Here is a 1,153,433-nt window from a genome sequence, read left to right on the forward strand (position 1 = left end):
GTGTTTTGCCCAATGTCCGAATCCCCGAGCGGGAAGAGAGAAGGCTTCCAAAACAATGCAATTCGCAAAAAGGGAAGTTTATTACTGACTCGAGCCAGGGCTTCTGCCGCAACCAATGCAGTGGTGCAGGGTCAGAAAGCCCTGAGCCCCAGCTGTTACATAAATTTATAGGGTGAACATAAGCAGTTGGTAGCTGGCTTAAGCAGATTGGTTACATGTTTGTAAAGCAATTTTATTGGCACAAACTTTCGCGGGCTTTTGTTCAAACTTAGGCGTTCTCGGGCTTTTCAGCTTTCCCTTTGTTTCTTACTGGGCGCATATTGATTGCCTGGCTCCAGGTGGCCTGATGGGGGTAGGGAATCTTACCATTTCAGGGGAAACTGAAACTTAGGTCCAGGCCGCCTGGCATAGTGTTAGCCCTGGCAGCCTCACAGGAAGAACTAAGATTTACTGATCATTTACTGTGTGTCAGGCACTGTTCTAAGCTTCATACATGTAGAAACTCATGCAGTCTCTCTGAACCCTCTAAGACATGCAGAGCCATGTAGCATAGATGAAGAAACAGAGGCGCAGAGAGGTTACGTAAGTCACCAAAGATCTCACTGCCAAAGAGTGATGATAATGAAAGCAGCCTTCCTAACCCATGGAACTTTAGTATGTCCTATATTCTAAGAAAGGTAGTAATTCCAATAACAAAGATATCCTTAAGGTGTACTTGCGTGCTCAGTTGCTTCAGTCATGTCCGACTCTTTTCGAACCTGTGGATTGTAGCCCACCAGGCTCCTCTGTCCATGGGATTCTCCAGGCAAGAATACTGGAGTGGGTTGTCATGCCCTCTTCCAGGGTATCTTCCCTAATCAGGGATTGAACCCCAGTCTCCTGCATGTTCTACACTGAAGGTGGATTCTTTACCTACTGAGTCACCTGGAAAGCCCTTAAGGTATACACTGCCTTGAACATGTTACTTGGCAGGAAGCTTTCCTTTGTTCTGAATTGACTCCCAATTGACTCCCATTTATTTCAAATGTTTATTTACTCTATTATCCCTCCTTTTTAAAAAGGCTATTTGTTTTTTGTGGTTTTTTTTTTTTTCATTTATTTTTATTAGTTGGAGGCTAACTACTTCACAATATAGTAGTGGTTTTTGTCATACACTGACATGAATCAGCCATGGATCTACATATATTCCTTATTTGAATTTGTTTTCAAATGTGTATTTGATCTTTACTTTACTGTTATCTCCTAAACTTGCAAAATAAATAATTGTTTTTAAATTGGTGTGCTAAAAACTATTGTATGATAGTCTCTGGACTCTGACTGAAATGATTGACCCATTGTTTCATCCTCCAAGGTGACAAATGCTATGCTGGATTTTTCTCACCGTACTTTGGTGTAGTTTGGGAACAGAACAGTCCCTGAAAATGAGTGGATGGGCTATAGGAAAAAGTCTTATGAAAATCTCCAGAAAACTCTCCCTGAGCAGTTTTCACTTCCAAAGTGTTAGTCACTCAGTCATGTCTGACTCTTTGCACTCCATGGATTGTAGCCCACCAGGCTCCTCTGTCCATGGAATTTTCCAGGCAAGAATACTGGAGTGGATTCCTATTTCCTTCTCCAAAGACTTTTATTGTTTCAGGTACATTGAGCTCAATTCCACACTTGCTTGTTCCATTCTCTGTCAACCCTCCCCACCACATAATATATTGTCTACAAAGACTCCATAAGTGATTTTTTTTTCTACATAGCCTATTTTTATCCTTAAGCAAGATCTACTTTTTAAAAGATAATTTCATTATTTCTTTTTATTTTTGGCTGTGCTGTGTGTTCATTGCTGTGTGGGCTTTTCCCTAGTTGCAGAGAGCGAGGTCTACTCTGTAGTTGCAGTACGTGGGCTTTTCATTGCAAAGTCTTCTCTTGCTGCAGAGCATGCACTCTAGGGTGAACAGACTTCAGTAGCTGCGGCACGAAGATTCAGTAGTTGCAGTTCTCTGGCTCCAGAGCACAGGCTCAGTAGCTGTGACACCCTGGTTTAGCTGCTCTGTGGCATGTGGTATCTTCCCAAACCAGGGATCGAACCTGTGTCTCCTGCATTGGCAGATGGATACTTGACTACTGAGCCACCAGGGAAGCCCGAGATTCACTTTTAAAAGACACTCTCTGTCCAAAATTAGGAAGGTGAAGCCACACCCTGCTCACTTATTTTCAACCAAATGGACTATATTCTGCATAATTTGGTTTACCAGTGATGATCCAAGGTATTTCCTTGATCACTCTTAGAATCATCATGACCTGAATCATCTCAGAAAAAAATAGAAAATGTTTTTCTGATGGAAAAATTCCATTCTGGCCAGATGAATTCTGGTATCTATGGGGAAAAAAAGCACACACACACATACATACACAAACTTTTTGTGTGTATGTATTTTATATATTTTATTATATATTTTATATATATATATTATGTATATTTTATATATATTTTAATTGACTCACTGTCAGATGCTCAGGAGAAGTTACAAGCCTTACTAAGTACAGAGAGAGAATGTGGGGACAAACCTTACAAATGAATCTGTTAAAAGGCCCCAGGAATAAAAGTTTAATCCTCCTACCTTAGAGGGGTACAGGCCAGGTCCCACCACCAGACTGTGACTGGAGACACAGACCCTGTGCAACTCCTGGCATTGATAAATAGTGTCCAGTAGCCTCGATAACCTTTACACTTGGTTTCTAGGCTGATAACCACCCATACAGGGAGTCCCTACCAGCTTCCAGATTTCCTTCCTCAGGATGGCAGGAAAGTTTCTGAACGACTACTTCAGTATAAGATTAAATATTCAAAACAGTATTATTGAAGTTCCTAAACACTGAGGAGGTCACACCTTAGAAATAACGGCCAGTGGTGGTCATTCCATTTATAGCAAATGGAAGGGAAACTGATACCCAGGAAAAGTCTGGTTTTGGTTTTTGGTTTTTTTCCAGAAATTAATTCCTCTGCTCTCCATTCCTTCATTTTTAAATAGTAGGAAGTAGATCAAAATAACCCCTCTCCTTAAGTAAGACTAAGCTACAAAGAATAGTAGGATAGAAAAATTAAAAAAAAAAAAAACAAAAAACAGGAAGCAGTGAGTAGATGTTGAAATTCAATCAGGTGTAAGGAACTCTGCTTTAGGTTGTAATGTAATCTCTCTTCCATAGATGAGAAGTATTTTCCTAAAAAATGTTATCCTAAAAAAAACCAAAACCTGTTTGCATAGATACAAATATAAACTTGCTGAATTACAAATGGTGCTCTGAATTCTTTAAGAATCTTAAGAACTGTTTGAAAAAGGGCACCCCAAATACAATTACCATATAAAATGTCTATTTTTAAATGAATACAGTTAAAAAGTATAAAACATATTGAATCTAAAGTAGACTATTTGATCAAATATGACAGTTGATTTTTTAACCAGAAAGACAGGATGACACTGAAAAATCTGTGTATGAAATTTTAAAAATATACTAAATAATTTTAATTTGTTTACTAGAAGTGTCTAACACTCAAAACAAAAACAGCTATCTTTGGTCTGATAAAAACCAGTAACAAGTACCAATAATTGATACTTGGACTGAGTTTGAGGCCAGTCTTTGAAAGTGAATAAAAAAAGAAGAAGGAGGTGAGGAAGGATGTCAGCTTAGAATCTTGAAATGTAAAGACTTCAGTTCTAGAAAATTGGGGAAGAGGTGACCTCATTACTTCCCTCTACTTTAATTTCATAGTTTATCTTACTTTCATTTCCAAAACATTTATTGCAAGTTTGAGGTGGTTTTGTTGGTGCTGTTGCTGCAAAACCCCAGTTAGGAAAAATATATCCAGTATATGGAAATAAAGCAAAAGGATGAGTGTCATTGTCATACTGGAACATTATCTAATAAGAGTCAGTTGATTAGGGGAGTATTCTTTTGTTTGATTCACTATCTACCATTGATTAAAGTTCAGATGCTGTAAAATTAGCTATTAACTCGCAGAATAGAGATAAATTGCAAATGATTTTGATCTGATAGGGATGTAAATAATGTCTACCCTATAGAAAATACAACCCAAAGGTTAAAGCTTTATTGTCCTGTTTTGTACCTAATTTACTGCTCTTATTTCAGCATTCTTTTTTGAATATTCCTTTAGTCCAAGGTGCCACCCTGCTGGCTTCCTCTTTAATGGAGTTGAATATATCTTTGGTTCATTCTATATTTATATAAGCATTATGTTTTTAACTATCTACCTATTATACTTTGACACCTTTAAATCTCAAACCATAATTTTATTTAAAAAATTGAGTAATCAAAATGAAATTTCTATTGGTGTACATGAATTGCAAGGAATATAATTTTATATTGTACCCTAGCTATACGAGCAATTACTATGAGATATGAAGTGAGAAATCTTGGGCATAGCATATTTGTTTCTATTCAAGAATTTGAATTTCTGCACTCAAGCTGAAGAGCTAACATTTTATGTAAAATATGACATTTCTTTCATTTGAAATGAAGTGCAATTGAAGTGTGTTATAATTTTAAACCTGGGTATACTTTACAAATACAATTCTAACAAGACCCTGAGATAATGTGAAATTTATATGAATCCATGGAAAAGTTTCCACTTGAATCTTTTTGAGTATAAAATCTTCCACATTTTCCAATTATTTTTTAAATCAGTTGCATTTTATTTGGATATACTGTTGTTAGATTTATAGCATTCCTCATTGGATTCTTGAAGTCTGAATCCATAAATCCTAAGATATTATCAATCTGTGCTTTTCCAAGGGCTTCTAAACAGAATTTTTTATTAGAATTGTATTAGAATTGTTTTATTAGAATTTTATTAGAATTGTTTATTAGAATCGTTATTAAACTAAGGATATCAATAATGTATATGGAGTAAGTATTTTTGACTTTTTATTCCAGAAGAAGCCTGAAAAGTCCATATATCCATGTTTTGCTCTTTGATAATTACATGAGTTATAGTATATGAGGTGTTGCCTTGATATCCCTGGAACAACATGGAAGACTTTGATGGTATTGGGTCAATATGATCCTAACTGAGAGATTTGGATTTGTATATTGTAAACTTGGTATAACAATGGAAGGCATGAGACGTTGATTCCTTAGGATGTTATATTGTAAAATTAAAAAAAAAAAAGAATTTGTAGCTCAGAAAAGGAAGCAAAATAAATGTAAATGTTTAAAAATTAGGAGATGATTTAGTAGATTTTAAAATATATATAAGAGCTTCCTAGGTGGCTCAGTGGTAAAGATCTTACCTGCCAATGTGGAGATGTTGGTTCAATCCCTGGGTTGGGAAGATCCCCTGGAGAAAGAAATGGCAATTCACTCCAGTATTCTTGCCTAAAAAAATCCCATGAACAGAGGAGCCTGGTGGGCAGAGCACGCATGCAAAATATATATAACTAAATATTATACAAAAAATGCATCGATGTTGATATTCTAGAAATTTAAGAATATTGAAAGAAAATGAAAGTCATTCAGTCGTGTCTGACTCTTTGGGATCCCATAGACTATACAATCCTTGGAATTCTCTAGGCCAGAATATGAGAGTGAGTAGCCTTTCCCTTCTCCAAGGGATCTTCCCAGCCTAGGGATCGAACCCAGGTATTCCTCATTGCAGGCAGATTCTTTACCAGCTGAGCTACAAGGGAAGCCCAAGAATACTAGAGTGGGTAGCCTATCCCTTTCTCCAGTGAATCTGCCTGACCCAGGAATCAACCCAGGGTCTCCTGTACTGCTGGCAGATTCTTTACCAACTGAGCGATCAAGACAATATTTTAAATATGCTTTACTTTTATGCTTTTATTAGGGATGATGATGTTATAGACAATGTATAGAATTTTGAAAACTGAGCTATTTGCATTTTATTTTGTCTCAAGTGAGCAGACCTTTCTCTCTCTTAATTGACAATAGCCTCCAAGGAAAGACTAGCAGCTAAAAACCTCCTGTTTTAAGAATTTAGATAATCAGCTAATACTATGCCAAGGCCCTCAAAATGAAAGCTAATGGAAATAGTTGAACTAAATTATCCATCACATTATAATTATACAGCTACACAAAAGCTGCATAATTTCTGGAACAGAGCAATTTAACTGCAAATCCTTAGAGTAATGCAGTTTAAAAACAAAAGGAGATACATAGAAATGTTTGGAATTTAGTAATTTTACTATGTGTATTAATGTTGCATATTTATCTAGAAGCTATGGTACCGTTAATATAGTAAGTAACTATGTTGATTGTGTTAGGAATCTATTGATAGATTCCAACAAGACATGTATAGCATACTATATATTGTATAGTAGTATAAAAGAAAGAAGGAAATATTTTTAAATCAAGAATTAAATTAGGAATACTCTGTTGACAGAATGGGATTGAAAATTTTTCATGGGAAATATGCCCATTAGGCAAGACTGCCTCATTTCTTTACAAAATTTAAATAACAACCCCCTCCCTTAAAGCTTTCCTAATTCTGCAACGTCACTTCTGAAATGTATCCTAGCACCAGGTTCTATGAACACCAATACTGCTTTTCCCAGATTTCTTAGAAATCACAATGCAAGTGAAAAGCATCTCATTGGACAAAAAGTAAGGAAGCTTATGAGGTTGTACTGAAATTACACCAATTATAATGAGGCTCTCATTGCCCAAAGCTGTGATTATCTGAGCATCAAAAGGAGAAAACTGGCTGAAATTGACTCATACTTGAAATCTGCAGAGCCATAAATCCATAATAATACATGGGGGTGAGGGAGGTTGATGTAAAATAACCTAAGAAAAAAGGACTGAAAAAACATTTCTATTGTTTTGTACTCAATGAAGATGGTCTTACTGAATCATCTGTCAATGAAGAAAACAGAAGCCAATAAAAGTAAAAACATCAGTTAAAAGGCATTTTCTGATTCATGGAAAATATCAATAGAAAGACTTAATAAGGTATAACCTGGGTATAGAGAAAGCCACAGAAAAGGTACACATCCAACTAAAGCCATCTTAAATATTTTTAAGACTTATATGATCTGAAGAATATAAAAGAACACAAAATTTCACCAGGTCCCAAGACTAAATTTCTCAACATTCCCAAGTGAGATTGACTTGGGTGGGAACTGCAGAGGTCTATGCTTAAACAGAAGAATCAAGAAATAGAAAGAAATGGAATTCAGGGGAACCGGCTAAAGGATCACCACCCTCTTGAAGATAGAGGATAATTGACATAAAAGTCATAGGTGGGAGAATTTCATTGGTGGTTCAGTGGCTAAGACTCTGTACTCCCAATGCAGGGGGCCTGAGTTGGATCCCTGGTTAGGGAACTAGATCCCAAGTGCTGCAACTAAGACCTTGTGCAGCCAAATAAATAAATAAATAAAAGTGGGACTCAGAATATTCCTGAAAAGACCACCGGGGACTGGTCTCCAGGGTACCCAGATACCTGGTTTAAACATTACTTCTGGATATGCGGGGAGAGGGGGAGGAGGTATTTCTAGAAGAGACTAACATTTGAAATGGTGAACTGAGTTAAGCAGATGCTCCTCCTCGGTGCTGGCGGGCATCATCCGATTGGTGGAGGGCCTGAATAGAACAGAAGGGTGAGAAAGGGGAAGTTTTCTCTCTCTGTCTAATTGCTTGAGCGGACATTGGTCTTCTCTTGCCTTCACACTGGGATTTACACCATTGGGCCCTCTGGTTTTCAAGTCTTGACTTGGATTAGAAGTTATCCTATTGATCCCGGTTGTTAGACCTTTGGAGTCAAACTGAAACCACACCACTGATTTTCCTGGGTCCCCAACTTATTCATGGTAGATTGTGGAACTCGACAGCCTCCACAATCGTTTGAGCCAAGTCCTTAAAATAAATCTCTTTACATTGACTCTTTCTCTGGAGCTCCTTGAGCAATACCACAGTACAAGGAAGCCTGAAAGACCTACATGAAGACACAGGACAAGTAACATCAGGGCTGTACTATAAATCTGAAAAACCATTCATTCCTTTTTTATCTCGCTTTTGCTGCTCTGTATAAGACATTTTCCTTCTAACCCATTTCTCACAGGTTCACCTTTCCCAAGCATCTCTCACAGTGAATAATGACAGTGCTTAAAAAGGCAGAGTTAACAGAGTTAATTAATAATTAAAAAAAAAAATAAAGGTAGTTACAGGGACTTCCCTGGTGATCCAGTGGCTAAGACCCTACACTCTCAATGGAGGGGGCCCAGGTTCTATCCCTGGTCAAGGAACTAGATCCCACATGCTGCAACTAAAGATCCTGCATACCTCAATAAAGATCAAAAATCAAACATGCCACAACTAAGGCCTGGCACAGCCAAAGAAATAAAATAATAAATAAAATAAATAGTAATAAAATGTAGGTATAAATATGTGGATTTTTATATCCAGGGAAGAGAGAAAATGATGACAAAAATCAGAACCTCTATAATCAACAGAAATGTATAACAAATGTTCTAAAATTTTAAATTTCAGTTCACTTTTAAAACCCTTAATTTTTTCTCTCTGGAAGCAATTTCATGAACCCTTCAATATCACATTGCTCTTTGCTCTTCCAAAGTAATAACTTGACTCTCATTCTTTTCAGTGGATATCTGAATTTCTCTTCAGATCTGTATTTACTTCATTTATAACATCTCCCTTGTTTCAGGGAGCCACCTTCTTCTCTGGTGGCTCAGATGGTAAAGAATCCACCTGCAATGTGGAAGACCTGGATTTGATCCCTGGGTTGGGAAGATCCCCTGGAGGAGGGAGATCCCCTGGGTTGGGAGGATCCCCTAAGAAGGGCAACCCCTCAGTATTCTTGCCTGGAGAATTCCCATGGATATAGGAGCTTGGTGGGATACAGTCCATGGGGTTGCAAAGACTTGGATACAATTGAGTGACTAAGCACAGCATCCTTGTTTCAAATGTATATTTTATTTTTTAAAAGTTCACATTTGATCTAATTTACTGTTATTATTCTCATTTTCAAAATACATACTTGAGTCACAAATATCTGACTTCTGACTGATAGATGCTCCCTTGTTCTTCCTGCATGCAAATTTTATACAAATAGCAAATGCCTTAGTTTCCAAAGCCTTTGATACGCTTTCCTCTCATCGACTTAGTTGCCCCTTGGTATGAACTTCCCAGACCAGGGATTGAACCCATGTCCCCTGCATCAGCAGGCAGATTCTTAGCAAGTGGACTACCAGGGAAGTCATCCCATAGACATCTTGGATTTCCCTGGTGGCTCAGATGATAAAGAGTCTGCCTGCAAAGCTGGAGACCAGGGTTTGATCCCTGAGACAGGAAGATCCCCTGGAGAAGGAAATGGCAACCTACTCCAGTATTCTTACCAAGAGAATTGCATGGATGGAGGAGCCTGGCGGGCTTCACTCCATGGGGTTGCAAAGAGTCAGACCGAACTGAGCAACTAACACACACCCTTTCCCATCAATGGCAAAGCCTGGGGATAAAACCTAGTATCTCATTAATCAAGTGTCTGATGACTTGGAATAGGGTGTTTAATTAAGATTCAAGAATAGGTTCTATGACATACATTTGCTAATAAGTAATGGCTTGCTTCATAGAATTTGGCCAAAATCTTATTTTAATTCTAATATACCCCTCGGATAGGGTGGTGGGAGACAGGTGGCCTAAAAGATCTAGAATTATCAGAAGCTCCCGATATTTACCAGAAGAACTTGGCAATTTCTGAACAGCTCTAGTCATGGCACAAGGCTATTTCACTATATTAAACATTAATATTCTTTTTTATTGAAATATAGTTGGTTTATAATGTGATGTTAATTTCTTTTGTAGAGCAAAGTGATTCAGTATATATATGTATCTGTTAACCTCAAAGTCCCAACCCATCTCTCTCCCACCCTGCTCCCATCTTGGCAGTCTGTTCTTTATAAACATTAACATTCTTACTGACTAGGTCAAAATTAATCAATAATGACAACTCAGACTTTGTATTTTGTAGATAAAAGTTGGACACAATAATTTTTTTAAAATACCTTTGTTGGCATTTTAAAAACAAACAGGCTAAAGCTTGTCATTTTATCAATAAAATATTTTTGAATTAAACACATATTGATTTCTAATCATGCATTCTAATTTTTTAAGAATGCAGATGCCCTCGGAAAGTCAAAAGATTCTAGTTGCACCTCTCCACACTGTTAATCATCTGTGGGCAAGTCACTCAGATGTCAATATTTTTATCTATTGTTCTCTTTCCTCCCAGTATTGTAGTAAAGATCAACCTAGAAAATATACTTGACAGTGCTTCAAAAAGTTAAAAACAGAAAAGGCTACTGTTCTCACTGTTCTTTTTTCAACTGTATAAGTACAACTTGTATTTCATGGCAAGACAAAAAATAAGCATTAAAAATTTTTCTCTGCCTTTTGGCTTCCTCTCTCCCCTCTACTGTGTTAGAGTAGAGTATCTGCATTATACATCTGCCAAACATCCCCCATCAGCAGAAATACTGGTTCAACCATACAAAGCATTCTTCTGACATTATTATCCTAGCATCAACAAGACAACTCCTTAAAAGATAACATTCCTTTTTGATCTTGTATCTAGATTGTGCAACCTGTCATTTAATGTACAGCCCTCTGTCTCAAAAAAAGTTAAATAACTGTGCAGAACAGTTCTCAGAGCTTTCTGAGATACTATTCCTAGGTTATAATCCTCAATTTGACACCAATAAAATTTTCTACTTCTTTCTTAGATCAACTGATTAATTTTTGTCAACACTACCAAAGAGTATATGATAGAAGGGGTTCACATACACCATCCACTCCTATGGGAACATTTATATATTTTACGAACACTCACACAAAACTTCCTGTGTTTCAGGCACCCTTCTTAACTATTTGGAAATTACAGCTCATTGAATGCACAACTGCCTATGAAGTAGATGTCCTTATCATGTCTGCTTTACAGATGAGGAAACTGAGGCACAGAGAGTTCATACAACTTTCCCAGGGTCACACAGGAAGTTGAATTGCAGAATTAAAATATAAACCTATCCCACTTCTTAACCACCACAGGAAGCTGTCACTAAGAGAAATAAAGTGAATCACGTGTAGTTTCAGCTTGATGTTTGGTTTTGAGTTTTCAGCAGTTATACAAAGAAACATGAAAGATAAGGTCAGCTATTTGAAGACTCTAAATTGCAATTTTACATAAAAAATAAAATTAAAAAATAAACATTTTTTTAAAAATCTCAATTTTTTTAAAGTCCACTTTTCTCTCCCCTCCTTGGGTAATAATAATAAGAAAACCACTTGAGAAGCACAAGGTAGAGAGGAAAGTTTCTGGAGTTAGACTTCAGAACAGCTTAGTGCTGATATTCTTGAAGGGTATTGCGATTGCTGTTCATGAGTATTTAAGGTCAAAGAACAATATTTGTGCTTTTTCTCATTCCAGATCTGCTGCTAAATCATTTCCCACAGATCAGGACCCCAGAGTCTCTCTTTTATCTAGTCTACATGGGAGATGAAAAAAATGGGCAGGAAGCAGAAAGATGCTACTCAGATAACACAAATTGCTGTGCTTTCTTTTCTAATCAGAAAGTGTAACTTTAAAAAAAATAAGCTATTCATTTATTTTTGGCTATGTAGGGTCTTTGCCACTGCACAGCCTTTTCTCTGGTTACAGCAAGCGAGGGCTACTCTCTGGTTGAGGTGCACAGGCTTCTCACTGCAGCGGCTTCCCTTGTTGTAGAGCACGAGTTCTAGACACATGGGCTTCAGTAGTTGAGACTCCCAGGCCCAGTAGTTGTGGTGCAAAGGCTTAGTTGCTCTGTGGCATGTGGGATCTTCCCAGACAAGGGATCGAACCCATGTTTCCTGCATTGGCAGCTGGATTCTTTACCACTGAGCCACCAGGCAAGCCCCATAAAGTGCAACTTTGTGCTTGATTTGGTAGCACATCTACTAAAATTGGAATGATACAGAGAAGATTAGCATGAGCTCTGTGCAAGGATGACATGAAAATTTGTGAAGTGGTCCGTATTTTTGAAATATGGTATAGATGATCTTATTTGCAAACAGAAATAGAGACATAGACACAGGGAACAAGTATATGACACAAAGGAGGAAGGAGGGGAGGGTGGGATGAATTGGGAGATTAAAATTGACATATATACACTATTGATAGTATGTATAAAATAGATAACTACAGTATAGCTCAAGGAACTCTACTCCAACCTCTGAGGTGACCTAAATGGGAAGGAAATCCAAAATAGAGGGGGTATATGTATACATATAGCTGATTCATTTGCTGTACAGTAGAAACTAACACAACTTTGTAAAGCAACTATACTCCAATAAAAATATTTTTAAGTGCAATTTTTACTCATAAAAAATAAAAAGAGGCCCTTCTTCCCAAGCAGAATTTCTAGTGATTGCTGCAGGTAAGGTATTTAGTGAAGTTTAGTAACAATGGATTTCTTTTTTGGCTAGAGTTGCCACTGGCAGCAATTCTGATTTTATACATATTTCAGTAAGGTAATATTTCAAAAATGATGCCTCAATATCTCGGAGAAGGCAATGCCAACCCACTCCGGTACTCTTGCTTGGACAATCCCATGGACAGAGGAGCCTGGTAGGCTGCGGTCCATGGGGTTGCTAAGAGTCAAACACGACTGAGCATCTTCACTTCCACTTTTCACTTTCATGCATTGGAGAAGGAAATGGCAACCCACTCCAGTGTTCTTGCCTGGAGAATCTCAGGGACAGGGGAGCCTGGTGAGCTGCTGTCTATGGGGTCGCACAGAGTCAGACACAACTGAAGAGACTTAGCAGCAGCAGCAGCAGCAGCAGCAGCAGCCTCAATATCTTGTATCTTTAACAGGAACAAAAAGTTTTAAACACTGCAGCAGAAAGAATAATGTCACAGCTGTTATTATTGTACCGCAAACACTCCAGGTAGAAAGTGCCTACTATGCAGCAAGTCCATCCTGTGCTCAGCAGGGAAGACCAACATAAGTCATGGAACACTTGACTGTGTGTCCTATAAAAAGGTCCCACAGCAGTGGTGGAAGCTGTCAGAGGAGTAATAATGACAGAACAATGTGACTCCTGGTCTGACACAGGTGTATAAAATATTGTGGAAGCACTGCAGGTGAACAGCTCCATCATGCTAGGCAAGCACTGAAGAGGTAACCTTTAGTTTTGCCTTGAAGGGCAATAGAATTTTAACTGGTGGAGAAGGGAGGCAGAAGGTGTCCGTATTTCAAGAAGGAGGAGCATCATGAGAAATGGCATAGAGGGATGAGAGGAAATAATTTGTTTGTGGGACTGATGAAAATTCTTAGTGACTGGAGGACAGCACCCATGGGAAAAGGCTGGTGGGAACTGAGGTTGGAGAGGAGTAGGGGATGATTCGTCAAGAACATTTTAAGGAGTTTATATTTTATCCCATAGACAAAAACTTTTTTTTTTTTAGTTTAAAAGCAAGTCAGAGGCTTTCCTGGTGATCCAGTGGCCTGGAAAATCCCATGGACAGAGGAGCCTGGTGGGCTACAGTTCACAGGGTTGCAAAGAGTCAGACACAACTCAAGTGACTTAGCATGCATGCATTTATGTATTTTTCCCTCCCACAGTGGGTATATATGGTGCTGTGAGAGAATTTTTCTTTCATTGTGCACAAATACCCATTATGCCTGAGATAATAGTTGAATCATGGAGCTTAAATCACATTGCTCAAATTGGCAGATTTCCCTGAACTGAACCACATACAAGTTGAGAATTAGTGGGCCAATCAGAACTTGTTAGGTACAAATATTTTCAGCCCCAGTTCTCCCTTATTCCCTGAATCTCACATTAATATTGTTTTAACTGCTTTCAAAATTATACTTTCCTCATGATACTCTAAACTACCATGTTCCCAAAAGTCCATTTTTTTTTGACCCAAATAATATACTTTCCTTCTACTTCATATTTCAGGTATCAAATTAATTCTTTTAGCAAGTAGTTATTCCAAAGATCTACAAATCTATTAATAAAAACATTTATTATTCATTTATTGGGCTTAGGATACTGTGCTGAGTACTACAGGAAATAAAAAGATGAGCAACATGGCAACTTTGCCTCTACATATAATCTTTTGTGACATTTTATATACATATAGATAACCTTTTGTGATATTATACATAATATATATTGTGTGAGATGTCATATATATATATATATGTATACACACACACACACACTTATATGTATCTCTTTTTCTGTGAGGATTAACATAGAGATACAAGCAACTGCAAACATAAGGCAGGGGCTTCCCTAATTGTCCAGTGGTTAAGAATCCACCTTCCAGTGCAGGGAACGTGGATTCAATCCCTGGTCAGGGAACTGAGATCTCACAAGCTATGGAGGAATTAAGTCCACATGCGTCAACTACTGAGCCTGTGAACCACAACTAGAAAGCCCAGGTACTGCAAACTAAGACTCAACATAGCCAAATAAATAAATGTGTGTGTGTGTGTGTGTATGTGTGTGTGTTTTAAAGAAGGCAAATGGAGTGCAATAAAATAGAGATATTAAAATACAGTGGGGAAAATAAAGGAAGAACAGATTTCTTCTATAAGATAGATACTCTTGGAATCTTCATGGAGTTGGTGACATTTGACCTAGGTCTTCAAAGGTGCGTGACATAACAGCAAATGAAAATGCATAGAGGAATATTTCTTCCATTGTCTAGGAAAAATACTCCTGTATTTTCCTTTGTTTTCACAATACTTCTGACACAAGATGTGTGACTTTTCCACACATCAAGCAACTCTCTGCAACACCAGCTGGGTCTTCATAATTCAAATCTGACATTCTTAGAGGAAGCACAGTGACTAAAACTGCCCACCCTGACCAGGCATTATCACAACCATTTGTGTGAGTTATTCTGTGACAGGAGATCCTAGTAAGGAACACGGAGCTAATAAGCCACCACCAACCAGAAGAGTTTGGGAAAGGTCTAAAGGAGACACCACATGTCCAACCACCTCCCAGAATACTTCTTGCTGGCATCCATCTTGGCTGGGCAATGAGTGTGCCATTAGGAAGGACCTTGAGTCAGAATGATGGGCCAAAGACAACCCGAAAAGCAATCCCGTCACCATGAAACTCAAGACTGTGAGCCACGTGCCTGAGCAGTTCTGGGTTCCCTTACCCTACTGCTCTCTGCCCAGGTGCCCTTCCCCAACAAAGCCTCTTGCTTTTTCAGCTCATGTGTCTCCTCAGACAGTTTATTTCCCAGTGTTAGACAAGAGCCCACTCTCAGGCCCTGGAAGGGGTCTCCCTTCCTGCAACAACACTGTATACTTGAAGTGAGCATCAGATCCCACAAATTAAGGGCTCAGTTCCACAAGATTGACCTCACTTCAGACAGCAATTACAAATCTCTGATCGTCATCTGAACTTCTGACCCACTGTCTACATGGGTCGGGGTTCCCACCACCCCACTTTGGGTTCCATAATTTGTTAGAATAACTTATGGAAGTCATGGAAATACTCACTTAGCATACTCTGGTTTATTGCAAGGGTTACAACAAAGGATAAGAATGAACAGCCAGAGGAAGAAACATAAATGGTGAGGTTCAGAAGGGTCCCCAGTGCAGGAGCTTCTGTTCCTGTGGATATGGGATATGCCACTCTCTTAACATGTAGATGTGTTCACAAACCCCAAAGTTCTTCAAATCCTGTAGTATTGGAATTTTTATGGAGGCTTCATCACGAAGGTATGATGGAACATTAACTTAATATTTAGCTCCTGTCTCCTTCCTTAAGGAATGGTGGTGGGGCTGAAAGTTCCAATCTTTTAATCACAGCTTGGTCTTTCTCATAACCAGCCCCAGCAGGAGTCCACCAAGAATAACCTCTTTAGAACAAAAGATACTTCTAGCATCCAGGAAATTCCAAGGGATTTAGGAGTTTTGTATTAGGAACTGGGGTCAAAGATCCACTATAAGGACAAAAGATGCTCCTAGTGCTCTTCTCACTTAGGAAATTACAAGTGTTTTAGGAGTTCCGTGCCAAGAACTAGAGGCAAAGTTTTCTGGTTTTTGTTGTTGTTTTGTTTTGTTTTTTTCAAAGAGAGGTTTATATTTTTATTATTTTTTTAAATTTTATTTCACATTCGCTGATGAAGGGAAAGGACAAAAAGAAGCAGTTCAGTGGCACATAGCATATAAGAACTTTAAGTGAGAGATGAATCTGGAGAAATCAGTTAGGGTCAAATCATATAGGCAGCCTTAGATATCATATTGAGATTTCTATCAGTTTAAGAAAATGAAGCCAAAGAACTAAATTTGACTCAGGTGTAATTTTATTGGTGTCACAATGCTCTCTAAATGTAATTGTCTAGTTAATGACTGTAATCAATACTATGGAAAATTTGACTACAATGGGCCCCTGAGAATCCTTGGGATTCAATGCCCTGGCTGAATCAACTTACTTTTCCACTGACACTGTAACTGTGGATAAAATTCTGAAGAGTGTCTACATATTTAAGAAGTGGCTAAAATGAGAGAAAAAGTGGAGTAATCAAGGAAATATCCCCCAAATTTCCTTCAAGGTTGTTGCTAAAAAAGAAAACAAACTTCTGGGACTTCTCTGGCAGTCCAGTGGTTAAGAATTTACCTTCCAGTGCAGGGGACTCGGGTTCCCTTGGTCAGGGAACTAATATCCCACATGCCACAGGGCAACTAAGCCCTTGCTCTGCAACTGGAGAGAAGCCCACAACCACAGCTGAGATCCTGCCTGCTGCAACTAAGACCTGACGCAGCCAAAAGTAAATAAATAATTAATATTTAAAAAAGAGAAAGAAGTTGGCAAGCTTGAGGTCTTAAAAGAGAAAAAGAAAAAAATTCTGTCCCCATCACATGTGTTGTCCCTGGTCTTGCACTTGGTTTTCCTTGACCTCAGGTTCACATTCCTGCGTGTACACTGGGATCTGTACTGGAAACAGAAGGCCAGGCCTGACTCTGAGCACACCATATTCTTACATGCTCCAAAACTAAGTCTTTGTCTCCAAGATCATAAGAGAAAGAAGTACTCTCCCTCTCTGGACATTATTTTTATACCATCAATGCTCCTGACAAATATTAGGTTAGTAAAATCCTGTTACCATACATCCCAATGGATAGAAACAAAAGCATCTTTGTACATGATCCTATCCTGGGTAGACTGAAGGAATGCTCTCGGCTCAGTCTGACTACATTCATTGCTCCTCAGCAAATCCAACTTGGGGCAGAACAGAAAAGCCCCAAGTGCTAGCTTTATGATCAACAAGTTTCAAGAACAAGCAATTTTACAAAGCACCCTTAGGCAGCAGTATATAAAACTGTGTATAAAAACAATGGGCAGTTTTAAAATAAAATCCAAATGCCAGGCATAAAAATTCATTTTTCTTACTTTACTCTGAAAGAATCCACCAGGGAGAAATTCAGCAAATAAAATCTGTTGAAAATATGAGCATTCCTGCAGGCTTATTTCCAGTGGGACATTAACACAGGCTTGCAGTAATACCTCTATTAATGAAGAGAATGTGTTTCAATGACACACTTATTCATCAACTATTTCATAAGCAAGACAGAAAAAAAAATCAAAATATCTAGGTGTTAGCTTCAGACCTTCAAGTGGGAAGGTGAAAATATGACATATAATATAGAAATATGATAAAATACTAAAGAAAATAGCATCAAGTCTGCTGAAAAACATAAAATAGTCCTCCTACAAGTCAGTTTTGAAGTAAATGACGAGAAATCATTTTAAAGGAGTTTAGGAAAGAAACCTAGTATTAACCCTGTAGTTAAAAGCAGAATGTTTGGGGGAAAGCTGATTGGAAAAGATTCACCAGCTGATGTGTTAAAGGGCAAGACAGCCCGGGTTTCAGTAAGACCCTGTAGCAAAGGACACAACTTCATCCAGCTCCAGCCATCCCAGTAAGTGCCAGTGCTGACCCAGAGGAATAGAGGGAGGAGGAGAGACAGGGAAGAGTAGTCTAGGGAAAACAATGAAGCATCATTCTTCCCCCTTCATTTGAATTTTTTTCATTTTTTTCTGAGTTTTATTCAGCTATAATTGACATACAGCACTATATACATTTAAGGGTGTCCCAGGAGGTGCAGTGGTAAAGAATCCACCGCCAATGTAAGAGATGCAAGAGATGTGGGTTCGATCCCTGGGTCGGGATGATCCCCTGGAGAAGGAAATGGCAACCCACTCCAGTATTCTTGCCTGGAACATCCCATGGACAGAGGAGCCTGGCAGGTTACAGTCCATGAAGTCACAAAGAGTCAGACATGACTGAGCACATTACTATGACAACAATATACATTTAAGGTGCCCAGCATAATGATCTGAATTACACAAATCATTAAAGAACTGTCATAATAAGTTTAGTGAGGATCCATCGTCTCATATAGATACAAAATTAAAGAAAGAGAAAAAAAAAACTTTTTTTGTGATGAGACCTATTAGTATTTGCTAAATATCAATAACCTCAGATATGCAGATGATACCACCCTTATGGCAGAAAATGAAGAGGAACTAAAAAGCCTCTTGATGAAAGTAAAAGAGGAAAGTGAAAAAGTTGGCTTAAAGCTCAACATTCAGAAAACTAAGATCATGGCATCTGGTCCCATCACTTCATGGGAAATAGATGGGGAAACAGTGGAAACAGTGTCAGCCTTTATTTTTGGGGGGGCTCCAAAATCACTGCAGATGGTGATTGCAGCCATGAAATTAAAAGACGCTTACTCCTTGGAAGGAAAGTTATGACCAACCTAGACAGCATATTAAAAAGCAGAGACAATACTTTGCCAACAAAGGTCCATCTAGTCAAGGCTATGGTTTTTCCAGTGGTCATGTATGGATGTGAGAGTTGGACTGTGAAGAAAGCTGAGCACCGAAGAATTGAAGCTTTTGAACTGTGGTGTTGGAGAAGACTCTTGAGAGTCCCTTGGACTGCAAGGAGATCCAACCATCCATCCTAAAGGAGATCAGTCCTGGGTGTTCATTGGAAGGACTGATGCTGAAGCTGAAACTCCAATACTTTGGCCACCTCATGTGAAGAGTTGACTCATTGGAAAAGACCCTGATGCTGGGAGGGATTAGGGGGCAGGAGGAGAAGGGGACAACAGAGGATGAGATGGCTGGATGGCATCACCGACTCGATGGACATGAGTTTAGGTAAACTCCGGGAGTTGGTGATGGATAGGGAGGCTTGGCATGCTGTGATTCACGCGGTCTCAAAGAATCGGACATGACTGAGCAACCAAACTGAACTGAACTGAAGAGTTAACAACTTTCATATGTAACATTCAGCAGTGTTAATTTGACGTGTACATTATATCCCTAGTTCCTATCTATCTATAACTGGAAGTTTGTACCTTTTAATCTCCTTCATCTATTTCTTTCCTCCACCCACACCCACCATCCTATCTTTAATAGGAGTGACAACTTTACTTTCATGGTCTAGAGACCATATGACTTGAGTCTCTTACATACCTGCTTCCCAAAGCCTAATACTCTTTTAAGAGGAAACCAAATATTCCCCTTCATAATTTGAATGTTTAGGTATGAAACTTAAGTTTGTAAACATTAAGTGCTATTGAGGGTAGGCATGCGTGAGTGTTTCCTCAGTCATGTCCGATTCTTTGCGACCCCATCGACTGTAGCCGGCCGGGCTCTTCTGTCCATGGCATTTCCCAGGCAAGAATGCTGAAATGGATTGCCATTTCCTACTCCAGGGATTTTTCCCAACCCAGAGATTGAACCTGTGTATCCTGCCTTGGCAAGTGGATTCTCTACCACTGCATCACCTGGGAATTCCATTGAGGGAAAAATAGTCATGAAATACAAGAATCAAAACACATGTCCAGGGACTTCTCTGGTGGTCCAGTGGTTAAGAATCTGTGTTCCAATGCAGGAGATGTGGGTTCAATCCCTGGCCAGGGAACTAAGATCCCACATGCCACGGAGCAACCAAGGCAATGCACAGCAACTAGAGGAAGATCCTGTATTCGCAACTAAGCTCTCGTGGGCCACAGTTAAGACCTGACACAACAATTCAACAACAAAAACATAAAAATCAAAATGTCCACAAGGGCAAGCAGGGGACATAAATGAGTGAAGCAACTGAGGAGGGGGAATGAAGAGTTTCCCATACGGGGCACACTCCATCTGCAGGGGCCAGACACCCCCCAGCTTCAAGTTTGAGTGGTCAGGGGAAAGTCTGCATGGTTACAAATGTTGCAAGAGCGTCTGGTATTTCAAGACAGATGCTGACCCCTACTTTTTTGTAAAATATTTGTATTTTCAGAACATTGACAACTAATTCATTCCCGCAAACAAAACAAAATACTCTGGGGCAAACAAAAGTTTCATGCCAAACTCAGGATATAGACTGCCATTTTATAATTTGCTCATCAAGAGGCATTCAGTCAACAAGGAAGGCTAGCGGAAGTGAGAGTTCTTAGGGCTTCTTCTGGGAAAGTTGAAAGTAAAGAGCATGGGAGGGCATTGGTTTCAAAGGATGAGGCATATTTTGACAGCCTCACCATTTTGTTCCTGGTAGCCTTGGCCTCCTGTATTTAGATGGGACAAGTGGAAGCCGTGTGGTGCCATTTGTCAAGCCGGTTAACCACATACAAACTTTTACTTCCCACAGTTTTAATACTGCCAGTTTCATCATGAAGGAGACCAGTTCCCAGAGTTTTCACTAATCAAGGTATCACATTATGTTTTTTGGCACAAAGCATATTTATGAATCACATGAGTTCCAGCTAAACAGATGATTTTTTCCAAGATGTAGCAGACTGAGTATGGTTTTGGATCCTGCAGCCCAAACATCAATGAGGCATTTTTTTTTTTTTTAAGGAATTAAACTATAATCTGCCATGAAGCAATAATTCACTACAGAGCTTTGGGCAAGAAGCCTGCCACAAATCGTCAGTCTGAAATGTTATTAACACATCAGCTACTAAGGTCACTGAAAGACCCCATAGAAGTTTCTTTTACAGTTCTTAGATGGTGAAATATATAAATCACTTAACTGGGGCACAGAGCTTGCTTTAAACAAATAAACTCAACATTTGCTATTAATCAATTTCCAGGAGAGCAGCAATCTGATAAATAGTTCTTAGGATAGTAAGAATCCTACAGCTTAAGTTAGATAGCAAGAGTCATTTGCAATGATATCCCAAGGTACTCATGTACCACTGAGTAAAAGGAATATATATATGTATACACACACACACACACACACACACACACACACACACACACACACACACACACACACACACACACAGGCTTCCCTGATGGTTCAGATGGTAAAGAATCTGCCTGCAATGTGGGTGACCTGGGTTCAATCCCTAGGTTGGGAAAATCCCCTGGAGAAAGGAATGGCTACCCACTGCAAAATTATTCATGGGATTCTCCACGGACAGAGGAGCCTAGTGGGCTACAGTCCATGGGGTTTCAAAGAGTTGGACAGGACTGAGCAACTAATACACACACACACACACACACACATGAACACAAGCTAAATTATGTGTGTGGAGAAATGGTACTCTTGAAAAAACTAGAAACATTCATACAGTCTCACTATGAATTTTTTAAAGCTGGTACTGCTTGCTTACATGCTTTTTGCACTCTACTGTAAATTTATTTTATATATAAATAAATATTTTCTTATTACCAACCATCTCCATTAGGATCTAGCAGACCATGAAATAGGCTCTGCAAGATCAAGCAATGCACTTAGGCCCAAAAAAATATTGTTTTGGCTTCTAGCTTAGGAACTCATGGAGAAATAAAATTTTACATAATAACTTGGAGAACATACACTATATAATCCTTTCCAGTCAAAGGCATTTTTAAAATGGAAAGCAGATTATTTATAACTGTGAAAAAATAAATGTTTCTCTTTCTATCTACTTCTTCATCCACCTTTCTCGTATTTCTAACTTACATTTTTTTCCAACAATTCATATTTAAAGGAGTATTTTTTTCTGTAATCTAAGAAAAACCCAAGGACAAAGCATCTTGAGATTTAAATTTGCTAGATTAAAGACCAAGTTAGTAATCAATTCACTCCTCCACTTGTTTTGAGCACATAACTTCCAATGACAAGAATATTAAAAATATTCACTAAGTGACTTAAAATGTCACTAAGAATATTATGAAGTGCAAGAGCAAGTTTGTGGCCACATCTTAGACACCATTCTGAAATGTCAAAGAATCAAGTGAATATTCCATTAATTAGGTAAATGATGCCCTATGATAACCACAGCAAATATACACAGTTGATTATGGTTATAGGCATTCATTTAAATTTTTATTTAAATTGCATAAATATTTAGAACCTTTCACACAGTGCATGTGCAGAGCACCCAAAGTTCAAAAGGAGTATTTAAGTACCCTCCCAAAGAAACACTAGAGAGTTATATTTTTGCCTAGGATTTAAAGTGAGCGATAAATGTAGTAACACAAACTTTTGCAGCACAAGTTCTCATGCCAAGTTTAGAAGCTGGCAAAAGCCCAGGGACCGATGTGAGAGGTTGGCACAGTGGGAACAGTCAGTTTTGATTGGCAGAAGCAGTGCCTTGGGAGGCAGAGCAAAGCACACACAAGGGCACTTGTGTTCCGGCTCCTGTGAGCCCCAGAAAAGAGGCAGCATAAGGGCCCTGGGATGCCTACACATCAAAAGCCACCAGTTCTGCAGCATGCATGACACATATCGATATTTTTATTTAGCAGAATGTGAAAAAGAGTTTTAAAAGAACTGAGCTAACACTTGAAGAAAAATGAATTAACCCACTAAGTCATTTGGTTTAATACAGTATTTATATTTGGAAGACCATATTTCAGAGTCAAAGATATTTTTCACATACTCCAAGGGATTTCTAAAATTTCAGTGTATTTAAATGTTAACTACTTAATTTAATTAGAGGATTTCATTTTCAGAAAACTAATCAATCTTAAATTGATGCTGAGGCATCACCTGAAAGACTTGGCTGGAGGAGAGGAATGTGGTTTTGTGGGAAGAGATCTGGCTGGGGCCTCTCAGACTCAGGGATTAGTCTCAGCGCGATGGTGAAGAGAGCTGGATGCATTAGGAACTAGGTGACATTGCTAATAAAGTATTTGTGTCGAAATGTACTTGAATGGAACCACTCCTAAAGATCAAACTTCTGGTTTACAGAAAAACGGAGCTGGAAGAACAAGTTAAAGCAGCATCACCAGGAAGCAATTAAAAAATTCAAAAAACAAGGGTTTTTACAAGGCAACTAGCTCATCCACAAGTTAATACCGTGTAGAGGGAAGGAAGAAAGGGAGGGAAGGAGGAAAATGTGGATGCTGTAAATAAAAACAAATAAGAAACGCCACAACCAATACACTGTGTGTCCCTGGTTAGGATATTGGGTTCAGTAACTAGCTATAAAAGACATGCTAGGGACAAGACAGAAAGTTGGAATATTGGCCCAGTACAAGAGAGCCTGAGGCAGTCATTAATCTATTTTTAGCTGTGATAATAGAATTGTAATTACATAGAAAACTACCGTCATTTTCTAAGAAAATGAACTATTTCAAAGAAAATGAACTATTTAGGGATAAAATGTTAGGATGCTCATAATTTATTTTATAAGATTTCATATAAAATAGAAATACTGCAAAAGTTTCAATAATTGTAAAATCCCAGTAGGAGATATACGGGTGTTTATGTATAGTGTTCTCTATACTTTTCAGTATGTTTTAAATTTTTAATAATAAAAAATATAAATAAAACAAAAAGTTTAAAGCAATTTCTTTTATTTTCTTAATTTTAGAAATTCAAAGCAAAATAGTTACTATATTGCATTTAACTATCTTTGTGTCCTGTAAGTCCTAATAAATAATTTTTGATCTTCTATTTATTCATACTCCTTAATGCTTTTCAAAACATGCAGCACATAACTGGACTTTACCTGCTTAAACAGTATCTTTTATAGACTACCTGAATTATGTATTATTGTACTTCTCTGAAATACAATTTTAGAAAATAAAGTATTTTAAAAGATAGCAAGTCATTCAATACCATCATCCAAAATGACCACTGCTAATAATAATATTCCAGTCTTTTTTAGAGTATATAAATTTTGATATACTAAGATAAAAATATATCCAATTTTTTATTCTGCTTTTTTACATTTTTGGTACAAGTCCAATCATTAGGGTGTTTTTTTTTTCTAAATATTATTTTAAATCATTTTAAAGTAGCGCTTGCTTCGGCACACATATACTAAAAATCATTTTAAAGCATTCTCCCAACACAGGGTAGATTTTATAACTACAGTGTACCTATGCATAAGGAAAGAATTTTTCAAGTCAACATTTAATTATCTTTTCCATTGGAGAAATTCCTATTAAGGAAGCCACAAAGAGGAAAACCACAGTTAGCAGATAACCACCAAGCTATATTATGACTGGAATCATGGCTCCAGGGCTTGTCACTCCCTATATCCAGCCAGAAATGGGAGTAGAGGCTTGGCTGCATGTGTGTGCGTGCTAAATTGATTCAGACATGAATGACTCTATGTGACCATATGGACTGTAGCCTGCCAGGCTCTTTGTCCAGTGTGATTGTCCAGGCAAGAATACTGGAGTGGGCTGCCATGCCCTCCTCTTAGGGATCTTCCCAACCCTGGAATGGAACCATGTCTCATGTCTTCTGCATTAGCAAGTGGGGATCTTCACCACTAGCGCCACCTGGGAGGCCTCCATTCAAAGTTGCATAGTACTGGCATCCAATTTTGTAACTTTGAACAATTTGAGGCCATTTAGTCTTGGGGACATGCTCCTTCCGGATGGAGTAACTGAACTGAGATAGTCACAAATATTTCTCAGGTGGTTCAATGGTAAAGAATCCACCCGCCAATGCAGGAGACACAGGTTCAACCCCTGGGTTGGGAAGATCCCCTGGAGAAGGAAATGGCAACCCACTCCAGTATTCTTGTCTGGAAAATCCTATGGACAGAGGAATGTGGTGGGCTACAGTCCCTGGGATCACAAAGAGTCAGATATGACTTAGCAACTGAGTACATCACACACACTTAATAGAAGTAAGATTTAGCTTGACTTGAAGAAAGCATGACATAGATATTTGAATTGAGAGTCAGGTAGGAAGGCAAAAAACCAAGGGAAGGGATTGAACTGGATAAGGATTTGAAAATGGGCATTTCTGGCAGAAACAGCATAAGCAAAGTTGTGGGGTTGTGCCAAGTTTGTACCAGAAACCAAACTATAGCAGAGAGTTTAGTCTGAGGAGACTTAAAAGACAATTTCTATCAGTAACATTAGACTGATAATAACAGACCTCGAATGACAGTCAGGTTCAATCGGATTTCAAACTTCAAGTTACGTACAGTTGCTGTGAGTTCTCAAGACAAAGAGAGCTACAATGAAAGCAGTGTTTCAGTTTGATTAATCTGGCCAAAATGTGTGGTGTGGTTTGACTTGGGGGTAAATAGAGGCTAGGGAAGATTGACATGCCTATAACAACAATGAGTCAGTGGAGGGCTGTAGCCTTGGGAGGAGGAAGAAAGGGACATGCCAGAGGAAGAGTAAACAAGACTCCATGGCTAATTAAATGAGAGAGAGAATGGAGAGGAAAAGGCGAATGGTGCCTTGTGGACGTATCCCTTAGAGACTGGGAGAGAGGCAAGGCACCAGTTGAAAAGAGGGCTGGGGAGATGAGAAGAAGATCCAGATAAGATATGAAAGTTTCAGCTGATAGTAGAACGTGCATATGAAAGTGTTCTATAGGCATCTGGAAAGATGAACCTGGATCTAGAACAAAAAAGTAATATCTAACAATAAAGCAATGGGAAGAGTTTCATGAGTGGTTTGTAGTATCCAGCATCTTAACTATATAGAATTATTCTACAAGTCATGTGCTTAAGTGGTAACTAAAACAAAAGTGAAAAAGTCTTCATTCATTGATTGATTTAACAAATAAACACTTATTTTCATCATGAATGACATACTACATTTACTCTTCATCAATGACATTCTTAAGTCCATTCCCATTAAGAAGATTTAAAAATGAAATGCAAAGTACATGAAAGTCAAACCAAGATGACTAGGGAAAATGTGCTGTCCTATGTGTTGCTAATTACTTGTATATTGAAAAACCAAGACAGGTTATTTTCATATCATAGAAAGCATCAGTGCGATTCTATCTCTACAATCTGATAACACATTCATCCTTTAGACCTGTTAGCAAACAGAGTCTTAAAGGCTATCACATCTGAAGTTACAGTTATATTAAATCCAGTTACAAAAAAATCCCCTGCCATCATCTTTGCTATAACTGTCAGTATTACTCAGTTTCCATTATCCATGATATGATTAAGTTCCACGAATCTATTCCAATTCTGTTACACAGATATTCATGGTGTTTCTGCTGTCTGTAACCCAGATAGGTATAAGGTCATATAATTCACAAAATTGTCAAAAAAAAAACTGAATCAAAAGGACATTAGCATAAGGGCTTAATCACTCAAAAATAAGTGGTGTGGTAGCTCCAGAGAGTCAAATCAAATGCCTTTTCAGAACTCTTTTCCTAGGGTATCAAATTCCTGATTTTCCTTATTCTGTATGTGTGTGTATATGCTCTGTCATGTCAGACTCTTGCAACTCCATGGACTGTAGTCTGCCAGGCTTCTCTGTCCATGGGGATATTCCAAACAAGAATACTGGAGTGGGTTGTCATTTCCTACTCCAGGGGATCTTCCCAACCCAGGGATCGAACCCAGGTCTCCTGACTTGCAGGTGAATTCTTTACCACTGTGCCACCTGGGAAACCTTCTTTATCCTATGCCTTGACCTAAAAGTCTTACCATATCTTTGTTAACATTTTTGTGTACAATGTTAATAAAAACCAACACGTCAGAAATAACCGTTTCTAATAGGTTCATTAGTCAGCAGATATTAGCTGGGATGCTTTCAGCTGCAAATTAAACTATGATTTAAGCTATCTCGGCTAAAGATATGTATAGGTTCATACCCAGAATTCCAGAGGAAGGCATAGTGTAGGTCTGGAACAAGCCAGTAACTTCAGTCCTATTTCTCTGTAATTCACTAAGTCCTCTACTGTGAATTAATTTCATCCTTAGATTAGCTTCTGCATGGTGGAAAAAGAGCTGTGGCAGTTCTGAGCTTTTTACCTGCACCTCTGTGATGACCAGAGAAAGGGAGAATAACCCTTTTGAGTGGCTCTTTCTTAAGAGCAAGAAAATGTCTTTTCCTGAAGCACTTAGCAAACCTTTTTTTACATCTCATTGGCACAAACTGGGCCACATCACAAGCTCATTTCTGCAGCAATCACTGACAAAGAAGAAGGATTATGAGTAGTCGGTGATCCCAATCCCTAGAACCAGGGAAAGTTTTCTTACCTGAAGCCCATGGGCTCCAGGGAAACAAAGGGGAGATATTAACAAAAAGGAGGGGTAGGGGATTGTTAGGAAGAAAAAAGGAAGGAATGGATGCTGTGGCAGGCCAATAGCTCTGCCACCGGACATAATTTTGTTTTCTTAAGTGAGGACTTTTGGGTGGGGTAAAAGAGAAAATGAAAAAGAAGCTATCTGACAGTTCTCATAGTTACCTACTCCTCCCAATTGCCTTCATTTTTCCTTTTTGTATTTTTCAAGATATTTGTCCTATCATTTGTCCCATTTATCAGCCCAACTGCAAGTTAAATTTCTCAATAAAATTACTGACTAGAATACAATATACTGTTACCACTTCTTCCTAGCAATTTTTTTTCAGGTATGTATTTTCCTTTCTTCTATTTTTAGAAATGGGGCTTCCCTGGTAGTTCAGTGGTAAAGAATTCAACTGCCAACACAGGAGGCTTGGGTTCAATCCCTGGGTCAAGATGATGCCCTGGAGAAGGAAATGGTAACCCTTTCCAGCATTACTGCCTGGGAAATCCCATGGACAGAGGACCCCATCCGGCTACAGTCGACGGGGTCGCAGAGTCAGACACGACTGAGCGACTAAACAACAATAATTTTTTATAAATATTAGTCATTTCTAATATTTGGAGGGCAAATTCATCAAAAAATAATGACTTTCTATGCACCGTTTCCAATACTAGATCATTTGAATACCTTTTCTAGGGGGAGTATCAGTATGCATGATATTTTTTAAGATACAAACAATTTATCAAAAGATCTCACATTATCACTGCTAGAGTAAAAGGGGAAAAAAAAACTTAAACACAATATACTTCAGCCTGGTCAGATTTAATCTTTTCTCTGTCTCCATAAACTGCTTTTGAAAGGGTGTAGTTTTATCTACTTCCTTTCTTGTTCTCCCACTGGTATGAAGGATGAGTCCCCTTGACCCCAAATCTGAAATATATTATATTACACATGAAGGCTACTATTTATCGAGCATGTAGAGAGTTATCTAAGTTCCTCCTCATATAAATTCTACATGGGAAATATTATTCACTTAACTTATTCTCAAGAAAACTGAGTTCTAGAGAAGTTAAACTTCACAAAGTTTTCAGACTAATGATCATAAAATTTCAAATAATGCTTGTCAGATTCAAGGACCTTCATGTTATTTTCATTGTATCAAATGGAATCTCAGTTCCAAATGCCCACCAACAATTTTTTTTTAATTAAAAGTTTTTTTTTTTTTTTTAAAAGAACAATTTTAGATTCACAGTGAAACTGAATAGAAACTGAACTAAAAGTATGGAGTTCTTATATACCCTCTGTCCCCTCATATGCATAGCCTTCCCCACTATCAATATTCCCCATCAGAGCAGTATGTTTCTTTCTATTGATTCACTCTTTTTGAAAATTATTTATTTATTGGTTTCGGCTGCACTGAGTCTTCCCTGATGCACACAGACTTTCTCTACTTGCAGCAAGCAGGGCTACTCTTCTTTGCAATAATACACAGGCTTCTCATTGTGGTGGCTTCTCTTGTTTCAAAGCCTGGGCTCTAGGTGTGCAGGCTCAGGATTTGTGGCACAGAGGCTTAGTTGATCCCTCCTGGACAAGGGATCCGACCTGCATCCTCTGCATTGACTGGTGGATTCTTAACCATTGGACCACCAGGGAAGTCCTTCATTCACTCTTGATGTTACACATTTCATGTGTTTTGATATACATGCAATTCAAGCACGGGGTTCTCCAGGCGGCACTAGTGGTAAAGAACCTGCCTGTCAATGAGGGAGACTTGAGAGGAGGGTTTCATCGCTGCGTCCAGAAGATCCCCTGGAGGACAGCACAGTAACCCACTCCAGTATTCTTGCCTGGAGAATCTCATGGACAGAGGAGCCTGGTGGACTACGGTCCATAAGGTCGCCAAGAGTCGAACTGACTGAAGGGACTTGGCACACATGCACACACGCAATTCAAGTACACACCACTTAGTATCATACAGAATAGTTTCACTGCCCCAGAAACCCTCTGTGCTTTACCTATTCATTATTGCACTTGTACCCATGGCAACCGCTATTATTTTTACTGTCTCCGAATAGTTTTGCCTTTTCCCAAGTGTCATATAGTTGGGATCATACAGTATGTAGCCTTTTCAGATTATCTTCTTTCACTTAGTAATATGCATTTAAGTTTATCCCATGTTTTTTTATGACTTGATAGTTCATTTCTTTTTAGCACTAAATAATATTCCACTGTCTGGTGGTACCACAGTTTATTCATTCATTCACCTACTGAAGGACATCTTAGTTGCTTCCAAGCTTTGGCAGATATGAATAAAGCTGCTAAAAACATCTGTATGCTGCTTTTCATGTGATATGCTGTCAATCCCACCAACAATCTTAAGTCACTCCCAATCCCAACAAATCCATTTAACTTATACCAATTGTCACAAAAATTACCTGGAGACTTGTCCTCTGAGTGGAGTTTCTCAGGGACATACAGAATTCTCTAAATCCAAAAGAAAACATTTCAGAAACACAGATGAGCAGTTAAGGATATTTTATGAGTTTATATTAAAATTATAAAAATGCTTCATATGGACTTCTTAACACAAATGACACTCCTGAAATATTGTAAAAATGCAATTTGAAGAATATTGTTAATAAAGATTAGGTTTCACTGTTCTCCAGTAGGTAAAAATGAAAGTCACAGTGCCAAAGGAAAAAGACAAAGAGGAATTATTTTTCAGAAATTACTATTCCATCCCTCCTTGGCACATATTTTTGAGTGAACATATAAAGAAAAAAGAGAAGGCTATGCAAGCAAACACAAGATCCTTGTCCTCAGAGGCTTTATGTCTTGTGCTTCCATGGGAAAGCCTAATCATGTGATGTCTGTAGCACTCAGGGCAATATAATTAATTCCAAATCATAAATCTCATTGAGAGTTAATGTCCAATATGGGCCAAAAAAATCACTTAAAACAAGGACACATAAAATAAATTCCATTTTCAAGACAATTTTAGGAGTGTAATATGAATCTGACTAATCATGTTTAACACATATAAAATTTTATTGATAGAGTTCACATTATTTTAGATCATTATTTTTTAAAATTATGCAGACACATCTCAAGGATATATTGTGAGTTTGGTTGCAGACCACTGCAATAAAGTAAGTATTGTTATAACAAATCACATGAATTTTTTGATTTCCCAGTACATATAAAACTATGTTTACACTATAGTTTAGTCCAGTAAGTGTCCAATAACATTATGTCCAAAAAAATGTATATAGCTTAATTAAGAAATAACACTGTTGGAAAAATGGCACAGAGAAACTTGCTCGCAACACAGAGGTGACACAAACTCAAAAGTGGAGTGGGCAGGCTAAACAAGGGAGTCAGCCTTGTGAGGCTGTAATGCGATGCCCCAAACCCTCCCTGTGACTGTCAAAGAAAGTGGGAAGCAAAAACCTCCATACCAGTGTGGACATCCTTGTTTTGAATCATTTCTGATAAATCTGTTGTCAACCTTATCTTTATTCATCTATAGTGGTTTTTTTTTTCCTTTTCTCATTTAGCTGTTTTTAAAATTTCCTTTTCATCACTCCTAAATAATTCAATCTTGATATGGCGGTATAATTTCTTCATGTTTCTTGTGAATGGGATTCACTGAGCTCTAGGATCTGTGGGTTTAAAATTTCAACAACTGTGAAAACTATTCAGCCATTACTTATTTAAATATTTTTCTATGCCCCACTCCCTTTCTCCAGAAACTCCAAAGACAATCATATTAGGCTGCCTGAAGTTGTCCCAAAGCTCACTAATGCACTTTTCTTTTATGTCCTTTTGTCTCTCAATGGTTCATTTAGATACATTTTATTATTATGTCTCCAGTATACAAATCTTTTTCTTTCCTGTAATGTCTTATCTGTTGTTTATTCTATTCATCATATTTAAAAATCTCAGTCCTTGTGGCTTTCATCTCCAGAAGTTTGAGTCTTTTAAAGATATTCTATTTAGCTTTTTGAATATAGTTTAATGTCTTTATCTTAATCCAGTTCTGGGTCAGCTTCAACTGATAGATTTTTCACATCATAATGACTCATGTATCTCTGCTTCATTAAGTGCCTGATAATCTTTGATTGGATGCCAGACATTGTGATTTTTATATCATTGAAAGCTGCATGTTTTTTTTATGTTCTCGAATTTTCTTCTTCAATGCAATTATTTGGGGAAATGTTGATCTTTTTAGACTTTTCTTTTAAGATTTGTTAAGTAGAACTAGAGTAGCATTTAGTTTAGGGCCGATTAATTACTCTCCATTATTGAGAATTTCTGAGTAGTCAGTGCACTGAATTGTGAGGTTTTATCCAGTGTGGCATTCTTCTTAGCAGTGTGTGAATACCAGGTTCTATCATCTATAATCTTTTTTTTTAAGTAATTCTTTCCTTGAACATCTTGGATGGCTTGGTGGTAAAGTATCTGCCTGCAATGCAGGAGACAGAGGAGATGTGGGTTTCATCCCTGGGTTAGGAAGATACCCTTGAGCAGGAAATGGCAATCCACTCCAGTATTCTTGCCTGGGAAAGTCTATGGACAGAGAAGCCTGGTGCACTACAGTTCATGAGGATGAAAGGAGTTGGACAGGACTGAACACAGCACACACATTTGTTCCTTGACCTTAGTATGTGTTGATTAGTGCTCTCGAATACCAGAGAATTCTGCCGATTTCCGAGACTCTCCCTCTTTGCAGTTCTCTCCTTTCAACACTGTGAACTCTTTCTGTTAACCCTACCTACCATAGACTCTCTGGACTCTGGGCAGCATCTCCTGAACTCAGAGAGTCCACTGTTCTCTGCCTCAGTTTCCTTTTTCTTCACCAAGGCCTAGAAACGCTCTCAGGGAATAAAAGTGCAGTTACGGCTAACTTCACATGCTTCACATCTTTCAAAGGTCTTTGCTTATCTGTCTTTGCTTATGTCAGTGTCTTGAAAACTATTTTTCATATATTTTTGTCTTGTTTTCTTGTTTGTTTAAAGCAGGAGATTAAATTCAATCTCTGTATTCTCTCCTGACTAGAAGCAAAAGCCTGGTGAAAAGATCTTGAAAGAAACTAGATTTGGAAATTGTACAGACAGAAGAGAACAGAATCCATATCTGCCTACTCCAGTCTACCCTTGCAGCAAGATTTGGCATTCTGGTAGTTACCATTAACTAAATTTTTTTTGTATCCCTGGACCCTACCTTCACCAGTTCTCAGAATACCTCAGCCTAAGGGAAATGTGCTCTTAGGAAAGGTGCATATACTGGACCTAGGTCCTACTCCTCTGCATGGGAGCTGGGTTTTTCTGAAAAGCCAGTGGAGATTCACTCAGCAGTTTCAACAGAACTTGTAACAGAGGATGCAGACTTAAGATTAGGACATGACATTTAACCTGTGAAGGCCTGAACTTCTTCAATGTGTTTTCACACCAACCCTGAGAAGCGCAGATTTTGATGCAAAGGTGCAAATTCCTCTAAGGAGAGAATTCAGGAGAGATTAAGCTAAAATATCCCTTTTTCTAACACATTCTAGAATAAACAAATCTTAACTGTGTTACTTAATTTCCTCCAGAAAGAATATAAATCAGAGATTCATAACTATAGGGGAAGAGACTGTGGTAAAAGCCACGAGTTACTAAAGTTAGACTCATTTGTTTAGTCTGAGATTGCTGAAATTGACATTCAGAGAACATAGTTTCCTGGTGGTATCAAAACAAGTTTATTCTTAGAGAAAAACAATAAAAGAAGTGACCAGTATATAAAATATATTTTTAAATAGATTTTCAGGCTATAATATAGACAAACTTACAACATATTTTCAATGCAATGTTATGAAAGTCTGCCATTTAAGTCAAAGTTCTAGTGAAAAAGTTAATCCTTGAGACTGACCAACTTCCCTACCTTCATCCAAATTTCACTCCAACTTCCCTCTCAGAGAAACTCCTCTTCTTTAAATGGACATACATCTTATCCTTTCATGAAATGCATTCCTCAGAAAGACAATCCAAAGGAAGGCTAAAGGAAGAAAACTGTACAATTATGTTACCTTGTTGAGCCCTATGATATTAAAGACATTGATAAACTTTATGAGGAAAACCATGGTATCCTAACACCAAAATTCAAGCTTACCTACAGATATCCTACCTTTTCATAGACTCTAATTCAAGTATTTCCTATGTATAGATATGACTTAAAATAAATTCTTGTTTCATTAACACCCTCCAAGGTCTCTATTAGAAATTCAGTGTAATAGCCCCAAGCACTTCTTTCTTTCTCCAAACCAGCATTTCTCTTTCCTTGAATCTTGGAGATAGAGCACAGAGGTGTCTGATGTGCCTAAGGCCCCGTTACAGTCTGAGCACATAATGTCCTCTCCTACACTATGACTGAGCCCCAACTCAGCTGATAAATCTTGATTTCCCAACCATGTTAAAGGATAGGTTTAATAGATAAATACTTTAAGGCCCCAATAACATGCAAGGGCAGATCCACCCCTGATTGGACCAGAGAAATCTTCACTCTGCTGCAGAATCAAGATACTATACATCCGCAGCTCCTAGTACCACTGTACCACATACTCCTCCTAGCTCCAATTCTAGAGCAGCAAATATGCTCCTAGTCATTTATGCAACAGATACCTATTTTGTACCTGTTATGTACTAGGCATCATGCTAGAGGATAGAGATACAAAGGAGAACAACTCAGAAAAGGCCTCAGATGTCACAAAGAGAGGAAGAAGATGAGAACAGATAAAAGATGAGTAAACAAATATGACAGTTTCAAAAAAAATAAAGCTTTAAAGGAGAAGAAACACAGTAATTATGGAAGAATATCATAAATGTGGTATAAGGGTTTCATTAAATAGAATGGAGACAGGGAAGGCCTCTCTGAGTAGGTGACATTTGTACTGAGGCAGAGGGAGGCAAGCCATGCGAGGAGTCCAGGGAAGAAGCTTCTCTCAATTAAAAGGACAGGAAGGACAAGCCAAGCCCCTGGTCCTTTTCCAGAGCCTCCACCTTCCAGATATCAGATCTCATGAACCTTTACTTTCTAATCTGCCCTCTAGTTCTAAGCCCAGGTTCCCTTCACGGTGATCACAAGCCTGAAGGATTCTCAAATTTATTACAAGAGTCACCATCCCAGGTCCAACCTTCTGTTCATGATCAACACTACAAGAACGACATTACTTTATCCTATCGGTTTATGTATACATAGTCTTTGAATATCCTCCTAGCCAGAAGTTAGATCTCTGCTCAAAGCACACTTACAAGAAGAAGGAGAGACAAGAAAAGGGGAGAAACTGATGTTTCCCAGTTCCTGGAGTTACTCCCTTTCTGAAGCCTAGCCACAGTCATGCCATCAGCATACGAGCCACTTATAATCAATACTTTAAAAAAACACACACAAGCTAACTTGAATTACTTACAATCAAAGGACATTAGCCATAAAATTCCCTCCACTTTTCCCTCTGGCAGGCAAGAATTTCTATTTAATGCCAGTTCTGAACTCTGCACCTAGTGATTTAACATAATGATGTGTGACCACACTTTTTCATTCATGTATTTTCTTCCTGATGGTAGAGAAGTTTCACTAGACAGTCTGTCATTTCTCAGATTCTGGTGGTTTGTACTATTTTCCAAACATAATACTGGAAGCATTTAGCCTTCAAATTGCCCGGCTGCTGTTTATTTCATATCTTTCATCTGATGGCTATGCACTTTGATAATAATGTGTCATTTTCCTGATTCTGTCATGTTTACATGTTTCTCGTAATGTTCATTTTGACATGAGAGTCATTTCTTTCCTATAAATATTTTAACAAGTCTTATAATGTTTGCCTTGATAGCATTGAAAGTTTTGAAATGGATTTTATTGGAACAAAATACCAATGCTCTGTTCTTCAATCAGTAATTACGTGTAAAAGAAATGTCACATTTTCCTTCTCACTTGTTAATTTAGTTCAGTGTATCAGGGATCTAAGGGCTTCCCTGGTGGCTCAGATGGTAAAGAATCCACCTGCAGTGCAGGAGACCTGGGTTCAATCCCTGGGTTGGAAAGATCCCCTGGAGGAGGGCATGGCAACCCACTCAGTATTCCTGCCTGGAGAATCCCCATGGACAGAGAAGCCTGACAGGCTACAGTCCATGGGGTCATAAAGAGTAGAACATGACTGAGCACAGAGACTGTATCAATTTTAACCTCACATAGACCCTGGTTCGATTCCTGGGTTGGGAAGATCCTCTGGAGAAGGAATAGGCTACCCACTCCAATATTCTTGGTCTTCCCTGGTGGCTCAGATGGTAAAGAATCTGCCTGCAGTGCAGGAGACCTGGGTTCGATCCCTGGGTTGGGAAGATCCCCTGGAGAAGGGCATGGCAATCCACTCCAGTATTCTTGCCTTGAGAATCCCCATGCACAGAGGAGCCTGGCAGGCTACAGTCCATGGGGTCACTAAGAGGCGGACAAGACTGAGCAACTAAGCACAGCACAGCACAAATACATAATAAAAGCAAAATCAGGAACAGATGCTAAACTTTACAGGAAAAGAAGCACTAGAAACTATTTCACACACACACAAAATAATAACAGTAACTTGGAATTTGTTCCTAATAAGAACAAGTTTTCCTGAGAATACAAATTCTGCTTTTTAGTAGCCATCACCACTTTTACTTGTAAAGAATCATTTCAATAGAAGAATTTTGGAAACAAACAATTATTGGAAAGATTCAGACATTTAAGTCACTTTCTTAGTATAAACAAATGATCCTTAGGTACTATCTCTAAGATGATTTTAGTAATCCATCTACAGTTGATTTAATTATGCCAATAAATATTTTAATTAAAAGATAAATCACATCTAGATAAATGATGTTTAATGGAAACTCTAAAAGGATATATTGGAGATATAATGTGTTCATATTTTGGTATTCAAAGCCCATAGATGGTGTATAATAGAAGAGTCTAGTAAATAGGGAATTTCATCCAGATATCCATATTTTCAAAGCATCAGACCAGCCCATTTACCCCATTCTCTTTGAGATCCCCCCTGACACACTGGGCTGAGATGCTGGCAGCCAGTTTTGTAAGTGAAAGTAAGAAAATAAGCAACTAAAATATATACTACTTATATGATAAAAAGTGTCATGGAGAAAAATAAACCAAGGAAGGGGCTCAGTCATATTTAATGCATCTTTTCCATAGGGGAGCATTCATGTTCTATTTTAAATATGAGTATGATTTTGTTTTATGAATATTTGAGAGAAATCTGATGAGACTTTTAATATTTAGGATCTAATAGAACACAAAGCTATTTAGAGACTTTAAAAATGTGTGAAGGAAACAATGTTATAAAGCTTTAAAAACAGTTCCTGTATGGGACAAATTGCGAGAGTGTCACTGATACGATCACATACACTATTATGTGTAAAATAGATAGCTAGGGGGAAGCTGCTGTAGAGCCCAGGGAGCTCAGCTTGGTGCTCTGTGACGACCTAGAGGGGTGGGATGGGAAGTGGGTGGGGGGGAGACTCAAAAAGGGAGAGGATATATGTATATGTACAGATGATTCACGCTGTTGTATAGCAGAAACCACCACAACATTATAATGCAATTATCCACCAATTAAAAATAAATAAAAATTAAAAAACAGTTCCTATAAATATAAAAAGCTTTACCAAACTATAGGGAATAGCGTTTGTTTAGCAACAAGATCATCCACATTCATCTCCATCAACACCACACCTCCTCCAACAAAGCACATATCACACACACATGAATGTCTATGAAAGCAAATATATTTCATTAAGTTAGTAAAATTCCTCACAGGAAAACATGGAAAAATAGATTTGAGAAGAACTTTATCCCTTGGTCTTATCTTTCTGCATCAACCTGTTTCTCACAGGAAGTCTGCTACGACCCACTACAGTTTACAAAACACATCTAATTTCCAGGAAGCTTTTAATACAACCATTTTGCCTCACACTCTAGTTATACACATTTACTTCCCATTGTGCTCATAGACTTCCAGTTCCTTAAAAGTGTAATGTTTATCAAAAGAGTATTTTTAAATACTTAACAACATTTTAGTAACTTGTTCAATATGACTTATCCAATGATATAGTAGATATTATTTCAGAACAGAGTAGTTATGTTTTAAACAGAACTTTTAGATAATTCTTAAGATATGATGCTTAAGTGTATCAAAAAGACCACAGTCAACTCAGAAGAACTTGAAATTATAAAAAACTGCAGCTGAAAATATCCTTAGGAATAATTTAATCTTATTTCCTTGTAAGAAGAAAAAGATGAAAATCAATGAGAAGAAGTGATTTCCCCATGATTATTCAGCTCAGTAGTGGTAAAGAGAGGCCTCACTCATAAATATTCAGGCATCTAAGTCTTCTTTCTCAAAAGCTTGGCAAATGCTCTCAATTTTAAACTGTAATATTCTGAACTATTACAATTCAGCAGATAAACTGTATTTTTTAAAGAATTGGATAAACTATCCTTAAAATGCTTAAGTATGCTCTGAGAATGTATTCCTTAAATTTACCCATAGACATCACTAGCTTTGTGATAGCTAAACAGCAACATTCAAGTCTTCTCTGCCAAATGATGTTTAACAGAAATAAAAATAGCCTTCACCCTGAGGTGGCAGCCATCCTGATCTTGGTGCCCCACTGTCTAAAAGGAAGACATTCAGGTCGACATGGTAGTAGCTTTCGGCAAAGAGCATCTATTCTCAAGCCCAAAGAGCTAATTCAACCTTAAGGATGAGGCATTTTGTTATGTCACCCTCCAGGTCTGACCTAACCTCAGAGATGAAGAGATTATTCGTGGTGACTCAGCTCTGGAGTGACAGCAAGAAAAAACTAAAAAGTGGGTACAGATGGAATTCAAATCTGGAACATTATAAGACAGAGTTCTTTTGGGGTCACAGCTTCCCTAGGAAATTACCTTGGAGGTTTTGTCAAGGACTGCCTCCTGGCATCCTACAGACTAAAGCACACAACGGAATTTTGTTTTCCCTCAGTAGAGATCAAAGAAAACGTCCTAAACATCCTCTTTCCTTCCACCAACATCACTTTTGGCCAGGCATGCACATATATACACAAGGCAGCTGCTTAGAGGGAAAAGGGAAAACTCAGCATTTTCCAAAAATGTTAACTTACAGCAAAGTAAGGGGTGTGTGTGTGTGTGTGTGTGTGTGTGTGAGCTCAATCATGTCCAATTCTTTGTGACTTCATGGACTATAGCCCACCATGCTCCTCTGTCCATTTTATTTTCCAGGCAAGAATATTGGAGTGGGCTGCCATTTTCTGTCCTGCTCCAGGGGATCATCCCAGCCCAGAGAAGATGGGACTTGCATCTCTTGAGTCTCTGCATTGGTAGGCAGGTGCGATACCACTCTGCTACCTGGGAAACCCAGTAAGCTAAGGTACTAATGGTTTACTATGATGAGACAGCCCATTCTGATGCCGCTTTAAATCACTTGAAAGTGGTAAAGATGAACTTGCTCTTCTAAAGATTTCAAATGTAAAAAGAAAAAAAACTTAATGAACGTGTCCTACTTCTTCAGATTAAGCTTTCTCTGCCTTTAAGAATGATTTTTCAACAAGCTTCTGTTTGGAAACCGGCTGAAAACTCTTCCTGATCTTGTTGAAGACAGGTGGTTGGTAGGTGAAGGATGAGTTCCCTAGTCCACACCTCTTCTTCTTTTTCCCAGTTTGTCATATATGTAACTCTCCACACATTCATCCACAAACAGAAATGCCCTCCAAAGATAGGACAACCTCTTAAAATGTGGCAACACGCATGAGCATATATTTTGTTGAGCTCAAGGCCTGGTATAAACTAACTTTTTAGTGTCAAAATATAAAATGGTGCAAGGCAAGTATTGAAGATCACATCACAGACATATATTTTTAAAGGCATCAAGTTGTCAAAAACTTGCCAAGAGGAAACAAATATCACACATAGAAAAAAATGTTGCTAAAAACTTGAACAAAGTTGAAAGATCTGCAGACCCATAAAATCGTTTGCCAGTAGCACTAAATATAACCTGAGGTGGCATGTAAATGCAAAAGCTAATCTCAACTGATGGGTTATTTCCTAACATGTGACTTGAGAGTATTTTAAAAGGAAACACAAAACAGATATGAACATTACTTTGTAGCAGTGGCCAAAACTCAGAATTTTTATTAAAACCAGGCAAGAAGGGTAAATGAAAAACGAATGACTTGAATTCATAGCTTTTTTAATCACTCTTTATCCCTCCATAACACACCAAAAAGCCAGTAAGTACATGCTTCTTAATTAGTAAAAACACTTATGGGGAAAGAATTGCTAGGACTTTCTAACGAGACCCAAAATACTACACTGTTTTCTTAAGGAATTTATTCATCCAAAAGTATGACATAAATACATTTTTCTTCAGGGACTGAATCACCTAGATATGTTTTTGACAGTCTGGACAGCTTGTCAGAATAACAAAAGCATTGCTAAAGATCTAGAGAGATTAACTATTTTCCCCATGATTGCCAAGATTCATCTAGATTTTAGAGATGGTAATAGAATACTTAAAACTGAGAACTTAGCTTTATGAATTCAGTTAAGAGTGAACAGATCATTTTCTCAAAATCAGACTGAAATACCTGTACTTGCAAAAGTATACATCACAAGAAAAAAATTAAAATTGAGAGAGAAATTTATGCCTTTTTATGCCTTTTTACCTTAAATTTTTACTGTGGCTGCCATTAAAAATGAGATAAATCTTTTTTTAAAAAAACATTGCCTCATGCCTTTATTTTCTACTCCTTTTTAATATTCATCATCCTAGCACTATGTGCATCAAAAGAAAATCTATTTTAAACATATCTTAGCAGAATAATATGAATAAGAGACCCTCAAATATTGGTGATATGGACTTAAACTATGGAAGTTTATTGAGTGGGAGCAGATCAAATGAGAAGTAGGATATGAATTACAGGGGCCAAGGTGCTTAGTCACTCAGTCATGTCCGACTCTTTAAGACCACATGGACTGTGACCCACCAGGCTCCTCCGTCCATGGAATTTCCCAGGCAAGAATACTGGAATGGGTTGCATTTCCTCCTCTATTCTCCTCCAAAGGATCTTTTCTACCCAAGGATCAAACTGACATCTCCTACGTCTCCTGCATCAGCAGGCAGTCTTTACCACTGAGCCACCTGGAAAGTCAAGTCCTATGTCATGAAAGAAGACCCAAACCAAGGCAGTGTTTCAGGGAAGAGACAATTCTGACTCCATGTTGGATCTGTTTCTTTTACTTTAACCTTTCCTTCCTGCTGCTTTTGTTCATGGAAAGGATACTGTCCACACATAATGGCCTGCCTCAGGGAACCCTGCCCCTCTGTCTGAATATTAAACCAAAATGTCTTTGTTCAGGACCCTGTCCACCTGTGGATGCAGGAAGAAAGAAATTAACACAGCATCTCCCAAAGGCTGGACTCCCCAGGTGGCGCTAGGGGTAAAGAAACTGACTACCAATGCAGGAGATGTAAGAGATGCAAGTTCAATCCCTGGGTTGGCAAGATCCCCTGGAGGGGGGCATGGCAACCCACTCCAGTATGCTTGCCTGGGAAATCCCATGGACAAAGAAGCCTGGCAGGCTACAGTCCACAAGGGTCACAAAAAGATGGATATGTCTTAGAAACTAAACATCAGCAACACATGTATGTTAATAAACATACCTACATTTCCTAGCTCTGTGCACTGAAAAGGCTTAGAAGCAATGACACTCCAGTAGCAACAGTCATACTGAGGGCCCACATGTTGCTTTCTGTATCATTCTCCAATTAAGGAACCAGTGGTCTTTGGAAAAATGGCTGATTCTAGGGCTGGGGCAGGGAATACAAGAGATGAACCTGGAGGGCTTTGTAGTGCCAGCAAGTAAGGAAATGCTGAAAAAACAAATAATCCAATCATGTCAAAAAGACACAGGAGCCCATCTGAAGAGCTCTCAATGGCCAAAGCTAAAACAGTTTAAACAATACAGGAAATAATATAGTATTGGGTTGTCACTAAAATATAAAATAAATACCCAGAAGTCTGTACTGATATACATAAATGATTAAATAAGTAAATAAATGGGGGAGAAGAGACAAATCTCTCATATGATAGAATTCCAAATAATTTATGAAGATACTTCTCCTCTAAAAGATGTAGCTTAACTCCCTACCGATCCAGTACAGTCTGTACTCAGTGGTCTGCTTTCAAAGAATAGAATAGGAAAGTGAAAAAAAAAGTAACTTTATAGGAAAAACCTGATAAAGGCTACCTAAAACAGGTGATCAAGGCTGACATTCATCAGTGATAAGCCATGCTGGCAACATGAACTCTTGGTATAAACATAAACCTTAATGCAACAAGAATGGTACTACACCTGTCTGGTCATTCTCCCCAAATCCCATAACCCTACTCTAACCATGAAGAAAACATCAGACAGTACCCTTCAAAATTGCCAAGGACACTCAAACCAAGGGAAGTTTGAGAAACTGTCATAGATGAGAGGAGGTTGGGGAGATGGGGACTAAAAGTAATGTGATATTCTGGAACAGAAATGGGACATTAAGCAAAAACCAGTGAAATCTAAATAGAGTGTGGAACCAAGTTCGTATATGTGCTGCCGAAGCGAGCACATTGAACCAAGTTAACAATATACCAACACCGGGTCCTTGGGCTTCCCAGACGGCTCAGTGCTAAATAATTCGCCTGCCAATGTAGGAGACACGGTTTCAATTCCTGGGTCAGGAAGATTCCCTGAAGGAGGGATGGAAACCCAATCCAGTATTCTTGCCTAGAAAATCCCATGGACAGAGGAGCTTGGCGGGCTACGGTCCATGGGGTTGCAAAGAGCTGGACAGGACTGAGCACCTAGCATCTAGAGGACACCTACTGGGCCTTTAGTTCTGACAAAACTACCACTGAGACGAAAAATGCTGATGATAGGGGAAAGCAGATGAGGGTTATACAGGAACTATCTTGTACTATCTTTGCAACTTTTCTGTTAACTCTAGAAAGCTTAATAAAGCTTACTGATGTTTTGCAGAAACCAATACAATTCTGTAAAGCAACTATCCTTCAATTTTAAAATAAATTAACAAAAACATACCTGGCAACCAACTCTTGGAGAATTCCTCTGGCTCCTACTCTCTGGCTTAAACCTTACTTACATCTGCTTTCCCAACATTCTATCCTATGATCTAGAACCTGGAGTCTCTTAATTTGCCTAGCCCTTTGGACTAAAGAAGTCTGGATGACTCATGGTCTTCAAGTGAAAAACAATAAACTATATTTGTTTTGTTTTTATTTGTTTGTTTGTTTTGGCCACACCATGCAGCAAGTGGGATCTTTGTTTCCCAACCAGGGATCAAACCCAGGACCCTCGCAGTGGAAGCACAGAGTTTTAACCACTGGACAGCCAGGGAATTCCCCTAAATATCACATTAATAACTATATATCACATAATAATGTGATATAATATGATATTATATATAATAATGATAATAATATATATATCACATGATATATATCACATGATAATAAATATATATCACATAAATAAATATATATCACATTACAAGTGTACAAAACAAAAATATACTAAAAGTAAAAATACAACAGATAATGACTGCTAGCAACACTCTACATTGCCAATTAGGCTTTTCTGAAATAAGAACAAAGTTCCACATGCTGTTTAGAAACCTGTTTTGTTCCCCTAAGTGTATTTATGAAACTTAAGCTTTAAAGCCCCACATAAGCATAGACCCCTTTTACAGGTATCTGAATCTATCTTCTTAAAGAAATTCTGTAAACTTTAGACCCCACATATCTGGATTCACCCACTTCCAAGTGAATAAATGTATCTCTGCACTATCATTTTAAGTGCCAGAAGGTATCAGTATTTGACTGCATAGATGGACCATCCTTTTTTCAATTAATCCCTTAAAGAGATATCTGGCTTTTCTAAATTCTTTACAATATCACCCAGGACTTGCGCTTGGGTGTTGAGTTAGGACCTCTAATCAGCTTCCTCTGTGCCCTGAAGCCCCACACTAAATTAAGGTTCCTAGCTAGGACCCCTGCTCTTGGTGCTCCTGTCCCCTATACGTCTTGAGAAGAGAACTGGGAGGAAATTTTGGAAAACAGAAAATAAGTGCAAACTCTTGAGGAGGAGTGCCTGGTGGCTCAGATGGTAAAGAATCTGCCTGCCAATGCAGGAGATACGGGTTTGATCCCTGGGTCAGAAAGACCCTCTGGAGAAGGAAATGGCAACCTACTCCAATATTCTTGCCTGGAGAATCCCATGGGCAGAGAGCCTGGTGGGCTACAGTCCATAGGGTGGCAAAAGCAGGACATGACTTAGTGACTAAATCACTTGAGGAGGAAATCAGGGGGAGGAAATTGTGTTTTGGAGGATATTATTATGACAATCATTTAATCACCAAATTAGTATAGCATGTGTGCGCTTTGTAAATGTAATGCTCAGAGTAACAGGGAAAAGAAACTATGACAAATCTGAGACCCCCTGAAGTGGTAGATATAACCCCAGGGACATGGGATCTCTTAATATGGCTCTTAGGAGAGCAGTCTTTGAAATATAAATACATAAATAGGAAATAGAGGGTCTCCTGAGAGGGCAGGGATAGAATATGTGGGTAGGTACACTTTAGAAGGGTAGTGCATAAATTATCTTATCTTTTCTCCTGTGAAGATAGGTGGCCCCAACATGCAGGAAGAGAGAGGACTTTGAAATATGCACAAGTTAACAGAGGAAGTTAAAATAAAGCAAATTCATACCAGCAGCACAGGGGGTAGCTTAAGAGTTTAGGAATGAAGCTTTGTATGTCACTAACCAGACACTAGGGGCTTCCCTGGGGGCTACTCAGTGGTAAAGAATCCTCCTGCCAATGCAGGAGATGTGGGTTTGATCCCTGGGTCGGAAAGATCCCCTGGAGTGGGAAATGGCAACCTACTCCAGCATTCTTGCCTGGAGCATCCCCATGGACAGTGGCGTGGGGTGGCAGAGAGTCGGACACGACTGGGCAAACACACAGCCCCATGCAGACCCGAGATGCGCTGAAGGAGTCACACAGCCCCAGCAGGATCGCAGCAGAAGGCCGGCGAGCCCCGGGAGGGCCGAGGCAAGGAGAGGCCTTGTTCCTTCTGACAACGGTAGGCAGGAAAGAGTGGTTGGGAAGGAAAGGCTCTCAAATATGAAACTTACAGGGCCAGAGTGGGAGTGGCAGAATGAAAAAGCGCTGAGGGAGAGGGACAAATCCCATTTTTGCAGTTCACTAGCTCTGTGGCCTTGGGCAGGCACTTAACTTCTAAAGTCATAGTTTCCAGTATGGAAAAAGGAAACAGCCTACCTGTCTTGCCTTAAAGATTTGATTTAAAGTGATAAGCACAAATCCTATCACTTAGTATGTGCTCTGGGGAGCCTCATTTAAAATGATATTAACAGACTTAAATGAATTGCTTCTTCTCTCTCCCTGTTTCCTTTTGCTAGCTTCTCTCCCCAAGCTCCAGGTCATCTCTGTGTTTTCTCATTTAGCTCTTTTCACCTGCTGCTCCAAATTTTCACAAGATGAATTGTTCAGTAACTCTGGGTATAGGCTTATTCCTTAGGTTTATTTACAATGACTAATCCCTTTGTTTCTAAAGATATAATTAAGGGACCTCTGGGCACTCTTGCACTTAGTAAGACAGACACCTGTGTGGATGCTGTTGATGTTGCTCCCTTTCCTCACAGCAATTGCTGCACCCTTACCAACTCTGGGACAACGATGAATAACTTTCTACTCATCTCCTTAGTGCCAACCAGATATTAGAATTAAAAGATGTGTGACAGTTTGGAGATCTCTGAGCAAGTTAAAAATAAAAATCCCACGTTACCCAGCAATTCTATTCCTGTATATAACCTGCAAAATTGAAAACAGGAACTCAATCAGTCACCTGTAGGCCAAGATTCCATCCAGTATTATTTACAATAGCCAAGAGATGGAAATTATCCAAGCATTCATCAAGATATATAGATGATGTTGTAGAGACACACAGTAGAATGTAATTCATTCATAATAAGGAATAAAATTCTGCTAAACACTACAACACGAGTGAGCCTTAAAAATATTACGCCAAGTAAGGAAGCCAGACCCAAAACGACAAATGTTGTATGACTCCACTTGCATGAAATATTTAGAATAGACAAATTCATAGAGATAGAAAGTAAATTAGAAGCCTGGGGTTGGGGAAAGGGATAATATGCAGCTGTTGCTTAATTATGTACAGAGTTTTGCTTGAGGTGATGCAACATTTTTGAAATTTTGGTGATGGCTGCACAATATTGTGAATGTAATTAATAGCCACTGAATTGCACACTTAAAATACTTAAATGACAAATGTTTTATATATTTTACCATAGGAAAAAAAAAAGTCATGACACATTGGAAAAAGCACTCTAATTCACCAGCTAGAACACAAGCATGTCTTTAAATTTTAATATATCTGAATATATCTGAACATTTGTTTTACCATCTCTGTGTCTTACATTTGCTGTCTACCAGGCTGTGGTTGTGAAGTGGAGCCACTGCCTGCACATGTTCAAATGTGGTTGGTACTCTCCTTATCATTGAAAAGGCACAATCTCTTAACACTTCGGCTGACACATTATTCAAGAACCGTTTAAGGAGAAAAATATGAGTGTTTTTCCTTTTTGTCTGAAATCCTATTACTTCTGTTGGTAAGCTCAAGACAGTTCCAGTATCAAAACTTAAAGAATTGGTGGCCATGACTTGGAAAAAAATCTGGACACAGCACCAAAGCACTCTTTGGAGAAATGTGGCTGTACCAATGTCCTTGATGACACAAAGGATGACCTATAGTGTGGAAAATCACAAACAGTGAGGGTACTGTAGAGAAAAGTAAGTCAGGACAGTAGATGAATTTTGACTATAAAATATTTTGCAAACCCCTTAGCTAATCTATGTTGCTTATATTTTCCCTTTTAAGTACACACTCAAAACGTCTAAACAAGCTCTTTCAGTACACAGAAACCAAAAATTCTAAGTGATAGTATTCACTGTGACATAGCAATCAGCAATGTTTTTTTAACCTCCCTCCCCTTAGGAATATATAAAATAAAGGTATCCCACAAGCAATAGCAGCTTAAATTTGATAAATGCAGTCATTGTGGCTAATAGCCAAAGATTAATATCCTTAATAAGATGAGGCACTCCTATAGATCAATAGAAAAACATGAACCAGCTTTTAAAAATGGTCAAAGGATAACAGCAAGCAGTTTACAAAACAATTACATGGCCATCAAAAATACTGGAAAGATGGTTGAGCTCACAAGGGCTAGAGCTATAGTGTTGGAGCAAGACAGTGACTCATTTCCAAGTGGAAGGACTGACTGAGGGACACTCCTGGCCTGTCTTCTCCCCTCCCGCAGTGACTCATCTAACTGGTGAGTTAGGAAAGGGAACTGGATATGTGTGGTTCAGACACTTTCTTTCTCCTTCCTTATGGGGTATGACTATCTTATGAACCGCAAACTCTCTGAGATGTTTTCCAAGGAGAGATTACCAACGGCAGAAGGTCTGTTATTTTCCAACTCTGCTAAAAGTGGGGAAGATTCATTGTAGGAGATAGCATTCAGAAAGCTATTGTTAAGAGGGATATAGGTCATGCTGTCCAACAGCTTTCTCAATAGCAAAGGCAATATTCTCTATCTTTTTGATTGCAGCATCTGTCTCTCAATTTACTCTAAATCAGGTAGGAAGGGAAAAGGGTATTATTAGCTTTCTCAAGCTTCATCAGCTAAGTATCAATAGTAAGGGAAATAGTATTTTGCACATAATACTCATAAAAATAAAAATAAACCATTACCCTCTTTTGAAAAGTGAAAATGTTATTCATTCAGTTATGTCCCACTCTGTGATCCCATAAACTGTAGCCCACCAGGCTCCTCTGTCCATGGAATTCTCCAGGCAAGAATACCGGAGTGGGTAGCCTTTCTTTTCTCCAGGGAATCTTCCTGACCCAGTGATCAAACCCGTGTCTCCTGCCTTATAGGCAGATTGTTTGCCATCTGAGCCACAAAGTGGAGGTCTCCAACCTCGAAGGCATAGAGGTAAACTACGACATTATTTTGGCCCATCACGCCTTATAGCATTTACAATAGTGTTTTATGAAATGGAATATAGTGACATAAACACAATTTCTTTCCTTTTTTTTTTTTTCCCCAGAGGAGAATAAAGAGCTCTGGACAATGAACTTGGTACATTATACTTACAAATTACTCCTGGGTGTTATGAGATCAGATCCTCCTCTTGGGCCCATGATACATTTTTTTCCTTCCTTAAATTCAATTTATTTTCATGAGTATGTATAGGTATATTCACAAATAATTTAGGATAGGTCAGATAAAAGTGATAATGTTGAGGGCTAGGATGATAATTTTAAACAGTGGACTCTAGGAATTCCCTGGCAGTTCAACAGTTAGGACTCAGCACTTTCACAGCTGGGACCTGGGTCTGATCTCTGGTTGCGGAACTAAGATACTGCAAGCTGTGTGGTACAGCCAAAAATATACATAAATATAAAAGTAAGAATCCGTGCTGGCAGGCAGTACGAAGCCCATTCTCATACAGTTTTGGGGAGTATAAGTTGGTAAGTCTTCGGAGAGTTTGGAAGCTATGTTTTCATATTTAAGTACAAATATCTTTGAGCTGGCATTCACTTTCTACAGAAGTACTTAAATATGTACAGTGTTATTTGTATAAAGATATTCAAAACAGTTGTGTTTAAGAGTAAAAAACTGGATATGATTTCAGAAGTAAAGAATGGTTATTTTTAGCATAAATACAATATAACAATTTAGAACAGAGGTTGGCAAACTGCTCCCATGTGCCAAACCTGGCCTGTTTTTGCAAATAAAGCTTTATTGAACACAACCATCACCAGTTTTCGTATTGTCTATAGCTGCTTTTCTGCTATAGGATAGAGTTCAGGAATTGCAACTAAGACCACATGGCCTACAAAGTATCAAAGAAAATGTTTGCCAACCTCTGATTTAGAAAATGAAGTAGATTTAGACTGATAGGTTCTGATTCACACACACACACACACACAATCCAGTTGAAGACTAGTATAGTGCCTATTATATAGTTAGTATGATCTTCATTATATAAAAATCTGTATGTATGGGTGTTGTTGTTGTTGTTGTAGTCACTCAGTTGTGTCTAACTCTTTGTGACCCCATGGACGGTAGCCTGCCAGGTTCCTCCGTCCATGGGATTCTCCGGGCAAGAATACTACATCAACACAATTCAACACAGGTAGCAAAAACAGCAGTTGCTTCTTTGAAGGAGAGAAGAGCTGAGGTAGGGGGAGAGGGGTGATTTCAATGGGGATATATTCTTGTATTACTTTTGGAAATTCTTACATAGGCATCCAAAAGGGTAAAGAAAATGTCTGGATCTATCAAGCAATTTCTCTTTGCCTTCTAGCATCCCTATCCCTTTACTAAATCCTTGCTCTAGACTCATGTTGTGCCAAGCCAAGTAGAAAAACGCTTCATCTGATTCTGTCCCATTTTTACTGGTACTATAGGGATGAAGTGTTCATTATTTAGTATTAGTAAATTAGCATATTTTTTCATATCAGCGCCACTGTATCTCTTTTGAAAACTTTAATGCTCAAGTTATATATACTATTCTGGTTTCATTTAATATTGATCAGATAAAGAAAATTCTAAGTAAAACCATGAGCTGAAAACAAGTGGCTGTACCTTATCATTTTTTTTGGCTGTATCATTTTTTTTCTATAATTGAGATTTATTTAAGTAATTGACATTCTTAAGTAACTGACATTTTTCTTACTTTAGATATTTCAAGGAAATATGCAAAAATTAAGGTTCAAAAGTGATAATTTAACAAATAGTCTTGAAACAATTCCCCTCCCCCCAAGAAAGTTGGTGATTTTTCTTTGCCTTTTGATTATAATTATCCTATGAAGCACAGGAGGGCTTCCCAGGTGAATCAGTGGTAAAGAATCCACTTGCCAATGCAAGAGACTCAAGTTTGATCCCTGCCTTGGGAAGATCCCCTGGAGGAGGAAATGGCAACCCACTCCAGGATCCTTGCCTAAAAAATCCCATGGACAGAGGAGCCTGAAGGGCAACAGTCCATGGGGTCGCAGAGTCAAACATAACTGAGTGACCAAGGACACACACACATGAAGCATAAGAACCTGGAAACTTAAAATTCTCATGCTGAATCATATCTTTGGCAATTTCATCTAAACCACAGGATGTTTTCTAAAAATATCTGCTTCCTCTCCCCCTGCTAAAACTAGTTTAGAGCCTTACGTTAATAAAGAGGTCAAAGGCATGGGTGCTTGTGCATTGCCAGCTAGCAAGAAGTCAATTATTTAATCCTTGAATGAAGCCTCTTCTTTCTCTCTGGGCAAACCATCAATGTTTATTATTACCATGTACTTGTATAGAACTTTACAGCTTACAAAGTGTTTTCCCATACATTACTGCATCTGGCCAGTAAACCTGTAGAAAGAGTCGGAGAAGACGGTCTGTGTTTGTTTAATGTGAACACTATCTCATAGATGTTAAATAATCTGTCCAGGAGAACAACTGGCAAAGTATCAAGGAAGATATTCAAACTCTCTGAGAAACATCTAAGTATACATTTTTAGCAGTTCAAAGATGTCTATCTCTCTTTTTCATGGCCTTTTCTCAGATGACATCAGAGAAATTATTTTTCCACGGGGGATGTGTGTTAAGCGTGTGAGATTTCTATTTGTGGCTTTAGCAACAGCAAATGACTTTTTAAATGAGAATCTTAGTTTCAGAGGAAGACAAGAATTATACTCAAAACTTCATTACGTCTTAAGAGTACACCCGTGTCGTTAACTAGTTTAAAACCAAAATCTGCCTGTAACTTCTCCTAATTGCTACCTTATTCCACTTCCCCAATATTTGAAAATAATTTATGGCTGAAAAATATTATATAAAAGGAACACAATAATATACTGTCCCGGTAATAGTAGAAAAAAATCAAAGTAACTCAAAAATACTGGCATTGATTTAAAAAAATTCTGCAAGATTGACTTTTAGAATTGTTGATGAGACAATTGAAAACACACCTTTCAAAGTAAGTCTCAGAAAATAATTTGGAGTGGGTGTGTTTTTCTCACCATTCCCTCCTCACCAACACAATATTACCAAGTGATTATTTTTAAAAATGTAGATAACCTACACGGGAAGTCCTTAGAAGACTGTAAGTATAATTAAGTCATCTGGGTAGCTAAAAAAAGGAAAAAAAAAAAAAGAATACATTTTACAAAAAACTAAACCCAATAATCAATGTCTTTAAGTATAAAAATTAAAAAATGTAAAAACATGAGACCACTCAGTGTCATTGGAGGGCCACTGACTTTGTTCCAGGACTAAAGTGAAATAAGCAGAGTATAGCTTCTGCTTGCTCTATCTTCAACTAAAAGCCTATAGGTGACCCCTCAGGATTTTGTTACCTAAACACCTGAGATAAACATCTAAAAGGAAAGCTAAAATTAACTCCCAGGCCTGACCGCATAACGTTGAGCTTATTTTTAATGGTTTGTCACCTTACAAGGCAGACCTTATATATTCTTAGAACCTGGAGTATAAGACATGATGTACAGTTTCAAGTTATCTATAGGAAAAAGTGGAAAAAAAAAAAAAAACTTGAAAAGCTGAGGTAGGTCCCAGAGACACAATGTTGTCCGCTTACCAAAAAAAAAAAAAAAAAAAAAAAAGCACAAGAGAGTTGCAAGTTGTCTTATTTGGGGTAAAATAGGCCAGGAGACTGCATTTCAGATAGCTCTGAGAAACTGCTCCAAAGAGGCGGGGGGAAGGTCAGTACATATGTTGATTTGCTGAAGGGGAAATACATCAATAGAGTACGTATTTTTTGCAGGTTTCTGTTAGTCACGATGGACAACTGTCATCATGGACTTCAGTGCTTTTCTAGATATGAGGTGATATAAGAATCAGGCTCATAAAATGGGCTTCTGAAAATATCTGAAGACCTGTCCTGACAGTTTTCTCCCCAGCACAGAGTGCCTCATTTCTGCTCTCCACTCTGAACTCCTTTCAGCGGTTGTTGAAAATCAGCAGTTGCAGAAGCACATGATTTAATCCTTGTAGAGGTAGATGGCAAGTGCCAGTTTATAGTTGACAATATATTAGTAAACTCTCGTTGGCAAGAGTAATCTAAGTAATCTATATAGATCTATGAGAGGTCTAACATTTCAAGGTCAAAGCAAAAAAGATCTTACCCTTTTCTCTTTCTACTCTTCTCCCTAAGTCTCTCTCCTAACCCTTTTTTTTTTAACCTTGCATCTTAACTTGGATTTCTCTATTTCTCCTTGCCCTCACAAAACTTTCCCTCCACTAATTAAAAATTGAGAACACATGTAAATGTTCTATGCAATTATATTTATATGGTCATCTTCAACTATATGCTTCTCATTCTTCAAAGTTGCAACACAGTCTAGCAGGGCTTCCCAGGTGGCTCAGTGGTAAAGAATCCACCTGCCAATGAAAAGAGACATGAGAGACGCGGGTTTGATCCCTGGGTCAGGGAGATCCCCTGGAGGAGAAAATAGCAGCCCACTAACAGTTTGCCTAGACTTCCCTGGTAGCTCAGCTGGTAAAAGAATCCGCCTGCAATGCAGGAGACCCCAGTTTGATTCCTGAGTTGGGAAGGTCCCCTGGAGAAGGGATAGGCTACCCACTCCACCATTCATGGGCTTCCCTGGTAGTTCATATGGTAAAAGAATCCGCCTGCCATGTGGGAGACCTGGGTTCAATCCCTGAGTTGGGAAGATCCCCTAGAGAAGGACATGGCAACCGACTTCAGTATCTTGCCCAGAGAATCCCATGGATAAAGGAGCCTAGCAGGCTACGGTCCAAAGGGTCGCAGAGTCAGACATGACTGGAAAACCAAGCACAGCAACAGTTTGCCTGGAAAAGTCCATGAGCAGAGGAGCCTGGTGGGCTGTGGTCCATGGGTCACAAAGAGTCAGACACAACTAAGCAAATGAGCGCACACATTGCAGAGAACGCTGAAGTCAACCAGAAAATCAACGGCGAGCCCTAGATCTGCCACTATTTTTGTGACAGGGGCAAATAACTTCAAAAGAAAGAGAACTAAAATGTCTTTATTCAAAATTTAGACATATAGCTCACTTAGCATAGTTTCGGAGAAGGCAATGGCACCCCACTCCAGTACTATTTTTTTTTTCCATTTATTTTTATTAGTTGGAGGCTAATTACTTTACAATATTGTAGTGGGTTTTTGCTATACATTGGCATGAATCAGCCATGGATTTACATGTATTCCCCATCCCGATCCCCCCTCCCACCTCCCTCTCCACCCGATCCCTCTGGGTCTTCCCAGTGCACCAGGCCCGAGCACTTGTCTCATGCATCCAACCTGGGCTGGTGATCTGTTTCACCCTTGATAGAAAGATAAAGACCAACTGCAGTACTCTTGCCTGGAAAATCCCATGGAGCCTGGTAGGCTGCAGGCCATGGGGTCGCTAAGAGTCAAACACAACTAAGTGTCTTCTTTCACTTTTCACTTTCATGCATTGGAGAAGGAAATGGCAACCCACTCCAGTACTCTTGCCCGGAGAATCCCAGGGATGGGGGAGCCTGGTGGGCTGCCGTCTATGGGGTCGCACAGAGTCGGACACGACTGAAGTGATTTAGCAGCAGCAGCAGCAGCAGCAGTTTCATGGTTTTTCCACATAATAAAGCAAGCACAAAATTAAAAGTGAATGCGATTACTCAAGACATCCATCCACCTTATTGTTCAGTTGTTCAAATTTATGTTTCCACTTTATTTTAAAATAGATTTGTTCAAATCAGGATACAAAGGTGCTATCTGCATTTGCTTTGTGTCACTTAAGTCTCTTTTAACTTAAAGGGTCCCCCTCCCTTTTCTTGCAATTTGTGAACAAGGCCAAGACATTTATCCTGTAGAATTATCCCTATTCTGGATTTTGCTGATTGTATTCCTATGGTGTTCTGTAACATGTTCCTTTGTGCTGTGTATTTCCTATTAATGGACAGAGCTGGAGGTTTGATCAGATTCAGGCTTTTTTCCCCCCATCAAGACACTTCATAGATGTTGCTGGGCACTTTTAATTGAATTGTATTATAAGGCACATCATGAAGATTAACCAATGAGTTCATTAGGTGCTGCCATTTCATCCAAAGTTCCTCATCAGCATTTCAATTAATAGCTTCAGCAGCCACTGATAAGCCCTGCCTGCTGCTGCTGCCAAGTCGCTTCAGCCGTGTCTGACTCTGTGAGACCCCATAGATGGCAGCCCACCAGGCTCCGCCATCCCTGGTATTCTCCAGGCAAGAACACTGGAGTGGGTTGCCATTTCCTCTTCTAATGCAGGAAAGTGAAGAGTGAAAGTAAAGTTGCTCAGTCGTGTCCGACTCTTTGTGACCCCGTGGACCACAGCCTACCAGGGTCCTCCGTCCATGGGGCTTTCCAGGCAAGAGGACTGGAGTGGGGTGTCACTGCCTTCTCCAAGCACTGCCTAGCTCTTGTCAATTTATTAGGAATTTTAAAATGGTGATATTCTAATACTTATTCTCCATATATTAACTACAATAATTCTATAAATTCTTCCCCCTCAATTATTTGATTATCTTGGGATAAGGCAGGATAAATTCTTCTTTCTCTTCAGATTTCCAGTTTTCAGAATTCCTCAACATCTTTCCAAAGGTAACAGTTGGTTTGTTTTCTTTTTGCCCTCCTTTATCATTCTGAATGCATAAGTTACATATTTAATACATTTCATTTCAGTTATTCTTAATGAACATCAAAGTACTCCACATATATCACCAGTTGTTTAGAATCCCTCATTGGATTTTGGGTTTCTGAGAAAACATCTTCAAGTTTCTGAAAGGTCTCTTGCTTTGGCAATACTTAGGTATTAATTTTTCCGATGTGAAATTTTTGTTGGGAGGAGAAAGTGCCTAAGTGCACGTATGAATCAAATGATCTCTCTCAAAATAAGCTGGGGCAAGCAGGCTGGGATATAGATAAAACAAGTTTGGCCATCCATTGCTAACTTCTGAAATTAGTATAAGCACAGTTTATTATTGTTCCTTGTATACATTTGAAAAATTCCATAATGAAGCTTTTAATTTCATTTTAGCAGTAAAACTGTAAAGTCACCAACTACTACAGAAAAACAGAAGACAAACATACCGTAAGTCTAGCTCACACCCAACCAGATAGCTTCTCGAAATTATATCAAAGTACATGCAAGACAAAAAAAAAACCTTATCTATATTATCTCACTTTACATTCAAGAAAAAGTTGTATATTTGAAGTTAAGAGATAGTCTGAAAAGTGTGATTCTTAAAGTATTCTTTATTAAGATTATTAAAAGTTGTAGAAACAACTTTATATTATAAAGGCACAGGGAGACAGTTCTGATAAAATATTCAAATTAAACAGTAACTTACAATACAAAAGACAATTTTAATGCACATACAAACCCCAAATGTCTGATTCAAAAATATTTTACTGTGTCTATTAATGGGCAATGATTAAAAATATAAATTGCTACTGTATAATAAATATCTGATAGTGAACATCTTGATAGCAAAGTGAACAAAATATTTATTGCTTTTCACATATATATATTTTCCCTGTAATTTAAAATTCCTAATTCTTTTATTATCTTCTCCTCAACTTTTCCAAAGATAAAAGAAATCCCACATAATCTCACGGGGGAAATGGCAGTTATCAAAAACTACCTCAAGGAGCAATCACTGCTGGCGCTGTTTTCTCACCTCCTGCTCTGCAATCACAGCCGCCCTTCCAAAAAGTAAGATCAATGTCTGCTAAACAGTAAGACAACTGCTCTAATGACTGGCATTCTAAGGTTTGAAATGAATACTTCTACAAATATAAAAGGTGCTCCATTTTGAAATGTGTATTTTTTTCGAAGTTTTGGGCAAGAAGTGAATGTCTGACAAGTAATTTTACCTACTCCCCTCAAAAGTTTTCCACAGCTGTAAAAAGTCAGCTTGTAAAATTTCCAGCACTTGAATATTTCTTTGAGGGCTAGTTGGCATATGTAATGTACTGATGTATAAAAATTAACATAATGCAATGTATTTTGTAATGAAGAGATCTTACCCTTCTTCCAGTTTTTAAACTGGGATTAACTTTATTGATTTCCTCCTGCTCTTTCTTTAGCAACCGTTATAGATAGTACAGGTAAAACTTCCATCACAACAGTAAAAGAACATGAAAGCAACATCCTAATGAATGCTATTTCAACTTAAGAAATATCCACATTAAAGTCTTTAATAATCAATGTAAAGTTACTTAACCATATGTCATGTTCAGACAGTGTGTAGCAGCTAGTAATGCACCTGGCACAGAGTTGATGCTCAATAAATAGTTGCTGAATGAATGAAAAAGAAAAACTTGGCTTTGGTTGTGCATACTTTAATCATGTTCTAAATAAGATCAGTCTAGAACTAAATACTGCACACTACATCAAACTTTGCTGTAAACAAAAGTTACGATTTCAAACAAAAATATCACCTATATTAGCTTTAGCCAATTTATATATACATATATTTTAACTTTAAAAAACAGCCGAGAGAAATTTCACACATTTGTTAATTTTTATCCACATACTTAAATTTGATGTTGTTGATGGTTAACAATTGGGAAATGAAGACCAAATTGGACAGAATGGCTAAACCTGTCTGCTTTATAGTTAGAATTACTAGTCCATCAATAAATAAAATGTTATGATGCCAGATTAAACTCAAACAATGACTACCACGCTGATTTTTGCAAAACTATCACGCTGAAGTTACAAAAATGTAACTTAAGTTACATATGTTTGGAAGCAGTAGCACAATTTTTCAACATTAAAGAATAACCAGGAAGATGTGAATTTAATAATGACAGACTCAAAGTATTGGAAGTAGGATAGTAAGAATAAGTAGGTGACCAATTTTAAAATCTAGGACTAGGTCTAATATTTCTTTGGCATATGCATTACTATCCTGGACAAGTTAGCATTTAAAAAATACTGTTTATTTTTTCCTCTCAATTAAATTAACATCAAGGTATAGATTGCTAGTATACTCTTAAAGCATTTTAAGGGACAAAAATGACATTTTGCAACATATGCCAAAGTTCATATTAAGTGTACAGTTATAATTTATTGGCATAGAGGGATGCAACTGTTAAATAACCTTAAATGATCTCATGCAATGGTGAAACCACAGAAAGTGGGAAGAAATATAAGTATTTACACAATAAAATATTCAGTTTTCTGAAAACTGAATTATTTTTTCAAAAAAAAAAAACACAGTAAACCTGGGAATCCTAACGGTAAATATGTACCACACAGCCCTGAATGAAAACTAACCCAACTGTAAATGAACACCTATAGTAACCTGAATGTGTAAAAATTTAATAAAAAACATAAAAATGGAAGAGAAAAAAAAAAAAACAAACCCTATACACCAGAAGGAAAAAGTAGCCTATAAAACAGGCCAATTTAACTTGATATTCAAAGTAAATAAAAGAGATTCACAAAATCATGACAGTAATGCAAACTAAGTCAAGTACCAAGTACCCTTTGATACACAAGCCAATATAACTATCAGACTCATTTCCAATAGCTTAACAATACTCATTAATCCAGTCAGGCATTCAGGGGCTGAAGCGGTCAATGAGAGCTCAAGCCTCCAAAGTTTAAGAACAAACTTATCTGCAGAAGCATCGTGTGATTTTTGAAATCATGTCTTATTTTGGTGGATGTTAACATAAGATCTGTCAGTGCAAGTTTATCATCCATTGGGAAGTATTACTTCCCAATTTCATTTTTCCAGATAGTTTTTGGTAGTTTTCCTTTTAGCCAGTGCTATGTAAATGAAGAAAAGCAAAGACAAGTTCACCGGAGACTACCTCACATTGTTACTTAACTGTGCTAGATATTCACGCAGTTCTTTGGCAGCCTGGAATCTGCCATAGCGCTTCTTTGGGTTGGCGCACTCATCCAGCAAGGCCTCGAGGCGGCCGTCTTTGGCAACTTCACTTGGCGGATCATGGAGGAGTCCTCCAGAAGTGCCACGCCAGGTGGCATGTCTGGATAAGAGGTTCTGACAAACAGCATAGTAATTGTGGTCCACAGTGGCGCGAGCACAAAGAATTTCTTTTGAAAATGATAAGCAAGCCTCCTTATCACAGTCATCGAATTTGCTTTCATACCATACATCCCAATTTTCAGGCTTATCTGTGAAAAGGGAAAGAAGAAGAGAAAAAGACGTTTTAGAAGACTTTTCATTGTTTCCCGAAATGTAACATTTGACTAATGAACACAGTAACATTGGTTCTTAAAACTATATTACATTAAACATTTAAATATATTAATTTCTACAAAAACACTTATGAGGAGTCCACCAAGGCAGGGGAGAAGGATCAGACAAGGTCCCTAGATACTAAAGACCAAAGGGTTCAGCTTAGAGTGAAACTCCATGATACAAAGAAAGTGCCACATACAAGTCTGACATGGTGCTACATGAGTACAGAGGAAGCAGTATCTGTGCCTGGGACTGCAGAAAGCTGCACAGAAAACAACTGACTTAGGTTTTGAAAGATAAACAAGTCTGAAAAGAGGGAAAACAGCATGCTAGCCCCAGGGTACAGTATGTACAAAGGCATGGATCTAAGGGGCTGGCCCAGCTGGTGCGGGAAATAATAAATTCACTGTGGCTACAGCATGAGACAGGTGACTGGGGCGGAGGTACAGACAATGCTAGAGGAATAGGTTGCATCTCCTGTGGTCATGACCATGATCTGTCTAATGGAAACGTAAGTCTGGGCTGAAGACTGGAGGTGCCAGGATGATGACAACAACTAAAGGTCCAGGAAAAAAAGTCAGATTGCAGAAACACTTGATACAAAAATTAACAGTAAAGTCTGAGGTTCTAACTGGATGACAAAGTAGACACTATTAACATAATATTAATATTTTATACATACAGAGTAATAGAAAGTAGCTGTGAGGTATTCACTGGAAAGGTTCATTCAAGAAACTAAAAGGCCACTGTAGCTGAAGCATTCAGGGCACTGCAGTTATGTTAAAAACAAAGCAGAACAGGGCCAAGTCACATAGATTATTCTCCGGTAAAGCATATGAATTTTACTTGACAAACCACTGGAAGTCAATACAAGCATTAAGGAAGGGAGTGCTAAGATCAGATTTATGTTTTGAAAAAGGAACTACCTGAGTAGAAGGAAACCAAAGGAGGAAATAATTTCAGAAAGCTGTTACTAATCAGTCACTCACAAATTTGCCAATTGGGTGACTGCAAATAGTAACATGATCTTCTAAGTCAGGTTTAATGGGCTGAGAAATGAATGGAAGCTGAGGAAGTAGAGAAATGCAATAAGCAACTTTTAAAAATAGAGGGAAAGCAGGAAAGAATCTTGTGCATACTTGTTAATGGGAAAGTAAGAAAAACTAGATTTTAGGAAGGTGGGTGGGAAGTTGAAGAAACTAACTGATGCAAAAAGTTCCCAATGAAGGATCTACTTTGTCTGAAAAAAATAAATGTGTATCACTTTTACTAGTTTGGATGATAAAGGGAAGGACATTAAGGGAGTTGCCACAACAAAACCACAATTTCCCTGTAAAGGTCATTTACTAGAAAGAGTTAAGAAAAGAGGGTGAATAAATAAATACAGCCTTTTGCAAAGTGTCTATTTAGCCAACTCTACCATAAGACATTTGAAAACAATAAGCCAGAGCTAAAAAAGCACTGGAGCAATGCTCACCGTATGAAACGCAAAAATACAGAAACTATACTGTATTCATCCAAGGTCAAGAATTAATTGGTACAAAATTGTAACATGTATTCCAGGGATGTTCACGTTAAAAAAAATTTTTTTTTTACAAATACTGGAATAATAATGTTGCAGAGTTTAGGCAAGTCGCAGCAACTCTGTGTATATCTTAAAAAAAAAAAAAAAAAAAACTGAACACTTAAAAAAAAAAAAGCACAGTTTAAGCTTCCACAAATGTATAAAGAGGTTAAGTGGGTAATGATGTACTCCAGAACGGGGCATCCACTCCCTGTGAAAGGATCTGCATGGCAGATAAGAAAGAATCAGAAAGTAGTTTTGTGAGTATGGAATCAGAACAGGGCATTGAGAAAAATCAAGTATTTAACAAGATAAGCCGAGATAATGTAAAGTGTGTCAACCTAATACATTGCTGTCACATTCACTGCATTCCACAGGTGCCACAAACTTTTGGTCTCTTCATCAACAGACCCATATGACAGGAGGGGATTAAAAATACAAGGTTTTTTTTACCATGGAACAACCCTTCAGTTTCTTTCACTAAGTACATTAGTTATAGAACCACAGGCTTTGTCCTTGAAACTAAAATTCCTATGACAATTTTCAAAACACTTTAGACATTCTGCCCACCTATCCAGTGAAGAGCTCATAAATAAATGAAAGCAAAGTTTAATGTCAAGCCAGAGTTAGAGATCTGCAGTGCTAGGAATCATCTACATGGTTAAAAAGGAAAAAAAGAATCACTGGAGGGACCTCACAGAAAAACAAAACACAGAATATCACTGTAAGAGAATGCATAGAAAAACAGACTCCACAAAAGCAGTATAGTCTCTCTGGTAGCCTTTAAATAAAAACTTCATTCTGGATTAGAGTCCTAAACCACAGCACATAGCAGACTGTATGAAAAAGACATGTACACACACACACCCCCCACACAGTACATCTGGGTCCATTTGAACATGAACTATATTTTACTATATATGGGCAAACTGTGATTAAGAGTACAACTCTAATAAATCAGCATTTGTTTACCAGTCAAATAAAACAAAGAAAGATGCAAGGTTGCTTTCTAAGGAGGAAGTTTTAAAAATCTGCTTCATATAAATGTAAATATCTGACATAAAAAAAAAATCTACGAGTTATATACTTACTTTGTCTGATTAACCTTTTGTCAGCAACCAAAACATTTTCAGCATCCACAATGATTACCTTCCCATCTCTAGGACCAACAGCAAAATTGTCAAAGCTGACATCCAGGAGGTAGAGTGCAAATTCAAAGTCATTGTTTGTGAGCTGCTCTGCTATTTCCATTAACTGCCAAGCGAGGTCAACTCGTTTCTCCCATGGTGCATTAAAGTAACTCCACAGTTCTTCTCCAACATAATTTACAGCCACCATTCTTCCACAAGCTCCAAGATATTTTGCAAATGGCCAACCTTCATCAGATGGAAAACTCTACGAAAGAATTATCTTTATTACAAGACATTCTGGTGAGGATATACTAGGTCTATCCCCAGATTCTCACAGTAGAGATTTCTGCTAGGCATGAGCTTGGATGTTCTTGTTATATTCAATAGTTCAAAAGAGATAAACTTTTTTTTAAATTGAGGCACAATTAATTTAAAATGTGATATTAATTTGTTATACAGCAAAGTGATTCAGTTATATCTATATATACATTCTTTTTAAAAAATATTCTTTTCCATTATGGTTTATCTCAGGATATTGAATACAGTTCCCTGTGCTACACAGTAGGATCTTGTTATTTATCCAATTCTATATTTAACAGTTTGCATCCGCTAAGTCCAAGTTCACCCCTACCCTTCCCCCCTTTGGCAAACACAAGTCTGTTCTCTAGGTCTGTGAGTAACTTTCTTTCTTCACTCACACCATTACTATGGACTTGAAATTTTTTAATAGATTACCTCACATTATAAAGCTAAAATAAGTCTTGCTTATCAAAATTTCAGAATCAAACCGATCAACAAAATACAAGACGCCTTCTTTATTACCAGATCTAAAAGTACAGATGCTTTCCTTTATCTTTTTGACTCCTGTATGTACAATCAACCAAAACTTTCTTTTGAAAGAACAGGACTGCACACCTATTAGCCAGCAAGTGTTACCAGGCATCAGGCACTCTGTTATGCTGGCAGTAAGAGTGAACTACAGTCTCTCAAACAGAAATTTTAGAAGACAAATACCAAACAAATAACTATGAGTGCAATTAAGTATTAGTTACTAAAAAATGGTTCCGGTCCTAAGAGAGTATTTAATAGGGACCTCATCTAGTGCAGAAGCAGGCAGGAGAGGAATGCAGAGAAAGATTCTTGGGAAATGTCTTCTAATCTGTACCCACAGGTTGGTAAAGAGCAGTCTGGTAACCCACAGTGCAATCTCCACTCCAAGTATCTCTGATGCCAAGTTAGCCTTGCTTCACTTTCCAATGTCACCATATTGTCTATTCACCTTAAATCCAACTTCAAAATTATTTATTCTCCTGATCTTGCCAAGATTTTCTAATGGATTTTTTTAACTACTAGGGAGATTAACATCCTAAAACAAAAGTCTTCCAGGATTATGAACAAGTTATTTTCAACCTAAGTAAAATGGCAGGCTTATTCTAAAGTATTCTGTAGTACTGTTAACACCCAGCTACAAGTTGAGCAAAGAGCAAAAGGGTGGGAAGTAATGCAACAACTTTTGGAAGATCACGTGACCAGAGGTGTTTTTAAAGATCTATTTTTCAGAATAGTGAAGTGAAAGTCACTCAGTCATATCCAATTCTTTGTGACCCCATGGACTATACAACATACAAGTCCATGGAATTCTCCAGGCCAGAACACTGGAGTGGGCAGCCATTTCCTTCTCCAGGGGATCCCAGGGATCAAACCCAGGTCTCCCACATTGCAGACAGATTCTTTACCAGCTGAGCCACTAGGGAAGCTCTTTCAGTATAGTCCCTTTCCTTAAATTAGAGGAAGAAATCATGCAGATGATATTTACACAGATTGCAGGGGAAACAAACCAAAACACTATAGAATATAAATATAAATATAGCCTATGTCTATTGCTAAAAATTGAACAATCTACATAAGAGCCAGAGATAAGACTCTTCTGGGAACACAAGAAAAGTAGGTGGGTGATACTAATTTTACTCTGAGCTTTTATAAAATTGACAAAACTCAGTAACACTTTTACTTTAAAACTTTTATCAACTTTAAAACAAAAGATTTATAGATGCCTTCATCCATAATTGCCTATTTTCATTTGTGCTTCCTTTTAACTCTATCAATGTAGAATAACTGTATTTGTTCTTTGTATGTATACTTTTTCCATTTAAATTTCAATATCTGCAGTTTTGTCATATACTAATTATGTAAATTAAAAATTTAGATATGCTAGTATGAATCTTTAAATATAGTAAATTAATTAATTCAATTTTATTCACAGACAATATCTGATTCTTTAGTAATTAGAGGAAAGTACATTTTTGATCTTATCTGAGATTTTAAAACTTCTTGTGGGCACTGGGGAAAGTGACAGATTGCTCATTTCCAATGTGACATGCAAAAACTGCTGACCATACGTTATTTTCAGCTTTTCCTCCCAACTTAAAATACCTCCATAATCTTGAAAATTTATAGGCAAAATGATTACAAAAGATTTAACTATTTCTCAGAAGTATTCATGTATAAAATCTGATATATAAAACAAAAGCACTGAAAATAACCAAGTATGTGAGATTATATAGTTTTGCAGTGCAAAAAATAAAGAACTCCTCCACATACACTATTGGTATATTATTCACATGCCATATTGTCAAACAGATACAAACATATCTTTGTGAAACTAAAATGGTCTTTGACAACAGGAGAAAAGGGAACCCTGCCAACATCTGCACATGTACAAATGCCTCCTTGTTTTTGGAACCTTTCCAAGTGAACGACAGTCAAATATATACCTCATTACTCAAGTCTCTCATGGAAGAGAATAAAATATATGAACAAATGTCACATTGAGCAACTTTATATTCATACAGCAATTTCTGACAATGTTAAATGAAATCATGTTATGCCTCATTTTAAGAAGAGCACAATTCTTTCATATAATTTGCTACCAAATCTTTTGGAAGAATTTTAACAAATGAATTCACATCACTTGCTCATATGAAAAGAACTTTTCATTGAATAACCAAAAGTTATACTTCATTAATAAGAACAGAATTCTACTAAGCATTCTATTAAAAATGCTCCAACGAAGCCAAAATATTTATAATTTGTATTTAAAACAATCTGGCATAGAATCAAATGTACCATGAGCAAGCAGAGTTTGAGAGACAAAAATTTTAAGATGTTACCACTTGGATTTATTAAATATATTAAGCAATAAGAAACAGAACATCTTACTTCCTGATTACCAAACTCCCACAGTGCATAAAACACAGTAGCTAGGATAAGAAGTATACTGCTGAGGTCCACTTTTTTTTTTTCTTTAAACAAAATCTTAAAAATCTGCCCATTGTGCTAGGCAGATTTTCAAACTGCCTAACACAACAGGCACACATTTCAGGTACCTTGAAATAAAATGTGTGTTTCATTTTTACTTTACTTTTTGTTGATGTATAGGTGATTTACAATATTATGTTAGTTTCTATTGTACAGCACAGCGATTGAGTTTTCATTCTTTTCCCTTATAGGTTATTTCAAAATATTGAGTATAGTTCCCTATGCTAGAGTAGGTTCTTGTTGGTTATCTATGTTATATATAGCAGTGAGTATATGTTAATCCCAACCTCCTAATTTATCTCCCACCCACTTCCCTTTTGGTAATCATAAATTTGTTTTCAAAAGTGTACAAGTCTCTGTTTTTGAAGTAAGTTCATCTGTATCCTTTTTTTTTTTTTTTTAAGATTCCACATATAAACAATATTAATATGATTTGACTTTGTCTTGCTTACTTCACTTAGTATGATCATCTCTGGGTCCATCTCTGTCGCTGCAAATGCCATTAGTTCATTCTTTTTATGGCTGAGTAATATCACGTTGTGTATATATACCACATCTTCTTGATCCATTCATCTGTAGGTGGATATTTAGGTTGCTTCCATATCTTGGTTATTCTAAATAGTGTTGCAAGGAACCGTAGGATACATGTATATTTTGGAATTATGGTTTTCTCTGGATATATGCCTCGGAGCAGGATTGGAGAACCATATGGTAACTCTTCCCTGGTAGCTTCCCATATGGGCTTCCCTGGTGGCTCAGTTGGTAGAGAATCTGCCCGCAATGCAGGAGACCTGGGTTCAATCCCTGGGTCAGGAAGATCCCCTGGAGAAGGGAATGGCAACCCACTCCAGTGTTCTTGCCCAGAGAATTCCACAGACAGAAGAGCCTGGTGGGCTAGAGACCATGGGGTCTCAAAGAATCAGACATGACTGAGCGACTAACACTTTTACTTTCTTTCATGGCAACTCTATTTTTAGTTTTTTAAGGAACCTCCATACTGTCCTCCATAGTGGTTGCACCAATTTATACTCCCACCAACAGTGTAGGAGGGTTCCCTATTCTTCTCACACTCTCCAGCACTTATTATTTGTGGACTATTTGATGACAGTCATTCTGACCAGTGTGGGGTGGTAAGTCATTACAGTTGTGATCTGATTTTTCTAGTAGGCGTGCTGAGCATCTTTTCATGTGCCTTTTGGCCATCTGTTTGTCTTCTTTGGAGAAATGTCTGCTTAGATCTTCTGTCCATTTTTTGATGGGGTTGTTTGTTTTTTGATCTTGAGCTGTCTGAGAAAATGTGTGTATTTTACAGGATTATTTACTAGTGAAAAAATGCATACAAATATTTTTCATCTGAAAGGGAGTCTTTAAACCTAGAATGGTTTTAATTCTAACTGGATTGGAGGCACTCCAATTAATTGTTCAGGGTTTTTCATCAGGTTTGAATATGTCATACAGTATGCAAAGTTATAACTAAGTATTAGTTTAAGATTACACAAAATGGTTAAAAAACATATTTATTACTCTATTATTGCTTTTTTTTTAATTGCTTTTTTTTTACATTAAGTGGGTAACCACCCAAAGAAAAAGTTTGCGTATTACTACCAATGTAATAATTAAAAATGGAAATTTAAGTATCAAGTCAAAAATGCTTAACTCTAAGATTTAAAGCAACGTTAAATGCTTTCACTGTTAATTAACATAGTATTTTGAATATGAAACCTAAGATATATCATCATGTCTAGGTATCTTTAACTTAAAATCAAGGTTTCAGAAACTACTAGGATCATCTTCATTTTATGAGAAAATAAAATACATACAATCAATATAGTAAAGAGACAATTCAGATATTTTCTATTCTTTAAGACATAATATAAAATTTCTATATTTAAAGGGTAAAACAGTGTATAAGCAGAACAGACTTGAAATCACCAGTCTAACTCCTAAGTTCCACCTTTACCTCCTACATGTATGTACATAAACACAGAATTGTAATTTGATTTTCATTTATAATAGGTAAGTACCACAAAGTAAATTCTAAACGCTGACATATCTGTCACACCTATTGATCAAAACCAAAAGTCACAACGCTTTGTGGACTTTTCATGTGACCAAATGGGATGTGCAATCTAAAAATTCTAGAGTTGGAGGGTACTCAAGTTTTAAATACAGGTCAACTTTATCAGCATATACCTTAAGTGAGTTGCCTCAAGTCACAAAAGTAGTGGGGCTTCCCTAGTGGCTCGTGGTGAAGAATCCCCCTGCCAATGCAGGAGCCACAAAACACATGGGGAACTGCAAGCTTGATCCCTGGGTTGGGAAGATCCCCCGGAGGAAGAAATGGTAACCCACTCCAGGATTCTTGCTGGGATAATCCCATGGACAGAGAAGCCTGGCAGGCTACAGTCAATGAGCTCACAAAGAGATGGACAGGACTGAGCATGCATACATACACACACGCAACTATTAAGAGGTGAAGTCAGGCTAATATAATCGCTTGATCCCAACATCCCTGTTTCAGAAGTTTTCAAATTTCGGAAAGGTGACAGTATGTGTGTTTCACACTCATTACGCAATGCTTCAAGGACTTTGGGATAGCACCTCACGAGAAAACCTTTCACTGCAAAAATACCATAAGCTTACTCATCCCAAGTTGGATAAAGCACATAAATTACCTCATGTGTTTTCACATTTGTTTTTTAACTTGACAAGGCCTATTTTTCTTCACGCTTTAAATTTGGAATTGCAGATAAGGTCAACTCACATCTCACTGACTACTACAATAAGCTGGAGTAAAAGGCAATGAGAGTTACTGTGGAATGAAAATCTTGAATTAAAAAAATCCTATATCAAGCCTAACTCCATCAGAAATGCTAAGTAAAGAGTTGCAAATAAAACATAATCCTGTTCTTAGGAAGGCTTTTTAGCCTGAGTTGGGAAGATGATTAGAAACATATATAAATGATAAATTCTGGAATTTGTTACAAATCACAGGAAGGTACAGAAGATGTTGAGAAAGAAGAACAGGGACCTATTTTAAATTGTATAGTAAAAGACAGCCTCTCTAAGGAAGTGCTACTTAGGGAGAGCTCTAAATGCTGAGCATAATATCACACAGACTGGGGATGAGGCAGTAAGAATGTTGGAGGAATATGTTAGAGCCAGAAACTGTCTTCTCAGAACTGAAAGGAAAAAAAAAAAAAAAAGGCCAAAGAAGCTGCAGTGAAATGAGGAGGTAATGGGTCTGGAGAGGAGGCAGAGATCAGATCATGTTGGGAATTACAGAATAAAATACAAACTCTCCAACACAGTCTACATGCCATGAAAAAACCAAACGTGTCAAATCTTAAACATTCAGAAACATCTTATTTACTGGAGTTAATCAATATCCTGTGGTATATAACGTTATTCTGAAAAACAAGTTTTTACAATATCATCCTTTAATCAACAGCCACTGTCCTACCACATTAATTAGATAATTTTATTCTATTATATCAGAATACAGTCCTGAAAAAAGGAGACACAGGATGTGTAAGTAAAACTGATAAAAAAATATAAAGTCAACTCTAAAATGTTCATGTTCTATTATCTTTTACTCTCTTTACATGATCAAAAGTGGGATTTGCACACTAAGTTTAAAAGATAATTTAATACAAAAAATATAAAATATTTTATAGCCATTTATCATCTCACAACATGCCATGAAAAAGAACATAACTTTGCAGTTTGCCTAAAAAGGAAATGTGTTACATGACTGCAAGACTGATTTTTTTTTTTAAAGGAGAAAACTCCTAGCAAAAAGACAATGACTTGAAAAAAACTCATAAATAATCAAACATATAGTCTAAAAATCTAGTTACAGGTTTTCTAAAGAATTGGCATTTCTACTCATACACACAATTTAAACTTGAGATCACTTCTAGAGAGTAAATTATCAAAAGCATAGAAAATGCTTAGAGGTTCAATCTGAGCTTCAAAATTACTTTTAAAAGCCAAAATTTGAACAAAATCCCATTGTAGTAATGCATGTTATAACAGCTGTTCATAGAGATTAGTCAAATGTTCTGGTGACAGACTAATGTGTTCACAGTTTTGTGAACTGTCTAGAGGGGGAATACAGTAAAATTACTGGAATGATTTAATGGTTACCTAATTTTTGCTAAAATTTCTTTTAAGACCTCAACTTTTAATTTATACCACCAAATAGTGGCCAAAATCCATTGCAAAGACTGTAAAATCTTAGTAATATCAAGATTTTCAAGTCACAGGATATGTTCCATTTATTTCACTAAATAATTTTCTGAATGCCATTTCCACCCACCTAGAATTCCAACAATATTAAGCAATGTCTTGAAAATAGCAAGGTTGTGTTATTTCACTGAATATCGCGTCCAACAGCTAGCTGTATCTAAAATAAGAAACTAATGTCAAAACACATCAATAACAAGAAAATCTACCAAGTTAAATAGAAACAACTCATCTTTTAGAATAAATATCTTAAGAAATACTCTTCCACACCACAAAAAAAAAAAAAGGGAAGAAGAAACCAAAATTGCTTGGCCACAAATTTTAAATATATATTTACTACTCTCAACTAACCTCATGAGAACTAGCAACTGTGATCCAGGTTTTTAAGTTGAAAGATATACCTGGAAACACTATACTCAAATATTTATTTCTAATAAACTGTCAAATAATGGGGGAAAAAAGGTATAAGCAGCTTCTTTTGGACCCAATAGCCTAAGAAGGCTACTTTATACTTTCTTTAGTCAAAATCTGATTTCTTTAAATAATCTGTCAATAAAAAAGTACTAACTTCTCCTCTTCCCTTTAAAACACAAACTGAATTAATACAGCCCTTCAGAAGTATAACACAGTATCTGCTAGGAGCATAGTTATCTCTCTGCATTAAATACCTGGTGCCTGGTTTTGAATGTGTATTCCTTTGTCTTAAATTTAATATAACCAAAACAAAACTCTTGGTTCTCCCTCCCCCAAAGCTATTCCTTCTCTGGGTTTCCTCAGCAGTAGTTGCTTAGACCAAAAACCCTGGGGATATCCTTTATGCTTCTTTCTCCCATACAGTAACATTCCCATCATCAAGTCCTATCAGGTATTTCTCCAAAACATACTATGTCTAACTGCTTTTCATAACTGCCACTGCAACCACCTTAATACATACCAAGCTTTCTCCCACAAACAGGGCAAAAGCCTTTGATTCCTTAAACCATTCTCCACAAAGCATGCCCTGCTAAAAACACATTTATTGTTTCCTATTGCTCTGAAAACAAAATTCTAAACTCATTAAGCATGTTTACAAGGTCACACAGAATATGGACCTTGTCTACTTCTATGATCCTGTGTTCTACCAGGCTTTTCTACTTCCATGCTTGACCCTTCTTTGGAACCTCTGAATTTGCCCTCAGAATTCTGTACCGCTGGTTTTTTCTCATCATTCACACCTCAACTAAAATGTCACTCTTAAATTCTGACCACTGAATTTAAAATTGTATCCCCAATCCAATTCTCCATTATAGGAGTCTGCTTTGTTCTTTTATAGTATGTAAAATCTAAGATTACCTTGCTCTTCATTTGTTTGCTGCCTATACCTAATGCCCCAGAAAGCAAAGAATCCACAACTGTGCCCTGGCCTGTCATCTTTAGCACAGAGGTCAGTTCCCAGTACTACTTGTCAGTGCCACACAGTTCCTGCCAGATCTCCCTCAGATAACACATTTTTTCAGGTTCCGTCTCAGAATCTAAGAATGCCAAGAAAAACCTTGACTTAACCTCTATTTTAAAAATTATTTACTAATGTACCAAATAGAATTATTAACTTTTGACTTACAGAGAAAAGTTGAACTATTTGGTTTATATTACTGAATCCTTATGAAAACTATGTTTATAACAATAGTCAGCAACATATGGGACAAATCCTTAGCGCCCTTTTAATTACTATTCCAAAAAAAACTACAGCCTGAAGCAGCAGCTACATAGGTATTTTGAGGTATATATGTATATGTAAAGATGGTGACATTTAAACATTTGCCATGGGAAGAGTAAAATTTATATATTTCTAAGACACATGTCATGGTGTACTAAGAAACTTTACTCGTCTAAAAATGAAACAGGCTGATGTGCAAAGTAATAATATACTGTAAAAAACTTTAAAATTAAAGCTACTTTACATATATTATCTGAATAATCCTCTCCTTTAAAACAATTCATTGGATAAGTATTAACATCCTCACTTTACCCATTTAAAAACTCAGGGTCTGAACCATCAAGTGACTTGCTCATTACCACCCTACAACTTTGTGGTGGTCTAGAATGCTATTTCAGTACTGCTGTCACCACACCTCCTGATCCCTGTGGGCATAATCCCATTTATCCTCAGGACTCAATTCCTCTGTAAAATTCTCCCTGGTATCCACTCTGATGAAGGTACACTTAGACGTCCCTCCCTAAATGAGTCATCTGACAGGGTGCACAGTATCTTTATTGGTAGGGCTAATTATGCTACACTGATTGTAATTAGTCATTTATATATCTGCCTCCTATACACAGCTAAGCTACTTGCTGCCTAGAAAGGCCTTTTCAATCCAAATGCCTTCTAACAGACTATTTACCGAACAAACAAAATTCAGTTCTCCTGACTATAGTCCAGGGCTGTGAGTCCAAAGAGCTTCCAGCTGCTTCAGATAAACTCCTGTAATCTAAAAAAAAAAAAAAAGAAGACATAAAACGTGGATAAAAAATTTGATTACATAATTTAAAATCTTTCAAAGTCTATGACCGGGGTGAATAACTATCCTAATTTTATGCCAAGAATTTATTGTTTTAAGACAGTTCACAATAATTTACTAAAGTTCATTATGTATAGGAAAAATGCAGGGCTTATATTCTAAGGACATATTAGTTTCAGTGTGAAAAGTAAAGAAAGAAAACATGCCAGCATTCTGTGAAGAATAAGCAACGATAACAGCAATACAGGAAAGAGCCAGAGGCCAAAAAATCAGAATAAAAACCATTCTGATCATTCCCTGAAAAACTGACTCCCTATTAATGTATGTGAGGAATATGTGCTGACCCATGCAATGGAAATACGAGGGAAAACAGTTCAAATATTACACGAAAAAAAATATTTCTGCACTCTCAGAACTAATAATGGCCAAAAGATATGAAGATAAACAGAAAACAGGCCAGGGTATCAAATGATTTTGCTCCATTGATCTGGAAGTGGTGTTTTCCTATGGATGATCATCTGTTTCTACAATCTTTCCAAAATAAAAGTCTCCTTTTTGAGACCTGGGTTACACATAGATGTTATTTTTCTGTTTGCTCTGTTATTAAGCACAATCAAGTGTCAATAAAACCTCTGTTAAAAAGAAGAAAAACAGAAGGAAAAAAAAAACCAAAACCTCCAGACATAAGCTTATTCATTTATTAGATTAAAAAGTACTCTGTTCAGTACTACCTAGCCAGAAACATCTCTGAAGCCTAAATCTGGGAGTGTAGTCACCACATCAGCTATCACTGGTAGAGAAGTAGGTGGCCCCTAAACTCCGGTTTGAAAAGAAACTCCTGAGACAAAGTCTGGAACATCCTTTCGAGGTGCCACTGCCCCACAAGAACCTTAGCTACCCTTAGCTCCAGACTATTTTCTTTTAAAGGCAGTCTCGAATTTAGATTTGTTTTAACCTGATTTCATCTGTGTAAAAACTGGGGCTAGGAAGACAAGCTTGAAATAGGGCTAGCTAATCTGGCCTCTGACCCATATACGCTAGCAGGAATCAAGTATCAAACCTCTGACTCCCTTTTAGAAGAGCTTAAACCCACCAGTTAAACTCAAGCTCAGAAGCAGAGTGACAACTTAGGTTAAGAGTGTTAAGAATCACAAGGTGTTGAGGCTGAAAAGGAAAGGATCTAATTCAACTCTCTCATTTTAAAGATAAGTTAAAAAAAAAAAAAAAGAAAGAAAGAAAAAGAGAAAAAAAAAAGATAAGTAAAGGGATCCCACAAAAAGTTTACCAAGAGTCCAAAGTAAAAAAATCAGCTAAATGGCCATCATCTGTTCACGTCAAAAAGTGCATCTTAGTACATCTTAAAGATATATTCTTCACCTACAGAAGTTATTTTTAAGGGCAGAAACAACATTCACTCCAAGTTTAATTGTAAAAACTCATCCTGTAATATAGGAATGGACTAAACTAGTGAAGTAAAGGTATGGTTGATATTAAAAAACATAGCTATTTTTAAGGTGATCCATATTCCAGACAAGCTTCAAAACTGTTAACCAAATGCATTAGATAATTAAGTTACTTTTACTTATTTAATATCTAAACACTTTCTAATTACTGAGTGCTTACTACGCATCAAGCACTATATAAAATACTTTCCATGTGATTATGTCATTTACAAGAACTGAAGGTTTAAAATCTATAGCTTAAACAATGACAGTTACATACTTTAAAAATTAAAGAAATCCTATTAAAAACATGATTTAGAAAACTTAAGACAAAATTCTGCAAATAAGACAAATTCCCACACCCTTACCCTTAAAAAACAAAGAGCTTTCTTACTTCTATAAATAAGACCATCTTCACTATCTCTGAGTTATAAAGTCAGAGATAACATTTTGGGCTTCAGGAAATCCAGACAGTATTTTTCTCCCTCACACACTCACAATTTTTACAAATTAAAGAATAGGTTAAGTACAAATACTGGTAAAAAATTTTATCAGTAACAGAAAACATCTTGCTATCTTGCGAAATACTTCAACCTCTCATTTTCAACTATTCCAAGAATGCTGCTATACACTGTATTACAAAGTCCCTCTCTGCATTTTTCCCCATAAGATTATGGCAAACTCGTTATAAAATATACCTCTAGGTAAAGTAAAACTGTGAAGAGGAAAAGAAGGTATCAGAGTAGAAGATAAAGGTTCTAGCATTATCTTGTTTATGCTTATAATTTTCCCTTAGAGCTAGATAAGCTGCTGTAAGCTAGTAAAACTATCCAACAATGGGAAAAGAGTTATACTTCTGTATCATTTCACACTGGGAAATTTGTACTACAAATCTGTACAGCCTTACACAGATAAGTTAGGTCCATAACATATCTTGCAGACATTTAATACCATTCATGTCTCCTTTCAAGGCATAATAGAAACTCAGATTTTTTACTGTTTCTTAAAATCTGAAGAGGCAAACTGAATGGGCTAAATTCACACATACTTTTCAGTTCTTTAGTACCTTATCAAAAGAGATTTTTAAATGTTTATTTTTGGAAGCATGTTTACTACATGGAAACTCTTGTTAAGAACAGTTTGGTGAATTCAGTTTAAAATACTTTTTCTCCCAAGTAGTTAATTTTGGGGCAATATAAAAAAAAAATCTAGTTTCTCACCAACTGTCCGAAAGTCAATAGGTAGCTCCCTCTCCTGGAAAGAGAAAAAAAAGTGGGGGGGGGGGGGGGGAGTTCCTCTTTAAGCTGTAAAACACACACTTGTACTTTTAAAAGTATTTTTAAAAAACACATGAATCCAAAAATATATATGAATAGAGTCAAAAAAATAAACATTCCAATGATTGACCAGTACTAAAGGCCTCAAGTCTGTATTTCACACAGCATGTAACTAGCTATAAAACTAAATTAACATTTCAATTTACAAACTCCCATGTATTTCCTCATATGCTAAAAACAAACTCTTATCCTATAATCCACCTAGCCACATGGTCAAGTGACTGTCAGTAAGTTTAAATTACAAAAACATAACTGATCTTTTTTTTTTTCAAGTCGTCTATCACTAAAAATGAAACGAGAAGAAAAAGTTTAAGGGAAGAGTTAATCAGAAAACCTATCTGACAATCTCAACTGTAAAGTAAACTGAAAATGGCAAGACGACTTCAAGCTTCAAAAACATGTGTTTCCTAAATAAAGCATTTATCTCAGTGCAAACCAAATGTCAATATTTCTCCTATTAAGATGACATATGTTTAGAGAACTGCATGTACAACATTCTTAAAGTGTTAGTTCTAACATTAGCAGAATCATGATAAAAACATTTTAATATGCAGCTATTACTATAGGTGCAGAAACTGTGTATTATTAAGGTATTATCTTTTCTAAATTTTTGGATCCCAGAGAATTTGACAGCCTACTCAGCAAACTATATTGCTAGAGCTGTCTCCAGAGACCAAACTTTCTAACATAAACATCTATTTCTCAAAGAGAAAACGCAGCTTAAATGGAAAAAAAAAAAGTTTTAAATCAAAATATATGCATTAAATATGGACTTAGGCTTTAGAGGCTGACTAATTTTGTAACTACCAAAGTAATTTCTTCAAGAGACGTTTAACCAGTTTTATATCCTATTTACTGATAAGAGAACAACATTTAATATGATAAGAGAACAACATTTAATATACAATCTGTACTTTAAATGGCCCATTACATACATCCTATGACTCCTTAAAATTTACTACAGTTTTGTTTGAGGCAAAATACTTATTTCGTGTTAAAATTATTTGGCTAACGAATCAAACGATGCTGGTTTCTTCTGGCTAAGTTGGGCAGCGAAGAACTTGAGAAAAGCAAGCCATATAAATGAATACTGGACATTCCTATACATGCACTTTAGATTAAAAAATAATGCAACCCAGTACAAACCTCCCATCCATTGGTGACATTCTTAGCAGCGCAGACAGGGAGTGAAGTGTATCAACATTACTTGGGATTAGTTTTATGTCATTTTCCCCTTGCCCCCCCCCACCCCCTTTGTATTTGAAATACAGCACAACTGGTATGGTGAAGGAGCAGCAAGGTAACTTTCCCAGTGGTTATCAGGGGAGATCACACCCCCACAATTGCAACCAATGTCCAAGGACGCCGCACTAAAGGCGAATGGGAATGTGTATAAACTCAGTAACTTTCCCCAAGGTAAACACAGTTTTGAGGGATTCTGTTTTCTTTTTTGGCCGTCACCGCCAGTAAAAAGATCACAGCCTATCCCCTAAGTCACGAGAGAGCCAATACGTCAACTAGGAGAGAGGTGACTCTTCTTTCCCCGTTTCTTGCCCTGGCCTAACACTTCATCTCCTCCCTGCAGCCAAATTACCAAACGAACAGAAAAGGTCACAGGATCAGCATGAAAATGTCCGTCCTGACACGCTCGCAGCCTCAACTCCAACGTGCCTTATTTTTCCTCTTCCTAATCCCACGCAAACCACACGACTCAAGGTTGAACCCCACTCCGACCATGGTCCCATTTTCCAACCTCATCCTCCCAGTCTGGCTGTCCTGAGGATGTGCCAGATGAACGAGCTAAGGAATAAAACAAAGACAGACTTCGGGGCCGAAGTTAGGGCAGCCGGCGCGGGGTACTGAAGAGCAGAGCAAGAAAACACTCGAGAAGAGAACTAAGAAAAAGGTCCAATGGGTCGTGAGCAGCCAGCGCCGCGGAAGCGCAAGCCCCGGCAGATCAAAGCAGAAAGGCAGGGAGGGAGGAGAGAGCGCCCCAGGAAACTCGCCGAAGAGACATTTTGGGAGCGAACGAGGGACGCACTCCCTCTGGCGTTGAAGGATCCGCGGTCGGATCGGAGATGCGCCCGCGTCCAGAAGACCAGAGCCGACTCACCCTTCGGCGGCTCGCCCTTCGCGACCCCTCACTTCGCCCGGGGTCCCCCTGCGCCGCCGCCTTCCCACGCCCGCCGCCGCGCCGCGCCGCGTCGACAGGGCGACCGGCGCGGGCGGGGCCGCTTCTCCCGACTGCCGTTCCCCGGGCGGCCCTCTCGGCAGGACGCTCCCAAGCGGAACCCCGCGCCTACCTGTAGCACCAGCGGCTCGGGGTTGAAGGCCAGGGTCAGCAGCAGCTGCATGCGCTCCGAGTCCTTGAGGTTGCGGAGCAGGAAGCTGCCCGAGTCCTTGGTCTCGGCATAGCGGCGCACCAGGCGGTCGAGCAGGCGCTGCGAGGGGCAGTGCACCAGGTCGGACCAGCCCTCCACCGCCTCCGGCGTGAGCAGCCGCACGTCGCCGTTAAGGCGCGCGAACTCGGTGCGGGGCATGGCCTGGAGCAGGTCGCAGCGGGGCCGGCCGGTGGCCCGCTTGCAGATACTCTGGTCGAGCTGCGCCAGCTCGCGCTGCGAGCCGAGGCGCTTGAGCACCACTCGGCGGCGGCCGCCCTCGCGGGGCTCGCCGTACTGCGCGAAGTAGACGTTCTTCACGTTGAGGAAGTCCAGCAGGCGCAGGCGGCCCCACGCCTCGAACACCACCTGCCCGTTGAGGAAGCGGCGGCACCAGCTAGTTCCGAAACACGCCGGGCACTTATTGAGCTGCAGGAAGCGCCGGTCGGCCAGCTCGTTGCGCTGCCAGGAGGCGAGCAGCGACGGCGAGTGCAGCACCATCAGCACCAACAGGCTGCCCAGCGCCGCCAGCTTCAGCGAGCGGGACAGGCGGCCCAGCTTCGGGGGCACCAGGCGCCACATCCCGCCCGCCGCCCGTCCGCCAGCACCCGGAGGGCGAGGGCACCCCCGGGGCGCCCCCGCCGCGCCGAAACCCGGAGAGCGACCGGCAGGGGCCCCCGGGCGAGAGAAGGAGCAAGGCGCGGGGGCCGGGGCGGGAAGCGGAGTAGGTCTGTAAGAGAGAGGCGGAGAGCGGGAAGCCGCCGACCCGAGCAGGCTGCGACTTCTCCCAGTCACTAGTCTCCACAACTCTCGGGCTCCCTCCTCCGAGCTCCCCGCCCTCCGACTCCGGCGGCACCTCCTCCAAGCCAGTCAAGTTATACGGCAGAGGGAGGGGGAGGGAGCGCGGGGGCTCGACGGCCGCGCGCCCGCGTCCGCCGTGCGCGCACGCGCACTGCTCGCTGGGGGCGCGAGAGCTGCGGCGGAGGTGGCCGCCTGCGGGACGAGCGGGGTCTCTGAGAAGAGAAAAGGAGCGACTCACGGAAGGGGAAGAGAAGCTGGAATGACTCACACCGAAAAGTAGCAACAGTGTAGGAAGGTGGGAAGGATGAGGTGCCCGCGCGTCCCTGACGCCTCACGCCCCGGTTCGTGCGCGCTGGCTCTCCAGAGGGAGGGCGAGGGGGCAGGGGGGCGGGGCTGGCGGGGCGGAGCTAGCGCGCGGCCGAGGCGGCGTCAGCGTGGGCTCCCGGGGGCGGCCTTGGGGTGGGGGAGGGTTGCTCCACGGGGCGGAGCTCGAGCTTTTGGAGGCGGGGTACACCCGCGAGCTCCTGTAGTGAAATTATTTAATACTTTTCGTAGCAGTTATTCTTTTCTGATTGTTGCCTTTTACTGGAACCTGTTTTTTGCCATTGTGGAAACAGTCCCCTTAGGGGAAAAAAATAAAGGAGCCGCAGAAGCCTATTGCAAGCCCCTGCCCTCCGCTCGACGCGCCCGGGGCGGAGGCCGAGAGGCGGGGCGGTGTGCTCTCGGGGCCTTATACGGGTGGGGGCGCGCGCCCGGGGGCGGGGCGAGGCGAGGCCGCGGCGGGAGCTCGCCTCCCCGGGTCCCGCGCGCCGCTCGCTCCGGGGGCGGAGAAAACGTGGGAGAAGGTGTTAGTTGTGGAGGGACTGTTAGGGGCTTCACCTTCGGCATCTGTCACGTCTGTGAAGGCGTCTTAAATTAAAGCTGAGTGGGCACCAGAAAAGAGAAGTCTGCGAGGCATCGTGATAACAAAGGCAAAATAGGATGAAGAGAGAACAGACGCGGCCTGGCGTCGCCGGGAAATCTGCCCTAGCCATTGCGAAGGGGCAGGGGCTAGCTAGTTTGCTCCCCGGCAGCTTTCCCAGCCGGTTTCCTTCAACTGAAGGCGTTTTGTTCAACTCCGGGGAGTCTGTCCCAGGGCCTTCCTTGAGGGTCCTTTAGGCGCGGGCAGGCCCTCACTTCCCCCCCTCGGACTCAGGCCTGCCCCAAGACCCGCGACGCGCTGCTGTGACAATAGTCATGGGGACCCGGGCCGCCTGGTGCTCCACAGCTGCATCTTGGCTCAGCTTCACGCCACGACAGCAAAAATAACTCGGAAATCTGTAGCTCCAGCGCCTTATTTTGGTAGAAGTTTAAGGGAACCCAGACTCTACAGTAGCTGAAATATGCAGTTATAATGCTTTTCAGTTTTAGCGCTAAAGTAATTCAATAAGTAGTTTTTCTCATGGACAAGTGATTCCTCATGCAGTGTTAAAATATCTGGGTTTTAACCAAGTTCATGATAGGGATTGAACAATGATGTTTAGGAGACCCATTCACTGGCATGTAGAAATCAACTCTAGAAGGGCTTAATGAGAAAAGTCTGTACTGGTTTCTGTGTGGTGTTCTCAACATTGTTTTCTTGTGAAAGGAAGAGCTATACTCGAGAAGTACTGTTGTAGTCAGTGTTTTGATATAAGAATTCACACTTTGGGGGAAAAAACATACTTGTAAAATTAATAAATATATTCAAAATATATTCAGGGTAGAAGTGACTTTTAAATGATGTTACATTGACTACAGACAAATTGGGCGGTTTTAGTTCTTCCACTTTGTACAAAGTGAAAGTTTGATAGAGCTAAGGATTTTTCGAAGCCTTTGGCAGTAACTTGATTTACCTTACTTTCAGAGCATTCCATAACTTCATAAAATGTAGAATTATGAACAGTATCTCCAATGAGGATTTCATTGATAGTTTGGTGTGATTGGTCTGGAGATGTCAGCTCTGCTGCTATCTCTGCTGATTTGTAAACTGGGCAAGTTATTACTAAACTGCAAAATTCTTATCCCTAACATCCTTTCTTCTGTCATTGAGATATGTTCAATTAATACTAGATGATTTATGTGGAATTGCTTTAAAACCATAAAATAACTACATACATTTTTATATTTTTATTTAGAATGAATGATTCCACTGGAATTTTTGCCAGTGGTTAAGCTGAGAGAATTGAGGTATAACTCAAGACTATTCCTGGAGGAGGGCATGGAAACCCACGCGGGTATACTTGCCTGGAGAATCCCATGGACAGAGGAGCCTGGTGCAGTACAGTCCACAGGGTCGCAAAGAGTCAGACATGACTGAAGCGACTGAGCAGGCACCCAAGACTATCTAGGGGATTACTAACAGGATTAAGGAAGTACTGATTCTCTGTATAGAAAAGATCTTTGGAGTTCTTAGACCATTCTCAGCCTCCATGTCTTTGAAAATTGTATAGGCATCATTTGTAGAGTAGAAGTAAAAAATTGTTTCTAAGCTGTATATGTTGAATTTTGAAAAATACTTGCTTTGTATTAAATATTTTACATTTGTTTAAAAACACTAAAAAAATAAAAATAAAAACCCTGATACTCTTTTCAGTTACATTTTCTAGACTTTTACAAAGAAAGAAAGTCTTCTAGAACTTAATACATTTCTCAAGGAGGAAGAAAAAAGACTTTTTTTAATAGAGCTATATGAGATAAACTCAGCGTGTTTTGAAGTGCCATGTTAGGGTTTGGGGAAAAAAACAGTAAATGAAGGTTAATGTAATGGACAGGGAAGCCTGGCATGCTGCAGCCTAAGAGGTCACAAAGAGTGAGCAACTGAACTGAATGTACATTACCCACCTATCCTGTAAACTACTGAATGTTTTTGGCTAATGGATTGTGAGCTAACATCCAAAGTTCTTCCCCATAAGTTTAAGTAATAAAAAGTAATGTAATTTCCAGTACATTATAAATGTAATTTTACAATAATTCACTCTTATAAATGTATTCAATGGGTTTAAACATCATAGTATTTTGATACCCATGTTCAGTTAAGTTCAGTCCCTCAGTCTTGTCCAACTCTTTAAGATCCCATAGACAGCAGCACACAAGGCTTCCCTGTCCATCACCAACTCCCAGAGCTTACTCAGACTCATGTCTATCGAGTTAGTGATGGCATCCAGCCATCTCATCCTCTGTTGTCCCCCTTCTCCTGCCTTCAATCTTTCCCAGTATCAGGGTCTTTTCAAATGAATCAGTTCTTTGCATCAGGTGACCAAAGTGTGGAGTTTCAGCTTTAGCATCAGTCCTTCCAATGAATATTCAGGACTGATTTCCTTTAGGATGAACTGGTTGGATCTCCTTGCAGTCCAAGAGACTCTCAAGAGTTTTCTCCACCACCACAGTTCAAAAGCATCAATTCTTCAGTGCTCAGCTTTCTTTATAGTCCAACTCTCACATCCATATACAAATACTGAAAAAACCATAGCTTTGACTAGACGGAACTTTGTTGGCGAAGTAATGTCTCTGCTTTTTAATATACTGTCCAGGATGGTCATAGCTTTTTTTTCAAGGAGCGTGCATCTTTTAATTTCATGGCTGCAGTCACTATCTACAGTAATTTTGGAGCCCCAAAAATAAAAGACTCTCACTGTTTCTAGTGTTTCCCCATCTATTTGCCATGAGGTGAGGAGACCAGATGCCAAGATCTTAGTTTTCTGAATGTTGAGCTTTAAGCCCACTTTTTCACTCTCTTTCATTTTCATCAAGAGGCTCTTTAGTTCTTTACTTTCTGCCAAAAGGGTCATGTCATCTGCATATCTGAGGTTATTGATATTTTTCCCAGAAATCTTGATTCCAGCTTGTGCTTCATCCAGCCTGGAATCTCGCATGATGTACTTTGCATATGAATTAAATAAGCATGGTAACAATATACAGCCTTGACGTACTCTTTTTCCAATTTGGAACCGGTCTGTTGTTCCATGCCCAGTTCTAACTGCTGCTTCTTGACCTGAATACAGATTTCTCAGGAGGCAGGTAAGTTGGTCTGGTATTCCCAACTCTTGAAGAATTTTCCACAATTTGTTGTAATCTATACAGTCAAAGGCTTTGGCATAGTCAATAAAGCAGAAGTAGATGTTTTTTCTGGAACTTTCTTGCTTTTTCGATGATGTGGATGGTGGCAATTTGACCTCTGGTTCCTCTGCCTTTTCTAAATCCAGCTTGAACATCTGGAAGTTCACAGTTCACATACTATTGAAACCTGGCTTGGAGAATTTTGAGCATAACACTCCTAGCGTGTGAGATGAGTGCAATTGTGCGGTTGTTCCAGCATTCTTTGGCATTGCCTTTCTTTGGGATTGGAATGAAAACTGACCTTTCCCAGTCCCGTGACCACTGCTGAGTTGTACAAATTTGTTGGGATATTGAGTGCAGCAGTGTCACAGTATCATCTTTTAGGATTTGAAACTGCTCAACTGGATTTCCATCACCTCCACAAGCTTCGTTCATAGTAATGCTTCCTAAGGCCCACTTGACTTCGTGTTCCAGGACATCTGACTCTAGGTGAGTGATCATACCACTGTAGTTATCTGGGTCATGAAGATCTTTTTTGTACAGTTCTTTTGTGTGTTCTTGCCCCTTCTTCTTAATATCTTCTGCTTCTGTTAGGTCCATACTATTTCTGTCCTGTATGGTGCCCATCTTTGCATGAAATGTTCCCTTGGTATCTCTCATTTTCTTGAAGAGATCTCTAGTCTTTACATTCTGTTGTTTTCTGTTGTTCTGAAGAGAAGCTTAAGGCAAAGGAGAAAAGGAAAAATACACCCATTTGGGTGTGGAGTTTCAAAGAATAGCAGGGAGAGATAAGAAAGCCTTCATCAGTGATCAATGTAAAGAAATAGAGGGAAACAATAGAATGGAATACCCATCATATAGTTTTAAGAAATGAACTTGCTCTTAGATAATTAAAGTTTTACATTATGTCATTATTATATCCCCTATAGTTGTTGTTCAGTCACTAAGTTGTGGCTGACTCTGCGACCTCATGGACTGCAGTATACCAAGTTCCTCTGCCTTCCCCTATCTCCTGGAAGTGAAAGTGAAAGTTTCTCTGTCATGTCTGACTCTTAGCAACCCCATGGACTATACAGTCCATGGAGTTCTCTAGGCCAGAATACTGGAGTGGGTAGCCTTCCCTTCTCCAGGGGATCTTCCCAATCCAAGGATCGCACCCAGGTCTCCCACATTACAGGCAGATTCTTTGCCAGTTGAGCCACAAGGGAAGCCCACTACCTCGCAGTTTGCTCAAATTTATGTCCATTGAGTACCTAACATTCCAGGTTCCTATGCAATATTGTTCTTTACAGCATCGGACTTTAGTTTCATCACCACACACATCCACAACTGAGCATCATTTCTGCTTTGGCCCAACATCTTCATTCTTTCTGGAACCATTAGTAATTGCCCTCTACTCTTCCCCCAAAGCATATTGTACACCTTCTGACCTGGGGACTCATCTTTCAGTTTCGTATCTTTTTGCCTTTTCATACTCTTCATGGGGTTCTCATGGCAAGAATACTGAAGTGGGTTGCAGTTACCTCCCCTAGTGGCCACATTTTGTCAGAACTCTTTTCTATGACCCATCTGTTTTGGGTGGCCCTGCATGTCATGGCTCATAGCTTCATTGAGTTACTCAAGCCCCTTCACCATGACATGGTGGTGGTGATCCATCAATGGGTCCCCTGTAGCAGTGGTACTCAATTAGGGAATATTGCCTCTTGGTGGGGAGAGGGCACACTGGAAAATCTCTGGAAACATTTTTGGTGTCATAACCAAGGAGTCGGGACTGGTATCTAGTGGGAAGAGGCCAGGAATATTGCAAAACATCCTACACTGTACAAGGCAATTCCCAACAACAAAGAATTAACCAGCCCAAAATGTCAATAGTTGTGCTATTGAGAAATTCTGACCTACAGAATTCTACTGTTAGGTAGTAAGGTTTTAGGTATGAAAGTTTTATTGTTTAGCATTCTTTTCTGCAGCATAAAAAGTGTGCGTATTTACACTCATTGCATATCTTGTGATTATAATGTTATGAACCTTGTCAATTCAAAGAAACCTTGTATCATTACATCTGTTATTAGTATACCTCTGCTCAAAGTATAAATGTCACAATTTTGAGTTTTATAAAAATATTACTTTATTGAAATACATTTCTTAAGAGATTGAATTTTTTTATCATTTAAGTAAAGTTTTCATGGATGAGTTATTTATTGCTGTAATCTGACTAAGTTCAATATACTTCTTTTTCTCTTTTTCAACTTAAGAGATGTAAAGGCCAAAATGTCTTGTTTATTTGAGAGGAATTAAAAAATGTTATACAGTAATGTGTTTTAATAATTTTTATTCCTTCAGTGTTGTATGCCAAAAATCATTACTTAGAGTGGCTTATCAGAATATTTTAAATGACATATCAGTTAGGTTTTCCAGTTTAGAAGCAAAGCATTGGAATCTTGATTTAGAAAATGATTCCTTACTGAGTCACTAATTTTCTCATTATTGACTGTTTACTCCCCTGATTGTTATGTCCTGAAACAATGTATCACAATAAATTTAGGATGGGTAAGAGGCATTCCTTTTGGAAAGGCCAAAGAGACAATTCCGTGTACTTAAGTACCTAAAGCAGTGTCTGATTTAAGTGATTGTTTATTAGTAGTTGTATAGGTGGAGGGATGAACAATGGAAGTAATGAACACTTTAGGATTAAATACTATTGTAATAGTCCAAAACTGGAAATGACAGCTGATAGCAAAGAAGCTAGCTTCCCTTGTGACTCAGACAAGTCTGCCTGCAATGCGGGAGACCCAGGTTAAAGCTGATGAGAATATTCTGGATATATTCCAAAGACAGATCTAACAGAATTTACTCAAGGTTTGGATGAGAGTAGGAACAGCATCAGCTATCAATGCATAGTTTTTGCCCTAAACTATTAGAAGAGTTACCATTTTACTGAGGTGAAGAAGGTTGAGAGGAAAAGGATGAGAAAGATATTGCATTGGCCAACAAGTTTCTTTAGGTTTTTCTGTAACATCTCATGGAAAAACCTGAATGCCCTCCAGTTAAAAATAAATACAAAAAGAAAAACCTGAGCAAGCTTTTTGGCCAACCCAATACAAGTAAAATTTTCCATGTCCATTTACTTCAGTGCCACGTTTGTGTTTCTAAGCTTAATTTAGCTATTGAAACATGTAGTTATCTATCAATGTATGAATAATTATTACTTTTAGTCTAATTGAAAGAGCTGTGTCATCACAAAATGATGGGGTCTGCTCCCTGTTTTCAATTCTGACACCTAAAATTCAAATGCTTGACAGTGTTAACTATAACTCTTCCACTAACTAGTGTTCATTATCTGATTTATGTATATTAGATGTACCTTAAGGACAGGTTTTATAGTTAAAAGCTGTTCAGTGTTTCAATAATGTTTTAATCTCTTTTTACTATATTTTAAATCAATGACATTATGCACGGGTATCTTTAGGATGGGTTTAATATCAACCAGTTGGCTCTTGGATAAAAATAGACTTCTCAAACTCATAAACATCAAAACCATGATTTTCCTTGAGAACATTGAATCATAGTTTTTCTGACATGGTCAGAATAATTCAAACTAGCTCAAGTGCAACTGCAATTTACAATTCTTGATTTATATTAATTCTGATTAACATGCTTTCTAAGGAAAAGCATCACTACAAACAAAGCTAGTGGAGGTGATGCAATTCCAGTTGAGCTATTTCAAATCCTGAAAGATGATGCTGTGAAAGTGCTGCACTCAATATGCCAGCAAATTTGGAAAATCCAGCAGTGGCCACAGGACTGGAAAAGGTCAGTTTTCATTCCAATCCCAAAGAATGCTGGAACAACCGCACAATTGCACTCATCTCACACACTAGTAAAGTAGTGCTCAAAATTCTCCAAGCCAGGCTTTAGCAATACGTGAACCGTGAACTTCCAGATGTTCAAGCTGGTTTTAGAAGAGGCAGAGGAACCAGAGATCAAATTGCCAACATCCGCTGGGTCATTGAAAAAGCAAGAGAGTTCCAGAAAAACATCTATTTCTGCTTTATTGACTACGCCAAAGCCTTCAATTGCATGGATCACAATAAACTGTGGAAAATTCTGAAAGAGATGGGAATACCAGACCATCTGACCTGTTTCTTGAGAAACCTGTATGCAGGTCAGGAAGCAACAGTTAGAACTGGACATGGAACAACAGACTGGTTCCAAATAGGAAAAAATGAGTACGTCAAGGCTGTATATTGTCACCCTGCTTATTTGACTTATATACAGAGTACATCATGAGAAACGTTGGGCTGGAAGAAGCACAAGCTGGAATCAAGTTTGCCGGGAGAAATATCAATAACCTCAGATATGCAGACGACACCACTCTGATGGCTGAAAGTGAAGAGGAACTAAAAAGTCTCTTGATGAAAGTGAAGGAGAGTGAAAAAGTTGACTTAAAGCTCAACATTCAGAAAACTAAGATCATGGCATCTGGTCCCATCACTTCATGGGAAATAGATGGGGAAACAGTGGAAAAGGTGTCAACCTTTATTTTTTGGGCTCCAAAATCACTGCAGATGGTGATTGCAGCCATGAAATTAAAAGATGCTTACTTCTTGGAAGGAAAGTTATGACCAACCTAGATAGCACATTTAAAAGCAGAGACATTACTTGGCCAACAAAGGTCCGTCTAGTCAAGGCTATGGTTTTTCCAGTGGTCATGTAAGGATGTGAGAGTTGGACTGTAAAGAAAGCTGAGCGCTGAATAATTGATGCTTTTGAACTGTGGTGTTGGAGAAGACTCTTGAGAATCCCTTGGACTGCAAGGAGATCCAACCAGTCCATCCTAAAGGAGACCAGTCCTGGGTGTTCATTGGAAAGACTGATGCTGAAGCTGAAACTCCAGTACTTTGGCCACCTCATGCGAAGAGTTGACTCACTGGAAAAGACCCTAATATTGGGAGTGATTGGGGGCAGGAGGAGAAGGGGATGACAGAGGATGAGATGGCTGGATGGCATCACCGACTCGATGGACATGGGTTTGGGTAGACTTCGGGAATTGGGGATGGACAGGGAGGCCTGGCGTGCTGCGATTCATGGGGTCGCAAAGAGTCAGACACGACTGAGTGACTGAACTGAACTGAACTGATTAACATGCAATATTACATAAGTATTTTCTACCTTAACTAGACTAATCCAGAGAGGCACATTTTCTCTTAATAAATTTTTATTACTTCTGGTTTTTATTCCCCCAGTTTGTTTCAGCAGAGAAAGTAAGATACGCAAAGACAAAAAACAGCATTTCAATGAGAGATCACTTACTACCCTGTATTAAGATCTATTGAAAACTTAAACCAAAACCTATGTAAATTAATATTATTTTCTATTTTTAGGAGTTGGCATACATACTGGAAGTGTCCCTTATCTAATTTCACCAAGTACAAGGTTCTGAGGTTTTGGGTTCTTAGAGTTCTGTGGAGAGACAGGTACATACCTATTAACTTTATTAACATGTTTGTGAGAAATGTGACTTAAGTAAATATTAAAGGACCATAAACAAGAAGTTCCTATAGCTATAGTTATAGACATTATCTTTGCACTGATAGCACTTCTTTTAGAGTTCACTAATATAATTTTGCTTCTTTTTTCCTTCATAGTCTGTTTTCCTCATAAGTAAGCCTCACATTCTGTGCCTCCTAGTTCCCTGAATCTGCTTATGATGTTCCTGCCATCTCTGCTGGATGATAGCAACTGTAAGCCCAATGCTCGCTGTTAAGCAAGCAAGCCAAAAAGCTGGGAGAACCATAGCTGCCCTTTTCAGAGCGACAGCATCTTCTGGGTAGCTAATGCTTACCCAGAAGCATTAGCTAGGACTTCTAAGTAAAGATCCCTTCATGGAAACCACACATATAGGTAAAATATCTGAGTAGTCTCCAGCCTAATTGCTGTGCCCATTATATAAAGATCAGCCGCAGCTGAGGAAGCCTATTTATGCCTTGTGTTTGAGTATCATAATGTGTATTTAGTATTCAAAATTATGTGCTTGATGTATGTTTTTGTTTTTTTCCTTATAAAACAGTTTATAAACCATTTAGGCAAATAATTAAGAATTCCCATTTTGGGGACCTAAAGCTTTTGTCACTAATTCCTATGTGTGGGGTGTATGTATGTGGGAGGGCATTCCCCACATCAGCAATTCTCTGACATCAGCTGGACGTCCTACAATTTGACTTGATTCTGACATTATGTATCTGGAGACAGTATTAGATTCCACAGATTAAGGACTCAGTCCCACAAGACTGCCCTATAGTTCAGAAGAAAATTGTGAGCCCAGGTTGTTACCTGGTCTTCTGATGACCAGCTACAAATCAGAGGTTCCCAGGACCCACTCCTTGGGTTATAGGTTAAGAAGTCAGTCCTACAAGACTCCCACTCCCACTTCAGAAGCCAGTTGTAAGTCTAGGTTATCACCTATGCTTCTCACCATATGCCATCCTTGGATTTGGTTAATTTGCTAAAGTGGCTCAAAAAACTCAGAGAAGCATTTTATGTACTATATTATTGTTTTATTATAAAAGAATATTACTCAGGAACTGCAAAATAGAAGAGATGCATAGGGCAAGGTATCAGAAAAGGACTCAAAAGTTTCCATGCCCTCCCTGAGTGTGTCACTGTCCTGACTCTCTACCTGTTCACCAACCCAGGAGTTCTCTGACCCATCCTTTTAAAATTTTGTGGAGACTTCATTACATAGTCACAGTTGATTAAACTTTTGTCGGCCATAGGTGATTGGTTCAACCTCCAGTCCCTTTCTTCTTTCCTCTCCCCTAGGACAGAGTGGGACTGAAAGTTCTAATTCTCTGTTTGAATTGGTTCCCCTGGCAGCCAGCAGCATCCTTAGGTGCTCTCCAAAAGTCATCTCATTAACATAGAACCAGCTGTAGGGGAAGGGGGCTTGTTATGAATAAGATATCTTCACCTTGATGGCTCTGGAGTGATTTAAGGAACTGAGGACAAGAGATCAAGTATTATAACAAAAGGTGCACACATTGCTGTCTGCCAAGTGTTTAGATTTGGGCCAGGAACCAGAGGCTAAATATGTATTTCTTATTATGTCCTATGACGTCTCTTATATGTGGAATCTAAAAAGAAATTACACAAATGAACTTATTTATTTACCAGAAACAGACTCACAAACTTACAGTTACCCAGGGTGGGGGACAGGGATAGTTACAGAGTTTGGGATGGACATGTACAGACTGCTATATTTAAAATGGATAACCAACAGGACATACTGTCTGACAGGGAACTCTGCTCAATGATATGTGGCAGCCTGGGTGGGAGGGGAGTTTGGGGGAGAATGAATACATTATATATATGGCTGAGTCCCTTTGCTGTCCACCTGAAACTATCACAACATTCTTAATTGGCTGTACTTCCATATAAAATAAAAATTAAAAAAAAAAACTCTACGTCACAGAAACTAACTGAAGAGATGTCTTATCATCTGGTATAATCTAATTGTAGAGTGTGGCCCGTAGAGCTATGAGTTCAAAATAGAAATATAACTGATTCACCTGTCTATCCAATTTGACAGATTGAGGGCTTTTTTCTTTTTTTTGTCTTCTAGGAAATAGTAAAGCTCTAGTTATTTTTTGAGAAGTTGTTACTGAACCTAATTTGTGTCCACTTGCCTGCCTTGTAGCAAAGCCAACCTACTGACACTAGTAGGTTGTGGTAAAGGAGAGTACAATATTTATTTGCAGGGCCCCAAGCAAGGCGAAGGGCTTCCCTGATGGCTCAGCAGGTAAAGAATCCTGCAGTGCAGGAGACACAGGAGACATGGGTTTAATCTGTGTTGGGAAGATCCTCTGGAGGAGGAAAATGGCAACCCATTCCAGTATTCTTGCCTGAAAAATCCTGTGGACAGAGGAGCCTGGCAGGCTACAGTCCATGGGATCACAAAGAGTGGAACATGACTGAGCAAGCGACTGACACAAGCAAGGAAAAAGGGCTGTTTGTGTTCAAAAGACCCAACCCCGCAGTGGCTTTCATGGAAGGGTTTTTAAAGGCAATGGGATGAGGGTTTCAACTCCTGGACTTTCTTCTAATTGGTTAGTGGTGAGGTAACAGCATGACCTTTCAGGAATCTCAACCATCAGCTTTATGGTTCCAACCTGTCAGGGGTCTGTGTGCTTGTGGTCAGCATGTAGTCACCTTCTTCCACTTGGGTAGGGGGTTCTTAGTTTCTATGGACCAACAGGGAGATATGCATCAGATTGTTAGGTGTATCCTTTGAGGGAAAACTAGGTCTCTTTTTTTTCCACTATCATTACTTTTCTTCCTTTACTGCTTTTCCTTTTTTTCTGTATTCTCTCACTTCCCTAATTAGTAACTATTTGACCCTGCTCTTTGGAACTCAAGGAAGGCCTAGGAGATTAAAGCCTTTTTCTGCAAACAACAAACAGGAGACATGGAGGGGCTTTTGTACCCAGGAGGGCCCAGCAGGATCCTGCTCAATTTCAAAGTCAAGAATTAAAATTTTAAATCACATCAAAGGGATTAGAAATATTACATATTCCTTTATTATAAATCAGCTTCCTTGAAGATTTGCCTGCTTCTTAGAAAATAGAAGTTTAATAATTATAGATAAGTAAAATATAAAAAAAAAAGGGATCTAATTAATGATAACAGGATTGCTAGAATTTATTGACCAACTAAAAACAGCAACTTAGTGGATTAAACCGAAATGTCAAAATAATGTATGTTTTTATAGGTGTTACATTATTCTAACATAAGTGAAAGTGAAAGTCACTCAGTTGTGTCTGACTCTTTGCAACCCCATGGACTGTAGCCTGCTGGGCTCCTCTGTCCATGGCATTTTCCAGGCAAGAATACTGGAGTGGGTAGCCATTCCCTTCTTCAGGGGATCTTCCCAACCCAGGGATCAAACCCAGGACTCCCACATTGCAGGCGGATTCTTTACCATCTGAGCCACTATGGAAGCCCGTTCTAACATAAGGTAGCACTTAAATACAGCTATCAGTTTGCAGACCTAGTGGTAAATACAGTAATTGAAGTTCTAGAATTTATTTTAAAAGAAGCTTTAAACTCTACGTAAGGACAGATTTTATTTTATTTTATTTTTGGCTGTGCCGCATGGCTTACAGGATCTTAGTTCCCACATCAGGGATCAAACCCAGACCCTGGGAGTGAAAGTCTCCAGTCTAACCGTTAAACAGTCAGGAAATTGCCAAGGGCAGATTTTACTTCTTTTTTTAGGTAAGGTTTTGATTCCCAAGTCTTTAAGACAGTAGCACTTAGTATAGAGCTGTAGAAAATGAAAAATAATTTAGAAAACAGTAATCTCTAATATTAGGAGAGAAAAACTAGCTCACCATCAGTCGTAAAGCAATGACTAATAGTAAATAGTAAACATTTTCCTGTAAAAATCATTAAATCATAACATGAATAGTCATTTATTAATTGTTGGGAATGTTTGTTTCTTCCAAAATGGCTACCAATGAATTGCAATTGTTTTTACATTGTTTTCTCTTAAAACTTGAAGTAATTGCAAAGGAAATTTCAGAGAAAATACTAAGAAAAAAATTATTTTAAAAATTACTTTGAAATTCCACAGATTTTTTAAAAGTCACAGCTTAATATGCAGGTTAATCCTCAGGAAGACTGTAGGTCAGCTTTCTAGAGATCTCTGAAGTGCTTTCTATTCATTATTATTTCTCCTCAGCATCATTATATCTTGCAGATTATAGAATACTTGACATCCTTAAACACCAAACTCTGTTTCCTCACTTAGAGTGACTGCTAATTTCTGTTTCAGTACCCTTTCATATGATGCAGCCTGGAAACTCCAGAAATAAGCTTGGGCAAAATAGGACTTATCTTTCATATTTTCTTTTTTTTTTTTTTTTTTTTTTTTTTTAATATTATTTTATTAGTTGGAGGCCAATCACTTTACAACATTTCAGTGGGTTTTGTCATACATTGACATGAATCAGCCATATAGTTACATGTATTCCCCATCCCGATCCCCCCTCCCACCTCCCTCCCCACCCGACTCCTCAGGGTCCTCCCAGTGCACCAGGCCCGAGCACCTGACTCATGTATCCCACCTGGGCTGGTGGTCCGTTTCACCATAGATAGTATACATGCTGTTCTTTCAAAACATCCCACCCTCACGTTCTCCCCCAGAGTTCAAAAGTCTGTTCTGTATTTCTGTGTCTCTTTTTCTGTTTTGCATATAGGGTTATCGCCACCATCTATCTAAATTCCGTATATATGTGTTAGTATACTGTAATGTTCTTTATCTTTCTGACTTACTTCACTCTGTATAATGGGCTCCAGTTTCATCCATCTCATTAGAACTGATTCAAATGAATTCTTTTTTCTTTTTGACAGGGACATTGATCATTGTCCTCTGCTGACATTGTCCATAATCTGAAACTCTTGATTCATATATTTTGTCCAGTTTTCTATTCCTTATGCATGCATGTGCTCAGTTACTCAGTCATGCCTGACTCTTTGTGACTCCATGGAGTGTAGCCTGACAGGCTTCTCTGCCCATGGGATTATCTTGGCAAGAATACTGGAGTGGGTTGCCATTTTCTCCTCCAGAGGATCTTCCCAATCGGGGATCAAACCTGCATTTCCTGCATTAGTAGATGGATTCTTTATCAATGAGCCACCTGGGAAGCCCTATTTTTTATGGCAGGAGGTTAAAATCTGGTTCCTCTTATTCCACCATAGGTGGAAACTAAAACTTCAGAGTGTTTAAAAAAATTTTTCTTGAAATCACATTCCTGGAGAAGGCACAAACTTTCTAGCTTTACTACTAAATTATTTACCACTAAATACAGTTTTAGAAAGAACAGTTTCAGACACATTTATGTCACTTGCTTGGTCCCTAAAGTTGGCTGAGTTTGCACTGATTTCTAGTGTCACCTTTCCAATCAGCTTTCTATTCTTAGACTTTTTCCTTTTACAACACGAGAGTTCCTACAACTGCTCAAGAAAAAAGGACAAAATTAATACACAGGGCAATCCAAATCCTAACAGAAAGGACATTTTCCCCAAAGAAGCCAAAAAACCTGTAGAAACCTGATACCTAGATACATTTGCTTCACAAAACAAAACTGAGCTGTTCTAAGATATTTACACTCAAGATTCTTGAGGTTTTCCCAGGAACAATAGATTGATGACTTGATTTACATTTACTTTACGGGCCACTTTGTGGCTTTCTTAGAGCAAAGAAATAATCTAAAGGTAAATTTAACCTCTTAAAAGGTAGACATATTATAATATTTAGATGGCATTTTCCCCAGTTTGTATTCATCAGTGATTCAGAAGCATCTTGTAGTCCAATTTGTTACCTTTTTGCATAAATGTAGTGAAATAAACAAATATTTGGTCTTTGTCTCTAGTTCCTCACACAGAACTAAAATTTCTGAAACTTCTTTAGTGATAAGCAGGGCTTTAGATCACTTCAGTATGGGGTCTGGTCACCAGAAAGGCCAGTCCGTTGTCGGGGGACTGTGTAATTTCCTTGGTTCTGTCTCACATCTGCAAAGATTTGAAATGGCAGACCAGTATTACAGCTTGGTTACAGCTCAGTTTTATTTGGCAAGCAAAGGATAGTACACTCTTGAGGCATGAAAGTGGGCCAACCCAAAAGGAGAGGCCTCAATCTGTCTTGACTTCCTGTTTTTATACGTTTTGTCTCCTCCCCCCTGAGCCTGCCCTATGCAAATTGGGCTAGCCAAGAAGGGGTGTGTTTGTTTGACCTGAAGTTATCACTCATGTCCCTGGATTCTCTTTTGTTCCATTTCCTCGGACTTTCCCCTTCCTTTGTCTTTTAGCCCCTGCTGATTTGGACTCCTTTTTCCTATTCTACCTACCTGACACCATGATTAGAAGCTTGGCCGTTTTGTTGCCTGAAAACTACATAGACTTGCCTCTGGGTGAGTGCCTACTGCCCTTTGCCTGGGGTCCCCTTCCCAATAAACTCTCTTGCTTTGTCAGCACATGTATCTCCTGAGACGACTCATTTCCAAGTGTTAGACCAGAGCCCCGTTTGGGGCCTGGAACGGGTCTCCCTTCCTGTAATAGGCCTTGTCAAGAGCAAGTATTGTGGCCAGGCTTAGATCACAAAATTGCTTAGGACAAAAATGGCTTCTCACATGTTTACAAAGCCTTGCCTGGTTCTCTCTCGCTGGGACCCCTTATGCTATCTGCTTATACTTTCAGTCCTACCCTCCAACCTTCAGAAAGGGGGAGGGGCTGGTGACTGGGTATTTACAAGTTTTCAGTAACTTAATCGATCATGCCCATATAATGATACCTCCTTAAAAACCCCTAGTGGATGGAATCTGGAGAGTTGTTCATTTGATAAACTCATTGAGGTGCTGGGGTTAATGCACGCAGAAAAGGCACTGAAGTTTCACATCACTGCTGCCATATGTTGCCCTACATACCTCTTCCATTTGACTGTAGCTGAATTATATCTTCTATAATAAACCAGTAGTCATAAGTAAATGCTTTTTTTTTTTTTTTTAATTCTGTGAGTTGTTCTGGTGAGCTACCAAACCTATGAAGAGGATTGAGGGAACCTTTGATATTTAATCTGCTGAGTAGAGATGTGAGTAGCTTTTGCACATCGTTTTTGGCCAGAATTTCAAGAAGGGGTGTCTCTTGTGGAACTGAGACACTTGTAGATCCTGGTGCTAACTCTGGGAGTTGGTGTCAGAATTGAATTATTGGAAACCTAGGTGATACAAGAGTTAGTCGATATGAATAACCAACAAATATCTACTTTTACAATGATAGTTGTTATGGGCTGAACTGTGTTTCCCAGAAGTTTATATATTGAAATCCTAATCCCCAGTACCTCAAAGTATAATCATAGTTGGAAATAAGGTCTTTAAAGCAATAATTAACTTAAAATGAGGCATAAGCATGGTCCTAAGCTAATCTGACTGGTGTTCTGGGAGTGGTTCTGACAAAGTGAAACAGTTAAGGTAAGGGATCCTTGGAGAAAGAGAACCAGGCATGATTTTCTGGACAAAAGAGATGCTATTTTGGGCATAAGTCATTTACTCTTATAGAAGAAGAAATTTGGACACAAAACTTGACACCGGGGAGTGTGCACACAGAGACAAGACCATGTGAAGAAGTAGTGAGAGTGCTACCACCCGCAAACCAAGGAGATAGGCCTCAGAGGAAATCAGTACTGCTGGCACCTTGATCTTAAACATCCAGCCTCCAGAACTTTGAGAAAATAAATGTCTGTTGCTTAAGCCACCCAGTCTGTGGAATTTTGTTACAGCAGTCTCAGAAAACTAACACAGTTTATTATTCCTTCTTCATTTCTACTGAGTTTATATGCTCATTTCAGGCCTGCATCTTCAGCCAGAAAATTGTAGGAGCACATTAACTGTATCCAAGCATAAAGATTTGAATTGTGATTTTCAAACTTTAAAGCTCAGTACATAAAAAAGACAAACAACAACAACAAAAAAAAAAACTTCAGCATGTAAAGCATATATCAGAATTAGTAGTATAAAATGTCAAATGGAGGAAAATTGAGCACAGAACGAAAATAAAAGTGGATAGAAAGTGTAAAAGGCAAGGTCAGAAAAAGGAAAGACACAGAAGACCCAACAGTGAGTAACAGGAGTTCCGAAGGGAGGAAGCAAAAAGATGGAGTAGTACTTCATATAAAAAAATTTTTGTATAGAAAAAAAAAGTTCCTGAACTAGAGAAAGATCTGCAGAATAAAAGGTCCCACTCAGCCATGATTGATGAAGGAAGACGTTGTAGAAAATAAGACTATAGACTTAAAATTTTAAATAAGACTTTGTTATTTACTAAGAATGACATTGCAGAAAAGGAGAGGAGTTCCCATCAGCTATAGCAAAGCAATCATAACTGATTTCTTAATACATAAAATTATCATGGTTTACTTTAAACAGTAGCACAATGAAAGCCCAATTCCAGGAAGTACATTATAGGCAAAAGCGAAGAAAGGACGTCACTGACCCTGAAAAAGGAAATATTGGCAGTCACAAGTTAGCAAACAAAATGTCTCCCTGAAAAATGTGCCAATATCATACAATTAGGAAGGATCATAGAATCTACTCATTAATATCTTAAGGATCTATCATTTTGTTGAAATTTCAACTTTCTTTACGTTCTGACTTTTAATAGTATCTTGTTATGGACATATTAGAAATAATCTAGTTAAACTTCTAAGTTCCAAGGATAAAAAAAATCTGCCTTCTTTGGAAAAAGAATAAATCTTTAAGGCAAAACAATCAGATCACCTTTTATTTACACCATTAGAAGCAAGAGGGAAATTAAGTATCATTTATATGGAGAAAAAGGACTATGATCAAATAACTAAGATATCATTTAATTGTCAATTTCAAAGAAAGTTGTTTGGAAATACATGAAGATTGGTAGAATATATCAGTAGTACAAATAAATAGTAAAGGAAAGGACTGTAATCAAGCAACAAACAAAAAAATATAGATCTCAGGACAGGAAGATGGACTAAATGAAAGAGTGATGAACTCTGACATGTCTGTTACCTGAAGAGAACTCTAAACAGAAATGCAGGCTGGGTATGTATAATATGAGTCTTAATGGTCAGTTCCTGAAATAGACATGGCATATACTGCAAGACTACACTGATAATAGACTCTGAAAGTGAAAAGCGGAAGTGTTAGTTGCTCAGTCGTGTCCAGCTCTTTGCAACCCCATGCACTGTAGCCTCCAGGCTCCTCTGTCTGAGGAATTCTCCAGGCAAGAATACTGGAATAGGTAGCCATTTCCTTCTCCAGAGGATCTTCCTGACCCAAGGACTGAATCCGGGTCTCCTGCATTGCAGGCAGATTCTTTACTGTCTGAGCCAGGGAAGATAAGAGTCTAACTAAACGTAATTAAAATAGGGCAATAAACCCTAGGAGTTTGGAGGTGAGGAGAGGAGAAATAAAAGTGTTTTAAATGGCTCACCCAGTGAAGGAACTGAGCACCTAAAAAGAAAATTAATTGTTTTTTTAAAATTTTCATAAAGCCCTTACTTTCATATGGATGGATTTCATTTTGGGTAAATGAAAATGATAATCACCAGTTGAATGGAAAAGTATAATAAAATTTCCAAGTTAAAAAGAGGAAAAAAAAAAAGAGGAAAAAGATAAGTAATGGTAATGATCAGACAGGAAAACTAATAAAGGAAATATTTAGAAGGAAAGAAGGAAAAAGTTTAAAAATGCAAACAAGGTAAGGTATAAGCAAGGTAAAGCAATAAATGACACAAATGATTAAATTCCCCAACGTATAAAACAGAATCTCAGATTGAGTTGATAAAAACAAATCTACCCACATATTCCTAAACACATACACACACACATTTAAGCAAAGCAATGAAGAAATGTTTGAAATAAGAAATAGGATAAGAGAAAAGCAACTGCATACAAATGGAGGAAAGGCAATATTAATAGCAAATAAAATTTAAAAAATATTAAGATAAAGATTATGCAATGATAAAAGGCTCAGTTAACAAAGAGAATATAACAATTATAAGCCAATTTTTAAGATACTATCTCTCAGCTTCATATTTACCCTTGAATATTTTGTTTTGTGATGTTAGAACTAGAACTCTGGAAATTGCATTTCTGATTTGTCAGCTTGCTCCCTGTTAAACTCTGGCAATAGAGGAAATAAAGGGTGATCACAAGACAGAGGAGGAGGAAAGAAACTCTTCTTTCTCATACCATTTGCTTCTTGTTCCTATTAGCATCACCCTAATAAAACTTCAGGGCTTCTCTGGAAGCTCAGCTGGTAAAGAATCTACCTGCAATGCTGGAAACCCCAGTTCAATTCCTGGGTCAGGAAGATCCCCCGGAAAAGGGATAGGCTACTCACTCCAGTATTCATAGGCTTTCTTGGTGGCTCAGACAGTAAAGAATCCACCTGCAATATGGGAAACCTGGATTTGATGCCTGGGTTGGGAAGAACCCCTGGAGGAGGGCATGGCAACAGACTCCAGTACTCTTGCCTGGAGAATCCCCATGGACAGTGGAGCATGGTGGGCTACAGTCCATGGGGTGGTAAAGAGCCAGACATGACGGAGCAAGTAAGCACAAGCACAGTAAAGCTTCACTTGGTAGTAACATTTCCTCGTCACAGCAGCAGTTGACTGTAGTTTTGCAGTCTTTCAAATACCAACCTGAATATGCCCACTCAGGGGAACCAACACCACTGTAGCTCTGGCTTCTCTTAGGGCTGGATCCCAACTCCATGAGTCCCTTCATCTGAACTCAGAAATGCCAGCACCAGCCAAGTAGTAAACACTTCTTTAGTTTTCCAGATCTAGATATGGTAGTTATTTCCTACAGTTTCTAGCCCTGTAATAGTCAAGGCTTTTTCTTATGCCTTTTGGTACTTTAATATCTAATGAACTTTTATATTAAGGAATCTCATTTAAATAACTGTAGGATTCTGAGAAAATGGTAGTGGAGACATAACATGTTTGAGATCTTTTGAATTCCCACATTAAAAGACACTGCAGCTAGATTAACAAAGCTAAGAACAATATTTGCAAAAAAGACAACAGACTATCCTCACAAACCTGAGAATACAAGCAGGTGAGAATAGCCATCAATAACCACAAGACCTGTGTCTGATCAGTGTCTATGTAGGGGAAAGCAGTGTGAAGCCATGGGGCATCTGATGGACTTGAGGAGAAAAACTCCACATAAACTAAAACTTATTCACTGGGAATCATGGCAGTTCAATTTGAGAACAGCAGCTAAAACTGAGAGAGGTCTAGCATGTTCCAGTAATCAGAACTAAGTCTTAGAGCCGGCCCATTTTCATAAATTCTCATAACTGACACTAGGGTGCCCTTCAAGCACATGTCTCATACTGAAGAGAAACTGCTGAACTGGGGGAAAAAAAAATTGTTCACCATAGGAACAACTAGGACAAAGGAAAAAAAAAGATCCAGATAAAATAGACAAGGAAATAGAGCTGCTAACTACACCAAGAAAGCAATTATAGTTTTACTACTATAAAAAAACATAGAAAACAGAGTTTGTGAGAAGTTAGAAAAGCTATCTGGACCAAATCCAAGAAGTCATGCAAATTAAATCCATGTAAAAATGAGCATTGGAAAGCTACTGATGTCAAATAACATACAAGTAACTATAAGAGGACAGTAAAAAGCAGAATAACCCTGCAGTCAAAGAAAACACTAGAAAGACATGCTCACCTTGTATGCAAATTGAAATGTAACATTTCAAAATGAATTGAGACAATGTTGCATAGTGAAAAGGCCCAAGATATGAAAAAACAGTAAAAATTAGAAAAAGTCAGAAACTAGCGAATAGAACTCAGAAAAGAAAAAATATTTCAGAACTGAAGAATAAATTAGAAGAAAAAACACATAACACACACACATACACAAAACCAAATACAACAAATAATGCCTTATAGGAAATAGATCCAAGGGAGGAAATCTTTAAAAACAAATGAAGAAATAAAAATGATTTGAAGGATAATGACAAATATTAAAGTTATAAAAAGAAGATATATCATACAGTTATAGGAATACATAAAAGAAAGAAAAAATAAGATCTAGGGAATAGAACAAAGATTAAAAGCTTGCTGAAAAATATTACTGTGAAATATACATTAAAGGAACACCCTGTTACCTGAGAATATCAACCCAAAGCAACTAGACCAAGAAGTATTCTAGTAAAGGTATTGGACTTAAACAAACAAAAAGAAAGAAATCATTGGGAGTCTAACCAAAAGAACACGTATTTCATAAGGGCATCAACATTACCATCAGATTTTTTAACAGAAATGTTTTATGCAGGAAGACATGGAACAACATATATAAGATGTGAGATAAAATAAGTAGGATAAAACAAATGAGCAATATGATATATTCTAAATCTATCATTACTTGTGACCATGAGAATGAAGATTGTCAGTGTGGAAAGATGTAAAACAAAAAAGGTTACATAAAAACCCTGTAGTCCTGAGTCTGAAAAATCCCAGGAGAAAAGAAATCACCAGTGCAAATAGCAACCCTAGCTTCCAGACTATTCTTTAGAAATACTATTTTCTTTTAAAGGAAACCATAAAACTTTCAGGATATGACTGATTCCAGGTCTACAGTAGAAAATATACTAGAATATCTTGAAGTATTTATAACAGAGAAACAATTTTAAAAAACTACAAGGGTCATGTCACAAGGATTCAGAAATCAAATTGAGGCTCTAATTGGCCACAGTTTGTAGAAAACTTACAATGAATTGAAGCCAATCAAGCATGTTTAAACTTGCAAGTTCATAATAATATTAAATAACATTTTTTGAAGATTTCATTGTCACTGTGGTAAATCTCCAAAGATGTACAGTTTTTAACTGTACATGGAAAAAGGGTCTTTGTAGATGTAACTAAGAATAGTGGGATGAGGAGATTATCCTCAGTTATCCAGGTGGGTCTTAAACTTATCATAAGTATTCTCTTGTAGAAGGCAGAGAAAGATTTGACTACAGATAGAAATAAAGCCATGATGGAAACATTGTCAAAGAGAGAAGATGGAGGTAGGACCTGGATGTGGGGTTTTCACCTAGAGCCTTTGAAGTGAACGTGAAACCCTACTGAAACCTTGATTTTAGTCCCCTAAGAGTCATTTCAGCATTCTGGCCTCCAGCATCGTAAGGGAATAAATATATGTTGTTTTAAAGCATCAGGTTTGTGGTAAATTGTTACAGCAGCCATAGGAAACTATTATAGTCCCAAATCACTGTCTTAAAAGCAGATGAAAGGAAAGCAGCATTCATGTCACCCTGTCTAAATGAACCATACCACTTGATAAATAGGAATGAGATTGTGTCTTCTTGTAAACTTATTTAAGTTAATAAAAACATTAGGATATCACTATTTTGCAAACTTGAATGAATTAGTGAATTCAGATGTTGAAAGTAAGTGGCTGCCAATATCAAAATTGAATGAAAACAGCTATAAGGGCTTTCAGATTAAAATTACAGTCTTACCAAAGGGATAAAAAGATAGTTTATCAACTTCTGGATCCTGAAGAGAATTTGCAAGAAATAGAAAAAATAGAACATTTGAATTATACCATGAATACATAATCAGCAAAATTCAGTCAGTAAGAAACTGGACAGGACAAACAGCTTGGTTTTCCAGCAGGTAAGTAGTAAAGAAAAGAAAGCAATGAATGAAATACCTGTATATAAAAAGAGACTTACAAGACAATTCAAGTTAACAAAAATGGGTGAATATTTACGGGTGCCCACTTTGGTGAGTGAAAAACCATAATAACTCCAAGGATACAAATATTATAAAAGTTGGGATACTAGATATGGGTGGGAGGGGGCTGTGAGAGGGAAAGAGCACACAGAGAGATTTTGACAATGGCTAGCCGATTTCTACTTCTTGGCCAGGGTGGTGGTTACAAAAGTATTGTCGTAGACTGGTCTGCTGTAGCGTGATACCGCAACTGGGTAGTTTATAAACAATAGAACCTTACTTTTCACTGTATTGGAGGCTCAAGGCCATGATCACAGTGCTGATATGGCTGGGTGAGGACCTTCTTCCAGGTCACAAACTTTCCCTTGTGTTCTCAGAAGGCAGAAAGGAGCTCTCTGTTGCCTCCTTTATAAGGCACTAATCAAATCCCATTTGTGAGGGTTCCACCATCCTGACTGAAGTACCTCTCGAAGGCACTGCTTACTAATACCGTCACCTTTAGGGGTTAGAATTTCAACATATACATTTTGGTGGGTACACAAAACTTGAAACCATAGCAGTTGTTTAACCTTAAGTGTTAGTCACTCAGTCGTGCCCGACTCTTTGCGATCCCATGGACTGCAGCCCACCAGCCTCCTCTCTCCATGAGATTTTCCAGGCAAGGACACTGGAGTGGGTTGCCGTTTCCTTCTCCAAGAGATCTTCCCCACCCAGGGGTCGAACCTGTGTCTCCTGCACTGCGGGCAGATTCTTTACCGACTGAGCTACAAGGGGAAGCCCTGTTTAACCTTATAGTATTATGATTCATAAGCTTCATTTTTTTTTCTGTAGCTTTATTTTATTTTACAACAAAAAGACAAAAAAGAAATAAAGCGAGTTTTATTTCAGACTGGCACACCATAAACAATTAAATAATTGGAGAATATATAGGAACAATTATCTTCAGACTTTGGCAGCACGAAGCTGTGATCCTAAAGAGCAGGAAAAGCACTTAAGTGAGTCTTGCAATCACTCCACCTTTCTAACTGGAGGCATTTTTCAGGATGAAAAGCAAGAAGGGAGAGCATGGATAGGCCTGGGATATATTTGAGATCAGACCAGCCAAATGTAGAAACATTAGTAAACAGTCAATTTGGCAGAGACCCCCGAAAGGATGCTACCTTAGTAACAGGCTAAGTTATGTCCGTTTTAAGGCTGCTCTGTGCTGTGCTGTGCTCAGTCACGTCTGACTCTTTGCAACCTATAGACTGTAGCCCGCCAGACTCCTCTGTCCATGGGATTCTCCAGGTGAGAATATTAGAGTGGGTTGCCATGCCCTCCTCCAGGGAATCTTCCCGACCCAGGAATTGAACCCGTATCTCTGGCATCTCCTGCATTATAAGCAGGTTCTTTACCACTGAGCCACCTGGGAAGCCCTAAGGCTAGACTAGTATCTCATAAACAAAACTACTGAAACTCAAATGGATGAATAATTGTGCCACACAAAAAGGCCAGCATTCTTTAGAGGAAAACTAAAACCCCCAATAACATGAAAATAAAGTAAAAAATTACTAGGAATGCAATTAATTAATAGAAATAAACCCATGAAATAGATAATAGTATTAGCAGACACATTCTTTAAAATAGCAATCATAAATACTTTAAGGAATTTTAATGAGAGGAAAGAAAGATACAAAAGAAGAAATAAAAGGAACATCTAAACCTGAAAAATATGTCCAAATGAAAAAAACTTAATGGCAGATTGTACATTTTAAATAAAGGATTAGTTAACTTAAAGATATAGCAATTAACAACTGTTCAAGCTAAAATATAGAAGGCAAAAGGTCTGAGTATAAATGAAAGCATTCATTCTGTGAACTATGAGACAATATCAAGTGATTCAACTTAAGTATAAATGGTGTTTCAAAGGAGGGGAGCAGAAATATTTTTGATAAAGTAATGGTCAAATATTTTTCAAACTTCAAGGAAATTATAAACTCACAACCCCATGAAGCTCAGTAAGTCCCAAGTAGAGCAAGCTCAAGAAAACCATACCAAGGGACATAAAATCAAACTGTTGAAAATCAGTGATAAAGAGAAAAATTTAAATTAAACAAAGAGGGGGAAAAAGGCATGTTACATGCCTTGGAATTAATGAGATGAGTTAGAATTGATTTCTCTTTAAAAACACTGTCAGCTTGAGGGTGATGGAAACACATCTTTAAAGGACTGAAAGAAAAAAAAGGAAACTATTAATCAAATTCCATATCTAGTTAAAATATCCTTCAAATATAAAGGCAAAATACAGACATTTTTCAGACAAAACTAAGAACCTATGTCATTAACAGTGCAGCACTACAATGATGAAGGAAATTATTTTTGGCTGTGCAGCAATAATGCTGCTGCTCTGCTGTTCAATTGCTAACTTAAGTCTGACTCCCTGCAACCCTATGGTCTGTAGCCCATCAGGCTCCTCTGTTCATTGGATTTTCCAGGCAAGAGTACTATAGTGGGTTGCCATTTCCTTCCCCCAGGGGATCTTCCTGACCAGGAATTGAACCCAAATCTCCTGTGTATTCTGCATCAGTCATTGGATTCTTTACCACTGAGCCACCCAGGAAGCTCCCCCCAACCAAAAATAATACCAGGTGGAAATCTGGAGCTACACAAATTTTCTAACAATCCATCAAAATGTAGAGGTTTTCAGACTGGATAAAAAAGCGAGGCCAAACTTTATAATTTCCTCAATAACCATTTAAATATAAAGATAATGATAGATCTTTAGTCATATAAAAGATAAAATGGCTGTATTAATAGAAGATGAAATAAACTTCAGGTCAAACAATAGTACTGAAGTAATGATGCCATCTCAAAATAATTAAAAAATCATTTAATTAAGAGAACATAATTTTAAATATGTGTGTGCCTAATAACAGAGCTTCAAAAAGTAGAAAGCAAAAGCTAAGAGAACTGAAAGGAAAAATAAATTAGTCCATAAATATCACTGAAGATTTCAACACATTTTACTAATTGATCAAATAACTTGACAGAAAATTTCTCTAAGATTATAGAAGTGAATAACAATGTCACCCTGACTGTCCTAACTAAAATTATACAAAACTATGCCCAAAACAAGATACATCTTACTTTTGAATGCAAAAGAAATGTTCCTCAAGATAGGTCATATGTTGAGTCACAAAAGGAGTTCCAATAAATGTAAAATAATCAGTCATATGACATGTAATTTATGACCACAATTTAATTTAGAAAGCAGACAAAATGTATCTGGAAATAAATACCTAAATATTTGAGAATTAAATCACATCATTCTACATAAACCATAATCTGATGAATAAATAACATGGTAAATTAGAAAAAAATGTTGAGCTGAATGAAATGAAATTATCTTTGAACTATTAAAAAAAATAACACATCAAAATTTATAGGGTGCACCTAAAATAACTTACACTGAAATTTGTACCTTTAAGTGCTAATGTTAGAAAAGAGGAAACATTTAAAAACCAATGATCTAAGCTTCTGTTTTAAAAGGTTAAAGAAATTAAACCCAACATAAGTAGGAGCAATGAAATAAGAAATAGAATATTAAATAGAAAATAAACAATAGAGAAAATTCATTGAACAAAGAACTAGTTCTTTGAGAAGGTCAATAAAACTGATAAACTTCTTTCCAGACTGATCAGAAAAAATGAAGGAAAACAAAAATTGCCAGAGACAGGAATGAAAGAGGACAAAACTCTGTGGAGCTTACATATGTTAAAAGAGTAGTAAAAACATGTTTTGTTGAAAGCTGTGACTATTTATATAAAATATCAATAGAAAACTCCTGAAAGGCCAAATTAACAAGATGAGCACAGGGGGAAAAAATGTCAGTCTCCCATTTAAAAAACATGAAATTGATTATTTTAAACTTTACACAAAGAATATACCAGTCCCGTGCTGTTGGACTGGTAGATCCAAACGAATATTAAAAGGAGAACATTACTAATTGTACACAGACTTCTGCAGAAAATAGTGGTAATAAACACTTCCAATTCATTTTATGATGCCAACACTATCCTAATATCCAAAAACCAGATAGAAACATTATAAGTAAGTAGAACTACAGACCAATATCCCTTAGAACACAGATGTAAAATTTTTATCAAATCCACCAATATGGAAGACTAATACATCGTTACTAAGTGGAATTTATTCTAGAAATATAAAATTGATTTAATTTTCAAAAACTGTAGATATTTAATTTTAAATGGGTCATTGATCTAACATAACAGTTAAAACATCACAGAACTTCTGGAAAAAAAACCTAAGAGAAAATCTCCATAGAGTTGGAGTAGAAAAAAGTTTTTGAACTAAAACAACAGAAGTTCTCACCATGGTATCAAATTTTTAAAAAATGATAAATTTGGGGGATTCCCTAATAGTCCAGTTGTTAGGATTGGGTGCTTTCACTGCTATGGCCCTGGGTTCAGTCCCTAGTCAGGGAACTAAGCTTTTTCATGTCATGTGGCCAAAAAGAAAAAAAAAAAAAGATTATTTTATCAAAATTAACTTTTTTTCTTTTTAAAATGCTTTTACTATAAATTTTATAGTTTAATAAATTATTTAATAAAATATTTTAAAAAATGTATTTATGAGGTAAGCAGTTAAAGTATGGAGACGGCAATGGCACCCCACTCCAGTACTCTTGCCTGGAAAACCCCATGGATGGAGGAGCCTGGGTAGGCTGTAGTCCATGGGGTCGCTAAGAGTCGGACACAACTGAGCCACTTCCCTTTCATTCACTTTCATACGTTGGAGAAGGAAATGGCAACCCACTCCAGTGTTCTTGCCTGGAGCATCCCAGGGATGGGGGAGCCTGGTGGGCTTCTGTCTATGGGGTGGCAAAAGAACTGGACACGACTGAAGTGACTTAGCAGCAACAGCAGCAATTAAAGTAACTGGGGAACTAGATACAAAGGTTACTGAGAAAGTGGGCATGTGGGTTCTGAAGTATAATTTTTTTAAGATAAATTGCAGGCATGAATGAGGAGAACATCCTGATTCCATTAAGAGCTTAAAGTAATGCTCACTGGCAGGAAATTACTGCAGCTTTTAAAACTCTACTTGGCAGGGTAAGACCACACTTCATCCCAAGATAGAATATGAGAGCAAGCTATATGTTTTAAAGTACTTTGAAATCTACTCATTTTTTTTACATTTATTTTCTATTTCTGACTTTCCTACTTATTTTCTCTTTTCCAGTTTCTTCTTAATTACCAGCTGTTGGCTCACCCAGTTTATCCTTACTTAGTTGTTTTTCTTGTTTGATTTTTTTTTCTTGCTTGAAGCAGCTGTAGAGGTACTCAAAAATCTTATGGTGATAACTGCCTCTCTTCTTTTCTCCTGCTCAGAATTGTTTTATTATCCATTTTCTAGATATCCATTTTCTAAACCTGTATTGCAATGTTTTTTATTATGAAAAAACACAGTCTTGGTTTCTTTTGGAATGGCTTTAATAAATGAGTTATTATTGTTTTTAGGTTTTGTAAATGTATCTTTTTTCCAGTTTATTGATATATAATTGACATACAGCACTGTATAAGTTCAAGGTGTACAGTGTAATGTTTGACTTAATATTTGTGAAATGATTATAATAATGAATTTAGTTAACATTCATCAACTTGTATAGATACAAAAAAGGAAAAAAAAATGTGTGTGTTTGTGTGACGAAAATTCTTAGAGTTTACTCTCTCAACAACCTTCAAATGTGCCATATAGCAATGTTAACTACAGTCATCATATTGCATATTACATCCCTTGTTGTTCGGTCGCCCAGTCATGTCCAACTCCTCTGCCACCCCATGCCAGCCCTCTCTGTCCCTCAGCATCTCCCAAAGTTTGTACAGATTCACGTCCATTGCATCAGTGATGCCATCCAGCCATCTCATCCTCTGATGCCCTCTTCTCCTTCTGCCCTCAATCTTTCCCAGCATCAGAGACTTTCCACATCAGATGACCAAAATACTGGGACTTCAGCTTCAGCATCAATCCTTCCAATGAGTATTCAGGGTTGATTTCCCTTAAGATTGACTGATTTGATCTCCTTGCTGTGCAAGGGACTTTCAGGAGTCTTCTCCAGCACGACAGTTCGAAGGCATTGATTCTTTGGCATTCTACCTTCTTTACAGTCCAGCTCTCACAATCATATGTTACCACTAGGAAGACCATAGCCTTAACTATATGAAGCTTTGTTGGCAGAGTAATGTCTCTTTCTCAACACACTGTCTACGTTTGTCATAGCTTTCCTACCAAAAAGTAATCATCTTTTGATTTCATGGCTGCAGTCACTATCCACAGTGATCTTAGAGCCCAAGAGAGGAAATCTGTCACTATTTCCACCTTTTCCCCCCTCTATTTGCCATGACGTAATGGGGCTGGATGCTGTGATCTTTTTTTTTTTTTTTAATTGAGTTTTAAGCCAGCTCTTTCACTCTCCTCTTTCACCCTCATCAAGAGGCTCTTTAGTTCCTCTTTGCTTTCTGCCATTAGAATAGTATTATCCACGTATCCGAGGTTGTTGATGTTTCTCCTGCCTATCTTGATTCCAGCTTGTAACTCATGCAGCCTGGCATTTCTCATGATGTGCTCCTCGTGTAGGTTAAACAAATAGGTTAAACAAGCAGACAGCCCTGTTGTACTCCTCTCTCGATCTTGAGCCAATCAGTTGTTCCAGGGAGGGTTCCAGTTGTGATTCTTGACCCACATACAAGTTTTTCAGGATAGAGGTGAGATGGTCTGGTATGCCCATTTCTTTAAGAGCTTTCCACAGTTTATTATGATCCACACAGTCAAAGGCTTTAGTGAAGTCAATGAAATAGAGGTCGATGTTTTTCTGAAATTTCCTTGCTTTCTCTATTATCCAGTGAATGTTGGCAGTTTGATCTCTGGTTCCTCATCCTTTTCTAAACCCAGCTTGCTTGGACATCTGGAAGTTCTTGGTTCATATAATGCTGAACTGAAACATGCAAGATTTTAAGCACGACCTTACTAGCATGGGAGATGAGTGCAACTGTCCTAAGTATTACATCTTACCTATCTTATAACTGAAAGTTTGTACCTTGACCGCTAACATCCAATTCCCCCCCACCACATACTCCTTTGGTTACCACAGATTTGATCTTTTACTATGAATTTGGTTTTTGCTTTTGGTTCTACATATAAATGAGATCATACAGTATTGATCTTTCTCTGTCTGACTTATTTTACTTAGCATACATGCTCTCAAGGTCCATTCATGTTGCTGCAAATGGCAGGATTTCCTTTTTTTATGGGTGAATAAATATTCCATCATGCACATACATACATATGAGATATATATATATATATATATATATATAAACTTCGTAACTTCTTTATCCATTCATCTGTCAGCAGACACTCTGGTTGTTATCATGTCTGACTCTCTGTGACCCTATGGACTGTAGCTCTCCAGGATCCTCTGTCCATGGAATTCTCCAGGCAAGACTATTGGAGTAGGTAGCCATTCCCCTCTCCAGGGGATCTTCTTGACCCAGGGATCAAAACTGTGTCTTTTGCGTTGCAGGCAGATTTCTTAACATCTGAGCCACCAGAGAAACCCCTATCATGTCTTAGCTATTGTAAATAATGATCTCTGAACATCAGGGTGCATATATCTTTTAGAATTAACATTTTCATTTCCTTTGGATGTATTTCCAGAAGTGGAATCACTAGATCATATGATAGTGCTATACTATTTTTAATTTTTGAAGGAACCTCTATACTGTTTTCCATAGTGGCTGTACCAGTTTACAATCCCTCCAATAGTGCACATGTGTTTCTTTTTCTCTGCATCCTCACCAGCATTTGTTATCTTTTTTGATGATAGTCATATTGACAGGCCTGAGGTATTATTTCATTTTTTATTTTGATTTGCATTTCCCTAATAATTAGTGATGTTGAGCACCTTTACATGTATCTGTTGACCATTTGTAAATCTTCTTTGGAAAAATGTGTATTCTGATCTGTTGACCATTTTTTATTGTATTATTTGACTTTTTTTTATTGAGTTGTATGAGTTCTTTAAATATTTTGGATATTAGCCCCTTATCAAATATCCAGTTTGCAAATATTTTCCCCTTCTATAGGCTGTCCTTGCAGTTTGTTGATCATTCCTTTTACCACACAGAATCTTTTTAGTGATGTACCCTGTCATTTATCTTTGATTTTGTTGCTTGTGCTTTAGATACTTCTCAGGTACTGCAGTGGCAAAGAATCTACCTGCTAATGCAGAAGATGCAGGAGACACAGTTTCAATCCCTGGGGTGGGAAGATCCCCTAGAGTAGGAAATGGCAACGCACTCTAATATTATCGCCTGGAAAATTCCGTGGACAGAGGAGCCTCGTGGGCTGCAGTCCATGGGATCGCCAAGGGTCGGACATGACTGAGCACACCTGAGCAGGCTTTAAATGTCACATCCAAAAAATTATTGCCAAGGATCTATGTCAAGAATTTTTTAATGTTTTTTTCTAGAAGTTATATGGGTTCTGGTCTTATATTGAAGTCTTTGGTCCATTTTGAGTTAATTTTTGTGAGCTGTAAGAGAGGGGTCTAATTTAATTCTTTTTACTTGTGAATATCCAATTTTCCCAGCACCTTTTATTGAAGAGACTGTCTTCTCCATTGAGTATTCTTGACTCCCTTGTCAAATATTTGTTGACCGTATATGCACAGATTTATTTCTGGTCTCTCAATTCTGTTCCTCTGGCCAGTGTGTCATTTTTATGCCAGTATCATACTATTTTACTTACTTTAGCTTTATAACACAACATAGCTTGAAATCAAGCTTTATTATTCTTTCTCAGAATAACTTCTGCTGTTTAATACACACCATTAGGAAAATGAAAAGGCAAGCCATACATTGGGAGAAAATATTATTAAATTTCATATGTGTATATATATGTGTGTGTGCATATAATTATACATGTATAATACACATAATATATTTATACTATGAATATATTTTATATAAAACTATATGTATGTACATAATATGTAAAATATGAGTAGTCATTAAACACATGAAAGAATGTTCAGTATCAAAAGTTGTAAGAAAAATACAAACTGAAATGCAAATAAGTTACTACTACACATGTTTTCATATGGCTAAGATTAAAATAACTAGAAATAACAAGAGTTGGTATGGATGTGAAGGAACAGAAACTCATATGTTGCTAGAGATGGTGACACAGTATAAACTTTGGAAAAGTATTTAGCAATTTAAACAACATCTTGTTGTAAAACACATTTTTGCAAATAAGACAATGTCAATAAACAGCCTAAAAATTTATCTTATTCCAAAAATAAAGAAATATTATATAGAAATTCATCCCAGTTACATCAGTGCTAGAAGATGATGCAATATTATTTACCTTTTTCTCAGGAAAAGAAAGAACATCAGAAGAATTTAATACAAAATCAAATTATTATATACATTTAAAGCCAACAGATAGTTTTCAAGCCTATAAAAATCAGAGGATAAATTATATTAACATTAGAAAGAAAGCCACTGAAATCATTAGGAAGAAAATAAGCTTAAAACTAAATCAAAGACAAAACAAAACCTTAGAATAAACAATAAAAAGTTAAAATAAGAAAACAAAACAATTTGACAAAACAAAGAACAAACATAGCTATCATATCAATAAATTTAGATAGAATAAACTCATTTATTTTAAAAGGAATCTCTTACATCAAATCATAGAGCTAAATCCACATATAAACTGTAGATTCCAGAAATTTGTCTAAAATCAATCTAACCCAGAAAGGCTGAAAATTAATAGCTGGGCACAGACATACCTGTAGATGCCAGCACAACAAGAATAGGTGATATCTGTGCATGTTTGTATGTGTTAGTTTTATTTTTTGTAGAAATTGTTAGGTGCTAATCAATCTCACTTCTCTTTCCACGTAGGAAGACTAAGTTTCCTGGCCCAAACTGCAATATGAATATGGTCTTGTGACTGGATTCTAGACAATGTAGTGTGACAGATGAGATCCATCCTCTTCCAGGGTTGACAGTAAAATGTTTCATGTGGTCTTCTCACTTTTTCTCTTGCCTAGCTAAAAGCAAAAAATCCAGCATAAAATTCTGAGAGGTTCATGGAAGATGGCCTGAATTAATTTACTATTTTCTAAATATAAGTATTTATAGAAGATAGTTTATACTTATTCCTCCAGAAAACATGGTCTTCCACACTAGAAGATAGCATCTTTGGAGGTGATTTCCTAGTTCTGGAGACCTGATCTGCTCAAATCCCAACTATCAGACATCCTTAAGCTTCAGGGAAAAGTAACATTGAAATATTGCTCAGTAGTGTAATTTAAAAAACATTTTTTTTAATGGAAGTTGATTTACAATGTTTCAGATATATGATGAAGTGAGTCAGTTATACATATATATATATATGTATATATATATATAGGAGAAGGAAATGGCAACCCACTCCAGTACTCTTGCCTGGAGAATCACATCGACAGAGGAGGCTGGTGGGCTACAGTCCATGGAGTGGCAAAGAGTCAGACATGACTGAACGACTAACACACACACACATACATATATAATATATATATACTTTTTTCAGATTGTTTTCCATTATATGTTACTACCAAATACTGAATATAGACCCCTGTGACACAGTAGACAATTGTTTATCTATTTTATATGTAGTAGTGTGCATCTCTTAATCCCAAATTCCCAGTGCATCCCTTCCCCCTGCCCTTTCCCCATATGTATAAAAAGCATTTTACTCACCTATTTTCTACCATGTAAAGGTTCTGAATCATCAAAGCCTTCTCCAACTATTAATATTTTCAAGGCAGCCCAACACTTTCATGAGAATGATCTAATCCCCAGCATGTACCTTTGTCTAATTTCTTTTTTTATGTTGTGTACTTATTCTTGACATTTGGTTATCATTTTTGGTTCTTCCTGCAGCTTATTTCTGCCTAATTATGATCTTTTTCACTAGAAATTAGTTGCTAACTTCCTGTTACCACTTTTGTTACTGAATATATCTTTCTTGCTAACTTCTGGTGACCACTTTTGTTACTGAATATATCTTTCTTATTACTATCTCCTGGAACCACTTTTCAAATCTTTTGACCAGTCACCATGATTTTCTTTCTCACAAAATGGAATTTCCTGTTTTTTCCTCTTAAAGTTCTAAAGAATTTCTAACTATGACATTTATAGACTTTTTGGTAGATTTTCTGGTGGTTGTAACTAGGATAAAGTGTTGAATTATATCAATGTATTAAATATGTTTTGAGCAATAAAATAACACCACATTTTAGATTTCAAAGTCCTATTGAACTGTTCTAAATTCTCAGCCTTAACCAAATCACTGTTGACAAAATGATGGATGTTATACTCCTTTAAAAGTTTCCTTATGGTATTATTTAAAATTTCCCTGTCCTCCCCCCCGCCCCCAATCTCTCTGAAGTGTCTATATTCTTTGGCCCAAATCAGATATTGCTCTAGGAGTTTGGGCAGCATAAATGACCTCTCCTGTCTTTTGACCCTTGGCTTGCATAAAGTTTAGAAGTACATTATTGAATGTTAAATCATCCTCTGTTGCTTATAAAGCTGGCTCACATTCTCCAATTCTACTTGCCAGTGTTGTTACATATCTAGAATCTCCTAATGTTGTCTTAAAGTGAAAAACACAAAGCATGCTTTATTGTGGAGAGCATAAACTTGTTTTTTCACCTAAGGGTTGTACTACCTGATTCAATTTACCTTCTGGTTCCTTCTTAACTGCTTCTGAAAGATAGGAGACACACCCCTTAGCCATAGTTCCTAGAAAATAGTAAATCTTTCTAAACAAATGCTGTGCCTTGTTAAATCTAGAAGATTTATTAAAAGTGGCTCTTTCACTTTTCCAAGGCAGCCATAATAAAGTACCACAAACTAGGTGGCTTTAAAAAATTACCCAATAATCCATTGGATCACAGCTCTAGAGACTAGAAACCCAAAACCAAGGTGTCTGCAGGGCTATACTCTCTCTGAAACATACAGGGGGATCCCCCGCTTGCCTCCTCCTAGCTCCTGGTAGCTTGCAGCAGTTTTTAGCATTCTTTGGCTTGTGGATGTGTTACTCCTGTTCTCTGTCTTCATGTGGTGTTCTAACTGTGTCTCCTGTTGGAAGTATTCCCTCATTTGAAACTCAGACCTGCAGATTAGAAGATAAGGTTGTTGGTATAGGAAGCAAAAATGTTGCTAATGGATCACTAGGAGTAATAATAAATGGTGCCACTTCCATATTCTTCAGGAGACTGTTTATGTCTAAATCAGCATCCAATATACAGTATTGTTTCTTCTGTAGCCAGTATTCATAGGTCCAGGTATCTGGGTTATAAATGGGAATGAATCCTATTGCTAGTTAATACAACTATTTCTGTACTCTAAAAGCTGAACAATAATAGTTTTTGATGATGAATTAAAATTGCTACTGCTAAGTCACTTCAGCAGTGTCTGACTCTGTGTGACTTTCTTTAAAAATCTTTTAGTAATATATTTCGGAGAAACATCTACGTCTGCTTCATTGGCTACACTAAAGCTTTTGATTGTCGTGAATCACAACCAATTGTGGAAAACTCTTAAAGTGATGAGAGCACCAGACCACCTTACCTGTCTCCTGAAAAACCTGTATTCAAGTCAAGAAGCAACAGTTAGAACCAAACATGAAACAATGGACTGGTTCAAAATTGGTCAAGGCTGTATATTGTCATCCTGCTTATTTAACTTCTATGCATCATGAGAAGTGCCAGGCTGGATAAATCACAAGCTGGAATCAAGATTGGTGGGGGAAATAGCAACAACTGCAGATGTGTAGATGATACCACTCCGGTGGCAAAAGGTGAAGAGGAACTCAGGAGACGGTTCATGAGGTTGAACAAGGAGAGGGAAAACCTGGCTTGAAATTCAGCATTCAAAAAACAAAGACCATGGCACCCAGTCCCATCAGTTCAGTTCGGTTCAGTTCAGTCGCTCAGTCGTGTCTGACTCTTTGAAATCCCATGAATTGCAGCACTCCAGGCCTCCCTGTCCATCACCAACTCCCAGAGTTTGCTCAAACTCATGTCCATGAAGTTGGTGATGCTATCCAGCCATCTCATCCTCTGTCGTCCCCTTCTCCTTCTGCCCCCAACCCCTCCCAGCATCAGGGTCTTTTCCAATGAGTCAACTCTTCCCATGAGGTGGCCAAAGTATTGGAGTTTCAACTTCAACATCAGTCCTTCCAATGAACACCCAGGATTGATCTCCTTTACAATGGACTGATTGGATCTCCTTGCAGTCCAAGGGACTCTCAAGAGTCTTCTCCAGCACAACAGTTCAAAAGCATCAATTCTTCGGTGCTCAGCTTTCCTCACAGTCCAACTTTCACATCCACACATGACCACCAGAAAAACCATAGCCTTGACTATGTTGTTTGACTATTACTTTGTTGGCAAAGTAATGTCTCTGCTTTTTAACATGCTGTCTAGGTTGGTCATAACTTTCCTTCCAAGGAGTAAGCGTTTTTTAATTTCATGGCTGCAGTCACCATCCTCAGTGATTTTGGAGCCCAAAAAATAAAGTCTGACACTGTTTCCACTGTTTCCCCATCTATTTCCCATGAAGTGATGGGAGATGCCATGATCTCAGTTTTCTGAATGTTGAGCTTTAAGTCAACTTTTTCACTCTCCTTCACTTTCATTAAGAGGCTCTTTTGTTCCTCTTCACTTTCTGTGATAAGGGTGGTGTCATCTGCATATCTGAGGTCATTTATATTTCTCCCCCCGCACTCTTGATTCCAGCTTGTGCTTCTTCCAGCCCACCATTTCTCATGATGTACTCTGCATGTAAGTTAAATAAGCAGGGTGACAATGTACAGCCTTGATGTACTCCTTTTCCTATTTGGAACCAGTCTGTTGTTCCATGTCTAGTTCTAACTGCTGCTTCCTGACCTGCAAACAGGTTTCTCAAGAGGCAAGTCAGGTGGTCTGATATTCCCATCTCCTTCAGAATTTTCCACAGTTTATTGTAATCCACACAGTCAAAGACTTTGACATAGTCAATAAAGCAGAAATAGATGTTTTTCTGGAACTCTCTTGCTTTTTTGATGATCCAGCAGATGTTGGCAATTTGATCTCTGGTTCCTCTGCCTTTTCTAAAACCAGCTTGAACATCTGGAAGTTCACAGTTCACATATTGCTGAAACCTGGCTTGGAGAATTTTGAGCATTACTTTACTAGAGTGTGAGTTGTGTGCAATTGTGTGGTACTTTGAGCATTCTTTGGGATTGCCTTTCTTTAGGATTGGAATGAAAACTGACCTTTTCCAGTCCTGTGGCCACTGCTGAGTTTTTCAAATTTGCTGGCATACTGAGTGCAGCACTTTCACAGCATCATCTTTCAGGATTTGAAGTAGCTCAACTGGAATTCTATCACATCCACTAGCTTTGATCATAGTGACGCTTCCTAAGGCCCACCTGACTTCACATTCCAGGATGTCTGGCTCTAGGTGAGTGATCACACCATCGTGATTATCTGTGTCATGAAGATCTTTTTTGTACAGTTCTTCTGTGTATTCTTGCCACCTCTTCTTAATATCTTCTGCTTCTGTTAGGTCCATACCTTTTCTGTCCTTTATTGAGCCCATCTTTGCATGAAATGTTCCCTTGGTACCTCTAATTTTCTTGAAGAGATCTGTAGTCTTTCCCACTCTGTAGTTTTCCTCTATTTCTTTGCATTGATCACTGAGGAAGGCTTTCTTATCTCTCCTTGCTATTCTTTGGAGCTCTGCATTCTAATGGGAATATCTTTCCTTTTCTCCTTTGCTTTTTGCTTCTCTCCTTTTCACAGCTATTTGTAAGGCCTCCTCAGACAACCATTTTGCCCTTTTGCATTTCTTTTCCTTGGAGATGGTCTTGATCCCTGTCTCCTGTACAATGTCACGAGCCACCATCCATCGTTCATAAAGCACTCTGTCTATCAGATTTAGTCCCGTAAATCTATTTCTCACTTCCACTGTATAGTCATAAGGGATTTGACTTAGGTCTAGTCTAGTCTGAATGGTCTAGTGGTTTTCCCTACTTCCTTCAATTTAAGTCTGAATTTGGCAATAAATAGTTCATAATCTGCCACAGTCAGCTCCCGGTCTTGTTTTTGCTGACTGTATTCTTTGCACCTTTGGCTGCAAAGAATATAATCAATCTGATTTCGGTGTTGACCATCTGGTGATGTCCATGTGTAGAGTCTTCTCTTTTGTTGTTGGAAGAGGGTGTTGGCTATGACCAGTGCGTTCTCTTGGAAAGACTCTATTAGCCTTTGCCCTGCTTCATTCCGTACTCCAAGGCCAAATTTCCTTTCACTCCAGGTGTTTCCTGACTTCCTACTTTTGCATTCCCATCCCTTATAATGAAAAGGACATCTTTTTTTGGTGTTAGTTCTAAAAGGTCTTGTAGGTCTTCATAGAACTGTTCAACTTCAGCTTCTTCAGCATTACTGGTTGGGGCGTAGGCTTGGGTTACCATGATAATGAATGGTTTGCCTTGGAAACGAACCGAGATCATTCTGTCGTTTTTGAGAATGCATCCAAGTACTGCATTTTGGACTCTTTTGTTGACCATGATGGCTACTCCGTTTCTTCTAAGGGATTCCTGCCCACAGTAATAGATATAATGGTCATCTGAGTTAAATTCACCCATTCCTGTCCATTTTAGTTTGCTGATTCCTAGAATGTCGACCTTCCTCTTGCCATCTCCTGTTTCACCACTTCCAATTTGCCTTGATTCATGGACCTAACATTCCAAGTTCCTATGCAATATTGCTCTTTACAGCATCGAACCTTGCTTCTATCACCAGTTCCATCCACAAATGGTTATTGTTTTTGCACCAGTCCCATCACTTCATGGCAAATAGAGAAAGTGGAAGTAGTGACAGATTTTATTTTTTCGGGTCCAAAACCACTGTAGACAGTGACTGCAGCCATGATATTAAAAGAAACTAGCTCCTTGGAAGGAAAGCTATGACAAACCTAGACAGTGTATTAAAAAACAGAGACATCACTTTGCCAATAAAGGTCTATAGAGTCAAAGCTGTGGTTTTTCCAGTAGCCATGTATGGATGTGAGATAAAGAAGGCTGAACACCGAAGAATTGGTGCTTTTGAATTGCAGTGCCAGAGAAGACTCTTGAGAGTCCCTTGAACTGCAAAGAGATCAATCCAGTCAATCCTAAAGGAAATCCACCCTAGATATTCATTGGTAAGGGCTGCTGCTGGAGCTGAAGCTTCAATACTTCAGCCACCTGATGTGAACAGCTGATTCATTGGAAAAGATCCTGATGACAGGAAAGATTGAATGCAAAAGGAGAAAAGGGTGGCAGAGGATAAGATGGTTAGATAGCATCACTGACTCAGTGGACATGAATATGAGCAAGTCCAGGAGATAGTGGAGGACAGAGGAACCTGGCATACTGCAGTCCACGGGGTCACAGAGTCAGACACTACTCAGCAACTCAACAACAACAATAATCTCTAATGTAAACACATACTTATATAATGCTCGTACTGTACATTTTGAAGGAGAGCTGAGTTGCAGTTTATCGTGTGCCTTATCTGAATTCTTTATAGTTCTTTTCTTTCCCCATCTATCAGTGGTTATTCCTTAATCTCACCATCTCAAATACCTCATTTATCCTTATTAAAGATAGAGTGGAAAAAAAGATAAACTCAGTCACCTTAACAACTCAAGGAAAAGAAATAAACTAATACCATCAGAGAAGCAAGTTTAAAAAAAGTAAAAATTTTAGACTTTTAATTTTTGAGTTTAAAATACTTTGTGACTAATTTATCATTACAAGGTATCATCACTGCCATCTTCCTTGAGGTCTTAAGTACCAGATATATATGATGTTTGCTAATAGACAAGAAAGTGGAAAATAGTCCATGATTTATTTATAATTTCTTTCACATACAATTTTATATTTAAAAAATATTTTTACATACACTATTTCATTTAATCAAAAGGTCTTAGAAATAGATTTAGAAGTAGGCATCTTCAAATGTGAAAACAAAGTTCCCAGGCAGCTAAACAACTTGTATTCAGTCATATAACTAGTTTACTGGCAAATATGAAGCTCATAATCCTTTCTTTTCTAATATAACTCAGCTTTCTAATAACTTAGCTAACTGAATATTTCCTAGGAAATATTATAATAAAGATTAATTGCTATATTACAATTCTCCTTTTAACCTATCAAAAAACAATGCTACTTATATGAAGTTCTTTCTAAAATATATAAATGTATAAAATGTCTAACTTTTGTTTATAATTTACTTACTATTTAAAGATACTTCTGGATTGTTTGAATATTAAAATATGTGAAAAAACAATTTTAAGAAAAAAGACAGTTACAGCTGAAAATTATCATCACTTCTTAGACATCAGAAATTTTTTTTAGTCATACTCTAAAATGGCCTCATGCATCATCCAATATAATTTGCACAATTACCTCTTGTGTTCATCCCAGGGAAATTTAAAAAGTTGCAGGGGCAACGTTTCCTTTTATATACATTTTCTGTAGACAAAGATTACAAGTCATCAGGTGCCAGTGTAATTGAGAAGGTCAAGGTATAACTCCTAGAGAAAGTAGGAAAGGAAATGACCAAACCACTTTGTTTAAAAACAGTTAACTTGAGGGGGAAAAAGGTACACTTCCATGTACTAGTGAAGATCTCATTTATATCTGCAGACTTGATTGTTCTTCTAAGCTCCAAATACACATATATGTCATTATTACCTATCCATTGGGATGACCTTTAGGTACCTTAAACTTAACCTGGCCCTAACAGAAATTTTCTGTCAGTCTTTTAGCCCCATCTTAGTAGATGGCTAAAATCTCAGACATTCTTATTTCCTCTTTCCTTTACTCCTTACATCCAACCCATCTGCAAGAGCTGTTTGATTACTTTCAAAATACATACTGAATCCAACTATGTCTTGAAACCTCTACAACTACCACCCAGGTCTAAGTCACCACCATAGTTTCCTAAATGTCTGCCTACTTCTACCAGACCAATATCCTACCATCCAGTCTCTACATGGAAGCCTCGGTGATATTGTTTAAATGTAAATTAGACTGTGTATGTTGCCCCACGACTCAGAATGTAGCCCAATATCTTTACCTTGGCCTAAGGACCTACATACCCTTGTCTAGTCTCATCTTATATCACTCACCCCGCTACCACTTCCAACTCTTCCTAAAAATACACCAAGTTTGCTCTGGCTTCAGGGCCTTCTACTTGCAATTTCTTCACTGGATTTCATGCAATTTCAATCACTGGATATCTTTGCAGATTCAGTCCTTCATCTCATCAAATGTCCCTGGGGAAGGTTTTCATGATTGTTCTATCTATAGTGCTATCCTTTTCCTGTACTTAATATTTTTTTAATTCTTTGTCTCTTTTTCTTCGTATAAAGTATTTATTTTTTGTTTTCATATTGTCTGTCCTCCTGCAAGAAGAACTGTCTTTTTCATGTCTCCTTGCCCAGTACAGTGCCTTGTACAGTGTCCAGTGCTTAGACAGAAATAAGTATTTTTGAATGAATGCATAGATGTATCTATTTAAATATTCATCATTTTATAATCAAGGCAAATAGTTTAATAGAAAAATGCATAATGCTTTCTTTAAAAGTTATCTTGCTTTGGAAAAATCTCAATTAGTTAAAATTGAATGCAGTTTGCATCATGAAGAGAGTTGATATGCTGAGTGAATCAAGCATTAATGGGCACACCTGGTGGCAGATGTAGGCGTTGCAAAAATGAAGACTAAGAAAACAATTTGTCTCCATCTATAGTAGTGATTCTCAACCTTGGCCATACATTAGAATCACTTAGGGAGGTGACAAAAGTTTAATATCCAGGTCATACCTCAGAACAAGTAATTCAGAATCTTAGAGGGTTGTATCCAGGGCTCTATTAACATATTTGAAAAAGCTCCCCAGCTGATTACAATGACAACTACGAATGAGAACCACTGATGTATAAGTTAGTGGATGTTTGCAAAACTATTCCTCATGTTGACAATAGTATAGGAAGCACTCAAATATTTATTAAATGAATTGATGAGTGAGTGAATGAATGAATGGGTGAATGTAAAGTGTGTTGATAGTCAACTGAATTCTTGAAAAGCATTCAAAGCTAGATTTAGCAAATAAAAGTACAGGATTCCCATTTAATTATAAAATTTAAATAAACAGGAGCTTTTTTCAGTAATCCATGTCCCAAATATTGTAGGGGCCATACTTATACTAAAAAATGTATTTATTATATGCCTGAAATTGAAATTTAACTGGCATCCTGTATTTTACGTTGCAACCTATCTACTGATTAGGGAACAGTTAAGGTTCTCTTATAAAAATCAGCATGTTATTAAAATATTTAAAACAATTCACTGTTAAAGTGGTATTTTAATCTCTTCTATCATCAGCTATAAAAAGCTACCATAAAACAGTCTATTATCCTTAAGAATAAATTTAATTTTGCATTTTAAGCTATTAGTAATCATAAAAATTAGGTGAGTTATTGTGCATTATAGATTTTCCAAACGAACTTAGAATTTAAATTCTTCAGTATGTATTTTTAAGCTATCAAATCTTGTACCAAGAGTAAGAAAAGCAAAATTCAGACTTTTTAAGGCCTATGAAGCACATTCTCAGCTTGACCTCTGAATAAGTGGCTACATTAGGGTGCTGTGTCTTGAGTTCTCCACAGGTCCCTAAAGTGGAGAAAGACAGGAATCCTTCAGACTTTCCAGAAAAGATTCAGGAAATCCTTTATTTCTCTCTAGCTATTTTCTGCAAGGGGCGACAGAGGATGAGATGGTTGGATGGCTGCCAACTCAATGGAAAGGCGTTTGAGCAAACTTCGGCAGATAGTGAAGGTCAAGGAAGCCTGGCGTGTTGCCGTCCATAGGGTCGCAAAGAGTCGGACACAACTGACATCAACTTTCTGCTCATTATACTGACCAGCTAAAACTAAGATTAAATAATAGTAAGGAACAATACTTGACTTTAATTCTGATTGAAACAAATCAGTTGAATAATTGGTCATGCAAGCAGAAGTATCAAAGGCACTGCCTTTTTCTTAAAGGATCAAGGAAAGTTCCCATTCTTTGTAAATGGCTGATAAACACCTTTCACCACCAGGTGGCATCCTCATTTGTTCAGAAATCCTCCAATGAGTGAGTAAGCCAAAGAAGGATCCATTACGAGGTTAAGCGTCAGTGGAAAAAATGGAATGATGAAAAGACAAAACTGAAGAAGCTGTTACATTTCTAACGTTTTCTGTCCCCAGCTGAAGTGCAGAGTATGGAACGGTTTTATGTAGAATTTGCAGGAAATAGCTTGTTGAGAGTTGGTAATCAAAAATTTTGATTTTATTGGAACACTATCTCTTACTGTTTGAAGACATCTTCTTCAAAACTTGTCCAAATACCAAACTTTTGCGGCAGTTTTTTGTTGTTGTTGTTGCTATATGCCATTTTTTTTTTTTGCAGAAATGCAAACCATCCCTAAATCTGATGATGGATTAAAAACAAACAAACGAACAAAAAAAGCAGGAGGGGGAAAGGTCTATTCAGATAGAAGTTTTAATCCACTTATCCCTTAAGCCTGAGACTGTTTTGGCAAGGGCAAAGCCAGGCAAGCTACATATTTTCTGCATCTCTCTCTAACCGACGATCTGAAGTTAGGATACAAAAACACGGAAACTCAAATTGATATTTCTGGCATAGAGTGCATATGTCACTATGCTTTTTCACAAACATTACTGCACCTTGCTTTCTTAGAACTTGGATATGACATAATTGCAGACTTTGTCACTTTTCAGCAACACACATTTTTTAAGGTATCTAATGCAGATGTGAACTCAACCTTGGAATACAAAATTTCAGATTCTGTTCTGTAGAAGGATTACTGTTGGAAAGCGGATTCAGGTGTGTAGTGCTTAGCTCTATTTTGACTTTTAGAAGTTGTCCTCATATTTACTTTGCAATTCAGTACAAAGGTAGATGCTCTCAGTTCAAAAGGTTATACATGAAACTGTTGGATTCTCTAATTACATTTGTCAAGTTTCTAACATATGCATATTTTTAGTGCATTGATTTTATGTTTATTTTCTTAAACTGATGTCTATGGTAATGATACTAATAATAGCTACTTTTTGCTGAGGGAGTATAGTAAAGGTCAAAGTCAATGGCCCTGGGCAGTAGTGGGGGGTTCTTCCTAGTCTCTGACCCCAGCTCTGCCTCTTATTAGGTGTGTAACTTTGGCAAAGCATTTAACTTGGCCTGCCAGGCATCTCTGGTCATCGGATTCTTTAGGCAAGAGTACTGGAGTGGGTTGCCATGCCCTCCCCCAAGGGGTGGATTGAATTCAGGTCTCCTGTACTCCAAGCAGATTCTTTACCTCTGAGTCACTAGGTAAGCTCCTCTGAACCTTAAGAGAAGACAAATGTCAAGTCTCTAGGCAGTAAATAGTTGGTACCTACTCTTCTAAGGGTAGAATTTGAAAATCAGAAGTTAATACTTCAATTAACTCATCTCTGAATGACAGATAATAACAGTACTGACTTTTACAGCATTTGTGAGGATTACATGATGTAAAGTATATGACATACTGAGTTGAGTGACCTGCACATAGTAAATCGATAATTGAGAGTCATTGTTTTATTGTATTACTATTCTTTTTCAGGCACCATATATACTATTTCATCAATAAAATTTTTATCTTCATTTTTTTAAGTAGAAACTTAGGCCCAAACAGGCTAAAAGGAATTTGAGCCAGCAATAAAACCCCAGTCTGGCTCCAAAGCCCCAGACCCTTTAATGACAATCTATTTGCCTCTAACCAGTAGCCATTCTAACATCAAAAGAGCTGACAGTGAGCAGCCAAGGAACAAGTTTTATTTCAATTTAATTGTCCAGAGAAGGGAAATTTCTCATATCACTTTGCTGATACTCTACTACATAGTTACTGAAAAATACATTGTTTAAGTTTTGAGGCCTTTTAAAAAACATCATGATGATATCTTCTATCATTCAGACAATGACTTATAGAGATTCCATGATTGAATAAAAAAAGACAATATCATATTTTTTAAATAGTCCAAAGTCTGTCATATTTATAGACTTCATACTTCTTGGTGCAGTTTAAGAAAACAAGAAAGCTGATATGAAGTATTTTGTACAAAAATGTTACATGAAATTATTATTTTTACCTCTAATGCTTAATTTTTACTGCTAGTGTTTACAAAATGCACCTGGCTAAATATAAATGAGCCAATCAGTTGGTGTTCCAGATGTCTTGGGAAATATCCAGATGTTTTGATCTTAAAAAAGGATATTTTCAAAATAAACATTTTATTTTCCCACTTTTCAGCTGCATGTGCTAGCCTAGCTATTACACAGACTTAACTATAATTTGCTTTTTAGTATAAAATAACCTGAATCTTTTCATGGAGAAAATCTGATTTTAAGAATATAAACTTAAAGTCACTTTGGAAACATTTTTGAAAATTTGAAAAGTAAAAGGACTGTCTGTACCAGGGATTGGCAAACTTTTTCTATCAAAGGCCAGATAGTAAATATTTTAGGCTTTTCCAGCCCAAAGTCCCTCATGAAAATACTTAACACTGCCTTTGTAGAGTTGGTATGCATGGTTGGATTCCAATAAAGCTTTATTTGCCAAAGCAGGCAACAGTGTGCTGCATTGTTTGGCCTAGGTCTACACACTCTGAAGATACTAGATGTATTCTGTTTTGGGTAATACATAAACATCTGTCAACATAAATTAGGGAGAAGAAATTTCAAAATGGTAGCATCTGTCACTGTTTAGTTGGCCTTGAAGGTGTGCTGATTATTCTTTGTGTGCCCTCACTTCCTTTTTCTCCAATCTCTGTCCCCTGGGAGTCTGACCTTAACAGACTGCATCATCACTGGACATTTGGGTAACACCAGTAAGGAGATAAGAAGCTAGAAGGACGGAGAAATTCTTGCAACTCTGGAGTGTCTCACACAAACACAGATAAGTCACTGCCTACCAAACCTGGACTGCTCTGTTCTGAGGGAAACCCAAACTGCGCACAGATCTTTCCCCTCTTCTCCAAACGCAAGTGTCTTGCTTCTATATATATTCTCTCAGGGCAACTTCCTGCTGATTCTCACTGAAAAAACAGCTGATACATCTGCTACGGGTTGAGTAACCCTGGGGATGGGTGGGTGTTGGACTTCTCTTTATTAGAGGACTCCCAAGTCCTCTTTATTAGAGGACTTCCTGAACACTTGGTCAGTAAAGAGGCTGCCGGTAATGCGGGAGACCTGGGTTCGATCCCTGGGTCAGGAAGATCCCCTGGAGAAGGAAATGGCAACCCACTCCAGTATTCTTGTTTGGAGAATTCCATGAACAGTGGAACCTGGTAGGGTACAGTCCCTGGGGTCACAAAGAGTTGGACATGACTAAATGACTAACTTTCACTTTCAAGAAATACCTTAAAAAGTAAACAAGGAAGGAATTTATAAAGGTGATACAGGTTGGATGCATGAGACAAGTGCTCGGGGCTGGTGCACTGGGAAGACCCAGAGGGATGGGGTGGAGAGGGAGGCGGGAGGGGGGATCGGGATGGGGAATACATGTAAATCCATGGCTGATTCATGTCAATGTATGACAAAAACCACTACAATATTGTAAAGTAATTAGCCTCCAACTAATAAAAATAATTGGGGGGGAAAAAAAAAAGATGATACCAAAAGCTGCCCCATGGAAATGAGAGTAACAGAAGCATTATGGAAATTCCTACCATAGAAAAAATTCATTATTCATAAGTTCAACCTTGATACTGGCAATGGATCAAGATTTAGAGGCACAGGTTAGTTATATTACCTCACCAAATGCCATTAGGGCTTAACAAGTGGTGGTGTGTTTATTCATGCTTGATACCATATTCACTACTATTTTAGAAATATTTTAAATTACTCTCAGTTATCATGTGTTATACTACCCGTGATATAATTGTGAGATGGTGAAGTAGAACTAAAGCAGTGGTTTTTTTCATGCCATCTTAATGACAATTAGAGATATCACTAGCTTGAATAGCTATGTGTCTACAAAGAATCTGTTGTTGGGGAAAAAAAAATCCCTTTAAAACTTTTTTAATGTGTCATTTGCACTTTAATAAACCCCGAAGTCCAGTTCTTGGAACACTAATCATGTGAATCTTGGTAAAAGAGTCATTATGTGTGGGGGTGCTTCCCTGGTGGTTCAGGTGATAAAGAGTCTACCTGCAATGCAGGAGATCTGAGTTGAACACCAGGGTTGGGAAGATCCCCTGGAGAAAGGAGTCATATTTTAACCTGCTCCTAAAGGATCACAATGCACAGAAGCAGATTAAAGCCACTGGGAAGTACTGCAATAACTAACCAGCTTAACTTCCTGCATTAAATTTTCCCCAGGTTTACTTAATCATGAAATTTTATTTTGAACATGATTTATTAACACTCCGTGGAACTTACTTTAGGTAGTGCTGGTAAAAAGTATTAAAATATTTGCTTTCAGTCACTAGGAAAATTGCTACTATCAAGTGACCTTGATTATTTTTGGCATCTATCTGTTGATATGAATATTTATTTAAAATTCTTACCTTTGGGCAGATTTATAAGGAAAAATTAAAAAGACCTTTCCCCAAATAATCTGGTAAAAACTTTTGCCCACCTCGAAATGTTGGACCTGCTGAGGTCAGGTCACCAGCAGTGCTTGAAAATAAGTGAGTGACGCGAAGTCGCTCAGTCATGTCCGACTCTTTGCGACCCCATGGACTGTAGCCCACCAGAATCCTCAAGTCCATGGGATTTTCCAGGCAAGAGTACTGGAGTGGGTTGCCATTTCCAGTACTTCCTGCCTAAAACCGACATTTGACTGAAGTATTACCTCCACTTGGAAGCATTTCTGGCCCATGATCCAATTGCTTGCTCCCTCCTTTACATTTCCCTTACCATAATTTTTAATCATTGTATGTGTTTATAGTCAGTGGTTTACTTATATATAACTCCATTCCCATGAATTATAAAATCCTTGAGGGCAGAGAACATAATTAGTCATCTTTGTTCCTAATATCTAACACAGTACTTGATTTTTAGTAGATATTTAATAAAGTGAGTTTCTTTGACAATTCTAAAAGATTTGAAGCTTCTACAAAAATAATTTGCATTCTCACTAGATACTGAAGCAGTCATGTGTCAGAATTGGTGTATACCAATTTATGACAGCAGATGGTCAAAATTGGAGGAATTTTGCCAGCCAGTTGATTTCACATTAATACCTTGCTATTAGGCCATGGTGAGAATATTTACAGCATAGAAATTGGCAAAAGCTGCAAATGAAGCCTTTTTTTATCTTCTTGGACAGCCAGTTGCTAAACATTTACCAGCACACCACTATAGTATTTTTTATAATTTTTTGTTAAATGGTAATTTAATAATGATAAAATAAAATAACCTTTAAATGTTTTTTGATAGTAATAATTTTTAAATGAGCTGTTCTGTCTCCTCATTTACATTGCAAATTCTCTGGGGAAAGTGCCATTACTTTCTTTTCCTTTATTGCCCCAGTGCCTAGGAACATAATAGCCCTGAATAAATAACTGTATGTGGAGGGGTTGATGTCCTAATATTTTGTGTTTTGAGTAAATTTGGCACAAGAGAGGACGGGATCAAGAATGAATGAAAAAAAAAATTAAATAATGTTTTGAGTTGATCCTAACACTGAATTTTGTGTTTAAAATTTTGAGTGTAGCATATATTATCTTTCTCTTCTAATTTTAGATTTATTCTCAAAATCTAAATATATTGAAAGCATTATATTAAAACCAGTGACATAATCATAGCCACAAGATTATAAACTTAGGGATGTAGGATTTTATGGTGTTTGGACTGCAGACAGAAACATATTTTAACTGCCACAAAACTGCAGCAAAATTAGATAGAGTTGCAGAATTTCCTTAGATTTCCATTAAGGAAAAAAAAAACAACAACCTACCTTAAAAGACTATTACTTTCCAGGGATATTAATCAACCTCATGAATTAATTTACTGTGTAGAATGTGATGAGAATTTCAATGTAAGTTTTAGACTGTGTGTAAAGAAAATGCTGCCTCCAAAATGTACCATGTAGTACTCATGCTTATGCTGTTACAAATAAAATAAATTTTTGAAACCAAAAGCATCTACATCTAGGATTTCACCTAAGCAAAGTATGTATTTTTAAAATATTTTAAATTAAGGTATCTTTTACATGCAGTAAAATACACAAATCTTAAAGGGAAAGTTTGATGAACTTTTACAAACATATAAACTCTGTAACCATCACCAGATCAAGGTATAGACATTTCTTCCCTGCCAGAAATGTCTTTTGTGCTCCTTTCCTGTTGTTACCCATACTTCTTATATTATTATTCTGATTTCTACTACCATATATTAATTTTGCCTGTTAAAGACATTTTTATGTCTATTTTTGCTGTTGTTAGTAAATATATAAAATGGAATGATTACTGTTTGGGGACTAGTTTGAGACAAAGGAATATAAAACAGACTAGTGATTCTATATTTGATAATAATAATCGTGATTAAATATCACTTTCAGGCATCTAGCAATGATTTCTTAAAGTGATTTTAAAAATATCTTCCAACACTTTAGGAACACCACAGGACTTGTGACTTAGTTATTAGGATATTATTTACTCTGCCTAAAGTTCACTTGAACGGCATAGCTGTTCTGCATGAAGAACTTTTTAATAAAAAGAAAATTTATATTCTCTGAGTTCATTGTTAGGGGACCAAGAGACCAAATTAGACAGATACTTTTGTCAAGATATTTAGAATCTAATGTCTGTAGAACTTACACATCTTTCACCATTCACCACTGTTTGCTTTATTACGCTTTCTCTCCCAAGTAGTATGTTTAAGGCCAGCCTAGGATTGAATCTGGATCTCCACAACACTTCCCCTATGGTTAGCTCAGTCTAGTCAAAAGAAAATGAATGATGTTTCCTTTGACGGTGGGCCACAGGGCTGTAGCCACCAAGCCACGTGCTCTTGCTCAAGTGGAACATTGTATTCCCCGAACAGATGATTTCTGGGAAAAGCCTGAAGTGTGTGATTTTCTGTAATGTATCTGCACAGGCAAGATGGACTTCAGAGTCTGGAAAGATAATAATTATACTTTGTATGGTCTAGGGTTTTCTTGCTTTCCAAATTGCTTTTGAGAAGGGACAGAACGTGAATGGAATAAGTTCCTCAAGACGGCATTCTGATGGAGCTGCTTTCCTGGCCTGCTCTCCAACTCTGAAAACCGCAGTTCTGTCTGTAATTGTCATCTGGGGTCTGGGCTAGAGGTGGACTATACCCTCTGTAACTTTAATCCCTTCATCAAATATTCCATACTGCCTATTGCTGTTGGCAATCAGCATCCCACCCAACCATTCCCCTAGTAGAATGTAACAAAAGATACGTGAAAGAAAGAAATGATAATGATATCTGTTTCTTCCAATTTTTTTAAATTATTAATCTATCCAAGAGACTCCTGTTTTCCTTCAAAGATATTTGATTTAGCCTAGTCCCCCAATATCCAAAACATAAAACTGAAGCTAAAAAATTTAACCTGAAATTTTGCCTAAATATGATTTCCCTTTTCTCCTAATTATTCTTTTCAAGCTTAATTTAAATGAATTCAATTAAGCAAATTCTTCTTGGGTTCTACTGTGTTCCCGGCACTATCTGAAGTCCTGGGGAAGTCACAACAAATAAGAAGTTCATAATCTATTAGGCAGAGGTTCTCAGAGATGCAGGGGTTACTGAGAAGGGGCAGACCTGGGGGTATTTTTCTTTTTTTTCTTTTTTTTTTGATTCCCAGTGAATGAGAATTTTGAGAGTCACATGTATTGAATATAGTGGTGTGACTTTCTCTCCAGCCTGCATTTTTCTTTTCTTAAAAATCTGCCTGAGAGGAGGAGCCAAGATGGTGGAGGAATAGGACGGGGAGACCACTTTCTCCCCTACAAATGCACCGGAAGAACAATTGAATGCTGAGCAAATTTCACAAAACAACTTCTGATCGCTAGCAGAGGACATCAGGCACCCAGAAAAGCATCCCATTGTCTTCAAAAGGAGGTAGGACAAAATATAAAAGATAAAAAGAGAGACAAAAGAGCTAGGGATGGAGACCCATCCCGGAAGGGAGTCTTAATAGAGAAAGTTTCCAAACACCAGGAAACCCTCGCACTGGTGGGTCTGGGGGAAGTTTTCGAATCTCGGAGGGCAACCTAACTGGGAGGAAAAATTAAATAAGGCCCACAGATTATGTTCCTAGAAGCAACTCCCAGCAGAAAAGTACCCCAGACGCCCGCATCTGCCACCAGCAAGTGGGGGCGGAATGGAGAGGAGCGGGCGGCATTGCCTAGGGTAAGGACCGGGCCCAAAGGCCCTGAGAGCAATCGGAGGGAGCTTTTTTAAACTGTAGGATAGCAAGAGAGAAAATTAACCACCCAAACACACTGCCGGCCGTTCACAAAACAAAGGGACTGAGAAACTCCAGAGAAGAGCTAGCCTGCAGCGGACCAGCCCATCCCCGCTGGAGGTAGGAGGCAGCGGGGAGGGGAAAGGGGCAAACTCGGCCCCAGAGGTGGCATCCTCTCCCACACTGCAAACAGGCCTCCAGTTTCTATCCAAAGACTTCCTGAGATTCTGGATGGTCGCCATCCGCCAGGAGGGTCGCGGCTAGAGGCCAGCTCCTGAGAACAAACACAAGCCACTGGCACCCGACCTGCACGCGCAGAAACTGAGGCTGGGGCTGCTGAAGGGAGAGGGCACGCGGCACCCGGGGAGAGTGCTCCCGTCAAGCTCCTGGCTGCCTGAGGCGCTCAGGCCGGGAAAGCACAAAACACAGGCACAACCAAGTCTGCGCTTTTGTGGAGAACCCGAAAACTGGAACCGCATGCAACGCAGGGCCCGCTCCATATAGAGCAGCCGGGAGCCTGAGCAGGGTAGATGGGGAAAGCACACACAACCGTGAGCGGGGCAAACCCAGTGTGGCCGGAACACGGTGAGTGCTACCCACACACAGCGATATCTGTCTGCAGCGCCCCGCCCTCCCCGTAGCAGGACTGAACTAGCGAACCTAAGTAAGAGACCACCTCTGCCCGCCTGTGTCACGGCAGAAATTAGACACCGAAGAGACGGCAAACAGAAGCCAAATAAACAAAGGGAACCGCTTCAGAAGGGACCGGTGCAACAGGTTAAAATCCCTGTAGGTAACACCGACCACACCGGAAGGGCCTACAGATATAAAGAAGTGTAAGCTGGAATGAGGAGCTATCTGAAACTGAACTGAACCCACACTGACCACAACAGCTCCAGAGAAATTCTGAGATATATATATATTTTTTTTAATTTAAAAAAACTTTTTTCTTTCCTTTTCTTTTTTATTTTTCTCTATTATTTTCTTTTAAAATTCCCTATTACTCCTCCATTACTCCTTAACTTTCATTTTCATATATTTTTACAATTTTTTTAATTAGGGAAAAAAATTTTTTTTATTTTTTTTTCCTTTTTTTTTCTTTTTGTTTTTCTCTCTTATTTCCTTTTAAAGTCCTCTAATACTCCTCTATTATTCCTTAATTTTCATTTTCATTTCACTATAACCTTCAAAAAAATAAAGAGAGAGAGAAGCCCTATTTTTAAACTGAACTTCATATATATTTCTAAAATTTTTTGGTGCTTTTGTTTTTCTTTTTAAATATTGTATTTTAAAGAGTCTAACCTCTATGCTAGATTTTTAATCTGTGTTTTTTAGTATGTGATATAAATTTTGGACATTTAAGAATCCGATTTCAATTCCCATTTCTATTCAGGAGTGTGTTGATTACTCTCTCCCAATCTTGACTCTCCGTTTTATCCCTCAGAACACCTCTATTTCCTCCTTTCCCCTTCTCTTCCCAATCCAATTCTGTGAATCTTTGTGGGTGTCTGGGCTATGGAGAGCACTTTGGGAACAGATAACTGCGTAGATCTGTCTCTCTCCTCTTGAGTCCCCCTTTTTCTCCTCCTGCTCATCTCTATCTCCATCCTCCCTCTCCTCTTCCTCATGTAACTCTGTGAACCTCTCTGGGTGTCCCTCATGGTGGAGAATCTTTCCACCATTAACCTAGAAGTTTTATTATCAGTGCTGTATAGTTGGAGAAGTCTTGAGACTACTGGAAGAATAAAACTGAAATCCAGAGGCAGGAGACTTAAGCCCAAAACCTGAGAACACCAGAAAACTCCTGACTACATGGAACATTAAGTAATAAGAAACCATCCAAAAGCCTCCATACCTACACTGAAACCAACCACCACCCAAGAACCAGTAAGTTCCAGAACAAGACATACCACGCAAATTCTCCAGCAACGCAGGAACATAGACCTGAGTGTCAACATACAGGCTGCCCAAGGTCACACCTAACACATAGACCCATCTCAAAACTCATTACTGGGCACTCCATTGCACTCCAGAGAGAAGAAATCCAATTCCACACACCAGAACACTGATACAAGCTTCCCTAACCAGGAAACCTTGACAAATCAATCGTCCAACCCCACCCACTGGGTAAAACCTCCACATTAAAAAGGAATCACAGACCTCCAGAATACAGAAAGCCCACTCCAGACACAGCAATCTAAACAAGATGAAAAGGCAGAGAAATACCCAACAGGTAAAGGAACATGAAAAATGCCCACCAAGTCAAACAAAAGAGGAGGAGATAGGGAATCTACCTGAAACAGAATTTAGAATAATGATAATAAAAATAATTCAAAATCTTGAAAACAAAATGGAGTTATAGATAAACAGCCTGGAGACAAAGATTGAGAAGATGCAAGAAATATTTAACAAGGACCTAGAAGAAATAAAAAAGAGTCAATTAAAAATGAATAATGCAATAAATGAGATCAAAAACACTCTGGAGGGAACCATGAGTAGAATAATGGAGACAGAAGATTGGATAAGTGAGGTAGAAGATAAAATGGTGGAAATAAATGAAGCAGAGAGGGGAAAAGAAAAAAGAATCAAAAAAAAAAAAAATGAGGACAACCTCAGGGACCTCTGGGACAATGTGAAACGCCCCAACATTCAAATCATAGGAGTCCCAGAAGAAGAAGACAAAACGAAAGGCCATGAGAAAATACTCGAGGAGATAATAGCTGAAAACTTCCCTAAAATGGGAAAGGAAATAGCCACCCAAGTCCAAGAAACCCAGAGAGTCCCAAACAGGATAAACCCAAGGCGAAACACCCCAAGACACATATGATTCAAATTAACAGAGACCAAACACAAAGAACAAATATTAAAAGCAGCAAGGGAGAAACAACAAATAACACACAAAGGGATTCCCATAAGGATAACAGCTGATCTATCAATAGAAACCCTTCAAGCCAGAAGGGAATGGCAGGACATACTTAGAGTAATGAAAGAGAATAACCTACAACCTAGATTACTGTACCCAGCAAGGATCTCATTCAGATATGAAAGAGAACTCAAAAGCTTTACAGACAAGCAAAAGCTGAGAGAATTCAGCACCACCAAACCAGCTCTTCAACAAATGCTAAAGGATCTTCTCTAGACAGGAAACATAGAAAGGTTGTATAAACGTGAACCCAAAACAACAAGGTAAATGACAACAGGACCATACCTATCAATAATTACCTTAAATGTAAATGGGTTGAATGCCCCAACCAAAAGACAAAGATTGGCTGAGTGGATACAAAAAAAAAAAAACCTATATATTGCTGTCTACAAGAGACCCACCTCAAAACAAGGGACACATACAGACTAAAAGTGAAGGGCTGGAAATAAATATTTCACGCAAATGGAGACCAAAAGAAAGCAGGAGTCGCAATACTCATATCAGATAAAACAGACTTTCAAATAAAGGCTGTGAAAAGAGACAAAGAAGGACACTACATAATGATCAAGGATCAATCCAAGAAGAAGATATAACAATTATAAATTTATATGTACCCAACATAGGAGCACTGCAATATGTAAGGCAAATGCTAACGAGTATGAAAGAGGAAATTAATAGTAACACAATAATAGTGGGAGACTTTAATACCCCACTAACAAATATGGATAGATCAACTAAACAGAAAATTAACAAGGAAACACAAACTTTAAATGACACAATGGACCAGCTAGACCTAACTGATATCTATAGGACATTTCACCACAAAACAATCAACTTCACCTTTTTCTCAAGTGCACACGGAACGTTCTCCAGAATAGATCACATCCTGGGCCATAAATCTAGCCTTGGAAAATTTAAAAAAATTGATATCATTCCAGTCATCTTTTCTGACCACAGTGCAGTAAGAATAGATCTCAATTACAGGAAAAATAATTGTTAAAAATTCAAACATATGGAGGCTAAATAACACGCTTCTGAATAACCAACAAATTATAGAAGAAATAAAAAAAGAAATCAAAATATGCATAGAAATGAATGAAAATGAAAACGCAACAACCCAAAAACTATGGGACACTGTAAAAGCAGTGCTAAGGGGAAAGTTCGTAGCATTACAGACTTACCTCCAGAAACAAGAAAAAAGTCAAGTAAATAACCTAACTCTACACCTAAAGCAATTAGAGAAGGAAGAAATGAAGAACCCCAGGGTTAGTAGCAGGAAAGAAATCTTAAAAATTAGGGCAGAAATAAATGCAAAAGAAACTAAAGTGACCATAGCAAAAATCAACAAAGCTAAAAGCTGGTTTTTTGAAAAAATAAACAAAATTGACAAACCATTAGCAAGACTCATTAAGAAACAAAGAGAGAAGAACCAAATTAACAAAATTAGAAATGAAAATGGAGAGATCACAACAGACAACACTGAAATACAAAGGATCATAAGAGACTACTACCAGCAGCTCTATGCCAATAAAATGGACAACTTGGGAGAAATGGACAAGTTCTTAGAAAAGTATAACTTTCCAAAACTGAACTAGGATGAAATAGAAGATCTTAACAGACCCATTGCAAGCAAGGAAATCGAAACTGTAATCAGAAATCTTCCAGCAAACAAAAGCCCAGGACCAGATGGCTTCACAGCTGAATTCTACCAAAAATTTAGAGAAGAGCTAACACCTATCTTACTCAAACTCTTCCAGAAAATGGCAGAGGAAGGCAAACTTCCAAACTCATTCTATGAGGCCACCATCACCCTAATTCCAAAACCAGGCAACGATGCCACAAAAAAAGAAAACTATAGGCCAATATCACTGCTGAACATAGATGCAAAAATCCTTAACAAAATTCCAGCAAACAGAATCCAACAACATATTAAAAAAATCATACACCATGATCAAGTGGGCTTTATTCCAGAAATTCAAGGATTCTTTAATATCCGCAAATCAATCAATGTAATACATCACATTAACACATTGAAAGATAAAAACCATATGATTATCTCAATAGATGCAGAGAAAGCCTTTGACAAAATTCAACACCCATTTATGATTAAAACTCTCCAGAAAGCAGGAATAGAAGGAACATACCTCAACATAATAAAAGCTATATATGACAAACCCACAGCAAGCATTACCCTCAATGGTGAAAAATTGAAAGCATTTCCCCTAAAATCAGGAACAAGACAAGGGTGCCCACTCTCACCACAACTATTCAACATAGTGTTGGAAGTGTTGGCCACAGCAATCAGAGCAGAAAAAGAAGTAAAAGGAATCCAGATAGGAAAAGAAGAAGTGAAACTCTCACTGTTTGCAGATGACATGATCCTCTACATAGAAAACCCTAAAGACTCTACCAGAAAATTACTAGAGCCAATCAACGAATATAGTAAAGTTGCAGGATATAAAATTAACACACAGAAATCCCTTGCATTCCTATACACTAACAATGAGAAAACAGAAAGAGAAATTAAGGAAACAATACCATTCACCATTGCAACAAAATGAATAAAATACTTAGGAGTATATCTACCTAAAGAAACAAAAGACCTATACAGAGAAAACTATAAAACACTGATGAAAGAAATCAAAGAGGACACAAAGAGATGGAGAAACATGTGTTCATGGAAGAATCAATATTGTCAAAATGGCTATACTACCCAAAGCAATCTATAGATTCAATGCAATCCCTATCAAGCTACCAATGGTATTTTTCACAAAACTAGAACAAATAATTTCACAATTTGTATGGAAATACAAAAAACCTCGAATAGTCAAAGTAATCTTGAGAAAGAAGAATGGAACTGGAGGAATCAACCTGCCTGACTTCAGACTCTACTACAAAGCCACAGTCATCAAGACAGTATGGTACTGGCACAAAGACAGAAATTTAGATCAATGGAACAGAATAGAAAGCCCAGAGATAAATCCATGAACCTATGGACACCTTATCTTCGACAAAGGAGGCAAAGATATACAATGGAAAAAAGACAATCTCTTTAACAAGTAGTGCTTGGAAAACTGGTCAACCACCTGTAAAAGAATGAAACTAGGACACTTTCTAACACCATACACAAAAATAAACTCAAAATGGATTAAAGATCTAAATGTAAGACCAGAAACTATAAAATTCCTAGAGGAGAACATAGGCAAAACACTCTCCGACATGAATCACAGCAGGGTCTTCTATGACCCCCATCCCAGAATATTAGAAACAAAAGCAAAAATAAACAAATGGGACCTAATGAAACTTAAAAGCTTTTGCACAGCAAAGGAAACTATAAGCAAGGTGAAAAGACAGCCCTCAGATTGGGAGAAAATAATAGCAAATGAAGCAACAGACAAAGGATTAATCTCAAAAATATACAAGCAACTCCTGCATCTCAATTCCAGAGAAATAAATGACCCAATCAAAAATTGGGCCAAAGAACTAAACAGACATTTCTCCAAAGAAGACATACAGATGGCTAACAAACACATGAAAAGATGCTCAACATCACTCATGATCAGAGAAATGCAAATCAAAACCACAATGAGGTACCATTACACGCCAGTCAGGATGGCTGCTATCCAAAAGTCTACAAGCAATAAATGCTGGAGAGGGTGTGGAGAAAAGGGAACACTGTTGGTGGGAATGCAAACTAGTACAGCCACTATGGAGAACAGTGTGTAGACTCCTTAAAAAACTGGAAATAGAACTGCCATATGACCCAGCAATACCACTCCTGGGCATACACACTGAGGAAACCAGATCTGAAAGAGACACGTGCACCCCAATGTTCATCGCAGCACTGTTTATAATAGCCAGGACATGGAAGCAACCTAGATGCCCATCAGCAGACGAATGGATAAGGAAGCTGTGGTACATATACACCATGGAATATTACTCAGCCATTAAAAAGAATTCATTTGAATCGGTTCTAAAGAGATGGATGAAACTGGAGCCCATTATACAGAGTGAAGTAAGCCAGAAAGATAAAGACCACTACAGTATACTAACACATATATATGGAATTTAGAAAGATGGTAATGATAACCCTATATGTAAAACAGAAAAAGAGACACAGATGTACAGAACAGACTTTTAGACTCTGTGGGAGAAGGCGAGGGTGGGATCTTTCAAGAGAATAGCTTTGAAACATGTATATTATCTATGGTGAAACAGATCACCAGCCCAGGTTGGATGCATGAGATAAGTGCTCGGACCTGGTGAACTGGGAAGACCCAGAGGGATCAGGTAGAGAGGGAGGTGGGAGGGGGGATCAGGATGGGGAATACTGTAAATCCATGGCTGATTCATGTCAGTGTATGACAAAAACCACTACAATATTGTAAAGTAATTGGTCTCCAACTAATAAAAATAAATGGAAAAAAAAAAAAAAAACCTGCCTGAATCTTTATTTTGGTAGAGACAACTACAATACCTTATGCATCCCTGGCTCTAGGGAGAAGCATGAAGTTCAGGTTCAAAGTAGATTTTATATTCTCTTGCTTGGATTTCAGTGATTGGTTGATGATTGTATCACCATGGGAAAGCGAGACTCAGTATTAGGCTAGTGCATAGAAGATAGAGACCTGGAAAGGAATGACTCCTTGATCAAACCAATCTTGAAGCCCACAGAAACCCTAGATTTTCTAGTTGCATTAATCAATAAACCCCTTTTATTTTTTTAATTTGTTCTGTCTTAGAGTAAAGCCACTATAATAAAGAGACCAAAAAAAAAAAAAAAAAAAAAAACCCAAATTTGTTGCCAAAATAGGATGGTAGTTTCCTTTTTTCTTGTGTTATATTTTGATTTCACCACCTAAGGCTGACAAAGCAGTTCTGTTCCATGAGGCTATTTAAGGACCAAGAAAGAACGCCCATCTATTCCTTTGCCATCATTAGCATTACATTATTTTTGGAGGGATAGCTGAAGCTGGGTCACTGCCATGTCTATAGCCCACCCTATATGAAGAGGTGAAAGAGAAGCTGGAGAAACATATCCCCAGTGTTTTTAGGGCCAAAGCTTAGAAATGGCAAGCATTATTTCTATTCACATATTATTGGTCTAAATTTAGTCACATGGCCCTACCAAACTGCAAAGCAGAGTGGGCAATGTAGTCTCTAGCTGCCTGCCTAACTAGAACTTGGGAAATAGATTTAGGAGACAACTAGCAGTATGTCACACAATTTACCTTTAATTTTCTATTATTACATCAAAAGTTCTGAGATATCATGGACTTCCCTGACAGTAGAGTGGATAGGAATCCACCTGCCAATGCACATGGGTCCGATCCCTGATCTGGGAAGATCCCACATGTCATGGGGTCACTAGGCCTGTATGCCATAACCACTGAGCCCTTGCAGTGGAGCCCACAAGCCATAGCTGCTGAAGCCTGTGTGCCTAGAGCCCGTGCTCCACAAGCGAAGCCCCCACAGTGAGAAACCCGCACACTGCAGTGAGGAAGAGCTCCTGCTCACCATACTAAAATCCATGTGCAACAATAAAGATTCAGTGGAGCCAAAAATAAATAAATTATTGAGAAGTTCTGAGACATCATTATCATAGCATGAAAAATTCATGTTAACATTTTTATGTAATGAGGTAAATATTATAGAAACATAAAAGGCAAAGCATTTTCCCCCCTTCGATCTTGCCTTAAGGATAAAAATTACAATTTTATGAAACTATTTGTAGGGCACACTTAACCTATTAGAAGGTTCTTGGGGATTTCCAAAAAGTTTTATTTGATCCATTGTCTCACAATTTCCTCTAACCTGGTCCATTATCTGCTTTTCATTCAGTCTTTTGCTTTATTTCAAAGTACAGAGTCCAAAATAGTCTGTTACTGAATATTTTGAGTTGTCTTGCTGAGCACATACAACACTAAAATGTTTTTGCATTAATCATTGCTTTTATTTGTTCAAATAAGGATACAGGAAAAGTTAATGGCATTTATAGAAAGGTGCATCAACCAACCAAAGCTTGTCAATATTTTTATGCTCTGGCCATCTGTGTGTAAGTGGCTCATTTTAGTTATATAATTTCATTTAAAAATTTCAGTAGTGGAATATTTTAGTAGTGGAATATTTTAGTGGAATATTTAGTTGAGGAAACAATATTACAATTTTACTTGAAAAAAATTTACTTCCTTTTTAAAAATGGCAGCATCCAAGAGCTGACAAAGATTTAAAGTGGACTTTATTTTTTAGGATTATATATATTTTTAGAGTACTTACAGATTTACAGCAAATTTGAGAGGAAAGTACAGAGTTTCTTCTTATATACCCCTCGCTCCCACATGTGCATAGCCTCCCTCCTTATCAATATCCCCCACCAAAGTGGTATATTTGTTACAGTTGATTAATCTGCCTTTGTCACATCATAGGCACCCAAAGTTCATAGTTTATATTAGGATTCACTCTTGGTGTTGTACATTCTGTGGGTTTCAACATATGTGTAAGGACAAGTATCTACTATTACAGTATCATACAGAATAATAGTTCCACCGCCCTAAAAATCCTTTAAGCTCCTCTTGTTCATCTCTACCAACCTCCTATCACTGGCAGCCAGTGATCTTTTTACTGTCTACATAATTTTGCCTTTTCCAGAATGTCGTGTAACTGGCATCATACAGTATATAACCCTTTTAGAGCTTCTTTCACATAGTAACGTGAATTTCAGTTTTCTTGAGATCAGATCTCAAATATACCATCCTTCTTCTTTAATAGTCCAGCTAAAAGTTTTCACATTAAGTAACTTTTTTTTTCCATTTGAAATATTATGATTCCACATTAGATCTAAAGTGAGACTGTTAAAAGCTTTGGCTATTAATTACTGAGGTTTCCCAAGTAGCCTGTTTTTACCCTATTGACCTCCAATATTTTGTTTTCATAACTAATATCAAAAATTTACTTTCCTACGAAGGGGATTTCCCATGTAATGTCACTTCTTTCCCTTTTCAAATCCTATGGTTTGTAGATACAAACATATACATATATTTATTTACAAATACGTATATGTTTTGAAATTTTAAGATTTTAGTATATTTAAAAGTGACAAGATGTTTTCTGTTACCCAACACCTCTTGAACAATTAGGTCTATGGCTATTACCTTTTTTTAGTCATCTTCTGAAAAGTTCTTTTTAAAAAGAAGTATTAGTGTACCAATAAGATGAATTATGGCAATATGCAATACCTACATTGTTTGTTAAAGAAAAATTTAATAAAGAATCATAATTATAAATCAATTAATCTTTTATTTGTTTAAAACATACCATTTAATGATAGTATTGTATATTGTACTGGCATGTCACTAAATTTAACTCATATTGATTAATATAAAGGTAAACAAGTAGAACTATAAAATAAAATATTTATATGCTTTGCCTGAACTCCAAGTTGAGACACTCATTGCATGCCATGTATTATTTAAGTTTCCAATTAAAAATCATAACATAACATAATTTTATGTCTGGGAAATTGCAGAGGTTTGAAGAAAAATGTATTTCTTTTTCAGTTGTTTTCCTACACTGACATGTGATTCTTAAATTCTTATTACATTTTGAAAGAGATTTATTCATCTGTAGAATAGTTTAAAAAAATACACTTGCACTTTACAAATTCTTTATTGCAATATCAGTGACAGATACACTAAATATTGGTCAACAGGTTCAGTGGTCTTCAGAGTAGGGCACCTCCATACCTTAATCACTATGCAAATTGACCCAGTGGTGTGAGGGAAGAAAATGTTAGAACATACAATCTTGTTAACTTTTGAAAATCTGATCCATTTAAAGTGGCTATTTTTATGAATTATTATATACAATATTTGTACAGCAACACATGTATGTTATTTATAAATAAATAATAGATGTAGCACTTCTTTTTTTCCTAATAGTATTGCCCAACTTAAAAATTTTGTAGATGCTGACTCTAGATATAAACATTATTGTTCTCTTTTGTATGGCTCATACCTCATATAGTGCTTGACACAGAGTAGAGAGACTCAGTAAACACTTGTAAATGAATAATTAATCAGAATGGGTAGAGAAGAGGCCCATGCATTATTTAAACCTGGGAATGCCATAGAAACAGGTCCAATATATAAATAAGCAGAGTAAATGTTTTCCAGACTTTTTTTAGGACACATAGACTTAGTGGTTGCTGTGATACTGGATTGTTCCAGGAAGCATAGAGCCTCCTGTAATACATTTCTCCCATTTTTTTTAACTTTTTGTAGAATTAGAACAAAAGCAAATAAATAAACTTAAGTGGCTGATAGGCTAGAATTCCATTTGAACTTAATGAAGAGGGGATTAGGGAAGAATTTACTATTGACTCTAAAAATATGGAATGGGAGCAAAATGAGGTATTGACACTGACACTTACAAAGCCATAACTTCGGCTAATGTTCAAAGCTTGAAGAAGGAATATAATTTAAATTTGTTATGTCTTTATATCTTTAAGTTTATATAGGTTTCTTAGAGTCTTTAAAATTAAGTATTAAGGAGAAACAAATTCAGGAGAGGATTCTTTTTAAAAAGGAATGAGTGCTTAGCTTCTCATACAGAAATGACAGTCCTATTGTTTAGGAGGGAATGTCAGTATTTTCTCAGGCACCTGCAGCGTGGGCCTCAGCATGGTGTTGGAAAGGAAGAAAATAAGATTGCTTTTGTACAGTTGAACTTGGTGATCAAAGCAGACTATGTATGCAAAGTAACTAGAGAGATAGGAGTCTTGGCTACATGAATTACCATGTCCAAAGGAAGACTTGCCAATAAGGTGGGGGGGGTACTCAGTCAAAGAGCACCTGCTTACCAAGCAGCTGGATTTTATAGCATTTGATCTCCAGTGAGTCTTGGTGTAGTTATGGATGCAGGGAATGATATCAGTGAACTTTAAAGGGTTTTTCTGCTTTTTTTTTTTTTTAAAACAAGACCATCTCCCTTCTGAAGTTCAAGTTAGTGTTTCTGCTTGATATGATTTTATCCCAACAAGGGGCCTTCTGAACAAATGGCCTTTTTCTAATTTGGCTGCTTACAAGGGCTCACCTACAAGGAGAAAAATATACTGATGATATGAATTTGGGGTTTTCCCGATTCTTGTGACAGTGGTTTCTTAAAGTGAACTAATTAAGTGGTTTCTGATGATGTTTGGGGTTCAAACTGAGAAGGTGACTATACTGAAGAAGCTGGCACTCCAATCTATGAGAGTTCTTGTTATGCATGAACTGGTGTTTTCTTTTAGTTCAAATTCATCTTAGGAACCATGAACCTTGCCCAGGTCTTATCATTCTTGAATGAGGATAAAAGTGAAGTAATTGGCGTTGCAAAATGGCCTGAATCATTGGGAGTCCAGTGAACTAGCCTTTGCTTAAAGAACTTAGTTTGGCTACTTCTTCTGTGTTCTCTCTCCTGTACCCAAAAAGGAATTTGAACACAAAGCACAAAGTCCTTTCACTTCTGTGTAAGAGAACAAAGAAACTACAAAACTAGAATTGCTGAATAACTTGGACATTTTTTATGAATTTTCTTAAAAGGGCTACATGGTAATTTTTCACTATTCATCATACAGCAAACAACCCTCCCTGCCCCCCAACATCCCTCCCCCTCACACAAAGACACCTATATTAGAAGTTCTTCTTCTCAAGGCTTTCACTGTTGAGCAGCTATTTAAAAATGAGTCTCTTTCCCCATACCTTCTCTTTGCAAGTATGTTCTATCACCCACATACCCTGTACTTAACAGTCCTCAGCCTAGACCCCTCCAAAATCCTGCTGGACATCTGGTTTGCCCTCTCCAAGAAATAAGAGATGACTTCTTATTTTAGTATAGGCACAAATTCTTTAAAAATATGAAAATAGCATATTGAGAGAAAATGATTACTCAGACTTTTGAATTAGGTAATAAATGACCTTATCACAACTATAAAAGAAAAGGCTTTGAAAAGAATTCCAAGGAATATTTGAAAGTATCTACCAATGAAGAAATAAATGCATTTATTTTTAATATTACAGAGTCAATTGCTAGAAAAACCTTCCTCCTGATCTCAAACTATTATCCAGGTTACTGTATTTTTTAAAAAATAAATTGGTGGTCTTTTATTTTTCTGTTATTATAACTATACTATAAATTCATTGTACATATTTTTCCCCAGCTTTATTGAGATATGATTGACATCTATATTGATTTGATACATGTATATATTGCAAAATTATTATCCCATAGCATTAGCTAACACCATCACATTACATAATTATTACTACTTTTTTTGTGGTGAGAATATTTGAGATTTACTCCCTTGAAAGAAAAGTGAAAGTGTTAATCACTCAGTTGTGTCCAACCTTTTGTGAACCCACAGACTGTAGCCCACCAGTCTCCTCTGTCCATGGAATTCTCTAGGCAAGAATATTGGAATGGATAGCTATTCTCTTCTCCAGGGGATCTTCCTGACCCAGGAACTGAATTCAGATCTCCTGCATTGCAGGCAGATTCTTAAAGGTCCTTGTATGTTGTTTTTATCATATTTTAAGGAAAACCACTTGGCTAGACTTGGCCCTATGTCAAACCACATGATGTTTCTTTTCTTTGAACTTCATTTTCTTCATCTGTAATGTAGAATTAATATTTGCCCTGCTACAAGATTAAATTATATTATAAATATCTGTGTAATAAGGGAAATTTTAACAACTGGCACCACGGTCCTTCCTAGGGAGAAAGTTAGGGGACAACTGTCTATATGCTAGAACATAAGGTAAGATTTTGGGGTTTTTTGCCTTTGAGATTGTTTATCCCTCCCATAGAGATAGCAACCTTAAATTCAAATCTCATGAGACATTATTTCAGAAGTTTCATGTTGGACGACTAAGAATTGTTTGGGGAAGACCTGCCTGAAACTACTTCAATCAATGTTAATTTCAATTGTTTATAAAGGTCACTCAAGAGGCTCAGTTACAAAAAAGAAGGCAAAGAAATTTAACCGAGCTGTAATCTCTATTCCCCAGTACAATCTCTCAATTGCAAGTGTTGAATGTCATTGTGAATAAGACTTAAAGGTCACTTTAAAAAGCAATAAATTAAGTGGCTACATTATGGAGAACACAAATAACAGGTTGATTCTTATGGTTTGGGATAAAATTTCAGTGCAAGCAGGCTGACTGGGTTAAATATGGTGTGTGTGTGTGTTGGCCACTCAGTTGTGTCCAACTCTTTGCACCCTGTGTCCTTCAAATTAGTTGGAAAGAAATGAACTTAATGAGTTTTAGAAAGCTGTGTTAAGTGACTCAACAATGGCTCTGTTGGTGGCAAAGACACCATGTCAAATATGAAGAATTTGTCTCCCCAAGTCCTGTGGAGCACCTGTACTTAAGTCCCATGGGCCTTCAAAGCCAACTGCTTTGGGGATTCCTCCTCCTGGTGCCAGACCTTCAGGCTGGGGAACCTGGCAGGCTCGGAACTCTCACTTTGGTGGGAGAAACTCTGCAATCTGTTCAATGAGTGGTGCCAGGAAAACTGTACAAACTACATGTAAAAGGATGAAATTAGAATACCCCCAACACCATACACAAATATATACTTGAAATGGATCAAAGACCTAAATGTAAGCCTGGGTACCATAAACCTTAGAGGAAAACACAGGCAAAACAGTCTTCAACATAAATCCTAGCAATATCTTTTTGGATCCACCTCCTAGAGTAATAAAAATAAAAGCAAAAATAAATAAGTGGAACCTAATTAAACTTAAAAGCTCCTGCACAGCAAAGGAAGCCATCAACAAAATGAAAAGACGGCACACAGGATGGGAGAAAATATGTGTAAATGAAGTGAACGACAAAGGATTAATCTCCAAAATATAAAAACAGCTCATGCAGATCTATGTAAAAAAAAAGTCAATCAGAAAATAGGCAGAAGATCTAAATAGATATTTCTCCAAAGAGACCATACAGATAGCCATAAAGCACATTAAAATATGCCCATCACTAATTATCAGAGAATGCAAATCAAAGTTGCAAAGCACCTCACACTGGTCAGAATGGCCATCATCAAAAAGTCTACAAACAAGAAATGCTGGAGAAGATATGGAGAAAAAGAGAACCCTCCTACATGATTGGAGCAAATGTTAATTGGTTCAACCACAATGGAGACCAGTATGGAGGTTCCTAAAAAAACAAAAATAGAACTACCATATGATCCAGCTGGACATATGCTCAGAGAGAACCATACTTTGAAAAGATACATGCACCCCAATGTTCATTGCACTGCTAGTTACAATAACCAGGACATGGAAGCAATGTAAATGTCCATTGACAGATGAATGAATGAAGAAGGTGTGGAAAATATATACTATGGAATATTACTCAACCATAAAAAGAATGAAATAATGTCATTTGCAGCAACATAGATAGACCTAGAAATTATCATACTAAGTGAAGTAAGTTAGAGAATGACAAATATCATATTATTACTCATATGTAGAGTCTAAAAAAAACCAAGCTTATTCACAAAACAAATAGATTTGCAGATATCAAAAACAAACTTATGGTTGTGAAAGGGGAAACACTGGTGGGGGGGATAAATCAGGAGCTTGGAATGAACATGCATACACTACTGTATATAAGATAGGTAACCAACAAGGACCAACTGTGTAACACAAGGGGATTCTACTAAATACTATGTGATAAGCTATATGAGAAAATGGTCTAAAAAAGAATGAATATATGTACATGTATATCTGAGTCACTTTGCTATACACCTGAAACTAACACAATGCTGTAAATCAACTATACTCCAATTTAAAAAAGCAATATAGGTCTTCTATAATGGATTCTTTTAAGTATGATTGTGTGATTAAATTGATAAACTCAATACTGTAAGTAGACATTTGACTATTCTATATCAATAATTTATATACATGTTTAAGTTGGCTAAAACTTCTTAAAGAGTATCTTCTCTTTTGGAAAATACATTCTTGGGTCTCTTATATTCAGGCCTATTTAGTATATTGATGAGCATCTTGTTGTAGAACTTGAGATGGAGAGACAAATTTGTTTACCCCTGAGGCAGGTAGAGAGAGGGAGGCAGGAAGATAGAATCTTCTGAAAGTATGGAGCAAGAATCTCCATGGAGAGAAGGGCCAGAGCACATTCCCCATGATGGAGAGACTGAAGGATAGGGGAAAAGCAGAGAGGAATATGTTCATCTGAAATTACCTATGGGCTGAAAGATAAGCCCTTCCAAATCTTCCATCAGACATAATCTTCAGAAAATTCTGTACACTTTCACAAGCTTTGGGAGAACAGAATTTTCTGAGGAACTCGAGAAGGGGGATGTTTTGCATCTGAGTTAATACTGGAACTAGGTCAGAAGGAGCCTGGTGGCCAAACTGACCTTAAGAATACAGAATATTCTCTGTCCTCTGTCCTCACCTTGTACTTGTGTAAAACTTGAGGAAGGCTCAGAGATTTCACCAAGCTAAAGTCAGGTCAGTCTCTCCCAGACTCCATGGGAAGAGGACCCAGATGATATGTGGGCCACGAGCATGACAGTTGGCAACACTAATTCATTTCGTAAAGTTAAGAACATATTATTATCTAATTTAATTACTATTGCCTTCTACCTAGTAACTTGTAATTACTCAGCCATAAAAAAGGAAAAATTTGAGTCAGTTGAAATGCAGTGGGTGAACCTAGAACTTATTATACAGAATGAAGTAAGAACAAGAAAAATAAATATCATATATAAACAGTATTAACAGATTATTAATCTGTTAATATGAACAGATTCCATATATCTGGAATCTAGAAAAATGGTACTGATGAACCTATTGGCAGGCCAGGAATAGACACAGATGTGGAAGAAACTCTTGTGAACACAGCAGGGGAAGGAGAAGGTGGGATGAATCGAGACAGTAGCTTTGACATATATACACCATCGATAAAATAGATAGCTAATGGGAAGTTGCTGTATGACAGAAGGAGCCCTATGCTCTGTGATGTGCTAGAGGGGTGTGATGGGGTAGAGGTGGGAGGGAGGCTCAAGAGGTAGGATATATATATATATATATATATATATATATATATATATGGCTTATTTGCATTGTTCTATAGCAGAAGCCAACACAAGAGTGCAAAGCAATTATCCTGCAATTTAAAAAAAATTAACTATGTCTGATACAAATACAGTGCAATATGTTAAATGTCCTACTCTGACTTTAAAAAATATTTCAGAGCTTTGTGTAATTTTATAACTCACATTAATTTTATCTTATTTCATTTGAGTCCTATTTTTAAAAAAGAATATTTGCATAATTATTAATTTGGAAATAAGTACTTTATGAAATAAATTATGGACCTAACAGAAGCAGAAGAGGTGACAAAATAAACAGAAGAACTATACAAAAAAGATCTTCATGACCCAAAAAACCATGATGGTGTGATCACTCTTCTAGAGTGAGACATTCTGGAATGCAGTCAAGTGGGCCTTAGGGAGCATCACTATGAGCAAAGCCAGTGGAGGTGATGGAATTCCAGTTGAGCTATTTCAAATCCTGAATGATGCTGTAAAACTGCTGCACTCAATATGCCAGCAAATTTTGAAAACTCAGCAGTGGCCACAGGACTGAAAAAGGTCAGTTTTCATTCCAATGCCAAAGAATGTTCAAACTACAACACAGTTGCACTCATCTCACATGCTAGCAAAGTAATGCTCAAAATTCTCCAACCCAGGCTTCAATAGTACATGAACTGTTAAATTCCAGATATTCAAGCTGGATTTAGAAAAGGCAGAGGAACCAGAGATCAAATTGCCAATATCCGTTGGTTCATCAAAAAAGCAAGAGAGTTCCAGAAAAATTGTCTACTTCTGGTTTATTGACTACACCAAAGCATTTGACTATGTGGATCACAACAAACTGTGGAAAATCCTTCAAGAAATGGGAAAACCAGACCACCTTACCTGCCTCCTGAGAAATCTGTATGCAGGTCAAGGGGCAACAGTTAGAACTAGACATGGAACAACAGATTGGTTCCAAATTGGTAAAGAAGACTGTATACTGTCATCCTGCTTATTTAACTTATACGCAGAGTATATCATGCGAAATGGCCGGCTGGATGAAACACAAGCTGGGGTCAAGTTTGCTGGAAGAAATATCAATAAATTCAGATATGCAGATAACACCACCGTTATAGCAGAAACAAAGAAGAACAAAAGAGCTTCTTAATGAAAGTGAAAGAGGAGAGTGAAAATGTTGGCTTAAAGCTCAACATTCTGAAAACTAAGATCATGGCATCTGGTCCATCACTTCATGACAAATAGATGGGGAGACAATGGAAACAGTGAGAGACTTTATTTTGGGGGGCTCCAAAATCACTGCAGATGGTGACTGCAGTCATGAAATTTAAAGACGCTTGCTCCTTGGAAGAAAAGCTATGACCAACTTAGACAGCATATTAAAAAGCAGAGACATTACTTTTCCAACAAAGGTCCATCTAGTCAAAGCTATGGTTTTTTCAGTGGTCATGTACAGGTGTGAGAGTTGGACCATAAAGAAAGCTGAGCACCAAAGAATTGATGCTTTTGAAATGTGGTGTTTGAGAAGACTCTTATGAGTCCCTTGGACTGCAAGGAGAGCCAAGCAGGAGATCCAACTGATTTCAAGGAGATCAGTCCTGAATATTCATTGGAAGGACTGAGGCTGAAGCTGAAGCTCCAATACTTTGGCCACCTGATGCGAAGAACTGACTCATTGGAAAAGACCCTGATGCTGGGCAAGATTGAAGACAGGAGGAGACAGGGACAACAGAGGATGAGATGGTTTGATGGCATCACTGACTCAATGGACATGAGTTTGAGTAAGCTCTGGGAGTTGGTGATGGACAGGGAGGCCTGACATGCTAGTCCATGGGGTCGCAAAGAGTTGGACATGACTGAGTGACTGAACTGAACTGAATGAAGCAACTTTATTCAAAACCTTTATTGATGACTGTCTCTTGGTATTTCAGACTTTTTATCTATTGCTATTAAAAAGAGTTTATTATTTGAGGCCTTCACACAGAGAAGGAACTCCTCCCTAATCTTTAGCCAAATATCACCTTAAGAGATTCTAGAGGAAAGAGAAGAAGTTGGGGAAGAGAAGGAAAGTGGAGAAAGAGAATAGAAAGAAGAAGAGGGGACAGAGAAGAGGAAGCTTGGGGAATAAAAAAGGAGGGAAATTTTCCAGCTCTTTGGGACTAATGGACTAAACGGCTTCAGTTGCCTGTTAGAGATGAGTGGCCTGCTTGACTGCAACTCTACTTATATAATGTCTGTTGTGCTTTGTTAATGGAAGCCTTACCCAATAAGACAAAAAAGGCCAAAACATATGCCTGTTTCACAGCTTTCCAAAGAAAACATTAAAATAACATTGACTTCCATGCACATATCATCAGACATTTTACAGAGGCTTTCACAACCAGTATTAAATTAGATCCTAACTGCAGACTTAACTGGTATGAGAGTCATTTTTATAAAATGCGAAAGCAGAAAGAAGGAAGGTGATTTGTGCAGTGTGACACAGGGGGTGATTGTGTGTGTATGTGTGGTTTAACACAACAAAAATTAATTTCTTGTTCCTACAAAGTCCATGAAATATGGATTTCACCTTGCAAGCTAACTATGATCGTTTGCGAGAAGCTGCCAATCCTCTGTATTGATGAGGATTCTGAGGTCATATTAGGAAAAAAAAACAAAATTAACAATGTCAGCTACAGGCACAGGAAGTGGGGTGTGCAACACGTGAACTCAGGATAACAAATGCTACTCCAGCCCTGAGAACAATATGGGGTCCTCTTGGTTGAACAAAGAATTTTCCAGTGGGAAGAATGAAAATATAAACAAGGTTAGCCAAAGACATTTTTTTAAATTCTTCTTTGAGTTGCTTCTCTCTGGTTGCCTCTCTCTGACCTCTTATTCTCTGTCAGTATGGAAAGTTGGAACCTCAAAACTAAATTCTAAAATATATTCTTCACATGAAGCTTTATGTATATGGAAGATAATGAGTGTCTGAAGGATAAGGTCAAGATTTTACAGTAAATGCAGGAGGATTGATAAGGAGAAGCAAAATTGGTTCTCAAGAACATTCCTAGCCACTGTTTCACGGTTGGTAGAACAATTGGATATATAATCAGGGAGTATACAACTTTGATTATAGTGGATTACACCAAGAGACATAATAATACTGCTATAGTTACATATCAGCAGTTAAGCCTCAAGTTCTTTTTTTAGAAAATAGCTACGAGTTTTGTAAAGCTACAAGTTTTACAGAAATAGATCCAAGATAACAAGAAACAAAAGGATCAGAGTAAAAATCCTTTGTGACTAAAAATGTGGCATACTGTCCCTCCCTTCTCCTCCATCTTAAAGCTCCTCAAAAATAAGTCCTTACTACACAAGACAGTAAACAGCAAAGTATATTTAGTTTTTAACTTAATTTTTTTTCAAGCATAAGATAGATGTCTGCTTTCAAAACATGCTTAAAATGATTTAAGAAGCTAAATAGCTCAAAAGAGACTGACCAGTTTAGCAAAATTTACTAACAGAAGTAACTTCATGTAACTACTTTCCTTATAGAAGCTTATAAAATGCCACTTTCATTTATAAGAATGATGAAAGTTTTTTATTGCCATGGAAATAAGAAATATATAAAAATCACTTTAGAATAAAATTAGACTATGTTTTAATTCAATACTATTGACTTTTAAAAAGTTACGATTCTTAAAGCTAAAATTTTTTCCATTAATTTTTAAAAGTGATTTTCCTAAAGATCTATGGGCAAGATGTTTGCTTCTTCTAGTATTTATGTTTCTTAGAAAACCTCTCTAGTAACATAAATAATAAAATCAACTTCTAACATGGTTCTTTGTAAAATAAAGTTAATAACTAAATTATAAAATAATATACAGAAAAATTGAGAAACTGTGACTCTAGCAAAAGCAGCCACATTTCACATAAAGATGAAGTGAGGAGGATTCAGACTCACTCAGGGACAGGCCTGACTCACTAAAAATATGGAACTTTCCTTTTTTCACAAAGTTCAATTCAGTTCAGTCACTCAGTCATGTCCAGCTCTTTGAGACCCCATGGACTGCAGCCTGCCAGACCTCCCTGTCCATCACCAACTCCTGGAGCTTACTCAAACTCATGTCCATTGAGTTGGTGATGTCATCCAAGCATCTCATCCTCTGCCATCCCCTTTTCCTCCCACCTTCAATCTTTCCCAGCATCAGGATCTTTTCAAATAAGTCAGTTCTTCGAATCAGGTGGCCAAAGTATTGGAGTTTCAGTTTCAGCATCAGTCCTTCCAATGAATATTCAGGACTAATTTCCTTTAGGATGGATTGGTTGGATCTCCTTGCTGTTCAAGGGACTCTCAAGAGTCTTCTCCAACACCACAGTTCAAAAGCATCAGTTCTTCAGTGCTCAGTGTTCTTTATAGTCCAACTCTTACATCCATACATGACCACTGGAAAAACCATAGCTTTGACTATCTATGTAATGTCTCTGTTTTTAAAGTAATATCTCTGCTTTTTAATATGCTGTCCAGGTTGGTTACAACTTTTCTTCCAAGGAGCAAGCATCTTTTAATTACATGGCTGCAGTCACCACCTGCAGTGATTTTGGAACCCAAAAGAATAAAGTCTGTCATTGTTCCCCGTCTATTTGCCATGAAGTGATGGGACCAGATGCCATGATCTTAGTTTTCCAAATGTTGAGTTTTAAGCCAACTTTTTCACTCTCTTCTTTCACTTGCAGCAAGAGGCTCTTTAGTGTCTCTTTCTTTGCTTTCTGCCATAAGTGTGGTGTCATCTGAACATCTGAGGTTACTGATATTCATCTACTGAAAAAGAAAGGGTGAGGTAATAGTCAGATGTCACCTGCACTGGTTTAAATGCAAAGTCCCCCACTCCAAGGTTAGTGCCAGTTCTGGCCACAGAAATTTGCTAATACTAACACTCAAAAGCTATCTACTGTCAGTTAGAGTCACCTTAGCTTTCCAGTCCATATTAGGTCAGGCTAATCTGCACATATCCAATAATACTAAGAGTGTGAAGAACAATAATCCTGGGTGAAATAGTCATGGAATAGGAGCACTTCACTACAGAGAGTGAACCCCAGGCTTCCATGGCTGAATGGCCTTGCTCCACAGCAGGGAGCCAGTGCTGTCTTATCTCCACACTTAAAAGTTGAGGCTCTAGCCAGAGATTTGGACCCCACTTGACTCTCACAATGCAATTTTCTCTCTAACAGCAGCCCAGACAGTTTCCCGGGACAGACGAAGCTTTCATACCTACAAGGCAACCAATGGACCAATGCAGCTATTCACCTAGAGACAGGGAGGAAGTTGCATGTATTAATGGAAATGGCTGTACATTTGTAATTCTTTAACAACTGTAAGAGAATTATATTCCACTTAGTACATCAAGGTCATGGATGTTATACTGTCACTGTCTATCTGGCCCACCAGGAGCTTTTAGGCAGTAGTTTAATCTCTCAGTACTTTGGAGTTCTTTTCCAGAAAGTCCCCCACTCCAAGGTTAGACTCTTCTGAAAATGAGAAGATCCCCATGCCTATATTAACCGTGCAAGTCCTGCTCACCCCAAGACCCAATCCTGTGAGGCAAACAGGCCCACACTGATGGATCTGGGGAGACCCATTCTGGCTGATTCTGACAACTGTAGGACTGAACAGGAGCATTAGGAATTTCATCTTGACTGTGGTGGGTAGAGTGGAAATAGACATAGTTTTCGGTTCAGTATTCAGCAAGCCTTGGACCTCCATTAATTGAAAGCTCTGATCTTCCAAGCTGATCAGTCCCTGAAGTGAGCGTCTGGTCAGTCTACTACTTCTGCCTCAATTTTCTGTCCAGCATTCCAATTCTCTAGAGAATTATTTACTCTAGTACAGCCTTTTAAACCTGAGCAGAAAGGGCCCCCGTCCTGAGCCTTGAAATTTGGATAGCCTGTGTATCAGAAATATCAAATTGCAAAGATTAGGAGAATGTTATTTTGGATGCTTGGTGATGATAGAACAAATGGGAATTATAAGAGAGGAATTTATGAACTGAACTGGGCATTCATCCAGAAGATGCAGGGCTGAGAACCCTCATTTGTGAATGTGATGGTGAGAGTGGGACGGGGTGTGTAGAATAAGATCACAGCCTCTGCCCTGGGGAACCAGGGAGAGGGAGTAGTTGCTTTTATTTGAAGCTGCCCACTATTTATTCAAAGTGACACCTATACAGACTGGATTCCAAAGATAACTGTCCTCCCTCCTTCTTTGTGGGAAATGTTAAACATTCTATGAAGGAAAAGGTATTCTGAGGATTTTTTCTGTATCATTGGGCCTAGGCTCAGTTTCTTCCCTGCCCTGCCTCACCCCAGCTAATCTGTGCTTGACCAGGAGACAGGCTTTATCCTTTAGCCATCAAGCCTTCAAGGCATTACCTGGGATACCAGTGGGAGAGGGGGTGCCTTGGGAAAGAATATGGGCCATACACTACACTTTTGCCAGGCCCTTATGCTGGGTAACATGATTGGGATTGAATTCTGCTTCTGAGAATCAGGTCATGGTCTGGAGTCTGACTCAATAAACTGACTACCTGGAGGAACAATGCTACTGCCTGGTCTTCTGGGTTTGAGTTGTTGCTGCCTAGGGACTTATGTTGCTATGCCCTTCCTCCGTAGAAAATTCACCATCTCAACATCAGCAGCATAACTATCTTGGATAACTTGGCCTGAGCTAATCTCCAGTTTGCCTTGGGATGTTGGATATTAAGCAAAATCAATTCTCCCTTAATCCTATTTCCTCCTAGGCCTGATTCCCTGGTAAAAAAATATTTCAGGCCATGTGAAAAAAGATTTCAAAAACTGTGGGTTAGTCACTGTGGTTCATTTTCTAGGACTGCCATAGCAAAATACCACAGACTGGGTAGCTTAGAAAAGAGAAATTTATTTTCTCATAATTTTGGAGGCTAAAAGTTCAAGTTAAAGGAATTGGCAGAGTTGATTTTTTTTCTGAGCTCTCTCTCCTTGACTTGCAGGTGACTGTCTTCTCACAATGTCTTTCCTCTGTGGGCACACATACCTGGTAGCTCTCTTCTCTTACAAAAATAGCAGTCATATTGGATTAGCATCCACCCTCATGATTTAATTTTCACTTAATTACTTCTTTAAATTACTCCCTTTTTTCTGCCTCACTATTTCAGCTGGGACATCTCATTTCATCTCTTGCCCTCAGATTGAGATTTATACCATTGGCTTCCCTGCTTCTTAAGCCTTCAGACTCAGACTAAACTATACGCCAACTTAGGTCTCTAGCTTTCAAACAGCAGACTGTGGGATTTCTCATCCTCTATAGTCACGTGAGCCAATTCCTCTTAATAAATATTTGTGTGTGTGTGTGTGTGTGTGTGTATAGGAAATATATATTGATGTATATATTGGAAATTGATGCTATGAAATCAGAGTGTTACAAATACCCAAAAGCATGGAAGCAGCTTTGGAACTACATAGTAGGTACAGGCTGAAAGAGTTTTGAAGTTCATGTTAGGCAATGGCTACATTTTGAATGGATCATTAAAGGTGATTTTGGGGAGAGCTTAGAAAGGAAAGAATAAAGCTGTAAAGAAAGCTTCAGTCATCTTAGAGAACACCTGAGTGATGCTTAACTCAGAGACATGAACGGTAAAGACCATTCTGATGAGATATCAGATGGACATGAAGAACGTTTTATAGGAAACTGGAGAAAAGACGATCCTTATTATAAAATGGCAAAGAACTTGACTGATTTGTATTCATGTTGTAGTGTTTTATATAAGATAGAACTTGTGAACAGTGAAATTTGATATTTTGCTGAGGAGATCTCTAAGGAAAATGTTGAAGGTTCTTTCTGTCTGCTTACGGTAAGATGTGACAAGAGATAAATCTTTCATTTAAAAAAATAGAATTATTAAGCAAAAAAGAACTGGAACTTAAAGACTTAGAAAATTCTCAGCCTATCAATACTGCAAAAATGAGAACGTGTATTCTAAAGAGAATATTAAGGGCACAGCCAAGAGATAATTTGATAAGCAGATTAATGTGGATATGAATCATGGACCTAAAGGATCATCTCAGCAGAAGCCAGACAATATTGCCCAAGACAGGGGAAGAATGATACCCTGTCTTCCCAAAGTGATGCAGATATCATCAGGATTGTCACTTTCACCACAGTCCCAGAGTGAAAGGGACTGCGGGGCAGAATGGTTTCAAAAGGTGAGGCTGCCTCTCCAGTTCAGATGGTCTAGAATGTCCTTGTCCAGAGCCTTGGTGATAGGGCCCCAGCAGAGCTGCAGCAGAGGCAGGACCACTGCAGACAGACAGCATGGCATGAACAGCACCCCACTGAGTCATGGGGTGATATTGTTACCGCAGTGGGACCAGAGGGCAGAACCTTGAGCCAAAGAGGATTATTCCTGAGCCTCAAGGCTTAATGTTATTGACAGATTAGGTTTTGAATTTGAAATCACTAGTCCTTAAGGTCCATGTAGTCAAAGCTATGGTTTTTCCAATAGTCATGTACAAATATGAAAGTTGGACCATAAAGAAGGCTGAGTATCAAATAATTGATGTTTTCAAACTGTGATGCTGGAGAAGACTCTTGAGAGTCCCTTGGACAGCACAGAGATCAAACCAGTCAATCATATTTAGGAAGTCAATCCTGAATATTCATTGGAAGGACTGATGCTGAAGCTGAATCTTTAATACTTTGGTCACCTGATGCGAACAGCTGACTCATTGGAAAAGACCCTGATGTTGGGAAAGATCAACGGCAGGAGGAGAAGGGATGTCAGAGGATGAGATGGTTAGATGGCATAACCAACTCAATGGACATGAGTTTGAGCAAAATCTGGGAGATAGTGAAGAACAGGGAAGCCTCGCTTGCTGCGGTCCATGGAGTTACAAAGAGTCAGACACAACTTAGCAAATGAACAACAAAAAGTCCATTTTTCTTTCTTACTTCTCCCTTTTGGAATGGCAATGTATAGCCTTTGTTCACCCTACCATTGTGTTTTGGAAGCACACAACTTGTTTGATTTGAGAGGTTTAAAGTTATAGAGGAATTTGCTTCAGGATAAATTTTACCTTCTGTCTCATCCATATCTGATTTAGATGATATTTAGATAAGACTTTGGATTTAGACTTCAGTGTTGATATTGCAACAAATTAAGACATTTGGGGTTGTTGGGATGAACTACATGTATTTTGCACACAAGAAGAACATGAATTTGGGGACCTCAGGAATGGAAAGCTACCTACTGAATATTTGTGTTTCCTCAAAACTCATATGTTGAGTCCTAACTCCTAATATGATGGTATTCAAGGTGGGGGCTTTGGAAGGTTATTAGGCTCATAAGATTAGTACCTTTACAAATGAGAACTCAGAGAACTCTCCTGCCCTTTCTTTACTGTGTATGGACTTAGCAAGAAGACAGTCATCTATAAACCAGGTGGCAGACTCTCACCAGACAATAAATCTGCTGGTGCCATGATCTTGGTCTCCCTCTAGAATTGTTAGAAATAATTGTTTGTTTGTTTAAGTCACACAGTTTATGATAATTTTGGTATAGAAGCCAAAACTGACCTTTGTCACATTGATTTGAGGGGCAGTGTATTACCCTATAACCTCACTGCTGTGATAGATCAAGTCATTGATTTGTTCAAGTTCTTACTTTTTATTAGAAAAGAGTGATGACTTCCATGCTGGAAGGATCATTTCATGCTGGGCTGGATACCAGAAGTCCCTGCTGAAATTATTTTTCAGAAATACATTTTTGGTTAGGACTGAAAAGCAAGATTCGAGGTTATATTACCAGGTTAGTATCAGATTAGTAGTATCCAGAGCATTAAGTGTTTATTCAACATGTATTTATTTAGTCCCCACTAAGTTGTGTATTAAGGCTCTAAAATTGTACTAGCTACTGGGAATATAACAGGAACCCGATGCAATTATCATCCTCAAAAAGTTAGAGGGAAGCAAGATAGGAAAAACATGTAATCACATTTCGAAAAAGAAAAAAATTGTTCCAAACCTGATCTGAAAAAGAACATGCTTTGAGTGATATATGCATATTGTCCTTTTGGGAGAAATTATTACTTCTGATTAACTTTAAATAATTTCCTACAAATTTTAATAGCTAAAATGTTGCTCATTGGGAATCAAGTGATCCACTTGATTGGGAATCAAGTAACCCACTGTCCAGACGACTCTCAGTTGAAAGTCTGATGAACTTGTACCAAATATTCTTTCCTTCTTGCTCTGATTGAACAATAACTATCTAATCATTCTTTTGACTATAAAATGTCTCACCAAGAAAGAATCTTTAACTAGCATACTCATAGACCTTTTCCTCACAGCAAAGTTGTAATGAAACGTTGAAACATGTTCATAACTAAATTGGCTGAAAAGCAGCACCAAGTGGCCATCCGCAAATAACTGGATAAAGATGTGGTGTATATGCACAATTATATATTACCCAGACATTAAAAAGAGTGAAATACTGCCCTTTGCAGCAATGTGGATGAATCTGGAGAATACTGTGCTTAGTAAATGAGTTAGACAGAGAAAAATAAACACTATATAATATCACTTTTATGTGGAATCTTAAAAATATACAAATTAGATATATGTACAAAACGGAAGCAGACTCACAGATATAGAAAACAAACTTGTGGACTTCCCTGGTGGTACTGTGGATAGGAATCCACCTGTCAGTGCAGGGGGCAAGGGTCAAATCACTGGTTTGGAAATATTCTACATACTGCGGAGCAACATGCAGCGGACTTACTGAGCCCACGCGCTAGAGCCCACACGCCACAGTGACCGGGCCTGTGTGCTGAAACTACTGAAGCCCGTGCTCCACAACAAGAGAAGCCACTGCAGTGTGAAGCCCATGTGCCGTAACAAAGACCGACTGCAACCAAAAGTGAAATTAATTAATTAATAGGAAAATTTTTAAAAGGAAAACAAAACAAAACCTAAGGTTACCAAAGGAGAGAGAGACAAGTTAGAGGTATGGTACTAACAGATCCAAACTACTATGTATAAAACAGATAAGCAACAAGGATATACTATATGGCACAGGAAATTATAGCCATTCTCTTCTAATAATGTATAATGGAGTATAATTTACAAAAACACTGAATCATTATGCTGTATATCTGAAACTAACACAACATTGTAAATCAGCTATACTTCAGTTAAAAAAAATAGAAAATTACTAAGCCTTATAATAAAAGCACATAGATAGGGGAAGCATTTGAATTTTGGTTGTAAGGATGGATGAGGTTGGGAGTGGGGACAATTTCTCTAGAGTGACAGCTAAGTTCAATACCACAGAGTGAATAGAACAAAGGGCCGTGGGGAGATAAGAGGAGTCTAAGAGTAGCAAAGACAAGAAACCAAAAGAAGGAAAACATTATCTGTATAGCAGGCCTGTCACTGCCCTATCTATGTCCCTTGGCTTGAAAATGTCCTTGTTCCCAGGGCACTTCTACCTGTCTGTACCTGCGTCTCCACCTGAGACTTTTCCCCCAGGACAGAAGAAGGCCATTCTTCCTTCTTTTGGGAAATGCTTGTGAAAATACCAAAGTAGCAGTAGTGGCCTCCTTCTCCTGCCTCACCTATGCACCTATGCCCATACAGTGAAGCGCTCTTCCTTGGACCCAAACACGTGGCCCTCTAAATCAGGCTGCAGGGGCCCTTTGGACCTAGACCACTTCTTCTAAGCTGTTCTGAAGACCTGTATTAGAATGGACTTGGCTCAGCCTTGTCCCCAGATAAGCCTCTGACCAGATCTTCTGGGAATTACCAGCTGTGCATGGCAAAGGGCACTAAGGAAAAGCCTATTCTCTTGTTGGTCATTTTCTCTTTGTTATTGTGGCTTTACCCTGAGATGGACCTTGCGTAGCTGATAATTCCAGCCATGATGCCCACATGTCTCAGTGATGTCACCGAAAATTCAACCTCATTATGGAGATGAATGGAAAGCATATTTTGCTTTATCATATGGCTTTCTCTGTGTAAAGAACTCTTCAGTTTCATTTCAACTTTCAAGAAGGAAATTCTACTCCTGTGGGAATCTACTTCAAAAACAATATATTAAAAAAGAAGAAAAATGAAGCCAATTTTACCAATGGTAGATTCTTTCTTCTGTTTTATTCTGTTTCTTCAGTTTGTAAAATACACACCAAAGACCATTAGGGAACATAATTTGAATTTCTTCATAGCAAAGTTAAAGTGTTGAAAGATTAAAAAAAGGAAAAAAACTGCATCACAATGAAAACAGGCCTTTCTTCATTTTCTAACACCTGGATTTGATTATAATTTTCATCTCTGGAATTGCATAAGGCTATTTCTTCAAAATAAATTATTAATACTTGTGTCAGACATTAGAAAGGCATATGCATGAATGGTTATCTAGAAGTCATGTGTTTTCTACCCACATTCACATACACACAGACACCACTGTATAAGTGATTTGAGTTAGCATGTAATTGGGAAGGGTTAATTTTGATACCATATTGGATCTGTGTCTATAACTTTAACCCTTGTTTTGCCGCTTTTGTAATTATACCAAACATAATGATCTATAAGCTCCTCAGGGAACTCTGGTCCCGTCTGCCTGACCCTTAAACTAAAGTGCCTTTGTTTAGCTCACAGGGAGATAACCTGACCCTGCCCATCTGTGAAGGACTGTGACATTCAGGCATGGCTCAGAAATTCACATTTGGGGGACCAGAATCACAGATAGCTGTGGCATCCTTATTTATTAATATGGCAGGAGATATTCCATTTCATACCACCTATGAAATGGCTATCAGGAAGTGAAACTAGCACACTCCCCTACCCGAGCCTTGCCATTTTAGGAGATATTTGCAAGAATTAAATGGTCTTTTTACTTTGTTTTACCTCCTCTCATCTCTGACCCATAAAAGAACCTGGCATCCAGGCCCCAACAAGATAGTTATTTTGAGACGTTAGTCTGCTATCTTCTTGGTCAGCCAGCTTTTCAAATAAAATCACATTCCTTGCCTCAACAACTCATCTCTCAGATCTATTGACCTATCATGGGGTGAGCAGCATGAGCTTGGACTCAGAAACAAGCAGAGCTGTTAATCGCATTCAGCCACCCCACAGTAATCAAGTTGATACCCTAGGGTCTCTGATTTACTCTGTGCCAAGGATTATTTTTATTATTTACATATAGTATATGTTTAATTCTCATAATAGCTTCATTTCTCTCAAAAAACCTTTCTCTACTTTACAGCTTTAGAAACTGAGACTTAGAAAGATTGAATAATTTTCCCAAGGCCACACAGTCAATAAATGACAGTTGTGTGCTGAATTTTGTCCCCTCCAAAATTTATGTATATTTAGGTCCTAACCTCTAATATGTCAGAGTATAACTGTACTCCTTTCTCTGCCTTTTATTCTATTCAGGCCTTCACTGGGTTGGATGATGCCCACCAACTCTGGGGAAGGCATTCTACTTTACTAAACCCACTGATTCAAGTGCTAATCTCATTCAGAAACTCTGTCAAAGATACCTGGAAATAATATTTATTCATTCATCAGGTACTCTATGGCTAGAAAAGTTGATACGTAAATGTAACCATCTCAACTGGAGAGACAGATAGACACAGAGAATCAAAACTAGCTAGATCAGCAACCCATGAGAGCCCGTGTCAAGGTTGGAAAATTTAAGCTATAATTGATGAATTGTTAGAGGCTTAGTGTGGACCAATTTGAGAATTAAAAACTCCAAAAAGACCCAGTCATAGAGAGGACCCACAGTATTGTGAGATTTACCTCCAGGAGTTTCTACCAGGTCCTCATAGTGAATATGAGACAAATCTCCTCATGCTTCTAGCAGTGGGAGAGGAAAAGGATTTTTCTGTATTTTCAAATACACCAGAACATTCTGTTCTTTTTTTTATTTTAATTTTTATTGGGGTATAGTTGATTTACAATGTTGCATTAGTTTCTGCTGTACAGCAAGGTGAATCAGTTATACGTATACATATATCCACTCTTTTTAAGATTCTATTCCCATATAAGTCATCACAGAGTATTGGGTAGAGTTCCCTGTGCTACACAGTAGGTTCTTATTAGTTATCTATTTTATATATAGTAGTGTGCATCTGTTGATCGCAATCTCCCAATTTACCCCTCCCTCTTAACAAAATGTGTATAGAGGAAACATCTCAACATAGCAAGAGTCATATACAACAAATCCACAGCTAACATTATACTCAATGATGAAAAGCTGAAAGCTTTTCCTCTAAGATCAGGAATAGGACAAGAATGTGACCTCACTGAGACAGGAAGATAAATGTTGGAAATCCTAGCTACAGCAATAAGCAAGGAAAAGAAATAAGAGCATCCAAATTGGAAGGGAAGAAGTTTCACTGTAGAAATAAAACTATTTGTAGACAACATGATATATATGTAAAATCATAAAGAAATAAAAAAACTATTAGACTAATAAATGAATTCAGTAAAGTTGCAAGATAAAATTAATATATAGAAATCTGTTGCATTCTATACACTCATAACAAGCTATCAGAAAAATAAGTTAAGAAAACAATCCCATTTACAATTTTACTAAAAAGATTGAAGTACCTAGGAACAAATTTAACTGAGAAGGTGAAAGACCTGTACCCTGAAAACTGTAAGACGTTGATGAAAGAAACTGATAATGACACAAATAAATGGAAGAATATACCATGCTCATGAATTGGAAGAACTAATATTACAAGAAGTTCTTTAGAGAGAAGGAAAATGATATAGATCAGAAATTCAGAACTGCATAAAGAAAGACCATTGAAGAATGAATTTGTGAAGATAAAATAGTTTCACTTTTATTTTTAATCTAACCATTTGTTCAAAATAATAAAAACAACAATGTATTCAATTATAAATGTTTACTTATAGATTTTATGAATTATGGCAATGACACAATGAATTGGAAGGAGAAATTAGAGATAATTTATTATTATAAGGTCATACACTACCTGTGAACTGCTACAGTGTTATCGGAAATAGGATTTGGACTAATTGCAAATGTATCTTCACCAAAGAAGATATACAGATGACAATAAGCATATGGAATGATGTTCCACATCATATGTCACCAGGAAATTGCAAATTAAAGCAACAATGAGATATCGCTACAGACCTATTATAAAGGCCAAAATTTAAAACACTGACAACACCAACTGCCTGTGAGGATCTGGAGTAAGAGGAACTCTCGCTCATTGTTGGTGGGAATGCAAAATGGTACAGTCACTTTGGAAGACAATCGGTAGTTTCTTACAAAACTAAACATACTCTTACCATATGAGCCAGCAGTCATACTCCTTGGTATTTATTGAAAACATTTTTGTTGCTTACTTGGTAAGTTGTGTCCAACTTTTCTGCAACCCTATGGACTGTAGCTTATGTCCACACAAAAAACCTGCTTATAGATGTTTAAAACTGCTTTATTCATAATTGCCAAGACTTGCAAGAAACTAGGATATCCTTCAGTAAGTGAATGGATAAATAAACTGTGGTACATCTAGACAACACAATATTATTCAGTGCTAAAAAGAAATAAGCTACTAAGCCACAAAAAGACATGGAAAAACCTTAAATACATAATAGTAAATGAAAAAAGGCAAACTGAAAGCTACATACTCCATAATTCCGACAGTATGACACTCTGAATAAGGCAAAACTATGGAAACAGTAAAAGATCAGTGATTGCCAGGGATTGGTGGTAGTGGGGTGGGATGAATAGGCAGAGCCCAGAGGATTTTTAGGATAGAGCAATGATTCTGTGTGATACCACAGTGGTGGATAGATGTTATACATTTGTCAAAACTCATAGGCTATACACCACCATAAATGAAACAATGTAAACTACAGACTTTGAGTGACAATCCCTGGTGGCTCAGTTCAGTCGCTCAGTCGTGTCCGACTCTTTGCGACCCCATGAATCACAGCACGCCAGGCCTCCCTGTCTATCACCAACTCCCGGAGTTTATTCAAACTCATGTCCATAGAGTCAGTGTTGCCATCCAGCCATCTCATCCTCTGTCGTCCCCTTCTCCTCCTGCCCCCAATCCCTCCCAGCATCAGGGTCTTTTCCAATGAGTCAACACTTTGCATGAGGTGGCCAAAGTATTGGAGTTTCAGTTTCAGCATCAGTCCTTCCAATGAACATGCAGGACTGATCTCCTTTAGGATGGGCTGGTTGAATCTCCTTGCAGTCCAAGGGACTCTCACTGGTGGCTCAATGGTAATGAATTTGCCTGCAATGAAGGACCTGCGGGAGATGCTGGTTCGATCTGTGGGTTGGGAGGTTCCCCTGGAGGAGGAAATGGCTACCCCCTCCAGTATTCTTGCCTGGAAAATCTCATGGATAGAGGAGCCTGGTGGGCTACAGTCCATGGGGTTGCAAAGATTCGGATGTGCTTGAGAATGCATGCATGCATATGTCAGCGTAGGTTCATCATTTGTAAATAATGTACCTGTCTAGTGAGGGAGGTTCATAATGGATGTGGTTGTACATGTGTTAGAACAGGACGTATATGAGAGCTCTCTGTACTTTCCGCTCAATTTTGCTATGAATCTAAAACTATTCTAAAAAAGGAGTTTATTAATTAAGAAATTTAGTTGTACAGAAATTTTCTTTTTCCCCCTTTGTTTCCATCAGCCTCATCAGATCCAGTCATTTCCCAAGGTGAAAATAATGAAGAAGGCCTTTTAGTAAACCTGACTAAAAGAGCTGCTAAAAAGATCTTAACCAGATAGGGTTTACCTTACAGTTACCTCCTAATACAGGATCAGAATCTCTTTCTGTCCCTAGCTCTGTCTAGCTAGGAACAATCTAACTCAAGAGGTTAAACCAAGAGGTAAAAGAAAGTGGACTCTGTGAAAGAAAGTGAAGAAAATATTGCATGATCCCATCTGTGTGCAATGTCAGAATAGGCAAATCTATAGAGACAAAAAATAGATTAGTGGTTGTCAGGGTCTGTGGGAAAAGGCCCACAGCTAAGGAGTGTGGGTTTTTGGAGGGAGTGATGAATATGTCCTAAAATTTATTTTTGTGATGGTTGCACAAATCTGTGACTATACTAAAAACCATAGAAGTATATTATATGGTTTATAATTTATATTTCAATAAAACTGTTTTTGAAAAAGGAAGCCAAGGCAAACCAAGAGCTAAAATGACCCAGGAGTGGGAAAAAGGAGAGGGATAGGAAAGAGAAAATCAAAAGGAGCAAAGTTTCCTGGTCATCCTGCAATGTGCAGCCTCAGCAGAATGACTACATGGGTATGCCTTGACAGTTTAAATTTTGGGCTTCAAGTTTTTAAGGAAATACAGACAAGAGTGAAGAAATCAACTCTGAATCTCAGTTCTTCTGTGAGCCACATAGAGATTGCAATAATCAACTTGAACCCAAGGAAGAGACAGTTTTGCACATGCTTCTGGACTCTTCTCTGTGTGCCTGTCTATCTAACAGTGTGGTTGTTTGGGATTCATCTCTTTTTACTATAAAGGGAAACTCACAGTAGAGAGTTACTTACTTTTGAATTCTTCTTGACATTTTAAATTTTAATGTAGGATCAAACATAAACCTCAGAGAACTGTGTACTCATATTGTATCCTTTAGTCATCATAAATTGCTTTTAGTTAATTAGGTTTTGTTGTTTTGCCATCTGCCTCCATTGAAGAATGCATTGAAAAAACAATCTTTAAAATTCAACATCATCTTTATTGAGTCCACAGACCTAGAATCAAAAGCACCTTTAGTTCAGTTCAGTCGCTCAGCCGTGTCCGACTCTTTGCGACCCCATGAATCACAACACGCCAGGTCTCCCTGTCCATCACCAACTCCCAGAGTTTACTCAAACTCATGCCCATTGAGTCGGTGATGCCATCCAGCCATCTCATCCTCTGTTGTCCCCTTCTCCTCCTGCACCCAATCCCTCCCAGCATCAGGGTCTTTTCCAATGAGTCAACTCTTCACATGAGGTGGCCAAAGTACTGGAGTTTCAGCTTCAGCATCAGTCCTTCCAATGAACACCCAGGACTGATCTCCACTAAGATGGACTGGTTGGATCTCCTTGCAGTCCAAGGGACTCTCAAGAGTCTTCTCCAACACCACAGTTCAAGAGCATCAATTTTTCGGTGCTCAGCTTTCTTCACAGTCCAACTCTCACATCCATACATGACCACTGGAAAAATTATAGCCTTGACGAGACGGACCTTTGTTGGCAATGTAATGTCTCTGCTTTTTAATATGTGATATAGGTTGGTCATAACTTTCCTTCTAAGGAGTAAGCCTCTTTTAATTTCATGGCTGCAGTCACTATCTGCAGTGATTTTGGAGTCCAAAAAATAAAGTCTGACACTGTTTCCACTGTCTCCCCATCTATGAGATGATGGGACCAGATGTCATGTCATGATCTTAGTTTTCTGAATGCTAAGCTTTAAGTCAACTTTTTCACTCTCCTCTTTCACTTTCATCAAGAGGTTTTTCAGTTCCTCTTCACTTTCTGCAATAAGGGTGGTGTCATCTGCATATCTGAAGTTATTGATATTTCTCCCAGCAATCTTGATTCCAGCTTGTGCTTCTTCCAGCCCAGCATTTCTCATGATGTACTCTGCATATAAGTTAAATAAGCACGGTGACAATATACAGCCTTGTACTCCTTTTCCTATTTGGAACCAGTCTGTTGTTCCATGTTCAGTTCTAACTGTTGCTTCCTGACCTGCATATAGGTTTCTCAAGAGGTGGGTCAGGTGGTCTGGTATTCCCATCTCTTTCAGAATTTCCCACAGTTTATTGTAATCCATACAGTTGAAGGCTTTGGTGTAGCCAACAAAGCAGAAATAGATGTTTTTCTGGAACTCTCTTGCTTTTTCAATGATCCAGCACCTTAGCTCTTGTCAGATGCACAGATGCAAAGATACTGAATCATAACCCTGAGACTGCGCCCAGCATTGTGATTCTATATGTTAACATGTAATTCTCTATGTTAACAAAGGTTTCTGTTGTATTTCCCAGCTGAAAACTACTATGGTACATCAGCTGTTCCTTCTTTATAACACCCCAGAAATGTTTTTGAGGAAAAAGTTGAAGTTCAGAAATAAAGTTGTTTAGAGAGTGAGAAGGCTTGGATGAGATGGCAGATCTCAAGTTTGTAGTGAGAAATAGAGACCATGGATGTGAATCACTAAGTATATTGACTGGCATATTAGAGAAAGCTATTGTTATTGTTATTAATGATACTAACTCAGAGATTTTTGCTCAACCATGATAACAAAAAAATCAACTGGTTTTACAGCACAAGTAGAACAATTTTAATTAGAAATTACTTTCCATATTATTCTACAAGCAGCACCTCTATTTTCCTTGGAATCCCTAAGAATTCTCAAACAGTTCCTGAATATTTATACTCCAAAATTTTCTGTAAAATTATGCATAGATAATATAGCATATTGACACAGCTTTTTTCAGCTTAATAGTGCCTCATTTCTGCACAAATAAAGTAATGTTATATTGACTGACACCTTTTGTAGAAGCAAATGTAGGAGCCAATGAATAAGCTGATCCATAACCTCTTTATTAGCAAAATTTCTGTTTTGATGTCCTTTACTTTAATACATTTTGTAATGTGCCAAAATTTTCTTCTTCCTTTCTGGTTGTGTGTGACCACTTTTTGACATTATTCTGGCATTTTTTGTACTAGAACACCTGTCACTAGAAAGATATTTTTTTAATAGACTTTATTTTTTTTTAAACCAGTTTTAGCTCTTTTGATATCAGTCCTGAGGGAGCTTTGATGCTATAGTTGCTTCCTTACTCCACATGTGTTGGCACAGATGAGAAGATCACTGTGGTTGGTTGTAAGCTGCTTAGTTTTACAGCCAATGAAGGTGACACAACCGCAAAAACCAAAGTAAAAGAAATATTTCTTCCAGGTTCTTATGAGTGGGTTATAGTATATATAAAGATAAAGATAATTACACATTTTCAGATATTTTGTTGAGAATAAAAAAGCTGTAACAATAACAAAAAGATCACAAAAATTGCAGTCAATGTTGTTATCTTTTTTTCTGGTTCATCTAGTATTCAAAAATAAAATACTGATAATGCATATTGTGATATTCTATAACTTCTTATTAGGATGTATTTCCAGAAATTGATGTCTCTAAAATCAAAAGCTTTTAACAAGATCTACACACATTAATATTGAAGTATTGTACTAGTTCTGACTGCTGTAACAAATACCAGAGACTGGATGGCTTAAACAAGAGAAATTAATTTCTCACATTCTGGAGGTTGGGAAGTCCAAGAACAAGGTGCAGGTAAAGTCGGGAAGTCCCTAGTTGTGGCTTCCTGGATTGCAAGCAGCTGCCTTCTTGCTGTGCTCTCACATGGCAGAGAGACAGACAGAGAAAGATCTATCTTCCTCTTCTTACAGGACTACCAATCCTATTGGATTAGAACCTCAGTCCTACAACCTCATTTAATCTTAGTTACCTCCTAAAATCTCTGTCTCCAAGTACAGTCACACTGCAGATTAGCACTCAATTCTATGAATTCTGTGGGAATACAATTCAATCCATAGCAGGTATGTTCCCTGGTAGCTCAGCTGGCAAAGAATCCACCTGCAATGCAGGAGACCCCAGTTTGACTCCTGGGTCAGGAAGATCCCCTGGAGAAGGATAGGCTACCCACTCCAGTACTCTGTCCTGGAGAATTCCATGGACTGTATAGACCATGGGGTTGCAAAGAGTCATACATGACTGAGCGACTTTCACTTTTACTTTCATAAATAGGCTAGGAAGGGAGGGCAAAAAAAGACAAGGAAGGGAGAGAAATTTTTTCAGGGTGTGAAGATATAAATCTTGGCGTCTTGGTCTTTTCAGTTCCTGAATGAGCTGCCCTTAAGTTTATGGCCTTAAGTTTTACTGCTACAAGCAGCCGTTCGCTGTAAGAAACATTTTCTGGCAGTCTGTCCCACACAAAGGTGTAAGCGAGCATCCTTCTAGCAAGTATCCACAGAATTCTCTGTTAACTGGCATTGTTATAGCAACCGGAGTGTCAATGGAGGCAGTCATGGTCTTCATCATCAAGTGTCACTATGGCAACAGAAGTCTCTAGAAAGTAAAAGTAAAAAAAAAAAAGCAACCGAAAACCTGAAACTGTCAACTGGAATCAAAGGGGTTTGTGAAGGAAAAAAGGTGGAGGCTGAAATGAACATGAGGCTGGAGTAAGGGGCAGAGCAAAGAGAAATGATTGTACAGAAGCTGAACAAACAAGACAGAAAGGAAACAACAAGCGAAACAGAGGACAGAGACGTGGCTCACACAAGAAGCAAGAAGACAGGAAAAAACATATTAATATAAAATGGTGAAAGGTGTTCCCCAATGGAGGATTTGTAATATTTATTGATTTGAATAGCTCAAAAATAAACATAGGATAGTAAGGTTTATGTTGTTGGAACTATCCAATATTACTATTTTTTAATGTATTTATTTTTTAGTTGAAGGAACATCAACATGATGTCACTATTACTATTAAAGAAATATTTAGAATGAGGCCACAAGATAGCAAGAAAGGATAAACCAATTTATAGAGTACTTTTGGCATAGCATCCTGCTGACTAGGAATTCTTGTAATACTTGGTGTTCGGAGGCACCACACATAAATGTGCTTCTTTCTTTATTAGACAACGTGATTGCTTCAGACAAGGGCATGTTGCCATTTGGTCCATTACAAATATATATTTCCTTCATTAGAGGATCTAAATGGATGTTGTTTTCCAAGAGAGAATTAAGGTAATTACTCTAATACTATTAAAAAGTGAGTGGTAATGTCATTGGGACTAAAACATTTTTCACTCAATATTTTCTATTTTATTAGTACTCAGACAGATTGAAGTTTTTCATGGCCCAATATTAATTTTTGTAAAGGGAAAAAGATCTACTTTATGAAGATGTGTCACTAATGTTGATACTTTTTTTTAGAATTAAGAGATGATTTTGAGAAATGAGAGAAAAGAAAATGAAGTTAGAAGCAGGAAAGGTGTGAGATGGCACAATCATAAAGAAATAAAGCAAAAGAAAAATAACAAAAGCTTGAGATTAAAACATAGAAAAAAAATCAGCAATCTTGGTGCTTTGCACAACTCTGTTCTCAAGAATTTTTGTTGTTGTTCATTTGCTGAACCATGTCTGGCTCTTTGTGACGCATGGACTGCAGCACGCCAGGCTTCTCTGTCCTTCACCATCTCCCGGAGTTTGCTCAGATTCATGTCCATTGAGTCAGTGATGCTTTCTAACTAAGAATTTTAATAGGATTTTAATGTTTTCTGATTTTTACTTTAATGATAACAATTTCTTTCAAGAACCTATATTTTATGTGTCATTTGCTAACTTGACAAGGGGTGGTTTGTGGCCATTTCTCTTCTGCTCAGAAAAATGTAAGCTGCTTAACACTAAAGAGGAGCAAAACCTCATCAGGAAGGCCCACATTTCAGTAGCCATTGGCCCCCATTGACCTATTCCCACTGGAAGTACAGACCAAGCCCCTGAGCAGATCATAGGAGGGATACCCATCTGGTCTCTCAGATCCTTCCCCAAAGCTTGGGTGACAACAATGATAATGCCTTTTTGTCAAAGTTCATGATTAGAAAATCAATGCAAAATTTTTACTGGATGATACACACTTTCAAACAAAGTTTATTTTTCTTTTGAATATTACAGCTATGTTTTAATTTTTCCCTATTTTTCTAAAAACACATACACCAGGCATCATCATTTATAAAAAAATGTATAAAGTTTTATAAAGTGCGTAAATAAAATAACCAATTTTTAATATTCCAGATACTTAAGAAATGAAACAAAAGTGAGATAGCATGCAAACAGAAGTCAAATTATGGATTATAACTTAAAAAAAGAAATCTTTTTTGTGAAGTATAATATATAAGCACAAACTACCTAAAAATCATAAATGCATTATTTGATGAATTATCACATAGTGAACATACCTGTTTAATCACCCAAATCATGCTGTGGAACATTATGCTTTTCCAATGGTTTTCTGATTGTGTCAGAAAAGAATTTTGACATATTTTAAAACCACATCCATTCACATTATAAGATGGATAAGCAAAATGAAAATAATCTATTCCATCTTCTGAGAATTTATTGTACCATGTGCAGAGAGAGACCCCTGCTGGAAAAATTTTTATAAAGACCATGCCTGAACCAACCCAAAGAAATTATGTGGCTGGGGGAGGAGGTGGGGTGGGGAAGAAGAGCTGCCACTAGTTCTTATATCACCCTTGTAAAAATTAGAAGATGCCTGTTTTTCAGTATCCCTTACTTATCTCTGCCAGGAGATTGATTTACTATACTTATGTTAACAGATTAACATTTGTTAAGAGCAGCCCAGCGTGCTGAATGGTGAGCAACAGATCCAAGAGAAACTGAAATAGAGAAGTTATTGTTCACAAGTCCTGGAGGAAATGCCCAGTACATCTCAACGGACCACATACAAGGGTCAAGTCAGAGAGAGAGAGAGAGAGGCAAGATCTTGGCACATACTTTGATTAAGCACTGGTGAAATGCTCTGGGATTTCCAAACAAGGGCCGGATTGACCAATTCAAACCAAAAGAGCTGGGTTTTGGTAGGTCCCATGAGGGTCTTACCTAAGGGGCACATAAGGCTCACAGGCTCTGGGAGGTAGGGGAAACTTGATCACAAGGGCTGTTTGGGAACTCATGTGAGGAACTGTCTTTTGCTTCTGATTCTATTGTCTGCTGTCTGGGGCAAATACTTGTATGGCAGATCTAGTTACCATTTAAAGTTACTGCAGGCTTCTTGGGTGAACAAAATGGATGCAGAAGCAACAATACTATAGAGTAGCTTAGCTGAACTCTCAATACCTTAGTTTGTTGAAACAAAACACATTTCTTCTATCTGCCAGAAAAAAGGTGTTGCAATAACTCTAGGATGTCTGCAGTGGGAATGATGCCCCTTTATGTTGTCGTTCCCCTAAGGACTGCTGGCCTGCATAATGGTATACAGCATCTATGGTCATGAGAGAAAGATACAATATGTTAGCGTGCCTTGGAAATCCCCAGAAGTATTTGAGTGTGAGAAACTGCTAATGAAAGTAAGTTAGGACTGGCTAAAGAGAACATTACTACTTTTGTTTGCATGCATGAATGATGTTTTCAGTCACACAGAGTATACATTTTCACCAAACGAGGCATTAATATAGATGACTACATAGACGCTATAGTCCAGTGCATCTACAGAAAGTCCCCTGAAATTACCCTGTGAAGACAGTCTAAGATTTTTCCCCAGACACTTCTTTAAAAAAGAAAGACCAAGATGTCTGGTCACCTTGTTCAAATCCAAAGAACTGGATCCTTGCTGACTATGGCTTAATCTTCCTCTGTCCTGAAAGATGTAAGATGTCTAGCATTTTCTATTTATTCCTGAAATCATTAATTCTTACTTTTCAGGCAGCAAATAATCGGAATGCTGAGACAGGTGACCAATGCCAGGGCTAGATGTGACAGCTGGCTGGTTGGCCTGTGGACTATGAAATGCAAAGAGAAATGAATTCTGCTTTGGCGAATGGGGGTAGCTAGTAAGAATGGGTTGATATGGAATATTTGTTCTCATGGGCAAAATGGAAACAACAAGCATATGAGAAGCAGAGAGTCTAGAACAGATGAAAACTGATTTGGCAGGCTCAGGAGGTGAAAGTGGAGAAGATACCTTGGGCTGATGCTGCAAGAGAAGACAACCCATGTGGAGAAACCCAAAGGAGAGGAGGGAAGTACTACTAAGGTCAAGCTGGTTCAGAGGGGAAATTTGTCACCTCTGTGATTGTTCAGAATCCAAATAGCATTTTAAAAAATTCATTTGGCTGCTCCACATCTTAACTGTGGCACGTGGGATCTAGTTGACTGATCAGGGACTGAACCCTGCCCCCTGCACTGGAAGTGAAGAGTCTTAACCACCGGACCACCAGGGAAGTCCCCAGAAGCCAAACACTTTTCCTAGCTGAAATTAATTCCAAATAAATGAGAGACAGGACTCCCCCTCTCACCAGAGGATCATAAATGAGGCAGTGGCACTCTTTTCCAGTTTACTGATGTGGGACATGAGCATTGCAGCCCAATATCAACCATCTGACTGCTCCAGCCTGGAAATGTGAAAGTTAAGGGTGGGACACTGAGACAGCACTGGTTCCCTAGATGAAAGGGCCTAGAAGAAAATCTTAGATGCCAAGTTTTTTTTTGTTTTGTTTTGCTTTTAAATTTTCCAGGGAAACAGGAGTGAGGAGAAAAGAAGAAGTGGAGTAGGAAGAAAGAAAATACAAAGTGGTGCATTACAGATCTGGCCACAGCTTCTCAAGAAGACACCATTGGTAGCTTCGTTCTGTGAGACACAACCACGGTGTGTGCCCAGAGATCAGTCTCAGAACAGCCCAGCAGGGGCAGAGAAGAGGAAGAGTTACCTGCCAGCCTCTTCCTGTCTTCATCTCCCGTGGATCAAAGTCCTCCTCATTTGGGTATTAACTCTCCTGCACTTTAGGCTGTGTTAACCTGCTCTCAGGAGCAACTCTGGGAAAAGCTCAGTATTTGTGGACAGATTGGACCAGCCCTGGACCGGCTTTGGCCATGCAAAACCTAACCTCATCTCCAGGGAGACTGAAAAAGTAGATGGTAGTAAGAGATATAATGACATTTGCAACAAAGTGTTTAACACCACAGAAAGAGCATGAACTGTCTTTGGAGCTGTCTAGCAAGCCAGGCAAGTGGCTCAGGCCTGAGGGAATGAGGGCTTAGCAGCCCTGGGGTGGAACAAGGAGATAGCGATGTGGTAACAACTGTCCCCATGACTATGGAAAAATGTAAATGAACATCATTTTTTTAGTTTTCTGTTGTTGCTTTAGCTACTAGATTTCATTCCAATAAATCAGCTGTCAGCTTGAATAACCAAATTGGAGCTTTCTTGCTTACATCAGAATCCTCAGATATCCATCATAGCCATGTACCCTTTGGTTTGCTAAATGCATTACTCTCTACTTACTCTGGATGGAGTGTGTGTGTGAATATAAACATATATATTGGGCTTGAGACAGGCAAAACTGTTTTTATGGCTCTAGAACAAATCACCAATGAAATATTTTGGAAATTATTTCAACTTTGTGAGATCCTATATTACAAAGTATAAACCAAGGAATTAGCATTTGCTGGGGGCTCATTCAAGTCACCATATACATTATGTATGTTATTTTATTTAAGTATCAGAACAACTTTTGTGATAGGCATAAACCGAGATCCTACAGAAAGTTTCAACATAGCCAGAGTGGCTCAGGAAGTCCTTAACTGCCATTTCTTAGATAATTAAACCTCTGTTTTATATAGCACTCTCCTCCTTAGATACCTTTATTAGTGTTTTTGCTTGATATCTTTGAATTCTTTGCAATACTTCTAATATAGTAGGTCTTCAAAACCTTCAGCAAATGGAGTTGGATTTATATGCCATATACTAACAAAAACTGCCTTTACAGAGTACATAAAAAGCTACTTTGTATTCACTCTGCATATTGTAGCAATGGGTTTACGTTTTCTTATGGACCATGATCAGCATAGCAATTGATGTCTCATCAAATTTGTCTAAAGAAGAATTTACCTGTCTGTAGATGTCTGTGCATGTATAAATCTTTTGTTTTGGAAAATGACAGTGACTGTGATTACTACCTGCAAATCACTTACATGACTGCTGTGTAATTAGCAATCATTTCTACACACAGAGTCTCATTTGATTTTAACCCATTGTTGCCACTTGTGTGCTGTTTGCTCTTCTGTTTATAGATTGCAAGCCACTACTTAGATTTACTTTCAGGCAGAATATTTTATGAGACAGACCTGATGGTGCCACATTTGATCACTTAGTGACTACTTATGAAGCAGCTGCTGTGAGGACTTTGGTACTATCAGCTCAAATGGATTCTAAATATTAACTTGAATTTTCACGGGGGACCTTGATTTTTCTAGTCTAAATTGCTGTAACAAGGAGCCCAAATGGCCAGGGAATTAAGGAAGATTATTTCTCTCATCTAGTAGTGGTCCAGGGTGGGTTGGTGAGCTGCTGTGCTCACATAGTTATTCAGAGACCAAGCTTCCTTCTCTCTGGCTTCCGCTGGAGGTTGTCACCCTCATTCGTGAGATCAGAGGTGGGTCATAAGCACCAACCTGTTCCATTTCACAGAAGGGAAAAGTGGGAAGGAGGCTATATATAAAGGCTCAGGCCTTAAGTGATACACATCACTTCTGTTCACACGGCATGGTCACACCTGAATGCAAGAGGTCTCTGGCTGAGTGACCACATATGTAGATACTCATCTGCTCATGTGCAGAAAGGGAAAGTGGAAATCTGTCAGTCACAGACACAGGGCATTTGGGGCTGCTTGTTTTACTGCTGATTTTTTTTGAGCAGCATCAGTCACTCCCTTTTTATAATCACCACTACAGAGCAATTCTGAGGCCTCACTTTTGGAAATAAAGGTTTTGATGCCCAACTTCTCTAGAATTTTATGCTGGTCCAAGAAAACGACATTTTTCTTCCTGGTTTTGAGGCAGCACCTTCCCTTCATCTATTATCTCACTTTCCTAGATTCATTCCTGACCCCAGGTCACCCCACCTCTACCACATCTCATTAGTCGTGGAACTTGCTTGCTCAGAAATCTGTTATTGTTAAAGTTAATTATTGTGCCCGGGTAATTTATTAAAATACCTACTGAGATATTAATTGATGTCTTTGTTTTCTGTTTTCAGAAAAATCAGAGAGATGCTTATGCTTTTTTATTCTCTAAATATTTATTGCACACCTATTTATTTATTTAATTGAGATATAATTGATATATATTATTTCAGTTTTAGATGTACGACACCATTCAGTATTTGTAGATATTGTGAAATGATCACTATAATTAGTCTAGTTAACTTCCTTTACCATACATTGTTTTTTTTTTTCTTTCTTTTTTCTTTTCTATTTTTCTTTCTAATTTTTCTTTCTCTCTAGAGAGACTGTAAGCTCTCTCCTGGTCCCAAAGGGCCTGATTGTATAAGCGCCAAAGGAAATGTTCGGTAGTAAGCACAATCAACGGGGCTGTAGGGCTGGTCCCAAAAGGTAAATTAACCCTTAAGGATGTATCTAGGGTGTTAATTTTCACCCAAGACCAGGTGCGACTATACTGAACCCCCGTCAATCACTTCCACGTGGAAGCACTCAGCCAAATGCTCAATTAAATGGCTGAATTTATAGAAACAGGGCACCTGATGGAGGGCTTCTAACGCCCAATCGTCTCCCCAAGAACAGAAAGCCTCGTTGATGGGGAGCAGAGGGCATAGCCTCTCTGAAAATCTCTCACAAAGACCCAGAACTTCAGGTCCAAGTATTGACAGACAGAGTAAGCGGAAATAACTGGGGTCTTCAAAGAGAGGGGAAAGGGCCAGGTTGAGAGAAAAGGAGTGGGACGAGACAGAAGGTCTAGGAGTGGAGGAGAGAAAGAGAAAAAAAGGGGTGGCCTTACAGACGTCTCCTGCCACCTGCAGACACCCAGGCATTACGGGACTTTCCTCTGGGTTTCCAGAGCAGGGAGGACTGGAACTCGGCCCTACCAGAACCAGAATTCGAGTTCTCTGCCAAGAGGAAGTGACCAGTCTCCAATCCTCAGCTTAAGCTGAGGCCCTTCGACCAGATTCCTGAGTCCAGGACTGGGGGACTAGAAAAATAGGAAAGTTGAAAAGAGGGGTGAGAAAAGAGGGGTCAACAAAATCTCTTGTTCCTTACCCGGTTGGGGCACCCCGACCAGTTGTCTGTATCAGGAGGAGACCAGGGACAAACGAGTCCCAGTTGCGGCCACTGGGTCAGATCCCTCGGCAGGCGAGCTGGTCCTGGAGTACCCTGAGCGGTCTGGATGTCAACCCCAGTAGAAATGGGGGTGTCCCTTCGTGGTCACCAGTTGTTGTAGGAAGGGGGACCCCCTTCCAGGGCCCGAAGTTGGGCTCTTGTCTAACACTCGGAAAAGAATTGTCCGTTCTAATGAGATGGATGAAACTGGAGCCCATTATACAGAGTGAAGTAAGCCAGAAAGATAAAGAACATTACAGCATACTAACACATATATATGGAATTTAGAAAGATGGTAATGATAACCCTATATGCAAAACAGAAAAAGAGACACAGATGTACAGAGCAGACTTTTGAACTCTGTGGGAGAAGGTGAGGGTGGGATGTTTCAAAAGAACAGCATGTATATTATCTATGGTGAAACAGACCACCAGCCCAGGTGGGATGCATGAGTCAAGTGCTCGGGCCTGGTGCACTGGGAGGACCCTGAGGAGTCGGGTGGAGAGGGAGGTGGGAGGGGGGATCGGGATGGAGAATACGTATAACTCTATGGCTGATTCGTGTTAATGTATGACAAAACCCACTGAAATGTTGTGAAGTAATTGGCCTCCAACTAATAAAATAAAATTTAAAAAAATAAAAAAAATTAAAAAAAAAGAATTGTCTGAGGAGACACATGCTGACAAAGCAAGAGATTTTATTGGGAAAGGGCACCCAGGTGGAGAGCAGGAGGGTGAGGGAACCCAGGAGAACCATCATACATTATTACAAAGGTTTTTTTTACCTTGTGATGAGAACTGTTGATTTACTCTTAGCAACTTTCAAATATGTAAAACAGTATATCTAACTATAGTTACCATATTTAATGTTACATAGCCATGACTTTAATTTTATGATTGGAAGCTTGTACCTTTTAACTCCCTTCACCAATTTTGCCCAATTCCCATCTCCTACATCTGGTAACCATCAATCTGAAACCTGTAGGTATGTGCTTATTTTTTTTTTTTTAAAGAGTCCACATATAAGTGAGATCATATAGTATTTGTCTTTGACTGACTTATTTCACTTAATATAATGCCCTCAGGGTAAGATTTTATTCTTTTTTATGCTTGAATACTCTTCTTTTTTATATATACCACATTTTTTTTTATCCATTCATCCACTGATGGATGAACAGTTTGCTTTTATATCTTGGCTACTATAAATAATGCTGCAATGAATGGGGGGTGCATATATTTCTCTGAGTTAGTATTTTCAATTTTTTTTAGATAAATAGCCAGAAGTAGAATTGCTAGATCATATGATAGTTCTATTTCTAATTTTTTGAGAGACCTCCATACTGTTTCCCATAGTGGCTGCATTAATTTACATTCCCACCAACAATGCACAAAGATTCTCTGTTTTCCACAATCCTTGCCAACACTCATTACCTTTTGTCTTTTTAGTAATAGTCATTTTAATAAGAGTGAGGTGAAATCTTATTGTGGCTTTGATTTGTGTTCCTTGATGATTGGTGATGTTGAGCATCTGTTGGCCATCTGTATGCCTTCTTTGGAATGTCTGTTCAGATCCTCTGCTATGCAAGATGCTTATGTGTTATGTTAAGTGTTTATTTTTTTAATTACATCCAGCCTTCTTCCTTCCTTGGCCTCAAGTTGGGGTGGAGTACTATTTTTGAAGGCTAAAAACAGAAATTACCTAAGTTCTTGCTTTTAAAACTTTGAGTTAATTGAATGCATTGTGCTGGGTCAGTCATTTCTTAAAATGTAGTCTAGAATCAGTCACATGGAGGATTTGTTAAAACACTTCTTTCTGGGCCTCTACATCAAGACTCTAATAATTTACATTTCTAACAGTCTGCCCCTAGTACTGCTTCTGCTGATCTTAAGATCAGAGAACCCCGTGAGAGGTGAGGTGGGAGGAGAGTGTCCCAAGACTACTTCAGAAACAGCATAAGAAAAGAAAGCAATTTCCTCAGGCTGAGAAGGGGTCAGAGGTCCCAGGGACCTGAGGCCTACTAGGTGTCCTAGGGAGATCCTTCGCCCAAAGAGAAGCAGTGCCCGACCTCAAAGGAAATGTGGGCTTTACTAACGCGCATAACGAAGAAGGCCTGAACTTCTGGCTGCTTCTCATCCTTTGAAATGTTCTTCGCTGTGCAAGATCCCCAGGACTTTCCCATGACCCTGGCAAGTGGGCCTAATAATCCTGACACTGAATTTCCCAACAGCTCTGATCCATCAAGACTGAGTTTGAATAAATAAAGTACCATTCTTGCACATCTGGGGCTGTAGGGTAAAATTCCTACATGCTTCATTGACTTGGTTGGTATTGGCTTAAGGGACTAACCTTTCTCTATGTCCCTGTACATCTTTCCAAGGCCACAGGGAGAGTACCTCAGAAGGTCACTTATAAGCCCTGTGCCTTATCTCTGTAAGAGGAAGGGGCAAGAGAAAACTTCCCAAGCTCATGCCCATGACCATGATCCTCTGTCCATCCAGCACAGCCAGCACAAGTGTTCTGAGGTTATGAGGGAGGAGACCTGGCACCCCAGGTCCGTTGACCTTCATTTTTTCTAGACCTCAGGGCTATACTCTACTGCTACACTTCTATAAACACTTTCTCATTAAAGTATCACTGGAAACGTTTTGCAAAAATGATTACAGTTCCTCAATTATCCCAAACAAAAGGCCATGTTGTATGCACCAAGATGTTTAAACATTTGCCTTAATATTCTAAATCAGAAATGTTTACTATCCAGACATTATAAACAAAGGGACTTTTCTTTTCATACACTTACCCAAACAAAGTGTTTACTGGGACCAAGTTTATTCTGAGCTTCTAATCAGGGAAATCTTAAAAGCATCTGGAATATTTCTTATAATGCTTTTCTCTGTCCATTCAAAATTATCCTTCATTTTAACTTTGGCCTGTTCTTTATTGACTGAAGTTCTAAGCATAGCCAAGAATAATATTTGTTTTCTGAATTATTTTCTGGCCATTTTCACAGAAACATGGAAAGAGATTGTCATTATACTTAAAGGACTTGACAGTAGAAAGAGAAATTGATGTAAATAAGGCTTAAATACTTATCAGGTATTGACAGTGAGATAAACCACCATGAAAGAAAGCAGAAAGTACCCTATTATAAAAGCATGATGTTCACACTGGATCATTAATTCATATCCTGTTCTATATAGATCACACAACTATTTGACACAGAACTTGCCAAGTTTTGTCTCAGACTTTTGGGACTTGAGTATGGCTCAGTGGCTCATACAGTGAAAAATCTGCCTGCAATGCAGGAGACCCGAGTTTGATCCCTGGGTTGGGAAGATCCCCTAGAGGAGGTCATGGCAACCCACTCTAGTATTCTTGCCTGGAGAACCCTATGGGCAGAGAAGCCCGGCTGGCAACAATCCATGGGGTTGCCAAGAGTCAGACACAACTGAATGACTAACACTTTTACTTTTCACTTTCAAGCTCTACATTGTTTGTGCAGAGGCCCTAACTCCTCGCTTTCTGCACAAAGATGAACTCTGTCAAGTCATATAATATATGGCTCTATTTAGTACTCCATTGGATGTGGCATAAACAGAATATAGCATGCAGCACCCCTTCAAAAAGGCAACAATGGATTATTATTTATATATTGTTATAGATTGGGCCTCATATGTTTTTGGTAGTTGCAGAAATTGGTAACTATAAAAATAAACAAATTGCACATTGGGACCTGTATTGCTTCACAGTTCTAATTTCAAAATAAATTAGTAAAAAATATCAACTTCTGCTACTGTAAATGCATCATTGGATCCAAAATAGGAAAGAGATACTGTGTATAGAGGGCAATTCCAAGTCAACCTCTATCCACTGTCATTTCAAGTTCTCTTCTTTGGTTAAAATGTAGACAGCTCTTAGATTTGCCATTTGAATAAGATATAGAGAATTCTTAGATACTATGCTAGGAAATGTGCATATATTTCTCATTTAATCCTTACAATAACTCTATGAGATTGACACTTGTTTTAACTCAGACTGGCATAACAAAATACAATAGACTGGATGCCTTAAACAACAAGAAAATATTTCTCACAGTTCTAGATGCTGTAGGTGCAGACTCAATGTGCTATCAGGGTTGTTGTCTGATGAGAGCACTCTCCTTAGGTTGTAGACAGCCACCTTCTCCCTCTGGCCTCACTTCACCTTTCTTTGTTCGTTTGGATAGGGAGGACAAGCAAGTTCTCTGGCATCTCTTCTTTAAGGGCATTAATCCCACCATTAGGGCCTCACCCTTATGATGTCATCTAAACCTAAGTATCTCCTAAAGGCCTTATCTTCTAATACAATCACATTGGGCATGATGATTTCAACATATAACTTTTGGAAGACACAGTTCAGCTCATAGCAGTACTGTTATTATTTCTATTTTATACATGGAGAAATCAAGCACTGAGAGGCTTAGTCAATCAGTGGAGGAGCCAGGAATTGTACCCATTGTGTCTCCAAATTCTGATCTCTGGAAGACCATATGACCTTCATAGAGCCATCCTGGGACCTAATCTCCCAGGCCTTAGCAACTTGTTTCTGTAAATGAAATTGCAGTTCCAACTGGACCTCTCCTTTCTAGCTTATTCAGGAGCTCATCCCTTTGCAGATTGCAGCGCTCCTGTCTTTTCAGGAAATGACAGTCAGATATCTCCTGTGGGCAATGTCCTCTCCATCTGCAAATACAATGCTTCACCTCAGGCTGAGATCCTGGAACCTTCAAACTTCAGACTTCCTACTGGAAATGTTTATTGAATGTCTTCTGTGTTCTTGGCACTGTACTTCATTCACCACCATGGGTGCAACAGCATATAACTAGCAAAGGATTATGTATATAACTACAAATTTTGGTACATATTTGAAGGTTTCAAACTTGTGTTTTTCAAGGAGAAAAGTACATCTTTCTCTCTCTCTTTATGAATGTATAAAGGAAAAAAATCTAAAACTTAGAAATAAAGGCAAAAACATAACTGTGTGTTCTTTCAAAATCATACTTGACTAGTAATTCTCAACCATGGCAATTTTGTCCCCAAGTGTCATTTGGCAATATCCGGAAACACTTTTAATTTTAGAAGAACTAAAGAGCCTCTTGATGAAAGTGAAAGAGGAGTGTGAAAAAATTGGCTTTAAACTCAGCATTCAGAAAACTAAGATCATGGCATCTGGTCCCATCACTTCATGGGAAATAGATGGGGAAACAGTGAAAATAGTGACAGACTTTATTTTGGGGGCCTCCAAAATTACCGCAGATGGTGACTTCAGCCATGTAATTAAAAGATGCTTGTTTCTTGGAAGAAAAGCTATGACCAACCTAGACAGCATATTAAAAAGCAGAGACACACACACACACAAAAATAAATAAAAATAAATAAATAAATAAAAAGCAGAGACATCACTTTGCCAACAAAGGTTCGTCTAGTCAAGGCTATGGTTTTCCCAGTGGTCATGTATGGGTGTGAGAGTTGGACTATAAAGAAAGCTGAGCACTGAAGAATTGATGCTTTTGAACTGTGGTGTTGGAGAAGGCTCTTGAGAGTCCCTTGGACAGCAAGGAGATCCAACCAGTCCATCCTAAAGGAAATCAGCCCTGAATATTCATTGGAAGGACTAATGCTGAAGCTGGAACTCCAATACTTTGGCCATCTGATGCGAAGAACTGACTCATTTGAAAAGACCCTGATGCTGGGAAAGATTGAAGGCAGGAGGAGACAGGGATGACAGAGGATGAGATGGTTGGATGGCATTACCGACTCAATGGTCATGAGCTTGAGTAAACTCCAGGAGCTGGTAACGGACAGAGAGGCCTGGTGTGCTGCAGGTTGCAAAGAGTTGGGCATGACTGAGCGACTGAACTGAACTGACGATTGGGAGGAGAGGTGCTATTGGTGTCCAGAGGGTAGAGGCAAAAGTTCTGCAGAACATCGTACAGTCCACAGAATAAACCCCCACAGCAGTTATCCAAATTTTCTGGCCCAACGTGTCAACTGTGCTGAAACTGAGAAACCCTATACTCTAGAGTATTGTCTACCAAGCCTGATTAAAGGTCACCTGCTTCTCCAGGGACTGTAACTTTGACTTTATTTTTACTATTGATTAAGTCTTAGACAATGTAAAGTTGGATGTTAACATATAGAAGATTGATAAACTGTCAATGATTTCTGTCTAGTAGAAAAGTTTTATTGCCCTGGTAGTCATTGACCAGTTTTTTAAATCTAACTTTGCAGTTTATTCCAGCATTCTTTTTCTCTGAATATATATACAGTTTATGCTCATTGTTTGTGGTAGTTGTATTCTATAAAGTCACTGTGAATTCTGAATTAGTGAATACTGAACCATTGCTCCTAGAGGAAATATAGGGTTAGGTTCCTTCAAGCTTCTGGTCACATTTAATCAATTAATCAATATTTAAACTTGATTTGTATCAAAGTGTTTCTGTTTAAAGGCAACTTATTTAATGTATGCTCTTGGATTCTTTAGCATTGAACTCACACTCAACAGCACTACAACTCATGCCCCATCAAAACTTATGTAACAAACAAAATTTCTCTGTGGGGTGTATCACAGCTTTCTTGATCTTAGAAGTAATAGACAGAATCCTAACGATATATGCAGGACTTAATCTGAACAATAAAGTCACCAGGAAAAATACAAAAATGAAAAAAATGTGGCAATATATAGACCTCAAAAAAGACATTTGTTTACAGTATGAGAACTGAAACAAGAAGGCAGAGCATGTATTTGTTTGACCTTGGCTGGGAACTTATGTGTTGGGAGACTGGAATTTTTTGCCTCTCCTAACATGACCTCTGCATGTCTTTGAACACTGCAAATGATGACAAAAGTGGTGCAAGGATTGATTTGGGGATTACAAATCAATTTTAGTGAGCAGACAAATTTGCAACTATGGAATCTGTGAGTAGTGAGGATCTACTATATTAGTTTCTAATGTTCTATTTTGAAACAGCTTTTCAAAGTGGATGTTAGTTCCTTCATAATCAAATTAAAAATTTGACACATGCTCATTATATTGGCATGAGTTATGTTTCTAGCTTTTTGAAAATGAAAATAGAAAATTTAACCCTTTTCAAGTGTCACAATTTATTATTTAGATAGACAAATGCCCAGTGTTTTATGATGATTTAGGGCAGTAGCTCTTCCAGGTGTATTTTAGGGACATAAGTCAAGTGGGGACTGGACTCAGAAACAAATGTATGTGGCAGAAAACTTGCTGTGTTCACAGTCTTCTGTCCCTTCAGGTGTTCCTGGCTAAGCCCCCTGTGTCTGGCACCTATTTTCCTCAGTGTGATTTCTCCCTCAGGAGGCTCTTAGCCCTCAGGGAAACAGGTTGCTACTGAGCCCACTGGATGCTTTCCAGAAATGCCAGGCTAAATTCAATCTGGGGCTTTTAGGGAGAGGTGGTAAGCTAATTTTTGAGGTCACAGCAAGGGTAAAGTCCAGAGGCTAAAGTCATGAAAGTTTCAACAAGGTTAAACCAAAAATAATTCTAAGGAAAAAGGCTCTCCACAGAATGAATTTTCATTGAAGGGACCAAAGAAATTCTCTTTCATCATAGAACTTTCTGGAACCTAAAGAAATAAGGCCCAGGGCCTATAGTAAACTAAATGTGCAGCATCTTCAGTATGCAATTGAAAGTTTATCAGAAGATCAACATGCAAATAGTCTTTTCCAGTAGGAAATGCTACATTATATGGTATAATGCGGCTGCTAAAGGAAGGCTGATACCTTGAGAACCAAAAGTAGCTTTACAATCCCTGCATACCTAGAATCCATACGAGTTGTATTTTTTAAATACTATTATACATTTTTTTGCTTGAGAAGTTTTAAAATTAAAAATAGTGTTGAGGGCTTCGCTAGTGGCTCAGTGCTAAAGAATCTACCTGCCAAAGCAGTAGACATGCGTTTGATCCCTGGTCCAGGGAGATCCCACATGCTGAGGAGCAAATAAGACTGTGTGCCACAACTGTTGAGCCTGTGCTCTCGGCGCTTGGGACACACAACTACTGAGCCCATGCTCCACAACTGCTGAAGCCCACGCATTGTAGAAACGGTGTTGCAAAACAAGAGAAGCCTTGCGAAGGGAAGCCTGAGCACCACAACCAGAGAGTTGCCCCAACTCAATGCAACCAGAGAAAAGCCAGCACAACAACAAAGACCCAACACAGCCAAGAATAAATAAATAAATAAAATTATTTTTAAAATACTATTTTAAAAGCTCAGCAAGGAATAAAGTAACATCTTCTTTTTTCTTTCCCTTCCCTTTCTCCTTCTTGTCATTTCACAACCTTCCTTTTAGGCTTGTGATGATTCCTGGGTTGGGATTTTAAATGAATTTAAATGACTTTAAATGATGATTTTTTCATCATTTAAAGCAGTGGTTCTGTTACTGACTTGTCTGGGTCTGCATTGGACCCCAACAAGGGTTCATCTGCCCAGTGTCAATCGAGAAAATAGAATGAGACCAAGCTCCTTTCAGAAACAAAGGAAAGCTATGTCTGATTCATTCATTTCTGATATTTGGCAGAAAACAACAAAATTCTGTAAAGCGATTAGCCTTCAATTTTAAAAAAAAAGAATGGAGAGGTACAAACTTGGCTCTGGAGTACACTCTGTCCCTTACTGGATTTTGGAGGGGCTTCTACGTATGGTTCTCCACTACAGTGGGAGGTTCTCCACTGTGGATGGAGTGTTTATGAGTCCTTGAAGTTGTGTTGGCCATAGTGCTTCAAACTGAAGAGCTGGGCATAGCTTCTCTGCACACAGTGTGCTGTTGACATCTTGAATTGCAGTGCTGTGGGCAGCACTTCTGCACACAATCTGCCAAGTTGGGGTGTGGTGGTTCTGTGCTGGGAGCTCTAATCCATGAGGTAGGTACAAGACTTTGTCACCTAGATTCCATCTTATTTCTTTCAGCCCAGTCCCCAGTGAGCTTTGCCCATGACACTTCTCAACCAGGAAGGATTTTTGCCCCTCAGTAGACATTTGATGATGTCTAGAGATGTTTTTTGATAAAGGATGGAATAGCGGTTAGGGAGTTGTTCAAAATAACAATAGCGCTGAGGTTTTGAAACTAGTCTAATCAGGGGTCAGAAAACTGCTTCTGTAAAGGACCAGATAATAAACAGTTTAAGCCATACTCTGTTGTAACAATTCAACTCTGGTTGTAATTTGAAACTAGCCATGGGCAATGTGTAAATGAATGGGCAGCTGTGTTCCAATAAAATTGTATTTATGGACATTGTTAAATTAATTAAGCAAGGAGGCCATTAGGCTGAGGTAGGTCTAATGCTGGAATTGCCTACATAAGCAAATCAAAATCTAAGCCTATAAATGCCACAAACATAGGAAATTGAAACCTAAAGCCAACCAACCACAAACAGCCAACTAGCCTTCAAGCTGTGCCAATCAATAATTTCCTTTCTTTGCTTCCCCATTGCTCTATAAAAGTCTCTCCTGAGTTCCTGTCAGCAGAACTGTCCTAACCACTTCTGGTTTGGCGATGCCCCATTTAAATAAATTTTTACTACCAAATAAACTCTTAGAATTTTTAATATCAATCAGTTTATTTTTTAATAACATCAAAATTTGAATTTCAAATAACTTTCACATGTCATAAAATATGACTCTTCATTTGATTTTTTTCCTTTTCAACAGTTAAGAAATATAAATGGAAAAACAATTCTAGCCTGCAACCAATAGAGCAAGAGGTTATGGGCCTGATTTGATCACAATGATCCCAGTGAATAGACAGACTTTTCCTTCTTCCTTTTTAAAGGAAGCACAGTATTTTCATTCAGCAAAACCATTTATTCCTTTTTTTTTTTTTTGCTTGCAGCATTTTAATGTATGATTTGTGTTGTGTGATTCAGTGATTCAGCTAAGAAGAGCTGTGGATGAAGAATAGCCCTTTTTATGTAAGCAGTTCTGTTGTGTTCTGGTCATTAAGAACTGAATTTTTAATAGACTCATAGACTGAGGAAACTTATTCTTTTTCTTAAGTGTTTATGATTTGCTTATTTAATCTTTGTCCCCTTTTCAGTTTTCTTGGCTTCTTTTAGCTTAGCACTGGATATTCCAAGTGAAGCAGACTCAATTTTCTGTGGGTCTGAAATTTCACCAAGGGTAAGTTCATTCAGATTCGGGGTCATTTACATTTCAAGTCTGCAATTTGATCTGATTATCACTGGCTGAAAAGAAACACCAAGGGCCTTTTAATGTGGGCTGAACTGGATAACCCATTCCAAGGGCTGGGTAAAACACAGAGAAACTAGGGAGTCTGGAGGGTACTTGCTTTTTATTTCTCAGCAGGGGGATATCATGGGAGAGTCTTATAAACACTAATTTCCAAAGAACAACTGAGAAAAACTTGAGATTTTTGATGAAGAACCAGGGAGAAAGAAATGCTTCCTGCCAGGTTGAAAAAGAAGAGTGGGAAAGGAACAAAAAGGGGTTATTGTGGAACAGCCTGAAATGTGCCTGAGGGTGAAGGGTATAGTTATCATACTTCCAGTACTTTCTCTTTTCCTAAGTGGTATAAAGAGTACCTGAAAAAACTTCTAGAACTGATAAGAGTTTGTGAAAGTGCCCAAATACTGTAAAAAAAATATAGAAAACTCATTAATTTCTCTAAGTTTACCTACTAGAAGACAGGATGTGGAAAACAAAGGATCCCATTCTCAGTGTTAACAAAAGATATACAATAGCTAAGACTAAGCCTACCAATAAGTGTGTAAAGCATACATAATGAAAATTATAATATTTTACTGAGAGGTATAAAAAAATATTTGAATAAATGGAGAGAGGTTTTACCAGTCGGTTTTCTGGCAGTGAGCAGAACCATTATGACTAGTGAGAGTAAGGGATTTTTTCAAAGACTAGACCTTATATGACTGTGGCAACTAGTTGAGAAGTCAGGGTAGAATCGTTGGCTTTCTGCATCTGGTGCTGACCTCATGCCAGCAGAGCTGGCAAATGGGAAAGAAAGATGGTCTAAGGCGGGGAGAGCAGGGAAAGACTGGAAATTGCTTTTTTTCTTTCTTTTCCTTTCTTATCAACTCCAGCCTCAGTGACATGAGTGATCTGGAGGGTAACTGGGACCCTTCACCATGGTGACCCTGGCACATGAAGCTGATTCTGAGAGCTGGAGGAGGAAATCCAGCGTTAACTGGTGGAACTTAGGTCTGGATGCTGCTTCATTTCTTCCCTTCAGATATTTCTCTTGGTCAGTCCTAAGAGAATCAAAGTGCTGTGCTAAATCACTTCCATGGTGTCTGACTCTTTGCAATCCTATGGACTGTAGCCCGCCAGGCTCCTCTGTCCATGGGTTTCTCCAGCCAAGAATACTGGGATGGGTTGCCATGTTCTCTTCCAGGGGATCTTTGCAACCTAGGGATCAAACCCGTCTCTTGTGTCTTCTGCATTGCAGGTAGATTCTTTACTCACTGAGTCACTTGGGAAGCCCATATTGGGGAGGAAATTAAGGCATAGTTTCAGCTTAGCTAAGCTGGCACTGCATAAAGCAACCATACCTACTTTGTCTCTTTATGATGGTGATGACGATACAGCAAATATGACATTAACTACATGTTACACACTTTTCTAAATTTTTTACATTTATTAACTCATTTTAACTCTCACCACAATTCTCTGAGGTAGGGATGATTAGTAGCCTTATGTTGTAAATGAGGAAACTGAGCCTTGAGCGGTTAACAGCCTGCTCATGGCCACAGGCTGGCGGCCACTTTACAAGTGGCAAAGTCATCATTCAAATCCAGACAGTCTGGAAAGACTGCACTTCTTAAAATGTCAAGTCTCCTCAGGTTGATGTATTTTAATACAATCTGTTAAAATCCCAGTGGGCTGGGTATTGAGAATTTGTAAGATTTTTCTAAAGCGTTTCTTAAAGCCTAAACATGTGTATACATACAATAAAACCCCACTAATTGAAACAGCATATTTCCATAGAAATCCGCAAACAATCTAAGATAGCTCTAAACAGAGCTTAGTATACAAACCTAGAAAATAAGAGCTGAAGTCGCTCAGTCGTGTCCGACTCTTTGCGACCCCATGGACTGTAGCCTACCAGGCTCCTCGGTTCATGGGATTTTCTGGACATGAATACTGGAGTGGGTTGCCATTTCCTTCTCCAGGGGATCTTTCCGAACCAGGGATCGAACCTGAGTCTCCCACATTGTAGGCAGATGCTTTACCCTCTGAGCTACCAGGGAAGCCCTAAGTGAGTGAGTGAAGTCGCTCAGTTGTGTCGGACTCTTTGCAACCCCATGGACTGTAACCCACCAGGCTCCTCTGTCCATGGGATTCTCCAGGCAAGGATAGTGGAGTGGGTTGCCATTTCCTTCTCCATGACAAATGCATCCTTGAACAACTGGCTTCTGGAGAAGAATGCAATGAGACCCTCCTCTCCCTGTTACTCACTGTGACTGTGACATTGCAAGAGGGGAGGCAACATCACTTTCATACTTTCTCATGCCATCCTGGCAAACCTGCACATCAGCCCTATTTTTTTTTCCTGTGCACTTCAGAACCATCCTGGGCAGATAGGTCCTACCATTTTTCAATCATATGTAGTAATAAGTCTCTCTAGTCACATCAGTCATAATAGTAGGAGTGAAAAGGGGCAGAAAGTTTTGACAGGCAGAGGTCCTCTGCTATTCACTCCACCGGGGGCTGTTGAATATGTTTAAAGTTGGCTCCTTGTTATGCAAAAGTTTTCCGGAGGTGAGGAGGAGTTTACCCTATAATAGTTCTGGGGGATCACTTTCACAGCAGATGCCAGGAGAGGCAGAGTGTCTCCTGACCTGGTTCTTGTCTTCTACCTTAGCCTCTTCTGAGGGCTCTCCTGCCTCTTTTTTCATAACTTCTTGAGCAATGTGCAAAGTGACCAACCACCCTGGTTAGGCTGGGACTAAGGAGTTTCCCAGGATATGAGTCTTTCAGCACCAAAACATCAACAATCCTAAAAAAACCTGGAGGATTGATCACTGTCAATTTTCCCTTTTGAACATCTCTGCACAACCATGCCTCTCTACCTCTGGCTCCTGAGAAATAAACACTTCTGTTCCACTATTACATCCTAAATACAGCCTTCTGAGCCCACGGACCGCTACTCGTAAGAGACTTGCATCTTCCTCTGGTCCACTGTGTCCCCAAATACCAGGCAACTACACATCAAGCTCTCAGAGTAGCCTTCTAGAAGCCTCTAACAGGGCTTGGAAAGGAAAGAGAGCTGCCAGTTCCTGCCTTCAGAGAAGCTGTCGAACCTGCACAGACAGCTCTCTCTAAAGCAAGCCACCCTCCCTTGGCTTTTTTCACTGTCAGTCTTTGTAGGGGCTTTCTCTGCGGTTGGCTCAGGGTCACGCACTGGTGTTTGTCAATCCTTTGCAGTGCTGTTGAGGCAGTAAAAGTTTAGCCATCCCTCTTTAACATCTGGGAGCACCTGTCACACACTTTTTTAGTCACAAGATTTCTAAGCCTCAGAAAAAAAACTGTGACAAGATGGATTAGAGTTTTAATATCATGTTTCATAAATACTTTAAGCAAAAAAAAAAAAAAAGAAAGAAAGAAAGGAAAATTTCAGGGCAAGAGAGGATAATGAAGTGTGAAAATAATTGACTTGATACATAGAATTGTTAAGTATTTGCACATCAAAAATTGTACACAAATTTAAAAGCTAAATGACAACCAGGAATGTATCTCCAACAAAGTAACAAATAAAAAGCTAATATCCATAATAATGTAAACAAAACACTTTTACAAATAAGAGTCCACATCTTACCACCTGTACCCCAACTTCCCCTTCCCAAATCACTCTAGTTTCCTGCCCTAAAAGCATAGTGATTTAGGATAATGGATACCTCTCTTATCTCCTTATTCAGTACCATTAGTCCAAATAATCTTTTAAAATTGTAAATAAGATCCTGTCATAGCTCTATCTAAATTTTCTTTATGGCTTTTCTTACATTTAAAAATGAAATCCAAAGTCCTTACATGCCATAGTGCAGAAGGCCTCATGCCATCTGGGGCTGGCTACATCTCTGAACTTACTCACACCCTAGCCCTCTGTAAGAGCAGGAACTTTGTTTATCAGTTATCTCCTTGTCCAACATCACAAAGTGCTATCACTCAGAACAGTGCCTAGCACAGAGCAGAGCACCACTAAATATCATTTGAATGAATAAATTAATGGATGGATGACTGTAAGTAAAAAGATCAATGAACTATGAGGAGTTTTCTAAAAGAAAGAATACTATACATCATTGGTTAAGAGCGCAAGCTGGAATCAAGATTGCCTGGAGAAATATCAATAATCTCAGATATGCAGATGACATCACTCTTATGGAAGAAAGCGAAGAGCCTCTTAATGAAAGTGAAAGAGGAGAGTGAAAAAAGCTGGCTTAAAACTCAACGTTCAAAAAATGAAGATCATGACATGCAGTCCCATCACTTCACAAATAGATGGGAAAACAATGGAAACAGTGACATACTTTATTTTCTTGGGCTCTAAAATCACTGCAGGTGGTGACTGCAGCCATGAAATTAAAAGACACTAGCTCCTTTGAAGAAAAGCTATGACAAACCTAGACTGCATATTAAAAAGTAGAGACATTACTTTGCCAACAAAGATCCATCTAGTCAAAGCTATGGTTTTTCCAGTAGTCATGTACGGATGTGAGAGTTGGGCCATAAAGAAAGCTGAGTGCTGAAGAATTGATGCTTTTGAACTGTGGTGTTGGAGAAGACTCGTGAGAGTCCCTTGGACTGCAAGGAGATCAAACCAATCAATCCTAAAGGAAATCAATCCTGAATATTCATTGGAAGGACTGATGTTGAAGCTGAAGCTCCAATACTTTGGCTGCCTGATGCGAAGAACTGACTCTTTAGAAAATACCCTGATACCGGAAAAGATTGAAGGCAGGCAGAGAAGGGTATGTCAGAGGATGAGATGGTTGGACGGTATCATTGACTCAATGGACATGAGTTTGAGCAAGCTCCAGGAGTTGGTGATGAACAGGGAAGCTTGGCATGCTGCAGTTCATGGGGTCGCAAAGAGTCAGACACAACTGAGTGACTGAACTGACATATGCTGCTTGAGGGTGTATATTTTTAGACAATTTGGGGGGAAAACAATTTGGAAATAAGAATGTAAAGTATATGAAGTTCATATAATTTTAAGATTTAGAAATCTCAATTCTAGAAATTCAGAATATGCACACCTATTGATTTAGGTAAAAGAGGCTTATTATAGCATTATTAGTCATAATAAAAAATTGGGAACAATCTAAATGCCCAAAATAGCAGAGAAGTTTAATACATATGTACTTATTCATATGATGGAAAGTTGTATAGGTATTACCATGATTAACAAATTTTTGCTTCAGATTAACTGCTAAGTAAAAGAACAAAATACAAAATTTAATATATTGTATGATTATAATTAAAATACATATGTATAAATTAGAAATTTGAGCAAATCGTTAATGCTACCATTGATTAATTTTGTTGGTGGGATAAGTAGTGATTTAAATTTTCTTCATTATACTTTGTTTAAATTTCAGATTTTGTTATGTTTAGAATCAGAAAAGCCTACAAAATTTATTTTTAGAATAATTATAATTGATAGAGAAACTACTGATCAATGAATGCTTGCAGTCTTTAATATTTCCACAGACAGATGTGGGCCAGTGACTTGATGATTGTGAATCAAATGTGCATAAAATTAAATTAATTTCCAACAAAACAAGGCCACAGAACCTTATAAGAAGATTTCAGTTCATGCCTATGGCTCAGATATGCATAAAAAGGAACTTCCTTTATTTTTTTAATAACTGGTTCCATTTTATTCCACATTTTTTCATGCTTATGGTAGAAAATACTTGATTTGTCAAGTGAAGTTGTCTCCATCTCATACAACTTGAAATTACCATTATTCCTTGGTCTTCCATCTCTTCCTTCTCTGGTTGATGTAAATTTGGGGGTCATGGTTTATAGGTTTGCTCTAGAGATGTGTCTTTTCATCCTTGCTGGACCTGGTTACAGTGTTTCACTTCGTTTGACCACTTGCCACATTTACCTCAGTGTCTCTTGACCCCTTAGTGATTGGGGTCCTGTTCCACCAACTGTGAGAGGGAGGGTGGTCTCTGGTGTTCGGGGCAGTGTTTGCAACTGATGCTTATAACAACTAAGTTTTATTGACCACATGTCACATGCAAGATCATGTGCTCTAGCAACTTGAGGGGCACTAGCTTCTGCAATTCTCATAGCAGCTCTGTGAAATAGATGCAGCTAAGGCAACTGTGGCTCAGAAAGGGTAGGTGCTTTGCCCATAGTCTATCACATGTCAAAGTCAGAATGTCCATGGACCTTGTTATTGCCCCTAGTTGTCAGGTCCCCTCATACTGTGGCCTTCTCATTTGACCCTGGGTCTCCTCGGGACCCTTTCTTTAAAGTTCCAGGAACCCTTGACTGCTTCTCCACAGGAGAAGATGGGTGCTATGAGATTGTGCTCATACTTAGGTACAGGTCTGTACCTCTTCCTCAAGCACGGCTGCATTAGCTTGCCTTGCCCAGGTTGTGTTGGAGTCTGTAATGACAGGCTGGCAGTTTTCTCAGGATTCTCTCAGGGAAAGTCGGGAATTTGTCTTGCTGTCTTCAGTTTTCCAGAACCTGCCTTCCCGAGAACTTCCCAGAGACTCACTTTCTCCCTAGTCTGTTTTTCTAGCTTCTGGACAAGCTTCCTCTTTCGTGAGCTTTTTCGTTTTTCTTCCTTGTCTGATCTTCAAACTTTAGAACTTGATGAGTAAAACTCAGGTGTGGGATATGTGAGAAAAACATTAAAAAGTCAGGTTATTAGTATGAAAAAAAGTCTTCCTAGAAAAAGAGATCAAACAAGTCTTCCTACCTGCAGTTTGTTGCTTTTCTGGCTTTGTCTTTGTGATGAAGAGTTGAAGAGGGAAGAAAAAAAAAAACAAAATCTGAATTACACAAGAAAGGACATGGGGTGACATTTGAAAGCATTATCTTCAGCCCTGAAGCTCCATGCTATCCTGTCTGCCCCTATCGGGAAGCACTTTTTCCTGTTTTGGTCTGTGGTCCTGCCTTTCCCATCCTGCCATTGCACACTCAGTAGCTATTAATACCGACATTCTGCCACTCATGATAGCATTTGGAAGGCTCTTGGGTTTCAAAAGACCCTCATTTGAACTCCACACTGGTGAAAGTAAAATCTTAAGCGTCAAAAGCTGACATCTTAGCTACAACCCATTTCTGTGTTATGAGCGAGAGTGAGAAAAAGATCTGAGAGGCAGCCCATAGAAGGCCAGGAAGAGCATTAGCATGCTGCCCAGCAGACCCTCTTCTTTCTAGTGTGAATGCTCTCGTTGCACAGAGGGAGCACTGTGCTACCTGTGCCGGAATATTTGTTGCTGTTCAGTTGCTCAGTCTTGTCTGACTCTTTACCATTCCATGGACTACAGCACTAGCTAACTTTGGTGCTCAGCCTTCTTAGTGGTTCAACTCTCATAGCCACACACGACTGCTTGAAAAACCATAGCTTTGACTCTAAGCACCTTTGTTGGCAAAGTAATGTCTCTGCTTTTTAATACACTGTCTATATTTGTCATAGCTTTCCTTCCAAGGAGCATGCATCTTTTATTTTTTTTTTTTTAATTTTTTTATTAGTTGGAGGCTAATTACTTCACAATATTTCAGTGGGTTTTGTCATACATTGATATGAATCAGCCATAGAGTTACACGTATTCCCCATCCCAATCCCCCCCTCCCACCTCCCTCTCCACCCGATTCCTCTGGGTCCTCCCAGTGCACCAGCCCCGAGCACTTGTCTCATGCATCCCACCTGGGCTGGTGGTCTGTTTCACCACAGATAATATACATGTTGTTCTTTCAAAACATCCCACCCTCACCTTCTCCTACAGAGTTCAAAAGTCTGTTCTGTACATATGTGTCTCTTTTTCTGTTTTGCATATAGGGTTATCGTTACCATCTTTCTAAATTCCATATATAGGTGTTAGTATGCTGTAATGTTCTTTATCTTTCTGGCTTACTTCACTCTGTATAATGGGCTCCAGTTTCATCCATCTCATTAGAACTGATTCAAATTAATTCTTTTTAACGGCTGAGTAATAGTCCATGGTGTATATGTACCACAGCTTCCTTATCCATTCATCTGCTGATGGGCATCTAGGTTGCTTCCATGTCCTGGCTATTATAAACAGGGCTGCGATGAACATTGGGGTGCACGTGTCTCTTTCAGATCTGGTTTCCTCAGTGTGTATGCCCAGAAGAGGGATGGCTGGGTTATATGGCAGTTCTATTTCCAGTTTTTTAAGAAATCTCCACACTGTTTTCCATAGTGGCTGTACTAGTTTGCATTCCCACCAACATTGTAAGAGGGTTCCCTTTTCTCCACACCCTCTCCAGCATTTATTGCTTGTAGACTTTTGGATAGCAGCCATCCTGACTGACGTGTAATGGTACCTCATTGTGGTTTTGATTTGCATTTCTCTAATAATGAGTGATGTTGAGCATCTTTTCATGTGTTTGTTAGCCATCTGTATGTCTTCTTTGGAGAAATGTCTGTTTAGTTCTTTGGCCCATTTTTTGATTGGGTCATTTATTTTTCTGGAATTGAGCTTCAGGAGTTGCTTGTATATTTTTGAGATTAATCCTTTGTCTGTTGCTTCATTTGCTATTATTTTCTCCCAATCTGAGGGCTGTCTTTTCACCTTACTTATAGTTTCCTTTGTAGTGCGTCTTTTAATTTCATGGCTGCAGTCACTATCTGCAGTGATTTTGAAGCCCAGGAATATAGTCTGTTTCTGTTTCCATTGTTTCCCCATTTATTTGCCATGAAGTGATGGGACCAGAAGCCATGATCTTCGTTTTTTGAATGTTGAGTTTTAAGCCAGCTTTTTCACTTTCCTCTTTCACCTTCATCAAAAGGCTCTTTAGTTCCACTTCACTTTCTGCCATAAGGGTGGTCATCTGCATATCTGAGATTTTTGGTATTTCTCCTGGCAGCCTTGATTCCAACTTGTGCTTCATCCACTTTGGAAGTTCAAGTGATGTACTCTGCATGTAAATTAAGTAAGCAGGGTGACAATATACAGCCTTGGAATACTCCTTTCCCAATTTTGAACCAGTCCCTTGTTCCATGTCCTGTTCTAACTGTTGCTTCTTGACCTGCACTCAGGTTTCTCAGGAGGCAGGTAACATGGTCTGGAATTGTCCACAGTTTGTTGTGATATACACAGTCAAAGGCTTTAGTGTAATCAGTGAAGCAGAAATAAATGTTTTTCTGGAATTCTCTTGCTTTTTCTATGATCCAACGTGTGTTGACAATTTGATCTCTGGTTTCTCTGCCTTTTCTAAATCTAACTTGAACATCTGGGAGTTCTTGATTCACATACTGTTGAAACCTAGCTTGGAGGATTTTGAGGATTACTTTGCTAGCATATGGGGTTTCCCTGATGGCTCAGCTGATAAAGAATTCACCTGTAATGCATGAGACCTGGGTTCAATCCCTGAGTTGGGAAGATCCTCTGGAGAAGGGAAGCTACCCACTCCAGCATTCTGGCCTAGAGAATCCTATGGACTGTTGCATGGGGTTGCAAAGAATTGGACATGACTGAGCGAGTTTCACTTGCTAGCATGTGAAATGAGTGCAGTTGTATGGTAGTTTGAACATTCTTTGGCATTGCCTTTCTTTGAGATTGAAATGAAAACTGACCTTTTCTAGTCCTAAGGCCACTGATGATTTTTCCAAATTTGCTGGCATATTGAGTTCAGAAATACAGTTGCATTTTAATGTACCTGTTTAATATTAATGAGTCTTAGTTATCTTTCATTTTGTCCATATATCCATGTTCCTGGTTATGTTTTACTCATGCAGGAAAAATAATCAATATTCTCTTTTTATATCAAAGTGTTGAGACTCACATTATAAACTGTTCAAACATATTCTATATTTAGATATATATTTTCCAGCTTGGGAACTTTCTAAGGTGAATAAAAGTGAACAAACAGGTAAGCAAAACCCATAGACTGTGCTTACAATAGAAGAAAAGAACCAGAAGAATCACTTTCACAATTCTTAGATAGTGTTACAAAACCGAACTTGGGACCTCTTATCCACCACCCAGCAAAGCCAGTCTACTGACACCTCTTTGTGGTGAGGGAAAGTACAGTGTTTTTTGCAGGTGCCACTCAAGGAGTACACAGGGGGCTCATGTTCAAAAGACCCAAATTTCTCAATGGTTTTCAGGGAAGCATATTTAAAGGTAAAATGTGGGGAGAGGGCTGCTGCAGGGTATGTGACTTTCTTCTCATTTGTTGGTGGTAAGGTAACACGTGGTGTTCTAGGAATTTCAATCCTCAGCCTTCTGTTTCTAACCAGTCTGGGTCTAGTGCTGGCCCTCAGCCTGGAGTAAACACTCTCCACTTGGGTGGGGACTTTCATTCCTGTGGAAGAACTCAAAGATAAGCATCTGATTGTTATGTGTACCCCTTGAGGAGGACCAGGACACTGCTTTATTGCTGCACAATTGTTCCTTGACTGCCTTTCCTTTGTTTCTGAATTCTCTCACTTCCCTAATCAGTAACTGTATCTGCCACTTGGAACTCACAGAAGGTCTAGGAGGCTGAAGGCTTTTTCTTGCTAACAAGAAACAGGGACACAGAAAGGCTTTTATCGGCAGAAGGAACTGACCTCAGGGCCCTGCTTGCTTTTAATACCTTTATCACAATAATTTTAATCAAAACAGTTTTACCTCAAAGTTGAGTCAACAGACAGTCCACACTCCCGTGAAATTTGGTTCTTTCCTGCTTTGAAGGGCACAACTAACTAGAGGAACTTCTACTCTTCAAGAAATCTCATCCCACCCTAGAGACAAGTTCTAAGTTAGCATTTAACAGCTTTCCTCTTTCTTCATTCTTTAAATATTGTCATGCACATGATTCCTTAAGTTACTAAAAATAAAGAAAACTCCCCTCTTATTGGTTAGCTTAGAGGCATTTTAACGTTTGAACCATGAAATTTTTCAAAAAGCAAACACATTAAGAAGACATTTCTTCTCTGATGTCCATTATTATAAGGTTCCTGCCTAATAGGAAGGAACAGTCTCTATCTCTGTCTGTACATCTGACCTCTGCACTGGGAGAGGCTTTGAAAGCAGTGATTGCCAGTGGGTGAGAGCTGATTCATTGCAGAGAAGCAAGATAATAATAATGATGATGATGATGAAGTTTTTGCTTCACTCTTTGGAGGACCAAGAGTCTGAGCAGACAGTTCAAAGGAAAGGAGATGTGATTGCACAGAGGCTTAGCACCATTCATAATGAGAGAAATGCTTATTACTCAGATATACCACTTTTCACCCACTAGACTGGCAAAAACCAGCAAGTCTGATAACATGCTTAGTTAGAGAAAATTTTGGAAAACAGAACCAATACTCTCAAAATCAGTGCTGAGATTTGGCAAAATCTAGCAAAATTGCCAAAGCATATAGTTGTTGACCCATAAGCTTCATTCCAGTAGGTTACCTTATAAATATACTCACACACATGCAAAGTGATATAAAAGTTTACTGTAGAGTTGTTTTTAAGCGTCTTTACTGGAAACAATCTTAAATGTGTCAACCACAAATTGGCAATTGCCAAGAGCATTGCCAGCAACTGAACAAGAACAAGGGCATTTACCATTTGTCTCTGTGGAGACCAAACCCTGTGCTGCAGCTGCTGACCTTCAACACCCTCTGAAGGGAATTCAGGGTGGAGAGTGAGGCCCTCTGTGCTCCAGGGAGACTGGTAGAATAGGTCTTTAGACAGTTAGATCTTTTCAAGAATAGATTTTAAGATCCCAGTCCTTGCATCTCTCTTATCTAAAAAATCTCTAAATCCCTTCATGGTGACATCTGCTCCTCATGACTAGTGGAAAACCTTTTGTAAAGTAAGAGTTTGATTTCATTGAACTCCTCCTGCAACAAAATTTTATATATTGACCATCCTCCACTGCCTCTTTGGAGCAGTCTCTCAGAGCTATCTGAGGTGCTGTCTCCCAGGCTGCAGTCCTCATTTTGTCTGAAATAAAACTTAACTTGCAACTCTTACCTTGTGCATCCTTTCAGTCGACAAATGTTTTATTAATAGGTCACAGATTGGATATTACATCCTTACATTGGCCTAAGCAGCTTTAAAAAGACTGAGAAAAATACATAGATACATAATGATCTCCAAATATAAGTTAAAGAGCAGAGTACTGAAACAGGGATACCATTTGTATAAAAGAGTTGAAAGGAAGCTCTTTGTATATGTGCATTTTCTTATAGTGGCAAGAAATAGCTCAGGAAACTGATGTCACATGTCCCCTCAGAGGGGACCCAAAGGTCTCAGGAGTGGAAAGGGAGAGACATTTTCCACTATATTTCTATCTCTATAGATGCAAATAAAAACACAAATTATTGGTGTTTGAATTTGGACCACACAAATACATTATCTATCTAAAACTTACACTTTCTGCATAAGTAGCAAATACTTTTACTTTTTAAGTAACTGTGAGCTGTTTCTTGTCAAGCCTGTATATTGTCACCATGCTTATTTAACTTACATGCAGAGTACATCATGAGAAACGCTAGGCTAGAGGAAATACACACTGGAATCAAGATTGCTAGGAGGAATATCAACAAACTCAGATATGCAGATGACACCACCCTTATGGCAGAAAGAGAACTAAAGAGCCTCTTGATGAAAGTGAAAAAGTTGGCTTAAAGCTAAACATTCAGAAAACTAAGATCATGGCATCCGGTCCCATCACTTCATGGCAAATATATGGGGAAACAGTGGAAACAGTGTTAGATTTTATTTTTTTGGCTTCCAAAATCACTGCAGATGGTGACTGCAGCCATGAAACTGAAAGACACTTACTCCTTGGAAGAAAAGTTATGACCAACATAGACAGAATATTAAAAAGCAGAGACATTACTTTGCCAACAAAGGTCTGTCTAGTCTAGGCTATGGTTTTTCAAGTGGTCATGTGTGGATGTGAGAGTTGAACTATAAAGAAAGCTGAGCACTGAAGAATTGATGCTTTTAAACTGTGGTGTTGGAGAAGACTCTTGAGAGTCCTTTGGACAGCAAAGAGATCCCACTAGTCCATCCTAAAGGAAATCAGTCCCGAATATTCATTGGAAGGACTGATGCTGAAGCTGAAACTCCAATACCTTGGCCCCCTGATGCGAAGAACTGACTCATTTGAAAAGACCCTGATGCTGGGAAGGATTGAAAGTGGGAGGAGAAGGGGTCAACAGAGGATGAGATGGTTGAATGACATCCCCAACTCAATGGACACGAGTTTGACTAAAGTTCAGGAGTTGGTGATAGACAGGGAGGCCTGGCATGCTGCAGTCCTTGAGGTCGCAAAGAGTCGGACACGACTGAGAGATTGAACTGAGCTGAACTGAACTGAGTTGTTTCTACTTATAACACTTCTGACATAAAATGAATGGTTTTTCCAGCATCAACAAATCCTCCAACTATTCAACCATCAGCTGGGTTTTCTATAATTTAATTTAATTCTAACACTAACTACCTAGAGTTAGCACAGAACCCATAGGCTAAGGGCTCATTCCCAGGTAGTACTGACTCTACCTCAAACATCAATTGCAGGTCCCAAACCACCCTACTTCTGATCAACCAGTTATAAAGTAGGTGTTCCCATGATTCCCACCTCGGGTTGATAACCTGCTAGTATAACTCAGAAGACTCAAGAAACACTTGACTTAAAAATACTGGCTTATTATGGGCTTCTCTGCCGTGAAGAGATACCCCACGTCCAAGGTAAGAGAAACCCAAGTAAGACGGTAGGTGTTGTGAGAGGACATCAGAGGGCAGACACACTAAAACCATAATCACAGAAAATCAGCCAACTTGATCACAGGAACACAGTCTTGTCTAACTCAATGAAACTAAGCCATGCCATGTGGGACCACCCAAGACAGTCGGGTCATGATGGAGAGGTCTGACAGAATGTGGTTCACTGGAGAAGGGAATGGTGAACCACATCAGTATTCTTGCCTTGAGAATCCCATGAACAGTATGAAAAGGCAAAATGATAGGATACTGAAAGATGAACTCCCCAGGTCAGTAGGTGCCCAATATGCTACTGGAGATCAGTGGAGAACTAACTCCACAAAGAATAAAGGGATGGAACCAAAGCAAAAACTATACCTAGATGTGGATGAGACTGGTGATAGAAGCAAGGTACGATGCTGTAAAAGCAATATTGCATAGGAACCTGGAATGTTAGGTCCATGAATCAAGGCAAATTGGAAGTGGTCGAACAGGAGATGGCAGGAGTGAATATCGACATTCTAGGAATCAGTAAACTAAAATGAACTGGAATGGGTGAATTTAACTCAGAGGACCATTATATCTACTACTGTGGGCAGGAATCCCTTAGAAGAAATGGAGTAGCCTCAGTGTCAACTAAAGAGTCCAAAATGCAGACTTGGATGCAGTCTCAAAAATGACAGAATGATCTCTGTCCGTTTCCAAGAAAAACCATTCAATATCATGGTAATCCAAGCCATTGCCCCAACCAGTAACACTGAAGAAGCTGAAGTTGAATGGTCTATGAAGACCAACAAGATCTCTTAGTACTAACACCGAAAAAAAGACATCCTTTTCATTATAGAGGACTGGAATGCAAAAGTAAGAAGTTAAGAAACACCTGGAGTAACAGGCAAATTTGGCCTTGGAGTACGGAATGAAGCAGGGCAAAGGCTAATAGAGTTTTGCCAAGAGAACACACTGGTCATAGCAAGCACCCTCTTCCAACAACACAAGAGAAGACTCTATACATGGACATCACCAGATGGTCAACACCAAAATCAGATTGATTATATTCTTTGCGGCCAAAGATGGAGAAGCTCTATACAGTCAGCAAAAACAAGACTGGGAGCTGACTGTGGCTCAGATCATGAACTACTTATTGCCAAATTCAGACTTAAATTGAGGAAAGTAGGGAAAACCACTAGACCATTCAGGAATGACCTAAATCAAATCCCTTATGACTATACAGTGGAAGTGAGAAATAGATTTAAGGGACTAGATCTGATAGACAGAGTGCCTGATGAACTATGGATAGAGGTTTGTGACATTGTACAGGAGACATGAATTAAGACCATCCCCACGGAAAAGAAATGTGAAAAGGTAAAATGGCTGTCTGAGGAGGCCTTACAAATAGCTGTGAAAAGAAGAGAAGCAAAAAGCAAAGGAGAAAAGGAAAGATATTCCCACTTGAATACAGAGTTCCAAAGAATAGCCAGGAGAGATAAGAAAGCCTTCCTCAGTGATCAGTGCACAGAAATAGAGGAAAACTACAGAATGGGAAAGACTAGAGACTCTTCAAGAAAATTAGAGATACCAAGGGAACATTTCATGCAAAGATGGGTCTGATAAAAGACAGAAATGGTATGGACTTAACAGAAGCAGAAGATATTAAGAAGAGGCGGCAAGAATACACAGAAGAACTGTACAAAAAAGATCTTCATGACACAGATAATCACGATGGTGTGATCACTCACCTAGAGCCAGACATCCTGGAATGTGAAGTCAGGTGGGCCTTAGAAAGCATCACTATGAACAAAGCTAGTGGAGGTGATGGAATCCAGTTGAGCTATTTCAAATCCTGAAAGATGATGCTGTGAAAGTGCTGCACTCAATATGCCAGCAAATTTGGAAAATTCTGCGGTGGCCACAGGACTGGAAAAGGTCAGTTTTCATTCTAATCCCAAAGAAAAGCAATCCCAAAGAATGTTCAAACGACCACACAATTGCACTTATCTCACACGCTAGTAAAGTAATGCTCAAAATTCTCCAAGCCAGGTTTCAGCAATATGTGAACCGTGAACTTCCAGATGTTCAAGATGGTTTTAGAAAAGGCAGAGGAACCAGAGATCAAATTGCCAACATCTGCTGGATCATCAAAAAAGAAAGAGAGTTCCAGAGAAACATCTATTTCTGCTTTATTGACTATACCAAAGCCTTTGACTGTGTGGATCACAATAAACTGTGGAAAATTCTGAAAGAGATGGGAATACCAGACCACCTGACCCACCTCTTGAGAAACCTATATGCAGGTCAGGAAGCAACAGTTAGAACTGAACATGGATCAACAGACTGGTTCCAAATAGGAAAAAGAGTACGTCAAGTCTGTATATTGTCACCCTGCTTATTCAACTTACATGCAGAGTACGTCATGAGAAACGCTGGGCTGGAAGAAGCACAAGCTGGAATCAAGATTGCTGGGAGACATATCAGTAACCTCAGATTTGCAGATGACACCACCCTATGGCAGAAAGTGAAGAAGAACTAAAAAGCCCCTTGATGAAAGTGAAAGAGGAGAGTGAAACAGTTGGCTTAAAGCTCAACATTCAGAAAACTAAGATCATGGCTTCTGGTCCCATCACTTCATAGGAAATAGATGAGGAAACAGTGGAAGCAGTGTCAGACTTTATTTTTGGGGGGCTCCAAAATCACTACAGATGGTGATTGCAGCCATGAAATTAAAAGACGCTTAGTCCTTGGAAGGAAAGTTATGACCAACCTAGATAGTATATTAAAAAGCAGAGACATTACTTTGCCAACAAAGTTCCATCTGGTCAAGGCTATGGTTTTTCCAGTGGTTATGTATGGATGTGAGAGTTGGACTGTGAGGAAAGCTGAGCACCAAAAAATTGATGCTTTTGAACTGTGGTGTTCGGGAAGACTCTTGAGAGGCCCTTGGACTGCAAGGCGATCCAACCAGTCCATTCTAAAGGAGATCAGTCTTGGGTGTTCATTGGAAGGACTGATGCTGAAGCTGAAACTCCAATACTTTGGCCACTTCATGCAAAGAGTTGACTCATTGGAAAAGACCTTGATGCTGGGAGGGATTGGGGGCAGGAGGAGAAGGGGACGACAGAGGATGAGATGGCTGGATGGCATCACCGACTTGAGGGGCATGAGTTTGAGTGAACTCCAGGTGTGGTGATGGACAGGGAGGCCTGGTGTGCTGCAATTCATGGGGTCTCAAAGAGTCGGACACGACTGAGCGACTGAACTGAACTGAACTGAACTGGAGCACTTTCATGAAATAAAGGAAGGGTGCAGCTTGATGTTGGGAACAGCTAGAATCAGATTGGTCACTTCCGTGATTCTCCCTCTCTGTCAGTTTTTCTTCCCATCTGTTGGTCACTGCTGCTTCTCATTTTCTGCATATGACTTTCTTAGGTCATTTGGTTTCATGGCACACTTTCCCAATCTCCAATTCCCAACTTGGCCCTTCAAGAAGAACCTCTTTTTCTCATTACAGGTTTCAATATGCTATAAACAACTTTGGACCAATCAAATGTGCCTATAGGGAAAGTCCTATAACATTTGGTCTAGGGGTTTGCTGGAGAGTTGGTGCTATTTTCTGAGAAGAGAAAATTGCAAAATGAGTAGCCCTCACTTTTGACTTTGGGGCATTTTTTTAAGGGGAATAATAAATTGCTTTCTGCATGAGTTTAAATCCCAAAGTCTCAAGCAAAATGTAGCTCTAATTTTATGATAGAAATCAGTGGCACATAAGATTAGCTGAACAGGAATTCTTCTAATGGTACCATCTTGGATACTTCTATAAAATCATCAAAATTAACTAACTAGGGAGCCTTCAAGATGTTAATGGTAAATGTAAAGGAGATTGAGAAGGGCAAATTCATCCTGTGTGGCTTTATGTGTTAACTAATTTTATGCAGCATCAATACATTATAGTTGTTAGAGACATGGGCTCTGGAGTTAGGTGGCTCCACTTAATGTGGTTACAACACTGGTTATATTTATGACATTTAGGAGGTAATCTGTGTGCCTCAATTTTCTCATTTGAACATTGGCTCTAATAACATTCCTGCCATACAGCATTATTATGGGTTTTAATAAATTAATAAATTTAATAAATTATATGCTAACCATTAATATTACTGTTAGACACAAAAATGAGTCCTCAGTAACTAGTGACTCTTGATTTTACATTCCAGGCATCAGATATGATACCTGTAGAATTTATCCTCAATTGTCTTTGTCATTAGAACTTATGATCCAGTTAAATTTATAAAGTGTGAGCAAGTCCTAACCAAAACTTAGTTGCTAATGGGAAATTGCTTTCTATTGCCCTTTGGTCCCTGTCTCTGTCCATATTTTGGAGTGGAGGGGTGTTATAGACATGGTCGATTGCCCCTCAGCGTCAGTTCCAGCATCCACCACATATGCTTGGAGTCTTGCAGATTCTGATGTTCTAAAACCTACTTTCCTAAACTTCCACATAGCTGGTGTTCTGGATACTGATTAGACTCTTTAGTCAGATGCATATATGCAAAGCCTTTAAAATGGATATGAGGTGGGTGCCATCTTCCTTTGAATCCTTCTATTGGCAAACATGATTGTGACGATTTTGAGTTTTTCTGGAGAAGTCCAGTATCCCTCACTATCTCTGTGTGTACTGAGAGGCAGCTGTGAGGGGAAGCCAGCGCTGCAGTTTCCTGATTCCAGGTCACAGTCGGTGACAGTGGGTTTTGAGGTCAACCAACACAAAGATACTCAGCTGGTACAGAATCTCCCAGCAATGCAGGAGACCTTAGTTGGATTCCTGGGTCAGGAAGATCCCCTGGAGAAGGGCATGGCAACCCACTAGAGTATTCTTGCCTGGAGAATCCTCATGGACAGAGGAGCCTGGCGGACTGCATTCCAAAGGGTCGCAAAGAGTCGGACATGACTAAGTGACTAAATACAGCACAGAACAACCCAGACATAATCTCTTAAAGCCCCACATTTCTGAACATATCAGAAGTAACGGCTGTTTTGGCTAGCCTGTCATATGATGTTGTTTGGGAGTGCTTTCTCCAGCTCCTACAACACTTACATAAGCACCCAGCTTCTAACACTGTATCCTTTCAGTTCCTTTTCTTGCAACCAAACTGATTCAGACAGGGAGCCACAGAGGTTGTCTTCCCTTGGCTGTCCTCTGTCAAGTGACTAATTTTTCCAACTATCCCATGTGACCTTGCTGAGCTTCTCTATAAAATGGAGGTGAACAGGAAAGGGAGGGTATGGGCTAAGGAGCTGGATTGCTGGTAAAGGATGATTCCTCAAAAAACAAACAAGTTTATCACGTACACAACGGGGGAAGCCACTTCTCTGCTGCAGCACTGCTATGGCAGTACAATGGGGTCATGTAGTGAAAGCACCTGGAGTAGTCCCCAGTGTGATCACCCCCAAAAGAATTTCAGTTGATTTTATAAGTTATTGTTAGATCTTTCCACTTGAGCAGAGTGATTCGGATCTGTTTTAATCTCAGCTGTGCCAAACTTAGCTTTTTAATGCCTGTCCTTTTCCATCAACACTAGTACTGTGTTCTCCAAATGTTCCCAGCTGCTTTCTTCCTTGCCCCTACTCTCCACAGAGCATAGCAAGTTATACACTACTGCCTTCTCTTCTTTCGCCCTAGCAGGAGTCATATGATCCAATTCGAGTGGAACTCTCCCTGGAGGAGTTTCTAGAAAAGCTTTTGTTTTCCTTAAAAAAAAAAAAAAAAAAAAAAAAAAATTGTTGTCAGAGTTTCTTCCTCCCTTCTCTCCTAACTTAAAAAAATAAATATAGTATCTGGAGTCACAGCAGCCATTTTGTGAACATGAGGTGACAAGCCAATTTACCAAAGATGATAGAGGGAGAAAAAACAGGAGTTAAGACTGTTGATGACACCATTGAGTCTCTACATTTGCCATAAATTTCTTACCCCCGGGCTTTTCCTAAAGTGAGAATAATAAATTTCTATTGTTTAAACAAGTATTTGTAGGGTATTCTATTCCTTGTAGTCTCATTTCTATATACTTGTTATTTACACCTCTTAGGGATTTTGTGGGATCTAGCAAGATAACTGGTATGAGAGTACTTTGAAAAACTATAAAAAGAGAACTTATTTTAAAGTCCTATTTTAAAGGGAATCAAATGTTTTCTGAGTAGCTCAAGGTAGAGGAAGTTTCAGTGAAATGATAAATGATTGAAATAAATGTGCCACATATTTCTTTCAACAACTCAGATGAAGGCTTGCTTCTTTCTTAAATTATTAATAACCCCATTTAGTACTTTCAAAGTGCTTTGCTATCATTTGATATTTAATCCTCAGAATTTCCCTAGCAGATTGCAAAATCTCATTTTACAAGGATAAAAGTGAAAGCAAGGTTTTTCAAAGACTTTCTCAGAGACACACATGCCTGTGGCAGACTCAGAATTAAAAATCAAAGAATCTAACAGTCCAGTGTGTAATTGGCTTCCTCACATAAGTTTGATATGCAGGACACGACACGGCCTAAGGAAGCCCTAAGGCCAAAGCATTTAAAGTTTCAAAGTGTATGTATATTCAAGCTAAGGTCCAGCTAACCACATACTTTATACTCTTTATCCTTGTGAATAAATGTCTTTATGATCAACATTAGAAGAGGGCAAGGAGATAATATCCTCCACCAGTAGTGAACTTAAAGTCTATTTACACACTGCTCTATACACGTAATAGCTATGTGTGCCCCTCCCCGCTCCAACTCATGAATTGAACCTAATCCCCAGCGTGATGTGGAATTTTGGGGAGATGATTAGGTCATGATGGTGAAGCCTTCATGGATGGGATCAGTACCCTAAAAAAGAGACCCCAGAGGACTCTTTAGTCCCTTCTATCATGTGAATACAGAGATGGCAGTTTTTGAAACAAAAAGTGGTCTCTTTAAATATTGAATCTGCTGGTGCCTTGACCTTAGGCTTTCCAGCCTCCAGAGCTCTGAGAAATAAATTTCTATTGTTCATAAATCACCCAGTCAACAATTTGTTATAGCTGCCCAAATTAAGGCACATACTGAAAGCATCATCCTACCATGGCAGAAGAGATTTAGATCATATTGCTTTATTATTTTCTGAATATACATTGTTATAAGCAGTAAGAAGGTGATTCCTTTGACACTGTTTTGCCCCTATTTAAATGAGCAAAATAAAGAGAAATGTCTAGTTGCCTAAATAGGAAGTGGATTCATACTTTTAAAAGCAAGTGAAGAAAAATCATCAGTAATCAAAACTTCTTTCAGGATTGTGCTGCTGAGAATGTCCCTCCACCTTCAACCCAAGAAAATGTTCTGGTAATTTCAATCATGTTTTGTTCAATGAAAGGAAACTTGGTCTTTAATTAATGGTGGTATTTTCAAGAACAAATTTATGCATTTCAAATCCTTTTATCCTAATTCTGACTTAGTGATATTTACATGACATGAGATCAAAGAGAGGAAAAGGAAAAAAGAGTTCAAAAAAATACAAAAAGGCCTTAATTAAGTCTATATTATTATGATCTTTATTTTCACATCCAGAGATGGCTGATATAGGGGTTTCCTGTACCAATTCTACTACTTCCTAGCCATGGGACTTCAGGCAAGTGACTCCCTCCGTGTTTAATTTCCTCAAGTAGTAAATAGGCACAATGATAGTACCTACTTCACTGGGTGGTTAAGAGGACTGTATGAAGTGGTATTGTAACAGTAATGTTAGCTATTACTGTTGTCTGTAAAAACCAGGAAACAATAGGCATAACGAAGTCAGGGACATCTACAACACATACTACAAAGCGGCAGGACCTATGTCAAACAAATTTTGTAAAATACTAAAGAGTAGATAGTTGAGAGATGACAAAGAGCACACTTAGATCCAGCTCTGCTGTTTCCAATGGCAACAATGGTCAATGAATTGAAGAGAACAGAGCTGAATTTGAGGAATCAAAAAGGTGGTGCTCAGCAAGAAACGGGGATGTTCCTGAGCAGAAATCCACTGTAATGGAGAAAATTATCAAAAATTATAAAGGGATTATTATTGGTCACAACAAGGGGCAGATGGCTTCCCAGAAATGTGCTTCCAGAAAGTCTGAATAGTGGAACTATGATTAGCCCTCTGGATTCTTGTTGAAGCTTATGAATTTATGGGGGAATAGCAAACATCCTGGGAAAGTAAGAATTTTGTTAAGATGTTTAAATCCTTGTGCCTGGTGTTTTAAAGGCTGCTGTATATGCACATTTTATATTAACTTCTTCACTTTTTTTCTTTAACAAATAAGGTTTAAAATTTTTTGTTGTTGTTTCATTTTTTTAACTATTGTTATTTTTTTGGCCACACTGTGAGGCATGTGGGATTGTAGTTCCCTGACCGTAGATCTACACAGATCTATGAAGTGCAGAGTCCTACACATTGGACCGCCAGGGAAGTCCCTGTAAACAACCTCTTCCACAGCAGTCTCATAATAATTAGAATAGAGGAGTGAAGTATCTTGCCTGTTTCATATAAGAGATATGTTTAGGATGGAGTGTAATTATTTGGGGGGAGAGATAGGAAAATGCAGCCAGAGAAGGCAAGTGCTTGAAACTGGTAGAATGAAACTTGGTAAACTACAGGAAAATAAATGTGCCTACCATAAATGTCAGGCCAGTCTTGGCTTGTACGTTTTGTTACTTCCAGGAGTGCCCAGCACAGGACAAGGCCCTTCACCAAGTGTCTGCAAGGTCCCAAGAGCACCTCTAGTGTTTCCTTTCTGCTTCCCAAGTAGCTCAGTCTCTCCCGAGTAAGTAGACTGAAAGGGGAAATAAGATGAAAGAAGGGTGAGGAAGGAGAGACAATGATGAAAAAGAGGGAACCAAAGAAGAATACAGAGAAGTGAGACAAGATCAAGAAGAAGGGAAAGAGAAAGGAAAAGAAAAGAGAAACTGAGACAAAATATGGGGAAGAAAGAGAAGAAAGCATGAAACTGGGACAATCACAGAAACACAAAGATGTCACCAGGAAGCTTGTTGAGCTAGCGCTGGATACAGGGAAGGAGGGAGGAGGAGAAGAGGTAGGATAAAAGGAGGTTAGAGGCATAAAGAAACACTACCTGTTATCCCAGATGTCTGCAATAATAATCTTTAAATCTACTGTGTCAAAACTCTTAGTGACATTGTGGGCAGAACCACATCCAATACTGTTTCAAAATAATGACGCCATTTGGTGAGGCGGAGTGTAAAAGGGGAAGAGAAACTGGATCAATGATGAAGGAAAAGATAGGAAGCCAGAACTGTGTGACACCACAGGGAGATGCTGGTGTTGAACCCTTGGGAATGAAAGTGATGCAATGCCTGTGAAAACGAGCAGGATGTTTACTATCTTTCTGCACTGTTTAAGAAAAGGGAAAAATTATAGCACTGGCTACACACACCTCTTTCTTAAAGAAGAACGTGTTGGCATCTGTTTTATCTAAGACTGAGTTGCCACCTTGAGTATTTGGCATATGTTGTTTTATTTACATGTGATGTTGCATACTAGTTATTTATTGTTTTTTAAAGCAGGCTTTGACTCCTTGGTATATTTACTCCTTTTATTTTATGATATAAGTCATTTATTGCTCTATCCATACATTTATCAAGTTATCTCTTGGACCAGTCGTTCTCAAATTTTAATGAGCATCAGAATCATCTGGAGGGCTAGTTAAACAGAGACTTCTGGGCTCTACCCCGTCAGCATTTCTTGTGTATGCAGTGGCCTGGTGTGGAAGAGTTTTCATTTCTAACACATTTCCAGGCCATGCTGATGCTGCTGGTCCAGACCTTGCTTTGAGAACCGCAATATTTGACAAATAATAGAGTTCCTACTGGAGGAGGAAATGGCAACCCACTCCAGCATCCTTGCCTGGAGAATCCTAGGAACGGAGGAGCCTGGTGGACTGACGTCCACGGGGTCTCACAGAGTCAGACATGACTGAAGGGACTTAGAAGCTGCAGCAGCAGCGCTCCTACTAGATGCAAATTCTGTTACTGCAGAGATATTAAAACACAGGATTGTATTTCCAAGGATGGAATTCTTAGAGTTTAGAAAACATTGGAAACATTACTACACCAAATTATCAATTTTCTATTATATCAATACCAAAAATCAAAGAGTTTTATGATTTTTTTCAGGGAACTTCTGAATTTGTGAGTTTCTCTGATTACATGACTCATTTGAAGTTCTGGCCTTGCCACTGTTTCCTCAATTTTAAAACCTCAAACTTAAGAGTTGTGGAGGAAATATACCTGAAACTAACACAACATTGTAAATCAACTATACTTCAATAAAAAAGAAAAAAGTTGCAAATAAAAATCTCCCCTCTTCTTCACATGATTGCATCTTGGCCCAGAGAGAGGACACATTCACCAATAACTCTTGTCTTCTCAGAATAGTCCCAGTGAGGAAGCTTGCTCTCCCGCATCCACCTGATCTGGGCAGAGTGTGATACTCACTGGGCCGTGTTGCTGTGTGAGGACTGTGCCCATAAAAAGAGGAGGCGGTCACCTTTGTCCGTGAACTCTCAGGCGCCAACAGGCTTACCTGCACTTCTGTAGCCAAGCAGCAAGCCCACCTGGGCAGCACCCTTCCATTGGCATCAGTCTGCACAAATGCAGACTTGTCTTGCAGTTGACTGGGTAAGTGGATGTAGAGTCCTTCTGCAACTGGCCACAGCCCCAGGGTGAATGTGCAGATCTTAGATCTAAGATAACTTCGGGTCTAAGCTGCACGCTCCAACATGCATTACCAGAAGCCCTGCTAAACCTTTAGTACAATTGACTGTTCTGTAAATGTTTGCTTTACCAGTCAACTCTCTGAAGGGGAGCAGAATAGAATTTTAGATCTAAAAGGCCTTTAAAATACAGGCTGGGAAACAAGTATACACATAAGATGGGCACGTGGGCAATAAAAGGCAACCTAGGAAGAGCAAATATCTCAATGTAGGACTCAGTGGTGAGGTTTGGCTGGGCAGCTCACAGTGGTTTATAATACAGCCATAGCTGCTACATCAGGCCTAGGATGCTCAAAAGCAGGGTTCTGATTAACTGCCTCCTCAAAATATGTGGTCTTCACTTGTGAAGCTTTTTTAAACATTTTTGGAAAGCATGATTGCTACTTTCATGGTGTCTATTTTCTTCATATAGTACTAGGGGGCACAGGACACTAATGTGTTCATTCTGACCTCCAGTTTGTTAAGATCAAGCCTGAGTAACAGCTCTACATCAGTTCCAAATCTGACTTCTTTACCTTATTTTAAATTATATCAAAAGCCAAATCGTCTTTTGAACTCATAAAGCTCCATTATAAGATTTTGGAAATACACAACCTCTACCTCTCAGTTGCAAATTTGCTCTGAAATGGGTATGTTAGAAATTCTTCTCATGGGTGTGGATTTATCCCAGCTATAGTGTCCACCATGGAAAGATTGTACAACAAGCAAAGAGTAATTTGGAATTTCTCCAAAGGAGCTATGTCACATTTTTAAACTGGAGTAGAGTTCAGAAGAAAACCATCCTTACTATGAGCCAATGGCTAGGAGGATCAATTTCAAGATTTCCTTCCAGGATACTCTGTCATTTGGAATTTGGCTTGCCAAGTAACATACTAAAGAGAGAAAACTGGAAAGAGGTTTGACCTTGCAATCAAAACATCAATGAGAAAAAGTAAAAACAAAAATGAAGGCATACACGTTGAAAGAGTCAGTAGAATAGAGAATGAACTTTTATCTTTGATGAAAGATTGAATTCTTGAAAATAGATATTACTAGGGGAAAAGGAAATATTTTAGTTGTTCTTTAGTCAGGGAGTTTGGGGAGCTCACAAAATCAAATAAAGGAAATGAGATTGAGAGAGCTAACTGGATTAATTCTCCCAGTAAGAGTCCTGATAGAGAATACTGTTGACTTAAATTCTTATTGGAGTATAGTTGATTAAAACTGTTGTGTTTGTTTTCTTCTGTACAGAAAAGTGAATTGGTTATACATACACACGTGTGTGTGTGTGTGTGTGTGTGTGTGTGTATGTGTTTTAGTCACTCAGTCATGTCTGACTCTTTGTGACCTCATGGATTATAACCCACCAAGCCCCTTTGTCCATGGAATTCTCCAGGCAAGAATACTGCAGTGGGTTACCATTTCCTTCTTCAGGAGATTTTCCCCATCTGGGGATCGAACCTGGGTCTCCTGCATTGCAGGCAGATTCTTTGCCGTCTGAGATTCCAGGGAAGTCCCATGCATATACATATATCCACTTTTTTTCAGATTCTTTTCCCATATAGGTCATTACAGAGCATTGAGTAGAGTTCCCCAGGCCATATAGTAGGTTCTTATTAGTTATATATTTTATACATAGTAGTGTGTACATGTCAATTCCAATCTCCCAATTGGCACACTCTTCACCCCCAGGTAACCATAAATTTGTTTTCTACATCTGTGATTCTACTTCTATTTTGTAAATAAATTCATTTGTACCCTTCTTTTTTAGATTCCACATATAAGCGATATCATATATCTCTCTCTCTGACTTACTTCACTCAGTATGACAATCTCTGGATCCATTCATGTTGTTACAGATGGCATTATTTTGCTCTTTTTTATGACAGTAATATTCCTTTGTATATGCACCATATCTTCTTTATCCATTCACCTGTCAATGGACATTTTTGAGAGAGAAACTTTCCCTTCCTTTTCCTCTCCTCTCTTCTCTTCTCTCCTATCCTCCCTATCCCTTTCCGTCTCCTCCTTTCTTTTTTCTTCCCTTTCTTTTCTCCTCCTCTTTCTTGTTTTTAAAAATATTTAACTATGGCAATTTTCTGACATACACAAAAGAGTGAATATATTCCATTCTCTTCAATGTGTTCATCTTTCAGCTCTACCAATTATCAACATACGGTCCTTCTCATTTCATCCATACCTCTCCATTCCTCCCTCAGCCCCTCATTACCTACTGGATTATTTTCAAGTTAATTTCAGACACCATATGATTTCATCTGTATTGTCTTAAAGAAATAAGGATTTTTGAAAAAATTTTGGCTGCACTGCACAGCAATGAGGAACTTTAGTTTCTCAACCAGGGAGAGAACCCACATCCTTATTGGAAGGCAGAGTCTTAACCACTGGACCACTGGGGAAGTCCTGAAAGAAGGATTTTAAAAAGCAAAATTTAGCTGCAAGGTCTTTTCACATCTAAAAATATTAATGACTCCAGGAGTTAATAAGCTATTATACCAAAGTTCCAGTATACAATGTTAACATACAAAAGTCAGTTGTTATCCTACTCACAAACAATAAGCAAGTGGAATCTGAAATAAGAAATGCAGTATCATTGGGAATTCCCTGGTAGGGTCCAGTGGTTAAGACTCCCTGCTTCCACTGCAGGGCTGCACGTTCTATCCCTAGTTGGGGAACTAAGATCCTGCATGCTGCATGATGTGGTGGGGGAAAAAAAAGCGATATCATTAACATTGACAGACTCACCTCAAAGAACTATTTAGCTATAAATCTAAAAAAAATATATTCAAGATCTATGAAGAAAACCTTAAAATTCTGGCTATTGAAATCAAAGAACTAAATAAATGGAGATATATTCAATGTTCATGAGTGAGAAGACTCAGTATTGTCAGGAGAGTTCATTCTAAGTTGATCTGTAGATTTAATCAAAATTCCAGCAAGTTATTTAATGAATAAGTTAACATACTTATTCTAAAGTTAATGTGGAGAGGACAAAAGGCCCAGAATAGCCAATATTAAAGAGAGAAACAAAGTTGGAGAACTGAAACTACTCAGCTTCAACACTAACTGTAAAGCTACAGTAATCAAGATGGTTTGGTATTGTACAACATGGGGAATATAGCCAATATTTTATAATAACTATGAATGGAGTATAACCTTTAAAAATTGTGAATCACTATATTGTAAAATTTCCAGTGTGGTGAAATAATTTTTGTGGCCATTGTTTGGGAGATATTCAGGAAAATCATAGTGTTAGGACTCTGAGCAAAGATTTAGGGAAGATGAGGTACAACAAAGGGGAGCCCTGGAAATTTAAAGGGGATCAATTCCAGACCATGGTCAGGTGCTGGGCTGATGGAAGGCACTTATGGGTAGAATTATCAAGCTTGGGAGAGTGAGGGTGACTGGATATGTTTGAACAGTGAACACATTTGACTGAGCCAGAAGTCATTGATTTCATGCAAGGGATCCCAGAACAACTGTCTGGTTTGAAAAAAAAATGAGGTCAGGAACTTTGATCTAGCAATAAGTGTTATCCAGCAGGAAAGAAAATTCAAAGCTTTGCTGAGCCTGCAGAATTCATGGAAGAAAAGGAAATGGAACAACAAGGGATATCAAACTGCTGTAAGAAAAGAGGTAGCCTGAGGAATAGCTCTGCTACTAATGATGTGGGAAAAGAGATGTTCAGGGTCTGAAAAGTCCAAAAGTCAAGGAAAGGCAAGGTTTTGGGGGAAAGCATGTGAAAAAGAAGAGTGATCCTCACCTAGAACTATCCACAGCTAGGAGTTTACTGAGGATCATTCTTTATTGTTATTATTATTTTGAGGGTTATTATTTAAATGAGTTCATCAGGGTGGTAAGAGGGAACTGCATGTGGAATAAATGGCTCCTTAGATTAAGATTAGAGGAATTCCAACACCAAATCTTTTTCAGTACAGGCTAAAACCCTCTTGAGTTTCTACTGTGGATGGAGAAATAGAGAAGGAAAAGACATTAAGATTATATAGAATGGAGGTCATGAGTGTACTTAGAAGGGGATGAAGGCTATATCACTAGGCAGAGTTCAAGCTCTGAGAGAAACTGGATACTCCAAAAGTTGCAATCAAGAAGGAAATAAAAAAATAGTTAAAAATTTTTTCATAGAAACTTTGAATTACACATAAAAATAGGATAATATATCATTCCCATCATGCAGCCCCAACAGTCATAAAATTGTTGTCATTCTTACTGTGACTATCCCTTCACAAGATTTTATGGTGGAGTATGTTAAAGGTCCAGATGTTTATCATTTAATTAATAAATAATTAGGAGGGTTTCAACATATAGGACAGGTACAGAGCAGACCAATGAAGCCTTAGGTTAATGCAGAGGAGTGGACTAGAGGTGTCGCCCTTGCACATTTCAAATTTACAGAAAAAGATAGTATTTTATTTTTAAATGTTTTAATACAACTATAGTAGATTTACAATACTGTGTTAGTTTCAAGTGTATAGCAAAGTGCTTCAGATATATATACATACATAAATACATATGTATATATATTCTTTTTCAAATACATTTACATATAGGCTATTCCCAGATATTAGCTATATAAGAAATCATTATCGATTATCTATTAATATTTATATATAGGAATCTATATCTGTTATTGCCAAATTCTCAATTTATCCCTCGCTACTCTTTCTCCTTTGGTAACCATAAGTTTGTTTTCTACATCTATGAGTTTGTTTCTGTTTTGTAAATAAGTTAATTTGTATTATTTTTTTAGATTCCACATACAAGTGATATCTGACTTACTTCACTCAGTATGATAATCTCTAGGTCCATCCACATTGCTGCAAATGACAATATGTCATTCTTTTTTTGGGCAACACATATTCCATTACATATATTGTTGTAGTTGTTCAGTTGCCCAGTTGTGTCTGACTCTTTGAGGCCCCATGGACTGGAGCATGCCAAGCTTTCCTGTATATATATATATATACACACACACACATATATATATTTCCTATATATCTATATAGATAGATGTAGATATAGATATAGATATAGATATATATGATACATCACAGGTGGCCCAGTGGTAAAGAATTCACCTGTCAATGAAGAAGATGCAGGCTTGTTCCATGGGTTGGGAAGATTCCCTGGAGTAGAAAATGGCAACTCACTCCAGAATACCTGCCTGGAAAATTCCATGGACAGAGGAACCTGACAGGTTACAGTCCATGGGGTCACAAAGTGTTGTACAAAACTGAGCACACACGTGCACATGTATTTTATATATATCACATTTTCTTTATTCATTCTTCTCTTGATGGACACTCAGGTTGCTTCCATGTCTTTAGTGCTGTGAACAGTTCTGTTATGTACATTGGAATGCATGTATCTTTTCGATATAGAGTTTTTATCTTTTCTGGATATATATCTAGGAGTGGTATTGCTGGGTCATATGGAAACTCTAGCTTTAGTTTTTCAAGGGACCCTCGATACTGTTTTCAATAGTAGCTGTACCATTTACATCCCCACCAGCAGTGTAGGAGGGTTTCCTTTTCTGTTCATCCTCTCCAACATTTATTATTTGTAGACTTTTTGAAGCTGGCCATTCTGACTGGTATGAGGTCATACCTCGTTGTAGTTTTGATTTACTATTTCTTTAATAATTGGCAATTTTGAGCATCTTTTCATGTGTCTGTTGGCCATCTATAGGTCTTCTTTAAAGAAATGACCAGGCCTTCTGTTCATTTTTTGATTGGGTTGCTTGTTCTTTGTTTTTTGTTTTTTTTTTTATATTGAGTTGTGTGAACTGTCTGTGTGTTTTGGAAATTAAGCCAAATTAAGTCAAATCACATTTTTTGCAAGTATTTTCTCCCAGTTGTCCTTTTCTTTTGTTTATGGTTTCCTTTGCTGTGCAAAACATTGTAAGTTTGATTAGGTCCAATTTGTTTATGTTCACTTTCATTTCTTTTGCCTTGGGAGACCGATCTAATAAAATATTGCCATGATTTATGTCAGAAAATATTTTGTCTATGTTTTCTTCTGTGAGTATTATGGTGTCATGTCTTACATAAGCTTTTAAGCCATTTTGAGCTTATTTTTGCGTATGTGTGAGGGAGTGTTCTAACTACATTGATTTACATGAGGCTGTCCAGCTTTCCCAACACCACTTGCTGAAGAGACTGTGTTTCCTCAATTGTATATTCTTGCCTACTTTGTTGATGATTAATTGACCATAGTTATGCAGGTTTATTTCTGGGCTCTCTATTCTATTCCACTGGTCTATATGTCTGTTTTTATATCAATGTCCACACTGTTTTGATTACTTTAGCTTTGAAGTATTATCTGAAGTCAGGGAGGATTATGCCTCCAGCTTTGTTTTTTCCTTCAGGATTGCTTTGGCAATTCTGAGTCTTTTGCAGATTTAAATGAGTTTTAGGGTTATTTGTTCTAGGGAAATTTCATTGGGTAGATTGATAGAGATTGCATTAAATCTGTAGATTGCTTTGGATGAAATTGCCATTTTAACAATATTAATATTAATCCTTCCAATCCAAGAGCATAGGGTATCTTCATTTCTTTGAGTCATCTTTGGTTTATTTTATCATGTTTATAGTTATCATATAGGTCTTTCACCTCCTTGGTTAGGTTGATTCCTAGGTTTTTTTTTTTTTTTTTTTTTTATCTAATTTTAAACAGGATTGTCTTTTACTTTCTCTTTCTGATATTTCATTGTTAGTGTAAAGAAATGCAACAGATTTCTATATATTAATCTCCTATCCTGGTACCCTGCTGAATTCATTTATTAGTTCTAATAGTTTTTGTGTGTGTTCTTTAGGGTTTTCTATATAAAGTATCATGCCATCTGTATATAATTTTACTTCTTCTCTTTCAATTTGAATACTTATTTTTAATCTTATCTGATTGCTGTGGCTAGGACTTTGAATGTGAATACTAGTGCTAAGAGTGGATATCCTTGGCTTGTTTTGGAATTTAGTGGGAAGGCTTTCAGTTTTTCATCATTGGATATTATATTGGCTGTGAATTTGTCATAAATAGCTTTTACTGAGATATGTTCTCTCTATACCCACTGTGGTCAAAGTTTTTATCATAAATGGATGTTGATTTTATCAATTTTTTTTTCTGTCAGTAGATAACACTTTCAATGCTTCTCTCTAATGGTGAAGTGAATTTCCCCATTGTTGCAGGAAATGCAGTATGACTATTAAAGGGCAATTTCTCCCATGTGGGTTTAAATTTGCTGTAAGGGATTTCTCGACCACATACGCAGATTGATGTCCATGTTGGCTAGCCTGAAAACAATATTTTATCTGTAATTGTGCTTTCTTCATGTGCCTGTCTTTCCCTAGGATAAAACTCAGTAATGTTCCTGCAGATAACAAAGATACAGACCTAGACTGTACAGTTTACAAAACTGGGAACAAATAATTTTGCTTGCAATAAGGCTCTAGCAGCACAGGAATTGCTTGCTTGTATTTTGTAAAGTTTGTTATAATAAGTTTGGTGCAGTGATTCTCAGGCACTGCAGAATGCATGAGTAATTTGTAATTGGGTAAATTCAACTTTGTATCTGCTGAAGAAGCTATAATTATTATAGTGCTTCAAAGATGGCACAAAACACTGCAGTTGCTAAAAGAAATCTGGCCCCATCGTAGTTAGATAAATCCATTAAAACCAGAAAGAGACAAAAAATGTTGAAATTAGTTTACAAGGGGAAGGGGAATTTGATTTAGAATATCAGTACTCTCTTACTTTAACAATCAAATAATTACTATTCAAATTTGGGGTGTTTGAATGTTGTTTGTATGGTGTGTTTTTTGAGTAGTTTTATGCTGGCATGTGGAGCTTGTATACATTTTTGAGCTGTGATTTGCACAATGTGGATCAAAACTAAAAAATGAATAGGAATGAGTTTCTATCCTTTGGTGTGGGGTGGAGTTAAGGCAAATTTAAAGAGCTCTTATCCTTCCTCTAGGTTTCAGGGGCAACAGTTAAATCACTCAACACACTGTCCCAGGAGGATGAAAAGGAAGCATCCTCATGAACATGGGAGCAGCATTGCTCAGACAAAATGCTGATTTCCATTCTGAAGTGGGTTGATCTGCTCTGGTTGACCGCAGCCTGGAAGCAAAGCCCAACAAACACCTGGGAAGAGTTCATGGGAGACATTCTGTTCCTATCCCCACATTCTCACACTGGTTCATACAGGAAGAAATGTCCACCTATGCTTCTGAACTTTTGCAAGTGCCATGAAGGAGCTTCTGCCTCATTCTTGATCCCTTGGAACAAGAATGTTCAGTGGGTGATCCAGATATCACATTGGCTGGGCCACATCTTATTAGAGGATTTTCCTGGGCTCAGGAGCAGAGAAGTTTGAACTGTTCCTTTCTTTGATTTATACTGTCAAAGTGAGGTTAAGGGGTGATTGAAGCTCCAACATTCTTTCTTTTTTTCCTGCTGTGCTGCGGCAGGAGACCTCCTTTTTAAAACAGGCTGAGTACATGGATGCGAATCCTGCTTTGCAGGAAAGGTCTTAGATCAGCAGGTGTGTCTTTGAGTGTTCTTTCCTTGGCGTCTTTCTAGATTTGGGATGAGGTGAGAGGCCTGAGGTCTAACTCACTTGCTCAAACATAGTTCACCAAAAATCTTACATTTTGTATGTGACTATGTTGTTCATCTGTTTGTTTTGCCTGTATTCTCTTTTGGTTAACGTGGTGGGAGGGAAGAGCTCCAACAGAACAGTTCCGTTTTTCACATGGAGATGAATCTACCTATTATAGTAGATTTTGGTGGAATCCAATACTGTTTCAATCTGACAAGCAATTGACTCTGCTTTTTCCAAATTCAATATTTCTTAATTATAGTGCTTTAACAGATAAGGTTTACATAAGTTCAAAGTAGAGTTAGAAAGAATTTTTCGCTTAAAAAAAAAAGATTCTTCATTTAACATATCAAAACAAATAGTTTATAGTTCCTTAGTTTTATTTTTTATTTTTTTTCATTTATTTTTATTAGTTGGAGGCTAATTACTTTACAATATTGTAGTGGGTTTTGTCATACATTGACATGAATCAGCCATGGAGTTACATGTATTCCCCATCCCGATCCCCCCTCCCACCTCCCTCTCCACCCGATTCCTCTGGGTCTTCCCAGTGCACCAGGCCCGAGCACTTGTCTCATGCATCCCACCTGGGCTGGTGATCTGTTTCACTGTAGAAAATATACATGTTTTGATGCTGTTCTCTTGAAACATCCCACCCTCGCCCTCTCCCACAGAGTCCAAAAGTCTGCTCTGTACATCTGTCTCTTTTTCTGTTTTGCGTATAGGGTTATCATTACCATCTTTCTAAATCCCATATATATGTGTTAATATGTTGTAATGTTCTTTATCTTTCTGGCTTACTTCACTCTGTATAATGGGCTCCAGTTTCATCCATCTCATTAGAACTGATTCAAATAAATTCTTTTTAACAGCTGAGTAATATTCCATGGTGTATATGTACCACAGCTTCCTTATCCATTCGTCTGCTGATGGGCATCTAGGCTGTTTCCATGTCCTGGCTATTATAAACAGTGCTGCGATGAACATTGGGGTACACGTGTCTCTTTCAGATCTGGTTTCCTTGGTGTGTATGCCCAGGCGTGGTATTGCTGGGTCATATGGCAGTTCTATTTCCAGTTTTTTAAGGAATCTCCACACTGTTCTCCATAGTGGCTGTACTAGTTTGCATTCCCACCAACAGTGTAAGAGGGTTCCCTTTTCTCCACACCCTCTCCAGCATTTATTGCTTGTAGACTTTTGGATAGCATTTTCACACCACCATTCTGACTGGTGTGAGATGGTACCTCATTGTGGTTTTGATTTGCATTTCTCTGATAATGAGTGATTTTGAGCATCTTTTCATGTGTTTGTTAGCCATCTGTATGTCTTCTTTGGAGAAATGTCTGTTTAGTTCTTCAGCCCATTTTTTGATTGGGTCATTTATTTTTCTGGAATTGAGCTTCAGGAGTTGCTTGTATATTTTTGAGATTAATCCTTTGTCTGTTGCTTCATTTGCTATTATTTTCTCCCAATCTGAGGGCTGTCTTTTCACCTTGCTTATACTGTCCTTTGTTGTGCAAAAGCTTTTAAGTTTCATTAGGTACCATTTGTTTATTTTTGCTTTTATTTCCAATATTCTGGGAGGTGGGATAAAAACCATATGATTATCTCAATAGATGCAGAGAAAGCCTTTGACACAATTCAACATCCATTTGTGATTAAAACTCTCCAGAAAGCAGGAATAGAAGGAACATACCTCAACATAATAAAAGCTATATATGAGAAACCCACAGCAAGCATTACACTCAATGGTAAAAAATTGAAAGCATTTCCCCTGACATCAGGAACAAGACAAGGGTGCCCACTCTCACCAATACTATTCAACATAGTGTTGGAAGTTTTGGCCACAGCAATCAGAGCAGAAAAAGAAGTAAAAGGATCCAGATAGGAAAAGAAGAAGTGAAACTCTCACTGTTTGCAGATGGCATGATCCTTTACATAGAAAACCCTAAGACTCTACTAGAAAATTACTAGAGCTAATCAATGAATATAGTAAAGTTGCAGGATATAAAATTATCACAGAGAAATCCCTTGCTTTCCTACACACTAACAATGAGAAAACAGAAAGAGAAATTAAGGAAACAATACCATTCACCATTGCAACAAAAAGAATAAAATACCTAGGAGTATATCTACCTAAAGAAACAAAAGGCCTATACATAGAAAACTGTAAAACACTGATGAAAGAAATCAAAGAGGACACAAACAGATGGAGAAATATACCGTGTTCATGGATTGGAAGAATCAATATTGTCAAAATGGCTATTCTACCCAAAGCAATCTATAGATTCAATGCAATCCCTATCAAGCTACCAACGGTATTTTTCACAGAACTAGAACAAATAATTTCACAATTTGTACGGAAATACAAAAAACCTGAAATAGCCAAAGTAATCTTAAGAAAGAAGAATGGAACTGGAGGAATCAACCTGCCTGACTTCAGACTCTACTACAAAGCCACAGTCATCAAGACAGTATGGTACTGGCACAAAGACAGAAATATAGATCAATGGAACAGAATAGAAAGCCCAGAGATAAATCCACACACCTATGGACACCTCATCTTCGACAAAGGAGGCAAGGATATACAATGGAAAAAAGACAACCTCTTTAACAAGTGGTGCTGGGAAAACTGGTCAACCACTTGTAAAAGAATGAAACTAGAACACTTTCTAACACCATAGACAAAAATAAACTCAAAATGGATTAAAGATCTAAATGTAAGACCAGAAACTATAAAACTCCTAGAGGAGAACATAGGCAAAACACTCTCCGATATAGTTCCTTAGTTTTAAAGTTCAAATGTGCTGAAGAAAAATTCTTTTAGCAGGATACTAAGAGTGAGTAAATATTCAAAACTGTCCTTTTTCTTTTCTTTTCTTTTCTTTTTTTTTAAGTAATTTTGTTGAGGAACCTGGCAACCTGGAAGAGCTGCTATAACACAATGTTCTCTGTTAAACTTTAATTGAGATTTTGAGGAACAGTTCTTTCCCCCACCTATGGTCTTAGTCTATTTGGGCTGCTATCACAAAAATACCATAAACTAGGTGGCTTACACAGCATTTATTTTTCACAATTTTGGAGGTTGGGAACTGCACAATCAAGGCGCCAGCAGATGTGGTGTCTGGTGAAGACTGACTTCCTGGTTTACAGATGGCAGCTGTCTTCTAGCTGGGTCCTCACACAGAGGAGGGGGCAAGGGAACACTCTAAGGTCTCTTTTGTAAGGCCGCTAATCCTCTCATTTGTGAGAGTTCTGCCTCCATGACCCAATCATCTCCCAAAGGTCCCACCTCCAAATATCATCAGAATGGGGACAGGTTTCAACATATGAATTTGGGAGGGGGGAGAATACAAACATCCAGCTAAAGCTTAGAAATGAAAATGGATGATTTAGGTATTTGGATCGTACTGAATAATATAATTATTATTTATGTATCCAGACAGCCCAGGTAACAAACATTCTTGCATCTATATATGATTGTAACAGCAAAACTATCATTGTAAGCTCTATCATTCTTTGTGAATTTTTATTCTTTTTCCACAGCAATGCAGGCAATTTTTACAGAAATAAAATCACATGGTCCTATGACATTTCTTAAAACTGCTAGACTGGATTAAAATGAATATGTAACCACCTATTGTTCAATTTAAAATTTATTTGGAGGAAGACCATGATAGAGTTTCAGTAAAGTGCATTTTAGTATGTTCATATGCCAAATTACATAGCCTTCAGTGAGTCCCAGAGTAGTTTCAAACTTTTAGTTTAAAGTTTAAGCTTTAGATATGACATATCCACCACAAAATGACATTTCAAAGCAAACTGAATTTCTTCTCCACAGGTGATATGAGACTTTAATTCTGCCAGCCATTGGGCATGATTTGCCTTCTTCTCTAAGAGACCTATATTGTTTGTTATGGAATTTATCATGTAATTTTGTTGCTTTAAGCATAAATAAAATTTAACTTAGGTGCTACTTATGGGATGTTTTGACCATACTCATAAGTTGGGGTTTCCCAGGTGGCTTAGCGGTAAAGAATGCACTTGCCAATGGAGGAGATGCAGTTTTGATCCCTAGGTTAGGAAGCTCCCTTGGAGAAGGAATGGCAACCTACTCCATCATTCTTGCCTGAAAAATTCCATGGGCACAGGAGTCTGCAGGTTATACTCCATGGAGTTGCAGGAAAGTTGGACACGACTTAGCAACTAAACAGCAGCAACAGCGTAAGTTATGGTATTAAAGTTTCAAAGTGTATAGACCCTGTGATGACATGGATGAAATGAGGAATGGATTAAGTTACAATGAGGCTTAAAAGTTTATTCCTGAAAAATGGTTATTTCCTAATCTTTGTGCAATCTTCCTCAGTTGGGATTTTTTGGGGCCATCTCCTGACTCAGTCATCTGCACCTGAATCCTTGTCTCAGACTCTACTTTTTTTAGGGAACCCACATTGAGATGTCCTCCAACAAAGGCTGTTTTAAAGACTTGTTTTTAAAATAGATTTCGGAGGGACTAATAGACATTTCTGTCAAAATCTGCTTGGCATTTATGTACTTCATTTCAGAAAAATACTTCCAAGCTTGCATAACATCATCTTGTGGGGAACTCTGTCTTCTCTGTACCTTTCACTGGAAAAATATGTAGAGGTAGGGAAAGGTGAGGGGCATGGTGCCTTCCTTTGTTGGCTCATATAAAATTTTTATAATTTAATAAAGAAATGATAGGGCAAGCTACCTTTTAGCTAATCAGGTCAGAATTATTAATTTGTAAGATACAAAATATAAGTTACTTCCTAAGATTGTGAATTTATCATGTGGATGCTTAGGAGATCAAAGAAATGAATTTTTCAGGTCTTTGATTGCAGGAAGTTTGCATTAAAACAAGCTGCAGCTTGGAGCATCAGTTCTCCATCTTGTTCTCCCTGTCCTTGGCTTCAGAGCTCATACTTCTTCCCAACTCTGAAGCCTCCATCCTGGGTTGCAGGGGAGGCTTTAGCCACTGTGGCTGGCCTGCATTTACCCTGCCTTGTGGAGAACTGACAGAGATCGAACAAAATAAAAAGTTAGTGGGTGATTTTTTTTTTCCCACACAACTGACCTATCAATATGTTCAAGACAAAAGTGGGGGACCAATGGACTGAAACATTTCTTTTTTAAAAAACATTTTAAAAACTGAGATATAATTAGCATATAACCTTTATCATTTCTTAAAAACGGTTCTCTCTACAAAAGAAAAGGGGATGATATCCCATGGATAGACATCTAGGGACAAAGGAAGAGGAGAGACAGAATGAGAAATCAAGGGATATTCAGGTGGGACCCTCCTCTGAGGCTTTAGCTGTGAGGCCATGGCCCTTTGATGACATAGAGATGATGGAGCTAGATCACAGGCAAAATGCAAGACTTGCCTCCCTGCAGCTCTGTACAGCTTTGAGACTCTCTGATAAAACAATACTTAAAATACAAGTGGGACCCAGTGTGTATTTGCTGGCACAAAGCCAACAAGTGTATCTGGTGCAAGTGCAAGGGGATTCCCCTCTTCTCTGGTCATCACTGGTTTGGGGACCTTATTATGTACTCACACACATCTAGGATGACAAATCCAGAGATAAGGCCTCACCTGGGAAAGCAGTAAGGTCTATACCCCAGAGAATAGCTGGAACCTGATAGGGTAGAAGAAGGAAGAGATCTTCATTCATACATACATTTATTTTTTTTTTCATACATTTCTATATATGAGTTGTTTCATAAAATTATACAAGTCCTCTGATTTTCACTTGTTTTCAGCATTTTTTATTTCACCTTGCCACCAGAATGAAGAGCAGTGGAAAAACATGCACTTGGGAGCTATGACCTAGGTTCATGGTTCTTAGCCCCATAGATTTGGACTCTTCAGAGTCTGAAGAGGAAAACCAGGTATTAGTGAATTTCTTTGGGACTTACTATTGTCCAAGCATTTATCATGGAATTTAACTTTCTGTGAAATTTTTGAACGTTTGTTTCTCTGCAGAAATCTACTGATGGGAGTGGTTCATGTTGTTCAAATTAGTGGCATTCTTATGCTAACATGTGACTTTCTGGGGAGCAGGGAAAGCTAAGATGTGGTAAAATATAAACTAAGGCACATTAAAATTTTCAAGAGTGTTATCTGTGCATACATCCATTTAAACTTGGGCAGCACCAAACTGACGATGATTAGGAACATTCCACCAATGGAAGCTTAGAGGGATGCTTTTATAGAAAAGACAAGGACAACAAGGGAAACAAGCAAGGACATTATTTGATTTGCTATAGATTATGTGGTTGCCTTGTTTGGCCATTTGTGATTGATTGTTTTTAAATTCCTCAGATTTGAGCTCATTGACTCTGGCTTAGGTTTGGTTTGCATGCATAGATAACCAAGACATTAGAGTTACCCCGGTCTAATAGTGCCTCATTTAATCACTTTAAGTCTTCCCAGGTGGTGCTAGTGGTAAAGAACCTGCCTGCCAATGCAGGAGACATAAAAGATGAGGGTTTGATCCCTGGGTCAGGAAGATCTATCCTCTGGAGGAGGAAATGGCAACCCACTCCTATATTCTTCCCTGGAGAATCCCATGGACAGAAGAGTCTAGAGGGCTGCAGTTCATAGAGTCACACAGAGTTGGACATGACTGAAGTGACAGCACTGCAAAATCACTTTAACAGATGTATTCATTGCAAGTTTGAAAATAGAATGGGGGTGAATCTTTGGTTGGGTGCATTGTGTGGCTTTCAAGTAAACAATTTCAGCCCTGTCCTAGTCCATTTTATAACCTTTGGGGGCAAGATATGAAACTCTCCTCTCACTGATCTCAGAGAGGGTTAAGTATCAGGGAAGAGGACAAGAGAGAGAGGAATGGGATTTTCCTCTAACCCAGGGCCTGGGTTGATTTGAGTGTTTTCTGTTAAACCCAGTGGTTGAGAGGACACTAAGAAGGGGCAAGTAGGGCTCTAAGGAGCAGGGAAGAGGAACTCTCAGCAGCTCCTACACTAGGAAAGCTTCCCTTCATGATCCTCTGAGACCATAATCTCCATTGTGGTCTCCTCTCCAAGCAAAGGAACCCTCAAGTGATTGGCTAGATTATGGAACACAGTCTCTGGGTTCTAACTGGTCAGATTCACTAATGGGTGAGGTTACTCTGCTACACAAGGTTATTGACTTGGAGGCCTCTTCAAGTTTTTCCTACCATGGGACTGGATGGACAAGCTGAGGCAGGGCATGTCACTGCATAAACTGGACCATCCTGCTTTTCTCTTTACTTTCTTCCTCTTACCAGCATGTTGCATCTTGCAGCAAGAACCTTTGACTCAGTGGCCAACAGGTGTTAAGATCTGAATTAAGAGACAATCAACAATTCCTCTTTGAGCCTTGTGTTTGAGTTCCATCCCAACTTCATTAGAGACCTAGTACGAAGGTTTATGTCACCAGCTAATAAAATTTATGTCACCAACTAATAAAATAGTGCCTTAATTTTTGACTTTTTTTTTTTTTTTTTACTGAATATCTCCCTCAGGAATCTCATAAATAACAGTCATTTCTGATGGTACTGGATTTGTAAATTTGGGAGAATCTTAGCTATAAGAATGACCTATTATCCTGGTTTGTTTGTGTCTGAGGAGTTTCCTGGGATGCAGCACTTCTAGTACTAAAACCAAGAAAGTTTCTGACAAGCTAAGATGCATTGATCACTCTAGCTGAAATTCCATCTTTTTTCCCCCCAAACTTTATTAGACCTTTACTTCAAGAGAGCAAGATGTAAAGGAAGGAAAAGTGCTTATCAAATAGTCAATTATCAACTAGGAGGCTATGCATAATAACAACACAAAATATTTTATGTTATCTAATATATAATTCTTTTATATATATTACAACATGAAAAATAAAAAGCACAAAAATTTGAACATAAATGTTTAGCTCTAACACATCAACATTTGTTTGTTTGGTTTCTTTTTTTTGTTTGTTTTGGTCCCAAGCAAGATTTCCTCGAATTTTATAGCAAGTTTTCCTCACTCTCTTGAGTCACAGCTGTGGATTACAGCTGTGAAATGCCATCTTAATGCCATTAAACCCAACCTGTAAATTCAATTCCTACAGGCTGTGAAAACTTGGATATATTACCAACCCTCTCTGAGCCTTAAGCACTTCACATATAGGTTTTCTATAAATATTATATTAAACTAAATTAAATTTCCCAGCATATTTCCCGGTTCATGCGTGCCTGCATGCCAAGTTGTTTCAGTCATGTCCGACTCTTTGCAACCCTATGGACTGTAACCAACCAGGCTCCTCTGTCCATGGGATTCTCCAGGCAAGAATACTGGAATGTGTTGCCAGGCCTTCCTCCAGGGGATCTTCTCAACCCAGAGACTGAACCTGCATCTCTTACATCTCCTGCATTGGCAGGATTGTTCTTCACCACTAGCACCACCTGGGAAGCTCTTCCTGGTTCATGAATATGTGTGTGAAAGTTGCTCAGCCATGTGGACTCTTTGGGACCCCATAGACTAGAGCCTGCCAGGCTCCTCTGTCCATGGAATTCTCCAGGCAAGAATACTGGAGTGGGTAGCCGTTCCCTTCCCCAGGAGATCTTCCCAACCCAGGGTTCAAACCCAGGTCTCCCACATGCAGGCAGATTCTTTTCAGTCTGAGCCACCAGGGAAGCCAGGTTCATATTAGATATCAAATTAATATGTGTTCCTATTTCATTTTCTTATTTTTCTTGGCACAACACAATATAGGAGGCATTGAAATATTTTCTGAATTGAAGAATTGGAAACGATTCCTAAGTCCACTTTTCAGTTTAATGAAAAGAAATTTTCCTAATGTTAAATAGTATCAGGATTAGACAATGGAATAGTGAATGCATTCCATTACTGGAACAAACCAGGCACCACATATTCAAGTGACTGTGGAGGCCATGCAGGGAACATAAAAATGAGTGAAATAGGATGAACGGGACTGTGGCAAACAGGCGCCCCTCAGCCCAGATTGTGGCCACATGAGAAGGAGAATCCTGTATGATAGATCCTACCAATTTTTTCTAGAGAAACTATGTGTTTGACTTTCTTTACGTGAAACATATCTTTTTTTATATGTTGACATCAAGTTTAGGATTTTCTGAAAGTGTGTTAGCCAATCAAAACACTCCATAAGCCTTTAATCCTATCACTGAGTTGCTTCATTGAGTAAGAGAGTGAAACTGGATGTTGTAATGAGACAACCAAAGAAAGTTAATTCTGCCCAGATGGAATAATCATCATTATTAAAAGTAGCCAAAGCAATTAAATGATGACAGGAAAGAAAAAAAATTTACGAAATTGTCAAGTTTTTAATTTGGGTATCTTGTAAATCTAACTACTCAAGGCTAACTCTCTGGGTTTGCAAAAGTGTAAAGGTTGAACCTGCTAGTAAAGCTTGGTAAAATGCTTGCAAGCATTATCTGACAGATTTCAAAACAGTTTGAATATTAGTCATCACAGATATGTCTGCCAAAAAGGGTAGTGTAAAACATCTGCAGCCCACATAAATTCCCCCTGCTGAGTTAAACTCAGGAAATCAGCTTCAAAAGTTGCAAAAGGCAAAGAAGCTGAAATGGCAGAATTTTCTACTAAGTGGTTGATAGATTTTCTCTGTGAGTAAAACTGTTGGGAAGGAACCAGTGAGCTTTCAATATATCCTGTGTTTGACCTTTGGCTTTTGGTGACAAGATATTCTGAAGCTCTACTTGGACTTATCCTTCTCAGTGAATCACTCGCACGGTATAAACTGAATACTAATTCTGTTGAGTTAGGGGATGTTAGGTGACTATTAAACCCCTGAGTTACAATGATTTTATGAAATGATGAAAAATCTCACTTAACTGCATTTAATTGTACCATAGAACCAATAAGACAAACATATCATCACAATTATTAAGAAAACAGCAGAGCCTAGAGTCTTGAACTTTCTCAAAAAGCATAAAATTTTAATTCAAACAGAACTAACCTGCCAAATGCAAGATGATCTGAAGAATCATCACTGTCTGTGTCCTGGAATTCTGGAATCTTCAGTATTGGTGGCAGACTGTTCCTCCGTGAGCCACGTTGCTTTGCCATAAGACAGAGGAGGTTTGTGATCTGTGGCAGATTCTGTGAGTCCTGAATGTCTGGATGGGGAATTTTATAAAGAGAAATCCACTAATGTGGCATTACTGGGAATGGCTGCACGGTTTCTTCCTTCAAAGATATGTTTCTTTTCTTTTTTTGACTCAATACATAAAAACAGCACAGCTGTAAAGAGGAGGACAAAATTCTTTTTGTCTTATGTTTTCATTTATTCTTGTTAAAAGAAAAACAACTGATTCAGAGTTTAAATACTGTTCTTGTGACTACCAGTGATATAAAACCAAGCACAGAGAGAGAGAGTCATATACAAAATTATTTTCTTCTTCTCAATTAAAAAGAAAAAAATCCTTGTGAAATCATTTTCAATCAGTCCCCATCACATTGCTAGCTTTAGTTGGAAAGGAAAAATCTTGCATGTGAGTGAGGTTATGATTCAGGAATTGGCTTTTTGAACTTAGAAAATATTGTTGATGTAAGATGATCTGTTTTATTATTAATCTACAATTCACCAGTTACGCAGCTTAAGAAGACTTGCTAAATGATAAGATCATGATTCAAGATCTCAGAACGACTGCTAGCAGGTTTGTCCGATATGAAAGTTAATTTCATGGAATGAATCATTTAAAGACAGTAAGAGTCGATGATGAAACCACTCTCTGGAGTTTGAAAAGAGACGGGGCTGCTTTAAGAGAGAAACAGGAAGTTGTAACTAGAAGCCATCTGAATACTAAGCCAAGGCAGAATGCTCATGAAGTAGCAATTTAAGTGGCAGTGTTTTTCCTGAAATCCTCAGGCAGCCAGACCGTCTTAGGCAAATCTTGATAAAATAGTCCTTGTCCAGGTTTTTATCTAAGGAATCCTGAGAAGATTGAAGAATGGAGAGAAAGCAAAGGTTCATGTCAGAGACGGATGAGTATCAGTTTCAACATCAGGGAGCCGTGGAGCTGCTTGTCTTTAATTTTTTGCTCATCCTTACCATTTTAACAATCTGGCTATTTAAAAATCATCGATTTCGCTTCTTGCATGAAACCGGGGGAGCAATGGTGTACGGTGAGTGCAGAAATTGTAGGGTTGATGTAAAACTTGTTGCTTGGGCGTAATTAGAGACGTGCTCAGATGGCAAAGTACCAGCACTGGAGAAAATGTGCTGATTGAAATGTCATTAACTTGATGAAAGGTGCTGCAGCATAATGAATGCTCATCTCTTTCCAGATAAGCTGCTGAAATTTGCCTTGTCACAAAAGTAAATGCCACAGTCATGTTCTCACGAGGCACATAATGCGAGTCTGTTGACAGATGTGGGTCCATTGTCATGTGGGAAGTCAAGCCGGGCTAGTTGTTTGTTTTTGTAATGATAGATATTGGGAAGTGATGGCTCTGCAGTCACAAAGAGCAAGCAGCCTTCTCTCTCTGGAGGGGCTGATGAGCATTATAAAGTTCTAGAAATAACAGCACTTAGACATGTATTGAGAAAATCTTCTTACAGCACCAAGTTTCAAGAAGAAAACTTGCAGAAATGTACGTATTCCTCCCCTTCTATTGAAGCAATTTTGTTCAAATCTACTTAAATTATATGAGTGTGTTTTATTTTCTTATAATACCAAGAGTTTCTTTATGCAGTGCTCTTCATTTCTTAGCCTGATTTCATACTTTCTAATTAACAATTATTAGTATTGCTTGCTAAGTATCTTCTTTTTTGGAGGTACGGACAAGGTGTGGAAAAACATTTAACCTTTAAACTCCCGAGGTATTGCTCTTTCTGTGCAATTTACCATATCATTCCTTTCAGAAAGTTTATTAAAACGTGACAGACATTATCCAGTCTGTATTCTCATCTTTTAAAGTAAAGTGTATGACACTGGTAGTTTTAAAACTGATTTGGTTTATGAAATAGTTTTCTGTACCACTCTTATCTCTGCCTGATAATGGATAGGAAATTTGAACACAATGGAAATGGCTGAGATATTGTTATAATTCATAAAAGAATATACTTTTATATTTCACTTCCCTTATTTTGGAAGTTCTGAAGCCTTTTACACTCCTGAGTTTCAGGGAACAGGATCAGTGCACATTTTATATGCTAACCATGTGATGTCCTGATAATAACAATATACAGTCATGATTTGAGACCATGAGAAACCCTATGCCTTAACTGGATCCAACTGTGAGATATTTGAGCTAAGTAGTTTTAGGCTAAGCAGAGTAATTTCTTTCAGGAGACTGATGTGCTGGTCCATTCAGAGAACAGTTAAGTTCTTTCCATCGAGGGTCTTAAAGCACACACAAACTCTCATTTGAGGAGAAAAAACTCACAATCAGGTTTAAGAGAAATAGTCAAAGAAAGTGATACCACCAGATGTAAAGCCCTGGGTGCCAGTCACTGCCCTCCTCCATCATCACTGGACCAGGCTTTCTCCTGACTTGTCTAATAAATAATCAATGAGGATGTGGGATGTAATCTGAGAAGTTAGAAACAGTGTAATTCCTAGCATTAAATTATAGGGCAATTTATAGTTTAGAAAAACAGCACAGGTTTTAAAATAACAAACCTTTATTAGAGGGAAGGATTTCTTCACAGTCCTGAATTTGATTGACCATGACTCATTTACCAATTAAAGTTTATCTATGATGGAGATACTGTTTTGTAAAAGTTTTGATTAAATTTGGTGACCTATTAAAATTCAACATACTTTGTACTCACAACACATAAATGTAACTTTTACTTTGGAACATGAAAATTCCCAGGTTAACTTTAATACTTAAACAACTCCATGAAGTACTTTTAAGTTATGGTTAAAGTCAGAAAATATTAGCACATTTACTGCGTAGCACAGGAAGCCATGTTCACTATTTTTTAAAATGCTCTCCTGGAAAAGAATTGAAAAAAAAGTATATATACAAATCACTTTGCTGTACATCTGAAACTACCAATATTTCAAATCAGATGTAGTTTAATAAAAAGAATAATTAGCACATTGAACATTAGCTGAGATAGCATTTCTCTTAATTGCTATTCCTAAGACAGTTGAAGCTTAAGGTTTGTGTGGGATTAAATTGAGCTGTCTGATTTCTGTCCTTCTTTTATAAAATTTTTTATGCAAAAGTTATTGAAAGCAAGTTCTGAAACAGTGCAATGTATAAGGATTATAAAAATTATGGAGACATGCACATATATGTATAACTATTCCATTACTAGAAATTTTAGTATCCTTGAGTTATCTTGAACTGTATAAATCAATGAAAAGACTTTTATTTTAGTGTTGCTTAATTTTTTTGTTGTTGACATAGAATTATAATTGTTGGAATTCAAGGAGATCTTAGAGGTTATTTTCTCTAGCTGCCTCATTATATAGAGGAAGAAGCTAAATCTCAAAGAAGTGAACTCCCCTCAAACTGAATAGCCCCTCATAACAGCATCCTTGTGCTTTTATTTACTCAAAAGAGCTTTCATTGATATCCCTGAAAATAGTCCATATGGATAGCATTGGTGATATCTCAGTGTTCTTTTTCAGTGATGATATAAATGTTATATGTAAAATAATTCATATGCAGTTTCTCTCAATGATGTAATAAAATCATTTGAATCTACAACAGAGAAACAAGATGGGACATTCTGACAAACTTTTTTAAATGGTAAGGGGAAAGGAGACACCAAGTGAATGAATCTCCAAGTAGCTACAAATGAACTTGAACTTCATACATTGGGAAGAAGTCAGAGATTATAAGTTCAGTATCTTCATCTCATAGATTAGGAAATGAAGACTTAGAGATGTGAAAGTCATGAAACTAGCCGATACACCTGTAGTTGTAACCAACCTATGACTTGGTCACATACTCATGTAACTGAGCTAATAGGCCTCGATCTCTTTTAAGAGATGCTGAAGATGCTTTAACATAAATTATTTCAATGATTGTCCTAGAGAGAGGATGTATCTGTGAGATCCAGATGCATCCTCATATTGTTTATGCTTTCAACATTAGTCAGAGAGATTCTATTTTCCAGGAAGTCCAAAAGAATGAAATTTCAGAGTAAGACCATATAAGCCCTTCATCGTCAGAGGATGGAGACTGTGGTTCTTGCTAGAGTCCTGTCAGAGGCATGGTGATAATCAATGTGGGAGAAAAGAAACAAAACTATGGTTGAAATCAACTGTGAACTTTTTTTTTTTTTTTTGGGCTATTCAGGGTCTTGGGGCTCTTGTTGCATGCAGGCTTTCTCTAGTTGCTGCAAGCAGGGCCACTCTAGTACGAGGGCTTCTCATTGTGGTGGCTTCTCTTGTTGCAGAGCACAGACTCTAGAGTGTATGCATTTCAGTAGTTGTGGCACCCAGGATTAGTTGCCCCACAGCATATGGGATCTGCCTGGACCAGGGATCAAATCTGTGTCCCTTGCATTGGCAGGCAGGCTCTTCACTACTGGACCACCTGAGAAGTCCCCACATTGAACTTTTAAAGGTTTTTTTGTCTTAGATAAACACTTGAGAGTAAACTTTACTTTAGTTATCTCCATCTTTCAGACAGATACACTTTTAATGAAACACCTAAGATTGCTTGGTCCTGTATCTGATGCTTATCAATGAATTTGACCAGCAGTTCCCCTACTGGACTGAGTAGTGCTCTTACTCTCATCAACTTTCTGTATAATGTGCCATTTTCCTCTGTGTCAAGAATCATAAATATTTTCTAAGGCATGGGATTTCCTGTAATACTTTAGCCCAGCCAGCATTTTACCTTTCTGCTGGCATTCCAGTGATATGTGTCTGTTATCTTTTAGAAAACACAATAGATGTTGATTCATTTTATCTGTATATTGTTGTTGTTCAGTTTCTCAGTTGTGTCTGACTCTTTGTAACCCCATGGACTGCAGCACACCAAGCTTGCTTATCCTTCACTATCTCCTGGAGTTTGCTAAAAGTCAAGTCCACTGAGTCGGTGATGCCATCCAGCCATCTCATCCTCTGTTGTCCTCTTCTCCTGCCCTCAGTCTTCCCAAGCATCAGGAAATGAGTCACCTCTTGGCATCAGGTGGCCAAAGTGTTGGAGTTTCAACTTCAGCATCAGTTCTTCCAATGAATATTCAGGACTGATCTCCTTTAGGATGGACTGGTTGGATCTCCTTGCAGTCCAAGGGACTCTCAAGAGTTTTCTCCAACACCACAGTTTAAAAACATCAATTCTTCAGTGCTCAGCTTTCTTTATAGTTCAACTCTCACATCCACACATGACCACTGGAAAAACCATAGCCTTGACTAGATGGACTTTGTTGGCAAAGTAATGTCTCTGCTTTTTAATATGCTGTACAGGTTGGTTATAACTTTTCTTCCAAGGCATAAGCATCTTTTAATTTCATGGCTGCAGTCACCATCTGCAGTGATTTTGAAACACAGAAAAATAAAGTCTGCCACTGTTTTCACTGTTTCCCCATCTATTTGCCATGAAGTGATGGGACCGGATGCCATGATCTTAGTTTTCTGAATGTTGAGCTTTAAGCCAACTTTTTCACTCTCCTCTTTCACTTTCATCAAGAGGTTCTTTAGTTCTTCACTTTCTGCCATAAGGGTGGTGTCATCTCCATATCTGAGGTCGTTGATATTTCTCTTGGAATCTTGATTCCAGCTTGTGCTTCATCCAGCCCAGGATTTCTCATGATTTATTCTGCATGTAAGTTAAATAAGCATGGTGACAATATACAGACTTGGCCTACTCCTTTTCCTATTTGGAACCAGTCTGTTGTTCCATGTCTGGTTCTAGCTGTTCAAGGGTCCTAGGATGCTTTTAAAAATTAGTGGTAATATTTTAACAATATTTTTGCTTCACTGATAACAATGGTTGGTAATTATGTCTCATGATATTCTACAATTCTCATTATTTCAAAATTGAAGGATTAAAATCCATAACTGGTTTAAAGTATAAGCCATGATGATATTTGTTTAAATTGGACTAAAAGCTTAGAAGACTATTAATGGTCAAATATTGATTGGCAGCAGATGGTGCACTTAGCACTGCTCACTTAGGGCCCTGTATCCCCTGCTCATTGTTCGTAAAAGAAAAATTGCTTCTTGTTCTCTGATAGCATTAATGGTTCCATTATACATCACTGGCAGCTCACTTACTTTGTAGGACATTCCTAATTTCATGCATTTGAGGGGTGGGATCTGAACTTAGTGAAAAAATAGTTTAAACCTCTTAGAATTCTGCCTTTGATTTCATGGCCTTACAATATAAGAAACAGTTTCTAAATGCATATGGAAATCTTGTTCATTGTTTAGTGGGCTGAAGGGAAAAATTAAGCCACAAAATTTAGATTTTGAATTAATTAAAGTATATTAAACTATTGAGCTGCTCAGGTGGCTCAGTGGTAAAGAACCCACCCATGAAACAAGAGACACAGGGCCGCCCATCCCTGAGTTGGGAAGATCCCCTGGAGAGGGAAATAACAGCCCAATCTAGTATTCTTGCCTGGAGAATCCCAAGGACAGAGGAGCTTGGCGGGCTACATTCCATGGGGTTGCAAAGAGTCGGACATGACCAAGTGACTAAACAACAGCAACATATTAAACTACTGATCTATGTTCCTCTAAAAAGGCATTTAGCAGTTTAATAGGTCCCCTTGAGTTCACTCGACATCCTGTTTCTCAAGATTTAAAGAAAATATAGTTCATAGTCAATCACTAAGATTTTAAAAACTATCTTTCTTCAAAAATCACAAGGCATTCATTTTATCCCGGCACTGCTTGGAGATTCCTCAGGATAAGACTGGGTTATTGGACATGGTGTGGCTGTCCCCTACTGATCCAGTTTACTCTGCTCCAGTCCAGCGCTGCCTCCTTGACCTCCAGGCCCGTAAGAGATGTTGACTGCCACTTCATACCCTTCTCCGTGCCTGGAAGCCCTGTCTGAGGCTTTTTCCTTATTCAAATATGGCATGCTTTATGGAGAAAGCATTAGATGCTCTCTTGTGGATTTGAGTTTTTAAATCCTTATGATTTTCCTTCTTTCTTTTTTTTTTCCAGTAGCTAAATGCATTAGTTTGGGCAAGTGACTTAATTTCTAGCCTTACTTTTCCCATCTATAAAATGAGGAAGAAGTGAAATAGATTATCACAAACCTTCCTTTCAGCTGCAAAAGTCCTTCAAGATTCAGGGCAAGGCTGCCTTTTGCCATCAGGCAGCTCAGTTACTCCAACTCATACCAACACCTTTCTTCCCAGAACCAGCCTATAGTGACATCCAGGTCCTTCTCACAGACAGAATTTTAGTTAGTGTTACATTGCCGTTCTTAGTTCTTCCAATCCCTCTCTGATTTCGTATTGTGTGCTCGGTAAATCCTGTTGAATTCCTGTTAGAAAGTTAAAGAGAGAAAGTTATCCTATCAGAACAGTGAGGGCTGGCTGTGGATTTGGGGTTCTGTGGATGCATGTCCTATGAAAGTCAGAGTGGCTCTGGTTTAATCTGAAGGGGTCTGCAGGAAAGGAAATTATGGTTAAGAGCCTAAGGAAGTAAACTTGCTTTCTCCTTTGGTTAAAAAAAAAAAAAAAAGGTTGGTTTTAAGGACGCCAGAGATCAGGGCAAGGTTTTCCATGCTGTAAAGTGTTAGCCAGAGAAAGTTTGAAAAAGTGGAAAAAATCAAACGAAAATTGCTCTATGTATTCTGTATGCTGTGCTCCTGAGTCAGCAGGGTGCTACAGAGGAAGCCCTGAGAGCAAACGACTGTGTTGCCTCAAAGGATCTTGTCTCAGATTCTAAAGGCTAATGAGCGAGCACATCAAGAAAATGAATTTATGATTTAAACTGTTTATGAAGATATTATATGTAGTCAAAATTGAATTAAAATTATATGGTCAGGCAAGTGGGGATATGAAGAACAAACATTTGTTAGAGTCTATTATAAAATTAGTCAGTTCAGTCACTCAGTTGTGTCTGACTCTTTGCGACCCCATGAACCACAGCACACCGGGCCTCCCTGTCCATCACCAACTCCTGGAGTTCACCCGAACCCATGTCCATTGAGTCGGTGATGCCATTCAACCATCTCATCCTCTGTCATCCCCTTCTCCTGCCCTCAATCTTTCCCAGCATCAGGGTCTTTTCAAATGAGTCAGCTCTTCGCATAAGATGGTCAAAGTATTGGAGTTTCAGCTTTAGCATCAGTCCTTCCAGTGAACACCCAGGACTGATCTCCTTTAGGATAGGCTGGTTAGATCTCCTTGCAGTCCAAGTAGCATCAATTCTTCGGCGCTCAGCTTTCTTTATAGTCCAACTCTCACATCCATACATGACCACTGGAAAAACCATACCCTTGACTAAACAGACCTTTGTTGACAAAGTAATATCTCTGCTTTTTAATATGCTATCTAGGTTGGTCATAACTTTCCTTCCAAGGAGTAAGCATCTTTTAATTTCATGACTGCAATCACCATCTGCAGTGATTTTGGAGCCCAGAAAAATAGAGTCAGCCATTGTTTCCACTATTTCCCAATCTATTTGCCATGAAGTAATGGAACCAGATGTCATGATCTTAGTTTTCTGAAAGTTGAGCTTTAAACCAACTTAAAGTTGAGCTTTAAGCCAACTTTTTCACTCTCCTCTTTCACTTTCATCAAGAGGCTCTTTAGTTCTTCTTCACTTTCTGCCATAAGGGTGGTGCCATCTGCATATCTGAGGTTATTGATATTTTTCCCAGCAATCTTGATTCCAGCTTGTATTTCCTCCAGCCCAGCATTTCTCATGATGTGCACTGCATACAAGTTAAATAAGCAGGGTGACAATATATAGCCTTGACGTACTCCTTTTGTTATTTGGAATCAGCCTGTTGTTCCGTGTCCAGTTCTAGCTATTTCTTCCTGATCTGCATACAGGTTTCTCAAGAGGCAGGTCAGGTGGTCTGGTATTCCCATTTCTTTCAGAATTTTCCACAGTTTATTGTGATCCACACAGTCAAAGGCTTTGGCATAGTCAATAAAGCAGAAATAGATGTTTTTCTGGAACTCTCTTGCTTTATTGATAAATAACATATAGTAAAAAACAATAGAACAAATGACAATAATAGCTACCAGAAATGGCATTTGCAGTGTGAACTATGCTCTCATAAGTACTTATACATATATTAACTCATTTAACCCTCACAATCACCATTTTTTAGATGGTGAAACTGAGGCACCCAAAATTAAACAACTTGCCTAATGTCACACATCTACTAGATGCCACAGTTGGGACTCAAGCCTTGGTAGTTTGGCTCCATGAGGTCACAGGGTATCACAAACATGGGTGCATTTGTGCGTATGTGTGTATGTGTGTTACAGGGAGAGATATTATCTTTTTTTTTAAGTTACAGATGCTGAAACCAACATTCGGAGACATGCTGTGATTTGCTGGTAACCACCAGGGCTGAACTTCAAACTCAGGACCATAAAACCCATGTTCTTTTTCCTGTATCTCACATTTAGTCCTAGGAGGGTTGCTGTTATTCAGTTAAATGTCTACTCTGTGCCAGGTGATAGTAGATTAGAAAATTTATAGAAGTAAGACAGAAATGAGAGATCTAACTTTATACTAACCCTCATTGCTAATCATCACTGTATCCGTGCAGAATAGGCCTGAGGACCTTCAGTTTGTACGTTATGAAACAGAAAGTCAAAAAATTCACAACTATGGCCAAGGTTTACCACAATAATTGGCAAGAACACCATTTTTGGAAGCTAGTGCTCTCAAATTCTGGCCATAGTTGACTACTCATTGAAGTCTTCTGATATTTAACTCTCCCATGAAGTCAGGAGTGGGGAGAATTAGGGGAAGGAAGGTATTAAGTTTTCTTTTTTACCTTGAGGCCTCAGAAACAGTATACTGTCCATAGCAAAAAGCCCAGGATGGGAAACGGATGATAAATCACTTCAGTCATGTCCGACTCTTCGTCACCCTATGGACTGTAGCCCACCAGGCTCCTCTGTCTGTGGGATTTTCCAGACAAGAATACTGGAGTGGGTTGCCATGCCCTCCTTCAGGGGATCAGCCCAGGGATTTAACCCATATCTCTTAACTTCTCCTGCATTGGTAGTTGGGTTCTTTACCACAAGCATGGAAAAGACAGTGGGAGCAACATTATGAAAGCACATCTATGCCAAGTTGCTGGGTTGCAATGTCCCAGGGAGAGTGATAAGGCTGACCAAGAAGCACCTGCCCCAGCATGAGGGTAGATGCTGTTGCAGGTAGGTGGTCCACAGTTATTCTGGCTTTAAATGCCTGTGGTTGTTGGGATGGGTGGGGAAGGTCCTCCATATGTATTATTTAGTGTGGAGTGTGCAAAGTAGGCTTTCATAATATGTTAAGTTAATTGAATTAAATTTTTGGAAGAGACTGAAGATAAAATTGATTATACCTCTGGACTCGCCAAGCCTGATGAAACCAATGTGCATGAACCTGAGGTGGCATGGATATTGATAGAGTTCTATGATTGTGATGCCACTCATACTGGTAGAAACTGTTGTCTTACAGGACAGTGCTTGTTACAGTAGGGTCCCAGGACCAGCAGCATCAGCATTATCCGAAAACTCATTAGAAATGCTTATATGTGGGCTCCAGCCCAGACTTATTGGGTCAAAAATTTGGGGTAGAATCCAGGAAAGCAATTTTTCAACAGATCTCCTAGAGAGTTCTGATGCGCCAAAGTATAAATACTTCATGTAGCTCCTAGTTTTGTGTCTTTTGTTTTCTTTTATATTTTTTTATTTCTCACTTCATTACCCTATTGTGACAAGAAAGGGAGTCTGGGAGACAATCTCCATGTATTGGAGAGTCCCTTCCTCTTTCACTATCTATAATACTTTGTGAAATTTCCACTTGTGGTCTGAGAAGAAAAAGAGACTCTTTTGTGTAAACATTATAAAGTAAGAAATTATTTTGTTTTAGTCAGTATGTATCTAGTTTGATATCTCTTATTCTCTTATTTCTTCTGTAAACTTGCTAAGCTGACTTCATGGAAGCATGTTAGCTCTGTATAAGCTGGTGTCTGAGATAGTTTCTAGAGAAAAGTTACCTATAGTTCTGTGTGAGGAATCCAGAGTGCTATGAAATGTGTGTGTTATGTGTTTGTGTGTTTGTGTATGTGGTGTACAGGAGTGTGTGCATGTGTGTGTTTGATATACACCAAGGAAGGAAGTGCGCATTGGACAGCCTACCGTGAAAGAAGATCTCATGGTTGGGGCTCTGTCATTTTCCATATGGCTCTAACCTGTGAGGAGATAGAACTTTGAATGGATGAGGCATCCCAAGGTGGAACAGCTTCATGGGGACTACTTTCCCACCTCAGGATATCATGGGATACTGTTGCTGGCAGATGCCCCAGACAGACCTGTTCTGAAATCCTATGGGATGCTTTTCCTCAGCAAAACAAGTTGATAATGAGCCAGCACAAAGCAATAAATTATGTCCCTTTTAGCAACACCCACACTTTCTTTTAGTCCTTTGAATTTAGGAGGTTGGTGGGAGGGCCGAGAGAGAACAAAAGCCCTAAATAACAGAAGGCATTGTGTATTTTTACTTTTGGTCTTATCCCTGACTAATCTTAGTGTAAAATTAAACTGCTAAAGGAAAAATGTTAGGGAATGCATTTAGCATTTGAAACTCAAACCCACATCATCTCTCTAAGTCAGTGTTCTGACAAAGACTTTGATAAGATGGTTCAGTTCAGTTCAGTCGCTCAGTCGTGTCTGACTCTTTGTGACTCCAAGAATCACAGCATGCTAGGCCTCCCTGTCCATCACAGATGGTAGAGGTGGATAAATACCAAACAAACAGTTAAAAATTATGGAGATGCCATGTAATGTCTAATATTTGTGAATAGTATCTTACAGTTAAATGGTATCTACTGATTTGACTGCCTTAGAATGTTGATCACATCCTTTCCTTCTTCATCTCCACACTTGGATCCCTAGTTTATACATATTTGTTTTAATCTGAGTGACTGAAATAACATCTTACATTCCCTGCCTTAAAGAGTCTCCTGCTGTTTAAAAAAAAAAAAAAAGTCTTAAGATTGGTAAAGAACACTCTTCCTTGGGCTTTATTTTATTCCTGTCATCTTGAAATTCCTCTACTCAAATTCCTTTGCTAAATTCTTTTTCACATAAATATATACTAATTCTGATGTTAACTTCCTCTGCAGTTGCCCACTGTATCTCATTTCTCTTTTCTCTCTTTGGATAATTGTCTCCAAATGCTCTTTCCTCTGCTCCAAAAGAGAGCAAATCTGCCTCCCCCAAAGGGGCTTAGCCTGCCCTTCCTCAGGATCCTCTTGGCAACCATCTCTCCTTCTTGACCAACCTCTGTTTCTCAGTTGTGCTGGGGCCCTTGGTCTCAGGTGCCTTAGTGGGCCACCCCAAATGCTCCAGGGTCCTGATTAGGACCCTGCTCATTGATTTCCATGGGCTTCTCCCTAAAAAAGTCCACACCCTCTTCTCTACCTGGCAAACCCTATGCATCCTTAAGAACCTTCTCTGTAAGGCCTTCCTTAACGTTTTCATGGGGCAGAGTTAGGGTTCCTGGGGACTTTTATAGTCACTTAAAAATTATGTCTGTTAGCATGTATTCAGTTGTATAGTCACAGAAATCCTGACTCAAACATGTTTAAGCAGTGTGATCATTTATTATTTCACACAGCTGAAGTCTAGAGAAGAGTAATCTTCAGGGCTGGTTGACTCAGCAGCCTGCTATTGTTTTCAAGGATCCAGGTTCTTTACTCTGCTATTCCTAGCACTGACTTCAATGTCAGAGTGAGGGTGAGGTGGACATGGCAGTTTCTACTGTCCTAACCAAGCCCGATAATAGTCTGAGAAAGAAGACAACTCATCTCTCTTCTGCCTCTCTCTTAGGATGACAAAACTTTTCTAGGAAGCCTCCTAGCAAGCTTCCCTTCACATATTACTGACTGGAATAGAGTCATATGCCTTCTAGTACCAGTGGCTCAGATGGACAAGTATCCCGGTGCAATGCAGGTGATCTCCAGGTTCAATCCCTGGGTTAGGAAGCTCCTCTAGAGAAGGAAATAGCTACCCACCCCAGTATTCTTGCCTGGAGAATCCCATGGGCAGAGGCGCCTGGGGGGGGATCATCCATGGAATCGCAAAGAGTCAGACATGACTGAGCTACTAACACAGTTTCCATGGTGGCTCAGCAGTAAAGAATCTGCCTGCAGCGCAGGAGATGTAGGTCTGATTCCTGGGTTGGAAAGATCCCCCAGATGAGGAAATGGCAACCCACTCCAGTATTCTTGCTAGGTAAATTCCACAGCCAGAGGAATCTGGCAGGCTACAATCCATAGAATCACAAAGAGTTGGACACAACTGAGCAACTGAACACATATTGAATGGAAACACCGATGGAACTGAGAGAGAGGTCAGCTCACCCTGAGCATGTGTGGGGAGGAATGGTCAGTTGAACAAATCAGGGTTTTATTGAGATAAAAGGGAGATGGATATGAGTTGTCAGTCAACAATATCTGATACTCTTATCAAGTTGAAATATCATATTATACACCTTAAGGATTCATCTTTTTTTTGTAGGGGACAATACTTCATTTATCTAGATTATTCTTAGAAGTCACTCAGTGCATAGAATGAAAGAAATATAAAACTCGATTCTTCTTCAGCCTTCATGTATTAACTGCATTTTCTTTAGGTTCCTAAATTCTCTCCAATGTCTTATGGTATTTAAATATACCTGTGTAGTCATCTGATTATCAGATGCATGTGTATGGTTGGGCTTGTTGCTTCGTGTGACTACAGAGAAGCACCACCCCTACAGAGCAAGAATCTGAAGGGAGCCTGCGGTGTGTGCCATGTGGGTCCCAGGCAGTGTGTGTGACAGCGTGTGAACACAGCCATTGGTCTGAGCGTAGCCAAAGAGGTTTCAACATGTGGTGTTTTCAAAACCATTCTGTAATCCATTCCATTATGTATATATATATATAACCATTATATGCCAAAGTAAATCCCCATCCATATTTCTCTCAGAAAACACCCTTTAAGAGGACATTTCAGCATCATGCAGAATGACTGTCAGTAAGGTGCAGGGGGACTGGTTATGAAATGCAGGCTTAATATAAGAAGACACTTAGGAAACGCCTGTTGTACCTTCTTCTTACCAGAAATTAGGATCACAGGACTGGGCAGAAGATAGGATTAAAATATCTTAATATTGTATGATCAGAGCCATATTTTGTTCAATTTTATAACTCCTACAAGTCCTAGAGCAATGCCTGTCATGTCTATAGCATGAAAGCAGAAGGAGGGAAGAAGGGAGTGGGGTTTTCTCATATTTTCAATGTGAAGAGTGGAGAGTCAGTTCAGAGAGATGAAGCTCACATTTCTAAATACTTCTCATTTTGAGTGCTCGTGAGGCTCTTTTTTTTCCTTCCCTCTTTTCTTCTCCCACAAACATCACCATGTCCACTGTATGTCAGGCATCTGCTATGAGAATTATACCACAGGCGAGCTCTGTAAGGATGGGAACATCACAGCATTTGGTATGATGCTCCTCACATGTGACATTTTAAAATGCTGGTCCCTGACTGACTACATAAACTCAAAGGATCCTTTTCATCTTGAATCCAAGGGAGTTTGTTAACTTGGAGAAAGTTGGGTTGTAACTGCCTAAAGTGTTTGGCATTTCGAGAGGAAAAAAAAAGAGATGAGAAATAGCACAGCTTCTGCCCTAAACTGTCTCCTTGTCTAGTGGTGACAAAGCCGAAGTCTGCTTAGCAATGCTGAACAATATATGTCTTTATATAAAATTGGGTCCAAGAGTGTGTGATTCAAACTGTAAGTATTCAAAGATTAGGAAACTTATTACAGGCCACATCAGATCCCAGGTCTCCCCGCTGGGACTTGGGATGATCTTTGCAGGACTGTGAGTACTTTAGGGATGAGGACTGTTGTCCAGCTCTGACTTGGGGGTTTGTATGCTGCTGGAGCGAGGCCAGGGCTCACTTGAGGACAGGTTCCCACCTCTGTCACTCTAGTCACCTTGAAGCTCAGACTTGTAGACCCAGGGGATACATTTGGACTAGAGTTTCTGCTTGAAGAAGGTAATGCCACCAGCCTGCCAGGTGACAGAGCTCAGCAAAGTGTCATGCTTGTGAGGATTAACCTGGGACCAGGGCTTTGTGCACATGTGTTGGTGATATAACTTGCTGGGAGAGGCTGCCTTCTTTTCTCCCTGGGCAGGTAGGGTCAGCTTCATGACTTAAGCAAAGAGAGTGCTGGTTTGTTATTTATAAGTCAAGGTAGATAGTCTCCTCTTTCCTTCTTCTGCATACAGGTGGCCGATACTTTCTTTATCCTGTATCTTTGTGGGGGTGTAAAAAGGATCCCCGTTCATTAGCATTTTCTTCTTATTAGCAATCCTTCTTTATCTGTCACCTACTTTCTTATAATACTGGGCAGGAGTGCATTCACTCAAGACACCACATTTGTGTCAGCATAAACTAAAGCTGTAAGTGGCTGTCAAAAGCATTGTGAAGCTCTGTGAGTAGGTAGTCTGGCCTCCAACATTAAGGATTTTCTAGCTGCTGCTACTGCACACAGATGGGTGGATGTGTTTGTTAACCAAGTTCATAGTGAAACTGAAGCTCCCCCACTGGTCCTTATCCTAGGCTAAGATGACTCCTCTCAACCCTTGGGGTGGAGGAGAAGGAGGGCCAGGGTCTTTTGTTTAGTGTGTTAAGTCTTCCAAGAAGCAGATGCTGGAAAGAGATTAGTTGTACAAAAGATTTATTAGCGGAAATTCCTTCGAGGAAAAATGGGGAGGGAGACTGAGGATGCTGGGCCAGCTGTCAGGCCTCGGTGCAGCCCCATCCATCTCCTGTGGAGACAGGGCAGGACAGGAGGCTGGGGAGGAAAAGGTTTAAGCTTCAGTGCAGTTTTCAAAAAGGTTTGACAAGGCTCTTACAGAGTCTTTGAGCCCTGGTGGCCCTTCAGAGGCCTGCTCAGTGCCCCTGATGAGATGGGTCGTTGGCTGATTCCTTAAGTTCCTCCAGTGAGCCTCTTCCCAAAGGCTGGACCCCGTGATGGCACAGAGCGCCGGGCACGGCCATTTAGGTTTTGATTCACTGTATGAATTTAACCACAGAAACCCAGGTACTGAGCACTTGGTATTATGACAAATACTTGTTTTCCCTGCTTAGGAAAGAATGATGGACACTTCATGTTTACTCCCTGTTATTGCACCGAAAGCACATTGCAAAAATAAAACGACTCACCTTTTGGGAATTTCAGACCTTATCAACAATATAGTTTCTCTCTATTCAGGTGCACATAGTATCTTGTTTCCCTTCTATATATTCCACTAAGTAGAAAGCTTAAGAGGTCATAGTATCTTTCATGGTACTTGCCAAGTAACATTTAGAGAATAAATTCTCCCTAAGATTTCACTAGAATATTGGAAAAAAATGGTATTCTTACACAGGCATCCTAAACCACGTGCAATGTATATGGTGTGTCTTCCCTTCTCCTTCCTGACTAGTTTTATTACAGTCATTTGACGCTGCGTGTGGAAGGCTGTCCACTGCTCTGTGACGGGTCAAGTGCTCATAGTGGTTACAAATCCATCACTTATTTTTTTTCTTTCTAACAAAAGTTAGCATTAAATATTTCTCACTGTTATGGGGGAGTGGACCAAATAGTCAAGCAGGAATAAGTAAGATAAAAATATTCTTGACAGAAATCTGCTTTCATTCTCACCTCTCACTCTAGTTTTCCACATTATTGCCAGAGTGATGGCTCTTACATGAAAATCTGACTGTTTTACTGTCCTGCCTAAAATCTTACGACAGTTTCATATTACCATTGGGTTAGAAATAAGAACTCCTTAGCAGGACAGAGGAGCCTGTTTATAACCTGGCCCCTGTGGTCCAGTTTCTCTCTCTCTCCCTCTCTTTCTACTTAATCTCTTTTTACTCTACTGCCGGTTTCCTAAATTCATCAGATTTCTTAAGTTCCTTTGTATTTATATGGTATATTGTTAGGTTATCCTAGTGACTGTTAACACAGAAGCACTCACATTTCAGTGAGTACACAAGAGAAGTTAACTTTTCACTCACATAATGGGCCAGTTCAGGTTTTCCTGGTTCATGGATGGCTTTCCCCTACCTGGTGTCTCAGGGACTCAGGCTTCCTCAGTGTCGTGACTCTGTCTACCTATAGTACTGTTTTTTCCCCTCCACATCCATCTGATAGATGGCGAAAGAGAAGGGAGAAAACTCACCTACTTCTTCAGCACTGTGGCACACATCACTTTTGCTTATAATCTATCGGTGAGAACCCATCCAAACTCAAGACAACCAGAAACACAATCTCTGGGTGAGCAGCCACTTCCTGACAACTATTCTACGCACTGATGAATCAAAATCCTAGGGAACGTTTAGTTGTCTCTGCTGTTACTCACGTGCTGCTACCCACATGTGCAGCCTGGATCCCAACTCATTCCCTGATTCAGCTCATCTGGACAAATCTATGTGACCTTTTAAGATTCATCTAAAGCTTTGTATCATTCAAAGGGCTTTGGAGTGTCTCCTCTCTATACTCATATAGCACAGAATCCTTACCAGCTGTCATAGCACATGTCATGTTGTATTATAATTGTTTGCTTATGGATCTTCATTTCACAAACTTCAGCTCCTGTAGGACTGGGAACTGTATTTTTATTTTAAATCTGTAAATGTCTGGCACAAAATATGTACCCAAATATGCACATTCATTTATTTGATGTGTTATTAAATAAATGAAAGGCAATTAGATGACTTGATTCACAGAAGAATGGCAAAACCCCCAGCATTTGATTTTTTTTAAAGAGTAAACTGTGGATTTATCCTAAAACAAATACATCAGTTGTAATTTTAAACTGAGGAATGTGTACACCTCTAAAGTTTCTTTGCTTTTTTTGTTAATAAATCCATAATATTAAGAGAATTCACATTTATCAGATTACCATGAGCATCCTAACAGCTTGTAAACTTAAAAGTCAAAGATTGTCACTTGAGTCCAAGTCTTTATTGTCTGCTATATTGTGTCATTAAAATGTGTTTGGCTGCAGGTAAGGATAAATTTGATTTTAAATAGTTTGAAAAAAATTAGAAAATGTGTTATGTCACGTAATAAGAAATCTAGAATTAGGGTAGGGCTTCCCAAGTGGCACAATGATAAAGAATCCTCCAGCCAATGCAGGAGACACAGGTTCACTCCCTTGATGGGAAAGGTCCCCTAGTGTAGGAAATGGCATCCCACTCTAGTATTCTTGCCTGGGAAATCCCATGAACAGAGGAGCCTGGTGAACTACAGTCCATGGGGTTGCAAAGAGTTGGATATGATTGAGCTCCTGAACACACACTCAGATTAGGCTCCGGGATAGGTTGATCAGGGCTCAGTGAAGTTATTCACGACCTAGGTTCTGTCTATATCTCAGTCCTACCATCCTGGGGGTTTTGACTGCGTCCTTGGACTGTATCCCCTCAGGGTGACAAGATACCTGCCAGCAAATGTGGAGAAACATATTGCCTTGATCATGTCCTGAGGGAGAGAGAGTATAAGAAGACTTGTCCCCTAACCATAGCACATAAGTGCTGCCTATTAGTCTGCTGGGGCTCTCTCAGATATGTGCTGATCTATGGACCAGAAACTTTCTCCAGGGGAATTCCATCTTCTGACTGATTAGATTACTCAGTATCTGTCACAGAGCCAAGGTTTTCTTGAAGCAATTGGATGGAAAAAAGAGGTGGGTAGCTCTTCTCTCCAAAATCTGTGGGTCCATTAGGAAGGGAAAAAGGAGAGGTACTCAGTGCCCATTGCAAATATTGTAAGAATCTAATCTTATCAACTCACAAAGAGTCAGACATGACTTAGTGACTGAACAACAAAAATCTATTGAATTGGTGCCAATGGGCAGGTAAACAATTTTCTAAGTGAGGCAATGATCCTTTCTCCTGCCACCTATATAAGTTCCAAATCATATATTTGAAAGCATGGAGTAATGAACATTTTAGATTACGTTCCTCCAGTACAGTTATTTATTCTTTATTTTAGGTCTCGTAATGGGATTAATTTTACGATATGCTACAGCACCAACTGATATTGAAAGTGGAACTGTATATGATTGTGGAAAACTGGTCTTCAGCCCATCAACTCTTCTGATTAATATCACTGATCAAGTTTATGAATATAAATACAAGAGAGAAATAAGCCAACACAACATCAATCCTCACCAAGGCAATGCTATACTTGAAAAGGTAAGGATTCTTTCTATTTCTGGTCACATATTTGTTTTCCAGTGTAAATAATTGTGTTATATATAAACCACCATAGAGAGTGCATTCACACACATACAGATGCCCCCTTAAACATACTCATGGCGCAATTTCATTTACTAAGTGGTTAATGTCTTGATATGTTCTTATTGTAAGCTCAGTTGTCTGTATATTTCTTCTAGAAGCTGAAAAAGAGTACTTCTTATTATAACTGTTTTGCAAACCACAGTTACATTAGGGAAAAAAAATAATAATTCAGCTGACTCTACCTTTAATGGTACTTGATTCAAGTTTTCACATATGTGTTTTAAGTGTTATTGCATATATATATTGTGGTTGTTGTATATGTTACCAGCTGGCTACTAAGTTTAAAATCTCCCTTAAGTCAAAGGGAAAATGAAGGAGAATGAAGACATTTGCACTTGCAAACCTTGATTTAGAATGGCTGACTTTTAGCTGCCAACGTAAAACACTGGCCCCTTGGCTGTTTATAAATGCACTGACACATAGTCGCTCTCAAGAGATCTTTACTCCCATCTGTTTAGTTAGAGACTCTTAGATTGAAAAAAGAAAAATGTGAAGTTATTCACCTTCTAAAAATGGTTTTATTATTGCAAATGTGTGAACTGCTTCGGTTATTGGAAGAGAAAATTTCTTTTGCTCTCAGGACTCTGGGTTAGAAAACAGGTGAGGCTACCTTTTTGGTGCCTTGTGTGTGGATCAGTCCTTGTAACAAGTGAATTTGTGTTTAATAACACAAGTGCGTGCTAAGAATCAGGATCTTGCATGACTTAGTCTAGCTCCTTTTGTGTCAGAGCTGAGAACTTCCTTGAAATTATGGAAGTGCATTTTACCACTTTTATTCCATACAGATTTAGTTTTCTTTTAAAATACACTTTTTTCCCCCTCCATTTTGAGAGATCTGGGGCAGTAGGGGAGATACATGACCTGCCATTTTTCTTCACTCAAGAGGAGTAACTTTTAGTATTTTTTTCACACTATCTCCCAACTAGCAAATTTCTAGATTAACTTCCTCCTAGCACTTGGTAAGGGATCTGGAAAGTCAAACTGATTATAATACTAGCTTAAATCATGCTTAGGGAAGTGAAGCGAAGCGCAAGAAAGAAAATTAAATAGTATGTTTCTGAAGTAAACAGGAGCAAATTCTAGATCTTTGACTTTCTTGAGTGATCTCTTCTGTGAGATTCTTTCTATTCTCTTTAATAATGGAAAATAATCTATCTTGAAATAAATACTTTTTTTAAGTGAACTTATTAGCAGGATAGGATTTAAACACCCTTGTCTGTTTGAATTTTCTTAGTACCAGAACATAACTTATTTCCCTTCCCTTTTTATCTGCATTTCTAATCAGCACGATTTCTTCAAACAGGTTTGAGTCCCACCCCCCACAAAGGTGCTGATAATTCTCTCTGTCATTATAGCAATTTGTTTTTTAACAGGACTGCCTGTGAGCACCTGATCAGAAATTCTGTTATGGTATTACTGACATATTGATTTTTATCAACAGCCAATTACAGTGTTTGCTTTTAAAAAATTAAGGCAAAAGATGGAGAAAAATATGGAGCCTTCTTGGTTTTTTCCACTGGCTAGATTTTCTCACATGAAATGTTGAATTGACTTTGAATGGTTCAAGTATTTTATCGACTAACTTCTAAAGCATGTGACTTATTGAATCACAATTAGCATTTGTTCCTCTGGGCTTTCCAGGCTGGCCATGGGCAGCTCAGTACCCAGGGTAAATTCCCAAGTTCCTTGCTGGTGGAACAAGGAGCATCTACTAGTACACTTGCCTTATTAGACAACTTTAAGTAGAAAGGATGTTTTTAATAAATGGCCACAGTATGTTTTAGCACACATGTGTTGCTTATGTGCTAATGTTAGGGAAAACTACTTAGTCTGTGAAAATGAAATGCCCATAGTCTGTCTTCCTTACTGAGAATTCTCCACTGCATACAATTATTCATAAGAATCAAGCAATTGCTCAGTCTATGTCAGATGCAAAAGAATTCCAAAATAAGTCCAGTTTTTGAAAAGCTTAACATGGAGTTACAGAGGTAACAGAATAATGGGAAAAAAATTCAGGACCAGGAAGACCTGTCATCTATCTTTAGTAAATTCTTTGAACTTCCTAAGCTCCAGCTTTCTTATTTGTAAGGTGGGTAGATTAGAACTATTTTGTAGGTTGTTTCAATGTTTAAGTGAGATGATGTATAGAAAGTGCCTGACTGCCATAGGCCTTTTATACTGCATGGCTCTCACTGCCTTCTTACTGCTTCCGCTGCCACTTCTAACACCACCACCAACACCATCACCACTGCATGACCTTTAAGACCAGTGCTACCAATGCTACTACTAGATAATATGTGAATGCTTAATACATTAAGGATTAATGAAATATATGTTTTTTCCTTTTATTTAATATCTTTGGGGGGGATAAGACCAACATATAGTATATGTTAGTATATGATTCAGTTCTAAATTATATAGACTATGAGTTTCTTAAAACTTTACAGGTTAGTTGTCATAGATATTTGAGCTTGTTAGGGAGGCTTCCTGGAAGAGGTGGTACTTTAGAGGGCTTTCAAAGGTGGGTATGGCTTGAATAGGCAGCAGGACTGAGTTCAGAAAGATCTGGGCAGGATTGGAGGAGGAGGCTGCAGGAAATGGTTAACTAGGTGAGAAGGGAAGAGTGCCTTGTGGATTCTTTGGTTCAATAGAATTTGCTTGATTTATAGGAACAGTGTGAGGAGAAGAATATAAGATTCCAGGGTTTCAGGCCTGGCTGGGAGAATATGAGGGTCCCAAGATAGTGGGAAGGGAGAGAAAGATTTGTGGAAGAGAGTGGATGGAAATGACCTGTGGATCTGCAATTAGAGAGAGATCATCTAATTCAGGGCAAGAAAAAAAGAACTGACTTCATTATGTTGAACTCCATCATTTAACAGATGAGTAAATGAACTTGAGCACTAAAATTGATTTAGTGCTTTATTCAGTGATTTTCAAATTTGTCTGAACTTTGGAATCACTTGAAGCTTCAAAAAATTCTGATGCTTATATTCGATCCCCGGAGTTGGTGATTTTACTGGTTTGGGGTGTAGCCTGAGCATTGGAAATTTTGGAAGATCACAAGAAGAGTCTAATGCACAGGCAAGTTTTGGAACCATTTATTTAGGTTCTATGTTATGTTTGGGTGAATATAGCGAGGAAATAAATGCCATGTTTCTGCTTCTTCTCACTTCCACTGCTGTGGATCTAACAGCCCCCTTTACACACAAAGCACTTTTCTCACTTCAGGACCTCTACACATGTTGTTCTTAACATATGTTGTCTAAAATGGTCTTACTTCTGCTCTTTGGATGTCAGACTACTTCCTATTCCTGGAATCTTGAAATGCCATCTCTTCAGAGAAGGCTTGTCCTGTGATTTTCTCACATTGCATCCACTCTCTCTCTTTTTCCCTCTCTTTTGTTTCAAAGTACTTTTAGCGCCATCTGAAATTTGATATGTATTTTCTTGTTTATTAATTATAATTCTTACATTATTGGATGTCCACTAGACTGTATACTTCACAAAGCAGGGGTCCATGCCTTTTTCTATTGACCAATGTGTCCCCAAAGCCTACCACAGAGCCCAGTGCATACTGCTGCTAAATAAATAGTTTGTGAATGAATGAATGAATGGAGGAACCTGAGTGCTTGGTAGAATATATACAGCTGGAATATTTGGAAGATACTATCTTGGAGATGGTAGGAGAATGGCCCGGATACTTAATGGTTGAAGAGACTAAGATATCATATAATCTTAGTTGTGTTCATATAGATATAAATTCATATACAGAGATATTACATGCTGGGCCCAGGGTCCCAGTAATTATATTACTGGTCAGAGGCAGAATGGAGACCCGTAGCACTTTACTCTGAGTACTGAGTAGTTTATCAAATTTCACATCACTGGACAGGCTCTGGAGTGGCCTTGTGGACAGAGAAGAGCTGAGGCCTGAACAATCTGACACTGAGATATGTGGGAGGAGATGAGGACCAGTACTGGAAAGGGAAGTTTTACAGAATTGCAGAAACAGGTCTAGCACTAGGGTGTCACAGAAGCCATTGGTGTGGCTCCACTGGGTCCTTTTTCTTTGTGGTACAGATTAAAGGAAGTATTTTCCTTTGTTTCTAAAAGTTACAGGATGAGGAAATGAGTTTTACTCTCAGAATGCAGTTTAGGGGCTTGCATGAAATTTCTGACTTCAGGATTTGAAGAGGCTGGAATAAATTCCTGTGCTATATAATCATCTCTTGGAATACCAATAAAAGCACATGTATTTCTGGGATGGTTAGGTCTTGACGTACTTGGAAACAGCACTGAGCTTGATGGCTTCCTGGATTTCTTCCAATAATATGGTATAAAACTGGAAAATAGGAGAGCTGTTGGCATTTATATAAGCAGCAGTGTACTGTACTTTCATACCACATTGTAAAGATATAAAATTTTTAAGAATTGCCATATGCCAAGCTTCTTTTGTTCATGCTCAATACAGATAAAAGTGTAGAGAAGAAAAAATATTTTCACTTAAAGATGTGTGAAAACAGAATTTTTCTATATATTATAAGCAGCTGATGATCTCAAAACAACCTTCTGAGAGACTAAAACTAGAATTATGTTGATTTATAGTTATTCAGTTGACATTTCCAGAACGATTTGTCAAATTGTTCTGTGGGTCCACTATATCCTTTAGTAATTTTATGAGTGGGGCCTATATTCTATTACATAATGTCTTTACAGACATTAACTTGTTACAAAATATTTAGGAATCCAAAAATGTCTACTAAGCATTTTCTGAATTTAATATCAATAGGAAGTTAAAACTTGTTTTTGAAAAAGAACTTTCTCTGTCATTCATCCTTTCATTCATTCCTTCAACACAAGTGAACTGATTTCCATAAGTTTTGATTCTAAATAAGGAATGATCTCAAGGAGTTTATTAGTAAATCTGGGGGAAATGCAGCATATGAATAAATGAGTAAATATACCACAAGACAGCTATCAAAGGAGTGGGTCAAATACCATAGACGTTCAGAGGGGGTGATATTATTTCTTGTTAGGGTGATAGGCTAAGCACCAAAGAAATGATACTCTTGAACTGTGGTGTTGGAGAAGACTCTTGAGAGTCCCTTGGACTGCATGGAGATCAACCTAAAGGAAATTAACCCTGAATATTCATTGGAAAGATTGATGCTGAAGTTGAAGCTGGAGCTCCAATACTTTGGCCACCTGATACAAAGAGCTGATTCACTAGAAAAGACCCTGATGCTGGGAAAGATTGAAGGCAGGAAGAGAAGGGGATGACAAAGGATGAGATGGGTGGATGACATCACCTATGCAATGGACATGAGTTTGAGCAAGCTCCGGGAGATGGTGAAGGACAGGGAAGCCTCATGGGCTGCAGTCCATGGGGTTGCAAGGAGTCAGACATGACTGAGCAACTGAACAACAACAAAGGATCATAGGAATGATTTTTTTTTTCATTTATTTTTATTAGTTGGAGGCTAATTACTTCACAACATTGCAGTGGATTTTGTCATACATTGACATGAATCAGCCATGGAGTTACATGTATTCCCCATCCTGATCCCCCCTCCCACCTCCCTCTCCTCCCGATTCCTCTGGGTCTTCCCAGTGCACCAGGCCCGAGCACTTGTCTCATGCATCCCACATGGGCTGGTGATCTGTCTCACGTTAGATAATATACATGCTGTTCTCTCGAAACATCCCACCCTCGCCTTCTCCCTCAGAGTCCAAAAGACTGCTCTGTACATCTGTGTCTCTTTTTCTGTTTTGCATATAGGGTTATCATTACCATCTTCCTAAATTCCATATATATGCATTAATATGCTGTAATGTTCTTTATCTTTCTGACTTACTTCACTCTGTATAATGGGCTCCAGTTTCATCCATCTCATTAGAACTGATTCAAATGAATTCTTTTTAATGGCTGAGTAATATTCCATGGTGTATATGTACCACAGCTTCCTTATCCATTCGTCTGCTGATGGGCATCTAGGTTGCTTCCATGTCCTGGCTATTATAAACAGTGCTGCGATGAATATTGGGGTGCACGTGTCTCTTTCAGATCTGGTTTCCTCGGTGTGTATGCCCAGAGGTGGTATTGCTGGGTCATATGGCAGTTCTATTTCCAGTTTTTTAAGGAATCTCCACACTGTTCTCCATAGTGGCTGTACTAGTTTGCATTCCCACCAACAGTGTAAGAGGGTTCCCTTTTCTCCACACCCTCTCCAGCATTTATTGCTTGTAGACTTTTGGATAGCAGCCATCCTGACTGGTGTGAGATGGTACCTCATTGTGGTTTTGATTTGCATTTCTCTGATAATGAGTGATGTTGAGCATCTTTTCATGTGTTTGTTAGCCATCTGTATGTCTTCTTTGGAGAAATGTCTGTTTAGATCTTTGGCCCATTTTTTGATTGGGTCATTTATTTTTCTGGAATTGAGCTTCAGGAGTTGCTTGTATATTTTTGAGATTAACCCTTTGTCTGTTGCTTCATTTGCTACTATTTTCTCCCAATCTGAGGGCTGTCTTTTCACTTTGCTTATAGTTTCCTTTGTTGTGCAAAAGCTTTTAAGTTTCATTAGGTCCCATTTGTTTATTTTTGCTTTTATTTCCAATATTCTGGGAGGTGGGTCATAGAGGATCCTGTTGTGATCTCTCCATTTTCATTTCTAATTTTGTTAATTTGGTTCTTCTCTCTTTGTTTCTTAATGAGTCTTGCTAATGATTTGTCAATTTTGTTTATTTTTTCTTTTTTCTTTTTTTAAAATTTTATTTATTTTTTTATTTTTTAAAATTTTTTATTTTTCAGTGGGTTTTGTCATACATTGATATGAATCAGCCATAGAGTTACACGTATTCCCCATCCCGGTCCCCCATCCCACCTCGCTCTCCACCCGATTCCTCTGGGTAATATACATGCTGTTCTTTCGAAACATCCCACCCTCTCCTTCTCCCACAGAGTTCAAAAGTCTGTTCTGTACTTCTGTGTCTCTTCTTCTGCCCTGCATATAGGGCCATCGTTACCATCTTTCTAAATTCCGTATATATGTGTTAGTATACTGTAATGTTCTTTATCTTTCTGGCTTACTTCACTCTGTATAATGGGCTCCAGTTGTTTATTTTTTCAAAAAACCAGCTTTTAGCTTTGTTGATTTTTGCTGTGGTCACTTTAGTTTCTTTTGCATTTATTTCTGCCCTAATTTTTTAAGATTTCTTTCCTTCTACTAACCCTGGGGTTCTTCATTTCTTCCTTCTCTAATTGCTTTAGGTGTAGAGTTAGGTTATTTATTTGACTTTTTTCTTGTTTCTGGAGGTAAGCCTGTAATGCTATGAACTTTCCCCTTAGCACTGCTTTTACAGTGTTCCGTAGGTTTTGGGTTGTTGTGTTTTCATTTTCATTCATTTCTATGCATATTTTGATTTCTTTTTTTATTTCTTCTATGATTTGTTGGTTATTCAGAAGCGTGTTATTTAGCCTCCATATGTTTGAATTTTTAACAATTTTTTTCCTGTAATTGAGATCTAATCTTACTGCACTGTGGTCAGAAAAGATGACTGGAATGATTTCAATTTTTTTGAATTTTCCAAGACCAGATTTATGGCCCAGGATGTGATCTATTCTGGAGAAGGTTCCGTGTGTGCTTGAGAAAAAGGTGAAGTTGATTGTTTTGGGGTGAAATGTCCTATAGATATCAACTAGGTCTAGCTGGTCCATTGTATCATTTAAGGTTTGTGTTTCCTTATTGATTTTCTGTTTAGTTGATCTATCCATAGCTGTGAGTGGGGTATTAAAGTCTCCCACTATTATTGTGTTACTATTAATTTCCTCTTTCATACTTGTTAGCGTTTGCCGTACATATTGCGGTGCTCCTATGTTGGGTGCATATATATTTATAATTGTTATATCTTCTTCTTGGATTGATCCTTTGATCATTATGTAGTGTCCTTCTTTGTCTCTTTTCACAGCCTTTATTTGAAAGTCTATTTTATCTGATATGAGTATTGCGACTCCTGCTTTCTTTTGGTCTCCGTTTGCGTGAAATATTTTTTTCCAGCCCTTCACTTTTAGTCTGTATGTGTCTCTGGTTTTGAGGTGGGTCTCTTGTAGACAGCATATATAGGGGTCTTGTTTTTGTATCCACTTAGCCAGTCTTTGTCTTTTGGTTGGGGCATTCAACCCATTTACATTTAAGGTAATTATTGATAGGTATGGTCCTGTTGCCATTTACTTTGTTGTTTTGGGTTCACGTTTATACAACCTTTCTATGTTTCTTGTCTAGAGAAGATCGTTTAGCATTTGTTGAAGAGCTGGTTTGGTGGTGCTGAATTCTCTCAGCTTTTGCTTGTCTGTAAAGCTTTTGAATTCTCCTTCATATCTGAATGAGATCCTTGCTGGGTACAGTAATCTAGGTTATAGGTTATTCTCTTTCATTACTCTAAGTATGTCCTGCCATTCCCTTCTGGCCTGAAGGGTTTCTATTGATAGATCAGCTGTTATCCTTATGGGAATCCCTTTGTGTGTTATTTGTTATTTCTCCCTTGCTGCTTTTAATATTTGTTGTTTGTGTTTGATATTTGTTAATTTGATTAATATGTGTCTTGGGGTGTTTCGCCTTGGGTTTATCCTGTTTGGGACTCTCTGGGTTTCTTGGACTTGGATGGCTGTTTCCTTCCCCATTTTAGGGAAGTTTTCAGCTATTATCTCCTCAAGTATCTTCTCATGGCCTTTCTTTTTGTCTTCTTCTTCTGGGACTCCTATGATTCGAATGTTGGGGCGTTTCACATTGTCCCAGAAGTCCCTGAGGTTGTCCTCATTTCTTTTGACTCTTTTTTCTTTTTTCCTCTCTGCTTCATTTATTTCCACCATTTTATCTTCTACCTCACTTATCCTATCTTCTGTCTCCGTTATTCTACTCATGGTTCCCTCCAGAGTGTTTTTGATCTCATTTATTGCATTATTCATTTTTAATTGACTCTTTTTTATTTCTTCTAGGTCTTTATTAAACATTTCTTGCATCTTTTCAATCTTTGTCTCCAGGCTATTTATCTGTAACTCCATTTTGTTTTCAAGATTTTGGATCCTTTTTATTGTCATTATTCTAAATTCTTTTTCAGGTAGATTCCCTATCTCCTCCTCTTTTGTTTGACTTGGTGGGCATTTTTCATGTTCCTTTACCTGTTGGGTATTTCTCTGCCTTTTCATCTTGTTTAGATTGCTGTGTCTGGAGTGGGCTTTCTGTATTCTGGAGGTCTGTGGTTCCTTTTTATTGTGGAGGTTTTACCCAGTGGGTGGGGTTGGACGATTGGCTTGTCAAGGTTTCCTGGTTAGGGAAGCTTGCATCGGTGTTCTGGTGCGTGGAACTATGATGCAATGGAGTGCCCAGTAATGAGTTTTGAGATGGGTCTATGTGTTAGGTGTGACCTTGGGCAGCCTGTATGTTAATGCTCAGGGCTATGTTCCTGCGTTGCTAGAGAATTTGCGTGGTATGTCTTGCTCTGAAACTTACTGACTCTTGGGTGGTGGTTGGTTTCAGTGTAGGTATGGAGGCTTTTGGATGGTCTCTTATTACTTAATGTTCCCTGTAGTCAGGAGTTTTCTGGTGTTCTCAGGTTTTGGGCTTAAGTCTCCTGCCTCTGGATTTCAGTTTTATTCTTCCTGTAGTCTCAGGACTTCTCCAACTATACAGCACTGATAATAAAACTTCTAGGTTAATGGTGAAAAGGTTCTCCACTGTGAGGGACACCCAGAGAGGTTCACAGAGTTACATGAAAAAGAGGAGAGGGAGGAGGGTGATATAGATGAGCAGGAGGAGAAAAGGGGGGACTCAAGAGGAGAGAGACTGATCTACACAGTTGTTTGTTCCCAGAGTGTTTTCCGTAGCCCAGACACCCACAAAGATTCACAGAATTTAATTGGGAAGAGAAGGGGAAAGGAGGAAATAGAGGTGTTCTGAGGTAGAAAATGGAGAGTCAAGACTGTGAGAGAGTAATCAACACACTCCTGAATAAAAATGGGAACTGAATATTGGATTCTTAAATGTCCACAATTTATATCATATACTGAAAAACAAAGATTAAAAATGTAGAGTAGAGGTTAGACTCTTAAAAATACACTATTGAAAACAATAACCAAAACACAGAAAAAATAGAAATATATATGAAGTTCAGTTTAAAAATAGGTCTTCTCTCTTTTTTTTTTTTTTGGCAAGGTTATAGTGTAATGAAAATGAAAATTAAGGAGTAGTAGAGGAGTAATAGAGGACTTTAAAAGGAAATAAGAGAAAAAGAATAATAGAAAAAAGAAGAGAAAAAGAAAAAAAAACAAGAAAAAAAATTTCCTAATTAAAAAAATCTTAAAAATCTATGAAAATGAAAGTTAAGGAGTAATGGGGGAGTAATAGGGAATTTTAAAGGAAAATAAAAGAAATAAGAAAAAAAAATTTTAGTTAAAAAAAATTTTAAATATATCTAGGAATTTCTCTGGAGCTGTTGCGGTCAGTGTGGGTTTGGTTCCGTTTCAGATAGCTCCTCGTTCCAGCTTACATTTCTCTATATCTACAGGCCCCTTCTGGTGTAGTCGGTGTTTCCTACAGGGATTTTAATCTGCTGCACCAGTCCCTTCTGAAGTGGTTCCCTTCGTTTATTTGGCTTCTGTTTGCCGGTCTCTTCAGGGCCTCATTTCCGCCCTGGCACAGGCGGGCGGAGGTGGTCTCTTATTCAGGTTGCTAGTTCCGTCGCGCTGCGGAGAGGGGCTGGCGCTGCTTTCCCCGTCGACGCTGCTCAGGGTCCCGGCTGTTCTATGTGGAGCGTGTCCTGCGCTGCGCGCGGTTCCGGCCCTCGGGTGGGCCACAAAAGCGCGGCCCAAGTAGCTCAGGCAGCCAGGAGCTTGACGGGCGCACTCTCCCCGGGTGCGGCGCGCCTTCTGCCCTCCGCAGTCCCAGTCTCAGTTTCCGCCCGCGCCAGTCAGGTGCGTGCGCCTTCTGCCCTCCGCGTCGCTGGTCGGGTGCCTGTGTCTCGCCGCGACCCTCCCGGCGGACGTCGACCATCCAGAATCTCAGGAAGTCTTTGGTTAGAAACTGGAGGCCTGTTTGCAGTGCGGTAGGGGATGCGGTCCTTGGGGCCGAGCCTGCCCCTTTCCCCTCCCCCCTGCCTCCTGCCTCCGGCGGGGCTGGGCCGTCTGCAGCCTGCAAGCTTTGGACTTGCTCAGACCCTTTGTTCTGCGAGCTGCCCGCAGTGTGTTCAGGCCGGTTAACTTTCTCTCTCTCTCTTGCTATCCCACAGTTTAAATCGGTAACTCAAAAATGCTCCCTCCGATTGCCCTCAGGGCACTCAGGCCCGGTCCTTACCCTAAGCAATGCCGCCAGCTCCTCTCCATTCCACCCCCGCTTGCTGGTGGCGGATGCGGGCGTCTGGGGTACTTTTCTGCTGGGAGTTGCTTTTAGGCTGTAATCTGTGGGTTTTATTTATTGTTCCCCTCCCAGTCAGGTTGCCCTCCGAGATTCAAAAACTTCCCCCAGGCCCGCCAGTGCGAGGGTTTCCTGGTATTTGGGAAACTTCCTCTATTAAGACTCCCTTCCCGGGACGGATCTCCGTCCTTAGCTCTTTTGTCTCACTTTTTATCTTTTATATTTTGTCCTACCTCCTTTTGAAGACAACGGGCTGCTTTTCTGGGTGCCTGATGACCTCAGCTAGCGATCAGAAGTTGTTTTGTGAAGTTTGCTCTGCGTTCAATTGTTCTTCCGATGCATTTGTAGGGGAGAAAGTGGTCTCCCCGTCCTACTCCTCTGCCATCTGGCTCCTCCCTTATAGGAATGATTCTGCGGAAGGAGAGCTGATTGACTCTGGTAATGGTATATGTGGTGTTTGGAGGTTGGAGAGTCATTCCAAGCATGGGTAGAAAAAAGGGTAGAGAATATACCAAGAAAGAAAGTCATTTCTAAGTTGTTGAAGTATGGAAGATCAATGAAACATAGGGTGGGGATAAGTGCAGAGTCTGGCTACAGAATCACTTAAATTCCAGGCTGAGTAATGCCCACTGTGTTTGTAGTCAGTGGAAGAGTGCAGTGTTGACCAAAAAAAAGCAAAGCAATAGTTAGGCTGCTGTGTACAAGGTAGAGAGTGAAAGCGGAGGGACAGCTAAGTTTAAGATTGAATGGTAACCGAGGGGCAGATAGCAGAGAAACAAGGAAGGAAGACACTGTAATATTTAGAACAGTTGGGCACGAGGAGGAAGGATGAAGAGCTAATTCTGCTGCTGTGTCTTGCGGGTTCATAGAAAATGGCAGGACAGAAGTGGGTACCTTAGAAGTTAAAGGAAGGAGCTGTTTTATAGCGAAAAATCACAAATATAGTTTAAAACTATGATGAATGAATCAATCAATCTCATTTATTTATTTTTCATTGATTTAACACATTATGTTTTTCTCTTTTTTTCCCATTTATTTTTATTAGCTGGAGGCTAATTACTTTACAATATTGTAGTGGGTTTTGCCATACATTGACATGAATCAGCCATGGATTTACATGTGTTCCCCATCCTGATTCCCCCTCCCACCTCCCTCCCCATCCCATCCCTCTGGGTCTTCCCAGTGCACCAGCCCTGAGCAGTTGTCTCATGCATCCAACCTGAACTGGTGATCTGTTTCACACTTGATAATATACATGTTTCAATGCTATTCTCTCAGATCATCCCACCCTTGCCTTCTTCCAAAGAGTCCAAAAGTCTGTTCTATACATCTGTGTCTCTTTTTCTGTTTTGCATATAGGGTTATCATTATCATCTTTCTAAATTCCATATATATGCGTTAGTATACTATATTGGTTTTTATCTTTCTGGCTTACTTCACTCTGTATAATGGGCTCCAGTTTCATCCATCTCATTAGAACTGATTCAAATATATTCTTTTTAATGGCTGAGTAATATTCCATGGTGTATATGTACCACAGCTTCCTTATCCATTCGTCTGCTGATGGGCATCTAGGTTGCTTCCATGTCCTGGCTATTATAAACAGTGCTGCGATGAACATTGGGGTGCGCGTGTCTCTTTCAGATCTGGTTTCCTCGGTGTGTATGCCCAGGAGTGGGATTTCTGGGTCATATGGCAGTTCTGTTTCCAGTTTTTTAAGGAATCTCCACACTGTTCTCCATAGTGGCTGTACTAGTTTGCATTCCCACCAACAGTGTAAGAGGGTTCCCTTTTCTCCACACCCTCTCCAGCATTTATTGCTTGTAGACTTTTGGATAGCAGCCATCCTGACTGGTGTGAGATGGTACCTCATTGTGGTTTTGATTTGCATTTCTCTGATGATGAGTGATGTGGAGCATCTTTTCATGTGTTTGTTAGCCATCTGTATGTCTTCTTTGGAGAAATGTCTGTTTAGATCTTTGGCCCATTTTTTTTATTGGGTCATTTATTTTTCTGGAATTGAGCTTCAGGAGTTGCTTGTATATTTTTGAGATTAATCCTTTGTCTGTTTCTTTGTTTGCTATTACTTTCTCCCATTCTGAAGGCTGTCTTTTCACCTTGCTTATAGTTTCCTTTGTTGTGCAAAAGCTTTTAAGTTTCATTAGGTCCCATTTGTTTATTTTTGCTTTTATTTCCAATATTCTGGGAGGTAGATCATAGAGGATCTTGCTGTGATTTATGTCGGAGAGTGTTTTGCCTATGTTCTCCTCTAGGAGTTTTATAGTTTTCTGGCCTTACATTTAGATCTTTAATCCATTTTGAGTTTGTTTTTGTGTATGGTGTTAGAAGGTGTTCTAATTTCTACAAGTGTTTGACCAGTTTCCCAGCACCACTTGTTAAAGAGGTTGTCTTTTTTCCATTGTATATCCTTGCCTCCTTTGTTGAAGATAAAGTTGTCCGTAGGTACGTGGATTCATCTCTGGGCTTTGTATTCTGTTCCATTGATCTATGTTTCTGTCTTTGTGCCAGTACCATACTGTCTTGATGACTGTGGCTTTGTAGTAGAGTCTGAGTTCTGGTCAGGGTGCCACCTCTTAACTCGAGTCTGATGTACCCACGAATCAATTCCTGGCACTTTGACATCTGTGGGAGAAGAAAGAATAACCTGTTAGGGGCCTTCCCAGAGGGGCTGGAGAGATGGGCCCTAGACCCCAATGTTTTTATGAGGACTTCGGTTCCTGGCTCAAATAGAGGCTTGGGTGACTCAGAGGCTGGGTCAGGAGTTGTCTCCCGGAGTTCTATTAATGCCTGTTGAAAAGCTGAGAGCTGAGTTACATAATTAGTTAATTCCAAGGCTTCAGGGTCTATAACAGTGTCCATACATAAGAAAGGCCTTCCATAAATACACTCAAAGGGGGACAGTCCCTCCTTTTTGGGGGCAGTTCGAGCCCTCATTAAAGCTATGGGTAGGACTTTAATCCAATTGTCCTGCGTCTCTTGAGTTAACTTGCACAGATGTCTTTTGATAATGTCATTAGCTTTTTCAACCCTTCCTGAGGATTGGGGACTCCAGGAACAGTGTAAGTGATATTCTATTCCTAGAGCTTTAGACACCCCCTGAGTTACAGCAGCTTTAAAGGTGGAGCCATTGTCACTCTGAAGTGTTTAATAGGTTCTCCTGTTGCTATTTTAAACTGTCTTTCTTTCCATATTGCAGCATGAGCATGTAAAGTCAAATAAGCATAAGGTCAGCAGACCATTTGGCTAGAAAAGTCTTGCAGACCTAGCAGATTTTCAAAAAGCTGTCAGCACAGTTAAATTTATACTTCCTATAATTTATAAATCAGTTGACTGTAGTGTGAAAAGTCAAAGGAAACCCCAGTGAAAAGTTTGCCAAGCCTTCACTTCCTGTGTGACAATTGACACTATCATTTGGTAAAGAAAGTTATTTTAGGGCAAGTTAAACTACTAAGCAATCAGTCTTGTCTGTTGTTTCAATAAAGAGAATTGTCAGGCAAATAGGTCACACTGAAGCTATTATCAATTGTGTTGATAGTACTGTGTATTTTTGAGATATTTTAAGGAAGTCCTTATAGCAACAGTAATTATATTACTTTAAAAAATAACTTTGTATGTGCAGTATTAAGACATCAATGTCTGATTTTTCCTCACTGTCCAACTTTTTCTGAAGATGATTTTGACTGTTTGTGGTTCAGAGTCTTAATTCTCACATATTTATTTGTAAACTATTTCTGTTCTTTCCAGTCTTTCTTTTTGCTTGGTTATTCTGGCTTCAGAGTCCAGAAGGCAAAACTCTTCTGCTAACAGGAACAACTTGATCAAAAAGAGTCATTACACCATAAGATACATATGTGCACTCAGTGCTGGGACATTTTGGGGGAAGATAAACAAAAGACAGGAAAGGAATGTCTAAAACTGTTCTAGCCACAGTGAGAGAAGCAAGTGTCACGATAAATCAGCACTTGGAGTTTGGAGAAACCCTTATAGAATACTATCAATTATTTCTCCACTCTGTAGAGATCAAGGGTTCCTGATTTATGTTTCTCTATCATGACCAGTCTTGATTCTTACACATGAGAGGGTCTCAGGGAATCTCAAGCTTGGCAGTGCATGGATTGAGTCTCTTTGGATAGACTTATATATTTTTATCGTAAACCTTCCTTAAGAGATCTATTGTTAATAAAGAAACCTAGCATTTTTAATTTGTTTCATCTATCTTCTTCTACCTTTGTTCAACTTTATTTGTAGAATTTTGGCCTGATGCATGATTTCAGAAATGTCTCAAGACTCAGTATTCCATTAAACTTTTTCCAGTTCTATTGAGATAAATTAGCATATAAGATTATGTCAGTTTAAGCTGTACAACATAATGATTTTCTTTAGCTACATAGATAGCTATAGGGCTTCCTAGGTGGCGCTAGTGGTAAAGAACTCCTCTGCTGATGCAGGAGATCTGAGAGATAGGAATTCAATCCCCTGGAGGAGGAAATGGCAACCCACTCCAGTATTCTTGCCTGGGAAATCCCATGGACAGAGGAGCCTGATGGGTTATAGTCCAAAGAGTTGGACACAACTGGAGGGACTTAGCATGCATGCATGCACGCATACATAGCATATATAGCTATGTATGTATCAAATGCAAAATGATTATCACAATAAGTTTAGTTAACCTTCATCAGTTCACGTTGTTACAAATTTTTTGTCCTGAGAACTTTTAAGTTCTTAGCAACTTTTGAATATACAGTACAATGTTATTAACTATAGTCACCATGGTGTACATTATATCCTCAGGATTTCATAACTGGGAGTTTGTATCTTTTGACTATCTTCAACCATTTTTCCATCCCTCTTCTCTCACCTCTGGCAACAGTCAATCTGTTCTCTGTTTCTATAGTTCTTTTTAGACTCCAAATAAGTGAGATGATATAGTTTTGCCTTTCTCTATTTTATTTTACTTAGCATAATGTTCTCAAGTTTCATCCATGTTATTGCACATGGCAAAGTTTCCTGCTTCTGCATGACTGAATAATTCTATTGCATATTAATCCACTTATCCATCAATGGACACTTAGGTTATTTCCATGTCTTGGTTATTGTAAATAATGAGACAGTGAACATAGGAGTGCAGCTATCTCTACAAGGTTGTAATTTCAATTTGGGGGGATATATTCTCAGAAGTGGGATTGCCGGATCATAATGTAGTCGTATTTTTCATTTTTTTGAGAAACCTCCATACTGTTTTCCTTGCTGGCTGCACCAATTTACTTTCCCATAAACAGTGTGCAAGTGTTCCTTTTTCTATTCCACATCTGGAATAGAAAGGTAACACTTGTTACCTTTTGTCTTTTCTATGACAGGCATTTTAACAAGTATAAGATGATATCTCCTATCTCTTTGTGCTTCTGACTTGCATTTTCCTGATGATTAGTTCCATTTGGTTTTAAATTAGTCATTGAACAACATAAATTTTCTGTATTCATTTAGTCATTCAACAACTATTTATTGGGCACCATTCGTATGCTAAGTACTCATTTTAAGTGATGCAGATACAGTATTGAACAAAACAAAGCCCTCACTCTCATGGAGCTTAGATCCTAAGGGGGAGCTAGACAAGGTACAGTTCAGTATAAGTATTTATAATCTAATGTCAGGAGAAGACATGCGCTATGAAGCCATGTTAACCACATACGAAGATGGCAAGAGAAGTTTATTTAGATATGCTTTGCAGGGAAGCCCTCATTGAAAAGGTGAAGTTGGACCCTAGATCTGAATGAATTTGGGAGTAAGCCACACAGAGATCTGAAAGAAGAGAACAAAACTAAATAATAGAAGATGTCTTTACTTTCTTGAGGTCAATTTTTCCCTTTGCCAGTTCTTTGCTGCATTTTTCATGAATATCCAAGATCATTTTGTCTATAATAGAAGTTCTGGAAAAATTCTATTCATTGTGATTGAGAAAGGTGGAGGGAAGAAGAGAGATGTCAGCTTGGAATGGGCCGTGAAAATATAGAAAATGCAGAAATAACAGGAACATCATTCCCCGAAGGCTGGCAGTCTTGACATAGCATCCAGGCCACTTTTGCAGTCTTGTCTTCAGAATACGTAGTCCAGATACGAAGGAGTTGTTTTGTGACAGTTTAGTTGTAACTTGGAGCACTCCAAATGCGAGATTAGTAATTACCCTTGTTGTTTAGTTGCTAAGTCGAGTCTGACTCTTTCGTGACCCCATGGACTATAGTCCAGCAGGCTCCTCTGTCCATGGGATTTCCCAAGAAAGAATACCAGGGTGGGTTGCCATTTCCTTCTCCGGGGGATCTTCCTGACCCAGTAACTGAACCCATGTCTCCTGCATTAGCAGGCAAGTTCTTTACCATTGAGCCACCAGGGAAGCCCAAGAATAACCCTAGACAGCTCTGTTAGACAGAGTTTGGATTACGTCCTTGCCACCTGGAATGCAGCTTGGCTTTTTCACACAGTGGTATGGACGCGGCACTCAAAAAGCCTTCTGACTTCCTTTCTTCTTCACAGATCATCACATATCATCACTCAGTGTTCTAAGGAAGCTGACTACTGGGACATTTATTTGTGGTAGGATTGAATTCCAACCAGATGTCCAATTTTATTTCTTAACAAAAAACCTAGCTATTCAAATTATTGCTAGTGGCAATAATCTCTTGGATGTCATGTCATTAGAGCATAGATTGTACTGATGTCTCTCACACTCACTCTTGGTTGGCAAAGGAAAGGAGTCATGTGAAAGTGCATGAGTAGGATGAACTGGCATCGGTGCACTTCCTAATGTGACAAAACTTGATAAGAGGAGGGTGGCTATCGAGAAAAGGGAAAGCGTCTCAGGTTCTAGACTTCGCACCCAAGAAAGTATCCCTGACCACCATAGGGAGAAACAACTGATATGCCTACCATCTCCCAGTCACTCCTTCCTCCCGACCGATGCCTGGTTTTGGACCATCTCTGGTCAACCATTTGCCTGGTTCCAGAAAGGACTTAGTGGCATCACAGATACATTTTTAGGAACTACAGGGGCCAGCATGGCAGACCACAGCATGGACTAGCATTTTGGGATGCTGAGTAGCCATCCACTTAGATATCAAAGTTCCCTGGTAGCTCAGATGCTAAAGAATCTGTCTGTAGTGCAGGAGACCTGATTTGATCCCTGGGTCAGGAGGACCCCCTGAAGAAGGGAATGGCTATCCATTCAAAGGATAGGTTTTCAAAGCTATTTTAGGGGGTTGTGGGTGACTGGGGGCTCTTTAGAGCTATTCTATTTCCCTGTCCTACTCAGTTCAAGATCATGGTGAAACATGTTCTGTGAGAGGCAATCTTTTAAAACTGACTTAAAACTTGCTATTTGATAATATTTTCTGTATTTGCTAATGTCTTATATTTAATGTGTGTTATCTCAGAACAAACTATTCCTCATAAGTGACCTTTCCAAAAACACCCCAAATATTATTCTTTTAAATATCAACACATACATGATAGGAACTGGCATGTATGAGACAGCATAGTATGATAACAGCCCCATTCTACAATCAAAATACTTGGGTTTGAACCTCTGGTCTACCTTTAACCTGCTGGGTGATCTTCAGCATCTGACATAATCCTTGATGCCTTTGTTTTGTCAAATGAGGCAATACTAGTACCAACCTTAAAAAGTTATTATGAGAACTAAATGAAATAATTCATATAACCAGCTAATGTGCTTTAGCATTAATAAGTCCTCAGTAAATTACTTGTTATTATTGAGCATCAGGTACTTGCCAAGTAATTTAAAACACTGATTTCCAAACTTTGATATGTACATCGGTTAAACTATTGAGTATGTGTACCTTATATTTGCCCATTTATTTTGTAAATGACATGCAAGTGCTATTGTACAATGCATTGTGTATATTATAAAGTGAAAGTGTTAGTCGTGTCTGACTCTTTATGACCCCATGGTCTGTAGCCCACCAGGCTCCTCTGTCCATGGAACTCTCCAGGCAAGCATACTGGAGTGGGTAGCCATTTCCTTCTCCAGGCAATCTTCCCAACTCAGGGATTGAACCGCGGTCTCCTGCATTGCAGTCAGATTCTTTACCACTTGCGCCACCTAGGAAGCTCAGGTAATACTGCTATGAGAAAAGAGTATCAAACCAGAATTTTTCAAAGGGTGAGAAAAAAATACATAAAGTTTTTTGCACACTTAGGTGGATCATCTTGTTCACTTCCTAACATATATGCACCTCAACTTAAAGAGCAATAAACAGGTCATATTTTATTAAAATTTTATTTTTATTTTATTTTTTATATTTTTCTTGAAAATAATTTTCTTGAAAAATTTTGCTCTTTTCTGAAATCTCACTGTATTCTGAGTCTCAGCAGCTCCGATATGCATGTGGGCTCTAGACCTGAGGCAGGGATGCTTTTAGGGGTTGTTAGCTTTGTGGAAACATTCAGGATTTCCCACATTACTATATTTCAATATCACGTCTTAAGGCTCCAGCTGAAGTTCTCCCACTATATCTTAGCTCAGGTGTAAATTAATATTTATGTCTATGATGTTGGGTTATTGTCCATCTTCTCACTAGACTTCAGGAGGGCAGGGACCAGCTCTGTCCGTGGTCCATTGTATTCCCAGCTCACAGCAGGGTGCCTGGCACCTGGTTGATACTCTGTGGACCCTGGCAAGTGAGTGGATGATGTAATGAAGTATCCATCTCTGCTTGTCAGTTGCTACTTCTCAGAGCCACTCTGTCCTGTCTTCACTGTTGGCCATTTTATTCCCAAGCATCTATCACAGGTTTCTCCTCAGGGTGAAGTACCAGGGTTCTGTGACGGTTTTCTTGCTGCTCAGACAGTTGAATTGTTGGCAACTTTTTTCTTTTCTATTTGGTGGTGGTTTGTTTATTTATTATTGCGGTATAATTGCTTAGCAATGTTGCGTTGGTTGCTGCTGTACAATGAAGTGAATCAGCTATATGTATACATGTCACCTCCCTCCTGAGCCTCCCTTATCTCCCCCCCATTATCACCCCTCTAGGTCACCACAGAGCACTGAGCTGAGCTCCCTGTGTGATACAGCAGGATCCCACTAGCCATCTGTTTTACCCACAATCCTGTATATGTGTCAATCCTGATCTCCCAGCTTATACCCCAGTCCCAACTCTCCATGTCCACTCACCTGTTCTCTGCATCTGTGTCTCTATTGCTGCCCTGCAAATGGGTTCCTCTGTACCATTTTTGTCTAGACTCCATATATATGTGTTAATATATGACATTTTTCTCTTTCTGACTTACATCACTCTGTATGACAGACTCTAGGTCCATCCATGTCTCTACAAATGACCCAATTTCATTCCTTCTAGATGTTGGCCTTATCTCCAAATAATTGATCAAGAATAGAGGGAGAGGGAGACAAGGAGCTGGGCACAGGAGAGACAAACAGAGAAGGAGGGAAAAGGGAGGGAGAAAAAGGGATTTCTCATGAAGATTTATAGTATGTGTACATACAACTTAAAATGGATCTTTCAATTCCTTTCCTGTTTGCTTTATTCCTTCTAAAATATTAAACTTAGGCAAGACTGCACATTCATCATTGTTGATCTCCAGCGAGTAATTATATAAGGTTCCATCCAACTGCGTTTCCTGGTTCTTCTCTAAGGTCATAAAGAAGCTCCTCATTAGTAGCTTACACAGCCTGAAGGCAGGGTAAACCTAAGTGGCCCAGAGGGGTGAGAACAATCAGAAGTGAGGACCTTAAAGAAGACGTGCATTTAACTGGCTTGTCTCCTGGTGCTATTTAAGCCTGTCTTGTGTTAGGGGTCTCCCAACTGCTCCTCTCAGATCCATTTTTAGTTACATTAAGTCTCCTACATACGAACCTTCAAGTTGTGAGCTTTCAAAGATGTGTATGTATCTGTGTGTCCAATCATGTAAATCAGTTCACATGTCTGGTGTACATTGTCATGTGTGTACATCCTCTCTGTACACTTTATGGTACTGTAGAGAGTATAGTGGTACAGTATCTTTACGTCAAGCCCAGGATGTCTGTAAGCAAGTGTGAAAACAGCAGTGATGGATCTGGTACTAATGTGCTTTTCAGGATACTATACTGTAAGATTAAAAATGTTTGATCTTTTGTGCTTGTTTGTTTGTGTATTATTTGGGTAAAAAGTATTATAAATCTATTACGGTACAGTACTATATAGCTGGCTGTGGTATTTGGGTATGTATGTGCTGTGTGCTCAGTTCTGTCTGACTCTTTGCGACCTCGTGACATAATCCGCCAGGCTCCTCTGTCCATGGGATTCTTCAGGCAGGAATACTGGAGTGGGTTTCCATTTCCTTCTCCAGGTAGTTGGGTACCTAGACTAACTTTGTGTACTTATGAACATGCTCTCAGGACAGAACTCAATTATATGTAGGTGACTTACTGTATAAGGCTAACTGGACATGGTCTGATTTACAGAGTTCTGCCTCAGGTGGAGGTGTGTTGAGTGAGGATGTCTTACAAATTCAGTTTCTTTTACTGTTGTTGTTGTTTGTTTGTGTCACATGGCATACAGGGTCTTAATTCCCCAACTAGGGACCAAAGCTGTGCCCCCTCTGCCATGTCTGACTCTTTGCGATCCCATAGACTATAGCCTACCAGCTCCTCTGTCCATGGGATTTTCCAGGCAAGAATACTGGAGTGGATTGCCATTTCCTTCTCCAGGGGATCTTCCCAGTCCAGGGATTGAACCCGGGTCTCCCACATTGCAGGCAGACGCTTTACCATCTGAGCCACCAGGGAAGTGGGAACTTCCCTCTGTACCATTCTTTCTGACTATTGAGTTCCTAGAGGACTCAGAGGTAGAGTTTAGTGAGCAGGATGGTTAAGGGAGCTTGATATTAATATCTTATGAATGGAAGAGGAAGGAAACCTGAGAGGGCCAAAGGGAGAAGTTAAGCTATGATGCAGGCCTGACAATTTTGTCCAATGCCTTGCAAGTTCTGAAGTTAGAATGGCTCTTCAGAGTCCTCTGCCATTGGACTGAGATGGTCTGGACTCTAAAACACCAAATCATTTTGTCTTTAGATGTGGGCCTCTCTGGAAAGGGCATGACTTTGCATCAGGCAGTTCTTTTCAGTCTTACCAACCTCTGAAGGGACTGACATTCTAAGCAGCAGAGGTGACAAGGCCTTCATTGAAGGAAAAGCCCAGTATCTAACATTTTGTAACCCTAATAGGGGAGGGAAATCTTTCTTTCTACCTGTCTAGGTTTTTGCCTAGGGCCCTTGTAGCAAAAGACAGATTAACAAGAGAAAGACACACAGAAGTTTATTTCATATATGCCTGAGAGAAATCTAGAGAATGAGTTAAAAGAGATGGCTTAGAATTCAGGCTTCAGTAACATCCTCAGCTAAGATAAAGAAAAGTTTTAGGAAGGTGACCTGGAAATGTCTGGTGAACAAGGGTAAAACTGTTGTGCAGATTTAAGTCTGTGCCTTTTTTATTGATAAATTTCATATGATTTAGACTTAGCTTTCTCTTCCTGGTATCAAGAAGGAGACACCCTTACACATGGAGGTTTCCTTTATGTTAATTTCCCTTGCTGTTGTTGTTGTCCAGTTGCCCAGTCTTATCCGACTGTTTGCGACCCCATGGACTGCAGCATGCCAGGCCTCTCTGTCCCTCACCATCTCCCAGAGTTTGCCTGAGTTCATGTTCATTGCATCAGTGATGCTGTCCAGCCATCTTATCCTTTGACACCCTCTTCTCCTTCTGCCCTCGATCTTCTCCAGCATCAGGGTCTCAGCCAATGAGCCGTCTGTTTGCATCAGATGACCAAAATCCTGGAGCTTCAGCTTCAGCATCAGTCCTTCTAGTGAGTATTCAGGGTTAATCTCCTTTATGATTGACTGGTTTGGTCTCCTTGCAGTCCAAGGGACTTTCAGGAGTCTTCCTGTGCACCACAGTTCCAAGGCATCGATTCTTTGGCATTCTGCTTCTTTATAGTCCAGCTCTCACCACCATATGTGACCACTGGGAAGACCATAGCTTTGACTCTACCGACCTTTGTCAGCAGGGTAATGTATCTGCTTTTCAACATACTGTCCAGGATTGTCATCGCTTTCCTTGCAAGAAGCAATCATCTTCTGATTTCATGGTTGCAGTCACCGTCCGCAGTGATTTTGGAGCCCAAGAAGACGAAATCTGTCACTATTCCACCTTTCCCCTTCTATTTGCCATGCAGTAATGGGGCTAAATGCCATGATCTTAGTTTTAATAGTTAGTCTTAAGCCGGCTCTTTCACTTTCCTCCTTCACCTTACAAAAGGGTAATTTCTAGTCTGTTTTCAGAACATCTCCTTTGTCTGCTCTTTCTCAAAATAATCAGCTCAAAATAATTCTGTCTAAAAGGCACTTTTTTGGGAGGGTATGTAATAGATTCTGGTCTCCTATACCTTTCATAGTGTGAGAAACTTTATATATTTACGTAGGTCATGTGCTCAAGAAGAGTACCCAAATGATGAGTTAACACACAGCTGAAGTAAAAGAATGCAGTGGAGTACTAGAACAGGCTTGTCTGTTCTCTGAGAGCTGATTATTTATTTAATATCCAGAATCTTACAAGCCAGTTGATCAAACATTGGCAGCTTGAAATGGGTCATGGTGGGAGTGTTTAGAAACCGTCAACTGCTGCAAATTCAGGCTTGTAGGCTTTTTTCTCTCTCCAGAGAGATGATTTACTAGCATACCACTGAATAAATGCCTATTTTTTGCATTTTTAAGAGAACTGGAAATATCTACACACCTCATGTTTCATCCACAAAAACGTTTTTTCTCACATGAGGCTTGTCTTAAAATTCCACTGTTAGAGATTCCTATCTTTAGCTTGAACGAACTGCTTCTAGGGTGATATGGAGAAATGCATAAGGATTTTGTCTTAGTCCTTTTTGCCACCTATAACAAAAATACCGTATCCTGGGTGACTTAAACAACAAATATTTATTTCTCACAGTTTTAGAAGCTGGAAAGTTCAAGATAAGTCATCAGCATATTTGGAGTCTGGTGGGAGCTAACTTCCTGATTCATAGATGGCTGTCTTCCTGCTGTGTCCTTATGTGGAGAAGAGAATGAGAGCCCTCTCAGTTTTCTTTTATAAGAACATTAATCCCCTGTATGAGAGTTCTATCCTCATGACCTAATCACCTCCCAAAGGCCCCACCTCCTAAAACCATCATCTTAGGGGTTAGATTTCAACATATGAATTTTGAGGAGACACAAGTTTTCAGTCCATTGCAGTTTTACAATTACACCTTGGGCTGAATCCTATTTCTGCCACTTCTAGCACTGAGACCTTGGAGATGTTAACCTCTCATATTTTTCTTTATAAAACAGGGATCGGTCATACCACTTTACAAAATGAATGAGAAAAAGTTGTTAGAAGTGCTATATTACTCTTCTTCCTTAACATCTGCCCTTGGCAAGCATGGATTTCCCCCTTGGGACAAAGTTTGAAGTAGTTACATTGAAGGAAGTTTGGTATTGTTTTTTAATGCATCATTTTTAAGGTGTATGCACTGTTTGAAAAACACATCATTTTAATTTTAAATCAAGTTGTTTGGCACCTATTTTATGCTGATTTCAGCTCATCCCCTCTACTTCCCCCAAATCCCCTCAAGCATGCCTGCTGTGACTGGTCCTTGCTGATTCAGCCCTTCCCTGTCCAGCTTCCCAAGCCAGTTGCTCCCTGCTGAGGCCTTATGATGGGAAAGCTGCTTGTACAATTCAAAGCTAAGGACTGAAAAAGATAATGGAAGCTCAGAAAATTGTAAATCAAAAAGAAACTCTGTGGGACTGTTACATTCCCATATATAATGAGGGTCAGAAAGCAGTTTCTTTTGCTTTATAATATTAAGATTGGCCAAGATGAAGACCAATTCCAGATGGAGAGGGAATCATTCTTGATGTACAAGCTTGTCTTTCCTTTTGCAGTCCTCATCCAGGTATTGAAGAATGAATGCTCTTGGTGAGATGAAAGATCAAGCCCTTCTCACGTCCACCTGTTATTTTCTCTTCCCCTGCCTGCTGATATGAAGCCAGGAAGTCCCCTTGTCATGTTAATCCCACTGCTAGTTGGGGTGAAGGGAGGTAGGCAACTCACACAGCAAAGGGCAGGCCTATAGGGGACCAGCAGCCAATCCAAGCTATGTATAAGGAAATAAAGGCCAGAAGTCTGAGTGTCTAGAGTTAGGAATAGAAAACCGGATCATTTGATTTTCAAGCTAGAACTCTTGCATGTGAATGAGGAGCATGAGTATTAATTAAGTCAGGACAACAGCTACTACCTGGGATTGTTCCGGTTAAGCTGGAAGGTATAGTTACCTTAGTAAAGGTAACTCACAAAGGTAACAGAGATAAGTTCATGTGTCAAGAATCTTGTTCAGAAGCATAGGAGACTCTCTGGCCATTGGTGTCTAGACGCTGTAGCAATGATTTGGAAAATGTAGGTGGTCTTTATGTATTTGCAGCTAACGAGGACACATCCAGTAGTGGAGTGGGTAACCTGAACCCATAGGTGGATGGAAGATGGAATATTTTAGTTAAGAAGGTAGCCCCTGGAGCCATATTACTTGGCTCAGGTGCTACTTACCAGCTAAATGATACTGGGTAAGATGATTGGTTTCTCTGTGCTTCAATTACCTGTTTGTAAAATGGGGTATCCCTAACTGCCTGGTAGGATAATTGTGAGTTGCAAATGAGAAAAACTTGTAAAGCACTTAGAATAGTGCCTGGCTCATAGTAAGTGTTCAAAGTATGCTAACTGCTAGTTTTGTTATCATTATTGTTATCAACAAAGCAATGGACTCACAATTAGAAGCTAAGATATGAGTACAAGTCTTGATACTTATGAGGTTTGTAACTGTAAAAGTCATGTAACTCTGAGCCTTGATTCCAACTCTGTAAAAGAGGGATATTCACAGTACTTACCTCAAACAGTTGTTGCAAAGAAAATATGAGGGTCTATGTATGAGGGTGCTTTTTAAAAAAGTTATTACTTACTGTTATGACTGACAAGTGCTAATAGCAGTCTATTAGTGAGGAACACAGACCCTGAACTTCAGCCCTGCTTAAATTACAATAAATATGCATTCCCTTTTCAAAGATTGTTGTTATTTCCATTTTAGTCTCACCATTTGTCCATGAGGTGAACAGGTATCACCCCCATGTTTCAGAAACTGAGGCTCTGAAAACCTATGTGACTTGGTCGTGATTGATCTGTGGCAGAATTGGTCTTAGGACAAGGTCTTCTGACTCTGAGTTCAGTGTACTGTCCACAACTCCATGCTGCCAAGCTAAACATTTAGAATTATATAAATGTTTTATTCTAAATTCTCCACTTAAGTTTGCCTGGGTTTGTAGACATTACTTGGGCTTCCCAGGTGGCGCTAGTAGTAAAGAAACCACCTGCCATAAGAGATACGGGTTCAGTCCCTGGGTTGGGAAGATCCCCTGGCAACCCACTCCAGTATTCTTGCCTGGAAAATCTGATGAACAGAGAAGCCTGGCGGGCTACAGTCCATAGGGTCACACAGAGTTTGAAAGGACTGAAGTGACTTAGCATGCACACACAAACATAGACATTACCTACCTCCAATGAAATACCAATGTTTATATCTGTCATTTTTGCATGTATAAATTTCACAATAGTGTATTTCTAACTTCTGGAACTTCAACTACTTGAAAAGACATCATGGTTTTGTGGTATGATAGTCTCACAATTTCTCAGTGATATTAATAATTCATGATTATCATTACAAGGAAAAATATTTACATTTATTTTACACTTTTTTCTATGTGATTTAAATAGGTGGTCTCTAAAACTTTGTAACTTACTTTATTTATATTCAAACCCTAACCTTTCCTTAGGCTTTTAAAAATTTAGGGTAAACAGCCAATTATAAAAGTTTAGGAGTGAATATAATATATTTATGACATCAGGATAAGGAAAGATTTTTTAAAGAAGCTACTAAAAGCTGAATCAAAGTAAAAAATGGAATAAATTTTACTACATTAAAATGAAAAACTTTGCATGAATAAGACACCAGTGATAAAGTTAAAAAAGTGTTAAAAGGTTTAAGGAGGTAAGAGAATAGAAGAATGTGTTTGAAATGTAAATAACCAAAACTGAATAGTAACCATATTGTGTGAAGAATTAATAAACAAAAAAAAAAAGTCATACTGGGTAAAAGATATGATCCAAAAATTCATTAAAGAGATGTCACAAAAGACTAAAAAACACACAAAATATACTTATTTCATTAGTAATGGGAAATGCAAAGAAAACAGTAATATTTTAGCAGCCCTGATTGGTAAAAATTAGAAATTTGTCAATATTAAGCATGGGTTGGAATGTGGGAAAATACTCCTATACTCTTCTATAGAGTATAAATTGGTGTGACCACTTTAAAGTAACTTCAGTCTGGTAAAGTTGAAGATTCAGCATCCAGCAATTCTACCTTTAGTATTTTCCACTTCTAGAGAACTTCACACGTATTATATGCAAGAATATCTACTGCATTATTTCTAGTCATAGTGAAAAATAGGAAACAGCCTAATTGCCCTAATTCTCTTGTTAGAGAAGGGAAAAAAACAATCATGAAGTATTCATCCTATAGAAGGCTATACTGCAGTTTAAGCAAATGGACACGGTCCACTTGTATTAATGTAGATAAGTTGTAAAAAAAAAATTATAAATGTAAAAAGCAGGATATAAAAGGTTGGTGTTGTGTCTTTAGTCACTTTAAGTCATGTCCAACTCTTTTGTGACCCCATGGGCTGTAGCTCACCAGGCTCCCCTGTCCCTGGGATTTCCCAGGCAAGAATACTGGAGTGGGATGCCCATTTCCTTCTCCAGAGATCTTCCTTCTCCAGGGATCTTCCTGATCCCTGCACTTTCTGCATTGCAGGCAGATTCTTTACCACTGAACCATCAATGAATCCCATATAAAGGCTATTTATAGCTAAATTTCTGTAAAATTTAAAGATGCACAAATAATAGTAATCATTGCTATGGATACCTGTATATGAAGTATAAGAACACAAAAAGAACACTTCACGGTATTGGTCACTTCTGGGGAAGGGGGAAAGAAGGGTCTTTAACTCTGACACAACATTTAAAACTTATTTAAAGTAAAGTTAAGAACATACAATAATCAAAAGGGGAATAGCTCTGGTCTAGAATTTTTAAGTTCAGTGGTGCCTCTGAGTGACACCTTGACATTTCATGTGTTCTTTGAACTTTCTAGGGGACAATATTAGGTCAGGGTCTGCTTCAAATGAAGCAGAGGAATGCTTCATTCAAAGAAAATCTGAAAACCCTTCTCAATGTGTAAAACAGGTGAAATCAAAACTGCTCAGGCAGAACCTGGAGGGCAGAGCCAGGGTGGAGACCAGCACTCTTATTGCCATGTCCCATCACCACCACTCCCTCCGCAGAGCCCAGGAATTGACAGAGATCAGTTTGCAGACCCCTAAGAGAGGTGACCTCTCAGGAAGCTTCTCCCTCTGACTGCCTGTGGCACTATGTATTTCTTAATAAACAGCCTGCATGAGGTAAAGCCTGTTTCACTGAGGAGTCCCTGCCACATATAAGGGCCCAGTAGGAAACCATCTGGAGGAGCAGAAGAATGTTTTTCACTGTGAATAACTATCTCCTAACCTGGTTACTCCACAAATTTGAAGTTGGAGAGAAAGATTTCTTTCCATATATTTTTTTTTAAATTAATTCATTATCTTTTTGCTGCTTATATTGATTCCTTGGGGCTTCCCTGGTTGCTCAAACTTCTGCAGTGCAGGAGATCCAGTTCAATCCCTGGGTTAGGAAGATCCCCTGAAGAAGGGAATGGTTACCCACTAGTATTCTTGTCTGGAGAATTCCATGGACAGAGGAGCCTGGTTCAGGCTACAGTCCATAGGGTCTCAAAGAGTCAGATGCAACTGAGTGACTAGTGTACACACACACACACACACACACACACACACACACACACCACTTCCTTACCTCCCTAAACTTAAGCCTTCACCATTCTTTGTCCTGATCTGCTCCCCTGCTTCCTTCTTTCTTAGCCTTTATCCTTTTGTTTTTCCTTCATCTCATCCTAGAGCCTGTTATTGGACTCCTGAAGGTGCTTAACACTCAACCTCCCAAATAAAGGTTCTAAACCCACTGCTTCTACATTCCCATCACTCACTTTTTCCTTTACTCCCTGTATCCATTTCTTGATTGGAATCAATTGAAAAGGATTGACAACCACTTCCTAATTATGAAATTCAAAGGATTCTCCTCAATCCTTGAAATTCTTTTCTTAGTCATTGATATTGGGCTGAAGGGTCAGCGGCTCCTTGGTTATTCATCCCTTCAATCAACCAGATGCAGAAACACAGGATCACTTTTGGTTTTCTACATTTTTTTGTTGTTCAGTTGATCAGTTGTGTCTGACTCTTTTGCGACCTCATGGACTGTAGCCCTCCAGGCTACTCTGTCCATGGGATTTTCCAGGCAGGAATACTGCAGTGGGTTGCCATTTCCTTCTCCAGGGGATCCTCCTGACCTAGAGGTTGACCCCACATCTCCTGCATTGCAGGCAGATTCTTTACTGCTGAACCACCAGGGAAGCCCCTTTCTATTTTCACTTCTCTGTTTATTGAGTTTCAGGTAAGTAACAAATAATTGAGCAAAGCATATCCCAAATGCAGTGCTAAGAAACTGTTTTGAAAAATTATTGCTTATCTGAAGTTCCCATTGAACTGGGTGTATTTTTGCTTGCTAAATCTGACAGTCTCATACAGGGAACAGAACCTCCTTCTTATACCACACTTCTCCTTGGTTTTCTGTGGCCCTGATCCTCATTCTGCTTGTCTCATGATTACTCACTCATTGTCCTTCCCCATGATAGTACCACCTCTTTCCATCCCAGGGTCTGTTCTTGATCTTCTTCTCTTTCCTATAGTACTTACTCCTTCAAAGATCCCACCTATACTCGACAAATTCTTTCCTCTATGCTGATGATTTTGAATCATTTCTCCTTGGCCCACCTGTCCCCAAGCATGTATTTCCAGGTGTTTCACAGACACCTCAGACTCAGGGAACCAAAACTTCAATTAGTCCTGAGCTTTGCTGACCCCTCTTACCTCTGCCAAGTCGGCTTCTCTTCAATCATTTTTTATTCAGCCATTTTTAATTTTTTTAGGAGTACCTAGGTGCAAAAATATGGGTTCCTTCTGGGTTTTTTTAATTTTTGCCTCTCTATTTTACCTGCAAGCTCCCCTGATCCTCCTTGCCATATGCCTGGCTTATTCTCAGTAAATATTGTTGAATGAATGGATGTCCCCTGGGTTTGTTTCTTTTTATCCATTCTGTGATAACCACCTTCATTTACATTGTTGTTACCTTGTGCTAATTCTGGCAACTGTGGCTTGATAATGGTTTCCCTTCGTTCAGGCCAATACTGAGGGCCCTTCACGCTAATCTACCTGAGACATCTTTTCTTTGGGAATTACTTCAGTTTATTTTTTGAGTAGGTAATGCATTCATGTGGCTCACATTCAAAAAGTACAGAGGAGTATGTTGAAATCTTAAAGAAGTTATTCATTATCATCTCTTTTGCCCATCTGAGTTTCTAAATTTATTAAAATTTTTATTGTTGCTGAGGTAGAGTTGCCCATCTGATTTTATGACTAGTTGAGACATAGATACAGCAATGAGAAAGATGGAGATCAAAACTAGGTAAAATAATGAGGCTCAGTCTGTAAGCTGGCTTGCTCATCTTTAGCCCCAGAATTATAAAGACTTATCAAACCAGCCACAGATGCAGCTGGACAGAAAGCCTTCCCTATGTTTGGGAGGAGCTAGGGGCATCCACTTTGAGCAAATAGGCTGATTTCAACATGGAGAGAGAGGAGGCTGAGATGCGCACTCTCAATTTCTTTTCTCCAACTTAGATTGGTCACTCTCTGTTTCCTAGGGAGGGTGAGTGAAAGGTGAGATGAGGGCCAGGAGTGTTGAATCCTGCACAGTGCTCCCTAACTGATGTGCTAATGGATTGCAGCTGCTCCACAGGCTTTTTTTTTTTTTTTTTTTTTTTTTTTTTTAATATTATTTTATTAGTTGGAGGCCAATCACCCCACAACATTTCAGTGGGTTTTGTCATACATTGACATGAATCAGCCATATAGTTACATGTATTCCCCATCCCGATCCCCCCTCCCACCTCCCTCCCCACCCGACTCCTCAGGGTCCTCCCAGTGCACCAGGCCCGAGCACCTGACTCATGTATCCCACCTGGGCTGGTGGTCCGTTTCACCATAGATAATATACATGCTGTTCTTTCAAAACATCCCACCCTCACGTTCTCCCCCAGAGTTCAAAAGTCTGTTCTGTATTTCTGTGTCTCTTTTTCTGTTTTGCATATAGGGTTATCGCCACCATCTATCTAAATTCCGTATATATGTGTTAGTATACTGTAATGTTCTTTATCTTTCTGACTTACTTCACTCTGTATAATGGGCTCCAGTTTCATCCATCTCATTAGAACTGATTCAAATGAATTCTTTTTAACGGAACAGAAAGAGAAATTAAGGAAACAATACCATTCACCATTGCAACAAAAAGAATAAAATACTTAGGAGTATATCTACCTAAAGAAACAAAAGACCTATACATAGAAAACTATAAAACACTGATGAAAGAAATCAAAGAGGACACAAACAGTTGGAGAAACATACCGTGTTCATGGATTGGAAGAATCAATATTGTCAAAATGGCTATTCTACCCAAAGCAATCTATAGATTCAATGCAATCCCTATCAAGCTACCAACGGTATTTTTCACAGAATTAGAACAAATAATTTCACAATTTGTATGGAAATACAAAAAACCTCGAATAGCCAAAGTAATCTTGAGAAAGAAGAATGGAACTGGAGGAATCAACCTGCCTGACTTCAGACTCTACTACAAAGCCACAGTCATCAAGACAGTATGGTACTGGCACAAAGACAGAAATATAGATCAATGGAACAGAATAGAAAGCCCAGAGATAAATCCACGAACCTATGGACAGCTTATCTTTGACAAAGGAGGCAAGGATATACAATGGAAAAAAGACAATCTCTTTAACAAGTGGTGCTGGGAAAACTGGTTAACCACTTGTAAAAGAATGAAACTAGAACACTTCCTAACACCATGCTCCACAGGCTTTAAATCCCTTCATCCTTGGGCTGAGGATGGTCAGAGTCCCAGACTCATCCTTTTAGCCCTGAATTGTCGTATCAGGACTCTAATTTCCCCAGTTTCCTCCACTGACCAAATATAATCACTTTCTGTGTGTATGTCATGATGGCAGAAATCCTGGATGCACTGCGCTAAGCAGCAGTCATCTCTGTATCTATAGATAAAAGCCAGGGCAAGGAGAGTCATCCTTCACTAAGTAAATACAGAAAAGCCTTCTCCAAGCCACCACTCTTCCTGCCACCAAATTTTCCTCCCTGGCCTCCCCAGAGGCAACTGATTGTATATATATATATAACATGGTGACAATGGCGGTTTAGTCACTAAGTTGTGTTTGACTCGTGTGACCCCGTGGACTGTAGCCCAACAGGCTCCTGTGTCTGTGGAATTCTTCAGGCAAGAATACTAGAGTGGGTTGCCAGTTCCTTCTCCAGGGGATCTTTCTGACCCAGGGGTTGAACCCAGGTCTCCTGCATTGCCCATGAATTTTTTACCATCTGAGTCACCAGGGAAGTCCCATATATAACATATATGATAGTATATATACAATTTACAATAGTATGTGTATGCACACACATATATATATAACATGCAAGTAAATATTCTACACTTCCACCTTTTCCACACAAATCTTGAAACAGGCCAAATATTTAACGGGCTACCCCCAAATCTCAATGTGAAGTGAAGTGAAAGTCAATCATGTCTGACTCGTTGCAATACCATGGACTATACAGTCCATGGAATTCTCCAGGCTAGAATACTGGAGTGGGTAGTCTTTCCCTTCTCTAGGGGATCTTCCCAACCCAGGGATCGAACCCAGGTCTCCTGCATTGCAGGTGGATTCTTTACCAGCTGAGCCACAAGGGAAGCCCAAGAATACTGGGGTGGGTAGCCTATCCCTTCTCCAGTGGGTCATCCCAACCCAGGAATCAAACCCGGTGTCTCCTGCATTGCAGGCCGACTGAGCTATTGGGGAAGCCCAAATCTCAGCAGCTTAGTACAATAAAGTTTATTTATTGCTTGTGTTCCAATGCACTGTGGCCTTTGTAGTCTTCTCCAGGGGCCGGTAATCATTCCCAGCTTCCTTTAAGCTAGTGGCCATGCCACTCCCTAGTATTTGGGACCTCTGCCAGATGTTCTATGGGAACTAACAATGGCAGAAAGACAGAGAGCATAGGAGATCTAGGGGATTTGAGAGACCAGGGTTGGAAATTACTTATATTACTGTTATCCATATTCAACTGGCCAGACCTTTGTCATATGTCACACATGATGACAAGAAAATGTAGTCTAGGTATCTGGCCAGGACAGAAAAGAAAGGGAGTGTGGTGAGGACATAGCAAGCTTTTATTACACATGCCAGATGGATTGTTTTACACCTTACTGTTTTAGCTTCACAACAAATTTTAGAAAGCAGCCATAAATCAGTTTCTAGACAGTTTTCTCAGCCTTTCTAACAGCTGCATAGTATTCAGTTTTACAGATTGTAGTTGACCCTTGAACAACACAAGTTTGAACTATGTGGGTCCACTTATGTGCAGATTTTTTTCAATAGCAAATACCACAGTCTTACATGATCCACAGTTATTGGAATCTGCAGAGGTGAACCAAAGATAAGTAGAAATTGCAGGAAGAGAAGAACCTCGTATACAGAGGACCAACTGTGAGTTATACCCGAATTTTCGAGCATGGGGAGTCGGCACTCCCCTACCTTGATCAAAGATCAGCTGTATACTGTGATTTATTTAACCAGTCTGTGGCTCAGTCATCCTCAGTGTTTTCTTTTTTTCCCCATTCATTCATCTGCAATGAATACTCTTGTCCTTATGTCATTCCACACATGTGCAAGCATATCTGTGGAATAAATTCTCAGATTAGATGTTGCTGAATCAAATAGTATGGATATTTGACATTTTGATAGCTGTTGCTAAATTACCCTACTAAAAAGTTATATAAATTTATACTCCCAATAGCCATTTTATTGTTTAATCTTGCTGGGTAAAACATTTCTACTTTTCTCCGTGTTTGAATGAATATTTCTGTGCCTCTTGCCTCCAATCCTCAATCCATTGCATCAACAGTTTCTTTCATTTCAATTCAGGTACAGTGACCATTTCTTGAGAAACAGTCAGTGTTGGGTGCCACGTAGACCCCTTTACATTTACATCTCTTATTACATCTAATCATGAAAAGCAAGTCTAGGAAGTAGGCAAATTACAAATGAGGGAACTGAGGCTCAGAGAGATTAAGTAAGTAGATTAACCTCATCTAATTTGTAGGTGGTGTATTTTCATTATATATTCTGAAATTATTCTTCTTTTCCCTCCTCTGGTACTTCTCACACCAACGCATCACCTAGGGCAGAGGAAAGGAAACACTCATTCTTGTGTTGTCTAGAGCTGCCTTCCCTGAGCAAGCCAAGATTTCTTTGAAGTCTTCTGTATATATTAAAAATGCATGCAAGTATTGATTTTCACTTTTAAATATATCTGCATGCTTAAAATATCCAAAATATTTCAAACTACTTGCTTTTAAGTATAACTGAAACTTCAGGAAGCTGCCAGTTTGCCCTGTGGCTTGGTGAACCCTGGCCCAATGCTCCCAGGGCAGACAAAGGAGCATGGTTTTGTATGTTGGTGCGCTATGGAGAGGTTCATCCTTCAAAAGCCAGCTCATGTGCTGATTCAAGATCAAGACTCCCTGCAGGGTCAGCAAGCCCAGAGTGCTATCTGTCTTCTAGAGAACTCTGGATTGCAGCAGAGACGGGGCTCACTAGATTTCTAATGAACAAATCATTGCAGATAAACGAACACATTATTGTGTTAACTACTTTTATTTTTCCAAAGGAGCTGGGAATTGCCAGAATAATGAAGCCTGTTTCTGAGTGCCAACCTCTCTTAAACACTCTTAAATCTTGGTTTAAGCTGTTATGTTAGCCCGGTTCTCAACTGAAAAGCACGCATTTAGTTTGCCCCTGCATACACACCCAGTTCCCAGTGATACCCCTGTCACATTGATTGACACCGGGCATGCCTTTCATTTCTTCTCCTGTCTCTGGAAAAAGGGCATAATTGCATCTGCCAGCTACCACGCAGGAATGCTGTCAGAGTTGATGAAACAATGTTTTTAAAAGGCCTCTTTGGAAGTAATATGCCACATAAATCACAGTCCCCCATTAAAGTGGTTATTTTAGTGCTTATTTAGTTAGTGGTTGCATAGAACACTATGCAACTATTTTCCCCAAATAATTCGTATTGAGTCACTAGATGCCTTAATACTTAGGCCCAAACAGAATTTTGTATCTATAACCTTCTGATGAACTTGAGAGTTGAACTTGGTACCTTTCGTTTCTACTCTTGGAAAGTTTTCAAGTTTATTATCTCTATGAATGTATGTCTGGGCTATTCCTAGCCAAACACTAGTGCATATTTGAGATAATAGATAAAACTACTGCATCCTTGTAATAGTTGAACATATTGGTATTTTTCTGTCTCATACTATCTGGTATTTTAAGAATTGAATCCCAATATTTTGAAATCTCAGTTTTCATGAAGCATTTATAATTCTACCATTTGAGTTGTAGGTCTGTTGCTCCAAATTAATCATTCCTTATATAGGACGATAAACCATCTAAAAACTGAATGGTCTGAAGTTTTAAATTCTAGTAACTGTCTATAAATGTATTGTCCCATAGTTACTAGCCACAGAAAAATAAAAATTTCAGTCCCTCCATTCCAGTAGTCTCCAGTTCAATTGCTCAATAGATCATATGACCTATGGCTACTCTATTTGGCAGGATATTAATAGAATATTTCCACCATCACAGAAAGTTCCATTGGACGGTGCTGGTCTCTAAAACTTGTATTTTAAGACTAGTATGTTTAGCTGAAAGATTTTTAACTTTCTGTCCTTCCATTTCACACCTGTCTTAGATTTTTTTTCCCCTTCATACTATAATGAAAAATTTTAATTGTTTGGGCTTTTAAACCAGTCTCAACTCCAAGGCCATGATTTGAACACAAAGTCTGAGGAAAATGACATGTGGCACCACCATCTGGAGTCTGGTGCAGTGGCAGATCCAGCCATTTCTGAGAAATTATCTGGGTTTGGAGTTACTCCCAGAACTCTGATTTAGCAGTTCCTAAGCTTATAGCAAGTCTGAAAGGAACACAAATCTGTTTTGTATATACAAATAAATCCTCGTACTCTGCATGCCATTCTCAGCCTGCCAGTTTCATCTGGCTGCTCCAGAAAATATAATTCAATAGCACATTAGTTAACCTGCATGCAGGGAATGGGGCACTCTGATTATTGAAATGTTCTGGTTGAGTGATTAACCTGATTTTTGCAGAAAAACTGCAGAGGCGAGGGATTTTCTGCCCAAGATGTTGTGCCACTGTAATCCTCTCTTCCAGATGATCACAGATCACAGCTATATGGCTTCACTCCTCCAGAACAGAAATACATCTCTTTGCAAAAGCTTTCAAATATGCAACTGATAGACTCTTGAAGAGGCCTCAAAAATAGATCAATAATGGTGTTTTAGATAATCTTAGAAAAAAAGAGTAAATTTAGAAGGAGAAGTAATCTCTTTGCCCAAATGTTGCACAGTTGTAACACTTAAGAGTTCCTGACAATGGGGCAGTTTCTTCAATCATATAACTTTACAATATTAATTCAGATATTTCATTTTCTTTAGTAATGAATTCTTAAAAGTGCTTACTAGATGTTAAGCAATGCTACAAGAGCTTTACAAGTATTAATTCACTTAATTTGTACAACCACCTTAGAAATTAGGTATAAAATTATTGTATTCATCTTAAAGATGAAAAAACATGAGAGGCACAAGAAAGCTCTGGATCGGCCAAGCTGTTCTACCTGAATGCTCACTGGTCCAAGAGGTTGTGGCATCAGTGAGAGAGTAACTAGGCTTATAAGTGGGCACCCAACTGAGTTACATGGTTCCTACTTCTGCAGCCTACCCCTTCCCAAATATTAGATGAGCAGAGCCAAGGGGCCAGTGTGGGGAAGGGAGAAGAGGGACTCTGGCAATGCTCAATTAGACCCAAAGTAAATAGTGGAGTTAAGAAAAACTTTTCTTAGTTTTTAATTAAGTAATTCTTACCTGTGATATGTAAGGTTTTCAGGGAGATATATATAAATATATATAATTCCCTGGTGGCTCAGGTGGTAAAGAATCTGCTTGCAATGTGGGAGACCTGGGTTTGCTCCAGGGGGGAAGATGCCCTGGAGAAGGGAATGGCAACCAGTGTTCTTGCCTGGAGAATTCCATGGGTAGAGGAGCCTGGTAGGCTACAGTCCATGGGGTCGTAAGAGTCAGACACAATTGAGCGACTAACATTTTCACTTTTTCATAATTCACTCCATTTTAATAGATTTGACTTTCAAAGGCAATTAATTTTTTTCCCAATTTAGAAAAATATATCGAGCAATAAGTTAGCCCTGGAAGGGATGAGAGCAGCACAGAATTAACCAAGGCATCACTGTGATCCTTGATGGGTTCCCAGTTTATTGGAGAAAACAGTCAAACAGAAACTGATAAGCTATGTTATGAAACATGCTACAAGCGAGGGTACAAAGTGCTGAAAGACCACAGAAGAAAGAGCAGTCGGCTTTGACTGGGGAAGTCAGAGCGTGTTTCAGAGAGAAGTTGTTTTTGAGAATCAGCTTCAGAGATGAGTGAGAATTCGGGCAAAAAAGTATAGAAAGTGTAGTTGTGAGACCTGTACATCTGAAAGATTTTGATGAGTGTTATAATGGTAAGAAGGCCTTAGTGGAGAAATAACGAATGGCAGTGTATGTGTGTGTGCGCGCACGTGTATATGTGTGTGTGTGTGGATGGGAGCGAGAGACAGAGTGTAAGAGAAGAGGATGAATCCAAGGAAGGTTTTAAAGGTTAAATTAGTTTTCATTTTCAGACTACTCAGCACAGAGCATGTATTGGATTCAAGAATCTCTGCATCTCATTTCATCGTACTTCACACGAGGGAATTTTTGCCAAGTTTATTTTAGCATTTAAGTAAAAGCCAATAAACAAATACCAGAAAAATCCTATTTCTCTTTCAAGTGTGTCTTTCCAGAGTCTGGAAAATATTCTGAACTTTGGAATAGGATAAAGTAGGGAAAACTAAGACTAAATTTCTAAAAATGTTTTATTTGGGAAAACTTTAAATAAATCATGTCAGAAACCAAAAAAAAAAAAAAAAAAAATAGAATAAAGGCATTTAAAATATGAAGAATGAATAACTAATCAAAATAAAAACAAAAAATTTTCTTTGCCTAGAAAGGTTTCTTTCAGATTTTATGTTGTTCATATTAACTACAGAATGGAGTGTAAGTTTTACATTTAAAATATTACTTTATAAGTTATAGTCAATCATAAATTTCTAAGTTTGCATTTTCTCTTATTTTCATCTCTGCTAATTTAATAGCATATTAATATGTCTCATACAACTTTAGCAAAGGAAACTATAACTTTTTTTTAAATTTATTTTTATTAGCCCAAAAGAGCATGTTCATAACTACACATTTGTGTTTTTTGGCAGATGACATTTGATCCAGAAATCTTCTTCAATGTTTTACTGCCGCCAATTATATTTCATGCTGGATATAGTCTAAAGAAGGTAAATATACAGTGATTGTTTTCTTCTTTTATCATTAAATAGAGACTCTTGCCAGCACTATTGAAAAAAAAAGTGTCATTTTATTTTACGTGATTACCTATTTGGTAAAAATATCATTATCTTAGATTATGTGATACAGATAAAAATCTGACATGCTTAGAATTCTCCAGTATACTGATTGTTAGTCACGTGTAGCTATTAAGCCCTTGAAACTTGACTAGTCTGAATGAAGATGTGCTTTAAGTGTACAATATGCACTGGATTTTACAGGCTCAGTATAAAAAAAGAATGTAAAATATTTCAACAATGTTTTATGTTTATTTCATGTAGAAATGATAATTTTTGAATACATTATAGTATCAACATTCATTTTACTTTTTAAAAACTTATTTTAATATGACTACTAGAAAAGTACATATGTCATTTTATTTTTTTTTTACATATGTCATTTTAAATGACATATATGATTTACATTATATTTCTGTTGGGCAATATTATTCTAGATGATTATAACCAAAGGGTTTGCTGTTAATTAACATTGAATTTATAGAGAGAAAGTTCAGTCTCGCATTTTTTTGCACTTGCAAAACGTTACTTATATGCAGCCTGAATATGTACATTTCCTAAATTAGTAATTCACACCAAAGTCTACAAGCTAGCCTCACCAGGGCCACAGATGGAGGCTCCAGCCTGAATGAGTTTTGCGATGCAGAGTTAGTGTGGTTGCTTCCCCGCTGCCCACCCCTGATTCCAGAGATTCCTGGGCTCTCCGCCCTTTGGCCTGTAGGCTTCAGCAGCCTTTCCTTGTTCGTACAGACTTGATTTTCTTGTGTACTTTGGGCTCCCTCTTGCTGTCAGTTCTGGCTATTTAGCTACCACTTAGAGAACTGGAAGGGAGTTTTTCCAAGCAAGCGTTTGAAAAGATTTAGAAAGCTGGATTTATTCCGCTCATCCTTCTTCATCCCAGCCGCAAGACTAAGCATCATTTTGTGTGATTCATTAAAATAAACTGTTGTAGGTGATTAAGGTTCGGTTTCATCACTTTCAGAAAAACAGTAAATCAGAGATCCAGTAAAAGTCAAATGGCAACTTAAATCTTTTAGAACAGTATATTTAAAGTGCTAAAGGGGTTTCAGTGACAACAGAACTTCTTAAAAACTCTGTCTTCCTTTCATCATTCCAGAGTCCTGCATGAGCGTTGCCCCAATCCCTTCCTCCTCTCTCAGGGCCAGCCAGTTCTGGCCTGTCGCTTTCCAGATGTACTTTTTCCCTATTTGTTGGAAACCTCTGTCCTTTACAGTGTTAATCAGCTAAGGTTTCTTTGTACAATACGGCCAGCAACTGAGGCTCCAAAAACAAAATTGGCCTTAACAGTGAGGAAAGGGAGAGGCTGTGAAAACACATGCATTTGTTTTTATTTCTTGTTATGCTAAGAAGAAAAAATCTGATGTACTATATGAAATCTATCTTTTCCTCCCCAGAGACACTTTTTTCAAAACTTGGGATCTATTTTAACATATGCCTTCTTGGGAACGGCCATCTCCTGCATTGTCATAGGGTAAGTGACGTTTGGAGCTTAACTTCCAGAAGGCTGTGGGGCCAATCTCACATTTCCTAGCCTCACACTCTCTGGGTGAATGGTTTTTTGTTGTTTGTTTGTTTTTTTTCTTTCAGTATATCACATCTTGACATGCTTTTCTGACTCAGTTCCAAGGCTTGCATGTCTTCTGAGAAACACAAGGCTTCAAATCAAAGCAAACTAGAATTAGATTGTTGGATTTTCCCTGTGAGTTTTGAACTTCTGACTTAGACAATGTGGCTAATTTGGTTTGAGTTATGTGAAACACATTGCCTTTTTTGGCTTAAATAATGCAGATAAGCACGTTGTATTCTTTTTCCATCTTCTTTGCAGGATCTTACCTGTATTTGACAGGAGTACAATAGTAATATATGTCAGGGGTTTTCTTTCTAAGGGAAAGTTAACACGAGAGCAGTCTGAGACAGACATTCTAAATATCAGCAGAGCTGTTTAATGCTGGAATGGCTTTTTGGTCGATACACTTTAGAATGCAGGCTTGTTTTTTTCTATTTATATTTTATTGGTTATGCAGCGAGCCCCAGACTCTGGCTTGCAACTCATCATAAAGCAGAATGTGGTAGAAAATGGTGAAGCCAATCCAATTCACTTACAATTCTATCCAATGCATTAAATCTGCGCTGTAGAAAACATATTCAGCTGCTCTGACTATGATGGTGTGGATGTCTTAAATTGTCTAATACAGCCAGTTCTACCCTGAAATTTTACTGCATACAGCTGTTATATCCCTAAAACAAGAAACTGAGGCTAAAAACACACATTAATCACTCACCCAGCCCTTTTCTTATGAAGTGTTTAGTGTGTGTCACTGGAAGGCTGAGGAGCTATCATTACTTGGACCTGAAAATGGGGAGTAGAGGGGGTTATGTTGAATTCGCTCTTAAATTTTTATTGGTTCAAGCCTAGAACAACTCAGGCTACATTATATGAAAATGTCTAGCATGGTTAAGTTAGTGAGGAAGCTGAAGATTTTAAAAACTGAAGCTGGAGGCTTGCAGAGATGTCAACTGGGGAGCCTCATAAAGTCTGGACAGCTAAGAGGTCTAACAACTGTTTGTGTTTGAGAGTCACAGTGGATTGGATCCTGCTGGAAGCTTGTTCAAAGGAGGGCTTTTCTGTTCTGTGGGTATGCCGTAGCTAAATATTCAAACTTCAAAGCTGGCAAGGGCCTCAGAGATCTGTGTGATTATACTCTTCCTTCTGAAGATGAGAAGTGTAACATCTTGAAAGGCTAATTAATTGTTTCAGTCTCACCATCTATAAGAAGTAGGACCTTGGTCAGGACAAAATTAAAACTGCTGCTCTTGATCCAGCAGTATCTTGCTATCACCCTCTCTTTATTTAACAATTTATCTTTAATTTCTACAAATCCCTAATCATTATTCCTATACATTGATTTAAGACTCTGAGATGTGTGAACTCTCAACAGACACTCTCAGTTTAGAGCAAAGACTGATCTTTAGAGTTCTGTAATATGGAAATCTGAAATTTATAACAGATCTAAATTCTAAACTTGTAGACAATATTATCAAATTATGGCATAATCAGTTTCATTATTACTCTGTTTCCTTTCATAACAGATTTCAAGTATACTTGTTTATGCATTTACATAACATGCTTTTGCTATTATTAAAACTCTATACATCTATTTTTTAAAGCACAATATATAGTATGTGTGTGTGTGTATACTAGCATGTATGCATTGTATGTAATTGACTTGTTCTTAAAAATTTCAGTTCAAGAGAAACAGTAATATATATTTATTGGAGCTGAGAAGCTCTTCTAATTGATATTTAAGGCTGCAGTTAACCATTTATAATGGAAAGTGATTTGAATAAGATGTGCAGCCCTGGCAAAATCCTTTAGAACCATGTTCTTTGAACAACAAAAACTTGTAGGGTGCCTTCCTAATGTGGATCATTGGATTAAAATGTGGAAGGGATAAATAAATTAAAGATTTTAGGATCTTATGCAGCAAGGTAAGGGAAACCCTTAAAGAGCTTTAGCTCGAAAGTGACAAGGTCAGATTTACACTTTAGGAAGGTCATTCTGGTGGCCATGTGAAGTGGAAAAAAGGCAGCAAGGCAGTTTCCAAGCTAGGTTGGAAATGATGAGGGCTTAGTATCAGTGGCAGTAAAGATGGACATCGAGTCATCAATTTATTGAAATCCTGAGAGAATGAGGTCATGCAGAGCAAATATATGGAGTGAGAAAGGTAGATATCTGGGCGACAGCACTATCTGAAGAAGGGGAGTGGTCAAGTGGGACAGACATAGATAACCATTGGATTCAATCCCTGGGAGATGATGGGTGACTCCACACTTATGCTGTGGGCAGAAATAGAGGGAGAAATTGGCAGGTTCAGTTGTTTGGGGTACTGTATGATGAAAAACAATCATTTTTCTATGCTGCTCTCCAGGTACAATTTCAAAAATTTTGAAGGGAAGCTAGTGGTGGTTTAATCACTAAGTTATGTCCAACTCTTGTGACCTTATGGACTGTTGCCCACCAGGCTCCTCTGTCCATACGGTTATCTAGGCAAGAATACTGGAGTGAGTTGCCATTTCTTTCTCCAGGGGAACTTCCTGACCCAGGGATCAACTCACGTCTTCTGCATTGGCAAGCACATTCTTTAAAACTGAGCAACCTGGCAAGCCCCAGTTTAATTTATAGTATGCTCAAAACATTCCATAAGCAGCACCTAAGATAAATTTTATTTATGTTTAAAGCAATTATATTACATAATAAATTCCATGACAAACAATATGGGTCTCTTAGATAAGGAAATCCCCCATTTCCTTCTTCAGAGGATCTTCCCAACCCAGGGATTGAATCCAAGTCTACTGAATTACAGGTGGTCTCCTGCATTGCAGGTGGATTCTTTACCAACTGAGCCACCAGGGAAGTCCACTGAAGAAAAGGCACACACTTAAAAACTCAGACCAAAATTATACTTTCATAATTTGGTAACTCCCATTTTGTGAATCACTCAAATTTAAACTTAAATCTTAGAAAATAACCAGTTCTATTCTTCTGATAAATTAATAGTGACAAAAACAATATAACAAACATTTATTGAAAGCTTGATATGTACCGTGCCCTTTTAAAAAGTGCTTTACATGGATTATTTCATTTAATACTCCAAATAATCCTATTAAGTAGATACTATTATTACCCTCATTTAACAGTTGAGACAGCTGAGGTTCAGAGAGAGTAACACAGTGGAAGTAGTAGGGCTGATATTAGTAACCAAATAGTTTGGCTTCTGAGTCATATTCTTCATGCCAAAAAACTGCTTTACTTCTATTCTTTATTAGCACTAGAAACACTTAAAATATTAAACTAAAAAATAAAATGATAGAATAAATATTTACTAACATGCCACATGTTTCTTTATTTATCCCCTTAAAAGTACTCATAGACATGAGAGATTTTTATCAAGAATCCCATCTAAAAAGAAATCCACGTTTTTAAGGGAAAGAAGGAATGCCTGAGTTTATGCAGATATATTTATATTTGGATAAAATAGGCAAGAGAAGGGACTGAGGACAATTAGTTAGAATGGAGTCTGAGAACAATTTTAAAAAGTGGGTAGATCCTGGGTAGTAATTTAGTGAAGAGGGATGAAGACGTTGGATTTTACATACTATCAAGTGTGGTAGTCCTGGTGGGTATTAGGAATATTGTGCAATTTTCCATGTTGGAGAGTCAGTCTCACAGAGTGATATAAGAGAATGTGGGAACTGGAGTGCTGGAGAGTCAGCTGACAGATGCCCATGAATCTCAGGATGAGAAATGTATGAGGATGTGAAGGTCATGAAGAGTGATTGTGGAATATGAATGAAAACTCAGCTTGTGGGCCATAATCTTCTGCTGGTAAACCCTGTAATCAAACTACAGGCTGTGCTAGAGCTGGACTCAGATGTCCTATAGGATTTGAGATTGTGGGTCCATTTAAATGAAAAAGTTCTTAAATTTTATTAACTTCATTTCATTTAAAAAATGAGATGTAAGTCATCTTTCAGTTTACATGGGAAAGTTTAACAATATCCCCCTGGCAATAAAGTCGAAGAAACCTTTAAACATTTTTTTAAGGTTAAAGTATTCTTAATGGGACCATCTTTTCTAGTTGTCTCCCCCGTTTTATCACTTAAGAAATATTTAAAATACATCTCTGCTTTTAAATAAAATCCATGTATTTGAATTATTTTGCCATTCATCTCCTCAGTCGTTGAGAGCTCTTCCCTTACTGTTGACTCAGCGTCTCTACTTTCATGGTCACATAGGTGCATCATCACAGTGCCAACCTACCTAATGCTTACTGTCATCATGTACATTTTTGTCCTAAGAACTGATCAGCATCTGTGAAACACTTCTTTAAGAGAATTGAAAATGATATCCTTTTAGCTTCTCTGTTAAGGGCAAATTAAAATAAATACCACAGTTTAAAAAAAATATTTCGAAAAAGGGGGTATGGATCTAAATGATGAAGAATGGGGTGTTAATTTTAAGAAAAGCTCACTTTTTAAATTGGATTCCATGTGCCAGACACTGACCTATGCTTTTTACAAGTATTATCTCATCTCATCTTATTCTCATAATGCCCCTATAAGACAGGTACTATTATCATCTTTCTTTTACTTGCAAGGATGCGGAAGTTGAGATGCGCTCAAGGTTACAGAGTAAGTAAATGGTAATAAATGGCACAGCCTGTCTGACTTGAGAGCAATACTCTTAGAATCTCTTTGTCTTCCTCCTAAGATGATACGTTATATTTCCTATATTGTTTTGTAGTTAATAATTATATATGCAAGACAAACCAAGCCCTCAGTAATTTCATATTTTCATTTATCATTGTTGCTGTTCAGTCACTCAGTCATGTCTGACTCTTTGCGACCCCATGAACTGCAGCATACCAGGCTTCCCTGTCCTTTACTATCTCCTGGAGTTGCTCAAACTCATGTCCATGAGGCAGCGATGCCATCCAACCATCTCATCCTAGCAATTATGAAAAATATGAATGTTTGATAATGAGCTATGAATATAACTGCAATGTAGAAATTGAACCTGTCCTTTCTAACTGGAGATAGTTGGAGGGATGGTATGACTTCATTTTACTTCCTTAGAATTGCTGGATTTGGGGTAACTCACTCTGGAAAACCTGAATTCAAGTGTGAGGTTGTTTATATTATTCATATCAACATTCTTCAGGAATGTTTTTTTACCTGCTGGACTCTCTAATACCCCAGAGAAGCATGCCTGACACTACCCTCTTGTGTGATCATGCCTGCTGAGCTGGGGCCTGTAGGCCTGAGTGCCCATGGAGCTAGTTCTGGAATCAGTGTTTCTCTGTCCTTGAAAGGGATAAGGTTTGCTGAGTTTCAGCAGTCTCAAAAGACTGACTCCTAAACCTGGAAGAAGGAACAAGGGTCTAGAATCAAAATCTGAAGAAGTATAGTTCATGGATGGAGGCCAATGTGTCAGTGCCTTAAGCTCTAACGCTGTAAAGAGAATGATTTGGAGCAGTTCTTAGTTCCTAATCCAGTTCTTAATCCAGGAAACACAGACCATTAGATGTGCATGGAAGGACTTCAGCAAGGCAGTCAACCCCCTTAAATCATCCATGAATTTTTTATGAGAGAGAGTCTATGTAGATTTCACTGTCTCATCAGCTTTGCTAGAGAGTTGCAGTTCCCAAAGAACATGTTTTTCAGGAACCTAAGCAAAGAGAGAGGTGGGGAAGGAAGGATTTGCCACATCTCCATGTTTAATTAAAACGGAAGAGTTCTCAAAATATGCGTGCTATTATTTTATCTGTACTATAGAGTAATAACAATAAACCAACTATCAGGTATTTGCCTGTGTTCCCAGACTTGGTGACCATTCTGTATCCATGCCTAAGAGTGGAAGTGCCGGCGGTAGGGTCTACAACATGATATTCATTTTTACAGATGAAAAATAATCTTCAAAGCAATTGTTCTTTGGAATTTTTGGCAATTTAATAGGAATAATATGAAATTCTACTGTAGTCTTTTTTTTTCTACTGTAGTCTTTATTTTTATTTCCCTGATTGTTAGTGAAATAGATTATATTTTCATATGATACCTGACCAAACCTTTTATCCACTTTTCTAATGAGTTGTTTTATCATATTTTTATACTTGTTGTTTTATCATATTTTCATTATTTTGCCTGGTTTCTTTATATATTCTACATGGTAATCTATATTTAGTTACAGATGCCACAAATATTTTCTTCCAGTTTGTGTCTTATGCTTTTACTTTTTTCATGATTCTCTTAATGAACAGAATTTTTAAAATTTAATGTAGTTAAACTTATAATTTTTTTCTTTTATGGCTAGCATTTTAAAATTTTATTTACTAAATCCTTCCTTGCCCCAGAATCAGAAAGACATTTTCTTCTAAAGTGTATTAAAGTTTTGCCTTTTGCAGTAAGTCCATTTTCTGAAATAGATTTTTGTGTATAAAATGAAATAGACATCTAATTAAATTTTTTCTTTCTCAAAGTGACAACTAATTATTCTAACATCATTTATTGTCCTGTCCCACTTTCCCCCAGGATCTACAGTGCCTCCTGTACTATGTGTTGTGGTTTCTGTTTTGGGCCATTAATTCTTTCTAATTGATCTCTAATCTATTCCTGCACCAGTACCACACAGTCCTAATTATGATGGCTTAATAATTAGTCTTTATATCTTAAACAGATACCATTCTTTATGAGTACCTTGTCTATTATTATTTCTTTACTCTAGAGTATAACTTTATTCCAGTGTTTACATTTATGAGTAAATAATTTTAAAATTTATAAATACATTCCTACATACTTTGGACTTATTTGTATATCTTATATTTCTGAGTGTTTTCCTTAGGGACCCTCTTGCACACATGCACCATGTATAAAAATGTTTGTATCAACATTATTCATAGTAGCAGACACTTGTAGACAACTCATATTTCATGAAAAAAAGGAAAATGAATGTATATAATATTATACAGCGCTCAAACCAATGAAATAAATAAAATTGCTGATGCCAATGTAGGTGAACCTTGGAAACAATGTAAGATCAATAAATCAAGTCCCATGTTACCTTTTTATAAAGTTCATAAATGACCAAGATTAAACAATATCGTGTAAGCATACGTGCATATAGGTGAGAATACATATACGTATATGTGTAGCAAATAGGGAATTAAGATCACAAAATTCAGCAAAGTGGTAATTTCTGGGGAAGAGGGAAAAGAATGGAATGGAAAGAAACACACAGGGGGAATAAGTTATTGGTAATATTCTGTCTCGTAGCTGGAAGTGGGTTTCCCGGTAGTCAGTATACTATTATAATTTAAAATTTGCATATATCTTATATATATTTTCCTGCATGTGTCAATTGTATTAACAAGAAAATAAAAGGGAAAACAAGTTGAAGGGGCTATCTAATAGGTTTATGAATATAAGCAGCTTGATTATGCTGCTCACTTCATTTCTGGGAAACTCTTTCTTCTATTGTTTCTCTTTGTGTGTGTTTTAATAAGAAGAACTCTGGTTGGCAGGCAATAGCAGAGATGCAAAGGCGCCAAGAGTGTATTGCCAGTATCCCCTGGTTAATTCTTATCAACCACAAAACTCTCTATTTTCCCTCTCTCTCATCTATCTCCACCTTCTCTCTTGTTTCTCCCTGCTCTTTTCCCCTCCTTCCCAACCATGTTTTTCTCACTGTCCCCTGACTCTGGGCTGCTGCTCTCTGAGACTCCATTTTCAGGAGGCTGCAGCCCAGCAGAGCTCAGGAGGCTGTCGTGAGTCTGACTAGAAGGCCCCATGCCTCTTCAGTGCATTCATTTACTCTCTGGATTTGGAGCTGGCACAGTAATAGCTGTCACTGCTGTCAGAGAGAAAAATAAAGAACGCTGCTGCCCTGACACAGCCAAATAAGAAAAAAATAATCTCTAATCTGTCAAGTACAGCCTGAGCTGCTTAGCAGTGTGGTTTCTCATATCCATATCACAGCAGGCACGGGCTGTATTTCTGGGAGCAAAGAGAAGAGTGAAGTTTATTAGGAAAAGAAACACAAGGCAGTATAGAGGGGACTGTGGAGAAATCAGGGATGTAGTTTGGAGGTATGGAAGGTGATGTCTTATAGCCATATGCATTAGTCCATTGAGTCCTTCTATCACAAACCTGAAGTGGACAGTAAGGATGTCCAGCACAGGACAGAGAAAACAGACAGATTCAAAAAGGAATAGAAATGTGGAAAGTCATGTGGAAGGAACAGAAGGATATGTGAGATTGTTGACATGAAAGAAGAGAAATGTCTTATAATAAGAAAGTATAAAAATAATTTGAACATACTCTATTCTGAAAAAGAATTTACCTGACAGGTCTCATTATTAAATAACTCATTCTAAAGATTCTAACTATGGGATTCCTTTTAAATGAAATATTTAATTCTTTGAATTATCTAGTTTACCTTCTTCTCCAGGACCCTTGGGTACAGTCAAGGGTATTTTTTTCAATTTGACCAAAATCTGATGAAGGAGCTACAGTAAATGTGGCGCACACACCCCCCCCCCCACATCACATGCAGAAAGAGGTTAAAAAAAAGTGACGGGAACTGTATGCGTTATCTATGGCTTATATAACAAACCACTCTCCAAACTTCGTGGCTTAATAGCAACTGTTCTCTGTATGTGTGCTCTGTCACTTCAGTTGTGTCCAGCTCTTTGCGACGCCATGGACCGTATCCCACCAGTCTCCTCTGTCCATGGATTTTCCAGACAAGGATACTATAATGTGTTGCCATTTCCTCCTCCAGAGGATCTTCCCAATCCAGGGATCGAACCTGCATTTACTTCATTGCAGGTGGATTCTTTTACCACTGAGCCACTGGGGAAGCCCATTAGTTCACAGTTATGTGGCTCAGTCATTTAGATTGAAACTGGTTGGGAAGTTCTCAGATTCTCACCTGAGGTCATTTATGTGACCAGTTAACCTGGGATTTGACAGGGAAAGGGTGCTCTAATATGTGCCTCCCAGTAGGCTAGCCATGGCTTTTTCCCATGGTGGTCTCAGGGCAGTATTCCAAGATGGTGGGAACTGAAGTATAAGAGTTTTAAGGCTCAAAACCAGAAGTCCTGCAGTATCATTTTCACTGTATTGTCTTGGTCAGATTATCACAAGAGCAGCCAAGATTCAAAGCAAGGGGAAGTATACTCTTGATGCAAAATGTGATAAAGTCACATTACAAAGCGATATGTATTCTGGATGGGAAAATTACTGTGGTCATTTTTATGAATAATCTACCATAGGAAGGAGCTATAAAACATCTTCAAGATAAGAGCTTGCATTAAAAAATGGACTCAACCCATTGCTATTCACCTGAAACTATCACATTGTTAACTGGCTAGACCCCAATACAAAATTTAAAAAGTTAAAAACAAAATGGGACTCAAAACTTGTTATGAAACCTATGGCTACGAAATGAAAACATGGTGGTGAATCAAGTCGACCTTACAAGGGTTAACTCATTGGCCTCCTCTGTTAGACTTCCTGATATCCTGAAACCAGTAACAATGAATATGTACCCTGATGATTTGAGTGACTTACGAAGAAGTATCTTATAACGTTCTTTCTTTGTATATAAAATGTCTATGGAAAAATAGACGTAAAGTTCAAAGAAAATAAAGCAGAGAACATGGCTCACTAAGATTTTATGCTACCAAAGAAAACGGCATTCATGGAAAATTTAGCCCTACTCAGCTAGAGTGGGGAAGTATGGGAAAATTTTATTTAACTTGAGAATTTCAATTTCTACTTTCCCACAAGTGATGCAGAAAATGTTGGGGCAAAAAAGTATGGCCATGTTATTTGCAAAGGCAACAGTCTCTGCTGAGGAGTTTTCTCTCATGACTGCAAATTCCTTGTGAAAGGCTGTCATGTCAAGCCTTGTTTGTATCCATGTTTGTTTGGCTGGTCATGGTGCTTTGGGAAAGGGTGGAGCTTTGGGGATGTCTAAAGCTGCAGCTTATTCATTTTTCTTGAACAGCTTAAGAAAAAATAGGTTAAGGAGTTATGCCACATGGCCCCTATTGCAATTTTTCAAGGCCTTGAAGATTACCTTAAAATGAAAACCCATGAATTCTTCACTGACTATAAGCTCCATTGCCAAAACTGTCCAACTTTCCTATGTGCTCCTCCCCATGGTCCTTTCCCCCATCCCCAGAGGTAAATCTTATACTGAATTTTTATTTATAGTTTTTCTATATGCTTTCAAACTTTATGAGAACTGTATCATACTTTATGTCATCAAGCCATTGTTTCTTTTTTTTGCCCACTCATGATTTTTCTAAGATTCATCCATGTTATGGTTTTCAGCTGTAGTTCACTCACTGTATTGGTAATATGCAAAAGTGGGACTATTTCATGCTTTACTTATTCTTTTATTGATGGAGTTACTTCCATCTATGAATGTTCTTATACAAGTCACATGGGGCCCTTGTAAAAGATTCTTTTAAACAATGAACTTGGAGTGATATGTGCAATACCAAATTCTTTTTCCAAAGTAGTATTCCTACTCCAGCTGGTCTCATTACTTCATGGCAAATAGATGGGAAACAATGGAAACAGTGAAAGACTTTATTTCCTTGCGTTCAAAAATCTCTGCAGATGGTGACTGCAGCCATGAAATTAAAAGACGCTTGGAAGAAAAGCTATGAACAACCTAGACAGCATATTAAAAAGCAGAGACATTACTTGGCCAACAAAAGTCCGTCTAGTCAAAGCTACGTTTTTTCCAGTAGTCATGTATGGATGTGAGAGTTGGACTGTAAAGAAAGCTGAATGCTGAAGAATTGATGCTTTTGAACTGTGCTGTTAGAGAAGACTCTTGAGAGTCCCTTGGACTGCAAAGAGATCCAACCACTCCATCCTAAAGGAAATCAGTCCTGAATATTCATTGGAAGGACTGATGCTGAAGCTGAAACTGCAATACTTTGGCCACCTCATGTGAAGAGTTGACTCAATGGAAAAGACCCTGATGATGGGAAAGATTGAAGGTGGGAGGAGAAGGGGATGACAGAGGATGAGATGGTTGGATGGCATCACCGACTCGATGGATGTGAGTTTGAGTAAGCTCTGGGAGTTGGTGATGGACAGGGAAACCTGGCATACTACAGTCCATGGGGTTGCAAAGGGTCAAACATTACTGAGTGACTGAACTGAACTGAACTGATTCCTACCAGATGGTTTAAATGCTTCCATTGCACAGCACTCTCACCAAAGTTTAGTATTGTCAGACTTCATGATCAATTTGTCCAGCCCTGTGACAATATCACACTATTTAAATTATCACTGCCTTCTACTAATTAACTCTTAATATTTAATAGGAATAATCTGCCCCCTTCCCCACCGCACACACCCTGCAATATTCTTCCTCAGTGTTGTGATAGCTATTTGGATCTTTCTTTTACTGTAAGCATTTTAGAACCATCTCATCAAATTCTTTACTTCACTATCAATGTTTTGATTAGAATTGATCAAATCTATAGATCAGTTTAGGGAAAACTGATGTATTTATTATATTGTTTTTCTGTTCTTAAAATTTGATATCTCTTCTTACTTAGGTTTTCTTTTTAAGTCTTCCAATAAGAATCGTGCATAAATTTAAAAAAAATTATTCCTAGGAATAGTGTGTCTTATTATTAATTGTTTTATTTTCAACATTTTATTTTCTTAGTATTAAAATTTAGCAGTCTTAATGAGCAAGAAAATTGCCAGTCCCAGCTGGCCTGGAGCTAACAGTCTATAAGGGAGGCAGACATCCATGAGGGAGTCACACACACACGGAAAAGCACAACCGCCATGTGTGTGAGCAAGAAGTGAATGGTGCAAAAAGATCAGAGACTTGGAAGATCTGCTCAAGGGTTGGGTCAGGAGTGATATGAGTGTGTTAAGGGAGCCGTGGGAGCACAGTGAGAGGACCAAGAGAGGCGTCTGGGAAAATGACCTATAACCTGAGATCCTACATTTATTCCAGAAGAAACCAGGAAAAGGTCTGGGACAAGGCATGCCAGGCAGAGAGGATGTTATGTGGGAGGCCAGAGGATGGATAGGAAGCAGTAGGAGATAAGCAGGGAATTTATCCTGGGGACTTGAGGCCTTGTTCTGGAGGTTGGACATGACTCTGTAGGCTGTAGAGAACTACAGGAGATATGCCCTTTTAAATTTTTACTCAAGTTGGAATATGAAAATGGGTGAGAGAAGGTCAAGGTGGGAAGCAGGAGAACAGTTAGGAGGTGATGCTACGTTAAACCTGGAGACTAATTGGTTGGATTTGAGAGCTGCTTGGGAGATGGAATTGATAGTACATGGCTATTGCCAGATTTAGAGACAAAAAGGCCATCATGGTAACTGTCAATTTTCTGGCTTCAACCATAAGCTCACTCAGAACTTGTCTGTGAAACCTAGCACAATTTGGACCTCATGTCCAAATGAGTGCTATCCCCTTCCATCCTTATTTTATGTTCCCTAGTAGAATTAACCTCTCGGTTATTATGCCCTTACTTTTAGTAAAATTCAATAACTATATTGCCAAGTGAATTAATGAAAAGATTTGAGAAATATATATCCTTTGGCTGACAAAGAGGTCATAGAAATGACAAAAGTTACAACCAAAGCTAGCTTTTGGTGCATTTTCTTTTGATCCTGACCTTGAACTGGCCATTCTGCATTTATTATCTCATTTAACCTTCACAGCAAACAACAGAGATGGGTAATTTCTATTGTTCCCTTTTTGTAAGTGAGAAGCTTGCAGCTCACATAGCTTAAGTAACTGTTCCAAGTTGTGACTGACTCCAGTGCTTGTATGCTAAACTCATCCTTGTAACTTAAGTTGCATCTTTGAACGTGCAGTAGCACCTGGAACTTGTTAGAAATGCAGAGTCTTGGACCTCATGCCAGACTTCATGAATCATAATCTATATATTGGGCTTCCCTGGTGGCTCAGACAGTAAAGAATATGCTTGCAATGCTGGAGATACAGGTTCAATCCCTGGGTTGGGGAGATCCCCTGGAGAAGGGAATGGCAACCCACTTCAGTATTCTTGCTTGGAGAATTCCATGGATAGAGGAACCTGGCAGCCATGGGCTTGCAAAGAGTCAGAGATGACTGAGCAACTAACACTTTCACTTTCTATCTGTATGTATATTAATGAAGTGAAGTGAAAGTTGCCCAGTTGTGTCCGACTCGTTGTGACTCCGTGGACTACACAGTCCATGGACTTCTCCAGGCCAGAATACTGAAGTAGCCATTCCCTCCTCCAGGGGATCTTCCCAACCCAGGGATCGAACGCCTACATTGCAGGTGGATTCTTTACCAGTCGAGCTACCAGGGAAGCCCAATATTAATGACAGCCCTGAGTAAATTTGTTATACTTCACTTCCAAACCAGTAGTGAGATTTACTATCTTACTTAGGGATTTAGTAAGAACAGGCTATAGGAATCAAGATGATTTTAACTTATGTTTAATCCATAAAACCCAGGTGTCAATTGAAACTAAACTAAATTCATTTTAATGTCATAATTTATGTCATCAAGATTAATATAGCTACCTATGTCAGTGCACATGTTCAGGCCAAATATTGTATGTGTGATATGTAGAGTATCTCAGTGAGAAATGCTCAATGTTCTGGTCTAAGAGTTTCAGTGTGGAGGTGCTCAAGCTGATTTAGCAGTTACACTCTGATGTCATTAAAATGAAATGGCTCCAATAAAAGGAATAGAAGTCAGTCTTAACTATAGTTCTGAGTTTATTTGTTCTATCTCATCTCATTCTCACTGTGTGAGAGGTAGCTATAAAGGTTTCCAATAGGCAAGCTACATTATCAACAGAATCATGAATATGAATGATGACACCATTGTTTTAGCTTCAGTGAGCTATTTTAAATTTGAAGGTCACTGCTACTGGATGATAGGTACCTATGATTTATTTTTACACAATTCTTGACTATTTGCCTGGTGGTTGCACCTCCTTCTTCCATGTGATTTCAACATCTATATGAATTTGACCTGCTTTTGACTGAATATTTTCTTGAAGCCTCTGTTCTAGCATTTGGTGAAGTGGATTATTCAATCTTTTAATTTCTCTAGGATACCATATAATTTGGTCTCCTTCTTTGAATAAGGTTTACAACCATGAGAATTATCAACTGTAGTGATGATAACTGCTCGTATTGAAGCGAGTTCTGTCCTTGGGTTGGGAAGATCCCCTGGAGGAGTGCATTGCAACCCATTCCAGTATTTTTGCCTGGAGAATCCCCATAGACAGAGGAGCCTGGCGGATTATAGTCCATGGGGTCAAAGAGAGTCAGATACAACTGAGCATGAGCACCTCACTGAGTATTTATTTTGTGCCAGTTACTGAAATGCACTCTACACACATTAAACTTATTCATTACCCCAGTCCCCCATTTAAAGTTTTTTCTCAGCACAAGAATATATATTTATTTTTATATTCTTTATTAAAACAGTTTTAATTTTTCCTTAGAATGTTAAGAAGTTTAGCCTAATACTTTTATAGATATTCTTTTTTTTTTTCTTAAATATTATTTTATTAGTTGGAGGCCAATCACTTCACAACATTTCAGTGGGTCTTGTCATACATTGACACTATTTATCGAATAGACTTTCGCTGAACTTTTGCTAATAAGCAGTAGAAACTTAGGGTTCTTAAGGAAGAAAGTCCTCAAGGATGAAAAGGATGAAGCCTATTGTAGACTATAGACTTTAATAATAATGTATCAATATTGACTTATAGTACTGGAAACTGGAGGAGAGTTAAGGAGTATATGGGCACATATTTTGAGATTTTTTTTTTAGTACTTTCTGCTCAATCTTTTTGTAAACCACTCAAAAAATAGAGCCTATTAATTTTTCAAACATCCACATTATTAATCTCTTATACAATCTCTTTCTTTGATAACACATAGAATATACCAAATATTTCCCAAGGCCCCAGTGGTTCAATGTTGGATAAAAACTAGAGGTTCTTATCCTTCTCTAAACCTAGGACTCTAACTCTTTTTGGCTCCTGGACTCTAAAAAGCCCACTCAGCCTGTTTTAATTGTAGCATCTTGGTTTGGCAGTGGCCCTACTATGCTTCATCTCAATTACAGTATGAGGGGTCCTAAGAATAGCACTAAAAGCTGAGCTCTTTATGGCTACTGGGAAACTTTCCCTTTGGTAAGTCTCCATTATATGGTGGCCACCTTCCCAATCCCTTAGAATAGTACTATGAGGATGATGCTTTATTAATTGTCCAAGTTAAATCATATTTCTTCTATTATTTTTGTTTTATTTTTTACATTTTTGAATTATTTTTTAATTGGAAGATAATTGCTTTACAATGTTGTGTTGATCTCTGCTCTGTAACAATGTAAATCAGCAATAAATATACATACATCCCCTCCCTCTTGAGCATCGCTCTCCCGTCCTGCTTCTCTGGGTGATCACAGAGCACTGAGCTGAGCATCTTGTGATATACAGCAGCCTCCCACTAGCTATTTATTTTACACGATAGTGTATATACCGGAGAAGGCAATGGCACCCCACTCCAGTACTCTTGCCTGGAAAATCCCATGGACGGAGGAGCCTGGTGGGCTGCAGACCATGCAGTCGCTAGGAGTCGGACACAACTGAGCGACTTCCCTTTCACTTTTCACTTTCATGCATTGGAGAAGGAAATGGCAACCCACTCCAGTGTTCTTGCCCGGAGAATCCCAGGGATGGGGGGAGCCTGGTGGGCTGCCGTCTATGGGGTTGCACAGAGTCGAACATGACTGAAGTGACTTAGCAGCAGCTGCAGCGGTGTATATATGTCAGTGCTACTTTCTCAGTTTGTCCACCCTCTCCTCCCCATGCTGTATCCACAACTCTGTCTCTTCTTACTTCTCCTCTTTAAGTGTCCAAACTACACTGCTGACAAAGTCATGATTGAATACAAGCTTTTCATCGGCGCGATCATAATGTATCATCATCGCTGATTGACTGTGATTCACTAATACCATTTTTCAAGATCATTTTCTCCATGGCTATGATCATAATATCTTCTTTATGTTTTTTGGTTGCATGTGATGTGCCAATTTTTTTCTTCTCTCCAAAATATTAACTGTAATTTAATCATCTGTTGCTAATTGATTCTCTCTCTCTCTCTCTGCGTAATGTGTGCTTTCTGTTTCAAAGTTTACTTATGTATTTAGTTTTTCCTATTGATTTTGTACCGCTTGGCTTCTGTTATTGGGCTGTCCTCTATTCAGGTAACCTAAGACTTCCTACATATGTAGATAAATCCCTTGCATGATTGTGAAGGCTTTGCTTTTAATTTGCAGCAAAAATGTATCTATAATAGGTTGTGAATTTAAGGCTTCTACTGGAGTCAATAACCTGATTATTGATAACTTATCTACTGTGCTTCACAGGGCTAAATACAATTACAGCCTTATTCCAGCAGAGAGAAATTAAGAGTGTAGGAAAAGGTAAACAGTATCCTCTAAGAGTGGAAAGTAAATGGAGACTCATTTGGAAGAATGTTAGTGGTTATTGTGGATGGCACACGCTTTAGGAAAGAATTTTACTTTAAAATGACCTGTTTTTATAGGACTGATATGTTAAAAATATGGACAAAATTTACTATTTTCATAGTTTCCTCCTCACAAAATGTATTCATTTGCATTTTATAACAACCACACCAGACAGGCAGGGGCAGAAATTATCTTACCTTATGGATAAGAAAATTGAATATTAGTGGAAAACTACTTTCTAAAATACATTTTCATTGGTATTTGTCAAAACTGGTAATGATACCTATTTTTTGTAATTCCTAGATGTTTTCAAATGCTCTTCATCCTTGGTTAAGGTCTATCCCAGTCTTGAAACCTATTCTCTTGTTGATCATTCAATGGTCAATGCAACAAGGAAAGTTTGAGATTTAGAATAGACATGATAAATAATAATAGTATATTACATATACTCTATGTATATATATGCATATATATACATATACATACTTATACACACACACACACAAACACATACATATACACACCACGTTCAAGTTTTAATTATTTTTTTAACTTCCCATCAAGCCAGGTGGGACGTAAGATTTACCCCCAAAGACATCCCTGAGCCAGATCCAGAAATGAATATAGATCCAGTGAAATTGTTTAGAACATTGGAGGTGTAATTTCATGTCATTGCAAAAGTCCTACATTTGAAATAGTGCTGTGTTCACAGAGGTTTGGAGAACAGTATTTAGTTAATCTCTGGAGGAAATTACATACACAGGGCATGCAAGTCAACCAGCATTAACTCACCCAATCGCTGCCCAAATAATACTTTTCAGGAGCTGTGCCTCTAATCTTTACTTAGACTCAACTGTTCTATTACTTCCACTGATGTGCAGTTTAGCTTGGCTACTTCTAATGAATAACTCTTTGTAAGTCAATTGATTTTCCTGTTGGAAAAAAGTACAGAAGTTTCCCCAAAGGTTTTTCTCTTTTTTCTTCTAAAGTTAACTAACTTTCCATAAATCAGATTAGGAAAATACAGCATTTTAAAAGGTATTTTCTTACATAGTTACCAGATGATTTCCAACCCTCCTTTTTCTCTTCCTCCCTGCCTCCCAGATGGATATGTTTACAAGGGATATACTTAGTTAGGCACTGATATTCAGTTCCAAAAGCCGTTCTCTGACTCCATTCCTCCCATATTGAATAATTTCAGCATTCAGCAAGTTATGGGGTTTTTCTTTTAAAGCTTACAAGATGAAAGGGACTTTACTTAAACCTTGAGTCATTCATAGCTATTTAGATACTTTGAAAGATATTTTGAGCAGTGTTAGTACTCTTCAAACAATGTAGTTATGAGAACATATCAATTTTTTTACAACCTTGCTATAAGAAGAAAGACCATGAGCAAAATTCTACTGAAAGTGTTGTCTGCAGACCATACTAATCTGTGAGCTGAGTGCTACTGGATTGGGAGTAATAATTGCAAAAACTGAGAATAAGCATGTAGGAACATTCACAGTAATTTGATATCTGTTGAATTTAATAATAAAATATCTGGACTTGCATTTTGTGCAATGTAAAAATACAATTTATGGAGCATTTAATTTTTATTGCATTTTATAAAATCAGTGGCAATAACAGAAATAAGAATAATAAGCTAATTAATTAATACTCATTTACCATGGAGAGTTTAAGAAGTAGTGCTCAGGAAGATCAGTTCAAAGATGTCCTTATGGTAGGGGTATTTCATATAGGAAAAGAAAGTGGTTAGAAAATGATTTCTAGGTTATGTTTAAAAAGAAGTTTGGTTAAAGTTCACTGGGCTTCCCTGGTAGCACAATCAGTAAAGAATCTGCCTGCAGTGCAGGAGACCTGGGTTCAATCCCTGGGTCAGGAGGATCCCTTGGAGAAGGAAATAGCAACCCACTCAGTGTTCTTGCCTGGAAAATCCTATGGACAGAGGAGCCCAGTAGGCTACAGTCCATGGGGCGGCGAGAGTTGGACACGACTTGGTGACTAAACCACCACCAAAATTCACTAGGTGGATAACTAGTTTCTCAGAAAAAATCTTAATTCTGTTAAAGTTTATCAAAATTACTTAAGCATTTTTAAGAGATGGCATTTATTTTTTATAAGAGATTTTTAATGAAATATATATATATATATATATATATATATATGTGTGTGTGTGTGTGTATGCTGCTGCTGCTGCTAAGTCGCTTCAGTCGTGTCCGACCCTGTGCAACCCCATAGACGGCAGCCCACCAGGCTCCTCTGTGGAGCCTACCAAGGTGTGAAATTCATTCATATTGAAGGAGAAATAAAATATTGCTTTAGAACATTTCTTATAATTAAAAAGAAATCTGATCTAGAAAATTATCTCCCTCTCAATTTTTAATATTTCAACATCTAATAATATTTATAATCACCACAGATGGTGATTGCAGCCATGAAATTAAAAGACGCTTACTCCTTGGAAGGAAAGTTATGACCAACCTAGACAGCATATTTAAAAGCAGAGACATTACTTTTGCCAACAAAGGTCTGTCTAGTCAAGGCTGTGGTTTTTCCAGTAGTCATGCATGGATGTGAGAGTTGGACTATAAAGATAGCTGAGTGGTGAAGAATTGGTGCTTTTGAACTGTGGTGTTGGAGAAGACTCTTGAGAGTCCCTTGGACTGCAAGGAGATCCAACCAGTCCATCCTAAAGGAGATCAGTCCTGGGTGTTCATTGGAAGGACTGATGCTGAAGCTGAAACTCCAATACTTTGGCCACCTCATGTGAAGAGTTGACTCACTGGAAAAGACCCTGATGCTGGGAAGGATTGGGGGCAGGAGGAGAAGGGGACGACAGAGGATGAGATGGCTGGATGGCATCACCGACTCGATGGACATGGGTGTGGATAGACTCTGGGAGTTGGTGATGGACAGAGAGTCCTGGCGTGCTGCGATTCATGGGGTTGCAAAGAATCGGACATGACTGAGCGACTGAACTCAACTGAATGATATTTATGAGACTTTTTGTTTTATTCCTATGAATTTTAGTCTTTTTTTTCTTCAAAGTCTCTAGGAGAAGTTATAATTATGGGAAATAGCTTTTATTTTAAATGGCATATCCCTAATTTATCCTTTTGAGAAAGAGAGGAGAAAACTATACAAATTGCATTCCTGAGAATGGAAGAGTTGATTTTATAGTTCTTTATAATTTATTTTCATCACCAGCCTAGCTGTTCAGATTATTTCAGGTGTTCAGATGTTTTCTTACTAGTTTACAACTTCACTGATTAAGTCCATTAAATCACTTTGAAAAACATCTCAATACTAGGGGAAACTCCAGGATTTGGTGATGGACAGGGAGGCCTGAAGTGCTGCAGTCCATGGGGTTGCAAAGAGTCAGACACGACTAAGTGACTGAACTGAACTGAACTGAACTGAACTGAACTGAACTGAACTGACTAGGGGAAAAACCTTTTAACAAAATTTGATTTGAAGTGATGGAAAAAGTTATACAATTGGCACAAAGATATACATAAAAGATCTAATGATAATCTTTATACCTGTTCCCTTTGAAGGATAGGATTAATACATAGCTTATTATTATATGTGTTAAAATCCTTTCAAACTATATTAAATATACACATGTTTTGAGAAAGCAGAAAATTAGTCTTTTTTTTAAATTGTGATGTTTTAGATTTAAAGAACATACATTTGAATTTTGAAGGTTATATTTTATTTAAAACATGATAAGAATGTGTATTTTTTCAGTGTCCTAAGGATTTGCATATAAACTAGATTCACAGCACAAAACAAATTGATAAAGCTTCATCCTTTGCTTTTTAACCAAACACCCACGCAGAGTTGAAGCCAGATTTTAGCAGTGTTTAAAGGCAACACAGTGTGTTATTGTAAGTTTGCATTTCAAATTCATCTCAAAGTTACAATCTTTTTGCCTATTGGAAAGAAGAATTGGAACTTTAAAAAGGTCTGTTTCAATAAGCAGATGTGAAAAGCCATTTTGGTAAATTTATTTGCAGATTTCAGACTCAGGCAAACCTTAAACATGTGAAGGATGGAGTGTGGATTATATTATATTAGAATGGATGTTAAACAGGAGGGGGTAACTATCACCACCTAGGAAGCTGAAACTCCATTCCAAAATCAACAGAATGAAATAATTATATGTGGAAAATGATATACCAGCTGGAGCTTCACAGTCATTGGCTTTTATATTGTGCCCTCTGGTGGGAAAATGTATAAATCACAATTTTAGCAGTTATGAACTGAGAAAACATGTTTATTGTTTATTTCTGAGCTTTATATATAATCAAACTTTAGCCTAAGGGATACTACATGATGTTTTTTTTTTTGTTTGTTTTTTGAGGCAGAGTTGCCTTAGGTATCAACTAATCTAGCCTCCCAATTTTACCTGGAGATAATAAATAATTTAATCAGGCTTAAAAAAAAAAGAGCTGTTTATTATTTAAGTCTCCTGTGTCCCAGGAAAGTATTAATTATTGAATACCTTTTAAGTGCCAGACACTATATAAGCATCATTTCATTTAACTTCACTAATGCTGAACTTAGCCCAATACATTTCCCTATTACCTTAAGATCTTCCCTGTGCTAAAACATCACCTCCAGTCTATTCATATTTGTAGCCCAATACATTTCCCTATTACCTTAAGATCTTCCCTGTGCTAAAACAGCACCTCCAGTCTATTCATATTTGCCAATACAAGTTTTAAATGTTATTTGTTTCCTTTCCCCTTTCAGAGAGGGACCTAGGAAGGGCGAGACCAGCAGAGCAGGAATGGGTCCCAGGAGGTGCTACTCTTTTTGGCTAATGAGACTAGAAGCCTGAGACCTGGGGTCCTTGACACAAATTAGCAGTGAGACTGGGAAATCCAACTCCAGTCACTTATCCTGGGCCAGGTATGGACAAAAGTCCATGGCAGTGACCCACAATGAGGCTTGTGAGCTGAGAAAGCTGAGCAGGCAGGTGAGAGGAGGCTGATAGGGTCCAGGGGTCGGGGTCAGGGTCATGGGAACATAATGGGGCATTTTCACTTATCCCTGGGCTTCTCCACATGTGCCAGGTCAATTTGGAAGGCTCAGAGTTGGCCAATGTATATATACTATGAACATTTTTAGAACTAAAAAATGTTGCAACAATACTTAGTTCAACTTTTAGATTTTTAAAAATTGTCTTTTTTTTTGGTATAACATGAAACATGTATGATACACATAATAATAATATAATAGCTAACCTTATAGGCCATCTTTCCTGCCTGTGTTTTATTCCAAGTCTTTCATATATCTTAACCCTTTCAGCCCTCATATACATCTCACGGAGTGGGTGGCATTGTCGTCCTCAGTTTGCCAATGAATAGATCATAGCCCAGCCCATGATGGACATCACGTGGACAGTACTTGTGAAGAGCTAAGGTTCAAACTCAGGCCAGCTGGCTTCAACCTCTGCTCCTAACAAACATGCCATGCCTACATGCAATTATGAAGCATAATAACAAATCACCTATAACCCTTGGCTCAACTTTAAAATGGAGGTCATCACTGGTAGCAGGGAAGGCCCCAACCAGTGAAGATGCTTTTCTCAGAACAGCTAAGTGACTGTCCCACAACTGGTTAATATATCTTACTGAGTTTAAAACTCAGTTGTTGAGTTTATATGGATGCCACATAGTAGCAAAAGTTGAAGCTTACTAGTTGATTTATTATTTACTGAAGCCAAGAAAACAGAGTTTTTCTCTTACATGCCTTTCTGTGTGGAGAAGGGAATGGCAAACCACTTCAGTACTCCTGCCTTGAGAACCCCATGAACAGAATGAAAAGGCAAAATGATAGGACACTGAAAGAGGAACTCCCCAGGTCGGTAGGTGCCTAAAATACTACTGGAGATCAGTGGAGAAATAACTGCAGAAAGAATGAAGAGATGCAGCCAAAGCAAAAACAACACTCAGTTGTGGATGAGACTGGTGATGGAAGCAAGGTCTCATGCTGTAAAGAGCAGTATTGCATAGGAACCTGGAATGTTAGGTCCATAAATTAAGGCAAATTGGAAGTGGTCAAACATGAGATGGCAAGAGTGAACATTGACATTTTAGGAATCAGCAAACTAAAATGGACTGGAATGGGTGAATTTAACTCAGATGACCATTATATCTACTACTGTGGGCAAGAATCCTTTGGAAAAAATGGAGTAGCCCTCATAGTCAGCAAGAGTCCGAAATGCAGTTCTTGGATGCAATCTCAAAAACGATAGAAGGATCTCTGTCCATTTCCAAGGAAAACCATTCAATATCACGGTAATCCAAGTCTATGCCCTGACCAGTAATGCTGAAGAAGCTGAAGTTGAATGGTTCTATGAAGACATACAAGGCCTTCTAGAACTAACACCCAAGAAAGATGTCCTTTTCATTATAGGGGACCAGAATGCAAAAGTAGAAAGTCAAGAAACACCTGGAGTAACAGGCAAATTTGGCCTTGAGTACAGAATGAAGCAGGGCAAAGGCTAACAGAGTTTTGCCAAAAGAACACACTGGTCATAACAAACACCCTCTTTCAACAACACAAGAGAAGGCTCTACACATGGACATCACCTCATCATCAAAATCATATTGATTATCTTCTTTGTATCCAAAGATGGATAAGCTCTATACAGTCAGCAAAAACAAGACCTGGAGCTGACTGTGGCTCAGATCATGAACTCCTTATTGCCAAATTCAGACTTAAATTGAACAAAGTAGGGAAAACTACTAGACCATTCAGGTATGACCTAAATCAAATCCCTTATAACTATACAGTGGAAGTGAGAAATAGATTTAAGGGACTAGATCTGATAGACAGAATGCCTGATGAACTATGGACAGAGGTTCGTGACATTGTACAGGAGACAGGGATCAAGACCATTCCCATGGAAAAGAAATGCAAAAAGGCAAAATGGTTGTCTGAGGAGGCCTTACAAATAGCTGTGGAAAGAAGAGAAATGAAAAGCAAAGGAGAAAAGGAAAGATATTCCCATTTAAATGCAGAGTTCCAAAGAATAGCAAGGAGAGACAAGAAAGCCTTCCTCACTGACCAGTGCAAAGAAATAGAGGAAAACAATAGAATGGGAAAGACTAGAGAACTCTTCAAGAAAATTAGAGATACCAAGGGAATATTTCATGCAAAGATGGGCACAATAAAGGACAGAAATGGTATAGACCTAACAGAAGCAGAAGATATTAAGAAGAGGTGGCAAGAATACACAGAAGAACTATGCAAAAAAGATCTTCAGGATCCAGAAAACCCCAATGGTGTGATCATTCACCTAGAGCCAGACGTCCTGGAATGTGAAGTCAAGTGGGTCTTAGGAAGTATCGCTACGAACAAAGCTAGTGGAGGTGATGGAATTCCAGTTGAGCTATTTCAAATCCTAGAAGATGATGCTGTGAAAGTGCTGCACTCAATATGCCAGCAAATTTGGAAAACTCAGCAGAGGCCACAGGACTGGAAAAGGTCAGTTTTCATTCCAATCCCAAAGAAAGGCAATGTCAAAGAATGCTCAGACTACCGCACAATTGCACTTATCTCACACGCTAATAAAGTAATGCTCAAAATTCTCCAACTCAGGCTTTAACAATAAGTGAATCATGAAATTCTAGGTGTTCAAGCTGGATTAAGAAAAGGTAAAGGAACCAGAGATCAAATTGCCAATATCTGTTGGATCATCAAAAAAGCAAGAGAGTTCCAGAAAAACATCTATTTTTGCTTTATTGACTATGCCAAAGCCTTTGACTGTGTAGATCACCACAAACTGAAAATTCTCAAAGAGACGGGAATACCAAACTACCTGACCTGCCTTTTGAGAAATCTGTATGCAGATCAGGAAACAACAGTAAGAACTGGACATGGAACAACACACTAGTTCCAAACAGGAAAAGGAGTAGGTCAAGGCTGTATGTTGTCCCCCTGCTTATTTAACTTATATGGAGAGTACATTATGAGAAATGCTGGGTTCAATGAAGCAAAAGCTGCAATCAAGATTTCTGGGAAAAATATCAATAACCTCAGATATGCAGATGACACCCTTATGGCAGAAAGCGAAGAAGAACCAAAGAGCCCTTGATGAAAGTGAAATAGGAGAGTGAAAAAGCTGGCTTAAAGCTCAACATTTAGAAAACTAAGATCATGGCATCTGGTCTCATCACTTCATGGCAAATAGATGGGAAACAGTGGAAATGGTGGCAGACATTATTTTTTTGGGCTCCAAAATCACTGCAGATGATTACTGCTGCCATGAAATTAAAAGATGCTTACTCCTTGGAAGGAAAGTTATGACCAACCTAGACAGCATATTAAAAAGCAGAGACATTACTTTGCCAACAAATGTCCATCTAGTCAAGAATATTGTTTTTTCAGTAGTCATGTATGGATGTGAGAGTTGGACTATAAAGAAAACTGAGTGCTGAAGAATTGATGCTTTTGAACTGTGGTGTTGAAGACTCTTGAGAGTCCCTTGGACTGCAAAAGATCCAACCAGTCCATTCTTACAAAAATCAGCCTTGAATATTCATTGGAAGGAGTGATGTTGAAGCTGAAACTCCAATAATTTGGCCACCTGATGCGAAGAACTGACTCATTTGAAAAGATTCTGATGCTGGGAAAGATTGAAGGAGAGAGGAGAAGAGGATGACAGAGGATGAGATGGTTGGATGTAATCACCAACTCGATGGGCATGAGTTTGAGTAAACTCGGGGAGTTGGTGATGGACAGGGAGGTCTGGCATGCTGCACTCCATGGGGTCGCAAAGAGTCAGACAGGATTGAGTGACTGAACTGAAGTGAACTCAACTGAACTGAACTGCCTTATATGTGAGGGCCATCCCATCCACCCCTTACTTGATTTTAAACAGACCTGAATCTTATTGCATTTGCATTTGGAAGACTTCAGATAGTTACTCAATAACAGATGAACCAGTTAATTCACCAAACATATGTATAACACCTACTAGGTGGCAATCACCATGCAAAGGACAGGGCAACAATTAGTAGTACTCTGAAGTGGCTTGTACTAGTTCCCAAAAGCCGACTGTTAATGATTCAAGACTTTTGTGAGTCAGTTGTCAAGTATATCCATTATCAAAAATTAAATTATATGAATGTACAAATATATAAATTATAATAAAAGTTAATAAATGGCAAAACATATCAGTTTCTAATCTTTTGCTACATTTTTATTATGCATGCTCTTGAGGTTATTTAGAATTGTATGGTAGAAAGAGTGTGGTAGCAATTGTGCATTTTTTCCCTACTCTACTTCAGAGACCTCACAGTGGTCGCTTGAAATTCACCATTGTGTGTTTATGTCATAGAAATCGTCAAATGCTGTAAACCAGGGCTTTTCTTGTCAAAGATCTACTTTTTCCACTTTTAGCAGCACACTATCAAATACAGTGAAGATTAATATACAACCTCTACTAAAAAAAGTAGAGATCTAGTATAACTAGTTATTTGAGCAATGTTAGTGTTAGTTGCTCAGTTCTGTCTGGCTCTTTATGATCCCATGGACTGTAACCAACCAGGCTGCTCAGTCCGTGGGGATTCTCCAGGCCAGAATACTGGAGTGAGTAGCCATTCCCTTCTCCAGGGGATCTTCGCCACCCAGGCACTGAACCTACATCTCCTGCATTGAAGGCAGATCTTTACCACCTGAGCCACCTACAACACACTCAATATTAAAAAAGAAAGGAAAAGAGCTGAACAAATTAAATACCAAAATCCACCATGGTCTCCAACAATGACAGTTTTACACTGTTACCTTTTAACATAGTTAAAATCAACTTCATTTCCATATTTCTCTGGAATTTAAAGTTGGAAATACAGAACTGATGCCATGCTTCCAAAATTGAAATCTGTTGGGCAGGACCTCTGAAGGGTAGTGCTGTCTCTGTAAACGTTTCTAGTCACAACTCCAGTCACAGTTTTCCACAAACTGGACTTTGGGGCAGCCAAAGAGCTTGCTAATTAGCACTTCACAACAGTGGTCACAACTCTTGGTTTGAAGTGAAAAGACTTTCTGAAGGATTTAACTAAAAACAATAGGGGTTAAGTGTTACATTTCCTTCCAGAACTTGTTTTCCCTTCAGGTTACACCCTGCAGAGAGAATGCTCAAAACATTCACACAGTCTGTGAGCTTACAGGATACACTGCTCGTTCGTGACCAATCTGGAATTTGAGACCCTTCTAACTAGAACTTTCCTTCTTAAATATCTATATTCAATTATACGGACTGTCCTTAATCCACAGGCTTTAATGTACCAGAAAGAAACTTTCTTTTCATGGACTTTGGTTGCTTTACTTTTGGCTCCAATTTTTCTCTGGTGTGTGGGTGTGTGGGGGTGTGTTCTTTCCATTGGAGTATAGTTGCATTACAGTCTTTTGGTGATCTCTGCCATACATCAACACAAATCAGTCATAATTATAAATATATGCCCTCCCTTGTGAGTCTCCCTCCCGCCTCCTTCCACACCTTTGAGGCGCTCACAGGACAGCAGGCTTGCCTCCATGTCAATGCTACTCTCTCAACTTGTCTCACTTTCTCCTTCCCCTGCTGTGTCCACCAGACCATTCTCTATATCTGTGTCTCCATTTCTTCTCTGTACATACGTTCATCAGTACTATTTTTCTAGGTTCCATACAAATGCATTAATATATGATATTTGCTTTTCTCTTTCTGACTTACTTCACTCTGTATAACAGGCTCTAGGATCATGCACCTCATTAGAACTGACTCAAATTCAATTTGTATGGCTGAGTAATATTCCATTTTATACATGCATATATATATATATATATATATATATGTATACACACACACACACACACGTACCATACCATGGTATATAAAGAAGTTTTGGTATATATACCAAAACTTCTCTATCCATTCATCTGTCGATGAACTTCTAGGTTTCTTCCATGTCCTGGCTATTATAAATAGTGCTGCAATGAACATTGGGGTGCATGTGTCTTTCTGAAAGTAGTTTTCTCAGGGTACATGCCCAGTGGTGGGATAGTGGGTAATGGGTCATATGGTAATTTTATTCCTAGTTTATTAAGGAACCTCCATACTATCCTTCATAGTGGCTGTACCAATTTACATTCCCGCCAATGTGCAGTAGAATTCCCTTTTCTACACATCCTCTTAAGCATTTATTGTTTATATATATATATAATATATATATATATATATATTTATAATGACCATTCTTTTTTGTGTAATAATTCTTTTAAATTTTTTAAAATTAAGTTATGAAAGTATGATAACACATTTACAGCAGACTTGGAAAATACAGAAAAAAGTTACATTTAGTTCCACTGTATGTTACAATTATTTAAGTGGATAAAGTAAGATTTTTAGTTCTCTCTATTAATTCTAGAATGAATAGACAGAAAAGCAGAAGGATATAGTATACCTGAAAAGCTCTATGAACCAATTCAACACAAATCTTAAGATTTATACAATTTTCACTCAACAGCCAAATACAAATTCTATTCAAGTTCCTACGGACTATAAGCCAGGGGACACTGGAACATATCCAAGGATGTAAAACAAGGTGCAAAAATTAAAAAAAAAAAATTTCGTAGTATCTAAATCATATAGAGTCTATTCTCTTATCACTGTGTAATTATGTTAGGAATCATATGTTATGTTAGGTGATGGCCATTCTGATTGATGTGAGGTGTTCCCTTATTGTAGTTTTGATTTGCATTTCTCTAATAATGAGTGATGTTGAGTATTTTTTCATGTGGTTATTGGCTATCTGTTTGTCTTCTTTAGAAAAATGTCTGTTTGGATCTTCTGCCCAGTTTTGCTTTTTTTTTTTTTATTAGACTGTTTTTCTGATATCAAGCTGTATAAGCTGCTTTTATATTTTGGAGATTAATCCTTTGTCAATTGCTTCATTTGGAATTATTTTCTCCCATTCAGAGGACTGTCATTTAATCTTGTTTATTGTTCCCTTTACTGTATAAATGTTTTTTAATTTAATTTTGTCCCATTTGTTTATTTTTGTTTTTATTTCCATTACCCCAAAGATGCTACCAGAAAATTACTAGAGCTCTTCATATAGTTAAGACAAAGAATATAATATTAATATACAGAAATCCCTTGCATTCCTATATACTAACAATGAAAAATCAGAAAGAGAAATTAAGGAAAAAATCCCATTCACCACCACAACAAAAAGAAAAAAATACCTAGGAATAAACCTACCTACCTTCCCTGATGGGTCAGACAGTAAAGAATCTGCAATGTGGGAGACTTGGGTTTGATCCCTGGGTCTGGAAGATCCCCTGGAGAAGGGAATGGCTACCCACTCCAGTATTCTTGCCTGGAGAATTTCATGGATAGAGGAGACTTGTGAGTTAAAGTCCATGGGTTCACAAAGAGTCACACACAACACAGTGACTAACAGTAATAACTAAAAGCAGCAACAAAAAGACAAAAGACCTGTATTCAGAAAACTATAAGACACTAATGAAGGAAATCAAGGATGACACAAATAGATGGAGAGATATATTAAGTTCTTGGATTGGAAGAATCAATGTTGTGAAAATGACTATATTTCCCAAAGCAACCTACAGATTCAATGCAATCCCTATCAAACTACCAATGGTATTTTTTACAGAACTAGAACAAAAACTTTCAGTTTGTGTGGAAACACAAAAGACCCTGAATAACCAAAGCAATCTTGAGAAAGAAAAACAGAGCTGGAGGAATCAGCTCTGACTTTCTGACTTCAGACTGTACTACAAAGCTACAGTCATCAAAAGAGCATGGTACCAACACAAAGACAAAAATATACACCAATGGAACAATTTAGAAAGCCCAGGGATAAACCCACCTATGAGTGCCTTATCTTTGACAAAGGAGGCAAGAATAACAATAGAGAGATGCCAGTCGTTTCAGTAAGTGGTACTGGGAAAAGCATGCAGCTGCAAGTAAAAGAATGAAACTATAACACTTCCTAACACCATACACAAAAATAAACTCAAAATGGATTAAAGACTTAAGTCTAAAGCCAGAAACTATAAAACTCTTACTGGAGAACACAGGCAGTACACTCCTTGACATAAATCACAGTAAGATCCTCTTTGACCCACCTCCAAGAAATTTTCTTTTCTTTTTCTCTAAAACTAAAATTAGTTTCTATTTTGAGGTTTTACTATCCTGTCTGGATGGCTGAAACTAAATCTCTTCCCTATGATCATGCCCAATACTAGGAGACTTTGGAGTCCTAAGGTATCATGGGTGGGAGGGCATCCTCTAGGCATACTAGCTTTCACAGAGACACCATGGTCTGGACTTTAGGCATTGGTCTACACATTTCACTTGTATACTCTTCCTTGTCCTAGCAGCAAAGTCTCACCAAGACTGCCTGCAAACTGAGTCATGTGTGTGCCACCCTGGAACCCATGAACATGGGCAACATGGGCAACATTCTGCTGCCCCCATCCCCAACACACAGACACACAGACACACACACACACACATTCTAGGGCTCTTTTGAGGCTGCCTTGGACCCATATGACCAGGTTGGAAGCCTAGCTGTGGTTTAGCAGACCATCTGGCCGTCCACTAGCACTTCCTCTTCCATTTCTGCTGTCCAGAATGGAGGGTAGTCTGCAAAGGAAGCTGCTTCTTCGTCTCTATCAATTTAGGAACAAATGTGGTCAGTTCTCCAAGTGATAACAAGAGGCAAAAAGAGTCTGAGTAGTTTTCACTACTTTCACAGCCAAAAACATGACAAGGAATGGCAACAAGAATAGAGAGGAAATCATAATGTCTTATTAACTGAGTCCACTCCAAAATCAGTAAAATTCCTCAATTATAACTGAGGAGTTTACTGGGTTTTTAATGACATGTTAGCCTGAAATGGGACAGTTCAGTGTAGAGGATAAATTTCCATTGTGTCATTATTCTCGAGCTTGAGATCTCAGCCTTTCCCCCATGGCACCTACTGTCTGCAAGGTCAGGGTGTCTGTCTATGTGTGTGTGTGTGTGTGTGTGTGTGTGTGTGTGTGTGTGTGTGACTAATAACAACCGTATTTGTCTTAAAAAACAAGCTTTATTCAGTCTAGTCTCTCCATCACTTCCCTTCTTTGGTACACACCACGTACTACATGAAGTTGAATCAGAATCCCACCAACATGTCATAAGAAGAAAATATATATCATAAAAAATATCTCCTCCTCAACCTGACTGACATTCAATGAGCATTGATTCCATATAGAAAATACTCCTTTTCCAATTCCCTACAGATGATCTCATCAGCCATTACAGTTCAGGCCTGTTATGAGATCTCTCTGCTTCTTTGCCTTGTTGTGTTGTATGAACACAGTATCTGTGTCCCCCTCCTAAAATTGATATGTTGAAACCCTAATGCCCCAAAGTGATGGAATTTGGAGGTGGGGTCTTTGGGAGGTAATTAAATTTAGATGAGGGCATAAAGGTAGGATCCAATGGTGCAATTCATGTTTTCATAAGAAGAAAAAGAGAGATTAGAGCTTTCTCTGACTCTCTGCCAATGTGAGGAGAGTGAGAAAGCAACTGTCTGCAACCTGGAAGAGGTCTCTCACTGGGAATGGAATCTGCTAGGACCTTGATTGTGGACTCCCCAACCTCCAGAACTATGAGAAATAAATGTCTATTGCCTAAGCCACCCAGCGTATGGTATTCTGTTATAGCAGCCAAGCTAGAAGATTATGTAATGTGTGCTTGGAATCAGGTCTGCAAATGAAACAATAGGAGAAGCATTTTCCCTCTATAAACCTTTTGATCTGATCGTTGACATTTTGATAGGTGAAAAATAATAACTTTTAGTTTTCATTTATATCTCTTACTGTGAGTAAGGCTGAGTGTTTTTACATTTGTTTAAGAATTGTTTATATTTTCTTTTAGTGAACCATCTTCATAAGTTTTATCTATTTTGTCTTTGATTAAGTTGTAGGAGCTCTTTATGGGCTTCCCTGGTGGCTCAGACAGCAAAGAGTCTGCTTGCAATGCAGGAGATCTGAGTTTGATCCCTGGGCCAGGAAGATATCCTGGAGAAGGGAAAGGTTACCCACTCCAGTATTCTTGCCTGGCAAATTCCATGCACAGAGGAGCCTGAGGCGGGCTACAGTCCATGGGATCGCAGAGTCAGACACAACTGAGTGCTTAACATTTTCAGGAGATCTTTTTATGTCAACAAGACTATCTTCAGTGATGTGAGCAGCAAGTAATTTTTCCAACTTGTTATTTGTTTGTAACAGGGCTTTCTTTTCCAGGAAAATCTTTTTTTTTTTTTAATGTGATTAATGTTATCAATACTTCTTTTTGTGGATTTAGGTCATTCTCACAAAGACCTTTCCCAGTCTACATTTTATTTCATTTCTTTCTTTGTTTTCTTTAAGTGTTTTCATGTCTGTTTATTTGTATTTGTAGCAATTATTTGGCCTATGTTCAATTTCTGGAATAAAAGTTGTGATGTAAGGCTCTAAATTTATCCACCCTTTATCCAACTCCCCGCCAAACACACATACAATATCATTACTCATGTATTCCTATGGCATTTGTTGAATAACTCATCTTTTACCCTCTCATTTTAAATACTATTTTTATTAGATACCAAATTTGCACATTTATTTGGGTTTAATCCTGAATAGTATACTGTTTTATTTGTTGTTTTTCCCCTGAGAACCAGCACCTCACTATCTTAAATATTATAGCTGTAAAATATGTTTTAATATATGATAGGGTTAATGTCTTTTCCTATTTTCCCCCAAATTTTTCTGACTATTCTTGTTTGCTTGTTTTCAATGTTAACTTATGAATCACCTGTATGATCTTGAACCAAATTCATCTAGAATCCCACCTGTTCTTACTGGGATTGCATTAAATTGACAAATTAACTTGTGAAAAATTTACATATGAGGTCTAGTCCTCATCTTCAAGAAATATGATACATTGCAAGTATCTATAATTTATTATGAATAGTAAAGTATCAATAAGAGGAAATAATTTATATCTTTATGTAGTTAGAATGAAATTTCAGGCTACCCATAAGCACTCATGCTTACTTGCATGCAGATACATCTTTTCTTGAGTTGGGGGAAAAGAGACCACAGTTGCAGCTAGTTCCCTAGAAGTTCCACACACCTCTTGACATCTCTTATCTCTGTACACAAGAATGTGTGTTCTGCATGTAAGCACCATCCATCCTTGTGTCACAGTGGGGAGAAAAAGGGTTTGAATTTTAGCCAGAGCGTATGCTCTGACTTATCTAAGAGATTGCTGTGCTTTCTTGACCTCTTCCTTGAGTACTACCTTTCTCAGATCAGCATTGTCCTCACTAGCCACTATATTTTTATGTTTTTGAATGCTTGCACTTTTTATTTATTAGCTCACATGGAATTTCAAGTTAGCATAGCTTCTTGGAAATTTGGCAGCTACAAGGCTACTTTTAGAAAATAGCAAAAGACAACATTTTTAATAGTGTGGAAAAGAAACTGTTCTCATAGTTTCCAGTGTTTTTGCCTAATTTTGCTCTTGTTTTAGAGGAATACTTTAGGGAATGAAGAATAAAACATTAAATAGAGTAGGCTAGTATCAGCAACTGAATTCAGTATGGGCTTGTTTTCACTAACATTAACATGGATAAGGATGGTATAAATGCACTGATTCACATAATAGTAAGAGCTGAAGAAGCTATTGTCTATTTTTAAGATTATAACTGACAATATTATTGTCATTAACTTTTACAGCTCCTTGGTTCACCCTTAATTACCTAATAGTAACAAGACTTCTTATCTACTATGTGTCAGTTGTAAGTAAGCATTTTACTTACATTTTCTCCTTTAGTCTGATAACTCTATCATCTTGTTTCTTTCCACTCTGCAGATGAGGAAATCTAGGCTTAAAAAAGTTAAGTAATTTGGTCAAAGTCACACAGACTGTAAATGGGAAAACTTGAGTGAATACTTGAACTCCTAACCGCTAAGCCATGCTTAAACTTTTATAACAGAATAAAACACCTTATTATTTTAAATTATTTATATTTTAATTTAAAATGTTTACACAAAGTGCCAAAAAATAAACATTTATACTAAATGTTGTATGCTGCTGCTGCTGCTGCTAAATTGCTCCAGTTGTGTCCGACTCTGTGCGACCCCATAGATGGCAGCCCACCAGGCTCCCCTGTCCCCGGGACTCTCCAGGCAAGAACACTGGAGTGGGTTGCCATTTCCCTCTCCAAATGTTGCATAGAGGTATATAATCTCATTTTAAATAGCATTAGTACTTTGGAATTGGAAACTTTACCAAGACATCCTATTTCCCTTTATTTCCCTTATTTTACTGAATGAAGACATTCATGGAGCATGAATATGCAATAAATTTGCAATAAATGCCATGCCATTTATTCAGCAGTTACTTTTGAAGCATATGTATAGGTCTTCCCTGGTGTTTCAGACAGTAAAGAATCTGCCTGCAGTGCAGGAGACCTGGGTTTGATCCCTGGTTGGGAATGATCCTCTAGAGAAGGGAATGGCTACCCACTCCAATATTCTTGCCTGGAAAATTCTGTGGACAAGCAAGCCTGGTGGGCTACAGTCCTTGGGGCCTCAAAGAGTCAGACACCACTGAGTGACTTACGCTTTCACTTTTTTTTCATCAAGTATATAGCACTGAGTATCTCAGTAGCCTCACTGTAATGAATCTGTGTTTGTGTGTATGCATGTATGTTTGTGTGCTCAGTCGTGTTCGACTCTTTGCAACCTGATGGACTGTAGCCTGCCAGGTTCCTCTGGCCATGAAATTTTTACAGCAAGAATACTGGAGTGGGTTGCCATTTCCCTCTCCATTCGTATGCACGAATAGGAGTTATTTCCCTTGAAATTGCCCTTTGGTATCTGAAACACAGTTCCTTCTGTGTTTTGTTAGATGAGATACACTTCATCCACTTTCAGTACCTCATTTTTTTTTCATTTATTTTTATTAGTTGGAGGCTAATTACTTTACAATATTGTACTGGGTTTTGTCATACATTGACATGAATCAGCCATGGATTTACATGTATTCCCCATCCCGATCCCCCCTCCCACCTCCCTCTCTACCCGATCCCTCTGGGTCTTCCCACCAGCCCCGAACACTTGTCTCATGCATCCAGCCTGGGCTGGTGATCTGTTTCACGCTTGATAATATACATGTTTCGATGCTGTTCTCTCGAAACATCCCACCCTCGCCTTCTCCCACAGAGTCCAAAAGTCTGTTCTGTACATCTGTGTCTCTTTTTCTGTTTTGCATATAGGGTTATCATTGCCATCTTTCTAAATTCCATATATATGTGTTAGTATGCTGTAATGTTCTTTATCTTTCTGGCTTACTTCACTCTGTATAATGGGCTCCAGTTTCATCCATCTCATTAGAACTGACTCAAATGAATTCTTTTTAACAGCTGAGTAATATTCCATGGTGTATATGTACCACAGCTTCCTTATCCATTCATCTGCTGATGGGCATCTAGGCTGCTTCCATGTCCTGGCTATTATAAACAGTGCTGTGATGAACATTGGGGTGCACGTGTCTCCTTCAGATCTGGTTTCCTCGGTGTGTATGCCCAGAAGTGGGATTGCTGGGTCATATGGCAGTTCTATTTCCAGTTTTGTAAGAAATCTCCACACTGTTCTCCATAGCGGCTTCAGTACCTCATTAAGTAGTGTTCTGTTACTAGATTCACATGCTTAGAGTTATGTGTTGCATCTGATTCCAAGAGAACAATGCTTCATTCTCTTAAAAAAAAAATGGAACAAATTTTCTTCAACATCTCTAATTTGGGGACAAAATACAGGGCAGTTTGTTGTCAAGATTAAATGAATTAGTATATATATAGTTCTTAGAACAATGTGAGACACATTTTGTCCCCTCAGAGAGTAGTGTTCTGATTGCTTATTAACATGGCCGTCACTGTTATTTATAAGTAGAAATGTTTATCTGTTTTTTTCCTCCTGACTGAGAGTCATTGAGAGAGAGAAGCCCTTCAGGTGTGTAACCTTAGTGTCTAGCAGTTAATGAGTGAATGTTTTATGAATGCAAGAAGAGGGCATGGTGTGAAGAATAAGAAGGGGAAGGAAATGGTGAGAAATGTGGAAAAGTCTAGCTGGAGGCGGGGTAGCGAGCAGGATGGCTATAGAGAGGATCTGTGCAGCTGCCATCTATTTACCTTTAATTGCCTGCCAGAAACTTTGCAACAGAGCAAGCATGAGAATTTATACCAGCTCTCTTCAAGAGAATATATATTGGTCATTAAAAAATTCTGAGGGAGTGAGAGGCTTGAAAGATATAATTACTGTCTGTGTAGTTAATTCTAAATCATTAAGCTTCCCGTTTATAATCATTTAGTTGTAAGATAGAGAGGTGTCACAGAAATGCATGAAGTGATAAAGATGACTGGGAAACCAGCCATCTAAATGGCCATTTAATTAAGGAAATAGGCTGTTATTTTTAAACAGTCAGTGAAATTTTTTAAAAATCATGCTGTGATGGATGAAGGAAGATTCATACTTGCTTTTGAAAACATTCTAAACCTTTCATGGCTATAAAAACAAGACTGCACTAAAAGTCCCCTGCTATGAAGGAATAGAACAATGGAACATATTTGTTGAGAGTCCATGATGTTCATTCCAATGGGCTCAAATGCTACAGGTATTTAAGAGTTAAGATGAGTTCCTAGCCACAGGGAGCTTTCTAATTGAGGTTGATGAGACATTTGTCTATGTAACTATCCTTCCCCCAAAAAAACATGATAGTCAGTTAAGGTAGCTCTTGAAGTCAATTTGTTTTTTTACTTTCTTGCTCTCTTTCTGTTTCAGTAATAGAATCATATGAAGGGCAGTGCCAGCTCATGTGTGTATATGGAGGGGAAGGAGTAAATAGCTTTACTCAGCATGGAAAATTATAGGTAGCTGGAGGATCATCGACATCGTCAAAGGTCTCATTGCCCAATGTTGTCTGAAGATATCCTGGCAAAAATAACATGCAGGAGGTTTGATCAAGTTCTTATAGTTAAACATCAATTCTTTCATTCTGTCCCCTGCAAAAACATCTAGAGATTTGATCAAGGGGCATAGCTCCTGGATGAGACATAGGCTTTCAGCACCCTAACCATGTTATTAGCATAATTCTTATGAAGTATTCTTCAGCTCAGACACACGCAGATCATGGTAGTATTAAATGCTACAGATATGACTTTCTAATTGCATACAACAGTTGTGGGCATGACTACCATGCATACTTTCTCAAAGCAATTGGTATACTGAAATAATAGTTATGGGACATGTGGATAGACTCCTCTAGCCTCTCCCTCCACTTACAGCTAAACAATCCCAGTACTTACCTGTAGAAATGCAATTTGCAGTTCCTTAATATTAGCAATCATCCCACTATTTTTAAATGTGATGAGAGGGAAATCCTGTTTGGTAGCCATTCTCTTCCAGCAGAATCTCTCCCTTCCGCACCTATTAGCTAATAATGGTTTTATTGATTCTGGTCTTGTGGCCTGACACTATATCCTTTTCAACTTTCTTAAATGTCAGCTTAGCTTCAGCATGGAGGATTTCCTCACTTTTGTTCCCTCTAGTTTTTATTTTTCAAAATCCCAAGCTACAGTTCTTTGCCCTCAGGAGACCATTTCTCAATAAGAACTTCCTCTGGTTAGCCCCTAAACCATCTCAAAACTTAATGTGCATCCTCTATCAGTTGTCTATTGCCTCATTGATGCTGTGTAATGAACTACTACAAAAACCAGTGGCTTAAGGTACTAGTAGCTCAAGAATCTACAGGTCAGTGATTCAGGCTTTGCTCTGCTGGATGGTTCTTCTTGTATCACTAGTTCTCAAACATGTATCTGATATCCAGCTATGGTGACAAGAGTGATTGGGCTACTTACTTCTCATCTTTTAGCAGGCTTGCCTGAAATATCTTTTCATGATGATGGCCATGATGTGAGAGAGCAGAATTGTGCAAGTACCTTGTCAGGCTTCTGTTTGAGTCAAGTCTGCTAGCATTCTTTGGCAAACAAGTCGCAGGGCTGAGGCTATAGGCAGACTGGAGAGCATTACAAAGTGACATGGCAAACAGATGGGAGGGTGAGGAAGTAAGGCCAGTAATGTAATCATTACACCATAATATAACAGGAAAGGAATATGGAATTTCACTACACAGAGCTCAGGGTGGCTATGAAGCATAGATTTATGTTAATGATTTATATGAGCAATCACGCACTTATATCTTTCATAGATAGCAATCTTTTTACCAACTGATAACTAGTGCTTTTTGGTTTTGGAGTAAAAAACTATTACTATATGAATTGAATGCTAATTAATTTAATAAGCATTTATTTACCAAATATGATGTGTTGGTCATGAATAAACAGCTAGTCTGTTGAACAACATACTTAAAACAAGATCCCTACTGAACCCCAAATGGATAGTGTGACAGACTCATAGGATCTAAACTCAAGGCATTAAAAAAGAGGGAGCCCTCTTGGTTCAATGAACTCTCAGGGATCATTGGTAATGAACACAAGTGCCAGAAATGAAATACAAGACATGAAGAAGAGAAAATGTGAAATTCAGCAAAGGAAGTCTTAGTCTTTCCATATCACTGGGGTGGCTACATGAGGCAGTAGACTATACACCTAAAGGTTTTCCAGAAGTTACTCTGATTTGATGGCCCCATTTTCTCAAGTTTCTTCTATTTTAGACGTTTTACAACAGAGTTATCACCTTAAAGATTCCACTAGGTGGAGATCCTGAGCCATATTCCATGCTTTATGACAAAAATGAAGAAACATGAAAAATAATTTATTTTGCTTTTTATTTCATTTTTCATGGCTTTTTTCTCTTTTGAAAGATTGCAGAGTACAACTATTTATTGGTTGCTATATTAAAGAAAATCTGGCATGTACAAACAAGCTCTCCAAAGATTTTTAGTAACACCTATCACACCAGACTGAATTGATACCAGAAACTAGAAGTATAAAATACCATGATGGTATTTGTGTGTGTGTGTGTGAAAAAGGATACAGGTGTTTGTTCTTTGTTTTGGAATCACAGTGACCAAATCACACACCTACTATTTGAACTTATCTGTTTATAAAGACATTTACCTTAAAACAGATTAAGGGATATTTTTTTTTAACCCAAAATTTCTCTGTCCATAGTCTAGTAAGATGAAGTCAAGATGAAAAAAAAGTAGGTGGGTATAAATTTCCAAAGCTTGTGAACTAAAGGCTCACTTTGGTAACTGACACAGCTATCTGAATGTCAGTGTGGGTTGTATCTTATCACATTATCCAAGTTCTGAAGGAAGAGGGTGGGGAACTCCCATGGCTCACAAGAAGAGAAAATGAATTTCCATTTCTGCCCACTGTATAGGAAGCCAGTAGAGAAGCTGCCTCCAAGAGCCCCAGTGAAAGGCTAGCTAGGTCTTCTAGAGGCATCTGTGCTGCGCTATTTTAAATCGCTTCACTAGAGTCCAACTCTTTGTGACCCTGTGGACTGTAGCCTGTGATGCTCCCCTTTCCACGGGATTCTCCAGGCAAGAATACTAGGCTGGATTATCATGCCCTCCTCCAGGGGGTCTTCCTGACCCAGGAATCGAACCTGCGTCTCTTACGTCTCCTGCATTGGCAGGTGGGTTCTTTATCACTAGCACCACCTGGGAAGCCCAGAGCCATCTGAGGACTCTGCAAAATATTAAGAAACCTTTAAGACTAGTTTTATCTCCTTTCCTTTTTTTCAAATGGAACCCCAAAACACAGCTCCATAAATGGCCATTCTACTGGCTGCTTTTCATGTGAATTGATTCGAGTTTCTCAACTGTGGGTTACCTCTTAATGTTATGAAACTTGTAAAAGCCACAAAGCCTCTTCAAAGAAGTGAAATGTAAAGAGCTTTAAGTCAGAAATGTCAGCTAACTCAGGATCCAGTGATAACCATGCCCCTAAATTGTGTGACCTTGCTCTTTAGGCCTCAGCTCCTCATCTGCAAAATGAGGATGATGGAGAGAAAGTCTCTTTGTTCTATCTGTGTTTATCCATAGGTATATTAATTGCTTGGGCAAATTCAGGTCAATTTGAGAAAATAACCATAGTCAGTATCCTTGCTTCCATCTCCCTCATGACAACATAGTTCATGTGGGAAAGTTGCCTTGGAGATCATCACACTATTTAAGCAAACCATTGCGTTTTATTTGGGGGTATAAAAGTCAAGCTTCTATCTGGCTGTTTTAATTATTTATCAAGGATTGCAGTAGAATTCCATTTTAATGAAACTGGTAGACTATCACAATAGCCCAAATACCACTAAAATTAAAGTCCACTCTACAAATAAAAAGGGTATTTATGATATTAGATGTGATGGTGGTGGTGGCTGTTGTTATCATTTTAAAAGCCATTTCCATAAAGCAAATGTGTACTGTACACCCTGTTCCCAGTCTTTCTAGTAGGAGGTGGAAGTCTGCTAGTGTCTGTGATATTATTATTGTCCTAAGACTAAATCTCAGAGGGATTTAGGAAAGTGTTCCTCATCTGAAAGAAGACAGAATATGTTGACGAAAGGGATAAATGCTTAAGGCAGTAAAATATATAAGAAGAGATCGAAGCTACAAACTGGAGGTCTCTATGTTGTTTTAGTTATATCTCTTCGGTTGTAAGTGGCAGAAACCACTTCAGGGCAGGTTTGGAAAAAAGTCTGTGCTTATTATGAGAATAGAAGGCTTCTCATTGAACCTGATGGCAGTAAGGAGCTGGTCTGGAAAAGGGGACTGGACATATACTAAGGACCTAGGAAATGCTCCCTTTCTATCTCTTTTCTGTGTCCTTCCAGTCATTCCCCATCTTCTGCCTCTAAGTAGACCTTAAGGGAAGAAGGCAGACGCCTGGTAGTCCCCGAACTGCCATTTTCTCAGCTTAAAAGACCTACCCAAACTGACCGGTTATTTCTATCTGAATTCCAAATGACTGGGGAGGGGGAAGAATCTGAATGGATAACTTGGGGCCAGGTGCCTACCTTGATCTGAACAATTCTGTCCTGGGGAGGGGCTAGTTGTACACAAGGCTTCTGGGTGTCCACTCTAGGCAGAGGGTAGGGATAATTCTCAAGGAGTCTGTCATCCTGGGAGTAACAGAGAGTGTCAGATGTGAAATGAGGCAGTGCCACTTGACGGTTAAAAGCAGGAATTTGGAACAAGATGCCTGCCTTCAGATTTCCATTCATACCCATGTGACTGAGTTGAACAAGCTATTTAACCTTCTCCACCTTAGTTTCTTCAGCTGTCAAATAAGGATGCCTGTGGTGTTGAGATGAAAAAAGCTAATTCATCTATTCATGATATAACATTGCCTACAGCATAACTAATGAATATTAGTTGTTGATATTATCATAATTATTAAAAGGTACAAATGTCTTAAAAACACATCCAGAGTTATTTTGAATCAGTTCTGAAGTGTTAGTGACCTGTTACTTTGCAATCCTCCCTTCTTTGTCAATAAGCAAGGACATTACATTTAAAAGCCCATTTTTATAATAAGGCTTAGAAGGTTCCTTCCTTCTCCCTCTCCCACCCCTCTCTCGTGTCCCCTCTCTCCCCCTTACAATGCATATCCGGTCTACTAGTCTTTGCTTCTCTGCTAGAACCAAGCTTAGTATCAGTTATACCTCCTTACCTTTCACTGTCCTGGTTCTTCCACCTGGCTTTACCTATATCTAACACTCCTCTATTTTGAACTTTTGAAATTGTCTGACACCTATATTCCCACCCCTGCCTTGGTTCATTTCCTATTCTCTTTAACAATTTTATTCCAAACATCTTCAAATCTGCATATCCCTGAGACCCTTTTTTTTAAAACCTTTTTAAAAGATATGAGTTTCTCTGGTGGCTCAGATGGTAAAGAATCCACCTGCAATGAGGGAGACCTGGGTTCAGTCCCTGGGTTGGGAAGATCCCCTGGAGAAGGCAATGGCTACACACTCCAGTATTCTGGCCTGGAGAAATCCATGGGCAGAGGAGCCTGGCAGGCTAAAGTTCATGGGGTTGCAAAGAGTCGGACATGACTGAGCAACTTTAACTTCACTTCAAAGATGTGAGGGTCATTACTCCAACAGGGAGACGCTCAACAGTCATTAAGTCCTTATAGGCTACAACATTCTCCACTGAGAGAAAACAAAAAACTACTTTGAGAATTGATGCCAGATTCACACAGGGTATTATAACATGCAATCATCCAAAAGTAATTTCTATTTCTGACTTAAACACTATATCAATAGAGGTGTTAACTAGGTTGACTGGTAAATGAACAATGATTTGGGAATACAAAACTCTGTCTTACATGAGTTTTTCATTTAAGGAAGCTAATTATATCCATAACAGCAACCTTGGGTTACTGTGGGTTGTTGACCATGAGTTGGCAATGGCCTCATTATGTAGAACTGGATGTTATAAATGGTAGTCATTAAGACAGGATTCTAACTTAGTTTAGGCACCAAAGATATGAATGCAAAGTTTCTCAAATTGGGCATTCTGGGAAAGTTCCAAGGTGATGGAAGAGGATGAAAGAGAGCAGCTTTGAAAAACTGTGCGGTGGTAGCAATAATAAAAATCACTAGTCCAGCCTCCTTCCCCACATACTTTTCCTGCTGTTTCTTTTGCCTAGTGACTGCAATGACTTGTCCTTTGATCAGTTTCTCCTCCTCCTCATCTCATTATCTTCATATTTCCTGCCAACCCCTTTATAGTACCCTTTCTAATCTAATGTAAGACAAAGGAAATGATCCGCTATTATACTGTTCTCCTTAAATCCTGAAAATCATGTTGTGAATAAGGAAAAATATGAGGTAAGATATAAAAATATAGAGAGGCAGAATAGTTTAGCCATGGAAACAGACCCTGGTTCTCACTTTTGGGGTAGTGTGGGAAATGCATGTTTGAAATTTAGGGTTTTTGAGGGGAACATTTTCATTTGCCTGCATTCTGCTATAGCTTTTGATTTCTGGGAGACCTGGATGTCCATAGACTTGCAACACACAGCAAAATCCTGCACAGTGAAAACTTACTCCACTCCAAGTGCCAGCAGTTCCACTGTTGAGCAACTTCAGTGGAGTGAAATAGGTTGATTATTTAGAGTAGGGGTCACAACAAAGCCATTGAGCCAACAACTGTGGTCAACAGGTCTGCCTTGAGGCTTCTTTTATAAAAAATTTAAATGTGAATGGTGGGAAGGCATATTCTTCATTTCCGCATAAGACCCACCCTCTACCCCCAACCCCTGTGGTTTTTTACCACTTCGTTAATATCACCCACTTACAACTTGAATTTGCTTGGTGATTTTGGTTTAGGTGTCACAAATCTGTATTTTTGAAAAGACAAGAGAACCCCAAGTTCTTCCAGTTACTGTTTTGATTTTCCTCCTCCAGCATCATAAACTGTTTGGCCCTGTGGACCTGACATTGCTCCTGGAGACAATTTTTGGGATATCACAGCAGCCCTTATTCTCTCATTTGTCCTGTGCCCTGATATGGATCTCTTGGTTCATCCTGCATCTTACCTAAATCCCTGTAGAAAGCATTTGTGTTTTATTACATTTGCTTATACATTATTTATATCTTTTAAAAAAGACTTTGAGTCAGCTTACAGTAACAAGCCAAAAAGAGAAACAGGACCATTTAAGAGATCAATTAAAAAGAGTAGAACTACTAGGATTAATTTGTTAATTGAGTCAGACATTTAATTTAACTCTGTGCTTTAGATTAATCAAAGAATAGATTATAGAATTCTCTTGCCCAATTAAGGGAAGCACGCACCTTTGTTTGGAGAGGCAGACGTCTTGAGCTGATATTGAAGTCTGCAAATATGTTATTGCACAAATTCTTATAATGTGATAACTCCTATGAATATTTTCAGCCTGTCTTTATTTATTATTAGAAAAACAGATTATCTATTCAGTAAACCAACACTCTCCCCAGAGTGCCTTGGTTTGTTATGTTCGAAGGTGTGAAGGACCAATGAATGGTTTTGAAAGCAAGTACTTTTAAAAATCTTTGCCCAAAAAAAAAAATCTTTGCTTGCTTAACATACATATGGTAATGATTATAAGGTAAATGGATGTTTGTTCTAAAATTTGTTAGGTAACTGAAGCATAGATATTTTTAAGAAAGAACACTAAATACATGGTACTAGAATGAGATAGTGTATGAGAATGACAGGTGTAAATCTCTTTTCATGCTAAAGGCCTTGCATGGTGAGTCAATGCCTTTAATTGGTTTATTCCAAGGATTTATATAACCTGGATACTGCCACTGTTCTGTGAAGAGCTTTCCTTTCCTGAATACTGAGGTCTAATTATGGGATTGTGGCCTTCATGTTTTATAACCATAGGTACAGAAAGGCCTGTATATATTTTCTGTTTATGAGACAGTATGATGGATGAAAAGTGATTTGTTTGACTTTGGGTGCAGAGATTAGGAAAAGGCCCTGATTGGTTACAAATGGTGATTTAGAAACTTGGTCCCTGGAGTCACCACTGCATCACCAAAGACATGCCACTGAGCAGGTTTCTCAGTTTCCCCCAACAGTTTTCTTTTTTATCCCCCACCTTTTCTTTTTCTTGCAAAGAGAAATTATAGCCAAATTACTTTAATTTACATCTTAATAGCCAACACAATTCTCTCCTGCTCATTCTTTGATACATTTTAAAAATTACATACACATACATGCATTCATGCATATTTGCACATATATAATAGATATATTTGGCATAATATAGATTTGACATTATATTCTCTGTGACGTCAAGCTATTTTTGGAAGTCAGAGGAGTATATACTATAAATACATTAGATACGTAATAAATTATGATTTCTTAGTACGTTTTAGAGATCCTGCCATATTTCTGTCTCCCACCTGACTGCTTAACATGTGGCCACCTAGGAGGCTCACAATAAATATGTCTTGAATTTCTTGAACCCTATTGCTTCTAATAAGACTCTAACACAGTTTCAAAACAGGTCTTAAAAATTTTACTCTTTTTTTTTTTTGGTTCTACCAGTTTATTGCTACCTACCCATCTCCCTCCACCCTCATACAGGCATGCTCTGTCATGTAACCCCGTGGACTGCCGCCCGCCAGGCTCCTCTGTCCATGGCCTTTTCCAGGCAAGAATACTGGAGTGGGTTGCCATTTCCTTCTCCAAAATTTTACTATTAAATTACCACAACCTAGGTTGCGTACTAATTTAGGCAGTCCTTCTTTCCCTGTGACCTTGACTAATCTGTAAAGCCCCTCTTTGGTCGGAGATGCCCGTGAATATGTTAAATGCTTGAGAACACACTTGTAGTCATTTCAAGGAGTACTCTTTTGGAAGAATCAACAAATCTCATAGATGTGTATACTAGTGTGGATATAAATGTGTTCAACTTGAGAAGCCAATGCAGTGAGCCTTGGCAACCAACGAGAGGGGATGTGTTTTCAGTTCATTCAAGGGTGGCCTGGGGGCAGCTGGAAAGAGCCCACGGGCTCCCAGTGCTCCCTGAGAAGGGCTGGAAGCTCCTAAATCACCCATTGTACAAACACCTATTAACTGGCAAGATGTGGTTATAAGATTCTTTGTCCACAGCAAGGTTTTGATGGTGTTGTAAACCACTCAAGCTCAGCTCTTGTAATTTATAGAAACATCAATTCCCCTCAAGGGAATTACAGGCTGATAATTACCATTTGTCCAGGTGCCATAAATGTCAAAAGACCCTGGTTTCTCCGTGGCAGAACTAAATATTATCCTATGTTGTAATGATAGTGTGTGGGGGGGAGAAAACTTTTATAAAAATTAAACAGCCTAACAGACAAGAACCGTGCTGCCCAGATGAGGTTATTTTGCTACACATATTCCCTCACCTTTCCTCTTTCCACCCTTGTCTTAATCCCTGAAAATTCCTTTTTTTGGAGGAGCTTCTGTGATAACCAGCTCTCCTTTGAACATCTCAAGAAGCCTTTGCGTTCATCACAAGCTTTGTCTCAGGACTTCTGGCTCAGTTTCCACCCCTCTGTTTTCCCCTTGTCACTGTGCTCTCTGGTGCCTGCCTCTGTCTGACTCGTCCTTTTCAGTGGCTCAGCCTTTTCAGTCACTCGACCACATGGGGAAAAGTCTATTCTGCTCAGGAACCGACTGAGGCTTCCACATCAATAAGGCAAATTGATGGCAGGTTTAACACATTTCCCAATTATTGTCTGCAGATGCTTTTCAGAACAAACAATCCCCAAAACCCTTCACAAACAAGAAAACACTCCCCTGGCAAAATGATCTTGTTGGGAGCTTGAAAAGGAAAACCCTGACAAAAGAAGAATAGAAAATATTCATTGGCAGGAGTTTCCTGGACACAGACCTTACTCCTGTTCAGAGGGATAAGAGCAAGAAAACACCCCAAAGCATCACAACCTGACACTGGGCTTGCCATATTGGAATTAGCTTTTAATGAGAGAGGGTGGCTACAAGAACACTTTATTTCATCAGCTCAGTGGCTATGTTTTTCTGTATTTTTTGTTTCCTTGGTCTCACTTTTCCACTATTGTGGATTCAGGTGACTAATCCTGACAGCTGGTCATCTCTTTTCCATATTTTGTCTTGAGTCTTGCAGACATGATTTCTGAAAGGCCTATCCAAAACTGTGGAGGTTGGTTGGGCTTCAAGTCCTTCCCATGGCTCCTAGGAAGAGAAAGAGAGATCCTAAGATATCCAGATATGCTTGATTACAGGGGAATATTCAGCACTTGTGTTGGTCTGTTCCCTGTTGGCAAGCAAGGTCTTGTGAATTATTTGCTTTTTCTCTTTATAAAAAATCAGTAACCCTTTTTCCTTCCTCACTCTCTATAAAGAATTAGAGCATATACTTAGACAAAACTGTAATTCAAAAAGATACATGCACCCCTATGTTCACAGCAGCACTGTTCATAATAGCCAAGACATGGAAACAACCTAAATATCTATTGACAGAACAACGGATAAAGAAGATGTTGTACATATACACAGTGGAATACTACTCAGCCATAAGAAAGAATGTCATTGGCAGCAATATGGATGGACCTCGAGACACTCATACTAAGTGAAATAAGTCAGAAAGAGAAATGCAAATACCATACTAATTTACTAGTATGTGAAATCTAAAATAGCATACAAATCGACATGCTTGTGAAACAAAAACAGACTCACCGATATAGAGAACAGACTTGTGGTTGCCAAGGAGGAGGTGGGTTAAGGGAGGGAAAGAGTGGGAATTTGGGAGAGCAGAGGCAAAAGATTATATATAGGATGAATAAACAAGCTTCTACTGTATAGCACAGGGTACTATATTCAATATCCTGTGATTAAACCATAACGGAAAATAATATGAGAAAGAATATATACATATAAGTGAGTCACTTTACAGAAGAAATCAACACAGCATTGTCAGTCAACTATACTTCAGTGAAATTTTTAAAAAGATCAACTTCTAAAAGAAAAAAAATTGTTTCACGATCTTTTCTTGTATCTGTTATTATTACACACCTTTCTGGGAAGCACTGGTATGCAGGCAATCCCAGCAAGCCTGGGAATCAACAGGACTGAAGGCCTGAGAAGACCTGAGTCCCTCCCCACTCAGCGGTGCCCATGTGCAGTAAGCGGCCACCGGGGTTTGAAAATCTCTAGGGACTGCCACAGTGGAGAATCGTTCCTGGAAATTCTCTAATGTTGCTGTGGGTGGTCACTGTTCTGAAACTCAACTGTAATAACCTGTGAGGGTCCTAAAGGGAACCAGGAAAGAACAAAGACCAGTGCTGTACCAGGCCCAGGGGATAGCCTCCATCAGCTTCCTCTCTTTTCCTCTCTTGGAGGAAAAAGTCCACCTTATTTTCCCACCCATCCAAAGAAGGGACTGGAGCTCTGTATGGTTACAATTAACAGAAAACGGTGTGTGTATTGGGGGTGTGGGGAAAGTAAAATTTTCAATCGATGTTTGGTATCTCTGCAAAGTTCCACAGTCTGTTACTTTCTAACTTGCATGCATGTGGAGTCAGTAAAGTAAAAGATCCATGCTTTTTTTTTTTCCCCACATGGGCCAAATCCTAATTTCAAGGAGACAGAAAAACCTTCCAAATATGGCAAAATACAAAGCGAAACTACAACCTAGGGGCGGATGTGAGCTTTCTAAAAGCAGAGCAAAACTTCTTGGAGCCATTCTGCTCAAGGGAGTGGGGAAAGAGAAGGAATGAAGGCCTGCACTTCAAAGAAATGTAAATAAAACATTCCTCCTGCTCTGATTTTAATCTCTTTGTTGGCTGCTTTCTGTGAGGGGGTGCCTAAGTGACTGGATTTGCCTACCCCTTCAACAAATCAAAGAAGCTTTTCAGAACAGAATCATCAGTGGGGACTCCTTACCCCAGGCAACTGTAATAGGTGGTAAATATTAATTTCAGAGGAAGGCCCTTGAGCCTACGAAATGCAGCAACAATGTGCCTCCAAGGAGCCACTTCTTTTCTTTTCCGTATCCATTGGAAGCAGGTTGTGGGAGCAAAGCTTATCTCCCATTTTTATCCATTTTAACAATGCTCTGCCTACTGCTAGTTAAACTGAGCTGCCTTAAGCTCAACACAAAAAGCTCTTTTCAGAGCATCTAACAGATAACTTAAAAAAAAAAAAAAAGAAATCTTTTCATACAGCCTTCCTGGTGCCCTTTCAAGAAAGAGATATGGCTGTGTGCAGACAGCAGGCCTGAAGTGGCTTTTGGGGACAAAGGCAACACCAAGAATTAAGTCTACGCTTACTCTTCTTTAAAGTTGTCACCATCTTCTTGTCTCCACCTTCTGCTTTTCCTCCAGTGCCCACCCTCACTCCCCCCAAGTGGGTAGGCCCATGCTGGCAGATTTGATTATATTTTTTCTTTGCACATTGGTCAGTTAAGCCTGGTGAGGTGAGGATCTCCTGTTTTAAATCATGTCTCACCTTCAAGGTGAAGTGAAAGTGAGCCTGACTCCTTGCGACCCCACGGACTGTAACCTGCCAGGCTCCTCAGTCCATGGGACTCGTCAAGTAATGGTGTCTAAAACCCACAGTGTCATCTGGAGACCCACTAGACCACCTGTGGTGAAGGTGATAAAAAGGAGAACTCATAACAGGCAGGGTGGTGGCCGCATTCTGCTAGAGTTCTGTGAACAGCTTGTTTCCGTACCAGCCTTGCCGAACATGGGTTTCTGTTCTCTCTGCTAATGAGACAGACCACTGGACTGTCCCTTCTCAGGTAAGGGCAGGAGAGGTGCTCACTCTGCTGTTGATGATGAGGAGATTTCTGAGAACACCGGAGTTTATTTTAAAATCTCTGAACCTCACTTTGAAGTAAGGCTTCTTTGAAGTCACTCTGAAGCTGTTTCTGAAGAGTTTGATGAGTGTCTGAGAGGTGATTACAAAGATTGTGGATGGAGGAATAGCCTTTCCTCCCAACCCTACTTGTCCTTTCCTCTCAACAGCAGGCCATGTAGGCGAGAATAGATTTTTCAATAGTCAGACTCATTGAGGATGCCCTGGCTCTGGTCCAGAATCCACTTGATTCAACTCAATTTGAGGGGAGAGGAAAACATTGCCTACTTCATTTTGGTCTTCAGTGTGGCCTCCTTCTCCCCCATACTTCCAACTACTTTCTCTCATATCCATTCAGCATTTGCTTATTGATGCCATGCCCACCTCGCTAATCTGACTTTGATCAGTGTCATGCCATTTACTTCTTCTGGAAAGGAACTTTCTGTCATCTCTGTCACAGGCCAGTTCCTCAGGAAGCCAACTCTGCAGAAGAGGTTAGTGTTCTTCTGATGCATGCCTGTGGAAGGAGATAGGATGGGGTGGAGGGAAAAGTTGAGCTACAACACAGTTCCAAGAAAGGTCTCAGCTTACCTTAGGATGTGGGAAACCCTGAAGCCAGGACGGCCCTTCAGAGTTGTCCCAGACTGACACAAGGGGGCCAGGCCTTTATCTTCTTTATGTCATTAAATGCGAGCTGCCCCTGGAAGGAAGTATGCCCTTGCAAAAGGTGGGTCCCTTCAACCAAGGCAATCCCTGTAGGGGCCTGACAGCAGCAGGAAAATAGGTCCTGCGTTCCTGAAGGGATATGAAGCCAGGCCTCATATCTACTATAGTCTTCATGTTAAACCATTAAGTGGGCCTGCCAGAAACATCCTACTAGTGGTTTAAAGGTGATAGGTACTTAGAAAGGAGGATGCCCTCCAATAGCGTGCATCCTCCTGTTCATATAGCGGGAACCTGATTGAGCAGTGGCAAGAAGGACAACCTCGATGAACCCTGCAGTGTCACAGTGGGGTCCCAGCTAGCCTGACTTCAAACACAGAATTGTCCATAATGATGACTTCCTATTTTATCGAAGTAGCATCTGCTGTGCATCTCCTCCAGCAGCCCTGGAAACCGGTTCTGCCAGCTGCAGAGGAGAGAGCCAACAGCTCGACTCAACAGGAAGCTTGGATTTCAACACAGAGAAAAAAATATAAATATTTACCTAATCACATAATTAAAGAAAATCCACTGTTCCTGTACAGTTGCTATCTAAACGGCCCACTTCATTAAAATGCAAAAGTTTTGTGAATTACTTTAAAATATTTCCTGAAAATGCTCTTCCCTTCATGGATTTATTTTTTTAAAAGAGGAAACAAACCAATATATTTAAAAGAATACATTTTTTATTTAAGTATATATTTTGTGTGCCCTATATATGTGTATATGTATATGACTACATTTTGCTTTTACTCTATACCTTCTTCCCACTTTACTATAGAATGGTTATCAGTTATTGGCATTTAACAAAGACGTTACCAAACAGTATTATGGAACATTTACTTCTCTGCTGTCATTACAGGGTAGCGGGTAGATTCGTCTACACAGGTGGGGGAAGTGGAGAGCTGAATTATTCAATGACTTTGATTAATGTTTATGTCAGAGCAGGAACTAATGTATCAGTAATGGGGAAGTTCAATTAGTGCTTTAATTAATTAGATTCCTGTTTTTAGCTCTATTGTGAAGGATAATTATTTGTTAGATTTGCTTAGGACCTGGGTGAAGGCCTTGATTACAGGTATCTCAAAAAATACAGCACTGAGTTTGGGGCTCTTTGAAGAAATGTGAAGCTTGTGAAAATAGAAAATGTCAGTGAAAATTCAAACACATTTTCATTTGCTAAGCCATTAAAGGCTTAGAACAAAGTTCAAAATAAATAGATTTAACTGAAGATAGGATTATAAGCAAGACCTCTTAGATACATTAATTGTCTTCTATTTGAATTTAGGGCCACTTTTGACTACAATATCAAGACAATACAGTATTATGCACTTAACCAAGAAGCTGACTTGAGACTCTCTCCCTCTTTCTGTTGGCTAGGAACTTTTATCCTTACAATAATAAATCTACTAACAAATGGAGTAACAAAAAAAATGGAGTAACCCCTGCAGAGGAATCTGCATGATTTAGATTTCTCTCTGTTCTCACTGCTAGGATTTAATCATATCTGAAGAGCAGAGTGACTTCGATGCCTAAGCATCTGCGTAGATTTTCCTTTGTTCCTTGTTTAGTCTGACCAGTGCTTCTGAAACTTTAATGGTATGCTCAAAGATTACCAAAGTATGTTCTTGAAACTAGGATAGTTGTACCTCATGGACCAATTAACAGGGGTTCAAGGGCAATTTTGGCTGAGAATTATAATAAGAAGCACATCAACAATTTAGCCACTTGGGCCTTAATGTGAACTAAAGATCAAAAGTGTTGTCCCAACTAACTAGCTATTCTCCTCAACTCTAGCTTTCAGATGTAACACAAATATTAGGCTTCTGATAAAGTATTGAGCCTTATGAATGATTTGCTTTTTACTTTTGAATGAAGTAGAGAACATTAAACATTAGACCCAGAAAATAGCATGCTTAATCTCTGGCATCTAGGAATGTTTCCCTAAGTGGGAGAAAAGGAATTCCAGCTAAGTCTCCAGAAGTAGAATTCTTGGCCTAGTTCTTTAATGCTGTGGGTTGTCTTTGAAAGTACTATAGTGTTTCTGAAATGTGATTTTGCAGTTAATTTTCTTTCTTAATTCTAACTGCAGATACATTTTTTTCTAAAAGGAAGAAACAAAGTAAAGTAATTAACCTCCAACTAATAAAAATAAATGGAAAAAAAAAAAGAACAGAGGAAGAAAACATCTTGATTGTGTGTGATAAAGAATGACACCATATCTATCTGTTTTTAACATCTATTTTATATAGTTGAAATAAATCTCTCATATTTTACATTACCCCTTTAAGACTTCTGAAAGCTTTTTTATGAAGAAAGTGTGTATATGTTTGTGTACATGTGGGTATATTTGGGAAGGAGGACAGTGGCACCAAGCAAGCAAGTAAATAGACAAAGACACTTTAAAACATTTTTGTTGTTGTTTAGTTGCTAAGACATGTCTGACTCTTTGCAACGCCCTGGACTTCAGCACTCCAGGATTCCTTGTCCTTCACTATCTCCCAGAGTTTGCACGAACTCAGGTCCATTGAGTCATTGATGCCATCTAACCATCTTATCCTCCTGTTGCCCATTTCTCCTCCTGCCCTCAATTTTTCCCAGCATTAGGATCTTTCTCTAAATATATATATATATGTATATATGGCCCTGCATCTCTTACACAGCTATACTTTGATAAACAAATTAATGCAATCAAGAAGAAAGGCTGTTTTTAGATTTCATATGTATTACATGTATGTAATTAACATACATATTCTTGGGGTTATTGGATGTGCTTCTCACTAACAGGAAAAAAATGATTAATAAGATGTGACACTTGCTTTCAGGCAGCTCATGGTCATAGGAAAAGACAGAATAGTATACAGGCTATCACTGTTCCATGAGATAGTGAAAGTCACTCAGTCGTGTCCGACTCTGCGACCCCATGGAATTCTCCAGGCCAGAATACTGGAGCAGGTAGCCTTTCCCTTCTCCAGGGGATCTTCCCAACCCAAGGATCGAACTCGCATTGCAGGCAGATTCTTTATCAGCTGAGCCACAAGAGAAGTCCTCCAATGAGATTAGTTCTGGAAATACTTGTGGTTAGGCCTGAAGGAAGAATAGGAACTCCCCCATTAGAAAGGTCCTCTCTGTTATCAAGGCAACAAAATCCAAAGAAGCAAAAGTATAATAATCAAGTCTCAGAGGTCCATTGGAGGAATAGGTTCTTTCTGTTTATGATGGGAAAGAGAAGCACCAGGGTACCAGTTAAGTCATGAACATTCCTGAAGCAAGGAAGAGGTAATGAGCCCAGAGGGTCATCAATCGCATATCTTGTCAAAGGGATGAGGGTGATGAAGACTGGCATTTATTAAAAATCTCATGTGAAGTGATTGACAGGCTCATTGAGCCCTCAGAGCAAGCCTGTGATAAGTGTTCATTCAGGATATAGTTATGAGCACAACGCCATGCTAGGCACCGAGAATACAGGGAAACAGCAAATCCCTGTCTGCATAGGGCTTCCACTTCATTAGGAGAAACAGTCAATAAGGAAACCAACTAGTGAACATGTGATAGGATGAATCTGGGAGGGACACTCAGGAAGAGATAGTTGAGCTGGGAAGTGCTTGGAAGAAGGGGTCTAGGCCTGAGGCAATGTGAGGGAAGAACATTCTATGCAAATACAAAGGCCCCCAAAATGGAAATGAACAGAGAACAAGGAACAAAGGAAGGAAGGTGGGCCTAGAGTAGAGACTCTGAGGTCACTACAGTGGGGAGGTGACAGGCAGGTGAGGCTTCATGAACTTACAGGACATGCCACGAGTGGTGGAGCACAGACTGGATGCCAAGTCTGACTCCAAAGCCCCTATTCTCTCTTACTGGATCCTCTCCCCTGTTGGTTGTAGTAATGTGCCAGGAACTTGTATAAGAACTCTGATCAAGGAGTTCAAGAACATAGAATGCTCTTTAAACTGGCTATCCAACACTAGGCCTTGTGCAAGCCAGAGGAAGTCCCAAACCTATTCCTGGGTCTCTAACATCTGTGGGGCCCAGGACAAGAGCATAAAGAGATACTCACATATCATGTACTTAAGTATTTAAAGTTAAAAGCCTGGGAAATTCCCTGGGGTCCAGTGATTAGGACTCCATGCTTTCACTGCCAAGGGTGTGGATTCAATCCCTGGTCAAAGAACTAAGATCCTGCAAGCTGTGCAGTGTAGTGGGGAAAAAAAAAAAAAAAAAAAAGGAATGGTTAAAAATAAAATTAGTAAAGTTAAAAGGCAGGCCAGAAAACTGCTAAATACACGTTCACACTTAAACCTTGATAAATATACCTTTATAATGACCTAGAAGATCTGTTCCAATTTGCAGTTCTCAAGATGCCAAGTTCAGTGCCAGAATATAGGGGCAGTGAGAGTGTGAGTCTCTGACCTCTGACTCCCAGCCTACTTTAGGTCCATCTCAGACTCAGGAAAAGGACCCACAGAATCCCAGGAGCTGGCTTGGCACCATTACTGGCAGGGGATCCTGAGAGCCAGAACCAGTGTGTACCCTAGACTTGGGGGTTATGTGTTCAGGGTGGTCACATCTCCTTGGCCTGTGAGCCTTTCACCATGTGGAGAAGAGACAAAGTCGATAGTTGGGGCTCTGGATCACAAGACCTTCATTGGCCAGAGGATCATTTTACCAGATCTGAGAGCAGTGCTGCCTGACCAGTGAGCCTAGAGGTGAAGTGGGAAGCTACGGAAGACAGAAAGCAGACTAAACCCCCAAAGATAATTCTTTTACAGTGTAACTCAAAGCATGCTGCTGCTGCTAAATCATCTCATTCATGTCCAACTCTTTGCAACCCTATGGACTGTAGCCCACCAGGCTCCTCTGTCCATGAGATTCTTCAGGCAACAATACCGGAGTGGGTTGCCATGCCCTCCTCCAGGGGATCTTCCCAACCCAAGGATAGAACCAGGTCTCTTGTGTCTCCTGCATTTGCAGATGGGTTCTTTACTACTTGCACCACCTGGGAAGCCCTAACTCAAAGCACAACATTTCTGTATTCTTTTCTGAAGACTGCTGTATGAATTTCTACAAACTTGGAAGCATAAAATAACAGAAATGTATTCTCTCACAGTTCTGGAGGCCAAATGTGGAAATCAGTTTCCCTGAGCTAAAATCAAGGTCTCAGCAGGCCTGCTTTTCTGCTAGGAGTTCTAATGAGGAATCAATCCTTTCCTTCCTCCAGTTTCTGGTTGTGGTAGCAGCTGGCATTCCAGGTTCCTGTGACTGCATCACTCTGATAGTCAAGGCCAGCATCTTCAAATCTCTCTTCTCCATTTTCACATCTGCTTCTCTCTGTGTTCACATCTCCCTCTTCCTCTGTCTTATAAAGATATATGTAATTGCATTTAAGACCCGTATGAATAATCTAGAATAATCTCCCCACTTTGAGATTTTTAACTTAATCGTATCTGCAAAGTTCTGTGTCCATATAAGGTAAAGTTTCCAGGTTCTGGTCATTAGGACCTGATCTAGGCCCACGGTTCAGCCTACCACAGTACTGTCTTTGTCTGATGGTTCAAGTTATAATATTGGTCAAAAAGAATTAAAAAATATTACTTTTGAGGTAAAAAGCAATTAGATTTGTCACATAATTTAATGTTGTGTTAGTTGCTCAGCCATGTCTGATTCTTTGCGATCCCATGGACTATAGCCCACCAGACTCCCCTGTCCATGGAATTCTCCAGGCAAGAATAGTGGAGTGGATAGATAGTCTCTTCTCCAGGGGATTTAATATAGAGAGATAAATATTTTCATTTTGAATATTGTCAAGACCATCACCAGGGAAGACAAAAATTTTCTATTTGGTCATCTTTTTCCATAGTTAGGGATGATAACTGATAGCAGATGACCAAGAAAGCAAAGATTTCTAGCCAGTTGTTTTCCAATTTTTTTTGTCTTCATCAGCACTATTTTTATTTAGAATAGGCAGGTGACAAACCTGCCTATTTCCACCACACCGGAAAGAAATTATTCGAACACTAAAAAATGGTGAATGTACTCAAATAGGCAGGGCTCGGTGGCAAGCTTTTTCCCTGAGAATTTGAGATAGGAGTCTTGAATTCCATTCAACGTTTTAATTAAACCAAAAACATTTGAGACACCACTAGATGCCAGGCGCTGGGCTTTGGAAAGAGAAAGATAAATTATATTCCATACATGTCCTCCAAGAGCTCACAATTTAGTATGTGTGAGAGGCAGAGAGACAAACAATTAAGAAAATGAAAATACAATGTGTTGTATGCTATGAGAGGGATGACTGAAGTGCTGAGGCTAAAGGTTCAAGAGGACAAACCAGAGAACCCTGGAAACTATTGAATATACAAGGAGCACTCAATAAATGCTGAATGATTGGTCCACTGCTATCTCCTTCCTAACACCTCCTCCACCAGCTCTGAGTTTAAGCTACCATCATCTCTCACCTGAATCACTCTAATGCCTTTCAAACTAGTCCACCAGATCTATTCTCCATGCCAGAAATCCGTGGCTTCTTTGCTTAAACCCTCTAATTTTTTCTCACCAAACTGAGAATAAGATTCCATCTATTTGCCATGGTCTGAGCAACATAGTTTAGCCCTGCCTACCTTCTGATTGTTGCTTCTGTTAACCTTTCTCCAGCCACACCAGCCTTCTTTCTCTTCCTGGAAACTCTTAACTTATTCCTGCCTCAGAGCCTTCGCTTCTTGAGGTTTCCTTTGTTCTATCTTGGCTTCTGTTTAACCAGTCTCTGCTCAGGTGTTCTCTATTCCCTGATAGAAGAATTTGTCTGATCACCCATAGTATTGGTTTCCAAAGTGATTTCCTGTGTTTATTTATTTTCTTTCTTTTCTTTTCAATTGAAATGCAATTTCCATGAGGCAGGACCTTGTTAATCTTATACAACATTTCCCCACCATTGTTTGTCACAAGATAGATGTAAACTTTGACCCTGCCATGATATGAAAACTGTAAATCTATACTGCCCAAAATCAAGGCCTTAATGACAAGAATTGCCAGAAAGATATACAGCAAACTCCAGTGTTCTAGGTATTGGTGGCATTGTTATCCCGATCCTTTAAGTAGGCTTAAGAGTTAATCTCATAAAGGCTGCATTGCACAGCTGTAATGTCTTCATGAAAGATGATTTTCCTTTTCTTTCCAGACTTCTAGTCTCGTCATTGGGCTAGAATTATGACACAAAAGTAAAAATGGACTTAAAAAAATACAGGATCACTTTAAAATGAGAATAGTCCAGGAGATAAAATTGTGACAATTTGAATTCATTATTTGAAAGTCTCCTTGTTTTCTTTCTCTGGAGGCTTTTTTCTGCAGCAATAAAAATATCTGTAAATGCTTTGCAATCAGAGAAGCTTATTATAAAAACATATCTCGGTTACTTGAAAATGCTCACTGGTCAGTATTTTTCATTTATCAGTCTCTATGCTGTGCTTTGTCTGAAAGCTCCATCTCTCTCTCCTCTGAGTTATTGCCTGAGCATCAAACTAGTATATTTTGTATGCCAGTTGTATTAAATTGGAGGTTAAACTGAAAAAGCTCCTTTGTGTAAAGGTCAAGCTCTCTTTAAAAAGCTCCGGCATTCAAAGCTAAAGCAGTAAACAACAAAAGAAGATGGCAAAGTTGAACAAATGGGGCTTAATTGGCTGTTAGACTTGGACTGATTTTTAAAAAAGGAATGCCTAACTCTGCATTCTGGGTATCCAACTGTAGGTAGTTCCCCTTAGCGGGCTCTCTTCAGATAAATATCATCTAATTCCTTTCTCATTAAAAACTTCCTCTGGATATTGGCACAGTAAATACCTGGTATAAAAAGCTACCCCTGGCTCATACCCCTTTCCTCTGCTTCTCCACTTAATCACACTTAATCATTATTCATTTGCCTAATTCAGGAAACATTTAAAGCTGTTTTTCTCTTAATCATTTTGACTAAAAAAGCTACAAGACCAGTGGAGATTTTTTTTTTAAAGCCCATTAAAACCTTTAGAGCATAAAATGGTGAATTCTAATTATTATCTAATAAGAGAGGGGAAAAAAAGAAACAGGAAGTTCTTTTTAATGGCAGAGGAACACATGCAGGGCCTGGGCAAGCTGGGGAGTGAGTGGGGTCCTGGGGAGAGAGGAGCCATTTTCTATTCTCGCGGCTGAGCTCTGAAGGGGTTTTGAGTTAGGGACACCTGTGTGGGAAATGACTATGTGCAGGTAACTGTCAGTTTTGATTAGCACAGCCTGGAGTCCTGCAGTGAGGGAGACACATTCAGGGCCTGGAAGAGTTGGTCTCCCTAGGCAATTGGTGCCATGAGGGATGTCTTTGACAGGTGTGAAGTAGCCATTGCCAGCGTTCCTAAAGAGGATGGAGCAGCAGCAGGCTTCTACCAGCTGAGCGGACGTCTGGGAACACCAGAGCCTAGAGCACAACTGGGCCTCTGGGATGCTCTGAAGCAAAATTGAGAACTGGCATTAACTTGGAGGCATGAAAGACTGAACTTGTCAAAAATTACCTTGAATTCTATATTGCTGGTGCCTGGGACTTGGTTAAGTATTTAATTGATGTTGCTACTATTATTACTATTAATCATATTAGCTACTCACCACCTGCATCTTCAGAATCAGAAAGCCTAGATGGTCATCTGGTCCATTAAACCTCTGCCTTTAGGGGCTTAAAAGTGTCAGAATATATTAAAGTTAAACTTCTCATTTGCATTCATGTCTAAAGAATTATATAGCAGAAAAAAAAATATTCTCCTCACCCTCATGATTTCTGTCTTGAAACAGTTAGGAATGCCACAGGAAACTAACACAGGAACTAGCACGTGCGAACGGCTTTATACAAATTAAACAGAGCTGACCCCTGTGAAGGGCTGCAGCGTCTTACCTTGGCCATGGACTGTGTAGGCAGAGTGGGAGTTTGGTTTCAGCCTTGACTCACCCTCCTAAACTGGTATAAATTGGAATGAGATGAAGAGAACCTTCTGGGAACAGGCAGCAGGCTCTCTTAGAGAGCTGTGATATATTTATTTTCATCTTTTAAATAATAGGCTATATTTTAGAACAGTTGCAGAGTTAACAGAAAAACTGAGAGACAGTACAGAGTGTTCCCATTATGTCTCCCGCTATCCTCCCCACGTCAGTTTCCCTTATAATTAACGTCTTAGCATTAGTTTTGTTAAATAACAACAATTCAACTGAGTAAATTTTAAAGATCTGATTGACTTTATTGAACGAGTCATCAGTCAGGCAGCAACCCCTCTAGCAAATGAAAGGACTCTGAGGAGCTGTACAAAATGGAAGGCTTTTCTAGACAGCGAGCGAAGAGGAGGAGGTTTCAGGCTTAGGTACCTACCTGTGGGGGATAGAAGGGGACATGTGGTACATCACTTCATTGGTTCTGACTAGAAAATTCCAGGCTGATTGGTTGAGACTACATTCCGGGGAAAGGTTGTAGCTGCAATTAGGGTAGGTATTAAGTCTTTATTCACTGTTGTGAGGCTTGCCACAAGTGACTCCATTTTGGGCCTTTTTAACAGTTTCATACATTTGTTACAGGCTTTCCAGGTGGCACAGTGGTAAAGAACCCACCTGTCAGTGCAATTTTATCTCTGCATCATGAAGATCCTCTGGAGTAGGAAATGGCAACCCACTCTAGTATACTTGCCTGGAAAATTCCATGAACAGAGGAGCTTGGTGGGCTTCAGTTCATGGGGTCACAGAGAGTTGGACATGACTTAGCAACTGAACAACAACAACAATGAACCAACACAACAATACTGATATATTACTATTAACTAATTTTCTCTCCAAAAGGGAGAACCATTTGCTTAATTAATACCAAAATATGTACAGCAGTATCAGAGTTTTTAATTCATATGTCCATGAAGACAATTCTGTCAGCCGGAGTAAAGTATTTATGTACAGTTCCTTTTGCCTTTAGTTTTAGGTCAGCCTTTTCCCCCTTCTTTTTTGAGTGACTTCTTTCATACATTTGTGATACAGCTAGATACTCTTGTCTCAGTCTGCATTTTTTTTTCTGGGATTCTTTAATGAAGAGGTGTGATTATTTAACAAATTAATTAATCTGATGTTTACCAAGCATATCACTGGTGGTATGCGAGATGATTTTTAAATAGACCTTTTTATTTTAATAGCTATGCATTTATTTTAATTTGTACTAGAAAAAAAGCATTTAGCCTATCAAAGCTATGATTTCATGACTATTATTGATTAAAACAAAGGTAAATGTATTATCACTTCATGGGAAATAGATGGGGAAACAGTGGAAACAGTGTCAGACTTTATTTTTGGGGGCTCCAAAATCACTGCGGATGGTGACTGCAGCCATGAAATTAAAAGACGCTTACTCCTTGGAAGGAAAGTTATGACCAACCTAGATAGCATATTAAAAAGCAGAGAGATTACTTTGCCAACAAAGGTCTGTCTAGTCAAGGCTGTGGTTTTTCCAGTGGTCATGTATGAATGTGAGTGTTGGACTCTGAAGAAAGCTGAGTGCCGAAGAATTGATGCTTTTGAATTGTGGTGTTGGAGAAGACCCTTGAGAGTCCCTTGGACTGCAAGGAGATCCAACCAGTCCATCCTAAAGGAGATCAGTCCTGGGTGTTCATTGGAAGGACTGATGCTGAAGCTGAAACTCCAATACTTTGGCCACCTGATGTGAAGAACTGACTCATTGGAAAAGACCCTGATGCCTGGAGGGATTGGGGGCAGGAAGAGAAGGGGACAACAGAGGATGAGATGGCTGGATGGCATCACCGACTCGGTGGGCATGAGTTTGAGTAAACTCCAGGAGTTGGTGATGGACAGGGAGGCCTGGCGTGCTGCGATTCATGGGGTTGCAAAGAGTCAGACACAACTGAGTGACTGAACCGAAATGTATTTAATTTTCAGACTGGGTCATATTAGTGAAAAATAGCAGTGACAGGGAAAGGCCTAAGTTGGGGAAAAAACTGAAGTAATTTATGCACCAGGCCCATCTCTATCATACCTATAGCTACATTTAATGCATAGCCAATTAAGAATCCTACTTCAGCTTCAGATTCTCAACCTATAACAACCTATAACATTCTCAACAGTTCAAAACAATAATCTGGTGTATAGATAACAATGATCAGTTACACATTCTGTATCTTTCTCTTTTATCTCAAGTAGTGATGTTGCTCTCTGTGATCTAGTCTCATATAATTTTTTGACATATGAGACAGCTCTAAATTCATAACTCTGGCCAATTTCTCACTAAGTTCACAGCTTCTTCAAATTGTATAACCTAAAGAACTCCAGGATATTGAGGTGGAAGAAGCTGGATTTCATCTGACTCTTAAAGATAACAGTCCTGATTGACAACACTAGCTCTTTAACTCACCTTATGGAAACCCAATTGAGAGAAATAACATCCCATTGGAGCATCAATAGGACCAAGATACCTTGACATGAATAGGGGTAGAGATGTGAAAACTAGGCAAAAAAATCTTAGAGGAAATATTAAACACAGATTTCTAGGTCCCACTCCAGAGTTTCTAATTCAGTAAGTATAAGTGAGCCCCAAGAATCTGCATCTTTAACAAATTTCCAGGAGATACTGAAGTTAGGGTTACAGGAACCACACTGTGAGAACTATTGGTTCAGGTGTTCAAGCAGTGGCTTAATGGAAGCAAAAGAACAGATGAGCCCTTAAAGTTGCTTCAGTCATATCTGACTACTTGCAACCCCAGGACTGTAGTCTGCCAGGTTCCTCTGTTCATGGGATTCTCCAGGCATGAATACTGGAGTGGGTTGCTATTTCCTTCACTTATATGTTACTATAGAAAGTATAACTGCTTGAAGGTAAACACAATTTTAAGTATCTAAATGAAATTAATCTTGAATTTGGAATTTCCTTAATTTTTTTGTGGCCATTGATCACAAGACCAGGTAAGGTTAGTAAGGAAATATTAACCTATAAATTTAATCAATGTGACAGTTATCAGCATCATCATTTGCTTTGCTTCCTTCCATGACAGATTTTAAGTAAGTATTGAATAGTTATTCTATTTGGGTTTGACCTTTTTAAAATTAGGGATATTTTGTTGTATTTTTCAAGAGGGTTGATTAATAAGAGCAAGTGGTTTGGACAAGAAGAAATTTTTTTTTCAATTTTTTTTTTTATTTTGTTTAGTTTGAAAACATACTTCAAATTTGCTTCATTTTTTATTTTCTCATTTGAAGACTTTTTAATATAAGTTAAATATCAAAGAAATTTGTTTCCTGAGATATAGTAACCTAATTTTTAGGAATCTCTCTTTATGGTACAATACAAAATGCAGGTGAAGTTTGGGAGCATTACTTAAAAGTAAAAAATGGAATTTGTCCAATATGAAAGGAATGTTTAAATATATTAAGTAAAATGACATGTCCTGTGACTCTGATAAGTTAAGGTATAAATAAGTCATGTACCATATGAAAAATAGCAATTTGCAACATTTTGTAAATATTATGAGTCACAGAGGGGCTATCCAGGTGGCACTAGTGGTAAAGAACCCACCTGCCAGTGCAGGAGATGTAAAACCTCCAGTTCGATCCCTGGGTGGGGAAGATCCCCTGGAGAAGGAAATGGCCACCCACTGCAGCATTCCTGCCTGGAGAATCCCACAGACAGAGGAGCCTGACGGTCTACAATACATGGAGTGACAAAGAATCAGACATGACTGAATCATTTCGGCACAGCATGATGACACATGGGTCACAAATGGGTTAAAATACATACGAATGAGATTGGAATGAGATTGTATAAAATGTACTAAAGTTATATACAATTTTCATAGGGCTTAAAGTGCTGCCTCTGGATGCAGACTGTATGAGCATAAAGCTCAACTCTAACACTTTCTAGCCATGTGGCCTTGCATGGGTTTGTTACTCTTTTTGTTCTCCACCATGAAATGGTATGACGGGAAATATATATTTGATCTTTGTCCTGGGTTTCTGGCACACAGCTTCTAAAACATTTAGAAATTTTAGAGTGATAGGCATGTCTTTCATTATTTATAATAAGCTCATTTCAACCGTACCTGTTTGTGTTTATGAGGTAACTCTTGCAGTCCTCTAGATAGTTTCAGGATGAGGGTTGATTGACAGAAAGATCAAGGCATGAATAGAAGCCTGGACTTTCAGCTCTGCTGCACAATCTCCAGGGAAGAGAGAAGGGCTAGAGATAAACTCAGCCACCAAAGGCCAATAAATCAATCAACAAAGTCTGTGTAATAGAACCTCCTTAAAAGCCCTAAATGATGGGTTTCAAATGTGTGTTCCAGGTTGGTGAACACATCAAGGTGCTGGCAGGGTGCTGTGCCTGGAGAGGGCTTGAAAACTTCATGTCTTTTCACCTGAGCCCCTATCCTCTGCCAGCCCATTGCCATTATACCCGACTACCACTATACCTTGCCTGTACATCTCCTCCATTTGGCAGTTCCCAAGTTGTATCTTTCATAATAAATCAGTATTAGTAAGTAAAAAGTTTTTAATGTGCTCTCTGAGCTATTCTAGCATGTTATTAAACTGAGAGGGGGCTGTGGAAACTCACTATGTACAGTTGGTGAGTCAGAACTAAAAGTAGCTCAGGACTTGTGACTGGTATTTGAATTAAGGAGTGTCTTGTGGAACTGAGCCCTTTAACTTGAAATTGATGCTAACTCCAGGTTGATAGTGTTAGAATTGAATTGAGTTGTTGGCCATCCAGTTGGGCCAGCTAATTGGAGAACTGGTTATTGACCTTGTAAAATACCCCAGGAGTTATATTATCATTTAGCGATAACACTAATGGTTCATTTAAGAAAACAGATCCACTAGAGATATTTCAAGCAGAAAAGATGTAACAATATCTGGGCTTTACAAAACTGCTGGGAGGGTCAGAGAGGGAAGTCAAGAGGGTGGCCACTAGATTTTACAACTGTGTTCCAGAGATCCCATCCAGTAGTGAGGGACTGTAGGAAACCTTGCTATTATCCAGTTATGCATATGTCCTATGGCATGTGACTGGAAGGGGATTCAGAAGCCATGGAAAGATCTATTTCTACTAAGGCTCACATATCTGCCACTGAAGGAGGAAGGAGAATGAATTATGACTCCCTCTTATCTCCCAAATCTATTGCTAGAGTATTTCACTAAACTGCAAAATGTGAATTACATGTAGAACCCAAGTGATAATGGAGTCTAGGACATGTAGTTCTTGGTCTTCCAACCCCTCTGATAAAGGGATAAGCACAAAGATCCATGGGAATATTATAAGCTAATCACTTAAAATAGTTTTAAAAATCCAGCATATTATCTCAAAGGGTTTTTTGAGGACTAAATTTAGAGAAATTCATGTAAAGTATTATCATGAAGAGCATGTGAGCACAGAACTGTGAACTTCCAGAAGTTCAAGCTGGTTTTAGAAAAGGCAGAGGAACCAGAGATCAAATTGCCAACATCTGCTGGATCACTGGAAAAGCAAGAGAGTTCCAGAAAAACATGTATTTCTGCTTTATTGACTGTGCCAAAGCCTTTGACTCCATGGGTCACAATAAACTGTGGAAAATTCTGAAAAAGATGGGAATACCAGACCACCTGACCTGCCTCTTAAGAAACTTGTATGCAAGTCAGGAAGCAACAGTTAGAATCAGACGTGGAACAACAGACTGGTTCCAAATAGGAAAAGGAGTATGCCAAGGCTGTATATTGTCACCCTGCTTATTTAACTTATATGCAGAGTACATCATGAGGAATGCTGGGCTAGAGGAAGTACAAGATTGCTGGGAGAAACATCAATAACCTCAGATATGCGGATGACACCACCCTTATGGCAGAAAGCAAAGAAGAACTAAAGAGCCTCTTGATGAAAGTGAAAGAGGAGAGTGAAAAAGTTGGCTTAAAGCTCAATGTCCAGAAAACTAAGATCATGGCATCCGGTCCCATCACTTCATGGCAAATAGATGGGGAAACAGTGGAAACAGTGGCTGACTTTATTTTTCTGGGCTCCAAAATCACTGCAGATGGTGACTGAAGCCATGAAATTAAAAGACACTTACTCCTTGGAAAGAAAGTTATGACCAACCTAGACAGCATATTAAAAAGCAAAGATATTACTTTGTCCACAAAGGTCCATTTAGTCAAGGGTATGGTTTTTCCAGTGGTCATGTATGGATGTGAGAGTTGGACTATAAGGAAAGTTGAGCACCAAAGAATTGATGCTTTTGAACTGTAGTGTTGGAGAAGACCCTTGAGAGTCCCTGGGACTGCAAGGAGATCCAACCATCCTAAAGGAGATCAGTCCTGGGTGTTATTTGGTAGGACTGATGTTGAAGCTGAAACTCCAATACTTTGGCCACCTGATGTGAGGAGCTGACTCATTGGAAAAGACCCTGATGCTGGAAAAGATTGAGGGCAGGAGGAGAAGGGGACAACAGAGGATGAGATGGTTGAATGGCATCATCAACTCAGTGGACATGGGTTTGGGTGGACTCCGGGATTTGGTGATGGACAGGGAAGCCTGGCGTGCTGCAGTTTATGAGGTCACAAAGAGTCAGACTTGACTGAGCGACTGAACTGAACTGAAAACATTCTTGATAATGATAATGATTAGGAGGTGAGGGAGATGATGGATAATCTCTTGCTCTATATTTTTCCCATACTTTCACATTTTCTATAGTAAAAACTTATTATATATTTAGAAGAAAACTGAATAAAACCAGCATAAATGCTAGGAAATTATATTTTCTGTAGGTATATATAAAATATTAGTATAGAGTACTGTATTAGAAGAAATTATATATAAATTCATAAGCAAAGTATGTTTTCTACATAATCCAAATACATTGACCTTCACTCCTGAACGTATTTGAAACTTGAGATTGAAACATACCATCAGCACAGTCTTTACTAGCTTTGTCATGCACGGGAGTTTTAAAACTCTCTTTAGTAGGGTTCTTATTTTAGGTATTGAGTGAACTCTGAATCAGGCCTTTATTTCTGTGATTCAAACTTAATTATTCTACCTGCTGTCTTCCAAAAATAAAGTGCATCCAATTCCTGTGAGAACATCTTGGTAAAAATTGGAAAAGGCAAATGACTAACAGGAATAACATTAAATGTACCTGGAACATAAAGAGTAATAGGAACATGAAAAAAGCTAATTTTTCAGTGAACCCAGGGAGACAATTCCAGTTAAAGGACTAATTAAAATACTGGGGCAGAAAATGTTGTTTTCATGATGAAATGATGTAAAGACTTAGAAAGAATGGTGCTTCCAGGACAAATCTTAAAATACGACATTCTACCTTGACATTTTAATGTGGTGTGAAGTCTACTGAATTATTATTACCATAAATCTTTAATAATATAAAATATTATAACCTGGCATTTTAATCAAAGAGTATTATTAGAATGACTCAATATCTGAGCTTTGCTCTACTTAGTGCATTAAAATAATTCTTTCAAATACACCAATTATGATTGTCAGAGAAAGTGGAAAATAATTTATTTAGGAAGTAACCACATTCTAATGTTCCCTATCCACTGACTCAGAGCTGATTAATACTTTACAAACCAGATGTGATTAGCTGGCAGCCTGGCTCAGAAGAGTCATCTCATTACTGGCCCATTATCCTGTTAGCCCTTAGCTCAAGAACTGATTAGTGAGCCAATTAACTATCCTCTCTTTAGTGTACAGGAGCATAGCATTGTGGTGTGTTTATCTTTTACAGATGTCACCTACCATCATCATTTATTTTGCATGTCATGAGAACTAAGAACAAAGAAGAGAGAGATCTCAGTCTTAGACCTTCTTGCTATCGATTAAAACAAAACCCCAGAGATTTAGATAAAACTCAAAACAGGGAGTAAATAGTTATTTCCACAGAGCCCCCTGTTTAGGGTAGGCTCTGTGTCTGTTCAACATTTATTGAATATCCACTTCCACTAGAATATTGCTTCTAAGAGGGTAGGTTTTATCCTGATTACCTTGGAATCCACATGCTGAGAATTTCGCCTGCCATGTAATAGATGTTCAGTAAACATCTGTTGAATGAGTAAGTTAACACTTGACTTGATGCTAATGTATAATGGCAAAGAGAATTAGAAGAGAAACACATGAATTTATTTAAATATAAGTAGTAGGTGACAAATTATAATAAGACAGGTGCAAGGAAGACTGTGAGTCAGTTCAGTTCAGTTCAGTTGCTCAGTTATGTCCAACTCTTTGTGACCCCGTGTACTGCAGCACGCCAGGCTTCCCTGTTCATCACCAACTCCCAAAGCTTGCTCAAATTCATGTCCATCAAGTCGATGATGCCGTCCAAACATCTTATCCTCTGTTGTCCTCTTCTCCTCCCGTCTTCAATCTTTCCCAGCATCGGGGTCTTTTCTAATCAATCAGTTCTTCCCATCAGGTGGCCAAAGTACTGGAGTTTCAGTTTCAGCATCAGTCCTTCCATGATTCCAATTTTAGGTTCCAGTGGCTGGATCTCCTTACAGTCCAAGGGACTCTCAAGAGTCTTCTCCAACACCATAGTTCAAAAGCATCAGTTCTTTGGAACTCAGCTTTCTTTATGGTCCAACTCTCACATCAATACATGACTACTGGAAAAACCATAGCTTTGACTAGACGGATCTTTGTTGGCAAAGTAATGTCTCTGCTTTATAATAGGTTAAGTTGGTCATAGCTTTTCATCCAAAGAGCAAGTGTCTTTTAATTTCATGACTGAAGTCACTATCTGCAGTGATTTTGGAGCCCCCCAAAATAAAGTCTCTCACTGTTTCCATTGTTTCCCCATATATTTGCCATGAAGTGATAGGACCAGATGTCATGATCTTAGTTTTCTGGACATTGAGCTTTAAGCCAACTTTTTCACTCTCCTCTTTCACTTTCATCAAGACCCTCTTTAGTTCTTCTTTGCTTTCTGCCATGAGGGTGGTGCCATCTGCATATCTGAGGTTACTGATATTTCTCCTGCAATCTTGATTCCAGCTTGTGCTTCACCCAGCCTGGCATTTTGCAGGATGTACTCTGCATATAAGTTAAATAAGCAGGGTGACAATATGCAGCCTTGACGTACTCCTTTTCCTATTTGGAACCAGTCTGTTGTTCCATGTCCAGTTCAAGCTGTTGCTTCTTGACCTGCATACAGATTTCTCAGGAGGCAGGTCAGGTGGTCTAGTATTCCCATCTCTTAAAGAATTCTCCACAGTTTGTTGTGATTCACACGGTCAAAGGGTTTGGCGTAGTCTAAAGCAGAAGTAGATTTTTTTGGCACTCTCTTGCTTTCTTGGTGATCCAATGGATGTTGGCAATTTGATCTCTGGTTTATCTGCCTTTTCTAAATCCAGCTTGAACATCTGGAAGTTCACATTTCACATACTGTTGAAACCTGGCTAGGAAAATTTTGAGCATTACTTTGCTAGCGTATGAGATGAGTACAGTTGTGCAGTTTGAATTTGCTTTTGCATTGCCTTTCAATGGGATTGGAATGAAAATTGACATTTTCCAGTTCTGTGACCACCGCTGAGTTTTCCAAATTTGCTGCCATACTGAGTGCAGCACTTTGACAGCATCATCTTTCAGTATTTGAAATAACTCAACTGAAATTCCATCACCTCCACTAGCTTTGTTCGTAGTGATGCTTCCTAAGGCCCACTTGACTTCACATTCCAGGATGTCTAGTTCAAGGTGAGTGATCATACCATCATGATTATCTGTTTCATGAAGATCTTTTTTGTATAGTTCTTCTGTGTATTCTTGCCATCTCTTCTTAGGAATTTCTCCTTCTGTTAGGTCCATACCATTTCTTTTATTGTGCCCATCTTTGCATGAAATATTCCCTTGGTATCTCTAATTTTCTTGAAGAGAACTCTAGTCTTTCCCATTCTATTATTTTCCTCTGTTTCTTTGCACTGGTCACTGAGGAAGGCTTTCTTGTCTCTCCTTGCTATTCTTTGGAACTCTGCATTCAAATGGTATATCTTTCCTTTTCTCCTTTGCCTTTAGCTTCTCTTCTTTTCTCAGCTATTTATAAGACCTCCTCAGACAACCATTTTGCCTTTCTTTTCTTAGAGATGGCCTTGATCACTGCCTCCTGTACAATGTCATGAGCCTCTGTCCATAGTTATTCAGGCATTCTATCAGATCTAATCCCTTGAATCTGTTTGTCACTTCCACTGTATAACTATAAGGGATGTGATTTAGGTCATACCTGAATGGTCTAGTGGTTTTCCCTACTTTCTTAAGTCTGAATTTGGCAATAAAGAGTTCATGATCTGAGCTGCAGTCAGCTCCCAGACTTGTTTTTGCTGACTGTATAGAGCTTCTTCATCTGTGGCTGCAAAGAATATGATCAATCTGATTTCGGTGTTGACCATCTGGTGATGTCCATGTGTAGAGTCTTCTCTTGTGTTGTTGGAAGAGCATGTTTGGTACCAGTCTGTTCTCTTAGTAAAACTCTGTTATTCTTTGCCCTGCTTCATTTTGTACTCCAGGGCCCAACTTGCCTGTTACTCCAGGTATCTCTTAACTTCCTACTTTTGCATTCCAGTCCCCTATAATGAAAAGGACATCTTTTGGGGGTGTTGGTTCTAGAAAGTCTTGTAGGTTTTCATAGAACCATTCAACTTCAGCTTTTTCAGCATTACTGGTTGGTGTGTAGATTTGGATTGCTGTGATATTGAATGGTTTGCCTTGGAAACAAACAGAGATCATTCTGTCATTTTTGAGATTGCATCCAACTACTGCATTTCGGACTCTTTTGTTGACTATGAGGGCTACTCATAGTCCTGTGAGTCAGGGAGAGACTAAATTTGGTGTCAGGAGGAGGTGTTTGGGGTAGGGGCAGAGCAAACTTTCCAGGGATGAGGATGCATAGATTTTAAATAATTGTTAGGAAGTCCACAAGCCAAATGGAAGGTTCCAGGGAAAGAACACAACATATATAAGGTATGGTTTCCTGGCAAAGAATCATCTATTAGAAATATCTCAAGGGAAATTATCAGTGTAACCCACACTTTTTTGAGGTTTCATGGTTATGATTTTCAAAAAGAGAAATTATAAGATCTGGAGAAAGAGCAAATAAGTTGCAAGGGAAATCTGAAAATGGCACATTAAAATCATTTTTGAAGAAACTAAAGTTTAGAGAGACTAAGTAACTTGCTCAATGTCAGGTAGCAAATGGGAAATCAGGAATTTGAACTCATCTCTATAACTCCAACCTTTGCTGACAAAGGTCCCTGTAGTCAAAGTTATGGTTTTTCCAGTAGTCATGTACTGATGTGAGAGTTGGACCATGAAGAAAGTTAAGTGCCGAAGAATTGATGTTTTCAAATTGTGGTGCTAGAGAAGACTCTCAAGAGTGACTTGGACTTCAAGCAGATCAAACCAGTCAATTCTAAAGGAAATCAACCCTCAATTGAAAGGACTGATGCTGAAGCTGAAGTTCCAGTACTTTGGCCACCTGATGAGATGAGCCGACTTATTGGAAAAGACCTTGACACTCGGAAAGATTGAGGGCAGGAGAAGAAGGTGGCATAGAGGATGAGATGGTTGGATGGCATCACCAACTCAGTGGACCTGAGTTTGAGCAAACTCTGGGAGACAGTAAATTACAGTGAAGTCTGGCATGCTTCAGTTCATGGGGTCACAAGAGTTAGACATGACTTAGTGACTGAACGACAGTTAGCTCTCCAACCCATGATCTTACTAACTCTTGACAGTGTCTGTGAGGCATCTGCTTAGTTGATTTTTTCCTTGAATTACTATATGCCTAAGAAATCAAATTAGTTATTCAAAGTCTTATTTCCTGAGTTTGAAATGTGTTTTTTTTCCTAAAGGAAGCCTACTGTTTGAATGTTTTCTAGAATCCTACTTTCACATTAGCTTTCCACAGGTTCATTGCTTAATTCTTTTAGTCAGCAGTCCCCAGCTCATGTATGCCAGATGCATATTGAACACTGACTCATAACATTCCTTGTCCTGGGCTTTGTGCGACAGACAATGAGAAGAGTCTTAATTTCCAACTTTACTTTATCAGGCTCACTGGAGTGTTAATGCACATCTAATTTGGCAGATAGCATATCTTTTAAATCTACAATTCCAAGGCTGAACGAAATATAAATTGAGTAATTCTTGGAGTTCCCCAAAGGGCAGGAGTTCTTTTATTTGAGGCCTTTGGGGTCTAATGTCTACTTTGCTGCTTCACATTATTGACTGCAGAAGCTTTAATCATTATTAAGATTTTCATTTAGGTAGTTGGTCCTCAAAAGTCATTCCAGTGATTGCTTTCTCACTGAGGAATGAGGAGAAAGAAGAGAGCTTATTTTCATTCTTATATTACCAGCAGGGCAAGAGATGTGGCTCTCAAATGCATTAATGTTAATTTTGTCAGGAATTGCATTCTGTGTCCTAGCAAACAGGCCCTTCCTTCTACACAAAACAAGTGTGTGATTCTGAGTACACTAATTATTGTCATTTGTTAAATGGATCTGATTGAGCTATAGCCAGATTAAATTGATGCATCTTTACCCAAGTGCAGGTAACAATGCAATTTTCAATGATCACCTTTATTATGATTTAGCCACAGATATTTTACCTGGGATTTTCTTTAGCCATTTAGAGAGGGAAAGTAGAGCAGACTATGGTCATGTTATTTCAACTTAGTTTATCTCCTGTCACCTCTGTGTCCTTGAAATGTCATTGACTCTCTCCATGATACCGTCTGCTCACTCACAAACCTCCCAGCAACATATTTATGAAGATTAGAGACAGTGCCTGCATGTAAAGTAACCAGAACATAATCAGCAGTTAGTGAGTGCTAAGTGCAGATATTGTTATCTGGGAACTCATTAGGGTGGTAGCACATATACCTGGGAAAATATGAGAACATTGGAAAAGGGTTAGAGAGTAATCACAAGATTAATTTGAAGATTGAAGATTGAGCTTTGGAGGAGAAGACTAGGGAGACAGGTTTGTGATGTCATAGACAGGAGGAGAAAGATGATTCATTATCTTTGAGATGTTGAGCAGTATGAAGTGTTATCCTAAAGACAGCTATCAGCTGTTTGCTATTTAAATGAATACAAAGTAGGAAAATTGGAGTCTACAGTGTAGAATGGGGACTAGAGGTCAGGTGAACTGTTCCCACAATGTTTGTACACACTAGACTCTTGATGCATTAGTTGAATGAAAACTTACATGAACTAATGAGCAAATTTAGAATAATTTCCTAGCACTTATGTTTCTTGAACATAGATTATTACTGACAGGGGTTAAGGAACTCTTCTATCTGGTGAAATAAAGAGATTGGAGATGTGATTAAAGAGAGTCCATCAATTGTCTTAAAAATATTATTTGAGCTGTGTGCATATGTATTCTCTATAGTTGTATATTGATTTATTCATTATTTTTAATAGTTAAATATTGCATAATAAATTTAGAAATAAAATATTATTATATATTCAGGTATCTCACTCTCCAATACTTTGGCCACTTGATGTGAAGAGCTGACTTATTGGAAAAGACCCTGATGCTGGGAAAAATTGAGGGCAGGAGGAGAAGGGGATGACAGAGGATGAGATGGTTGGATGGCATCACTGACTCAATGGACATGAGTTTGAGCAAGCTCTGGGAGATAGTGAATGACAGGGAAGCCTGGCGTGCTGTAGTTCATGGGGTCGCAGAGTTGGACACGACTGAGTGACTGAACAACAACAGAGGATAGAGTCTTTTGGCAATGAGGCTTAGTGATGAGAAGGAATAACAGGAGAAAAGGATACCAAAGTGCTCCTTTTGACAGCACCTGTGGAATATTCTGATCCAGCTGTCCAGGATTCAGCATGCAGGGACTGGGCCACAGATACATATTGTTCCACTGTTCTTGTGGTCTCTGCCCCAGGATAGAGACTGCTGTAAAGCAGGAAGCAAAAGTATTCTGCTGGAGACAGCTCACAACTCCTGAGGTGTTTCCCAGGAGAAGCCAGGCTATCTCTGAGCACATAACTTTAGGGGATGTGACCTCATGCTCTCCTCTTAGCATCTCATTGGTCTGCAGTGGTGACAACTATCATCAGGATTCTATGTGTTTTTCTATCAAATGGGAAAAAATTTAAACTAGTGCTCAGAGGTAGTTGAGTGTCAAGTGAATGAAAACAGGGCATTTTTCCAAATGCTAAAAATAAATTGTAGAGAAATATGATCAATTAACAGTTGTGAGTATTATTGGCTCAAGTAGACAGACTTTCCTCCTTTTGTTTCCACTGGGCAGTTGCTTACAGCTTTGGCTCCAATTTGGTCTTTCTCCCAGAGTACCTTTTGGAATAGCCTGCTCAGTGATCAAAATGCCTGTAAGTTTAAGCAGTTATTGTGTATGCTGGACCCTTACAAATGGAGGACCAAAAGGAGACCAGTTATCCCTGTTATTCCTTCCTCTGAATTGTGAACCCCTAACTTGTGACCACTAGTTTGCTCTTATTTCTCCCCTGATGGATGTCAACATCCTCTTTGTGGCTATTCTGAGTATAAGACCCATGAATGTACATATATGGAATTTAGAAAGATGGTAACGATAACCCTGTATGCGAGACAGCAAGAGAGACACAGATGTATTGAACAGTCTTTTGGACTCTGTGGGAGAGGGTCGAGGGCGGGATGGTATGGGAGAATGGCATTGAAACATGTAAATTATCATATATGAAATGAATCACCAGTCCAGGTTCTATGCCTGACACAGGATGCTCGGGGCTGGTGCACTGGGATGGCCCAGAGGGATGGGATGGGGAGGGAGGCGGGAGGGGGGTTCAGGATGGGGAACACATGTACACCCATGGCGGATTCAAGTCAGTGTATGGCAAAACCAATACAATGTTGTAAAGTAAAAATAAATAATTAATTAAAAATAAATAAATAAGCAAATAAACTTTAAAATAAATAAATAAATAAATAAAAGACCCATGAGTGGTAGGCATTAGGGACAGTGTTCCTTCATTTTTTTTTAATTGTAAAAAAAAAATATGTAACATAAAACCTATCATTTTAAACATTGTGAGTATACAATTCAGTGGCATTAATTGCATGTCCAATGTTGTACAACCATGATCACTATTTATTTTTAAAACACTTTCAAAATATCAAATAGAAACGTCTTAATCATGAAGGAATAACTCCATCCTCCCCATCTCCAAGCACCTGATAACCTGTCATCTATTTTCTGTCTCTATGAACTTCAGTTCAGTCGCTCAGTAACATCCTACTCTTGGCGATCCCATGGACTGCAGCACACCAGGCTTCCCTGTCCATCACCAACTCCTGGAGCCTACTCAAACTCATGTCCATAGAGTCAGTGATGTCATCCAACCATCTCATCCTCTGTCATCCCCTTTCCACCTGCCTTCAACCTTTCCTAGCATCAGGGTCTCTATGAATTTACCTGTTCTATGATAGATATTTCTTGTAAGTGGAATCACACAATATTTGTTCTTTGGTGCCTGGCTTATTTCATTTAGTTGTAATCCTGCCAGGGCTTATCCATATGGTAGTGCATGTTAAATGGAGAAGAAGACGGCAACCCACTCCAGCATTCTTGTCTGGGAAACCCCATGGACAGAGGAGCCTGGTGGACTACAGTCCATAGGTTTGCAAACAGTGGGACAGAACTTAGTGACTAAACCGCCAACTGGCACATGTTAGAACATCACGCCTTTTCATGGCTGAATAATTTTTTTTAAGCACCAGTTTTATAGCCCCGAATCATCCATACAAAGATCATAAACAACACATAGTCTCTGTTCTCAAGATGGTCATGATGCAGTGCATGACGAGGGAAGGGCTCATGCGCAGTGGACAAGTAAAGCAGGCGCTATTGACTGTACCATGTGTTGAGTATGCACACCATGCAGCAGTGCTACAAGTAAAACCTAACGAACAGGAAGACAGGGCAGGAATAAAGACACAGAGGTAGAGAATGGACATGTGGACACGGAGGTGGGGAGGAAAGAGGGAAGGCATTGGGAGGTTGGGGTTGACACGCCAGGCTCCTCCGTCCATGGAATTCTCCAGGCAAGAATGCTGGAGTGGGTACCCATTTCTTTCTCCAGGGGGTCTTCCTGACCCTGGGATTGAACCCAGGTCTCCTGCATTGCGGGCAGATTCTTTCCCATCTGAGCCACTAGGGAATCCCCTCATACATACACTACCATATGTAAAACTGATAGCTAGTGGGAAGCTGCTGTAAGCAGAAGGAGTTCAGCTCAGTGCTCTGTGATGACTGAGAGGGATAGAATGAGGGGTGGGAGGGAGGCTCAGGAGGGAGGAAATATATGTATACGTATAGCTGATTCACTTTGGTGTGCAGCGGAAACTAACACAATATTATAAATCAATTACTTTGCTGTTCAGTCACTAAGTCATGTCCAGCTCTTTGCAACCCCATGGACTGAAGCCTGCCAGGCTCTACTCTTCCCCACTCTCTCTCAGCTTTACAACATTGGACTTTACTTTCACCACTAGACATATCCGCAACTGAGCATCATTTCCCCATTGGCTCAGCCATTTTATTCTTTCTGGAGTTATTAGTAATTGTTCTCCACTGTTCCCCAGTAGCATATTGGACACCTTCCAACCTGAAGGGGTCATCTTCTGGTACCATATCTTTTTGCCTTTTCATACTGTTTGTGGGGTTCTCCAGGCAAAAATATTGGACTGGGTTGCCATTTCCTCCTCCATTGGACCACATTTTATCAGAACTCTTCACTACGACCTGTCCATCTTGTGTGACCCTACACAACATGACTCATAGCTTCATTGAATTATGCAAGCGCATTCACCATGACAAGCTGTGATTTGTGAAGGGAAAATCAAGTATACTCCAATTTAAAAAAAAAATTCAAAATGCTTGAACAGTAAGTGGATTTACTCTCTCAAATAACCAGACATCTGGAATTCTCACAGTTGGTTAACTGAGCAACTTAAATCCAGGCCAGCTTCCTCCCATCTTTTTGCTCTGCCACCTCCAGTCTCTTCCCACCAAGATAGCTGCCTTCGCCTCACAATACCTGTGACGTTGGATAACAGCTGAAACAGTCCATGCAGTTCTGGATATCTCACACACAGATATCCAGAAGCTGGAAGAGGGACTGCCCCATCATGAGTCTCCTTTTAGGAGCTAAGGGAAATTTTCCACAATACTCACCCACCCCCAGCAGATTTCCTCTCATGTTTCATTGGCTTAGATTGTCCTTCTTCACCCCTGGGCGTGGCATGGCGTCTTTCACGCTGAGTGTGCTGAGAGAGGTGACCTGAACAAACTCAGGGTTCTGCTGGCAAGAAGATGGAAAAGAAAGAGCCTAAGGGGAGCAACCGCATTCTGCTACATCCTGGGACAGAGTGCTCATGGGGTCTCTAAACAGCTTGCAGAGTGGGAAAGGCTTAGATAGAACCTTCTCTTAGTGATGTTTCATTTCTCTGAAGCTCACAAATGGGTTACTTATACCAAATTCCTCTTTCTTTTGTAAATAATGCTTTTATTTCCAATGTTAAAGTCCACATGCCTCTTGGAAGATGTTTAAAATAAAGCAGAAATAAAAATAAGACATAATTATGCTATCCCAGGGTTTATGTTGTATATTTCTTTTCTTTTTGCATCATGTATATGTATATGTATGTATATGTATATATACATGTTGCTGTTCCTGGTTCATTCACTAAGTCATGTCTGACTCTCTGCCACCCCATGGACTGCAGCACCCTGGGCTTCCTTGTCATTCACCATCTCCTGGAGCTTGCTCAAACTCATGTCCATTGAGTTAGTGATGCCATCCAACCATCTCATCCTCTGTCACCCCTTTCTTTTCTTGCCCTCAATTTTTCCCAGCATTAGAGACTTTTCCAATGAGTCATCTCTTCGCATCAGGTGGCCAAAGTGGCCAAAGTATTAGAGTTTCATCTTTAGCATCAGTCCTTCCAATGAATATTCAGGGTTGATTTCCTTTAGGATTGACTAGTTTGATCTTCTTGCTGTCAAAGTTACTCTCAAGAGTCTTCTCCCGCACTACATTTCGAAAGCATCAATTCTTCAGAGCTCAGCCTTCTGTATGGTCCAACTCTCACATGCATAGATGACTACTGGAAAAACCATAGCTTTGACTATTCAAAATGCTTGAACAGTAAGTGGATTTACTCTCTCAAATAACCAGACATCTGGAATTCTCACAGTTGGTTAACTGAGCAACTTAAATCCAGGCCAGCTTCCTCCCATCTTTTTGCTCTGCCACCTCCAGTCTCTTCCCACCAAGATAGCTGCCTTCGCCTCACAATACCTGTGACGTTGGATAACAGCTGAAACAGTCCATGCAGTTCTGGATATCTCACACACAGATATCCAGAAGCTGGAAGAGGGACTGCCCCATCATGAGTCTCCTTTTAGGAGCTAAGGGAAATTTTCTGTTGCTCTGTTGGCAAAGTGATGTCTCTGCTTTTTAATACACTATCTAGATTTGTCATAGCATTTCTTCCAAGGAGCATGTGTCTTTTAATTTCATGGCTGAAGTCACCATCCACATTGATTTTGGAGCCCAAGAAAGTGAAATCTTACACACCATTTCTACTTTTCCCCCATCTGTTACCATTAAATGATAGGACTGGATGCCATGATCTTAGTTTTTTTTGTCTTAATGTTGAGTTTAAAGCCAGCTTTTTCACTCTTTTCTTTCACCTTCATCAGAAGGTTCTTTAGTTCCTCTTCAATTTCTGTCATTAAAGTGGTGTGCTCAGTTGCTTAGTCATGTCCAACTCTCTGTGACCCCAAGGCTGTAGCCTACAAGGCTCTTCTGTGCATGAAATTCTCAAGGCAAGAATACTGGAATGGGTTGCCATTTCCTGCTCCAGGGATTAAAGTGGTATCATCTGCATATTTGAGGTTGTTAATATTTTTTCCAGCGATCTTGATTCCAGCTTGTGAGTCATCCATCCCAGTATTTCATATGATGTACTTTACATACAAGTTAAATAAGCAGGGTGACAATATACAGCCTTGACACACACCTTTCCCAATTTTGAACCAGTCCATTTTTCCATGTCAAGGTCTCACTGTTGCTTCTTGTCCTGAATACAAGTTTCTCAGAAGGCAGGTAAGGTAGTCTGGTATTTCTATACATACATATATTCCCATGTATACATATATATGTGTTATATATACATATAATCTGTCAAAAAACTCATATATAAAAGCTATGTAACTTTATTTTCCATAATTTAAACTAACATTAAACCTGGGGCAAAAACAAAATCTTGACTAGTTACATTAATCTCAACTAATTCATGGTTTCAACTAGTAAATCCAAGTTATTCTCGGTTAGTTCAAGATGTTCTCTCTCTGTTTTCTTGAGGATTCTCTAAATTCCAGGAGCCATGGCGTTGGACTCCTGGAATTTAGGAGAGAAATGGAAAGTCAAGTCATGGGTGTTTCATTGTTTTCTGTCCACAGTCCATGACTAGGTCCGAACACTGGGTAGTTTCTCATCTTTGATTCAAATACATGACCACTATGTCTTCATTGTTAGTACACTAACACCTCTTAGGTCTGTTGGTGATCTTCCTGTCTGCTTACCAAGAATCATACCAGGTTACATAGCAAAAGTTGCCTTAAATAGGTACCTCATGCGCCTATTTCTACCTGACACCTCTCAAGGCAGTTTCCACCAACAACCACAGTGAGGTGGGTGCCTTCACTAGGGCCAAGCTAGAAAACAGTCCATACAGCCTGTGCTCCTGGATTGCCCCAAGTCTGTCTGAAGAGTGGCATCTCTCTTCCCATCTCTATTCCTACCCTGCAGCCAGGGACAAACCCAGGTGTAAAATATTTTCTTCACCCTCCTCCCATCCCCATCTCTTCTCTCCTTCCAGTTTCTGTCTCTGATCTGGATTGGGTGCTGGGATACAGAGACTAGAAAAAACCTGCCTGTGGCTGAGATGGTATCCTCCCACAACTATTCATTATGATTGAATCCTTCAAGGACTTACTTTGGTCATTCAAAACCTCAGCTTTTGAGAAAAACTCAAAAGCCATTTTCTCCCCAGCCTTTGTCTATTTTAAAGTTCAAAATCTGAGAATTATAAAGCTGAATGCTGAGCCAAAGTGAGACCTAAAATAAGTAATAATAGTTCATGAGACAGACTATTTGGGAAAAAAATAAAATATCCAGTTGATGTAGAAAATAAGACAAAGTGTAGTCTTTACTTACTCATGGGTCAGCTGATGGTTGTGACAACTTTTTAATCCTTGTTTCACCATTCCAGGTGCTAGTTACCACTCAGTATATTCAGTCTAAGACAGCCATGTGTTCTGACTGAATTTGTTCTAGGGATAGTCATGCCATATTTTACTACTTTTCTTATCTCTGATCCAAATTTCATTTCTTTGAAGTTCACAAACTGGTCATTGTTATTTTCTATGAGTACAAAAAGCTCCTTTAGAAAAGATAGCTCAGCAGTGCCTTGAATTCCCAGGAGGTGTGGCCAGAGAGAAGGTTAATGAAGTATTTAGATGGATTCCATTGAAACATGGATTTATCTATTGTAAAACTGGACATTAAACGTTTAAGGAAGCCTTTGTTAATGAGAAGTTAAAGTCGAAGTGGTCAGAAGCTGTCCTCAAATCCCCATTCACAATCCCCATGGGTCTCTCTGAAGCATTCACATATGCAGCTGAAGGCAGTGCTGCATAAAGCTCTTTCTTTCAGGCTAACACGATAAACACATGCTTTCATTTATGAGAAAAGGGTTATTAATGGTATGTGTGGGGTATCAGTCACATAAGGAGAGAAGGATGAAGAGCTGCCCCCCTATTCTTTGTAAGCTCTCTACATTGTCCATGATTAGATAACAGATTAGACACAAATTAAGACATTTACAGACAAAATACAAAATAGAATTTAGAAGGCCAAAGTAAGGGGTTTATGGATTTTTCACAGAGAGGCATGAACTGCCACCAAGTTTCAGACAAAGTGAAACATTTTGAATTCATAGCACAGCATGCTTATCTTTTGAAGTGTGAGATCTGGGCCTTCTGTTGTCGTCAAATTCATCCTCTGAATCAGTGACGCATGCTCCAATAAACATCAAGTGACAGCTCCTAGTCACTAACCAACACAGGGTTCCTGGAGCGAATCCAATCCTCAAGAACAGAAGCCATGTAAATAAAGTCTGTTGGGCAGGTCATGCACTGAGAGCGAACCAGACTAAGACATCAAGGAAATTCCTGGACAGATTGCTAGAGCTGAACAGATGGCAGGCAAGAGGAGCGCTTACAGGAGCCACTGGAGCACAATTTCAAATGATGTCTCACATCCTTTGATGGCTGGAGAGTGATAGAAGCAAGCAGATCATGGGGATATATTATCACTCGGAAAGGAATGATTTTGTTCAAAGATGACCTGGGCCAAAGACACAGTAGATCTCCTCAGAAAAGGGCAATGGGCATGGAGAGGTGACTGCAACTTGGACACCAAGGAGCTGTCCTGGGTCAGAAGTATAGCAAGGGTGACTTTTTCACATCTCAAGAGTCTCATGTTCATTGTGGGGCATTGCATCCCAAATCATCTTAACTGTAAGAATATTTGATATTATCGGAGGACAGGTATATTCAAGCACTTCGTGGCTCAGAAGTATGGTTGAGAACATCTTACGAGGTTGAGCCTGCAGGTGGGAGGATGAGTGAAGATAAATTGTGGAGCAGGAGAACCAAGACACAGAGGGAAGATAGTGAAAGCAGGAAGACTGTCCTCATCCTTTTATAGGCAGTGCATAGGCCCAGGTCGGAGCAGTAGAACTGGGGAATGCATGTTGTATAAGGGAGTCGGTTGGGAACTGTGACTGCCTACCATCCTCTCTCCCTCCCCTCTGCTACCAGAACCTCTATTCTGTTTAGGCAGCTACCCACTAGCCACATGGCTCTGAGGATGGTGATCTCCTTAGTTCAAGAGTAAATCTCTGTAGATGTGACTAGACCCCTTGTTGGGCATGTGAACTAGTTCTAGCTGGTGAGACTTATGGGGAAAATCTCTGAGGGGCTTCTTTGGACAGGTTTCCTCTCTCCTAAGGGGAGACAGCCCTTTCATCTATATTTAAGGGTTGGAGGGGCTTCCCAAGTGGTGCTAGTGAAAAGAATCTGCCTGCTAATGCAGGAGGTATAAGAGATGTGGGTTCGAGCCTTGTGTTGGGAAGATTCCCTGCATGAGGGCATGGCAACCCACTCCAGTATTATTGCCTGAAGAATCCCATGGACAGAGAAGCCTGGCAGGCTATGGTCCGTAGGGTCACAGAGAGTTGGACACAGGTGAAGAGACATAGCAAGCATGTGCACTTAAGGGTTGAAACACCTTGTTTCAACCATCTTGTGACCACAAAGGAACCAGCATATGTTGATCAAATGAAAATAACTGAGCTGGAAAATTACCAATATGAGTCAAGGGTTTTTTGGTCACTGCACCTATAGCATCTTAATTTGTAGTTTTTTTTTTTTTAAGTCAGGTTAACTTTTTTGCAAGTTTAGTAGAAGTCTAGGGGAGGGAAGCAGGCTTTGTTTGAAAGGCTCTATCTTCTGCTCTGCTCATCCATCTGTCATTTATTATGTGCTTGTAATATGCCAGACATTTAGATAATTATTGAAGAAATGAAGATAAATTGGAAATAGCCCTGCCCTTGCAGTGCACATAGTCCTTTATTGTCAGATGGTATGATGTATCTTGTAAGATAGGAATGTCCAAAATGTCTTGGTAGTCCAGAGTGGGGAGTGATGAGCTCTAATCTCCAGATTAGATGTAGAGTGGGGTAGAGATTGACTAGAACCTGCCTGTCCCCCAATACCCCCCTTTGAAATGTGGTCTCACAAGTGAATATGCTCCGTGAAGCCTGTGACCTCCTTTCTGCTTCTAATTGTCAGAGTCATATAAGGCCTCTCCCCTTGGCCTTGACATGTGCACTGCAGTTCCAAAAGCATTTATGTAGTCAGCCACTTGCTATATGTGATGTAATTTGAAGAACAAGATACAAAGATAAATACCAGGATTTGTACCCAAGGAACTCACAGGATTGAAAATAAAGCACTTGCATAACACACACCTATCATAAAATAGAAAGCAATTATAATAAAAGTATGTGCATAGATGAGAGCCTTGAGGAATACAATGAAGAGAGCTTTACCAGGTACAGAGAATAGATTATATTTCTGTTGGTCCTGAATGATAAGTAATGGTAGGAGTTTCTAAGTTGGGAAGGGACTTTGAGATAAAAAGACCAACAAAAACAAGGAAGCCCATAAGAAGAGGACATTTAAAGTGAGAAGATAATCTTCTAGGGGACAAGAAGTTACAATGAGGTGAACTGGATGGAGTTAACACAGAGGAGTGGATGACAGAGGTGACAAGATGACAAAGAGCTTGCAGACCAGTGAAGATACTGTATATGTTTTTGAAGAGTCTTCATTTCATTGACTTTATATGTGTCAGGTGTCTCCCATGTGCCCAGGAATTTTAGGATCCACAGATACAAAGACAAGTCTTAGTCCATACTCTCAAGGAGACCTGGACCAATGGAGGAGACAGACATATAGATAGCAGTAAGGGGAGTCAATGTTTGAAGAGCCTTGACCTTGTGCTACACTCTACCTCAGTTATATGACGTTTGCCTCAGTTCTGGTTTTACAGAAAGTAACAAGTAAAGAGTGGTCAAATAAATTTTCCAAGGCCTCACAACTAAAACAACAGGGAGTCTAGATTCAGACTAAGGTCTATTGGATTCCAGGGTCAACACAATGATGTATAAGTCCAGGGGGTCGCAGAGTCAGACACGACTGAGCAACTTTCACTTTCACTTTTGGAACCTCAATAGAGTGGTACTCAACTCAGGCTGAGGATCAAAGGAAGGCTTCCTTAAGGAGATGATGTGTAGGCTAAGTTTTAAAAATTAGAAGCAGTTGGCTAGGTGATGAAGGGAGGACATTCCAGGCAGAGGGAAGAGCATAGGCAAGGATGTGAAGGTGTGAAGATAGGGAACTATCTGGTGTTAGAGCGAATTTGATGTTGGTATCACATATATTATGGGGCAAGAGGGAAAGGAGATGAGTCTAAATATGTAAGCCGCAGCCAGATTATGGATGACCTGTATATTATAAGGAGAGGATGTTGTCTATTCTAACATGGGTGAAAAACATTTCTTTTTCAACCATTTCACCATCAGTGGCTTCCTACAAAATATCTCCACCATACTAGTTATTGAAACATTATGTACCTGGTTGTTAAAACTAGACTTTGATAGTCATCCTTGATTTTTTTATACCCCAATCCCCTTATCTAATGAATCAAGAGTTGAGATCATTTCTCCCTTCTAAATATATTTCTAATCATCTCCCCACTCCATCTTCACTGCCACTTCCCAAGTCCAAGCAAACCAGACTTCACCTGGATACAGTGAGAGCCTCCTTTGTGACCTTGCACTCCTTGCACTTCTGCTCAGCAACCACAGCATTTTTTAAAAAATATAACTCAGGCCACCTACCTCCTCATCCCTGCTTAAAATCCTTCTGTGGCTTCTGTTATATTTCACATGAAACCCAAATACCTTACTATGACTGGCAAAGCTCTGCTTTCCTTTCCAAGCTTACCTCACCCCTCTGTCTCCTTCATCCATTTTTCTCCACTTCCTTAAAGACTTTAGAATACACTCTACCCCTTGTCTTGAGGCCTTTGTCCATGCTGGACTTCCTGCCTGAAAGGATCACCTTCCAGATCTTTACATTACTTCCTCCTTTCCATCCTTCAGATTCCAGCTTAAACAATGCTTTAGTTGATGCATCCTTCCATTCTCCTCCATCCTACTTTGATTTCATCTCCATTATTGAATATTGTGATATTCTTAGCATTCCCACCACAAACAGTCACCATATATTTTTCTTATTAAATGTCTGTCTCTTCTGTTGCTCTCTAAACTTGAAAAATGACAGAAGTTTGTTATTTTGTGCATGCTACCCTGAATGCCTAGCCCAGAATAGTCACAGTCCTTAGAAGCATGGCTGTCTTCCATTGTTTAATAACAGCTCCACCAACTAACAACTGGAGACTTCAAACAACTTTAAGGAACAGTATGAGATATGGAATATGGAGAAGAAATAAAATTTGTGTAGGAAATATAGGGAAGCATGATTATAAATTCAATTTAGAAGGCACGGGGAGAATGACTCCTCTGGACAGTGCCTGGCACAAAACAGCCATCAATAAATATTTGTTAAATCAATTGATGTTAGTTAAATGATAGAATCTATTGACATAGATGAATAATCCAGTTCTAACAGACCTCATAGTGACAAGTAAAAGTAACAGCCCAAGTTGTGCATGCGTGCGTGCTCAGTCAGTTCAGTCATATCTGACTCTGTGACCCCATGGACTATAGCCCACCAGGCTCCTCTGTCCATGGGATTTTCCAGGTAAGAACACTGGAGTGGGTTGCCATGTCCTCCTCTAGCCTAAGGTGAGTCACTGTCAAAAGCAGTTTCTTTATCTGTGACAGGAAAGTACTCAGTGAATTAATGTTTTATTTTCTCAGCAGTCTTTTTTTTTTCCAATATACAAATCTGAAGCTAAGATTTAATTTGTTAGGGAAGATGAGCCCTGTTGGCCGTATCATTTTGGCAGGAGAGAGGCAGGAGTCTTTTCCCTTGGTAGTAAATAGAATACAGTTCACTAAGAGTAATCTAATACAGTGAGAGAAACAAGTGTCAAGCCTAAAGAGTGTCCAGAGAATCTTTGGTTCTTGTAGGCTAATGCATGGATGGGGATATATTTTTATTCTAAATTTTATATTTCAAACAGCACAACACACCAGGTCATTGGAGTTAGATTTGAAAACATAGCAACAGTTGCCTTGATGCCCCAAGTTGATCTTACAGAGAAAGTGTCTAATAATGCAGATTTTCTTTACTGTTCACCTTTGATATTTGGTTGTGCAGTCTATGTTTGAGCTGCTTTGCTTAGAAACAAAGATAAGATTTTAGACAGTTGTATCCTCTTCTCACAGTACTCAGAAAAATTTTTTTATCCCTGCTTATCAGACAAGTATTTATTGAATATCTGCTATGTGCCAGACAGTGTTAATTAAAATTTGTTTCTCCTTTGTCATGTTAAAATCCTAGGCCTTTGTCATTGTTTGCCCTATAATTAGGGAGGTGATTTTTTTTCTTACTATTCATAGTTTTGTTTTTGTAGGGGTATGGGGCCTCATGTTTAAAATCTTCTAGGATTCTTCTCAAAACTCAAGTGATTACTAAAGAATCCCACAGATGGAGGAAGTCCAGTCTTAAAGCACTGGGATGAGACCTTTATACTTTCTGCTAGAATGATGGATTTCTTGAGAATTAAGTAAAAATAACTACTATCTTCACTATTGTATTTCCAGTCAACCACATTCTCCCAGAGAATTTCCCTCAAGCATTTCAGAAAGGAGGTACATTTTTTTTCTCAGTTTTTGAAGACATTATTAATCTGGCTCGATGCTTTTTTAAAGCTCTGACTACAAAAATATACATTCACCTCTCCCTGCTTCCTTCTGAACATACTTATAGCTTATTCATGGACAAGTAGCTTATCCACTGAAGAGACACATCAAAGACTGTATTCAGTCAGGGGCAAACACAAATCTCATAATGATGAGACAGAAGATTAACAATATATGTGATAATCTTTTCTTTTACTTTTGAAAATGAACTTTATCAGATATAATCTTCATACAATAAAAGCCACTCATTTTATGTGTATAGTCAGATAAGTTTTAACAAATGTATGCCTATTTAAACACCATCTCAATGAATATGAAGAATGTTTCCATCATCCCAAAAGTTTCCTTGGTGCCCCTCTGTAGGCAGCCACTCTCAACCTTGCCAAAGGCAACACTGATTAGAGCTGTATTTCTAACTTTATTCTAATCACTGAGCAGAATAAGGGACAAGACACATCTCCTCTACATCTGTGTCTCTATTCCTGCTCTGGAAATATGTTCATTCATACCATTTTTCTAGATTTCTATGTGTTTTATTTTTCTTTTTGTTTTTCTTTTCCTGGTTCATTCTGTATGACAGACTCTAGGTCCATCTGCAGCTTGAAGCTCTGTGATGACCTACATGGGTGGAATGGTATGGGAAGAGAGGTCCAAGAGGGAGGGGATATATGTATACATGCAACTAATTCACTTCATTTTATAGCAGAAACTAACACAACATTGTAAAGAAACTGTGAAAGTGAAAGTTGCTCAGTCATGTCCAACATTTTGTGACCTCATGGACTATACAGTCCATGAATCTCCAGGCCAGAATACTAGAGTGGGTAGCCTTTCCCTTCTCCAGGGGATCTTCCCCACCCAGGGATCAAACCCAGGTCTCCAGCATTGCAGATTCTTTACCAGCTGAGCCACAAGGGAAGCCCAAGAATACTGGAGTGGGTAGCCCATCCCTTCTCCAGGGTATCTTTCTGACTCAGGAATTGTACTGGAGTCTAGTGCATTGCAGGTGGATTATTTACCAACTGAGCCATCAGGGAAGCCATGAAAAGCAACTATACTCCAATAAAAAAAAGAGAGAGAGAGAGAAAAGAAACATCTCCTGAAGTCTTTTAGAACAATGGAAATAATGGATACCAAAGAAATTCAATAGCAAGATAGTAAAATACTCAAGAATCACGGGGGTGGGGAGCAGGCAGAGCTGGGCTGGGAGGAGGCCTAGACTAAGCAATACAAACTCCATTTCTAAACCCCCGTCTTGGTTTTCTACTTATAACCTGAGAAACTTGAACTACCTGACCTTTGAAGGCCCTTCTGGCGTCCCACCTTCATATTTCACTTATGAGGAGTGAATGCTCAAGCCCCTGGGACTGCCATTGGTGTGGAAGTCTGTAATTACTCTGTGACAGGTACAAAAGTCTGACTTCACTTGCCAAATACATTTTCATAAAAGTTAATTTTTTTAATGTTTAGTATATTAGGTTCTTCTCATCAGCGATCAATGGAGTTTTATTTCAGTCTATTTACATAATTTGAAATAATTGAAGGAGCAACTTTTTGGTTCAGTTTGAGAAATATATTAATTGATGTTTCCTAGCCAGGATATCCAGAGAAAGCAATGGCACCCCACTCCAGTACTCTTGCCTGGAAAATCCCTTGGACAGAGGAGCCTGGTGGGCTGCAGTCCATGGGGTCGCTAACAGTCGGACATGACTGAACGACTTCACTTTCACTTTTCACTTTCATGCATTGGAGAAGGAAATGGCAACTCGCTCCAGTGTTCTTGCCTGGAGAATCCCAGGGATGGGGGAGTCTGGTGGGCTGCCGTCTATGGGGTCGCATAGTGTCATCGGACACGACTGAAGTGACTTAGCAGAAGCAGCAGCCAGGATATTGACTTCCCTCATAGCTCAGCTGGTAAAGAATCCACCTGCAATGCAGGAGATCCTGGTTCAATTCCTGGGTCAGGAAGATCCACTGGTGAAGGGATAGGCTACCCACTCCAGTATTCTTGGGCTTCCCTTATGGCTCAGCTGGTAAAGAATCCGTCTGCAATGCAGGAGACCTAGGTTCAATCCCTGGGTTGGGAAGATCCCCTGGAGAATGGAATGGCTACCCGCTCCAGTATTCTGGCCTGGAGAATTCCATAGACTGTATAATCCATGGGGTCGCAGAGAGTCGGACATGACTGAGTGATTTTCACTTTCATTTTCAGTCAGGATATAGCTGCAAGAGATGTCCTTAATTCTCTATCATCTCCCCTGCTGGCCAGTCTCCTTTATTCAAAGGTGGCTTTCCACAAAGTTAAATCTCCAGAAGTTACAATTCAGACAGGAAATGAGATAGGGAGTGAAGGAAGAGGAAAAGAGATCTCCACAGTGGTCTTCAATTCTAGCAAGGGTAAAACTTCCATCCTCAAAAGTGAATAAATAATTGGGCAATTATTTAAACATTGTTATAGCTTCTCTGACTGTTAGGTGTGTTTTATTTTTATTCAATAGAAAGAAATTTCTCAAACTTTCATGAGTTAAACTTCTCAAATTCTAATCACCAGGGAATCTTGTTAAAATGCAGATTCCAAGTCAGCAAGTCTGGGGAGGGGTCTGAGATGCCGCATTTCTAACACACTCCTGGGTGGTGTGGATGCTCCTGGATCAAGGACTTGGACAGGTGACTGGGGTGGTGAGATGTCAGATGGGTCACATTTTCTGGATAACTGATCTACTGAGTTTAAGTTTTAACTCCAAGTTACATATGTTATTCAAGGTGCATAGTTTGGAAATGTCAAATTATTCAGGAAACATGCTTCCTAGAAGTTGAGTCTACCATAGAGTCAGCCCTCTGTAAATGTCATTGAAATATACATTTTTCCATTGGGCAACCAACCCACTAGTCTAACCTTTTGGTCAGAAAGTGTTTCATCCTTTGGATTAACATGAAAAATAGGAAAATTCTCTCCTGCCCTAAAACTTGTATTCAGGAAATAGAGGCCTCATCCATTATCATCCTGGCTTTCTGATGCACTTAAACTTGAGGCAATGGCATGTTTGGATCCCTCTACCCAGGATTCTTGTTTTTAGAGTTTAGCTTCTAACTCTCTGTGTGCAGAAGTTTGATCAAATTTTTGTCCTGGCTGTGGTTTTCAGGAACACAAGTTTTTTTTTTTTTTTTTCCCCCCATATGTTTATTGATTTGTTGATTTCTAAAAGCAATCTTTGTTCCATCAATCACTTACCAGGGAGACATATTATTTTTATCACCTAAAGAAGGCAGATACTGCAATTTCAGAGCAGATTTATATGTTGTTGGATTTATTTATCTGTAGGGGTACCAGAACTCAATCAGCTTGTGACTAGTGAGGAGTGAAGTGGACAGTAATCATCAAACTATAGTCAGGAGGCCAGGGAAAAAGTTAGGAGACAGCCATATTATTGGTGTCCTGAGCCCTGTTTGTACTCAGCAAATATTAAAATACCAATTTTCAAAAATAACTGGTCCTTAGGTATTTCTATGTTATTCCTAAGATATTCCTAAGAGAATGAGTAAATAAACAGAAAATAGTCTTGGAAAACATAATACAAATTACTGACCACTGAAGACAAAATTGACCAAAATGAAAAGGACATTGGGAAGGAGTTGGGGAGTGAAAAGAAAATATCCTTTTCCCAAGGAAGCCAACAAAAGGAAAAGAAAATTAAGGCCAGAGAACTTTGGATCAGGCAGAGAGAGAGGGAAGTCTACATACTGTGTGATTCTACAGTTTGTATGGGACTTCAGGAAGCCAGACCTTTGGTACACTGGCTTGGCCCTAGGGTGTACCATCAGTTTTATTGATGACTATGATTTGTTTTAACCTGCAGAAAACTGATGAATTTAGGAGGAAGGAGAGTGTTACCAGATTTACATCTGACACAACCTCACTTTGTTTCATCTTAACCCATTAAATTATTTAAAACTTAACGCGATACTGCCTTCCTTCATTCACTTAAAAAAATTGTTTTGGCTAACAAATATCTTTGTAAAGGCCATGTCTTCATTAATACTTTTGTTTTAGACACTTACTAGTCAGAATGCTGAGATGAAAAGCAAATCTTCTGTTGAATTATTGATGTTTTTTTTCCTAGGCTCTTCTTCATATGTGTTTGTCTGACATCCATCCAACCCTCGGCGTTAAAGGTCACCTCAGAAATGGCTCCCCACTTTCTCTCCTTGTACTGGGCTGCTACTGTGTGGGGATTTCTCTCCCTCCTCCCTTCTCCTCTGTCTCCACCACTGCTGAGCCTTACAACCACAACTGCCAGTGATTCAGTGCCTCACTTCTGCCCAAGACGGGTGTGAGGGACTTTATAAAGTTACTGGGGAAAAGTTAAGGGGATGGGGTTAGAGGCGAGTTACCCACCTCAGAGCCACTGTAACGAAGCCTCTCCCTAGGACCTAGGATGGATTACTGAGACAGCTCTTCCCCTCCACTCTCTTTATTAACCACCTCCTTCTCCAGAGACTCCCTTCCTACACCTTCACAGGCATCCTCAGATTCAGAGAGTGGAAACTCACCACTTCTAAGTGTTTCTTTCTACCATTACATTTAAAAGATGCATCAGTGGAAGTTGCTAGCATTTCTCCTCTCTTTACCTGCCCACATGAGGAGGTTCTGACTTGGTCCTCTGCTGTAGGTCCCTCCCACAAGCCCTGAGGGTATAGCATGTTGTGGTGGCAGATGGGAGATACAAGAGAGAATTTTTAATAGGTATTGTTGGGACTTTTGAAGGTACAAAAATTATACCTGATGACCTGATTGTACTTTTTAGGTACAAAAATTATATCTTATAACAAAGATAACGCTTAAGGAAAATACTTAAGGACTGAAATATACATGGGTTATAGTGGCAAAGTATTAAGTCAGCCCTCTCTGAACCTAAACAGCTGACATGTTCATTTCCTCATTCTTCTGCCTGCCTAGACTGAACATAGAAAAGAGACTTGAACATAAGATCCTAAGAAGGCACTTTTCAACACTCTGCCCATTTTCCTGTTGAAGGCTCAGGGACAGGTGGGTGGGGGTGGAAAGGAGGGAGGAGATGAGACTGCTGGAAGCAACAGAAGGTGGAGGTGGAACAGGATACTTTGCAGTTATGAAGGGTGTGACAGGACACCCGTGGGCCTAGGAGATATTTTGAGGAGGCTTCCTGACATCTCTGTGTGTCTGGGTTGAACTAAAAAAAAAAGTAAAACTCCGCACCTGCTCATTTGTTCTTTCCTCAGCAAGTGAGGCCCGAGGCATTGGCAGCCAAATCCACCCTCCTCGGGTGGCCTCCAGTCTCACAGTAAGTCCTGACTTCAATTGCCAGGCAAAGAACAGCAAAGAAAAACTCTAGGTCTGGGTAGAAATCTCTCTTGCTTTTTTCAAATTATTTATCATGTGTATAGCTATATGGATAGAGCCTTTGGAATATCTGCCTTACACTTCCTGTAGAGCAGCCATACCCAACCTTTTTGACACAAGGGAATTGATTTTATGGAAGGCAGCTTTTTCACAGATTGGAGTGGGGGTGGTTTCGAGATAATTCAAGCTCATTACATGTGTTGCGCACTTTATTTCTATTATTATGACATCAGCTCACCTCAGATCATCAGGCATTAGATCCCGAAGGTCGTGGACCCTTGCAGTAGAGAACCCAAGCGTGGTATGTTTGTGTGTTTGTATACCTGTATATCAGAATCTTTACAGATATCAGTTGAGTTTAATTTAGAACACTTATTTGGAAACCTTTTCAAAAGACTGCCAAATATTTAGGGTTAGGAGTTACAGGCATGCATGAGAAAAAATAGATTAACTGTTTAGTCATACTACTAAATTATTGGGCATCTGCACAGTAGTAGGAACAATAGTTCAAGCAGTTTTTCAAGATGAAACTTCAAGGGGTCTCCATGTAAGAGGCTCTCTGACACTCTGATTGAAAGTATTACTTTTACCTGCATACGTATGAGTGGATGAGTGAAAAATGGAGAGTGATATCCCAGAATGACAAGAGGGCATACACAGAACTAGGATTGGAGAGAGTTCAGTATTGCTACCAGAGTATGACTTTTTTCATTTCATAAATTTTTTTCAAGCGGTGCTTTATTGGGGCCCCTTCTACAACAGTAGGGAACAAAAACAAGCGTTATTTGCCTGTTCTCTAAGGGGGGTGGTGAGCTGGCTCCTTCTGCGGGGTGAGGGTAGGGCTGTGACCAGGGATCAGGCTGCAGGGGTGGCTTAGGGGTTTTGCCCACCCCTTAGCTAGCGTTGCTTGCAGGGGCATGTGCAGTACCCCGCTTCTGCTCCTGACCCCCTTATCATAAATGTTCTCAACAAGCAATTATTCAGCACCTCTTAAGTGCCAGGAACCGTGCTAGGTATGAAAATAAGAGAAGAATTAAGTAAGGTGCCTGCCAAGGGCGTCCACAGCCTAGTTACAAGTAAACAAATGTTACAAAACAACGAGATAAGCTACATCTACCAGGGGTCACAAAGATTTTGGCAGGACTGAGTGACTGAGCACACACCAGGAAATCATGGATGGGAAAAGAAAGGAGAGAACTCTATTTTGGAAGACCCAGTGTGAATGGTAGATAAGTCCAGATGGCTTCCCAAAGATAGTGGCCCCTGAATTGAAACTTAGAGAATGAGCACCAAAGAATTGATGCTTTCGAACTGTAGTGCTAGAACAGACTTTTGAGAGTCCCTTGGACAGCAAGGAGATCACACCAGTTAACCCTAAAGGAATATTTACTGGAAGGACTGATTGCTGAAGCTCCTATACTTTGGCCACCTGATGCAAAGAGCTGAGTCTTTGGAAAAGACCCCGATGCTGGGAAAGATTGAAGGCAAAAGGAGAAGAGGATGGCAGAGGATGAGATAGCTTGATAGCATCATTGACTCAATGGAAATGAATTTGAGTAAACTCTTGGAGATAGTGAATGACAAGAAAGCCTGGCATGCTGCACTCCATAGGGTCGCAAAGAGTCAGACATGATTTGCCAACTGAACAATAACAACAAACATTATTTCAAGGGCTGTTCAAGGGTGGGAGTGGTGGAGGTGGAAGGTATTCCATGTAAAGGAAACAGCAAGTACCAAGGTGCTACTTTATCAGCCTACATGTTCAGCAAGGAACATCACATACATATTTGAAAATACTTTATTTTCAAGTAAAATATGGACCCTTGTATTTCTCTAGTACCACCACCTTCCACATTGTTAAGACTCTTACCATCTCCCTATTAGGAAAAATAAGCAAATGCTCAAATAAAATAGTAACTAGGTTAGTTAAGGCAAAGATAATTAAAAGCTGAAGATCCAAAAACTCTGTCTTTTAATTGAATTTCTTCCATTCCTGAAAGGGCTTATTTGAAAGCTAAAGAATATATTTTGGTTGCTTGTGTTTTTATTAAAAGACACAAAAAGAGACTTTTTCCCAAGTAAAAACAGGTTGTAAATTCACAATTGACTTTATCATCATCCAGCATCATGCCTGTGCATTTGGTGCCCTTGGACTGCAGCAGCCCACAAGTCTCCCCGTAGGAATGGAGGTGCCTTGAGGGAGCTTTGAGTCCTGCCCAGAGATCTTATAAAATAGAAGATGGCAAGTCACCTGTCTGCAGGAGAAAAATCTGAGCCCTTTATCTGCTCAGATTTGTATTCATGGAATACAAATTCCCACAGTTAGAACCTCTCAGTAGTGTGCATTATATTCTATAAAGAAGAAAACATGAATTGAAAGAACACATTAAGAAATTAATGTCCAGAGCACATTAGCATGGATTTTTAAAAATCTGTTTAAGATTCAACATTTGTTTGGCTGCCTGCTGTGTAACAACCTCCCAGGTCGGTTTTGTTATCCTCATCTTACAGAGAAGGAGACTGACTTTCTGAGAGGCCAAACTGTCCTCATTCAAGCAGCTACTAAATAACACTGTTTGGAGTTGAACCCAGAGTTTCTGACTATAGGTCAACTATTCTTCCCCTATATTCAGTCCTCACCTTGAAACTCAGAAAGCAAGGTCCTCAGGAATGGAATTCATGATCAAATAATTTTTATAGGAGAAATGATAAGGAAATTTTCAATGCATGAGATACCACCTGGGTAGGCTGACCCAGCTGAGCTGCTGTAGGGCTGGGCCACCTACAAGAGAGCGATGAAGGGTCAAAGTGGTAGTCGCTCAGTTGTGTCCGACTCTTTGCAACCCCATGGAATGCAGCCTGCCAGGCTCCTCTGTCCGTGGGATTCTCCAGGCAGGAGTACTGGAGTGGGTAGCCATTCCCTTCTCCAGGAGATCTTTCCCACCCAGGGATCGAACCTGGGTCTCCTGCATTGCAGGCAGATTCTTCATTGTCTAAGTCACCAGGGAAGCTCATGAAGGGTCCAGGGCAATAGCAGAACCTGCCTGTCCAGGCAGTGGGTGGGAATGGGCCGAGAAGGCCTGGAGCCCAAGCATCTCACCCTGGGAGGGGTTCCGCTCCAGGTGAGATGTCCTGGTACAGCAGGGGCATGACTGAGCCTGCTCCTGTCTCACTCACGCTTTGCTGCCTGAAAGCTCTTAATTCCATAGCAAGGGCAGAAATGTTCATTCTGCAGGAACTCTGCTGGATAGCACTTCAACAAAAACAAGAAAGAATTATGAAAGGAAAACATTTTCCCCTGAGTTTCTTCTCAAAATTGTATGTGTGGGGGAGAGAAATATGTAAGACGAACAGAAAAATGTAAGTAAACAGTGCAAATCAAACCAGTAGGCGAGCTAGCACAGCTAGCACATCCCGAGATTGAAAGAGGAAAAAGGAGTTATTTCAGCCTTATGTTGTTCTCTCTGAATGTTTCTTTTCTGTTCTTGATGTTTTCAAGTCAGAGTCTTGTAAATTTGCCAATTTCTAAGAAATGGCTTCGGTGGGATATGCTGTCTTTTTTCCTCTTCTTGGCTTCAGTCTTTCTTTCTCCCCTGTTTAACTCCCCATAATCTATTTGATCTTCAGCTTCTGTGGCTTGAATTTCCTTCACCATCAGGATCTTTCAGTTGTCATTGAACTTGATTAGCTGCTTGATTCTTACCCCTTGAGAATGTTACATCCACATTGTGATGTGTGAACCTTCTAACCCGGCCACTGTTTATTCAACTAATCATTGTTTCTCTCTTTTTCTGCAAAAAGATAAAGCCACCTTGCCAGAGAAATGTGTTCTTTCTGGACTTGCTTGCATCCTTTATAAATTCTAAAATGGCAAATTGTGTTGATAACGAAAAAGACTTTCTGGAAGCAAAACTGTCTTTCAAAAAGAGGATGTATCTCAGTTCCAACTAGCATATCTGAATTTAGACACAAATGCAGAGGGGGATTAGCAGGGGATGTAACTATGAAAGCTACCTAGATGTAAAAGTAGTTCAGACTATGGCAAGATAGGGGAGCAGGAAGCCACCGTTCAGTTCCAATAGACTGCTTCCATGAGGGAACAACGGTTCAACATTGCTGGACCTTATTTTCCAAGAGAAGCTTGTAGTCTGAATTTTTTAAATTTATTTATTTTTAATTGAAGGATAATCATTTTATAGTATTGTGTTGGTTTCTACCAAACATCAACATAAATTAGTCATAGGTTCACCCATGTACCCTCCCACTTAAACATCCCTCCCACCTCCTTTCCCATACCACCCGTCTAGGTTGTTACTGAGCTCCAGTTTGAGCTCCCTAAGTCATACAACAACTTCCCATTGGCTATCTATTTTACATATGGTAATGTATATTTCCATGTTACTCTCCATACATCCCACCCTCTCCTCCCCCACCACCTCCAGCCATGTCCTTGTAGTCTGAATTTCTATGTGTGGTCTTTTACTGTTAGCCACTAATCCTAGCAATTTTCAAGGCATTCAACTGCCACTCAACAGCCAGCTTAAAGTGTCCGTGGTAGGTGAGAAATGAAATAGACACGCCATGCTGGGATAGTGCCATTCACTGAAAAATACTGACCTTCTGTATAGTTTGGGTTCTTGCTCCTATAGTGTGGTCCATTGGCCAGCAGTATTCATATCACCTGTATTCAAATCTGAATGTACCAGAATTCAGAATCTCAGACCCCATCCCACACCTACTGAACCAGAGTCTACATTTTAACAAGGTCTCTAAGTGTTTGGTCTGCACATTAGAGTTTGAGAAGCATTGATATCTGTGTGAGATGATGATTAGTGTAATGACAACTTTGATGTTGTGGAAGTGGTCCTCACCTTGTTCGCCCATCCTGGGAGGCATCAAGGAGGCTTGGTTAAGTTCTAGGAGCTACAGACTGTAAAGCAGCTAAAGGCTGTGATTCATCTGCAGTTCTCTCTCCCTCACCTCTTGCCCATCCTCCTTTGCCCCACCCCTGGTCTCACCAATTGTGGTTGGAGAAAACATTTTTATTGCTCCTCATAGATGTTCCACAGGGCTTTCCAGGTGGTGCTGGTGGTAAAGAATCTGACTGCCAATACAGGAGACATAAGAGACGCTGGTTTGATCCCTGGGTTGGGAAGATCCCTTGGAGAAGAGCCTGGCAACCTACTCCAGTATTCTTGCCTGGAGAATCCCAGGGACAGAGGAGCCTGACAGACTACAGTCAATAGGGTCACAAGGAATCAGAGAGAAATGAATCGACTTAACATGCATAGATGTCCCAGACATCCGAGTCAACAGGAAAAGAGCCACACAAAAGGCTTCAGCAACCTCCTCCACGTTCACTCTATAATTATCTCTCCCTTTTCCCTTTGTCTGCTGTACATTCCCTTACTTACCACCTTCCCCTTGGTCATCCATCATCTTGCTTATTTTTTGTCTGGTTGTTTTATTTTACTTTGTTTTGTATCAGCCTTTTTCATCAGCATTTGAAATGACAACCCCATGCTGGACTGACTTTCTAAACTTGACCTTGTATTCCCTTGGGGTGTTTCTCTGTGTGTCCTGCCTCCTTTCACAGCCTCACTGCAGGAGAGACATGCCTGGGTTCAATTCAGCATAGGGTTAATGGTGACCACTCTTCTCCATTTGCCAGGAGTCTGGAATGAAGCACTTTGATTAATTTGCTCTTTGATGTGAACTGATAATTAACTGGTAATACTTAATGAGAAATTAAGTATGTGTTTTTTCTGAGAAATATGAAATTTGAAGGAAAAAAACTCCTTTTCTCTTTTGAAAATAACTAAAAGTAATACCTATGTCAAATCCAGTTTCTTGTGGTGGCTTGTTGTGCAGTAAGGCAATAACAGAAAATGACTTTCTCTTCGGGGTATAAACCTCATATTTTTAAAATCCATGTAACTGAAGACATTCTCTTCAATTGACAAATAATCTATTTTTGAAAAGTATCTTACCAAAGATTGTTGTTGTTGTTTTAATGTCATACCTTCCCAACTTATCTATGACAGTGAGAGGACAATCTACGGTTTGTGATGGTTCTAATCACTCTAATCACTCCTGCCTTCACCTTTCTCTCTACCTCCCCTTTTACCCCACTTTCACCAGCCCTCTTATTTGGTAAATAATTATTGAACACCTGTGGGTAAGCCCTGGTGTCACAGACAATAAAGAATCTCTCTACAGTGGTGGAGACCTGGGTACGATTCCTGGGTTGGGAAGATCCCCTGGAGAAGGAAATAACAATCCACTCCAGTATTCTTGCCTGGAAAACCCCATGGACAAAGGAACCTGGCAGTCTACAATCAATGGGGTCACAAAGAGTCGGACACAACTGAGTAACTAACACATATGTGTAAGTGTTCCAGGGATTGGGAAGTGGCTAATACAGGGATGGTTCCTATCCTCATGCTAGCAAGAAAGTCAGATATTAGACAGTCTGTTACCCAGTTAGACATTTAATTCTATGGTGAGTGCTCTGAAGAAGTATAGCATTACAAAAGCTTCTGTCAGGCAGATCTGTCTCTTGAAGAAGGGTCCAGAAGAGTTTCCATGAAAGAGTGATGTTTGAGGACTATATAAAAGATGTGTGAAGGGCAAAGAAAAAACATAAAGGGTAGACCAGTTTCCCAGGGCTAGTAATGGGGGGGGTACCATTATCTGAGGAGGAAAGTGATGAAACCATGCTAGCACCTGAAGGGATCTGTGTAGACAGGACCAACTGAATGGAGATGTGACCTTTTTTGAAGGACAAAGAGAACATGCAGACCCTGAAGGGAGAGGATTGAAAGAATAAAGAATAAATATCCAAATCCTACTCTTTGTCTCCCTCTCTGGTCTCCTGCCTGTGTCCCTCTACCCCTTTGACCTGTTGGTCAAATCTAAACAAAATCCAGAGATTAAGAGGAGCCCATTGATGGAACCCATACATATCAGCCTCTTGGGATACAGAACAGGGTGGAAATGATGAAGAATGGACCTGGAAAGGAATAACCGCCACAGGTATTTTGGCCTTTAATCTGAGAGCAATGGGAAGTCATGAAAATGATTTGAACACAGAGATACATGGTCAGATTTGTGTTTTACAATGATTACATTGATGGGAAGTGAGGGGATAAAGGAAGACAATTTCAGCAGGCATAGAGATAGCTGAAGGAGATGTGGTCTAGGCTAGACAATGGATGTTATCTGAAACCAATTCAAGATATAAACAAAAGTTTAGGGATGGATTGCCTGTGGAAACTCTCTTGCTTTTTCGATGATCCAGCAGATATTGGCAATTTGATCTCTGGTTCCTCTGCCTTTTCTAAAACCAGCTTGAACATCTGGAAGTTCTCAGTTCACATATTGCTGAAGCCTGGCTTGGAGAATTTTGAGCATTACCTTACTAGCCTGTGAGATAAGTGCAATTGTGCGGTAGTTTGAGCATTCTTTGGGGTTGCCTTTCTTAGGGATTGGAATGAAAACTGACCTTTTCCAGTCCAGTGGCCACTGCTGAGTTATCCAAATTTGCTGGCATATTGAGCACAGCACTTTCACAGCATCATCTTTCAAGATTTGAAATAGCTCAACTGGAATTCCATCACATCCACTAGCTTTGTTCATAGTGATGCTTCCTAAGGCCCACTTGACTTCACATTCCAGGATGTCTGGCTCTAGGTGAGTGATCACACCAATATGATTATCTGGGTCATGAAGATCTTTCTATAACAGTTCTTCTGTGTATTCTTGCTACCTCTTCTTAATATCTTCTGCTTCTGTTAGGTCCATACCATTTCTGTCCTTTATTGAGCCCATTTTTGCATGAAATGTTCCCTTGGTATCTCTAATTTTCTTGAAGAGACCTCTAGTCTTTCCCATTCTGTTGTTTTCCTCTATTTCTTTGCATTGATTGCTGAGGAAGGCTTTCTTATCTCTCCTGGCTATTCTTTGGAACTCTGCATTCAAATGGGAATATCTTTCCTTTTTTCCTTTGCTTTTTGCTTCTCCTCATTTCACAGCTATTTGTAAGTCCTCCTCAGACAACCATTTTGCCTTTTTGCATTTCTTTTCCATGGAGATGGTCTTGATCCCTGTCTCCTGTGCAATGTCACGAACCTCTGTCTATAGTTCATCGGGCTCTCTGTCTATCAGATCTAGTCCCTTAAATCTATTTCTCACTTCCACTGTATAGTCATAAGGGATTTGATTTAGGTCATACTTGAATGGTCTAGTGGTTTTCCCTACTTTCTTAAGTTTAAGTCTGAATTTGGCAATAAGAAGTTCATGATCTGAGCCACAGTCAGCTCCCGGTCTTGTTTTTGTTGACTGTATAGAGCTTCTCCACCTTTGGCTGCAAAGAATATAATCAATCTGATTTTGGTGTTGACCATCTGGTGATGTCCATGTGTAGAGTCTTCTCTTGTGTTGTTGGAAGAGGGTGTTTGTTATGACCAGTGTGTTCTTTTGGCAAAACTCTATTAGCCTTTGCCCTGCTTTATTCCGTACTCCAAGGCCAAATTTGCCTGTTACTCCAGGTGTTTCTTGACTTCCTACTTTTGAATTCCAGTCCCCTATAATGAAAAGAACATCTTTTTTGGGTGTTAGTTCTAAAACATCTTGTAGGTCTTCATAGAACCATTCAACTTCAGCTTCTTCAGCGTTACTGGTTGGGGCATAGGCTTGGATTATCGTGATATTGAATGGTTTGCCTTGGAAATGAACAGAGATCATTCTGTCATTTTTGAGATTGCATCCAAGTCCTGCATTTCGGACTCTTTTGGTGACTATGATGGCTACTCCATTTCTTCTAAGGGATTCCTGCCCACAGTAGTAGATATGATGGTCATCTGAGTTAAATTCACCCATTCCAGTCCATTTTAGTTCATTGATTCCTAGAATGTTGACATTCACTCTTGCCATCTCCTGTTCGACCACTTCCAATTTGCCTTGATTCATGGACCTAACATTCCAGGTTCCTATGCAATATTGCTCTTTACAGCATCGAACCTTGCTTCTATCTCCAGTCCCATCCACAACTGGGTATTGTTTTTGCTTTGGTTCCATCCCTTTATTCGTTCTGGAGTTATTTCTCCACTGATCTCTGATAGCATATTGGGCACCTACTGACCTGGGGAGTTCCTCTTTCAGTATCCTATCATTTTCCCTTCTCATACTGTTCATGGGGTTCTCAAGACAAGAATACTGAAGTGGTTTGCCATTCCCTTCTCCAGCGGACCACATTCTGTCAGACCTCTCCACCATGGCCAGACCATCTTGGGTGGCCCCACACGGCATGGCTGTTTCATTGAGTTAGACAAGACTGTGGTCCTGTGATCAGATTGGCTGGTTGTCTGTGATTGTGGTTTTAGTGTGTCTGCCCTCTGATGCCCTCTCGCAACACCTACCATCTTACTTGGGTTTTTCTTACCTTGGACGTGGGGTATCTCTTCACAGCTGCTCCAGTAAAGCACAGCCGCTGCTCCTTACCTTGGACGAGGGGTATCTTCTCACGGCCGCCCCTCCTGACCTTGAACGTGGAGTAACTCCTCTCGGCCCTCCTGCGCCCGTGCAGCAGCTGCTCCTTGGAGGTGGGGTAGTTCCTCTCAGCCACCGCCCTGACCTCGGGCGTGGGGGAGCTCCTTTCGGCCGCTGCTCCTGCACTGTTGCAGCCTAGCGCTCTCAATCGCTACCCCTGACCTTGGGTCAGGGGTAGCTCCTCATGGCCATGCTTCTGCGCGGTCTGTCGCAGCCATCACCTCATGGGAAATAGATGGGGAGACGGTGGAAACATTGTCAGACTTTTTTTGGGGGGGCTCCAAAATCAATGCAGATGGTGACTGCAGCCAAGAAATTAAAATACTTACTCCTTGGAAAGAAAGTTATGACCAACCTAGATAGCATATTAAAAGCAGAGACATTACTTTGCCAACAAAGGTCCATCTGGTCAAGGCTATGGTTTTTCCAGTGGTCATGTATGGATGTGAGAGTTGGACTGTGAAGAAAGCTGAGCACCAAAAAATTGATGCTTTTGAACTATCTTGAACTATGGAGAAGACTGTTGGGAGTCCCTTGGACTGCAAGGAGATCCAACCAGTCCATCCTGAAGGAGATCAGACCTGGGTGTTCATTAGAAGAACTGATGCTGAAGCTGAAACTCCAATACTTTGGCCACCTCATGCGAAGAGTTGACTTGTTGGAAAAGACCATGATGCTGGGAGGGATTGGGAGCAGGAAGAGAAGGGGACAACAGAGGATGAGATGGCTGGATGGCATCACCGACTTGATGGACATGAGTTTGAGTAAAGTCCGAGAGTTTGTGATGGACAGGTAGGCCTGGTGTGCTGCGATTCACGGGGTCGCAAAGAGTCGGACAGGACTGAGAGACTGAACTGAACTGAACCGATTGCCTGTGGGGAAAAGCATGGGGAGGAGAGAGCTAGAGATGTGTCTAAGATGGCCTCCAGTCTGCTGGGTAGGAGATGCTGCCTTTGCTGACACACACACAAAAAAAGGAGACACTGTAATAACCCCAGTGTTCTGGATAAGATCCTAGTTCAGACTCAAAGCTAGTGAGTTTGAGGTGCCCACAGGTCCTCCTAGAAGCCAGAACAGGAGCCTGGGTATTATGAAAGCAAAGACCAAGAGAGGAAGATGGGAAACTTTGTAATTGACAATATTGCTAGACATCCTGTTCAGAGTCATCTAGGAAAGAAAAATGAGTGGTTCCCCAGACTTAAGGAATTAAATGACTTTTGTGGATGTGTCCTCCCATCTGCTGGGAGGGCTGAGGCATTTGACACAGATGAAGGATAACTTCATCTGTTTTCATTCTAATCCCAAACTAAACATTTGTGAAAGAACTACTGTCAGGTTAAGAAAAGAGTACTGGTTAATCAGATCAGTTCCTGGTGCCAGATTTTAGGTCCCATCAAACTTGTCCTTATCTGATAAAGATAACGGACTAAATGCTAGAAAATATTGTCAATTGCAAAGTTTCCCATCTTCCTCTCTTGATCTTTGCTTTCTTTTTTTTTCTTGAGATTTTTGTAAAAGCATTAAGTTCTAGAGTTAGAAGTTATCTTAAAATCATTTAGATCCACCTCCTAAATTCACTCCCTCAAGTACACCTGTATCCTTTTTATATAATAGACTAATATCATTTATGCATAGAATATTTAAGGGATGGTAAAGCTCCTCCAGGGAAGGAAACTCCTTCCCTCCTACAGTACTGCATTCCTACCACACTTTGGACAGTTTTTCAATAGGTTGATCTGACTCTTTGTAATGTCCACCTCTCTCCCTCCCTGCTTTACCTCTAGATTTCTGGAGGAACACAAGTTAGATTCTCTTTCTCTCTTCTTATGACCACCCTCCCATTGCAAACTCTGGACCCCATGTTGCTTCTTGGTCTTCTCTAGGTAGCAAACCCAGCTCTGCATTTCCTGCCCATCTAACATGTTTCGAACTCTTTGGTAGCTTAAGTGGCATTTTCTAATAGGGTATTTTGAATAATAAAATATTTTAACTAAGGTTTGACCAATGTTGAATACAGTGGAATTAATATGAATCAAGGTCTGCACAAATATACCTCCATTGATATAGGTATCTTTTCCCTCAACTACTTTTGCCATAGATCTGCCTTCTCTTCTCTTATCATATCACTAGGCTTTGGGAATTTTGTGATATTTGTTTGAATATCTTCATTATGTGGGTGACTAAACCCTATTGATCTGTTTGTGACCTCCTGGCAAGCTGCTCTTCACCATCTTAAGCTTGGCGACTTGCTTATTTTCTTCAGGGGGACCCCAAATTGGATGTGATGGGGTCAGGAGAGGTGGTCTTTCTGATGCATGCTGGGCCAATGACTCTAGATCCAGTTAAAAAATCATTTGAAGAAGTAGCATCTTTGCCAGTGAGGTCTTGGCAAATTCCTATGGTGAAATTAGATGAGAATGTATGTTGCTTGTTGAAAACAATCTATTAAAAGCTTCTTTTGATAGCTCCAAATCTGAGTCTTTCTCAATTTGCTAATTCTCAGAGGGAGATGTTAATGCTAAATGGCCTTTTGTGTTTCTGGACAAAAATAATAGCTGACAGAACTAAATAAACCCTTGGGTCATTCAGCAGTGGTTCTCTGGTAATAATACAAAAGGATGATTTTTTATACCTATTTTATGGATAAGGAAAATGAGAAAAAGTTGAGATAAGTAAATTGCCTAGTGTCAAAGAGCCTGAAAGTGGCAGAGACATTTACTTAATAGATATTAACAATCTGTTTGTTTCTTTACAGACCCAAGTAGATTGCTCATTATCTTTTATTTTTCTTTCCATTTTATGCTCAGCACCTAGTAGGGTTCTGGGTATATAGCTGTTGTTGTTTTTCAGTTGCTCTGTCATGTCCGACTCTGCAACCACATGGACTGCAACATGCCAGGCTTCCCTGTCCATCACCAACTCCCAGAGCTTGCTCAAACTCATGTCCATCAAGTCAGTGATGCCATACATCCATTTCATCCTCGGTCATCCCCTTCTCCTCCTACCTCAATCTTTCCCAACATCAGGGTTTTTTCCAATGAGTTGGTTCCTTTGCATCAGGTGGCCAAAGCTGAAGCTTCAGCATCAGCCTCAGCCCTTGCAATGAATATTTAGAGTTGATTTCCTTTAGGATTGACTGGTTTGATCTCCTTGCAGTCCAAAGGACTCTCAAGAGTCTTCTCCAACACCACAGTTCAAATGTATGTGGGTGTATAGTCAGCACTCAATTAAAAGTGTGTTGCATGGCTTGATATTTAAATTTGACTCTTACCTCTCCCTCTGAGCCTCATTTTTATAAAGAAGATGCTTATTCCATCTACATTATATTTTTAAAGATTAAATTATGCTTAATAATATCAGGTGCAATTCCTCTTAAGAGGAATGGAGTTATTAAGAAATCAAATAATGAGCTGTTGGCTGTTTCAACTTGGTTGAGTCATCTGCATATGGATCATACCACGTCTGTCTTACAGCAGAATTAAATGCCCATTCAACTCCAGTCACATGGGAGCATGCCCAGCTATCTGCATATCAGTTTAATGCCTGGTAGAGTAAAGCCAGTCCATATATCAGGTGGATGGGGTTTAGTAAACAGTGGGTAGGGGTATAGGTGCAGAGTAAGTTATATCCAAATTCATGGTTACCAAGGAGAAAGATGGGTAGAAGGGATAGTTAGGGAGTTGGGGATGAACATGTACACCCTGCTATATTTAAAATGGATAACCAAGAAGGATCTCTTACATAACACAGGGAACTCTGCTCAATGTTTTGTGGCAGTCTGGATGGGAGGGGAATTTGGAGGAGAATGGGTACATTATATGTATGCATGAGTCCCTTTTCTGTCCACTGAAACTATTACAGCATTATGTTCTTCAGTTGTTCGGTCATGTCTGACTCTTTGCAACCCCATGGACTGCAGCACGCCAGGCCTCCCTGTCCATCACCAGCTCCTGGAGCTTGCTCAAACTCATATCCATCAAATCAGTGATACCATTGAACATCTTATCTTCTGTTGTCCCTTTCTCCTCCTGCCTTCAGTTTTTCCCAGCATCAGAGTCTTTTCAAGTGAGCCAACTCTTCCCATCAGATGGCCAAAGTATTTGAGCTTCAGCTTCAGCATCAGTCCTTCCAATGAATATTCACAACTCATTTCCTTTAGGATTAACTGGTTTGATCTTCTTGCAGTCCAAGGGACTCTCACGAGTCTTCTCCAAAACCACAGTTCAAAAGCATCAATTCTTTGGCACTCAGCTTTCTTTATAGTCCAGCTCTCACATCTGTACATGACTAATGGACAAACCATAACTTTGACTAGACAGACCTTTGTTGGCAAAATAATGTCTCTGCTTTTTACAAGTTTACTTTTGGTAATCAAAAATTATGTGTATATATGTGTATATACATACACATATTTGTACTGCCATCAGAGCTTCTAAGTTGAAGTAGTTCAGCTGAAAACAAAGAAACCAGTTGCTTTTTTTTTTTTTTTTTTTTTGATAGGCACAGTATTCCTTTAATGGGCTTCCCTGGTGGTAAAGAATATGCCTGCAATACAGAAGATCTGGGTTTGATCCCTGGGTCAGGAAGAATCCCCTAGAAGGAAATGGCTACCCACGCCAGTATTCTTGCCTGAAAAATTCCATGGACAGCATGCAAATTTCTGCTAGAATTTAAAAAAAAAAAAAAAAAGTTAAAGGAAAAATTTGAAGATTTCCTTTACCACTTTTGAAAATGGTAGAACATTGCGGTGACCAGCCTCAGATGTGATGAGACCAAAGCAGTCATCCTGTGTCAGTGAAGGGCAGGTCTTTGTACCTAGGACAGAAGTGTCCGTGGACCTATAGATCAAAGGCTTATCAGCAGTCTGTTAACTTTTACATTTTACTGGGGAGACATTCTTTCACTCCCTCTTCCCCACCCCTTTTCATTTTCTTCTACAAAGAGCTCCCAGTTGGAACTGAATTGTAACAGTACCTTGAATCCTAATACGCTATTCAATGATTCTCATCACTCATCCACAAAGCAGCAGGGAGACCAAGTCACCATGCAGTGGCTATTAGGTGCTTAACTGTATGTGATCCTGTATTAACTGCAGGTCAGACAGGCTCCATTTGTGACTACAAAGCACTTCTTCCTTAAAGAGTACACAGTTAGATCCAGAATGTACACAAGTGGCTGAGTGATTTTGCTCAGTTAGTGGCATCCTCATTTACAGTCTCTGACTCAAAGTGAGGCATGGGACAAACAGCAGCAGCCCCTTCAAGATATTAGAAAGGCAGAATCTCAGGCCCCGCTCCACCAGCTCATCCCTGAGCTCGTTGGTCTGGATACTAGAGACATGATGTGTTGATTTAAAACAGTAGTTCCCAAACTTTTTGGCATCAGGCACTAATTTCATGGAAGACAATTTTTCCATGGACCATGGGTGAGGGGGTGGTTTGGAGATGATTCAAGTGCATTACATTCATTGTGCACTTTATTTTCTAATCTAACACTGCCACTGATCTGACAGGAGGTACTGATCTGTGGCCTGGAGGTTGGAGACCACTGATTTAGAAGATTTGTTCTAGATCTGGCTGCATAGTGAAGCAATGTAAGAACTTAAAAAAATACTGATGACGGGATTCCACCTACAGAGATTCTAACATGCTTGGTCTGGGATGCAGCCTGGGCATCATGATTTTTCAAAGCTCCCTATATGATTCTAATATCCTATGTATGCACTAAAATTTGAGAGCCATTTAGTTAGACTGTATAGTAATTCATAGTGGAAAAATCTATTGGTTACTCACCCTGAATTACCCAACTTTCATTGGCCACACTTCATGTGTTGACACCCACTGCTTTGGAGGCCATGTTAACTTTTCCGTAGTGACCACCCCTTTCCATGACCACAATTCATGTCTGGCTCTATCAGTCCTTCAAGAAATATGCATCTCCAATGCTTTCTTCCCGCAGATCATAGTTCTCCTTTCCTCCCCTGAACCCCATATCATTTTAGCTTTCTTATCAAACTTGTTATTTTTCACTTAGTAGTCCAATTATTTACACACATAGCTTGTCCCTTTTCCTAAACTGTCAGCTCCCAGAGGGCAGAAGCTGTATCAGATTCATCTTTGTAACCCTTAGTGTCTAGAAAGCTGGGTAATGTGTGAATAGAATGGAGATGGGAAAAGAGAAAGCAGAAGGCAGAATAGAAAAGATGTACTGTTTCTCTTCAAGTTAGTCAAGTGAGATAGGTACACAAAGGACACAAGAGTGGAATTTAGAATCTGAATAAAGGAAGGGAGATTTGTTAACCACATAAGAGGACAGATAATGAGGATACAAGTTGAAAGAAGGATGGCAGCAAGAGAGAATGATGACATCCAGAAAGCATTAGGTGTGGTTCTCTGAACGGACAAGGCAGGAGGCCCAGGTTGTAGAGACAGATGAAGAGCTGAGGTTCCTCAGAGCACTTTAAGGGCCAGGCCACCCCAGGTCCTGACACAGGCTGACCAGCTCTGCAAGGGAGGTTGTCATTTAGGGTCCATGATGCCTTTAGTGTGACTGTGTCCCACACTGCCTTCATCATTCCTCTCAGTTCTCAGAAGCAATCTTCTTTCAGGCCCAAATGAGCCAGCATGCGCCCAGAAAGTGGATATGAGTAGACATGTGGTCAGGATGCCTGTTCAAGTTCTCACCTGTGTGTAGTTCACCTTTTAGTAGATCTCAGTTTCTTATGCATTTCAGCATTGCAATTTACATCCAATTGATAGGCATGCTTGAAATTTATATAATATTTCCTCCAAGAACTGTGAAACACTTAATAGGAAGGAAGTTTGTCTCCCTGCAGGCAACTATGTAGATTGCTGTTGGGCTTCCCAGGGAAGACCCAAGACAGTGACAAGTTGACAGGCAAGTGGGCAGTAGAGTATGGAAAAATGGACTCACTTAACTCTGTTCCAAGGGTCTCAAGGTCCCAAAGCCTTATACCCCAGCTATGGTTAAAGACAAGTGTATTTCATCACAACTGCCTCTCTGCAGTCTTTCCATTCTTGCAAATCGTAGTGACCATGTTTTTTCCTAGGCCCATAGGAAGCATGATATAAAACTGATTTAAAGGAAAATCATGAAAGTCCTGGTGCTTCCCATATCCTCTTACAGTCAAATTTGATGCTGAAAAGCAAGGTCTTCTAGGCCATTCCTAACTCTTAAAAAGCTGGTCCCATTGTGTATCATGCCAAAAACATTCTACCAAAATAGTACAGTCGTCTGTGTCTCTTTTTCTATTTTGCATATAGGGTTATCGTTACCATCTTTTTAAATTCCATATATATGCATTAGTATACTGTATTGGTGTTTATCTTTCTGGCTTACTTCACTCTGAAGACCCAGAGGGATGGGATGGGGAGGGATGTGGGAGGGGGAATCGGGATGGGGAACACATGTAAATCCATGGCTGATTCATGTCAATGTATGACAAAAACCACTACAATATTGTAAAGTAATTAGCTTCCAACTAATAAAAGTAAATAAAAAAAAATAGTACAATCATACAATAGGGATTGGCTACACACAACTGCATATGAATGTAACTTTTCACTCGATTATCCTATTTATATTAATTTGCTTTGAAGATTCATCTTCAAAAATATGAAACAATATATGCACAAGTTTATTCATTGTAGTGTTATTTATAATAGCAAAATATTGAGAACAATCTACATGTATATATGCAGAGCAGATTGATAGAATAAGTCACTATATGTCCATGCAATGGATTAATATGCAGCTATAAAAATGAGAAATATCTCTATAAATTGATACAAAGTGATTTTCAGAGTATTTTAAGTAGAAGACACAGGTAATATGCTATATATTTTAAGAAAGTATGTGAAATAAGAATGCATACCATTTTTGCAAAAAAAAATAGGAAGGATAAATCAGAAGTGAGTGAAACTGACCATCTGAAGGGAATGAGTTCATTCCCTAAAGAAGAAATGCCAACAAAGAGACAGAGATGTCTCTAAATGTACTGTTTTTATAGTTTTGATTTTTTGACCCATGTAAATATTTTACAATACAAAAAAAAAAATTAAATCATCAAATATGGGGAAAGATCCTAAAATTGAATGTAAACAGAAAGAAATAAACCCATCCACATATTAAACTGGTAAGATAACTATACAGAAGGAAAAAAATCTAATACAAATAATTTTTGGTCATAGTAATTGGACTATACTTCTCAATGAGACATATTCTAAAAATAACTGTGAAGAAATTTTGAAACTTTCTAACTGTATTTTTTTGGTATTGACATGAATCTAATAATTTCAAAATCATTTGCATGTATTGCAGCAATGAGTTGAACAAAGGAGTAAATATATTCGTATCGTTGAGAACCAGGGAGGTTGAGAACTTGTTGGAGAAAATCATTGTGGAGGAATGCAATACAAACAAAGAATGGGAAGAAGAGAAGAACAATCTGTAGTACTGGATTGGAATTATAGGTGTTAATGGGCTTCCCTGGTGTCTCAAATGGTAAACAATCCACCTACAATGCAGGAGACCCAGGTTGGATCCCTGGGTTGGGAAGATGCCTTGGAGAAGAGAACTGGCTACCTACTCCAGTATTCTTGCCTGGAGAATTCCATGGTCATAAGAGCCTGGTGGGCTACAGTCCATGGGATTGTAAAGAGTTGGACACGACTGAGCAACTAACACTTTCACTTTTCACACAATAAAGATAACAAATATATTCATCATTAAAAAAAAAATTGTACCAGAAACAAAAAACATACTAATTGACTTTTCGAATCTGAGAAGTTAAGGCGAAGATACCTTTAATTTTCTACATAATACAAATACTTAATAGTAGTACTAAATACTAAAAAGTAGAAAGGAACATATGTTTAAGTCTCATTTCTATCTTTTGCTGAATTTTCTTATCTGTAATATCTGTAATATAAGATTCATGATGGCTGCCCAACTGGTGTGTGTGTGTGTGTGTGTGTGTGTGTGTGTGTGTATGAGAGAGAGAGAGAGAGAGAGAGGATATAAAAATTAGAAAATGCACTAAAATGGTAGCTCTACAGAGTAAGAACTCAACAAATGCTCATAGGTTCACTCTCTGCTTCCTTCACCCATTTTTATTTCTATTATTTTCATTCCTTCTTAAAATCTCGGGGCCAGAGAGCCACCTATCCAATGACAGATATGTGCCTTAAGAAGAACTAAGGTTTGTAACCCCATGAACTGTAGCCTTCCAGGTTCCTCTGTCCATGGAATTCTCTAGGCAAGAATACTGGAGTGGGTTGCCATTCCCTTCTCCAGGGAATCTTCCTGACCCAGGGTTTGAACCCGGGTCTCCCGCATTGGCTGGCAGATTCTTTACCATCTGAGCTGCCAGGGAAGCCAAGAAGAGAGTAGGGGAGTAGAAACCATGGACAGAAATGTGGGATTACAGTTGTCTTGATGATGCCTGTTGCAAACATTTTTGTTTGGTCAAATGTCCTGACATAGAATTTCCCAACCCCAGTACACACTTCTGCTGCTGACAATGAACCCTCCCCTCAATCCCTCCTCTTCCTCCTACCTCCATCCCATTCCCTTATCAGCCTCCTCTTTCCATACAAGAACAGAAAAGTTGGATGCAACCTTTTCCTTCATCTAAAACCTGTCTCCCTCTACCCCTTTCAGAGGAAAGGATCAAGAGCAGACAGTCTGCAGTCTTCCTAGTTCCTTGTGCAAGGTATCTAAGAACTGGACAGGGGCTCACTTGTCACCATGGCAAAGCTGAGCGGGGCTACTTGATCCCCCATTTTCTTTTAAGTTGCCCACAAGCCACCCAGTTGACTCCTTCATCCTCTTCTTCTCCCCAGTTTTCAATAAAACAGAAGGAGAAACAAAGTCTTGAGACGGGTGGGAAAAGTAGAATGGGCCAAGGAGGTCTTCTAGTTTGTGAGATCTTAGTACTTGATTTAGCTACAGTAGGGCCCACAGACTTCATGGGTTTCTTGGGGTAGAGTAAACCATACTGGTTGCTTAGGTAAATGCCATAAATAGAACCACAAAGGAGACAGGACAAGCCTTTCCCCATCACCTCTGCCATGGGCAATAGATGGCAGATGGTTCTCCGAATTGCTAAAGCAGAGGTTTCATTTCTTTGTCCACTGGATTGTGTACTGATCCAAAAAGAAACTACCTTTAGTAGGAAAGGGATTCCCTGGTGGTTCAGATGGTAAAGAGTCTGCCTACAATGAGGGAGACCCAAATTTGATCCCTGGATCAGGAAGAGCCCCTGAATAAGAAAATTGCAACCCACTCCAGTATTCTTGCCTGGAAAATCCCATGGACAGAGGAGCCTGGTTGGCTATAGTCCATGGGTTCACAGAGTCAGACATGACCAAGCAACTTCACTTTCACTTTTCTTACTAGGAAAGGTTTTGCATTCTAAGGGGAAAAAAATCAGTAGTTTGGGCATCTCATATATAGATTGGACATTGTGAGCAGTCTTCTTACTTGAATATGTACTTCAGATTCAGCAAATATGCTACCTTCTTCTAAAAGTATTTCCTGTGTCCCTAAGGGAGTTACTTCTCCTCTGGGAATTGAATGCCCTTGATGTGCACCTCTCCTACAACACTTAGCACTTTCTGACATGTACTCTGCTTTTGTAGGTGACTTGTCCCTCCCTCCTGAGGACGGAAGTCATGGCTAACTTATTTTTGCATTTCTCATAGGCTTTAGTAAAGACTTTTATGACAGGAAATACTATATATGTACATATGTGTGTATACATACACACATATATATAGAGAGAGACCATTTACTATCATACACACACACACACACACACACACACACACACACATGCATACATACACAGTGAGGAGCAATGACAAAGAGGAGAATCATCTCTGTGACACCTGTAGGTGTCATATACGTGTCACACCTATAGGATTTCCATGGTCCTATAGACCCTCTAAGGTCCATATAATTTCACCCAAATTCAGAGACTCACCACTTTGTGCCACTGATCTTGACAATACAGAATTCTTATTTTATAACTCTTTTTTTGTGTAACAGATGTTTGTGAGCATCTGTGAGATGTGAACCTCTTCACAGCTTCTTCCTCATATCTTTTATATCAACTCAAGTCTCATCCCAATCTTCTTAATGGAGAAAGACTTGACCCTCAAAACCAAACTCCCTAAAAGATGGATGTGTTGCCTGTCTCAATTTCCTCATTTTCTACTCTCACTTTAGTTCCCACATTCCAAATGACCCTAAATAAAAGGGCCCTCTTCTCAACACTCAGCTCTATGCATCATTCCTCCTTGAAGCACTCTTCTCCGGACTCCTATGACACTCTACCAGATTTCTACTCATGTCTCTGTTGACTGATTCTTGATATCCTCTGCTCCTCATCATCTCTACCTCAACTTCAAATGCTGGAGTTCCCAGACCCCAATCATGGGTCCTCGTCTACTTTATGTTCTCTTCACACTTTCATCCACACCCAAGGCTGCAATAACACATACCACACAGTTCTCTCAAATTTTCTTTTAAGCAAATCTTCATTCAGTCCAACTCTGGATGCCCTACAGGCTAGAAGACCTTGGCAATCCCACCAATCCAAGTATTGATTAATTATGAATTCTGTCATAGAAACAGAACAGATTGATGGTTGCAGGAGCAGAGGGCAAGGGGAGGTGGGAGAAGTGAATGAAGATGGTGTAAGATGCAAACTTCCAGTTGTAAAATGAATAAGATCTGGGGATGTAATATATATATGGTAACTGTAGTTAATAATACTTTCTTGTATATTTGAAAGTCGCTAAGAGAGTAAATCATAAAAATTCTTCCAAGTTCTCACCACATAAAAAAACATACTATAACTGTGACATGATGGATATGTTAATCAACCCTATTGTAATCATTTTGCTATATATATACATATTATATATGTCAAATAATCATACTATACACCTTGAACTCATATAATGTTATATGTGAATTATATCTCAATAAAGCTCTAAAGAAAAATAATTTCTGATTTTTCCAGTGGGATATCACCATTGGATGTGTGCCAGAAAAAAATAAACTGTGAGATTGAAATTATCTAAAATGTGAGCAAATAAACGGAGAAAGAACTTATCCAGAGGAAATGTTTTGAGTGTAGAAATAAGAAACCTAGGTGCAGATTATAATCTTTGCATTGCTTTCAGATCCTGTTGGTGCTGTGCTTTCCCGCTGCAGAGTGAGGTGCATGTAATGGTCTGTTTCACGTGCCTTCATAGGCAAGGATGTGTCTCTTCTGACAGTAACAGGCTTGGTCCATACAGCTGTCTCCAAACTAACAGCAAGTCCCCTTGCTTATCCCTACCAATTCAAAAAACTGCCTTTTCCAGTGGATCTATTCATAGCTTGATCAAGATTGTTTTTAAAAAGAAGATATATTCTCAAAAAAAAAAAAAAAATCCTGAGAGAGACTGAGATGGCACACTTAAAAATAATCCAAGCAATTGAGCCTTCTGGAACTTTTTGTTTTGAAACATTTTTGCAGCATGCCTTTAGGTGTGGAGCTTTAATAGTGTGAAACAAGCTCGTGGAATTTAAAATCAGTACATGTGTCACAAATACTCAAGTATCTGGAGCTTTGTGTAGAGCATTTCCCCAAATTCTTTTCTACCCAATGCCTTCTCTTGGCATAAGTGACATGACTGTCATCCTGTCATATTCTGCTCTTTGAAGGCAGGTCATGGATTTTCACCTTTGTATCCTCCGTAGCATAAGCACTCTGCTTTTTAAAGAATAATTCTACGTGGCTATTTGTTGAAATCAGTGTTATCAGCAATTTTGCTTTGTATATGGAAGTTCTGTTTCTGCCCTTCTCTGTGACCTGTGAAAGTCACTCAGTCATGTTTGACTCTTTGTGACCCCATGGACTGTATAGTCCACGGAATTCTCCAGGTCTGAATGCTGGAATGGGTAGCCATTTCCTTCTCCAGGGAGTCTTCCAAACCCAGGGGTTGAACCCAGGTCTCCCACATTGCAGGCAGATTCTTTACCAGCTGAGCCACCAGGGAAGCCCTCTCTGTGACCTGGGATGTCCCCCACAGACTGACCCCAGAAGGACATCTCACTTGGTTTCATCTACCATCTTCACAGCATTGCATGCACTGGACTTCACTGGCTCCCCTCTCCCCATCAGACCACATCTTTCCTGTATCCTGAGCCATCTAAGATGCTTTCTGTGAAGTGTTGATAGAACATGCTGCTCTATGAGAATGTGGTGGTTGCTAATGGTTTCAATTTTTAATTCTCCCAGTTAATATAGTTATAACTAGTTAGTTACAATAATGTAGCAACAATAACAATAGTTACCATTTATTTAAAAAGTGCCTGGCACATAACATACACACTAATTATTGATATCCTAATCACCAGTGGCAATGAGCATTGTTATTAATAACAGCAAAATGGTCATATTGAACTCATGCTGCACCAGGCTGTTTTTCTCTTGCCTATCTCAAAGAAGATATTAGAATTAGAGTTATTTTGTGTCCGGGAGTTACAAGTCACTTAATTTCTTTTTTTTTTTTTTTTTAATTTTTCAGTGGGTTTTGTCATACATTGATATGAATCAGCCATAGAGTTACACGTATTCCCCATTTCTTTTTAAAAGCATACAAACTGTGTATACAGGGGTGTGTGTGTGAGGGGTGTGTGTACATGCACATGTGTTTCCCTTCATTTCAAAACTGTTCCAAAGCTTTGTAGAATGGCGGTTATGTCTGCAGGTTTTGGCATCTAGCTGTGCTTATGCTTAGTCACTCAGTTGTGTCCGACTCTTTACGACCCCATGGACTGGAGCCTCCACCAGGCTCCTCTGCCCATGGGGATTCTCCAGGCAAGAATACTTGAGGGGGTTGCCATGCCCTCCTCCAGGGCCTGGGCTCAAATCCAGCTTTGTCACAAGCTAACTTCTGTGATCTTTGGCAACTTACTTAACCTCCCTTTTTAAAGAATAGCACTTTCACCTTTGTAAAAAGGAATAATTATAGTATCTAGCTCATAGTATTGTGAAGATCAAATGACATAATGTGTGTCTATTGGGTCATACAATAACACTACTCTACATTGCTTTTCTTTTTATTATTACTGTTATTTTAAAAGAACTGGAAAATAAAGAAAAGGAAAAAAGAAAATAGTCACATACAATTCCATTTTTATAACCATTAGTAACATCCCAGGCTATATGCTTCAGATCTTTTTCTGTTTATAGATGTGCCTGTGTTCATAGGCGCCTCGTTTGTGCAGTAGGTAGCACATCAGTCTCATATAGATTTGCCTATGTTCAGTTTTTGTAAAATTAGAAATTATTATATATCACCACTTTATCAGTTTACTTTTCTGTGCCTAATATACACTCTTATATGTTGTATTGAGTTGCATATTAGTTCATTACATGTGTGTTCTGTAATTTATTCATTGGACATTTAGATTGCTTTGAATTTCTCACTCATGAATACCAGTAATGTGAAATAATCTAATTACCTTTTGGGTTGTATTCAGACTAATTTCTTGGCAATTTATAGAAAATCATTTAATAAGCTATAGATATAAAACATTTAATACTTTTAAATAAATTGACAAATTGGCTTTTATAAAAACTTTAATTTTATTTTCATTGATAGTATATGAGGTTTCTAGTTTCCATGTAACCTTGCCAAGCCAGTATAATATATATGTGTGCACATATCTTATCTTACCCAATCTAATGAGTTCTATTGGGCAATATGGGGCAAAGTGTTTTAATTCTGAGCCTCAGATTCCTAACCTGTAAAATTAACTAACGAGAATAGAATTCAGAAATACAGTCACAGGTTTTAAAGTTGATATAGATTCCAGAGCCTCTCCGTGCTCCATACTGGAAGTGTGGCTCAAATGAGAAAGCACTGTAGTGAAGTCGGGTTAACACCAGATGAGGCTGAGGGGATGATTGTCAGCGAGCATGACAGAGGGTGCTGTCATGACTGCTCAGAATGTTTCACTGTTTATCAGTGTTCATCAGACATGCATATGCTAATTCAGAGGGTGATGTGCATAACATATATAATTAAAATCTATTTTATTTTATTGCCATCTGCTTTGCTTTAAAATGCATGCTCCATAAGGACAGAGATCTTTGTCTTATTTATTGATGTATTTTAAACACCCAACACAGAGCCTAACACGTAGTAAAGTTTTAGTAACAAATATCTATTGAATAAGCAAATAAACTGAATGAAGCTACCCTATACCTTTCCAGAGGCTTTACCCGCTGGTAACCAGCAGAATGCCCTCCCTAGGATAACTATAGATGAGTTGCCATGACTGGGACCTCTTTCCAGAAACCATTGCTGTGTCCCATGAAACAGCCTCTCTCAGATATGTTAATACTGCCAGACTGGTTAAGATCCAACCTCCCCTTCTAGAATCCACATACTTCACAGAAATATTGGGTCTTTCTACTCAAACTCATGTTGGTTGTGTTAATAGTTCAGTTCAAAAGGAGTGTTATTTCCAAGTTCTTAGGGACACTTTCATTGCTGCCCCTTAGTACTATGTAGAACTACCACTTTATGGACTAGTTGAGAGAATATTATATGATATAACATATAATATGAAATATAGAACTGTTCATTTAAGCAATATGCTGTGGTGGTTAAAAACCCTGGACCCAGAGTCAAATTTTCTCAGTTCAAACCTGGATTCCACAATTTAATAGTTGTGTCAACTTCAACAAGTTACTTGATCACTCAGTGTTCAGTTTTCTCATCTGTAAAATGCAGCTAGTACCTACATTATAGAATTAATGTGTGGGTGAAATGAGTTAAAACATATGAAGAAGTAGAAATAGTAAGTGAATATTATTACTATTATCTGTAATAATTGCATTGAGAATTTACTATGTGTCAAAACCCGAATTTATATTATTTCAGATAGTCTTTAAAACAAATCTGTAGACTGACCATTATTGTTATTCATAACTCATGAATAAGGATATTGAGGTTCAGAAGGTTTTAGTAATGCTCTAAATTCGCATAGCTAGTGAGTGGTGGAAACTGGATTTAAATGCAGATGTGTATGAAATATTCTCTCATGGAGAAGTTTTTCTCAAGAGAATTAAAATATCTACATTCTCACTGACATTACAATTTCTAATATCTGATTTCTAGTATTTTTAGTCATGCTTACAACCCTAGAACATTTTTCAAGAAACTAGCTTTAAATGAATATGACTATCTAAGCAACCATCTGTGGGTCTGAGGGTCTACAGTTTCTAAACACTCTTACAGTCATTTTTAGTGATTCAGCTGTGGCTCAATTTACATGTCTCTGTATTTCCTTTACTAGGACTTAGAAAAAATCAGTCAATTAAATAGTTAAACACAATTAAAAAGCTATAAGGTGACAAAAGATGACCAAAAACATAATTTGCATTCCACGGCACTGGATTGGGAAATATATTATAATCTCATGAAAAGAACAGCTTTCCTTGAAGATTAAAATATAATGATTTCAGGATTCATTTTCAGCAATGTGTTGAAGCTACAGGCACTCTAACCCAACAGTGATTCTGTGGGTGTGGAAGTGACCTGATACCAGCAGTTGCAGAGACTCATCCATTGTAAAGTAACTGGTTGACCAAGTGCCCTGTGAGTGGCCAATATCCTCATCACAGTAACAGACTTGAAATTTGCACCCTTTTCAGATATCCTGGCAGACAAAACAACAAAACTGAAAAGTAACCCATTTTAAATGTCTGTGCACCTCTGTATTTGTGGGCATGATTTACTATGCCATGTTTCACGGATAATTTTTTTTATATCCTTGAGATACTTGTTTTCATTGAAGCACACTATAAAACATTGTGCTATCTTTTGCCAGGGGAATGAGTTGTGATATTTGGTAGGCAGTGTCCTGAGAACTAGCATGGCTACAAATTAGCAGAATAGCAGTAATTTGTGCATCGTGCTTATTCAGGGAACCCACTAGAATGTTAACTCTGATGGCATGTGTTTACACAGGATTCAACTTGATGTTTGAAGATCCTATTTTTCTCTTCAACAGGTTAATTATGTATGGCTTTGTGAAGGCTATGGTATATGCTGACCAGCTGAAAAATGGAGATTTTCATTTCACTGACTGTTTGTTCTTTGGTTCACTGATGTCTGCTACAGATCCAGGTAATTGCCCAAATAATATGTTTTCTTCTTTCTAAGAGTCAAACATTTAAATTGAATTTTTCTCTAAAGCGCATCACCCAAGTCAACATAATAATTCCTTATTCCTTTTCACTTGCAGTTGACATATCTGTTAGTGATTTTAAAAAGCAGGTGAATATTCTAACAACTCTCAAAAAATGGTTTTCAAAGCAGCTGAAAGTAATGGGGAAGACTCCTTAAAATTCTCCATTGTTTGTTTCCCTAGAACATGTAGCCATCTTGACTTATGGTTCTTAATTCTTCCCTATTTAACTTGTCTTCTTTCAAAAATGCTCCATTGCAGTGGTCCTCAACCCTTTTGGCACCAGGGACCAGTTTTGTAGAAGACAATTTATCCATGTACCAGCAGATTGGGGGGGCGGTGAATAGTTTGGGGTTGATTCAAGCATATTACATCTATTAATGCCACCACTGATCTGACAGGAGGTAGAGCTCAGGTGGTAATTCGAGCAATAGGTAGAGGCTGCAAATACAGATGAAGCTTCATTCATTCTACCACTGCTCACCTCCTCCTGTGTGGGCCAGTGCCTAACAAGCCATGGACTGGTACTGGTCTAATGGCCCAGGGGTTGGGGACCCTTGTTCTATTGAATTAAATGGTAAAAAAATTTTTGAAAATTAATTACTATATAATGTTTCAAACATATTAAGAATAGGGAAAATATTTTAAAAAGTTGTCATAAGTGTAGTCACTCAGTCGTGTCCGACTCTGCGACCCTGTGGACTGTAGCCCACCAGGCTCCTCTATCCATGGGATTCTCCAGGCAAGAACACTGGAGTGGGTTGCCATTTCCTTCTCCAAGAGTAGTCATATACACTTCATATTATCAAATTATGATAATAATCAAATTTGGCTGAAGTGTTTTATCGATATCCTCCTACATTCCTTCTCACTATGACTGAATTATATTAAAACAAGTCTCAGACATTGTATCATTTTATTTGCAAATGTTTTGAAAAATGACAGTTGTCATTATGAAACCTAAAAATATTAACAATCTTTTTTAATATTATCAAAGTGCTATCCTCTGTTCAAGAAGGCAGAATTATTTTTGTCATTATCTTTATTAGTTCATGTAGTAGTCTGTACAAATTAGAAGCCAAATAAAGGCTACACATTACAATTGATGGATATAGCATCTAGTATTTTTTTTTAATCTATATGTTACCCTTCCATCTTCTATTTTTCTTGTCACTTATTTTTTGGAAACAGAAAGGCAAATTGTCTTGTGGTTGAATTAAATATGATTACTTGAAATGTTCCACTAGCCTCAGGATTTCTTGTAAACTGATGGTTAAATCTAGAAGTTGAATCAGATCAGGGTTCATTTTTTTGGCAAGATTACTTGCTTGCTCTGAGTCTCTACAGAATCACACCAGGAAGCACAGAGTGTTTGGTGACCAAGCTGTCAGTCTGATCCATCACACTGCTGAATTATTGCTCCAGCAACGACCACCAGAACATACCTGTAGTTGAATAAGACATGTTTATTACATGTTATAATGAAGAAACTGCTCACGAGAGGAACAGTGGGACCTCTCAGAGGGTGTTAGAAAGGAATGTTATAGGGTGTGGGCTAATGCTTGGTGATTTTAGGGAGGGCTTAAGGAATCAGGACTTTGCTCTGGATTAGATGCTGTCAGGAAGCATGAGTGATAGGACATTTTAGTAAATCTTCTCTAGCAGGAGGAAAGACTGAATAGAGCCTAAGCCTACAATTGGTAAAGAAACAGCATCACTCATGATAGCCAGGATAGGGATGCTGCGGTTTGGACAGTCTTCATTATTTGTGCTTAAATGTGGTTACCCAGTAGTCTTGTTTTTGTCTTGATTCTTATGGTCACAGAGTGAAATTGTCTGATGTTTTATGTGAAATTGTTTATACTCAACAAGAGAACAACAAGGCCCAGCTGATAGGAACAGGCCAGCTCCCACATATCAGGGACTGCTCTTCTCTTTCTTAGACTAGCCCAGCAGCATTGGCACCACGTGGCACCTTGTTTCAAATACAGCACCAGAGCTGCTGAATTAGCTTCTAAAATTAAACAATATCCTCAAGTGGTTTATGAGTGCATGCATGCTTGCCTGCTCAGTCACTTCAGTTGTGTCCAACTCTTTGTGACCCTGTGGACTGCTGTCCACCAGACTCCTCTGTCCATGGGATTCTCCAGGCAAGAATACTGGAGTGGGTTGCCATGCCCTGCTACAGGGTATTTTCCCAACCCAGGGTTTGAACCCACATCTCTTGCATCACCTGCATTGCAGGTGGATTCTTTACTCACTGAGCCACCTGGGAAGCCCCAAGTGGTTTATATGCACACTAAAATTTGAAATTTAGTTAGTCAAATCAAATCCCAGTCATGGGGAAATTCTGTAATAAAATCCCAATGACCTTCAACCAGACCGATTTACCTGCCTTCTGAGAAATCTGTATCCAGGTCAAGAAGCAACAGAACTGCACGTGGAACAATGGATTGGTTCAAAATCCGGATAGGATTGTATATTGTCACCTGACTTATTTAACTTATATGCAGAGTACTTCATGTGAGAGACTCAAGCTGGAATCAAGATTGCCAGGAGAAATATCAATAACCTCAGATAGGCAGATGATACCACCCTTATGGCAGAAAGCAAAGAGGAACTGAAGAGCCTCTTGATGAAAGTGAAAGAAGAGAGTTTAAAAGTCAGCTTAAAACTCAACATTGAAAAAACTAAGATCATGTCATCTGGTCCCATCACTTCATGGCAAATATATAGGGAAACAATGGAAACAGTGAGAGACTTTATTTTCTTGGTCTCCAAAATCATTGCAGATAGTGACTGCAGCCATGAAATTAATAGATGCTTACTCCTTGGAAGAAAAGCTATGACAAATCTAGACATCATATTAAAAAGCAGAGACATCACTTTGCCGACAACGATCTGTATAGTCAAAGCTATGGTTTTTCCAGTAGTCATGTACAGATGTGAGTTGGACCATAAAGAAGACTGAGTGTCCAAGAATTGATGCTTTTGAAGTGTGATGTTGGAGAAGACTCTTGAGAGTGCCTTGGACAGCAAGGAGAGGAAAACACTCAATCCTAAAGGAAATCAACTCTGAATATTCAGTGGAAAGACTGATGCTAAACCTGAAGCTCCAATACTTTGGCCACTAATACAAAGAGTTGACTCATTGAAAAAGACCCTGATGTTGGGAAAGATTGAAGGCAGGAGGAGAAGGGGATGACAGAGGATGAGATTGTTGGATGGTATCACTGACTCTATGGGCATGAGTTTGAGTAAACTCCGGGAGTTGGTGATGAACAGGGAAGCCTGGTGTGCTGTAGTCCATGGAGTCGCAAAGAGTCAGACACCACTGATTGAGTGAACAACAACAAATTTTAGCTAATGACCTTAGTACCCATCAATGGTTATGCTAGTCTAGTATGTATTAGTGGTTATAAACTAGTGCTGTGTTAATTCTATCCTACCTTTTTGCATGTATTAGCTGGTACTCTCCCAAAAGTAGTTCTCCAGATCAACTATTTGAGTGCCTGTGGTATTATTTAAACAAAAAAATCAGGATAAATTATTGATCTTTGTATTTCTAATTTTCAAAATAATGAATTGTTTCTCTAGCATCTCCCACATATGATCAAGGAGGTATATTTTTTTCTTACTATTTTTTTTTGCTTTTATTTTTTTTTAATTAATTTATTTATTTTAATTGGAAGCTAATAACTTTACAATATTGTAGTGGTTTTTGCCATACATTGATATGAATCAGCCATGGATGTACATGTGTCCCCCATTCTGAAGCCCCCCTCCCACCTCCCTCCCCATCCCATCTCTCAGGGTTGTCCCAGTGCACCAGCCCTGAGCGCCCTGTCTCATGCTTCAAACCAATACTGGTGATCTATTTCACATATGGTAATATACATGTTTCAATGTTAAAGTATCATATCAATACATGGATTTAAACATAGTTGATATGTTCCCATCTACTACAGTAATTACACTTTTTGATGATCAAAATATTCCATTTTTGACAACTAGGGAACTCTTCAGATTTCTCCTACATCCGTTTGCCATAAACCCAAGTCTTTCAGAGATTTCTTATTTTGGAGCAGGACTAGACATTCCAACCTTATCTTGTATGTTTCCTGTACCCTGATGTGGAAACAAACATATCTCTAAGAAATCTTGCTTCTTTATTAGAGGGAAATTTATTTAGAGCTTAAAATGTGGACACTAGGTGTTTTCATTGCTATTGGATTGGTCATTGTTTCTAGATATTTTTATTTGTTTTGAAGGAGAAATAATATCACAAGTTCATATGAATATTGTTAGTTTCAATTTACATTTATTTAACTGCCTTGAATTTACTTTGTATTTAAATTTTTCTTCTGCTTCTTTTCTTCTTTCTATTACATTAATATAATTTCTTATTTCTTTTAAATGTATTTTTTCAAGGTTATAATACATATTATCACTAAAAATGTGATTATTGAAAACTGCCTAGATTTCATTGCAGTTCTTTTTAAACTTTATATATATGCCACTAGGATGAATAGCTAAAAATTACTCTGTTTTAAGAGTTCTTAAAATAATCCTCTATGTCGTTAAACCACAAGTCAAATATACAATAATGTTCATTTGTTTCACTTTGCTTTTAATTTCTGTTTTGAAATTAGATTAAATATCTATAGAATTCCAAAATGAAAACCAAAGAAAAGAAGAGAAGTCTAGCTTTTATCCCTGACTTCTCTACTCCAATTTTTCAGCCATTTTGGCTGGTTTTTAGTTTATTCTTCTGCTTCAAATCTAAGCAAATAAGTATGAATACACCCAACCATGCACACATGGTTAATCACCTTGCCGTTCTTTAATTAGTAGTATTTTGAAGAGTAATCCATAGCAACATATAAAGAGCTTTTTCATTTTCTTTTATAGCTGCAGAGCACACAGTAGTTTATTCAACCAGCTGTCTGTTGATGGACATTTGGTTTTTTGGTTTTTTGTTTTTGTGGGGTTTTTTTGTCTTTTGTAATTATTAATGATGTTACAATTAATAACTTCAATAACTTTTCACATTTTGCCACTGTTTTTTTGGGAAAGATTTCTAGAAATAAGTTAAAAAGTATTTGTAATTTTCCTGGATGCCAAATTCCTTTCCATAAAGTTTGTACCATTTTGCATTCAAAGCAGCAATGTATGACATTATGTGTTCTGCACAGCCTTGCCAGTGCAGAATTCTGTTACAATGAACTTTTACCCACACAATAGGTGAGGATTTTTATTTCTCTGTGGTTTGACTTGTTGCTTTTCTTATTATGAGTAAGATTGAACATTTGTTCATATGTTTAGGGTACATACACATTTTTTTTTGCCGCAAACCAAATGCTTTTAAGTTACCCTTTTTCTGGTAGGATTCTTGGTATTTTATTTTTCATGTTTCAGAAGCCCTTAATATATTAACCCTTTGTCTATAATTTAAGTTACAAATACTCTTTGCAGTTTGTTTTAAATGTATTATTTTGTTTATGGGATGTGGGTGTAAAAAGCACTTATTAATGCCTGATGTTGACCTGTTTTCTGGAAGAAGATGAAATGAAAGTATGTCTCAGATTTGGAACCCGAGGTATTGATTAGAGGATCATAGCTGCAGAGTGGAGTATGGGGATAGACCACTTCATCTCCAGGCTTGGAGACGACTGGCCATGATGTCATTGCTGAAACATTTCCGGCTACTGTCTCCCAGTGCCAGGGAAATGTAGAAGTCCTTTGGCATCCATGGAAACAAGGCCTGCAGATAAAGTATTTTGAACCCATCAGTGACTTCTAGTTTGTTAGGGTTGTTGGATACTTTGTTTTTCTTGGTCAAGTCCCACTTTAGCTCACCTTTGAACAATCCATTGTTTTTTAGTTCCAGTGCCCATGGCCAAGTTGTTGGAGTCTATGGAATGACTCAGCCAGCTCCAAGCACAAGCCTTGTTCCTCCTGTGACTAGTGATCATTCCTGAGATTATGTTTACATGACACAGGAAAAGTGATTGAAATAAAAAACAATATCTAGCTCAGTAAGATGGCTATTTATCTGCATCATATCAAGCAACTGAGCTGACTGACTCTTGTAAAACACAGAATTGATTCACAGCCATAAACAGAATCTTGGGAACCATGTCCACTTTTCAAGCCTGGCACAGACCAGCTTTGCAACTTTGGGCACCACTTCACCTCTCTAGACTTTATGGGTTCCTGGAAGTGGAAGATATTCGATCTCATCTTTTCCAACCACTTCATTTTACAGATGAAGAAACTGACTTTTCATCTGTAAAATGAAAAGTTTTGACTAGAGCCCTTTGCAGCTCTAACATTTTGTGATTCTTAAGAATTTCTGTGAGCTTTTTTGTTTAATTTAAAACAAGTTTTTGTTTGTTCGTTTTTTTTTTTCAGTTGTTCAAAGTGAAGCTAAAGCCCTTCACCCAGACATTTTGGGGTTCTAACCCCAACTCAGCAAATGTTAGAGAAGATCTCATATAGCAGAGACCCACAGATGTACAGAAATACTTAGGCTCCCTTCTATTCTGGGAATTAGTTATATTAAAACACACTGAATATACTCTCTGCTAAATTGGTACAATTTAAGTTCTTCAACAACCTTTAAACACCTAGTTAATCTTATCCCACAATTACACATTTATTGCCTAAATTATTGTGACTCACTAATGAGAACCTTGCTTGCTCTCCAGGTCTGATTTTTCTTGGCCTTCTTTAAATTAATTCTTTCCCATTTAGCCTTAGCTAAATCTTAGCTAGGTGTTATTAACTATCCATATTTTTCTTTTATAGATATATATTTAGACTTAAATCTAATTCCTCCTCCATGTTTCAGACTCTCTTCAGCCAATTTTCGGTTTATCTCCAGTTAGGATGATTTGGCTGTTATTTGATTGATTTAACTTCCTCCTTTCCTCTCTGATGAAGGTCTTACTAATAATGTAAAGGTAATCAGCATCCCTTAACAGAAAGAGTGGATAAGTAAAGGCAGAGGTTCCGAAGAGACTGTGTATAAGAAATTGTAGGGTAGAGGAAGAGAGAAGTACTTAAGAGGGCTTGATCAATGAACTAGCTCATATTCAGATGTGTTCCATATGTGTGTGCTCAGTTGCTAAGTCGTGTCTGACTCTTTGTCACCCCATGGACTATAGTCCGCCAGGCTTCTCTATCTGTGGAATTTCCCAGGCAAGAATACTGGAATGGGTTACCATTTCCTCCTACAGGGGATTTTCCCCACCCAGGGATCAAACCTGCGTCTCCTGTGCTCTTGCATTGGCAGGTGAATTCTTTACCACTGAGCCACCTGGGAAGACCCAGGTTTATTTAGACAATAGGAGGTTGGGGAAGGGGAGAGAAACAACTGATAACATGGCAGTACTGTAGGGTAAAATTCCCAGCAACTGTAAGTAGATGCCATAATTAATATCCTTCACTTTACAAATGGCCAAAGCCTAGCAGGAAACCCTCTGGCCTAATGTTATCCTCCTGTCTCTTTCATCATTGACTTGGGTTCCAGTTTGGTAAATTTAGATTATCCAAGATAATGATTTTTATTATTAAGTTTGAAAAATCCCTTTATAGGGAGTGAGTGAGACAGAGAGGTCATCAATGTATGTAAAGACCCTTGGGAATCACAGTGTACCTGTGTGCTATTCTTTGAACATGTCAATCTGATTTTTTATTAATGGATAGTCAATTTACAATATTATATTAGTTTCAGGTGTACAACATAGTGATTCAATATTTTATATATTATACTCCATTTAAAGTTATTACAAAATAGCAGTTATATTTCCCTGTGCTGTACAATATATCCTTGTTGTTATTTTATACATATTAGCTTGTACCTCTTAATACCATACTTATATCTTGCCCTTCCTTCCTTTTTCCTCACTGGTAAATACTAGTTTGTTCTCTATATCTGCGAGTTTTTTCTGTTTTGTTATATACATTTACTTGTTTTATTTTTTAGACTCTACATATAAGTGACAACATGGGCTTCCTTGGTGGCTCAGACAGTAAAGAATCTGCCTGCAATGCAGGAGACCTTGGTTTGATCCCTGGGTTGGGACAATCCTCTGGAGGAGGGGATGGTGACCCATTCCAGTAATATGACCTGGAGAATCCCCATGGACAGAGGAGCCTGACCGGGAATAGTCCATGGGGTTGGAAAGAATCAGATACAACTGAGAAACTAATCACATAAGGGATAGCATAGTGTATTTGCCTTTCTCTGACTTATTTCACTAAGCAGGTTACCCTGTAGGTCCATCCACACTGTTGTAAGTGGCAGAAAATTTTTGATGGCCAAGTGATAAACCATTGTGTATATAAACCACATCTTCTTTAACAATTTGTCCATAGCTGGACACTTAGGTTGCTTCCATAACTTGGCTATTGTGAATAATTGTGTTATAGATATTGAAGTACATGTATCTTTTGGAATTAGTGTTTTCATTTTCTTTGGATATATACCCAGCAGTGGGATTGCTGGATCATATATAGTTCTACTTTTAGTTTTGGAGTAATCTTCTGTACTGTTTTCCATAGTGGCTGCAAAAATTTACAATTCCACCATCAGGATACTAGAGTTCCCTTTTCACCACATTCTTGCCAACATTTGTTATTGCAGAATTTTTGATGATAGCCATTTTGGTAGGTGTGAGATGATATCTCATTGTAATTTTGATTTGCATTTCTCTGATGATTAGCATTGTTGAGCATTTTTTCATGTATCTATTGGCCATCTGTATATCTTCATGGAAAAAAAGTCTATTTAGGTCTTCTGCTCATTTTTTAATCAGGTTGTTTCCTTTTTGATATTGAGTTATATGAACTGTTTATTTATTTTAGATACTAACCCCTTGTTGGTCATATCATTTGCAAATATTTTCTCCCATTCAGTAGATTGTTTTCTTTTTGTCAATGTTTACTGTTGCTGTGCAAAAGCTGTTAAGTTTAATTAGGTCCCACTTATTTATTTTTGCTTTTATTTGCTTAGCCTTAGAAAACAGATCCAAAAAAATGTTGCTAAGATTTATGTCAAAGAGTGTGCTACCTACATTTTTTTCTAGAATTTTTATGGTCTACATCCTTATATTTAAATCTTTAATTCACTTTGAGTTTGTTTTTGAATATGGTCTGAGCAAATGTTCTAATCTCATTACCATCTTTGTAACTGTCCAGTTTTTCCAGCACCACTTACTGAAGACACTATCTTTGCCCCATTGTATACTCTTTCCTCCTTTGAAATGAAGTCACTCAGAAGTATCAGACTCTCTTCAAATCCATGGACTGTAGCCTACAGGGCTCCTCTGTCCATTGGATTTTCCAGGCAACAGTACTAGAGTGGGTTGCCATTTCCTCCTCCAGGGAATCTTCCCAACCCAGGGATTGAGCCCAGGTCACCTGCATTGCAGGCAGACACTTTAACATCTGAGCCAGCAGGGTGCTTCCTTTATTATAAATTAATTGGCTCTAAGTGTATGGGTTTATTTCTGAATTCTTTATTCTATTCCATTGATCTATGAGTCTGTTTATGTGCCAGTACTATAATAGCATATTAAAAAGCAAAGACATTACTTTGCCAACAAAGGTCCGCCTGGTCAAGGCTATGGTTTTTCCAGTGGTCATGTATGGATGTGAGAGTTGGACTGCAAAGAAAGCTGAGCACCAAAAAATTGATGCTTTTGAACTATGGTGTTGGAGAAGACTCTTTAGAGTCCCTTGACTGCAAGGAGATCCAACCAGTCCATCCTAAAGAGGATCAGTCCTGGGTTTTCATTGGAAGGACTGATGCTGAAGCTGAAACTCCAGTACTTTGGCCACCTCATTTGAAGAGTTGACTCATTGGAGAAGACCCTGATGCTGGGAGGGATGGGGGCAGGAGGAGAAGGGGACGACAGAGGATGAGATGACTGGATGGCATCACCGACTCAATCAACATGGGTTTGAGTAAACTCAGGGAGTTGGTGATGGACAGGGAGACCTGGCATTCATGGGGTCGCAAAGAGTCGGACACGACTGAGTGACTGAATTGAACTGAACTGAACTGATGCTATTTTGATTACTGTAGTTTTTATGTAGTCTGAAGTCAGACAGTGTGATACCTCTAGCTTTGTTCTTTTTTCTCAAGATTGCTTTGACAGTTCTGGATCTTTGTGGTTCCATATAAACTTTACAATTGTTTGTTCTAGTAAAAATGCCATGGGTTTGTTAATAGGGATTGCATTAAAGCACTGCTTCAGATAGTATGGCTATTTTAACAATATTAGTTCTTCTAATCCAAGAGTATGAGGTATTTTTCCATTTACTTTTATCATTTTCAAATTCTTCATCAGTGTTTTATAGTTTACAGGGTATAGATCTTTTACCACCTTGGTTTAGTTTATTCCTAGACATTTTATTCTTTTTGATGTGATTTTAAACAGTATTATTTTCTTGCCTTCTCTTATTGATAATTCATTATTGATGTATAGAAAAACAACACATTTCTGTATATTAATCTTGTAACTCTACTAAATTCATATTAGTTCTAATAGTTTGAAAGCTTTAGATTTTCAGATAGAGTAAGATTTCTCATGATAGAGTAACATGTCATCTGCAAATAGTGACAATTATACTCTTTCCTTTCCAATTTGGATGACTGTATTTATTTTTCTTGTCTGGTTACTATGGCTAGGACTTTCAATACTGTGTTAAACAGAAGTGGTGAGAGTGAACATCCTTGTCTTTTTCCTGATGTTAAAGGAAAGAGTTTAAGCTTTTCACCTTTGAGTATGATGTTAGCTGGGACATGCCAGAGGCATAGTCTTGCTGCTGCCTCTGGGCATTTGCATTTGTTGTCTATTTCTCCTCAATTTCTTCAGGTCTTTGCTCAAATATCACCTCAATGAGATCATCTCTAAACATTCTATCAAAAATCACACCTTTCATTCCCCCCAACACAGTTCATCTCAAATCATTGTGTTTCCCCACATTTTCCTTGACTTATATTCTTATACAGCACTAATCACTATTGATCCACTATTATTTTATTTCCTTATTTTTCCTCATTTTCTGTCTCTTTGAAAGAGAAGCTTTTTTCTGTTATTTTCACTCTTCTATTTCTAGTACTTAGAATAGTAGGTTTTCAATAAATATTTATTAAATTGATGAATTACTAAATTTGTGGAAGAAACTGCTAAAGCGTGGAGTTTGAAAGGATATCTCTTCTCAAATATGAAATGTGAAGCAGTTGAATATCCCAGCTCACTGTTGGAGATAAGGAGTCTTATGGCCCCAGGAGGGACCGTGACTCAAGATGAAGGTGGAACTCCTAGCACATAGCTGAACTTCAAGCACAAGTTGGGTGGAAATATTAGTTTTTGTCCTCTGGAAATAAAAGAAAAAAGATGTATTCAACTAAAACAAAAATATGTGTCTTTATTTTTATTCAACCATAAAGCCAGTATTTATTTCCCCTTTTTCATTACTGGTAAGTGGTTTAACACTTTCCAGAAAGCACCAAGCCATAGGTTGTAGACTTGAAGAAGCAGTTATAATAGTGTGGTTTGTTTTTTTTTTTCCAGTCAGAAGATACCCAAAATACAAGCTTTCTTTAGGAAAAGGAAGAACTCAGCACAATACCTTATATATTAATCACCCCAAAGATGCCAGAAACTCATCCCGGTATTTACAGGACTAACATTTCTTCTAAGGTCTCCAGGAAGCCATTCGTTCAGGCACACGTGGGCTGTGCACTATTTCACTTCATCAATTTTCCTGTTTCCTATTGGGATTAAAATGTCTTCATTTTATATGATGCAGCTGCACTGAGGTTCAAATACAGCTGTGTTATTCTGAACTTCAGAAGTATTAGTCCAGTATTTAAAACTAGAAAAGAATTCTTACTTTGTAGAGTAGTCCTATTTTCTCTCAATGAAAGTAATTCAGTTTGTCCTGATTTAGGTAACCTCAGACAGGGCTTACTCGAGTGTTCCTATGTCCAACTTGGTGGCCAGAAGCCACAAGTGACTACTTGAAATGATACTGGTCAAAACTGACAAGCTGTATATATAAAATACACCCTAGATTTCAAAAACTTATTGTGAAAAAAGTAAAATATGTCACTGATAATTTTTATAGTGATTATATTTTGAAATTATAACATTAATTGAATATTGAGTTGAATAACATATACCGTTAGAATTCAGTTCAGTTCAGTTGCTCAGTGGTGTCTGACTCTTTGCGACCCCATGGACTGAAACAGGCTAGGCTTCCCTGTCCATTACCAACTCCCAGAGCTTACTCAAACTCATGTCCATAGAGTCGGTGATACCATCCAACCATCTCATCCTCTGTCGTCCCCTTCTCCTCCTGCCTTCTATCTTCCTCAGCATCAGGGTCTTTTCCAGTGAGTCAGTTCGCACCAGGTGGCTAAAGTATTGGTGTTTCAGCTTCAGGATCAGTCCTTCCAATGAATATTCAGGACTGATCTCCTTTAGGATGGACTGGTTTGATCTCCCTGCTGTCCAAGAGACTCTCAAGAGTCTTCTCCAACACCACAGTTCAAAAGCATCAATTCTTCAGCGCTCAACTTTCTTTATAGTCCAACTCTCACATCCATACATGGCTACTGGCAGAACCATAGCTTTGACTAGATGGACCTTTGTTGGCAAAGTAATGTCTCTGCCACTCCAGAGGCGAAGGCTTGCCCTGTGCCACGCTTGCCCTGGAGCGCCGACCCGACCGCATCTGTGTGTGTGTGTGTGTGTGTGTGTGCCTATGTGTACAGGTGTGCCTGTGTGTAGTGTATGTGTCTCCGTGTGCTTCTTTGTGTGTTTGTGCTGTCTAGGTTGGTCATAACTTTCCTTCCAAGGAGTAAGCATCTTTTAATTTCATGGCTGCAATCACCATCTGCAGTGATTTTGGAGCCCCCCAAAATTGTCTCTCACTGTTTCCATTGTTTCCCCATCTATTTGCCATGAAGTGATAGGACCAGATGCCATGATCTTAGTTTTCTGAATGTTGAGCTTTAAGTCAACTTTTTCTCTCTCCTCTTTCACTTTCATCAAGAGGCCCTTTAGTTCTTCACTTTCTGCCATAAGGGTGGTGTCATCTGCATATCTGAGGTTATTGATACTTCTCCTGGCAATCTTGATTCCAGGTTGTGCTATTAGAATTAATTGTGCCCATTTCTTTTTACTTTTTTAAGGTGGTCACTAAATAATTTTGAATTACATATGTGGCTTACATTATATTTTTATCAAACAGCACTACTATAGAGCAATATAGATAGGGAACTGTAAGACAAAAATATGATTTTTCCCAGGTTTGTTGAGATATTATTGGCATGTAACATATGTACATTTAAAGTATACAGGATGATGATTTGATATTCATATATATCATGAAATGATTGCCACAATATGGTTAATTAACACCTCTATCCCTTCACAAAGTTACCGTTATGTGTGTGTGTGTGTGTGTGTGTGTGTGTGTGTGTGTGGTATCATTCAAGATCTACTTTCTTAACAAAATTCAAGAGTATAATACAGTATTGTTAACTATATTTACTGTGTTGTATCTTAGATCCCTAGAACTTATTCATCTTATCATTGAATATTTATACCTCATCTCCCCTTTTCCAGACCCTGGCAACCACCATTCTACTCTCTGTTTCTATGGGTTCAGCTTTTTTCCATTTCACACAAAACGTGTTCCTTAATAGAAATTCCACAATTTAAAACTGAGCAGAAAAATTAAGCACATGTAAACACACTGCACAAATTACGACTTTTGGTGAAATACAGGCACTTTATTTTTACAAGATTGAACTAATATGTCTGAAATTTTCTTTCTAAAGTCTCTTTTCTTGGTCTTATTTTTCTTTTGCAACACATAATAACCCATAAACTCTTCACACCCATGTTTCAAACAAAGCAAAAAGAAACAGGGTAAATATCTGTCTGATTTAAATATCATGTACATGCCATTCAAAACTATAAATACAACAACCTCTGACTTGAGAGAAGCAGATTAAATAAATTCCTGTCTGAATGTCTCAATCGTGTTCCTTTCCCTTAGTAGGACATAATAATAAGTTCTCAAAATCTGACAATGAGTTGTTTTTTTAATGCCCATTACTGTTTTGCTCTATGTAGCTTGTCAGAAACTCAAGAAACTTGATATTTATTTTGTTAACTCTGTTTCAAAGTAAGTTGATGCATTTAGTGTCCCTAAATTGGGTGGACTCAATATCAGGAATAAATATTTATCCCAAAGTAATAAAGAGGCTACCTATGTAGCCAGTTGGTAAAATACAGTCATTATTCTTTTTATTGAATTTAAAAATCTAGTTGATGTAAATTATTAGTTTAGTACTCCAATTAAAGTCAAAATAAACAGTGCTTAATAGAACCCATTGGTTTTTCTTTTTTTGCTTTTTTGTTTTGTTTTGCCCATGCCATGTGGCCTGTGGGATTGTAGTTTCCCCAACCAAGGATGAAACCTGGGAGCCCTGCAGTAGAAGCACAGAGTCCTAACCACTGGATTATCAGGGAGTACCTGAGAATCCATTTCTTTATCGACTTTCCTAGTGGCTCGGATGGCAAAGAATCCACCTGCAATACAGGAGACTCAGGTTCAATCCCCGGGTTGGGAAGATCCCCTGGAGTAGCGAATGGCAACCCATTCCAGTATTCTTGCTAGAGAATTCCATGGACAGAGTCTGACAGGCTACCATCCATAGAGTCGCATAAAGTCAGACAATACCGAGTGACTTTCACTTTCATTTCTTTTTTAAATAAAATTTAATGACTAGAACTAAGAAAGCATCTACAGATGTATCGAAGTACAGAAGGTCTGCAGAGTTTTGCACAGTGTACAATAAACATTAATTGAATAAATGCAATGGCCATTGAATATTGCTTAGAAACACTGTCCATGGCATGTTTAAATCCGCATTCTGTCTGACTCATTTGAGCCCCAGTTAATGATAATAATAAGATTTATTTGAAAGGTTCTTTATAAGAATTAAATGAGATGACAATTTTAAAACCGCTAAGTTGTCATTTTTATGCTATACTAAGATAAGGCTGCTATTTTACCATCAGCAAGAAAAGCATGCATATTTTTGCTTATTTTCCTTTTAATAGTAATGGATTTCCATAAATCTACATATTTGTTTAGTTACTTCCCTTGACTGACTCATTTGTTCATGAGTTGGGAGTGTAATATATATAATATGGCTATTTTACTTTGGATAAAACACAAATATGGACACAATAAAGGACAAAAATGGTATGGACCTAACAGAAGCAGAAAATATTAATAAAAGGTGACAAGAATACACAGAGGAACTATACAAAAAAGATCTTCATGACCCAGATAACCACAATGATGTGATCACTGAACTAGAGCCAGACATCCTGGAATATGAAGCCAAGTGGGCCTTAGAAAGCATCATTACGAACAGAGCTAGTGGAGGTGATGGAATTCCAGTTGAGCTATTTCAAATCCTAAAAGATGATGCTGTGAAAGTGCTGCAGTCAATATGCTAGCAAATTTGGAAAACTCAGGAGTGGCCACAGGACTGGAAAAGGTCAGTTTTCATTCCAATCCCAAAGAAAGGCAATCCCAAAGAATGTTCAAACTACCACACAGCATTCATCTCACACACTAGCAAGTAATGTTCGAAATTTTCCAAGTGAGGCTTCAACAGTACGTGAACTGTGAACTTCCAGATGTTCAAGCAAGATATAGGTAAGGCAGAGGAACCAGAGATCAAATTGCCAACATCTGTTGGATCATCAAGAAAGCAAGAAAGTTCCAGAAAAACATCTACTCTGCTTTACTGACTACACCAAACCTTTGACTATGTGCATCACAACAAACTATGGAAAATTCTCAAAGAGACAGGAATACCAGACCACCTGACCTGCCTCCTGAGAAATCTGTATGCAGGTCAAGAAGCAACAGTTAAAACTGGACATGGAACAACAGACTGGCTCCAAATAGGGAAAGGAGTACATCAAGGCTGTATATTGTCACCCTGCTTCTTTAACTTTTATGCAGAATACATCATGAGAAATGCTGGGCTGGAAGAAGCACAAACTGGAATCAAGATTGCTGTGAGAAATATCAATAACCTCAGATATGCAGATGACACCACCCTTATGGCAGAAAGTGAAGAGGAACTAAAAAGCCTCTTGATGAAAGTGAAAGAGGAGAGTGCAGAAGTTGGCCTAAAGCTCAACATAAAGAAAACTAAGATCATGGCATCTGGTCCCATCACTTCATGGAAATAGATGGGGAAACAGTGGAAACAGTGCCAGACTTTATATTTTTGGACTCCAAAATCACTGCAGATGGTGATTGCAGCCATGAAATTAAAAGATTATTGTTCCTTGGAAGAAAAGCTATGACCAATCTAGACAGCATATTAAAAAGCAGACATCACTTTGATGACAAAGGTCCATCTAGTCAAAGCTATGGTTTTTCCAGTAGTCATGTATGGATCTGAGAGTTGGACCATAAAGAAAGCTGAGCACCAAAGAATTGATGCTTTTTTAACTGTGGTGTTGGAGAAGACTCTTGAGAGTCTCTTGGACTGCAAGGATATCCAACCAGTACATCCTAAAGGAGATCAGTCCTGAATATTCATTGGAAGGACTGATGTTGAAGCTGAAACTCCAATGCTTTGGCCACCTGATGTGAAGAACTGATTCACTGGAAAAGACTCTGATGCTGGGAAAGATAGAAAGCAGGAGGAGAAGGGGACTACAGAGGAGGAGAAGGGGACAACAGAGGATGAGATGGTTGGATGGCATCACCGACTCAATGGACATGAGTTTGAGCAAGTTCCGGGAGTTGGTGATGGACAGGAAAGACTGGCATGCTGCAGTGCATGGGGTCGCAAAGAGTTGGACAAGACTGAGCGACCAAACTGAACTGGTCTGAAAGCACAAATATACTTTTAGATTTATATTTCACAGGTAGAAGATAGCAACCTGTGAAAGCAAATCCCAGACCTTGTCATTTATCCCCATGTATATTGGTATACATCTCTGCAGTTATGAACATTATTTTCACATGACCATGAAGTGATTATCAAACCTGCAAAATTTCCCATAATCCATTGACATTATCTAATACCCAGTCCACATTCAATTTCTCTAATTTTTTCCTTTTACTTTAATCAGAGCTTCACATTTGACTTCTAGGTATTATATCTCTGAGTTCTCTTTAAGTCTAGGACAGTGTTTCCTTCTTTCATGCCACCACCTTTTATACTATTGAGTTATTGAGGATGTTGGTCAGCTGTATACAATGTCCCACAATCTAAACTTGTATGTTACCTTACCACAGGTGTCATTTTATTTTTCCTGTATTTCTATTTTGAGAGTTAGTTAAAAAAAATCTTGATTAGATTCAGGTTCACCAGTTTTTTTCAACAATACTACATAGGGGGTTCTGTATAGTTTATGTTGCATCACATCAAAAGTTATACATTCTCTAGGTGTTGACTTTAGGTGACCAGTTGGGTTCAAGTGGTCATAGCCTGATTCCATGTGATTAAAGCCTTGCAGTGAGGATATTACCCTGAATTATCTGGGTTGCCTCAAGCTTCTCACCTGCAAGCATGCTCAGATTGTCTGACTCTTTGCAGCTCTATGGACAGCAGGCCGCCAGACCCCTCTGTCCGTAGAATTTTCCAGGCAACAACACCAGAGTGGGTTGCTATTTCCTCATCCAAGGGATCTTCCTGACCCAGAGATTGAACCTTTGTCTTCTGCATTTCCTGCATTGGCAGGAGGATTCTTCTGCCACTGAGCCACCTGGGAAGCCCCATCACATGGGTCTCAAAAGCCAGAGAACCTTTCCTGGCTATGATCAGGGATAGATGTGACTATGGAAGAAAGACACATAGATTGAACAATTTTCTGGTTTTGAAAATAAAGAAAAGGGGCTATTGACCAAGGAATGTGAAAGGTGGTCTCTAGAAGCCAAAAAGGGCAAGGAAACCAATTCTTCTTCTGAACCTCCAGAAAGTCCTGCTGACACCTTGACTTTTTCCCATGGAGACTCATGTCAGACTTCTGACCTCCAGAACCATGAGAGAATTCATTATGTTGTTTTTAGCCACTAAGTTTGTCTTAGTTTGTTACAGCAGCAATAGAAAACTAATTTTTAAGTGTTATGAAATATATAGCTAGATTTAAATATCTTGAGTTATCTCATAAAACTTTTTATAGCTTCTCTCTTAGACCAAGTATCAAGACAATATCTCCACATTCCTTTTAGATGATATTCAGTTCAGTTCAGTTCAGTTCAGTCGCTCAGTCGTGTCCAACTCTTTGCAACCCCATGAATCGCAGCACACCAGGCCTCCCTGTCCATCACCAACTCCCGGAGTTTACTCAAACCCATGTGCATCGAGTCAGTGATGCCAGCCAGCCATCTCATCCTCTGTCGTCCCCTTCTCCTCCTGCCCCCAATCCCTCCCAGCATCAGGGTCTTTTCCAACGAGTCAACCTGCCAGGTTTCTCTATCTGTGAGGATTTTCCAGGCAAGAATACTGAAGTGGGTTACCATGCCGTCCTCCAGAGGATCTTCCCAACTCCGGGATTGAACGCAGGTCTCCTGCATTACAGGCTGATTCTTTACCCTCTGAGCCACCAGGGAAGCCCACTTTCTACTGCTTACAGGGCTGCTATTTGTAGGGTAGTCCAACAGTCTTAAGCTCCAATAACCCAACAAAGAAAAATAAAAACACAACATGGCCTTTCAGCAGCCTGAGGGAGGAAGATCAGTCAAAACAAACAGAGCACACTAAATTCCTGATGTAGTCAGAAGACAATTTGAATAACATTCCTATGAGAAAAGTTAAGAGGATTGGGGGGAGAAGGGGGCCAGATAAAATTCATGAGTTTTCAGAGTAAACAACTGAATAGATAAATTAAAGGATGATACAGTTAAGACCTTCCCTTCACAACAGACAATTCAGTTCAGTTCAGTTAAGTTCAGTTCAGTCGCTCAGTAGTGTCCGACTCTGTGACCCCATGAATCACAGCATGCCAGGCCTCCCTGTCCATCACCAACTCCCGGAGTTTACTCAAACTCATGTCCATCAAGTCGGTGATGCATCCAACCATCTCATCCTCTGTCGTCCCCTTCTCCTCCTGCCCCCAATCCCTCCCAGCATCAGGGTCTTTTCTAATGAGTCAACTCTTTGCATGAGGTGGCCAAAGTATTGGAGTTTCAGCTTCAGCATCAGTCCTTCCAATGAATATTCAGGACTGATTTCCTTCAGGATTGACCAATTTGATCTCCTTGCAGTCCAAGGGACTCTCAAGAGTCTTCTCCAACACCACAGTTCAAAAGCATCAATTTTTCGGCACTCAGCTTTCTTCACAGTCCAACTCTCACATCCATACATGACCACTGGAAAAACCATAGCCTTGACCAGATGGACCTTTGTTGGAAAAGTAGTGTCTCTGCTTTTTCATATGCTATCTAGGTTGGTCATAACTTTCCTTCCAAGGAGTAAGTGTCTTTTAATTTCATGGCTGCAATCACCATCTGCAGTGATTTTGGAGTCCAAAAATATAAATTCTGGCACTGTTTCCACTGTTTCCAATATATTTCCCGTGAAGTGATGGGACCAGATGCCATGATCTTAGTTTTCTTTATGTTGAGCTTTAATTAAGCCAACTTCTGCACTCTCCTCTTTCACTTTCATCAAGAGGCTTTTTAGTTCCTCTTCACTTTCTGCCATAAGGGTGGTGTCATCTGCATATCTGAGGTTATTGATATTTCTCACAGCAATCTTGATTCCAGCTTGTGCTTCTTCCAGCCCAGCATTTCTCATGATGTATTCTGCATAAAAGTTAAAGAAGCAGGGTGACAATATACAGCCTTGATGTACTCCTTTCCCTATTTGGAGCCAGTCTGTTGTTCCATGTCCAGTTTTAACTGTTGCTTCTTGACCTGCATACAGATTTCTCAGGAGGCAGATCAGGTGGTCTGGTATTCCCATCTCTTTCAGAATTTTCCACAGTTTATTGTGATCCACACAGTCAAAGGCTTTGGCATAGTCAATAAAGCAGAAATAGATGTTTTTCTACAACTCTCAGGCTTTTTCAATGATCCAGCAGATGTTGGCAATTTGATCTCTGGTTCTTCTGCCTTTTCTAAAACCAGCTTGAACATCTGGAAGTTCACGGTTTATGTATTGCTGAAGCCTGGCTTGGATAATTTTGAGCATTACTTTACTAATGTGTGAGATGAGTGCAATTGTGCGGTAGTCTGGCCCCAAATGTCAATAGTTTGAAAACTGAGAAACCCACGTTAGCTAATTTCTTGGGTCAGGGTTTAGACCCTTGGGGAGAGACAGCATTGGTAATCTGCCAGCTTCAGGATTTGTATGGAAAGAGAATGCCTAAAATTCTCCTTAACTCCTCACCCCAGGAGACCTTTTGTACTGGTCTGATATTACTGTCATGAACACCTGTCCTAGTCTTTAGCTAATTGTGTGTGCTTTGTGTGGCAAGGATCTGGGCAATAATTACTCCATGAAAAGCAAATGAGCCAGAAGGGTGGGGCTTATATGTATACTTTTTCCTAATTTGTCTTTTCACTGCTGTGTCTAGCTGCCTTTTCTGGAGTCTGATGGACCCCTCCCACCTCCCTCACCTCCCTTCCACAAGCTATAGTTCAAAACCACCTTCTTTCTTTCTGAGCACTTCTCATGGTTTTTTTTTTGGTATTATTGTTATTATTTGTTTGTTCCAATTCCATTTTCTTTGTATTATTTCTCTATCAGTGATTTAGGGGAAGAAGCCAGTAGCTTACGCTAGCTTATCGCCTTGGTGATAGGAAGAATGTATGATAAATATGGCACTTTTACCTAAAATAATATCAAAATTTAATGCAATTCTCGTGAAAATCTAACATTTTAAAAATTGGAACTGGATAAAATTATCTTAAAGTTTATAAATTAGAATAAAAGCATGAGGGCAACTGCCTAACCAGATGTAAGAATATACTACAAAGCTATTATAATAAAATTAATATGGTGCTGGCCTAGGAATAGGGAGACCAGTAGAAAAAAAAAATAGAGGATCTAGAAACAAGTCTTGGTATAAATGAGAATTTGAGGAATCGTATTTTAGTTCAGTGGGGAAAGAATTGTATATTTAACAAATAGTACTTGCACAAATGGCTGGCTATTCATTTAGAAGATGTTAAAATTGGATGCTTATCTAACCGTTTGCAAAAATATACCCAGCAGAATTAAAATGTAAATGAAAAAATAAAGTAAATGAACTCCTGAAATAAAATCTGTACATTTATATTTGCAGATTATTGATAAGGAATAAAATTCTTTTAAATGAGAAAATTGTTTTAAATTTGTTTTAAATGAGAAAAGATACCATAAACAAAGGCAACAGACAGGCAATAGCTTGGGCAAGAAAGCATTTAAATATAGAGGACAGAGTATTCGTATGTCTATTAAAGCACTTAAAAAGTGACAGTCTGGCAATAAGTAAAAGAAAAATGGGCAAAGACGATAAAGAAGCAATTCATAGAAGTGGAATCCACTTGGGCCACAAATGTGAAAAGTTATTCAAACTCATCAGAAATCATGGAAATGTAAAATAAAGTAACAGCATATCACTTTACCCCTAGTAGTTTGGCGACAATTATAAGGCCAAGTAACAGTCATTGCTGGTAGGGAGGCAGAAAAAAGTGCACTCTTACACATTTCCAGTGGAAATTTAAATCATGAACAGACTTTTGGAAAGCAATTTGGCAACAGCTATTAGAATTTAAAATACATAGTCTCTTCTCCCAGTGATCTGACTCCTGGGAGCCTGCCCCACACAAGTAAAAAGACTAGTTCTTAAGGATATAAGGACAGGGATGTTTATTGCAACATTTTTTTTAAGTGGAGAGTGGGTTAAAAAAATAAGCGTAATGTATCCTATCAATAACATGATCTACCCAATGTTGTGTAGCCATTAAAAAACTAAATTAGTGCTCTTCAAGCTAACTTGAGAGTTTTCCAGGAGAGACTGTTGACTATGTAAAGCAAAATGTGGAAAAGTATATATTATTTATGATTCAAAATTTTTAAACAACAATCATCCCCATATATTTATGTATAGATAACTAACCCCCATGCCTGTATTAATATTTACATATATATATATTTATGTATACTTGTAAATGCATTTACATACATTTACAAATATGTAAATACCTATTTACATACATACACATATATATGTGTGTGTGTATATATATATACACATACAGCAGGACTCAGGAGTTATAACCATAGAAGCTGCCTTTTTTTTGCCCATTGCTCCTTTAAAAGTATTCTTTTAAAGAGCTACTCCTTTCCTACCTGCTCAAAAAAATTTTGGCTTTTAAGTTGCAATCAGAATGTTAACTCACCAATGAACATGTCCAACATCATGTAATATTACAAATTTAAATTTAATTTAAGACTCTGCCCTACCTTTCCTAGCCCAATGAAAGCAGATATGGTTGAGGTCTTCTTTCTCACATACCTCATCTACCCCTTGCTAGATGCTGTCTTGACTTCTACAAGATGGGAGTAGTGATGAGATAAGGAAATCTTTTATTTGTTTAATGATAAGCCACCACTGGGCTTCCCAGGTGGCACTTAGTGGCAAAGAACCCACCTGTCACTGCAGGAGATATAAGAAAGACAGTTTCGATCCCTGGGTTGGTAAAATCTCCTGGAGGAGGGCACAGCGGCCCACTCCAGTATTCTTGCCTGGAGAATCTCATTAACAGAGAAGCCTGGTGGGCTACTATCGGAGTCCCAAAGAGTCAGACACGGCTGAAACGACAGCACGTACACATGCAACACATGCAAGCCACTGTTAGAGCAACTGGAGAGCCACATCTCATGAGATTTCTCAGGTGAGAGCCAACCAATATTCCACTGTATTCTCAAACCCCAGGGGTGACATCTTAAGGTGTCTGATTGTCGAGACAAAGACACTTTTCATTGGATCAAGATAAGGTCAAACACCCCCAGCTCTCCTCTTACTGGAGTGTGAGATTCACAATTCACAAGTGGCAGAACACCATTCACAAATCTTTAGCCTGCTAGGCTGAAGTCTAAAGACTCTTTCACCTTCTTAAAGTAGGTGAGAAGTTTAAAGGAGTCATGTAACTGATTCTTGGATAAGTACTTTATTTATTTATTTATTTTTAACTAACAATATTACTAATTTTATTTTATTTTTTTCATTTATTTTTATTAGTTGGAGGCTAATTACTTTACAATATTGTAGTGGTTTTTGTCATACATTGACATGAATCAGCCATGGATTTACATGTATTCCCCATCCCGATCCCCCCTCCCACCTCCCTCTCCACCCGATCCCTCTGGGTCTTCCCAGTGCACCAGGCCTGAGCATTTGTCTCATGCATCCAACCTGGGCTGGTGATCTATTTCACCCTAGATAATATACATGTTTCAATGCTGTTCTCTCGAAACATCCCACCCTCGCCTTCTCCCACAGAGTCCAAAATTCTGTTCTGTACATCTATGTCTCTTTTTCTGTTTTGCATATAGGGTTATCGTTACCATCTTTCTAAATTCCATATATATGCGTTAGTATACTGTATTGGTGTTTATCTTTCTGGCTTACTTCACTCTGTATAATGGGCTCCAGTTTCATACATCTCATTAGAACTCTCTCGCTGTTCACAGATGACATGATCCTCTACATAGAAAACCCTAAAGACTCTACCAGAAAATTACTAGAGCTAATCAATGAATATAGTAAAGTTGCAAGATATAAAATTAACACACAGAAATCCCGTGCATTCCTATACACTAACAATGAGAAAACAGAAAGAGAAATTAAGGAAACAATACCATGCACCATTGCAACAAAAAGAATAAAATACCTAGGAGTATGTCTACCTAAAGAAACAAAAGACCTATACATAGAAAACTATAAAACACTGATGAAAGAAATCAAAGAGGACACAAACAGATGGAGAAATACACCGTGTTCATGGATTGGAAGAATCAATATTGTCAAAATGACTATACTACCCAAAGCAATCTATAGATTCAATGCAATCCCTATCAAGCTACCAACGGTATTTTTCACAGAACTAGAACAAATAATTTCACAATTTGTATGGAAATACAAAAAACCTCGAACAGCCAAAGTAATCTTGAGAAAGAGGAATGGAACTGGAAGAATCAACCTGCCTGACTTCAGACTCTACTACAAAGCCACAGTCATCAAGACAGTATGGTACTGGCACAAAGACAGAAATATACATCAATGGAACAGAATAGAAAGCCCAGAGATAAATCCATAAACCTATGGACACCTTATCTTCGACAAAGGAGGCAAGGATATACAATGGAAAAAAGACAACCTCTTTAACAAGTGGTGCTGGGAAAACTGGTCAACCACTTGTAAAAGAATGAAACTAGAACACTTTCTAACACCATACACAAAAACAAACTCAAAATGGATTAAAGATCTAAATGTAAGAACAGAAACTATAAAACTCCTAGAGGAGAACATAGGCAAAACACTCTCTGACATAAATCACAGCACCTCCCAGAATATTGAAAATAAAAGCAAAAATAAACAAATGGGACCTAATGAAACTTAAAAGCTTTTGCACAACAAAGGAAACTATAAGCAAGGTGAAAAGACAGCCCTCAGAATGGGAGAAAATAATAGCAAACAAAGAAACAAAGGATGAATCTCAAAAATATACAAGCAACTCCCGCAGCTCAATTCCAGAAAAATAAATGACCCAATCAAAAAATGGGCCAAAGAACTAAACAGACATTTCTCCAAAGAAGACATACAGATGGCTAACAAACACATGAAAAGATGCTTAACATCACTCATTATCAGAGAAATGCAAATCAAAACCTCAATGAGGTACCATTACACGACAGTCAGGATGGCTGCTATCCAAAAGTCTACAAGCAATAAATGCTGGAGAGGGTGTGGAGAAAAGGGAACCCTCTTACACTGTTGGTGGGAATGCAAACTAGTACAGCTGCTATGGAGAACAGTGTGGAGATTTCTTTAAAAACTGGAACTAGAACTGCCATATGACCCAGCAATCCCACTTCTGGGCATACACACCAAGGAAACTAGATCTGAAAGAGACACGTGCACCCCAATGTTCATCGCAGCACTGTTTATAATAGCCAGGACATGGAAGCAACCTAGATCCCCATCAGCAGATGAATGGATAAGGAGGCTATGGTACATATACACCATAGAATATTACTCAGCCATTAAAAAGAATTCATTTGAATCAGTTCTAATGAGATGGATGAAACTGGATAAGTACTTTAAAATTGTGCATCTCACTATGGAAAATGTGAAAATATGTTTTCTTTGCTTTCAGTTTAAACTTCTGATTTAATTCGTTATAAATATGTATGTATGTGATTATTATAAACAGCCTTCTCATATGAAGAGATATTGTTGGGACATATCCTAGATTGTAGAGTTGGATTATTTGGGAAGGAAAGGAAGAGATGGGGAAAGGGAGTCATGCCAAAACAGAAAAAAAAAAAAAAGCTATTAAAACAAAGCAAACAGGGCTTCCCTGGTGGGTGAAGAAAGAATTCCCCTGCCAGTGCAGGAGACAAGGGTTTGCTATCTGGTCTGGGAAAATCCCACAAGCCTCGGAGCAACCAAGCCCATATACCACAACTATTGAGCCTAGACCCGGGGAGTCACAACAAGAGGAGCCACTGCAATGAGTGGCTGGAGCAACTCAAGTAGAGAGAAGCCCCCACTCAAAAAAAGTAGGCACCACTGGAGAAAAAGCCTGCATAGCGACAAAGATCTAGAGCAGTCAAAAATAAAATGAAGAAATAAAATTTTTAAAACTCAAAGCGAACAAATAAACAAGAATATTTACAATGTGACATTTACATATTTATGTACCCGTATGGAAGCACATCTATGTACATAAACAAGAAAATTTCAAAATTTCATAGAAATGGGAAAATTAAAGGGTATTTAATATATTGTTAGTAAATTACTATGATGTGTACTGGGAAGATTTTAAAGGCATATCTTCAAACTCAATATATTATGCATACCATGAAGTAAAAAAAAATTCAGTGACTGCATACATAGTATGTAAGCCACATATCTTGACTTGCTCCAGCAACTAAAGTTTGCTAAGAATCCCAGGTGCTTGATGAAGCCCTTAGTACTGGCTGTTCATTTTCATAAGGAGACTGCTGGCTCATGTTAATTGAATTTACAATATTCATTCTGGCATTATTCTGTCTGAAGCCCAAATTAAATGCATGGATGATAATTCATTTATTGAAATTAGAAGCCAGGAGGAGTATAGATACAAAGTCTCTGCTTTACTAATATCAAGCCCAACTAGTTTCTACTTGATAAGTGTTGTAGCACCATGTTATTTATATCGTGGGGCACTAGGAGATATAAGGTCTAGTTCAGATCCTACTAACTTACAGGGCAAATTCAGGTGCCCGCTTAACCTTTCTGGGTTGTTTCTTCATATATATTTGCTGAGAGGAATTAGAAGATTGCTGAGGTCACTCACTTTCTGTTTTCCATTAGTGATCCTCCAGCTTGAGCATAGATAAAACTCCTATGTAAAATGCATGTTGCCGGGCTCTGCTTCCAGAAACTCTGATTCAGTAGGTCCAGTTGGGATCCAGAACTACAATTCTAACAAATGTCCAGTGATACTGATGATCCTAGTCCAGAAGCCTATGAATATCAGAATTGATGAATGAAATATTTGCATTTCTGAGTACACCTGGTGAATCATAGAGAGTGAAGTAGGCTCAGTACTGATGTTTTTCAGTTCAGTTCAGTCGCTCAGTTGTGTCCAACTCCTTGTGGCCCCGTGGACTGCAGCACACCAGGCTTCCCTGTCCATCACTAACTCCTGGAGCCAACTCAAACTCATGTCCAATTGTGTCAGTGATGCCATCCAACCATCTCATCCTCTGCTGTCCCCTTCTCCTCCTGCCTTCAATCTTTCCCAGGATCAGGGTCTTTTCCAAGGAGTCAGTTCTTTGCATGAGGTGACCAAAGTATTGGAGTTTCAGCTTCAACATCAGTCCTTCCAATGAATATTCAGGACTGATTTCCTTCGGGATTGACCAGTTTGATCTCCTTGCAGTCCAAGAGACTCTCAAGAATCTTCTCCAACACCACAGTTCAAAAGCATCAGTTCTTTGGCTCTCAGCTTTCTTTATAGTCCAACTCTCACATCCATACATGACTACTGGAAAAACCATAGCTTTGACTAGAAGGACATTTGTTGGTAAAGTAATATCTCTGCTTTTTAATATGCTGTCTAGGTTGGTCATAGCTTTTCTTCCAAGGAGCAAGTGTCTTTTAATTTCATTGGTTTAGGCACCATCTGATGTTTTTAGGCTGAGGTAAATATCAGTACACACAGTTGTAGGACATTTGTGTAATTCCAGGGGTGGCAAAACTTACTTTATAGTGTAATTGTAGTAAAGACAAATATTCACTGCAGTATATGTTCCCTCCTCAGAGAATGTGAACTGTAGAAGTCCTAGCTCCCAGAAGATCAGAGAAGTGTAGAAAGTGCTGCCAGAAAACCTCTGAAACTTCCACCTCTGTTGACCTTCCTCCTTTCTCCTGGCAGACTCCATCACCCAGCTTTCCCAGGATGTGCTACCTAAAGTTACCGCTAGGTGTCACGCTAACTCTGGGGCGTGTTGATCTAAGGGTTAGAGGTGTGAGCCAGGGCACTGGGGAATACATTACCAGCTCCTATGTTAGTGGGTTAAAGCATTTAAGAGAGGACCTTGGAAATTCTCCACATAAAAGGATCACAGTTAGGGATGGATCATAAACTTTCAATTCCAAGAGGAATTGTCACTAAGAATAAAATAGGTACATGATGGTGTAGGTTGTTGTTCAGTTTTTCAGGCGTGTCCAACTCTATGTGACCCCATGGACTGCAGGACACAACTCTCCATACATGACTACTGCAAAAACCATGGCTTTGACTAGATGGACCTTTGTTGGCAAAGTAATATCTCTGTTTTTTAATATGCTGTCTTGGTTTGTCATAACTTTTCTTCCAAGGAGCAAGCATCTTTTAATTTCATGGCCGCAGTCACCATCCACAGTGATTTTGGAGCCCACAAAAATAAAGTCTGTTACTATTTCTATTGTTTCCCCATCTATTTGCCATGAAGTGATGGGACCAGATGCCATGATCTTGGTTTTCAAATGCTGAGGTTTAAGCAAGTTTTGTTCACTCTTCTCTTTCACCGTTATCAAGAGACCCTTTTGTTCCTCTTTGCTTTCTTCCATAAGGATCGTGTCATCTGCATATCTGAGGTTATTGGTATTTCTCCCGGCAATCTTGATTCCAGCTTGTGCTTCATCCGACCTGGCATTTCGCATGATGTACTCTGCAAAGAAGTTAAATAAGCAGGGTGACAATATACAGCCCTGGCATACCCCTTTCCCAATTTGGAACCAGTTCGTTGTTCCACGTCTAGTTCTAACTGTTGCTTCCTGACCTGCATACAGATTTCTCAGGAGGCAAGTGAGGTGGTCTGGTGTTCTCATCTCTTTAAGAATTTTCCAGTTTGTTGTGATCCACACAGTCAAAGTCTTTAGCATAGTCAATGAAATAGAAGTGTGTATATATATATATATATATATATATATATATATTTTTTTTTTTTTTTTTTTAATTCTCTTGCTTTTTCTATGATCCAGTGGATGTTGGCACTTTGATCTCTGGTTCCTCTGCCTTTTCTAAACACAGATAGTATAGGAGAATTATCTAAAAATGAGGTCAGTATGGGCCTTCCAGTGGCTAGATTATCATGGATATTGCCAGCATCTGCTCATTAAGGCAGGATCAGCGTCATGGATGAATGGAGCACCACCCTTTAGTGATTTAGCTTCTTTGAACTTTGTTTTCCATGTCCTTAAAATAGATACTGCAACAACAAAGCATCAAGTACCTTCAGTTTATTCACATAATTCTTGTGAGATCAAATGACATGTTATCTGTAAATTGATAGGTATTATTAAACAAATTTTTACTAACAATGAGCTGTTCTGAGTCACTTTATTGACCATTTAGATGACACTGTCATAGCATTCTTCTTTGTTTACAATTGAACATGAAATCACCAGATATCCATTCTTTTCTTAAATAACCATGAAGAAGATATTGTTTTCTTGTGATATTCCATTACTTCTCCACCCACTTTCATGGTAAATGCTAAATATAAAAAGTTTAAAAGGAAACAGTTAAATTGCACATATCTTTGTGTGACTTCTGGAGTGGATAGCCTATCCCTTCTCCAGTGGATCGTCCCGACCCAGGAATTGAACCGTGGTCTCCTGCATTGTTAGTGGATTCTTTACCAACTGAGCTATGAGGGAAGCCCTAATAGCATCTAATGTACCTTATTTATTTATTTCTATTGAAGAATAATAGATGTACAATGTTGTGTTAATTAGTGCTGTACAACAAACTGATTCAATTATACATATACATACATATATATATAATCCTTTCTAAATGTTCTTTCCCATTATGGTCTACCAAAGAATGTTGAAAATAGTTCTCTGTGCTATAGAGTAGGACCTTGTTGTTCATCCATTCTATTTGTAGAATCTTACATCTGCTCACCCCAACCTCCCACTACATCCCTTACTCAAACCCTTCCCCAAACCCTTCCCCCTTGGCAAACATCAATCTGTTCTCTCTGTTCATGATTCTGTTTCATAGATAAGTTCATTTGTGTCACATTTCAGAATCCATATATAAATAATGGCGTGTGGTATTTGTCTTTCTCTTTCCGAATTACTTCACTTAGTGTGATAATCTCTAGTTGCACCCATGTTGCTGCAAATGGCATGATTTTGTTCTTTTCATGGCTGAGTAGTACTGCATTGTATGTATGTACCACACCCTCTTTATCCAGTCATCTGTCAAGGGATATTTAGGTTGTTTCCATGTCTTGGCTATTGTAAATAGTATTGATATGAGCATAAGGATGCAAGTATCTCTTTGAATTATAGTTTTGTCCAGATAGATGCCCAGGAGTGGAATTGCTGAATCATAGAGTAATTCTATTTTTAGTTTTCTGAGACACCTCCGTACAGCTTTCTATAGTGGCTGCACCAACTTATATTCCCATCAACATCTAGGAGGGTTACCTTTTCTCCACACTGGTTCCAGCGTTTATTATTTGTAGATTTTTTGATGATTGCCATTTTGACTGGTGTGAGGTGGTACCTCATTATAGTTTTGGTTTGTTTGTTGTTTGCTTGCCAAGTTGTGTCTGACTCTTTGCGATCCTGTGGACTGTAGCCTGCCAGGCTCCTCTGTCCATGGGATTTCCCAGGCAAGAATACTGGAGTGGGTTGCATTTCCTCCTCCAGGGGATCTTCCCGACCCGGGGATCAAACTCATGTTTGCTGCATTAGTAGGCAGATTCTTTACCACTGAGCCAACTGAGAAACCCAAGGTTTGGTTTGCATTTCTCTAACATTAGTGATGTTAAGTATCTTCTCCATGTGCCTATTGGCCATCTATATTTTGTCTTTGAAGAAATGTCTATTTAGGTCTTCTATACATTTTGGATTAGGTTGTTTGTTTTCTTGTTGTTGAGTTGTATAAAATGTTTGTATATTTTGGAAATTTAGCCCTTGTGTTGGTCACATCATTTGCAAATATTTTCTCCTATTCTATAGGTTGTGTTTTTATTCTGTTGATGGTTTCCTAGTGTACATTATTTAAATATTTAAAATTCAAGGTAGTTTCCCTATGCTTCCAAATGCTGCTCCTGGAGTCATATCAGGCATTCCAAAATGTAGTATAAAGGCTTGAATACTAGCCTCTGTTTTGGAGTATATAGATCATGGAATAATTGAGTATGAGTGCTCTAGCCTTTTATTACCTGCTCACCACCCCTCTTCAACCCTTTCTAAGCCTATCATGAATTATACAGCCAAATTCAGATCTGTGTTTGGATTGGTGCTTCCCTCCTTTTTTAAGCCAGTTCTACTTTTGGCTTAATTAAAGGCTTCTTTTCTTTGTAATTTGACTCAGGGCCACACCTTAGATTACTGACTATAGCTCCCATGTAATGTATATCTACAATCACCATTGACCATAGCTACCCTCTGAGTTCATAGGCACAAAATATTACTTCTCATCCTACAGGGCACCCAAGGGTAGGGTTTTCCCTTTAACAGATTCTCCAGCTTGACAAAATGATTATTATTGTCTCCTCAGCATAATCAGAAGCACTGGACAAATGAGCAGCATTGAGTTTTCGTCTTTTCTATTATTAACACTTCAGCCAAATAAGAATCTTCCAAAATGAAAGGCGTTTTTGTACACCATACTTGCAAGTCACTATTTTCATTTAACATTTAAGTTGTAGGGGGAGAAAAGCCACCTTTATTCTTCAAAGTTTGCTACAGAGTAACTATTCCAGAGGCACATGAACTATCTTACCTTTGATCGTGTTGATAATCCAAAGACCCTTTCCGTTTGAGGTTACTATGGTTACGGCTGCATGGGTGATGTGTGAGCTACACTGCTGTTTTGATAAAAATAGGTATTAACTACCAGTCATAGTGCTTCTCATTTCACAGTAGTTCTTGCAGAAGAACAGCATATTAAAAAAAAAAAAAAAAGGCAGGGGCGGGGGGAGGAGAAGAAGGAAAAAAGCCTGACCAGAAAAGCATGAAGGAAACTCTGCATAAATAATGGTGATTGGTCATGTGTATAAAAATATTTTTAATTAAATTCTTTTTAATTAAACAGGGTGTTTTGCTGAATCCGTCTCCGTTATTTGCACCAAACTTAGCCTTGAGGAAGATGGCTGATTAATAGACCCAAGAACCTATAATTAAAAACAGAACTGTTATTTTTAGAGAAAAGCCTCTCCAATAAGGGTGACTTAATTGGGCTGTCTCTCATATTTTTCATTTGTCATTGAACTCTCTGGTTAAAATTTTGATTTTTTTTTTGTATATGGGAGGAACGATTATTAACATTATTATAATCAGGAGTCTTTTCATTGTTTAGTTTTGTTTTTCTCAGATCCCTTTGACCACACACTCTCTTCATTGTTGTTTTTCAATATTTAGTTGTAGTCTTCATTTATTTCTTTTGTTATATATTCTTTTTACAATCATATATTTTTCTTTTTCTTCTCTGGCCCTCTCTGTCTGCATTTCAGAGTTTCAGGATACACCAAGTTTGTGGTTTCTCATCACTGGAGTTAGCAGCATTCTACACAGAAATTCAAGAGAAAGCTGAATAACTTTCTCTCCCCAGACAAAAAAAATTAAGATGTAATTTACAAAGCAGTCCCTTCAGCACCAGGGCTGGCTTTGAGAACAAAGACAACACTCATTTAATATCTGCTAAGTAGCATAGAGAGAGATTGAGATGGTTTTATGCCTGTACTATCAAAAAAAAAAAAAAAAAAAAACTCACATAGAGTGCACGGTTCATGTCCCTAAATCATTTGCTTAGTTATTGGTAGAGAAACTTGTATGAGTCTACTTTTATTATTTAATATTTGGTAGAGAAGTATTGTATTCATATTGCTGTGGAAGAAGGCTAGCAGTGAGAGATCATTTGAGGTCTTTTCATATGCTTTCATTATATTCCAAGGGGAAAAAATTACACCTCTGAGGATATCTGAGGATATTAGATCAGTATTCTTTCCAATGAAGGCAGCGGTCTTCCAGAGACTGCAGACAGACCAGCCATTTTTACCAGGCAATCTTTGCTTCAAACCTGTATACAGTGTCATTTAATAGTATTTGGCTGCATTTTCTGTATCTGTCCAATTCTGTGTTATGCACACTGGGAAAGCATCAGTATAAAAAGTCTCTATATAAACCTGGGTCTATAAAATGCCATCATATAAACCTAGATTCTATTCTTGAGCAAATTTACCCAGAAATAAGAAGAGCAGCTTGGATTTATATTAGATATCTCTTTCAACAAACTCAAATAACTTTCACATGCAGTATTGCAATTACCTTCACATAGCTTTCCTGGGTAGAGAGGATCCATTTCTTAGGTGAAATAATTGAGGCACAGAGAAATGTTGGGTTTTTCTTAAGATTTTATAGTAAGTCAATGAAAGATTGACACAAAAGCCAGGACTTCTATTATCTTAGATGACTAGACTCTTTTTTATAAGACACTAACATCTGTGTGATCAAAATAAACTATTGACTTCAGCTAACATGCAGCCAGCTCTAAAATCAGCAATGTCCTTATTATAACCATTAAAGCATCTGTGCACTTGAGTCAATATTTAGAATCCAAAGCTACCAAATGGTAACAAATGAAAAACTCTATCTGAATGTTTCCACCTGGAGAGTTTATCAGTTAGTGATAACAATTAACAGTGTACACATATATCATCTAATTTGATCATTACCACAGCCAGTCAATTATCTACATTTTAAGAAACTTAAGATTCTAAGTACTAGGCCTGTAAGTGGCAGAGATGGGAGATAAAGTATATTCAATATTCTTTGGCCATGCATGCATGCTGAGTCTCTTCAGTTGTGTTCAACACTTTGCAACCCTGTGGACTATAACCCACCAGGCTTCTCTGTCCATGGGATTCTCCAGGCAAGATACTGGAGTGGGTTGCCATGCCCTCCTCCAGGGGATCTTCCCCACCCAGTGATCCAACCCGCATCTCTTATGTCTCCTGCATTGGCAGGTGTGTTCTTTACCACTAGTATCACCTGGAAAGCCCATTCTTTGTCCTATACCACTATTATTTCTCAAAATAAAAAAGTAATGTGACAATCAAACTTAGCATAAAATGAAACCCAATAGTCAAGATCTCACTTGTTGACTTCATTTAACAAACATTTATTCAGCACCTGCAATGCACTAGATGCTGTAGGAGTGACTGGGGGAGGGAGAAGCAAAACACAGATCCTGCCTTTGAGAAACTCCTGTCTAAAGGAGGGTGTAAAAGGAGTAACTGGCAGTGAGTTTAAAAGATAAGACAGAGGTAGTCAGGTAGCTTTTTAAGCTTGGAGGAAGGACTCCATGAACTCCTGCGTCTCTGCAGGGAGGGGGGAGACAGTTCTGGGAAGACCTTAGGGTCTCCTTCATTTCAAAATAATATTTTGCTTGATTGAAAAAGATGACACGTCAGTCAGAGGAACCACAAAACATGTTTTCCTCCTATAAGAGATGGCTCTATGAGTAGGGTTTTTTAAGTTCCCATTCAGGCCACAGATGACATGACTTGGCTGAATATTAGCGAGATCTTCCTAGGCTCAGACTCCCTTCGGGGGTGTCCTGGCTTCACAATCCTGGGGTCAGGGTCAAGAGAGCACACAGAATTGCTATTATAACAGCTCTCTCCTCCCTTATGCAGAAGAGTCAGGCACGTGATCATCTGTCCTTGATACTGTTCTGCACCTGTTGCTCCGCAGTGCTGTAGTGCTGTATCCAGCGTTGTTCCCAGGTTCCAGCATAATTAGCAAAATAGACACTCTTCACAACTGAGATCTACTGTTTGGAGTTTAGGTCTGAGAGCCACAGATTTTTAGCTTTGGAAGGACCTTAAAGACAACTTCTCTCAGTCTCATTTTTGGACAGGGATCTTGAGACTCAGGAAGGTGAAACAGGGACTTCTGTGGTGGTCCAGTGGTGAAGTCTTCACCTTCGATGCACAGGGCGTAGGTTCAATCCCTGGTCAGGAAGCTCAGATCCCGCGTGCCTTATGGCCAAAAAACCAAAATGTAAAACAGAAACAACATTGCAACAGCTTGAATAAAGACTTTAAAAAAGGTCTGCATCAAAAAAAATTTTTTTCTTTTTAAAAGAAAGAGAAAGTAAATGTAGGAGTAGGTGTTCTTTCCAAATGCAGAGATTCAAGCAGTAATTTGGGAGAAAGGGAGGGAGGCAGAGAAGAGTCTTCATGACTTCTCTACTTGATAATATCTATTTATCTCTCTTAAAGGCATTTTTGAGTATCAAAGGGGAAACACACAAGTAGAAGGAGTCATTCCATTTTATAATGGACAAACCTCTTGATGGTTTTGATGACATGAGTAATAGCATTAATAGTAACCACCATTAATTGAGCTACAATATGCCAGACACTTTACATAAATTATCTCACTTAATCATTCTCCAAAAACCTATGAGGGAGAGAATATTTTTATCTCCTTTTTGCCAATGATGCTTCCTGAAAGCTTAGTGAGGTTAAGTAACTGGCTCAAGATCACCAAGTTCATTTGCATTGCAGTTGGGATCTGAACACAGGGTGGTTTGACATCAGAGTCAAATTCCCAACCATTATCTCTGCTTCTACTTTCGGGACAGAGTTGTGAATAGCAAGGTCTTGGCACAAAGGTCTTGCTTCAGAGATTGGAAGCCTAGTTATTTCCAGAACAGAATTAGAGAAGATAATGGGTGACAACCAACTATATACATGCCTCGGGATATTGAAAGTGGATAAAGCAAAACTCCAGGTGTTCTGAGGATGGGATTTCAAGAACACACTGAAAAACCATTTGAAGCAATTCAACAGCTCCGTGGACAGCTGGGAAACAGCTGTGGCTGACCTCTCTGGCTCGCTGCTTTAGGGGACAGAATTGCTCTGTTTAAATGACAGCAGCCCATGCTCAGCAGTGTCAACGACAGACCTGCAGAACAGAAGTTTGGAAAGTCAATGTCCAGCCCAAACTTTCCATTTATGTGTTAAAGAAGACATTGCATATTGTGGTGAATACGATTTAGAAAATTTTAGGACTGTTTCCTTGGACGGTAGGCTGTCTGGCTCCCTTTAGGGCTCGGCTTGGCTGAATGAGGTCAAATTCATGGGGTAGCGAGGCAACTGGTGAGTCATACTGAAGGCGGCACTCACTCTCAGTCAGATAAGTGCAGAGTCAGCACCTCCACAAGCAAACAGTGGGCGCTTCCTGAGGGTAAGATGCCCAGGGAGCCAGGAGAGCACCATAAACAGGGCTGAGCTCCCTTGCTCCACAAAGCTTCTCAGGGGCCCCAGGGGTTAGGATTCCTCGAAAAGTGATGGGTTTTATAGATAAGAAACATTGTAGTGCTCAATGTATTACTTTGAGCTGAAATGGACACAGATTTTCATAACAAGTGCTATCAGGTCAGTGAGTGGTCGAAGAAGTCACTGATCATAGTGGGAGAACACAAGAGAGACCGGGAGCTGGTCTGATCCTCAAGGAGTCCGACACGTGGCACAGGACCTTCAAGTTTCATTCATTCACTCATTCAATCAACAGAATTGCCTGCTACTTGCCAGAAATTATTGAAGGCATCAACGATTGTATAGATGAACAGCCAATATCAGTGATGAACAACTTTTTATCCAAGAAGACCAAGTCAAAGAAAAGCTAAAATGCTTGCAGTTTATTTTCGGGGAGTTTTTTTTTTTTTTTTAAATACTGCTTTCACATAAGGAAAAGCATTTATCTGAAACTGAACTTCTGCATTTTTATTATTTTCCAATCCAGAATGGATTTCTGTAGAGGGCTAAATTTTCAGACATGACAAAGCTAGTTCATTGTATAGTATCTGATGTAATAGATCATCACTGGAACTGTTATCCTTTTCTTTCCTTGACTGACTTTGTAAACTACCTAATTCCAAAGTGTGGCTTGTCTCTTCAAATTATACTATATAATGCCAAAGAGTTTTCCATTGTAAATAAGTTACATTTTTTAGGATACACTTTATTTAAATATATATATTTTTAATTTTTACAATGTTGTGTTGGTTTCTACCATACAACAACACAAATCAGCCATAATCATATATACATTCCCTCCCTCCCTCCCTCCCTCCCTCCCTCCCTCCCTGCCCCCCATCCCATCCCTCCAAGTCATCACAGAGTACCAGGCTGAGCTCCCTGTGCAACACAGCAACTTCTAAACAGCTATTCATTTTACACCTGATAGTGTCTATGCTGCTGCTACTAAGTTGCTTCAGTTGTGTCCAACTCTGTGTGACCCCATGGACGGCAGCCCACCAGGCTCCCCCGTCCCTGGGATTCTCCAGGCAAGAACACTGGAGTGGGTTGCCATTTCCTTCTCAAATGCATGAAAGTGAAAAGTGAAAGTGAAGCCTTGTTCGACACTCAGTCTTGTCCAACGCTCAGTCTTGTCCAACTCCTAGTGACCCCATGGACTGCAGCCTACCAGTCTCCTCCATCAGTGGGATTTTCCAGACAAGAGTACTGGAGTGGGTTGCCATTGTCTTCTCCATATAGTGTCTGTATGTTGATGCTAAGATAAGTTACTTTTTTTTTTTCAACACAAACATAAGTTTCTGCCTAGGTGATGATGCCATTTCTTGAATTTGGGAATTCAAGAGCAAAAGCAACAGATTGATGATGGCTGGTTAGGCGACAGGGAATCTCTAGCACCTCCATACCCAGTGCCAGGCACACAGTGATGCTTAATAAGTATTTGTTCCAGTAGAAGAACTCCAAATGGAGTTGTCTTGCCAGTGGTTAGATATGGTAGCCTGTAGTTGAGGAGAAGAAGGGATTGGCTGGAGACTGAGATAAGTGAATGTGGATGAGATTGCTCACAGAGACTTGGTAGAATGAAGAGGGAGCTGAGGAATTCTTGGGCAGCATTTGCATCAAAGGGGTGGGTTTGCCAAGGAGAGAGAGGGGGGCTGGAGGGTTCAAAGAGAACCTAGAAGTTAGTCTCCCCAACACAAAAGAGTGCTTGGAGAGATAAGAAGTGTCCACAGTGTCATGTCACATAGAGGGCTCGACAGTCTGGAAGACCAGGAAGGAAGTTCTGGGATGAAGGGAGGGGGAGAGGAGTGCTCACATATGGCACCCTGGGCTGTGGGAAGAGACTCTGAGTTCCATGGTATATCTCTGTATTAAGTTTGGCCAACTTTCAAGATGACTTTTTATCCTTTCTTATTCATGCTTATTGTAGAAAAATTATAAAATACAAAAAAAAAAAAGGTTCAGAGAAGAAGAATAAAAATGGCCACTGCTTGCTTTTCTCACAAGAGTGGCTTTATGACTTTTGGCTTGCTCTTCTCAGTCTTGGCTGGCCCGACTGTGCTAACCTTCCACCCTGGTTTGGGCTTCATCATTCCCACCTCAGCACCAGTTCTTCACAGTGTAGCTCAGATAAAATAAACACTGGAAAATAAAGTGATTTGATGAGCTAGAAAATAATACATTCTGAGTAATTGATCGATCTGATGATCGCACCAAGGGAAACACACATAGATAATTAATCAGCACAGAGGGCCTCGTGGCACAAACATTTGCAAATCCTCAGCCTTCTCATCCGTTCAGGTTTTATCCTTGGTAAAGCATGAGCTAAAAGATGGATTTGTCTATGTGACTTCTTGTCTGCTGGTGGGGGATAGGGGAGGGGAGGACTGAAGGGCCCTTCTACTCAGAAACTCATATGTTGAAAAGTTAAATGCCTGAGAGTGTAGGCTGCCCACCATTTGTAGTTCCTCTGGTGAGAGGGGAGCAGAGTGCACTTGTTTGGGCTGCTGTAGCAAATTACCAGAAATGTTGCAGCTTAAAGCAACACAAATTTATTATTGTATAGTTCTATAGGTAGGCTGGTTGACCGAGGTTGGCTCAACTAGGATCTCTTACTACACTCTCGCAAGGCCAAAATCAAAGTGCTGACTAGTGTGGCTCATGGTGAAGCCCTAGGTTCATTCCATTTGTTGACCGAATCCATTTCCTTGTAGTTATAGGACTGAGATTGCTGCTTTCTTATCTTGGCTTAAAGAGGTCTCCCTCTGACCCTTGCAAGTGAGCCCCTGCAGCTCAGAGCTAATAATGGCATGCAGACGACTTCTCACACTTGGAATCTTCATGACCGCTGCCCCCACGCCTTTTTTAGTCTCTCTTCTGCCTTCTCTTCAGCTGCATCTCTGACTCCAGGAAAAGAAATGTCTCTGCTTTTAAGAGTTTGAGTAATTAGGTTGCACCCACCCAAATAATCCAACATAATTTGCCCATTTTAAGCAAACTTTAATTACACCTGCAGAGTCCCTTTTGCCATGTTAAGCTATCTATACATGCACAGTCTCTGGGGATTAGTGCATGGATGCCTTTTCAGGGGAGATGAGGGAGGGGTTGTTGTTCAGTCTCTCAGTCGTGTCTGACTCTTTGCGACCTCATGGACTGCAGCATACCAGGCTTCCCTGTCCATCATCTCCTGGAGCTTGCTCAAACTCATGTCCATCGAGCCAGTGATGCCATCAAACCATCTCGTCCTCTATCATCCCCTTCTCCTCCTTCCTTCAATCTTTCCCAGCATCAGGGTCTTTTCTAATGAGTAAGCTCTTCGCATCAGGTGGCCAAAGTATTAGAGCTTCAACTTCAGCATGAGTCCTTCTAGTGAATATTCAGGATTGATTTTCTTTAGGATTGATTGGTTTGATCTCTTTGCAGTCCAAGGGACTCTAAAAAGTCTTCTCCAAAAACTCAGTTCAAAAGCATCAATTCCCCTTTATGGTCCTACTCTTCCATCCATACATGACTACAGGAAAAACCATAGCTTTGACTATATGGACCTTTGTTGACAAAGTAATGTCTCTGCAGGGGTGGGAGGGGGCATTATTCAGCCTACCTCACAGAGTGATGGCAGGAATGATTGGACTCATGATATGATCCCTCTCCTCCTATCTTCCCCACCCTGCTGTGTCACACAGACCCAGTGTAGCCTCTGAATATTACTCTTGTTCACGCTTAGCAGCTTTTCTAATCTACTTAGAAAGCAGAAATAGGCACCCTCTACTTTGAAATCTTTCTGTAGTGTCTCTTGGGGTCTTTATCCACAGATTGGGCAATGATGGAATACCTGCTTGCTTCATGTCTTTTTGTAGCAAGAGAAAAATTTATATACAAGAGAAACCCACTTATATAAATGTGTATCATGATCATGACTCACATTATCGTATTTTTCCTACAATTTTTGTTATGTGTAATGGGTCACAGTGATATTTTTACCTCCTATTGTTGACCCATTCAGGCTTTGTCTGCTTTATGGCTCCACTGAGCTTTTTTCTGAATTTATTTCATGATTTGTAGGCAAACCCTTGCTTACCCTGTTCATTTTTAAAATGGCAAAATGCTTAAGTCATAATCCTGATTGGAGAATGCTTGTACGACAGGGTAAGTCATCTTCACTCAGATATTGAACAGACTGCAAAGATTCCCCATTAAACTGCACCATGGCTCATTAAACCCCATTGGTGAGAAAATTGGGTCTTTGTTAAATGTTTATGTTCTGTGCTAATGTTAAATTTAGAATATTTCTCTTGTAGGTACCTTTGGGAAAAATTCTAAAGCACCAGCTAAAGTGCCAAAAGATATTAGCCCATAGTTCCCAAAGAGAAGATCTGGAAAATATCTACCCACCCCAGTGTTTGTTCTCAGGTTTCTATCTTGCTAATCTTTATATTTCTTATTTGTTTTTATTTTCTTAATATCAAACCTTGTGATATTCTGATTACTTTTTTATATTCTCAGTAACTGATAAGGACTGTACTTCAGGTTTTAAAGCAAAAGAAGGCGTCGATTATCTGGAACTATGTTCGACCGTGTTTGAAATCAAGGAAAGGACATGTGATTGTCAGTGTTTTTATTATGCATCCATATGTTGAAGAAATAATCTCTGACCACAAAGCACTTACATTCCAAAAAAGGACTTAAACAAATGCAAATACTTATGACAGAAATGTGATTCCAGAATGTGCTGTTTTAATTAATCTGAAAAGAATAATTTCCCCTCACATAATATTTATTAGAAATCCTCTACATATATTCCAAAAGAATTAGTTGGTTATTGTGTGGCAAAAGTTATTTAGAGCTAGGGAGACTTTCTCAACAGGAATCCAACAAGAGAATTAAATTCCACTGAAAATGATTTCAGGAACTATTTTCTCATTTCTCTCAGAGACCATGCTTCATAAGTATCATTCTGGCTGCACAGGATGTAACTTGATTCATTATATACAGCAAATGTCTTTGGACAGTGGTTCTCAAGCTTTTTGGTGTCACAACCCTTTTAAAATTCTTCAGAATTAGGAAAGACCTCAAGGAGTCTTTGTTTGTCAACATTTACCAGGTTAGAATTTAAAATTTTTAACATAATTTCATTGATCTCTTTAAAATAATAATCATGAACAATTTACATGCTAAATGACATTTTTTATAAAAACTATATTTCCAAGACAAAAAATTTACTGGGGAGAGTGACACATCTTTGCAAGTCCCCTTAATGTGTGGTGTGACAGAAGACAACTGGATTCTTACACTGGTTTCTGAATTCAGCTGCACTAACACACATCATAAAACCTCTAAGTTCCACTCTACACAGATGAAATAACAAGAATGAAAAATGCAAGTAACACTGTCATAGTATTATGAGATAGTTTTGACCTTGGGAATCTTCCTGAATAAGCCTCAAGAACTCCCAGGTGTCCCTGGACCACACTTTGAAACTATTGCCCTGGGGCATTGGGGCTTGTTTCTCCCAAGCATCTCTAGGGGAAAGGGCTGTAATGATGTGCTAACATGTGGTATTTTCTCCACCACCAACTCAGTACCAACATAATATATCATACTAATGGCCAAAATAAAATTGAAATGTTTTAGGGCTAAATCATTCATGATGGTCTGTGTAACTTCTAATTTACAACATTGTTGTTTAGTTGCTAAGACGTGTCCGACTCTTTTGTGACACCATGGGCCTGTAGCCCACCAGGCTCCTTTGTCCATGGGATTTCCCAGGCAAGAATACTGGAGTGGGTTGCTATTTCCTTCTCCAAGGGACCTTCCCGACCCAGTAATTGAACCCTTGCTCCTGCACTTCAGGCAGATTCTTTTACCGCAGAGACAAATGACCTCAATGAAATAACATCTAGTGGTTAACTTTCTAGATCAGGCAGTGTTTCTCTGACCTATTTCAGAAGGGTTAGGATTTCTCATTGTATGTCTAGGATATGACTGGCAAAGCTTGATTGGCAAAACCAGTATACTGAATCTGCTGCCAGGTCTTCACTGAGAAGATTGAGTCTCAAGCTAATTTCAGTATTCCAGCCTACTAGAATACCTCAGCTATTTTGGAGCCTCTCCTTGTAATCTCACTATGTCTAATATTTCAGAAAAGTGGGAAGAGTTACAGGAGAATTTCTTGTATACAAATTTTAGGAGGGGAAAAAAATCCTGCATTTTCCCAGTAATCATTTTCGGAAATAGAAATCGCTGCCTTGTTTATGAGACTACCAGGGTTCTCCACCTGTCAGCCTGACAAGGTTCCACTGCACAAGCCATAGACGTTTCTGATTCTCCATGTGTCAGGGACAAGTGTCATACATACTGATTTGCACAGAAAACCACAAAGAGCACTCTCCAGGGAGAGCCAGCATGTTGACAAGGCTGAGACTTGGACAAGACTTAGAGCAACAGGGGTAGGAACTGTTGTGTGATGCTGTCCACAGACCCAGGCAGAGATTGTGCAGGTTGCTGAGAGTTCCTGTATTAAAATAGCATTTGAAATTTAAATTCCTTGTAAAACACCAAGAAAATATGGGTCAGAGAGCTGTTAATGGAGATCTAGTGAAGGGACTGTCAACAAGTCACCCTGAAGATTTAGAAGTGACTGAAAGAGCATTAGGAATGAGGTTAGTTCAAAAGATAGTAACAAAAAAATAAGACATTATTTCAGCCAATACATTGAGGTACCAAATGGGGTAAGGTAGTCGTTATCTGAATTTTTATCTCTAGTTATGGTTATTGCATTTGAGATAAGAAAATATAAGCTCTGATGCTGTAATAGGGTTCTCTTCTTTTTCCTTTGTCTTCAACTTTTCTTTCTGCTTATTCTGTTCAATCTGTATTAAATTAGAAATTGAAGAGAAAGCCTCCATTGGCTTTCTACTCCATAGGCTTCCCTTCATCACCAGCTTCTCAGGAGTGCCATCCACACCACTGCTTCATTCATTCTCCCAAGACCCTTCACTGTTTGACTACTGAAACTATAACATATTCTCAGAAAATAGTTGAATCATTATATCATTCATTGAACCACTATTATCTCAGTGATTCAATGGCATGTCTCAACCATCCACTGCTCTTACATGGGAATAGGGATGTGTGTGTGTGTGTGTATTTGAGCATAAGGTTATATATGTTTGCATTCCTTACTACCAAATCAGGAGACAAAACAGATTTTTCTCTAGCTAAAAAGTCAAGTATGGGGAAGGAACCCCAAACCCCAAGCTGACTGTTGAAACTCATCACTGAGTGATGAGAACTACAGTATGACAAAAGCAAGCATGACACAATTCCCTGGTAAAATCAGAGGTTACAGAAATCAGATTGTGTCTTCTTCTCTTCCTCTCCACATGGTGTCTGGAATGTTCTCCTCAGACTATCCCAAGCAGTCTGATCAAACTACACCTGGCTCTTCAACCCAGCCTTGGACCTGGGTTGTCCTTACAAACCCAACAAGTTTCGAGCAGAGCCGGTGTGAGCATGTCCACAGCTGTTCCAAGAGGTTCTCTCTTGGGAAGAAGTGCCGTGAGAGTCTAGGACATTGTGTGTGAGACTGAGCCCCGCCTGCAAGCTGATTACATGCATTTTTCAAAGCTCTCAGCTCAGCAGTGAGAGTGGGTGGCTAATTTCCTGATTCACCTATTCAACTCATTTGTGGTCCCAGCAAATATTCCCTCTTGTGGGACACACTGCCTTGTTTTATTTCAAAGCTGTTACATTTCTTCACAGGGTAGATAGGAATGCCCCCAAGTAATAGCTTTTTCTTTGTGGGGGACAGCATTTATGCAGTGGAGTTCAGTTCTTTGTGCAAAAGGAATTGCGGGAATGTCAGAACACTTTTGAACAAAACTGGATATTCAGTTAAAAGTCTGTCCCTCCAAAGGCCCAAAGCTCTCACTGTAGATTCAGAGTCCATCCTAGCATAGGGAAGACTGCATATGTGGGGAGCTGGGGAAAGAAACCCAGGGCTTTACCTCCCTACTTGTGAGCCAAGGCAACTCATGTGCCTGGGAATGCAGACAAGCTGCAAGTCATCTTCAAAGCTTAGAAATACAAACAAGCAACTACAAAGACTAAAGTCTGTATTAGTAGAGCTTCCATGAGAGAATTTTCTAACTTAAGAATAACTCTCTACCAACAGTGTAAGAAGTTTTCCTTTTCTCTACACCCTCTCCAGCACTTACTGTTTGTAGATTTTTTGATGATGGCCATTCTGACCAGCATGAGGTGATACCTCATTGTAGTTTTGATTGGCATTTCTCTAATAATTAGTTACATTGAGCATCTTTTCATGTACCTGTTGGCCACCTGTATGTCTTTTCTGGAGAAATATTTATTTAGGTCTTTTGCTCATTCTTTTTATTGGGTTGTTGGGTTTTTTTGATATTGAGCTCCATGTGCTGTTTGTATATTTTGGAGATTAATTGATACAGCCACTGTGGAGATCAGTACAAAGGTTCCTTAAAAAACTAAACAGGTAACAACAACAACAAAAAACTAAACATAGAATTACCATATGACCGAGCAATCATACTACTGGGCATATACCCTGAGAACCATAACTCAAAATACACACATACTCCAATGTTCATTGCAGCATTATTTACAATAGTTAGGACAGGGAAGCAACTTAGATGCCCATTGACAGATGAATGGATAAAGAAGATGTGGTAACTATATATAATGGAATATTACTCAGCTATAAAAAGGAATGAAACTGATTCAATTGTAATGTGTGGATGAACCTAGAACCTGTGATACAGAGTGAAATCAGTTAGAAAGAGAAAAGCAAATTTCATATATTAACACATATATATGGAATCTAGAAAAATGGTACTGATGAATCTATTTGCAGGTCAGAAATAGAGATGCAGCTAGAGAGAACAGACTTGTGCACGCAACAGGGGAAGAGAGGGTGGGACGAATTATGATAGTAGCATTGACATATATATATACTACCATGTATAAAATGGACAGTTAGTGGGAAGCTGCTCGATAGCACAGGGAACTCAGCTAAGTGCTCTGTGATGACTTGAGGGGTGGGATGGGGGTGGGGGTAGGAGGGAAGCTCAAGAGGGAGGGAATATATGTATACATATGGCTGATTCACATTGTTGTTCAGCAGAAATTAACCCAACATTATAAAGCAATTATATTCCAATAAAAATTATAATTTTACTTTTATTCCACACAAAATTCTAGTAAAAGGAAAATGTTGGTAATTCAAATTCCCAATTGTGGACCTCCCTGGTGGTCCAGTGGTTATGTCCCTTTACTTCCAAGGCAGGGGGCACAGTTCAATCATTTGTCAGGAAACTAAGATTCCACATGCCTATGGTGTGCCAAAAAAGCAGAAAAATAAAACTCCCAACTGAAGCCTTTTTGTTTTGATTTGATTCAGGATCTTGACTCTATCCTAGCAGGAGAAAGAGGTTACTTAGCAGAGAAAATCGTCAGCCCCCTCCCACCACCACCTGCAAAGGCTCAGAGGTGGTACAAATGTGAACAGCTATACACTAGTAGAGGGTACATCTCTGCCATTCTATCATGATTAAGGATCTATTCATCTAGAATAATGAAATCGACTCTATGCCTAGTAAAACTGAATCTGGCTAATCGTCATGCTGATTCATGGCATTCTGTATTTGTTGTCTCTTTACCCCAAAGCTAATTGTTGGGTTCAATACTCCTTTCCCTAGGATAATCTTTAGTAAATAAAAATCTATTCCTGATGGATATGGTTTTCAGCCACTTGCTGGTGCTTAGGATCAGGTTTTGCAAATACCCCACATGTATATTTCATGTTTCTTTTCCCCCATGTATCCCTTATCTGTGAGTATCTCCCAAGGATCTCTCATGAACTCTCTCTCTTTCTATATACTTCACCCAGGCAATCTCAGCCACTCCTGTGGCTTTATGTTCTACCTACATGCTTATTACCCTTAAATTATTTCTTCTACTTTAACTCTGTCTAGTTACAACCTTAATTTTTTTATTTTTTGCAGTTCTGGGTCTTCATTGCTATGCAGGTTACTCTCTCTCTAGTTGTGGTGCAAAGGCTTCTCACCTTCGTGACTTCTCTTGTGGAACACAGGCTCTAAGGAACTTGGGCTTTAGGAGTTGTGACTCCCAGACTCTAGAGTGCAAGCTCAGTAACTGTGGCGCAGGGGCAAATTTGCTTCGGGGCATGTGGGAATTTCCTAGACCAGGGATGAAACCCATGTCCCTTCCATTGGCGGGTGGATTCTTTACCACTGAGCCACCAGGGAAGCCTCTAGTGATAACCTTTTACTTCTAACTTTCTTATTGAAATTTCCATTTGAAATTCCACCTGGCTATTTAAGTCAACATATCAAAAACCAAACTTGCAAAATTCCCCTGTCTACAAATTTCTCTTATGCAGCCCATTTACTGCCTGCCCAGGGCTGAAACCCAAATCTTGCTTTCTCTCAAGCACCAAGACCTACCAGTTCTTCATCCCAAATATATTGTGGGTATTATCGCCTCTGCCCTATCCTCCCTGACATTATCTTTTCACTCACTAAAGCTAACCATAGTCTAGCAACATGCTAGGGGGTAGTGACCCAGAGGGAAGGTGAGAACAAATGAGTAAGTAAAATAAAAGCACTGTGGTCACTGACCTATAAGAACCCAGGGTGGTGGATGTTCAGGAAAGAGCAGGATGTACAAGAGTTGAGGAGCCTGAATCTAGGACTCTTCCAGTCTTGGTACAACTCATCTCTTGCCAGAACATTCGGGAAAGCTTCCAGCCGCATGTCCATTCTGTCCTCTACCCTGCTGCCTAAACTTGATTTCCAAGGTTTAAATCAAATTGTGTCACTCTGTCACTAAAACCCTCCCATTATGGCAGACAAGTGCCAAACTTATTGACCCTACTTACAAAACAGTCCAACTGAGCTTTTTCTTCTCCCTAGCACTCTCTTAAACAACACAGCTATTAACCTCACAGTGCATGAAATAGTAAAGGAAAGAACAGAAATGAAAATGCCCATTCTGCCTTAAAAATTTACCATCAGTATCATTTTCAACCACCCTCTCTTTCCCTTTGGCAATCAACTCAGTGGATCATTCTCCTAATGATAGCTGTTCACACTGCATGACTGTTTCAAACATTGAGACACTGAATAGTTTTGATGAACACAGTTAATCAGTGTGTGATTACTCACTGCCCAGGTATATGCCCAGAAGCTCTGTACACCTACGGTATATGGGAGCCATGAAGCAGACTGCCGAAAATGAATCCTCAGGCCCTGCTCTTAGGAACATTGGGTCCATCTGTATAGATGAGTGTGATCTTGAGAGAATGAGAGCCAGGTGCCAACCACCTCTCCCTTCACAGGAATAAGCTGCTGCAACAACTCTTCATTCATTCACTCACTCAGTCATTCACACATCAAACACTTCTTGAGCGTGTGCCAAGAGCTCACAGTCTTTTCTATGATATGTTCTGTGATCCCAAATTCTGGGATCAAAAAGGAGTGACCCAGGTCTTTACTGAGGGATCAGAGGGCTGGGGGAAACTTGAGAGGCTTTTAAAGATTGAATAAAGGTTTGGGGTTTTTTGTAGCAAAAAGTGTGTGTGTGTGTGTGTGTGTGTGTGTCTCGCTTTATGTATTTAAGGAAAGAGGAGAATGGTAGCATCTGGATGAGAAACAGATAGCTGCCCTGCTAAAGTGAACCCAAATGCCAAGGTAATTAGAAAATAATACAGGAAATTCTGTGTTCAGGAAATTCTGACAAGTTCAGCGTGGCTAGAGGGAGGCAGTAGAGGGCAGCCAGGGAGTTCAGACAGAGACGCTGGAAGGCAAACAGTACACAGATTATACAAGACTTGTACCAAGGAGCTCAAGCTTTCTCTGTAAGCAGTGTGGAGCCCAGAGAAATCTTTTAAGCAGGGCAGTGACTGATGAGGTTGATTTTGGTTAAAGGTTCAGTATGTATCTATCGATGGATTTGAGAAGATGAACATTTAATGAGTGCTTTATACAGGTGACCACAGCCAAGGACAAGTCTATGGCCACATCCCAGCTAACTCTGCATGTTTGTGTGTGTCTCCCCTAGTGACGGTGTTGGCCATTTTCCATGAACTGCATGTCGACCCTGACCTGTACACACTCTTGTTTGGGGAGAGCGTGTTGAACGATGCAGTCGCCATAGTCCTCACATAGTAAGTACCAGAACTTGGCCTGTGCTTCTTTGACCAAGTGAAAGATGCTTCAAATATGGTGATAATTCCTAGGGGCTTTAATAGTATCTTTTCTCTTATATCATGGAGATAAAGGCAATTTCTAGCTTTTAAGGAATAATTACCACTGAAGAGCTCCAATAATGTGTACATTTCATTGTGCACTTAATTTCTAACACTATTAATAAGTTTCACATTTCCAGTCTATGATAAAATACTACTCAGAGGGTAACACTTTTGTTTCTTGGTGTATATATTTAGCTGATTCACTTAGGGTTCCTAAAAGGCACATAAATAAGCTTTCTTCATTTTAAATCAGTATCATTTAATTTTTTCAAGTCATTTTCCAGATAATAGACTAATAGAAACCATTGTATTTACAGGAATTTTGGCAAATCAGAGATAGAAGTTGAGAGTCATAATTCTCTATTTATCAATGCAAATGTCACGCATTATAGAAATACACACATTCTAAAATCATCCATGTGATAAGTAAAAGTGATGAAGCTTCTGCTAAGAGGTAATATAATTTCTCTTTCATACTGGAGGAATTTTCATTTCAGGATGAGAATTAGCATTCTCTTCTCACCTCTCCTTCAGGCACTCACCATTTATATTTAATAAATGCCATTTTGGTGGCTTTCACAATGTCAGAGGTCTCTTCTTGGTTTTAGATTAAGACTAACATTTTGGGCAACTGTCAAATACCCTAAGGGAAAGTAGCCATCTAATAATTAAATGTGACAACAAGATTCAATTCAGGGTGCTAATTACTTTGAGTGCATTTGAAAATGCATTGCAAACTAACAAAGGATTTTTAAAAGTCAGATCTCACAGAGCAGAGTAGGAAACAACAGAGAGGCACTCCTCTTTTTTTCTGCCAGCTGACGTTTCTCAAGGCTGCCACCCCAAAGTTCAGCAACTTTCAAGAAAGAGTCAAAAAAAACCCTTATATTTCACCTGATTACCAAGAAGTGCCTTTCCTGCTTTTGAGGAAAATATCAATGAGTCCAAATTAAGAGCTACTCAGCCATTAAAAAAATTCATTTGAATCAGTTCTAATGAGATGGATGAAACTGGAGCCCATTATACAGAGTGAAGTAAGCCAGAAAGATAAACACCAATACAGTATACTAACGCATATATATGGAATTTAGAAAGATGGTAATGATAACCCTATATGCAAAACAGAAAAAGAGACACAGATGTACAGAACAGAATTTTGGACTCTGTGGGAGAAGGCGAGGGTGGGATGTTTCGAGAGAACAGCATCAAAACATGTGTATTATCTATGGTGAAACAGATCACCAGCCCAGGTTGGATGCATGAGACAAGTGCTCGGGGCTGGTGCACTGGGAAGACCCAGAGGGATCGGGTGGAGAGGGAGGTGGGAGGGGGGATCGGGATGGGGAATACATGTAAATCCATGGCTGATTCATGTCAATGTATGGCAAAAACCACTACAATACAGTAAAGTAATTAGCCTCCAACTAATAAAAATAAATGGAAAAAAAAAAGCAAAAAAAAAGAGCAAAAGTCGTGGCACATTCACAAATGCCAAAGGATGCTTTTAAAGAAACACCAAAAAAAAAAAACCCACCAAGAACAGTTCATTAAAACATCAGGAATCTCTGTCTAAGAAATACTAGTATTAAGGAAACATTTGGAGTAAAATTTATTTTAAAATCTGTTGAGTCTCTCATCTTCACTTCCCGAACTGCCAAGTTGTAAAAGGCCAAGCAAAGTGAAATCACTAAAGCGCAAATGAGCTTGGGAAAGAATCGTGCAGCTACAACCAAGGAAAGGCTTGGCCTTTCTGCTTTCAGCACTACCATTCACAGTAGTTTTCCATTAAAAATGCAGACTCCGAGGATGAATGTTGATGCTGCTGAGCACAAGCCTGGGGGACATTCGGAACAATCCATTTAATATCGCCTCAGGTCAATAGGTGGCTATTAACTGGCAGTGCATTTTCTACTTCCCTACCCATGCATTGAATGTCATAATAAAATGTGTTTCTCACCAAAGCAGGATCCCTTCCTTTCTAGGCACCAGACACTTGCCATTCTAACCAAAATCTTGTGCTTCCCAGCTTTGACATTTCAGGTATTGTACAGAGTGACCCCAATAAGTTTTAACTTTAAAATAAAGGTATGAGTTCTTGACATGGACACTGTCACACATTGAAATCTGCAGGCTATTCTACCCAGTGCATGCGGATTCCATCAGCCTCTCCTGGGAGTTCTGCTGAGCATTAATGCACAGCTGTCCCTCTGTATCCACAAGGGACTGGTTCCAGGCCACCTGTGGATACCAAAATCCACGGGTGCTCAAGTCCCTTATATGAAATGGCATAGTACAGCCAACCCTCTCTACCTGCCAGCTCCCTGTCTGCAGAGTCCGCTAACGAACCTCAGATTGTTCGATGAGGAACCTGCAAATTCATCGGGTCACTTGTACTTAGGTTATGCTGAGTCTGGACTCTGTCCACCTCTGCTATTAATTACTTCTCTCGCCTTGCACAATTCTCCATGTGTTTACTCTTCACTTTTCTCACATGCTTCTTAAACTTAAGTTTACAGCCCATATGACACTCTCATTTTATACATTTACTTACCCACACATTCCCTCTCCTTTTAATGCTGCACCCCCACCCTCTCTCTTCCAACTATCTTCTGTTTACCTTGCAAGAGCCCTATTAAAAAGTTTTCCATAACCTTCAGAGCAGAAGTTCAAACATTTGTCTCTCCATGTTTCTCTTCCTTCACTCTAAACTTCACATAGTGCCCAAGCAAGTCTCTGACTTGTAATCTACGCTTTTCTTTACCTGCACAAAGCTCTCTCTTCACAGCTCCTGTTTTTGGCTCATCAAGTTTTTTACCACATACCTCAGACTCCTCCTCTGGGAACCACTAGCCCACATGCTAAGACCCTACTCTTCCTTTCTATGTGCCTCTAATTCTCTGCCAGCTCAGCAGTGCATTCTTGGGTTTACATGTATATTTTCTTCTCTAGATAGTAATGTCTGAAGATGGAGTCTTTGCACTTGAAACATACATCAAAAGAGAAAATGAAAATCTCTTTTGCATTTTCCCTTTCTCAGTTCCATCTTTGTGTGGTTTTGAAGTTTAAGAATAGAGTTTTTTATTGTATCATGCAAAAGAAAAGACACATTTTTATATGAAATCAAGTACAGTAAAGGACCTAAATCATCAACCACTATGGCCTTTGCAGTGACTCTGGAGCCTCTTTGGAATGGTCATACACTTTCATTTACCTTCTCATCTTCTACCTGCAAATCTCCTTGTTTAAGTACCATCCTCTTAATATTTAAAAAAAGCTTTATTGTTAGTTTTGTGACAATACTCTATTCTAGCATTTCTCATTCAAATACAGAGTAATTTAGCCATATTTTAATTTAAATTGGGTTTCCCTGGTGACTCAGTGGTAAAGAATCCACCTGCAATGCAGAAGACACAGGAGATGGGTTCAATCCCTGGACAAGAAAATGGCAACCCCTTCCAGTATTCTTTTCTAAAAAATCCAATGGACAGAAGAGCCTGGTGGGCTACATAGGGTTGCAAAGAGTTGGACACAACTGAGTATTCATGCACACCATAACACCACAGTTTAAATTAGCTTTTCTGTGATAATCTAAGTAACCAGTTAGAATACTTTTTCTTAGGCTAAATGTGCTCTGAATTTCAAACAACTACTGTAATATATGATTGAATTTGATGACCACAACTCCTGAACACAGCCATGCATGGTGGGTGATCCAGAGTTACCTTAAAATAAAAGTAACTTTATTTAACAAAAAGTTTTGGAATTAGCTTTCCTCTGATCCATACGATTGTTCCAAGTATATAGGGAATATCATGCCCAAACATGTATGCGTAATGGCTCATGAATGAATTCCACGTGATGGATTTGCATTTCTAAGAATGCGTAATAGACTATGAAGGAAGGCAAAAGATATGATGGAGACATCTTAAAAGGTCTGTGTTTTGGAATCCTGAACAAAGAGGCAACGGGGTAGGGTAGAAGGAGCCTTAGATTTAAGTCAAAAAGCTGGTGTCAGGATTGTCACGAATTAACTGTGCAGTTATTACAGTTGACATGGAATCAACCCAAACTGCAGTAAACACAAGGGAATCTGTGTGAGCTGAGGTAACTGAACAGCAGGAGTAGACGTGGCTCAGGGAAGGGCCCAGTGGAACAAACACAGCTCTCTCCTCAGTCAGCTTCTTCAGGTTATCTCACACACCCGCTCACAAGATGGCTGCCAGCATCCCCCAGGGCTGCGTCTTTAGTCAGGAGAGCAGGGCCAGAGTCCTTGTCCCATTATTCCCAGAAATAATCTTGGTACATCTTATAGATTCTGATGCCATTCCAGACCCACTTGAGGCCAGGGAGATGTGCTGAATTTACTGTCTTGGGTCAGTCACATTGTTCATGAACTTAAGGCAGTAACTGGTTTTAATTGAAAGCACATGAACTGAGACTGGGGCAAGGTGGGATTATTGCTCAGAGTAATACTGCCACAAAAAAGGAAGAGTGGGGACTTCCCTGGTTTTCCGGTGGTTAAGAATTCACATTGCAATGCAGAAGACACGGGTTCTACCCCTAGTCGAAGAACTGAGATCCTCCGTGCCGAAGGGTAACTGAGCTCACACTACTACAGCTAGAGGGTCTGTGCGCTACAACAAAGACACCATGCAGCCAAAAAAAATTTTTTTTATTAAATTAAATTTAAAAAGACAAGTGGATGTATGTTGCTGTGTGTGGCAACTAAGACCCCATGCAGCCAAAATTTTTCAAAAAGTATAATTAAAAAAGAAGTGTGGAGGCTGGTCAGAAACAAAATAAAACAAAAAAAAACATGACGGTGACTTTATATGACCATAAGCTCTTCACACTTGTTTCCTTACCTATATTATGTAAGAATACTTGTTCTGTATACATTGCAAAATTATTCTGGGCAATAAATAAAGCAATATAGTTGGGAAGGCTCTATAATCTATATAATCTACATAATCTGTGTTTATAAGTATATATATACTAATTATAATTTATATAGTCACTTATATCAATATCTTTCATTCTACTTATACATATCTCTGGTTTCAGTGAAATGACTAAAGAAAGACCTGCTTCTAGTGAAGCATTCCTTCATAAATATGACATTTTATGAACCAAGGAACAGAGAGAATAACCATTTTTACATGTGGTTTCCCCCATTAGGAACGAATGAGTTAGTTAAAGCACACAGTCTAAAGTTGATAAATCAAGAGCTAGAAGTTGAAGTATATTATTTAACATTACATAGGTTCTCACAACCAAAGTTGATATTACCTGTGAAAGCTGACTGGAGGAGGAGAAAGAAAAGCAGGGCTCTGTCACCTGAAACGCCATGTCTCTCACAGTAAATCAGTTTTTACATATGGAGTTGATAAATCAAGAAATGAAAGTGTATACATATATATACACACACATATTATTTAAAAATCGGAGTGCAATGCAAGGGCCACAGGTTCGATCCCTGGTTGGGGAACTAAGATCCTGCATGCTGTGGAGCAACTAAGACCTGACACAGCCAAATAAATAAATATTGGGCTTCCCAGATGGCTCAGTGGTAAAGAATCCTGCCAGCGTAGGAACTGCAGGAGACGCGGGTTCCCTGGGTTGGGAAGATCCCCTGGAGAAGGGACTGGAAACCTACTCCAGTATTCTTGCCTGGAGGATCCCATGGACAGAGGAGGTTGGTGGGCTACAGTCTATGGGATCACAAAGAGTCAGACATGCACGCAGAGTCACAGGGCAGCCATCTCAAGAAATAAAGACATAAATGGTTAAAAAGAGATGCTTTCGCTATGTGTGACAATGATAAAAGTGAAAAAATGATTTAATCTATTTTGTATCCTTTCACACTATCTGAATGTTTGTATGCATTTGAATTAATATATTTAAACTATTCTTCAGGTGATCAAAAGAAAAGTCAATTTATTTGATGAGAATAGAGTCAATCAATCCTAGCAGGCAAAATCACTACAAGCAAAATTAAATGATGAAAGATAGACCAGGGAAAGTAGTTTCAACAGACATGTTGATAGTCTTTCAAATATGTATTGATTGTCAATCTTTTTAGTATACCAAGTATACTAGTTATGTTACCTGAGGTAAATTACTTAACCTCTCTTTGCACCAGATGTGTCCTTTATAAAACAGAGATGGTGATATTAATAGCACTTACCTCATTGGGTAGGATTAAACAAAAAACACCTGGAATAGGACCTGACTTGTAACACTCAGTAAACACTAGATATTAGCTTCTGATATTACTCCTGTTATAAAAGACCAATAAAGAAAAGGTAAACATGATAGAAAAATGGACAAAAGATGTAAGTAGATAATGAACAAGAGAAGAAACATAACTGGCCAATATTCTACCAAATAAGATCAACTTCACTAGTAATGAAACAAATTAAATATCATTTTTTGCATAGCAAATCTTCAAATTTTCAGAACTCAAGAGAACAATCATACTTGGGGTAAATCAGAGTTTGGAGAAATGGGAACCCTCCCTCTTTAATGAGAAAAAAAGAGAAAAGGAATAGAACTTTTATAAAGGCAGTTTGGCAATATTTATAATCATTAGAATTTGTGAATGCTTTCACCCATTTATTTCATTTCTAAAATTTGTCTTAAGCAATAAAGAATATGTGTAAAAATTTCTTAATGAGGATGAGTGCATTGCTTTGAACAAAAAGTTGTACTTAAATTACTAGTTGGTTGAGTAAATTATATTAAAATCATGAAATTCTATGCAGACATTTTTTAAATGATAGAAAAGTTATTGATATTAAAAGATATTCACATTATGTTTTTAGGTAAATAGGAAAATGTTACTTTTATATTTTTTTTAATATTTATTTTTATTCATTTATTTGGCTGCACCAGGTTTTAGTTGCCACATATGGGCTGTTGCTTGAGGCATGTGGAATCTAGTTCCCTGACCAGGGATTGAACCCAAGCTCCCTGCATTGGGAGCATGAAGACTCAATAGCTGGACCACCAGGGAAGTCCTGAAAAAATTTTAAATGGTGTATGCTATAAGATCTATTAATATTTTTTGGCTAAAAAAACCACAGCCAAATTTATGTGTGTATAATTATAATACGTTATAATTTATATACAAAATCAAAGTGATAGGTGGGATCACAGATGATTTTTATATTCTTCTTTTTTGCCTGGATATAAATATATACAATGATCAGCTCTGGTCCAGTGAATTCCCCACTAACATACTTGATAATTGGCAATCTTCATTTAAATGTAGATTTTGCTGCTGCTGCTAATTCACTTCAGTCGTGTCCGACTCTGTGTGACCCCATAGACGGCAGCCCACCAGGCTCCCCCGTCCCTGGGATTCTCCAGGCAAGAACATTGGAGTGGGCTGCCATGCCCTTCTCCAATAAATGTAGATTCTAGAGAGCTTTAAATCTGACTTTTTTCTACCCATGAAAGAGAAGAAAGAAGACGATGAATGTTCTCAGTCATTTATCTGCAAAACTGAAGTACTGCCAGTATTGTACTGAAATATCTTCTTGTGAAATAATTGCACAGTGTACAAATGCTTCCAGATTTTCTTAGAGATAAAATCAGAACCTCATTAAACAGCTGGCTGTTGGATGATAATAAATACATGCTAGGTTCCTTCATTTTCTGGTGAGCAAATGCTTACAAGGAAATTCAATGTAGATTATTAAGAGAAGGTGGGAAATGGAGCACCGTTTTCTTTTCTTAAATAAGAGTGTTACGCTGCTTAGAGGTTCTTACTAGAAAATGTCATTTAAAGTGTGATACTGGTGAATGCTTGGCACTTAGCATGAGTGACATTTTGAAAGAGCACATTTCTTATAGCGCATGCATCTTAAGAGAAATTTAAAATGGAAATTAATGGGATGGCTGTGAGATTCCAAGTACCATGCAACTAACAGGAACCTTGAGATGTCATCCAGTCTTTAGTAAAAATGTGCTGAGGACGTTTAAGCGCCAGACATTGTGCTGAGCCCTGGTGATGCAGTAGGAGGGCGCAGCCACCTATCCCTGCTCTCAGCTTAACTCCTCAGTGAAACAGGAGAACGATCGCTAACACAGGATTTAATGTGTGTAACAAAAACTTGCTCTAAAAATTATCCCAGAAAATAGCTCTGTAGAGATGGGTTCTGAACACACAGTGCTAAGGAAATCTATTCTTCCTCTTGGTACCAGCATCTCTATGTAGATTACAAGCTCCTTGAAGGCAAATAGATGGTTCTCCATCACCCATGACATGAAGCTAATTATCTGGAAGTTTCTCAACCTTTCAAATACAGATGGGGACATTTTACTAATTATTAAAATTAAAATTTATTCCAGAGGATGGATGTTTAATATTCTTCATATTGCTTCTTCTAAATATATGAAAAGCTTTATTTGTTATCCTCATTAGCTCTACTTCTCCCATTTGACCCATAGCTGTAAACAAAGGGGTGATACGAAGATGTCTCCTTTTGATGAGCATGAACGAAAACTCTTATTCCAGCCAGAAAGTACAATATTTCTCATAAATCTGCTTAACTTAAAAGCAAATTTCTTAAATCTGACATATCTTTCTGAGGATAAGTCACTTTGATATTTGCCTTGGAAACTGATAATCAGCATGAAATGCATGTATTTTGATGCCTGTCTGGATACTGCTGGTATACATAACTGGAAAAAAAAAAAGTTATGGCCCTCTTGGCTTAAGGGTCCTTGTCCCGGCAGTCAGTTCCATGCCGGCTTCTTCTTTCGGACGCCAGATGGCGGCACCTAGCAGGAATGGAAAGGCGTCCTGGTATCTTTAGGAAGCAACTGGGAGGCAGAGCTGAGCTGACCTCCAGCTTCAGCCAGAAGGCCCAGTGTTCGCTGCCACACCCCTGCCTGCTGCCGCAGCCCTGTTTGTTTGTTCTCATTCCTAATCCCTGGTTCCCGTTTCCTGGCTGTGACTCTGGAAGCTCCCCACCCTGCCTCTTAATGTCCGTGTTCAGATGACAGGAACTGACCTTGGCTTCATCCTGGGACGCCATCCCTTGTCTCTCAGATTAGATCTGACATTCACTCACTATTTCTCTGAAACTCAGGCTTCCCTGGTGGCTCAGAGGTTAAAGCGTCTGCCTGCGATGCAGGAGACCTGGGTTCAATCCCTGAGTCGGGAAGATCCCCTGGAGGAGGAAATGGCAACCCACTCCAGTACTCTTGCCTGGAGAATCCCATGGATGGCGGAGCCTGGTGGGCTACAGTCCATGGGGTCGCGGAGAGTCGGACACGACTGAGCGACTTCACTTCACTTCTCTGAAACTCAGAACTGGCTTTGCTTCATGTCAAACCATGCACTACAAACTGACCTACCAAGAATAAATAAATAAAAGAAATCCATGTTGATGGTGTCTTATTGCAATCCCACTATGCGCTAATTTATTGACACGTAAGTCAGATGTAAGTGGCAGAAGTGAAGTGAGTGAAGTCGTGTCCGACTCTCTGCGACCCCATGGACTGTAGCCTGCCAGGCTCCTCCATCCATGGGGTTTTTCAGGCAAGAATACTGGAGCGGGTTACCATTTCCTTCTCCAGTGACAGAAGCCCAATTCAAATTAGCTTAAGCAAAGAAATTCACTGGCCTATTTAGCAGGAGTTGGGCTGACTCTGGGCATACCAGGATTTAGGGGTTCAAATATGATTGTCTTCTTTCTTGGCTCTGATTCCCTCTGAGTGCTAACATCATTCTTTCCTACTGTAGATAGACTGCACAGATATGTATGTATATATCTATGCACAATACAAATTTATATATATATATATACACACAGACTATCTATCTGCAGGAAAGGGTAACTAATGCTATCTCCAGGTTTATATTGTTCTAGCTCAAAATAACACTTAATTCTGCCCATATTTGCATAACAGCCACAGAGAAGGACTCTGCTTGTATTGGCTCTGCTTGTATCAAAAGATCACCTCTAGACCAATCACATAGCACTCCATGGAAATTAAACATGGTGACTGGCCAGATATGAATGATATCCTTATCCTTGTGGCTAGTGGCATGGAATCTACTATTAGAAGAAAGTGATTGAAAAGACAAGTTTAATCTCAGAATAACAACTACCAGTTTCACAATAATGGAATGTTCAGGACATAATGAACTGAAGTGAAGCAGATAGGCCCCGTGCCTTTACAAACTTTAAAACAAATGCTTTATCTAAAAAGGCAAAAAAAATCTCTTCTAAATGTAGAATTGATTTGAAGAAGAGGAAAGGAAATTCCCTAAGTGTAAGAAACAAGAGAGAAATCAGGGCAATAGGGGGAAGCTGCCACTGTCAGTAGCCACATGATTTTGTGTGGGATATAGACTCAGAGGTTTGGGAGCTGGAGTACCATTTCCCTGTGGAAATCAGAGCCCTGTTTTATAAGCTCATTCATGATAATATACTTGTGCAAAGCTCTTTGAATAAAGCCTGAAGTCTCAAAGTGCTCTCTCCAACACAGACTGTGTCCATCAGCCTTAAGAAATGGTGAGGACACTTGCCTTTTGGATTTTGCATCAAAATCCCTGATCCGGGAAGTTGTGTACAGAAAATACAAGCCAATGAATTAAGATTAAAAGTTTTTAGGACTATTGAAACACCTGCCCTTATTTCTAAATATGCTAAACTTCTCTGAGTGATACTATCTCAACTCAGAAACATGGAAATCCCACAGTAAAAACAATGCTTCCTGAAAATAAATTCACAGTAAAAATTCACAAGCCACAGAAGGAAATGACTCCACTATGAAGAAAATCCAGGAGATAACCAAAAGTAAATCAGAACAAGCACTCTAAGGAACAAAACAAAAAATATAAAATATTGAAATATATTACAAAAAATGAGCATATTAAAGTGACTAAAGAGATAAATGGAGGAGCAGAAAACAAGTTAGGAAAGAATAATAAAAGAAGAAGCAAAAATTGCTCCAAAATGAAAAAATGCATATATTGACATTAAAAACTAAACAGATGAGATAAATGTCCTATTAAATGCAGATGGTTAATCAAAAGATAAAATTTGTAAATGAGCCAGGATACAGAGCAGAGTTAATTTGTGGCACTATTTGAAGAAATAATGGATGGTAATTTTCCAGAGTTGAAGAGAAAAATCAAGACATCACTTTATGTCCAGAACTGGATAAATTAAAATTATCTCACATCCAAATAGATTATAGTGAAGTGTGAGATCATCAAAGACAAAGTGGAAGTCTGAGAAGCAACCAGAGAGGAAAGATGAATTGCTGACTATAGAAAACAATTTAGAAGGCAGCAGTTTTTTTATTAGCACTAATATTGCCTAAGAACAGTAGAATAATACGCACAAACTACTGAGGGAAAATAATCTATAGACAGGGTTCTAAATAGACTACAAACAAGGTTACCATTCTAGGGGAAGAATGAAATAAAGACATTTACAGGTTAAAAAGAGTTTACCACTCATGGATAATCAGTGATAGAAATAAAAAACTGACCTAAATAGGAGTGGGAGACAGGAGTGGTGAGCAAAGAAATTGGTGAAATAATCATAAATCTAATAAGGAACGACCATGGCAATAATAATGATGATTAGTGGAGTAAATTATGTGAAAAATAGCACTCTATTATTCACTACAATATTCAGAGATGGTGGACATTGAATGTGATTGGACTGAGAGATGATGCTGAGTTCAGAAAGTGGAAACACAGCAAAAGAGCTATTTTAAAGCAATCCAGTTTTCACTCAAGTAGCCATGTTCATCAAAATATTTCTCAAAATGGCCAGAGTATGACAACAGATAATCCTTTTCAGTTTGGTTTAGAAATGCTGAACTCAGTTTAAATGTGCTATGAAACTTTAGATAGTCTTTAATAATTTCAAACATACGAAGTATATCTTCAAGTTAGAAAACTGGTAATATATCTTTCTTGGGATCCTTTCATTTTTCTGTTCACGATTATAGGCTCTCTCCTATGTACCTCTAGTGTCTCAAGTGAGGGACTCATCAGGTTTTCTCTGGATGCTGTCCTTCATCTTTTTCATTGTCTTCCTAGTTTTCTTCATTCTCGATTCTGATTGCCTCACATTCCTTATTATCAGATTTTATGATCCACACTAGGAATTCATCTATTCAGTTCTTACCGAGTCCTGGGAACAGGTTACCTCAATGGGTGGAAAGCACGGATGTTTTCTGCCACATCAGTTCTTGATACGCTGTGTGACGGAGATTCTTTAAAATATTGTCATTTATGTACTCAAGTAACTTTGAGCTAACATTCTAGGCAACAAACCAGTTTTGAGAGAGCTTTAGAAGGGATAGTTCTGGTTTCTGATGGACATTGTTCACTAAATCACAATGAACAAGGTATGTAGCGCCTTATTCATTTTTGCCTCTGTTTGAAATTTTGGCTCTCTCTACATAAGAGAACCTGGTGATGTCTAGTCTGGGCCTGGGATGACCAGCCATATACTAATTAATGATTTGTGCTAAGCAAAGTATATATGAGGCAGAGGTGGACAGCAGGGTACTGATATACAGTAAGCACCAAGAAATTACTGATCCATGGCCCAGACTATCCACATTTTCTTTCTATAGGCAAATTATGTAAGAAGCTGAATCATAATCAGCATCCAGTTTATCGTTTACCACAGGAAATTACTGTCACTAGGATTTCAAGTACCCCAAAGATCATATGACAAAAGCAGTCTTCCTGTAGGCTGACCTGCATAAAAAGATAAAAATATCTAGAGGGTTGTATGATCAGCATGGGGACAGATGAAGAAGAGTAGATTGATGAATCATTTGTTTATCTGCATCTTTCACACAATAGGTACTTTTTTTCCCCAACTGGAAGTAGTAGGCAACCACTCCCCAAATCCATTACCAACATTTAGGATAATTTAAAACTATTCAAAGTATGTTAACATAACTAAACCTTACTCTCTCCCCACTACATAAAGCTGAGACTGTCACTCATAGAGTTTATGTGATTCTTCTCGATTCTTCTGTGACTAATTCAGTTCTTCTTTAGATTGATAGGTTGCATATTTGTCACTACATATGAATGCCTTATCTCTATTTAATGTCCTTGAATTCCTGATGGGGGAACTGATAGAGATCCTCTCTCCTCTGTGTTATGACATACAGTCACAAGACAGTGGACTAATGATGGGGGACAGTTCATCACTAGGTATCTGAGACGTCTATGAGAAGAACCAACCATGACTTTGGCTACATGTGAAGTAAAATTTCCAGCATTGTCAAACTGGCTTCTATTCGTAACATGATCTAAAACACTACCCATTCAACTTTTGGGGAAGAGGTTACAAAGTCTTTTAGAATCTGAAGAAAGCTATGGTTGTCAACTCAGAGAAGGGGGCATGTATCTAAACTTCAGGAACTCGTGGTTAAGATGTTTTTGTCCTAAGGCATATTTTATTTCCAGTGTGTTTTAAGCTTGAATTCTAATTCTGAACAACCAAGAAAATGCCTTTTATTTTAGGTGATCAATTCTGAATATTTTTTTTCCCAAGAGAAACATTTCCAGAGAACAAGGGGTCAAATCACTATGCAGTCATAATTTTGGTCTAAATTAAAAGCTCTCTTTCAGCCCAGAGAATATATCTGTTCATATTACTTGGGCTCCATAATGAATTTACATGGCAGGCTTATTGTAGGTTTTATGTGGGCTCTGCCTTGCTGGGGCATGTGATGCTCAGAGAGTCTGATTAAAATTTGGGGAAGGAGCAGCTGTTCAACCATAGAGGGTGAACTCAGGGCCCATTTTTCAGAGCATGACTATAACGCCTGACACTCTTGCCAGCTCTTGAATGATAAATTAACTGTCTTTAATGCCCAGCTCCTGTGTTAATAGCTTTAAAAGATCAGTTGTTTATGGGAAAGAAGTTGAGAGCTCTTATCAATTTTCCTGTCCCAAGGGTCTTCAAATACATCATTTTTTTCATTGCTAGAATGGCAGGCAGTGTTTAAGGGAAAAGGAAGAAATTCTTCCAGCATTTACTTTACTCTTCATTGGTTAATGGCAAGAAGTTTCTCATTCCGAAAGATAGTGGAGTGAGTGCCCAGTGAATTCTTACATAAAACAAAACACATAAAACTCAGACCATGTGATTGCTGGCATTATCCTATAGGATCAGAATCATGATGTAATTTCATCTGATTTTTCTGAAGATACTTAATTCAACTGAACATGTGAAAGTCAAATTCTGAAGCCTGTGTTGCTATTGTTCAGTTGCTCAGTTGTGTCTGACTCTGAGGCCCTGTGGACTGCAGCACACCAGGCTTCACTATCTCCCTGAACTTGCTTAAACTCATGTCCATTGAGTCGATGATACCATCCAACCATCTCATCCTCTGTCATCCTCTTTTCCTCGTCAATCTTTCACAGCATCAGGGTCTTTTCCATTGAGTTGGCTCTTCACATCAGGTGGCCAAGATATTGGCAGCTTCATTATCAGTCCTTCCAGTGAATATGCAGGGTTGATTTCCTTTAGGATTGACTGGTTGGATCTCCTCACTGTCCAAGGGACTCTCGAGTCTTCTCCAACACCACAGCTTGAAAGCATCAATTCTTTGGCACTCAGCCTTCTTTATGGTCCAACTCTCACATCAGTACATGAGTAATGGAAAAGTCGTAGCATTCACTATATGCACATTTGTCAGCAAAGTGATGTCTCTGATTTTTAATATGCTATCTAGGTTTGTCACAGCTTTTCTAAGGAGCAAGTGCCTTTTAATTTTATGGCTGCAGTTACTGTCCACAGTGCTTTTGGAGCCAAGAATATAAAATCTGTCACTGTTTCCATTGTTTCCTCATCTATTTGCCATGAAGTGATAGGACCGGATGCCACATACTTCATTTTTTGAATGTTGAGTTTTAAGCCAACTTTTTCACTCTCCTCTTTCACTTTCATCAAGAGGCTCTTTAGTTCCTTTTAGCTTTCTGCCATTAAGGTAGTATCATTGCATATCTGAGGTTATTGATATTTTTCCCGGCAATCTTGATTCCAGCTTGAGCTTCATCCAACCCGGCAGTTTGAATGATATACTCTGCATATAAGTTAAATGATCAGGGTAACAATATACAGCCTTGATGTACTGCTTTCCCAATTTTGAACCAGTTCATTGTTTCATGTCTGCTTCTAACTCTTGTTTGCTGACCTGCATACAGGTTTCTCAGAGGCAGGTAAGGCGGTCTGGTATTCTCATCTCTTTAGGAATTTTCCACAGTTTGTTGTGATCCACCTTGAAGCTTGTGCCATGTTGCTTATTTTCAGAATGGCCGTTAATGGTTAAATCTGATCTAATGCCATTGATGTGAGCATGCTATTCCTGATGCCACTAAATTTAAGTGGAAGTGAAACTGGTAGTCTCTCATTCATGTTGGACTCTGTTACTCCATGGACTGCAACCCACCAGGGTCCTCTGTCCATGGAATTCTCCTGGCAAGAATGCTGAAGTGGGTAGCCATTCCCTTCTCCAGGGGATCTTCCCCACCCAGGGATAGAATTCAGGTTTCCTACACTGCAGGTAGACTCTTTACCATCTGAGCCACCAGGAAAGCCCCATGAAATTAAATCCTAACCCTAATACCTCTTCTTAATACCTTCTGCTTCTGTTAGGTCCCTCCATTTCTGTCCTTTATTAAGCCCATCTTTGCATAAAACGTTCCCTTGGTATCTCTAATTTTCTTGAAGAGATCTCTAGTCTTTCCCATTCTGTTGTTTTCCTCTATTTGTTTGCATTGATTGCTGAGGAAGGCTTTCTTATCACTCCTTGCTGTTCTTTGGAACTGTGCATTCAAATGGGAATATCTTTCCTTTTCTCCTTTGCTTTTCATTTCTCTTCTTTTCACAGCTATTTTTAAGACCTCCTCAGACAACCATTTTGCCTTCCTGCATTTCTTTTCCATGGTGATGGTCTTGATCCCTATGAGGGTGCTGTGATTCATGGAGTCGCAGGGTCGGACACAACTGAGCAACTGAACTGAACTGAACTGAACCCTAATAAATTGAGGGTTTATCCTTTTTTTACCTTTTACCACATGCCCATCCTCATCTGCCTACTTTGTTTTTATGGACATCAGAATATCTTCTAAGTAGAATTAATTTTTAATTATGTGACTGTTGAACATGCAGATTTTCAGACAACACTTATTATTCTAATAGCAGAGTCTGCTTTTAGCCTTTTCATTAGCATGTTTATAAGGACAAGTTGTAAAAAGTAAAAAATATATACATGTAGGCACTCAATTTTATTTGGAGTTCTGATAAAAGTTTTGGTAGAAGAATTTTAACCTTAGAACATACTTCATGTGCAGATCATGTGTTTTGCTTTCTCCATGAAAAAAATGAAGGCTGATCTTGGAGTCTGGATGATGACTCTATCATTTACTAGCTTTATTCCACTAAGCAAGACAGTCAGCCTCTTCAAGTCTGCTTATTAATGTCATCAAGGTATACACATTAGTTTACACATCTATTTCAATTTAAAATATAAAAATCTATTGGGATTTTTATGTGTGCAGGTCAGGAAACAACAGTTAGAACTAGACATGAAACAACAGACTGGTTCCAAATAGGAAAAGAAGTACATCAAGGCTGTATATTATCACCCTGCTTATTTAACTTATATGCAGAGTACATCAAGAGGAATGCTGGGCTGGAGGAAGCACAAGCTAGAATCAAGATTGCCAGGAGAAATATCAATAACCTCAGATATGCAGATGACACCACCCTGATGGCAGAAAGTAAAGAAGAACTAAAGAGCCTCTTGATGAAAGTGAAAGAGGAGAGTGAAAAAGTTGGCTTAAAGCTCAACATTCAGAAAACTAAGATCATCACATCTGGTCCCATCACTTCATGGCAAATAGATGGGAAAACAGTGGAAACAGTGGCTGATTTTATTTTTCTGGGCTCCAAAATCACTGCAGATGGTGACTGCAGCCATGAAATTAAAAGACACTTACTCCTTAAAAGGAAAGTTATGACCAACATAGACAGCATATTAAAAAGCAGAGACATTGCTTTGCCAACAAAGGTCCGTCTAGTCAAGGCCGTGGTTTTTCCAGTGGCCATGTATGGATGTGAGAGTTGGAGTATAAAGATAGCTGAGCGCTGAAGAATTGATGCTTTTGAACTGTGGTATTAGAGAAGACTCTTGAGAGTCCCTTGGCCTGCAAGGAGATCCAACCAGTCCATTCTAAAGGAGATCAGTGCTGGGTGTTCATTGGAAGGACTGATGTTGAAGCTGAAACTCCAATGCTTTGGCCACCTGATGCGAAGAGCTGACTCATTGGAAAAGACCCTGATGTTGGTAACAACTGAGGGCAGGAGGAGAAGGGGATGACAGAAGATGCAATGGTTGGATGGCATCACCGACTCGATGGACATGGGTTTGGGTGGACTCCGGGAGTTGGTGATGGACAGGGAGGCCTGGTGTGCTGTGGTTCATGGGGTCGCAAAGAGTCTGACGTGACTGAGCGATTAACTGAACTGAACTGACTGGGATTTTAGAAGTAAAATTGAGGACATAGATTATAAAAGCAGATAGGATCAACACCATGGGAAAACAAAGTTAGAGAAAACAAAAGCCCAAGACATAACTATTTACTAAGATAGGAGAAAAGACTATATATATATGTATCCTAAAGATAAAGGTAATTTGAGATTTTAAAGTAAAATTAAAGAAATTTGAAATATAAATGCCAAAATAAGTTACTTAATAGATAAGCTGATATGAATGTCTACATAAGAATATAAGAGACTCAAATGGAAAAATTTAGAGAGCTCAAAAGTCTGGCTGGCCAGAAAACTGACACTCAAAAATCAACAGATTTTTCAGACTTCAGTAACAACTGATGATAAAATGCCATGGAAAATTATTTTGTTCATAATAGCATTTTAAAATCTAAAATAATTAGAGGAGCTCTAAGTAATAAACCTACAAGATATATAAGAAGAAAAATCTTAACTTTAGTGAAGGACAAAAGAAGACAACCTCAATAAATCAGGAACCTTTCTATGAAATAGGTTGGGAAGATTCAATATTGTAAAACAGTCAACTCTCCCCCCAAGTAAACTGTACCTTCAGAATAATCTCCCTCCTCAAATACCAACAGCTTTTTAAAAGGTAATTCTAAAGTTCATGTGGAGCTTCTGCTTAAGACAGCAGAATAAAATATTTTATTCTACTAAGCTCTCTCAAAACAAACTAACACTGTGAAAAACATTGAAAAATAGAGAGGGAGTTTTCATAACACATGAAACAGAGAAATAGTCACAACTCTAAACCACATGCTATGAAATATTTACATATGAAGTATTGCTGCCAAATAATATGAAAACTTGAACAAGAGAAGGAAAGTTGCTGAGCCAAGTCAGTTCCTCTCACACCTGACAGCACAAGACATCACTGAAAAAACCAGCTAATATTCCATTGTTGAGAACACAGATAAGATCAGGTTGGATGGGCCAAGGGAGAAATGGGAGGGAAATAATCTGACCCTTCAAAATGCAAGACGAGTAGAAATCATGCTGAGCTACATTCTGGTTTCTCAGCTAAGGCATTGCAGGAGGCTATTTGCATGGAGGGAGGGAGGTAACAATTTTCAAACCAAAACAGTGTTTCTGGTACCCTTGAATTGGATCCTCCAACTTCTTTAGAGCTTCCCCACCTGATACCGCTGAACCTGCTACGTATGCACACTCAGTCGATGAGTAGTGTCCAGCTGTTTGTGACCCCATGGACTGTAGTCCACAAGGCTCCTCTGTCCATGGGATTTTATAGGCAACAATACTGGAGTAGGTTGTAATTCATTTCTCTAGTGGATTTTCCTGACCCAGGTATCCAACTCACATCTGTTGCATCTCCTGAATTGGCAGTCAGATTCTTTACCACTAGTACCACTTGGGAAGTCCTCGAATCTGCTGAGCTCTGCCCAGTCTGCAGATCTGTAAACCAAGCAGCTGACTGTTACTTTAAACCACTAAGTTCTGCGGTGGTTTTTTGTGCAACAATAGACAAGCAGAACAAACCCAAATTAACACTGTAATTGGTTTCTTCTTACTCAACTCTATTCTACACATCCCCCCATAACCCTAAACTACAATTTTCTTTAATAAATAGCCAGTCTCTTTTAAAATTAGTAATAATCAAAAAGGAGGAAGTGGGACATGTTCATCAAAACTGCAAAATTTTTAAAACTTTAAGCCAAAGAAAAACCCTTGCATGCATGATAAGTCATTTCAGACTCTTTGAGACTCTGTAGACTGGCAGGCTCCTCTGTCTATGGGATTCTCCAGGCAAGAATACCGGAGTAGGTTGTCATGCCGTCCTCTTCTCATGTCTCCTGCACTGGCAGGGAGATTCTTCATACTAGTGTCACCTGGGAAGCCCAGAAGAAGAGCCCACAACCACCTCTCCCCTCAATCAAATTTGCCAAAATATTCTAGACAATTTTAGACAAAACTTTCTCCATTATTATGAAAGACAACATCAATTTTTCATCTCCAGATATAGATATACATATACGATTCAAGGTTTCATACAAGAGACCAAAGGAGATTAAAAGTGGACTGGCAGGACTCAGGAGGAACCTAGAGTGATAAATATAATTACTTAAAAGATCAAAAAACACTTTGGAAGTAACAAAAAGACAATGAACTTCTCTGAAAACACTGTCAGGGACATAGAAGATGGGTCTGAGGAAATAATAGAAAGCAAAGTAGAAAAGACCTAGGTATGACAATGACTATAAGAAATAGAGTAGAAATGGATGGTAGGTAGTTGAGTGATTTTGAAGAAGAAAACACATGGAAATTAGTTAAAATCACAATAAAACAATATTCTCCAATATTCTACAATATGATGATGTAGTAAGTGAATTGAAAGACTCGAAAGACCCACTGAAAGCCAGGAAAATTTCATTTGGAATCATCATGATGATGAGATAATCTGGCAAAGTTATTGAATTTCAAGTTTAAAGAAAGAATTATGGGGACATCTAGGCAGACAATTCAAGTCACTTACAAAAGTGAAATAATCAGGTTGGCCTTGGACTTGACTACAGTGACATTCAGTTTCAGAAGATGGAAAGGCCACACATTTTCACTTCTGAGGAACAGAATGTGAAATTCAAGCCAAATTGTTCTTCCAATATAAATGCAAAAGATTAGGTGTTTTAATAAATAGTATGAGCCAATGAGCTATTCCTTTCAGAGAAAAAGTTAAATACCTAATTCAGATCTTTCCTAAAAAGTAATTCTATAGGGGTATAGAGCAAAATATTAAGGAAAAAGTATGAAAATACTAGGAGGTTAATTCTATAATTTTGAAATGTTGATAAACATTTGAGTCTTTATAAATAAGACTCAAAACTTAAAAACAGTAAAATAAAAAATCAACTGACTTGATACACAAATTTTAAAAAGTAAATAACAGCTTAGATAGGAGACAATTGATAGACTAAAAGAAAATATTTGCAACATCTTGACAGATAGGAGACAATTGATAGACTAAAAGAAAATATTTGCAACATCTTGACAGTCTTAGTATTTTAAATGCCCAAAGAACACCTACAAATTAATGTGGAAAAGGTAATACAATAGAAAGTTGAATAAAAAATATAAACAAACAATTTTCAAATCTCTCTGTATATGTGTGTATATACATACATTAATACATATACATACTTATAGTCAAGTAAAATGATGTGTATTTATAAATGGAGAAAATACAAATTCAGATGAGACATTTTATGTCCATCCATCTGACAAGAATTTAAAAGTTTCTTCTTGTTTACTTCAGTGTTGTCAAGAGTGAATAGAATCAGGTGTTGTTATATACTTTTGCCAGTATCACCCAAAATTTTAAATGCACCCAGTAAAACTACCTCCAGTAATATAACTCAAGAAGTATTTTCTAAAAAAAAATTTTTTTAAAGAAATATTTTCTTATGCAGACAAAGATACCTTTACAGTCATCAGTGTAATGACAACAAAGATATAAACCGTCAATAATGTCTTTTTATAAGGAAGAAATTAAGTATTTTGTGCTACATACAAACTAGGGAACAAGTTGGAACCTCTAAAAAGAAGATGACATAAAAATCTCTAAGACATTTTTAGCTACAAAATAACATTTCTGAAAAATACATATTTATGATAGCATTTATGCAAAAGTGGCATTTGTATGTGCGTGTATGCTAAGTCGCTTCAGTCATGTCCAACTCTTCGTGACCCTATGGACTGTAGCCTGCCAGGCTCCTCTGTCCATAGGATTCTCCAGGCAAGAATAGTGGAGTGGGTTGCCATGCCCTCCTCCAGGGTATCTTCCTGACCCAGGGATCAAATCCATGTCTCTTATGTCTCCTGCATTGCCAGGCGGGCTCTTTACCACTAGCACTGCCTGAGAAGCCTGACATTTGTGTGCAAGTGCATATGAGAGAAATGTAAAGGCTTCACATTTTACTCTGTATACATTTGCATTGCCTTAATCTTTAATACAAAGAGTATATTTCTGTTTCATTCTCACCTGTTGCCTAGTAGAGGTTTTAAGTTGTTTGTTTACTGCTACATGCCGAGCACCTACAACTGGCATAATAGTTGACCATCTGTTGTTAGTAGGCCTCTGTTTAATGAATGAGTGAACAGGGATTTGATGTCGATCCAATGGGAGGGTGGTTGTAAAAGGCTTGTACAAGCACAGGTATTTGTGTGACAGAAAAATTGATTGTACATTGAAAGAGTGAAACCCTAGAAATGTGTGGCTCTGATTCCAGAACAGCTGATTGAAAATTGAAATCTTTGGCCAATCCATTTAGATCATTTTTGAAGTTCCCCCTAACCACATAAAAATGTTTAGGTTGTATTGGATGTATCCATCATGAACTTGACCCATGAGTATATATTTACATAAAATCAATTTTTTTCCCTTCATATTAGTGATAATGCATTCCTAAGTAGTTTGTGAGCAAAGCAGGTAATATGAATTTGTGATGGTCTAGGGTTGCTGCTGCTGCTGCTAAGTCAAGTCAGTCGTGTCCGACTCTGTGCAACCCCATAGACGGCAGCCCACCAGGCTCCACCATCCCTGGGATTTTCCAGGCAAGAATACTGGAGTGGGTTGCCATTTCCTTCTCCAATGCGTGAAAGTGAAAAGTGAAAGTGAGGTCGCTCAGTAGTGTCCGACTCTTCGCGACCCCATGGACTGCAGCCTACCAGGCTCCTCCATCCATGGGATTTTCCAGGCAAGAGTACTGGAGTGGGGTGCCAGTGCCTTCTCCGATGGTCTAGAGTACAAGACAACAAAAAGTAGTGGCTTGGGCCAGTGATTCAGTGGAAGGTACATGCTTCCAAAATTACTTGAGATTCAATTTTAATTCTAAATGCGGTGATAACCAAGCATAACTGGAAGTGACCAGTTTGAGATCCCGGGTTTAATTGATGAAAAGCGTCCACTTCCATTAGAATCTTCTCATTGCCATCTCCATTCAGGCCATCCTCATTTCTACCTTAATTCTTTTGCACCTGTCCTTTTACCAATTAGGAATTCCCTCCCAATGTTCTGTCTCCAAATTGTTATTCTTTTGCAAAGCTTAGATCACATCTTCCATCTCCAACAAACATTATCAAGAACCATCAGCCCTAGATTCCTTTCCCTGAACCCCCAGGGAAAGCTTTATCTGGAACCATAACCTCTCAGAGTGAAACAGGGCATTAAAGGTCAATCAATCCAGTCTCAGGTAAGACTGCCTTCCAACATGACCAGCAGGAGGTCATGCCACCCAGAGCTGGTGATGCAGAGAAAGCAGGACAACTCTGAGGAACAACTCAACACCTGCCTGATTCCTTGTACCTTCAAAGTCTTTCCTGGGGTCCCGGTCTTACCTCTGGAAATCCTATAGTAACCAGCAGCCTGGTTTTGTCAGATTTTCCCAGTGTTGACTGCCAAAGTGTGCGTGTGTGTGTGTGTGTGTGTGTGTGTGTGTGTGTGTGTGTTGATGTGAATTTATTGTCCAGGTTTAAAAGTCAAGAGAATAAGCATAAAAACCCAGATTTCTGACTACTTTTGAGAAAGCTGTTAGCTGTACAAAGACTAGACAGCATAGCTAACATTTCCTCTGACAAAAATTAGCTGACAGGAGGAAACTGCCATCCCTTCCCTTTAAGCCAGCACAACACTTCAGTTAGTCATAGTTCCCACCACCCCATGTGGCCCCTAAATTGAGCCCAGGAATCATCTGCCATGGGCTAGTGAGGAGGTACAGTAGCTTTGTACAGGAGAGATAAGAGGAAAGGCATTATTTCTTGTGTTTCTGCCTCTGTCAAAGGAGGAGAAGGAAGATAAGTCTCTCCTCCTCATTCATATTACCTGCCCAAACTCTGTGGAACTTTGAATTTGCCACCTTAGTGTTGAACACCTTCTCTTTCATATGAAAGCTATTTATATATTGTGTGTGTTAGTTACTTAGTCGAGTCTGACTCTATGTGATGCCATGGACTGTAGCCATCAGGCTCCTCTTTTCATAGGATTCTCCAGGAAAGAATACTGGAGCGGATTGCCATTTCCTTCAGGGGATTTTCCTGACCCAGGGATCAAACCCAGATCTCCTGCATTGCAGACAGATTCTTGGCCATCTGAGCTATAAGGAAGTCCACATTTATATATTAGAAAAAGTAAAACTATCAAAAAGAATTCATTGTTTTCTCCTCTGCAAATCCCTATTTCTGTACAACATAAAACATAATTCAGATTTCATTCATCATCCTAGTTGCTGTACTGTGAATGAGTTTGCTGCTATGTTTGCAACAGTGCATTAGAATTGTTGACCCAAATGCAAGGATTTATTTTTAATCCCTACTGAATTTTGTTTGGATTTATGCAAGGTACTTGGCCTCTCATCAGAAACTCATGGAATAATATGGAGAAGTTAGAGTTAGTAAGAGAGAAATTAAGTAATTGAGTATTGATTTAAGTAGCAATAAGAGTCAATATTTCTAGTAGCTTGGCAGAGAGCTCTATTTAGGGATTTTTTCTGTTCAATATTTTTCTCAGTGACTGAGATGGAGGGACAGATTGCAGACTTGTCAAATTTGCAATTGATATTAATCTAAGAGGTATAGCAAATATACAGAGTACTATGTTAAGATTAAAGGAGATAATAACAGGCTGGAGAAATAGACTACCACATGTACTTAAGATTATTAATAGCTTGACATAATTAGTCTCTGGATTATTAATTATCATATCATAATCATCCTATCTCATCCATCTTATCCTCTGTCATCCCCTTCTCCTCCTGCCTTCAATCTTTCCCAGCATCAGGATCTTTTCCAATGAGTCAGCTCTATGCATCAGGTGGCCAAAGTATTGGAGTTTCAGCTTCAGCATCAGTCCTTCCAGTGAATATTCAGGACTGATTTCCTTTAGGATTTAGTTAGGTGATAGACAGGGAAGCCATGCTACAGCCCATGGGGTCGCAAAGAGTTGGACACGACTGAGCAACTGAACTGAACTGAATCATCCTATAAGATTGCTTCGTTTTTGGCTATTAATTGATGAAAAACCTAGCTAAGAGCATTTCTAAAGAAACATACTTTAAGCAAAGTCCATAATATTCAGAAAATGCATTTGGGTATGATTTTTTTTTATTTGTTCAAATAGGCAAATTAAAAATTGAGCTTTAAATAATTCCATTTCTTCCCCTTAGATTTTTCACATAATGAACTCAGTTCTTGGCCTGAAAAATAATCTGTGATAATTTTCCCCATGAACTGTATTACCATTAATACAGTATATATTATTTTAAAAATCTCAGATAATTGTCCAAATAGAAAGAACTTGCCTTGGCTTCTATGTCGAGAAGTATGATTCTGTGCTCTTATTACAAGAGTCACTCTTTTCCCCAAATGAATGGATCTTCAGAGCAAAAGGACAGTTCACTTGAGTATAAGGTATTTGTGGCTATTCTGGAACTTCCCAGATGACTACATTTCTAGAATTTACCCTTTTTAGGGGAGTCCTTCCTCTCATCTAGAGTATCTCTACTATTCTTGAGACACACCGGATTTAACAAGTTGTTGTTTTGTGTTTGTATCTTTGGGAATTTTCCCCTACTTGCATTAATTGGTTTAGGGAGTTACTTAAACACATCTGAATTTTCTCTGCATAGGAACATGGAATGTTAGGTCCCTGAATCAAGGCAATTTGGAAGTGGTCAAACAGGAGATGACAAGAGTGAACATCGACAATCTAGGAATCAGTGAACTAAGATGGACTGGAATGGGTGAATTTAACTCAGATGACCATTATATCTATTACTGTGGGCAGGAATCCATTTGAAGAAATGGAGTAGCCATCATAGTCAACAAAAGAGTCTGAAATGCAGTACTTAGATGCAATCTCAAAAACGACAGAATGATCTCTGTTGGTTTCCAAGGCAAACCATTCAATATCACGGTAATTCAAGTCTATGCCCCTACCAGTAACGCTGAAGAAGCTGAAGTTGAACAGTTCTATGAAGATCTACAAGACATTCTAGAACTAACACCCAAAAAAGATGTCCTTTTCATTATAGAGGACTGGAGTGCAAAAGTAGGAAGTCAAGAAACACCTGGAGTAACAGGCAAATTTGGCCTTGGAGTACAGAATGAAGCAGGGCAAAGGCTAATAGACTTCTGCCAAGAGAATGCACTGGTCATAGCAAACACCCTCTTCCAACAACACAAGAGAAGACTCTACACATGGACATTACCAGATGGTCAATATGGAAATCAGACTGATTGTATTCTTTGCAGCCAAAGATGGAGCTCTATACAGTCAGCAAAACCAAGACCGGGAGCTGACTGTGGTTATTGCCAAATTCAGACTGAAATTGAAGAAAGTGGAGAAAACCACTAGACCATTCAAGTATGACCTAAATCAAATCCCTTATGACTATACAGTGGAAGTGAGAAATAGATTTAAGGGACTAGATCTGATAGAGTGCCCGATGAATTATAGATGGAGGTTCGTGACATTGTACAGGAGGCAGAAATCAAGACCATCCCCAAGAAAAAGAAATGCAAAAAAGCAAAATGGCTGTCTGAGGAGGCCTTACAAGTAGCTGTGAAAATAAGGGAAGCAAAAAGCAAAGGAGAAAAGGAAAGATTTACCCATTTGAATGCAGAGTTCCAAAGAATAGCAAGGAGAGATAAGAAAGCCTTCCTCAGTGATCAATGCAAAGAAATAGAGGAAAACAATAGAATGGGAAAGACTAGAGCTCTCATCAAGAAAATTAGAGATACCAAGGGAACATTTCATGCAAAGATGGGCTCAATAAAGGACAGAAATGGTATGGACCCAACAGAAGCAGAAGATATTAAGAAGAGGTGGCAAGAATACACAGAAGAACTGTAAAAAAAAGATCTTCACGACCCAGATAATCATGATGGTGTGATCACTTACCTAGAGCCAGATATCCTGGAATGTGAAGTCAAGTGGGCCTTAGGAAGCATCACTATGAACAAAGCTAGTGGAGGTGATGGAAAACCAGTTGAGGTATTTCAAATCCTGAAAGATGACACTGTGAAAGTGCTGCACTCAATATGCCAGCAAATTTGGAAAACTCAGCAGTGGCCACAGGACTGGAAAAGGTCAGTTTTCATTCCAATACCAGAGAAAGGCAATGCCAAAGAATGCTCAAACTACAGCACAATTGCACTCATCTCACACTCTAGTAAAGTAATGCTTAAAGTTCTCCAAGCCCGGCTTCAGGAATACATAAACCATGAACTTCCAGATGTTCAATCTGGTTTTAGAAAAGGCAGAGGAACCAGAGATCAAATTGCCAAAATCTGCTGGATCATCAAAAAAAAGAGTTCCAGAAAAACATCTACTTTTGCTTTATTGACTATGCCAAAGCCTTTGACTGTGTGGATCACAATAAACTGTGGAAAATTCTGAAAATGATGGGAATACCAGACCACCTGACCTGCCTCTTGAGAAACCTGTATGCAGGTCAGGAAGCAACAATTAGAACTGGACATGGAACAACAGACTGGTTATAACTAGGAAAAGGAGTATGTCAAGGCTGTATATTGTCACCCTGCTTATTTAACTTATATGCAGAGTACATCATGAGAAACGCTGGGCTGGAGGAATTACAAGATTGCTGAGAGAAACATCAACAACCTCAAATATGCAGATGACACCACCCTTATGGCAGAAACTGAAGAAGAACTGAAGAGCCTCTTGATGAAAGTGAAAGAGGAGAGTGAAAAAGTTGGCTTAAAGCTCAACATTCAGAAAACTAAGATCATCGCATCTGGTCCCATCATGGCAAATAGATGTGGAAACAGTGGAAACAATGGCTGATTTTATTTTTCTGGGCTCCAAAATCACTGCAGATGGTGACTGCAGCCATGAAATTGAAAGACACTTACTCCTTGGAAGGAAAGTTATGACCAACCTAGACAGCATATTAAAAAGCAGAGACATTGCTTTGCCAACAAAGGTCCATCTAGTCAAGGCTATGGTTTTTCCAGTAGTCATGTATGGATTTGAGAGTTGGACTATAAAGATAGCTGAGTGCTGAAGAATTGATGCTATTGAACTGTGGTATTGGAGAAGACTCTTGAGAGTCCCTTGGACTGCAAGGAGATCCAACCAGTCCATTCTAAAGGAGATCAGTCCTGGGTGTTCACTGGAAGGACTGATGTTGAAGCTGAAACTTCAATACCTTGGCCACCTGATGCGAAGAGATGACTCATTTGAAAAGACCTGATACTGATAAAGATCGAGGGCAGGAGGAGAAGGAGATGACAGAGGATGCAATGGTTGGATGGCATCACCGACTCGATGGACATGAGTTTGAGTGGACTCCGGGAGTTGGTGATGGACAGGGAGGCCTGGTGTGCTGCGGTTCATGGGGTTGCAAAGAGTCAGAGATGACTGAGCGACTGAATTGAACTGAACTGAATTTTCTCTAGAGAATTCATTTTACTTCCCATTGATTTTGAGGCATTTTATTGATGAGTAACACAAAGACAGTTATTGTAAAGGATAACAAAATGTTGTCTGTCAATTTATTTTTCTTTTTTTCCCCTGGACAAGTTGAGGATAAATGATTGTTGAATTCAACAAAAATACATATTTTTGTTTTTTTGTTGAGCCTTATATTAGCACTAAGGGAATAAAAATGGTATACTTGAATTATCTTCCATCCCCTTGCTAAGTATGATTTCACTGCTGCTATGCCCTGCCATCCTTAATTGGTTCTTTAGACTGGTTGGTCCACGAGAGTGGAGAATGCTTCGGTCCTACTCATCATTGTATCCCCAGTGCCTGACTCATAATAGATACTCAGTGAATGCTTGCTGACTGGATGAACATCTTAGGGCCTTTGAACATGCTATTCTTTTCGTTTGGAATACTTACCCTGCCCACACCTACAATAAGATCCGATCATGCCACCCTCTTCCTTTCCTGGATTGCTCCTTTTTTCTGTCCATCTCAAATTACATACAGTGTCTAGAGTGAGCTTTGCTTGACTATCCACACACACACACACACACACACACACACACAGACACACATTTATTTTTACACTGGTAGAATTGCCAGATTTAGCAAATAAAAATGCAGGACCCCAGTGAAATTTGAACTTCAGATAAATAATGACTGCGTTTAATATATGTAAGCTCAATACTAACAATCCTAAATATGGTGCCCTGATCATAACACTTTTCATGATTTGCAATTATATATTAATTTACTCATTTATTGACTATTATCTGTTATCTCCTGCTGCTGCTGCTGCTGCTGCTAAGTCGCTTCAGTCATGTCTGACTCTGTGCGACCCCATAGACGGCAGCCCACCAGGCTCCCCCATCCCTGGAATTCTCTAGGCAAGAACACTGGAGTGGGTTGCCATTTCCTTCTCCAGTGCATGAAAGTGAAAAGTTAAAATAAAGTCACTCAGTCGTGTCCAATTCTTCACGACCCCATGGACTGCAGCCTCCCAGGCTCCTCCGTCCATGGGATTTTCCAGGCAAGAGGACTGGAGTGGGGTGCCATTGCCTTCTCCCTATTATCTCGAAGTATGTTGTAAATTCCATGAGAGCAGAGACCATGTCTGTTTTCCTTACCAACATGTCATTATCACTCAACACGGTTCTTTGCACTAGTAGATGTTCAAAACATATTTGTTGAGTGAGTAAATTGGAGATAAGGTGAGCTATCAAGCTTAATAAATTATTTTTCTTATTGATGTGTTGAGCGGAAAGAAAATTTATTGCTTAGTGCTTCCCCCAGCACAGATGACTGATTGCAGTCAGTTACACTTAAAGAATATTACCTTTTTCCTTTGATGACATCACCAAAAAGGTGACCTCTCTAAGTGCAGATGACCCAGAGGAAACAGAAATGGTCAAGGATTTACCCCAAAGAAATTTTGATTAGTATACCATTGACATTGCAGCTCCACTAATGATGGTATTTATGTCTGTTTTAATCTTTTTAGCAAAAGAAGAATACTTAACTAAGCTACATGTAAATTTTCTATTTTATTCTTAATTATTTTCACAAGAAGAAATTTCAAATGCATTGATCTTGGAGAAAACAGGATGGTTTACCGATGACATTTCAAAGATACATTTGAACACACTCTTTGGGCCTGATTTACATCATCTGTAAAATGAGTGTTGATTAAATACCTCTTATTTTAAGTAGTGAAACTCTGATATCCCAAAGTATAGTTTAGAAGATAACTTCATAGCTCAGAAAATGATTGTTCTAACAAAAATAGTCAATTTGAATGACTCAAATAGGTTGCTTTATTCCATCTTACTAATCAGGAATATTAAAGGGTGAGCTTACTAATCAGGAATATTATGTTACTCTCTCTATCCATTTACCCTTCCGTCCCTCCATCCTAATCAATTTATCCCTCAGAGAATTAGCTTCAGCTCCCTAGGCTCTCACATTCTAAACGAGACCATGTTCCTTCTAAGAAGTGATAAAGTATTGTTTTCCTAAGAGTGTGTAGAAGGGATTAACATATGCTTAGGGAGAGCCCCAGGGTAGAATGCAGACTACATTAAATTAAATAAATACAACACATTAAATACAGATACATTAAATCAGTGATGGCCTGTCCTCCTGACAGCTCACAGTTTAACTGGAGATGAAAATGTTCACCACTGAACTTGTATATTACCAACTCCCTGCTAACTTTAAAAAGCTTTTTTCTTATCTGTTTAGTGTTTAGTATATATTTTGTATTAGTAAGTGATTTGCATATGCCATCACATTTAATCCTCCAACACTGTATGATAGATGCTTCTATCCCCATTTAATAAATGAAATAAACCTAGATGTAGGGATGTTAAATTATGTGCCTAAAACTCCTTGGTTAGAAAGTGGCAGACCTTAGGTAATAGACCCACTACACAGATAGTAGGTATAATTTGGAGTGACATAAATAGGATAAATCAAAAGAACAGGGCCCAGCAAGAAGACCCTTCCTGAAATGAACCAAAGGATCATGTCTTGACTCCCAGACACAGGAACTGATCTCGGGTGGCATTGGCCTGTGGTGGTTTGAAGGCTTTGGCTGCTGGCCAGAGATTGAGGTTGGGTTGCAGCAGTGAGAGCACGGATTCCTAGCCACTAGACCAGTGGTCAGTGATAAGGCCCTGGCCCTTTGGTTTTGCAAAAAAAAAAATTCCTATGAAGATAGAACGGAGTGAAACAAGTAAAATGTTTATTAGGAGGAAAAGGGTACAGTATGTGTGGATAGATACAGGTGGACTCAGAGAGAGTCGCACCCTAGTGGTAGTTTAAGTCACTTTTATGGGGCATTTGTTCCAGGTTACTTTTGGCCAATCATTTTGATTTGCCTGGTTCTAAGTCAGAACCAGGTTTAATTCAGAATCCTCCAGGGTGTACACATATATCTCTCAGCCAAGATGGAGTCCACCAAAGAAGCCAAGGGGTAGGTAGACTTAGCATCAGTCCCCTTTTGACCTTCCAGAAGCTTTCTAGTCAGGAGGATTTCCTTGACTGTGGGAAGGAGAAATATGTGGTCTCTTATCTGGGCAGGATCCAGCCTCCTCTTGTGGTTGTCCTGCTGTTCTTATCATTAAGTATTGGTCCACAGGAAATGAATCTCCGATTCCTTATTCTGGGGGAGGGGTGTTGTTGGGGAGGGAGGCATCTACCTCCTGCCTCAGAACCTCTGAAAGAAAAAGTTCTCCCGGTCTTGCTTTTGCTCCTTGGCCAAGGCACAGCTGGATAACCCGAAGATTGCCTGGGTTGAATCCCCACCTCTACTACTTCCTAATGATCCTAAACATGTTATCCAACCTATTTGACCTGCATTGCTGTCATCAACAAAATATAGCTGCAAATTTTATGAAAACTTGATCAGCCTGGCTCTTTGTTAAGTATAAAACACCATGAAAATGGTGTTTATTATTTGGCTTCTTCTTTGAATGGGTTCAGGAGTTGCTGAGATACTGGGAAAGAAAAGGCCATTCATAGAAGTGCTTCACCTCAGTTCTTCCCCAGATCTCTGGCCATGTGGGTGGCCCTCCAGTGTCAGCTGAGGGATAGTGGAGATTAAGGAGGACTAGTTTATCCTCTTACCCAAAGCTATTGTCCTGGTAAAATGAGGATTTGTATGCTTTTCCTCAGGATTGACACAGCATGACAGTACGAGATGAATTTTTATCTGGGGCAATGCAAAATGCTGCACACATGCATTCCACCAAATAAAAGGTTCTGTAAAGATTTTAATATTTGAATGCTATGCATGGAAAATATGGGTACATTATGTCTAAAATGCAAATTTGAAAATCCCATTTTTATTAGACAAGCATAATGGTTCTGGTTTGCTTCAAGTAAGCTTCCTTTCTAAATATTAGTTACTGTTTGGAAATGTTTTCTTTCTTTTTCCTCCATACACAAACAAAATTACTCTGCTTAGAGCAGTCATCACAAGTTCTCTCAGTGAGCATTGCCTGAGATTTTGCTTCAGAAACTGTAATCTTTACAGTGACAGCATTTTCTAGGTTTCCTTTTTAACATCTTTGCTTTTCCCCCTGTCTTCCAGTTACTCCTTGTAGACTTTCTTCCACATATCTCTATAATATTGATAAAGTATAGGACTTAGAAAATTGCCTCAGCTACTCTTCTAAATGAATTTGATACAGTGTGTGGGTTGTTGAAGAAAAATCATTTCTCCTCTGTAAGATTCAGTTCACTGTTATGATGAACTTGATTGGGGAAGATACCACAAATTTCAAGATTCAGGATGCTGTGGTTTGACTTCTTTCGATGAAATACTTCATGGAAACTGCTATTTCTTCTTTCCTCAGAGAAATGACCTAAATGCTCTGTGTCTTTCATTCTCCATTTGGTCAAAATCTTTAGAAAATGCTATTGATTACTTGTTTGATTGTTGTTATTGTTCTCTTCAAATGAATAACTATTTTGAGATTATCTCTCCATGCTACAAGTGAAAGTAGAATTTCAACCCTCCTTACTATTTAGGTTGGTGCAAAATAATTGTGGTTTTGCATTGTTGAGCTTTGCTGTTTGATATTGGAATGCATTCTTAAATAAATATGGTTGTGCTATATTTCATTTTAATGTGCATTTCTCACTTTTATTTTGCTGATGACTTTTTGCTTGCTATTTATTTTATGTTTATTTTAGACTATGGAAATGATGTTAGACAAAAAGCAAATTTGAGCAATTTTCTTATTCAAGTTCAAAGTGGATCATAAAGCAGTGGAGACAATTTGCAACATCAGCAATGCCTTTGGCTCAGGAACTGCTAATGGACAGGGCAGTGGTAGTTCAAGAAGTTTTGCAAAGGAGATGAGAGACTTGAAGATGAGGAGTGCAGTGGCTGGCCATCAAAAGGTGTTGAAGAACTCAATGTGGACCACTCTATGGTCATTCGACATTTAGAGCAAATCAGAAAAGTGAAAAAGCTTAACAAGTAGGTTCCTCATGAGCCAACGACAAATCAAAAAGGCCACTGTTTTGAAGTGTCATCTTCTCTTATTCTAATGGTAACAATAGCGAACCATTTTTCAATCAGACTGTGACATGTGATGAGAAGTGGATTTTATAGGACAAGCTGTGAAGACCAGCTCAGTGGTTGGATGGAGAATAAGCTCCAAAGCACTTCCCAAAGCCAAACTTGCATCAAAAAAAAAGGACATGGTCACTGTTTGGAGATTTGCTGCTGGTCTGACCCACTACAGCTTTCTGAATTCCAGCAAAACCATTACATCTGAGAAGACTGTTCAGCAAATCAATGAGATGCACCAAAAAGTGCAACTCCTGCAGCCAGCATTAGTCAACAGAAAGGGCTCAATTGTTCTCCATGACAATGCCTGACTGCACATTGCACAACCAACGCTTCAAAAGAGATGAATGAATTGGGCTATGAAGTTTTACCTCATCTGCCATATTCACCTGACCTCTTGCCAACTGACTAGCACTTCTTCAAGCATTTTGACATCTTGCATGGAAGATGCTTCCACAACTAACAGGAGACAGAAAATACTTTCCAGGAGTTCATCAAATCCCAAAGCATGGATTTTTACACTACAGGAGTAAACCAACTTATTTCTCATCGTCAAAAATGTATTGATTGTAATGGTTCCAACTTGATTAATAAAGATTCATTTGAGTCTAGTTATAATAATTTAAGAGTAACAGTCCAAAACCACAATTACTTTTTCACCAACCTAAATATTAGGTAGGAGTAGATCCTCCTTGGAAAGCTCATGAGGGTCTTTCCACCAGTAGGCAAGAAGTGACTTGTTTGTTATGCATCTAAGGAGGCTGAGAAGAATGGTATGTTAGTCCCTGAGTCGTTTTCAACTCTTTGCAATGCTATGTACTATAGCCTGCCAGGCCCTTTTGTCCATGGATTCTCCAGGCCATTCTACTGGAGAAGGTTGCCATTCCCTTCTCCAGGGGATCTTCCCAACCCAGGGATGGAACCCAGGTCTCCTGCATTGCAGGCAGATTCTTTACCATCTGAGCCACTTATGGAAGCCCTAGTAGAGAAGGATGGTGAGCTCCGTTTATAGTCCTAGCTTGGTCCTGAGGCAGGCACTCTCCCACCATCAGAAACCAACTTTGGTTTCTGATTAGAATTAGGAAACAGACACCTGGATTCAGTTTTGGAGGCAGAATTAGGAAACAGGCACATGAATTCGGTACCATCTCTGAGCCCTTGTAAGCTCTCTATATCTATCTATATCTACCAGACTTTCCAAATCTGGGATTGCACATTGGATCCCAAGACTCCAACAACTCCATTCCTCTCTTTGACTACACTCATGTTCTACCCCTTCCTGTAATGGAAGGCCACTGACTGCAGATAATTTTTATAGTCTCTTACAAAGGGCTTCTCTGCGCCACCTCAACACCTGACCTCCCCAACACTCCTGATGCATTAGCTGTCTTGACCCAAGGCCGGTCAATCAACCACACAAAGCAAGCTCTATGCTTTATTGATTTTAGGGATCTTAAGGATCCCCAAGTGGAATTTCAATAAAATGGTCAGTGTTAACACTCTCCCCCACACCATTCTAGTGGTTAGCTTTTGTCAGCCCAGTACCTTATCTCTCTGAGATGTTTTCCTCATCTATGGAATGGGGCTAGTTTTACATCAGTCAGTTCAGTTGTTCAGTCATGTCCGGCTACTTGTGACCCTATGGACTGCAGTACGCTAAGCTTCTCTGTCCATCACCAACCCCTGGAGCTTGCTCAAACTCATGTCCATTGAGTCGGTGATGCCATCCAACCATCTCACCCTCTATCATCCTCTTCTCCTCCTGCCTTCAACCTTTCCCAGCATCAGGGTCTTTTCCAGTGAGGCAGTTCCTTGCATCAGGTAGTCAAAGTATTGGAGCTTCACCTTCAGCATCAATCCTTCCAATGAATATTCAGGACTGATTTCCTTTAGGATTGACTGGTTGGATCTCCTTGCAGTCCAAGGGACTCTCAAGAGTCTTCTCCAATACCACAGTTCAAAAGCATCAATTCTTCGGTGCTCAGCTTTCTTTACAGTCCAACTCTCACATCCGTACATGACCACTGGAAAAACCATAGCTTTGACTAGATGGACCTTTGTCAGCAAAGTAATGTCTCTGCTTTTCAATATGCTATCTAGGTTGGTCATAGCTTTTCTTTTTTTTTTTTTTTTTTTTTTTTTTTAGTTTTTTTTTTAACCATCTGGAAGTCTCCCTTGCAGAGGAAGAAAAATAGGAATAAAATTTATCTTTTTCTATGTAGTGACATATTTTTCTAAGCATTTATTAGAGCTTTCTCTTTTTTCCCCAAAGATTTGGGGTTTTATTGAATGTCAAGCTTCCATTTGTATCCTGATCTTTCTTTAACCCCTTTATTCTGTTATACTCATTTTCTTCCAAGGAACAAGTATCTTCTAATTTCATGGCTGCAGTCACCATCTGCAGTGATTTTGGAGCCCCCAAAAATAAGGTCTGTGACTGTTTCCCCATCTATTTGCCATGAGGTGATGGGACCAGATGCCATGATCTTTGTTTTTTGAATGTTGAGTTTTAAGCCAGCTTTTTCACTCTCCTCTTTCACTTTCATCAAGAGGCTCTTTAGTTCCTCTTCGCTTTCTACCATAAGGGTGGTGTCATCTGCATATCTGAGGTTATTGATATTTCTCCCAGCAATCTTGATTTCAGCTTGTGCTTCATCCAACCCAACATTTTACATGATGTACTCTGCATATAAGTTAAATAAGCAGGGTGACAATATATAGCCTTGACACACTCCTTTCCCAATTTGGAACCAGTCCATTGTTCCATGTCCAGTTCTAACTGTTGCTTCTTGACCTGCATACAGATTTCTCAGGAGATAGGCAAGGAGGTCTGGTATTCCTATCTCTTTAAGAATTTTCCATAGTTTGTTGTGATCCACACAGTCAAAAGCTTTAGCGTAGTTTATGAAGCAGAAGTAGATGTTTCTCTGTAATTCTCTTGCTTTCTCTATGCTCCAACAGATGTTGGCAATTTGATCTCTGGTTCCTCTGCCTTTTCTAATTCCAGTTTAAAGACCTGGAGGTTCTTGGTTCATGTACTGTGGAAGCCCAACTTGGAGAATTTTGAGCATTACTTTGCTAGCATGTGAGATAAGTGCAATAATACAGTAGTTTGAACATTCTTTGAAATTGCCTTTCTTTGGAACTGGAATGATTGAATAAATGCAAGTGGGGATGTATGCAAATGCAAGATTCCTTTTCTAATCTTGTGGCCACTGCTGAGTTTCTGAAATTTTCTGGCATATTGAGTGCAACACTTTCACAGCATCATCTTTTAAGATTTGAAATAGCTCAGCTGGAATTCCATCACCTCCACTAGCTTTGTTCATTGTGATGCTTCCTAAGGCCCACTTGACTTCGCACTCCAAGATGTCTGGCTGTAGGTGAGTGATCACACCATTGTGGTTATCTGGTTAATTAAGATCTTTTTTTGTATAGTTTTATATATGTCATGCAGTTTTTGTAATGACAATGATGATAAATTATTTATAGCATCCAATATATATTAAAAACTCAACAAATACTGCCTCCTGCATTTATTTTACTATTACTTGGCTCTGACTTACTTCCTGTGGTTGTTTTAATACTGATACATGAACTTAAGCTTTCACAGCCATTTTTTTTTAATTTCAGATATCTGGGTTCACAGCTGCCTTTTGAAAACCTGAGACTATCATAAAGTTAGATAGTATCTGAGAGCACAAATACCCCACTTGACACATAAAGGGATCCCGTAAATGTGGGATCTGAGTTGTAGTTCCACCACCAATTATGAGAGTAAAACGTTTTCAATGTCCTAACTATGGTTTTTATTTTTCCTGTACTAATAAAGAGACCAAAAAAGAGAAAAGCACCTTAAATCGTCCTGGATCTCTATTGAATGCCATGTGAGCAAAGACATGATCCTATCATAACACATTCAGAGAGCAATTTCTCCTGATTTTATTAGACAGTCAGTAAGATGTACCCTATTGTCTGTTGGAGGGGTGTGAATTAAAGTGTCTGGAATCAGAAGAGAGCTCTGCATAGTCTGTTTTCTCCTAAGCTAGAGGATCTCTGAATACACTTTGAGACTCATTAGATAGGAGAGTTAGAAATGATTGAGAGCCAGAAAGACTGATCAAAGAACTAAACATACAGTTTACCAAATGATGCCCAGCAAGAGTGGTGGTTGGGTGGAAGGGGAGCAGAAATTGATACAAGCTTACCACAAGTAAAAAGACTTGTTTAGGCAGAAACTGAGCCTAGGAAACACTAGGCTTAACCCTAGAGATGGTGTACTCATCACATGGCTGAGTTGAAGACTCCCCCCAAAGAAACGAAGGAATAACCCAGACTCATTCAAACTTTTGGTTGCTGCCCTAGAACTGGTGGACAATGGAAAACACAAGCAGGGATGGTGCTCAGAAACTATAGGAGGAGAATTATAAAATCTGAAGAGGGGAGAGATACACTATTACATAGGAAAATCCATTATTAAAATTGTTAATTCTCCCCAAATTAAGTTTAAGATGTAATGCAATTCTCAAATGTAATCTTCTTCTACAACTGTATAAAATTTAAATTTTGTATAGGAGAATAAATGAGCTACAATAATATCTAAAGTAATCCTAAAAAATAAAGCATAATGAAATGATACAATTATAATTATTGCAATATGGTAACACTATGGGAATAGATAGGTCAAATAAACAAAATAGAATACCCAGAAATAAACAGGTGTATCTGTGGGCATGCATGCACACGTGTCATATGTTTAAAGTAACAATTCAGTAAAAAATGAAGATGATGAAGTTAGGACATTTTGCTGGCTGATTATAAAAAGACAGGAAGAAAATATTATAACTCTCCACAAAAACAAATTCCAGATGACATTGTAAAAAAAATGTACATAAAATCACCAGAAATACCAAGTTTACTACAACTTAATACTACTTAGTATTTTAATAAATATTTGTGGTAGATCTTGTGGCCATAAGATTTAATTGCAAAATTTGAGAGGTTTTAATATACTCTGAAGACTGGTCGCCAAGGCTTTAAACATATTAAAATTACAGTAAGTTTCATAAATTCTTTACAATTCTATATTTAATTTTCTTGTTAGTAACTTATTATCCATAACTGCCAGAAAATTAATCATTGCTATTGATATTTGGAATTCCTTTTACACACTTTTCAATTTGAAGGTGCATTTTGAAAAGAAGAAGAGAAAAAAGGAAAAAACAGGCATAACTCAGGGCCCTGGTCCCTCTGCCTTCTTAGACATTAATCCTGTGACTAACCACAGCAGAGCTTACAGAAAGAAAGGTAATTGATCACAGTAAAACCACCTTGCCATAAGAAAATGTTTTGTATCTTTTCAGTACGTCCTGGAATCAAGGAATCAAACTGAGAAGAAAATACAAGCAGTATATTATTGGGAGACTATGGCAATCAGCACAGCTGCTTCCAAATTGTTTGTCACATATTTCAGGCCCTGCTGAGTTCTTTTTTTGTTGTTTTTTTTTTTTCCTACATTAGGGGGAAAAAAGTCCATATTGGTCTGATCTAGTTTTCCTAAAGTGCTTTAAGTTTCTAAGGCAGTTCTTTAAGTAAGTTGCTATTAAGGAAACTCCTTTTGTTTACATATAATATTTAAATTGAAATCACAGTCTTCCTCTCTAAGTGGCAGGCTGGAATATTTCAGTGAGAAGTGTCATGGAGTTTGCCCTCAGGCATGTATGAAACTATAACTAGGTGTAAATTAGCAGGGGATTCCTGTGCATGTCATTTAAAATCTGCTCAGACTAGTTGCAGGTATTTTGGTCTGTTTTTCTATAAACAAAAGGATACTATGAAATGGAGGTTTGATAAACAGACAGTTCTGTTGGAGAACCTTGAAATTGCCTCAAAGAAACAATTATTTACCTCTGTTTTCAATTCTGCTTCTGTACTGGCAATCTGGCATCCTAACCCCCTGGTTTCTCTTGCAAACCTGTCAGAGTACAAGGGCTCCATCCTGAAGGTCAGTGTGATTGCCAGCCAGGCCGGATCCTTGCTCATTTATATAAGATTAGCCCATGAGTGAGAGAGACTGAAGGCAATAGGATTGCATAGGATTTGCTTCTACCTTGCAGACAATATTCTGTCTAACTGGGCTGCACTCATGCATATTCACAAGGGTTCAGGGTTTGAGACCTTGAAACAGGCTGAAAATGCAAAATTTAACCGCTATGCTGCCAGACAGTGCTACCCACCTCTCTTCAAGCTTGTGCTGCCAGTGGCAATCACTGTCTATGCCTGGAGAGAGTGCCAGCATAACTCTGCAGTGATGCACCCCACGTGGGGCAGTCTGGGATGCTGTTTGGGGTGGAGTCCAGCACTCATTACCTGTCTTTTAGATACTTCTAACATTGATGGGCTTTCCAGGTGGTGCTAGTGGTAGAGAACCCGACTGCCAGTACAGGAGAAGACTAAGGTTCAATCCCTGGGTCAAAAAGATCCCTTAGAGGAGGCAGGGCAATCACTCCAGTATTTTTGCCTGGAGAATCCCATAGACAGAGGAGCCTGGCGGGCTACAGTCCATAGGATCGCAAAGAGTAGAACACGACTAGCAACCTAGCAGGCACGCAACACTGATGATCTCCTGGAAGCTTCACTTAAAAGTATTCCCTGCTTATCTCCAGTTGGTTCATGTCGACCTCTGTAATATTGTTGTCCTTAACCTCTTGCTTTTTCCAACACAGATCCACTCTGAATCAACCCAGTCAGTATATTTCACTCATGCTCCCAGACCCTAGGACACTTCCTTGTCATCTTACAAGACAGGATCCAATTTAAAACTACTTTAAAGACCAACTGGCTACAAATAAGCTGATCTTTTTAATATAATAATATTTTTCCATAAATGAATATTCCATTTTTTTAATATTCCATTTTTGTGTTTTTTTTTCATGTAGCAGCCTGATTTTTGAAGTGCCCTAGATCAGTTTTACAGTCCTTTGTTTTCCTCTGATTATTTCTTTTTCTTTTTGCTGTTTCTTCCACCTTTCTTCATTCCCACACCACCCCATCTCCCAGAATACAGGGGAACTAAATGTTAAAATATGTATATTACATTGAAAAAGAACCTAAAAACTCAATAGTTAGGGGTTATGCCTACCATAATTGTTTGAAAAAGTTTTTAATGGATTAAGGGTAAAAAAAGAATATTTCCTTCAGTCTATCATGATTTTATAGCTTTTTGTATAAAATACATGAGGCAGTATATAAGGAGACCACAGAACAGGCCTCACTGCTGAGTAGACACACTTGACTAAGAATTACCTCCAATTTTATAAATTAAAGGAAAGTATCTAAAAGGCCAAGTCTGAAAGATTTTAGCACTTTTCCTTTATTGCATTTTTATTTTTTCATCTATAAATAAAAATAATTTATGTACCTTAGACACAAATCATAAATTGCAGAGAAACAAAAAGATGTACATCAGAACCCCACCATGATCCAGCCTACTTAAAGACAACCACTACCATAAATATACCATTTCTTTGCTCATGCATATGCAAAAGATATGCATATCTACCTTATTCAGAAATGATATTATACCATACTTAGTGTTTGAAAATGTTTAATCAGCCATCTACTGCTGGATATTAGTTTTATTTGTTAGTGTGTGTGTGTTTTGATAAATTTTTCTATTATAAATAGGTACAATGATAATGACAAAAATAGATATTGAAAACTTAAGGAAAAAGAAAAAATATTCCGGAAATTGACAAAACTATTTAAAAACAAAAACATGATAAAATAAGCTGAAGGAGCACCCAAGTTACCTATTTGTGGGTAAAAACATGTGTTTTTGATTATTATTTTCAGCAATTCATTTTTTTGACTAAATTATCTTATTTAACAAGTTTCTTGTGAATTATGTCCAATCACCAAGCTCCTTTATTGGGTCCCATTAAAGTTTTGCTGCAGTGTCTGTCTCGCATGAGGATTCAGAGAGCGATTCATCCTGAGCCCCAAGTGTTCTGCCATTTAACATGTTTCAGATCTATTCTATGCTCCTTAAGCCTCTGACTCTTTCCCCCTCCTGAATTTCTTCAGGCATTGACTTACAGTAATACCCAAGTCATTGCTTATAAATTGACTTTTATGCAATCAACCAGACTTTAACATGTCATCTTTTCTAACTTTATCTTTTTTTTTAATTCTTTTTTCTGCTTTTTGAAATTGGCAATATCTTTTTAAAAAAAATTTTTGGAGCATAGTTGCTTTATAGTGTTGTGTTTGTTTCTGCTGTACAGCAAAGTGGATCAGCTATACATACACATGTGTGTGTTCTCAGTCATGTTCAACTCTTTGCAACCCCATGGACCGTAGCCTGCCAGGCTCCTCTGTCCTTGGGATTTTCCAGGCAAGGATACTGGAGAGGGTTGCCATGTTCTCCTCTAGGGGATCTTCCCGATCTAACCAGCATCTCTTCCTTCTCTTTCATTGGCAGACAGATTCTTTACCACTGCACCACCTGGGAAGCCTTATATATGTACATACATCCCCTCTTTTTTGGATTGTCTTCCCATCTAGGTCACCACAAAGCACTGAGTAGAGTTACCTGTGCTATACAGCAGGTTCCCATTAGTTATCTATTTCATACATAGTATCAGTAGAGTATGGATGTCAATCCCAAAGTCTTCTTAATCTTTTCATTAGTGTCAGATAAACCACCCTTATTGTTAGAGTGACTGTATTCACTTGGATTCTCATCCCTTTGTGTCCATTTTAAGACTTTATCTCGAAGCTCATATCTTCCTCTATTTTGTTTATCACTTGTTCTGTATCATCTCCTTTATTTTTTTCTTTAAGTTATGCCTTTATTTCCCCTTCTTTAAATAGTACTTTTGCTTGTCTCTATGTACTTTTACTATGAATGTATTTTTCTTCTTCCTTGCATCACCAACACAAGTACATGAATTGTACTACTCTACTTTCTCAAGTAGAAAAGGAAGTGGAGAAGGAAATAGCAACCCACTCCAGTACTCTTGCCTGGAAAATCCCATGGACGGAGGAGCCTGGTAGGCTACAGTCCGTGGGGTCGCAAAGAGTCGGACATGACTGAGTGACTTCAATGTCAAAAAAATGTACTTTCTCAAAGCCCTCCTTAACCCTTGTAAACTGACTTCCATCCCACTGACTCAACAAGCCTGTCTCACCTTTCCTTTTGGTTCTATCCAAGTTGTACTTATAAGAATTTGGCCTTCTTCTCTGAAGCATCAAAAACTGTTTAAGCACCTACTTTTTTAGGACTCTCCCCACTTGCATTTATTCAGGGAGATTTGTTCAACTTTACGTTCCAATTTTGAAATTTTCATTTCAGCTCTTGTATTTTTCTTTCTAAAATCCCTTTTTTGTTTTTGATTGTTTCTTTTTCTAGGGTCCTATTCTTGTTTCATGAATGCAATATTTTCACTTGCCTCAGAATACTAATAATAGGTTTTAGAAGATTAAGGCCCAGGATATGGGCTAGGAGCAAGTCTGCACTGTCAACGGGTTAGTGTTATTGTAGGGTAATTGGGGAATCTGGCCTTTACTTGGGGGCAGCCCCAAATCTAAGTACCTGTGAATTAGTGAGCAGGTAGAAATAGTCCCTCTAATCAGAGATATAAGTAGGTTCCTGTCATGCTGGGAGTACCGTATGGTGAAGGATCTAAGGGCTCTCACAGTGTATCGTATGGGCTTCTCTTTACCCCACCTCTATTCAGTTCTGTATCCCACTCTTCCTGCTCTGTGCCTGCTGCCCCCAGTCCAGAACCTCCCTGCCTCAGTTTCCTCAGTAAATCCTCTGCAGGTGGCGTGTGTAATAATGGCTGTCTGCTCAGAGAAACAGACTGGATATTTTAAACTTAGTAAAATGATGCTAAGCTTATCTGGAAAAATAAGCATTCAAGGAAAATTCTTAAAGTCCTGGGTAACACTCAGGTATAAGATCTACCAGATACTAAATGTATTATGAGACTCTAGCCATCAACGTTTGTTGGTGTGAAGGAAAAGCCTGGTAGCTTTGCGGAAGACTAGAGTTAGAAAAAATCCACACAAACATTTGTGGGAATTTTGGATATGATAAAAGTGGCATTTCATATCTGTAGGGAAAAGAGGATACTTATTACAACATTATTTGTAAAAACAAATAATTAAAAATGACCTAAATGTTTACCAATATAGAGTTGGTTTAATAGATGTGATAACTTCATAGAATATTCGCCACTGTCCAAAAAAATGAGATAGTTATATATGAGGTAATTTGGTAGATATTCAATATATTACTTTAAGTTAAAAAGCAATTTACTGAATAATACATATGATATTTCATATTTATTCTAAAAAATGAGAGGTATATATTTGCTAATCCATGTATAAAAGTTCTAGAAGCAGAAGAAATATTAATAGTACTTCTGGAGTGGGAATTAGAGCCTGGAGAGGGAGGAAAAGAGTGTTTCACTTTTCATTTTATACTCTCTGCACTCTGAATTTTTTTTTCATTTTTTCCCTATGAGAATGCACATTTCATACAGCCAAAATTTTGTTAAAAATTAATAACTACAACACTGCTAACTTGCTGTCCAAATACTAGATTGTGAAACAGTGTTTAAATGTAATTGAAAAAATATTGATTCTAAGCTGGCTTGCCCTATAGCAAATTGGCCCATGATCTGAGATTTCTTTAGGCTTGTCATTATCCTATATTTTTGCTTACACCGACTCCAGTTGCCAGTCATCATGCTTTCTTACTTCTTGGAACACTCTCCACAATTTTTATTTACTCAGTCTGTTGCAGCATAAAAGTTTCCCAGATATCTGTTCTCTTAGGTCATTTGCTACAGTTGTGGCAGATCTGAACCCGAACAGACTGATTGAAGGTAGACTTATCTTCATCCCTACTTTAACTCACTGGAGTGCGGAAATAGGTTGGATAAGGAAGCTATAGAATACCACATACAACAGACATAACAAAACGTGTTCCATCATAGATTACTAGAAAATTGACATGATTTCACATTTGTTTTAGAGAAAAATATTTAAAGTGATTCAACTACGTAGATGTATACAGAAAAAAATGTACCCATTACTCAGATTTTTCCAAAAGATTGATTTTACCTGAAGACTCTTTTTAAAGGAATAAAAAATATAGCTACTATCTAGTAGTGTACTAATATACTGTATAGCTACTATTTAGTCCTGTTACTTCCAATTCTCTTCCTTCCCTATTCCCTTCTCCCTGAAGGTAGCTACTACCCTCAAGTCATTGCTTGTCCTTCTCAACCATTTTTCAATTATGTCCTATATCTGTTTGTATCTGTATACATTATATAACACATTTCTGTACACTTTATGTAAAAATTTACAAAAATAGTATTTTACGGGACTTATTTATTTCAAATAGGTTGTGTTCAGCAGCAAGTAACAGAAAAATACACTGTAGGATACTAAATAAGTGAATGTTATTTGTCTCACAAAACAAGAAGTCTAAGGAAAGGTGGTCCTGTTCTGATCCAGTGGCTCAGCGACGTCATCAGAGAGGATAGTGATGTTATGCGTCATACTCTGCACCGTCCCTGGGTAGCTCTTCACCTGCTGGCTAGTTGTCTATGAAACCTCAGTTCATATTCCAGGGAGGACAAAGAGGAAAGGCACATTCAAAACCTTTTTCTTTCTAACTTTTGTCATTTTATTTAGGAAAGAACAAACACCCAGAGAGAATTTCATTCATCTCATTTGCTAGAGCTGATATAACTTTTGCAGCAAGAGAGGGCAAGTTATCGAATATTTTAGCTTTTCAACTTCCTTAGAAAAAGTCACTGGGAAAAAGGGGAACTGTTAACTCTTGAGTGGCTAGTCATGATGTCTACTATGTTATTCTTTTAAAACTTGCTTTTTCCACTTGCCATCATCTTTTTTTTATGATTTATCCATATTGGTAATTCTAGGTATAATCCACTCATATTAACTACTGAGTAATAGTTCATGATATAAATATATTAAAATTTGTGTATTTTCCTATCAATGGGCCTTTAAGTTGTTGCCATCTTTTTGCCGTTATAAAATTAAAATCTTTGTGTGTGTGTATGTGTATATATCTTTGTACTCATGTGAGAATTTTATGTATGATATTAATGTAATATATAATATATATATTACACATTATATGATATACATTTTACTGTATATTATTACATATAAAATATATATATCTAAATGGTGAAATAGGCTAATAGAGCGTGTCATTTTCATCTGTTTGCATACACATGTGCATGCACACATATACCTTACTTTGTGTTTTTCATGTAAATACTTTTTGATGCTTCCTATTTCCTCCTTTTCTGCTTTCATTTGGATTATTGAATGATCTATGTGTCTTTTATATTTTTGTTCTACAGGGTGGAGTAACTCATTTCTGTTTCTTTTGTTACTTTTTTCATTATCCTTAAATTTTAAATACATAATTCACATAGCATCTGTATTTAACAAAGTCCAAAATAAGTAAATATCTCTAACATCATCCTAGACAACACCAAAAAATGAAAATGTTTTAACTCTTCTTACTCCTTCCATCATTCATGTGATTAATTATTTATTATTTTAATTCCACCTCATTTTTAACCAAATTATTATGGTTGTTATAATTAATGCTTATTTTGGTTTATCGTACATTTAATAGCTTTTTAATTAACATTGCTTCATAAACCTGCTCTTTCTTCTGTGTCCAGCTTTTTTTTTTCTAAAACTTTTCCTGTAATGATTATTTTACTAAAGGCATGAGATTTTTGGCAAATTATCTCAGTAGTAGTAATTTATCAGTAAATTATTAGTCTTTGGCTTAAAATTTTCTTTACTTTGTCCTCACTTTTGAAGTATAGTTTATCTAGCCATAAACTTTGAAGTTGACAAATATTTTCCCTCAGAACTTTGGACATATTAGAAAATTGTATTTTGAACTTTGTTGCTATTGATTAAAAATATACTCTGTAACCATTATCATTTCTAAAGCTAATCTGTCTTTCCTCTCTGGTTGGTTTTTTTTTTTTTTTTTATGTATTGTAATTGTGCAGTTTCACTGCAGCATGTCTCAGTGTGCATTCAGTTCAGTTCAGTCGCTCAGTTGTGTCCGACTCTTTGCGACCCCATGGACTGCAGCACGCCAAGCTTCCCTGTCCATCACCAATGCCCAGAGCTTGCTCAAACTCAGGTCCATTGAGTCTGTGATGCCATCCAACCATCTCATCTTCTGTCATCCCCTTCTCCTCCAGCCTTCAATCTTTCCCAGCATCAGGGTCTTTTCCAATGAGTCAGTTCTTCTCATCAGGTGGCCAAAGTATTGGAGTTTCAGCTTCAGCATCAGTCTTTTCAATGAATATTCAGGATCAATTTCCTGTAGAAATGACTGGTTTAATCTCCTTGCTGTCCAAGGGACTCTCAAGAGTCTTCTCCAACACCACAGTACAAAAGCATTAGTTCTTCCACCCTCCGCTTTCTTTATAGTCCAACTCTCATATCCATACATGACTACTGGAAAAATCATAGCTTTGACTAGATGGACCTTTGTTGGCATAGTAATGTCTCTGCTTTTTAGTATGCTGTCTAGGAAGGTCCGTCTAGTCAAGGCTATGGTTTTTTCAGTGGTCTTGTATCGATGTGAGAGTTGGACTGTGAAGAAAGCTGAGCACCAAAAAATTGATGCTTTTGAACTGTGGTATTGGAGAAAACTCTTGAGAGTTCCTTGGACTGCAAGGAGATCCAACCAGTCTATCCTAAAGGAGATCAGTCCTGGGTGTTCATTGGAAGGACTGATGCTGAAGCTGAAACTCCAATACTTTGGCTACCTCATGTGAAGAGTTGACTCATTGCAAAAGACCCTGATGCTGGGAGGGACTGGGGGCAGGAGGAGAAGGGGATGACAGAGGATGAGATGGCTGGATGGCATCACTGACTCGATGGACATGTTTGAGTAAACTCCGGGAGTTGGTGACGGACAGGGAGGCCTGGCGTGCTGTGATTCATGGGGTCGCAAAGAGTTGGACACGACTGAGCGACTGAACCGAACTGAAATGAGGTTGGTTATAGCTTTTCTTCCAAGGAGCAAGCATCTTTTAATTTCATGGCTGCAATCAGCATCTGCAGTGATCTTGGGGTCCAAAAAAATAAGGTCTCTCACTGTTTCCATTGTTTCCCCATCTATTTGCCATGAAGTGATGGGACCGGATGCCATGATCTTAGTTTTCTGAATGTGTGCATTGATTTTAGTTTATTCCACTCAGAACTTAATATGATTATCCAATTATATAAAAATTCTCCTAGAATGTAGTCTCTCCCTTGTCTCTTCTTTCTTTTAAAACTGTTATTAGATATATGTTGGATCTTTTCAATTTATTCTGCATGTGTCCTTTTATTTTATTTTTTCCCTCTTTATTTTATTTGAATGGTTGACTCAAATCCTGTTCTCTAATTTTCTTTTGAACTGTATCAGCTGAGTTTTATGGGCTTCCCTAGTGGCTCAGACAGTATAGAATCTGCCTGCAATGGGGGAGACCTGGGTCAGGAAGATCCCCTGGAGAAGGAAATGGCAATCCACTCCAGTATTCTTGCCTAGGAAATCCCATGAACAGAGTAGTCTGGTGGGTTATAGTCAGTGGTGTCACAAAGAGTTGGAAATGACTGAGCAGTTAGCATTTACTTTGTAGATTTGGTTTGTTTCTTTTTTAAACTGGCTATGTATTTTCATTATGTTATATATATTAATGTATTATTAATTATTTTAAATGTAACTGTTTAAGAGGGTATGTCAGACTGTGCTGCTGTTTTTGTTTCTTTTGGTTCTAGTTCTCCCTTTTTAATTTTTTTCCTGCTTCTCCTTCACAGTGGTTTCTCTTTCTGAAGTATGTATATATATTTTAAATCTTTTTATTAAACAAAGTTAGAATGAAAAGTGAAGGATATTGATTTGAATTATCTTTCAGGTCAGTTAAAGAAAGCACACAAATTTGTCTTTGGTGAGGGTTTTGCTTTATTTTTGTTTTTTTTAGTAGCATCAAGTGGGGCTTATTCTTGCTTTCAGTTTTCCTTTTGTTTCTTACTCTTGGGAATTTCCATTTCTTTGTTTTGCATTCAGCCATGAATTCAGGAAGCTGTTGTAATTTACGTATAAACTTACATGCACTAGTGCAGGAAGGGACTTCATATTAGTTTCGTTTTGCTGGATGCATGAACCACCTATTAGCAACTTTCTGAGGTCACTTAACTGCCTTAACACTGCTCTGTCCTTCTGTCAGCATTAGGTGATGTCATAAAGTCACTGAAAACAAATGCACATCTTAAAAGTGGTTTCTGAACAATTTCTTAATATGTGCCAAAGATAACATCTGCTAATATGATTGCCTAAAGCTGAAGCTACAAACATACGTTCTACTGGTCATAACCCACCTCCAGACACATTTTGTTCAGTCCACACAGTGTTCAAAATTTTGTTTTCATTTCTAACATTTAAAAATTAGCCAATTTTACATAATGGTTAAGATTTTCAGTGTCTCTCACAGACAAATAAAATTAACCAGAAAAGCATGCCTGTGCCACATCTGAAAACAGGGAGTTCTCATCCCTGGCCCTCATTTCCACAGAGAGCTGGTTCCTTTATGTTATAAGTGTGGCCTTGCTGGCACCTGAGTTTGTAGCTTCTGGTCTAAAGAAGTACAAAAATTTGTGGAGTGCCATCAGATAACTTACCATTCAGCTCCTAATAAATATGCAAAGGGCTGATTAATCTGGTGAGTTGCTGAATGCTTTAGCTTTTAGGCACTTTAACTCACTAAGGTCAGAATGACAATCTGCTCTTTTGACACAGTCTAAGGGAAGTATATTTATTTGGGGAAGTAATCCGAAGTCTTGTAAAGAAAACATACTACTAATAGTATGTAAAGAAAACATACTACTAATTGTAATAAATGTAAACACAGTGGGTTCCAGTGTGGTTTACACCAACAGAAAAGAGCAGGAAAGGCTTTCAGTTTTGCTTTGTATTGGTGCAATTGTATCTTTGTGAGGTTTTGTGGTTTTTCTGGAAGCAGGGCTTCCAGAATTCTCTCTAACTCTTGTTTCAACCAGTGGGCCTCTTTTTGGAAACTTGACAGAATCTGTGGATAATTAATAAGAATTGGATATGTTTCTGATTTTGAATTATTCTTTCTTTTTAGTTGTTCAAGAATTCAGCAGTATCACAGCTGAGTAGGAGTGTTGTTAACTGTTATTAAATAGCTTTATTATTCCCTTGTATGTTAGCTATTTATTAACTTGATCAGTACTCAATGTGGAAAAAAATGGCCTTTATTGTGTTGCCATCTCTTCCCTGTAAACTGTGTTCCCAGGTAGTCAGAAGCACATTATTGTTTTAACTTGTACCCCCTACATTTCCACCTCCATTTCACCCCTACTTGACCCACACTAAGCTTCTCACCATGATCAAGATGACTCTTTTTAAAATAATTATTTTATTTATTTCTTTATTTTTGGCTGCACTGGGTCTTCATTACTGTGCACAGGCTTTGTCTTGCTGTGATTAGCGGGGGCTACTCTCTAGTTGTGGTGCATGGGCTTCTCAAAACAGTGACTTCTCTTGTTATGGAGCTCGGACTAAAGGACCTGGGCTCAGTGATTGCAGCTCAGAGCCTTAGTTGCCCCCTCAGCATGTGGAATCTCCCAGACCAGGGATCAAACTCATGCCCCCTGCATTGGCCACTGGACCACCAGGGAAATCCAAGATGATTCTTATTTTCCCTGAGTTGTAATGCCAGCCTCTCCCTCTTCATTGGGTCCAGTTTTGGTTTTGTCCCAAGTCAGGAATCATTTTTCTCTTCCCCACATTTTCATCCTGCTTTATTCACCCTGTGATGAACAGGGCTGTCAGCTGGTTTTATGATTGGCTGTCTGTGTAATTGTTCAATACTAGATTTTGAGCTTCTTAAAAGGAAGCCTTACTTCTTGTCTTATTTATCTTTGTATTTCTAGGGCCTGTTACCCTGCTTTGCACCTAACGGTTACTCAACAAACTCATAGTATCTTGAATTAGCCTTAATAACAACCACAAAGGACTTGAGTTAGTTTATGGGACTAAGGAACATTTACTTTCAAAATGTTCAGTTCAGTTCAGTTCAGTTGCTCAGTCATGTCCGACTCTTTGCGACCCCATGAACTGCAGCATGCCAGCCCTCCCTGTCCATCACCAACTCCCAGAGTCCACCCAAACCTATGTCATCGAGTCGGTAATGCCATCAAACCATCTTATCCTCTGTCGTCCCCTTCTCCTCCTGCCCTTAATCTATCCCAGTATCAGGGTCTTTTCCAATGAGTCAGCTCTTCGTATCAGGTGGCCAAAGTATTGGAGTTTCAGCTTCAGCATCAGTCCTTCCAATGAACACCCAGGACTGATCTCCTTTAGGATGGACTGGTTGGATCTCCTTGCAGTCCAAGGGACTCTCAAGAGTCTTCTCCAATATCACAGTTCAAAAGCATCAGTTCTTTGGCGCTCATATGGGGTTGCACAGAGTCAAACATGACTGAAGCAACATGGCAGCAGCAGCAGCTTTCTTTATAGTTCAACTCTCACATCCATACGTGACCACCAGAAAAACCATAGCCTTGACTAGACAGACCTTTGTTAACAAAGGAATGTCTCTGCTTTTTAATATTCTGTCTAGGTTGGTCATAAGATTAATAAGTAAAAGATAAGACATCTCTTAAACAAGAAAATTACTATCTGGCACCAATTAGATACTTAGTACATGCATGCTTAGTCATGTCCGACTTTTTGTGACCCCAAGGACTGTAGCCTGCCAGGCTCCTCTGTCTGTGGGATTTCCCAGGCAAGAATACTGGAGTGGGTTGCCATTTCCTTCTCCAGGGTATCTTCCCTACCCAGGGATCAAACCTGCATCTCCTGCATTGGCAAAGAGGATTCCTTACCACTGCACCATCCGGGGAGCCCATAATTAGATATTTAATTTGGCACTAAACTTTGTTCAGAGCCTCATGGCAACAAAGTGAAAAGGGAAGTATGTCAATTTACACATTCTCCAAGCCAGCTAAAGAAAATACACAAATTCTCTGCCAGTGTTGTTATTGAAATGTGAAAAGTAGGGCATAGGGTAACATAATAGACAATGTTCTTGATTGTAGTCTTATGAAAGACACAAAATTATCCTTCAAATTGACTTTTTGAAATCTGCCAACTACAAAAGCTAAAAGTAAAGCAGTAATCCCTAACTACATAAAGCCACTGCTATTATATAATAGTTCTTTAAAGTAGTTTCCTAATGATCTGATATGAAACCAAGTTAGACCTTAAGTAATTGTCAATTATCCATTGCTGGGTAGCAAATTATCCCACAACTTTGTTGCTTGATATGGCAAACATTCATCTCAGTCCCTCAGTGTCCTTTGAGACCCTCTGATTCGGGATCTCTCATGACTTTGCATTTAAGCTGTTGGCCAGCACTGCAGTTTCTGAAGACTCAACTAGGACTGAAGGATCCACTTAAAGCTCACTCACATAGCTGTTTAACTTCCACGCTACACGTTCTCCTCCATAGGGCTGGTCATGACTGAACTTCCCCTTCAGAGAGCAATCTAAAAGAAAGACTGAAAGATTATGACATAATGCATGTGAGAGAAGGAAAGAGCAACCAAAATGGAGGCTGTGGCAACTGTTTAAGTCTAATCTCAGACAGAATGTGCTATCACTTCTGTTGATCACACAGACCAGCCTTGGTACAGTGTGAGAGGGGACTACACAAGGGTGTCGATACCAAGGGTCAAGAATCATTGCAGGCTATCTCAAAGGATGGCTGTCACAGCAACCAAAGGATGTTTGGTTCTCGCGCACTTTAGATGGTCCTTCTCGCATCTCAGATGTGATCACTTGTAAGTAGTGTATGAAGACCATTCAAAGTTGACTTCTGTGGTTGCAAGTCAATATTGATGTGCTGATTAATGAAAGACACATATACTTCTTTGGGCTTCTCAGGTAGCTCAGTGGTGAAGAATTTACCTGCCAAAGCAGGAGACACAGGTTTTATCCCTGGGTTGGGAAGATCCCCTGGAGATGGAAATGGACGCCCACTCCAGTATTCTTGTCTGGAAAATCCCATCAACAGAGGAGCCTGGCGGGCTACAGTCCATGGGGTCATAAAGAGTCGGACACAACTGAGCACACGCACATGTATATACTTCCAGGCCCTTGTATAGGGTAAAAATATATAGACCTGATGTGAGTATTTCTTTCCCACCCTTGTGATGATAAGAACAACAGTTTCCTTGAAAGATATCTGATTATGTTTAATCACTTAAAGGAGCTGCACATAGGTTTCTGCTCATAAAATATGGAAGAAAACTCTTGGCTTTAAAACCCTTAAGCTCATGTGTAGTCACAGGCATTCTCAGCCTCAAGTCTTAGAAATGCTATTTCACTTGTCTGATTTTTAGTAGAACTGCATCTTAAATGGTCCTTGGGGATAGAGCTAAAGAAGGGGGCCATCTTAAATTGTGAAAGGGACTTCTTTGGAGAAAGCCAGGTACTCTTAACATGCCTATTATACAGAGGGATTAAGTAATTTACGCAATGTTACAGAGCTAAGCATTGGTTATATTCAGCCAGGAAAAAAGAGATTAGGCTCTCTTACTTTAGACTAAATGCAGAATTGTGAATGCAGAATCCTTTAGCCTTTTAAAAGGATTTATTAAGCCATTAAAAATGAATGAAATATTAATTAAAAGGTGCACAAATGATAGTATTAAATAGAGTTAAAGTTAATGTACTTAAGTATTAAGAATTTCTAAAGGGTAAAAAAAATTGCTTAAATTCCCTTTAAAGAGATCTAATGAATGTTTGGAACAACTGACCTGGAACAGCTGGCTTTTGTCACCAAAAAAAACTTCTCAAGGGGCAAACTGTAGCTAAGATCTCACCGTTGTGGTCTTCAGAGGTGTTGACGCCGAGTCCTTGGGTCTGAGCCAGAGCCTCTAGCAGGGTCCGGAGCACACACAGGAAGGAGGCCTGTGGCTGCGGGGTCGGCTACGTGCTGCTGGTCTCATAATGAGTAAACCAGCGAGTTTTCAAAGCAAACTGGTCCAACAGGCCTCCCCAACTCTCAGCCACTTTGAAACATTAAATAATACAACAGCAAAGTTAATTTTTTATATGATAGCATTAAGGACAAATAAAACCTACAGGAGTAATAAGTTTTTAAAAATTGAAGAAAGGCATTGTGGAAAAATTTTTAAATAAATAGGAAAAAGAACACGGGAAAACTGTTTTATATAGGCTGGAAATGTAACAGAGAAGTCCTCCAGGAAATTTCCCCAGCAGGGCCTCGAGTCTTAGTCAGGGCAGGGTGAGGGGTCAGAGGGATGGTGATAGAGGTTCTGGGAGGCTGGGGGTGGCGATGAATGTGGGAGTGGTAGGGATGTGGGGGAGGGTAAGAGGGTCTTGAACCCACTGGGGATTGTGCCAGAAGAATCTGCAGAACCCCCAGAAGAGTCTGCAGGGGGCACAGACTTTGTGATTTTGTGCAAACACATAGACACCTTCCATCGAGTTCAAGCGGTTTTCAAAATACGCAGAACTGGGTCTTCCTTCTGGATGACTTTAAATGACAGCTAGATAACAGGCTCAGTAAAGAACCCCTAAAATGTGTGCTTCATAGGCCTCTGGGCTTGAGAACCTGGGAATTAGGACACCTGGTCTGTTAGCTGGAGTTTTGCTCACACCATGGGACCGGCTCCAAATTTCAGCAGAACAGTTAGGTCCTCTTGAGTGGAAATAATGAGAAACCTAGTCTAGCGACATGTCATCCATCAGACAGCTGATTTAAAGGATTCTTTTTGTGATAATTACACTTCACCATTAACGAAGTCTTCCTACATCTATTGTACAATATGATTCTTATGACAGCCCTGAGATAAGTAAGGTAAACTAATGTAATTATCATTCCTTTTTTACAAATGAGGCAACAGAGGCAAAGAAAAGTATCAGTGACTCCCCAGGGTGTCATATGTAACCAAGGTGTTGTGTGTGCCGCACAAGGCCTCTTATCCCCACCCCCACATCCCCCACCCACCATCCCCAGCAAATTCACTGTAAGGACACCAGTCCTGTAAGCTATTGCACTCAGTTAAATCACTGCCTCCAGGGTGGCAAAAGTTATTCTCAAACCCAGAGGGTCTGGCACTAACCCTGCTATCTCTTCACGGTGAAATCTGAAAGCAGTGGTTAATCCACCATGCTGTAAATTAGCAGTACAGAGTGGAAAGGTTAAATAAGTGACTTTGGAGAATTGTTGATAGCTCAGTTGGTAAAGAATCCGCCTGCAATGCAGGAGACCCCAGTTCGATTCCTGGGTCAGGAAAATTCCCTGGAGAAGAGATAGGCTACCCACTCCAGTATTCCTGGGTTTGCCTTGTAGTTCAGCTGGTAAAGAATCCTCCTGCAATGTGGGAGACCTGAGTTCAATCCCTAGGTTGGGAAGATCCCCTGGAGAAGGGAAAGGCTACCACTCCAGTATTCTGGCCTGGAGGATTCCATGGACTATACAGTCCATGGGGTCGCAAAGAGTCAGAAATGACTGAGTGACTTTCACTTTGGAAACTGTATAGTTCAATAGTTCAATTCTGTCGCTCAGTCGTGTCTGACTCTTTGCCAGCCCATGGACTGCGGCACACCAGGCTGTACACAATATGTTAAATTAATCCTGGAAGTGGTATGATACAGTAAAAGAGCAGAAGTTTTAAAGAAAGATGTTCTGAATTTATTTTATTTATTTTTTGATGCCTGGATAGGGACATGAACCCTGGACCTTCAAATTAAAAGTCTGATGCTCTACCAGCTGAGTTACCTAAGCTGTTAAGAAGGTTATGAATATAAACCCTGGCTTCCCTATTCACTCTTTTTGTTTGTTTGTTTGTTGTTTGATCATTTTATTTATTATTTAAAATTGTTATGTTATACTGGAGCATAGTTGACTAACTGTCTTGTGTTAGTTTCAGGTGTACAGAAAAGTGATTCAGCTATACATGTATCTATTCTTTTTCAATTCTTTCCCCATTTGTTGTTTAGTCACTAAGTCTTGTCTGCCTCTTTGCAACCTCATGGACTGCAGCACACCATCCTTCGCTCTCCTTCACTATCTCCCTGAGCTTGCTCATGTCCACTGAGTCAGTGATGCCATCCAACCATCTCGTCCTCTGTCACCCTCTTCTCCTTTTGCCTTCAATTTTTCCCAAAATCAGGGTCTTTGCCAAAGAGTTGGCCCTTTGCATCAGGTGGCCAAAGTTCTGGAGCTTCAGCTTCAGCATCAGTCCTTGATTTCCTTTAGGATTTATTGATTTGGTCTTCTTGCAGTCCTAGGGACTCTCAAGAGTCTTCTCCAGCACCACAATTCAAAAGCATCAATTTTTCAGCACTCAGCCTTCTTTATGGTCCAACTCTCACATTCGTACATGACTACTGAAAAAACCATAGCTTTAACTATTGGGACCTTTGCAGGCAAAGTGATGTCTCTGCTTTTTATATGCTGTCTATGTTTGTCGTTTTCCCATTTAGGTTACTTCAAAATACTGAGATCCTTGTTGGTAACCTCTTTTTAATATAGTGGTGTGTACATGTCAATCCCAGGCTCCCAACCTATCCTTGCCCCTACCTCCCACCCCCATCCCCATCCCCAGCAATATTCACTGTTTAAAAGAATTTGGCTGAGTCACTTAACTTTGCTTAATTTCAACCCCTAAATCTACAAAATGGAGCTTTCATGACAAAACATTTCATTGGAATACAATGAAACTCAGATAAGATATTGTCTCTGAAGTCACTTTATAATTTTAAATTCTGAATTATCTCAAATCTGGGTGGGGAGGGTCACAGATCATTTCCCATCTCAAAAGACTGATTGTTGGTTTTCATATTTATTGTCTCTTTGCCTCCCCACCCTCCCCCCACTTATATTCACCTACATATAACCATCATCTACAATAGTGCCAGGCACTTAGGAGGCACTCAGCAAATATTCGCTGAATGAATAAAAATGAAAACCAATAGAAATAATCATACTGGAATTTAATTAAAGAGAAGAAATTTTGAAAGATAACCTTCCTACTATAATTATTTAGACTATCTCCCTCTAGCTTCCCAGGTCTAAGGGAAATGAAATGTGTGGTTAAATACACTTGCATCATTTCCATGTACATCTCCAATCATCACTTTCTTATACCCAGTTAAAATAAATCACACAGAGCTTCCTCCCCATATTATTTTCTGATCTTCAGAAAGCCCTGCCAAGAGCTAGAGAGACAGCCCAGTGGGTCTTTTCTCTCAGCCCTGGGCACAGTGAAAAAAGAGGATTTGAAGTAGTTGAAAGCATTTGTTAAAAAAAATATATTTTATATATATATATATATATAATATATATTTTTTTTTTACAAATGCTGGTCTATTTTACATTCTGTATCACCCATATTTCATTACCTTAGCTCCTCGCAATGACTATGAAATAATTTCCTCATTCTTTCCTTATCCATGGTTGCTGGTCAACATGAGTGATTTCATACTAATCAGTTTTTCTGATTTTCTGAGAGTTGTGTTTCAGGACGGTCCTCTCAAATCCACTGAGGAACAAGAATGTCACCATCCTCTGTACCTCATTAACATTAAAAAGCTGATAACATTTATTAGCGTTAAGGATTGACCTACCGATGTTAATATTTAAATCTAATAAATTAATGAATTCTACTTTTGTTTATTTTTTGCATGCTTGAAGAATTCTAATCTGTCTAGAAGAAACGTCTCTGTTTTTGTTACTTTTCAGAGCAGCAGAATATCTGCAGGCAGCATTAGACATATAGGTAAGAAGCCGAGAAAACCATAGTTGGAACAGTTATTGATTACTTGCTTAACTCTGGATGAGTGACTTCATTCTCCATATTTCCTTTGATTTCTGAGTTTTTTTTTTTAAAGAAAAGAGTGAAGAGAGCCACCGAAATCCTACTTTGCAACATGATGAGAAGACAATGAAATATTTTGATTTCTTACAGGTCTCAAGTGACCATAAGTTTGTTTGTTTTATTTTCATTTTATTATATATTTTATTATGGATGACATTGAATATTTCAGGGCACTGTGAAGTAACTTGGATTCCTTTTGCCTCCAAGCCTAGTCTGTGGTCAGCCTCAGCGTCATTTGCATTGCAATAGCACAAAGGAAAGAAATGATATTTTGCTAGGTCAGAGAGAGTGTCAGTGCCAAGTCAGGACCAAACACAGGCAATTGTTTAGCTCATAAAGCCCCATAGCTTCCCGCAGATTATTTGTGGGTCACATCTCAACCTTATGTTTAATAACCACTACCACCACAAAGATTGCTGATTACTCAGATGTTAAGCACAGCCATTATTTCTTTACAAATAAAGGCTCTCCTCACAGAATACAAAGACCACTTGTGCTTTCCAAGTAAAATCCTTTTACTATTAGATTCTGGGCATTTGGTGACTTATACCATATAATATACACTTATAATTCAATGATCTTAATAATAACAAAATAGCTCTAACTGATTGTTTGATAAAATGCAGAGAACTCAGAAACATAACTATGTCTTTATGAGATAAATCATAGTATGAGACTAAGAATATAATTTCTTTTTGCACCCTATTCCCATGAGGCATATGGTAGATTTTCTTTTCCCACTTTGCTGCTCAATCCCACTCCTGTCTTATATGACAGCAACAACTATCCCTTCAGGTTAACAAAGGGAAAACTAGTTAGAATTTTGTTTAGAATGAGGGATTGAGGCTGCCAACATTTTTTAAATGTATTTATTTATTTGGTTGTATTGAATCTTAGTTGCATCCTTCAGAATATTTTGCTATGCACAGACTCTCTAGTTATGGCTCATTGGCTCAGTAGTTGTGGCACTCAGGCTTAGTTGTTCAGGGGCATGTGGGATCTTAGTTAACCTGACCAGGGATCATACCCACATCCCTTGCATTGCAAGGAGGATTCTTAACCACTGGAACCAGGGAAGTCCCAAGGCCACCAACATATTGAAGCTACTCACATCATTCCTTGGTGGCTCAGTCAGTAAAGAATCAGTCTGCAATGTGGGAGAACTGGGTTCAGTCCCTGGGTTGGGAAGATCCCGTGGAGGAGGAAATGGCAACTCACTCCAGTATTCTTCCCTGGAGAATCCCCATGGACAAAGGAGCCTGATGGGCTACTATCCATGGCATCACAAAGAGTTAGACATGACTGAGCGACTAAGCACAGCCCTTCATTCTCAGCATCTGGTTTTCCATGCAAATCAAGGCAACGAAACAACAAACAAAATTGTCCTGCTCCCTGAGAACCATAATATCATTGTTAAAGAAAATGGTAACTCCCAAGGCATCAATTTTTTTATATATATATTTGTCTTCATTGATGCCTACTGCACCCCGCACAGAGAAAACCAAACTTTTTTCCCTTTTGAAAGACCAGGACAGCAACATGCAGCTCTGTCTCCCCAAATGGAAATTGGGGAGTGATTTAAAATACATTGCATTGACTCCCTTGCAGTATTTTAATAACGCATAGGTGTGGTCCATGGAACTTCAGATAAATAAGTCCTGAGTGAGTGCTGTCAGTAGAGCTTGTTTCTGGAATGTTCTGGGAGTAGCATTGAGATTTGGGGGATGAGGATGTCTTTTTTAAGGCAGCTACTGGAGAAAATTATTTTTATAACAATGACCTGGTGCTAAGTATCTAGGAAAACTGGGGGTAAGTTGAACTCTAACAGCTCTAAGTCACCCTCCAATAAACATTTATGGGGGCACAGCCACAACCACAGCCCCATCTTTAGTTTTTCTTGGACTTATACACATGTCTCTCTCATTCTGGTGAAAAGCAGTAGCATCATTTCATCTGGGCGTGTTTTAGGATGCCTCCTGGAAACAGCTGTGTTGCCTGTCTTTGTGTGGATACCGTATTTTTAAAAATGAAAATCGCCATGGCAACAACTGCAGTCACTTATTACAGAGCAGTAGAAGTGATGCTGGTATTTGTGAGGAAATCGATGCTCTCAGAATAATGTGTCCCTTACAATGGAGTGGATTTTTCCTGCTAACATTACCATTAAAATAAAAAATAAAAAAAGTGTAAGAGTGTGTGCAAAAGAAGTTTACCAGGGAACTGGAGAGTTCAGGGAATTGGTAAGCAAGAATGGAGCCTTTTATCTGTGGCCCCTGAGTTAAAATCAAACCATTTGCTATTAGCTCTCAACACTGGAGTTCTAGGGAGCGCAGTGCTTATTATTCGTTTTTGACTCTCCAGTACATAATATGGCACTCTAAATAGAATTGCTTAATAATGGTGATGATTAAAATTAATTGAAGCAGTTTTCTGCTGCTTTTAGCACCACACCTTCTTTAAAGCGTTGAGGAATCTCTAAATTGGGAACTGTAGGAACCAATGTGCTCTCATCTCAGCCAATAAGTATAAAATAGTTTAAGTCTGGTTTTCTTTCTACTCAGTTCTGAAATTAACAACATCTTTCATAGGCTCATGCTTAATGTTCTGGCACTTTCTGTTTGTTAAGCAGTAAGAAGGAGAGTGAAGAGGAAGCTAACAAAGAGAGATATGCCTTGACATATGTTCAAGATTCTGTTTATTATGGGGGAGCATCTGTGTGTTGAGTTTTTCATATTCCCTAAGCGTGATGTCACATCATTTAGTGATCAAGATCATAGAACATAGACTGTGTTCTTGATGGAAGCAATCAGATAATTCAACAGGAAGTATTTAACTATAAGGAAAGAAAAGAGTGATACCAACTGTGGGTAACTTATGAAAATAATAAAACCTCAAAAGCTGAGGTCTCTAAGACTACAGACAAAGGAGCTTTGGGCACAGCACAAACATCCTTCAAAAACAAAATCCTTCACTCATTCCAAAAAACTCTAACATCTGATGAGGTGTTTCAGGTGTGCAAGTAGGACCGGCGGGCAGGAGTGTGTGGTTCCTTATGTCTCTGAGTGTGCGTGTGTGTTGAAAACAGAATACGGTTTATATTATCTGCTTTGTCTCTCATAATGTTCAAATCCCTTTAAAAAAAAAAGTTATTCCATATATTTTTTGGCTGTTGGGCCCTAAAGTTTTAGAGTATATATTTCACTACCAAAATTATATTTCATCTAAATTTAGCTGAACTATGTTGTGCAATGGTTTCTTTTCTCCCATAACTCAGAAGAAGCAGAGAAGCCCAAGGAGAAATTTTTTTGCCCTGGGCTATTGGAAACATATTGCAAAAAGGCTCCATCTCATCCTATTCCTGGAAGTGACAGCAAAACAAAAACCTTTCCCCCTTTAAGCCTAGTCACAAGGGATTGTTTCATTTTTATTAGATGGCAAGGAATCATATTAGAATCCACTGAGCAGCAAAGCAGTATGTCCATCTCTCTCCTTTCTGCTACCAACTTTGTTTCCCATTCAAGTCAACCAAGCAACTGTTACACAAAATAAGCCAGAATTTGGGATTAGAAAAATGATTGGATAGAATCTCTCCAGAAAAATCTTTAGTGCTTACGATTTACACCCTCCTCTTATTTCTACTGGAGAAGGCAATGGCGCCCCACTCCAGTACTCTTGCCTGGAAAATCCCATGGACGGAGGAGCCTAGTGGGCTGCAGTCCATGGGGTCGGGAAGAGTCGGACACGCCTGAGCGATTTCACTTTCACTTTTCACTTTCATGCATTGGAGGAGGAAATGGCAACCTACTCCAGTGTTCTTGCCTGGAGAATCCCAGGGATGGGGGAGCCTGGTGGGCTGCCATCTGTGGGGTTGCACAGAGTCAGACACGACTGAAGCGACTTAGCAGTAGCAGCAGCAGCTTATTTCTACATCCACAACTGGGTGTTGTTTTTGCTTTGGCTCCATCTCTTCATTCTTTCTGGAGTTATTTCTCCACTGATCTCCAGTAGCATATTGGGTACCTACCGACATGGGGAATTCATTTTTGTGTCTTATCTTTTGGGGGTCTCATACTGTTTGCAGGGTTATCAAGGCAAATACTGAAGTGGTTTGCCATTCCCTTCTCCAGGGGACCACGTTTTGTCAGAACTCTCCACCATGACCTGTCCGTCTTGGGTGGCCCTACATGGCATGGCTCATAGTTTCACTGAGTTAGACAAGGCTGTGGTCGGTGTGATCAGATTGGTTAGTTTTCTGTGATTGTGGTTTTCAGTCTGTCTACGCTCTGATGGAGAAGGATGAGAGGCTAATGGAAGCTTCCTGATGGGAGAAATTGACTGAGGGGGAAACTGGGTCTATTCTGATGGGCAGGGGAATGCTCAGTAAATCTTTAATCCAATTTTCTGTCAATGGGTGGGGCTGTGTTCCCTTCCTGTTATTTGGCCTGAGGCCAGACTATGGTGGAGGTAATGAAGATAATGGCAACCTCCTTCAAAAGTCCCATGCACCCACTGCTACACTCAGTGCCCCAACCCTGCAGCAGGCCACCACTGACCCACGCCTCCACCAGAGACTCCTGGACACTCACGGCAAGTCTGGGTCAGTCCCTTGTGGGGTCACTGCGCCTTTCTCCTGGGTCCTGGTGCACAAGGTTCTGTTTGTGCCCTCCAAGAGTCTGTTTCCCCAGTCCTGTGTAAGCTCTGGCGTCTCTAAGGTGAGGTTAATAGTGACCTCCTCCAAGACGGCCTATGCCATACCCAGGTCTACTGCACCCAGAGCCCCTGCCCCTAAGCAGTCCACTGCTGACCTATACCTCTTCAGGAGACACTCAAACACAGTTGTCTCAGCCTTTATGGGGTCTCTGGGTCCTGATTTCGCCCCTCCTACCATCTTGCTGGGGCCTCTTTGCCCTTGGGAGTGGGGTATCTCCTCACAATCACTCCAGTGCCACTCATCCAAGACTTCAGTGCCTGCCATCTTGCTGGGGCCTCTCTGCCCTTGGATGTGGGGTATCTCCTCACAGTCACTCCAGTGCCACTCATCCAAGACTTCAGTGCCTGCCATCTTGCTGGGGCCTCTCTGCCCTTGGATGTGGGGTATCTCCTCAAAGTCACTCCAGTGCCGCACAGCCAACACTTCAGTGCCTGCCATCTTGCTGGGGCCTCTCTGCCCTTGGATGTGGGGTATCCCCTCATAGAATCTCCACCACCATGCAGCTGCCACTCCAGCACCACACAGCCACAGGGTCAGTCCATGAATCAAGACAAATTGGAACTGGTCAAACAGGAGATGGTAAGAGTGAACATCGATGTTTTAGGAATCAGCAAACTAAAATGGACTGGAATCGGTAAATTTAACTCAGATGACCATTATATCTACTACTGTGGGCAAGAATCCCTTAGAAGAAAGGGAGTAGCCATCATAGTCAAGAAAAGACTCTGAAATGCAGTACTTGGATACAATCTCAAAAATGACAGAATGATCTCTGTTTGTTTCCAAGGCACAGCATTCAATATCACAATAATCCAAGACTATGCACTGACCAGTAATGCTGAAGAAGCTGAAGTTGAATGGTTCTGTGAAGACCTATAAGACCTTATAGAACTAACACCCCAAAAAAGATGTCCTTTTCATTATAGGGGACTGGAATGCAAAAGTAGGAAGTCAAGAGATACCTGGAGTAACAGGAAAATTTGGCCTTGGGGTACAGAATAAAGCAGGGAAAAGATTAATAAAGTTTTGCCAAGAGAATGCACTGGTCATAGGAAACACTGTCTTCCAACAATACAGGAGAAGACTCTACACATGGACATCACCAGATGGTCAATACTGAAATCAGATTGTTTATATTCTTTGCAGCCAAATATGGAGAAGCTCTATACAGTCAGCAAAAATAAGATTGGAAGCTGACTGTGGCTCAGATCATGAACCTCTTATTGCCAAATTCACACTTAAATTGAAGAAAGTAAGGAAAACCACTAGACCATTCAGATATGACCTAAATCAAATCTCTTATGATTATACAATAGAAGTAACAAGCAAATAGATTCAAGGGATTAGATCTGATAGACAGAGTTCCTGAAGAACTATGGACAGAGGTTTGTGCCATTGTACAGGAGACAGTGATCAAGACCATCCCCAAGAAAAAGAAATGCAAAAAGGCAAAATAGTTGTCTGAGGCCTTACAAATAGCTGTGAAAAGAAGAGAAGCAAAAAGCAAAGGAGAAAAGGAAAGATATACCCATTTGAATGCAGAGTTCCAAAGAATAGCAAGGAGAGATGAGAAAGCTTTCCTCAGTGATCAGTGCAAAGAAGTAGAGGAAAATAATAGAATGGGAAAGACTACAGATCTCTTTGAGAATATTAGCGATACCAAGGGGACATTTCATGCAAAGATGGGTACAATAAAGGACAGAAATGGTATGGACCTAACAGAAGCAGAAGATATTAGGAAGAGGTGGCAAGAATACACAGAAGAACGATACAAAAAAGATCTTCACAACCCAGATAATCACGATGGTGTGATCACCAACCTAGAGCCAGACATTCTGGAATGCGAAGTCAAGTGGGTCTTAGGAAGAATCATCACAAACAAAGCTAGTGGAGGTGATGGAATTCCAGTTGAGCTATTTCAAATCCAAAGATAATGCTGTGAAAGTGCTGCACTCAGTATGCCAGCAAATTTGGAAAACTTAGCAGTGGCCACAGGACTGGAAAAGGTCAGTTTTCATTCCAATTCCAAAGAAAGGCAATGCCAAAGCATACTCAAACTACCATACAATTGCACTCATCTCACATGCTAGCAAAGTAATGCTCAAAATTCTCCAAGCCAGGCTTCAATTGTACGTGAACCGTGAATTTCTAGATGTTCAAGCTGGATTTAGGAAAGGCAGAGGAACCAGAGATCAAATTGCCAACATCCATTGGATCATTGAAAAAGCAAGACAGTTCCAGAAAAACATCTACTTTTGCTTTATTGACTATGCCAAAGCCTTTGACTGTGTGGATCACAATAAACTGTGGAAAATTCTGAAAGAGATGGGAATACCAGACCACCTGACCTGCCTCTTGAGAAATCCATATGCAGGTCAAGAGGCAACAGTTAGAACTAGACATGGAACAACAGACTGGTTCCAAATAGGGAAAGGAGTACGTCAAGGCTATATATTGTCACCCTGCTTATTTAACTTATATGCAGAGTACATCATGTGAAATGCTGGGCTGGAAGAAGCATAAGCTGGAATCAAGATTGCTGGGAGAAATATCAATAACCTCAGATATGCAGATGACACCACACTAATGGCAGAAAGCAGAGAACTAAAGAGCCTCTTGATGAAAGTGAAAGTGGAAAGTGAAAAAGTTGGCTTAAAGTTCAACATTCAGAAAACTAAGATCATGGCATCTGGTCCCATCACTTCATGGCAAATAGATGGGGAAACAATGGAAACTGTGACAGACTTTATTTCCTGGGCTCCAAAATCACTGCAGATGGTGACTACAGCCATGAAACTAAAAGAATCTTGCTCCTTGAAAGAAAACCTATGACCAACCTAGACAGCATATTAAAAAGCAGAGACGTTACTTTGTCAGCAAACATCAGTCTAGTCAAAGCTATGATTTTTCCAGTAGACATGTATGGGTGTAATAGTTGGACTCTAAAGAAAGCGAAGCACTGAAGAATTTATGCTATTGAACTGTGGTGTTGGTGAAGACTCTTGAGAGTCCCTTGGACTTCAAGAAAATCAAACCAGCAAATCCTAAAGGAAATCAAGGACTGAAGCTGAAGCTGAAGCTCCAAAACTTTGGTCACCTGATGCTAAGAACTGACTCATTTGAAAAGACCCTGATGCTGGAAAAGATTGAAGGCAGGAGGAGAAGGGGACGACAGAGGATGAGATGGTTGGGTGGCATCACCAATTTGATTGACATTAGTTTGAGTAAGCTCTGGGAATTGGTGATGGACAGGGAGGCCTGGCGTGCTGCAGTCCATGGAGTAACAAAGAGTCGAACATGACTAAGTGACTGAACTGACTGACATTTCTACACGTCATCTAAACCAACTTAATCAGTTTATTCATGGCGTTGCATCATATCTTACTTGAGAATCTCAAGAGGAAGGTTACGCTAACAACTTAATTTTCATTAAACTAGGCAAAAAGGAAGGACGTGCTGATTTAAATCCTGATGTGGGAAAGGGAACTTAAAAAGAATGCAGCAATAAAGAAGGGAGATAATCATTTTCTTCACAAGAAGTCAGTACTTCTTCCTGGATATGGTAGCCTCAGGCAGATAATTTGATAACAGTTGTCAGTGGAGAAGGAATCACTATTTGGCATGAAATGCATCTGAGTAAAATTAATTTCTCATAAATAAATGTATTGAATTTTGTTGAACCACCTCTGAAGCCGAAGATATAAGATTCTATTGGGAGACTCTTGTGTCTGCAAAAGGATCAGGTCTACCTTTTTCTGTGTGCTTAGGTCACAAGGAACTGCCGCCCCCAATTCTTGTGTTTTTTAAAGCACAAATCATGTGTTCAAAGAGAACTCATCAAGGTTCACATTTCTGGGTGACATCTGTTTTCAAGTTTGCCTTGGTAGGTCTCGGCTTCCTTTATTTTGCACCTAGAAGAGTCTCCATTTGGTATGACATTCCATTCTGATAGAAAAATAATGATTTGATTATCCAGAAAATTTAGTAGCAGCCAAGGACAGATATGCTACTTCCTGCCAGATAACAGGCAAAACATTCTACCCTTCAAACACAAACATTTTCTTAAGCCTTTGGAAAGGACTAGAGGACAGTTGACTGTGTTCAACTTAAGTTCTTCAGTTTCAATATCCCTTTGGGCTTTTTTTTTTTTTTTTTTTTTTTTTTTGCTGGTTTGCTATTAAGTAGACATACAAAGAAAGAATTTAAAGAAATATACAGATAGATGCTTTAAAGATCTCACTTTACCTATAAAGACTGCTTAAGGGAAGAACTTACCTATTGGGATCACCACATAAAACTAACTTTTTAGTGATGCACAAATTTGCCTACAGTTTACAGGGAGGGGTCAGGGAAAGAGGGGGCAACCCAGGAGGTTTAGAAACGGGTTCTAATGCAAGTCCTACCACTTACTAGCTGTGTGTAAGGCCATGTAGCTTAACCTCCCTCAATGTCCTCAATTTCTCCTTGTAATATGCAGATAACATTATCTCTCCTGTGGAGCTATTGTTGCCTGGTCCTAAGTCATGTCTGACTCTTTGCAACCTCATGGACTGCAGCACGCCAGACTTCCCTGTCCTTCACTATCTCCCCAAGTTTGCTCAAACTCGTGGGGCTGTTGTAATGATTACAAGTAACATATACAAAATGCTGATCACAGTTCTGGCTTGCAAGAGGCCTTCAATAAATGGCAGCTATTAGCATTGCAATGTGGAAAGCTCAAAGTCTAAGAGAATTTTAACACAGAACATATTGCAGGAGCAGACCATCTATGCTTTCAAAATTCAGTATTTAAGACTCTAAAATGATGTTGGCTTTGCACAGATTGATCACTCAACTGACCAACAAACTGTCTTTGTGTATCTTGCTGGTTTATCTTATAATGGTTGGAAAAGAAAGAAATTATTTTTTTCACTGTCATCATTTTGGTAATTTATTGAGTTCTTTTTTTAAATCCAGAAGTTTGAAGGAAGGACGTTTTAAAAGTAAATAATTTAATAGAAGCAATGTTCTCTTTCCTGTCCACTGTCACCTACACAGACTGGTTGGTGCCAGGGCCTAAACTGTCAGGCAATTCCAGGGCAGAAGATGGCAGAGGCACTTGTCCAGTTCCCTGAAACTTTCCGTTTCATTACATTCCCCAAATTCTGGCATTAGGCCTGTGGGTATTATCATATTTTTCCTGTGATGAAGCTACCTGGGGCCTCACTATCACATCCCGTGTGCATCCATGGTGCTATAATCCCTAATTATGCAGTGACCTCCTCCTGATAATTTTTCATTAGCATTAAGTGATAAAGCAGATTTTTCACATACAAAAGCATGGATTTTGCTATTTCTCAGAGTAAGATTTTTAAGAGTGTCTCTCTCTGTAACACACACACACACACACTGGATATGACAGCAGCACAGTCCTCTATTGTTTTCATCTAAATGGCATTCTCCTCTCCTATCACTTGCTCATTTCTGTTTCCATTTGGGTGCTTTCTAATAATGGCCCTGAAACATTTTTTTTAAAATTGGATTTTCCAAGAAGGTCGGGATAGGTTTGAATAAAAATCTAATGAATAGATTTAATCCAGAGGAGACAGTGAGGTATAATTCTGCCCTTTTCCTCAAAAACTTTGTGATTTCTATGTCCCCTTAGGCCCACTTAAGTAAAGTTCAACACTAGCTGGTAGCATGCTCAGTAAGTGGTGGGTAGAATGATAATGCAAGAGACCAGACCAAGGAAATACAGCAGCAACAACAACAACAAAAACTGGACAGAGAGACAGACGAGAAAGAAAGAGCTCCCTACCATGAAAGGAGCAAGTGGGACTTGTCCAAAAGCAGCCTTCGCCACCTGCCCCTTGCCCTTCAAATTAAAGGGGCCCTACCTCCTGCACCTGTACCAGCTCCTCCTTCTGGCCCACAGGGGCTACCGGTTTCTTCCCTTACAAGCAGTATGAACAAGTCACTAGTTTTTAACACATGTCAGAAACAGACATCTGCAACCCAAATGCATTTTGTTACCAACATGTTACTTATTTCACAACTAAGCCATCAAGGAATATTTCTCTCCCAATTCCCTGTTTCTCCCATGTGTTCTCATGACATATGAATGAAGACATCGGGTCTTGCCCTGGGTGCGGTAAACAAAGCCTGGGAGCTGTTGTGTCTCACACATTCTGATAGACCTGTGGAGAGTCAAGCCTGGTGGCGGTGGTGATAGTAAGTTCAGGCATGTGACTTTGGATGTTTTGAATCAATGAAGTTGACATAAGCTAAACTATGAACAAAGAGGATTGATTCAAGCCATGGTTAATTCATACTTCATGGTGTTATCTCCTATACCTCCTCTGTCATTTATTCCCCTGTAAATACAACTCTCAAAACCTCACCTCTCTCTGCATACTTAGATGTCATTATTTACTCATGTTCTCCCATCGCCTGCTAGCCCACAGCAGCCATGTAAGATCCCTACCAGAGCAGAGAGTGTGCAAAAGGCCATGGCTTAAACATAGGATTGCCCCATGATCCCATTCCTATTCCCTGTACCTTGCTCTGGGTAACTGATTTTCTTATCTTACCTTCTGCAGTTATCGTTGGCCTCAGTTTCTGACCACTCCTTCCTTGTTCTGCCATTAGTATTTGTGTATCCCTACTGCAGTGATGTTTAACCTTTTTGAGGTCATGGTCTAAATGGAGAAGATGTATGAAAGTTAAGGACTCTCCTTCCAGAAAATTGCAGGCATGCATTTATGTGACTTCACAGCCATCCCTGGACTCCTTCGATCATTAATTCCCTGGCTGCCTTGATTGTTGTTTATATTCACTGTGGCTTGCTCACCTGGTTTTAACTTGAAGCATTGCACTGACCTGTCTCCACCCCAATCCTCAGCCGAGTCTTCCAGCCTACATTTTCCCCAGCTTCTGAGCTTTTGTCTGCTTGAAGTGAAAGTAAAAGTGTACGTTGCTCAGTCATGTCTGACTCTTTGCGACCCCACGGACTGTAGCCTGCCAGGCTCCTCTGTCCATGCGATTCTCCAGGCAAGAATACTGGGGTGGGTTGCCATTTCCTTGTCCAGGCGATCTTTCCAACCCAGCAATCAAACCCAAGTCTCCGGCACTGCAGGCAGATTCTTCACTGTCTGAGCTTGTCTTCTGACATGTGCAAAAACCATCTTCTTGAATCTTCAGACTGTTTCAGGGCCCAAGGTCCTAGCCGTAGGAGCTTCACAGCTGATCAATGACCTTGGTAAATGAGGTGTTCATCTTGGTGCTTGGCATCTGACTCCAAGTCTTAGTAACTACCTTTATTACATGGGTGGGATAGACCTATTAATTCCTGAGTTAGGAATCTTGCAATTTGTACAAGTTGTATTGGCTTGAGATTCAAATATACTGTAAAGTCTACATTCTTGTCCCAAAGCTGTGTCCTGAAGATGCAGTATCAGAGATGACTCTACTGTGGAACATTGCATTCTGCAATATATACTTTACAGCAACTGCTACACACATAAAATGTAATTTAAAGGCATTATGTGAAAGGAAAACCCTCTTTGGTAAGATTTATTGGTCCACAGCTCCCATGCCTCAAACACAAAATCAAAATCTGTAGAGGAGAGGCAACTGCTTTGGTAAAATGCCTTAGTTTAAGAAGATAACTGTGTGCTTTGCCCCCAGAGATAAACTTGTGCTCAAGTAAAATTATCTGCAACTCTAAAAAGATGGATGCAGATTCTCAATTAAGTTGTGATTTGGGATGCAGATGCTCACTTAATTGCTAATAAATAGAAGAACAGGAGAAGGATCTGGGGATATGAGTTGATCAGTGCAAATATTTTCTAGGAGTTGGCTTGTCACCAGGTGAAACTCCATCAGACTCTCTCAGAAAGCTCTTTATAATCTGAGTGAGTTTTGTTTAACACAGGAATGAAAGGTGCCCAGATTAGGAAAGCTTTTCATAGGACCTTATCTATGAAAAGTCCTTTGACCCAATCAGAGGCAGCTAGCATTTCATTGAGCCCTTCATCTCTGTCCTCAGCACACAACATTTATGAAGCACTGCAGGCTCCGATGCAAGCGAGTGCCTGTTTTCAAATTCTTTTCCTCTCTATGTGGCTTGCAGTGAGCTGTGGATTGGTGATTGCCATGAAAGCAAATGCCATAGGTTTCATGACTTTTCCTTGATTGTTGCTGATCAGCAATTCTCCACAACTTTATTAGATACTTTCTATTCGAGATTTTTTTTTTTTTTTTTTTTTTTTTTTTTTGCTTTAGATATAGCAATGAGGTAAAGAATCTACCTTCAGTATAGAAAACACAGGTTCCATCCCTGGATTGGGAAGATCTCCTGGAGGAGGAAATGGCAACCCACTCAGGTATTCTTGCCTGGAAAATTCCATGGACAGAGGAGCCTGGTGGGCTCTGGTCCATGGGTCACAAAGCATCAGACACGACTGAGTGACTCTCAGACTACGCAATGAGATTTCTGTAGTATGTCTACCTTGGTGTCCCCTACGCCAGCAAGGTTACTAGAAGCTCAGCTCTGTTGGATTTGCAAGACAACCATGGATCTTTTGGTCTTAACTATTGTCAGCAATTTACATGCATCTCCTTCTCTGATACTATCCCAGAAATCTTCAACTTTACAGTCCTCATTAAGAAAAAGATGAATTCAGCATTTGATCTAACTCTAAATGTATTACTCATTCCACCTCAAAAGATTCTTGAAATGTTCTGACACATTAATTGGAATTCTAAATGCCCTATATTTTTAGAAATAAAGTTCAGTTTTTATTGACTTCTTTTGAGAAAATGGTGAAAAAACAGGGTAATCACTCTAACAATGATATTAGTACAAATAACAGTAACAACAGTTAACAGCTATCATTTATGGAGTGCTTCCTATGTTCCAAGTAGAAGCACTATACATATATTAACCCAATGAATCTCCACTCTGTGAAGGAGGTACAATTGTTATCACCACTTGTTAGATGAAGACACTGCAACACAGATAATTACTATAAAGAGACAGTAGTCACACAGGGTGAACAACTGTAGGAGATGATGTGAAACTTGAGCTGGTGCTGGCATGGACACCAAAAGACACAAAGTGTATGTAGTTTCATAACAAGCTCATTTCCATATGCAGAAGAGGCCTCCACGAAGAAGTCCTGGCCCCTAAGCAGCATTGGCAGTCAGCAAACTGCTCATATCAAAATGATCATGTTCATGAATGCAATTTTTTTTTATTACAAATTAGCACCATGCCATGTGTGCATGCGTGCTCAGTCGTGTCCTACTCTTTGCGACGCCATGGACAGTAGCCCACCAGGCTCCTCTGTCCATGAATTTTCCAGGCAAGAATACTGGAGTGGGTTGCCATATCCTTCTCCAGGGGATTTTGCTGACCCAAGGATCAAACCCGCGTGTCTTGCATCTTCTGCATTGGCAGGTGGGTTCTTTACCAACTGAGCCACTAGGGAAGCACTAGAAGTCCTAAAATCTTCAAAGAGTAGTCCTTGCCTCCATCCTATGAAGGTGAAATGTTTGTTGAGTTATTTATCTGTGCACACACTCAGGCAATGAATCCAAGTGCTCCCACTATCTATTGTATTGTAAATGGGCTTTTACTAGTGAGACCTGAGTTGAGTGCCTACCATTCCAGTAAGAGTTACTTGGGGCAAATAATTTACCATCCCTGAGTCTGTTTATGTCCAAAATGCAAATACACACTTCATTAGATTGTTAGAAGGATTAAATGAGGTGAAATATACAGTTACTTAATTTCTCTAAAGGGCTTCCCTTGTAGCTCAGTTAGTAAAGAATCTGCCTACAATGCAGGAGACCCAGGTTCAATCCCTGGGTTGGGAAGATCCTCTGGAGAAGGTCATGGCAACCCACTCCAGTATTCTTGCCTGGAAAATCCCATGGACAGAGGAGCCTGGCAGGCTACAGTCCATGGGGTCACAAGAGTCAGACATGATTTAGTGACTAAACCACCATCACAGTTTCTCTAAGTCATGGTTTCCTCATCTATAAAATGCAAATCACAATAGCACCAACTTCAGGGGGTCACAGTGAGTGTTAAATGAGATAATTAAAATGTTCAACCTAACACTTGACATGTAGTGAATGCTCCATAGTGGAAAAAAAAAAAATACAGGGAATAATAAGCATTTTGAGTGCTCAGTCAATGTTGGAACACTTGACCCCCTTCTCCATTTCAGCCTTGGGGATTAATATTAGGTCTTTCCTGTGCATATTAATGATTATATTTTAATTTTAGCTAGTTTTCCATCTTTAGTGACTATTAACCTACTTTTCCATCTTTTTCTATCTATTATGACTGAAAGTTTCACACATCACAGTACTCTTTGGAGCTACGATTTCATTAGTGAGGATTAAAGCAACTAAAAGTTGGAGAATGCGTTGAAGTTCACATCAGATCATGAGAATTAGTCCCTCTCTCTCTCTCTCTTTTAAATAGGCTCACAGTAGTGGGATTCAAGTTCTTGTTTCTGCTTTAGTAAAGGAAGAAGAAAATGAAATGAGAGTATTTGCAAGTGACTTTTATCTTTAAGACTATCTCAAATTCACTTTCCTCCCAATATTAGGTATAAGAAAAAATTTCTCAAAGCCTGCAGACTAATTCAATTCTGACAAGACTTTTCAGGCTAAATTGCAAAGTAATTTAAGATCTCCTTTCACAGAAAATGCACATATAATTCATAACAAACCTCCTTTAACTCTTCTTCCCTTTTAACCAATTTTAAGCTAGAGCTCTCTTTGTTACTTTAGAGTTGGAACTTAATGGACCAGAGCCACTTAGGAATCTGTCAAAGACTTTATCCCCTGCTGAAATTTGTAACTGTTCTTGATGTCATGATCAACCTGGCTCCAACCTAAATCATGGGTGCCTTCCTTGCATCTCCACTGAAGTACTGCCCCTTGCTTGCTGAATGCTCAGCCATTTCCAGTGGCAGGATCTGGGTAGCACAGAAAACCAAGTGCCCTATCCCTCACCCAAGAGTTCTGGAAGATGCTGAAAATAGAGAGTCAGTGATTCTAGGGGCGGGAGGTTCCTCAAGGCCATCTTATCCAACTGTCTAGTGCATGAATATTCTCCATAGCACCCTGACAGGTAATGCTTTCATTGTGTGTTCAAGCATGTCCAGTGACAGAGAACTTGCCTTTTAAAGATCCCATTTCATGTTCCATCAGATTTAAGAGTCAGGAAATTTCTGAAATAGAATATAAAGCTGAAATCCTCTCCCTCTAATGTTTACTTGTGGGCTTTGTCTTTCCTTCTGGAAACATAAAGAATGAGGCCAGCTCACTGTACCTGTTTCTGCTAAATTCATCTACCATTTAAACTCTCCTCCTTCCTTACATCTTATTCCCCACCATCCTACTCTTTCTCCTGTGACCTGCTGTGGTTTTTCAGGTTTCATTCAGATGGTGGTTTCCAGTCCACTGAAGAAAGGCCTGGTCTGCTGCAGCGGTGGGAGAGTACAATGAGGTCATGGCAACTCTTGTCCAGCTTCCTCTACTCTTACTAACGCAGCCTTCACATGGAATGTTCTATACCATACTCCCCTACCCTGAACCCTCCATTAGATGCCCTTTCACCATTAGAGGAAAATTTAAGTCCTAACAATGTCCTGGAAGCTTCCACAAGACCTGACCCCAGCCCCATCTCCAGCCTGCCTCCTACCACACTTCTCTTGCCCATTTCCCTCTAGCCACACTGCTTCTGCTTCACAGACTAGAAAACCCTCTCCATTGTTTTCATATAGGACTCCATTCAATAACATTTATCAGGAAAGACTTTCCTGACCGCCCTAATGAGCACAGCACCCTTCCCTGCCCTCATGCTGCTTCTTTCTCTTTTCTGTCTCTGTCCTTAAATCAAATATCTATTTGCATAACTATTGATTATGTTGTTTTCTTCCCTTGAATGTCAGGAACATGAGGTTAGAAGTTTTGCTGTGTTTCCTGCTGTATCTTTAGTGCCTAGAACAAAGTCTGCACATAGTAGGTGCTCAAGAAATATTTGTTGGTGGGAGGAATCTGCTAATTCAGTCTGAGATTGTATTATTCCAAGGGCAGTCATGATATACCAACTCATACTTCCCACAGAATTCCATTTGTCTCTTTTTCTGTTGTGCCAGATATCAAAATGGTATTTGTCAAGGATTTGGAAAATCACTCTTTGGAGTGAATTTGGACTCTTAGGCAGCAGTCATTAACCAAACAATCCCTTAGAAGCTGAAAGAGTTAATTAATGTGCCTCCCCAAACACAGCTCTTTGCCCTGTAGGCTCTTTAGCCCTGGGGAAGGTAAAACCCTAGTTCTAACTCAAGCTCAGCACACTTCTGGCCAGAACCTCTTATTATTAAGAGGCAGCTCTTCTAACCTCCCAGGGTGCCTGGAATGCCCCCAATTCCTGAAGTCATTATGTTTTACAGCAGGTTCTCTTGACAGAGTTTCAGCGGCCTTTGGCAGAACATAAGCCAGAATAATGGGCAAGCAGATGCCAGGATGATTTCCGATGTGTACACACAATTCTTGGCCCCATAAAAATCAATTCCTTATTCATAATTAAGCAACTTCTTGAGAAAGGGCAGGTTGGTACAGTTATTAAAAGATAAATAATAGATAAGGATCCACTTGTTTCTTTTTAGGGGGGAGATAAAAATTTTAAACACAAAATAGCACTGTAATTAGTTTTTTTTCTACTTTGCTTCTTACCTGTGACACTCAAGACCAACCAAACAGAGCAGTTTTTACAAATTTCCATCACCCCTCTGTATTGTATTTCTCCTTAAAATGTATCCTTCAGAGCATAATAACAAGGCAACTCTAGATAGCTGGGGAGAAAGGAAACTAGAAGCACCCAGAATAAAGGTCACAAAATGTGTCAGCCCATGGGCTTTTTCCTGTTTTCCAAAGTGGGTGTAGGGAGCAGAACTGAAAACAAAAGTAGCTAAATGCATCCATACTAAAAGGAGCAGCAGGGCTCCCTAGCAGTAAGAAACACATACTTCTCAACAGGCTTCACTGGCAAAAGAATTGGCCTTGTTTTCTCCAATTCTTACCCCATCTTTTTGGTCTCAAATAGCTATATGAAAGCGGGCCTCCTTGGAGGGAGGTCAGTGTTTGAGGTGTGAAGCTGTTAGCCCTCCCCATGAGGGAGCTTCCTCTCCCCTAAGTCAAGTGGAAGGAACCCCATTAGAATCAAAAACAGACAAGGGCTGCCTGCAAGAGGAAGGCTTCCAGTTTATCCCCAGCGGAGGAAGCTGCAGAGTCTGAGGCCCTCTCAAAACGGAGCAGGGAAGGGAGTCTTTGGGTGTGGCTTCTTGGAGTGGGGATGCAGAACTGGCCTACAGACTGCTGAAGGAATCAGCTGGAGCCCTCTGTGTCAGTATGGCCCCCTGGTTTGGTGTGTCTGGGGAGTGGTCCGTGGTCCATGGAGGGAGTTCAGTGCTGCCCCAAATAAGAGGACTAGAAATCAAGAGAAAGGTGAGAGCCACTGATCGGCCCAAGTGGCCCCTAATCCAAGCCATAGAACAGGGCTGGGACTATGTAGAGCTGGCAGGGCAGAAGGAAAATTGAGTGACCCCTGGGAGGGGGGGGGGGGGGAATGGATTCTTAATAAAATGGAGGTGTCACCATGAGAGCAGGGACCTCCAAGAAAGGGACCAAGCGGGAACAAGAGTGAGATCAGGGACCCTGTCCGTGGTGGCCAAGCAAAAGGTGGACGGCTTGGATCCCATCCTTCCTCCATGTCTCTGACACCAGGGGGCGCTAGTGCCCAAGAGGGGACACCTCTGTCTCCTCCCTTTCAAATCATCCTGCTCTCTGCTTTAGAATATTCTGCAGGGAGAAGAATCTTGCTTTGAAGACTTAGGTTTTAAGCTAGACAGCACTAAGTTTTGATAACTGAAAGGAATTGAATAATGGAATTTGACCAAGACATCATTAATAGAACTATATTTCCAGCACGAAGGATTCAATATAGTACAACTGGAAGCCGTGATTAGGAAAAAAAAATCCTATAGTCAAGAACTCTGTAATAAACTTGGGCCAGTGGTTTAAATATTTTCTGTTAGGTATTAAAGATTTGGCAGAGAAAATGGAAGTGCATTTGGAACATCTTTGGCTGTGGTAATCATCTTCCCATTTTTTTTTCTTGATGACATTCATAGAAATTCTAAAAGGAATGCAATCTATTTGCTTAAAACTTTCCTTGTAAAGTTTTAAAGTGGCATTGATTCGTGTTAACAGGAGAAGTGAGACTGAACTGGGAGACACAGAAGTAGATTGTTCCAACCAGGCACTCAGAACAGTGAGTGGATTGTAGGAGCTGGGAGGACCAATCAGAGGGAGAGCATCTTTAGGAAAGAACAGCTGCCCAGGAGCTTGAGGTTTTGAGTAATGTCGGTGAGTAATTATGGGGAAAATAATTTAGCAGCACCAGTAAAGAGTAACAGGAGGGGGTGGTGATGGAGACTGGGTGGTCTTGAAAAGATTGTAAGAATCAGGAGAGATGACTCAGTAGGATCCAGAGTGGGGAGATGCACAGCATTTTGGAAGGGGTCATTGGCAGCAGGGATGGTGGTTCCATTTACAGACTCCTTTCCATACCTGATCTCATCGTCACTCTCAGCAGAATTTCAACACTTTCTCCCCTTCTTCCTCTTCTTCTTTCTTCTCCTCCCCACCTCTTTCTCCTTCTTCCTCATCACTGGCATTTATTGAGAACATGCACCACATTCCATTATATACAAAACAATTTGTAAGATCAAATGATACCTGATACCCAGAGATTCTAGACCAGGGACTAGTCAGTGTGAGACAGTTAATGACATCTCAGTTCTAATTTGTTTGAGGTAGTACTGATTGGACATCTAGTTTGGGATACTTCTTTTAGAAATAAACCAATCTCTCAGTTCAATAGAAAGAGACAGAGGGAAAGAACAGACAATGAAGAAGGACAAGAAGAAGCTGGAGGAGGAAAAGGAGGAAGAGGATTCAGGGCAAGAAGAAGAAAAAGTAGAAGGAGGAGGAGGGGGGGGTTATTTGAAGAAGGATGATTTACTTAAGAAATGCTTATCTAGTTTTGACTTTGTGCCCATTTCAAATGCTTTATAAACATTAATTGATTGAATTCTCATAGCAACCTTATGTGATAGATATATTTATTATTACTATCATTTTATTATCATTTTTAACCATCATCATAGGAAACTGAAGGGCATATAGTCTAAGTAATTTGGTCAATTACGGGTCAATGCCCGTAAGTGGCAGAGTTGAGATTCGCACCCAGGTCTCAGATTCAGGTACTATGCTCTTAACACTACCTAAGCTGCCAGCGGGTTCCCTGTAGGAACATCGGAAAGATGAAAAGATGGGTTGTTGAGAACACTGGAGTTTCAGTCATGTCTGTGAACCTTAAATGATACAGTGAGCACTGTGATCCTTATTCATGTTGCTCTCTTCAAAGGAATGTAGGCTATTTCATCCATTTCAAAAATTTTGAATAAAAGATACGCACATTTATTTCTAAGACTGGATGCAATACACGACCATCAAACTAGTTTTTGCTGAATAATCTGTTCCTGAGCAGAATGAATCAATAACCTGGTCTTAATTCCAATTTATAAGATGAATATTTAAGCACCACTGTGTAGTTCTGGCCACATTATTTTCAAGGATATTGGTTCTATCCAACTCAAATATTCTTTTCCAGAAATCTGCAGATCACAGATCTGCCTTCACCAGATGATGCTATAAACAGCGCATCTTCAGAGTGTTGTCCCATAGAGCAGGCACCACAGAGTCCAGTTCTTCTCCACCTCTTCTCAGTCTGGCACTTGCATCCACTAATGGTTCAAACAGCTCCCTTGGTGCACTGGAGGAGGGATTTACTTTTTAAGTCCAAAGTGCTGAAACCAGCAGTAGGGCTGGCCGAAACGTGATTGTCCTTCCTTTGTCAGGCTGAAGTTGGAAAACTACACATGCTACCCAAACCCTTGGTTGTTTCTGAAAACACCCTCTGTAGCTGATGCTCCATAATCTAGAGGCTTTGTGTTGCAGCTAAAACATAGAGCCCAGAAAGATGCCTCCTTTGCCAGGGTGTCGAGCCTGGAGGAATAATTTCCTAAAATCCTGGCAGTCAGAAAATACTCAACATCTCTGGGCTGCAAGGCCCCTTCTTTCTTGGCCCCATCCCTCACCAGAAGCCAGAGGGCTTTGCCTGCAGAATGTCCCCAGTGAAACATGGGGAGGTGTGACTCAAGGTCGGTGTCCTGGCCTGTCCTTGTCCTGGAGCACATTGTCATCCAGGCTGCTGAGTATGCTCCTTTCCTCCTTCTCCATGGAGCCAAGAGCTCCACACAAAACCAACTAGCGTCACTTCTATGGCCATTTCCTCCCGAGGCCTGGTTCAGCCTCTGCATTCTGCTGTCTGTCATTGTGAGCCTGTGAAAGGTCTTAGCACAATGATTATGCAATTATGGTGGTGGTGATGATGATGGACAAGATTCTTTGAGAGTCTTATTTTTTGTGCACATTACCAGCACTCAATGAATGGCCCCACAACCTATAAGATAAATGTATAGGAGTTCTTTGGGGTTTTTTTCCATCTTATTTATTTATTTATTGGTCTTGTAGCATGTGGGATCTTAGTTCCTTGACCAGAGATTGAACCTGTGCCCTCTGCAGTAGAAGTGCAGAATCCTACCCACTGGATACCCTAAGGAAGTCCTTATACATATATATAGGTGTTTAAATATACCTCATATCCTCACACATTTCTGAAGTATAAGTACTACTAGGTCCATTTTATAGACTTTGAAACAGAACCTGAGTGATGAAGTAACACACCCAAGGCCATACAGCCAAGAAGGATCAGATCTTTGAAGCTCAAGTTAAGAATCTCAAGCGTCCCCTGCTTGAATTGATGACCTTAAAAGTAGCCACAGTTCAGTTCAGTTCAGTCGCTCAGTTGTGTCCAACTCTTTGCAAGCCCATGAACCACAGCACACCAGGCCTCCCTGTCCATCACCAACTCCCGGAGTCCACACAAACCCATGTCCATCAAGTCAGTGATGCCACCCAACCATCTCATCCTCTGTTGTCCCCTTCTCCTCCTGCCCTCAATCTTTCCCAGCATCAGGGTCTTTTCCAATGAGTCAACTCTTCGCATCAGGTGGCCAAAGTATTGGAGTTTCAGTTTCAACATCAGTCCTTCCAATGAACACCAAGGACTGATCTCCTTTAGGATGGACTGGCTGGATCTCCTTGCAGTCCAACGGACTCTCAAGAGTCTTCTCCAACACCACAGTTCAAAAGCATCAATTCTTCAGTGCTCAGCTATCTTTATAGTCCAACTCTCACATCCATACATGACCACTGGAAAAACCATAGCCTTGACTAGACAGACCTTTGTTGGCAAAGTAATGTCTCTGCTTTTTAATATGCTGTCTAGGTTGGTCATAACTTTCCTTCCAAGGAGTAAGCGTCTTTTTAAGTTCATGGCTGCAATCAACATCTGTAGTGATTTTGGAGCCTGGAAAAATGAAGTCAGCCACTGTTTCCACTGTTTCCCCATCTATTTGCCATGAAGTGATGGGACCAGATGCCATGATCTTAGCTTTCTGAATGTTGAGCTTTAAGCCAACTTTTTCACTCTTCTCTTTCACTTTCATCAAGAGGCTCTTTAGTTCTTCTTCACTTTCTGCCATAAGGGTGGTGACATCTGCATATCTGAGATTATTGATATTTCTCAACAGGACAACATATTGTTGCTGTTCAGTCGCTCAGTCATGTCCGACTCTTCGCAGCCCATGGACTGCAGCATGCCAGGTTTCCCTGTCCTTCACTATTTTCATTATATCTACATATCACCAATGCCTAATAAAAATCTGTAGATGATTTATTTTAAAGATGACTCATTTTGGCAAGACTCCTTCCTTCCTGCATTTCTTCCTTTTTCCCCTCTGACTTCCAGTCAACCTGCCCTCATTTCCTCAGACTTTATATAGTCTGCCATGGGCCAGGCACCAGGCTATGTCCTGGGCATACAAAGAAGAACAAGACCCAGGCCAGACACCACAAAGCTTAAGTGCTGGAGCAGAAGCCTGACATGAAGGCAGGTTACCAGGATAAGCCCTGTCTCTTGCTTGCTTGTAGAACAGGAGAGAGGGTGCTGTTGCCCCACACAACACACACCATGTTCTGCACTCTGCCTGCATTTGTGAGGGCACTGCTTGTGTTCCATCCAGGCATGAAATGTAAGGTTCTGGTACCTGAACTCCAATTGCCCTTACATCACAGTCACACTCACTCAACTATGCTGATGTAGGTTTAGGTTTTCCTCCTAATAAATCACTTTTTCAAGGTAGAAATAAGAAATCTACATTTGGAACTTAGTGACTACAGATCTTTATTTCCCTGACTCTTAGTTTCTTAGCAACGGGAGGAAAGATAAACATCCGCACCCTAATTACCTGGCAGAGATGTTATCAGATCAAGCACAGTTGTAAGGCAGGCATAAGAGGACTAAGCATGATGTAAATGTGAAGGCTTTTTGTATATTCTTAACACAGGGTTTAAGTTTTGAGTGATGCCATCTACCTGCCTTTACCCCCCGCCAGCGCTCAAACACGTGCTCCCCGTCTCCTGCCATAACTCTATGCTTCTACCTTTGTGTTGTTTAGTCACTTGTTTCTTTTGCAACCCCATGTACTGTGTAACCCACCAGGCTCCTCTGTCCATGTGATTTCCCAGGCAAGAATACTGGAGTGGGCTGTCATTTCCTCCTCCGGGGGATCTTCCAGACCCAGGGATCGAACCTGCATCTCCTGTATTGATGGGCAGATTCTTCACCATCTGAGCCACCTGGGATTCTACCTTTAAGCTCCCTCAATTCTCTGACTCCTTGCCTTTGCTACCACTCCAGTGGGAATGGCACTGGGAATGGCAACCCACTCCAGTATTCTTGCCTGGGAAATCCCATGCACAGAGCAGCATGGTAGGCTATAATTCATGGGGTTGCAGAAGTCAGACACGACTGAGCAACTAACACTTCAGTTTTGCATTTGAATAAAAATGAGTTAGTTTAAAAACAAACATTACATAAATAATCATACAGAATATGGCCAAAAGATGTGATGATGCTACTTCAAGCTGGGGAAACATCAGGACAGAGAAAACACTTCTGGGGAGTGTGAAGGTGAAGATGGGGGTGAAGAGATGCTTGTTCTAAGGGTCAGATTTGCTGGGAGCAACCTTAAGAATTAACATAATTATTTACAAAAGAGTGTGACTGCAAAAACCTGTGTTTCAAAGGCAGACTGCAACTGAAATGTTTTCTTGTCACTATCATTTCTTCATTGAAATGAAGAAAAATGTTCATATCAACTCACACACACACAGCTGTGGACACTGAATGTCAGAATGGCCATGGATTTACACCCTTTCCCAGGACTGTCAGCCACAAAGGACCCAAATGTGGGTTTTCATTTCCTTTTTTCCTGCAAAGCACAACACTTTACAAAAAGAAAAACACTTCAAAGGCAATCCCTTTCTCGCATACATTTCAGGGCTCCATTTGAGATCCACATTTATCTTCCTTATCCAATTACGTGATCAAAGCAGAAGTGTTTGGCCTACTTTGGGGGTTTAAAGACATCCAGGGAAAAACTAGAAACATTTTAAACTACCTTTTTTACGCCACACATTTTCCTGGAGAATTGGAATCCACTCTCCCTGCTCTCTCTTAACTCTCTTAGTCTCCAGACACAAAAAGTCAGGTCAGAGAGTTAAGATACTTTAATCATCCAAGCCATAAAAGATTCAGTTACATCTCTGTAAACACCTATCTAATCTCAAGTCAGTGTGTCTGGTATCCTGTTTGCTCTCTACAGGGCTACAAAGTTCTTTCCAGAAACCACTGAGAAACCCTTGATTTTGTCTGATTAGTTTTTAAGAACTTGTATTAAAATAAAAACTGCAAAAAAATAAAAAACACCTGAAAAGGGACTTTATTAGTCTCCCCAACAATACTGGTTCTAGCACATCTGTCATGTTAATGCTACAAGAGGGAGCTCATGTTTCCTAAAATAGGTCACACCTTGTCTTTTACATCAACACTGTAGGATTTGAGGCCCTGGCTGAAAAAAACAGCAAATATGACGTCTTCAAAAATATTTCAGTGAACAAACCACCTATTGGTGGATTGATTTTTCTCTGTGGATATAAATCTGTTGGCAGCCCCCAGAATCAGGGCATAAAAGATGACCTCAGACAGCTGCTGCCATTTGTTTCAGTGGGAAAATGAGAGTTTGTCTCTCCCCAGAGGTTAATCCTGTGATGCTCTGAATGTCGTCTGGGCTCTGCTTCTGAAGGGTTACACTGGAGAGGAGCAATGCTTTGTGGTTTATGACAAGATCACGGCAGAATATTTTGTGCACGCTGTGATTTGTATCGCCCATTTGTGCACAGGCCATAAAAGTGCACTTTTTATCAGGAACATGTGTGAATATATAACAGCACGGAAGACATATGGCCACTAAATAATTCACAGTTATCTATCTCCTCAGCAGATTCCATATATACCTACCATGTTTTAATGCCTAGTTTGCTCAGAAACAATATTCTTTATGACCCTTCCAATATAAAAATGTTTACTGACTGGCAACAATATATGGATACCAGGGGATTGGGCTATAAGGAAGGGGAAAGCTTTTTGCCTTCTCCGCCTCTCCTTGTCCTCATCCGTTTCCACTGAATGGTTCCAACCAGCACCTATCCTCTTAGGAGAAGGTGTCTTTCCCAAAATTGGGTGCTAAATTCTGACTTCTGGTGTTTGGGCCATGAGATAGGAGTCTCTGACTAACCTTCATCCTCTTCTCTTTTCAGTTCTATATCCATTTACAGTCCCAAGGAGAATCCAAACACATTTGATGCCGCAGCATTTTTCCAGTCCGTGGGGAACTTCCTGGGGATCTTCGCTGGCTCATTTGCCATGGGGTCTGCATATGCTGTTGTCACGGCACTGATATCCTTTGTGTGTGTGTGGGAAGCTGGGGACCGTTAAGAGCAGGCAACATCCTTAGGATGTTTCTGAGGACTAGAAAACTCCAGACCAGGAAATGGCTAGATGGTCTGTTCAAGTGTAGCACCCCTGCAGCACCACTGGGGCCATTTTGATTCTGAAGCGTAGGCTGGTACCAGGGGAAGAGGGAGGGGCCCAGGCTCTTTTCCTTCCCAAGGCCAATTCTAGGACTGCTCATATTGTCTGATCCCAGCATATCAACAGTCTTAAAAAATTCTCACCTGAGAATATAGGTGGCCAGGGGGAAATCAGGCTTGGCTATATTAAGATCAAGAGGAAGAAGTGAATATCCAAAGTCAAGAATAAAACAGGATTGACTCAAGAGTGACATACTAAGTATTCTCTGCACCCTTTTTAAACTCATATCAATCACTAGTTCAGAGGGTTGGCTAAGACAAGAATCACTGTGGGTTTAAATGAGCATCCATAGCTATTTTATGGAAGAAGAACAGCAAGCAACTTAGAAATGATGCTTGCCATATCCAGGCAATTGTGTCATCCTACCCCCTCTTCTTCTGTAGAGAGGTGGGAGGATGAGCAGAGTTCCTAGAGAACTTGAGTCAGGGAAAGAAGCTTGTCTGGTGGTTTCCTCACTCACAGCAGTTATACGGGACAAAAACGTCAGATTCTAAGAGGAACCAGAAGGCTAATGTCAAGTATGTGGGCTTAACAGAGTCCAGAGAGAGGAGGCAGGGCAAAGGATTAGAGATCTTGGGGGAAAAAGGGAAGGACTAAAGGAGAATGGTGGAAGAGGGGTCAGGGATCAAGGCAAAGAAAGCAAAATGTTAGACTCTTTTTCCATGAGGACTGACCCAACAGTTCACTGAGCAACTGCTGAAAGGCTAGGTTCTACTAAAGCTTTCTCAGATAAGTCAGAAGATGAAAAAAACATGGACCCTGCCTCCAACTAATGACAGGCTTGGAAAGACAAGCTCTACAGAAAGAGTTGGATAGAAAGTGAGTGCTAAAGCTGCAGCCACCTTATCAAGGTTATAAAAATATAAGGATGAGGCCACCATGTCTGGAAAAGTCCAACAGACTCTTGGCCAATCTGATGATTCTGGAAAATAGCCTGAAAAGCAGTGTTTACATGCAGTGTGGGACTTAAGCTTGACCTGAAAGATAGGTAAGCTGCAGGCAAAGACCATAAAGGTGATTCACAAGAAGATCAGCATTCACAAAGGTCAGGAGTGGGGGTTGGGGACACTGACGTGGCCTAGAGCAGTTGTCCCAGAGAGGACCTTAGAGCTTGGGCTGGTGAGCAATGCCAAATGAGCAAACACAAGTGCAAAGGAGCCAGCTTGTGGAGTGCCTTGGAGTGCCACTCACAGGAGCCTGAGCATCTCTCTATAGTCCACAATATGCGGCTGAAGTTTTCTCCAAGGGTCATGACACACTGAAGGTCCTGTGTTTAAAACATAGATGAGGAACCGGTATGAAGGATGGATGAGAAGAGGAAGACTGAAATCAAAGAAGACTGTGATAATGACCCGTAGGAGAAAGCCAGAAAGGAGGTCAGTGTAGAAGACCCTCTAGGACTCAGTCATTGGTTGGTTCTATGAGATAAATAAGAGGAGAAAATCAAAAGACCACCCCAAAGTTTTGTCCTGGGATGTCAACTTTTTGTCCTGGAGAATGTCAACTCCATTGACAAAAATAAGTCAGAATAGGTAGGGTTGATTTCCAACAAAAAAATAATGGTTAACAATGTACCCAGTACTGGTGATACATCAGGCTCCCTACTACTTGTTTTACATGTAATACCTCATTTAATCTTCACAATGGTCATATCACACAGATGCTATTTTTCCTGGAAAAAAAGAAAAGCTTAGAAACATAAGCCCAAGGTCATGCAACTAGGAAGTAGAGCCAAGGTCAAACCCAGGGAATGAAACCAAGAGACAGACGGCACCCAGACCACACTCTTGATCACTGCTCCCCTTTTGTTTGCCTCTTAATTATTAAGGGGAATTACAATGGAGGTCACATGTTGTTTGGAGTAGAGAAATAGTAATGATGATAGTAATGATAATGAGGAACTAAAGAGCCTCTTGATGAACGTGAGAGGAGAGTGGAAAAGCTGGCTTAAAACTCAGCATTCAAAAAACAAAAATCATGGCATCCAGTCCCATCACTTCATGGCAAACAGATGGGAAAACTGGAAACAGTGATTGACTTTATTTTCAGGGGCTCCAAAATCACTGCAGATGGTGACTGCAGCCATGAAATTAAAAGACGCTTGTTTGCTCCTTGGAAGAAAAGCTATGACCAACCTAAACAGCAAAAAAGGAGACATTACTTTGCCAACAAAGACCCATCTAGTCAAAGCTATGGTTTTTCCAGTAGTCATGATGGATGTGAGAGCTGGACCATAAAGTAGGCTGAGTGCCAAAGAACTGATGCTTTTGAACTGTGGTGTTGGAGAAGACTCTTTAGAGTCCCTTGGACTGCAAGGAGATCAAACCAGTCAATCCTAAAGGAAATCAGTCCTGAATATTCATTGGAAGAACTGATGCTGAAGTTGAAGCTCCAATACTTTGGCCACCTGATGCAAAGAACTGACTCATTAGAAAAGACCCGGATGCTGGGAAAGACTGAAGGCAGGAGAAGAAGGGGATGAAAGGATGAGATGGTTGGATGGCATCACCGGCTTGGTGCATATGAGTTTGAGCAAGCACTGGGAGTTGGTGATGGACAGGGAAGCCTGGTGTGCTGCAGTCCATAGGGTCGCAAAGGATCGGACATGACTGAGCGACTGAACTGAACTGAATAATAGTGAGATAGTTAGGTAGCATCACCAACTCAATGGACATGAGTCTGAGCAAACTTAAGGTAATAGTAAAGGACAGGGAAGCTTGGCATGCTGCAGTCCATGAGGTTGCAGGGAGTGAGACAAAACTTAGTGAATGAACAATAGCAATGATCGCAACATTTTGTGAATGTCTAGCATGTGTCTTTATATATATCTCCTCATTTGAATTTACCCTGTAAGAACAATTATTATTATTTCTGCTTTATACATAAGGAGATTAAGTATTCATAGCTCACTCTGAGTCACATGTCAGTCATAATGGGCATGATATTAATATCATCTTATATATGTTGAGAACCTTACCAAGTGCCACCCATTATCTTTTATATTTTGCATAGATTATCTCAGAGAGTTTTTATAAGAATCCTGGCAAGGAGATACTATTATTTTCTCAATTTTCAGCTGAATAAACTGACACATAATTTTAGACAACTTGTCCAAGGCCACACAGCTAGGACATTTTAGGGCCAGGACTTAAACCCAGGCTTTCATCCCCGGGGATGGCATGAAGTAGAAGAGCTAAGATTGGAACTTTTCTCTGCCTGATGTGCAGGAAATGTGAACATATAAGTGAACAGATTTTGATAAGAGAAGGGAAAAAATTCCTGGAGACTTGAAGTCTGCCCTGACATTGGATCAGATCTGGAGAAAGGGGTACTCCTGATAAAGAATTGCTTCCACATCCTGACTGACTCTCTTTCCAGAAAAGAGGTTTCACAAAACAGATTCACTTAAATTACACTAATTGAAAAACTTACACATCCTTCGTCACATTCCAGGCACTCTTCTATATACCTAGAAGGTAGGTTGCACTATTTATGCCCATTTTCAGACATGAGAACCAAAGCACAGTGTGGCCGAGGTACACATCTAAGCTGATATACAATGAATATGAGCCCAGGTAGAGTTGCCTTCTAGAGGTCATGCTCCCAACCACAATATAATCCTTGGTATTGTGTGCTTTCTAAGACTTTACAAAACATTTTTAATATTGTCAACTCATGTTACCCTTCACACTGTGGGGATAGGTATTATTCTTATGCCAGTTCACCTTGGATACAAATAAGGCTCAGAGCAGTTATCATAGTGCTCAGAAATCACACAGCCAGTGACTGGCAAAGCCAGGACTCAAACCCAGATCTTGCACTCCAGAGGTCATGCTTTTTGCTTCCCTGCCTGGTTGCTAAACATCTCTTAAGGTGGAATCTCCCTTAGATTTTTTTCCCAGAAACATAAAATTGCAATGTAACATTTCCTTGTCTGTCAGGGCATTTTCTGCCTAATGGTGGATACAACTGCAGTTGTAGCCCTTTCCCGTCCATCGCATACCCCTAATCATCTCCCCAAAGCCCATTCTCTGCATGGCTCAAATCACTATCCCTTTGTTCTACTTGCAATTTATAGACGATTGGCCAAGTGTCATCCTGGCCAAAATGAACAATTGCCTGCCAAAGGGCATCTTGCTTGACTTAGAAATAATACACATTTTCCTCCATCCTACTTATGCAAAGAGAGCCTGGGCAGCTTCCCCATCCCCTCCTGATCCAGTTTCCACCCCTAAGAGAAAAGACTTTTCAAGGTGATCTGTCCATAGACCAGCATTCCCTGGGGAGCAGTGGCCTGGGAGGCCACTCCTGGGAGTGTGGACCGGCTGGGCAGACACACTCTCCTTGATTTTATTTTCCCAGATCTGCCATCTCCTGAAGGGCACACCCAAAGGGTTGAGGCCAAATTTAAGGCGTTTTATGTGTCCCCTTAGCTGACTTCATCCTCTTAGTAAGACATCTTATTTATTTATTTATTTATTTTTTGGAAAAAGACATCTTTTTTAATCCCAAGACCACTTTGCGTTTTTACAGCCGTGTTCAGCCCCCAGTGAAGCATGACTCACGCCGCTCTTCAAAAAGCGTCTCAGCAAGAGAAACAGGTCTGAGAATCGGTTCTCTCCTCTAAAACTATCACCACCAGAGGAGTTTTTCTCAGCCAAGAGGGAGATTTATTCATAAAAGCAATTGTTGTTTCCCTTGACGCCTCTTTGTCACTTGACCAAATTTACCAAACTATGCGAGTTCCCTATGCTGGAAACGGGCCTGTTTTTCCTCCTGTCTTGGAGCGCCTTTCTGTCTGCTGAGGCCGCTGGCCTAACAGGTCAGTGCTTCGTCCTGAGCAGCCCACTGGATGTGTGAATGCCTGTGTTTCCCGCCCCTCACCAAGTTCCCCTCCCTGACCCTGCAGGAGTGAAATGGCTTGTGTCAGAATCAGCCTCTCCTGGGTACCCTGGGGAGAAAAAAAAAATGCATCCATTATATGACAGCTTAATTGGAAGTTTCCAAAGTGTTGAGTCCTCTTCTCTCCTTACTGGTCAGGAAGGGGACGTTGAAATCTACGAATGACCGATGTACTGACGGATGATGGCTTTACACGTAGGGGATCTCCGCGCAGAGTGTGAAGGGATGCACGGCGGCTTTGCGGGAATGAGTGCTGGCTGTTAGCAGCGACGCCCACGTGGGCGGTCTCTCCGGGTGCGCGCCTGGCCACACCCAACTGTGTTTAAAAATCTTTGCCTATGTTCGGTGGCAAACCAGAAAACAGGGGGGTAACGCGGTGGTTTCGGTTCAGTGTCTCTTACCGTAGAAGGTCTCCATGTAGAGTCCTCTGAGATGGGACGATTGATGGAGAGGCAGTCCCTAAGGTCCCCCGGGGGAGTGGGGAAGAAGGGATCCCTTCTTGCATCCCGGATCTGAATTCTGCAATTAGATTGCCTTTCTGCAATAGCGAGGGTTTACGCTTGGGTAGCTGCAACGATTGGGTGCTTTTCCGTGTAGAAGAATCACCGTGGCTCTGAGCAAAGTGCCAGAGCTGTTTCTTTCCTTTGGCCTAGTTCCCTCCTTCTCCCGGGTTTGAGTCCTGGGTCCCTTGCTGTTTGCTACATCTTAATTGAATTTCAGGTGGTGAGACCCCACCCCCCGAAAATGCTAACTGGGAATAAGGTATGCCTCCAGGGGTTCTCGCATTTTAATAAGCCATACTTTAAGTGTAAATAATAATAAAAGTTGATACAGAGAAAGCTTACAGTGAGCCAGGTGCTGGCTAACTGCTTTTCATGGATGTTCGTGTTAATTTACAGAAAAACCCAACGTTAGGGACTATAAGCCGTTTACTTGACCAAGAGCCAGTGGAGGAGCTGGGATTTCAGACTAGAAGATCTAATTCCAGAGCCTGGGCTCATGGGCACCAAGCCCTGCTACCTTGAATGAAATTCTGTCTTTGGAATATGAGGCAGACCTCCAAGAGTAGGAAGATAGTTGGGGTCCCAGGCGCCTGCCCGGTCCCCTTGCTTCTGGGCTGGTTGGGCTCGCCTGTGAAAGCCATGGCAGATCTTTTTTGCTAAGGATAATCTGTTGCCCCAGGCATCTGACCCACCTTACTTATAGCCATGGGGAACCAGGCTGTTTCCACAGGCTTTGAGAGTGTCTGTTGCTGATACAAACAGCCACCTGCCAGCTTTTATGACACTATAATCTAGACTACATTACCAGAGTCCACCCAACCAGGCCCTGTATCATTCCAAACCATTCTAACACAACATCCATTGTATTGGAGCCTTGCCTTGTTATTAGAAAGGTTGCAAAGAGCTTATGCATTGCAAAGAAAATGGATACTTAGTGTCTCTTAAATGAAATAATGGAGTAAAAAGCTTACATCGGTCATTCAAAAAGTTGTTGTTCCCTTTCCTCCACTTCTATGCCCTTTTCAGCACTTAACATGGTGTAAAATAATGTAAGCAATGTTAACAATAAGAATACATGTTTGACCTTCTGAAAAGGTAAAGTATCTTAGCTCACCTGATATTTTTTAGTCTACAGTTTAACATTGTAGTAGAACACAAACATATACACACATATCCCGATGCCTAAGATCGTTTCTCTGCGTGAAAATCGTCTTACTATTTCCTAATCCAATTCAGCAAGATCATGTTTTCTTAACTCATTTTAAGGTTATGGTCCATATATAAATTATTGGTTTACCTGCGCCTTGCTCTTTTGCTACACTTCGGACCTGATATTCTTATTGGATACCATGCAGACCTCGTCTAAAGAGCCAGTGTCATGAGTTGAGTGGATGCATGTGTGGGCTTTAGTAGCAGAAAGACCCAAATGCCCACTGCTATATCCAGGGGATCACTTAACCAGAACAGGACTTCAGGCTAAGCAACAAGTTGGACAGGGGTTTGATACAAATCAAACATTTTTAAGCGTGAGCATTTGTACTGCTAAAGACCAAGCCTGCTTAGTCCATATTACTTATGTGTTTGTTTATTATTTGATCCCTGCCTATTTCTAAATTGGCTTTGAGGCAACTCATAACATGAGCCATGCATATCATGGGACCATTTAGTTGAGGCTAGACACTCAAGTGCTTTGGGATAGAGTCGTTCTGCAAAATGAGACAGCTGTTCATTGCTGAGGTTTGGCAATAAATATGGCTCTGAGCTTTCTGGCAGCCAAAGCCAAAAGAGAAACATGAGTTGTGCAGGAATAACACAGTATTATAAAAGGAAGTCACAATTATTTATAAAAATGGGTATGCTTTTTTTCCTAAAATTTTAGGTGTATTTATCACACATATCTTTATATGAGGGCCTATGAGCACCATAACAGACAGTGTATTGTTTTAGGAAAGATGAAGATCCATTCTTTATGCAGTCATTTCTCGTATCAACCTTCAATAAAATCTGACAGTGTGGTATTAAATTACAATTCCCTGGGGATATTTCATGTAATAAGAAAATACTTTCAGTTCTAATCCACAAGTAAGCTAATAATACAAAGCTGAAAATATAGAAAAATTTTCAAAAAGTGCTTAATGAATAAACATGATGACGAACATAGTGAATGAAATGAAATAAGGTATAAAGAATTTATGAGTAGTAACCAACCATCCTGGGGCTGTTATGGGTTCACTAAGAATACCTCATGTATGTTCTTGAAATGGTGCTCACACACAGTAGTTTCTCAGCAGAATTCCCCCAGCCCTGACATTGCTGGTGGGGGCTAGAGGATGCCTACCAAATGAGCACCCCCACCCCTTTCATTGGGTCCACAGATTGAGTTTTCATCTAAGATTTCATCTGGGGGGGGGGGGCGAAGGATTTCTGTTGCTTTAAACAGAATAATATTTTAAAAAATTTTTTTCTTACTACTAAGGTAAGGCATTTTCCTTGTAGAAAATTTGGAAAATTAGATTTACTGAAGGAAATAAAATTAAAGTTACCTGTATTCTCACTGCCTATTAATTACTATTGTTAGTATCTGTCTGAATTTATCTAATTATATGCAAATATTAGTATATATACACAATTAAATATATGCAAGGGCTCCCCTGGAGGCTCAGTGGTAAAGAATCCACCTACCAATGCAGGAGACATGGGTTCCATTCCTGGGTCAGGAAGAGCCCCTGGAAAAGGAAATAGCAACCCACTCCAGTATTCTAGGCTGGGAAATCCCATGGACAGAGGAGCCTAGTGGGCTAGAGTCCCTGGAGTCACAAAGACTTGGACACAACTCAGCATGCACACAATATATGTATGTAAATATATTTTTATTTTTAAAAAATGATTTTTTTCACTTGACAATTTTATAGTGAATATTTTCATGATATTAAATATTCTTCTATATTATTTTTTATGGCTGCCTAGTATTACACTGAAAGTGTTAGTCACTCAGTTGTGTTGACTCTTTATAACCCCATGCACTGTACACCGTCAGGCTCCTCAGTCCATGGAATTCTCCAGACAAAAATAGTGGAGTAGGTAGCCATTCTCTTTTCCAGGGGATCTTTCCAAACTTAAACCTGGGTCTCCTGCATTGCAGACAGATTTTTTGCCTTCTGACCCACCATGGAAGCCCCACTATAACATGTTAACTTGCTATAATTTATTATATCAACCTTTTGATCATTTATAGTTTTCAACATTATTAATATGATTGCTGTGATAATCCTTTTAGCTTGATATATAAACTTCTATTTATATAACTACCTAAAAATAAAATTCCTGGGTTAATGAAAATGCTAAAATTTTAATGTCTTAGAAAAATACATCCAAGTTATTCTCCAGAAAATTTGTATTCCTTTATACTTCCACCAACAATGTAAGAGAGAGCTCATTCACTCACCTCTTCACCCCCGAACTCATATTCCCTCCTGCTAATTTGATAATCAACCTCCAATTCATTCTGATTTAAATTGATATATTTCTACTGAGGAAATGGTTTTAATTATATGTCATCATTGGCAATTTATAGTCCTCCCTTGGTAAACTACCTGTCTATGCCCTTTGGCCTTTTTTTTCTACTGAAGTGTTTATCTTTGTCACATTAAATTTTAGAAGCTCTTTATTGATTCAAAAATATTAACTGTTGACTGTCATGTAGGCTACAAATGCTCTGCTTTCATGGTTTTGTCTTTTAAATATATTGTATTTTGTTTGTTTACATAAGGGAATAGTTTGGTTTAGACATTTTCAAGGTTCATGTTTTGCTCTCCCTTAGAAAGTTCCAAGTTTTATTAATTTCTGCTCTTTATTGTTATTTAGTTGCTAAGTTGTGTCTGACTCTTTTGCAACCCCATGGACTGTAGCCCTCCAGGCTCCTCTGTCCATGAAATTCTCCAGGCAAGAATACTGGAGTGGGTTGCCATTTACTTCTCCAGGGGATCTTCCTGACCCAGAGACTGAACCTGCATCTCCTTCGTTGGCAGGCAGATTCTGTACCACTAAGCCACCAGGGAAGAAATTTCTGCCTAAAAAGTCCAATATTATGAATAATAATTTTACTTTATTTTAATATGTGTCTGATTTTTTTTCACATTAGAATCCAAACTGAAATTTGTTTTGATGTGAGGGATATGAGGTGTGAAATATTAGCAAGGATTTAATTTTCCTCCTAGATTGTTCACTTATCCTAATACCTTTCAACCTTAACCTATGAATTTTTAACATAATGTCCATGTATGTAGGTACATATATGTTTATATATGTTCTGGCTTTCTGTTGTTCCACTGAGCTTTTTGTCTTCACGGCTTTCATCATTTCAGCTCTGTGGTTCATTTTAATGGCTAATAGATCCATTTCTCATTCCCCTCCCCCATTTTTGAGAGCTTCTTTGCTATACTCACATGTTTATGTTCCAGAATCACTTCAAAATAACATTATGTTTCAAGCAGAAAATAACTTTAGGACTATGGTTAGGGTTATATTAAATTTTTAGTTTAATTTGAGGAGGAGTGATGTTTTTACAATGTTGAGTCTTCCCACAGAGGAATACATTATGTCTCTCCATTTATTCAAGTCATCTTTTATGGCCCTTAGTAAATTTTTATAGTTGTCTTCGCATTAGACCTGCAAATTTCTTGTTAAGTACTTTTTAAGCTATTTTATATTTTGGCACACTATGATGAATGGAAACTTCTTCCATGATAGTTTCTGCATGGCTATTGTTTGTTTATGTGCATCTAGACCTCACTATGCTGTTTGATTTACTATCTGCAGTTCTGAAATATAGAACCAGAGCTCATGTGTAGAATTAGGATTGATGGGCCAAAGTTATATTAGACTATCAAGTTCATGAGAGCTGTATCAGCACCAGCAGTGTGGCTGAAGCATTCTAGGCAGTCAATATCTTTTGAGCAATGGAATGAATGATTTTAGCTCAACAAAAGGAAAAATTTCTAAAATATGAATAACAGACTGTATCTAAAGTTAGTGACTGCCTTATTCCTTATAATAGTCTTTTCTTTTTATATATTATTTATTTATGGTTGCACTGGGCATTCATTGCTGCACACAGCTTTCTCTAGTTGTGGTGAGCAAAGGCTTCTCTTTGTTTCAGTACACAGGTTTCTCATTTCTCTAGGTGCATGAGCTTCAGTAATTATGGCCCATGGGGTCTAGAGCACAGGCTCAGTAGCTGTAGCACATGGGCTTAGTTGCTTCACAACATCTAGAATCTTCCCCGACCAGGGATCGAACTCGTGTCCACTGCATTGGCAGGCAGATTCTTATCCACTCTACAACCAGGGAGTCCCTGACAGCATTCTTATGGATTCTTTGTGACCATTGGTCAAGATATTTCAGAGCAGTTTCATATATCAACTAAAGGGTGTATCATAAATTACATTAAGCTGCAATTTAATTTCTCTAACTCTTAACTGAAAATGAAGACATGTAGACCCAGGGAAACAAGAGCCTAGTCTACAAGAATATGGTGGGCATATGTTGGTTTTGGCTGCCCAGCACCCATTCTCACTTTCAGTGGTAGTTGCATCCTGATGTTACTGAGGGAACTACTCTTTCTCCATCAGATACCATCTTGTTAACCAAGGTACTCCATCCTCACCTGCCAAAGAGAAAAGGAGCATCCGAAGCTAGCTCAACCAGACACTCCTTCCTGGGAGTGTGGACCTTTAGGAGGAAGTTAGAAGGATGTGTAACTGTTGGCACCCGGACTTTCCAACAGCAAAACCCTGTTGCGAACCTTTATTCCTGCCACAGATCCCTGGAGCTGCCTTTATGTCTCTTCCCCCCAGTGAATTCCCTTCTGATCACAGTTGCCAGAATTAGTTTTCACTGCTTGCAAACAGAGAAATCTAAATAGTACAAGGGAAGGAATAATCCATGAGGGTATTTCAACAAAAAAAGCTGTGTAACTTAGTGACAGTTCAGAAGGGAAAAGAGGCTCAAGGACAGCACAGCTTCTAGGCTTAGATACTTGGGCTATCTTATGCCAGGTGCATGCTGATACACAAACAAAAGGAATCAAGCTCACAAAGAGAGTTTTCACAGTGTTCATTATTCTTTTTGAATTCAACTCCTTGTAAGATTCATTATGAACACTTCAGTGGGTGTGTGGGGGGGTTTGCTCATTACCACAATTTTCTGCTTTCACTTTCAGTTGTTACTAATTTGATGATGATCATTTGATTTATTTTGATCATCTTTTGCTTCAAGGGCCACATTTGCAGCCGCCTCGTCTCAGTCTCTTGGAAATTGCACCTGCAAATGTTCAGTCGTCACATAGAAGAACTTAGTTTTATGGAAACAAGTGGCTTTTAGACATGCAAATGAGGGTTGGCATTTCTATTACCCAGAGGTCTGATATTCTGCTATTGGAAATACATAAGCACAGTCTGAGAAATGTTTTATGTAGAAAGACTGGGCAGAATGTCAAATGCTAGTGAGAAGTCTTTCTGGAAGATGAGGGTGTGTAGATAGAAATGGAATTTAAGGAGTCCTCACAAGCCACGAGCCGGGACAGCAGAGAAGGAAGAGAACGTATGTACCAGTGTCTGCCCTGATTACAAAATCAGCCACTGAGGGGTCTCAGATTTCTAACTCTTCTGCTAATTTGCTGAGGGATTGGAACAAGTCGCCCTATTAATTGGTATCTCAGTTTTCTTTATTGCTGAGGTGAAAGGATTTTATCATTTTGTAGTGCAAGGACATTGTACACGTACACACAGAATATGGCTTTTGAGTAAATACAGGACCCATGGTACCCTCTCTATGAGGTACCTGGTACATATGCATACCTAAATTCTGATCAAGTAGAATTTTTCTTGGCCAAGTTTTTAAAAGCCATTAGGTTACTGAGTCATTATTTTAAATTGAATATTGGAAATAATTCAGCAGTATTATTTATAGCATAATCTCTGGTGGAATTGAATCCTGTCACAGAAGCCACTTTTCAGTTTATAAAGATAACCAAAAAGCACAGCTGGACAGGTTGTTTGAAAATTCATTTTTATAATCTGTTTCCCAGCTGAGACTTTGGGGGTCAGGTTTTTGCCAGAAGCAAACTTTCAGGGGCTGTCATTAAACCCTCGAAGAGTAAGATTTCTAATGTCTACGTTGACACTGTGTCTAATGATTTCTCTGCTTCCAGGCACTGCTGTAATAAAGGCAGCTTCCATTTTCAGGTTCCTGGGCATATTTTATGTCCGCTGGAAGTGAAGAGGGAGGAGGGATGCCGTTGGCATTCCTCACTTTGTCATATAGAAAGTTAAACAGTATAACCCATTATTTACTCAGTTTAGGATGGTTTTCATCTAAGAAAATAACCATACAAAAATCTGAAAGAAAAAACAGCCCTGATTACTAACCAATGCTATTGGGCTTTATGGTCTTGTTCTAGAGAGTAAAAGACTGAAAAAAAAAAATTGAACATAAAAGGGTAAAAACAAGTGGCACCCTGGCCCATTCACTAAGGAATTGACCAAGATGTCTGAAAGAGAGAACGCAGCACACACAAGCATCAGGGACAACAGAAAAAGTTAATTCATTCCATCCCATCACCGAGGCTTGTTCTCCCATTGGTTTCAAATGACAAGGGCCTAATTACATTGTCATGATAAGGAAAAGCCGACACTTGAAAGCTCAGGTCCTGCTTATCTGTCAGGTCAGCTCTTGAAAGGCTTTTGTAGAGTAAGTAGTCAGGAAAAGTGGAACCTGGGAAAGTCTTTTTCTTTTTTTTAATAGACAAGGAGGGAAGATTTCCAAATGAAATGACTATTGGTGGGCATGTTGCAACTTTACTTGATCTGAGTAAGTAAGCTGGCTCATTACTTCTCATCTCCATCAGCTTGGCAAAAACTTGTCTGAAACTCTTAAGAAGGCTTCTAGTTCAGAGGTAAATGTGTTCCATTTGTCCTGCCACTGAACACATTGCATGACTGGATGGGAAATACATTTCTAGATCTCAGTAAATAAATTCCCGGGAGAGGACTTAGTTTGCCTTGTTTCTCAAATCAAGGCTGGCCAGTTTTAGCTTCTAAATACATGTCATTGGCTGACACTTCAGCTTCAAACTGCTCTTGCTTTCATATTGACAGGACCATATGAGTCCAACTTATTAGCCAACAATTCAACAATAAACGAAGTGCATGGAGTGTTTTCCAAGCCAAAAAATAAACCCAGAGGCTCAAGCTATTAGGCATTCAAGCTGCAGCAATAGACACCCAAAATTCTCAAGGGGGTTTGTGAACCAGCTCGCTGAACTGAGGGTGAACATTCAATGACACCATCCCAATAAACACAGGTGTAAAGTATATTTCGTCGCATAATAACTCATTAACTCACGCTTGCACTTTCTTGAACCAAATAGCTCCTAGTTTCAACATGCAAACGACATCGCACATGTAACTTGAATAGTGAACACATTTACCTCTGTTTTCTTCACTGTAAATATTTCCCATCATTATTTAACATCTCCTCATGGTGCCAGCAGGCATAGGGAAAAGAGAAACCTCTTTCTCTGTTGCCCATGTTCTGCCCAAGCATGTAGAAATTTGTCAGAAGATAGATGGCATGAATAATTAACCTACAGGTGAAGGAGAAAGAGGAGTTGAGGATACTGGGAATTATAGCAAATGGATCAATGGCTCATTTCAGCAAAATGGGGTATGTAAGTGAATGAATACATGTCACAGAGGGAGACACAAGAATTAGCTCATTCAAAAATCTGGACTCTATGCAAGTGTGGAACCTCCACAGGTAAAGGCCATTGAGTGTAGACACCTGGAACGAGTCTGCTTACTGGAGACAGATGACACTGGTATGTACATGTATCAGCTGACTTCAAGGAAATGAAAACTGAAAAGGAAGAAGCCTGACAGCACCAACATTTAAGGTGGAAAGTCAGGAATCTAAGTAAAAAGGTGTTTTTCTTTCCCTTTGGACCTCAAATTAATTTGCCTAGGTACTCAATACTACATTGTTGAAGGAATTTTTTTTTGTTTTAAATGGAAATTTATAAACCTTGCAACATGGACAGAAAGTAATCTTGAATGCATTGAAGGATCTAGGAATAAGAACGTAGATTTGTGCTGTTTTCTATATAGATATTCACATATCCCACAAACTCATGTTTCATCTGCCAACTGTAGCATTGCCCAATATGGTGAATTAGACTGTAATTGTACTCTTGGCAAACTTGGAATCCTTCAAATTCCCTAAAGGAGATTTCCATTTTGTTAAATCTTTGACTTTTCAGTTCCAAGTTCATGTTCAGCAGTGGTGTAGGAAAACTGTCAGAAATGTCTCTTTTTACTAGATCAAAAATAAATAAAAGTGTGGCATGGAAAAATAGCCCATCAACCTTAAAGCCCCTCAGAGTGCCGTCTGAGAGCAAGTCAGAGTTTTTTCTTTCTCCCTTGTTCTCTTTCTGTGTTCTGATGATATAATCAATATATCCTGTCCAAAAATGCAATATTCTCCAGTCTTAGAAACCCCTCAAGTCTTCATTTAATGTCAAAGAAAATCATGCTCTGTGTGATAGATGTTTATTTTTTAGCTTCTGTATCTGAAGGCTTCATCAACTTTTAATGAGAAAAGAACTACTGAATAATGTTATCGTAGCAGAGACTGTATACAGGTGACAATAGTCTTGAATAAGAAGATTTAAACATCAGAAGAAAATAGACTCTGCCGCTAATAAATCCAGATAAATGTCTATTTGTATGTGAGGATCAAAAATAGTTTCTCCTGCTTTCTCTTTTTAGAGCAGATAAATATTTCTTGAAATAGAGATTTATTCCTTTGACAGACCTGCCTTTGAGTGTCTGATGTCTGCTGGGTACTGTTATAGGGTTGGGGGCAATACAAAGAGGAACATGATAGACCCAGCCTTTGGGAAGGACCAGGTCAAGAAGGGACACTGGTAATTTAGTTGTCGGGAAGTCCCTCCGAAGCTGTGGTGGCCCCATGTAAGTCTTCAGTTCCATGTACAGTAAGTCCCCTACATACAGACCTTCAAGTTGCAAGCTTTCAAAGATGCAGACATGTTCATAAGTCCAATCATGTGAGTTAGTTCAGGTACCTAGCATGCATTGTCACATGTATGCATCCTTGCGCTTTTATGTACTTTACTGTCTAGTACTATATAGGGTACAATAGTACCCTATCTTTATTTCAAGCCCACATGTCTAGAAGCAAGTATAAAAGCAGCAATGAAAAAAAAAAAAGCAGCAATGATGTAGCTGGTACTGCTGTGCTTTTCAGGGTACTGCACTGTAAGATGAAAAATGTTTGCTTTAGTTTTTGTGTTTGCTTGTGTATTATTTGTGTGGAAAGTATTAGAAACTTATTACAGTACAGTATTATATAGCCAGTTGTATTAGTTGGGTACCTAGGCTAACTTCATTGGACTTATGAAAAAATTGGACTTATGAATGTACTCTCACAAGGGGACTGATTTGTGTTTGGGGGAATTTCAGTATGTGGTCCTTGAAGCAAATGTAAAAACAACAATTCAGGTCATAGACATTTAAGATGGGAAAGTGCTTAGAGATCATCTAGAGCAGTATTTACCAGAATTTTTTGATCCTACCCACGCCAGTATTCTGGCCTGGAGAATTCCATGGTCACAAAGAGTCAGACACAAGTGAGCAATTTTCACTTTCATTTGCTTTCTTGATCCTTATTGGAAAAAAATAGTTTTATCATGCACTTATCTGCACACAAGCGTATTTTTGCCCACAAGGGTACTTATATACTTTAAAATACACAGACGTGGGAGGGGGATTCAGGATGCGGAACACATGTACACCTGTGGCTGATTCATGTCAGTGTATGGCAAAAACCACAGCAATATTGTAAAAGAATTAGCCTCCAATTAAAATAAATAAATTTAATTAAAAAAAAAAAATACACAGACTTGCCAATTAGTAATTATGAAGTTGTATTTTTTTCTACTCTTCTGTGAGTTTCTTGTATACCCAAATTTAAAGAACACTAATGCAGACCATCTTCTTTTAATTCACTGAAGAGAAAACAATGGACTAGGCAATGAATTTGAATTGCTCTAGTCATTCAGCTAGTTAAGTATCTGCACTCTGCCAAGTAGATCTCAGGTCTCCTGGCACTGATTGTAGTACATTTTCTCTTACATAATTTACAACGACACAATGAACCTTCATATCATGTAAATCTATGTTTGTATGTACATGTGTGTGTGTGTGTATATATAACACTAATGCTCCCTGAGAGGGTCCAAAAGAGGGAATCACAGAGAACAGTGTAAATGGTGTTCTGTTAACCAAAAAGAGTTAATTGTCATCTCAAAACTGATCTCTCTAGAAAGAACTTACTTGCCAGCAGAATCATTATTCCTCCCAAAGAATTATGGACCTCCTCCTGCTGTTTCCTAAACTTCTTTGCTTGCCAGTAATTTGAATTTAACTGTGTACCTCTTTGTAGTTTCTCAAACTGCTCTTTTAGTTAGTGTCATAAAGTATTGGTTCTAGTTCTTGTTCAAAATTGCAGAAATGAATCCTTGTAGACAGCTCTTCAGGGATCTTGCCCACCACTGGAAGCTCACTGTGCAAACTGAAAGGCAATTTTGAGCACACGCATGAGTCAGAAACTCTTATCATTATTTTCTCTAAGTCATTTCTTGATTTCTTTCAGAGCTCCTTATTTATCTTAGTTCTCAGATATTTTTGAGCATGCTCCACTCCCCATGGACCTGGATGTATGTACTTAGTTCTATTTGTCATTGCCACGGGACCCCATAAATACAAGTTGAAACCAGGACTTTAGACATGCAACCCAGTAGTTGCATTAAGGACCACTTGTTTTTCAGAAAAGATGGAAACAGAATGATCAGATTTTATGTCTGCTGGGAAAGAAAATGAAGTAATGTTTTGCCAACAGAAGATTGTCATACTTGATGCTTCATAATTCTATTTTATGAATACTAGCACTAATAAAACATATAAGAGAAATGCTTTCATACTTATGATAATTAGCCTGAAGTATATATTTATTTGACTGTGTCAGGTCTTAGTTTTAGCATGGGGATTTTTTGTTGTGGTGCACAGACTCTAGTTTGGTGCACAGGCCTAGCTTTCCCTCAGCATGTGGGATCCTAGTTCATTGACCAGGGATTGTACTCATGTCCCCTGTACCGCAAGGCAAATTCTTAACCACTGGACCGACCACCAGGGAAGTCCCTACCTTAACCATTTTAAACATAGAGCATATTAATTGTTTATTCTAAATTTTGTATTTAGAAAAACTATAATGAATTAGTTCAATGTGTATTTATTGCCTAACCTGTAACAAATTCAAACCCAAAGTGTGCAAGTAAGCTGCCTGTTCAGGTATAGTCCACACAGTCTCCTAGCTCTCTCCCCTCACTCACAGTGAATTCCCTACCACTGATCCTACACCCTCCCAAGTTTTCTTATTCAAGACCTAAATGCCTCTCCATCCTTTAGGAAAACTTTCTTCGTCTCTCTACCTTCCCTAGCCCAAAAGAAGTCACTGCCTCTCAGAATTCCTATTTTATTATCAACTACTGCATTCTACCTGCTATTAGATGTTTCTGTGTACATGTTGTCTCTGCTAGGAGCCATAAAGCTACTTGAAGTCTATGATTGGGTTAATTCATTCTGGCATTTCCCAGTAGATGGAGAGCATTTGATTGGATGGATAGCAAGTACCCAAGCGAACCTGTGGGCTTCTCTGGTATCTCAGTGGTAAAGAATCTGCCCTCCAGTGTACGTGACACAGGTTCATCCCTGGGTCAGGAAGATCCCTGGAGAAGGAACTGGCTGCCCACTTCAGTATTCTTGTCTGGGAAATGCCGTGGACATGGGATTGCAAAAGAGTCAGATACAACTTAGCAAGTAAACAATGACAAGTTAACTTGCAAAAATCCAGTACCTTAACTATAGTGCTACTGAGAATTGTCTAAGTTTGGGTTACTAGACTAGGGATCTCTTCAAGAAAATTAGAGATACCAAGGGGACATTTCAAGCAAATATGGGCTCAATAAAGGACAGAAATGGCATGGACCTAACAGAAGCAGAAGATATTAAGAAGAGGTGGCAAGAATACACAGAAGAACTATACAAAAAGATCTTCACAACCCAAATAATCATGATGGTATGATCACTCACCTAGAGCCAGACATTCTGGAATACAAAGTCAAGTGGGCCTTAGGAAGCATCATTATGAACAAAACTAGTAGAGGTGATGGAATTCCAGTTGAGCTATTTCAAATCCTAAAAGATGACAGTGTGAAAGTGCTGCACTCAATATGCCAGCAAATTTGGAAAACTCAGTAGTGGCCACAGGTCTGGAAAAGTCAGTTTTCATTCCAATCCCAAAGAAAGGCAATGCCGAAGAATGCTCAAACTACTGCACAATTGCACTCATCTCACACGCTAGTAAAGTAATGCTCAAAATTCTCCAAGCCAGGCTTCAGTAATACGTGAACCGTGAACTTCCAGATGTTCAAGCTGGTTTTAGAAAAGGCAGAGGAACCAGAGGTCAAATTGCCAACATCTGCTGGATCATTGAAAAAGCAAGAGAGTTCCAGAAAAGCATCTATTTCTGATTTATTGACTATGCCAAAGTCTGACTCTGTGGATCACTACAAACTGGAAAATTCTTCAAGAGATGGGAATACCAGACCACCTGACTTGTCTCCTGAGAAATCTGTATGCAGGTCAAGAAGCAACAGTTAGTACTAGACATGGAACAACAGACTGGTTCCAAATAGGGAAAGGAGTACATCAAAGCTATATATTGTCACCCTGCTTATTTAACAGATATGCAGGTGACACCACCCTTATAGCAGGAAGTAAAGAAGAACTAAAGAGCCTCTTGATGAAAGTGAAAGAGGAGAGTGAAAAGTTAAAGCTCAACATTGGGAAAACTAAGATCATGGCATCTTGTCCCAGCACTTCATGGCAAATAGATGGGGAAACAGTGGAAATGGTGACAAACTTTATTCTTTTGGGCTCCAAAATCACTGCAGATGGTAACTGCAGCCATGAAACTAAAAGACGCTTACTCCTTGGAAGAAAAGTTATGACCAACCTAGACAGCATATTAAAAAGCAGAGACATTTCTTTGCCAACCAAGGTCCGTCTGGTCAAAGCTATGGTTTTTCCAGTGGTCACGTATGGCTGTGAGAGATGTAGTATAAAGAAAGCTGAGCGCCGAAGAATTGATGCTCTTCTCCAATTGTGGTGTTGGAGAAGACTCTTGAGAGTCCCTTGAACTGCAGGGAAATCCAACCAGTCCATCCTAAAGGAAATTCATCCTGCATATTCATTGGAAGGACTGATGCTGAAGCTGAAACTCCAATACTTTGGCCACCTGATGCGAAGAACTGACTCATTTGAGAAGACCTTGATGCTGGGAAAGATTGAAGGCAGGAGGAGAAGGGAATGACAGAGGATGAGATGGTTGGATGGCATCACCAACTCAATGGACATGAGTTTGAGTAAACTCCGGGAGTTGGTGATGGACAGGGAGACCTGGCATGCTGCAGTACATGGGGTCGCAGAGTCAGACATGAATGACTGGGTTACTGTCACTATAAAAACATATTTTTTTTTTTGACTGGGTTACTAGGAGTGAGGAATACATTCCACCTGCTTCTTGATGCAGGAGATAATGTGGAAGAGAAGGCAACAGACAATGATTAAGGACATAAAATGTGTGAGATGTACTAGATGCTTTCTGCTTCTTCCCCTAGCCATGGCTGAATAGGAAATATTGTGGTTATACCTGGAATGTGTTTTCTGAGTTATTTCTCCTTTTCATGTCATCTTCCTTTCACCTACTTCTAGTAATTAGAGCAAAACCTTATAATTATGTATTGGTATTTAGGTTACAAATCATTTTAAAATCCATCATATCACTTTATACTCAGAAAAGACCTGTGAGACGGGTCGGCAGGTACTATCCAAATGTGAAAATTGTCTTGGATGGCTGAAGCCCTTGGCCAACATCACTGTATATGGGTCTGGTCAGAGAACAGCATCCTGGAGCAGATGGACACATGAGGGGGGCCAGGGTCTGAGAGGCATGGGCCACACTGTCACTTTATAACTCTTCATTTTACTAACCAAATCTATTATTTTTAGAATGTTCTCTTTGGCTATATTTTTTTCATTTTTCTTTATTGAGTTTTTAATTCTACTGTCTTTGGGTCCTTTTTTATGTCTTTTGTCTAGATTCTTGAGGTAAATAGTCCATTTGTTTTCAATTTTTTTTCCTAAATAAAATGCATATAAGACTATAATGTTTCCTCTGAATAACACTTTGGTTTTATCCCATTGATTCTGGGGGAAAAAAAGGAATGTGTACCTTACATTTATTTCTACATAACCTAAAAATTCAACTTTGACTTCATCCTCAAATCCAATTTTGTTTAAGAATACAATTAAAAATCCCTAATGGTTACATTTGCAACTGTGCTTTTCGTTAATTTTCAGTTTTATAACATTGTGATCAATGGATATGCTTTGTTTGTTTGTTTTGGAGTGGTAAAGAATTTATTGAGCTATTTGATAGTAAAATATATCATCAGTTTTATTCCATGTAAGTAATTTATTTTACATCCCAGTGTTGCTGAGAAATAATGATTTCTTAAATGTTCTTAATGGACAATTGTTCCATGAAGCTAAAATTACTTCATAGAATCCCGTTAATACTATTAATATAAAGTCACAGAAAGAAAAATGGGGAATAAGATGCAAAATATAATTTAAAAGTATGTTTTTATAGCTAGCAAAAGTTATTTGCAAGCTTTGTAAATGAAAAAGAAAAGGCAATTTAAAAATGTATTCCTTCTTTGGAGTGACCTTATAATTGTTCCAAGGTGCTAAAAGGGCAATATTAGGCACAAGTCTCTCTTTTAAGGACCATACATGTTCAAGGCCAAACCACAAAGGAGAGTTGATACTAATACCAAAGTGTTAGTCAGCAGAGATTTGTCTCAAAGTGGGATGATAAAAAACCAGTAGCATGGACATCCCATTCATACAATGAATGGTCATATAAATGCAGAATCTTGGGCTTCAAGATTCTGAATCTTCACTCCAAACGTAGGGAAGTAGAATCTGTATTTAACAAGATTCCCAGACAATCTGAATGTTCATTAATAGTCCAGTGGCATTAGGGTAAATTTCTGAAACTTCTCTTGCCTAATGCTGATTCTTGGACCACAGTTGACCCCACAGCCAGGTGGGGCCAGTGGCTTCTGATGTGCCGGGTGGCGAGCAGGATAAGCTGTGAATTAAGCTTATCTGGGAGTGACAAGCAACAGAGGGGTAAGGAGCAGAGGGAAGAGGAAAGAAAGGAAGTGGGTTCCTCTGAAGTGAGCCGTGTATGTCACTTAGACACAGCCACTGGGATTCACCCCTTTCAGTGCTCTCTGACCTGAAAGTTTATATTCTAGAGATTTAGAAGCATTTTCTACACAGAGGAGGCATCCTGAGTTCATCTTTAAACTTCATAACATTCCCACCAACAGTGTAAGAGGGTTCCCTTTTCTCCACACCCTCTCCAGCATTTATTGCTTGTAGACTTTTGGATAGCAGCCATCCTGACGGACGTGTAATGGTACCTCATTGTGGTTTTGATTTGCATTTCTCTGATAATGAGTGATGTTGAGCATCTTTCCATGTGTTTGCAAACTAGCATAGCCGCTATGGAGAACAGTGTGGAGATTTCTTAAAAAACTGGAAATAGAACTGCCATATGACCCAGCAATCCCACTTCTGGGCATACACACCGAGGAAACCAGATCTGAAAGAGACACAAGCACCCCAATGTTCATCGCAGCACTGTTTATAATAGCCAGGACATGGAAGCAACCTAGATGCCCATCAGCAGATGAATGGATAAGGAAGCTGTGGTACATATACACAATGGAATATTACTCAGCCACTAAAAAGAATTAATTTGAATCAGTTCTAATGAGATGGATGAAACTGGAGCCCATTATACAGAGTGAAGTAAGCCAGAAAGATAAACACCAATACAGTATACTAACGCATATATTTGGAATTTAGAAAGATGGTAACGATAACCCTATATGCAAAACAGAAAAAGAGACACAGATGTATAGAACAGACTTTTAGACTCTGTGGGAGAAGGCAAGGGTGGGATGTTTCGAGAGAACAGCATCGAAACATGTATATTATCAAGGGTGGAACAGATCACCATCCCAGGTTGGATGCATGAGACAAGTGCTCAGGGCTGGTGCACTGGGAAGACCCAGAGGGATGGGGTGGAAAGGGAGGTGGGAGGGGGGATCAGGATGGGGAACACATGTAAATCCATGGCTGATTCATGTCAATGTATGGCAAAAACCACTATAACATTGTAAAGTAATTAGCCTCCAACTAATAAAAATAAATGGGAAAAAAATAAGATAAAATAAAATAAATTAAAAATAAATAAATAAACTTCATAGCTTACTTGAAAAAATTAAGTTTTTATGATTTGAAGGTGCTAGTGATATGTTTTAAATTTTTATTTTAGAGTAGCTCTCTGTCTAAATTTGAAAGAATACTTGAAAGTCTCTAAGTTTATCTTGTCTTTACTTTTTGAGAAAATCAGGCTGCCTGTATTCAAAGTATCTAAGTATTTCCTTTGAAACCAGTATTATTGCCTTGTCCTGAAATTAAAAACAAACAAAAAAATTAATTGAGGTATTAATCCTACTGAATTAATAAAACAGTATATAGGAAAATGACAGATCCACAAAACCATAGGCTATCCAAATTTCTATAACACTTTATGTAAAAAATTCTTTCTATAACAGCTCTGACAGATGATCATTCAGCTCACACATTTCAAATGATAGGGAACTTGTCACACTTCAAGGCAGTCACTCCATTGTAGGACAGTTCTCATATTTTGAAAAATCATGTGATGAAGAATCAGAAAATATATGTCCAAGTTAACTTACTCCTATCCCCAAACCACTTGCTCCAATCTAGTGGCTCAAACTAGAAAAAAATTCCAATCACAGGTCAGATTGAAATAAGCCTGAGCCCAGTCCCCAGGGACTTGGCATAGGATCTCATGTGCCGCTGATATCTCCCATTGTCCCAGTTATAATAAGAGAATAGAGGTTGAATCTTATTTCCAGATGACACACCCTGAATAGTTTCAGAAAAACATCAAAGTTTAGAATGAGAAGGAACCCACAAGAGAGTACTGGTCGGGGTTCAGTCAGGAAAAGAGGGATCGGCTGGCTATCAACAGAGTTTAATGCAGGAAATTGGATACACAGAAGATAGATAGCTGCAAAAGTGAAAAGGGGGGTCCCCGAGGCAACACACAGGTAGTCACTGCAGGAAGCAAGTATGATGCCTCAGACTGGAGGAGCAAAGGGAAGAGAATCTAGAAGCTCCTAAGAAAGTGTCATGGAGCTGGGACCCAGCCCTCGGAGCACACTGCCCGGCTGTTGCTCTCCTCTCAGTTAGGGGCGAGTCCCAGGATGCTGGTCCGGAAGAGAAGCGAACAAAAAAATGAGAATATCCAGCCAACTCAGATATATAATCTTCATCATCAAATCTCTATTTCCCTAGGGCATCAGAAATCATTTTTTTGGTTGCTTAAGATTACCTTAAAATATTCACAGATGGTCTAAATACAGGCAGAAAAGTACAGGGACTCTGTGAAATTTTGAATCTCAGCTCTGCCACTTTCAAGGTGATCTTGAGTAAATTACTTTGGTTTCTTGTTACCTGGTGATAAGAATGTTCCTTTAGTTATTCAACAAATACATGGAGCGCCTACCGTGTGCCTGGCATTGCTCCAATGGTTGGGGACCAGTGAATCACTCTGCGCTCAGTGCAGTGCAGGAAGGCAGGAAATAAACCAATAGATATATAAAATGTTAGGTGGCAGCAAATAATATAAAAAATAGATCAAAGTAGGCAAGTAGAGAATGATAAGAGGGATGTTTTTACAGAGTGCACAGCAAAGACCTGTCCAATGATGTAACATCTTAAGGAAAGGAGGGAGGCGTGTTGAGGTCTGGAGAAGAACTTTTCGAAGAGTGGGAACCAGACGTGCCAGGGTCCTGCAATGGAGACTGCTTAGCAAATTCAGTGAGTGGCAAGATGGGGAGCAAGTAAGACAGGAGATCAGGAGCTGTGGGGAGGGGGTTGAGAAGTAGCACTAGATCCTACAGAGCCTGTTCATCATGGGGTTCCACTGCAGAGTTGAGAGCAGAGGGCCAACATGACCTGAGTTGTCTTAAAAGTGCTGGGTTGAAGACAGACTGTGGCAGAGGCAGCAAGGGAGACGGGGGCAATTAGGAAGCTATTGCTGTCATTTAGGCAGAAAATAATGATGGCTTGGAAATGGGTGTTGTGTGATGTTGAGAAATGATTGCATTATGGGTAACTTTTGAAGGACAAACCAACAACATTGCTGATATACAGAAAGAGGAGAAGTAAAGGGTGTTCCCAGAGTCTGGGCAGCAGGAAGAATGGAGATGTTACTGAGAAGGGAAAGAAAGATGGAAGGGGTGGTAAATCATGAGAAGTCTGTTATGAGATAATAAATCGATGAGATAAATAAGATGATGTAAATAAAACTAGTGTGTTCCTTGCTCACAATGAGGTTTGGCCAATCTTAGCCCCCTTATCTTTTATTCTTTGTTACCTATTTATGTTCTCAGAATGCATTTGTGAACTATCCACACACCCCTCCCTTTTTACTCACTACTTCTCTGCAGATCAGTATACAGTCAAAACATTTCCATGACAGGCAGAGGTCAGCTAAATCTCACCCAGAAAAACCTCCAACAGACTGCAGAATCAGCAGAGAGAGATACATTTCATTTTTAAATAAAGAAAGAAAAATATCGGATGCCAAAACAACATGCATGGCAATCCTCCTAGTTCCTCAAAGTCCTTGAAGTACTTCAGTACCTAAATTTTCTCTGGCACTGCTTGTTTTTTAATAGAAATTCTGTGAAGAGTGAAATGTAATATTTCATAGGCATTTTTCTTTGAATTTTTGAAGAGAGACTAGAAAACTGAAGTTACCAAAAAAAATCTGTATAAATGCTTATTGCATATAAATCTCTTGGCAAAATTTCCTAGTTGTTTTTATTCTTTTTGACTAAAATCTTGAAGCATAATATTAAAAGGAAATAAGTGATGCAAATGTATTAGGCAAATATGTCTTAGCAGTATTTTATCAAAAGCCAACCCCCAAAATAACAAACATAAATAGAAGCATACAGTCAACATACAAAAAATATGCTTTGGTTCTTTAAAATTCTTTACTGCAGATTCATTTGAAATGTCAGTATTCAGTTCACATATCTCTATACTCTTAAGAATCATCAGCATTTAATTTATGAGTGTTTTTCGTGGGAAAGATTCTGCTGTTTAAAATTCAGTTCAATCCCCTTGGTTTGAGTTGAGGAATACTTACATCTTGTGTTTTTCCCAAAGCCCTCCTATAGAGCCCTCCCAATTTCCCATAATTAATCAAATCTTTAATCGAGGGCAGGATGCAGCCCCCACCCCCCTTCCCCACCCCAGCTTAAGGGCAATAACAGAGAATAACAGAGCCCAGGGACAAATAACACATTTGTCCCATGGTTGCTGCTGCTCCGTTTCCCAGGAACAGTGTATGTATGGCTTCTAGTCTATGTGTAACTTCATGTAGCATTCGAAGCTGAGCATGATGATGGCTTATGAAATAAATCCTACAACCAGCCAAAAAGCAGCTGAGGGCCCACTGTGGACAGGAAGCACGCAAGAACAGACCAGCTTGCCTCAAGGATTGAGTGCCTTGAATGTGTTCATGAAATTACCCAGCAGTGGAAGGACAAAGCCCCCAGCTTTGCCACGGAGACATAGAGGCAAACGAGGACCTCTTTCGGTGTTTGGCAAGGAGGAGCGTTGGCAGAGACAACTGAACCCTTGTAGACATCTTGTGTTTATGACTCATGGTTGTTAATACTAAATTGTGGTATGATAGGAACTTCTCAGGCTCCTCAAGGTACACAGTGGAAAGCAAAGTTCTCAGCAAGTATGCCAGCATTTAAAACACAGCAAAGTAGTTGGCACAGGCGGTGAGAGGCCTGGAACTGACTACACAGGCTTTTGTTCATGGGTTTCCAAGTATAACTTTCCTAACTCATGACTAGAAAATAATTTATCTCCAGGAAAAATCTACTTATTAATACATTTTTTTAAAGCTTTAATTCTGTAAGTCCCACGTTTAAAGTAGGAGCAAGGTTTACCCAGGTTTCATCATTCTACTTATTAGCAATTGTAACTCTCCTGACACCAAGTCCATTTTCTAACTGGGATAGCCCTGCCCTTTGACTTAGATGGGAAAGAAAATTGATTTTGACTGGTATGTTTTGAAATTTCAGGGATAGTTGCTGTTCTCTTCTGTGGAGTCACGCAGGCACATTATACCTACAACAACCTGTCGTCGGATTCCAAAATGAGGACTAAACAGGTAAAAGAAGACTCACTACAGGCTTTGTCTCTTTTCTCAGTGCAATGATTATGGAGCAATTCTGGCAGTGCACCCAGAAAGAATTTCATTAGCAAAGGAAGAAAGTAAGCTTAAGGCTTCATTATAGGTTGGATATTTATAGATTTTTTTTTCTTCCTTCAGGATAACTATTAACAATTCTCTTGGTAAGCAAAAATATAGTTATAATAGTCTTTCCATCCTGAGAAATGTGGAACATAGCCTGTCAGTCTTGAAGATGAAAGGCCCACAGTCAGTTATAATTCACAGTCACTTACATCTAAAAGCATTGTAAAGCATGTGAGATTGGGTAGTTATATATAGAGAAGGAAATGAAGAAGAAGAAAGACAGGAATGTTTGGTCTTTAATTGGGTGCTTTTGCTTCCAAGTAAACTCAACTGCCAATTGTCACACAAGCAGAATATATCTCCCATATGCCAGGAACACATCTGTTTCAATATTTGCACATAAACACTCAAAGATTCTTTCCACCAACATTTGCTGCATAACCACTCTGTGCCGAGCACCGTGCTAAGTACTAGGAATGAAAGGGCAGATAATACCTGACCCTGCCTGAAGTGGTTCATTTTCAAGTCTGTTGAGGAGGATCAAGATGTGCAATGAGCAATTAATTATCCACAGTGTGGTAAGTACTGTGATAGAAATATCTGTATAGGTTGTTTGAGGAAAATTCAGTAGGGCCTCCTCCCGTGGTTACTGGAGAGTTTTCAGAGATGATAAGCCCAATCTGGAGCTTGCAATGGTGAGGGATGAGAGGGTAGTAGGAAGGACACTTGAGGCAAAGGTTGTATAAATAGCATGGACATGAGTTCTAAAGCAGTTAATTGAGCACTTTAAATAGTTCTAAGTGCCTAGTGAATGGGGAAAGGCTGAAGTTATAGTGGAATATTTTGTGGGATAAGACCACAGACACAGCCAGAGACCAGCTTATGGAAGGACTTTCGTACCTCATGAAGAAGTTTAGACTTTATCCAAAGGTAATGAGGAGTGGCTTAAACAACAGAAATTTATTCTTACATCCCAGGTGGCGCTAGTGGTAAAGAACCCACCTGCCAATGCAGGAGACATAAGAGATATGGGCTCCATCCCTGGGTTGGGAAGCTCCCTTGAAGGAGGGCATGGCAACCCACTCCAGTATTCTTGCCTGGAGAATCCCATGGACAGAGGAGCTGGGCGATCTATGGTTCATAGAGTAGCAAAGAGTCAGACATGACTGAAGTGACTTAGCTCATAGCACATGGTTCTAGAGGCTAGAAGTCTGAGATGAAAGTATAGACAGGATTAGTTCCTTCTAAATTTGTGAGGAAGAATCTGTTCTATCCTCAATTTTGACCTTCTGGTGATTTTCTGACAAACTTTAGTGTTCTTTGACTTGCAGATACATCATCCTAATCTCTGCCTTCATGTTCACATGACATTCTCCCTATGAGCATGTCTGTCTCTAAATTTCCCCTTTTTATAAGGATACCAGTCATATTGGAATAGGGACCCACCCTACTCCAGTATTACCTCATCTTGGCTTAACTAATTACATTTTTTTTCTAATTACATTTTTTAATGACCCTATTTCCAAAATTGTCAGATTTGGAGGTGTTGGGGGTTAGGAATTTAACATGTGAATTTAGGAAAACATCACTAACAGAAGTCATTGAAGTATCTTAGGCAGAGTAGTTTTAGGATAATTGAAGTTCCACTTTAGAAATATCACTGTGACAGGCAAGAAGAGTGTGGATCAAGCGACACTTGTGTCAGCTAGCTTTTGCTGTGTAACAAGCATCCCAGTGACATTCAACAGTAAGCATTTATTTATCTTGCATTTACAGGGTTCAGCTCTTTTCATGAGGGTTGATCTGGGTGGCTCTACTTGTCTTAACTGGGCTGATTCACTGTGAGTTTGGTGGGGCTCTATTCTAGAGAAGGCTTCACTGGTGCACTAAAGCCAGTCCTACATGTCTATCATTCTTCTCCTGGCAGAAGAACAAACTCCAGTGTACAAGACCATTTCAAGCATTTACTTGCATCACATTTCCTAAACGTCCTATAGACAAAGTAAATCATATAGCTGAGCCCAAGGTCAAAAGGCTGAGCAGGTCATTAGCCCACAGTAGAGAGCACTGTAAAGTTACATGACAAGGATCATAGGTATAGAAAATGTATAGAATTGGACCAAATGATTGCAGTCTGTCCTCAAATGCAAATGGAGGTAGAGAGGTTCCCATAATAAGTCTAATGATGCTGAGAACATCTGATGTGATAGTAGGGTAGTGGGAGTGGAAAAAGCTAAAAAGACATCTAAGCAAATGTATAATTGGCCGGGAATTCCCAAACACTTTTCAAAGACTTACCTTCAAGTTCTGTAAAATGACTATTGTTTTCATGCTCTTTGTCATGTCCCAAGCTCAGCTGGACCTGAACCCAGCTCCCACCCACCCATGAACTAAACAAGGTCACCCTTACCTCTGCTCATCAGGAGACTCAGAAGATACAACTGCAGAAATTTTAAAGACCCACAATTTTTAAAATTGAACACAAAAAATTATACCAATACCTAGAAATGTCTGATATATAGCCTTCCATCTAGGATCCTTTTAATTATGGAGACAATTAGCATTCTCTAGAGTTTAAAGGGCAATCTCTTGAGCTGGTTTTTTCTGACCTCATATGGTTCTCTGAACATTTGTATGCTGGGAAACTGAGCTCTGTTTAGGGACTTGCACTTTTATGTCACACTGTCTAGACTGCTCAGCAGAACTTCAAAGATAACTCATCTCATGGTGAGTCAGCAGCCCAGCACCTAGGGGAGACAAAGCCAAAATCAGTGCCCCACAGCCTTCTCCTCTCCTCTGAGTGGCTTGACAAGCATTCCCTGATGGGCTGCCAGCATCCATTTTTATAGCAGTTTCCTTTAGGGAAGGAGATTTTTACAAGTTCATTCTTTAATATCCAGGTAGTTGCATCCCTCCATCTTTGATCCCCCCATCACCTTCTTTCCTAGGTGCCTGGTTCATTGCAGGAGCTTAATGAATGCTAATTCCCTTCCCCTCCCCTCTCATACCTTTCTCACTTTTTTTGTTCCAATAACTCTCACTTTCTATTTATTTTTTTCTCTCCATATGTGCATATGTAGCATGTGTGCATATTCATACATGAATATATATACATGCATCTACATGCATATTCCTAATCAAGTATATAGAGTCTGGGGTCACCATTTTTCAAAAAATGAGACTGAACCTTTTAATTAACTTCACAGATCAGCTGTTCTTGGCCATATCTGCACCAATGTAGCAAGCAAAGTTTAAACTCCATGTAGGAAACCGATTACAAATTGTAAAGAAAAGCTGAAGCAGATATTATAGAGGTAGCCACTGTTTCCTTACTGAAAGGGGCAAAGGTTTAGAAGGTATTAAATGACATGGTTACAGAATATATTATCTTCCCCTGCATCTCCCTGAGTTGTGTTTATCATCAGTGGGAAAAGTGGCCCCTTTGCCTCCATTCCCAGGACTGTTTAATGGGAGTGAAGAAAGTCAATTAATGAGTCTAGGGGACTCCTCTGAAAATCAACTTTGTGTTATAAAATCCTTAGGTAATATAATTTACAAAGGAATTTTATTCATGGACTGTGCCTATACCAGTTAATCAAACAGCTACAACTGGAGACAAAGACTTTTGAAAATCAATATATCCTTTATAGCCTCAAGAATTAGAGTGCCTTTTTAAAAATGCAGTTTTACATTAAAATATGTTTTGTACTTGATAATGACCATCTAGATTCCAGTGAACTGCTTTACACTCCAGTCCATGAACATGTAACATCCCTGTGTATTTAGGCATAAAGCAGCTTAATAGAGACACTCTGGTGCTGCTTCTCACCATGAGGAGTTTTCATAGCATTAGGAAAGAGTATATGAACATTGGTGGCAATCAGTTTTCCTGGATTCAGATTGGTTTGCTTATTTCAGGGTGTGTACATCTAGCTCTAAAGACAGACACATACTGACTCTTGACCTAGAAACTGAGAACCTTCAGAGATATTTGATATGGACATCAGCACGTGGCATTCTGTAAACTGAGAGATTTCACCCTGAACCATCCAGAAAACTGCATACAGATCCCCTGACCCCACTCACACAAGTCTCAGTCTGCCTCTCAACCTCTTCCTCCCTCATACCCTCACCCACTATCCAGGCCTGGGGGCTGGTAATCTGGGCCAGACCCCAGGTTGCTTCCATCAGCTGTCTCTTCCTTGCCTGAGGCTTACTTGCAAAACCATGTACTTCTTTTTTTTTTTCTTTTTTTGCAGATTAAAGGGTACCCTTTAATTTTCCTTCCAACTTCCTATAAGGTTTTAGATTTTTTTCAAAATTTGTTTTTCAACAAAGTTGATTTACAATGTTGTATTAATTTCTGCTATACAGCAAAGTAGTTCAGTTATACATACATATGCATTCTTTTTCATTTTCTTTTCCACTCTGGTTCATCACAAGTCTACCCTACCTTTTAACCAGAAATTCCCCTTCCCTTCCTGCAATTTTCACCTAAAATTTACTCCCAACAGATATGCTCCCATGAGCATATAATGTTAATTTAAGTAATTAACATCTATGATGCATCAACGGGCTTCCCAGATGGCACAGTGGTAAAGAATTTGTCTGCCAGTCCAGCAGACACAGGAGACTCAGGTTCAATCCATGGGTCAGAAAGATCCCTTGGAGGAGGAAATGGCCACCCCTTCCAGTATATTCTTGCCTGGAAAATCCCATGGACAGAAGAGCCTGGCAGGCTACAGTCCACGGGGTCTCAAAGAGTTGGACACAACTGAGCACACAAGATGCATTAACAGATATAAAGTCAAAGCGTCAGTCGCTCAGTCACATCAGACACTTTGCAACCCATGAACTGAAGCCTGCCAGGCTCCTCTGTCCATGTAATTCTCCAGGCAAGAATACTGGAGTAGGTAGCCATTCCCTTCTCCAGGAAATCTTCCTGACCCAAGGATCAAAACCAAATCTCCTGCATTGCAGGCAGATTCTTTACCATCTGAGCCATCAGGAAAGCCCAACAGGAAAGCACTTATTTAATTTTTGCTTACTTCTTTACCTAAGAGGTAACTCTTTTTATTATCACTGAATACCTTCATTCATTCATCTAATATTTTTTAAGAGCCTATTTTGTGCCAGCCACTGTTCAAGGTGCTGGGACACAAGAGTGGATAAAAAAGAACTGCTAGCAGAGGAGCTTTGGAGTAATCAAAATAAATAAGCAAAGTTTATAATGCAGTCATGGTCAGTTACAAGGTCAATAATAAAGCAAGAAAGGGAGGGAGGACCGTGTGTCTGGGAAGGCAGGGTTGCTATTTTAAACACTGTGGCCAAGGAAGGCCTCAAAAAGAAGATGATCCTTGAAAGAAAGAAAAGAGGGAACTATGTGGATATTTGGAGCAGAGCTATCCAGAAACTGGGAACCACATACACAGTGGCACCCTGAGACAGAGAGACCGATGTGGCTGAGGTGGCGTGTACCAGGTTTGTAAGGCAATGTCAGAGCAGGTCTTAGAGAACATGATCAAGGTGAGAAAACATCAGAGGTTTTTAAGTTCAGGCATGGTGTGACATGACCTAAATTTTTTAAAAAAGGAAGGTACCATGTGTTAGCTAGGAAGGCTGAAAAGTGGCACCATTTGAGGGCAACTGAGAACCAAGGATAGGTTTGTTACATTTGAGATGTATATTAGCCCACAAAGCAGAGATGTTGGTAGTTGGAAGTAGAATTCTGGAGTTCAGGAGAGAAGTCTAGCTAGAAATGTAGAAATCACCAAAATAGAGATTGGAAACATGAGGTTGGATGAGATCTCTAAGGGAGTGACGGAGGAGAAATCCAAGAGCCAAGTCTTGAGGCGCTCCGGTGGTGGTAAAAAATCAGAAACCAGCAAAAGGAGACTGAGGGAGTAGCCAGTGGGGAGAAGGAAAACCAAGAAAGCATGGTGTCCTGGGAGTCAAGTGAGAAGAGTGGCTCAAGAAAGAGCCTAATGAATGATGGCAGATACTGCTGAAAGGGCAAGTAAGATGAAGAACATGAACATCATTGACATTATTGATAAGAACCATATTGATGAAGCGTCAGGGTAAAAGCCTGAATGTGATAGGTTCAAGAGAGAAAGGAAATAAATTGGAAACTGTGTGTATAGACAAGTCTTTCAAAAAATGGGGAGCAGAGAAGTGATAGCTGAAGGGAGAAGTGAGGTCAACGGATGTGTATCTTTTTATTTTTAGATGGGAGAAATAACAGTATCTTTGTATGCTGATGGGAAAAACAGAGTGGAAGACCCTGTGCTGGAGGGTTCACCAAGACTTATGAGTGGCACAGGCAAATTTTAAACTTGGATTCTTTTCTTTTTTTAAGATTTATTTATCTGGCTGTGCTGGGTCTTTTTTACTGCACACAGGCTGTCTCTAGTTGCTGAGGCTGGGAGCTACTCTTCATTGAGGTGCGCTGGTTTCTCCTTGAGGTGGCTTCTGTTGTTGTGGAGCATGGGCTCTAGGGTGCGTAGGGTCAGTAGTTGGGGCTTGTGGGCTTATTTGCTCAGTAGCATGTGGGATCTTCCCGGATCAGGGATCAAACCTGTGTCCCCTGCATTGGCAGGCAATTCTTAACTGCTGGGCCACCAGGGAAGACCAAACTTAGATTTTGTGACTTTGTAATTCAAACTATTTTTGCCTCTTACTAAATATTCTTTGATTAGTAGATAGGTATAGTAGCAATTATGGGGCTTAGCATCATCTATCCAGTAACCCTTGAGTGGATAGATAGGTAAATGAATGAATGTTTAGCTATTTTATTATATTTTCAGCTAATTAGTCATTTATCTTATATTTAATTCTATCATCTTTGAAAGTCTACCAATTTCGGTGCATTTTAATTTTTTTTAATGAAATGTAGATTGGGATGGACATAGATGTTTTCATTCATTTATTTTTGAAAAGCCAGATTCTTTGCCTAGCATTTATGGACAAACAATGACATCTTCATTATAGCACATTCTTTCCAGATGCTTATTTCATTTCCACTCCCTCCAGATGATATTTCAATCACCAACGAATGAAAAAGTAGCAATGCAAATCCAAATTTAAATTTCCAATTAAAGGAAAAATGACAAAGGGAGCCAAATTAGATGTGCTTTGCATGAATTTGTAAGAAAATTCAAGGAAAATAACAGGAATATGGGGAAAACAGATGATATGGTGAAAGAATCACTTAACCAAGAGGCCAGAAAGCTAGAGTTTGTCAAGATAAGACGAACAGGACGAGTTTTACCCTTGTCTCTACAGCTAATGGTGGGACCTTGGATAATTAATTTAACACCTGTGAGCTTCAGTTTTCTCATTTGTAAAATGAATGATTGAACTCTATGACTGAGTTTTAAGGGTGATGCTCTAAACCTAATAACTCTCTGACCTGATATAGAGTATTAAATATGCATCTGATTCCCACTTCTAGACTAGGATTGGGCAGTGATCACTTGATTACAGGGTACTGCATAGAGATGAGAGAATCCATCAGTTTGTCTTGCTCTGGCCAACAAGTCACTGGATAACCATTTTAATAAGTTGTCAAATCAAATCCAAGGGTGAAGCAATCAAACACCAAAGTCTCTGATTTATCCTGGGGTTAAAAGTTTCACTGAGGCCTAGATACTTCCTGGAAAAATTCTCTGTTCCTGCAGGAGTGATTGTAATGGGTTCTTCAAAGAATGCCTGAATGCTTGGGGTGGAGAGGACAGAGCTTACGTTGCTACCACTCAGTCTCTGAGCCTGACTGCAGAGCTTCTCGGCCTTTCACTTCAAGCATCGATTGAATGTGGACTAAGCAGCACATGTTTCAGTGACAGGCACAGTGCTAGAACCCAGGGAGCCAAGGGCAATGAGACACGGTTCTCACCCTTAGTAGCAGCCAGTAGTAGTGTTAGTCACTCAGTCATGTCTGACTCTTTGCGACCCCATGGACTGTAGCCCATCAGGCTCCTCTGTCCATTGGGTTCTCCAGGCAAGAATACTGGAATGGGTTGCCATTTCCTTCTCCAGGGGATCTTCCTGACCCAGGGGTCAAACCTGGGTCTCCTGCATTGCAGGCAGAATCTTTACAATCTGAGCTATAGGGAAGTCCTGGTTCTCACCCTTAGGAGTTCCTAATATAGCAGGAAGCACATGCATGCACACAAATGCACAAACAAGAATCACAGATTTTAACATAGAGGGATGACCAACGTGTCCTTAGAACCAGAAGACTGAACTGCTTTCTGGAGGCAAGGTGTTCATGGAAAGCTGATTGTGGGTTAGGTGCTTTAGAGAAGGGTATAAGGATAATTAGGAGATTGTCATTCAGATTTCATGGGAAATGAAAGCAAAAAGAGTGTGCAAAATCATAAAACAAAGAGTGAGCTTGATAAGTCCTAGAGGCAAAGAGACGGCACAGTCTGCCCCTGCTCAGGTTGCCTTGGGGAAGTAGACAAGGTTGGGTTTGGCCTGCTGGTATACATTGTGGAACAGGAAAGGAAAAGGTGTGGGAGAGAGTTCAGGATTAAAATGGAAAAGTGAGTTCAGGTGGACATTTCAGTTTCCCATTCTGCTACATTTAGGAAAATTGTCTTCATGCTTGCTTAGACTTTTTGACATAGAGATGATGATAATAATCAGATTTGTGCCTTACAAAGATAATGAAGGTAGCATCATGGAGGAAATGACATCAACCTGTGACATCAATCTCCCTGTTCACCATATATCCTTTTGATAAATACTTGCATATGTGACATTTAAATTTATTTTAACCTTCTCTGGCTCTAGATATATTTTTGTCTTGCTAATCTCTTAGGATGTTGTGGTCTATGTGAAAAGTTTGTGGAAATTTACCATTTGGTTTTGTCTTGAACTTACGAGTTGCTGATTAAATAAATATATGAATGAATGAATGAATTATGACCATTCATATTCCAGGATTAAAAATAGGGAAAATAATATCTCTTAATTAATGGTTTATTTAATCCTGATATAATGCGTTAGTTTAAATGTCATGAGTTGGATGTACAAAGCACATGTCTAAGGTAATCTTGAGATATTGAAAGAAAGATCAAGTATAATTCCATTGCTTGTGTGAGTTTTCTACAGTGTGCTTCTGCCTTATTGATTTGCATTACAGTGGTTTTTGATTATGGTTTTGTGCAATTTTTCTCCATCACTTCTAACAAAAGCAGGCACGTCCCATCCCAGTTACCTGTTTGAGGCACAGAGCAGAAAGAAAGTCATGGGCAACAATGCCCACGTCTCCCTGACTTCTGAGAAGTAAGATTAAAGATATCTTCATAAAGCATAGAATTGCCATTTTTAAAAAACTCTAATTACATTTCTTTTGTCAAGATTTCTACCACTTTTCTTCTCCCCTTCATTCAAAGTACATTTAAAAATACCATCCTAGAAAGGTTGAATTCATAAATGATGGCAAAGTGTTTAAATTTCTCCTTAGCTAAGCTGGTGATTCTTTTCAATGAAACTCATTATACTGAATAAAGGACATTTAGTAGTTCAGCTAATAAGTGTTCTTTTAAATGCTAATGAGAGTAGAGCTCCCACATCATGGCAAGAATACACTGTACTTTCAGTCCCCAAAAAGAATTAATGTCTATGAACCGCTAGTTAAGAAACCTTATACCACAAACCACTTGGATAATAGTAGGGCCAAAAATGACCGTTAGGCACCCTCAGGAGCAGGTGTCTCCTATATGCCAGGTACTGGGGCCCAAGGAAAAATAAAGCCAAGTAAGACATGAAATGCACTTTCCCTTAAAATTTTTTCATGTAAATTTTTTTCTCTGATAAAGTTATAATGGTGCCATGTCTTCTTGATTAAATTTTAGTTCTTTTTACTTTTTTAACTACATGTCTGTGTTTATTTACCATGTATATAGTTGCAGTAGAAAATTTTAAGTCATAAAATCCAACAAGTTCAGAGCAAGGTGGGACAATAAAGATAAGCATTTAAACCCAGAATTATATTGGAAGAAACTGAAGCCCAAAGTTCAGTGACCTGAGGGGTAGAGTCAGTTCTTCAACCCAGGGGCCAACCTGAACATAGATCAATGCTCAAGGGATATGCTAAAAATACACAGTACCCACCTCCAAACAGCAACTTTTGGTGTGTTAGTTATCTATTGCCGTGTAACAAATTACTCCAAAATTTATCAGTTAAGACAACAAGCTTGTACTATTTCGTACTGTTTTTGAAGGAACAGAGTTGAGGAGCATTAGCTCAGGGTCTCACATGAGGTTGCAGACAAGCTCTTGGCCATGGCTACAGTGTATGCAGACTCAGCTGGGTGTGGAGGATCCACTTCAACAAGGCGCAGTCATGCAGCTGTTGGCAGAAAATGTCTTCACCATCTGTCTTTCCTTGTGGCTCAGCTGGCAAAGAATCTGCCTGCAACTTGGGAGACCTGGGTTCGATCCCTGGATTGGCAAAATCCCCTGGAGAAGGGAAAGGCTACCCACTCCAGTATTCTGGCCTGGAGAATTCCTTGGACCATGTAGTCCCTGGAGTCACAGGGAGGCAGACCCGACTGAGACACTATCACTTCACCATGAGTCTTCCATAGGGCTGCTAGAGAGTCCTCACTGTGTGAAAGTAAGTTTCCCCCATAGCAAGTGAAACCCGTGAGAGAGCTCAAGAAGAAAGGAGCAATGCCTTTTATTAACTAATCTCTGAAGTCACTTACTGTCACTTCTGCCATATTCTGTTTTTAAAAAGCAGGTCACTAAGACCAGTCCACACCTAATGGGAGGGAAATAAGCCTCCATCTCTTGAAAGTAGGAGTATCAAAAATTGTGGAAAATTACTTTAAACCTACCATGGACCCTGATGCCATTTTGGGAAGTAATTTTTTGATAATGGTTTCAATTTCTAAAATGATTGAATATTTAGGTTTTCTACTTCTTCAGTCAACTTTACATTCTTAGTAAACCATCTATTCTTTCCAGATTTTCAAAAATTTTAATAACAACAATTATTGAGCACACACTATTACCAGGCATTATAAGTGAAATTATATATTATAAGTGAAATATATATTATAAGTGAATATATAAATTATATATTATAAGTGAAATTTATATTTCATATAAATTATCTCAATTAATATTCACCAAAAATCCATGAGGAAAATACTACTAGTTAGATTTTGCCAGCCTTAGAGAAGGTAAGAAGGTCACCCAAAAGCTAGAGTTGTGCATCATAACCCATTATTATTTTTAATGTCTTTTTCGTATATTTGATTATAGACATTTCCTGTAGAAAATGATGTGTATGTATTTCTCCCTTTAATTTAGAAACTGTATATTATACTGATCATTTTAAGAAACAGCACTTGGATTGGTTTATCTCTTTGACTACCATGTCCTCTAATTCATTCTTTTATCACTATCATTTTCTTCCTTCCCCTGGGCTTCTCTTCTTCTTCCCTGTCCCCTTTAACAGATGATAATGAACCCAGGTCACCTTGTCCCTGCCAGCCAGCACTCCTCCGTTTACTCTTCGTTTCCTTTCTCAGCCTTAACACTGACCCAAGATGGCCTTAAAACGTAGAACCAAGAATGACTTTTTTTCACACCAAGTATTGATGCCGTCACATCTTCTATCCTAATCACCTCTTTATCTTATGGCATATATTTTATTCCATTTTACCACTGTTGGTTTCCTCTTTCTTCAGGATTCATCAGTGTTCCATGTAGCTAAGAGTAACTGAATATTGTTGTTATTTTCTTCCAGTTCTTCATCTTGATCATAAAGGGCTCTATACCTGAGTCACCGGTCAGGACTGTCTATCTCTACCCTAATAGGCAACATTTTGGGGATCCATGTTAATTCACCATGACATTTCTTGCCAATACTGTTCCAAGTCTTCTCTGCATTTTTGTCTTACTTATCATCCAAAACTCCAAGAAAGTGTTGTTGTCGTTCAGTTGCCCAGTCATATGACTCTTTGCAACCCCGTGGACTGCAGCACGCTAGGCCTCCCTATCCCTCACCATCTCCCAAAGTTTGCCCAAGTTCATGTCCATTGCATCTGTGATGCCATCCAGGCACCTCATCCTCTGATGCCCTCTTCTCCTTCTGCCCTCAGTCTTTCCCAGCATCAGGGACTTTTCCAGTGAGTCAGCTGTTTAAATCAGGTAACAGAATAAAGGTGTATTTACCTCATTTATCATTTTCTAAAAATTTTACTACATTTGCTGCATTAAATTTTACTAATTTCCTCCCAAATAATGGCTTCATATTCTTTACCACTATGTAGAGCTTTAGCATCTCGGAGAGGGATGGTCCTCTTCCTTTATCTTACTCTCTCTGCTGCCTTTTGTTTCACTCTCTTTTTTCTCTCATTTCTTTCACCTTTGGAAAACAAAACAAAAAAATTAATGCTTGAGTATAAACATATAAAAATATATGTGATTCATGTCCTTCTATGTATAAGTCTTATTCACTGCTTAATGGAAAAAATTTATCTGAATAGGATTTAAGAGATCAGCTAGCCATTTTGATGACATTCAAGACAGATGGTTGCTCATTATTACCTCAGAATTTCTAAGAATGGCAATGGCATAACCCCCTTGAATAGTCCATTATAGTTTTATCACCCTGCTTAATAGGCACAGGTATGAAGGGCTTTGGTCTCATAATGGCATTTGGGGATGATAAATGGAAATTACTGTAATTTTTTTACTCATTTTAATTAAATTTTATTGATGCAGCACAGAAAACATCAAGGCTGAATATATGCACCAGAGTGTGTGTTTGTTAAAGAATACTGCCAAATTTAAGGCTGCCATTTTCTTGATGGTCTTGAAAGATGAAGCAAATGGATTTAGTAAAATGTTAAGTCTTTGTGCAATTCCTTCAGAAGAGAAATTGAATTGCTTCTGGATGTATAGCTCAAAAATCCAAAGAATCTCATCAGTGGAGAAAAGATATAGAACTCCAGAGTACCTGAAAGGAAAATCTAATAAATGAGAGTAAGAGTTTAGTTTTAGAAAAGTCACTTAATGCAGTTGTTCTGGGTTACATTGACAAGGAACTTGATTGGCCATCAGCAGTGACCGATCTGTTCCTGAGAGAGAAGAGAATGTCCCTTATAAAGGACCCAGTGAACACACAAATAACAAACCATTCCTGATATATTTTTCCAAAGGTTCCAATAAAAATTATTCTGAAAACATACTTTTTTCCCTGATAGAAAAATAAAGGAATTCTTTACTTGGGAAAGAACATCTAACCTTTTCTGTTATTGTAGGTAAGTGAATTTATACAACTCTTCTCTTCCCCGGAGATCTGTGAAAATGTGGTCTCGGGACTCAGATTGGGGGAAAAGTATTATTTTGAGTTTCTAGGACAATGACTTCAGAGCTCAGCACTAGTCATCCTCTGACTTGCTTTTCTTTTCTAAAGATGCTGTTCTAATGATACCTTTGGAACCTACAACAGAGGAGCGAGGTATAAGATCTCTCAACCAACTAGAAACAGACAGACAGGGGCTCTGGGTTAGGGCTAGAGTTTCAGTATTCTGAGTGCTGACACAGCAAGTTTCTGGATTGTTACCATGAAGTTCTATGAGTAGCCCCCGGGTCTTTCCTAGGGTCACAAGGAGAACTTTATCTTAATGGTTTATGTCCTTCCATAGGTGTTCCCAAAGGTGCTGTGTAGGCTGGTGTCATAAAGATTCTATTTTACGACACCATCTGTATCCAGTTCTGGCATAAGGAAATGATTTACACCACCCTCTGAGGGAAAGCGCCACCATTCTTTCCCTTTGAGGTGATTTATTATTTGATTTTTGGTTTGCTTTTATGGTACCAAGTTGAGGCAAGTGGTCTACAGTGGTCCTTTGCTTCATCCAGGTTTACTAGAAACAGAAGAGTTTGAGACCATCTAACCTTCCAGGGATAAGTAGTCTGATTTTAAAGGAACATTTCTGACTTGTTTGGCCCTACTGAATGTTAATAGCTGGCCTCTTGCCAGGACTCAGATACACACCCTATGGAATAAAGCAAATTTCCTTGAGGGTCTTCCTTGGGGAAAAATATACCTGTTTAGAAGCTCCAGAATGTTCCCAGGCACAAATACAGGCATCTTGTCTAATACCTGATTTCTCCAAGGTCCAGGAACCCAAGGGAAGAAACCTGGATTTTATCCCTAACTGGGCTTCAGGCATGTAGTTATATGGGCTTCCCAGGTGGCTCAGCAGTAAAAAATTCACCTGCCGATGCAGGAAACATGGCTTTGGTCCCTGGGTTGGGAAGATATCCCAGAGAAGGAAATGGCAACTTACTCCAGTATTCTTGCCTGGAGATTCCCACGGACAGAGGAACTTTATGGATTAATTTCCATGGGGCTGCAAAGATTCAGACACTACTTAGTGACTGAGCATGCATGCATATGCAGTGTGTGAGGAGGGGTTTAGTGACAGACACAGAGGGAAATAGCCAAACCATTAAGAAGGAAATTCCTATAAATGGGAAGGCATCTATTACAGCCTATCTCTTTTCTTGGGACAGTGTGAGAATGGAGGTGGTCCTCCCAACACACCTCCTACTGGCTGCCTACATGCTCTGAGGACAAGAGCACAGATTGGTAAAATGGGGAGTGGAGGACACAACTTCACGACACCACTTAGCATTGTGTCCCTGCTGGGACCCTCCTCTATTCCCAGAATATTGGGTGGTAAACTAGAAAGAATATAAGCAGATGTCCGGATAACTTGAGATATTAAAAAGCAGAGACATCACTTTGCTGTCAGAGGTCCTTATAGTCAAAGCTCATGTTTTCCCTGTAGTCATGTACTGATGTGAGAGATGGATCATAAAGAAGGCTGAATGCAGAAGAACTGATGCTTTCAAATTGTGGTCCTGGAGAAGACCCTTGAGAGTCCCTTGGACAGCAAGGAGATGAAACTAGTCAATCCTAAAGGAAATCAACCCTGAATGTTCATTGGAAGGACGGATGCTGAAGCTGAAGTTTCAATACTTTGCCACCTGATGTGAAGAACCGACTCATTGGAAAAGACCCTGATGCTGGGAAAGATTGAAGGCCAAAGGAGAAGGAAGCGGCAGAGGATGAGACGGTTGGATAACATCACTTACTCAACAGGCATTATCGAGCAAACTCTGGGAAACAGTGATGGATAGGGAAGCCTGGAGTGCTGCAGTCCATGGGGTCACAAAGAGTCAGACAGGAGCTAGCGACTGAGCAACCACCACCACCAGATAACTCTACTAAGGAACCATCTCTAAAGGAACTGGATACAGGAAAATGAAGTCCTCCCCTACTGGTTGAAGCAAGAGATAAATGAAAAGACCAGGAGGCAGCAGAAATGGAGTTTAAAGTGCCAGTGGCAAAAATAGGCGGTGCCCCCAGGAGTGAAACCTTCCTAGAATTGCAGGAGACAGGCAGCTGCAATGCAGACCGATGCAGAGCATGCTCAGCTGTCTCAGCAGCCAGGAGTAAGGTGAGAGGTTTAGCATGGCTGTGACTGAGCAGAGTGAGCACATGGCCTGTTGGAACTGAGGCCCGGCAGGTTCTAGACTCTGATCACAGTTGTCACCCCTGCTCCCTCTTCCTGGAAGCTCTTAGAGCATCATTCCCAACACTGAGACTCTGTTAGAATCGCTGAGGAGCTTTTACAAGTCCCAGATGCCTAAGCCCTATGTCTAGGAACTCTGATTTATTCACTCTGTGGTGGGGCCTGGGCTACAGTATTTTTTAACTAGTGATTCTAGGGCTTCCCCGGTGGCTCAGCAGTAAAAGAATCCACCTTGCAATGCAGGAGACAGAGGAGATATGGGTTCATTCCTGGGTGGGGAAGATCCCCTGGAGGAGGGCATGGCAACCCACCCCAGTGTTCTTTCCTGGAGAATCCCATGGACAGAGGAGCCTGGTGGGCTACAGTCCATAGGGTCACAAAGAGTAGGACACAACTGAAGTTACTGAGCACCCATGCACTCATGCAAGAGATTCTAATGATTGACCAAAGTCGAGACCCTAGAAAGACACTGAATGGGAAGCACTGAGGTCCTGTCAGGTGGGTTTTGATCCAGCACACAGAAAGCAACCAGTCCCTGTGACTTCACATGGGGTGAAAACTGCACACCCTTGGGCTTGAGGCCCTGGCTGTCCAACCAGGATGCATAGTGGAATCACCCAGAAGTTGTCAGGTGCTCCCTGGAGGGATTCTGATTTAACTGGCATGAGGTAGGGTGGCCCACGTGGCAGAGCTGTTTAAAGCTCCTTGGGTGGCTTTAATGTACAGCGATGCTTGAGAACCAATGACTTGTGGGACATTAAAGTCACTCATGAAACTGCCCTTTGAGATGCCTACAAATATTCAAGGGAAAAGGAAACCCTGGAAGGAATTTTACATTCCGTGTGAATAGGCAGAGGCTCAGAGCTATCAAGATTTAGATGTTCGTGCAAATGCCTTTATATCAATATTTGCAGTCAGGATGTTTCAGGGACATTACCCAGATAAGCATTTCCACAGTTCTTAGATCTGGGAAGGCAGTCAAACTGACAAGCTGAAAAGAACAATTGACAGACCCCTCCCAGGGTGACTTACTCACCTGTCTTAAGCAGACAAATAGAGGTTTCACTTTAAGATTCACAGATTCACTGTAGTAAACACAATGTGCAAAAGTGTTACACTACATAAAATATGAGACTTCAACTAGAATGAGCTATTTAAAGGTATCTATTCTCACTACTTTCATCTTTAACTTGGGCGAATGCAGATTTGATTAATATTTACTGAATATTCTAATAGGTGCCAGTCACAGTCTAAGGTGGTTCAGTGAAAATTAGTTTATTTAATCTTCCTGACAACAAATGGTGAGTTAGGTCTCAGTAGCAGCTATTTTACTGATGAGAAAATGCACACAGAGATGTCACTCATTTACCTGGGATCACACAACAAATAGACATGGATGAGATTAGAACAGATCCCAACTTTTTATTTTCCTACCTCACCAAGCTGCCTTTCTCTATCTCTACTAATTGACTGAAAAGTATCTCACAGTTTAACTCTCATTTGCCAATTTTAGTTCCATAGGATCATTTATTTGTGATGGATTTCATGAAATACATTTGGAAAGTTGCTAAGTTTAGGATCCATATGAATCTAGTCTTACCTACAGAATCTACACTGACCTACAGTATTTAGACTTTCCTATGGAAAGTGTTAGTTGCTCAGTCATGTCTGACTCTTTGTTACCCCATGGACTGTAGCCTACCAGGCTCCTCTGTCCAACAGTATCTGTAATTCTAGGATAGAGAATTTTTTCCACCAAAATTATTTGAAGCCTCAGTAAGTAATATCTTCTTAGAGTCAGTAATCTTGAGAGTGTTGAAAACAAATCTCTAATTTTATCAGTTGAGGAGGTTGCATTCTTAAATGACAGTGTTTCTAATTATTGTATTCTACCATGTTTGGAGAAGGAAATGGCAACCCATTCCAGTACTCTTGCCTGGAAAATCCCATGGATGGAGGAGCCTGGAAGGCTACAGTCCATGGGGTCACAAAGAGTCAGACACGACTGAGCGGCTTCACTTTTACTTTCACCATGTATGAATTGGGAGAAATTGCCACATCTGTTTCTCAAAAGCTGTGGCTCAGGTACACTCTGATAATTTTCAGAACTGTGCAAAAGAAAGTGAGATGTTTTCTATGTGATGGGCTTCAGTTTGGTTCAGTTCAGTTGCTCAGTCGTGTCTGACTCATGAATCACAGCACACGAGGCCTCCCTGTCCATCACCAACTCCAGGAGTTTACCCAAACTCATGCCCATCGAGTCGGTGATGCCCTCCAGCGATCTCATCCTCTGTCGTCCCCTTCTCTGCCTGCCCCAACCCCTCCCCGCATCAGGGTCTTTTCCAACGAGTCAACTCTTCACATAAGGTGGCCAAAATATTGGCGTTTCAGCTTCAGCTTCAGTCCTTCCAATGAACACCCAGGACTGATTTCCTTTAGGATGGACTGGTTGGATCTCCTTGCAGTCCAAGGGATTCTCAAGAGTCTTCTCCAACACCACAGTTCAAAACCATCAATTCTTCGGCACTCAGATTTCTTCACAGTCCAACTCTCACATCCATACATGACCACTGGAAAAACCATAGTCTTGCTAGATGGACCTTTGTTGACAAAGTAATGTCTCTGCTTTTCAATATGCTGTCTAGGTTGGTCATGACTTTCCTTCCAAGGAGAAAGCGTCTTTTAATGTCATGGCTAAAATCACCATCTGCAGTGATTTTGGAGCCCCCAAAAATAAAGTCAGGCATTGTTTCCACTGTCTCCCCATCTATTTCCCATGAGGTGATGGGATCAGATGCCATGATCTTAGTTTTCTGAATGTTGAGCTTTAAGCAACTTTTTCACTCTCTGCTTTTACTTTCATCAAGAGTCTTCTTAGTTTCTTTAGTTCCTTTAGTTCCTTTCTGCCATAAGGGTGGTGTCATCTGCATATCTGACATTATTGATATTTCTCTCAGCAATCTTGATTCCAGCTTGTGCTTCTTCCAGCCCAGCATTTCTCATGATGTACTCTGCATGTAAGTTGAATAAGCAGGGTGACAATATACAGCCTTGACGTACTCCTTTTCCTATTTGGAACCAGTCTGTTGGCCCATGTCCAGTTCTAACTGTTGCTTCCTGACCTGAATATAGGTTTCTCAGGAGGCAGGTCAGGTGGTCTGGTATGCCCATCTCTTTCAGAATTTTCCACAACTTATTGTGATCCACAAAGTCAAAGGCTTTGGCATAGTCAATAAAGCAGAAATAGATGTTTTTCTGGAACTCTCTTGCTTTATCAGTGATCCAGCAGATGTTGGCAATTTGATCTCTGGTTCCTCTGCCTTTTCTAAAACCAGCTTAAGCATCTGGAAGTTCATGGTTCACATATTGCTGAAACCTGGCTTGGAGAATTTTGAGCATTACTTTACTAATGTGTGAGATGAGTGCAACTGTGAGGTAGTTAGAGAATTCTTTGGCATTGCTTTTCTTTGGGATTGGAATGAAAACTGACTTTTTCCAGTCCCATGGCCACTGCTGAGTTTTCCAAATGTGATGGGGTAGACACATGTAAAGAAGAATCAAATGTGTGTTTAATGTTATAATCTATATGAAATTATAGTACATATTTAATAATTTTAGACCCTTTAACAAATTCAAGAGCTTTCATCTTAGACCACCTTATTCTACTCACTGAATCCCTGCCCCACAAAGAACACATTTGTGTCATAAGTTATAAGTACTCTAAAAGCTCATATCACCATAAGGAAGGTAATCCTGTCTATGGCCTGCTAGGTCACTTCAGTTGTGTCCAACTCTTTGTGACTCTATAGACTGTAGCCCGCCAGGCTCCTCTGTCCATGGGATTCTCCAGGCAGGAAAACATGAGTGGGTTGCCATTTCCTCTTTCAAGGAATCTTCCCAACCCAGGGATGGAACCCATGTTTCTTATGTCTCCTGCATTGGCAGGCAGGTTCTTTACTACTAACACCACTGGGAAGCCTCAAGGAACATACTCAACTTCTTAGAAAAAAATGCTGCTTCCAAAGTATATATTAGTACTTAATTTCAAGCAATTCACACAATGTTTTTCTGATTTCAGTTCAGTTCAGTTGCTCAGTCATGTCCGACTCTTTGAAACCCCATGTACTGCAGCACACCAGGCCTCCCTGTCCATCACCAACTCCAGGAGTTTACTCAAACTCACGTCTATTGAGTCGGTGATGCTATCGAACCATCTCATCTTCTGTTATCCCCTTCTCCTCCCACCTTTAATCTTTCCCAGCATCAGGGTCTTTTCAAATGAGTCACCTCATTCACATCAGGTGGCCAAAGTATTGGAGTTTCAGCTTCAACACCAGTCTTTCCAATGAATATTCAGGACTGATTTCCTTTAGGATGGACTGGTTGGATCTCCTTGCAGTCCAAGGGACTCTCAAGAGTCTTCTCCAACACCACAGTTCAAAAGCATCAATTCTTCGGCACTCAGCTTTCTTCACAGTCCAACTATCACATCCATATTGGAGAAACCATAGCCTTGACTAGACAGACATTTGTTGGCAAAGTAATGCCTCTGCTTTTTAATATGCTATCTAGGTTGGTCATAACTTTCCTTCCAAGAAGTAAGCATCTTTTAATTTCATGGCTGCAGCCACCATCTGCAGTGATTTTGGAGCCCCCCAAAATAGTCTGTCACTATTTCCACTGTTTCCCCATCTATTTGCCATGAAGTGATGGGACCAGATGCCATGATCTTAGTTTTCTGAATTTTGAGCTTTAAGCCAGCTTTTTCACTCTCCTCTTTCACTTTCATCAAGAGGCTTTTTAGTTCCTCTTCACTTTCTGCCATAAGGGTGGTATCATCTGCATATCTGAGGTTATTGATATTTCTCCCAGCAATCGTGATTCCAGCTTGTGCTTCTTCCAGCCCAGCGTTTCTCATGACACACTCTGCATATATGTTAAATAAGCAGGGTTACAATGTACATCCTTGATGTACTCCTTTTCTTATTTGGAACCAGAGTTTCAGAGTTAAGCAAAACAAAATATTCACTGACAATATTCAACTGGACATGAAAATAAAACACTCTGGTTTCATTGGCAGAAGGTGATAGCACTGAACCTGACTTCAGGCTTCTGTTTCTAACATGAATTTTCAGAAATAATATGTAGTAGTGGATTCTGTAATATAGAAACTTCTTTGGCAGAACACTACCGTGTTCTAAGCTGCTTTAAGATTTTCTCCGATCTCCATATTCACCAATATCTAAATTTTATATTGACTTGAATGTATATATTTTATGCCTTCTTGGAACTTTTAAGGGCTCTTAAATAATTGTTTCTTTCCTAAATGCTTTCCTTGCTTGTGACTTATTATGAGATTTAAGTGGTAATCTGTAGAACTTAGAGTTTAAGTCTGCTTTTAAAAGAGAAATAATTTCATTTTTGTTGTTCATCTAAATATCCTAATGATGTATGCAATCAAAGTTACTTTTTCTGTGATTTTTTAGATGCCTCCCTCAACCTAGAAATTCCATTGGAAAAAAAAATGCTTTTTGATTTTAAATTGCAACAGATGCTTCAGTTTATGCCACAGAACACAAAAGACTTTTTTAAAGGTTTTTTTTTTTTTTTAGTAAAATGTTAGTTGTACCATTAGTTTCTAAATAACTTAAGATTGCAGTTCAAAGAAAATCTCATGCCAAACTTTCCTACTCAAAATGTGTTTTTCTGATCCCAGTGTCCAGCATCCCATTTCTTCCACCAGTTTCCAAATGTCAAGTCAGGTAACCACTAGGGTTGATAAAGGAACACTTACATCTACACTGCTTGTCATCATGCAAGACTTATGTGGATGCCAGGTTGCTCACCTCTGTCCTGAGAATAAACCAAAGCTCTCTGGACCCAAAGAGTGTGGGGGCTTTAAATTAACCCATGATCTTTAACATAAATCAGCGATCCTCCTGCTAAAATATGCCCACTACCTACATCCAAAAAGCATTATTGCCTGCCCCTGTGGGAATGGTTTCAGGGCCCTGGGAGAGATGCCCAAATGCAGTGGCTCCAGGAGAAAGCTATGACCACAGGAACATCAGACTTCACTGTGGCCATGTTGAGAAACCCAGTAAAAAAAAAAATTCACATTTTGTCATCAGTTAACTTCATAAAGTCACACTTTACCTTTCAAACTTTGAATTGGGTGAACAGAGACATGATTTAATTTGTGGTTCTGCTGCATAGAAGCTACACATCATTTAAGTTTAGAATTCATTTTCAAATGTTTATAAGCACCAGTAGATCATTTTTCTGTATTACTGACATTCAGATTTACCTGATCCTTGAAACATTGTTATATTTTAATTATTATGAGCTGGTCTTGAGTTTCAAAGTATCATTTGATAACTGATTTAATTTTCAAGAGATAAAATATGGACTCTCTTCCTACAAACAGAAATGCTTTTTTTTTTAAAGAGAAATATGGTCAGGATAATTATTACACTCAGTTTTTATCATATGAAATCTTTAATAAGAAAAGCTTTTTTGCTGTAGTTTTGTGAATTGTTCCAACTTGCAGTATATGACTCCATTTATTCATAGATGCTTATGCTAAAAATTGCATTATATTTTAGACAGTAGGTTAGATGGACTAAACTCAGACATTTATTGCATTATATGAGAGATCTATGCTATTATTTTTTGAAAAATATGCATAATATCTCTTCACCAATGTTGACCTCATTAAAAAAGAAATACCTTTTCACTTTAGCTACAAAGACCTTTTATTGACAGAGGCATGTTGGCTACAATGATCTGTTGGAATTCTTTTTTTCTTCCTCTCTCAGATACATTTTTAAAATACGTCTACCTCCAGATGATTCAAAGATATATGGTACTTAAAGATGCAGGTTGTTTTTTTATGGTTACGCATCAGTAGCTCAACAAAGGTCAGCTTTGCTCTGATTTACATGTGATATGCTCGTATGTCTGACTGTTTCTATCTATCTAGCTTCACTTACTGTACTTTTCCAGATTCCATTGTGTTTTTCCTTTTCAAAGCATCTTGTGATCCATTAGGGCCATGACTTTTTGAATTATCAACACTGGTACAGTGCCTCCCAGAAATGAGACAATATGAATACTGAATTATCCTGTGTGTCTCCAAGTCGATTTCCACACAACCTTGGCATCTGAGAAGCAGGGAAGGTGGGGTAACGAACACTGGATATAGGAGACCTGGGCTCTTGGTCTGGGTCTGCTCATGCGCTAGTGGTGTGCCCCTACACAAAAGATTCTTTTCTTTTGTACTATTTTTTAAGCTTTTTAAAACTTACTACGCCATAGGTGATGTTCCAGGCCACAGTATAGATATCCTTCATTAAAATGAGGCTTGTGGAATTATCCTGAGTACCAATTAGGATACCAAAACAAAATCATCTGGTCTTGTTTTTCTTACCACTTATTATCTACACCCACATTTTGTATTTTATAGTGAGTTAAGCTATTAAGAGAAGATGAGAAGGAACTCAGTGAAGGAAGGTTTGCGTAGACTGACTCTTTTCAGACAAGCTTTCCACACATCGTATCTTTCCTGGTTTAGTGCCTCTTCCAGCAAGAAGATGGACTATGGACCATTTGAGGTTTAGGTTCTTTCCTTCCCTCTTCTGAATCCCAGTCCCCAAGGACAAGAAAAGTTGCCCTTACTACTCTTTTTAAGAGCATCAAATAAGGAAAACTCAGCTGAATGCACTGGGGTTCTGGAGAGTCCAGAGCAGAACGCTCAGGAGAGAGGAAGTTCAGGGATTGCAGTTTGTTTTGGTGGCTCAGATGATACAGAATTCACCTGTCAATGTGGGAGACCCAGGTTCGATCCCTGGGTCAGGAAGATTCCTTGGAGGAGGAAATGGCAGCCCACTCCAGTATTCTTACCTGGGAAATCCCACAGAGGAGCCTGGCCAGCTACAGTCCATGGGATGGCAAAGAGTCAGACAGGACTAAGCAGCTAACACTTTTCCTTGCCAAGACAGCATTCAAACTCTCAAGAGCTCAATGAGGCCAGGATACCCAAGAGCAGGCCTGAGGGGGTGAATCCAGCTCATTAGTGAATGCGGATAATGATAGCTTCTGTTTTAATACTTGATGGCACTGGAATCTGTAACAGTACTCAGCAAATAGCTGTTGACAAGTGAATAGAATTGTTGTGAGGATTAAATTAGCTTTCACACATTTCGTTTTCACAGTGTTTGTGGCACTTACATGCATGTTAGGTTTTGTTTTGGTTATTTTGTTTTCTTTTATTTTGTTTGCTTTCTAAGTGCTAGAATTAGGGCTCATAATACATCTCGCAGTTCAAGCTTCTGATCTGTAATGGAATTATCTTATTCCATGAAGTCAAATTTAAAATGCTAAAAGAAGATAGGTTGACATAGACAAATTCTGAATCACATTAGAGCAATTTTTCAATGAATTTAGATAGAGTAGCTACCAATCTGAAGCTGGTTAGACCAGAAAACAGGTAGTGAAGAATGCACGTCTTAACAGAGCAATAAGAGTCTAGGTGTACCGTTTAGGCAGCTGCCTGATTCTTGTCTCTGTTTTGTACCTGTGGCAACTATTTGAATAGTGTTTTGAAGACTTCTGACAGACTTGAGAAAATGTGTGGGAAGTCTTCCACCTGGTCAATAAGGAAAAACCTGGACCAGATGAAAGAATTTGAATAGTCTTCCAACCATGATAATTCACTTACTTATTAGCCACTTCTTGTTTGTTGGCCCTTCCTCAAAGGCAGGTTTTCTTTCCCTTCTGCTTGCTCAGTGACTGTCACAGACTCAGAAAATGCAGGCTGAAATAAACCATAAGGCTGAAATGAGGCTGTAGCTGCCTTCCAGTCTCTAAGAACAGGTAATGCTCAGGCTAGACTCTGGGTAAGTGCGAGCCCAGGTTTCTCATTCTTACTTCTTCATCCTGAACTCATGGCAGGTAGCACCCCTTCCTTTCATCATAAATTCAAGCCAAAGTAAGGCAGACTTTTCTTTTGTGAAATAAGCTAGAAATACAGCATCAGATATAGTGTCCAATTCTTTTTAGTCCTTCATTTGTTGAGTTGTCAACTTTTTAATATATAATCAACAACTTTATAATTTATAAACACTATCTGTGTGTGTACATGCTAAGTTGCATCAGTTGTGTCCGACTCTTTGAGACCTTTGGACTGTAGCCCACCAGGCTCTTCTGTTCATGGGATTCTCCAGGCAAGAATACTGGAGTGCGTTGCCATGCCCTCCTCCAGGGGTTCTTCCCAACCCAGGGATGGAACCTGCATCTCCTGCAGCTCCTGCATTGCAGGCAGAATATTTACCACTGAGCCACCAGGGAAGCCCATAAACACTATATAACTTTACATAAATATCAAGTACTTTATACAATTCTGTGGCTTTCCAGTGTCTCTCTTGAAGCCTTGTAACCATTCATAGGTCAGAGAGTCCTTGAACTTGAAATCTATGACTTCTATTTCCATCTTTGTTAAAATGTACTTCAAATTTTCTTAAGAGTTAAAAATTGCTTCTCTAGTCTGCTCAGTTCATCCAGTATATAAAATTATCCAACAAAACAAAATCCTTCCAAAATTCACTCACAGATCCTTTTACGGAATGACATTCCCCAAACAAAACTTCATAATGCCCTTGTTTTATCCAAATCTCTTGAGAGGATTACATATCAAAAACAATTAAAACTTCAGTAGAAATGGGGTCAAAATGCTTTAGATGAATAAGAAATCCTCTAGGTCTTTTCTAAAAGCCAGTGAACTTGGATTTTTTTTTTCTCCCTCCTGTGTTTTTATTTTAAAAACATTTTTTTTAAGTTTAACTTGTTTTTCTTCACTATCTCAGTGTTGTGGTTTAGGTCATGAAATGTGGACTTCCTTCCAGAAAGGCATTTCTTACCATAAGTGAGATATTGTGATTGCAGCTCCAGAGGCTTGGCTGGGTCTCTGAATCTCAAGAGTTAGATTCCTCCAGGGTCCCTGCACCCTGTTCAGAGGCTCTGACTCCTCCCTCCACAGCCCTGACTCTCTCCTCCTCCTCCACTTTAAGATGCATATGTTCTCCTGCAGGCTTTTCTCTTTTCCTTCTCTTTTCTCTTGCTGGCTTTATATTTCCATCCTTTCATACTGTTGATTTCCCCCATGATCATGAAGATTAACCAAAGTAAAGATAAATTTCTGGTTTGTCAAATTGTGTAAACTCTGGTGCAGAGTGAGTACTCAAGAAATATCTGTGGCATTTAATTTCTTTTGAGTTAAAGGGACAAGTTAAAGTTTAAAAGTTCCCTTCATCACCTCCTAGCCATGTTAGGACTTTTTACTAGTTCGGACCATATGAAGTTTTGGCTATTTGATGATTCTGACCTACAGAAATGACAACTTCATATGATTCAACTAACACCATTCTGCTTAGCAGCTGGGTATTCAGTTTATAAAGAGCTCCCACACACATGACTAGGTAACCAACCAATGGTCTCGGTTAACCCAGCACTGAGGGGCTCCCAGGATATGAGATCTCAACTCTACAACGGGAAAGGAAGGAGTTAGTCACTCAGTCATGTCCAACCGTGGTCCCCTTAGACTGTAGCCCACCAGGCTCCTCTGTCCATGGGATTCTCCAGGCAAGAATACTGGAGCAGGTTGCCTTTCCCTTCTCCAGGGGATCTTTCTGACCCAGGGTTTAAACCTGGGTCTACCGTATTGCAGGCAGATTCTTTACCATCTGAGCCACGAGGGAAACCTCAGCAAACTGGGACTAGCTGGTCACCCTACTCATTACACTACAGTCAAAATTCTGTTTTCTGTGCTTTCTTGTTTCCTAAATGTGTACAGGGAAAAAAAATATCCAAATTTATCATAATAATATTGGGTTGGCCACAAAGTTCATTTGGGTTTTTCCATAAGGTGGAAAACGAACAAACTGTGGCCAACCCAATATCAATAAGATTTATCAAAGGCCCACCATGTTCAGACACCTCAGTGAATCTGTGTAATCTTTCCAATAATTCTATGAGGAAGGAAGTCTTCTAATCTCCATTTTACTAGTCAGTAAAGAGAGTCCCTTGGACTGCAAGGAGATCCAACCAGTTATCCTAAAGGAGATCAGTCCTGGGTGTTCATTGGAAGGACTGATGATGAAGCTGAAACTCCAATACTTTGGCCACCTGATGCGAAGAGTTGACTCATTGGAAAAGACCCTGATGCTGGGAAGGATTGGGGGCAGGAGGAGAAGGGGACGCCATGGGATGAGATGGTTGGATGGCATCGCCGACTCGGTGGGCATGAGTTTGAGTGAACTCCGGGAGTTGGTGATGGACAGGGAGGCCTGACGTGCCACAATTCATGGGGTCACAAAGAGTTGGACATGACTGAGCGACTGAACTGAACTGAACTGAAAAGGAGGCACAAAAACAGAATAACCTGATGGATATTATGGAGCCTGAAGCCGTACAGCAGGGAGCTGAGCACAGGGAATCTAAACCCAAAGTTAGTGCTCTTTTGTACAGCACAGTAGGTTCTCATTAGTTATCTATTTTAGACATAATATCAATAATGTGTGTATGCCAATCCCAATGTCCCAATTCTTCCCAGCTCCCCTTTCCCCCTTGATATCCATACAATTGTTCTCTATGTCTGTGCCTCTGTTTCTTCTATACATGCCCAGCTCTTAACATAAGAAGCCACTCTGTCCACTGGGATCACCGCTCCCTACAAACAGTTTCATTTATGGCCCATACCCCCCACCCCTTGGCTCTGCTCCCACTACTAAGGAGCAAAGGGGAGGAGGGCTAAGCATCACCAGGTGGGCAGGTTGCCAAGTCGTGGAGAATACTGAATCTGGAAAGTCATGCTAAACAATTTGGCTTTTACTTGATCGACAGTATGGAGCCAGCTAAGGCTGATAAGCAATAGCATGAGCACACTGTTTTAGAATGGTAAGTCAGAAGATCAACTGGGGCAGGGAGTCTCTAAGATTGCTTTCATTATATGAACACTGACAAACTCTGATACAATGGCACTCAGCATATACTGTGTTGAACCAAGGCAATTAGTCAATTAAATGAAAAACATCAACCTAATCCAGTTACATCAGCCTGTGATAATGTTCCCTATTTTCACTCTCCAATAGAAAATGCTCACAATAAAAAGACACAAGTTGTCAAGTTTTGCTGTGTCGGTTAAACACTTCAGCTGTATTGTATCCTACTGTATTCTAATATCGCTAATATATTTAGTTAAAATGTAGTTTATTAATCTTATGTTAAACCCTAAAAGAGCTTGCTTCCCTGGAGGCTCAATGGTAAAGAATCTGCCTGCCAATGCAGAAGACAATCTACAATGCAGATTGTAGCCTGGTGGGCTACAATCCATAGAGTCACAAAAGTCAAACACAGACACGACTTGGCAACTAAACCACCACCACAAGGCTTAAAAAGGAGTGACTGAACACATTTCATGCTATCTATGAAAAATGGTGAAAACCAAAAACAAAAATGAAAATGTTAACACTGTGAAGGGAAAACGAGTACTGAAATATGTTACCAAACCATGTTATCACTATTCTGTGTTTATTTGTGGATTCTAAGTAATTTGCCTAGAATTGCATGGAAGGAGTTTCAGAAAATGAAATGTAAAAACCTGCTTTAAGTTAAGCAAATAGCTCCCCAACAGATGCATATATATGCATGGCGGAGTCCCTTCACTGTTCACTTGAAACTATCACAAAATTGTTAGCTATACCGCAATACAAAATAAAAAGTTTAAAAAGTAAAAAGACAATATCTACCCCCAACACCCTGGCCCCTATAATGGGGCTGTTGTTATTGTTGTTCAGTCACTAAATTGACTGTGTCCGACTCTTTGCAACCCCCATGGACACAGAGAGTCAGACATAGTCCAACTGCCAGGCTCCTCTGTCCATGGGATTCTCCAGGCAAGAATACTGGAGTGGGTTGCCATTTCCTTCTACAGGGGATCTTCCTACCCCATGGATCAAACCCACGTCTTCTGCATTGCAGGTGAATTTTTTACCACTAAACCATGAAGGAAGCCCCTATTATGGAGTAGATCTGCTTTAAGATGAATGAAACAGTTTCTACATCCATACCCATAGTTCCGCATGGGTGTCCAAGCCCCTCATACTGCAGGAAGCTTGATATTTATTTCAACATGTGAGATAACATATACTTTGCACTGAGACTTCCTTGCTAAACTCAAGATCTTTACAATGACTGCCAACTCCTAATATTTCAAAGACTGTCTACATTAATATCTTTCAAAGCCCCAAACCTTGGCAAGGAACAAAAATTGTTTTTGAATCTACTTCAAAAATTAATATTAGAGAATAGGAGGTTCTCCTCTCAGCAAATTGAAGCTGAATAAATTGTTCTCTGTCTCCTTAGAAATGGAACTGATTGCTGGAGGTGAACGCTGCTGCGAGGAGGCAGGGTGCAGTGCTGGGGAGGGGCGCGTGTGGGCTAGAGGGGCCTTTGTTCTCTTAAATTATTGGCAGATCTGTTTCTTCAAGCCCCCCAGTGTAGATGCTAAAATACAGGAAGTAAGTATATTAGCTTGGAGTTACATTAAAGACAGCTGAAATGGCTGGATGATCACTGCCTATTTTCTTTAATGACTCTGTGCCCACAGAGTAGCCTGCTCCCAAGCATTTCTGGGTGGCTGCTCACATCCTCATCAGTGTGACAGATGAATCGAAGCAATCCCGTGCAGATCTGCATTTGGTCTTTTCCTTGGAAAAAGACAACAAATCCCAGAGACTTTCCTTGTGGTGTTTCTGGCATCTGCTTTGTCACGCCCTGCCCCATACAAGCAGCGATTCTGTGGTTTGAGGATTTGGTGTGGTTCTCCTTGTGGATTTAAAAGACCCAGACTTCAAAGCCACCTGCCCAAAGGTTCTGGTAATGCCTTTGGCTTTATTTTTTTCTATTTATAAAAATGACATAATTCTTGTAATCTACCAGTAAATAGCAAACAGAATAATGAGACTAAAAGAAAATCTTACTTCCTAAAAGCAGCCACTTGTAACTGCTAATATTTTGGCAGTTTTTTCTCCCAGTGTTTCTTAGCTGTTTTAATTTAGCCAAGAACAAATTGCATGTGTACAATTTTGTATCCTGCACTGTCTATCTGATTGTTATAACCTAAGCATCTCCCATTAATTCTATATCTTCTCTGTTTTGTCATTACTGGCCAAATAAGAGTATCTTGATCCATCTATTGGATTAAGTAGAAAAAAAATAGAATAGAAAAATAGAAGAAAATATTGGATTTTCTTCTCCTACAACCTGTGGATTTTTATCATTTCATGCTTTCTTATTTATGTATCAAATGAAATCATTGACACCATCTAAATGAAAGGTGTCTTTCAAAGGGATAAAGTGTTCTTCATTATAAGCCCAAAAATATGCTCTAAGGTTATACTGACATTTGAATGCTAATTTCTAAAATGAAAGAAGAAATGGTTCCCCCAAGACACACAGAGCAACAAGAAGATTAGAGGGAGATTTGAAGAATGGGATTCATATGCTATTTCAGCATTCCAGAAAAAGCATCCATCGCTTAGCTGACAGAGTCAGGGTCCCACTTGTCACTCACCTGCTGTATGATCTTAAATATGTCACTGAACTTCCCCACAGAGGCTTTATCTGGGAAATGGGAGAAATAATACTTACTTCATATAGGGACTATTTTTTTTGTTTCATCGCTAAGTCATGTCCAACACTTTGTGACCCCATGGACTGCAGCATGCCAGCCTTCCCTATCCTTCAGTATCTCCTGGAGTTTGCTCAGGGAGATTTAGCATAATCTAGTATGTAATCACTTTTTAGCATATAATCAATATTTGTTGGCACTCTGTCCTTACTATTCAAAGTGAAATCTTTTCATAGTAGATTTGTGTTAATGTAAACAATATAAAAATAGAGAAGTGACATTTTCAAAAGCCTTAAAAATATAAGTACTGGTTCCTTAACTGCATCCTCCTATAGCAAGCATTTTTTTAAACAGGTAGCCCATATTTTGTCTAGGCTGACAATGTTTTTTTGACATCTGTATAGCAGTCAGTATACTCTGTTCATCTTGGTTGACTATGGATGTAGATTCTCAAGAAATCTAATTTCATTAGTTGATCATAATGATGCACATTATGGAAAGCCAAATGATTAGTGTAGATAGAATTCTAGGGCCTTGTTTCAAAAAGTATATGCATAAACTGCTTTTAGTACAGTCGAGTATTTTTAAAACCACTACGTATCTATAAAGAAACAACATGGCTACCACACATTCATTCTTCCATGATTATTAAAGTTGATCCACTTTCTCCTCTTTCTGCATGTTCTTCAACCTCATGCCTCCCTAGCCTTCAGCTTGATTGAGACAACAAACTATCATTTGGATGGGAAATCTATTAACCTCCATCCCTCATCTCTGTTCAGCCTCTATCCTCTTCTGTGAGGACAAGGACTTGGATCTCCTCAGGGACTTGGTCATTTTTTTCTACCCTTGTATTTTCAGCCTCTCTATCCCTTCTAGCTGTTTCTCCTCCGCACAGTGTTTTTCATCACAGACAACAGATACATTCTTCAATCCACCTCTTTACGTGGTTTCTCTGAGACAGTCAGTCCTCTCCTGATCTTCCTCCTCTTTTCTGGTCTTCTCTTTTCACTCTTCCATCTGCTCTGCTAAGGCATCAAGTCTACATTCAGAAAGGACCCCAGGGAATTCCATGGCTGTCCAATGATTAAGACATCATTTTTTCATTGCCGTGAGCCCAGGGTTCAATCCCTAGTCAGGAACTAGGATCTTTCAAGATGTGAGGAAAAGCCAAAAAAAAGAAAAAGGACCCCAAAACCATGTCCTTTGAGCATGTCAAAGAAATGTAACATTACTGTTGGATTTCATTGTTTGACTTGAGTAAAGTAGACAGCCATATACAACTCTTTCTTCTTTTTATATAGCTTATGTGGCAGAAATAAAAATAAATGTATGTATCATCAATCTTTTGTTTCTCATTACCTTCTTACCTAAGATACACGCAATACACACAATCCTGACATGATTTGTTGTCTTTCAATGATTAATAATTAAGAATCCCTATGTGCTAGATATTGAGGGATTACAGAAAAATATAATGATAACAGTTACCCTCATTGAGCTCCTCATGTTTGCCGGGAGGTTTTTGTAACAACAACTTTGCACAGTAGGATTAAATTCTCCAGTTCTACATGGAATAATGTTGAGGCTTCAGGTTTTCAAGTTTACACAGCTTGTAACTAAAGAGCTAGAATTCAAGTTGTTTCTTTATAACTCAATGCTTTCTCTATATGACTCAACATTAAATATATATAACAGCTCCTAAGAGGTACAAATTATGAAGAGGGGTGATCACTGGTTAGCTTTGAGTTTTGATCAAATTACTTATGTGGGGTTTTTTGAATTTATTCATTTGTTTTTCTAAAAACTAAGAAAAATATGCAGTTCTACAAAATTTGAGTTTTGAAAAAAGTAAAAATAAGACTCCTATCCTCATTTTTCATTTCAATTTACTTATCAATTTTTGTCCTGCCTCATAAAATCATACACTTTGGAAGCAAAGATAAGCATTATTTTATGGAATATATGGAAATACATTCAAAAAAGTTAAATGCTGGCCTTTTGCTGGTCACTCCTAAGACCTGTAGAATAGGAATGTTTACATGTTTCAGGAGGTGTTGAAGCTGTGTCTCCCTAAAAGTTCATTAATACAGACATTTTATCTTTTTCTCTCCATGGAATTCTAGGACTGGAAAAGACCTTGTTATGTAGCTCCAATATAAAAATAAACAATGGCCTGAGAATAAAGTGTAATTGGGGCAGACCTAATGAGAGTCAGGAGTATGCATAATGAGAGGCAGGCCCTGGGCCTAATGAGAAACTTTACAGACTCTCTTTCTTTCTATTACCCTTTTTCTATTTTTCAGGGTAAGCTCTTAGGCTCTGTTTTACTGAAATTTTCAGCATATTTTCCCTTATGCTTTCTTATAAGTTTCTAATGTAGTGAACATAATGGCATGATGTGGTAAGGTTGTACTATAGTGTACGTAGATACCCAGGGCAGTGTTAAAATGGCAGAGAAAAATCCTTGTTAGATCTGGTTGTTCTGTGCCACTCTGGTGCCCAATCTTTTCTGATCTTGGAAGCTAGTTATAATTGGAGGGAATACCAGGTGCTTCAGGTCTTTCTTCTAGGTCAGGAAAGACAAAAAGAGGTGATATATGAAGCTGAACTGACAACATGAGATAAAGGTGGAGTTTATGGCTATTCCCAAAATCAATGGAACAGAAAGCTGTGATTAATATTAAATACTGTCTCTATTATTTTCTCCCAATCTGAGGGCTGTCTTTTCACCTTGCTTATAGTTTCCTTTGTTGTGCAAAAGCTTTTAAGTTTCATTAGGTCCCATTTGTTTATTTTTGCTTTTATTTCCAATATTCTGGGAGGTGGGTCATAGAGGATCCTGCTGTGATTTATGTCGGAGAGTGTTTTGCCTATGTTCTCCTCTAGGAGTTTTATAGTTTCTGGTCTTACATTTAGATCTTTAATCCATTTTGAGTTTATTTTTGTGTATGGTGTTAGAGAGTGTTCTAGTTTCATTCTTTTACAAGTTGTTGACCAGTTTTCCCAGCACCACTTGTTAAAGAGGTTGTCTTTTTTCCATTGTATATCCTTGCCTCCTTTGTCGAAGATAAGGTGTCCATTATATATGGAATTTAGAAAGATGGCAATGATAACCCTATATGCAAAACAGAAAAAGAGACACAGATGTACAGAACACACTTTTGGACTCTGTGGGAGAAGGTGAGGGTGGGATGTTTTGAGAGAACAGCATCGAAACACGTATATTATCCAGGGTGAAACACATCACCAGCCCAGGTGGGATGCATGAGACAAGTGCTTGGGCCTGGTGCACTGGGAAGACCCAGAGGGATCGGGTAGAGAGGCAGGGGGGAGGGGGGATCGGGATGGGGAATACATGTGACTCCATGGCTGATTCATGTCAATGTATGACAAAATCCACTGCAATGTTGTGAAGTAATTAGCCTCCAACTAATACAAATAAATGGAAAAAAAATTAAATACTGTCCCATCATGCCAGTCCATGGGGTCGCAAAGAGTCAAATGACTGAGACTGAGCACAGCAGAGCGCATGGCATGCCTATGCTAGGTTTCGACCGTTCCTTTATAACAAGACTGTGAATTCCTCTATTCAACTCTTAACTCCTTGAACATATGAACTGTTTTATTCCTTATTGTATCCGCACTGGCTAGTACAGCTTTAGCATAAATAATTAGTCAACCAATATTTGGAAATAAATGGAAAATAAATTAAGAGAACACAAATAATGATTCTGAGCTATTTTGAAGTCTAATTTCTGGGCTGGACTTGTCTCATAAATAATTCTTAAATGTGAGCTACTATATCTACAATAACTCAGAAAACATTGGTAGGTTTCTAGGTGGGAAAGATGTATCCCCTGAGAAATTTGACGTCATATTCGACCTTATGAGACTCTATGGTTCATATTGCTTATGATATCCACAATCCTTAAATTTAGAAATAAATTTAAAATGTGGTCCAGTTGGAAACAACCCTGGAACAACTAGCAAAAACAAACCAAAACATCTTTGGTAGGCTACATTCTGGACAAAGCCCACCAAGATGTCACCTCTGCTAAAACTCCACTGACACTAGCTCATAATCCAAAATCAAAAATACATAAGGAAACAAACCACCATGAGAAACAGTAGAAATAGCAAACAACAAAATTAGACTCTAAGATTTTCATATAATAAATAATTGGATAATGATTACAAAATATATTATTTAAATGATTAAAGAAATAAAAGATGGAAGAAAAAATGAGAAAAGAAAATAATTAAGAAGCAAACATATCAAAGAATTTTAAGTTTTTAAAAGATAATATTAACAGAAATTCCCTTTAAGTAAAATATGTATGTTATAATCAAATGCATCACTTCCAATCCAGCAGACAAATAAAAAAAGTCAGCCAATAAGAAAGCAGGCAGGAAATGAGAAAAACAACAGCAACACAAACCCAAAGCATAGACAAGCCAGGGTAATTTGAAAACAGACAGTAGAAATAAAATAAAAAGGCATTAATATTAAACAAAAGGTAAATGAACTAAACTCATAAGTTAAAAGGAAAGGATTGTGATATTTAACTTTTAAAAATTTTTATTGAGGTATAGTAGTCACAAGGGGAAATGTGTGTAAGTACACAGCTTGCTGAATTTTTGTGAACTGAACTGACCTATATAAATAGCACCTGGGTCAACAAATATTGCCAGCACCTCAGAAATCTCTCTCTTGCCTCTTTCAGTCACTTCCCTACTGTTGCCCCAAAAACCAACCACTATCTTGACTCTAATAGCATAGATTTATTTTCTTTTTATTCCAGTTTAAAGATTTATATATGTAAAGCAAAATGCAAAACTTTCAGAAGACAGTCTTTATGATCTCAGAGTTTGGAAAGACTTCTAAAGCACAAAAATATATATAAAGGAAAGAATTGATCAGTTTGACTTTACTAAAAGAAAGAATTTTGTTCATCATAAGACATAAAAACAATAAATAATCTAGTCACAAATGAGAAAATATTTGCAATTTGAAATGTAGCCACCAAAGGATCAGTATCCAGAATATATAATTCCTATAAATCAATAAGAAAAAGATAAACTACCTATTGGCTTGAAAACTAGATAAAGATTTAGATATTTCATATGAGAGGAAAAGTTAATAGCCATTAATATAGCACCAAATACTCAACATCAGTGGTCATATAGGGAACTCAAATTGAACTGTAACCACCAGGTTGAAAAAAAATGAAATATATATGGTAATTAAGGTTACAGACTCTGGAGTTGTCCTGTCTGGGTTCACACCCCAGATCCACATACCTAGTTACGTGCTCTTGGGCAAATTTTCACATTTCTTTGGACTTTGGTTTCCTTATTTATAAAATAAGGCTATTAATTCTTCCTACACTATAGAGGCATTAACCTCCTTAATATTGTTTTGTTTAGGCCCAAATCTTTCTTATCTTTGACTTCATCTTTGTCCTTCAGGAAGTCCTCTCACTTCTATTTTTAAAATATATACAGAATTTTCTCTCTTTTCACCTCTCCTATCACTACCACTGCAGTCCAGATTCACTGACACATCTCACGTGGACAATCACGATAGCCATTTGATAGCAGCCATAGTTTATTTTTTATTTATTTATTTATTTTTGTATGTGTACTTTTTATTCTTTTTTTGTTTTCCATTTATTTTTATTAGTTGGAGGCTAATTACTTTACAATATTGTAGTGGTTTTTGCCATACATTGACTTGGATCAGCCATGGATTTACATGTGTTTCCCATCCTGATCCCCCCTCCCACCTCCCTTCCCATCCCATCCCTCTGGGTCTTCCCAGTGCACCAGCCCTGAACACTTGTCTCATGCATCCAACCTGGACTGGCGATCTGTTTCACACTTGATAATATACATGTTTCAATGCTCTTCTCTCAGGTCATCCCACCCTCACCTTCCCCAACAGAGTCCAAAAGTCTGTTCTATACATCTGTGTCTCTTTTTCTGTTTTGCATATAGGGTTATCATTACCGTCTTTCTAAATTCCATATATACGTTTTAGTATACTGTATTGGTGTCTATCTTTCTGGCTTACTTCACTCTATATAATGGGCTCCAGTTTCATGCATCTCGTTAGAACTGATTCAAATGTATTCTTCTTCATGGCTGAGTAATATTCCATTGTGTCTATGTACCACAGTTTTAGCCATTTGAATGGCCTTTCTACTTCAACACTGACCTCTATAGGCTCTTTGCAACACAGTAGCAAGATTGGTAGTGTAGAACCAAGTCACTCTATCACTCAAAACCCTCTAGTGCACTCCCCTCTGGCCCTGTAAAAGCCAAAATCCTGACTACGTTCTTCAAGTCCTTCAGGTTCCTAGATTACCTTGCTTCTGGTTCTCACTCTGATCTCCGCTTCTTCCTTTCTGCTCCTCTGTTCCAGACACACTAGGTTCCTTGCTACTTGCTCTAATCAGAATGCTCCTCTTCCATATGTCTATGGAAGATTTATATATGTAAAGCAAAATACAAAACTTGTTTATTTACTTCTTTTTTAAGTCTTCACTTTGTCTCTAAGTCACTTATAGCTTCATTGGGCATTGTCTAAAATTTCAACTTCACTTGTTTTTGTTTTTGTTTTTTTTCCCAACCTCCAATGAGGGGAAACCAAAGACCAAAAATAAGCTGGAACTATTGAAATTACTGGGACAAAGTTAGTAGCTGAAAGAAGTTGTTCAGCCAACATATCCTACTTTTTACTACTTAGCTGGGCTTTGTTTTACTTAGCTTGGCTTTGTGACATATCAGATCATTTCTGACCTCTGCACTTTCCCTCTCCAATTTTCTCCATCAGGCTTGCCCTCTCCTGGGGTGGGAGGGTCTAACTCAACTGTTCATTCCTTCAGGCCTGAGTATCAGGGACTGCTGTTTAACAGTTGTAATTCTCATCTCCCTGGCAGCAAAGTGAGCTCCTTGGGGGGAAAAAAAACAAACAAACTTGATATCTCCTTTTTTGCCCTATTTTTTTTAACCTTAGCTCATATCACTAATATACTATATTTTAGCTGTGAAACTAAAGCATAACAACAATCTTGTTTAGTGTTCCCTCTACAGAATTTAAGTTCCAAAAGACAAGGATATTTTGTTAAGTTTTGTTCACTAATGCATTTTCAACACCTAGAATAGTGGCTGGCACATTGTAAGGCCTCAATAACTTTTTGTTGAGTGAATACATACATGAATGAATGCCTAGTTTGGGCAAGAGTGTGAAGCAACGGGAAGATTGACACATTGCTGGCAAGAGTGTAAATTTGAATGACTTTGAGGAGTAACTGGACAGTACCGGTAAAGCCAAAGATGGATGTGCCTTCTGACTCAGTCAGATGTTCCAGTCCTGGTAGATACTCTTTAGTTAAGTACCTCATATGGGCATCAGGAAACAGGTATGAGAATAGTCAAAGTCCCACCATTTGTAATAGAATAGAATTGGAAACAACCCAACTGTTCATCAACAATAGAATGGATAACTGCATTTCCATTGTTTATACCATATAGCTAGAAAAATAAGTGAATCTGGACTATAGCAAAGCAACACAGATGAATCTCAAAAACAAAATATTGAGCAATGTATTCAATGTGATTTCATTTATATAAATTTGAAAAACATAACAACCAAATAATATGTTGTTTAGAAACAGTAAGATTTGCAGGCAAAACCAAAACAAGGTCATAAGGTACATGAAATTTAGGATAGTGATTCCCACAGTGGCAGAAAGGAAGAGATGGAATCACAGAGGACAGAGAGCAGTTCTGAAGTGTAAAATCCATGTTCCTTTTCTTTAATTGTGTGGGGGATGTATAGACCTATGTTATACTATCTATTTTTATGTTTCATAGTTATAAATATTACCTATTATCTACTTCATATATAATAAAAGTAATTTAAAACAAAAATATAATGAAAATGATTAAGGAAAAAGATAGACTATTCATCGAACAGGAATTCCCATTGGTCAAGAAACAGGAGAAGCTGCCCAAACTCACCATAAGTCAGGGCTAGAAATAGAACAATGTTAAGGTAATATTTACGAAGGTGGCAAGCTTTTCAAAAGTTATCAAGCTAGGTGCTTTTCAGGTTTTGGGGAAACAGATATTCCAATAAACTGCTTATGAAGAGGTAGAAAAGTATACTCACTTAGAGGGCAATTTTGTTTTATCTATTAATTTAGTGATGTGAAAACCTATGGCCAGCAAATTTTCAAAATGGTACCATTTTTCCATCAGAAACCTTCAAAATAATACCATTTTTGGAAAACATACAAAAAATATGTTAATGAGCATCTCTTTCTAGGTAGAATAGACTACATGGGATGGGCCAGGAGGAATGGTCAAAGGGGACTCTATCTGTAATGCTCTAATTATTTTTAAGCATATTTATGTATTGCTTGTTTAATTATATTTTCTTTTGCAAAAGAAATACAATTAAAGCTGCATACCAAAATTTGCAGCTAATTAAATGTTGTACTTAAATGAAATTAGAGCATTTATAGCCTTAATGCTTATATTAAAAACTACAAAGAACTTGAATTTAATGAGTCATAATATCAACTTAAGAGGTGAGAAAAGGAACAAGTAGAACAAGTCCAAAGAAAAAAATTAAGTAAAAAATAAAAGTAGAAAAAAATAGAAAACAAAACTGCAATAGAGAAGATCAACAAAAACCAAAAGTTGTCGCCTTGAAAAGACCAATAAGGAGACTTCTCTGGAGGTCCCATAGACTCTGAACTCCCAATAGAGGGGGCACATGTTCAACCTCTGGTGGGGAACTAAGATCACACACACTCTGCAGCCTAAAAACCGGAACAATAGCAAAAACAAAACAAAAAAAAACTGAAAAGACCACAAAGTAGACAATCTTAATAAGGCAAAAAGAGAGAACAAAAATTAACAATGTTAGAAAAGAAAAGAAGGACATGATCCCAGGTGCTGTGGAGATCACAAAGATGAGAACATGGCATACACAACCAATGCAAATAAATCTAAAAAGTTAGACAAAATGGACAATTTCCTAGAAACATGCAACTTATCAAAACTGTCTGAAGGGGACAGAGCTACATAGACCTTAAAGAAATTGAATCTGTTGCTAAAAATCTATTCACCAAAAAATACACAAAGCCCAAGTAGTTTTATAGCTGAGTTCTATTTAACTTTCAAAGAACAGATCATTTGATTTTTATATAACCTGTTTAAGAAAAAAGGTAAAGGAGGAATGCTTCCCAAATCATTAACGAAGTTATTATAATACTTCTGAAATAAAAGTCAATGGCTGTAATAAAAATGAAAAGTACGTGTTGATCTCACTTATGAACATAGATGCAAATGTTGTGAACACAGTATCAGCAAGAAAAATTAATCAGTGTAAAAACAAGCACATTATGACTGAACTGGGTTTATCCCAGGAATGTTAAGTATGCTCTAATATTACCATATTGTAAGTATGTAAGCTTACACATGTAAGTATGCGAGCTTCCCCCAAATTAAAGTGGTAAAGGTGCTAGTGGTAAAGGACCGGCCTGCCAATGCAGGAGCTGCAAGAGATACAATTTCAATCCCTGGGTCGGGAAGACCCCCTGGAGGAGGGCATGGCAACCCACTCCAGTGTTCTTGCCTGGAGGATCCCAAGGACAGAGGAGCCTGGAGGGCTGCAGTCCATGGGGTCACAAAGAGTCGACAAAACTGAAGCAACTTAGCTTGCCCATGAGTATAATTTAACAAATGAAAAGAAAATATCTCTAGATATAGAAAAAACATTGAATATGAAAGATTCAACACATATTTATTTTTTTAATTCTTGGCAAAGTATAGAAGGGAAGAATTTTATTTATGGATAAAATGTATCTGGTAAAAACCCAGAGGAAACATCATACATAGTGGTGAACCTTTAGAAGTTTAATCTCTTTAAAAAATTTTAGGTATTCTTCTTTTGATGTATGTTTTGGCGGTTCTCTATATCTTTTTATCTTAAGCAGTGAACATCTTGATGTAATCTATGTATACTTATCACATTGTTTGCTTAGGAAAAATTCCAAGAAGTAGAATTGTTTAGATCAAGGTTTGATATCCTATAAATTGTATTATGTTTTCCTAAATATACATTGAAGGAAGACTGTGCAAACTTATAGTGACACAAGGAAATTCCCAAAGGAATTTGGAATAATATAAATTTGGAAAATAAAAAGAAAGTTCCCTTTTTTTCATTTCATTTATTCAATAGGTATCACTATTGAGCATTATGATTTGCTAAACTCTCTGCTGGGAGTTGGTATTCAATGACAAACACAACAAACATACTTGGCGCCCTTCTGAAGCTTGCAGATTAGTTTTGGGGTCATCTGTCTATCTTCTTTAAGAAATTACTTGTGTGTGACTTATCCATTTTTCTGAGTTTTCAGTTTGATTTTACAGAACCCAAAATTCCAGGATCTTCAGTATCTGGAATATAGAGTCCAAGAAATGAGATCTCTTCAGGTAGAGTAACTTTATTTTCCAAACCAAAAATTGAACGGATGGTAGAAAAGCACAATAGTACTTAGATGGGGACAAGGGAATAAAGTATCTGAAAAGAGGTTGGTCCCCAAAAGTCTGAAAAGTATGATTTCCTCACCCATGGAAAGGGAGGACGTGCTTACTCACAGAGAAGCTGGGGACATAGACCACAGGCCACATCATATCCCCAGTTTTGCCTTGAATAGGCTCTACAGTAATTTGGCTGAAGTTAAACTCAGAAACCATTATGGAGGAGAGCCCTTCAATACCATTTATCATTCTCAACCAGCAACTTTAATTTTATTAATAAAAAATCATAATAAAAAGAAAAAACCTCACTGATGACAAGAGAGCAAACTAGCTTTAGCTACTCCTTCCTCCCAAGTCAGACATGAGTCAACTATGCAATTGAGGAAAAGCATGGCATCAAGCAAGTCATAAAAACTATAAGAACACCTGGAGAGGTAGGAGGTAGTCTTGATGTGGTGTGGAAAATGGCCATATCTGCACATCAGTCAAAGGAGCCTGAGGAGAGGATCAGTTAGAGATGTTAACTTGTGTGTTCACTATTGCTCTCATTATTTTGGACTGGCCTTCATCCACCTCATTGCAATAGCCTCAGGCATCCATTGTCATATCAGGAGTAGAATCTGGGTCGTGAAAAAGTTGATGAAGGTGGAAGATGACCAGTTGCCCTGCCCTTGAGCATCCTCTCCTCCATCTCCTGTGCCTCTAAATTCCCAGGCTGACGGAAAATAACCTAGAGAGACTGCCTCTTGCCAGTGTTGCTATGTTCTAAGGATTTAAGGGTCAGTCTCTGACAGAGGAATTGCCAGAGGAGTGAACTCAGTTCAGTTTGGGGGTGATCTAAAATCTGATGGTGCTGGAAGCTTTCTCCACCATGGAGCACATCCCTTCCCATCTCCTAAAAATCACTGAAGGAACATTCTAGTGTGTGTTCCTCATAACATTTCTTTGTAACATTGGCAGACAGGGTTGACCCCAGGATTATATGAGCTCACAGGCCAAAATAACCAGATGCCCAAGGAGCACCACCACTGGAAAACAGAGAACAAAATCTGGACATAGACCACAAAAAGCAAAATTATTGAAACAGGCAAGCTGACAATTTAAAATAGGCATATTGAAGAGATAAAGAATATTAAAGATAGATATTAGATAAAGGTATTTAAAGGTAGAAAAAGATATTAGATAAATATAAAATATTAGATAATATTAGTAATTTGGGACAGATACAAGATGTTGTAAAAATAATCAAATGGAAATATTAAACAGAAAAAAAGTTAAAATAGAGAAAAATGGATACCACTTTTATCTAAAACAAAATCAAAGTGAAGTAAAAGTTGCTCAGTCCTGTCTGACTCTTTGTGGCCACATGGACTGTAGACCGCCAGGCTCCTCTGTCCATGGAATTCTCCAGGCAAGAATACTGGAGTGGGTTGCCATTCCCTTCTCCAGAGGATCTTCCCAGGCTAGGGATCGAACCCAGGGCTCCTGTATTACAGGCAGATTCTTCACCATTTGAACCACCAGGGAAGCCCAAAACAAAATTGGAATCAGTCAATTAATGGAAAAGTCACTTAAAGCAAGGAATTATTTTTAAATGACACAAATACCTTCACATTTTTCATTTACATAAATGCATCTTAATTTACCAATCTTTTGATAGTCAATGCTTTTTCTTTGGATCTTAGAGTTCTAGGATGTCTTTCTCGTGTCTTTCTTGCACAAAGCACACTCAAAATATATCTACCAGAACTTCCAGTTTCTATTTCTGTGTCTTTAATTCAGAGCCAAGAATTAAAAAAACATGCACAAAGTGTGTAAGTTGAATCCTTCTATATTTCAGTGTATTTTGGTAACATTTTACAGTTGTCCTCCTCACTACTAATTCAGTAGCATATTCTATGCAACTAATTTTTACCACGTCTTCTCTACACATTTAACTTAGTGTTTTGGAAAAAAAAAAAATTCTTTTTCATAGTCACACTTAATCTACATAGATAAATTAACAGTTATGAATACCAGTTTAAAGCAAATATATACAGACTTTGGGAGTAATGGAATTGACTCTTGTTACCATCTGGTCAAGGCTATCGTTTTTCCAGTGGTCATGTATGGATGTGAGAGTTGGACTGTGAAGAAAGCTGAGCACCGAAAAATTGATGCTTTTGAACTGTGGTGTTGGAGAAGACTCTTGAGAGTCCCTTGGACTGCAAGGAGATCCAACCAGTCCATCCTGAAGATCAGTCTTGGGTGTTCATTGGAAGGACTGATGCTGAAGCTGAAACTCCAACACTTTGGCCACCTGATGCGAAGAGTTGACTCATTGGAAAAGACCCTGATGCTGGGAGGGATTGGGGGCAGGAGGAGAAGGGGACAACAGAGGATGAGATGACTGGATGGCACCACCAACTCGATGGGCATGAGTTTGAGTAAACTCCGGGAGTTGGTGACGGACAGGGAGGCCTGGCGTTCTGTGATTCATGGGGTCGCAAAGAGTCGGACATGACTGAGCAACTGAACTGAACTGAACTGAAGCCTAAAAATTTATATGGTGGGTGTAGGAGTGACTTGGGCAACTGGAGAGTAATCTGGTGCCATCAGCATTTGTTGTGCAGAATGCGTTGGTCACTGTGCTTTCTGGCACAGTCTTTCCCTCCATGTATGATCATGGTACAAACTCATTCTGAACATCATCAAAAATACACACGTAGCCCAAAAGATCTTTCTGCAGGATCTTTGTGGGGTAACTTTGAAGTGCCTAAACAGTTTGGAAACAAAATAAAATTAGCTCTAAAGCACCAAAGTAAGTCGAAGCTAAAACTTTCATTCAGATTAGATTTCTGCATGCGTGGTTCTTATGTGAAAATAGAACTGCCTTCCTTGGAAACAAAGAGATATACATTCTTGTACTGTAATAATTTATAATTTTGGACATTTTACCTATATTGTCAAGGATGTGCTGTTGCTTCAATACAAAGAGACCTTAAGGACGGGGCTTAATGAATCTTGCTAAAAAAGAAAGCTCAACAAAGTTAATCAGTGTAAAATAAGAGTTTTCTGGAGTTCAATACAAGCAGTGACAATCTACCCTCACCACACTTTAACTCTCACAAAGAAACAAGTCAAGCAAGCTTAATTTTCATCAGCTATTGATTTATGGATATTCATGTCTTCATAAAAATCATTTGGTAGCTGTTTTCTAATTAAGTGGCATTATTCAAATATCATATTTTTTTGTCTTCATTTTTCATTGATTTCTCTGATTTATAACTCTTTCACATGTTCCAATTTCTTATCATGTTTAACACAATCAATGTTCTACTCTAAGCTTCAAGCCTTCTATTGAATGCCTTTACATAATCTAATCTGCCATAGTTCAGAAATTGAGTTCAAACTCTTCTTCATAATAAAAACAATTTTAACCTTTTGCTGTAATTTTTTTTCCTTTGTCAGTCAAATTAATGGACTCTTTAACCATCTGGAAAACAAAAAAATTGAGAGCTTGAATATTGAATATTACTATTTATGTATAGTGTTATATACTTGTATCAGACTTAAAATCATTTTGAAACACACAAGAAAACAATCTGCACCTCTTTACATTCTAAACTGTAAAATATCTACCTCCATGTGTTGTACAAAAGATGACCTCAAAGCAAAAAGAAAAGCTTAACAAAGATTTTGGCTAAATAGCCAAACTCAGGCTAAATAACAAATCAGTTGAATTAATCTTCAAATTATTTTCCCTCAAAAATAGAAGATGGAGTAAGAGTGGTAAAATATGTTTTTTCAGAAAGTTATCAAAGGGGTTCAAATATGATAGATACACTAACAAAAATGACAGTTTTTATTGGGAGTAACATAAAGTGAAGCAAAGAAACTAGAAATTTTCAAGTTAGTGATACAACTGTTATTCCAAACACATGCTTCAACTTCTCAAAATTGAGGCAAAGCCTTTCTCAATTAGTTTGACTCTAGAGTTTCCATTTGTCCTGATACTCTGTGCATTACATTGTGAAACAGCTGATCTTAAAACAACACTGAATAATGTCTTCAATCCTAGGCATTTTAGTTTGCAACACTTTCATCAAGGAAATGGGGCAGCATAAAAACTCACAGTGGTGTGGCTCAATATTCAATTTGTTGCCAGTGACAAATCTTCGTGTAGAGAGACCACGTGGTCCTCATGGTGGAGGAATGGTGTAGTTTCAGTCGTGTTGTGGGTGGTTGTCCCTCATGTCAGTGGCAAGGGCTAGGGTGTTGGTATTCAACTCAGAGACCTACCTAAAGAAATGAAATCATTAGAAATCTTCCTTTTTGTGTACATTCTTCATACTCCCATTCAAGAAAGAATTCATCATAGGCCAATTATAAAGATAAAAAGATGCACAAGATGAATAAGAAAGGAGATTAAGAATAGCTAAATGCAGAAAGTAGAAGAAATGGATATTAACCTTTAAAATTTTTGATAATATGTGTATTTTATCAACGCCTAACAATATTAATGTTTCTCTTGGATTATTCACTAGGAGTTTTTTTTAAGCACAGTTTTAATTTCTTCAGAGAAAATATATTGTTTCAACTAATTAATTTTCTTTATTTATTGGCAAGGCCACAGAGAAATTAATTATACTGTGCCATGTCTCCCTTTTCCCCCCCTGAAAGCCAACACTATTAGATTTGCGGAGAAAATCCTTCTGGAGGACATTTATTTGAAAATAATTCTGGTCACTGTAGGCCCCCAGCCTTGCAGATATTCTAGACTAGAGGCCCCATATGCCAACCACAAACTTCTAGCAAAATATTTACTTTCAAAACAAATAAGACAGTAAGATGAAAAGTGGCAGTTGCTGTCTAAACTGTAAGATCACCTAACTGCAACTCCTCTGGTAGAAATCCCCTTTCTGCTGTTAGAGCAAGCAGGATAAAAGAAAATGATTCCCTATTTGACTCTTATTTTTTTATGAGCTGAAGAAGTAGAAGTAGGAGAAGCATTGAAAGTGATAAGAGAACCAAATTTCAACTCAATAAAAGGAAAGATCTTCCAACAGTTGTGCTCTTTGCAACGCTATAGACTGTAGCCCATTAGGCTCCTCATCCATGGATTCTCCAGGCAAGAATACTGAAGTGGGTCACCATGCCCTCCTCCAGGGGATCTTCCCAACCCAAGGATTGAATCTGCATCTCTTATGTCTCCTGCATTGGCAAGCAGGTTCTTTACCACTAGTGCTACCTGGGAAGCCCCTCTAACTGTTAACAGATGTCCAAAAATGCCATTTGCTTCCTTGGTTAAGAGGTCAAGTTTTTGCCTTTGGCCGTGTTCAACTATAGCCCAGAGAGCCCTAACCAAGAGTGTTGGAGCAATCAAGCATTGGCTAGAAGTCTGGACTACATACATCACAATGTAACTCTGGCTTTGACATTGATGTTCCTATATTTTAGGCTGTGTGTGTGTGTGTGTGTGTGTGTGTGTGTGTTTCCATTCATCGAAATAGATCTAAGGCCAGTCTTATGTGGGGAACTGATATGCCTGATCAATATCATGATAATAAGCACTTTGAAGCTACAGACTTGAGAAGGTATTCTTAACCTAATGGTGCATTAACTTAAATGCAACCTTACAAAACTTTGTACTTTTCCCTTAATAGCCTCCCAAAACAGGTAGAATCAAAAGTAGAAAACCTCCAGAAATGAGAACAATATTATCAGAGTTTACTGGCTAAAGTAATTTAGCAGACTCATAGAAAATAACCTTCCCTTTAAGTTATAAGCTCAAGGATTTCAAGAAAATCTGACTACAGTTTTTATTCAGTTTAATGAAGCTCAATTCCTTGTAGCTGTAACTACATTTCTTTCCTATATTAGCTTTACTTACTTAATGATACCTATTCATCTTCCTAAAATGTGTTTTGCTGTGTTTTTATAGGCTGTGCTTTTGGAAGTCTTATGTTTTAACAAAGTCAAATTAAGTTTAAAGGAAGACAATGAAAAACACAGGGGATGAAAGAGGGTTGGGTAGCAGCCAGGAGTGCATGGCGAACCCCAAAATTCTCAAACAAATGACAAAGATGCAGCTCTCTGAACACTCAAGCCCCGTGAATGGCCTCTACTACAGGACCAGTAGAGCCCTGACCTTGAAGCATCTGATATTGGGTTTGAAGCCCACTTCCTGCAGATGGGGCAGAGACACTGCGTGAAGTTTGTCTTATTTTAGGCCATAGATAGATATAGATATAAAAATACACAATATATGTATAGCAATATTATAAAACTGTATAATCATTATATAAGACACAGTCCAGAAATTTCTCTAAGGGGAAAAGATGTTATAGGAAAGGAGATTTGTCTTGATGTTACAAGGGCATGGCAAGACCTTTGGTTTTACTTTCGTTTTTTGAGAGAAGGAAAGGGTTAGAAGGATTGGGTTGGAGGGGATGGTAAATAGACTTTGTGGGGAGAAAAGTATCCCCATCTCAAGTCACCCCCTGCTTCCACTAGTTAGGTACAAAGAAATTTACCTTTTGGGTTTTTTTTACTAAAAAAAACAACACATGATCAGAATTACAGATATCTTCCCTACCAAAAAAGAACTGCCCTGATGATCAAACAAGGTGTATGAAACTCTGCTTTGTAGATTCTAATGTATTACAAGTATTCACCAATGCTATTATTAACTGTTATTAACAAACATCTTGCTGTCCCTGAACTTGGATCTTGTCTAGTGGAGAGGCAGCGTAGTCTGGCAGACGGGGTGTGGACTTTGGACAAAACTCAGGACAGCTCAATTCTTCCCTTTATTGTGTTTTATGTGGACAAATGCATTAATATGGTCAAGTGCAGTTGTCCCAACTGTAAAATAGAAATAATAGTATCAATTTATGAGTTTTCTTGTTATAATAACATGAATTGTTAAATTTTTTTGAAAGCCTTTAACACATTCCCTAGCACAAATCCTAAAAAGTGAGTCCCATTGGCATATTACTATTTTAGAAGTATAATAGTAATACTGATATTATTTTGTTGTTGTTATTTAGTTGTTATGTCATGTCCAACTCTTCTGCAACCGCATGGACTATAACCTGCCAGTTCTTCTGTCCATGGGATTTTCCAGTCCAGAATACTGGAGGGGATTGCCGTTTCCTTCTCCAGAGGATCTTCCTGACCCAGGGATGGAACCTGTGTCTTCTGCATTGGCAATTCTTTACCACTGAGCTGCCAGGGAAGCCCACTGATACTATTACAATGTCCTAAATCTAGAAAAGGACCTCAAAGGGCTGCACTTGTACTTATTTGTAAATCTTATAAATCTTTGGCTTCATAAGACGAGGCTTCACTCTGGGTACCATGATCTTGACTGGAAAGAAAGCTTCTGTCCTGGTGGTAAAGATCACGGGTCTTAAGCACAATTCATCCCCTATGCTTACCTCTAGAGCCCATAGGAATTATTGGGTGCATCTTGAGCAGATTCCCTCAGGATATAGGACCAAGCAAGTATTATAATCCCAGGAGTAAAAGTTTATAATTCTAATAGAATATATTATAATGTGTGTTTGCAAATCCCCCAATATAGTAATGAAAATTGTTTGTTGGTACTCTAGTTGGCTTCTCGCATGTCTCAGTGGATATGGACTCTGCCTACAATGCAGTAGACACAGGCAGATGTAAGTTCAATCCCCAGGTCGGAAAGATACCCTGGAGGAGGGTATGGCAACCCACTCCAGTATTCTTGCCTGGACAATCCCATGGACAGAGGAGCCTGGTGGGCTACAGTCCGTGGGGTCACAAAGAGTTGGACAAGACGGAAGCAACTGAACGCACACACAGTCCAGTTTGTTCAGAATAGTTGTAGATATACCCAATAAGATATAAAAAACAAAATCTGAGGTATTCTTTAAAGAAGGCTCCCAGTTAAAAAGAAAGACAAATTTTGTTAACAAGCAAAAAAATTAATCCCAGGACAAAATTATGGAAAAAATAAAAGAATGCCTTTAGTTCTTTCTTCACTTTCACTTTTATTACAGTTTTGTAGGTTCTTTAACATCCAAATTAAAATGAATTTCAGTGCACTACTTGGACAAGTAGATGAAAGTCAGTATGTTGGGCCAAATAGAGGCCACGTTGAGGAGTCCACGTGAATTTAATTAGTGTTAGTTAATCTGGGGGTAGTGAACAGCTGTAATATTTCTGCACATGAACCAGAGTAATACAGCAGTTTCATTCTTTCACTATTAGGAGAAAGAATCAATCAGAATTAGTAATAAACATATTTTATAAAACAGATATAAATAAAAAAGAAATGTTTCACCATGGCACCAGGTCTTCCTTCCCTTGCTTTCATGTTTAGAGTTGGTATGATTTTTTTGATCCAAAAGAATTCAAGTTCTGGAAGATTCTTTGTATAAAAGGTTGCTGTAATACTTGGAAAATGATCATATGTAAAATCTTCAATACAGTGAATATCAATTCAAAATAAATAAAAAAATAAAACAGATATGATTTTTTCTTACTTTCTAGTAATTACAATAAGTAATACCAAATGAAAAAACATAGTATCAAAGAAGTCTGTAAAAAACATGATTTGCTGACCATTATAAGTTGTTTAATTAGCATAGGAATGGTTACCATGAACTTTTAAAACTTTTAAAGATAGATTGTCCTCTTATGAAATTTAAATATTCCCCTAGTCTTGTTTGCATTATTAACTTGCTTCTTTTTCCTGAAGAAAAGGTTTCCTAAGCAAATATTATTTTAAACCTGAGTCCCCGCCAAAGGCTCACAAACTGTGAATTAATAGAAATAAAACAAATGTTGCATACTGTACTAGATAAATAAAATGTTGATTAAAGTTATTTTTCATTGACCCTGAGTGGGAAGGAAGTAGATTTGAGGTTATTCATATTGAATACTGTATCAACTATTTTGACATTTGTTGTTATTATTGTTACTACTCTTATTGGTTTTGGGGTAGAGTTTGTTCTTTATTTTTTTCAAAATTGACCAATAAATCTATTCCCTCGGTAACTGACTACTCTGGGCCAGACTGGGGCAGTGAAGGTTTAACGACCAAATTGGTTGCTTCTGTCAGCTTGGCCAGTAGTCTTTTTGGCACAGGGGCCCAGTTTCGTGGAAGACAAGTGTTCCATGGACCAGAGGGTGGGAGATAGTTTTGGGATGATTCAAGCACATTACACTTATTGTGTAGTTTATCTCTATTTTTATTACATCAGCTCCACCTTAGATCATCATGCTTTAAATCCTGAAGGCTGGGGACCCCTGCAGTAGAATTTAATGTAGATTCTCCTTCTGAAACATGTCTTCAGGAGATTTTGCATGTGAAACACAAGGTTGAAATTGCCCACACATTTTCATTAAGTGCCCCAAGAAGGAAGTTATTATGAAGCCTATTCATTCAGAGGAATTTTGTTACATGATATAAATAGACAAAGGAGTGCTAATCAGTGCTGCCGCCTTGCTTTGAAGGGAATCTTTTTTAAAATTCTAACAACCAGCTATGATTTAAAATGAGTCGATTAGATTGTCAAAGGTTTATTTTTTTAATTGATAAAAATTAATTTTGGCAAGAATATGAGGAAAATACAGCCTCCACACCATTGTTAGAGATGAAAATTGGTATAATCTTTCTGACAGGCAGACTGGTAGTATGTTGAAAAAGAAAAATTAATGTATGTCCTTTGACAGAAGTAGCCCATATCTGGATGTTTCACCTAAGGAATAATCACTCAGCTGGGGAGAGAGGTTTGTATAAAGATGCTCAGTGCAGTTTTGTTTATAAGGGGAAAATCTGAAACAACCAAATGTCTAAAAATAGGTAAAAATGGGCCCAGCGAAATAAAATTTGATATGAAGATACAAAGAGATTGTGGTGCCATTAAAAATTGTTTAGTTGATTCAAATTTATTGCCATAGAAAGAGGCTTATAAATATTATTGAGCTAATGAAAGTAAATTATATAAAAATACAGTCAAATTTATGGAGCATTGTGCATGATGACTGCCCTGATGCCTCAGTGTAAAGAATCCTCCTGCCAATGAAGGAGACACGGGTTCAATTCCTGGGTCAGGAAGATCCCCTGGAGAAGGGAAGGACTACCCACTCCAGTATTCTTGCCTGAAGAATCCCATGGACAGAGGAGTCTGGCGGGCTACAGTCAATACTGTCGCAAAAGAATCAGACACAACTGAGTGACTGAACACACACACAGATACAGATGCTCGATAATTTCCTAAAGCTAAAAAGATGAAGAGTTGCTGTGAAAGCAAGGCTAAAGGAAGAAAATATTTGGGAAATATCTTATTCTACTCTATTTTTTAAATTTTCATTTTTAATTGAAGGACAATAGCTTTATAGTGTTGTGTGAGTTTCTTTCATACAAGAGTGTGAATCAGCTGTAAGTATATATATATGTATCTCCCCTCCCTCTGAAGCCTCCCTCCCGCCCCTTCCGCCTACCCATCTAGGTCATCACTGAGCACTGAACTGAGCGCCCTGTGTTATGGAGCAGCTTCCCACTAGTACCTCTTTTACACATGGTAGTGTATATATGCCAATAGTTCTCTTTCAATTTGTCCCACCATCTCCTTCTACCACTGTGTCTACAAGTCTCTTCTGTATGTCTAGTCTGGTCCTGCAAATAAGTTCATCAATACCATTTTTTTTAGATTCCATATATATGCATTAATATATTACTTTGATATTTGTTTTTCTTTCTTGTAGTTTAATTCAGTTTTTTTTTTTAATTCTGAAAGTAACATGTTTTTGGTAAAAAAATTAATACAAATGTCAAATGTCTGTAAAGTGAAGTGAACAAGCTATGTGTACATGTATATGTTAATACACTTGACAGATTCATACATATACAAACATATTTTTTGTTTCTTTAACTTACTTTTTTTTCTGCCTCACATTCAGAAGTCCTGACTCCAGCTAATAACAGCTGAATTCATCACACACATTTCTAAACCAATCACACTGTTTGAAAATGGGAAAAGAAGTGGACCCCAGAGACAAATTGGGGTATAACCACTAAGAAGAGGCTGAATGGATCCTAGTCAGCAAATGTCCTCTCTAGAGTGAAATACATTTGGGATGGGGACCCAAGAAGTTAAGGACCTATGCATTTAACCTTGATATGTGGTTATTAAAGCTATGACAAACCTAGACAGTGCATTAAAAAGTAGAGACATCACTTTGCCAACAAAGGTCCGTATAGTCAAAGCTATGGTTTTTCCAGTAGTAATGTTTGGATGTGAGAGTTGTACCATAAAGAAGGCTGAGAATCAAAGAACTGATGCTTTTGAATTGTGGTGCTAGGGAAGACTCTTGAGAGCCCCTTGGACAGAAGGATATCAAACCAGTCCATCCTAAAGGAAAACAACGCTGAATATTCATTGGAAGGACAGTTGCTGAAGCTAAAGCTCCAATACTTTGGTCGCCTGATGCAAAGAGCCTACTAACCAGAAAAAACTGATGCTGGGAAAGATTAATGGCAGGAGGAGAAAGTGGTGACAGAGGATGAGATGGTTGGATAACATTGCCAACTCAGTGGACATGAGTTTGAGCAAACTCAAGGAGATAGTGAAGGACAGGGAAGCCTGGTATGCTGCAGTTCATGGGATCAGAAAGAGTTGTACACAACTTAACAACTGATTAACAACAGCAATGTGATTGTTAATGTCAAAAACTGGGTAGTCTCTCTGGACTGAATATCTTCCCCTGTCTTCCCCACAACAAATTCATTTGTTTAAGCCCTAATCCTCAGGGTAATGGTACTTGGAGGTTGGCCTTTGGGAGGTAATTAGGTCATGAGGGTGGAGTGCTCATAAATGGGATTAGCACCTTCAGAAGGAGAAACAGTAGAAGGAAGTTCTCCCTTTCTCTCTGCCATGTGAGGACACAGCAAGTAGGTTGCTGTTTGCAAGCCAGAAAGAGAGCCTTCATCAGAACCAAATTTCCCGGCACTTGGATCTTAGAATTCCCAGCCTCCAGAACTATGAGAAATGAATTTCTGTTGTTCAAGTCACCCAGTCCATAGTATTTTGTTATAGCAGCCTGACATGTTATGGCACATAGGCAGCAGCCAAATCTCACTTTTTGAAAAAGTAAAGATATAGTGAAATAGAAAAGTGTCCTCCATCTCCTGTATTTTCCCTCATATTTTCACATTGTCTCTGGCTAGTTGGGTTACAGTGTTTGCTTGGATGGGCTGGCCTAGAATGTAAAGTGAATGCTCAGGATAATTGATGATCGCTACCGCTGCAGAAAGACCATCCTATACCAAAAGAGCTATGTCTTTTTAATCCATTCTTTCTATTACTGGTTTTAAATAACGTGTCTGACAAGATTCTGCTTTCTTTCTGTCAACTGTCAGTGAACAGGTATTGGGCATTATTTGTGGGGCTGTAAATACATTACATGAAAAAATAATGAGTCCTTAAAAAGTCAAGAGAAATGCCTCCAGAGACGTTTACCTCACATGATGATTTATGTGGGTCCGAGAAGGAAGTTTCAGAAACTTCCCAATGAAAAGTCTGGAACATAAACTAATGTCTCTTCCAAATCTGCCTTTGCTGTAGCCCCTGGATACATTTCCCTTTCACTTCTAATCTGGAAGTTGGAGAATGTTTTTCATGTTTAACTTAAATTGTTTAGTTAATGGTCTAAGAATAACTCTTGGGAGCATCCCTCAGCATAACTTGTTATTACTCTATCCCTCTGACTGAATTTGATGTATCTATTGTGTTCTTGCTGAATAAACTGATCCCTGGGATTTATCATTTTCTTTTTACCAGCTAGAAATTGTAGACATTTAACGGATATACCTACATCAGTCAATTTAATGAGTCTCATTGTATGAAGTTTGAAATATACTGATCATTCTAATGTTGAAATATAGTTGAAATTCATCCTTACCACAGTTTCTAAGTTTTCCAAGTTTGTCTCTCCTGCCTGCCTGAGGGAGATAATTTAACTGAAGCTTTTTTTTTTTAATTTAGTTCTTCCAGGGTCTGAGAACTCAAGTGCACCTTCTGGGTGATGAACAAAAGGGGCTAAAACATTCTTGCATGGTTCACTACAGTGCACATTAACCAAATCACATAGTTTCAGTTTCTGTAAGACGGACTGTTCTGTCATTCTGGTAGGAACTGTGCCACTGAGGATCATGCTGGTAAATCTCACCCTGGGATATCACTGGCAGCCTTGCAGTTGGAAAGGAGGCTGAGATGTTGACATGGATGTGGCATCTGTCCCTGGGCAGAGAGCCAGGGTAGAGTCAGCTGACCTGACCAGTATCGGCAGGTCCCCTGTGCCTCTCCAGAGGCTGAGCCTAAGGATGGCCTTCCCAGACACAAGAGCATCGTCTAGTCACCAAACACAGTCACATGAAATTAAATGGACTCAAAACTGAGTCATAATTCATGGCTTTTGTTCTCTATTTTGTTTCCAGTTGTTTGAATTTATGAACTTCTTGGCTGAGAACGTCATCTTCTGTTACATGGGCCTGGCGCTGTTCACGTTCCAGAATCATATCTTCAATGCTCTTTTCATACTTGGAGCCTTTGTATCCTTTGAAATATAGAACTCAAGAGAGAAGAAAACAAACTACTTAACTTTAGGAATTATTCTTTTAAATTGTTCATTTTCCTCAGATTTACTGCAAAGTTCAAATTCAAAGCATGTGAGTAATTTGAGTTAGGGGAGAAAAGCATCCTAAGAAATATTAGGGCCTTTATTAAATGTCTATGGTTCAAAACAAAAAGTTTGGAAATTGCTGAGGGAAATAAAGGGAAAAAGTTGAAAAAAAAGACATTTTTTGAATATTCAAAATATGTTTAACTAAAATTATGAATCATTTACATAAAAATTATGTCAATCCATTTTTTATGTTTAATCTGCATTAGAACGTATCAGAAGACAGCCAGGCCTTAGAACTTTAGAAATACTTTCACTGCAAGATAGTAAAATCTTTTTTCCAGTGAGACTTTGTAAAAAGGATAGACAGAGTAAAGATCAAGTCAAATTACCATGATGGATGTGCTTTCACTATCTTAAGCATTGTGCACATGTAAGTTTAATAAGACAGCCTCTTCCTGTACATCAAAGAACAGGTAAAGTCTAGACCTCACTTTTAATGCAGGGGGCTTTTCTTGCTCTAGGTCTGGGGTCTAAGCATTCCCAGAGGGAATGGATGTCTATCAGAAAAGCTACTGAGCCACTGTGGATATTCCCAGGGATAGTCAGCAGCTGTCATCCTTGTTCCTGATTGGAAAATGGATAGATGCCCTCTGGGACCACAAGCAGATGATCCTAACAGCCAAGAGAGCCAACTCCTCTCTGGAAGCCCTGGTCCAGCGAGGCACCAGCCCTGGCCTCTTGTTCTCTTTTCACTGAGCGGAGAAGTGAATTTTCAAATTGCATCCAAATGTTAGAAGGATGCTCCCTCTTTCCCAAACATCTCCTCCCATTTGAGGACAAACTGGCATAGACAATCAAGGAGGATGTCCAAGATGTCAAAAGGGGAGAGATGACTACCACCAGTATTTTCATAGATTTTTTAACCTGTATAGCTTGGATTTTAGTGAAATACCTCTTAAAGCAGAAGTTGTTTTATACATTTAGACAGGCAATTCCTCTCAAAATTAAATTCACTAAAAGAAAAAAAAATAAGTGAAGCTTACTAGATTTAGAGAATATAAACTGATGGAAAGTAAGATGATTATCGTGAGCCAAAGCACATTTATCCTTTCTCAAGTGCTGCTTGAGAGGATAATGGCACAGCCTTGGAACGGTCTCTGCCTCACATTTTGCAGCGGAATTGAGCGTAGAGTCAGTTATCAGCCACATAAATGTGATGAGAAAATTTACGGTGATTGAAATGGTATTGGGTTAACAATTTTAAACCGAGTATATGTTTAAAGAAGACAGAGTCCTCTATTATTTCTGGAAAGAAAATGACGTTGAAAGATGAATTTTGGAAGCGGTTTGGACGTACATGTATCGACATGTTTATTCCTGTTTTCTGGGTCATAATATAGAGAAGCTTAAGGACATAGCATTTAAAGCCCAAGGACTATCACATTTATCGCAGCGGCATTTTCCTCAATGTCTCCCTGCGCTTATCCACAGGTAGCGATTTTTGTGGCCAGAGCCTGCAACATATATCCCCTCTCCTTCCTCCTGAATCTAGGCAGGAAACACAAGATCCCCTGGAACTTTCAGCACATGATGATGTTTTCAGGTATGTGAATTTTGTTGTGTGTTCATGCAACTCTTCTCTCATACTTTTTCCTTGTACTTGGAAAACCATGTACACGTGTTATACTTAGAGACTTCTTGGGGAAGCATAACTTCTCTTTATCCCATTGTACCTACTTTCATTCTGCTATCCATACATTCTGGGCAACAGTGGCATTTCTTTCCAGAAAGAAAATGAAATGAAAGCGAATCCGGTTAAGATGGCCACGAGTTTCAATATCTTCCAGAAACTGGCCAGAATCTGGCCTAGAATAGCCACTGAACTTTTCCCTGACCTGTGCTTAGTCGCTCAGTTGTGTCCGACTCTTTGGGACCACATAGACCACAGCCCGCCAGGCTCCTCTGTCCATGGGGATTCTCCAAGCAAGAATACTGGAGTGGGTTGCCATGCCCTCCTCCAGGGGATCTTCCCAACCCCGGGATTGAATCCAGCTCCCTCTCATTGCAGGCAGATTCCTTAACTGAGCCACCAAGGAAGTCCTTTTCTGACCTATTTCAGATCAATTTTCAGTTGGAGGAATTTGCATAATTATTTCACAAAATGCAGACTGACAGATAAATATGTGTAAGTGGTGCCATTTCTGTCCAATGTTATGACTCCTTCTCCTTAGAAGCCTTGCTGCTTCCCTAGGCAAAGCTCCAGGAAGTTTTCGTGGTTAATACAGAAGTAAATCACATCTAAGTATGATCAGTTATTAGTTGAGAAAAGTGTTAATTGCATTTCCACCAAATACCAAGAGCCGTCCTACACACAGGTGGATGAAGCCAGCAAAGTCTCTACTATCAAACCATACCTGAAGACCCCTTTTTCCCAAAGAAAACAAACAAAATGAATTTGCTGACCCTGAACTGCTCTGGTGACTGTGTTTCTTTATGTTCAGTTAATTTTCCTACCATCAGCCTTTTCTTATTTGGAGACTTTTCCCCTTACATGACTTCTATGTACTTGTACACTTATATTACAGTCAGAGGCAGTTCACTGGAAGATACATGAGAGTAAAACAAAGCTTCACAATAGAGCAAACAAAATTCGGGGTATACAGGAGGATATGGAAAAAGTGAGAAAAACTATCATTTACTGAATATCTGCTATTTGCCTCTCATTATAAATCAATCCTAGTGAACTGAAAGTTAAAGTCACTCAGTTGTGTCCGACTCTTTGCAACCCTGTGGACTATGCAGTCCATGGAATTCTCCAGGCCAGAATACTGGAGTGGGTAGCCTTTACCTTCTCCAGGGCATTTTCTCAACCCAGGGATTGAACCCAGGTCGTCCGCATTGCAGGCAGATTCTTTACCAGCTGAACCACAAGGGAAGCCCAAATTCATCCTATGAAGCAGATATTAATCCATTGTCTAGATGGAAAAAAATGAGGGTTCAGAATCACTTTTAATGATACTTAACCAATGATACAAACCAATCAAAGGTTAAGTAACTTGGCTGAGGATGAAATTATTCCTAAGCCAAGGTCTGTGAAACTTCACCTCAAACCCCAACAAATCCACATTTTTAGAAGTAGGAATAAGGACTTCTCCAGTGGCTCGGCAGTAAAGAAATCTGCTTGCAATTCAGGAGATACAGGTTCAATCTGTGGGTCAGGAAGATCTCCTAGAAAAGGAAGTGGCAACTCGCTCCAGTATTCTTGCCTGGAAAATCCCATGGACAGAGGAGTTTGGTGGGCTACGGTCCATGGGGTTACAAAGAGTTGGACACAACTGAGTGACTGAACAACAACAACTAGGAATAAAAGGCTTGTTTCACCTTCACTTCCCTCCTAGCCTGTTCCACACAGTAAAGGGTAGCAGCTCCCAGGCTGACAATGAGTCATTTAATCAAGTGGAGGCAAATGGAGATCCAGAGTTTAAAAATGTCCTCCTGTAGGCCTCTGACAGTGCTTCCCTACATTTCCAGATATGCCGGTGTGGCCTGCCCGAGAGAGAGAGTCATAATGTAGGTTGTACCAATAGGTGATCTTTAATTTAAAGCAGTGGTGAACTTTGGTAATGATTAACTCTTATAATGGGACAGCAAAACACAGATTGGATCACATGAAGAAGTTGGCACTGAGGTGCATTTTTGTAAAGCATTTCGAGGAGTTGGGAAGCACTGTTCCTTCTTTTCCATCAAAATATCAGTAGCTTCACTCTGGAGAATTGTGGTTTATTTTTAAAACTGGGATATTATATTTTAAACAATGCTTTATTTTACAAAGAAGATTTTGAGAAAAGTGCAAGGTTTAAATAGCTATCTTGGGATGTGAAATGTCTGCCCGAATAACCTCGTGGCTTGCTGGTTTTCTGGATTTGGCATCTTCTGTGTTTGCTTAGCTGTCAAATTGGAGCTGCATTAAAATCTGAGGCCAGCAGTATGATATGTACAGCCAGGGGATGTGAGGAAGCCCAGAACTTGGTGATACCTTTATGATATTCTAAAGTGGGGAGTCAGCGAACTAGGGCCTTTGAACCAAATCTAGCCCACATGAATTTTGTAAATGAAGCTGGAACATAGCTCTACTTCTCTTTTTAATACTGCCTGTGCTGCCTTTATGCTGTGCATGCTGGGCAAAGTCGCTTCAGTCGTCTTGGACTCTGCGACCCCATGGGCTGTATCCACCGGACTCCTCTGTCCATAGGACTCTCCAGGCAAGAATACTGGAGTGGGTTGCCATGCCCTCCTCCAGGGAATCTTCCTGACACAGAGATCCAACCCACATCTTTTATGTCTCCTGCATTGGCAGGCAGGTCCTTTACCCCTAGCACCACCAGGGAAGCCCCATCTTTATGCTACAAGGGCAGAATTAAATGTTGCAGTAGAAACTATATGATTTACAAAACCTAAAACATTTACAACCTGGCCTTATTCTAAAACACCTTCATCCTCTAGAAGGAAAACTATAACTCCATCACATTAATGGGATTGGCATTAATAGTTTAATTAGGGGAATACCCATCTGCCAGTTCCTATTATTAAGAACACTGACTTTTCCACTAAAAAGCTGTCTTCTTAGCTTTAAAATGAGGAAATTGCTATGTTACATGGTTATGTAATTGAATCATAGATGGTCAACTCTAAAATCACTCTGTACCTTTCTAAGACCTTTTGTGGGTAATATTTTGAGACTCATCTCCAGGGAAAGATAGGCTAGGCATTATTGGTCTCTTTCTGTGGATTAAAAAAGAGAAGGAAAGAAAGACATGGAGAACTTTGGAGCATCTTGCTCACAACCTGGCAGCTAGTTAAGAGATGAAATTGAGACTTAAACCTGGGCCTCTGGACTTTGAGTTTATACCCTTCACATCTGCCTTGACAGGACTTCAGATTTACCCTCAAGGTCGTGAGAACAGAAGTTAAATCAAAGCCGTGCCCTCCCTAGCCCAGGCAAACTCCAGCATCCAGTTCACAGTAAGCCCCACATGTGGGCGGCACCCTTGCCCCAGTCATAGTCTCCGTTCTATATTGCACCCACTGAGCCCCATCAGAATGTAGGAAGGGTCAAGGGAGTTCACCACGTGGAGGGTAATAGTTTTCTTCAAAAGAGAATGCTCCAGACTAGGCTTTGATTTTCTGCATGAATCCTGATATTCCATACCTCATATTCCACACCTCACTCAGGACCTAAAGTTTTCAATGTATTTGCTGGGAAATTAAGAATTTAAAAAGTAAACTTAAGGTAATGTAAGCCAGAGGAGGAGGTTAAAAAGCAGATCAAATAACACACAGTCTAGTTTTTCCGGGTATGTGGACACCACAGCTGCTGAAATCAGAAAAAAACGACCGACCCCCTAAAAGGATATTTGCATTATAATGTAGTTTAATGTTCTTAATTATGTCCAGAGGGGTTTTGATCATCCAGTGAGAAGGAAACTTTGAAACTCGCGGGTGGGACCTAGTTGTCCTTGCCTCACTGAGAAAGGAAGATGGAGCTTCTCTTTACACAGCTCAAAACTTTTCAGAGTCCTTAGAAGAAAGTAAATGACAATGATGCTCTATCTAAAATGGGTGAAAGTGAAAGTGAAGTCACTCAGTTGTGTCCGACTGTTGGCAACCCCGTGGACCGTAGTCTACCAGGCTCCTCCATCCATGGGATTCTCCAGGCAAGAATACTGGAGTGGGGTGCCATTTCTTTCTCCAGGGGATCTCCCCAACCCAGGGAGTGTGAATTTACTTACACAGACCCTCTGTCATCACCCAGCTACGCATTCCACAGACATTTCCTTACAGGCTCCCTAAGGTAAGCCTTCGAATGAACAGAGACCAAGCTGCGCACCCTGCCCTTAAGCCGGCTTGCACTTTCAGAGAGAGAACTTGACTTTGGGCCAAGGTTCACTAAGCCCTTGCAGCACAGATGGTTCAAAGGCCAATCAAATAAGAACCAGAATTTCTGTCTTAGTCAATGACACCTACTATGTGACAGAGCCTTTTCCTCCATCTCTTTACTCTCCCCTTGTACATGACCTTTTGGCACTGGGCAGGAAGAGGGCTGGTGATGCTTTAGAAGTAGAAGTGGATTCACTTGTAAAGTTAAAGAAGCTTCAGGTCCCTGTTCCAAGACCCTGGGATGAGCCCTATTTTATAATGGTACATAAAATCTGTTAAAGATATTTCTGTCTCATTTTCCTTAAAGAGGACCCCAAATGTACAAGTTTCAGGCCCCATAAACCTTAATCAGCTCTTATCTCCATTCTGGAGACACCTGAAGATAGGAGTTTGCAGATGGATCCCGGGCTCATCACTTACCTCCTGGTGGGGAGCACACAAGGCCTGCAGTGAGCACTGAAGTAAGGCATGGAGATGGTGGGGGTTCAGCAGTGTTTTTGGGGAAACCTCACATTGTTCCTGGATGATGACCGTACTGCCACTCCACCACCCTCTGCCCTCTCCCCTCCACCTTTGGCTTCATAGAGCCAATTAAAGTGAGCAAAGCCACTGTCAGCGCCCAGGCTGAATTTCTCACCTAGCACAGGCCCTGTGCTAAGTCGCTTCAGTCATGTCCAATTCTTGGTGACCCTGTGGGCTGTAGCCCACCAGGCTCCTCTGTCCATGGGATTCTCCAGGCAAGAACACTGGAGTGGTTTGCCATTTCCTCCTCCAGGGGATCTTCCCGACCCAGGGATTGAACTCGTGTCTCTCAAGTCTCCTGCACTGGCAGGCAGATTCTTTACCACTGAGCCACATGGGAAGCCCAGTCCCTACCCAGTTTGTTTTGTATAGACTCGGAGTCCACACACGCGCAGCCTTGGAACCTGAAAATGAGGACTGGTCTCAAGGTCAGGAGGAGTGTGGTCTCTTTGCTTCCTCAGTCTTGAGAAGCTTTTAATAATGCAAATTCTGGGGTTTTTTTGGTAGCTAGGTTGCAGCTCAGAGTCGACTGGGGAAGTCTACCCTGAGACATTTTAAGACCTTCTTTAAATTCAAGGCCAGGAGTCCGTCGCTGCTCTGTTGTATCATGTGACACCCAGCACAAAGGGCTTAAGAGGACTGCTCAGCATCCTACCCCCCCTCCCCGAAACTGTTCCTGTCACGCTCAGTACAGCCCCAGTTAATGCTTGGAGTGGGCGGCCCCACCCAGCACTCAGTTCCCTTGAAACCGAAGAGGCAGACCTCTGTGGTTTAAATTAAAGGAGGAGATGTGCTTTGCACAAATTAGCTTTCCTATTGATATGGTGCATATTACAAAGATCAGGCCTCTTGTTTTAATTCAAATCCGTGTGCTGCAATTTTTATTTAATTTAAAACTAAATAAGAGCCAAGAATTGCTAGAAGGCAGGGAAATACCAAGCCCAATTGAGCCCTGGCAGCCTTCCTGAAACCACTGTAACCACCAGGAGCTGTAGGCTACTGGGTTGTGGAGGCTCATGCAGAGTTGCTGTGCTGAGCTGGACAGAAGGGAGGCCCGGAGTCACCCGGGCAGGTTGAAAGAGCCCAGCAGTGTCAGAGGACATGATTCGCCAATTTATCCATTTCTATTGCACTTTGAAGAGACTCTGTAACCCTGATGTGTCCTATCCCATGAACCCAGAAGGGTTTTTAACCAGGAAAATGTGATCACAGTATATGGATATAACATAAAACCTCATCCATGAGTTTACATAACCATAAAGACAACAGCCCCAACTGTGGCCCAGCTTTGCTGCTAGTGTTGTTTGTTGCTCATTTGGTTGCCCACCAGCACTCATTAGCATCCAAATAGCTGCTGACACTAAAGAACCAAGGGGAAGGCATGGAAGAAAAACTTTAAATTAAGAAAAATTTCCCATTAGCGTTTCTCTTCCCCCCTTACCAGCGAAAAGACTGTCATTACTATTTAAGTTTTGGGAAACTGTGCTCTGTATAGAACCCCAGTGTTCTATAGAACAGCTTAAGAACCTCTGCCCATGTGTAGGTGAGCACATTTCTCAGTGTCTTTTTGGTGACCTACTGATCAGGCTGTGGTCAGAGCCAGCCTGAGACTTTGATCGCAAAATGGCCTTCCCTTGTTGCCATTCAGTTACAGGAAGGAAAAAATATGTAAGTGGAATTCATGAAAGTGAAGAGTCTAGGTTATTGTTTCAGCAATACCTAGTAACAGGACTCTCTATGACCACCTAAATAAGTAGAACCATATTAAGCCACCAGCCTGTCCCACACAATTGCCAGCCATCATGTAAAAAGAACACTTCCAGGCTTTCTTGATCCTTTGAACCTAAAGCTGTGATCCTGGGACCAGCAGCTATGACATCACTGGGGATCTCTTTAGAAATGCTGATCCCAAGTCTGCCTTCTGACAAGATCCCCAGGCAATTTCTGTGCATGTGAAAATCTGAGAAGCACATCCCAGAACATAATCCCAGTGCATGGTTTCTGTTCTGAACCTCTCTCTTCAATCCATTCCCCCCACCTTATTCACATTTGCTTTAGACCCTTCTGTGATGCCAGTCTTTGCTTCTTTTTTTCCATTTGCCAGTCTTATCAGCAGAGCAGTGTTTACCCAGTTACCAAATTTTCTCCAGTTACTTAAACATGCAAAGATCTTTCCCACCTCCACCCCCCGAACCCCAACCCCCACCATTTACTCAGGTTCTTGGTCTGCCCTGACCCCTTTCCACACCCACCACCTTCACTCTTTTACTCATTAATTGGTTTTTTCCTTCACATTTTATCTTAGACATCACTTCCTGTAGGAAAACTCTTGTTGTTGTTCAGTCACTCAGTGATCTCCGACTCTGCAACCCCATGGACCTCAGCATGCTGGGCTTCCCTATCTTTCACTACCATCTCCCAGAGCTTGCTCAAACTCATGTCCGTTGAGTCAGTGATGCCATCCAACCATCTCGTCCTCTGTTGTCCCCCTCTCCTCCTGCCTTCAAACTTTCCCATCATCAGGGTCTTTTCCAATGAGTCAGCTCTTTGCCTCAGGTGGCCAAAGTATTGGAGTTCCAGCTCCAGCATCAGTCCTTCCAATGATTATTCAGGATTGATTTCCTTTAGGATTGACAGGTTTGATCTCCTTGCAGTCCAAGGGACACTCAAGTCTTCCAGTTCCACAGTTCAAAAGCATCAGTTCTTCAACACTCAGCCTTTTTTATGGTCCAACTCTCACGTCCATACATGACTACTGGAAAAACCATAGCTTTGACTAGATGGACCTTTGTTGGAAAAGTGATGTCTCTACTTTTTAATATGCTGTCTAGGTTTGTTACAGCTTTTCTTCCAAGGAGCAAGTGTCTTTTAATTTCATGGCTGCAGTCAGCATCTGCAGTGATTTTGGAGACCAAGAAAATAAAGCCTCTCACTGTTTCCATTGTTTCCCCATCTATTTGCCATGAAGTGATGGGACCAGATGCCATGATCTTAGTTTTTTGAGTGTTGAATTTTTTAAGCCAGCTCTTTCACTCTCCTCTTTCACCTTTATCAAGAGGCTCTTTAGATCCTCTTCACTTTCTGCCATAAGGGTAATGTCATCTGCATATCTGAGGTTGTTGATATTTCTCCTGGAAATCTTGATTCCAGCTTGTGCTTCATCCAGCCTGGCATTTTGCATGATGTACTCTGCATATAAGTTAAATAAGCATGGTGACAATATACAGCCTTGACGTACTCCTTTCCCAATTGTCTGGGTTGATGTCCCTCACCTCTGTTTCCATAACACCCAACACTTCTTCTCTCCTAATACTTATCTCATTCTACCATGATTTTTGGTTCACCTGACTCTGTGCCCCTCTAGACAGGGAGCTTTGTGAGGCTAAATGCTTATCTATTGGGTTCACTCTGTACACTCAGCACCCAGCCCACTACTTGAACCTGAGTAGCCTTCTACAAATAAGTGACAGATAAATAGGCAAATGGATGAAAAATTTAAAACAGTGTCTCAGTCAGTCAGTCAATTCAGTCACTCAATCATGTTCGACTCATTGCAAGTCCCTGGACTGCAGCATGCCAGGCTTCCCTGCCCATCACCAACTCCCAGAGTTTACTCAAACTCATGTCCAAGAGTCAGTAATACCATCCAACCATCTCATCTTCTATCATCCCCTTCTCCTCTCACTGTCAATCTTTCCCAGCATCAGGGTCTTTTCAAATGAGTCAGTTCTTTACATCAGGTGGCCAAATTTTGGAGTTTCAGCTTCAGCATCAGTCCTTCCAATGAATATTCAGGACTGATTTCCTTTAGAATGGATCAGTCAGATCTTCTTGCAGTGTCTACACAACTTATATGGTATACTTAACTAAAATGCCACTTAAGGACTCTCCATTCCTGTTCTATCAGCCTGGGAACTTTGGAATCCAAAATTGCCCCATAGGCAGCTCTCAGACCAGGTTTGGCCAATTCTACAGGTGCAAGCCAAGCAAAAATACATTAAGGAAAGAGATCCATAAATAAAATCTTTTGTTTTTTAAATGAAAGTATTTTTCACCTAGAAAAATACTGAGTCCTCATAATAGTACATTGTTAACACTTCCTTGTAAGTAGTGCTCTTATATGAGACTGTTTTTCAAATCTTCACTTACTTTGTATTGGGGGGATGTTTTTGGTTTCCAATTAAAAACTTTAGATCTCATTTAAAACCCTAAGATTTTTATATGAGCCAAGTGATTTGAATCAAGAATCAGGCTTAGCTTCAGCTTAGGGGAAAAAAAAAAGATTTCTGTAAACGTATATACAAGGGTTGTCTGAGAACCTGAGTCTTCCCTAAGCAACAGGACTCTGTTTTTAATGTTGTTTTTTGAAGAGTAGGGGAGGTGCACTGCAAAGCACACAAGATCTCAGTTCCCCAACCAGGGATCAAACCAGATCCGGACAGTGAAAGCATGGAGTGCTAAGCACCAGATTGCCTGGGAATTTCCAGCAGGACTTTTTCTCTTCTTGTCTCTTCCTTTTACATTCTTCCAGAGAGAGACAACCTGGATGACATCATCATGGTGTCAAACATTCCTTGCCAAGGCTTCCTCTTCAAAGCCCCCTCCCCTAGAGTCCAGTGTCCCCTCCCAATTCTGAGCCATGTCTCCTTCCAGCTCTCAGTGTACCTTGTGCAATTAATTAGGCCACTACCTCTTCCTTACCACTACAAGGCCACTAACCAGCTCACCGGGCACACGCTCAGGATGTTTGTTTTCTCCACTAGATAAGATGAACCACGCCAAGTCCCCAGCTCTCTCACTGAGAGCTGGGGAGGGCATGAATGGGCAAGTGGGTAAGTGGAGAAGGTCTCCTGAGATCTTCAAATAGGAAGAAATGAGTCATGAAAATGTTCTAACCAGTGTATCATGCAGTCACAGAAAAAGTCATCTTAAATAATGAATGGCCACATGCCACATTGCTATGACAAAGTAGACAAAGCAGTAGGCCCATATGAACTGAATATTCCACTAAGTCCACGTGCATGCTCAGTTGCTAAGTCATGTCCAGCTCTTGGCAACCCCATGGATTGTAGCCCTCCAGGCTCCTCTGTCCATGGAATTCTCCAGGAAAGACTACAGGAGTGGGTTGCCATTTCCTTCTCCAGGGGATCTTCCCAACCCAGGAATTAAACCCAACTCTCTTGTATCTCCTCCATTGGCAAGTGAGTCCTTTACCACTGAGCCACCAAGGAAGCTCTCCATTAATTCCTCATACAGTTTCAAATGCTGAAAATAAGTGTGAATATGGCGAATTGAGAACATCTGAGAACTAGCTTCAAACTACAACCAGTCCCATAGTTTTCTCCTATTATTAGGTCAAAATAACATATTCTTCACTTAGTTCCCAAATAAATTTAGAATAAAAGTTTTGCGCCACTGCATTTTTAAGCAGAAGATTAGATTCCTCTATTTGGCAGACCATAATATTTTCTAAGGGAGAAGGGAATGGCAACCCACTCCAGTATTCTTGCCTAGAGAATCCCAAGGGCATAAATAGGAACTACTGTTTTGGTAGAATCACTTGAGCAGTGTGGTTAACCCTTTCCAAACCTCAGCTCTCTTGGCTGTAAAATGGTGTTTACTATAGTTGGTCAGTGTTGAAAACCAAACTAGAAAATGTATATAAAATGCCTGGCACAGGGACGGCTACTTAGGAAACATTCAACAATTGGGAATTTTCACCACTTTGTTTAACCACCACAGAAAACGATAGCCATTAGTGCTTCATAAAGACATGATTCATATAAACCCACACTGTTCTCGGAAAAACCTTCTATCAGAGATGAAGGTTTTTATTCGTAAGAAGGTATGACTGTCAGATCATTACTGAGGACCTACCTGTGCTAGTGCTACTGACATACCCATGGATGGCAAGAACCCCTGACCCCTTCATTTAAGGACAATTGCTGATCTTCTGCTTTTAGTTCCAGCAGCAACTTACTCCTGGCACTAAGACATGAAACGTTATAAACTCAAAGTGAAACTCAAAGTATCAGTTTTTGTGAGGAAAATGTATTGTAACCCTCTCTGGGACATCACCCTTATGGCAAAATCTGTCACCTTTATGGCAGATGAAACCACCCTTATGGCAGAAAGTGAAGAAGACCTAAAGAGCCTCTTGATGAAAGTGAAAGAAGAACATGAAAAAGTTGGCTTAAAACTCAACATTCAGAAAGCTAAGATCATAGCATCCAGTCCCATCACTTCATGGCAAATAGATGGGAAAACAATGGAAACAGTGAGAGACTTTATTTTCTTGGGCTCCGAAATTACTGCAGATGGTGACTGCAGCCATGAAATTACAAGACACTTGCTCCTTGGAAGAAAAGCTATGACCAACCTAGACAGCATATTAAAAAGCAAAGACATTACTTTGCCAACAAAGATCTGTCTAGTCAAGGCTATGGTTTTTCCAGTAGTCGTGTATGGATGTGAGAGTTGGACTATAAAGAAAGCTGAGCACCAAAGAATTAATGCTTCTGAATAGTGGTGTTGGAGAAGACTCTTGAGAGTCCCTTGGACTGCAAGGAGATCCAACCAGCCCATCCTAAAGGAGATCAGTCCTGGGTGTTCATTGGAAGGACCGATGCTGAAGCTGAAACTCCAATAACTTTGGCCACCTAATGCTAAGAACTGACTCATTTGAAAAGACCTTGCTGCTGGGAAAGATTGACGGTGGGAGGAGAAGGGGACAACAGAGGATGAGATGGTTGGATGGCATCACCAACTAGATGGACTTGAGTTTCAGTAAACTCCCGGAGTTGGTGACGGACAGGAAAGCCTGCTGTGCTGCAGTCCATGGGGTTGCAAAGAGTAGGACATGACTGAACAACTGAAATGAGCTGAATTTGGACAAGTTGACACATGGAAAACATCACTATCTACTTAAACATTTATTGACTGTGAAAAAGTGACAAGAGCTTGTAGATTACCTGACCACGCTATATATAAAGTAAGCCAAAAAGAGCATGCCAGCCCCTAAGAGATGCTGAGTAATGAAAGGGGACAACCCAGAATGCTTGTCACCTCTCCCTATATCTCAAGACAAGATACAGAAAAATAAATAATCTTATTTAATTTGGGAAACTTCTGTGTGCATTTCAGTTTTTCAGGCATGTCACAGGTATCACAAAAATCTGACTGATAGTTTTAATCAAGTGAAACTGTCTACTGAGGAAAAAAAAAAATAGACTACATTGTTTTTCCCTGTTTTCTGCCTGAATCTGCTTCCTAACTGCTTGCTTGTTTCTGGCATTAGGTTGACATAACCTTAGAAAACTATCGATACACACAAAGCAAGCTCAAAAAATAAGTCTGTCTGTGCCATGCATAAATCCCTCTAATTCTGCCCTCAGGTTCTGTGGATAGAGTTCAGAAGAAGTCAATAAGATTGACTCGAGTAAGTTATATGTGCAAATGAGCAAGAAGCAGTTACATTTGAAAATGCCTTGTGCTAAATTTCCAATAGCGCCATTATGTTAATTGGGAATTTTCAGCATTTGCTCTGATATACTGGGGACATTCAAATGCCGTTCGGGCACCCAAGTTCTTGACAGACAGACCAAACCTCTGGGAATAGGGATGGGTTCCAGACCCACTGCCAGGCCTCCCACAGACCCTCTTCCAAAACACTGGGAACTTTTAAAGCCCTGTGGTCACAGGAGAGAGCAGAGGGAGACACGGGGCAGGTGCCCTGGTTGTGGATAGCGCCTCGCCCACCCTTTCCAAGAGCCTCGGTCCCACTCACCAGCTCTTCCCTCAGTGCTTGAAGACTGTCACCGGACCTTAAGGGAGCTGTTTTCAATTCCACAAGTAAACATGAAAGCGCACATGTTAACAACTATCTCAAAAAGCAAGCCCTTCAGAACTGTGTACTTTCCTTCCCCAGCAGATTTCTTCCTTCCAGTCATTTTCTTCCTGGCAGGAAGCTCGTTTTGGCTGCATGGGAAATGAGGGTTTTGACTGGAGAGTCAGAAACCTATCATGTTAGAATACGGCGGCTTGGGCTCAGGAGGCAACACAATGGCAGTGATGTGGGGAATCGGAGACAAAGAGTGAGACAGAAGGCACAGAAAGAATTGGGGAGGGAGAGCACAAGGCAAAATATCTTTTTCAAAATGTTGCCTCAGGTTGATCTTCTGCCTAGGAAAGGGGAAGACAATTTTCTTCTTCACATCTTTCCTAAAACTTCAAGTTCTTAAGATAATCATGATTTTTCATCTTTGTTATGGGTAACATACTCAGTCGGGAGAATGAAACACAGGTTGAATAACTAGTCATACCATTTACTATGTAACCTTGGCCTCTCCATCTCTCCTAGTCTGTATTCCCTCATCTGTTAAGAAAATACCCGTGATTCTGCAGGGACATATAAGGGAGAGAGACATGGGGTAAGCAGATATAGAGAATCCTCTGGTAGGCTAAGCTTTGGGAGCACACAGACTCCAAATTCAGTTCTTGAACCATTGCAGTAAATCCTCTCTCATTCAAGTCAAAGATCAGGGTTGATATTGTTGGGGGATAGTGTAATTTCCTTGGTGCTGTCTCATCACAACAAAAATTTGAAGCAACAGACCAGAGTTACAGCTCTCCAATGGACGAGTGTTACATCTCCGTGTTACAGCTCAGTTTTATTTAGAAAGTAAAGGAAAATGCACCCTCAAGGCATAAGGGCATGCCTACCCACAGATGCAAAGAGAAGAGAGGCCCGCAGCTCAATTTAGTCTCCTCTTTTAACATGTTTTTTCTCCTGCCCCCTGGGCCTTCCCTATGTAAACTGGGCTAGCCAGGAGTACTGTTTGTTTTACCTGAGGTCCCCACTCCAGTCCACTTCCTTTGTTCTATTTTTGTGGGCTCTTCCCTTTCCTTCCTTTTAGCCACCACCATCCTGAACTCCTATTTCCTATTCTAACTACCTAACATTCCCCCCTCAAGAGATGGGAGGCCCAATTCTTTGGGAATAGGGGTGTCAAGGTCTTTCTGGCTACTTCATGCTGAACTGGGACAGCGAGGGGCATTGGACTTCCCCCTCTTGCTAGTCTAAGGCCTCAGAGTCCTCATAGCAGTGTCCATCTAAGGGTGAGTGTTATTTTCTGTGGTCGACTGTAGTTTTATATATCCTTGTTGAACTGACACTGCATGTTGTAGCTTGTTGACCTGGGCAGAGACAAAATGGGTTAGACAACTGATAATACATGGAGCAATCACAAATAGCATCAATTTGGTGATGACAGGGACTAGTAGGGGCATTAGCCAACTCCAAATTTCCCATTTCCAGGAGGATCCCCAGAAAGAGATTGTAGCCACCTGGAGAACTCTCCAGCTCATTCTTTGAGATCCTGTGGGGTCTGAATATTTTTCTTGAGGACTGTGAGACTTTCTTTAACTTAGCTGAATATATTTACCCAGAAACAACACATCTCATTCAAGATGGCTCAAGTCCCTCTTTGTTCAGGGATCAGAAGATCTATCTCCTGCCTGTTTTGGAGTACAACCCCTGCCAAGCTGTGTTGGCTCTTCAGAGCTGTCCTGAGAAATCTTATCCCAGAGACTTAATTTTGGAGATGTTCATTAGAATGGCACTCATTTGTAGTTCTGAATAGGTATCTGAGATTTCCCAGGGGCTCACAGGTATACTGAATGTCCTCTTCTGTTTTTTTCCAAAGCTTGACTTGTGAGTAGTGAATCCAGGAGTCATGTCTTTGTACCTTGACTGCTGTGGGCGTAGAAAGTATTACAGGGTAGGGGCCCTTCCATGTGGGCTGTAGTTGTGCCTTTGGGGGCCCATCCTTCCATCTTTAATTAGGACTTGAGTTCCTGGAGCATATAGTGGTGATGCTTTAGAATCTTTTGGGTCCTGGTTGACACCCCACAAGCATATATCCTGTTGGAATTGTCCAATCGCCATGGTATAGGACAAGTGGGTCTGAGCCTCTGGATCTAGGAAGAGGTCATTGACATAAACAAAAGGTCTCCCATATAGCATCTCATAAGGACTAAGACCAACCTATTCCTTAGGGGCAATACGGGTGTAGAGGAGAGCTATTGGTAAAACCTCCTTCCATCGCAGGGAAGTCTCCTAGGTTATCTCTTTTATCACTGATTTTAAGAATTGGTTGGGTCTTTCTACTTTTCCTGAAGACTGAGGTCTCCAGGCACAATGGAGATAATAAGTAATGCCCAATGCTTTAGAGACCCCTTGGGTGATCTTAGAATAAATGATGTCCCACTGTCACTTTGTAATGACCTCAGTAGACCAAATCTCCGAATGATTTCATGGAGCAATTTTTTTTACCACCTCCCCAGCCTTCTCAGTCCAGGTGGAAAAACCTTCAATCCATCCTGTGAATGTATCTATCATGACTAATAGGTGTTTATACCCTGGAGAAACGCATCTGGGTGAAGTTCATCTGCCAATCCTCTCCTGGCAGTCCCATGTCATTGGACAGGCTGGGTCAGCTGGAGTCTTCAAGCCCCTTGGGGGTTGTTTAATTGGCAAGTGGGACAAGAGGAGCCTTTTAGTCATTTGGAGGCCTGTTCCTCTGAAGGATCTTTCTAGTAATCTTTGGAGGGCTTTCTCCTCTAAATGAGTGGTGGCATGTAAAGAGTTAACCAACTTCCATTGGAGGTTCCCAGGCAGAAAAATTAGTCCCTCCTTTTGGAACCATCCCATACCATCTTCTTGAAAGCCCTCACTCTTAGCTTTAAGAGTCTCACCTTCAGTATATGAAGGAGTTTCTGGCAAATTAGTCTGTGGAACTAATGACCTAATAGACAACCCCTATTAGGTCATTGTTCTGTAACGCTGCTCTCTTAGCTGGCTGGTCAGCTGCTTGGTTCCCTCGTGCCACTTCTGTGCTCCCTTTTTGGTGTCTTTTACAATGGAAGACTGAAACCTCAGTGGGCAGATGGACTGCCTCCAAGAGCCTAAGGATTTGATTTCCATATTTGATTGGGGACCCTCGGGTGGTCCAGTGGCCTCTTTCTTTCTAAATAGCAACATATGCATGTAGCACCAGAAAGGCATACTTGGAGTCAGTGTAAATGACTACTCTTTTTCCTTTTCCCAGCTTTAAAGCTCTAGTCAGGGCTAAGAGCTCAGCTAACTGGACTGAAGTACCTGGTGGCAAAGGTTTAGCCTCTTTGGTCTCAAAATTGGAGACTATTTCATATCCAGCTCTTCTTTTTCCATCCAAGATGAAGCTGCTTCCATCAGTGTATCAGATTTCCTCAGGATTGGTCAGAGGATCTTCTGACAATCCCTCTCGGGGTTTTGCCCAATGGTCCAAGGTTTCTAGGCAAGAGTGAAAGGGGAGAGAGCCTTCGGGGTAGGCAGGAGGGTGGCTGGGTTAAGAACCTCACAGGGGGTTATAGTGAGGCCTGGATTTTCCATCAGCATTACTTGATATCTGAGGATCCTTTGATCGGACATCCATAAATGGCCTCTCCCATTTAGGAGTTGTTTCACTTGGTGGATGGTAAAAATAGTTAGTTTGCCCCCAAAAGAGAGTTTTAAAGCATCTTCTACCAGGGTTGCAATAGCTGCCAGGTTTCAAAGGCAGGGAGGCCAGCCTCAGGCAATTGGGTCAAGCCTCTTGGATAAGTAAGCTACAGAGAGGGACTCAGGTCCCAACATTTGAGTTAACACTCCCAAGGCTATTCCTTCTTTTTCATGGACATAAAGTTGGAATGCTTTTTCTGTGTATGGCAACCTCAAGGCAGGTGCTTGAGTTAAGGCTTGTTTTAGTATAACCTCTGCCTTCTTTTGAGAAGTTCCCCACAATATTAACATAGGGGTTGGGGATGGATACCTCTCCTTCAGATGGTGATTCAGATGTTACCAAGTTCCTTGCATCTTGTGGCATCATAATCCCCTAAGACAAGGGTTTGAAAAATGTAGTACCTGGGCCAGCAATATCAGCAACACCTAGAAACTTATTAGACCTGCAGATCCTCGGGCCCTACTCCAAACCCCCTGAATAAAACACTCTAGGTGTTGAGCCCCGCAATCTCAGATTGAACAGGTCCTCTAGGTAATTCTGGTGTACTTAAAGTTTGGGAACCACTGCTATAGGGCCTTATCATAACTTATAACTAGCTGGTGGAAAGGGAAAGAGAGACCAGGGTAGGAACAGCTGTTTCTTAAAAGCCTTGGCCCAGAAATGACATGCCCTGCCTCTGGTCTCATTTCTCTGGTGAGAACCAGTTTTATAGCTATTCCTAGCTGCAAGAGATGCTAGCAAATGTAGTTTATGCAGTTAGAGCAGCATACAATGGATACCAGTAGACATACATGGATACATACATACATACCTGAATACTATAGGTACCAGTGGACAGATAGCTGTATTTGCCAAAACAGCCTTTTGCATTAGGACTAAGATCAGCATTTTTAGCTTTGGTCCTATGAGAAAAAATCCAGTGTCTAAACTAGGACTTCTTAAACCTAGCAACTATTGACATTTTGTTGTTCAGTTGCTCAGTCATGTCCGACTCTTTGCAACCCCATGGACTGCAACACACCAGGCTTCCCTGTCCATAGCCATCTCTCAGACCTTGCTCAAACTCATGTCTTGAGTCAGTGATGCCATCTAACCATCTCATCTTCTGTCATCCCCTTCTCCTTCTGCCTTCAATCTTTCCCAAGTCTTTTCCAATGAGTCAGCTCTTTGCATCAGGTAGCCAAAGTATTAGAGATTCAGCTTTAGCATCAGTACTTTTAATGAATATTCAGAATTGATTTCCTTTAGGATTGACTGGTTTGATCTCCTTGCAATCCAAGAGACTCTCAAGAGTCTTCTCCAACAACACAGTTCAAAAGCATCAATTCTTCAGTGCTTATCCTTCTTTATGGTCCAACTCTCACATCCATATATAACTATTGGAAAAATCATAGCTTTGAGTAGATGGATCTTTGTTGGCAAAGTAATGTCTCTGCTTTTTAATATTCTGTCTAGATTGGTCATAGCTTTTCTTCCAAGGAGCAAGCATCGTTTAATTTCGTGGCTGCAATCACTATCTGCAATGATTTCCAAGCCCAAGAAAATAAAATCTGTCAATGTTTCCATTGCTTCCCCATCTATTTGCCATGCAGTGATGGGACTGGCTGACATGATCCTTGTTTTTTGTATGTTGAGTTTGGGGACAGATTATTTCTTTTTCTGGGGTCTGTCTTACACATGGTAGGAGATTTAGCAGCATCCTTGGGCTCTGCCCAGGAATTCTATGATGACTCAGATGGTAAAGAATCCAGCTGCAATACAGGAGACACAGGTTTAATCCCTGGGTCAATAATATCCCCTGGAAAAAGAAATGACAACACACTCCAGTATTCTTGCCTGGGAAATCCCTTGGACAGAGGAGCCTGGCAAATCCATGGGGTCACAAAGAGTCAGACATGATTGAGTGACTAACACTTTCACTTTTCACCTGGGCTCTACCCACTAAATTAACAGTAGTGCCTCCTACCTTCCAGTTGTGGACAAACCATAAATGTCCCTAGATATTGCCAAATATTCTCTGAGGGACAAAATCACCCAATATGAGAACCACTGGTCAAACAGAAAGCTTATGAGTTGATCCTTGGAACACAACCTGGCCATAAGTTGGGTGCTACTCCTCACAGAATGTGGGCTTTCTTCTGATCTCTGCCAACCTTTCTCTTGAAACCCTCCGTTGAAATTTTCAGCTAATGGCAAGGATAATTCCGCAGTTTCCTACATCCACCTTTCTTACATAAAAATAAACTTCCAAAGCCAGAGGCATCTATGCATGTAGACTCAGAGCTGTGACAGAGCTAATCCTTCTGACAATTACCCTTCCTGGCTGCCTAAGGTGTCCAAAAGCAAACTTCATTTTATGCAAAAATATACTAAAGTTACATCGCATTCCTCAGTGGCCTCAGGTTGAAGTGCTTCAAGTTCAGGAAGAGAGATGAAGGAAAGAAGGTTCTGCTTGTCTGACACAGGCTTAGTTTCCAGAAAAACTCAATTTATTTTTGAATGCAGAAGGCTTTTTCACTGAAACAATCTGTTGGTTTCACTTCCATGTGATAAAACAATGTTTAACTGAAAATGGGACTGTGTTACAAGGTGGTACTATCTTGGAAAAATGTATTTTGAAACCAGACTGACATTTTTGCTGAAAGTATTTACCCTTTGCAAGGTCATGGGACTTCAGCAACAGTAAAAGCAATGCATAATTCAATTTTAGATCCAAACTATGGTTTGATTTATCAGATTATTGATAAGAATGTGTTAAATCTTTGAAATCAATCCCTTCACAGTACTTGAAGTGAAGGGGGAAAAGGGATGGCAAAGAATTTCCCAAATGGAAAGAAAGGCAGCAAAATAACTCATTTAAGGGACATTTGTTTTAAAGAATGGGTCAGTTTCTCACAGACATTTTTGCATCCCTGCCCAACTGCTCATTTTCCTTTAGGTTCCACTTGTGCTTCAGATGCAAAGTATGACCTTTCCCTTGTCCATTCTCTCATGCATTTATCCAATGCTTGCTTGCATGATAAGTCACTTCAGTCGTATCTAACTCTTTGTGGCCCTATGGACTGTGGCCAGGCAAGATCCTCTGTCCATGGGTTGCTCCAGGCAAGAATACTGGAGTGGGCATTAAAAATTCAGATGGTGTAATTGTAATAAATGGCAGGCAAAAAAGAAAAAAAAAAAAAGACCTGGATTAAAGTAGAGGGCACTTAGATGGCAGGATCATGACAGCCTTTCTGAGGCCTGAGATGATGAGCAGCCAGGGTGTTATAGCCACGCTTTCCGGGAAACAGACTCACTCAGAAGGACAATGCAGATAGTGGAGTTTATTACACTGGCGGGCCCAAGGCAGAGTCTCCTCTTAGCCAAGGACCCCGTCCAGCATTTGTGAAAATCTTTTATACCCCATGTGTACGTATCCAAACCCACCACCTACCCCATGTGTACGTGTCCAAACCCACCACCCCAATTCCCTTGAGACTTACATAAACAAAGGCAGGGTAAATACAACTACAATAACCCCATCATTCACGTGTTATGTGTTCAAACAGTCAATAATCAATAAGCCCGCAGTTACATTCCAAACAGTTAATAACCGATAAGCCTGTGCTTACATTCTGATAGATAGTGTCCGGAGGCAGGGGTGATTAGTGTCTGTTTTCTCTTAGGTGATGAGTAACCTGGATGTGATCTTCAAGATTCCCCTGTTTGGAGGGGGTCTATCCTTCCATTGTTGTTCCCACAGGCACTAAGCAGAGAGTTCAGAGTCCACTGGAGAGGCAGCCGAGCACGATCAGCACAGACAGGCCTGAGATGGAGTCCAGGCCCTATGAATTCCTTCTTCAAGGGCATAGGGGAAACTGAGGGGAATGTGGGAAAGGGAGATGAGAAAAGCTAGGAGTACCCCTCAAGGTGGGAGGAGCAGCACAGAGGCCTTGAAACAAGACAAAACATGGCTTAAAATAAACTTTATCTTCCCACATTTTTCAAACTCCAAACTTTCCTCCTGTCTTCTTATTCTCTCCAGTAAAAAGACCTTTCCCCTGAACTCCAGACTCTTAGATCCAACCACCTGCTCAACTTCTGCACTTACATGAATACTAGGCATCTTGGATTTTGCAGGGCTGGAATATACCCCTTGATCTCCCCTAGACACCCAAATCTGCTCTTCTCACAGAATTTTCCTCAATTCGTCCCATGGCTCAGGCCATAAGTTCTTGGAGTTCTCTCATCTTCTCATACTCCTTGTCAAACTCATCAGCAAATATTGTCAGCCTTTGACATTATTCCAGCACTTATGATGCTACCATTCTGTTCTGATCCACTTTTACTTCTCATATGAATTATGCAGCAGCCTTCTCACTGACCTCCTGCCTCCAATCTAAAGATCTGTTTTTCATACCAGAGCCAGAGGGATCATTTTGAGCATAGACTAGATCACGTCACTACTCTGCCAAAAACCTTCCTGAAGTTCTCCATCTCAAAATAAAGTTCAAAAGCCATGATGTTCAAGCATGATCTGGCTCAGTTACCTGTTTGATGTTATCTCCTTCCTCTCTCCCCCCAACTTGCCCCCCCCCCCATTCATCTTGTTCCAGCCACACCAGCCCCTTTGTTGCTGTGTGAACAGGCACATCCTTGCCTCAGGGCCTTTGTACCTACTGTTCCGGGAGCCAGAAGTGTTTTCTTCCAGATGCACACATGGCTTCTCCCTCATTAGGGTCTATGCTCAAATGTCACCTAACCAAAGTGGCTTTCCTAATCACCTTAAAAACTCCCACACTTCACATAAATACATCCTCTATCTTCTTACTCTACTTTTGTTTTCTTCACATATTACTTTTTACTTCTTTTTTAAACTAATCTGGAAGCCCCTTTAAGGCAGAAACTATCTCTTGCTTTCTGCTATCCCCTGTAGTCCAAATGAATGAAAAAGCACAAGAATGTCACCACCTCATACCTCCAGGGTTTAAAGCCACTGCAAACTTTCAATTCAAAAGCATTCACTGAGTTTCAAGTTTTGAATACTATGAGAGATATAAAGCTGTGTAAAGAAGTTGTAATCCCACCCTTTAAAAAGATTAATAATTGAGAATAAAGAATAGATCACATTAAACTACTGATTCATCTCGGACTATCATTTAATAATATGAGTGGCATGAACAATATGTTTTATAGGATTTCTAAGAAAGACAGAGCAATATGGCCTGGAGTATTCCAGAAAAACTTCATGGTGTTGGTATAGAAGCAGAAAGAAGTTAATTATAGGCTTAACAGTGGGATCATTGCATAGTGCATGCTCAGTTGCCCTGTCATGCTCAACTCTTTGCGGCCCCATGGACTTTAGCACACCAGGCTCCTCTGACCATGGGATTTCCCAGGCAAGAATGCTGGAGTGGGTTGTCGTTTCCTTCTCCAGGGGATCTTCCTGACCCAGGAATGAACCTGCATCCCCTGTATCTCTTGCGTTGGCAGGTGGATTCTTTACCACTAAGCCACCTGCAAAGCCCCATGGCATAGAGGCAAGAATAACAATTATTTCTGGGGAGAAAGAAGACCACCTTGTTGGTATGCAGATCTCAGTGAACTCAGATCTCAGTGAACTCAGATCTCAGAGAAGGCAGATAAGGAAAGAGGGGTTGAACTTCTGATTGAGGGGTTTCTATGGACTGTAGAAAGCCACTTACGGTTGCTGGATCAGATTACCACCTCATAAAGTTAGATTTTGAGGAAACTGTTTAGAGGGATGTTGATAATTTAGAAGGAGGGAAAAGGGAAGGCTGTGAGGCTAAGAGACCAGAGTGTCAGCCAGGGGCACAGTCAGAATGTGAGGCGATGGGCCCTGGACCAAGGTGAATCAGAGGGAAGGAAGAGGAGTCTTTGCCTTCAGGTGACTCTGCTGGATACAAATTTCTAGAGTTAGGACAGTAGCATGAATGACTCATACATGTTTAAGTTTCACAGCTGATTGTGATGTGTGCTCCTGACTAAAGACCATAAGCTAGTCTTAAAACCTCCATTTAGTGATGAGACAACACAGATTCAGATAAGGCAATCTGCTTAGGATCATGCAACTTGTCGGGGCAAGTCTGAGAGCAAATTCCAGGTCTCTTGACTCTCAATATGAGGCTTTAAGAGTCAATTAATAGTAAAATAGCAGAAGCCAAACTTGCAGAAACTCAACCACTCCACTAAACTAAGAGGTATCAATCACTTTTCCACATGTAATCTGAAACCATGAAGAATCAGAACATTCATCCATTCACTAATCTTTTATGTGCTTGGCATTAATGTAAGTGTCTGGATAAACACAAAGCCAGCCAATTACAGTGTAATGTCATAAATCCCCTAGACCAATCTCAGCTAGTACTAGGAATGTCAGTTAGCCTAATCCAGGCCCAGACCTCAGAGGAGGCTTCATAGAGAAATCAGAGGCTCCACTGAGCTCTGAAGATGAGTGGGAATTAGGTGAAACTTGGGTGAGAGTTACAGAAGAAAGAACTAGAAAAAATTTGAATGGAAGAAAAATGATTCAAGTATAGAAAATCAGGTATGCAAAGACCTCTTTTACCCCACCATTGAATTCAGTGTCTTAAACCTTGAACATTTGTTGACAATGCCACAGTTTGGGCCCTCATGCAGTTTAGCAGTCTTATCTTTTTCTTCATCAGGGTATACATGCAAAGCATACTTTTCATACACCTGATGGGCTTTCCAGGTGGTGCAGTTGGTAAAGTATCTGCCTGCCAATGCAGGAGATGCAAGAGATGAGGGGTTCAATCCTGGGTTAGGGAGATCCCCTGAAGGGGGAAATGACAACCCATTCCAGTATTCTTTCCTGGAAAATTCCATGGATAGAGGAGCCTGGTGGGCTACAGCCCGTAGGATCACAAAGAGTTGGACAAGACTGAGCATACATGCATGCATCTGATACACTTTGTCATAGTTAACCTGTTAAAAAAAAAAGAGTCATTTTTGTAGGACCATGAGCCCTGGAATACAGGAGTCCAAGCTTCCTCATCATTGCATACCCCCACTGTATCTTGGGTAACATGTAGCACAGAGTGAAAGCTTAATAAACATTTAGGTTTAGACTGTTGCTTGCACTTTCAGTACAAATGCTTTTGGGGTACTTTTATTCTTGTGACTTAAATGTAACTGTATATGACCTTCACCCTGTTCAGAACACAACTGCAAATTTATAATAGATTAAGTTTCACTTTTGCTATTTAAATATAAACAGGAAGCTGCACATTTTCTGCAGCAGGGGTCCTTGCCTGAAAGCATTCTTTGGTTCAATGGTCTTCTATTGTTATGAATAGAACATCAACATAATTAACATAAGAATCCCTTAGAGGCCAATTTTAAATGAAACCACATTTAATTGCAGGTATTCTTTTATTTCCCAAGATGATGCTAACTTTCCAACTGAGTATGTGAAATATGTCAAGTCTCTGAGCAGTAAACCCATCTAAAACAAAACGATAGACTGTCAACCCCCAAAAGTATGGAATTATGTCAATTAGTTCACCAAAACAAAGAGAAAAAAAAAAGTAAATCCAAAGAGTCAAAGTACCCATAAAACAAAACAAAACAGGTTTTGACAATGAGTTCAGAATTTCCTGGTTTCTAAGCAAAATGATATATGTTCTTTGTGAACAGTGTTTTGCTAAAAGAAATGCCTAAGTGAATACTAATCTTTAATTTCTAGTATTTTGCTAGTAGCCTAAGTAATTTATTTCAATCCTAAAGTCCTCTGTTTTCCAAATCCATTGTACGAAGAAGTTAAGTGTGCCCAGAACCTCCACATAGCAGATAATCAACGCATATTGCAATGGACTGAATTGTGTCTCCTTCCCAGGTGGCGCTAGTGATAAAGAACCTGACTGCCAATGCAGGAGATACCAGAGACACAGGTTCATCCCTGGGTCCGGAAGATCCCTTGGAGGAGGGCCTGGCAATCCCTCCCATATTCTTGCCTGGAGAATCCCATGAACAGAGGAGCCTGGTGGGCTACAGTCCATAGAGTTGCAAAGAGTTGGATACAACTGAAGAAACTGAGCACACACACACACATACAAATTCATAAATTGAAGCCCTAACTTCCAATATGATGTTAATTGGAGACAGAGGCTTTGGGAGACAATTAGATGAGGTCATAGGTAGAGCACCTATGATGGCCTTCTGCAAGCCAGAGAGAAAACTCTCACTAGAACCTGGCCATGCTGGCAGCCTGATTGTAGACATCCTGGTCTGCACAACTGTGACAAATATTTTCTATTGTTGAAGCTACCCAAACCATGATATTTTATTATGTCAGACTAAGCCACACTCTACAAGGATGGCATAGAATTTTCCTTTAAATACCAAAATCAGAAAGGACAAACATACCCACCTCCTAATCTGGCTTTCCTAGAAGTACTAAGTGAATTTTCAACTAAGCTTCTTTGGCAAGACAAAAAGACTGTGTAAGTTGCACATTGCAGGAAAAGTGGTTTTTATCATGACGCCATTATAATTCTTGGAGAAGGAAATGGCAACCCACTCCAGTACTCTTGACTGGAAAATCCCATGGATGGAGGAGCCTGGTAGGCTACAGTCCATGGGGTCGCAAAGAGTCGGACACAACTGAGTGACTTGACTCATATTGACTCAAGACACTAAGACATGTGTGTATTGAATGAAGCGATGAGTGACCATTGATTTGACAATTAATTGTCTAGGCTCTAAACGTGTGATCAGTAACTTTGGCAGATGAGTGAGATGTAGACAGCCCTTCCCATCTAACGTTCTAGATGAGCTTCACTTCGTCCACTTAGTGACCTCACCTTTCTCAGTTCCAGGCTTCCCATGCTACCAAGTCATCTCACGTGTTGTTGTTTAGTCACTCAATTGTATCTGACTCTTTTGTGACCCCATGGACTGTAACCGCCCAGGCTCCTCTGTCCATGGGATTTCCCAGGCAAGAATACTGGAGTGGGTTGCCATTTCCTTCTCCAGGGGATCTTCCCAAACTGGAGATCCAACCAGCATCTCCTACACTGGAAGTGGCTTCTTTACCACTGAGCCGCTGCAGAAGCCCCCATCTCAAATGTGATATAGGCCATATTTGCAACGTGCACGACAAAGTGTGACACACCTTTTAGGTGGTCATTACATGGAGAAGACCTGTGATAGAGCCATCTTGGAGTTGTTTCTTAGTATGTCACAAGTATAAATACAAGACAGTGGCTGTATTTTTTTTTCTTTATGAGATCTCTACATTGCATCCCCTGTAAATATAGTTTTATGTATAGAGTACAGATATTTTAGAAGTCAGAACAACATATATTTTTGAGTATATTTTTAGATCAAGAACTGCTGAGGTATAGATAATTTATATTTAAGAGCCTAGTTATGCTACTTTAAAATAGCAATTTTAGGAAGATAAATGATTATGTTCTTCCCTGTCCTTGATAACTAACATGAAACATTTACAGTAAGTGTGATATAGCAAGTTTTAACTTTTATTCCAATCTCTATTCTTTTCTTTATCACAAAATTCAAAGTAAAAACAAAACAAAATAAAACAAAAACCAAACAAATACACACATATGTATATACAAATATTCAATAAAATGAAAACAAATACTTAGATTCTCTCTTAATATTTCTAACACACACCACTTCATTTAGGGTAATGCCTTATTGTGGACATTTCAGGCAATAAGAACTTGAGAGAAAGAGAAAATGAAAAGACCAGCTCTCGTCTCCAGTCTTGTTCTGATTAAACACTGTTAGGAGTTTTACCTTAACCTATAAATTTTCTCCTCAGATATAGAAAGCTGTTGCAAAACTGTTTCCTTCTGTTCTCATTCTCTAATGACACCATTTGTATTTCCTGGAGAGAATATTATTGAAATATTCTCCAGTAATAAGGGTTATTAATATCCTCATTCTCTTCTTCTCAGCTGGGTCTAAATGCATGAGCATCTCTGATGGGGAACTTTTCTTCTTGAATATAGCCATATAAGTGTTCAGAATTTCTGATGCATAAGAACTTTTTTTTATTAATATCTACTTCAAATGTTATCTTCCTTATCTTCAGGCCATTTCCTTGTCTACATGGAGATTTAGAATAATTTTCTTCTTCCATTACATTTTGTTCCTTGAAGGTAATTTTATAATCAGAGTGCATGTTCCTCTCTCTTTCTGAGGCTTCCTTGTTTCAGGCAAAATATATTAAGTCTCTCTAGTCTAATTCTCTGAATCTTGTGTTATGCCACTTGTCTCTGGTATATACTCAGCGTGGAGATAAGAAAGGTGTATTATGTTAAGTTGGGAACCCAAGGATAAAAACCAAGGTAGTTACAGTTTTCCTCATCCTATCCTGTATCCAATTTCTAAAAGTCTTTTAATGTATGAATACAGACTTAGAAATTTAGAAACCTAGATGGTACAATAAATACTTTAAAAAATAGAACATTAAAATTTTATGTATGTGACTTAAACCTTCCTGTAGAAGTAACAAAATCACTACATTTGACTTATACTTGTTGTCATTATAAATGTTTATTTGCCCTATTACGTGGTATTACACAGCCTGTAAATCTCTTATAAGCCGTGTGTTACCCAAGACAGATTTTCCATTTTAACATTTTTATTTTACTACTTGTACTTTTATTTACTCTTCTTCATAGTCTACATCTGTTTTTATATCATCCCATTTTGATTTGAAATTTTCACATTTAATCTTCTTCAACCTCTTCTTGCAAATATATTTAATATGGATTCATAAAAATTCAATTAGCATATTATTATTAAAGAGGAAGAATGAAGCAAAAAATCAGATTTTAATACATCAGTTCAGATTACAGACTTTGTAAAAGTATGTTCTCAGGCTGGAGGAATTCTTCAATGTTATTTAATTATTTACTCATTTTCAGTGATCCATAAGCTTGGTTTTCCTTGTCTAACACATTTGATTCTTCCAAAAATTATGTGTGCCCAGAAAGACTTTTTTTGGTAAATACAGACAATATTTTTTTAGTTGCATGGTAGAGTATTTAAAATAATTTTGAAAATGAAAACTAAGACTCACTCTACCTGATATCAAATCCTACCATATACCTACAATAATCATGACAGTATGCCAACAGAATAGGAATAGAGACACAGATCAGTGGAACAAAATAGAGAACCTAGGAATTGAGCCAACAACTGATTTTTGGAAAAGGTACAAAAGCAATTCAATAGAGCAATTAAACATCCATGGGCAAGAAAAGAAAAAAAAAAAAAGAAGACTCTCAACCTAAAACTCACCGCTTATGCCAAAATTAACTTAAAATGAGCATAGACCTAAATGTGAAATGTAAAGATATATAACTTTAGAAAAACTTTTAAAACAGGGGAATAGCTTTGAGACCTGGAGCTAATACAGAGTTCTCAGTGCTGTGCTTAGTTCTCAGTCATGTCCAAGTCTTTCCGACCTCATGGACTGCAGCCCGCCAGGCTCTTCTGTCCATGGGATTCTCCAGGCAAGAATACTGGAGTGGATTGTCATGCCCTCCTCCAGGGGACCTTCCCAACCCAGGGATCAAACCCAGGTCTCCCGCATTATAGGTGGATTCTTTACTGTCTGATCGACCAGGGAAAAACAAGAATACTGGAGTGGGTTCAGTTCAGTTCAGTCACTCAGTGGTGTCCGACTCTTTGTGACCCCATGGACTACAGCACACCAGGCCTCCCTGTCCATCACCAACTCCCGGAGTTTACCCAAACTCATGTCCATTGAGTCGGTGATGCCATCCAATCATCTCATCCTCTGTCATCCCCTTCTCCTCCTACCCTCAATCTTTCCCAGCATCAGGGAATCAGTCAGTTCTTTGCATCACGTGGCCAAAGTATTGGAGTTTCAGCTTCAGTGAGTAAGGGTCTTTTAATAGCCTATCCCTATTCCCCACCCCAGGAATCAAACCGGGGGCTCTTGCATTGCAGGTGGATTCTTTACCTGCTGAGCTAGTAGATCATAGACTTGACTGCAAATAGATGATTCATAAAAATAAACATCCTTATGGCAGAAAGTGAAGAAGAACTAAAGAGCCTCTTGATGAATGTGAAAGGGGAGAGTGAAAAATTTGGCTTAAAGCTCAACATTCGGAAAACTAAGATCATGGCATCCAGTCCCATCACTTCATGGCAAATAGATGGGGAAACAGTGGAAACAGTGGCTGACTTTATTTTGGGGAGCTCCAACATTACTGCAGATGGTGAATGTAGCCATGAAATTAAAAGACGCTTACTCCTTGGAAGGAAAGTTATGACCAACCTAGACAGCATATTAAAAAGCAGAGACATTACTTTGTCAACAAAGGTCCATCTAGTCAAGCCTACGGTTTTTCTAGCAGTCAGGTGTGGATGTGAGAATTGGACTATAAAGAAAGCTGAGTGCAGAAGAATTGATGCTTTTGAACTGTGGTGTTGGAGAAGACTCTTGAGAGTCCCTTGGACTGCAAGAAGATCCACCCAGTCCATCCTAAAGGAGATCAGTCCTGGGTGTTCATTGGAAGGACTGATATTGAAGCTGAAACTCCAATATTTGGCCACCTGATTCGAAGAGCTGACTCATTTGAAAAGACCCTGATGTTGGGAAAGTTTGAAGGCAGGAGGAGAAGGGGACAACAGAGGATGAGACGGTTAGATGGCATCACTGACTCAATGGACATGAGTTTGGGTAAACTCCAGGAGTTGGTGATGGACAGGGAGGCCTAGCATGCTGCGCTTCATGGGGTCGCAAAGAGTCAGACACAACTGAGCAACTGAGCTGAACTGAAAAAGAAACATCAACAGATTAAAGGTCATCAATAGAAAGCTCAGAGAAGGCAATGGCACCCCACTTCAGTACTCTTGCCTGGAAAATCCCATGGACGGAGGAGCCTTGTGGGCTGCCGTCTATGGGGTTGCATAGAGTCAGACACGACTGAAGTGACTTAGCAGCAGCCATAGAAAGCTACAAAGTGGGAGGAAATATTTGCAAACTTTATAGCCAACAGAGGACTATTATCTAGAAGATATAAAGAACTCTCAAAATTTCACAATCAAAAATCCAACAATTCAATGAGAAAATGAGATAAAGACAAAAACAGCCATTTCACCTGAGCAGGTATACAGATAACAAATGAGCACATTAAAAAATATTCAATACCCAAGGTGGGGTGGGGAACATGTATATACCTATGGCTGACTCATTTTGATGCATGGCAGAAACCAACACAACAATGTAAAGTAATCTTTCTCCAATTAAAAATAAATTAAAAAGAAGAATAAAATATTAAATTCCACTAGGAAAATGGAAATTATATCCCAATAAGCTAGCAGAATGACTGAAATTTAAAACAGACAACACTAGAGGCTGATAAGGATGCAGAGAAACTGCAGACTTATATATTGCTGATGGGAATGTAAAATGGTAGTACCCTTCTGGAAAAGTTTGGCAGGTTCTTTTAAAAACATGCAAATACCATATAACTCAGTGATTGCCCCTGGGAATTTATCTCAGAGAGTTGAAAACTTATGTTCACATACACAGCAGCCTTTTTTTAACAGCCAAGACCAGGAACTACCCAGACAGTCTTTAACAGGTAAACAAACTGTGGAACTTGCAGACCCTGGAAATACTTACCACTCAAGAGTGAAAAGAAACGAACTATTGGTACATTTGACAACCCTGATGAGTATCCAGGGAATCAGGCTGGGTGGAAAAAAACCAATTCCAAAAGGCTACCTACTTTACAATTCCATTTATATAACATTCTTGAAATGGCAAAATTATAGAAAAGGAGAATGGATTACTGGTTGCCAGATGTTAAGGAAGAAGTTTGTGGGAGAAAAGCAGGTATGTTTATAAAGGGTAACATGAGGGATCTTTACAGTGTTAGGATGGGCTGAATCTTGCCTATATTAGTACTTAAGTTTTGCAAGACGTTGTCTTTGGGGAGGAAATGGGGAACAGGCACACAGTAAGTCCCTATTATTTCTTACAACTACAGGTGAGTCTACAGTTATCTCAAAATTGAAACTTTAATTCTAAAAAGAAGTTGTGTTTGTCAGTAAATGGTAAAGATAAATTCAGTGAAATAAGAATGACACTTATATAGATGTTTACTTTCCTTCGTCTGGTGTTTCCCTATAAGGTTTGCGAGGAGCGATAGCCTTTGCCTTAGCTATTCGGAACACAGAATCTCAGCCAAAGCAAATGATGTTTACCACCACGCTGCTCCTCGTGTTCTTCACAGTCTGGATATTCGGAGGAGGAACAACTCCCATGCTGACTTGGCTTCAGATCAGGTGGGTGACGCTGCTTAACAAAGGAAATCATTATGAGGTATGATTGTGCTGTACTGCCTCAGATGTTGCTGACTGGCCAAGAGTACAGTCGCATGTGTGTGCCTTAACTTTCCCTGGGGTCAAATCAACCTTCAGTGACAAGGTGAAACAATATGACTGATCACCAACAGAACTGACTTTACCAAGAGTTCTAGAAATCTCAGGATGATGTCTGTTCACAGTCTACAGTCCCTAGAAGTGACTCTATCTATGAGTTCTTCCATTCAATCAGATTTATTGAGTACAGTGTGATATGCTATGGCATTGACAAAAATGAGTAAGACACCAGTCTTCTCTTCAAGATACTTGTGATAAAATGCAATTTATACAGAAAAGGCTGTGATACAAAGGAAAAAATGAAGTTTTGTTTTTAATTCCTATAGCACTTAGGATAAAATTGAGGACACAGGAAATGCTTAAGTGTATTTGATTATTCAGCCATATGTTTAGCCAGAGGGATGCTATAAACACAGATTAGACAACTTCTCAAAGGAAAATGGGGTCAAGGCTTCAGTTAGGGGCCATTCAATAAGCAGTGCTTGGAAGACGATTGCTATGAACCTGAAAGATGCAGGTAGTAGACGAGATGGTGAAAAATGAATAGCTTGTGGCAACTGTGGGAAGGGACAAATCTATTGTAAAATGCTCTTGTCTTTATTTAAGTGTTTCTTTGACGTGGGTTCTCATTTTCTCAGAATGTAACAGTGTTTTACATAAATTACATTTTATTTCCCAAGGTCATACATCTTGATAATCCTGCAGTCCCTCCCGAGTCCCCACCTATTCTCTGTGAGGCAAATCCATACCCATCACATCTGACAGGAGAAGATCCACCTGACTGGGAAGGGACTGCCAAGATTTTTTTCAGACAAGGACTCTGTTATTCCAGCACCAATGTAGTGCCTGGCACATAGAAGAATTGAATAAATAATTGGTACATGAAAAATCAGATGGATGTAATAACCACACACATGTATTTCTTTTGTTAAGCCTTTACTGACAGATTTCTACCCACTTGACAAATAGAAGCAGGAGCAGAACTAACGAGTTTAGGATAAAAAAGCTTATGTCTAAACTGGGCCAAGTGGCTATGTGTCAAGCCAAATTCAAGGGGAAAAGGGCCTTTTAAAGTACTGTGAATATTACTAAACACTTAAAAGCGCTTTGACCAAAGGTTGAAATGGAGAGTGTTTTGAAATGCTTGTTGAACTATTTTCTAAGCATGTAAATGTGATCTGCAATTTCTTTCACAGTGGTAGCTACTTGTAGGCTCCTCTGGATGAGCACAAACATTGCATTAAACACTATAGTGTCGGCTCCTCTGTAAAGTGATAGTAAGATAATAGTGTGTTCAGGTTTCTGGAAAATAAATTCAGTAGGTGGATCCATGCATGGAAAAATTAGGACTTGGGAAGCAGAAATTAGAGGATACCAATCCCCACAAGAGAAATATATTGAATGCTCTATCAGGTAAATTAGAAGATTCAGAACATAAAGTGGTGCTGGCAACATTTTCTTTAAAGTAATTCAAATATAACTTATTTTCTACTATTGTGTTTCTTTACCCTGAAGTATTTGTCCCCAAAGCAATAGCATGTTTTACCCTAAAATATTTACCAAACTCTCCTATGTATACGTGTGTGCTAAGTTGCTTCTGTTGTGTCCCACTCTTTGTGATGCTGTGGACTGTAGCCCACCAGGCTCCTCTGTCCATGGGATTCTCCAGGCAAGAATACTGGGATGGGTTGCCATACCCTCCTCCAGGGGATCTTCTGGACCAGAGATTGAACCCACATTTCTTACATCTCCGGAATTGACAGGCAGGTTCTTTACCTCTCTTTCGAAAGGCATCCATTGGCTTCAGATAGATGTCATAGCTTATGTAGTCTCTTGACAACTGGATCAGCAGGGAGAGGGTAATATTAAACGGGGCCTTAGGCAAGTTAGGTTTATCCAGTTATAGTACAGTGCCTAATAGAGAAAGACAGTAACATCAACTGTAGCATCCACAGTAAGAATCCTGGAGGTCATCTTAGCCCAGTGTCTCATGGCCTGCTGAGAGGCACAGTATGGAGTTGCCAGGTCATGGAGATGCCTCAGTGAGAACTAGCTCCAAATGGCCCACCAATTCAATGCCGGAATTATCCACCAGCCAGAAGGGAAGAAGAGTAAAAGTTAAAACCACAAGCTTTCAAACTCAAATGAACATCAGAACCACCTCGAGGGCTCATTAAACCCCACCCCAGATTGCTGGCCCCTGCCTCAGAATTTCTGATCCAGTAGGTCTGGTTCAGGGCCTAAGAATTTGCATTTTAACCACACCCCAGGCAATGTTGATATGGCTGGTTCTGGGACTACATTTTGAGAACCACTGGTTTAGACTTATAACCCCACATGGAAATGGGGTTACCTTGAGGAGAAAAATTCATTGTGCATTGATCAAGAAGGAAACGGAACACACCAGAATAAACATAAAAGAATAGGACCGTAAGTTAGTGTGTGCTCAGGCAGAAGCACAGCACACATTCGGTTTGACCATGTACTAGTGGCACCATCGAATGCTCTACTTCCATCATGGTTTACAATGCTGTCAAAGAAATCCTCAGGTTCATTATGGCTTTTAAATGATAGTTGTCCATCATTTTCACTGTACTTAGGGAGACTGCTTGTTTACAGAGAAACATCTCATTAACCATCTTTCATGTCAGATGCTTTCCATGAAAAGCCAGAATGTTAGTAAACTGGGGCTTTGATAAAATGACACATAAAGTCGGAACCCAACGGGCGGGTATGCAAACATGATATAGAATGAACTCAAACATCCTCACTTGGCTATGATTTATTTATACACTTTGCCTTCCCTCTTATATATTTTTTACATTAAACTTTTTTTTTCTTTTTCATTATTAGGTTTGTACTTGAGGATTTTTTTTTTTTTTGTCCCTATAAATTTGTCATTCAGCTACAAACTATCACAGTAAGATGCAGTTTTATGTAAGGTAAAAATTGATAACATTAATATGAACTGCACTTTGATAGAAATAACTTGAAATGGCAATGATTTAAGCTTAGAGAAACTCTATGTAAAGAATGGTGTCTACATATGAAACAAATTCTCCATTGGCTAAGTCTTATCCTGGGACTTCCCTGGTGGCTCAGATGGTAAAGAATCTGCCTGCAATACAGGAGACCCAGGTTTGATTTCTGGGACAGGAAATTCCCCTGAAGAAGGAAATGGCTACCCACTCCAGTATTCTTGCCTGGAGAATTCCAGGGACAGAGTTTTATTAACAATAACAAAATATTTTTAATGCAGCATTTTAACACAGCATTTAACACAGAGACCTTTGTTTCTTAAAATTCTAGAGAAAAAGATTCCTCCAGTATTATTTTGGAGATTTTCATGTAAAAGAAAGCAGAATGGTCTCTGGATTAGAATCCAGGTCTCCTCCCTTCTGTTAAATACATTAATCCTAGTGGTGAGGAAAACTCAACTCTCAGTAGCCAAGGACCAGCTCTGCTGTTAACCAGGAAACAAGAGATCAAAGGTGTCAGGTTTTGCCCTACAGAGGCCAGTAAACAGTATTATCCACCAAATAATCACACATGTTTACAAACAAAGACACCAACAGAGTAAACTTTCTGGCCGTGGTAAGTAACTTGGGATGGTAACCCTATTCTTAGTCAAGGGTAGGGTGTCACGTGGAGTGAATGGAATGAGAGTAGAGCCCATTTGTTGTTCAGTCGCTCAGTCATGAGTGACCCAGTGGACTGCAGCATGCCAGGCTTCGCTGTCCTTCACTATCTCCTGGAGTTTGCTCAATCTCACGTCCATTGAGTCAATGATGTAATCCAACCATCTCATTCTCAGTCGTCCCCTTCTCCTCTTGCTCTCAGTCTTTCTCAGCATCAAGATTGGCATCAGGTGGCCAAAGTATTGGAGCTTCAGCTTCAGCATCAGTCCTTCTAGTGACTATTCAGGGTTGATTTCCTTTAGAATTGACTGGTCTGATCTTGCTGTCCAATGGACTCTCAGGAGTCTTCTCCAACTGTTGCTGCTGCTAAGTCACTTCAGTCATGTCTGACTCTTCACAACTTCATAGAGGAACCTGCAGCCTACCAGGTTCCTCTATCCATGGGATTTTCCAGGCAAGAGTACTGGAGTGGGTTGCCATTGCCTTCTGTAACACCACAGTTCAAAGGCATCAGTTATTTGGTGCTCATCCTTCTTCATGGGCCAACTGTCACATCCATACATGAATACTGGAAAAACCATAGCTTTGACTATACAGACCTTTGTTGGCAAAGTAATGTCTCTGATTTTTCATATAATGTCTAGGTTTGTTGTAGCTTTTCTTCCAAGGAGGAAGCATCTTTTAATTTCATGGCTGCAATCACTATCTGCAGTGATTTTAGAGCCCAAGAAAATAAAGTCTGTCACTGTTTTCATTGTTTCCCTATCTATTTGCCATGAGGTGATGGGACATACCACAGTGCAAACCTTTCCTAGCTTCTCCCAGATAGGAATGCCAGACCCATTTCTTCAACACATCTCATCCTCAGTGCAGAAAGCCTAGCTTACCAGAGCAGTTCAGAACTTGTATTCCAGACAGTATAAGAAAGTGCCCTCAGCAAGACGACTTTTACAACTTCCAGATTTTTGCTTCCAATATTGCAAAGAATAATAGCTAGCTTTTATTGACAATTTATTCTGTGCCAGATATTAGAAGATAAAGTGCAAGGTACAAAACCTCCCTGCGACTCTGCCTCTAATCTATAAAATGGAGATGACGGTAGTAGCCCCTCCTCAAGTGGGTGAGGCCTGATGAAGTGGCACAGGGTCACCCCACTGTCCGGCTGCAGAGTCAGACTCCAAGGCTGTGCATCCTGAGTCCAGGGCCTGCGCTCCCAACTAGTTCCTTCTTCTGCCACTGCAAATAAATGAGCTTATTCCTGATGCCAGCAATCTACCTTGATTAACAAATCCTCTGGGGAAAAAGAAATGTACTTTTATAACCATGACAGGCCAGTTAAAAACAAACACAGGAAATCTTCATCCATCATGAGTGATTGGGTTGACTTGCTCACGCAGCACAGAAATTCTTCGGTACAAATTTTCTCCTTGACCTAGAAAAGTTAAAGGTAAACAAGGCCAACCCTGGTCTCGGGTAGCCAAGCAAGGAAGTTTGTCTACCTCAGTTATAGAAATCTGAAATTAGAGGAATCAGGCTCATTTCCCAACCCCATTTGGGATCCTGTCAGCCCTCCATCAACCTCTTTCACAGATCAGACAAAAAAATTGCACATCTTGCTCTGTGTCCATTGCAGAATGAAAAACTTTTAGGTAATGCAGTGTCTCCACTAGCATTATTTTAGTTAAGTCTTTAAATTTTATTTGGGGTTTATGTCCTCTCCTATTTTATGTCATCCTAGAATATGTCCCCACTGACTACACAGTTTTCAATAACAGCCAGCATGGGAATGCATACAGAGGTAAAGAGAGAACTGTCTTTAGTAATATTTTTTAATCTTAAACAATAATGAAGTTAAATATACCTGCTTACATACCAATTTCCCTTATTGCTGAGGTGAGGAAATGCCAATCTAATGTAATGGAATACATATAATCAAGTTCCCTTCAGATCCAGCTGGGTTTTTCTTGGTTTTCTTTTTGGCATCCAGAGTCTTATGCATGTTTAACAACTTACTTCACTGGTGAGTTAACACAATAATTAAGCTCACACACTCTGAGGCAGACAATGTGGGGTCCAATCTTGCCTCCCTCTCCTACTAGCTGTGGAACCTTGAGCAATAATTTAACCTCTCTATGTTTCAGTTTTCTTATCTATAAACTTGGAACAATAATAGCTACTATAATAATAACAATAATAATAACTACTAATTATAACACTAATAATATAATAATATTAATATAACAATAATAACTATTCCTTAGATTTTTATATGGATTAAGTATTGCATGTATAAATTTAAGGCACACAGTAAGTGCTCAATAAATGTGCTGTAGTTGTTTAGTCACTAGGTCATGTCCAACTCTCTTGTGACACCATGAACGATAGCCCACCAGGCTCCTCTGTCCATGGGATTTCCCAGGCAAGAATACTGGAGTGGGTTGCCATTTCTTTCTCCAGAGTTTCTTCCCAGTGCAGGGATCAAACCCGAGTCTCCTACATTGGCAGGTGGATTCTTCATCATTGAGTCACCAGGGAAGACCAAATGTTGCTGCAGTACTGCCCAATCACCACCTATGAGTCTTTCTTATCCAAACATTCTTTTTCTGCCTATGGCATATATATATATATATATATATATATATATATATATATACACCCATGCATACATACACCTAAAGAGTTATTAATTAATTGTATTTATGAAAGCATGGCTTACATGGGAAATAGAAATAGTCTGTAGGGAGTTTATTTCATTTTATATAGTGACTAGATTCATCAATTTTACAGGCAGCTCCTATTTCTGCATTCAAAATGATGAACCTCTTAAAGAAAAATGCTCACAAAAAGCATAATATTTATCCAACAGCTCAGGAAGATTCTTTCTGGAGCATGCTTCTGTTTGCTTCTGAACAAAATAATCTTTGCCTCGATATCTTCAGAGATTTAATTTGCACCATTTCATTGATATGTATTAATTTATTATTTTGCATTGATTTTGTACCAATTTGTACATTTTGTATCAGTTTGTATTAATTGACAAGTCTGAGAAATATCATCTTTCTTGAAACATGGAAAATGAGTTTACTCCTCTGAATGTAAACTTATACTCAATATTCCCCACCGCTAACTCCCATTTAAAATGATGTTCTATTTTCTGTAGGCTCTTCTAAATATTTTTTCAGAACTCCAAATATTTATTGCTTAAATTAATTTAGTTTGACATATTTTATTAAAATTATTGGATGATTCTAGTAACCTGTTGTTAACTTAAATATATCCTGGATTTTTAACAAGTGTGAATAGCAGCTAATAGATTTACCTTCAGTGCCATCTGGGTTTTTTAATATGGTTTCTTTCTGCATACTGAATCTTCCCAGAGATAATAGACTTTATCTTCACATCTTCCAGCTATCCTCCACTAGGCATGCTCTTATCTTCTTCAACATGCTTTTGAGAACATCAGTATCAATAAGCTTCACCCATTTGTGAAGTTTACCAAACAATGAACCTTCTGCTCTATTGAAGGGCATTTATTAGCCTGCTATCATAAAATGTGATGAAATATAGGTGCCTTACTTTAAGTAATACATGTATCATTGTTACTGTTGTTCAGTCGCTGAGTTGTGTCCATCTCTTTGCAACCCCATGGACTGCAGCACGCTAGGCTTCCCTGTCTTTCACCATCTTCCAGATCTTGTTCAAACTCATGTCTATTGAGTGATGCCATCCAAACACCTCATCCTCTGTCATCCCCTTCCCCTCCTGCCTTCAATCTTTCCTGGCATCAGGGTCTTTTCCAATGAGTCAGCTCTTTGCATCAGGTGGCAAAGTATTGGCACTGTAGCTTCAACACCAGCCCTTCTAATGAATATTCAGGATTGATTGCCTTTAGGATCGACTGGTTTGATCTCTTTGCAGTCAAAGGGACTCTCAAGAGTCTTCTCCAGCCCCACAGTCTGAAAGTATCAATTCTTCAATGCTCAACCTTCTTTATGGTCCAACTCTCACATCCATATATTACTACCGGAAAAACCATAGTTTTGACTATATGGATTGTTATTGGCAAAATGATGTATCTTTACTTTAGGTAATACGTGAAGTCTGAAAAGAATATTTTAAATACAATAGATGAAACTTGTGATCCAAAAGGCTGTAGAGGGGATTCCAGTTTTGGTCAAGATGGAGTAAGCATGCTTACTCCCCTTTGCATCTTCCTCTGAATGCAACTAAAATCTCTAGACAGAATGCCTGTAGCTGCTATCTAAGGACTCTTAAGAGTAAATGATGGATTGGGGGAGGAAACAAATTCAGAGTACTATTAAACCAGTGGTGAATTTCCCTTTTTTTTTTTCCTCTCTGGCTTCTCAACCTGAACTCAAAGCAGTTTAAAGGTCAGAATTGCACAACAAGGAAGAGAGAAAGAACTGCAACAGAAATGATCTGTTTGGGCATAAGGAACAGAACAGAGGACCCTCATGGGTTAGAGGAGTGGGGAAAATTCCCTGGGTTTGTTGTTATTGGTTACTTAATTGTCATTTCAATACCAGGCAAAGCTGAAGCAGCAGGGGTAATGATGGCAGCAGCACCAGTTGGATGGACCCCAAATTCCCAGTCAGGGGAACTAAGATTCTGAGGTCTCAGGAAGAATTCTCATGGCATTATTTTCTCTCTTAATCTTATCACTGTTTGACCTTGAAAACAGGCCCAATATTGCAGAAAAGTCATGGGAAAACACATAGCAACACAGGGAAACAAAAACCCTGGGCTTTAGGAAGCCAGAAAATGTGGAGGAAATTGTGGTGTGGAGGGAGCACAAGAGAGTGATCTGATAAAATTGTGTATAAACGTTTGGGCTCACCTCCAAGCTGCATAAGCATATATCTGACCCTAAAAAGCACACCAAAGTGGGAAATGAACTGCAAGAGAGAGCATCACTCAGGTCCCATATATACACTGTATGGGTCACATGCAAGGCATGTATGGATCTTAGATCAAAATGTAAACTATAAAACTTCTAGAAGAAAACATAAGAGACAAATCTTCATGGCCTTAAACTAGGCAAAGGAGTCTTAAATGTTATACCAAAAGCATCACATACAAAAGAAAAAATGATAAATAGGACTTCATCAAAATGAATCTCTTTTGCTTTGCCAAAGACACTGTTAAGAGCATAAAAATGCAAACTACACACTCAGACTCCAAGAGAATGCATTGCTGATGGGAATATAAAACAGTGTGGCCAATCTGTAGATCACTTTAGCAGTTTCTTATAAAGGTAAACATACAGTGATTATAGGAGTCAGCATTCCCTCTCCTAGACATTTAGCCTAGAGAGTAAAGTGGGGATAACAGAATCTGTCTCTGAAGATTAAACGTGTGAACATTAAATTAAAAAATACATGTTTAAGTCCTTTGAGCAGAACTGAGGACTCATTAGTAACTATTATATTCACAGCTTTTATTAGAAATGTCAGATAAAGTTTAATAGTGTTTTCAGCATATATTGAGATAATCACATCATTTTTTTCATCTGGTTTATTGATGTATTAAGTATATTGATTGCTATCTTGATATTGAATTATCTTTACAATCTCAAGGTAGTTATTTTTTCCATACAGTTCTGCTATCTATAATAATAGCCAAGGTGAGTCTATAATTTTCTTTCCTTTGGAAGGAGAGGGGGCTCTCTTTATTTAAAGTTTAAATAGTGTTAAGGATTTGCTATATTCATAGCATGAGCTAAAGACTTCTATTTTTTCATGGTCTGAAATAGCATAGCATAGAAATGATCAGGTTTTTAAAGAGAAGTTAGGAGTCAGCTGTAAAACCATCTGGCTCCTGGAGTCCTTTTAATAGTAGGTCTTTAATCACCTTTCCAGGGTCTCCTATGGTAATTGCGGTATTCAGATGTAAAATTGTGATTTTTTTTTTTTTTTAGCTCAAAAGTGGTCAAGGATTGGCAGTTTCACATAGTTCAATGTAGTAGTAAAATGGATATCCATATGCCCTTTACCTAGCTTTATCCACTATTAATAATAGGCCCATTTTGCTTTCTTGCCTTTATAAATACATATATGTCACAAATATTAAATGTGTTTTTATTTGTTCTTTTATTTTTCACTGAATCGTTTAAATGTAAAAACAGACATCATGCACTTCTAATCTAAGTACTGAAGAATGAGTCTTTGAAAAACAAAAACATTCTATTAGATAACTAAAATACAATTACTGTGTCTGAAAATATTAAAAACAATAATTTTATCAGTATACACTCAAATTTTCCCAGTTATTGCAAAAAAAATCATGTGTAGATTTTTTTAATTACATGATCTGATAGAGGCTATGTATTGTATTTGGTCGGTTTTCTTTTAGTCTCTTTAAATCAGTTTCTCTGCTTGTTTTATTCCCCATGACATTGATTTTTAGAGGAAAAAAAGCAAACAGGTCAGTTGTTTTGCACACTATTCCACATTCTGGACTTGTTTGTTTCCTCCTAGCATCAATTAATATGTTCTTTTTTCTGCTGAATTTCCTGTAAACTAGAAATTAGGTCAAGGCTTGAAATTCAGGTTGAACCTTTTTGGCAAGAATTTCCACTGGCAAATGAACAAGTCTTTCACTCATTAGGGGTATGCTTCAAGTACAGCTGTTGGACCGTATTATTTAACATGGTATCTGTAACCCCATGTGGACATGGTTAGTCCCAAACTGAGAAATACTGTCCTGGGTAGTAAACTGTGTCCTCTCAAAATTCATATATTGAAGCTCTGGCACCCAATATGACTGTACTTGGAGACAGGGATAATGAAGGTTAAGTGAGATCGTGAGAGTAGGGTTCTAGCTGATAGGAGTGGTGGACTTATCAAAAGAGAGATGGACTGCTGTCTCTCTGCACATGTGCTCCAAGGAACACAGTGAGGACACAGGGAGTAGGTGACTGTCTGCAAACCAGGATGCAAGCCCTCACCAGAACCTAACCATTCTGGTAACCTGATCATAGACTTCCAGAACTGTGAGAAAGTAAATGTCTGCTGTTTAAGCCAAAAAGAATATTCATTGGTAATGCTATATACTTAGTAATTCGTATTTCCCAAAAAATTAATAATGCACATTTCATATCAATAGGCACATAAAGTCGAGTTGTCCCATTACTGGTGATGCTAAGTTTGTTCTTATGGTTATAGCAGTAACTTCCACTGTAAAAGTATAGTTTTAACTCTGTAATTAGTTTTTAACCTATGGGGCAACACTTGAGAACTGTGTGAATCTCCTGTTTCCAACATTCTTTTAGCCACTGTTTTTGCATCCATCAATAATCTCTGTCTAATTCAGTAATTCATTTGAGATGACTGTTTTGATTTCCTTTGCTAGGTAATTTTTTGTGAGTTTCTTAGTTTACCAAATGGTCACAATTTTGATTACCTTTTTATTAATAATATTTATTTCTAATTCATTGAATTATGAGAATGTTTTACCAGTAAAAATGCTACTTTTAAAATATGATTTTTATAATCAAGTATGTGACTGATTTGGGTGTATATTCCGTGGACACACACCAAAAAAAGTATTTTTCTTATTTTTAGGGAAAAAGTTTTGTACATACGTTTTTAGGGGAAAAGTTTTGTAGATATGTATTGAATTTCTTGATTATGTTACTCAAATTCTCTACATCCTTATCTATATTTTCACTAGATACAGGATTCTGAAAGAGATACATTAAATTACCCACTAGAATTTTTTGTAATCAAGGTCTTACATTCTAATTTATATAGTCTTTCATAAATCAGTATTTCTTATGTGTTGTGTGTAGTATACCATTTTGTGATAGGGACTCTTAAAATTGATATATCTTTCTTATCCCAGAAATGAAGCTTAAATTTGGTCATATCCTTTTTATATGTTCATTCCCCTCTTCTGTTCTCTAGTTATCATAATGTGACATCCTAAAATAAAGAGTGAAAGCAACACAGAAAACTCATTTTCATTAGTACTAGACAGTGGGAACTCCTTCCTTTCTCCATTTCATTTTGGTTATAAATAAGCAGTGAGCTAGTAGATTTCAGTGTTTTGATCAACATCATTTCATTCCCTGAAGTCCTTAGCTTCTCTTCAGAAAATAAAGTCTAATTTTTAATCTATTATCATCTTTTACCTGCTAGTATGCATTTTAAACCTTAATGAAATGGTTTAAGAAAAATTACTGCATAAAATCCAAAGAGTTGCAATAGAACTCCCATTTTGCATCTACCCTAAAGATCAATTATAGAGCCCAAATATGGGATTTTAACTGGAGTTTTTAGAAATAAGTGCTGAGTTCTATCACACAGAATCACTTCGAAGAAATTGCTTAAGACAGTGAATTGCCCATTAGAGGCAAAATATGCTTTAATGCAGAGTTCATTGTCTCAGTACATGGAATGTTTGGAAGAGTACTAGCACTTCTTTTCTTTTCTTTTAATGGAAGGCGTGTTCCCGGCATCCCAGTGCTAGATTTGCAGTGCAGACTGTAACTGACCAGTAATGAAGCAGTCTTTTGTTTGGAGATGAGGGTTGAAAGAATGTAACAATTGACTTCTTGGGGGTACTGGCTGCTTATTTCTTATTTTCTGCAGGATTCAATGTGGACATCAAAGGTCACCATATGTCTCCTTGAGCCTCTTTGTCTCTCATCCTCCTTGGGTACAGCACCACATATGAGTCCCCACCAAGTAAACGATCATCTTTGTTTAGAAAGCTCCAGCTAAAATGCTGGTTCAGTTCTGGGGCCACCACAACCTGGATTTCCTCACCTGCCCCTCTGCTGGCCTTCCTGGGGCTCTGCCAGGGAGTGTAGCTGCCTGCCTGCACCTTTGTCCATGTGGGTTGTGGTTTATTCTAGTCTAACCAGCAAAATAATCCCACTCTTTTCTTTTTATTATTTTATTGTCACCATGGATCTACTCATTATTATAAAGCACTCTTATCATGTCAAAGGGATCGTCAAGGAAAGGAAAAAAAATAAATGTTTGAAACAGTAATCTTAATTCTATTTTTCATGAACCATTACCAGACATTTAAGCAGGTGTTTAATTTTTATGAGTATAAACTAATACATACTTATTATATAAAATTTTAAAAACCAAAAGATTATTTTAAAAAATAAAATTCACCTGAAGTCCTTTTATGCCAAGATAATTACTAACAATAGTACATTTCTCTATTAATCTATAGATGGATAGATTTATAGATCTATAGGTTTTTTGGTAATCAAATTTTTTTTTATAAAACTCAGATCTGTTATTTTTTTACTTAAAAATATAACATGATAGCTTTCCAATTTTATTAGCTATCCTTTGAAATTATGTTTTCAAGGACTGAATAACAAAATTAGATGAATATACCAAAATTATTTATTTCCATTGGTATTAGAACATATGAACCTAGAATTATTTTAAACAATTATAAATGATGCTGTGATTATTTCATACATACATACACACATAAAACTTTTTATATCTCTGATTTTTTTTGGAATAAAAACGAAATTGAGGAGTCAATGGTGGAATATTTTCTAGAACTCAAAATATATTTTGACAAATTGCTTTCTAGTAAGGTCAGATTAATTTAAACAACAGCAATGTAATCTATTCTTTCACTGGTGACTTTCCAACCTATTTCTTTTTGTCCAGGATTATTGCATGTTTTGAGGATGCCTATTCATTTTCTAAAATTTCATCCTGATTTCAAAAGTTCATTTCTTCTAGGTCTTCAAAAAGATGTTCCTTTTTCTTCACTCTTAGAACATCTTTATAAGCTCTGTGAGATTCTTCTTGTCTCTGCTAGTTTTTGAATATGGAGAAAGCTTTCCAAACACACTCGGTATTTCCCAACAGACAGGTGTGTGGGTTGCCCTGGCTCCCCTCAATACCTATCTGGCTGTTTGTCGCTTTACTTTCTAGGAGTCATAGCAAGCAAGTCAATCTACAACAAATTTTACCAAAACTCTAGGATCAACCAAATACTCATCTTGAAGCTATGCCGTGTGTGTGTAGAATTATCTGGCGTCCTCACTGCTCCGTCTTCAGGCCCTCTGAACCAAGGCTGCACACTCTACTCCTAGCATCTCCCCACCTCCATCCTTGGCTACCACTTTACATGTGGAACATTTGTACTCCCAAGATGAAATGTGCCATTGCAAATGCTGACCTCTGTTCCTCATCCTTTCATTCATTCATTCACATTCATTCAGCGAATATTTATTGAGCTTCTACTCTGTGCCAGCCACCAGATAAAGCACAGAAGAGACGAAACTCCCTGCCTTTGTGTAGCTGACACAGTACCCCTAGCTCCCACTTCCACCCACCCTGTGACCTTTTGCTCTAGGTTTTCTGGTTGATACAGATCTCTAAATTGGTGCAGGTAATGGGGCTGAGGACAAAGTGTGTTTCAGCTGTCTTGCACACAGGCCAGGATGCTGTATTCCATGAACTGGGATATGGGTGGGTCTACACCACTGGTTGCTCTTCATAAAATAGCTTATAATTATTGAAAGCTCCTGGGAGATTGTAATGCTAACATGTCCATTATTTGAGGTTTTCAATGGTATTGGAGTTGTCTCCTCCTCTGGATCTTCAAAAGCATTTAAGTAGGAAGTTAGGAGGGATACAGTTAGGTACTGCTAACCTGGAACCATTTTAAACAGTCACACAAGGCATTTACATTCTTCCAGTTGTGCTGTTTCCTTTTATCAAAGTAAATTTTGAGGCAGTCATTTTCGGAGATTTTGTTTGTCTAGTGGTAAAGAACCCACCTGCCAATGCAGGAGACCTAAGAATCCAATTCAATCCCTGGGTCAGGATGGTCCCTTGGAGAAGGAAATGGCAACCCACTCCAGTATTCTTGCCTGGAGAATCCCATGGAGGAGCCTGGTGGGCTACAGTCCATGGGGTCGCACAGAGTCAGACGCGACTTAGCATAGCACAGCAACAGAACAGAAGAAACACAAAACTACAGGAGCAAATGTATTTTCTATGATGAATATAAATACTAGCATTTTGATACTTAATATTTCTGCCTTCAATCCTTCAACAGAAACATTTGGCTGTTGATTTTTTTTTTCCATCAGTGAGCCAAATCCTGTTCTTGTAACTCAGTAGGACACCAAGGTGAAATAAAAATCTGGCCTGTGTTTATATCTTCTAATTAACTTCTTGTTGGATTGTTTGGTGTGTCCCATAACTTCTAACACATGCTATAAAAATAAATATCAACATCTTAATTTTGTGTTCTGCCCAATGTATTTGCAATGGTGGCGGGTGGAGGGGCTTAGCAGGGAATATGGAAGTAGTTTCAAGTATGTTGTTGTTGCCGTTCACTTGAAAAGTCGTGTCTGACTCTCTGTGACCCCATAGACTGTAGCACCACAGGCTTCCCTGTCCTTCACCATCTCCCAGAGTTTGCTCAAACTCATGTCCATTGAGTCGGTGATGGCATCCAAACATCTCCTCTTCTGTTTTCCCCTTCTCCTCCTGCCTTCAATCTTCCCCAGCAAAAGGTTTTTTTCCAATTAGTCAGCTCTTCACATCAGGTGGCCAAAGGATTGAAGCTTCAGCATCAGTTCTTCCAATGAATATTCAGAATTGATTTCCTTTAGGATTGACTGGTTTGATCTCCTGGCAGTCCAAGGGACTCTCAAGAGTCTTCTCCAGCTATATTTCTCCAGCTTCTCCACTATACTTCAAAAGCATCAATTCTTCAGTGCTCAGCCTTCTTCATGGTCCAACTCTTACATCCATACATGACTACTGGAAAAACTATAGCTTTGACTAGACGGATCTTTGTTGCAAAGTAATGTCTCTGATTTTTAATACACTGTCTAGATTTTAATACACTGTGTAGATTTGTCATAGCTTTTCTTCCAAGGAGCAGGTGTCTTTTAATTTCATGGCTGCAGTCACCATTTTCAGTGATTTTGGAGCCCAAAAAAATTAAGTCTGTCACTGTTTCCATTATTTCCCCATCTATTTGTCATGAAGTGATGGGACAGGATGCCATGATCTTCTTTTTGAGCTTTAAGCCAACTTTTTCACTCTCCTCTTTCACCTTCATCAAGAAGCTCTTTAGTTCCTCTTTGTTTTCTGCCATAAGAGTGGTGTCATCTGCATATCTGAGGTTCTTGTTATTTCTCCCGGCAATCTTGATTCTAGCTTGTGCTTCATCCAGCCCAGCATTTGCAGTGGCCCTGATTATTCCATCAAACTGTTCTTACCTGTCTTTTTTTTTTTTTATTTTTTTTGGCCACACACATGGGGGCCTGTGGAAATTCCCCAGCCAGGAATCAAACCCACGCCCCTTTTGTGGGAGCATGGTGTCCTAACAACTGGACCACCAGGGAACTCCCTGTTCTTAGTTTTGATGCTCTCCTCCATATTGCTAAATCTAGTTGTCAAGCCTCACTTTTCACTTTATTGGACCATCAATATTTAACTCGATTGATCCTCCTTCTTACTTGAAACCTCCTTCTTCACTTGGATTCTAGGACACACTCCTTCTGCTTTTCCTAATACCTCCTGGACCACTACTCAGCTAGTCAGCTTTTGCTGCAGGGACAACAGACCAAATATATCAATGACCTGCAATCACAAAGATGCTTCTTGTTCAAGTTACACAACAGCTAGGAGTCACCTACAGGTCTGCCTGACGCTACTGGGTTCTACTTATTTGCAGCTCAGCTCTGCTCAACTCCTCTTGGCTACAGGTTGGCTGGAGTTTTGCCATCTGTTTTCTCATCCTTAGACCCAAGCTGATGGAGCAGCTTTATCTGGAACATGCTGTTCTCTCATGGCAGATGACAGGAGAAAATCTCTAAAAGCTTCTACTTGGACATGGTGTGTATCATGTCTACTCACATTCCATTGGGCAAGGTAAATCTGCAAGTCTCACTGACTACAGGAAAGGAATAACACAGATGAGGCTTGCCCCTCACCTTAAGCCCCTGAGAGAAGCTTCAGGAAGACCATCAACAAGCTTAATAGATGTCCCCAGACGACTGAGAGTTCCAGTGTCAAACCTGCAGCCTGGTTCATCTGAGAAATCTGAAGGGCCAGGAGTTGGCCGAAGCAGCCTGCAACAGAGTGAGATCCACGGTCTGGGAAGTTGATACATTTCCACCAAGAATACATCTAAGCAGTGTATTTCCTATTGGTTGATTGTGTGGTGGAATACACTCCATTCCACTGCATGGAGTTGTCACTGACTTGGCCCTAGAATGTCAACTGGAGAGACCAGAGTTTACAGCAGAAGAAAGTCAGGGCTATATAGTTGGATGTTCAGGGGCTGGGGGAGAGATGAATAGAATGCACAATTCATGTAGGAAACCGCAGAAAGCAGAGAGCTTTCTGGGCTTCCTAGAGAGCCGTCACAAATGCCCACAAAGTTCAGCTTCCAACATCCATCACAGCCAAAGGGAAGTGGTACTTTAGTTGTGCCAGCAAATGAAACCTTTCTTGGTTACTTCTCCTTCTCCTGTCCCCTAACATTGGAGAAGCTAGGATAGCAAGGGAGTAGATTAGGAAACAGCAGGGGGATCAAAAGAAAGATGGACACTTGCAGCAAACCCGAGCTGGTGAAGGGAACTCACTTGGAATGAAATTCAGATTCTGATATTATTACATGCGACTGAACATAGTTACAGGTGACCGAAGGACTCTTTTTTAAATTATTTTATTTTGAATAGGAAATGTATATATAAGATATAAAATTTGAAAGGTACAAAAGGGTAAATAATGAGCTGAGTCTGCTCCACTGTATTATGGCATACTGAGCACACATGTATTTTATTCTTGTAGAGTTGATTTACAATGTTGTGTTAATTTCTCATGTACAGCAAAGTGGTTCATATATTTTTCATATTCTTTTCCATTATGGTTTATCACAGGATATTGAATATAGTTCCCTGTGCATTAACAGTAGCACCGTGTTGTTTATTCAGTCTATATATAATAGTTTGCATCTGCTAATCCCAAACTCCTAATTCATCATGCACCCACCCTCCCCACTTGGCAACCACAAATCTGTTCTCTATGTCTGAGTCTATTTCACAGATAAGTTCATTTGTGTCATATTTTAGATTCTGCATATTAGTGATATACATGATATTTATCTTTTTCTTTCTGATTTCACTTGGTATAATCATCTCTAGGTCCATTCGTTTTGCTGTTAATGGCTCTTTTCATTGTTTTCATGGCTAAGTAATATTCCATTCTGTATATGTACCACCTCTTCTTTATCCATTCATCTGTCAATGGACATTCAGTTGGATTTCATGTCTTGGCTATTGTCAGTAGTGCTGCTGTGAACACAAACATGCATGTATGTTTTTGAATTACAGTTTTGTCAAGATATATGCCCAGGGCTGAGATTGCTGGATCATATGGCAACTCTACTTTTAGTATTTGAGGCACTTCATACTGTTTTCCATAGTGGCTGCACCAATTTACATTCCCACCGTCATTGTAGGAGGGTTCCTTTTCTTACACCCTCCCCAGCATTTGTTATTTATAGACTTTTTATTGATGGCCATTTTGACCAGAGTGAGGTCAAAATGGTTACTCATTGTCATCTAGATCAAAGGACTATTTTTTAAGCTATCTGGGAGTAATAAAAAGTTATAGAACCAGTTCCACAGAGGGAAGGGTTGAAGTAGAGGTGTGCATATGCATAGTGTGTGTGTGTGTGTGTGTGTGTGTGTGTGTGTGTGTGTACACATGCACATGAACACATGTACATGTGTGTGTTGGGTGGAAGGGAGGGAGACCTGATGGAGGTGTTTTCTTTCTTGTTCCATAAGCCACATTCACTGCAAGGGCTCTTGGCCCCTGATTGGTTGCTTCCATCTGCCTGGATTTTCTCTGTACTAAGAAGTCGCATCATGACTATGTGGCAACTTCACAGACATCTTTGATTGTGAGGCTCCAGGAGGCCAGAACCTTAGTTTACAGTTGGCTGCCCTTGTATTTGACCCTGTTTACGTAAAGGAAATCTAGGCATCTGGCCAATTCAGGACCAAAGAATTTTGCAGTGAGGGTGTTGATCTTCACTTCCTTTTTTCATTTATAAATGCAGTTGGGAGCTGATTTCAATGTGTTTTTAGGAAGTCAGTAAAAACATTTAGGCATAACTACCACTGTTTTATGCAATTTCATCTATTGTTTTGACCTCGCCTGGGCTTAAATACGGAAATAAAAAGGCTGGTGTGGCAGTGGGGGAGGGGAGGGACATTATATCATTACAGCACCTACTTCAGGTCAGGAAACTCCACACTGACCGTCCATTTCCTACTTTACTAAGCCAAGGAATGCAATCGAGTGTGTGACCAAGGGTAACATGATTCAAGTTAAGAACTGGGTCTATGGAATTTGTTTCCTGGCTGAGAGAACTCCAATTCAATTGCTGCTAGAGTTAAGTGGAAAATAAATACTTTTGCCTTCACTAAAACTATTGTTACTTTTAAAGACTTGTTGAGAACATAAGATCAAACTTAAACATGATAGCATGGATTCTCCTTATGGGGAACTAAGAGAGCCCTGGGAATATAGCCTTCCACCCCCAGTTCTGCTTGTGCTCCATGTCTGACCTTGCATGTCACACCTCAGTCCTTACACTTGAGAGAGAGACTATGTCTCATTAACACTCAGCATTGGACAAATTAAAAATGCCCACTTAGACACAGATTTGACTAATGTAGTCTTAGCCTTATGTGCATTTATTTGTTTATCTAGTTCTTCATTTCTTAAAATGCCATCCTTCACAGAAGCACCTGGGGCTGCAAGCACATATTAAAACAGTAATTAGAAAAGGTAAAACATTACAAGGCAGCAATTGAGAGAGCAGCAAAAGAGATCATGGTAAAACTCTATTATGCTTAAAACCTGAAAGCAGTACTCACATCATCAGTATAGTAGGCACCCAGCAAGCAGTTCTGGAGCCCTGCAGTGGCTTTGAGAAATCATGCATGGGAAGCACATGATGATAAAATTACTCCAAATTTTACTCCAAAATGCAATTTTCCAACCCTCCCCCACCTCTGCCCTAGTCTGTTCACCTGTAGGGTCGTCTGCTGCACACTGGGCTTCACATGTCCGTTCAGCCAGAGTTACAGAGAATTCAAAAACCCCTTTCTTTCCCAGAGGCTGTAACTGGAGTCCTTAGTCATACTTTACACAGCTTAAATGGCAGTTGATGATGCTTAAGTACTGGAAACAATCAAAGGATCATAACCTCAGTGAACATTCTACCAACTGAAGTAGGAAAAAACCTTGTCGTTCATTGCCAGCTCCTGCCCCACCAGGCCCCACAAACCCCCCCAACCCCCAGTTTCCTTACGCGGCCTTGTGGGCTCTCTCAGCCTGTCACACACCCAATCCAGTCTAGGATTAATAACTGGCCTCACCAATCCTGTTTCTCTTTCCCCTCTTAACAAAGTGTACTTGAAAGATGTGGCTTTTAAAAGTTAGGGTTTGCGTGGGTAGCAAGCTACTGACTGGTTGTTAAGTGAGTGAGAGTTTGGTGAGCATTCTGAACAGGGAAGCTGAGAGTAGATCACCTCCATTTTGTTGATCCAGGGGCGTCAAGATGCTGTTCTCCAACAACACACTGAGTCCTTTTAGAACCACCTCTGTAGGCTGTTCAACTTGTTTGTGTAAATGATCCTGTATGTCCATTTTGGTTCACATGGTACTTAAAAGGCAGCATCTGCCATGCGTGCCAGTGTCTGCCTCTATAGCCTGGCTCCCCTCCACCCTCCCACCCCCTCTCACTGCAGCAAGGCCAAACCCCTCAGGGTGCTCAATTCAGTAAATAGAGTTCCCAAGAACAGCATCTATAAATCTATAGCTCTGGGCTGAGCTCTGTAGAATAACAACCCACAGAAGTTATGCCAGGCTTATTTTAAAGCCTCTTCTAAATGAACGTATTTAAATAGTTTCAATTTTGCCAGCAAATCTCCTCTGGAGGGTGTACTATTCAAATGGTTTTCTACCACAAAGTCCTCTGAAATCATTCTGGAATTCCATATCAAAGAGAGAAAGAGCATCTCAATGCTCAGTAAAGACCCTGCCTTGGGAAGCAAAGGCTTGCTGAGGCCCTTGGCGAGCCCCTCCAGGTTCCTATGGCTTATTTCATGAAGAACTGCATGTACCCAGTGGGGTGTGCCACCGCTAGGCCAACAATAAACAATAGGGCCATCTCCCAGAATTCAAACCACATTAGCATAGTGGCGATTAAACAAATCATTAGAATGCCTTAAAGGACCTTTGGATTTCCTACAGGAAACATTATGAAGTCACTGTGTTTTCAGAGCTCATAAAATCCTTAGGTGGGTCTCGCTTGCAGAGAAAAGTGGCAAACTAGGGTCAAACACACTCTCCACCAGCATCAGCCTGTGTTCTCTTTGCTTCCTGCACCGTTCACTCCATCATTACTGTCCCTTTCCTGCTGTAAAACACAGTTTGAAGGTGACTTAAGTGAGCATGAAGACAAAACAACTTGCACTGGCTAATCCTGCTGCCCAGGGAAGCCCACAAAGTCAAGGGCAAACTGAATTTGGCACCAGCGTAGCCTTTGAAATTCTGACCCCGTAAAGCCATTGTGGGCTTACCTTTAAAACCTAGACGCAGGCATCAGAGCTTTAGAAGAACCACCTCTGCCCCTAACATGACTGCTTCTGCTTTGTCCTCCTGGTCACACCTGCCCCAAACTTCTCTTCACCTCAGAGCCAGGACCCTGTGTTCTCTGCCCACCCTCTCCTTTCATTACCTGGTACTTTGGGTGCTCTGGGTAGAGGGCAGAGAGGTAAGGCATGGTCCCAAAAGTTGGCCCCTAACTAGAGGTACAGTTTACACATGAAAGCCACATGACTCCACAAACTAGGGTGGTGGGTGTTGTTCAGTTGATAAGTCATGTCCACTGCGAGGTCCCTCCTCCAGCCTTTGCTCTAGAAACCCCTGGAATTCAGGCTTCCTTTTGTGCCCTGATTCTTCTTCCTACCCCAGCCTTCCCAGGTGGTAACAGTGGTAAAGAACCCAGCTGCCAATGCAGGAGATGTAAAAGACACAGCTTAGATCCATGGGTCAGAAAGATCCCCTGGAGAAGGGCATGGCAACCCACTCCAGTATTCTCTCATGGACAGAGGAGCCTGGCAGGCTGGAGTTGCAGAGTCAGACGTGACTGAGGGACTAACACTTTCACTTTCTTCCTATTCCACCTTCCACCTGATGCTGATTGCGGCGACTGCTCATCCACGAACCTTCCCTGGTCCCACGGAGAATTGACCCCTCACTCACCATATCTCCTCCGGACTCTGAGGGTACAGCAGACAGCCAGAGGCAGTGCAAAGCTGTAGCTAGGAGGACAGGAGGGCAATAACCAAGATGCTAGACCCTAGGTCTCTTTAGCTGTGTGACTTAAAGCAAGCCTTTCTGTGCCTCTGTTTTGTCAACTGCAAGAATGGGAACAATAGCACCTACCGTGCAGAGTTGTTGTGAAAAATTAAAAACATTAACAGAAGAGACTCCGAATGGTGTCTGGCATGTGATAAGCTCCTGTAATTGTTGTATATGATTACTGCTTCCACTCCTGTTAGGCTGTATGACTCCCCGGGGTATAGGTGCTGCACATTTATCTTTATATCCCCACCTCCTTGCAGCTATGGGTAGCACAGAGTGGACAACCATAGAAGTTTATGCCATACAAATTGAACAGCTGCATAAAGGACTGACCAAGTGAAAGGACCCAGTAAGGACAGATGGAGCAGCGTCTTATTGCAGCAATAACCCTGGGCCCATAACCGGGGAGGCCTGAGTTCAGCTAATATGGCTTGACCTTGCTCAGTCAAATGAGCCCCTGAGTCCTCCAGCAGTGGCACTCCTGGAAACAAATGATGGGGTGTGGCTCTGAAGACTGGGATCCACTCCCCACTCAAGGGTTCAAGATCCATGTGACTCCAACAATCCCCACCTTGGTTTCCTCAACTGCCAAAGACAGACATTGGACAGACCAAAGGGTCTCAAACCCTGCGGGTCATTCTTGGCTAAGACTTATACACTAGAGTTCTTACAGTTTCCTGGGAGACCAGTTCTACTGTCTGGGGTGAGGCTGAGGATTAGATTCTTAAAAAAACTCCCCAGGTGTTTGCAAATCTCAGACAGAGGTTTCTAAACAGCTAGAGTAGATGACTTCTCAGGCCAGAAGGCAGAGATGGCTGCGGGCCATACCCTGGAGTGTACTATAACACCATACTTCTCCCTGGGCTTCCCTGGTGGCTCAGATGGCAAATAATCTGCCTGCGATGCAGGAGACCCAGATTCAATTCCTGTGTCGGGAAGATCCCCTGGAGAAGGAAATGGCAACCCTCTCCAGTATTCTTGCCTGGAAAATCCCAAGGGAGCCTGGCAGGCTACAGTGCATGGGGTCACAAAGAGTTGGATACGACTGAGTGACCGAGAACAGTAACAACCATACTGCTCCCCAGCCCCTACCTCACATGTGCATGCACACACACACATATGCACACACACATACATATGCACACACACACAAACACACACCAGCACATACCATGCTAGGCAGAGCCCATCTCTGCCCTGCTCCTGAAACACAGAGCCTTGCGCACTGCCCAATCCCACATCAACCTCTGCTCCGGGAAGGCAGTGCAGTGCTGTTACACTGAAGCCACTCTTCTGTGGAGACTGCTCTCCCGCCCCCAGCCCCTCCCCAGCACACACCTGACAAGTGATGGGATGAATGACCACCTGCGATTGATCCATGCAAGTCCTAAACTGTTATGAACCTGGTTAATTGTTTTGCTTGTATAAGCACATTTTGCTTCATCCATTTGTCAAGCTGAAGGAAGGTTGTTTTATAAAAGGAGATTTAATTAAATGTTTCATCCCAGCCCAGGCTTTCTCTCCACATCTGCATTATGCTTGTGTCATATTTTCCCTGGAGGGCAGGAAAACAATTTAGTGAAAATGAAGGATCCATTGATTTACTATTGAAAAAGGAAATGCCAAGCTAACAGCTCCCCTCTATAATTTTCTAGTGACCATAAGCGAGAATCCAGCCATTTAACTTCCAGACATGTGTTTCCTGATGCACCTGGCTCTTTACATCCTTCTATACCATTCATGTGATTCTGTTTATGGCTTTGCTCTTGATTGAAATTATTTCTTGAACACTCTTAACAGCTATTTTTCTTCCCTGAACAGAAAAGATGTTTCTAGTAAGTAATATCCTTTCATTGTTTCCACCTCCAGGTTGGTGACTGGGGGGTGGGGAATCTTTCTTTCCCCAAGACCCTCCCAGTGGGATCATAACAGCCTTCCACCGTTTAGCCACAGAGCTCTCTGTGAACAGAGTTTAACTTGACCTACTTTTCTGCCTGTTGAGCTGCCTCGGGCCTCAAATGTTCTCCTAGCAGAGATCAGCAGTTTTCTGGGTTAAAGCCTTAGATCTTCAGCTCAATACAGTATCCCAGTGCCTCAAAGGAAGCAGGTAGAGGAGGCTGAATGTGAGAGGACCCACGCTGGGTGGCCTGTTCCTCCAGCCACCCTGTGTCTGCTGATGGTCATCCTGGAAACTGAACCTGCGGCCAAGGACCAGGACAGCTCTAGAAATTTCATGCTGAAGGGAGGGAGTTCATGAGTGAATGTAGAAAGGAAAGTGGGACCAGAAATCAGGAAAGTGTGATTGCCATAAGGGGCCCTGTGCCTTTGGGCACAGCGTGTCAGCTCTGAGGGTTTCAGTGTCCCTGCCAGTGTCAACAGTCTGTCATCCCTCACTCGGTTTCACTGAGCGCCCGCTAAGCAGCTGCCTCTGCTAAGGAGCAGCCGTGGGAACCAGACCCAGTCCTGCCATCGTGGGGTTCCGAGGCTAGTGGGAGGAAGGGGCTGAATCGAATTTGAGATGATACTCTGATTAGAGCTATACATATAGGGCACACAAGACTATGAGACATCGCCAGGAGATCTCGCTCGGTGCCTGGCTAGACAAAATCTCGGGAGTGGAGCAAGGCCTTGAGAAAGGAGTGGCTTTGGGGTGAACTCACAAAAGATAACTTAGGGACTTCCCTGGTGGTCCAGTGGTTAAACTTCGCCTTCCAATGCAGGGGGTGCAGGTTCGATCTCTGGTCAGGGAGGTAAGATCCCAGAGGCCTTGTGGCCAAAAAACCAAAGCATGAAACAGAAGCAATATTGTAACAGATTTAATAAAGACTTAAAAAAAAAGATGCATTAACCAGGCGGAATATGACTCAGGCAGACCCATGCAGATGAAGGAGCAATGCTACCACAGACTTGCTCAAGCATCCTAGCTGAGGATGCTCATTTTCCTGTGCCAAACATCTGCCTTCTCTCTAGTTGCTCTATTAGGAAACACATCCGCAAACCTCTGGACTGGAGCTGATCAGACAGAAAGCACTTATACCTAATTAGTCACAAGCTACTGTCCATAAAGAGGAAATATTTTATTTTACTGCATTAGACCAAGGATGAGGGCAGCTGGACTTCTCAGTGTCACCTCTTCTGTCTGCCCAACAAAGAAAGGAAGGGAGAGGACAGCACTTCTGCTCTGATTTTCACAAATCATCTGACCAAATCACAAGTGACTCATCAGAACAGGGCAGTAGCTCACCTCTCATCTCCTGATGGACCAAACAAGGTATAACTGAGGCTGTCTTGCATTTATAGCACTTCCACCCTGAGCCATCAAAATTTTCTGTGAGCGTGACAAGCAACAGGGTCTCATGCTAATGCTAACTGCCCTCATAATCAATGTTTACAGGCCGGAGTCTGGCTTATTAGCCAGTTGGGGTGGGGCCAGGACATGAGCTGAACCTGCCAACCGAGACCAGATCCTGTATCCACCAGCCAGGGCTTTCTCCATGGATGCCGAGTGAGCCTCATGCAGACTCAAACCTACTTCTCCCCATGCCAGGGGAAGCCCCCACGGCCCTTGCATCCAGAGAGACAATGTGAGGGCTGATTGCCAGGAACCTGGAGGAAGAGAAGGGCAGAGAGAGACTAGAGGCAAAGTGGGACAGGCCCGGCCAGGGTGAGGGTGCGGTGGAGGAACGTGGGCTGCACCCAGGGGTGGTTAGTTTAGAGAGACATAAAAACTGGCACATCATCTTGAAGGACTGTTGTCAAGGTCTGTGACTTGTCTTTTTACAGCATTCCTCCTGGTCCTACCTCTGCCCTACTATGTGCCTCTAAGGGAGGAAAGGATACTAAAAGTGTGGGGCAGTCCTGTTTGTATATAGTTGTATTTGTCCTGCAGGGGTGTTAGTGGTCTCACTAAGCAGGGTAGAGAAATGGGTCCTCATGTGCCATTTTGGGCTGAGTGGCACCCAAGTTCCAGCCCCACAGAAGAGATCTAAGTGGAACTTCCAGTCATCTCTCAAATCCTACCACTCCAGGGGCTGATCTGGAAATCTGTCCTAGGCTTCCATGCCCCTGGTCCTTTCATTCCAGAGCTCTTGTCTCCTGGAAAGCTTGATTTCATTGATTCATTCCTTGAAGATAATTCAGTAAAAATCTAATGTGTCAGGCAATATGTTAGACTCAAAGTGAACACAGTTTTCCTTGTTCTGACTTCTGAATTTCCCAGATTTTCTGTAGTGAATCTGCGAAAATTTTTTTTTGGACAATAAGATTTGCTATAGAATTAAAATTGAAAATGGAAATATATAAGCTAAGCAGTTATTGTTGTTGTTGTTTAATTGCTAACTCATGTCTGACTCTTTTGCAACCCCATGGACTATAATAGCCTGCCAGACTCCTCTGTTCTTGGGATTTCCCAGGCCAGAATTCTAGAGTGGGTTGTCATTTCCTCTTGCAGGGGATTTTCCTGACCCAGTGATTGAACCCAAGTCTCTTGCCTTGAGAGGCAATATCTTTACCACTGAGCCACCTGGGAAGCCCATGCATTTATTAGAGAAAAGCAGATTATTATTACTTTTTTAAAAAACTACTTGAAACTCTTACTTTAAAACCTTGACTTTGCTATCCTCTTTACCAAAAAAATACAAGGCTATTGGACTCCAACTTTCTCACTATCTACAGATGCCTTTATTCCAACTCAGAGAATCAGGTTCATTGGATTTATAATGGGGAAAACCTCCTTAAGAAGCAAAGATATAGTCATGCAGTCTGTCATCAAAACATTTGCAAGATCAATGGTTAGAAGAAAAAAGACATCCAAAAATAGAATTTTTAAGTATAATATAAAATATTATACTAAATATGACAAGATTAACAGGGACAAATATTTTTTAAAATGTCTTAATAAGGTCTAAGAGATGCCAGTAGAAGGTGTTTACTCCAGCTGAAGGGTGGGAAAGCTTGATGGCAAACACAGGAGCCATGCCTGAAAGAAAACAGGGTCCAGAGCTGCAATCAAAGTCAATATTGGGTGATCAAGGAAAGGGTTAACATGAGCTGTAGAAGAGAGTTCAGAGGAGGAGGCTCATGGAATGTACCACATGAGCTTGGCTAGCTAGCATTAAGCCCAGGAGACAAAAAAGATGAATGTAAAGTTCATGAATCCATCTCTCTCAAGCTGGATGGAGGGTGCTGGGAACCAGGCTGAAGGATTCAGGTCTATCATCAGACGCACTGGGGGCTTCCCAGGTGGCGCTAGTGGTAAAGAACCCATCTGCTGATGGAGGAGACGTTAAGAGACTCGGTTTCGGTCCCTGGGTCATGAAGATTCCCTGGAGGAGGAAATGGCAACCCACTCCACTATTCTTGCCTGAAGTAATCCCATGGACAGAGGAGCCTGGTGGACTATAGTCCATGGGGTCACAAAGAGTCAGACATGACTGAAGCGACTTAGCATTCACCATTTCTGAGGCACTGAGATGATGGGGGCTCTTCCCAAGTCAAATTGGCCCAGAAGCAGAGGTTATGGATCAGAGTGAGGAGAGAGAGAAGTTTATGGAGCTGAATCCAAAGAAATAAGATGAATACCTGACCTATGGGAATAGCCGTGTGAATGGGGAGAGGGGGCAGACATAAGAGGCATCTCAGAGACAGATTTGGTAGAGTCTAGAGAAACAAGGATTTTTCTTCAACCTGTGCCCTTATATTGGATGGGGCCAACAAGCGGAGGTTAGTAGTTGCAATAGAACTCTAGAAAGGAAAATTACAGCACAATACAGAGGCTGGAAAGGAAAATTACAGGATGTTCTTCCATGAGAACTTCTTCAGTTCAGAGGCACAAGAGGAGATGCCAGCATAATGAAAGCTAAACATAGGATTTTCAAGTAAGCAAGAAAGATAACTTATAAGACTTCCCTTTCTGTTTCCTTTCTGCCTCTCTTTTTTAAATCATATGTGCTTGCTCAGTCACTCAGTCATGTCTGACTCTTTGTGACCCCATGGACTGTAGCCCACCAGGTTCCTCTGTCCATGGGATTTCCCAGGCAAGAATACTGGAATAGGTTGCCATTTCCTTCTCCAGGGAATCTTCCCAATCCAAAGATCAAACCCAGGTCTCCTGCACTGACAGACAGATTCTTTACCACTGAACCACCTGGGAAATCCTTTTTAAAGTCATCAGTCACTAAATATATAAAGCAGTTACACTATGTAAAAAACCAAAGAAACAAATTTTAACACCTCATTCCTAATCTCAAATGAGTCAATATATTTGCAGAGATAGAACTTCATCCCCATGTCAACATAACATCATACACTATAGTTCATGATAAAGGCCACGCTGAGAGAAAGATGCTGAAATGTGAATCAAACTTGAAATGTTACATAAATTAGGAGAAACTATGTGTGTGTGTTGGGGAGGTGAAGGCAGGTATCATGGTATAGTGCTACTGTGTGCATTTACTTGACTTTTTATCTTATTCTCCTACCCATATTTGCATAGCAAATAGACTTGTGGACTCAGTGGGGGTAGGAGAGGATGGGACAAATTGAGAGAGTAGCATTGACATTTATACAGCGCAGTGTGTTAAATAGATAGCTAGTGGCAACCTGCTGTTCTGCTTAGGGAGCTCAGCTCGGTGATCTGTGATGGCCTAGTAGGGCAGGACGGGAGTGATGGGAGGAAGGCTCGGGAGGGAGGGGATATGTGTTATTTACAGCTCATTCACAGTGTTGTACGGTGGAAACCAGGACAACATTGTAAAACAATTATCCTCCAGTTAAAATTTCTTTAAAAGGTAAGTAAATAAAACCAAGAGAGGTTAAGCAGCTTGTTCTATGTCACAGAGCCAGTAAGCTGCAGAGTCAGGGGAGCCTGACCCAAAGGCCCAGGGCAGCACATCACCCTCCAGGGAGGCAGAGGTCAGATAGGGAGGCAGCTAGAGGCAGACGATGTGTAAAGATAAGGAAAATGGAGGCTAGCTAAATTTCAAAACCACTGAAACACTGAAGGTTTGGTAGGTATCTCCCCACTTACTTGACTTTCCAGATGGTTTTAATAAAGGTTTCTAAAAGACCCCTACTGCTGCCAAGAATCTGCACGTTTCCTCAAGATTTGGGGCAAAAGCAGGACAAGATATTAATAGAAACATACTAGTAAATAGAAGATAAACGAGTTACTTGCTGAAGTGAGTTGCCCTGTTCTATGTCTGCCTCCTGGGGTTCATAGGGTTAAGAGACACCAACCTTTTATAATATCAGCAGATCTTGATTAATCTGGCAAATGCTATAAATCAAGGGACAGTGTGAAATTGGACACTAAATGTATTGGACGTTATTATAAAAAGAGAAATTGGATAATTTCTACTCATTTCTATCCGAAAATGAAAAACCGCCAGGGTAATGAATCTCCTTGATCTGCTGAAATGCCTATCAGTTACAAAGTACCTTTCCATCAAAGAGATATGCAAAGTCAAAACATGCAATAAAAATTATTCACCACAGAATTTTTGAATAAAAGTAAATAAATCTCCATGATGCTTGTGCTACAAATCCCCCCAACCCCCCGCCCCCCAAAAGACTAAATGACCATCTCTGTTTTAAAAAGCCATAAAGTCAAAATCAAGACACATCTGAGTAAAGGGAGGACTTTGCTGCCATTCGGGGACTGTCCACCCTTCCACAAAATCAAGTGCCAACTTATCAGGACTGAATCTTATGACCAAGTCAGGTTAGATTTGATTGAAAAGAAATGCTAGCCCAAGAGGTTTATTTTAATTCGCACTTTCACTGTTAAGTTCAGAGAAAGTTACCAGGGCTGCAACATCATCCCCAAGGGAATTGGTTGATGCTGTTTGTCCAATCATATCATACCTTGGATTCTGATTTACCATAGGCAAAAAGGTGATAGTGCCTTCAGCTGGGGCAAGATCAGTCAGCCAGCCTCCATTCTCAGGGAAAGAATACTGACAGCCTACTCATTGTAATAACATTTCTTTGTGAAGTTCCTCAAACCCTTGACCCAATCTGTTTCCCTTTTCTGTATGATTTACTGATGTGCTTGTAATGGATTAACCCTCCAGAAATTAGTGTTTAAATTCTTAATCCTTCCTTTATAGGATAAATATGCCCTCTACCTACTAGTGAGACTAGTTTAAGTAGGGTAACTGGGATGGTAAACACTCATCTAACTTCAGACTCTTCAGGGGCCAAGATCATATCTTTTTTCCCACCACATGCCCAGGACCTGAAAGTGTATGGCATGTGGTAGGTCCTCAGTGCCATATTGATCTAAATCAATTTATTCATATACTCAAAAATATTTATGTGCAAAACACTTTTCTGGGCACTTGAAATAAGTCAGCTATTAAAAAAAAAAAGACAAAAATGCTTTCCCTCAGGGAGCTTTCCTTCTGGCAAGAGGAAATAAATCTTAAGCAATTAGCACATTAGGTAAACTATATAGTATATTAGATGGTGATGAATGCTATAGAAAAAAAATAGAGTAAGGAAGAGTAGAAAGCTGGTTATAGGGAATGGAGATGGGTTGCAGTTTGAATGAGGTGGTTGAGGTAAGTCTAAAGAGAAGGTCTCTTGAGCAAACACTTGAAGAATGGGAGGATGAAGATCTTTCTGGCAGAGGGAGCCACTGATGTAGATTGTAGGTGAGATGTGCCTGACATGTTGAAGGACCAACAGTGGGCCAGTGTGGATGAAGATTTAGAGTTAGGCAGTGACACTGCAGAAAAGATGGGGCAGGGAGATCATAAGACCCTTATGTGCCATTGTAAAGACTTTGTCTTTTACTTTGAAAAAAATGAGGAGTCATTGTCAGATTCTGCAAAGAAGAGGGATGTAACTGATTAGTGTTTTAAAGGGACCTCTTGTCTACAGTGAGAACACACTATAGGGAGGCAGCAGTGGTGGCTAGGAGTCAACTAAGCATCTGAGCAAATCAACAAATAATATGTGGTTTTATGTGTTGTGGTGATGGTACGAACAAGGCTAGACTTTAGAGCAGGGTGTGCTATCAGTTCCCAGGAAGACTTATCAGGGCTGTAATATTTGAACTGGAAGAAAGGGATTTTGAGAAGGGAGGAAGGTGGCAACAGGTGAGATGGGAAGGGTTTTGTGGCATCAGATTGCAAAAGGCCTTAAATCCCAGGGTTTTTACTTGTTATGATACCATAAATATACCCAACTATATAACTTACACAAACAGGGTCTTATTTATCTCATATACAAAGAAATCTGAGGATCAGTCCAGTACTAGTGCAGAAAACCCATGACAGTGGTGATCAGGCTCTTTCCAAACTAACCCATTGTTGGGTTACTTTGCCATGGTTATAAGATGCTGCCACAGATCCATGTTCTCAGAAGTAAGTGGAAAGAGAGCATGTATAACACATGAATCTGGCACCTCCTCTATTTAACCAGGAGAGTAAATCCCCCAGAAGCCCTATCCGATAGCTTCTGCTTATGTATCTTTGGCCCGGCCGGATCACGTGACCATCCCTACCTGGAAAATGGCTGGACAGAGGGCTGGTGGACCAGGTGTGTCCATGACTAACAGCACTGCCACAAGCTCTTAAGGCAGCTGATGCAAATGAAGAGGATGCTTTCCTAGAATCCAGGAGCAGCAGCACCACCTCCCACGTGTTGGAGGTAGGTTCAGTGGAAGGGGAGTAGCCTCGGTGTGCCCACTCCCCACCTCAGCTATCATTGCCCCGCCTCCTCCACAGGGGCCCAGGAGGGCCAGCTGGGGCTTCCAAGTCCTCCTTTCCTGCGTTTCTGTGAGCATCGCCAACTCAGCAGTGGGTTGGACACCCATACTGCATCTGGGATCTGTCTGTCTGTGGAGAAGAGGGATATATGTGTGTACTTAACACTCAGAATTTCCCTAAGACTCCAGAGCTCGCTTTTGTTTTCACAGAAGGGGCTTCTGTCCTGTCAGCCTAAGTGATGTGGCAAGGAGACACTCATGTGAGGGGACCTGGGGCTGTGCTTGACTGAGTCACACTGTGAGTCTGCAAAACTTGACCTCAGTGGCCGGAACCAGCTCTCCCCAACCCCAGGTGCCTGCCACCCACTTCTCTTCACCTTCTTCCCAAATCTATTCTTCCTAGAGGCTCTGATGAAGTCATTAACCCTGAAGTGTAAATGACTCATAAGACAGAAAATATCCCCTCCCCTAGGTGTGTCCTCATTTTAATAGCTGCCAAGTCCCTGTGACTCAGGCCCAAGTGTGGTATGGATAGGGCATCAGAGCACTGGTTTCTATTTCTAGCTCTGCTGCTCACTGTCCAGTGAATCAGTATATCTTGTGGGCTTCAGTTACCTCATCTGTAAAGTAACAGGTTTGGAGGAAATGACCTCTAAGGCCAATGCATGTGTGCGTGCTAAGTTGCCTCAGTCATGTCTGACTCTTTGCAAACTTATGGACTGTAGCCCACCAGGCTCCTCTGTCCATGGGCTTCTCCAGGCAAGAATACTGGAGTGGATTGCCACGTCCTCCTCCAGGAGATCTTCCCAAACCAGGGATCAGACCCGTATCTCCTGCACTGGCAGCAAGTTCTTTACCACTAGCGCCACCTGGGAAGTCCCTAAAGTCCATACAGGCAAGTAGTAAACACTGGACACTGTGATTCTGGCCTTGACTGCAACTTAGCTGTCATCGTGGATGCAGGCTTCATCCTACACACTCTGTCAATCAGGACCACACACACTCTCTCTTCCTCTGTAGGGCTGATCTTCATCCAGGTTATACCCCTTCCTCCAAGACCTCTGTCTGACTTCCTCTAAAAGTAGGTATCTGGGTGTGGACAGCCATGGAGAGGAGCTGTCTCTTGGTGACATCCACTAGACCATCAACCTTTTGAGGGCAGGGACATGTCTGGGTCACCATGGTAATTGTGGCATCCACCACAGATCTGACACACAGCAGGCACTCAACAGATCTGTAAAGCTGAAGTGTCCTAACTGTGGTTAGAAAGGCAACAAGAATAAACCTCTTCCTCCATTTCTCTCCTTCCAAATAGACCCAGCAAGCTTTGCAATCTACCCTTACCTGCCTTCTCCTCTGCTCTCTTCCAAATGCAAGGCAACAGCTGCTTTACATACAGTCTTATTAGGGAGTCCCAAGTTGACCTCTCACCCCAAACATCCTCCAAACATCCTCACAGCCTACAGAGCTGCCCAAGTCACCACCCAAATCAGTTCCCTAATTTAAAGGTATTATTGCTTTGATTGTTCCATTAATAATAAATATCTGTAAACACCTTTCCAAGTTTTCCCAGTGTTCTCACTTATTCTATCCCCTCTCTTGGGAGAGGTAGTTTCTCAAGCTAATATCAAGCTGTGACTTCTAAGAGATGAGCTGACAGCAAGCTAAGAGACCCTAGGGGGTAAGGAGCCACAGGAGACATGCCTGAGAGAAATATCAGCATTAAGTGCTAGTAGCTGGGCAAGGAATGAGGATAAAAGATGAAATACCGGGAGGCAAGACACATTTCAGCAACATCACACCATTCAGTTCAGTTCAGTCGCTCAGTTGTTTCCTACTCTTTGCAACGCCATGAATTGCAGCACGCCAGGCCTCCCTGTCCATCACCAAATCCCGGAGTTTCCTCAAACTCATGTCCATCGAGTCAGTGACACCATCCAGCCATCTCACCCTCTGTCGTCCCCTTCTCCTCCTGCCCCCAATCCCTCCAGGTATCAGGGTTTTTTCCAATGAGTCAACTCTTCGCATCAGGTGGTCAAAGTATTGGAGCTTCAGCTTCAGCATCAGTCCTTCCAATGAACACCCAGGACTGATCTCCTTTAGGATGGACTGGTTGGATCTCCTTGCAGTCCAAGGGACTCTCAAGAGTCCTCTCCAACACCACAGTTGAAAAGCATCAATTCTTCGGCGCTCAGCTTTCTTCACAGTCCAACTCTCACATCCACACATGACCACTGGAAAAACCATAGCCTTTTTGGCAAAGTAATGCCTCTGCTTTTTAATATGCTATCTAGGTTGGTCATAACTTTCCTTCCAAGGAGTAAGCGTCTTTTAATTTCATGACTGCAGTCACTGTCTGCAGTGATTTTGGAGCCCAAAAAATAAAGTCTGACACTATTTCCACTGTTTCCCCATCTATTTCCCGTGAAGTGATGGGACCAGATGCCATGATCTTAGTTTTCTGAATGTTAAGCTTTAAGCCAACTTTTTCACTCTCCTCCTTCACTTTCATCAAGAGGCTTTTTAGTTTCTCTTCACTTTCTGCCATAAGGGTGGTGTCATCTGCATATCTGAGGTTATTGATATTTCTCCCGGCAATCTTGATTCCAGCTTGTGTTTCTTCCAGCCTGGCGTTTCTCATGACGTACTCTGCATATAAGATAAATAAGCAGGGTGACAATATACAGCCTTGACATACTCCTTTTCCTATTTGGAACCAGTCTGTTGTTCCATGTCCAGTTCTAACTGTTGCTTCTTGACCTGCATACCGGTTTCTCAAGAGGCAGGTCAGGTTGTCTGGTATTCCCATCTCTTTCAGAATTTTCCACAGTTTATTGTAATCCACACAGTTGAAGGCTTTGGCATAGTCAATAAAGCAGAAGTAGATGTTTTTCTGGAACTCTCTTGCTTTTTCGATGATCCAGCAGATGTTAGCAATTTGATCTTTTGTTCCTCTGCCTTTTCTAAAACCAGCTTGAACGTCTGGAAGTTCACGGTTCACATATTGCTGAGGCCTGGCTTGGAGAATTTTGAGCATTACTTTACTTTGTGCCAGTTAAAGGCAAAATGCCAGGCTTGACTGTAGTAACTATGACCAACCCTAAGTTTTCTGAAATCATCATTTTCTACCCACCCCTCATCCCACCCTACCCACCTCATCATAACAGAACATTTGTGCTTGTTGAACTGCTTGATCTTCTGTTGTAAGCTGCCTCAACTCCTATTTTGTAAAAGAATAGCATATGGGTAAGAAGTACCTTCTTTAATAATTATTAGAGACTGTTTACACAAGATGCCCTGATGCACTAGGAAGAGGATCCAAGAAGAGTTTTAAATACCTAAAAAGTACCCTAAATTTCTAAGTAATAATAATAGTTTTAAATATGTAGCCAAATATGGCTTCTTTTCTTAGAGCATGAGACCACACAAGGAGGTATGGATAACTCCAATAATCTTGTGTGCATAAGCATGTTACACAAGCATAATTTTTGCCACTATTACTAGGGGTACACTTTCTAGGCATTTAACCCACTGTGTGCTTCAGCCTGGTTCGCAGTAAGCAAATGGAACATTTCCCAGGACTCTTATCAGTGTGGATTGTCAATCAGGATATGAAGAAGTTGCTTTTTAAATCTCTTTTGCTTCATTTTTATGGGTGTAAAAACAAATAAACAAAAAAAAACTGGTTCAACCTTGCTTCAATAGTCATCATGTTTTGTGGATATGAGTAGACTGTAGTGGCTGAAAACCTGGGTTCTGGGGCCAGTTGCCTGGGTTTGAATCTAGCTCTGTCACTCGCAAGTTTCATAGCCATGGCCTAATTGCTCAGCCTCTTGGCACCTCCCTTTCCTCTTTCATAAACTGGGGACTATAATAGAAACTACCTCAGAGGTTCATTGTGAGCTGAGTTAAATTATGGACAGCATACACAGTACTTAAAACAGTGCCTGGCACATAATAAGTGCCCTATAAGTGTTAGCTCTTGTAATTATGAACAGTCATCTATTGTTACACTTGGCAATTTCCATTTCTAGTGCCATTTTCAAACATGGCATTTCTTATTATCTAAATTATTAGCTGCTTTCAAATAAGTTGTCCATGTAAGGGTAATCGTAAAATTTCTATTTAACCTTGAGCAAAAATAGTTCTTTGTGTGTTCTGTATGTGTGTGTGTGTGTGTTTGAAAAACATTAAGACTATAAGCCTATATTGAGATAAAAGAATTTATTTAAGGATGAACAAGAGTAAAAAGTTGGGGAAGGGGCAAGAAGGTTGCTGCTACATTTCCCAGAAATGAAGAATCAGTGAACTCAGAGCTGGATATTTTAAGAAAGGAAACTGATAGGTTTATACGAGATACTTCTCATAAACCCAGATCAACTTGGAAATTTCCAGTGGCTTGATTGTGAGGGACCAAAATGGTTCCACACTAGTGACTGAATCTAAAAGTGTTGATTAAAATTCTTTTTTAGGAGTTCACAGCCTTGGAAGTAAAGTCCCAGCTATGACCTGAGCCAGTAATAGCCAGTAAACAGCTAATTACATTATAACGTGTGTTTTTTAATTGTTAATTATAATAAAAGAAGAAACAACCCAACAATAATTTGCCAGTTCGTACATCTGTGAAGTTTAAATGGGAAAATTGCCTCTTGTCTCAGCAAGGATGTAATTGATTCTTGGGCACTTAACAATATAATACCAGTTGCTGCCTGTTCTTTCTTCCATCAAAGAGCTGACACCATTATGTCACTGTTATAAATGGAATCTTGAAGGTGCATCAAAAATTCTCTGCCTTTTGAGAAAAAAAAAAAAAGCCAGTGTGACTCTTTAGTTCAGAACAGGGGCATATTCAAGTAGGCATCCCAGGGTCAAGGTTAAAGTTCAGCCCAGTTGGAGATTTTCACTCTTTTCTATGGGGTGAGGTGGAGCCCATTTTGTCATGTTAGCAATGGTCATTGTGAACCTCTAAAATGTTTGAAAGTAACATTTTAAAAGACTGACAAATGAGAGAGCAGAGAGGCTTTGTCAGAGCCCATCTGCTCCCTTGTCAACCAAAGCTAACTGAAAAAGAACTCAGGCTTCTTAAAACTGAATTTAATTAGTGGAGATGGACCAAAAAAATATGCATTGAGAGGTAAGTAGCAAAATATTAGCCTACTCCCCACCCCCAATCTCAGCTCCTCATATTGCATTATTCCTGCTTGATATTAATTATCCAAAGGGCAGAAAAGGAATAATTTCCAAGATTCAACATCAAAGTACTATCTGTGTTTCCTTCCCAGCCAGAACATTGTTTTAATTTCAATTTTTTAATTTCCATTTTTAATTGAATTAGCAACCCTTGGTAGTGGATACACTTTAATCCTTTATAATAGGCCCTGTGTATATATTTTTAAACTGCTTAAGAAACATCTTGTCAATGTATAATCATTTTTTCTTCATATTAATGCCCAGATTATTCCTAACACAATATTTTGGCCTGATATGATAATTATGTATACATATATATTTTAAAAAACTAATCCCCATTGGACCCCACATCAAAAAGTGTATATCCAAAGATTACAAACATATCAGTGTTATTTTAAACTCTCTCAGTCTGTGAAATCTACAACCGTCTGCCTGAATAATAGGATTGACCACAGAGCAGATGTTTTCTAGCTGAATTCTATTTCTAGTTGAACAAGTCAGAAAGAAAACACCAGATCTCTCTCCCTGGCATATGCCCTGAGGGGAAAAGATCACAGAGAATCATGTCATTGCCTACCAAGTAAGAAAAACAACCAGTAGTATTAAGAACTGATTGTATTAAGTACTTCTTTGTTGCTAACTCACCAGAAATCTATGTAGGTGCTTTAATTATCCCCATTTTACAGACCAAGAAAGTAAGTCACAGATGATTTAGGCCACAAGTCATGTGGTGCTCGTGGTAAAGAACCCTCCTGCCCATGCAGGAGACATAAGAGACATGGGTTCAATCTCTGGGTCTGGAAGATCCCCTGGAGGAAGAAATGGCAACCCACTCCAGTATTCTTGCCTGGAGAATGCCACGGACAGAGAAGTCTGGTAGGCTACAGTCTAATGGGATCGCAAAGAGTCAGACATGACTGAGTGACTGAGCATGCACATGCATCACATAGCTAGTGACAAAGCTGGAATTCAAATCCAGAGCCTAAATAGTATTTTTAACCACTTTACTATAACCCCTGCATGCACTACCTATGTTCCTTTTTACAGTTGCTTTTGTTTTAAGATTTTTATTGTGAGGAAGATAATTTTTTATCTTGAAAAATATCAAGCAAAAAAATTTTTTTCTCAAAAGGTAAGCAAAAAAATAGTTGCAAACACAATACAAAGAACTTTTATTTCCTGGACCATTTGAAAGTTATCCATCTGATATATCTTCACCTTTAAATACAATAATTAGCATATAATTCCAATAAACCAGATACTCTCCTGCATAACCACAACACAACCACCAAAATTAGTAATTTAACATTCAAAATATTTCTTTGGTCTAATCCTCACACCCTATTCACATTTCACCAGTTTACCACTAATATCCCATAAAACTAAAGGCTGCAGTTCAAAATCATGTCTGTTGCATTTTTTTGTCACATCTCATTGGTCACCTTTAATCTGGAACAGCTCCTCGGTCTTTTAAGTTTCATGACCTTGATACCTTTGAAAATTACAGGCCAAATCTTCCATAGAGACCCTTCATTTGGTGGGCGTTTGATATTTCCTTGTGATTAGATTCAGATTTTGCACCTTTAATGGAAATACCACAGAAATGAGGCTGAGTTCTTCTCATTCATGCTGTCAGGGGAGACAAGCCTTGGACTTGTTACATTGCTGGTAATCTTCACTTTGATCACTAAATTAATATGATGTCAACCAGGTTTCTCCACTGTAAAGTTACTCCATAATTAATAATATTCTGTGAGGAGATGTTTTGAAATTACATAAATAGTCCAGTTCTTATCAACTTTCAAGCCATTCATTTATTTATGAATATCAGCAAAGGCGTGTGCTTTTATTCAGTTGCTATAAAGTATTACTATTGTTATTTATTTTGATGTTTCAATTTTCTTCCGGCCTGTTGGGAGTTTCTTCAACCTGTCTACTTTGTCTTTTTTAATTTTTCCACCATTTTTAAAGCACGTCCTTGCTAATTGACACAATAAGATGTTCCAGGCTCATCTTGCACCTTCCCCACTGCAGCCTTGGCATCAACTATTTCTCTAAACATCCTTGGTTTCTTTTAATTAAGAACGGTGTTTAGAAAAGATGTGGTATTGGTGTGCTCACACTGGTGCTTCGAAGCTGCCCCTCTAGGTAGAATTAAGAATCTGTGTGTGGCTATATGCCTTTATATATGAGTTCACACCGATGCCTTTAGTGCTAGTCTAACACCATTCTAGTTTTTCCCTCTCCATATCTGTAGCTCCCTTCTCTGACAGCAAGAAACCTAACAGCCTGTGCTCTTAACCCTCCTACTCTATTGTTTGCCTCCTGGGGACTCAAGAAAAAGGAAGAAAACTGGACTAAAACCTAGGGTTGAGTCCTAGGCTTCCTTTTCGATAGCTGTATGATCTTGAACAAGTCACTTAGCGATGGTTTGTCATTCTTCCTCTGGAAAATAACTGTGACCATAATAATTATTTCAGGAGGACAATGAGGATGGAGATTAGAGCAAAGGGTCTGGGGCCAGACTGGCTGTGACACTCACTAGCTGTATGGCCTTGGGGAAATGACTCAACTACTCTGAGCCTTATTACTTCATTTTAAAAATGTAAGTAATGTGACCGCCAACCTCCCAAGTGGCTGTCATATTTATCATATACAAAATTGCTTGGAAGAGTGCATGGTAGATAGAAACAATTAACAAACAATTATTCCCTTCACCTTTCTCCTCGCCATAACTTTAAGTAATAATAATAACAACACAACTATAATTATACCTATACAGAGTCAAAAATGTCCAGCACAAGTTAAAATGATCATGTAATTTCTTAAGTACTTTCCAGTGAGATAAGCTTCTAAAATAGCAACTGAATATAAAAAGTTGCATTTTTATGGCATTTTCACCTTCTCTGAATACTTCCAAGGCACGATAAAACTAGGAGGAAGAGATGACTGCGCCGACAATAAAGAGTGCATATAAGAAAATTTTACCATCGTTTTTAACTCTGAGTAATAATAAATAATGATGGCTTTGGATGATTGAATGCATCTTGTACTAGGAACGCTGCAAACTCATTGCTAATTCTTACAACATCCCAGCAAGGAAGGGCATTTCATAGATTAGAGAACTGCAGTTTGGAAAATTTAAATATCTTCCTAAGGCTACACAGCCAGTATATCAGTGGGTTCAGATTGGATCCAATGTGTGAGGATCTTCAGACCATCCAGCCACTATCACATTCAGTTCAGTTCAGTTCACTCAGTCATGTCTGACTCATTGCGACCCCATGAATCACAGCATGCCAGGCCTCTCTGTCCATCACCAAATCCCGGAGTCTACTCAAACTCATGCCCATTGAGTCAGTGATGCCATCCAACCATCTCATCCTCTGGCATCCCCTTCTCCTCCTGCCCCCAACCCCTCCCAGCATCAGGGTCTTTTCCAATGAGTCAACTCTTCACATCAGGTGGCCAGAGTATTGGAGTTTCAGCTTCAATATCAGTCCTTCCAATGAACACCCAGGACTGATCTCCTTTAGGATGGACTGGTTGGATCTCCTTGCAGTCCAAGGGACTCTCAAGAGTCCTCTCCAACACCACAGTTGAAAAGCATCAATTCTTCAGTGCTCAGCTCTCTTCACAGTCCAACTCTCACATCCACACATGACCACTGGAAAAACCATAGCCTTGACTAGATGGACCTTTGTTGGCAAAGTAATGCCTCTGCTTTTTAATATGCTATCTAGGTTGGTCATAACTTTCCTTCCAAGGAGTAAGCATCTTTTAATTTCATGGCTGCAGTCACTGTCTGCAGTGATTTTGGAGCCCAAAAAGATAAAGTCTGACACTGTTTCCACTGTCTCCCCATCTATTTCCCATGAAGTGATGGGACCAGATGCCATGATCTTAGTTTTCTGAATGTTGAGATTTAAGCCAAATTTTTTACTCTCCTCTTTCACTTTCATCAAGAGGCTTTTTAGTTCTTTTAGTTCCTTTAGTTCCTTTCTGCCATAAGGGTGGTGTCATCTGCATATCTGAGGTTATTGATATTTCTCCCAGCAACCTTGATTCCAGCTTGTGCTTCTTACAGCCCACCATATCTCATGATGTACTCTGCATATAAGGTAAATAAGCAGGGTGACAATATACAGCCTTGACATACTCCTTTTCCTATTTGGAACCAGTCTGTTGTTCCATGTCCAGTTCTAACTATTGCTTCCTGACCTGCATATAGGTTTCTCAAGAGGCAGGTCAGGTGGTCTGGTATTCCCATCTCTTTGAGAATTTTCCACAGTTTATTGTGATCCACACAATCAAAGGCTTTGGTGTAGTCAATAAAGCAGAAATAGATGTTTTACTGGAACTCTCTTGCTTTTTTGATGATCCAGCGGATGTTGGCAATTTGATCTCTGGTTCCTCTGCCTTTTCTAACACCAGCTTGAACACCTGAAAGCTCATGGTTTATGTACTGTTGAAGCCTGGCTTGGAGAATTTTGAGCATTACTTTACTAGCGCGTGAGATGAGTGCAATTGTGAGGTAGTTTGAGTATTCTTTGGGATTGGAATGAAAGCTGACCTTTTCCAGTCCTGTGGCCACTGCTGAGTTTTCCAAATTTGCTGACCTATTGAGTTCAGCACTTTCACAGCATCATCTTTTAGGATTGAAATAGCTCAACTGGAATTCCATCACCTCCACTAGCTTTGTTCATAGTGATGCTTTCTAAGGCCCACTTGACTTCGCATTCCAGGATATCTGGCTCTAGGTGAGTGATCACACCATCGTGATTATCTGGGTTGCGAATATCTTTTTTGTACAGTTCTTCTGTACAAACATTCTTCTGTATTCTTGCCACCTCTTCTTAATATCTTCTGCTTCCGTTAGGTCCATACCATTTCTGTCCCTACCATTTCTGTCCTTTATCGAACCCATCTTTGCATGAAATGTTCCATTGGTATCTCTAATTTTCTTGAAGAGATCTCTAGTCTTTCCCATTCTGTTGTTTTCCTCAATTTCTTTGCATTGATCGCTGAGGAAGGCTTTCTTATCTCTCCTTGCTATTGTTTGGAACTCTGCATTCAAATGGGACTATCTTTCCTTCTCTCCTTTGCTTTTCACTTCTCTTCTTTTCACAGCTATTTGTAAGGCCTGCTCAGACAGCCATTTTTCTTTTTTGCATTTGTTTTCCATGGGGATGGTCTTAATCCCTGTCTCCTGTACAGTGTCATGAACCTCCATCCATAGTTCATCATGCACTCTGTCTATCAGATCTAGTCCCTTAAATCTACTGTCACATTACTCCTAGTGAAAAACATGCCCAAGACATGACCTGCCCAGCTGATCTGTGGAACTCTGACCATGCCCCATTTAGTCAGAGACAACATAGCTAATAATGACTTCAGAACATCACCTCCAGTTCCCAGCATTCCACATTCCCCATGCTCCAGAAATTCAAGAGCACAATGATTAGAGTTTTTTGGCATCTTGTTGCCAGAGTATTTCTGTCACACAACTAGAAGAGTTGGCATCTGCTCAGGGACCAAAAAGGCTCCCATCAAGAATGAAATAAATTCAGCATCATCAACCTGTTCTTTCTCCTTACATAGCTTGTTTTTCTCAGGCTCTTGTGTCTGTGGGGGTTTACCTGTATCCTTTTTGTACTTTCCCTATTCATTTGTCTGATTCCCAGCTAGACTGAGTTCTGAGGATACAAGCAGAACATTTTGGTCATCTTTATCTCATTTGTGCTAAAACAGGGCAGGCCTTTCATTGATATATGTTGGCTGTCAGGATAGATGGTGCTTGTGATCATTATCCTTAATAATGTGAGGAATGAGGGGGTTACATGCAATGATAGGGAAGTAAGGAAATAGCCTAGTTAGAGGTAAGTAGATCTATTCTAAATTCTATCAGAAAGTAAATATTTTAAAGACACAAACTTTTTAACTTGTTTCCAAGGGTGCACTAGAGAAGCATAGAGGTTCAGAGCATGGAGTCCAGGGCAAGGCAGCCTAGTTGAATTTTAGGTCAGATATTTCTTCACTGTGTGACCTCATGCAGGTTACTTAAGCTCCCTGTGCCCTATCTGTAAAATGGGGTTGTTGTGCAAAATGGATGTGTTCATATACGTAAAGTGCCTGGCACCTGGCACTTGCTATGTTAGTATGAGTCTTTGTTGTCATCTTCTGCCTTTGTTGCTTTGGTACAAAGAGATTAAGACCCTGATAGCGTAATAAAAAGAAAACATAGGACCCAAAGCCATGTAAACTAAGAAAATACTTTTTATCCAAAGCATTCTACAAATTAAATTACCATAAACTGGTCATTTACACATGTGTCTCAGGGGAAAGGGACAGGGAAACGAGAATGAAGCTGCAACAAGGTGAGAAGATGCTAGTGTAGTTCACTTCATCATTAACAGTATATTATGGAAAACCCAACACAATCATTCTGTATGAATGCCGGCATTAGTGCAGCGTGGACGCACACCCCTGCAAGGAAGGACAATTGATCAGAAAACAGCTCTGTGCCTTCTCCCTGCAGCACCCTGGGCTGCTGGAGGCTGCAAGAAATTCACACAATCAAGTCTTTGTTTTCACTTTAAATTCATGATCTTGAGACTCAAATTGGCACTCAGTATCTCTCAGCGAGCTTGCTAGGTTTCTCTAGAAGGTCCATTTTTCCCCCTCTCTTAGACATCTAATTCATTCCTTCTCCAGCCCTCCCACAGCCCTCCTCCATTGTCCCCGTCACCTGATGACCTTGTTTCAGGCTTTATGGAGAAAACAGAAGCCAGCAGGCACACACCCCTCACCCTCCACTACCAGACCTGCCACCCCAACTTCACTTGCTCCCATCTTCTTTTCCCAATACAGTCAAGAGCATTTTCCTTAAGAAACACGTGCCTAGGACCAACTGAACTGCCCATGCTTCAGTTCAAGGAACTGCCCTGGGTCTCCTGCTACTAAACTCAAGCAAGAAGAACAGAAAAAGACAATAAGAGTCAATGCTGAGTGTTTACCAGATGCTAAGATTTTTTCATATATTAAATTTCTTGATTCACCACAATAAGTCTACAAGATGAATGGTATCTTGTAGACCATAATAATGGTATTATGGTCCCCACATTACAGATAAGAAATCAAAGGCACAGAGAGGCTAAGTAATCTGCCCTAGGTCACAATACCACTAAGTGGTGAACCCAGACATCTGGCTACAGAGACTGAATTCTTACACTGGTACAGCCTCACCATGATGCATGGGTGGCAGATATGGGAAGAAGAGGTAATAAATTATTGATTGGTGGCACTAATGGTAAAGAATCTGCCTGCCAATGCCGGAGACATAAGAGACGCAGGTTCAATCCCTGGGTTGGGAAGATCCCCTGGAGGAGGGCATGGCAACCCACTCCAGTATTCTTGCCTGGAGAATCCCATGGACAGAGGAGCCTGGCGGGCTACAGTCCATGGGGTCACAGGGTAAGACACGACTGAAGCAGCTTAGCACACACATGTCAATCTTTCTGTGCTCAGAAAAGACCCTCCTGCTGGGTCTCCTTCCTTCCTGGGGACTGAGTAAGAATTAACCAAGTGGAATGCCATGGTAGAGGAATGCAAGAAATGCATGTTAACAAAGCTTCTTGCTCTGGAAAGTAAGACTGCAGAATCCTCATACTCCTTCCTCTGAGAGTCTCCGATCATCTCAGCCTCTGTGACCATCACACAGAGCAAAGTTGTGATCTTCCCAAAGTTAGAGTTCCTCTGGGCCCTGGAAACTACTCTTCCACAGGTGTGGGGAGAGTCCTTGAGGGGTTTAAGTCTGCCCAAGCTGCCAGAACAAAATAGCAGAAATTGTAGCTTAAACAATTTATTTCTCATAGTTCTGGAGGCTGGGAAGTCCAAGATCAAGGTCCCAACATATTCAGCTCCTAGTAAGGAGCCTCTTCCTGCCTTGCAGATAATCATCTTCTGACTATGTCCTCACATGGCCTTCTTTCAATGTGTGCTGGCGGAGAGAGAGATCTTTCTCCCTCTTCCTCTTCTTTGTCATTGCTGTTGTTGTTCAGTTACTCAGTCATGTCTGACTCTTTGTGACCCCATGGACTGCAGCATGCCAGGCTTCCCTATCCTTCACTATCACCTAGTGTTTGCTCAAATTCATGTCCATTGAGTCGGTGATGCTGTCTAACCATCTCAACCTCTGCTGCCTTCTTCTCCTTTTGCCTTCAATCTTTCCCAGCATCAGGGTCTTTTCCAATGAGTCTGTTTCCTCTTCTTATAAGGCCACTAATCCTATGGGATTAGGACCTCATCCTTATTTAATCTAAATTACCTCCTAAAAGCTTTATTTCCAAACACAATCACATTGAGGGTCAGAGCTTCAACATATGAATTTTAGGGGATTCAACTCAGTCCATAGCAAGGAGTGTTTCAGAGCCTTCTGCTATAGTTGCCACCATCTTGAGACCAGCAGAGCAATCATCCAGCTTGGAAAGAGCCTCCTAACCAAGTAGAAGAATTGCTCCTTCCCCTCTCTAAGGCAACCTCTCCCCTGAACTCTGAATTCTACCCTCTCTCACTTCTTAGATCTTGCTTCCCTTGGCCCTCCCTTCCCTCTTTTCTGTACCATCAATACCTCCCTTTCGACCAGAGGGCTAATACCAGCATCCCAAATGCTGTCTTATACCCTGTCCTCCTGCAGCAATGCTACAAGAATCAGGGAAGAAACCTGAGCAAGATGTCATTTAGACTCTTTTCAGTCTAGCTTTTATGAAGAAATGGCTTGGTTGTCAAGCTATAGTAGATATCTGATATATACTTATATTTATTTATAAAATATGTAGCTATATTTTCTATACTACATGTGAGCATGTGCACATATATACATATACTAACATACACAAATACACACATGTAGATATATACAAATATATATACATGCACACATATGTACAGATTTACACATGCATACTCCTGCACATGAAAATATACTCACATATGCATAGACATGTATACAGATATATGCACATATATAAAGGCATATACAACTTTACCCACATGGGCACATATATACAACACATACAATCACATATACACATACAGACACACACGTATGCACATGTAGTCTTGAAAAGGTTGCAAAGAGGAAAGGAGAAATTGGGATGCAATTATAAAAACAAATGGTAAAAAAAATAAAAAATAAAAACAAATGGTGTGAAAGCCAAAAAGAAAAAAAAGATCAGACAATCTCTACCTTTCTGCTGAGTACTGACTGTTCCATTTTCAGCACATTTTCCCAGAACTTGCTATGTATCTGACCCTGAGTGAGGCACTCACCCTTGCCTTCAAATGGCCCATTTAAAGAAACAGCATGCTTAATGAGATTTTTCAAGGGGGCAATAGGCTCCTTTCCAGGAAGAGCTGGGGTATATTCTCACCCAGAGGAGGCTGCTGCTAATGCATCTTCACAATAAACACATCGCATACACACACTCGCTTAGTTAATGCTTCTGCTCTCTATAACTTAGTACCTTCAATATGGCTTCCTGAGCAAGAGTAAGAAAATGGCACTGTGAGACCAGCTACTTCAAGGGACCCCAAGCAGAAAACTGATTAAAGTAGTCAAGATTATGCTGTTGCTTATCCGATAGCATTATGTTTGCTCATTCCCAGTCACACAGAGGTCTGGTGACAGGTGAAGGGTTCTTCAGAAAGTTCTGTTTGGCCTTTCACTCCACAGGGCACTCTTCTTTCCACACAATAGCCCCTGGTCCCCTGCGCCAAGTTCAGCTTCTCTAAACCATGGGAGCCTTTGGGCAGGTGGGAGGAGGGTGGGTCCTGCTTCATGATAGTCAGCCACCTTGGGAAGGGCATCTCCCAACTCTTCTTGTGCATTCTGTCGGACTGAACCTTGCTTGACTAATCAGTCATTCCACTTCTTAACATGATGCATCTTTCAAGCTTCCTGAAGTGTCAGAGGCATTTCCCCCTCCAGCTTATCTTTGTAACGGTTCATGTATGACCCTCTGTACCACAAGCTGCCAGGCTCATCTGTCATGGGGATTCTCCAGGCAAGAACACTGGAGTGGGTTGCCAAGCCCTCCTCCAGAGGATCTTCCCAACCCAGGGATCGAACCTGCATCTTCTGTCTCCTGCATTGGCTGATAGGTTCTTTACCATTAGTGCCAGCTGGGAAGCCCTCATGTATGACAGGTCTTATGAAAAGTGAACCTCTGGCCTTCAACCAGCCATCTTCTACCTGATGAAGCTGCATACTCCCAGGCAACTGAGGAGAAGGCTCTGAATGACATTCAGTGGTTATGACTGACCACAAACCCAGTTACTCCACATCCATCCCTTTCCTTACAATAGCACCTCTGTGGGGTTGTAGACAATAATTGGAACTCCTTCCCATGAGATTCAGAGGCCTTTTCTAAAGGTGCAAGTCTGTAAACTGATGCAGAGGACATCAGTTCTTCTGTTAAATTCCAGCATTCTACCTGTAGTTTAAAAAAAAAAAGAAAGAAAGAAAAACTCAGGATTGGTTGACCAATGTCCAGTTCAATCATTTTCTATTGTGACTTCAACACTACAAAGATTAAGCATTCATTTCATGAAAGACACTGTGAGAAGAGAGAAAATAGACCCAGAATCCGTCCTCATGTTATTTAGGATCTGGGATGGGAGAGGCAGAGACATACACAGGTAATTTGAGAAAAGCCTGGTTGTATTAAGTACTGCCACTGGGGAACAACCAGGAGTAATAGGAGTACTAAGGAGGGAGAAATAAACTCCAGTTGAGACTTCCTGTCGAAGGTGGTATCTGAATCAGAGAACTAGGAGGATGCCAGAAGTCAGAGACAGAGAAAGGGGTGAGACTTCCATATGAAGGGAACTGTACGTTGATCCAGAAGGGGACCACATGACATGGGGCTGGAGAAAGTGAGGAGTCAGGTATGACATAAAGTTCAGTGCATTCTATTTAAGGAGAGTATAGCTGCAAGGCCTAGAGTTTGGATGTCATGCTTAGGAAATGGGGAGCCACTTAATGGTATTAGTATTGTCATTCCTACATTTTAGAAAGATAACTTGGAATCTGAGAAGGTGACTGCCAGAAAGAAAGCACGGACTTGGCCCCAGTCCTTCTCAGCCCCTTCTCTAGAGTCAATAGAAATGAAATTAGAGTCAGAGTTCAGAGAATGCATCAAGGGAGAGCATGTTGGGGACTTCAGACTCCGTGGTGATGTCAATTGGAAAAAATAATGCTGTGTGAGAGTTTTGAGTTAAGTTTTATTAGGGGCAAAATGAAGACTATAGCCCAAGAGACAGCACCTCAGAGAACTCTGAGGAACTGCTCTGAAGAGGTAGGGGGTGGGGGAGGTCAGTACATAGGTGATTTTGATGAAGGGAGAGCACATGCAGTCAAGCACACATTTTTGGCAGAAAGTTACTGCTAGTCATGAGAAGCAGATGTCTCCATTAATGATTTTGGTGCTTTTCTAGATATGAGAAGGTGCAAGAATTTGAGCTCATAATTCTTCTCTTGAAAATAACTATCTGAAGACTTGCTTTGCCAGTTTTTCCCAGAGCACAGAGTGTCTTGTTCCTGATCCCCACGCTAAACTCCTTTCAAGGGTTGTTGAAGGTCAGCAGCTGCAGTGGCTCATAATTTAATCTTTGTAGAGGTAGATGGTGAGTGCCAATATGTAACTGGCAGCAGCCAGCAAGACCTGATGACTGACAGCAGAAGAGTAGCTATAAAGTGAGGACCTTGAACGTTGTGACTCCCGAAAGAACCCCATCTGGCCGATGCCTTTCTGACCTGCTTGAAAGGGGCTATGTCTCTCCTGACTACAGATGTTGAATTCAAAGAGGTCACCAACTTACACTCACCCTCTTCAACCTACATGGGACCTCCCTTGTGGCCTGGATTCTGTTCTATTGAGAGAAAATTTGACCCACATCTCAGCAGACAGTCGGGCTTCCCTGGCAGCTCAGACAGTAGAGAATCTGCCTGCAATGTAGGAGACCTGGGTTTGATCCCTGAGTTGAGAAGATCCCCTGGAAAAGGAAATGGCAACCCACTCCAGTAGTCTTGCCTGGGAAACCCCATGGACAGAGGAACCTGGTGGGCTACAGTCCATGGGGTCACAAAAGAGCTGAACATGACTGAGCAACTAACAAAGCTTCCAACCAGTCTCAGCAGAAGGTAACAATTTGCCTACTTGCTGGCCATCAACCTACAAAAATGGACACTGGCATGCCTCCTGCCCCCTGCTCTGCCATTGCTGATAGAATTCCCCAACTGGCTGACTGGCACAGGTATTAAAGGAACCCACAAGATCAGGAAGTAATGAAAAATTACAACCCACTTCAGGGGACTCTGTAGCCAGAGGGAGAAAGACAGGGCTGAGCAAGTAGAGCTGGCAACTTCATTTACAGTAGAACTAATGAAAGCGAGAGAGGGGACATTAATAAAAGTAATTAGAACAAGACATAATTAGAGCACAGAAAGGCCTGCTGGAAACAAGAAGGATATTTCTGAATTTTCAAAGTTCAGTAGACAAATTGAAAAAATGAATGTTCGCTGCTGAGAATAGAATTCATGTTCTGAGAGATCAAGTGAAAGAAATATCTCAAGACACAGAAAACTCCTCCCCAAAGTAGAACTCACGTGGAACAAGAAAAGAGCCCTAGAAGACACATCCAGAGGATCTACCATGTTAACATAAGAAGCAACAAGTGCACAAGCAATAAGCAAGTAATGAGAGAAAATGCTCCCTAAACTTAGACCTTCAGATCAAGAAGATAAATTCTAGAGAAAAAGAGTTAAGAGGGAAAAACAGCAACAATAAAACCTGAGACATGCTCTAGTGAAATTTCTACATGCCCCTGCTCACCCATATGCCTGTGTCACCAGTCTAGGTCTACAGTTGGCATATCAAGGTGACATATAAGCAAAAATATGTGTCCTCCCCGGTGGCTCAGATGGTAAAGAATCTGCCCACAATGCAGGAGACCAGGATTCAGTCCCTGGGTGGCGAAAACCCCCTGGAGAAGAGAATGGCTACCCAATCCAGTTATTCTTGCCCAGAGAATTCCATGGACAGAGGAGCCTGTCAGGCTACAGTCCATGGGGTTGCAAAGAGACATGACTGAGCAACTTTCACTTACATAATATATTTCATAATATATATATTATATATATTTATAATATATATTCACTCACTCAGTCTAATATAATAGGCTGATCCCAGAAATGTACAGCCAAACTCTAGACTGAGAGAGAAGAAAGCTCTGTTCTTTCCACCCATCTCCTCTGCCACTCTGTTCACAGGAACTGTCCTGGGAGATCAGCGCTGGAGGGTGGGGGCAGACAGAAACAGGCAGGGTCAGCATTTCCTCAGTCAGGCCTCATTATTCACCTCTAACGCCCTACTTAGGGAACAAGGGAGCTTCTCAAGAGACTTGTTCTGAAAGTAATTAAACACAACCTCACAGTTGTAGCTCAAGGACTATTAAATACAGCTTTGGCACTTCAGCTCAGTTTGTTTGTCCTTCAGTCCTGCCCCTGCATCCCAGAACCCCAGCAGCATATCACTGAGAAGTCTGGACCTTGGGAATCAAATAAATGAATCATTGGTCAAGATCTCATAATATTCAGATAACTTTTTCAAACATCTCTTGTAACAAACATTCTGGATTCCATCCAAGTCAATCTTCCTTCATAACTTCTATAAAAGCAGCCGGTCAATCATCATATCTGTTTGGGAGGAGGGGAAAAAGCCAGACAGTGAAGCATCCAGGAAAGATTTTTCTGTCCTGTGCCTCTACTTAGGCCAGCTTTGTTTTGTCTTTAATGTGGAAGGATAGCTTCAGGCAAAGTAGGTGGTTTAGTTGCTAAGTCGTGTCCAACTTTTGTGACCCTGTGGACTGTAGCCCGCCAGGCTCCTCTGTCCATGAGATTTCCCAGGCAAGGATATTGGAGTGGATTGACCATCTCCTTCTCCAGGGAATCTTCCTGACCCAGTGATCTTGAATCTGGATCTCCTGCATTGTAGGCAATTTCTTTAACCAACGGAGCCACCAAGGAAGCCCTCAGGCAAAGTAAATTTGCTTAACTCTCTACCACAAATTTGTGCCATGTTAATTTAGTCTTTTGGTGAAGAGGTTTAAATGGTGAATGAAATGGAAAGGTTAAATATTGGCAGTTGATTTTAATTACACTTTTCTAGCACTTTGGTTGAGAGTATGCTTTGTTCCTGAGAGGCAAAGTCACTACTCTGGGCTCCCAGAGATGCTTACAATATGGAGAGCTCAGGTTGGTGTTCCAGCTATGAACCTGTGTCTGAGAATGTCTGACCAGTATCCCAAAATGTTTTCTCCCAAGTTCAGGCCATGGAAGGTCAGATCATTATGTTTAGCCACCACTCTTCAGTCAAAAGAAATAGCAGGACATCACATATTTACAATTCTAGCCTGTTTTTCTTTGAATTAATACCATTCACAGGCATGGTGACCTGACCTCACTCCAAATGAGCCCAAATCATGCTCAAGGAAAATAAAGCTACAGATACCAAGTAGTTCTGAGAACCAGTGACATATCACTAGAGAAAAATGGTATTCCTGAGCCCAGCATTAACTTCCCTCATTCTTAGGAAATTGTCAAAATACATCTGGCCTGGCATTCTCTTTTCTTCTTTTCCTTTTCTTTGTGTGCAGCTCTTTTGTAAAGCTGGTCCTCATTTCTCCTGGCTGGTGATGCTTATCAGCAGCCCAAATAAAATGATGGCAAAATGGCCTTATTCTTCTTCTTTTTTAAGTTGCACCTATTTCTGTAGAGTGAACAATAGTACAAATTTGGAAATTTAGCCAGGATTTTTCTTCTCCTTTATGTGCTAAGATTATTTTTCTCATGTGGTACCAATGTTTTTGTCTCTTTGCATCAACTGAAAATGAACTTTTAATAATGCTCCAGAGTAAAGGATCTTTGGTAATAGATTTTCAGATTTTGAGGCATGAAGCATTTCATCTGAAGAGTTTCACATATCTTAGAAAAAGTCCAGAAATCTGAAAGGTACTGATCAAGGTAGTTTCACTCAAGGTCATTTGTTGAAGAATTTATTGCTATTGAGATATTCTTTTTATGTCTTTGTGCTTTCTTTGAGGACATTTTACATATAAATTGGATGCAATGCTGTTATTTTCATCAGCATCATTTCTTAACAAGTCTTAATAACATGATTAGCTGCATGTCAGTCTATTAATCATTGAGTACCCTCTCTCTGTCCTAAAGCAGGACGTGAGATCTTTGAGTTTAGTTCCCTGATACCCAAAATGTGATCTAAAGCCAGCAGCAATCATATCTCCTAAGAGCTTGTTAGAAACTCAGAATCCCAGGCCCCACACACACCTACTATTGTGGACTGAATTGTGTAACCACCCCAAACTCATATGTTGATGCTAACTCCTGCTCCCCCCATAGTGACTGTTTTGGAGATAGGGCCTATTAGGAGGTAAAGTATGAAAGTGTTAGTCACTCAGTCGTGTCTGACTCTTTGCAACTCCATGCTCTTCTGTCCATGGGATTCTTTAGGCAAGAATACTGAAGTGAGTAACCCTTTACTTCTGCAGGGGATCTTCCCAACCCAGGGATTGAACCTGGGTCTCCTGGATTGCAGGCAGATTCTTCACCATCTGATTAAGATTAAATGAGGTCATAAGGGTGTGGCCCTGATCCTTTAGAATTAGTCTTATAAGAAGAGACACTGGAGAGCTTGTGTTCTTTCTCAACACACACACACACACACACACACACACACACACACACACACACACAAAAGAGGTCACATGAGCACATAATGAGAAGGCAACAATGGGCAATCCAGGAATAGATCTTACTAGTAACCAAATCAGCCATTACTTTGATCTAGGACATCCCAGCCTCCAAAACTGTAAGAAATAAATGTCTGTGGTGGAAGCCACCCAATCTATGGTATTTTGTCATGGCAGACCAAGATGACTAAAACTCTTCTGACTCAGATTCTTCATTCTAACAAGATCCTCATTAAATTATGAGGATTACATTATTACAAGATACATATTAAATTATGAGAAAGACACTACTTACCTTGAAAAAGACATTATTTAAACCTATCCCCTATTATTTCATTTTCCCATAAGTTCAGTTCAGTTCAGTCACTCAGTCATGTCCAACTCTTTACAACCCCATGGACTGCAACATGCCAGGCTTCCCTGTCCATTGTCAATACCTGGAGTTTACTCAAACTCATGTCCATTGAGTCAGTAATGCCATCCACCCATCTCATCCCCTGGCGTCCCCTTCTCCTCCTGCCCTTAATCTTTCCCAGCATCAGGGTCTTTTCCAATGAGTCAGCTCTTCGCATCAGGTGGCCAAAGTATTGGAGTTTCAGCTTCAACATCAGTCCTTCCAATGAACACCCAGGACTGATCTCCTTTAGGGTGGACTGGTTGGATCTCCTTGCAGTTCGAAACTCTCAAGAGTCTTCTGCAATTGCTCAGCCATTAAAAAGAATACATTTCAATCAGTTCTAATGAGATGGATGAAACTGGAGCCCATTATACAGAGTGAAGTAAGCCAGAAACATAAACACCAATACAGTATACTAACACATATATATGGAATTTAGAAAGGTGGTAACAATAATCCTATATGCTAGACAGAAAAAGAGACACAGATGTATAGAACAGACTTTTGGACTCTGTGGGAAAGGCGAGGGTGGGATGATCTGAAAGAACAGCACTGAAACATGTATATTATCAAGTGTGAAACAGATCGCCTGTCCAGGTTGGATGAATGAGACAAGTGCTTGGGGCTGGTGCACTGGGATGACCCAGAGGGATGGGATGGGGAGGGAGGTGGGAGGGGGGGTTCAGGATGGGGAACACATGTACACCCATGGCTGATTCATGTCAATGTATGGCAAAACCCACTACAATATTGTAAAGGAATTAGCCTCCAACTAATAAAAATAAATGGGGGGGAAAAAATAGTCTTCTCCAACACCATAGTTCAAAAGCATCAATTCTCCGGCGCTCAGCTTTCTTCACCATCAAACTCTCACATACGTATGTGACCACTGGAAAAACCATAGCCTTGACTAGACAGACCTTTGTTGGCAAAGTAATGCCTCTGCTTTTTAATATGCTATCTAGGTTGGTCATAACTTTCTTCCAAGGAGTAAGCGTCTTTTAATTTAATGGCTGCAGTCACTGTCTGCAGTGATTTTGGAGCCCAAAAAATAAAATCTGACACTGTCTCCCCATCTATTCCCATGAAGTGATGGGACCAGATGCCATGATCTTCGTTTTCTGAATGTCGATATTTAAGCCAACTTTTTCGCTCTCCTCTTTCACTTTCATCAAGAGGCTTTTTAGTTCCCCTTCACTCTCTGCCATAAGGGTGGTGTCATCTGCATATCTGAGGTTATTGATATTTCTCCCAGCAATCTTGATTCCAGCTTGTGCTTCTTCCAGCCCAGAGTTTCTCATGATGTACTCTGCATATAAGTTAAATAAGCAGGGTGACAATATACAGCCTTGACATACTCCTTTTCCTATTTGGAACCAGTCCATGTCCAGTTCTAACTGTTGCTTCCTGACCTGCACATAGGTTTCTCAAGAGGCAGGTCAGGTGGTCTGGTATTCTCATCTCTTTCAGAATTTTCCACAATTTATTGTGATCCACATAATCAAAGGCTTTGGCATAGTCAGTAAAGCAGAAATAGATGTTTTTCTGGAACTCTCTTGCTTTTTTGATGATCCAGCGGATGTTGGCAATTTGATCTCTGGTTCCTCTGCCTTTTCTAAAGCCAGCTTGAACACCTGAAAGTTCATGGTTCACTTATTGCTGAAGCCTGGCTTGGAGGATTTTGAGCATTACTTTACTAGTGCGTGAGATGAGTGCAATTGTGAGGTAGTTTGAGCATTCTTTGGAATTGGAATGAAAACTGACCTTTTCCAGTCCTGTGGCCACTGCTGAGTTTTCCAAATTTGCTAGCATATTGAGTGCAGCACTTTCATAGCATCATCTTTCAGGATTTGAAATAGCTCAACTGGAATTCCATCACCTCCACTAGCTTTGTTCATAGTGATGCTTTCTAAGGCCCACTTGACTTCACATTCCAGGATATCTGGCTCTAGGTGAGTGATCACACCATCATAATTATCTGGGTCATGAAGATCTTTTTTGTACAGTTCTTCTGTGTATTCTTGCCACCTCTTCTTAATATCTTCTGCTTCCGTTAGGTTCATACCATTTCTGTCCCTACCATTTCTGTCCTTTATCGAACCCATCTTTGCATGAAATGTTTCCTTGGTATCTCTAATTTTCTTGATGAGATCTCTAGACTTTCCCATTCTATTGTTTTCCTCTATTTCTTTGCATTGATCGCTAAGGAAGGCTTTCTTATCTCTCCTTGCTATTCTTTGGAACTCTGCATTCAAATGGGACTATCTTTCCTTCTCTCCTTTGCTTTTCACTTCTCTTCTTTTCACAGCTATTTGTAAGGCCTCCTCAGACAGCCATTTTTCTTTGTTGCATTTCTTTTCCATGGGGGCGGTCTTAATCCCTGTCTCCTGTACAATGTCATAAACCTCCATCCATAGTTCATCAGGCACTCTGTATATCAGATCTAAACCCTTGAATCTACTTGTTACTTCCACTGTATAATCATAAGGGATTTGATTTAGGTCATACCTGAATGGTCTAGTGGTTTTCCCTACTTTCTTCAATTCAAATATGAATCTGGTAATAAGGAGTTCATGTTCTGAGCCACAGTCCTCTCCCAGTCTTATTTTTGCTGACTGTATAGAGCTTCTCCATCTTTGGCTGCAAAGAGCGTAGTCAATCTGATTTCAGTGTTGATCATCTGGTGATGTCCACCTGTAGAGTCTTGTGTTGTTGGAAGAGGGTGTTTGCTATGACCAGTTCGTTCTCTTGGCAAAACTCTATTAGCCTTTGCCCTGCTTCATTACATACTTCAAGGCCAAATTTTCCTGTTACTCCAGGTGTTTCTTATCTAGTCAAGGCTATGGTTTTTCCAGTGGTCATGTATGGATGTGAGAGTTGGACAGTAAAGAAAGCTGAGCACTGAAGCATTGATGCTTTTCAACTGTGGTGTTGGAGAAGACTCTTGAGAGTCCCTTGGACTGCAAGGAGATCCAAGCAGTCCATCCTAAAGGAGATCATCCCTGGGTGTTCATTGGAAGGACTGATGCTGAAGCTGAAACTCCAATACTTTGGTCACCTGATGTGAAGAATTGACTCATTGGAAAAGACCCTGATGCTGGGAGGATTGGGGGCAGAAGGAGAAGGGGATGACAGAGGATGAGATTGCTGGATGGCATCAGCGACTCGATGGACATGAGTTTGAGTAGACTCTGGGAGTTGGTGATGGACAGGGAGGCCTGACGTGCTGCGATTCATGGGGTGGCAAAGAGTCAGACGTGACTGAGTAACTGAACTGAACTGAACTGAAATAACAGGGAGGGAACACAGTCTACCCACCCATCAATAGAAAATTGGATTAAAGATTTACTAAACATGGCCCCACCCATCAGAACAAGACCCAATTTCCCCCTCAGTCAGTCTCTCCCATCAGGAAGCTTCCACAAGCTTCTTACCCTTGTCCATCAGAGGGCAGACAGACTGAAAACCACAATCACAGGAAACTAACCAATCTGATTACATGGACCACAGCCTTGTCTAACTCAGTGAAACTATGAGTCATGCCGTGTAGGGTCACCCAAGTCAGACAGGTCATCGTGGAGAGTTCTGACAAAACATGGTCCATTGGAGAAGGGAATGGCAAACCACTTCAGTATTCTTGCCTTGAGAACCCATGAACAATATGAAAAGACCAAAAGATAGGACACTGAAAGATGAACTCCCCAGGTCAGTAGGTGTTCAATATGCTACTGGAAATCAGTGGAGAAATAACTCCAGAAAAAATGAAGAGATGGAGCCAAAGCCTTTCACCTTAGTAAATGTCACTGTGGATGTCACCAGTTGTGGATGTGACTGGTGATGGAAGTAAAGTCTGATCCTGTAAAGAGCAATATTGCATAGGATCCTGGAATGGTAGGTCCATGAATCAAGGCAAATTGGAAGAGGTCAAATAGGAGATGGCAAGAGTGAATGTCGACATTTTAGGAATCAGTGAACTAAAATGGACTGGAATGGGTGAATTTAACTCAGATGACCATTATATCTACTACTGTGGGCAAGAATCCCTTTGAAGAAATGGAGTAGCCATCATGGTCAACAAAAGAGTCTGAAATACAGTACTTGGATGCAGTTTCAAAAATGACAGAATGATCTCTGTTTGTTTCCAAGGCAAACCATTCAATATTATGGTAATCCAAGTCTATGTCCCAACCAGTAATGCTGAAGAAACTGAAGTTGAATGGTTCTATGAAGACTTATAAGACCTTTTAGAACTAACACCTAAAAAAGATGTCCTCTTCATTATAGGGGACTGGAATGCAAAAGTAGGAAGTCAAGAGATACCTTGAGTAATGGGCAAATTTGGCTTTGGAGTACAGAATGAAGCAGGGCAAAGGCTAATAGAGTTTTGCCAAGAGAAAGCACTGATCATAACAAACACCTTCTTCCAACAATACAAGAGAAGACTCTACACATGGACATCACCAGATGGTCAATACCAAAATCAGATTGATTATATTCTTTGAACCAAAATGGAGAAGCTCTATACAGTCAGGAAAAACAAGGCCAGGAGCTGACTGTGGCTAAGACCATGAACTCCTTATTGCCAAATTCAGACTTAAATTCAAGAAAGTAGGGAAAACCACTAGCCCATTTTCCCATGGAAAGAACTTAAGCCACGGAGTAGGATAAACTTTGAAATGAACCTTAGAATTGGTTAGGCTCTGACTTTTTGGTTCAGAGACCCTTTCCAGCCTCAGTTTGCCAACCAGTCTCTGAAACAAAGAGAATCCTGGTTCTATGGTTAAGAGGAAAAGATGCTCCTTAAACAACAACAACAAAAAAAAATTGCTGTGCATCTGTGACCCCAGAAAACTGCATGCCCTTTTCAGGAGATGTCTATAAGAGGGTCAGCAGGAATTGTATTGTGCAAAACTGAACAAATAGCAGCTTTTTGGATTATAACAGTGGCTTCCCATTCCACAGGTACCTTTATTTTTACGTGGTGTCCCCTTGTTCTTCAGGGGGCTGATTTCATCAAGTTTACAGGGTTATGTTGGTTTGGAACCACGTTTACTCCATTTCAGGAAACCTAGATAATTTTCCATTGGAGGTCAAGAAATACTTGTTTCTTCCTTCCTTCCTCCTTGGTGTTAATAATATTTTGTGAGATAGGATGTGAGACCAAACATTATTAATGGGAAAATGTGTCTTTCTCAAAAAAGAACATTACAAATAGGAATTAGCATCTAAGGTGACAAATGAGCAAGAAATACATCTTTACTATAGGGTGGTACCAGGAAAATCCACACCCATTTCTGGAGTAGGGGGAAAAGAAGGTCTCTGTTCTCTCTAAGTATCTCTTCTACCACAGTAGTGGAAATATCCTAGGGCAGGATTGCCACCTTTTCTTGTATGGTTTATGAGCTAATAATGATTTTTACATGTTTAAGTGGTTGAAGAAACGTTTCTTAAAGATTATTTCTTGACATGTGAAAATTATAGGGAACAAAAATTTCAGCGTTAACAGTAAAGTATTGGAACATAGCTATTTATTCTTTATATATTGTCTATGAGTGGATTCATGCTACAACCACAGAGCTGAGTAATTGCAACAGAGTATGGCCTAAGTTAGGACTTTCCAGGTGGTACAGTGGTAAAGAATCCATCTGCCAATATTGGAGATGCTGGAGTCAAGGGTTCGAGTCCTGCATTGGGAAGATCCCCTGGCATAGGGAATGGTAACCAACTCCAGTTTTCTTGCTGGAAAAATCAATGGAGAAAGGAGCTTGATGGACTGTAGTCCATGGGGTTCACAAAGGGTCAGACATGACTGAGCACATAGCCTAAATCACTACTGGCCTCTTACAGAATACATTTGCTGACTACAGTTCTAGGGGAATTGGACTGGGGGTCAAGTAACAAAACCTAAATTGTTTCTAGATAAGTTTTTGGACTGTTGGTGATAATCTGTGGTGAAAAATGATGATGTTTTTAATTTAGATTTTATTTTAAACATCAGTTGGATAGCTTAATCTAAGAATCAATTCCCTGGACTAGGCCTTTGGGACCAAACAGCATGTGACTTTCAATATTGCCCATTTGTTCTGTTCAATGCAAAAGAGTTGCAGTGATTTCTAACACCACTGACAGTTTAACCATATCTTTCCTGAGTGCTATGAACTAATGCCTTCCTAATGCCAGAGGATGTACCTGATTTAGTCCCTCGTGTTTTTTCCTCATATTAATAAAGTCCAGGATAAGGTGGCAAGCCTCCCCTAAATTTTCTATTCTTTCTTTGTCATCACCATTCTGACTTCTTGGTCAGTAGTGACAGCAAAATAGAAATCCCTCTTGTTGCTTTCATTTTCTTCTAGTATAGTAATGAAATTGTCAGCAGGGAAAACCAAAAAATAATCAGGTACCCTATGTTAAAAAAAAAAAAAAAAAACTTATACTTCCAACACATATCTGGAGCAGTGCAGACCCAGCTGTAGGAGCTCTTCATTCCTCTGTTTATGCCTGTACCAGTACTAAGAGACCATGTCAAGGTCTCTATCTGGCCTCTAAGTTTGTATAATACGCCCAGAATGTAATCCTTCCACTTCTCTTTCATCCATGCAGAAACACTCTTCATCTCACTTCTCTACTAGGATTTATTTATTTTTCACTTAATTGTATGTCTTTAAACACACACACGGTCTTCTGAGGTGGCACCAGTGGTAAAGAACCTACCTGCCAATGCGGAAGACATAAGAGATGTGGGTTCGATCCCTGGGTCGGGAAGATCCCTGAAGGAGGGAATGGCTACCCACTCCAGTATTCTTGCCTGGAGAATCCCATGGACAGAGGGGCCTGGAGGGCTACAGTCCATGGGGTTGCAAAGAGTCGGACACGACTGGAGGGACTTAGCACACATGCACAAACACACACACACTTACACACACAGTGCCATTCCTCTAGTCTTAATGTTTCTTTTGAGCCAGTCCTGTTTTTCCACTAGTCTTTTTTTTTTTTTTTGGTTATGCTGTTTTATTTTTTTATTTGTTTATTTTTTATTAGTTGGAGGCTAATTACTTCACAACATTTCAGTGGGTTTTGTCATACATTGACATGAATCAGCCATAGAGTTACACGTATTCCCCATCCTGATCCCCCCTCCCACCTCCCTCTCCACCCGATTCCTCTGGGTCTTCCCAGTGCACCAGGCCTTGTCTCATGCATCCCATCTGGGCTGGTGATCTGTTTCACCATAGATAATATACATGCTGTTCTCTCTAAACATCCCACCCTCACCTTCTCCCACAGAGTTCAAAAGTCTGTTCTGTACTTCTGTGTCTCTTTTTCTGTTTTGCATATAGGGTTATCGTTACCATCTTTCTAAATTCCATATATATGTGTTAGTATGCTGTAATGTTCTTTATCTTTCTGGCTTACTTCACTCTGTATAATGGGCTCCAGTTTCATCCATCTCATTAGAACTGATTCAAATGAATTCTTTTTAATGGCTGAGTAATATTCCATGGTGTATATGTACCACAGCTTCCTTATCCATTCGTCTGCTGATGGGCATCTAGGTTGCTTCCATGTCCTGGCTATTATAAACAGTGCTGCGATGAACACTGGGGTGCACGTGTCTCTTTCAGATCTGGTTTCCTCGGTGTGTATGCCCAGGAGTGGTATTGCTGGGTCATATGGCAGTTCTATTTCCAGTTTTTTAAGAAATCTCCACACTGTTCTCCATAGTGGCTGTACTAGTTTGCATTCCCCCCAACAGTGTAAGAGGGTTCCCTTTTCTCCACACCCTCTCCAGCATTTATTGCTTGTAGACTTTTGGATAGCAGCCATCCTGACTGGCGTGTAATGGTACCTCATTATGGTTTTGACTTGCATTTCTCTGATAATGAGTGATGTTGAGCATCTTTTCATGTGTTTGTTAGCCATCTGTATGTCTTCTTTGGAGAAATGTCTGTATATCATCCTCAACAAAATTTCTTAATACCAAGAAGAAAGAAGAGAGTGTTTATTAAACACCTAATGTTTTCTGGTAAATACATTGGGTGCCTTATCGTCATCTCTGAATGTGATGTTAACTCTGCAGAGCTCTTTTTATAGATGAATAAACTAGTATTCATAGAAGGGATGTTTCTTTTCCATGGACACACAACTAAAAGGAGTGGAGCAAAAATTAAAACCTAAGTCATCCTGGTTCCAAAACCATCAGGCATGGTAGCACAATCTGTACCTAAAGCATGATACATTTGCAAACAGGAGTATTTTAGGAGGCACAAGGAAGAACTTTACTTTTTTAAGTTACACATTTGTGTTTAAACCCTAATATAATAGAAAAAGCGGCTTCCCTGGTGGCTCAGCGGTAAAGAACCTGCCTGTAATGCAAGAGACCACCTGCAAATCAGGAGATGCATGTTCAATCCTGGGATCACGAAGATTCCCTGGAGAAGGAAATGGCAACCTACTCCAATATTCTTGCCTGGGAAATCTCATGAACAGAGGAGATGGGCAGGCTACAGTCTATGGAGTTGCAAAAGAGTTGGACACAACTGAGCGACGAAGCACATAATAGAAAAAAATCATCATTTACCATCTAGGTCAAACGTGCTTTTGTTTTTTATATTTAAAACATTTACAAATAATTTTCAGAAGAATAAAAGGATAGTGAAAAACAACTTTATTCAAAATTTTCATAAGAATACAAACACATAAAACAATTTTTGTTATATATTTTTCCTCTCTCTAGATACGTAAGAGAAAGAAATCTCAACTTGGCAACATTCTCTGAGTTCCATTAATTTCTCGTCAACCATCATGCATGCACCTGGAACATATTCCAGATTTCAAACATATCACTAAGAGGTTCTAGCTTGTCATTATTTATAGGACTTCTTTTTGCATTTGCATCACAAAAGTGGAAAAATTTAATATTTTGTAAAAGTTTTGATTAATCATAACTTTGTTGAAGAGGTCATATTTTTAATTCCACATTATAAAACATTTCAACTTTAGATTTACAACAGCAGTTAAAATAATAATATGTATTGAATTGTTTTAAATTTATATATATATATATCTGATTCAGCCTTTGTCTACTTATGAATCATATCAAATAATTTTGGCTCTAAAACATCATAAAAAAGAATAAGGAATATATTCTTTTAGAAACATGGGATAATCCAAGTTCTTGTTGCAAAATATTACATGATAAAGTTCTTCCTCTTCAATGACTAAATTGATGAGAATGCCATATTTCTTTGTTCTCTTAGAATTGTATTCATCACTCATGGATTCTGGAGCTTAAAACAATTCATCTAGGATATTGTTATCGGAAGAATTATGGTCTAAGATTTAGCTAACACAATCAATTTGACCATCATCCTTAGAGAATAGAGTTTCGCTGTCTCTTTGCATTTCTCTTCTCATTTGTCTAATAATTATGAAATGTCTTCTATTGTAAAATCTATTGTTTTTTATCATTATGGGTGAGAAATGAAGAAATTCTGAGTTGTGTCCAGTGAAAGTAGACTATGACTACAAACTCTTCTGTCTTCTCTAAGACACCTTTTATAGAAGATGATGCAATACTTTTCAACAGATGATGCAATACTTGAGGCAACATAATAAGAAAGTTAAGGATAATAAAATAATGACTCATATCCCTGTTGTATCTAGGCAATCCCATCAGTTTTCTTGTTTTCCTATTAATTTAGTATTTTTAGCATCTTTTGGGGTAATGAGTGATGAGGACATGATTTCTAGAATGATAAAATAGCAAAATTTTCAAGACAGAAAAAATAAGATCACTAATACTTTATAACATATTTTAGCTTTTTAAAAGGTCCAGTGGACCCAAGTTGGGATAATTTTTTTAAAGTGGAATTATTTTATTTTTTTAATATGTAAGATTTCTCTCTGAGCTTTGGAAGACTTATAAGAAAAAAAGTGCTGTGAAATAGCAATACTTACAAATAAAGCTACTCAAACCATAAGTTAAAATTAGATTCAGTGAATGCTGATGGTGTGCGGAGGATAAAGGGATATATAAAATAAATAGCTAGCATGTCAAACCATGATTTCACAGATATTATTACTTAAGATAAACTAAGCTTGTAAGACATCAGTCGGGCAGGACTTCCAAAACGGAAATAAACGACGTAATTTGTCCAGGCAACCCACTAAACGAACTAAGAAAAAATAGCAACAGCATCGTGCCCTAGGGGTGGCAGAGGGGGCTAAGCAGAATCCAGAACTGGTACAATACATAATGTCTATTTTTGACAAAATATTATAAAATATGGAAAGAAACAAGATAATGTGTCCCTTGACTAGGAAAACAACAACAAATAAGCAATTAAAAACTGCATTTGAGGGAGCCTGGGTGAAGGAGACAAATACTTCAAAGCAGCTATTATAAATATGTTCAAACAAGTAAAACCATGAAACTGTGTTTAAAAAAAATTAAAGTAAAAGTAGGATGACCTTGGCTCACTAATAGGGAATATCAATAAGGACATAGAAATCATATTGAAATATAGAAATTTGAACGTTGAAAAGTACAACACTTGTTGAAATGGAAAATTCACTACAGGGGTTCAATTGTAGATTTGAACTAGAAAAGGAATCAGTAAACTTGAAGGTAGATAATTAGAAATTATACAATCTTAAAAACTAAAGAAAAGAGTGAGGAAAAGTGAATAAATCCTCTGAGACACCATCAGGTACACAAATATGCTTGTAATGAGAGTACCACCAGGAGAGGAAAGAAAGGGGCAGAAAAATTTATTCAAAGATATAACAGTGAAAACTTTCCAGGTGTGATGAAAAACTGATAAAAAACATTCAAGTTCAATGAACTCCAAATAGAAAAAACGAAAAAAGAAACGTATCTAGACGTATTGTAGTCAAAATGTTGAAAGTAAAAGACAAAGAGAACATCTTGAAAGCAACATAGAAATAATAATTTACCACATAGAAGAAAATTCCAATGACATTACAGCTTACTTCTTATCAGAAACAAGTAGTCCAAAAAGCACTTGATAACATATTTTAAATGCTTCAAGAAAAAGAAACCATTAGCCAAGAACACTACATCTAGCAAAATTATCTTGCAAAAGTGGAGAAAGCATAAAGATATTCCAAGATAAACAAAGACTAAGAGAATTTGTAGCTAGCAAACCTGCCTTACAAATAATATTAAAGGAATATTAAAGGAATTCTCCAAGCTCAAAAGAAATAACACTAGACTGTAATTTAATCCATATGAAAAACCAAAAGTACTGGCAGAGGAAATCACCTATTAAGTATAAAAGACAGCATAATTATGTATTTGTTTTCCTTTCTTCTCTTCATTAATTAAAAGACAGTAGGGTAAACAATACTCAAAATTCTCCAAGCCAGTCTTCAGCAATATGTGAATCGTGAACTTCCAGATGTTCAAGCTGGTTTTAGAAAAGGCAGAGGAACCAGAGATCAAATTGCCAACATCCGCTGGATCATCGAAAAAGCAAGAGAGTTCCAGAAAAACATCTATTTCTGCTTTACTGACTATGCCAATAGTCATATTGGCTATGTGGATCACATATAGCCACTGTGTGGACCACAATAAACTGGAAAATTCTGAAAGAGATGGGAATACCAGACCACCTGACCTGCCTCTTGAGAAACCTGTATGCAGGTCAGGAAGCAACAGTTAGAACTGGACATGGAACAATAGACTGGTTCCAAATAGGAAAAGGAGTATGTCAAGGCTGTATATTGTCACCCTGCTTATTTACCTTATATGCAGAGTACATTATGAGAAACGCTGGGCTGGATGAAGCACAGCTGGAATCAAGATTGTCGGGAGAAATATCAATAACCTCAGATGTGCAGATGACACCACCCTTATGGAAGAGTGAAGGGGAACTAAAAAACCTCTTGATGAAAGTGAAAGAGGAGAGTGAAAAAGCTGGCTTAAAGCTTAACATTCAGAAAACGAAGATCATGGCATCTGGTCCCATCACCTCATGGGAAATAGATGGGGAAACAGTGGAAACAGTGTCAGACTTTATTTTTCTGGGCTCCAAAATCACTGCAGATGGTGATTGCAGCCATGAAATTAAAAGACACTTACTCCTTGGAAGGAAAGTTATGACCAACCTAGACAGTATATTAAAAAGCAGAGACATTGCTTTGCCAACAAAGGTCCGTCTGGTCAAGGCTATGGTTTTTCCAGTGGTCATGTATGGATGGGAGAGTTGGACTGTGAAGAAAGCTGAGCGCCGAAAAATTGATGGTTTCGAACTGTGGTGTTGGGGAAGACTCTTGAGAGTCCCTTGGACTGCAAGGAGATCCAACCAGTCCATCCTGAAGGAGATCATCCCTGGGTGTTCATTGGAAGGACTGATGCTGAAGCTGAAACTCCAATACTTTGGCCACCTCATGCGAAGAGTTGACTCATTGGAAAAGACCCTGATGCTGGGAGGGTTTGGGGGCAAGAGGAGAAGGGGACGACAGAGGATGACATGGCTGGATGGCATCACCGACTCAATGGGCATGAGTTTGAGTAAACTCCGGGAGTTTGTGATGGACAGGGAGGCCTGGCGTGCTGTGATTCATGGGGTCGCAAAGAGTCAGACATGACTGAGTGACTGAACTGAACTGAACTGAGGGTAAACAATATCTATAAAATTTAATTTTCAGGGCCTCCAGCACATAAAGATATATGTTTGACAACAGGGGAAAGAAAGAAAGGACACTATATATATATACATATATATATATATATATATATATATATACTGAGCAAAGTAGTGAAATGAGATAATAAAACTCAAGTCCACAGGAAGAAGTAAAGAGTACCAGAAACAGTGAATAAGATTAATATAAAAAGTTTGTAAATACATTTTTTGCTTTCTTCTTAATTTCTTAAAATGACATCAGATTATATAAAAGACATTATAACACTATACTGTTGTCTTTGTAAGATATATAAATGTGATATATATATATATATATACATATATATATATATATACACATACACATTGTATTAACAATATAAAAGAAGTGAGAAGGAATAGAGTGAAACAAATTTTCTCTATCTCATTGGAATTAATTTAGTATAAACATAAAGTAGAATCTGATATGATGTATATTGTAATTCCCAAAGCAACTACTAAGAAAATTACTCAAAAAAATATTTTAAAAGTTACTAGAGGAGTTAAAATGGTACACAGAAAGTATCCATTTAATACAAAAGAAAGCAATAATGGAAGAACAGAGAAATTAAAAAACACATACTTGTGAAGTCACTTCAGTCATGTCCAACTCTTTGCCACCCTGTGGACCATAGCCCACTAGTCTCCTTTGTCCATGGGATTCTCCAGGCAAGAATACTGGAATGGGTTGCCACTTCGTTCTCCAGGGGGCCTTCCCCACCCAAGGATCACATCACAAACCCACATCTCAAGTCTCCTGCATTGGCAGACGTGTTCTTTACCACTAGCGCCACCTGGGAAACTCATGAAACATGTAGAAAAAAATAGCAAAATGCAGAGGTAAATATGACTATAGCAATAATTAAATATGGATGAACTAAATCAAATCAAAAGGCAGAGATTATTGGACTAGCTTTTAGAAAGATAAGATCCTCCTAGATTCAAAGATATAAGTAGACTAAAAGACAAAAAGTGGAAAAAGATTTACCATGGACATAGTAACTGTAAGAGACCTGGAGCTGTATACTAATAGAGGATAAAATGGACTGTCTCACACACACACACACACACACACACACACACACACACACACACTTTGCTCGAGATTCCTTTATAACGACAAAAAAAAAGGGTCAATTATTAGGAAAATATAACAATTTTAAAGACATGTTCTTAACAACAAGGCCCCAAAATACATGAAGCAAAACTGACAGAATGGAAGAAAGAAAGGTTAAAGAAAAATATTAAAGAAATAATAGTAGAAGTTGCTTTCAGTAATTTAAAAAATCAGAAAAGGACTTTGTGAATTACTGCAGCTTGAGAAATACCACCCCATGCCACTTTGCAGCCATATTGTTTTCAAATTTCAAGTTCACTCTGTATTGTTATATCCTGACACCTCAGGAAATAGGTATCTTCAGCTAATCTCTTCATTTTAATCTTTCCTTCTCCTAAAAGTTCATTCTCACCAAAGGATAAAAATGGTTTTAGAATCTCCCCCATCATTCTTCATCTGCTTATTCAAGGTAGGCAACATACAAAGTTGAAAGAAAACAGCCTAAATTTTAAAACTGTTTTACATCTGGGCTCTATTACTTACAACCAAATTACCTCTTCAAAGTAATCTCTGTGACTCTTGGCATTCTCATTTTTAAAATGTGATGTAGGATGAGACCTTGGAAGAAAAGCTATGACAAACCTTGACAGCGTATTAAAAAGCAGAGACATCACTTTGCCAACTAAGGTCCATATACTCAAAGCTATGGTTTTTCAATGTACGGATGTGGACCATACAGAAGGCTGAGCACCAAAGAACTGATGCTTTTGAATTGTGATGCTGGATAAGACTCTTGAGAGTCCCTTGAACAACAAGGAGATCAAACCAGTCAATCCTAAAGAAAATCAACCCTGAGTATCCATTGGAAGTACTGAAGCTGAAGCTCCAATACTTTAGCCACTTGATGGGAAGAGTTGACTCACTAGAAAAGACCCTGATACTGGCAAAGATTGAGGGCAGGAGGAGAAGAGGGTGACAGGATGTGATAGTTGGATGGCATCATTGACTCAATGGCCATGAGTTTGAGCAAACTCCAAGAGATAGTGAAGGACAGGGAAGCCGGGGGTTCTTCGGTCCATGGGGTTGCAAAGAGTCAGGCATGACTGAGGAACTGAACAACAACAAAGGATGAGACCATCTGAAGTCCCTTCTGAGCCTTACATGAACTGTTTTCACCAAACTCACCATCAGGAAGTCAAAGGACCCAGATTGCTGAGGTGGTGAGGTCCACTTCACTGCTTCTCTAGATTACAATTTCAGCTTCCAGAAAGCCTTCTGCGAACTTTTAACATTTTCTATAGAGTTCAGTAGTTGAAGATGGAGCATTTAATAAAGCACATTTTACCTTTGGAGGTAATAAGAGGGTCTGGTTCTAGAACACTTTTATGCCTCCTGTTTAGGTCTTAATAGGTCTGTGAAATGATCTACGCTCCTAATATCTGCAGTCAGCGGATTTTCCAAGTGAAAATCTGAGCCAGTCTAGGCCTGGGAGCCTTTATGTCAAGTTGGACATGAGTATGCAGATGCCCTAGAGAAACAGTTAAAAATGTAGTTCCAATTTTTATGGCTGAAAACAGAACTCTGTGTAAGATTTGTTTATTATATTCAAGAGTTCCTCGAGAAATTTCATGTGTCTACAAAGTTCCTAGTTCAAAGTAAAAACTTCCTGCATCTGCATGCTTACACATGTGAAATAGTCTATACTAGCCTGAGTTTTGGCAGGAAACAAGCAATACATTCAAACTGATTCGTTTAAAGAAAGTTAATAAAGGAAATATTTACAAAGATATGGGCTGGCCTAAGAAAACCGGCAGGGGATAGTGCAGCACCCCAGGACTGGAATCAGTGGAGAGCAGTTACAACCTGTACCTGAAAGGGCAGGGAGAGGGAGTATTGACCGGAACCCAGAGATAGTAGCTGCATAGAGAAGACTGACAGCAAGGAGCTGAGGCTTTGGGAGAGAGACACAGTCAACCATGGTGACCTAGAAAGGAGGGAGCCCGGAATAAATACCCTGTCTTCATTCACTTCCCTCCTTCCAGTATCTTGGAAGGAGTGCTTCCCTTCAGTTGAAACCAATCCAGAGTCAGAGGGCAAGAGAACACACTCGAGGCTGTTTACATTGGTGTTCATCCCAGATCACAGGACAAGGTGGAGGAGGAGGGAGAGAAGACATAGCGGGGCAAATGGAAAAAGTCACACAGTTCCCAAATTCAGGGATGGGGGCAGCAAAAACAACTGTGAGGTTCCCTTATCCAACTGTGAGGCAATCAAAGTATCTAAGATTTACAATTTAAGAAGATGCTCACTCTCAGGATCAGGCTAAGGTTGAGCACTTGCCTGATGGGGTCACCTAGTGCCAGCAAGCAGAGACTTGATTACCAAAATAAGACCAGATTTAGCCAGAGAATTGGAGTTGTTTACAATAGAATTAACAGAGGGGATATATTACCTTTTGATATGTAAGTAATAAAAAAATTGTTAAAAGATTTAAAAATATCTTTTCAGAGACTTTAAAAATATCTCCTCAGAGACTTTAAAAACTTCTCTTTAGACTTTTCCCCAGAGATCCAGGCAGATAATACACTAGTTATACATGAAATGTCCAGAATCTAGTGTGTTTAATGGCCTGATGTTGGCATGAAGCACTGGATTTGGACTGTTTTGCGTGGGTGTGTTATTGATTCCAACTGCACATTTTTTTACATTCTATCATTGCTGAAGTCAATCTTGTCTTATAATCAATGGAGTCAGAAATGCAGTTAGTAGCACTTTTCCTCTTCTTGTTGTTTAGTTGCTAAGGCATCTCCATGTGCAAACACATGGACTGTAGCCCACGAGGCTCCCCAAGTATACAAAGTAATAGTGTGCCTTGTAATTGATGGCATCTTTGATTTGGTGGAAATTTAATGTCAATACTTTGAGAATCTATATGGATTTCATATCTAGCATGTAATAGTAGTCATTATGTATTCTCAACAGGATTTCATGAATGAATGAACAATTGAGCAAAGGAGGGAATGAATGAAAGAGTCCTCCTGTCCTAGCCGATATTTCCTTTTAGGGCTTGGATAGTGTGGTGTCAGGAAAAATATTAGTTCATATACAATAGTTTAAGCTATTATTGAGCTTCCCAGGTGCCACTAGAGGCAAAGAACCCTCATACCAATGTCGGAGACATAAGAGACATGGGTTCAATCCCTAGGTAGGGAAGATCCCCTGGAGGAGGGCATGGTGACCCACTCCAGTATTGTTGCCTGGAGAATCCCATGGACAGAGGAGCCTGGCAAGCTATAGTCCATAGGGTCACAAAAAGTCAGACACAACTAAAGCGACTTAGCACTCATGCATGCATGCAAGCTATCATCATGATCTTCTGGAATGATAGGCTAAAAAAGCCTGAATGTTGCATTAGCCATGAGCATTCACTTAATGCTCATTATTTCATTTTCTGCCAAATTGATGTGAATTCTGTGTACATGCTATACACTTCCTGTAGTCTTCATGATAACTTGAAATGCTGTTTTACAGCAGATTTTCACTCACTCTTCTCATCTTCCTTGTTATCATCTGCTCTAAGAGAACTCTTCCCAATGCCTTTTCATTAATTTTCAGCTCACATCATTGATTTTACCCTCTGATTCTGAAATCAAGGTGCAATTTCCAGTGTCATTCTTTTGATAGCATTAACCATGAATTCTTTACTTAATATTTTAAAATTTCATTTCATTTTAACACAGTCCTGCATGCAGGCATGCACATTAGTCTCATGGTTAATAGCAGCTGGTTTGGCCAGAGAAAATGTAGTTCTTCTAGTGGTTTACTTTAATCCATTGCAGCAGGAAACTAACATTATTTTCTTCTTTTTGATTAGTCATGTAGTAACAGCTTCCTATGTTAACCAGTATCTCTTCCTGTCAATTAAATTAAGATATTTATTCACTTTTAGCAAAAAGCAATATTGAGACTGGTATTTCTGACTTAACTTTTCTGGAGATAAGCTTTTCATTAATACGTTTTGTCACGAAGCTGAATGTTAATTACTAGTAGGATCATGTGGCCTTAAAAAGTGTTAGCCACCCCAAAAGAGAGTAAAATTTCAGTTGTTTTTAGAGGTTATGGATCACCATTTACTTCCAATTTGGAGTTTAAGTAATGGTTTTGGCAGCCATTGTTTACCCCAGTGTGTGCACGCATGCTCAGTCGCTTCTGTTGTGTCTGACTCTGTGTGACCCCATGGACTGTAGCCCACCAGACTCCTCTGTCCCTGGGATTCTCCAGGCAAAAATAGTGGAGTGGGTTGCCATGCCCTCTTCCAGGGAATCTTCCTGATCCAGGGATCAAATCCACATTTCCTGGGTCTCCTGGATTGCAGGTGTATTCTTTACCACTGAGCCACTGGGGAAGCCCATAAGCACTCAATATATATTGACTGTTAAGATTATGGCTGCTTTTTCACACTCTGTCTTCCTTACTCCCATGCTCCATGGTACCCTCTCTCAGTACCTTGGTGACCTTTAGGCTTTTACTCTTACCTCTTTCTGTTCTCAGGAATAAGCCTGGTCCAGTCACTTATACATTGTATGAATACAAGTCCAAATATTACCCTACCAAGTCCTTGCCTTTAGGTCTAGTCTTCAGCTGGGAATGAAGCACTTTATCTCATCCTAAGGAAGTTCAAGCATTAGTAGTTAGAGATGGTCATGATTTGGGGTGGTAGCCTTCTCAAAACATCTTGTAGATTACCTGCAAGAGTTAAAGCCAAGAGTTAAAGCCAATTTAGGATGAAGAATTCAGGACAAGTGACTGGAATTATACCTTTTGCATCAGTTGTCTTGTAGATAAATATCCATCAAATTTGCAAAGCTTTATTGGTCTCTTAGAATTATTTCCAGGACATCATCCCACATAAATGTCTCTTGGTCATCATTTACTCCAGCTGGTTCAACTTCTCTCCAGGATTAGTATTTAGAGAAATTTAATGGTTTGCTAAATGTATGTTCTGTATATCTCCCCCTCATTGTCAAAGTCCATTCTTGATTCTTGTGGATGATTTCTCATGGGTAGAATATATTCCTTGCATCAAGAGAACATTCCCATCCAGGGTCCTTCCCACTGAAGTGTGAGCATATCAGAGAACAGTGTGAAGCCTTGCTCTGAGGGGACATCCAGACCCACATCATACACCACGTGTTGTCCTTCCTGGAGAGCAGGGTTCAGGTCACAGTTCCGCCTGGAGTTCCTTACAGTGTGGGCTGGTTTGGAGGGAGGGAAGGTGATGTACTGCCGATATTGTCATGGGAGCCTATTTGTTTGACTGTGAAGTAACCTCGATAGTTTCCAGGTTTTAAGTTTTCCACTTCTCACTCAGACAGCTGACAGTCTGGGATTTATTTTCAACCACTTCGGGTTTCACACCCACATTGAAAGCAGGCTGCTACAACCACTTTATATTCAGTAATAAAGTATCTCTCTTTTTTCTCATCCAACATCTTCAGTTTGACATTGAGAAGACACCCCACCTGAGAACACCCTAGAATTTAAACAAGCTAATCCACTTGAAAGGATGGTTTTTCTTGAAAGGAGATGAGCACTTGGCTCTGATAAATCCCTAATTACCCAGACAGGGCACCCAGAGTGAAGCCCTTAGGGAAGAAAGGGCAGATGCCTTGATAGGTTATTACATCTGTCTTCCCACCAAAGTGTGTCAGTGTGCTTGCAGCTTAGGTCAAAAGAAATTAGTCTGTATGTTCAGTCTCAATCCACTTTCTAATTGACTCTTTCTGTAGCCTGAAATTAGCTTACATCTTGGCAGAACGAAACACTCCAAACTCAAGGGAAGTTTTGCCAAATTTACAGAACAGGATGTAGAGCTGCCTTTGTGTCTGTGACATGTACTTGTTTATTGGTGTTTATTTTTCAAATAACATAATGTTTTCAGCATACTTATATGTTCCCAAATGTACTTCTAAATTTTCAGAGATTATAAACACTAGTCCCATGACTCATCTACGCACCCAGAGCTCACCTCTGCTTCTGTGTTTACACTGTAAATAAGCCTCCACGGGACCGGAAGTCACATGGAAATGGACTTTGAGGTCAGGTGATAAAGGGTGAAGCATAGCTTCATTGTGGAGATACTCACAGTTCAGTCTTTATCCAGGAGGCCTAAGCAGCAAAGACAACAACATCAACAACCACAACTGAACAGCAGCCACCACTTCTGAGCACCGTCTCAGTGAAGTCCTGTGCTGATCCCTTACATGCATCAACTCACAACACCCCCATGGAATAGTTACTATTTACATTTCATTTCATGGAAAGAGAGGCACAGCTTCTTGCCTGTAATCACACAGGTGGGGCCAGCTTGTCAGAGTGTCTAACTCCTAATGATCATGCTATACGCCTCTCCTAATGATCATGCTATACGCCTCTTGTTAGCTGTTACCTAGTACTTTTAGTACACTGTGTCAACACACAATTAAAGAGAGAACAGATCCTTCTCTAGTCTGATCAGACTGACAGTAACCCAACAAGTCTGTTCTGCATCCATAGTCTCATATAAAACAAATATCACATGGGCAGTCATGGGACATCAAGACAGGAATGTGACATAAAACCTTGATCTAGCCATTGATCTAGCCTTGATCAGACAAGTCCCAGGGATGGAAAAGTGTAACCCAGCAGAGCATACAGAAGACCAACAGATGACAGTGTCTCCGTTTGCTGGTGGAGACCCAGTGTGACAGCTCTCCTCTCAGCAGCATCCCCAGGCTTCCCAGTATCTTACTTGTCCACGTGTGTTCACAGTCACATCAAATACTTCATGTCCTCAAATTATGGAACCTCCCTTTCTCCTTTCACTTCAGTGGCAGATGTATTATTTTATCACTTCCCAAATTTAACATTAGAGTTGCTTCTGAGTACACATTACCCTGTGAGCTCTAAATCCAGTCTTCTGATAGAAATGTCAACTGTCTACCCAGTTACTGATCAAGGGGACTTGCTGTCACACCTCTGTGATATCCATCATTCTTTGCTCAAAAGCAAACAAGAAATGGTGTCACAGGTAACTTTTCTTGATACTGAGCTCACATGGACTACATTTGAGTAACTTCCATGTGGTACTGTCCCGTGTAATCGATATTAATCCAAACGGCAATTTTTCTACATCTATTGCCACAGCCTTCATCCAGAAAATGTTTACCTCTTTTCAAGACTATGATAAAGTACCCTCCAGAGCCTCTTTCCTAAGCCTCTCTGTAGCCCTTCTTAAATAAGATGTCCAAACTGTCTTCAAATACTGAATGCGGTACACCCTCTCCAGCTTCCATGAGCATTCCCAGTCCACTGATCTTGGCCTTGAAATGCCCATTTTCTCTTATGGTTCAGCCTCCACTTTAGACAAGCAAATAGTTTAAACTGTTAAGAGGGAGGGGGTGCTTTTCTTGAGCTTATAAGAATGTAGAGAGCTGACCTTGCTTCACTCACAATAGAAGTGCTCAGAACTTACTGATGCTGAGGTTCAGTTCCAACTTCCTAATAGGATATGCCTCAGGGCATATTACCAAAGGGGAGACATGGGGGAAGTGATAAATGAGGAGATTGGGATTAACATATAAAAAGTGCTGTATGTAAAATAGAGAACTGTATAGCACAGGGAACTATACCCAATTTTATGCAGTAACCTATATGTGAAAAAGAATGGAGATATATATATATACACACACACACACACGTATGCATGCTCATGCTTGGTTGTGTCTGACTCTTTGGGACTCCATGGGCTATAGCCTGCCAGGCTCCTTTGTCCATGGAATTTTCCAGGCAAGAATACTGGAGTGGGTTGCCATTTCCTACTCCAGGGAACCTTTCCAACCCAGGGATAGAACTTGAGTCTCCTGCATTGGAAGGCGAATCCATTACCAACTGCAGCACCATGTAAGAGACATACATATCTATGTCTTCCCATATATATAGGCTTCCCATATACATATATGTGTGTATACATGACTGATTAACTTTTCTGTACAACTGAAACTAAAACAACACTTAAGTCAACTATGCTGCAATAATTTTTTTTTTTAATGAAAGAAAATCCACACATATTCCTCCCATATATGGTTAATGGCAGGAATGAACCTTTCAGGTATCCTGAGTAGAAACTCAAAATCATGTCAATAGATTCCTCTCCTTCCCTCCAGGTCAGTCTACCACATATCGCAAACCCCCGCTCCTCCATATACAAATCTCTCAAATCCATCTCTTCTCCACCACTGCTATCTTAACTTAGACTCTTACATGGACCATTGCAGTAGTCTACTAAATGACCTCTATACCTCTAGCTTATTAATATCTCAATTTTGCCCGTGGTTTTCTAGAACATGAATGTGATTATTTCAACCCCTACTGCCTACAGGAAAACAAAACAAAAAACACCCCCGTAGGCATAGCATTCAGCTTAAACATACAACATTCCAGATGTTCCACTTTCCAGATGTTCAAGCTGGATTTAGAAAAGGCAGAGGAACCAGAGATCAAATTGCCAACCTCCCCTGGATCCTCAAAAAAGCAACAGAGTTCCAGAAAAACATCTACTTCTGCTTTATTGACTATGCCAAAACCTTTGACTGTGTGGATCACAACAAACTGTGGAAAATTCTGAAAGAGATGGGAATACCAGATCACCTTACCTGCCTCCCAAGAAATCTGTATGCAGGTCAAGAAACAATAGCTAAAACTGGACATGGAACAACAGGCTGGTTCCAAATAGGGAAAGGAGTACGTCAAGGCTGTATATTGTTACCCTGCTTATTTAACTTATATGCAGAGTATATCATGTGAAATGCCAGGCTGGATGAAGCACAAGCTGGAATCAAAATTGCCGGGAGAAATATCAATAACCTCAGATATGCAGATGGCACCACCCTTATGGCAGAAATCGAAGAACTAAAGAGCCTCTTGATGGAAGTGAAAGAGGAGAGTGAAAAAGTTGGCCTAAAACTCAACATTCAGAAAACTAAGATCATGGCATCTGGTCCCATCACTTCATGGCAAATAGATGGGGAAACAAAGGAAACAATGAGACACTTTATATTTGGGGTTCCAAAATCACTGCAGATGGTAACTGCAGCCATGAAATTAAAAGACATTTGCCCCTTGGAAGAAAACCTATGACCAACCTAGACAGCATATTAAAAAGCAGAGACATTACTTTGCCAACAAAGGTCTATCTAGTCAAAGCTGTGGTTTTTCCAGTAGTCATGTATGGATGTGAGAGTTGGACTATAAAGAAAGCTGAGTACATAAAAATTGATGCTTTTGAACTGTGGTGTTGGAGAAGAGTCTTGAGAGTCCCTTGAACTGCAAGGAGATCCAACCAGTCAATCCTAAAGGAGATCAGTCCTGGGTGTTCATTGGAAGGACTGATGTTGAAGCTGAAACTCCAATATTTTTGCCACCTGATGTGAAGAACTGACTCATTTGAAAAGACTCTGATGCTGGGAAAGATTGAAGGTGAGAGGAGAAGGGGATGACAGAGGATGAGATGGTTGAATGGCATCACCGCCTCAATGAACATGAGTTTGAGTAAACTCCAGGAGTTGGTGATGGACAGGGAAACCTGGCATGCTGCAGTCCATGGGGTCGCAAAGAGTCGGACACGACTGAGTGACTGAACTGAACTGAAGCATAGCATCCAATATCCTTTACGATTTGGCCTCAAATTACTTTCTGATTTCACCCAGATTGACTCTTCGCTCCTCAACATACATAATAACTCTCACAGTCTACTTGTACAGTTATTTTCTATGTCCTAAATCTACTTTGCTCTTTTAAATTTCTAACCCTTTGCCCATGCTGTGCCCTCAGTCTGGAGTGCCTGCCCTCAACCTCTCTTTCACTAAATGCTCATGTGGTGTGGGTCCCAGTCTATTAACAGTGATGCTCTGAGCTCGGGATGCCTAAGGCACTAACTCACCATATCCCTCGTAGAGACCCCACAGACATTTCCCCCACTTGGGTCAACGTGGTGGCTGCACCAGCTCTTGTGGTCTCAGTTATGACTGCAGGACACATACTTCCAGAGACTATCAGGGAACTTTAAGGAACAAGACTCATTGCTCAGAGGGTATATGTGGCACTCCTGAGGCCACACAGCAAAGTCATGGGGAGATAGAGAATAGGGATCTGGGGCTCTGCCTTTATTAGATCTGAGGGTGGAGTATCTAGGTTTTTTGGGTGCTCACTTTTTATTGGCTAATTAAGCAGGAATGCAGGGAAAGAGAATCTGAGTCACTCAAGCAGTCAGTCCAGTCCTCTGGGTTATCCTAGCCTTTCTGAAAGAGAGAAATTTATGGGTGGACGCAGCCTAATTCCTCACTGCTTGTTTTGCTAGGAACTGTATCATTTAGCTGATACTCTGTTTATTGAAGATAGATGTCTTTAGAAATGGGTGCCTCAACAATGAAAAGCTTAACGTCAGGCACTCACACTACACTCCCTTTTCAATATCTAACTCCTCTTTGAAATGTGCCCAAGCCCTTCACAACCCATCTTGGCTGGACTCTTTGTTGATGAATTCAAACAATTTTGTGTACAGTGCCTACCTCACTGTACTTTAGTTCTTTACTTCCAATGTCTGTCTTTCCAATTAGATCTAGGGTCACTGATGGCAGGAATCCTGTCATTGACTTATATACCTTAGCATCTATCATTTATGGGCTTCCCTTGTGGCTCAGCTGGTAAAGAATCACCTGCATTGTGGGAGGCCTGGATTTGATCCCTGGGTTGGGAAGATCCCCTGGAAGAGGGAAAGTCGACCCACTCCAGTATTGTGGCCTGGAGAATTCCATGCATTTATAGTCTGTGGGGTTGCAAAGAATAGGACATGATTGAGTGACATTCACTTCACTTCACTTCACTTCACTTCACTTCACTTCACTTCATCTACCATTTATAGACAATCTACTCTTGGCTTTAATCTATATTGTATTTGCCATTCAATTTGTTGTTGTTGTTGTTGTTAAGTTGCTAAGTCGTGCCTGACTCTGTAGCACTGTAGCCCACCAGGCTCCTCTGTCCATGGGATTTCCCAGGTAAAACTACTGGAGTGGGTTGCCATTTCCTTCTCCAGGGGATCTCCTCGACTCAGGGATCAAACCAGCATCTCCTGCATTAGAAGGCAGATTCTTTACCACAGAGCCATCAGGCAAGCCCCACCATTCAATTTAGGGTATATCAATTTCTCCCTAATAACATCAAGAACATAAGTTAATGTTTCATAAGTGCTTCTTAAGTGGCAACCAACATTTTACACACTTTATATGTATTAACTCATTTTATCCTTATATTAATCCATACATTAATATATATTTATCTCCATTTACAACTGAGAAAGCTGAGGTTTAGCGAGATAAATAATTTGTCCCAAAATTACAAATGCAATAAATCCTGGAAATAAGATTTGAATCTATACAGCCTGGCTGCAGACTCCCAACTCATCTAATTACTGTGCTGCACAAAATAAAATGAACTGAGATTTTTCCAATTATATTACCCTATTTTTTTATTTCCCCAAAACCAATGTAAAATATTTGAGTGTTTAATTATATTAATTTTGGTCATACACAGCCCGACTAATATTTCTTCAATAACATGGGGTGGGGATGGGGTGAAGTAGCAGATTGGGGCCCCATGTGATGTTCCCATGGCTACACAATAGTCTCCAAGCCTCAGCGGGTGTTTTTCAGACTCCTCCATTGTCCTGCCGTATTTGTTGTGCTCAATATCCAGTCGCTCTTCCCTTACTGAAAATGTCATTTTTTTTACATTCAGCCATCAAATACAGTTCTTAGAGGAAATGGTTTCTCCTCCCCCACCACCCGGCCCCTGTCAGCAGAGGGGTGGGAGGGGTGGCATTCAAAAGAACCAAACTGAACACTAAGACTGTTGGAATTCAGACAATGAGAGTAAACCCTGGTAATATTTCACTGCCTTTCCGGAGGTGCTAAGTGATAAGGATCAGAATGGATTTTGTTGGCTTTAATGGGAAAAGTGAGCCTTTTGTTACTTACCTTGCTTCCCCTCTAAGGAAAAATCCAACTTTGGAGCATTCGTTTTGCCATGATTAGATATGGGAGCATCCTGAGACTTCAATATAAACTTCTAATAAAACTCTCCAAAGAATGGAGGTGCCCCGGGAGGGGAGGGATGCCCAGAGATGTGTTTGGCTCTGAAAACAGCACTGGCTGCTTGCTGTAAATGAGGAACCTGGAGTGAGATATTCCGGGGCACAGCTGGGAATATGTGCAAAGCTCATTTTCATTTTCATTTAAATACCATAGAGGCAACACTCAACTTGCTTAAATTAAAAGGTACATCAAAAATGCAAAACATGGTATTAAATTTTAACCAGTCTTTTTAGTTGCTTTTTAATCCACTGACTCTTCGTATTCTCTATATTCAATTCTCTGTATTTTTGGACATTTTCTTGGACTGTGTGGTAGTTCCTCCATCCACCCTCAGCTTCCCTTTCTAAAGTTGCATGCACCTTTGTGGTTATTTATCCACCAGCTTACCTATTCTTGGACTTCCCAGGTGGTGCTAGTGGTAAAGAATTAGCCTACCAATGCCAAGGACGGAAGAGATGGTTCAACCACTGGGTTGGGAAGATGCCCTGGAGGAGGGCACAGCACCCCACTCCTGTATTCTTGCCTCGAGAATCCCATGGACAGAGGAGCCTGGCGAGCTACAGTTCACGGGGTCGCAAACAGACACAACTGAAGCAACTTAGTTATTAATATTAATATTACCTATTCTTTACAATAATGTACCGTTTCCTTTTTACCTGCCTTCTCTTTGCTCTCTTTCTGTTCATTCTTCCCTTCCTTCCCTTTGCTCTCTAAACTCCTTCCTTTCCTTCTTTGTTGCCCTCTCACCTCCCTAGTCTGCCAGTAAATTGTGAATGAATTCCAACGTGGCAAGCTCCATAAATAGAACTGATATTTTACTGTGAAACCAGAAATCCACACTATGCCCTGGCCACTGCCTATGGCTCCACTGTAGCTGTTAGTTTACACCAGAGGGTTGCCCAGTGCAGAATCGGGAACCAGAAGGGCTGAGCAGTGAGCATGGCAATACTGAGCTCTGGCCCCGATGACTTTAAAAAGTACTGATAATAATAAAAATAATAACCTAGGGGTTTCCCTGGCAGTCCAGTGATTAAGACTCTACCCTGCCAGTGCAGGGGACACAGGTTCAGTCCCTAGTTAGGGAACTAAGATCCCACATGCCAGGCAGTGCAGCCAAAAGATAAAAATGAGCAGACAATAAAAAGGTTCTAGAAAGAACAATTATTTGTAAATAATAATAACATGGGCAATAGCTGCTAACATGTCTTGACAGCTCAGTAGGTACCAGGCCCTAAGCTAACACTTTACAAGTATTTTCATTTAATCTTCACCATAACCCTCGGAGAAGGAAATGGCAACACACTCCAGTATTCTTGCCTGGGAAATCCCATGGGCAGAAGAGTCTGATGGGCTACAGTCCATGGGGTCAGAGAGTCAGACATGACTAAGCGCACACACAACAACCCTAGGAAGCAAGCTCCATCATCATCCCCACTGTACTAACCAGAAAACCTAGGCGGTGAGCAATGCAGGTCACACAGCAAAGAAACTCTTAACAACTGGGTCCACTCACCCCTCAGTGGCCACAGGGTGACCTTGAGTCTGGGATTCCAGCCAAGGCTGCTGTCTCCTGAAGAGCGCTGGCTAGCCGTATGGCTGGCTCTAACCTCAGGTGAAAAGAGGGTGGGCCAGCAGGACAATCACAGGTGCCCCAGGAGGGATTCTATCAGGAAGCAGAGGACAGAATAGAAGACGTACAGCTACTTGTCACCCAAGTCAGTGAAAACTTTAAGTGATGGCGCATCTGAATTAAGTTAGCACAGCAAGATGGATAGTCCACGATGGTGATCAGCAGAGGAAGGGCAGGAGGGGGAAGTTCAGAAAAAGAGGCAAGGCATCACAGATGGCCAGTGATGGCCAGCATGGCCCAACCACCAGCTGGAGTTTACAGAGAGTGTTCAATCAATGGAAGAGGCACTGATCCAGGCAGGGTCAGAGCACAGGGGCTGTACTGGGCACTGAGGCTCAGAAACAAGGACACGTCCAGTTACCAGCCCTAAGGCACTGCCCTTAGGTCAGATGAGCAGAAAGGGTAGTTCAAGGCTGTGGGAAAGGTTCTGAAGAAACTAGGATATCCCCTCAGGGATTGTACTTTATCCCATACAGCCATGATCTCACCTGGGGAGCTGCTGTATACACATGTGGTGCCACATTCCAGGGGGATGCGGTGTCTTCTTTCTAATAATCTCTCAAGATCCCATAGTATGTAGGTGATCTTATGTATAAAAGTGAGGGGACTCAAGGTTAACCCTTTAGGGGGCTACTTTCACACTCTGATTTGCTTTCTCAAAGAAGAGAGTAAGAGATACAGATGCAACTGGCATGTTGGTTTAACCCTGGGGATGCTGTGTGAATGTGCCATGCACACTGATGCCAGTATACACATCAAAATCAAGAAAACGCAAAAAATTGCCCTTGGAGGCAATGTGGGGGTGGAGGGAGTAAGGGGCGGACAGTTAGTCTGTGGGTGTGCAGGGTGTAGCACAAGACAAGCTGCTTTCTCAGAAGCCCTTCTAGAATGCTTCAATTATATTATATTGTCACATATGTGTATGTATTATAAACTTAAAAAGAAAAAATTACTAAATCTGACACTCAGGTTGTCATACTAAATATATACACCTATGGTTAATATAGTTGATATATGGCAGAAACCAAATAAATTTTTTAAAATATCCTATGATAAGCCATAATGAGAAAAATACAAAAAATAAAAAGGCGAGCACAGAGTTAATATGCTGACATATTGTTGCAGGCAGGAAATCTAATTGGCAGATACAAGAATTTCCAAAAGAAAAAGAATAGCAGCCAGGGACCATTTAATATGGGCATAAAGAGGTTCACATGCCTCTTGGAAATCATTATAACACAGTGAGTGTTAGATTTTATGGGGCCAGTGGCGATCCTGAGACCTCCAGTAGAGCTCTGAGTACCCCCATCACACTGTGTTTAAGGAGGCAGGGAGCCAGGTAATATATTTTAGCAAGATACCTATCAAAAGGAGCCAAATCACCAGCGAGAGAAGGCTTCACTCTTAGGTGCCTTTCCTTCATCGCCCTTAAATTATAATAAACTTTTTAGATTTTTTAAAAATTAGATCTACCTAACTGTATGCCCTATGAAGACAGGGACCATGTCTTCTCTGTTCTAGTTGCCCCAGAAGGGAAATAACTCACACTCACGTAGGGTTCTGTTTCCTCAAGCCTCATGAGACTTTTTTTAATATTTATTTATTTGGCTGTGTCAGGGCTTAGTTGCAGCACACAGGATCTACATTACATCATACAGGATCTTTGGTTGCTGTTCAGGAGCTCCAGAGGGTGCAGGCTCGGTTGGCCCACAGCATGTGGGATCTTAACTCCCCATCCAGGAATCAAACCTTCATCCCCTGCATTGGAAAGTGGATTCTTAACCACTGAACCACCAGGGAAGACCCAAGCTGCTTGAGATGTTTAGTTTGCTCTAGGCAAGAAAGACTGCAGGCCTGGCCCCAGGAGCAGATGCTGAGCTTCCATGAAATGGGAGGTGGGGGAGGAGATGGATTCTTGCTCTGAGGAGAACAGCATATCTCTTGGACCCCCGAGATGCTCTTCACGGAGTCCCACATAAAACTGAAAGACATAAACTGCCCCCTCTCCTTCCTCTGTTCCATCTGGCTTACGGAATAACTGAAACTAGCGTGGTCTACTGTGATGGCTGCTGGGGAGGAAAGCCTAAACGTCAGTGGAAAATCTCAGTGCTGCCTCGGACTTTAAACGTTGGGTTTCTTGTGAAATTTGATTTTTGTTCCCTCCAATTTTCTAGACAGAGAACTGAAAAAAGGGGCCCTGAACAGATGCAGCCGTGGAAAATTCAGGGCCCTCAGTCCAGCTCACAGCCTGCATGGGTGCTGCTTAACTTAAGTAAGCAGCACTCACCGGGGAGGGGTCCAGGCTTACTCAGTAATAAAGACTCCTGAAGAGAGCTCAGGTCCACCAGAGACATGAGAAGAGGGGCCTGGGGCCCCACGGCTCACAGAGGCTGGGCTCAGGTCAGCCGTACCGTACCGCAGGTTCATTGCCTAGACTCACCTCCGAAGGCTGGGCCTCAACTCCCCTCCATTCAGTCTCCCCTACTCCTTCCTCCTTTCCTTCCAGGATCTCACCCCCTCTACCCTCTTCCGGCCCCTCCTTCCTCCCCCTCCCCTTCCTCCCCTGCCCAGCCCCTCCCTCCCCCCTCCCCCCGCCCCCCTTCTTCCGTCCCTCTATGCCCCTTCTTTCTCCTTCCTGACCCCCCCACCCCTCCCTCCCCCTCCGCCCTCTCCCTCCCTCCCCCTCCCCCCGCCCCCCTTCTTCCGTCCCTCTAGGCCCCTCCTTTCTCCTTCCGGACCCCCTTTCCCTCCCTCCTCTCACCCTTCTCTCCCCCCAACTTCAATAAAACAGGTCAAATGGCTGTTTCTACTCTAAGAAAATCAAAGATTAGGCTCCACCAGAGTCTCTTTCCAGTTACCTGAAGGCCAAAAGACTCCACACCCAGTAAAGAGCGACCCACTTCACCCCCTGGGTTAGTGAGAAGGGGCCCTTCAGGCGCAGAGGGCACTAATCCTTGAAGAATCAGAGGTATTTTAAACCGGCTGCCTCTACACCGTGGCTTTCCTTTCACAGGCTAGCCCATCTGCAGGGCTGGCGGCTTCCACCTGCCTGCCCTCCCGCACCCAGAGAACAGAACTAGAGCCCTAAAGAAGAGTTTCCGGGGGCAGGAGGGCAAGGAAAGGCTCCAAAGCTCTAGAGGCTGTGGTGTTCTCAGGAAAGGCCCTGGCGGAGCTTGAGCAAGTGGCTGAGGCCCTGAGCCACCACCCCCCACCCCATCCTGCCTGCCACAGGCAGAGGCCCACTGCCCAGAGCAGAGGAAGTTCAAGCTCCAGGCCCTCACGTGCTCCGGCCCTTCCAAGGCCCTGGGAAGAGCCCCAGCATTGTGTTCCCAGGGGCCTATGTTTTTGTAAGAACTGCAGAAGGAATAGATTTTAACCACTGCTGAGTTGGATCGCTGTTTCTTTCTACTACCGCTTCCTCTTGGTCTTACTTCGCCCCGATCAGGTGGCTCTGGTGTGGCCCTGGGCGTCTGGGGGGTCTGACCAAGGGGAAACTGAATTGGGAGTGCATTTAGCTTATATTCAGTGGGGTTTTGCGGTCTGCCCTTCACTCTGTGAAGGGCAAGTCACTGCTCGTCCTTCTGCTGGGACCGCTCACAGGAACAGTGCCACGAGGCTGAATCCAAATTGAACGTGTTCTATGGTACCTGGCTTCACAAGTCTATGGTTAGCAGAGGAAAAACAAGGCTTGAAATGCCCTGAGCCAGAAGCTAGTCTGTGGGAAATTCTTCCAGTTGTGAGATGTGTAAAATTCGAAGTGGAGGATTCCGTTCTCATCAATGCGCCGTCAAAATAGAAATTCAAGAATGCTTATATTCAGTGATGCAGCACTTACACTGATAAATGTACTGGGTTAGTAGTGCTGAAGAGAATCGCTTGAAGGGAAATTTATCAGAAGTCTTGTCTTTTCAGGGTACTAATCTTTAACTGTATTGCACACAGCAAGTGTGTCTGTGTAAGGAAGCATGCTATAATGACTCCCAATTATTAATAATTTCCATCAGTCTTGCTAGAGGAAAGACTACTTTTCTTTCAGTCTTGCTAGAGGAAAGACTACCTTTCTCTCTTATACAAAGTCATTATGTCATGTAAACAGAGTAAGAAAGTATGCAGGCAAAACTCAGGAGGAAAAGTTATTTTAGAGGTGTATCAGACAGTAAATTAATTAGAACATTATACATCTTATAGATTTTGAGATGTCTGTTGCACAGATTTTAAAATTATGAATTGTGTTACAATTTATTTTCTTGTTGTAAAGAGTCACTTTCATACCTCATTTCGTATTTGTATTTTTGCATTAATTTGCTTAAAGAGAGCCCCCTAAAGAGTATAAGTCCCACAAACCTGAATCCTCCCTACTGCCAGCCTCCATGAGCATCTGGACGAAATATCAGATTTTTCACTAAATACAATATTGTAAAGCAACTAAAAAAACCTTTTTTTTTGTTTCTGTCCTGGGAAGCTGCTACAGCCCGGGCCCCCACACCCCTGGAGCAGTGTGGGCAGCGAGTCCTGCCAGAGAAGCAGGTGGCCCTCCCTCCGGGAGCCCTGTTTGGGGGCCGGGGAGGTCTTTCCCTGAGGGCTTCGCTCCCAGGTCCTCTTGCTGGGAAAGATAGCAGTGGGGAACAGCTGTCGGTGCTCTGTTTCACCAGCTGTACAGAGGTCCAGCTGTGTGAGTTCTCCTTTTCCCATAAATCTATTTGATGTTCTCTGGATTCAGGGAGAGGTACGAAGGTTTTCTGCCAAACCGGTCCCCTGATTCGTATTCTCTTTGGTTCAGGTGGTCTGACCCAAGAGACTGTCTCGTCTCATCTGCACAAGACCCTTACCAGTTCTCTCTTCTCTTTAACAGGGTTGGTGTGGACCTGGATGAAGATCGGAAGGAGGAACCCTCCTCACACCAGGCAAGTCAAAGAACAGGAGGCATAGAGAACAACCTGAGCTATTCTGTTTCATAGCCAGGAAGCCCCATTCTAAAGGGGGCTATTTCCTCAGATAAATCACTATAAAATATGTGGGAATTCAGGGTGTCTATAATCTGTGTATAACCTCTAGAGTGCTTGGGACCAGCAGACACTTGTGCCCTCTCTGCGGCCTCAGAAAGCCTGGAAGCTGCGGTGTAGGAGCAAAAGCACAGCTCTTGGAATCAGGCAGCCTGGAGTTCAAATCCCTGCCCAGCAACTTGCTTGCTGTGGTCATTTCAGTGAAATTGATTTGATGCACGTTCAACACATATGGGGCACAGAACAGATGGGCCTGCTTTTCCTGCATGACTTCTCATTTATCAGGCTGAGGTATACAGAAATACAGAAACGTTAAAAATCTGCGAAAGCACAGCCTGAAAATCCTAAGGGAAAACAGTTCAAGACAACATGCTGTCACCTCAAGTAAGAGAAGCAGAGCCTCCAAACTGTGGACTTGAATCTAACATCAGAGTGAAATCTGTCATTAGCAATTCCGCTTTAGTTGTTTTTCACTTGGTACCCAACATTAACAACTGTGTAGCCATGTCGCACCTTTTGCTGAAGTTGCAGGCAGACAGACATGAGGTCACAGGGAGAATAACATCATAAATACGTGATGCTGCTTAATGAATCATGTCCTGATCCTATCTGAATTTGAAGAGAATGCATCTCTTTCATCTCGTGGTTTCTGCCTACCATCACATCAATGAGGCACAGCTGGTTAGTGCTGCCAGGCAAAATGCTGCTGCTTTCCTGGTTCACACAAAGAAGGAAGGATGCTATGCTCTACAGTAAGGGCTGGGAAATTAAGTTGGCAATGATCCGGCGCATATGCACTTTGAATTTCTTTTGCCGCATGTGTTCCAAGGTCAGGCTGGTGCTGTTTTCACTGACTTTACTGCCCAGGAAAGACACCTAACTGCAGGACTGAGCCCAGCAGGGGTGTCAGCACACTGGGCTTAGGGCCAGAGTATTGACCTTCGAAAGGTGATCAAAACCGTCTCCTTACACTGGTGAGATGCAATGAGTCGTCAGGAAGGGCTGGTGGTTAAGATTTTCACAAAGCATTTTATATCATGCGGGTCAACTAATCCCCTCTCCTACTTTCAAGCAAAGCTTTAATCTAAGTTTTGTCCTGCTCCCATATCTTTTTCTTTAAAAGAAAGTGATAGAATAAGAAAATTCATCAAAGAAAATTCTTCATCTTCCTCAACTGCCTAATACTTTACAGTTACATGTAATTATTGGTAAGATTATCTGCTAGCTTAAATTTTTTCTTTTATAATTTAAATGAATTTTATTTTCACTCATTCACACCATCGTAAATTTAGTAATAATTCTTACCTGAAAATACTTTTAATCAGTTGAAAGTACTTTTTTGTTGTTCTTAGATAAATGAGATATACCACATAGTACAGTGAAAATTGTACCCCAGTGGCTGAGTGACGAAGAATCCAACTGCCAATGCGGAAGACATGGGTTCTATCCCTGGGTCAGGAAGATCCCCTGGAGAGGGAAACGGCAATCCACTCCAGTATTCTTGCCTAGAAAATTGAATGGACAGAGGAGCCTGGCAGGCTACATGGGGTTGCAGAAGAGTCAAACATGACTTGGTGACTAAACAACAACAGTGAAAACTACATGGTATTTGGATCTTCGGCAAGCTTTGTATATCTTTGAATCTTAATTTTCCTATCTATATAACGCAAATGATAATGATGTCTACTTCTTCAGGTTGTTAAAACAATCAAGTGAAATTATATTTATGAAAACTACCTAACTTAATCTCATTAAAACCATCTTATTTCACAAACAATTTAATGAAGCAGCTTATACCACCACATATGATAAAATAATAGTGAAATATTTTTAAGAATTTTAAAATTCAGTTTAAAAAATTTATAAAACCAGGAAGACAAAAACCAGAGAAGTAAAAAAAAAAAATCATAAATAAAAGATCATAAGGTCCTATATACTTGCTAAAGTTAAGCCACAAGTAAGCTTGTTGGTAGCCAAAGATGGGGGAAGGGAAATAATAATCAGCAATATACTAAGTCATTACGCTTAGAGAGAAAAATTACACTCACTCCCCAAGCTGTACAAAGCTTCATAGATCACAATGCTTTAAAAGAATTTTCTCACTTGAGGCTTCCTGTAGAGGACACGTGATGAGGTGTCTAACTAACCTCCATTAATTTGCATGGTTTCTACTGCTCCTCTGCTGCTTAAAAATAATACGTGTAACTCTATGGCTGATTCATATCAATGTATGACAAAAACCACTGAAAATTTTTAAAAAAAGAAAAAAATTTAAAGAAAAAAATTTAAAAAAAAAAAGGAAAAAAAATAGTTTTAATTTTAAGAAGTGTCCTGGAAGTGTTCTTATTCATGCTGTTTGACTACTAAGATAACTACATTTCAGATAAAGGTTTTCGTCACATTTTGCAATAATTTTTATTTTCAATGTCAAGTACAGGAAACAGTGGGCTCAGGCCGCAAGTAACAAACCACAGTGCCCGTGCAGCTGCCATTTAGCCTGGACAAAGGGGATTTTGGGGGACTTTTCAAATCATGTATCAAAAACCTCTTTGCCCTCATTTTGCCTGACAGCTCTTTGCTTATTATCAGCATCTGTTGCTCTGACTATAGAGCATACATTTAATTCTTAGAAGGATTGTATTTTTCCACTCAGTTTGCATTTTATTAAATTGGCTTTGCGTTAACAAACAGGTATTTTGCACTGGTCAACTTCCGAAAAAATTCCTTTATTCTTAGTTGTTGCTCAGTTGCTTGGTCATATCCAGTTCTTTTGCAACCCCATGGACTGTAGCTCGCCAGGCTCCTCTGTCCATGGGATTTCCCAGGGCGGAATACGGGAGTGGGATGCTATTTCCTTCTCCAAGGGATCTTCCCAACCCAGGGAACAAACCCGCATCTCCTGCATTGGCAGGTGGATTCTTTACCACTGAGCCACCAGGGAAGCTCGCCTTATTTTTAAGTTACCAAGAGCTTAAATCTTCAGATAATTATGGCAATTACTGATCATAATTTTGATCACTCTCAAAATCAATAATAAGCTTATGTAATGACATGTACATATCCTTGAAGGAATTTCCTTTTTCTCTGTTTCTGGAATGTAAAATAGCCTTTGGAAACTATGAACTTGCAGCTGTGACTACCCAGCCGTGTCACGATTTTCTTTTTTGCCTTGTAACACCTTGTAAGTGTGAATGGTATTATTTTCTTACCCATTCCAAACCCAGAAGCTTTAAAAAGCATGTTCCACAAGCAGATATTAAACTTTAAATATATACTGTATGCAAATGTGCCACTTCAAGAAATGAAAGGTATTGCAGCTGTGAAAATTTATTTCTCTTAAATGTAAAAATATAAAAATAAAAACACCCTCAGACAAACTTCCCCCCTTGACAGGAAGTTTTCCTTGTACTTGACGCTGTGTCCTTGGCAGCACAGCATTACAGAAAAGGTAAGACTCATTGGAGCTCCGCACCTGCCTTCTTAGTTCAAAAGAAAATTCCTGCTACCCAAGAAGGGCCACCACTCTTGCTTCTCTTTTTCCTGTTTGCTATCTTTCATGATCATCCTATGATTTGTAGAGTGCTAACTATTGCTGTTAACATTTCTGAATGATAATACTTCAGCTCTGTTAACTCATTTACCCGGATAAACCTATGGGTAGGTGCTATTATTATGTTTGTATTTTAAATAAGGAAACTGTATACAGAGAATTTAAATAACTTGCTGAAGGACATGTAGTAAGAAGAAATGAAAGTTGAACCCAGATAATCTGGTTCTAGAACTTCCACTCTTAATGAATGTGCATGCATCTGTTCATTCATTCATTCATTCATTCGTATAAGCCACCCATGTCAGGCAGGAATCTAAGTGTGAGGAGGATGCATCAGTTACCAATTCAAAGTCTTCACCCTCACAGAGCTTATACTCTAGTGGCAGACACAGAGAAGAAAGTGGTAAACCTCTATACACTGTCAGTTCAGAAATAATAACAACAGAGCAGGGAAGAGGATGGAGAACAACAGAGAGGATATGGCTGGCTTCCTTTCTGAGGAAGTGGCCTTTAGTTAGACACCTGAACAACGTGCAGAAGTGAGATGTGCAGAGGCTCTGGGGTAAACGGGCCAGGCAGAGGGATCGTCAAGGATGACGTCAAGTGGGTTATGGTGTGCTCCATACAGAGCAGGCAAACCAGTGTAGCTGGAGCTGAGGGAGTAAGGTGGAAGCAAATGGAGAGACAAGACGGGCCAGACCATTGGCCATGGTGGTGGGTTAACTCCATTCTATGTATGATGGAAGCAAAAGCGTGCAGGTTTGGGACATAGAGCAACTTTTTTAAAAACTCATTTTTCTTCCATTTCCAACTCTGCCAACTGTTGTTGTTGTTATTTAGTTGCTAAACTATGTCTGACTCTTTCGAGACCCCATGGACTGTAGCCCTCCAGGCCCCTCTGTCCATGGGATTCTCCAGGCAAGAATACTGGAGTGGGTAGCCATTCCCTTCTTCAGGGGATCTTCCCTTCCCAGGGATTGATCCCACAACTCCTGCTTTGGCGGGTGGATACTTTACACTGAGGAAGCCCTGTCAACTGATTAACAATTAACTGTCAACAAGTAACAAGGAGGCTGATCTTCATCTTTTCAAATATAACTTTATTTTATTTAACACTCTGATTGTATCTCTTTGTGCTCTCTTAAGTCTAACTTCCAATTTTATTTTTGCTTCTGAAAATCCCTTCACTGAAATTCTGATTTTGGTTGTCATTTATGCTTGTGTGTAACCTGGGTAGATCAGTTCTGGTCACTGTAGCTTAAGGAAGTCAAAGCAGAGCTGAGAAAGGTCCAGAGAAGGGCAGCTTCAATGAGCAGAGGGAGTTTAAAAGAATCAGGGTTTCTCCAGCAGAAGGACTAGCACCAAGAAGGGCTACAATGAAATGTCTTTAAATATATGGAGCATGTGAATCAGGTGAATGAAGAGGTGTGTGCCAAACCCCAGAAAACCATAACCTAGAACACCCTTAAATCTGAAAAAGCTCATTTAGAGAAGAATAAAAGTACTTGTTCTTCTGCACAATTGACACTTAGTACTCAGAGTCATCTGGAGTTATAAGACTGGAAATACAAGTAGGTTCAGGAGGGAAAGAGATTCATTAACAGATGGTAGGGTCATCTAGTCTTTAGGTAATATTTAATTTTGCCTTGTGATTATTTTCTAATATTTCTAACAAACTTATAGGAAACAATAAAGATTCCCACAAATATGTCCCTCAGATTTAACAATTATCAATATTTTTTCATACTTGCTATTGGAGTTGGCCTCATAGAATGGGAATCCTATGGTACATACCAACAAATATTTCAGAAATAAAATATTAGCCTCTAAAAGGCTTCCCTGATAACTCAGTTGATAAAGAATCCATTTGCAATTCAGTAGACCCCAGTTCAATTCCTGGGTCAGGAAGATCCACCGGAGAAGGGATAGGGCTACCCAGTCCAGTAATATTGAGCTTTCCTTGTGGCTCAGCTGATAAAGAATCCACAATGAGGGAGATCTGGGTTTGATCCCTGGTGTGGGAAGCCTCTAAAATTGATCTGATGCATATGAGAGGTGTTTTTTTTTTTTAATGTTATTGTAACTAATAGTTCTGTGTGAAAAAGTAAATGACTGTTTCAGAGCAAGTATCTTGGGTATTTCTGTGGTCAACATTGAATTTATTTTGGTTTTACTTACTCATGCTTATACACTGAAAAGAAAACAACCTACCCACTACTATTTTTACTGAGTAGGACTAAATTCCATGTACACACATATATGCCTTACCTTCAGTTTCTATAATTACATGCTCTAGAAAGCAAAAATAATAAGGAAGAGGAAGCAGAAGAAGATGGTAGCTACTATTTAGTGATTAGGCACCATATATAAAATGACATTTAATCTCTAAATTTATAAAACTCAGCAGTGGCCACAGGACTGGAAAAGGTCAGTTTTCATTCCAATCCCTAAGAAAGGCAATGCCAAAGAATGCTCAAACTCCCACACAACAGCACTCATCTCACACCCTAGTAAAGTAATGCTCAAAATTCTCCAAGTCAGGCTTCAGCAATACGTGAACCATGAACTTCCAGATGTTCAAGCTGGTTTTAGAAAAGGCAGAGGAACCAGAGATCAAATTGCCAACATCCACTGGATCATCGAAAAGCAAGAGAGTTCCAGAAAAACATATACTTCTGCTTTATTGACTATGCCAAAGCCTTTGACTGTGTGGATCACAATAAACTGTGGAAAATTCCTCAACAAATGGGAATACCAGACCATCTGACCTGTCTCTTGAGAAACCTGTATGTAGGTCAGGAAACAACAGTTAGAACTGGACATGGAACAACAGACTGGTTCCAAATAGGAAAAGGAATACATCAAGGCTGTATAATGTCACCCTGCTTTTTTAACTTATATGCATCATGAGAAACACTGGGCTGGAAGAAGCGCAGCTGAAATCAAGATTGCCGGGAGAAATATCAATAACCTCAGATACGCAGATGACACCAACCTTATGGCAGAGAGTGAAGAGGAACTAAAAACTCTCTTGATGAAAGTGAAGGAGGAGAATGAAAATGTTGGCTTGAAGCTCAACATTCAGAAAACTAAGATCATGGCATCTGGTCCCATCACTTCATGGCAAATAGATGGGGAAACAGTAGAAAGAGCAGCTGACTTTATTTTGGGGGGCTCCAAAATCACTGCAGATGGTGATTGCAGCCATGAAATTAAAAGATGCTTACTCCTTGGAAGGAAAGTTATGACCAACCTAGATAGCATATTAAAAAGCAGAGACATTACTTTGTCAACAAAAGCCCATCTAGTTAAGGCTATGGTTTTTCCAGTAGTCATATATGGATGTGAGAGTTGGACTGTGAAGAAAGCTGAGCATAGAAGAATTGATGCTTTTGAACTGTGGTGTTGGAGAAGACTCTTGAGAGTCCCTTGGACTGCAAGGAGATCCAATCAGTCCACCCTAAAGGAGATCAGTCCTGGGTGTTCATTGGAAGGACCGATGCTGAATCTGAAACTCCAATACTTTGGCCACCTGATGCGAAGAGTTGACTCATTGGAAAAGACCCTAATACTGGGAAGGATTGAGAGCAGGAGGAGAAGGGGATAACAGAGGATGAGATGGCTGGATGGTATCACCAACTCGATGGACATGGGTCCGGGAGTTGGTGATGGACAGGGAGGCCTGGTGTGCTGCAGTTCATGGGGTCACAAAGAGCCGGACATGACTGAGCAACTGAACTGAACTGAATCTCTAACTTGACCAATCAATATACATATTATAAACCTCACTTTTTTAAGAATAAAGCTTTTATTTATTTAGTTATGGCTGCACTGGATCTTTGTTGCTGCGTGGCTTTCAATAGTTGTGGCAAGCAGGGGCTACTCTCTAGTTGCAGAGTGCAGGCTTCTCATTGCAGTGGCTTCTTTTATTGGAGAGCATGGCCTCTAGGGCCTGTGGGCTTTGATAGTTGCTGCAGAGGGGCTCAGTAGTTGTGGCACATGTGCTTAGTTGGGATCTTTCTGGACCAGGGATCAAACCCACATCCCCTGTATTGGCAGATGGATTCTTAACCTCTTGACCACCAGGGAAGTCCTAAATCTTATTTTGTGAAGGATGAAATTGGAGTTCCAAGAATTAAACCAACTTTCCCAAGACAACATAAAAGTTCCAGCCACTGCAACAATACCCAAACTCAATTTCTATTTCCACAGCTCATGAAACTGTTGTTCTCAGCTTGAATTGTTCTCTGCTTAGACTCTACTCTTCACACTACCATTGGGAAAGGGCCTCCTGGCAGAACAAAAGAATAATATAGGGCTCATTTCATTTGTTTTCCTTCTTTCAAGGATCACAGTCCTTTGCTGCCTGAACTCTAGCACGTATTTATGGTACCAGTTATTCTATCAGTCATTATGTATTTTGAAAGTCGTTTTGTAGAGGGAAATATTGTTCTGTTTCATTTCATTTTCAGGTAAAAATATAACACTCTGCTCAGTTCAGTTCAGTTGCTCAGTCGTGTCCACCTCTTTGCGATCCCATGGACTGCAGCATGCCAGGCTTCCCTGTCCATCACCAATTCCTGGAGCTTACTCAAACTCATGTCCACAGAGTCAGTGATGCCATCCAACCGTCTCATCCTCTGTCATCCCCTAATCCTCCTGATTTCAATCTTTCCCAGCACTCAAATCACAAGTCTAAATGTAAGGCCCTTCCTTATCTTTGCTATGGTGTTTGTGATTTGGAGTACTGTCATTGGGGGGTAGCATGAGCTAGGATCTTCTTGTTCCAAAGTACCTTTTCAACTCCAGTACCTTTTACATGTAGAACTTATAATTCTATTAGTAGTATGTAGTTGTATCAGGCTTATACTACTGGATGTCCTGCAAATTAGTGGCTTGAAATAACAAACATTTATTACCTAACAGTTTCTATGGGTCAGGAATTTGAGAGCAAATTAGCTGAGTGTTTCTGTTGCAGGGTCTCTCCTGAGGTTACAGTCAGGATGTCAGCCAGAGTTAGTCATCTGAAGGCTCGCCTGGGGCTGAAGGATCCACTTCCATGTCAGCGGGAGGCCTCAGTTCCTTGCTAGCTCCTCAAGGAGACTCAGACCCTTACTACCACGTAGATTTCTCCACAGAGCTGCTTGAGTGTCATCACGATATGGTAACTGACTTCCCTCAGAGCTTCAAGACAGACAGCAAGGAGGAAACCACAATGCCTTTTTATGACCTACTCTTGGATATTCACCATCCCTTCTGCTCCATTCTATTGATTAAAAATGAGTCACTTAGAAAAAAAATGAGTCACTAAATATGGTCCACACTCAATAGGAAAGGAAATTAGTCTCCATTTTTTTAAACTCATGTCTACTATTTATTGGACAATTTGTGAAGCACTATGCAACCAGTCCATCCTGAAGGAGATAAGTCCTGGGTGTTCATTGGAAGGACTGATATTGAAGCTGAAACTCCAGTACTTTGGCCACCTCATGCGAAGAGTTGACTCATTGGAAAAGACCCTGATGCTGGGAGGGATTGGGGGAAGGAGGAGAAGGGGACGCCAGAGGATGAGATGGCTGGATGGCATCACCGACTCGATGGGCATGAATTTGAGTAAACTCCGGGATTTGGTGATGGACAGGGAGGCCTGGAGTGCTACGATTCATGGGGTCACAAAGAGTTGAACATGACTGAGCAACCAAACTGAACTGAACTGAATGCTACCTGTCACATACATTATTTCAGGTGTTTCTCACGGAAGCCCTATGAGGTAGGTATTGCATCCACATCTCACAGAGAATACAACAGTTTCAGAAAAATAAGCCACTTGCCCTGATCACACTGCAAGGGAGAAAGTCTCCATCTTTTAAAGGAATAGGTACCAAAGAGTTTGTGAATATGTGTTTTTAAATCACCAAAGTATTATATTTACCAGAGCCAAACAATTTATTTTCACTGAATTAACTTGAATCCTTTGTACAGACAAAATTATTTTTGAAGCAGTCCCCATCTTTTTTTTGTGGTAATGAAGTTATGAGTTTAGCCCATCTGATCATATATCTGTGATGTCTAAGTTTCCTCTTGGCAGTTCTATTCATCCTTGTCTGGTTGTTTCCTTCATTTTTTTTTTCCTAAGCATGTATTTTCTGACTATACCTTCTTGGGAACATTTATGAATTTATCATGGTGTGGGGAAGGTAGAAATGTTTGCATAAAATACTATTTGGAGGCTAAGAATTAAAATTACTTTTTAAAACAGAAATTTGAAAAAAATTCCCTTTTCCCCCTCAATTGTATATGCCCCCCCTCTTCAGAACCCAGAAATCTTTCCCTTTAGGGACAGAGACTCTAGTCCTCTCCTTGGTCATCATAAAATCAAGGCAATAAATTTTAAACTATCACATGAATACATTCCAAACTGGGGGAGATGTCAGGGCAAAAGTACTGCTATCAAATTCCATTCACACTTACTACTGGAAAAAGTGCTCTGAAACCATAAGGAACCCTACAGACTTATTATGATAATTACCTGTCATTTTCATCATTCTGTACAACCTCCATTGACTTTAGTATTGAATATGAAATCTTGAGAAATAGAAAGGAAAATCTTCTCTCTCTTAATCCACTGAATCCCCATGATTCCCATATGATTAGCCCATATGAATTAGCCCACATGAATCCCATATGATTAGCCCAGAGCAGAGGTGCATCTGGTTCACTTAGCAAAGGTCCCTCGATTGAATATTGATAGAGGAATGTATTTACATTGGCTTAGTTCTTTCTCACTAAGGTTAATACAACAAACAATCCCCTCTTGCTTCAGGGTCTGGTTTTCAAAGATTTCTTGCCAGAGCCTTTTGTTTTCTCTCAGGGGTCCAAATAAGCATAAAACAAAGAGTACCTTCATAATTTTCCTCTTGCTCCCTCTCTAGGGTGTTGCTAGAGGGGTCACTTAAAAGACAACTACTCACTCCCTACTGCGCTCTGCCACTTCCCACCCTCTGATCTATTCCCTTGTTTAAGGAGAAAAAGGAAAGACATCAAATGCCCCGGTCATTTGTACATTTTCCCAGAAATAGAGGATAATAAAGGAACCCGAAATTGCACATTTATCAAACACTCTGCCTCTTAGAAGTATCAAGGGCAAATAAAAGCTAAGATTCAATGCCCTTGAATCTCCAGTTCCCATTTACAGCTGTGAAACATGAGATTCAGGGTTGGAAAGTGTATCATTATTATTGAATGGGAGACAGTCGAGAGCACTCAAATCTTGGTCTTCAGTTTCTGGATCCTCCGCTTTTTCCAACATGTGTGCCACTTCCTCTCTGGCATCCACGAACTCAGATGAGAAGATATATTGCTAGCAATAAAGAAAATATCACCATGTTCTAGATTTTTCTGATGACAGCTCACATCCATTGTCATGGGGTGTTATCTGATCTCAGCTTCAGAATAATCTAGGTAAATTGATGTTACCTGCTGTCCTCTGCCCATCTGAGCCCCCTGAGGGGCTTGCCCTCCATTCTGCCTCATCAGATACTTCCCATGTTCCTGGGTGGCTGCAAAGGCTGGCCTTCCCTTGGAACATTTATCTTCAACCCCCAGTGAACAAGCAGAGCACATAGTGGACTAACTCATTTATTTCTCCTCATTTATTGATGGCCTTTCATAACCAAGTTATTAAGTCATCAATAACTTCAGAGAAATAAATGAATGAATCCAGAACTGGGCCAACAGATATTTAAGACATACACTGAACATTTTATCTCAGATCAGCAGAAAAAGTCAATGCTGGGTCCTCAGTGGTATTTTCCTTACCTGGAAATACATGTTCTATATTTTATTCTAATGGAAACCCAGTTTATTTCTCAACAAAGTAGTGAAATGAGTAACATCTCCAGTATCCCAAGTAAATTAAAATTTGAAAAATAGATTACAAGTGTTAACATTTTCCCCAAAATACCATCTAGTATGTGTTGCTCTCATCAGCTGGCAAAAAAAAAAGTTCTGGAAGATTTGCCAGAAATAGATTATGAACTCTTTCAGGAGCATTTGTAAGTTCTGATATATTCCCCTCAGGAGATAAAATAAAATGAAAAGGAGATGGAAATGGGAGTGAAAGGCAGGGAAGGTTTCTAAAACCCTGAGAAACCCCTGAAACCAGTATTTAGGAGTCTAGAGAAATTTATAACACTAAAGTTAAGTTTCTATACAGATACTTTCTGACCTGTCAGTGGTTCAGCCACCTGAGAGGAGCCATGTATTTTCATTATGTTTAGGGGTATATACAGCTGCTCTGTCTCAACCTTGGGTTGAGACATTTGCTCTAGTTCCCTCTTCACTAACCCCAGGGCCCCATGATAGGAACCTTGGCTGCTGCTGAGAAGCCACAAGTGTGGTTGGAAACCGCTCTGTGCCACAGTTGCCTCAGTTTCCTCATCTGTAAAGTGGGAATAATAATATACAAGAAGAACTTTGAATAGTGTCTGGCACATGGTATCTGTTCAAGAAGTGTCAGCTATTATTGTTGCTGTCATTAATGATAATACAGTATTTTCCATATGGTTAGGACCTCAGAAACCAGTCAATCTAATTTCCTCAATTCACTTTACAGACAAGGAGACTGCAACCCAAATAGCTTATCAAGCAATGTGCATTCGTTTCAAAATGTAAAGGCTGAGTGAGAGACCAGCAGAAAGAACATCATCTTTGTTTTTATTAACTTTTTATTTTGTATTGGAGTATAGACTATTAACAATGCTGTGATAGTTTTAGATGGACAGCAAAGGATATTGTCATACATATACATGTATCCATTCTCCCCTAAACTTCTCTCCCATCCAGGCTGCCCCATAAAATTGAGCAGATTTCCCTGTGCTATACAGTAGGTCCTTATTGGTTATGCATTTTATGTATAACCAATATGTATCAATTATGTATCAGTGTGTACATATTGGTCCCAAACTTCCTAACTATCCCTTCCCCACTCCTTCCCCCTGGCAACCAAAAATTTGTTCTCTAAGTTTGTGAGTCTGTTTCTGTTAAAGCATCATCTTTGGAATCCATTAGTCGTACATTCAAATTCCAGCTCTGTAGCTTGCTCACTGTGTGACTTTGGACTCACCTCTGCTCTTTGAGTCTCGCTAGATCCTCACTTGTAAAATAGGTATAACACAACTTACACTGATGAATTGCTGTGAAAACTGAAAAATAATGACTGAAAAAGTTAATGACCAGATAATGTGACCAACACACTGCCTAGGAATTAATGAGCATTCCATAGCTGAGAACTATTACGGCAAATGTCATTCAATTGGGCTACTGCAGAGTGGGGGCTAGAAGCCTGGGTCCCTGACTGCCAGCTAAGCTCACCACTACACAGCCCACCTTAACTTAGAAACAAACAACGAAGCAAAAAAAAAAAAAAACAGAAATTTGCTTAACTCCTTTCTATCAGTTTTCTTCAATGACTATCTTGTCCTCAGTAGATGTTACTAGCTATCAAAATTAACCATGCCTCTTGATGGATTAAATTTGTAACTCCTTATTGTTCTTAAAAAGAAAAAGAAAAAAAGCAAAGAAAGCAAGAACTCCAGTGTTGGCCCAGAACTTTTCTACCTAGTTTAGTTTAGGGAGAACAGTTTTACTCTCCCAGCTGTGCCCCAGCTGCTGACCTGTTTGAGAGATGGTGACTCAGAAACAACTTGCAAATGTTGCAAGATGATGAAGAAAACACTAAGTATAGCAGCAACTTTGCCAATCTGACACTTTTTGCAGGGTAGAAATAGCTAGAGAAAGGTTCAGGGAAGAATGTAAATTGAACTGGACACCCTGGTTTCCTTTTAGTGGAAATGTAATGAATAAATTCTAACTCTAGATAACAGGGCATGGCATTCCAGGTGTATCAGAAAACAGATCTATGAAACTCAAACATCCATGGAAAGATCTTGGATGTCCCACTGAGGAGCTTGGGGATGGGGCATGTGGTCAGGTATGTTTGAGAAAAGCTTCCCTTGCAAAAGTTTACAATGCTCACTTATAAATGAAAGATTCTAAAACTTTCTGTAAATAGCAATCCTGTTTAACATGCTCAAACCCATCTTTTCCTGAATCATTAGCACAGAATTTCCATCAACATCATACAGAACAGTGACATGCTAAGGAATGCTGTTTAGGAAACTATTCGGTGTTGGAAATCAGAGATCTTCAAACAATCAATGAGAAAGCCTGCCGGTTTTGGTTTTCATTTTATTGTTGAGTTTCTGCTTCAATCATTTTAGACAGAGTTTAGATGGCTACCTAGAAAGGGATCACACTTAAGCTTTCTTACATCCCCATTATGTTTGTGAGGCATGGAACTGAAGCACCTGCTGTGACATGTGTTTTGGAGCAGAATACAGCCTTTTGTGTTCAGTTATTTATCATTAACCATCAGTGGTACTGTCTGGAGAGGGGAATAAAAAGTAAATACATTAAATGAAGCAAATTAACTTAGATTCATCTTAAGGCTGGCTTTGGAGCAGCCAGTGGTTTGTCACTGTCTTCCATGCATCCTGATTTCTTGCGAATGTTCACTTACTACTGGACTGTGAACTCCTGAAACCATTTGGGGATGGAAACCAATGGTCCAAACAAAGCAATGAAATCCATTTTAATATATAAATGCTTTTAATGATGGAGATAATTGCAACTGATTGAAGTCCAGAATTTTATTAATATGAGAAATGCGATACAAAGAAAAAGATAAAATGTCACTGAATCTCCTTCATACCACATTGCAATGTTCATTATCATCTACCTCTATAAAGTTCACAAAAAATTTTCACCTTTTCCCCTTTTTCTCACATTTTCATCCTGTACTGTTACATAAACACCCACCAAATGCTTTCTTTTTGACCTTCTTAATTCCTTTTCTTCGTCCCTCCCACTGTGGTCCTTTTGGAAAAAAGAGGGAAGGCAAGGGGGCTGGGAGATAAACAGATTCAGTTATTACAGGCTTCTTAACAAGAATATCTATTTCAAAACTTCAGAATTGAAGGGGAAAGATATCAAAAAATTAACCAGAGCCTTTGATAGTGATCTATCTAAAAGAAAATGAATGAAAACTAGTTTAACAATGATTAGTCTGTTAGCCCTTTAGTCTTGACCTTTTGGTAAATCATAAATAAATACCATCCAACTTTGACAGAAGTAACTGCAAAATTCCCACAACAGCAATCTGACAGAAATATCATTTTTATTGGTGTTAAAAAAGTGACATTTCTAAGCTGTTTAATAAAATAGGGATTATTAAGAAAAGTAAATGTTGAATTATGCCACAAGAGTCTCATCCGTATGGCAAGATCTGTGAGCTAATTGCTTGGCAGCTGCTTCACCGTTTAGATAAAAATGCCTCTACCTGGAAAGTTTTTTTTTTAAGTGGTTTAATTTGATATATAGTTAAAATATACTAAATACATACTATATATTAATGTTGATATTATATGTCAGTATTTTATATTGATCATTTCTCTAATGACTTCTTCTACTGTCCCTTCTCCAGGAAGCAAATAATTTGGGTAAAAGCACAACAAAATCAGAGAGTGCCTGGCTCTTCAGAATGTGGTATGGCTTTGACCACAAGTATCCTTTGATAATGATCATCTTCCTGATCCTTCTACATGGCAGAGATGAACTTTGAGCACTTCATCACTGAGGTATGTGCCTCTGCTCTGCAAGAAACACCAAAAGGTAAAGTGAATTTGTGACCAAACTTAACCAAAAGAATGATTTCAAATATCAAAACGTATGTCATTTATACTTACGTATTACAAAGAGCTAAAGTGAAATCTCTCAGAAACAACTGAGTTTGGTGTATGTGTGACAATCTACTATTTCCTAATGCCAGATGTTAAAATCGTGGAGTCTTGAAAAATGGACCTATCTTACTAATTTTACTGTTCATCCCTTTGTAAAAATATCTTATTTCTGGTGGAGTCAGTCAGGATGATAAAGCCCCTTCACCCTTCTGCTAGGAACCTATTTATCTGTTTTTGTTTCATGCTGTCAAAAATGAAAGGGGAGGGAGAGAAGGGAGAACGAATGGTCCAAGGAGAAGCGTTGAGTCCAGTCATCACACTGTGAAATAATACTGCTTTGTTTTCCAGGAAACACTTGAGTAAGTTTTTTTTCTAGTGAAGGGCAATTTTAAAATTCTAGCAATCAGTGTAAACATAGAGGCTCAGATACACGTTGCCATGTGCTCACAGGGCTGAGAAGTCAGGCCTGGAGGGCTTTGCCATTGTGAGTTGCAGTAAGCGGTCCATCTCTAATCCCAGGCAAAAGCACCACAGAAGAAAGGAAAGAATTGCGCTGAAAATTGAATGTGTTGGGTCTTTGTAGTTGGTTTTCCACAGTCACAAATCCCTCTCCTTTCAGGCAGAAAATGTCAGTCACTGGGTGATTTTAAAGCAGCTTGGCAGTGATTAAAGCCACAGCAGATCAGTGGGAGAGGAAGAAGAATTAAGAACGGGTAAAAGAAAGTCAAAGAATAAGATGAAGAAGAGGTAAAAGTGGAAATGGAAGAGGAGGCAAGAGAAATACAGGAAATTCACAGCAGAAAGGAAAACAAATAAGAGGAATGACTGTAGAAAAATACAAGAGTGACTCGAATAAGCAAAAATGAATCAAGGTTAAAATTAGAAAGCAATTCTGGGAAAGTAGAAGCATTCCAAGAATTACAAAATAGAGATGTGAAAGGTAGAGGCTTTCTGAGGCTATGGTTTTATTTTTCCATATTCCTGTTATCCATGGACAAATACCTTGTCTTGCTCAATCTTGAGCTTTCATGGGCAGTGTAAGCTGCCTCCACCCTAAAAGTGGCCCATCTTGGCCGTTAACTGCCTCCAGGAGGTGCTGGTACCTCATTAACCACTCACTGGTCCCTGGCTTTTAGCAGGTTATGCAGGTTTATGTTCCAGGTTGTGCTTCTTGTAGAAATATATTTCCCCTGCCATTACTTAGGTATCTTACCAAATTTGTAAGAAGTTATAAAAATCTTGCTAAACAGTACATATAAAGGCTGCTTGGTTATGACAAAATGTACAGGAAGGTCATGTTTTGGGGTTCCTGAACCCGATATCTGGCTTATGTGAACAGAGGTTTCCCCATCCATCCAAGCAATGTGCTGGATACCAGCTCAGTGTCCTACAACTCAACTCAATCCTAACATTGTCTACCTGGATACAGTGTCAGATCCTCACTGGTAAGGGCTTGGTCCCACAAGACTGCTGCCCTCACTGCTTCAGATGCCAGTCACAAGTCCAGGTTGCTACTTATGCTTCCAGTCTTTCGGCTACAGGTTGGAGGTTCTATAACCTCCTCCTTGGATTTGATTAATTTGCTAGAAAACTTCACAGAATTCAGAAAAATGTTTTACTTACTAGATGACTGGTTTATTAGAACAGGATATAATTCAGGAAAAGCCATATGGAAGAAGTGCTCAATAAGAGAAAGGGCATGGAACTCCCATGGACTCTATGGGTACACCACTCTCCCCAAGTCTCCACCTGTTCACCAGTCTCTAAATTCTCCTCAACTCCATCTTTTTGAGGCTTTATGGAGGCTTCATTGCATAGGCACAATGGATGAATCATTGGCCATTGGGGACTGAAATCCATTACCAGCCCTTCCCACATTCCCAGACATGGGAAAGGCAGGGCTTGAAAGTTCCAACCGTCTAATAACCCTCTAAGGTTGGTTCTCCTGGTATCCAGCTCCTGACCTTAGATGGGGTCCAAACGTCACCCATTAACATAACAAAGGAGGCCTTTTTGCTTTCATCACTTAGGAAATTTAGGGATTTTAGGAGCTCTATGACAAAACTAAGGGTGAAGACCAAATTGATATTTCTTATCGTAAACCACAATATCACAAAACAACGAATCAGAAATTAGATAAAAGATGATTGTGTTCAAATTCTGACAGTGTTGTAAGGAATGCTTTACAATGAAGAAAAGAAACAAAATGGGAAAAAATAACTGGGAGACAAGAAAATGAAAGTGGCAACCCTCCCCAAGTTTTATCTTAGAGCAGTGACATTAAATTCAGATGATGTCATAGATTTTGTCTCACATTTCACCAGGGGGTTATTTCCGTGTGATTATGGAAGACTAGCAAAAAATGAAAGCGGACTTAGCGCTCTTAGTAATGTCTCTTCTCATGGTAATTTGTCCTCCTGTGCATTCATTCTAGAAATTGCAGGACCACCATCACTGCATAAATATATTTTCTCTTTTATATCCCAGTTATGCTCTGAATTCATATCCAGAGAGTAGCAAAACCAACCAATGTCCACTCTGTACACTCTTGATTTATCTGTATTTTTAGAGATAAATTACCCTCTTGGTGTTTATGTCCATTCTATTGTCCCCCCAGAGCCCAGGTGCTGTGCCCCATGGACTCACGGGTAGGCTATGCCAGATGCGATCTCCCGATTCCAGGGTCAGGTTGCCTGGCTCAGGCCAAAACAGAAATTGTGAGGCCAAAAGAAATGGACTAGGCAGTTTGGAGCTGCTCAAGTTTCATTTTAGTAAAACTGCATCCTGCAAATGAAGCATCATAAAGAATTACTGACAAAAGAAAAAGAAGAATAAATGAGCCTTTGTATGCACCTTTATCAGTCAGCATTCTCTAGAGAAACAGAATCAGTAAGGAGTACACACACACACACATATACATGTGTATACCTGTACACATACACGTACATGTACACACACACGTACACATGGATTTACTTCAAGGAATTGGCTTATGAGTTTGTGAGGGTGGCAAGTCCAGAATTTGTAGGGTAGGCTCTTAATCTAGAAACTCTCAAGCAGGAGCTAAGATTCAGTAATCTTGAGATAAAATCTCTTCTTCCTCAGGGAAACCTCAATTTTGCCTTTAAGTCCACCCAACTGATCAGATGAGACCCACTTACGTTACTGAGGATCATCTCTTTAAAGTGAACTGACTGTAGATGCTAACCACTCCTACAGAAAACCGTCATAGCAACACCTAGATTCAGGTGTTTTTTTTAATTGGAGTATAATTGCGTCACAATGTTGCATTCATTTCTGCTGTACAGTAACATGAATCAGCTGTAAGTATACATATATCCCCTCCCTCTTGAGCCTCCTTCCCACCCCTCTAGGTCACCATAGAGCACCAAGTTGAGCCCCCCGTGTTATCCAGTGGCTTTCCACTAGCCATCTGTTTTCATGCAGTAGTTTTAGAGTTTGACTGAATAACAAGGTAGCCTAGTCAAAAAAAACATAAATCTTAAGTGTCACAGTACTCAGTTCACATTCAATAATTGCCCAATATTCAGACTCAAGGAAGAAAGATCCTCAACTCACTATCAGTATCAACAAAAAACAAGTCACTATTGCTCATATAGTTTTGTTTTCTTTTTTACTTTCTCATAGCATAATTAATATATACTGTTGTTTTTGTTCAGTCACTGAGTCATGTCTTACTCTTTTGCAACCCCGTGGATTGTAGCCTGCCAGGCTTCTCTGTATGTGGGATTTCCCAAGCAAGAATTCTGGAGTGAGTTGCCATTTCCTTCTGCAGGAGATCTTCCTGACCCAAGGATTGAACCTGTGTCTCCTGTGCAAGAGGTATCTCCTGCCCTGCATGTGGATTCTTTACCGCTGAGCAACCAGGGAAGCCCAGTTAATACACATGCATTCCTATAAAACTTTTCCAAAAGCTACAGAAGAGTAAAAGTAATAAAAATTAGCATTCCATAAGGATGAACAGGGCTTCCCTGATGGCTCCGAGGGTAAAGCATCTGCCTGCAACGATGGCCAAGGACTGTGTTGAGTGCTTTACATTATAATTTCATGTCACCTCCACAGCTCTGTAGGAGGGTGGGAGGGTCTAAGAGTATAATACCACACAAATGGACTGCTGATTATGTCCTCCTTGGATGAAACAGCCGGAGCTCTCTCATTCAAGAACGTTGCTGGAAGCCTATGGTGCCAAAATTGATGATTAATTAAGATTTCATTATGATTCCCTGTGGGCAGAAATTCTGAGTCATGCAATGCAAAGCAGAAATTGAGAAGGGGAAGATGTTACAGCACACCAATGCTTTGCCATTGAGAACATTATTTTGTTTAATCCTAATAACCACCCTTTCGGTTTCATTCTCACAAAGCCTCTCTTTGAGGTTGAGAAGCAAAATCTCAAAGGACTTAAATAGCTTTCCTAAGGTTCCATACCTAGTGTCAGTTCCATGACTCAAGCCCAGATCTATCACAATCTAAAACCCATAAATACACTTAAATGAACTCTATCATTAACAACTCTGTGTCCCTGACAGCCCTTATTTACATGTAAACCCCATCTCCATATGTTCAGAATGTCACTATCAAAGCAGTTGACTATTATGACTCTCACATTGAGTCATGAAGAGCTCACATCTCATACATTTGTTGAATATATATGGGGTGACGCATTTGAACTGTGGTGTTGGAGAAGACTCTTGAGAGTCCCTTGGACAGCAAGGAGGTGAAAACAGTCAATCCTAAAGGAAATCAACCCTGAATATTCATTGGAAGGACTGATGCTGAAGCTGAAGCTCCAGTACTTTGGCCACCTGATGCAAACAGCTAGACTCACCGGAAAAGACCCTGATGTTGGTAAAGATTGAAAGCAGGAGGAGAAGAGGGCAACAGAGGATGAGATGGTTGGATGGCATCACCAATTCAATGGACATGAACTTGGGCAAACTTCAGAAGATGATGAGAGACAGGGAGGCCTGGCTTGCCGTAGTCCATGTGGTCATAAAGAGTCAGACACGACTTGGTGACTGAACATACACAAGGTTAGGGATCCTGGTAGGTTCCCCTAAGAACACTACCACTGAGGAGTCTCCAAGTTTCTGAATCCGGTTCTCAGCTTTTCAGAGGCAGAGAGTTCAATATGCCAAAGACTCCAAGAATGGCTTAGTTTCACAGAGATGGTTGCACTCTAGCCAAGCTCCAGGAGAGACAAGTAGAAAGCCAACGTCAAATTCCTAAATCATCATAGGTATCCTCATGGTGGGGGTGGGAGGAGGGTAATTCTTTTTTCTTTGTTTTTTTACTTTTAAATTTCTTTTTGGCTATGCTGGGTCTTCGATGCTGCACCTAGGCTTTCTCTAGTTGCAGTGAGTGGGGGCACCCTTCATTGCAGTGTGCAGGCTTCTCTTTGTGGTGACTTTTCTCGTGGTGCACAGGCTCTAGGGCACGCGGGCTTCAGTAGTTGTGCTCCCAGGCTCTAGAGCACAGACTTACTAGTTGCGGTGCAGCTGCTTAATCGCCCAGTGACATATGGGATCTTCCCCATAGGTGATGGATTGACACATAGGATCAAACCCATGTCCCTTGCATTGGTAGGCAGATTCTTAACCATTGGACCACCAGGGAAGTCTGGGGAGGGATAGTCCTTCCCAGCCTTTGGAAGGGTCAAGTCACGATCTGGTCCCTGGTGTCCCTCTGGCCTGCTCTCTTCGTCTTGCTCACTGGCTCACTCTACTCCAGCCCCCATGGCCTTCCTGGGATGCCCCAAGCACCTCACTGCTTCAGGGCATTTGCGCTGCGCCTCTTCCTGCCCTCTCACTAGGGATACTCTTCTCTCAGACATTCACATGCCTCCCTCCTTCAACTCTTTTATGCTGCTTAGCAGTGAGAACTTCCAGGCTCCATATTTAAAGTAGCTGTCCCAAGAGAAGCACCCCCTTACCCCTTCCTGCTTTATTTTTCACCATTATGCTTATTACCATCTCGCGCTGTGTGTACTTTTTGTATTTGTTATAATATTCTCCACCAATGAGGATATATGCTTTCTAGGGACAGGGATCGGAGTCTCTATGCAAGGCATAGAATAGTATTTGGCACACAGTGAACACTCAATATATATTCGTTGAATGAACGAATCGAGCAAGCAAGCAAGCAACATTTTCTATCCAGGGCACCTTCATTCTACACACTGATGTAACAGAAAAATCCAATTAATTATCTGAAGGCTGCTAAGTGAGTGTGAAAGCAGAGCAAGGCAGAGCAGGTAATCTTAGGTTTTTTCACCCAGGCTGCCTTTCAGCACCAAGAACCACACCCCCGTGGACACCCACCTCTCCCCTCAGCCTCAGTGTCCCTGGCAGGGACAGCCACCACAGTCCACTTGGATCCCTGTTGCCTCACTCATCTCCTTCCTATGGTTGGTGCATTTCCCCTTAGGTTTAATTAGTACGCCTGATCTCATCTATGCAAGCCTGGCTCTGGCTTAGAAGACATTGTCTGTTTGAGTGACTATATCTTATCTCACCAATCGTGTGTTGGTTTTATTTGTGTACAGAAGTCAGAACTTTAGAGCCACTTGTCATCCTCACTAACAATCTCTTATAATGAGAAGAAATTGATGCCCCCTTATTCAGATTTTAAGACATCAGATAAAACGGCTTGCTTAGATTCACAGTGTTACAGCTGGTGTGGGAGTCGTAGGTTGCCCCATTCATTGGTGACTAATAATATTGCTGGACTGTCTGCTCCTACTGTCTCTCTGTTTTATCATTTATCATCTCTCTCCTTAAGTATGTGTATATATTTGTTCTACAAATGTGAATGACAGAGGATAAGAATGACCTTTTCCAAAATAAAAAGTGCAGCCTAAAATCATTTTTAGCACTTCCTGTATGCCGACAACCACCAAAAATAAGTTATCCTGTGGTTGCCAACATTTTACATAGTGTAAAGAAAGCACAAAGATAACAATGGATTGGCAAGTTGACACAGTAACAGAGTTACATAAAGTCACATGGATGAAGACTTCCTTCCCATCACTGGTTTGAAATGAACTGTGCACTGAGATATTACTAACAAAATGTAAGACCCATGTCAGATGTGTGGATGCTGTGACTCTTGAGTTTTCCATTAAAAAGTCTGGCAAGGAAACTGGCAGATGCCAGACCCCCTCCTGGACCAAAGAGTAACAGACTGCCTTCTAGGATAAGTCTAATGTGAACATCATTATAATCCAAAATGATGCTTAGAACCAGGTATTTAATGGACTTGAATGGCATTGTAGTCTTAAAAGAAAAAAAAAGGAAAAATAACATATTTCCTCTTAAAACTTGACAGAATTCATTATATCCCACACAGACATGCTTATTTTAAATCATAGGTATGAATATTGTAAGCAGCAATTTCCATTTTAAATGATGATCACTGCAATGCAGTTTTTCTTACTCTGACTAGCTGAAGCATTTATGAATTATTTATTGGATTGGTACTGTGGCCTTGTGAATGACTTGAGTTTACTTTGCAAAAAGCTCTCAGAGGAACAAGGAATATTAGCTCTGTGATTCCCGTTTTATAAATGAGGCAACTGAACCCAAATGAGGGAAAAGGCACCTCCAAGGTCAGTGAAGGACTCAGAGGCAGTATTCATAATCAACAAAGAGTGAGCTGTGTCCACCTGAAGAATCCATGGGTCCCTGTTCCAGAAGTCCCTCCACTGAGCATTAATATGCATGTGATGCTATGTAAGTGTGCCTGGCATACAGTTGGTAATTTGACATGATAGATTCTTGAGTAGCTCATCAAAAACTTGACCAGCCTGTAAGTAGGGTGTACTTTACTTTAAGCAGAAATCCAGAGGGATAGCAGAGGATATAAGTAAGATGCTTTTTGTTGAATTTATTGAGTGCCTACTATGTGCCAGACAACATACTAGGTAGGCATGAGGCCAATAGCAAACAAGGTAGTCAAGGTTGACTCTCATGAGGTCTTGCTTATTTGACTCATTAAAATCAGTCATGAACCCAAAGCTGCTTGAAATGCCAGGTGATCCTTAGTGTAGGAAAGAGAGACATTGGCACCACCAGAGTTTAATGGGGGGAATTTTTTAGGGAGCCATAAATTAAAATCATGTGTCACTCTTACTTGCAAAATGTAACCAGATACCTCCATAAGTGGTTTCAGAAAGCGCCAAAATTTCAAACAATTTGAAACAAATGTAAGCAATCAGCTTTCTGAAGACTCCCTCTAAATGCATCCCTGATGGTATCCCATGTGAGGATGTACATGGCGTTGTAACTGCTTCCCTTCCGGGATGCTGACTGTAGGAAAGAGCTGAGCTTCAGCAGTAGTGCAGCCAGCGCTCTCACCCGGGTGGTTAATCCGTTGGATATGCAACTTGGTTTTTGGTCATCCTTCTCACAAATGCTAATGTAGAAAGATCTTGTACATAACTTTTGATTTAACACTTAAGTGTAATGAAATTAAAATTCACTAAAAGAAAACGCTAGCTTCCTGGATTCTTGTGTTCCTTGACTGCTTGGTGAGAACCAAAGTAGGGGGATGTTATCAGTACCTGGCAACAGCTATCTTTGTTCAAGTCATAACTTCACTCTTCCATAATTTCTTCTTCCATATCATGGGAATAATAAACACTATCCTCTGCTTTGGTTAAGACCATTGGAAAAGTTGGCTAGTTATTTACTCAGCTTTGTACTGACGGCAAGTTGGTCAATCATCTCTCAGAGCCAAAACATGATTAAAACAGTTAAATAGTGCAATTTTCTTAAGACCCTGTGGCCTAAATACATTGAAGTATTCCATAACTGGACTAAAACTTTTCTGGAGTCTTGACAAGTGACTATAAGCATGACATTGTGAATTGTTGCCCAAGCATGTTGCATAACCTACTGTGATTGTGGAAAGTTGTGGATCCCAAGATGATAATTGAGTTTTTTACAATAATCTCAGGATTCTGTATGAGTTTTGGCATCCTTGATTTGTTTTGCTTTGTCCCCTGTAAAAGTTTTAATAATAATTCTGTTAAATGAGAATGCTTTCTCACTTCATCTTTACTGTAAGCAAAATAAAAATCTGAGTTTATGCAAACAGGAAATCAGATGACTACTCCTCTTCTAAAATAGATTCATAAAACAAATTTCTTTAAATCCATTTTTTTTTTTTAAAACTTTTTTTTTTTCAAAACAACTAGTTTGGTTTCTGTGACATTTAAAATGAATCTGTCTCGTTGTGGCTGTTTCTTTGTCTTTGGGTGTGGGGTATCTTTCTTTGGTGGGTCCAGCATCCTCTGTCAATAGTTTTTCAACAGCTAGTTGCGCTTTCGGTGCTCTCAGGAGAAGGTACGCGCAGCTACTTCGACTCTACCCATCTTGAACCAGAGGTCCATTTTTTAAAAAATCTTTTGAGCACTTTCTCATTGCAAAGCACCATGTTAGGTTCTCCTCTTTTCTGTTTATTCATGTATTCATTACATGTTTTTCAAGAGGCTACCGTAAGTCATGTACTATATTGGGCATGAGGAATACAGCTGTTGACAAGTTCTCACAGAGCTCACATTCCAATCTGGCTCTGTTTTTAAGTTTCTCATTAACAGATGTCTTTCTAGAAAATGGCAACGGTGTAAAGAAAGATAAACGTCAACATTCTACTCTTGGTTTTTATCAAATAGAGGAAGGTCTGGCTCAGGGTCATGGTTTGTGGATTTATTGTAGCCTACTCACTTACTAGTTGTGTCCTTTTAGGAATGTTATTTACCCTCTCTGGGCCTCAGTCTCTCAGCTGAAAAATGGGAGTAATACAAGTCCCTACTTTATAAGTTTGTTTTGAGGATTAAATAAGTTAACCCAAAGCACTCAGCAAAGTATGCAATAATGTGAACTTTACTATTGTAACCACTATCTGTTGATGTCTGTTTCTCTTAAAAGAAGGCATCATGTAATGTAATTAGTATACATTGTCATTTATTATTTCTGGGTGACAAAAATATCCATGATCTTGCTGGCCTGTAATAATTTTTAGTTGCAACAGCCATATTTTAAAACAATAAGAAAGTCTCAGTATCCATAAGCAAACGGTTCCACTCAGCTTGTAAATCAAATGCAACTCTTCTGACTCAATTTGAGTCAATGGGCATAGCTGGGTGTTTGACACCTCCTTGTGTCCCCTGTGATGCATGTGTGATTGTTTCATTTATGATTTTTCTATTATAGTACTTCATCCCATGGTTATTTTTCTGGAAATGACACCACAGAGAGCAATTTTGACTTGATAGAGAAGTGCAGCAATTTTTCTGCCCACAATGGAAGCTGTACAAGCCTTCAATGATAATTATTCCTCTTGTACCTTCTTGCGATAAAGGAAATCTTTTAATTGCACCTGTTAGGTGAAGCCATCATGTTTTGTCATTAGCGTTATAATGTTACATTTGAAGATTTCTAGGTCAGTACATACTGAGTCATTTTTTTAGAAATAAAGAAGGAAAAAATGTTAAGGTTGACTATATATATATATATATATACATACATATATATATATATATATATATATATATATATACATATAATCTTAATGTGCTCAGTTTTGAACTTAGTTTCAGGATTTCATCCCCATGGGGAAAAAAGAGTATTTTGTTTAAATTGTCTTTCATTGCTACTTGGCCACTCCTTCTCAACCATAGGAACCAAGCCATTTACAGGCTGACAACAATTCCATGTGTTATCTGAGACGTGTTAGCAGCATGAGCCTTGGTTGCTGTGGTTCTTATATTCTCACCTGACAGGGGGAAGAGGCCAAGTCTATTTTGTGGGTGGCAGTTACTCAGCCCTGATCTGCGTGCGTATGAAGCTGCCGTAGACATAGCAAAAGGTGTGTGGGCAGACATGGCCCTGCTCTGATGAAAGTTCATTCCGCAAGGCGGATGGTGATGACATGTTCTCAGCATATGTCACGCCAACTCATAAATAAGAGCAGGGAAAGAAGTACATGTGCTGGTGGTGAATGGAGGAAGAAACTGTAGGAGAAATCAGTTTCTCAAACGGTAGAAGAATTACTGTTCTTCTAGTCCTGTGGGAAAGGGTCCAGGGAGGAACTGGGATTTCCTAACATGAGATTAAACAATGGGAAGGGAAGAAGAGTATTCTGAGCAGAGGGAATACCATGGAGGGAGGTCCCATGACGAGTGTGGCGTGAACAGCTCAAAGAAGCCTGAGTAAAGCTGCCTGAAGGACAGAGCTGGGAGAAGAAATAGCACATGGTCTCCAGAGAACTATATGTCAGCCCGTGGAGCAAAGGAGGAAACTCATTCCCTACACCTAGTGCAATCAAAATTCTCTCTCATCACGACTTCCCTGGTAGTCCAGTGGTTAAGACTTCGCCTTCCAATGCAGGGGGTGTCAGTTCAATCCCTGGTTAGGGAACTAAGACCCCACGTGGCTTGCCGCCAAACAAACAAAAAATAACTCCATAAAACAGATGTGATGTTGTAATAAATTCAATAAAGACTTTCAAAATGGCTCACATTTTTAGAAATCTTTAAAAAAATTCCCTCTCATTGGTATTAATTTTTTTTCTTTGTTTGGTTACTCAGATGGCTAGCAGTAGGGTAATGTGTAACAGGCTAAAGAACCTTCAGAGTTCCTTTTCTGGCACAAATCTGATTCATCTGCTGACAGCCATTTATCAAGTATCTACACATTTAATGCTTCCAGAATTAAATTGAATTTTAATATTTCCCCTGGAAAAAATAAATATGTTGTTTAACTTACCTTTAATCATTTTACCTAAATTTAGTTATAATACTTCTTTCCCAGAAAATAAAATTATATGAGTATGCTTTCTAGCTGCTTCTGAAGCCACAGAGATAAATAAGAAATGGTGGTTGCCCTCAAGATGCCATAACGAGGTAGAGACAGCAGCCACCACTCTAAGAACTACATTAAAGTTATGAGCAAAAAGTATTGTGGGAACCAGAGGTGGGTGTAACCAATTCACCAGTTTTGGAGAATCAGAGAATCTGCTCAGAAGTCACTTTGAAACCAGAGGGAGAAAAAAAGGGGGGAATAAAGAAAGGATCCGTAAGGAGCTGGACTGAGGATGTAAAGGGCATTCTGGCAATAAAACAGCTCAGGCAGAGGCACAAACAGAGTGTGAGATGTTCGGAAAATGGTAAGAGTTTCAGTGCAGCTGGATCAGTGGGAAGTGAAACTAGAGTTCTCATGTGGACAGATTAGGCTGAACCACACGTGTCGTAGTCAAGAAGATGGTTTTATCTTATCAACAGCGGGAGACCAAGGCCTCGCTTTAAGCAGAGTCACACAGTCCGTTTTGCTATAACAAGAGCTCACAGCTGTGTGGAGGGGGTGACAGGGAAAAACAATAAACTCAGGACAGTTCTGGATAGTTGCTCTCGAGAACACCCACCTGTTTTTTGTGTGGATGAAAATGAGGACAGGAATGTTCTTATTCTTCTTTGAAAAACATTTGGGAACACTTGATATTTGTTTCAGGGACTTCCCTGCCCATCCAGTGGTTAAGATTCCGCACTTGCAATACAGGGGGGGGCGCTGGTATGATCTGGTTGGGGAAGTAAGATCCCACATTCCTGCCCACTGTGGCCAGAAAAACAAATAAATAAATTAGCACTACAGTCCTATAAAGTAGGTCATTTAAATGTGTGTGTGTGTGTGTGTTTCAAAACCAGGGTCCTTGTAACAACCTAGAGGGCTGGGAAAGGTAGGGAGTTGGGAAGGAGGTTCAAGTGGGAGGAAACATATAAATGTGCATGTGTGCTAAGTTGCTCAGTCCTGTCCAACTCTTTGGGACCCCTTGGACTGTAGCCCTCCAGGCTCTGCTGTCCATGGGACTCTCCAGGCAAGAACACTGGAGCCGGTTGCCATAGATCTTCCCAACCCAGGGATGGAAACTGCATCTCTTGCATCTCCTGCATTGGCAGGCGGGTTCTTTACCGCTAGCATCACCTGGGAAGCCTCAACATACATACACCTATGGCTAATTCATGTTGATGTATGGCAGAAATTTAACCAATATTGTAAAGCAATTATCCTTCAATTAAAAATAAATAAATTTAAATATATTTATGTTTCAAAATGCAAATGTGTTAAAATAGAAAGGTGTCATTTTGTTAAGAGATTTTAAGAGATTTTTTTTTTTTTTTTGGCTTCCATTAAGGAAAATGATCTGGTGGTGAAATTGTTAGGGTGTACCAGGAGGTTTTCTGGTTCAAAAGCCAACTGATTCAGCTTAGCTTCTGGTCTTGCAGTTACCTTCCCATGGTCAGAATCGGGAGCACCTCTGACAGAAAATGTCAGATTAAAAATCACTTCCAAAGAAAAGGCTGTTTTCTGTTCCCAAACTGATAAACTAGAATGCCACCAGCCCTCAGGCCACACTTAGCCCTGGGGTCAGCCACTTACCAGTGGTAACTGACGCTTTTGAATGTAGGGGAAGAAGCTCAAGAGAGCTAACCTTTTTCCAGAGGAAACAGACATATCCTCAAAGCACTGCCTTTGACATTCTTTAAAGCCATTTCCTTGGAATTCCTTGAAGTCCACCAGTGTGCTGAGTTTCGCTGACCGGCTGCCTGTAAACATAGGCGGAGCTGCTTTCCAGCTTACAAATGCAGCGTTTAATAACTGGAACAGGAAAGACCACACGTAACTGTTGTGTCGCTTTCCTCACTAGCCTTTCCTGAAGCCACAGACACCTCTTCCCACATCCCTCGGCACCAGCAGCACTTGGTTGCAGGTGCCAAGCTCTTTGCCTTTCCTTCCCCTGATTCATGTAGACAAAGGTCATACTTGCAACTCCCAAGAGAAGTCCAAGCTGCCTGCATGCCCTACGGGAAGAGGGGGCCCCTCTCAGAAGCGGACCCCACATCTTAAACAGCATAAGCCCGGAAGCCTGGTCTTTAGTTTGACCAATTCTTTTTCCTTTATTATTATTACTTTAAAAAATTTTTACTCTCAGTCTCAAGTCCTCGGGCCTTCTCTGAACTGCAGTGTTCAGAAGATGAACATTATGGTAATTGGTAATCGTACAAGCACTTTGCAAACATCAAGTGCTTCATAAAGTTGAAATGATACCAAATCCAGTGACAGTTTTATAAGCCTCAAGGCCCTCAGACTCACTATGCAGATATAAACAAAGAACTTTATTACATTTTTATTATTTTTAAATTCTAGCTGATTTCCTGCTCCATTCAGGATTATTATGAGCACACAAGTCTCTTCTCAGTCCACAGATAGGCCTTATTGAGAAATCTTTCTCCCCAGATCTCTGGTGCTCACAGCCCCACTCTTCTGAAGACAATCCATTATGAAATGGATGCGTCCCATTCCTCTATCAATTAGCCTGTTAAAAACACATGAAAAGATGCTCAACATCACTCATTATCAGAGAAATACAAATCAAAACCACAATGAGGTACCATTACACGCCAGTCAGGATGGCTGCTCTCCAAAAGTCTACAAGCAGTAAATGCTGGAGAGGGTGTGGAGAAAAGGGAACCCACTTACACTGTTGGTGGGAATGCAAACTAGTATAGCCGCTATGGAGAACAGTGTGGAGATTTCTTAAAAAACTGGAAATAGAACTGCCATATGACCCAGCAATCCCACTTCTGGGCATACACACCGAGGAAACCAGATCTGAAAGAGACACGTGCACCCCAATGTTCATCGCAGCACTGTTTATAATAGCCAGGACATGGAAGCAACCTAGATGCCCATCAGCAGATGAATGGATAAGGAAGCTGTGGTACATATACACCATGGAATATTGCTCAGCCATTGAAAAGAATTAATTTGAATCAGTTCTAATGAGATGGATGAAACTGGAGCCCATTATACAGAGTGAAGTAAGCCAGAAAGATAAAGAACATTACAGCATACTAACACATATATATGGAATTTAGAAAGATGGTAACGATAACCCTATATGCAAAACAGAAAAAGAGACACAGAAGTACAGAACAGACTTTTGAACTCTGTGGGAGAAGGTGAGGGTGGGATGTTTCAAAAGAACAGCATGTATATTATCTATGGTGAAACAGATCACCACCCCAGGTGGGGTCCATGAGACAAGTGCTCGGGCCTGGTGCACTGGGAGGACCCAGAGGAGTCGGGTGCAGAGGGAGGTGGGAGGGGGGATCGGGATGGGGAATACGTGTAACTCTATGGCTGATTCATGTCAGTGTATGACAAAACCCACTGCAATGTTGTGAAGTAATTAGCCTCCAACTAATAAAAATAAATGAAAAAAAAATTAGCCTGTTAAGAATGCCGGTCCTTGCATAATCTCACGTACATGTGGAAGCCACAAAAGTCAAACTCATAAAAGCAGAGAGTAGGGTGGCAGCTACCAGGGGCGAAACTAGGGGAAATGAAGAGATGTGGGTCACAGGGGGCAAAGCTTCAGTCATGCAGGATGAGTAAGTTCTAGGCGTCTAATATACAGTATGGTGATTACAGTTTGTAATTCTATACTGTGTACTTGAAATATGCTGAAAGTATACATCTTAAGTGTTCTCACCACCAAACAAAAAAGGTCACTATGTGGGGTGATGAATTTGTTAATTAGCTTGTGATAATCCTTTCAGTGTATTATTGTTGTTATTCAATTGCTCAGTCATGTCCGACTTTTTGTGACTCCATGGACTGCAGCACGCCAGATTTCCCTGTCCCTCACCATCTCCCGGAGCTTGCTCAAACTCATGTCCATTGAATCAGTGATGCCATCCAACCATCTCATTCTCTTTCACCCCCTTCTCCTCCTGCCTTCAATCTTTCCCAGCATCAGGGTCTTTTTCTAATCAGTCAGCTCTTCGCATCAGGTGGCCAAAGTATTGGAGCTTCAACATCAATCCTTCCAGAGAATATTCAGGGTTGATTTCCTTTAGGATGGACTGGCTTGATCTCCTTGAAGTCCAAGGGACTCTCAAAAGTCTTCTCCAGTACCACAATTCAAAAGTATCAATTTTCACAAAAGTATATGTACATCAAAATATCAGTGTATACACCTTAAAATATATAGTATCTTTATTTGTCAACTATTCCTGAATAAAGCTGGGGGGGGGGGGGGGAATCTCTGTTCTTGACCTCCCAACAAGTAAAGCTGGTGCTCTCCAGGATGTCCTTCCTGGCCTAACCTTTGTATGAGGCATTTGTGTTCCTAATAGGAACTGCAGCTTAACCACCCAATGAATACAGTTCTCTTACTAGTTCAGTCTTTTTACAAATCTTTGAAAATGTCATCTAGGCCTTTTAAAAGGACAGATTAGATTTAAAAAAGAGTTTTCCAAACTGCTGACCAGGACTCATTCATGGTTCTCAAAATCAATTTAGTGGGCTCCTAACTAGCACTTTTTAATAAAAAGAATAATAATAGACTAGAGACAATATGATAGGACATTGCAGAATAAAAATGCTGTATCTTGAAACTTGTTTTGGGTATGAGTGTGTGTGTGTATACTAGTTTGTGATATAAAATATGTTTATTAATGGAGATCCTAATCAGAAAGACTTGAAACCTTGATCTCTGCTGACTCAAACCCTTATTTAGGAACTCTCAGGCCTTCTCACCTAATTGCTTTATGTGCCAGGGAAATTGCATTAAGAGCTATAAGAGTTATGGAAGAGAGAACCATGGACTCTTTTAGGTTATTTTGGAAGATTTCATGGAGTTAGTGAACTTGAGCAGGATTTTGAGAAAAGGGCAGAACCTGACAAGTAGAAACCAGAGGGAGCCAGAGGAAAGGCAGATGGAGGAGCAAGAAAAGCATCCCAGAGCTGTGGATAGAGGGAATTTGAAGATCTGACTCGTAGGCCTGCCTCTCAGTTGTAGAACCTCAGGCTCTAGGCCTGTTCAGAGCCAACATTTTCTGATCTACAAAATGAGTATAACCATATCTGCCCCACTTAGTAACTACAATTTTCCAATGGAGTAAGGTAAGTGAAACCACTTTGAAAACTCAGAAATATCAAACAAACACAAGATATGCTTAGTAAGTTTTTCCGCATGAAGCAAAGGTCACACATAAAGATAAGACTGGGTGCCTGGAACAGACTGAAGACAGCAGCTTGGCCCGTGTAGGGCTGGCCATGAGAGAGGAAGGGATTAAAAGGCTTTTCTTGGGGAAATCTGTGGAGATTTTGAGTATTACATCAGGTGAAAATGTGTGGATTTGATTCAGCATCTAATGGAGAACTGGATGATCTGTAGACAGGAGTGACAGAGTCTTGTTCTAGAAAGACTGATATAACAGCATTGATTAGGGAAAAGAAACAAGGCCCTAAATGGAACTAGTTGCAATGGGACTAGAAAAAAAAAAAGAGGTAGATGCTAGAAAACCCTGGCCCCCAATCCCTAGAATTTGATACTGCGTTACTGAGGGCATCAGTGCCGCAGAGAGGAAGGGCCAGGGAAGTGCAGTTTTTAGGAGGTGAGGGGCTGCATGTAGCTGGGGGCGGGGAGGGGGGTTCAACCCTCTGCTTCTGCCCATCACAGACACAGGTGACAGGAAGACTACAGTAAATCCCCTACATATAAATGAGTTCCATTCCAAGAGTGTGTGCATAAGTCCAATTCGTTCAAGTTAGCCTACGTACCCAACCAACACAATCGGCTATATAGTACTGTACTGTAATAGGTTTACAATACTTTTCACACAAATAATACATAAAAAACAAATATAAGCAATAAAGAAAAATTATTAATCTTACAGTACCTTCAAAGTACACTAGTACAGTACAATCGGGGGCTTCCCGTGTGGTTCAGTGGTAAAGAAACCACCTGTCATGGTAGGAGGTACAAGAGATGCAGTTTCAATCCCTGGATTGGGAAGATGCTCTGGAGAAGGGAATGGCAACCCACTCCAGTATTCTTGCCTGGGAAATCCCATGAACAGAGGAGCCTGGCAAACAGCAGTTCATGGGGTTGCAAAAGAGTTGGACACAATTTAGCAACTAAACAACACCAGTACAACAGCTGGCCTACAGGGACTGGCACACACTTTTCTTTTGCATCTTTGAAATTTTGAAACAAAGTTTCATAGATAAGGAACATACTGGATCCTCTTGGGGAGAGGAGGGGTGGTTGGTCCCAGCTCCCCCAGGTAGGAACCTATTTATAAGAACCTGCGCCATGTTCTTGTTGAACCTGTTCTTTCGGAAAATGAACCACTGGGCCAGTCCTACCTGGCAAATATAGTTCTCTTGACCTCTGAGTGAACTTGTTTTGTTCTCCTGAGGTGCTCTCTTACAGGGAGATGCTCTGCAACTAAAATTCTACTCAAAGAGAGGTATAACACATTTTTAGTATTTTATGAAAATTCAGTCTCATCAATTTGTCTTCTATTTGCAGACTTGGCTTAAATTAAACCTCAGGTTAATTTATGTTATGAGTACAGCCCTGATACCATATTCTACCAACTCAAGTTCAAACTCATTAGACTGGAGCAGCATGGGAGTGAGTCTAAAAGCTAGGTTTGGTTATCTGTCACTTACTAGCTGTGTGACACGGCAGAATTTACTCAAACTCTCTGAACCTTAATTCCCTAATCTGTAAAATGATGAAGATGATCATGATAATAATACCTAGCCCTCAGGATTGTTGTAAGTTTCAATTGTTGTATGCTAGATCTTGAACATATCTAGCATAGAGCTTAGGAAAAAATAGACCCTCAATAAAAGGTTGCTATTGTTACTCTTATTCAGGGATATGAATTGACGTGTTCCACCCTCCTTCCTAACCACACACTACAGCTTTCCCTAATCCCATGGGCTGAAGCTTAGCCAGCCCAAGGAGAGGGGTTTCCAGGACTGACCTGGCAGCACCTATTTCTGCAGGAGCAAAACGGCAATTTTTACGGCCTCTGTCTGTTAAGCCCACCCACAGGCTCTTTGAGCGAAATAACTTTGTTCCAGCTCAGCAGTGGTCCAAACATGCATACTGGGAGTATGCACATAGAGGTAGGACCACTCCATGTGTATGTACCACTTCAGTCTCCCTGTATCCAGGGGTCAGGGAAAGACGGGGTTCCCATGGCTGCAGTCAGCTGAGACCCGGGGAAGCTGACCTCCTCCTGCCCCACGATCAGAAGACTTCTTGGAGATCCCATCTGGCCATGAAAATAAAATGCTTATGTTTCTATCATAAAATATGATTGCAAGCATTACATTCAAGCAATTAAGTGAATAGAGTATTCCTTGTGAGAAAGTCAAGCATTCACCAGCTAAACCAGAAATTGTATTCAAAGAGTACACAGCTGGGCCCCAGAGATCACAAAGCAGCAAGATGATGAGTCAGGGGTCCTGACTTTATGGGCTGTGTGAACTTGAGGCAACGCCTTCTAGCCCAAGTCTCCTCATCTGTGAGGACCTGGAATGCCCCTTCCTGTTCTTTATTTTATTTCTTTTTTTTTTTTTTTTTTTGGCCGTGCCATGAGGCGTGTGGAAGCATGCCTCCAATGAGTTCCCTGATCCAGGATGACCCGAGCTCCCTGCAGTGGAAGCATGGAATCCTAACCCCTGGACACAGGAAAGTCCTCCTTCCTGTTCTCTAACCAGGAAGACCACTCCGCCAACACAGAGCACTGTTCCTGCAAGTTCAGAAATCCGAGGCTTTGACAACCCATGATACCCACACAGTACCCCCCGCTTTTTTTTTTAATAGGCTTGGAAACTAGAATTCATTTTTCAGTCTTGCATGTCTATTTATGCTTCCAACCAGTACCACATTACCCAATAAGAGTGCTTAAAACAAATTCTTCTGTGAGAAATGGGTCCCCCAAAAAATCACTTTTATGAAAAGGAGTGTATATTCTCCCATGGTTGTGTGTGAAGAAAGGAAAGACACCTCTGGCTCCCTGTTGTATGTTTGGAATCTACTCTCCATGAATAGGGTACACTTGTCATGTTTTTATCCTTGCAAATTTAACAAGATGTAATATCCCCTTTGGATGGCATGTAGTAAATAATTGACATGGTAACTTCCTATGATTCAACCCAAGAAACATACATGAAAATGAAGGAAAGAAATGGAATAAAGTCCAATAAGCTGTTGTCAATAGCTGCTTACCTTTTCATCAGCTTTCAGGAAGAACTGATTTCACCCTATTTGTGATAGAAACAAAGAAAGAAATCTTATGTCACTTCTAACAAACCATGAACTCATCTTTTTTTTTTTTTTTTTTTTTTCTTTTTTTTTAGTGGAGTGCAGTTTATTACACTGGTGGGCCCAAGGCAGAGTCTCCTCTTAGCCAAGGGCCCCGACCAGCATTTGTGAAAATCTTTTATACCCCATGTGTACCTGTCCAAACCCACCAGCCCAAATCCCTTGAGGCTGACAAAGGAAGGGTAAATACAATCACAATAACCCCATCATTCTCGTGTTTTGTGTTCAAACAGTTAATAATCAATAAGCCTGTGGTTACATTCCAATAGATACTGTCCGGAGGCAGAGGTGATTAGTGTCTGTTTTCTCTTAGGCAATGAGTAACCTGGATGTGATCTTCAAGATTCCCCTGCCCCAAGGGGATCTTATCCTTCCATTGTCATTCCCACAGGCGCTAAGCACAGAGTTCAGAGTCCATTGGAGAAGCGGCCTAGCACGATCAGCACGGACAGGCCTGAGATGGAGTCCAGGCCCTATGAATTCCTTCTTCATTCCCCCCTCTTGATGCTCTTAGTTTCCATAATGAGCATCATTTATTGAGATATATTGTACCTTAGCCCTCCTGCCACCCACATGAGAGAATGCTATCAACCTCTGGGTTACAAAATTCACAAGGCATTGTAGGAAGCAGGGCCCACAAAGCAGTATGATCAAGATTACTATAACAACAGTTCATTAGACATGGCTTTCACTTGATTTTGCATATCCTCCAAGGCAGTAGATACATTTTCAGACAGGTCAGGGATGTACACACAACATTCATGCAAGTCCCCCCTTGGGCTACTGTGAATATGTCTAATGCCATCCTATTTTGAATTACTGCCTTCCTCATCTGAATCTGTTCTTCGTTCAAAGCTTGAGTGACTTTAGTACTGTCTAAGAGGACCTGTTTAGTGAAATTAGTTAAGGCCTCTACCTTAACCATGACATCCGTTGTCCCTACAGAGGGTACAAACAAGGCAGCAAGATAGTCATACCATTGGAACACGGATCGTGTCCATCTTGCATGCAGATAAGGCAGGTTTACTGGAGGCTGGTGTAGGCTACGCTTAATTCTGCCATGGGAGAAAGCAAATCCTAATGTGCAACGCCCCACCCAGCTGACTAGTAACCATGGCCATAAGTTAAGCCCACAGAGCCACTGGGTCCCATTGGGGGCTAGCCAGCAGATTCCAGGCCAGTCGGAACTGGGCCACTGAGCAGATTGATTGGGGTGATAGATAACTTCCAAGATTTGTTTACATTGTTCAAAGCACAAATAACAATTCTTTTGGGTCTAGGGGATGGTCTCCAAATCCAACTTTCTGTTCTTTTTGTTCCCAGCAAATAGTAGCAGGGGCAATCCTGTCCTTTCTCAGGAGTCATCCAGAAATATTCATCCCAGACCTGGTAGTATTGCTCAAGGCACCGGGAGGCCTGTCCCCCTTTTGCAAGGGAGCCCTTTTCCTCTTTAAGTTTCATATAGGTATAAGCCTTTGTTATCTCCGTAAGGCTGGTGTTCATGTTAAATGTAACCCTATGTCCCTGGCCCATTGATGGCTTCTTCTTACACCAGGAGAGCAAAGAAAGGTTATGGTTGGTGAGAGAGAGGAAAGTTCCTTTCTGTTGTTAAAGTCCCCATAACAGAGTGGCGATACCCACCAGGGGAGTCTGTCCATTACTGACAGGGGCATAGCCCCACATACCCAAGTTCAGAATTGCATTGGTGAGGCCGAGCAGCAGGAGTTGTTTACCCAGCTCCATCCTGTAAAAGGACCTCATTTTCTTCTTCCTCCTCAGAATGATCTTGGTTTCCCGTGGGTCGGTGGGGTCCTTCTGGGTGGTCCACTCGGCGTCCTCCGGGTCAGCGTGGTATGCATTCTTTGCTCTGGTGTGATGGATCAAGGGACAATACCTGCAACTTTAACTGGGCACTCGGTTCCCCTGCTGCCGTCCACTGCCTGCTGACGTGAAAGATCCAAGCGTTGAAAAGCAGAATCCTTCCAGAGGGGCGAGGCGCCTTCCCTCCTCTAGGAGATTCAAGCTACAAAGCCTCAGGGTGGTCTCAAATGAGACCTGTCTCCTCAAAGTGAGGAGTTTCCGGCCAGTGCACCAAATGTTATAGCCACGCTTTCCGGGAAACAAACTCACTCAGAAGGACAATGCAGATAGTGGAGTGCAGTTTATTACACCGGCGGGCCCAAGGCAGAGTCTCCTCTTAGCCAAGGACCTCATCTTTTTTATGATGCTCCTTAAATTGTCACCTTTCAAATATTTTTTTCTAACTGGATCTTCATCAACTTGACTCTGAAATAATTTTTTCAAGCGAGAGTTAGAAATAGCTTGTCTGCTAAGGCTGGTTGTGGATGAGAGAGGGCAAATGACCACAAGGGTGGCTTTTCTGTTCTAGCACAGAGCAGGAGACATTCTTCCCTTCTTACAGAAAGAGAAACTGAGGTTCAGCAGAGGTGGAACTAAAAGCCATGACACGGGACAGCCCCATCCAGGGGCCCGTTCCTTATCTAGTGTTTTATCTGTGTGGACTTCCACTATTTGATTTCTGATTTAGTCGAAAACATTTACATTTTCTTATAACAAATTCTTTTTGGAGGAATTTTGAATTTGACTTTTATTTTTCACTTATCTGTGTCCTTGAGTGATTTTCTTGATTTCCTCTTTTGTCTGGCTCATCATCCCGTTTGTTAATGCAAACAAACAAAACTATTTCTGCTCTTTTCCCAAGATACCATCTGATTAAACCATACATAAAACTGATTCTTTATTAAAGCCCTCAATGATTAGTTGCCATGCTTGTGAACATTCTTGAACCAGTACTTGGCCAAATTCAAAGATGAATTATATCTTGGATGTTCCTCGCTGAGAAAAATGCTATCCATTATCTCATAGGCTCACAGATGGGCACATTCTGAGAGTCTAGCAACTGCTTCAGTATGCCCCCTGCCAGATTCAACTTCATGTCCTTGAATTGTTAGATGCTTTTTGTTTATTTGAGGTTTAGTTGGTGAGAAGAAATTCCATTTCCTTTCATTTGCTATTCCAAAATAACTGGGCATTTTCCTTTCTGGAAAAAAGGCAAGTTAAATTTGCCCTTGGCCATGATACTACTTGGTAAAGAAATTGACAACAGTCATCTGAAAAGTTTTGTGGAGATTGTACGTAATGGCCTTTCTCACGATTTTTCTCTTGTTTTCTAATAGCTAGTGTTTTCCTTTACATTTTATCCAAAGGTTTTAATAAAAAATAATATAATACAAAAAGGCCACAAAGTACTGAGAAAGAAATGAAACTTTAACATGATCATTTTAAGTATATTTTTTACAACATCAAGTATCAGTTTTCTTTCTCAATTAGCTCAGCATTCATTTTGCTGAGAATGATGGAAAAACTAAATGAGTTTTTTAGTAAAGTTATGAGTAAAGTTATGCTCTTCATTCTCTCCATTTTTCTCCTCATCTGGTCTCCAGTTCTTTGTGTACATCCTTTACCCTTGGGCTTCCCTGGTGGCTCAGACGGTAAAGAATCTGCCTACAATGCAGCCTACAATGCAAGAGACTCGGGTTTAATCCCTGGGTCAGGAAGATCCCCTACAGAAGGAAATGCAACACACTCCAGTATTCTTGCCTGGGAAATCCCATGGACAGCGGAGCCTGGCAGGCTACAGTCCATGGGGTTACAAAAGGGTCAGACAGGACTGATCAACTAACACTTTCACTTTACCCTTAGCAAAATAAAAATATGAGAACATTTTCCCCACAAATTTATTATGCTGAGAGAGTTTTAACTGGAATATAGGGAGAAGTCTACTTTCAGATAAGGATTTATACAAGTCTGAACTGGTCTGTGAAATCTGATTAGTCTATGCTTGGACCTTCCTACAAATTTGAGGGGAGAGGGAATAGTTAAAATTTGACTTAGTTCTCTTTTGCCCTTTAGTTTAATTAAAAAGAAGTTCTTTATTCAGATATTCATAACATTAAATAAGACATTATTTTTCCTCCTTCTGAAGACAAGCTCTATTAAGAGTGGCATATGCATAGATGAGACCCTTCTTTGAGGTGATAGAGATTCCAGTTCACTAAGGTCTATCCTTTCCCCAGTTTTCTAGTTACCTAGATTGGAATCCATGCCCCATCATTTCATTAACACCCTTACAAGCCCTCTATATTCCTCTAAATCTGTTGTCCTTTTGGTACACCCATCTGGCGAAACCCCAAGCATTGATAAACCCAACCCTCTGCTTTTGGGGGAAACTGCACCTGAGTTGCTGAGACTAGTTAGAATTACATACCTGGGGAGACTAGTTCCCTTATAAACTGTTAATCACCAACCTCACATGACTCCATACCGCTCAACTCTCCTACTTCACACATTGCATAATTTTTATCTTTACTTTTTCGAGCCTACATCTGCGCTCCTCAAACTTCAACTCTCCAGCTTCCCATCACACTGTCATCTCTCCCCTCCTCCTTCACAGAGAATAGAAGCCGTTAGATGGGAATTTCTCCCAGCTATCTGTCAAACATTAAAACCAACCTACTTCTATACTTTCATTTTTCTTATATTGTCAACCACTTCTTCTCAACTAAATACTTTGAAATACTTTTTTAAAGTTTTTATTTTATTTTGGAGTATAGTTGATTCAAAATGTTATGCTAGTTTTGGGTGTACAACAAAGTGATTCAGTTATACATATACAAGTATCTATTCTTTTTCTAATTATTTTTCCATTTGGATTATTACAGAATATTGAGCAGAGTAAACTAAGATCATGGCATCTGGTCCCATCACTTTATGACAAATAGATGGGGAAACAATGGAAATAGTGACAGACTTTATTTTGGGGGACTCCAAAATCACTGCAGATGGTGACTGCAGCCATGAAATTAAAAGATGCTTGCTCCATGGAAGGAAAGTTATGACCAACCTGGATGGCATATAAAAGAGCAGAGACATTACTTTGCCAGCAAAGATCCATCTAGTTAAGGCTATGGTTTTTCCAGTGGTCATGTGTGGATGTGAGAGTTGGACTATTAAGAAAGCTGAGTGCCCATCATCAGAGAAATGCAAATCAAAACCACAATGAGGTACCATTACACGCCAGTCAGGATGGCTGCCATCCAAAAGTCTATAAGCAATAAATGCTGGAGAGGGTGTGGAGAAAAGGGAACCCTCTTACACTGTTGGTGGGAATGCAAACTAGTACAGCCACTATGGAAAGCAGTGTGGAGATTTCTTAAAAAACTGGAAATAGAACTGCCATATGACCCAGCAATACCACTTCTAGGCATACACACTGAGGAATCCAGATCTGAAAGAGACACGTGCACCCCAATGTTCATCGCAGCACTGTTTATAATAGCCAGGACATGGAAGCAACCCAGATGCCCATCAGCAGATGAATGGATAAGGAAGCTGTGGTACATATACACCATGGAATATTACTCAGCCGTTAAAAAGAATTCATTTGAATCAGTTCTAATGAGATGGATGAAACTGGAGCCCATTATACAGAGTGAAGTAAGCCAGAAAGATAAAGAACATTACAGCATACTAACACATATATACGGAATTTAGAAAGATGGTGGCGATAACCCTATATGCAAAACAGAAAAAGAGACACAGAAGTACAGAACAGACTTTTGAACTCTGGGGGAGAATGTGAGGGTGGGATGTTTTGAAAGAACAGCATGTATATTATCTATGGTGAAACGGACCACCAGCCCAGGTGGGATACATGAGTCAGGTGCTCGGGCCTGGTGCACTGGGAGGACCCTGAGGAGTCGGGTGGGGAGGGAGGTGGGAGGGGGGATCGGGATGGGGAATACGTGTAACTATATGGCTGATTCATGTCAATGTATGACAAAACCCACTGAAATGTTGTGAAGTGATTGGCCTCCAACTAATAAAATAATATTTAAAAAAAAAAAAAAAAAAAGAAAGCTGAGTGCCTAAGAATTGGTGCTTTTGAACTGTGGTGCTGGAGAAGACTGTTGAGAGTCCCTTGGACTTCAAGGAGATCCAACCAGTCCATCCTAAAGGAAATCAGTCCTAAATATTCATTGGAAGGACTGATGTTGAAGCTGAAACTCCAATACTTTGGCCACCTGATGCGAAGGACTGACTCATTTGAAAAGACCCTGATGCTAGGAAAGAGTGAAGGCAGGAAGAAAAGGGGACGACAGAAGATGAGATGGTTGGATGGCATCACTGACTCAATGAACATGAGTTTGAGAAAACTCCAGGAGTTGGCGATGGACAGGGAGGCCTGGCGTGCTGCAGTCCATGGTGTTGCAAAGAGTCAGACACAACTGAGCGACAGAACTGAACTGAACTGAGCAGAGTAACCTGCACTATACATTAGGTCCTTGTTAATATCTATTTTAAATATAGTAATGTGTATATGCTAATCTGAAACTCCCAGTTTATCCCTCCCCCCAACCTTAAGTCTCAACTACTTTACACCAACTACAGTTGGTAAAGAATCCACCTGCAACACAGGAGACCCTGGTTCAATTCCTAAGTCAGGAATATCCCCTGGAGAAGGGGATTCTCCTTCTGTGAGTGAAGAATACTTCACTCCAGTATTCTTGGGCTTCCCTTGTGGCTCAGCTGGTAAAGAATCCACCTGCAATGTGAGAAACGTGGGTTCGATCCCTGGGTTGGGAAGATCCCCTGGGAAATGGAAAGACTACCCACTCCAGTATTTTGGCCTGGAGAATTTCATGAACTGTATAGTCCACGGGGTCACAAAGAGTTGGACACAACTGAGCGACTTTCACTTTCATAGAAATACAACCTTAAGTAACCTCACAACACCTTCATCAATCATCTTCTTTTACCTTCCCTTTTAAAGTCAAAATTCTCAGAAAAATTGACAATAGTCACCGTCTCCATTTGTTCTCCTATTCAATCCTTGCCCCACTCAGTTCTGTCTTCCATCTCAACGACATTACTGAATCTGTCTTGTTAGGCCCACATTGACCCCCGTGTTTCTAAACCATTCAGGTATGTTTTAGTCTTCTTCTGACATGTCTTTTTAGTAGCACATGAAACGGTTGAAGCAGTGCATTGTTTTCTTAATTAAAGATTGAGGGCAGGAGGAGAAGGGGACAACAGAGGGTGAGATGGTTGGATGGGATCACCGACTCAATGGACATGGGTTTGGGTGGACTCCGGGAGTTGGTGATGGACAGGGAAGCCTGGCATGCTGTGGTTCATGGGGTCGCAAAGAGTAGGACATGTCTGAGTGACTGAACTGAACTGATACTGTTGATAGCTCCCTTCTTGTCATACACTTTCTCTTGACTTCCCTGACTCAGCACTCTCTTTGAGTTTCCTCCTGTGTCTCTGGCTAGTCATTGTCAGGCTCAACTTCCTATTCTGTTAAGTGATGGAATTCACCAAGTTTCTATCCAAGGCCCTCTTCTCTTCTCACCCTATTCTCTATCCCTAAGTGCCCATCTATGTTTTTGTTATTCAATCACTAAATCATGTCTGACTCGCCACCACATGGACTGCAACACACCTGGCTCCTCTGCCCTCCACTGTCTCCCAAAGTTTGCTCAAATTCATGTCCATTGAGATAGTGATGCCATCCAACCATCTCATCCTCTGCTGCCCCCTTCTCCTCCTGCCTTCAATCTTTCCCAACTTCAGGGTCTTTCCCAATGAGTCGGTGCTTCACATCAAGCAGCCAAAGTACTAGAGCTTCAGTATCAGTTCTTCCAATGAGTATTCAGGACTGATTTCATTTAGGATGGACTGGTTGGATCTCCTTGCAGTTCACGGAATTCTCAAGAATCTTCTCCAACACTGCAGTTCAAAAGGATCAGTTCTTTGGTGCTCAGACTTCTTTATGGTCCAGTCTCACATCCATATATGACTACTGGAAAAACCATAGCTTTGACTAGATGGACCTTCGTCAGTAAACTTATATCTCTGCTTTTTAATATGCTGTCTAGGTTTGTCATAGCTTTCCTTCCAAGGGGGAAGCATCTTTTAATTTCATGGCTGCAGTCACCATCAGCAGTGATTTTGGAGCCCAAGAAAATAAAATCTGTCACTGCTTCTACTTTTTCCCCTTCTATTTGCCATGAAGTGTTGCTTTTGGATTAAAATAACAGGGAAACAGAGATAAGTCACAAATTTAAACCTCTATCAAACTCCAGGTACATAGAGGTAACTTGATAACCCCAAGCATATGCCTTAAACTCAGAAATTTCCCCTCCAAAATTAATCCATGTCCAGCATCCCCTCTATTCTTTCATGCAGCAAAAAGTTCAAGCATTTTTCTGGAGACTCTCTCCTTGATTCAGCTCTTATGTAAGTCACCTCTCACCAGTTTTACTTCTTTCAAATTTTATGTTCAGGATAGCTTAGAACATTCTGATTGTTATTGTTTGCTTGAATTTTTAAAAAGAACTACCTAGCACCTTTTATTTTCCTCTAACCTCCTCTAACACAGTGAAATAAGAAAGAAATAAATGGGAAATGATGTAAATGTAAAATACTGCACAGGATCGAATATTTTTTGAAAAAAAATTACATTTCAGGAAATTTTTTGTTTTTTTAAAGAGAGCAACATTAATAGTGGGCATCATGCTTGTCACCTTCTCAAAGTCATGGTCACTAAATTACACAGAAATGAGAGCACATAAAGGACTATAGCTACACCGAGAATTTCAGAAGGTCTAAATGGATTAATGTCTTATCTTCTTAGATACATACATTTCTTCCATTTGGTGGAGTGGTAAAATGGAGCTTTAAAGTTAATTTTCTGATCATAAAATCTTAAAAATGGTCCTCCTCATTATATCATATTTCTGAAGAGATCTGGAATGTGGCCTGTAACAGAGATGTCTCAATATATTTTAAAATATTATCTTTTAATTCTAAGCAGAAAGCACTAGAAAGTTAGAGTGAGCATTTGCCCTGTTTTCTTTTGGTCCTGACTGTTTATACACTGGTAAAGAATGATAGATTCTTCTGCAAAGCCTCCTGAGAATATGGAACTAAATGCATCCAAATATTGAATTGTTTGGAAAAATAAGAGTTACATTTTTGCAGATAAACCCTCTACCTCTGTTGAAAGCTAAGTATTCATAGGAATATTGATAGAGCTTTCCCAAATAATATGCCTCCCTCTGCCAAAATACAAAGCAACCTCCATCAGTTAATGATGAGCATGACTAATTATTAACCTGAATAACAGATGACATCAGAGAAAACTGGCATAAATTATTCCAAAATGAACTGTGAGTGAATCTGTCCACTTAATGAATCTAATTTACATGATTCTTCTCCCTGCTGTTCCCTTTGTAAATAATCTTTCATTTAAATCATTTCCAGCCCAAAAGCTAAAATCATTATTCTAAGAGTTATGTGGGTTTGATGGGTAAGCCATTCTTTCAGCCATAACACGCAAGCTGTTCACATCATTGATCACTACACCTGGCTCTTGGTTTCGATACAATTTTGCTCGAGTAGTCAGCTCAGGACTTTGTTCGGAGCTCAGATCACAAAGAGAGACTCATTGAATGGAACTCACAGGACATTTCAGAAACAGGCTTCAGAGGCAGCAAAGCGGGGTAAACAAAATGTATACCCTCTGTCATTTTTAACTTACAAATAGCAAACAAAAGCGCCTCCTTTTATACATAACCATGAATCATCTTTGACAGCATCAAAAGAATCAATGATAGTCACACCACTTTCACAGCCCTCCAAGGTCCAGCAGACCCTTTATTCATTTGGGGGGAACCCAGTGGGGACTCCTACCATTTTCTCTTTATAGCATTTCCTTGCTGAATCCCAGACCACGTTATGAAGCCATGTTATTGATTTGATCACCACTTGTGGCAGTTCTCTCTTAGCAGTTAAAAATTACTTTTTTTTTCTCTTAACATCTTGCTAGAACACCTCATTCTGAAAATTGGCTTACTCTCGCCCTTCATTCCCACACTTTGCCTGGATAAAGAGAAGGATTTTAAAAGACTGCCCTCCTGTTCCTGTCACTACAAAGTGAAAAATCAAAAAGAATTTAATATTTCCTGCCACACATGTGCTCGTGTGTGCATGATCACACAAAATTAGTCCCTCCAATATAAAGAGGAAGAGAACCAAGGAGAAAAGCATCCATAACCTCTTTGGGTATTAAGTCTATGGAATGTGCTGTACAGTCAAACCATCTATTAAGGTCAAAACCATTATCTCCTCCTCTGGGTGTCTAAACTGCCCATAGCAGACAGTTCAGCGGATAAAGGAATAAAGACTGGGAAATAGGATAGTTGCAGATTTGAGAAACAGTCAAAGTGTCAGTGCCATGAATGGCAACATTACCACTTGTGTTATTACAGTCATTATTATTATATTACCAGCTTTTGAGGATTATATTATCTAGTATTTGAGGATTGTTTTGGCAATTTGTTCAAAGAGAGATAAGATAGAAGGAGGAGTCTTTTCACAAACAGAGGCATGTTTGTGTGTGTGTGCATGCACATATGTGTGTGTGCCTGTATGTGCCTTAAAGACATACAAGGTACACCACACCTGACCTGAGTAATAAAACAGATTGCCCAATAGGAATTTTTATAGCTAATTTTTAGTTCACTTGGTCTTTTGAAATAAAATATGTTATAGTATTCATAGGGGTATATGTCTAAAGCATTGTCCGACTTTAACAACTTGCTCGAGTTAATCTTGACACATTCAGTGTAAGCTGGATGGCCTTGACAGCTATCTGGCCTTGAAGGTTATTTTATTTGTGATTGTTGCTCTAGTGAAAGGACTGATGCTGAAGCTGACTTTCCGATACTTTGGCCACCTGATGTGAAGAACTGACTCATTGGAAAAGACCCTGATGATGGGAAAGAGTGAAGGCAGGAGAAGGGAACAATAGAGGATGAGATGGCTGGATGGCATCACCGATTCTATAGACATGAGTTTGAGCAAGCTTTGGGAGTTGGTGATGAACAGGGAAGTCTGGCATGCTGCAGTTCATGGGGTCGCAGAGTCAGACACAACTGAGCGACTGAACTGAACTGATTGCTCTAGTGGCTACTAGATAATAGCATTGGGTGAGGTGTTTTAAATCTGAGGTAGTTCAATGATAAACAGGAATATGTCCCCAGAGGTTTATAAAGTGTTTCATGAGGAATCTTTCAGCTCAATAAATTCTGGATCAGGGCCTGCTGGGCAGAAGGAAGCATAAGTTCTGCAGTTTGTCTCACTGAGAGTTCCCTTCCTAAGGGATCAACAATTACCTTCTAACATGGTCAGCAAAGCTGCTGGATGTGCTAAGTGAAATGTGAAACTCAGAACCAGAGTTTCCACATTCACCTTTGCCTGCCTCCTACTGACATGACTGGAGAGCTGGGCCCTGCCCATGACATGGCTTAGGACACAGCTGTTACATGCAGAGGTGTATTTACCAAGAATCAGTGACATTTAACTCTAAGGACCCTTCACTTGAGGGAGCCCCTTGTAAAGAATCTGTCTTTATTTTATACCCAAAGTTTATATTCTTTCTGTTAGGGAGGGTCCCCCAGACTGGGTAACCTTCAGGCTCCACAAAATCTGGATCCACTCCCATTCATTTGAAGAAGCAAGAATACAACAAAGTATTAGTCTTTTTAAAAACTTTTTCAAGGATTTTACAAAGCAGCTAACAATTTAAATATTTATTTTATTTTTGGCCACACCACACAGCACTGGGGATCTTAGTTCCCCAACCAGGGATAGAACGTTGGGCCCCCTGCAGTGGAAGTACAGAGTCATAACCACTGGACCATCAGGGAAATCCCAAATTTTCAGTCTTACTGTAATAATATTTGTCACATCACTGTGAAAGATTTCAATCTCTAGCACCCATTCAGCACTATTTTCTGCATTTGTTTATTGGAGTAGTTTTGGTAGAAGAATATGTTTTCAATTTAATTGAGCAGAGTTCAAAAATTCCTTGAAAAGTGTAACCCTCAATTTGGCACCTGAAACTAATGTTATTCCTCTCCACACCTCTCCCCAACCATCTTGCACAGCTTCTCCTACTCCTCATACTATAGAAAGTACCACCTTGTTAACTCTTGAAAAATGTACTTAAATTCACAGTACTCAATCATGTTTATTACAAGATCTCTTCCAATACCTTTCAATCTTCAGTCTAACTTTGCATTGTATAGCTAATGACCTAGAATGACTCACTTGCCCTCCTTTGCCACTCAATCCAGTTATGAATTGATGATTATTTTTATATCTCACTCTGGATCCCCCAAACTGCCCCAGACCACAAATCCTTAACTTGCTTTGGAGGCCCCCAACTGGTGCCATCTCAGTTGTAGGTTCTCATGACCAAAGTTTCGTGGGAGCTAGGCACCTGTAAGCCCTCCTCTCCAAAGGGCCTACACAATAGAAACACTAAAGGACAGTGAAAAAGAGCCTAATTAAAGAAAATTACCTCCCAATCAGACCAAATTAATGCTATCCTGAGGTAAGCTCAGAGAAAAGAACTGATTACATTCAATGTAAGTGCCAGAAGGCACTTGAGCAGAGTTTTCAGCTTATAACATAGTGGGAGGGGCAGTCTTAAGAATTTTGTTAAGGATTTCTTAAAGAATTTTTTTGGAATTCAGTACCCTTTTCAGGTTTAAATATGATTCTGCTACCAGCAAGAGTTATAAAGTTCAGATGATCCTAACTGCACAAAATATGTAGAAATGAATAAAACCTTTGGTCCTGATGACTGACAAATTTCAATAAATTCCTGTCTCTCTTCTTTACATTCCTCATACCAAGTCATTTGTACTGCCATCTTAGAGAGAGGGAAACAAAGGGTACCCACAGACAGGTGTTTGGACCTCAAGAGAATCTTTACTAAACAGAGATTAGATCTGAGAAGAATGCCTTTCCTGAGAACATTCTGAAATATAGACAAGTATAGTAAGGGAAAATAATTATCATGAATTGTATCTAAAAAAGGATTGGTGCCTCCTTTCCAGAAGAAATCTTTTTTTAAAAATATTTATTTATTTATTTGGCTGCACCAGGTCTTAGTTGTGGCATACAGGATCTTCTCTGTATCATGCAGGATATTTCCCTGTGGAGCACTCGGTCTCGGTAGCTCCATGGCATATGGGATCTTAGTTCCCCAACCGACCAGAGATCATGCCTGCGTCCTCTGCATTGCAAGGCAGATTCTTAACCACTGGACCACAAGGGAAGTCCCTACAGAAGACATCTTTAAGAGTGCATAAACAGAGAGCGCTGGGAAAGGCCAAACCAAAATCTCATTGATAAAGTCTCTTCAAAGACTCTACTATAGAGTGGTTGTGATGGGAACCCAGCTTGGTTTTCTGCTGAGAAATTCCAACTACTCATCAGTACCTGTTTTCTCATCATGATAGCCTCTAGGCCTACCACCATGCCTGGCACAGAGCAAGTGTTCTAGTAAATGGTTAATCAGCAGATAATCAAAAGGTTCTTCAATTAAATAGTAAAATCACAAATGTATTTCACCAAAAGGCTTGCTCTATTTCAGGCTAGTGTTGGGCATTGACTTTTGACCTCTGTCCATTGCTTTATTTATTTATTTGCTTTGCACTTAATTTTCGCAGCTCGGCATGGCTGTGCACAGAATCTGGAAACTAAGTCTATAATATGCCAGTCAAGCATGAAATTATAGCTTGTTGGCTGATAGTGCACAAGGGTGCCTATGAGACCAAGCATGAGAAAACAGTACTGAGGGCTTCTAACAGGAATTTAATCAACCACTATTCCAAGACTCTTATTATTTTGTTTACAATGTCATGATGCACAAGTTCTCATGTTGTGTCTTTAATGCTTTTCAGAGCTCTCCGATGTACTAGTCTTTGACCTGATTGCTTTTTTCCATGTCAGTTAACACCTTTTTGGGGAGCTGTAATTGTATGTAGCACACCCCATGAGTCATGCAGCACCCATTCTTTTACAGAAGCAGTTGTCACTCCCAAAGTCATATTAATAATTGTAAGAAAACAGTGAATTGAGCAACAGCTGTTAACGTTAACCCAATGATCAGAACTGAACACAGCCAAGCTTGGCTTTGGAACAGGAGAGGAAATTACCAGTGTAGATGTGATTGTTAAGAACTTCAGAGAACACCTAACAATCTACTCTTTTAGTGACAACTATTGTTCACTAGGCCTAACAAGGGTTTTCAATGATGGGGCAGTACAGTGTGATAGAGAACCTTAGGAACAGCAGTGAAAAGGGTCTGAAGAGTCATTTATTCGTGTCAGAAACAAAGCAGTGTGTCACTGCAGAAGGAAGGAATGTGACACAAAGAGGGGCAGGGCGGGGGTGGAGGGGTGGGGGGGAAACCTGTGCATTGAGCGAGAATCAATCAGCCTGGAACCCAAGCAGGTCTTCATCCAAGGCTTGAGCCCAGTAGGTGAGCAAGAGAGCTGGGAACTGCATTTCTTCTCCCTCAGTTGCTCAGCTGCGGGGGGAGAACAAATTATAATTAATTACAAAAGCAAAAGATGACAGCGAAGACACACTAGCAGTGCAGGAAGCCGAGGACACCTGTCCAAGGAGTGGTGTGATGAGCCGCCACACCAGGAGGGGGCACTAGTGAGCGCATTGTGAGACAGCAAGGTGGGGTTCCAGGGACACACATATAGTCACTGATGACGATGGAGAGAGGAGCCATCCGCCGGCAGAGAGCGGCATGCTGCTGCTGCTGCTGCGAAGTCGCTTCAGTCGTGTCCGACTCTGTGCGACCCCATATGCGGCAGCCCACCAGGCTCCCCCAGCCCTGGGATTCTCCAGGCACGAACACTGGGGTGGGATGCCATTTCCTTCTCCAATGCATGAAAGTGAAAAGTGAAAGTGAAGTCACCCAGTCTTGTCCGACTCTTAGCGACCCCATGGACTGCAGCCTACCAGGCTCCTCCGTCCCTGGGATTCTCTGGGCAAGAGTACTGGAGTGGGGTGCCATTGCCTTAGATAGCAGCATAGGGAAGCCAAAATTCTGTCCCTCGGGCTGTCAGTTGACACAGAACTTTGTGTAGGAGGCATCAGGAAACTTTGAATTATGGAGTCTGAAGTTTTCCAGCATTCTCAACAACTCCATGGCTCTAATTCCAACAAGGCCTAATAGAGAAGAGATGGCATGGCATTCTTTCATGTTATAAGCTAAGGTGGTATGACTTGTGGAACTTCAAAGGTCTTGGGATTCAAAACACATGTGTTCAGACCCCTGTCTCTTTTGATTAATATTAAATAACTGAGTGACCTGGACAACTCACTTTACAAATCTGTTTTCTAGTCTTCCAAAGGAAAAGAAGCTATTGTCATAATGGTAAAGTAGCAAGTAGTATGCCCACATTCATAATCATTTAAGTAACTTGGCAGCCTATACATACAATCCTCAGGCTGCTGCACGTCATTTTTTTGTTAACATAAAGGTGATTGCCCTCGATCATTCTGATTTTTTTCCTCCAGCAAGTGGCTGCTCTGAGTACAAGCAAACACTAGTAAGGCCGTCACCTGGTTTGGGTGCAGTCAGGCGTGTCATTATTTTTAAAGAATCTTTCAAAAATGCATGTTCCAAGTTCTGCACACACACTGTGGGCTGGGAATGAGTTAAATCAATAACAAATGACTAGGCAGTACTGACTGGCTACTGCTTGCTCCTTCTCCCTCCCTCTCTATGGGTTTCACAGAAGGGTTTGTTAATATAACACTGCCCTGTCTGCCTGGCAAGAGTTTGAGTCTGACACAGAAAACCACAGATCAAATTGGGCTAAAAATGTTTACAATGCCCTTCCCTTTGCCGCATTTTTGGTGCAAGCTGAAATATTACACAAAACAGGATTCAGTCTTATTTACAATGAAACCGCTTAAAATGGATTTAGGCACAACTGAGTTGACAACTATAATACTTTGACATTGCAGTCAAAAATGAAAGCTCTTTTCCTCCTTAAAACTTTCCAAGACCACTAAGATGATGTAGCCAGTTTGCAGCCTGGCACAAAAAATATGCATTCCTTGCCTTCCCCAAACACATGAGCATATGTTTAATAAACCTTTTATTTAAAGAGACATCCATTGTCATTGTTGTTATTGTTACTCAGTAGCTGAGTCATGTCCAACTCGTTGCAGCACCATTGACTGCAGCATGCCCTGCTCTTCTGTCCTCCACTGTCTCCCAGAATTTGCTCAGATTCATGTCTATGGAGTCGGTGACACCATCCAACCATCTCATCCTGTGCTACCCCCTTCTCTCTCTGCCTTCAGTCTTTCCCAGAATCAGGGTCTTTTCCAGTGAGTCAGCTCTTCACATCAAGTGGCCAAATTTTAGAGCTTTATCTTCAGCATCAGTCCTTCCAGTGAATATTCAGGGTTGATTTCCTTTAGGATTGACTGGTTTGATCTTGTTATCCAAGGCCCTCTCAAGAGTCTCCTCCAGCACATCCATATTAGACTCTTATATACAAAAGTCACTTAACTGGCATTTAAGGATCCCTCCTTGTTTCCTTTACCCTTTTCTTAAGGACAAAAAAAGCAAAAATGCATGTGATTCTCCTTCATGGGGTCATGACTAGCTCCACTCTGGCTCTGGCAGAAGCAGCAGTGAGTTCTTACCTTCAGAATACCCAGACAGATACTCCTCTGCCAACAGAAAGGATGAAGGTCTAGGAAGGAAGGGATGTGGGTACAAGGTCAGGGTTTCCAAAGACTGGAGATTCCCCTTCCCACTACTTAGTTTCCCAAGAACCACATCAGGTTTTGCCAAGCTGCCTCTAAAGCAAACAGTAGTTTCTAAACATGGAGGCAGCTCAGAATCCCCTAAGGCTTTGGTTAAAAGTTCAGATCACTGATCCTTCCCCTGAATATTCTGATTTAACCAGTATTCCATGGGATTCTGCTATAGTAGGTCAACAGGAAAGTTTAGGGAAAGCCCAGAAGTCATCTGAAGGGACCGCCCTATCAGATTCCAGGGTCTGACTGCTGTGCCCATTTTACAGAAGAGAACACTGAGGCCCAAAGTCACAAAGCCAGGAAGGGGCCAAACTGACTCATGAACCAAAATCTGTTAGAATTCCAGAGTCCACACTTTGACTCACTGTAGGACAGTCCCTCCAAGTGCAGTGGGTGACTGAGTCTCAACTTACTTCCTCTGCTGTGGCTTCTAATAGTTTTCCACATGTCAGCTTCCAACAGCTCTCTGCTAATATATGCTTTTGAAATGGAATAACCAGGGTTGTTAATCAGAAACCTTGTTTTTAAACCCATTTTAAGTCCATGGTCATGGTGTAAGGGTATGTAGGTAGATGCAGATCTCTCCCAGGAGCCAAGTTCATGGGCTTTATGGCTCCTCTTTTCTGCTTGTGCTCAGGCCACTTTTTCAGACATGCACAGAGTGAAAACTGGATTTGCAGACAATTAAAATTAAAAGAAGTCCGTGTGATTGACACATGTAAATGCTTACCCAGGGATTTCTTATATCTAGTGCAGTGCTCTTCACACCAATTATAGCCTTTTTTTTCAAATACATAATTAGTAAAAACAAAACTGCTAGGGTTGAAGGTGGGATGAATATCTTAGAGCCTAGAGTCCAGCCCTTTCTCCACTGACCTTCTTCTCCTCCTCGTGAGATCCACTCCATGCACCAAGGAATCTTGGAGCCCCACAGAACATAGCTGGAAAACCAAGGTCCTAGTATCTCCTTCCAATGATTAAAAAAAAAAAAAAAAAAAAACAGATGCTAACGAAATGCACAAGATTCTGCCAAGAGAGTAAATCATAACAAATGAATAGAACACCTCTTACCTGGCTCCATTGTTAGGAATTAATAAAAACTGATAATTCTAGACTTTAGACTTGGAGTTAGGGACTTTTGCAGTCTGTTGCATGTTCCTGTGCTGGTGGCTTTTATTACCAGGGCAAATCATGGGGCTTGCCTGGATGCAATAACTTGTCTCTCCTCAAGATCTATTTTCATGGTCTAATACCAGACCAGGAAGCAGCTACTGGACTTAGATAAACGTTGTCAAATTAAACATGTTCAGGGCTGCTCGTTACTGTAGCTGCCTTGGTTGTATAGGGAGATAAGAGAACTGAAGTTTCAGACCAAGTAAGAATTTAGTGTTTCCTGTGAATAACTAGTTTCCTGCTTATGAGTTCTGAGATGATCCTGATAGTTACAACATTAATTGGATTAATTGGTTGCCAAATAAAAACGTGCTTACTTTGAAATGAACTTGTGAAACAGACAGATCCAAGTTGTATATATATTTTCAAAAGGACATTTAAAATTAGCTAATGTGTCTATTAATTTTAGAGATTTCATTGTACTGTTGGTTCACAGGAATTACAACCAAGCAAACACACCTTGTCAGGGCAATGACATGGTATGCTTACAATGAGGATTTAGGCCAACCAGAACACAAAGTGAAGGCACTGTTCCTAGTAGGTGGTAACTACCTTGTCCAGACCAGAGAGGAACATTCATGTTCCCATTAGTCCTCCATAAACAGACCACAGTAGATGTAAAAATCACCCATTTCCTTAATGCCATTTGCAGATCTGAAGGTTGGACAGATTTAGAGGTTAACATACTAAGTGAAGGAAGTCAGACAGAAAAAGACAAAACCCATATCATATCACTTATATGCGGAATCTAAAATATGACACAAATGACCTTATCTATGAAACAGACTCACAGTCGTAGAGAACAGGCTGTGGTTGCCAAGAGGGAGGTGGGTGCGGGAGGGATGGATTGGGAGTTTGCGATTAGCAAACTGTGGACAAACAACGAGGTCTTACTGGATAGCATAGGAAACTATATTCAGTATCCTGTGATAAACCATAATAGAAAAGAATATAGAAAGAGTATGTATGTACACACACACATATATAAGTGAATTACTTTGCTGTGCAGCATAAATCAGGTATACTTCAATACATTTTTTAAAAATATCACCCATTTTCTGGGCCACACAGTGAGACCAGGTTACTTGCCAAAGCAAGAGGCCCAGGTTTTAGTTCTCAAAAGTGAACTTATCATACCTAAGAGTAGCAACACACTCCCTACTGGTCTTATTTCTTCTAATAAATTTCCTGTGTTTTACATGTGATTTACATTAAAGTCCTGAAAGTAAAGTGAAGGAGTAAAAAGAATATAACTCTTGTCATCAGATTACCCTGTGATCGTAAGCAAGTTACTTAAGGTCTCTATGATGTGGTTACTTCAGCTGTAAATTGGGGATAATAAATACATATTTAAAGGATTAATGTGGGGTTCAAATGAAATTATATATTTGCATATAAGTTAGCAAACACGTAAATACACAGAAGGCTGTCAAGAAAGCAGAGCCATTATTATTAATAGTTATGCTATTTGAATAAATGCCAAACAATGGCAAATACTTTCCCATCTTCCCCAAGTCATCTTCTCCCCTCTCCACAATTGTCTTGAAGGAAGATGAAACCTTTTATGTTTAATAACATTCTCAACTAATATCCAGACAAGTGGATCTCAACCCCTAGGTACATATGAAATCATTTGGGTTCATTGGTTTAGGGTGCGTCCTAGATATAAGATATTTTTAACAAGCACTCAAGTATTTCAGTGTACAGCCAGGGTTGAGAACCAATGGCTTAAACTATTGAGCACTCCAATCCTTTCTCTAGTGCCCTAGTGAGATAGGCTTTCCAACAGTCAAGTCTGAGGCTGTTATTTCTATATTCAAAAAGCTTAGATAGCTTCTTTGCCTACAACAGAGATAGTGAATATACTTTTCCTGTGTTCCAATCCAGTAAGGTGGAGGCGGCTTCCTAAAGCCCTGTGTAGAGAAGGATTCCATGGGGTTGGCCTGGGCTCAGCAGGAAAGAGCACCATTCATGACAGACTGGGGATATCTGCCATGAGAGTAGAAACGGGGAGCGCTGGGATTTGCCCTTCCCAGTACATGGAATAAAGCGAAAGCACCAACATGATATTGGAGATCCTGCAGAGGTTATTTCTCTAGTTCTGTTTCCTCCCTATGAAGCCACAAATTTTATCCACAATCAATTTCTTATTTTCTTAACTTTCCTCCCAAGCATGAGTCCTTAACGCCATGACTTGGTTCATACTATTCCTTCACTAGGAAAGGAGAGGGCCTTGCCCTCCTCCCACCCCACCATCATCACTCCTCAATCCCCTAACCCAGCTTCAAAATTCAGGCTGAATGTCACCTTTTCAGGGAAAATTCCTATAACTACACCAGATATAGTCTCTCTCTCTCTACCTCTATGCTTGTAAAGCATTTTCCCCTATTTTTATAACTGACTTTGTCATAATACCATATGGTAATTTACTCTATGTTTACATATTCAAATCCCCCAGTGTTTGAAGCATATCATTAATGCTCAGTAAATGTTGATGAATGAGTGAATAGACTCCTTGGTGGCAGATACTATCACTGCTTACTCATCTTGTTTCCCAATGCCCAGCTAATAGCTGACACGTAGTAGGAATTCAGAAGTCTGCTGAGCAACTGAGCCAGTGCATAAAGGCTCTACTGCCATCCATATGGCACCGTGATCTGGGCTCATTCTGAGTCACAAATCACAATCTGCCAGAAAACTTCCATCTGGAGTGATCACTCCCCTCAGCAGCTTTTCCTTTCAGTCTTTAGGCCTGTTTTGTTCTCTATTCAACAGGAAATAATTGAATGCTAGCACTGACTCAAAAATAACTCGGGAAGCTATAAAAATTGTAAAAAGTCTATTAGTAATATTGTGCAGGGTGCTTTATGACAGTCCTGCCGAGGGCCATCCATCTAGTTCTCAGGGTTTCTTTATGCATCACTGTTGCACATGTTCTTCTTATCCATGTGGTCAAGTCAGCCCACCAGCCCCTCACACCCCTCTTGTGTGCAGCTCGGCCTTACTGACTGCTCAGTGCAGACAAACTGCTCAGATGTCTATGATGGGGAGAGGGAAAGTGCTCAGGGCTTGCTCAGGATTATCCCTAATCAGTTAATGTTGTGCAGAAGAAGTGTTTAGAGCAGGAAACAGCAACCCACTCCAATATTCTTGCCTGGGAAATCCCATGGACAGAGGAGCCTGGCGGGCTACAATCCACGGAGTCGCAGAGTCGGACACGACCAAACAACTGAGCACACACAGAGCATAGCATAGAAGAAATTATTGCATCTGTCCTTTCTAACGCCCTCCACCTGAAACATAAATGCTGTCCTCTCTCCATTAACTAAAGGTGAAATTCTGCCCACAGAGAATTCTTTTGCAAGCACAACCATGCTGAGATGCACAAAGAGTTAAGTTTTCTTGATTCCTTGTGGTTTACTCATTTAAATCAGCATCGCCACAGAGCAGAAACTATTCTGGCTCCATGCATAAGTGGAAGATCTAATATAAAATTATATTATAGTGAAATATGCGTTAATGCAAGCCTCATAAAGTGCTTTTCACGTTCTGTGGGCATCCAGAAGTTGAAAATGACTATAATCTTATTTTAGTTGCTGCTCAAATGATGATTCATCAGGTTAATACGCTTAATTAAAAGTCACATTTGAAACATTCAAAGGGATAGTTAGTTTGCTATTGACATTTGCTATAACATATTTAAGCATTGTGGAAACAAGACAATGGAATGTGTCACTCCTGCTAGGAATAGAAGGAAGATCTTTTATGATCTTCAGGAAACAGCATGTGCTTGACATCCAAGAAAATGTAACTAACCATATCCTAAAGTATTAGCCATTAATAATACATTTGTGCTTCAAGAGACACTCTCAAAATAATATCCAAACCACTTAACTGTCTACTTTTAAATGAAAATGAATGAAAAGAGGTATGTCCAGACACTGCTTATTCTGCAGTTCAGGTCTGATTAGTTGACTGTCGGGTACAGTCCTCAGAAATGTACAAAGACTTTCCAGAGACTGTCCCTTTCCATTTCTAATGACGCACCTGTCCCCAGTGTTGAACATGAGATTTAAAGCTAATTAAGTCCACTCCCCACCCCGACTTGACACTGAACTTAAAATAAAATGACTGAACTCAATTCATTCACAGATGTCTTGACAATAGTCAAAATGTCGCAACAATATTGCTTTATCCTTTTCTTCTCCTGCCCTAAAGTCCACAGTGGTTTACAATGCAGCCGGGCCGCCCTCTGCTCACCTTGGTCTCACCGACAGCTCTGGCCAGTTCATCAGCTTGCACACAGGTCCTCACGTCATCAGCTGTTTTCTCCACTCCCGGGACTCAAAGCCTGGCACGGTGGGTCATAGCCACCTAGCTGCGCCTCCAGCATTTTAAAAAAAGTATTTGAAAGTTCTTTCTCAGGATTTCCTCCTAATTACCTTCTCTCCTGCATTAGGAAGAAAAAACTCACAGAGCCAAGCCTGGGGAAAAAGCTAGGGGAAAGGGAACCCTACCCAGGGGACCTGGGTGCAGGCCCCACCAGCGAGGCCCCCGCAGTCCCCGTGGAGAAGGGACCTGAGCATCCCGACGGGGAGCTGCCGGAGGCTAGGAGATGAACAGAAGGGTACCCCCTGCGCCAGGAGGCAAGTGAGCATGTCTCCATCAGCCCACGACCCCTCCGGGCCAGAGGATCAGCCACCTGGTCACTGGGAGCCGAGGGTGGTGCACACGGGCGTGCCCTGCTTCTCCGGTGTTAACCACCCTCCTCCCAAGAACTGGATGGTAATCAAAATTGTTTTGCTAATCAATGATTTTAAATCTCCTGTCCATAGAGACTCCGGGCTACCAACACAAGGGGGCGTTTCCTTTACAGGGTCTAAATTTCCTCATTTTTCATTTAGACCATCTCGTTCCTCACAGCTCTACTGAGCGCCCTGCTCCGATCGTGGTCTCAGCTTCTCACATTTCTTCCTTTACTCGCCCATCACCTCCCATGCTGCCACTTGCACTGCAAACACACATGCATATACACACACAGCCTTCAAGGCTCAATACATTACCAGGTCTGTAAAAGGCTGTCGTAAACAGGAAACACCCCTTATGCGTTAGGGTTTGTATGGAGCAATGTGTTGTTTGGGTAATGGCTGTCCTGAGGCTTAGAACAGCTCCCTGTTCTCAAATGGTTGGACTCTTGAAAGTTATTAACATGGACAGACCCAGAGCTTGTCATACTGAGTGAAGTAAGTCAGACAGAGAAGGAGAAATATCGTATGCCATCCCTTCTATGGAGGGATGTCTAAAAAGAAATGATACACATGAACTTACAAAACAGAAAGAGACTCAGACTTAGAGAAGGAACTTAGGGTTGCGTGGGCAGGAGGAGGATGGGGGAAGGGATATTCGGGGAGTTTGGGATCAACATGCACACACTGCTATATTTAAAATGGATAACCAACAAGGACCTACTGTATATCACAGGGAACTCTGCTCAATGTTATGCAGTAGCCTGGATGGGAGGGCATTTTGGGGGAGAATGGATACATGTACATGCATGGCTGAGTCCCTTTGCTGTCCACCTGAAACTATTACAGCATTGTTAATCAGTTGTACCCCAATACAAAATGAAAAGTTTAAAAATAAATAAATATAAATGCTTTGCTGAAATGACTCCCCAAAAAGAAAGTCAACTGTGCAGAATACTAAACAGCACAGAGCATGCATGCTTCCAGACAGGCAAGAACAGCAATTCCAAAGAGAGAAAATCCAGGTACCATTCTAACAATCCTTCAGGTCCCTGACAAGTAGGGTGATGGGGTATGAAGCAAGCTCATCAGAGGGAACAACCAAGATCCCTCCAACACCTCAAGCTAGCTGGTGACAGAAACGGGAAGAACCCTGTGTACAAGTTGCAGAAGCTGGGAAAGTTCCAGCAACCGTGACAAAATGACTTCCAGGTGGATACCTGAAGTTCTGGTAAAGAGGATCACAGGGAGCTGGGCTGGGAGCACTGTGTAGGATTTTGAATCAGGGAGATGGAGGAAGAGGACTTTGTGGGGCATGATCAGGACATCTAGACTCCAGTTGCCTGCACCCCATTCAAGATGGCAGAGTTCGCCTACTTCTTTGTGGATCACTCTTACTGTGTTTTCAGGCTGTTCAGAACAGTTCTGTGAAATAATCCTTAAAACCATCAAAGATCTGGAAACCAGAGGAATTGCAACTACTTTTATATATTTTTAATTACTAGACTTTACTTTTTGGAGCTGTTTTAGGTCTGCGCAGAGAGTATAGAGTCCCCATATACACCATCTCTCTCTGCATGTAGTTTCCCCTGTTATTATTCATATTTTGCATTCATCTGGTATGTTTCTTCCAGTTGATGAACCAATATTGATAGCTTATTATTAACCAAAGTCCATAGTTTACATTGGGGTCCACTCTTTGTGTTGTACATTTTATGGGTTTTTACAAATATAAAAGGACATATGTCCACCATTACAATAACACATGTAATAGTTTACTTTTTTAAAGACAGCTCAGACTCTGATTTATAGATATCTATCTGCATGCGTGCTCAGTTGCTTCAGCCATGTCCAACTCTTTGCAGCCCCATGGACTGTAGCCTGCCAGACTCCTCTGTCAGTGGGATTCTCCAGGCAAGAACACTGCAGTGGGTTGCTATGCCCTCCTCCAGGGGATCTTCCTGACCCAGGGATTGAACCCACATCTCCTTCATTGCAGGCAGATTCTTCACTGCTGAGCCACTGAGGAAACCCAGATATCTATCTAATACTGATTAAAACCCACATAGACAGGGAAAATGGATAGTACTTGTACATGGAGCAGAAATGTCTGTGTAGAAAAACTTCCTCTGCTGACACACATTGCAATCAGGAAGAGAGGGTCCTTGCAGAACCTTTCTTTTCTTAGAAAAATAGCTCATCTAGGTTTGCAACTTTTAGTGGAACCTGAACGTTGGGGATTGGACTAGTTAAGTGTTCAAGGAGTTTAGAACGAATTTGGAAGAATTGGCACTGCTCCTCATAAAAGTTACTACATGCCCTTGATTTTTCCCCTAGATAGTTTGGAAAATCTAGTTACTACCACTTTCTGGAACAGTGCGCCAGCCCACCAAAATTTTGAGGTCAGAATGTCCTAATAATCCTGTGCTACATTCAGAGTATTACCCTCAAGTACATTGAACAGAAAAATGTTATTTCTCTATCTCCAGTAGGTGACCATAGATGGAGGATGTTTGTGGAAGAACTAAGAATGCTGAAGGTGGGGGAGAGGGGCAACAAAGGAAAATACTTCTAAGTTCAAACGACAGGAAACAAGAAAAACCTCAGGGTTCAAGAAATGGAATCAATGTACTAGTAATAATAAGAGGAGCTGGAACAAGTTAAACAGACAAAAGCTATGGCTCGTCTTGAATTAAAATTCATAGCTGTTCCATATGGCGTTGTACTCAGGGACTTTTCAGACTGTCTAATCCAGTGTCTGAGTTGGTTTTCTTCTTCGTTCCCCACATTTAATAGGCAAGTTCCTTTACTGTTCATTCACCCCACTCTACCCTCACCCCCACAAGTCTACTTTTATAGATTTTTTTTTCTCTCATTGTGGGAGGTAGTGATTTTTTAAGAGAGGAAGTTTCACTCTCACTTGGATTTATCATTTGCAATTTTTGGAGACTTTAAACTTCCTTCCTCTTTCTTTCCTGTCTGAAGGAGCCTCTGTGAGTGAGAGTTCTAGTTGAAATTCTGGAGAAATATGTTTCCAGCTCTCCACTGTATTCTCAGGATACTCACAAGGGCCCTTTCTGAGCTTTTTCAACTAAAATTATCCTTAAAAGACTTATTTCTGAATGTGTGTCTACTGACAGATTCAAGGGGACCATTACTGCTGATGAAAAAAATTACTTTATTTCACTGCAAGACAGATGAGTGGCCCCTAACACCATTTGTAAGAACTATGAGCACAAGGCAAGAGAAAATGAACCACTGAGAGAGGGACATGGGTGACTGTTGATCTACGTGCACAAACAAATAGCACCTTATTGATTCTACAAATATTTACTTAGTGCCTACTAAGCACCAGGCCAGCTTCCCAGGTGGCTCAGTGATAAAGAATCTGCCTGCCAATGCAGGAGGTGCAGGAGACACAGATTTGAATCCTGGGTTGGAAAGATCCCCTGGAGAAAGCAATGGCAACCCACTCCTGTATTCTTGCCTAGAGAATCTTGTGAACAGAGGAGCCTGGTCGGCTCCAGTCCATGGGGTGGCAAAGACTCAGAAACTAACCAACAGCAACCTCTGCTGCAGCTGCTGCTGCTAAGTCGCTTCAGTCATGTCCGACTCTGTGCGACCCCATAGACGGCAGCCCACCAGGCTCCCCCATCCCTGGGATTCTCCAGGCAAGAACACTGGAGTGGGTTGCCATTTCCTCCTCCAATGCATGAAAGTGAAAAGTGAAAGTGAAGTCGCTTCAGTCGTGTCCGACTCTGTGCGACCCCATAGACGGCAGCCCACCAGGCTCCCCCATCCCTGGGATTCTCCAGGCAAGAACACTGGAGTGGGTTGCCATTTCCTTCTCCAATGCATGAAAGTGAAAAGTGAAAGTGAAGTCGCTCAGTCGTGTCCGACTCTGTGCGACCCCATAGACGGCAGCCCACCAGGCTCCTCTGCCCATGGGATTTTCCAGGCAAGAGTACAGGAGTGGGGTGCCATTGCCTTCTCCATACAACGACCTCTAGACACTGTTTGAAGCTGTAGATGAGATCACTTAGATAGATGGTATTTAGGGGAATATAGGAGGGCCCAGGACAGACCCTCTAAGAATACCAGTTTTTAAACTTAAGTAGAGGATGGGAGTCTGCAGAGAAGGCTACAAAGGAGAGATCCAAGAGTAGAAGAGGAGACAAGAGGGTAGAGGGCCCTGAGAGCGCAGGCAGCAGAGTGTGGAGAAGGGTGGTCACTGTGCTGGGGGCTGAGGGGCACAGAGAAGGGTACTCTGGAGTTGGCACCACAGAGGTCACTGGTTGACCTTGACTACAGCAAACTCAACAGAGTGACAGGAGCAAAAACTAGGTGGAGGTAGATGAGGAGTGAATAAAGATAAGAAAGTGATATACTGAGCAGAAACAAACTCTTCCAGGTATGTGGGCTCTAAAAGGAAGCAAAGAAATGGGGCAAAATGTGGAGGGAAGTTAAATATGGAAGATACCACATCACGTTTGTCTGTAGCTGATGGAAATGATCCAGGAGGGAGGGAGACAGCAGTGCCGAAGAGAGAATAAAAAATCCATTCCCTAAAAAGATATCAGAGGATGGAATCCTGATCCCAGGAGGAGGGACTGGCCTCTGAGGAAACAGGACAAACACTCAGAAGAAAGGAGCAGAGGAAGAGAGGGCAGGCTATGTGGTGGGAGTTTGTTGATGGGAAGGGAAGGTGGTTCCATCTGTTATAGCTGATGGCTCCTCTTATTTTCAATAGAATACATGGTGAGGTCATCAGCTGATAATGAGGGTGGGGCAGAAAGCTAGAGGAGAGAAACACAAGTCATTTCAGGGAAGAAATATCTTTTTGTTTGTTTTTTGCCCAACTGCACAGCATGCGGGATCTTAGTTCCCTGACCAGGGATAGAACATGCGTCCTGTACAATGGAAGCACAGAGTCTTAACCACTGGACTGCCAGGGAACTGGCAAGTTCCCTGAAAAGCAAATCTTATTAAAAACAAAAACAAAAACACAGTAGGTCATCTAGCTCAGTTAAGTACCCAGGGACTTCCCAGGTGACACAATGGTAAAGAATCCACCTGCCAATGCAGGAGACACAAGAGACTTGCGTTCAATCCCTGGGCCAGGAACATCCCCTGGAGGAGAGCGTGGCAATCCACTCTAGTGTTCTTGCCTGGAAAATTCCATGGACAGAGAGGCCTGGTGGGCCACAGTCCACGGGGTTCTCAAAAGAGTTGAGCTTCAGCTTAGCAACTAAACAACAACAAACGACCTCCTAAAGAGTCGGACACAACTGAGCACACATACACTGTATTCATGCTACAACTCAGTTGAATGCTTTTCTCCAAAACTGTCTGGAGAGAAGATCTTTTTTTCCCCTTCCTCCAGAAGAAGCCTGTTTACCTGCCATACAACTTGTCCCCGTTCAGGTGTTAACACTAAGTCGCTTCAGAAGCACCTGTAGAACTAGAAACTCCCTGTGAAGTGAAACCCTAACACTGTACAGGTTCCTGGGAAAAAGAGATGTCCAGGATGGCCAACAGAGAGAACTAGACACACGGAGAAATTTCTTCTAATCCGTCCCCCCTCCTTCAAAGTATTCGTTTCTCCAATAATTGGGTCCAAAGACAGTCAAAATCTCCTCTCACTGCACATCCAAGATTTGTATATTTTTCCTTTTCATTATCATGAACAACTTTTTGTTGAATTTCCTATGAGTATTCACATGCAAGCAAACACATGAAGTGCTTGCAGAACAGTTGCGTGATGGGAGAGCAAAGCAGTACCAAGAGCCTCAGCCTGAAGAGAGTGGATCCTTTCGGAAGCAGGACGTTAAGCCAGGACACTGTGATGTCTCAGGACTGACTGAGGGTGCGTTTCTACAGTCCGGAAGCTGCATGAGTTGCGGCTGACACGTCCTCTGTGTTTGCCCTACACTCGTCCTGAAGACAGAGACCAGGTCTGCAGGATTCACTGTCAACAGTTACTGACAAGGAACCATAAACGACTTATTATTGTCTCCTGTTGATGCCACTGCTGATAGTCCTGATTGGCACAAGCCATGGGCTTTCAGAGATTTAAACAGAGCGCAGAGCCCAAGGGGCGGCCTCGTCCTATGGAACTGGCCAAGGCCTTCCAGGTGTGCCTGTGTTGCTCAGTTACTCCAGCCCGCAGCCCCCTTGCTCTTAGCCAGGGAGGCAAGATTCTGACCTTGATTTGCATGTGTGGCATATAAGGCAGGGCCCTGCTCTTGGTAGTCTGTGGTCAGAGACCCAGGAGTGCCAGAGGGACTGCCTGGCTGACCCAGCCAGAGCAGAACCCAGTCTGACTCTAAGCTTCATCTGAATCAAGGCCAAAGACGAGACTTGGGGTTATGGAGAGAGAGGAATGAGAGATGTGATTGACTATGTTCTGCAGATCTGTTAACAAACTCTTAGCAAAGGCAGTATTTCAGGCACTTCCTGGGGTTCCAAGCACTCAGTGCTTAAGCCCTGTGCTGGGTATCTGACATGCATTTTCCCATTCAATCTTTGCACTGTAGTTTATAGCTGAGAAGAAGCTGGGGTGGGAGGTGAAGTGACATGGTGACATGGCCAGTGAGGACAAATTCAACCAGGGCCAATGAACAGCAGGCTCAGAACTGCTCTCACCACCGTGGAAGAATAGCTTTTTTTTTCTTCCTGGTCAGTGAGAAGAGACAGAAACACACAAAGAGGAAAAGAGCAGGTTGTCCATAATCTGACCAATGAGGGCAAAGGCTTTGGGGAATTTTTGCATATTTTCCATAGATTTTTGATGACATTAAGAAGATTATGCTGACAGCCATGTGCAAGGTGGGAGAAGCAGCATTTAAGAGACTGCCATGAGAGCATCAATGCAGATTAACAAAGAAGCAGCTACAATTTACTAAGCACCCACACTGTCAGCAATGCTTGAGGGTCTTTCTTTACATGCACGCTGTCCTCACTCAGCCCCCCTAGACACCGATATTGCTTCCAGAAATGGGGGAACTCACCGAGCAGACTCACACACTAGTACAAGGGAGGGCCCTGATCGCAGTTGGAGCCCAGATTGGTCTGACTGCAGAGCGCTTTCCCACCCTCTTGTGTGGTTAGAGCTCTCAGGACCCAGAGAGGCTGTGGGAATGGAGAGGCTGACCTAGACCAGGCTCACCTGGACCATTATTACAATGACCCCACGGTGCTCTCTCTCCTTCAGTAGGTCTCGTTCAAGGAAGGCTGCTATTGCAGCCCTGGCCCCGTCTCTGCCCTTTCCCAGGGGAGCAGAAGTTTTAATCCTAGTAAAGGAGAGTGGTGGTGATAACAGCAGAGGAAGTGACTTCCAATCTAACCAGTTACCTCCACCACCAAGAACAGACCGTTCTCACACAAGTATAATGCAAAGAAAAATGGATACATTGGGATCAAGTATAAAGGGCCAATTAAATAATCGGAAGATTAGCTAACCATTTTCTTAGGCTGCCAAACTGAAGACTAAAGTAAGCCAGGTTCAAGAATCCTTTTTAAAAATATTAGTTTCCTCAGGCACATATGTATGATAAGTGGAGCCATATGCTGACAACGAAGCAAACATAAGCATCTTTTATGATTACAACTGTGTGAAGCCCATACCAGGCACTCTGGTCTGGAAACCTTCTTTCTTTTAATCTGTAGGCATCCTAATTCGCACTAATTAATACCCTAAAAGTAAGCCTTGGAATTTCTAGTTTGTACACACACACACACACAAGACCTAGATCCACTGAGGAAGAAGAGCTCATAGGCGAAATGAGGCACGGTGCGTGGCTCCTCTTTCCCTGGTTATATTAGTCAGGATTCTCCAGAGAAAGAGAATCAGCAGGAGATATAGACACATGTTTACACATGGGGAGGGCAATCTGCTCTGCTCAGTTTGCCGATTCCCATGTTAATCTCACCCAGAAACACTCTTACAGATACAGCCAGAATCCAGAAACACTCTTACAGATACAGCCAGAATAATGTTTGACCAAATTTCTGGGCTCCCCATAGCCCGGTCAAGTTGACACATCTTAGTAGCCATCATGCTGGTGAATTACGTAAATAAAGGAAAAAGTCAGACTAGATCAACCAAGAGGTCAGGCCTCCTCCACTGTCTTCCAGAAAGCAAGAGGCCAGGACTCCTCTTCTGAAAAGTCAGCAGAGAAGCCAAGCAGCTTCCGCTTGTGACAAGCCGGGATGAAGAAGAAGATGGTCCACCTGGAACAGAGGAGGGATTGATAACTCAGGGTCCAGACCCAAAGCATCATCCAGATGTATGTAACATGTCCACCTGGAGAGATTCCATAACATCCTCAGATGCTCAAACGGTCTGTCACGGAAACAAGTCTAGGAATCACTGCTCCAGAGCCTTCCTAAGGAGCTAAAAATCAGAATCAAGGACCTTGGCATTCCAAAATTACTGGACGTTTTAAACATTCCTTAGTTGCAAGAAGGAATGTACTTCTGAGCAATGGATGTACTATTTCGGCTGACTCTCTGGGCCTCGGTGATTATGACTAGTGTGAGGGGAAATGTCCTAGAGCATAACTGTGTGTCAACACAGGTGTGAGGGAGGCTCCAGAGGGAGAGGATATATGTATGCACATAGCTGACCCACACTGTTGTACAGCAGAAACTAACACAACATTTTAAAGTAATCATACTCCAATTAAGTGTTTTTAATTTTTTTTACTAACTGATACACCAATGGCAGAGTCATAGCAGATCCCTTAGTCTCACTGGAAACAGAGAAGATAGACCACACAAAGGGAGCCCTTGAAGCTCCAAAATGGAGGTCAGCCAGTCAATAGGTAACTAGTGGCATCCACGACAATGAACATGCCAATGAAGCTACCCCCAGGAGAAATGCCTCCCAAAACACGAAGGATTGCAGGGGGCCATATCAGAAGAGCAGACAGACCCACCCGGGTCAGAGGGCTCCTTGGCACACAGGGAAAGCCTCAGTGAATTCCGTACCCTGCCCTTTCTTCCCGTCCATGTCCCTTACCACTCTGACAAAGCTGCCATGAGACTAGCTTGCTCCACAGTGGAGGCCATAAGCAAACTGAGCTTACCAGCGACCATGAGGAGACTTCCTGCCTCATTCCCTGAGGGGTCTCTCGCTGATCTGTAATAACCTTCATGTATTGGTTTCCCAGGGTTGTTGTAACAAAGCACCGCAAACTGGGCGGCTTAAAACAACAGAAATGTATTCCCTCACAGTTCTGAAGGCCAGATGTTTGAAATCAGTGCTTCATCAAGGCAATGCTCCCTCCAAAAGTTCCTGGAAAGAATCCTTCCTCCCCTCTCCTAGTTTCTAGTGGTTGCTGTCAGGCAATCTTTGGCTTTCTTCGGTTTGCAGATGCCTAACTCCAATCTCTGCCTCCATCTTCTCATCATCTTCTCTGTGCATTTTCATCTCTAGATACAAATCCCCCACTTCTTATAGAGACATCAGTCATTGGATTTATGGCTCACCTTGATCATTTTAACTTGATCATATCTGCAAAGACCCTATTTCCAAATAAGGCCACATCCACTGGTACTAGGGGCTATTATAGAACATGCGTGTGTGTTTTGGAAGGGCTACAATTCTTCAATACCTCAAATACAGACACATCATCTTCTTCTAAACAGTAGCTTGTCATCATTGAACTGGTAGCTTATAGAGTATAAGCAGTAAATCCATCCAAGCAAGGTTTATTTAACAACTACTATACACCAGGCCAGCCCCGGGCACTGAGGATACCATAGTGAATAAGGTGGACGAGGAGCCTTCCCTCTGGGAACTCACAGTGCTGTAAAGAGAGACAGATTATGAACAAGTAAACGAGCCAAAGAACTTCAGAGAGTGGTAAGAACTGTCACCCCAACTGCTCCCAAGTGGTCATTCAGGGGGCAGAGAACTTGGCGGGGGGTGCCTCCAGTGATAGACAACTCGTGTTTGTAGGGCATGCCACAGCAAATACCTTGAAGCAGTGGTGCTGATGAACAATACGTACCCTCAGGGTGTAGGTAGACTGATGTTTGTCAAGTGGTTTGAAGATCAGAGTTTTTTACTGCTGTTCCCAAGAAGTCAATTCCCTTAGAAAAAGAAGCCATTTCCCAAGGCAGTGGCTGCTCTCCATCTGATGGGATAAGATCTTCTGTTTTCATCTGTCAGAAGGAAAAAAAAAGGGGGGAATTGTTTAATTAGAAGGCAATGTTTTTCTGGAAACAGCTTCTGTGAATTGCAAAGAGGCTGCAACTCCCAGCATATTATTATCATTTGTCTTTTCCCCCATCTGACATTTGCAGTCTGTCGCAAGTCACAAATCCCTAAAAGATAGATGTACTAAGGGGGAAAGCTAAGTGGTGAGCATGACACACCACTAAGGATTTCTGTTGCAACTGAAATTTAAAATCTTCAGGAAACATCTGCAAGATTATCAGGGCAAAGGGGTAGCAGAGAGAGTGGAAGCCTGGAGGAACGATGGGTGAATGCCTTGTTATATTTTGCATTTCTATTTTCTCAGTCTGAAACAGGCTGATAATCCTTCCTTGTCCCTTTGCTCCCCTATCATATTTATCAGTGGGGTCAGTCCTGTCACCTGTGTCTACTGCTTATGACTGATTCTCACACAGGCAAAAGAAATGGACATCACACTCTAAGTGAAGATCAGGAATGACAAAAGAGACTCCATCCCGTGGTAGGGAGAAGTGGGAACTCCGGCAAGTCCAGGTTCGTGCCCCATAAAGGGCAGCCATTTGTGATCGATAGGTTGTTTTGGTTTCTTTGGTCCAATGCACGTGTCTGGTGGTTAATTATTACATTTACTGACTAATTGTGAGGTCTGTATGTAGTTTCAAGTTCTGTTTGACTGCACTGTGCATTCTGAACAAGCATATCACTTTTCCTCTCCATGTTGTTTCTTCAGGAGAAAAATGCACCCAGTAACATTTGTCTCATCTTTACTTCACAGGGCTAATTGAGTATTACTTTGAGTTCCTCAAAGAAATAATGTAAAAATGCTGCTTATCTCTCTTAAAGACTGCAGTAATGACAGCTTCTTCTCAATACAATTTTATGTCTTATCTTCCCTTTGAAATAATCCCATTCTCAATACAATTTTGTCTTATCTTCCCTTTGAAATAATCCCAGTCTTGACTTGTTGAAAGAAGGGTGAAACACATTTAGCAGCATTTTCTAGTCAGTTGGTAAAACAACCTCAGATATAGTTTCTGAAAGTAGATTATCTAATAAAAAGTAAAAATAAAAAGATGACCACATGTCAATATAGCCCCACTGGTGGTTGTTAACAACCTTCTAGAAATCCCATTGGGTGGCAAAAGCCTATGAAGAGATTAGGATGGAGAGAGAAGGAAGAAATGAAACACAGAACATATCAAATCTCTAGAAATAATGAACTTTGTAGACATTGCTTTCTTTAAAATAAAGAAAATATGTGTCTGCTTTCTCCAGTACCCAGAGGACCTATCTTGGAAAACACTGCTGGGAAGTGTGGTTCATTAAATCTCATCTTTTTCCCTCACCGTCTCTCTCACCCTCCCCCTTATGTCTCCTTGCACAAGCAAACACCTCGCACTCTCCTGTTAGTGTGGGAGTCACAAGGATTTTTTCTAATGTTTGTTTTAATTGTGGTAAAAGTCACATAATACAAAGCATACTATTTTAACCAATATTTAACTATATGGTTCAGTGACAGTAAGTACATTCATATTGTTGAGTAACTCTTACTATCATCAATCTCCTGAATTTTTCACCTTCCCAAACTGAACTCTGTCCCCATTAAACACCAAGGATCCCTTCTCCCTCCCCCACCGCTGGCCTCTGGCATCTACCAATGTCCTTTCTGACTGTATAAATTTGACTATTCTAGGTACCTCATGTAACAGAATGGGGGAGGGGGAATAAAGAAGGTACAATCTGTTTGTGGGACATACAGTAACTTTTAAGATGCATTCCATATATATGTGTTAGTATACTGTAATGTTCTTTATCTTTCTGGCTCACCTCACTCTGTATAATGGGCTCCAGTTTCATCCATCTCATTAGAACTGATTCAAATGAATTCTTTTTAACGGCTGAGTAATATTCCTTGGTGTATATGTACCATAGCTTCCTTATCCATTCATCTGCTGATGGGCATACTAACACATATATACGGAATTTAGAAAGATGGTAACAATGGCCCTATATGCAGGGCAGAAGAAGAGACGCAGAAGTACAGAACAGACTTTTGAACTCTGTGGGAGAAGGGGAGGGTGGGAAGTTTCGAAAGAACAGCATGTATCAAGTGCTCGGGCCTGTTGGGCTGGGAAGATCCAGAGGAATCGGGTGGAGAGGGGGGTGGGATGGGAGACCGGGATGGGGAATTCGTGTAACTCTATGGCTGATTCACATCAATGTATAACAAAACCCACTGAAAAATAAAAAAATTAAAAAAAAAAAAAAAAAAAGATGCATTCCAATATACATTAGGAATTGGGAGGATTTTGACTGAAGAAAGCCGTCTTATCTCAGTAACACCGAGACATCTAGCCTGAGAGAAAAGGGAGGGACAAATGAGGCGGGAGTTTCCCCTCCTTGGCCCTGGCTGGACAGAGCGGGTGGGCAAACTCCTGCCTCCCTTCTCCTTTAGGGGCAGGAAACAGTGCTTTTAATCACTGAGGAGTCTGCATGAGGTTGGCTATTTGAGAGGAGGTCATTTGTTTTTCTCTTGGAAGAGACCTGCCAGTGAGATTTATCCATGTTGGTAACAGTGGTTAACCTCACTGGAATGCTGGCCATGTTTAGGGCCTCATTTCTAGCACTTTGCCCATATTTAGTCCACATAACAACCTGAGGATAGAACTAAGGTTGATTCCTATGCCCACCATTTAGTATCTGTGTGATACTGTGCCCCCACAAGCTACGTGCCCTCTCTGAGTCTGGGTTTGCTCTTCTCTGAAATGGAAATAAAAATCACTTCTTTCATGGGAGGGTCATTGGGAGAATTAGGTGCTATAACACTTGTCAATTGCTTTAAGGGCTCAATGTGAATTTGTTGTTAATATTGTCGGATTTCCCTGGTGGTCCAGTGGTTAGGACTCTGCAGTCCCAGTGAGGGGGTGAGTGGTTCAATCTCTGGTTGGAGAACTGAGGTCTCACATGTCACATAATGGAACCTAAAACATTGATAATATTGTCAATACATTATTATCTACTCATTCCTTGGTGTGTCATTACATCCAGCTGATGCCTCACAGGGCTGTCCATCCATGTTAGGTGCTCAGAGTGCTGTCAAAAGTGAAGAGTGCAGTATTTAGTACTTACAGACCTGATAGGGAATCTACTAAATGTTTCATTAATTAGTATTATGGTGTCAACATCAGTGCCATCTTAAATGCCCAAAGCATATCACTGAACAGAGTACTGTCTGCCTGGCATTCTGCTGCATGCCAGCTCTTCTGGGAATGGAGGAGACATCCTCTTGCCTGGACAGGAGTTTGGTAATAACATCCAATCCTGTATGCTCCCAAAGATCCCCATCTAGCCCCTCTCAGAGCACGGAGCACAGAAAGTTGCCTGTTTCCTTTCTGTCTCCCTCAAATAGGAGTGAGTCTGAGGGAAAGAACTATGTCATAATTATGGTTATATCACCACTGACCAGCAGGCTCCTTGACATGTAGTCATGGCACGTCACAAACATTGGGTGGCTCGTGGAGAAAACAAAGCTGGCAGCTTGCCCCATGTAGCTGAAGTTGTGGTCTTGTGAGTGGCAAGTGGTTTTCAATATTTAAAGATGGGGGAATTTTTTTTGCCTGTGCAGTTTCAACAACAGGTCATTTCCTCCTCATCTCTAGTGTCAAATTCTCCGGCTCCCCAACCCCAGCGTCCCTCAGTGCTGGGTGCCTCAGCAAAGTGTCTACTCAGACACTCAGATACCCAGCACCGAACCTTCTGGTTGTAGCTTTGGGCAAGGGAACTTAGGTGTCACCATCTTCCCTCGCTGCCTCCCAGCTTGTTTGTGTGTGTGTATATATATATATATACTTTATTTATTTTTGGCTGTGCTGGGCCTTCCTTGCTGCTCCTAGGCTTTCTCTAGTTGCCAGCAGTGGGGGCTATACTTTCTTGCAGTGAGGAAGCTTCTCATTGCAGTGGCTTCTTTTGTTCACCTCAGGAGTTGTGGCTCGTGAGCTTAGTTGCACCTCGACCTGTGGAATCTTCGCATACCAGTGATCAGACCCATGCCCTCTGCATTGGCAGGCAGATTCTTATCCACTGGACCACCAGGGAAGTCCTCTCCTGACTTCTTTCATCAGCCAAAGGTCCTTCCTGGCTGCCATTGGAGTCCTGTTCTCTCCACCACGTTCCCAGGCTCTGTATCTTCTCCAGGACCTTCCGCAGCACACAGCCATGGCATCACTTTCACTCTACAGGCACGCAGTTAATAGGCACTTTAGCATTACCCCCAGGGAAGCTTTAAACATTGGCTTTATTTTAGCTCTGCCCAAGTGGGAATTCTTCCAATTAAAGAAGATGATATAAAAGCCGAAAACTGGTACAGACAATAAGTGTTACTAAGTCTCCTTGACCAAAGGACAAACAACACCTTAGGTCTTTATAGCTTACGGTTCCTGAGTCACGATCCTCACACATGGTTTTAAACAAAACCAGGTAGGAAAGGGAGTCAGTGGCATCTTTCACTTCTCCTTGGGGCTACATGGATGTCCCTCAGGGCTGATCATGTACTTACTCTGCTCGCTAAGCAGTGGAGGACAGAGCCGACCACCAGGTTTTGTTTTCTTATACCACACAGCAGTACATCAACTCTTGAAATGCCAAGAATGCTTTATAGAGCTGAGCAGAATGGAATCTCCCCAGATGGAGTGTGTTGCTGCTAGAGGCTCTCACCACCCATCGGCCCTGTCAAGATGCGCCAACTATCTCTTTGCAAAAATATAATTTTAGAGTGATCAGAGCTCGGCAATATGTACCCAGTATACTGGGAATAAAATTTGACTTCCATTAGTCAGATGACCAGAAGATGTACTATAACTTGTCTTTGCTGGGGCCCTACAGCTGACAGTGTATTAAATTTAATTTATTCTCAAAAATTGATTTTCTTTATTTGATTTGCCTCCTCTATCAGGCTTTCTACGAAGACTGCCTATGGTATGGCTATTAATAACCACAGGACTCTGAAATTTCCTTGAGTATCACCCCTTGAGGTTATTTGTTTCTGTGAATTCCACTTTTTAATTCTCTAGTAAGAGCATTTCAAAAACCAAAGAGTATTTTATGTTTAACTTCTCAGGTGTTGAGGGCTTCCCTTGTGGCTCAGCTGGTAAAGAATCTGCCTGCAATGCAGGAGACCTGGGTTAGATCCCTGGGTTGGGAAGAACCCCTGGAGAAGGGAAAGGCTACCCGCTCCAGTATTCTGGCCCAGAGAATTCCACGGACTGTATAGTCCATGGGGTCACAAAAAGTTGGACACAATTGAGCGACTTTCACTTTCACTTTCTTTCCCAGGTGCTGAAGGGCTATTGGAAATGGGGCTTCCCATCAGCCTATCAGCTACTCACTGTCAAATCACTGTCGAGTGTTGTGATAGAATCCTTAGGGCTGCTCTGGGGATCATCTCCAAGAGTGTGACTCTTGCCCCAAAGTGGAGTGAGCTAGCCTGGCTGCATCTGTCTCAGGCAAACAGCTTCGCAGACAGTACCAGGGAACTTGCTTAAGACCAGTTAAAATTCGTGACAAGCAGCTAGCCAGAAAGAATTGAGATTTGCTTCATCTCTGTGATGGGGGGGACCAACGCCACTAGAAGGGCTGGCCGGTAGAGGGAAGGCAGGGTTGAAAGAAATCTTCCTGGCTGGTCTTCAGCTGGAGAAACTTCTTTCCTTCAATCCATTTAGAATGATCCGTTTCCACGGAGCCTTGTTTTAAATTCTGAGTTCATTTGTAGTGATACTTGCTAATCAATTTTAAGTGGAAACAGCTGCTGTGTGTCATGCACACTCCCCCTTCAAACCCTGGAAAAATATAATTCAAACCATCCTCTCCCCACCCACACGCTGACTCACGGATGTGCACCCCTATGGTTCTATCCCTCAGGTTGCTCACCTTCACTCCATGGGGTCAGCCCTCTGGGGGGTAGGTCAGAGGGAAAAGAGGGGAGAGGTGTGTGAGCAGGAGGAGTAGGGATCCTGACAACCTGTGGGATAGAGCAGTTTGTGACCTCAGCAGTCAGGAAGGTGATGCGCAGGGGGCAGCCACGTTTCTCCTTCCGCTTATCCATGATGCGTTTATTGAGCAGCTACTATGTGCTAACAAACTATGCTGCCTGCTTGGGACGGAAATGAGAAGATGCAAACCCTGTTTTGGAGAAGCTCATAGTCCAATGGGGAGGCTTAGAAAGTCATAACTCAGAGAGTTAAGTCCCATGATGGAGGTGGCATAAGAGCAACGGGAGCTCCAGGTTGGTCCCTGATCTCACCTTCCACCTCTCCCATGCACACCCACATCCTCAGTCTTACAAAGAGCCAGGTCTGGCAGCGTGGTCAGCTTCAGGCCTGGGACTGGCATGGTCACTCCTGTGTGGGATCAAGGTAAAGTGTACTCTTCCTTGCCTCCCTGCCCTGTGTTCCAGCATTTCCCATGAGTGGCAAGCACACTACAAAGGTCAGCATCAAATAAATAAAGGCCAGCATCCCTACCAGGGCCATTCTCCAGGACCATCCAGGAGAGGAGAGATGAGCTGCTTCGCCTCTCCCCAAAAGAGGAGAAAGGGGAGACCCAAATGTACCCCAAAAGCCAGGAGGTCAAAGACTGTGACTTTGCACTCCTTCATTGCTCTCAGGGCATCAGTTCAAATTCAGTTCAGGCACTAAGTCATTTCTGACTCTTTGCAGCCCCATGGACTGTAGCACACCAGGCTTCCCTGTCGTTCACCATCTCCCAGAGATCGCTCAAACTCATGCCCATTGAATCAAATGATGCCATCCCATAATCTCATCCTCTGTCATTACCTTTTCCTTCTGCCTTCAATCTTTTCTAGTACCAGGGTCTTTTCCAATGAGTTGGCTCTTCACATCAGGTGGCCAAGGTATTGGAACTTCAGCTTCAGTATCAGCCCTTCTAATGAATATGCAGAGTTGATTTCCTTTAGGATTGACTGGTTTGATCTCCTTGCAGTCCAAGGGACTCTCAAAAGTCTTCTTCAGCACTCCAGTTTGAAAGCATCATACTTCGGCACTCAATGTTCTTTATGGTCCAGTTCTCACATCTGCACATGACTACTGGAAAAGCCATGGTTTTGACTAGGTGGACCATTGTCATCAAAGTAATGTCTCTGCTTTTTAATACACTATCAAGGTTTGTCATAGCTTTTCTCCCAAGGAGCAAGCATCTTTTAATTTCACGGCAGCAGTCACCTTCCACAATGATTTTGAAGACCAAGAAAATGGGTTTCTCTATCTGTAGACTGGGAGTAACACTGGAAACATTTGGGGAAGATCAGGGAGAAAATAGAAGTATGGATGTTCTGATGAGAGAGCTTGAGGACATCTCAGTGCAGTCAATAAGCCATGTTCCTGGCCATTGCAGCTCCCGGACAGAGCATGACTATAGCCTAGATCACTCCGCCCATCCCCAGCCAACGGGGCCCTGGCTGTGTTTTGTGAATTATACATGGAGCTAGATTCCCATGGCTTCCAGGGAACCAACAAATGTAAAATGTGAAAAGAGGCAGAGACAGGATTTAACCTTGGGGAGGGACTGTTTCCTATCCCTGGGCCCCTGTCCTCCTTGAGTGTTCAGCCTTAGAATCAGTAAGACACTGAACTGCAGCTTTTCTACTCACAGTGGAACTGAGGCTCCATTTCCTCAAATACAAAACTGGCCACAGCCAAACCTACCTTGAAGAACCATCCTGAAGTTTAACTCTGAGGGTCCATGTGATCCACAGTAGAAAATTGATTAATTCAAAAATTTTTTCTTTTAACCTCCTTACTCTTCATGCTGTTTCTTGTTTCCTGAAAGTCTCACAAAATGAATTAGTTAGTTCTCTTACCCAGATAATGACCTGAGGAAGATATTTGAAAAAAGAGGAAATATCATCTTAACATGGAGAAAGGAATGGCAACCCACTCCAGTATTTTTGCCTGCAGAATTCCATGGACAGAGGAGCGTGGCGAATTACAGTCTGTGTGGTCACAAAGAGTCAGACATGACTGAGCTACTAACACATACACACATCATCTTTACAAGAGCTTGCTAATATCATATATTAAGGGCTTCCCAGGTGGCGCTAGTGGTAAAGAATCTACCTGCAATGCAGGAGCCGCAGGAGACATGGGTTCAATCCCTAAGTCAGGAAGACCCCCTGAAGAAGGAAATAGCAACCCACTCCAATATCCTTGCCTGGAAAATCCCATGGACAGAAGAGTCTGGTGGGCTATAGCCCATGGGGTCACAAAGAGTTGGCCATGACTGAGTGAGAAAAATTTAATTAATTAATTAAAAATATATGGAATCTAGAAAAATGGTACAGATGAACGTATTTGCTAGGCAAGAATAGAGACACAGACTTAGAGAATAAACCTATGGACACAGTGAGGAAAGGAGAGGGTGGTACAAACTGGGAGAGTAGAATTAACATATACACACGATCATCTGTAAAATAGATGGCTAGTGGGAATCTTGCTGTATAGCACAGGGAGCTCAGTTCTGTGCTCTGTGGTGACCTAGAGGGGTGGGCGAGGGGAGGGAAGCTCGAGAGGGAGGGGATATGTGTATATGTATAGCTGATTCATGCTGCTCTACTGCAGAAACCAATACAACTTTTAAACCAATTACTCTTCAATTTAAAATAATATAAGAGCTTGTTCTCTGAGATGCAAATTGACAGGAGAATTCTTTGAGTCAGGAATGTAAGGCAGGGGTTATGTGACATGAGAAGCCATCTTGCTCTTGCTCTAGGCAGTGGTCAGAAGTGAGAGGAGGACATCAGTCCCAGATGTCTCATATTGTTAGAAAACCATAGCCAGCTGCACTGAAGGAAGACACAGTATGAGGGACTCAGTTTCAAAAGTGAGAAGACCTTCCATTAAGCTGAGGATGCTACCCCAAGGAATGAGTTGCCCGAAGGTAGATATGGAATAACACTTTTCGGCCAGCTATATAAAGCAGGAGAGGTTTTCATCCACTGGACAGAAAGGCAGCATGATGGAACAGATGACTACCCTGCGTCCTGCCTCGTACTCAGGCCTGGTGAGTCAGGGTCTAGTTTGGAAAGGCCATGCTTACCCCTGGTGGACACCACACGGCTCACTTGCTTTTCTTCTTTGGGACAAATTCAGAGCGAAGAGTTGCAAGCAGACTTTTTCCAGAGAAATGCTCATGCTTCCAAAACCAGCAAGGCCAGCCCTTTTGCGGTGGTGCTTTGGTGACATTACAGTTGAAGGTTAGCCTTTAAGCAACCATTTCTGGGTTTCCACCAAAGTTCATTATGGCTCCTTTGACTCGATATTGGGTTGAGCCTTGTTGCAATATATTTCCAGCTTTTCACTACCGCCCCCCCCACACCACATACCCACATATCCATCCTTGTTCAGCAGGTGACAGAAGTAGGTTACACCACATCCTCTTTCATAGAGAAAGGGCAATCAGTATTTTCCTGGGGTATTTAGATTCTCTGTAACTTAAAAAAGATTTAACAAGGCAAATGGTCAGCATACAGATTTTGATTCTCCATGAAGATTGGAGCTAAATGCTTTTTTCACCTTCTGGTAGGCAAATATTATAGAATGTCTCTCATCTCTCAAAAGGACTAACTCGTTTAATTTTTCTCAGGGTTAGGGAAGTGTCATGTATGTTAAAAATATTTACTAAACCTAGATGCCCATCAGCAGACAAATGGATAAGAAAGCTGTGGTACATATACACAATGGAATATTACTCAGCCATTAAAAAGAATACATTTGAATCAGTTCTAATGAGATGGATAAAACTGGAGCCCATTATATAGAGTGAAGTAGGCCAGATAGATAAACACCAATACAGTATACTAGCGCATGTATATGAAATTTAAAAAGATGGTAATGATAACCCTATATGCAAAACAGAAAAAGAGACACAGATGTATAGAACAGACTTTTGGACTCTATGGGAGAAGGTGAGGGTGGGATGATCTGAGAGAAGAGCATTGAAACATGTATATTATTAAGTGTGAAACAGATCGCCAGTCCAGGTTGGATGCATGAGACAAGTGCTCAGGGCTGGTGCACTGGGATGACCCAGAGGGACGGGATGGGGAGGGAGGCGGGAGGGGGGATCGGGATGGGGAGCACATGTAAATCCATGGCTGATTCATGTCAGTGTATGGCAAAAACCACTACAATATTGTAAAGTAATTAGCCTCCAACTAATAAAAATAAATGGAAAAAAAAAAACATTTACTTAGGCTAAACTTAGGAGAATCTCAGAGAAACTAAAGCATGGCATGGTTACCTTCGCTCTTCAGTCTCCTCACATTTAGGGTTGGTATTCATTACACAAGGGAACAAAGGCAGCCAGAGCAACAGCTAGAGACAAAAGAATATTCTCTCCCCACCACTGTCAACATAATTAGAAAAGACATTTTTCCCAAATATTCTCTGATAAGATCTGATATATCATCTGCTTCTAATCCAACTTTACTTGTCCTAATTCCACCCCACCCCCGCCTCCCACCACCATTATTGTTGTTTAGTTCTGCAAGGTATTGAGTTGGCCAAAGCATTCATTCCTGTTTTTCCATAAGGTGTTACAGAAAAACCCAAACAAACATTTTTGTCAATCCAGTAAAAGGTGTAACTATTGTTAGTAGAAGCATCTAACCTGCCTGGGAGTGAAGTCTGCTTTTGCCGGGGTCCTAGAGAAGAATTTCTCATAACCTGGAAATGCTAAATTGTTTTAAGATGGAATTGAATTGTAATAAAAAGTCCCTGGGTCAAGCCCCACATCTGCCACTTAATTGTCTGCCCTTGAGCAAGTCATTCTTTCCTATGGTTTTAATTTCCTTATCTGTGAAAATGGGAACATGTACCTCACAAAACAGATATTTAGAGCAGATGAAATACTGTGTTCTCATTAACTGTTAAGTGTTGTACCAATATATAATAATGCATGATATTTCAATGGTTTGTTCCATTACACTTCCCAACTAACTATAAGAGAAGGTCATAACCAATAGGGAAAGCAGGCACATTTATTTATTAATGTAGAATATTTCTGAACCCATACCAAAATAAGATGTCATTCACTTCACCAGCCATGTAAGGTTTTTCCTAGATATAGCCAAATTATCAAAACCTGGACTACCAATATTGATTTTGATTTTTGGCTCTCAGTAGTGTTTCACTGTTTTTGGGTTCACTGAACCATCCTTCCCTTTATTGCTAAGAACAAACCTTCCTAAGAGAGAGGACTTCCCAGGTGGTTCATCTGCCTGCCAATGCCAGGGACAGTGGGTTTGATCCCAGTAGCACCCTAGAGCCTGTGCTCTGCAACAAGAAAAGTCACCAAAATGGCCCATGCACTGCAACAAAGACCCAGCACAGCCAGAGATAAATAAATAAAATTATCTGCAAAAAGATAGAGAGTCCAGGGCAGGTAAAAGTCCTGGCCACTCTAGATAAGGCAGTTGACCAAGGGCCAATTAAGTCACAATAGACTTGCTTTTAAAGAAAAGACCACCATCTCCCCCTGACCATGTTGGGTAGGTAAGGAGCCAGTTTTATCCTGGCAGTAATGGACAGGAAATGTTCTCTGGAAACTGAGTTGTTCACACAGAGAGTTTTTACAGCCTAGGGTAACTCCACCTTTCTGGTTACCCATTCCCTGATCACTAAAATAAGATGCCTACGGACAGCTGAAATCCTCCCAAAATAAAAATCCAGTTTGATTATAGGACATTCTTAGCCCTGAAGGATTTTAGGCCTAGAATATTTTTCTAGAACTTAAATTTTCTTCTGATTATCTATTCATGAAAATTATGACCACCTGTACTTATTCGTGTTTACAGAATCACGTGAGGCTATGAGACAAATTTTTATAGATACACCAATTCTCATCACTGTCCTCTCCTGCATACACGGGAGTTGCCCCCTAGTTTTCCTTCTCCCTCTAGCGGTCCCCAACCTTTTTTGGCATGATGGACTAGTTCTGAGAAAGATAAATTTTCCGTGGATTGGCAGGAAGGGATGGTTTCCAAATGATTCAAGCATTTTTCATTTATTTTCCACTGTATTCCTATTAGCACTTCCCAGGTGGTACTGGTGGTAACGTATGTTCCTACCAATGCAGGAGATGTAAGAAATGTGGGTTTGATCCCTGGTGGGGAAGATCCTCTGGAGAAGGAAATGGCAACCCACTCTGGGATTCTTGCCTGGGAAATCCCGTGGACCCAGGAACCTGGCAGGCTATAGTCCATGGGGTTGCAAAGAGTAGGACATAAATGAAGCAACTTAGCACACTTAGCTTTATTTCTATTATTATAACATCAGCTCCACCTCAGATCATCAGGCATTAGATCCCGAAGGTTAGGGACACCTGAGAATGCTCCATCGACCTAAATAACTATACCTACCTCTGCAACCCTATCATTTCTACAACTAGGAAGCATCATTGTGTTAGGATAGGGGCAGGAAGCAGAAAGTATCCATTTCTGAAATTGGTGCCAGCCTAGATTCTAAATTGGGATTTGTTTTAAGTGCAAGACGTTCTGGGTTTGTTTTGTAAAGGCCAACCCACCCCCACATTTCACTACAAGATTCTGAGCCCTCATGTTGGCCTGATACCAGCCTAAAATTTCATAGCAGCCCCAGATTTCTGTGACTTTCTTCTAGAAAGGAGATCACTACACAGCCTATGGAAAAGGAAGACAGTGTTCCCCAGAAAGTGCTCTTAGTTTACAAACCTCATTTGCAGGCTGATTCAAACTGGTTGGCAAATCACAGTTGCTTAGAATGTGAGCCTCTAGGTTTCCTTTCTAAGCTGCTTGAAAGTGGAGAGAAGTGGATATTGCCCTAAATCTCAGTGAATGTTGAGGGCGGTACGAAAAACCCTTTCCCGTTGACTCAGAAGCATCTGTCAGTTCAGGATCACGGCAGCAACAGAGGGGCAGATTAAACTAAAAGCAAAAAATTAGTCTTCAATCCCCCTGAAACAAATACATGTTTGATCTGGCCAGTTTGATGTTTAATCACATGAGCCAGTTCATGTGAAAAGTACAACCTTAAATTTTAAAAGATATCGCTCAAAAAGTAAGCTGATCCTTTGTCCAGCCACAGCTCTCTCCATGAAAGGACCAGCATGAATAAGGGCAGGCACGATATTAGAGAGTAACAGGATTTCCAGAGACACAGAGAGGTTTTTTTTGGTCTCTAGCTCTCACCCCTGGGAAAAGTTAAAAAATTTCCAACTACCAGGCACATGACCAGATGCCCCATGGTGAGGTCTGGTGGGAATTCACATGGACCAGACCCAGGGAATGGCTGAGAACATTCCTTCCTTCTTTCAACCTTTTCTTTTAAGGGGATGATTAGATATCCCCCAAAGACCAGTTGAGATAGAGGGAAACAAAAGGTTAAGAAGATGTGCTTTTAAAGGAACATCTGTTTATTCACCCTGGAGTACAGAAACGTGAGAAGGAAGGATCTGGGAATCCTATGCTCAAATAGGGAGAAAGGAAACTGTCTTCCTTACTAAATAGAAATGACTGGAGAAATTGTGAAACCAAGCCTGCATCAGGTGTCCTGGGTTAGAGAAATGGGAACATGCTTGAAAAAAATCATACAGTGAAGCCTGGAGGAAATTTTACTTTTTTTTTTTTTTTTTTTTTTGCTTTTCTACTTTTTTGTTTTTATGAGAAATTTTTCAGAAAAGAATTATTGCAGGAATTTCCCTGGCAATGCAGTTGTTGAAACTTCATCTTCTAATGCAGGGGATATAGGTTCAACCCCTGGTCAGGGAGCTGGGATACCATATGCCCCATGGCCAATAAATCAGAACATAAACAGTATGGACCTAGAGTCTGTCATCCAGAGTGAAGTAAGTCAGAAAGAGAAAAGCAGATACCATACTATTAATGCATATATATGGAATCTAGAAAAATGGCACAGATGAACCTATTTACAATGCAGGAACATAGATGTAGAAAATGGACATGTGGACATGGGGGTGGGAGGTGTGATGAAATGACAGAGTAGCACTGACATATATACACTATCATGTGTAAAATAGATATCTAGTGGGAAGCTGCTGTTAAATCCAGGGAGCTCAGCTTGGTGTTCTGTGATGACCTAGAGGGGTGGGATGTGAGGGAAGCTCAAGAGGAAGGGGGTGTATGCATACAGATGGCTGAATTCATTCTTGTACAGCAGAAACTAACATTGTAAAGCAATATACTCCAATTAAAAATATTAATAAATGAAAAGAAGTAAAAAAAAATATTGTAACAAGTTCAATACTTGTTGAACTTGTAACTTCTTGTGGCAACTTGTAACTTCTTGTAACAACTTGTAACATGTTACAACAATATTGTAACAAGAAGCAATATTGTCACAAGTTCAATGAAAACTTTAAAAATGGTCCACATCAAAAAAAATTCTTTTGAAAACAAGAATCATTGCTAAGTATGATTATAAAGATGTCTTCTGATGTGTCCTTAGTCAAGAGAGAAACGGTCTCATCATCTGGAGGAGCAGGGCACAGTTCCTAACCTCCTTCCTCTCATTCTACGGCTGCTGGCATGGCAGCCAACCAGCCCAGGCCTCAGACTGCTCACACATAGAAAATGGGTTGACCTTTGAATTAGAGAAACTTTAGAAATCAGCTCAGAACTCTTGATTTATGTATTCAGGGTTGGGAAGAGAGATTTGTTAATATGAAAGTAGCTTGAAGGCCAGAGAGAATCTCAGCAAACCCAGGGAGGGATAAAGTTCTTTCAAAAGAACATTAAGACCTTGTATATATAAATGTCATAGAGTTGGTCAAAACAGATTTAGAGCTGGTAAACCCTTTAGAGATTTCCTGCAATCCCCGAGTTTTATAGAGGGAAAAATCTGAGCCTAGAAAAGCTGAAGTGACTTACAAAAACATCACCCAATTTCCATTATGTCAAGGTGAGAAATCAGGACTGTGTTCTGAAAAGGACTGAGCAAGCCAGGGGCAATCTAGGCCAGACATCAGAAACAATCACCACACCTTCTGGACATTTTCCCTGGGCCAGGCACCATGCTCAGCGCTGTCGATGCTTTGGGTCCTTAAGTCCCCTCAACTCTGGATGGTGTTGTCCACAACCAGCACTGGCTTCATGGACTTGAGATCAGGGGTATTGCAAAAAGAGCCCCCTCTCCCGCCAATGCAGAAGGGCCTTGTGCTCTGCTGTAGCATCTTGAATTTCTTAGTAAGTTTTGAATAAGGGACCCCACATTTTCATTTCAAGCTGAGCCCCATAAATTATGTATCTGGCCCTCTTTATCTCCATGTGACGGATGTACCAACAGAGACTTAGAGAAATTAAATGGCTTACTTTCGGTCCTGGTCATTCATGAAGATCGGGGCACAGACAGAGTCAACAGGCAGTGTGAGTGACCACAGGGACTGGCTACGTGGATGCTGTGCTGTCAAAGTCCCTTTGGGATTTCCCTTCCTCTGCTGGCTCAGAGCTCTCTGTGCTCTGAGGAGGGTGACCAACAATTCCAGATTGTGTTGGGACTGCAGGGGGTTCCCAAGACATGGGACTTTCAGTGCTAAAATCAGGAAAGTCCAGGGCAAACCAGGATGACTTAGCTACCCTACTGTCCAGTTGCTGGCTTGGGGCTCCGGAGGCTTCCCAGGCTTTGTCTCTTGTGCTGTGTCCTGTGCGCCCTGACCCACACATAGGTCCTCTAAAGCAGGCTCATCCAGAGGATAGGCTGGAGACCATAACCCAAGCAGAGGTAGGCAGCCAACCAGCTGCCATCATGCAACTGGGGACCAGGCAAGAGAGACCGGTCTGTTTGGGAACAGGCAGGCCTCCATCCATATTCAGAGATGCAAGTCAAGCTAAAGCCAGTGTGGGTGCAGACAGTCAAGAGAAGAAAGCAACAGGCTGGAGCCAAGACCCAAGGCACAGTCTCAGGGCATCTTCAGTTTACTCACCCTGTGACATTGGGGAAATCACTTACTTTGCTGAGCCTAGCTCTCCTTATTTGAAAAACAGGAGATACATTACTAACTTCACAAGGTTGTTGTCAAGATGATTGACCTATACATGTCTATATAGATATAGATAGATAGATAAATGGATGGATGGATAGGTAAATAGATAGATTGATTTATACAGTATGCATTTCAGTATGGTCACCCTGAAAGGCTCAACTTAGACTTATTTAATTCCACAAATGGGCTTCCCAGGTGGCTCTGAGGTAAAGACTCTGCCTGCTGGTGCAAGAGATGCAGGTTGATCCCTGGGTCTGGAAGATCCCCTAAAGAAGGAGATGGCAACCCACACCAGTGTTCTTGCCTGGGAAATCCCATTGACTGAGGAGCCTTGCGGGCTACAGTCACAGAGTTGCAAAAGAATTGGACACAACTTAGCAACTAAACAACAACAACAAACAAAATATTCCCACCAAGGCTGATGTCAGTCTACCAATGTGAGGTCACTGAATACAGAGTTGGCTTGTGCCAAATCTGCTCTAGGGAGCCTACATCAACACTTTACTGAGCTCCCCTCTAATGAAAGAACAAACCTTAACAGTGAAAGTGCTATAGAAGAGAAAGGAGAGGGGGAAACGGGTCAATATAACTTTGGACAGAGAGCAGGGAAGACCTCCTTGAAGAATATTTCTACTGAGACCTGTAGGGTGCATAGACATGACCAGGGGAAGGAAACAGCATGTTGGCAGGCCAGGAGGAAAGGAAGGGAGGAAGAGAGGAAAGCATGTCTGAGAAAAGCTTATGGCAGCAAAAGACAAGGTTGTGGAGGAACAGAAACCAGACAGGACAGGGGCCAAGTTCACCAGGCTCCCAGGCTGGTTCTACGCTAAAGCAACCACGGGCATAGCCCTATAGTATTTCAGAAGCATCCCCCGGGCTAAGTGTGCTCAATGTTGAAAGACAAGAGGGCAAGCATGGAGACCAGACAGGCCATGGCAGCATCCCAGATGAAGATGCTAGTGTCCTGGTCCAGGCTTTATATATCTGTTTTAACTGGTATTTATTGAGTTTGTCCATGTAACTATACCTGTGCAAGGTCCTGGTGATTCGCCAGTGAGAACACTGCCCCAGCCCTCATGCAAGTGAGAAACTGTTTTAAAAGATATAATAATAATTAACTCTGGAGTGTTTACTGCTTGCCAGCCATGGTACTTTATATTCTACATACATTGTTTCATTTAATTCTTAATTAATTCTAGAGAGTAGGTCTAAATACCCTCAATGCCTTGACACCTGGAAGCAGGTGATTCATGGTGCAGGTACCTGGGTTTCTCTGGAAGGCAGATGGATGCTGACATGATGGTAGAATGGGATCGGGTTTACAGGGAGCCAGCAAACCCCAGCCATCCTGTCCAGCACCCTGCTTCTGCTCTTCCCCACAGCCACCCTGAGGGTGCAGCAGAACCTTCCAGGAAGAAGTACGGCTAGTGTGGGACACTAAGGAAAACAATGCCCATGTTTGTCAGTGTTTCATATTAGAATGTTATGAAATTCCACTTCTATGATTTTTCAGGTCATTCACACCAAAGAGGATAAAACAAATGTTCATAATCTGATGAAACTACCGAATATACTACAAAGGAGGTTTTGTTAGACCATTTTGTTCATTTGCAAGTAAATATGACTCTGACAAATAGCAAACATTCTTCTCCACCACTTGACAGCTGAGAAATTGAGACAAGCCAGGAAAGAAGCTGAGGATATGATTCTATGACTCGAGCTGTGTTTTTCGCCAAGCCACTTCTGGTCAAAAATATATTTCTTTTATCTTCAGTCATTTCTTTTTGATGGGGTGATGGGCAGTTAGTGTGAATCAGGGGGCTTAAATAGAATTGCCCTTCATTGACCAGACCCATCAAATCTGCCAAAAGATTTCCTTGAGACCACTCCACTCTGTAGTAGTCGTGTTTTCATTGGCAGCCTCTTCCTTATACTTTCTCTTCCTATCAGTTCACTCTCCCCCAGCATCCCTGTCATAACAAGAGTGGAATCCAAATAATCAGGAACTTTTATGAGAACAACAAAACTGCCTTCAGGACTTTGAGGTTAGATAGACCTGGTATTATTTCTTTCCAATACTTACAAGCTGTGTGACTTTGGGAAATATACTTAACTTCTCTGAACCTGTTTGCCAACTGTAAAATGGCATTACCTCATTTGTATGATTGTCAAGAAGAATAAATGAGGTAAAGAATATAAAGTTCTTAGCACTCAGTATATCTATTGCTACTACCATCACTTTCAGGAGCCACTGCTGTGTAACAAAATAATTGTGATTCAGTGAGAGATTTAGAAGAGGAGACAGGGGTCACCTGCTAGAACAGAGTGAGACACAATAGAAGAAATGCCTGATGGAGTTCCTCAAAAAAATGGCCTCAACTCTCCCTTTCCCAATCTATCCAAATGACCCATATCAGTTGGCATTAGAATTCTTGAGCAGATATTGATATAAATCGAGCTTCCCTGGTGGCTCAGATTGTAAAGCATCTGCCTGCAATGTGGGAGACACGGGTTCGATCCCTGGGTTGGGAAGATCTCCTGGAGAAGGAGGTGGCAACCCACTCCAGTATTCTTGCCTGGAGAATCCCACGGATGGAGGATGTAGCCTGGTGGGCTACAGTCCATGGGGTCGCAAAGAGTCGGACACACTGAGCGACTTCACTTTCACTTTCATTGATATAAAAACTGTGACTGCTTTTTCACTTCCTGAGCAAAGGAAAAGAAAAATTTTTTCTCAATCCCAAAAATCTAATTTTGACATATGGTCCAAGATCAAATAGCAAAATATAAAATATTCTTCAAAGTTGTGATCCATTGACCCAGATCAGCTAGTCAACCCTGACTTAGAGCTGAGTGGCCACCAGCAGGAGGAGCTAGAATGCTAGTGTGTGTGTTTCTGTGTGTGTGTGTCTGGGGGGGGGGGGCGGGGGGAAGAGTTGTGACCTAAGGATGGCAATGCTCTTCACTGGGCTTGCAAATAGTCAATCCTTAGAAAAAAAATCTGTGTGCAAAAAAAGAAGGAATTTATGTCACTGGACTTAAATTTTAATAGGAATGCTTGAGAAGAAAGGGAAAGATGTTAAACCAAACTTTAAAAAAAAAAAAAAAATACTGATAGGAGATGGATTTTGGATGTCTGAGGAAACATTCTCAGAAGTCATTATTGTTCACATTATCTTTATTGAGAGAAATCTCAGAAAGACTCCATCTTATCAGCAGTGATAATGCTAATTTATTGGCTTCTCTGAAGATAGACCTTATATGTCTCATTCATGAGTCAGCCTTGGCTGGACTCTTATCAAGTCTGTCAACTTGAAACCAAGTTTTTGACTGAGGCCTGAATGCCACCAACATGAAGCATAAACATCCCCTCTAATCCCAAAATGCCTCTGTTGTAGAACTCCAGATGACTAAGGGACTTTGGGTTCCTCTCTCGGTTTCATATCTTAGACACGGGATGCAGTTTTTCACTGCTAGAGAGAAACAAAGGCATTTCCCAGGCACAGCCATTAAGGTGGGTGTTTCCTAGATGTTTCAGCCACCAGTTATTCAGAAGATTAACCCCAGAAATGGGATTTTCAAGGCTCTTTCTCATCTCTCTCCTCCCTGAGGCCATCTCTCTGTTCGGTAGAAATCTCACCTGTGTACAGAAGACAGAAAAGGAGAAAAATGCTGAAGAAATTCCATTTTCTTCTCATAAGCAGACCTGGAATGAAGTTATGTTGAAGTCCCAGACCAAAACCAGTGGCTACACCATCCAATGGCCTCTAAGAGCTGACTGTTTTATTTGCTGTCTTCCCATGGAGATTTAAGATATCACTGAGTCCTCTTCCCCTCCCCCTAGTTTCCCTCTTGCCCTCTTTTCAGCTGACAATATAAATATTTTCTGGAAATCAGGGCCAATAAATGCCCAATGGAACATTTTTTGGTTTAGCTTCCTAAAGACTAACCTGGTATAAATAAAGTCCTTCTGTTAAGAAATGAAGCAACTGGATTTTTTAAATCACCAATTTAGGGGCCCAAGGGGCATTCTCTGAAATGACCTGAGCCCAGTCCTTTGCAGCTTTAGAGGGAAGTGAAGACTCCTAGCCAGTTCTGCAAGGAAGATCTCACAGGTCACTGAGGCCTGAGGTCTAGGTGAAAAGACCCAGGTATAAGCACAACAAAATGGAATCAAGTTACGGTTCTGTCATTAACTATGTGACATGGAGCAGGTCATTTATAAATACCCCTGAGGCTGAGTTTGTTCATATATATTAAAAAAAAAAAAATTCCACATGTCATTCCTGCTTCACACCAGACATTATTTCCTGTAAGGTGACATCTGCCTCTGAGCCTGGCATTCAGGTTCCTTCGTGACCTGGTTCTTCCCACCTGTTCTAACCTTGTCTCCACCACTTGGTCCCCTGTTCACTGCCTTTGCACAAAGGCTCTAGCAAGACTAAAAATCAGTTTCCCACCTCTGCTCCTCTGCACCCACTATGCCTGCCCCTAAGCAGTTCTCTCCCTTCCTTCCACCCACCTTCCCCCACTAAAACCATCTGGAAGAGGGAAAATTGTTCATCTTTGAACACTCAGCTCAAATATCACTTTTTATGAGCGGGTCTCCCCAAACACCTCTGTACACACATCCCTCTCTTCACACCACACACACACACACACACACACACACACACACACACACACACACAGCGGGTCTCCCCAAACACCTCTGTACACACATCCCTCTCTTCACACCACACACACACACACACACACACACACACACACACACACGCACGCAGCCTCCTCCTAGAGTCTGACTCTGTGACACATGTCTTGTTTTATCCCACCAACACTTTTCTCCAGCTCATCTGCAAGACCTCAAGGGCCCCTTTTTCCAATGTGCACAGCGGCTGCCAATAGGCTGGCGGTGGCCCTGGAGGGTCCCCTGGGGACAGGAAGGCGGCGTAAGAGGCTGTGTGTCTCACCAACCGGAAGTGTCTGGAAGTCGGACGGGAAATGCCTGGAGATGCAGCAGCGGAGGCTCCGCGGGGAGGGGCAGGATGCTGTGGCTGGAAAGGGAGGCCTGGGGGAGGCTGCCGAGGAGTGGCCCGGGTGTTAGTGGGGGCTGTCAGGGGCTTAACTGGAGGTGGATTTGTAAGGTGGGAGGGGCTGGACTCTCTCGAGAAGGATAATTGAAAACAAAGAGGATTATGTAATTTGAAAATATCCGATTCCAGAAAATGTCCTGAACGCTGACAGTGGCCCACTCACTCACACTGGTGTGGCTTTTCCCGCCAGTCCTGCCGCAGTCAGACCTTCGCCACTTGGGTCTGACCTCAGTGAGGGGACCAACTGTCCTAGCTTGAGGAGGGGTCTGTCCTCCCGACGGCTCTCCCCCTCCCCCAGCGCCTTCTTCCCACTTCTACTCCCTTCCTCTGTCTTCAGCTTCCTCAGTCTCTAGTCAGTCACTACCTTTATTTCTTTCTCTCTGGTCATTTCCTCCCTTTTCTCTGTTTCAGCCACCCCACCCCACCCCCACCTCATCCCCTTGCCTCCTGGCCTGTTCTGCATCTACTGATTCCCTCCAATATTTATTAGCATGAATACCTTATTTTTACCTACTTTCCCCCTTCAATATAATTTCCATTCTGTTTCCTGGAATTCTTTGGCTCCGATTTTACTTGTTTCTGCCACTTCATTCGTTAGACGGTCACTTCTTAAGCACCTACTATGCTCCCTGCAGTGTACAGAGTGCTAAGGAAACCAAGATGTATGAGCCCGTTTCATAAAGCTGAAGTACAGACGATCACCCAGAAATGTGGGCTAGGGGACCAAGTGGGCCACTGGAAAGTCGTGGGATGTTTCCACTGGGAAGGTGGAAAAAAAGCCTGCCCCTGCCAAGCCTGCAAAACCACAGTTTTTAAAAAACCGTTTCCGTCGTCTTGCTGACTTCTCTGAGCCTCTGGGGTGTATTAAGCCTAAATTTTGTGTGAATAGAACAGGAGGCAATTGGCACCCTTATGAGAGAGAGATAGACAACTATTGTTTAAATGTGACAGATTTTCACAACTCACTAAGTGTGCATTTTGCACAAAGGCCCAAATGGAGTCAGCAAATCAGAACAATTTTGGAGAAGTGAGCGGGAGTGTTTGTGAAGGTGCAGCAGACCATTTACCAGTCCTGTGGTCACTTTGTAGGATTAGCCAGGTTTCAAAAATGAGAAAATATGGAAACATAAACATAAAAAGATTTTCCAAGGTCGCGCTGAAGGTGGTGATGGAGGGAATTAGGAACTGAACACTCTCTCCTGAGTCTATTTGTGAGCTACTGTACAAATGCAGCTTCCTGAATACAGATGTTAAACAGGTTTTTGCCTTTAAAATAAGAGTAAAAAAGACTCTTATTTTGGCCATGTTTCAGTGCAGATCTCCTAGGGAAAAGGGGGTCCATTTGAAGGGAAATTAATTGCTTTAAGCTCCTGGAATATGAATCAAATGCGACTTCTCCCTTTGCCTTACTAAGGAGTACTGTGAACCTTAGAGAGTGGTGGTTCTCAAACTTGACTGCTCATTGAAATACCTTGGAGTTTTCAAAAAATCTTAAGCTCAGGGCTCACTCTGGACCAAGTCAGAATCTCTGGGAGTGAGACCCAAGCATCATTATTTTTTAAAGACTCTCCACAATGGAGCAAATTTAAGCACCAGTGCTGTTGACACTGTACACATTGGGATGAGCTGAAGCTTCAACTAGGACTGATATTTTCATCCCACCCCTAGAGAGCAGGATTTATTTGGTTTGGTATATGGTCTGGGCTTAGAGGTCGCCAAATGATTCCAATGTGCAAGCGAGTTCAAAAGCAACTGCTGAGGAGACTTGCCACGCAAAGTGTAAGTCCATGGACCAGGAGTGTGGTCCACTTGTGCCGCTTAGAAATGCAGGTTCTCAGGTTCTACCCTAGACCTATTGAGTCTGAATGTGCATTTTAATAACATTCCACAGTGATATGGGTGCACATTTGAGTTTGAGAAGTATTGTTTTACAGCAATGCCCCTGACAAAATAAAAACATTTTTTAAATTACAAGGTAAAAAAGTTTTTACATTTCTAAACAGTGAAGGTTTGCCTCCTTCTTCTAATAAGGTCCAGAATAGGCACAAGAATGAACTGCAAAATTTGAGAAATGGAAATAATAATAGATAGTGATAAGAATGATACCTAATGTTTATTAGCATTCACTCTATGCAAGGTAATTTGCACGCCAGGCCCTCTACATGTACTACTGTGTTTGATATTTACCACAAACCTATGATATAGATGGGCTTCCCAGGTGGTATGAGTGGTAACAAATCCACCTGCCAGTGCAGGAGGCCTAAGAGACAAGGGTTCGATTCCTGGGTTGGGAAGATCTCTGGAGGAGGGCATGGCAACCCACTCCAGTATTCTTGACTGGAGAATCCCATGGACAGAGGAGCCTGGCAGGCAGGCTACAGTCTGTAGGGTCACAAAGAGTCGGACACGACTGAAGAGACTTAGCACACACGCGTGATACAGATACAATCATTGTGCCCATTTCACAGCTGACCAAACTGAGGCTCAGACCCAGATGAACAGCTGCAAGACTGCACAGATCAGCAGATAGAGGACTTACCCTGGGATTTCCATAACTTGAAAGCACTTGCTCCTAACCATTTAGTCTTACTTTCCCAACCAAACACTCAGGGTGAATTACACATGTGCTGAGATAGAGATCCCCTGAGCCCTCCATCAGTCTAGCAGGGCTTGGGTTGGCCACTCACTCCAGAAAAAAGTGATTAGGAAGCTCTGTTCTAAATTATGCTTTTTTCCACATTATACTTTTTGCCCTGTTGTTGTACAAGTGGAAGCCCTGTCTCCTAGGGTTTAAGTGACTTGCCTAAAGCCAGGATGGGGCCAGAGCCATGGGGTCCCACTTGCCTGCATGTCTCCTCCCACTAAGCAGCATTTCTCCAAGTGTGGTCTCCAGACCAGGAGGCTCAGCATCACTTGGGAATTGCAAGAAATGTAAATCTTCAGGACACACCTAGCAAGCTGTTCTAAGAGGCCCTCCAGGCCGTCCTGATGTCTCCCCTTGAGCACCAGCACGCTAAGGCGAGCGGCCCCAGCGGCCCCGCCAGTGTGCTTGCTAACAATTCCTGTGCTTCAGCCTCTGCTACATGCTGCAGCTTCTCCACAAAATACAGATGTCTTAAGGGGCTTAGCCTGGAACTAAGCTGAAATTTACATGCTGATTTAATCTTCTTAGGGCCTTCTTGGCCTCTCAGGAAAGAATCATAATGCTCTAGAAAACAGAAAGAAAGTAATGGATAACAGATAAAATATTAAGCACTCTTTCCATGCCTTCAGCTCACTTTCTGCTAGGGCAGCAAACACGTGGATATCAGAAAAGGAAAAAAGAACTGACATTTCCTGAGCACCTAGTATTTGCCAGGCATCAGGCACCCAGTGATACAGCATATATACCCTGCTCACCTCTCATGTCATTAATGGAGTGATCTCTGTCTGAGAAATAGGGAAACTGAGGTTCAGAGACTTGAAGTGGCTTGCCTAAAACCAAAGTGGTGATGGTAGCCCCAGGGTTTTTCTGGCAGCCTGTGCTTTATGTTCCTTCCTCTCCAGTAGGAGAGGTAAAGAGCTTAGGGCACACTCACTATCTGGAATGATTGGATTTCAGAATTCTCAGAGCAAGCTCCCAAAACAGATCCGCCTACTCAGAGCCCTGGGATGCCTCGCTCAACAGCCCTCTTCTGTGTTCTGCGTTCTTGCTGCACTGTGGAAGCTGCTCGCAAAGCATAAGAATAAATCAGCCACAAACAGTGAAATAATTCAGCTGTGCCTGAGCACCCTAAAACTTAGAAAGCTATTCTTAACTGGCAGTTTCTGTTTCAAGGCAGCAGGCCCTGCGTTGCCAATGCCCTGCTAAGCAGCCTGAGTTTCACCCTTCAGAAGACCAAGGAACTTCTCTGCCATACCGAGAACTTAGGAAATGAACTCCCAAGAGAAAGGAACATGTGAAGATCTTGCTAGCAAGCAGGTCTTCCCCACATCCCAGTAGGAGCCTGGTGTTCATGCCATTAAGTGCAACAGGCTTGGAGCTATGACCCAACATTGTTAGGTGCGCACACAAGTCTGTTTCTTTGCAACCCCTTGGACTGTAGCCCGCCAGGCTCTTCTCTCCATGTGGATTCTCCAGGCAAAAATACTGGAGTGGATCACCATTCCCTTCTCCAAGGGATCTTCCTAATCCAGGGATTGACCCAGGACTCCTTCATTTTTGGCAGATTCTTTACCATCTGAGCCACCAGGAAAGCCCAATGATCCAACAAGTGAAACAAAAAGGAAACTGGCTGATTCAGGCACAGGATGAGATGGACACCTGGTTAAAGGTTAACATTGGTTTGTGGATCCAGGCGTCCTTTGGGCTTCCCTGGCGGCCCAGTGAAAAAGAACCCATCTCCCAACGCAGGTAGACATAGAGACTTGCGTACAATCCCTTGGTCGGGAAGATCCCGGGAGAAGGGCATGGCAATCCCTTCCAGTATTCTTGCCTGGAGAATCCCATGGACAGAGGAGCCTGGCAGGCTGCAGTCCATAGGGTCTCATAGAGTCAGACACGACTGAACTAAATGAGCATGCACGCACGCAAAAATTTCCTTCATTGTCTGTTTGCCCCAGCACCTGCCCAGCACAACCTCAAAACACTCTCTTCCCAAGCACCGTGTTCATCCACAGGTTAGACACACAATGGGTAATCGGAACCCCATGATGTGGGAAGCCCCTCTAGTACTTGGTCCAACTAGATCAATTCTATGGGCAATTCAGCAGGCAAAACAAAAATTTCAACTCAACCTTTCTCATTCATGCAAGAAGAAAGCCATTTTCCACTCGAGTAATTTTATTTTGAGTTATATGCTTTTGCCAAAATGCAGGTCAGTTATTTCTGTAAGGACCTCCATGGGCCATTTTCCCTCTTGTTGGAGGTTAAGTCAGGGACTCTTTGAAAACCTGCATCCAGTCCAAGGGTTACCACTTACTTGTCACTACTGGGACTCCAAGTTCCACTTCGTATTGTCCTTTCCAGGTAGGACACCACCAAGGCTAACTCTCTGGTTGAAGTCAAGAAAAGGTTATTCAGACGATGGGCAATACCATATTATTAACAACTGTAGGTCCTTGAAACAGGAGTGATGATAGAAAGATCCACAATGGTAGCCACATGCCAGAAAGTGTGGGGATTTCATTTCTCAATGGGCAAAGAAGGGGTGCCGTGAGCAAGTATGGGGGGAAGCAGGAGCTTTTGCATATTTTGCTCAATTGTTCCATTTCATATTATGAAAAGATGTTGCTATGTAATTACAGTAATGCTGGAAATGGTCTGAAGCACAATTAAAAATCTACTTGAATAGAAGAGAACAAAAATGGCCTAGAAAAGTGTGATTTGAAAGGTTAGCTAAACAATGGCTATGAGAGGATGCTGGTACATTGTCAGTTTGAGCATCATCTACAGATTGGTGGTGGGGGCAAAATTCTTTTAAGGATGTCTTAGAGTCAGTTACATTTACTGAGCATAATCTCATGAACTATTTAACTTCCCCCAAATCATTTATCATTCCCATGTAACAGATGAGGAATCTGAGACTCTGAGTGGTTAATGGGTTAGCCTGAGGTCATAGAACTGATTACTGGCATGGTAGGTTTTTTTTTTTTTTAATATTTATTTATTTATTTGGCTACACCAGGTCTTAATTGGAGCATGTGGGATCTTCAGTCTTCATTGCAGCATACAGGATTTTTTAGTTGCAGTATGTGGGATCTATTTCCCTGACCAGGACTTGAACCGGGGCCCCCTGCATTATGAGTGCAGAGTCTTAGCCACTGGACCAGCAGGGAAGTCCCAGCCTGGTAGATTCTTGAATGCAAGTATCTCTTCTTTTCGCTTCTGTTGCTTTCTGTATCCGGAAACCCACCTTAAAGTGCCTACAGGAACAAGGCAGACTGGACAAATAAAGGGAGCTACCAGATTGGAGGGGAAAAAAAGAAATAAAAACAACTGATACAGGGTCAGGGAGACATTAGGAATTGGTGAGGACTACAGCAAAGTGGAAAACGACAGACAACATCTAAAGTGAATAGCTGGTACTCAGAACCATTTGTCAGCTTTCAGAAGAGCAGATCCAATTGCCAGATCTGCTGATTGTTCAGATTTTTATATAAGGTTTCCTGTTAGTTTGTTTTAATGTTAGTGAAAAAAAAAAAACAAAAACCCTTAAACGTCAGATATTTACTTACTCCATCAACAGGCCAAACAAAACCTAGCTGCAAACTAATTTCGGTTCATGGACTTTCAGAGGTAACCAGCCAGCTTTTTCTTGACCAATAACAAATTATTAAATTTTATCACAGATGGGACTTCAATCAATGATCTTCTGATCAGCTTCTCCATCTTGTACATGAAAAATTTTCCAATAAGTGATAAAGACTTATTGAAATTATAAATATTAATTCCCATGATAATGTTACTTTTGACATAGTTCTATTTCCTACTTGGGGCATGCATAGAAAAAACATGTTGTCCAATCAATGTTAGCATCCCAGCAGGAGCTGTGTGACCTTAAAGCAAGTAGCTCGTCTTTCTGAGTATTCAGTTTCTTCATCTGCAAAATAGAGACACTGGCATGTGAATTACAAAATTGAAATGAGATTTAAATAAGGCAACTATTAGAAGTTATAGTACTCAAAGCCTATCAGAAAGAGCTTGGGCAAGGCCCTAGGAAAGATATAGCCATTTGAATGCAGAGTTCCAAAGAATAGCAGAGAGAGAGAAGAAAGCCTTCTTCAGTGATCAATGCAAAGAAATAGAGGAAAGCAATAGAATGGGAAAGACTAGAGATCTCATCAAGAAAATTAGTGATACCAGGGAACATTTCATACAGAGATGGGCACAGTAAAGGACAGAAATGGTATGGACCTAACAGAAGCAGAAGATACTAAGAAGAGGTAGCAAGAATACACAGAAGAACTATACAAAAAAGATCTTCACGACCCAAATAACCACAAAGGTATGATCACTCACCTAGAGCCAGACATCCTGGAATGCGAAGGATGCATCCTGGATGCATCCTTAGGAAGCATCACTACGAGCAAAGCAAGCGGAGGAGATAGAATTCCAGTTGAGTTATTTCAAATCCTAAAAGCTGATGCTGTGAAAGTGCTGCATTCAATATGCCAGCAAATTTGGAAAACAGCAGTGGCCACAGGACTGGAAAAGGTCAGTTTTCATTCCAATTCCAAAGAAAGGCAATGTCAAAGAATGTTCAAACTACTGCACTCATCTTACATGCTAGCAAAGTAATGCTCAAAATTCTCTAAGCCAGGCTTCAATAGTACATGCAACATGAACTTCCAGATGTTCACTCTGGATTTAGAAAAGGCAGAGCAACCAGAAGTCAAATTGCCAACAACTGCTGGATCATAAGAAAAGCAAGAGAGTTTCCAGAAAAACATCTACTTCTGCTTTATTGACTATGCCAAAGCCTCTGTGTGGATCACAACAAACTCTGGAAAATTCTTCAAGGGATGGGAATACCAGACCACCTTACCTGCCCCCCAAGAAGTCAGTATCCTGGTCAAGAAGCAACAGTTAGAAGTGGACATGGAACAACAGACTGGTTCCAAATAGGGAAAGAAGTACATCAAGGTGATATTTTGTCACCCTGCTTATTTAACTTATATACAGAGTATATATATCATGCAAAATACTGGGCTTGATGAAGCACAAACTGGAATCAAGATTGCTGGGAGAAATATCAATAACCTCAGATATGCAGATGATACCACCCTTATGGCAGAAAGTGAAGAACTAAATAACCTCTTGATGAAAGTGAAAGAGGAGAGCAAAAAAAGTTGGCTTAAAACTCAACATTCAGAAAATGAAGATCATGGCATCAAGTCCTATCACTTCATGGCAAATAGATGAGGAAACAATGAAAACAGTGGCTGACTTTATTTTGGGGGGCTCCAAAATCACTGCTGATGGTGATTGCAGCCATGAAATTAAAAGACACTTGCTCCTTGGAAGAAAAGCTATGACCAACCGGGACAGAATTTTAAAAAGCAGAGACATTACTTTGCCGTCAAGGTCCATCTAGTCAAAGCTATGGTTTTTCCAGTAGTCATGTGTGGATATGAGAGTTGGACTATAAGAAAGCTGTGTGCCTAAGAATTGATGCTTTTGAACTGTGGTGTTGGAGAAGACTCTTGAGGGTCCCTCAGACTGCAAGGAGATCAAACTGGTCAATCCTGAAGGAAATCAGTCCTGAATATTCATTGGAAGGACTGATGCTGAAGCTGAAACTCCAATACTTTGGCCGCCTGATGTGAAGAACTGACTCATTGGAAAAGACTCCGATGCTGGGAAAGATTAAAGGCAGGAAGAGAAGGGGATGACAGAGGATGAGACGGTTGGATGGCATCACCAGCTCTATGGACATGAGTTTGGGTAAGCTCCAGGAGTTGGTGATGGAGAGGGAAGCCTGTTGTGCTGCAGTCCATGGGGCCACAAAGAGTCAGACATGACTGAACAACCGAACTGAACTGCCCACCCTCATCCATCTACTCTCCCTCATCTGTAAATTTTCTTTTCTTTCAGCTTTTGGACAACCCAGTTAGAATACAACTTATATTCTTTAAAAATTAATGCAAAATAGAAACTGGAATTTCTGCTTCTGTCTGAAGCAGGCTCCACCACTGGATTTCTGTGCTTCCTTGTCACATACTTACTGGGTACCTTGTTTGCCAAGAGTCTTGTCTTCTTATTTGACGTATGATACACTGGAAAATGCACACTAAGGACCTGAGCCTTAGTTGTTGTTTAGTCCAGTCACTAAGTCACGTCCTACTCTTTGCAATCCCATGGACTGTAGCCCGCCAGGCTTTCTGTCCACAGGGTTTCCCAGCCACGAATACAGGAGTTGGTTACCATTTCCTTCTCCAGGGAATCTTCCTGACCCAGGGACTGATCCCATGGTTCCTGCCACAATCCAACCCATCTCCTGCAATGCAAGCAGATTCTTTTCCACTGAGCCTTACCTTACTCTAGAGGAAAAACCCAGATTTTTTCTTCCACAGTAGGGGAGACCCAGTTCTTTTCTGCTGCGTTTCTTTCCTGGAAAGTGAAAGTGAAAGTTGCTCAGTCTTGTCCAATTCTACGACCGCATGGACTACACAGTCCATGGAATTTTCCAGGCCAGAATACTAGAGTGGGTAGCTCTTCCCTTCTCCAGGGTATCTTCCCAACCCAGGGATCAAACCCACGTCTCCTGCTTTGCCGGCAGATTCTTTACCAGCTGAGCCACCTGGGAAGCCCTTCTTTCCTGGGAGTCTCCTTTGTTACTCACACAGAGCCCATCTCTTCTGATACTTCCTGTCACCAGGTGTGGAGGGAGGGTTCTCCGCAACAATGAGCAGGTCTTGGACATCAGCTGGGTGTCCTACAATTTAGCTCTGTCCTGACACTGTGTACCGGGAGATAGCTTCAGATCTCACAGCTAAGGGCTCAGTCCCACAAAATAGTTTCCCTCACCCCCCACTTCAGACGCCAGCCACAAGTCCAGCTTATCACCTGTGCTATGGATTGGTGGTTCCAACAGCTCTCGACTCAGGTTTTATTAACTCCCTAGAGAGGCTCCCAGAACTCAGGGAAATACAGTAAGTCCCTTACATAGAAACCTTCAAGCTGTGAATTTTCAAATATGCAAACATGTGTTCCATTAGCATCAGGTAGGAGTGAAATTGCAAGTTGCTCTCCGTCTCCCAGAGCTGACAATCCTTCAGCTCTACCATCTTCCAGTCAGTATCTCTTCTTGCCTCTTCACTTGATGCCAGCCCCTGTATGCCAGCTCTTGGATGGTACTACCATACTTCTCAAGGTACTGTACTGTAAGATTAAAATTTTTTCTTTATTTTTTGTTTTTTGTATGTATTATTTCTGTGAAAAGTATTAAAAACCCTATTACGGTACAGTACTATATAGCCAGCTGTGTTAGTTGAGTACCTTGGCTTACGTTGTTGGACTTAACAAACAAAATGAACTTATGAACTCACTCTTGGAATGGAACTCATTTGTATTTAGGGTGCTTACTTACTTACTTACATACCAGTTTATTAAAGAAGATTATAAAAGATGGGGCTTCCTGGTTGCTCAGTGGTAAAGAATCGCCTGCCAGTGCAGGAGATGTGGGTTCAATCTCTAAGTCAGGAAGATTCCCTGGAGAAGGAAATGGCAACCCACTCCAGTATTCTTGCCTGAGAAATCCCAAGGACAGAGGAGCCTGGCCGTTGATGGGGTCTCAAGGAGTCAGACACGACTTAGGTACCAAACTACCACCAGGTGGCTCATCACTTAGGAATTTACAAGGGACTCGGGATCCCTGTGTCAGAATGCAGGGTCAAAGACCAATATATATATATACACATATTTTTTTCTATTGTCTCACACTTAGTATAAGTATTTGTCGGTTGAAAACAGACAGAAAACCAAAGCTCCTACCTCTTTTCCCCTTCCTGCATCAGTTGCCTAAATTCAGCACTCTCTTTTCCACTCTAAACACCAACAGTTACAGGAGAGGGTAGGCAACTGGGGTTTAGTTTTCTTTAGTTTTATTTAAGGTTAAGTGAATCCCACAGCAATAAAAAATCAATATTGTATTTGGTCAGATAGACATTATTAAAGCACCTAGGTTAAATGGAACATAAATAATAGTCAATTGATTTTTTTTTAATCCAACTTTTTGTAATTTGGTTTACAAGAAACAGTTGTTCACAATACACCAAGTGCTTGACTTGGCTGAGTATATTCTACAATATTTTATATGAATTTACATTTCATCATCTCGTCTTATTTGTTCTTTTTGTTTTTATAGATGTATGTAAGAAATGAGGTTTATAATTTTTTTTTAATTCCTGGTCCCTAATTAAATACTTGATTTTAACAAGAAATACCTCCTACAAGAGTTCAGACACATTTAAAACACAGACTTGTGCTCAAAGATAGGATTCTTCAATATTAATAAATTTTGCAGGAATCATATTTTAAAACCTGATCATGGAGATTAAACCACCTTCTGATCTTGAGACTACCCAATTCTCGAGTATCACATTATTCAGGAATTTCCAATTCCAGACCAAAGAAGATATCAGATAAGCTCCTATGATTGACAGTGACATACTAAAATTCACAGCCATCAACCTCAGTCTCAGATCACATTCAGCAACAGAAAGTGAACTTGGACAATGACAGGCAGTCCTCGGGTGGGTTCTGCTCTCAAGGTCTTTTCTCCCATAAGCCCTGAAGATCTTAAAGCAATTATCCGGGAAATGCCAATTATTCCAATAGCAGAACAGCCATAGAATGACAAACAGCATGAATTAGTCTCCCTTCCTGAGCCATTCCCCAAAGTATCTGTTCATGACAGTTTTTCTATCTAAAGGTGCGATCACCAACCTAACTTTATTCACACACTATTGATTTTTGGCAGAGTGAAGCCAAATAATACCAAAATAGTGTAAAAATTGAAGAATACGTTCAGATGCAGATATCTGCCAGACCACTTGTTAAACTCTGCCTGAACCAGTGCATATAAGTAGGTCATTGAAAGTCAATGCAAACCAGGGCAGTTCCCTTGGCAGAAGACATTAACCTGTAGGAGGAATCTTACAGACAAGTGATACATTTTAGCCGAGCCGCTGTATATTTTATTTATGAATTGATCTAAGCATACAGATATATGAGGAGAGGGATGCATATTGTATGTATCCTTAAACACATTTCAAAACAAAAATAAATGGGAAGAGAGATTTATACCCATACATTCTTCAGTTTAAAGGGTTTCTTTTCCCACCTCTACCCCCATCCCGTCCAGAATAATAAGCAGAGCTCTAATTATAGCCCCAGGGCCTCAGTGCACTTGAGTATCTTCCATTTTGTGCCCCCACAAGTGTGGCCTTGACCAGCGCCAGGCTCTTGGCTCAGAGAAGACCACCCATTCTACAGCCAGAGCAGTGCCTTCTAGGCACAGAGGGATCAAGGGATTTACATAAATCACTTGGTCTAAAAGGCCTGGCTTCCTAGGCGACACAGTGTTTAAAAAAAAAAGCCAAATCTGCCTACCAATGCCAGAGACGCGAGAAACACAGATTCAATCCCTGGGTCAGGAAGATCTCCTGGAGAAGGAAATGGCCACCCACTCCAGTATTCTTGACTGGAAAATCCTATGGACAGAGGAGCCTGGAGGGCTACAGTCCATGGGGTCACAAAGAGTCAGACAGGACTGAGCACATACACACCAAAAAGGCACCAGGTTCTTTCATTTTCAGAAAAGAGGTCCTAAAGGGGGCAGATTTCCCTTCCTAGGCATCCACTTGGATGTGAACCCCATTTTGGACAGTAGAACTTGTGTTTGCTTCAAGTTATGGAATGAGAGATCAGGAAGGAATCTTCTAGATCATCCGATTCACAGCTTTGATTTTACAACTCTGGGCCCCATAGATGCAGGGAAGCACAGAGGACCTCCATGTGGCCTGCAGGAGGCAGGATGTAGCAGAAAGTACACGAGTTCTGGAGCTAGGTCAACTTGTGTTCAAACCATAAGCATAGAAACTTCATCAAATCTCCAACCTTTCTGATCCTCAGGTTGCTCTCCTGTACAATGGAAATAATAGCATCAACCCACAAGCTGTCATAAGTAGTGCAGAAATCTAAACTACCCTGAAAAAAAAAATTCCTAATTCATTTGGTAGCAGAGTCAGCCCAGACTGAACTTACTTGGAGGTATAAGCTACCTGGAGGAACGAGGCTACACATGGTCATTCTTCATCCCGTGGCAACCGTGCACCATGCCAGGGGTTGGTCAGCCCAGAGGCTCCTGAGACAGACAGAAGGCCTCTGGCTCTGTGTCTTCATCCCGTGTGCTCAATGAAGAGGCTGTGGATGCTTCTAGTCCCCCCAGCTCCTGCCTGCTGTTCTGGTTAGTATCAGATTAAGGCCAAGAGAATGGCTCTTATTCCTAGGGGCAAAATCTAAACATTTAAAGCAGTCTTTAGTAAGGCACAGGGAGAAGTCAGACTGATTCATGTTCTAGAAGCTTAAAGTAATTCATTTCCCAGAGGATGGACCCCCCGCTCCTGCCTAGAAGAGTACCCTGGCCCCACCCGCACTGGCTTTGAGCCACAGTGCAGGGGACCATCCCCCCTCCAGACTCCCTTATTAGCTCAACTATAGAGCTTCACAATGGCCTTTTCTGACTTTTTTCCCCCTTTTAGATTAGAAAAGGGGCTGTGAGAAAGGTGGAGTTTCAGCTTGTAGCTTCACGAAATTTTGTCATTCTATAATAAATAATTAATTTGAAAGAAGAAATAGTGTCTCAGAAGGAAAAAATACATATATACTGCAAAAAAAAAAATTCTTCAAGACAGACATTTAAACCTGCTCCAAGGGAACAGGGTTTAACTTCTGGGCGCCATCTTTTTTTTCTCCTCCATCAAGATGTGGTTTTAAGTTGGGTGTGTGCTTTTCTTTCCTGATGTCTGAGGAACAGCCTCATCTTCTTCCTTTTTGAATGCTGACCCATGAGTCCCCCTTTGGGTGATGGACAGAACATTTGACTGTTGGCTTGGGTGCATGGCCAAGCCAGTCTCACAAGTGAGTGCAGACAGAGAGATGATGTACTATAGAGGGGCAGTAAGATCCTGCTCAAAATAAGCCCTTCTGCCCAACCTTCTGCCACTCGAGCTGCCCTCCCTGGAAGCCAGAGGGTGTTAGTCAGCAAGAACCATCCAAGCAAACACCACTGGGTGAGACTAAGCCTCATCAATTTGAGCTTTGGTGAACAGACCATGACAGCCAAACCCCACGGGTGTGGACGCTGAGGAGGTGGGGTGGGAAGAGGGCATGAGGTCACGATGGGCACAGCTCAAAGGGAGCGTGGCCAGGTGTGACAGACAAGCTTCACCAGCCTTGTGGTTTCCTATGTTATTTTCAGGCAAGTCGGTCTCCTCCTAGGCCACTTGCAGGGCCAGTGAGGCAGGGTGACATGGTTCCCCCAACTCCAAGCTCTTTTGTCCTCCATTTGACTTCTTGGCATTTCAGTTCACATGCAACAGACATTTTTTTGAGTGTCAACTGTGTGCCAACTGGTCTAGGCAATGGGGAAAGATGAGTAAAGTACTGGCCAGGCCTTGAGGGACACGAAGTTTTCATCTACCTAGAGATGCCAGAAAACATGACTTTATTGTTTCTCAGAGCAGGTTTCATGGAACATGAAAGCTGGGAAATAAGAAAGGCTAAGGGGGATAGATTGTGTGTCTAAATTTCAGACACACTGCTTATTTCTCAGTGTTTAAAAGAGTCTAAGAGATAAAGAGATCTGCAAAATTTCCACTTGGACTCAGTAGCCATTTATCAATTAACAAGTCCTCACATCAGGAAACACACTTTGGGACCTGACCCATCTATTTCATCTCAGCCAAATGTGTTTTGGAATACAGTATTTTGAAAGTGTTAGCAAGGCAATATGGTACTTTTCTGTGCTATTTTGATGTCTGGGGGCTTCTTCAGAGGAGAAACACAAAACCTAGGTCTAGTAGACAACAAGACTTACCAGCAGGATTTGGGGACAAATGACTTTACGTCAGACTCTGGAGTCTGAGACCATGTGACCAGACTCCTGTTTCTCTATCATATTCATCCCTTCTTTTATTTATTTCTAATATGCATTGAGCACCTACTATAAGCTGGGTATTCTCTGTCATCAGGGACCTTGCAGTCTACCGGCTAGGGTTGGGCTAGGGGAGACCCAGGCAGTTAACAAATAATTTGAAGGTGTGATAAATGCCATGATTAGGGTCATTGGAAAAGACCCTGATGCTGGGAAAGATTGAAGGCAGGAGGAGAAGGGGAAAATAGAGGATGAGATGGTTGGATGGCATCACCAACTCAGTGGATATGAGTTTGAGCAAGCTCCAGGAATTGGTGATGGACAGGGAAGCCTGGGGTACCATAGTCCATGGGGTCACAAAGAGTTGGACATGACTGAGTAACTGAACTGAACTGAATTGAGGGTGACCATACACCCTAGGTTTGCCTGGGTCAGTCCCAGTTTACACCTGTAGTTCATGCATAATATGTCCAAGTACTCTTTTCACTCCCTTAGTTGTTCTAGTTCTGACATTAGATCACAAGATCCCTGTAGTTACAATGGGTGCAGGTTGTGAAGTCCAGAGTAGGGAGGATCAGGGGAAGCTTCTGGGTGGACTTGACACTTAAGTCCTGAAAACTGAGGAAGTGGAGCCATGGACAGTGGTGGATTCAGCACTCAGGTGGAAGGAATAGCAAGTGTGAAGGTTGAGAAAAGATAGGATTCAGCACATGTGGTTACACTGAAGGAGGCAGGAGCCAGATCTCAGAACCCTAGTTGTATCATGCTAAGAAGGTAAGACTTTTCAGGGCCATGGAAAGCACTTGATGGGGTTGTAGGCAGAGAAGTATGAAGTATCATGGTCAAGTCAACGTTGCAGAAGAACCACTCTGGCTGTGACTGGGAATGGAAGTGATTCAGTGAGCTGGGGGCAGTCAGCAGAGCCCCTAGGGCAGTGAGGTGACTATTGAAGCCACCCAGGAGAAAAGTGCTGGCAACCTGAGTGAGGACCACAGCTGTGAGCTGGAGAGAAGTGAAAGGATGAATGGATGGATGGGTGGATAGATGGATTAATAAATGGATGGATGGAAGGATGGATGCATGCATGGAAGGATGGATGGATAGATAAATGGGTGAATGGATGGATGGAAAGAAGGGTGGGTGGATAGGGAGATCTTTGGTAGACAGAATAGACAGAACCTGGTGATTGATTGACTGACTCTGGTGAAGATGGAAGAAGAGAGAGTTGAAGGTCAACCCCAAGCTTGAGCATGAAACTGGTTGATGGAGTCTTCTTCAGTGAGACAGAGGGCATCCAGAGAGGAACAGGTTTGGAGCAGATGAAGCCAAGGAGGTCAATTTTGACCAAGACAAATGTGAAGTGTCCTTGCTGTGTCTTGGCCTTTTCCAGAACTTCAGGGCTGAAAGGAAAAGACAAAGGGGCATTTTAAAAAGTGACTCACAAACATTCTTGAAACTGAATGAAACAAAAAGCCAAGTCAAAATGTACAGGAGCAGCCTTGTTACTGGCACAACATGTCACTGGCTGCTGTTGTTCGGGAGGCAGTGAATTGAGCCTCTAATGCCAAGCTCCTCTGTTTAGCCCTGCAACAGAGCAGGTATAGACAAGGGCCCTGTGAGCATCCCTCCCACCCACCCGGAGTGCAGAACCTTCTGCTTCCAGCCTGTGCTACCACTGTCAGCTCCACTGAACAGACCAGCAGTAATCAAGTGGTCTCAGTCCTGCCTCAGGCTGAGACAAATTTACAACTGACCACAAACTGCACTTGAAGCCATTAGCCAGCCTCCTGATCCATCCACCAACACTGTCAGTTCTCTTGCCACTGCTTCCTCATCACCCCTGGGGCCATTGTACAGGTTGGGTGAGGGCAGAAGCAAGGGGATTGGGTTTCCTTTTGATCAGAGAAGATCAAAGCTTAAAACTGCCCTGGCAGCTCTTGGATCTTCCAAGGTCATTCGAAGTTCTCTACTTGACTGTCCAATCAATTTTGTCTTTAGGTTTTTGGTGCAAGGTTTATTCATATTATTGATGATGGGCATGGTCTGATGAGTTAGAGTGACTGCATGGTTGTGATAGTCCTACTCTTTCCAGGAAAAGAACAGGAAAGATCACTTCTTAGAACATGGCTGCCTACAGAGCTGTGCTTGATTGTGATGCTGTAGCAGTGATAAAATTATCTCACCAAAAACCCTCCGGTCCTGGGACTGGAAGATCCTGTTGTCTGAAACCCTGAGCCCTCAGCAGATGTGCTACTCACCCCCAAAGTCTCCTCCTCAGAGGGCCAACCTTCGCATGCAAAGCAAGAAAAGGACTCCAAGTTCAAGTTTCACTTCATAAGCTGTTATAGTGACCCAGGGTCAAGCTAAACCTTTTAAAGAAAGCCTAAAAAGAATTCTTGGCCCTGAAAATGCAAACAAGGAGAACCTGAACAGTGTATTTACATTTTACTTAGCAGTCCCAAGAAACCCACGAGCATTTGGGGTTTATGAAGTGTGATGTGTTCCTTAGTTTTTGTTATAACAGGAGTCTAGGCTTAGCTTTTTTTTTTTTCATGCTCTGTGTATAGTTGGAATTACAATCATCATAATCAAGCATTTAAGCAAACAAAAATAATCATTTCAAAGCTATTTTCCATAAGCGCTTTAGTTCTCAGTTCACTACAATTCTGTTCAGAGGGAAATGTTCCATTTTTTTCCTATTGTAGTACTTACTGTCAGCAGTAGAAGCAATGACCAGTTCTCCACATATAAAATTAATTCCATTTCAGCTTTTCTGAATAAAAACAAATCAATCAAAAACCTAAATGTGTTTTTCTTTGAGGTAGACATTTTCTGGTGTGACAAGCCAGAATCTACTGGAGAATAGCATCTTAGTGATACTTAAGTGTAAGCACTTGGCATCATTTTGTGCCCTTCTGGAAAAATCAAATCATTTACCTCTGAACATTTTTTAATCTCTAAAATCCCCCTTGGCATCCACTTCGTGAGAATTCTCCTCACAGCCTACCATTCCTAATTAAAGTGCCAAGGTCCATAGATGCAATGATTCTATAAACTAACTCACTATTATTCCATCACCACTGAAGGACAAGGTGCTGAGCAGAAAATGGGAAAATGATTGTCCTGGCCTCCTTGAATAGCAGCTACGGGAATTATTCCAAACCCGGGGGGAATAGCTGCACATTCAGCTCCTTCATGGTGCCAGCAAAGAGAGTGAGTTTGCAAGGATAACTTAAAACACGTGATCTGCTCCCGGTTCTTCTTCCCACTTCAGTAACCTGTGAATCACAGAAATGAGACACGAAATCACAAGAGGAGCTAGCAATGGTGAGCACAGGAGTAGAAGCTCCTGGAGGATAAAGAAAAGAGAAAAGAATTTTTCCCTCTGGTCCATAGCACCCTTTGATGTCTGTGCCCTAACAGGCTATTTTTTGAGTCATCAAATTATTCACAGTTTGCCTTATTAGCACTTTTCTAAATTGGCAATGGAAGACTTCTGCCCAAGGTGTGAGCTGGCCAAGTCCAAGGTCAAACAGAATATGGCAAATAGTATCTGTATTGCCTCCTCCTCCAGGTCACTCCAGTGGCCTCTCTACAACTGCCTTGCCTGGGCCTCCTCCACTTGCCAGGATTACCTCCCATCCCACACCAGCTCAGCTACCAAAACAGAGTAGGCACTGAGAGATGGAGAATTTTGCTGACACATACTTTGTGAGGTCCAAAAATACAGGGTGGGACTTCCCTGGTGGTCCAGTGAATAAGAATCTGTCTGCCAGTGCAGGGGATGCAGGTTCGCTCTCTGGTCTGGGAAGATCCCACATGCCTTGGAACAACTAAGCCAGTGGACCACAACTACTGAGCCTGAGTACCTAGAGCCTGTGCTCCGCAATAAGAGAAGCCACTGCAATGAGAAGCCCGTGCACTGCAACTAGAGTAAGCTCATGCACGGCAACAAAGACCCAGCATAGCCATAAATAAATAAATAAAAATAAATAGGGGAGCCACATTTTGCTTTAAGATTTCTAATGACTCTGTGGGTCAGGAAGATCCCCTGGAGGAGGGCATGGCAACCCAGTCCAATATTCTTGCCTGGAGAATCCCATGGCCAGAGGAGCCTGGTGGGCTATGGTCTATAGGGTCACAAAGAGTAGGACATGACTGAAGCGACTTAGTACGCACGATGACTGACGTGGGCTATTGGGACTCAAGTGTGACCTGCCTTGGCACCAGTTTTCACAATCTATCAGACACTATGAAGTTTGACTCTAAAGAATTTGGACTTAATCTGATTTATCTGCCTCCTGGGGAAAACCCTGGGAGATGCCTATGTGCTGGTTATCTGAAGCCACTGAAATCTGGTGTGAATGTTTCCAGTTCCTCTTATATCCAGACTGCATCCCTAAACTGGGAAGAATCAATAAGAGAAAAAAAACGTGAGTCCACTGCATGAAACATACAGCCTCAGCCTGAGCAGGAACACCCTGTGAGGGCCCAGCCGAAGGCAAGTTTGGGGGCTGGAGGGGATGTCACCAGGCTGTAAACCTCCATAATCGGCTTGACCCCGGGAACCACCTGAACTGAAAATGCCTTGGCTTCCTTTGAAAGTGTCAGATTTACTCTAAGTGCTCTGAACGGCGTCAGGAGCCCTGTGGTTCTGCTGACTCCAACAGAAAGAGCTAGAGAATGCTTGGCTTGGCCTCCTCCAAATCCTCAAGAAGACTGCAGAATCTCTATGTCCAGTGACACTGTGCTTACAGCCCCAGGACCTGGCTGTAGCCCTCAGCATGTTCTGGGAAGGTTTATCGAAACCCCATCCCTTCACTACCGCTACCACCTCTAGAGCACACGCTCGCCTTCCTTTGAAAACACTGTTAAAATCAGCCACATAGAACAAGCCCAGTTAAGAGAAAATAATGACTCCTATTCAATCAGTGGATGGCTCATGGAAGATGAAAACACCCCAACTTTTAGAGTGACTAGCTCTTGAAGGTCCTTGACTTCCCTTTTGTTGGTTGAAAGAGAAGGAAATTTTTCAGTTCTGAGTACAATGTTGTTGTTTAGTCACTAAGTCACATCCAACTCTTTTGCAACCCCATGGACTGTAGCCCACCAGGCCCCTCTGTCCATGGGATTTTCCAGGCAAGGATACTGGAGTGGGTTGCCATTTCCTCCTTCAGGGGATCTTCCCCACCCAGGGATCGGACCCCTGTTTCCTGCATCGGCAGGCAGATTCTTTCCCACTGAGCCACCCGGGAAGCCCATCACTAATTTCTATATTCCAGCCTCCCCCAGGTTCAGGTTATAAGTCACATTTTAGACTCCCTCAACTGTATATTCAGTTCCTCCAAGGCTCAAAACTCTACAGCTCATGAATAGAATCTCAAACAGTATGTAGCTGAGAGAAAGGGAGAGTGGGAGACAGCCCAGCTCCCCTTCCAGGGTGTCTCTGCTTTCCTCTTCTCTTTTCCCTCAAGAAACCAGGGATATGTGGGAAAAAAATTTTTAAATTCCAACCATTGTAAATGGAAGTCTCTAGTAAACTCCTCCACGGCAAATCCTTTCACACCGATAATTCTGCCCCAAACCCATGAATCATACCACAAAGTTCCTGGGCTGCAGTCACTATTACGTTGATAGCCTCAGGTATGAATGGTGCAGAAGCAGCCTCAGAGAATAGAGAAAAGCGAAGGTCTTTTCTAAGACACACCTCTATCAACTCTTTTGTGCTGCTTTGAGTTCCAGAGTGAAGATGAGAGTGTGCATTCTGGCTTCACCATCTCCTAGCTATATGGTTTCATTTCTCTGGGCCTCAGTTTCCTCATCCATAAAATGGGGATAGTGATAAAACTACTTCCTCAGATGAAAGGAGATCATTCACGTGGAGCACTTAACGCAGAACTTCCAGCATATTTAATGTTTAATAAATGCTGAGCACCATTAATATTGCAGTTCTGAGCCTGGGGGCCAGAGAAGCATGAGCTTGCTGCTTTTGATTCTAACACAGGTCAGAAACTCGACAGTGTTGCACAGAATGTGAAATTGGAGGGTAGGAGTCGCAGGAAATCACCCATACTATAGGAAGACCCTTTGATCTTTACCTTCTCTATCCTATTTGTAATCAGTAGATAGGGATCTCAAGTCAACAGGGACCTACAACTCACACAGAGCCAAAGGATGCAGCCGATCTTTATCACTCAGTTTGTCAGTGTCACCCATTAAGAAGGCTTTAATAGGCTTGGCAGAGCCTCCATAAATGATCACTTCCACGTGGGAGTGGGGCAACCCCTCAGAGCGCAGTCACAGAGAAAGGACCCTGCATCTTTGCAGAGCGGTTCCCATGAACTTAAAGTTTTTGTCTAAACACCAAGGTCCTCTTAAATAGGGGGAAATCCCATAAAATCTAATTTCCTTACCAAATTCCAGTTCCTAAGATTCAAGTTGAGCTGGAAATGCCCTCAAAGTAATCATATTTCTGAGACGCTGCCAATATTTCTCACCCATGTCCCTACTGAGTAGGCAAAGTTCTCCATCCTGCTAAAATATTTAGAGAGGAATTCTGACTGAAGGTCACAACCAATTCAGCCTTACCAATTCCTGAGGGTGATTTCAGATTGGGTTTCAAAAAGAGGCAAAGAGCCAAGCCCCACAGAAATTTCTGGAGCTGGCAGGAAATGAATCTTTCACAGAACTCCGAGCCATGGTTGGGTATTAACAAGGAGAAAAGAACAATTATCATTTGGGACTCCAAGTGCCACTTTATGTCACTTTAAAGAATGAATAGACTTCCAGTCCTACTCAGCTGTCTGCTCACAATTACAAAGCAATGGTAAATAATCATGGCAAATGGAAGGTTTGATTTAGGAGAGTGAAATTGTATAATGACTTGGTGTTTTTTCTTCCTTTTTCTGTGGCAAGTGGGACAACTCCTGCCACTAGTTTGGCTTCTATCCAAATCTTTGACTCACACACACACACAACAAAAGGACCTTGGAAACTTTTATTAAAACAGACATACAAACACAGAGCAAAGCTACCAAAAACATTTTTTATTATTTTTACAAGGAGGGAATAATCATATAATGTGGCATGGTTTAATCTGCTCTCCAATGGTTTTATTTAGCCAAAGGATCATATTTGTCTATAGCAATAATATTTTTGAACGGTTTTAATAGAGAGTGCATCTTTCCATTTTCTGTGTGCTGGTTTCCGAGGAGGCCACCTGAGCTCTGCTCCTGAGAAGATGTGTAGATACAGTGGATATACATGATTTCTCTCCTTCTGCACCCCGTAATTCACTGAAAGAGTGGCACAGGCTTTATACTCACGCTGAAAGGGGTCCAGAGCCCCGGCAGGCAAGACTTTGATCTAGTGCCCTAAAGTGTCTTATCCAAAGATGCATTCATTTAATCTTGCAACTCAAGAGTGACAGACCCTTCCAAAGTGGTTTGGGAGGACCAAGGGAAGAGGGCTGAGAGGCACTCATGGCTATGCCCAAGGAGCCAGTTATCTGTGATACCCAGTCTCGGGAGAGAAGCTTTGCCTCTCAGAAGGCAGGAGGGTCAAGATAAAGCATTCCAATGCAGGCAGACTCCTCTAGGGATTTCCAGGTAGCAGTGAGGTTCTGTGTTCGGAAAAGCATAACTGCAAACAAGAGCTGCCCTGGGGAGATCCAAATTGGCTGAAACCCATGGCTTTGGTTTTTCCCACCTTTCCTTCCATGGCCAGTGCAGCCCCACTCATCCCTCACACCCTCCTCTCAAAGACCCCTGTACAGTGTCATTTCCCATTATATTATTTCTTGCCAGCTAAATCCTGAATAAGGTTCAGGTTTCAGATAATACCCTTTCCAAAAGAAGTTGCATGTTAACAGAAAATCCAAAATATGTTTCAAATCTTAATTCAATTCAACAAACATCAACTAAGAGGACTCATTCTGTCTCAGTTCAGTTCAGTTCAGTCATTCAGTCACGTCCGACTCTTTGCGACCCCATGAACTGCAGCACGCCAGGCCTCCCTGTCCATCACCAACTCCTGGAGCCCTCACAAACTCATGTCCATTGGGTCAGTAATGCCATCCAACCATCTCATCCTCTGCCGTCCCCTTCTCCTCCTGCCTTCAATCTTTCCCAGCATCAAGGTCTTTTCAAATGAGTCAGCTCTTCACATCAGGTGGCCAAAGTATTGGAGTTTCAGCTTCAACATCAGTCCTTCCAATGAACACCCAGCACTGATCTCCTTTAAGATGGACTGGCTGGATCTCCTTGAAGTCCAAGGGACTCTCAAGACTCTTCTCCAACACCATAGTTCAAAAGCATCAATTCTTTGGTGCTCAGCTTTCTTCACAGTCCAACTCTCACATTCATACATGACTACTGGAAAAACCATAACCTTGACTAGATGGATCTTTGTTGGCAAAGTAAGGTCTCTACTTTTTAATATGCTCTCTAGGTTGGTCATAACTTTCCTTCCAAGGAGTAAGCTGTCTTTTAATTTCATGGTCGCAATCACCATCTACAGTGATTTTGGAGCCCAAAAAAATAAAGTCTCTCACTGTTTCCACTGTTTTCCCATCTATTTGCCTTGAAGTGATGGGACCAGATGCCATGATCTTAGTTTTCTGAATGTTGAGCTTTAAGTCAACATTTTCACTCTCCTCTTTCACTTTCATCAAGAGGCTCTTTAGTTCCTCTTCACTTTCTGCCATAAGGTTGGTGTCATCTGCATATCTGAGGTTATTGATATTTCTCCCGGCAATCTTGATTCCAGCTTGTGCTTCCTCCAGCCCAGCGTTTCTCATGATGTACTCTGCATGTAAGTTAAATAATCAGGGTGACAATATACAGCCTTGACATACTCCTTTTCCTATTTGGAACCAGTCTGTTGTTGCATGTCTACTGAGCATTAAACACTGCAGATACAGAAAGGAATGAGACAATGTTCCTCCCTCAAGGAGCTCACAGTCTAACAGGGGAGGAGATATACAGTCAAATAGATCTTATATGTTACAATAAATATGATCAGAAAGTTGAGTGAAGGCCTATGGGAACCACAGTTTTAAAAAAATATCCCTAGTTAGGATATAGGAATAGTGATAAAGAAGAACTGAGCTGTACATTCATTAGGATTATGATTTGCTGCATATAAACAAAAATCCAAATAACAATAGCTTAATCAAAACAGAGATTTCATCTCATGTAAAACAAGCTGAAGCTCCAATACTTTGGCCACCTGATATGAAGAGCTGACTCATTTGAAAAGACCCTGATGCTGGGAAAGATTGAAAACAAGAGGAGAAGGGGATGACAGAGGATGAGATGATTGGATGGCATCACCAACTCAATGGACGTGAGTTTGGGTGAACTCTGGGAGTTGGTGATGGACAGGGAGGCCTGGTGTGCTGTGGTTCATGGGGTCACAAAGAGTCGGACATGACTGAGCAACTGTCCTGAGCTGAACTGAGAAGAAGTCCAGTATTAATCAATCTACAACTGATAACAGACTTCTAGAATGTCATCATTAATCCTGTGGTCCTCCTATCTTTCTCTTCTACCATCCTTAGTATACAGCTTCTATCATCAAGCTTATCTCATGGCCCCCAAATGGCTGCTGGAGCTTCAGACAGCACATACAAGTCTCAAGCAAGAAGGGAGAAAGGACAAACTTGATGCTCTTTGCAGAGCTTGTCTAGAAATTCTACCCAACAAACTTCTTCCATTTCATTGGCCACCTAATCTACTGAGGAAATAGCTGCTGCTGCTAAATCGCCTCAGTCGTGTCTGACCCCAGGCAACCCCACAGACGGCAGCCCCCCAGGCTCCCCTCTCCCTGGGATTCTCCAGGCAAGAACACTGGAGTGGGTTGCCATTTCCTTCTCCAATGCATGAAAGTGAAAGGTGAAAGTGAAGTCGCACTGAGGAAGTAGAACCTCTTGCTATTGTAAGGGAAAAAGGGAGACTGGATATTGGATAGGCAAAAAGCAATCTATCACTTGGACTTTAAAGAATAAATGGACCTCCTCCAAAGACAAAATGAGGAAGACCATTCCCAGTAAAGGAAACAGAACATGCAAAGAAAAAAATCTATATAGTATTTGGTAAATATGGAAACTGTGAGTAGCCTACAAAGGCCTCCCAAGTCTTTGTAAACCAACTTTGCTTTTTTAAACTAGTGAATCTTTTAACTTTGGGGTATGTATTATGGTTATTGTTATTCATAGGAAGCTCTTTATTTAGAAGGAATTTGAGGGGGGACCCCTAGATGAAAAAGCTAAAAGAGAGAGTTCTGGCCCAAGGTAGGAATGGAGGAGGAGAATTGAACTTTAATAATTAAAAGGTACAGAGTGGAAAGTCCTAGGAGAGGAGTAAATAAAAGATCAACAGAATTTCAGAGGGGCTTCCCTGGTAGCTCAGCTGGTAAATAATCTGCCTGCAATGAAGGAGATCCTGGTTCACAGTGACAGTTGAGTTGTATCTGAAGGAATGTAGGATTTCCAAGTGCCAAGGTGAGAAGAAAAGCTGTTCAAATGGAAGGACCATCATATGCAAAGGCCCAGAGGTTCAGTGACACATAAACAGGAATCAGTGACTCACAATTATGGGGAACAGAGTTGAGAAGGTATGTGCTATCAGCAGAGAATAATGAAGTTCGAGTATCTAACCCAGGACATAGCCATGGTGGAGGCCTCTGATCTCACCACTTGACAGTACTGTGGTAGCAGTCATGCATTTGTGCTCCAACTTCTTTTAATGATAATTGGGATGCATTTGTAATTTGGGTTCTCAATACACATAAGCTATTGATATTAATAAAATATATGAGGCCTGAATCTGGATCCACATACATGGAAAAAGCAAAAAAATCCCACAGAATACTACTCAGTCACCTTTGGAACTAGTCTGTGGTGCCTCCCCATCAAAATTATTGCATCCTAACTCTCTAAGTCTCAAATCACACAGCTACTCAGTCCTTAAGTCCCCCAACCCTGGCACTTGAAACCCTGAGGAGAGATGGCACTAGTGTATGCTCACCCTCCTCTATGGGATTCTCTCCCCATCCAAACTGTGGGGCTGTTAATGTGGCAGATTCTTTGGGGAAATGATTTGCAAACTGTACAAGGCTATCCATAGCAGGTCATGGAATCATTTCAATAACTCGAGATCAGCATTTCCTCAAAAAGAAAGAAAGAAAAGAAACATGCAAGAATACCACGTTAGAGTAGGACAGACTATCCTGTAGTAAAAAAACACCTCCGAAATCTCAGTTGCCCATCAAACACTTTTATTTCTCTCTTACTTAAAGACTGCTAAGGATGCAGATGACCCTCTAGAGTGGCAGTCCTCTGTGTGGCCACTCAGTGATGCAAGCAGCTTTGATCTGTTAACTCCACCGTCTCAACCTGAGGCCTCCTCGGGTCACCATAGCAGGAAGAGAGTCAGCTGGAGGGATGCTGGCTTCCTGTGTTTCAATGCTGAAATGATACTAGTCACCATGACCAGGGGCTTCCCAGGTGGCACCAGTGGTAAAGAACCCGCCTGCTAATTCAGGAGACAAGAGGTGCTGGTTTGATCCTTGGGGTGGGAAGATCCCCTGGAGGAGGGCACGGCAACCCACTCCAGTATTCTTGCCTGGAGAATCCCATGGACAGAGGAGCCTGGCGGGCTGTGGTCCATGGGGTCGCACAAAGTCAAACACGTCTGAAGCGACTTCGCACACATGCATGCCTCAAGACCAGAGCACGTTGGTCAGAGTTAGTGATACGGCCCTAGTCACTTCAAAGAAGCCCGTGTACCTCCTTCCAAGATGCTGCTGTACCAGAAGGACAGCAGACCTGGCTATTGGTGCATCCTAGTAATGCCCAAGATAAGCAAATAGAGGACAGAGGGGATGGGATAGGATAGGATGGGAGAACAGGACTAGGAATAAAAAAATAGGAATAGAGCCAAGTGGACCACACAAGTATCTTTAGTTTTATGACTCTGTAGATGTTAGGACATGTACTGAGAAGTAATTGTAAAATGCATTTCCAGGTAGGGGTTAGAGGTGGAGGAAAAAGTTTGCAAGTGACTGCATCTGAGAGAAAAAATGTGCCTGGAGAGGAAAGTGAGATTATTTATGACAAGTGACCCTGTAATAACATAGGGCTCTCCTCTTGTGTCCTCTCAAAGCAAAAAGGTTTTCTAATATCTCCTGAACAAGAGACTCAACTCAACTCAAAATAACCCAGCATTGTATATCCTGATTCCCATACGTGCAAAAAACTCATAGATTACAGCAGTCAGCATTGCTGGAGAGTGCGTGTGTAAGAGAGAGAGAGAATTGTTTTCCTCAAAGAGACAAGGGATGTGCATTCTACTAGGAGTTCACTAAATGGTCAAGGACAACCAAGGCTCATTAAGAACACAGTGATGAGAAAAGGCTGCTCTAAGGTGACCTTACAAACCCGATGCCCAACGTGAAAACACCTCCCTTCTGAGCAAGTGTCTTCCCCTGTGGAGACAGGTCATTCCTGCATCAGGTGCCTCGGAATTTAAGTGCTCCATTTGAAGCCTTGCTGACATGAAACAATGAGCCAAGCCTCCCTGGGCTTCTGTGCAGGACACAGCTCCAAGAACACAAGGGAATCTTCTGAGGGACAGTGTAGTAGCCAGCAGAAGAAACAGTAGGGATGCAAGCCATGTCGGGGGTGAGCAAATGGGGGGACATTTTAAATATATCTCTAATACCTACAATTCCTCAAAGGACAGAGTGAAAACTAGTAATAATAATGTTAACTAGTGTTTGCTGAGCACATATTATGTGCCCAGACATGTGCTTTTTTATCTCACTTAATCCTCTCCCCTATGAGATCGCTATTATAAGCTATTTCCATTTAATGGATGGCAAAAATGAGGCTCAAAGAGCTTAGGAAATTGGCTTACTCACAGATCATAAGAGTTGTGATTCAAACGCAACCTATCTAACTACTCCACACAAGTAAATAAAAAATACACAGAAGACATGGGATTATTCAGAAGAAGCAGGAAGTTATGAGCTGAATTATATCCTCCTCCCCAAAAGGTATTTGTTGTTGTTCAGTCACTAAGTCATGTCCACACTCTTTGCAACCTCATGGACTCTAGCACACCAGGCTTCCCCATCCTCCACTATCTCCCGGAGTTTGCTCAAACTCTTATCCATTGAGTCGGTGATGCTCTCTAATCATCTCATCCTCTGCTTCCCCTTATTCTCCTGCCCTGAATCTTTCCCAGCATCAGTCTTTTCCAATGAGTCAGCTCTTCAGATCAGGTGGTCAAAGTATTGAAGCTTCAACTTTAGCATCAGTCCTTCCAATGAGTATTCAGGGTTGATTGGTTGACTGGTTTGATCTCCTTGAAGTCCAAGGGACTCTCAAGAGTATTCTCTAGCACCACAGTTCAAAAGCATCAATTCTTAGGTGCTCAGCCTTCTTTGTGGTCCAACTCTCACATTCGTACATGCCTACTGGAAAAACCATGACTTTTACTATATGCACCTTTGTCTGCAAAGTGATGTCTCTGCTTTTTAATATACTGTCTAGGTTTTTCATAGCTTTTCTTCCAAGGAGCAAGCATCTTTTAAAGATATATTGAAGTCCTAACCCCTCATACCTCACAATGTAAGCTTCTTTGGAAATAGGTGCTTTGCAAATGTAATTATTTAAATTAAGACTAAGTCATACTTGAATGGGATGGGCCCCTAATCCAATAACACTGGTTTGCTTATAAAGACAATCCTGTGACGACTCAGGGGGACAGCATGGGAAGGTGAAGATAGTGATGCAGGGATGTACCCAAGGCAAGGAACACTCAGGAGCTCAGGCCGTGACCAGGAGCCAGGAGAGAGACAGGGGGCGGCTTGGCTCTCAGAGCCCTCAGAAGGAACCAGCCCTGCCATACCTTGATCTCAGACTCCTAGCTTCCAGAACTGTGAGACAATACATTTCTGTTATTTTAAGCCACCCAGTGTGTAGTGCTTTGTGATGCAGCCCTGGTAATCAAAGACACAAGGTAATTGCAATCTCTAAATAATTACCTAACCAGACCTACTGGAGCATCATGAGCCTCCTTAGTAATGAGCAAATAGAGGCATCAAGAATTGAAGACATTTGCTCAAATTGAGAGGCAGTCACAAGCCAGAACCTCAGCCATCTGTGTTTGGTGTCTGCTGCCTTCCTCCCCCTGAAAGCATTGAAGGTAGTTTCCTCTTTAGCTCTGTGCTCTGAGCATCCTGGCCCATGGTCGATGATGAAGCTGCCAGTAGGGAAGTGACTATTCCTATTTCCCCGAGGCAGAAGATGAGTACATGGGTGCTCCTGCCCGTGTCCACAGGAGGATCAGTGCCCCTCAGGCATACATTCTATTCTTATGTCCAGCAGAAGGGCCCAGCCTCGCAGATGAGCCAGAGGGGGTTCAGGCAGGCTTAGCCACCTCCATATTAAATATGAACTCTGGAGTAGCTAGCTGAGACTCCAGCACTCACAAGACCACATGCAATCAGTGTTGAGGGGTGGGGGCAGAAATCAAATAAAAATTTCACTCCAAACCAGAGTGGAGACTCGGAATGCTGGTACAGAGTCACTTCTCACAGCCCAGTTCTTCAAGACACCACAAGGCAAGTGACCCATAAAAGCCTCTGGTTGAAATCACCATGAGCTAACAGAGGGGGTCTGGGTCTTTGGCAGCACTTCCCCTAACAACCAGAAGGCTAGGAAAAGCCAAGATTCATTCCGTGTGAGTAACTGCAGCATTCTTCTCTAGAACTGTTTTCTGTCAAAACAGTGAGCCAAGTGTAACCTTCTCTATGGTGCAAATGGACTTAACTGCATCTGATAGGCAGCAAAGATTCCTGGAAATCTGTGATCGCATTCTGTGCCCAAAGGGAAAAATCTTCAGGACACAATAGTGGGAGGAGAAGCAATGGTAGTAAAAGTAACATTATTGTCATGGTTATTATTGCACAGTGTAGCTCATAGACGGGCCGTCCACAACCAGAGTCCTTCAAGAGACAAGATGTCATTCTGCTCCACATCACTTAGACCACTTACTGGTTTTCAAGGGGTTGTTATTATGCAGATTGTTAGGACCCTACCCAGGGGGTCAGGGTCAACGGGCTGGAAATCTACATCTTAATAAGCAAAAAGCCATTCTAATACAGATACCAGGTGACCACACTTGAAGAAACTCCAGATTTAGACTTCCTTTTGTATTTAGATCCAAGGCTGCAGATCAGATGAACTCTCAGGTTTCTTTTCCTCCAGCCTCATGATTCCAATATTTCCCTCTGTTTATCTTGTGTCCACTTGCCCTACTTACACTGGCTGCTTTGGTAGCCTACAACTGTCTTCTTTCCTTTAACCTTTCCAACAAATTCCACTGCCCTTTCTCTGCTCCTGGATTGTCTATCTGGAGCTGATAGAATTAATACTTAATAAGTAGACCTTATAGATACCAGTGATAAAAACCAACTCCCTATACAAATAGGATAGCAACCACATCATTTTATCGGCCTTTAGTCTGCCCTGGTCCTTAATACTTAATCGCCAGTTTCCTAGCTCAGGATCTCTAAGGGAACATGGATACATTTTAAGGTATCTCTAAAATGTCCTGTGAAATTGTATGCAAATGAAGAGCACACAGGCATTTTTTTCTGAGATGCTAGCTCAAGACCAGGGGAGGTTAAGAACCATGATTCCAAGTGCCATTGGACTCACCTGGTGTGACATAGGAAGTTCATTCTGGTAAATCAAAGGTACAGTGGTTGAATTATGGACAATTCCCAGTTAACTCAGGCAATTCAGACAGAGTGCAATTTACAAATCTAGCTAGACCACATCCCCATTCATTAATAATGTGCTAGATACTATTAATAATTACCAAGGATATAAGATCAAATAAAATACAGTCCTGGAGGGTTCTGGGAAGAAGACAGTGGTAACAGCAGTCATTCAGTCTCTGGAGCAGTCAAGACCCCTCAGAGTTCCAAAATTATTTACAAATGATGAGTACATGGGTATTTTTTCAGAGGGCTCCCTTCCAGGTCAGTGTGCAGCATTTAGGAGAAAGGACCTTGGAGTGGCATCAAAATTGAGCTGCATAGAGATGATAGTGACAGCTGGAAAGGCAAGGTCCAGATCAACTGGTGGGGGTGTGGGGGGAGGCAGTGGGCATAGGAAACAGGGCAGGAAAGCTCAGAATGCAAGTTGCCATGTTCACTACTATATAAACACAGCAGAAGAGGATCCCTGTGAAGTCAGGACAGCTTTCCTGGGTCCTGCCTTATTCTTTAAATTCAGGGAAACTAATTTTGCATAAAACTGAACAATGGAAAAGAAGTCAAATCCCGTAGAGACTTATTATAAGGGAAAAAAAGAGGATAAGGAACAGAATCTACAAAGATGTACAAACATCTCTACAAATAATGAAAAAATGCCAGAAAGATGTACCCATAAATAGATCAAAACTATAACATACTATATTAAAACAGGTTAAAAGACATTAAGAAAATGATACAAGCTGTGAAAGAACAAAATAAATCAGAATAATAAAAAACTCTGGAGACAATTTAAAAGTTTTAAAAAAATTATTTCAGAAATGAATAGCAAGTCAGAAGGGCTACATAAGCAAATAAACACAATGGATAATACCTTAGGAGAAATTTCAGGTAAAAGTAAAGTGTTTTAAATTAAAAGGAAATGAAGAAAAAAGACGTAAAAGGTTTAAGAGAAAGTGAAAAAAAAAAATGAAGACAGGTAAAGAAGACTGCCCACTCAGAAAAAAAAGAATTCTTGAAAAAGCAAAGCAAAGCAAGGAAACAAGAGAAGTCCTAATTCAAGAGAACTTTCCTGAAACACAACACCCTTAGCACACCGGGAACTACTCTGAAAGAACACACCATGCACATGAGACTATCAATCAGGAACAACAAATATCAGGAAAAAATTAGTGACATTAATGAACTTTAAAAAAAAAAAGTCCTTTGGACATCTGCAGAAAAAATACATGGTGTATGAGGGAAAGAAAATTATATTCTCATTAGAATTTTCAGGAGCAACTCCTTATGTCAAGAGAAAATAAGAACATATTTAAGTAGTCAACTAAAGGAAGCATAGGTCAACAATTTTACTTCTGGAAAACAGACTTTCAATATACAAAGGGCACTGTTATCAGTATGCACGAACTCAGAGAATGTTCCCATGAATCCTTCCTGAGGAATCTACTAGAGAACAAGCTTCAGACAATCCAAATGACTAGAAAGACATTTACATAAGGCCTGAAGGTGAGCACTAAATATATAGTTACCTGTAGAGCTAAGATTTAATGAGGTTTGAGAGAGAATATAGAATATAGTGGTTATATGTTCTAACTGTTTAAATATAGCACAACTATGTATAGTTGTACTATAGATTTTCTTTATTTAAGAAGCTAGAATGGCAGAAGGATAAGCAAAAATGTTTAAATATTATAAAATATCTATATTCTGTCATTATTATGGTGGTAGTATTATCATTATGATATTACTATAATACTATGGATAAAACAAATGAGTCATTACAGAATATTCTAATTTATCCATTTCCTATGTACTTGAGAATCATAAATTCTTGAACTGAATTGTAAGTATCCATAGGAACTCATGAGATATATAACCAGTGGTGTGGTGAAGCTGGTTTACAAGAACTGGTAAGAACAGGTTGTACACATCTTGCCCAGATCAACATTGAATGACTTCATGTTGGTATATTAGAATAAGCCACGATGGGAGTGTTTACACTGTGGAAATTGGGAAATGTTACAAATCTGCCCTTTTTTTCAAGTGAGTCAGTTGTTAAACATTTACTAGCACCCCGTTGTATACTGCAACCCTTGATGCCCAGATTGTGGTATTAAAATACCACTTCTCACCCAAAAAAAAACACCAAGGAATGTCATAGAAATAGCTGGTTTGAGGTTCAAAACAGGAAATGTACAAGATGAACCTATAACTTGTCATACAGATGACAAGGAAACTACCAAATACACTAGCATTATGTCAATAGGACTCAGAAGCCAATCTGAAGATTCCCATTGACCAAAAATCTTCAGTGTGAGCTTCAATGATGATAATAATTACAATCAAATTCATTTAAATTCATTACTTCATGGTGATATTTAAGCAAAGAAAAAGTTATTTTCAGGGAGTCATAGCCAATCATTATCTGGAAAACTAGTAAACAGAGGAAATAAATCAAACATTTATTTTGCCTTTCGTATATTGACTATTCCACTGAACATTCCAATAGGACAAATGATAACTGTCTCTTTATAAAAGTATTCTACCTAATAAAAGAATAAAAGATAAAATTAGAATTTCACTGTTTGCACATCCCAGTGAGCAAATAGATATAGGTATTACACATCAGTGGCTGCTGAAATCACACACAGAGAGAGAGCCAGATATGCTGTGCCTTCTTGAGTCTTGCTGAAGTGAGAGAATAGAACCTGAGTCTGATCCCATCTCTGGATCCAGCTGGCAATTTGCAGGAAATACAAAAGGCAGAGGAACATGATGGGTTGCACGTGAGTTTTCAACCAGCAATTCAGACTATGGGAAACCCCACAGGTCAAAAGGCCCAAGTTCTTCAGCAGATAAATTATAAAGAAAAACGTGAAAGAGTAATCTATAGATTAAAAGACAAAATACATTTTTAAAATAGGCAAGACCAAACTGTAGTGTGTCAGAATGCACATTTAAGTGACAAAACTGTAATAAAAACTCAAAGAAGTGATTGGTATAACAATCGGGATACAGTTACTTTTGGGGAAAGGAAGAAGTTTGGATTAGGATGGGACACCTGGAAAAGGCTTCAAGGGTGAGGCCACATAGTTCTGTTTCCTGCAATCTGGAAGCTTCCATTAAGATGTAGCACATTAGGCTTGTGAGGTTTGATGTATCCCTTTTTCATTTTACAATAAAAGATTTTATTTAATAATAAATTTCTTGCCCTCTGGCTTTCCAAGTGATTCAGTGGGTAAGCAGTGCAGGAGATGTGGTTTGATCCCTGGATCAGAAAGATCCCCTGGAGAAGGAAATGGCAAGCCACTCTAGTATTCTTGTCTGGAGAATCCCGTGGATAGAGGAGCCTGGCGGACTACAAAGAGTTGGACACAACTAGAAAGATTGAGCATGCATGCACACTCATGTGCACATCCTTGCCCTCAGCGAGCTTAGAATCCAAAGAGGGAGACAGAGGTGTAAACAGTTAACTTCAAGACAATGTGATAAATGCTATCAGGTAGGTATGTACACATTGACCTTGAAGGGAGACCAAACAGACACATGAGTGGCAGAGCTCAGAGATAAGGTGAAGGGGGTTACAGTCACTCCTTGCTAGCTTATTCTAGACAGTTCTGCTTACTCATCAGAGTGTTCATCCAGACTTCCATTCTGCCCCAGCAGTTATCTAGGGCAATTTCCTCCAGAATGGTAAAGGTTAGGATTGTCAATCAAAGGAATACATGTTCACCCATGTGTGTGAATAGCGGGTTTCCACATTTTCCTTGATTTTAAACCAGAATTTCATGGATAGCCTAAGAGGAGAAGGTGCCATCTTGATAGTTTGTTCCAGAAATAGAGTGGTTGCTGCGACAGGATCCACCCCTATGTTCCCTGTGAGTGCCCAGTGCAGAACTGAAGTCGAGCGAGAGAGAACAGAGTGATGGAACAGCTTAAAGAGGAGGGCTTCAGTTGGACTCTTAAAGCCTTCCTCCAACCTGAACCTCCAAGACAACTTGGCAGAATGGTTGATCACATCCTTAGGCAAGATGGCAAGACAGTGAGTGTCTAATTACGGAATCCAATAAACCCAAAGGAAAGACGGGGAGCACACTCAACTTGTTAGCCCCCATTTCCTGTGAAACAAAGCATAAAGGGTGTGATTTGTACATTGAAATCAAAGAGTGACAGGATGTGTACAATTTGGGGATGTCCTCTGCTAGTTCTGTTCATGGATGCTGAGTAAAGAACCGTGTGGGGACTCAGCAAGTCCATAGCAAATGGGACATAGTTTTATGCAGGTGAAAAGTCAAAGTCACTCGGTCGTGTCTGACTCTTTGAGACCCCAAAGACAATGGACAAAAAATGATGATTTAAAATAATCAAAACATTTTACAGATGAGCCTGTTTACAGGGCAGGAATAGAGACACAGACATAGAGAATGGATGTGTAAACACAGTGAGGAAGGGGACAGTGGGAAGAACTGGGAGATTGGGATTGACAAATATACACTACCATGTGTAAAATAGCTAGCTGGTGGGAAGCTGCTGCATAGCACAGGAGCTCAGCTTGGTGCTCTGTGATGACCTAGAGGGGTGGGATGTGAGGGGGACAGGAGAGAGCTTCAAGAAGGAGATATGTGTATGCATATGGCCGATCTATCACTTTGTTCTACAGCAGAAACCAACAGAACATTGTAAAACAATAATACTCCAATAAAAATTTTAAATAAATAAAATAATCAAAGCAAAAACTAACAGAAGAGAGAAATCAATGTCACCATGTACTTTGGAAGTTAGTTCAGTTAGGCACTAAATTTAGGTCTGGACCTGCTGATAGCAGATGTATTTTCTCTTTTGGCCTGAGTTAATTGTCTTTCCTATTTCACACATGTTAAATTCCGAGTAAAGCTCCAGTTTTTACTTACATCTCCTGAACCAAACTGCTATTCCCAAACTCATGCCCTTTAAAGATGAGAAAAGTCATTGTTTTTTTTCCCCCTAGAGCCTAACATTTCATCTCAATGTATTTCTAACTTATTAGGAAAGCAAAACTAGCTGTACCAAAAATACCCAGTGGGGAATCTCTCTCTCTCCAAACATATACTAGAACCTGATAAGAAAAATAACCCAGTTTGCAAAATTGGCAGTAGGGGTTTTCTGGAGATCAAAAGAGTTTTCTTACTAGTTTAATAATTCCAGTAACCCTGGAGATCTAGCCACTTTCCAGACCCCACTCAGCAATGAAGAACTCAGAAAGTCACTGATTCTCCCATTCCAAATCAGTTATCCAATCAGATGAGAGCTGTTACTCATGCTCAATATGATGGAAATGTCTGGGATCTCAAGGCCAGTTCTTCCAATAACTAACTGGCTGAATTCCACTGAGCAATTCTTTTATTCTCTTTGAGCTTACTGTCTTCATTAATTCAACAACTATTTATTGAACATCTAAAATGTATCAACCACTGTACCAGATGAAGGGGACAGCCCTACCCTCAAAATGACCACCACCTAGAGACAAGAATATATGGCAAAAACACTTTGCATTCTATACACTGACAGTTGCTCTGTCGTGTCTGACTCTTTTCGACCCCGTGGACTGTAGCCCACCAGGCTCCTCTGACAATGGGGTTCTCCAGGCAAGAATACCGGAGTGGGTTGCTATTTCCTTCTCCAGGGGATCTTCCCAACTCAGGGATTGAACCTGGGTCTCCCGCATTGTAGGCAGATTCTTTATCACATGAGCCACCAGACTGCAACTGTTAATTTTCTTTTGTGGGTACTTCACTAGTTTTGCACATAAAATAAAAACACGTGAGTCTATGACGGAACAAATAAATGATCAAGCAAGTGAGATACAACGGCTGTTTTCCAGCCACTTTGTCTTGTGCCAAGGCCACATGGCCCCATCTGTCTGATAACTTAGTCCCAAGAAGTCTGTTTTGACTTGACCTTCCTCAGCCTTTTATCCTCAGGAAATCCTCATCTGTTGGCTGTCATCTGCCCCCTTCATTCTTCCCTTGGCACAGTCACCCAGAATCTACCTCCATCACTCATAGCACCCCTGAATATTTTCCTAGACCATAAATTCAATAAACATCCATCGAGCACATAATATATATAGCAAACTCTGGGCAAACTAAGATGTTGGCAAACATAGACCCTGCTCCACATGGCATCTGGGGATGGTGCTTACACATTCCATTCACTGCCACAGGATGTATGTGCTATTCCTTTGACCTGAAGCTACTGAGACACAGCCAGAATGGCATCTTGCGTTTCCTAGAAGAGTTTTATGACAACAAATTCTCCTACCTCTCACCTACCACCTGACACCAGCCCCCATACAATAACGTTTAACCCAAATAGATATTTTTGGTGCAGGAGCAGCTTAAATTTTCCAACCACTAACTACCAGCTTGTGACTTCTGATACCACACCAAGTGCTGAGTGCCATTCTCTCATCTCTACCCTAGCATCATTTCTCCTCTATTATGTGAACAACAATCGACACACCACTTTCTCCAAAAAGTATTACTTAAGAAATCATTTTTTTAATAAAATAGCATTTGAATGGCATGTGAGAGAGTGCAACACCATTTTCCCACATTATATCAGTTAATATTCACAGCAATACTTGAGGCTCACAGGGGTCAGTCGCTAGACCATAGGTCATAGAGTCAGTGAAGGGGCAGAGTTGCCAGTTGTACACAAGTCTTCTGAGTTGGGAATCCCAGAGCTTGTCCAGAAGGACCAAATAGTAGCCCATTTGGTCCAAGCCTCACATTCACAGAAAGCCACAAAGTAAGTGATTAAGTGTTAGCACCAATAATAAGACACAGAGAGTTAAAGAGATACCTCATGGATGGCAAGAGGAGAAGGGGGCAACAGAGGATCCAGAGATGATGGAATGGCATCACTGACTCAATGAACGTGAGTTTGAACAAATGGGAGATAGTGAAGAATGGGGAAGCCTGGCATGCCGCAGTCCATGGGGTTGCAAAGAGTTGGACATGACTGAGCCACTGAGCAACAACATCGGGATAAAAAGAAGAAAATGTTCATCGTGCAGTTTTAAATTTGTGTTTTCCTTTTGTGACATGGTTTTGACATTTTGATTTTTCAGTGTATTGAGAATTTCAAACAATGGAAGTTGCCCATGCCTCTCTTAAACTTAGAACCTTGACAAACCCCATTTTTACTTATACAACACCGCTAAAAATGTTGCTTATTTGCTGTCACTTTTCCATCTGGAAATAAAATTGGCTGGATTTCCTTTGATTTATGTGTTGTGCTTGCTAAGTCACTTTAGCAAGTCCAACTCTTGCAACCCCATGGACTGTAGCTCCTCTGTAGAACCCCAGGCTCCTCTGCCCAGGGGATTCTCTGGGCAAGAATACTGGAATGGGTTGTCATTTCCTTATCCAGGGGATCTTCCTGGCCCAGGAATCGAACCTGCATCTCTTGTGTCTCCTGCATTGGCAGGTGGGTTATTTACTGCTAGTGCCACCTGGGAATCTGTCACTTTTCCATTTGGAAATAAAATTGGCTGGATTTTCTTTGATTTATACTCCAGTTATATATGTGTGTGTGAATATATATATATCTTCCATCTCAGCTCCCTATTAAAAAAAATTTTTTTCTCCTGACCTATGCACACCATAACGCCTGTCAGAACACATGCTCCTGCCTGAGCGGGTCCACAGCTCACCAGCAGGGCTGTGGTCTGCGAGCTTTTCTTCCCAAAGAACCAACTGGTCACATACTCAATTCCACCCTGAGAAATTCCCTTCTGCTAGCATATGATGGTTGTGGATGCAGACAGCAAAGGGAGCCTCTGGATTACTTAAAATCATTGTGTATTTAGGCCTCAATGCTTTCATCCATAAAATGAAGGAAATAACACTCTGTAATAAAAATTAATGGAAGATCATCAAGAGCTTTCCAGAGTTGTAGACAGACTTGCAAGATGTCACAGGCAATGCCAGGCTCTTAACGTTAATATCTTCCCCATCCTTAACTGAGCACAACAGCTGCACATCTGAAAGGAGTCGGCAAGTTTTCCTGCTCACAGTTGCAATCACAGACCCTCTTAAGTATCTCTTCAATCACTCTTCTCGAATCATAACTAGGCTGTGTTCATGAGCCTCTCTCCTGCTTTGTCCCCACTGTGGGGGTAAATGATTCAAAGTCAGAGGCCAGCAGATTCCTGGCCCCTGCCAGCTACACGCCCCTCTGTCCCACACACTCAGGGCACCCTGGAAGGACGGAGTGGTGTCATCCACTCGTGGATTGGCTCCAGTAGAGCCTCCACCAAGATCTTCTCTTGAGTGCCTGGGGGTGAGTGCACATCCAAGAGCCAACATTAAAAGCTTTCCATTTTTTTCCCCTCTCCCTATTTATTATAGCATTTCAAAAAGTTGACGAGGTGAACTATTCTCCAGCAGAGGAAATAATACAAAGCTTGAAAGTTGTTTCTGATGGAATGGTGAAATAATTTCACTACCTTTCTGGGAGGAAAAAAAAAAAAAGGCAACCTGAGGTGGCAGCCTCTAGGGATTTCATTATTGCTAGATTGGAGGAAAACCTAAAGGCTTTAGATAAACAGGTTTTTTTTTTTAACTCGTTAGAGCACTTTGGGACGAACAGAGGAGAAAGACAGGTGTTAGACAGTAGAATAAACCTAGCTCCAGCTTATTTACATAATTTGTATGGCAATGCATTGATGTATGAAGTATAAAGTGACTGTGTTGAATAGTGAAAATAAAACTATTTTGGCAAACAATCTGTGTTCACTACCCAGTTCTCGAATGAGGGAACGTTTTATGAAATACCTCTTGCTATTTTGTGTGAAAATTACCAGTGGTTTAAGTTGTGTGTGCAGTTTTAGGAAAACACAATCTTTTACGCTATTATTTCAAATAATTCTTAAGAATATGTTCTTTAAGCAGAGGGGACGTTGAGTGGGAGAGGTGAGGAGAAGAGGATCATTTACACCTCTCTGACGTTGGCTGGTCCAGGTACTGTTTCCCCATGATTAAAGACTATCAGGAGGGCTGGAAAAGTGTGGGGATCAAAGAATATAAACAGCAAATTTGTGCAGGCCACATTACTTCCTCAATAAGGGAGTAGGGGATTTGAAGGTAAAAATAACTATCTTTCACTGCATGCAAAGGTTTGTGCTATGTGAGAAACTCCATCCTGACTTCCTCTCGGCAAGTATTCCTTAACAGGCCTCACAGATACCTGAAACCAATTCTAACCCACTCTGGTCCTCCACTGACCACGACGTTACCTGAATGGTGTGGCCCAATTTCCCGATTGCTCACCAGTCCTCAGGCCTATGGGGTGAGTAAACATCTCGTGAGGGACAGGCTTGGTGAATACTGATAAAACCTGGAACCTTGGGGCTATTTCTTCTGTCTTGAGGAGGAAGCAAACAGTTCTTAAAATTCACTGCACCAAGAAGCTTCTCTCTTTTTCATTGTTGCTGATGTGAGCTCATTCTTCTTTTTAAAAATGCAATTTTTTATTGTCACCAATATTTTTAACCATAAAATGAATTTAGAAAAATATAAAAGAAGTAATGTGTCCTCACAAACTGCTATGTTTTGAAGTTTTGAATATTAGGCCGGGTGCCTTATAGCTGAAGGGAGTGGAATAAAAAAAACTGCTGAGAAGCAATTAGACTCCCTCCCAGTAAATCAGAGGGTCAGAGATGGGAGAGGAGCAGAATCTTGGAGTTTGTGGTACCCCTGGAGGTGGCCGACCCCATGTCTAAACAGAGAAAAAGTCATCTCAGATCTCAGATGTGCTCAAAACACAACAACCTGAGCCGGCAATTCTCAAAGTGTGTCCTCAGACCAGCAGTTTCAGTCTCACTTGGAAACTTGTTTTAAACAAAGATTCTCAGGCCCCATCTCAGAATTCTGGCCTCAGGAACCCAGTATCTGTGTTTAAGGAGTGATTCCAGTATAGGCTGAAGTTCGAAATGACTGACCTAAGGTCACCTAACCAGGGCTCATTCTATAGGGAATTCTGTGAGGTCTTCCCAAAGCCAATGAAAGAAAACTTGAGATTTTAATTCCTTTTCTTCAAGGTGAGGACAACTTTATTGGCCAGATCTAGTTGGTTTCCACCATTACCCACCATGGAAACTTCCAACCACTTTTAGCTTTGGGACACTCATCCCATTTGAAACTTTTCAAAGAAAATATAGCAGACATTGAGTTAAAATATCAAAACCAATACTAGTGCATTCCAAAACCAATACTGGGAATCATTCTGTACTCTGAGGTCAAACAATTCTAAAAACTCCTCTCATCCAGGTTAGATACCCATTCAAAACATCCATAGCATTTTATTTTAACTCCCCTAACCCACAGACCTGCTCAATTGGCACACATTCTCTTACTGATGAGACTTAGAGACTTCTTATGATTGTGTGATGATGTCCATCTTCAATGTCATCTTAGAAATGTTTCACAACTCCTGCAGACATGGAAAAAGTTACATGCGGCATACCAGAAGCTTCAGCCAAGTTAAGACAGGGCAGTGTAAAAAGGAAAATGAATATCCTGTTCTCCTATACTGCAGGACTGCTATTGTCTTCTGCTTTTATCAAGTGAACTCTCTCTCTTTCTCTCCAAAATCTAGGAACATCTCAAAGAGGATGATGTTGAATGCATCGTAAACCAGGACGAGCTTGCCATGAATTACCAGGAGCAAGGCACCTCACCCTGCAGCCCTCCTGGGGAGGACCAGAAAGCTTCACCCCACACTCCAAGCAAGGAAAACATTTACGAGGGGGACCTTGGCCTGGGAAGCTATGAACTCAAGCTGGAGAAAACCCTTAGTCAATCCCAGCTGAACTGATGGGCGTGAACGGTCAGACATCACAGGTCATGCAGGGCTCACTGAGGAATATAAGCAAAGCTGATGAGGCCGAGGGCACGGAAGAGGCTGGAAAGTGTATGAAGTGCAGAAAGGAGAGATTCAAAACATACATCCTCTGCTGCCCACAGAAATGAGAATTTATTATCATCCCTCTGTATTAGGCAACTGATTTGAGTTTTGGACAGTGCCATTTTTATTAATGAATTGGGTAGGGTGGGGAGGGTGTGGGCATAGGAGACAGACATCTAGTTGCTGGGAGGATGAAACAGTTGTTCTTGTGTCTGCAAGGTGTTTCTTTTCTGTATACAGCTCTCCTGACCCCTCCCTCAGATTTGAAATTCTATTCCCTCATTTGGGAGAGTTTTAAAACTCTGTTTAAAAAGAGTTTCTGAGCTTAAATGCGTGGCTCCTAAGCTGAAGGGAATACCCATTTATCCAGGAAGTGACACATTTTACATGTTTAGAACCTAGGGTCCCACTCCGCTCCTAGTGATCCAGGGCTATTTGTCCAGATAAGTGCTGGACATACCACTGCTGATGGCCTTGGTGCATGGGGACCCCTATGCTTCTGGGCATCCTCTTCAAGCGGCTCCCCCCACTGCTTGGAGGGGTTCCTGACAGCTGGGAAGCACTTTCCACCTGGGCGGGACCCCTTCCAGGGACAGTGGGGTTCTCTTCCCCGCACCAGGTTTCAGCTTTCCTATCCTTGCTTGCATTCAAGTCACTTCCTGGCTCCGTGGCGGGCCCTTCTGTCTGTGGGGCGATGAGATGCCATAGCCCAGGCTCCTCTCCAGTTAGACCTCTCAGCGGCGCGTGCGCAAGAAGAGCAGGACTGCGCATGCACAGAGCTCCCGCGCATGCGCAGAGCTGCCGCGCATGCGCGGAACCCCCGCGCATGCGCAGAGCCCCCACGCAGCGCCAAGGACGCCGCGTCAGCACCCTCCTCACAAGACGAGGCTTGTGACCTGAGGCGGAGAGACCAACATAACAGCTTTTAATTCAGCTGCATGACCTGTGCCTTTAAGCCATTAAGATACCTCAAACCCAGCTTCTCTTGAAGTAACAGATGTTCATATCAGACCCCGAAAAGGTCAGCCCGAAGAGGGCAGCCCGAGTCACGGGTGAGCAGGTTCTGAAGAGTCTGCATCTGAGGATGAGCGTCTTCCTGGGGCCCAAAGCTTGAAAGTAACACACGCTTTGCTGACGAGTCTTCAGGCTTTTGACACGAACCATGGAGGTGCCGGGCACGCCGCTATGCACAGCAATCCTCTTGCTTCCCAAACGGTAGAATCCAGGGGCACAAATTATTTTCTACTCAGCTAAGTATATCCTGGTCATTCCAGATAGATATGGCAAGCAGCAGAGCATGAAGTTTTCTAATTTGACTTAATTCTAATAAAACTTTGTTATAAAGTACGATTGTGTTCGCTAGTACATTATTTTAAAACGTCCTTTACTGTCCTAGGGCTTCCCTAGCTCAGTTTACTGACTGCAATACAGGACACCCAGGTTTGATTCCCGGATCTCCAGTGAAGATCCCCTGGAGAAAGAAATGGCAATCCACTCTAGTATTCTTACCTGGAGAATCCCCATGGACAGAGGAGCCTGACAGGTTACAGTTCATGGGGTCGCAAGAGCCGGACACGACCTAGTGACTAAAGCACCATCTACTGTCTTGCTAATTGGCAGTGCTAAGCCCCTACTCTTGAAGTGTCAGGTGAAGTGGGCACTGAAAGGTGATGTAAGGGAGATGCAGGCATCCTCTGGCCAGGAAGTCACTGGAGTTTCTGGCCGAGTCAATGATGCATGCAGAGAGCATGGAGCTGGGAGGACATGAGAAGGGAAGGTGGAGTCAGGCAGAGGGGAGCACCTCCTCCTTTCACAGGGCAGGGGACCAGAAACCAAAAAGAGCTCCAAAAATAGGGGAGGAGGGACTAGAGGAAAAGGACCAAAGGAAGGGAAAAAGAGAAATGTTCCTCTTAACTGCTGCCTTTATCATGTGAAAGGCAGGGACGAGAACTCCTGTTTTGTTTCTTTCCCTTTGCATGGAAAAAGACACACCAAGGAAAGAGAAGATCCCCCCAAAGCAGACAAATGTGAGTGGGGGCAGAAGTGGAGAGAAGGGAGAGAAATATGCTGAATGGAAATGAGGGTCAGTGAAGAAGGAAAGGTACACGGTCTAACCCAGCACCAACTTGCTAAGATGGCAGAGCAAAAATAGCCTCCTGGCCGCAGGCAAAGCTCTCTTCTGCTTGGGAAAAGAATCTTTTCTCCAGCTGCACATCCTGAACCATTACCCACAGGAGATTGTGCATGTGTGCTCAGCCATATCTGACTCTTTGCAACCCCATGGACTGTAGCCCCACCAGGCTCCTCTGACCATGGAATTTCCCAGGCAAGAATACTGGAGTGGGTTATTTCCTTCTCCAGGGTATCTTCCCAACCCAGGGATTGAACCTGTGTCTCTTGCATTGGCAGGCGGATTCTTTACCACTGCACCACCTGGGAAGCCCCACAAGAAGACTGAGGGCTTCTTAATCTGGGTTGGACCACTTATCCCAGTGTCTCCAGCTAAGTATGATATTGGGCGTTTGAGGAAATTGTGTCCCACCCAATAAGACAGAGTTCCAGCTTCAAGATGTAATAAACAGCCTCTTTCCCTCTGAGTCAGCCAAAGACCAGAACAGAGGCTAACTGGTGAACCAGTTAGCAATTCATAAACCCCAAATTCCCTTTTTGCTCCTGTTGTGAATAATAATAATTTATGATCTTAAATGCTCTGTGCTTTGATTAGCAGCATCAGGGCTATGCAATTCAAGCCTATTATTTACTGCCAGTTTCTAATGAATAATAAAGGAAAAGGAGCTTTATTCAAACCACTAATGCCTGCATTCATTATTAGAGCTTTAAACAGCACCCTAATTAATTGGCTTATGGTTCTTCTTTGAACTTCTTACCATATACGTCACACATATACACACATGCAGGTGCATGCACACACACACACACACACACACACACACACACACACAGTAGCTCTCACTGTCAGGGTCCCAGCTAACACCTCTGTAGTTTTCTGCCTGGTACTCAGCACATGTCTGAACAAGTTTGAAGCCCAGTGGCAAATGCTGTCATGGTCTTCATTTGTAAAGTTTCTAGAAACTTCTTGGAGGACAACTTAATGGTATAAGTCAAAGCTGAAAATTCAAATACCCTTTGACCCACAAGTTTTATGGGCAAAATTTTGATTCCAGATATTTGAGGATTTCATACATACAAAGAATATCTATTAAAATAAATGAATTGCTACCCTGGTTAAATAAAACATGCAACATGCATCTCATGAAACAGCATCGTATGTACTGGTATGGAATGATCTCCAAAATATATTGCTAAACAAAAAGACCAAGGTGCAGGGCAGATGGTATGCGGCTGTTCTGGAAGGTTAAAGAAGAAACTGTTAATATGACTGGCTCTTAAGAATTGAAGAGAGACCTAACACTTCTGTATCTTTTGGGTTTTGTACACTGTAGATGCATTATTTATTCAAAATAATAATGAGAAGAAGAAAATTCCTATGAAATAACACATTGAGGTGCTGAGCTAAAATAGGAAGTAAGGACTGGAAAAGCTATTTTACAACACAGTCTTTGAGACCTTGGGAATACCAAATATAGCGTCAATAGTACCAAGAGCTTCTGGTTTATTCATTTGCATCATTCAACACATATGGATGCAAACTGTATAAAAGGTCTTTAAAATTCAAAGATATGTGACTCAGTCTCATCAAATATCTAGAAGAAGACAGACACTATAAGGTATCTAGACATATGATAAAAGTATAGTAACAAAAACACTGGTTTTGGCTCAGAAATAAACAAAGAGAACAAGAAAACCTACTACAAAGGACAGAAACAAATTCATGACCTATATTTAGAAACAGTTCATAAAAAATGTCATTTCAACTTGGGAGAATGGATGAATAGACTATTATCCAATAAACAGTATGGACCAATTTGACATTCAATATGGGGAAAGAAAGAAAATTAGGTAATACTCTCAACATACACAAAATTAAATTCCAAGTAACTTTAAGAGTTAAATGGAAAAAGTAAACCTGCAGGATAACAAAAAATATAAAATAAAATATGGATACGCATACAGATGGTCTTCCTGAGAGAGATACAAACCAAAAATAGAGAATGACACATTTGACTCCACAAAAATATAAAATTTTTTATAATTAAAAATACAACAAGCAAAATTTTTAAATGAAGCAGAGAAAAATACACATATACTTTTTATTTGTGTGACTAAGGATTATCCTTCAAATTATACAAAGAACTCTTACTGATGCATGAGAAAAAAAAAACTTCTGAACACAAAAATATGTCAAGAATATGTAGAATCAAGTATGATTCCTTCTATCCAGACTTCTAGTTTTATGCTTCCCTGTAGAAAAGAAATACTTGGCATTTATGCATGAGGAACTGTACAAAATGATATTCACTGTGACACAGTTATTATAAAATATTGGTGGAGAGGGGGAATACCCATCAATAGCAGGGGCTAACTAACCTGTATTATACGCATATTCTGCAGCAGTTATACTCTCTGTAGAGATGGACCCATACACATAAACTCACGTGGAAATATTTTCAAGATAAATTGTTAGCGAAAAAGTCTGGACTGACTCCCAGTAGACTGATAACAAGATGAGGAATAAGAATAGGAGAGCTGAACCAAGAGAGACTTTTGGTTTATCTACATTACTTTTAATTTTCACAATGATGTTATTTTCATATATAATCAGTTCTTGAAGCTTTGGCTTCAAGATGGGGGAAGGTGGTGGTCAAGAAAGTTGTCATGGAGGAACTTATATCTGAGGGAGGTCTTGAAAGATGAGAGTGTTTGACCAAGCAGACATGATAGATACTGAACTGTGGGGCAGGTGGTGGGGTGGATCAGTATTATAGAATATGTAAAAGGCATTCCAAACAAAGGAGAGAACCTGGGCAGGAGACAGAGGGGTGTGAAGCAGCCTGGTGCATTAGAGGAACTATACATTATTCCACATGGTGCTATTCATGTGTTGAACATAGGAAAATGGAAGAATAAAAGATAATTCTGGAAATGTAAATCAGACGAAGTAGTCTGAGCCATGATCCTTTGAGAATGGGGAGCTATTGAAATATTTTTAACAGGGAAGAAAATTACATGTATTGTGAGGAGACCGAATACCAGGAAGACTGGGTATTGGTGCAATAACCCAGTTTGGACAGAATCCAGGAGGATGGAGAGGAGGCAGCTTCTAGACAGGTTTCAGAACTAGACTCAACAAAGCTGGTCACAGGATATGGAAGGTGAGGAAGCCGGGGGAGCCCAGAAGGACCCCATATTTAAGGTTTAGGTGACAATATGTTGATGGCTCCATTCACTGAGGGTTTTAGAAGGAGGAACAAAGAAAAGCTGATGAATTCAACTCTGGACATGCTGAGTCTGAGGTTCTCAGGCAGCACTTCGTGGAGCTGTCCAGAGGTTTACAGGAATCTGAAGTTTAAGGAAAACGTCCAGGCTGGAGGTGTGTATTTGGAAGGAGAAGACATGCATCGCAGCTTCACTGAAAAGTTTCTCAACTGCCACACAATCTTCCTCACCTCTCTCTAAGAAAGAGATTCTGATATGCCCTCCTCACCAAAGGACCATGTCAGAGTCTCCAAGAGGACAGGCACATCTTTCCTCAAAAGGCCTCATAGATGATCCTCACTCAGTCCTTGGGGAGAACCACTGAGAGTAAGAAGAAAGGGAATCAGACAGAGGCTGAAAGGTGCTCCATTCAGTGGGTGGACAGAGTATGTACCCGTGAAAAGAGCCCTGGACAAGACTTCACTGAGAATTCAGGAAGCTCTGCATGCCCATGGGACAGGGAACTAGCTCAGACAAGTATTCTTTTTTACTGCTACTGTGTTCGTGGCCTTGTACCATGACCCCGCCTCTCCTCAGCTACGATAGTTTCACCTGTCAATGTGGCTAGGATATAATCCCTATCCAATCAAATTTTAATCTAGATCTTGCTGTGGATGCATATTTTCAGATGTGATTAACATCAGCCCTCTGTAGACTAGGTTAGCTAATCTGGGTGGGCCTGTTTCAGTCAATCAAAGGCCTCACAAGTGGCATGCAGGTTTCTGAGGAGAAGAAGTTCTGCCTGTGACCCCAGTGTCAGCTCATACCAGAGACTCCCAGAATGGATACCCTGATAGCCTACCTGCCAAGCTACGTCCCCCCCTCACCTGGTCTCCCCACCCTCACTTTCTCCTCCCCCCTCCTTCCAGATTGGAACAGAAGGACAAAGAAGGCTAGAAGAGGAACTTATTTCAAAAAATAAATGAAACAGGTAGATTACCTGATCAATTCAAATGTTTTTGAAAGGAGCACTTCAGAGATTTGTTTCTTATAAGAAACCATACAATAGTCTGATTTACCCATGATGTTGCCCCGAGTTCTTACCCCTTCTCCATACATAGCACAGTTCAAGGATAGCTGATGCTTATAGCATGGTCCTGAAGTACAATCTCAAAGTACTTGTGTGATTAGCCAAGAAGCTTTCAAGTGTGTTTGTCCTTCAGAGCAGGCAGCAGGCTTGGTGTGGAGGAGGTTGCCAAGAGTAAGATGCCTACCTGGGGAAGATTCCATATGCTTCCCAAATATTGGCCATCAAACTGTCATTCATTCAGCTTAACAAACATTTATCAGATACTTACAATATATGGCTGATAATCAAAGTTAGGAATTGCCAGTGTCAGTATCATTAATGGGATCAGTAAAGATGGGACAGATGAGCAATGGTGAGTTCTAGAAAGCACCTTAATTCAAAGACATCTTGGCCCATGGTATCACCCCATCATGCAGAGTGATTCGTTTTAGCAAAGAATGAGGAGGAAAGAGAAGCTCCAACAAGTCAGGCTGGATGTAAATGAGGGAACTGGGCCATACAGAGGTCAGAGTCTCCGCATGTCAGCATCCTCCTCTCTGCCCCCTCTCCCCTGGGAACTGGTCAGTGGGAAGCAAACAGCTCAGCAAGGACCAAGTGCAAGAGACCAATTCGAATGCCCCCAACCTCAAGATGTGGCCTAAGCAATGCAGTCATACTGTGAAACTCACCCTTCAGCAACTGAAGGTCTCCAGGGAAACCCTTGGTTAACCAAAGTCACCAGGTCACCCTCCCTGAAACCCCACTGCCCACTCACCATCTTGCAGACGGCCAGCATTCAGGAGTGCTGATTTATCAGAGCTGAACTGAATTCAGTCCTGGATTGGTTCTACCTGGCATCATGCCTAGAGGGAAAAAGGAAAAACATCAAAAGGAAGAAAAGGAAACAAATATTAGTTGATTTTTTTGCTATAGACCTCACTTTTCCATATACAATATCTCATCTCAACCTACAACCACTCTGGGAGCATCACATTTAAACCCCACTTTATGTGCATGGACCTGGGAGACAGGAATGTTAAGTCCTGGCCTTAGATCATGTAGTTGACTCATGGCAGAGGGGAGTTTTGAACCCAGGACTCTATAGTTAAAAGATCCTGACTTCTTCCCCAATTATAGTGGGCTGCAGGCAGACTTAGTACAAGATTGTCAGTAGACACTAAGAACCCTTGATGTCCCAACATCAGGGGTAGAAAACCAAACAGATGTATCTCAGCTTCACGGAGATTACAGTGATCAGACAAGTATATTTTTAGTGGTTTTTTTTAAAGTTTGTTTATTTATTTATTTTTGACTGCAATGGGTCTTCGTTGCTATGCATGGGCTTTTTCTAGTTGTGTTGAGTGAGGGCTTCTCTTGTTGCAGAACACAGCCTCTGGGCAGCACGTGAGCTCAGTAGTTGCAGCTTGAGGACTCTAGAGTACAAACTCAGTGGTTGTGGAGCAGGGGTTTAGCTGCTCCTCGGCATGCGGAATCTTCCCATACCAGGAATGGAACCCATGTCCTCTGCATGGGCAGGAAGATTCTTAATCACTGGACCACCAGGAAAGTCCCAGACAAGAATTATGGTACTGGTTGGACACCGGATGGAGCAGGCGAGCTTTACAAACTCCTGATGCCTGGATCCACCCACTGGATCCTGACTTGACTGGTCTGGGCTGTAGCCTGAACATCAGGATGTCTTAAATCTTCCCAGATGATTCTGATGTGCAGCCAAGGTTTCAAACCACTAGATGAAAGGGACTTTGGAAGTGGTTAGAGATGTCATCCAGTTGCAGAAAATCATCAAAGAGGAAGTGGTGGTTGAGATGGGCAGTAAACGCTGGCAATGTGGGGGAGACAGTCTAGGGAAAGGGAGGAGCAGGAGATGTGACAGCAGGGGACATAGGACCCATCCATGGCATCCCACTCACTGGGGTAACAAGGAAGCACATACTGGCTGAGAGGCAATTGCGAGGTGGTGGGGACACTGCTCTCAATTGCCCAATTCTGAACCCAGGCTATAACTACGCACATGGCCAAGACCACTGTCCAGTTAGAAAAGCACCAACTCACAAAACCTGTGAATCATCAAGTTCTAAATCCCTAGCAGGCAACACATTTGGGAGCCACAGCTGCTGCCTGAACAAAAGAAAGAAAAAATAACTGCTCCCTTCAAGCCTCTGTGACCGTGCAACGTCATCCACCAAATCATTTCAAATTGTCTCTTTTTCATAACAGTGGGTCCAAAGATATGAGCTGCATCCAAGCTGGCCTTGGTCCCCAAGTGCATCCTTTTTGCTGGTAAAACCTTCACCAAGAGCCAGCCCGGCCCTCACTGTCCCCCACAGTCTATGCCAGCTGGAAGTGATGACTCTATTCAGTCAGCATAGCAAACTCTTCCTTCCTTCTCTTTTAGGTTCTCTGGCTGATCTAATAATTAAAGTGACATAAGACAGATACACAGGAGAAAACAAATTTTGTATGGTGGGAGCCTCACAAAAATATGAGATTCCCAGCAGTCAGGTAATTGAGGTTTAAACACCTTCCTGAGCTAAGGAGAAGGGAGGAGGGACCTGGACTTCAAACGGGAAGAAGATAATTCTCAGGAAGATGGGAAGAACCAAGGCTTGGGAACAAATGTTTTGCCTCATCATACAGATGAGTCTTTTGGATATAAAATTCCTCTCTGCTAATAGCTCTCTTCCTGGTACAGGCCTCTATCTAAATTCTTTTAGGCAGTTAAAAGGGGAGGTGAAAAGCTCTTCCTGAGACTGTGTGTGTGCATGCTAAGTCACTTCAGTCATGTCTGAATTGATGGAACCCCATGGATTGTAGCCCACCAGGCTCCTCTGTCCATGGGATTCTCCAGGCAGAATATTGGAGGGGGTTGTCATTTCCTTCTCCAGGAGATCTTTCCAATGTAGGCATTGAAATTGCATCTCTTATGTCTCCTGCAATGGCAGGCGGGTTCTTATCACTAGTGCCACCTAGGAAGCCCCTTCCTGAGTCTGCTGGGCCCTCATTGTCTTCAGCTGAAAATAATCCACATGGCAAAGTGGCACCTTCTGGGGCGGCTCATTCTCTCCCCCCATTTCCTGTTCAGCTGGTGTGGCTGCCACCCTTAAAGGCCTTCAAGGCTGCTGTTCTTTATTAGGAGAGGAAGAACATCCTCCTGACATCCATCTTAGGAAGGGGCGTCCAGAGCATCACCTCTCAAACTTTCATGTGCATTTGAATGCCCTGATGGTGGTGGTTTAGCCACTAATTTCCATCTGACTCTTGCGACCCCATGGGTTGTAGCCCTCCAAGCTCGTCTGCCCATAGGAATCTCCAGGCAAGAAAATGGAGTGGATAGCCATTTCCTTCTCCAGGGGGATCTTCCTGGCCCAGGAATCAAACCCAGGTCTCCTGCATTGCAGGCAGATTCTTTACCAACTGAGCTACAAGGGAATGCCCTGAGGACTTGGTTAAATACAGATTCAGATTCTGAAGGTCTCAGATGGGACCTGAGTTTCTACATCTCCAGCCAACTCCTGGTTGATGCTGATCTGCCCGTCCCTGGACCACACTTTGAGTAACTAGGGCCCAGAGCAGTGTTTCTCAGGCTTGGGACCCAGTTAACAGGCAGTCTTTATCTGTCAAAGGGTCTGCAAGCAGTTTGGCAATTTTCAGAAATAAAGTGACAGAACAATTTGGTTCATATGAACGATGATATAAACTATGATTTTCACAAAAATTCTTCTATTTTTCAAGTTTGCCCATGTCTGGTATTTCTTTTTTTCCCCTAGTTACTCCTCACTTCACTTTTCCATTATCTAAGCCTCAGTTTAGAGGGCACGGCTCAACTTGACTAACATCTTTTCTCATGTGGGAAAAATGGCTATGTTTGTCATATATGCATTTTTGTCATCCGTGCTATGTCACCATAATCCCAAAAATGGATCAAGGATTCCAAAGTAGTTCATTGGAGCATAAAATTAGGGATAGAAATAGTTATGTAAATACTGTGATTCAAAATGTTATATATGTAGGTACCAAACAAGACTCAAACAAGAGCTTGGTTCTGTGGTTCAGCATCTAACCAGGCAGGTGAACCCATCAGATGACAACTACAGGTAAGCAGCACAAAGTGAAAGCATCTGAAATTCAGTTATCAGGTCACCCTTTCTTCGGAAGACATCATCTTTTACAAAATTTGTCAGCGGAGCGCATAAAGCTTTACCTTTACTTCAGAGCACAGAGGGAAACTCCTTTTGCCTTCTATGGTAAATCAACCCTTCTATATTTTAAACAAAACAAATACAAAATAATACATTTCAATATGAAATATGTACTAGAATAAACAAACTTTTGTACATAATGTACAAAATGTGTACTGGAATCCACAGTTGACAAATTTGGCCCAAAGCCGAAGAGGAGTTATAAGCCACAGAACACCATTCAAAGTTTTACTCAGTTCAGTTCAGTCACTCAGTCATGTCCAACCCTTTGTGACCCCATGAACCGCAGCACGCCAGGCCTCCCTGTCCATCACCAACTCCCAGAGTCCACCCAAACCCATGTCCATCAAGTCGGTGATGCCATTCAACCATCTCATCCTCTGTCGTCCCCTTCTCGTCCTGCCCTCAATCTATCCCAGCATCAGGGTCTTTTCAAATGAGTCAGCTCTTTGCATCAGGTGGCCAAAGTATTGGAGTTTCAGCTTCAACATCAGTCCTTCCAATGAACACCCAGCACTGATCTCCTTTAAGATGGACTGGCTGGATCTCCTTGAAGTCCAAGGGACTCTCAAGAGTCTTCTCCTACACCACGGTTCCAAAGCATCAATTCATCGGCACTCAGCTTTCTTCACAATCCAACTCTCACATTCATACATGAACACTGGAAAAACCATAGCCTTGACCAGATGGACCTTTGTTGGCAAAGTAATGTCTCTGCTTTTTAATATGCTGTCTAGGTTGGTCATAACTTTCCTTCCAAGGACTAAGTGTCTTTTAATTTCATTGCTGCAATAATCATCTGCAGTGATTTTGGAGCCCAGAAAAATAAAGTCAGCCAGCCACTGTTTCCACATCTATTTGCCATGAAGTGATGGGACCAGATGACATGAGCTTAGTTTTCTGAATGTTGAGCTTTAAGCCAACTTTTTCTGCTCTCCTCTTTCACTTTCATCAAGAGGCCCTTTTGTTCTTCACTTTCTGCCATAAGGGTGGTATCATCTGCATATCTGAGGTTATTGATATTTTTCCCAGCAATCTTGATTCCAGCTTATGCTTCCAGCCCAGCATTTCTCATGATGTATTCTGCATGTAAGTTAAAAAAGCAGGGTGACAATATACAGCCTTGACATACTTTTCCTATTTGGAACCAGTCTGTTGTTCCATGTCCAGTTTTAATTGTTGCTTCCTGACCTGCATACAGGTTTCTCAAGAGGCAGGTCAGGTGGTCTGGTATTCCCATCTCTTTCAGAATTTTCCACAGTTTATTGTGATCCACACAGTTGAAGGCTTTGACATAGTCAATAAAGCAGAAATAGATGTTTTTCTGGAACTCTCTTGCTTTTTTGCTGATCCAGCGGATGTTGGTAGTTTAATCTCTGGTTCCTCTGCCTTTTCTAAATCCAGCTTGAACATCTGGAAGCTCACAGTTCACGTATTGCTGAAGCCTGGCTTGGAGAATTTTGAGCATTACCTTACTAGCGTGTGAGATGAGTGCAATTGTGTGGGAGTTTGAGCATTCTTTCGCATTGCCTTTCTTTGGGACTGGAATGAAAACAGACCTTTTCCAGTCCTGTGGCCGCTGCTGAGTTTTCCAAATTTGCTGGCATACTGAGTGCAGCACTTCCACAGCATCATCTTTCAGGATTTGAAATAGCTCAACTGGAATTCTGTCACCTCCACTAGCTTTGTTCATAGTGACGCTTCCTAAGGCCCACTTGACTTCACATTCCAGGATGTCTGGCTCTAGGTGAGTGATCACACCATCATCATTATCTGGGTCACGAAGACCTTTTTTGTACAGTTCTTCTGTGTATTCTTGCCACCTTTTCTTAGTATCTTCTGCTTCTGTTAGGTCCATATCATTTTTGCTCTTTATTGAGCCCATTTTTGCATGAAATGTTCCCTGGTATCTCTAATTTTCTTAAAGAGATCTCTAGTCTTTCCCATTCTGTTGTTTTCCTCTATTTCTTTGCATTGATCACTGAGGAAGGCTTTCTTATCTCTCCTTGCTATTCTTTGGAACTCTGCATTCAAATGGGTACATCTTTCCTTTTCTCCTTTGCTTTTCGCTTCCCTTCTTTTCACAGCTAATTTGTAAGGCCTCTTCAGACAGCCATTTTGCCTTTTTGCATTTCTTTTCCAAGGGGATGGTCTTGATATCTGTCTCCTGTACAATGTCACGAACCTCCATCCATAGTTCATCAGGCACTCTGTCTATCAGATCTAGTCCCTTAAATCTATTCTCACTTCCACTGTATAATCATAAGGGATTTATTTAGGTCATACCTGAATGGTCTAGTGGTTTTCTCCATTTTCCTCAATTTCAGTCTGAATTTGGCAATAAGGAGTTCATGATCCGAGCCACAGTCAGCTCCCAGTCTTGTTTTTGCTGACTGTATAGAGCTGCATCTTTGGCTGCAAAGAATATAATCAATCTGATTTCAGCGTTGACCATCTGGTGAAGTCCATGTGTAGAGTCTTCTCTTGTGTTGTTGGAAGAGGGTGTTTGCTATGACCAGTGCATTCTCTTGACAGAACTCTATTAGCCTTTACCCTGCTTCATTCTGTACCCCAAGGCCGAATTTGCCTGTTACTCCAGGTGTTTCTTGGCTTCCTACTTTTGCATTCCAGTCCCCTATAATGAAAAGGACATTTTTGGGGGGTGTTAGTTCTAGAAGGTCTTATAAGTGTTTTTTCTTTTTTTATTTTTTTTTTTATTAGTTGGAGGCTAATTACTTCACAACATTTCAGTGGGTTTTGTCATACATTGGGTCTTTTAAGTCTTCATAGAACTGTTCAACTTCAGCTTCTTCAGCATTATTGGCCAGGGCATAGACTTGGATTACCATGATATTGAATGGTTTGCCTTGGAAATGAACAGAGATCATTCTGTCATTTTTGAGATTGCATCCAAGTTGTATGCCCCGCAGCAAAAAATGGGTCAAACTATACTTTCACCAACTATACTTTCACCAAAATGTGTATTAAACCAGTTTAATTATAAATATATTTAAAAATAAATATAAATACTTAAAGAGAAAACAAGAGTGAACGTTAGGATGTGATTCTTGAGGTGAAAAGCCTTCATCATTATGTGAGTTTGTAAGTGGGTATCTTCAGTTGGGCAGTACCACTGATGAAAAGAATATGAGTCAGCTCTATGCTCATGTGAAATAAAGTTTTTTTTTAAATGCCCTGTACGTTTTTATTCTCTTTGTTACTAAAACCTTTGCTACAGAAAAGACTCTCAATTTTGAAATGATTATTTTATACCTGGTGAGGTAGACCAGGAAAGGTGTGCTTGATTCATGCTGACAAAACAGCTATGTGGTCAGGGAGGCCTTTGTCAGGCAAATAGAAATGTCCAGGTACACACTGCATCATTCAGAGAGAAACTCAATGGTCACCAATATTTATTCTACAAATATTTAATGAGTACCTACACTATGTCAGGCACTGTTGCAGGTGCACAGGATCCTGAGCAAACAAAGCAAAGCTTCCTATCCTACTAAAGCTTACCTTCTAGTAGAAAAAGACAAATTTTAACAGTGACTGTCTGGAAGATGACCAAGCAATAACATCATTATGGGGAGGAAATAGAACAGTGTAAGGGAGGTCAAGAACACAAGGGGACTTCCCTGATGATCCAGTGGCTAAGACTCCATGCTCCCAATGCAGGGGGCCCAGGTTTGATCCCTGGTCAGGAAATTGGATCCCACATTCCACAACTAAGGATCCTGTATGCCACAACGAAGATCCAAGATCCTGAGTACTGCAACTAAGACCCAGCACAGCCAAATAAATGAATAAAATTTTTAAGAAAAGGATGAGGAGGAGCATGGAAGTTGGGGTTTTAAATAGGATGATCAGAGTCAGCCTCTCTGAGAAGGTGGCATTTGAGCAAAGACCATGGAGAGATACCTGAAGGAAGAGTATTCTAGACTTGTTTAGAATGTTCAAGGAGAGCAGTGAAGTATGTGTAGCTAGAGGAGAGCTAGTGAGGAGGCTTATGGAAGTCGAAGTCAGGGAGGAGATGAGTGGGGAGAGGAAATAGTTCATATGTGTTCTTATAAAAATTTCTGGTTGACCCTTAGTGAAATGAGAACCAATGGCAGGGGCAACACATAAGTGGCAAAATCTGGCTGCTAAAATGATCATTCCATCTGCTGTGTTGAAAACAGACTTTAGGGAGGTAATGACAGAAATAAGTATTTTGGTCAGCTGTTGCTGCATAACAAACAAGTTCAAAAATCTCAGCTATACAAGCAGTATGCATTTATTTAGCTCATGTATCATAAGTCATTGCTGGAGAGATCTGTTAATCCAGGTTGGATCCAGCTGGGGTGGCCCCACTGGTCTAGCCCTGCCGTACCGCCCATCCTTCTCAGGGACCAGCAGGCTAGACCTGGAATTTTCTTTTCATGAGAATCATTGGCATGTAGGTGGTATTGTAAGCCATAGTCTTGATTTAACAAAAAAAAAATTACATATCAAATAAAATTGTGGCCACCGAGTGTAGAGTTTCTCGGTGTGACACGTTAAGCATGAACAGCAAATCCTCTATACTTTGACTCATCAAAACACTCTGACTGTCAAGGAGAACGGAGCTCACATAGTTTTGCTTTTTTTAATGGGTGATATGATTTTTTTCACTTATGACTCTGGATTACAGGAGAAATGCTTTCTCTAACTAATCATTTCAACTGTGTTGCTCAAGGTATTATCACAGTTGTACCTTCCATGTCTTGAACATCCTGAAGCTTTCACTTCATAGCAGAAATGCCATAATTCTTAATATTGGAAATGAAACATCAGATTTTTAAGAAACAAACAGTTATGAAGACAACTCCATCCCTGAAAGTAATTATTCATCTAAACAATTTCTCTTGCCTTCTGATAGAAACATATGGCTTATCAATAGACATATTTAAAACCCATATCCGAATATTACAAAAGAATGTGAAGAAAACTGACAAATAAAACCAAAGAATAAATGAGGAATCCATTTCCCATCATCCTCCTTGCTGAAACATCCCTGTTTTCACAGTAGGACTAATTGACAAGGGGGCTGATAGGCACTAAGACAATAATGAGAAAAAGTCCTGTAACTTGGGTTCTTGTCCTTCCTTTTCAGATATTCAGAACTATCTGACAGAGTCACCCTACATGTCCCTCCATTACCAAACACATAATTATGAGTAAGGATTTTCAAATTTAGGAGAAATACAAACCAAAAAGCAGTAGATTACAGGGGATTTCATTTGTGGCCCAAACTCTCCCCCACTGAATAGATACATTATATGGGTCTCTATATGGATATGGACATATTAGTGAAGGATGGTAGATTATATCATGTCTCTTGCTGAGACAAAACTATTGTTTCACATTCAAATGCATTTTCATGTTCCTTTTTTAAAGAAATTGTGTTGCCTCTTTTTCCTATGAAAATGGTGGTCCACAGACATATCAAATGGCTCCTAGGTTTTTGAATACTAAAAAATACATGCCAAGAAGCTGAAAATAAACCCAATTCAGTCACTCACCTACTGCCAGTCAGGTTATACTAAGTACTTTTGACAGATAAGCTCAGAAGAAGTAGAAGAAGCTTTCCATTTGAAGGGAAAAAAAATTATTCCCAATAATTTTCAGTCCACAGTACCCAGCGGTGCCAATAAGCCAAGCTAGTTATAAAAAAGATGAAATAAGTACAGCCATAAAAACAGTGACCCATCCACATTAAAAAGAAAACACACACACACAGCTCCATTTAACAGCTCAGTTGAGGTGACCTCTAGTCATCACACTTGTTCCAATGACAGCTCCTCCCTCCAACACCCACTAGACTTGGCCTTCTCTTGTGGCCTGGAAATGACAAGGGAACGGTGTGCTTTCTCTCTCCAGGCGCTAGCATTTCATAAGCACTTATGGTGGCTCTTACCTCAAAAGAGCTCCTGCTCCGAGGGGTGAACTTTTTTCCAGCTCATGTAATTAGCCCATTGATGCATCTCCCACGGTGTTCTGATCCTCTGGAGAGAAGCATTAGGAGGTCAAGTTCAAGTGAGGAAGGCAGGTGGCACAGCTGCCAAAGAGGAGAACAAGTCATCTGTGGAGAGGGGGCTGGACCCCTGGGGGTCTCTGAACAAACACGTGCCCTGGGAGGCAGGACCATAGTTCGAACCTGATGGGCTGTGACTAAGACGTTGACAGGGGTGGGGGTGGAGGAAAGAGAGAGCGTGATTGGCAGACTCCCGTGTAGTTATTACTCCCCTTCTGCCTTTCACAGGAATTCTGAGCCAGATGAGGGCAGAGCTGGTGGTGGGGAGAAGAAACAGCGGAGAGGGAGACCCAAAGCTCTGATAGGAACCGCCCCTGAAGGATGTCAGTGATTGCGGGTACAGGGGTGCTGTTGTTTCAGTATAGTAAATGCTAATTAAACACAATTACAAGAAGCCATACCAACCGCACCTGAAATCTCAGTTGATTGAAGGTGAGCGAGGGCTTCCCAGTGGTGCTAGTGGTAAAGAACCTGCCTGCCAATACAGGAGACATAAGAGACATAAGAGAACCCGGGTCCACTCGAAGGGGGCATGGCAACCCACTCCAGTATTCTCGCCTGGAGAATCCCATGGACAGAGGAGACTGGACACCTACAGACCATGGGGTCGCAAAGAGTCGGACACGACTATGTGCCAAAGTGATTTAGCACGTAGCCAAGCAAAGCTGAGTTAACACAGCCACACAGAGGAGAGGGATGATGAGACTGAAGTGTCTTTACCAGTTGAGCTGTTCCCCAGTGCTCCATGTGTTTCTCTGTTTTTCTGCTCTAGATAGCCCAGAAATAGGAGGGTTTAGCACTGCTGCAGAACACAGAGAACCACAACTCGAGTTTCTTAAGTTTTGAAGCTGAATTTTTATGGTTTTGAGAGTTCTGATCCAATTTCAACACTTCAGTCCCTTCCCTGTTCAGGAATTTGGGAGGAAAGCTGAATACACATCCTGACTCCCTCACAGACACCCTGACTGTGCTCACAGGGCAGTTTCCTGTGAGAAGAGTAGACAGCCCCACTCCAAGGAGAGACAGAACCACACATGTGTATAAAACATGGGAGTGACCACAGGACCCAGCAAACGTTCAAGAATAGACTTGCCCTCTGAGACACCACCTGTGAAACCCATACATAATGCATGAGTTCAGCCATCTGTGGAGAGAAACCCAGAGACTGTAAATGTGTGACTGAAAAGATTGGGAATATTCAGAACTCCAATCAAGGGGACCAGAGTGTAATTTTCAAGAAACAAAACCAAACTGTAATTGTAATTTAGAAAACTCAATCCTAATCAATGGCATTGTACCCAGTTTAAGCACAGTCTCTGGAACATACGGGGAGTATTTGGCCTGGAGAACACAGAGGGGAAGCCCAGAGACCTCCATCACTGACTGTTTATTCAGCCCCATTGGGCTTGATGAGAAAGATCCCAAAGCCAGTATCAGCAAGGAGACAGGTCCTACTACGGTACAGGGTTGACACACCAGCCCTGTCCCTAGGGGAGCCATGGTGGGTTTCTGAGGGCCTTTGGGGGCCACCACAGGTGAGGAGGAGCCCCATCCCTGACCCTCCCAGTATGGCTCTCCCTTGGTAATGCCCACAAACTCGACTTCCCCAAACATTTTTAAAATTTTGCTTGTTTTTAAAATATTTATCTATTTATTTTTGGCTGGACTGGGTCTTCATTGCTCTGCACGGGTTCTCTCTAGTTGCAGCAAGGGGGCACTTCTCTCTAGTTGCAGTGCATGGGCTTCTCTTGCAGTGGAGCACAGGCTCTAGGGCACCCATCCTTCAGTAGTTGCAGCTCAAGGGCTCCAGAACATGGGCTCAGTAGTCTTGGTACACAGGCTTAGTGCGTGTGGTATCTTCCTGGACCAGGGGTCAAACCAGGTCCCCTGCATTGCAAGGTGGATTCTTAACCACTGGACCACCAGGGAAGTCCACATTTTAAAAAATTTTTATTGGAGTGTTGACTTACAATATTGTGTTAGTTTCTACTGTACAGCAAAGTGATTCAGTTATACATGTACATATACCCACTCTTTTTTATATATTCTTTTCCCATATAGATCACGACAGAGTATTGAGTAGATATCCCTGTTTTATACAACAGGTTCTTGTTAGTTATCTATTTTATATACAGTAGTATGGAGCTATTTTATATACAGTAGTATGGAGCATTGCTGCTATAACAAATTACCATCAATTTAGTTGCTTAAGTGAACACAAATTTGTTATCTTATAGTACTGCATGCATGCATGCAAAGTCACTTCAGTCGTGTCCAACTCTTTGCGACCCCATGGACTATAACCCACCAGGCTCTTCTGTCCATGGGACTTTCAGGCAAGAATACCGGACAGAGTCTTCCTGACCCAGGGATCGAACCCACGTCTCTTATATTTCCTGCATTGGCAGGCGGGTTCTTTACCACTAGCACCACCTGGGAAGCCCAATCTTACAGTGCTAAAGAAGTTCAAAATCACTCTCACTGGCCTAAAGCCAAGGTGATAGCAGAGTCGATTGCTTCTGGAGGGTCAGGAGGAGAGTCTCGGCCTTTTTCTGCTTCTTGAAGCTGCCACGCTCCTTGGTTCACCACCCCTCCCTGCATCACTCCAACCTCTAGCTTCTATGACCATATTTTCCTCTGCTGACTCTGAGCCTCCTGATCCTTCCTCTTAGAAGGACCTTGTAATTACATTGGGCCCACTGGATAATCCAGGATCCTCTCCATCTTGAAACCTTTAATCATATCTGCAGAGTTGAAAGGTAACACCCACGGGTTTCAGGGATGAGGGCCTGCGTATCTGTGGGAGCCATTTTCAACCAAAACAGCATCATAGCCATGGGTGATGTGAAAGATAAACTGAGGCATATTTAAATTTTTTAAAGTATTTGAGTGTGCAGGCATGCTAAGTCGCTTCAGTCATATCTGACTCTTTGCAACCCTATGGGCTGTAGCCCACCAGGTTCCTCCGTCCATGGGATTCTCCAGGCAAGAATACTGGAATGAGTTGCCATACCCTCCTCCCAGGGGATCTTCCTGACCCAGGGATCAAACCTGCATCTCTTATGTCTCCTACATTAGCAGGCCAGGTTCTTTACCACTAGTGCCACTGGGGAAGCCCCTTATTTGAGCAAAAATCTCTTTTATTTGGGCAGGACAAACCAAACGTGGTTAGGAGCACTTGGCAGACAGGAGCCTAAGGAAAGACTTACACCAAGAAGGTGCAAAACCAAAGAAAGGAGATTCTTTGATTCTATCGTGCAAAGTCTGGTTGGCACTTTTTGACTGACTGTCCTTGTGGTTCAGTTTTGTAACCAGGAGGTACTTAGGGGCTCAGGTCTTGGTTGGCTTACACAGGCTGTCAAGGTGTTGGTGCCAGTTTGAAGCCGTCCTTATTTGATTAATGTAACAGCTGGAACAGGAGTAAATGGCACAACTGAAATGCAATTGATCAACCTTAAAGACTGATCTCCAAAGGTCTGCATTCTAGAAGCCAGAGAACTCTTTGTACCTTAAGCATCAATTCTGATTCAGAAAGAAGGTGCATGTCTGAACGGGGCTGGCGTGAATCCATGTGAGACACAAGTCACCACAGGACATTAGCACAGACCAACAGAACCCCCAGGACTGGCACAACCTGGGAGAAAATACGAACAGCACCAACAGACACTCCAAGACCCAGCCAGCTTCACATTTACTAACTAGTCACTGCTCCAGCACTCGTGCCTGGAAAATCCCATGGGCGGAGGAGCGTCCATATAGACTGTAGGCTACAGTCCATGGGGTCACAAAGAGCCGGACACAACTGAGCCACTTCACTTTCACCTTCACTTTCACTACACTAGATGCTCAAATTAAGGAGCATCCAGTACATTTAGGGTCTGTGTGGGTTTATTTTACAATATATAGGCTGGATGAAAAGCTGGGCTCTACACTGTGTTCTTAATTATTCCTTCTCATAGCTTGCACAAAGTTACACATAAAGATGCCTTTAGATCTTTTTAAAATTAGTTTTATCGGAATATAGTTTCTTTGCAATGCTGTGTTAGTTTCTGCTGTACAGCAAAATGAATCAGAAGGAAAGGGATACATCCCTTTCCTTTCGGACTTCCTTCCCATCCAGGTCACCATAGTGTCAAAACACCTTTCCATCTTGTCAAGCAAGTAACCTGACCAGAGGTCCCAACCAAAGCTGCTGGCCACTATGCCAGGGCTTGAGCTCAGGTCAACACCACATTTGATCTATTCTTGTTGACTGTGACTTACCTTTTGATGTCAGCCATGCTGAGAGGACCTCCATAGCTCAAAATATCTCCCCAATATCTTCACAAGCCTATGATGAAGACCTGCTTCTATCGAGCTTGGCTTCCAAACTGGGTCTGTCTAGATACAGATTTTCCCTCTTTTTAGCTGCATGAAGGTGAACTTAACCTTTCTGAATGTTGGCTTCATCATGTATAATAAATATATAGGCTCTAATCTCAACCTTGTTGAGATTATTGTTGTTGTGTTATTGTGATTGTAATGAATAAAGTAGAAGTATAACTAACATGGGAATATAATACTCTATACATAGGAGCTATTTGTTATTGATATTATTTTCTGATTTGTGAAACAAGGATATGAACACAATTTGTGTGAGAATGAGGTAAGATGTGTTATCACCTGTCATTGCCTGGAGCATAGAAGATGTTCAGTGATAATTCACTCCCGATGTCCTCCTTCCCCAGGTTCTACATAATCACCTTGTGTTTACTGAAAAGAACAGCTGCTGGCTCCAGAAATATTATACCAAATGGAAACATTGTGGTGGGAATGTAAATTGGTACAGCCACTATGGAAGACAGTATGGCAGTCCCTCAAAAAACTAAAGATAGAACTACCATATAATCCAGTAATCCCACTCTTAGGCAGATATCCAGACAAAACTGTAATTCCAAAATGATATATGCACCCCAATGCTCATTGCAGCATTATTTACAGTAGCCAAGACATAGAAACAAACTAAATGTCCATCAAAGTATTAATGGATAAAGAAGATGTGGTATATATGTATATATCAATATATATAATGAATATTACTCAGCCATAAAAAAGAATGAAATAATGCCATTTTCAGCAGCATGTATGGACCTAGAGATTATCATACTAAATGAAGTAAGACAGAAAGAGAAAGACAAATACCATATGATATCACTTACATGTGGAATCTAATATATGACACTAACTTATCTACAAGGCAGACTCACAGACATAAAGTATAGACTCATGGTTGCCAAGTGGGAGAGTGGTGGGGAAGGGAAGAATTGGGATTTTGAGATTAGCAGATGCAAACTCTTATATATAGGATGGATAAACAACAAGGTCTTACTGAATAGCACAGGGAACTATATTCAATATCCTGTGATAAGCCACAATGTAAAAGAATATGAAAAGAGTGTATATATACATATAACTGAAGCCCTTTGCTGTACAGAAGAAATGAACATAGCATTGTAAATTAACTACACTTCAATAAAATAACATTTTTTAACTCTGTAAATCTTTTACCTGAGACAACCCTCTGGTTGGCTCATCAACACAGATTCACTTCTCAGATGAGCTCATCATCAACGCTGTCTGGAGAGCCTGTCCCTAAGGACACAGGAAAGACCAGGTTTAATGGGCTAGGCCAGGAAGGTATGCAGGAACGTATTCGCTAAGGATCTCTTATTAAAGGATCCTGTGAGTGGCAGAAACACAGTGTTAAGAAGCTTTAGAAAAGACATGTAGGATGAAAAATCTGTTGACTCATATAACAGAAAAGCCCAGTGGGTGTATCTGGTAAATATGCCTCGACCCAGATTCTCCAAAGATGTCATCGAGAAGTCATGCTCCACCTCTCGGCTTTGCTTTCTTTCAATTTGTTTCCTTGTCTGAAAAGCTACCCTCTTCTGCTGCTACCCTAGTCCCCAGCTCAGCAAAATGGACAGAGGGAGCCCGTTTCTCAAGAGTTCCAACAAAATAGCTAATTTGGGATTTTCTAGACCTCGGTGGTTCAGCGATAAAGAATCTGCCTGCAATGCAGCAGCCACAGGAGACGCAGGTTCAATCCCTGGGTCATTAAGTTCCCCCGGAGAAAGGCAAGGCAACCCTCTCCAGTATTCTTGACTGAAGAATCCCATGGACAGAGAAACCTGATGGGCTATGGCCCATAGAGCCACAAAGAGTCGGACATTGCTGAAGCGACTTGGCATGCGTGCACACACCAACTTGGCTAGGGTGACCAGCCCTATACAAGACACTGAGGTTGAAGCGATAGAATAAGCTGTTGGCCAGGCCGAGGGGACATGCCCACCTTGGCGCTAAAATGCATGGATGCTACGGAGGGGGGTGAGTTCACACTTCCCATCTGAGCTCCATGGATTGAGTGGATAATGAGTAGTTTGTCAAAGAGAGAGAACAGTGCTAAGATTATAAGAAGCAGAAGTAGATGCTGATGAAGCAAAACTTTCCAGAGGACTTGAGACACCAGTGGCCTAGGTTAACTGAGCAACACAAGGCCTCTGGCCGATACAGCAGACCCTAGATATGGAAGGAGAGACTCGTAACTGTCAAGCAGCTCTTCTGCTAACAGATCTTGCCCTGTCTGCCTTTGATTAAGTGGATTACCACATCCCATCAGTCTATCCAAACAGTCTCTGGACTACCCATGACTCATTTTCTTTACAACACTCTAGAAGATCTTACATTTTCAGAGTGTGAATCAAAATCTGGGGTCAAATTCAGGTGAACAGTCCCTCAACCTTGCCACGGGCAAGGAGGAGGGCAGAGAGCTGGTTGGTAACCCCTTTGCTTGAGAAGCCTTGTCTCTCAAGGCTTTAAAATTGGGTAATAAAAACAAAATAATCTTAAAAATCAGTTTGCTGATCAGATCCTTGTGCGCATCCCCACTAAATCTGGCTACAATGAAAAATGCCCATTTGTTCCTGGCTCCTAATCAGCCCTAATCCCCCACAGTTCTGCAGTTTTCTTCCCCTGTTACTGAATTCCCTTCTCGTGAAGAACTTTGTCAAACACTTCTGGAAAGACTAAATAAATTAAAGCCACTAGTCCCTTTTATCCACGGCTTTATTTCAAGGACTTCTGACAGGTTCAAGAGGCATAATTCTACTCACTCCAAAGGCATGCCAGCTTGTTCCATTCAATCAGGTACTTCAGAAGACTTTTGAGTGATTCAGTTTGCCTTATCCATCTCAGCCTCATTACAGAGAAGTTATATCATCCATCTCTAATTCCCAAGGATGAGATTCTTTCTTAAGCATCTTCAGAATACAATCGGTGCGTTCTCAGTCACTTCAGTCATGTCTAACTCTTTGTGACCCTATGGACTGCAGCATGCTCAGCTCCTCTGTGACCCTATGGACTGTAGCCTGCCAGGCTCCTCTGTCCGTGGGATTATCCTGGCAGGAATACTGGAGTGGGTTGCCATTCTCTTCTCCAGGGGACCTTCCCGACCCAGAGATCGAACCTGTGTCTCCTGCGTCTCCTGCATTGGCAGGCAGATTCTTTACTCCTGAGCCACCTGGGAAGCCCACAGAATACAATAAATGTGGCTTAAATTAAAAATAGAGCAAGGTCCTGACCTGTTTGGCCATGACTCTACAGAGCCTGCTTTAAGGATAAAGTAGGTCCACACCAAATTGGCAAGGTAGCCAAGAATACCTTCTTCGCCCGAGTTGTAAATAAAATCATTTAAGGAAAATTTTTTAAAATAACCTCTCCAAGCCTCACCCCAAACCATTTAAACACAAATCTCTGAGGTTGGGGCCTAAATTCTGGAATTTTCTTTTAAATGTTCAGCTAAGCTAAGAACTACTGCTTAGAAGACACTGGGGTTCTCAAGATGTGGGTCCAGGTCATCACTTTGGATTCATCCCCAGGCTGGTGTCACCTGGAAAGAGTCTGCAAATGTCCTAGGAGCTGTGAGCCCCATTCACTGGGTCTTGAGCACCTGAGGGTGATAAGCCTATGAATTAAAGGATCCCGAGGTCAGCTTTAAAAGAGGGCATATATACAGGATCTAGAAAAATGGTACTGATGAACTTATCTGCAGGGCAGGAATGCAGACATAGAGAATGGACATGTGGATGCAGAGGGCAACAGAGAAGGTGAGATGAATTTAAAGAGTAGCATTGACATATACTCACCACCGTGTGCAGAGCAGACGGCTAGTGGGAAGCTGCTGTATCGCACAGGGAACTCAGCTCCCTATGGTGCTCTGTGATGGCCTCGGGGGTGGGAGGAAGGTCCAGAAGGGAGGGGGTAGAGTTACACACAGCTGATGCACTTTGTGCAGAAGCCAGCGCAACACTGTAAAGCAATTATAGTCCAATAATGAAATAAAATAAAAATTTTTAATAAATTTGTTGCTGCTGTTGTTCAGTCATTAATTCATGTCTGACTCTTTGCAACCCCATGAACTCCCCTGTCCTTCACTGCTGTCTCCCAGAGTTTGCTCAAATTCAGGTCCATTGAGTCGGTGATGTTATCTGAACATCTCATCCTCTGCTGCCGCCTTCTCCTTTTGCCTTCAGTCTTTTCCAGCATCAGGATCTTTTCCAGTGAGTCAGCTTCGCATCAGGTGGCCAAAGTATTAGAGCTTCAGAATCAGTCCTTCCAACAAATATTCAGGACTGATTTCCTTTAAGATTGACTCGTTTGATCTCCTTGCAGTCAAAGGGACTCTCAAGAGTCTCCTCCAGCACCATAGTTTGAAAGCATCAGTTCTTCAGTGCTCAGGCTTCTTCATGGTCCAACTCTCACATCAGTACAGGACTATTGGAAAAACCATAGCTTTGACTATTCAGACCTTTGTCAGAAAAATGATGTCTCTACTTTTTAATATGCCATATAGGTTTGTCATAACTTTCCCTCCAAGGAGCAAGTGTCTTTAAATATTTTCACAGCTTCAGTTACCGTCTACAGTGATTTTGCAGCCCAAGAAAATAAAATCTGTCACCGCTTCCACCTTTTAACTTCCTATTTGCCATGAAGTGATGCAACCCAATGCCATGATCTTAGTTTTATTGAATGTTGATTTATAAGCCAGCTTTTTCACTTTCCTCTTTCAACCTGATCAATAGGTTCTTCTTCACTTTCTGCCATTAGAGTGGTATTATCTGCATATCTGAGGCTGTTAATATTTCTCTCAGCAATCTTGATTCCAGTTCGTGATTTATCCAGCCCAGCATTTCGCATGATGTACTCTGCACAGAAGTTAAATAAGCAGGGTGACAATATCCAGCCTCATCATACTCCTTTCTTAATTTTGAACCAGTCAGTTGTTCCATGTCCGGTTCTAACTGTTGCTTCTTGACCAGTATACAGGTTTCTCAGGAGACAGGTAAGGTAGTATGGTACTCCCATATCTTTGAGAATTTTCCACATTTTGTTACGGTCCACACAGTCAAAAGATTTAGCATAGTCAATGAAACAGAAGTAGATGTTTCTGGAATTTCTTTGCTTTCTCTAGAATTCAGCGAATTTTGGCAATTTGATCTCAGATTTCTCCGCTTTTTCTAAACCCAACTTGCACATCTGGAAGTTCTTGGTTCACATACTACTGGAGCCTAGCTTGAAGGACTTTAAGCTTATTTTGATAACCTTACTAGCATGTGAAATGAGCATAACTATATGGTAGTTTGAATATTCTTAGGCATTGCCCTTTTATGGGATTGGAATTAAAACTGACTTTTCCAGTCCTGGGGCCACTGCTGAGTTTTCCAAATTTGCTGACATACTGAGTGCAGCACTTTAACAGCATCATCTTTTAGGATTTGAAATAGCTCAGCTGGAATTCTGTCACCTCCACTAACTTTGTTTGTATTGATGCTTCCTAAGGCCCACTTGACTTCACACTCCAGGATGTCTGGCTCTAGGAATGGCTACATCGTTGTGGTTATCTGGGTTATTAAGACCTTTTTAAAGGATGGCAAATCTCCTGTGCATATGAGGGGAAAAAACCATTCACAAAGATAGACAGTGACTGGTAAAGGAAGTCTGTCCATGAAGCTACAAAGGACACAGGAAAGTCTCAGAGTGACACCATGTCTAGGCCTGGATGCTTGTTCTTCCCAGACTCTGACACTTATTTGCTATATGACCTTGGATAAATCTATTAACCTGCCTCATCATGTTCACCCACTTGAGGAATGGGCATGGCCTCCTTGGCCCTTTAAAGATCCTTTAAAGAGGGACTTCCCTGGTGGTCCAGTGGTTAAGAATCCAGCTGCCAATGCAGGGGACATGGGTTCCATCCCTGGTCAGGGAACTAACATTTCACATGGCACAACTACTGAAGCCCTCGCACCCTAGAGACTGTGCTCCCCGACAAGAGAAGCCACCACAATGAGAAGCCCCTGAACCACAGCTAGAGAGTAGCCCCGACTCCCCGAAACTAGAGAAAAGCCCACACAAAGCAATAAAGACCCAGCACGGCCAAAATTAATTAATTAAAAATTCTTTTTAAAAATCCTTTAAAGAAACAAGAGGAATTAGCTCTCATCTAAAAATAATTTTCAAACTATAGTAATTATTTTCTTGGACTTCAAAAGCACTGCAGATGGTGACTGCAGCCATGAAATTAAAAGACACTTGCTCCTTAGAAGAAAAGCTATGAATGACCAAACTAGACAGCATTTTAAAAAGCAGAGACGTTACTTGGCCAACAAAGGTCCATCTAGTCAAAGCTATGGTTTTTCCAGTGGTCATGTACGGATGTGAGAGTTGGACTATAAAGAAACCTGAGCACCAAAGAATTGATGCTTTTGAAGTGTGGTGTTGGAGAAGACTCTTGAGAATCCCTTGGACTGCAAGGAGATCCAACCAGTCCATCCTAAAGGAAATCAGTCCTGACTATTCATTGGAAGGACTGATGCTGAAGCTGAAACTCCAATACTTTGGCCACCTGATGCAAAGAACTGACTCACTGGAAAAGACCTTGATGCTGGGAAAAATTGAAGGCAGGAGGAGAAGGGGACAACAGAGGATGAGATGGTTGGATGGCATCACTGACTCAATGGACATGAACTTGAGCAAGCTCCAGGAGTTGGTGACGGACAGGGAAGCCTGGCACGCTGCAGTTCATGGAGTCACAAAGAGTTGGACAGAACTGAGCAACTGAACTGAACTGAAAGAGAAAACAGGCTGTGGATGTTGTTAATGGGAGAGTGGGGCAAGACCTCCTGGTAAATGCTACCTTTGTCCCCTCCCCATTACTCTACTTTCCTATTCACAGAAACAGAGACAAAACTACTGGAAATGTATCAAAATAAGTTATGGACAAATTAAAACTCCCTAAGTGTGCTGAAGATAAATGCTTTGAAAGTTAAGCTGATCATAGCTACTCAGAGTTGAAATATGTTCAGGGTAAATCAGAGAGTCAGGAGTCTCCACAATTTGTTTAAAAAGCACAAAACCCCACAAGTTGTCAAAGAGCACCCTACATCTACAGATAAATTCATGCCTTGTCAAAAATCCCCTTTGTGTTACAAAGAAGCAGGCAATAATATTATAAAGTCATTAACCATGACAAGCCCTCTTAACAATAAAAACTGGTACAGAAACGAAATGCTGGCCAGTGAGAAAGACCAGAGTCAGAACTGACTTATACATGCATCTTGGGCTTCGTGCTTTCAGAGTCTTCAGTACTCAGAAGTCAAGTAGCTGAGAAAGTAGACTTCAACTCTTTACATGATCGCTATTTTCAGGACAGAATTTGGGAAGCAGGCTGGTTAATTCCTCCCATGCCCAGGGACCTGGCCCTAGTGGACAATGTTATTTGATCTGCAGAACACAGGAAGTGAATGGGTTTCTCTCCATGTGCAGATAACCAACCAGCCAAGATGGAACACCAGCAGTTTGTCTCGCGATGTCGTCCCCTGTGGCAAGCAGTGAGATGCAGACATCATATCTTGGAGAACCATCTACCTTCTTGATTTATTCCCATCAAAATGATTCATCTCTTCCTTCCTTCTTCTAGTGACCCTTTCAGGAAACATATTGTATTTGTGTGGTATGCCAGATTTAATGCTCTGTATGGTGAGTAAGAGCTTTTAAAAAAAAATCCCTTCATTCAAGGAGTGGGGTAATCTAACTGAAAGTGGGATCTGGCTGCCTGCTGCTCAAAAGCCATTAAAGAAGTAAGGTTAGTGAAAAGGAAGTTTGCTTTATTTTGGATACCAGCAACCGGGTGGCAGGGGTAGGGGAGAGTGGAGTCCTGTTTAAAGGTCGATCCCCCGGCCCCCACCCCACTGACAATCAGAGAGTAAGAGCTTTTATAGATGGAGAGAGGGCCTATATGCAGAAACAGCACAGTCAGCTTTGACAGTCATCTTGGAATTGGTCGTACAGTAGTTTGGTCTGTACCATCTTGAATTTTTTGTTACTGCTGTTGTTCAGTCGCTAAGTCATATCCAACTCTTGGCGACCCCTTGGACTATAGCACACCATACTCCTCTGTCCTGCACTATCTCCCAGAGTTTGCTCAAATTAATGTCAAAAAAAAAAAAATGTCCTTTTCATCGTAGGGGATTGTAATGCAAAAGTAAGAAGTTAAGAGATACCTGGAATAACAGGCAAGTTTGGCCTTGGAGTACAAAATGAAGCAGGGCAAAGGCTAAGAGAGCTTTGTCAAGAGAACACACTGGTCATAGCAAACACCCTTTTCCAACAACACAAGAGATGACTCTATACATGGATATCACCAAGTAGTCAATACCGAAATCAGATTGATTATATACTTTGCTGTTGAAGACGGAGAAGTTCTAATCAACCAGCAAAAATAAGACTGGGAGCTGACTATGGTTCAGACCATGAGCTCCCTATTGCAAAATTCAGGCTTAAATTGAAGAAAATAGGGAAAACCACTAGACCATTCTGGTATGACCTAAATCAAATTGATCATTTTAAGTACAATTAGTCTTCAGTTCTAGGGTTGATTTGTTTCCATTTCTTTGAGGCTAACTCTCAGAATTGTGGCAGCTTATGTCATGGCAACAATCTGGTCATCATGTAGTTAACTTCTTCCAGCTGATGAGAATTTCAGTATCTTTAAGACAGCTCACAGGATATGGCTTTGAATATTATCTATTGTCCTTGAAGAGGAACTAAAGGTCTTTGTGCTTACTGACTATACTATTATTATTTAGTCTTGTTTGACAACTTTCCTTTATTTCTGCATTTTTTTCATTCTGTGATTAAACTTATTCTTTGGCTAAGGTTTTTCTACAAACAAAGGGTAGGCTGAGGACATGGGACAAGGATCATAGGATCCTGCTCTGTTTCAGTAAGGGTTGTGATGAAGGAATCCCTAAGATGCAATGTGCAATGAGGGGGAACCAAAGCCAAATTTGAGACATATAGTTGGGAAAGGCTTTATGGGAGTATCAACTGAGATGAATAGCCCGAAGAAAAACAGTGAAAATGACATTCTAGGCAGAGGGAAGAGGTTATACAAAGTCCAAGAGATGTCCATGGATCAAGAAGTGTGTTTCAAGCAATCCAATACAGGTGGGGCATGAGGAATTTGAAGAGAAGGGAAAGAGATGGAACAAGCAGGAGTGGTGGACCAAACCAGAAAGGGTTTTGAGGATTTCATTAAGTGGTTTAGATTTTAAAGAAGGTAACGTGGACCCAAAGATTTTAAACAGGAAGGCATGGCAACCTACTCCAGTATTCTTGCCTGGAGAATCCCATAGACAGAGGAGCCTGGTGAACTACAGTCCATAGGGTCCCAAAGAGTCAAACATGACTGAAGTGACTTAGCACAGATGCATGAATGGATAAGAGCAACATGGTGAAGGATGGATTAGAAGATGGAGAAAATGGAAATGAGGAAACCAGTTGGAAATGCTCATTGCATAAAACAGTAGAAATCAAGGGGCACCAGGACAGGAGTGAGGAGGAGAGAGTTAGAGAGAAAGTGGGGACGGGGATGAGTCTGCTACTGTACTGGGTGACTGGGGGATGGTGGCAAGAAAGAAACCTCAGAAGAAAGCGCATTTGGGGAAAGGACAGTGAGTTTGGTTTCAGTCTTAGTTATAAGCTGGGCCCTGTCAACATTATGCACGCTTGTTCAGTTGCTCAGTCGTGTCCGACTCTTTGCGACCCCATGGACTGTAGCCCACCAGGCTCCTGTGTCCATCAAATTTCCCAGGCAAGAAGAATACTGGAGTGGGTTGCCATTTCCCTCTCCAGGGGATCTTCCCCATCCAGGGATTGGACCCATATCTCCTGCGTCTCCTGCATTGGCAGGCAGATTCTTTACCACTGAGCCAACTGGCAGGTGAATGTGTCAATGTGGGATTGGGAAGAGAGGCTTGACCACTGTAGAAATACAAAGCTAGGGGTACAGGATAGAGGAAGATGTGATTCCCCACAGAAAATGCTTATGAGATGAAAATATGGTCCAGCAAGAATCCTGCCTCCCAGAACCTCAGGGTTGACAGTGATGGACCCTGTAATTATTAATAAGGAACTTAAAATCCCTTAAATGCATTCATTGGACACTTAGCAGTTTCCAGGAAGTGCATGAGTGATCTCATGTCATCCCCAAACAATGAAAGACATGTCTTCAGTTTTTATGCTCATTTTTCAATAAGCAAACCTAGATCTGTAGAGGTTAAGGGACTTGTCCCGGGTTATAGTCTAAAGATAGGAGAAGGGGGCAACAGAGGATAAGATGGTTGGATGGCATCACTGACTCAATGGATGAGTTTGAGCAAGCTCTGGGAGATGGTGAAGGACAGCAAAACTTGTCACTAAGAGTTGGACATGACTGAGTGACTGAACAACCTACGTTCTAAATGAAGGAGCCAGGTTTTGCCCCTAGTTCTATCAGAGCAAACCCACATAGTTAAGTTATGTCCAACTCTTTTGCGAATCCATGGACTATAGCCCACCAGGTTCCTCTGTCCATAGGAGTACAGAGCACAAACCTTTCACATGCACAGCAAATGCCACATGATATTGGCAAAGAGAAAAGAACTTTTTTTCCCTCTGCTTCAGACCAAGACAAGAGGTAAAATGCTACAAATGCAAATGTTAGAAGAAAAAATACAATGATTTGGGGGCTAGAAGAACCAAGAAAAAAAGGCGTGGTTTACTAAAACAGAAACTGCCTCTGCACCAGCCTGCTGGTGCTGGGGGCAAAAAGAACGCAGTGTGGAACAGACCTCCATCCGGTCCTCCCTTTCTGAATCTAACAAGCGCATGCTGACATGTTAGGATGCTTCACACCACATAACAAAGAACAGGATGCAGGGCGGGTGGGCCAGGGACTGAGATGATGAAAAACACACACTTCAAGCAGAGTGGAGCTTGGCTGAAAGGACACTTTTTTTCAGCAAAGCATCAGAACTGAGAGCATCTTTTCACTTACTTAACATCAGACAAGATGGTTCTCACACATTTTTTTCCTTTTTTTTCTCCCCCTGGAAAAAATGTATCTTCACAGGGCAGTCTCGTCTTGAGCCTGGTTTTGCTTTCCACAATGTGTAGCATCCAGACTGAATCGTAGCAGGAGCCTGATCTTGTCTCAGAGAGGGAGGCCTGGAGGACCATTGTACCCATCAACCCCTTCAGCAGAATCCCACCTAGGGTTTTCCTCTTTGATTTCATGCTGGGTCCCATCATTTCAGGATCTGATTTTTTTTAAGGTGAGTGTTTTCCTTACTAACTCAAGACTGGCAAACCTGCTCCCACTCTCTATCTCCCCCACATCTCTCTCTCCCTCTCTCTCTCTCATATACACACACACACACAGACACACACCATCTTCCTTTCTAGCCACATCTTATTGCCTTGGTGAAGAGTGCAGTGAAGCAGAAAACAAATGCAGGAAGTGACAGACAACACAAGCATTTGTCCAATTAGCAATAAGAAAATCACAAGCACCAGTGGTGACCATTCATGTCGAACAGCCAACTCAGCAAAGAGCCCCGCTCCATGTCTTTCTGATCTAATTAGAACCACTGGGGCTGTGACTGCCCAGCCTGTCCCTGCATTTTTAGCCCACACAGGGCAGGTGCTCGAGTTGGCCGATAATGAGAGATGTGAAACCATCAGTGGTTTTGATTAAGTCACAGACTACCAATTTAGATGTACCATACTTCACAGAGTCTAAGACAGGCTTCCCCACCCCCTACATCAAAACATCTTTAAAATTAAAATGTGCCTTAGACTGAAGGCAATCATGGGATAGTCCTCATGGTTTCTGTGTGATGAACTTGGTCCCATCTGTTCATATTGTCGTCGTTTCAGCTGAGTTCAAAGCATGGTTGTAGGATGGGCATGCAGGTTCAGTGCTGTTTAAAATGCCCTCCAAAGAGTATCCTGTATTCTGACATTTTCACAATAAGCTATTGTGGATGCAAAAAGAAACAGATGAGGGGGCTATAAATTTGACATTTGTGAAGCAAATATTTGTTGCTACAGGAACAACTGCCATTTTATACTTTCTCATAAAGCAACATCAACTGCTTTGAAGACCTCAAAAAAGATGAAATTTACAAGAAATGAAGCAGTTCTATTTGCCCCATATCCTGCAAATCAACAGAAAGCAAGAGAAATTGACAAATCCCTCGGAAGAGATCAAAGAGATTTCAAAGCGGCCAGGCTAGTATGACTAACTCAAGAGCCAAGCTGTACTGTTAAGACATAATGTGAGAATTTAAAATAAATCTTTATCTTAGAAGTTCACAAGGTAATGGTGAATCTGGTACTCTATGGTTTCTTAGGTATGATGAAATATAGTCTCTTCAGAATAACTTTGACCCTCAAGAAAACACATAACTATCCTCCATGAAAAGATGGGAGTGGAACATCACTCATTATCAGAGAAATGCAAATCAAAACCACAATGAGGTACCATTACACGCCAGTCAGGATGGCTGCTATCCAAAAGTCTACAAGCAATAAATGCTGGAGAGGGTGTGGAGAAAAGGGAACCCTCTTACACTGTTGGTGGGAATGCAAACTAGTACAGCCACTATGGAGAACAGTGTGGAGATTTCTTAAAAAACTGGAAATAGAACTGCCATATGACCCAGCAATACCACTTCTGGGCATATACACTGAGGAATCCAGATCTGAAAGAGACACGTGCACCCCAATGTTCATCGCAGCACTGTTTATAATAGCCAGGACATGGAAGCAACCTAGATGCCCATCAGCAGATGAATGGATAAGGAAGCTGTGGTACATATACACCATGGAATATTACTCAGCCGTTAAAAAGAATTCATTTGAATCAGTTCTAATGAGATGGATGAAACTGGAGCCCATTATACAGAGTGAAGTAAGCCAGAAAGATAAAGACCATTACAGCATACTAACACATATATATGGAATTTAGAAAGATGGTAATGATAACCCTATATGCAAAACAGAAAAAGAGACACAGAAGTACAGAACAGACTTTTGAACTCTGTGGGAGAAGGGGAGGGTGGGATATTTCGAAAGAACAGCATGTATATTATCTGTGGTGAAACAGACCACCAGCCCAGGTGGGAGGCATGAGTCAAGTGCTCGGGCCTGTTGGGCTGGGAAGATCCAGAGGAATCGGGTGGAGAGGGAGGTGGGATGGGAGACCGGGATGGGGAATTCGTGTAACTCTATGGCTGATTCACATCAATGTATGACAAAATCCACTGAAAAATAAAAAAAAAATAAAAAAATAAAAAGGGAGGGGATACATGTGTACCTATTGGCTGATTCATGTGTGTGACAGAAAGCAACAAAATTTTGTAAAGCAACTATCCTTCAATAAAAAATAAATAAAAAATTGTAAAAATCTAAAAAAAAAAAAAAAAAGATGGGAGTGGAAGTAGGGAAAACTTCTAGGATTAAAAAAAAAGATATATGAGAAGAAAATAAAGGTATCTTTTCTAGCTCTTGTCTTAGTGATGCCTAGAGCTACTGCAGCCATTTTGCAAGCAAGAGGAAAGGTAACTGAAGGACAAAGACACATACTGAAGATCTAAGTCCTTAATGACATCACTGAACCACTTTCTTAATCAAGAGTAAACACTGGTTTCTGGTTATGTGAGATATTAAACATCTGTATTGTTCAATCCATTATTAGTCATTGAGCTTTCTGTTACTTTCGCCCAGTCATATAATTGATACACTCCTGCCTCCCCACTATTGTGGTGATGCCACCTTTCCTTCTGGACTTCTTGAAACTCCCGCTTGGGATGAACCAAGAGAAGTATGGACTCTGAAATGAGCAACTCTAAGCAGGGCTAGTCAGTCAACATAGGATACACTCATTTATTGGTGGAAGCGAGTTTATGTGCTTGCTAAGGTGCTTCAGTCATGTTTGACTCTTTGCAACCCCATGGACTGTAGCCTGCCAGGCTTCTCTGTCCATGGGATTCTCCAAGCAAGAATACTAGAGTGGGTTGTCATGCCTTCCTCCAAGGGATATTCCAGGCCCAGGGATCAAACCCAAGTCTCCTGCAGCTCCTGCATTGCAAGCGGATTCCTTACCCCTGAACCACCAGGGAAGCCCACTGGTAGAAGGAGAACACATATTAAGAAGAAGCTGACCAAACAGAGTTGAGGCCTGCCCAAAGGAAAGCAACTAATATTTGTTATTTTATTGAATAGATTTGTCAAACGAATAACAAACATTATGAAGTAACATCAAAATCATGTGAGAAAGAGAAAGCCGGAGAATATTTTTTCCTGGGGAAAAGAAGTCTTGTTTGGGATGAGGAAGGAGGAGCCAGTCTTCAAGGAACTGAAGGGATAGAGTATATGAGAGAGATGATGTTGTTTAAGAATAGAATACACTATTGTCATTCATTCTGACATTGTTTAAGGGTAGAACACACTATTGTCATTCATTCATTCATTTGTTCAACAAACATGCCCCAAGTTGCAGCCCAACAGCCAGAACTCACCTTAATGAAAGTTATAGGCTATGGGGCGGATGGATGATAAGCAAACTAATCATTACAAAATATACAATGTGCAAAGAAGGAAATGAAGTAAAGTGCTGAATGAGAAAAAAAGAGCAGAATTCTAAAGTAAGTAGAACAGTAAGAAATGATGTTACTAAGGCCATGATGTTTAAAGTGAAGCCAAAACACTGAAAGGAAGACCGTTCAGAGAGCAGGGTGAAGGATATTTAAGGTGAGATAACAACAGGAAGGAAAGAACAGGAAAATGATGGGAGGACCCATAGCATCTAGGGCTTTAGGCCATTTAAAGGCCTGAATTTTATGTCAAGTACAAAGAAAAGCCACTCAAAGGTTTTTGAAAGAAGAGAGGCCTAAGTCAAGTTAAATTTTCAAAAGATCATTGGCTGGGGCCTGAAGAATTATTTGAAGAGCAGAGAGCAGTTGGAGAATATTGTCCCTGTTCAAGGGGTTGCTCCTTGGAGCTTATGCAGAGTGCTGGCAGTACAGAGGGGAGACACATTCAAGGCAAACTGCTTTAGTTCTAATAAATAGGATTTGTTGATGGGGGAGGGGCAGGAAGAAGGAGTCAAAGCAAGAAATCAAGAGTCATTCTAGTTGAAACAAATTGGTGGATGGTGATACCATTTATCACGATAAGGAAGAAAGCAGGTGAAAAGGTCTAGGTGGGTGGGGAATGGAACATACAGTTTTGGTTTGGGGAATTTTTTTTCTTTTTTTAAATTAAAGTATAATTGATTTACATTGTTGTATTAGTTTCAGTGTATAACAAAGTGATTCAGTTACACATTTTTTTTCAGTTTTTTTCCCTTACAGGTTATTAAAAAATATTGTATATAGTTCCTTGTGCTATACAGTAGGTCCTTGTTTTTTATTTTATTTATAGTAGTGTATATGTCTTAATCCCAACCTCCTAATTTATCCCTCCCCACATCTCTCCACTTTGCTATCTATGTCCATGGGTCTATTTATGTTATGTATACAAGTTCATTGCATTGCTTTTTTAGATTTCACGTTTAAGTGGTATTATATGATATTTGTCTTTCTTTGTCTGACTTACTTCACTTAGTATAATAATCTCTGGATCCATGCACGTTGCTGCAAATGGCATTATTTCATTCTTTTTACGACTGAGTAATAATCCATTGTATAACTATACCACATGGTCTTTATTAGATGGTCAAAAGGCACATAAAAAGATGTTCAATGTTGCTACTTATTGAAGAAATGCAAATCAAAACTACGAGGTATCACCTTACACCAATCAGAATGGCCATCAGCAGAAAGTCTACAGATAAAAAATACTAGAGAGGGTTTTGAGAAAAAAAAAACCTTCCCACACTGTTCGTGAGAATGTAAATTGGTACAGTCAATATGAATAACAGTATGGAGGTTCCTTAAAAAACTAGAAGTAGAGCTGCCATATGACCCTGCAATACCACTCCTGGGCATATATACAGAGAAAAACATGATTCAAAATGACACATGCACCCAAATGTTCACTGCATCACTGTTTGCAAAAGCCAGGACATGGAAGCAACCTAAATGTCCATCAACAGATAATTGGATAAAGACGATGAAACATCCAGCTTGGGACATATTAATCTGAGATGACTGTGAGGGAGTCAAATGGAGGAGTCAAGATGGCAGGTGGATGTATGAGTCTAGAGCTCAGAGAATTATAGGGAGAAGGAACTACAGATTTGAGAGCCTGCAGATGCTATTGGAAACCATGGGGAAAGATAGATGAACTCGTATAAGGCAGCAGTATATAAGGAAACGGAGGGCTTAACACCATGCTGTATGAAACTCAGAGATGGCATAGAGGTGGGGTAGAGGTGACAAACCTAGACAGCGTGTTGTAAAGCTGAGACCTTATTCTGCCAACAAAGGTCCGTCTATTCAAGGTTATGGTCTTCCTAGTGGTCGTGTATGGTTGTGAAACCATAAAGAAGGCAAAACACCAAAGAATTGATGCCTTCGAACTGTGGTGCTAGAGAAGACCTGAGAATCCCTTGGACTGAAAGGAGATCAAACCAGTCAATGTTAAGGGAAATCAACCCTGAATATTCTTTGGAAGGACTGATAAGCTGAAACCAGTATTTTGGTCATCTAATACGGACAGCCAACTCACTGGAAAAGTCCCTGATGCTGAGAAAGATTGAGGGCAGAAGGAGAAGAGGGCATCAGAGGATGAGATGGCTGGATGGCATCACTGATGCAATGGACATGAACTTGGGCAAACTTCAGGAGATGGTGAGGGACAGAGAGACCTGGTGTGCTGCAGTTCATGGGGTCACAAAGAGTTGTACACTATTGGGCAACTGAACAACAACAAGAAGTGGGTTATCCAATAAGTAGGGGAAAAAATCATCTAAGAGAAGAGCCAAAAGAGTAGTCTATCATGGATGTCAATAGGGTATCTCAAGAAGGAGTGAGCAGTCAGTTATTAAGAAAATCTTCTGAGGGGGTCAATAAATCTATGACAGAATATAGGAGACACTGAATTTATAAACTAGAGGTTGCTGGTAATTTTGACAATGGAGTGATGCAGGCAAAAATGAGATAGGAGAAGGCTGAACAGTGAATGAGAGGAAAGAAAGTGGAGATGACTTTCAAGGACAACTCTCATAAAGCTGGCTATGAAAAGCCTCAAGAGATACAAGCTGAAAATAACAATGAAAAAAGCTCCCATTGATGGAGCACCCACTATCAGCAAGCAAATTGTCCCTAGTCCTTACAAGGACACTAGATAGTAGATACTATTATGTTTTACAGAAAATCAATGAAGTTAAGAACCGAACCCAAGATTATATAATACGTTATTCATTTTCTTTGCTGTGTAAAAAATTATACAACTAGCAGCTTAAAGTAACTCATTGATTATTGTACAGTTTCAGAGAGTCAGGAGGTCAGGAATGGCTTAGCTGGGTCCCCTACAGAGCTGATATCAAGATGCTGGTCCAAGATGAGTTCTCATCTGGAGGCTTGACTGGAGAAGGTTCCACTTCTAAACTTTCTCAGGCTGATGGCAGAATCTATTTCCTTGTGACTGTACAATTCATTACAGTCTAATTTTTCAAAGCCAGCATTGCAGATAGAGAGATGATCTGCTACAAACATGAAGTCTCATATATCATAGGCATTACATAATTATGGGAGTGACATCATCTTGGTTACATAACATAATGTAATTACCCATGTGACGGGAGTGATAATCCATTACTTTTACCATATTCTGTTGGTTAGAAGTAAGTCACAAGACTCACCTATACTCAAGGAAACAGGCTTACACAAAGCCATGAACGCCTGGAGACAGGGCTCAAGGACTCATCTTGGAATCTCACAGTTAGTAACTGTCATGGAACTGGAGACCAGCTCTATCTTGTTCCAATATCCATTCTCTTTTACTTTAGCTACGAAGCCTCAAAAATATAAAGTAAATTTCTAAAAATGTAGAGCCTTCTGCAAATGGAATAGACTGACTGCAGAGGACCTAGCTTCTCTGTCACTAGAGATGTCCATCCATGTTTAGGACCGATACTAGATGTAAATGTGACTGAAGGGGCTTCTGCTTTAGCAAGAGTATCATGGGGCAAGACAGGGAAGAAGCTGTAGAGGCAGGTGACTTCCAAGGTGTTTCTCAACCTTGCAGTTCTGATTCTTTCAGGCACATAATAGAATCACAGAATGCTATGGCTGAATAGAGTCTTTGAAATGAAGCCTCTGCATTTTACAGATCAGGAAACTAAGGTTAGAAAAGCCAAAACTTGTTTCAGGCTCAGCGAACACTGTTGGTGATAGAAAATAAATGGACTTAATACTTGTTTTCAAGAAGCCTATAATCTAACTGGAAGAAAACAGTAATGTGTGTGTGTGTGTATATATATATATATATAAAACATGATAGATAATAAACAAGTCCTGTGATGAAATATAATTTCAGGTACTCCAAAAACCCAGAGGAAGAGAGGAAGTTCAGGAGGAGGCAAGTTTGTGGGGGCAGATGATAAGTTTAGATTCACACCTGTGGACACTGCATACTTAAAGGACATCTAGATGGTGATGTCTGGTACTGGGCTTCTCAAACCCTACTGTTCACACAAATTCACCCAGAGACTTTGTTAAAAAGCAGCTTCTGATTCTGCAGGTCTGGGGTGGAATCTGAGATTCTGCATTTCCAACCAGCTCCCGGGGGTTACAGATGCTCCTTGTCCTCAGACCATTGTCTGCGTAGCAGTCTAAAAGGCGGTTAGTAAATGTTCTTGAATATTCATTCTCCATTCTTTCCCCGCCTCATCCCATTCCCCTCTCTCTGAAAAAGGGACAAGACCATACATTTCAGCCAAAATGAGGCAGAGAGACAGAATGAGGGGATTCCCAGGTAGGAGCACCTCCACCAGCAGCCACTGGAGATAGCCACATTACCTGGGAATGCCTTTTAGTTGATGTCAAGACTTCATCTACTATTCTTACCTTCCAGTACATTTACTGACTTTCCTCTCTAAAGAAATACAAAAAATGAACGACTAAGCCCACTGATGCAAGAATTTAGTAATGCAGATCATCGAGCCTGATTATCCAGGAGCTGTGGGCTTGGTGGTAGAATACGTTTCAGTGTAGAGGGAAAAAACCAAAAGTAGGTAAGTAGGGGTAACACAGTAAAAGGATAATCAGGGCTGAATGGAGAAGAGGCTAGAGCTAAAGGACAGTCTCCTAAGATGTCCTTTTCTGTTTTCAAGATAGCCCATGACCCGAGCGAAATGTACACCCTGCAATATTTAAAATGGATAACCAACAAGGACCTACTGTATAGCACAGAGAACTCTGCTCAATGTTAGGTGGCAGCCTGGATAGGAAGGAAGTTTGGGAGAGAACGGATCCGTGTATATGTGTGGCTGAGTCCCTTTGCTGTCCACCGGAAACTATCACAACATTCTTAATCAGCTATACATCGATAAAAAATTAAAAGTTAAAAAAGAAAAAAGAGCCCATGACCCACTCCACATAAGAATAAGTTACAAATGCACTGAGTCTACCATCCTATGAAACTATTTTCTCCATCAGGCACTCTTGGCCCAGTGCTCATGTCATATGAGCTCTTCAGGGACCTACAAAAATGTTTGAGGCCAGGATGTAAAATCATTGACTCCCAGATGTGAAAAGAAAGCAACAAAATACAAATTAATAGATGTTTAGTGCCAAAATATGAGATTATTTTAACCTCATTAATTGTTCAGTTTAGTATTCATAAAAGTCCCATTACAGCTGAACAACATTTATAACTTAGATTTGCTCACTTTGTAAAAACTCCTGAGCAGGCACAAGGATTGCCAAAAAAATCCTAGCAAATTGTCCATTAAGTAAGTTCCCAGGAGCCAATAATTTCTAAAGAACTTTGGCCTATTTTACAGCAAAAAAAAAATATTTTTAATGCAAGGTTTGGGTGTGTATTGATACCATTATGTCTGAATGCAGTCTGAAACCTAGGACTGATCTTAGAATGTGACGGTTCTTTGTGAAAAACCATAAAGCCAAAAAAGAGAGATGGATCTCCACCTGAGAATAATTGTCCAAGTGAAAATTACAGGATTTCTAAGGTCTCATTCAAAGCCATCTAAGGATAAAAGAGACAAATTCATTCAGTCAGTGAAAGTGAAAGTGAAGTCGCTCAGTCGTGTCTGACTCTGCGACCCCATAGACTGTAGTCCAACAGGCTCCTCCATCCATGGAATTTTCCACGCAAGAATACTGGAATGGGATGCCATTTCCTTCTCCAGGGAATCTTCCTGACCTGAACCTGGGTCTCCCACATTGCAGGCGGACGCTTTAGCATCTGAGCCACCAGGCAATCAGTCAATGAGTGCCTACTATGTGTCAGTCACAATCCTAAGGCAAAGCAATGCAACAGTAAAGAAGTTAGATAAAGCACCAGGTAATTCCCAGGGACGGGGGAGCCTGGTGGGCTGCCGTCTGTGGGGTCGCACAGAGTCAGACACGACTGAAGCAACTTAGCAGCAGCAGCAGCATGCATGTACGGTGAGCTTCCCTGGAGCCTCAGAGGTATAGAATCAGCCTGCCAGTACAGAAGGCACGGGGTCGGGAAGATCTCCTAGACGAGGAAATGGCAACCCACTCCAGCATTCTTCCCTGGCAACCCCCATGGATAGAGGAGCCTGTTGGGCTACAGTCCACAGGGTCTCAAAAAAGTCAGACAGGTCTGAGCGCCGGAACAACAGCAAGCAATGGAATACAAGAGGACCTGGAGACAGATCTCACTGAGCCAGGGCCAACCCATCCTCCTGAGGCAGGGCCAGGAAAGCTGCCTTGCTTCCTCAGAGAGAAGAAAGAGAATTTACACTAAGTGCCTGCTTTGTGCCAGGACGCCAAGTGCTGTGTCATTCTTTCCGGTGGACGCCCCCTCAGTGTGGTCTCCTAATTCACATACAGACAGTAAGGGAAGTGAACCCTGCGCCAGATCAGACGGCTAGTTCCCAAGCGGGCCACTCAGGACTCAAGCCCAGGCCTATTTAACCCCGAAACCACACTTCTTCGCTCAGACACCCTTGCTGAGCCACAGCCAACACTGACCACCCCCTGCTCGGGAAATTCCCAGAGCTGACGTCTGGTCGGTGCATGCCAGAGATAGGGAGAAGGTGGGGTCTTTGTCACTTCCGGGGGACACAGGCCCCCGTCCAGGCCCCTAGCTCTATCAGAGAACCCCCGAAGGAAGCCTTGAAGGTTCTGGATGTGCTCGGTCTCTGTACTTAAATAAACACCTCTCTGGCCCCGGGCAGGTAATCTGGCATCCGGGGAGACTGTCGCCCCTGCCATCAACAGCACCTCTAGTCCCGTGGATGGTTACCTGTGGCACCAAAGATGCTTTGCCTTGGGATCCAAGCTGTGTTCTCCACATCAACAAGCAGCTTCTTCCCTCTCTCATGGCCCTCGGCTCCCCCAGCCACCCCCACCAGGCCTGAGGGCACAGTGGACAGGCCTCTCCCGGGCTCTCTGCTCAACCCGCCTTTTATCTCTCCTGCCCACACCCACAGCTCATCAGGTGATGCAGAGGCCGCTATCTCCCAGGAGCAGATGCCAGAAGCACCTGGAATAGGACTTCTCTCCAGAGCAGCTGGCACTTCAAAACTCTCACTTCCAGGCACCCCCACTCAAGTGTCCTCCTATGTAGGCTGCTGGGAAATGGTTAATGACCCCACACCTGTCTCAGGTAGCCCTTAAAAGTGGGTAGAAAAAAAGCAGTCAGGCTTCTGCTTTGTTTCCTGGTTTTTCTTCCAAGTACTTCAGTATAAAGGAAGTGTTAGTCATTCAGTCATGCCCTACTCTTTTGGGACCCCATGGACTGCAGCCCACCAGGCTCCTCTGTACATGGGATTTTCCAGGCAAGGATACTGGATTGGTTTGCCATTTCCTTCTCCAGGGAGAAGGAAGAGGCAGCAGTATTTACATTTTTTTTTTTCCCGTCCTGTGAAAGACAAGTCAAGTGGGCCTTAGGAAGCATCACTATGAACAAAGCTAGTGGAGGTGATAGAATTCCAGTTGAGCTATTTCAAATCCTGAAAGATGACCCTATGAAAGTGCTGCACTCAATATGCCTGCGAATATGGAAAACTAAGCAGTGGCCACAGGACTGGAAAAGGTCAGTTTTCATCCCAATCCCTAAGAAAGGCAACCCCAAAGAATGCTCAAACTACCGCACAATTGCACTCATCTCACATGCTAGTAAGGTAATGCTTAAAATTCTCCAAGCCAGGCTTCAGCAATACATGAACCATGAACTTCCAGATGTCCAAGCTGCTTTTAGAAAAGGCAGAGGAACAATCAAATTGCCAACATCTGCTGGATCATCGAAAAAGCAAGAGAGTTCCAGAAAAAAACATCTATTTCTGCTTTATTGACTATGCCAAAGACTTTGACTGTGTGGATCACAATAAACTGTGGAAAATTCTGAAAGAGATGGAAATACCAGACCACCTGACCTGCCTCTTGAGAAACCTGTATGCAGGTCGGGAAGCAACAGTTAGAACTGGACATGGAACAACAGACTGGTTCCAAATAGGAAAAGGAGCACATTAAGGCTGTATATTGCCACCCTACTTATTTAACTTATGTGCAGAGTACATCATGAGAAATGCTGGGCTGGATGAATCACAAGCTGGAATCAAGATTGCGGGGACAAATATCAATAACCTCAGATATGCAGATGACACCACCCTTATGGCAGAAAGTGAAGAACTAAAGAGCCTCTTGATGAGAGTGAAAGAAGAGAGTGAAAAAGTTGGCCTAAAGCTCAACATTCAGAAAACTAAGATCATAGCATCCAGTCCCATCACTTCATGGCAGATAGATGGGGAAACAGTGGCTGACTTTATTTTTCTGGGCTCCAAAATCACTGCAGATGGTGATTGTAGCCATGAAATTAAAAAACGCTTACTCCTTGGGAGGAAAGTTATGACCAACCTAGATAGCATATTAAAAAGCAGAGACACTGCTTTACCAACTAAGGTCCATCTTGTCAAGGCTATGGTTTTTCCAGTGGTCATGTATGGATGTGAGAGTTGGACTGTAAAGAAAGCTGAGCACCAAAGAAATGATACTTTTGAACTGTGGTGTTGGATAAGACTCTTGAGAGTTCCTTGGACTGCAAGGAGATCCAACCTGTCCATCCTCAAGGAGATCAGTGCTGGGTGTTCATTGGAAGGACTGATGTTGAAGCTGAAACTCCAATACTTTGGCCACCTGATACGAAGAGCTGACTCATTTGAAAAGACCCTGATGCTGGGAAAGATTGAGGGCAGGAGGAGAAGGGGATGGCAGAGGATGAAATGGTTGGATGGCATCATCAACTCAATGGACATGGGTTTGGGTGGACTCCGGGAGTTGGTGATGGACAGGGAGACCTGGCATGCTGCGGTTCATGGGATCGCAAAGAGTTAGACATGACTGAGTGACTGAACTGAACTAAACTGAACTAGAACGTAAAGCTCTGGCAACCAGAGGGGAGTGTGCTGCTGGGCCCCAAAGGGTGTCTCCTATATAAGGCCACTTCTCAAAGATTGAGAGATATAACTGACCTATCTAATATATACAAATAAATACAGCAAAGTATCAAGTGAGTGGTATATTATAACCAAGGAAGAAAGGCAAGGGTCATCTTTCAGGATTTGAAATAGCTCAACTGGAAATTCTATCACCTCCACTAGCTTTGTTCATAGTGATGCTTCCTAAGGCCCACTTGACATTCTAGGGGTGCCTCTTATCTGGGTTGCGTGGGCTTTTCTGTTGTGAAGACTCCTGTGGCCCAGAGGTCATTGAAGCTGGCACCTAGCCCAGCTGGTTCCCAGGTCCTGCTTCATGTGGTGGTTGTTAGCCAGGTCAGGTCCCAGTGCAAATGGCTGCACAGCCCAAAGTGTCTGGAGCTGGGGATGGCCCATGGGTGGGTGGGCTGGGGATGGCCTATGGGTGTTTGGGGCTGAGTCCCAAGGCTGGTGCTAACCTGCTGGTGGGCAGGTAAAGCCCTTGGCATTAATAAGCCAGAGGGAAGACTCCAAAATGGCACTTGTCAGCACCAGTGTTCTCAGGATAGAATGAGCTCTCAAAAATGACTGCTGCTAGCATCTTTAATCCAAATTGCCTCCTGTCTCTAGGAGGCTTTCCAACATCGCCAAGTGAGTCTGACCCAGGCTTCAAAGTAGCGCCTCTGCACGGGGACTTGGAGCATGGGAGATCCCTGCGTGCATCCTTTAAAAACAGTCTGTTTCCTAGAGCCCTTTCCCCGCTTTAGGCCCCAGTGGCCTTCGAAGTCAGACATTTGGGGGGGTTCATCTTCCCGGTGCAGGGCTCCCAGGCTGGGGAGTCCAATGCGGGGCTCAGACCCCTCATTCCTTGGGGAGAATCTCTAATTGTGATAGTTCTCCTGTTTGCCTGCCCAGGGTGTGGATCTTGACTATACTGTCTCTACTCTGCCTATTCATCTCTCTGTGGTTCCTTCTTTATATCTGTAGCTGTGGAAAATGTTTTCTGCTAGCTTTAAGGTCATTTCATCAATGGTTGCTCTGTAAACAGTTGTAATTTTGGTGTGCCCTTGCAAGGAGGTGAGCTTAAGATCTTCCTGCTCTACCATCTTGGTCACATCTTTCTCTATAAATACTAAAATGGTTATTTAAATATCTACATAAGAGCCTCAATTTACCTCTCACAGAGCCTAAAATATGTACTACCCAGCCTTCTACAAAAAAAAGTTTGCCTTGGCTTTGATTTTCAAATAGGTTACTGAATAGTTGCATGTGCAACATAATGATATTCTCTTACTAGATTTTTTTGGTGTGAACCATTTTTAAACTCTTTATTGAATTTGTTACAATATTGCTTCTATTTTATGTTTTGGTTTTTTATCCGTGAGGCATGTGGGATCTAGCTCCCTGACAAGGGATCAAACCTGCACCGCCCACATTAGCAGGCAAAGTCCTAATCACTGGATCACCAGAGAAGTCCCTCTCTTGCTATTTTAATCCACATTCTCTGTTAGTTCTGTTCTTTTCTTACTCCTGTGAAGTGAAAGTCGCTCAGTCATGTCCGACTCTTTATGACCCCATGGTCTATACAGTCCATGGAATTCTCCAGGCCAGAATACTGGAGTGGGTAGCCTTTTCTTTCTCCAGGGGATCTTCTCAACCCAGGTCTCCCACATTGCAGGCGGGTTCTTTACCAGCTGAACCACAAGGGAAGCCCTTTTTTACTCCTAATCTTGTATATTTTGCTCTCTTACTTTTCTTCTTAATCAAGCTCATGAAGAGATTATGTATACATTACTAATCTTTGCAAAAATCTAGTTTTGCATTTATTTATACATTCTACTCTTTCAGTTTTCTATTTCATAGCTTTCAATTTTGGCTGTGTTACCATATTTCATCATTTTTGGGACACCACTAAGAAAAATAAAACACTTGCACACTATCTAGAACATAAGGCTTTCTTATCACTTAGAATGTTTACTTTGTACTTATGGGAAGAGCTCTTTTAGAGTCATTAGTCATAAATTTTAATCATATTTCTCTTATGCATTCATAAAAAAATATAAAATCACTGAAGATACTTCTAAAATGTCTTCTGATTGAGAGTCCAGCTCTTTTAAATCACCATCCACTCAATCATCAATGTTCCAAATTTTCTGCACAATTTTGTCCTCCGTGCTGGTGACACAGCATTTCCTAAAAGAATGTTCCACTACTGTTTCCAAGATTTTCTTCCAAATTGTTGATACTAGCTCTCTCTTACTGGAAGTGTCACTCAGAGCATTTCAGGTACCAACCAGTATTCACAGCCCTTCTTCAAACAACCCTTAAATGGTTTTTTGACTGACATCCCAAGGGATTTCAATCATGCCACCAGAAAGAGCAGCCAGGTTCTTACAGGCACAGGTAACAAGAGGTCACACGGCGACATGGTCAACAGAAATTGAGGACACATTCCGATTTAAGAGATGTCAAAATAAAAAAGGGAAGCAGGCCTTAGAATTGGTGAAATATGGTAATCCTCACTTTCTGGCTTATTTTGAGTTATTGTACCTTTTTCTAAGATAGGCAATGTTATTTTCAGCTCTTCTATCTCCAGGCAAGACTAATGGAGTGGGTAGCCATTCCCTTCGCCAGGCTATAATAATAAAGATATATAACGCCATGAATTTTTCTATGAGAACAGTTTTTGCAGTGACTACTAGGGTTTAAGGTAAGGCATTATATTCACGGTTTTAAATAGATTGTAACTTCAGTTTTGATTTTGGATGGTAGCAGCTGTCATCTGTTTATTTTTATTCTCCATGTAGTGATATTTTGATTATTTTCCAATCTTTGCTTTTAACTGTTTTGAATTAGGACCATACAATTTGCCTGTAAAATCTCTGCCTCTTAAAATGTATTAAGATGAGTTTTTTTGGTAACATATAACTAGTTTTGGGCTTCTCCAGTGGCTCATTGGTAAAGAATCCTCCTACAGTGCAGGAGCCACAGAAGATTTGGATTCAGTCCCTGGGTCAGGAAGATCTCCTGGAGAAGGGTATAGCAACCCACTCCAATATTCTTGCCTGGGGAACCCCATGGACAGAGGAGCCTGGCAGAATACAGTCCATGGGGTCACAAAGAGTCTAACACAGCTGAAGAGACTTAGCATACATGCAACTAGTTTTATAAATTTTTATGGGCACATACACTTATGATTTTACCCCAAGAAAATAAGTGAAAAGTGAAAGTGAAGTCGCTCAGTCGTGTCCGACTCTTTGTGACCCCATGGACTGTAGCCTACCAGGCTCCTCCATCCATGGGATTTTCCAGGCAAGAGTACTGGAGTGGGTTGCCCTTTCCTTCTCCAGGGGATCTTCCCGACCCAGGGATCGAACTCAGGTCTCCCACATTGCAGCAGACACTTTACCCTCTGAGCTATGAGAGAAGCCCAAGGAAATAAAATTAAACTTAATTAAAATAAAATCCACTGAGAATTAAAATCAGTTAGATAGTTTTCATTCAATTCCCCATTGTCTTAACTTTTTTTCCTACTAGTTATGAAAACAAATAATTAAGAAATTTGGAGAAGTTTGGAGCTTCTGGGTAATAGGAAACTGAAGTGTGTCTGGGGAGTGAGGTTCTTTTTTAACCATAGAGGTGCAGCCACAGTATTAGAAGTCAGAACAGAGCTATTTCTGTGGGCTCCTGACTGACAGGTTCCTGAAAAGAGCTTCTAGGATCCTGGTAATACTCTGAGTTAGTTTTTATTATTATTATTTATGCGCCAGTTGTGTGGATATATTCAATCTATGAAAATTCTATGATTTTTATAAACTTCTTTTTATATGTTATCCTTTTTTAGAAGTGTTTTTAATATAGCACCACCAGGTAAAATTATTTAATGCCATTTCTTCTTTCTTTCCCTATTCCCCATTCTCTTCAACAAATATTGCTGTAAGAGAAATAATTTCACCTTTAGACCTGTTTTGGGAAAACTGCTTCGTGTTTTTGCTCCTTCCTTTTTTCCTAGGTCTTTTCCCATATATCAGTGAAGACAGTTTAATCTACAGTTAATGCACTATTTCTCTGACTGAACTTGCTCACACAAAGCCTTATACAGATCAGGAGAACTTTCTCTATCTTATCTTCATGTAAAACTTCAGAGTATCAGAGAAAGAGTAATGCCGAGAGTCTACCTGGCTTTCAAGCCACTTCCACCCTCATTGGATGTCCTGCACCTAACAACCATAAGGGGGCCCAGAGGAAAGGAGCTATCATTCCATGCCCAGGGACATGCCTTAATGAACTGGAAAAGCAAGTTTCATGTGTCAATCCTGCGGTCTTCCCAGCTGTCCAAAAATCTTTCTTAATCCTGCAAACCAGCTCTTAAACTCATGATACTGGTATCTTAATCCTTTTTCCTTCATCATAAAACCAAATGATGTAAGTAAACGTTTTGCTTTGTTAAGAAAAGATTTGTGGTTTTTAAAGGAGATAAGAAGGGGAGGGATAAATATGGGAGTTAGGATTAACAGATACATACTAATATGTATAAAATAGATAAACAACAAGGATCTGCTGCATAGCACAGGGAACTATACTCAGTATCCTATAATAACTTATAATGGAAAAGAATCTGAAAAAGAATAGCTAAATATACATAAGGGCTTCCCTGGTGGCTCAGTGGTAAAGAATTCACCAGCCTATGCAGGATATGTGGGTTTGATTCCTGAGTCAGGAAGGTCCCCTGGAGAAGGAAATGGCCTATATTCTTGTCCAGAGAATCCCATGGACAGAGGAGCCTGGTGGGCTATATATAGTCCATGGGATCACAAAGAGCTGGACATGACTAAAGCAGCTTATCACACATGCACGCACAGCATATAGCTGAGTCACTCTGCTGTACACCTGAGATGTTGTAAATCAACTATGCTTCAATAAAAATTTTAAATTAAAATTAAAAAGAAGATAAAAATATTTCAGTGCTTGTTTCTACTTAGGTTTGAAATGGGAAAGAGAGAGTTTCAATCACATATGCTTACTTATTTAACATCTCTCATTTTTCTTTGACATTCCTTAACACTTGTCCAATTATACCTCTGATATGCTCATGGAATACATTTAAGAAAAGAATCAAACTCATGTGTGGCTTGATCATTTTCTATTCAAATGCATCCTGTGGGGCCTAATTTTTCCCCATTCACTAGACGAAATTTAAGACAAGTCTCCTGGTTTTATGTTCACTCATCACCAATTTAAAAAAAAAAAAAGTTTTCCAGCTACATATAGTTCATGAAAATAGTCTCAGTTCAATAATTAAAAATCTAGTCTTACAGAATAGAATAGTCACAAGATTCAGTTCTATTTATAATGACATCTTTTTCCTGATAGACTTGCTTTGAGAAGGAAATAGGTGTGGTCAATTCTTTTCTGTTTCTTCATCTTGAGTTTCTGTTCCCCACCACTCTCTAGGCTGTGTTCACCTCTTCTAGGCTTAGAGAGCAGGGAGAGGCCAGGGCAGAAATGTTCTTATTAGACAGATACCGTCATGAGCTGCTGCATGGGGAGCATGCAGCAAGCCTGGAATAAACGTGAGCTATTTTACTCAAAAACTAAATGCATCAGCGTGGCACTGACATGCCATGGCGTGATTAATAGTGTCACTTCACAACCATGTGTCCAAGGAGTTCAGGGTGTTTTGTACTAGCTTGTCGGTATTGTTTATTGATAACAGTGAGGTTGGTGAGTTGCACCTGGTCTTGATGAAAACCCCCAAAAGTCTCAGCCATCAGGGCTAATTGCGTAGCCAAAATATACCCATGTGACGAGCAGAGTACAAGAAACCCTGGTTCAGACTCTCCTCTGGGCTCCATGGTTCCTTGGTATTCTATGCACACATCAGTGGTTCCTGAGCTGAGAGAGGGGGGCATCCACCTAGGCCCTTAGACAGGAAGGCATCTGGAACTTGGGCTCTCCTGACCCCTTGCTGTGAGGTCACCCTTGGCTGAGATGTATGTCCTGGCTTTAATGCTGTTGTTCTGTTTCATCATTTTCCTGAGTGAGCTGTAGATTGGTAAGTGCTAACTATGTGAGTCTTACGAGTCTTTAGCAATCCCAAGGAAATCAACCCTAAATATTTACTAGAAGGACTGATGCTGAAGCTGAAGCTCCACTACTTTGGCCACCTAACACAAAGAGCCAACTCATTGGAAAAGACCTTGATGTTGGCAAAGGATGAAGGCAAAAGGAGAAGGGGACAACAGAGGATGAGATGAATAGATAGCATCACCAACTCAATGGACATAAATTTGAGCAAATTCCAGGAGATAGTGAGGGACAGGGAAGCCTGGCATGCTGCAATCCATGGGGTCACAAAGAGTAGGAAACAACTTATCAATTGACCCTTTGTGGGTATTTCACAGGGTCCTCCCAAGACTGAGTTTCTCCCACAAGCCTCACCCAGCAGGACCCAACAGCACCCTCTCCTCTCCGGACTTCACCTTGCCCTTCCAGGCAACCTTCCTGATTGGCATCTAAGTCAGCCCTCCCGGGCAACATCTGATCAGAAGGAAACATACTTTTTTGCTCCATTTAGCTTGGGGAGTGGAAATCATCCCGTCTACAGCAACTTCTTTTCACTCCTCTCTCAATGAAGCAAAGCAGCAATGGTCTCTTACCTTTTGATGACTCACACATCAATCCATCAGGACACATTGTCAAATTCACAGGTGGTCCTTTGAAGACTTTCTCTCTGAGCTTGAGGTCAAAGAAAAATGTCCCACCTTTCCAAATAAAAACTTCTTCTAATCTCTATTCAATCCTTCTATATTCTTGATGCTGAGAGGATACTAGTTTCTAAATAATACTGGAAATTTCCTGCAAGTCCTGCATGGTGGCGTCATACCCCATTTTGTAATGTATACTGATTTCAGATCTTGAAGTCCTGGCCAAATCTGATAGCCATAAAAAAATGTTTTATTTCAACATTCTATGACACTGCTATAAGTGGAAAATCAAGATTAGAACCCACAATTAGTTGATTACAAGTGCCTTATTCTTTGTACTGGGCCAGACATTTAAGTCAATTTAAGGATGCTGTTTAGAATTTACTTAGAACCTTTTGGATTGTCTTCATTTTGGTCTTGGAAAAGATGTCCTTTCAAATGTGTCTGTGCCTGACTCTGTGGACTGTAGCCCACCAGGCTCCTCTGTCCATGGGATTCTCCAGCAAGAACACCAGAGTGAGCTGACATTTCTTCCTCCAGGGGATCTTCCCGACACAAGGATGGAACCCAAGTCTCCTTTGTCTCCTGCGTTAGCAGACAGATTTTTTACCACTGAGCCACCTGGGAAGCCCCAAATAGAGAGATAATGTTGTGCAAAACACAACACTTCCTCTTTTTTCAATACAAAATAATCAATCTTCCCTGTAGTCTTTATCCAATGACATAAAAGAAAAATCAGGAGCTCTATCTAGAAACAAGTTTGTAAGGACAGCCGCACAAGATCTTTTGTTGTGGTCAGTGGTTGAGACTCAGATTTCCCTTGCAGGGGGCATGGGTTCGATCCCTCGTTGGGGAACTAATATTCTGCATGCTGCATAACACAACCAGAAAATAAAATTAAAGTGTATTTTTTTAAAAAAGAAAAAGCCCTGTGGTAAACAGATCTCTTTGGGCCTAAAGAAGCCAATTAAGGCTTCCTTGGGGGCCCAGAGGTTGAGTCTGCCTTGCAGTGCAGGATACATGGGTTCCACCCCTGGCCTGGGAAGATCCGACAGGCCTCAGAGCACCTAAGCCCATGAGCCACAACTACTGAGCCCACATGCTGCAATTTCTGAGACCCATGTGCCTAGAGCCTGTGCTCCGCAACAAGAGAAGCCACTGCAATGAGATAGTTGCACTACAACTAGAGAGTGGTCCCTGCTCACCTCAGCTAGAGAAAGCCCAGTACAGCCAAAAAAAAAAAAAAAAAAAAAAAAAAACCCAGCATAAGTAATTTTTTCAAAAGGAAGTAGTTTAAAAGAAACAATAGCCCCAAAACATAAATCTCTCAGGCAGATATAGCGTCCTGCCATGGCAAAATAACAGGGTGGGTTTCTGCTCCTGAATTTTTACCCTAAAAGCCTTCAACTGTATTGTTTAAGTAAAACTTTCATGTTCAGTTCAATTCAGTTGCTCAGTCGTGTCCGACTCTTTGCGACCCCATGAATCGCAGCACGCCAGGCCTCCCTGTCCATCACCAACTCCCGGAGTTTACTCAAACTCATGCCATCAAGTCGGCAATGCCATCCAGCCATCTCATCCTCTGTTGTCCCCTTCTCCTCCTGCCCCCAATCGCTCCCAGCATCAGGGTCTTTTCCAATGAGTCAATTCTTCGCATGAGGTGGCCAAAGTACTGGAGTTTCAGCTTCAGCATCAGTCCTTCCAATGAACACCCAGGACTGATCTCTTTTAGGATCATCTGGTTGGATCTCCAAACTTTCATGTTAGCTACTCCTATTTCAGAAAGGCTTGAAATAGTTTTTTCTATAAATTAAAAAAAATTTGATTGTTATAATAAGTTAAAAAAAAATATGTTAAAAGTGTGAACACCTCCTCTCCACCCCACCTCTTAAGAAATCAAAGTTAGAAGTTTGGCCATATACTTTCGCACCTTTCTTCATGGTCATTTAAACACTGTCAAGGCAGAACAGAACACAGTCGTGTCTGTTTCTGACACCATGGACTGCAGCACTCCAGGCTTCCCTTTCTGTCACCAACTCCCAGAGCTTACTCAAACTCATGCCATCAAGTCGGCAATGCCATCCAGCCATCTCATCTTCTGTCGTCCCCTTCTCCTCCTGCCTTCAATCTTTCCCAGCATCAGGCTCTTTTCCAGTGAGTCAGTTCTTCGCATCAGGTGGCCAAGTATTAAGGTTCAGTTCCAGTAGTATTCTCCTGTCGATGGCTGTTCAGGAACTAGTTGCAGTTTTGGATATCTCACAAGAGAAGATGAGCACACGTCCTTCTATTCCACCATCTTGTAAGAACAAATATTCTTTCACATATACTTTAAAATCATATCATCCTATACGCATTACAACCGAAATTTTTTTTTTCTCTTATATAAGGTATTAATAAGCCTGGCTGCAGATAACAGAGATCCATGTTAAGAAGATAGAAATTTCTGTCTGGTTTAACAATTCCTAGGTAGAGGGTCAAGGGGCCTTGTGGAACTCTGCTCCAGACTATGGGCCAGGCATCCAAAGTTTTCTATCTCGTTACCCATCCTGCCCAAGCAGCATCGCTATTCCACATGGCCTCAGTTTGCCATCACGACCATGTTCGGGAAAGAAGGTGGAGGAAAGAAGGCAGAAAGGATATGCCCCCACCCCTCTAATTTCAGAACACAGCACAGAAGTTGCCCATCTCACTTCCTCGTATTTCATTAACTAGGATCTGGTCACATTGACTACACTTTGCTGCAAGGAAAGCTGGGAAATATAGTCTTTTCCCCGGGGCAGCAGCGTGGCCAGCTAAAAGTCACGGAAAGGGTTAGACTTACCAGAGGAGTTGGGTGGGAGCGGGGCGGGGACGGGTAATGCATAGCCTTTGCTCTTCCTGTAATTCGTATCACTAACCATATCAAAAGTCAATGTTTTTACTAACTTTTTTTTTCTTTTGGCTATGCCATGCCTTAGTTACCACATGTGGGATCTAGTTCCCTGGCCAGAGATTGAACCTGCATTAGGAGCTTGGAGTCTTAGCTACTGAACCACCACCAAAGTCCCTAAGCATTCTTTTAATAACTATTCTTTTCAATAATCATTCAATTCTGTAAATTCTGTGCGTGATCATACTTTATCCAACGATCTTCCTGTTTCTGAAAATGTGCCCTATTTCCAGGCTTTCATTTTCTCTTGGCCATAACAGGCAAGACTATTGAATTTGAATGGAGATTTATCAACTATATTTAAACAAACGTGTCTCATTCTTACCTCTCCTGGGCTGACAGGTGAAGGGACTGTCAAGTCTCTCTTCTTCTTTATTAAAGAACCTTGAGGAAAGATGAAGAAACTCATGTGAAAGGCCCTCTTGTTGTCCCTCATCTCTGGGTGTTTTTATTCCCTTCTCAGTGAAAAGAGCTGTTGAAGATCACGCAAATTGAACTAGACATACGTCCTTAACTAAGAGGAGACTGCCTTTAGGGAAGAACAATGATTTTGCTTAGCTTCTTCAGATAATATGTTGTGCTCTATACTCTAGGAGGTATACCCTTCAACTTAATTTAGCCTTCAAAGCTGAGAGTTTGTAGCTTTGGGATTTCTGGCAAGAAAACAGCTTTAGGTTAGAACAGGGATTCTCTGTAACCTGAATACACGGTCATAAAGCAGTCTTGGGGGATAAATTAAAAACAAAAAGGAAAAGAAAGACAGGGAGAGAAGGGAGGAAGGGGAAAAATCAAGGCACAACATCCATGCACCAGAAGTCCATTCAGGAAAATAGGTCTCTGCTAGTTAAATCTCTTTGGTTTTAAGTCACAGACAATAACTCAAGTCAATGTAGATATAAGATATAGGAGACTTCCCTGGTGGACCATTGGTGGGGAGTCCACTTGCCAATACAGGAAGCAAGAGTTTAATCCCTGGTACCAGACGATCCCGCATGCCACGGGGTAGCTGAACCCACGCACCACAACCACTGGGCCCATGTGTCTAAAGCTCATGCTCTGCAGAAAGAGAAGCCGCCACAGTGAAAAGCCCGTGCACCTCAACCAGAGTAGTCCCCGCTCGCTGCAACTGGAGAAAGCCCTCGCACAGCAAGAAGACCCAAAGCAATTAATTAAATTAACCAACAAATTAATTAACTCATTTTTTAAGACATGGGAATGAGGATGTAAGATATAAGAATTCTTATAAAGATATAAGAAAATTCAGGAAGCAAAAGGAAGATGGATCTGGAAGCCAAAAAGAGGACAACTCTATGGAATCTGCTTCTCTTCTCCCACTGAAGACCAGTCTTTGATGCTTCTCTGTGATTAAGTGAGCAGAGGGGAAATGTGTCCCAGCTTCTGAGACTCTGTCCTCTCACTTCAAAAGACCAGCAAAGACTGATGAGGTCATAGTCTCAATTCAAAGTTCCCAGGAGAAAGAATATGGTTGATGCGGCATGGGCCAGGTGCCCACCCAAGCTCCAATCAACCACGGCCAGAAATGCAGCATCAGGAGAATAAACTGGGCAGGCAGGATGAGACCCCTGTGAGGATAGGAGTCCTTCTCTATGAAGCATGAGCTGGGAAGGTGACCAGGTACCTACTCAAATTAAAGGTCAAGCCAACCACCTACTCAGCTATTTCAATAAGGGAAAGATAAAATATTCTGTGTGCATGCATGCTAAGTCGCTTCAGTCATGTTCAACTCTTTGCAACCCTATGGACTATAGCCCGCCAGACTCCTCTGTCCATGGGATTTCCCAGGCAAGAATACTGGAGTGGTTCCCATTTCCTTCCTCAGGGGATCTTCCCAACCCAGGAATTGAACCCACATCTGTTGTGTCTCCTGCAATGGCAGGCAGGTTCTTTACCACTAGCGCCACATGGAAAGCCCAAGATATTCTACTTCAAATAATTATAAACTGCAGTGTGATCCAGGCCATCTCTGGACATGTTTCTTGGATTCAAGGTTCAGATGACATAGTTAAGGATGAAATAAAACGGATGCATCAGTTCTTGTCCACAATCTGCACAAACCTTAGCATTCAAACCAATAGATCAGAAAAAGGTCGTTAGTGATGGCACCTGAACACTAGTCCGTCCTGCAGGAAGGGAGGCTTGCTGTTTTCTCACCGCACTCAGACCCAGCCATCAGGAAAGTCATTTCAACCTTAGACACATGATGACCTACTTCTCCTAGGGAGGTATAAGTCAGTACAAAAAGGACAGAGACATTCAATTTAGGAATGATCCTTCCCACACAGAGCACGGAGGGGAGCTGCCTGGACTGGGGAAATGAACTGTTCTCCATGACCCATAAGCGATTCCTTGTGGCCATTCCTATAGGTCCATCCATGTGCCTCTGTCAGCTGAGAAAAAAAATCACAATGTGAGAGTTGTGAGTTAAGTTTTATTGGGGGCAAAATGAGGACTATAGCCCAGGAGACAGCCTTTGAGAAACTTCTCCTAAGAGGTAGGGCGAAAGGTTAATATGTATGTGATTTTGGTGAAGTGGGGTACATGCAGTCAAGCACACATTTTTCCAGGTTTCCCCTATCACAAGGACCAGATGTCACTATGAATGATTTTACTGCTTTTCTAGATAAAAGGAGATGCAAAAATTGGGCTCATAAAATCTGCTCCTGAAAATATCTAACTCTCTGTTGGCTTGTTCTGCCAGGTTTTCCCAGAGCACACAGAGTGCTTCATTCCTGATCTCCACCCTAAACTCTTTTCAGTGGGTGTTGAAGGTCTGCAGTTGCACTGGTTTAATCTTTATAGAGGCAGATGGCAGCTGCCAATTTTTAGTTGGCACCTCTTTAGTTGGCACCTTCTTAGACTTCTTTGTCCCAAGTCTGCTAATCTTTCTCCTGCCGGGCCTCTGACCAATCAGTTAGGCCGTTTGCCACTGCCCAGGAGTCCATTCATATTCTGACCTTGAACCATTTCTCCTTCCATAAAAGTACAGGCCGGATGCATCACTCAAAATTCTTCCCTTTGAGGGGGTTGGGTCTTTATCAATTATGCTGATTTCTGCCATTCCTCCCAAGATGTTATAGTTTTCATTTACAGTTGTTTAAGGTATTTGGGCTAGCCTTGGGGCTCAGATGGTAAAGAATCTGCCTGCAATGCAGGAGATGTAAGAGATGTGGGTTTGATCCTTGTGTTGGGAAGATCTCCTGGAGGAGGGCACAGCAACCCACTCCATCATTCTTGCCTGGAGAATTCCATGGACAGAGGGGCCTGGCAGACTACAGTCTACGGGGTCACAAAGAGTTGGACATGACTAAAGAGACTAATACTTTCACTTTCAGGTAGCTCAGTGGGTAAAGAATTCATCTGAAGTGCAGGAGGTGTAGGAGACATGGGTATGATCCCTGGGTAGGGATGATCCCCTGGAGAAGGACACGGCAACTCACTCCAATATTCTTGCCTGGACAATATTCTTGCCATGAACAAGAGGACCCTGGCAGACTACAGCCCATGGGGTTGCAAACAGTTGGACACAACTGAAGCAATTGGTATGTTTAAGTTAAGATAGAGGATGAGATGGTTGGATGGCAATCACTGACTCAATGGACATGAGTTTGAGTAATCTCCAGGAGTTGGTGAAGGACAGGGAGGCCTGGTGTGCTGCAGTCCATGGGGTCACAAAGAGTCTGACACAACTGAGCAACTGAACTGATGTTTATGTTATCTGTTGTTGAATAATGTTACCACAAAATATGGGACTTAAAACAGCAACTAGTTAGTTTATTACTTAGCACAACTCTGTGAGTTAACATGGGCCTAACTCGATCATTCCTCTGTTGATCCTGCTTGGAGTCTCTCACGCAGATGCAGCCTGATGGCAGCTGGGGTTGGAATGTCCAGGATGGTTTCATTCATGTGGTTGGCATTTTAGCAGAGAGGGCTGCCAGGCTGGGACCCCCTCATTCCAGGTTTCCTCTTCATGTAGCTTCTTCATATGGCAGCTGATCCCAAGAGCAAGCATTCCAAGAAGACAAGTCCCTATGCGCAAACTCATATAAAGCCTTTACATGCATCATGCCTACTCGTCACCATTTTCCCAAGCTCAGATTCAGTGCTGGGAGAGACAACTCACAGCTGTGAGTACTGGGAGGCGTGGTGCATTCAGGGCCACCAAAGTTGCTGCTCGATTGACCATTAGGAGTAGAGCAGCTGCCCCAAAGGCTTCCACTTTGCCTTTTCCACTACAAGAACTCTAAACTTAGAGCCAAGGAGTAAATTTGGTGGTTCTGCAACCTACCAAGTCTGTTTGTTCCAGGGAAATGATTTCTGGATGAGTCCATGAACTCAATGTACTCTATGAGTTAGACCTACACTATCAAAGAGGAAGGGACCCCAGGTACTAATATCAAGTCTGGGGACAACAGTCTTAGAAATGTTTGGGTATTCCCCTTTATCCTGTGTACAGTTAACTGAGTAAACAATTAGAGGCTCTCTGGGGAATCATTACCCAGAGGAATTAGATATCGTATTCCCCTGCTGTGGTGTTGCAGGGTCATTCCTCCAAGAGACTTTGTCTATCCTGCATTTGGCAAATTCCAAGTCCAAAAACTGGCTCAGGGGCTTACCTGGAAGTCCAGTGGCTAAGACACCACACTCCCAATGCAGGAGCCCCTAGTTCAATCCCTGGTCGGAGAACTAGATCCCACATGACAAAACCAAAAGATCTTACTTGCCACAACTAAGACCAAGAGCAGTAAAATAAACAAATATCTTTTAAAACAAAAACTGATTCAGGTCTGGAAACTAGACAAGGGACATCGTGAATTTTTATTAAATTTGTTCCCTCAACCTCCTGATAATCTAGCCTTGATTTCTTTTGATCCTATGGACTGAGCAGTCCTTTGTGGCTGCCCATCTATTTCACCTGCAAGGTTGCTACAAGTTATTATCTCCATAGCTGTCAGTAGGTCAGGGCTTCCGACTGCCATTTTGATCTTACCATTAATTATGATTTTTGTGCCCTTCTCACAGCTTCCCCAGTGGCTCAGAGGTAAAGAATCTGCCTGCAATGCAGGAACTGCAGGAGATGTAGGTGTGATCCCTGGGTCAGAAAGATCCCATGGAGGAGGGCATACTAACCCACTCCAGTATTCTTGCCTGGAGAATCCCACGGACAGAGGATCCTTGTGGGCCATAGTCCAGTCCACAGGGTCGCAAAGAGTTGGACACAACTGAAGCGACTTAGCATGCACATATTCCTGATGGTGAAGTACTGTGGATTCTATCAGCCCCATTGTTAGCCCTGAACTAGGTGCTCCAACAGCAGCACCTTCTTTTAACATCAGCACTGGCCTTCAGAATACAGCCACCACTGAACTTCTCAGTGATGTTCATGTCCTTCTGACCAGCTCAACCTTTATTCTTCTGGCTTTCTCAAGGAATGTAGCCCATTAGTACTTTTTAAAATCCTTACTTAGTGTATTCTCTCTAGTGTGCTCAATTCTCTGAGCCTTTGATCCCTTCCACCATCTGCCACAGAGTTCTGGAATTTCTACTCCATGTAGTTAGATCATCACTTTCTCCAAGCTTCTAAGAGCATTCTAAGAGTTTATCAGCCTCACTCCCCAGGGTCCTTGCCAAGGTGTTAAATCATGTAGCCTGTGAGATGTTTCCCTACCTATAAAATCCCCCTTAACCGACCTTGTACTTCCTCCTCACCTTCATCCCCACTTGATCCAGCCTCCCATGTATACTCTTCCAACTCTGGGTACCATATGCTGACCAGGTACAGCTGCTCCCTCTCCTCCCCCAGAAAGCACATCTCTTCTCTGTTCAGGTGATACTGTGACCTAAATCTAGCTATTGGTCTAAAGAAGAGGTAGAAATATATCCTGGGAGTGGCTGGGGTATGTTGCTTTTCAAGGAAGAGACTTCCTCCTTGTCTTCAAGAAAGGGGGCACACGAGCCTTGTATAGCGAGTACTTTGACCATGTCTATAGGCTCAGAGACTCAGGAGATTCTGGAGATTAAGAGTTTAATTACATCAACCCAGGTGACCCCATTCCAAGTCTCAGAGTCCCACCTTTCTCATCAGGTAGCTGTCTTGCCATGTGTAAGAACTGAACCTCTTCTGGCTCACCATCACTCTTATAATTAGGTCTTAGATTTGATGATGCTGAGTGTTTTCTGCCCTTTGGCTGCAGGAAGTGAGAATCTTTCCACAAGCTGCCAAGGAGGCCCTCTGCTTTTCACCCTTCATCTGAAATGGGTGATGAGTCACCCTAAGCCTCCCTGCTCTCAGTGCCTTGATACCTCCAACCACCCACCATTCATTTCCATAATCCTAAGAGAATACTTGCTTTCCCTGAACCTCTTGACTGCTGAGCTATTGCAACTGCTAGTGAATTCCCTTCCACCGGTATCCCATCCCAGTTCCCCACCAGCGACTGCACCACATATTAAGGGTCTACTACCAGCGATGGGGTCCTCCTTGGCACCTAGCAGGTGATTCACCACCAAAATCTTGCTTTTCTTTTTAGGAGATCTTTTTTAAAACAATTCTTTAGTTGCTTCCGATCTTAGCTGTGGCATCTGGGATCTTTTGTTGCAACACACAGACTTCTCTCTAGAGGCAGTGCATGGGCTCCAGAGCATGGGGGCTCCAGCGCGAAGGCTCAGAAATTTCAGGGCACAGGCTTTGTTGTCCCAGCACATGTAGGATCTTAGTTCCCCAACCAGGGATTGAACCCATGACCCCTGAATCGGAAGGTGGATTCTTAACCACTAGACCACAGGGAAGTCCCTGTGGTCTCTCTTTGGGATTCCACTTGCTAGGACTATGCCTGATACCAACCTTTGTAAGTGAGCTTCCTGGAAAAAGACTCTGAAGTTGAGGTTGATTGGGGTGTCTTGTTGAAAACAACTCCTATGAGCAAGTAAGGAAAGCAGAATGGTGCGGGGTGAGGGAGGGGGTGGGGTGGGTATTTGAATCGTGATGCAAGGCAGCAAGACCTAAACCAATCCATGGGGAGCTGTGGAGCTAGAATAGCTCCTATATCGAAGATTTTCAATATTAAAGCAAGGCGATCAACATTTGTACCTCTGCACCAACCTGTCACTGGAGCAGGACAGCTCCCTTTGTCCAAGGACAGTTTCTGCTGATCCATCAACAGGCAACGCCCCTACCCGCCAGGGAATGTATTCCCCAGTTCCTAAGGGAGGAGCTGGAAAGCATATCACAGCATCCACCACGCAGCCTAAAGAGAACTTACTATACAAACCTGATCTTGTAAATGCACTTATTAATAAAAATGAGACTCTAGGAAAACATAACTATGTTTTAATAAGACTTAAAAATCTGGTCGATATACAATGATGGCAGGACAGTGAGAAAGACAACAAATATCAGAAGCCTAAAAGCATCATAAATCTAAAATCTCATGACTAGCAAGATAAACAATTAAAAAGTGGACCAGTCAGAGCCATTGACCAGGGTTCTGGTTTAAATTATCTTGCACTTAAAAAGCAGGTCCTGTATCCAGACCAAGAACCAATGGTGCATCCCAGAGCCTGCCCTCTAAGTTGGTCTGATGAAGATACTGTTACTGTGGGAAGGTACAAAAACACAAGTGAGAATGAAGGTACAGATTAGGGTAGAAAACAATGAAATCAATAAAACCCTGAAATCAATACTGTAAGTAGGAAAATAGAACTGCAATCATTGTAATATTCTGTGTGTTTTATCTCCCTCTTGGGATGTTTAGAGCATTTAGGAGAATCCTAATACAAGGACCCGTGAAGATTTACTGTGTGAAAGCATTTAATCAAATAAATTTCTAAGTTTCAGGGGGGATATCTTCTCAAATTCATCAATTTTGACCTATTAGTTGTGTTAAATAGCATGCAACTGTTTAGAATCAGGAGGAAATGGCAAACCATTCCAGTATTCTTGCCTGGAAAATTCCATGGAAAGAAGAGCCTGGTGAGCTATAGTCCATGGGGTCACAAAAGAGTCAAACATGACTGGAGCATGCACATACACACGTATTTAGAATATTAATTACTTAATCACCTGTAATGCTTATTGTTTTATAAAATCCAATAAGATAATAAATTGAGCATGAAAGGAAATACAGGTAGTAGCAAGTATTCCTTCCCAAACATAAAAAGCCCTTCAGATAGTAAATAATAAAATCAGTAGAGACAATATAACAAGTCATGTCCCTAGGGTTGGCATAGAATGTATAATCTGATATATATTGGTTTTGCTGTAACCACAAAATTCATTCTCTGCATTCAAAAGATACCATTCAAGGGGCATGCCTGGTGAACCAGTGGTTGAGTCCATCTTGCAGTGCAGGGAACACAAGATTGATTCCTGTTCGGAAACTAAGATCCCACATGCCATGGGGCAACTAAGACCACTCACCACAGTGGAGATCCTGCTTGCTGCAACTAAGACCTACCACAGTCAAATAAATAAATAAAATAAAAAATTTTAAAAAGCACAACCCAACAAAAGACAGTTCAAAGCTAAATATAAGTAATTGGGTATCATCCACGACTTCTGCCTCTTTCTGTCTGTCATTCCCAGTTGCCAGACAACTGTGAGCTGACTCTTACACGCAAACACTGATGGAATTCTCCTGGTTGGCTGTGATACAGGAGGAGCTCTTCAACTGCTTCTCAGTCAACCTCTTCCATCCTTTGCTCTTCCTGGAAAGCAGCAGAGAGTGTCCCAGCATCCCAGCAAATGTCAGCTGGAATTGGTTATTGTTGGAGACTCTATCCAAAGTCATTTCCACTGATAAGCTTGCTTGACTCCCCAGGGTGGAAGAAAAGCAGAAAAATCAACACAAATTCAGAATGATTTTTGTATGATACAATAAATAGAAAATGCAAAACTACTGACACTTCAGAGAAGCGAAGATCCAGGCAAAGATTCAGATTTTAAAACCGGTTCCCTATTTTTAAGTACTCAGGTTTAAAAGTACTGTCTTCTAAGTATTCGGGCTTCCAAAATGCACACTGTGCACTTAAAATGAGTCTCCTGGATGTATTCGAACAAACCCCAATAAGTTTATTCCCTTTCCTCTGTAAAGCATTTTAGCTCTGCACTTGCAATGGGAATTCCCTGTCCTTGGACTTAAAACCTCTCACGGAAGTTTTTAATCCTCATGTAGAATGTAGGTGTGAGAGCTTCCTGACCTGATCGAAAGCCACTTTGACATCCAAAAAATGAGCACACAGTGCCCACTCTGTTCTCACGGATTTGTTTGTGTTGCGGGGCTTTCTGTTTTGTTTTGTTTCTGACTCTTGATTTCCTTTTGATTTTATGTTGAGTTTTATTTACTTTTCAAATCACTTTCCTGAACCAGCTTGTCCTCAAATATCAGCCAAGTTGGCCTGGAGTTGCCTTAGTTGGGGGGATGGGGCCGGGTGCTGTGCACAGGCTGTGTGGTTGATGCTAAGCCTGACTGCCATCCTTCAGCGCTTCCTTCTTCCCAACAGATCCACAAAGCATGGAGACTATTGTCCCCTGGAGAAAGAATTTCCTTGTCCTCCAAGGAAACTCTCCACCAAGTGCTGTGAAGGAGAGGGAAAACCTCTGATCTCCAGGGGCCTGGATCCCAGCCCCAGCACTGCCACTAGCTAGCTGAAGACCTCAGGCAAGTCACCTCCCCTTTCTGTGTCTGGGTGCTCGTTGGTAAAGTGAAGGCACAAGATTAGATCCTATAATAAAAGGCTGACTCTTTTATGATCAGCAGTTGGAATTGACAGTTTGTTTGGTTTTTTTTTTTTTTAATTTTTATTTATTTATTTATTTTTGGCTGTGCTGGTCTCTCTTGTCGTGGTGAGTGGGGGCTCCTCTTCATGGCGGTGCGTGGGCTTCTCGCTGCGGTGGATTCTCTTCTGGAGCACAGGCTCTAGGCCCATGGCTCCAGGAGTTGCGGCATGTGGGCGCCAGAGCACAGGCTTCAGTAACTGGCACACGGGGTTAGCTGCTCCTCAGCATGTGGGATCTTCCTGGATCAGGGATTGAACTTAGGTCCCCTACATCGGCAGGCGGATTCTTATCCACAGCATCGCCAGGGAAGTCCTGGAATTGACAGCTTTTAACTTTCCCTTTCCCTCTTCCCCTTCTGCCCCACATCTGGAAAAGCTGAAAAGAAACCCCAGATGTTCCCTCCAAGGACTTTCAAGTCACTCAAGCCTCTGCCAGCACATGGGAACCCAGTTCTATCCCCAAATGGCTATAAAAACCGCGACCAGTCTCCCGTCCCTCGGCTCTCAGGCTATTTTTGGAACCGCCCAGGACTTACACTGCTCTCCCCAGAGTGCCTCATTATGTGAGTAGCAACGCTTTTTGTGCCCTCTTGAGATGTGGCTTAATCAGTCTCAACATTTGAACTGAATTTAGGGTTGAAGTGTATCTAGCTTCTACAGGGTGGTCACAGTAGATGGCTTCCAAGAACTTTGTTCTAAAGCAACACTTCCAGGAGAAGAGAAAACTGAGCTGCATGTGGAAATTTACAGTTTCTAGTGACCTTAAAAAAATAAAAAGATGAAATCAATTCTAATAATACAGTCTGTTTAATCCAATATAACCAAAGTATAAGCATTTCAACACATAATCAAAAACAAAGTATTAAGGAGATATTTTAGCATTATTTATTTTCATATAGAAGTTTCCAGCCTCTGGTGAGTATTTCATGCTACAACACATCATCATTTGTACTAGCCACACTTCAAGTGCTCAAAACTCACAGTTTTTCCTACAGTTTTGAACGGTACAGTTGTAAGAGATCCTAATGAACCACTGTTGGTAATTAAAGTATTGCCATATTCATCAAAACTAAGATGCCACAATTATGAAATACGTTCGTACTCATGTCATATAAAATTGTAATTATAAGGCCATAAATTGTCAAATGAATTCAAAATTCAGAGATATTAAATTTAAAGTGTACCTTAGAATTGATTTTAAAATATATATAAAATGTATATACATAATACATATGTATACATAATATGTATAGTATATAAGTATATATTATCTATAATCACCTTAGAAGTGATTAAAATATATATTTAACATATATACATTATATATATTATGAAGGAAAGTTACATGGCTCAAAATAGCCTGGAGTTAAAACTCCCCTCCAGGCCCTCCCCACCATTCTATCCAAACAAAGAACTCTTTCACCTGAAGAAAAAAATGGACATTAAGATTGATTACGCCCAGCTCCCATCTGGTCCAGCCTCTGGTCTATCTCCAAAATTCCTTGCCCCAACCGTTTAAGAGATAACTACTCCGCACAACCTTGGAGACGAATAGTCCCCCTTAAGACAGTAACTTTCCACATGCGTGCCTATATATACTTACTCTTTTCTTGGATAAGCACAGCAGCTCGCTAATCTGAGTGCTCCCCTTCTTGCCTCATTAAAGGTGATCTGTTCCTGTAAAGTGCTGGTCTCATTCTTTTTCTGAACCTTGCCTTCTCTAACCCCCTTACCTTACATATTACATGTATATACTGTATGTGTGTGTGTGTGTATATATATACACACACATATATGGTTGGTCAAAAGCTCATTAAGATTTTTCCTTAAGCTCTTACAGAAAAACCCAAAAAGCTTTTTGGCCAACTCTATATACACTAGTTTTCCATAAAAGGCCTGACATCTGGGTGAGCTGTGAGGTGAGAAAATCAGTGTCTTTGGTGTTCCTACCCACTTTCTACCAGATTCTCTCTCTCCCCTTTGACCCTCTCCATTTAGTTCCTGCCAATCCTTGCTTTAATTATCATTTAGTGATGAGTGAGCACTCACTGATAAGCACTCATTGTATTGCAGGAATCCTTGATGTGGCACTTGTATTTTCAGAGAGGGCATCTAATGTGAGACATTGTATTGAGCCCCGTGCCGTGCAATGAGCTCATTCAACCCTTCCAGCAACCCTGATTTAAGCATTATTTTCATTTCCATGGGCGGGAGGGCAAGAGTGGGGAGAGAGAGCAGACTCGGGGACCCAAGATCAAACCGTATCTACGTGGCAAGTTTGACTTTCAAACCTAGGTGTATCTAAGAGTCCAGGTATTTTCTCTGTAACCAAAAAAGGTGACTCAGACAGTAAAGAATCCACCTTCAATGCAGGAGACTCGGGTTCGATCCTTGGGTCAGAAAGATTCTCTGGAGGAGGAAATGGCAACCCACTCCAGTATTCTTGCCTGGGAAATCCCATGGACAGAGGAACTTAGAGGGCTACAGTCCATGAGGTCACAAGAGAGTCAGACACAACTTCGGGACTAAACAGCCACCACCAGGATGACCAGCAGGGTCCCAGAAGGCAACGTACCTTCCTAATAAGACCTCCTCGCCCCTGTACAGATGCCTGAGGCTGGCTCTGTAGATGGCCCCTCCACCGGAAACCCCATCAGACGCCAGCTGTGGCCACAGCATTTGGCCACCCGTGGTGATTCAGCAGGTTTCCTCTGCAAGAAGCACTTAAAATCAAAAATTCCCCTTTAAAAAAAACTGCACTATCCTGAGCACCACGGAAATGCCTCAGTGAGCAGATGCAAATGCACACACAGGCAAGGACTGAACTGTGCATTTTTGGAGGTGAGACGACACAGTTGAGTGGCCATGGCCCATCACTCAGGACACAGGGTCTACACAACTGCCGTTCTCAGGAGTCCGTCAGTCACGACTGGGTAGATGTGACTTGTTTTTCTTCTCTACAGTTGACAGCAGCATCCCAAAGACCTCAGTCAGGACTGAAGGGCTACCTGGCAAGCCAGCCAGATTGAATTCCAACCCAGCTCAGCCAGCTGAAATGTGAGAAGTGGGTATTCTTCGGGATAACCAAGATCAAGGCACCACATGGCATAAACAATGCTTTGAAGCACACAGGCAAAGAACCCTTCAACTAAGGCTCTCAGTTGGAGGTGTGGGTAGGTATCAAAACTGCTCATCATTCTTATGGATAATTTAGAAAGGCACAGAAAGGATGACTATTATGTTTCACAATGTCTGGGGTTTCTGATGGGACCATGGGAATGCGTGGAGTAGTGTGGTGGGGGAGAAGCAGCATAATTATCTGGAGTTTTCGTCACTCAAATAATCTGGTTCCTGGGTGGGAATGACTCAAAGGCTGAGCTCAGCTGGGATGGTTAACCGAAATGCCTATTCATAGCCCCTCAGAGTGACTTGGGTTTCCACACAACATGGTGGCCTCATGGTAGCTGGACTTCTTTCATTGGGCTCCCAATGTGAATGTTTCAATGAACAGGGGGTGTTGTGTGTATCACCTTTTATGAATCAGCCTAGGAAGCCATCTGGCATAATTTCCACGATAGTCTATCGATTGAATCAGTCATAAGCCCACCCAGACTCAAGGAGAGATTAAAAAGACTCTATCTCTCAATGAAAGGAGTATCAAGAAAAAAATGGTCAATTTTTTAAAGCCAGCATTGTTAGGGGAAAAAAAGGCGTAGACAAGTAACAGTAAATACCTTCAGATCAGAAATGAATTTCATTTTCAGAAAACAATCCCAGAATAACCACAATTTTAGAAAACTAACAACACCTTGCAAACCCTTCCTAGAGTGGATTTTCTTTTCAGCCTTGAGGTTGTGAGACAGACCACCTACCCACCAACTTCATCTATAATTTAGCAGTACTAAATTCAGTCAGGCAAGTACTTTTCAAAATATATGAAGAACACATTCTCTGCTCTCTAGGAGTTGAAAAGTTTAATGAGAAAAAATGAGCTGGTTTACAGATTCTTTTCTTTAGCCTTTTCCATTGGTTGGAAGTTCTGCATGCTTCCTAGCTAGTTCTGCCACTCGTGTAAAATGAGCCCAAGTTCATTTTACTGTGTTTGCTCTAGCATAGTCACCTGTAAAATGGAGCTAGCCATCCCTGGAGAGCAGGTTCTTGTGGCTCCTTTTCTCTATTTACAACAGACTGTCAGGTCCATGGAGACTGTGCTGTTTAAATGCAAAATGTTGCGACTATCATTTTATTACTTGAAAAACTAAACAGCACAAGGATGCTTCTGTTGCCACGTTGCTAGGTAACCAACAGATCTCCCTGTCTGCACTTAAATGTCGAGACTCGCTGCAGTTTTTCACCAGGGCAGCCCTTAAGCTGAAATGAAGGTGAGAGAGAGAGGTGGCTGACCTAGAGTCAAATTGCTATGGACATCACTGGGAAGAGAGGGGATTTAGCTACCAAGTACCGTGGCAGGGTCTGCTTGATCTTTGAATCTAACAGCTCAGCTCATAGTATCAATGCTAGAGATGGCTCAACAAGGAGATGGGCTTAATGGTGACAAAGTTGAGATTGCTTCTTTGAAGGAGCCAAGTCCACATCCTCTTCATTTTCTGGAAAGTAAAGATTGTGAAAATCAAATGTAAGAAACAGACAATAATACCTGAAATGTCTTTCATATACTCAAGGCATGACATTGCCTTTCTGACACATTCGACCACATTTTTTAAAGGGAGGAGAAAGCAATCGTATGCTCTTAATTGTTGTTTAGTCACTACATACTGTCTGATTCTTTTCCAACCCCATGGACTGTAGCCCACCAGTCTCCTCTGTGCATGGGATTTCTCAAGCAAGAATACTGGAGTGGGTTGCCCTTTCCTTCTCCAGGGGATCTTCCTGACCCAGGGATTGAACCCATATCTCCTGCATTGGCAGGTGAGTTCTTTACCACTGAGTCATCAAGAAAGCCCATTAACTCTATTTATATGAGCCATTAAAATATTCTTTCTGGGGCTGGGTAATCTTCTATTGGCAGTCCCAAGGTGGATGCTATTGGAAATGCCTAAAGGAAGATAATTTCTCCCAGATATGACATTTAGATACAGTGACAAGTAATTACACATACACACACACACAGAAGGAGTTCTCACCCACCACACCTCCAGGTAAATGTTATTTACTGAATATATTCTATTGCTAAAGAAAACTTTCCAGAAGCTTTACCCTGGTGAGTCTTTGTCTCTTTAATAACAATTTAAATCTGGCAGCAGCACCCCCCCACTCTCAAAAACCCAGGGATATTTTCTCCCTGGCCATGTAACCGTGAAGAGTAATTTTAGAAAAGTCTGAAATGATCTCATCAATGGGGATGTGATATTCAGTATTCATCTGAAATCCTCTACCCATCTGTTTCCTTCTAGAGCAACATGGGAGAAAAAAAAACAAGGAAACCAATAAAGTTGTTACAAATGAATAGGGGAAGGAGGGAAGGACAGAGGAAGGGAGTGAGAAAGTAAAATGGAGACAGATGGAAATCAAGCTGTTGGAGAATTCTGCTGGGAGAAGGCAGAGATGGGAGTGGCAATGATTCTTCCTCAGAAAACCAAGAAGTTCGCTAATCTGTCACCAAAGATGTACTGGGTACTTGTTCCAGGTGCTGGGGAGCCACAGCAGAGCCCTGGCAGGGAGGTACAGTCAGGACAGGAAAACCAGTAAGCATGCAAGTCAATGAATATTTGCAGATGGCATGGGAGCCAAGAAGGAAACCCCCAGGATGCCCTGAGCAAATACAGTTAGGGGAACTGATTTAGACCGGCAAGAAGTGGAAGACCAACCTCAGTTGGTGACATTTGGTCTTGAGAAACATTGGGAGCCTGTGGAGGCAGCCAGGAAAGAGGCTGGAGCTCTCAGGCTGCTCAGCATCAGGACCAGACCTAAAAGGCGACCGAAAGTGAAAGTGGAGCTGGTCCACTGCTCTCACTCTATCTGGACCAGGAAATTCATAGGAGCTGCAACCTGTGGATTGGCTCTGCCGGCCCTCCCTCATCCTTTCCCAGGGCTCCCAGGCAAAAGAAACCTTCTGTTTGCAGGGTGGTTTGTAAATACTCCCTCTTTCTTCCATCTAGAATGAAGTCAAAGAAATGTGTCTGTTTGCTTTTCTAATTTGACATATTATCCTCTCTTTTACTCCTTGCCACTTTTCATAGAATTTTCATCATTCTTTCATCCACATGAACTCCCCTCCCCTTAGTGTATAATTAAAAGCTTCCCCAGAATCCAGCTGTAAAGAAGGTTTCACAGTAAGCTGTTCTGCACAATGAAATGGGACAGGATCTCAGTGTGTACAGATGGGGTGAATTTATTCTTTTAAAAACAGAACAAAGGAAAAGAAAAGGAAGGTTCTGGAGTTGGGAGAAAGCAATTATTTCTCTTGATGTTGAAAGAGTCCCTTAAGAGGACTCAGAGAAACCTCAAACAGGACTACATCAATTAGCTTCAAATTAAGTCAAAATGATATAAACTTTGTGGGAAAGATTTAACAGTGTATCTTAATCCCTTGAATCATTTTTCTTAATGCAGCATGGCCACAACTTCCAGATGCTGGTAGCCTTGACAGAGATGGGAGGCAATGTTCACAAGGACTGGCAGCGTTTATTCAGTCACAGCTGCCATCCTGCAATAAACATTCTATATGCAAATTGCCTCAAGTGACTCTCCAGAAATTGACTAGTTTCTTACGATGTAGCTTAGCACCAAAAGAAATTGAAAACATTTTTATGGCTTATGTCCATAATACATTCCTTCAGTATGTGCTGTGTTTTTATCTGCCAATATAGTAAACTCTTCTCCTGCTTGCTTAGGCGTCACCAGTTCATTTTTTTGTGTGACACCGAGGGGGGGGGGGGGGAGAAAAACAGCTTGCCGAAATATCCATCTAAATGAGAGCTATTAATGGCCATCACCAAACTGTGTTCAAGCTTCCTTTGTTCTTGAAACTGAATTGCTTTCAAAAGCAATAAGAAAAGTTGTACAGATTCAAACCATCTATGATGTAGAAATTAAGCCCCATTTTTCCAGGGATGAAAGGTCTTGGGTGGACCCGATGCTTTGCTCTGAGTTGTTCTGTCCTGACCATAAAGCTTTGGTCACTTCTTTGCAACAGAATTTCCATCGAAGCTTTATAATCCAATTAATGAGATCAAGCAAAGCCACTGTCCTTCGTGTTTTCTTTTTAATGGTGAAGTGAAGATGATTGTGTTTTTGTTTTGTGAGTTCCAAAGGGGGTATTAAATGCTTGGTCATGCTCTTAGAAGCCTCATTTTCCTTCTAATCCTGTTGCTCTTAAGAAAAGTTTGGCAGGGACGTCAAAGCAGCTCTGTTTCTTTTGTTTCGCTTCCCTGGAGCTTTGCAAAATGGTAACAGTGCCCACAGCTCCATGCCTCCAACATGAGGCCCACCTCCTCCCACTGAGAGCTCACATCTCACCCCTGCTTCAGAATGGCAACAATGGCATGATGGGGTGGTTTTAAATTTGTCTTTATCACAGCACTGAGAGCTAGAATAGGTAAGAAATGAAACTAATTCCATAGTGCACACAGTTCTGTTTCTCACTGACTTTCATCTAAGGAGCAGTAGGTGGATGCGTTCAATCAAAGTTCTGTGCATGCCCGTGGACGCCGGTGCTGGGAGCTAGAGTTAACGTTCTCTTCCTGGAAAGGACCACTTGCTGCACAAATTTTGCAACACGATTCATGCAGTTATAGACTGCTGTTGCTGGAGAGATCTTAGAGAAGTCTTCATCAAATCTTCCTCACTTTACAGGTGAAAACACGGAGACCTAAAGATGCTCATCATTCAAGTTCATATAGCAAGTTGGTGACTGATTTGGAACAAAGATCCATTTCCTGATGGCTGGCTCAGGACTGCTTGGGCCGAACCACACTTCTGCATGATTTTATAGGTTTATCAAAAATATTATGTTGTAGATATTTTACTGAATATATAACAAGTTAGCTTTGAGTAAACAGGAAAACAGATCATGTTGGGAAAAGAAGCCTGGATAGTGAAAAGATGCTATGTATGTGGGCTCAATCACTTTCAGTCATGTCCGACTCTTTGTGACCCTATGGACTGTGACCTGCCAGGCTTCTCTGTCCCTGGGTTTTTCCAGGAAAGAATACTGGAGTGGGTTGCCACGCCCTTCTCCAGAGGATCTTCCTAACCCAAGGATCCAACCGGTGCCTCCTGCATTGCAGGCAGATTCTTAAACCACTGAACCACCTGGAAAGCCCAAAAAGATGCTACTTGTCTTGAAATTAATTTGCAGGCTTAACATATTAGGGGCTTAGAAGTGTGCAGGCTTCAGTAGTTGCAGCAGTAGTTGCAAGCTGTGCTTGCCGGACTCTAGAGCACAGGCTCAATACTCGCGGCACATGGGCTTAGCTGCTCCACTATCAGGGATCAAACTCGTGTCTCCTGCATTAGCAGGCACATTCTTAACCACTGAGCTACCAGGGCAGCCATGGAAGAGAATTCTTAATCCATAAAAGTCACATATAATAAAAGAGAGACATACCAATAGAAAAACAGGCAAAAAGACCTGAGCAGGAAAAATTACAAAAGAAGACATGCAAATAGGATAAATAGACAAATATTTAGTCTCAATATCAATAACTTCAGATAATATCCATATCTCCATAGCAATAACCTCAGATATGCAGATGACACCACCCTTATGGCAGAAAGTGAAGAGGAACTGAAGAGCCTCCTGATAAAAGTGAAAAAAGAGAGTGAAAAAGCTAGCTTAAAACTCAAGATTCAAAAAGTTAAGATCATAGCATCTAGTCCCATCACTTCATGGCAAATGAATGGGGAGACAGTGGAAACAGTATCAGACTTTATTTTCTTGGGCTCCAAAATCACTGCAGGTGGTGACTGTAGCCATGAAATTAAAAGACACTTACTCCTTGAAAGGAAAGTTATGACCAACCTAGACAGCATATTAAAAAGCAGAGACATTACTTTGCTGACCAAGTTCCGTCTAGTCAAAGCTATAGGTTTTCCAGTAGTTGTGTATGGATAGGAGAGTTGGACCATAAAGAAAGCTGAGTGCGGAAGAAGTGATGTTTTTGAACTGTGGTGTTGGAGAAGACTCTTGAGAGTCCCTTGGACTACAAGGAGATCCAACCATTCAATCCTAGAGAAAATCAACCCTGAATGTTCATTGGAAAGACGGATGCTGAAACTGAAGCTCCAATACTTTGGCCACCTGATGTGAAGAACTGATTCATTGGAAAAGATCCTGATGCTGGGAAAGATTGAAGGCAGGAGAAGAAGGGAATGACAGAGAATGAGATGGTTGGATGGCATCACCGACTCCATGGACATGAGTTTGTGCAAGCACCAGGAGTTGATGGTGGACGGGGAAGCTTTGCATGCTGCAGTCCAGGGAGCTGCAAAGAGTCAGACACGACTGAGTGACTTCACTTAGTCTCCATAGGAATAAAAAACACAAAAGAAAAACATTGAAAAACTTGTTCTCTTATCATGTGGCTAGAAAATCTTTTCTCCTACTCTTTTTTTAAAGATAATATCAAGTGTAGATGTTAGTTCAGTCAAAAGGGAATTCTTATACAATAACAAAAAAAAATGTATTTCTTGATACAACTTCAACAGATGGACAATTTGGCAACATGTATCAAAAGCTTTAAAATGTATTGAAACACTTTGGCCTTATCTGCCATTCTAAGAATTAATCCAGGAATAAGAGATGGAGAGCAGGAGGAGAGGAGGGGTTCTGTGAACGAGGATGTTTCTCATAGTATGATTTATAATACAAAAACTAGAAATGTTCCAAAAATCAAAAGTATAGAATAGTCAAATAAATGGTACTTTAGCTATATAATAAATATGATGCAACATAAAGAATCATTTATGCAACATAAAGAAGAATATTTAAAGACATGAGCTATAAATTTTTCTAAAGACAAATGAAAACTATACACACTGTATGCTACCTATTTCTTCTCGAAAAATTGGAAAGATATACATCAAAATTGTAACCTTTTCTCTAGTTGATAGAATATTGTGTGATAATTTAATATTTTAAATTCTGAATTTTTCACGTTTTTCACAATCATATTATATCACAAGATTAAAAATGTTATTAGTAAAACAACACAAAATACCAAGTTGGGAAGAGACCAGAGCTGGTCCCAGGTAGCACACCCAGCCCCTTCTCTAGACAATACAGATTTAAACATTGCTCTCTATTCTGAGTCCAGGAGGTCTGCCATGCTGCTAATGGTTGTGGCTGGGCAGCGACTTTGTAGATGCCCAGGGATTGGAGGAGATGGTTTTAATCTCCTGACCACCCTCCCAACTGCTGAGTTTTAAGAGTGAGAGAAAAAACTCACCACCATCAAAAATCCTATAAGTGGAAGAAAACAAGATGTCCTTCAATAGGTGAATGTATAAACTGCAATACACGCAGACAAGGAATATTATTCAGCCCTAAAAAGGAATGAGCTGTCAAGCCATGAAGAGTTATGGAGGAACCTTAAATGTATATTTCTAAGTAAAAGAAGCCAATCTGGAATGGCACCATAATAAATGATTCCAATATTATAACATTCTGGGAAATGCAAAACTATAGAGACAGTAAAAAGATCAGTATTTGCCAGAGCTTTCCCAGGTGGCTCAGTGGTAAAGAATCTACTTGCCAATGCAGCGACTCAGGAGACGTGGGTCGGGAAAATCCCCTGGAGGAGGAAATGGCAACCCACACCCGTATTCTTGCCTGGAAAATTCCATGGACAGAGGAGCCTGGCACGCTGCAGTCCATGGGGTCAAAAAGAGTAGGACACCTCTGAGCATGCACGCAAACTGCCAGAGGTTGAGAATAGGGAGTGATGAATATGTGGAGCACAGAGGATTTCTAGGGCAGAGAAAATACTCTATGTGATATTAGAATAATCCAGACATTTGTCCAGACCCATAGATTATACACCACAAAGAGCAAACCATAATGTAAACTGTGGACTTCAAGTGATAATGATGTGTCAATGTAAGTTCATCAGTTGTAAAAAATGTATCAGTCTGGTGGGAGATGTGGATAGTGGGGGGCGGAGAGCAGCTACATGCATAAGGAGAGAGAGGATATATGGGAAACTTCTGTAACTTACCTTCAATTTTGCTGTGAACCTTGAACTTTTCTAAAAAAATTTTTTTAGAAACAACAACAACAAAAAAAAAAACCTTTAGGGTGGCCCTGTACACAATCAACCACATTAAACACTAACCCATGCAAGAACCACCATTTAAAGACAGACTTCCCTTCTTCACATCTATCCTGCAAGCCACACGTTGACTTTTTATAATGTCTTTTTCCCTTAAGCCTTCCCACAAGACTCACTTTATTCTGGCTTCACTTGGATAAAAATACAAGGGGTTATATAAGAAGAGCAAGCAGTGTGATCTGCCCCCGGAGTATGAGTAGCTCAGACATCTTTTTGAAAGGGAAGGGTGGTGGGATCTGCTGTCGGAATAGATTTACTCAGCTGCAGAAGAAACTTGCTCTAGTGTCCCATAGAAGAAAATCTAGTCTTTTTATTACAAATAGGAACAAGCAGTCAAAGTTCAACAAACAGTTGAGGAAATAAACAACATGAGAGAAATTCTAAGGCAAACAGAGCAACTGATTATCAAGGATGCATGGACATATTAAAAAAGACACCCTCACATAAAACACCCTCAATTTAGAAATCAAAATCAAAATCAAAAAGGACACTTGAACATATGCAGAGACAACTACAACCTTTTGGTTGTCAAAAGAAAAATCATAGAAGGACTAGAAGACAAAGTCAAGCTAGACTGAAGATTAGAAAGAAAGAAGGAGAGGTTCATAAAGGAAAGAAAGAGAAAAACTATAGCAATACGGTAGAACTAAATTCACTTTGAGAATTACAACACCAGTCCAGCAGGAACTCCAGAAGGAAAAGGCGGGGGGGGGGGGGGGGGGGGGAGGGGGGGAAGAACAGGAAGGAAGGAAGTCACCAAATAAATCATAGAAGAAAATTTCCTGGTGCTCAAACACAGGTCTGGGATATACCAATTACTGAACAAAAATTCCCACACTTAAACATATTCTTAGGAAATTTTGAAACATCAAGGATAAAAACTTCTAGAGGGGGGAAATATCTACAAAAGAATTGGCATCACCAACTCTACTAGATGCTGGAAGATAGCAGAGCAACACTGGCAAAGTTCTCATAGGTTATTTCCAACCTAAATTTACAGCCAGTCAAAATCAAGTGTGAGGGCAATATAATGCAAGAACTTAAATATACAAAGACTCAGAAATTTTACTTTCCAGTTACCCATTCTGAAAAACTTACTTGTGGTTGAATACCAGCAAAAACTTAAATGAAATAAAAGAGGAAGACATGGACCAAACTGGAATTTCAATACAATGTCAAGATGACAGCTATGCAGCAGTACTAAACTTGAAAGTTTAAATTGAGGCAGGAAGTCAGAAACCCTCACATAAAACACCCTCAATTTAGGGGGGAAAAAAAAAGATTTACTTCAATAACAGTGCAATTAAGAAATTTCATATGCTTACTAATCAGGCAAAGACATCACAAAGTGATTAAAGTCTCAGTTTCCAAAATTAGACTGCTTGGTTCAAATTACAAACTATGTATGTGACTTTGAGAAGTTACTTAAATTCTCTTTGGTTCAGTTTTCTTGCTTCAAAAATGGGTGTAAAAATAATCCCTAATTCATAGGATTGTTGTGGGTATTTAATGAAATAATACACGCAAAATATTTAGTGCATGAGCCCTCAGTAACTTCACTTGGCTTTAAGCCAACTTTTTCCACTCTCCTCTTTCACTTTCATCAAGAGGGTCTTTAGTTCTTCTTCACTTTCTGCCATAAGGGTGGTGTCATCAACATATCTGAGGTTATTGGTATTTCTCCTGGCAATCTTGATTCCAGCTTGTGCTTCCTCCAGCCTAGCGTTTCTCATGATGTACACTGCATAAAGTTAAATAAGCAGGGTAACAATATACAGCCTTGACGTACTCCTTTTCCTACTTTGAACCAGTCTGTGGTTCCACGTCCAGTTCTAACTGTTGCTTCCTGACCTGCATACAGGTTTCTCAAGAGGCAGGTCAGGTGGTCTGGTATTCCCATCTCTTTCAGAATTTTCCACAGTTCATTGTGATTCACATAGTCAAAGGCTTTGGCATAGTCAATAAAGCAGAAATAGATGTTTTTCTAGAACTCTCTTGCTTTTTTGATGATCCAGCAGATGTTGGCAATTTGATCTCTGGTTCCTCTGCCTTTTCTAAAACCAACTTGAACATCCGGAAGTTCACGGTTCACATATTGCTGAAGCCTAGCTTGGAGAATTTTGAGCATTACTTTACTAGCATGTGAGATGAGTGCAATTGTGCGGTAGTTTGAGCATTCTTTGGCATTGCCTTTCTTTGGGGTTGGAATGAAAACTGACCTTTTCCAGTCCTGTGGCCACTGCTGAGTTTTCCAAATTTGCTGGCATATTGACCTGGGTGTTCATTGGTAGGACTGATTTTGAAGCTGCAACTCCAATACTTTGGCCACCTGATGCAAAGAGCTGACTCATATGAAAAGACCCTGATGCTGGGAAAGATTGAGAGCAGGAGGAGAAGGGGACAACAGAGGATGAGATGGTTGGATGGCATCACCGACTCAATGGACATGGGTTTGGGTGGACTCCAGGAGTTGGTGATGGACAGGAAGGCCTGGCGTGCTACAGTTCATGGGGTCGCAGAGTTGGAGATGACTGAGTGACTGAAGTGAACTGAACTGATGAGTAATTCAAGCACATGAGAAAATTTTTAAATAGCATCAAGACATAAAACAAGTAAAATTATCCTGCCTGCGCTCAGGACCTCCCCTCCCTCTCCGCATTCCCTGTTTCTCCCCACCTCTGCCTGCTCCCCATCTGGGTCTCACTCCTAAGAAGTAAGTTGGTTTTGAAGTTTGTTGTTATTGTTCAGTAGCTCAGTCATGTTCAACTCTTTGTGACCCCATAGACTGCAGCATTCCAAGCTTCCCTGTCCTTCACTATCTTCCAGAGTTGGCTTAAACTCCACTGAATCGGTGATGCCATCCTACCATCTCATCTTCTGTCATCCCCTTCTCCTGCCTTCACTCTTTCCTAGCATCAGGGTCTTTCCAATGAGTTGGCTCTTTGCATCAGGTGTTTATAGAGTTTATCATATTACCATCACTTCTCTCCTCTTTATCCATTTTTAAAAGTCACATTATTGTTTAAAATGTCTTCCTTTGGTTACCTCTTTAACCATAAATAGTACTTGTAAACTGCTACTTCTTGATTCCCCATTATGGAAGAAGAGGAAATATACACCAACACTTCCTTCCTCTTTTATCTGGCCCCTCCCTTCTCAGCTTCAGTCATTACTTTTACATGATCAAGGTTTATTACATTTATATTCTGATCTGCAACTATAATTAAGTCTTCTGTGCTTTGACGATAGGTTAGTTTCTTAAAATCGAATACTATTAAATGGCAATTGCAAATGATGATTATGTAAATATTATTCAGTGAAGAACCAAGTAGTTTGATTAGACTTGTAGAGAAGGCAAAATAATCCCAAATCACCAAACCCATGGCACTCAAAGGAGAAAAATTCAGTCTTCAAGGTCAAATTAATTCTGTTTTCCACTCCATATTCCTTTACTTGCTAAAGTCACCCTGTGGTTTAATTTGCTTTGACATTTTTTTTTTTTTTTGGACCGGTTTGATTTTTCTTTCCCAAAATCTCTAATTGCCTCTCTTTTTTTCTTGTTGATATGCAAACTATAACAAGAAGAGAGTGAAAAAGTTGACCTAAAGCTCAACATTCAGAAAACTAAGATCATGGCATCCAGTCCCATCACTTCATGGCAGGTAGATGGGGAAACAGTAGAAATAGCGGCTGACTTTATTTTTTTGGGCTCCAAAATCACTGCAGATGGTGATTGTAGCCATGAAATTAAAGGACACTTACTCCTTGGAAGGAAAGTTATGACCAACCTAGATAGCATATTAAAAAGCAGAGACATTACTTTGTCCACAAAGGTCCATCTAGTCAAGGCTATGGTTTTTCCAATAGTCATGTATGGATGTGAGAGTTGGACTATAAAGAAAGTTGAGCACCAAAGAATAGATGCTTTTGAACTGTGGTGTTGGATAAGACTCTTGAGAGTCCCTTGGACTGCAGGGAGATCCAACCAGTCCATCCTAAAGGAGATCAGACCTGAGTGTTCATCATTAGGACTGAATTACTCATATGATTCAATAAATGAAAAAGAACTAGTTCATTGCTCTGGTGCTTGGCTCAGACCATGAAGAGTCTGCCTGCAATATGGAAGACCTGGGTTCAATCCTTGGGTCAGGAAGATCCCCCTGGAGAAGGGAATGACAACCCACTCCAGTCTTCTTACTTGAAGAATTCCATGGACAGAGGAGCCTGGCAGGCTGCATCCATGGGGTCGCAAAGAGTCATAGAAGACTGAGCGACTAACACTTTCACTTTTCACTTTTTTCCATTTATTTAAGAAATATTTACAGATACATCCTCTGCGTCAGGCCTTGTCTATAGTCACAAGAGAAAGTCCTTGCTCTCAAAAAGCTAACACTCTGATGAGGAAGAGTAACAGTAAACATGGAATTTGATGAATAAGCACATTTTAGATAGTGATGCCAAGAAGAAAATGGAGTAATGTGATACAGAGTCTATAAGGGGCCACGTGAAATCTCCTATATTTATTGTAAACAAAGAGGATCTGTGGGAGGAGGTGACTTGAACTGAGTTGTGAACGATGCTCTCAGAGCAGTCACGCAGATGTCTGAGGAAGTATCACATTCAAATGGCTGGGACTGGAAAGAGCATGTTCTCAGGCTAGAAAGGCCAGTTGGAATGAGTGGGTAAAGGGGAGGCTGAGTATAGGAGGTGAGTTTAGAAAGTTGACAGGAGCCTTTTCAGCCTTGATCAACCATTTGATTTTGTTCCATCGCAGTGCAAAATCATTAAAGGGATTTAAGAGAAAGAGTGAAATGGCCTGATATTCACCTTAATAAGTTGTTGTGCCATGTCATACATGCATGCTCAGTCATTCGTGTCTGACTCTTTTTGACCCCCATGCACTGTAGCCCACCAGGCTCCTCTGTCCATGGGATTCTCCAGGCAAGAATACTAGAGCTGGTCACCATTTCCTTCTATAGGGCATCTTCCCCACGCAGAGATCGAATCCATGTCTCTTGTGTCTTCTGCATTGGCAGGCAGATTCTTTACCACTGAGCCACCCAGGAAGCTCCTTAATAAGTTGCCTGTCATTTTAACTAAGTTGTCATTTGAACCAGGCAGTCTGATGCCATAAATTTTGATTTTAACCACACAGTGATGCCTTTACTCAACTAGTAATAAAGTAAGTTGCAACCAGTGAAAATGAAGGCAGGGTGGGCAACTACAAGATGTTATTGTGGCTTCGGCTAGTGTGACAGCAGTGGAAATGGTAAAGCAGTCAAATTCAGAATATTTGAAAGTACAGTGGAAGGACTTATGGATGAATTGATGAATGGATGAATGGATGGAGAAAATCAAGGAATCTGTTAGGACTGTGGGATGTTTATCATGAGAAATAGAATGAATGGTGATGGTCTTTGCTCCACTGGGAAGCTGAGGAACAGCAGTTGAGACTGGGAGGAGGGGGTTAAACCAATTGTTCTGTACAGCTAATTTTGAAACACCTATTAGACATTCAAGTAGGCAGAAGGATATACAAGTCCTAGCTAGAGATATAATTTAGAAGTCATCAAAGGATGGATTGTATTAAGACCAAGAGATTATTTGTGATTACCAAGAAGAGAGCACAAATAGATACAAGAAGGCATCCCCAGAGATCAAGAAGTTGAAGATGTTAGAGAGAGGAAGGAGAGATGCAGGAAAGAAGTATGTAATGAGGTGAAAAAGGATGGAAGAGGCACAAGTGGAAGGGTTTGCCTTGGATGGGATCAGGGATTCTATCTCCACTTCAACAGAATGGAAAGCAAGGAGTATGAGTGCCTATTCTTATAAACTGATGGATGTGATGGTAGGAAAATGAGTACTTGTCATCTGATTGCACATAAAAATTGTAAGGTGATGCTAACCTCAGGGTGGGCTAGAGGAATAGAATGATGTTGGAGATTTAAGGAAGGAGAAGAGGTGTAAAATGGTCTTGCTGGAGGGTGGGAGGGTGAATATCAGGAAACTGTGTTGAGATTGTCTAGAAGTCTTCAGAGATGATTTGAGACTCATGGTAATAATAAAAATGTGAGAATAGTTAGGAGGTTGTGTGATCTTTCTTCAGAAACATTCAGATATTCAGGTGCAGACATGGAGTCAGTTGATGGGTGGGCGTGACCAGCTCAGGAATATTACCACGCAAGAAGAAAGGGAAAGAGGATACAGGAAGTATCAATACAAGCCCATTCAAAGGAGAATTTGTAATGCTATGTCATAATTAAATTGTTTCCAAAGATGGCATCAACAATCCTCCCCCACCCTTTTCCACATGCTCTTTTGCAGTGTAATCTTGCCCCTCAGAGATCCAGTCTATTTCCGCTCCCTTTGGATCTGGGTTCACCATATGTTTTGTTTCAAGTAATGGAAAGCAGCAGAAGTGATGCTGTGTAACTTCTGATGCTGTGTGACCTCTGCAGCTTCTAGTTTTGCTAATTAGGATCTTCACTCTTGAGATTCCAACTATATATATATATATATATAGTTGTAAAGAAGTCCAAGGTGGATACCTTCAGTGCAGCATGAATTGAGAGAGACAGAAAGAATGATCCTACCATCACCACCAAGGTTCCAGACTTGAGACGGAAGCCATCAGGGACACTCCAATCTCAGTTACCATCTGACTACAACCTCATGAGAGATTCCAGCTGATGCCACCATGAGCAGAAGAACCATCCAGTCAAGCCCTGCTCAAATTTCTGACCCTCAGGATTGTGAGCAAATAATATGCTTGTTGTTTTGAACCACTAAGCTCTGAGGTGATTTGCTACATGGCATTACCTAACAGAATCAGAAAGTGTTCCCCCAGTTTGCTGCCAAGTCCACCGAAAGGAAAGGAGGATTTCGAGGGGTGTTACTGTAAGTGGAATAATACAGGGTCAATAAAGTTATTGGATTTGAGGCTTCCACAAGTCAGAGGAATTTCTGAAGTGGGATTACTACAATAGAGAGTTGGAGGGACTTCCCTAGTGGTCCAGTAGCTAAGACTCCGAGCTCCCAGTGCAGGGGGCCTAGGTTCTATCCCTGGTTGGGGAACTAGAGCTCACATGCCACATCATGTTCACATGATGCAACTGAAGATTCCAAGTGCTGTGACTAAGGCCTGGTACAACCAAATAAAGAAAGAAAATTTTTTAAAATGCAATAGAGGATTGGAAAAACAGGAGGTGACACCAGAGAGGGAAAAACTGGAAATCCACATTTAGAGATAATGCTGTTGCAACCACAGCAAAGACCTCAGGAGTGAGTACCTGTGGTAGGACAGGGGAACCAAGGAGATAAAGGATCAGAATGGCCAGAGTGTTGAAGGTCTGCAGAGACATTAAGGTTGCCAGGAGTGTTAACAGGGAAACACTTACTACAGTGTTTAAGGGTATTTGCTCTGGAGCCCAGCTGTACTTCCAGCCCTGACTCTGCCACTAATTGCGTGTGATCTTAGGCAAAATAGATTTCTCTTTGTGTCCCAGATTACTCACCTATAGAATTAAGATGATGATAGTATTCCTCTCATAGTTTTGCAGGATTTAAATAAAAGAATACTTTTAGAGAGCTTAAAAGAGTTCCAAGAGAAAAAAGAGCACTGGATAAATACTGTCACTGTCGTTATCATCAGCAGGAGAGATAAAGACAGCAAAGCAGGTGCTGGAGGCACCGAGGACTGAGGTCAGTGAATGACAGCAGCAAGGTGGGGTAGCAGGTGGTAACATCTGATGCTGAGCTTCAAAGGGGCTCGGGTCTTTGAAGTTGGAAGCAAGAGCCATGATTAATTAGAAGCAGTAAAGGGGGGTAAGGAAAAGACTTACCCTTTTTCCAGGCTTTCAGATCCATGGGGTATGAAATCAAAGTGTCTCCTTGAGAGGACTGCAAAGGAGGCAGAGTCCCCAGGGGAAGCCAGGTTCTAGTTAGAGTGAGAAGGTAAAGGGAACATTCAGGGGAAAAGATGAGAATTTATGTCTGGTAAAGACAGAGCTCCAAAGGGCATGGTGGGAGGATTGGGACAGACGCCAGGGCATGGAAGAAGGTTCAGATTTTAGGATGTGTGGAATAGGGTGGGGATAAGAGACCATGCAGGCAAGTGGGGGGGTTATCATATGGGAAGTAAGGAGTAAGGCAAAAAGATTTGTAACCCACAGGGGACTGATCCAAGAAATCTCTCAAAAAGAAGTATGGAAAGATCCAGAACCAGCTGGTCATCCTTGTGGCTCAAAGTGGTGTGTGAGTCTAGGGGATGGGAGGGCTCCTCAGAGCTGTTCTGCTGGGCAATTCAATTTCTATGCAGGATTTTAAAAGTATGGGGTGGGGGGCGGGGTGGTGAAGAGAGTGTTCTTTCCATCTCTCCCTGGTGGAAAGGGCAAAGAATCAGAGCATCCATCTGTGATCCATTCTTGGAAGCCCAAAGGGTTATTATTCTCTTCCTGGCCACAGAGGCTAGGCCACCTGATTCCGGATGATTGAACAGTATCCGGTGCTTAACATGTCCTGTGGCAAAAGAGGGACTAATATTGCCCTTTACTGTATGTCTCAGTCTGTTTGGGCTGCTAAAACAAAGTACTATAAATTGGGTGACTTATAAACAACAGAAATTTATTTCTTGCAGTACTAGAGGCTGGGAAGTCCAAGGTCAAGGCACCAGTAGTATCAGAGTCTGATGAGGGCTCACTTCCAGCTGTCTTTTCACTGTGTCCTCACATAGCAAAAAAAAAAAAAAAAACCACACAGGAAGCTCTCAGAGGTCTCTTCCATAAGGCCACCAAATCCACTCATGAGAGCTCCACCCTCATGATCTATTCACCTCCCAAAGTGCCACCTCCTAAAACCAGAGATTAGGAAATTAGGTTTCAACATATGAATGTTAGGGGCACATAGACATTGTCCATGGTTCAGGATCTTTTTTTCTTTTTTTAAATGTATTTATTTTTAATTGGAGGATAATTGTTTTGTAATAATGTGTTAGCTTCTGCCATACATCAACGTGAATCAGCTGTAGGTATACTTGTGTATCCTCCCTCTAGAACTCCTCTCCCACCTCCCACCCATCCCACCCCTCTAGGTTGTCAAACAGCACTGCTTTGAGCTCCCTGAATCATATGGCAAATTTCCACTGACTATCTATTTTACATACAGTAATATGTATGTTTCCAGGCTACTCTCTCAATTCATTCCACCCTGTCCTTCCCCCACAGTGCCCACAAGTCTATTCTCTATGTCTGTTTCTCCACTGCTGCCTTGCAGATAGGTTCATCAGTGTATGGTTCAGTGAAAGTGAAAGTGTTAAGCATTCAGTCATGTCTGACTCCTTGCAACCCCATGGACTATAGCCGGCCAGGCTCCTCTGTCCATGGCATTCTCCAGGCAAGAATACTGGAGTGGGTTGCCATTCACTTCTCCAGGAGAATCTTCCTGACCCAGGGATTGAATCCAGGTCTCCTCATTGCAGGCTGATTCTTTGCAGTCTGAGCTACAGGGTAGTCCCATGTTCCACACTAATATATGATTCAGTATCTTAATGCAAATCAGGAAAAGATACTCTCCCCTGGCAGACACAGCCTCCAAGGAACATGGCTTGACCAGCACACAGTGCTTTATAGGAAGAAAAAGCCTCTGCTTCCTGCAAGTAGGCACAGTCTATAGCAAGGACATCAAACCTGATCCAGGCTTGGCCAGGAGTCCCCTGCACATGACATTTTGTGGCACTGGTTGGAGTCTGACTAAATGTCAACCACACAGGGTTCTGGTGTTGTTTCTAATTATGCAAACTTGAGTCAATCACTGTCCTTTTCTGAGCACAGTTAGGGATCTTATTTGATTCATATGACAGATGAGTAGGCTGGACTAATTCAATTCACACATTTTTAAATGCTATAATGTGTTTGGCTTGTACCAGGCACCAAAGATGCCAAGATGAATTAGATGCCCATGGTCTTTGGGTGAGAACAGACACAAACATCTAGTTTCACACTGCAATTCAGGGGCTATGACAAAAGTGTGCATGGGTATCTGTGGAAGCAAAGAGGAGTCCCTGTGTCCTGTCAGACATGTGACAAGTCATGGCCAATGAAATGAGTAGGAACGAAATCACTTAGAGCAAAGGAGGTAAAAATCTCCCCACAACCCCACTCCCACCAATTCTCCAGTCTCCTTCTTTCCTGGTACAATGCTCTTGGGGAGGCCTCTTGTTGGATGGTGGAACCATATAAGACCAAAACATCCTGGGTCTCTGAGAAACCACATGATAGATGGCTGCCTGGGACACAAAATGGACTTTGTACAAGCAATCATTAAGCTTAATCCATTAAGATTTGGGTGATTATTTGTAACAATGACAAAATCTAGACTATCCTGACTGATGTTGGAAAGATGTAATTAACAATGGATGATGCCTAAATTGCTTTCCAAGATGGATGGGTCTGATGAACTGCTGGGCTTTTGTTCAGCTGAACATCTATGCAAAACTATTCAACCAATGTTGAATTATTCAGGAAAACAGAGGACGGCTGGACACACTGTCCCCATACCCCTCAATCTCATCACTCAGATCTCCACCAAATAAATGTAGTACAAAATATTTAATTTTTTTCCTCTGGGGACTTGTCTTCCCATACTCCCTGTTCTTGTGAACTAGCTCCAGGATGGGGGGTGTACCTGGCCAGTTGTGGTCCCACATCTTCTTGGCCACAATGGGAATATGAATCAAGCCAGGCCATAGAGAAGAACCCAAGGCATCTGCCTAGAGAGCCACCTGGGGAAAAGATTTCTTCCCTAGAAAGAAGGGGTGGTTACATGAATGGATGTTAGGCTGGAATTGTTAGACTGACTTTACCATGGCATGGGGAGAATCTTCCTCACAATGAACACAACTCAGAGGAGAGCAGAGTCAGAAATGAAGAGTGACAGTGGCTAACTGATACTGTTTCTTGTGTCAAGACACCCACATGTGATAGCACAGGAGCCACCAACCCCAGCTTGTGATCCTTGATGCTAAGCACAAACTCTAGCACGGACCATCCTCAAGAATAGAAATGTGGCCAGAAGCTCAAGTGCTCTGGATATGACCAACCACCCCTAGTCTCCACACTCTCATTTGGCGGGAGACAAGATGGGGTTCCAAAGCTCTGCGTGCTCCTGGGAAGACCCCATACATCTTCCCTGCCCACTCCCACCACCAACACTCACAGCTTCAACATCACTGTCTGCTGCAGAGACCATCTGGATTAATCCCATCATACCTCTCATCTCTGTCTAACAGCCTCCACAGACTCCAGACCACCCTGTATACCCAGCCCTCATCCCAGGAACCCTCTACTCCAATTCTCCCTCCCACCTCTGCCCAACTCCTGCAACTTCCCCACTGTGTCCTCTGAAACTCACTAAACATCAACAAAATCCCACATTGCAACATCTTTTCCGAACGTTTCTATCACCGCCCTCCTCCAATTGAAACCACCTGTCATCTGAAGACACTGCCCCCCCTTCAGCCCTCATGCATTGTGGCCTGTTTTCTCTCTTACAGTCATCATATCAGGGGACTGGAGGTGGACTGGGTGGCCTGCTTGCTCCTCACTGAGGTCTCACTTCTAAAAATCTTCCATCTTTGCATGAGCAGCCTTCAGCCTAGATGTCCACTACTTCTCCTGCTGAGGTATTCTCCAGACCCTCATCACACCCCCTCATTCTTTAGTACTCTTAGCTACAAGTTCATAAACAACCTGGCCATCTTAACACTTGTTGATTTCAAGATCCACGTAAATGAACCTTTCAATATTCTGACTTCCCAGTCCCCAGACCAGCCCTTCTTCCCATGATCTTTTCCTTCTCTGCCACTGCTGACCTACTTCAACTGCCAGTCACGTGGTCACCCCCTAAATCTTGTCAGTATCAATAACTACATGCTCTTTGTAATCTTAGTTTAAATCTCCTGCTGCCCATCCACCAATTACACCACTCCCTCTGGTACCCCAACTGCCACAACTCCTTGACCCACAAGGATAAAATCTATCGATCCTATTTTCATTGCTTGTTTTCTTGCTTCCCTCTCTACAAAGCTTAGAAGCTGTGAGACACCACTGTAAATATTTCCTTACCTTTTCTTCATTTCTTCTCGTTCACCTGGGAAAACCACAACCCCAATTAAACCCCACACCCTCATGGATTCAGACTGGATGTGCTTGGACAAAAGCATGCAACCAGGCTTTCAAGTCCCATCTTAAGTTCAAGATCATTATCTACAGCCCTTCATGCTCCTAGATTTCTCCTGTCTCCTCTCTTACAACTTCCAACGTCTCCTCCCCATCTTCCCTCTTGGTTAATGACTTGACTTCCAATTTCTCTGAGAATACAGAATCGGCTGGATTCACATGCTCCTACCATACCCTGCATGATCCAATATTCCATGCCTCTTTTCCCCCACAGTGCATAAACCATCCATGCTTCTACAACCAATTTCTTCCCCCTCCCTTCTTGCCCACCCAAAGATATCACTCCAAGGTTTACCCCATCTTTTCTGCATCATTTTTTTCTCCTTTCTTTGCTAGAGTGTTCATATCTGCCTATACACTTGCCCTAATACTAAGCATCTCTTAAAGACAAATCCTTAATAGGACTCTGTGCTCTCACTGCTGAGGACCAGGGTTGAATCCTCCATCAGGGATCTAAGATCCTGCAAGCTGCGTGGTGCAGCCATAAAAATAAACACATAAAGATAAATCCAACACATATGCATGGAATCTAGAAAGATGGTACTGATGAACCTATTTTCAGGGCATCAGTGGTAGACATAGAGAACAGACTTGTGGACATGCTGGTGGGGCAGAGGGTGGGACAAATAGAGAGAATAGTCTTGAAACAGATACATTGCCATATATAAAATGGATAGCCAGTGGGAATTTGCTGTATGATGCAAGTTCAAACCCAATACTCTGTGACCACCTAGAGGTGGGGGATGGGTTGTGAGGTGGGAGGGAGGTCCACGAGGAGGGGGCGTATGTGTACCTATGATGCCAACACAGTACTGTAAAGCAATTACCCTCCAATTAAAAATACATATTTTTAAAAAAGAATTCCATTTTAAGAGTCTCCAGAAAACCCTCCTGACCAGTTCTAGAAATTTCAGGGGCCAAACACAATCCCCATGCTTGCCCTTTCCCAGACAACCCTCAGACAAACGTCCTTCAGCCCACCTACAAGACACAGGCTTGGGACTTCCCTGGTAGTTCAGTGGTTAGGACTCTGTGCTTCCTACGCAGGGGGCTCAGGTTCCATCCCTGGTCAGGGAACTAAGATCTCACATACCAGGGGGGAAAAAAAGGCTCAGGCTCATGAGTCCCCAAGAGCCAATTGTGTAGAAATACTTTAGCTCAGAGAGAAAATAACTCACCTCTATGACACCAGTTCCATCTTCCAGGACACAGGGTGGTATTCTGTGCAATGAAAGCCATTTACTAAATAGTCCTCTGGTGCCGTGGAAAAGTGAATTCATTTTGCACGGGTCACAAGTTCACTTTCAGAGAGCAGTTTCCTCCCTGCCTGAGCAGAGCCAAGTCTAATGAAAAATTGAATGGCAGCACTGAGGGCCCCTGCAGACAGCAGTCCCCCATCATCCTGGGCTTTGGGAGCCCAGTTGAGGGAGGGAAACAGGAGTAATAATGACCATGAGAAAGCGGAGTTGTTCTCTGGGTTACTCTTGAGGCTGCTGGGACCAAAAGATTAGGGGTGGAGTGACTACCACCGGGATGGGGTAAGAAGAGAGGACAAAGCCAGGGGCACAATACAATACCAGTCAGAACCTGGTGTCCAAAATGCAGCGAACTTAAACCTGACCGAACTGAAAGAGAGAGAGAGTGTGTGTGTGTGTGAGAGAGAGAGCGAAAACAGTGTTCTTAACTGCATTCTTAGAACAGGGTTGGGAACTCCAGCCCCCAGATGTAGACAAATTAGAGGATGAAGTGATACGATGACTACAGAGCCTTCAATAGATAACAAATCTCTATATCAAGTCCCCCACCCCACCTCTGTCATATTTCTGGGTTTTAAAAAGATCTCCTTTTCACATATGTGTGCGCACTTCATAGCTGCTCTTCTCAGATAAGTAACAGAGTTTCTCACCAGATCTGGATTTAGAATCTGCCCTTTTTGAGCATTTAGAAATCACTCTAAAATGTCAAACAAAGGAGGCATTTGAGGAGACATCGCCAGCACACTCGGGAGGGCAAGTGAGCTTCACTACACACTTCCCAGGTTCACACCTAGAGCTGACTAAGATGGGGAAGAAATCCAACAGTGTTATTCCACAAAAGGAAATGTCAGTTTAGGAGATTATTAGAGACCTTAGAAAGTGACTTTAGACAGTACAGGCTAAAAGACAATCCTCTGTATCATCGTTTCATTTCTCAGTCACTTTTTTCAGCCCCTATTTACTTGCCTTCTAGAAATCGCAGTCAATGCTTTGATTTTAAGGAACCCAATTAAAATTGTACAACACTGCTTCTATAGGATGTTACTAAGTATTTTGTGAAAAAAAAAAAAATCCTTTAGTCAATTAAACTTTGTAAATTCTAGGTTGAAAAAGGCTAAGAATATGTCTTTCCTGCATTTTTTTTTTTTTTTGGTACTTTTAATATGTGTACTGTGAATCTCAAATAATGGATATAGCAGGTTAAGTTCTCCAAACTTACTTGATGATGGAAGCCTCCTTACAGGGAACATCCTGTAAGGGCATACATGCAAGGAACACATTTTAAGAAATGCTAGTTAGACCTTTCCCTTTTATTGGCTCAAAGAAGCATTAATGGATTCTCTTGTGGCAAAATTCTAATCAACAGTCTTTTGAGAGTTGAACACTTAACTACTGGGCACTTTTGAAAATCTTACTTTAGTTGTTTGGTAAACATTTCAATTCATGAATATGGAAATACGAACCCCATAGTAGTGAAATTATTGTGAACTCAAGCCTCCATTGAATGCACACAGCCTGGCCTAGTGGTTCAGGCCACAGACTCTTCAGGCAGACTTCCTGGGTTAGAATTCCAGTTTTAATCTCATTTATTAACTATGCAGCCTCGTGTTAGGTACTCAATCCCTCTGTGCCACAGTTCACACCTGCCCCATGTGTATAATGAAGACGATACTAAAAATAGTATCTACTGACAGCACTGCTTGAAATTTAATGAGTTAAAAATTGTATAGAGTACTTAGAATGGTAAACGCCAAGTCTTTGAAAAGTAATATATGATATAAGTCATTTCAAACTCTCAGGAACAAAATGGTACACGTACCCTCTGAAACAGTAAGACCTATCCATTTCCCCTCTCCACCTAAGAACTTCCCATTTTCTTGTCTTATATATGTTTATTTTTATTTACTTATTTGCCTGTGCTGGAACTTAGTTGTGGCATGTGGGATCTTAGTTCCATGAAGAAGGATCGAACTGTGTCCCCTGCACTGGAAGCTCAGAGTCTTAACCACTGGACCACCAGAGAAGTCCCAGAACTATTCTATTTTCAATGTGAAAAAGAAACAATGGAAATTTAAGTTAGACATTAAAAAATGTTGACTGGAAAGTTATGCAGTACTCAGTTGTAGAATGAAAGACTGTTCAGTTTGAGATATTTTAGACAAAAATAGCGAAAGTGAATTAAACACAACTTTGCCTACTACCCGATCTTTGGGCCTGCAACCACTGAAATTTTGTGGAAGAGGGTGTGCAGACAAGTTTGTATGGGTGCTTTTGTATACACTGGGCAATAACATTTTTAAGATTCTGGTATTTGAAACTGCTGAATTGAAAAAATAACTAATGTGCCATGAAACCATAGTCATGTCAATGTCATGAACCTTTCATGAGCAATCAGATTTTCAGAACATTAGTAGACTCAATTTTTTTGGCATGTTGATGATTATACATTGAGAAATCCAGTTCCCACCACCGGCCCCTTCTTCCCTCACTTAGGTCTGAACCTTTGTGCCTTCACTACCCCCGTCTATCTTGTCCCTCACCAGCACAAATGCAAGACTCTGCATTAAAATAATCCTTCAAAATGCCACAGAGCACTCCAATCTCATAGACTCATATTCTCCCAAGCTGATTTCAACTTTCTTCAAAATAATTTTATGCTTTTAAAGACATGACTGAAAGTTTTTTGGGCTCTCTACCCTTGATTTGGGAAAGGTATTTTTTTTTTAATTTTTATTGAAGTAGAGTTGTTTTACGATATTGTGCCAATCTCTGCTGTATAGCAAAGTGACTCAGTTACACACATATAGGTGTCCTTTTCTTACATTCTTTCCCATTGTGGTTTATCACAGGATATTGAATATAGTTCCCTGTGCTATACAGTAGGACCTTGTTTTTTATCCATTCTATATATGAAAGCTCACACCTGCTAACCCCAACCTCCCACTCCATCCCTTCCCCAACCCCCTTCCCCTTGGCAACCACCAGTCTGTTCTCTGTGTCTGTGAGTCTATTTCTGTTTTGCAGATAGGCTCATTTGTGTCATATTTCAGATACCACATATAAGTGACATCCTATGATATGTGTCTTTCTCTTGCCAACTTACTTCACTTGATAATCTCTAGTTGCACCTATTTTGCTGCACATTACATTATTTAGGTCTTTTTTACAGCTAAGTAGCATTCCATTCTACAAATATACCATTTTATATTATGCAAATCTAGTAGGCTGGAGCTCCAAATGAAGCCTATAAACTTCCTTTAAATTCATCATTGCTTGCAAAAGTGAGCGTGTGTGTGTTCTGTGTGTTGTGTTTGGTTGCTTGCCTTCCCCCGGGTCCATCCTGACCCTTCTGTCTACAGCAGTTACAGCTCTGAGCCCTGGGGACCAACACCCAGGGCTGCATCAAGCAGGCTTCACTGTCAGCTGTCTCCTGGGTGGGTTTGGCCAAGACAGACAACTTAAAAGAAGGCCACATCTCTCCCTGACTCCAACGTGCACTGGAATGATGTGTCCCTGGGGCAGCAATGGCTCTGCTGTTTGTCTCTGGGGGTTTCACCATCTGTGCTTGTTCCCTTAGCCCCATTCACACCCTTGTAGGCAGCATCTTCTTTTTGTTTGTCTGTTTATCGAAGTTTTTAAATTTTTATGTTGAGGTACATTTGATTTACAGGGGCTTTCCAGGTGGCATAGTGATAAAGAATCTGGCTGCCAATTCAGGAGACAGGGGTTCAATTCCTGGTTTGGAAAGATCCCCTGGAGAAGGAAATGGCAACCCACTCCAGTATTCTTGCCTGGAGAATTCCATGGACAGAGGAGCCTGGTGGGCTACAGTCCATGGGGTCACAAAGAGTCAGACGTGACTGAGTGACTGTGTGGGTGATAGCTGATTTACAATGTTGTGTTAGTTTCAGGTGTACACCAAAGTGACTCAATTTTATATATATATATAAAAAAAATATATATATATATGTTTTTTTTTCTTTTTCAGGTTCTTTTCCCGTTTAGGTTGTTACAGAATATTAAATGGAGTTCCCTGTGGTATACAGTAAGTCCTTGTTGGTTATCTGTTTTGAAAATAGTAGTGTGTGTACAATAATCCCAACTTCCTAATTTACTCCCTCCTTTCCCTTATGGTAACTTTAAGTTTGTTTTCTAAGACTGTGAGTCTGTTCCTATTTTATAAATATGTTCATTTGTATTATTTTTTAGATTCCACAAATAAGTGATATTATATGATATTTGTCTTTCTCTAACTTATTTAACTTAGTATGATAACCTCTAGTCCCGTCCATGTTGCTGCAAATGGCATCATTTAATTCCTTTTCATTATAAGCAGCCTCTTCTTTGCAGTCTCTTGAAACTACATGAATGGAATTCTGTTTACTGCTGGGATCCTGACTGATACAGAGTCTTACTAAAACTATAATATTTTTATGCAAATTATAATTTTAATGTGATTATTAAACAAAAATAGTATCTTTGCATATACATATGGTAATAAAAAAACAATTATTGTTTCTATTAAGCTTCACCACCCTGGTGAGCAAGGGACCCTCCTATGGGGAGTTATACTTATTTACAGATGTCTTAACTCTTAAAAACTCAAGTAACATTCCTGACTCCTAAATGAGTTAAAGTATCTCATAAATAGCACATACTTACAACTCAGAGACAGTTTTTTAGCAAAAATTAAAACTGTTTCAAAATGTATAAATTAATGTTCTCCAAAAATAAATAAATAAAAAGCTCAGGTTGAAACTTTTAACTTAAAATCACACAAAATTTATCAACTTTAGCAAACAATGTGGGTCCCTCCCTCACCCTTGCTTTCTCTCTCTACCTGCAGTTTTCCAGATCTCTTTATGGCTGATTTCTACTTATCATTTAGATCTCAACTTGATAGTGACCCACCTTCTGCCTCAGTAGCTCAGTTGGTAAAGAATCCACCTGCAATGCAGGAGACCTGGGTTTGATCCCTGGGTCAGGAAGATCCCCTGAAGAAGGAAATGGTAACCCGCTTCAATATTCTTTTCTTTTTAATTAATTAATTTTAATTGGAGGCTAATTACTTTACAATATTGTGGTGATTTTTGACATACATTGACATGAATCAGCCATGGGTGTACATGTCTCCTCCATCCTGAACCCCTCTTCCACCTCCCTCCCCATCCCATCCCTCTGGGTTGTCCCAGTGCACCAGCTTTGAGGGCCTTGTTTCAAGCATCAAACTTGGACTGGTCTTCTATTTCACATATGGTAATATATATATGTTTCAAGGCTATTCTCTCAAATCATCCCACCCTTGCCTTCTCCCACAGAGTCCAAAAGTCTGTTCTTTATATCTGTGTCTCTTTTGCATATAGGGTCATCGTTACCATCTTTCTAAATTCCATATATATACATTAATATATTGGTGTTTTTCTTTCTGACTTACTTTGCTCTGTATACTTTGCTGCAGTTTCATCCACTTCATTAGAACTGACTTAAATGTGTTATTTTTAATAGCTGAGTAATATTCCATTATGTATATGTACCACAACTTTCTTATCCACTCATCTGCCAGTGGGCATCTAGGTTACTTCCATGTCCTAGTTATTGCAACCAGTGCTGCCATGAACATTAGCATACATGTATCTCTTTCAATTCTGGTTTCCTCAGTGTGTATGCCCAGCAGTGGGATTGCTGGGTCATATGGCAGTTCTATTTTCAGGTCTTTAAGGAATCTCCACACTGTTCTCCATAGTGGCTGTACTAGTTTTCATTCCCACCAACACACACTCCAGTATTCTTGCCTGGAGAATTCCATGGACAGAGGAACCTGGCAGGCTACAGTCCATGGGGTCACAAGAGTCAGACATGACTTAAGGGACTAAACCGCCACCTTCCACCTCAACATTCTAATTTAATCCTATACATTGTTCACTGTTTGGTTTTGGGAGAAGCAAGTAATTTTTTTGTTATTTGTTTGTTTGTGTACCTTCTCCCCACTAGAACATAAGCTCCCTAACAGCTGAGACCTATCTATTTTATTCACTAATATATCCTCAGCACTTGTCCTATAGTAGATGCTCAAAAACAAAATTGTTAAATGAATTAATGAATGAATTGGCATTTTATAAAAAAATAAGTGAAAGAAAATACTGTTCCTGCTCTCAAGGAAGTCATAAATGGGAGAAAGAAACACACCTGGAGATTTATATCAGAAGAGCAGGCTGCAATAAAAGAATACACAGAGTCCCACTGCCAGCTACAGCAGACTGTCTCATAGCAGAGCAATCAGCCCACTGAACAAACTACAAAAGTGTGATAAAATGAGAAGAGAAAAAAACCTGCTTGAAGACATTGGAAGCTCTTAAGCCAGGATTTGCAGGAGCCCAGAAAGAGGAGAAACGCACTGAGATGGGCCCAACATTCCATACCACTTTTCTCCTTAGGATATTTTCTTACACACGTTGTGTGGAAGGGCTGAGAAGCCAAGCAGAAAACACTGCTGAGAGACAAAAAAAGCTGAGCAGCACTTTCATCATCTCACAGAAATGGGAAGACAAAAATTGGAATTCGGAGCCAGCAAGACAGCCAGGACTTAAGGGGCCAAGAGTCAGGAGAGAAGGGAAGCCAGAAGGTGAACCCAACAGTCTAAGCTGCATGTCCCTAGAGGCATTTACTGATTCGTACAAAGCATCTAAGCAGTGGTGGGTAGTGGCTTCTGAGACTACAAGAAGCTGGACAGAGTTCTCAGTGGTCCCACAGTGCTGCAAGATTTTTTAAATTCTCTCTGGAGGAAGAAAGTATTATTTAGCAGGAACAGTGTTTCCTTTCACTTATCTTTTATAAAAAGCCAATTCATTTATAATCTCTGCATTGTTTATGCACATATCTAGCATTCAGTAAAATGTTACCAGACATCCAAGAGAGATAACCAAGAGGGAAAAAAGACCACAGAAACAGACACCCTCCCTCCAGCAATCCAAGGAGTTATTTGAAAACTTTAAAAACTCCTGTGATTTATAGGTTAATAAAAATAGATGGCAAGATTGAGAAATTCTCCAGAGAATTAGAGCTTACAAAAAATAATCAAATGGAAGTTCTGAAACTGACATCAGAAATTGAGAACTCAATAAATAGCTTTAGTAGATTAGACACAGATGGAAAAAGGACTAATAATTTGGACGGTAGGACAATGGAAATTATCCAGAGTGAAGCACAGAGGGGGAAAAAAAGATGTAAAATATTGAAAGAGATATAGGGGACCCAGTAGAAAAATCTAACAAAGGAATTAGAGTCTCAGTGAGAAGAAGGAAAGAAAGGGGCAGAGCAATATTTGAACAAAAAAAATCAAGAATTTTCCAAAGCTGACAAAAAACATCAGCCACAGATTCAAGTAGCCCCTCAAACTCCAAGCAGGATAAATACAAGAAAAATACACTGCTAAAAACCAAATGCAAAGAGAAAAAACTTGGAAGAATATGCAAAATATTATATTATATAAAAGGAAAAAATGATTTTGCTTCAGAGGATCAGATATTCACAAAGGAGGTAACAATTGATTTATTAATTAATCCAACAAAAGAATTCATTGAGTCATTAGTATATATCTATCACTAAGTTGAATCTTGAAAAAAACGAAAAATAAAAATGACACAGTCCTTGGTCTCTTGGAGATCAGGTCTGGCATATAAAACAGACAGAAATGGAGAACAAAATCTCCAGAAAGCCTGTCAAGAAGGGTTTTTTTTAAAAACAGAACACAAATAATGTTTGGGGCAGGCAGGAGTGAGGGGCTAGGGGAAGATACAGGGCATTTGCATGTTGCTTTCATGGAGACTCTAAGAGTGAAAACAACAGAAGCAAAGGCACAGTGAGCATCTCATTGAGCAAAGGGGATTGTCTTTGGGCGTTCAATGGGGAGATGGTGGGGATTTGCAGAAAATGAGGCTGGAAAGTTAGGTTGGAAACAGATTCAATAGGAAGTGGGGGGACCCACCACAAGTTTTCAGCAGGAGAAAGGCATCATCTGAGTCATTCTTTAGGAAGAGAGCCTTGGGAACGTTATGAGGGTGCTTTTGAGAGGAAATCAATGACAGCCTATGGGACCAGTTAGGACAATTCTTTGTTGCCAGGACCCAGGCAAGCGAGAACTATGGCAGTGGAAGTAGAAATGGAAACCTAAGAGCATCTTCTGTAGACATTTCAAAGTCAGAATCAACAAGATTCAGCCACCTGGATAATAGGAGACAGAAAAATAAGTCAAAGTTGTTTCAGGCATGTGGAGGATGTCACACAAGGGTTGCTTGGGGATAATACCATGAAGCCACTGTTAGCACGCTGAGTTAGAAATTTCAACAAGACTTTTCTGAAATATTTATTAGGAAGGTAAAAAGTTCAGTCCTGAGTCCAGAAGCAAGATCAGGAGCTGACAGCCAGCTCTGAGAGACCAGAAGGGAAAGATGGCAGAGCAAGAGCTATGTAAAGACCGGTCACTCCAAACCAAGCGCTGAAATACAGATGATGCTAACAATATGTTCTTGGGTTTCTCATTCTGAGATATGTGAAACTATGTTAATTGAAAGATCATTAATATGCTCATTACCTAGGAAAACTTTGAGAAACAAATCTATTACCGTTCCGATTTTGTTTTCTGCAGCCTTTTGCTATGCCGCATCCCAGTTTTTTCTGCTTACACAGCAGAAACACTAATGATGTGAACTGTAGTTAAAAGTGCTTTCCAAGTCGGCTGGTTGAAAGCTTCGGTATGAATAATGCCAGAGGCACCAGGGATTTAAAGACTACATTTCTGCCACGTTTTTTAAAATAATGCACATCAAATTAAGAAAAACACCACTTAAAACCGAGATGAAGTTTTCATAATATTAACCAACTACTTTGATTTAAATATATACACACATATACCTACACTGTTTATAGTCACTGGGGATATTTTTTTCTCTGCTATCAGTCATTTGGTTTCTCTCATTTCAGATATGATTTGTGGATAAGAATATAACTTTATCAGTGAGATTAGAAAGATTTTTGCAGCCTCCACATTGTCGCAGAAGACTGAAGTTCAGGTCAAGAATAACAGACTTCCTCTGCTGTAAAAATTCTCTCACAGGGTTACACCGGATGCAACTTGAACTTTTGCGTTTTTCAGCTACTTGTGGTTTATTTCTTGAAAAGTCTGTTGATCTGCATAAGTCCCCTGAGGACTACAGAGAAGCAAACTCAGTTAACATTCACACATTTGGTCTTTGGAGATGATTCCCCCAAATTACTTGCCTACACCCCTAAAACCCAGCAGTCTCCAGTAACTGCCACATAGCAAGTCTAATCAGAGAGTAAGAACAATTAGTAGTTACCGACATGTTCAACACTGCTTCATGTGACAGGAAGTGCGGGAGCAGTGGAAGAAATGAGATTTGAAGCAAATGAAGACAGACGTTATTACAGAAACGAACTAAAAATAGCTATAATCAAGGGCTGGAGAAGCATCAAGTACTAAATGCTGTAGGATCTTCTGTAAAGGAGTAATGTGTATGGACTGCAAAAACCTGAAGGCTTCATGGAGAAGAGAGAATTTAACCCTGGAAACGTTCATGTGTCTCTCACATACTCTTTGGTCTGGGTATAATATGTGTGTTGCATCTTTGCCAACCAGCCAGGGGAGAATGAAGTATCACAGACCTGGTGTTTAGAGCAGGCTGAAAATTCAAACCCTCTGCCTCACATATTGAAGTAAATGGTTGAAACTCTTACTTCCCTCATTCCCAAACCTGCATGTGTGCTGCCCACCACCCCCTTTACAGACACACACACACACACACACACACACACACACACAGGTACCCCAACATGAGTACCTGAGCAGGCATAAAGAGGTGAAGTCAGGAGAAAGGTGTAAAATTCCTTGTAGGCTGGATATCTGCAGCCTTTTACATTAACACAGAAGTTGAAGTCTGATTCCACACAGTCTCAGACAAGGTGGTGGCATGATGGAGCTGGTCCAATACCTCGTTCGATACCTCCTCCAACAGCTTTCCTCTCGTTATCTTTTAGCTTCTCTCTGGAATTTTTCCCCTGCTGATTCAGATCTCATGAGATGTCATTCACCAAATATTTACTAAGCACCTATAAAGTCTTCCACATGAAGTGAATGGAATGTTTGTACCCCATGAAGGATGAAGGGACTGCCAAGAAGTATATGATTTGTAAGGGGAGCAGATAAAAAATGCTAAGGCTGGCAGGGAGTACTAGGTAATAGAATTGTGCGCAGAACCAACTATAGGGTGATATAGGCATAAGGACTACAGATACAGGAATTTTTCAAATACTCAGATCTGCAGGGAAGAGAGGAGGAGAGTGCTCACCAGCCAGTTAACACAGAATTTGCAAGAGAATCACTTTGAGAACTGCTTTGTGGTCAGCAGTGGGAGGGCACCCAGATGACACTCAGGGGAGAGGAGATCTCATTAGATGGCATATGAGAGAGAAAGGTAAACATTAGAACTGTAAAAAAGAAAAAAAAAGGGGGGGTGCTGGGGAAGGAGGAAGGGAAGGCACTGATGGTACACTTGAAAAAAATTCAGTGTGTGTCCAATAAAATTTTCACGAGCTTTCATTCTGCTGAAAGTTTACTTCTCTTCCTCTAACTCCTGATGTGCGATGTTGTCAAAGTAGGGACTGGTTTCTATGTGAACAATCCCTAAGGGAGAGAGGAATGAATTGGGAGGCTCAAGGAAGACTTTATGTAGGAGGCAGCATCCCAACCCAGCCCAACGGGTCGACTTTTAAAAGATAGTGATGGGAGGACAGCCAGAGAGGAATCCATGAAAAAGGTGAGTAGCACATTCAAGAAGATGCATGGACTCCAGAAGAGCTATAATATCCACATGAGGGGTAGGATGGGAAAATTCAGAAGTCCAGCCTGGAAGACTAGCCTGGCACTATTCATGGAGCCTCTGTGTACCAGGCTAGACTGTTCACATGGGCACTGAGGAGTCGCTGAAAGTATCTGAGCAGGAATGGGGGCTTGATGTCACCAAAAATTCCCCAAAGCCACTGATAAATACTGCCTCAGGTCATGTCCCCCTAGAAATATTTATATTTCAATTTAAAACTTCCTGGACCTCCTGTATAGCACAGAAAGCTCTGTTTAAAATTCTATAGTAACCTAAATAAGAAAAGAATTTTAAAAAGAATAGGTACACGTACATGTGAAACTGAATCACTTTGCTACATACCTGAAATTAAAACAATATTGTTAACCAGCTAAACTCCATATAAAATAAAGTAAAACAATTTTTAATAAACTTTCTAAAGGCAAAAAAAAAAAAATGTGTTCACTTATCCAAAAATATAGATGTCAAGTGAGAGAATATCTCCAAAATATGTGTCTTGGGACAGGGTCCCCAAGTGGTCGTTAAGTCACTGCTTCCACACCAGGATGGTCTTCCTTGAGGCTGTGAGATAAAGACGGTCTAGCTCTAAGTCTCCCTACCCTTCGTTCTCCTGAGACACCCAGGTCAGGTGACAGTCACAGACAGCCTACTCCCAAGGGTGCATCTAGGCTCACGTGAGAAACCAGCCCATCAAACAGCCTGAAGCAAGCAGGGTTCAAACAGAAAGCAGCTTTGTTTTTTCCTCCAGCCACTGCACTCAGATCTGCCTGATCAGATCACCCTCCTCCACCCCTTGACATACTTGAATGATGCTATATCTTTCCCGTCGTTGCCAGTTCTAAGAACAAGCCTCATTTGGTCATCAAGACTCACTCTCAAGCCTGGTCCAGTCAAAATTGAAATATCAGCCCCATGCCAGTCAAGGCTCAGCCTCCTCTCCCTCAATCACTGACCTCCCCGCCCTGCCTCCAGCCTAGCGCTGACGCTGACATGTGAGCTGGAGAGTGGTGCATATTTCCACTGCCCTTTCACACCTCCTCCACCTCCACCCAGTCCTCTTCTGGGGAGCAGGGAAAGGGGGCTGGTGCAAAGTGGACAAAGGTGATACCAGATCGGTGCTTTTGTGATGCAGTGCTGATGCCTCCCGGGAGCCCCCATCCCAGGCTTGGAAGGAAAAGCCAAAGCCACATCGCTCACTTCATTGATGATCCCTTTGAAATTCTCTTCTCTTCATAGAGATTGGAGGTGGTTGTTGGTTGAAGCTCACAGGGCTGGTTTGGCCCGTTTTAGTAGGTGCTGCAGGGACCTTGCTAGCAGCAACTCCCTAGGAATTTATCATCCATTCGTTACTGGCTCTGGGCCTTTAGCTGAATTTTTCAAAACAGCAGAAGTGTAATTTAGCATCTGATGGGTACTCAAGTTACCACTCACTAATTGTTAAAAACCTTTCTCTCCCACTCATTCATGAGACCATACCAAATATAAGTCAGTGAGAATGAAATGATTAGACAGAAACTCCTGAATCTACTCTAATTTATTTTTTAAAATATATTGCTAGCAAACTTGGATGCTGTAAGCATGACTAATAAGTTTGTTTTGACACACCTCATGACTGATGTTTTGTAACATAAATGGAAACTTTCCTTGCTGGGGACAACTATAATTTTCTTTCAAGTGCGGGACTCAGTAGAGAGAGGCTCATTTAAGCAGATATGTAAGTTCTAAGATGCCAGTATTAAGTATTCCTTCGTATTGCTAACTCACATGTCATGTGGGCAGGTAAAGGAATCCTGGATGATTGTACCTTGCATTTATTTATTGATTTACTTTTGCCAAACTGAGACACGTGGGATCTTAGTTCCCTGAGTAGGGATCAAACCTATATCCCCTGTGTTGGAAGCAGTCTTAACCACTGGACCAACAGGGAAGTTCTGTACCTTGCATTTCTGATTCACCTCTCTGACTAGGTGGGGAGGAAAGTGATAGAGAACCACAAGAGTGGAAAATGACCATGGCAGAGAGCACTGGAAAAGACCCTGAAGCTGGGAAAGATTGAGAGCAGGAGGAGAAGGTAGCAACAGAGAATGAGATGGTTAGATGACATCACCAACTCAGTGGATATGATTTGAGCACACTCTGAGAGATAGTGAAGGACAGGGAAGCCTGGTGTGCTGCAGGCCATGGTGTAACAGGTTTGGACATGACTTAGCAATTGAAGAGCAGCAACAGAAAGCATGTGGCATAGAAGCAGTATTGATGGTTTCAAATACGCAGCCTTCACAGTCCACCTTGTAGCATTTTCCAGCCACTGGTTTATGAATTCCTTTGGTCTCTGTGGTCTAATGTGTGGTGAGCCAGCATTATAGGAACTGCCCAAAAGACCCAAATGCACCAGTGTTTAGACCCTGGTACCCATTCTCACACTTTGGTTCTTTTCCTGATTAGGGCCTTAATCGTCACAGAGATTTATTGGATCACTAATGCATCCATTAACCTCTGCTTCTGTGAGCAAGCAGAGATTGGTAAAGGATAGCCAATTTTTCTTAATTTCTCAGCTTCTTCTCTGTTATCAAAAATATTTACAGTCACAGGCAAATCAATCAAGCAACAAATACCTAAGAAGTACCCACGAGGCACAAAGCCCTATAGGGCCATCCTGCCCCTACCCCCATCCTCCCAGTCCTAAGGAAAAGTGCAAGCTAGTCTACCTCTAAGACTAGGGAGACAGGATTCACCCAATGATACTACAGCTAACAGTATATTCCCTTTAGGAATGAACTTCAGGGTTTGATGTGGGTCAGGAGGGAAGGAAAGAAAAGAAAAAGCTCATCAAGTGGTAGAAGAGATCATAAATTTCTAGTGGAAAATGCTCAATTGATAGTTAGAAAGTAGGGATGGTGAAGGATTATCGTTCTTAAGAAAAGACAGGTTAAGTGATAAAGTCAGTTCTAAAATCAGAAAGTATAAAGTGAGAAGGAAATGGCAACCCACTCCAGTACTCTTGCCTAGAAAATCCCATGGATGGAGGAGCCTGGTGTCCATGGGGTCGCAAAGAGTCGGACACGATTGAGCAACTTCACTCTCACTTTCTTCAGTGGATTGGGTTGAGGGGCTTCTAAGTCCTCATGGTCCTAGGCTGGCAGCAGTGGCATCACCTAGGAACTTGTTAGAAATGCAGGCTCTCAGTTCCTATCCCACAAACAGTGAATCCAAACCCACATTTTAGTAACATCCATAGGTAACTCACAAGCTTGTTACAGTTTGAAGAATTCTGGTCTGAGTGCCAAGCATTGGCTACACACGTATCTACAGATGAAGGCCAGGAAATCTGTTTCAACAGATCATTCTGAGCTACCAAGAAAGAGCAAGTCCTAAGCGTGTCCTCCTCTACAAATGTAGAAAATTCTCAAGTGGCTGGTGCCTCCCATGCGGCACCTAATTCCTTGAGTGGGAGACTGCTATGGCTGCTTTAGAATTCAGAAGGGCCCCCTTTTCAACCACTGGAAGAGCAGAAGAAATGCTGAGTGAGAACTCAGAATGCATTTTCCCTGTTGGACAGTGCTCGTTACTTGTTGTTATATGTTGACATGATTTACACTTCTCAATTAATTTATATAAAGTATTTATACTTTCAAAAATTATCTGTAACTACTTGTAGCAACTTATATATTCAATAAGGCTATTCAAATACAAAGAAAAATCAGACATCAGACAGGAAGAAGAAGCAAAAGGAAATTTTTCAAGCACCTGAATATCATGATTATTTTAAACTAAGCAGTAGTTATAGTTTGAGGTTGCTGGTAGCCAAAGCAAAAAAAGAAACATGATGAGTTCTGAAACTATCATTATCTGAAAATTACTACCCAAAGGAGGTAAGAGATATTTTTGAGAGATCAGTGTTAGGAGGAAGAAGTTAAATATATATAAAAAAAAAAGAGAGATCAAAGACACAAGTCTGACTCCAAAATCTTTAGACAAAAAGACTTCAGATGGGTGTCAAGAGTAAATGTTTTATATTTTATGTACATCCTTCAAACTCTGCCTAAAACTCTTCAGGATAAGAAATATGTTTCCTAACACTTTTGTCCCCCTACTGAGGTACTGAATACAACCTGCAAATTCAATACTAGTGAAAATATATTTCCTTCATTTCCTCTCCATTACAGACTGAGAATTTAAATCACTGAGACTCTCAAGACTTTTTCAAGTGTTACATCTTGTTGGACCTTCACAACAACCTTCTGAGATTACTTCCTCTATTGAAGAAAGCAGACCCAGGAACTTCACAGCACTTGCCAAACATGACATAGTGGGTCAGCCCTGGAAGTTAATCTGAAATCCACATCTGCCAACACCTAGTCTGGTGTACTTGAATCTCCAAGTTGCCCATTCTTGGAAGTCAAGATTTAATTCCAGTGAGCAGCCCCAAAATCATTTCCAACTACCAAACAGCATATTCTTCAAGGAAGGAACTCTTCAAGACAAGAGGAAGATAGATCTGTAATATATTGCAAGGCCAGTGACTTGCTGCACTTAGGAAGCTCCTTCTTAAAAGGGTCAATGGGAGAGGGCTCTCAGGCTAAAACATCCCTGCGTTCCTGCACTTGATAGCTCAGCTGAAACCCTAAGAGGAGGTTTTAAAGTCTAAAAATAACTGCTGGGGAAGGGAAAAGTAAGTCCACCGTAATTAAAGAAACACAGCCAATGAAAGAGATGTCTGCTGGGGTGGGCCATTCGGCAACAAGCTGGTTCTGCCAGAAAATAACTCAAGAAAAGGTGTCCACATCAAAACTAAAACTGCAGAAAAACAGCGTGAGGATGAACTGTGCAGTAGGGCAGGCTGGTCACAGAGAGAATGACCGCAGAGATTCAGAATACAAACAATGTGATCTCCACTGCAGAGAGAGCCCGGCGCCACTCCAGGAGGAAGCCTTCAGAGTCTCCTTGCCAGGAAAACCAAGCCAAGAGCAGAAACATCTCTAGTTCCTTCTTTCCTCACCACTAATCCACCACTCAGGCAAACGAATTGGACACCTGGGGCTCTGAATAACAGATACCAGCTCATGATGCTGCTTGAGTGCATCTGTGAATTTACCCTGGGGGCTGTTTAGTGACTAATCAGGTTTCCATCTTTGTTGCCTTGGCTAGGAAGCTCAGAGCCTGCCTGAGGTTCAGGACCAAATGGTGTCTATTTCTTTGTGGCTTTGAATTTACCCTTATTTCCTACACCATTTTATCTGGTTCAGTTCAGTCGCTCAGCCGTGTCTGACTCTTTGTGACCCCATGAACCACAGCACGCCAGGCCTCCCTGTCCATCACCAACTCCCGGAGTTTACTCAAACTTCTGTCCATTGAGCCGGTGATGCCATCCAACCATCTCATCCTCTGTCGTCCCCTTCTCCTCTCCTTTATCTGGTAGGTGACCATTTTTATAACTGCGTTAAATTTACTTTGAAATGAGGTGGGATAAAGATGAGAAATGAATAGGAATAAAAGAAGAAGAAAGGAAGGATCCATGATTGTGTGTGTGAGAGAGAGAGGGAGAGAGTGGGGGTGGGGGAGAGAGAGAGAGAGAAGAGAAGAAAGAGAGAGGATATGTGTGAGTTAAGAATTCAGGTGCAAATAAACAAATGGGACCTAATTAAACTTAAAAGCTTTTGGACAGCAAAGGAAACCATAAACAAAATGAAAAGGCAGCCTACGGACTGGGAGAAAATATTTGCAAACCATGCTGTTGACAGGGATTAATTTCCAAAATATACAGTTCATATAGCTTAATATCAAAAAAACAAACAACTCTGTGAAAAAATGGGCTGCTGCTGCTAAGTCGCTTCAGTCGTGTCCAACTCTGTGCGACCCCATAGACGGCAGCCCACCAGGCTCCCCCATCCCTGGGATTCTCCAGGCAAGAATACTGCAGTGGGGTGCCATTGCCTTCTCCAGAGAAAATGGGCAGAAGACCTAAACAGACATTTCTCCAAAGAAGATCCGCAGGTGGTGAACAGGCACATGAAAAGATGCTCAATATCATTAATTATTAGAGAAATGCAAATCCAAACTACAATTAGGTATCACCTCACACTAGTCAGAATGGCTGTCATTAAAACGTCTACAAATAAGAAATGCCAGAGAGAGTGTGGAGGCAAGGGAACCCTCCTACACAGTTGGTGGGAATTAAATTGGCGCAGCCACTGTGGAGAACAGAATGGAGATTCCTTAAAAAACTAAAATATAATCTTGCAATCCCACTCCTGGGCATATATCCAGAGAAAACTTGGATTTAAAAAGATACATGCACCCCAATGTTCATAGCAGCACTGTTTACAATAACGAAGACATGGAAGCAACTTTAATGTCCATCAACAAATGAATGGATAAAGAAGATGTGAGAGAGATATATATAATAATATATACACACACACAATGGAATATTAGCCACACAAAAAATAATGAAATAATGTCATTTGCAGCAACATTGATTATCCTAGAGGTTATCACATTAAGTGAAGTAAGTCAAACAAAGACCATTATCATATCACATATTATATGGAATCTAAAAAAAACATACGAATGAACGTTTCACAGACATAGAAAACAAATTGGTGGCTACCAAAGGGAATAGCAGGGTGGGAGGGAGATAGAATTAAGTCTGGGATTAACACGTACACATTGCTGGGGACAGCACAAACCTGGGCACCCAGAGCTCAATGCCCCCACCCTGGCTTATGAACTCAAGACCCAGACATTTCCCCAGTGGACAAAATTTATTACCTGCCTCCTTCTCTTCACCCCAGGCTTGGCTAGGATACTCTGGGCCTTTCTTTCCTCTACCTAAAAAGGTAATTCATTATTCTTTAGGAGTAATATATCATAGTGTTTGGTTTGAGAGGTTTATTTATTTATTTGGATTTAAGACAAATGAAAAGGAGTCTGCTTCAGCTTGGCTGAATGGACCAAAATGGAAACAAAGACATCAGAATTCTCTTTCCCTCCCCAGTCCTGATCTGCTGATTTACCAGTGCACAAGCCTTCTTGCAGAGGCAATGTACCTTAAAAAATGATACAAATGAATTTATATACAAAACAGAATAGACTCATAGACATAGAAAACAAACTTATGATTACCAAGGGGGAAAGGGGAATAAACTAGTTTAGAATTAAAATACACACACTACTCTCTATAAAATAGATAACCAACAAAGACCCACTGTATAGCATAGGCAACTAGACTCAATATCTTATAATAATCTATAATGAAAGATAATATAAAAAAGAATATATATATGTATAATTGAATCACTTTGTTGCACATCTGAAACTAACACAACATTGTAAATCAACTATATTTCAATTAAAAAAAACCCAGATACTGAAAAAATTTTTTAAAAATGTATACACACTGCTATGTATAAAACAGGTAGACAGTAAAGACCTACTGTTATAGCACAGGGAATTATACTCGATATCTTATAACAACTTATAATGGAAAAGAATCTGAAAATAGGCAGATTTTACATACATCTGAATCACTTTGCCATACTTATAATGGAAAAGAATCTGAAAATAGGCAGATTTTACATACATCTGAATCACTTTGCCATACACTTGAAACTAACGCAACATTGTAAATTAACTATTGTTGTTGTTCAGTCGCTAAGTCTATCTGACTCTTCGTGACCCCATGGACCACAGCATGCCAGGCTCCTCTGTCCTCTACTATCTCCCAGAGTTTCCCCTGGAACTATACCTTAATAAAAAACCATGCCTTAATAAATATATATATATATGCATATATATATATGTATCTTTTAAAAGTTCATGTGCATCATTGTGAGTAATGATAATAAAATAAAAACATCTCCTGAAAGTCCCCTGTGAATCCATAGATGCCTCTAGGTAAAGACTGTGGACAGAGCCACCAGCTTATTGAGGAAGCAGATCGAAACTAACACTACTGCTATTGTTGTCCGGGCCTGTAATGCCCACAGCCACCATTCCTGAGAAGTTATGCTGTACTGCGCCCTTTGCCACACTGTCCTTTTTTATTTAGGAATAATTTACATACAGTAAAATGCACATGTCTGAGTGTTCAACTCAGGTTCTGACAATTCTATACACTTCTTATTGGTGAGTTTTGAAGGGTCTTTTATTTTTTGAACACAAGTTCTTTGTGAGATCTATGCTTCCCTGGTTGCTCAGATGGTAAAGAATCTGCCTGCAATCCAGGACCCCTGGGTTCCCGGAGGAGGAGATGGCAACCCACTCCAGTATTCTTGCTTGGAGAATTCCATGGACAGAGGAGCCTGGCGGGCTACATGGGGTCTCAAAGAGTAGGACACAACTGAGCGACTAACACACACACACCATGCAGATACATGTTTTACAAATATTTTCTTATTTTCTCCTAGTCTATGTCCCACCTTTTTATTTTCTTAACAGTATCTTTCGATGAGCAGAAAATTTTAATTTTATGGTTAGTGCTTTCCATGTCCTGACAAACAAGTCTTTGCCTATCCCAACATAACTAAGATATTCTCCTATGCTTTCTGTTTGAAGATTTATGGCTCTGATTTTATATTATGTCTATAGTCCATCTCAGATTAATTTTGAATGTGAACTTGTAGGAGTCAAGGCTCATTTCCCCTTGTAGGGCTATCCAGTTGTTCCACAATAGTTTATTGAAAAGGTTTTCTTGTCTTGCATTGAAATAACTTGGCACCTCTGTCAATTACCATGTTACATATTTAATCTTCGCAAGCCTGTGGTGTGTTTTCCCCATTTTACAGATTACGAAAATGGAATACTACTCAGACATAAAAAAAGAATGAAATTCTGCCATTTGCAACAACATGGATGGACCTGCAGAGTATTACAGTTAGTGAAATATCAGATCAAGAAGAACAAATACACTGTTATCACTTATATGTGGAGTCTATAAATAAAACAAACTAGTGAATATAATGAAACAGAAACAGACACACAGATATAGATAACAAACTAGTAATCACCACTGGGTAAAGGATGGGGGAGGGGTAATATACGGGTAGAGAATTAAGAGATACAGACTACTATATATAAAATAGATAAGCAACAAGGATATATTGCATTGTACAGGAAAAGATAGGTTTTATAATAACTTTGACTAGAGTGTAATCTGTAAAAGTATTGAATCACTATGTTATACACCTAAAGCTAATATACCCTTGTAAATCATTATGCTTCAATAAGAAAAAGAAAGTAATAAACTCCCTTCAAACATAGTTGTCTCCAGAAAACTGTAGTGTCTTTATATTTTGTCATAAACATGAAACATGTATGTTCTGCTAGGACACAGAGAGATTAACAAAGATGAAGCCTGAATTATGGGACACTGTCAGAAAAGGAGACTTCCAAGGTTATTGAGCTGCTGTGAGATCTAAGGTTATTGAGCTGAGCTGCTGGCCACAGATGCCCACGCTGGAAGTTCAGAGGGCACCAAGAAATGCAGCTAAGAAGCGGCACCTGTGTAGGGCAGGTTGTCTGGGGGTCAGAGAAGCCACAGCCCACACAGAGGGTGATGTGGTTACTAAGTTAATTCTTCAAAAGGGCAGGCTCTTTTGAAGGGCAGGCATCATCTCAGAAGAGATGATGGAGCAATTTCCATCTCAAAGACACTGTCAGCAGGAAATCAAGGGGTGACCGAGCTAGAGGCTAAAGTCTCCAGGGAACAGGGAAGGCAATCTGTAGAGAAACACAGAGGTGATCCATCATGAGGACAGAAGGTCAGTGTCCACAAATTCAGAAGGGATTAAAAACAAAAGGGCAGAGCTCAGGACCAAAAGTGAAATCTAAGCAGTAGGAAGAGCAACTCCAGATATAGAAGCCAATGAGGAATTTCACTTTAAAATCACTTTGGCCGGGTCTGAGGAACCACCCTTCCTATCAGGACAGGGTCAAACATTCTTATCTCCACAATCAAAGTGGCAAATTCAGCACATCTCTGGGAAACAGAGAACAAAAGATTTGGGCTTTTCAAGAAAGGACTGTCTGTTGCTCTAGTCCTCTAAGTTATTAGAATATATCTTCAGTCCTACCTTTAGAGTTCTACAAATAGAACCTTGCCATTAACGACAAGGTTCACCATTTCAGTAGCTCATGAGAAAGTTAGATTGGTGAATCAAATCAGTGTATTAAACATTTTTTTCTAAATGTCTCTTCAGGTCTTTGTAATCTTTTATTATTCTCTGAAGAAAATAGAAACAACATGATTTCTCACCAGATACAAGGCAATTTGGTTAAAATATATGTGCAAACACAGGAACTCAATTACCCACACAAATGAAAGGAAGGACAGGTAATTCACAAACAGTCTTTAAGACACGTAGTATCAACAGCCACCCTTTATTAAAGGTTTAATGTGGCAGGGCAGGCCCTCTGCTCAGCGCCTCACAGATGTGAATTCAATCCTCGGGAAATTCTGTGATTGGGACTTCCCTGGTAGTCCAGTGGCTAGGAGGCCACGGTTTCACTCCAGGGGGCCCAGGTTCAATTCCTGGTCAGGAGACGAAGATCCCACATGCCACACAGCAAGGGCAAAAAAAAGAAAAATCCTGTGACAGTAATAACAATGGCAACTGATATAAATGGCATTTCATTTGTTTCTCAGACCAAGTGTTGGGGGGAGGCACTATCATTATCCCATTTTATAGATAAGGAAAGAATTTAAGTACACAAAATAAATGTAAAGACACTAATTGTAGTTCCTGTGGTCATGTAGCTAGGGAGTGTGGACCATGGAATCAATCCAAGTGTCTCATCCTGTTATCTGTGTCTTTAACTACAAGACACTCCCCACATTTAACAAAGGTGACGGAACCCTAGAGAAGATAGAGCTCTGGTCCTCCTAATTTCAAGTCTCCATGCTCAAATGGATTTTCACACCCAACCTAACTTCTATTTGCATTTTTTGAGGATTTCATAAAACAGGAAATCCCAGGGCTTCAAACCAACACCCAAGCTCCATGGTAAAGGACCATCTCAAGAGAAGCCAGATGGGTATCTGAGTGATGCACCCCGACCTACACACCACCCTGGAGATGGCCCTGAGTACCTTTTGGGCAACTGTGTCAACCATGTATCATCATTTGACTCCTACTTACCCTGGCAGGGAGAAGAGAACTATTTAGGACTTACAGTGAATACTTGTCGGGAACACAGGGAAAGATAGTCTATTGCTCCATATTTTTTTTAAACCAATAAATTAACTTAAAGCTCACAGCAGATGGAAGAAAGCTGAGTAATGAAAGAGAGTAGTGGACACCAGCTGTTGGCAGTTTACCCCCTTCTCCCCATTTGTGGGTTTTTATTCAAAGTGTTCTGCCTTTCCAACACCCGCTGATGGCATGTGACTCAAGTTAGACCAACAGATCACTCCCAGAAATTCAGTTTTAACTGGAGAGACACAAAGAGAGGTTTCTGGAATTGATTCACATTGGATAGAGCGGCCATTTGTTCCTACTATGAGGTCTCCCAGAGCTTCTAAGTCCCTATTCCTCTGAAACAGGATCCAGCAGCTTTCTCTTCCATTCTGTGAGCAGCCTCCATCCAACACATTCCTTTTCAGCTAAGGTAGCCAGGGTTCTTTTCAGTTGCCTGCAACCAAAAAACCTTTAACTGAATCTCAAGTTGGCCAAGAGGAGGCATCCTTGACTTGGTGAATCTCAGCATCAGAATCTACTGCAGAGATCAGAAAGTGACTGACTGACTGATATAGGAGAGCAAATGAATGGAGAAATGGCGCTGTTTCCAGAAACAAGAAGTTGGAAGAATAGGCTCTAATTTTGTTGGTTTCTAATTACAGAGTTTTTCACCCCCTGGAATTCTCTGTCCCTTGAATGATTCACACCTTCTGTGGTTACTCATCACATATATTTTTCATCCCATATATTTTTCATCTTGTGAGAAGTAATTCAGCTGTCTAGAGCATGATGCTAATGAGGGCAGCACTTCTGACTTGACTTTTGTGGGGTGGTTACCTTAGTTCTGAGTCACAGACAAGAATGGCACTTGAAACCCAATCAAAGTTCTTTTGACATTTCATGGGGCTGGAGTAATGAAGTTGATGGACAACACTAGTCACTGCCACAAATTCAGGTTCAGCTCATATTTCTTAAAACTCTGAGGCATGCCAGGTAGTGCATTAGGCACTTCACAGGCATTATCTCATTGACCATCAAGCATGCACTCATAACAAATGAATCCAAGTGGATTACAAATGAATGACATAACCATGTTGAAGACCAGTGAGGAAGGAAGGAACTGAGCTAAGCAACTTTGGAAAACTGTCTCAACTGGATACTACAAGGCTAAAGACATAAAGAAGTTTCTCTAGTTGGTAACTGTTTCTCACAGGAGTACTGGGTTAGTAATTCCAAAACCACTTTGGGTGTATGCTAGTGAACACATAAGAAATTATATTGCTGATGATAAGAATCAAATTTCCTACTGCTAGAGGAAGAAGTTACAAATAAGGAAAGAAGGAGGTGAGAATAATCTGTCATGCTAGATGACCATGGGAGGTAGCAACATGAATTTATTGCTAAATTTTTGTGGTTAAAATATACACAATAGACAATTCAGTGGAATTAACGACATTCATATTTTTTTGCAACCATCAACATTATCCATCTCCGAAGCTTTACTTAATATCATCCCAAACTGAAACTCTGTAACTTCTCAGGGTCTCATTGTTCCCTTCTTGTGGTGTCTTTGGTTTTGCTACCATGGCTCATGGTTAATTGGAATACATAAACAGCTACAAAAATACAGAAAGAAATATAGATACATGTGTATGCATAGGTTAGAATATACACACGTGTGTCCTAGCTCAGACTATCTTCTGAGAGATCCTAGAAATAGTAATAACTAGTAGCAATGAGCACAACTGCTACCCTGTCCTTGGTCTCTAATACCATGCTACCATAAAAGGAACTCTCACCCCTTGGAGAAGTGGTTGATTCCAGGACTGGAGCAGGAAAAATATAAAATGAACTTGGAGCATTTCACAATGGCAGAAAGTTAAAAAGTGAGGTTTTTACCAAAAAATAAGAAGCCTGTAAGGGCATATTAAAAAGCACAGGTGCCAACCTGAAAGAGCAAAAAGCTGGAACAATTTGTGCAACAAGACAAATAACAATAGTATTGGATCATAACTGAAAGATTAAAATATTCTCTGGGTTCATAGTATAATAAATAAATGATTGAATGAATAAGTAATAAATAGATAGGAAAGGACAATACTTCCTTATAGAAGAATTCCAATAAATAAGTGTAAGAGGAATTAGAGAAATAGTAAACCACTATCAGAACACCACTGTAATACCCACTGGAGGCATAACCCATTGATGGTTATTAAAATTAGTGAGTTAAAATTTAAGGAGAAACAGGATAGTTTGATAATCTCAAACCATCTCCCCCAAAATAAATATTTATTCATTTCAAAGTTAAATGCAGTCATTTTAAAGCAGAGAAACCACCTTAGCCAAATGATAAAGGCTAACATCAGTAGTGATATCATTATGACATCATGCACCCTCCAATATGACCCACTGACAAGGGCACATCACCTCAGTGGTATTCATCCCAATAATCCATAACTCCAGTCTAATCAGAAGAAAATATCAGACTAACCCAAACACAGATATCTTCTACAAAATCTCTGATCTGTATTTTTCAAAAATATCAAAGTCATGAAAAACAAGGAGAGATTGAAAGATTGTCACGGATCCAAGGAGACTGAAGAGGCATTATACCTAAGTGCATCCTGGACTAAATTCTGGAACAGAAAAAAGATGTTAGAAAAACAGAAAATTCTACAATCGTCTGTAGTTTAGTTAGTAATATTATGCCAATGTTAACGGCTGCGTTTTTATAATTATACTATATTTCTGTAAGATTTTAACATTCGAGATAGCCTGATAAAGGATGTGTAGAAGCTTTCTGTACTACATTTGCAACTTCCCTGAAAGTCTAAAATTATCTCAAAATTAAATATTTAATATCTCAAAATTACAGATATTAAAAATATCTTTAGATATTTTTAAATATCTAAACAAAAAAACAGAAACACAGAATGAAAATAATGAGAGTCCTGAGCCATGATCTTTCCAGGCAACACCGGAACACTCATTTTTCTTGAACTGGAAACTCACAGTGGGAGTTCACCGTTTCTCCCTACTAGAAGTACAAAGCCCTCAGGGTCCGTTGGTGAGGCAACAGACTTAGGAAGCACTGTGGCTTTGGCCTGAGGCAGATCTGAATTTGAATCTGGGAAATTTGTCAGGGAAAAGTTGCTTCACATCTCTGAAACATAACATTTCCAGGTTTGTTGTGAATTAAATGAGATCATACTTCACCTTTCCGCAGTAGGTATTCGCTGACTGTCATTTTAGGGGCTTCCCTGGTGGCCGGTGGCTAAGAGTCTGCCTTGCAGTGCAGGGGAAGTAGGTTCGATCCCTGGTGGGGAAACCAGGATCCCGCCTGCCTGGGAGAAACTAGGCCGGCGCGCCACAGCTAGAAAGGCCCTGAATGAGGCAACTAAGACCCAGCACGGCCAAATGCACGGTGGAGATCCCTTCTTTCCTTTGCTGCTGCTTTAAGCGTGTTGGAATGTCAGGGCCGTATCATCTAGATTGGGACAAAATGTACACAGGAGTAAAATAAAGACCCAAGAACGGCTTCACACTCTGACACCATCAAAAGCTGCATTCACCTGAGAGCGGGGCTGTGTCTACCGGAGCACAATCCACACGAAAAGAGAGGAGAGAGAAATATGAGCCAGCATCCCCCGGGCAGCCTGGGAGAGCAGCGGGCCGCCCCGAGCCTAGCCCGCGAGGACAAGCACTGGGCGGGCCTGGGGCTGAAACTGAGCCCCCTCCTGGAGAGGGGACGAAGCAAAGGCGAGAAGACGGGGTACCTGTGGGTGGAGGCAGCTATTTCCGCTTATCTTCCCGTTATTTTTGCAGATAAAACAGACCTGCGGGAGATATGTTCATTTGGAGCACAGGATGAATGTGAGGAAACAACAAACCCTCTTGACTAATTTGCGATGAAGCAGAATTCTGAAGAGCTGAAAAGCAGCCCAAGTTGTTCTGGATGCTGGAGGCACGAGTCTGTGGCCGGTTAGTGAGGAAAAGTAGGGCTCAGGGGAAGCATGGTTTAGTTTGAACTGTATTTGATACACGGATGTTAATTTCTTTTGTTTTAATGTGTTTGTTTGTTTTAATCGAAATATAATTGATTTACAATGCCGTGATGGTTTTAATTGTACACCCAAGTGATTCATGTGTGTATGTGTATATTCTTAGTGAATATATGTCTAAGAACTGATACTGTGTATAAAGCAGATAACTAATGAGAACCTACTGTATAGCACAGGGAACTCTACACAATGCTCTGTGGAGACCTAAATGGGAAGAAAATTCAAAATAGAAGAGAGAAGTTTACAGGCATAGCTGATTGACTTTGCTATACAATAGAAACTAACACAATATTCTTAAGCAACTATACTCCAATCAAAATTAATTTTTTTAATATATATATTCTTTTATTCAGACTGTTTTCACATATGGGTTATACAAGATATTGAATATAGTTCCCTGTGTTATGCAGCTGGTGTTGGTGTTTAGTTGCTAAGTCATGTCCAACTCTTTTGCAGCCCAAGGACTATAGCCTGCTATGCTCCTCTGTCCATGGGATTTCCCAGGCAGGAATACTGGAGCGGGTTCCCATTTCCTTCTCCAGGGAATCTTCCAGATCCAGGGATCAAACCCAGGTCTCCCGCATTGTGGGTGAATTCTTTACCAGCTGAGCCACAAGGGAAGGCCAAGAATACTGGAGTGGGTAGCCTATCCCTTCTCTTTCTGACCCAGGAATCAAACCGGGATCTCCTGCATTGCAGGCAAGCAGATTCTTTACCAACTGAGCTATACAGTCAGTCAGTCAATTCAGTCGCTCAGTCGTGTCCGACTCCTTGCAACCCCATGAATCGCAGCACGCCAGGCCTCCCTGTCCATCGCCTACTCCCAGAGTTTACTCAAACCCACGTCATTGAGTCGGTGATGCCATCCAACCATCTCATCATCTGTCGTCCCCTTCTCCTCCTGCCCTCAATCCCTCCCAGCATCAGGGTCTTTTCCAATGAGTCAACTCTTCGCATGAGGTGGCAAAGTACTGGAGTTTCAGCTTCAGCATCAGTCCTTCCAATGAACACCCAGGATCTCCTTGTTATTTACTTATTTTAAACATAGTAGTGTGCCTATGTTAATCCCAAGCTCCTAATTTATCCCTCCCCTCTCCTTCTCCCTATGGTAACCACAGTTTGTTTTCTATGTCTGTGAGTCTCTTTCTGTTTTGTAAATAAGTTTACTTGTATCCTTTTTTTTTTTTTTTTTTAGATTTCACGTATAGGTGACATCATATGAGATTTGTCTTTGTCTGGCTTACCTCACTTAGTGCGATATCTCTAGATCGATCTAGATTGCTGCAAAGAGCATTGTTTCATTCTTCCTTATGGCTGAGTAATATCACATTGTATCTAAGTACCACATCTTCTTTATGCATTCATCTGTTGATGGAAATTTAAGTTGTTTCCATGTATTGGCTGTTGGAAATAGTGTTGCAATGAACATGGGAATGCCTGTATTTTTAAATTAGTTTTCTCCAGATATATGCCCAGGAGTGGGATCACTGCATCATATGCTGTTGCTGTTGTTCAGTCTCTCGATCATGTCTGACTCTTTGTGACCCCATGGACAGCAGCACGCCAGGCTTCCCCGTCCTTCACCATTTGCTGGAGCTTACTCAAACTCATGTCCATTGAGACAGTGATGCCATCCAACCATCTCATCCTGTCATCCCATTCTCCTCCTGCCTTCATACTTCCCAACATCAGGGCCTTTTGTAATGAGTCGGCTCTTCATATCAGGTGGTCAAAGTATTGGAGCTTCAGCTTCAGCATCAGTTCTTCCAATGAATATTCAGGATTGATTTCCTTTAGGATTGACTGGTTTGATCTCCTTGCAGTCCAAGGGACTCTCAAGAGTCTTCTCCATCATATGGTAACTCTATTTTTAGTTTTGTAATGAATCCATAATGTTTTCCAAAGTGGCTGTACCAATTTACATATCAACAGTATAGGAAGGTTTCCTCTTCTCCACACCACAGCATCTATTATATGTAAACTTTTTGATGATGGCCGTTCTGACCACATTGAGGTGATACCTCATTGTAGTTTTGATTTGCATTTCTCTAATAATCGTTCCCAAGGGCATTTTTTCATGTGCCTGTTGGCCATCTGTACATTTGCTTTGGAGAAATGTCTATTTAGATCTTCTGCCCATTTTTTGATGGGTTTCTTTCCTTTTTTTTTTTTTCCACAGAAGTGGTTTAAGCAGAGGAACCCTATCATCATAGCATGGAATATCAGGCAGGATTCTGTTGCTGGGAAATAAAAACCACTTCAGCAATTCTAAGTGGAAAGAAAATTAAGTGTCTATAAAATCATTGAAAAGGCTGGAGACTTGGTCTCTAGGCTGTCTCATTAGAGGGAATGTAAATTGGTAAAATCTTTTTCAAAAGCTGTTGAATGGCACCTATTAAATTGTACATATATATTTTTAAAATTTTCATTATTAGCATATCATTGATTTACAGTGTTGTGTTAGCTTCAGATGTACAGCAAAGTGATTCAGTTATACATAAACATATATTAATTATTTTTCAGATTCTTTTCCCATATAGGTTATTTCAGTATATTGAGTAGAGTTTCCTGTCCTGTACATCAGGTCCTTGTTGAATATATATATACATATATTATATATATAATATTTTATTTAGGAAATCTATCCTAGAAAAATTCAGTTCTAGAAAAATCTATTCTAGAAAAGAAAATTATGTATAAACACAAAAAGATTTACAAGATTGTTCATGGGAGCATTTTTTCTACCAGTGAAAAAAAATTTTTCTACTTCCTAAGTGGAAGAGGTTAAATAAAGCATGATATGGAATACTGTGCAATCATTAAAAGAATACATCGAACCTTCATGGAAAAAAATCTCCCAGACACACTGTAAATTGAAAACGAAGTCACAAAGCAAAACCCACAGTATGTCCTGTTAATGTGTTTTAGAAGTACTCGGACTGAACTAATGCAGAGCAGTGTTCACGTGCGTGTCTCTCAGGAAGAAAGCTAGTTGGAAGCTCGCTACGGGGAGGCTGTCACGTTTCCCTCTGAGTATTCCTGCATTGTTTAATATAGGAATATTCATGCATTCATATATTACTAGTGTGGTAAAAACATGAGGAACTGGTCCCCTCCTCCAAACCTCTCGTTAAAATACAGTAAGGAAAACAATGCTGATCCTAAGTTGAATCATGAGAGAGAGAGATGAGAAGTACCATTCTTCTCATATAAGAAATGGACTGTTATCCATCTCAAGTAGAAATGATTACTGACAGTCAGCAGCAAGTCAGTTTCTCCTTTTGTCCTGGTGAGTTGGGTAGTGGAGGGAGGAATGGAGATTTCATTTTTCCTTTACGTGCCAAATACATATGACTTTAGCGTACGGGATGCTTTCAAAGGCTGGCAGCAGAGCTCTGAATCCATTGGAAGACTGAAGATTGTAAGTTTAGAAAACAGAAGAGGGCAAACCAGATAGCCCAACAACATACACAAGTTCCCGTCTGGGCCAACCCCCACCAGGACCAACACCACCCACCTCTGCCTGCCACAACGTATCTCCAATGGACCCTGCATCCTTGCATCACTCCCTGAGAATTCCAAGCCCTGATGGAAACATCTTATTGACCATTGAAACAAGGAATAAGGAAGGGTATCTGTTCCTCTCCTTAATTTAGTCATGGGCCTTGTCCATCCCCAAGACGCCAACAAGCAGAGGCATGTCTCAAATAAGAAGGGTGCTTTGATGCTGAGAAAATGAACAATGACAAATGTCAACCACACTTGGGGCATTCAACTCAGATTTTGCTTGATTGTTGAAGAGATGCCCCGTTGGCCTGTCCACTTGCCTTGGTCTAACAATTTCATTTGCTTCGGATTTTCGTTTATTTCAAGTCAGCTTAGCACTTCACAAACCACTTGAGGGAAAGAGGCTCCTGGAGAGGAGGTGGCCTCACTTCTGAAGAAGGCATCCGTGCAGCATCCATGAGACAGGTGTTTATGGAGCTGAGAGCCAGAGCTGGTGACTGATGCCCTGTCCCGCAGCATTCAGTTGAAGCAGTGTGCCCCATGTCAGGATCCCCACTGCATCAGGAAATGAAACAAATGATTGGGAAGTGTATAGGCTGGCTGGCTGTGGAGGCCGGGGGTTGTAGCCACGCCTTCAGCAGACCGATGGGTTATACTCCAGAAAAGAGTTATTCAGCCTAGAATAGGGAAACAAAAAAGCAAATTCAATTGAGGTTCATAAAACTTATGAAGCATATGCTGAGAAGTGCCTCAGCAACTCACTCTCAGCCTTGTCCCATAAATAACACAAGGACAAAGGGAGAAGGAAAATGAAATTGAAGACTAGGAAAAAATCTCTTTCACACACCCAGGAGTTTAGATGAGGCATGCTTCTCCAGCAGGCAGTGGCTGCCACAGCACGCAGGATGGCAAAATGTCTTTGGAGAGGCCCATTTCGTTTGAATTTTTTTTTTTTTTTTTACCACTTTTGGCCTTTTCAGGTATGGGGTATTGGCACTTCTTGATTTAGAACGCAATTTTATGTTCATTCGAAAAGGAGGGGCCAGGAAGATGATTATTTCCCATGTGTAAGAGCAACTTGTAAATAACCATATTCATTTTTGCATTTCACCCCAGGCTCTCCATGTGATCCTCATCAATTCAGGAAAGGAAATATGTGAATTTCTTTAATCCAGGACGTCTCTGGGCAGATGCAGACACAAGCGAAGAGGAATCTGAAAGTTTGGTCACATCTTGGCAGACATCAGAGTCCTTGCTTGCTGACAGCTGAAGGAGCAGGCATAAGCTGTTTCCAGCACTTTCTCGCTTTTATCAAGCCACAGGGAAGAGTGGGTGCAGCTCCTGGTCGCTGCACCCGAGGGACCTTTTGCCTGAAACCACTTTTCTCTTTCTCACCCAGTAAGCCAGCAGCTAATGCAAGGGGGCTAATTGAGATAATACAATTACCTCGGAATGTACTGGTTGCTGAATTTCTTTTTTAAGGGGCCAAGAAAAGCAAACAGGACTATGCTGCTGTCTCTTAGGCCATTCTCATGGCTTTAGGCCATCACTCCCTGTCAAAATGAAGGGACAAGAACTGCCTCTGAAATCATTAAATGCAGAGAGAGCAATATTTGTGTGGCAGACAGAGCCAAGAAGATGCTTTGGGGGATGTGACCAAAGAGGAAAAGAGCCAAGGCAAGAAGTCAGGCTAAGCAGGAGCAGAAAGAACCCTGCCAGTCCTGGAGACATAAGTGGCCTGTCGGCATCCTCACAAAGGATTACTTCAATTTACATTTTTTTAAGGAACGAAAGACATAGGAGGCCAGATGCCATAATTTCAGACAAAGCAGTAGCTAGAAAAGCCAATTCTCCTACAGAGAGCTAGACTGTATATTGTTTTCATTATCCACTCATATGCCCTCTGCTTTCACATAAAACCTGGTGCCCATTTCCAAAAGGGGAAATTTACTGCTGTCTGCTAGCCCATTGTTATGGAAGCTATTTGTATCGGTTAGAAATATCTGCAGATGCAAATAAAACTTGACTATCGGGGACTTAAATAGGTAGAGATTTATTGGTTTTATGCGAGAAGCAGTCTGGGGGTTTGCCATCTCACAATAGCTCAGAAACTCAACACTGACATCCAGATTCCAGGTTCTTCTCTGCTTCCTGTTCCACAAGCCTTGTATCTTAAGCTTCTGTTCCCATGCTTGTTGCCACATGGCTCCAAACTAGCTGCTGCATCTTAAATCTTCACATCTAATTCCAGGAAGGAAGCAAAGAAAGAAACAGAAAGAGGAAACATTGTATCCAGAAGGGGAATGCTTTCCCAAAACTCCTTTAGCAGCATTCTGCTTACAACTTGGTAACCAGAATGGTGTCCCATGGCCACTGTTAACTGCAAGGGGGTCTGAGAGGTGGGCATTTTTAGTGAAAGGAGTGACTGTGGAACATCATAATATCTCAGTGAGTCCTGACCGCAGGTCTACATCACAGTTGAAACCCCCATGAAAATCAGTCTTTCTCAGAGGAAAAACAAATATTGTATATTAACGCACATGCATGGAATCTAGAAAGGTGGTACAGGTGTTTGCAGGGCAGTGATAGAGATGCAGATATTGAGAACAGACATGTGGACATGGGGCAGGGGAAGAGTAGGCTGAGACAAATTGGAAGAGTAGCATTAACACATATACACTAACATAGATAAAATGGATAGTTAGTGGGAAGCCGCTGTGTAGCCCAGGGAGCTCAGCTCAAGTGCTCTGTGCTGACCTAGAGGGGTGGGGCTGGGGGATGTGAGGGAGGGGATATATGTAGACTTACAGCTGATTTACTTCATCGTACAGCAGAAACTAACACAACATTATAAAACAACTACACGTCCCCCCAAAAAAGTTAGTCTTTCTCTACCTCTAATTCTTGATCTAGACCCCACCCTGCATCCCTCATACATGCATACATGCTAAGTCACTTCAGTCATGTCCAACTCTTTGAGAGCCTATGGACTGTAGCCTGCCAGGCTTCTCTGTTCATGGGATTCTCCAGGCAAGAATAGTGGAGTGGGTTGCCATGCCCTCCTCCAGGGGATCTTTCCAACCCAGGGATGGAACCCATGTCTCTTATGCTTCCTGCATTGGCAGGCGGGTTCTTTACCACTAGTGCCATCTGGGATTCATATGTCACATCAAATGTCTCTTGCTCAGGAAGGCTTTCCTGGCCTTTCCTTCCCTAACATGTTTAGTTTTTCCTTGTTCTCTATTTTTCTGCCTGGTGCTTCTGTTGCATGTCTAAAAGCTCCTTGACAGCAAGTATTCTGCCAATACTATCTCCTGTCCCTGGATCAGTGCTTGGCATAGAGTAGATGTTCAATAAATGTCAGTCTTATAACTTTTAAGCAAACATTTATCAAATATCACCAGGTATGATTCTCAATGCTTTACTTGTATTAATTCACTTAAACTTTACAGCAACCCTAGGTAAATGCTATCATCCCATTTTTCAGATGAGAACACTGAGGCTCAGAGAGGTTAAAACTGAACAGTAAACGCAGAGCTGGGACTCAAAGGCAGACACTGGCTCCAGAGCAAAGGTGTTAGCCCCGGCTTTATTCTGCCTCCACCTTGTAGGAGTTTCCACAACACAGGCAGGTGGGTTGTAACAGTACGCGTCTACTCTGTCTGACACATTATCATAGGATTTCATTCAGCTCAGTAGTTATCCCAACTTTTTTTTTTAAGTCTTTTTTTAATGCGAACCATTTTTAAAGTCTTTATTGAATTTGTTACAGTATTGCTTCTGCATTGGAAAGCAAAGTCTTAACCGCTGGGCTACCAGAGAAGTCCCTGTCCTTAGTTCTTTATCTTTTTCTCCCTTCTCCCCATGGCTAGACGTGACCCTGGGCCTCCTTTAACACTTCATGAATTGGGCACAAAATAGGCACTGCTGCTGCTGCTGCTAAGTCACGTCAGTCGTGTCCAACTCTGTGCGACCCCATAGACGGCAGCCCACCAGGCTCCCCCATCCCTGGGATTCTCCAGGCAAGAACACTGGAGTGGGTTGCCATTTCCTTCTCCAATGCATGAAAAGTGAAAGTGAGGTCGCTCAGTCGTGTCCGACTCTTAGCGACCCCACGGACTGCAGCCCACCAGGCTCCCCTGTCCCTGGGATTCTCCAGACAAGAACACTGGAGTGGGTTGCCATGTCCTTCTCCAATGCATGAAAAGTGAAAGTGAGGTCGCTCAGTCGAGTCCGACTCTTAGCGACCCCATGGACTGCAGCCTACCAGGCTCCTCCGTCCATAGGATCTTCCAGGCAAGAGTACTGGGGCAGGCTGCCATTGCCTTCTCCGAAAATAGGCAGTAGTAAACATATATTAAAAACTTGTTACCGTCCTTAAATGCTTGGGAGAATCATCATTCGTTGGAAATAACCTACATTTTTAAAGCCAACTGTAAAAATAGTTATACCTTTCTGTTCAGAGAAGTTTCAAGAAGGGCAAATGTAATTCACTGAATACCACTTCATACTAACATTGTGCTGGGTGCTGTCTGTACGTTCTCATCCTCTCAACAATCCCGTAAAGAAAGCAGCATTCTTCCATTTGTGAGTTGAGAAACAGAGCCTTCAGGAGTTTCAGTGAACTGTCTAAAAGTTGTGTTATAAGGAGTAGGTGGAGGAGCAGTATTTCGACTCACCAGGTTTCACCATCTTATGAAAGAATTAAGTGCCTTCCCAAGCCTCAGCTCCTCACCAGGGAAATGTGAGAGGTGGTAAACTTTCAACCATGGACTCAAAGGAAATCAAGATCCATAAGAAAGTTTAATAGACAGAACTCTTTCCCCCTAATGAAAAGGTATTATTCTCCTTCAACAGTTGTGCCGAGAGGTAGACATTTCTGAAACAACCATAAAGCCAGTTCACAAATCATGCAAGGAAAGGAGCATTATTACTCAACTGTCTCATCATATATGCCCAGCTTCTCCCAGGGAGAAATCTTCCCTTCTTCACAGCCGCTTTCTGCAAAGGACTTTTAGCTCTAATCCAAAAATCAAACCCACCTTCAAAGGATAATGATTGGCCCATTGGGACTTCTCTGATGGTCCAGTGGTTAAGGACTCTGTGGGTTCCATCCCCGGTCAAAGAACTAAGACCCCACAAGCCAAGGATGACACAGCCAGAAAAAAGAGAGATTGGCCCAGCACTGGAGATGATGATGAGGTTGTAATCATCTCTGATTTACAAGGAAGGAAGTGCAAACTCAGAGCTTGACTCCATTGCCTGAGGTCATTCATTTTGTCACCAAGCTTGACCCTTCATCTTAGAACACTGAACCCATGCTCTTTCTCCATTTCTAAGAGGTGCTTCATTGTCTAGGACGGGATATAGAGTCGAGAAGACAGAAGAAGAGGGAATATGTGACAGGCATTGGTGGCGTCATTGGAATCAGCCCACCTCAGCTCAGGGAGGTGCCACATGGATGTGTGTTAAAAAGCTGTTGATTTACTTCACAACTCCTGAGATGTCTTTATAGCCACATATAGTGACAACTCCTGAGATGTCATTACGTGAAGGCTTGGTGGTTGTTATTCACAGGGAAAAAATATTAGGTCCTCTCTGGTAGAATGCATTCCCTCTGGACACTGGGGCTTAGATTTCTATTAATAGAATTTCTGCTCATCTCCTCAGACTAGCAAGTGGTGGGATTGAAGAACCTCCTGAATCCCATGGATGACAGGTCACCTGTCACAATGGCTTGGAGCCTTCCATGGACTCCGGAGGCAGACGAACCTGCATTCAGTTCCCATCTCTGCTCCCCACCAGGTGGATAACTTCAGCTTGTGCCACCAGTACAGTGGGAACTGGTGCACTCTTTGAGAGCGGACTTGAGGGTTGGATGTGCTCGTGATGCAGAGCCTTGAGCGCCCCATAGGCACTGAGCAAGTGCAGCAATATTTCAGCTGGAAACAGAGGATCCCAGGGGAGCCACTTCCACCCAGCTGTGGAGGCTTACCGGGGCAGAGGAGGCAAAAACTGCTCTTCCTTCAAAGGTCAGGAAGACATTGCCTAGAGGGACCCTGACTTCAGATCAAACCATGTGAGCTCCCTGAATGAATCACTCAGGGTGTGTGAGTACCCCTGCCTCCAGCCATAGCCGGAGTGGGAAGTGTTTGTCGAGAGACACTGTCCCTCCCCAGAAGACAAGGGAGGCAAAGAAAACACCCAAAAGCTGCTTGTTTGCAAAGCAGCCATCCAGAATCTTAAATACACATTTTCAATAAAAATGCACCGAAACCACTGTTTTTCTTTGTTGATACCGTTTCTAGCATGGAAACGTTGTCTAAGAGACACATTACCATAACTGCAGTCACCCTCTGTGCACAGAACCTGCTTCTTTCCCAAAATATAATTATTCCCGCTCTCCAGGCTTTTAGCCGAAGATTAACTTGTAGCAACTTAAAAGGTCAAAGCTGAGATCAAACTGCTTGCGTTTTAATCTCCAAAAAATGTAAAGTGGGCCAAAATTTCAAAAACAGCAAGCACGGCGGGTAGACTATATATTCATGAAGAGTTTCCCGTGACATCTGAACTGATCCTTGGAAAACAGGCTTTGCGTCAGAGAAGCAGATGTCATCTCTGATGAGGTATTTGCCGTGGTGCGGTAAAGGCTGATGCTTTATTGAAAAGAAACAAGCAAACAGAATAGAAATATCACAGGCTCCAAAACACGCCACAGTTGAAATGAAGGCTGTCTCCTGCATGATGGCTGCGATGATTTATCCAGCCAAATGTTTAAAATAAATGCCTCGATATGTTTGTATTGATTGTCCTTAGCTTTCACTGACAGAAATTGTGTCTACTACCTCCATCTCTGGGTAGAGGAGTCTAGATTTGGGGCTATAAATTCCAACAATGGCCACCATAAACCATCCTGAAAAAGAAAATAAAACAAAAAAAACGAGCTCCACTTTGCAGAGAACAAAATGCATTCCTTTCCACATGGCTGTTCTTCAACAAGAAATAATGAAGGAAAACAGTGCTGAAACGTGCTGTGCCGTTCTTAATGGCATTTTAATAGTTTAAATTAGGAGCGAAAGGCCACTCGGCATGCAGTTTTGCATAAACATTGCCCTTTCGTGATATTAATTGGGGTGAGGAGAGACGAGCTAGGAGAGAGACGTCAGATGGCAGAACTCAGGGCAGGATCCACTGGGAGGTGGCCGGTGGCACAGACCCTCCTCGGCTCCTGAGAAGCTACAGCCAGACCTGGATAGCAGAGTAAAGCAAATCCTATCAGCACCCCCAAATTATGAACTGACTTACAGCATGAAATACACTCCATAAGCGGTTGAGAGCTTGCTGGCCTGGACACTGCAACTGCTTAATTTATGTAATATTCAGCTAGGGAAGAAAACTTGGAAGTAAGAGGAAGATGACTCTTCTCTTGCCACCAAAATGTATCTTTTCTAATTCCTACAAAGAGGATGATCATAATCATAAAATTCCAAAAGACAGACAGCTCCAGGGACGTGTGTTGCTGGTGACATTCAGTCACTAAGTTCTGTCCAGCTCTTTGCGACCCCATGGACTGTAGCACGCCAAGCCTCCCTGTCCCTCACTGTCTCCTGGAGTTTGCCCAGGTTCATATTTATTGACTCGGTGATGCGATCCAACCGTCTCATCCTCTGCTGCCCCCTTCTCCTCCTGCCTTCAATCTTTCCAGCATCAGGGTCTTTTCCAATGAGTTCCTGGGCCATGTGGGGATTCCAGGTATATGTGGGTTTACAATTTGGGAGGTACCTAAGACCATAGCATACGAATGGAGGAGGCACAGACCTGTTTCTTCCAGGTAAAGTTGATGGTTCCATGTACAAATTGATACAAGCATCATGAATCCATTTTAAGATTTCAGCATTCCTGTTCTAAACCCTGGAGATGTGCTCATGACCAAGACAGACAAGGTCCCTGCTCCTGCTCCTGAGGGCTTCCTATTCTAGCCCCCCAAGTGTCAAGTGTACCACCCTTAACAAAGGTCCGTCTGGTCAAGGCTATGGTTTTTCCAGTGGTCATGTATGGATGTGAGAGTTGGACTGTGAAGAAAGCTGAGCGCCAAAGAATTGATGCTTTTGAACTGTGGTGTTGGAGAAGACTCTTGAGAGTCCCTTGGACTGCAAGGAGATCCAACCAGTCCATCCCAAAGGAAATCAGTCCTGAATATTCATTGGAAGGACTGATGTTGAAGCTGAAACTCCAATACTTTGGCCACCTGATGCGAAGAGCTGACTCATTTGAAAAGAGCCTGATGCTGGGAAAGATTGAAGGTGGGAGGAGAAGTGGACGACAGAGGATGAGATGGTTGGATGGCACCACCAGTTCAATGGACATGAGTTTGAGTAAACTCCGGGAGCTGGTGATAGACAGGGAGGCCTTGCATGCTTCAGTCCATGGGGTCGCAAAGAGTCGGACACGACTGAGCAACTGAACTGAACTGAACTGAACTGAAGTGTCAAGTAGACAAATCAACCAGTAAAATAATATCAGGTCATAAAGAATGCTACAAAGAAAATAAAGGTTGGGCAGGAAAGATTGCCTATGCAGTCAGGGAAGCCTCTCTAGGGAGGGCCTATTTAAGCTGAGACCTGAATGGCCAAAAGGGAACAGCCACATGGAGAACTCAGGAAACAGCATTCAGGAAGAAGTTACCGTAAGTGCAAAGGCCCTGGGGTGAGTATGTGTCTTGTTCCCTTCCTTTCACCATCAAAGCAAGTCCATGTCATGTCAGATCTTCTCATTGCAGCAGTTCTTGAGCAGATGGTCTAGCTCTCTGGGGTGTAACATGAGCATGTTTCTAATACAGAAAATGAGCATCTTTTTGAAGAAGTAAATGGAGTGCTAAAGAAACATAAGGGCACAGGATCCCAGGAGAGTAGGAAAACGTAAGTGCTGCTTTCAAGGTGCAAGAACTGGTTTGCAGAACCCCCTCTGAACCCTCGAGGGCAATTACCAATAGAAACAATACATGAACTGAAAATGTAGGTGGGGTTGGGAGTGGTCCTGAGAAGATGTTGGACAAACACCAGATTGTTTGTGACGTTTTGAACAGATTATCAAGGGACAGCATATTCTGCTGCCAAACTGGCTGATCTGGGTCAGTCACATTTTCCTGTGCTCCACAATTCTCATGATGGCAACAACACCACGCTTGGGTATAATCTACAAGGTAGAATTGGTGTTGAGGATTATCCACTGGAGAAGTAGGAGCCAACAGGAAGAGGAGTCTCCGTGTGCTGCTGAGAGAAATGGCTTCCTTCATCAGGAGCTCTGGATGAAGAAATGAAGCGCCCAAGTGGCTTCAAAAAGGTATCATAGCGACTTCCCTGGTAATCCAGTGGTTAAGACTCCATACTTCCATTGCAGTGGACACAGGTTCGATCCCTGGTTGGGGGACTAAGATCCCCAATGCTGCACAGTATGGCCACAAGGAAGAAAAAAAGAAAGGTTAAAAAAAAAATTACTGTGTCTCAAAAAGGCTAAAATGGAAAACTTGAATGGCCCTTATTTTTTTTAAAGTATAATTTTAAAGGAAGAACTACTCATAATAAGCACTCGTCCATTGAAAAGGTCCCATGAGGCACACAGGAGGTAATGAAGATACTAGGACGTCCTTTCCAAGCCTGTTAGGGATGCCGTTCTCTTTGAAGCTGGGTGACATCGTCAAGTCTGGTATACATCCTGTTCAGATGTCTCTCTTGAATAGCAATGCCTCTTATAATCACAGTCCAGGTTTGATCATATCAGGAACTGCTCATCTTTGGGGCAACTGACTCTAGACAATAGCAACAAAAAAATTTCTTTTTTTAAGAATATAATTCCTCCTAATTTCTCTTTTGAAATCTTTCATTTTTCCTTCTCAACTTATCTTTTGTCACCAAATGCATCAAGTACAATGTAGAAAAGTCTTTGACTTTCTAGATAAGAAGAATTAGGTGTTTTGATCTATATGATTGCTCTAACTGCATTACCCATGTGGAAAATTGTTGGCTAAGTCAGCATGGTTGAATCGTGTTCCAGGGGTTTCCTCACTGCACTCCTGTTTGATCTATAGAGTGAATTCGATGAGGAACCCATAGAAAATGAAATAGAGACATCCTTCACGAAAACAGAAGAGATTAGCTTTTGCACTGGGAGATTTGGCCTTGAAGTTCATAAATTACCTGTTGACTATGCCTATAACTATGATATACTTTGGAGGAAGGCGTATTAGCTATGCTGATTTTGATATGACTCAACCTTCTTGGCAAATGTATTACAAACTGGGAAATTGAATTTCTGACTAAAGCTGTATCTACACAACAGCACAATTGTTCAAAAAATGAAAAATGTAGTTATTTGATCAGGATCTAACTATGCCAAGCAACTAGCCAAGCTGATTTTTGCTTTACTAAATTGACCAGTAGCTTGAGCAAATGGACTGAGTCAACCAGGTGATAAGGCATTAAGTAGATCTAGTCTATTCACACCAACATGTACACGTATATCATCAGAGTTAGATTTTCCATAATCTATATTCTTTTCAGCTCTAGTAGCAATAAATTTTGATGCTCACAGGTAAAAAGATGAATTATTAGAACAGCAAATATTCAATAAATATTTGTTGAAATGTAGTAAATAAGCATAAATATGCACACTGATATTTCTGTAACTGTTAGAACAGTGACTTATATCTCAACATCACACAGACCATAAAACTAAATTGATAATAAAGAAGCAACTGAGCAGAAAAGAATGAAAAGTGGCAATGTGCAACCATGGCCTCTTTTAAAGAGGCTTACATTTTGTTCTGGGTGATTACCAGATCTAGCCCTCAGATCTTAGTTTTTAAATACCATTCTTGAATAGAAGGAATCATGGCTTCTTGGAGAAATGGCTGATTCCAGGACAGGGAAAGAAAAGCCAAAGATGAACCTGGACCATCCTATGGTGTCAAAAAAGAGTGAGAAATGCTCAAAAAATGATACAAATATATTGAAATGACACAGGAAGCAAGTGGCCTAATCTGGGATAATTTCAGCAATAAAATAAATAATGATAGTAATAGAATAGAATAAGATAAAAGCTACTAATCTGTGCTGATATAAGCAATTGAATAACCAAATAAGTGAGAATGAAGGAAGAGCTCTTTCTTCTAGCATAATTCTAATTAATAAATGTAGAAGGAGTGATGGAAATAGAGAATTTGGCAAATCAGTTCAGTTCAGTTCAGTCCCTGGGTTGTGTCCGACTCTTTGCGACCCCATGGACTGCAGCACATCAGGCCTCCTTGTCCATCACCAACTCCCGGAGTTTACTCAGACTCTTGTCCCTTGAGTTGGTGATGCCATCCAACCATCTCATCCTCTGTCATCCCCTACCCCTTCTGCCTTCAATCTTTCTCAGCATCAGGGTCTTTTCAAATGAGTCAGCTCTTCGTATCAGGTGGCCAAAGTATTGGAGTTTCAGCTTCAGCATCAGACCCTCCAGTGAATATTCAGGACTGATCTCCTTTAGAATAGACTAGTTGGATCTCCTTGCAGTCCAAGAGTCTTCTCCAATACTACAGTTCAAAAGCATCAATTCTTTGGTGCTCAGCTTTCTTTATAGTCCAACTCTCACATCCATACATGACTACTGGAAAAACTATAGCCTTAACTAGACAAACCTTTGTTGGCAAAGTAATGTCTCTGCTTTTTGATATGCTGTCTAGGTTGGTCATAACTTTCCTTCCATGGAGCAAGCGTCTTTTAATTTCATGGCTGCAGCCACCATCTGCAGTGATTTTGGAGCCCAAAAAAATAAAGTCTGCCACTGTTTCCACTGTTTCCCCATCTATTTGCCATGAAGTGATGGGACCGGATGCCATGATCTTAGTTTTCTAAATGTTGAGCTTTAAGCCAACTATTTCACTTTCATCAAGAGGCTCTTCAGTTCTCACTTTCTGCCATAAGGGTGGGATTAAATAAGGGTGGTGTGGTATTTGGCAAATACCACAGTAATAATTGTTCCCACCAAGGGTTACCAAAGGGATAACCCATAGGTTATTGATGCCTAAAATTAATAGGCACAAGTATGAGAAACAAGATGTTTACATGATCTCAGCATATTCCCTTAAAAACCTACCAGTTACAGAGAAGAAAATAGTAATTTCACAATGGAGAAACTTCTCAGACACTACCTGAACCATGTTTTCAAAGTTAATGTCTTCAGATACGGTGGTGGTTTAGTCGCTAGGTCCTGTCTGACTCTTGAGACCCTATGAACTGCAGCCTGCCAGGCTCCTCTGTCCATGGGGATTCTCCAGACAAGAACACTGGAGTGGGTTGCCATTCCCTCCTCCAGGGGACCTTCCCAACCTGAGGAAGGAACCCGGGTCTCCCGCACTGCAGGTGGATTCTTTACCATCTGAGCCACCAGAGAAGCCCAAGAATGCTGGAGTGGGTAGCCTATCCCTTCTCCAGGGGATCTTACCAAACCAGGAATCAAAACGGGGTCTAACGCATTGCAGGCAGATTCTTTACCAGCTGAGCTACAAGGAAGCCCCATATTCACACTACCATATGTAAAATAGATAGCTAGTGGGAAGCTGCCTTATAGGAGAGGGAGCTCAATCTGGTGCTCTGTGATGACCTAGAGGGATAGGAAGAGGGGCAGGGAGGCTCAAGCGGAGGGGAATATATGCACTCATACAGCTGATGAGTTGGATCATGGAGAAAGCACAGGGGTTTCAGAAAAACATCTTCTTCATTGACTATGTTAAAGCCTTTGACTGTGTGGGTCACAACAAACTGTGGAAATTCTTAAAGAGATGAGAGTACCAGACCACCTTACCCGTCTTCTGAGAAACCTGTCTGTGGGTCAGGAAGCAACAGTTAGAACTAGACATGGAACAACTGACTGGTTCAAAATTGGAAAGGGAGGATAACAAGGCTGTATACTATCACCCTGCTTATTTAACTTATATGCAAAGTACATCATGAGAAATGCCAGACTGGATGAATCACAAGCTGGAATTAAAATTTCTGGGGGAAATATCAACAACCTCAGATATGCAGATAATACCACTCCAGTGACAGAAATTGAACAGGAACTAAAAAGCCTCTTGATGATAGTGAAAGAAGAGAGTGGAAAAGTTGGCTTGAAACTCAGCATTCAAAAAACTGAGATCATGGTATCCAGTCCCATCACTTCATGTCAAATAGAAGGGAGAAATGTGGAAGCAGTAACAGATTTTGTTTTCTTGTGCTCCAAAATCACTGTAGATGGTGACTGCAGCCATAAGATTAAAAGATGCTTGCTCTTTGGAAGAAAAACTCTGACAAACCTAGACAGCATATTTAAAAGCAGAGACATTACTTTGCCAACAAAGGTCCATGTACTCAGACTATGGTTTTCCAGTAGTCATGTAGGGATGTGAGAGATGGACCATAAAGAAGGCTGAATGCTGAAGAATTGATGCTTTAGAATTGTGGGACTGGAGAAGACTCTTGAGAGTTCCTTGGACAGCAAGGAGATCACACCAGTCGATCCTAAATGAAATCAACCCTGAATATTCTTTGGAAGGACTGATACTGAAGCTGAAGCTCTAATACTTTGGCTACCTGATTTGAACAGCTGACTGGAGAAAGATGCTGATGCTGGAAAAGACTGAAGGCAAAAGGAAAAGGAGGTGGCAGAGGATGAGATGGTTAGATGGCATCACTGACTCAATGAACATGAATTTAAGCAAACTCCAGGAAATCATGGAGGATAGAGAAGCCTAGTATGCATGGGGTCACAAAGACTTGGACATGACTTAGCGACTGAGCAACAACAGAGCTGATTCACTTCACTGTATAGCAGAAACAAACAGCATTGTAAAGCAATTATACTTGAATAAAATAAATGTTTAACCTGAATTCAATCATCATGAAACCTGGACAAATCCAGTTAAGGAATATTGCACAGACTAGCTGGCCAGTACTCTTCTCAAAGCATCAAGGTCATGAATGACAAAGACTAAGGAGCAAGTTGTCACAGATTAAAGGTAACTAGGAGGCATAACAACTAAGTACAACAGGCTATCCCAGATTGGAGCCTGGACCAGAAAAGAGACATGTGATGGACAATTGGAGAAATATGATAATTGTCTCTAGATTACATAACAATATGACATCAATGTAGATTTCCTGGTTTTTATCATTTTACTGTGGCTATATGAAACGTTAATATTTGGTGAATCTGGGTGAAGGAGATAAGAAAAGTCTTTGCAGTATTCTCACAACATTTTGTAAGTCTGAAATTATTTTGAAATTAATCAGTAAAAAATAAGAGGCAGCAGTGAGCTGAGAGTGCAGGGTCTGGATTAAGCTTAAACTTTGCACTGACCTATTAACCCAACCAACACCTCTGACCACACATATATATACCCATGGATGCTTCAGACTTCACCTTGCTTCCTACTGCTCTCCAAATGGAAAACAAATTCCTTAATGGTGCTTTGAACAAGGTGCTTAACCTCTTCATTCTCCATCTATAAAATGGGGCCATATTAAGTCAGTCATAGGGCCATTGTGAGGATAACATGAAATAACATGAAAAGTACTTAGCATGGTGTCTGACACTGAGAAAGTTCTTGATGTATGCTGTCTGCTCTACCATATTTTTTTTCTATCATCATCATCATTATTATTCTGCTTGCAAAGACTTACAAACAGCCTCACTGGAGTCTAGTTCCCTGGGAGCAGGCACTCTGTCCAGCATGGTGATCTCAGTAACCCCAGTTTCACACAGTCCCTTCACAGAGGAGATATTCAGTTAGCATGCTACTCGAAAGGAAGAAAGAAACATCTGGCCCAGCTTCTCCCTTGAATTATTTTGAACAGAAACATAGCTACTGTCAAAGACACTCAGATTATCAGTAACCTAAATAAAAGTTTATTTTTCTTCCACAGATCCATCTGAGCATAAGCAGCCCATGGCTATAAGATGTTTCCAGGAACAGGACTTAGTCTTCTGCTGGGGCAGGGCCATTCCCAGAAAGTTTATGACCTCATCCACATTCCTGCCCACAGGAAGCAGGCAGGAAAGGGCAGGAGGAAGGACACACTCCCTAAAGGCACAGCCAGCAGGATATATACTCACTTCTGTTTCCTTCTCACTGGCCACAACTTGGGCATGGGCAATATCCAGTTGCAAGGGAAGCTGGGACATGTAGTCTTCATTCTGGGCAGCCATGTGCCTGGCTAGCATCTGGTGGTTCTATTACTATAGATGATCAAACCAGTCAATCTTAAAGGAAATCAACCCTGAATACTCACTGGAAGGACTGATGCTGAAGCTGAAGCTCCAATACTTTGGCCACCTGATACAAAAAGCCGTCTCACTAGAAAAGGCCCTGATGCTGGGAAAGATTGAGGGCAGGAGGAGAAGGGGGCGACAGAGGATGAGATGGTTGGATGGTATCACCAACTCAATGGACATGAGTTTAAGCAAACTGGGAAATAGTGAAGCACAGGAAAGCGTGGTGCAAGGCAGTCCATGGGGTCACAAAGAGTCAGACACGACTTAGTGACTGACAACAACAGTTGCTATAGGTGAAGAGGATGATGCTATTGGGAAGCCACCAGCAGTTCTGCCGATCTCTCCCACCCTAGACGCCAGCCCCACTACTTTTCTCCTAGGCCTTTGTACCCAGTGTTTCCCCTTCTTGGTGCCCTAGCCTGATCTCAATTCCACTCTTTTTAGAAAATCCTATTTCACGTTTCAGACCCTTAAAGAGACATCACTTCCTCTTGGAAGACTTCTGGCCTCCCACCACCATCCAGTAGGGATTAGGTCCTCCTCCCTCCATGCAAGTCTGTCTCTGCCCCCGAACTTGTCCTACCTAAAGCGTTAATCTGCCTCTCTTACTACAATGTACAGTCCAAGAGTGCAGAGAACATGTCTGTCTGTGTCCCATTACAGTACTTTAAATTTCTGCTGAATTATTTTTATATACTTTCGAGAATCTGCATTTCAATTTCCAAGCTACTGTTGCTTTGCCCCCAGTGGAAGAATATTCTTGGCGTAAACACAACCATGCTGGACCCAGGCAGCAAGGAGAGAAAAGACCAGTGAAATTGGACCTGCTACTTAAGAGAGGAAGGAATCCAGATGCTGCGAGCCCCCACAGGATCCTGGGAATGTTTGTCTGCTCCCAAGTCGTGTTTACATCCGGCTGACCTAGAGCACAACAGAGCCCCATCATCAACACCTCCCTCCATGAAATCCGTAAGACTGGGGGTCACATCTAACTCAGGACAGCGTAGGCTTGTTTCCTGGTCAAGGAGCAATCAGGTGGCAACACCAGGACTCTGCTGGTTGAAGTCACAGCACAGATGGCTTGTGAACATGAAAAGGCTGTTTAATGTTAAAAAGTCTTTGATTTTTTTTTTTTTCAGATTAATTCCTTCAGTGCCTGCAAGCTGTACCCAAAACTATGAGCCAAGGAGAAAGGGCATTTCAACCAAAACTCTAAACATCCTTGCTTGATATCATTTCTGTGAGTCCCAAATCAGGGTCTTAAATACATGTTTGTGGATTCACTGTTTGTTTTGGTTTGTTTGAGGTAGGGGAGTGAAGGATACAGCTTTAGGTTGCTTTGCTTGCCCAAGTGTCAACAAAGGGAATGAGAAAATATTAAGCTCAGATGGAAGAGTAAGAAGTTAACATTTGCAAATGTCTTAAAGGTTTCACTGGAGGGTTCTTCATTCATTCCTCCCAGCCTTTAATCAATACTTTGAAAGCAAGATAGAGAAGGAAATTGGAAGCCTGGTCATTCTTCAGTCTGGAGCATCGCTTTGAACAGAATAGGGACTGTGAGTTTCTGGGCAACCAAAGGAAAGTCCTGGAAGAACACAGCTAGTGACATTCTCCAGTCAAAATTTTGGATTGTGGGTTCAACACTTTTTCTGTTTGTAGCTTTTGCTTTGGGCATAGAAACAATGTGCCTCTGCTCTGTTGCCTCCACAGTACAATTCCGTATTTATAATAATAAAAAAAAAAAGTTGTCATTTGCAGAGGATGTTTTATTGAAGGAAACCTGACCGTAAACCTAATCCTAGGGCTATCCCTGGTGGTCCAGCAGTTAAGAATCTACCTTCCAATGTGGTGGACACAGGTTTGATCCCTGGTAGCCGAAGGAAGATCCCACATGCTGTGGGGCAACTGAGCCTGCAATGCACAACTAAGACTCAACACAGTCCAAAGAAAAAAACAAAAACCTAATCCTCTTTCTTTACTACCAGGCTTACAACCCCTGTTCATTGTCCTTTCCTCACTGAGTACTGTTTCCCTTATTTCCAAATCAAAGGTTTAAACAAGACTTTGTTGATGGAGGACTTGCTTTTGTTCGTTTGAAGAATAGTTCTTTCAATATTAGACCATCGAACACTCTAAGTATTGAGCTGTACCAAGAATTTCATCTCATTTAATTTCCTTGCCAATGTTATGAAGTCAATAACAACACAGGGTTCAGAACAGGCCCCAGCTGGTAAATGACAATGTCATCTCATCTGACACCTCCACCTCGAAAAGGAAACCAAAGATACAATGTTTTCTTTCAATACTCAGGGAAAGTCAAGGGAAACCCAGGAATTCTTTCTTGAGGAAGTTAATAAGCCCATGGATCATTCTGGATCCTTGACCGCTACTAGTCTATGATGTCACCAGCCTATAACACCACTCTTAATCAAAATCTACCTAACTTCTTGCCTCTTACTAGTCATTCAATGTGCTCAGTTGCCTCAGTCATGTCTGACTCTTTTTGACCCCATGGAATGTAGCCTGCCAGGCTCCTCTGTCTATGAGATTCTCCAGGCAAGAATACTGGAATGGGTTGTCATTCCCTTCTCCAGGGGATCTTCCAGACCCAGGGACTGAACCCTCATCTCCTGTGTCTCCTGCATTGCAGAGGGACTCTTTACCTACTGAGCCACCTGGGAAGTCATTGAATAGGCCAGAGCGATTTCTGCGCGCTCCCTGGCTAGCCAACTCTGCTCTGCGGCCACCTCCTGTCAGTGAGCACAGAGCTATGACATGAAACAGTAACACTTGTCATTCACGGGCAATGTCTTTATCCTTATTTTTAAGTACATAATACTGTGGGAGATGACAGGTTTGGCGATTTTTTTTCAACCTGCTATGAACATCACAGGACATTTTTGTAATGTCCTGAGGACTCAATCTCTAAAAGCCAACATCCACATGTGACTAAGTTTTCAATGTGCATCTTTATTAATAATGGGGTCACTGAGGCCCCCTGCTTACATGTCTGGTTAAGAAAACACTTAAATAAGTCCTCCTAAATCATTCCACATCAGCTGATTCTAAATGGCACCAAAACAGAAATAATTGCTTTCTTCTTGCACCCAAGTAGAACATTTCCATGAAACTGTTCATTTGATTCAAAAGAGGGATGATACATCATGATGATTCAGTTCAGAAATTAGATCTTAATTGGGTCTCTGGATTAAACAACTTGAAGTTTTCTTTTATTTAAAAAAAAACAAAAGCCAAAACCAAAGATCCCTCTATAATTACCCACAGGTAAGGAAGGAGTTGTGTGATGTTTTCCTCTTCTTAGCAAATCATTTATTCTATTCTAGGTTTTCAACTGAGAAGGTCATTAAATTGATCTGAAATAAGAACTACAAACTCTTTAACTGGGAAAAAGAGTTGTGTGGGAACACTTTGGGCTCTGGGCTGAGAGAATGATGTTTCTCCTGTCTATTGGCTGTGTGACCATGTTCAGGTTATTCCACTTCTCTTAGTCTCATCTGTGAACTGGGCTAAGAAAAGTAGCTATCTTAGAGGCTCACTGGGTGGATGGCATATATACACAGCACAGTTGCCAGAAGAGTACACTCAGTCAAGGTCAACAAATTATTATCATCCTCTGAAGGTCAAAGGAAGGAGGATATTTTCTACCCATTCACTGCCAATACAAAGTTGCTTTTGAAAAGTGAACCCGGGACTTCCCTTGTGGTCTAGTGGCTGGGACTCCACACTTGCAGTGCCAGGGCAAGGGGGATGGGGGAAGAAAGGGTTGGTTTCTCTCTCTGGTCAGGATCATACCACATGCTCCAACTAAGACCCAGTGTAGCCAAATACACACATAAATAAACATTGTTTAAAATAAATAAAAGACACAAGATTTTCTTTAAAAAAAAAAAAGTGAACCAATCAACAGTTTGACAAATCTAAAAGAACTGGTACCTCTCCTGGACCAAAGAAAGTGAAAGTGAAGTCACTCAGTCGTGTCTGACTCTTGGCAACCCCATGGACTGTAACCCGCCAGGTTCCTCCATCCATGGGATTTTCCAGCAAGCATACTGAAGTGGGTCACCATTTCCTTCTCCAGGAAGGCATTGTCTATGCCAGCCAGCTGATAGGTGTACTCAAGCCCTAACCTGTTAGGTTAGGTACCACCAAGTACATGTGTATGTACTAAATCACTTTAGTCATGTCCAACGATTTGTGACCCCATGGGTCACCCCTGCCAGTCTCCTCTGTCCATGGGATTCTCCAGGCAAGAGTACTGGAGTGGGTTGCTATGCCCTCCTTGGGGGGATCTTCCCGACCCAGGGATTGAACTTGTGTCTCTTATATATCCTGCATTCCCACGCTGATTCTTTGCCACTGGCCCCACCTGAGAAGCCCAGGTACCACCAGGTAGGTGCCCTCAAGCCTAATGTGGGCGTTTAGTCCCGCTTTGCTCAGTTCTAATATGTTAGTAGCTTCCTTAAAAATACATCTACATGCTCAGAGACATATATGTATATATCCAGATAGATGAATGGATATGAGATATAGATAACCATCTATTGTCATGCTCTTGATTTCCCCCACATTCTGAGGACTGGCCTCAGCCTTCAGCAGTGAGAGTCCGTGTTACCAACTGTGTCAAGTTCTTGCCCCATAAGTGTTCTTCCAGGCTACAGCCAGTTGAGCATGTTCCACCATATGTTATGTTTAGGCTGTGATGCCTTTTCTCTCTGCCATTTATTGGAGCTGTAAGCCATGTTGGCTGGCAAACATTATGGAAATGAAGACATTTAACCTGCCACAAAGAAACAAAGGATGAGTAACATGTTGGATATTAAAATGCAAGTTACCGCTTGGGTGTCCGCTGGGACACTTTCATCAGAGTAGTTAGGTAATCATCTCAAAGCCAGGAGGAACTCCTGGAAGTCCTTAGATATTATCATCAGGCATCATTGCATCACTGCAACCCAGAGGACTGATCCACAGCTGGCTCTCAACTCTATCCTGGAGGCTGGAAGAAATCAAGGCCAAAGGTCTGAAGTTATCCCACGTGGTTCAGAAAGCCTGGAAGAGCAACTGTCAATGGCAGCGCCAGGACCACGTCCCCCTGGGGACAATGCTGACTCAGTCATCACTGAGAGCAAACCGCAGCTAGGGAGGACATGACTGTGTTCCTTGCCTACCCCCAGCTTGAAGTCTCCAACCAGCTGTTTTTAAACAAATTCTTAAGTTAGAGAAAAGAAATGACTTATTCTTTCTACCCTGTCTTATACAGAAGCTATGCAAATAATTTGTCACATATACTTACATATAGAACATGCATATGTGACCCTTAGATGAAATGATATAGGTTTACTCAAAATTCATGTTATGATTGTGTGAAAAACTCTTATGGTAGAACTATATTCTTATTAAATGAGGTGAACAGAAGCCAGAAAAAAGAAAAAATGAGCATTGCCATGTTTAACTAACATCTAATCTTTAGAGGGTTTGGTGAGACAAGTTTTCTTATAACCTGAAAGCAAGCTAAGAAATGAGAGTATTTGTCATTTTTTTTCCCTGTCATTTATACAATGCTTGTTTGCTTTTCGTCCTCCAAAAAATGCACACTCACAAAGACTGAACATCAAACTCTGGACACAGCCATGTGGCTAGGATGCTGCAGGATGGAAGCCCAAGTTCGTTTTGACATGTAGTATTCCCTTGACTGTGACGGATTTCAGGTTTCAATTAGCTTTCTTCAGGCTCCCCAAATCAAGAAGAATCTGGTGGACTGTTAACATATTCATAAGCAAACAAATGTTTGGTCCTTTGGCAGGTGACCAGGATATGGTGCCAGGGATGGGTCCAGGCATCCATAGGGCAACCAGGGGGAGCTTTCACATCCCTCACTCTGTGGGCCTTGACCAACTGTGGATGCTGCTCCTGTCTTTCTCAGCACCTTTATCTATACATTTATAGAAGTGAGCAAGATGCCCATGGAAAGAAGCCTGACATACACCAGAAATCACTTAACTAATGGGGTGCTGCTTGTGCAGAACCACTCCAGGCTAAATGTTGGTGCAATGAAGTTGCCTGTAGGTCTGCCTCAAACTTGAATGTGAACATCAATCACCTGAGATCCTGTTAAAATGCAGATTCCAATCTGGCAGGATAGGGAGAGGCTAATGCTGCGGACCCAAGGATCCCACTTCCATTTGCCATGGAAATAAGCAAAATAAATAAGCATGGTTTGGAGGTGTCTCAGGTGCCAGGCATGGTGCCGTCTACTGGAAACACAAAGATAAGACAGGGGGCCCTGCCCTAGAGACGCTGGTATCAGGAGAGACTGCTTACAACACTCTGGGAAAATTCAGCATTCGTTTGGATTCTTTGCATTACAAAAAAAGAAAACCCATCCAAAGCAGTTCAAGTGCAAAGGAAATGCAACTGGCTCCTGTAATTTCAGAGCCCAGGGAAGGTGATTTCAGGTTCCGTTTGAATCGGGGCTAAAATGATGTTACAAATACCTAGTTTCTCTTTCTCCACCAGTACCTGGTTTCTCTCTCTGTCTTTCAGCTCTGCTTCCTGTGGTTTGGCTCCTTTCTCTTAAAGATGACATGGATACCCATCCATATTTCTTCTCCTCTTAATGAGAGTACCTGCTTATCCCAGAAATCTCAGCCAAAATCTCCAGGTATCTCATTGGCTCTATTTGGGGTCATGTGTTCAGCCCTTACCCAATCACTGTGTCTGGGGAAGTCAGACTTCCTCCATACAAACCCTAGCATTTAGGGTGGAGTTAACTCCAGCAGAACCACATGGACCAAGAGTGCAGGAGGCATGGATTCCCAAAAGAAATTCAGGGGGTTGGATGCTGAGCAGCCAAAAGCCCACAGTCACCACAACAGAGGTGTGATAGAAGAAAGGGCATAGAGAAAAACACTGGTACCTGATATTGACAACATGCAAGTGTGTGTGTACGTCAGCAGCCATAGGCAACGTGCACAGTGCCCAGGCTGGAAGGGACTGTTGATTGGTTTCTTGGAGTCCTTTAACACGACATTCCCCTACCTCCACTCTGCCATGGTGTGGTTCAGGCACTCTAGAAATATTTCATTCACTGCTTCAGTGCAGGAGATGAGACATGAAAAGTATGGTTTCATTGTTTCCAAGACTAAAGTTGGAATTTAGTGAAGTTGGAATATAGACCAGATTGACACACATCAAATATTTTAAAGCCAGTACAAAATACTGTGTAGCTGAGTACCAATTTGTCCTCAAAGAAAGGAGGCATTGGTGTAAGCTGGGATAGAAGCTTCCACAGATATGAATATACACATGGAAATAATGAGCTAGCTTGTGCACTGGGACATGAAAAGACCAAAGTAACTGTAGAAGAAAACAGGGTCAACTTCAAGCACCAGGGATAAATGCAAGATTTGAGCTCTCAGGTCAATGGCCTTCTCTCCACCATGGCCTAGACCACCATGGTATGTTGAAAACCCATCTGACATTCTGGCCTATTTCACCTTCTTCACATCTTCACCTTCAATGCAACCCTTGACGAGAACTGCGCCATCTCAGAAATGTAGGTCTCAAGAATTCATGACCACTTGTTATACATTCTATCCCTCCAGAACTGTGTGTATATATATACACTGTATATATAGAGATGTATATATAGAACTGTATGTGTGTATATATATATATATAGTGTGTATATATTATATAATATATATGATCTCAAATCTTTGTCATCATTGAGAGCTTCAGCCCAGTACCCCTCCTGCTTGTTCCCTATCCAACCCATCATCCAACCCACCATCTTCTGTACACCTAAACTTATGTAGCTATAGAAACAGGAAACCTTTAAATTCATTGTAGTCTCAAATGCCCAGAATAGTTATGATGATGATGATGATGGTGGTGATATCATTAGCACCTAACATTTATGAAGTAGCATTATGAGGCAGCCTTACTGTCAGTTCTGAGTCAGTAAACACATAATTCTCTTTGGCTTAATTTAGCTCAGTATTTCTCAACGGAACCGCTATTGGCATTTGGAGCAGGACGTTCTTCATTACCAGAGACAGTCTTATGCACATCGGAACATTCAGCAACACTGCTCCCCGCTAATGCCAATGTCATGGCAAAACACACACATACACACACACACAGTTTTCCAAAGGCTGATCCTCAATTTTGCCCCCAGGTAGATTTCAGGCACAGTTGAATACCAATAGATAAATGGAAAGAGTACCAATTTGGACATCAAACTGCCATTTACTGTACTTGATTTTGAAGGAGCCATTGAGCCTCTCTGAGAATCAGTTTCTTCATCTATAAAAGATGGATCATAATTCTACTGCTGCCCAGTGGTAGCAAGTTTCCAATGATTTAATAAAATATTAGTGAGAATATTTAGTGTATTCATTAGGATTGTATGTGACTGTAACAAACAATTTGACAACAGTTTAAACAGTTATGTGTTTATTTTTCCACACCACAGGTATTCTGGAGGCTGGTGATCCGTGACTGGTATGGTGGCTTCATGACCCCATCAACAGATCTGTCTTCTGTCTTTCTGCAGGCGGCTTTTACATTCATGACCACTTCTGTCACAACATACAGACGCCCCTTCCAGACTCCAGACAGACAAACAGAAGGAGGGAGGGAGGAAAGAAGGAAGGTATGAAGACAAAACAGGCAAGAAAGAGCTCTATCTAAAGAAAAACGTAGCACCTAAAATTCCCCAGCAAATTTCCATTTACATCTCACTGGCTGTCATGGGATCATTCCTACCTACAAGGGAGACTGGGAAGTATTTTTAGCTGAGCATTTTGCTTCCTTGAACAAAATTAAGATTCTGTGAGTAAGAAAGAAGGAGAGAATGGATAGTGGGTAGGAAACCAGTAATACCTGCCATACTTAGTAAACTATAAAGTATTACATTAATAGAAGTGTAAGGTGGCATTATTATTAAATCCTGAATGAAAGCACATCACAAAACATGCTATCTCTGAATTTCATTGCTTGAATTAATTCCCATCACTTAAATAAATGAGTATTCTTATTTACATCCAAAAAGCATGGCAGCCCAATTTACTAATAAGGTCCATGGCTGCCCATATTTTAACATAGTAATGCAAAGCAAAACATCTTTAGTGTGCTCTGAAGAAAACTGGGCCCTGATTATTCAAGGTAACGAAAATGTGAAAGTGTTAGCTGCTGTTAGGTCTTATTCTTTTCAACCCCAAGGAATGTAGTCCTCCAGGCTCCTCTGTCTGTGGGGTTTTCCAGGCAAGAATGCTGGAGTAGGTAGACATTCCCTTCTCTAGGGGATCTTCCAGACCCAGGGATTGAACCCAGGTCTCCTGCATTGCAGGCAGATTCTTTACCATCTGAGCCACCAGGGAAGCCCAAGGTAACAGGAGTATATAAATGAATACAGAAGAACATTTATTGGTTTAAGGCCACCTGGCATTTATTCCCCTACTTGTGATCACTGCACCCTGATTTTCTTATGAAAAACTACTTTCCCACAATGTGTGCATGTTGGTGGTGATGTTGGGTGACCTTGGCCTGCAGTGGCTTGAAGCAGGGTCTCAGTTCCCCAACCAGAGACTGAATCCAGACTGCAGCAGAGAGAGAGAGCGCTGAATCCTAACCACTAGGCCACAAGGGCCAGTGGCCAGTGACAAGGCCCTGGCTTGTCTGCTTTGGAGAAATGAATTTCAACAAAGAGACAGGGGATTTCCTGGTGGTCCAGTGGTTAAGAATCCACCTTCCAACGAAGGGGCCTTGAGTTCACTCCCTGGCCAGGTAGCTAAGATCCCACAAGGCATGGAGCAACTGAGCCCGAGTGCTGCAACGAGAGAGCCCAAGAGCTGCAATGAAGACCCAGCACAGCCAAAATTTTTAAATAAAACAGAAAGAGAGAGTAGTAAAATAAGTACAGTGTTTATTAGGAGGAAAAAAGTACGTGTGAATAGACATACACAAGTGGGCAGAGAAAGAGTCGCACATTTGTGGTAGTTTAGATCACTTACATGGGGCAGTTCTTCCAGGCTTCCGGTGGCCAGTCATCTCGTTTCCTGGTTCCTCCCGTGTGTGTGCATCTCTTAGCCAAGATGGATTCCAGCACAGAGGCCTGTGGGAAGGCTGACACCACTTTTTATGGAGTGGTGCCACTCCCTTTTGGACCCCCAAGGAGCCTTTCTGTAGTCGGGGGGTGTCCTTGACCTCAAGAATGAGAAATATGTGGTCTCTTTATCTTTTATCTGGGCAGGACTCAGCTCCTCTCTGCCCCTGACAAAATCCTGGGGTCCATACATCTCCTGCCTCAGTGGGACTGTCAGTCAAGCCGCCCTGATCAGGTGCCGAGGAACAGACACCTGCCCCAAAGTCAACCAATGCAACTCCCTCTTCCAAGACATTGAATTCTGAATGTGTGAAGCAAAGCAAACAAAAGCAAGAGAAAGGGAAAAGGAGAGAGGAAGGGAGATAGAGGGATGGAGGGAGGAAGGGAGAAAGGAAGGCTAGGGGAAAAGAGGAAACCAGGATATCCAGCCTTGCTTTTGAGAAAACCAGGGTATCCAGGTCTGTGGCCTCCCCATATCTTTTCCAGTTAATGTCCTGCTTTGCTTAATGTAATGGAGTCAGGTTTTCAACCAAAGAACCTTAACAGGGACCTATGAGAATGACACTGGCTGACCACCCGAAAACTCAGCTGTCTGCTTTGCTTTCAACCTCATCTCTTGCTAAAGCTTGACCAGCATCCCAAAGGACACTTCTCTGATTCCCAGACATTCTATAGTGTTATTGTGAAATACTGGAGTGGCCAAAAGATGGTGGGAACCGAGGAAATTAAAAATTCTTAGGGTGAGGATGTGTCAGAGAGCCCTCAACTGGGAATCAGGAGCTGTGATTTCTAGTTTTTTTAATTTCTCTGACTGTGTACACAGAGAATGTCTTTCAGCCTCTGTGCATCTCAGCCTGCACACTTGTAGATGCCAGAGCTGCCTCTATCACATCACAGCTTTTATAACATGCCAGTATTTCCTAACTTTGCTAGGTCTCCACCTGCCCACCGAGTTCCTTCCTGCAAAGCCCATAGAGTACAAGCCATATATCCACCTCCCAGACACCCCTACTCCTTGAGCAGTGCTCACACCACCTCATCCTTGAAATTTTAAATAAGATAGCCCAGAAGCCCTGTGTCACAGCTGGAGAGAAATTTCCCTCCCCGCCAGTGCCTCCAGGGACAGCTGTGGTAAGCCCACACTTCTGCAGATCAACTCTAGCTCAAGTTCTGCTTCCTCTGAATTTGCAATCACCTCCCTGCCTTTCACCTCCTGGTGTTTTTCACCCCATGTCATCCTGGGTGGCACTACTCCGATCTCTTTAAAGCACCTCATACTCATGAAGAGCCTGTAGCAGCCTTTGCTAGAGGTTTAGTATTTGGGGCTTCCCTGGTGGCTCAGATGGTAAAGAATCTGCATGCAATGTGGGAGACCTGGGTTTGGTCCCTGGGAAGATCCCCTGGAGAAGGAAATGGCAACCCACTCCAGTATTCTTGCCTGGAGAATTCCATGAAGAGAAGCCTGACTGCAGTCCATGGGGTCACAAAGAGTCAGACACGACTGAGCTACTGACACTTTCAACTTCAGGGTAACAGAGGCAACCATTCTGCAGCTGAGGAGGGCAAACACCTCCACGCTGAACAAGACCCTTCCTGTCACTAGCCATTCCCTTCTCTTCAGGGAGCATCACTACAGGGTCCCCTCCTTGGTCTCCAGCATCCCTTCACATTGCTTGTCTCCTATTATTCCTCCCTCAAACTCTTCACCTCTCCTTTCAAACTCTTTCTCTCAATCCCCAAATTTCCTGCTCAGATTTTATATAGCTTCTTCCCACCATCAAAATGGCCTTTTACATGTTTTGCTAAACAAAGGTCATTCTAAGAGGAATTTTGACCAACAGTACTTAAGCCAAAAATTCTTTCTGCTGAAAAAAAAAAAAAAAGCCTCTCTAATAATACTGATAACACCTGTTCCCTGACTGAAGGCATAATGCTTCCAGCATTTAGGAAGCATTTCTCAGAAAGCATTTGACTAGAACAAAAAGCTTTGCTATTTTGCTTGTATCCTTTTTATGGAAACCATGTGAACTCTCATGTACCAAGCAAAAAGAAAGAGGCTTTGTCACTTATTAGCTATGTGACCTTAGGAAAATTATCCATCTAAACCTCTATTTGCCTTCTGTAAAATGGGACACTCCATCATCTCATCACAAGCAAAAGAATATTTTCTATTTCTCTAATTTTGTGTCTTTATGAGACAATGGATGCTCACTAAGCTTAATGTGACAATCCTTTAGTGATATAAGTTGAATCATTATGCTGTGTGCCTGAAACTTATACAGTGATATACGTCAATTATTAAGTGAAGTGAAGTGAAAGTCGCTCATGTCTATAATGACCCCTAAATGAACAAATTTTTAGGTGCTTGAGACATAAAGTCACTTTTTTTTCTTCTGAAGTCACTCAGTCGTACCCGACTCTTTGTGACCCTATGGACTACACAGTCCATGGAATTCTCCAGGCCAGAATACTGGAGTGGGTTGCTGTTCCCTTCTCCAGGGGATCTTCCCAACCCAGGGGTCGAACCTGGGTCTTCCACATTGCAGGCAGATTCTTTACCAGCTGAGCTACCAGGGAAGCCCAAGAATACTGGAGTGGGTAGCCTATTCCTTCTCCAGTGGATCTTCCCAACCCAGGAATCAAACTAGGGTCTCCTGCATTGCAGGCAGATTCTTCACCAACTGCAATTATACCTCAATAAAATTGGAAGAAAAAATGGGCACAATAATAATAGTTACTCCATAGGATCATTATAAGAGTCAGACAGAATCATACTTACAAAGAATTTTGCATAGTGGCCAGCCCATAACAAATGGTCTACAAAGGGTAAATGATACTACTGTTTTCACCATCACCATTAGGACGTTTGAAAGTGAAATTAAAATGGTGATAGAAAGTTATAAAGAGTACAGCACATGGAGAAGTCACTAGGGAAATGTAAAACTATAAATGAAGACTTAACCTAAAAAAGTGCACTCAGGGCTCACATTCTGGAAGGATACGCATCTCACCAGCAAGGCTATTTTAGCTCAAAAACAGAGCTAAAAAACTATAAATGTGAATGCCCATTCTTTCAAAGAGAAAATGTGTTTCACTTCTATTTTGCTTTTAGAAAGAAATAACATAATACCCTCCTTCATCTAAAGATGCTGAGCACCAATACAAGAACATCAAATATCTTAATTCCTCCCAGGAGCTAGTTCAATCCTAGAGAGAATAAGGTTTTGCCAGAGTAACTGGGACATCTGAAAATGGAAATGTAATATTCAGACCTCCACATCGTACCTTGAAAATTTTCCAGTCCCTGAAATAGTGAAAAGATAATCATACCAGTGGTGAGAAATGCATGTCAAAATAAATACTCAGGCTCAGACTACATTATAGCAATACATTTTCCTAGTGGGCCCTTAAAATTGTATCATTTCTACATGCACCCCAGTGTTCCTAGAAGAACAATTTACAATAGCTGAGATATGGATGAAACCTAAGTGACCACCAACAGATGAATGGATAGCAAAGATGGGGATACATACAAGGGAAACCTACTCAGCCATAAAACAAAAAATGCAATTTTGCCATTTGCAGCAACCTGCAAAGGGACTTGGAGAGCATTATGCAGAGTGAAGTAAGTCAGACAGAGAAAGACAAATAGTGTATCAGCTCACTTCTTTGTGGAATCTAAAAAATACAACAAACTAGTGGATGTAACAAAAAAGAAGTGGACTCATAGAGAATGAAATAGTGGTAACCAGTGGGAACAGGGGAGGGGAATGTAGAGGTGGGGAAGCGGGAAACAGTATCAGATATCAGATAGCCTCAAGGATGCACTGTCCAACACGGGGAACACAGCCAATATTTTATAATAACTGTAAATGGAAAGCAACCTTTAAAAATTGTATAAAAATTTTAAATATGTAAAAATATGCATATATATTACGCTCATAATAAAACTGTATCATTTTGACTATAATTTAGCTGTTACCTTTCTTCTGGGGGGCTCCAAATTATTGTTGTTTCTTTGTTTCAAACATTTAATGTGAAAAGATCCTATTTAAGGCTTTCCACAGATCTTTTTTGGAGTTCCTTTTCGTCCATATTAATTTGTCTTCCTTTTTCTGCTTCTGTCTAGCACACATATGAAGCTCAGCCCATGGAGGAATGTCACATCTTAACTCAAAAGCCTCTTGGTCACTGTCTGTCTGGCTTCTTGGGTGACCCCTTTTATATAGCACTCACTTTTTAAATTAATGTTTTTTAATTCACTTTATTATTTATTTTCTGGCTGTGCTGGGTCTTCGTTGCTGCATGGAGGCTGGCGAGCAGGGGCTCCTCTCTAGTGACAATGCCTGGGCTGCTCCTTGCAGAGTGGAGCAGAGGCTCTGCAGCCTGAGCTCAGCAGCTGTGGCACGCAGGCTTAGCTGCCCTGCTGCACAGGTAATCCTCCCAGACCAGGGATCAAACCCAAGTCCCCTGCATTGGCAGGCAGATTCCTCACCACTGGACCCCCAGGGAAATCCAGCACTCACTTTTTAAAGACCTCCAAGCAAGATGCTGCTTCGGTGTTAGGAAGACACACACACAAATAGGATCCAGTTTCTTTTCTCTTACAGGACCATGACTAGGAGAGGAAGTAGAATATTAACAACCAACAACGAAAAAAATACCAACCTGCAAGGACACATACCAATAGGTCTACGCACAGATCTATGCAGCCAGAGTGAATAGGGCATAGAAAGACACTTCTGCATCTGCTGATAAATAAAAACTTCAAAGAGACCCAGGCTCTTTACTAATAAGCAGGAATTCACAAAATAGAGAGGACATAGGAGGCAGGAGGGGGACAGAGTGTGGAGAACTTTCCCCAGAGGACAGCAGCACATACCACACCTACAAGGAAATAAACCCAGCCACCGCACCTGGCATGCTGAGAAAGCAGAGCAATTGGCTCAGCACACCCCGCACCTCACTCCTTGAGTTGATTGTAACTTGACCTCCTGCTTTTCTATACATAGACTCTCCCTCTCTACTATACACGAAGCAAATGCAGAGTCCCATGGTAGTTTCAGAAGGAAGGGAACATCGTTATTGGCAGAATTTGCCAGCATCCTCCTGCTGAGGACAAGGAGGTCAAGCTCTCCATCCTCCCACAAGACTGTCTGACCTGCTCCTATGGGAAGGGTTCCTCCAACAGCACAGGCTAAGTAAAGTTATAGAAAATAACTTCCTGAACTTAAGAAAGAAGCAAATATTCAGATCAAATGGGCTTGATGAATACTAGACAAAACTAATAGAAAGGGACCAGTTCCTATGGAAGCTTGACATTTTAGTTTTCATAAAAAGAATTCTGGAAGATGGGGGTAGGGGCAAGAGAGTAAAACAAACAAAAGAATGAACAAATTAGCTACAAGGGAAAAAAAATCCAAACCAGAAGTTAATAAAGCAACATCCATCCTGAGCAGGATTGGTCCCAAGTGGCCTCAAGTCCAACTGGTGACTTGGAGGAACTTGTCAATCACTGCAGCAATCATGAAGGATAATTTGTCATGTGTGCACTCGCCTCCTTTGAATCAATCATACAGAGTACCCTTGTCTCCCCAGGATGTCTGTGCTTTAATGATAGTTACACATGATACCATGCACCACCTTCCAGGAATTTGTAGGCCACCAATATTAATTCCCTCCTATAAGTAAATATTTCATCTCTGTCTCTGGATGCAGGACTCACTTCATGGCAAACAACCTGTGTAGTTTGTGGGCCCCATGCTCAGAACCGTCCAGGCTTGGTTTAATTCTCTGCTACTGAAGAGTTGAAATGCTTCATAATTTTTTAACAAGAGACCCCACATTTTCATTTTGCATGGAGCGTCACAAATTATGTGGCTGGCCCTGCCTGGAGGGCTCACTGCCTCAAGATGCATTTCTATCAAGACTTGTCTACACACTCAGGATGGGAGCCATTACCAAATAGCTCTGAGTATAGCTTTTGGTTACAATGATCATTTTCACCCTCATTTACTTGGCAGGGTGACTGTCATCAACCTGAAAGTTCAAACAGCCCTCAAACACTTCTGACGTCCAATTACAAATAACTGGTTTGGTCAAAAGTTAAGCTTTGACCTTGGCCATCCTCTATCATCCTGCCAGGTACACAGACAGGCCCTGTTTCTTTCAGGCTCCTTTCAAGTTTATAAACAATCCCATCCCCTCAACACTGGTTCATAAAGTTTCCCATTCTACAAACTTAATGTGTTATTCAGAACCGAATGATTTCCTTAGCATAATTTGATGAAGGGTGTACAGAAGTGCATCAGATGTAATAAAAGTCAAGCCCTGTAATTTCAATTATTAAACACTTGTACTGGAGCCTGTACCCGAGCAGCTCAGGGGCTCGTACTTGAACTGCCAAAGTAGCAGCTGGGTTGCCAGAAAGAAGGGAAGGTACAGAAAACCGGTCTGTGCTCTCAGCCATGACAGATTTGTAAGGGTCCTTCTCAAGATGAGTGACCAAAGGGGTCTACAGACTGTACGTTTACCTCAGGACATCCCATCACACAGCTCAAGTCATTCCTCAGATTGCAACTGTTGTTTTCTACATGTCTACCTTGGATCTGGACACAGAACTGTCACCATCTCTGATAAGAGAGCCCACATGCTTTCAGAGGCCTGAGAAAAGTGTCCCTCCCCACACGCCCATTTGCTGGTATGTTGATAAAAGCATGCTCTCTTCCAGACCTCGAGACAGTGCAGAAACACACTTGTATGTGCAGGAGGGTATGTGTGCTATGTGTTGGGAGGGAGATGAAGGAGGTCAGGGGAAGCTGGAAAGTGACACCTTGTCCTTATTCACAACTACAGATAAGACACGCCTTCTTACTTCCCTTTTAGTCTTTCTGAAGTCATCTCTAGAGACTGGGTTTCAAACACGATTTTTATTTCATTGCTCAGTCCCAGGGAATATTCACTTAATGGCCTCACTTAGATTTACATTCATTTCAGACAGGGAAATTCAGCCACAACTCTCCTGTGTGCAACAGAAATCCTGGACAGAACTGGCCACGGCCTGCATAGGGACAGGCATCCTTTGTCTCATCCAGCATCTACAATAGGACCCAATTCCTGCAAGTAACTATTCCCTGCCTGGGTGAAATTCACAGCACTCAAGGCCAGAAATAAATGTCACAGGCTTCAAGCTGGTGTACAGCACAGGAAGCTCAGCTCGGCGCTCTGTGATGCCCTAGAGAGGTGTGATGGCAGGTGGTGGGAGGGAGCCTCAACAGGGAGAGGATATATGCACACGTAGAGCTGATTCACACTCTTGCACAGCAGAAACGTAACACAACATTGCCAAGCAATTATACTCCAATTAAAAAAAAAAAAAGAAACACCATAGGCTTCCACAATCATGAACAACACCCCAGGCCTCCCCTAAGGTATCAGGGCAGCATTTATTCTGCAGGTATGTCCTGATCTCTGCCTTTTATCTTGTTCATTGGAAAAACCAAGATTAAAAGTTGAATTCCTCATTTGGAAACTTTTCTCTCTCCCCATTCAGAAATTCTAATTCATCAGTGGGAAATGTTGGTCTATACACAGCAACCTCCCCCCGCCCCCCACCTCCCACGGCCCCTCAACAACTGGGCTATCTTGAAAGTGTTCCTAGCGCCTATGCCTCACATTTAAATAGAGCCTAAGATCCACTCTCTTCAGCAAACTTTGGTAAACAGCCAGGAGTTACAATCTCCAGGTAACTCATTTTCCCACTCTCCCCTTTCTGAGCACTTTCAAAATTGGGTAGTTACATATTTCACTCAGTAAGTACCTATCAAGCACCCACTGTGTAGTAGACATTGAAGGGAACAGGATTTGCCCCAGGCCCCGCCCACAAGGTACCCACGGGTCAGTCTGAATGAGGCCTTTGAGTGCCTCTGAGCTCCCTGAAACTCAAGCACCCAGCCTGGGCCGCTGCCTTTTTCCAAACTCATATTTATTGGTTAAATGCACTAAAGAGACTTCGTTTTACAAATAGAGCTTTCTAATTAGCAAAGGCATTCCAAAGCCAAAGGGGTAAGTCAGGCGTGCTATGGGTTGAACAGAATTTGAAAATAAAAATCACTCTGATAACCTTAAGAATACCTCTTCCTGCTGATGGACTTATTGCCAAGCTGAGAACAGTGAAAGGAACCTCTTTCACGTCTGCTGCTTCAGAAATGGTCCCAGGCTTAGTTGCAATCTGTTGTGACATGAGTCTGCCTGCACCAGGATGACCAAGGCTGATTAACGCCCCAAACTGCTTCCCTCTTTCTCAGACCTGTGGAAGGTGGATGTCACTAATAAGATGATCTCGGTGGTTAGTGGGAACAACACCTGTCTCACTTTCCTAGAATGCAGCGAGGTATAAATCTCCAGGAGCAACAATTCACCCTGTCAAATTACAGAGCCCAAGAGTGGCAGAGTGGAGCAAAGGCAGCTGCTACAAAACAAGAAAATTACAGGCAGAAGCTCCCTTCGAGCACAGCAAGGGGAGAACTGTTGGTGTTCAGCTCAAAATTCATCTGAGCAGAGACCACGATTGTGCTGCAGGCTGCCAAGCCTCTACGTGACATCTCATATTTTCTAAACACAAGATCCAAAAACATCGCGATTCCATTTTAACGCAATCGAAGTCCAGAGAGAAGAATGAATTCCACTGCTGAAAAATGTTTCACTCGAAAACTAAGCGTGAATTTTACTGATTAAGTGAAAAGAGTTGATTCTAATGCCACATGAAATTTGTTTTTAAATGATTCTTTTATTCAGAGCGGTTGCTTTTTAATGATGTTGTCTTAATTTTCTGCTAAACCTGTTTCATCTCTAGTCATCCAACATTAATATTTATTTTGTTCATTTACTTTTAAAATATTCTTAAATTAAAGCTGTTACAAATATTCTACTGCTGCTGAAGATAATTCAGCATAGGCGCTACCATGAAAATATCATAGAAACCATGATCAATGTGTTATAGCTGTAATCTGGCTTAATAAACACAACACTATAAACAATTTTAGTAAATTAAGAAATATCCATTCTAGAATGTGTTATAAAATCAACTGCTAAATACACCTCTGTGCTTCATCCCGGAATTAACAGTGTAGTTAAAGATTTCACATTGTAATGAAAATTATACTTAAGAATCATCTTGGGCATTTCCCATGTACATATTCTTTTTCATTCTATTTTCCTTAAAATAAAACCCTCAGCATTTAACCTGTACAGACTGACTTGCACAAATCTCACAATAAATTACAGTAAAATAGCTACGATGAACTTAAACTTGTACCGTATTTAATGTAATATATAACTACACTCTCATTCCTATTTAGGCTTCATAACTTTATATCATAACACAATATTCTGCAGAATGCTTCAGTACAAATGGGCTCAGGACGGCAGCAACACCATTACCATTACAGGAAAACTGCAATGGATTTTTCCCGTAGAAAATACCAAAACCCAAAATCCAACCTACTAACTCATAATTCACTTTCATTTCCTCCTCCCCATAATTTATTTCATATCTAAAAGCTCTTGGTTGAAGCCTTATAATGTCAGAACATGTAGCTACTTCACAATTTTACTTTTAGGAAACATGATAAAGAAAAGCAATGTACCCCACAGGCATCCAGTAAACCATTATTAATTCACATTCTCTTTTCATTAATTTGGCTAGGAAGCCCGGAATAAGGGGGATAGCCTGTGGGCGCCCTTACAGTTCTCAGATCAAAAACTTCCCTTTTCACGTGCCTCCGTGGACTGTGTCAGAGGCAGAAACATTCCAAGCTCAGATACTCGTGTCACTTTTCTAACCAAAGAACTTGTTGACTACCATTGCCAACAAAACATTCACACTCATTTTTGAGGTTTGTGTTCACACCATCAGATGGTTTTTGAACTACATACTTATCTTTTAAGTAAAAATCCTGTTTCTGAACTAAACTCAGGACCAAAACATCGGTCTCTGGTTCAAGGTTTCTCAGTGTAACTCCAGGGTAATCAAAACCCAATGCCTTCAGACCCTCAAGGGGCTACTTCTTCCTTTCTGTGCCCCAAGCGGAAAGCAGTGTCATGCTTTTTCCTCCACTGCCCTGCTTGCTTTTTGCCTTCAGAATTCGAAGATGTGTTCCCACTCCTGGGCGCCGGACAGGCTATGGTTTACCTGGGAGAAAACAACTCCAAGGTAGGGATCAAGGAGTCAGAGGCTGCTCCCACCCATCTTAACTGTTTCCTAGGAAACAGATGGGGGAAAGAGGGTGGGAACAAGCGAAGCTGCTGTCTGAAGCTGCACAGGACAAGGAACACAGGTAAATCCAGAGTAATGGAGGCAAATATTTTTTAAAAGAATATTATTTATTCTCTTCTTTATTAATACTCATGTATGACCTTTGCTTTTCACATAAAAGTCTACTTTATAAGAATGCCTCCTTGGTTTAGCATGCCCAGTGGGGCTTTCACTCCAGGACCACTTCCCCTTTCTCCACCCACCCCTGCCCCCACATCCAAAGACTCCTCCACACGTTCAGATACCACGAAAATTCTGTAAACAAGATTTGCAGTTACCCGATCTTGATTTAATCAACAATCCCACTTCAAAATGGAAGGTGGGTAGGGAAGAGGGGAAGAAAAGGTAGAGGAGAGAGAGAAGGGCAGCTGTGGCCAGAACTTTCAAGTCTCGCCTTTTCTGAGATTGTGTCTGCATTGTGGCTGTTTCTTGAAATTCCATGACTCAAAACATTGACAGCGAGTGCCTGTGTATTTATATTATGTATCTATAACAGAATATGTGGGCTTCCTCAGTTTGGATCTGGGCTGATTTTGTTGAAACACACCACAATCCTTCTGTGGGAGTCTCCACAGGGAGTCAGGTCTCCCCGGAACCCCTCTCAGAGTCGGGGTTTCCGGAGCAGGGTCTTGCTGAGGTCTTTGACCTCCTCGGGGCTATTGACCCGCTCGTAGCCCAGCACGGCCATGGGCTGGTAGCAGAACTCCTCCACCTGTTTGATCTGCTGGAAGGTGAGGGCGGTCCGCCAGGCGTTGGCGGCCTGTGTGGCGTTGCGGGCTGACACCACAAAAGGCTTGGAGGAGGAGCCCGAGCCACTAGTCATGTTGAGGGCAAACTGCTCCATTTCGGGGCTCACCAACAGCCCCACAAAGTCGTACACCCTCCGCAGGGTTTTGACGGGGTCTCCCACCAAGTCCTCGTACCGCACCACCAGGTAGTGGCCCTGCAGCCAGTCAGGGGGCTGCAGGGCCGTCTGCAGCGTCTTGGCCATGCTGTTGCAGATGACCTCCATGGCGCCAAGAGCGTGGTAGTCCGCCGGGCCTCCCATGCTGTCCTTCTTGACGCCCAGTTTGTGGCCGGGGGCCTCCAGGAAGGGCATGCGGTGGGCTCGGGGGTCCCGGCTGCGCACCACCTGCAGGCTTTCACGGATGAGACCGTGGCGCGAGCGGATGCGTGAGCTGGCCACTGCGCGGGGATCCCGCACCAGATGGATGACCTTGAGGTCCAGGGCCGGGTCTCGCAACAGTGGCGCCAATACCGCCACGTCGAACACCCGCACGCCCTTGATGACCAGCGTGCGGTACTTGCGGCACTCCTCCTCGAAGCGCGCCAGGCGCTGCGGCGGGCACTTCTTGCACACGCGGTCGTCCACCAGTCCCACGACCTCCTTGCGGTAGGCGGGGCACAGCGGCGAGGAGCACACCACCTTGTTGGTGGCCGCCCCGAAGATGCCCAGCGTGGTGAGGTTGCGCCCCCCGCTGCCGGCGGGGCTGTACAGCTGGAAGACCGAGAGGTCGCAGCGGTAGAGAGCGCTCAGCATGTCCCGCGCCGCCCCTTGCAGGGAAACGGCGTCCCCGGGGTAGAGTTTCTGCCACACGTGCCACACCGGCTCATAGAGGAAGAACACTTCGGGGTTCTGGTTGAAAAGCTCGCCGAAGAAGGACGAGCCTGAGCGCCACGTGGTGAACACGTACACCAGCTGCCTCTTGCCCCCGCCGCCCCGACTGCCGTTACCTGGAGGGGCTGCGGCCCTCGCCGCCCCGGCCGCGGCTGCCGGAGCCGCCGGGACTGCGGCGGCGGGCGGGCGGTATGGGGTCCGGGGGTCCAAGCGGGTGTGCGCGCGGGGCGGCGCGGCTGGAGGAGGCCCTGCACGCCCCCAGCCGCCCGAAGCCGCTCCCGCCGCGGCGCCCAGCGACCCGCCGGGGCCGCACTGCTGCAGCGGCTCCTTGTGCCACTTGTAGTCCAGGAGGTTGAGCATGGTCAGCACCAGCAGCAGCGCGTAGCCCGCGCAGAGCACCAGCGCCTTCCTGCGGAACACCTTCATTCCGAGCGGAGACGCAGGCCAGCGGCGACCCAGGCGCCGGGGCCACGGCGGGAGCAGGGCGCGCGGCCCGGCGGCGGGCGCGGCTGGGAGCAACCCGAGGGGCGCGCCCGCGGGTAGGGCTCGCGGCGGGCTGCGGCTCATCACAGGCACAAGCCGGGCCGGCAGCGCGGCGGAGGCGGCCCTGTAACCCGGGAGGGGGACTCAGCGGCCCTGCTTCGGGCGCTGGGACTTGGGCCGCGGCTCCGAGGCGGGCGCGGCAGCAGCGGCGGCTGGTCCCCGGCGCCCAAGACTGGCTCTCCCATGGCAGCGGCTCCGAGAAGGACCTACGAGGGGAAGCGGAGTAAGGCGGTGCGCCCCAAATCTCCCCCCAGGCGCCTCCTCCCGCTAAGTAACGCCCACCCTCCGGTCTGCCTGGCTCCCCAGCTCACCTGGAGCCGCGGGCGCGCCCCCGGGCGGCCCAGGAGCACGGCCTGGCGTTCAGTCCTGTCACTCGTTCCTCGATTTCTCGAGAGCCGTTTTCCGCCTGGGGTCCCCACGCCTCCGAGGGGGGCCGCGCGAATTGGCAGCCCAAGCCCTGAGCAGAGTTTCTGGGCAGCGGGCGCCCTGCGGCTGGGGAAGGGAAAGTTTCACCGGGCCCGGAGCCCTGCTTTCTGCTCTGCCGAGTTCAGGGCGCCCGGCTCCAGCGGCGTCTCCGCCGCCCTCTCGGGACTGTCGCTTCCTTCCTCGCTCTGGGGGATGAAGCTGGCCGAGGGAGATGAGGGGGGGAGGGGGCTTATACTGGACCCGGTTCCCGGCAAAGCAGCTCCGCCTCTCTTGCTCTCAGTCTCCGCGCCCCGAGTCTTCCCATCTCTTTGGCGGTGGCAGATGGGGCGCAGCGCGACCCTGCAGCCGCGGCGGCAGGAGCCGCTTCTTCCATCACCAGGAGGATGCCCTCCGGGAGGGCACTGCCGGCAGCCCCCGCCGCTTCTCAGCCTCCGACTGGCCCGGAAACCTCCTACATACACACAGCTCTAGGCAAAGGAACTGGGGTCTGCAGCGCTCTCTTGCCCGTCCCGCCCCCGGCACCGGGCTCTTCTGGCCAACGAGGAATCCGGGCAGAGAAAACCCCCGCCGCCGCAGCACCCGCCGCGCTAAAGCGGCGCCCAGGATGCAGCTACGCGCCTCTCCCTACGCCGAGCGGCTGCAACGCGCTCGGACCAGCCTCTGCGCGGCTCCTGCCAGCCTGCGCCGGGTTGGTGCGCGCCGCCGTCTGTCGCTGCGGCTCCTCCCCTTCGCCGCGCCGCCCGCCCCCTCGCAGCGCCCAGCTCCTGCCGCCGCCTTGGGGGTTGAAGATGCGGGGCCCGATTTACAGCGGCGTTGCTCGGGCCTCCATCCGCTCGGCTGAGGCCGTAGCCATCCCAGCCCCAAGCGCCAGAGTACGGATGCGGGGTTCGGAGCGCTCGGGGTACGGCTTCCCGACCCCTGGGAAACGGATTCTTGTGTGCTGCTGCCGGGCTCAGCCGCACATTTTTGCTCTGGGAGAGAGTTGGTGACAAAGTTTGGGCAGAAATCCCCCAGTGGCTTCCCACTCCGCTCTGCCCCGCCCGGGTCGGCGCCGCCGGCTCCCCGTAGGAACCCAGGACGCACCCGCGCCTCGGCGCGCACGGAGGACTCCGACACCGCTCTTGGGCTTCCCACTCCCGGCGCGCCCATTCCATCTGGCCTGAGGCTTCTTCCTCACCAAGGAAGTAATAAATCTTTCTGGCCCCGAGGGTCAAAGAAGAAGCTTCAGTTTTCCAGAGGAGTGTGCCGGCAGGGCGTCTTCTCCCCGCTTTCCTCCAACTATGGAGAGGGCCTCTCAGGTTTTATTACGCCCCCAGCAGACGTCCTCGGCATCTCCGCTCCTAATGACGCGACCGCTGTGATTGATGTCCTCGGGAATTGGGGTGATGGGGGTCGGGGGTGACTCTGTTCCAATTTACAAAAATACTTGTTTTGCTTCTTGATTTTAGAGACGCGATCAAAAGATTTGACCCAAAAAGAAACGCAGTTGTTGAAAGTAGATCATTTTAGGTTTAAGTACTTTTTTTTTAAGATAATGAGGAACAGCCCCCTTCCCCCTCTCTTTCTCTTACCAACAGAGACTAAGGCATAGCTGAATTTCAGCCACAAAATGGGGACACTTATAATAGCCTCCTGTATTTGAATGGTGATGAGGAGTTAGCTAGATGCCCAAATGATTAATCCCCACTTGAGAGCCCTGGGCTGAATCGCTCCGAATCCCGAAGGTTCTTGAGGCTCAAAGTCCGCTGGTAACTGATCTCCTGGAGGCATTTTGCTGCTTCCTGTCCTGAAGGAGTTTTTAGAAGTTTGACAAAATTGCTGCACTTTTATCTTTATACTATATGGGGCAGCCTTTCTCGGCCAGAAGCTACTTCTAAATTTAAAACGTTGTTTGCGCCATTATCCTTCAGTAAGTCTTACTGAAGTACGAATCAGTACTTACTTTAGTACTTACTGAAGTGCAAGGAGTCTTAGAAAGTGACTTAATTCATAGGAATTTTCAGGGTAGAAAATGTTCCAAGAACTTGATTTAGCCTCGGTTACAGAAATATCCGGAAAGCCACGGATAGAGTTCAGAATTTTTTCTCCGTGGTTCTGATAAAGTGTAAGGATGAGACATTTCTAGGACAGGTTTTTTAGAAATGAAGGGAGGGAGCATGAAGGTGGAATTTTATACATAGCCTTCTTCAAGCAGAGTGGCATTTCCCCTGGGAGCATGTCAGGCTAGACAGAGGTTTTTAAGCCCTGTTTACAGACAGTGAGAGTTTCATGGAGTGACTTCCCATCTCTCCATTTCTGGCCCGCCCACTTCCCTTCCTCTGCTATCTCTACCCCTCTCCCTCCTTCCCTCTGCTCTTTCCCCACAAAACTGACATGATACTGACACATGAAAGAGTGGCAGAGAGGGAGTTGGAAGGCAAGGAAATCTCGGTTAGGATTCAACTTGGTTCTGAGAAAAATAATTTCTAATATTTAAAATTTTGTCCCTGGCTTTGTGGTTACTCAGAAAGCTCAGTGGATAGCAGGTATTTGACATAAGGACCCTTTTTAAAACCATTGTTTGCATAGAAACCATTTTGTCTGCAATTCTGTAACACTTTCCCAAAGTTGGCAAAAGAGTGACTCCATTTGCCAGACATCCCCGCAGGGAATGCTCGGCTGACAACAGTTCACAGGCTCCAGCATCTCCACTCTCTCCTTGCTTGCAAATAGTTGACCGTTTTGCACCATGTCATGGTTAATGCCAAACTCCGTCATGACTGATGGCATCCAAAAACATGATAATGCCTTCCCTTCCCACATTGGTTCAGGAAGTCCTTTCATTTTTGTTTAATCCACTTATCCCTTTAGCATAGTAATGACCGAGACATATTAGAAGTCACGTAAGTCCATTGCCAGAGGACCAGTCAGGGCTATCCTTAATTTCAGCTCACTGTTGAATCTACTGCAATTGAGGCTTTTCCATGAAGCTCCTCGGTCTACTCTCTGCTGTCTGGGATGTAGAAAGGAAACCGCTGTTGGAAACTTGCCGCGGCATTTACCTAATCCTGGACAGAGAGGAGGTCTAACATTCTGGGGTGCTGCAGGCCCAGGGCCCAGTCTGTGGAATGTGGCAGAGAGGCTTTCCCAGACCTTGCTCTGTAGTCTGACTTGGGAGGCAGCATAAGGCTGGGTTACCTCGCCAGTACCTGGCCAGGCCTGTCTGTGTCCCTGCGAACCCACAGCTTCACCTCTGGGGAATGCCTACCACTGGGCACCAAGGTCCACTCACTCACTCATCGTTTCAGCAAATACATGTTCCCAGTGGAACTTGAGTGCACAGAGTTGGATTCATCAAAATCCTCGATTTAAAACACGTTGACACCTTTAGTTCAAGGGTTGCCCTTTTCTTTTTTATATGGCTTTAAATTGTGTAAGTGTCTTTTAAAATAGTATGACTATTAAATGAGTGACTTCCCTGGTGGCTCAGACGGTAAAACGTCTGCCTATAATGCAGGAGCCCCGGGTTCAGTCCCTGGGTTGGGAAGATCTCCTGGAGAAAGAAATGACAACCCACCCCAGTATTCTTGCCTAGAAAATCCCATGGAAGGAGGAGCCTGGTAGCCTACTGTCCATGGGGTCGCAAAGAGTCAGACACGACTGAGCGACTTCACTTTCACTTTCAAATAGTATAATGAATACTCATGAACCCATTATAGAGCTCAAGAACCTCCAGAGGTAAACAATAGTGCTTAATTTAGTTTAAAAAATGGAAACAAAATGGTCACGTTCAAGGTGTGGGGGACCAGAGTGGGGGGGGGGGGGGGCGCGGGTTGCCTTATCTGTCAAAAAAGGAAATAGCCTAAATAGTGTTATGATTATGAAGGAATTCTTTTGAGTTTCCACCTTTAGATTCTAGTATGTAGCCCCCAGTCATCCTGAGGAACTCTAGCTCTTCATCAACACCAGAGCTCACCACTCACACACCTCCACCCCACCCCTAACCACCCCCCTCCCCACCAAGCCTTCTTTATCACCAGCTGGACGAGAACAGCCCACAGTTCCCCCTCCCCGCCCCAGGTCTGTCTTCTCTGCAAAACACTTTACTACTCACTTCCCTTCTGACACTGCAGCTCACCAAAGGTGTGGATTCTGTGACACCAACTGGGTGTCCAGCAACTTAGCTCAATGCAGACACTGTCTACCTGGAGAGAGTGTCAGATCCCAGAGATGTAGAGTTCAGGGCCACTAGACTGCCCCCCATGTGCACTGTCAATCACAATCCAGATTATCATCTGGGGTCTGACCAGCTGGTCACAAGTAAGAGGTTCCCACAACCTTCCTGGGTTCAATTAATGTACTAGGATGGATCACAGGACTCTGGAAAAGTTTACTTACTTTTATTGATTTATTATAAAAGGATATGATAAAGAATACTGATGAACAGCCAGGTGGAAGAGATCCACAAGGCAAGGTATGTGGGAAGGGGCATGGAGCTTGCATGCCCCCTGTAGGCTCACCCCTCTCCCAGCACCAACACATGTTCACCAGCGTGAGGTTCTTTGAAACCCTTACTGTTGCAAAGTATGGAGTCCTCTCAGATAGTCATGACCAATAATTAACTCCATTTCCAGCCCTTCTTCCCTCACCGGAAGATGGAGACTCATGGGGAAATTCATTGTTTCTAATGTGACTTGGTTTTTCTGGTGACCAGCCCCCATCCAGGAGCCCACCCAGACTCACTTCAACAGAACAAAAGATGCTCCTAGTACTTTTTTTCTTTTTTTTTTTTTTTTGGTTTGGACCATTTTTAAAGTCTGTATTAAATTTGTCACAATATTGCTTCTCTTTTGTGTTTTGGTTTTTGGCCCAGAGGCATGTGGGATCTTAGGTCCCCCACCAGGGATGGAACCCTCACTCCCTGCATTGGAAGGTGAAGTGTTAACCACTGGACCACCAGAGAAGTCCGTAATACTCTTATCACTTAGGAAATTGCGAGGGTTTTAGGAGTCTTGTGCCTGGAATCAGAGCCATAGACCAATATATGTATATTTCTGATTATCTCACGCTAACACTGATTGGGCTGCTTACTCATAACCACTGATCTCTTTTATGATTAATTACAACCCCACATTCAAAAAATAATATTCAAAAAATATTATCCTGCTAATAAACATTTAGCAGGAATGTGAGGTAGCCCACAAAGATAAACACAAGAAAATTGATCAAAGGGGAAAGTAACGTGAAGCCAGGCATATGGTCTGCACGACAGTTCATTTCATGAGGTCCTATGTACTTCCCTGGTGGCTCAGACAGTAAAAGCATCTGCCTACAATGTGGGAGACCTGGGTTCAATCCCTGGGTCGGGAAGATCCCCTGGAGAAGGAAATGGCAACCCACTCCAGTACTCTTGCCTAGAAAATCCCATAGACGGAGGAGCCTGGTAGGCTACAGTCTGTGGGGTCAGACACAACTGAGCAACTTCACTTTTCTTTCAGTTTACGTAGGTGTGGGCAATAAGTCCAAAAATTGACTCGGAGCTTCCTAGTAGGCATTGTAAAGAAGGAAAGTTGCTCAGGAGACTGACAGCTTTGCTTGACGTAGATAACTAAGGTAATAGTTTCTCTTCTTTGTATCGTAAGCTTGATTCATGTAATTTCCTTGCTCACTGCTTTATTCCTAATACTAGTACCATATCTGGCCTATATGTTCAATAAATATCTGTTGGCTGATTACTATGCATCCTTAAAAAGGAATTATGCAGTAGAAAGTATACTATGTCCTTAAATATGTCTCTACGATCTACAATAATAACAAGTAAAGAGTTAGGGCAGAAGGTACCAGTTCTTATTAGCCCAGTCAATGCAATCTCATGTCATAACATCAATACTCAGTTCAGGAAAGGTGGTTTAGTGTGGACTACATCTACCACTCTCATGGTCTGTCTGTCTGGCCTCCTGGTTCAGCTCAGCAGACTACATGGAGCTATGTATCATGCCCATGTGTGTAGGGGTGAATCCCTTCTAGAAAGAGGCTTCTTGGAGAAGTGACTGCCTGGAAACAAGGGACTCAGCTTCTGTCAACCCTCTGCACATCTCTATGCCAAACATCTCCCAACAATAGTAAAAGCTGTGTCTTGTGCCGTCAGCTTGGCACATCTTGAAGCATTTGGAAAATCATTTAATTTCGCCTTGCTGTCCCCCTCAAGTTCCCAGGACTTGCAGTTTATGAACACACTAAATGGAGTAGAACTGGGAGCTTGCAATGTGCCTTGCTCTGACCACTGGCTTTTGTCTCCAGGCTGGAGCTCCAGCTTACAGGAATTGCTCCTTGGAGCAAACTTCTTCTGTCCATGGAGAGCCTACCCATCCCTCCGACTGTTGGATGCCTGGAGATTAGTCCTCCCTGTATCCCCTGAGAGATGGCCAATCTGCTCACTATGGATCTTCTAGACCCATCTCTCACCTGGTCTCCACCAGTCAGGAACAATGACTTTCACTGTTTCTATAAAAAAAACACATTTGAAGAAGATTTGCCATTGACATTTTAGTGTATGATCAGAAGTACTTTAAAAATCATCAACCAGTCACCAAAATCAACTGTCACAGGAAGCAGAGATAATGTCACACAGGTAGAAACTCCATGGGACATCCACAGGGCTGTGCAATTATAGAATTCTGCTTAAAACAAATAAAGGGCTGTCTAGTGTAATACCCCCATGCCTTCAATGTGACTTCTGCTTTGGGTACCACAGTCTCTGATAAAAGCCTGTCAATTGGAAAACCTTCTCTTTATTGACAGAAGAAATTAAGTTCCTTGAGATGTAGAAACAAGATAGACAGCTCATGTATAGAATTTGAAATCAGCCCTGGATTCAGTTCCCTTCAAGTTTACTTACTATTTCCATGTTCTCAGACAAGGTATGTCATCTCCCTGGGCCTCAGTTTCCCATCTGTAATACTGGGATCATAATAGCCATCTCCTTGAGTGACTAGAAAAAGCCAGAGTGAGTGCAGAAGAAAGTCACACCACGTGGCTCAGAGTGGTAGGAAATAAAAGCTTCTGCCCATACCCCAGGGAGAAGGCATCTTCTTAGGGAGGGATTAACCCTGGAAGTCTGCAAGAAAGAAGCATGCCATATCCCTTTTTTGAAAAATATTTATTTCATTTATTTATCTGGTTGCACTGGATCTTAGTTGCAGCATATGGGATCTTAGTTGTGGCATGTGGGATTTTTAGTTGTGGCATTCTGGATCTAGTTCCCTGACCAGGGAGCAAACCCAGCCCTCCTGCATTGGGAGTGCAGCTCTCAGCCACTGGACCATGAGGGCAGTCCCCATATCACTTTCCTACCCCCCTTTTGGTAAAGACATTTAGGGAACTGGCTTGGTGAGGGCTTTTTTTCAGGGTGGGAAGTGTTCTGGTTGAGGTTTGTGGGGGCAGAAAAATGGGAAATGATTCAGTGATTAACAGAGAGGATGAGGCTATCACAACTTGGAGTTGACCTTGTGGTTCATTGGTCTTGACATCCCCTAGGCTTTGCTGCTTAAAATAAGATCAGTGGATGGGCTGAATCAAGGTCACCTGAGAGCTTGTTAGAAATGCATAATCTCAGGCCCCAGACGGTTCCCATCAGAATCTGCATTTTAACAAGATCAAAGAGTGACCGATCTGCACATGAGAGTTTGGAACACCCAGCAGCCATTCTGGTGTTAATGGGCATAAACACCTAAATAAGGAACTTAGAGTTGTGAAGGTGGATGGACTGGTGTTTCACTTCCTTTTCCATTACATAAGCTTATCAGGTGGCTAGGATAAGTTCCTTCTGGGTCAGTCGCTAGGAACATATTAATAAGAAATGACTTCCTCCCCACAGGCCAGGTGCAGCCCAGGCCGCGGTGTACAGTCAGTGAGCAGAGCCCTTGTGAAGAATACAGCCATTCACAACCACATGAAGGCCTGTTCTTGGCACAAAAATAAGAAAAATAATACAAATTTCTAGAACTTGTCCATCACTCTCAACTTCCGTATTGACCAAAGCCATGAATAGCTGCTTCGCTGGCATTACCTAGGAAAAAAAGATATTATGGCCACACTTAGGGCTTCCCTGGTGGTTCAGATGGTAAAGAGCCTGCCTGCAATGTGGGAGACCCAGGTTCGATCCCTGGATAGGAAAGATTCCCCTGGAGAAGGGAATGGCTACCACTCCAGTATTCTTGCCTGGAGAATTCCATGGACAGAGGAGCCTGGCGGGCTATAGTCCATGAGGTCGCAAAGAATCAGACATGACTGAGTGACTAACACCCTTAGTAGCAGCACATCGTGACCTCAGTGTTTTCTGAAGAAAGATAAGTGTTCTGGACACGTTCTGAGTCTCATGGTACTTATCACCATGCACAAAAGCAAATTCCATTCTGAGCAATGTTATCTCTTGTAACTTACAAACTGTTATGCACAAACAGCGATTTTCCACAGGTGACCTCTGCGCTTAAGTGTGTAATTCCTGTGGTGTGTCGGGTGAATGAAGAGGAATGTAGAATTTCATGCATATATTGTTTGTGCAGTCACAAGATAGAAAATCCAACTGGGGAAAAAAATTGAAAAAATGTAGGTCTCAACCTAGACAGTTTCATCTTGCATCTCTTCAGTCTACAGTTGGTCTTCCACCCCCCTCCAACTTCTATGGCAGCATTTGAGTTCTGAATTCCCAAAGTTTTATGTCAACTCTTTTTCTCTGGCTCAGATCTTGCCATGCTGCAAAATTGGATGCAATTTTGTCTCAGAATGTAACATCTCATTAGTTTTCAGATGATATATCCTTGTCCTCCGACAGATTTCTTTCTCAGTCACGACATAACATGTGGTTTTATTTACTTCAAAGGAGCAACCTTTCAGCTAAAACTCGGTTTCTGCCACATCCATTTCAGGAGCACAAACTGTTTTGTTGATTTGTTGAGCTGTTCCGTTCCCTTCACCTTGTTAGCTGTCTTATTTTTATGCAAGATTTCATTGTTAGGACACAACTTATTATGCAGAAAAGTTTCTTCTGCAAATCCATGCTCCACTTACAGTTTTGGGAGACAATCTACATTTTAATGCCACAGGTCAAATTCCAATCCAATAAATGTCTAAACTCCTAGTCTTCAAACAAAAATATATCATTCTCTTCGTCTCCAGCCAATGCCCCATTTGTCACTTATTTCAGGATCTAATTGCCTCGATGAAATTTCAGTACAACATAAGAAATTAGGAATTTATTGTACTATGAGTTTTGATTTTTATGACTAACATCTGGGTTCATCCAGATTTATTTTTCCATTATCACTTTAATGATGGATGTTTTGCTTCTTTCCCCTGCCAAATCTCCTCTGCTCAGAGCATAGGAGGCTGGAGGTCACTGCTTTATAGTCATTACAGAGAAGCAACGTTCAGCCATCACCACCACCTGGATTCTATACTCAGAGAATGAAGATTTGACAGATAGCATCACAGTACACGACGTTGCACTAGACAGAATGGCAGTGCCAACAAAGTGGGAATAATGGTCACTGATGGCAGAAGGAAGCCCTCTCCCTCTGGTGAAAGTTAATTCTTCTCAATTAACATGCATGGTGCTGCTCCGGCAGCTTGTGGATCCCTGACCTGTTGAATGTGGTCCACAATGAGTGAAAGCCACAGCACATCATTAACTCGCCCAATTTGCAGCATTTTTGCCAGAGTCACCACATCAGAGCACTTGGGTACCCATCTTTCAAGTTTCGCCTTTCTGTATGCTGTGCTGTGTTGAAGAAGAACCCAAGAGAGATAGTGCCATTTGGTATGTTTTGGCTGAAAGGCATTGTTTCTGCACACAGCTGGATTTGGCCAACTCTGTTGGCCATCAACTTGGGTGTTTATGGCTCTTATGAAACTCCCATCTCACTCAGGCAGGCAATTGTTTACTTACATTCTGCTGGAAACCCCTAGAAATACGTGCTCAATAGCTGCAGATGCGCCCACAGCTTGCCCACAGTCCCAGCCTGGGTCAGCAATCTTTTACATCCTTTTAAATAACCCACTCAGACTGTCCCCTAACAGATTATTATCCATCTGCTAGTTCAAGTCAAAGTGCTGAATATGCACTGTGTGCTTTGGGGGCTAACATTTAGTCTAATCCCATGGTTCCTCCCGATTAAAAAAGTCTTTATTTACCTACCAGACTCTCCACATCATGGATTCTTGCTGTCAGTAGAAGGTAGATAATGCCATTTGTTTGCATAATCATGGTTCACTTTCAAAGCAATTTACAGGTGCTTGTCCCTAAAATCTCCCACCAGAGAAGGATAGACATTTCAAGAAGACTGGAGATGAGGCACTAATTTCGCTCATGAATAGCTAGGTCCAGTAGAATTTTAGCATCCTTATTTCATGGTGTCCTCCAAGGATGCCTAGCCCTGCATGAGGTTTATATAGAAAGCATGAACAGAGAACTGAGAAAAGTTCTCTCTCCATCTTCTCACATCCAAGCAGTCTCCTCTCAGTCTCTCCCACAAAACACCACTGGACTGGTAGCAAATATGCATGTAAGCCTCATGAGCCACGTGAAGGATACATACCATATGTTGAACCTGACCTTAGCTGGGATTGCAGTGGAGACAAGGAAAGGGGAAGCAGCCCAGTAGTGTGGTAAGTCTATGACTGCAAGAGGGATGCTGATTCCATGCTCACAGGGTTCTGACCTCCAGCTCTGTGTTTAGTCTCTAGATTACAGGCTCTCTCAAATGGTCCAGGTACCTGCGCAAAGTAAGGCTTAAACACTCCCCTCCTCCAACTCACGCAATCATTATCTCCAAGGGCAGGGTCCTGGAAAACCCTCCAGCTGATTCTGATGCACTTAAATGGGGGTGGGGGGGTGGCGCTGTCAACTGCAGTACACACCTTGACTCTCAGGCTTTCATAGTCATTTCCCCATTTTTCAAGGCTCTTGGCTCCAGTGCTCCATCCACAGATAGACAGGCAGAAAAGGCTCTTCCAGGAAGATCTCTATGATTACTACAGGAAGAAGCACAGCCATAGCCCAGAGCTCTTTCTGTCTGTGGCTCATGTTTGAACCACTGAGTTAGCTGATCAAAGATATATGTGCAAGTCTTACTGCTCTTTTTGGGCAATTTCCCAAACCTCATTCATTCGCCTTCTACTTTCATTCCTTCTTGTCATGTCCAGATACCACCTGCTTTATTGTTTACTTAATATTTTTTTAATCTGAATCACTGTTCAGAGCTAACCTATATTAAATTATTTAAGTAGAAATTTTATTATCACTACCACAATGGAAAGCCATTATCATTTTTTTACAAATGAAAAGTAACCAAATATAAATGTAACCAAAAAAGGAAGTTGTTACATTCTAGTTAGATTATAGCCTGTAAAAGGTTTAGACATGCTCTCCCTTTGTTTATTTTACTTTTTTGTTTTGTTTTTAAGAGGAGGGGAATTTTAGCAGATATTAAAGACAGACCAGCTGCAGACTAAAATTGAAAATTATTCCTCATTTTGCTGCAAACAATATGACATGCCATGAATGCTAGGGTTCCTAGTCTTTAAGAAACACTGCTCCAAAAAAGAAAAGAAAGAAACACTGCACCAGAAATGGAAAGTTTCTCAAAGACAAGAACTGTATTTCATGAGAAATGTAACAATTCAAAACTAGACAGATTGCCACTTAAGAAATCAGTTTGAACATTTTATACCATCATACACGTCTTTAAAACTGCCTTAGGACTTAGCACAAGTGTTTTGCATATGGAGGTACTGAACAGATATTTGTTGAGTGAATGTATGAGGAAATGTACAAACATCTTGGCTGTAAAATTGATTTTGTAACTTTCCTTCACTTAACTGCTCCATTAACCTTTAGCGGTTCAGTTCAGGATCTTTCTGGTACAATACAAATTCTACCCCATGAATTCCTTCCCCTGTGTGGTGAGTTTCAATTACACAATTCAAGTAGACAGCACTTGATTTGCATGTGATTTTGTTAGGGCCAGAATGTTCATTAACGGAGGCCAAAGTGGGGTTTTTTGTTTATTACACCTTCCATCTTGAATGGCAGATCACCCCCATTCATTTATGTTAAGTCATGAACCACACAGATTATTGGAGCCACTGGTTGGTTTTTTGGTTCAGGTTTTGGTTTAGGATTGCATGTGTCATATTAAGCCTCCAGTCTCTAGCTTCTGTGTTGCTGAGGGTCTGTGTTTATACCTGTGCAGGTCAAAGCAGTTTCACTCAACCTGCAGCCCTGGCTACAGCTCACTGAACAGCTTCTTCATGCTATTGCCTTATTAACGTAACAGCAAATATTTCCATTCCAGGCTCATGAGCATTGCAAAAGATGCTAGCAAATTCCATGCACCCAAAATCTGATAATTCCTTTGAAACGCTTCTGTGAACTATATATACAATTTGCTTTCGTTGTTAAGATTTAGAGTTTTAAAAGTGCTTTTAAAAACACTCTGTTTTTAAGCATATCTAGGCCTCTTTTCAGAATAGTATATAATCAATTATGTTCAAATATCAGAGCCACATGGGTACCACGCTTGCAGTTACAGGGAGAAGAGAAAACACATTCTGCTTGCCATTACACTTGGCATTTTTATTCATGCAAAAGACTCATATATTCAGCACATATTTTTGAGCAGCTACTAGAAGCATGAAGTCAACATGATATCACCATCTAAATTAAATAACAAACAATATAAATAGCCCTTTTCCATGCTAAATCTTGTTCTGACCCACTTTGGGGTTGCACATTGCTATCACGTTTTCCAGAGTGCCATATGGGGTGACATATCCAAATCCTTAAAAAATGTTCTACTCAGAAGGTACTGCTTCCACTAACGACAAACTCAGTTATTCGGATCAGCATAGCCACTTAGTATAAAATTTGATGGTGTCAACTGAAAAAAGCACAGCCTAAAAGCTGAGAATTAGTGTTTTATTTGGCAGACAAAAACTGAGGACTTAAGCCCAGGACACAGCTTCTCAGACAGGTCTGAGAGAGGTAAGGGAGGAGCCAGGATGGGGCATTTTGCAATGAAAGACCAGGTAGTCTGAACATAAAAAAATTACTGTTATTTAGATAAAATCAGATATCTCAAGTTAACAAATTTAGCACTAGCCTGCATATGGGAAGGTACAAGAGTTTGGGATCACTGAAATAATTTCTTTAATACACACCTTAGCGGTCTGGGGCTGGGATCCTGTGCTTTCTCATCCTGAATCACCTGGGGGATGAACCGTAAGGGGTGGTTTCAGTGGCTGAGGGCTTGGCAGTGGGCAGCCTACTTGTCACCATCCTGAGGTCCCTCAAGGTTCACCATCAGGGAGGCTGTAGTGGCTTGATGGCTGGAGCATCCTTTGTTTACTGATTTGTTTCATTCACAGTGGATATATAATGAAGAGAGCCAAGAAAAGCCAATCAAAGCTCGAAGAAGAACAAGTAGGAAGATCTGCGTGCATGCTCAGTTGTGTCTGACTCTTCGACGCTATGGACTGCAGCCCACTGGGCTCCACTGTCCACGGGATTCTCCAGGCAAGAATACTGGAGTGGATTATCATGCCCTCCTCCAGGGGATCTTCCCAACCCAGGGATCAAACCTGGATCCCTTATGTCTCTCCAGCATTGGCAGGTGGGTTCTTTACCGCTAGTGCCACCTGGGAAGCCCCAGGAAGACTTGCTATTGTAGTTATCAAGACTTAGTACAAACCTCTTATTATGAAGACAGTGTGATATTGCTGCAGGGTAAAATAGGCCATGGACTGGAAGATAGACCAGGTAGTTCCATCACAGACTCATGCATATATGGATCTGAGCTGTGACAAAGCTGCTAACACAAAAGGGTAGAACAGAAACAACCTGTCAATAAATGATGCTTGGACAATTAAAAGCCCATATGGAAAAGATGACATTGGACACCTATCTCATACTATACATAAGGCTGACTAAATTACAAACCTCAATGTAAAAGGTAAAACACTAATGCTTTTAGAAGACAATGGAGAAGAATAGCTTAATGATCTCAATAGAGAAAAACATTTTAAACATACAAAAGCACTAACCATAAAAAAAATGTACTTAACTACACTAAAAATAAGAGCTTCTGTTCATCAGAAAATAGCATAAAGGAAATGGAAATACAAATCATGGAGAGAAGGTACTGCAATACATGTAAGTTTCAAAGGACTTCACTCCATGTTACACAAAGAACTCCCACAGCTTGGTAAGAAAAAGACAGGTAACCTAATAGAAAAAAACTGCAAAAGATTTGAATAGGCTCTTCACAAAGGAATAAACTGAAATTGCCTATGTACAGAAAAAGATGTTCAATCTTATTAGTAATCAAGGAGATGTGATTAAAGACCACAATGTGATATTACTACATACCACCAAATTGTTAAAAACATAAAAAATCTGGCAGTGCCAACTGTCGGTGAGGATGGGAACTCTCATTTACTGCTGGTGGGAATCATAAACCATTGCTATTTTGGAAAAAAGAGTTTGACATTATCTAGTCAACTTGAAAAATTTCATCCCTATAACCCAGCAAGCAGTTCTACTCAAAGGGCATATTTGCAAGAGAATCTGTGGACCTGGGCATTTTTCCAGGAGATAGACCAAAATCTTCAAAACAGTGTTGTTTATAAAATCCAAATCATCGCTTCTCAGCCGTTTGGCTAAGATCAAGTATAGTATAAAATCCAAATCATCAAAATAGATTAACAAATTATACAATCAAACAATAGAATATAAAATGAAAAGAAATGAACTAGAGTATAAGCAAAAATATGAATCTTACATTGTTCAGTGAAAAACAAGCAAGATACACTATTATCTCATTCTTATGAAATTCATGAACAGGCAAAATTATATACTATGTTCAATATATATGTATATATGACATATATATGACAAAATTATATCATTTAAATCAAGAATATGCTTTCCAGAAAAGTCAGCAGTAGTTACCTCTCCTCTGTGGAGGAGAAAGCAAATATTGATTGAGGAAGCATGTGGGGGTGCTTTTCAGGGAACTCATGGTATTACATCTCTCAACTTAGGGACTTCCCTGGCCATCCAGTGGTTAAGACCTCCACAATTCCACTGCAGGGGGCTCAGGTTCAATCCTTGGTTGGGCAATTGACATCCTACATGCCACATGGCTAAACAAAAGACTAAATACATTTCTTAACTTAGATAGTGGTGCAGATGTGTTTACCTGTATCAGTATTCATTATAATGTATATTTTATGTGCCTTTCTTACATGTATATTTTGTAAGATAACAGAAAAGGAGAAGAAAAGAAAGTAGACAAGAAAAAAAAAGGAAAGAAGGAAGAAAAGATGGGAGAGAGGGAAAGAGAAAGAAAGGAGTGAGGAAGGCAGAAAATGAGAGTGATCAGAGGCAGAAACACCGCAGCTGACCACAGATAGGCTGGTGACTCAGCTTTGATCGAGCAGGTGAAGACAATTCCCTAGGGGATGGCAGAATAAGAGGGAAGGAGCCTTGGTCCCTGAATGACCACACGGAGCTCAGTTGGCCCCCAACCTCCCAGTCCACCAGCCTGGGCCCTCACCTCGGAGAAATAAATGTCCATCTTCTTAAATCCACCATGTTGCGAAATGTGTTTGTTACAGCAACATTACCTTCCTACCATCACTAATACAGCTATCTATCTGCAAATCAGGAGATATCGCATAAAGATTCAGATTTCTGTTGAAAAATCGGAAGCTCTAGAGAGCCTGGACTGTATTCTCCTAAAATATTTTTCCAGAGCCAGCCGAGGGGTGCCTGTCCCCTCAGGGGGCCGTGTAGTGATGGACAGCTCACCAGAGCCCCCACCTGGTGCATTTCTTTATGGTACTGGCCTAGCTTCTGAGAAATTTGCAATCTCAGCATTAAATGCATTTTTTTTTCCCCCTTCTATTTTTTGGCCTTGTGGCACGCGGGATCTTACCTCCCCAACCAGGGGTCAAACCCAGGCCTCCTGCAGTGGAAGTCCAGTGTCTTAACCACTAGGCGATCAGGAAAGTCCTATTAAATGCTCTTTTATCAATCTGTTCTGTGCCACAGATTTCATTCGCTCCCCACTCCCAAGATTTTCCCCAACCTCCTCGTTGCAGCATTCTCACCCCTGCCCTCATGTGACCCCGGAGCCCACTTGCAAGCCCCCCACCGGGCCCCTTGCCCAGGAAAGTCAGCCTCCTCCTCCTCCTCTCTGCTCAGGCAGCCACACACACACACAGCAGCCCCTCAGGGGCCAGGGGCCTGCCGTGCTCTGAACTGCTAGGACACAGTTAATTGTCTGTGCTTCTCAAAAGATCATAGAATGTCAGAGCCAGAAAGAGCCATAGGAAAAGGAGATAAAGAGTTGTAATGAAAGTGTTTGAAATGACAAAACTCATTAATGGTCAATTCTGGATGGAAAAACCTAGACTTCCCTATACTTAGCCCTTTTCACTCCATCTCATTCATTAACTTATCCAAGCCAGAGCTTTACAAGCATTTTTTTTTAAATCATAAGGCACAGTTGGAAACCAATTTTACCTTACAACCTCGTGTACACACACACACCCACACCCACTCATGTGCACAAGTACACCACTCATAAAACATAAGTGGTACTCTGATATTTTCTAGTCTATTCTACTTTTTAATACTGTCCTTAACCTCTGAATACTTTTCATGACCCATCAATCGTTTACAACCTACAGTGTGAAAACCAGTCTGCTCCGTGATTCCTCCTTGGCCAGGTGGCAAGGAGCTCTGCTTGCCTCCGATCCTTGATCAGTCACTTAGGGCACTCTGAGGCCTTGGGAAAACTGCCTGACTTCTTTGAGTCTCTGTGTTCTCACCTATAAGATGGGATAATAATGTTCAGAGTTGTAAGGAGTCAATGTATACAAGTATTTTATCACAGCGCCTCATACCTAACAAGTGGTCTATAAACAGTGGCTTTGTGGTCAGTTTTTCTTTATTGTTTTTGTATCGTATTCCTCAAGTGCATGGCAGATTTCATCAAAACATCATGGCACCCTGAGAGCTGCTGTGTGCCTACTAGGATCTCAGCAAGTACATCAAGGATAGTGTCCTGTCGCCTCTTTAGTCTTTGCCTTTAAGTCCCAACTTTAGGAATCAGCTGGGAGAGTCCAAATGGAAATGAGGAGGAGGAAATATAGGAAGAAGGGAGGGGAGGGGCAGAGTTTTCCCTCTTCCGATACCTGTGATCAGGAGCCACCCATCCTCCCAAATATTGATTTAGAGGCTGGCAGTACTGCAAAGAGTCTTCAAGATGACCAGAAAAAAATTCCTCATGTAGGGCCCAACGAGGACATTGCCTAGCAGCCACAGGAAGGATGGGTTAGAACAGTTCCTCAATTTGAGGAAGGGCAATTTTGGGGAAAGCAGCTTTTTTTGGGGGGGGGCATCTTATGGCATGTGGGATCTTAGTTCCCCAACCAGGGATCGAACCCAGGCACCCTGCACTGGAAGTGTGGAATCCTAACCACTGGACCACCTGGGAAGTCCAAGGGCAGCTTTTAAAAATTAAATGCACAAAGACACATGGATGTGTGCACATACCTACATATGCACACACGGAGTCATCTGGTGAGGGTGATAGTGTAACATGGAGCAACAGCCCCATTTTACATATGAGGGCTAAAGTCCACAGAGTAACTGACTGAAGGTCACAGGCTCACCCGAATTTGAGAATTTGAGCCAGGGACAGGGTTCTTTGCTCAGCCAACACCTTTCCCCTGTGCAACCACCAGCTAGCTGCATGCTTCCAAACCTCACTCAGATGCCCACATACATCTCTCCCCAGTACAGTCAGGTTACCCATTGGGAAGCTGCGGCCGTTTAACCTTCCATTTCAATTTTTTGGTAAGAATCCAAGCTGGTTTTGGTTAATTTTTGTTTTTTAAATTTCTGGGGAAAGTAACATTGATGACATGATGTAGAAGTAAAACCAATCTACCGATCTGCGACTCTTTGCGACCCCATGGATTGCACCTACCAGGCTCCTCTATCCATGGGATTTCTCAAGCAAGAATATTGGAGTGAGTTGCCATTTCCTTCTCCAGGGGATCCAACCCAGAGATCAAACCTGTGTCTCTTGCGTCTCCTATGTTGGCAGGCGGATTCCTTACCACTGAGCCACCTGAGAGGCCCCAAAGTATCAACAGTGGAAATATCTCTACTGGTAATCTTTTCTGAAGGCACCGTGTTGGCCATGTAAAGACTGTCTCTCTCCCCATCCTCACATTTGCCTCATTTGATTCAGGAAACCAGGAAATAACCGCCAAACTATTAAAATATGGTTGAAGCACTGACTGATGAGAAACCAAGTAATTTCATTGGCAACTTGCACTGCTGGCTCCCCACCCGCCTGGGGAAACACTGATTATTCAAGCCATAAAGTACAAGCCAGGCCCAATCCACTCAGTCTGCAAAATGCAGGAATTTTTCATCTACTGGAGGCTGAACAACAGCCCGGCTCTAAGTTTCTAAGCTTTCGTCAGTTTAAGTTAGGACTCTAATGCAATTTTAATAGGTAGTGGTTTTATTTTGTATCTAATGAAATCAACGGAGCGTGAAAATAGAATCAGAATTTGGAAGATAATGAGTCTGTTAGCCTGGCTGCAAGCGTCACTGAGCGAAGGTACAGTATTTAAGGTACGAAGAATAGCCCGCTTCCGAGGAGGCTTTTATTAGCTTCATTAGGTGGACATCAAATGAATGATTTCATAGCAGATCTAATTAACCAAAGAATGTGCAGAGGCTGCATCTTCTTCCTGATAATTGGGCATTTAGACGCAAGGCATATTAGCTACCTTAGAAATTCAGCATACAGATAAACTTGATAGATTCTTTCTGGGAAAAGTTTCAGTGCAGGGGGCATTTAATAGCAGAATTTTAAACAACTCGAGATAAAAAACTTTCTAACCTTTTGGCTCCTAATGTTGGACTAAGGACAATGGTCAGGCCCATCCCTTCCTCAGCTACCAGGAAAGGCAGCATGGATGGACAGAAATTTTGCAGAATCCCTGGGAAATGGCTTGACTGCAGGAAAAACAGCAGGAGAGAAGGCAGTGCCGAAGAGTAGACAGAAGTGTAGGATGCAGGTCTGCCTAAAGGAGCCCTGGAGAAGTTGTGCCAAAGACAAAGGGCTGTTCCAAGGTGAATCACTGGATGGCAGAGAAAGCGTCGAGGACAGTCAAGGCTATGGGCAGTGCCTACTGAAACAGAGCCAAGGCCAGCCGGCCAGAGCGAAGCACTCACCCAGAATGCATCTCCTACTGATGGCCAGGCTTCCCTGGTGGCTCAGTTGGTAAAGAGCCCCACCCACTTCTTATGAAACCACCAGCCTCTTGTTTCTGGAAAACAAAGCCACACATAGGCAAAGCCAACTCATATCTCTCATATCCACTATTGAGAGCTGTGGGAAATGGTCAATCAGGACAAAAGAAGAGAGATTAATTAAATCTATGATCACCAGTATTAAAAAAACAGAAAACAAAAGGAATGGTAGGAAAGACTGAAGAACACGGTGATGATTTTAGAGGTAGAGTCAAAATCTCCCAGAGTATATAGAATAAAAAGAAAAAGAAATTTAAAAAATAGGACAGGAAAGTAAAGAAGGACAATATTCATGCAGTTTGATGCGTATCTGATAATAATTCCAGTAGGAGTGCTGGTCATTACTGAAGAGAAAAAATAATCAGAAACAATAATAAAAGATCCACTCAACTGAAAGATGTGACTTTTCACATCGAAAGCTCTCACCAAACAAGATTAAGGAAAAAGACCCAAACCTTGAGACACTTTACCAACATTTCTCACTCCAAAGATAGAGAAAATTCTAAAAGCTTTCAGAAAAAAAAAAAAAATCAGACTACCAAAAAGGAAAAAAATCAGGCTTTTTTAAGCAACACTGGATTCTAAAAGACAATCATGAAGTATATTTCATAGTCTAATGAAAAATAAAATTTTTGGAGAATTTTATGCCATGGCAAATTGAGTTAAATATTAGAGTAAAATAAAATATTTCTAGTCTAACAAGTACCAAAAGATTTACCATGCACACACTTTATACGAAAGAACGAAAGAAGCAAAATTAAACTCAATAAAACAAATCTACATCATGTAATGGGGAACCATTGAATATGATTATATAAAAGTTGATGTTATTATTAGTGTCCCCATCTTTTAGATGAGAAAACTGAGAAACAGAGAGGTAAAGTAAGTTACTTGAAGTTACACAGCTAAGAAAGAAATGGAATTGAGATTTGAACCACGCCACTGCCTTCCCGAGTCAACTATGCTTCCTGCAAAAGCAATGCTTTTATTCCTCCAATATTTTTAAGTGCAATTGGTTTTGAGAATCATAACTTGTGCCAAAACGGATTTTAAAGATTTAGGTAGACTGTCACAATCATGCCCGCCCTGTCCCCTGATTCACATCCCCTGGGACCACATCTTTTTGCAGTGTCACTTTGACACCCCCGTCTAGGCCTCCATCTCCCCACTCTGTGTCTGGGCTGACCTTCTTTGTCGCTTTGAGCAAGAGAATGCAGCTTGTGCCACTTTGAGCCTAGGCCTTAAGAGGTCATGCAGTTTGCAGTCTCCTCCTCTCTGAAGTCCTGTGACCCGCGTGGCAAGAACTCCAGGATGAAAGCTCAGGTGGAGAGACGGGCCAGCGTCACAGGTGTCCCGGCTGAGCCCAGCCCCGGGCTGATGCCCCGGGAGAGTGGGGCTCACGAGTGCGCGTGCGCCAGACCGGCAGCCCGCAGCCGGGTCAGCCCGCAGCCCTGGAGACGGTCCCTGGAGGCCACTACGGTGCGGGGCGGTTGTCAACAGCAGTAAATACCCGGGACAGAGCTCTGATGGCACAGCCCACTGATGTTACAGCTAAGGAACTAGAGGTGAAGTGATTCACCACGTCCTGAAAGATGAAATTAAGAGAGAGCCGCTGTGACGCGCCGGCTGACCCAGACAGAGAATAATGCCCGTGCTAGCACTGCGCGGTTTGCGTCCGCGCTGCCCTGGAAGGCGAGCGGCCGACGGCGCAGGTGCGGGTGCGGGTGGAGCAGCGTTCCAGCGGCAGGCTGCGGCAAACTCACCCTCCCCTCCCCGTCCCTGACTTGGCGAAGCCCGGGGATCCTCACGCTTGGTGTGGGAGGGTCGGCGGTGAGGGGCGGGAAGGGGCCCGTCTGCAGATGCTGGCGCAATCCCCGCTGTATCCGCGGTATCCGTGGAGCCTGAGCTCAGAGGTTGGCAAACGGGAGAAGCTTCAGCAATCATGAAAGGGATCCCCTCTCGATGACCTGAGGCTGAGCTGAGAGGCTGCGGAGTTGGGGTGATCCTCCATATCCATTCTCCTCTTGGGGGCAAGGCGGCCTGAGGAGCCCCAGACCTGCCACAGCTGCTGCCCTGAGCTGTCTGGCCGGCAAAGCCGGACAGGCCTGAGCTGGGGGCGGGGGTCAGGGGACACTGAGACAGGACGGGAAGCGGGGCGGGGAGACGGAGAGAAAGACGAGAAGCCCGGGGGGCTCCAGAGGCGCCCTGTCTCCCATCGTCAGCTGACCTCTCCACCTGCCCACCAAGAAGAGGAAGATGGCAGATCATGTGGGGGGTCTCAGAGGGGTTCAGCCCCACCTCTCCTGCAGGGTCCTGGCGTTGTCTCCCTGAAAGCTTCTTTCCAGTGTCGACCACATCCATCCTCTCCTGTGTCCAGCCTGCCTCCCTGATGGCACAGAGGGAACTCTGGAAACCTGTATCAGCAAAAATAGGACAAACAGCTCCCCCACCCATGAGATTTCTTTTCCAAAATCCACAGACACCTGTACTATCACTTGGCGCTTTCTTTTAAAAAATGACTCACTTTCTGACTTAAATAAATGTATCCTCCTTCTAAGCAATAATACCCATGACACTGTGGGCTTGATGTGCTGTTTATAGTTTTCCCCAATATACGTTAAAATAATTGCATAACTGAAAAATGTAAATGTTGTTTATGTGCCACCTCAGGTCAACCCACTGACTCGATCACACTCTGAAACCACCTTGAGAACCGTGTCACAACACTTGGGATGCAAGAAACAGGAATGGAGTCTGCTATCAGCAATGAAAGATTTTATCAGAAAGCTATAGTTGGGGGGAGGAGGAAGGCAGTATCACAGGAGAGAGGAAGGCAGAAGAAAGTCCCAGACCCCAGAAGGACAGAGCCAGTCTGCCCAGTTCTGGACAGAACGCAGTCTGAAACTGTGTTCCAGCCCCACCCAAGCACACCCCCACCGGAGTGAATGGCCTCAAGCGTTTTCTGTCTCTATGTCAAATCAAAAAGTGATTCAAATTCCAGGGAGGGAATTCCATTCGTCCTACTTGGGGCCTTCGCTCACCTCTTAGCTGTTGGTTCAGGTGCAATTATAAAATAGATGTTGCACCATCCATAAAAACCACCATCCACTCTTGCTTCCCTCTTAAAATTGCCTCTGCAGAAATATTCATGGGTAGAATATTTCAACAACTTTACACTGAAGATGGAAATAGTTATGTGTCTTTTCCTCAGACTTGGTTCTTTGGGGGAATTTTTATGTTAATTAGTTTGATGTTGGAGTCTTTTAGGAGGAAGATTGGGTCAGAGAGGACATTAACAAACTACAATTGTCCATTTTTTTAAATAAATCCAATTTAAATAGATTAAAAGTACTTTCATCATCACAATCTACTGATCACCTGGACCCCAAAGAAATTCCTTCTGTTTCACATTTGAAGACCAGCTGCTCCTCCTCATTTAACTAGAAAGCTCAGAGCCAAATCTTGATCCACTGATGGGAACTGTGTTGGTTTTTGGTTTTTAGCCTCACTCCTTTTTTATATATTCATACTTGCTTTTCTTCTTTCCATCACTCCCTCCTAAATTCTACCTACTTCTTTTTATGCCATATTGCTTGTTTTTTGTATCCTTCAAAGGTAAAGATACATAAGTAGGATATATAACAAGCTGGGAGGTGATGATGAAGATACAAAAGCAATACACACACATGACAAAATGTTAAGATGGGCTTCTCTTGGTCTCAGTTTTGCCCAAAGTTCCAATGATCAAGAACAAATTAACAGGTTGAAGAACACAGAACACATTGATATCAAAGGCTTATTTGTTGTTGTTCAGTCACTAAGTTGTGGCTTACTCTTTGCAACCCCATGGACTGCAGCACACCAGACTTTCCCGTCCACTATCTCCCTGAGTTTGCTGAAACTCTTGTCCACTGAGTCGGTGATGCTACCGAAACATCACATCTTCTGCCACCTCCTCCTCCTTTTGCCTTTAATCTTTGCCAATCTTTTTCCAATGAGTCAGCTCTTCCCATCAGGTGGCCAAAATATTGGAGCTTCCGCTTCAGCATCAGTCCTTCAAATGAATATTCAGGGTTGATTTTCTTTAGGATTGACTGCTTTGATCTCCTTGCTGTCCAAGGGACTCTCAAGAGTCTTCTCCAACCACAGTCTGAAAGCATCGACTCTTCGGCACTCAGCCTTCCTAATGGCCCACCTCTCACATCCATACATGACTACTGGAAAAACCATAGCTTTGACTAGCCAGACCTTTGTCAGCAAAATGAAATCTCTGCTTTTTAATATGCTGTTTAGGTTTGTCGTAGCTTTACTCCCAAGGAACAATCATATTTTAATTTCAGTCACCATCCGAAATGATTTTGGAGCCCAAGAAAATAAAATCTGTCATTGTTGTCATTTTCCCCCATCTATTTGCCATGAAGTAATGGGGCCAGATGCCATGATCTTAGTTTTTTGAATGTTGAGTTTTAAGCCAACTTTTTCACTCTCCTCTTTCACCTTCATCAAGAGGCTCTTTAGTTCCTCTTCACTTTCTGCCATTATAGTGGTATCATCTGCATATCTGAAGTATATAATCTTTGTCCTGTCAATCTTGAGTCCAGCTTGTGATTCATCCAGCCTGGCATTTCGCATGATGTACTCTGCATATAAGTTAAATAAGCAGGGTGAGTGACAATATACAGCCTTGACATATTCCTTTCCCAATTTTGAACCAGTTCGTTGTTCCATGTCTGGTTCTAACTATTGCTTCTTGACCTGCATACAAGTTTCTCATGAGACAGGTAAGGTGGTATGGTATTCCCATCTCTTTAAGAATTTTCCACAGTTTGGTGTGATCCACATAGTCAAAGACTTTAGCATAGTCAAAGACTTTAGCATAGTCAATGAAGCAGAAGTAGATGTTTTTCTGAAATTCTCCAGCTTTTTCTATGATCCAACAGCTGGCAATTTGACCTTTGATTCCTCTGCCTTTTCTAAATCCAGCTGTATGTACATCTGGAAGTTCTCAGTTCACATACTATTAAAGCCTAGCTTGAAGAATTTTGAGCATTACCTTGCTAGCATATGAAAGGAGTGCAATTATGCAGTAGTTTGAACATTTTTTGGCATTGCCTTTCTTTGGGATTGGAATGAAAACTGACCTTTTCCAGTCCTGTGGCCACTGTTGAGTTTTCCAAATTTGCTGGCATAATGAGTGAAACACTTTCACAGCATTCAAATCTTTCAGGATTTGAAATAGCTCAGCAAGAATTCCATCACCTCCACTAGTGTTGTTCACAGTAATGCTTCCTTGACTTTGCACTCCAGGATGTCTGGCTCTATGTAAGTGACCAACCACTGTGGTTATCTGGGTCATTAAGAGCTTTTTTTATACAGTTCTTCTGTGTATTCCTGCCACTTCTTCTTAATATCTTCTGCTTCTGTTAGGTCCACACTTTTTCTGTCCTTTATTGTACCCATCTTTGCATGAAATGTTCCCTCGGTGTCTCTAATTTTCTTGAAGAGATCTCTAGTCTTTCCCATTCTATTGTTTTCCTCTATTTCTTTACATTATTCACTTAGGAAACCTTTCTTATCTCTCCTTGCTATTCTTTGGAACTCTGCATTCAGATGGGTAATCTTTCCTTTTCTCCTTTGCCTTTCATTTCTCTTCTTTTCTCAGCTATTTGTAAAGCCTCCTCAGAAAACCATTTTGCCTTTTTGCATTTCTTTTTCTTGGGGATGGTCTTGATTACTGCCTCCTGTACAATGTTACAATACTCCATTCATAGTTCTTCAGGCATTCTGTTTATCAGATCTAATCCCTTAAATAATCTATTTATCACTTCCACTGTAAGGGATTTGATCTAGGTCATATCTGAATGGTCTAGTGGTTTTTCCTACTTTCTTCATTTTAAATCTGAATTTGGCAATAAGGAGTTCATGATCTGAGCCACAGTCAGCTTCCAGTCTTGTTTTTGCTGACTGTATTGAGCTTCTCCATCTTTGGCTGCAAAGAATATAATCAATCTGATTTCAGTATAGATCATTGGTGATGTCAATGTATAGAGTCGCCTTTTATGTTGTTGGCAGAGGGTATTTGCTATGACCGGTGCGTTCTCTTGGCAAAACTCTATTAGCCTTTGCCCTGCTTCACTTTGTACTCCAAGGCCAAACTTGCCTGTTACTCCAGGTATCTCTTGACTTCCTATTTTTGCATTCCTAAGTCCCCTATGATGAAAAGGACATCTTTTTTCAGTGTTAGTTCTAGAAGGTCTTGTAGGTCTTCATAGAACAATTCAACTTCAGCTTCTTCAGCATTAGTGGTTGGGGCATAGGCTTGGATTACTGTGATGTGAATGGTTTGCCTTGGAAGTGAATCAAGATCATTCTGTTGTTTTTGAGATTACACCAAAGTACTGCATTTTGGCGACTCAGTCAGTAAAGAGTCTCCCTGCAATGAGGGAGCCCTGGATTCAATCCCTGGGTTGGGAAGATCCCCTGGAGAAGGAAATGGCAACCCATTCCAGTATTCTTGCCTGGAGAATTCCTTAGATAGAGGAGCCTGGGGGGCTACAGTCCTTGCAGTCGCAAAGAGTCTGACATGACTGAACGACTAACCCTATACTGATATGGTCCAGCATATAAACATATCTGAGGACTGCACTTTGGACTCTTGTTGACTCTGTGGGCTACATCATTTCTTCTAAGGGATTCTTGCCCACTATAGTAGATAAAATGGTCATCTGAATTCAATTCACCCATTCTGGTCCATTTTAGTTCACTGATTCCGAAAATGTTGGTGTTCAAGCTTGCCATCTCCTTTTTCACCACATCCAATTCACCTTGATTCATGGACCTAACATGCCAGGTTCATATGCAGTATTGTTCTTTACACTGGACTTTACTCACACCATCAGACACATCTGCAACTGGAAGGCTTATTTATTACTGTAATATTTGTAAATATAGCTCTTACTTATTAAAAAAAAAAAATTGGCTGCACAGTATACGGGATCCTAGCTCCCTGACCAGAGTTCAAACCCTGAACCCTTACAGTGAAAGCACAGAATCTAACCACTGAACCACCAGGGATGTCCCAACATAGCTCTTTTCAAAGTCAAATAAAACTGAAATTTAGAAATGTTTTTAAAAAAACAAATCAATAGGTGTAGGTGTCAAATACTGCCCAAATTTCACAAGTTGGTACTCGGTGACCCCCTCCCCTTGTACAAGTCTTGCCAAAGAGGGGCTCAAAATTTGCAATCCTTGTCTCAGTGCCACCTGGAGGGTACTAAAGGGGTGAAGTTGAGGAACCACCAGGGATGTCCCAACATAGCTCTTTTCAAAGTCAAATAAAACTGAAATTTAGAAATGTTTTTAAAAAAACAAATCAATAGGTGTAGGTGTCAAATACTGCCCAAATTTCACAAGTTGGTACTCGGTGACCCCCTCCCCTTGTACAAGTCTTGCCAAAGAGGGGCTCAAAATTTGCAATCCTTGTCTCAGTGCCACCTGGAGGGTACTAAAGGGGTGAAGTTGAGAGATGAAAAAGTTTATGAGAGAGATGAGAAAATATTTCTCTCTCTCCTCCTACGGGGAGAAGTGAGAGGCTTTGGGGGGACAAGATGAGAGAACAAGTGGTTCCTTATGAGTCCTCATGACTCCTATGCTTTCAACACACCAGTTCTACAAACTCAGTCCTTTTACTCCCCCCATTTTTCGGCCACACTGTACAGCATGCAAGATCTTAGTTCCCCAACCAGGGATTGAACTTGTATCCTCTTCAGTTGAAGTATAGAGTCCTAACCACTGGACCACCAGGGAAGTTCCTAAAAACTCACAGACTTTGAGAGCATAGATATCAATTCTTCACCCAGCAATTGGTTCCAGGGTTCCTGGATACAAGTGTACACGATATCCATGAGAAAGTCTATCATGGAAATAAATGAAAACTCTTACTTGAGATTGGACCCTAGAATTGGTCTAAATCTAGTGAAATGCCACTCCATCAAGATGCCCAACATCTCCCTAGGGGACCTTTGGATTTTGTTTCTTGGTCTGGGAGCTTTTCGAGCTTCCCTGTGTTTGCACTGGTCCTGGGCTGGACAGCTCTTTTGAGGCTAAGAACTGGACAGCTCCTTTCCTTTTCTCACAATACACTGACAGAGGTCACTGCCCTGTGGCTGTCTGGTGTGGTCAGAGTCTGAGGAGGGAATGGGGGAGGGAAAAAGTGGGACCAGGGAGCAGGGAAGTCCCAAGTTGTAACCCTTAGAAAAGCCTGAAATATCTTGATCAGATTCTCAAGCCATAAATCACAGGGTGAGGTCCTTGCCTGACTTCTCCGTAGGCCGAGAGGTTCAGCAGCCTTGCTCCTTCAAGAACTGTAGTAGCTAAACACAGGGCTCGCTCGGGGAACGGACCCACTTCACCTAATTGGTAAATGCTTCAAAATTCAGTGTTTCTATGTCTCCTTAATGATAGGTTGTACTGAATGTTCAATATGTGTAGATATGGTAGGAAAAATGGACTGTGTGGTTGAAAACAAGTGGTACGAAATTCCAGCAGATCAATTCACTCCAGGTTAAGTGTTTTATTACAATTACAGAAAAACTAAGAGATTCAAAGAAGAGACTCCAAATAAACTCTTTCTTAGTTTTCTGAGTTTATGGCTTGAGAACATTATCTTTTCTAAAAATCAAAAACACAGCAAATGAGATTATTTTTTTGTCCTCTAATTGTTTAATTATTCTTTTGTTCTTCTCTGAGACTTTGCCCAATGGCTAGAAAAACAAGAGATCAGGACATCCCAGGGCTTCTTATCAATGCTACACACCAAACATTCCCAAATAACCATCTATAATAAACTGCTAACCATAAATAATTTAGTCTGAGAAATAAATATATTTAATTATAAATGTGTGGTTTAGAGATAAGCTCGCTCTCAGCTTCTCAAACTTTTTATTGTTTCCCAGAAATTTCCCAAAGACAGATGTTGAATAAGGATTTTTCAATAAGATTTTTTTTTTAGTGAATAATCAACTCGTTAAAGAAATGGGCAAAAGATATAAAGAGGGACTTTGCCAGCAACCAGATCCATTTCCCATATTTGGAAACTTCCCCAACATGAGTCTATTCCATTGAGAAGCCAGAAGGGGGCTGAAGTTCTTGCTTCCTGGCTCTGCATGGAGGGCCCAGCACTGTGACCTCAGCTTCACTAAGTAGCCTTGCAGACACAGAACAGAAGACAATCCAGCCCGACAAGAGGGCTGTGCCCTTGGCCCCTCTTTGCCCACCCATTCTCTGAGTCTGGCTCACTGCCTTCCTGGTGATTCCAGGTACTGCCCAGTAACTCTTTCTCCCCAGTAAGCACTAGGTGGTTTCTGTTGCCTTCAGCTAAAAATCCTGGCGTATTTGACAAAGTTGTAGAGAAAAGGGAACCCTCCTACACTGTTGGTAGGAATGCAAATTGGTGCAGCCACTACAGAGAACAGTATAGCGGTTCCTCAAAAACTTAAAAATAGAATTACCATATGATCCAGCTATTCCACTTTGGGTATTTATCTGAAGAACGCTGAAACAGTAATCCAAAATGATAGGACTTCCCTGGTGGTCCAGTGGTTAAGAATCTGCCTGCCAACTCAAGAGACATGAGTTCAATCCCTGGTGCAGGAAGATTCCACATGCCTTGGTGTGTCACAACCACTGAGCCTGCATTCTAGAGCTCCCAAGCTGCAGCTACTGAAACCTGCTCACCTAGAGCCCATGCTCTGCAATGAGAGAAGCCGCTACAAAGAGAAGCCTGAGCACCACAGTGAAGACTAGTCCCCAAATGCCCCAACTAGAGAAAGCTGTCACACATCAATTAAGACCCAGTGCAGTCAAAAATTTTTTTTAAAAATTATATACGCACTCCAACGTTCATCACAGCATTATTAACAATAGCCAAGATGTGGAAACAACCTATGTGCCCATTAACAGCTGAATGGACAAAGAAGGTGTGGTACATATGTACAATGGAATACTGCCTGGCCATAAAAAACATGAAACCTTACCATTTGCAACAATGTGGATGGACTTTGAAAGTGCTATGCTAAGTGAAATAAGTCAGAAGGAGAAAGATAAATATTGTACGATTTCACTCATATGTGGGATCTTAAAAACAAACAAAATAAGTGAACAAATCAAACCAAACAAAAACAAATGTGTAGATACAGAGAACAGAGCAGTGGTTTCCAGACAGGAGGGGACAGTGGGAGGAGAGTGAAATGGATAAAGGGGATTGACTGTATAATCATGGATGGAAACTAAATTTCTGGCAGTGAGTATGCTGTAGGGTATAGTGAAATAGAAATATAGTTATAACTTGAAACTTATATAACATTATAAACAAATGTTATTTCAATAAAAAATAAAAAATTTTTAAAAAACTGAGCTGTTCATTTTGAATCAGGAATGTGAGAACACTATGACAGACTTCAAATGTGCCTCGGCTTCCCACTTAAAACATGGAGCTACTCACACCAGCTTGTTTCACTGAATTTGTGAGAATAACTTTTAAAATGCAAACATTTTTGGAATTAAGTAACATGGACAAAACACACATGCATATGTGTTTTTTGAACCAGCACATTGTATTAAAAGAAATGAAGGAATTCCCTGGTGGTACAGTGGATAAGAATCTGCTTGCCAATTCAGGGGAGGGACACAGGTTCAAGCCCTGGTCCAGGAAGATCTCACATGCCAAGGAGGAACTTAAGCCTGTAGTTCACAACTACTGAAGCTGACACACCTAGAGTCTGTGCTCCACAATAAGAGAAGCTACCGCAGTGAGAAGCCTGTGCACACAGCTGGAGAAAGACTGTTCAGCAACGATGACCGAGTGCAACCAAAAATAAATATATTAATTTTTAAAATACTGAAATAAAAGGAATGCAAATTTCAAAGCCAGAGGAAAGCAAAAGGCTCAGTGCAGAAATGCTGTACAGAATATTTGTGTTCTAGTTTCTTCAGGCCATAAGTGGAAATCCAGCCTGCGCTGCCACCTTAGAATTTATGGAGCCACCTAGGAGAGAAAAAGGAGTTTTTTCACAGACCCAGTGATGCCATCTAAGACTTTGAAAAGCACCCCACACAGCCATAATCCTACCCGTGCGTCACAGCAGCTCTCTCTTTCCCTTCTCTGTATCTCTTTTAAGCGACTGAGATAAATACAGAACCTCAGTCTCTTAAGAATTCATCTGTTGGACCCTTTTTTCCTCTCACCAGCTGTAACCTCCAATTGTCACATCCATGGTAGAGGCTAGGGACATGGTAATCAAGTCACAAAGAGTGAGTCCAGAGGAAAAAAAGAAAGCAGCACACGTAAGGAAACCCTTCACGTCAGAAGCCCATTCTTGAAAGAAAAGGTCACTTACCAGGAAAATTAAAAAGGAAATGATCATCTGGAGACTATTCCTTCATTAAGACTTTCTTTCAAAGCCCATAAGGTCGAGGTACCCATAACCTTTAGAGAATATCACATGCTTTCATTTGCAAATCCATCCAAAGGCATCGTGTCCCCTCTCACTGCAAATATGTTGCTGATGAGGAACAAGAAATGGCCCTCAGTGACCCCACGGGGAAAAGGGAGCCCCAGGGAGTACAAGGCATCAGACCAGAACAAGCTGTTGGGAAACGGAGGTAACATTTTCTGCTGGCGTCAGTGACTTGTAAAGTCAGCTCCATTCCACTGAGCCTTTTCCCTGAGTTATGATGCTCTGACCTCATCTTTTTTTCACACCTGCAGCCTGAGGACAATTCTGTGCATCAGTCTGTCACCAGTCTGCCCTCTGTACATCAACAAGAGGCACATGTGCGGCTGGAGCACCTGGCTGGAGGCAAACCCAGAGATTCCTTTTAGGAGAAGGTGCTACCAGAAGACTGTCAAGGCCTGAGCCCCCAGAAGGGAGACCTGCAGAACTCCTGCTGTTTGCAAAGAACAGGGCCCTAGGTGGGGCAGAGAGAGGACCCCTGGGCTCCCCCTTAGAGGTTGAATTTGTTCATCCCTCCACAATTTATTTAAGCATAGTTTGTTGATTTTTTAATAATATTATTTATTTGCCTATTTATTTTTGGCTGTGTTGGGTCTTCATTGCTTCCAGAGGGCTTTTCTTTAGTTGCAAAGAGCAGAGGTTCCTTACTCTCTGTTGTAGTGCATGGGCTTCTCATTGAGGCGGCTCTTCCCTAGAGCACAGGCTCTAGGGCACACAGGCTTCAGTAGTTGCAGCATACAGGTTCAGGAGTTGTGGCTTCCAAGTTGTAGAGCACAGGCTCAACAGTTGTGGTGCGCCGGCTTAGTTGCCCCTCGGCTTGTGGCATCTTCCTGGACCAGGGATCAAACCCGTGTCCCCTGGGTTAGTGGGTGGAGTCTTTGCCACTGGCTCACACTCTTGGAAGGAATGCCCAGTAGACAGACAGACTCACAGGCATGTGTAGGATTAGGTGAAAGGAAAACAGCCTGGTAAGGAAGTCCAGTTCCGATTTCTCCCTGCAGTTCTGAAGTCACCAGCCAAACATGGTGCCCCCAGGTCAGCCTCAGGCCTGTGCAAGGGGCCTGGGGTGCTCTGGTTCCCAGAGTAGGGGATACTGGGCACCCCAGGTTGCCCTCAGCCGATGGTGCCCGTCAGTCAGGCACAGTGAAAGATGGGCACTCCCCTTGCGTGCATTCAAAATATGTGCAGCCTGAGCTTCAGCCACTACAAGTTCAAAGGCCTTCAGCTCTCCCTAGCCCGTGGGGGTGTGGAGGGGGCCCAGCAGACCACTTGGATTCAACACTAAGCCCAACACGTCCCTGTAATTTCCATCCTATATGGTCCGTTCTGACTCTTCAGAGAGTTTAAACCATTTGTGTTAGCATTCCTTGACATTATTCCTAGATGAGACACAACTTTATTACCATCTCTAGCTGCCCTTTCCAATTCTAATATTCTCGTATTCTGTGCATCCCAAGAGGCCCTTTTCCTGACAAAGATATTTACCTTCGATATGTGTAACTTCCAGGAGTCTAAAATATGATCATAAAGCTATTAGCTAACACAGTGGTTTTTAGCTTCTCCAAAGCAGCACTCCCATAATTAATAAGTCTTTTAGTATATTCACCTCCGCATAGCTTTCCTCTATCCCCCTATGCGAGGAGGACTTATTATATTTTGGATCCACCAGGGGACCACAGAAATGAAGTCTGCCTAGCATTTTATTAGCCCAATAGATTATGTTCACGATGGAGAAGGAGAAAAAAACACATTAATACCCCCAGGAGACTTGTAATGGTGCAAAGCTTTTCCTTTAGGCTGAAGTAAGAGGGAGAAACCTCAGCCTGGGTGAGAAAAAAGTCAGGCTCCTGCATCTTCTCTCCTTGGGGGTCACTTCAGCCCTTCAGAGGCCCAAAGGTTTATGCTGTTCTGGAAACCGGCTCTGAGAGGCATCCTGAGGATCAGAATTGGTCTAGATGAGGGTTTTCATACTTAAGCACCCATCAGAACACCCAGGATGGCTGGTGGGAGCACAGATTGCCGGGCCCCAGCAGAGTGTCTGGTTCTGTTAGTCTGGGGTGGGGCCTGAGAGTTTGCATTTTTAACCAGTCGCCAAGGATGCTGCCTCTGCTGGTCTGGGAACCACACTCTAGAGCCAGTGGGGTTCCAAGATGGCCCATTGCTTTAGGACACTCTGAGGGGACTAATGAATACACACTCTGAGAGGCGCCCCAGTCCAGCGGCTCCTAGGGTCCCCACCCCCACTGTGAGCCCCAGTCATCCCCAGACAGGCCCGAGTCCTGTCCACTTTGACCTCAGGGCCAGAGTGGTCCACGCAGCAACACCACCCCCACGAGAATGAGTGCTCACTGGCTCGGCCCCTGTTTTCCTCTCTGCCGGGACCAGCCACATAGCGTATGGGCCCCCGTGTGTGTGTTAGTCACTCAGTCGTGTCCAAGTCTTTGAGATTCCGTGGACTGGAGCCTGCCAGGCTCCTCTGTCCATGGGATTTCCCAGGCAAGCATACTGGAACAGATAGCCACTCCCTTCTCCAGGGGATCTTCCCAAGCCACGGATCAAACCCCAGTCTCCTGCCCTGCAGGCAGATTCTTTACCATCTGAGCCACCAGAGGAGCCGCAGGGGGGCCCAATGCAAAATTAAAGTGGGGGCCCCTTATTCAGGGGGTTTCAGTTTCAGTGACTATAGAGCATTAAACCAAGCATGAGCACTTCTCAGAGCTTGGTCTCCAGGCCTCCACACAGCTGGCCAGTTAGCGAGTCCTAATTCTTTCTCTGTCCATCCCTCTCTCAAGTCTCTACACAAGAACCCACCTTCCTTCCACACCACATCCCACCTCCTTGACTCCACAACTCTGCCCTCAAAAAAGGGGTATTGATTTATTTCCAGAGGAAAATTTAAGTACCTGTGCAAATTATGAAGTGTCTCTCCAAAATCACTGCAGATGGTGACTCCAGCCACAAAATTAAAAGACGCTTGTTCCTTGGAAGAAAAGTTATGACCAACCTAGACAACATATTAAAAAAACAGAGATTTTACTTTGCCACCAAAAGTCCACCTAGCCAAAGCTATGGTTTTTCCAATAGTTGTGTATGGATGTGCAAGTTGGACTATAAAGAAAGCCAAGCGCCAAAGAACAGTGCTTTTGAACTGTGGTGTTGAAGAAGACTCCTGAGAATTCCTTGGACTGCAAGGAGATCCAACCAGTCCATCCTAAAGGAAATCAGTCCTGAGTATTCATTGGAAGGACTGATGCTGAAGCTGAAACTCCATTACTTTGGCAGCCTGATGCGAAGAACTGACTCACTGGAAAAGACCCTGATGCTGGAAAAGATAGAAGGCAGGAGGAGAAGGGGATGACAGAGGATGAGATGGTGGCATCACCAACTCGATGGACATGAGTTTGAGTAAACTCCAGGAGTTGGTGATGGACAGGGAGGCCTGGCGTGCTGCAGTCCATGGGGTCACAAAAACATGACTGAATGACTGAACTCAACTGACATTTCAACACAGCAATTCTACTCCAGGGGACTCATTTGTCCTCCGGTGGACAGATCGCTTGATGTGTTTTCCCAGTGCTCACAGATGTTCACTGATATGGTGTTCGTGTGTGTGTTCAGTCACTCAGTTGTGTTTGACTCTGTGATCACATGGACTGTAGCCCTGCGGGCCTCTCTGTCTATAGGGTTTTCCAGGCAGGAATACTGGAGTGGGGTAGCATTTCCTCCTCCAGGGGATCTTCCTGATGCAGGGATAGAACCCTGCACTGGCAGGCAGTTTCCATACCAACTGCACCACTTGGAAAGTCCATGCAGTAATGAAGTTGTCTTTGTGTGTGTGTGTGTGTGTGTGTCTGTGTGTGTTAGCACATGAGTAGGAAAAGAGTCAGAAAATCTAAACGATAAATTGTTAGCCATTACCATCAGAGATTTCCACTTTTACACTCTAAATTTTGAATTTTAAAATTACTTCTTTTATTATTAATATTTTTGAGCTTATAGGGAACTAAAAACTACTTAAGACCTCCACCAAAACCGTTTTCATCCAGAAACTTTTCTTTTCCAGGCAAGGTTTTATTGGGGCCCCTACTCCAGCAAGGGGGAGCAAGAACAAATAACAGATTCACTTGCTGGCTGGCTCATTGAGAGGGGTGAGCTTATTCCTTATTTGGGGTGAGGGTAGGCGTGTGTGTGGGGTCAGGCTGGAGGGGTTTGCCCACCTCTTTGGTGGTGTTGAGTGCAGGGGGAGGCATGTTCAGCACACTGGTTTTGCTCCCAACACCCTGTTTTTGCCTCTGGCTCTTCAGAAATGGCAGCTGTGGATTTTTTTGGTCTCTTTGTATCCTTTGTCCAGAATTTGAACTAACTGCACATGCACACAGTTATTTTCGGTCCCATACAGTTTCTTTGTATTCTGTTGCTGGAGGAGAGGTTTGTCCAGGTACAAACAACGCAGTACTGCAGCAAAGGGTCTCAGGCCCCAGACTGTCTCATTCCCCACCGAGAGACTCTTCACCCTTATTCTTAAGGGATAAGGGGCCAAAGGTCTCTTCTGAAGCTCCTTCCTGCTGGACAGGGGCTGTAGAGCCTAGCCTACCCTACAGGTGTAGACGTCCCTTGATGGCTACTCCAAGGACCAGCAGGGACCTCAGCCTCTCTCTGCTGGAGTGGGTTGAGCTCCTCGGGCCATCATGAGCCTACCTTCACGCTGTTGGAACCTGAAAGACAAAAACTTAACTAAAAACTTAAACAAACAGGGCCAAAAATAGACACTGTAGGGCCTAGAGAAGGAAGGAACCAGGTTATCCAGAAACCCAGACCACCAGACAATCTGCTCCCTCCCCGAGTCCCCCCTTCCTTCCAGCCTGGTCCCTTTTTGCTATTATGACATACGTCCCATCCCTGTAACTCTCCACTCACTGCCATGAAGCCTCTCAGGTGCCAATCCAAGCAAGACTACAACTGAATCTGCTGTATCTAAATATGCTCAGTTCTCCCAAAAATGGTTTCCTGTAAAAACCCAACATGGATATTGAAAGGAGAAAGAGCATTTATGGAATGTCTTTCAGATCTTTTGCCCTAGTTTTCACTCTGGGTATGAATGTATTCTGTCTTTAAAATATTTTAATTTTATTGGAGTATAGTTGATTTACAATGCTGTGTTAATTTTAGGTGTACAGCAAAGTGATTCAGTTATATATGTACATATATTTTCTCTTTTTTAGACTCTTTTCTCATATGGGTTATCACAGGATATTGAATAGAGTCCCCTGTGCTATCCTTGTTGATTATCTATCTTATATACAGTACTGTATGTGTCTTTATGGATGTATTCTTATCTTCACATTAAGACTTTAGAATAAAACAGGATGCCCACCCTCAAAGTTGTCTCAAGCTCCATCCCAAGTAGAATTTTTTAAATTTTGATTTATTATTCATCATGGATTTTTCTGCATCAATTTTTATTTATTATTTGGCCACACCCCATGGTATTCAAGATCTTAGTTTCAGAGACAGGGGTTGAACCCATGCCCTCTGCAGTGAAGTCTTAACCACTGGATCCCCAGGGAAGTCCCTGAGTTTTATCTTGACCAAGGGTTTCCAGCCTCCTCACCTCCTAAGACTCTAATCCATTCGTCTTTCTCATTCTCAAGTCAACTGAGGTATTAGGGTTTAGTTCAGTTCAGTCGTTCAGCCGTGTCTCTCTGTGACCCCACGGACTGCAGCACGCCAGGCTTCCCTATCCATCACCAACTCCCAGAGCTTACTCAAAGCCAGGTCCATCGAGTCGGTGATGCCATCCAACCATCTCATCCTCTGTTGTCCCCTTCTCCTCCCGCCTTCAATCTTTCCCAGCATCAGGGTCTTTTCCAATGAGTCAGTTCTTCACATCAGGCAGCCAAAGTACTGGAGTTTCAGCTTCAACATCAGCCCTTCCAATGAATATTCAGGACTGATTTCCTTTACGATGGACTGGTTAGATCTCCTTGCAGTCCAAGGAACTCTCAAGAGTCTTCTTCAACACCACAGTTCAAAAGCATTAATTCTTCGGCATTCAGCTTTCTTTATAGTCCAACTCGCACATCCATACATGACTACTGGAAAATCCATAGCTTTGACAAGACAGACCTTTGTTGGCAAAGTAATATCTCTGCTTTTTAATATGCTGTCTAGGCTGACCCAGACTTGCCTGTGAGAGTCCAGGAGTCTCCAGCAGAGGCATGGGTCAGTGGTGGCCTGCTGCAGGGTTGGGGGCACTGAGTGTAGCAGTGGGTGCGTGGGACCTTTTAAAGGAGGTCGCCATTATCTTCATTACCAACAACAGGGAGGGAACACAGCCCTGCCCATCAACAGAAAATTGGATTAAAGATTTACTGAGCATGGCCCCTCTCATCAGAACAAGATCCAGTTTCCCCTTCAGTCAGTCTCTGCCATCAGGAAGCTTCCATGAGCCTCTTATCCTTCTCCATCAGAGGGCAGACAGAGAAAACCACATTCACAGAAAACTAACCAATTTGATTACAGGGACCACAGCCTTGTCTAACTCAATGAAACTATGAGCCATGCCATGTAGGGCTACCCAAGACAGAAGGGTCATGGTGGAGAGTTCTGACAAAAAGTGGTCCACTGGAGAAGGGAAGGGCAAACCATTTTAGTATTCTTGTCTTGAGAATCCCATGAACAGTATGAAAAGGTATTAGGGTAAGTAATGCTAACAACAAACTCCCATATCTCAGTGGCTTAACACAGAGGTTTATCTTTCACTCAACTAGGTCCAATGTGGACGTTCCTCAGTGGCGGATGCTTTCTGCCCCAGGTTCCTCCATCTTCTAGCCCTTCCTTTCTTTGTATTCTTAGCACAGAGATAGGGAGAGAGTGTAGAGGGCTACAAGGGAGATTTTATGGGCCAGGCCTGGAAGGAAAGAGTAGAAATCATGTTCCTCTGGTCAGATCCCAGTAGCCACAATTTGACCTCATAACCCCACCTAACCATGTGGGAGCCTGGGATGAGTGATGTGGTAGACACAATATGGGCCCAAAGATGTCCCCAGAACCTGTGTCCTATGTGTGTGTGGGTGTGTGCTCAGTTGTCTGACTTTGCAGTCACATGGACTGAAGCTCGCCAGCCTTGTCTGTCCATGAAATTTCCCAGGCAAGAATACTGGATTGGGTTGCCACTTCCTACTCCAGGGGTCCTGCTGCCATTGCTGACTCAGAGGCTGAACTTGTGTCTCTTTCATCTCCTGCATTGGCAGGCGGATTCTTTCCAACTAGAACCACCTGGGATGTGACATGCCAAAAGGACTTTGCAGATGTTATTAAGTTCAAAATCTTGTGATGGAGAGACTGTCTCGGATTATATGGGTGGACCCAATGGATTACAGTATCCTAAGAAGAGACACAGTCTTCCCTGGTGGCGGAGACAGTAAAACGCTTGTCTACAATGAGGGAGACCTGGGTTCGATCCCTGGGTCGGGAAGATTCCCTGGAGAAGGAATTGACAACCCACTCCAGTACTCTTGCCTAGAAAATCCCATGGACGGAGTAGCCTGGGGTCGCAAAGTGTCCAACACGACTGAGCAACTTCACTTTCACTTTCTTTCAAGAAGAGACAGCCAAGAGAGTCAAAGTCAGAAAAAGGAGATCTGAGGGACTTCCAAACTTGTAGTCTAGTGATTAAGACCTCACCCCCGTATGCAGGGAGTGCGGGTTCAATCCCTGGCTGGGGAGTTGGGAGCCCACATGCCTCTCAGAGAAAGAACCGAAACATAAAACAGAGGCAATACTGTAACAAATCCAATAAAGACTTTAAAATGGTCCACATTTTTAAAAAAAATCTTAAAGAAAAAAAGAAATCAACTTAAAAAAGAAAGAAAAAAAAAAGGTGAAGAAGAAAGTTGAAGATGAAAGCAGAGGTTAGAGTCACATACTTGAAGTTTCAGGAAGTAGCCCAAACCAAGATGGCTCCTCCAGAAACTAGAAAAGCAAAGACGAGTTTCCAGAAGGAACGAAGTTCTGCCAACACCAGGATTTTAGACTTCTGAATTCTAGAACCATAAGCGAACAACATTGTGTTGATTTAAGCCACCAAGTTTGTGGTCATTTGTTATAGCAGCAGTGGGACTAATACACATGGTCCAAAGGAGGAAAAGGCAATCGAATTTGGAAAATGACAGCAGCCTTTCTCCAGCAGGAGATCTAGACTACCCCTTCTGCTGCTTCCTCACCTAGCCTCCAGCTCTGGTCGGCCTCCCCCTGACTCTACTTTATGCCAACGTCAAAAATTATAGGTCAGATCAAATCCCTTTTGCTCAAAAATGCCTGTATTTCCTATAGAAGAAAGTCCAAAATTCTCAGCCTCTCATTCCAAGTCTTATAATGTGACTCCTAACTGCTTTTCTAACCAGTCCCACAGTTGAGGGGGAAAACCTGGGGCTGTGAGAACCCATGACTAGAGGTCAAGGGATAGGGTCATCGGGGCCAGTCAGGTGCTGGCAGTTGGCCTGGTCTTACCCACTTCCTCCCTTTCAGGCTCCATCACCTAACAAGAGAGAGAGAGAAAGCCAGGAGTGTGCCTTCCGGATGTGAGGAGCAGTTTGAGAAAAGATGCTTCACATACCCATAAATAACACAACCCAAAGGCACTTGTTCTGAGCCTAAACAATTGAAAGGGCAAACTTCAGACAAATTTTCATTGACCTCCATGGTTACTGGGACGCCATTTCTTTAGCCTGCAAGGTTGGACAGTCATCCATACCATCAAGCCCCATTCAGTAAAGTCCTTTGTGTGAAATCTGAACTGCAGTCCTCCCAGTGATGAAATGCCTGAGGGTCCACCAAGGAGACTAGAAGTTTCGAAAGCCCCAAGACCATGCTTATAGCTGGACTGTTTGTGAGCACGATGGAGTCAAAGGTCGGGTAAGATGAAGGGGAGGCACCATCACGTCCACTGTCGCCCCACTGACTCTTCTCAGCCTGGGGTTTGTGTCCCCTCCCCCATAACTTCCTGGGTAACATCCCTGCCCCAACTCTAGGCTGTGCCTTATGCTCTGTGCCCCCTTTCCCCAGGCCCTGTTGTTTCCATTTTTTTATTTCCTTAAACCAGATTTCTAAAAGCAGGATTTCTGAGTCAAAGAGTATGAAAATATTCAGGGTGTGGTCAAAATGCACTTTTAAAAGTTGCACCAATTTCAAATGCAGTGAGCAAATAAAGAGAATATCAGATAAGAAGATATTTGTATTTCTTATAAACATTTTAAAGTAATTTCAAATATATTTTTGCTATTTTAATTGGCAAGAGGAAAAAAATAGCATTTTGGAGTTGGAATGAACTTCATTTCCAACCCACTGGTTTCCAAACTTGGCTTCATAACAGAATTACCTGAGGAGTCTTTTAATAATATGAGTTCCATATTGTTAAGAAAGCTTGAGAAGTGGCTACTTTAGGCCTGAAAGTAAAAAAATGTATAAGATGAGTCTGGAGAATTTGCCATTTCAGAAAATAAGGAAGCTATGACCAAATGTGGGTTCGATCCCTGGGTCGAGAAGATCTCCTGGTGAAGGAAATGGCAACCCACTCCAGTATTCTTGCCTGGGAAACCCCATGGACAGAGGAGCCTGACAGACTACACTCCATGGGGTCACCAAGAGTCAGACACTTAGTCACTAAACAACAACAACAACAGCAACAAGAGATCAATAGCCCATCATAATGCAGGACGTTTTCTTGGATTTCAATTCAAATAAACAGGGAGGGTGGAATTTTTTTTAAAATAAGACAATTATGGATTTGTGAACACTGACAGAATTTTTTATGATATTAAGGGATTACTCTTTATTTTTTTCTGGTGTGTAATGGCACTGTGGGTATTTTTAAACTCTGTATGTTTTAGAAAAACATACTAAAATATGTATGATTGAAATCATGTCTGAGATTTATACAGATTAAAAAGGCTGTGAAATAATTGTTGACACCAAGCGATGTAGTCGAGGGGATTCATTATACTATTTTCTCGACTTTTGCGTATATTTGACTTATCCACATTAAAAGTAAAGACATGTATGTCAGGTCCTAGGTCTCACCCCAGACCTGCTGAACCAGTGTCTCAGGGGTGGGACCTGGAATCTGAATTCTGAGAGCTCTCCAGTGATTCTGATGGGCTAGTCTGTGGACTGGTGTTTGGGAAACAGTGGTTTGACACGTGGACTGGTGTTTGGGAAACAGTGGTTTGACAGGACATTTCTATACAGCCAGTTTATGGAAGAACCCAAATTGCCTGACTCCGGTCCAGGATCCTTTTCAGAATAATAGGCAGCCTCTTGAATGCAAATGCCCTCGCTCCTCAATGTCTTCCCCTCTTAGGCAACAGGATGCTTTGACCCAGCTTAAATGCATGTGGTCAGAAGGCACCCCAGGAGTTGTCTAAGCCTTCTCAGCACTTTGTAATCATCTCAAGGAGCTACCGGATCCACAAGGACCTCTGTGTCTTTATGAAAAAGGAGAGGGACTTTTGAGCCACGTTTTGCACAGGAACTCACATTTAAGAACTTCCCCAGTTGTCATCCTGCTTTCAGTCTTTTTTTTTTCCATTTATTTTTATTAGTTGGAGGCCTGGATTCAGTCTTAACAGTAGCAACACTTCCTGTGTCTGCAACATCTTCTCTGAATGAAAACCAAAAGGCAACAGGACATAGGGGATTTTGTTTCTGTTGGCCTGAGAATCCTGAACAGAACAGGGAATATTTATCATGAGATGAATTAGAATGTTGGAGGTAAAGGGCAACACGGGAATCTGGGGGACTTCATGGTAACTGAACATAAGCTGAGCTAAAGAATTGGGTAAATTCAGTCTTGGTGGATGAAAAGAATAATACAAGGACTTCCCTGGTGGTACAGTGGGTAAGAAACCAATGCAGGGGACACAGATTCTATACCTGGTCCAGGAAGGTTCCACATGCCTTGGGGCCACTAAGCCCCTGCACAACTACTGAACCTGTACTCGAGAGCCTGGGAGCCACAACTACAGAGCCCACAGGCTATAGCTACTGGAGCCTGAGCGCCTAGAGCCTACGCTCTGCAGTAAGAGAAAAGCCAACACAGTAAGAAGCCGTGCACTGCAATGAAGAATAGTGCTTGTTTACGCCACCAGAGGAAGACTGCATGCAGCTATGAAGACTCAGTGCAACCAAAAAGGAAAAGTTTTAGTCAAAATAATAACGATAATAATGGTCAAATTGGCTGTGAAAAGTTGTGAAAAGAGAAAGAGAGAGGGACCTTTGTGGTTTTCTCCTGATTACACGAGATGTGAGGACTTCTTCTGGCCCTTTGGTAATGAGGGTAGAGGCTAAAGCAGGGTTCACTTCTATCTGACCCCTGTTCTTAAAGAGACAAACCCACACCACAAGGACTGGCTCCTCCCTGGCCCAGAAGCTGGGGATGTATTATCGCTAATGGCAACCAGGGTAGGAAGCTTCAGAGGTATGGTTTACCCTTCCACCTTGCTACCTACCACACTTGATGTTCAATATTGCTTCTCTTTAGATTAATCAAACACAAGATTAGGAAGATAAGAACCTTAAAGTTCAATTTTTTATTCTAGTAGTCAAGTACAAGTGTGGCTCAGATGGTAAAGAGTCCGCCTGTAAAGCGGAAGACCCGGCTTCAATCCCTGCATTGGGAAGATCCCCTGGAGAAGGTAATGGCAACCCACTCCAGTATTCTTGCTCGGAAAATCCCATGAATGGAGAAGCCTGGCAGGCTCCAATCCATGGGGTCGCAAAGAGTCGGACATGGCTGAGTGACTTCACTTTCACTTTCAATCAGATACGAATGTGAGAGTTAGACCATAAAGAAGGCTGAGCAATGGAAAATTGATGCTTTTGAACTGTGGTACTGGAAAAGACTCTTGAGAGTACCTTGGACTGCAAGGAGATCAAATCAGTCAATCCTAAAGGAGATCAGTCCTGAATATCCATTGGAAGGACTAATGCTGAAGATGAAGCTCCAATACTTTGGCCACCTGATGCGAAGAGCTGACTCATTGAAAAAGACCCTGATGCTGGGAAAGATTGAGGGCAAGAGGAGAAAGGGGTGGCAGAGGATGAGATGGTTGGATGGCATCACTGACTCAAAGGACATGAGTTTGAGCAAACTCTGGGAGACAGGGAAGGACAGGGAAGCCTGGCATGCTGCAGTCTATGGGGTCAAAAATAGTCGGACATGACTTAGCTACTGAACAACAACAAAGTGCAGGAAGACCTTGCGGTATTTCACAACAAGTCATCTGGGAGAAGGGAAAATTTCCTCCTAACACACTCCAGGATATAGCAGAAAAATGGAAACCTGCCTAAGTGGCCCCTGGTCTGGAAAACAGGCACACACAGCATTGCTTGGCTTGATTTTTCTCATGTACCTACCAAAGATTTCTTCCTTTCTATCTCCCCTGATCCCTCTTCTATAACAACTCTACTCAGACACATACACACGTGGAAAACTCACTTGCCAAAATTGAACAAAAAATTGAAAGCAGCTGAAGCCAAAGACTTACACTTAAGTTATTACATAATTTCTCTCTTCTAAAAAATGTAAAATAGTGATTTTTTTAAAAAATTGAGTTACAGGAGATTCCTATCAGGCGTCTTTGGCCTTTTGCCTCAGATGTCAGAGAAAATTAGTGCAGCTCTAGTAATATGACTGCCACTCAGTATGGCTCCTGCCAGTGGAACTGCTTTAGACCTACACACTTTTTCAGATGACTGGACCAGTTACTTCACTCATCTATGCAGCTTGCCAAAATCACCCTCTGTTTTATAGATTCCAAAAATCTCCCAGCTGGGAGCAAGTAATTTCTTCCAATTTGAATTATTTTTTTAATAGTATGTCACAAATTCCCAGTGCTGGCAAAGATGTGGTGAAACATCCATTGCCCAACATTATACAAAGTCTAAAATGGTACATTTTTGGAAAGAAAGTTGACAACAGACATCACATGAGCTTTAAAATATTTATATTCTTTGACCCAATTATTTCATATCTGGGAAGAATCTAAAAGTTCTTTCTAAAGAATGAAAACAAAATTGTTATGCATGGTGATGTTCATCACAGCATTATTGAGAAAAAAGTGGAAATAATCCAAGTTTCTAATAATAGAGTCTTGGTAAATTACACCAAATGATTGTTTGTAGCCATTCAAGTTATTTGTTTTTTAAACACTGATGACCGGAAAGCTAGGTCCACCAAGTGCCCCCTTCCTGGAATCCAAACTTCAGGTAGAAGAACACAGAGGCTGAGCAAGGCTAGAGCTGAGATCCTTCCTTGGGGGCGGGGGGGGGCCTGGCCAGACTGCCCACCACTGTGATTCCAGCTCTCTCGCCTGCTGCCCTCCTCGGCCTCCTGAGTCCCACATCCAGCTCTCCATCTGGCCCTGTCAGCTCTCTGAGTCTACACAGCCTTCCACTGAATCCCTTTTGGCTTAATTTAGCAAGAGATGGTCTCTATGATTTGTGCCCAAAGACTCTGACTCAACACATCAATCAGATTATCAGATCCCAAAACATTTAGTTGCCCAATCAAGTTTGAAAGTGTTTTCCAAAGTCTGAGGATGAGATGGTTAGATAGTATCACCAATACTCAAATACATGAATTTGAGCAAACTCCAGGAGATAGTGGAAGACAAAGGAGCCTGGCATGCTGCAGCCTATGGGGTTGCAAAGAATCAGACACAACCTGTTGACTGAACAACAACATATACCAGCCTGAGAGCAACAGGGGTGCTATATCCTGACCTAGCTCAATTTGTCTAAGAGAGGTCAAGTGAAGTTAACCTTAAAGTGAGTGCTTAGCCTCTGTGGGGAAGAAAGGAATCACAAGATCCAAGAAAATGATAAGAGGAGAGGTTGAATTATTTATCAGAGAGCTGCTATGTGCTCAGGGCAATGCTAGACACACTCACTTACACGATATCGTTTAATCTTCACAGCCAAGAGCTTCCTAACTAGGTTACCTGTTTCTCCTCTTGCTGCTGTGAACAGTGGCCAGTGATCTTCTGAAGCTACACCACTCCCGTGCTTAAAACTGTCAAGTTCTTCTTAACCTCACCTCATGCCATGCCTTCCTTTCCTCACTGCACTGGAGCCAAGCTGACAGCTTTCCCTTCCTCACCAGATCAACACTGCTTCCTCCTCAACACAGCCATTCCTGCAGCTTCCTCAACCTGGAGCCCCTGGCGCCCTATCTTCACTTAGCCAGTGCCATCTTCTCACTCAGGTCTCAGCTCAAAATTTAGCAGCTCTGCAAAGCCCTCTTTGACTGCTGCTGTTGCTGTTTAGTCATCAAGGCATGTCTGACTCTGCAACCCCATGGACTGTAGCCCAGCAAGCTCCTCTGTTCACGGAATTTGACAGGCAAGAATACCGGAGTTGGTAGCCATTTCCTTCTCCAGGGAATCTCCCTGCCCCAGGGATGAATCCATGTCTCCTGCTTGGCAGGCAGATTCTTTACCACTGAGCCACTTTTGGCTACCTACCATGCATCTAAAAGAAGCACCCCTCACCCACTTTCTGTCTCGCCTCCCTGCTTTTTGTTTTTCAGTACCTTTTACCATTGGAAATGATCTTACTTGATTTACTCTCTGGCTCCTCCCATGAGGATATAAATTCCATAAAAAAAGACCTTATTCTAACATCACCCTACACCCCCTGTGCCCAGAACAGTGCCAAGTGCAGAGTAAATACTCAATTTGCTGATGAACCCAGTAAAGTGGATGGTGTGCTCATGCTGATAAGGAAATCGTGACCATGACCACACAGCTGGGAAGTGACTGGAAGCCACTGTTTGCTACACGACAAAGCTGAAAGAAGTCTTTGCAGTCCGGGGATTATGTTGTATGGTTTGGCCAAATCCTGCCGGGCTACAAAATACAAACAGCTGGGTTTTCAAGGAGGTACTCAAGCTTTTGTGAACTTTCTGACTATCAAGCCCTTGAGAAGCTAATCTAAATCTGTTGAGGATATTCAGGTCAGAAATTCATCTTTAGAAATCACTTTCCACCCAAAATAACCAGAGTTCTAAGGTCTTGAGGTGTCTGCCAACTAGACACATTCAGACATGAGATGATGGAAGTGATTATATCTAACACTTCGTGCCTTCGCCCCACCCAGTCTTGCTTATTGCTCTGGGCAGGGTTTGGGTCAGAGGTAAGTATCTGCACAAATTAATCAGAGAGAAATATCATTTTAGGCAAGATCAGGTATTTTAACATATTTACCTTGTTGTCTTTAATACATTCTGCAAGGAAAGAACTGAACACTTCAGAGAAAGTGAGGAGAAATAAAAGTCCTAGAAGGCAATCAGAAGAGGGAAGGCAGAAAGGCAAGTCCTCTATTTTCTCTGAAAGCACATTAGATCCTTCTCTACATTCAACAGAAAGGTCTGCTGCAAGAGGTACTCCATCTCCCACACAGATAGAAGGAGATTTGCAAGGTCTTCAAGGGCTTTTGGATTCTCAGTGGGTGCATGTAAGGACATCAAGATAAACTGACAAAAGGCTGAAATCTAGGATAAAGATGGGTGGGTAGGTATTAGTATACTTAGGCACTAAAAACAACTTGAAGGTTTTTTCCTTATAATCCAAGTTTTATAAGAATATATGAAGTACAAAGAAAGCCATACTTGTGGTGCTCTGAGTAGCTGAAAACGTTGAACTTTGTGACAGGCAATTGTGGGTGGAACTGGTGATAGAAGCAAGGTCCAATGCTGTGAAGAGCAATATTGCATAGGAACCTGGAATGTTAGGTCCATGAATCAAGGCAAATTGGAAGTGGTCAAACAGGAGATGGCAAGAGTGAACACTGACATTCTAGGAATCAGCGAACTAAGATGGACTGGAATGGGTGAATTTAACTCAAATGACCATTATATCTACTACTGTGGGCAGGAATCCCTTAGAAGAAATGGAGTAGCCATCATAGTCAACAAGAGTCCGAAATGCAGCACTTGGATGCAATCTCAAAAAAAACAGAATGACCTCTGTTCGTTTCCAAGACAAACCATTTAATATCACAGTAATCCAAGTCTATGCCCCGACCAGTAACGCTGAAGAAGCTGAAGTTGAACAGTTCTATGAAAACCTACAAGACCTTCTAGAACTAACACCCAAAAAGATGTCCTTTTCGTTATAGGGGACTGGAATGCAAAAGTAGGAAGTCAAGAAACACCTGGAGTAACAGGCAAATTTGGCCTTGGGGCATGGAATGAAGCACGGCAAAGGCTAATAGAGTTCTGTCAAGAGAATGCACTGGTCATAGCAAACACCCTCTTCCAACAACAAAAGAGAAGACTCTACACATGGACATCACCAGCTGGTCAACATCGAAATCAGATTGATTATATTCTTTGCAGCCAAATATGGAGAAGCTCTATACAGTCAGCAAAAACAAGACCGGGAGCTGACTGTGGCTCAGATCATGAATTCCTTATTGCCAAATTCAGACTGAAATTGAAGAAAGTGGAGAAAACTACTAGACCATTCAGGTATGACCTAAATCAAATCCCTTATGACTATACAGTGGAAGTGAGAAATAGATTTAAGGGACTAGATCTGATAGACAGAGTGCCTGATGAACTATGGACGGAAGTTCGTGACATTGTACAGGAGACAGTAATCAAGACCATCCCCAAGAAAAAGAAATGCAAAAAAGCAAAATGGCTCTTTGAGGAGGCCTTACAAATAGCCGTGAAAAGAAGAAAATCGAAAAGCAAAGGAGGAAAGGAAAGATATACCCATTTGAATGCAGAGTTCCAAAGAATAGCAAGGAGAGATAAGAAAGCCTTCCTCAGCGATCAATGCAAAGAAATAGAGGAAAACAATAGAATGGGAAAGACTAGAGATCTCTTCAAGAAAATTAGAGATACCAAGGGAACATTTCATGCAAAGATGGGCTCGATAAAGGACAGAAATGGTATGGACCTAACAGAAGCAGAAGATATTAAGAAGAGGTGGCAAGAATACACAGAAGAACTGTACAAAAAAGATCTTTATGACCCAGATAATCACGATGGTGTGATCACTCACACTCAGCTAGAGCCAGACATCCTGGAATGTGAAGTCAAATGGGCCTTAGGAAGCATCACTATGAACAAAGCTAGTGGAGGTGATGGAATTCCAGTTGAGCTATTTCAAATCCTGAAAGATGATGCTGTGAAAGTGCTGTACTCAATATGCCAGCAAATTTAGAAAACTCAGCAGTGGCCACAGGACTGGAAAAGGTCTGTTTTCATTCCAATCCCAAAGAAAGGCAATGCCAAAGAATGCTCAAACTACCACACAACTGCACTCATCTCACACGCTAGTAATGCTTAAAATTCTCCAAGCCAGGCTTCAGCAATATGTGAACCATGAACTTACAGATGTTCAAGTTGGTTTTAGAAAAGTCAGAGGAACCAGAGATCAAATTGCCAATATCCGCTGGATCATCGAAAAAGCAAGAGAGTTCCAGAAAAACATGTATTTCTGCTTTATTGACTATGCCAAAGCCTTTGACTGTGTGGATCACAATAAACTGTGGAAAATTCTGAAAGAGATGGGAATACCAGACCACCTGACCTGCCTTCTGAGAAATCTGTATGCAGGTCAGGAAGCAACAGTTACAACTGGACATGGAACAACAGACTGGTTCCAAATAGGAAAAAGAGTACATCAAGGTTGTATATTGTCACCCTGCTTATTTAACTTATATGCAGCATCATGAGAAACGCTGGGCTGGAGGAAGCACAAGCTGGAATCAAGATTGCCGGGAGAAATATCAATAACCTCAGATATGCAGATGACACCACCCTTATGGCAGAAAGTGAAGAACTAAAGAGCCTCTTGATGAAAGTGAAAGAGAAGAGTGAAAATGTTGGCTTAAAGCTCAGCATTCAGAAAACTAAGATCATGGCATCTGGTCCCATCACTTCATGGCAAATAGATGGGGAAACAGTGGAAACAGTGGCTGACTTTATTTTTCTGGGCTCCAAAATCACTGCAGATGGTGACTGCAGCCATGAAATTAAAACACGCTTACTCCTTGAGAGGAAAGTTATGACCAACCTAGATAGCATATTAAAAAGCAAAGGCATTACTTTGCCAACAAAGGTCTGTCTAGTCAAAGCTTTGGTTTTTCCAGTGGTCATGTATGGATGTGAGAGTTGAACTGTAAAGAAAGCTGAGCACAGAAGAATTGATGCTTTTGAACTGTGGTGTTGGAGAAGACTCTTGAGAGTCCCTTGGACTGCAAAGAGATCCAACCTGTCCAACCTAAAGAAGATCACTCCTGGGTGTTCATTGGAAGGACTGATGTTGAAACAAACTCCAATACTTTGACCACCTGATGCGAAGAGTTGAATCATTGGAAAAGACCCTGATGCTGGGAGGGATTGGGGGCAGGAGGAGAAGGGGACAACAGAGGATGAGATGGCTGGATGGCATCACCTACTTGATGGACATGGGTTTGGGTGCACTCCGGGAGTTGGTGATGGACAGGAAGACCTGGCGTGCTGCAGTTCATGGGGTTGCTGAGTCGGACATGACTGAGCAACTGAACTGAACTGAATACCTAAGAGAATCATCTTAATGCTTCACACTTGTTGTGGCTCAGTTGCTATGTCTGACTCTTTGTGACCCCCATGGAAAGCAGCACACCAGGCTTCCCTGTCCTTCCCTGTCTCCCAGAGCTTGCTCAAACTCATGTTCATTGAGTCGGTGATGCCATCCAACCATCTCATCCTCTGCCGCCTTCTTCTCCTCTTGCCCTCAATCTTTCCCAGCATCAGGGCCTTTTACAATGAGTCAGTTCTTCACATGAGGTGGCCAAAGTATTGGAGCTTCATCTTCAGCATCAGTCCATCCAATGAATATTCAGGACTGATTTCCTTTAGGATTGACTGGTTTGATCTCCTTGCAGTCCAAAGGACTCTTTTTCCAGCACCACAGTTCGAAGGCATCAATTTTTTGGCACTCAGCCTTCTTTATGGTCCAATTCTCATATCCATACATGATTACTGGAAAAACCATAGCTTTGACTATGCAGACCTTTGTCAGCAAAGGTCCTACTCTTCACAGAAGGATACTATCAGTGTACGTGCTGTGATTGTTAATCATGTTAATCATGAAGACTATTACAAGAGAAGCTGTTCTAGAAATATTCAGAAATAGATCTAGAATTCTGCAACTTGTGCATGGTATTATAAGTTCTAAAATATAGAGCAGGCAGAGTAACGCTTTATCTTAGCACCAAAACTTTCTCTCATTCTTCATACATTGTTAGTTATGGTTCTATTATGTAATAGAAAAAAGAATAAATTAGACCTCATAATCCATGCAAGTAAAGAATATTCTGAGAGGTTTCGACAAGTTCCAATCAAGAGAACAAACAGGTAAAAAGATCATTCCCAGCTTAAAAGACTTTATTTCTAACAAATGCCTAGTATTTGGGCTTCCCAGGTGGCGCTAGTGGTAAAGAACCTGCCTGCCAATGCAGGAGATATAAGAGACATGGGTTCAATACCTGGGTCAGGAAGATCCCCTGGATGAGGGCACAGCAACCCACTCTGGTATTCTTGCCTGGGAATTCCCATGAACAGAGGAGCCTGGCGGGCCACAGTCTATGGAGTCTCAGAGAATCAGACACTGAGGTTAAGTTCAGTCTGACTGAAGCCACTTAGCACGTTAGCAAGGAAGCTTCTAGGGCAATCAATTCAGAATTCAACCAGTATTTTTATATGTTGAAGCCTCTTGGGATGTACTCGAGTGGTATTTCTGCTTTGCAGCACACATATATAGTATTTGGCACAGACCAGGACAGGCTGCAGATTTTTCTGGAGGGCATACATTCTTAAAATAAGGTATCAGGAGAAGTTGAGGATAAGCACCCTATGAAATACATAAGGTATATATGTGATCTTGGAATTTAGAGTTGAAAGTCACATTAGCAAAATGTTATAGTGATTGGACACTATAAAATAAAAAACCTACTTAGAACATCTTTTGTTTTTTGACACAGCACTGCACCCTGTGAGGGAGGCCTATAATAGGTCCAGATACCTAGTTTCCCAGGAGTGAATGAAGAGTTTGACAGAGCCTATATTAAAATGTCTTGTTGTTGTTCAGTTGCTAACTCCTGTCCGACTCTTTTGCGACCTCATGGGCTGTAGCCCAACAGGCTCCTACGTCTGTGGGATTTCCCAGGCAAGAATACTGGAGTGGGTTACCACTTCCTTCTCCAGGGGATCTTCCTAACCCAGGGATCAAACCCTACACGGATTCTTTACCACTGAGCCATTAAAACCTTAGCATGACTAACAATCTGAAAAGCATCTTCCTTAATGTTCTTAACAATCTGCTCACTCTCAATAGCTATTGCAGCAATAAAGCAAAATATGCTGAAAGAAGAAAAATGATCTAATATCGCTTCATGTAATAGAACTATTCAGCTGCCAAGGTAGCCAATTGATAGTGAAGTACTTACTCTTTTCTATTTCAATGTTTTGGTGATATGGAGGACCAAATAGTGTTTTGGGGTTTTTTTGCCTGTATATTAGCTCCAACTGCCAGGCCCCATTTTAAACACTACTATTAAGCTAACCCCTCAAACAAGAAACCAGTAAACATACCATGTAAGATTAAGATCTCTGCTCATAAAAGGCAGACTCAGAATTTGAACTCAGGATGGCTCCTGAATGTACACACTGATTCAAAAAAATAGCCCTGAAATAATTTCTGTATGGTCACTATTGTATCCTCTTGTAGTCCTGTCATAGGACCTATGTTAGATCTTCACTTTCGAATCATATTCTAGACCCTAAGGCCCCAGAGGAGAGCTCTACGTTAACTTCTTGCTTACATTATCTTTGTTCAGAAGTTAGGCACAGAATGACCATGACACCTTCATAGAACATTACAAGAATACATTCCCTTAAACCCGGTTAACAGTCAACTTATGAGACAGGGGTTTCTGATATTTTCCTTTTCAAGACTAAGGAAAACAGCCCTGTATTTTATGTGCCCCAGGCATGAAATAGCTCTGGCCACCAATGCAGGCATCAAGCTAGGATGAACAAAGGACTAGACATCTGCTTTGCCCGACTGATATAAGAGCAACACCACCAATCAGGTGCCTCTTTGCCCATTGCCAGGGAGCCAAATAGTGTTTTTAATAAAAGTTTTGCTCTTCTAGACTCATGTTAGTGCAGCTGCTGAGAACTCCAAAGATCGTCACAAATGTTCTTAAGACATATTATTGTGTAGTTGTTAAGTTGTGTCTGACTCTTTGAGATCCCATGATCTGTAACCTGCCAGGCTTCCCTGTCCATGAGATTCTCCAGGCAAGAATATTAGAGTGGGTTGCCATTTCCTCCTCCAGATCATCATCCTGACACAGGGACTGAACCCACATCTCCTGCATTGGCAGCCAGGTTCTTCACCAGTGAAGCCCCTAAATCTACGAGTTTGTTTCTATTTTGCATGTGCATTCATTTGTATTGTTTTTAAATTGCACATAAGTGGTATCATACAGTATCATCCAAGTCTCCTTCACCCTTGGCTGCCCTAAATCCAGTGCACTGCTGTGGCAAAGAGGTGGTGGGAACAGAGCATTACCAGGTAGATAATGGGATCATTCACAGGAAAGCTATCAACATTTCTTCCCAGTGGATAGTAGTGATCATTGAGCATGGAGTGCAGTGTATGAGCAGGGCTCTTGAGGAGTGGGGGTAGGGACAGAGGGTGGACTAGGTGTTCTCGGGAGTTCCCAAAGCTGGGATGGAAGGGAAAGAGGATTACAGTGACCAGACTCCCCCTGTCCTGAAATAGGCAACCTGACACTGAATCCCAAATACCTGTCCATTGCTGGGATATATAGAAGACACACCCTCTCTGTGCCTCAGATTCCTCCTAGAAATAGTCTATTTGCTGCCTGATAACTGCACTTGTGTCCTCCCACACTGTTACCACCCTGAACTCTGCCAAACTCATTCACTGCACTCACAAGGCCCTTTCTCCAACATGAACCTTCTGCTGATCAGAGACTGGATTTATCAAGAAAAGATTTCCTGCATTCACTCTACTCATAAAGCCTTTCTCCACTGTGAATCTCTGAAGATACTGAAGGCCAGAACTGGCAGTGAAAGATTTCCCACATTCACTGCACTCATTTTTTCCTCCAGTGTGCACCGGAACTGAGGTGATGTATTTGATTAAAGGATGTACCATTCTGAGTAGAATTTAAAGTGTAATTTCCTTTTCAAATTCTATATAGTTTGAGCTTGCCATTCTAAAAGGAGTTTTAGGGTGCATTTCTTGTTTTGGCACATTCTGAAAATACAAACTGTAACTTGCAAGCATACACAAAATACAGGAGTCCAATTACCCTCACATTACTAACCTTTTCAGTCTTCCCTCGTCCTATTCCCTGGCCACTCCTTCTCTGAATACTACACACTGTTGCTCAGCTCTGGTAAGTTGAATAACATTTTTTTTTTTTAAACTTTGTATTTGGGCAAAGAATCCAGCGCCTCATCCTATTTTATACTATTTCCCAGGCTCTTTTCACATATATCCTATTTCAACTGTTTACATTTGGATTTTGCATTATGAGCTTCCTTTCAGAAATCTTGGTTATGGAACTCTATAATAAATGACAGTTTAAAAGTATTTTTTAAAATCTACTTAATGAAAATGTCTTTCTCAAAGGAGATTAAGAATTAAATGTCATCTGTAAGTAGTAAAGAATCTGCCTGCCAATGTAGGATATGGGTTCAATCCCTGGGTGGGGAAGATTCCCCTGAAGAAGGAAATAGCAACCCACTCCAGTATTCTCGCCTGGGAAAGTACATGGACAGAGGAGCCTGGCGGGCTACAGTTTGTGGAGCCGCAGAGTCAGAGAGGACTGAGTGACTAAGCAGAGCACAAATGCAAATCAAGGACAAGAATGTATCTTATAAAGGCACCAGCACTATAGAATTTTAGTTTTACTGTTTATTTTTAGTTAAAAGATGTTCCTGTCATTAGTTTTCAGGAACAGTAAAAGTTTAACTACCACTGCATGATGACTACACACCAGTGACTTACATGCTACTTCATCCTTACAATAAACAGGCAAGGTTACTGCCATTTTATAGATGAAAATAGATTCCAAAGGATCACACAGCTAGTAGTAGGAAAGAGCTGGTATTTAAGTATGAAGCCACAGCCCAGCTTCTTCCTCTTCCTCCAACATTATGCTATGCCACATCTCATTCAAGTCAGAAAATAAATCTTTATTCTAAAGTTTCGCACTCTGTGTTTTCTAAAGGTAGGGAAAAACTATAAAAATAAATAAAACAAAGGCTTTTTCCCCTCTCTGTGGCAAAATTAACATCTAATCTAAACAGTGAGTATACTAAATGGCAAAACTTTAGTTTCCTTTTCACCAGGCAATGAAACTAAAAAAGCATTTGAATATAGTCGTTTATATTAACAGCTTCAAAATCACACATTTTAAGATGCTTAAATTTGTTTTATGTTTTGGCCACACCGCACAGCATACAGAACTTAAGTTCCCAGACCAGGGAGTGAACCTGTGACCCCTCCAACCGAAGTGTGGATTCTTAACCAATGAACCACCAGAAGTCCCTCAAAACTCACATATGCGTTGAAAGTGTATTTTGTACCCCAAATTATGAAGTGAAATCATATCACACATAATCATGTAAAGAGAACATAGCACAAAAAATGTCTAAAAAAGTGGTAGTTGGCATATCTACTTGGTATTACTTTGTTTTCTTTTTTACAGTTTTTACTTAAAATAGAAAATGCTAATGTGCCATTTGGGAAAAAACTTTTCAAATTTTAAAAGGAAATACAGAAACTTTCAAGAAAAAGTAGGCTCGAAAAAAGAACTCACATGCTACCACATGGATAAACCTGAAGGAACATTATGCTAAGTGAAATATGCCAGTCAAAAAATGACAAGCTCTGTATGATTCAGTATCTGGAGTAGTTAAAGTCACAGAAACAGAAAGCAAAATGGTGGTTGCCAAGTGTGGGAGAAGGGAGTAAAGTTAATATATACAGAATTTTAAGTTTGTAAGATGAAAAGTTCTGAAGACAGCAACGTGAATATACAAATACTATACAAAAACGGTTAGGAATTTTTTTGTTTCTTGTGATTTTTGTTATGAGTATTTTATCACAATTTTAAAAATTTAAAGGAACCAGTGAATTATTTTTAATGTGATGATACTATGGTTTATGTCTTATGTCATTTAGAGACTAGTAAGTAGATTATCTGTAGACTGATGGGTACCAGGGAGGTTCACCCTATTATCCTACTTTAATGTATGTTTGAAAACGTCCTCAATGAAACAGAACAAACTTTTAAAAAATGGAACCAAAAAGAAAATGAAATTTCCTGATCAAAAAAATTATCTATCATGAAAATATTTTATTATGGTTTAAACATGTAAAAACGTAGAACATTTTAGCTACAACTGATAAATAAGACACATCATTTATTTCACTTGAGAGAAAGCTGCTGAAAACTAAATATGGTTTGCTGGGCTTACATTAGAAAAGCTGTATGGAGAAAATTACATGAACAGTCTAAAGTTTGCTATGAAAACAATGTACTTTATTAAAATAATTAAAAGTCAAAAACAACAAAAGGGAAATTCCACAACCTTTGTTTGCAACTATATAATCTTTATGTAGAAAAACTATAAAGTGACAGTCTGGAAAGCAGCTCCACAATAAACTGAACCCTTATATCAAGAGTAACTAAAATGACGGAATCAGCTCACCCAGAAGAAATTATCTTGCTATAGAGTAATTCAGCTGAGCTGATTTCAACTATATTATTCTCATTTCTGAAAAGTTGTCTTTCCTGATATTTCAATATCACCAAAGATACAACGTACAAGAGCCTGCTGAAGTCAAAAGAATAAAACACATACTCCAAGCACAATTACATATAAAAATGAACGAGGGCTTTTTATCTACAGATCTACAAAACTGTATAAATAACCAATTACACATATAATCCATGTACACTGAAGCTTCATGAGGTGGTACTGATAAACACTTGAGGCACAGAAGTTTCAGCACTAGAACATGGCTCACTCTGATCAGCAGCGCATTCCCACCTTTTAGTCCAGCATCACAACACTTCCCCTGGGATTTGCATTTGTGTCTTATCTAAGTCCTGGGAAGCTGATAGCAAATGAAGAAAAATGCCAAAAGGAAAATGAATGAAAAATCATCTAAAATCTATTCTAAAACATGCCTGTGAAACATGAACAAACCAAGCATTTCGTGAGTTTTTAGTCATGTTCCTTTAAACTTATATTAGTGTCTTCATTAGTACCTGCACTGAATTTTCTGTAGGTTTTCCATTAAGATACAATAAAAGAGGAAAACAAGGAAAAAAGCTCTTATTTTCTTAGAAAAAAAAGTGGTGCTATTTATTTTAAAAAACAACTTTCTCTGCTAAAGAAATCACACTATTGTGATCATAAAAATGGGTTAAGTCACTTTGACAATACAGATTTATTTTTAATAATCAAACTATTACCATGGCCATATAATTTTTCAGAACTTATGAATACAATGGAGACAAATAGGCACAGAATATTTCTAAACCTATATCAGACCATGATTATAATTGTTAAAATATATTCAAGTACTCAAGAATATTAAAGTTTGGGGGAAAAATGCAAAAGTCATAAGCATTTCCTCCCTCTTAGATTCTTTAATTGGGATGAAAGTCTCAGGATAAGCCCATAGGAATGATCTGCAATAAAGAAAAATTAGGTCAGTGTACAGTAATTTCTGCACACTTTAGCAGAAATGGCAAGAACACTTTGAGCCAAATGGAAGCATTCCTTTGGGTCAGGGCTTTTTGTTTTAGTTCTTTAGTCTCTAACTTCTCAACATGTCACCGTTCAGAAGTGCCTATACACCTACTAACAGCAGTAAGAAAACACAAAATCAAAGAAAAGATTCACAGACATGATTCTTTTCAACCTTAGGCCTCTCTTTGATAAGAAATAAATGACCATTTTTTTTACTTTCTCTCACCTGTTAAAGAGAGAGATTAAATGGTATTAACCTAGTAAGGAATCCCTGTGTATGCTGGAAGGGAAGAGTTTAAGCCACGCCCTTTATAAAGAGTCGGTAACAGAGGATTTCCTCCTACATGTAGCTGTTGGGGAGGATAGATATGTCATAGAACTGGAACAGGCTATTTCCTATAACTGGACAGCCATGCCTACAAACATTTTCGTGAACCTGCAGAAATTTTGCTATCTAAGTGTTCTTTAGACAAAAAACAATGAATACTATGCTCTTATAAAAATATGGTAGAATATCTCCCACCCACCATTCACCAATCTCTGATCATTAAGCTTTCACTGAACCCATAGAGAACTAAACACACTTACTCTGGATATTTTCTCATTAAGTAAAGCTGGAAATTATCTAACAATAGCACTTGCAATTCCAAGAAAAAAAAAAAAAATCCAGTACAATCTAATAGGAACACTAGCAAGCTTCACAGAATACATATTCTATCAAGCCTACAGAATCCCCATCCATCACCCAAAAGGCAGTCAGTCTTACCCACTGCATAAAATAAATGATGTTTGTTACACATCTAGATGCAGATTAAAAGAATTGCTAAATTCTACTGCAGTAGAAAAAAATACTACAAATAAGCACTCAAAATTGACCTAACAATGTCTACTCACTCCTGCTTCTCCAGGCTACTTTTTTGAGAGAGAGAAAAATAAGCATACTTGCATGTTGACTGGCAAAATCACTTCCTGACTAATCATTTCTAAGCCTATACTAGAGACCAATGAATGATGGAATGCCCACAATCACCAGCAACTCAACCTTATCGCTATTTCTGCAAAGGTAATTATATAAAATCCCATTCTCCCAGGCAGTGAACAAGGGAGAAAAACACATTCTTTAAAAATGGCTCTATTTGTAGGTTTTTAGAAACCAGCACCAAATGTTCATGTTTAATTATTCTAAGCAACATTTAGTAAACTAAATCCCTACCAATATGGACAAACAAAAGAGTGAATGATAAGGAAATAACTTTCAAGCAATAGTGCCTGTTGCTAACCACCACTAAGAAAAAGCATCTGGCACATCTCTACAGCTTTTGTAGGTTTGCCCAGTTTGGAAATAACATGCCTCACTGCTCAGATAATATTCCTACTCCTCGAATCATGAGTATAGGTTTTTAATTTTGTGACTAGGCAAGACAAAGTACAACAACTTGAAAAGATACTTTTAAAAAACAAGCTTAAAAAAAAAGCTAACTCAGAACAATCTGTTATTAGAACCGCTACTCTATTAAGAAGGTAAAAAACCATCAAATCACCGTAAAACGTGTCTAAATGAAAAACTGAAAGCAAGGTTCACAAACAGTAGCGTCAGTTCAAGTCTACATGACCCTTTATTACATTATAGTAATATTATGTTCAACATTACATAAATTTTGTTATGTCTTCCTCACACTGCAATTTATCCTTACTGTACAACAGATTTCAACTCTGAAAATGGTTTAAATCAACTTTTTGCATCTTTAATTTACAAACCATTGGGTGTTACGTTTCATAAAAAATTGTATCATTTTAAAATTCCACTTAAAAGCTAAACTTAAATCCTTTAAAAACAAAAAAACCAATGAAGGTGCTTTAAACAGAACTTTGTTACAACTATTCTGATACCAGTGTTTGAAAGAGAGCCTAAAAAAAAAAAAAAAAAAAAAAAAAGAGCCTACAGAGGGCTATAAAAGGGCAACCTTCATAAAAAAAATTCTATGGCCAATTACTGTTAAATTCTTTTAAATAAATTTTTCTAATGAAAGAAAATTAAATCAAAAGATGGAAATTTAATTTTTTCCTGAAAATAAGCAGTTGCTCAGGACATGGGTTAAGTGTATTGAAATCATACTGCTTCTTTGAAAAAAAAAGAGAGATTTTAGCCAGGCATACCATTAACAGAAGACCACGCATATCTGCCTAGTCTTTTGATCTCTGGGTACTAGTATTACCCAAGGGAACATTACCCAAGAAATTGGTTGGCAAGCCCACCAAATATGAGTCTTGGGTCCCTAAATTTTGAAAATCATCTCAGTAAACACAAAACTTTAGCTACTTGAACAGTGAAGCTTGTAAAGTGCATTAGGTGTAAGAAACACAACAGAAGTGCTAAACTCACTTAGCAGGATTTTAAGGGACTTGATGTCATCAATAGGGCAAAAAAACAACATTAAAGTTTTCTGTTCAGATTTTATTTGAAATCTAATTCAAATTGTCAAAGCTACAAAAGGGGGGAAGACATCTGTATTATTTTTTCTAAGTCACAACATCCTAAAACAAAATACTACTACTGCCAGCAGATCCATTATACACATTTCTGATGAAATTCATTAGCACAATAAAAATTTCATCTTGAGAAACAGCCACAACAAAAGTAATTTATACAATATAAAACAACGACAGGTCTACAGATGCAGTTACTTATGAGTTTACACATGCATTCACAAACAAATAAAAACCCCAGGAATGCTCTTTCATTAGATTTTTTGTTTTTCGTTTTTTTAAAAAAACAGACCGTCCAGGCACAAAACAAAATCGCATTTCCAATAAGTGACAGCATCTTAAAAATTTATGTCAGTGTTTGTTTTTCTTTGACTTTTTATGAGACCTGTGTGGAGATCGGGACTGGGATCTGGATTTCTTCCCTGATTTTTTAGGGGATCTAGACCGTGATCGCCTAGATCTTTTAGGTGTCCTTGAACCAGATGGAGATCTGAGGAAACAAACAAAAACAATTTAACCAAAGTACTCACATGATCAAAACAAACTATCCTTAAATTATCTAAAATGATCTTTAACAGGGCACAATGAAAGTCACTGAAATAAAAAAGGCTGTAAACTTTCCAAATTTATACTGTGCCTATTATATGCACACACTCACACACACACAAATTTTGTACTTCCTATGCATCACACCAGTGATCATCAGTAGCATGCATGCCAAGACAGACTCTGGAGCCCTACCACTGCTCTACTGAATCAAACTCTCGAAATCTGCATTTTAACAAGCCAAAGTTCAAAATGGCATCCAATATCATTCACAAAACTTTTGAACGCAGTGGCTTTGCAGCCTATCTTCTTGAGAGGAAAAGCACCAACTACTGCAAATTCAAGGGAATCTTTTAAAACAGCACTCTGTAAGTGCTATGCATTAAAATTACCATAACAAATAATTATATAATTTTCATGACTGTATATATACAATATATGCACAAGTATCATTCAGAAAAAAGAGTTATCTGTTATAGAAAAATTTCACTAAAAAATGGTTACAGCAAAAACATTTTAAGGGTAAAAAGCAGTTTCAGCTCTCAGGAAAACTCTGTAAAACACCCAGATAAACAAAACACTTCTGAACCACCTTTCTGGAACTTGGAGGAGAAAGGTATAGAACACACTAAATTAAACGCTGAAGAAACACAGTCTATGGTATTTATGTCCACGAGTCTACCTGAGAACTTGCTAGTAAGATTACTGCTGGGTGGGGAGGAACATGTATTTTTCTTTCAGCCTTGACAAAAACCAAAGAATATTCTATAGAAACTAAAGAACAGAAAGGAAAGAAAAGCAGCTATTCTTACTCCATAGAAAACTGATGTTTAAAATTCCTGGCTAGTCTTTACGTGTTGGAAGCTTTCTTATGCTTTAGTCATGAGGAGACTGGGGTGGGGAGATGGGAAGGAAGAATCTAAAATGAAAAGTATATCTGTTTGGTTTTCTAAAATCCTTTCAAAAATGGCTGTCAAACAAATTATTTTCAAAAGCTAGTGACAAGGAAACTGGCATTTTAAATATTACAAAAAATGACTTGCGTTTACCTTTTGGCCTTTTTGCTAACATCTCTAGGAGAATCTTTGTGAGATGACCTGGACCGTGAGCTCTCTTTATGAGATCTTTCTGAACGCTCTGATCGCTCCGATTTTGGTGATGGGGATTTCACTCGTCTACCACTGCTACTGCGAGATGGGCTAGGGGATGTACTGTGTCGCCTTTTCCTATGGAACAAAGCCCCCAAAACATCCCATAAGTGAGCAAAAGGATCAGGTATATCATTTTCCTTCTACTAAATTAGCTTCTAATTCCTATCAGTTTACACTATCTTTATTTTCACTAACCTTATTAATGTTATTTTCCAACAACATTCAAGCCTTTTACACTAAGAACAAAAAAGTCTTAAAGATAGACTGGATCGACACAAAAACTGAATTGAACTAAACTGGATTTTTCTCTGCTCTAAGAGATTATTGGAGCAATGGACAAAATTCCATCAAGGTCTCTGATTAGATAATAGTGTTTTTTAAATGTTAATTTCTTGCTCTTGAAAATTTTTTCTTTTTGTTCGATCTGGAAAATTTTACTGTGGTTAAGTATGAAAATGGGGCATCATGTAAGCAAGTTATTCTTAAATGATTGAGGGTGAGGGGAGAAAGGAAGAGGAAGAAGAAAATAAAGCAAAAGGAGAAATACTTTAACACTGGGGGAATGACGGTGAAAGCTATCTGGAAATTCTTTATAGCATTCTTGTAACTTTTCTGTAACTCTGAAATTATATCAAGATAATAATAAATGACAAAAAAGTGATGGATTACTTTACCAATTAGTATAACTATGTTATCTTGAAACTATATGAAGAGTGACTAAGCCAAAATTTTTTAATTTGCATTTGCTTGGTTCTTATTAGGAAAAATCTCAATTCTAAAGTAACTTTTTCTACTAATCAGAGATTTAGGAACTGTGAAAGTAAGAAATAAAAACTACAAGAGAAATGATTTTGATTAGAAGACTTGAAGTGAGGACCACTCTTCAGCCTAAGTACACAATCTCCCTTAACAAACAGGACTGGGAGACTCAAGTTTACAGGTAGCAGCCTCAGCACAGAAGAAAAGCTTATATTGGAGGCAACAGGTAAGTGAGGACCACGTCTCTACAGCCTAAGTACACAATCTCCCTTAACAAACAGGACTGGGAGACTCAAGTTTACAGGCAGCAGCCTTAGCACAGAAGAAAAGCTTATATTGGAGGCAACAGGTAAGATCTAGCAAGCTGCTTAGTTATTTAAGCCTCAGGTTAGATACGTAATACTGTAACTGAATTCTTGCCCTGAACTAAGGCTAAGGTACCTTATGAACCATGTAAAGGGATGGTGTCCCAGGTAACTAAGCCAACTGCCAAATGCCCCTTTGCTCAGCTAATTCTGCCTTCTGCAGGCAGAAGCCAAACATGTTTATCACACACACAAAAAATATTTTTCCAATCTATTGGTTCCAGTGATGAAAATATTACAAAATGAAACATGATTCCAAAGCCTGCATGGGCATTAAATGAGAAATGTTATACCTTTCTTTCCTTGTTGGAGTACATTCATCTTTCTCCTTCTTGTCTTTGGATCGAGATTCCAATTTTTCTTTATCCTTCTTATCTCTTTCTCGTTCTCTTTCTAATTCCTTCTCTTTCTCCTGTTTTTTTTTTTTTTAAAGAAATATTTAGTCATTAAAAAATACCAATCTGGTTAATCTCATTTATGTAATAATATTTTCCCCTCTAGTTAACTATTTATAAAATTACTACTGAAGGTATACCTACTCTTCCAGAAAGCCGGTCAGCCAAGTGATTAATGAACAACTTTCCATATACCACTGCATGTAATTCTTTAAAACATGCCTATGAATAGTATTACCCTCATTCAAAACATGAAAAATGAGCCTTAGAAAGGCTCAGTGCCATGCCTAAGGTCATACAGGAATTAGGTCAGGATCTGAGCCAAAGCTCTAGAGTTAGGGCTCTTAAGAGTGCTGTCCCTTCACTTAAACAAACTGGAAAAACAATACGATGACCTTTCCATCTCAGACTACAATAAAGTTGTTAATAGTGATTCTAATTGCACAGCAAGTTGATTTAATCAAAGGAAAGCGCCTATTAAAGTAATATACTAAAAAGGAGAAAAACCTACTCACAATAAATGTCTAGTAAAAAGTCTTATTATTAATAGTGGAAAATAAGTATCAATCATAGTGGAAACTTATAAAAGTATAAATTATAAATCCTAATTTATAAAAGTACAAATTGACTACATGACTATATAATTATGTAAACCAGAAAAATTATTTGCTTATCCCCAACTGCTACAACTGCCACTTCTCACTTGAAATTATGACTGCTATTGATAATTAAGGGAGTAGCTACCGACAATGAACCCACAAAGCCAACTGAGCTCTTCAAAAACAAGAATTAAAAAACAAAACAATTAAACTTCTCTATGATTTGTATGCATCAAGAAAGCTAATCGATATCCAATGAAAAGCCCATACCAGATGCTGAAGAATGTTTTCTGGGAAGGGCCAGGTAGTAAATATTTTCTGCCGTGGGCTACAGTCTGTCAATTCTATAACCATAGTCCAAAAGCTACTACAGATAATACATAGGTAATAACTGAAGGGGCGTGGCTGTGTTCTAGTAAGTTTATTTACAAAAATGAAGTGATGGTCATAGACTGCTGACCCCTGGCCTACGCCTTCAAAAAACACATTCTTTCTTCCAATTATAACCATGGAGTGCAAGGTGACTAAAATGGTAAACATGTTACTACATCAGGGCCAGTGGGCACCTCAGGGTGCAGTCTTTAGTGCAAATCAAACACTTGCCACCCCATCCCCAAAGGGACTCAACAGGGTTCAGATATATAACATCTTTTTTTTTTTTTAAATCTCATGTATCTTTTTTCCAAATACAACTATTGAGGACAAATTTACAAAGTGATGTTGAAGAGACCACTTCCTCTGGTGATCTGCAGGTTACATTTTCCTGATTGATACTTCACAGGAATCAGACTACAGTTCACTTATGATATTTTATACATTTTAATAATAAAAATTAATGTTAACTATTATTTAATTCTTTGCATGTGTGATGCTAGAGGTAAAAATCTGCCTGCCAATGCAGGAGACACAAAAGATGTAGGTTCAAACCTGGGTCAAGAAGATCCCCCCGAGGAGGGCATGGCAACCCACTCCAGTATTTTTGCCTGGAGAATCCCCATGGACAGAGGAGCCCGGTGGGCTACACTCCATGGGGTCACAAAGAGTTGGACACAGCTGAGCGACTTAACACACACACACACAATTATCTAATTCACAATCCTGCAAAAACCGGACCATTGACCCAGTTTCCCTGAGTAAAAGCAGGCTTCAGTGTGTGCCCAGGCATGCACGGCAGAGCAGCACCAGGAGTCCACATGCTGCGCAGCGCCATGGCTGCTCTCCTACACCACTGCTCCCACCAACGTGAATAGCTTTGGATGACTTTAAGTTCCCTTCTGGTTGTTGCTATTTCTCTCCATCATCTCTCTTTGCAATGACAGTCAAGATGTAGGTAAAAATTAATAACAGTATCAATTAATAAAATTCCTGGGTTCTTTCAACAACTATCCTGTGGGCTTCCTTGTGCTAAAATACCCTGTAGGTATCTACACATTTTTTGATGTACCAGAATACAAGGTCCCTCAAAAGTTTAGAACTCATAGATGAGGGATTCTACCCCTTGCTGTTCTTCCTCGGACACAGTGGAACAGTAGTCCTAACTCCATCTCTGTCTGTGCTATTACTTAGCGCTGTTGGTCACAAATGTGACTTTCCATAGGACCTTCCAGTTCTGAGAGTGCGTCCTTAACAGCATGTTATGCTCCACTAGGATCCAAAATAAAAGAGCATGGTGTTGTTCTGAAACTGTTTTCCAAGCTGAACTAACTATAAGACATCAAATTCCAAATGTTCCTAATTATCTACCCATATTCAGCATTTATATAAAGGATATAATTTGAAATATTCTCTTCCTTAAATACACCAATATATCAATATTATAGGCAGTCAAACAAATAACTGAAAAATGCATAACTGCATATATTTATTCCTTACTCGCTGAAGAAGTTTATCTCTGTAGTGTTCTACTTGTTCCTGAAAGCTCTGGCCTGCTTTTTTAGGTCTTTTTCCAGATTCCAATTCATCTTGAAACTTCATAACTTTGAGCTGTGAAATAAGACATTTTTAAAATAAATCTTTTTATCATTATGGCTTCTCAAGCAGTGCTGTGCTCCTTTAAAAAATATTTTCTTCTTTGAAACATGTGTAAAAGAAGGAAAAACATAAAAATAGCAACATAAAACATAAAAACAGTAACTGATTAGGATTCAGTCAAAACATAACATCAGTGTATATAACACCCTAATCTGAAGGTCACTTGTCAGACAAGTCCAACTATGCAGAATTCAAGTGATCAGGCATGGACCCACATGCTCCCTGCACAGCCGCACAAGATGACCTGAAAACCAAGACCTGTGCTTCTTCCCCTGAGAACGTACCTATTCTTTGATATAATGAGACTGAATTTGGTATCTGGTACCCCAAATTAGAAAGGTAATGTTATTAAAGATAGGCATAACTTCCAACAAAATAAGACAGTCAGCAGAACACAGGGGATAAACAACTATTAAAATAATCAAAGAGAGCAGCATTCTGGTTATAAAGCTGTAGCTTGAAGTGAAGTTTCACTCTGTTTACAGGAGAGTCTAATCACTCGGCATCAAGACATCCAGAAAAGGTTAAACCATATTCAAAATGTACTTTTAAAGACACTAAGTATATAGTGATTTAAAAGAAAACAGAAAGATTTCCAATTCCATTTCTTGTAATTTATTCATATATGAGCACAGTTTTTTGTACAGAAGTATTCACTACAGCATTATTTGCAAAGGAATGTAGACCACCTATAGTTTATCAGGAGACTGCTAGCTGATTTTACGTATGTGTGTGTGTGCATTGTGATTGTGAGCAAACTAAATATACAGTGAATAGCATGAGGACTGAGATGATTCTGGATGGTACCACAGGACTATAGTCCCAAACCTGGAAAATCCTGTTTCACTTCAGGCGGTGAGAAGGAACAAACTTATCTGATGCAACTATTACAGATGTAAACTTCTTAACCTATTTTATTTCATACTGTTATGCCCTTTAAATGAACTAAATGCTACTATTTTACTTGTATTTTAAAAAATTAGACTTCACATATTTTAGGTTTTTTCCTTCACTACCAATGAGGCTTTCCAGTAGACTGGAAACAAGCCATAACTTCCATTCAAAGTGGTATTTTCAGTATGGTTTACTTCATGAACATTAAGTTTCCTGATTTCTGCCTCTTTTCTACCTAATTCTACTTCTATTATCAGGATCATTTATAATCAGAGCTTTGAGGTTCTCTTCTCTATCCTTAAAACTATTAAAAAGTCCTTGCATTTTGTGTGTGTGTGTGTGAACAGCTCCATTTAAAAAGACAGTAAGATGTTAGGTAAACGAGGGTGGGGGGTTGGGAGGAAACGCAAGTGTTGAGTTCAACTCTGTGTGAAGCCTCCCATGACTAAAACGGCTATTCCACAGATGTATTTGTGGCAAACCAGTTTAAAAGTTAAGCAAGCAAGAATCAAACAACTTGAATGTTACTCAGGAGAAAGGTATCCCTAGAGTGCCTTTTGAAATATCATTATACAATCCCTAGTTACAATTCCTGCTGATGTGGCCTAACTCAGGCACAAGCACAAGTCCAGGGTGCCCAGAAAACAGGCCACAAAGGATCCCAACTGCAAAGAGAAGAGTCCATGCAATGGTTTGTTGGCCATCTCAATATTTCCTTTCAACTTTCCTTTCAAGGAAGATCCCCTGGAGAAAGAAATGGCTACCCACTCCAGTATTCCTGCCTGGAGAATTCCATGGACAGAGAAGCCTGGAAGACTACAGTCCATGGGGTCGCAAAGAGCTGGACACGACTGAGCAACTAACACTTCCACTTTTTCACTTTCGTATACACATACTATATATATTGTAGTATACAATAAAACTAATTAGAACTTTATTCTTCGTTTACGGGATCGCCAATAAAAAGGTATTCACTGAATTCTAAACTCAGAAACTGACATTTGAATTGAGGGGCAGAGAAGGGACAGTACATGAATAAAGCTCATGAGCTCTGTCAAACTGGCCACCAGTTGTGGACCCTTACTCCACATGAATAAATCTTTGAATAAATAAGGGAAAAGAATAGATAGTTTTAAAACAAAGCCAAGCTCTACACTTTAAAATTAGATTTGGCTCACCATCCAAATCCCAAAAGAGTTAAGTAAATTGTGAGAGGGTAAGCCACTATGAGAGCAAGAAAGACAATCACTAAGTATCTAGCAAAGAGAGGCCAGTTTACCAAAGAGCATATAAAATAAGGGGAGGAAAAAATATATATATACATATATAAGGTGTGTTGGTGTATGTACGTGCATGTACAACACACATACTTACATATACAGTGTAGAATCATCCGAATTAACCAAAAAGTTAAATCACATGGTTTTCTTTAAAGTCAAGAGGAAAACAGAACATTGAGAAATAGTCTATTTCGGTATTTGTAAGAAGACAGTTCAATTATCAAGAAAATACATTTTTTCAATTGAACTCAGTCTTTGTTTCTACTCCAGTACTTCTATCAGGTCAGTGAGGCAGAGTTCAGGAAGACTGGGAGGAGTTCTGAGAGTTAAGAAGGGTCATGAGCAGCTTGAAAAAGGTCCACAGGTGAGTACATTCACTGAGATAACACAACACCTTATTTTCCTGAAAAATTTATAAAGAATGTATATGAATATATCTCAGGAAAAATAAATCAACTTACTAATTCTGAAAATTCTCTCTACTTATAACTGACATCATACTGATTCTGTGTAAGGTTGAAACAAAATGTTTTCTGTTTTCGGCTTGGTAATAGATACTGAGAAAGAGGTGGGCAAGAACTTGTACCAGCCCAATAGCTGATGGCGGAGAAATGAAAACTGGTAATTAATATGGTAAGGTAATGGTCTTCCCTAGTGGCTCAGAGGTAAAGAATCCACCCACCAATGCAGGAGCAACTAAGCCTATGCACCACAACTACTGAGCCTGTGCTTCTTCTCAAAAAGAGAAGCCACGGCAATGAGGAGACCGTGCATCGCCACTGGACAAAGTCCATGCAGCAACAAAGACCCAGCGCAACAAAAAACACATAAATAAATAAAAATAAAATTACAACATGGTAGGTATTGTAAGTTAATAAAGGAAAAGCACAGACACACAGTAAGCATATAAAATACTGTTAAATGAATGGACAGAGTATTACAATTCACTCCCATGTATACTTTTGAGATTCTGGACTGACTGCTACACTATTGATAACATTTACTGGGAAGGAGTCATCATCTGGGGGCAAGAAATAAGAAAGGCTCCCATTACAAAACCCTCCCCTCACTGACATGTCTGAATACCTTTGGAAATTTAAAAAGAGACATCACCAAATGAAACAGCATGGAGACAGAGAAGTCTTGAGAGTTTGGACTCTCCCTTCTTATTGTTAAGCCCCAATGTCTACTCTCTCCCCATCACTTGTGCAGGCACTTAAAAATCCCGAGTCTATTACAGTATGATGTATGCATAACTTGAATGTGCCAGAAAAGATTCACTTTTATTACATACTATGTATGCTCAAACTATGATGGATCTCATAAAGTGAGATATAATCTATTACACCAATATCTGCAGATTGTCTCCTACGTGCCAGGCACTGGAGATACAATCATGAACAGACAACAGACATGTGAAAGGTGCCTTATCCTCACAGAAATCACAGCCTAGAGGGGAATACAGACATTAAATAAGCAAGCAAGGGAAAAAAATCATAAATATACACAACATAATACATGTAAAATTATTAACAGATTAATATGGAGAAATAAGTAAATCCAGAAGGTTAAGAAAAGGGTACCAAGACAGAAGAGGCGCTTGATCTAAGAGGCCTGAAGGGAGACAGCAGGTATGCAGGTTCCAGACAGAGAGGGGACAGTGTGGACCAAGGTGTGATGCCAAGAGAAGCACAGTTTGGTGGAGAAGGTGGAAGAAGGTACAGTGTAAACTTCAATGCAATACTAACCTCAATTTCACGGAGTTTAGCTCGTTTTTCCTCACTCATTTCAGAGTACTTAGAGAACTTAGACTCAGTCATTTCTTCTTTGATTGGATTAGAGTACAAATGATGTTCTTCAGATTTGGAACTTTGAGTATCTTCTTCATCTTCACTTTCTTCTTCTTGACTTTGGAAATAAACAGAATACATTTATGTCAGGGCAACAAAGGGAAAAAAGCTATATTTCAGAGTCTTGGCCTTTTTTATTTTTCATTGCCTTAAAGCTTAAGTAATGTTAACAAAACATAAGAGGACAATTCATCATTAAAACATTCTTTACAAAATAATAGGCAATTTTATAAAACTCTTATGTTTTCTCCACAGAAAAAAATCTGTGCTTCAACATAATCACACTTCTAAAACTTCTGCTTATGTTAATGTTATTTTTATGCTTTTTTCTGCCAGAAACCTTCGATGCAGCAGTTAAATGAAATGAATAATCAATGATTTCTGTACTCTTTGTAGTTCAGTGATTTTATGATGGTTAATGTTTAAAAAGCCAAATGTTTACCCTTCCTTCAGCTGAGTCTATAAACTAGAAAATACATGAGTTTGAGTCAGTTTCTATGAAACAATCAACACAGCAGCAAAGGCCTTATCTATTAATAATTAACATATAACCCTAAGAATAAAACAATATATTAATTTTAAATATTAGCACATATTACTTCACATCATAGTTGATTATGAAGGTTGGATTGGTATGTCAAATAAAATGAAAAACTAACTACCACAGCTAAGGATACAAAGAAGAAAAATTCTCCTGTTCTTCCAGAAGCAATCTAGTGGAAACAGACAAGCAACTCTGACAAGCTGCTCATCATGGCCAGAATAGGATTAACAAGTGTTCCTCAATGTTCTTCAAATACAAAGAATGAAGTGACTTAAAAAAAAAGAAAAAAGTTGTATGCTCCAAGACTGGGCTTTGTGAGTGTTAAATTTTAAATTTGAGCAAAACAAGTGTTCTATGTACAAACTAATTCAGAAATGTTTATGTATATTGAAACAAAATGCCTCATAAACGATATGGTGATATGAACATGATTACCAGCATAGCCTAGAAAATATGTCATTTTCTCTTTAGTATTTGAACCTGATAAGCCCTTATATGTTGGTATTTGGATACTAACACTCTACCATGAATAAGGAGTCTTTTAGCATATATTTACAACTATTTGTAACAACATAAAAACAATTATAACCATATTCCTTCCAAATAAAATTTTAATTATTTTAGAACCTGATAATAGACACACACTGAGAAAATTTTAAGCAAAGTGGATAACAATAGAGGATATACTGTTTGCCTTCTAATTTCTCATCTGCAGAATACTAATAAAATACTTTTCAAACTTTATACTCTCAGAGCCCTACAAATCATTAGTAGTACATATAGGCATAACTCAATACAATATTTACATAAGGAAGAAAAACAGAAAAAAGTCAAAACCCAAGATTTAAAAAAAAAAAAACTCTTTTCTGAACTAAAATTTACATAATATTTCTTCTTAATTTGTCAGAAACTTCCTAAACACAGTTCTTAGCTAATTTTTTAGAACACAAGAATTTCTTGTCTTATGGTACAAAATAGTTCTACAAGTGCCTCACATGCTTTTAAGTGGTTAAACTGTGTGTGTGTGTGTGTAAAAACAGATGTTTACTGAAGGATTATTCTGGAAAGAGCCAGTCAATAAAGATGCAAAACAGTTAATGAAATTGTGTGACATATGAAGTGAAGAATGCTTAACCAATTGTCTGTTATTGACAAATCCAAAAAAATTCAAAAAAATTTTTTTTGCAATTCTAAATATTCCTTGATAAACTTCCTTGTACACTTATCAGACTACCTGCTTTCAACCAAGATGAATACAGAGCAGATAAACGTAGGGACAGACATGAAATAACAACACCCATGATACTTCAATTAAAAAAAAAATGTGGGTCACAGAATAATATGTAAAACATTATATAATTTATGTTTTAAATTTATGTATGTTTTTATACAGAGGAAGAATCTAGGAAACTAGAAACTAAATACCAATCATGTTATTGAAGACTTCTAAAATGAACTACACTACAGATGATGATTTTAAAAATATACATACTTTACAGTTATCATTTAAATTTTCTAAGGCTTAAGCAATCTGTTCTAAATGGCTTTAACTTTAGCTCTTAGTTACCAGTTCTAGGTTCAGATCTCAGCCCCAACTTGTTCTTTTACTTTTAAAGAAATGGAAATTCAAGACTCTAAACCCATAAAGAATTCATTACAAATGAAATTAAAGTACTATTTCGAACTTTTCTGCAAAATACTAGTGATACATACATACAATATTTAAGCCAGTCTTCTGCCACAAATACAATAAATTACTTGTGTCAAAGAGCAGCTTCTTGGTAAAAAGGTATTTTTGGACTCAGCCACTAGAGAGCAGTAGTGAGACGCAAGAAAATTTCAAGAAACAGAAAACAGAATTTAAGTTATTTTCCCCCTATTTTGCACTTTCATAAAGTTCTTTTTTTTTATTATGACTTATTTGGAACTCCTAGGAAAAGTAAAAAATATATATTACACTCGTAGTGATCCGTGCTTCCCTGTATGAATGTACGATTACCATCAACACAAATGTATACGCATTTCAAACATTAACATAAATAACAAACTTACTGCAAAAATTTAGTATGCTTAGAAACAATACCACTTGAACAATACTTGAGTTCTGCAAAGGCTTTTCTACCCTTTATTTCCCTTAAATTAATTATTTTATAAGAACAGGTATTCATTTTAAAAAACAGTGATCCTACCATAGTGAGAGATGTTAACTAATGATGGGATTGCAGACATAAAGATGCAAACAAGTTGTACTGTTTCCAATTCCTGTACTTCTAAACAGCCTCAGTCAGGTATTTCTGACAGCCAACAACATCTATATTTTACAGATATGTTGTCATAATGATTGCTGACATGTTCTGATCACACTGTTTCTGGAAAGACACTACTGTAGACACGTTTTCTTCATCATATCAAACTGTGTTTCCACAAATGCTTATCAATCATATTTCCTTAAATTTAAATGCTAGTAATATCCATTTATTAGATCCATACAAATGCTCAAATTGTGCTGGGACATAAAGGGACTTTTCCTTTGCTTACTCTTCCATTTGAAAACAAACAAACAAACAAAAAACCCAGAAACCTCTGCTTTGTGTTCTTGATGCCTTCTCTTTCCCTATTAAAAAACTAATTAACTTCCTTTGCATTGATTTGAAAAGGTGTCCAGTGTTACCAAAAAAACTACCAACATAAACTTGCAGAATCTGGGAGTAGGAATTCCTATTGCATTCAGTGCTAATCAGCAAAATTGAAAACTATAATAAATTTTCTATATGATGAAAGTAAGTGGTTTACACTTTTATTTTTTTTTAGTTCTTCTGAAGTGTGTACATTTAAATAACAAAAAGAATGGTCAGAATGCATTATTTTTCTTAGCAATGTACATTCCAAAAGAGCATAACCTTCCCATTCCCATTTTAAAAATCACCATTTTGTAGAGCCGAAAGAAGACTTAAAGATTTAAAACAAATGCAGTTAACCATTTAGTAACTACAATGTGAGAATGTATAACCTAGCACAGGAAAATAAACTCAAAAGCAAAGTGAAACCAGATGCATCAAAACCAGAAAGCAAAAGCTCTTTACTCACTAGAAAAACAATGAAGAACTAAAAATGATCCTCTTAAAACAAGCTTTTTTAAGAGTTAAGTTTTCCTCTTCCCTATTATTCAAGTACACCTCTTAATGAAAAAGAGACTGTATATGCAATAAGAAACTGAATATATTCTAAACCTAGATTCTTACTTTTGATTTTCTTCTTCTTCTGATTCTTCATGCTGGTCAAATAACTCCCATTTAGAAGTTGTTACAGCTGAATGGAAGGAAAAACAGGATGTAATTCCATAAGGTAAATTAGCATTTTGCAGCAGCACAGTAGAAGCCTAGCTTTAGAACTGAAAGCTTATATTACAGAAGTTATCTACATTTATCTTTTCTTTGAATAGCCATTTCCATGTACTAAATCTATTTCTTTCCTCACACCTACACTATAATTTTATTCAAATTCAGGAAGTAACAAATAACAGTCCTCTTTGTTTCTGTGCTAGATGCTAAGATTTGTTTCATTAGAACCTACAAAATACTAAATTAACAATAACACTAGGATACATGTCCAAGCAAGTATGAAAGGCAGATCTAAACTGCATCTAATAAATCAAGCACTAGAGGAGACACAGTGATTTGGATTTTCTGAAACTGACCTCTAAATTTCCAAATAGGCATCCCACCTACATTTTCTACGGACTGGCTCAACCTGAAAGGTTTTCAGTGATTTCTGATTACTCCAAGCATTCAAACTGAAGGATCTAAGAAAACTCTAACAGCAACAGAAAACTTAGCCACTAGAAATATAATATGGTAATACTGGGTCTTAAGGTTGAAACATGTTCTAAAACACAAAAGGAAAACTATACCCACACACACTCCCCCCCAAAGTTCAGTAAAATTTTAAGTACTCAATTTTCTAAACATTTGCATTTACTGTACTTTAACTTACCCTGTGCTTCCAATTCAGATTCATCTACAGCTTCCCATTTTGATGGGGCAACTTTAAATATAGGCTCATTCTTCTTTGAATCTTCAGTTGCATCCACTAAGGAAGAAAAATGAGCCATTAACTCTGACTACTAGACGATGACTTAAAGAGCTCATGAGTATTCGCTATATTATTAAAAAGCAAAACTAAGTAAGGTCACACACAGACTACTAATGCTAGTGTCAAGAATAACGATTATGACTATTCCAAGTTCCTGCATCTGAAAGCTAAGTTTTAAATATCAATGTAAGTAAAAATAATATATATGTGTATATATAAAACACAACCCAGAACATACAGGTAGTTACTTCAAGCAAATGGAGAAGCTGAGGAAGTTAAAAACCCTTTAGTACCTTTATCTAATTATTTTTTAAAGTATAAAATTCATATTATTCAGTATTTTAACATAGAATTCAAATGTACTGAAGAGGTACACTAGGTATCCTTAATTCAAAAAATTATTTCAGGCAGCTAGGAAAACAAAGTATAAGTTATGAAAACTAATAATAAAAACAGAATTGATAAAACAAAATACTTGGGATTATGCATACAACTGAACATAAGGTTTTTGCCTCTGGTTTCCTGACAATTAAGACAGGAAAAACTTGCTAGTATTTTAAGAGGCTGACTATTCCACACACACACACACACACACAAAAACACAAACATGACCAGAAAGAGTACGCTTTTCTTTGTATGCTTAAATGTATTGCTGGGTATGTGAATTCTGAAAAGTCAAAAATAATAGATAGAAAAAAGTTAGTAACTGACATCTTACTCAGAAATTATAACCTTCTTAAACATCAGCATGTGCAGAAATGAAGAGATTTTTAAACAAACTTATTAGCTAGATTTAATGAGTTTGAAGTCTGAACTCACAAGGCACTCCATCAAGATCATCATCAAGGCTCTTTATAGGGACTCCATCAAGGTCATCAATAGGAGTAGCATCAATAGGAATTCCATCCACATCTTCTAGAGGGGCACCATCCAGCTCTTCCTCAATGGGGGCACCATCGAGGTCATCTGGTACATCCTATAAAAACACATACTATTGTAATATGTTCTTTTGTGTGGAAAGTCCTATCACTAAAACATTAACTGCAATCCAGTATAAACCAAGTGGGCTTCCCTGGTGGCTCAATGGTAAAGAATCCGCTTGCTAATGGGCAATGCAGATGTGATCCCTAGGTCAGGAAGATTCCCTGGAGGAGGAAATGGCAACTCACTCCAGTATTCTCGCCTGGGAAATCCCATGGACAGAGGAGCCTGATGGGCTACATACAGTCCATGGGGTCGAAAAAACAGTTGGATAGGACTTAGCAAAGCAACTAAACAACAACAACATAAACCAACCAGCTGAAGAGTCACATTCCCAAGTACAAAGTGCAGATATAAGAATAATATATTCTTATCATCCAGTCTGACAAAGAAGCAGTCATCTGAACAATATTTATCAAATATTTACCATATACTTAATGATGCCAGGTATCATATGAGGCACTAAAGATACAATAATGAGTGAAAATGAGCTTTGGTCCCTTAGTCCCTCCTGTCATAGAGCTCAGCAGAATTTGAGGGGCGCAGGGGGGCAGGGGAGTGAAGAAGCAGCTAGGCAATCAGATAATCACAACAGTGTAGGATGACTTATACAACAAAGAGCTGCACTGTATTATTAAAATGTATAATAAGTAGGTTCTACCTAAAGAGGTCAGACAAGGCTCAATGAACTTATGCTCAAACTGAGATCTAAAGGGTCTAAGACAAGAGAAGTTCCAAAAAGAGGAAAGAACACGTATAGAGGTCTACAGTAGGAGAAAACGTTGATATTAAACAAACTGAAACAAGGACCATGCAGTTCAAGTAGGGAAGCAAATCAAGAGAGTATCTTGTAGAAGTGAAAACGAAAATACGATAGATGGATTAGGATGGTGAAAATGAAGATGAAGGATTCAAGAACTACTGAGGAGGCTTAAAAAAAAAAAAAAAAAAAAACCAGAACAGTGATGAACAGAATCTGCTACCACTGTGGTACACATCTTTTCAGGTACATATTTACTTACATAGGTATCTTCAGTTTAACAAAATGAAATTGTGCTGCATATTTTGCTCTATTACTTGTTTCTTTTTTCTTCTACTAATATACAATAAATCTCTTCATGTTATCAAATAAAATGCCAGTTATCAATTTTTACATAAGGATACAACACAGAAAATTCTACATAATTTCAACTCCTGGGCTCCAACAATTCCAGCAACAAAAATCCACTATTTTGTGGTAAACAGACAACATATTTTCCACAAAGAAATGTTACTCCTATCTGTACCTCCAAAGCATCCCCAGAAATAAATTTTAAGATAATCAGACAAATACCTACCTCTGCTTCCTTTTCTTCAATAATATTTACAAGTCCTAAGAAAATATTTTGTAGTTTGATCAAAAATGGTTCTGGATAAATTGCCCAATCTTCCCATGCTCTAAAGCAGGTCATTACCCGTTGCTAACAGGAAAAAGACAATGAATTATTATTCAGGACAATATGTATCAAACGCCATTTCATAATGACCACCACAATTTGCTGAATTTCCATCACAATTTTCCTTTAAAGCAATATTCTTTTTAAAATTTAAGGAAAATAACAGTTTATCATTACAATATTTTTTTATCATTACAATTATTTTTTTAAATCAATGTTACCTCTCAATTAAAAGAGGAAAGACACTAAGAATAAATATAATTAAAAAAAAAAAAAACCCAGTAACTGCTTGCTCTTGGTCACCTAAGCTCAAGTTCCCTCCCCCCAGAATGATACACATTCTGGGACACACTAGCCTAGAAACTAATGAAAGCTGGATACAAGTGTAGCCAAGTTCTGATCTGAATTCCTTTATGGTCTGATGAAACACTTCTTGAGTTAGATTAATAATACCTCTCTCTGTCCCATCCTTAAACTCTTCTATAATCTCTGTCTTATGGTCAAAATTTAAGATGAAAAAATTTTAATGGAGTTGTTTGTTTGAATCCCCTAATGGTGGAGTCATTGGGAATCTTCCCAAGCTAAAAATTTCCTTAATGAGTGTTCTGCCCATGGAAGTATATCTATTTTTTTTAACTATAAGTAAGGTATTTTGTTTGGCTTTTCTTAACCGTTGGTCTATAGCTTCAAAGTTTAGAAAAAAAAAATTAGTAACGGAATATACTTTCTAAACATGAATAACTAAAATGTATACTTCTAATCCAGCCGAATTATATATACTACTACAAAACAAGTGATCTTCTGAATGTCTTTTGTGAAGACTAATATTTTATTAAAATGTTTAAAAATAAACCAGACACCCAAAACAGTACACATATTTTAAAATTTCAGACTTTTTCCAATACTGAAGGAAAAATGGTGGTAAATTTTAAACCAATAATTTCTGAAACATCCAAGTTATGTCTTACAGTCGTCTTACATACTCTTAGCTCTCCAATGTGCTTCCCAGACCCCATATCCCATTTAAAACACTAGGGCAAAAATAACCAAACAATAAACATACCTTAAAGTTTTCAGACTGTAAATGGCCTTGAATTGTACGATAGGTAGCATTGAGGTCTGAAAATATCTGACACAACTTTGTTTCAAAACTGAAATTCAAATAATATATTACTTTAACTCCTATTATTCTGAATTTTTCTTTTGCAAAAGCCCCCACAGAGTCTTAAGAACTAGTTCCCTTGATTAACAAGGAATTTTACATCTAGGTTACTTTGGGCCATCTAGTCCAACCTCTTTGTTCCATAAAATAGGGAACAGAAAAGTTAAGCAACTTGTCCAAGGCAGAAAAAGGAATAGCAGAGCTAAGATTAGGGCTGATATCTCCAAATTTCCCTTCGAAGCCAGTTCTTAAAGAAAAGCTTCCCTAATTCATAAAATAAACACCAAAAGAAAATGTCAGGAACTGAGCAAGAGTTATACTACACTCTTTTCTGAGCTCCTTACCCCTAAACATTTTATTTTAGGCATATCACCTTACATCGCTATACTTACAATTTTCTATAATAGGAAGCATTGGCAACTTTGGCTGAAGAGTTGTATAAAACATCAGAAACCAAATATAATCTGGCAATCTAGAATACCAAAAGATAGCATAAAATGGATTAAAACTGAAAACCAACAGCAAATAATGTAGCTAACAAAAACTCCACACTGATTTTTTTGAATCAACAGCATAAGGCCAATGTTTAGCTATAATTTAATTATCACTAATTAGAAGAGTTTTAAGAAATTCATATCACCAGAACCATGACTTTGGCAGGAATAAAAGCTGTAATTCATTTACATTTCAACCTGTTGATAATTTGGGTCAACTAACCTACGTTTCCCAGGCAAAAGGAAAACAAAACTACATGGGAAAGATTTCTTCAGTCAAGTTCTTGATTCGAAAATGAAACCAATTTCAATCAAAGCAGAAGTCAGCTATTACCTCTTTTTCTTAATTAAATGCTCCATAAAGAAAAATCACTCCCATACCTTTTTGGGAAGGGGTGTCTTTAAGATGGACAAGGACTCCGTAATGCAATCCACTATTTCTTCAGCAGCTTCAGCGTTATTAAGACAGAAAACCATTGCATCTCCAATATCATTTTTCCTTGGAGTTAGCCCCCGCAGAATTTCTTCTAATTTGTCTCTCTGTCTGAATACACATTTTTTTTAACTTGTAAATATTTATAGACAAATTTTAAATACTATTACAGTTTCTGCTCACAAACTAATTTCTTTAAAACCCACTCAGATAAAATTCTGAAGGCTAAATTGTGTTAAGTCTGATTTGCATTACATACTCCAAATGTGTTACGGTTTTTTAAGAACTTAAATGGGGAAGAACACTTTTCCAAGAACAAATAAATTACTTACTTCAGTGACTTTCAGTTTATAAATTAAGTAAATTAAAATTAGTTATTTTTTTTCAAGAGTCCATGAGAACATCCCAGTTCTATTACCCCATTATACTGAAAAAGAACCTTCATGCTCTTCACTTTCCTTTGAAGTCTGTTACTTTAGCACATCCGCATAGGATTAGGACAGGCTAAAGCAAGGGTTAACAAACTTTTCTTGTAAAGGATCAGACAGTAAATATTGAGGCTCTGAAGGCCATTCAGTCACTCAACTCTGCTACACTAACACCAGAGGAACCACAGACTACAAGTAAAAGAACAGATATGGCTGTGTTCAAATAAAACTTCCTTTACAAAAACAGGAGGCATCCAGATTTAGCCTATCTATGAGCTTAAGTATATGCAGATCCCTGGGCAAAAGTAATGATGAACATACATCTATAGAACCAAATATACTCTCAAATTATATATACTCTCTATTATCAATGCTCTTACAAACAATGCACCAATGCAACTATTAATAGCTTTAAGATTTATAGGCTAACACAATGAAGCTAAGTATCATAGCCTTTTTCCCCCCAATCAGGAATACAGAATTTCCTTTGAACATTTCAATAGTTAAATTTGTTTCTGCTTCTTAAACCAAGCTAACTGCACTGTAGCAGTGCTGAACACTAATATGTTTCCATGGTGGCCGCACACTGCACTTCTTAGAGCAGCTTTCTGCATGGCCATCCATCTCACTTCATTAAGTCATACAATAGTTTTTCCTCTTTATGCTGCACTCAGAGAAGGAACAATTCTAAGGGCCCTGAGATAACTTTTGTATGAATATAAAGTATTCCACTGCTAAAGTGCCATCACTTAAGAGATCGTCATCAATTTTTATCAGTAAGAAGAGGTCAAGTTCAGCAGGACACACATTTACGCTTGCCAAGATGTTTAAAATGAAAATGCATATGTTAAGACATGTAACTATTTAACAGTCACAAATTCTAAAGCCCATTTTATTTTAAGGTTAACCCATCCTGCTCTACTAATTAAAGTGACCATTAAATCATCTTTCTGAAAATAAAACAAGGGAAAAAAAATCTTACTCTTCCTTAAGTGCTCCCTTTTTACTTGGCTCCTCTACAAAAGCTTCTGTTTCCTGCTCTTCTGACATCCCATGCAAATATGGATTTAATGGTGGTGGCCTCCAAAAAGATCCATTTTTGAACATACGAAAATCTTCCGTCCGCCACTTAGTTGGAGAATCTCCCTAGTGAGTGTCAAGAATGCTATTAGAAAGGTCCAATACCTCAGATTCAAAATTAACAAAATAACTGATTATATACATGCCTGGAGAATAGAATAAAGCTTCCACCTATAGTAAACATGGGCTGGTGTCTGGTTTTCAAATAAGAATCTAAAACAGAAACAAACAAAAAATTAAACATCACTTTTTTTAATGCAGAACTGCCTTCAAGTAAATAAAAACAAATGAGAAATTTTATTCACCTCTTTAGTTCTAAATTAAATCAAAAGCAAAGATCCCTGAAAAGAAATCCTCACCCTCACTCCAAACCGTTTCTTGACTGACATTAACACTCAGAAGGTACATATGCATCATGCTGAGTCTTACGATCAGTTTTATTGAACACTCATATGTCAGGGACTGTGTCTGGCAATGGAAAACTCTTCCCAAGATGTAATTTCAAAAGCAGCAGTTTTTAAATGACTTAACTGTGAATAGATGTTAGATATCATAACTATCCAGAAGATAAGTCATTTTCTATAAACCTCATTTATTCTACCTTATCTTGCTTATGACTCTTTCAGTGAAAAACAAAATTTAAAGTATTTTCCTCTGAGAGAATGCTAAAAACAATGTTATCTAACACCTGTGGCCATAATACAACTCTGGTCAATAATGTGTTAAAACTATCCTCTCACCCCATTATAAAAATAACCTCATACTTTCAGGACTTTATTCTTGGAATATTTTTAAAGTATTTTAAAAAAGCACATCTGAGGATAAACAGAATGTGGAGGGTGTGTGTGTGTCTGTTCATCCAAAGATGAACCCTGAAGACATATGCTAAGTGAAATTAAGTCAGTTTCAAAAATACAAACAAGGTATGACCCCATGCAGATGAAGTACCTAGAGTATTCAAAGAGACAGAAAGTAGAAACGTGGTTGCCAGAGGCTGAGGGACCAAAGGAATGGAATTACTGTTTAAGGGGTACAGAGTTTCAGGTATGAAAGCTGCCACTGAACTGTACATGTAAAAACAGTAAATTACAAGGGTATACTACATGCAGATTTTACCACAATTAAAAAAAAATGCATACCTGAACATAGGATTATTGATCTCTCTGTTCATAATCATAGCTTCAAACATTGGCCCTTCACGTACAACAAACTCTATCATTCGATGTATCAGGGCGAGCAAATTCCTACAACAACAACACAGTTAAAGAAAATGGATTCAGACCTACCACTATATAAAACTACACTTGACCTAAGTTACTATAATTGTGCAGAAAAAGATTGTCCTGCTGACTAATACAGAATTTATACCAAGAAAGTAATCTGGAGCATATGTTAATATACCTTGTGCATTAAGAGGGAGTAGGGTAATGGGGATAAGGGAGTGGGAGGGAAGGGAAGGTGGGGGTGGGAGACCACAACACAGCTTCATAGCAATAAAGATTTCAATTTCTAAATGCCACTTAACTTTATTTTTCAAATACAAAACATTAAATTATGAGTCACAACTAACTGGAAAGATGCAAATATATAAAATCAGTAACTCAGAGCTTATATGTTATCATAACCATCTAAACACTTACACACTATCTCAGTTTTAAAAGAAAACATTTCTAAGCCAAGCACTTTTCTGGTGATATTGAAATGTTATAGACATGACTATAGTTTGTAAAAATGCAAAACTAACAAGTTTAAGGCCTGATTTAAAGAAAAAAATCCACCCACATCCTGTACTTTTCTGGTACACATATAGCAGATGGAGTTTTTATTGAATCTGACCTTTAATGAGGCAACATCCCTTTGTATCACACGTCAAACTAGTTCACATAGTTTATGACATGCATAACTCTGTCTGTGTGTTATGGATCAATAAAGCAATTATACTGCCAAAGCCTTAAACAAATGGAGTCCTCTTTTCAAAATGTTTCAAAATACGGGACATGATGATATTCCCTTCCCGTTTTTCGTAACAATTACGTCCCAATATTTAAGCAAAAAATAAATATACGTAACTTTTTAGTTGTCGTTTTGTTGACTGGGTTTATAGAAAGTCTTTATTTTAAAAATCTGATACTTTATGAGACTCCAAACACAATTTCAGACATTGATTACAATGCCAGGAAAAAATAATTCAGTTTATTACAGCTACTTCTGATTTCTCATTTTATTAGGTGCCACCATATAAAGCTGGCAAATAACAATTGGGAAAAGCAAAAGGATATTGGCTCTTGGTACAAGGCACACACTAAATTACACCTTTAGCATTCCCAGCTCAAATTAAAGGTTCATATAACTGCCAGAATATAAATTAAATATATAGTTATAGAATAAGACATTTTTTAAGACATTTGCTCTGTAAAGCCCTGCTTCAGAGTACATGAACAATAAAATAATTTATCTCATAGTAATCATAATTATTTTCTCAGACAAACCTACTTAAGAGGACATTAAAATCTCCATATAATGAAAAAAATCACATGGAGGTTTAGTAAGTGTTTAACACCGGGGGAACAATATATTAAAACTATTAATTCAACCTCATATTGTTAAAACCCCCAAAACCCTTAATTTTAAATCTAAAATTTATTTCTTTCGCAAATGCTACTAACTGCTCTGCAAATATGCAGTTCTTGATATCCAAATGAGAATGTATTCTCAGCATCCATACAGCTAATGAGTGTTTTAAAGGAATGGAGGTAATGTAACGTAAAGTACTGATTCAGTCCCAAAGCTCCCACTGGTATGCGTCAAATTAAACTGAAGGGAAATTTTGTGTATCATAATATATAAAACTAATGACTAGGTGGGCAAATACTACACATCCAGAAACTTCTATGAATTAAGTCAAAAACAACTTGCATATTAAAGATAGATGAAAAACGGTTTAGCAAGTTTAAAACAAAGGATTCATTGTAATGGTGAGTCAAGACTTTACAGCAAAATGTATACTCAAAATCTTATTTAGAAATAAGCTGAGCCATATGTAAAACTAATACTGGATATATACTTTTTGAGTGCTGCAAATACACTTCCCTATGAGTTCTTTACCAGTGGGGAAAAAACCCACTACAGTTTTAAACAGGCTTGTAACTGATAAATCTATTCTTAGAAAATATAAAGTTTAAAAGAAGTTCTAAAATGCTTCATGATTATTTAAAATCAAAATCTGACAATTAGTTGTTGCTAACTTAAATTCAAGATTCTTAAAGAATTGTAATCACTTATCCTTAAGGATTATGTGCTTATTTTTAAAAGGGTGACTTTTCTATCAGAATGGAACAGTGTAGTACAAAAAGATGATATAAGTGCATTATTTTATTTTAAAATGGTAATTATCTTATTCTGGGCAACAACAACAAAAAAACAAAAATTGTCTCTCAGTTATAATAAAACCACATTTACTGGAGTCGATCGTACCAATGTCTGGTCAAAAACTGTATACTTTCCCAATCCATCCCATGATGTTTTCCTGGTCCCCCGCTGCCGCAGACAGTTCAGCTGGTGTTGCTCACCAAGGCCAATGTCAAAGAGAATTTGGTATTCTTTTGTGTTCATTTATTATTCAACCAGTGTTGTGTTCCTGTGTTTGGGAAAAGGCTTAGCTTGACTGAGCAAGAGCATACCTATAGCATGAATTCTTCTGCTTTAACATTATGTTGGAAAAGAAAAAAAGGAAGAAAAGAAAATAAAAAGAATTCCAAAAACTTTTATTAAAAAAAAATTCTAGTTATGCCCAGTGTTCATAAAAACAACAGAAATTCCTTCTTAAAATCATTTAGGAAAAAAATAAAGCTACGCTTTCAGTAAAGAAAATTCAAACTAAGGTTGTACACTAAACACAGACAATTCAGAACCAAGAAAAAATAACAGATCAAGTCAAAATGTAACATCACCTAAAATTTAAGATATATTTAAAACACCTACTTTCCCGTCACAGTAGTCTAGTATTATTAGACTAGCAACTCCAGATTAAATCTATTAAACACATTCTAACTGCTAAAGCTATAAAATTTCCTACACTGGTAACAAGAAAAACAAAAAAAGATAATGACATAAAATTGCAAAGTGTACTAAAGTTGATTAAACTTCACATATCCCCCCAAAAAGTACTGGGAAGGAACCATTGCTCAGTCAAGATACTACCTTTTCCTCAACACTATTTTTTTTTAAATTCAGAAGGGGATATTGTCTATATTTAGATCAGTAATAATAAAGAAAAACATGTACCTTTCTGTTGGGATAACCACTTTGACTATGGCTTGCGACAGAGTCTGTATATGAAGTCACATCAGATAATAAACATAGAATATGTGAGTATTGTTAACAAGTAACAAGCAAAAATATACATATGCATTGAAAATACTACACAACTAATCACAAGTTTTGCAGGCAATCACTGCATCTGAAGTAATTATACACTAAGCAATTACATAAATGCAAATGGATGTGTTCAGTGAACAATAAACGTTCACCAAATGCAAAGAATCAGAACATTCCTGCCAGAATGCACATCAATGCACTGAAATAGGTACTACACTGAGAATTATCAGATAAAGATTTTAATTTGTGAAATAATTAACTGCTTGCCTCTAGCCACACAGTTTGCTACTTTGTTCCCAAGCCTTTAAAACCAGCCCTGTCATTTTTAAGTGTAATTAATTCATAATAGAACCAACAAATTCTTATAATTTGAAATTAAGTTGGTTTTATGTTTAATAAAAAGAAAATACTCACCCTTTGCTTTTAAGAGTAAACTTTTTAAAAACCACATAGGCTCTCAAATACTCTAATACCTCAGATCTTGAAAAGTTATTAGCTAGTTGCCATCCAAACAATTTAACTATTTAACTCCTAGAGTCTTTCTAATTGAAAAGGCACTTAACCAATACAAAGTATCACTTTCTCAAAATAAATTTAGATACTACACTTAAGCAAACCTGGATACAACAGAGGACAAAGGAAACAAAACAAAACAAAAAAATTTAATAAGAGGTCAAAAAAGGAATGGTGGCCACAAATAAAAATATGATCTATTATCCCAGTACAGGGTTTCCATGGGCTAAAGGCAGGGAACACATCTAAGTTATTTCTTTTTCTTTAACAGTTGCCAAACAGAATTACACACACATTTTCTATAAAATTGTTGAAAAGAAATACTACCACAGATTTAGTATTTACAAATTAGATGCGGCCCTATGTACATTTTTTAAATTACCTTCTCAAAATCCTCCTTGTTTTTAGGTGGTGGTAACATGGGAGCATTGGGGTTTTTTAACCGCTCTCTAGGCTGCGCATTAAAAGGCAGTCCTGATGGAGGTGGGGGAAGTGTATGTTCCATCATGGAAGGCGGAATGTATATTGGATGTGGAGGAATAGGCACAGCTTTACCCCAACCTAACTTCATTTCAAAAGACATAATCATCTTTCCTAAAAGAAACAAAAGAAAAGTCACATTGGTAACTCTCAAAGACTCTCTAGTGATATGAATTAATTTCCACATTTAACCCTTTACACTTCTGGTTCATTTTCCCCATAGAGTTTTGAAACTTTTCAAATCCAAAACAATGTATGAATTTTATGATGGACTTCCTTACCATTTAAATTTTTTAAAGCTCTTTCAGCATCTCTTCTGTTCATAAAGGCCACAAAGCCACAATTTCTCTCTCTTGCCCTTTCTTCATCAGTTCTAGGCCACATAATTTTCACACTGGCTAATGGTCCAAATCTTCCAAATTCTTGGCACAACATTTCTTCATTCATCTATTAAAAGGTGTAACATATTTTTAGTATGCAAAGAAGAAAGAAAAAAGAATTCTATACAATGGAAAGCAAAGTAATTTTGCAAGATAAGAAGAGACCTATCAATGTTAAAATTTTCCATCCAAGTACTAGGACCTCTACAAGGGGAAAATTCTGCCTTCATTGGCATTCATAAATCTTTTCATTCCAGAAACATTCTGTTTTACAGAAGTGGCCAAGTAAAGACACTGGGAGGCTGGAGAAATAAAAAACACACCTTTACCTTCATTATTCCTCCTTTTGAGAGTCTGCATCTAAAATAAGCTATAGCAATGATCTATTTTACAACAATGATTTGTTCAGCATTTACCAACATTTTTCAGGCAGCAAATGATAATCATACTTAAATCAAGGAGGAAATATTTCTTGGCAATGAAAAAAATAAAAGACCTGATTACTTTTTTCTTTTCCAGCACCCAGCTACCAGTATAATCAAGAAAAGACAAAACGGAAAATGGTAAAAATGCAATGAGGTCCAAAACATGTATTATATTTTAAGATATTAAGCATAACAACCACTACATTCAGTTAAGAATATAGCAGTGGCAAGAATTAAAATATAAAAGGCAGCAGAAGTATTATTTTGCTATTATGGAGACAAAAAATGAAAAAAGGAAATCCATAAGGAGGCAGGCTATATCAGAAGGAGACAGTCTAAAAAGAATACTGTCCACCACTGGTCATATCCTGATTTGATAAATAAAATCAGCACCTAGGGAAACATTTCAAAATCAGAGTACAGTCCAGCTATAAAAAGAGGAGACAAGTCCTCAATAGTTAGAGCAAGAAAATTTGACCTGCATCATCAGTAAGGCTTAATTTCACAAGATAAGTTTAGTTCCTACCTAGTTCTACCAAATCTGCTTATTTCACATTCTTGACTTCATTTTTTTTAATACTGATTGACAAAGCAGTTTCCCAGCAAAACCATGCACTATAGGAGCCAATATCCACCTTGCTTCCCCAGCATTACCTGCGGGTTAATGTTCCCAAGGTACAGATTAGTGGTGCTTGGGTCACCTACATCATGTGAACCAGGTGCATAATCATCAAGAACTGTGAGAAAGAGGAAAAAATTACAACCTGCAAAACACAAAGTCTGGACAATTTCTATGAGCTAAAAAAGCAAAAAACTGTATTACCACCAGATGATCGATTTCTTCTTGAAGGCGCGTCCACTTTAAAAGAAGAAAAAGAAAGCAATTCTTAGTTTTTAGAATAGTTCATCACAAATATAAACATTAAAATAAATGTCACTTACTAGAACGACGCTGACCATCAGAATCTGACTGTGGAGGTTCAAATCGACTTAACCTGCCTTTTGTTTTATGTCTCTCATCACGCTCTTCTTGAATTCTGTTGAAAATATATATCATCACTAATAATGAGCCAAAATTTGGTTGTTCACATTTGAAAACAGAACTTATCCAGATGTCATCTTCAAATAACTAAAAGTGTCCCTCAGCTACAAATCATGAGCAAATTTCTGATATATCATATAAGCAAAAGAATATAAAGCCCACTTTTAAGATGAAAAGGAAATTCAACATGAAAAACACTCAAATTTGTTCCTTCTTGGCTAAGACAGACCACTCCTCACCCCTATCCCATTGACCATACTGTTTCCACTGCAAACAGGACTCCGGACATTAGTTAAATTCAACTTAATTGAATCCATACAATGCAAGCAACCTAGATGCTGCACAAAATGCTAATTTACTGTCAAGTACACCCCACAAAATATCTAAAACAGCTTTATGTAAGCCAGTTAGTAAAAACAAACTGGTAGACTACATTCTTCACACCTGCATCTATAAGAATCAGCTCAAAATACCTATGAAAGCCATTCTCAACACTATAAAACTTACTGTTTCAATTCTTCTTTGAAGAGTTCCAAATTGCTTTTTTTCTTTTCTTTCTCCCCTTTCTTCAGTGGCTATGAAGGATATGATAAGTTATACTTCAAACAAAACAAGGTTAAACAAAACTAATGGTTTGACAATCAGATCACTTTAAATATACTTTTATTTTTGTGCCAATTATGATCTAATTATTTAAAAAGAAGGAATGCTTCTGTTACCACTGAACTGTCTGTCCTTCCTGTTCTCTAAAACTAAGAATTTAACAATTAAATTATTAAAACAACAAGCAGCAGTCTTAAAGTAAAGGAGACACCAACTTTATCCTCTCCTTAAATAAAAGTCTACAATCGTTAGGCCAGAATACTGCTGGAGGAGCACTGGCGGGAAAATTAATAAACATAAAGTAACTGAATTGTCATGTAAATAACTGCCATGAACAACTACCAGAAATATGCACTCTTCAAAACAATCACCTTGGAGGAAATAAACTATTGAAACAAACAGCAACGCTGCTGGAATTTCTCTCTTAAAACTGCTTCCAAAAATGTTTTGGGGATCCTTATTTTAAAAGATCCTTATTTAAAATCCTTATTATTTTATTTTGGGATCCTTATTTTAGGATCCTTAATTCAGTGAGGAAGAATAGTCTTTTTAACAAAGGGAGGTAGGTAAACTGAATATACAAACATAAAAAAGAATGAAATTGGACCTCTACCTCATTCCATATACAAAAATTAACTCAAATGATTCATGGATCTCAATATAAGAACCAAAACTATAAAACTCTTAGGAAAACATAGTGAATCATCATGAGCCTGAATTAGGCAACAGTTTCTTAGATATGATACCAAGAAAAACAAAAGAAAACAACTGGTATATTGAACATCATCAAAATTATAAGCTTTTGTTCTTCAAAGGACACGATCAAAAAAGGACAAAAGAAAACCCAAAGGAAGAAAACAACATAGTGGGTAAGAGACCTGATTCCAAAAGCTGTAAAAATCTTAGAACTCAACAAATAAAAAGACAACTCAATTAAAAATGTGCCAAGAATCAGAAAAGACATTTCTCTAAAGAAGACTACAAACGGATAAGAAATAAAAAGATATTCAACATCACTAAGCAAGTGCAAATCAAATTGTAATTAGGTACAACTTCGCATCGACTAAAATAAATTTTAGCAAGTGGTGATACAATTTCACTAGGAATATATATTAAGAGAAAAAACATATATGTCCACAGAAGACTATACATGAATCTTTTCAGAAGTATACCCATAATAGCCAAAAAGTGGAAACAACCCAAATGTCCATCGAGATGGATAAACAATACACAGCATTATCCATAAAACAGAATACTATTCAACCAAAAAGAGGAATAATGTACTGATGGTGGTTGCCAAACTAAGGATGGGGATAACTAAAAGTATAAAGTTTCCTTCAGGGATAATAAAAATGTTTTGAAATTAGAGATTAGTGATTGTTGTACAACTGTCAACATATTTTAAAAAACACTTTATACTTCTAAAGGGTCAATTTTATGGTGAATTAAATAAAACTGTTTTTTAATTGCTTTCAGAGTCAGATAGGAAAAACCAGTTTTACTATTCAGTATAACCACATTTTCTCATCAAATTTGGCTCCAAATGATAAGACCACATCTACCTACCATCCTCCAGGAAAAATTTCACTCTCAAAAAATAAAAGATTTTCTAACACCAAGAATATATAAAGGAAAATGTCACTAGTTCTGATAGTAATTATCAGATTACTTGGAACATTACCAAACATGTTCCAAGCAACAGACACATTGTTGGAGTACATAGTCTTCCAAATAATTTATATCACACATGCTGATATATTTAAATACCCAAGTTCAGGACTGCTTAAAAAGACAATCCCATTATTTCACATTTATACCTAAAATATAGTTAAGTTTTAACTTACAATATACTATGAGTAACAGCAAAGGTTAACTGCTCAATGAACGTATAGAGTGTCATCTGTGTGTCCCACCCAATTTGTTATCGCTCATCTAGGAAGATTAAGCATCAAAACTCAGTATCTACTCCCAAAAGAATTAAAAACAAGAAACCAAAGTCCTGCTTACAGTGGAAGTACAGAAAATATTATTGGCAGTGTCATCCCTGAACCTAAATGGTCACTTACTTAAGTACGACTTACAGGTTTTTTGGTTTCTATCACAAGAAGAGATGGTGGTCTTTCGTTGGATGACTGATTCGGGGGATTTTTTTGATCTGCAAATCTTGAAGACGGCTTATAGATTTTACCTCTTTTTTCATCTGTTTCATGTTCTTCTGAAATTTAAAATACTAAGTTTCAAAACTAATTTCACATTACATGGATTTTCTTCACCCATTATTTTTATTGAAAATAAAAATTAGTAAATGCTGTTTAGTACTAAGACAGATGACCTGTGACTAAATATGATAATTCAAATACTATTATCTTATTCTCAAAAATACTAGTTTAATCATTTTATAGTAAAACTATAAAATCTATAAAATGGTACAGCTACTTTGGAAAAGAGTATGGTAGTTTCTCAAAAGGTTAAACAAACAGTTACCATATGACCAGAAATTCCACTCCTAGGACTATAAAGTAGAACTATAAAATACATTTTTTCATATGTTTACATGTTTCATATGTTTTCTGCCCTCTTGAAACTTGAAAGGTACTATATATTTAAAAAACTTCCCTGGCTCGTTTCTCCTTAATCCTCATCTGGCCATTTATTTTACTAATAAGCAGCACCACTAGAGGGTGCTGATAGAGAGGAAAATGAAACTGAAAAGCAACCAAACTTTTTTCATCATTACCTACAGACATTCAACCAAGACTACTTCGGTTTGCTCAAGGACTGTAACATTCACACTAACCTTTTGCTGCATTAACAACACCTCCGCGCACAAACGTTTTCACTTTATTACCATCACTTCCTTCAAAAGCAGCAAGAAATTCCTCATAAATCTCAGCAGCTGCCTTTTCATCCTCCTAAATACACATGAAAATATTAACATCACTTGACAGAAAAATTATTGTACATAGGGTGAAACTCATCAAGGAATAATGTAAACAGAATCTCTCCCTCCAATGGGGAAAGCAGTTAGTAAGCACTCCCACTAGGCAATAATACCTAATCCTTAGTAGATATTAATTAACGTTGAAATTAAGAAGGACTTTGCTCCTCTACTAATAATCTGTGGGACAAAAAAAAAGGATACACCAAATAACTTTGTTTAGAGACAACTCAAGGGTGCAACTGTGTGACAACTGACTACAAACACTATATTATTCTATTAATGTTTATGACAATTCTAAGGCACAACAACTTAATTCAGTGACTGTAAACATTTCTTTCACAAACCAACAAAGACATAAGTAATTAGAAGTTTGAAAAAGCTTCAAACAGTTTGCATTAAATATCTCCAGACAGTTTGCATTAAAGAAAAAACCTTCAGTGGAACCCTGACAATTTAACTATTCTAAATGTCCCTAAAACATGTATGACTTGAAGGACAAGTAGAGCAGAACAGAAAATACAGAAATAAATCCAACAGCATGTGAAAATTTTGTGTTGTTGTTTAGTTGCTAAGTCATGTCCAACTCCTGTGACCACATAGGCTGTGGCCCACCAGAGCCCTCCTCTGTCCATGCAATTTCTCAGGCTAAGAATACTGGAGTGGGTTGCCATTTCCTTCTCCAGGGGATCTTCCCGACCCAGGGACTGAACCCGCGTCTCAGGCATTGCAGGCGGATTCTTTACCACTGAGGAACCAGGGAAGCCAGGTTCCTGGAAGTAGAAATTCAGTATTCAACAACTTGATAGCTATTTAAAAGAAATAATAAAAATGAACCAATTCTTCACATCATACTCTATGAGAAATTGCAATAAGATTTAATTTTTTAAAATGTAGGTATGAGAAAAAAATGAGGGAATTCCTTATAAGCTTGGAATAAAAAAAACAGAACTGAAAAATCAGAAATCAGAAGACTGGTAGTAAATCTGCCCATGACAAAAAATAGTTTCTGCATAGAAAAAAACACCAGAAGCAAAATAAAAAGGCAATCCACAAACTGAGGAAAAAGCACTGTACCTTGTGTCACACCCAAGTGTTAAAATAAACTTAAACAGGAATTTCTAAAAACAGATATCCTTCTAAGAGAAATACTGCTTTAGATATAAGCAGACAGTGCACAAAAACAAACACAAGAAAAGTTGTTCAATCTTACTTATAAGAGAAATGCAAATTTAAAACTACTTTGAGATTCCATTTTTCACCTACCAGATTGGCAAAACGTCTTCAAAAACTCCTGTTGGCAAAGCTATGGGGAAACAACCTCTCAAACATTGCTTATAGGGATGCCAGATGGACCTGCCCATATAGACAGCGATTTAACACCATTTAGCATAATTATAACTATACATGTACCATTCAATGCAGTAATCTCACTTACAGGAATATATCCTAAGAGTATACTAGGAGTAAACCCAAATGCAAAACACTACCCTAACTGCACTACTGGAAACAACAAAAGACCAAAACATTAATTCCCTCAATAGGGATTCCAGCGAATGTAGAATTTTAGTAATTAACGATCGCATATCTATATAGCTTCAAAAAAGAACAAGCAACGCTTCAATATACTTGCAGTGATCTCTGAGAGACAATGTTACGTGAAAAAAGCAAAGTGAAGGAAAGGGTACTGTATTAAGTAAAATACTGTTCATCTAAAAAAAAGCAGGCACAACACACATTTACACATACTTGCTTACACAAGAAGAAGAGAGCAGAAAATAATCAAAACTGTCACACAGAAGAGAGGAAATGATGGAGGAGAAAGGCGTAAAGCTGGACTTCACTGAATATATCCTGTGTTATATACACTTAACTTGGGGTAGGAGCTGAGAATACCCTGGAAATCAAAAATCTTTGAAAAACATTTCTCTACTGTCCATACACTTAAAGCCTCCTTAGATACATTTGACTGACAAAGATAACTAAAAATACATTCTAAGCATTACCTTCTTCTTTAATTCTTCTTGCTCCTTCTTACTCAAAGTTCGCTTAGCTGTACTCATTTTTCCAATACTGAATGCTTTAAGTTTGTTTTCTAGAAGAGGCTGTGAAAAGGTAAAAAGCATACACCTTTACATACACATTCACAATGTTACCTATAATTCTTCTAACTCAATGTTATCTATAACCTTGAGGTTATTAACAAGTTAATTGAGTTAGTAACATACAAAAGTCATTTTTAAATAAAAATAAAACACAAAGAGACACTAAGGCTTATAACACATTCAACCTACTTGTTGGCAAGAAGAATAAAAGCACTTGAGGAGGGAAAGTATACATGTTTCTGGGTAAAATAAGCAGTGATAGAAAACAGACTTCCAAATACAGAGGAAGAGCATGTATTTCCATGGTTGAAAAGAAGGAATTATTACCATCTACAACTCCCAATTCCGGTGCAAAAATCACATCACTTCCTTTTATAACTCAGCAAATTACTTCACTCTTCATCAATAAAAATGATATTTATGAACATAATTTCATTTTCATTGCTGGGAAAATACCACATACCATGTTCTAGGTTTCAGTAAGGATGCAGTTACCAATTAATTCTGAATAGGAAACAGTAATTTTAACGAAGTCTTCATTTATGTAAGTTAGAAGCAATTTCCTTCTGAAATATGGTGTGAATAAACTGTAGACTCTTAATTATTGTCATTCATTTGAATGTTAATTTTGATTCATAAAGTTCTCTTTTGATTCATAAAATTTTAAAAGAGAGGAATGTTTATTAAATACAGCCTAAATATTAACCTGCAATTGAAATCTGAATATTCCTCTTTCATCTACCAAAATGAGACTTACTTATAAGACTATCATTCCCCTGGTTGCTAAACAGGCTTGCTCTTGGTGAGACACATAATGGAAAGGTAATACAGCAATGCCTTAAAGTTACATTTAAATCCCTCTGAAAAGATAAAAGCAGTTCTTAACTCAAAAGTCACTACTGGTTTCATGAATAGATTTCAAAGTGAATTTTTTTCCAAAACAGACAGGAAAATGTTTGGCCATCATTCAGCACCTTTGGTTTCAACTTCTTTGGTTTAAACAAATGGTAAAATTACACATAAATTCAATGAAAAACAAAGTTTTACAAAACAAAATTTTTGTCCTCAATTTTATTTATATATTAGGAGCTAAATTTAGACACCTAAGAAAGAAATGGTTAAGGAAATCATAGAATATTTATTCAAAAAAATGTAATGATTCATTAAAAAGTCTGCTTATAGAATTTTTCCTAGAAATAAAAAAAATTAGACCTGAGAGTCTTTTAAAATGTGTTCCTATAAAATAGACCTCAATGAAGTAAATATATATTTATGCTTACAAATACTAAACAAGAAAAATAAAGTGTTACCAATGTCAACACTGGCTGGTAATAACTGTTTTATTCTATTTTCCAAATTTAACCATGACAAGAAAACATTATTTGAAATTTTAAAAAGACTAAAAGTACAAGAGTATTTTGCAGATACATGCAATATCTCCTCTGGGTGCCTGGGTGGCCCTGGGCCCTGCACTGACCAGCAGAGTGAATAGCACCTGCTCCTGTTTGCTTCCCAGGGTGAGATTACACATAAAGCTCCCTGAGGACAAGTGTGTTTTGGGAATTCCCTGGAGGTTCAGTGGTTAGGATACTGTGCTTCCAGTGCAGGGGGCGGAGGTTTGATCCCTGATCAGGGAACTAAGATCCTGGATGCCACATGACACAGCCAAAAAGGGAAAAGTGTTTTAAACATTTGTGTATTTCCAGTGACTGGCCTCTGGCACTTGGTTCAGTAAAGGTTTGGCCAGAGGGGCAAATAATAAACCGATTAGCCTTTTTACATACAATCACTCCTTGGCTTTTTTAAATAAAATTTTTAAATGAAACATTATCTTACACATGACTTAAAAAACATTCCTTTAGATCAGTTTATTTACTGTTAACCCAAAGAGAATAATGAATGCTATTTTCAAATAGTACAAAATGAAACAAATACAAAACCAAGACACTTTAACTACCAAATTCAATTAAAGACACATCCAAATCATTAATTATCCTTTCTAACCTTTATCAATACTTACCCTTGAGATATTCTGATGAGGAGAATCAGAAACATTTTCACGGGCACTCTCATTCCTATAATTATGTTTTCTTGGGCTCTTAGGTCGAGTCCGACTTGGCATATCACTATCTGAGGGTCCAGATGCATCCATCTTCAAGAAAAGGAAAATAAGTTCTTAAGAATCAAACAAGTCGTACTGAAACTAGAAACAACCCAAACATTCCAATACAGACAAACTTCATTATATACTATCAAAATATATCACTACTGACCCCTTAATCTCACCCCTTAATACTATAACTGATTTCATCAGAAAAGTTCTTAAATAAAGAAAGTTTTCAATAACTCTAATTTGGACTTGAAAGTTCAAATTTTATTATCACTAAACAGATTGCTGTCTTCTTTGAAGGAACAGGTATCTTTCTTTCACTTTAAAGAAAATGTCCGCCAAACACCCAAGTCTGATTAACCAGCTTGTGAATCAGTTGTACCTTCAGGTAAAATAGCACTCAATGAGAAAAGGAGCCAGTTTTATTTCACAACTTAATCCCACAAGCACTTTTCCTTAAGACAAATACCACATTTTGGCAGGTAGAAGTGCCTCTCATTTCATCACTCAGAACCCGTACATAAGGACAAGATTCAATATTAATCATTTTTACTGTCTAATCAAGAGAGTTCTTAAGTGAAACTAGCTTATTTTTACCGTGCCCAGTGGAGAAGAATATGACAACTACCAGAACATTTTGGTGACACTGCCTTGATTTGTGCTGAGGTGCCAACAGTTTACCCATCGACTGCTTTTATATCATTAGTGCAAGTGTCAACACAGTGAAGGCAAATGATGTCTTAGTATTATTACAAAAGAATTCTGAATTCAGACTCCCTGAAAAATTCTCAGTCACCACACTCTTCTAGCACTGAAGACCACACTTCTATAGCACTGCTATAATAACACATGGTAATGTTCAAATATTATTCAAAATATAAAAAAGCTTTAAACCACACATCTAGGCCCACCAACAAAGAAACCAGCTTAATAATTATACCTCCCGCATGGAACATTAAGATGTCATTAGAAAGACTAGATTAGAGTTACAGCTGTTGACGTGCAGGGATTTCCAAAAGGTGTACTGTGCAGCGTGAAAAGAATTGTGTATAAACGCAAAACTTGTTTAAGAGATATGTAAACACACACACGTTTATATGCACAAAATTTTACAAGCACAATAAAAAAAGGAAATATACATATTTTGTTTCTAACATGGTTTAAAGGGCCAACTTATGTGAATAATAGAACAGAAAAAGGAACACAAAACATCCAGCAAAAAAGGTTAAAGAAAATAGGCATATACAATGCAATCATATTTATTTATCAAGTAAAATCATAATGGATATATCAAGTAGGGATCTACACAATAAGAAATTAAATTTTAAGGAAAAAAGACAAAGACTGCCTCTTATACTCACATGGACATCTGAAGATCCAGATGAATGAACATCTGATGATCTGGTCTGTAAGTATCAAAAATAAAAATCAACATTTAAATAATGAGAAAAAGTATCATGCTAACAAAGTATTTTTCATGTTATACAGACTTATTAATCTTTCCAAATTAAGAGCAATTTTTTCTCAGCTCATAAAATCAAACAAAGGCAATCTGACTTACAGAAAAAAAAATTGTGATCCAAAATAAATGGGCCAGTCAAGTTCAGTCTTCAAATAATAGTGCTTTTTAATAAGGCCAACTGTTAAAATTTCATCTTTTAAGTTGACCTACAATTTCAGATTACACATAGTGTATAACAAATTTGATTTTTCACTATGCATCTAAGGATGAAAAAGTCCAACTATAAAACTAAATAATGTGAGATATCTTTCTGAAATTTTTACTTGGAGGTCCAGAATTTAACTGTCACTGAGTCATTTTTATCTTTCAAGGTATTGCATAGTAAGATTTTACTTACTTTACATATATTTAAGTATTAAAAGTGAAATCAAGAAACTTGAGATCACAGTTACCTCACTTGAGTCCTCGATTTCAAAAACAAGGCACAACACATTGATTTTTAAGAGAACTGAAGATTTGTATGATGCAGAAAAGAGCAAACAAGATTCCTATGGGTCCACACAGTACTTTTTTACACACATATCTTGTAGTAACATAAGGCTCAACAGCTGATCAGATTTTCATACTGAATCAATTTCCTCCTCCACTGTACTGGACTGAGGCACAACCAGCCCAAGACAACCCAGCACAGAGCCACTTCCCATCTCCATTCTTTCTACCCACCTTTTTATTGGTCCCCAACTTTTATTGTGTCTCTCCTATTTCACTTCCTTTTCCCTGCTAACCTTTCCTAAAAGGCAAGATATATGGGAGGAATTTTTTTTATATTTAAATTTAACCCTGCGAAACATACTTTTTGAATCACAGTTTGAAATGTGCCTCTTTGCAGACACTTAAAAATCCAAGAATAGCTCCTCTTAAAAAAGAAAAAAAGTTCAGTCAAGAGACTGAATTGAACAGGAAAAAACATCCAGTTGCTCTCTGTTAACCCGCTAGGTAGCAAAAAATAACACCCTAGTCATAATAGCAAGAAAAAACATAAAACATCTAGAAACCAACTAAAGAAATAACTCACTATTAAGACAAAGTCAACTATACTTAAATTTATTTTTGTATCTAATGCAATTTCATTCCATAGCTCAAAATCCTAAAGAGAAGTCTCTGCAAGGGGACAAGGGGATTGCCAAAAATAATTCTGAAGTTTGTCCAGAAGAATAAACATGAAAGAGCAGCTATGAAAGTGTTAACCTTTGTTCTTTATGCCACCACATCCAATCATCATTTCTAGGATTTAAACATAATAGCATAGCGTAGGACAATGCATCAGCTGATTAACCCAAGATGGCACTGGACAATATTTACTGCAAACCAAACATTTTCCACTGATAAGCAGCTGCAGTTACAGAGCACTCAGAATAAAACTTTTTTAGGCTTGAGGAGAGTTAAAGAGATGCAGAGTAGTGAAAGGAATAACTAACTTCTTGAGCTAATGGTGCAGGTAAGCAGTAAATGTAACACTACTTTTGAGGCCATGTCTCTGCCTCTACTTAACCTGGAATAGTACTATATTATTTGTCTTGGGTCTGGGTTTTATGTCTTTGCTGAAGAACACCAAATTAGTGATGTTTAATGAGCTTCCGCAGTGCACAGCACAATTCCTCATCCAAGTGAAAAGACCCAAAAGCAAGAAACAAAAGGGGAAAATAAGAGAGGTTTGAGGCAATAAAGAAGCAGACACAAGAAAAATTTATCTCAAGATAGAGAAAGCAGACATGTAATACAAATGTGGGGAAGGACAGCAAAAAAAATTAAAAAAAAAAATCATTCTGAAGGCTGCTGAGGAGAGAGATGAAACCAACTAAACTTCAGAGTAAAACTTTTTTCTGACTGCTCCTACCTTTACTTCAATTGAAAAACCCCCACACCTGAGTTTTTCAAATTACCAAGCTACCCACAGAAACACTGCTCCAGTATTTCCACTCTGCCTGATCTGTTCTCCTATCCCATTTGTCTTCTTCCTGCTCATACCCTCTAAAGCATCAACTCACATCTCTGCAAGCTAAACAATCACTCCCAAAGGAAGTATATCAACACTTCTATTGTACCGAAATGAACCCCGATTTCTTATTTTCAATCTTGGTGCTTCTCCTGGGTTCCAATATGTTCTTAAACAACTTCCTGGACATCTTCACCTGAATGTCTCCAAGTTCCTCAAATCCAGTATGTATAAAATTCCTCCCAAACCGGCTTCTCCTGTTGACCTTATTTCTGTCACTGAATGCTAATTTTCAGTCATAATCTGGAAGTAGTAACATGTTAAGAGCAGATTCTGGAATCAGACTTCCTGTTTTTAGCACTTACCAGCAGCTTTGAAACCTCAGTTCTTTCATATATAAAGCTGACTGTGGTGTTGTGAAGGACAAAGACAGGTGAAGCATTAAGAACAGCACTGGGCCCATAAAAGTGAGCGTTAGCCAGCAGCATTATACCAGGGTCATCATCCTCGACTCCTTCCTCATCCCCCATAATAAACTGAGTCACATTCTGTTTATCCCACCTCTACTAAAACTCTTCTCCAAGACCCTTTTTTCTAAAGATATTACTATGGTTCAGATCTTCCCTTTATTCAACCCATTTACTGGCAACCACTTACTGGTACTGTGTCATGCATTAGAAATATAAAGTAAAATAAGACATAGCTCTTGCCCTTAGGAGCTAATAAAAGAGATGAGAAAAACAGTGTGGCTACACTACCAGAGCATAGAGGACAAGCGAATCTCAGTGGGAGTGGAGACGTTAGAAAAGCTTCCCAGAGAGTATCTGAGGTGAGATTTTTGGAGCAATTTTAATATTTATCAACAGCACTGCAAAAATCTTTATTCTCCTCACTCCCAAATTCTTCTTAAACTGTCTCCAGTATAGTTTTTCTAAAGGTCTTTCTTGTCTTGAATTTTCCACGACTCTCTTATTCCATAGGTTTCAAAGCCTCCACAGTTTAGCTCAAACTAACCTTTCCATCTCAGTAACTTTTATTTCCTATGCAAGAGCCTAATAAATTGGCTAAATGAGACCATTTAGCAATCCATTTCCAAGTGATTTTTATTTTCTTTACTTCGCCCATCTCTTTTGATACCTGTGTCTACCCTTCAAAACTCTGCTCATTGTTCTAAAGCCTCAATTAAATGCCTCCATTCCTGAAGCCTCCCTCAACCCCACCCTCCATTCAGCTGTCATTTCTTTCTCTAAACTTTTAGATGTTTTGGATGGCTCTGCCTTGAACTATTATACATTGACTCTCTTCCACTAGACACCGTGCTCCCCAAAACTGAACTGTCATCTTATTTAAGGTTTTATTCCTCAGACTTAAACACAAGATCTGCCAAGTGACACAGTCCCAATACACTTGCTGATTCAACTGGTTGGAACAAGTACCTACCCAACAAAATTACATTCCATACTATCAATATATACTAAGCTGCCCACTCACCAACAAGGAGCAGCTACCTAGCTGAATACCACTCTCCAAGACAAACCAAAGTCCACCTCTCAAAAAAACTTCATAAACTCACTGAGACAAGCACTATTTAATAGTGTTAAATAACAAGCCTGAAACTATCCTTAAAACTTCATCCAAAATACAAGAAAAGTTTTAAGTACACTATGAATGATCTGCCTTTAATCTAAAATGAGAAAAAATCTAGTGAAAAAACACTGACTGCTCAAGGAAGAGACATCTAATGGTACCAAACAGCCTCAAGTGCTACTGGCAAATGCATCTTCCTTTAAAAAAAAAAAATTATTTCCGCAAAATATCCAGCAAGTGGCTGATACGCAATAAGCTGTTAAAGCTACTTAGTATAAGAGGCAAATTATTTACAATATTAGTATTTTTGAGTTTAATATCCTGTAGGAAGTTTTTTGCTTGTTTCTCCAAAAATGATGCTCTTTATAAAAAGGAATAGAGAGGCAGAAGTCTTCAACTTGCATGGCAAACGAACGTTTTTGTTGATTTATTTTCCAGGAAAAACAAAGCTTCAGGAATAAAAAAATCAGTTCAATCCAATAAGACAGACATTTTAAAAACACGTATCAGCAGTCATATTCAAGAACCAACGCTACAAATACTAAAATTTCTAAAAAGCACCAATCAAGAAAACAAAAGCTCTTAATTCCTCTCTCCACCTCAAAACAGCCTTCCACATAGAAAACTGATCACCTTATATTTTAAGATAAGATGTTTATCTCACAGTTTCAATCATATCATAATGAAGACTCAGTTTAAAACTGGCAAACAACAGAGGCTAATTTCTCAAGGTTTGTGTTTTGTTTGAAGTTTTTGGTCATATTTAATTCTTATATATCTTTAGGTGCCACCAAAAAAAGTACACAGGTAATAATACATACCTAAGGATCACAAGCTATGAATGGATCTTCATCATGTATTATTTCATGCAAGTGAAATATTTTCACTAATCAGCAATCAACATACTGATAGTTCCCACACCAATTTAGAACTGAGCATCCGAGGAAGCCAACAGCATTTTATACTTTGCTCATTTACCTCTCCAACCCAAGCTTTGACAATATGGGAAAAAAATAAAGCACTGTAAGAGTAAAGTAACAGGGCGCACAACTCCACTATACTCGCAGTATTACCAGCACAGCAGATGCAGAGGGAACAAGGACATCACATGCTCTTCATATCCTCATTGTGCTGAGCACGCAACTCTTAAATTCAAAATTTTTATGAACTGGTTTTTATAAACTAAATTCTAAGGAAATATGCTTAATATTTTTCTAAGCAAACAATTATAGACGCTTTGTCTCTCCTCCCAAAATCAAAGCTACAACATGGCACCAAGACCCCACTCCCCCAAAGCACTATTTTAGTCTGGTGATACAGGAATAAATGCACAGGAAATTCTTAGCTAATTCCTAAAATCTTTGCCAAGCTTTAAAATTTAAGTACAGTAAAATTCCACAGAAAACAAAGGATATGTCTTCATTAGGACAACTACACACAAAGGTTAAAACATCTGACTATACACCCTTAATGGAATTTTTAAAGCTAAAAGAAACTGCACTGCTGCTGCTCAGTTGCTCAGTCGCATCCAACTGTGCGACCTTAAATTAAGGACTGTAGCCCACCAGACGACTCAGTCCATGGGATTCTCCAGGCAAAAATACTGGAGTGGACTGCCATTTCCTCCTCCAGGGGATCTTTTCAACCCAGGGATCAAACCTGCATCTCTTGTGTCTCCTGCATTGGCAGGAGGATTCTTTACCACCAGCTCCACGTGGGAAGTCCAAAAGAAACTGTAGAGAATATCTAATTTAATCTCTTTATTTTGTAATTAAGACAGGTCAAATAATTTTGTCACTGTCAATAGCAAAAACTCCTGTCACACATTTTTAAAATTTATTTTACTGAGGTATAACTGACATACAACACTGCATTAATTTCAGGTTTACAACATGATTCATTATTTGTATGTTGTTGTTTAGTTGCTATAAGTCATGTTCAACTCTTTTTGACCTCCTCTGTCCATGAGATTCTCCAGGAAATAATACTGGAGTGGGTTGCCATTTCCTCCTCCAGGGGATCTTACCGACGCAGGGACTGAACCCAAGTCTCCCGCATTGGCAGGTGGGTTCTTTACCACTGAGCCACCAGGGAAGCCTCAGTATTTGTATACACTGCAAAAAGAGCACTACAGTAAGTCTAGTTAATAGCCATTATCAAACACAGTTACAAGAGTTTTTTTTTTTTTCCTTCCTGTGATGAGAACTTTTAAGATCTACTCTGTCAGCAGCTTTTAACTTAAAACTTAAGTTAATACTTACAACTGTTAATTATGGGCTTCCCCGGTGGTTCGGTGGTAAAGAATCCTCCTGCCAATACAGGAGATGCAAGAGACCAGGGTTCATTCAATCCCTGGGTGGGGAAGATCTCCCGGAGGAGGGCATGGCAACCCCCTGCAGTGTTCTTGCCTGGAGAATCCCACAGACAGAGGCGCCTGGTGGGCTACAGTCCATGGGGTCGCACAGAGACAGAACTGAGATAGCATGCACACAGTGTTAACTACAGTTGCCATGCTGTACATTACATCCTCCGGTATATTTTTAAATTAGCATTTTTCTCAGAGTCTAGAAATACGATTGACAAGCCCATATCAACAGGAGTTTATGACCAAAGAATGAACATGAAACTAAAAATCTGTCCACTCCATCTGTACAGTAGAATAGGTCACTCATCTGCACTCTCCAGAGGAAGGGAAATCAAACCAGAGATCAAAGGCTAGAAATCCCAAATACTGCAATATTAAACCAAAATGATCTTATACTCTCCACTAAATTCTAGACCTGAGTTAGAAATAAAAAGCAGCATTATGATAACTGATGACAGATTCTAAATCTCAGGTTTAGAATTTATCCTGACATTTTGAAAAGTAAGTACTTTTTGTTTCCTCTAAGAACAAAAGGGGAGAGGAAAGTAAGTTTTTTAATGTACGTTATAGATATTCACTTATTTAATTCTTACATCCACCCTGTAGAAATGAGATTACATCCATATTACAAACAAGGAAATTTAAGGCTGAAAAAGTTAAGCAATCTGCCTTGATAGCACAAAAGATTTATTATCAAGTCAGGATTTGAATCCAATTATCTTGTTAGCAAAATTCATAATCTCTCTACTACAACATGCACCCTCCATATTAATGGAGCAAATCACATCAAGTCCTGAGATATTTTAATGACATCGGTAGAAAATCTCTTAATAGCATCAACTGATGATAATCTAAAGTAATACAGGGGACTTCCCTGGCATTCCAGTGGTTAAGACTTCACCTTCCAATAATGCAGGGGGTGAGGGTTCCATCCCTGGTCAGGGAGTTAAGATCCCACATGCCTCACGGTCAAAAAAACCAAAATATAAAACAAAAACAATATTGTAAACAATTCAATGAAGACTTTTAACATGGTCCACATTAAAAAAAGAGAAAAACTTTAAAAAGCAATATAAACTGAAAAGATTACTGGAAGATCTAACAATTTACTTATAGAGAACAGCCACACACAACCATGAGAAGTACTATTAGAGCAGGAAGCCTGAACATACACATTAAAATGTTTTCAATGTATCCAAAACCTCAAATAGAAGATACTTAAAATATTTCTTTGAAAAACAAAAATAATGAAGCTTATGCCGTGAATTTTATGGATGCACTAGCTTTCCTGCCCAGGTGGCACTAGTGGTAAAGAACCCACCTGCAATGTAGGAGACACAAGGGAGACGGATTCGATCCCTGTGTTGGTAAGATTCCCTGGAGGAGAAAATGGCAACCCACTCCAGTATTATTTCCTGGAGAATCCCACAGACAGAGGAGCCTGGCGGGCTACGGTCCACAGGATCGCAGAGAGTCTGAAGCGACTCAGCACGCACTTAGCTTTCCTAACAGTTCCCTAAGAGTAAGCAGGCCTGGGCTGGTTTTGTCAGAGTCGGCTGAGGAAGTGGGAAATCATGTATTCAACTATTTCCCTCCTCACCAAGGGAAAAGGTATTCGGGAGGCAACAAACAGCAAGAAATAAACGCCGCATGTAAAGGAGCCAAAACTAGCCCTCTACAATAGTCTCTACACAACTGAAGGATCTCTGAAAAATCCGTTACCGATAACGAATTAGAAACACCATTCACCAAACGGCATAAAGATTACAATTTAACAGAAACTGAGGAAGCAAGTATATAACAGGTTGCGTTTCCTAGAACAAACTGAACGTCAGACATGCTCCGTCTACTGTAAATGTAACTTCTTAAAAACCTACTTGCAATCATACCCACACGTACAGTCCTTAGAACCTTTAAGTATTAAACAGCTTCTCGGATCAGCATCAAAAAGCCTAACAACTACTTCGGGCAGGACCTATTACTTTTAATACCGTGTTGGAGATGAGAAATTTAAAGCAAAAAGTAGATTAAAAGACCCGTCCAAGATGGCAACTTAGAACCTGATGCTAATCACAACCTAACTAACGTTAAACTACTTTCACAGCTCAGGAGTTTCCACAATACATGCACACGGTTCCCTGTAAACTCTAAAGCAATTTACTAATCTTAGGTGGCTTCCGAGTCTATGGAAATTCTCTTTCCAGAAGATGCGGAAGATCCGGAGTCCTGGGAAATGAGCCCTCCAAATATACTTCCTCTTACGTGAGGTAAAACCACGTGTAGAGCGTAGCGTTAACCTTGGCGATGCATCACCGCAAAGGGGAACTCCACTTCCCACCCCGCGTCCCTTCACTATTGGTCCTCCCCTCACAACTGATGGCCCTAAAGATTATTTATTCCCCGGAGGACGTGAGGGAAACCGGGGGAGGCCGGAAGCGTGTGAGATCCAAAACCAAAGAGCCGAGGAAAGGGAGGCAGACACTTAAGCTCGGGGAAGCGATTCCCGCCTCTCCTAGGCTGCGCCGGGCGGCCTGAAGAGCGCAACAAGCTGAAACACCCCGGCGCGTTTTCCGGATTTAAGACTTTAATCTAAATCCCTGATTTCACTCCAGTGCTAAGCTGGGGCCAAAATTCTCACGCCACCGGCCCTGGCCCCCCCCCAGTCTCGAACCGAATCCAGGCTGGGACTAAGGGGAGACACCAGGCCTCTCAACCTGCGCACCACGGTCCGTCTGCGCCCCGGCCTACCGTCGCGACCAGAACACGGACCCCGACCCCAATCTCCTCCCGCTGGCCAGAAGCGTCTATAGTCCCCAGACGACCGTGTTTGAGCCACTGACTTAAGAAGTCCTCTAAGAAATTACCTTTGAACTGGCCTTTTGAGAGCCGCCTGGCGTTTTGTCCGCCATCTTGAGCCTTGCCCCTCCTTCGGCGGCGGCAGCAGCACGGGCGAGTCGAGCACCGAAAGGCTGGATCACAGCGGAGCCCGCCAGAGGCGCCTGCAAGGCTGAATAGTCGACCGCCGACTTGAGGAAATCAAGGAGAGCGGCGCCACGTGACTTCCGGTGTTGAGGATTTTTTTCCTGGGCCCGCCCACTGAATATTTGGGGGCGTCTCCGTGGCGGGTTTTGTTATTGGGCCGGAGAAATTAGTGAATGTTTGTACTACCTTTCCGGGCCGGTTGTTACTTCACTGTTTTTCCAGCCCCAACCCTAGATAGGTGCTGGGCGGGGAAGGAAAGACTTCTTAAAGAAGAAATGAATGGCCAGCTGGGAAGGAGCTTTTACTTCAACTCAGAAAATAAATCTGGAGCCGACGGGGAGGTGGAGGGGGCGGGGCTGGGTTTGTCCGGCTCTCCTGGGATGAAGATGGTATCCGTGCTACCTCTGGCGCTCACGCCCTGCTTGGGGAAGGCAAACTTACAGTCTGTTCAAGTTACTTTTAAAGAGAGTGGTGCCCGGAAGCAGAGGAGGGGAGTCTTTGACCCAACCTGAGACTCCGGCAGTGGAGTTTTCGGATAGACTATTCGGGTCAAAACCGGGACTTGCAGAGAGAGGGTGAATGAAAGGAAAATTATAAATAGACGGGGTTCTAAATCTAGCATCATGTAAGTTGTCATTTTAAAAGTTACATTTTACGGTTTAATATTGTTTTCGTTTCTAATCACAAATGGAGGGGAGCACCTAAGTTCTTAATAGGATCTGTAGTCCAAGAGGGAAAGCTTGCTTGAGAAGGTAATTCCTGAGCCAAACCAGGCAAGGAAAACTCAAGTGACAGTCCAGGCAGAGGGAGTCGTGGAAATAAAAGTCTGGTGGCATGAATCAGGACAGCCCTGTTGTGCAGTCACGTTTTACTAGACCTGGAGAAGTGGATGGGAGCAAGCGAGCCCTGAGGTAACCAGTGTGCTTAGGGAGTTAGAATTCTATTCCAAGGACGAAGAGCATCCTTCAGCAGAGTTAAGTAGGGCTGTGATGTGGTCAGATTTTTTTAAAGTTATAAAATATTGTTCTGAACACTTGGGGAAGAGAGGAAGAAGGGTTCATGCCTTCCTGAATTCATTTATTCAAAATATTTTTGAGCCCCGTATTGTGTGTAAAGGACTTCACTTGTGACTCAGACGGTAAAGAATCTGCCTGCAATGTAGGCGACCCAGGTTGGATCCCTGGTCAGGAAGATCCCCTGGAGAAGGGAATGGTAACCACTCCAGTATTCTTGCCTGGAGGATTCCGTGGACAGAGGATCCTGGCAGGCTACAGTCCATGGGGTCGCAGAGTCGGACATGACTGAGCCACTCACACACCCTTACCTATTCATTGTGTGTAAAAGCCTGCACGAAGTGTTCAGAGGCTTACACAGATGACTAAAACATTACCTTCATATAATTTAAGATTTAATGAGGAATAGAGGGAAGAAGGGAACAGCAAAGTGACACTGTAGAATTCAACCGATGTTGCAAGGACAGATCACTAGCTGTGGGAACTCTGAAAGAATTCTGAAGGTGGGGATGGGGTAAAGAGATGGAGGTCTCAGAGAGAAGGAAGCATTTAAGCCAACTCTGAAGAAGGAGAATTTTGTTTGTTGGATGGTGTTGGGGGAGAGAGAGGGGAGGTTGGAGTGGTGGTGATCTGACACATGGAAAGGCTAACAGTCCTGTGTGCCAAGCACTGAGGAATCAGCAAGCTAGGTAGGGCTCTTGTTCTGTGTGAGCAGGTGGGGGTAGAACAAGTAGTAAACAAATAAGCAAAAAAAAAAAAAAAAAGAAATGGTCAGAAAGTAACAAGTGTGAAATATCTTTTTTGTAAGTTTGGCCATCATGGACTATCTTTATATATTTAATTTTTAATTATCTTTTTTTTGGCTGTGCTGGGTCTTCCTTGCAGGGGCTTTTCTCTAGTTCCTGTGCTCAGGTTTCTCATTGCAGTAGCCTCTGTTGCAAAACACAGGCTCTAGGGCAGTCAGGCTTCTGTAGCTGTAGCACGTGGGCCGAGTAGTCGAGGTTCCTGGGCTCTCAAGCACAGGCGCAGTAGTTGTGGCAGGTGGGATCTTCCTGGATCAGGGAGCCAAATGGTGTCTCCTCCATTGGCAGGCACACTTCACCACTGAGCCACCCGGGAAGCTCCATTGGGAAATACTGAAGTAGAATGGTGGTTTGCAACCTCCAGTCCTACTGAATTTAATTTCAAGCCCAGATATTTTTAATTCTAGACTTCTCACCCTCACCCCACCCTCATCGTGGCCTCCAATTGAAGGTTAATCAGGTTTTTTTTTTCATATTCTTAAGGGAGATAGACTTTCTCCAGGAAGACTTAACAGACCTCCCTCCCCCACCAAGCCTAAGGAAGAGACTCTGCTTCTGTTTCCATGGAAACCTGTTTCCCACTCAAGCTACTCATCACATTAGATCTTAATTGTCTGTTTACAATCTAGGATTAGAAAGTGAAATCATCAGCTGAGATGAAGGGAGAAGTGTGGGCTTGTCCCTGCCTAGTCATGTTCTGGCAATACTTCAGGTCGACTTTGTCACTATGAAGTAAATATGTACATGCTTTTCACTTAAACCCCTGAAGTCCTATTTCACATTAAAATCACCTTTATTAAATGTTGGGGCTTCCTTGGTGGCTCAGCTGTAAAGAATCCGCCTGCAGTGTGGGAAACCTGGGTTCAGTCCCTGGGTTGGGAAGATCTGGAGAAGGGAACAGCCACCCCCTCCAATATTCTGGCCTGGAGAATTCCATGGACTGTATAGCCCATGGGGTCACAAAGAGTCGAACACGACTTTCGTACACACGAAAGTTTTAATTTCTTTTAAGCCAAGGGAGAGAAAAAGGTGAAGTGGAGAGGCTGAAACAAAAGCATGTCACAGTATACACAGTGAAAGACAGAGACCTTACCAGAGCTTCCCCGTGGCTCAGTGGTGAAGAGTGTGCCTGCCTATGCAGGGGACGTGGGCTCAATCCTCAGTCCAGGAGAGTTCCACATGCCGGGGAGCAGCTAAGCCGCAGGGACAGAACTATCCAGCCGGCGCTCTGCAGTCCAGGCGAGGCAACTACTGAAGCCCACGTGCTCTAGAGCCTGTGCTCCAGAAGAAGAAAAGCCACCACAACGGGAAGCCTGTGCAACACAGCTAGAGGAGCCCCTATACTCCCCGACTAGAAAAAAGCACACTCAGCAACGAAGACCCAGCACAGCCCTAAGTAAATAAATATAATTTAATTAGAATTATTTGTTTAAATGACTGCCCCAAAGCTAACATCTTCTCTCTTGTGCCAATGGACTGCTCCTACCTATTTGGTGGCACTTAAGAGAGTTTTTAAGCAGCTTCTTTCTGCTCTTTAGGCTTCAGGGTATAGGCTGGTGGAAGGACAATCCTATCCTTGTGTTCATTTGGCAGTTGTTGAATTTCTAGCATCTGCCAGGCTCTGCAGAAAGACAATAAGGAGGGAGGAAGGGAGAGCTAAAAACCCGACTTAGCTTTTCTTCTGAGAGAGCCTAGACACTTCTAGGAGTAGTCAGATAACAGCCTCCAAAGAGGGTGTGGTCTGTGTGAAATGGAAGATTCTTTGTGATTGCCTGTCCCCACTGCTCCCCTCCTCCTACCAACCCCATCCCATCCCACCACCCCACCCCATCCCACAAGGCTAGCCTGACAAGTAAGATTTCAGTGACAATGACAGCTTCTCCCATTTCTCCACTCCTGTACCAAAAGAAACGTACTTATTGATGCTATCTAAAATTTCTTTGACAATAGTGATTAGCAGTGGAATTTTTTAAAAACAAACATCTCTTTTTAGCATTTTATTTTTTAACTTTCTTGGCTGTGCTGTGCAGCATGCAGCATGTAGGATCTTAGTTCCCCAAAGTGTGAAAGTGAAAGTCGCTGAGTCGTGTCCAACTCTTTGCTACCCCATGGACTGTATAGTCCATGGAATTCTCCAGGCCAGAATACTGGAGTGGGTAGCCTTTCCCTTCTCCAGGGGATCTTCCCAAACCAGGGATTGAACCCAGGTCTCCTGCATTGCAGGCAGATTCTTTACCAACTGAGCCACAAGGGAAGCCCTTAGTTCCCCAACCAGGGATCAAATCCACACCCTTGCATTGGAAGTTTGAAGATTCAACCACTGGACCACCAGGGAAGTCCCTAGAAGTGGAATTTTTTAAAACTACAATGCCCAAGATGTAGAGAGGTAAGAAGTATATAAAAATGGTGTCCAAAAAACATATAACCCAAGAATAGGCTGGTGACATGTTGAAGATCATAAAATGGTTATTTTAGCTATGATCCTGAGAAGATTACCCTTCAGTTCAGTTCAGTTCAGTTCAGTCGCTCAGTCGTGTCCAATTCTTTGCGACCCCATGAATCGCAGCATGCCAGGCCTCCCTGTCCATCACCAACTCCTGGAGTTTACTCAAACTCATGCCCATCAAGTTGGTGATGCCATCCAGCATCCCCTTCTCCTCCTGCCCCCAATCCCTCCCAGCATCAGGGTCTTTTCCAATGAGTCAGCTCTTTGCATGAGGTTGCCAAAGTACTGGAGTTTCAGCTTCAGCATCAGTCCTTCCAATGAACACCCAGGACTGATCTCCTTTAGGATGGACTGGTTGGATCTCCTTGCAGTCCAAGGGACTCTTACTATGTAGCAATTATTGTTTCAACGAGATAGCAAAACCTAGGATAATCCAGAGGAGTATTATGGAAATGGGTATTCCTGAGTCTGTGTGTGTGTGTGTGTGTGTATGAGACAAAAGAGGACTGAAAGTGCTTAGGGGCAAGTCAGACAAGGAGCAGGGGGCATCATCTCCTAGGGAGAACTCACTTCCCATATCCTGGCAGTCCAAAGGTGAGTTTGGCTTGGCCCACCAGGTAATATAAAGGCTAGGTGGAGAATGAAGTTATGGAGACAAAAATAGAACAAGACTATTTCTCTGATCAATTTCATTTAGTTGCCAATAACAGAAACCCAGCTGCTGTGATCTTAAGCACATAAGACTATTTTCACAGTGCTATCATGGCCAGTCTTTCTCTTAGGGAACACGGCATACCTTTCTTCTTTTCCAAGTTTTGTTCTGTTTCCTTCATGTTGACTTTTCACGTTTCTTGTTACCCTAATTCTTAGTTGTTTTTAAGTTTTTTCTGTCATTACTGCAAATAGGATGTCTTTCCATTATTTATTCATGTCCTAGGTAATTTTATATATTGATTACTATACATGAATGTTGTACCCACCACTTGTCTGGATTCCTTTATTATTTGTATAGTTTCTCACTTTTTCTTTGGGGCATCTCATTTGCAAATAACTATGAGTTTATCTCCCCTTGTCCTACTTTTCTCCCTATCTTTTGTTTTTCTCTTGTATAATGACATTAGCCAGTGAATCTAGAATAACATTAAGTAAGAGTGGTACTAGTGGATATCCCAGAATTGTTCCTGACTTTAATGAGAATGCTTTTAGCGTTCTTCTAAAGATGAGGCTGACTTTGGGGTTGTAAGTTGAATTATTAATTAATATGTATTAATTATATATTAAATTTTTAGTCAGCCATGGAACTGAAAATGCAGAATTCTAAATTCTCATAAAAGACTTGGGGACCCTGAGGATATGCCAAAGGTCAGACAACCTTATTACAGAAACACTGTTACAGTCTTGTGTTAAAAACACCAGGACACCTCCATGACTTGGGAAAATAAGTGAACAGAGTAGAAATGTCCTTCTCTGTGCACCAGGGAGAAGTGGGCAGATTAAAAGGAAGACAGAAGTCTATATCAGGTTCCTGATACTGCCAGAAGTTACCTCAAAGTTAGCAGCTTATAGCAGCATGAATGTATTATCTTCTACTTCTGAAGTCAGAAGTCTAAAATGTGGCAGCAGGCCTGTGTTCATTTTTGAGGTTCAATAGTCATTGAATGCGTGCATGTGCTTACTCTGTTCTAGGCACTACAGATGCAGCAGTGAACAAGTCAGACTAAAACTTCAGACTCTTTGCTTATTGTACTTGTTGTGACATACCTGTCTCCTTTATGTCTCCGAGAGGAGAATCCATTTCCTTGCATTTTTCCAGTCTCTAGAGTTCACCTACATTCCCTGACTTGTGGCCTCCTCTCCATCTTCAAAGCCAATAGCTTAGCGACCTTCCTCCTCTCTGACATCTGTTTCCATCTTACAGTCTTCTCTCCAACTCTGCCACCCTCTTGCAAGGATCCTCGTGGTTACATTGGGCCCACCCCAACAGTCTGCCATCTCAAAAGCCTTAAATTAATCACATCCACAAAAGATCCACAGTTTCTGGGAATCAGGATGTGGACATCTTCAGAGGGCTATTATTCAGTCTACCATAGAATCTAAAATGAACTTTCTGTGTTTGTATTTTGTCCCTGGCTGACAGGTACAGAGTTGATCCTACCAGAAAACTGACATGGTCCCAATAAATACAGTCTTCTTGAAGCAGTTGAGTTCTGAAATTGTTCCTGGGAAATTAAAGGGGCTGAAGGTGTGGTTCCAGTGAAATAGGATGTGACAGATCTCTGTTGTCAAAGGACTTACAGGGCATAGTGGAGACAGGTGTGTCACAACAAGTATAACAAGCAAAGAGTCTGAAGTTTTAGTCTGATTTGTTCACTGCTGCATCTGTCGTGCCTTGAACAGAAAAAGCACATACAGGCATTCAATGACTATTTGCTGATGAAAAAAACCCACAGCAGAGGTGGTTTTTTAGGAACATATAAGCTTGGTACTGCATAAAAGGAGTCAGGGAAGACCTCATTAAAGAATCTACAGAACTTTCAGGGTATCTGTTCTACTCTTAAAAGGTCACCTCTGGGGCTAACTGCTAGGAGTTACTAGAGGCTCTCAGAGAGCAGGATGGAGACCTTAGCACAGTCTTGTCTCATTTTAAGAAAATGCAAATTTTGCTAATTTTAAGCAGACCGAAAAGTCTCCCATTCTGTGCAGATTTTGAAATAATACGAATCTCCTTCCTCAATCTAAAAAATTCTTTTTGAGAATTGTGTAATTTCGGGAGTTTTCTGTTGGTCTAGTGGTTAGGATTCAGCACTTTCACTGCAGAGGCCTGGGTTCAATCCCTGGTCGGGGAACTGAGATTCCTGCAAGCCACAGAATACTCCCCTCTCCAACTCCGCCCCCCCCCCCCTTCCCCGCCAAAAAGTGTGTAATTTCTACAGACAGGCTCAATGGACTGCAAACATCACTTACTATTGTGCCACATGGTGGCACTGCTGCACCTAGTAAATAAAAACATCCACTATCCTTCGTTAGGAAGATCACCCGGAGAAGGAAATGGCAACCCACTCCAATATTCTTGCCTGGAGAATACCATGGAGAGAGAAGCCTGGTGGGCTACAGTCTACAGGGTGGCAAAGAGTCGGTCATGACTGAGCATACACGCACACACACACACTCTCACACTATTCTTCATGTGTTCTGTGAACATACATGGAACTTCTCTCAGTGGTCTTGGTGCGCAATTAAAAATCCTCCTAACATCCTGTCACTGTCAACCAAGCTTTCATTGAACAATTGTGCTAGCTTTGGTGCTGAAAAAAAAATATGTGCTAACAAAATGTAGCGGGGGAAGTTAAACCGGACAAAACCATGGTATTCTGTGATGTTCATCAAGGAGGGAGGAGTTCACAAAATCTAAGAGAGAACAAAAATCTATTAGAGATGACATTAGATGTAATATCTTTTCAGTTCAACTTGTGCTGCTTCTCAAGGAGGGCAGGAATGGGGCTGAATCCTAGCCCCTATTACTGTGCCTGGCACCTATAAGCAAACAATGAACATTTATTGAATAAGTGAACATGGAAGATGGTACCTCATGCTCTCAAATATATACCCTCTTGCCCTACACAGAGACGAACAAAAAAGTTGCTGACACCAAATTCCAAAATCTCAGCTGAGAGTTTCTTAGTATTCCAACTCAAGTTAGCTGCTCAGTCTTGGTCTAAGCAGCTGCATCCAGGGAAATAGAGCCACATGATACACATGGCTCCCAGAGGCTTACGGTGGGATGAATGAAGTCTTCAGGTCAAGGGTCGGAGCAGAGAGCCAAAACTAACTGCAGAGTATATGAATAATTGATCTTAGACATATACACAATTATTTTTTTCAGATGTTTGGAGATGCAACAGTGATTTATAGGATACAGTTTGATTTATTGTGGAAAAATACACATAACATGCAATTTGCCATTTTAACCATTTTCAGTGTACAGTTTAGTGGCACTAAATACAATCACATTGTTGTACAAATTCACACCACCATCCATCTCCAGAATTTCTTCATCTTCCCAAACAGAAACTATGCCCATTCAACACTAACTTCCCACCTCTCCTCCCGCCAGCCCCAGAAAGCTACCATTCTATTTTATGTGTCTATAAATTTTTTAAATTAGTTATTAATTTATTTTTGGTTGCACTGGGTCTTCATTGCCTTGCATGGGCTTTCTTTAGTTGTGAAGAGCTGGGGCTACTCTCTAGCCTCAGTGTGTGGGCTTCTCATTGCAGTGGCTTCTCTTGTTGCAGAGCCCAGCTCTATGCTCTAGGGTGTGTAGACTCAGTAGTTAGGGTACACGGGCTTAGTTGCTCACTGCATGTGGAATCTTCCCAGACCAGGGGCCGAACCTGTGTCACCTGCATTGGTAGGCAGATTCTCATCCACTGTAGCACCAGGGGAGTCTTATCTCTCTAAATCTGACTACTCTAAATATTTCATAGAAGTGAAATCATATGGCATTGGTCCCTTCATGACTGGCTTATTTCACTTAGCTTATCTTCTGTGCTATAGCTATGATGTAGCATGTGTCAGAATTTCCTTCCTTTTTAAGGCTGAATAATAGTCCCTTGTATGTCTATAGCACAGTTTATCTGTTCATCCTTTGATAAACATATGGGTTACTTCCAGCTTTTGGCTATTGTGAATCATGCTGCCACGAACAATGTCAGAGCGTTCCTGAGTTCACAACAGCTCCTTGTCAGTATCCCTGCTCTCACTCAGCGGTCTGCAAGGTGCACCTACTATGAAGTGGGATCAGCAGGAAGACTGGCAGTGTGGGTACCCTCATGTTTGACATCTTTTTGAATCTTAGGAGTGTGTTCAGAGGAAAGGAATCAGTGTGGCGGCACACCTGGAAATCAACTCCTGGGAAGAAGGAATGAATAAAGTCATTGGCCTGGAGCAGAGCAGACTGAAGGAAGCTAAGGGAGCCATCCACAAGGAGCAAAGACTTTTCCCCTGTTGCTCCGATTTCTGATTTCAACTCAATATATGAAATACTTTTTAACCTCTAGAGCTGTTTACTAATGGAATAATCTACCTTAATAGAATAAGTATTCCCCTATGAAAACACACAGAGAGAAGTTGATTGTAGAAGGGATTCCAGAACTTGGAAGGGAATTGGAGGAGAGCCGTATCTGGGTTCTAAGACTTCTTGACCCCAACATTCCCTGTCTTTCTAATGCTTGAAATATCCATAGAAAAGACCAAAATGGCCAGAAAGTATAACATTTCCAAAGTAAATAATTATTTAGTATAAACTCTACTTGATATTCATGAATGCCATGTCCTCAAATGAGGCTGAAGTCTAAGAAATTAACTGCTGAGTGATCCACACAAATATCAGAGAGGGAGGTGTTACCTAAGATTGTAGTGACAAGAGCCAGAAATGATCAGCAGGTGCACTGTGGCCTAAACTCAAGAGTCCTTAATCTTGTTTACATATTATATTAGGACAATACCCCGGTAAATCCAAATCAAATTATACAATGTTCTACTGTTAGTTACTAAAAATTAATGGCTCCAATTTGTTTCTCTTATTAGACTTTGATTTTTGTTTTTCTCCTACGATTTCCCTTTTGTTCATTTAAACTTGTGAACAATGCCTTAAGAAGCTGTGGAGAAGTAGATGATTCTTCTGCTTTGGGGTTGGGATGGCCATTTGGCCATAGTTATCAAAATGTGAAGGGAACATACCCTTTGACCCAGCAATTCCACTTGTAGGAGTATATTTCCCTCCATATGAGAAATCACTGCAGTAAAGAATATGTGCAGGGCTTCCCTGGTGGTCCAGTGGTTAAGAATCTGCCTTGCAGTGCGTGGGAAATGCCGGTTTGATCTTTGGTTCCTTTGATCCTTGGCCCCAGAAGATCCCACATGCCTTGGAGCAGCTAAGCCCATGCTCCACAATAAGAGAAGCCACTGCAATAAGCCCACACACCCCAGCTAGAAAGTGGCTGCTGGTTGCCGCAGCTGGAGCTAGCCAACACTCAACAATGAAGACCAGATGACAAGAAAAAAAACAGAGGCTTTTGTGTCCTTGAATATGAAGATCACAAAACAGCTGCCCAGGCAAGACGTAGGTTAATGAGTGGTAAAGTAAAGGTCTGGGGAAATGTTGGAGCTGTTGAATGGGCTGATCCTATAGAAGATCCCGATCCTGAGGTTATGGCAAAGGTAAAAGTGCTGTTTGTATGCAACCTGGCTGATACTGTAACAGAAGAGATTTTAGAAAAGGCATTTGGTCAGTTTGGGAAACTGGAAGGAGTGAAGAAATTAAAAGATTATGCTTTCATTCATTTTGATGAACGAGATGGTGCTGTCAAGGCTGTGGAAGAAATGAATGGCAAAGACTTGGAAGGAGAAAATATTAAAATTGTTTTTGCTAAGCCACCAGATCAGAAAAGGAAAGAAAGAAAAGCTCAGAGGCAAGCTGCAAAGAATCAAATGTATGATGATTACTACTATTATGGTCTACCTCATATGCCCCCTCCAACAAGAGGCCGAGGGCGTAGAGGTAGAGGTGGTTATGGATACCCTCCCGATTATTATGGATATGAAGATTATTACGATTACTGTGGCTATGACTACCATAACTATCGAGGTGGCTGTGAAGACCCTTACTATGGCTACGAAGATTTCCAGGTCGGCGCTAGACGAAGGTGTGGTAGAGCAGCGAGGGGGGCAGCTCTGTCCCGAGCCCGCGGGGCTGCTGCTCCCCATGGCAGAGCCGCTTACTCTCAGAGAGGAGGCCCCAGATCAGCAAGAGGCTCTGGTGATGCGAGAGGATGTGCCAGCAACAAAGAGGCCACGGGGGAAAAGGGGTTGAGGCCGGTCCTGACCTGTTACAATGAAGACTGACTTGCTATGTGGGATTACACCAGAAGCTTGCAGTGGAGTAATGGTAAGGAAATCAAGCAACCTTAAATATCTCGGCTGTATAGGAGCATATTCTATTGCAGAAGACCTTCCTATGAAGATCATGGAATCAAATACAGGACATTGAACTAATACTTGGACTTTGATATGAATTTCTTTAACAATTTTCTCTGCAGTGCAAGTTATTAAACTAAAGCTACTCTATTTTCCAAATGTGTTCCAACAGAAATTCTTCATAACTTCTAGCATGGTATCTTAATAAAGAATAAAGTTCTTCTCTTTAAAAAAAAAAAAAAAACAACTTTGGTTTCCTTCTTATCCTTCTTGAGTTTTCTAGCTCTTGTCACCTATTTGCTCAGATGAAGTCAGCTGCCACGCTCTGAGGAGCCCAGTGGAGAGGCCCATGAGGTAAGAAGCTGAGGGAGGCCTCAAGCAAAAAACCAGTGAAGAAATGAGGCCATCAGTCTAACAGCCTGTGAGGAACTAAATCCTGCCAGCAAAGCCTTGAGGGAACTTGACAGCAGATAGTCCAGAGTGGAGCTATGAGGTGACTGCATTCTCAGCTGACAGCTTGATGGCATCTTTGTAACAGACCCTGAGCCTGGAGGGCCCGACTAGGCCACTGGGACTCCTGATCACAGGAAATATGTGATAATAAATGTTTGTTGTTTTAAGCCACTAAGTTTTGGGGTAACTTGTTACACAGCAGTAGATAGCTAATACCAAATGCATGTTTGTTTATGCATGTATTTCTTTTTAAAAAACTAAATAAAAGTATCTACTTTATTTTTGTTTGATTTTTAAAATTTATTTTTAATTGGAATATAATTGTTTTATATTGTGTTGGTTTCTGCCATACATCAACATGAGTCAGTCATAGGCATACATATGTTCCCTCCCTTCTGAACCTCCCTCTCACCTCCCACCCTATCCCAACCTTCTAGGTTTTCACAGAGCACTGGATTTGAGCTCCCTGCAACATACAGCAAATTTCTACTACCTATCTAATTTTACATCTGGTAATGTATATTTTTTAAACCCTGGCCACTGTGCTTGCCACCAGGGAAAGAAATTTAAGATTCTAGGGTGGGAGAAAACTTACTTTTTAATATAGACTCTTTTGTTTTATCTCAGTCTATTGTTTATTCAACAAAGAGGCAAATAATAACATTTAATATTCTCCAATGAACAATCATTCTGTTGCAGGAAGGGGGACCCCTTCCAGGACCCGAAACTGGGCTCTTGTCTAACACTCGGAAATGAATTGTCCGAGGAGACACATGCTGACAAAGCAAGAGATTTTATTGGGAAAGGGCACCCGGGTGGAGAGCAGGAGGGTAAGGGAACCCAGGAGAACTGCTCTGCCACGTGGCTTGCAGTCTTGGGTTTTATGGTGATGGGATTCATTTCCGGGTAGTCTTTGGCCAATCATTTTAATTCAGAGTCTTTCCTGGTGGCGCACGCATCGCTCAGCCAAGGTGGATGCTAGCAAGAGGGATTCTGGGAAGTGCACGGACAGGTAGTGTCTCTTTTCGATCTTTCCCAAACTCTTGCGGCTGGTGGTGGCTTATTAGTTCCGTATTCCTTATCAGGATCTCCTGCCATAAAACGACTCATGCAAATGGTTACTATGGTGCCTGGCCAGGGTGGGCGGTTTCAATCAGTGTGCTTCCCCTAACAACTCCCCCCTGAGAGACTTCACACTCAAGATGCTTCTTGGGAATTGGGGCGGAGGTCTCTTTTTTCTGTAACTTCTTCCTGCTGTGCCTGGGCGTAGGCCTGCCTAGCAGAGCAGAAGTCTCTCTCTACCTGATCTAAGTTGGGGTGTTTTATATCTGAAACCAGCTTTTACTCTTGTAATAACAGCGACTTAGTTTGAAACTGTCATCCCCTCTCAGAGGTAAAATAGACAGGGGCCAAACAGGAGACCTAACAGGATGGTCATCACTGGTCCCCAGAAACAGGAGGCACCGCTTGGATGATTGGCTGGTGGTCAAGCAACAGAGCTGTGTTCTAAGAATCTTATGTTTAGTCTGAAGTTACCATCTTCCACCTGGGTGGGGGCTCTAGTTCTATAGAAGAACTCAAAAGACATTGTTATGCTTTTTTTTTTTTTTTTTTTGAGTAGGAACCAGGACCCGTCTCAAGGCTGTACCACCATTTGATTGTTTCCCCTCTGTTTCTATATTTTTTTTCTTTCAAAGGGTGTTTGAATCTACCCTTTGGAACTCAGGGAAGGTCAAGGAGGCTGAATAAAGCCTATATTTTACAGTACAGCAGATCTGTACTCCAGAGTCGCCACCCCGCAGAGTCCTGTTCAGTTTTATTTAGGCAACAGGGCAACTATGACTGTGATAACTTTTTGTCAAAATGGGGCATAGGATCGCCTCAGCTTGGAGAAGAGACACTGAATTGGAAGTATTCCTGAGTTCTAAGTCTTAGATCTGAGTCTTGTATGATTAAAATTTCAATCTCTTGGTCTGCCATTTTGTTGTAACATACCCAGTTAGTAGTAGCTGGAGAAGGGATAACTGGAGTTTTAATAGACAAAGTAAATCTCTTTCTTTTAGAAGAATGGGCCTGAAATCTAGTCTGGACCTGGCACTTCAGGGAGACTTGTAGCCAGGTGGCCAGTTGCCTAGTTTTATAAAAAGTAAGATAGAAGTTACTAGCTTCCAGCAGACACTTTTGAGAATGGTAGCATCTAAGCCTGACACGACTCAGAAAACTCAAGTGTTTAGCAATACAATGTCTAATCTGAAATTATACCCATAGTAACACCTGGTTATTTCCCAGGATGTCTGAACCATAGCTGAGTACTCTATTTTGACTTTTAATTGTAAAATTTTTCTTTAATAGCCAAAGCAGATGGCACCATTAATGATGTCAGTGTTTCTCTAGGTATGAGAAGATGCAAGAATTGGGACTCATAAAATCTCTTGAAAAGATCTAACTATCTGAAGGCCTGTTCTGCCAGTTTTTCCCAGAGCACGGAGCGCCTCATTCCTTATCTTCACCCTGAACTCCTTTCAGGGCCGTTGAAAGTCAGCAGTTGCAGTGGCCATGATATAATCACTGTAGATGTAGATGGCAAGTGTCAATCTTCAGTTGGCAAAGCCCCTTTTTGCTCACAAACTTGACGACGACTTTGAGGGGGGCATTTTATGACCTTTTTATCCCATGGTGCTGAGAATGTCCATTCTCAGGTTTGGCAAAGATTTTGTCGACCGGCTTTTCAATGTGCTGTTACTGGATTAGGCCATAAAACAGTATCTAAAATTTTTTGGACCACCTGTCTTACTAGCCTCTTGGTCCAGGAAAACATTCCCTCTTGTTGCTTTTTCTCATATCTAGAGTTACACTGTCATCATCATCGATTTCATAAGGAACTATATATTATTTTATCAGAGGCCTCAGTCACACATTTGGCAGTGTAAGAAACAGCAATTTTGTAAAACAGGTGAAATACAAAGAACATAGCCAGCAGTATTAGTAAAGTCACGAGTAAGACTTAAGAGCTTCCATTAGATGTAGCCCAGTATATCCCAGGTCGTCTGACTTAGTCTACTCTGTACGAATCTTTATCTTTCAGGGAAATTATACATTGGCACCACCATCTATAAGGCACATAGCCCAGTTTTTTTAGTGTTACTAGACTGATTATCCTTAGTATGATTTAATTGTTTTTAACACAGAGGAGACTTTAAACCTAAATTACCATAGCTTAGTGTTATCTATATAAATCTATCTCATAATTGTGGGAGACTTTTTTCTCCTTTGCTAAAACTTTTTTTTGTTGCTCTGATTGAGCTTGAGGAATAGAAAAAGGCTCAAATTTATGGCCAGAGTCAGAGTAGGCATTATTAATTGGCCCAGTGAGGGGATCTCGTCTGGTAGTATCACAGTGACCTGAATATGACTATAATTTTCTTTTTTTTTTAAGTAAATTTCCTCAGGGCCAACCAATTAGAGTCTTGTAGTAGAGAAATTTACCAAGGTAACCCAGAACTAGATACAGGTAATTGGCCACAAACCCAACAATTGGATTGATTTTTAAAACTAGCATAGGATCAGGCCTATGATAGAAAAGCATTTGATTTATATGCAAAGGTCTAAGAAGTCAAGAAAACATTATAAATGATCATATGAATCAGGTCCAGCATCTTGGACAAGCTGCCTACCTCTGATGTCGTTGTCGTCTCATCCTGGTGTACTGTAGTTTCTCTTGTTTGAGCATCATTTTAAGGTGAGATCAGGTCAGCTGTCTTCTCTATAGACCAATCCAGTGTACGGGCCTTTGGAAGTGGGAATTAATCTAAGAGTTAATTTTCTTTAGTTTCATTGTGCAAGAGCTAGTTAAGAGTACCTGATAAAAAGTCCTTCCATCCAGGTTGGAGACAGTCCCTTAAATTATGTCTTTTTCCAGTCCTGGTTGCAGGTCATGAGGCATCTAATCTTCATCCAAAGATAGATTATTGAGGTAAGCTTCAGAAACAAACTTAGGGTGTTCTTTAAGAATTTAATTAAATTTTGCATTAATATCATATAACAGCAAAGAACTATCTAAGAAATGAGTCTTACTACATGCAGATCTCCATGAACAAACTGGGATTTAACATTTTTTTTAAATATCTTTTTCCCCAAAGTTACCCTCATTTTTATCAAATATAACCAAATTAAGGCTATTTTGTTTGCAAAATAGGTCTATTCTCACTAATTTTGGTCTGATGATTTATATAATCATAATTGATTATAGACTTTTTATTTTGCTGAAACACCTATAGAATCTCAGACTGAACTTTTATTTTTTTTTTTTTCTTTTTTTTTTTTTTTTTTTCAGACTGAACTTTTAATATAAAACAGGGCTGGGAAACTCACACCAAAGGCTTATCACAGATTTTGAATAACAAATCTAGGTGAACTCTTCTCTTTTTAAGGTCTCAAAAATTCCTTGAGATTTTTGTACCTGTTAGTGAGATAACCTTTTTAGCTCATTTGATAAACTTACTGGAAACTTAAAGAGTTTCAAATTTCTGGAGGAGTCAGATAGAGAGAAAATATAATTGTTTTGTTCATAATGTATAATTTTACCAAATTATTTTCATAATTAGTTTGAGAGGAATGTTTTCCTTACTCTCAGAAAACACAAGATTTAAACCTGTAATTTTTCAGATAGAAACCATAAAAATTATAAGCATATTCGCTGGTTCATTTAGTTCTTTGTTAACTTTTGTGAAGTCATCAGGTTTCTCATTAGAACACCAAGACATATCAAAATGTTAAGAACTCCATATAATTTCTAGGATATCTGTATTAGTAATTTTACCATACATTATAACATGAGCAGATTTATTGCTCATTTGATAATGTTTTTCATGTAATTTAACCAACCAAATAAACACAGTTTAATATCTCTCTTTGGGATGTTTCAGGGGCCCTCTGAAGCACCCCAAAGTTAGCTAGAGGTCAAAGGAACTTTAAAAGAATTCGATTTAGGAATTTTTATCAAAAAGATCTATTAAAAGCGTTTAGAACATTTGGTCAGATTTAGTCAATGTTGATGGCTGTATCATTTAGCTTGTTGATATGTCACAATGGGCATAAATACCAAGGCTCAAGGTCTAGTGAAAGTCAGCTCTGCCATCTTGGACCTAACTGGCTCTAAGCAGTTTTTTTACAACCATGTCATTCCTAACAAAATCCACTTATCTAACTAATTGTAATCCAATTTTAGAAAATCCTGATTATGCATAACTCTTTTTAATACTTTTTCATACTTTTTACTGAAAGCATACTTCCTGCTTTCCTTTAGCAACCAAGAGCTAACTTTTATATTAGCATTTTATAGATTGGTGAGCATAAATACCAGTGATAAATTCTAAAACCCTTGCTTTCTTAAAACATTTTAGGATGGCATCAAACATTATTCATTTATGGTCCCAAATCTCTTTAGTTTTTCTGTAAAAGAAAATCAGTGTTTAGTAGTAAATGTTTCAAAATCTTATTTCATTTGGAAATGACCTAATTATTTAATAGACTTCCAATACTTGGTTTAGCACAACCCTTAGAAATTCAAGTTACGCCAATCTGGGGAGACTATTGTAGACAGATATTCTTAAAGAATACAAACTCATATCTCATTTACATTTTTTTAGAAGTTTCTTCACTCGAGGTAATTTCCTTGTTGACAAACTTGTAACAGATATAATATTTAACTTATGTTAAACCTAGGTTTAATCTTCTTCTTGATGTTAATTACTCTAAGACATGTCTATATTAGATAGGTCAACAAACAAACATTAATATCAGATATTTAATACTGAATATTTCCCAGTTCACCTGAACCTGGAATTTATTGTTTAATTTAGAATTATTTGATTTGTAAGCGCTTACCTTTTTTAAGCCAATTAAATAGAGCTCATTTACAAATTAACCTAAAAAATGTTACCCAGAGACAAAAACATACCAAGACATATTTAGACAGACACACTGCAAGATCTAGCTTCATTTTGGAAGTTTGGTCATGAATTAGATATTACAATATAAAATTTAAATAACATTTTAAAAGGCTTTTTTCCTTTTTCTCTCAGTCTCAGGAGTTAGAGATGGTCTAGATAAGTGTTCCTGAGAGCCCTGGTCTCAAGGCACAGGGAAAGAAAATCAAGTTTTAACAAAATGGTGGCAGGTCTAAATGGTGGCCAGACAAAGCAAAATGGCCGTCACAAATCACAACACAGAACAGAGTTAAAACACACACATATAAACCTGGCAGTCCTCATCAGACACTCCCTTAAATACAAGAATGCAGTCTCTCAGAAAACCTTCTATAGAGACACAGAACTTCAGATGTCTTCAAAGATTTCAAAGGGAGGAAAGGAAGCCAGGTTGAAAGAAGAAGGAGGAGGAGGCGGGAAAGGGGGGCAAAAGGGGTGGCCTTACAGACGTCTCCTGCCACCTGCAGACACCCAGGCGTTACGGGACTTTTCCCTGGGCTTCCAGAGAAGGGAGGACTGGAACTCGGCCCTACCAGAAACCAGACCAGAATTCGAGTTCTCTGCCAAGAGGAGGTGATCAGTCTCCAATCCACAGCTCAGGCTGAGGCCCTTCGACCAGATTCCTGCGTCCAGGACCGGGGGACTAGAAAAACGGGAAGGATAGGAAGGGCTAAGGAGAGGAAAGAGAGAGGGAAGGGGAGGGAGGTCAATAAAATCTCTTGTTCCTTACCGTTCGGGGCACTCTGGCCAGTTGTCCGCGTCAGGAGGAGACCAGGGACAAAAGGGTCCCAATTGCGGCCGCTGGGTCTGGTCCATTGGCAGGCAAGCTGGCGCCTGAGTACCTCGAGTGGTCAGGATGTCAGTCTCAGCGAAGAAGATGTCCCTTCGTGGTCGCCATTTGTTGCAGGAAGGGGGACCCCTTCCAGGGCCCGAAACTGGGCTCTTGTCTAACACTCGGAAATGAATTGTCCGAGGAGACACATGCTGACAAAGCAAGAGATTTTATTGGGAAAGGGCACCCGGGTGGAGAGCAGGAGGGTGAGGGAACCCAGGAGAACTGCTCTGCCACGTGGCTTGCAGTCTTGGGTTTTATGGTGATGGGATTTATTTCCGGGTAGTCTTTGGCCAATCATTTTAGTTCAGAGTCTTTCCTGGTGGCGCACGCAGCGCTCAGCCAAGGTGGATGCTAGCAAGAGGGATTCTGGGAAGTGCACGGACAGGTAGTGTCTCTTTTCGATCTTTCCCAAACTCTTGCGGCTGGTGGTGGCTTATTAGTTCCGTATTCCTTATCAGGATCTCTTGCCATAAAACGACTCATGCAAATGGTTACTATGGTGCCTGGCCAGGGTGGGCGGTTTCAATCAGTGTGCTTCCCCTAACAACTCCAAAGGCCCATTTCTAAAATTCTCAAATGAAGTTTTATTTTCTGTATCTACATAGGTTAGCTAACTCACTCACAAAGAAGCTTTTTCATACTTCAACTGGAGCACATATTATATCACTTCACACACACAGAAAAGGAGACTCTTTCCTTCACCTCTTTGGGGGAAAAGGAAAATGCCTTCTTCTCAGTCCCATTCTCTGTGGCCTGATAACTCTGTGCTCCGGCCACCCCACGGGGCCCAACTCCCCCAGGGCCCTTGTTTCCACCTCTGTCTCTTAACTCACACCTCCTCTCAACTTGGAATTCTGCTCCTCCAACCCACCCTCCCCACTCGCAGCTAATTCTTGTGTGTGTGTGTGTAATAAAGTTTTATTAAAGTATAAAGGAGATAGAGAAAGCTTCTGACATAGGCATCAGAAGGGGGCAAAAGAGTACCCCTTTGCTAGTGTCAGCAATGGAGTTATATACTCTCCAGTGAATCCAAAGAATGTCTGGAGGTTGCAAAGACCTCACCAGACCCACTCCCATAATTTACATTTTAAGATAACAGAGTTGGCCAGGTTTAATCCAAAGGCTGTCCTCAGGCAGGATACATCCTTATAAAGACCAGACCCACTCCCATAATTTACATTTTAAGATAACAGAGTTGGCCAGAGGGTTTAATCCAGAGGTTGTCCTCAGGCAGGATACATCCTTGTAAAGACCAGACCCACTCCCATAATTTACATTTTAAGATAACAGGATTAGCCAGAGGGTTTAATCCAGAGATTGTCCTCAGGCAGGATACATCCTTGTAAAGACCAGACCCACTCCCATAATTTGCATTTTAAGATAACAGTATTAGCCAGAGGGTTTAATCCAAGGACTGTGCTCAGGCAGCATACATTATTGTTATATAATCCTAAGGAATGTAGAGGAAAAAAGTAAAAAAGTTTGTCCTTTCTTCCTCCGTGAATATCCCAGACCTCTCTTTCCTTGGGGACCCCTCGACTTCTTATCAACCTGCCTAGGAAATGACTCTCTCACTCCCCCCTTTTCTTTTAGGAGAATTATGTTGCCTAGGGAAAAGGGGGCGTCGTTCTCATTCCATAACTGCTTCCGAGCTGACAAGGGGCGTTGTCCCTAAATTGGTGAGGCAACATATTCGCCTAATCCTCATAGTGAGGATGTCTGATCCAGGGGCTCCAAGTAATAGTTGGAGGAGGCTGTGGCACTCATAGGAGCTCGGACCGCTATTTGTAAACTAAAAGCTTTTAGACGGTTAGAAAACCCCATTATACAGTTACAAATGTAAGGCAGAATAGTCATTAAACCAAGTTAAAATCAAAATGAAAAGTCACATTATGTCCATAGTTACATCAGTCCATCTTAAGGTTGGTAGATGTCATCAGTTTAAGAAGAGGTATCACATGCGATTGTTGAAGGTATTTGCAGACTTGGAGAAAGTCCTTTCCTTGAGATATCCACCATGGAATGCCTTCCACTGATGAAGAGGGGAGTGCTCCGCAGACCCAGCAGTTAGACCGATTGTGGAATGCAGCATAGGAGTGAGCCCAGGACAGGAAGGCGTTGTCTTGAGGATCAAACAGCAGACTCAGGATTTCTGGAGTCAGCAGAAGTAGACTCACATAGATTATCAGGCCCATCTTGTCCTGAAGGATCCCGGACGAGCCCCCAAGATGAAAGGTTGTTGTTGAACGATAAGATGCGGGATTCTTAGCCTCCGGAGGAGACGAATTCAATCCGGGGCCAGAGACGAGGCTGGATCGCTCAGAGCTTTTGTGTAATAAAGTTTTATTGAAGTATAAAGGAGATAGAGAAAGCTTCTGACATAGGCATCAGATGGGGGCAAAAGAGTACCTCCCCAGCTAATTCTGACCCCTAATTCTAGGCTCTTCCTCTGACACCTCAGCCCACTCCTGCCCCAACCCCCCTTAGCAATTCTGTTCCTGGATATGCATCCCAGATAAGTGGGTCTCTCCTTCCTTTGAGCTAGCCATGTGCTTTAAACTTAGTCCCAGACAGAGGTCTGCACCCACCGTCACGTCATTTTTCTGTGTTCCCTATTAGACAGCAAGCTCCTTGCAGATAAGAGAGGATGGGATAGAAGGCAGACATATGGGACCATGGTATGACACACCCTGTTCACTCCCCCAATCCCTACCCGGAGTAGAGGCAGCAGATGTGGGAGCCCATACAGGGGTCACATTCTTGACTTAAAGTCACAAGAGATAATTGAGGATTTATACTTACATTATCTTAGGAAGCATGTGTAAGATACCTTTATGGTCCCAAAATATATACACCCATAAAGATTTATAACAGTCGACCATAAAGAAGGCTGAGTGCTGAAAAATTGATGCTTTTGAATTGTGGTGCTGGAGAAGACTCTTGAGAGTCCCTTGGACTGCAAGGAGATCAAACCAGTCAATCCTAAAGAAAAATCAGCCCTGAATATTCTTTGGAAGGACTGATGCTGAAGCTAAAGCTTCAATACTTTGGCCACCTGATGCAAAGGGCTGACTCACTGTAAAAGATCCCGATGCTGGGAAAGATTGAGGGCAAGAGGAGAAGGGGAGCAGCAGAGGATGAGATGGTTAGACAGCATCACCAACTCAGTGGACACGAATCTGAGCAAACTCCTGGAGATAGTGAAGGACAGGGAAACCTGGTGTGCTGCAGTTCTTGGGGTCTCAAAGAGTTGGTCACAACTACCAGGAATCTCATCACTTGTCATAAGGAAATTTAATTATTTCATTCATCAAGAAGCTCAGAGGCAAGACTCTCCCAGAATTTGTTAATTTAGCAGCCCAGTTTCATCAAGGGCCCACATTCTTTCCATCTCTCTGCTCTGCCATCTTCAGGGGGGTCAGCCTGTTCCTCAGGCTAATTTCCCTCACAGTCACAAAATGGCTACCACAGCTCCCAACATCACACCAGAGGAAGAAGTGTTCCTCTCTTCCAGAAAGCTTATATATCATTTTTTTAAGACTAAGAAAAAGGCTTCCTAGACATCATCCCATCAGACTTTTTCTTCATGTCTTATTTGTCAGAAATGAGTTGATGCCTAAACCAACTGATGGCAAAGAGAGTAGGATGACCATGATGGGTTTACATGGAGCACCTGGCTGATTAGGGTGTATATTATCTGAGTAAAATCTGGGTTCTGCTAAAAAGAAGGAATAGAGTGGGTAATAACAACACTGTCTCCTATATTGTGAGGTCCTAGGCTTCTGACTTTTAAACTATTGAGCTAAATTGCATATATTATAATTAGAAAACACTACATCATTCCCAGCACCTGGAGATTTATTTTTTAAATTATTATATATGTGACCTAAATCTAGCTTACAACATGGATTTTTAAAACTTTGAGCTTTAATAATACTGTGTGAAAAAAATGAGGCAATTAAACCCAGGAACATGCTAGTGTTTGCCAAGAGGCTGAGTTGATAATTTTTTTACCTTTTCCCAATTGGTCAGGACTCTTCATTGGGCTTAAAGAACAATCAGACCAGGAGCTAATATACTGGGCATGTAGTAGAAAGGAAAACACACGCTCTCAAGCTAAACTGACTTAGTTTAAAATCCTAGTTTCACCATTTAACAGTACATGAACTTTGGGCATTGAAATTAGATTTTCCGGGCCTCTGTTTCTTTATGTGTAAAATATAGATAATAATACTGACCTAGATCATCACAATCATGGTATTAAATGTCACCTCCAAAAGTTAAAAGAATAAACAAATAATAATACTGGCCTTGAAGCATTCTGAAAGAATTAAGTGAAAATCTGGACTGGAATCACATGACAGTGCATAAAGAATAAGAATAAAACATCAGACCTCTTGTCATCGTAAAAGCAAGCAAACAAACAAAAACAGTGTGCTCATGGCACAAGAACTGAGTCTGGCCAGTGGATTAGAGGAGCTAATGCAGGGCCCGTTGCCCATGAACTTAATACGCAGCCAAGGTGTCAGCACTGCTCAATGGGGGAAGGAATGATTGCTCAACAGATGGTGTTAGGAAAACTGACTCATTATGAGGAACAAGAAAATCCAATTTGGCTCATGGGACTGGGATGGAAAATGCCCTTCTCGCCTCTCAAACTGGCAGAGTGGCTTCAAGATGAATGGAGGTTCTAATTGTCTGAGAGAGAGCTCTAAAATTAATGGAGGAAATTGCAGTAGGGAATCTTTGTGAACTTAGGAGTTACTAATAAAAAGCATTTCTTAAAACTTAACAAAGACAAATATTCTATGATATCACCTATATGTGGAAGCTAAAATACACAACAAACTAGTCGATATAACAAAACAGAAACAGACT

General features: G+C 40.3%; 4 protein-coding genes, 1 long non-coding RNA gene, 3 other non-coding genes and 2 pseudogenes across 12 annotated transcripts; 5 read left to right on the forward strand and 5 right to left on the reverse strand.

The window, feature by feature from the left end:
- Positions 1 to 11,949: 11,949 nt before the first annotated feature.
- LOC136173841 (U6 spliceosomal RNA) lies at positions 11,950 to 12,056 on the forward strand. Its single transcript, XR_010664320.1, has one exon. It is a non-coding gene; the product is annotated as a U6 spliceosomal RNA (small nuclear RNA).
- Positions 12,057 to 55,006: 42,950 nt separating this feature from the next.
- On the reverse strand, positions 55,007 to 76,621 carry DIPK2A (divergent protein kinase domain 2A). The gene is made up of 3 exons (XM_065942707.1): positions 75,833 to 76,621; positions 60,648 to 60,951; positions 55,007 to 57,925 (listed from the first exon to the last, which is right to left on the reverse strand). The coding sequence occupies exons 1-3, from the start codon at positions 76,487 to 76,489 to the stop codon at positions 57,594 to 57,596; spliced, it is 1,293 nt and encodes a 430-aa protein (XP_065798779.1). The 5' UTR covers positions 76,490 to 76,621; the 3' UTR covers positions 55,007 to 57,593.
- A 300-nt stretch (positions 76,622 to 76,921) lies between these two features.
- On the forward strand, positions 76,922 to 88,088 carry LOC136173232 (uncharacterized). The gene is made up of 3 exons (XR_010664191.1): positions 76,922 to 77,049; positions 80,932 to 81,274; positions 86,474 to 88,088. It is a non-coding gene; the product is annotated as an uncharacterized lncRNA (long non-coding RNA).
- A 140,764-nt stretch (positions 88,089 to 228,852) lies between these two features.
- Positions 228,853 to 869,379, forward strand: SLC9A9 (solute carrier family 9 member A9). Its single transcript, XM_065942379.1, has 16 exons — positions 228,853 to 229,176; positions 247,196 to 247,398; positions 286,776 to 286,853; positions 288,335 to 288,411; positions 405,745 to 405,860; positions 454,142 to 454,247; positions 537,089 to 537,227; positions 542,139 to 542,244; positions 564,309 to 564,397; positions 618,765 to 618,878; positions 620,444 to 620,555; positions 651,120 to 651,273; positions 736,976 to 737,031; positions 752,223 to 752,298; positions 866,337 to 866,442; positions 867,751 to 869,379. Exons 1-16 carry the CDS (start codon positions 229,002 to 229,004, stop codon positions 867,967 to 867,969), a joined length of 1,926 nt encoding a protein of 641 aa, XP_065798451.1. The 5' UTR covers positions 228,853 to 229,001; the 3' UTR covers positions 867,970 to 869,379.
- TRNAM-CAU (transfer RNA methionine (anticodon CAU)) lies at positions 832,429 to 832,501 on the reverse strand. The gene has a single exon. It is a non-coding gene; the product is annotated as a tRNA-Met (tRNA).
- Positions 869,380 to 956,699: 87,320 nt separating the features above from the next.
- TRNAG-UCC (transfer RNA glycine (anticodon UCC)) lies at positions 956,700 to 956,772 on the forward strand. The gene has a single exon. It is a non-coding gene; the product is annotated as a tRNA-Gly (tRNA).
- Positions 956,773 to 1,020,618: 63,846 nt separating this feature from the next.
- On the reverse strand, positions 1,020,619 to 1,024,661 carry CHST2 (carbohydrate sulfotransferase 2). The gene has a single exon (XM_065943304.1). The coding sequence runs from the start codon at positions 1,024,512 to 1,024,514 to the stop codon at positions 1,022,931 to 1,022,933; it is 1,584 nt and encodes a 527-aa protein (XP_065799376.1). The 5' UTR covers positions 1,024,515 to 1,024,661; the 3' UTR covers positions 1,020,619 to 1,022,930.
- Positions 1,024,662 to 1,076,838: 52,177 nt separating this feature from the next.
- On the reverse strand, positions 1,076,839 to 1,076,980 carry LOC136173898 (small nucleolar RNA SNORA48; annotated as a pseudogene).
- A 3,272-nt stretch (positions 1,076,981 to 1,080,252) lies between these two features.
- On the reverse strand, positions 1,080,253 to 1,130,034 carry U2SURP (U2 snRNP associated SURP domain containing). Of its 5 annotated transcripts, none has more exons than XM_065942141.1 (28): positions 1,129,923 to 1,130,033; positions 1,121,010 to 1,121,054; positions 1,119,559 to 1,119,690; positions 1,117,440 to 1,117,538; positions 1,115,293 to 1,115,407; positions 1,114,577 to 1,114,710; positions 1,112,400 to 1,112,467; positions 1,111,793 to 1,111,887; positions 1,111,677 to 1,111,709; positions 1,111,505 to 1,111,587; positions 1,110,327 to 1,110,492; positions 1,109,948 to 1,110,159; positions 1,108,960 to 1,109,003; positions 1,105,815 to 1,105,919; positions 1,104,822 to 1,104,888; positions 1,104,578 to 1,104,741; positions 1,103,116 to 1,103,278; positions 1,102,633 to 1,102,712; positions 1,102,142 to 1,102,229; positions 1,100,980 to 1,101,102; positions 1,099,481 to 1,099,637; positions 1,098,563 to 1,098,658; positions 1,097,812 to 1,097,878; positions 1,093,924 to 1,094,083; positions 1,089,843 to 1,089,953; positions 1,087,270 to 1,087,388; positions 1,085,751 to 1,085,927; positions 1,080,253 to 1,084,645 (listed from the first exon to the last, which is right to left on the reverse strand). In XM_065942141.1, the coding sequence occupies exons 1-28, from the start codon at positions 1,129,965 to 1,129,967 to the stop codon at positions 1,084,507 to 1,084,509; spliced, it is 3,087 nt and encodes a 1,028-aa protein (XP_065798213.1). In that variant the 5' UTR covers positions 1,129,968 to 1,130,033; the 3' UTR covers positions 1,080,253 to 1,084,506. The 5 variants fall into 5 exon arrangements, with proteins under 5 accessions (XP_065798213.1, XP_065798211.1, XP_065798212.1 ...); XM_065942139.1 differs by having other exon boundaries at positions 1,111,674 to 1,111,709; XM_065942140.1 differs by having other exon boundaries at positions 1,104,578 to 1,104,737; positions 1,104,818 to 1,104,888; positions 1,111,674 to 1,111,709.
- An 8,927-nt stretch (positions 1,130,035 to 1,138,961) lies between these two features.
- Positions 1,138,962 to 1,141,516, forward strand: LOC136173552 (heterogeneous nuclear ribonucleoprotein Q pseudogene; annotated as a pseudogene).
- Positions 1,141,517 to 1,153,433: the final 11,917 nt, after the last annotated feature.

Source organism: Muntiacus reevesi, chromosome 8 (genome assembly GCF_963930625.1).
Source record: "Muntiacus reevesi chromosome 8, mMunRee1.1, whole genome shotgun sequence".
Lineage (NCBI taxonomy): Eukaryota > Metazoa > Chordata > Mammalia > Artiodactyla > Cervidae > Muntiacus > Muntiacus reevesi.

Bases quoted from the DNA above. Each gene is read 5' to 3' on its own strand.
- SLC9A9 (XM_065942379.1), top strand. From the start codon at position 229,002: ATGGAGAGAAAGCAAAGGTTCATGTCAGAGACGGATGAGTATCAGTTT. The intron at 229,177-247,195 runs GTGAGTGCAGAA...TCTTTATTTTAG, and splicing joins CGGGGGAGCAATGGTGTACG to GTCTCGTAATGGGATTAATT. The intron at 620,556-651,119 runs GTATGTGAATTT...TTTCCCTATAAG, and splicing joins GCACATGATGATGTTTTCAG to GTTTGCGAGGAGCGATAGCC.
- DIPK2A (XM_065942707.1), bottom strand. From the start codon at position 76,489: ATGTGGCGCCTGGTGCCCCCGAAGCTGGGCCGCCTGTCCCGCTCGCTG. The intron at 60,952-75,832 runs GTAGGCGCGGGG...ATTCTTTCGTAG, and splicing joins CCGAGCCGCTGGTGCTACAG to AGTTTTCCATCTGATGAAGG. The intron at 57,926-60,647 runs GTAAGTATATAA...CCCTTTTCACAG, and splicing joins CAAAAGGTTAATCAGACAAA to ATAAGCCTGAAAATTGGGAT.
- U2SURP (XM_065942139.1), bottom strand. From the start codon at position 1,129,967: ATGGCGGACAAAACGCCAGGCGGCTCTCAAAAGGCCAGTTCAAAG. The intron at 1,102,230-1,102,632 runs GTAAGTATAGCG...TTTGAATTTCAG, and splicing joins GCTTCCTATTATAGAAAATT to TTTTGAAACAAAGTTGTGTC. The intron at 1,087,389-1,089,842 runs GTAAGGAATAAA...AAAAAAAAACAG, and splicing joins GAGATAAACTTCTTCAGCGA to GAGAAAGAGAAGGAATTAGA.
- CHST2 (XM_065943304.1), bottom strand. From the start codon at position 1,024,514: ATGAGCCGCAGCCCGCCGCGAGCCCTACCCGCGGGCGCGCCCCTCGGG.